Source organism: Drosophila subpulchrella, chromosome 2L (genome assembly GCF_014743375.2).
Source record: "Drosophila subpulchrella strain 33 F10 #4 breed RU33 chromosome 2L, RU_Dsub_v1.1 Primary Assembly, whole genome shotgun sequence".
NCBI lineage: Eukaryota > Metazoa > Arthropoda > Insecta > Diptera > Drosophilidae > Drosophila > Drosophila subpulchrella.
The window spans coordinates 12,392,352-13,436,160 of NC_050610.1; the positions used below are offsets into that span (position 1 = coordinate 12,392,352).

Consider the following 1,043,809-nt stretch of genomic DNA (forward strand, 5'->3'; position numbering starts at 1 on the left):
GTTAACTTTTCTCTTCTCACCACTTCGTTCTGGTATTGAGAACATTAACACCAAAATATACTTATACGGGTTTCAAGAACGAATGTTCTCAATTCAATAACAATTTACTTGAATATTTCTCTCAGAACGCACTACTTGAATAATATTTTTATATAAAAAAGTTTTAAATGGTTATCTTTTTGTCTTGTTGGCTGTGATATTGTTTATGTCTTGTCAAGGCAACGCAAATTGATTGATTTCCTCCTAAATGTCCTTAAATATATTTGCATTTCGGCAGGTCACGACTCAATGGGCCCTTTCTCTGTCAGCTTTGCCGAGTGTCGAATCCAAAGCAAACTTTGTGTTTCAAGTTCAACTTGATCATCAAAATCGGTCTGAATGAACTTTTTTGTCTGGGCTAGGTCGAAATAAATGCCAAGTCGTGACCGTAAAAATCAAAAGAAATTTACCATGTCTCAGGGGGGGTGGGCAAAAGTGTTTACGCTGAGTATATTGCATTGATACAAATCATTGCAGCGCGCTGCATTTGCAATTCCTGCTGCTGATGGCAGCCAAAAATTTATGTGATTTTTATTTGCTTGAACTTCTGCTTTATTCTTCTTTTTTCATTGGCCCTGAACTCGACAGGATGTGCGGCGTGGGCAGGAGTATTTGTGCAGCAAATGAGGCGTGCAGGCGAGGAGGCAGGAAGCAGGAAGCTGCTCGGTTAAACTCCGCCCGGATACTTGACTTTTATGGCACTCGGCTGCAATCACCTGCGCTCCTTGCGCTTCATTAGCCATTAATTTGGGCGGCTGCACACAAAAACGGCTGCTCAACGGGGGGGCGTGGTCCGGGTAACACTAAATCTTGGCCTTCTCGGTGCGCTTGGCTAAGCTTCGACGGAAAAATCGCTTCGCATAAGCAAAAATTCCGGGGCGACGTGGCCCAAATGTGCAGCAGGAAGTCTCCGCGAACCCAGCTTGCCACGCAAAAACTTCTCAGACATTCGTGTCGAAGACAGCTGAGAATTTGGCACTGTGGATTGTGGAAAAAATGGGAATATATCGAAGGAAAATGCAAGTGGTTCGAGGTATTCAACTTTTAATAAACTGCTTTTGTAGTTGATTGCACCAAGCTTTTTATTTACATTTTTAAAGAATAAATGTTAATTAAAAAAGATAAAAACCTTAAAATTAAAAAGTTTTGAAACTGATTGCTTTTTAAAGCAAATAAAAATTATAATAAAATATATTCAATTTGAAAACATTTATTGAAATTTTATTTTTTTTAATTTGATTTTAAAGTTATTAGCATTTTTAATCCAATATAAATTTAACAAAAATTTATTTCAAATCATTTTAAAACCGATTGCTATACAAATTAGATCAAAAAAGCACAGATATTTTCAACTAGAAGTTACTTAAGAATTTTAAAATGTTTTGTTATGTTTCATGGGACGTTGAAAATTGCTTAAGAAATACCACAAAACCCATAAAAAACCCTTGGCTTGAGCAAACTCTACCAGTGTACTCCACTCCTGACAGTCGGAACAACATAATTCAAGGACTGTTCGACAAAAAAGGAAACTTATTTCTCCAGCAAAGCGCCAAATAATCTATTAGGTTTGGAATAACACACATTCAGCGATGGGAAATGGACAAGGATACCGTAGCAAAAACGTCAAATTGCTGAGAAAAACAGGTCCAAGTGGAGGGGAGGTGAATGGAAACAAATAACGAGCGGGTGCAGGAGCAATTTGAGGATTTCAGGAGGTCGAGGGGAAGACTTCAGCAACGACGTGTCAGCATCGAAATGGAAAAGAGCTCGGTTGGAGAACAAGCAAAACACATCCCACTACAGGCAGTTGTGGCACTCCGACAAGAAATGTAAAAAAAAGACAAACCCAAGTAAAAACTGTTCGCTTCGCTCGAACAACACGTCGTATACGCTATGCTTCAGTTGGGCCTGAATCGAAAGTTCTAGAGAGATTTGCGCGACATGCCAGCAGCAAAATTAGTTTTGTCCTGCCAAAGTGCGGCACAAAGTTTGGTCACAACGAAATGGACAGTCGGACAGACTCTTGAGCTGACACAGATACGTTCACTGATCCAACTCGATTCCAATCCGAACTCAATATCCGTGCAAATGTACACAGAAATGTCCAAGAAGTGCAGGCCTTGAGGCTCTTTTGCCTCGTTTTTTCTTCATTTTTTGTGCTCTTTTCCCTGTTGACATTCTATTGAGGTACTCGGAATTTCAGCAATTTATTTAGCCAATAAAAACATTCTGACGAGGTAATTCACAGTCCAACTTGGGAAAAAAAATATATGCAAGTAGGAAAGGTTTTTGCTGAAATCATGAAGGAATTTTCTAAGTAAATTGGTGAAGACAAACGTTTTTATATCTGTTGGATATTCTAGTGGAGAAGAATATGGTTTGGTTATAAGGAGAAAAGCAAAAGTTTAAATATTAACATTAATGAAAATTACATTTTATTTTTCACAGGACTTTAATTTTCAATCAAATGAGCTAAAAATCTCGAATTTGTCTTGGCCAAATGCAACACAATACTTGCATGCAAATGGCTAATTAATATTAAAAACATCAGCGGCCTGTGGCACATGGAATGCGAGAACTTGGAATTATTATGCATACGCCCCGTTGAACGGGCGGTATTAGCTGCCTGACTCGTGCACGACAGCTTAGACGAATGGCTTGAGCTGCTGCCTTGAGTTGCTACTTAGTTTAGCATAAAATTTTAATTTTAATTGCTAGCATGTGCGTGGCAGTAGGGCCGATGGTTTGACGGGCCACACGCCACATCCCGGCGTCTGGAACCCCTCTCATTAATTAAGCTTTTAATTAAACTTTTCGTCGTATTATGCGAGTGCGTTAAGTTGATTAACCTGGAGCCATCTCGGAGGTGTCAATGTTTAATGCATCAGGAGGACGGAGGAGTATCCGTGTCCGTACACGCCTCTCCCATCCACGGGAAGTTTTTAATGAATTTTTTAACGCCAGCACACAGGACATCATTGGCAAGCCGAGCTGAAGCCAAGATTTCTGGGGGCGAAGTGAGGGGATTCTGTATAATTTCCATATGCATATCGATCGACCATCCAACGGATTTTATTGCAATCAACGGAGGTGTCAGCGACTATTTTTCTTCTCGAAAATGGATGAAGATGAAGCTCCTTTGTTGGAGATGTCAGGGACAGACCAGAGGATTAAAACAATGAAGGTGTCCGAGGAAATTAAATAAAGCCCTTGTGGGTCGATTGCAAAACATCAATCACTCAGTGAACTGTCATTGCAAGAGGAGAATAAAAATGTAGACCAAGTCTTAACTTATGCACAGAATTTTAATTATTAAAGAAACGATTTTACATGAAACCCCTGCGGCTTCTAATCGCTTTGACATCAAAGAATTTTAAGTTGACACATAAATTTTGTCCGACACTTTGCACTCACCTTTTTCACACACCCTTGGGTGATTTTCGAGTGGCCCTTACAAAGCGGCATAAAACCCTTTGCTAGTTTTAATGGCCGCCCTTTTGGTCTAATGGCCACTGACAGCTTATTAAAATGTCAAAGTTGTAAACTTTTGCTATGTTTTCCCCTCATTTCTGGACACTTTTCAGTCCGCAACTTAATTACCAATGCTGAAATGTTTGGGCTGCAGTTAATCAACATGCAACCATAATTTATTCAACTCAATCAACGGAGCGCACACTTTTATCTCGTTCGCTCAGAAAATATCACGCATACGCCATGGTCGCCGTGTTGAAAAGAAAACCTCGTTTCGGTTAATTTCTTTTGCACTTTTTGCGCTGCTGTGCGGGGATTACAAATTGCACAAATGAGTTTAAAAATACGTGTAGTTTGGAATTAAAAAAGAAGTTGTACAAAACTGACTTATGTATGCGCTTAAAAAGGGATAACAGAAATAGTTGGTTTAAGTCTACTGGCTTCAATGGAAACTAAATTAAATATTATGTTTTTTATGGGAGGAATTTCGTTAGTTTAGAGATTTTATTTCATACAAAAAGCTACCACGTTTAACAATTTTCCACCAATTGTTAAAGTGTTTTTGTTTCATTTGTTCGCTTTGGCAAAAAAATTAAAATGAAATCCCGGCAGACAGTGAGCAATATAAATTTTATATATTTATAAAGGAGGTCCTTTTTCCGTGTCCAAAACATGTAGCAAACTGTTAAAGCGTAATTGAAAATAATTTAATGATGAGACTGATATGTGGGTTTTTTTTGCAATTCCACGACAAGCTTCACTTGCATTTGCAATTACCCATTCCCAATAAATGTCGGTGGACGTGTAAGCGGCTTGTAAAGTGTTGCATTCGCAGTGCCCTTTTCATTTTCCAATTTGGCAGCCGGCTCCCTGCCTTAATTATGGGTTAAAACGATGACAGCTATAATATATCAATTAGTGGCGCCAGTTTAACTATGATTAATGTAAATAAATAAAAGTCAGAGGGGCATTGATTAAAATTAAATCCGTGCACAGGGTCGCATAATTCAATGGCAGTCGCAATTTATGCAATCCCGCTTAAACGCCACTTGATAACATTTGCATTGCAAAAAAAATCAGAATGATTCCGGAGGCGGGCAAGCTGGGGGCGTGGTCGAATCCGTAGAATGCAAAAATGCAGCGGAAACGGAAGCTTAGCCTGCAGTACTTTGCCAGCCCGTGGCGCGTTTATCTTTTGCTCAAACATTTGTTCGCTTTCCGTCCCTCGAAACTTTTCTGCGGTTCTCTTCAGGTTTTTTATTTTTAACCTTTTTGCCGCATTTCCCCATTTTTTCCCACATTTTGTAAATATTTGCAAAAGCCTGAAGTGTAGGTTTTTTAGGGGAGTTTAAAGTTGATGTCATCTTGGCTTAATTGGCACCCCCTTTTTGGACTGTTTGTGTATGCACTCGTTTTGCTTTTTTATGTGATGAGACACTGTTGGTGGAATTGAATCATAAAAGTGTTGCAAATGACACGGCAAATTAACGGCAGCTGTCGCATAAAAGACAGTCAGTTTATTATTTATGGAAAGGAATTGAAATGGGAGGACCCTTGCCTTCCAACTGGTTAGCATACTGCGTAGTTTACAACACTTTTTTTGTTTTATGAGCGACCCAGAGTTCGGAAAACCATCAACTGCAGGGTAATGTATATCCAGATATTCAGATACCCAGCCCTATTTGGCCCGCTGGTGCGTAAGTGCGTCTGGCCGTAAAAAATGAAATGTTATCCCTGCTCCGATATATACTCCTACAAGTGTTGGCGTTTCCATGTGGATGCCGGGTGTTGAACAAAGTAACACGCAGCTTGACATTCGCCTTGATATATCGAAGTCAACAGCCGGGGAAATGGGTGGGTCCTTAACGCAGCTGCGCCTGCACTAAAATAGTTGAAATTCGTTTCCTCTCTCACTGGTTTTGTGGCTTACTGCAGTAACGGGAGATGGAAGGATCCTTGGGTACCCAGATGATGGATGTGGCTGGGCTTCAATGTTGCAGGATAAAAGATGCACGGGATTTGGAGTGACAAAATGGATAATGCTGCTGGTTTTGTTAAGAATTTTTCATTTTGCCATATATTTATTGAAATAACATAATATCTCATTGTCTTAATATTTTCGAATATTTTTTACAATTATACTTCCTATATCTAAACCAAAATAACTATAGAAATTACTTTTTTTTTGTACTCCTCATTTGCCTTATTTTTTGCAATGCCTTCATTCTTTTCTGAAATAAAGTAATATCCGTTTTATTGCCTATTTATTGAATAAACAAAATATTGTCTGATAGAAGCCCATGTTTTGTACAATAAATTCTGCAATTTTTCTTTTTAAACAAGAGACTTTAAGAAAATTAGGATACATATATCTTAATGCAAAAAAAGTCTTAATCATTTGTAAAAATTTAGAACCTACCATTTGTATTCACGGAATGGTTTCTTTGCTTTACTGGTGTATGTATTCTTTTCTGAAATCAAGGACTTTCCCTTTATCTTTTTATTTGTTTAATAAATAAGTAAATAAGTGAAAACAATTTAGTCTAGTTTAAAAGGTAAATCTTTTTTTTTTACCTTTTCAATATCACACATTTTAATAGAATCATTCTTTCGAATAAGAAATATTGGTTATACCAACTAAACATCATAGAAAACTGCATCTTTTTTTTCATTCCTTCACCTTTTTTTTCAGTGCATGCATTCTTTTCTGGAATATTAATTAAGGGCCTGCCTGCTAAATGCCCCGACAACTGCCTCTGCTCAAAGTTATGCACTGGCGATAACGAGATATTTTGAGTGGGAAATGCTTCTGGCTGCCAACCTCAACTGTCACAGGAGTGACCCAACACCCACGCCGTCGGCAAAGAGCTTTGGCACGTTCTTGTGGTAGGTACAAATCCCAATCCCATTCCCTGGCATCCTGAAAAGGAAGTCGTCTGTAGGTGGACAAGTGGGTTGGTATTCTTGCCCAGCAAGAAGGAGCTCGCTCGTGTGGCTTGTATTTAAATGATTTCATTAGGGGCGCGCGTGCAGGGGTATCCTGGGAGCATCATCGCATGTAAGGCATTACCTTAACTCATTTATCACCACATTTAACAGCCCCAAACTCGAGACTCTGGACCGAGAAACCCCCGAACCCGAAAACCCCAATCTGGTGTGTAATCGAGCGCCCAGGCCGAAATCGCTTTGTGTGACTTCCATACGAAAATATGTAAGAAGGGCCCGGGCTCAAGTCTTTTGTGCATGCGCTAGCGAAATTTGTTAATTTCATTTGCCCAGTTTGCACAGGACTCGCTTTCTTTTAGTGTTTTTGTTTCTGGCCAGGGACCCCTTTCCTACATTTTTGGCCCGCTTTTTGGCCCGGTCTTTGGCCCTTTTGCTCTTTTGTTTGCTCTGTGTGGGCAGAGCTCACTTGTAATTATGTTTGTCCTTTAATTGTGCTCATTATGCGTGTGCTGATTAGGCCATGCCCCAAGTGGCTCAATTAATGTGCATGCCACGATGCAAAAAATTCCCACAAAACCAAAAGCACACGGTTGTACACTCAGCGAAATATGCTGTCCAATTAAATTATTTTAGTATAGGAAAGTAGCTGTCAGATATTGAAGTACTTTTTGTAACACCTAGAATGTTATACTAAAGGAAAATGTATAGTCAGACCTAACAGTATGAGAATGTTTTTAAGAACTAAAAATATTTTTAAAAAATAGTTGACAGATATTAAAGTTATTTTTGCAATCGTTAAAAGATTTTTTAATTTGTTTATAAATCACATTTCAAACACTAAATTCTTTGTCTTTTAATTTAATAATTTTTAATTAATTAATTAACCTTTTTTTACCTTCAAAATAAACTGCCTTTTTGAGTGCATTCTATGTGCTTACCAGATGGTATACTCTTTCCTTTTCTCAAATTCCTTTAAGTTTATTTGCCCAGAAAATGATATTTACTTGATCCCGAAACAAAACCTCCACTGCTGTCCACTTTGCCAGCGGGACAATACTTTGGGCAAACAGAATCAGACAGGAGCAAAACCCTTTTGGCACACAAAAGTGGCAAAATAATTGGAAATATGGTTGGCGGAAATGTTTGCCCGACATGAGCTGTCCAAAAAGTGAAAAGCAAATGGGCAAAATCAACTCAATTATTAACTGAGCAGGAGGAAAAGGTACGTTGGTAAATTCAGGTCAGGGGTCAAATTTGTTTGCTTCCCAAAGTGAACAATTGCTTCTATGAAAACGGTTGGCCAAGTCCACATCCTTTCACTGATAATTGTATTGTTCGAAATAATAGAAAGGGTTGTCTACGATATTTCTTGATGGCCATAAGAAATGTAATCAGTTTTTATTAAATCATTCCGAGACCTGTTCGTTGTATGGGAAAATATATTCAAAGTTTCCTAGCGAGTAAATTTAAATGCAACTTGTGTTTTTTCCTTCTTCAGGCCTGTTAAATTTTTATCTCTTAGTGTGTATCAAACAAAAACACATCTTAACGAGGTAAGACACTAGTGACGATCGCACCTTTAAGACACACAAGTTCATTGATGCATTGATTGTTACTTTGTTTCACTGATTGATTGACTCATTGATTCATTGATTCATTGATTCATTGATTCATTGATTCATTGATTCATTGATTCATTGATTCATTGATTCATTGATTCATTGATTCATTGATTCATTGATTCATTGATTCATTGATTTATTGATTCATTGATTCATTGATTCATTGGTTCATTGGTTCATTGGTTCATTGATTCATTGATTCATTGATTCATTGATTCATTGATTCATTGATTCATTGATTCATTGATTCATTGATTCATTGATTCATTGATTCATTGATTCATTGATTCATTGATTCATTGATTCATTGATTCATTGATTCATTGATTCATTGATTCATTGATTCATTAATTCATTGATTCATTGATTCATTGATTTATTGATTTATTGATTTATTGATTTATTGATTCATTGATTCATTGATTCATTGATTCATTGATTCATTGATTCATTGATTCATTGATTCATTGATTCATTGATTCATTGATTCATTGATTCATTGATTCATTGATTCATTGATTCATTGATTCATTGATTCATTGATTCATTGATTCATTGATTCATTGATTCATTGATTCATTGATTCATTGATTCATTGATTCATTGATTCATTGATTCATTGATTCATTGATTCATTGATTCATTGATTCATTGATTCATTGATTCATTGATTCATTGATTCATTGATTCATTGATTCATTTTTTTTTATTGATTCATTGATTCATTGGCTCATTGATTCATTGATTCATTGGCTCATTCATTCATTGATTCATTAATTTATTAATTCATTGAATCGAATCATCAAATCATTATTCATTGAAATTTTGCTATTTATAACTGTTTTCCCGCCAAAGTAGTAAGTTTTTCAAAAATTGAAAGAACTAACGTTTCTTACATTAAGCTGATTAACATCATATAAAATTTCCAGGACCCTTAAACAACGATTGACAAACAAAATAAAATTTTCATTTTGAAACCTCCCAAAATAATTTTGGGTATATCTTTTGAGCATCGTGTGTAATAGTAGTCGCCTTCGCACACTCTCTTGGTGCGCTTCGTCACTACGTGCACTGCCGACCACGGTGAGGCTCTACCATTTTCGGCCTTATCACGCTCAACTGAAGGCAAATAGGCGGGCAATAAAAAATCTGGCCTCTTAATCAAATATTCAAAGTACAACAATCAGCCAGAAGGAGTATGAATAACGAGGTTATCGGCCTTCCGCCATTCCGGCATTGAACATCGTTTTGCCAGACAAAGCCAGTCTGGCCGGCAGTTAACTTATACATATATAGAAGTCTAAGTATTTCGGCACAAATTGCTGCCAAATATGTGTATATTGTACAACATAAATAAGTTTCGCTCCGCCTTTTGGCCAGGCCCAAAGAACCAGCAGCTCAAGTGGTCCACTGAAATGTATGCAACAATAAAAATTTAGCGCGATTGTAATGAGCATTTTTATGCGAGTGGCCTGCCATTCTGGAGGTCGAAGTTGAGACCGGCCAACGGGGCGTATGAATAACGAAACAGGCATTTAGCATGCCAGTGACGTAGGAGGCGTTGGTCTTAATTTTTTGCTTGGAATTTTCCAAGTTTTCCTGGTAGCGGGATAAGTCGATAAGCTGGCCAGAAGATTTCCGTTTTTTACCTCAGCATTAAAAACTCATTTTGCGAAACTTTCTGATGGACGCCACAAAAAAAAGAGGATCAAAAGCCCCAGTCAATTGGCTTAATTTGTCACCACCACCAGAATCAGGAATATTTCACAAAAATTAAAAACAAAAGGCAGAGGAGAGTACAAAAAAAATGAAGAGATGGCTTGGCGTCTGCCAATAATGATTAAATATTTTTAATTGCAACGCCAACGCAGGCCCTAGGATTATGTCAGCTCATTAGCGTCACTTCTCATGGCAGATTCCCTGACATTTTAGTAGTACTGGCTCTGGCATGATTAGCTGTCCCGGCATATGGGTTTTTCGGGGGTGATGGCAATGGAGATGGGGATGGGTTGCCGATGGGTGGGGCTGCAAATTAGCATGCGACTGGCTGCCATTTACGCGTTTTTAAAAAAAAAGAGGGTCAGGGAGACGAGTCAGCTGTCATGTCGCATTTGGCTGATGCTCGTTCCCATTTGGCTGCTGACATCCCCAGCCATGAATGCGCTTTACCAGCAAACCCTTCATCCTTCAGACCGACAGCCGAAAAGGGCGACAGGTCACAACCCCTTTAAAACTCAGGGCCGATATTTGAATACCCTTTTAAGGGCAGAAAATATATTAACGGAATTTATGATAATGATAGGAGGTACCTAGATGGGAAATTTTTATGATGAGCTGCGTTGTTTAATCAAAAAATATTAAATAAAAGAGAATTAAATATTATCTTTATATTTATTGTTAGTTTTCAATAAATAAATCTATTAATAAATTTAATATTCTTGATTTTTGTTACTTTTAGTTATACATTTCTTGTTTTCCTTCGAAATATAAAAACATTTTTTAATATTTTTATTTTCTCCTAAATCAAACCTAAAAGGACATTTTGAACTGTACCACTTTCTGCACGAGTTTTTATTTACTTTGCATTTACATGAATGGCTTTCTCTTTTGGTTCGCCTCGTTTTTCTCCCTTTCAAGCGGTGTGCATTGCCTAATTTAATTTGCTTTCACCCGAAACAGGGACAGCAAACCGGCGACGCTGCCGCCTAATTTATTTCACCGCTAATTTGTATGAATTCCTCTTGCAGTCGCATTAGGGTGACTTGGTCTCATAAAAAAAAAGAAAATGGAAAAAAAACCCGGTGTTCACCTGTCCTCTCTAATAGCCGTTGTTTATGTAGTTCCAGCGGGGCTTCCTTCCTCCTGGGACTTTTATGCTTATAATTAAGTGTCTCGTCGGTGGCCTTATTAGACATACACGCGATTTAATGACTTAAAGCTGAAAGCTTCTTATAATAAAGTAATGAAAGTAACTACAAAAGTGGCTTCCAAATTAGCTGAAATTATTTTAATGAAAAAATCTGGATGTCTGTGTTGCAACTGATAAAGCTAAGAGCCGAGCTGATTTAATGGAAGCTCTGTTAGTACTACTCGGAGGCTAATAAAGCTGAATTTTGGATTACCCTTTAGATGGTTTTTCTCTGATACCAACTAATAATTGGATCTAATATGCAAGTGCTTTCGTCACCTCAGTGACCGGATTTCAATGTTCTGTTGGTGATGTCCTTGGTGTCAGCTAAATCGTAGCATTTGACGATTTATCTGTCTGCGTGGAGGTGGTTTTCAGATTTATGACCGCTTTGTTCTCACATATGTAAGTCCCATGTGAGCCCTAATTGGTGACTAATAAATCAAGATAATCCTTTACAATATTGGTATTAGCTTGGTGTTAACTAAGATGTGGTACTTATTATTTTTGATTTTTTTTTATAATTTGTATCAATAAAGTCATTTTAGTATGAAGTATTTAACGCAACAAGTTTTTTACGATTTGTACATTTTTTAAATTGGTTACTATATCATAAATACATTTTTAAAATATTTCTTTCTATCTTAAATTTACCATTTTTATTTTTACAGAGAAATTAATCCATGGTAAACTTACTTTACATTGTTATACATAAATAGTTATTTTCATTATCTACACATGTATTTACGAATTTGTGCATGCTTTTTACGCTTGATTTCTACACAGTACTGACTTTACTTTCAAGGCGCGTCTTAAAGCTGAAAAAAGCTTTAGAATAATTATAACATATAGATGGCGCCAAAAATATTCGGAGCGTTACGTTAGCCAACTTTAGGGATGTTAAGAAATTTAGCTTCAATAGAGATTTATAAAAAAGTATGACATTTTTCACAAGGGGTTTTATGAAGGTTTTTAGAAAATAAATCGTCAAAAAATTATGTTTTCAGTTTTGAATCTCAATCGATTGGAAGTTCATTTACGAACTCAACGCGACGTGACATTCCACTTTTGGTTAATTTGTTGCTTTGTTTCGGACAAAATACTTTTTTGTTTTGGGCCAAATTTTTGAAAGGGAGCCTATGTAATTTTTCATCACTACTTTTTGCCAAAAATAAATGTTTCTAAATTGGTTTTTCAATAATTTATTTATTAAAAAAAATCTAACATGTTAATAGCATAGGTGGTATTCTGTTTATAAACAGGTAAAGGTTACTGGCAATTTCGAAAAATTAGTTAAGTAATTCTTTTGTGTATTCGCCATGTCTTATTATTTCCAGCTAAGAGATAAGCAAATAGATTGCCAGCATCTCATTAAAAGGCTTTTCAGCTAACCACCATGCAGAAACTGGGGGATCTATTATACCACCGCAGTCTGTGGCTGCCCTGTTCGGTTACCCCTGCCCAATCGGCAGTTGAAGGCAAATGCAGCAGGGTGACACGTGTTAAGAAATTCCGCACATGGCAACTGGCCGGCAGTTGAAATGCCACACAGCAGCAGCCAAATGGACAGGGGACATCGCACTGGGGTCTCATGCATATGCACAACATGGGAGATCCACGGACTCGAACCAGAGACCCTTTTACTTGTTTCATAACAAATGACTAACAACATGGCCAAGTGACTGGGCAGCGACAATCGCAGCTAGATAAACAGCCCCAGCTGCAGATGTGGATGCATGAGATGCACTCGAACTCGTATTCGCATTCGTATTCGTACTTGTATCTGCATCGGGATCTGAATCTGTATCTGTATCTGGTGCTGGGCATCTGTGGATCTGCACAGCGGGCCGATTAGTCGAAATGATGATCAAAGTGCTGAAGCATGGGATTGGGTCCAAGGGGCAGCCCCATCCCCATCCCAATCCCAATCCCAATCCCCATCCACATCCATTGATTGCGTGTGGCAAACAAACGCCACAGCGGGCCACTTTGGATCGGCAGGAAGCGCCTTCTGGGGCGCTTATCGCGATCGTTCTTATCTTCTGCAGAATCGCCCAGTGGTCAGCAGTCCGAATCGCGATTCTCCAGCTTAATATTCAATTTGTGCCAGCGTTTGTTGAGCAGGCCCACGCCGGCCAGGATGCCATGTATTTGTATATTGAAAATTGCCTCCAATCCGCTGGCGGCCTAAACTATTTCCCCACCTTTCCTCGTCTGCTGATGCCAAAATCCTGGAACTTACATAGGTCTGCAGTTGTCAGCCGTTGCAGAGAGAGAAATTATATAAATTATGGGCTTAATTAGTGGGATTAAGAAGGGGATCGTTCAAAGGGGGAATCATCTTATCGCTAGATCAAGGAATCTTATAGATTATTCAATGGTTTGTTAAAGGTATGATTATGCTTGTAAGGATTTGGACTGTTTTTATATCATAAATCATACCATGAACAATTTTAGCTGTACAAGATTGAAGTAATCTGAAATATTGGAAACAATCGTTCATATGCTTTGTAATAATTTTTGAACATTTTTATAATTTTGTAAACTAAATAAATTTTAATTGATCAATTTCTGATCTGCTCTATTGCTAATACATCTTATTAGGTTCAGTCAGTAGTTATGATATGATAAAATGATTAATCTCCATTTTGTACCTCCTTTTTGGAACAGTGTGGCCAGGCAATCAGCGACCAAAGGCAGGCACGTAGCTCGGCTTCCGCGCCGCGCAACTTGTTGCTGTAACACTTCATTTATTTTGATAACCATAAGATTGCCAATAAAAATTGCATGCCCAGCCGATGCTCTACTCTAGTCCGCTATGGGATCCTCCTTCCTCCGGACAACCCTTAGTCTGTAGTTGCTTGATTGAAATTGCAACTGACTGGCGGGGGAAGGGAAATTCGGATGGGATCGAGGTTGGAGGATGCAGATGCCGCCTGTCTTGCGGCCAGATTTGTAACGCATTTCCATTTTGGCGGTCAGTGTCAGTGGAGGAGCGCTCCGAAGTTGACAACCGATACGATACGGTTCAGGGCCATTGCATCGAAACGAGGATTAGGTTGGCCAGTTCGCTGCCAGTGCTAGTCCACTTAAAAATTATCGCAGGTCTGGCTAAGTAATTTCAAGTTTTAAGATTTCACCACTATCGAAAGTGAGATAATATGGTAAAGGAATGGAACTATACAACTATGATAAAAGCTCTTTAAGTACTAAAGACTTTTCATAACCAATTGTGAGTTTAGATTGCATACAGAGAGAATAAAGAAATATATAAAATAAATTCTAAAGAATTATATTCCTAAATGGGTTATAAAGAAATCAAAACATGATCTATAAATAACACATTTCAAACCCTGTTTTAAGGGTTTGGGAACCTCTTATTTATTTTTAAACAGGAAAACCCTACTCCACTCCCTCTCGAAGGGGATTGAAAGTTAGGACTGCTGACAGATCCGCAAATCACTGGAGTGGCGAGTGTAACTGTTTTCGGGAACCAGTGACATGGTCGTAAGATAACGTTTATGTACGATACCTCGGCCTGTGCCCAGATACCTCGATACTGCTCCTTTTAAGGCCAAAGGCTTATCTGGGGGCCTGGCCAAGAGGCAGTCCATGGCCTGCAGCTGTGTCAATGCCTCGGCATTGTTTGCTTTCTGGCTTTTTGGTCTCTTCGGGGGGAAGAGATACCCCTTCACCCAGTGACTTTGGCTAAGATCATCGTCATGCCATCCGCCACATTTTGTTGGCAATTTTTCAGTCACTGATTCGTTGGTCGTTCACTTCGTGTGACTTAGTTTTCTGCACGAGGTCATCATTTTCCCCCGCCTTTTGGCCCATTGTGGAAATGGGCTGGGAAAGCGGGCAAGAGGCGAAGTCTCTGCGGTTTCTGCCCACCCGCAACTACAACTCTACGTATCTATCTATCTGACTATCCGACTGTCTCTGAAATGTTTGTCTTGCCTCGTTTTGTGCCTTTTTGTCTTGCTTTTATTTATTTTTTACTATTTTTTTGTTGGGCATTTTTATCTATTGCCGCGCACGTCGGGTCACATTAACGGGGCTTTCTCGACGCTCGAGTTCTGCGATTTGATTTCCCTAACTCAACTTACCTGCCTGCCGGCTGAGGTACTCCACTCTAAGATTCTCCGCCGCGATCTGATCTTCTGGCCCGGCTCTCCGTCATGCCAGGAAAACAAACAATTAAAGTCATAAAAATTGTGGCCAAAGATTTGCAATTGTTAATGCGGTAAGCGCTCGCCGCACTTGTTGTTGGGAACTCTACTCAGTTAAACTTGACTATCCGGGCCTTTGTAATTTCATTGTGCGGTTATACAATCGAGAATCGCGATGGATGGCTGTGACAGCATGCGAAAGAAGATTGGTTCGCCGATTCTATAAATAATGGATAACAATTGCCGACTGGCTGGGATACAAATTTGGCTGAGCTATGAGAAATGGTGTTCATTTATCATGTTAAACGGGGTACCAGGAAATGCGGCCTTCGTATTTCTTAAGGAGTTTTAAATACTACAAAAACCCTTTGAAATTTAATTTCGTGTCATTCACTTTAAACTAGACCTAATACATTTTTAGAAATTAATATCAGGCCCTTGTCAATTAATTTAACAATGTTTAATTGAGCAAAATATCGAAAGAAGCTTTATTTAAAAAAGGCAGTACAAATTAGTATTCAGTTCATCCCAATCTTATCTTTTCCATCATATTCCTATGTTATTAAGCACCCTTTACCTTCGTAACCCAGTTCTTAGAACTGATTTATACACCTCACCTTGTACCATATTCTGCACTATCCACATGAGCAACTGCTGAGCATAATAAACGAATTAAAATGTAAATCATTTTGTGCCGGCCACAAATTCTCGTTAATGCGCGTTGCGAATTATTGAAATTCCCCTTTGGATTTTCGCTTTCGAAACCAAAAACCAGCAGGTCTTAGGTCCGCAACTCTGAAGATGGCCAGAATCAGAGGCCGCCGAGTGTAACTTGTTATTTGCAGTAATTAATTTTGAGGCAAAAGTGCTAATTAATTCCGAGAGCAGAGCAAAAGCGGCGCAAATGCGCAGATGAAGGCGTTGGAAGCCTAGCGCAAATTGTAGACCAACATCCGTCCAGGGGCTTTCAAGTCGGCAATTAACTGCCAGTTGTGGCCGAAACTGAAAACTGAAGCTCGGGCAATTTCCTATGAATTTTTGCTGAAGATCGCTTCGGTCCACAGGAAGCTTACATAACTGTTTGAAGAGCTGCATAGCGGCGAATCTTTTGTAGATTTTCCCGCCGACTGATGCAATGTCCACCTAGACAAGAGACCATCTGCTGTCGTTCCAGTTTATAGGGATCTCTACCCCCCGTCCCTTATCGGAGGACTGAGCCAATAGTAACGCCTACCAATACCTTTAATTATAGTGCCCGACCCGCCGAGAATCGCGACCAGGGACGTCCAAACATGACGCACGTATAGAAAACATATTTCAAACTAAACAAACTCATCAGAATGGACACAAAAAAATAAAAATCGAAGGAAAAAAATGAAAAAGAACCGAACCGGCCAAAGAAAACCCGCTGGGACGCGTGCAAAATTAAAAGTAAAGCGAGAAAAATGTAGACAACGCGTCAGGCTTGGCCAGCCCAGAGAATTCTAGGGCTAAACTGGCAGATCCGAAAGTGTCTGGCCGCTCTGATTAGCTCCATTTGCACACACTCCGCTCCAAGGTCGCCGGGATGACGTCATTTTGGGATAAGGCCATAAATTAGAAGGGGAAAACATAGGGTTTCTTAGAATTTCTTCCAAAGAAATTACTCAAGCGTTGCGGGCCTAACGAACTATGGCTCTAAACATTTGTGTTTGCTACCAAAGAAAGAATCAAATTAATCTTGACTATACATACAAAAATATTAGTGTTTTATAATAACTTAAGGTTGTGGAACTCGTATTATATAAAAAAATTTATTAATAAACATTAAAAATTCTACAGTTTCCTCTCTTTCCAATATTATATTTTCTCTTTCAGTGTTTAATATAGAAACATATTTTATAAGATAGTTATTAATTTACTAAGACTTTAATTTATTATATATCTTGTACATTTTTTGTTTCCAGTGTACCGAAACTTCCAGCTAATTTGTCAAGCTTTTCTTATAAGGCTTGGCCCCAAAAGAAGTGACAAGAACATACTTCAGATACCCACGCTGGCCATTTGTTAATGTATATTCTATTCTGGTTTGGCGCCTCATCAAATTTCTAATTTATGAGCTGTATTTTCTCAGGCAGGGTATTCAGCTCTGTGAGCAATTGAATGGCCGCCGGCAATTTAGCAATTATAAAATGATTAATTTTTGTGCATTTTCTCAACACCTTCCACTTAGCGGCCGCTAACTAAACCTGAACCGAAAGCCCAAAATGAGTTGGGAACTTGGTAACTTAAGGCTTGAATCCGAGATCTGCGGGCCGGGCGTTAAAGCCCAACTACTGTCGATTAAAGTGCCGCTGCCCCGTTGCCGTGTAGGGTATCATTAGGCCAGACAAAACAATTTAAAATAACTACAGCAACTAGCATAATAATGTTAAGAAGAAGCAGCAGCCAGCTCGGCCCAGAAACGGGCGATGCCATAGACAATTTTCATAATGGACAGAAATAAATCTGCAAGGCAGAAGCTAAAGTTGAAGTGGAAGTGGAAGCAGAAGCATCTGCAGCCTGGGAAACTGATCGCACAGCACAACTTAATTAATAAACTAATGAGCAGTTTGCAAACCAAGTCGTCCTCGGACCCCAAGCCCCGAATCCCGATCATCGAGATCTGAGATTATCTACATAAAGTAGTCCCAGGCGCGGACGTGCATCGTGTTCGGATATGGCTAAAGCCCAGCCTATTTGCTAAGAGATCAGCCAGAAATTAAAATAAATGTGCAACGTGCAAAAATGCCAAAGACCCCAACCGAAAGTAAAACTGGAACGTGTTCAACGCCAAAATGCGGCGAAACGAAACAAAAAGTTAAGACCGCAAAAACTGATTTATGCATATGGGAACGGGACGGACTGTACATGGAAATCCCAGTGACGAAAGTCAGTTTTGGGGAAATATTTAAACTTAAAATGTGCTCAGGCAACAGAAATAGATTTTCTCCTTGCCCTGGGCTATTACATTTTCACATCTAATATTTTAGTTTGATATTTTTTGTAGAATTTTCTATTGCTTTTTAAAAGCTTGCATACGTCAACACCTTAAACTTTTCCATAAATATCAGTTATCTTAAAAACAAACTACCATACATTTTAATAAGAAAAGAAAATTGTTATTTAAAATATTAAATTACCCTAAGAATATTCAGTACCCAATAAAAGTTTCGTTTTCCATTTGAATATTCTTCCGCAAGCCTATGCACTTACGTTTTATTCACATTTACACTCACCACTTTATTGAGCTTAAAAATGATTTAAGGCTTTGCGTCCTCTTCCGACTTGCTATAAACTCTCTTTTTAAGAGGCTTTTCACACTTCTCCGGCCGGGTCGTAAAACGAACAGCCTCGAGATACCATTTATGAAAAGGGGGTTCTACAAAAGCGAGTGATCTTCTAATGGGTTTTAGCGAAAGCTCTTGAGATTGTCGCTTTGTTGGCAAAATGAATGTTGGCAACTAATAAACATCGGCTAATGAAGTGGAATGTTTCCGAGCTCAACTTGGCAACCGAAACGCCTAAACAGCCGTAATTACAGGGTCATTATTTAGGAGGCATCAACGGCCAAGTCCGCCGAGTCGGCGACTAAGACAAATGAGATTAAGCCCGGCAAAGGCCAAAAATAAAAGTGAGCTCTGACACGAAGTGGCAGTGGAAGTGCAAGTAAAGGCTGCAGGTTCTGCCAGTAAATCATTTTGTTTTCACTCTGGCTGCTGCCGCAGTTTAATTATCACGAGCCCAGATTTCGTTTGTCTGTCCAGCAGCTCGTAAATTGTGGCGAGAACAAGACGCGGCTGACGGCTGCTCCGGGAACATATTTCTACGGCACCGTGTAAATTGAAAAAGAGTTGGAAAACTATTCAAATCAATGAAAACTGATAGCCCCAGGGCCGTGGCGGCGAAGTCATGATTAACATGGGCTTAGTCCGATCCGTGCTGGCCCTATCCTAAGTACGAATAGGGTACTCGCCAGTGCACTTGAAGAAATCTTTGTTATACATTTTGTTACAACTAATAAACGAGTTTTGAAACATAAAAAATAGTTTAAAGTAGACGAGACATTGTGTCAAAGCTTTTTTGAAAAAACTGAGAAGCGATAAAGAATTTAAACTCAAGTTCTCTTATAGATAATACTTTTTGAAATCTATAATTTAAGATCAAAAATATTTTTTGGGCGCATTTTAAATTTTTTAATAAAATAAGTGTCTTTACAAATAGTTAAACCTATTAAAATATATTTTTGGTTACAACTTTTAGAGGTTTTCAACCAAATATTTTATTTACAACATCTTATTAATGTTCAAATTGTTTAATTTAATTTAAAAAAAGTATTTCATTTATTCTCTTGTACAAAATTTTAGTTGTTTAAAAATCTCTCAAAAATAGGTATTCAGTGCTATAAATATGTCGTCATTGCCAAGAAAAATAAATATGGCTTACAGAAAAAAATCTTGAAAGAGGAGAATAAAAGAAGAAAAATTGTATTTCAAAATTTTAAAATCATTGAACAAATATTTCTAAAAATCAATACTCATGAATTTAATGCTTATTTATTTTTCGAATTCTTTGACGATTTTTTCTGCCTGTGTGGTGCTCCGAAGATGGCACCATGTACCATTTAAGCGACATGCCAACACTTGACCAGGCCGAGAGCCAGTCAGGCTGGAACTTAGAACCTGGAGCCAGGAACCCGGCGAAATGTATCATTAACAAGTCACGACAAATTCGCAGGCCGGCCGAGTCGGACCGGACGTTTGAAAAGCTGCGAGTAGAGCCAAATTTGGTAAGACCTCGACATCGGTTGGGCATTAGATAAACTGCAATCCCGGGCTGCGACTCCAGTGAATCGCGGATCAAGTGCCAGGAACGCGGACAGGTTGGTACTCGCCATTCCCAATGTTTCCGCCGATCGCCGACGGCGGCTGCTTTGAACGAGGAAAGGAGGACCCAGACCTAAGACCCACCGCCACGTTCAGGTGTGAAGAAATCTAAAATGCAAACACCAAATGGCCAACAATGCGCAGTCCATTTGTAGTTGCTCCCTGGGCGCTGCCAAAAAGCCAACTGAAAGCCAGCCACAGATTGAAACGGAAAGCTATTCTCCGCGGGATGGGATGTGAAGGAGGTTGAGGATGAGGATGTGCGTCCATGTCCAGCTAACCCTATATGATCATATACCCATACCCACACCCATACCCACACCCATTGCGAATCGCAGTCGCATGAATTATTTATTTCGATTGTCTGCGAGCTGCATTATTTTTAGAGTGGCCATAAAGCCGCTCGATTTATGATCGGCGGTCAGGAGCCGTTCAAATTATCGCAGGGCATGCAAAATTTATTAACAAACATAAAAATTGCCCGAGAATTTATTTCATCTTAATTCAATTTAACAACTTAAACAGCCATAAAGTGTTCACATAGTAAATCAATGGCCACTCTATGCAGATGCTCTGCTGCCCAGTCCTGTCCACATGCATCATCATCATAATCATAATCAAGGTGCCTGGCTAGGGACTCCTCCATACTCTGGAACTCTGGTGATCTGGTGATCTGCTGCTCCTTCTCTATCCTTACCCGCACTGAATTTATGAGCTGCGCATGAAAATGAGTCAAAACAAATTATGCCGCTCGCAGGTTTTTAGCCAAGTTGTGTTCCTGATTGACAGCGACTGGACCTGCAGTTGGTTTTGGATCTTCGGCTGGCGATGGAGATGAAGATGGAGAAGGGGTCTTTGCGGAGCGATTATGATGTGAACGCTGCCAAAAAGATTTCCATCAGCGGCAACAATTTCGAGGCATTAATCATGGCCGTCAAGTACGAGGGTGGGTCCCATGCAGTTCTACCCGAAACTGCCACAAGGTGGAGCAGAGTTCTGACTCGAAGGAATGCTCGATTGCGATCTCCGCCGGATGCGACAGGCATTTAAATGGTACGCAGAAAGGATTATGAAGAGCTTATTATGGGCAGCCAAACATTTAGATGTTGCCATTCGAACATAAATCAAATGTTTTTGACTCGCAAAAAAATATATATATTTATAAAATCATTATTATGTAGTAGCTTTTAAGTCTTTTAAGCCGTTGAAATGTGCATGAAACTGTTTTTTCATGAAGGAAATATCGCCAATTATTAAAGTCTAAAGGCAATTAAATCTAAAATATTTTATATTAGTTTTTGATGACCTGTACTTATTTATTTGTACAACAAAATGTTCGTTTATTAATTTTTATAGAACTCTTAATTTATAGATCGATTAATAATCATCCCCATTTAAATTTGGTGGGTCCTGTGACCCTTCTTAGTTATAAATAACTAACAACAATTCAAAGCATATGATGGATTTATTTGATGCGAATTTCTTTTCAATAATTTAGAATAATTTAGGAATGAGGCAAGCAGGCAAATGATTGTTTTTTAGAGAAATGATCTAGCTCTGGCAGTAGCAACCATCAGCGGTGTTCTTCTGGATCCAGTCCAAGAACTTGCTGACCCTGGCGTAGACACCCGGGGCGTTCTTCTGGGCACATCCGTAGCCAAAGGACACCACGCCGGCGAGCTTGTAGCGACCCTCGTTGACGATCAGGGGGCCACCACTGTCGCCCTGGCAGGCGTCCTTGCCACCCTGCTGCACCAATCCTGCGCAGAGCATCACCTCGGCGATCTTGTCCTTGTAGCGCGTCTGGCGGCACTCGGCGTTGCTGATGACCGGGACATTCACCTCCTGCAGGTAGTTGGAGGTGACACCACCCTCCTTGATCAGACCCCAACCGGCGACCACAGCCTAGAAAAGATTTTTTAAGATCAAGAATTTAGTTTTAGAGTAACGAAATTAAAAAATAATAATAATAAATAGCTAAGTAGAAATTCTAAATAGTAAATGATTTAATAAGAGGTCTCCAAAACGATCTGATTTTTAAATAATGATATTAGGTTGTATCCTTTAATCTTTAAGAGTATTAAGTCTTCGAAACATAACATAATATTATATATATAAATGGGTTTTTTCCAAAAAAATAAGTTTAGTGGTATTTATAGCTCTCCATTATTTTTCCAAATAAAATTATTTTATAAATCCTCAAAACTGTTTGTCCTAAGATCTTAAAAAAACATTTGTATGTCTAGATAGACCCAGCTAACAACTCTCAAACATAAATAATCTTTATAGAGCCATAAATATTTCATTTAGAGCGCTGGAAACTTCTATCCAGGCGTATAATAGGGAACATATTATATATAAAATAAATCAAAACTTTTACTCACGGTCTTGCCATCAAAGTTGTGATTGGCCTCGGGCAGGCAGACAGGACGCATGTTTCCAGTCAGTGGGACGGGGGACTCCAGCTTCAGCAGGGCCACATCGTTGACAATGCGGTTGTTATCGTAGTTGGGATGGACGGTGGTCTGGACCACCTTGCGGACAATGCCAGGATCCCGGGAGGATCTGTCGATCTGGAGCAGGCGGATGGTGATCTGATCCTTGTTGCCGTGCACACAATGGGCGGCGGTCAGCACGTAGCGATCGTTGATCAGGGAGCCGCCGCAGAAGAGACGGGGGTAGTGGCGACCCTTGACCAGCTGGGCGGTCCAGGGATACTTGTTGGAGCGCACTTGCTGGCCGCCCACAATTCGATTGACATTCGGGGTTCCGCAGACTGAAAATATTATTTTTGGGATTTTTTCTTGGATTAATAACTTGATTTTAAATGTTGAACTTGGTTAATAAATATTTAGTTTATGTACTTATCATACTTTTTATAACTCAATGAGTACCAATAAAAATTGTCAGAATATTAAATGTTATAACAAATTTACATCGGATCAGTCAAAAATGCCAGAGATATTATGTTTTATATGTCCGTTTCAGTTCATGTAAATAATATTATAAAAGTTGAGACTTCAATTTCGAAAGGTATATTGAAATTTATGTTTATATGGTTTGATGAGAACAAATTAGTTCTGTTCTAGAGTAAATTGTGTTATAACACTGCTATTTTTAAAATAAAAGTCTCAAAAAGTAATATATATAACGTTTACCAAAAATGGTCCTATTTTTCTGTGTTCTGATTAGATTTACATTGATCTTAAACAGAGTTTTTGACTTTTTATAACTTTTAAATGATGTTAATGTTTACATTTCACTTGTGCTATCTACTACTATTTTTTGAAACCATATTTAAAGTGAAAAGTATCAAATTTTACTGCTAATACCCTATTATCTTTCTTTCAGTACTCACAGCAGTTCTGCTTGGTGGTGCACGTGTTGCGGTTCTTCACTGGCCTGGCTCGGAGCTCCTCTGCAGGATCGACCACATCCACCACATCGGCGAATTGCTGGGCGAGGGTTTGTTGATGGGGAGCCTGGTACTGGTACTGGGCCAAAGTGAGGCTAATGCCCAGCAGCAGGAGCGGCAGGGCCAGGTAACTGCGCATCTTGTCCGGAGTTTACTTCTGAGGAAAGTGACAGAGTGGTTTGCCCAACGCCGGCTACTTATAGTCGTGGATCGGAGCGCGATCAACTCGATCGCATCTTTTAATAAAACTAAAAATATGAATGTTTTATTGGTATCTTTCTTTAGCATTTCTTTCTTTCTCCGCTTTCTTTGTTTGGCAGCCAGCGCCTTATTTGCATAACACTTTATAGCGCCGCACACACGCTCACCTTGCGGTTCTCGAGTGTGGAGGGTTTTGTATTTTTGGCTCTGTACAAATCATCATTTTCATCCAGAACAATGTGCCAAAAGGGCAAATAAACTTTTTAATATCATTTAAATTACACACTTACGGGAGGTATTCAAACGAGTAATGCGAATAAAGTGGGTTATTGGGAATGGTCAATTGGAGAAGTTGAAATGTTTGTTGGAAGACAGGCCAAACACGAAACTAGCAAGATCATCCAATGACTTTTAATTTCTTTCATTAATAGAGCTTAGATAAAAAGTTAAACAGAATAAACATATCAATTGCAAATGAACTAAATATGAAGTACAAATATTTTAAATTTAAAAGTAAAAGTAAATTAAAAGTAAAACTTTGGTATACCTATTATATCAGGGTTTCTTTTAAAGTACCATAATATATACTTTGAAATTTAATATTTTAATTAAATATTTTTTTAAGGCAGGATGGCTTAAAAGGTTTATAATTAAAAAAAAAAACTTTTTAAGAGTCTTAACTATTTTATATTGGACATTTTTTTTCAAAAGAGTATTTGAAATTCTTCAAACTTCAGCCAGATTTATTATTACAGCTTTGCATATTCATGAAAGTGGAGCAAACTCATGCGAGTTTTTTTAATGGACTTTTAATGCGCATCTGGAGAGGCTTAGGCATCGTCATCATCGACAGCGCCTCTGACCCGACGGATCTGGGTTCTGACCAAAAAAAAAAACTAAAATAAACTCGGGCGCTGAGTTGGCGAATTCTGGCTTCCACTCGAGTGTCTCTTTCTCCGCGGCACTCGATCGAATCGAATTGCGATCTGACCGGCATTGCAGCATAAATATCCTTTAAGTGCCGGTTATCCGGTATCATCATTAACCGGAGGCAAACGCCCGCTTTCACGCTGCCTTGCAGTTGCGAATAATTTATAAGGCTTTGCGTTGGGGGTTTGCTTTTCGGCATAATTTACAAAACGCAACCAGAACCAGGGACAAGTTATTCCTCCAGCTCCTCGATCATATTTCTTTGTGTGGAATGTCGTCGTTGCCCTTTTCTTTATTCCCGGACTTGGATTGCTTTCGAAATTGATATGCCCGAGGGCCCAGTGTCGTCCATCCAAACGCCCAAAAAATATAAATTAATAAAAGCAGCGCGTTGAAAAATTGCGTGCAGTTTGAAATTATGCAACATGTGGCACTTACATGCATACTAAAAAAGGGGAGATAAATAAATTATGCGAGAACACAAATTGGTATGGAATAATTACGGTTGGGATTTAGGAACTGTCGCTGACCTACTATGACAGGCATAAATCTGCCAAAAACCCATTAAAAATGATAGATTTAGGAACTGTCCCAGACTTATTCAACATAAGTATACCTTGCTATACATGTTCAAGTCGCCAAAAAGCTAATAGCTTGTTTCATTTGGCTTGCCCACATAAATAACTTTTACTCTTATGCAAACCTTAAACACATGCAAATGTAGGCAGCTTTAGAAATTTGTTTCTTTTCGCAACATTAGCATAATTTATAAAAACCACAAACTTGGCCCAGACTCATTAGCTAACAGCACAACTTAATCATAGAAAGCATCGGCGAAATGCAAATGCAGCTCACGTCTAATTGTTGCAATTGTAACGGCCAGAAAAAGAACAATGAAAAGATGGAAGATTTCAACATGGTCATTATGCTTTCAGCAGGCGAAATTCCAGAATTTACCCATCTTTTACCCCCTTTAGTGGGCGTGGCTGAGTGACAAACACGCAGTATCTTTTATACATAGAGGCGATGCAGATCATTGAGCCAGACTGGCAAACAATTCAAAAGACCGAGGATGCCAAACTGTAACCCAAGTTAGAAAGGTTGAATGGCATGCCATTCACTTGCTTTTTCTGCTTTTCGCCCGGTGGCAGTTGCCCGTCAGAGTCACTCACTCAGTCACTCATAAATTTGCATAAGAACTGAATTGCATTGCATTATCTAAGCGGCAGTTGTTGCAGTTGCAGCATGCAGCATTCAGCATGCAGCATGCAGTTTTCCAGCTGCAGTTGTTGCCGCACTTATCTCGGCGGTAGAAACAATCACGGCAAAGGCAAAGATTTTAATTATTGTGTGTGACGGCGACGACGACTCCAGCTGGGAAGAAGTCGGAGAAAGATGTCGAGTGAGAATAAGAGAGAGAGCTTAGAATTGCCCATGCACTGGGAGAAAAAACCCACAGCAAAGAAAAAAAGATAGAAAAGAAAGTAATCCAAAATCCAAAACAAAAAAAAACAAAAAAAAAAATTTAATAAATTTTGTAATAATTAAAAATACTTTACAGTTTCTGGAAATATATTCCCACCATTTACTTTCGTTTGGCTAGACATTTGTTAGTCTCTTTAGTTTTGTAAAGTAATACCCAATTATGGAAACACATAGTACTGATAAGAAAATAACTTTCCCAATATGTTGGTATAGAGTGTCTCTTATAGTAATATATAGATATCACCTAACTAAGTAATATTCTTAAGAACTAACATTTGAAAAATGTAAAACTAAGGTTAAACTCTTTATAAACTTAAGATACTTAGAAAGCTTTTTTCAGTGCGGTCTGGCAGACATCTGTCTTCGAATTCTCAGACTGACTCGGAGTCTGCACTATGTCTTTGCCTGATGTGCTGCATTTGATAACTGCCAGCAATGAAGTCTTAGACCCTTAGATAATGAAAAGGAAGCCAGTCTTGAGTCTGGTGCACTGTAATTCAAATTAGTACCAGGCCGGCACGAAGAAAAAAAAAACCCCAGAAAAACAAAGAATAAGGAAGGAGAAGAACGGTCGGGAAGACTCGTCTTTGGCTACCGGAGAATCGGCCCCTGCAGTGCCAACTGGCAACATCTTCTTCCTCAATGACATTAATTCATTTCGTATGCAAAGCAATCAGTGAACTCTTCTCCTCCAGAACCCGCTCGTCGGCTTGGCAATTAGAAAAGAGTTGGAAAATTGTATGCGGCTCGGCTCCAGCTTGGACTTGGACTTGGATTTAGATTTCGACTTGGTCTCGAAGTCTGGCGGAGTCTGTTGGAGTCTGGCTGGGGTCTGACTTTTCCGGCTGGCACTGCGCACTGATTTGCATTGCACGATTCTCAACTTAATTTAACATAAAGTAAACAAGCGCAGTTAACAAGCCAAATACAAGCCATGAGCGTGCGGGTGCCGGCTATCCAGCTCTCCAGCCATCCAGCTCTGAGGTCCAGACTCAGACCCTCCATCTGCATCTCCCAGTCCCAGTCGCAATCCCTCAGCCTGCCAAGGGCCCAAGACCATCCATGTATGCCCTCCCATTCTCCTCTTCTGGGGCTGCTGTCGTGTGACGTGTTGTGAAAATTCTAAAATATTTCGCCCCTGCCGGCCCAGCTTTCTCACAAGTCAACGCCAAACGCGAGACACTTTAAAAGTGCACAGTGGTCTTGGGGTATACAAAAAAGAAATCATAATAAAATAATAAAAACCAAAAATAGTCTTTTCCTAAAAAGATTTATTTTATTTTAGATACAATTAACATAAATATTTATAATATTTATATCAATATTTAATGACGCATTGTGCTTGGTTAAGTAAGAATCCTTTTCTTTTTTAATATTTCTTTCTAGTTTTAAGAAAGTATTTCAAAGTGCTTGCATATTTTCGATTGAAGATGACTTTACGTTATTCCGTGATATAAGGAGATTTTAATGTACTGAAAAAATAAATATATATCTTAAATTAAAAAAAAATTAAAATAATTAATTACGTTATAACGGTTGAGCCATTTTATTAAAGGCAACAATTTCAAGTAAAGGTCTTGAAAATGAATTTAAGCTTTTATTTAATTGTAAATTCTATTTTAATGCTTTCCATGGGGACATAAAGAATGTACTTCAATTTCAACGAGTTCGTATCCTGGTGGCAATACGAACTCTGGAATTACTAGGTGATGTTCCTGTTGTCGCTCACAAGGATTCTTTGTGGTCCTAGCCGGTCTAGGACGTTCAGTTGAGGGAGGACGAGGTGGTGCAGGTGGAGGGGCTGGACGGGGACGATAAGGACGGGGACGGGGACGAGGACGGGAAGGACGACGTTCCGGCTCCGCAGGTCGTTCAGGTAAGTAGGCAAAATGAGCATGTGGGTTATACGAGCGGATCGTTTGGAAATGATGATAAATTTCATTTGGACAATCGTTTTTCAGCAGTTGCTCCAAAAGCTTGAACTGCTCTTTTGTGCTTAGTAGTATAGAAGACCCATAACCCTGATTGTTCAAGCTTTGACTTACAGTTTTGGCCGAGTCTGTAAAAAAAGCGTGTTACTTGTATATATAAAACAAAATATTTACCAAGGTCACCTTCTACTTGAATCGAACTTTAAAATTAAAATAGTTAAGCCATTACTAATATAGACGATCAAAGAAATTTAAAAAACAAACCCATTGGTACATGACTGCTGATGAATGAAGAGGGACTTATGCTTTGCTTCTAGTTTTAATAACAGATTGTCAATTTGATTAAAGAACTTCCTAAATAACTTATTATCCTTAAAAAGATAAAACAAGATTTAAGAAAAATATATATTTATTAAAAATAAATTACCTCGGACTCATTGTTATTAAGACAGCGCCCTCGTGGCACTAAATAAAATAATATTACAATGTGGTACCATTTGCACATTTCGTGCAGTTTCTGGAAATTCGGTTAGCTAACTGAGCCAAAAAATTCTGGCAAATATGTTTTTCTTGAAAACGTATTTTCTCTGGTTTAACAGTGAAACAAAATTGATTTTCCGTATCTAACAAATAATTAATTTGCCGACTGAAAGATAATTTTGGTTTGGATCCGGAAAGATTTTCCGATACATATCTTATCCTATTAGCTATTTATCTTTTTTTTCGAAATTCAGTACAGTAGTTTGCAGCCGTAAATAAATACACTATTTGATGTGAGAACAGCGTTGATATTTTGAAATACTTTTATAAAAATAATAAAAAACAAGTCGTTTTTTATTTATTTTATTTTATGATTATACAAATTTGCTCATATTGCTATCGCATACTTCCACTTTTTATTAAATCCGTTTTAACAGCCAGCTTCAAAAATTGACTTAAATAACTTAAAGAACTGTTGAGCAATAGTAAATAACCAGAATTCTGAAAATTAGAGCCTTGACTTCGAAGAGTCTGTATGAAACACCGACATTTACCTAAAATAAGGCTGTGTACTAATTAACTCCTTCACCTTGTAATTGAAGAAATCTTTTAAACAATACAGAGAAGTGAAAAAGATCAGCTTTTGCAGTATCTTTTCAACAACACTTTCGTTATAAATCGAAAAAAAATGTTGGTTACTTTCTAATCTGAAAAGTATTTCGTTGTGTTTTAAACACCGTAAATAAAAGTGTACGATGTAAAAATATAAAGTGGATAAAAAACGTAACGCTTAAATCTGTCTACCGCCGTTAGGTGGCGCATTTCAATCTCGCTTTGCTGCTTGCATATCTCCATTTCCCTTTGGTCCCTTTAGCTGAGTAACGGGTATCTGATAGTCGAGGTACTCGACTATAGCGTTCTTCCTTGCTTTTAATTAAAAATGGTGTTCTACGTTGTAATAGATTTTTTTAAATATACAAATTTTTTCGCATTGCTGGTATTGACGAAAACTTACAGACTCAACGTTGGTTTTTATTTATTATTTAAGAATTTCGAGGAAATACTTGAACTATGTTAAGATTCTTCAACCCAGAGAGATCTATACCTAATGGTATGGAATTTTTTGTGCTAGGTGGGCGCAGTCCAAATCCAGGAGGAATCTGGGGTTCTGGTGGTGCGGTTTTCTCTGGAGGTGGATTTGGGGGGATAATTGATCCACAGGTTGGTCGCCGATCTGGAGGTGCAGGTTGTCCTGGAGGTGGATTTGGGGGGAAAACTGATCCACAGGGTGCAGGTAGTCTTGGAGGTGGATTTGGGAGTATAATATATCCAGGGGGTGAGGGCCATACTGATTTTGAAGGTGGGGAAGGAAAAGTTCCAGGTGGATGCCAAACTGGAGGTTGTCCTGGAGGTGGATTTGAGGGGATAACTTGTCCCCAGGGTGGATTTAAGGGGATAACTGATCCAAAGGGTGGATGCCGAACTGGAGGTGCAGGTTGTCCTGGAGGTGGATTTGAGGGGATAACTGGTCCCCAGGGTGGGTGCCAACCTGGTGGCGCAGGTTTTCCTGGAGGTGCAGGTTGTCCTGGAGGTGGATTTGAGGGGATAACTGATCCAAAGGGTGGATGCCGAAGTGGAGGTGCAGGTTGTCCTGGAGGTGGATTTGAGGGGATAACTGGTCCCCAGGGTGGATGCCAACCTGGGGGCGCAGGTTTTCCTGGAGGTGCAGGTTGTCCTGGAGGTGGATTTGAGGGGATAACTGATCCAAAGGGTGGATGCCGAAGTGGAGGTGCAGGTTGTCCTGGAGGTGGATTTGAGGGGATAACTGGTCCCCAGGGTGGATGCCAACCTGGGGGCGCAGGTTTTCCTGGAGGTGCAGGAATTCCTGGAGGTGGATTTGAGGGGATAACTGATCCAAAGGGTGGATGCCAACCTGGAGGTGCAGGTTGTCCCGGAGGTGCAGGAATTCCTGGAGGTGGATTTGAGGGGATAACTGGTTCAAAGGGTGCAGGTAGTCTTGGAGGTGGATTTGGGAGTATAACATATCCGGGGGGTGAAGGCCATACTGGTTTTGAAGGTGGGGAAGGAAAAGTTCCAGGTGGATGCCAAACTAGAGGTGCAGGTGGTCCTGAAGGTGGATTTGAGGGGATAACTGATCCACAGATTGGACGCCGATCTGGAGGTGCAGGTTGTCCTGGAGGGGGGATAAGTGATCCACAGGGTGGACGCCAACTTGGGGGCGCAGGTTTTCCGTGGGTTGGATATGGGGGTATGGGTGAAGGCCATACTGGTTTTGAAGGTGGGGAAGGAAAAGTTCCAGGTGGATTTGAGGGGATATCTGATCCACAGGTTGGACGCCGATCTGGAGGTGCAGGTTGTCCTGGAGGGGGGATAACTGATCCACAGGGTGGACGCCAACTTGGGGGCGCAGGTTGTCCGTGGGTTGGATATGGGGGTATGGGTGAAGGCCATACTGGTTTTGAAGGTGGGGAAGGAAAAGTTCCAGGTGGATTTGAGGGGATATCTGATCCACAGGTTGGACGCCGATCTGGAGGTGCAGGTTGTCCTGGAGGGGGGATAACTGATCCACAGGGTGGACGCCAACTTGGGGGCGCAGGTTGTCCGTGGGATGGATATGGGGGTATGGGTGAAGGCCATACTGGTTTTGAAGGTGGGGAAGGAAAAGGTCCAGGTGGATTTGAGGGGATATCTGATCCACAGGTTGGACGCCGATCTGGAGGTGCAGGTTGTCCTGGAGGGGGGATAACTGATCCACAGGGTGGACGCCAACCTGGGGGCGCTGGTTGTCCGTGGGTTGGATATGGGGGTATGGGTGAAGGCCATACTGGTTTTGAAGGTGGGGAAGGAAAAGTTCCCGGTGGATGCCAAAGTAGAGGTGCAGGTGGTCCTGGAGGTGATCCTGGTGGTCCAGGCCATCCTTGAATTGGGAGTGAGGGAAACAGATTTCCAGGTGGCTTTAGAGGTTTCATTTCTTTGTCAGGCCATCCTAGACCCCAAACTAACGGTGCGAGATGGTCTGTAGTAGGAGTGAGGATTGGAAACTGAGGATTCCCAGCAATACTCTCTCGCATGGTTGGATATGTTCCATTGGTTGGTAAAGGAACTATGATGTTTGTTTGGTTACCAATAGTGCAATTCATCATCAAAGTAATTTTCCCATTTCTAGTCGTATAATATTGATTTAAGGGAATGCAAGCTGGAAAAAAAATTTTAGATTTGAAGTTTGGTTTTGGGATTTGGTATTAGATTTGGATTACGTTTAGGGTTTAGGCCACTGTTGGTAGTCTGTATCATCCGATAATAGTCTTCTAGGAGTTTTATATAATATCCCATTTTTATCTCCTCCTCTGCGAAGGTTGGATATATACTATTGGTTGGTAAACGATCTGTAACCCGTCTGGGACGTTTAGTTGAATGATGATGGGTTGGTGGAGGTGGAGGCGGTGGCGGTGGCGGAGGCGGTGGAGGTGGAGGCGGGGGAGGTGGAGGTGGAGGTGGAGGTGGAGGTGGAGGTGGAGGTGGAGGTGGAGGTGGTGGTGGTGGTGGACGAGGACGAGGACGAGGAGGAGGAGGAGGAGGAGGAGGAGGAGGATGGTAAGGTAAATAGGCAAAATGAGCATGTGGGCTATACGAGCGGATCATTTGGAAATGATGATACATTTCATTCGGACAGTCGGTTTCCAGCATTTGCTTCAAAAGCATGAACTGCTTTTTTGTGCTCTGCAGTAGGGAAGATCCATCACCCTGATTATTCAAGCCTTGACTCACAGTTTTGGCCGAGTCTGTAAAAAAAGCGAGTTACTTGTATATATAAAACAATATATTTACCAAGGTCACCTTCTACTTGAATCGAACTTTAAATTAAAAATAGCTAATCAATTAGTAAACGCAGCGATCAAAGAAATTAATAAAACAAACCCATTGGTACATAACTGCTGATGAATGATGAGGGATTTTTGGTGTGCTTCTAATTCCAGTACCAGAAAGTCGATTTGTTTGAAGAACTTCGTAAATAATTTCTTCTCCTTAGAAAGACATGTTTGAAAAACCTGGTTGTATAGATAAAAATTTTAATTTAAATTTACCAAGGAATCATTGTTTTTAAGACCGTGTCCACGTGGCACTAAATAAAATAATATTACGATGTAGTGCCATTTGCACATTTCGTGCAGTTTCTGTAAATTCGCTTAGCTAACTGAGCCAAAAAATACTAGCTTAATATGTTTTGCTTAAAAATTCACTTTCTCTGGTTTAATGCTGAAACAAAATTGATTTTCCATATATAACCTTTATATACGTTTTTTCTGAAATCTAAGTATATTATAATACCTAAATGGCAATAATGATGCAATTTCGAAATTGGTAAATAACTAGGCTTTTTACTACTGACAATGATTTTTAATGATATTTAAATTTGTAAGGCTTGACAAAAATTTTTTTCAAACATAAATAAGTAAATATCTTCTTGATGTAAGAATAGAATTTATATTTAGAAATACTTGTATGTAAATAATAAAAAGAAATATAAAATTTTGCCAAAATCTTTTCTTTTATTGTTACAAATGGTTTTTTCTTAGTATTATTGGATCTATGGGCTTTACTTAATTTTTCGATTTTTTACTTGGATCCCTTAGTTTGGTCCTTATTAATTTGAACAATATTTATATTAAGATTCTGCACGCCAGTGGGATTCCACCCTTTTTGTCCTTTTGGAGGACTCCCAACTGGTTGATGTGGTGGTACCTCTGGAGGGGGAATTGGCGGTCCTGGTGTATATACAACTGGTGCTGGTGGACCTTGTGTTGGTCCTTGAGGTGGATTCCAGTCTTTTGGTGGTGGTGGTGGTACCTCTGGAGGGGGAATTGGCGGTCCTGGTGGATATACAATTGGTGCTGGTGGACCTTGTGTTGGTCCTTGAGGTGGATTCCAGTCTTTTGGTGGTGGTGGTGGTACCTCTGGAGGGGGAATTGGCGGTCCTGGAGGATATACAATTGGTGCTGGTGGACCTTGTGTTGGTCCTTCAGGTGGATTCCAGCACGTTGGTGTTGGTGAAGGTAATTCTGGAGGGGGAACTGGCGGTACTGGTGGATATAAAATTGGTGCTGGTGGACCTTGTGTTGGTCCTTGAGGTGGATTCCAGCATGTTGGTGTTGGTGCAGGTAATTCTGGAGGGGGAACTGGCGGTACCGGTGGATATCCATCTGGTGCTGTTGGGCCATATGTTGGTCCTTGAGGTGGACTCCAGCATATGGGTGATGGTGGTGGTACTCCTGGAGGGGGAATTGGCGGTCCTGGTGGATATAAAATTGGTGCTGGTGGACCTTGTGTTGGTCCTTGAGGTGGATTCCAGCATGTTGGTGTTGGTGCAGGTAATTCTGGAGGGGGAACTGGCGGTACTGGTGGATATCCATCTGGTGCTGTTGGGCCATATGTTGGTCCTTGAGGTGGACTCCAGCATATGGGTGATGGTGGTGGTACTCCTGGAGGGGGAATTGGCGGTCCTGGTGGATTTCCATCTGGTGATGGTGGGCCATATGTTGGTCCTTGAGGTGGACTCCAGCATGTTGGTGATGGTGGTGGTACTCCTGGAGGGGGAATTGGCGGTCCTGGTGGATATAAAATTGGTGCTGGTGGACCTTGTGTTGGTCCTTGAGGTGGATTCCAGCATGTTGGTGTTGGTGCAGGTAATTCTGGAGGGGGAACTGGCGGTACTGGTGGATATCCATCTGGTGCTGTTGGGCCATATGTTGGTCCTTGAGGTGGACTCCAGCATATGGGTGATGGTGGTGGTACTCCTGGAGGGGGAATTGGCGGTCCTGGTGGATATCCATCTGGTGATGGTGGGCCATATGTTGGTCCTTGAGGTGGATTCCAGCATGTTGGTGTTGGTGGTGGTACTCCTGGAGGGGGAATTGGCGGTCCTGGTGGATATCCATCTGGTGCTGGTGGGCCATATGTTGGTCCTTGAGGTGGAATCCATTCTGTTTGTGCAGGTACTTCTGGAGGGGGAACATGCGGTCCTGGTGGATATCCATCTAATGGTTGTCCTTCGGGTGCACCCCAATACACCGGGTATGGATCAGGGTACCATATATATTGTACACAAGGTGGATAGGCAGGAGCAGGTGGGGTACATTCTACAGGTATATAAGCAAAATGTCCAGTTGGATAATATGGCGATCGCATACTTTTGACATTTATATTTATTCCGGCTTTACAGCTAGCTTCAAAAATTTGCTTTAATAACTTGAAGTACTTTTGTGCATTCTGTAGTAGTAAAGAGCCATTAGTCTGAAAATTAGAGCCTTGACTCCGAAGAGTCTGTATGAAATACCGACATTACCCAAAATTAAGGCTGTGTGCTTACCAACTCCCCCACCTTGTAATTGAAGAAAGCTACAAAATAATAAATAAATGAAAAAGATCAGCGATTGCAGGCACTTTTCAACAAACCTTTCGTTACATGACTGCTGATAAATCCGAAAGGATTTTTGGTTAGTTTCTAATCGCAAAAGTATGTCCTCCATTTCTTTAAGCACCTATAAAAGGCTATAATTAGCAAAATTTGTATAATTGATGTGAGCCGGACATACCGAGGAAACTTCATTTTTATTGCCGTGGTTACGTGGAACTAGAAGAAAAAAAACTATCATCAACCGATTCCATATGAACATTTCTCGTAATCTATGAAACGCCAAACGGTAAAATGATCCGAAAAATGTTATTATACTTGGCTTTTATTTAAACCAACATTTTCTTTAAAGGTTAATCCATTATTAACGTCTAACAATGGCGTTTAGACACAGTTCACATTTATAATCGCTGCAAGTGAGAATTAATTTCAAGTACTTAGAAAGCGTACGTAACGATAATAAACTATATGGATACGCAATTATTATTTCATTAAATATACAAAATGGTGGATATCATTACTCCATAAAATGTATTGTATGTACATTGTACAATATTCAAATGCTCCTAGCTTCCTCTATGATTTTCATGTGAATAAAATGGTCTTGAACCAATACTACTTATGTGGGGTAATACTATTATGGTTCTCTTGTATTAAAATGTGGTAAACAATTTAATTTTGACAAAGATTCTTACAGGTTTTTGTCCCAGCATTAACACAAAAATAGTTTTTGTTATTTAATGCGAGAAATTGTTACAATTTAAAATTTGGAACTCCATAAATAATCAATACAATTGTCAAACTAATACTATTGAAAATGTATTTTATTTAAAGACTCTACCTCGATTTTTTTTTACTATTTAAGATTACCGGGATATACTTGTACTTGATCGAAGTTAAGATTCTTTAACCTAGGGAGATCTATACCTGATGGTATGCAATTTGTAATTCCAAGTGGGCGCAATCCTGATCCAGATGGAGGCAATTGTGCACTGGGGGGTGGAGAAAGAGGAGTTCCAGGTGGATCAGAAACAGCTGGTGCGGATAGTCCTGGAAGTGGATTTGGGGGTATCACTGGTCCTGGTCGTACTGGCAATCCTGGAATTGAAGGTGGGGAAGGAAGAATTCCAGGTGGATGCCAAACTAGAGGTTGTGGTTGCCCTGGAAGTGGATTGGTAGGTATCACTGATCCTGGTGGTGCAGGCCATGCTGAAATTGGGGGTGAGAGAAGAAGAGTTCCAGGTGGAAGCCAAACTAGAGGTTCAGGTTGTCCTGGAAGTGGATTGGTAGGTATCACTGATCCTGGTGGTGCAGGCCATTCAGAAATTGGGGGTGAGGGTTGAAGAATTCCAGGTGGATGCCAAACTAGAGGTTCAGGTTGTCCTGGAAGTGGATTGGTAGGTATAACTGATCCTGGTGGTGCAGGCCATTCTGAAATTGGGGGTGAGGTAAGAAGAGTTCCAGGTGGTTGCCAAACTGGAGGTTCAGGTTGTCCTGGAAGTGGGTTTGGGGGTATCACTGATCCTGGTGGTGCAGGCAATCCAGAATTTGGGGGTGATGAAGGAAGAGTTCCAGGTGAATGCCAAACTGGAGGTTCAGGTTGTCCTGGAAGTGGTTTTGGGGGTATCACTGATCCTGGTGGTGCAGGCAATCCAGAATTTGGGGGTGATGAAGGAAGAGTTCCAGGTGAATGCCAAACTGGAGGTTCAGGTTGTTCTGGAACTGGGTTTGGGGGTATCACTGATCCTGGTGGTGCAGGCAATCCAGGTGGAAGCCAAACTAGAGGTTCACGTTGTCCTTGATGTGGATTTGGGGGTATCACTGATCCAGGGGGTGGAGGCCATCCTGAATTTGAAGATGGGGATGGAATAGTTCTAGGTGGATGCCAAACTGGAGGTGGAAGTGATCCTGGTGGTGCAGGCCATCCATGAATTGAGGGTAAGAGATAAAAACTTCCAGGTGAAATTTGATGTTTTTCTTCTGTGTCAGGCCATTGTGAATTTGGGGGAAACAGATTTCCAGGTGGACCCCAAACTGGCTGTGCGGGCTGTCCTGTAAGTTGATATGGGGGAAATAATGGCAATGTTGTGACTTGGTTTGGCGCAATCAAAAGTGGTCCACCAATGGGTTTCCATGGTGGATACCATGGATTTTGGGGATGACACGGATATCCTTTATTTGGAGATGGATAGACACACGGATTGAGGATTGGCATCTGCTCATGTCCAGCAGTGCTCACTGGGGTGGTTGGATATGTTCCATTGGTTGGTAAAGGAACTATGATGTTTGTTTGGTTACCAATTGTGCAATTCAGCATCAAAGTAATTTTCCCATTTCCAGTCGTATAATATTGATTTAAAGGAATGCAAGCTGTTAAGAAAATTTTAGATTTGTAGTTTGGTTTTGGGATTTGGTACTAGAGTTGGATTACGTGTGGGGTATGCGACACGGTTGGTAGTCTGTATCTTCCTATAATATTCTTCAAGTCGATTTTGATTATATTGTATTATTAGCTCCTCCTTGGTTGGTAAACCATCTGTAACCCGTCTGGGACGTTTACCTGAAGGAGGAGGAGGTGGTGGAGGTGGTGGCGGTGGTGGATTCAGAGGTGGTGGCGGTGGCGGAGGTGGAGGCGGCGGAGGTGGAGGCGGCGGAGGTGGAGGTGGTGGTGGTGGACGTGGACGGGGACGAGAAGGAGGAGGAGGTGGAGGAGGAGGAGGAGGTGGAGGAGGAGGAAAAGATGGATAGGGATAGGGAGGGTAATAAGGACAACATGGATATATATAAGGTATATAGGAAGGTCGAGAAGGTATATAGGATGTGTAACGTCTTCTTCTTCTTCCAAATCTTCCGGCGAAAACGCCAATACCGACAAAGCGGCCAGAACCGACATGGCGGCCAAGACCGACAAAGCGGCCATAAGAGCGGATCATTTGGAAATGATGATACATTTCATTCGGACAGTCGGTTTCCAGCATTTGCTTCAAAAGCATGAACTGCTTTTTTGTGCCCTGCAGTAGAGAAGATCCATCACCCTGATTATTTAAGCCTTGACTCACAGTTTTGGCCGAGTCTGTAAAAAAAGCGAGTTACTTGTATATATAAAACAATATATTTACCAACGTCACCTTCTACTTGAATCGAACTTTAAATTTAAAATAGTTAATCAATTAGTAATCGAAGCTATCAAAGAAATTAATAAAACAAACCCATTGGTACATGATTGCTGATGAATGAAGAGGGATTTTTGGTGTGCTTCTAATTCTAGTACCAGAGAGTCGATTTGTTTGAAGAACATCGTAAATAACTGCATCTCCTTAGAAAAATATGTATAAGAAACCTTGTTGTATAGATTGAAATCTAAATATAAATTTACCAAGGAATCATTGTTTTTGAGACCGTATCCACGGGGCACTAAATAAAATAATATTACGATATAGTTCCATTTGCACATTTCGTGCAGATTCTGTAAGTTCGCTTAGCTAACTGAGTCAAAAAACACTAGCTTAATATGTTTTGCTTAAAAATTCACTTTCTCTGGTTTAATGCTGAAACAAAATTGATTTTCCATATCCAACTTTTAAGTAATATTTTTTCTGAAAACTAAATACATTATAATATCTAATTGGCAATAATGAAGCCATTTCGAAATTGATAAATAACTAGGCTTTTTACTACTGACTATGTTTTTTATGATTTTTAAATTTGTAAAGCTTGACAAAATTATTTACCGTGCTTTATATATTTTTATTTTGAAATACTTGCATGTAAATATAAATAACAAATAAAAATATTCCTAAAATCTTTTATTTTTTATTTATTTTTTTTTTTTTAACGGGAACACTCAATGCCTAGACAAAGGGTCCCAATAAGACAAAATTTCAAGGAGAATAAAAATTTATTGTTACAAATAGGATACTTATTTCTATTGATCAGATTTTCAAAGCACAATGAAATTCGATTCAATAGATTCCACTTTTAAATTGTGGCCCACTTTCTCATTTTGTCATAAATCTGTAAATACTATTGTCAATGATCAAATGTCAAAAAATGAGTTCTACCAGCGCAAGACAAACAATAAAGTTTTCCGACTTGTTCCAATCGGATATCTTGCATTTTCTTGGGTCACGGGCTGCTGCACAACATAAATTTGGTGGTTTGATTTGTGTTAAATATAAACTGTTTTAATTAATTATGGGGAATCTCATGGAGGTCCCAAGATTAAATTGTTAGGTTTTAACAAGGATTATTTATAAAACATTATATTAATTATCAATAAAAATTACAAATGCCGATTTGCAGTAAACCGCGATTGCTTGGAAACTGTTATGGGAGTAATTTGTAGCTGAAAGGTTGGCAAAAATGATAATTACAATTGTTTTTTTTACACCATTTAATTTAAAGTTATACATAAACATTTATTTTTTTTTAAGTCCTAGGTATATAAATGGAACAATGTCATGATACAATTATGAAATCGTTTTGAGACCATAAGGAAAATCTCGATAGGTTTCACAAAGAATCACTCATATTTAACACCCCCTGCAATGTGACTTCTGGCGTTTGTTTTGGGATTTTCTTTTAGCGATGATGAACTGGGTTTGGTGGAGCATTGAGTGCTAAAAAGTTCTTTCATTGCCTTAATTTTTTCTTGTGCTTCCTTCAGTAATATATAGCCATTTTCCTGCAAGTTCGAGCCTTTACTTACATTATCGCCAGAGGCTGCAAACATTTATATAAAAAGGTTATTTTTAATAAGACGATATATATTTACCAACCAGACCTTTTGATTGAAGCAAGCTTTAAATATACTAATTAATTTGATAGTCGAATAAAAAATATTGTTATCAAACCTTTTGTTACAATTATTTTCATGATTGGGAATAAATCTTTGATTTTGTTCTAGGTCCAAGAAAACCTTATCGATTTCTTCAAAAACTTTCGATGCCAAAAACTTTAGGGAGATTTCCAATAATTTACGGTCTTTCAGTGAATTTAGTTTAAACTTACAATGGAAACTTTATTTCCTATAGCTTGCCCAGGTGGTACTAAAAAAAGGAATATAATAATATGGTTCCACTTCCCCATTCTGTGAGCCGTTTTCTACTGCAAGAACTGAAATGATTCGAGAAATACATTTTATTTGGATCTTGGTAAGCATTGGCATTTAACCGATCTGTTAGTAGAACGAATGGATTACAGGGTATAATCTCAAGTTCAGAAGATTGAGTTTAGACAGTGTTGATTATGAGGAGTGTACCTTAAAAGTAAACAGTAATGCACTCAAAAAAATATGATTATTTATTTGCTGTAATATAAATACTTTGATATTAAAACGATGATAATTTAAAATATTTTTCCGATTCATATTGGATTTAACTTTGTCTTTGTAATGCATTTCTAATTTTAACCATTTGTCTACCCGTTACTCGTAAAGTATGAATTTTGAGATCTTGGAAGCAATAAAAGCTAGAATGTTGGTATTAGGCATGCAGATTCTTGATATACGTTTTGTTTTAAATCGAATTTCTATTAACCTTTTATTTACCTAATTTATTTATTTGAACCTGAATGGTATAGTAATTTCTGAACCACTGTGCAACAATTTTGCAAAGCTGGAGCACCTTGAAGAGTTTATTAAAAGCCACGACAACAGCGACTATTCCCTGCACAAAATCCTTTGTAAGGTAATTGCTCATTTGAGTTATAAACACGCACACATGCGCTGTTGGGCCGCCAGAAGGCCAGAACACCAGAACCCCCTGGATTCCCCAGATCTCCCCCAGATCCGCAGATGGCAATCGAGGCTGCCCAGAAAGGGCTGGGCCGTGGATGGTGAATAGTGGATTGTGGCCAACGTCCCCGCTTTGCATGTCTAACAATTGTTCTTCTAATTGCGTTTATGGCCAGGCGAGAGAACTGGCCAAGGCCCCCGGTGCCTTGTAAACGCAATCGGACAAGATAATCTCGGCATCGCAGCGTGCGCAATGATTTGCCGGGGCCCCAAAAAGGGCTTACCCCCATGGTCATGGTCGCTCCCCATCCTCTCCAGCTTCCTCCAGTCTCCCCCAGCAAACTCCCACCACCTCCCGCCTATGTATGTATGCAACATGGCATGTGGCTCGCATTTGGTTGCAACAAATTGCCGCAACGCATCTGCCAGACACTGAATTGAGTTGAGTCCCTCAAATTGGCACTGGCATTGGGGGAGAAATGCGTTACATATCGCATTTATGGGCTGCTTATTAAGTGGTGCAACAAATTGACAGCTCCAAAGAGCCTCCAGAGCTCCAGAGTTTCAACATCAATTACCCTCGGCGATTCGCAGAAGAAACCGAATGGCGATAGCCGACCAACACTTCATTAAAAGTAAATAAGGTGTCCATGAGATTTTGTGATAAGTCGGCGATCGAGGGTGTTGTTTTGCCCATAGAATAGCTGTCAGAGTCGAGAGGTGATCAAAGTTCAGCGTATAGGGGCTAGGCCCTTTGGGTTCTGGTCTTTAGTCGGGAAACAATATAATTGTTAGTTAATGATTGGGAAAAGATAAAGCCTTTAAGAGCAAAAGCATTCTATTTTACAGTTTAAATCCAATAAAATAGAATTTTGAGAAATAAAAAAAACTGACGAATGAAATTGCAATATTACAAAAAAATAAATAAACTCGAAAAAGACTTAATATTTAATAAAATATTTTTTAAAAATATATAAAACTATCAAAAATCCTCTACTTATATTAATCGTTTTTTAAGCACAAAATAATTTACGATATAACTCGGCATCTGTAAGAATTACAGATGTTTTACTATAAAATATGTCCTACCATGACTTCAAGTACTTGATTTTCGGATTCATGTGCCCTGATATGTACACTGGTCGGCATATGTATTTTGACAAAATAAAAGTTAAGTATACTCATAACTTGAATTTACTTCTTGTAAACTATAGGCATCAATGGAAAGGTAATTTCAATGCCGTTTGAATGATACAATACATTTCTTTACCCATTCAGTACTTATTGAAAAGGACAAATTTGTGTAAATCAACTTTTAAATTTTTTTTTCAAACTTTTTTCCTCGACTTGAAAACTTAAACTTTTTGATGCAAAAAGTTTCTTCAAACAAAAATAATAGTAACTGCAAAAAGAATTTTTCAAAAATCATTTTCCTTATATTTTTTATGATTTTTTGAAGGTGACAATGTCGGAAAAAATTTGTATGAAAAAGAGAAAAATATGGCTCAAATGCCTGTTTTTAAGCATTTTCAAAAATTCATAAAAAATATAAGAAAAATGATTTTTGAAAAATTCTTTTTGCAGTTACTATTATTTTTGTTTGAAGAAACTTTTTGCATCAAAAAGTTTAAGTTTTCAAGTCGAAGAAAAAAGTTTTTAAAAAAAATTTAAAAGTTGATTTACACAAATTTGTCCTTTTCAATAAGTACTGAATGGGTAAAGAAATGTATTGTATCATTCAAACGGCATTGAAATTACCTTTCCATTGATGCCTATAGTTTACAAGAAGTAAATTCAAGTTATGAGTATACTTAACTTTTATTTTGTCAAAATACATATGCCGACCACTGTAGAAGTAGCGCAATATCATCTGATGCTCACCTATGAAAGCCCTCGACAGTTCCTAAGCCCGAGGTAAAGGCAGCAAATAGTTCGTGCAATTGCCAGTTATGGCCGAGAGTGCAGAAATACAAAAAAAGAAGGCTCGCGTCAAATGCTGCAGTGCAGAAAGACAAGGCGAATAGCCTCCAGATGTGGACCGCAGGTTACAATAACAATCTGAAAGGGATGGATGGGGATGGGGCTTGTGTTTGTGGAAAATTGAAGCCCAGCTCGTTCTCTAATGATAACTGCTGGAACTTTAAAGGCGCGAGATTGCGGAAATTTCGCGACTGCCTGCGGATGGCTCTGCGGCTCTGGAACTTCGCAACGACAACGACGACAAGTGTCAAGTGAAGCTTAGATAAATTTCAAAAAGGGCAACAACATGGGCCGGTCCGTGAGGAGGAAGCAGGCGACGATTGCTGGCCAGCTGGCAAGGAAAATTTACACGACACAAAATTTTAATAAGAACTTTTGAACTTTCAAATCTATTCACAACAAATGTTATTGCAATAGGTAAAACCATTAAAAACCCTATGTTTTTAAACTTAAAATTTTCTCAAATACTTGTGTTACCCTTACATATTTAAATATTTCATGTCAGTTATGGTCATATGTCACTTGCTTAAATTTCTACTGAGCGACTGAATTTATTATAAAAAGACATTTCATTAACTTATATATATATATAAATATATAAACAAACGTGTAAAATTTCTGCCTGAAGAAAAAATTTAAATATTTGTTAGACTATAATCTATATATACATATATGTTAATATTATAATTATATATTAATTAACCCCAATTATCCCAAATTATTAATGTTAAACATAAGCAAATATTATAGGTAGAAAGAGTCATTTAAGTTTAAAAATATTGTATTAGGTCTATGAGTACGAGAAGGGTTTCCTCTGAAAATTTTATAAGAGTAATAGTTCTTGATGATGCATTGATAAGTTTTTTATTTTTTTGGTAAATATTTTTCCGAGTGTTAGGTTGAAGTGTCTTGGAATGAAATGAAATGGCCGGAGACGGGGCCAGGCCTCACCTTGCCATGCCGCACAAGTAGCCAGCAGGCAGGCGGAGCTGCATCCTCTGGGCCTCATCTTCATCCCAGTCCCCAGTCCCCACTCCCCATCCCGATCCCCATCCGCATCCCCATCCCCATTCCCATTCCCATCCTCAAACCTCCTTCAAATCGACTGAGTGGCATGCCATGACTGCCTCCGCTTCCTGCTTGTTCTGCTCGTATTTGAACTTCCAGACACGCTTTTGGCCCTTAACATTTTTGACCGTCATTTTGCCGATATAAATTCTTCAGCATCTGCTGTTGTGGCTGTGGCTGTGGATGGGTATGGGGATGCTGATGTTCTTTTCTTTCTCTCCGGTGAAGAGGGAAACCGCTTCGGGTTGCACTTTCTTCGTCGTGCCAGCAAAAGTGTAGATCAGCGCGAAATCTAATTTATGCAATGTACAAGAACATACAACACGATGTTGCACGATGATGAAAATGCGGCAGCCAGCCAGCAATATTTTTTATTAAAAAAAAAAAAAACGATAAAAGAAAAAAAAAGGAGAACCAAGAGCAGCGGCAAGACAATCGAGCAACGACAACAACGACGCATGTTTTATGACTCTCATTGTCATTTATGCAAATTAGGAGTATCTTCTGCAGGAGCAACAAAGAGCCGAAGAGCCACAAAAGCCGATCCACGGCCACTTCTGCTTAGAAGCGGCGCAAATTTCCCACCAAACCCAGCCGGTTGCCTCGTGGCCTGAACTTTTTGTGTCATGGCCTAGGAGGCAGCAGGATCCCTAAAAGCCCCCCCCCCCCCCCACCATCCCATGAGCGCCCGATGATTATGAGCAACATGTTTTATGATATCTGGCGGTGATTTATTATCATTTGATTTAAAAAGCAGTGGACAGGACACACATCAATACATGTGGCTGGTCATAGTCTCGTGGAGACATGGCGTTATTTATAGTTTTGGCCGGGACCTTCGCCGGCCAATGGGCAATGGTTTGGGGTTGGGGTTCCAGGGGTCTAGGGGTTCCAGGCCCCAGATCCCAGATCCGAGGTTCCCGTTCCCAGTCCAACCTAGCCGCATTTCATGCTTATTACAGAAATGTGCACTTTTATGAGCGCGCCCAGCATGTTAAAGGTGGAGAGAGCCTTTTGGCGATTTTAATTAGCCAACCAAACCAGCCGGCTGATCTTATTCCGCCATGAGAACCGCTGGGCAGCTAATTAGTTTCATGCTGCGATCGCATTTGGAACAGTTACAGTTGGATAGTATGTGTGTACGTCTAATTAGCTCTAGGGGAGTTCGGCCATCCTATGGTTAAGTATTTTAAGTCTAGTCTAGACTTAAAGCCATTATGGCAGGCTTGTAGTTTGCTGTAAAAATCGGGATGATAATGGTTTAGAAAGTACACAGAATTCCAGTTAACAAGGATCGTAATATGAGAATATTGATTTTCTTAACCAACAAACTAACTAACAGGTCATTAGTTATTGTCGAATATCAATGAGACTTTCAGCTACCTACAAAATTCTCTGCATACTTTCAGGATTAAAGGGAATAAAATAATCAAACAGAGCGCTCATTATGTCGATATAATCAACACGTTTATAAATTCTATAGATAATGCCTTACGTACGTACGAAGTACATTTTAAGCTTGTTAATATAAACATATCTTCCATTAATAGACTTTAACGACGACTCCCTGGTCAGGTTTACGATGTCCATTAGACACCTGAAGAGACCTATGTTTAATGTTAGCTAAAAACTAGAAATCGTGTAGACGAAACTATTCAAATGAAGATTATCAAACGAATGAAACAACTAAATCAACTGCGATCTGCAAGCTATTCTACATTTTTATGCCCCTCGTGCTGGCGATTCTCCGGTTTTACGACTTGTTGGTCTTGTCGAACCTTTTTCTTTGAATTTTAATGGCTCCTAACATAAAAGCTAATACCAGGGAGACCAGCCCTCATTAGGCCGCTGATTAGTCAGGATTTTCAGATCTTGGCTGGTATTATGGCATTATGGGCGGTTTAGGAGCAGCAGGAAACTTGGCCCAGTCCCACTCGCAGGCCAATTAGTTTGGAAACCTTAGACGAGTTCTAGTTCTGATTCGAATTACTTTTCCACTGCAATTTCCCACTGTAAACCAAGCCGGATTACAGTTCCGTTTGCATAAATAACCGCTAGCCAATTGCACGTATTTCACAATCAACGACGTCATCGATGGAATCGCCTACGTGCCGTGATATCTATCATCATCCCTCTCCAAAGTTGATGTGCTCATCTTCGTGGCGTTGATACATGCTACTAAAAATAGATTCCCTTGATGCTGTGTTTGCTTAATTTGATTCAATAATTTATTACCTACCTGCACATACAATCTTTAACGATGCACTTGCACTTGGGTAGGGTGAAAAAAATCAATACTGTCTTAAAAAAATATATTTCGAAAATATTTGTAATCAACTTTAGATTTCATTTTGTGTATATCAATTTTAGATACTCAAATATCTGTTCAATTGAAATTTTAAAAATATTTATATTGTAAAGTATTGTATTGTAAGTATGCGTCGGTTACCATCAAAAATATATTTGAAGTACATCTTTAACCAAAAGATTTTCAGTGACAACTGATTGATTAAACTTTTTTCCGTTAAATCATAATTAATTGTAACCCTTAAATAATTACGGCTCTATACAACAAATTCGAGAGCCCGAAATTTAATTCGACAACTCATTCATTTTATACAGCTAAGAATAATTGCAAATGATTGTGAGATGAAAAGTTTATTTTAATAGTATTAAACATTAGTATTATTTAGGGAAAATTCACTTGTAAATTAAACAAGTGGAAAACTACTATTTAAACATTTTTCGCCGTGTGATTTTAGTAGCATAACATTGAACCGCAGGTAGTATGCCAACTTATTAAACTGATGTGTTTTCCATTCTTCCAATGATCCCAGCCATTTGCATTTACATGCAATTAAATGCCCATTCACGTGCCAGCCGGCAAACAAAAGCAACATCAATTGCTGGCTGGCTATGACATCACCAGTAAATCTTCCTCCCAGCGACATTTGCATCATCCAAGTCGATGCTATAAGCCCCGGTCTTCCGATATAGGGACTTATTGCCGTTGCCCGTTAGCCGCCAAATCGGCTTAACTGCCGCCTACTCCCAGGATAGCCAAGCTAGGCCAGAATTGGCCACGTTGCCCGTGGCGAGTCTCTTTTCAATTGCAAATTTAATTCAATCATTGACTATAATTTGGCACACTCAAGGCAACAGGAAGGTACTGCAGTCTGAAGTCTCAAGTCTCAAGACTGGAGTGCGCGTTTAACAGTTAAATGTTGCTGCGGCGTTTGCATTTAACACGCGCAAATTGCTGCTGCAACAACTGGAAAAGTAAGGATAAATGCAGACCCCGGCTCAAGACACGGCCACCATTAGAAATTCTAATTTTCGCAACAACAACTGCAACAATGGCATTGCCTCGGTAACTGCAATCATCCAAACTTGGGAGTCACCCACAATCGAAGCGGGGAAGGAAAAGCCGATTGCCGCAGAAGAAGATGCAGATGAAGGTGGCAAATATGTAAGTCACGTTGCCCATTCCGAGTTGTTTTGGGTCGGGCTTTGTTTGGTGTTGCCATTGACAACCAAGTAGCAGCGGCAACAGCAACAGCAACAGCACAGCAGCAACATCAACAGCAACAGCAACTGCTATGCTGTATGTTGCTGATGCCGCCGTAAACAATTGCGATAAAAAAGCGTGCGAATTTCTCACGAACATTTTGTGTATAGACCAGGCCGAATACCCAGGCTTCTCCTATGGCTCTAACCCAGCCACCTATATTGCCATGGCCAATGCCAAAGACAGAGACTCGTCTTCGATGCCAAATCCGAACCCGAAACCGATTCGCCTGGCGCATGTTCTGGCGACGGCGGTACTTGGGCTTTGATTGCCCAAATCCAAAACAGCCAAGGCAACAGCTCCTAAGAAAAACTACAGTCAAGAAAATAGAAAACAAAATAAGCATACTTTTTCTAGATCTTGGAAATAAGTATAAACTATTTTCAATTATTAAGAAAAGGGAATTAAGAATACTTGCCCATACAAATGAAATCGTTGGCCAAACATTTAATGTATATCAATATATAATTATTTTAAATTAGAAAGCTCACTTATGTCAGTAGAAAATTAAATAAATTATTATCATCAAGAATTGTTGTGTTATATATATGAGAAATTCATTTATAATCAAAGGACATACTGTTCAGGATTGTATGTTAAGGTAAACTGAAGAAGAAAGTATCTTCCTCGAATACATAGTTATTTAAAAGTTGAATGATTAATTTTTTCCAAGTGCAGATACATCCCAGCTTTTGGCCTCAACAAGTTTTGCCTTAAGTGGGCTGTGGGTCAAGCCATGGCCGGTATTTTTGTGTGGCACTAATGATTTTGGCATGGAACAATTGATTGATTGCTTGATTGAGTGCATTGAACCGCGTCGGCTGGGGCCAAAGGTCAATTGGTTTGTCAGCGTCTGCTTTCGGCCTCAGAGCGGTGACAACTTGGCCATGTTTTGCCTTCATAACAAACAGAGAACAGCAAAACAGCAAACAGCAGGGCTATTTGGCTGGCAGAGCCTCACGTCTAGGAAATTGTCCAACAGTTGGGTTTATTATTTCGATTGCAGAATCCACATACACATGCCCACACCCCTGGCCCCTGGATTCCTGGGCACGTAGCAGCACTTTGGTTTGGTTTCATCTGCGGCAGACTGCTGCAACTTGCAACTTGCAGCTTCTTCCCAAAGTTGTTGTGTCTGCGCCGCAGCACCACTTCTAATGATCCGATCCCAGCGAGGTCGTTCAGCCAGCCAACTAGCAACACCAACAGCAACAGCAACAACAGAGATCTTCAGCTTTTTGCAGACTCTCCTGACTGCCAGCAATTCTTCTCTGGTTTCTTTTCTTTTTCCCTGTGCTGAGCTGCGATGCTTTTTTTGCCCCCATGCCTTGTCCATGCTTATTTTCTATTACTGCTTTTTCCACTTAAGGCCATTGCACTTTTTACGTGCATGCCATGGAGGGCCATTGCCGTTGATGTTGCTGTTGTTGCTGCTGTTGCTGTTGCAGTTTCTTGGCTGTACGTGCAAAGGTTGTGAAAATGCTGAGACTCTGAGGCTGTGTGTGGAAAAGCTGGCAACAAATTTTGCGTCATGCTTGGAAAAAATGAAATGGAGCGAAAAAATGTTGAGCTGGACAAAGTCAAAGCCTCCAAGTTGGACTATGTTGCTGCTGCAAATGCTGCTTCTGTTGCTGCTGCTGCTTCTGCTGTGCCAGGGAAATATGGGACTTTTTAGGTTCGTTGACTTTGAACATTGTATTGGCATTGTTCTTCTCACTTTATTATTTGCTTTTGCCCAGTTCGCGTGCAGTAGCCACAAGAACAAAGCGCATATAATTCATAGCAGCCGGCAGCAGAGGCAGCAGAAGCTGACCCTTTCATTAGACGCAGACTGGCCAACTTTATGCATCCTGCGCGTTGATTTCCATTTAAACGACAGCGTTAGAGAAACAGAAGCTGCAAGAAGCAGCTGAAGCTGGAGCTGGAGAAAAGCCGAACCAAACTGGCTTCCTTGATGCTATCCACCGATGCTGGCGAGTCGAAACGAAAAGCGAAAGAACCCATTAAAATATCTGCAACTGTAGCAAATGCAGCTCCTCGACTCCTGGACTCCTCGCCAGCAGCAACGCGGTAGGTTGTTGTCACATGGTCTGGAGGCACTTTGATTTGCAGTGCCGACCCAGGCGGACACGACCGGTGACAACTTTGACCACCAGGCCAGGAACAGAGATACCAACAAGGCCAGATCGGGCCGTGGACTTTGCCTCCCAAAGTGCCCTCCAGCTGGGCTTGGGTTGAGAAACGAATCTTCAGGAAAAAGATACAAAGAGGTTTTAAGAAATAAGCAAGCTAAGTAAGAGAAATTATTAAAAATAATGCCTTTAAACCTAATATCAGCTTTTATAAGTATTGCTATGTAAGTATTTCCTAAACCAACGCCTTAGAAAAATAATATTTGAGGATTTAAGTTTGTATTGTGTGGATTATAGTATTATAGTGACTTATTTCAACTTCAGTCGGTACATATTCTATTGGATCAAAAATATTTGATATTCAAGAAAAAGGAATTAAATATAATAAATTAATTTTCTAATAAAATATTTTTTAAGGATTAAACAAAGTTTACATAATATTGTCTTTTATCATCTTACTGTAGAAAGGATTTTATTTGTCAAACTGTAACTTTTATGGACTCGAATTTTTTACTTTTCTCTTTAAATATTCGTTTAAATTGTTAAGTCATTTGAATAATAATTAATTGGATAGGTCACCTTTTGGTTACATAATTTAGAACAAAATCTACATTTTGTTACAAGTAATTTGTGAGTAAAAACTTCTTAAAAATATTTATAAAGCTTAAAAAGATTGAACAAAATATTAATGTTTTTTAACTTAGTTCACAAAGAATTTGCCTTCCCCCAAGAACAAATAACATTATGCAAAAGCCCAGAAGGCCTTCCCAAGCGATTCGATGCAGGCAAACGAACCAGAATTGGGACGTGGTAGAATTTTTGTTGGGCCGGGCACGTAATGTGGTCACTCGGTTCGTGCTGGGCGCAAGAAAGAAAGCAGATTCGGGGCTGAAAAGCTGCCACTTGCAGTACGGCGTCTGCGTGCAGCAATTAGTGGCAAATTGCATGGGAAAATTCTATCGGGAAATATGCAAAAGATGTGCGCGGGCGAGCCTCAAGGCCTCCGAAATCAAAAGACTTAAGACACGAACTTGCTCGCCGGCCAACGCATTTGGGCTGAATATTCTTAACAGTAAACTGAAGCTAAAACTGAAGCTGCCCCCACTTGCCGACTCAGCCAGTGGAAAATTTCAATAACGAATCACTATGATTACCATTTGGGAGGGCCAACTTTTTGGCTTCAAATTGGCAATTGGTGGATGCTAAGACGGGGCGTGATCAACTGAGCTGCACCTGTTTCTTTTTTATTCGACAACAATTTTCACTTTCAAAAATATTAATTTCTCTCTTATTTTGTATTATAATGTTAACTTATTTATTTCAAAATCTAAATTGATTTAAATCACTCCCAAACTGATATTCCCCATTATTCAATGGGTGTTTCGAACGGTGGGCGACTAGTTTACTTCCTTGTTTTCCGACTGCTTGGCCAAAACAAAAACAAAATCGAAACCTTAACCTTAAACTTGCAATCAGAGGCCGGGCAACCCGCTGATGCCCCCTCAGCCGGGCCATTGCATTTGTAAATTTGTTGAAAATCAGAAGAGCAGAGGACGGCGGGTTAGGGATGGTCAAAACAAGAGTTGCATGCATGCAGCGCATTTGACGTAATGGCCAGTAAAAAAAAAAACCATCGGCCCAGCCAAGAGTTCATTACTCCACTTAGGAGTTCCGCGGCCACAGCTGCACAAAGTTGAACCTTTCGCTGGTCCAAAAGTCCAACACGAATGCAGAGGTCGCTGAGCCATCATCATCATCTTGGTCTTTGTTGTGGTCCCTTCCCCATTTTTTTGCTCTTTTCCTAGGAAGCTGGAAAGCCAGATGAATGTGGCTAGCTGGCTGACTGAAGTGGGCGGTCAAGGAAGTTGTCGGTTTTCGTAAATACTAAACATTTGCCAATATGCTAAACGGGTTTTTTTTTTATTTTTTGCTTTAGCTCTTCTATTTCTATAGTTGGCCTAAAGGTTAGGGGGAATTCGTTTCGAAGGAAGATGTTCATCGGGTGGTGGCAATGGCGATGGCGATGGAGATGGAGATGGCAACCTGTGCTGCTTAAATTACAATGCCAGGGGCCACCGTAATTGGTCTCAGCTTTTTAGGCAATTGTTATGAACATGTCAAAGTTAACGACTTTGACTGTCAGCTGGTCAAAGTGTTAAGTGGCCGGGCCAAAAGGAGGTGTTGCTGCGATCAATGACTCTCTCTACCTCTGTGGAAAGTGGCTGCCATCTGGCTGGCATCTTTGTAAATAACAATTTATCCTCTTAATAGCATTAAATTGCAACATCAAAAGCATGTGGGCACGACGTAGCTGGCCTTTAGAATAATCCCAGACGTTGATATGCCCTACGGGCTGTTCCACTTAATCGCTAGATGGGCACAAAGTCCGGATAATTGAAAGGATTTGATGGGCTGAAATTTAGCTACATAGTTGATTGAATTGTTGTTGCTGGTTGGCTCCATTCCTCATATCTATAACTTAAGCTTTCTAATGGCAAACCATTTATTTTTGTTAATCTTGATCATTGGGTTTTCATGTAATGAACAGCTAATAATCGTTAATTATATAGGTTTCGAGAGCGGTAAAGCTGTTTGATTTATTCGACGAACAAAATGCCTATCTAATAAATCTCAAAATAAAGAACATTTTAATATGGTTTTACTTGGCTATATTTCCTTTTTCAGAACAAAGCCAAAATGAAACATAATTTACCTTTAAGAGAATATCCAATGCAATTGTTTTTTACTGATAGCATAGATACATCTTAATAAACGTGAGGCCATTTAATTAATGCAAATGCTTATCGAGCTTTGACCGATCGTTAAACTAACCTTAGACGTGTACTTTAGGAGTAAAACCAGTCAATGTTGATTTTTGGCGCCTGGGTATGAGGCATTTAAATGGCATTACAATACATAATTCAATGTTTGATTTGCGTTTATTGTTTTGATTTGCGATTAGAACCCCTAGATGATTATGACAATGGCGTCATCATGCACATCATACGTTGCTCAGCCGGCAAACGTGACATGCTCTTCGTTTTTGGTTTTCTTTTTTTTTTGTGTGGCTAGAGTACTCAATTAAATAAAATAGGTAAAGCCACTGAAAACTGAAAAAATCGTCAGTTTGGCTTGTGTCAAGTACTTTAGCCCGCCCCTCCATTTCCATGTGTGCGGAACGGAACGGGGCGTGGCAGGGGGCGGGACTGGGTCTGCTGCATCATGCTGCAATGGAATATACCCCTCGTACATACCCATAACCATACCCATACCCAATGCCCCATGCCGATTGTGAAGTGTGCAAAACTTTCAAACACCTCTTGCTATTAATAGCAGCAAATATTATTAATGACTGGCCAGCCAACTGCCGACAGTCTAACCCATCCACTGCACTGTGGATGTGGGACTTTAACCAATTAAAAGTATGGAAATATTGCAGAATATATGGAGTACTTATAAAAGAGCTTTTGATCTTTACAAATATTACAAAAATTACTTAAACTGCAGAATGGCCAACCAAAAATATAAGTCCATTATAATAAAGATACATAAAATTTTTAATAAGTATAATATAGTTACCCACCTAAAGTATATAAATGAATATAAATCCGAACTATGTGTATATATTTATCAATTTTATATACCCCTTTAAGTAAAAATTTAAATATTTATTTTATTATTTTACCAACGATTTCCCTTAAGAAAATTGAATTAAATTTAAATGAATATATAATCCGAAGTAGGTGTTCATTTGAATCAGTATCCCACTTGAGTAAAAATAGAAATAAAGTATTTGTTATTTTTTTAACGATTCCACAGTGCTCTTTGGACAATTGAAATGCAAACTAGCTGGCTTCCAACTGGTAGCTGATAGCTGGTAACTGGCCAACAGACGGCAGCAGGTGCATTCGGGACCAGGCCATGTGGGCACCATGAGCTCATCATCAGCGGCACGCACCCGGCGGACAAACGGCCTTGACGAGGGGGTGGTGGAGCCAGGGGGGAGGTGGTGGTGCATTGCAATAAATGACACGCGTCCCCAGCATCAGATCGGCATATTAAATTGCAATTAACAGGTGATTACGATTAAGTATCGTAATGGTTATGGCGATGGTAATGATGATGAAAGGCCATCTTTGTGCAATTTCAACGGATTTTCTATTTTCCCGATGCTCCTCTAAAAAAACCCAAATGCATTCGTTTCAGTGCTCAAGGTATCGAAAAGTAAGGCACATGTCAAATTGATTTGTTGCGGCTTTTTCCCAGCAGGCATTCAATGAGCTGTGACAGGGAAAACCTTTACAACTTTACCGATCTGTGCAACATTTGTTTTCAAATGTCGGATGCAAATCAGCGGAAATTCTCAATTCGCCAGATCTCAAAATTTATGTGCAATGCTCGAGTTAATGTCATAGGTGCATCTAATACGAAATTATATGTTTAACTTGGCTTACCAAGTTGGCGGGCTGAAATACTTAAAAAAACAAGGAATGTTTTAATGTACATACTAAAAAGAAAGTATTGTTAATTATCATTTTATATTTTACTTTGTTTTATCCGAATTAATTTCGCTACACATTTAAAATCCCATTGTCATTATAAACTTGGCAAAGCACATTTAATGGTCACAGTTTGCTAACTCAACTGCTCCAGTTACACTTGCACCTAAATGCCCTGAAAATGTTTTCGCTTTTTGAGCAATTCTGTTAAAAAATTTTCACCGCAACATGCAATGTTAATTTCTCAATTGTCGCGTGCAATGGCAAATACCCTGTGACTAAAGGTTAGAAAGGCAAAATGGGCTAGCTCTTGCTTAATATAATATTTAAAAAGTATTTAAAAGGTTTTAAGAAAATCTCTAAAGTAAGTAATTATAAAAATTATTGTCTATAATATGTTAAATATCCAACAACAGAACATAGAATAACTTTAATAAGATTAGTTTTAAATATAGAATCACTTTCTAATGTTTTGTATATTTACGTAATACTACTTAGGAAAAGGCCTCGTATATTTAATAAATAAATAAGTAAACAAACGTAATAATTTACCAATTTGAAGCATTAAAAGAAATCTTCAAGTGCCTCACCTAGCACTATAATTTTCCTTGCAGCTTTTAACTGCACTTGGCTGGGCAAAAAGGTAAGAATTATCTACGCTAAATTATCGCGGCTTTGGCCGCTTACTGTTGTTCTTGCTTTCATTTGTCGGGCTTTATTCCCCGAGATCTACAGTTCCCCATTGTTTCAGGCCCGACACTTTTCTCGTAACATCTCATCGCCTCTTGGTGAGACAACGGGGCTTTCTGATGCACCTGAGTGCGTTTAGAAAAATATTTTTGTTATGACAGGAAATATGCAGTGAGACAAGCCCCAAGAAATCTCTCGACAAAAAAAAAACCATGACATGTTCACCGGCGGAGATTTATTTCCAATAAAAGTATTTACAACATTTTTATGGCTGCAGGCAGCAGAAAACAACAGCGAAAAATCAGCGAGCATAATAAAAAGTGCAAATAATTATATAAATTGTACACAGACATGGTCAAGCTCAAATTTCATGCACTGTTGACCATATTTTTTGTTGCTGGCCCAGCGACCTTGAAAACATTTTGCAATCAAAATATTGTTTTTGGCAAATTAGCAAATGCAAATAATAGCTAACAACGAAAATATGTCATTGATATCCGTGTCATTTTAAATGTGGATGGGATAATAATAAGGGGAACCCATTTATGAATTGGCATTTTAAGAATCCCATTTTGTATTTATTTTTTTAAAGTAGCCATTTTACATAAATCAATACCTAGAATGTATGATATATTTATGTCCAGTCTAGGTTTTTTAATATTCTCCTTATTTGTCAGCTTTCAAGGTCTATTGATTCTATTTGTCAAACACATGTGAAAAAGGTATCTTCCATTATTGGGATTTATGCAAAGCAAATTGCATTTACTGAGCTTTAAAAAGGCATTTAATTTTCATTTAGCCATGTTAGCTTTGCTGATGGCATTTTTAATTAGACACTTATTAAACGTTTGCTATCTGTCGCCTTTCAATGCAAGTTTAGCATAAGCATATAGATACTAAATAGATGCTAGTGCTATATTAATCGGACTTAGCTGGATGCCCAAGACCCCCTCATTGGACAGAAGGCTAGCCAGTTGCCTGTGGATGGGCAGCTTCATTAGCATCGAGTTTTGCTTTATGAAATGGCGTTCACATAAAATTGATTGCCGCCAACAAAAGCCACACAACGCCGGGCAATTATTTCAATATATGATGCCGGAGTGGAGATATATATGGCCAGATATCTAATTATTGGCTACAATGTATATATGACCCCTCCACTAATCTTGCCGACAGCATCATAGGGGTATGGAATAATAATACTAGCTGATCTCATATCCTTAGTATTTATCCTTAAATGTCATTTGGCAGTAGTTAAAATATGCGTATTTTTTTTATAAGCTTAAAAAAGATGTCACTTGTGACTAGACAGGAATGACACAAACAAATACATAAATCACACTTATAAAATTGCTTACAAATTGGTGATTTGTACTAAACTAACAGACAGTTTAATGTGACAGACTAAGTGCACATATATCTCTAGTAAAAAACAACCTAAAAGTTTAATATCTTCCGGGTTATTTAAAGAAGTATAATCAATCAGAACTATATTTAAGGCGGTTACAATATCTTTATGCATTTTTTTTGTTAATAGGTAAACAAAATATATTTCCAAAGATTATGCAATTACACCGTACTTTTTCCACCTCCGGTTTAAAGTTCATTGTGCCCAATTCAAATACAATTTTTGGCTATCCGACGATCACGTGCTGAAAGTCGGCGTTATGCAATCAAAGAGCCTATATATATATGGAGCCGACTGGCTGATCCGTTGATTGACGGATCTGTGCTACACGATCTGATTGTTCAGTCAAGTCCAATCCACGCCCATGTCCAAGTCGAAGTGTCCATGTAAAGTAAGTCTGAGCTGAGATCACTGGAAAAAGCGAAACAAAAGCAAAAGCTCATGTCGAAACAGCCGCTGAGCAAACTCGCTAAACGGTCGTATGTGAGTGGAATATTGAGACCGCAAGTCGGTAGCGGACACTTTAACGATGATTTAATGAGCTGGGACCGGGATATGGGATTGGGGTCTGAGTCTGAGACTGAGACTACGGCGTCTGGCACTCCGACGCGTAACACGGGTTGGCGAGCGGACCAGAAGTGGCACAGTTTCTACTTAAATGTATTTTATTGGCGCTCGGGGCGCTGCCTAGAGCTCGAATCAAATCTAACTGGAGTGCTAAGAGTTTTAAGAGTGCCTTAGAAAAACAAACAACATTATTCGCCGCTTCGATTCGGCCAAACAAATCCCCCAATTCCAATCGATAATCAAGAGACCAATTCAAAGTGCCTCCATTGATGGCCTGTGGTTCTTAACGTATTTTGCTCTATGAGTCTACCCTTCCTTTGAAGTTTAAGAAAACATATCTGAAAGCTTCGACAAATCAGGGCTTCACAAATAAAGCAACTTAAACATATTTCAAGATTTTTTCATAAGGCCCATATATTTTCTAGCAGTTTGGTATTAACCTACCTTAATTTTTAGTGACGTTTTAAAAAAAATCGTTCTTAAAAAGATTCTTTAAAATATTCATTATACAGATATATCATTGTCGAAATATTTCTAAATATTTTCGGAAGGGTATTCCAAATTCGAATGCTCAATCTAGCCTTCATGGCTTTCTTACCATTTTTTCGATTTGTAACTTGGCTTATGAATAATGATTCATAACTGTGGCCTGTTCTCTGCACCGCTCCCTGTTGGCCTGTTGTTCGATTCTGATTCTTGAATTCAATGTACATGTCGTTGCTATCTTGTTCTTACAAATCGCGTGCTGATCGAGCACTTGCTACCCCGCACTCCTGGCATTTTGTTCCAGCTTCGCCCTGTGTTTGACAAGAGCGCTACACACGACTTTAATGATTCCCTGCGGTCTGTGGCTGTGGCTCCAATAAGAATTATGACTTTTTCAATGTGATTTCATTAATTTTGCGTGCCCATGCCCCCCGAAAGTCCCCTGTCTTCGGCTGACTCTGAATCTCCGCCGTTGGTGTTGATGGCGACTTTTACTTGAATGGAGCCCCTCTGGCCATCGCTTTTGGATTTCTAATTTTGGCTTAGCTCCGGTGGTAAGCGTGTGCCAGTTCCTTGAACTCACGCCAACAACAGGGCAACTTAATTAACTTTCAATCAGTTTTCAAGTTCTTAAGAAGGTATTTCACCGCTTTCAGTTGAATGGTCGTTGCATAATGGTAGCTAGAAAGAATATGCCCCTAGCAATCAGGTGTTGATAACTTGAATTCGATTATGTTAAAACACCTTAAAAAATTTCTTTTTGCTTTAAATTTTAATATAATGAATATTTGTTAACTTAAATATAATTAAAAATTACAAGATGTAACAATATAATATTTAATAGATTCAGTTCCTAGTTGTAATTGATATTTAAAAAAATTAAAACAATATTAAAACATTTAGTTTTGTATATCAATTGAGTGACAAAGCGCAACATCTAAAGAATACATTTAAAAAATCTATTCTGGTTTTCTTTTAAACTAATTGATCTAAGTCTTTTGAAGATGATTAGATCTAGATTGGGTCTAATCCAGATTTGGCATGATAAATGCTGCTTCTGTTCGAGCAAATTCCAGTTTAATCCGACAAAGATCTCTGAGTGGCATTTGAATGCCCGCTCAGTGACTGCCAAACTGTGCCGCCGATTAAGCCGGTGATCTCATTGTTGGCCAAAAGAAGCAGGCGTGCAGAATTCCGCTCAAGATCCGAGTTTTGCGACTTCCCCTTAAAGGAAACACGCAGATTTGACTGAGCAGTTGGCTTCTTTTGGCGCGTTGGCTTCGCTTTGTTCTAATTGCGCTTGACTGATTTTAATAGCCGCCATGGTATAGGTTATTAATCAAAGTGGTAACTCGCATCTTTCCCTTTATTGTATTTTAATTGCCTGGAATCACGGCCATGTTTGGGATGATGTCACCCCATCCAGCCGGGTAATTTGTCACTCGTCAAGCGGCCAAGCAAATCAATGCCAATGACCACAATCCGTCTAAACACCTACTCTTCTTCGGCGGCTGACTTGCGCCATCTCCATTTCCATTTCTATCTATCGCAGGCGAGGGGCTCAATCGATGGGACTCCAGCACTCCGGTTGATGTTGATGCCACGTCCATAAACTGGGCGCTTGTTTGTTGGTTTTTAATTGGCAGCACCATAATCTATCATTAATTTTGCCATAAATTGTTTCCATCAATGCGAGGGCTGCCGCTGCCGATCCGGTTGCCCTGCCCGAGATCGTATTATTTATTTTTATTTTTCTATAAAGCGTTCTTTTTATCTGCGTTTGCAAGATTTATGCGCGCGGCTATAAAATAATATGCTGCCATGGCAACGCCAGACGATTCGCAGACGGGGTGCGGATGTGGATAAGGCAAGGTGCTCCTCCAATCCTCCACTCCTCCGCTCAACGGATCCGCATCCTTTGGGCCAATGCCAATGGCAACTATTTAGCTGGCTAAAAATAGCGAACGCCGCACACACCACACACACATAGCGCAGCAATTGCAATCACTCAGTTTGTTGCTTAAGTCTTTTGTTTTATTTCTGTTTGCATTTTTCAGTGTCAGGCTGCGGCTGCTGGAAAGGAAGAGCCCAATCGGCTGGGGATCGCCTCCTTGCCGCCTCGCTGAAAGTGAGTTATGCAGTCAACAGTTCATAGAAAATACCAGCCCAGTCCGCTGCTCCCAAGGATCAGCCAGAAATACCCAATGCTCCCTCCAATATATATATTTCATCACAATGTAAAATATTCTCCCCAGAGTCGTGTGATTGGGGTTTGATTTATCTTATAAAAATATTACTTACGTTTAATGATCGGATTCTTAGAGACGGAAAACGAATTTTTAAAATATTTGTTTTTGTTTGTATATTGTTTTAGATTTTTCAAGGTGATATTTAGTATATTATTTAAATGGGTTTTTAATGTGTAAGACATTTTAATAATGTAATAACATGTGTAGAACGAATTTTAATTTGAAATGTGTATTGTATGAGCAGAGTCTTAAGTTGGTAAACATAAATTCTTTAATTATTACCAATTATTATTCGCAAATTCCTTTTTTTATACCTAAACGCGATCGTTATTTTTTAAGAGTGCACCTCATATGATTTTTCGTAAATGTGAGGACACTTTGATCGATTCTCCTGGCTTTCACTGGCACGCCTGGCCATCAAACGCGGAAGACCGGCAGTCTGGCGAAGATTTCAATAAAACATCGCCAATGGGCTAAATGGGGTATTGGGTATTCATGACGGACCTGAGCCGCCTGCACCACCAAAGAAACAACCAAAGCACCACCACCGGACCAACTGGCCGCCATACCATTCACATACACATTTTGTAATAAAATTAATGACACGTCATTACCTTAATATTGTTGTTACAATGTGAGCCGCAAGTACTCTCGCACTCACATCGTGTTTGGCCACGGACATGGACTTGGTATGGGATGGTATGGATATGGGATGGTATGGCATGGTATCGTGGACCTGGCGATGGGTGAACCTGAACCTGAACCGTTACCAGCCGGTCCAAAGCTGGAGGGTGAAAAAATTTCTTCATTCTTTCGGTGGCCCCAGTACCCGTCATTAGTTCTAAAGCATTTAGCGTTTAAATTGATAAACAACATTTACATGCAAATTGCGGTAATTTAACGATAACATCTTTCTGAGTGGCCATTGGGCAACAAAAAAAGGGGGGCTCAAAACGGTTCTCAGGCCTGCTAATGAGCCTGCACTTAATGCCTGCCTCCGGTAGGGTAAATCGTAAATGTTAAATTGAATATTAACTGAAAATCCGGGCGAAGATCTCTGGACAATATCTTGACAAATTTAGCGGGTCAATGGGCTGCCAGGGAATCGTAGGATTGTAGAATTGTGGGATTTATGTGAGATTGGCACGCCATGTTGTCGCTGTGATGTGGCGGTGTCTTAAATGCCAATAGTCGCTACTCATTGATGCCCTGGAATTCGTGTAATTGCCCTCGACTGAAAGGCGGGTCTGCTGGAATCCGCCTCTGTGACAAGGACTGTGACAGCCAGATAAACGTTAATTGATGGTGCGTGATCCCGATGGGCTAGTGTCTTTGGACCCGGTGAAGGTACAGCCACTGAAATCTTGGCTAAGACAGGCCAGAAAGCCCTTTAGCCACCACCACCCACTCACCCAGGAAAGAAAACGTAAGAGTCACTTCCTGGTTGAACTCAAAATTGCACAATTGCAATGCGCATTTACTTATGCAAATTGCACATATTTCCCCAGACGATGCGCAAAATATTAAAATATTTTTATGACTTAATAAAACATTTTTTATTAAATTCGAGCAGCCAGCGGACGAGGCATTTCGAATGCAAATCGCATGCAGCAACTGCAGAGCAATCGCCAGCGGGCCGAAGGCTTTGGCTTTAGAATTTGAAATATCTTTGAATTGCAACTGCCAATCGTGCATGAAGTCGGACTGGGAGCCCCGGCTATAGGAATGGGCTATAGCCACTGCCCCGCCCCCTTTCCAGCCCCCTTGGTCCGGCTGAGCCAGCAAAAGTAAATGTTTTAAACATAGCGCCGTGCACTTTTCTCTCAAGGCAAGCGTATAATTTAAATTTAAAATTAAAATAAATAATAAAAGTAAGATGATGCAACAGGAGGCGGCTGTTCAAGCACTGGAAATCTCCTACAGATGAAAAATAATATAGACTTAGTCTGACATTTGAGTTCTATAAGTTTGGTGGAATAGCAATTAGTGAATAGCAATTTAGCTAATATTAAAATATAAAATATGATTTAACCATTCTTATTAGGATGTTTCATATTCAAGCAAAGAAAAATTCACAAAAATCCTATTATATTGGGAACAGTTTAACTGTCATTATTGGTTTTTTGAATTTTCGAAAGATACCATAACTACTGGTTCAATTATTAAGCGAATTCAAATTTGGTGTGCTAAATCTACCGGCTGTTGGGGATCTCAGCTGGAGATCATATATCAAATCGAAAACGGATATAGCCTCAAGGGCAAGACTTCAATTTCCTCGATGCTCCCTTTTTTTTGGGCCAAACCAAACCCATATGCCCCGAATTCAAAAATTCGCAATGCTTTACAGGGCGCAGGCCACATAAATCCAGAACGATTGCTCGCCTGCTGCTGCTTTCATTTCGACAGGAAGAGCGATCCAGAATCGAATGCAATTCTGAGTCAATCCGCGATGATGATGATCCCGCTGAGCGATTCGGGTATCCGCTGGGTAGCCCATAAATCTCGGGGAACATGTGCGTGCGACGGTGCCACCAACAAGGCGATGGTCAGTTGGTTGCGTGTCCCCGTCTATAAGGCGTGGCATCCCGGCCGAGAATTTCATCGGGTCTGGAGGCATTTCTATCTAATTAGACGAAATGCCAAAGATGCTCAATTGGCGCCTAAGTGTTTGTGACCAAATCGAGCGGCTTGATCTGATTAGGCGATCGAATCGAAACGCTTCGAAACGAATCGATCGCCGTTCTAATGCGAAATCCAACCGACTTGGGCATGGTAAACAAGATCCAACAATTTGTAGCCAGCCGGCCATAAATGGGATCTGTTGTAACGGCAACAGTTCGCCGGCCTGGCCAACTGTGATTTTCATTTCAATTGAGTTATCTTCGCAACTGGTCCAGCCTGAGCGGCTAATTTGCGGTTAGTGTTAATGAAAACAGAATTGAGAAAAAAGCGGAGAACAGCTGGCCACCCACTCGCCCATAAACAACTTACCCTGACATTGGACAGGCGCACTTTTTGGCCATGTCGGCAACAGCTGGCTAATATATATGTAACGGCTAACTGTACCTGAAGCGACAATGTATCTATGGCATCATTGAGGTCGCGAAAATGGGGACTTTCGGTTGGGGACTCGAATATGTTGGTACCTCAATCAATTAATATTTCATTTCTTTTTCATATATCTTTGGTATGGTAACATTGTTATCAGTTTTCAGTCACAGCGAAAACAAACATTATTTACTAGTTATCTTAAAATATATCAATTATATATATCAATTAAAAGATCTTCTTATTAAAATACACCTAAGCAGTTCAAACATTTTTGAAATAAAATCCTATCTTCTAAAATGTTTGATCTTCAATTTCTGTAAATCACGCTAAAAGGTAGAATTTTGTATCTTTATCAATATATTTATCAGCTACACTTATCAATTTATCAAATGTGGAACACTGGAATAAGTATTATCCTAACAAAAAAAAAAAGCCATTAAAAGTTAAGCCTTCGGGAAAATCACCATTAGATTCTTTGCAGAATTATACACATCAGGGCAATTTTCGAATTCTTCACACTAGTGCTTGAAGCTTATCCAAAGTTCATTATACCCATCGGATCCTCAGGATATCGGGCACCAGAGAAGCCGCTGGCGGACTGTGATAGCAGCAGAAGTTGTTTATTCACTGGGATGCAGGGAGTTGAGATTCGGAGGAGGAGATGGAGAAGGAGGCACCGTGTGCAGCCAGATAAAATCATTGACGACTGGCAGCCGCCGCGTATCCGTATCACGATCGCCCAGAAATGCACTCGCAATGCGGACAATACACAGGGAAAACTAGAATTATTAAGATTAACGAAAAGGAAATATTATTCTTTTATATTATTCTCATTATAATGATAATTATTGGTTCTTTTATTAAATGGCTGTGTTACAAAAAAACAAATATCATAGAAAATTGTTTTAGATATCTAAAATTCATTAAAAATAAAATTAAAATAATATTACCATTCATTTATATCCCTATTAACTCTGCTTAACTTAAGCATTATTGTGTCTTGCATTAAAATAATTTATAAAATATACAAAAAATATCTTAGGAAATGTTCTCCTGTTTTATGTAAATGTTTGTTGTTCAAAAATATTCAGATATTGAGTAGTTTTTAAGTACTTTTTCTCCAAAATTTGTTCTTCAATTTCGCATAATAATTTTATTCCCTCTTTGGATTTCATGTTGCAATTTTTCCTAGTGCAGTGAAGTGCACTTGACTTTGACTCCAGTTTGTGAGGCGGGATGCGCTGGGAGCGGTGGCCTGTCCACACATTGCACTAATTATGTGGCTGCGGAGGAATCTAGCGGTTCTGGTGTAATTTTTTCGTAGTTGCCAGCCATTTCCGTGGGCGATGAGCTGATCTGGTGAATTTGTTGCTCGTTTTTTCGGGGGAGATTCGCAGCTGCGTGATCCAGGAGATGGAGATCAGCCGTGGCCATAAATTAGAAGTATGTCATTTGGCGGCTACCGCGACTGCGACTGCAGCTAAAAAGATCCAGAATCGGCATTCGGCTGTAATTTCATGCCCAACTCGGGGGAAGTCGACGACCCACTCTATGGATATCCAATTTCGTAATAAAGCATAACGAATTATATGCACTCGACTTGCTTTATTTTCCTTGCTCTTTTTCAGTTTTCAGTTAACGGTTTTGGCCGGTTGCCTGTTTGGGACTTTGAGCGCCAAGCCGGTAGAAATTGCATGCTGCAAACATTGCTTTTTTCTCCTTTTTGCATTTTATGCATTTTTGAAGCGGCCAGCAGCCAAGGAACTCTCATCGAATATGCGATTTATGCGGCAATTTGTAAACGAAAATGGCTCTTGCCAAGAATTATTATTGTCCATCATGAAAGGGGAGAGTTAAGGAGCTAAGCCGCAAAATGGCAATCGCAGATGGGGGGCGATGTGGGGGAAATGAGTTAAAGAGGCACTTTGCGGCATTTAGCAAATATTACGAATTTATACCCACTGCATACCATAAAAACAAAACAAGGAAGAACGCTATAGTCGAGTACCTCGACTATCAGATACCCGTTACTCAGCTAAAGGGACCAAAGGAAAATGGAGATATGCAAGCAGCAAATGCGCCACCTACCGGCGGTAGACAGATTTAAGCGCTGTGGGCATTAGAGTGGGCGTGGCAAAGTTTTTTTTAAATCAATCGATAGGTATTGACGAGACCAATACATTTAAGTTAAAATTTTTTATCTAGCACGAAAATTGTGGGCGCCACAGGCTTAGGCGGTTTGTGGGCGTTAGAGTGGGCGTGGCAAACTTTTTTTAAAATCAATCGCTAGGTATTGACGAGACCAATACATTTCAGTTTTAATTTTTTATCTACATTGAAAATTGTGGGCGCCACAGACTTGGGCGGTTTGTGGGCGTTGGAGTGGGCGTGGCATATTCGCGTAATAAACTTGCGCTGCGCTCAAGCCTACGGAATCTAAATCTGAAATCTCGTTTCTCTATCTTTGATATTTTCCGAGATATCCGCGTTCATATTTACGATTTTTTGAAGTTTGTGGGCGGTTTGTGGGCGTTAAAGTGGGCGTGGCAAACTTTTTTTTAGGTCAGTCGGTAGGTATTGATGAGAACAATACATTTCAGTTAAAATTTTTGTTCTAGCATCAAAACTGTAGGAGCCACAGTTTTGGGCGGTTTGTGGGCGTTAGAGTGGGCGTGGCACTCTTTTGAAACAAACTTGCGCTGCGCAGGAATCTCAGGAATCTGCATGCCTAATCCCAGTATTGTAGCTCTTATAGTTTCCAAGATCTCAGCGTTCATACGGACAGACGGACAGACGGACAGACGGACAGACGGACATGGCTAGATCGACTCGGCTAGTGATCCTGATCAAGAATATATATACTTTATGGGGTCGGAAACGCTTCCTTCTGCCTGTTACATACTTTCCGACGAATCTAGTATACCCTTTTACTCTACGAGTAACGGGTATAACTATTCTGTCGTTTCCCCGCGAAACGGAACCCATCCTTAACTTCTCTCTGAAGAATTTACCCATCGGTCGAAGACCGCCAAGAGATTTCTGGTTGATTTCTTGAATATACTAGCAAAGATGAATGCCTGGCTAACTTGTATCTAAGGAAGAAATTGGAAAAAGAGGTATGGAAAATAATAAAAAATGTTATAGAAAAGTCCTTTTAATATTAACTCAATATACAGAATTTACAAGTGCAGTTTTGGGTTTCCACTCTGAAAGCCATACGGAAAAAAGAACATGCAAATGTGTTAAAAATTTGACCATCCATTTAAAGTAAAATTTTTATATGGAACATAAGAAAATTCAAACACAAACTCATAGAGGTATCCCACGTCTTAATCAGAATTCAATTACTCAAGTTATGGAATTTAGAAGAGCAGTTTTGGGGTCCTATTCTGAGTGCCATTAACTATAAGAAAAAAATCGAACATGAAGATGGGTTAAAAATTTGACCCTCCATTTAAAGTTAAAGTTGTATGTTAAATATTAGAGAGTTCAATTACAAACTCATAAAGGTATCCCACGTCTAAATCGGAATCCAATTACTAAAGTTATGGAATTTAGAAGTGCAGTTTTGGGGTCCCATTCTGAGTGTCATTGGATTTACGAAAAAATCGAACATGAAAATGGGTTAAAAATTTGACTCTCCTTTTGAAGTTAAATTTTAAAGTAGAATACTAGAGAATTTAATCACAAACTCCTAGAGGTATCCCACGTCTAAATCGGGATCCAATAACTCAAGTTATGGAGTTTAGAAGTGCAATTTTGGGGTCCCATTCTAAAAGCCATGGGATTTACGGAAAAGTCGAACTTGAAAAAGGGTTAAAAATTTTACCCTCGTTTAAAATTAAAATTTAAAGGTTGAATATTAGAGAATTCGTCACCAAACTCATAGAGGTATCCCATTTCTTATTAAAATTAAGTTTTTGAACTAATGGTGAACCCTTACGTAATATAATTACTGACTTTACACTGTTTTTTCTCATATAGTCTAAGCTATTATAGTTTCCAAATCAATAGCTGGCATCCTGCACCGATTCCAGTCATAACTATTTAGCTGCCAAAGCAAACATAACTTAGATTTCACAACAAACCAGCGCCTCGAAGGCAAAGTCAGATCCTCGGGGCTGCCGGTGGATAGTCGTGTGCCGAGTTGTGGGCGCTTTTTATACCCGTTACTCGTAGAGTAAAAGGGTATACTAGATTCGTCGGAAAGTATGTAACAGGCAGAAGGAAGCGTTTCCGACCCCATAAAGTATATATATTCTTGATCAGGATCACTAGCCGAGTCGATCTAGCCATGTCCGTCTGTCCGTCTGTCCGTCTGTCCGTCTGTCCGTATGAACGCTGAGATCTTGGAAACTATAAGAGCTACAATACTGGGATTAGGCATGCAGATTCCTGAGATTCCTGCGCAGCGCAAGTTTGTTTCAAAAGAGTGCCACGCCCACTCTAACGCCCACAAACCGCCCAAAACTGTGGCTCCTACAGTTTTGATGCTAGAACAAAAATTTTAACTGAAATGTATTGTTCTCATCAATACCTACCGACTGACCTAAAAAAAAGTTTGCCACGCCCACTTTAACGCCCACAAACCGCCCACAAACTTCAAAAAATCGTAAATATGAACGCGGATATCTCGGAAAATATCAAAGATAGAGAAACGAGATTTCAGATTTAGATTCCGTAGGCTTGAGCGCAGCGCAAGTTTATTACGCGAATATGCCACGCCCACTCCAACGCCCACAAACCGCCCAAGTCTGTGGCGCCCTTAATTTTCAATGTAGATAAAAAATTAAAACTGAAATGTATTGGTCTCGTCAATACCTAGCGATTGATTTTAAAAAAAGTTTGCCACGCCCACTCTAACGCCCACAAACCGCCTAAGCCTGTGGCGCCCACAATTTTCGTGCTAGATAAAAAATTTTAACTTAAATGTATTGGTCTCGTCAATACCTATCGATTGATTTAAAAAAAACTTTGCCACGCCCACTCTAATGCCCACAGCGCTTAAATCTGTCTACCGCCGGTAGGTGGCGCATTTGCTGCTTGCATATCTCCATTTTCCTTTGGTCCCTTTAGCTGAGTAACGGGTATCTGATAGTCGAGGTACTCGACTATAGCGTTCTTCCTTGTTATACCCGTTACTCGTAGAGTAAAAGGGTATACTAGATTCGTCGGAAAGTATGTAACAGGCAGAAGGAAGCGTTTCCGACCCCATAAAGTATATATATTCTTGATCAGGATCACTAGCCGAGTCGATCTAGCCATGTCCGTCTGTCCGTCTGTCCGTCTGTCCGTCTGTCCGTCTGTCCGTCTGTCCGTCTGTCCGTATGAACGCTGAGATCTTGGAAACTATAAGAGCTACAATACTGGGATTAGGCATGCAGATTGCTGAGATTCCTGCGCAGCGCAAGTTTGTTTCAAAAGAGTGCCACGCCCACTCTAACGCCCACAAACCGCCCAAAACTGTGGCTCCTACAGTTTTGATCCTAGAACAAAAATTTTAACTGAAATGTATTGTTCTCATCAATACCTACCGACTGACCTAAAAAAAAGTTTGCCACGCCCACTTTAACGCCCACAAACCGCCCACAAACTTCAAAAAATCGTAAATATGAACGCGGATATCTCGGAAAATATCAAAGATAGAGAAACGAGTTTTAAGATTTAGATTCCGTAGGCTTGAGCGCAGCGCAAGTTTATTACGCGAATATGCCACGCCCACTCCAACGCCCACAAACCGCCCAAGTCTGTGGCGCCCACAATTTTCATGGTAGATACAAAATTTAAACTGAAATGTATTGGTCTCGTCAATACCTATCGATTGATTTAAAAAAAAACTTTGCCACGCCCACTCTAATGCCCACAACGCTTAAATCTGTCTACCGCCGGTAGGTGGCGCATTTGCTGCTTGCATATCTCCATTTTCCTTTGGTCCCTTTAGCTGAGTAACGGGTATCTGATAGTCGAGGTACTCGACTATAGCGTTCTTCCTTGTTTTTTATAAATATTTCCAAAGCGGCAAAAAACGCATAAAATTTCGCAAAATGGGAAGCCTTGAACTTGACCCGACCAAAAGGCAGAAGCGGCAATAACAATAACACGGCAAAAAGTGAGAGAGTTGGCAACGAAATCGAAGGGCTGACATTGACGCCCTGGCCTGTGGATCTGGGATCTCGAAAACTGGGCTGCTTCTTTTTTTTTCGTTTTGAGGGCAGTCAGCCGTGTAAGAGGTTCAAGTTGAAGACCAAAGAGCACAGCTTGAAATGTTATTACAAGCGGGCGGAGGGGGCAAATAAAAGTATAAAAAAGGGTAAAAAATTAAACCTTTTGACACAAGCGACGCTTGGATGGGCACAAAGCGAAGTTGGGCTGTGGTTGTTGTGGCCAACATGTGGATGCTGCCAATTACTTGTTGTAAGCCATCAACATCAAGCGATTTTGCCAGGGCAGACCAGCCAACCAACCAGCCGACCAAAGAACCACTCGTTGGCGGTGTTGGTGGTGTTGATAGCCATCTTCTTCAGCTTAATTTAGCATGTCTGCGCGGCTCAACACTTTTCGCAGGCAGTCGCCTTCGATCGACTGGCCCATACCCATACCCATACCCATAGTCCAAGTGCAAGTCCCATTCCCAGTCCCAATCCCTCGACGGACGTGCCCATTTGGCAACTTGATAATCTCTTTCTTAAGCGCTGCGGCCAGCGCCAATCACTCAGAACTCACAACTCACAGCTCAGAACTGGGAACTTGGAACTCGGAACCCTTGGCCAGGGAACACTCTATTCCAGCCCCATTCCTCATCATCAAACGTGAGCGCTGTGTTCCTCTTTTCTGTAATTGTCTTAAATCAATCACAGAAAAGTGTTATTATGACAGCGTTATTAATCGTGACAGCGCACTCTGCAAATTGCCCAGGACCATCGGATGGTCAGGATGGTCAGTCAGCCAGTCAGCCGGTCGAAAGACACACCATACCATGCCTAATGATTTGAACTTGGACCGACATTAGTGCCTTATTGCAGGGATTGGGAATCGAGGGAGCCCTCCTCTTCGGGACCTTCCCTTCCACACAATAGGCATATGCGGCCCACGCGGCGATTGCCATTAAATGCAAATTATTTCCATTTCTGTGCCAATTGCTGTGCTACTTTTCAGCTTTCATCGTCTCGGGTTCCCAGTTCTATTTTTTTGTTCATTTTTTTTTTTAGTCTTCTACAGACCGTTCCTGTTCGTGCGCATCATCAAAAGCAAATCATCAGCCAAAATAGAAATGCCATTCCACGTACACACCGCTACCTCCGGCCAAAAGAAATTTCTTCGTAGTTTTATTGATTTTTCATGTTTTACAATTGGCCCGAACGATGTTACAGTGGTTGGGGACTATTAAGGGAGGTATACAATTTTGTAAATTATTTTAATGTCTCTATACAAGCCTAACAAGGTGCTGCTGTTGGCTAAGCTTAAATATAGAAGCTTAGATGTATAAAAGGCTACTTTAATAGTAATAAACGAATAATCTAAAGCCATTAATCGTAAAAACAACTTTATGGGCAATTTGTTCTAAATAAGACTATAAAGATTATATATCCTTAGTTAGAGAATGCAATTAAAAATTCAATGTAAATAGTCATCTATATTATTTAAAATCCCTAACCAGCTGAACTAGACTTCGAGTGCATTGCATATTTATAAACATATTTAAAAATAGTTTTAATATATATACCTAAAATGGTTTGAACCTTAAACTATTATTTCTAATACTTGACCATTTTTTTATTTCCGCAGCAATTTTGTTATAAAATGCTTATATTAATTTAGGCAAAACTTGCATTATTTATTTTCTACAATCCATTGATCCCACTGTACCTTCGCATAGAACGTCCATCATAATTGCGGTGCTGCTCGTTCTGTGCATCTGATTAGAATTACAGAGCCAAGAGAACTGGCTAGGAAATGTGATTGCGGCTGGCAGGAAATTGAGGTCAGTGTTATGATTGTTTTGCGGATGAGTTTTCTGCCTTTGTTTCTCCGGCATATTTTTGCAATTTGCGCTAAATTGGAAGAGAGACCGACAAACCGAACTCAGGATGGGCATGCCTTTCAAGGGGGGTTATGGTATAATACCAAACAAAGAACACTCAACCCGCATCAATGTCCATTGACACTCGAGGTGGCCAGTTCAAACAAAACTGGGCTCATTAGAAGCGGCCTGGGCGAAAGAGTTTTTAACACCCAGTTGGCTACCAAGCGTGCGAGCCTAAAAAATGTGTGGGCGTGGCAGATGAGGTAAGACAGGCGCTTAAGCGATTCGCGCCTTTTAGCAGCAAAAAAAAAAAATGAAAAATAACAGGGAAAATATTTTCTAACCACCTCGAGATTCTGCTGCAAACCTGGCCAGAAGCCTCCGCTGATTTATTATTTGCGTGTGTTATTTGGCTCACACACACAGTCACGCCCCAGCCGTACATCAAGCTTGAGCTGCTCCACCGACTTGGCTTTCAGTCTTGGCCAACTTCAGCAGGGGCACACACATTCCAGTTGACAGTTCATTTGCCTATGTGATTTGCTGGCCGGAGTCTGTGCCTCCAAAAGGGGCAAATGGAATAAAAAAGAAAGGCTGGCATACGCAATTTATGACTGGCATTGGCACTGCTGGCTGCAATCCCCACTGCCACTGCAACTGCGACTCCAAGTTGCAGTGGCAACTTGCTTTTCTAATTAGCATTTACAAATGGCTGCCGTTTCGAGGGCCCTTCGGTGGCTTTGGTGGCTCATTAGGAATCCGAGTGCCGACAGTCGGCCAAGTGGAGTTGCTAATTTGTCACCGAATGGTATTTGCAGAGGCTCGGCCAAATGTTTGCATGTCCCAAGGGCCAGGCCTTTATGGTAATAGAAGTGCTGCCAACACAGTTTAATAAGCGCTGACTGTCAAACTGTGCGCTAAATGCGTTAAGTTATACGTATTATGTTACATTTTGGGTATTGTTTCTAAACAGTAAGGTTTTTATAAAGACTTACCGAATTCAAATCTTATTACCTGTAAATATTATTTTTAGTAAATATTATAATTATTATAGCTATTATTTTTTATATAATATATTACTAGTATAGCTAAAAGCTTATTTAGTTTTTACGAAGCCTAAGTTATCTATTATATGCTTATGTAGATTGATTTTATGAATAAACACCTCAAAAAATAAAAGTTCGTTTAACAAACACTTAAGTTAAATCATTCAAAATTCTTGGTAGAGTAGAGTAGCTTTACTGCTAAATATGTATCCATTAAAGCACGTATTATTGGGTAAGAACTATTTTTTTTTCTCATTTGTCGATTTTTTGAAGGCACCTTAATTAAGTGACCAAGTTTAAGCGCTCGATTTATCCCTTATCGAGTGGCATTCAAACCAAAGTACTTAAGGGCATTTCTTGGCCCTTTTTGTAGAACCATTTAATGGTTTAAGCCTTTCAAAGCTGAGCCATCAGCCGCAAATTAACCAATCACTTAACATTCAAATGCCAGACCAGAGCACACGTGTTGTGCCAAGGACTCTTTACGAGGGGGGAATGGGATGTGGATGATGATGAGGGGCTGAGATCCCAGCTCCGAGCTGTCATCTCTGGCGACTGGGAGTCGTCTGCCTAATCAGCATCTTGGGAACTGAGCCCCACTAGGATGGGTGCGGTTTCTAGCTGCTCCGCCACTCGAAGCGAGTGTGTGTGCATACAATTTTTAATGGCTTTCGGATCGTTGTGCTCCGTTCTGGCCGAGAATTCACTTGCCTCTTTGGCAATCGGCCAAAACTGAGACGACACTTAAGCAGTCAAATGACCGATGAGCAGCCAGCAGCAACTGGTTTCCATAAGCCTTCCCGCTGGAGCAGCAAATCTATGAGTTCTTCTATTTAATATTCGGTCATGAATTTGCAGTTATGTGTGAACGATCGTCCAGGCTGAGGCCTGGAGACGTCTCCAGCGATTGGTAATTGCTTGGCTGCACTCGGATTGATCTGGCAGCAGGAGATGAAAGTGTGTCAATGGCTTAATTGGCTGTCTCTGGTGGGTGTCCGATCAATCATTTCGCAGAGCTACCGTTAGACGAGCCGCAATTCACCTGACAGATGGACCGATAGAGCTCTATTGTACCGATAGTATGGTGAAGTGTTCTTAAAAAAAGTAACCCAAATAATACCCGAAATAAGCTCTGGGCGAGAATCTAGTTTTTTATTCGTTTTACCGTCTCTTTTGGATCCAGATTTTGTGTAAAAAGCTATTAGATATGCACTTAAATTTAATCTGGAACCAAAATTCCATTCATGTTTATCATTTTAAAAATGTTTTACCTAAAGAATAAAGAAAGGCAAGATCAAATAAATTATATATTTGTAAACGTTTTTATATGTATACAAGAAAACAAAGAGATTTCTGTAAGAGCCCAATTCTTAAAAATATTTTACAACACAGGGTATATATGTTCAAGTGTATCCAAGATCGAGGGCCATCATCAATTTGTCCGTTTCTTTGTTTAGGCCAGAGTGCAATCCTGGCCGAAGGCCTTGCGGCAGCTTAGCCAGTGCAGACCCTTCATTAAAGCTACTTAAACTGCGGCTACCTAGGAAGGGGGCTTTAGGAGACGACTCATCTTTAATTGGCAGTCGACATGCAACAGTTTCATCTTTCAATGTTAACTGTAAAAACGAACACGTTATCCACCGTCGTCCCTTGTAAACAAATCAATTTGGCATTGTGAAACCGAAAGGACCACACTGGACCTGAGGAATATGGAACCGGCATAGTCTGGTGAGTCAAGAAGACGGCAAGTTACCTAGAATTCAATTAAGCCGCCCCAAATGGATCCTGCGTGAATCGAACCAGCCCCCTAGGACTGCCATGAACCGAAGAGTGGATCCCAGTGTAACTGCGAACCCATAATTAAAAAATTTTAGCTCTGGATGAAATTAATTTTGAATATATGCTGGCACTTGACTTGGACATGGCCGCTTTTGAAGACGAGCCGCCGCGCAAATTGCCTAGCCGAGGCATCAACTCCCGGCCATGGGAACGGGGCTCCGAATCAGAAACAGAATCGGTATCCGAATCAGAACCAGTACCCCAGAGATGGCATGAGATGAGATGAGTTGGCCTGACGCGCGGATTAAGTTGAGCATTCAAATTGAAACTGACATCTCTGGCCGGGGCAAGAGACCACTGCACTCCTGACTGCCAAGGCACCACTTCCACATCCACTTGCACTTCACACCGCCAGTCGCTTGTCAACGCACCACCTCGCACCACCGCTCATCAGCAGCCAGATGATCCTTGGATGGTCATAAAGGAAAAAAAAAAGAATGCCTGAAAATTAGTTACATTGTCTGCGCTAATAAAACACAGTGCCAAAGTCATAAAAGAGGGTTCTTTAATTCCATTCCTGCCTGCCCAACTTCAATGCCAAATCCATAATTAAATGCACATAAAATAAGAGTGGGATGGCTGCCCCTCGGATGGTTGCAAAATATTTGCAAACGGTGCTAATTCAATTAGACAAAGGCATTCAACAGGCGCAAATGAGAGCCAAGTGTTACTCGTGGCTTAGTGGCTTCTGTTTGGCTTTGTGTGTGCCTGCATTTGACTAATGGCTACGTGGAGGTGTAGGAAGTGGTCCGGCGGTTATGCAACCAGGTCAACAGTGGCACGATTCGCCGAGCTCTGACTATGATGAACACCTTGTCCGAACGCCCAAACAATCCATCACCTGACTCCGCATAAGAGCTGCGAAAATAGTTACCTATGTGGCACTCAGCACTTAGTGGGTTGCGAAATAGGTTGCTCAAAGTTCCTAGAAAGATTTCAAAAGTGGTGCACCCAAATTAGTACACAATTATATTTAATATTTGGAATCGCTCTGTTCCGTCTTTAGTGCGATTATCTTCTTTTCAGTTTAACTGGTTTTGTTGGCAACTGATGTCTCACCATTCCGACTTTTTTTTAGAGATGATTGCTGACCTCATGGTATCTTCTAGACTCTCATTATAAAAATCCCTGACGGTGGTTTCCTATGAAATATGGGAAACTTAAGCTTAATAGCATTGATTTAAATGCATATAATTTTATTGATCAAGTAGACTATTATATTAAAATAGTTTTTCCAAGTTTAAACATCATCTGATTTTTTTATTAACCAACAAAGCTCCTATATTTAATATCTTTTTTGAAACTGGTGAGTCAATCGATAATAACGAAAAAACAAAATATTTAACTAGGTGCGTCAAGATCAAGTGAAGCAACCTTCAACACAAATACATTTTTTACTTACATACGATAGTTTCCCCACCTGGAATTAATCATGTAATGACAAATCAAATTTTCCAAATTATTTATATTTGGTGACCACCCGCTGATGGTTCTTGACAGTCATTAAAACTTCGCCATAAATAAAAACCATTTGCCTGAGTCATACTGTATAGCTTAAATAAAAGCAAAACCGCAGCAAGTTAAAGCGCTGCAGTTTCTTTCACTTGTGCATTTGCAACGTCTAATGCAATTTAATGATCTGCCAGTCAAGTGTGATGTCATGGCATCGATTGAAAATACCACGAATGAAATCGAATGCCGAATTTTGCCACAGACACGGTCCGCAAGCAGATGGTTATTAATGTTGTCGGCATCTCTGAGGCGGTGGATGGACACCCACGTAGGCGTTGATTTTAAGCTCATTTCAAAGCCAGACAAATGTGCGGCTTAGCGTAAGAATGGAGTTTTGCACGCCCAGGGACTAAAAGCGAAATTCAATATGGTATATTCGGCTTTAGACTTTTTTCTTACCATTTTTTGTCAATTTTTTTCGTTGCCTCAGCAAAGTCAAGTTCGTTGCCTCAGTCTTTTGTTTGGGTGGGGCAAATTGCACAACGGTTTTTTATAAAATCGTTTTTGAATCAGTTCTTCTTGACAGAAGATAATATAAACTTTTAATTTAAATCTAATTTGTTGATTAACTTGGCAGAGTTGCTTTAAAATACAGGACGTTTTGTGGCTGTAAGAAATAAAATGATTTCAAAAATAAAAAATTAAATTTTGTTGAATATTTGTACTAACAGAAAATAAATAATCCAGCAACTATCTTAGAGATACACAATTTTATAAAAATATATAACTATTTTTTTTAATACTTCATTAGTCTGTAATTTATTTTTTTTATTTAGTGCCAACGTTTTAAATTATTTTAATATTACTTTATGATTTTTCCATGTTTTACTTTGTTCAAACATTTATACGTTGATTTTTTCCGTTGCGTCAGCGCGCACAAGTCAAGTTCGTTGCCTAAGTCTTTCGTTTGGCCGGAGCAAACTCACCACAAAAGAGAGCGAGCAGAAAAACGCGAGAGCGTGTTGCCAATTGGAATTGTCAAAACAATGACGTCACGACTGTAAACAACACTCGAAAAACCAAAACAAACCGATGCCGGCCACGTGATGATGGCCAAGAAAAACCAGTTTTTGGGGGAGCGCAGCTTTCCAGCTGGAAATGTTTGTTTACCTGGGAGAGCGGATCGCACACCACTGGCTCTCCAGCGCTCGACTCACGTGCTGTGGAGGCCGCCTCTGCAATTTGTGCATTTGGTCAAGTTCAAGTGTGGTGGCTGTGTGGTGGGTTTGGGTTTCTTTCGCCGGTTTTAGTTTGGGCCAACTTATAATCTCGCTGCGAAGGCGCGCGCGTTTCAGTTAGGCTGCGAACTTCAACGTGCGAGGTGTGATCGTCGCCAGCGATCTGTGTTCTTTTGTGGATTTTGTGAGTGGACTGTTTTTCCCCCCTGAGACACCTGAAAGATCAGGCCTTCTCGCTCTAACCCGCTTACGTCGTCCCTCGTTCGTTGACCGCCGCTTACGTCATTTGGGCGCTTACGTTGCGGGCTCTTTGGGGGTTTTGTTGGGTTTGTTGGGGCAGTGCCTGGACAACTTGCCGCATTCCGAGTCGCGCTTAATAACCAGCCAAGTCGTCTGCGCGCATCGTCGCACGGAAAAAAAAATTAAAAGGAAAATCTCGTCTTGCGAAAAAAATTCATTTCTCGTGTGTGCGCTTTACTGAAAGTTTTTCAATTAAAATATTTTATAATCAATTACAATAATTAAAACTTCAAGTTTTTCATCGACTGAAAATAATTGTTTTGTGTTGAAGTGTTTGCGAAAAATATTTAACATTAATCATGGCAAACAATTAAGAATGATGTGATAATTATAATCGTACCTTACGCATCCGTGGCTTAAAGAATCTATTTTATACCAAGAATTTTTAAGCAACTCATCTACAGTTTTTAATTCAAAACAAATTGAAGAGCTAAGATTTCTAAAATTTTGTTTTTTCATTAATGTTCAACTTGTGAAAAAAAATTTAGGAAATTTAATAAGCTTTACTAAATAAATCTATACTTTTCAAAGCTTGAAAAAAATCATATGAAAACATATTGAAGAAATTTAATACTTTACTAAATTAATTTATATTTTTCAGAGCTTGAAAAAAATCTTTCTTTAAAATGATTTATTAAAATAATTAAGTAAACGCACTTACATAAGCTTAAGAAAGTTCTTTAACCATTTTCTATTTCCTATTTTGTTTCACAAGTTCTATTTACAAAAATTTAAATTTTTGGACAACTGTGTTTATATATTCGGTTTTCCAAGAAATAAGATAACTTATCAAGAAAATACACCAATTTTAAGTGAAAACATTTTTAAGATTTCTAAAGAAAAAACTGAAAACTGAAGTTTTTTCAATAAAAATTTTAAATTACCTAAACAAAAAACACAAATCTCAAAATAGTTGCAAATTACTTAGTGCATAATAAACTTCAGCGCAATCGTTTAAAGCAATATTTTGTCGCTACCTATATACAATTAGCCAAATTGCCAGTAATAAAACAAAAGTGCAACAGCAAGGGAACATGCAAAACCTGCGGTATCGAAAGACAACGCCAACGCAATCAAAAGCCAACAACTCTATAAAAGAAACGAAAACAGAATGAAAATAAAAAATCGCGAGACAAGGGAGCAGACGGAGCACGAGCCTTTTGGCATGAGCCTCCTCCAAGTCTGAATCTGAATCTCAGTCTGAGTTGGAGTCTGAAACGGAGTCTGAGTCAGGGGCTCGAGCTCTGACATGGGTTGTTCTTTGGGCTCCCTGCCACCTTGGAATAGGCAAAATTAACTAAATTACAACATCAACGGCAACGGCAGCAGCCGAAGCAAATTTGTTGAGCATGCAAATTTATGTGTAAGTGAACAGCAGCAAAAGGGGGCTCTTTGCTCTTGGCCTGGCCCAGCAAATAATTGTGTTTAAATAAAGTTGAGCTGCTGCCGCTGCTGCTGCTGATGGTGATGGTGCCTACGAAAAATCTCGCCTGGTGGACAGTGGCCAGATCTTGGATATCGGTGTTCCCTCGGCATTAAGCCATATCCGGTTCGAGGGCCTGTCTAAATTTAGCGCTTAATGAAGCCGCTGCTGCCGTTGCAGTTTGCCTTAGCCAAGCTAAACTGATTTAGCTTATGCCTTGCCTCGCTGAATTTGCCAATGCAAACAGATCAGCGCAATTCTGGCACTGGCAATAACTCATCACAATTGGCAAATTAAACGCCAACACAACAAATGATCGCGGCAACGGGCCAATGCAATTTGTAGAGGGCCCAGGGAACTCGCATGATAAATGTTCGCCCCTCTTTTATTTATGGCCACTCCAATTGAGTGCAATTGATTTTTGCCTGCGTTGGCGTTGCATAACCATGACCAACTACTCATCCTATTTGCAGATCTCTGAAAGACTAATATCAGTAATACCAGTACTTGGGTGTTAAGTGTGTGTGTGTGCAGTGCTTGTGCACCCTAAGTACAACAAATATATAAAGTTTATAGATCGTGCAGTGACAAATAATAAATCAAACAACTGTATAGCTACGAAAATCCCATCTCAACCAGGCCAACACCTTTTGTTTTGCGGAGAAATGAGTAACAACAAATTATTGGTAAGTAATTCTACTGATTATCGAAAGTTAACCACAAAATAAGTTTCAAATGCCTTGAAAAACGAGTAGGTACTTCTATTGCCAATTTTTTTATTGCTTTTAATTTTACCCAATTTGGATTTTATTGATTTTGTGGTATTTTTTCAGTTCTGTGGTTTCAGCCCATAAATTTGAATTAATAGAGCATAATTAACTGCTTATTTGGTGTTATGAAAATATAACGAAATATTGGTTTGAATAAGTTGCGTACTTAAGGGAATCAGAACCTAAAAACTATTTGAAAAACAAGTCCAAGCTGCAATCTAGTAAAGAACCTGATCTCATTGATTAGTAAACTCATTTATTTAATTGCTGAGGGATTTATTTTCAATCAAGATGTATTCAAGTTTGTTCATTAATTTTAGCCGCTCATCAGCTGGAGTCTAACAATTGTTAGTCAGTTTCACATGTTTCCTAAGTCCATATATTTTTATGTATATCTATATATTTGTTATAGCTTTTGCTGGGTTCATTGATGTGAGACGGTAATGTCTACCGCCCCTCGAAGGTCGAACAGTAATAGCAAAATACTTGAGGGCGGCAAATGAGATATGAATTTGTAGTTGCCTGTTTTGCTTTTTTCAGCACCATTATTAATTATCCATTTTCGTCAAAACAATTATTTTTGATGTTGAGTGGGGATTTAAACTGAATAGGAAGAGAAAAAACTCCTGGGTCAAGATTTTTATCTCATTCGATTGGTTTCCCAGTCAAAACAAACTTTAATTTATTTTGCTCATGACTGGCTTTTGTTTATTATTTAGTTTTATTTAACATAAAATATTCCAAGGCGTGTTAATATTTGCCAAACGCGCATTGACAGCATTCGAAATTATGCAATCGTTTTATGGTTTTGTCTAGACTTTTCTACTTATTTGTTTTTTAACTTTTTCACAAAGATTTATCTTGCCCCGCAGTCATGTCCGCATTCGTTTATTTTTTGGCAGATATTTTCGAAAAGATTAAGCTAAAAGCTGCGTCGCAGAGTATTGCAAACAAATGTTTGCCGTGATGCCTGAATGGCCACAGCCTTGAATATAAATCAGAAACTATATATATAGCTAATCGGGGCTCGGCACGATATAGACAAAGCAACAGCAGCCGCGGAGAAGGTTCGACCTAATATTAAGTAATTTTATTATGGGAGGCCTTTAAAGTAAGTGTATTAAAATAAATTACGGCGGCTGCCAACTAATTGAATTTAACTCAGCCTCCTGCTAGGTCACGAAGGAAGAGAGACATCACTTCCAACACCTCGGCTCAGAAGGGCCAGGACTGGGTCCTCATATATATATATGGACTCAACACACATATATATATATTGTAAAGTCCGCTGAACATAATCATTAAGCGCAATTTACCTACAAAGTCGCATGCCGCCAACATGGCCCGTGCAAAATGATTATTACCATACGCCCCGGCAGCAACGGCAGCCTGAACCTCGGCCACAGGCACAACAAAGGGGCATTGGTGTGGTGGTGCCAGGCCATAAGAAACGATTCCATTCCAAACCATATCGTATCGGTTTGGGTTCGGGATGGGGGCAACGGGCCACCAGGCAAGCGAAACGAAAGACTCGAGGCACGAACTTGACGTGCTCAAATCCAAAGTGTGGCAAATCAGCTGGCTTAAATCGACTTGCATGCCCCGACCCGCCAATATAACTAAACAAATAAATGCTTAACAACACAGGGAGAGAAATAATACACAGCATACGAAATATAAATCGTGTAGCTTACTTACATGGCGACAAGTCAAGTGAAAGCTGGTTGGGCTGGGCTCTTTACGAAACTTTGTTTTTTCTGTTCGCTTCTTCGCCACATTTCTGTTTTCTGGAGCACATAACAGGCAACTGTCAATAAATAATCAAAATAAACCCGAACAGCAACTCAAAATCATTTGCTAATTGACTATTTTTGGTAACTTGTCGCTTGTAAAAATATTTCAAAGGAAGTCCACGCGTATCCACACCAAACTCAGTGTGTATCTCAAGTATTTCATGAATTTGTGAAATGGTTTTGTGTTGGAAAAACGAAAAAAAAACAGGTGATGCAATCATTTGGCTAAGTGCCCAGCCCAAAATGCAATTGATATGAGCTAGCCCGTTTTGTAGTAGTAGTTCGGTCTCGAATAATGCAATATTTTATTGCCCCAACAAATGGATTAAAGAGATCAAATCTTAATGATATGCATCTGGTCTTATGGCTAGCGCGAAAACGAATTAAATGAATTCCCAAGCAGTAAAACTCCCACAAACTAACTTGTGGGTCTAATAAAAATTTAATGCCCTTAATTCTGGACTACCCTAACATAAAAACTTTGTCTCAGGCAGTAAATATTTTACAGCCCAACTCCCTTTTTTATAAGAAAAACAATACTTCGGCTCTTCATTTCACTTAGAGTTGGCTTTCTCACAGGAATTTTTATGTCACCTTAAGCAGTGGCGGATCCACGGGGGGGGAAATAGGGAAATTTCCCCCCCCTTGGAACCACAGAACCTGAAAATGCATGCACTCTGTAATGCATGCATATGGTTGACTTTTCAAATATAACCACTTTGTTTACCTAAAAATTGGGATGGATAATTTTTGTTTTATAATTTGTACTGTATTTCTCTCGCAATAATAAGTTTGAACCTCAAATCGAAGAATAAGTTCAATTTCCCCCCCCAAGAATCGTCTCTGGATCCGCCACTGCCTTAAGTGTTTCGCCTCGAGGCGACATGAGATCATCAAATTTATTCCGTACGCATCATGGCAATCGGATCTTAACTGCCCGAACTGAGCCCATTCACGATTTCGGGGAGATACGAAACATATGTAAAATACACAATCCTATTAAGAGCTTTCGATAACAATACGAAAAATAAATACCTATATATTTTGTTAATGGAAAATGAATGACAGAACCTCTAAGCATCATTCGTTGTGCGTGTCTTTGAACTTTCGCATTTGTCATTCTGCTCGTTTTTTGCCAAAAATCGTGCAATTCATTATGGCCAAAATCAGAAATACTATTGACAGTAATTGCGTTTAATAACACAAGCGATTTACAGTTATGTGTGAGAGAGAGATGGCCAAGAATGCCGAAAGGGCAATGGGCCATAAGCATTAATCATCGGCCAGCCAAAGCAAACTATTAAAGCAGCTTAAAGCAGGAACCCCGAACAACCTGAGTAGCCAGCAACCAGACCAACCCGATTCGATCTCATCGTTGCTAGGTAACTTATGCAACAATTAAGTTTTATGCTTTCCATAAATATCCCGACTGGCAGTCCACTGGCCACTGGCTTCCTCTCCCGCCATTTGTGTCTCATCGCATCGATTAAACTAATTAAATTGTCATAAAGTTTAATGCTGCCTTGCGTGCCCGTGGAAAGTAGTTGTTCTTTCAGCAAGTTTGTGTCTTAAGTCTTTTGTTTTGCCCAAAAATCTTAAACCTCGAACTTCGGGAAACCGGGGCATAATTAAGGTCACTGGAAATGTGATTAATGCAATTATGGCCAGCTTAACCTGTTCGCATTTATTTTATTGGCTTGGCAGATGCGTCAGTAACCTGGTCAGCTGTTTAAAAAGCTGGCTTCTAATGTCCGAGCGGATTTCTCGTATGGCTTGCTTTACACTCTCGATTTATTAAAACCACTCAAGGCAAACAACTTTGGGGGTCTGGCCCGCGTGTGTGTGCATTGATTTCATTCGTTTCTTATATGCAAATGTTTGTTTTTGGCCAAAACCAGTTTGGCATTTGGCCAGTTACTCTCGCTGGATCGTTCTGACATTTGCAAACGGTACAAAGCCTTCATTGGCACCGTTTTAATTGCGTTCATTTTTTATTTCCACAGTATATATGGATATATATATATCCACCCACTTCATAACTGATTCGTAACTGTAAACTTTTAAACTGGGAAAAATATACCTACAGTTGAATTTTTCGATTTTTCCATATATGACAATTACCAGATGACTTAATTTTTAAACACCTTTAAGGCTTTGAATTTCATAAGAATTTTGTTGTGAAAGTAAGAATTTTAAAATGTATTTTGCAAGTTAACTAGAAGTATTGTATCGAAGTTCTTAATTTAAAATCCAATTATTATTGTTTCTAGTAATAACAATTAGCTAGTTTTTATTTTACATCGAATCCTCTTTTTAAAACCATCTTTATCGATTAAAATCCAATATTAAAGTTTAATAACTCGTAAAAGTCTTTCATAAGAGTAACTTTGCAAGTTTATTATAAAAATTAGTATGTCTTCACATTTGACTCTGCAATATTAGCATTTTAGAATGGAATCCATAAAATCTGCGCATTAACTAACAACACGACGTCGCCTGCTCCACAGACATCAGCTTAATTCAGGGCGATTCGTGGAAGCAATCGATGTTACTGGAATTTTTATGGGATTTTCCTGTTTTTCAATATCAAGATTTTCAAAAGCCATAAAAATATGGCCAAGAGTTTATAGATTTTTCTAGCAGATGCCAATGCAGCCACACTCTCTCTTTCTCTGTTGGCCATGCAAACCAAATATGACGCCCACGTCAACAGATCGCTGAGTGTTTCGAGATGTTCGGCTTAAAAGCAAAAATGTATAAAAATCGTTGAACAGGGACAGGGATCATTTTATGGAGACATCAGCTGAGGATGCGGCGCAGAGGTCGTGGGAAGGGAACTTACCATAAGCACACCATTATCACGATGATTAAAACTTATTATTGGCCGTGTATTACTATTATTAGTAGACAGACAGTCAGGGCGGTTACACGCACGCCGAGCCTGTGGGATCTCGTCTCGAAATCCTTTCATAATTCCTTATAGACCCGAGGAACCAACCAACAGAACCCAGTACTGTATGCATATTTTTAAAACAGGCAGCGCGCGATTGCGGGGCCAACATGTTATTAATACGTAGAAACAAATAAGCAAAAACAATAAGAGTGGCGAGTGCCGGGTTCGGCAAATACTTGGCCAAAACGCGTTACAATTCTGCGGGCAGAATTGCGGCAACACCCCAAAAGAGGGTGGAGGTTGGGGAATGGGGATTGGATGGTGGATGGTGGACGGGGGATGGTGGATGGTGGATGGTGGATGGGGGATAGTGGATGGTGGATGGTGGATGGAGGTGGAGGGCAGGGTTCCGGCGCACATTCACCTGGAGCTGGGCACGACGTGCCGCTTTGGCCATTGTTTGCTGCAGTCTTACCTTGATGGTCGTTCACTCCACCGTTCAGTTCAGTTCGGCTCGGCTCGAAATCGACTCGGAATCGGCCTCAGCTGGATGTGCAACAACTTTTACTACTAACACACATGTAGGGGAGATATCGCCTCGACTTTCAGCGCGCCATCAAAAAAAATATGAGCAGAAAAAAACAGAGAGAGAGAGAAGCAGTAAAAATCGCTCAATAATATGTACACTGGCCATAGCAATTGAGCCAACTAGTTGGACCTGGGATACTGGGATACCGCCAGTACCAATATATCCAGGTACCCCCCGTCCCTGTATCTGATAAATAGAGTGGTTCACAAAATGCTGCTGCCGTCCTGGGCCATTTGATTGTTGTTGTTGTTGTTGCTGTTGCTGCTGCTCTTGGCCAGGCCAAGCCTGTTTTTGTTGCTGTCGGTTGTTGGCAATGTTTGCCAATAAGTTTTTGCCCCGGCATTGCTTATCACGATTTGTGGCCATATTATTTCAGTACTTTTTTTTTTCAGTTTTTCCTTTTTTTTTGCCTGCCTTTGCTATCCGTGGTCGTCGTGTTCGATTCGGGCGGCCCTGCATTTTTAACGCATATTTTGTAATTGTTGCCGCCGTTGTCTGTGAATGTCCATGTCCCAGGTTGACCTTTTTGGCGGATCCATTTGCATACGCACCATCACGGGGAGATATAATAGTGGTAACAACCGAAACCCGCAGACCAAATCAAGTTCGTTGGACACCGCAGTTCATTGGCCCAATGCAAAGGATTGCCGCTGGCTGGCTGTCTAATTACAAAATGAGCTTTTCTACGCCTTTTCTGGCTTTCAGCCTCTTCTGTTGCTCCGCTCAGTGCTCATAATTACCAGCAAATGAATGTTATAACCATAAAAATTAACTTTGCCCGCCGCTCGAGTTATGCTTCGGTTAAATTCCTTTTTGTTTCTAAGCGAAGGCCACGGAGAAGAGGTTAGAGCGATGATAGAAGGCGAGATACCCAAGGCATTAAGTGGGAAATAAATGTTTGTCTTTGATGGTGGGGTCGTTACTGAGGAAAAATGCTAGATTTCCACAATAAGGAAAATAGTGTGTCTTCTCTAGCCCTTGTGTTTCCTTTGAAAAAACTTTATTTTGAATGGATTAAATATCTATAAAATAAAATAAATATACCTATTAACGTTTAAATATTTTTATCGGTTTTTTTTATATTTCCATTTCTAATAATTTTAAAAAGTTCTCTCGATAAAATCCTTATAACATTAATTGTATTGCGTTTCTAATCTCGAGTTAAAAAGGTTGTTTTATTATGTTAATGAGTATTATTTTCAAGATTTATTTTTTAAAACGGAATATCTATTCTGTATTACAACGCATAATTTCTTTTGATGTTAATATTCAATCTTTTGTTAATATTTCAAGATTACAATATTATTCTTGGTTCCCATTCTCCATTACACCCTCATCTAAGCTTGGCCATTAAAAACGTCTTAATCATGCTTTGGCCTTTTGTCTCTTGGCCAGCTCTGCTTGGCTGGCATTTCTCAGTTCTCAGTTCTAATTATTTACACGCTTTGCGCATGAATATCAGTTACCAGTTTCTTGTTACCAGTTTTAGTTTTTCCCCAAAAAGAAAAACCAACTGGCGCGATGCCCTCGAGGCAAGTGTTTGAAATGTTGTACAGTTTAGTGGCGTCAAACGCTTCGCTGGAGATGCTCAAAGGCAGGAGGAGGATGAGGGGCCCCTGGGGCACAGGGGTGTTGAGGGGCCAGGGCGTAGTTGGTGCATTAGTTACATAATTCGTTTACCGTTTCTTTAGCCGTTTGATTAATTGGTAAGGAGCCAAGAATGCTGCGCGCTGTCGCTGTCTCTTTCTGATAATTGTGAAGTCGTCTGTAAATGCACTCGAGTTCGTTGCCTAAGTCTTTTGTTCTTTAACTGCTACAAGAGCGGTTTTGTACCGAGTCACTTAAGCAATTTGAATGAATAACATTGAAATTGGAGATTATTCTCTTATTATTGAAATTCTACATATGGATTTTGCTTTAAAGGAAATAAATTTCGATAGGGCAAAAATAAATCTTATAAGGATTTCTCCCATTGTTGTAGTTTTATCGATGTTGAAACTAATAATTTTACTATTACAACAAAAAACTCTCATTACATACTCTTTGTGCAATCATTAAAACTACTTTTATAGGTAGTTACTATTCAATCAACCCGCCATAAAATCTTTTACAGCCCTTACCAAACACTGCCCACATAAACCTCTCGTTTGGCCAGTCTTATGTATTGTTTTGGCCATAAGGAAATGCACTGGGCTTAGCCGGCAATTACATGATCCACATAATCACCGCCGTGCATTCCCGTAGATCCCACAACAAAGTGGGCATTTAAATTCTAATTATGCAGGCACTTCCATCGAAAGTCACGCTACTTTTTCTCACTCTCCGCTTGTTAGAGTCGCTCGTTTGCAGCAGCATAGCCATGCTATTCGAAACAATAAAATGCTGATTAGGCATTTTTCAACTGGGAAACCAAACAAATTCTAACCGAATTTCTATTGGCAGGCAGTAGAGAGCAGAGCTGCGGAAAAACCGGCAGTGTCATGCCTTAAGTTGCTACCAGACAAACACGATCCCGAATCTTGAATCCCGATCCCGATGCCTATGCCGATGATGAGGTTGATGATACCCCGAGGAGCAAGTGTTGTATCTATGCCAGCGAAACGGCCAATTTTCCATGGTCAAAGCCACCAAGTGCCAAAAGCAACAACACTTCGGGAGACCCTCATTGTTTTGGGCCCTCTTTTCCCTGCTTCCCCTGGCCACATCCTCACATCCTTTGTTGGCCACGTTTGAGTATGTGTGTGTATGCGTGCTTCAAAGGAATTTCCATAACCGCTAGCATTCCGTGTGTGCGTGTGTTTTCCCCCTCTAATGGCCAAAACACCACAACATATATATAGATACCTCTTCTGGGATCTTCTTGCCATGCCTTTTGCTTTCCGTACGTAACGAAAATGAGCGCAAACAACAAACGACGAAACGACAGGAAAATAGACAACACAGGAAACCAGTTTTTCCTGGGCTATCTGTTTTCTTAGCCACGCACCTTGTGCGCAGGGAAAATCTGTGGAAAATGCTAAGAGTTCTGGCACCGCTACTACTGCTACTGCTGCTGCTTGACCCTCTCAACCCCTTTCGTCCGGTTGACATCAGGGTTTAACTTACGCATTTTTCAATTATCTCATCGACGCAGCGTTGCAGTTGCAATTGCATTCCTCGTCTTTGGCTATGTAGGTTGGTGTGGCAAGCAACGGTACTCCGCCTGGCGGCGATCTTTTCGGCCCCATCCAAACCGTCCGAACCCAGCCAATTTGCAAAAGCTGGCTAGCTGACTAGCTGGCAATCTGGCAAGCAACGCGCTCAACAGGCTCATCACTTAGCCATCTAATGTCTAACTGCGCTGTCAGCCGCCAACTTGTTTACGCTCGTTGCTCTCGGCAGTTGGTCCACTCTAACTACAGGTGGTGCCATCAACTAGGGCATATATCTCAAAAATCCGTAGGACAAATTTAAAATGAGTTATGAAAGGCTGGGAAATATAGGTTAGGTGGTTTTCATCCTTGTTTTTTGGCCATCATTATTTATTACTGGCAGTTTTTGCTAGACCTTAAATATTTTCTTTAACGTTTTGCTTGGTTATTGACCAAAACAACGCTTTGAAAATTTGAATCAGTAACTCGTAAAAACAAAATGAGAAACAAATTAAGGAAATATATTTACAGGAAAAAAAACACATATTTGGTGACAAGCCAAACACAAATCATAGTTATTAGACAAATATTATTTTTTTTTTTTAACATTTTACTATTACTCGCAGTTATATCAATTGATTCAGTTGATAAAATTGTAAGCTGTTTAACTTTAATAAATTGTTAAAGTATATTTATTGTGCATTTTTAATTTTTTTAAAATATTAATTATATAAACTTTATTACCATTAATTTTTTTGTTTGCTTAAATAGTAAACTGTTTTGTTAAAAAAAAATGGCTCAGTATGTTTTTCCTTTTACTTATTGAGAAAAAGTATTTTAAATCCAGGTAGAGTATATAAAATCCTTCTTTCCATCAGTCTTAAGTTTTTATGTTGCAGTTGCAGCTCTTGCTGTATTTGTAGTTTGCATTCTATTTAAGCCAAATGTCGCCTCGCCGCGTTGGCGTCAAACTACCGTAGTAACTTTCTGCTTTTTGGGTCAGCCGCCTCAGCACGCGCTTTGCATAGCGTCATCGCTCTTAACTTATGCAACTTATGCAGGGGCAGCATAAATCATAATTCCAGCGAGAGGGGGGCAAATAGACGTCTGTGTATGGGCGCCTTGGCCTGGGCAATTATTCCCTGCCGCCCCCAAAATAATTTTTTTTTACGCTTCCACAAACGAGGTAAAGCCGCTTACAAGGCGGCCTGCAATAATAATTTTAAAACGGCGAAAACATAAATAAACAAGCCAGCAAAAACATAAACATTAAACTGTGACTGTGACTGACTCTGCGACTGTTACTGCGTACGTGGCGTCTATGGGCGCAACGTGACTTTGGGACTTGCCAAAACCGAACTCAAAAATAAGAGACTCTTATATCTTCAAAAAGATCTTGGCAAAAATATATAAAACGTGAGCAGTCACTTAAATTGAGCGGACCGAATTTGTTGCACATTTTGCATTTTAAAGTCAAATACCCTATAAACTTGTTAAATTATTGTTCGTAAAAGACTTGCGAAACGAGTTCAAATAAAAAAGTTCAACGAATAACTAATTCAAAAAGTTTTATAGGACACTTGAAACTCGTATTTGGACATAGTAAAAAAAATCATTAGTGACTTAAACTTTTTTATGAAAAATTAAATATTCATTAGACACTTAAAAAATGGCTATTTGAATCCTAGGAAATGAAAGGATGGAAATATGTGGTTAAACCTGTGTGATACCGTGCCATCATTAATAATCTCCCACCGAGAGATTACCACAAGTGGCCTACTTCTTTTACATCAGCCATGATAAGATCTTGACTCAATTAATTAGCCACTAGAGAATTGATGATCTTCTTTTGAACTCGGTCTAAATGGGGATAAAAACCATTAGAAACGCCTAACTGCATGTTGAGATACTGTTGAAATCAATTAGATAACTTGATTTCAATTTGCAACAATTTGTCTTGGGCTCGGAATTGATGTGTGTGAGTCATTGCGGCTAGAATATATAAAAAAAAAAACAAGTTTAATCTATAGAGGTGAAAAATATTTATATCTATATTTTGTTATGAAAAATCTCCCATGACGCAAGCTGTGACCTCATTTTTATTTTATTCAAATAATACAGTTTGTATATATTTTTTGTACAAGTACAGATCCGCTTGAATTTTCTGCCAGCTTCAATGCTTGCCTAATCCCACGAAAGCCAACTTCGAGTTGTTCCATTTTTCGAAGATATAATTAATTTATTTTCAATATCAAGTCAATTTATCAGTTGACTTGACAAATACAATAACAATAACAAATTAGATTCGGCCAGCCCCTTGTATTTCTCTCAATATCTCAGAGATTCTCTTAGTTTCTCTCAATTTCTCAGGGGATATCACAGTTTTAGCCAACTGTTATACGAACAAACTGATTTTCAAATGCCAGGCCACAATTAAACGAAACTAGTTTTGCTCGTTAGAGAGATAGAGAGAGAGAGCCAGTTCGTCAGCTGTTTGCTTAGCCAACTAACTTGGCCAGCAAATGCAGTCAAGAGAGGAGTAGTTTTCGGTTCTCATATTCAGTCTGCCGGCGCACCGCGTTGTGTGCACTTCGCTCAATAGTTTTATCCGCCGATCGGTTGCGATTCGTTAGTGACTAAGGTGTGCGATTTTCCCGTAATCCCCTCAAGATATAGATCCCCCTATCCAAATGCAATGATCCCGCATTTGAACAGCTGTGTGTGGGCGTTGTAGTGAAAACTGTGCCGGCAAAAAAAGTGTAGAAAAATAAATAAACTCGCATTGAATTTAACAGCAATACCTATTTGCTTAATTCGTTGACGCCATGCAACTTTTTCATCACGAAAACTGAAACAGAAATTAGATGTTTGAGCGATTGCGTAATGCTTGAACTATTTACAGCGTTTTGCGAATTTTTTTTCGCTTTTTCCGGTCAATTATATTTTTGCGAATTTTTTTTTCGCACAAATGAGCAAATAATCTAGTGTACTTAGTGCTTTGACACAGTTTTAGGTGGCTATCACGCGGCCAATCGGCCACGTCTCAGTTGTTTTGTGGCCCAGATCTTTGGTCAGGTGCAAAGTGCATCAAAACGAAAGACTTAGGCAACAAACTTTCGCCCACTGCTAACCGAAAAAATAAATAGCAGTTGGTAGAGCAATAAAAATGCTGCTGCTGCATATAGCCATAAAAACTTACATCACAGCAACCTGTTGCATGTCGCTTGCAGTGGCACACTTTTTCATAAAAGCAACCATAATAATAATCAAAACAACAACACACCAGCCAAGTTGCATTTAATTAATCACAAAATGAGCATGGCTTTTCGAGCTTTTTTCTTAAAGTTTATGAATGAATGAATGGATGGATGGCGAGTGAGTGAGCTAGTGAATGACTTATGAATAAGCCCACGTTATGAATGTGGGAGCCCCTGGGTCTGGTTGCCCTTGGTCCAACGGCTTCATCTGCAACTTTTGTCATCCCGCTCGCAGGTTCGGCAAACAACATAAATTATCAACTTGCTGCTGCTGCTGCTTCTGTTGCTCCTCTGCTGCTCTGAACCATATAAAAATATGACTTATTAATAAAAACAGACAACAACAGCAACTTAATAAAGCCACAAACCAGCCGGCGGACAGGTCCTCGTGGCGCCTCGAAAAGCGCTCCCTAGATCGCCTGCATCGCCTGGCTGCATCATAAATACTGATGTTTTGTTGGTTTTCCATTAAATGTGTTAAATATGCCAAGTGTAGACGACGCGTGTGGGTTTTTCGCTGCCCTGTTGCTTTTGCTGCATGAAATTAGCCGCACTTGTTGCAGCTGTTGCGGCATTGCTTGTTTTAGCAATTCAGGAATGCACATCGAGTGGTCGAATGAACGAATGAACGGGTAACCCAACTTCAGCGCCAAGTTTGTTTAGGCTGGTTATAGATAGGAAAAAAATATGTACCCATTTTAGAGTTGCACTCGGAATTTCCCTTCAGTCAAGTGCCTGTTTAGACAAGGCTCTTAACTCATCTTTAAATGGTTGTAATTAGCATACTAAGCATTCAAGGCAAGCCAAATAGTTTTCACATTGCATTTACATTTCTATTTACCAACGAAAAGTTATCTTTATTATGCAGTTTTTTAGACAAATGAATGATAATGGAAAACTGAAAAGTTCAATAGTTGTTTCCCAGGTCATAAACTATTTTTAGGAATCATAAACTACCCGTAATTTATTTTACAATTTCTAGAGTTCAAAGTTTTAAGTTTTAATTAATGAATACATCCCAATTTATGTAACAAATTTATGGTTTTCAACCTAGCCATGGCTCATACATCAATAATGATTTTCTGGGGCTATATTCACATGATATTTTAAAGTTTTTATGTTCAGACAGTTATTCGTTTTTGCCAAACATTGACTTTACCATAAAGTTTTTAGTGCACTTGGAGCTTCGACTCGAGTAATTTCCAAAATAAAAACTCCCGCAACTTGCAACCTGGCAAAAAAAAACTTCAGACTTGGCGGTCTAAAGATCTCATCCTTTTTTGTTGAGATTTTTTTTGCCGTTGCCATTCCCAACGTGTGCATTTTTAATTATGCTTGTTAATTTGTGCTGTTTTTTTTTAGTACCTCGTCTCTTTTTTGTGCTTTTAACCCATCTTAGTATGTGGCACACGTTTTGCGTTTATGTTTCTTCATACTCCATTTGCTGGATGAAATAATTGCGGGGCGTAGAAATTAATGTGCAAGCAGGGCGTTTCCAAAAGGTAATGTTGGTACAAAAAGTAAAAAAACAGGGTTACCGTAAGATGAGAGAACTCCTTTTTTCGTTCTTCCCATTACATGCGGAAATTACTTCATTGCAATGAAGATTCCTGGTCGATAAGGACTCCATTTCGGTGGTATATGGCAAGGTCAGCTGTGTGGCACCAAAAGTTTTTCAGCAGTTTGGGGCGAGTTCGTTGCCTAAGTCTTTTGTTTTGAGGGAAACTCTTAAATACCAAAGTTTAAGCTGCTTAATTAGCATAAGCAAGCCAAGCAGATCGAATGAGTCACTATATAGCCTATATAGGGTCGGTTCAGCACTCCCACATACTGGTATGCCATTCAGTTCCGTGGCCAGCGAAAGTTCACGAAACTCTTGATAATACAATGTATGAAATGAATTTAATATTTAAATGTTTTTTAAGAAAAGAAACGCCCCCATGGGAAGTGTGTGTGTGAGTATGTGGGGGTGTGGTGGGCGTGTAATGTGTGCCCGACACCAAAACAGTTAAATGTGGAAATACAAGAAATTCAAGTGAATATCAAGCGCAGAAATTACGTCAATCAAAAGTCAAAGCACAACTGGCAACTTGGAAGCCACAAATCGTATGGGTTATACCTATACATATTTTTTTTTGTTGTATCGGTTTTTTTTCTGCAAAGGCGTCTTGGTTATAATAAAAAAAAATATAGTAAGAAAGAGAGAAAAAAATTATTGCCGAGCGGTCCAAGCCAAAAATGGACCAGCAGAGCGGCGACTTTTGCCGAGCAAAGTGTGGGCAGCAGCAGCAGCAGCAGCAGCAAAGTTGCCTAACAGCCAGTCGCACTAGCACTAACACAAAAATCCGGGCTCACACACACACTCTCTTGGCTTTTTAGACCAGGTAACTCTTGGCAATACAGGTAACCACTGGGGCTCGCGATCGGCGGCTCAAGCTCCGCACATTCAGTTCGTTTTCAGCGCGCGTGCGGTGCGGTTCTCTGCCAAGTGGGCTTCTCTTCCCTGTGTGTTAAGTGTGAAGTTTGGATAATCTAACAGCGGAGATCATTGCCTTATTTGAATAGGCGGGCTCATCTTAACATCCATCGTCTAATTGTTGCAGTGAAAGTTGCCGGGCATTTTTCAGCAATTTTACCCCGTGAAAATTCCGAAAAACCAAACGCGCGCAAAGCAATCAAAAGTGTTCAAAAGAAAAGCGTTAAATATTGTTTAGTACAACAATACGTTTCAAAAATTTATAAAAAATCTACCAGTGTCTGTAAGACGTCTTTGCGCAAAGACCAAGTGTGTGTGTGTGTCTTTCTGCGCTTTTGACGGCAAATCGCTTTTGGCAGCTGCTTTGGCAGCAGCCAAGTAAGAAACAAGGCTTTTTTCGCTGGCGTCGCTCTTCGTTGGCAGCTGTTGGCAGTATGAACTGATTTTGGCCGAAAGTTGATGAATAAAATGGTGAGCACATTTTTTTCCACTTCTACAAAGTGCAAATTTTAAGTGGCATATAAAACATTTTAAGTATAATACAAATTTAATGAAGTTTCAGGGGGGAGAAGGCAAGTGCTAATGCACAAAAGGCAAAACCAAGTTTTGTAAAAAATAACTTATGAAATTAGAAAGAGCCAGAATAAATTGATATATATAAATCAAGTTAATTTTCTGGTTTTTACAAAGATCTTGCCATTACTTAAATGGCTTTCTGCTAAGAAATATTAAATCTTGTGAGGACCTGAAAACTTATGTCTTCAAAATATTTATTTATTCTGCTTTAATTCAAAATGTAAATTTATCGAAGCATACCCCATTTTTCTTCACAAAACAGAAATTAAAATCCCTTGAAATTTTTTTTTAATAGCCCTGAAATCAGTGAGCATAAAAACCGTTGGCATACAAAATTTACATGACAAATTTACGTTTTTTTCCACCCAAGTGCAGACATAAGCTCAAAAAAACAAACTGTAAATGTGGCAAAAAAAAAACTAAAATAATAATAACAAACAGCGCCGACACAAAGAAACGTTCACTTTCGTTAGTGTAAAAATCCCAGGCCAAAGTCATTGTGAGATTTGATGAGTTGGAAGACGAACATGATGAATACGCAGATGGAAACGGGTCCAAAGACGCCTTGTCACTGAATCTATGGTCAGGGCCTCTTCGCTAATGCTGTTTATTTTCTCTGCATCTCATTTCGGAAATAACGAAACCGAAACGCAAATAGAAAATATGACAAATAATTCCTTCAAATACTCGCTTGACACACTTTTAACTTAAAGCGCAAAGAAAGAGTTTTTCAAGCAATCACAAGGGTTTCAAAACAAAGCTGAGGTTGGAAAAAAAACACCTTGTTTAATTTTTTTGGATGCGATTTGGCAAGAGGATTTGGCGAAATTTGTGGGTTTATTGATGGAGAGATGGGAGATCTCTGACATTATCTTCTTTTTTTTTGGTCAAATGCAAAACACAAGTGAAGCTACCGGCGCCGTCTCATTTGTCAGCCAGTTTCGGTTTGAACTAGCTGGCAGTCATTTGTAAGCCATTGTCTTTCATCTCGACGTGGGTTGTGTGGTACTTTGGTTGGAGTTGGAGTTGGAGTTTTTCTCCCCAGTTCGTGGCTCATCTTATACCATCTCACCGACTGACTGACTGACTATTTTTGTTTTGTTCAGCTGTTTATGCTGATGCGTTTGCCGCTTGTTTGATTGTCTGCGCGGCAAAAGGTGCAAAACTTTCACTTTATGTATTATTGTTTTGCGTGCGAGCTGCTGCGTTTGTCTGCCGGGAGAAATTACAATAATAATGCCTATAAATTATGAGCCAAAGCGCTTGACTCAGTCTGCGTGGGCGAAAGAAATTGCCGCAATTAAATGAGTCAAGGGACCCAGCGATGAAAAAAATTAAGTGAATGCCTCACTTTGCGATTCTTCTGCAAAGATAAATGGTGTAAGATATAAAGCGACATATCTTTCCCTTTTTTTTGCACAAGAGAAATTTCAATTATTTTTATTGCAAAATCCATGAGCCAAATCATAAGACTTAAGACACAAGCTTGATATTTTTTCATTTCTCAAAATTCATGAGCCAAATCAAAAGACTTAAGTCACGAGCTAGATGCTACTTGCGATTTTTAAAAAATGCATTAATCAAGCTAACAGAACTCAGTGTTTCAGTAGTTCCAATTGAAGACTTAAATTAAAAATGCAAGTTTCAGCAACCGAATCAAAAGACTTAGGAACCGAACTTGTTTCCGTGGATAATGATATTGGCAAACTATTATTTCTAAAAGCTGTCACTGGTTTTGCACAGCGAAAACAAAAGACTGCAGACACAAACTTGACGTTAGCGAATGAAACCTTTATCGAATGCAAATAAAACCCAGGTTTTATTATTGCCTAATGGCCGGTGAAACTCGTGGGAAAGAGATTTAGCTACTTTCGTTGGCGAAATCTGTAGATTGATTCCATAGATTTTGCGGGTAATTCGTAAGTCATGTTGCTGTGCGTCTTTGGTGCCATCAGCCAGCAGACAGATTTATTATGGGCAAATTTCAAAGACTGGTCGCGACTTGGATGCTCTTTTGGAGCCCAATAAAAGACTGTGACTCAGTTGCCTCGTTGACTAGTTTGCAGCACCCCACACAGTCTGTTGAACCGCCGCTCAAGGTCTTTTCCCAGCCACCAGCGGCGACTGAAGCCGCGCTTCAAAGCCACAAAATTCTAATTAATTTGCTCGCTTGCTTGCGAATCTTTCTGCATTGATCTCTTCTGACTGCCGCAAATCTACAGAATCCAAAAAGAGCCATACTGTGTGGGCACAGCATACAAATGAAGACGAAACCGAGACCAAAGCGGAGCAACCTGTGCCAGTCTAACATCATTAGTTTCGGCCTTTGGAGGCTTTATATTTATTTGTTTTTTGTGGGCGATCGACCCACGCTGCCATGACACAATCGATCCGCCAAGGCCCGACCATGTGGTCCACGGATCTCGAAAGCCATGCACTTGCTATGCGTTTTCGATTTCCATTCCGTGATGGGCAACCCACTTTCACCAGAACACGGTTTCGTTTTCATTGCCTTTTACGAACGTACTTCTTTGGGATGACCCAAAAAAAAAACCAAATGGAAGCATCTCTGTCTGAAAAAAATGCTGAAAGGCCCAAAAGGAAATAAGAAATACTTTTGAGAAATAAAGCGAAAGTAAAACAGCGACCAGTTTTTGTGTTTTTTTGTGGCTGCAGGGCTGCTGCAACTGAAAAAGAGCGGTTCGAACTCCAATTCGCAGAAACTCAAAATGATGTCATGCTGCGAAGTGGAGTTGCCAAAAAAACCCAACCAGACTTTTGGTTTTTTTTTTGTTTTTCTTAGCCTTTGGTGGACCCAAATTTCGGCTGTATCTGTATCAATAAAATGGCTTCGTCTCGTGCAGCAAATGCAAAAGTAACCGGACGACTTGGGCCCAGCCCAGTTAAGTTCACATTCAGTTCAACTTTCAGCTTCCACGCCAACACCACTCTGTTGCACAGTTGTTTTTCATTTTTTTTTTTTGTATTTTGTCGTCGTGGTTTATGCCGCTCAAGACCCTGATCGCTGCATATAACTAGCTGTAATGCCGTTTATTTATTTCATTTTAAAAATCCCTGTCAACGGCACAGCTTCGGCTGCAGTTGTAGTTGCCTTATTGCCTTAGCCTCGAGTTAAGCCTTTAAATTTATGACTCATATTAGTTGCAGCCACCGACGACGACGACGAAATCGCGAAAAAAAAAACCAACACGGAAACTTTTTAAACTGCAATTTGCAACAATTTTTGCAGCAACTGTAAAGCGGACTTAGCCAAAAAAAAAATACAGGCATCAACAAGGCGAGGTTGCTGGGGCGCAGCGAAGTTTTGTTACACTCACCAAAAACAGAAGGAAAATGTTTGAACAGATACAAAATCTGGTTTAGTAAAATAAAATTACTAGGATTTAAATAAATTAGAAATAAACCCAAAAAGTCGATCTAAGGAGCTGATACTTCCTCATATCTCTCAACACTCAAGTACTTTATGAAGATAAATAAAATTAAGTAACTAAAATTCAAATAAATCATTATTAAGACATTATCTTTATGAAATACGATGCTCTAAGTAGCTGATACTTCCTTTCATTTGGTACCACTCAAATACTTTATGATACCACCCACCAGCATTTCTCTAGTTAAATGATGATACAATTTTATTGGGCCATTAAAAACGAGTGTTACCTCATCAGCCAGGCCAAAAATGGTAGGATATAATTGAAGAGACTTTAGAAAGTCTCAAATTTAAACCAACCCGCTGGACTTCTCAGATTTCCAACATATTCCTTTACTCATTAGCCAACTCCACAGACGCCAAATAGAGTATTCAGAACGCCTGGATGCAAATAACAAAGGCATCGGTTCGATCTCAAGTTGTGCGGCCAATTAACGGAATGTCTGCTCCGATATCGCTACCGTAATTTAACTTTCAAATGCAGCCCGCAAGAGCAGTTAAAACGGAAAACCCGTTGCAGGCCGGTAACTACTCCTATATAAACGTATATATAGCCATATCAGGGCACTTTAAGTCGCCAGGAGTGGGAGCTAGTCTGTAGTCACTAGTCTTTTGTTTTTTTTGCATGTCTTTTAAGTTTTCGCCCAGTGACAGCTGGGCTATCGGGCTGGCTAATAACTTCATTTAAATTAATCTGGTAACAGGAGGCAGCAGGAGCAAGGAGAGCAACAATTTAAAATTCAATTACCTCCGCATTTGAAGTTGCCACCGCAGGCGAGCACAAGGCCATAAACATTTCCCTGTCGCCCCCAGATGAAAAAAGTAAATGTGGTGGAAGCTATGGAGGTGACTCTGTGCCGCACATTGATGCATCCTGTCATTGTCATAGTGCCAGCTCATATCCTGTGGATCGCCACCGGCAGTAAATTGCACAAACCGCACATGCTAATCAACATGGGCAACCGCAATTATTAAATTACATTTGCGTGGCCTAATCGAATTGGCGAGGGTTCCCCCGAGTCGCTATATCTTGTGTATATATATACGGTGTTGCCTGGCAAATGATATGATATGGTCAACAGTAGTTGCCACTGCTAATTTGGCTTGACAGTCGGTTCTCGTCCGCTAAAAGGGGCGGATCTATCGGTATTTGATTCGTCTCCGGAACGAGGAGGCTGGATGATTGTCGGTGTGCAGAGGAAGCATTAACCAAGTGTGGACAATTTTATCGCGCCAAGGTGACGAACGAGAAGTTCAGGAAGAATCACCCATCTAACCCGATTTACTGGCCTATTGGGTATCCTAGAACATTCTACACTTTTAATAAAAAATACTGAATTATACACATTTTCATAAAATTCCCTATAAGATCCATTTTAATATGTATTTTTAAAGGAAGAAAAAATGAAATATGCAATATTCAATCTCTATGCTACATTTTGCAATATAAAGTTAGTCCTTAAACCTTTTTTCTGTGTATATCTATAGTTTATAATTTAAAAAAATATTATTAGTTCTTTTAAAAAATGTTTTTCTGTTAACTGATTTTGTTACATTTTTCAATATCTATTTAACATATTTATATGGTAAACATTATACGTGTAAATTTATTTGTGAATGTCCGATAATTCTGACATTTGTATTTTCTTGCGGGTTCTAAAATATTAAAAGTTCTTAAAAAACGTACCTTAAAAAATGTGGCACTTTTCTTCTTATTAATTACAATTTTTGTAGGGATTGCATCCAACATTTAGCTTTAAAGCTTATTGTTCAGGCCCAACCTTTATAAAGTTTTTCCACTAATTGCTCTTTGCATCCCGGATATCTCAGCACACCCAGCTTTTCTCCACAATTTCACCATCAATTTGCCATCCACAGAGCTGTCGGTTATGGCCAAAAGTATAAGCCAGAGTGTGACTCAACATGCCGCGAAGGTCGACAACTGGCGACACTTTGGATCTGGTGTGAGTCGAGTCTCGCACCGACAGGGAACATATTTGGCTTTGATGGTGCGTGGGCTTTACAACTCAGTTGGCTTGATTAAAATGTAGTGTGGCCTGGCCAACGCCAATTGGCTTATTACCCATGAGCCATGATCCGGGCCAAGACAGGCCCGGTTTGCATGCGGTTCTAACGAATGCGAGTTGGCAACAAACATCGCGCAGAGGCGTTATATTTTTTTTTTCTTCTCCAAAATGGCCGTGGGCGGGGACATGGGAGGCCTTCAACCGCCTTGACTTCTGAGTCCCACACACAAAGAGCTTTTGTAATTAAAAGCTGAGCTGTTTTCACACTCAAATGGTGCGTTGATTGATATTCCCGGCTAATTGCCACAGGCTTGGCTCCAAGTTGTTCTTCCCAAGGCACTTCCTTAATGGTCACTTACACCAAATGTCAAGTTCAAGTGGCGGCCCTTGGTAAAAACTTGGTAAAAAAAATAAAAGGAAGAAAATGACCGTGTACAATGAGGCATTTGATTGATGTGCGCCCCTCTTGCCGGTCATAATCGTCTTGAGGATGATGTTGATGGTGCGTCAGCAAGAAAAGCGAGGTAGTTCTTTGACTCTTTGACTTGGAGTACCAGGTTCCCAGTTCCAGGCAATAGATGGGGATTAGGACCGTGGAAAGTACGTGACAAAAGCCCAGGGCGGTGATCTTCCCCACTCTCTATCTTTCTCTCTGAAAAGAACATCTTACAGAACAGCAAGAGGAGTCAAGTTCGTGGCCGGAGTCTTTCGTTTGGCCGACTGCAGCTAATTGGTGAGCAAAACAGCGAACAAGAGCAATAATGTACCGCAGACAACAAATAACAACGTGTAATGAACGCAGCTTACAGTTTTTTCCACCGATCTTTTTCTCTTATTTTCCTCGCCGATTCCGACGTACATGAATGAAAACTAAAGTAAATTGGCCCCCAGTCGTTGGAGTCATCGTCGTTGTTGTCGGTTCGGGACATGAACATCAAGGTGGTCGTGGCCGCTGTCGACTTCAGATTCAGACAAAATGCAACTACAGAAAAAATACAAAAAAAAATAAGAAAAGGAAAAAAATATATATAGTATAAATGCGGTTATATGTATACAGACAATAAATTGTTAAATAGCCGCAGACCCCGAGATCCAGAGAGGCATGGCTTAAAAATTTATGCCATTTTAAAGCGAGAAATGAAACACGCCCCAAGTGCATTACAATAAATTATAGAAATATGAGTATGGCAATGTAAAAAAAGGTCTCAAAACACAACAACGGAAATACAGGTCTCTTTTTTTTTTTTGAGGCATGATCTCCGCCATCTCGCCATCTCTATTATAAAGCAATTAATGCCCGAGAAACCGAGAGACCGGCGTCATTTTGCCTATTTTAATAATTCATAAATGCGGAGAGAAATGAGCGCATAATTAGGACACCCGGGTGGCCCATTGGCGGATGCTTCCCCAGCAGCATTGGCACGACTTTGGACAGGGCTCATTAAAAACTGGCTGCTAAAAATAGCAAACATTTGCGGAGTTGTCCTGCGCCATCCTCACATATTTTCATATTAATTATCGTGGCCACTTGTACAGCTGTCCATGTGCAACCTGCATCCCCATACCCATCGTCCATCCCAATACCCATCCTAAGTATTCTCCAGGGGCAGATGCAGATACGATGCCCCTGTGCAGATTTCGCCGATTGTCCGCCATTGAGTTTTAGCGATAATTAACACCTAGGTACTAAACCAAATTGCAACCGCTGCTGCATCTGCTGAACAGATGCGACAAAAGACAAAAAAGCTGCTCCTTGTAGATGTTTTTTGTTTTTTTTTTTTTTTGGTTTTTATGGCTGCCTCCTTACATTTATTTTATTGCAGGCAAGCACAAACTGGACCTTTTGCTTATTGATTTGCATTTTTACAAGACTTCTTGTTCGCAGCGCTGTTGTCGCTTTTTATGTCTAGATTTAGTTAGTTATTTTCGTATATTTAAATCGCTCTGTATGCCTGGGATGCCTCAAGGTCCTCCATGTAACTAGCCACTGGATCAGAAGTACAAGCGGCGATAATTTAAACAGGAATGCTGCGACCAGGATTAGTTGCAAATATCGCTTTGAAGTGGAGTCATAAATTAGGGACAACTAAATAAATCAAGATGAGGTGGGGATAGGGCGTCAAGAAAGCTGCGATTGCCATACAAAGTTGCTTTTACCTGGGCGGGGATGGAATATATATCATGGGATAAGAAAACCGGAGTTGTGGTTTGATGAATATTTATATGGTTTTATAATATATATTTTATTAAAAAGGATTTTCTCATAGTAAAAATAAATTAAATTAAATATTTCTATCAGAATTTAAAAAATAAGAATGTCTTTTCACGTGTTTCTTCTCCAATCTGGAGCTCATGATTTGTAGATGACACGGTTGCCTAATTTTTTTTCCAACGAAACCATGCTTGTTCTCGTCCCACTTTGTTATAAGCATTTTCGACCATTTTCAGCGGAATAAAATCCATCCAAATAGCAGTTACGAAGCGCTCTTCAGAGAAAAAAAGCCTAGTCACATGCCAAATTTGGCTAAATTGGCAACACTGAATGGCAGCTACCGACCTGTCCGGCCATTTACAATTACCATCGACCATCCACCAGCATTTCTTGGCTCATCCGTCGCGGCATTCCGATTGCGATTCCAGTCACATAGTCGCCCATCTCCGCCTGACTCACGCTGGGCCATTGTGGCCCGTCTTTGGCCCTTCTGGTCAAGAGCAGCGTTGGCCCGGGGCCAAATTGTGCTGCGTTAAATTCAATCAATGCATCAAATCCACATGCACATGCACATATCCATCGCCCACGCGTTTCCCTGACAAAAAAAAAAAAAAAAGAAACGAAATAAGAAGAGCCATCCAGTGGAAATCGCCCATGGACATGGCTTTTCGAGTTGGCCCGCGTTGCAGGAACTGGCGGGCGAATCATAAAATTATGCAGAGCACATACCGCACACGCACACACATGGGGCTATTATACAATAGGCCAACGCACAACAACACACATCGGGCCAAAACCAAAGCGGCAATTGCATAAAACTCTTTTTACGATGCGTGGTTGTCGTCTTTGTCAGTGGTAAACCCAAAGAAACCATCCACATTCGATGGTGATGGCTGCACAGAGAGAAATTTGGAAGAGCTTTTGAGAAGGAAATCTCAAAGGAATTAAGATACAAAAGTTTCCCGGTCTGAAATAATATTTAGGTGGTTTTGAAACTATTTCCCGACATTACATTTTAAAAACCTCTGAAAATTGATAGGTACATTTAGAAGTATGATTTTTTGTAGTTTTAAAGATTTTTTACTTTTTTTACTTTTCTATATACATATGAATATGATTATGTTATATAGTATATCATATATGTATAGTATATCATTATAACACTGAAGGAAACAAACATTTCTTACGTTTATGCTTCAGGAAATCAAATAGTGTAGCAGGATTACTAAATTCTTAAGATCGAAATTAACTTTTTATAAAGTCTTAGAGATTTCTGTGACATTGAGATAACATTTGCGGCTTTAAAAAGACTTGTACTAGTCTTACTTATTAAGTTCTTGAAAGTACATCCGATTCGCTTCTCTATATAAAGTTCATTTGGGTTTTTCCCGTCAGCTATATATTTTTCCCAGTGCATAGAGATGGCGACGCCGGGTCCGGGCACGTACGCAATGCCAGCGGCAACTAATGCCCAAGTATATATAGTTGTTGTGGCTGTTGTGGTGTTTCTCCAGTTGTTTATTGAAGTGCGCGACTGCGCGTTATGTTTTCCCCCTTTTGTTGTTGCTTTGGGGCGCATTCGCAATTTACAACACAAATAAACATGGCCAAGAAGAAGTGGCAAGAAGGCAACACCACCGGCCAAGGTTTACTTCCGCCGGATAGCTACGTAAAACTCATATAAATTAGAATTGTAAGAAACCGAACTTGGAGTGGAGACGCCAAAAAATATATAATATAACATGGAAACCGGCTATACGATGGCTTTGTTTGGGTTCTTGAATAACCAAATATCTGGTTATTTCCGTTAGAAGCTGCCCTTTTGTGATTGATTGTTTTTGCAGCGGAACCCAGACACGGGTCTTAATCATCATTACGTAACCTCGCCCTCCACAAAATTAGAAGAAAAGGGTGTCCCAAGCAGTTAGTCAAATCATCGGAGCGTCCAAAAGGTCACCTCTACCACTTGTAATTAGAGTTAGAGACTTGGCCCAACTGCATTGAATTAAATCGACTGCAATTTACCTTTCTAATGGCCAGCTCCATTTATGGCCACATGGGGTTTGGACTGTAGACTGTAGACTGTAAACTGTAGACGACTGTACTCCCCAGTTCGTGTGTGTCCATTTATGGGTTGGCCAGCCCAACTCCTCCTCCTTCGCCATTTCAACCAGACTCTTTCACCCGGCGTAGGCGAAAATTGTGCAGTTTGGAAAGCCATCGAAGGCGCCACAGGCTCTGTCGATTGGAGGTCAGGTCTGCATGCCACAAGAACACACAAAAATCGAGAAAAAAAACCGAGAAAAACCCACAAAAACGGGCACATGTGGGCCGTGGTCTCTACACTCCAAGAAAGTGTGTCAGTTAGGAATCAGTGCAGGCATTGCATTGTTCACCCCTGCAAGAGTAATTGGAAATTGGAATAAATTACAGATTATCTCTATTTTTATGGCTGCCATTTATTCAATTTGTTTAATGGCATTGCAATATGTGCAGTACAAGTCTGATTATTTTGTGTAATTTACTATTATGAAAATACTTCTTGGTAACCCGTTGGGTTGGATAAGCTATATGATTCGCAAGGAGGATTAATTCAAATCCAAATTGATTATTTTTTAGGGTATACCTATTGGTATATCCGATTAAAAACAGTGATTAAAATAATATTTATTAGACCAGCATCTTTTAAAATATTAAAAATATATTTAAAATCCATAGCGAACCTAAAATACATAAACTCCTTGAAAGAGAAGTTTGAAATAAGTGGTATAAATTGGCCATAATTTCAGAAGCCAAAATATTGACTCTGTGTTGCGTTAATAGAAAAACCAGTTTGAAGACTTCTCCTTCGATACAAAGGAAGGCCATGTCCTTGGCATATTTTTAAACCAATAATCGCCTCAGTGTGGGCCACAATTTACGGCGGAGTTGGACATTAACGATTCTCAGCTTAGACACATTGTGCCGCAAATTGTGGCCGCAATCCAGAATCCCAGTCGGAGGCCAGCCTTTTCAATTAAAAACTGGAAATAAATTGCGACCGCAGCGGCGTAAATAAATATTGACATTTATGTTTAGCGGAGGCCCCTCCGAAGATTGCTTTGCCAATAATGTTGTGGCCCACAGAGAGAGAGACAGATATTCGTAGACTATAAAAAGCCTAATTAACACCTCTACCAACCCCTTCGATCGATCCTCTTCTTCGAGAGATCTTTAGTTAACCCATTGAAGGTGCATTAAAGAGGGTTTGCCACCAGATCGGTGGGTTAGCGGCTAATTTCTGGGTTAAATATGGGTGGGGAAAACGAAAAGAACAGCGTCATGGCCGGATGGTTGGCAATGAAAGCGAAATTTCAGAGACCGCCGAAAGAGGATTCCCAGACTGGGATGTACAAAATAAAAAAATGGGGAAAAAAAACATGCGTCGCCCGGAGTCGACATTCTTTTTAACAAGTTGCCCGCAGAGACCAGAAAAGGGCCTAGAAGCCAGTCAAAGTCAAGTTAAATACGCCCGCCGTGCGTCGTCGTCTTTGGGGGATGGGCATCGGGATGGGGATGGTATGGGGGACTGGTCTTTTTGGCATGTCCGCTGGGCTGTGGACTCTCTGGTTCCCTGGTTGCCTAGTTCTCTGGACTCCAAGAGACCAGACCCAGGGCCAAGAAATATCAGAAGATCAAAGTCATTTTAACAGCCAGCGTCCAACGCAAACAATCAACACGGCCCAAAGAGCCAGAAGACAACCAGAGGACTTGGGATGTGGATGTGGATGAGGATGAGGATGAGGTTGGGTATCCGGATGAGGAGGAGGGTCAACGGCAACGGCAACGGCAACGTGCCGGCTTAGGGCCCAAAACCTGTGCACTTAGTTGGAGGACACGTACAGGATAAATTAGCAAATATTTGTACTTTTCTTCGTTTTGTTCTGCCTTGCCTGGCGATTTTATTTCTTATTTAAGCAAAAATTGCATTTAAATTGTTTCGTGCCTGGCAAAAGGTCGGCAATGTAACCTTGACATTTCCAGCCGATCATCGATGGTCATTTCTTTGCCACGGCAGCAAATAGAGTCCGCCAATGAGGCCATCGATAATGTCTCAATTATGTCAATGCGACACCAGTGACCAGCGACTTGCCCTCCGTTTAGGTGCCATCTCTTAACAAATCGAAGCGTATCGACTTGATCTCATTGGTTGCATGTGCATAAACAAAACAGCCAGGCAGCACACCATAAACAAGGGGGCTGAACACAAAAAAAAATAAAATAAAAGGGAGAAAAATGTTAAAAAACAATACATCAGGCATAGTACGGTGCGTAGTGGCTGTAGCTACTACAAATAAGTCGGCGTCTCCAGTTCAGTTCCCCCATTGTGTTGGCACTGGGCAATAAAGAGATTTAGTAGCTCGTACCTCTGGCTATCCAACATCCATCCAGCCTCCTGCTGCTCCAGCTCCTCCTGAATTCCTTTTCCTTTCCTTTGGATTGCATGTCCTTCTGAGCGGTCAATGATTCGCATTCCCACTGGAAACTGCCACCGCCTGATTTGCATGCTTAACCTTTAAGCTCGTGCGGCATATTAATCTTATCAGAAACTTGTCAACAGTCAGCTAAAGTCAATCCGATCGAGCCGCTTCCCTGCTGACAAGATATATTCATTGTTCTCGTATATCTCTTGTAATGTCTCACTCGCCTGGTCGCATATATATCAATATAGAATTGTATTGAAAGGTTTAAGAACTGGGAAACAAGGGGATACCATGAGGCGGGTCTTTAAATAATATTTTCTTTTTTACATCTCACAACACCATGCGAAATCTTGTAAAAGTACATTTACCTTTTAACATAGTTCTAGGAAATCCCAAGCGACAAAGAGTTTTACACACTCTTTTTGTAGGTATTTAACTATAAAGAGCTATCTTGAGACCCAACCTTAAAATAATGCAAATATGTTTAATATGAAATAATATTATTATATTTGCAATAAATCAAAGGCACCAAAAAGAGCTCCAATACTTTGAAGGACATTTCATAAATGTGTGGAACTCAGTTTATAGTTTTTGTTGCCCTGTGATGCGATGATCTTCGGCTGAAATCTTAGAAGCCGACCTTCAGGCAAAGGCAAGCTCTACTAAAAAATTCCCAAGAAAGATATACCGAAACCCCTGCGGATTCCAGGGACCTCGCTCTAATGATTTCCTGCTTAGGATACCGGGGCTCACCTCACCCATAAACCCAAATATGCTGCCGCTTCCCAAGAGCTGTCCCCCTTGCCAATGATTAATGCGCCGATCCTTGTCCCGGGAATTATGTATTTGGGTTAATGTTACACCGCCGCGGCAGCGCTGGCATTGCTTTAATTTTGTTTTAACACAAAAATTGCCAAGTACCAGTATTTATTTGATGTGCGCAATGCAGCGATCGAAGTTGCAACTCGGACTGCAATTTCCTTCCGTCGTGGAGTTGCGCATCTTGATCGCCGGGTTCTCAGGCCGGGGCCAGAAAACTGGAATCCCAGAGAGCCAATGTGGCCGATACCGATGCCGAAGCCAGTGCTGTTGGCTATTTCAAAATCTAACTGTTAACTGCAAAAGTTGAACGTACTGGCAGCATGCAACATGCAACGGCTGCACCCACGGCAGCAGCAGCCTTAACGGCAGTACACCGAAAGAAAAAAGTGGGTTTTAAGGGAATAAAATATTACTTTAGCCCATCTGTTGTGTCTTTACTTATAAAATAAATGGATCAGCAAAGAAAAAAGAAAACCACTTGGAAATATAATAAAAGGCGATAGGACAGACCACATTGAGTTCCAATAGGTTTTTGAAAAAATATTATACTTCGAACTCTAAACAATATTTTTGTTTGCACAATATATTGTAAAATGTTTATTTCTTATTTTAAAAATTTTACAAAAATTGGTATTTCTTAAGTTTGGTTAGAAACGAAAAACGTTGTTTTTCATATATAAAAATAATAAATGTTTTCACTAAAAATGTTTTACATACTGTACTCTTATAAAATGGTTTTTAAGAAATAAATTTAAAAGAAATGTAAGAAACTTTTTTATTAATTCTTAAATTTTTGAATATTGAGACACTAAACGAAATTTAGAGAAAAAACAAATACATGAGATGTTTGGTTTTCATAATTTTTAGTATACTTTTTCTCGCCGTGTATGCAACTGCAACAGAGCGGCCAGCGAAACGAGTTGAAAGCCGTTTTCCCTGTTTGCCAGCCAGCTCTTGAAAGTGGTTTGTTGTCTAACTGCGTTAGTTTCTGCTTTAAATTGTGCGCCCAAGCAGCTCCAGCGGGGTTTAATGGCTTTAACTGGAGACCTCGGCGTTTGGCCACCGACTTTTGATTCTGTTTTCTGTAGTGTCTATTCTGTGGACTCTGTTCTGTAGCGGGTTCTCAGGCGGCGCTGGATAAATGTCATAGCGGCGGATGCACCGGGCATATTTATCATTAATCAAATACCAATCCGAGACTTTAAGACTTTCGATATGCGGAAACTACTAGCTGTATTTTCTGTATGCCCCACCATCACCTGGTGGCCGATCATTTCCGCCAGCGTGTTCGAGTTCCTTTGTTTTCCTTTATTTTGACACTGGGCCAGCAACGGCAATTACTTCTGCCACCGAAAACCCACCTCCCTGCCGCCCTGATTTATGAGTTTTTAATGAGCGGCAACCTTACACGAATTGTTAACAAGTGGAGTTGCGTCGCATGGAGTCGGTAGAGCTGGTAAAGTAGAGTCGGGGAAGTCAGGCCAATATCGCAAGTAATATCGCGAGCAATCGCACCTTGACATTCGAGTCGTGCGAAATGTCAGATGAAGATGCACCAATGATACGCTCAATGGGCGTTGGAATGCACAATACCCTATCTGTATGGTAGAAAATATGCCAAATTATGAACTGATAAGAAATTAAAAATGCAATTAAATTCAAAATGTCTCGTTTGATTTTATACTGTATAATTTCATTTTCAAATATATCGGACATGGTAAAAAATATTAGATACTATACTAAACATTTGTTTAATTGAATGAAATAGAATTTCATTTTATAATCATTTTAATTTTAATGTTATTTAAAAACAGCAATAGATGCTAGTTAAATCATAAATATTAAACTTGTCTATGACATTAATACATTTCTTATTATTTTATTATTACTAAGTTTATTATTATTTAATTTGTTGTTTTATTTATTATATTATTTTTTATAAATTGACGAAATTCAAAATTTAGCCGTCATTCGCCTTTTAAGCTTCAGCATTTTTACAACACTGCTATCGAAACTTTAGAAAGGTGTACACACTGAAGTCATGTCAAACACGTATTAAATAAAATTATTAAATTGCTAGCCAATTGTCCGAGAGTCAAGGGTTACAAGAAAAGGAAAATCATTTACAACTCGAATTCATTCATTCATTTAAAATGGGCCGTAAGAAAATAATGGAGAAGCCTTACATTAAACGTTCGATTTCAAAATCCGTTCGTGACCAGTACAAGTGCTACCTGGAGAAGAACCCGGAGAGCCCAAAAGGTTTCGAGCGTGGACTGGAGCCACTTAGAATAGTGGGGGCCACCGACTCGTCCGGGGAGCTGATGTATCTGATGTTATGGAAGGGCAGCGACTTTGTAGATGAGGTGCCGGCAAAGGTGGCCCACAATCGGTGTCCCCAGTTGGTCATCCGATTCTACGAAGAACGTCTCGTGTGGGCTTCAAACGGTGAAGGAAAGGGAGAAATCAAAGATAACTGAAGAATCTGGATGCAGATGGATATACGCTCATACTCGACGTAGCCAAGCTGGTTATATGGCTGATCCTGTTGCAAAATTTTGTAATTCTCCTCATACTAAATAAAGAAAAAAATCCATAATAATCAAAACATTAAAAGGAAGTCCTTAGGCTGTTTGCAAACGATGCAGCAGCTAATAAAAAAACATTTATCCTAACTTAAAAATTAATTTGTTTCTAAATATGTATCAATAAATACCTATCCCCCTGTAATCAAGAGCATTCAATCTTCTGCTTCGAATTCTCCACTTTTTCTGGTTTCTGTTGTCGCTGGTGATTGATTATGCATTTTCATGCGAACTGGTTGCTGATGCTGCAGTTTGGTTTGGTGGCATGCGGGCAGGTGAATAAGTGAGTTTGGCTCGGCCCAGCCCCAGCCCCGCCCCCCGCCTTCCGCCTCCTGCCCCACAGCTTGTTGTTGGAGACAGGCCGGCGGCATTGTCTGCCAGGCGCGAAATTATACATGTATGCTTACACTGAACGAAAAGCATGCCAAAACATTTTTTATAAAATTGAAAATATATTATCCCCAAAAAAATAGTTCATCATACACAGAGAAAATTCTGACGTTCTCATCTGAGTTGAAAATAGAACGACATTTATAAGTTCAAAAAGTTTTTATTTTGCTCGAATTAAGTTAAGTTGGCGGTATTTAAGTACTATTAGTTCAGTCCTTAGTGTACACTTATCAAAAAGTTGTTAAATAAACTCAATTTAACTTTTCTCTTCTCACCATTTCGTTCTTATATTGATACCAAAATGTACTTACACGGTTTTTAAGAACGAATGTTCTCAATTCAAGAACAATGTTCTCAATTCAAGAACAATGTTCTTGCATACTTCTCTCTGTGTACTAAAACTGATATACATTCTCATTATTTTTATAAAATTAAACTTTTAAACAATTTATCAGAATTCCCTAGGTTAGCTCAGTTTCTCCCAGTGCACTTAATGCTGTCAGTGACCTTCACATGCCGGCAAACCTGCAATTAGAAAAAACCCTAAGCCGCAGGATCAGAGACCCAACTCACAGGTCCCATTTTGCAGGCGCCCCAAGATTTATGCAGTCAGCTAAGTAAAAATAAAAAAGGGTTAAGCAGCCGACGCACCTTCTTTGCAGCGACATTTTGACATTGAAAAAGTATAATTAATTGATGGTGGCCCACCAGCAGGTGGGCGTGGCTGAAGGGGCAGATTAAATCGATTTATGCGAGATTTATGGCAAAAACACACAAGAAAAGTTAAATAAAATGGGGCGCCGCCTGTAATTTGGAAATCAATCAAAGCCCAATTGCCACTCACATGCAAAGTAAATCCTAAATAAGAAATTCAAAAGCAAACATGAAAAAACCCCAACTACTGTCGATTATTTTCGATTGCATCGATGACGCGTCAGCATCCGGTGGCAATCTTTTTGGGTGTGTTCACACTAACCCCCTCCACTTCTCCACTTTTCAGACGATGCGATATGCACAAAATGTTTGCTTTGTGAGACACCCATTTTTCAAGCTATCAGCATTTATTTTTAATAAAGATGCCATCATTAATTTTGAGTCTGTGTGTTTTCGTGTAGAATGTTTTTTTTTCCTCTCGGACGATCGGTCGAAAATGTGTCACTCGCTTCTTTGACTTTGATTTAGTGGCTAGACAGGTTAAAACCAGATGAGATCATCCCCAATGAGGAAAGAGACGGCAAGAGCGGCAGTGACGTTTAGAGCGTTGATAGCCGCCGGAGATCGGGGCAAGAGGAAGAGCCAGTTTCTCGTTTCGCAGATCAAGAGATTCAACGAATTTTTCGGTCTTTACCTACCGACATCTCAAGTGACCGGCAGTTGTTTGGCCTTCATTCAAAAATTATTTGACATTGTAAAAATATTGTGATAAAATTTACGGACATTCGTGCGTGAAACTCAATGGTGCCGTTAGTTTGAGTTAGGTAGAATGGTTTATGTTGGGAAAAAGTCGTAAGTAATGACAGTGAAAATTAAGAAATAATTTTTTTATAGTGTTTTCATTCAGGGCCTACATAAGGGTCTATAATGTCGATGCTATTCTAACACTCGGAAACCGCTTCTGTAGTGTAAGCGCGTACATACTTTTTCGAACATTCGATAATGATGTGAGTGGTCCAAAAAGCGTATTAAGCTTTTGTCGCCCGTTCACATTAGTTATCGCCCATCTTCCACCACTTGTAATTTTACAGTTATTGATCGCTTATGTAATCGATTTTTTTTTTGATAATTCATGGTAACACTTTTTTCGGCGAAACATTTGTATTGATAAGAAGTGGTTGAATTAGTCAATCCTTATTGATCCTGCCCTGATCCTGGAATCATGGCAAACTATATTTCGGATTCGGTCTCCTTCCACGATGTGCTTCCATGTCGCAAGCCGACCATTACAATTAAAAGCACAAAGAAAGCCATTAAGAGCATCGGAGATAAATCTGCTTCGATTTGCCGTAACTCCGGATAATTTGGAAATTTGAAATACGTGCTGCAGATGGAGCGCCGCGTTTCATTTGCTGCCGCATTGCGTTTCGTGATTTGCAATCGGTGGAAAAACAAGAAACCGCATTTGCCACATTTATCACGCACATATATCAGCTTGTCAGCCAAAGGGAGCCGGAGCTGCCCAGGAAAGCCCCATTCCCAGTCCCCGGGAAGTGAACCCAAACCCGAACCCGAACCCACCAAATTACGCTCATTTCGCGGCCACATAAATTTATCGGGCATCACAGAACACAGTATTTTCCTCGGCCCCACCACACAATAAACATAAGGCCCAGTTGGGCAACTGAAACTGGGGGCCCCAACTTTAATTAAGTGATCATGAACATGGGCAAACACAAATCGCCAAAGGCCGCGGAGTTGGATCTGAAAACGGCCAAAACAAGATTAGAAGACGCCCGGCTGCCGAGCTTCAAATGTCGTTAGAACAGAGCAAATCTTTGGACCCGGATCGGGATCCCTAACCACAATTCCCTTTATGGCCAGGTCGGCAAACAAGACGCGATTCCCCGGGAACAACCAGCCGACTTCAAGTCCAACCAACTTCCTCCTGCAAACTCTGGAAAACTGCAAAGCGCATGTAATTTGGCTCAGAGTGTGTATTTTATTTAAGCGTTTATTAGCTGATAAACCGAAATAGATAAATCGTGGTCCAAAAGGGAAACCCAATCCTTAGCCTTCCTTTTTACCTTTAGCCCGTTGAAGGTTTTATGGCCAACCTAGGGCGCTCTTTTCCAGTTTCCACTCGCAGATAGATGGCAAATATTTTAACACACGTTAAAACATTCACGCGGGGCTAAGAAAGTTGTTTGTTCACGCCCATCTGTAGGTGCAGTGGAACTTTGATATGTCGGCAAATAAGATATTTCTAGAGGTTTCCTCAGGCTAAATATAAAAATAAATATTAATACTTGAACTACACCTAAAACACTCTTGCAATATTTGATTTAGGAATAGATATTTCGATGTAAATTATGGATCTTTTAAAACATTGGTAAATTTGGAATCAAATATGTATCAGGACTTCAAATCCTATACGTTTATCCGACCTTCTGCATAATACATTTTCTACTTTATAATAAGTTATAGTAAGGTATTTCTAAGCTATGAAAACTCTATTGTATTTTTGTGATCTGGAACACACTGACACCTTCTTCCCAGAGACTTCCGTCTCCAGCCGTCTTATGTCATAATCATGAGAGCGCCCACCTACCATATAAAGATGCTATCGGACTTCACACAAAATTATTACGTTATCCCAAAAACCCCGTCGCCTGGGGAACACACAATTTTCTGTCATTCTACCCAATTAACACTGGGAGTCCATGCCCGTTTTCCGTTTTTCTCGTTACCAAGCCCAAAGTCTAATGGAAAATCAGACGCCGACTGAAAACTAAAAACTGAAAGTGGAAAATAAATGAACGTGAGAAAATCGCCAACAGGTAGCAAACAATGAATATTGCGGGCACTAAGCATTTTCTGTTTCGCCAAAGGTGTTCGGGCATTACTATATTTTTTATGCCGGTCCCGTTGTTGGATAAGTTTTCAGGGAAAGGCAAAGGAAGCGGCGATAAGCCTGGGACTCAGAGCCATGTTTGCGCATAAATTTCAAGTGTCATTTACCCGTCTTCACATTTGTCTTTTGTCCCTCTCCTTTATTGTTATTTTTTGGCACCTGTCCGAGATGACCAGGCCAATTGTGTTTTTTGTTTGTGCGTGCTCAACATTTATAAGTTAATTATTTTTATTTGTCTTTCGGCCTGAGCCGAAAAGCGGCTTTTGCCCGCAAGTGGCTATTCTCGGGTGGCCATAATTGTATTTATTTTTTCTGTTACTTAATATGCTTTTAATTGATTTTTTCACTGATTTTTAATGTGTGATTTTTCTCTCTTTATTCTCTTTGCAGCAAAAATGAAAATATTTTTGCCACTAGTCACGTGGATAGTGCTACTACTCTCGAGTGCAGTAAGTACCTCATAAACATTGTTCTTTATTAAGCTAATTAGTGTTAGGTTGAGGGGGGTTAAACCTGAATATCGATGGGATTAGATCAGAGGCTGCCAGCGGCAGTTAGCGTAGGGGTCATAATTAATTTATGGATTTCCCAAATGGCACAAACAAAAGGCCTTTCACGCACCGGCGCTGAAAAGAAGAGAAATATGATTAAATTTACGAGCTGCCACCTCATTATGAAACAAATTTCAGAACAAATAAACCAAAAGAGAGTCCAGAAGTGAAAGAATCACAATGATTAACAAATGGTAGTTTGAGAAGAAATAATACAGAATCCGAAAGCCAAGGAGAGGAAACAAATTATAACGATGGAACCTTTGATGACCTAACGGCATTCGGTCGGGTCTCATGCAAATGAGCCATAAAGGAAATTACTGCAAAATGACTTGGGCATAGGTAGAATACATTTATTAAAACTAACAGCTAGCTGTGAAATCTTCTGCAGAAGAGAGCTAGAGGAAACGATGATGCCGGGCAAATAATAATTTGGCAGCCCGAGCAGAATTCCAAGCAAAAATGAAAAGAAGAAAAAAACCAGGCTAGAAAGAGTGACTAGTAATGATAGGGCCGGCGGAAGAGCAGAATCACTATGGCTACGGTCAACGACTGGCCAAGGAACCCAGCCAAACCGAACCAAACCGAGCCAATCGATTGAAGAAGAAAGCCAAGAAAACGTAATGAATAAAAATAGCCGCATTAGCTGTAAAAACGCTTTGATAGTCATCGATTTGATCGAGGAAGGGTGGCGGGGAAAGGGTGTCCGGTGTGAATGAGGGAACTCCGAAGGGGCTTCGAGAAATTGGCCAAGACAATTCTCTTCTCTAAGCCGAAAGCCAAGTTCATTGACTCCTCTCGCCCGTTTGTGGTTTTCTCTGCGACACTCTGTCAATGGTATTGCTCCATGTCGAGATTCTTTTACGGATTTGCTTTCCCTTGTGCCTTGGAACTTGATTTATGCGAGGCAGTCATAATTCATTTGATTAGCTAGATGGGATCATAATTAATTGTGAATTTGGAGAGTATACTTTTTTTTCCCCCAAACAAAAGACTCAGGCAACGAACTTGCCGGTTGGCGGATGTCTTTTGTTGATTTAAAGACAATATTTGCAAATGGTTTGCGAGAAAATACAGGCAGATTTAATTAACTTAACTTTTATGGCCACTCCTTGTTTGCAAATAAAAAGGTTAAGCATCTTGGTAAACATACAGATTTTTTATTTTTTGTCCTGGTGAAATTTTTTAGATAAATATTAAGAAAACACAGCTCAAAAAATTTTTTATATATGGAAATGTAAGAAAGAAATAATTGTTGATAATGTTTGAAAATGTTAAATATTATTTATTATTGTTAAATGTTAAATTTCAAAAAGTTATTAGGCTTGAAATTTTAGAATTAAAACAAAAAATAAATTTTTTTATCTAATAATAATTTTTTTTTATTTAAAATAACTTTTTGTGGGCTTTATAATTTTTTCTTTTCTTTATAAAAGGAAAACCAAAATGTCTTGAACTTTTTGAGTGGGCTTAAACAAGATATCTACCTTAATAAAAGAAGTAAAATTTTTTTTTGTAATTTTCTTAAAACAGTTCTTGCAGGAGAAAAATCAGGAGTAATTTAGATCTTGCTAAATAAAGTCGAGTTAATGTCCATCGACAGTTATAACGGATGTGCACTTGAGCGTTGACGTGCAACGTCGTCATCTGTCTGCCGTTGTCATTGCGCCTGTTAACAAGCTTGGCAACGAAAAATTGCGCATTGTAGTCGCTGGCACGCCGCTCAATGTCATGGGAGCTTTCAGCTTTCAGCAGCCGCATCATCATCATCATCATCGTCGTCATTTTCAGTAGAGGCAGTAGGAGGCATCAGTGGCATCACTAGCATCGGTATCCACATCGGCTGCTCGCACATCGCACATCTTTGCTCGCACGCCTTTAATTGTTGCACCACAGTTCGAGTATCGCTGCCTCAGTTGAGTGCATGTGCTGCTCATTGTGCCGCCTGTCAATTGATAAAAGTCGCAGAGTCGGCGGAATCTATTGTTTAGCAAGGCCGTTAGCGTTGCATGGCGTAAAGTGAGGTGGGCACAAAGCAATTGAGAACCCAAAGCCAGCCCCATGGAGTTCTACAAGGGGAGCCCAGCTCAACTCGTCGTCTTCCTCTCGATAAGAATCTGCCTAAAACAATTCGCGGCTAAACTTGAACTTGACAGCCAGTGCCTCATGTTCACACCTTCCATGGCGGGGTCGCAGAGCAATTTAAGCAGCTTTTTTATGGCCTCCCCAGGCTCATTAGGCGCCCACAACAAAAGCAGGGAAAATTGGCCTTAAATGGGCAAACTGGGAAAATTTACTGGGATTCTTCTTGGCGCAGAGGCTTCTGCTTAATTGAGACACTGAACCCAGTAATGAGTAAATGGCATGAAAAGGAAAAGAATGCAGTATATTGTGTAGCAATAGGAAAATCTGTAAATAAATTCCCATAGGAATAAGAAAGAGATATAATAAATATGTAGTATAAATATTTATTGGTAGAAAGGCTTCCATATCCTGAAAATTGTGTTCTATAAATCAATACGAAGCTATAAAAACCAAATGAATAGCTCTTAAAAAGCACCCATTAAAAGAATCGTAATCAATGGCCTAAGCCTTAAAATACTCAACTCGAAAAGAAGTAAATCATAAAAGTTTGTTGCTTAAGAGTAATCATTAAAAGAAACGTTCACGTACGATTCTGTTATTTATTGAAGAAATCCAAAACCAATTCAACTTTATCTTGTTTTACAAATATTTAAGCGGCTTCCAAATCTGATCTAACCACTTAATAACTATATTTGAGCGTAGGAAGTCAAATTGAACGGGCTACAAAAATAGAAGTACAATCGCATATGTATAGCAACGGCAATGCGACAAAACAGACATGTATAGAAACTAGTTTTAATTCATTTTTGCTGGAGCACAAAAAGGTCTTAAGTGACAAACTTGTTTCTCAGCCAGCCATCTAATGCTGGCAAACAGAAACTGAAACACGAAAACCAACACTCGAACTGCCAGCCAGTCGCCAGAGTTTTGGCCAAGAAAATATGGCAGGCGGGAAACAACTTTTGTTTTGCTAAAAGTAAAATCAGCCAAGTGTAACAATTAAGTGGCGGCGAAACAACACAAATGGCCACAATGTAGTGGAGAACGGGCCGGTCTATCTACATATATGTATATATGTGCCTATATATACTCGTACCTGTACGATCGGGTCGTGCCCATATGGACCAGATCGGGTTGAGAAATCTGAAGAAGCGCTGCCGGTGCTACGCCTGCTAAGCTTGCTGTATCTAATTTGAATTTAAATTAGTTTAGCGAAACCAGCTGAGGAACCCTAAATACTATGATCTACGAAATGAGGTTGCAGCGAAGGTTGGCATTAGGAAAAGGTTTAAGCCTTTGTTAGGCGGAATGAAAGATCTTTAATAAGAATTATGATAAAGGATCTAATTTTTCCTAAAAAACAATTTTGAATTAATAACATGTTCTGTGTATAATAAACGTCGTTTCTTATTGTCTTACTTTAAATGTTACCTACTGTAAGCAACTTTTTAAGCTTCTTTGTTCTCGTTTAACCTTCATATATAAATATGGTCAAAGGATGATATCATAAAAATGGTAAAAGATCGTATCATTTCAGCATATGATGTTAGGTATTGCATTCTTTTAGACTTGCGCATAGTATTAAAACAGGTTTTAATAAGCCAGAGTTACACTTTTAATTTTACCAAATGGGTTTTGAGCTTGCTCACAAAGGGTTAACACATCTTCCTAGTTTTATTGCGTGCAATTAACCAATTCAATTGTATTGTGTGCTTGCAGGTACATTCACAATATTCACAACAACCGCAACCATTCAAGACGAACTTGAGGGCGAATAGTCGGTTTCGCGGCGAGGTCTTCTACCTGAACCTCGAGAATGGCTACTTTGGCTGCCAAGTCAACGAGTCCACCGAATATTTGCAGCTATTCAACCTATCGAAACTATGCGACGGTACCCAAGATTGTTTTCTGGGTGCCGATGAGTTGAGCAAAGAGCTCAAATGCACAAGTAAGTATCATCTTGGCGAGAATCGCTGGAAAGCTTAATGGGTTTGCCTAACCTCGGATCGTGTTTTTTTCCGCAGATGACTGTGATAAGGATGGCACCCAGTGCACACATGGCGCGTGTTTGAACGGCGTCTGCCATTGCAATGACGGCTACGGCGGTTGCAATTGCGTGGACAAAGGTGAGTCTGATTGTGTCTCGTCTGGTATGGTCCAGTCTGGCCTGGCCTGGCCTTACCTTACATAACCGTTAAAAACGCCTCCTAACTCTTCAATTACTTCCCCCCAGATGAGAACGAATGCAAACAGCGGCCGTGCGACGTGTTCGCCCATTGCACAAACACACTGGGCAGCTTCACGTGTACCTGCTTTCCGGGCTATCGCGGCAATGGCTTCCATTGTGAAGGTAAGTAGTACACTGAGATAAAAACTTTTAATTTGTATATTCCTTAAAATAACGAAACACTTAAAACTTAATTTAAAGTCCCTATACATCCACCTCTCATCTTATCTTATTATATAATCTTATTTATATAAACCCTTGTATCCTAAGTATCCACCAAAACTACAGCTTCCATATTTTTACCAAATATAGTTCTAGGAGGTTTAGTGTCCTTTTTATAATAATGATTAAAACTTCAGATAACCTTAGCTTTCCCAAGAAATTGTATAACTATGTTCCGTTCCAAAGCCTTCCTTACAAACTCTCTGGTTAAGATTGGTATCCAATATATTAAACATTTCCTTGCAATTTTAATTTTTTTTAGTGTAACTTTGGCACACAGCCTCCGTCTTAGTTTCATTGTATTAGTTAGCATAATGACTGACCAGCCAACGAAGCATCGTACAGATGATTGTTGTTTGCCGTTTTGTACTTCCGTCAACGTCTCTTTTTAGCCCAGACTAAAGTCTTTTTGTAGTTTGGCCTAACGGTTTGTGGCCATTCCCAGCAAAAAGACGTCTCGAGTGCCCAGCCTCCAAAGCGAAAATGTAACAAAAGACGCGCCAGACAATAATATGAAAGCTTTCTCAGCCAGAGAATAGAGTAATAGTAATACCTATCTGCGAGGTAATAATAATGACCGTGTAGCGATTACACTTGAGTGCTTTGTGGCAAGGCTGGGGCGGATTAGAGAGCCGCAGGCGGCAAATCTAATCCCAGGTTGCAGCTATCTGGATCTCTGGGATGACTTGGATGGCCAAACGAATTTCGAAATATCTCAATCAGTTTCCGGCGATCTGCTACAGTTTCGATCCCGGGGTCGGTTCCATTTGCTCGTTAGCCTAAGTGCCACACAGCAGGGGCCCAAAAAGCCAGGAGATAGAACTCTCTGTGTTCTGGCGCACCTGTTTACCCATATGTATGTGCAAGTACTACGACTATGAAAAACCGGCTGCCGTAATTGGACTTCGGCTAATGTTACATAATAAAAACACATTATGGCATCACAAAAACGAAAGAAGAACGAATCGAAAACAAGAACAACGGCGAGAGCAGTAATAATAACTAGAATACTATACGAAGGGGTTATATCTTTCTATGTACCCCACTATCCCAACTCTATTTGAACCCAACGCAAGTAGTTCAGTCTCAATAGAAGATGATGATGATGATGATGATGGCGGTGGTGGATGGATCGGGGGAAACCGAACAATAAAAAGCCACAGCATTTGTGGCAATGCTTTCGCGCCATGCAGCACACATCGTGGCTGTCTGTTAGACGGGGAATCAGTGTCATGTAATCTGACCCCGAACATGGACACGCCAGAAATTTCAACACTCCCAATGGAGAATGGGGCAGGAGCAGGGAGGAGCCCCTGCCACGCCCCACCTGCATTCGATGCAATGCGATAACGAGCGCAAATTTCACAGACACTCTGACATTACCCCGCTAAGTATGAAGACGTTGCCAAGATTCTAGATTACATGTGACGACTGATGTGGAGGAGCCGAGAGTCCCAGTCCCAGTCGCAGTCGCCATATACATAGCAAAATCCCATCCAGCTGCAGGCATGCATAAATTCTGGGCAACGACGTGTAACGCCGGCATCGCATTTCAGTCGCATTATCTAATTCTTTTCTATAGAACTTTTTCTCTCGCATATTATTCACGATGGCATGATTGCGCCCGCCATGTTGGGATCGCATTGGGGACAGGGCCCTGCTCGAGACCCAGAACTGAAACCCCGAACCAACTAGAACTGGAACCTCCAATTGTCTGTAATCATCTGAATTAGTTTTAAATGCGCTGAGAAAGTTCTTACTCGCCATCAGCACATGTGCGTGGAATAGTTGAATCTTCATCAGGGGCACACGCACTCCGTTTCCCAAGGCGAATGTTCTTAAACAGACAATTAAATGTAGGCAGTACCAGTAGCTGATTGCATAATTCCACACATAATATAGATAGATAGAGTATCAGATTGCATTAGCATGTGTTTTTGTGATAGCCTGGAATATTTTATTGTCATTTTAAATGAATTCGTGAACTCAATGTGGAAATATACCTAAAATTATAAGAAATTGGGGCTGTAGATCATTGTAGAATTAAAACATGATAAGGTTGTTATGTTATTTTATGATCGGTAGTATGTAAATGCGGTCTTAAATCTTGTTTTAAGTAAATTTCCGCCTTGAGCAGGGAATACTTGCGCCCATCCTGCAACGCCCAAGTTTTTCATGGGATGCAAGGTGTCCCCCAGCGTTATGTAAATCCAGTTTCACCATCAAGTTCACCCAATAAACTTAGCAACAAATCACACTGCTCTTGGCCTGACAAACCCACTCTTTGCCGGCTCAGAGACACATTTTGCGTGTTGTATTGGTGCAGGTAGATCTACCTGTTTTCCTGTTTCGCATTTGGCCATTTATTTTTCTTTCCTTTTTATGCATCTAACGGTGGTTTGTGGCAACACCTGTTTCAGACTCTGTGGCGCATTATTTCATGTTCATAACTCAAACGCGTTCGATGGCGATGGCGATGGCTTCGTTAACGCATCGCAAAAGTCCAGTTATGCAATGACTATTGAAAAATGAAATAAACACACGCAGAGTCATAGAGAGAGAGTGGGTCTATAGCCATCGATCCTTCTAATGCATTTGTCTTGCAATAAAAATGGAGTGAACCTCTCGAGCTCAGAGTGCTAAAATGTATATCCACTTGGCCGCCAGAGCCAAAAGACAACAAGAAGGCGATCCGCTCCGGCTCGACCAGGCACGTTCACCAACGGCGGCTGCTCCCTTTCGTTTCGCTAACTGGGGCAGATCATTAAAACGGATAAAATAGATTGTGCCCACGTAGCAACGCCGTCACAGTCTCAGCTCCCCAGTTCTTCTGGTTCGGGGATTGGGGTTCGAGTTTCGAGGCGGTAGCGTTGTCGGCGCTTAATGCCGCCTGTCCTCAAAAGCCCCAAACGGCACTGCCTCCATCTCCATCTGCAGCTCCAACTACAGCTCCATCTCCATCGCCATCTCCTTGTCCCGATGCAAAGCCGAAACCAAAACCAAAGCCAAAAACCGACACCAACTTCAATCCGCCGACTTGGGCCGGGCGACGCACCAGTTGGAGATCAACGTCAGTTGATAAGCGTTGCCGGTTTTTCGTTCCGTTTTTTTTAATACCCTTTAAGGCGGGTATTAGGATTTTACCAAGAATGGAATTAATACCTTCGACCATGAGAAATACTACCAAAGGCTTTTGAAACATTAATTTTGAGGTATTGAGTCAAACCAGCTATTCTAATTAATTTGTGTTCTTTTAGAGCTCATGTGATTATATCTCAAAGGTTTAGCTTAAGTCAGTATTAACCAGCTTTAAATGCTTAAGGATTTAAGTAATATTAGCTTACCAAAGCAAACATTTAATGGTTTCTTTGATATTTAATTATTACTATTAGAAATTTACTTAATATTAGTTTCTCGAAAGACTTTGAAGTAAAAATAATATAATACAAGTGTAGATCAAGCTCCGTCTTCCACTTTTTCTGACTCCCTGGTTGTTTTTATTTTCGGTCAGAACATATAAGCCCCGATCCATTGGTGTGGCTTCTTATTTCAGGTCTCTTTGTAGTGCAATTTTTTTCGCCAAGTTGCCGGGTTTGCCAGGTACTTTGCACTTTTTGCATATCAAAATGGCAGCAATTAATTCTCATGTCGAAGCCGGCGCTGATAAGGCATGAAAATGGCTTTAAGCGTCGGCATTGACACGCCTAATTATACACGCGTGTGTTGCCACATTTACGCACAAATGAGGGGCGGCTCCGTCGAAAAAAGCCACCCATGGCTTTTGGTCTTGGATTTGGAGTTACCACCAGTGGCCCGGATCCGGATTCGGCTGACATCACTTGCGGGTCGACCTTGATCTTAGAGAAACTTGCCGCATAATTGCGTAACAAATTGCTAACTAATTTGGGTTTTCTTTATTATACCTCTTATGTAGCTAAGTTTTTCAAGTTATGTTTTGTTTTCGCTCGAGTTCAAGTTCAACTGTTAGCCAAACTTAGTTGTAGACACTTTTGGCTCTGTAGGTTGTTAGTTTATTGTTATTTATTCGAGCTGCTAATCATCATTGCCTGGCAGTGGAGCATGAAAGTCATGTCCGCTCGTAAATTTTATCTCTTCCATATTGCACGAATGTCATAATTCAAATTTATTTTCTGCCTCGGAAAACAACAAATGCAACAAATGCAGCAAATGCTAATTAGTCCAACAATTACACAATTTATTAGATAGTCGCCAACCAGACCAGACGACTGCCCATGTATAGATTAGCATTAGCTTTAGTCTTTTGTTGATTTTTGCAATAGTCTGTGATTGAAAATTAGTTTTAATTGGAGCAGGCAGTATTACTTAAATACCCCTGAATTATAAATAATTTTCTTGCAGACAGGAAATATATGTTCCTTCAGGCGAAACAGAAATCAAGTTCAAAGTTTCTTTCGAACCCACATAATAGAAACAGAGAGAAACGATTTAATAGTGTTCTAAGCATTTCTCTTTTTCTGCATTCGTGCGAGTGTGTGGTTTTAATGACCAGATCACCGCCTTTTAAAACGCCACAAGTGGAACAAGTCTCGATCCGACTGTTCTGACGATTATGGTTAGCATTTCGAGACGAACAGGAAACCCAAGAAGACGACCCTGCCTAGGGTAGCCAACGAGAATTATGTCAGCATCATTTCAGGCAATCATTCGGCTTAATCACACCGAGTCACGCATATTTGATTGCTTTTAAAGCGGTCAAATCCGATGGCTAGAACGCCTACTGGAAAAAAAGAGCTTTGCCAAAATGTATTCCTATGCGACGGATAGCTGGGAAATCTTAATCTTAGTGAAGGCAAAAATTAGATTTACACTTTCGAGACCGAAGAGATGCAGTTTAACGGGCTGTGAGAATATCATTCCTGGCAGGAGATGCAACGGGCGTGCTAAGTTCATTAGACAGCCTTTGGTCAATGGCCCGTTCCGATCTTGGGATCCCGGGATCTCGGGATCCCTGGACCGCTGTCGTCTTGCAGTCGGATTGCATAAAGTAATTAAACTGACATTGAAACTTAGAGGAACACAGAATGCTTCCTGCTTCTGTTAGAGAACTCCTGGCCAGCCATTTGAAAGAGATGGAAGAGACCAAGACTGGCATGGGACTCAGTCGACGAGGATGATGACATTGAGTAATCAGAGTTTGCAATTGCCACAAACAACAAACAACGCGGCAAACATGGAATGCTGTCATATCAGTCGGTTGTTAAGAGCAAATACCAGTTTCGGTACCCCGCCGCAGTCGAGTGATGATCCTCTTAATTTATAAGCTAAAAACTAGTAATTATAACTGAACGGCCGACTCGTTCTGCTTGTAATTATAAGGCACTCACTCGCCCTTTTAGTTTTCTTCTTCCTTTTTTCCCACTCTAGGATCCTTGTCTTTGGCTTTTGCCAACTTTTGTACTTATGTCATATTAGCTATAAATGTACAACTTTTGCCTGGTCGCCGGCCCAATGATTAATGGGCCCAGATTGCGATGGAGCGACTGCCCATGCCCATGGTACCGCCTGCCCTCTGGTTCTGTTTTTGCCCCTATATCATTCCATTTCATCCCATCCCAGCCAGCCGAATTGCCGCTCCATTGGCTCCGACCGTCTGCGATATTGAATTCTCAATGCGCTGCGCGCTATTGGAGCAGAAAGCTCTGATCACCAGCTCATCCTAAGCCAGTCTTCCGCCTGATTTAAGCTTTGGATTCGGTTGGGATCCAGACCCAGACACAGGCACAGACCCAGAGAATGTGGCTGAGCTGGGCTTAGCTGAAAGGTTAGATGGGCTGCCGACTGCGGGCTTATGCAATTCGAGAATTCTTGTGAATGTATTAAAATTAATGCCGTATGGCTACTTATTCAAAAAGGTCTTACAGATAGATTATTATTTATTTCATATGAGGAAAAGGCTAGGAAGATATACTCTTCCTTCTAATATAGCTTCTTGTTGGAAATTCTATTATTTTAATATTTTTAATTAGTTTAATTAAAATAAACGATGCAAAGCCAATATGTTGAACATATCTCAAGCTACTTTCAATTGTGTTTGAGGGTATACAAAATATCTTCAAAGAGGAAGTTTATTTCCTTAAAAATCTCCAAACTAGATATGTTTTTCGCTTTTAAATTCCAAATGGGAATGGACTGGCCCATTAACATTGACCACACAGCCAATTGGTATGCAAAGCGTATGCAACTGGTGCATCCTGTGCTGTGACATTGCAACCAGTGGCAGCCACGCCGCTGAAATGACACTGAAATGTCATGCGTAACATGCAAATCTCGGATGCATCCACATCCACAGCCACTGGAGTTCCAACTCCAGCAGCGGTTCCAACTCCAAGTGCGGCTGCAAAGCGAGCAAAGCGCATTCAAGCGGAAAAATGCGTAGAGCTCGACTATAAGGCGGAGATTGGACTATGTTCGATGCACTTGAAGATGATGTAGAGATCAAAAGTAGTTCCAATTTTTAAAATATTACATTTTTATATAATCCAAGAATGATAAGTTGTTCTTTTAGAAGGTAGAAATATTTATATGTCTTCATGAAAATAGCATTAAAGAGATTCCAAAAGTTTATATAATCTTAACTACTAGATAAAAGAAGCACCTTTTACAAAAGGAAGATCAACAGGCAGTAAAAAAAACGGTTTTAATTAATAGTTAATATGTTAAACAACAATTTTGTTTTTACATGCTTTATACAGACCTTAGACATTTCAATTTTTTTTTTATACCTTATGAGAGATCCAAAATGAATTTTTTCAAAAATTAAAATCACACTTTTTGCTCAGTGTATACTCGGAGGTGGAGATAAATGCCCAGTGTTCGGATTTTAATTACTTGTCATTTGTTGCGTGGCACATTCGATTAATCAAAGCTCCGCTCCTCTTTCCCTCTTCTCCTCAGACATTGACGAATGCCAAGATCCCGCGATAGCAGCGCGCTGCGTGGAGAACGCCGAGTGCTGCAACCTGCCGGCGCACTTCCTCTGTAAGTGCAAGGACGGCTACGAGGGCGACGGCGAGGTCCTCTGCACGGATGTGGACGAGTGCCGCAATCCGGAGAACTGCGGCCCCAACGCCCTGTGCACCAACACGCCGGGCAACTACACATGCTCCTGCCCGGAGGGCTATGTGGGCAACAATCCGTATCGGGAGGGTTGCCAGGATGTGGACGAGTGCTCGTACCCGAATGTCTGCGGACCCGGTGCCATATGTACGAATCTCGAGGGCAGTTATCGCTGCGACTGCCCGCCGGGATACGACGGCGATGGACGCTCGGAGTCCGGCTGCGTGGATCAGGATGAGTGCGCCCGGACGCCCTGCGGCCGGAATGCGGACTGTGTGAACACGGACGGCAGCTTCCGCTGCCTGTGTCCGGATGGTTATAGCGGTGATCCCATGCACGGCTGCGAAGGTAAGTCAGATACTTAGATATATATATATAGTTTCGAAATTAGATTACCTCATTGTTACATTTTGGTTATTTTTTGCACTCTTGTTTTTTGAACTTGAATTGGCGGCACCTTCAACATACGAACAAACACCAAAACACACACATATTATTATTACTACCATCGTACATTAATGCACCGCAACATGCAACATTAATACAAAAATTAATGCCTAACGCCGGCAGATGTCGATGAATGCGCCACTAACAATCCATGCGGTTTGGGTGCTGAATGCGTGAACATGGGCGGTAGCTTCCAGTGCCGCTGTCCCGCCGGCTTTGTGCTGGAGCACGATCCGCACGCGGATCTGGTGCCCCAGTCGCCCCAGCAGAACACCCAACAATTGGGCTACGGGCCGGGGGCGACCGATGTGGTGCCCTATCAGAGGACCTCGGGCGCCGGTCTGGCCTGCCTGGACATTGACGAGTGCAATCAGCCGGATGGGGTGGCCAAGTGCGGCACCAATGCCAAGTGCATCAACTTCCCCGGCTCGTACCGCTGCCTGTGTCCCAGTGGATTCCAAGGACAGGGCTATTTGCACTGCGAGAGTTAGTATCCTGCCTGCTTTTTGCCTTTGCCTGGGCTCTAAATACAGTTTATCTAGTAGGGAAGTTACAAAATAATTTTAAATGTTAATATTTCGAAGATATAATTGATTGCCTTTTACTATAAAATCCAATAAAAACCAATCAACATGTTGTAGGAAATTTCTACGAATTGAAAATTATACCTTTTCATCTTTTTTTAATTTTAGAAAAAGTGTATCTTGTTAAATCTATAAATTGAATATGTGTAATCTTCTAGTATGAAAAATTACATTTGATCTGTAAAAATCGATGGCATATTTTTATAAAGTAATGTTAAACTTTATCCAATTGAATCACAATATTCTTTAAGTAATCTTCAATTATAATGAACTCCTTTTGATCTAGAAAAATCTTAAACGCTTTTGAGAAATTTTAAAGAGGTATAATTAGGTTTACATAATCCAACTGTATAGAGAGCCCAGGCATTTTAGTAGCCCACTTGGTTGGTAATATTCCCGAGTTCCTTTATGGAGTTTTACCAACCCTGTGTTTGCTTCCTCCCCTGCTTCCCAACACCTGCTATGTGCTCCTCAAGCTGTTTTGCAAGCTTCAAGCTTAGCTTATTTGCTTTACCGGCAGATGCATGCTTTTCAGACAGCTTCCTTGTGTACCCCGTAGTCCCACCTTCCCGAACTCTTCACTATATATCTTTACCTCCCACTTGATCCTGCTCCCCCACTTCACGCTATGCTCCCTCGCCTATGTATCATCCGATTCCGTATTGTTTTGCATACTAATTTAATTAATTATAATATATTTAACTCACCCCCCTCGAACAACCCGCCAATGAACACGCGTGCCCCCTCTCCAAACATCAACCATCACCCCTGTCCCTGCACCGACTGGAAATCGCGTAGACATCAACGAGTGTCAGGATAATCCGTGTGGGGAGAACGCGATCTGCACGGACACCGTTGGCAGCTTCGTGTGCACCTGCAAACCGGACTACACCGGTGATCCCTTCCGCGGATGTGTGGATATCGATGAGTGTACCGCCTTGGACAAGCCGTGTGGACAACATGCTGTGTGCGAGAATACCGTTCCCGGCTACAATTGCAAATGCCCGCAGGGATACGATGGGAAACCCGATCCCAAGGTGGCCTGCGAGCAGGTGGATGTGAATATCCTGTGCAGCAGCAACTTCGATTGCACCAACAATGCGGAGTGCATTGAGAATCAGTGCTTCTGCCTGGACGGCTTCGAACCCATTGGCTCCAGTTGTGTGGACATCGATGAGTGTCGCACCCACCTGGAGGTCTGTGGTCCCCATGCCCAGTGCCTGAATACCCCCGGATCCTATGGCTGCGAATGCGAGGCGGGTTACGTGGGCAGTCCGCCAAGAATGGCCTGCAAGCAGCCTTGCGAGGATGTGCGATGTGGAGCCCATGCCTACTGCAAACCGGATCAGAATGAAGCCTACTGTGTGTGCGAGGATGGATGGACCTACAACCCGAGCGATGTCTCGGCGGGATGTGTGGACATCGATGAGTGCGATGTGATGCATGGACCCTTCGGAAGTTGTGGTCAGAATGCCACGTGCTCGAACAACGCGGGAGGATTTACATGTGCCTGTCCACCGGGCTTCTCGGGAGATCCGCACTCCAAGTGCGTGGATGTGGACGAGTGCCGCACGGGAGCCAGCAAATGTGGAGCTGGAGCGGAGTGCGTAAATGTACCAGGTGGTGGATACACCTGTCGCTGCCCCGAGAACACCATTGCCGATCCCGATCCCAGTATTAGGTGTGTGCCCATCGTAAGCTGCTCCTCAAATGAGGATTGTCCTGGTAACTCCATCTGTGATGCGACCAAGCGTTGTCTGTGCCCCGAGCCGAATGTTGGAAATGACTGCCGTCATCCTTGTGAAGCCCTCAATTGTGGAGCACATGCCCAGTGCATGTTGGCCAATGGACAGGCTCAGTGCCTGTGTGCTCCGGGATACACAGGAAACGCTGCTCTCCCAGGAGGCTGCAATGACATCGATGAGTGTCGTGCTAATCCCTGTGCGGAGAAGGCCATCTGTTCGAATACAGCTGGTGGCTATCTGTGCCAGTGTGCCGGAGGATCCGGTGGAGATCCGTATCGCGAGGGATGCATTACCTCCAAGATGGAGGGTTGCTCCGACTCCAATCCCTGTGCGACAGGTGAGACCTGTGTCCAGGACTCGTACACCCGCAACGGTGTGTGCATCTGTCGACAGGGTTACGAGCGGAATCCGGAGAATGGCCAGTGCCAGGATGTGGACGAGTGCTCGTTGCAGAGAGGAAAGCCCATCTGTGGACTGAATGCTCTGTGTAAGAATCTGCCAGGAAGCTATGAGTGCCGCTGCCCACAGGGTCACAATGGAAACCCTTTCATCATGTGCGAGATCTGCAATACCCCGGAGTGCCAGTGTCAATCTCCGTACAAGCTTGTTGGCAACAGTTGCGTTTTGTCGGGATGCTCCACCAGTGGACAGGCCTGTCCCAGCGGAGCCGAGTGCATCTCCATAGCCGGAGGTGTTAGCTACTGTGCCTGTCCCAAGGGCTATCAAACCCAGCCGGATGGCAGCTGTGCCGATGTCAACGAGTGCGAGGAACGTGGCACCCAACTGTGCGCCTTTGGAGCTCAGTGTGTAAATACACCAGGTAGTTATAGTTGCCACTGCCCCGAAGGATACCAAGGAGATGCCTATAATGGATTGTGCGCTATGGCACAGAGGAAATGTGCTGCCGATAAGGAGTGTGCCAGTAATGAGAAGTGCATCCAGCCGGGAGAGTGTGTTTGCCCACCGCCCTACTTCCTGGATCCTGAGGACAACAACAAGTGCAAGAGCCCCTGTGAACGATTCCCGTGCGGCATCAATGCCAAGTGCACACCCTCGGATCCACCGCAATGTATGTGCGAGGCGGGATTCAAGGGAGATCCCCTGCTGGGCTGCACGGATGAGGACGAGTGCGCCCATCTGCCCTGCGCCTATGGAGCCTACTGTGTGAACAAGAAGGGTGGCTACCAGTGTGTCTGCCCCAAGGACTATACCGGAGATCCGTACAAGAGTGGCTGCATCTTTGAGAGCGGCACCGTAAAGACCGTTTGCCTGAGCAACGACGATTGCGCCAGTAATCTGGCCTGTCTGGAAGGAAGTTGCGTGAGTCCATGTAGCAGTCTTCTGTGTGGATCCAATGCCTATTGCGAGACGGAGCAGCATGCCGGCTGGTGTCGCTGCCGAGTGGGATTCGTGAAGAACGGAGACGGAGACTGTGTCTCCCAGTGCCAGGATGTGATCTGTGGTGAGGGAGCCCTTTGCATTCCCACCAGCGAGGGACCCACCTGCAAGTGTCCACAAGGACAACTGGGTAATCCCTTCCCCGGCGGCAGCTGCAGCACAGATCAATGCTCAGCCGCTAGACCTTGTGGCGAGCGACAGATCTGCATCAACGGAAGGTGCAAGGAGAGGTGCGAGGGTGTGGTCTGCGGTATTGGAGCCACCTGCGATAGAAACAACGGGAAGTGCGTCTGCGAACCGAACTTTGTGGGTAATCCCGATCTGATCTGTATGCCGCCCATCGAGCAGGCCAAGTGCTCGCCAGGATGCGGAGAGAACGCTCACTGCGAGTACGGTTTGGGTCAGAGCAGGTGCGCCTGCAATCCCGGAACCTTTGGCAATCCCTACGAGGGCTGTGGAGCGCAGAGCAAGAACGTCTGCCAGCCGAATAGTTGTGGACCCAATGCCGAGTGCCGTGCTGTGGGCAACCACATTACCTGTCTTTGCCCGCAGGGCTTCAGTGGTAATCCCTACATTGGCTGCCAGGATGTTGACGAGTGTGCCAACAAGCCGTGTGGTCTCAATGCAGCCTGCCTTAATAGACCTGGCGGATTCGAGTGCCTGTGTCTCTCTGGACATGCTGGTAATCCCTACAGTAGCTGCCAACCCATTGAGAGCAAGTTCTGCCAGGATGCCAACAAGTGCCAGTGCAATGAGCGAGTGGAGTGTCCCGATGGCTACAGTTGCCAGAAGGGCCAGTGCAAGAACCTCTGCTCACAGGCTTCGTGTGGCCCCAGGGCCATCTGCGATGCCGGAAAGTGTATCTGTCCCATGGGATACATTGGAGATCCCCATGACCAGGTCCAGGGATGCAGTGTGCGTGGTCAGTGTGGCAACGATGCTGACTGCCTTCACTCAGAGATCTGCTTCCAGTTGGGCAAGGGTCTGCGCAAGTGCGTGGATGCTTGCTCAAAGATTCAATGTGGACCCAATGCCCTCTGCGTTGCCGAGGATCATCGTTCCTCGTGCATCTGCTCCGATGGTTACTTTGGCAACCCAAGTAACCTGCAGGTGGGATGCCAGCCGGAGAGAACGCTGCCCAAGGAAGCGGATAAATGTAAATCGGATCGGGACTGTGAACGAGGATATGGCTGTCAGGCCAGCGTTCATGGCACCCGGGAGTGCGTTGACCTCTGCTCCAATGTCGTCTGCGGACCCAACGAGCTGTGCAAGATCAACCCAGCTGGACATGCGATTTGCAACTGTGCCGAAAGCTATGTCTGGAACCCGGTGGTCTCCTCCTGCGAGAAGCCCTCGCTGCCGGACTGCACCAGTGACGCCAACTGTCCGGATGCATCCGCCTGTCGCCCAGATGTCCTGGGTGTGCTCAAGTGCGTGGCCATCTGCGATGCCTTCACCTGTCCAGCCAACTCCGTTTGCGTGGCTCGTCAGCACCAGGGACGCTGTGATTGCCTCAATGGCTTTGTGGGTAACCCGAACGATCGGAATGGCTGCCAGCCAGCCCAGAAACACCACTGCAGAAACCATGCCGAGTGCCAGGAGTCGGAGGCCTGCATCAAGGATGAGGCCACCCAAACCCTTGGCTGTCGACCAGCCTGCGATACGGTTAAGTGTGGTCCCCGTGCCGTTTGTGTCACCAATAACCATCAGGCGCAGTGCCAATGTCCACCTGGTCCGTTTGCCGGCGATCCCTACGATCCCTTCAATGGCTGTCAGAGTGTTCCTTGTGTCTACAACCATGACTGTCCACCTAGCCAGATGTGCAACCGGATGACCCACACCTGTTTCGATGTATGCGACGAGGAGTCCTGCGGGGAGAATGCCATTTGCTTGGCGGAAGATCATCGTGCCGTCTGCCAGTGCCCACCTGGATTCAAGGGAGACCCACTCCCGGAAGTGGCCTGTACCAAGCAGGGCGGTTGTGCCGCTGGAACCTGCCATCCCTCGGCCATTTGTGAAGTGACCCCCGAGGGACCGGTCTGCAAGTGTCCGCCGCTCTTCGTTGGCGAGCCCAAGTCGGGTGGTTGCCGTCCAGATGGTCAGTGCCCGAATGGAGATGCCGACTGCCCGGCAAACACAATCTGCGCTGGAGGAAGATGCCAGAATCCCTGCGACAATGCCTGTGGATCGAATGCCGAGTGCAGGGTGGTCAATAGGAAGCCCGTCTGCAGTTGTCCCCTGCGGTTCCAGCCTGTTTCCGATACGGCCAAGGATGGATGTGCCCGAACCATATCCAATTGCCTCACGGACGTCGACTGTGGAGGAGCATTGTGCTACAATGGACAGTGCCGTATTGCCTGCAGGAATAGCCAGGATTGCTCAGATGGAGAAAGCTGCCTGAAGAACGTCTGCGTGGTGGCCTGTCTGGATCACAGTCAGTGCTCCACGGGATTGGCCTGCGTGGAGGGTCACTGCACCATCGGGTGTCGCAGCAACAAGGAGTGCAAGCAGGATCAGTCCTGCATTGAGAACAAGTGTCTGAATCCCTGCCAGTCGGCCAGTAGCTGTGGTCCCAATGCCCTGTGCAGCATTGCCCAGCACCGGAGCCAGTGCAGCTGCCCAGAGGGATTCGAAGGTAATCCCACTCCGGAACAGGGATGCGTGCGTGTGCCAGCTCCCTGCTTGGCCAGCAATCAGTGCCCCAGTGGACACATGTGCATTGGCAATCAGTGCAATCTGCCCTGCACCAAGACCTCCTCCTGTGCGGTTGGAGAACGTTGCTATCAACAGGTGTGCCGCAAGGTATGCTACACCAGCAACAACTGTTTGGCCGGAGAGATCTGTAACTCGGACAGGACGTGCCAACCGGGTTGTGACTCCGATGCCGATTGTCCACCCACCGAACTGTGCCTCACTGGAAAATGCAAGTGCGCCACCGGATTTATTGGAACTCCCTTCGGATGCTCGGATATTGATGAGTGCACGGAACAACCCTGCCATGCCAGCGCTCGATGCGAGAACCTTCCGGGATCCTATCGATGTGTATGTCCCGAGGGAACTGTCGGCGATGGATACTCTCAGCAGGGTTGCTCGCAGCCCAGACAATGCAATAAACCAGACGATTGTGCCAACAATCTGGCCTGTATTCATGGAAAGTGCACGGATCCTTGCTTGCACACCGTTTGCGGATTAAATGCCCACTGCCAATCGGAGGGACATGAAGCCTTATGCAGCTGTCCAGCTGGATTTTTGGGTGACCCCAACGACACCGGAGTGGGTTGCTTCAAGGTGGAGTGCATCGACAATGTGGATTGTGCCGGAGATCGTGCCTGCGATGCGGAAACCAATCGCTGTATTAAACCCTGCGACCTTACAAGTTGCGGAAAGGGCAATTGCCAGGTGGAGGACCACAAGGCTGTGTGTGCCTGCTACGAGGGCTATCAGTTGGTCAACGGAGTGTGTGAGGATGTCAACGAGTGCCTGTCGCAACCATGCCACAGCACCGCCTTCTGCAACAATCTGCCGGGAAGCTATAATTGCCAGTGTCCCGAGGGTTTGATCGGAGATCCCCTGCAGGCCGGTTGCCGGGATCCCAATGAGTGTCTGAGTGATGCGGACTGTCCCGCCTCAGCCAGTTGCCAGAACTCCCGATGCCGTAGTCCTTGCGAACGCCAGAATGCTTGCGGATTGAATGCCAATTGCCAGGCGCAGGCTCATCAGGCCATTTGCACTTGTCCCCAGAATTCTCGCGGAGATCCCACCGTCGAGTGCGTGCACATCGAGTGCTCGGACAATGACGACTGCTCAGGGGAGAAGGCCTGCCTGGACGCGAAGTGCATCGATCCCTGTTCCCTGCCCAATGCCTGTGGAGCTCAGGCTCGTTGCTCGGTGCAGAACCACATTGGAGTGTGTTCCTGTGAGGCCGGAAGTACCGGAGATGCCAAGTTGGGATGCGTGCAGCTGCAGTACTGCCAACAAGATGGACAGTGTGCCCAGGGAAGCATCTGCTCCCATGGTATTTGCAGTCCCCTGTGCAGCACCAACCGCGATTGCATCTCGGAACAGTTGTGTTTGCAGGGCGTCTGCCAAGGAACCTGCAAGTCGAACTCCACCTGCCCCCAGTTCCAGTTCTGTTCGAATAACATTTGCACCAAGGAGCTGGAGTGCCGATCAGATGACGAGTGTGGCGAGGATGAGACCTGTCTCAGTGATGCCTATGGACGGGCCAAGTGTGAGTCCGTGTGCCTGGGTCGCGCTGCCTGTGGCCGAAATGCCGAGTGTGTCGCCCGTTCCCATGCTCCCGACTGCCTCTGCAAGGAAGGATTCTTCGGGGACGCCAAGTCCGGATGCCGCAAGATCGAGTGCAGCAGCGATGATGACTGCTCGAATGACAAGAGCTGCGACAACCATATGTGCAAGATCGCCTGCCTCATCGGACAGCCGTGTGGAGAGAATGCACTCTGCACCACCGAGCACCACCAGCAGGTGTGCCACTGCCAACCAGGATTCTCGGGAGATCCGCGCGTGCGTTGCGATGTCATCGACTTTTGCCGCGATGCTCCGTGCGGACCCGGAGCCCGTTGCCGGAACGCGAGGGGGTCGTACAAGTGCACCTGTCCCCCGGGACTCGTTGGTGATCCGTACAACGAGGGCTGTCGCAGCTCCGTCGAGTGCGAGACCAACGAGGACTGTCCCCCGCACGCTGCATGCACCACAACCAATGGGGTGGCCAAGTGCCGCGATGTCTGTGCCCAGCTGCAGTGTGGCCCCAATGCGGAATGTGTTCCGAAGGGCCATGTCGCGCAGTGTGCATGCCGCAGCGGCTACGATGGCCAACCCGCCGACCGGGTGGCCGGCTGTAAGCCGCTGCCCGTTCCCTGTCAGGTCACCGGCGACTGTCCGACCAACACTTACTGCTCGGATAGCGTCTGCAAACGTAAGTACTAACACCACCCAGCACCGGGCCTAAACCGACTACCAGACAACGTAAATTGGCTAATCTACCTTGTAACCACCTTTCTAGTACTACCTACTTACTCAAAAACTAGCACTGATCTACTTACCGGAGATGTTGTGGCACTGAATGGATGTACCCATATTTTCTGGTTTGTGTTTTTAAAAAGGTCACACAGACAGAAAAAAAGTGCCAGGATCAACTTGATATTCTCGTGAAAATTTACTCGTATCATTTTTACCGTTGAATAATGTTAGTGATTTTGAAAATCGTAATTTTCGATTCTTCTCCCTTTAAATTTAAAAATTATACGGGCTTAAAAAAAATTGAGTATCATATCTTAAACATTATTTAATCATATACAACGCAAATTTCAATGCCATATATCTCAAAATTTAAGTTTATAAATTATGATCTACAAATTGTAAATGTTTTGAACATATTTAGAAATTTCTACTATTATTAATTGTTCAACCAAATCAATTCGAACGAAGTTTTCCCCTAGATAAGTATTATACCATTTTTAAAGATCCCAGGTGTCACATCATCTCAAAAGAACTACCAATAGAACTCAACCTTGGACTGGCTTAAGCCTACGAACTAAACCAAATGCTATCTTATAACTCAGACTAACTGCAAACTAAAAAGAAAATACAACAAGATACACATATGACCACACGCCACGAACAAATCGAGACCGTAACGCCAACCTGGATACATTATTCTCTTAGAGTTCCCCAATAACAACCGGATCTTTACCCAAACAGCTGCCTGTGTTCTGGACACCGAATGTGGAGCATCCGAGGTGTGTCAAGGTGGCCAATGTTTCAATCCCTGCCTACAGCCGCAGGCTTGTGGACAGAATGCCGAGTGCGTGATGCAGAATCACCTGAAACAGTGCCATTGCCCGGAGGGCTTCACCGGTGACTCAGCCAAGGAGTGCGTGCGTGTGCCGGTGGCCTGCGATGTGGACTGTGCACCAGGATACACCTGCCGTGACTCCATGTGCCTGCCTGTGTGCCACAACGATCTGGAGTGCGCATCCAACGAGAAGTGCCTGAAGGGCAATTGTATGCGTAAGTTATCTGCCCATATATCATCATTCATTAGCGAGAGAAAATTGAAAATGCGACACTTAATCCATGGGAAAATAAGAAAAATATTTATTTATATTATAATTATATATTTATATATATATTTAATTATATATTTATTTTCATTATAATTTTCCCAAGATTTTCTATCGCTAGTTTCATCATCTATCAATAACCCATCCTAATAACCACTTCTCTCCTTTAGTGACCTGCCGAGTGGACAACGATTGTTTCCTGGGTCACGTTTGCCTGCACAACAAGTGCGTGTATGGCTGCCATGTGGATGATGACTGCAGTGCCTCCGAGTCCTGCCGCAATGATAAGTGCGTAAACCCCTGTGTGGAGAATCCCTGTGGTCCCAATGCCGCCTGTTCGGTGTCCAACCACCGGGCTAGCTGCAGCTGCCTGGAGAGCATGGTGCCCAATCCCACGCCCCAGGTGGGCTGCGTCCGTTCTCCCCCCTTGGAATGCCGCGAGAATCGCGACTGTGGCAATGGATTGGCCTGCTTCGAGTCGGTTTGCCGACCTCTGTGCGCCGATGATGCCGGCTGTTTAACCAACGAACGCTGCCAGCAGGGAGTTTGCAAGCCCCTCTGCCGCCACGACAATGAGTGCGGTCATGGAGAACTCTGCCTGGGACTGAACTGTGTGCCTGGCTGCCGCTCCGACCAGGGCTGCCCCCAGGACTTGTCCTGCGTGGGCCAGCAGTGCGTGGATCCCTGTGCCGATCCCACTGCCTGCGGCACCAATGCCCAATGCCAGACGATCGATCACAGGAAGCAGTGCTCTTGCCCGGAGGGTCTGGATGGCAATGCCAATGTGGCCTGCAAGGTGCCTCGCATTGCTTGTGGAAGGAACGAGGATTGCCAGTCGAATCAGCTCTGCTACGCAGGCAGCTGCCAAGGAAAGTGCAGGAACGATCAGAACTGCCTGGCAGATGAGCGTTGCATGAGGGGCACCTGTAGGACCGTGTGCAACACGGACGAGGCCTGTGCCCAGGGACAGATTTGCGAGAATCGCATGTGCCAGACTGGTTGCCGTACGGATTTGAGTTGTGCCAGCGACGAGGCCTGCGTGAACAAGAAGTGCCAGAACCCATGTCGCACGCCAGGTCAATGTGGCCAGTGTGCCGACTGCCTGGTAGTCAACCACGGTGTCCAATGCCAGTGCCCCGCCTCCTTCATGGGCGACGGTCTGACTGGTTGTCAACTGCCGCCGGAACGTTGCCATCCCGGTTGCGAGTGCGATGAGAACGGAGCCTACTGTGCCACCAAGTGCTCCAGAAGCGAGGACTGCGCCTGCGGACAGCAGTGTGCCCGAGGAAAGTGCCGGAACAAGTGCGGACCCAAGCGTCAGTGTACGGTGGGTCAGCTGTGTGAGCGAGGAGCTTGCATTGCCGGATGCAAATCGAACGGAGACTGTGCCGCCGACCAGAGTTGTGTCAATGGAAAGTGCTCGGATCCTTGTGCCAACGACAAGGCCTGCGGAAGGAATGCCCTATGCACCGTGTCCGAACACCGGATGCTCTGCTACTGCCCCGATGGCTACGAGGGCGAGCCCAGCAAGGAGTGCGTGCAGTTCGAGTGCCGTGTGGACACCGATTGCGACACCAACAAGCGCTGCGACCAAGGCAAGTGCCGTAATCCCTGCCTGGAGTATGGAGCTTGCGGCACCAATGCCCAGTGTCGGGTGGTGGGTCGCAAGGCCCAGTGCTCCTGCCCACCGGACTTCTTTGGCAATCCTATCAGTGAGTGCCGACCCCTGGAAGGAGGCTGCTCAAGCAAACCCTGTGGTGAGAACTCCAAGTGCACTGAGGTGCCTGGCGGCTATGAGTGCGCCTGCATGGATGGCTGCATTGGAGATGCCCACCAGGGATGTCTCTGCGGTGGACCGCTAGTGAATGCCTGTCAGGATCAGCCTTGTGGCTTGAACGCCGCCTGCCATGTGCTGGACAATAATCAAGCCGAGTGCTACTGCCCGGAGGACTTCCCCAATGGAGATGCCTATGTGCAATGTAAGTTTACTGAGCCTCAGATGATATTTGATGGGATATTAATTTTTTTTGTATTTAAAAAAGGTTACTTGACCCCACCAAAGCAGGATTGTCGCACCCAAGGATGTGAAGTGGGTGACTGTGTGCGCCAGGGCTACGAATATGTCTGCCAGCAGGGTAAGTTCCCAGTTTATCTTCACATTCCCAGTGTTTTAGACCATACCGTACCGTTATTGCTAATCATGTTAACCAGCGTTCTTACAAGTTATCGTTATTGTAATCAGTAAGCGTTATATCGTTGAAGTTTTTTTTACCCTTACCAATATAACTAGAAGTTTGTTAGTAACTGAATGGAATTGATTTTATTGTTATAATTTTCTTGGTTTAACTACATAGTTTTGAGTTATTTAAACACAAAAGCTTAAACCAGCTAATTAGCTAATTCCACTAATTTAACAGCCCTCGTGGCTGATTAGAACATTTACCCAAAACAAATCTGATTTCAGTGTAGTGTGTGTGTGTTAAAAAAATACCAAAAGCTAATACATTTTTAATTTTTTGTTAACAACCTATACACATGTGCGAAGTTCAAGGTATTAGTCTAATATCGATATTCCCCGCACGTACAAGAAAACACGCTAAGAAACCAAAACGCCACCTACACAACCAATTCCTAACAGGCAACTGATTTGTTTTTAGACAACAGACATGCCGTTGAATATAATTCAGAGCACAGTTTTTATTATGCAATTTTGTTTTAGTTTTTATTTGAGTTTTTCTAGTTTTTAAGCACCTTATTTTACAATACACCATCAACGCATATGGAGATTCGTGGAATGTTGCTGTCGCTATCGCGGTTACCCAATCTGTGCCTACACTTCATTTTTGAAATACACACAATCCAAAAATCAAAAAAAAGAAATATGCAACGAAATTAAGTTTAGTCATAAGCAAATTTAAACTATCTTACTAAAAATTACATTTACAATCAGTGCATTCCTTACAAAAACAAAAAAAAATCTTAAGATTTGATTTTAGTTCCCATTAAGCTTGAAGCTTGCCTTCTCATTTCATTCGGCTCTCATGAAGCTCAGTTCTCATTGAATTCCTTCCTTAGTCACCATACAATTGGCTTTGAATAACCATCTGTATTGGCACTCAACTATGCGGCATCCATTACAACTTGGAAACAGTTAACGCATAGATCAGTAAACAAGTTGGTTCATCCCTATTTAACATTTAGTCTAACGACAAACGCCGCGATAGCGATATGTAGTCAGTAAAAATTGTAGCGAAAAGTAAAACTACTGGTTAATCACAGAAAGTGCGAAGAAGGCACACAAATTAGAACTAAACCGAACCTAAAAAAAAACAACACATTATGCCACGCTTATCATATAGACAACAATCCTCAACACATCCTTGATACTGAAAACAAAAAAATATCGAAATCCCAGCCCTGAAAATCCCATCCTTCCTTTGATTCCGCTCTGTCCTCCCCTTTGAACCCCAAGTGTTATTTCCCTATCGCTCTGTCGTTTCCTTTTGCTAATACCCTTTTGTTACATTTCTTGAATGAACAAAGTCTCAGATTGGGAACTGTGGACGGGACAATTCTCACACATAGTTCACATATGCTTGAAAAAATTCGAAACCAATTGAGGAACATAGTTATCAAAATAAGATCCATTACAAATGTGTACAGAACGATTACCAAAACAAAAGCAACATCAACAGCTACTACTACTTTTCAATGCATCCTAAAGCAAGTCTACTGTATAACCGCAATAAAACCAACAGTTTATTATGTACAAAGCTCCTTTTAAAATACGTATTAAGAAAGCTCCTCCCTATCTACCACTCTCTACATAGATCGTCTATTGGTTAAAATCTATTAAACAAAAACCCGAATTGATTTAAATTGTAACTAAATTTAACTAACATTTCAATTATTTTTTGGTACATTTGACTAGAAATTAAGTTGTATATACAGAAAATTGTACATACTGTGCATATATTTGGCCGCATCTAAGTGGCCGATCAAACTAACCACACCAAAAAACAATCTGTAAATATAAACCAAATTTGAAAACTGTGAATTATGAATAACCCGGATGAATCAAACTAGCAACGTATATTTTAATGAACTTTTCAAAATTGTATTTACCCATCGATTTTCAACTACTATTTCTTCTATACATTCCTACTAAAGCCTCCTTCTACAAAGCTAATCTTGCTATTGCCAGACTTGTACCTACACTTCCTGCTCTTCCAATAGATACTTCTAAATCTTTCCTCTGAATCAATCACTCACTCACAAAACCAATCGCCAATAACGTGTCTCTCGTGAGGGCAGAGCGCATGTGTTGGATGTCGTGTAATTTTTGCCATTACTCAAACTGAACAAACAATAAACCAAAATATATATTAGCTCGAATTCGCATTAATCCCGAGATAATTCATTGCTCAACTAAGCCTGCCTTTAGTACAGCATCAAATTAATTGGGCAAAATGGGAAAATGCTAGGCTCTCCGGCTCTATGCTCGCTCGTAAAATGGTAAATCATCAAGGATTGTAACTATACTCACTTGTTCTCACTGCTACCCCCACTCGCTCACTTGTACGCTGATCGATTACCTCGATTGAACTCATACCAACCAATGACAAAAAACCAAAAGCAGCCAATTTATTGATAAGCATTGTTTTGACCTGCCTTATAGAAAAACATAAAACCCTAGTTATTGTGAGATGTTCCCTTCACAGTTCTACAATTTGAATTAGACAAACCAATAAATAATATATTTTTGCCACAGTTTTCTGCCTAAACTAACTGCACCAATTGACTAAAGTTAGCCAATTAAGTGAAACTGCTAAAAAAAATTTCTTCAGTTTTATTTTTGTTTACGTTACCTTTTGATTTCTGAACGCACCTTTTCTAGTCTTAACTCGTTGAAAATCCCCGCTGAATTTTTCTTTACTTTAACACCCCCAATGCACAAAACCCCAAACCCCAAAATCGAGTCCACAAAAATCCCACTGACACTTAATTGAACACAGATACCGACCCTCCGCAACATACACAACCCTCAACCCAAACACCATAAAAAATACACAAAAACACTAAAGCAAAAAAGGCCCATATCGAACCAACCAACAAAAAACTGGAATAAAGTTTTTATATATTTTGTCGTTTAAGTTTTCTCCTTTTGTTTTTAGAAAAAAAACGTCTAGCTATAAGTTTTATCCGAGTCATCCACCCCTCTTGTTTCAAAAACTTTGTGTTTACACTGTCTAATGCATATACCCCAATTAGCCCTGAATCTTCCACCAGACTATCGTCTATCAAACTCAAGCCCCAACTTTGACTTGATGATTTCAATGTCGCACTTTCGTTTCCACGTGTTTTCATACCCCCTCAAAGAAAGATATATCTATTTAGTAGCGTACCGTACCGTTTATGCCACCGAATAGTTGAATGCACCCACCAACGATTAACATTTAAACAACCAAACAACTCCTGTCTATCTCTCTCTCGTTCTTCCCTGCCCTGGATGTAATTTTATAGACACCGAACAATGCTACTCAGATACGGATTGTCCCAGTGAAAAGTCATGCCTCCAAGGACACTGCAGCGATCCTTGTACAATGCGTGGCGTGTGTGGTTTGAATGCGCTCTGCAAAACCGTACTGCATCGTCCGCGCTGCTCCTGCCCCAGCTGCCACGTTGGTCGGCCGGAGGTCGAGTGCAAGCCCGATCCCAAGTGCCTGTTGGAGGACACGGATGCGAAGACCAAGGAGCAGATCCCATGCTCCAGGGACTCCGAGTGTCCGGAGACGTTGCAGTGCGGCCAGTACGGCCAATGCACAGATCCTTGCAACAATCCGCTCTTCATCTGCGAGAGCAACAAGAAGTGCGAGACGCGACGCCATCAGCCGGTTTGCATCTGCAAGTCTGGCTTCATAGTGAATGAGTACGGGGAACTGACGTGTGCCCCCGATAAGCGGGAGTGCTATCGCGATGATGACTGCGCCTCGAACATGGCCTGCACCGATGGCAAGTGCCGCAATCCGTGCATCGTACCCCTGGGCAGAGCCGCCATCTGTGCGGAGAACAAGTCCTGCGAGGTGCAGAACCACAAGCCCGTTTGCATTTGTATGCGCGACTGCCAGCCATCAATATCGATTTGCCTGCGCGACGCCGGGTGTCCGGCGAGCCAGGCCTGCCGGAAGCTCAAGTGCGTCGATCCGTGCGAGTTTGCCACGTGCGCACCCAACTCGCCATGCATTGTAGAGGATCACAAGCCGATATGTAAATTCTGCCCAGCTGGATTTATAGCCGATGCCAAGAATGGATGTCAAAAAGGTAAAGCACCAAAAGTACTCTCTATCACTCAGCTCTCTGTCGAGTGAAAGTGCCTTATGTTTCTGTCTCGATTATCTCTGTTTCCTGCTCTCTCTCACACACGCTCTCACCTTTTGCTAGCTCTGTCTTATTGTCTGTCCCCTCACGAAAAAAAGTAAAACAGCGATAAAGCACACATGCAAATATGCCCGACGAAATATATTGACCAAAGCCGTCCACACCTGTTTAATGTTTCGGGCCTTGTCAATCTGTTTCCGCGCAGTGCTTGTGCCAATGTACATAGGTCTGAGAAATTAACTGCCTGTAGCCGTATCAAGCTTTCGCCTATTGATATGGTCAACTCACTAGCCCAAAGCTTAGTTACAAGCCGAAAAGTTCAAGTCTTGCGACTTTATAACCCCACAGTCAGATGCTTTGCGCCACCAGCACAGGGACTAGGCTGAAGCACTTAAACGAAAAGAGTTGTCCAAGAATTGATCTAAAGATCGTTTAAAGCTACCAACCAAAAATACCAATAACATGAAGACACAATTACAAGAAAACTCTTCTGAACATTCACACACGCTCATGCTCACAGTGATAATAATCAATTTATTAATCAAAAGCCTCCTTATTACTTGTACTATGAAATCTTAACCTATGAATCTAAATAAATGGTAATAAGATGTAATACTAATGGTAAACCTAAACCAATCCAACACCAATATGTAGCTAACTAATAGTAAAGGCGTTCGTTTCTAATTTGATTAAATTGAATAACCGTAAAATAGTTTATAAAGCTTCCGATATTTGTTGACATTTGCAGTCGTATGCAAAAGAGTTAGATCAAAATCTCCAACAGTATTTCCTTAGGTACGCCCCTCTGTATATATAGTGCACCTTCCTTATTTTTGTAGCTTTACACTTTCTATTCTATATTTGGTATATATTTGTAAATATTTTAACGTATTTTTTTTATTTTTTAAAATCTTAACCTTTTATTTTGAAATATGTACAAAATACTCCACTCGAAAACCCCAAAAATCATGTAAAAAAATCCAAACCCTGATAATTTGAAGCAGCTAAGCCAGGTGGCAACTGTACCTTAAACGAAGATTGCAGTGAAGCACAACAATGTGGATCGTCGGGACATTGTATCGATTCCTGTCACACCTTCTGTTCGGGCGCCGTAAAGTGTGTTGCATCACGCCATAGGGTTACCATATGCATTTGCCCAAGCACCTTGACAAATACGACGGACTCGGACTGCATTCCGACAGAAAGAACAGTCGAAACTACAACCCAACAAATTGAAACGACGACGGACTCCGTCAGCGTAAAATACACTATTATGCAATTAGCAAATCAAACTGAAATGCGAACACGTTTTACAGATATAGAAGCCGAAAACGAAACAACTATTTCTTACACAAGTACAACCGAATCCTACAAAACTACAAAACAATTGTCGATTGACACAAGTTCCACTCATCCAGAAAATGACACTTTATATAAAACTACTCTTAGTACAGTATCACTAGCATCTACCGTCCCATCAATCATCCACGAAATCAACACAAATATTCCGATAGATACAACACGAGGGCAGGTGACAGAACAACCGACCCAATATCCTAGCGAACTGACTACAGCAAAGGTCATTGAAGGAACTACTCTTTCTGTAGGATTAACGGATAAGAGTATTCCTTTTCAATTTCCTGAAACACAAACGACTTTCCCTCCTGATACAACACCAGGAATAGTGACTGAACAAACGACGGAATCTACTAGGACGGTACCAACAAGTTTTTATGAGAACTCTACTCTTAGTCCAGCATCGTTAGAAACCACCATCCCATCAATCACCTCCCAAACCACCACAAACATTCTAATCGGTACAACACGCGGGCAAGTCACAGATCAGACGACTCAATATCCCAGCAAAGTGACGACCGCACAGGCCATTGAAGGTACTACTCTTCCTGTAGGGACAACGGATAGAAGTTTTCCTTCTGAAAGTCCCGAAACACCCACGACTTTCCCTCCAGGTACAACACCAGGACAACTGACTGAACAAACAACGGAATCTTCTAGGAAAGTACCAACGAGTTCTTACGATAGCTCTACTCTTAGTCCAGCATCATTAGAAACCACCGTCCCAGCAATCACCGCCCATTCCACCACAAACATTCCAATCGGTACAACACGCGGGAAAGTCACAGATCAGACGACTCAATATCCCAGCGAAGTGACAACCGCAAAGGCCATTGAAGGTACTACTCTTCCTTTAGGGACAACAGATAGAAGTTTTCCTTCTGAAAGTCCCGAAACACCCACGACTTTCCCTCTAGGTACAACACCAGGACAAATGACTGAACAAACAACGGAATCTTCTAGGAAAGTACCAACTAGTTCTACCGATAGCTCTACTCTTAGTCCAGCATCATTAGAAACCACCGTCCCATCAATCACCGCCCAAGCCACCACAAACATTCCAATCGGTACAACACGCGGGAAAGTCACAGATCAGACGACTCAATATCCCAGCGAAGTGACAACCGCAAAGGCCATTGAAGGTACTACTCTTCCTGTAGGGACAACGGATAGAAGTTTTCCTTCTGAAAGTCCCGAAACACCCACGACTTTCCCTCCAGGTACAACACCAGAACAAATGACTGAACAAACAACAGAATCTTCTAGGAAAGTACCAACGAGTTCTTACGATAGCTCTACTCCTAGTCCAGCATCATTAGAAACCACCGTCCCATTAATCACCGCCCATTCCACCACAAACGTTCCAATCGGTACAACACGCGGGAAAGTCACAGATCAGACGACTCAATATCCCAGCGAAGTGACAACCGCAAAGGCCATTGAAGGTACTACTCTTCCTGTAGGGACAACAGATAGAAGTTTTCCTTCCGAAAGTCCCGAAACACCCACGACTTTCCCTCCAGGTACAACACCAGGACAAATGACTGAACAAACAACGGAATCTTCTAGGAAAGTACCAACTAGTTCTTTCGATAGCTCTACTCTTAGTCCAGCATCATTAGAAACCACCGTCCCATCAATCACCGCCCAAGCCACCACAAATATTCCGATCGGTACAACACGAGGGCAAGTCACTGATCATACAACCCAATATACTAGCGAAGTGACTACCGCAAAGGTCATTGAAGGAACTACTCTTCCAGTAGGGTACACGGATAGAAGTATGCCTTCTGAAAGTCCCGAAATACCTACGACTTTCCGTCCTGGTACAACACCAGAACAAATGACTGAACAAACAACAGAATCTTCTAGGAAAGTACCAACGAGTTCTTACGATAGCCCTACTCCTAGTCCAGCACCATTAGAAACCACCATCCCAGCAATCACCGCCCATTCCACCACAAACGTTCCAATTGGTACAACACGCGGGAAAGTCACAGATCAGACGACTCAATATCCCAGCGAAGTGACAACCTCAAAGACCATTGAAGGTACTACTCTTCCTGTAGGGACAACAGATAGAAGTTTTCCTTCCGAAAGTCCCGAAACACCCACGACTTTCCCGCGAGGTACAACACCAGGACAAATGACTGAACAAACAACGGAATCTTCTAGGAAAGTACCAACTAGTTCTTTCGATAGCTCTACTCTTAGTCCAGCATCATTAGAAACCACCGTCCCATCAATCACCGCCCAAGCCACCACAAATATTCCGATCGGTACAACACGAGGGCAAGTCACTGATCATACAACCCAATATACTAGCGAAGTGACTACCGCAAAGGTCATTGAAGGAACTACTCTTCCAGTAGGGTACACGGATAGAAGTATGCCTTCTGAAAGTCCCGAAATACCTACGACTTTCCGTCCTGGTACAACACCAGAACAAATGACTGAACAAACAACAGAATCTTCTAGGAAAGTACCAACGAGTTCTTACGATAGCCCTACTCCTAGTTCAGCACCATTAGAAACCACCATCCCAGCAATCACCGCCCATTCCACCACAAACGTTCCAATCGGTACAACACGCGGGAAAGTCACAGATCAGACGACTGAATATCCCAGCGCAGTGACAACCGCAAAGACCATTGAAGGTACTACTCTTCCTGTAGGGACAACAGATAGAAGTTTTCCTTCCGAAAGTCCTGAAACACCCACGACATTCCCGCGAGGTACAACACCAGGTCATATGACTGAACAAACGACAGAATCAACTAGGGAAGTACCAACAAGTTCTTACGATAGCTCTACTCTTAGTCCAGCATCATTAGAAACCACCGTCCCAGCAATCACCGCCCATTCCACCACAAACATTCCAATCGGTACAACACGCGGGAAAGTCACAGATCAGACGACTCAATATCCCAGCGAAGTGACAACCGCAAAGGCCCTTGAAGGTACTACTCTTCCTTTAGGGACAACAGATAGAAGTTTTCCTTCTGAAAGTCCCGAAACACCCATGACTTTCCCTCCAGGTACAACACCAGGACAAATGACTGAACAAACAACGGAATCTTCTAGGAAAGTACCAACTAGTTCTATCGATAGCTCTACTCTTAGTCCAGAATCATTAGAAACCACCGTCCCATCAATCACCGCCCAAGCCACCACAAATATTCCGATCGGTACAACACGAGGGCAAGTCACTGATCATACAACCCAATATACTAGCGAAGTGACTACCGCAAAGGTCATTGAAGGAACTACTCTTCCAGTAGGGTACACGGATAGAAGTATGCCTTCTGAAAGTCCCGAAATACCTACGACTTTCCGTCCTGGTACAACACCAGAACAAATGACTGAACAAACAACAGAATCTTCTAGGAAAGTACCAACGAGTTCTTACGATAGCCCTACTCCTAGTCCAGCACCATTAGAAACCACCGTCCCAGCAATCACCGCCCATTCCACCACAAACATTCCAATCGGTACAACACACGGGAAAGTCACAGATCAGACGACCCAATATCCCAGCGAAGTGACAACCGCAAAGGCCATTGAAGGTACTACTCTTCCTGTAGGGACAACAGATAGAAGTTTTCCTTCCGAAAGTCCCGAAACACCCACGACTTTCCCTCCAGGTACAACACCAGGACAAATGACTGAACAAACAACGGAATCTTCTAGGAAAGTACCAACTAGTTCTTTCGATAGCTCTACTGTTAGTCCAGCATCATTAGAAACCACCGTCCCATCAATCACCGCCCAAGCCACCACAAATATTCCGATCGGTACAACACGAGGGCAAGTCACTGATCATACAACCCAATATACTAGCGAAGTGACTACCGCAAAGGTCATTGAAGGAACTACTCTTCCAGTAGGGTACACGGATAGAAGTATGCCTTCTGAAAGTCCCGAAATACCTACGACTTTCCGTCCTGGTACAACACCAGAACAAATGACTGAACAAACAACAGAATCTTCTAGGAAAGTACCAACGAGTTCTTACGATAGCCCTACTCCTAGTTCAGCACCATTAGAAACCACCATCCCAGCAATCACCGCCCATTCCACCACAAACGTTCCAATCGGTACAACACGCGGGAAAGTCACAGATCAGACGACTCAATATCCCAGCGAAGTGACAACCGCAAAGACCATTGAAGGTACTACTCTTCCTGTAGGGACAACAGATAGAAGTTTTCCTTCCGAAAGTCCTGAAACACCCACGACATTCCCGCGAGGTACAACACCAGGTCATATGACTGAACAAACGACAGAATCAACTAGGGAAGTACCAACAAGTTCTTACGATAGCTCTACTCTTAGTCCAGCATCATTAGAAACCACCGTCCCAGCAATCACCGCCCATTCCACCACAAACATTCCAATCGGTACAACACGCGGGAAAGTCACAGATCAGACGACTCAATATCCCAGCGAAGTGACAACCGCAAAGGCCCTTGAAGGTACTACTCTTCCTTTAGGGACAACAGATAGAAGTTTTCCTTCTGAAAGTCCCGAAAAACCCATGACTTTCCCTCCAGGTACAACACCAGGACAAATGACTGAACAAACAACGGAATCTTCTAGGAAAGTACCAACTAGTTCTATCGATAGCTCTACTCTTAGTCCAGAATCATTAGAAACCACCGTCCCATCAATCACCGCCCAAGCCACCACAAATATTCCGATCGGTACAACACGAGGGCAAGTCACTGATCATACAACCCAATATACTAGCGAAGTGACTACCGCAAAGGTCATTGAAGGAACTACTCTTCCAGTAGGGTACACGGATAGAAGTATGCCTTCTGAAAGTCCCGAAATACCTACGACTTTCCGTCCTGGTACAACACCAGAACAAATGACTGAACAAACAACAGAATCTTCTAGGAAAATACCAACGAGTTCTTACGATAGCCCTACTCCTAGTCCAGCACCATTAGAAACCACCGTCCCAGCAATCACCGCCCATTCCACCACAAACATTCCAATCGGTACAACACACGGGAAAGTCACAGATCAGACGACCCAATATCCCAGCGAAGTGACAACCGCAAAGGCCATTGAAGGTACTACTCTTCCTGTAGGGACAACAGATAGAAGTTTTCCTTCCGAAAGTCCTGAAACACCCACGACATTCCCGCGAGGTACAACACCAGGTCATATGACTGAACAAACGACAGATCCAACAAGTTCTTACGATAGCTCTACTCTTAGTCCAGCATCATTAGAAACCACCGTCCCAGCAATCGCCGCCCATTCCACCACAAACATTCCAATCGGTACAACACGCGGGAAAGTCACAGATCAGACGACTCAATATCCCAGCGAAGTGACAACCGCAAAGGCCATTGAAGGTACTACTCTTCCTGTAGGGACAACTGATAGAAGTTTTCCTTCCGAAAGTCCCGAAACACCCACGACATTCACGCGAGGTACAACACCAGGACAAATGACTGAACAAACAACGGAATCTTCTAGGAAAGTACCAACTAGTTCTTTCGATAGCTCTACTCTTAGTCCAGCATCATTAGAAACCACCGTCCCATCAATCACCGCCCAAGCCACCACAAACATTCCAATCGGTACAACACGCGGGAAAGTCACTGATCAGACGACCCAATATCCCAGCGAAGTGACAACCGCAAAGGCCATTGAAGGTACTACTCTTCCTGTACGGACAACAGATATAAGTTTTCCTTCTGAAAGTACCGAAACACCCACGACTTTCCCTCCAGGTACAACACCAGGACAACTGACTGAACAAACAACGGAATCTTCTAGGAAAGTTCCAACGAGTTCTTACGATAGCTCTACTCTTAGTCCAGCATCGTTAGAAACCACGGTCCCAGCAATCAGCGCCCATTTCACCACAAACATTCCAATCGGTACAACACGCGGGAAAGTCACAGATCAGACGACTCAATATCCCAGCGAAGTGACAACCGCAAAGGCCATTGAAGGTACTACTCTTCCTGTAGGGACAACGGATAGGAGTTTTCCTTCTGAAAGTCCCGAAACACCCACGACTTTCCCTCCAGGTACAACACCAGGACAACTGACTGAACAAACAACGGAATCTTCTAGGAAAGTTCCAACGAGTTCTTACGATAGTTCTACTCTTAGTCCAGCATCGTTAGAAACCACGGTCCCAGCAATCAGCGCCCATTTCACCACAAACATTCCAATCGGTACAACACGCGGGAAAGTCACAGATCAGACGACTCAATATCGCAGCGAAGTGACAACAGCAAAGGCCATTGAAGGTACTACTCTTCCAGTAGGCTCCACGGATAGAAGTATGTCTTCTGAAAGTCCCGAAATACCTACGACTTTCCGTCCTGGTACAACACCAGAACAAATGACTGAACAAACAACAGAATCTTCTAGGAAAGTACCAACGAGTTCTTACGATAGCCCTACTCCTAGTCCAGCATCATTAGAAACCACCGTCCCATCCATCACCGTCCATTCCACCACAAACATTCCAATCGGTACAACACTCGGGCAAGTCACAGATCAGACGATTCAATATCCCTTCGAAGTGACAACCGCACAGGCGATTGAGGGTACTACTCTTTCTATGGGGACAACGGATAGAAGTTTTCCTTCCGAAAGTCCTGAAACACCCACGACTTTTCGTCCAGGTACAACACCAGGTTATATGACTGAAAAAACGACCGAATCAACTAGGGAAGTACCAACAAGTTCTTACGATATCTCGACTCTTAGTCCAGCATCATTAGAAACCACCGTCCCAGCAATCACCGCCCATTCCACCACAAACATTCCAATCGGTACAACACGCGGGAAAGTCACAGATCAGACGACTCAATATCCCAGGGAAGTGACAACCGCAAAGGCCATTGAAGGTACTACTCTTCCTTTAGGGACAACAGATAGAAGTTTTCCTTCTGAAAGTCCCGAAACACCCACGACTTTCCCTCCAGCTACAACACCAGGACAAATGACTGAACAAACAACGGAATCTTCTAGGAAAGTACCAACTAGTTCTACCGATAGCTCTACTCTTAGTCCAGCATCATTAGAAACCACCGTCCCATCAATCACCGCCCAAGCCACCACAAACATTCCAATCGGTACAACACGCGGGAAAGTCACAGATCAGACGACTCAATATCCCAGCGAAGTGACAACCGCAAAGGCCATTGAAGGTACTACTCTTCCTGTAGGGACAACGGATAGAAGTTTTCCTTCTGAAAGTCCCGAAACACCCACGACTTTCCCTCCAGGTACAACACCAGAACAAATGACTGAACAAACAACAGAATCTTCTAGGAAAGTACCAACGAGTTCTTACGATAGCTCTACTCCTAGTCCAGCATCATTAGAAACCACCGTCCCATTAATCACCGCCCATTCCACCACAAACGTTCCAATCGGTACAACACGCGGGAAAGTCACAGATCAGACGACTCAATATCCCAGCGAAGTGACAACCGCAAAGGCCATTGAAGGTACTACTCTTCCTGTAGGGACAACAGATAGAAGTTTTCCTTCTGAAAGTCCCGAAACACCCACGACTTTCCCTCCAGGTACAACACCAGGACAAATGACTGAACAAACAACGAAATCTTCTAAGAAAGTACCAACTAGTTCTTTCGATAGCTCTACTCTTAGTCCAGCATCATTAGAAACCACCGTCCCATCAATCACCGCCCAAGCCACCACAAATATTCTGATCGGTACAACACGAGGGCAAGTCACTGATCAGACAACCCAATATACTAGCGAAGTGACTACCGCAAAGGCCATTGAAGGAACTACTCTTCCAGTAGGGTACACGGATGGAAGTATGCCTTCTGAAAGTCCCGAAATACCTACGACTTTCCGTCCTGGTACATCACCAGATCATATGACTGAACATACGACCGAATCAACTAGGGAAGTACCAACAAGTTCCTTCGACAGCTCCACTCTTAGTCCAGCAAAATTAGAAACCGCAGTTCCATCAACTTCGGCCCAAACCACCACAAATATTCCGATCGATACACCACGAGGGCAGGAGCCACAACAGACGACTCAATATCCCAGCGAAGTGACAACCGCAAAGGCCATTGAAAATACTACTCTTCCTGTAGGGACAACGGATAGAAGTTTTCCCTCCGAAAGTCCTGAAACACCCACGACATTCCCGCGAGGCACAACACCAGGTCATATGACTGAACAAACGTCAGAACCAACAAGTTCTTACGATAGCTCTACTTTTAGTCCAGCATCATTAGAAACCACCGTCCCAGCAATCGCCGCCCATTCCACCACAAACATTCCAATCGGTACAACACGCGGGAAAGTCACAGATCAGACGACTCAATATCCCAGCGAAGTGACAACCGCAAAGGCCATCGAAGGAACTAGTCTTCCTGTAGGGTCAACGGAAACAAGTATACCTTCCGAAAGTCCCGAAACGCTCTCGACTTTCCCTCCCAAAGTGCCTACCACAAAGGTGATTGAAGGAACTACTCTTCCTGTAGGGTTCACGGATAGAAGTATTCCTTCTGAAAGTCCCGAAATACCTGCAACTTTCCGTCCTGGTACATCACCAGGTCATATGACTGAACAAACGACCGAATCAACTAGAGCAGTACCAACAAGTTCTTACGACAGCTTCACTCCTAGTCCAGAAAGATTAGAAACCACTGTCCCATCAATCACAGCCCAAACCACCACAAATGTTCCGATCGGTACAACACGAGGGCCAGTCACTGATCAGACAACCCAATATACTAGCGAAGTGACTTCCGCAAAGGCCATTGAAGGAACTTCTTTTCCTGTAGGGTACACGGATAGAAGTATTCCATCAGAAAATCCCGAAATACTTGCGACTTTCCGCCCTGGTACAACACCAGGTCATGTGACTGAACAAACGACCGAATCAACTAGAGAAGTACCAACAAGTTCTGACGAGAGCTCCACTCTTAGTCCAGAAAAATTAGAAACCACTGTCCAATCAATCACAGGCCAAGCCACCACAAATATTCCGATTGGTACAACACGAGGGCGGGTGACGGAACAGACGACCCAATATCCTAGCGATGTGACTACCACAAAGATCATTGAAGGAACTACTCTTCCTGTAGTGTCAACGGATAGAAGTATACCTTCCGAAAGTCCCGATACACCCACGACTTTTCCTCCAGGTATAACACCAGGTCATATGACTGAACAAACGACCGAATCAGCTAGGGAAGTACCAACAAGTTCTTACGAGAGTTCCACTCTTAGTACAGAAAAACTAGAAACCACAGTGCTATCAACCACGGCCCAAACCACCACAAATATTCCGATCGGTACATCACGAGGGCACGAGCCAAGACAGACAACCCAATATTCCAGCGAAGTGACTACCGCAAAGGCCATTGAAGGTACTACTCTTCCTGTAGGGACAACGGATAGAAGTTTTAATTCCGAAAGTCCCGAAACACCCACGACTTTCTCTACAGGTACAACACCAGGTCATATGACTGAACAAACGACCGAATCAACTAAGGAAGTACCAACAAGTTTTTACGATAGCTCCACTCTTAGTCCAGCATCATTGGCAACCACCGTTCCATCAATCACCGCCCAAGCCACCACAAACATTCCGATCGGTACAACACGAGGGCAAGTCACTGATCAGACAACCCAATATACTAGCGAAGTGACTACCGCAAAGGTCATTGAAGGATCTAGTCTTCCTGTAGGGTCAACGGAAATAAGTATTCCTTCCGAAAGTCCCGAAACGGTCACGACTTTCCCTTCTGTCACAACGTCAGGACAAATGACGGAACAAACGACGGAATCTACTAGGAAGGAACCAACGACTTCTTATGACAGTTCTTCTCTTAGTCCAGCATCATTAGAAACCACCGTCCCATCAATCACCGCCCAATCCACCACAATCATTCCAATTGATACAACACGCGGGCAAGTCACAGATCAGACGACCCAATATCCCAGCGAAGTGACTACCACAAAGGAAATTGAAGGAACTACTCTTCCTGAAGGGTACACGGATAGAAGTATTCCTTCTGAAAGTCCCGAAATACCTACGACTTTCCGCCCTGGTACAACACCAGGTCATATGACTGAACAAACAACCGAATCAATTAGGGAAGTACCAACAACTTCTTACGACAGCTCCACTCTTAGTCCAGAAAAATTAGAAACCACTGTCCCATCAATCACAGGCCAAGCCACCACAAATATTCCGATTGGTACAACACGAGGGCGGGTGACGGAACAGACGACCCAATATCCTAGCGATGTGACTACCACAAAGATCATTGAAGGAACTACTCTTCCTGTAGTGTCAACGGATAGAAGTATACCTTCCGAAAGTCCCGAAACACCCACGACTTTTCCTCCAGGTACAACACCAGGTCATATGACTGAACAAACGACCGAATCAGCTAGGGAAGTACCAACAAGTTCTTACGAAAGTTCCACTCTTAGTACAGAAAAACTAGAAACCACAGTGGCATCAACCACGGCCCGAACCACCACAAATATTCCGATCGGTACATCACGAGGGCACGAGTCAAGACAGACAACCCAATATCCCAGCGAAGTGACTACCGCAAAGGCCATTGAAGGAACTAGTCTTCCTGTAGGGTCAACGGAAATAAGTATTCCTTCCGAAAGTCCCGAAACGGTCACGACTTTCCCTTCTGTCACAACGTCAGGACAAATGACGGAACAAACGACGGAATCTACTAGGAAGGAACCAACGACTTCTTATGACAGTTCTTCTCTTAGTCCAGCATCATTAGAAACCACCGTCCCATTAATCACCGCCCAATCCACCACAAACATTCCAATCGGTACAACACGTGGGAAAGTCACAGATCAGACGACTCAATATCCCAGCGAAGTGACAACCGCAAAGGCCATTGAAGGTACTACTCTTCCTGTAGGGTCAACGGAAATAAGTGTTCCTTCCGAAAGTCCCGAAACGGTCACGACTTTCCCTTCTGTCACAACGTCAGGACAAATGACGGAACAAACGACGGAATCTACTAGGAAGGAACCAACGACTTCTTATGACAGTTCTTCTCTTAGTCCAGTATTAGTAGAAACCACCGTCCCATTAATCACCGCCCAATCCACCACAAATATTCCGATCGGTACATCACGAGGGCACGAGCCAAGACAGACAACCCAATATCCCAGCGAAGTGACTACCGCAAAGGCCATTGAAGAAACTAGTCTTCCTGTAGGGTCAACGGAAATAAGTATTCCTTCCGAAAGTCCCGAAACGGTCACGACTTTCCCTTCTGTCACAACGTCAGGACAAATGACGGAACAAACGACGGAATCTACTAGGAAGGAACCAACGACTTCTTATGACAGTTCTTCTCTTAGTCCAGCATCATTAGAAACCACCGTCCCATTAATCACCGCCCAATCCACCACAAATATTCCGATCGGTACATCACGAGGGCACGAGCCAAGACAGACAACCCAATATCCCAGCGAAGTGACTACCGCAAAGGCCATTGAAGGAACTAGTCTTCCTGTAGGGTCAACGGAAATAAGTATTCCTTCCGAAAGTCCCGAAACGGTCACGACTTTCCCTTCTGTCACAACGTCAGGACAAATGACGGAACAAACGACGGAATCTACTAGGAAGGAACCAACGACTTCTTATGACAGTTCTTCTCTTAGTCCAGCATTAGTAGAAACCACCGTCCCATCAATCACCGCCCAATCCACCACAAACATTCCAATTGATACAACACGCGGGCAAGTCACAGATCAGACGACTCAATATCCCAGCGAAGTGACAACCGCTAAGGCCATTGAAGGAACTACTCTTCCTGTAGGGTACACAGATAGAAGTATTCCCTCTGAAAGACCCGAAATACCTATGACTCTTCTTCCTGGTACAACTCCAGGTCACATGACTGAACAAACGACAGAATCAACTAGTGAAGGACCAACAAGTTTTTACGACAGCTCCACTCCCATCAATCTCCCATCAATCACCGCCCAAGCCACCACAAACATTCCGATCAGTACAACACAAGGGCAAGTGCCAGAACAGACGACCCAATATCCTGGCGAAGTGACAACCGCAAAGCCCATTGAACGAACTACTCTTGAAGTAACGGATATATTTGCAAAAGACATAACCGTGACAGATAGCCCTACGACAGAATCAGTAAGAAACTGTAAAATAGAACATGATTGCTTGGACGAACAGATTTGCTTAGGAGGGCTGTGCATATCGCCCTGTGAATACTTTACCAACCTGTGCACGGTGCAGAATCTGACTATTTGTCGTACATTGAACCACACCACGATGTGCATCTGCGATACCGCCGATGATGTAAATAGACCCGATTGCTCTATGAAAGCAGGTAACTAAAGTTGTGTATATAGGTTGTAAGTCTTGTTATCAAATCATTATGAATGAATTGCAAGGAACCACAGGGTTGCGGTAAACTCTTGGCATCGTCGACTACTTTCAACGCCAATCACAAAACTGGCAAATTGTAGTAGCCTACTTCAGTTTGATGTCATGATTTCTTTCTCTTCTCTTGGAACGCCAGCCATTATCCTTCTTGTGGCCCATATATATGTATGACAAGCCATTCAAATCGTGCGGGAACCTTGCATGCAACCATATGGATTATTTTCTGCAATTCCCGTGTGTTCTTTGTTTTCAACTTTTCCAAATGCATTTGTCTCTGTTACCCCTCTTATTTTTACTGCTTCTCTGGCTGTATTCCGTCGAAAGCCTTGCACCTTCACCCACCGATCTCTTCACCACGAGCAGCACCCGAGATAGTTTGAACTCTGTGTGTCCACCAAAGAAGCTTTTGACCGAATGCCAATGGGAGTTCCCGGGGAATTCACTCTCTACAGCAGCCGTTTGCATGTCGATTTATGTTGCAATGTTGCTCGTTCATGTTAGTTGCCTGCTTGTTGTCTGCCTGAATGCCTGCTGCAAGAATCATCATCAAATCCTCAGCCATCGTCCACACCACTTTGAATGTTTCTCGTTATGTCTTCGAATGATCTCAACTCGCATGTCTTTTATCTCAGTGCGACACCTTTAAAATGTGTTCTAATCTGTGTTGATTTTGTTGTATTTAGTACATACTCGTTGTCGTTAATCATGTATCGTAAGTGTACTAGAAATAAGTATTGCATGTGGTATATGAATTACTAATAATAACAACCCCTAGCTAATATATGCACTAACTCACTTAATGCTTTTGCATGTGTATATGTTGTTCTAAGGAACAGCTTAAGACTAAACAATTTTTAACTAATGCTAAAGCCTGCTACATAGTATTTAGTTTGCTTGAATCTGGAGTTGAACAGTTAGAATAAGGATACCATATTAAAAGAAAAAGTTCTACTAACTGCATTGAAAAATTAATGAAAAAGAAAACTACCTACCGAACAGGATTCTTGACCTAAATAAAAGGAATGACTTAAATTTTTACGACTTAAATTAATAACGCACTTATGTGCTAAGATAAAATGTCTCTAAGTACCCCAACTAATTCGTTAATGTCCTTCGCGTACAGAAATCGGTTGCGCATCGAGTGATGAGTGCCCCTCCCAGCAGGCGTGCATTAATGCTCTTTGCGTGGATCCTTGCACCTACGACAATCCCTGCAGCCGTAATGAAGATTGCCGTGTGTTCAACCATCAGCCGCTGTGTTCAGCCGGTGGGTATCAATAAAATATTCGAAATTGGTTCAAATAAATAATATTTTAATTCTGCAGAACATGGTCGCACACCTGGCTGTGAGCATTGTCCACCAGGCGCGAACTGCGATCCCACAACAGGTGCTTGTATAAAGGGTAAGTTCAACTGACAGTTCTGTACCTTAATCAAGCTAAAACTCCTAGTGTTAAGTGTAAATACAATGTGTACATATTCTAATATTAAATTAACCTCCCGTTACCCGTGTAAATACATCTCTCTCCTTAGCTAACGTAACAATAACAACTATTACTACCAAGAACTCCACATCTACCAAGATACCAACGAAACCAAGAACAACAGCTAACCCAAACACAGGCGTCAAAACGACGCCGACAACCACAAGGGTCACCACAAGAACCACGACCACAACCACTACTACCACTTCCTCCACTAGCACTGAATCGAGCACAATCACAAGCGCTACTAACCAGACCAGTAAGAATCACAAACCAGACACAGAAAGCACCACCTCCCACACCGATGCCACGAGACGCTATCGCGATGGGGAAAACAATATAACCGATACGCCAACTCCGAGGCCCACGGTCCAGATGACCAAGTTGCGAGGCGAAGATATCATAGGTGACAGTCAAAGGCGGTCCACTACAACGCCCAAAATGAAGACCACCCGGCTGGATACTTCGAACGAAGTCCCAGATACCACTACACCTTGGCCGATCGAGCTGCCAACCACGGAGGGCACCACCACGGAGGTCTACAACACCATGATTGCTCCGCTGGGCAACACCACTGACACCTCATTAATTAACCCATGTACAGTAGATACTAACTGTGCTCCTAACGAGCACTGTAAGCTGGGCCATTGCCGTAAGAAAGGTATATTAACTTTATATGTGACATGCACGCCACTTTGGGATCTAACCCATTGAATCCCTTTAAACTGGCTGCATATGAAGTCAGATTTAAATGTGGCGATCTCTTTTCTTCCCAAAGTGGCACTAATACAGTTCAATTGTACATAAATTCCTATGTATAGGTCTTGTTTCCGGCACTACCAAATAATTTTGTTGTTAAAATTGTACATACCTAGCATAGGGACTTGTACATATTTATGGTTTTGTTAAAAAGAAATATCATCATCATTTAATTAACTATTTAACTCACTAAATCCTTTCTAACAAGTAGAACCGCCGGGTTCACCGAAAACACCCGAACCATGTCAATCTAACAACGACTGCATTGAGAGCGAGGCCTGTTACATGGGTCTGTGCCAGGATCCCTGCGAGTTTGCCAAGATTTGTGCCGCGACTGCCAAGTGTACGGCCAAAAGTCATCGACCAGTTTGCACTTGTCCGCAGGGCCATGAGGGCAATCCGATGGTCAAGTGTGTAACCACTCAAACCTCAAGTAAGACACTAATCAATTAATCAACCAACTTCATTTAATGCATGGGAATAACTATCAAGACTTTGACTATAAATGCTTCGCTTTTGCTTCCTTGATAACATGGTTTACCAACTTCCAGTTGAATGCACTGACGATTCGGACTGTGGTGTCACGGAAGCGTGCATAAACCAACTCTGCCAGCATCCTTGCGATGTTCATGATCCTTGCGCCACGAATGCCGTTTGCATTAACACCAACCATGCAGCCGATTGCAGCTGTGCAGATGGCTTCCAGGGCAATGGATTTGTTGGCTGTCAGCCAGGTTAGTATACCCCTGATCAACACGATGGCGCACCTATGTTGTCCTTCAAAAAATCCTCTGCTAATGTGTCACCATGTCTCGTTTTCAACAAATCTCTCTCTTTCATACACTGTACAAATCCCCGTACACCACGACACATGTATAAAACTGTACCGTCCCAAAACCACAATCAACTCTAAAAACCAACCAACAAACTATAAATACACCCACCGATCCAACCGAATCGCACCGTAACCCTAACCAAAACCACAGCACGTACCCATGTATGTCAATACAACGAGGATTGTCCGCCGACGAAGCTCTGTGATCGCCTGAACCGTCGCTGCATTAATCCCTGCCAAGAGGACTCGTGCGGCGAGAATGCCGAGTGTATACCCGTGAACCATGGAACTGACTGTCGCTGCCTGCCCGGATTCCTCGGAAACGCCTATGTGCAGTGTCTTCCCAGTCAGGGTTGCCGTTCCGATTCCGAGTGTGATTCCAGTCAGGCCTGCATCAACGGAAAGTGCTCATCGCCATGCCAGTGTGGAGCTTTTGCCCTCTGCGATGTGGTCAACCATCGCGGTGTATGCAAGTGCCCTCCTGGCTACAACGGCAATCCCCAGGTGGGCTGCAGTCCACCCCAGGACCCTTGCGACCCCAATCCATGTGGCTTAAATGCCCTGTGCGAACTGGACAATGGCAATCCCATCTGCTACTGCCCCAAGGGTCTTACAGGAAATCCCTTTAAGAATTGCAGTGAGTATTGTCTATAGGTATAAGTATTATAAGAGATCCTAAGCTAATCCTTATTTTGATTTTGTTATAGTTCCTGAGGGAGATGAGTGCACGCCGAATCCATGTGGACCCAACTCTGGATGCCGTCGCGTGGATGGCAACCCGATTTGCTTCTGCCTGCCGGAATACGAGGGTCAACCGCCTTCGATTCCCTGTGAACTGCCCTCAAACCCCTGTGATCCGTCGCCATGTGGACCGAATACCCAGTGCTCCGTTCTCAGCAACGGTTTCTCCAAGTGCACCTGTCTGCCGAACTATGTGGAGAGCCCGAACACCATCCGAGGCTGCGTTGAACCTATCAATCCATGCGACCCCAATCCCTGTGGAGTTGGAGCCATCTGCGATTCATCGCGTCAGCCCGTGTGCTACTGTCCGGACAACAAGATTGGAAATCCCTTCAGGTTGTGCGACAAGCCGGCCGTTACCATTGAGCTTTGTCAACCAGGACCTTGCGGCAAAAATGCCGACTGCTATGTGGCTGGAAATCGCGAGGAGTGCTACTGTCGCTCCGGATATGTGGGAGATGCTTATCAAGAATGCCGTGAACCCAGTCGCACCGTTTGCGATCCCAATCCTTGTGGACCCAATGCCAACTGCGTGGTGGCCGGCGACGGACAAACCGCTTGCGTTTGTCCCGACGGCTTGTCCGGTGATCCCACATCTCTGATTGGATGCCACGGCTACGAGTGCCAGGTAGATGCAGATTGTCCCAACAGTAAGGCCTGCATGGGCTACCGCTGCTACGATCCCTGCCCCGGAGCCTGTGGCCAAGGAGCCCACTGCCAAGTGGAGGAACATCACCCAGTGTGCTCCTGTAATGCCGGATTAACTGGCAACCCAGGAGTTCGCTGCTATGCACTGGATCATCCCAAGACAAATCCTTGCGTTCCAAGCCCGTGTGGCAGGAATAGTGAGTGCAAGTTGCTGAATAACCGAGCTGTCTGCTCCTGCATCCCAGGTTATCTGGGTGATCCTCAGTCGGGATGCCGGCCAGAATGCGACATCAACTCGGATTGCGGTGATACCTTGTCTTGCATCAACCACAAGTGCGTGGATCCCTGTGCCGGAGCGATCTGTGGCATCAATGCCATCTGCAATGTGCGCCAGCACACTCCAGTATGCCTTTGCTTGGACGGATTTGTGGGCGATGCCTTTTTGCAGTGCGTACCCATTGGAATACTGAAGAACGTTTCGCGGGACCCCTGTGCCCCGTCGCCCTGTGGACCCCATGATGTTTGCTCGGTGTTTGGCGATGGAGTGGCTCTTTGTGATCCCTGCTTTGGACCCAATGCCCAGCAGAATCCCCGCTGCCGACCGGAGTGTGTGGCCAATTCGGATTGTCCGTTTGATCGCGCCTGTCTGGGCCAGCGCTGTCAGGATCCCTGTCCCGGATCTTGTGGACGAAATGCCATCTGCAATGTGTACGAACACAATCCCGTCTGTGCTTGCCCCACGGGTCTTTTTGGAAATCCCTACGAACAGTGCACCACGCAGTCGGTGTTGGAGCCACCACAACCAAGCTGCGCCAAGCTCCGTTGTGGTGCCAATGCGGAGTGCAAGCGTCAGCACAGCGGTCTGGCCTGCGTCTGCCGCAAGGGTTACTTCGGAGACCCACACATCGGTTGCAGACCGGAGTGCGTGCTCAACAGTGACTGTCCTGCGGAGAAGGCCTGCCTAAATTCCAAGTGCGTGGAGGCTTGTGTCGGCGTTTGTGGCATCAATGCCATTTGCCGTGTGGTCAACCATGCACCGGTTTGCATCTGTGCCGAGGGTTACAGCGGAGACGCCTCCATTTCCTGCAATCCCTTCTACCTGCCGCCACCTCCAGTGCGACCAAATCCATGTGAGCCATCGCCCTGTGGACCGAACTCCCGCTGCAAGACCACTCCAGATGGCTATGCAGCCTGTTCCTGCCTGCCGAACTTCAAGGGAGCTCCGCCAGTCTGCCAGCCAGAGTGCGTGGTTAGCTCGGAGTGTGCCCCCAACCAGGCGTGTCTCAACCAGAGGTGTGCCGATCCCTGTCCGGGTATCTGCGGTGGAGGAGCTCGTTGCGAAGTGCTTAACCACAATCCCATTTGCTCTTGCGAGGCCAACTTCGAGGGCGATCCATTTGTGGCCTGCTCACCCGCTCAGGATCCAGGTCGCGAAATCGCTGTGACAAAGAACCCGTGCGTGCCATCCCCCTGCGGACCTAACTCCATATGCCAAATCAAACAGAACCGACCAGTCTGCTCCTGTGTGGCCAACTACATTGGCAGCCCGCCGTACTGCCGGCCGGAGTGCACGTTGAGCAGTGAGTGTCCTACGGACAAGGCCTGCATCCAGGAGAAGTGCCAGAATCCGTGTGCCAACATCTGCGGGCATAATGCCCGTTGTACGGTCATTGCGCACTCCGCCCACTGTAGCTGCGATGATGACTACGAGGGAGATGCCTTCATCGGTTGCTCCAAGAAGGTTACAGAAAGACCCAGTGACCCCATCAATCCATGCTATCCGAATCCTTGTGCCGAGAACGCTGTTTGCACACCTCACAATAATGCCGCTCGCTGTACCTGCATTGAGCCCTACAATGGCGATCCGTACAGCACCGGATGTCGTCCGGAGTGTATCTACAGCTCTGAGTGTCCTTCGTCGCTGGCCTGCATCAAGCAGCACTGTCGCGATCCCTGCACAGCTGCCTGTGGAGCTAATGCGGAGTGCGCAGTGGTAAATCACTTGGCCTCTTGCAGTTGCACTCGAGGATTCGAGGGTAATCCGTTCGAAGGATGCAAGCGAGTGCCAATTGTGCGACCCGAAAGCGTGTGTGAGCCGAATCCGTGTGGACCCAATAGCGTCTGTCGCACCGTCGAGGGACATCCCACGTGCAGCTGCCAGGTTGGTTATTTCGGAGCTCCGCCCCAGTGCAGACCCGAATGTGTGGTCAGCTCGGAGTGTGCCCAGCATCTGGCCTGCATCAACCAGAAGTGTACGGATCCCTGTGCTGAGAATTGCGGATTCAACGCCAAGTGTCGGGTGAACAACCACAATCCCATCTGCTCCTGCCCACCCAACTATGTTGGCAATCCATTCGAACAATGTGTGCCAAAACGTAAGTAGATTGTTTATAGTCAATCAAAGTGAATATATATTTATCATTCAATTAAAATCCCCAGCACCACCAGAAGCGGAACGCCATGCTGATCCTTGCCTACCCAGCCCATGTGGCTCCAATTCCGTTTGTCGCAATGTGAACAATCGAGCGGAGTGCTCTTGTGCCCCAGGAATGTTTGGAGCCCCACCAAATTGTCGACCCGAGTGTGTGATTAATCAGGATTGCCCATCGAATCGGGCTTGCATACGTCAAAGATGCGAAGATCCCTGTATCGGAATTTGCGGCTTCAATGCCGTGTGCTCCACCCAAAACCATCAGCCCAAGTGCAGTTGCATTGAAAGCTTCGAGGGTGATCCGTACACCGCCTGCAGAATGCGTGAGAGTGAGTACAGATCCTTGGACTATTTGCTATCCTTTCCAGGAGTACGGATGTGTGCTCGAGACGCGCCCTTAATGTTAAATGTTCCTTTCAGTGGTGCTCTAGAAGTATTGGTATTGTGGTGTACATCTCATGCATGTTCCTCGTATTGTGTATATATTATGTCTTTCATCTATGTACCATATATATATTATTATTATCTTTATTACTTTTATTTAGTCTTAAGTCTATTGTGTTTGTACATTCCTCTGTATGCATCCGCATTGCCTGCTTGCTATTTTCATGACCATGACAGTCGTGGTGCCAGATCTACCCTCTGATCCATGCTACCCATCGCCATGTGGTGCCAATGCCATTTGTCGTGTGCGCAATGGAGCCGGCTCCTGCACCTGCATCCAGAACTATTTCGGTGACCCGTACATCAATTGCCGCCCGGAATGCGTGCAGAATAGCGATTGTCCCGGCAGCCGGGCCTGTATCAATATGAAGTGCCGCGATCCCTGCGCCAATGCATGCGGATTCAATGCCATCTGTCGGGTGGCCCACCACCAGCCGGTGTGCAGTTGTGAACCGGGGTTCACCGGCAATCCACTGCGCGCATGCGTCGAAAGACCCACAAGTATGACTTTATCCTGGGGTGGGTCGATTTGTGAGAGATAGTTCAGCTCCTGTATTATATTAATCCTTATAAAAAAGATTTTTTAACTGTAACGAAAGACGTAAAATCGAATTTCAAATTATAGAAATATTAGTAGACTACAGTCCTCATCTCTGGTGTCAAATCGACCCACTCTTCCATAGACCCCTCGGTCCAGAATCCTTGATCTAACTGCTCTGTCCTTCCCCGCATACAGATATGTACCTGCCCCTGCCAAAAGACCCTTGTAGACCCTCACCTTGTGGCCTATTCAGCACTTGCCATGTGGTTGGGGATCGTCCCGTGTGTGCCTGCTTGCCAGACTACATGGGTGCTCCTCCCAACTGCAAGCCCGAGTGCATGACCAGTGCCGAGTGTCCCTCGGACAGGGCCTGTATTAACCAACGGTGCAAAGATCCGTGTCCCGGAACTTGCGGCTACAATGCTCGTTGTCGCTGCACCAATCACTCGCCCATCTGCAGTTGCTACGATGGCTACACTGGGGATCCGTTCCACCAGTGCGTGCCTGAAAGAAGTAGGTTTTCTATTAGGTCTTCCCCCCAATAAGATAGACTCCAACTAAGAGTGTCATTATGTTATAGAACCACCGCCAATAGCCGATCCCATTGTACCACCCAATCCTTGTGTGCCATCACCTTGTGGACCCAATTCTCAATGCCAGGTCTCGAGCAGCGGAGCAGTCTGCTCCTGCGTAACCAACTACATAGGACGTCCGCCTGGCTGTCGGCCAGAGTGCAGCATAAATTCCGAGTGCCCGGCCAGAATGGCATGCATCAATGCTCGATGTGCCGATCCCTGTATCGGATCTTGTGGAAACAACGCACTCTGTCATGTCAGCCTGCATGCCCCGGTTTGCATGTGCGAACCTGGTTTCTCCGGCGATCCGTTCTCTGGCTGCTACAAGATCATTGAGAGTAGGTTCTTGTGAGGGTTTCCCTTAATGGTTAGATACTTATTCCCTCTTGCTTGCCCCGCCCTTACAGCGCCCATTGAGGTGATCCAACCCTGTCGTCCCAGTCCGTGTGGCTTGAATGCTCTTTGCGAGGAGCGAAATCAAGCCGCCGCATGCAAGTGTCTACCGGAGTATTTTGGCGATCCGTACGTCGAGTGTCGCCCCGAGTGTGTCATCAACTCGGACTGTCCCAGGTCGCGTGCCTGCGTCAACCAGAAGTGCGTGGATCCGTGTCCGGGAATGTGTGGTCACAGCGCCCAGTGCGCCGTCTTCAACCACGCCCCCAACTGCGAGTGCCTACCTGGTTACACGGGTAACCCCATCGTTGGTTGCCACCAGGTCCCTGAGATTCGCTGTAAGATCTAGTCACGTTAGCAGTGATGGGGAGTACCTAGGTAGAAGAGATTTTATAAAGAAGGAAGCTAGGAGCTTAACTCGAAGTTATCGATTTGATATAAACCTTTTTAGATATAACGATTACCAATTCTTTATCTACCAAGATTACCTTGGTATATCTTCAGCTTTATACCTTCTTTTCTATCTTGGTAGTACCATTCCTTCACTGCAAGTTAGGCCCTTACTTAGGAACCCTATTAATAGCTGCCTTTACCACGTCTGTAGATCCCGACCCCATACTGCCCGAAAATCCTTGCCAACCCTCGCCCTGTGGCCTCTACAGCAACTGTCGTCCAGTCAATGGCCACGCAGTCTGCTCCTGTGTGCCCAACTACATCGGTTCCCCTCCCAACTGCCGGCCCGAGTGCATGAGCAGCTCGGAGTGTGCGCAGGACAAGTCGTGCCTCAACGAACGCTGCAAGGATCCCTGCCCGGGCACCTGTGGCAACAACGCCCTCTGCCGCGTGGTCAACCACAACCCCATTTGCTCCTGCAGTCCCGGCTTCAGCGGTGATCCCTTCGTGCGCTGCTTCCCGCAAGAGAGTAAGCATCCACAAGGAGTTTAAGGAAGCTTAGCTTCGGCCAGCCGGAGATTTAAATTCCCCTGCAGAGATAATGAAAATATGTTCCTTTTTATTCTGGGTCCTTAATTAATTTCAAACTTGTATCAAAAGCTTTTAAAAAAACACCCATGTTATATAGACCCCTTCAATAGCTTTCCTGCAGGGTTATTTAAACCAACCATTCACCGAATCATTTTATCATCAGAGATCTCTTTAAGAACTCTTTTCATTCCACATCCTGCTTGACAACATTGCTCGCATCCTCTATATAAATATCTTCCGTTATGTTTATTTCTTTTATATGTACTCTATGTATGGCTTATTATTGTGCATGATGATTATCTCGTACTTGGTGTAATGTGATGGTTATAAATGGTGAAAGTAGAGCGGCCGGAAATCACCCATGATCGCATCGATCCGTGCGTTCCCTCGCCATGTGGTCCCAACTCTGAGTGCCGGGTATCTCCTGCCAATGAGCAGGCTGTCTGCTCATGCTTGCAACATTATGTGGGTAGGGCTCCGAATTGCCGGCCGGAGTGCACCTCGGACTCCGAGTGCCCCGGCAATTTGGCCTGCATCAATCTGCGCTGCCGGGATCCGTGTGTCGGTACCTGCGGGATCCAGACCACTTGCCTTGTAAATAACCATAGACCCATTTGCCGCTGCATTGACGGCTATGCAGGGGACCCATTCTCAGAGTGTAGTCCGAAGAGTAAGGGACCCGAAAGCCCAGCTTTCCAACCACATACTAAACCGCTGACCTTTCCCCCACCCTTAGTTATTGTCCCGCCAGAGGTGGCACAACCCTGCAACCCGAGTCCCTGCGGCGCCAATGCCGTGTGCAAGGAGCGCAATGGAGTTGGCTCCTGCTCCTGCCTGCCGGAGTACAATGGAGACCCCTACACCGAGTGCCGACCGGAGTGTGTGCTCAATAGTGACTGCTCGAAGAACCGCGCCTGCCTCAACAACAAGTGCCGCGATCCCTGTCCCGGTGTCTGTGGCGTCTCCGCCGAGTGCCATGTGATCAATCACGCCCCCAGCTGCAGTTGTCCTTCCGGATTCACGGGCAATCCCTCGCAATATTGTCGGGAGATACCAAAATGTAGGAAGTAGTTTCGAATAGGGTGGGTCGATTTTTTGGGAACGATTATAGTTTAACAGAGCTATTTAATCCAAACTTTTTCAAGTTCTTTGGAAAAAATTTTGGTTTCTAATCGTGTCTATCTGATCCTAACTTATTGTACAATCTGGCCTCATCGAATCCCTAAAGACCGACCCACTCTATAGTTCTACCTATTCCCCTAGATGGTATAATAATGGTACCCCTGATTTTTAGTGGCCGCTCCCGTTGAACCATGCCGTCCATCGCCCTGCGGTCCTTATAGCCAGTGCCGTGAGGTGAACGGTCATGCGGTTTGCTCCTGCGTTACCAACTACATTGGCACTCCGCCCGCCTGTCGTCCGGAGTGCTCGGTTAGCTCCGAGTGTGCTCAGGACAGGGCGTGCGTGAACCAGCGCTGTGTGGACCCATGTACGGGCAATTGTGGCAACGAGGCCATCTGCAAGGTGACCAACCACAATCCGATCTGCTCCTGCCCAGCCGGCTACAGCGGCGATCCATTCGTACGCTGTGCGCCGTGGCAGGAGGAGCCGGAGCAGCCCAAGTCCAATGAGAATCCCTGTGTGCCCAGTCCCTGCGGACGCAATTCCCAGTGCCGTGTTGTGGGTGACACGGGTGTCTGCTCCTGCCTGCCCAATTTCGTGGGCAGGGCACCCAACTGTCGACCAGAGTGTACCATCAACACCGAGTGTCCCGCCACCCTGGCCTGCGTCAATGAGCGCTGCCAGGATCCCTGTCCGGGATCGTGTGGCTTCAATGCCTTCTGCAGTGTGGTGAATCACTCGCCCGTCTGCTCCTGCGACAATGGTTACACTGGTGATCCGTTCGCCGGATGCAATCCCCAACGTAAGCTTGAGCTCAGAGTCCTTTCGAAACGAGTCCTAATCCGTTGTCCCAATCCGCCTCCAGCTCCGACCGTGCCCGATGAGCGCCTGACTCCCTGCCAACCCTCGCCCTGTGGCCCTAATGCCGAGTGCCGTGAGCGCAACGGAGCCGGCTCCTGTACTTGTTTGCCGGAGTACTTCGGTGATCCGTACAGTGGCTGCCGTCCGGAGTGTGTGGTGAACAGTGATTGCTCGCGCGACAGGTCGTGTGTCAACCAGAAATGCGTGGACCCGTGTCCAGGTGTTTGTGGTTTAAATGCCCAGTGTCGCGTGTCCAATCATCTGCCCAGTTGCACTTGCCTGGCCGGATACACTGGAAACCCATCAAGCGCGTGCCGTGAAATTCCTCAGTTGCCCCCACCACGTAGGTTCACCACTAGCCCTCCGCATGGTAACACAAACCAACTTATCCCACCTCCCATTTTCCCAGCCGAACGGGATGAGAACCCCTGTAGACCCTCGCCCTGTGGTCCCTACAGCCAGTGCCGCGAGGTCAACGGCCATGCCGTGTGCTCCTGCCTTCAGGGTTACATCGGCTCAGCGCCCAGCTGTCGGCCCGAGTGCATCATTAGCTCGGATTGCGCCCAAGATCTCAACTGTCAGAATCAGAAGTGCGTGGACCCGTGTCCCGGCACTTGTGGCATCGAGGCGCGCTGCCAGGTCATTAACCACTATCCCGCATGCTCCTGTGCCCCAGGTTTTACCGGAGATCCCTTCAACCGGTGCACTAAGATATTGTGTAAGCATGATTAGCTCAAAAGGATGAGGAGTGCAAGCCAAAGGGGGGATAATTTTTGATTCTTTCATATAGCCTATTCTATCTTAAGAGTATGGTGTCTTTTAAATTCCCCTTAGAACTTATAAAATCCCAAAAGCACGGTATCAAATCCAATCCCCCACTTGGCTTGCCAACCCACCCAAGATTTCTACCTCCTGCATGTATATACACTATTTAATGTTTGATTTTCTGTTCTCTATCCTTGTTTATTTTGTTTTATGTACACTTTATAAACCACTATCCAACTCTACTATCCTATGAACCTATGTAAATGTTTGTCTAAATGTGCTATGAAACTACTTCAACTATCAACTATCTGGCATGGCTAAATGTGGCATGTAGTGGAGCCCCCACCCACCGAAAAGTCCGGTAATCCCTGCATCCCCTCACCGTGCGGACCCAACTCGAAATGCCTCGATGTCCGTGGTTCGCCTGCATGCTCCTGTCTGCCCGACTACCTAGGACGTCCGCCCAACTGCCGGCCCGAGTGCCTCAGTAGCGCCGACTGTCCGGCCAATCTGGCCTGTGTGAACCAGCGCTGCTCGAACCCATGCGTCGGCGCCTGCGGCCTGCACTCCGTGTGCACGGTCATCAAGCATCGGCCGGCATGCGAGTGTGTGCCTGGTTACACCGGAGATCCCTTCTCCGGCTGTGCGATCGTACAGCAAAGTAATATTCCTCTGGCTGCTGACGAATTGTTGGTTCATCACTAACTTGCATATCCCACTTTCCCTATCTCTCCTCTAGTTCCCCCGCCGGATGAGCCCAGGAATCCCTGCAATCCTAGTCCCTGTGGAGCTAATGCCATTTGCCGGGAGCGCAATGGAGCTGGCTCTTGCGCCTGCTTGCCGGAGTACTTTGGTGATCCGTACAGCGGCTGCCGCCCGGAATGTGTTCAGAACGACGACTGCGATCGCTCGCGTGCCTGCATCAACAACAAGTGCCAGGATCCATGTCCCGGAGCCTGTGGCATTAATGCCGAGTGCAGGGTCTTGAATCATGGACCAAACTGCAACTGTTTCGATGGCTACACCGGAGATCCGCATCGCTCATGCTCGCTGATCGAGATGGTCACCAGACGGCCGGAGAACCCATGCCAACCCTCACCCTGCGGACCATACAGCCAGTGTTTGGACACCAACAGTCATGCGGTGTGCAGCTGCCTTGAGGGCTACATTGGAGCTCCTCCTAGCTGCAAACCAGAGTGTGTGGTCAGTTCGGAGTGCCCTCAGAACAGGGCGTGCATAAACCAGAAGTGCGAGGATCCATGCCGCGGTTCGTGCGGTAACAATGCCAAGTGCCAAGTCGTGAACCACAATCCCATCTGTACGTGCCAGCCCGGCATGACGGGAGATCCGATCTCGGGCTGTGAGCCCACTCCTGAGGTCAAAAACGTGGAGAACCCGTGTGTGCCATCGCCATGTGGACCCAACTCCGTTTGCCGTGAGATTGGCAACCAGGCCGCTTGCTCCTGCAAGACCAACTACATTGGACGACCGCCGACTTGCCGGCCGGAATGTACCAACAACGACGAGTGCCAGAACCATCTGTCCTGCCAGCAGGAGCGCTGCGTGGATCCGTGTCCCGGTTCGTGTGGCAGCAACGCCATCTGCCAGGTGGTGCAGCACAATGCTGTGTGCTCCTGCGCCGATGGATACGAGGGAGAACCGCTCTTTGGCTGCCAGCTGATCCCAGCAGTGAGGCCAACTGAGTCACCGACCTCGCCCTGCGAACCCTCGCCCTGTGGCCCTCATGCCGAGTGTCGAGAAAGGAATGGTGCTGGAGCCTGCTACTGCCATGAAGGATTCGAGGGTAATCCCTATGATGCTCAGCGAGGATGCCGACGAGAGTGCGAGAATAACGATGAGTGCTCCGCTGTCCAAGCTTGCTCTCGATTCAAGTGCGTCGATCCGTGCAACAATATCTGCGGCGACTACGCCATTTGCACAGTTGACAAACATGTGCCCACTTGTGACTGTCCGCCGGGATACACTGGAGATCCGTTCTTCAGCTGCAAACCTGTGCCGGTCACGCCTCGTCCTCCGTTGAATCCATGCAATCCGTCTCCCTGTGGACCCAACAGCAACTGCCGTGCCATGAACAACCAGGCGGTGTGCTCCTGCCAGGCAGGATTCATCAACCAGCCGCCTAACTGCAAGCCCGAGTGCGTGGTCAGCGCCGAGTGCGCTCCGGAAAGGGCCTGTGTGAACAAGAAGTGCGTGGATCCCTGTCTGCACACCTGTGGCATCCGAGCCATCTGTACCACCAAGAACCACAGCCCCATCTGCACATGCCCACGTACCATGACCGGAGATCCGTTTGTCGAGTGCACTAGAGTTGGTAAGTTATTGAAGTGGTTTTATATTTCAATAGATTTTAAATATTGTATTATAAACGAAGTAACCATATTTTGATCTGACCATCTCTATAAGATCTGAAGACACCAATCGTTTTCATAAAAAAAGTTAATGGGACCCATAGTATGGATTCCATACTCCTAAACGAATATAGATTTTAGAAAAAAGTATTAAATGTTAAGCTAATTTAAAAATTTTATAAAAATTCCTACAGCCATTACGAATGACAATACGACACCGTCACCGGAACCCGCATCATGTGTACCTTCTCCTTGTGGACCCAACGCCAAGTGCCAAATCGTGGGCAACAGTCCGGCCTGCTCCTGCCTGCCAAACTTCATTGGAGCCCCGCCTCGCTGTCGTCCGGAGTGCGTATTGAACTCTGAGTGCGGACCCACGGAGGCGTGCATCAACCAGAAGTGTGCCGATCCCTGCTCCGGATCCTGCGGATTCGAGGCCAAGTGCCATGTGCTCAACCACCTGCCCATCTGCAACTGCATCGATGGCTACGAGGGAGATCCTTTCGTGCGTTGCACCAAGAAGGAAGAAGAAAGAACTCCACCACCGGTGAATGACCCATGCAACCCTAGTCCGTGTGGTCTAAATGCAGACTGCTTTGCCGGAGAGTGTCGCTGCCAGAATAACTACCAAGGAAACCCCTACGAAGGATGTCGCCCGGAGTGCACACTCTCGGCTGATTGTCCCAGGGACAAGGCCTGTATGCGCAATCGCTGTGTGGATCCCTGCCCAGGAATCTGCGGCAACAATGCTATGTGCGAGGTGATGAACCACATCCCAGTGTGCTCATGCGTGCAGGGCTACGAGGGTGATCCGTTCGTAAACTGTCGTGTGAAATCCGTCGTGGAGGACCCTATAATTGAGGCCTGTTCCCCATCGCCCTGCGGATCCAACAGCCAGTGCAGAGATGTCAACGGACATGCGGTGTGCTCCTGTCTGGAGGGCTACATCGGAGCACCGCCTCAGTGCCGTCCCGAGTGTGTGGTGTCCAGCGAGTGCTCCGCCCTGCAGGCTTGTGTCAACAAGAAGTGCGTGGATCCCTGCGCAGCTGCCTGCGGTCTGGAGGCCCGCTGTGAGGTAATCAATCACAGTCCGATCTGTGGCTGCCCACCTGGCCGAACTGGTGATCCGTTCAAACAGTGCGTGATTCTGCAACCTATTCCCGCACCGGATGTCAAGACACCTCCTCAAGATCCCTGCGTGCCCTCGCCCTGCGGACCCAACTCTATCTGCAAGCCAGATAGGAATGGACCCGTCTGCCAGTGCCAAGCCGAGTTCTTTGGCTCACCGCCCAACTGCCGACCCGAGTGCATCATCAATCCGGACTGTCAATCTACACAGGCGTGCATCAACAACAGATGCAGTAATCCCTGTCCAGAATCCTGCGGAACCAACGCCGAATGTCGTGTCATAGGACATGCTGTGTCCTGCTCTTGTCCACCTGGATATGCTGGCAACGCCTTTGTCCAGTGTGTGCCGCAGCAGGAGGAGCCGCCGAAACCATGCCAGCCATCGCCATGTGGAGCGAATGCCGAGTGCATTGAACGGAATGGAGCCGCTGCCTGCAAGTGTATTGATGAATACCAGGGCAATCCCTACGAGGGATGTCGCCCCGAGTGCGTACTAAGTTCCGATTGTTCCACGGACAAGACCTGCATCCGCAACAAGTGCCAGGATCCTTGTCCCGGAATCTGTGGATTGAACGCCCAGTGCTATGCTGTGAACCATGTGCCCAACTGTGTCTGCAATGATGGCTATACTGGAGATCCGTTCGCCAGTTGTCGCCGAGTGGAGGTCTCTACCCCACCACCAGTTGCAGATCCCTGCATTCCATCTCCTTGCGGAGCCAACAGCAAATGCAGGGTGGCCAATGGTTTGGCCGTATGCTCCTGCCTGGATACCTTTATTGGAGCTCCACCCAATTGCAAGCCAGAGTGCACGGTCAATGCCGAGTGTCCTTCGACCAAGGCGTGCCACAAATTCCGCTGCGCTAATCCTTGCGCCAAGACGTGCGGCCTGAATGCCAAGTGCGAGGTGATTAACCATAATCCGATCTGCAGTTGTCCACTGGACATGACGGGCGATCCATTCTCACGTTGCTATCCAGCTCCACCACCGCCGCCTCCGGGACGCGATGAGCCTGTAAGGAGACCATGCCAACCATCGCCATGTGGATTGAACTCCGAGTGTAGGGTGCGCGACGACCAGGCCTCCTGCTCCTGCCTGCCCAACTTCATTGGAGCTCCGCCCAACTGCCGTCCCGAGTGCGTTGTGAACACGGATTGCTCGCCAGACCGAGCTTGCATCGCCGAGAAGTGCCGCGATCCCTGCGATGGATCCTGCGGCGTGGACTCCGAGTGCCGTGTTCAGAACCACCTGGCCATCTGTACCTGTCGTGGCGGATTTACCGGCGATCCATTCGTCCGTTGCATCGAGTTCATCGAAGAGACCACAAAGTCACCGCCACTTTCCCAGGATCCTTGCGACCTGCAACCATGTGGATCGAATGCCGAGTGCAGGAATGGAATCTGTACCTGCCTGAAGGATTACCAAGGAGATCCGTACACCGGTTGTCGCCCAGAGTGTACTTTAAGTACCGATTGTCCACCCACCAAGGCTTGTCTGAACAAGAAGTGTGTTGATCCCTGCCCCGGAGTTTGTGGTCAGAACTCGCAGTGCGATGTCTCGAACCATATACCCATATGCAGTTGTTTGCAAGGCTACACGGGCGATCCGTTTGTCCACTGTCGCCACGAGACGCCAGTGGCCAAGGATCCATGTCAACCAAATCCCTGCGGACCCAACTCCCAGTGCCACATTTCCGGTCAAGGACCTGTGTGTGCCTGTCAACCGGGAATGCTGGGCTCACCGCCCGCTTGCAAACCGGAGTGCATCGTCAGCTCGGAATGCTCGCTGCACACAGCCTGTGTGAACAGGAAGTGCGTGGATCCCTGCCCCGGTGCCTGTGGACAATTTGCCCGCTGCCAGGTGATCAACCACAACCCGTCATGTTCCTGCAACACTGGATACACGGGCGATCCGTTCACTCGCTGCTACCAGGAGGAAAGAAAACCACCACCGACCCCAGAGAACCCATGTCAACCATCGCCTTGCGGACCCAATTCCGAATGCAAGGTGCTGAATGGCAACGCAGCCTGCTCATGTGCCGCTACCTTTATTGGAACGCCACCCAGCTGCCGACCAGAGTGCTCCATCAATCCGGAATGTCCACCGACCAAGGCCTGCATCCGCCAGAAGTGCTCGGATCCGTGTGCGAATGCCTGTGGATTCAATGCCCGCTGTAATGTGGCTAATCATCAACCCATCTGCACCTGCGATGTGGGCTATACTGGAGATCCGTTCACCGGCTGTCAAAAGGAACAAGGTAGGACCCCGTTTTCATTTACTTAGTTGTTAGGTCAGGGCGTAAACCAGCTTATAAACGATAATTTATGGTTTTGGTTGCTTACTGGGCGCCCAGTACAACACTTGCTATTATTAAAATCAAACAAAGATGCCGCACAGCCAAAACATTTGTTTACGCCTTGAAAGACTCAAAAGAATGTGAAACTATTAAAGAAATCCTCAGTATTGGCTAACCAAAGAAAATAATGGAAACTCAGTGAAATTCCCCTGTTGTCCAAGACCTAAAAACCCTTTAAAGCTATGTTTCACATTCGTTATAAGCGCATTAGAATAAATGAGAATCAAAAAGATGATAAACAATTACAATCGTTGTAATTAGGAATATATGTTTTGCACTATTTGTTGGCACTTGTGTTTCACTTTATCCGCGTTACTTATTCTAATGTGCTTCTAGGCAGCCTGTGTTTACCTCACAATATACATTCATTAAAATCTATGATTATCGCACGCACAGGCACAATGCATTGCAAATTAAGGAGTGTACCAGTTATGTTTTTGTTCACTATAAATCACAATGCACTCAAAAGGCAAAATGCAAATTTCAATTCAGCACACACTCTGTACGAATTGTCTGAGTGACTGTGCTGTTGAAAGTGTCTGTATGCTGGGATAGTCAAAGATCTTAATTAGTTTTAGTCAATTATTTATTTGCTTTTTACTGCCCCTAACGCCTCAATTACAATATGCAAACTTGCCACGCCTTATTGCTTCCTTATATACAACCTTTAATGCCTTTACACCAAATCACCCGCCTTGAATAATTTACCCTTGATCATATATCGTTGTTGCCCCCAAAAGTATTACCTTGCGCCGCCCCTAATGTTGTTGTTTTCGATTTGGGGGATAATCCTTGTCAAATGCTTTTACCTAATTCGTTATTTGGCCCAAAACACAAATGCCCCTGACTCCGCATTCGCTTACTACCCAACAAATTGATCCTAACCCAACTACCCGAAATTGAGTACTGCGTTGTTGTTTTGACCTCAATCCAAAATTTTGCCTACGGAACGCCAAAGAAAATAACCTAGTTCTAGTCGAAAACAAACCAAAAACCGCGTTAGCACTTAATTAGAAATTTACAATTGTATAACATTGTAGCGTATTGTTTAACAATGAGCAATAAACCATATGATATAACCCCGCAAAGAGACACTTGTTTTACTTACGACACATTAAACATAACTCAAGGCCAATTCAATTGGCACATCGCACTTACATAACACAGCCAAAGCACTTAGCACAAAGAGTTTAACCAGACTAAATAAAGCGGTTTTCGAACCGCTGCACCAGAACCGCAAAATCCTTCGATTGGAGCGATATATGCCAACACCTAACTTGTAGTTGTACTCTAATCCGCCACAATAATACCACAACTGCAATCGGATTAATCTGCTGAACAAAACCAACGCCAGGTGTGTTGTATTGTACTAAAATCGATTATCTCGAGAGCAATTAATGAAAATCTCTGTCCCCTCTCTCCCTCTTTGTTTGAATCCTTTTACCCCACATAGAACGCATTGTCAATGAGCAGGTGACCCCCTGCGAACCCAATCCCTGTGGCTCAAATGCTGTGTGCCGCGAAAGAAATGGCATTGGGTCCTGCCAGTGCCTGCCCGATCATTTTGGTGACCCGTATCAGTCGTGTCGTCCGGAGTGCGTCCGACACTCGGACTGCCCGTCCAACAGGGCGTGCCAGCAGCAGAAGTGTCGCGATCCCTGTCCAGGTACCTGTGGCACTAATGCGGACTGCAGTGTGACGAACCACCTGCCCACCTGTACCTGCCGCACCGGATACACGGGTGATCCGTACCGCTACTGCCATGTGGAACCACCCCAACGTAAGATAGAAACTCTTAATCCTATCTTTTTTTGCCCCTGACCTTCGACCCTTTCTAGTCCCTGCCCGCGTGACCGAACCCAGCCAACCCTGTCGCCCCTCACCATGTGGTCCCAACTCCCAGTGTCGCGAACTCAACGGTCAGGCCGTCTGTTCCTGCCTGGAACTCCACATCGGTCTGCCCCCCAACTGCCGGCCAGAGTGTGTATTGAGTACCGAATGCCCCACCGATAAGGCTTGCATCAGCCAACGTTGTCAGGATCCCTGTCCAGGCACTTGTGGCATCAACGCCGAGTGCCGAGTGCGTAGTCACAGTCCTCTGTGCCAGTGTCGTCAAGGTTTCACTGGTGATTCCTTTACCCGCTGCTATCCCCTGCCACGTAAGAGTTGTCCCTCAATCTCAGTAAACATCCAGTTAATGGTAATCCCCAACCTAGCCCCACCACCAGTAATCGAACGTGTTGAGCGTGATCCTTGCCTGCCATCACCCTGCGGTCTAAATAGTCAATGTCGCAATGTGCAAGGTGTGCCATCCTGTTCCTGTTTGCCGGATTTCTTGGGGGCTCCGCCCAACTGTCGACCTGAGTGCACCATCAGTGCAGAGTGTCCCTCCAATTTGGCTTGCATACGGGAGAAGTGTATAGATCCCTGTCCCGGTTCCTGCGGCTATGCCGCCGAGTGTAATGTAGTTAACCACACGCCCATTTGCGTGTGTCCAGTTGGCTTTACGGGAGATCCGTTCAGCAGCTGTCGTCAAGCGCCACCTCCTGAACCTACGCAGAGTAAGAAATGGAAAGAAATCCTTAACATGACCTCGCTTAACAAATCAACCCAATCAATAGACGAATACGTGGATCCCTGCAACCCATCTCCGTGTGGCCCGAATGCCCAGTGCAACGCTGGAGTCTGCACTTGCCTGGCCGAATTCCATGGCGATCCCTACTCCGGCTGCCGGCCCGAGTGCGTCCTGAATTCCGACTGTCCTCGGGATAAGGCTTGTCATCGCAGCAAGTGTGTTAACCCCTGTCCGGGAACTTGTGGCGAGAATGCCATATGCGATGTAATCAATCACATACCCATGTGCAGATGCCCGGAACGCACTGCTGGCAGCGCTTTTATCCGCTGTTCTCCTGTCCAGAGTACGTCGAAATGGTTAATTATCTTAACTTCTGCTCCTCTAACAAGCACACCACCCATAGTTTCAGTGACCAATCCATGCCGACCCTCACCGTGTGGTCCCAATTCTCAGTGTCGCGAAGTTAATCAGCAGGCAGTGTGTTCATGCCTGCCGAGCTTTATTGGAGCTCCACCTTCCTGCCGACCTGAGTGCACCTCGAACGCGGAGTGTGCACCCACCCAGGCTTGTCTCAACCAACGGTGCGGAGATCCCTGCCCGGGAACATGTGGAGTGGGAGCCAACTGTGCTGTTGTCAGCCACAGTCCCTTCTGCACTTGTCCTCCGAGGTTCACGGGTAATCCCTTCATTCGTTGTCAGCCACAGAGTAAGGACATTGTTTCGGCCCAAAAAGGGACACCTTTTCACGAGTTACCTTTCCCAGTTGAAGCTCCTGTTCGTGATGTTACTCCCGTTGATCCCTGTCGCCCATCTCCTTGTGGACCCTACTCCCAGTGTCGCCCAGTGGGCGAGGCTCCTGCCTGTTCCTGTCTGGAAACCTACATCGGACGACCTCCGAACTGCCGGCCAGAATGTGTTACTAGTTCGGACTGCTCAAGTCAACTGGCCTGTGTCAACCAGAAGTGCGTTGATCCCTGCCCGGGACGTTGTGGCATTAATGCCGAGTGTCATGTGGTTAGCCATGCAGTGCAATGCATCTGCCAGCAGGGCTTCAGTGGAGATCCGTTTGTCCAGTGCCGACCAGAGATCGCATATGAAAATGAAATTCGCACTCCGTGCAGCCCAAGTCCATGTGGACCGAATGCCGTGTGCCGCGATCGAAATGGAGTTGGATCCTGCCAGTGTCTGCCGGAGTACTTTGGAGATCCCTACGCCGGCTGTCGCCCGGAGTGCATGCTTGATTCGGATTGTCCCTCGAATAGGGCTTGTCAGCAACTCAGATGCCAGGATCCCTGCCCAGGAACTTGTGGTCAAAATGCCAACTGTCAAGTGGTTAATCATTTGCCGCAATGTACTTGCCTCACCGGATATGTGGGTGACCCATACCGCCTATGTAATCGACTGCCAGAACGTAAGCAGCAACCAGCTTCACCCTATTTCCCCTTACTAAAGTCCAACATTTTAGCACCACAAAACGAGTATGTTAATCCCTGTCAGCCCACTCCTTGTGGTCCCAACTCTCAGTGTCGCGTATCCAATGAGCAAGCGGTATGCTCCTGCCTGCCCTTGTTTGTGGGAACTCCACCTTCCTGCCGTCCAGAATGTACCATCTCCTCGGAGTGTCCTGTGGATAGGGCGTGTGTTAATCAGAAGTGCGTGGATCCTTGCGCAGCGGATACTTGCGGAAACAATGCCATTTGCAGGGTTCGCAACCACAGCCCCATTTGCAGTTGCATTAGCGGCTACACAGGCGACGCCTTCACTCGTTGCTTCCCCATTCCACGTAAGCCTGATTCTAGTCACCCTTGGGTTAAAGATAGTAAACCATACCGTACCACAGCGCCAATTGTTGAGACCAAGGACGAACCTCTTAGGGATCCATGTATACCAACACCCTGTGGTCCCAACTCCGAGTGCCGCAATATTAACGGAGTGCCTGCCTGTTCCTGCCTGGCTAACTTTGTTGGTCAGGCTCCCAATTGTCGCCCAGAGTGTACTATAAACTCGGAATGTCCTAGTCAACAAGCGTGTATTAACCAAAAGTGCCGCGACCCCTGCCCAGGAGCCTGCGGTCAAAATGCCGTTTGCAGTGTCATCAATCATACACCACTCTGCGCCTGCATCGATGGTTACATAGGAAATCCATTCACGAACTGCAATCCCAAACCTCCAGAACGTAGGTGTTTTAAGAGATTTCAAAGATCCTGTGATAGCTTACCCCCTCCGATATTTTTTCCTTTCATAGTTGTAGAACCACCTGTAGCCGACGATCCTTGCAACCCATCGCCCTGCGGAGCTAATGCTCTTTGTCGAAATGGCCAATGCTCGTGTATACCCGAGTACCAGGGAGATCCGTATGTCTCTTGTCGCCCAGAGTGCGTTCTAAACACAGATTGTCCCAGAGATCGGGCCTGTGTGCGCAACAAGTGCATCGATCCCTGCCCCGGAACTTGTGGGGTTAACGCCCTGTGCGAGGTTACCAACCACATTCCCATTTGCCGCTGTCCAGAACAAATGTCCGGTAATGCTTTCTTCGAGTGCCGACCCGTGCCGCCAGCAAAGATTCAAAATCCCTGCCAGCCATCGCCATGTGGTCCCAACAGTCAGTGCCGCGTGGTTCAACAGACTGCAGTCTGTTCCTGTCTAGCTGACTATGTGGGCAGTCCACCTCAGTGTCGACCGGAATGTGTGACCAACTCAGATTGTCCTGCCGATCAGGATTGTCAGAACATGAAATGTCGCGATCCCTGTCCTGGAACCTGTGGCTTCAACGCCCTCTGCAACGTGGTCAACCACCGTCCCTTCTGCAGCTGCCCCTCTGGCATGTCCGGAAATCCCTTCGTGAGCTGTCAACAGCTAAGTAAGCCACCTCGGTTCTTGGTTAAACCTTCTTCCATGCTCAAGTCTGGCGTTCTTTCAGTAATTCGCGATGAGAGACCACAGAATCCCTGCCAGCCCTCACCTTGTGGGCCCAACTCCGAATGTCGCGTATCAGGAGAGTCGCCATCCTGTTCTTGCCTACCCGAATTTGTGGGTGCGCCGCCCAACTGCCGACCCGAGTGCATTTCGAACTCTGAATGTCCCACAAACCAAGCCTGCATTAATCAGAAATGCGCCGATCCCTGTCCAGGATTGTGTGGTCAAAATGCCAATTGTCGGGTGTTCAGTCATAGTGCCACGTGCTTGTGTGACAGTGGCTTCACAGGAGATCCGTATAGTCAGTGCAGTCCATTTATGGATTCACCTCCTGAAGTTCTGCAGCCTTGCAATCCCAGTCCTTGCGGCGTGAACGCCAAGTGCGAGGAGCGTGGTGGTGCAGGATCCTGCCAGTGCCTGCCTGATTACTTCGGAAATCCCTATGATGGTTGCCGTCCTGAGTGCGTTCTGAACTCTGACTGCCCCTCGAATCGGGCATGTGTCAACCAGAAATGTCGCGATCCCTGTCCAGGTACCTGCGGCCAAAGTGCCCAGTGTCAGGTGGTCAATCATTTGGCCACTTGTAATTGTCTGTCTGGATACACTGGAGACCCGTACAGCTTGTGTCGCGTAATAGTAGACGAGCCACGTAAGGATGTTTGCAAGTTTGCTCTAGGATATCGTGACCAACGTTGGTTTCTTTTCTAGCTGAACGCGTTTATGTGAATCCTTGCCAGCCTTCTCCATGCGGTCCTAACTCGCAATGCCGTGAAGTCAACGAGCAAGGAGTTTGCTCCTGCTTGCCAGAGTTTATTGGTAGTCCACCCGCATGTCGTCCGGAGTGCACCAGTAGTTCAGAGTGCGCCGCCGACAAGGCTTGTGTGAACCGCAAGTGTGTGGACCCCTGTCCGAATGTTTGTGGCCAGCAAGCCGAGTGTCGTGTGCGTAACCACAATCCCATTTGCACGTGTCTCAGTGGATTCACGGGTGATCCATTTACCCGTTGTTATCGCCAGCCGCGTAAGAAAACAGAAACGATTCGAAATTCTCTTCGGGTTACGATTAAAAACAAATCAATTCCAGCTCCTCCTCCGGTGATCGAGCGTGAACCCCTTGACCCCTGTGTTCCTTCGCCTTGCGGAGCGAATTCTCAGTGTCGCGAGATTCACGGCACTCCATCCTGCTCCTGCCTGCCCCAATATCTGGGTACTCCACCCAATTGCCGTCCTGAGTGTTCCATCAATGCTGAGTGTCCCAGTCATCAGGCCTGCATTAATCAGAAGTGCCGCGATCCCTGTCCCGGCTCTTGTGGCCTCAACACCCAGTGCAATGTGATTAACCACACGCCCATCTGCAGTTGTGTGTCCGGTTACGTCGGTGATCCATTCAGCGTTTGTAATCCTCAACCAATACCAGAGAAAAGTAAGACATATCCCCAAGCAAGTCTGAAATTTGTAAGTCACATCCTACCTCTTAATAAATCAGTTCGAGACCCACTGCCTCCTGAGGATCCCTGCAACCCATCGCCCTGTGGCTCCAATGCCCAATGCAACAATGGAGTGTGCTCTTGTTTGGCGGAATACCATGGTGATCCTTATACCGGTTGTCGTCCTGAGTGCGTCCTGCACACAGATTGTGACCGTAGTAAAGCTTGTGTCCGTCACAAGTGCGTTGATCCCTGTCCAGGTGTCTGTGGCACTAACGCGATATGTGAGGTTCTGAACCACATACCAAACTGCCGCTGCTTAGAAAGAATGCAAGGCAATGCCTTCATTCAGTGCAGCCCAATTGCACGTAAGAATAGTTTACCTCAAGACCGTCTCCTTTCTAGTTACTATAAAAGTCACCAACCTTACAGAGCTCGACGTCGTGCAGAATCCTTGCCAGCCCTCACCCTGCGGACCCAATTCTCAGTGTCGCGTTGTCAACCAGCAGGCCATCTGCACCTGCATCACGCCCTTCATCGGAAGCCCGCCATTCTGTCGTCCGGAATGTACCACCAACTCGGAGTGTCCCTTGAACCTGGCCTGTCGCAACCAGAAATGCAGTGATCCCTGTCCCGGCGTTTGTGGTCGCGGTGCCCAGTGCCATGTTACCAATCACTCTCCATTCTGTCGCTGCTTGGAGCGTTACACGGGTAATCCGTTTGTGAGTTGCCAGCAGATCATCGAACCACCGGTTCCGCCACCAAGACAAACCTGCCTGCCATCACCCTGCGGACCATACTCCCAGTGCCGTGAAGTAAACGAATTGCCATCCTGCACTTGTCTGGCGGACTACATTGGAGTACCACCCAACTGTCGACCCGAGTGCGTGACCAGTTCAGAATGTCCAACGAATCAGGCCTGCATTCAGCAAAAGTGTCGCGATCCTTGTCCTGGACTGTGCGGACAATCTGCAGAATGCAGAGTCCTTTCGCACACGCCAAGTTGCGTTTGTCCGGAGGGAATGGAAGGTGATCCGTTTACTCTGTGTACAGTGAAGAGGATTCAGCAACTGGACCAGTTAGACCCTTGCAATCCTAGTCCTTGTGGAATCAATGCGCGCTGTACCTCTCGTCAAGATGCCGGTTCGTGTCAGTGCCTGCCAGAATACTTTGGAAATCCTTACGAGGGATGTCGCCCTGAGTGCGTCCTCAATTCGGACTGTCCATCGAACAAGGCTTGCCAGCAGCAGAAGTGCCAGGATCCCTGTCCTGGAACTTGCGGTCAGAATGCCATCTGTAATGTACTAAATCATGTACCCAGTTGTAGCTGCATAACAGGATTCTCCGGCGACCCGTATCGCTCGTGTGTCCCAGAACGTAAGACTAGCAGTCAGAGTTCATAGAATTTTGTAAACTTCCACGAGTTACCTACTTTTATAGCCGTCAAGGAGTACGTTAATCCCTGCCAGCCGTCGCCATGTGGTCCAAATTCCCAGTGTAGGGAAGTCAACGAACAAGCAATTTGCTCATGTCTGCCGGAATATGTGGGTGCGCCGCCTGTGTGTCGTCCAGAGTGTACGATATCTTCAGAGTGTCCGGCTGACAAGGCCTGTGTGAACCAAAAGTGTGTCGATCCCTGTCCCAACACTTGTGGGGAACAGGCCCTCTGCCGAGTGGTGAATCACAGTCCCATTTGCTCTTGTCGCGCCGGATACACGGGTGATGCCTTCTTCCGCTGTTTCCCTAAGCCTCGTAAGTGATGTTATGCTTAAAAGGAAGTCCCCAGTCGTAACTATCTTATTATTTCGAAAGCTGAACCACCAACTCCCATACAAAAGGCACCAGTTGATCCCTGTGTACCCTCTCCTTGTGGTCCCAACTCCCAGTGCCGTGCTCAGGGTGATGCTCCCGCCTGTTCCTGTTTGGTGGGCTACTTAGGAGCTCCCCCCAACTGCCGGCCCGAATGCCGCATCAACGCCGAGTGTCCCAGCAGTCAGGCATGCATCAATGAGAAGTGTAGAGATCCCTGTCCTGGTTCTTGTGGCTATGGGGCCACTTGTAATGTGATTAATCACACGCCTAGCTGCACTTGTCCAGCAGGATACTCGGGAGATCCGTTTAGTCAGTGCCAACCACTTCCACCACCGCCACCAACACGTAAGACTCAAAACTAAGCCTGTAAAGTGTTGGGAGGACTCAAATCATTTTCTTACCAGCCGTTAAACTCGACGATCCGTGCAACCCCTCGCCCTGCGGTCCAAATGCCCAGTGTAATAATGGAGTCTGTACCTGCATTCCCGAATACCATGGTGATCCCTACAGCGGTTGCCGACCCGAGTGCATCACCAGCGCGGATTGCTCACGTGAGCTCGCCTGTTCGCGTCACAAGTGCTTTGATCCTTGCCCCGGAACCTGTGCCCCCAATGCCATCTGTACTGTCCTGAATCACGTACCCATGTGCACTTGTCCAGAGGGTTATAATGGCAATGCGTTTGTTCAGTGCCAACCTGCACCACGTAAATATTTCTCCTCTAGGCCAAACCCACCGATTTCCAACGCCACTTTTCCCTTTCAGCCCCTGTTCTTGTCCAGCCTTGCCAACCCTCTCCATGTGGACCCAATTCCCAATGCCGCGAGGTCAACCAGCAGGCTGTATGCTCCTGTGTGTCAGGATACTTTGGAACCCCGCCACTCTGTCGTCCGGAGTGTACATCGAACTCTGAGTGTGTGTCCCACCTGGCGTGTGTGAACCAAAGGTGCAGTGATCCCTGTCCCGGTTCGTGTGGACGCAATGCCCAGTGCAGTGTGGTTAACCACAATCCGTTCTGTACCTGTCTGCCAAGGTTTAGTGGAAATCCCTTCGTGGGTTGTCAACAGATCATTGAGCCACCACGTCAAGATATTGTGCCTCAGGATCCTTGTCGTCCATCGCCTTGTGGTCCCAACTCTGAATGTCGCGCTGTTGGTGAGACACCAACTTGCACCTGTCTTGCGGAATTCGTTGGATCACCACCATATTGCAAACCAGAATGTGTGGCCAACTCTGAATGTCCTTCGAACCTGGCTTGTATCAATCAAAAGTGTCGCGATCCCTGTCCCGGATTGTGTGGTCTAAGTGCCACCTGCCGCGTCGTCTCCCACATAGCAATGTGTATTTGCGACGTAGGCCTGACCGGAGATCCCTTCACCCAATGCCAGCCCATTGTACAGGATGTGGAGATCATCAATCCCTGCCAGCCATCGCCTTGTGGCGCCAATGCCGAATGCATCCAACAAAATGGAGCTGGAGCCTGTCAGTGTCTCTCGGATTACTTTGGAAACCCCTACGAGGGATGTCGCCCGGAGTGTGTTCTGAACTCGGACTGTCCCTCGAACAGAGCATGTCAGCAGCAGAAGTGCCGTGATCCCTGCCCCGGAAGCTGCGGACAAAATGCCGAGTGCAATGTGGTAAACCACACGCCCATGTGCAACTGCTTCGCTGGATATATCGGCGATCCATACCGCTATTGTAGCCAACCGCCAGAACGTAAGCGAGTTCCAATTATTAATTTAGTTGTACTAAACTTGGTCGTAGTCTTGGATGTAGTTACTAATTCAAAACGTTGTTTTGTACTGTATTCCTAACCATAACTAGCTGTTGTCCATGAGTATGTGAACCCCTGTCAACCGTCCCCCTGCGGCCCGAATTCTAATTGTCGCGAGGTTAACGATCAGGCAGTATGCTCCTGCCGTTCCGAGTTCGAGGGAGCCCCGCCCAACTGCCGACCCCAGTGCACCTCGAGTTCAGAGTGCGCCCCCAACAGGGCGTGCATCAACCAAAAGTGCGTTGATCCCTGTCCCGGTGTTTGTGGCCAGCAGGCAATCTGCGATGTGCGCAACCATAGTCCCATTTGTAGGTGTCCCACCGGCATGACCGGTGATCCCTTCGTGCGCTGTCTGCCCCGACCAACAAGTAAGGAGAAGGAAAACTCTGATATGTATTTGACCAAACCTAACCCGTTTAACCCGATGCCAGTTCCACCACCGCCCTTAAGGGATGTAGCTCTGTACCGCGATCCCTGCTCGCCCTCACAGTGTGGCCTCTACTCGTCGTGCAGGAATCAACAGGATCAGGCCGTTTGCTCTTGCTTGCCCAACTACTTTGGTACTCCACCGCATTGTCGTCCTGAGTGTACCATCAATGCCGAGTGTCCAAGTCACTTGGCGTGCATCGGCGAGCGTTGCCGTGATCCTTGTCCCGGTGCCTGTGGTCAGCAGACCGAGTGCCGAGTCACCAGCCATGTTCCCAGTTGTGTTTGCCTGCGGGGCTATGTGGGCGATGCCTTCGTAGCCTGCCACCCGGCACCACGTAAGAGAGTTGTTCTGTGTGTTAAACCCCTTTATGGACTAAGACCAAACCCCTTTACAGCACCACCAACCCGTGAAGAGCCACGAGATCCATGCAACCCCAGTCCCTGCGGCAGTAATGCCATTTGCTCCAATCAGGGAGAGTGCACATGTGTGGCCGACTATCAGGGTGATCCCTACGTGGCCTGCCGACCCGAGTGTGTCCTCAGTTCGGAGTGTCCCCGAAATCTGGCCTGTATACAGCAGAAGTGCACTGATCCCTGTCCCGGAACTTGTGCCAGCAATGCCATCTGCGATGTGGTTAACCATATCGCTATGTGTCATTGTCCCGATCGGATGACGGGCAATGCTTTTGTGCAATGTACCCCAGTGCAATGTAGGTTAACCCCCTATCTTTTTAACGAAACCCAGTTAAACCCTTATCTATTCTTTAGTGGATGTGTATCGTAATCCTTGTAGTCCCTCGCCATGCGGCTCCTATGCCGAATGTAGGGAGCAAAACGGTCAGGCTGTGTGCAGCTGCCTTCCCAACTACTTTGGGGTTCCTCCCTCGTGTCGACCCGAGTGTAGCACCAACTATGATTGTCCCCCCAGTTTGGCGTGTCAGAATCAGCGGTGCATCGATCCTTGTCCAGGATCTTGTGGGGCCTATGCCGAGTGTCGAACTGTCAGCCACAGTCCTTTCTGTAGTTGCAGACCCGGATATACGGGAAATCCCATCGTTCAATGTCATTTGATTAGTAAGTTAAACAGAACACCCATAGAGAAGGTCATATATTTAACGCCCCACCTTTAGTTGAACCCCAGCGAGATATTGTGCCCCAAGATCCCTGCCAACCCTCACCATGTGGACCGAACAGCGAATGTCGCCGCGTGGGAGACACACCTTCCTGCTCCTGTCTGTCCAACTTCTTTGGAACCCCACCCAACTGTCGACCCGAATGTGTGTCCAACTCCGAGTGCAGTCAGTTGCATGTGTGCACAAATAACCGATGCACGGACCCGTGCCCAGGTCTTTGTGGCACTGATGCCGTGTGTCGCGTGATTAGTCACAGTGCCATGTGCTACTGCCAACCGGGATACAGCGGTGATCCATACGTTCGTTGTGTACCACATATCCAAAGGGAACCGGTTGAGATAGTGCAGCCGTGCAATCCAAATCCCTGCGGCACCTTTGCCGAGTGTCGTCAGCAAAATGGAGTCGGTTCCTGTCAGTGTCTGCCGGAGTATTTCGGAAATCCCTACGAGGGATGTCGTCCTGAGTGTGTGCTCGACTCCGATTGTCCATCTCAGCTGGCCTGTGTCAACCAAAAATGCCGCGATCCCTGCCCCGGAAGTTGTGGCCAAAATGCCGAATGCTTTGTGCGTAATCACCTTCCCTCTTGCAACTGCCTCAGTGGCTATGTGGGAGACCCATATCGTTATTGCAACATTGAACCGAAACGTAAGCAGATCTCTCCCATACGATCCCAAAACTTGCCTTTAGACATCTTAAACTTTTTTACAGCCATTCGGGAATATGTCAATCCCTGTCAACCATCCCCATGTGGTCCCAATTCTCAGTGCCGCGAGCAGAACGGTGTGGCCACCTGCTCCTGTCTGCCGGAGTATGTGGGCCTTCCTCCGGGCTGCCGGCCTGAGTGTACGATCTCCTCGGAGTGTAATCTTGACAAGGCCTGCGTTCGTCACAAGTGTGTTGATCCTTGCCCCGGTGCCTGCGGCAGTTCTGCCGATTGCCGGGTGGTTAACCACGCTCCACTCTGCTCTTGTCAATCGGGTTACACAGGTGATCCCTTTACCCGATGTTACCCCATTCCTCGTAAGTTATCAAAGCTGATAAAGTGGTTACGTGCCCTGTTCTTATCCTCACCCTTTCCCGTTTAGCTCCACCTACGCATATTCTCCAAGATGTAGAACGCGATCCTTGCCAACCATCCCCCTGTGGAGCCAATGCTCAGTGCAGGCAATCCCAGGGTCAGGCCATCTGCTCCTGCTTACCCAACTACTTTGGTGTCCCACCCAATTGTCGACCCGAGTGCACTCAGAGTTCAGAGTGTCTGTCAAGTCTGGCGTGCATCAATCAAAGATGCGCGGATCCATGTCCTGGTTCCTGTGCATATAACGCCATTTGTCATGTACGCAATCACGTGCCCAGTTGTCAATGTCCAGTGGGCTATGTGGGTGATCCGTTCACCAACTGTCAGCCTGAACCTCAGCCACCACGTAAGAATAACTAAGTGTGACCTGATTAGTCAGTGTATGATTTATTGCCCTCATCCTTAGCCAAACCTGTTGCCCTCGACGATCCCTGCAATCCTTCCCCCTGTGGAGCAAATGCCCTGTGCCAGAATGGTCAATGTTCGTGTATAGCCGAGTACCAGGGAGATCCTTATACTGGCTGTCGCCCGGAGTGTGTCTTAAATGCAGATTGTGCTCGAAATCGGGCTTGTGTAAGACATAAGTGTGTTGATCCTTGTCCAGGAACTTGTGCTCCCAATGCCATCTGCGATGTGATTAACCACATAGCCATGTGTCGTTGCCCAGAGCGCATGACAGGCAACGCCTTTATCCAGTGTGAGACTCCACCAGTGTCGCTGGCACCTCCTGATCCCTGCTACCCTTCGCCCTGCGGTCCAAATAGTCGCTGCCGTGTATTTAACAACAACGCTGTGTGTTCCTGCATAGAGGACTTCATTGGAACGCCACCAAACTGTCGACCGGAATGTTCACATAACTCGGATTGCCTGCCTAGATTGGCCTGCCAAAATCAGCATTGCATGGATCCATGTCCAGGAACTTGTGGCTTTAATGCACTTTGCCATGTGGTGAACCATGCACCGATTTGTAGTTGCCCGCCCAGGCACAATGGAAACCCCTTCCTGGGCTGCTTCCCAGAACCAGTGCGACGTGATGAGATTATTCCAAAGCATCCGTGCCAGCCCTCGCCATGTGGTCCATATGCCAAGTGTACGGCAGTGGGAGATCAGGCGCAGTGCAGTTGCCTTGCTGAATACATTGGAACACCGCCCAACTGTCGACCAGAGTGTGTGACCAATTCGGAGTGTTCCTTCGACAAGGCGTGCTTGAATCAAAGATGCCGTGATCCCTGCCCTGGAAATTGTGGCTCCAATGCTAATTGCCACGTGATAAGCCATGCTGCCATGTGCTACTGCCTACCAGGCTATACTGGTGACCCATTCACGTCCTGCCGCCAAGTACCATTGATTCAACATGAAGAGATCATTCAACCCTGCTCCCCCAGTCCTTGTGGAGCCAATGCTGTGTGTCGCCAGGAAGGCAATGTAGGCTCTTGCCAGTGTCTTCCGGAATACTACGGCAATCCCTACGAGATTTGCCGACCGGAGTGTGTAACAAATAATGATTGCCCGGCGCACAAGTCTTGTCAGCAGAATAAGTGTCGGGATCCTTGCCCAGGAGTCTGTGCCTTAAATGCATTGTGTCGCGTAATAAATCACTTGCCAACTTGTCATTGTCACAATGGCTTTGTTGGTGACCCCTACCGCTACTGTCAAATTCCAGAGAAACGTGAGTGCTCGACTGATTCTGTTCTGCTATCAAAAGCTAACCAATACCATCCCCTACCTTTAGCTATCCTCAAAGAATATGTCAATCCCTGCCAGCCCTCTCCGTGTGGCCCCAACTCGCAATGCCGTGAAAACAACGAGCAGGCCATCTGCTCATGTCTGCCCGAGTATGTGGGTGCTCCACCCAATTGCCGACCTGAGTGCGTGACCAGTGCAGAGTGTCCTCAGGACAAGGCCTGCATTAGGCAAAAGTGTAGCGATCCCTGTCAGGATGTGTGTGGCACCAATGCCGATTGTCGTGTTATCCAACATGCCCCCATTTGCAGTTGTCGTCCTGGTTTCACAGGCGACGCCTTTTCACGCTGCCTGCCCATGCCACGTAAGATATTCCCTTATAGGATGCACCATACCATTTGGTTGACCTTTCTTCATCCAACTTACAGCCCCAAGACCACCACAGTTAGACGTCTACCGAAATCCTTGTGTACCCTCACCTTGTGGCCAGTATGCCGAGTGCCGGGATAATCAGGGAACTGCCACCTGCAGTTGTCTGCCCGCCTACTTTGGCACTCCGCCCAACTGTCGCCCCGAGTGTACCATAAACCCCGACTGTCCGGCCCACCTTGCCTGCCAACAACAGCGCTGTCGCGATCCCTGTCCCGGAGCGTGTGGCTTTAATGCCCTGTGCACGGTTATAAATCACAACCCTACTTGTCAGTGTGCCCCTGGACTAATTGGCAACGCCTTCTCATCCTGCCAAGCTCCACCTCCAATCGCTCGGGATCCCCCACAAATCAGTGATCCCTGCTCCTTGATTACCTGTGGCCCCAATGCAATTTGCAATCAGGGACAATGTAGTTGTCTTCCTGAATTTGTGGGTAACCCGTTAGTGGGATGTCGCCCAGAATGCGTGCTTAGCACGGAATGCGACTGGAACAAGGCGTGCGTGAGGAACAAGTGCGTCGATCCCTGTCCTGGAAGATGCGGATCCAATGCCATATGTGAGGTGCACAGACACGTGGCCATGTGCCACTGTCCACCGGGAATGACTGGAAACGCCTTCAGCCAATGCCGACCCTTGCCACCAGCTCCAATCCGCGATGTCGTTGATCCTTGTCAGCCTTCGCCATGTGGCCCAAATGCCCAGTGTCGCAATATCAATGGACAAGCAGTGTGCTCGTGTCTGCGCGATTTCGTTGGAATCCCACCTTCATGTCGACCAGAGTGTGTTAGCAATGCGGAGTGTCCGCTGCACTTGGCCTGCCTCCAACAACATTGCAGAGATCCCTGTCCCGGAACTTGTGGCCTTAATGCCGAATGCCGTGTGATCAATCACAATCCGAACTGCCATTGCATTGGATCCTTCACGGGAAATGCATACGTGGCTTGTCACCGTCAACCACCGCCACCTGTTAGACAAGACCCAATTGATCCATGCCAACCATCGCCATGTGGAGCTAATGCGGAATGTCGTGCCCAGGGAAGCAATGCTCAATGCAGCTGTCTAACTGAATTCATTGGTACACCGCCCAACTGCAGACCAGAGTGTGTTTCCAACTCGGATTGTCCCACGAATCTGGCATGCCTCAATCAAAAGTGCCGCGATCCCTGTCCAGGTGTCTGTGGCTCCAACGCTGAATGTTATGTGATTAATCACACACCCACGTGCACATGCATTGCTGGACAAACCGGCAATCCCTACGTGGGCTGTCAAGTGGTTAGAGATGATCCAGCTCCGCTTACACCGTGTGTTCCAAGTCCTTGTGGAGCAAATGCTCTTTGTACGGAGAGGAATGGAGCCGGAGCTTGTCAGTGCCTACCGGAATTCTATGGAAATCCCTACGAGGGTTGCCGACCGGAATGCGTGCTCAACTCGGACTGTCCTAGCCACCTAGCTTGTCTCAATCAACACTGCGCCGATCCCTGTCCCGGAACCTGCGGTCCAAATGCCCAATGTCAAGTACGCGAACACCTGCCGCAATGTAATTGCCTTGTGGGCTACCAGGGAAATCCCTACGTGTACTGCAGTGTCCTGCGTGAACGTAAGCAGATCTTGGAAAGAAGAATTATTGGATTTGCCTCTTACCCCCCATTTTTCCCGACAGCCCTGCCTGAACCGATTCCGTCCCGCCCCTGTCAGCCCTCGCCTTGTGGTCCCAACTCTCAGTGTCGAGAGTCGAACAACCAGGCAATTTGCAAGTGTCTGCCCGACTTTATTGGATCCCCACCTGCCTGTAGACCCGAGTGTACCATCTCCAGCGAGTGTGATTTGACCCTGGCGTGTGTCCAACAACACTGTGTCGATCCCTGTCCAGGTGTCTGCGGCAGCAGTGCTCAGTGTCGGGTGATTAATCACAGTCCTCACTGTAGTTGTCTGTCTGGTTTCACGGGTGACGCTATTAGTGGTTGCCAGCGCATATGTAAGAATCTCATTTCTTTTAGTAACCCTGTGAACCTTTGTAATACCAAACCCTTTCTAGCACCCGCAATTAGTTACGATCCCCCCAAGGAAACCTACCGAGATCCATGTGTTCCTTCTCCCTGTGGAGCTTATGGCCAATGTCGTGCTCAAGGCAACCAGGCTGTGTGCTCATGCCTTCCTGGCTACTTTGGAGCACCGCCTAATTGCCAGCCCGAGTGTGTGATTAATCCGGATTGCGCCTCCCATTTGGCCTGTATCAGTGAAAAGTGTCGCGACCCGTGTCCCGGTTCTTGTGGCCTCCAGGCCCAGTGTAACGTCATCAACCACACACCCATCTGCAGTTGTCCAACAGGTTATCAGGGTAATCCTTTCGTCAGCTGCCAACGGATTCCACCACCACCAACTCCAGCCCTTCGCGATGCCTGTAATCCCTCGCCATGTGGCTCCAATGCAGTCTGCAGCTCTGGAGGACAGTGCTCTTGTCTGCCCGACTTCGATGGCAATCCCTACGTGGGCTGTCGCCCAGAGTGCGTCCTTAATACGGACTGTGCGCGAGACAAGGCCTGCCAACGCAGCAAGTGCACAGATCCATGTCCAGGAGCATGTGGAGTTGGAGCAACTTGCGAGGTTCGCAACCACATTCCAACATGTAGTTGTCCGCCCGGAACTTCGGGCAACGCCTTCGTTCAGTGTACCCTTGTGCAATGTAGGTTTCAATCTAGGAATCATTTAACTTTCGAGACCCCTTTTAACCACTCCTTATTCTGTTTAGCTTCACCTGTTGTTCCCTTGAACCCCTGTCAACCATCGCCGTGTGGAAACAATGCCCAATGCCGAGAGGCCAACGACCAGGCTGTTTGCTCGTGTCTACCTGGATACTTTGGTGTTCCACCAAAGTGTCGCCCTGAGTGCACCATCAACTCGGACTGTGCCCCACAACTTGCTTGCGTGAATCAACAGTGCCGTGATCCTTGTCCTGGAGCTTGCGGGCAGTTTGCTCAGTGCCAGGTCATTCGACATGTGCCGCACTGTAGTTGCCCTCAAGGTTATTCAGGAAATGCTTTCTTCCTGTGCCACCGTATACCGCCACCACCACCAGTCCAACTGGAGCCGGTCAATCCATGCTATCCATCACCATGTGGAGCCAATGCAGAATGCACTCAACAAAATGACCAGGCAGTTTGCAAGTGTCTAAAGGACTATATAGGAACACCACCCAACTGTCGACCGGAGTGCATAACATCATCCGAGTGTCCAAATCACCAAGCTTGCATTGCTCAAAAATGTAAGGATCCTTGTCCTGGTCTTTGTGGAAACGCAGCCAGCTGTCAAGTGGTCAGCCACGTGCCCTCGTGCATCTGTATTGGGGATTACATTGGTGATCCGTACTCTGGATGCTATGCCCGGCCTCAGCTTGAGCGGGACCAAATCAATCCCTGCTCCCAGAACCCGTGCGGAAGCAACGCCGTGTGCAGAGAACGCGGCGGAGCCGGTTCATGTCAATGTTTACCGGAATATTACGGCAATCCCTACGAAGGATGTCGACCCGAATGCGTGATCAACTCGGACTGTTCGAGCCATTTGGCTTGTTTGAATCAACACTGCCGCGATCCCTGTCCAGGAACCTGTGCCTCCAATGCCCAATGTCAAGTGGTTAATCACGTTCCCAGCTGTAGTTGCTATCCCGGATACAACGGTGATCCTTATCGCCATTGTCGTGTTGTCCAGGCGGAACGTAAGCAGTCTCCTTCCACTCAACCGTTTAATCATTGCACTAACACACCAATTTACTATTACCCCCAATCTGCACTCTTATGTCCCTCTCCAGCCGTCGAAGTTGTCCACTTTGATCCCTGCCAGCCCTCGCAGTGTGGTCCCAACTCTCAGTGTACCGAGTCCCAAGGTCAGGCAGTGTGTCGCTGCCTGCCCGATTACTTTGGTTCCCCACCTGCTTGTCGACCCGAGTGCACTACCAATCCCGAATGTCCCAATGATAGAGCTTGCGTGGCCAGAAGATGTACCGATCCTTGCGCGGGTGCTTGTGGTCAGAATGCGATTTGTCGAGCGCATCAGCATAGAGCACATTGCTCGTGTCATCCTGGTTACACAGGTGACGCGTATACGCGGTGCCTGCCCCTGCCTCCTCCACAACCTGTAAGGGACTCACCCATAACCCCCAAAGACCCCTGTGTGCCCTCGCGATGTGGGCAATTTGCCCAGTGTCGAGTGGAGTACGGGCAAGCCGTTTGCTCTTGCCTGGCCTCCTACTACGGTACTCCTCCTTTCTGCCGACCCGAGTGCACCCAGAACTCAGATTGTCCCAGCCATAGGGCTTGTGTCAATCAAAGGTGCGTTGATCCCTGCCCCGGAGCTTGTGGTCTGAACGCGCAGTGTGATGTGCTAAATCATGTGCCCAGCTGCTCGTGTCCCAGTGGTTTTGTGGGAGATCCCTACTACCGCTGTTATCCCGCGCCAGCGCCTCCTTCAACTCCTGTCGCCCCTGTCGTAGCGGATGATCCCTGTCAGCCCTCGCCCTGCGGTCCTAATGCCCAGTGTTCGAACGGTGTCTGTAGTTGTCTGCCCCTGTACCAGGGTGATCCTTACGTCGGGTGTCGTCCAGAGTGCGTGTTAAGTACTGAGTGTCCGTGGGACAAGGCCTGCATCCGTAATCGTTGCCTCGACCCGTGTCCAGGAACTTGCGGATCGGGAGCCACATGCCAGGTGCATAATCATGTGGCCATGTGCCAGTGTCCGGTTGCCTATCAGGGCAATCCGTATGTACTGTGCCAGCAGACACCGCTCCAGTCGCCAGTGGTGCTCCATCCCTGCCAGCCCTCGCCTTGTGGGCCCCACGGACAATGCAGGGAAGTAGGCTCGCAAGCAATTTGCACCTGTCTGCCTGGCTATTATGGAAACCCGCCAGCCTGCAGACCCGAATGTGTTAGCGATCCAGAGTGTCCACCAAGTTTGGCTTGTGTGAATCAGAAGTGCCGCGATCCCTGTCCTGGTGCATGTGGATACCTGGCCCAGTGTCACGTGATTAACCACAATCCACAATGTGTTTGCCCTGCTGGATACACTGGAAGTCCTTACTCCCAGTGCCAGTTGATTAGGGAAGATTTAACACCAGTTCAAAGAGAGCCGATTGATCCTTGCTCAGCATCTCCCTGTGGTCCTCATGCCCACTGTAGTAATGAGGGAGGCAATGCGGTTTGCCGCTGTCTGCCGGAGTATCTGGGAGTACCACCCTACTGTCGACCGGAGTGCATTGCCAACAGCGAGTGTCCCAGCGACAGGGCCTGCATCAATCGGAAGTGTCAGGATCCATGTCCCGGCCTATGTGGATACAATGCCATCTGTCGAACCTACAACCATCAGCCAAACTGTGTTTGTGCTCCTGGATTGGTGGGTAATCCGTTCAGCTCCTGTCTGCCGCCCACACGCCCTCAAGTTTCACCAGCACCTCCCACAACTGCAATAGAGGTACTTCAGTATGAGGAACCATTTATCAATGGCTGTGAACCCAGCCCCTGTGGAGCAAACGCTCAATGCAATCAGCGGAGGGGAGTTGTCTCCTGCGTATGTCTTCCCGACTATTTCGGAAATCCTTACGAGGCCTGCCGACCGGAGTGCATTTTGAACTCCGATTGTCCCTCGAGCAGAGCTTGTGTTCAGCAAAAATGCCGAGATCCGTGTCCTGGCACCTGTGGCCTGAATGCCGAGTGCTATGTCCTAGATCATCTGCCACAGTGCAGGTGTTTCAGTGGTTACACTGGAAATCCATTGGCGTACTGCGCACCTGTACCAATTGTCCAGCAATGTAAGCATCCAGTTATTCAAAAATCTTTCCCGAATTTAGATAATTTTATTAATCTGACAACCCCTATAGCTCCCTTGACTCCCTGTGATCCCTCACCCTGCGGACCCAATGCCCAGTGTCACCCCTCAAATAATGAAGCCGTGTGCTCCTGTTTACCCGAGTTCTACGGAACCCCTCCGAACTGTCGACCCGAGTGTACACTAAACTCAGAATGTGCCTATGATAAGGCGTGCGTGCATCACAAGTGCGTCGATCCGTGTCCTGGAATTTGCGGTATAAATGCCGAGTGTCGCGTACACTATCACAGCCCCATATGTTACTGCATCTCTTCGCACACGGGTGATCCTTTCACACGTTGCTTTGAGACCCCCAAACGTAAGAACACTTCATATGGCATTCACAGACCGGTTAACAAAAACTATTTCTTTGTTCCAACTAAAGCAGCCGTGCGACCTCAGATATACGATACACCTTCTCCTCCCTACCCGGTTGCTATACCCGATCTGGTTTACATACAACAACAACAACCTGGAATAGTAAATATTCCCTCTGTCCCTCAGCCTGGATACACCCAGTCCCAGCCCCCACAATACAATGTGAACTATCAAACACCACAACCGACGAGTCCCCAACAACCTGGAGTTGTGAATATACCATCACAGCCAGTCTACCCATCGCCTCAACCAACGGTTTATAATGTCAACTACCCAACAACGCCTTATCCAGTTCCTCAACAACCCGGTGTTGTGAACATTCCTTCTGTACCACAACCGGTGCCTCCGACATCTCAGAGACCTGTGTTTATACCATCGCCTGCGAGCCCATCACCTCCATCACAGCCTGGAGTTATTAACATTCCTTCAGTGCCACAACCTGGATATCCTATTCCTCAACATCCTGGTGTGGTTAACATACCATCTGCGCCACAACCAGCTTATCCTTCTCCGAATACACCGGTCTACGATGTGAACTATCCCACGCCACCACCTTCTCAGACACCAGTACAGCCTGGTGTAATCAATGTACCCTCTGTGCCGCAACCGACACCGCCATCGCAACTGCCTCCCGTTTTTATACCATCACCTGAGCATCCGACATCAGCTCCGAAACCAGGAGTAATTAATATTCCCTCCGTACCACAACCAGTACACCCAACACCACAGCCTCCTGTTTATGATGTCAACTATCCAACGTCACCGCCTTCCACTCCTCAGCAACCAGGAGTAATAAATATACCTTCAGCCCCTCAACCAGGGCACCCTTCACCCAATCCACCAGTTTACGATGTTAACTATCCAACGACGCCTTCAACTCCCCAACAACCAGGAGTTCTTAATATCCCATCGTACCCACAGCCAGTACCACCGTCACCTCAGCCTCCCATATTTATACCGTCCCAGGAGCCACCGAGACCTTCTCCAACGCCGGGAGTTATTAATATTCCTTCGGTACCGGAACCTGTTTACCCTACACCACAGGCTCCAGTTTACGACGTAAACTATCCAACACAACACCCTGTAATAACACCGCAACCGGGAGTAATAAACATTCCATCGGCGCCAAAGCCAGTGCCTCCGGTTTCTCAGCGTCCCGTCTATATACCATCACCTGTAAACACGACACCTGCTCCACAACCAGGAGTTATTAATATACCTTCAGTGGCACAGCCAGTGCATCCAACGTACCAACCTCCGGTTGTACAGCGACCTGCTATATACGATGTGTATTATCCACCACCTCCGTCAAGACCGGGTGTGATTAATATTCCTTCACCGCCACGGCCTGTATATCCCGTGCACCAGCAACCGATATACGTACCAGCTCCAGTTCTAAATATACCTGCACCAAGGCCAGTCATACATAACATTCCTTCAGTACCGCAACCAACGTATCCACATCAGAATCCACCAATTCAGGATGTTACTTATCCAGCTCCACAACCAACTCCTCCAGTACCAGGAGTAATAAATATTCCTTCAGTTCCACAACCTCTGCCATCACCCACTCCTGGTGTTATAAATATTCCCTCACAACCGTCTCCACCGATCTCGGTACCTACGCCAGGAATCGTTAACATTCCACAACCGACGTATCCACCTCCGAATCCACCTGTTTACGATGTTAACTATCCAACTCCACAACCCACTCCTCCAGCACCAGGAATTGTCAATATTCCATCGGTTCCTCAACCTGTGCCATCTCCCCCTCCTGGTGTGATAAATATACCTTCACAACCTTCACCACCGATCACAGTATCAACTCCAGGAATTGTCAACATTCCCTCGATTCCAAATCCGACGTATCCACCATCAAATCCACCTGTTTACGATGTCAGCTATCCAACGCCTCAGCCAACTCCTCCGACGCCTGGAATTATTAATATTCCTTCCGTTCTTCAACCTGTTCCATCACACACCCCTGGAGTGATAAATATACCATCACAACCTTCCCCTCCGATCTCGGTATCGACACCGGGAGTTGTGAATATTCCATCTGGTCCACAACCGACATACCCATCTTCAAATCCACCTGTTTACGATGTCAACTATCCAACGCCACAACCCACTCCTCCAGCACCAGGAATTGTTAATATTCCTTCCGTGCCTCAACCTACGCCATCACCCACTCCTGGCTTGATAAATATACCTTCGCAACCGTCACCACCAACTTCAGTTCAACAGCCTGGAATAATAAACATTCCATCGCTACCTCAACCAACAACTCCCACCACTCAACATCCGATACAGGATGTCCAATATGCGACCCAGAAACCACAACCTCTCCCTGGAGTACTCAATATACCCTCCGTTCCACAACCGACGTATCCAACTCAAAGACCATCCTACCAGGATGTTAGTTACCCAACGTCACAGCCCAATCCTCCGATACCTGGAATTATAAATATTCCTTCGGTGCCCCAGTCTGTGCCTTCAGCAACTCCTGGAGTAATCAATGTACCCTCACAACCATCCCAACCGGTACCAACACCAAAGCCTGGAATTATCAACATTTCCTCGGCACCACAACCTATACCGAATCCTGTGCAGGAGGTCCACTACGACACCCACAGACCACAACCTGTTCCTGGAGTGGTCAACGTTCCAGGTCGACCCTACTACGATGTGGCCAGACCTCATTTTGAATTCAACCCGTGCTATCCATCGCCCTGCGGACCTTACTCGCATTGCCACAATCGATTTGGTGTGGCTGCCTGCGTTTGCCTGCCAAACTACAGAGGAACTCCACCAAACTGTCGGCCGGAATGCGTCATTAACTCGGATTGTCCATACAACTTGGCTTGCATCAATGAAAAGTGTCGCGATCCTTGCCCAGGATCTTGTCCCTACAATGCCTTATGCCGAGTGCACGAACACGAGCCGAATTGCTTCTGTCAAAATGGTTACACCGGAAATCCCTATGTTTCCTGTCAACCGATTCCCATAGCCCCTGTGGTTCAACGTGAGCCCGCCGAGGCGAAGGATCCATGTTATCCATCGATTTGCGGACCGAACGCCGTGTGCAATAATGGAAAGTGCAGCTGTATACCGGAGTATCGAGGAGATCCCTATGTTGGTTGCCGACCGGAATGTGTTCTCAATACGGACTGTGTCAGGGATAGAGCTTGCATCCGCCAGAAATGCCAGGATCCTTGTCCAGGATCTTGTGGTCTCAATGCATTGTGTCATGTGTACAACCACGTGGCCAGCTGCACTTGTCCGGATCAAATGCAAGGAAATGCATTTGTGAGATGTGACCCGATACCCAAGCGTGATCCCCCTGTCCCAGCAGCAACACAAACGACTTTGCCGGCCCTTGTGCCCCAACGTGCTCCGATCAATCCCTGCCAGCCGTCAACTTGTGGACCCAATGCCCACTGCCGAGCCTACTATGAACAGGCGATTTGCTATTGCTTGCCTGATTTTATTGGCACTCCACCCAACTGTCGTCCAGAGTGTACCTCGAACTCGGACTGTCCCCTCGACAAATACTGCCTGAATCTCAGGTGTCGCGATCCGTGTCCGGGGGCTTGTGGCATTCGTGCCATTTGCCATGTTCAGAACCACGGCCCACGGTGCATCTGTCCGCCCCAGTTGACGGGCAATCCTTACCTATCTTGCCAACCCATAGGTATACCTAAAAACATGACCAAACCAATGGAACTCCAAGCTAATACCAATATTTTAGTTATACCCCCTGTAGAACGCGACGAAGTGAATCCCTGTCAGCCCTCGACCTGCGGCCCCAACTCCGAGTGCCAAGCCACGTCGGGTGGAGCTCGTTGCTCTTGCCTGCCCCAGTACCATGGCACCCCACCCTTCTGTCGGCCGGAGTGTGTGAATAGCGCCGATTGTCCGGCGGACAAAGCATGCTGGAATTACAAGTGCGTTGATCCTTGCCCCGGCAGCTGTGGTCTCTCGGCTCTCTGTCGTGTGGTGGCCCACAGTCCCGTGTGCTACTGTCCCGAAGGTTTTGTGGGCAATGCCTATAGCATTTGCACCCGACCAGAACCAAGTCCACCTGCCGTGGTGATCACTCCCTGTAATCCCAGTCCATGTGGAGTCAATGCTTTCTGTCAGCCCCACCACGACTTCAGCCTTTGCCAGTGTCTGCCGGGCTACTATGGCAATCCTTCAGAGATCTGCCGACCCGAATGCACTGTCAACTCGGATTGTCCAAGTCATAGGGCTTGCATGAGCGAAAAGTGTGGCGATCCCTGTCCCGGGGCCTGTGGCATCAATGCCCTCTGTCAGGTCATTAACCACAGCCCGGTTTGTGAATGCCACCCGGGTCATGTGGGCAATCCCTACCACAGCTGTCGTCTTCCTCAGCGTGAACGTAAGAAGATCTCCTTATTCGAGCTACCTAAAACAGACCCTAATGCGCATTCTCTAAACAACAACGATCTGCTGAAGGTTTTTGCTCCTCTGCTTTACATTGATTTTATAAACCCATCGATATTATTCTGTGATATTTTGCTAAAACTTTTTAAGGCCGTTCTTATATCGACTACTCATTAATCCCATAAACAACAACGCTGTACTCAATTTACCGCCTCAGTCTTTTCTCTTTAAGTGCCCTAACCTTATCTGCCAATATCATTGGGATGCAAATCTTATTCCGCTTTGACCAAAGATTCACTACTCTCTTAGGATATTTGATTCGCCGATAGTATTCTGTGATATTAAATATGAAAGATACTATATTGCTTCGCTTTTAAAACACTCAACGGTTACTTGTAATATTTTTATTCCGCCAATAATATTTGTTGAGTTATGATCTCAAAGTGCCCTCCCATTATCATCAAACCCCAAAGACCATAATATCTCTCCTCATCAAAGCTCTGTGATATTTTTTTGCATCGCTGAAACTTCTGGAAATAATTTATTTCAGGAACAACGCATAACTCATACCTATAACTTAAGCCGATTATCTTTCAGCTGCCTCATTTGTATAATCTCAAAGCCATCGAGTGTCTTATGGAATCTTCCAACGACTCTGCTCAGTGACAATATGCTAGCTCTAGAATAACTTAACCTTGCTTTTGGATTGCTTTTAATCAATGCTTCGCTTTTGGCCCGCTATAGTGCAAATGTTAAAAATCCCCCTTTTGATTATCCTTTAGCCCCCGCACCGGAATATGTGAACCCCTGTCAGCCATCTCCTTGTGGGGCCAATTCCCAGTGTCGCGAGTCCCAGGGACAGGCCATCTGCTCCTGCCTGCCGGAGTTTGTGGGTACCCCACCCTCCTGCCGACCGGAATGCGTGATCAGTGCTGAGTGTCCAGCAGACAAGGCGTGCATCAACCAGAAGTGCCAGGACCCTTGTCCCGGAGCTTGTGGCTTGAATGCCCAGTGCCATGTGCGTAACCACAGTCCGCTGTGCTCGTGTCAGCCCGGATTCACCGGAGATGCTCTGACCCGCTGTCTGCCAGTGCCACCACCACAACCACCAAAATCGAATGATATTCGCGATCCTTGCATACCATCTCCTTGTGGACCTTACTCCCAGTGTCGGGTGATCAATGGTGGAGCCAGTTGCAGTTGCCTAGCCAACTATGTGGGAGCGGCGCCCTACTGCCGTCCGGAATGTACCATAAATGCGGAATGTCCCAGCAATCTGGCCTGCATCAACGAAAAGTGCCGTGATCCATGTCCTGGAGCCTGTGGCTTTGACGCCCAGTGTAATGTCATCAATCATACCCCGAGTTGCTTCTGTTCCGCTGGTTATACGGGAGATCCGTTCACCAGCTGTCGACTGCTGCCCCCACCTCCACCACCGAAGAGTATGCCCCACTATATTTCTGAATCGCAAGAAGATTCCTCTAAGCTAGGCCCCATTTATTTTTCAGTTCCCTCCGATCCCTGCCAGCCCTCGCCCTGCGGAGCCAATGCTCTGTGCAACAATGGGCAGTGCTCTTGCCTGCCGGAGTACCAGGGTGATCCCTACACCGGATGCCGTCCGGAGTGCGTTCTGAACTCGGACTGCGCCAGGAATAGGGCGTGTGTGAACCAGAAGTGCGTGGATCCTTGTCCAGGACACTGTGGCATCAATGCCCTCTGCGATGCCGTCAACCACATCGCCATGTGTCACTGCCCTGAGCGGATGACGGGCAATGCGTTTGTGTCCTGCCAGCCGATTCGCGATGAACCACCACCACCCACTCTCAATCCCTGCCAGCCCTCGCCGTGCGGATCCAATGCCCAGTGCCTGGAGAGAAATGGCAACGCCATCTGCTCCTGTCTGGCCGGATACTTTGGACAGCCGCCCAACTGCCGACTGGAGTGCTACTCCAGTTCCGATTGCTCCCAGGTGCACAGTTGCATCAACAACAAGTGCGTGGACCCGTGTCCCGGAAAATGTGGCCTGAATGCAGTGTGCCAGGCAATCCAACATAGGGCCCATTGCGAGTGCATCCCGAGATACACTGGAAATGCCTATGTTCAGTGTAATCCCATTCCCGTGCCCAGGATACCGGAACCAGTTCGCGATCCTTGCCGACCCTCGCCTTGTGGTTCCAACTCCCAGTGCACCAATGTGAATGGCCAGGCGGAGTGCCGCTGTCTGCCGGAGTTCCAAGGAACCCCGCCAAACTGCCGGCCCGAGTGCGTCAGCCACGATGAGTGCGCCAATCACCTGGCCTGCATAAACCAAAAGTGTGGCGATCCCTGTCCTGGAAGCTGTGGCCAGAGTGCCCAGTGCACTGTCAGCCTTCACATACCCAACTGTCAGTGTCCCGTGGGAATGACTGGTGATCCATTCCGAATTTGCCTGCCCAAGCCACTTGGTAAGATCACCTGAATAAAAGAAATTAAGGCTAATTGAACTAATATTAACCGTGAAAAATCCTATTATATTTTGACTCTTAGGGTCCTTATTTCAAGAACGAGTCCCACAAAACCTATTTCTCCTTACCCTTTTAAAAGTAAAGACCTGTGTTGAACTAGGAATATTATCCATCGGGTTTTACCATCAAGTCCATATATTACGACCATATATAACCATATTATGCCCATATTTTAAAAACACCCAATGTTTAAAGAACCCCAAACAAGTTTGCATATTGTAATTAGGCAGGGCCCCTCTTTTTATACCATCTTTATATAGCATCCTAACATATAATTACCCATTTTTCAGACGAACCCAAGCCCCCGCCGACTCCCAAGAATCCCTGCTACCCCTCTCCATGTGGAACCAACGCCGTGTGCCGCGTCCAAGGAGAGAACTACGTTTGCGAGTGCAGCCAATTGGAGTACATTGGCAATCCCTATGAGGGATGTCGCCCCGAGTGTGTGGGCAACTCCGAGTGTCCAGCCAATCAGGCCTGTATCCGCAGCAAGTGCCAGGATCCTTGTCCGGGAGTGTGTGGCCTGGAGGCCATTTGCACCATGAATAACCACATTCCAGTGTGCTCCTGCCCACCGGGCTATACGGGCAATGCATTTGCCCAATGTACCCGTCAGTTGACACCACCTCCCCCATCAGATCCTTGCTATCCCTCGCCTTGTGGACCCAACTCCCTTTGCCGTGTGCAGAACGAAAAGGCCGTGTGCGAGTGCCTGCCCGGATTCTTTGGTAATCCGCAGGCTCAGGGCTGTCGCCCAGAGTGCACCCTCAGCTCGGACTGCGCCAAGGATCGGGCGTGCATTAACTCCAAGTGTGTGAATGCCTGCGTGGGAGAGTGTGGATTCGGAGCTATTTGCCAAACGATCAACCACAGCCCGGTGTGCAGTTGTCCCGCCAACATGGTGGGCAATCCCTTCGTCCAGTGCGAGGAACCACGCCAAGCGGAGCCCATCGATCCCTGCCAGCCTTCGCCGTGCCGTAGCAATGGAATCTGTCGCGTTTACAACGGAGCTGCTACCTGCAGTTATCCGGAGTGCGTGATCAACGAGGATTGCTCAAGGGATAGGGCTTGCGTGAGTCAAAAGTGCCGAGATCCATGTCTGAATGCCTGCGGCATCAATGCCATCTGTCGGGCCATCAACCACAAGGCTGTCTGTAGCTGTCCACCGGAGTTCTATGGTTCCCCGTATGCCCAATGTCTAAGACAGATTCCAGAGCCTTTGCCCAAGCCTGAGTGCGTGAGCGATGGAGATTGCACCAATGACAAGGCCTGCATCAACCAGGTTTGTCGCAATCCCTGCGAGCAATCGAACCTCTGCGCCCAACAGGCACGCTGCCATGTCCAGCTCCACCGACCACTGTGCGTCTGCAATGAGGGATATACCGGAAACGCCCAGCAGAATTGCTTCCTTCTGGGATGTCGATCGGATGGAGAGTGTGCCGCCAATGAGGCTTGTATTAATCAGCAGTGCGTGGATCCCTGCAGTTTCACACAGTGCGGAACAGGAGCCATCTGCCGAGCGGATTTCAACCACCGAGCTAGGTGCCATTGCCTGGACGGATACCGCGGCAATCCTCTGGTGCGCTGCGAACGTCCAGAGTGTCAGTCCGATGACGAGTGTGCCTTCCACCTGGCCTGCCGCAATGAACGCTGCGAAGATCCCTGCAACTGTGGCCTTGGAGCCCAGTGTCGCGTGGAGAACCATCGTGCCCAGTGCCGTTGCCCAGCTGGTTTCAGTGGAAACCCAGCCGTGAAATGCGACCTGGTGCCAACGCAACCGGAGGGCTGCACCATGGATGCCGAGTGTCCCAGCAAACTGGCCTGCTTCGGCGGCGAGTGCAAGAACCCATGCGATGTAACGCATCCATGTGGCGCCAATGCCATTTGCGAAGTGGTGGACACCCTACCCCTGCGCACCATGATGTGCAGCTGCTTACCTGGCTTTGTGGGTGAGGCCGACATTGGATGTCACAAAGGTAAGAATCTGCTGGAGTTACAAGGAAACTCAGGTGTTCCTTGGTCCAGCTTAATTAAATACGCTTTACTTTTGAGTTTGCTTCTCTCATTGCAGCAGCAGTTTTTATATAAAGTGCTTAAACAAATATATATTCTTGATTATAAGCCCATTTATAGTGATGCACCTCCTGAGCAGTTGCACCTATATATATTTTGACTGCACTCTATAACTCTTAACTGTTGCACTTAAACACATAGCAACCACATGCCCTGAAAAAACAAAATGCTAATCCTTATTTCCGTACATAGAACCCCCGCGTGATCAGGGCTGTACGTCGCATGATCAATGCCAGGATACGGAAGCCTGTCGTGGCGGAAACTGTGTCAATCCCTGTCTGGATAACTCGCCTTGTGCCCGCACTGCCCAGTGTTTGGCCCAACAGCACCGTGCCATTTGCAGCTGTCCTGAGCGAACCCAGGGAGATCCATTCACTAACTGCTATGAGCCACGTAAGTTAACAAATACATTTAGCACCAAGAAAATCGACGATAGTCTATTCTGAGTACAGTAGCTTTACTGGTTTTGGCGTTGATTCTTAATAAATAGAACAGTTGCATTATATACGAGTATATAGGAGATAGACCACTAACAATATATTCCAATTCCAGCTGAAATTAAGACAGGATGCACCCACGACTCGGAGTGCCCGCCTACTACGGCCTGCATCAACAAGCGTTGTGAGGATCCTTGTGCCGAGGCCAATCCTTGTGCCGGAAATGCCGAGTGTCGCGTCCAGAACTCCCGACCGATCTGCTTCTGTCCAGCTGGTTGGGGTGGTGACCCACAAGTCCAATGCTTCAAACGTAAGTTCTATAAGTAACCCCTAAGAACTACATATAATAATAAAATCTATGATCTTCCAGCTGAGTGCAAGATCAATGCCGACTGTCCTTATGACAAGACCTGCTTGAACGAGAACTGCGTGAATCCCTGCACTTACGGCCAGGTGCGCTGCGGCAGTGGAGCCCAGTGCTTGGCCCAGAACCACCAAGCTGTGTGCATCTGTCCAACCGGAACTCAGGGCAATCCCTTCATCTCCTGCATCACTGGACACTGTCAGTACAACGAGGATTGTGCGGACCACGAGGCCTGCGATCGATTGAATCGCGTGTGCCGTCCGGTTTGTGACCAAGAGACCTGTGCCCTGAACGCCATATGTGTGGGTCGTCGCCATCAGCCGCAGTGCGAGTGCCGACCCGGATACCAGGGCAACCCGCATGTTCAGTGCGATATACCAGTGAAGACGCCAAAGCCCCAGTGTACCCAGGATGCCGACTGTCCATCGAAATTGGCCTGCATCAATGAGCGTTGCGGAAATCCTTGTGCCACGCCTCATGTTTGCACTCCGCAACAGACTTGCACGGTTTTGGATACCCTTCCCAAGCGCGCCATGGCCTGCAAGTGTCCCGGTGACACGGTGACGGATATATCCCGCAACTGTGTGCCCATCACTGTACCCAAGGTCATCACCGGCTGTCAGCACAACTCCGAGTGTGCCAATCCTGAGATCTGCTCGAATGGAAATTGCCTGGATGCCTGCCGACTGGAGCGGTGTGGCGTTAATGCTCAGTGTACCGCAAGGGATCACTATGCCCAGTGCAGTTGCCCGAAGGGCTTCCAAGGCAATCCCCGCATCGAGTGCTACACCACGGAAGTGGATAGGCCAAGGATTCCCAGCCCTGGCTGCTCACGCAACGATGATTGCCCCAGTGATCAGATCTGTCGCAACGAAATCTGCGTGAGTCCATGTGACTCGGATGCCTGTGGAAGCGGCGCCTACTGCCATGTGCAGCAGCGCAAGGCCATCTGCCGCTGTCCACCTGGCTACGCCGGCAACCCACAGGAACGCTGCCTGCCACGTAAGTGTTTAAATAAGTTTCTTGTTCTAATAAGGGATTCTTAAAAACTTTAACTAAACTCGGTATAGATTTATACTATGTCATAATGTTTCGGTAAAATTTAATTTTCAATGTCAGTTAGGTTCACTTTTAACCAGAGATTAAGTTCAAGTTAAAATGGTCAATCCAAAAAACGGAAACGACAAAAATCAGTGCGACTTTTCTTATATTTGAGGTTTGATACCAGACTAAAGATTTGACGTTAGAGCATTAACTTAATGTTAACTCTCTCGGTCAGATACCAAACTAGAACCTTAACAGGACATTGAGAAATCTTCCCTCAGTATTGCAATACTAATTTTATTGTTTATCCCTTTCAGCATCCGATGTGATCTTGGTTGGCTGCAAGTCCAGCACCGAGTGCCCCTTGAACGAGGCCTGCATCAACACCCAGTGCGCAAGTCCTTGCAACTGCGGACCGAATGCAGAGTGCACGGTGAAGAACCACCATCCGATTTGCTACTGCAAGCCCGGATTCTCCGGAAACGCCCAGTTTGGATGCGCACCCATTGGCTGCCAGTCGGATGACGAGTGCAGCGGTGACAAGCAGTGCCTGAACCGCGAGTGCATCAATCCCTGCCTGGCCAGCGATCCGTGTGCCCTGAATGCCGAGTGCTTTGGACGCAACCATCGTGCCAATTGCCGCTGTCCCGTTGGATTGGAGGGTGATCCGTTCGTGCGCTGCCTGCGCCTGGAATGCCACTCTGACTATGACTGCGCTTCGAACCTGGCCTGCGTGTCCAACGAATGTGTGACCCCATGTGGCCAACGGAATCCATGTGCCCAGAATGCCATCTGCCAGGCCCTACAGCATCGCGCCGTCTGCCGTTGTCCGGATCAATTGCCCTTGGGCAATCCGTACGGCTATTGTGAGGCTAGGCGTGTGGAGCCAGTGTGTCGGGATGATGGAGATTGTCCCAGCAAGCTGGCCTGCATCGATGACAAGTGCCAGAATCCGTGCACAGAGCTCTCACCTTGCCACCAAACCGCCCAGTGCAGTGTGCTGGACAGTGTTCCGGTGAGAACCATGGTGTGTGAGTGCGCCGAGTACGAAGTGCCCGATGCCAGTGGAGCGTGCCGCAAGATGGTGCCGCCCAGACAGCCAGGATGCGACAGCGACCAGGACTGTCCCGACCAAGAGGCTTGCATCCATGCCCAGTGCCGCAACCCATGCAACTGTGGAACCAACGCCGTCTGCCAGGTGACCCAACATCGCGCCGTGTGCAGCTGCCAGGATGGATTCGAGGGTAATCCCTATGCCGCCTGTCGCTCCATTGGATGCCGCGTGGATGGCGAGTGCGATTCGGGCAAGGCCTGCATCAACGGTGACTGCATCAACCCGTGCCTGATCAACGATCCCTGTGGACCCAATGCCGAGTGCTATGTGCAATCGAACCGTGCCCAGTGCCGCTGCCTGAGCGGATACCGTGGTAATCCTTACGAGCGTTGCCGCGTCATCGGCTGCAGCAGCAACAACGACTGTCCCACAGACAAGACCTGCCAGAACGAGCAGTGCGTGAATCCCTGCGTCTACCACAACCCCTGTGCCCCGCGAGCGGAGTGCAGGGCCCAGAACCATCTGGCCGTTTGCCGTTGTCCCGCCGATTTCCTGGGCAATCCTTACGTGGACTGCCGACCGCCGCCTCAGCCCATCTGCCAGCTGGATACCGATTGTCCTGGCCGCCAGGCCTGCATAAACGAACAATGTGTGAATCCTTGTGTCGTTTTGGAACCCTGTCAGCGACCTGCTCTCTGCGAGGTGACTCCCACATCCCCGGTACGCACGATGCTCTGCATCTGTCCGGATGGTTATGTCAGCCAAGGAAAGGGAGGATGCAAGCCCACGCAGGGAGTTAGGGATGTTGGAGGTTGTATCTCGGACTCAGACTGTCCGGCGGACAAGTCCTGCTTGAATAGTGTCTGCCGAGACCCCTGCAACTGCGGCTTAAATGCCGAGTGCCGCATCAAGGATCACAAGCCCGTCTGCACGTGTCGTCAAGGATTCGAGGGTAACCCAGAGTTCGAATGCGCCAAGATCGAGTGCAGCATCAACTCAGACTGTCCGGGAACCCACAAGTGCCGCAATCAGCTCTGCATCCCTGCCTGCCAGGGTGAGCAGTGTGGCACCAATGCCCAGTGCTTGGCCATTGAACATCGTGCTGTATGCGAGTGCATCCCGGGACATGGAGGAAATGCAAGGATTTCATGTACCCCGTTGGGATGTCGAACCGATGACGAATGTCCTACGGACAGGGCGTGTGTGAATGGTAAATGCGATGATGTTTGTACAACAACTGCGATTTGTGCCCAGGACGAAGTATGCAAGGTATACCAGCACCGACCTCAGTGCGCTTGCCCACCAGGAACCGTGCCCGGAAGGAATGGCTGCGAATCGGAGCGCCATGTGCCCATCTGCATCAGCGATGCCGATTGTCCCAGCCAGAGGGCCTGCCTGCGCGGCGAGTGTGTGAATCCCTGCAATGCCACCCAGCCATGTGGCGTGAATGCCTTCTGCAGCGTGCGAGATACTTTGCCCGTGAGGACAATGATCTGCGAGTGCCTGGAGGGATACACCGGCAACCCAGCGGTGCAGTGCGACAAGCGCTCCCTGTGCGTCATCGAGAAGGGCTTCGTGCGGGATGTGGATGGACAGTGTGTCTGCCCACCGGGAACCGCTCTGGATATCTACGAATACTGCACTCCGTGCCGAGAGGAGCAGGGCTTCCGCATCGACGAGAGTGGTCACTGTGTGTGCGCCCTGGAGCGTGGCATGGTGATCGACGAACGTGGTCGCTGCACTTGCCCCATTGAGCTGGGCTACCGTCTGACTCCCCGTGGCGAATGCCAGCCGGAGGAGCCGCCAGAGTGCACGAGCAACGAACAGTGCGCCGATAACCGATTCTGCAACCTAGACACCAAGACCTGCGAGGATCCCTGCCTGACCAAGGTGTGCGGCGTGAATGCCTTCTGCAATGCGGTGAACCACCGGGCCCAGTGCCAGTGCATCACTGGCTACACTGGCAACCCGGAGCTGCACTGTAACCACACCAACTTCCGCACCGATTTCCCACGACCCGACATGGTGGTCAGTTGTCTGGCCGATGGCGTCCAAGTGGAAATTCACATCACTGAGCCCGGATTCAATGGAGTGTTGTACGTGAAGGGCCACAGCAAGGATGAGGAGTGCCGTCGGGTGGTCAACCTGGCCGGTGAGACCGTACCCCGTACCGAGATCTTCCGCGTCCACTTCGGTAGCTGCGGTATGCAAGCGGTGAAGGATGTGGCCAGCTTCGTACTGGTCATCCAGAAGCATCCCAAGCTCGTTACCTACAAGGCCCAGGCGTACAACATCAAGTGCGTCTACCAGACTGGCGAGAAGAACGTGACCCTAGGATTCAACGTATCCATGCTAACGACTGCCGGAACAATAGCCAACACAGGACCTCCGCCCATCTGCCAAATGCGCATCATCACCAACGAGGGCGAGGAGATCAATTCGGCCGAGATCGGCGATAATCTCAAACTGCAAGTGGATGTGGAGCCAGCCAGTAAGAATCTTATATTTTTTACATTTCTTAGAATCTATACTAATCCCCATCTTTCTCGAACAGCCATTTATGGAGGCTTCGCCCGCTCCTGTATTGCCAAGACCATGGAGGACAATATACAGAACGAATATCTGGTCACGGATGAGAACGGCTGTGCCACGGATACCAGTATTTTCGGAAACTGGGAGTACAATCCGGACACCAACAGCCTGCTGGCCAGCTTCAATGCCTTCAAGTTCCCATCGAGCGATAACATTCGATTCCAGTGCAACATACGCGTCTGCTTTGGACGCTGCCAACCGGTCAATTGTGGTGGCTACAACGCCTTCGGGCGACGACGTCGCTCCATTGAGGACAACTCCAACGATACGACCGCCATTGCCACGAATTCGGGTGTGGAGGGTCAACTGCGCGAGGAGATCACCATCTCATCGAATGCCATTCTGACCTTCGAGAAGCGCAGCGGTCAAGGCCTCAATGATGCCAACAGTAAGTAGTCCTGAGGGATAACTAAGACCAGAAACCAGAACTAACTTTGTTTTATTCTTAACCCTTAGTTAAACCGGCGGCCCAGAGAGTCGAGGATATTTGCGTGTCCATGGTGGGACTGATCATTGCTTTGGTCATCACGGCCCTGCTGGCCCTTGTGGCCGTTGCCGTGGCTGTTTCCTGCTGGCTGATGGCCTACAGGAGGAGGCCCAAGACCATTGCACCGCTGCCCCATCCGCCGGAGTTCCCCAACCCGCTGTTCGCCAATCCCGACGCTGTGCCCGAGCCAACGCCGGACTACATCTCCTAAACGTAACGTAACGATACACTGACATACAAACACCTAGCTATATCTTTAGTCTGTAAGAAAATCGAATGATAATGAAAACTATGTGAATATTTGAAAGGCAAGTGCAAAAGGTTTATGCAAAACAGATCGAATCGCGAAAGATTATCAATCAATATTAAGAAAAAGAAAAACAAAAGTACAGTTGTGAGCTAAAAGTACAGTCGGCTCTGTTGGCCGTAAAACGAAACTATGAAAAAGATTGAACTATTGTAAAAAGCAAAAATGACGAAGCGAGACACGCATGAACAATGCATGAAAGTAATTTAGTAGCTTAAGAAAATAATTTTATTAATTGTATTAACGTTTAGTATTCTCCTTCCTACTAACATGAGAATTCCGCGTAGTGTTTGTACGTTTAGCTGCCACATATATAGAGTCCACAAACTGCCAAACAGATGTGAGGGAATTCACCACATAGAGAGTGCAGCTACAAACGAATTCTCGTCCTCTAACGACAACTTCTTCATTAGTCGGTTATCAATATTAATACTGTTATATATATATATAACTAAAGACTTCCTATAAATATTTAGGGTGTGGGTAGTAGCAACGACACTTTGTATTATAGCACAGACACACGCACACAACTACTTCCTGTAATTTAGATATGAACTCAACTCGCCCGTTAAAATTGAAAACTGCCTTTAATTTCCAACAAGAACGAACAATGCACCCCAGAATACTCTCTAGCAGTATGTAAGAGATCGTTGGTCCTCGATCGATGGGATATTATACCGCGTTTATCGCCTATAACCACCGGACAATATGTCAACGATTGTCCCAGTTGGATTGTAAGCAAGCTCAAGAGTCAAAAACACACACACACACACACACCGAAGAAAAAAGACCACTCTAACCAGCTTATAAAACGTGGAAATAGATCCATTCAGATCCAGGTACCGACTCAATGAGGGAACATAACTATAACTGCCACTGAGGCGTCATCAGCGCACAAAAGATACTTATCTATTGCATAGGAAATACTAGGTTTGTTTTAATTTTAATCGCAACGACGACTAATGGAGGATTTGATTTTGCCCACTGTCCCTCGACCACTTACTTGTACTACACTCTACTATGATTAACCATTATTTTTGTAGTTTTATAGTCAATTAATATTAAATTGTTGTGATTGTTTTTAATGCAAAAGAGATACTTCCACTAACTTACTAATATGTAGAGACAAAAGTACAGAGAGTACTTAAAAAGGCAACGAACCAGTGCCCCTGCCCCGCCGCCCCTTTTCCTTCTCCATGGGGAACAGCACGCCACTGTCAACGCGCCGGAAACTATGCAGCGAATTTCCGTTTCCGGCGCCCGTTTTACAGAGCATGTCTTTTCCTGATGCGACGATAGCCTGCGGGATTGCGGGGTCTGGGGCCTGGATAATTAAATTATTAAAAATGAAGTTTTAAATTAATATTATTAAACGTAAACAAAATGTATAGTCACTACTTTAAGAAGAAAGATAATTTTCTTTATAGTAAAATACCATACAAAATAAACTCGCACTCAGACACGTACACAAAGAGACAGAATTTGTAAATAATACACAGGCAAACTCTATGGTATTTTTAGTAGCGCATTATTGTGTATAGGTTTCTACACGTTGACTCTCAAATCCGAACTAAAACACAGGCTAACCCCTAACCCATGCCAGGCATAAAATTATTTTCTTAATTCCATAACCAGAGTAGAATATTCAAAGAAGTGCACAAATTATGCAACCGCCTCGTTCACAATTACCAAACACTTTTATTTTTCTTTACAAGAACCGCTTACAAATCTGATCCTAACTAGAGTTACACATTGAACATAGACAAAACTTTTTGCACTGGCAGCAAATATAAAAGAGATAATAATGAATAATAAGAGTTGCTCTTATTGTAAAAAGAAAACAATAGTTAAATTGTACTTATAAAGAAATGTATTTAAAATGGAAAAAACGAGAAACGAAAATAATTGTAATCGCTTATTGTAAACTAATAAATAAATAAATAAATATAAATAAACAAATGCAGGTTGATTGCCTATGGAGAGGGGACTCACTTGATAATTAAATTAAATATTCCGCCAGCATTTCAATTGGGCTTGACTTGAATCTGGCCATTTAACTGATTAAGCAGGCATACTTGATATACTTGGCGAAAATTGTAGCTTCTTCTTGGCGGTCATATAATCTGAATTAATATTCCAGCATTTCGGGGGACCGAGAACAAGCCCGACCCGTAGGCCCCACTAATGATACTGGGTACCCGCTCTCCGGGGAGAGAGTGGTCGGGCCAGATATGGGGAGAGCGGAGAGATATAGCTGCCGACTATATATATATAGAGAGTGAGCGAGAGCGGATCGGGTTTGTGTGGTGTGCCACAGCAAGTGTAAACGATATTCGCAAACGTGGATGGGATCAGTTGACATTTGACAGCGCGCGTGTTGGCACGTTTTTCGGTTTCGGGGCCTCTTCCATGGATCAGCGACGGTTAATCCAAAATTCAGAGCCATTACGCCGGGGCCATTAAGTTGTCGAAAGTACGGTGTTTCTTGCCAGGGGAAAATACGAAAAGTCGAACACCCCGAGTATCAAGTATTCGCGACGTTATCTCAATCGTTGTCGGGTAATTTGATGTGCGTTGATTATGCTATTACGAGTATTATGATTGAAATTAGGCATTGTTCGGCGAATTGAATGAATAGCCCCACACACAAAACTAAATTAAACTGCAGGAAAAAGTGAATCAAACTGAATGAAATTACCATTAATAGCGTCAATCGCTGTCGCTCTGATTATCATTATAAAAGTGTGTGATTATCTTTCGGCTAAGGTGTTATTTTTTTGTTTTGGTTCTGATCTTTAAGTGCTGCAAAGAAAATCAATAAAAATAGCATTTAATGGCTGTTTGTTTGGGGCAGCAACTGGACAAACAAAAATGTTGTATAATGGAGAGTTTAGCACTAGATGGGCACAGCTTTCATTAACAAGTTGGAGTGCTAATTTCATATTTTATAGTCCAGGCCTCTACAAGGCGGGAACATCTGTTTAATGTGGCCTCAGCTTTATAGATATACACGGTTTACGACTTACAATAAAGTACAAGTATCTTATACGATGTCACTCTGTGTCTCCCATTGTTAGACCCCAAGTAAGCAATTACCGAAACATTTCTCAGGATCTTGCTTTCTCAGCAATATTTCCAACAGTAAAACCAATTAAGTTATAGCATCGCACCATAAATGATTTATTGGCCGGTGAAGGTAATCAATCAGGTTTTTTTTCTGTTTTTTTTTTTCGGAGGTATTGAATGAAAGCCCCAAAAAGCCAACAGATGATATTTTAAGAAGCTTACACAGTTATGTAAATAGTATACCCATTGCTGTTGGAATGTTTTCGAGCTTAGTTTAATCGGTTTTTATTCGTGCCTCGTGCTCTGGTAGAGAATTTACATATTTCCTACTTGAGTCTGGCTGATTTTCCTATTACAACGAAACCCCCTAGCGTGCATCGGCACTTGATATGTGATATATGATATATGGATGGCAAGATGCGTAATTATTAATTATTCTCTGCGAACTCGGTGACCCTTGAGCCCCGGTCGTGACCGAAAAGTCACTGGAGCAAATCGCGTGCCTATGACGTAGTGTTTTTCTTTTTTTCACAAACGGAAACTTTCAAATACCCACATTTTGTTGGAGAAGAGCCCGATATGGGTAAAACCGTCACTGGTAGACATTACCATCAAAACGAAAGCAGTCCAAGAAATGCTTTCCAAGAAGGCGGCGCAGAGAGGGGGCGGGGCCGGGGGCAACCTTTTAGGGCCGCAACGCCGATAAGATACAAATTTGTATCTTTCGAGTCAAGTGCCAGTTGCTATTTACCTGTGTGTGTCCAAAGAGCTCGTGCTGGTTTATCTGTGTCGGTGATAAAATAAAATAAAAATGGGACAAAACTTCAGCTTGTTTGTTTATATAAATAAATAAGAAAAGTAAATATAAAGTGAATATAAAAAACTCCGCACTTGAATAAAAAAAGTAAAATCAGTCAGTTTTATGGCAGCGCAATGAGTTTGGAAAGTGAATTCTTCTGAAGGTGATAAGCATTTAGCTGAGGAGGGTATTAAAACAACAAGATAATAAAATGTAAAAATAAAATATTACTAAATCGGTGAAAGAATAACATGTTATTTTGTTTAATTTTAAAAACGCCACTTTCAAGAAAGTAATCACCTCTATTAAGGCAAATATAGATAACTGGTGCTGGCTTTCACATGATTTAGTTTATTTTGATTTAAAAGCTCAAACTCACGGGGCAAACAATAACAACGTTGTGCAATTCAAGGTTTAAATGTGATTTAAAATTGTGTCAACCAGTGCTCGCAGTCGCAGATTGCGAACATTAAAAATGATAGATATAGATGTAGATATGAAAGCGGCCCCAGCATCAGCGAGCCAGTGCAAAAACCAACATCAGTCGACGTTAAAAATGATGTTATGATAAGGCGACAAGCAAATAGCAACCAGCAACTAGCAACACAGCAGCAGCAACCAGCAACACAGCAACATAGCAACACAGCGACAACAGCAACACGAATTTCCCGCAGAGATGGCGGACAACAAAGAAGCCAGCCAGGTGCTGACCACCACACCCGACCAGGTGGTGATCAGTCGAGCCCCGCCCACAGGCCTAACGCCCTTGAGGCACAGCCAGCTTTCGGATAGCGGAGCGGAGAGCTGCTACGATGGAGATGAGCAGGCGCGGCTCATCCGCTCGTCCTCGTCGCGGGCACACAAGTTCATCATCATACCGGCCACGCCGGGAACTCCACCGGGAACGGGAACCCGAGCAGCAACGGGACCAGGAGCACTGCCCTTTCGCCAGACCAGCTCCACCACCTCGCTGGTGGCCATGGCGAATGCTCTGCACAAACAGCCGCCTCTTCGCCAGACATCGGTGAAGTCCAGGCCCAGTTCGGAGGTACTGCAGCCTGGCCAGGTGCCGACTCACCCACCAACAGCTGCAGGATCCACCTCCACGGTGACCTTCACCATCGACGATTGCGATGGGCAGGCCACTTCTGCGCCCACTCCCGTTTCCATGCCCGCCATCTCACCCACTCCCGCCACCCTGACCTGCACCACCACCACCACCATGGCCGGGGATGCGGTGGCCATCTCGCCGCTCAGCATGGATCTGCGATCTCGGATAGGCAGCCACCACAGCAGCATGCGCTCCGTGGTCTCAGGTTGGTGACCCTCAGACCTCACAACCCACTCCCCACCCTCATATTGAGTTTCCAAGTACTTATATGTAATTGTTCGTACTCAATTGCTTTGCTTGGAAACCCCTCTAAATCTTTTAACTACATGCACTTCAAGAGGCATTTGAAAATGTTGTCCTACATATAATTAAATGCCTAGCTCTTAAGTACCTTCGTATTTTTCAGCGAAAGTTTAAAAAATAGATAGAAACTAAAACCTTTAATAGGAACTTTAATTTTAAAACTCTGTCAGCTTTTAAGACTCATAAAACAAAAACAGTAGTTGAACTAGCCACAAATTGCTTTGTTATGAAACCTACATTGTACCAATTTAAATGCCCATAAATAACTAATTTTAGAGTTAGCACTAAGACTGTAACGTTTTTACATGAATGGCTTCTATACTCTTTAAAAGAGTTTTGTAATATAAAAATTTATATCAAAAACATTTAAGCAATACACATTTTTAACATCGAAGGTATAATAAAAAGATTTTATCTAATTAGTGTCCCAGTAAACTTGGTTATTATAAAAAAAGCAATAAATTTAGATATGTATCATAACAGAAATGATATACTTACTGCAATTTGATTGTTTTAGGGATTATCTTTCACCTGTTATTCTATGGCATGTGTTTTCCTAAATCCCCTGTAGGTTACATTCCGGGCCTGAGCGACAGCAGCGGCAATCTCGTCGGAGGCATATCGATGGCCACTTCCGGATTACAGGCCCCCAATCCGCTCTACATGCAACCGCAGGCCTCGCTGAGCGGCAGTTCCTATCAGTTTCACGACCTGGCCGGCAACCAGATCTACTCCGATGTGACCTCCGTTCGCTCGCTGGCCTCCATTGGCATTGGGTCCACGGACGGACGCAAGCTGGTCATCCGGCGAGTGCCCACCACAGCCAACGAGCTGTTCGACATGGTCAACCCGCAGACGCCGCCGTAAGTGATTGCTGAGAAAATTGTTAAACTAATTCATCCAACATAAGAAATGAGACTATGAAGTCTAAAAGTATACCATCCATTCATGAAAAATACAAAATAAACTTATAGAACTTGTTTACAAATTTAGAACCACTTTAAATCTCCAGGAAATTAAAAAAAAAATTCCACGAATTCTTCAGGATAAGTTTGTGGAATGCAGATAGTCACCAAATTGGTTTAAAAATATTTTAAAAAAACTCCACAGAAATATTTATTTATTACAGTTAAAGTCACAAACTATAAATCGAAATGTATTCCTCCCTCAAGTATATGAATTTAGTAAATTAGCACACTATTTTCTCTGTGTATAGTTAGGCCCATTAGCTTGACAAAGGGGTGCCGATAAAACGATCTAACAGTTGTGGCAAATTTGGCCAGCATTTGGCACCTTAGCATAGAAAGGTAGTGTTGAACATTTGGCAAACAGGCGGTTTTAACACCCTTGTGGCATCTTTGGGCGCGGGGGCCACATGATTGCCAGCGGGCCCGAAACGTGCCGATCGCGCATCAGCTATTTTTAAGCAACGTTCCATAACGAGAGATCAATAGATATAGATCGGTACGAATTTCGAACAGCAGTGTTTGTGTTGACCAGAGCAATTACCACTCCCCATTGAGTGCTCCATAAACAGCGAGATTTCAAGTAGAAACCCGGGGTAAAAGTTCCCGATTCGTAGTCAGTAGCGCGCCGATCCACAGACCGTTCAGTTCCCACTCCCAATCTCCACCCAGTGTCCACTGCTCCTGACCCACGTATCCCTGATATCCAGTGATGGCCACATGGATACCGTGAAATTTCTAAGGAAGCTAAGCCCGTAACTCCTGCAAATCGAAGTGTACCTTAGATTATAGCTTAAACCAAAGGAATCTGCTAGTTTCAAGATGCCAAATCGACAGGACTACGATGTCCAGTCTTCGAAGCACTCGGAGCAGTCCTTCTACCGCTTTAACCGGGTGGCCAAAGTGTAAGAATCTGTCTGGGAGACTCAAGTTGCATAACATCAGGCCATTTAATGGCGATCAGTAGCTATCTGGGTACATAAGTGATCGTGGGATTTATGTACTTTAAACATTAGCGATAAGGCGCTTATTAAACATGAATGATTATTTAATGGTTGAGTGGTTTGCTTATACCAGACTTAGCACTACTCCACAAAGGAGAGTAAATATATGTTTTTTTAATACTGCATATATATTATAGTGCTTAGCTATTTGAAAAGTGTGGATATATCAGGAATTTGAAAAGGAATGAACTCAACTTGAGTTACAAAAATTAATTTTTGCTTTATTGTTTTTAGTAATGGTATATAATTTAAATAATTTAAAATAAACTGTTTTACAATAAGAATAGTTCCATTAAGCATTACTAGAAACCGTGTTCAAACGGATTTATTGGACATGCGTAATCACAGCTGAATATTTTCAATATTTCCCCGATTTAATCAAAACACTCAAATGGGGGACATTAGACACGAACGGCTATTTAATTCGTGACACCTCCACCCACACAACCAATTGCACCCCATTCAGCAGCCATCCATGACATGAGAGCCACGGCTCGGGTTTTCTGATTTTCCGGGCACAATGCACCGCCAGTTGGCACCTCCAATGGAATGGCCAGCCCCCACTTTGTGGGTTTGTGGGTTCGGGTCCATGTGATTACTGCAATTAAGCCATTTGACGCTACAACTAATTTAGCGTGTGTGTTTTGTATAGTACATATGATTATTTTTAGATCTGCCCCTTTCTTTCAGACCCCTGGGCATCGATGACGATGACAGCTACTTGGACATGTCCGACGAGACTGCCCACCTGAAGCCGCGCCAGCAGCACTGGGCCAACAAGATGCAGTTCGTCCTGGCGTGCATTGGATACTCGGTGGGTCTGGGAAATGTCTGGAGGTTTCCCTACATGTGCTACAAGAGTGGCGGTGGTAAGTAGGGATTTCATTAATCGAATAATATCTTAATATACTTACGATAAGATAGCTTAATGAGAATAGAATTCTTGAGAGTAGAATTTCAAGATTTTTAACCACTTCATATTTGGTTTTTATTAAATCCCAATATATTTTTTATGAGATATTTTGATCATTTCCTAAAAATTGATTTTCCAGATTCTTATAGAACCTGATTCCTAAGTCAGAACTAACTATTTCTTCAATTTTTGTATTTAATCAATGGATGGTTTTATATTTAGAGCCTAAATTAGTTTGATAACCCAACTTATTCCTCAAAGTAAACTATTTTTACTATTATCTGTGCCTCAAAAAAGATCTCGGATTCAATTGAGAATGAAACATAGGGGTCAGTCGTAGGCGATTCCGAGATTCCCACTGGAATATTCGACTTTTCCCCGGGGAAGGCTCAGCGGAAGTCCCTCGTGAGAGTCCAACAAGTGACTAAGAGTGCCGCCAAAAGCACATGCGATAAGGCAGATATAGAAAAAGTTACTTTGATTTCGTGCGACGTCAACGGGAAGATTTTTTTTGTTTTAGTTGTTTGTTTGTTTTAGTTGCTCTAAAAACATATGACAATTTTGCGCTTTAAGCGGCATTTCCGCTGAAGCGTTTAAAAGCCATAAATTAAAATTTGTTTAAGCTCGAGAGCAGCGAGAATGGAGAATAGAGCGGTCAGTGTCATCATTTCGACGGTGTTTCTCGATCACGCGAACTCGGGAGGCCCGCGTCCATCTTCATTTGCACTTGGAGACTCGGTTTGGCCTGGCCCCCATCATTTACATTCCTCATTTCTCGCGGGGATCGGCGAAGGGGTATGGAAATGGTTATGGTTATGGGAACCGTAATGAGCTAGTCCGGCTCAAAAAAACTGGCACACGACCTCCTGGTAATGACGCGTAGAGCGATAGTCAGAAGCCTTATGCAATTTGCATTTGTTTATGTCAAATATTTATAATTAATTTAAATTATTTGCCTAGCTGCTCTCTAACATGGCTACACGTACACTTATTTTTTTTGCTGTTCGTTGTTTACAGGTGTTTTTCTAGTACCTTATTGCATAATACTGTTCATATGCAGCATTCCGCTGCTCTTCATGGAGCTATCCGTGGGCCAATACACCGGAAGAGGACCCATCGGGGCGCTGGGTCAACTGTGTCCACTGTTCAAAGGTGAGTTTGGAATAATGATATATAAAAATAAATTTTAAAGGAAAATCTTCAAGGTGATAGGTGCTCTGTAAGATCGAGTCCTAAATCTTAAAGTTAAACTAAAAGATTGTTAATTTAGTTATATATGTATTTCGATTTTTTCTTTTATAAGAGTGTACAGGTCGTGTAATCAATAAGTATTGCAGCATATTACGCATACGACCAGTTAACAACGTTTTAAGTTAACTTACGGTTACGTATTCTCTTTATGGTGTAGTTCATAAAATTTTCCAAGTTTAAAACTCTTTTTTTTAAATCATAATATATTGCGTCATCTATTCAAATGCGTCACGCTTTTCAGAACTTCAGAGACACCAGAAACCGCCAGCAAAAACAATGGGAAACTGGGCTTGCCCAACTACCATGACAAACAGAATAGAAATAGAGGGCCCGCTGTTTTGGCCAAGTCCATGGCCAAGGTCGGGCAAATATTTAGATATTTTTGCCGTTCTGATTTACAACGCGTATGAGATGGGTATTCGTATTCGAAGTGGGCAACCTTCCCGAGCGATGCTCCATTTGCCTACGGGCGGAAGCTAATTAGCTGGGTCATTGTTGTGGGGGTGGCGTGAAAACCCGAAGGTAAACCGGGAAAAAACCCCCTACCCCACTGGATGGAAGGCTGTGTCTGTCATTATTGCCGTGAAACTAAAAAAAACTGTTAGGCCTTACAATGCATTTTGCAAACGCTTAATTACTGTCAATATTTTGCAAACAAACCACGCCCACGCGACCATTGAAAAGGCACAGCGAGCCAGCTAATAAATATTAATAACGTGTAAAACTATTTAACCAAGATTCGCGAGCGACTTCGAACGGTTCCAATTGTGGCCGACACATGGCCAATTATGCAGATGAGTACCAGTCTAGACATGTGATTCCAAACCGAAACCGGTCCGACTTTCATCTGGCCTAATTAAGGCTAATTTTTTGTATGCTCAACTCAATGCAACTAGCGCAACACGTATCGCCATAATTTTTAGTTGCAACTTTTTTGGATCTTGGGACTATGTGAGTCAGGTTTACTAATCAGTGGTTCTCTTTCGCCCCATCAGGAGCTGGACTCGCCAGCGTGGTCGTCTCGTTCCTCATGTCCACCTACTATAGTGTCATCATAGGCTACTCCATCTACTACTTCTTCACATCTTTCAAAACGGAGATGCCCTGGATTGACTGCAATAATAGGTGGGTTTTTGGAAATCCCGTTCTTTAGAGTCTCTCTAATATCAATTGGTCATTTCCAGATGGAACACTCCTGATTGCTGGGTGCCGCAGCGCAAGGAGATGAATGCCAGTGCACCGGACACGTCTCGCACTCCTTCCGAGGAATTCTTCGAGTAAGAACATCTAGATAACTATTTCCTATACAGATAACTATATTTAAATACTACTTAGAAAAATAATAGGAAGTCTCTTCATTTCTTAAATAATCCAAACCGTTCTCGGTTCCAAAAGGAAACAACGATTGATTCAATGTCTAATTTCCAAAATCAAGATGTAAATATCAAGACTACTTGTATCTCTATTTAATCGCACAATCTCGAAAACAAGCTCGAGAGCACATTCTTCTGAATTTCAAGAACATTTCTGCCCATATAAGTGAGAAGAAAAATTCACAGATTGGAACCATTTGCGTTATTTACTTTTCTGGTTGTCTAAATTCTGAATTTGTATACCACTTAATATTTAGCCCTAAGTATATAGTATTTATAAGCTTCTATAATTTTAAAAACTATTTTTTAATCAACATTTGAATATCTTATCTCGTTATCTCTTTCCCCAGAAACAAGGTCCTCCAGATTAGCGGGGGCCTGGAGTATCCGGGCATGATGCGCTGGGAGCTGTTCGCCTGCCTGATCTGCGCCTGGCTGATGGTCTACTTTGCCACATGGAAGTCGATCAAGTCGTCGGCGAAGGTGCGCTACTTCACGGCCACCTTTCCGTTCGTCCTGATCATCATCCTGATGGTGAGGGCGGTGACCCTAGACGGGGCGGCCGAGGGTCTGCGCTTCTTCTTCCGGCCCAAGTGGTCGGAGCTGAAGAACGCCAATGTGTGGATCAACGCTGCCTCGCAGAATTTCAACTCGCTGGGCATCACCTTCGGATCCATGATCTCCTTCGCCAGCTACAACAAGTATAATAATAATATCCTGCGAGACACGGTGGCGGTGAGTGCGGTGAACATGATCACCAGCCTGCTGGTGGGCATCTTTGCCTTCTCCACGCTGGGCAACCTGGCGCTGGAGCAGAACACGAATGTGAGGGACGTTATCGGCGATGGTCCGGGCATGATCTTCGTGGTGTATCCCCAGGCGATGGCCAAGATGCCGTATGCCCAGCTCTGGGCAGTCATGTTCTTCTTCATGCTTCTCTGCCTCGGCTTGAACTCCCAGTTCGCCATCGTGGAGGTGGTGGTCACGTCCATTCAGGACGGATTCCCGCGGTGGATCAAGCGGCATTTGGGCTATCATGAAATCGTAGTCCTGTTCGTCTGCGTCATCTCGTGCCTCTTTGGAATGCCAAACATCATCCAAGGGGGCATCTACTACTTCCAGCTGATGGATCACTATGCCGCTTCTGTGACGATCATGTTCCTGGCCTTCTGCCAAATGATCGCCATTGCCTGGTTCTACGGCACTGGGAGATTGTCGAAGAACGTCAAGCAGATGACCGGAAAGGCGCCTTCGCTCTATCTCAGGTCGTGCTGGCTCGTCCTGGGACCCTGTCTCCTTTTTGTAAGTTAAAAATCCCTTGAATTCGTTTGAGTTTTGTAAATTATCCCTCAGAAACTGTCATTTTGATGGTCTTTTATTGTCAAAAAGAATATAGCCGCGAATTCTTCAGGAACAGTTAAAAGATTGTGATCCTTGTGATATTTACGAAACCTCCTTTACTGTTTAAAATAAAACTTTAAATGGATTCCAATGACTTGCAGGCCATATGGGTGCTCAGTCTGATCAACTACCATGAGCCCACCTACCACAATGGACGCTACACCTATCCTGACTGGGCCTATGGAATAGGCTGGATGTTCGCCTCCTTCTCGCTGATCTGCATACCCGGATATGCGGTGATCAACTTCCTGCGTTCCAGTGGAGATACCGTCTGGGAGGTATGTGGTAGCCTAACATTTCCCTGAAGACATTTTGTCAAACGATTCTTCTCCAGCGCATTCGAAACACGCTGAGACCAAACATTTACGAGTGCAAGATCTGCGGCGAGCACCACTGCGAGCACGACTTTCCGGAGCAGGAGCAATTCATGCTGGCCCAGGAAATGGCCACCGTGTACAAGCCAACCAACCACCACCTGCTCCATCTCGGACAGAAGTCCGGCTACAACGCCATGCACGCTTCATCCTCTCATGCGGATGCAGGTGGGCCGAGTGGCCAATAACTGTTGGGAACTCCTTCCAACAATAGCCTTTTCAGAGTATTTTTAACGAATCATCCTTGTAAGTTACCAACAGAAATTAAAGTATTTAAATAAATTGTAGAACGAGACGATTGGATTAAAATGGCTTTCACTTAACTTACATAAAATAACATATTTAAAACATCATGAGAACAACAAAATGTGAGGACATTAAATATCCATACCATTAAGCTATAGCTTTTGCACATACTGATATAGTACATCGAACTCCTCCAACTTGGGCACGGCATTAAAGGTGCTCCGAGTGCGACAGTACTCGGCATAGATAAGCAGGCTTTGCCGCGGAACGACCGGCGTACGAACGCTGAGATAGGAATCAGTGCCGTAGTCACTGAGCGGACGCAGTGTTATCCCCCGCATGATCTTGGCCAGCTCTTGATCGCGCTGGGCAACGGCAGTCTGGGCGGGTCGCGCTCCTCCGCTGGACAGCTTGCCCATCTGTACGTACTTCTTATAGACAGCCATGCTTTGCTTGGAGGGCGGACTGATGGTGCACCCATATATTTCCTCCATCGAGGGCAGACCAGAGGCCAGCGTGGCGACCGGAAGCTCCGTCGATTCCGTCTGATTGGCTTCCTTTTCGGCAAAACTGGCACTCAACTCCTCATCGCTGGAGCTGTCATCGCCCTCGCTGGAGCTGGAGGAGTTGCTGTTCATCGAGCCCGTGGAACTTTGCCCCGTCATCGAGGGATTCTGACGGGCCTTTCGTGAGGTCTGGATCTGCCGCTGGAATGGACTGTAGTTTGTGCGGAATGTGGGCATATATCGCAGTGCCAGCTGGCTGATCTCAAAAGCGATGTGCTCACTGAGGTCCGTCCACTTGAAGGACTGATGGTAGTTGGAATAGGCATCGATCATTTCCAGGCCGCTGCTGTGCACGCGAAACAGCTCCTTGACCAGTTTATTGGAGTCTGCACACGAGTAGGGCAAGCACTCCCGCACCTTATGGCGCACCCAGTCGGTGAGGGGCTTGCTGTCCGCTCTTGGAACGAAGGCATTGTGCATGTCGTAGTCCGTCTGCAGCTCCCAGATGGGTTGACCCTCTGCGGGAAAGAGGAGCTTAAATAATTTCATTAATCACCAAGGGTTTTATGACTCACGCTTCGTCAGACTGGGTTTGTAAATGCCCAAGAACAAGTTGATGCTGTGCTGCTTTTCGGTGTCGCTAAACGTGTTGCTGTAGTAGCGACTAAGGGTTTGCATCACATCGCTTCCCTGGGATCCCCAAGGAGCCGTCTTTCGGTATGTCTTGATCCGGTGCACCAGCTGCGAGCCTCCGTACTGCAGGGCCAGTGTATCGCCATGCTCCTCATACAGGTTCTCCAGCATTGTCACGCAATCCGAGTCAAACTCCAGCTTGGCGGACTTAACGAAGCCCAGGCGCTCCAGTTGATGACCCAAGGCACATTTTCCAATAGCAAACTGAGCCGAGTTGGTGCGATCCAGACAGTCAACACAGTTGGTGCGTACGATCCCAGTCTGCAAGCCCGGTTCACTGCCCGCCGCCTTGAAAAACATGCCTGTCATCTGGACAATGCTCTCTGCATGAATGGCCAATTGTTCCATGACATTGCCGCCGCTTAGGCGACTCTGTCGAGCCATGTCGAAGTGGATGTGCTTCATGCGGTGCGGCGGCGGTAGGAATTGATTAAGATAGCGAATACTGTACTCCAGCTCCTTAGATATGATCGACTCGTGCTTACGTCGCTCGCGCTTCTTTACGAGGTTAAGCATTATAAGCGGGGCCCCGTAATGAAATAGCAGGCGTTCAAAATGCAGCGATGGGGTCTGCGCATAAGGATCGCAAATGTCCAGCTGAATCTGCGGCTTGGGCACCATCTTGCTGATATCCTGAGACCAGTGAGACGGTATGGATCCTCGCATTTGGGTGAAGGCGCACATTCTCTGACCATCGCTGACAATCTGCTCCGTCTCCACCTCGTTGGCCACATCGCCTTGAAAGTTGGCTCCTCGTTTGAGAAAACGTGTGCCGGCAAAGCGTGAACTCCTGCGGGCTACCAGACAAACGTTTACGTGCCGCCCGAAGATGCTGATACAGGATTGGCTGACGAAGCCATGTGTGACCTCCAGGAGCCAGTCCTTGAGCATGATGCCCTCCATGGGCTGCAGCAGGTAGGCGTTCCACACAAACCGCTTGCGCGAGTCGCTGCGAAATGCGTAGTCCACCCGCTCGTGGGCCTTGGCCACGTTGTTGGTCAGCGTGTTCCAGTCGGGAAGAGGTTCGTCCCGGTCCAGGTCCACCTTGGCGCCCACAAAGCGAGGAGGCGATTCGTTATACTGCAGCGTACGCGTCAAGTCGTAGGAGTACGAGAAGTAGAAGTTGCTGCGCAAATCGATGTTCTGAAACATACGCTTGTAGCGATCCTCGTGCGGATGCGGAGGACGCTGTGAGGTCACCTCGTTCACGCGCACCATCACCGTGTCCTTGATGGTGTAGACCAGGTGGCGGCCAATGTGGGCGCAGCACTTGCGCTTGGTCACCAGCAGCAGGTAGTAGCCCTCGAGGAAGCGAACGAATCCCAGGACTCCGTAGGCGGACGTTACCTTGGGCGAACCCGTGAGGGAGGCCACGAAGCGGCGTATCTCCAAGTTGTTAAACTCGTTGGCATTCTCCTCGATGCTCAGTCGATTGTGGGCCAGCCGATCTATGGTTAGGAGGCGGAAACGGGTCTCCCTATTGTTGCTGCCCACCAAATAGAGTCGCTGTGATGAAATGGGATAAGTTAGTCAGGGGAAAGCTTTTCTGGTGGGGATTCCTTACCGCCCGCGTCTCGTAGAGCACCACCTTCTGTATGCAGCTTATCAGGGGATTAAAGATTATATTCGGGGTGTCATTGCTCATTTTTCCTCACTTTTCCGTGGCTCTTGTTTGAATTCGGAATTCCTGAGGCCGCTCCCACATAAACATTCATCAGCTGATCAGCTGACTTTAAGAAAAATGGCCAGTGATGACAGCGTGATATCGATAAAATTGATCCGATTAATGGATACGTGTTTCAAGAATGTAAGTCAAGATTGATTCATTGCGTACTGCAATTCCAATTTCTGAAAAGTATTGCGTTCATGTGATTATTCAAAATTCCTAGACCATTTGATAACAATGAGTGAAGTTCGTTATCAGCGTCCCCTTAATTTTGAGAAATCTCCTGAAAGTGATGGTGAACTCAGAAAACGTCAGGAAATAGAAGGACTTATTGAACAAAGCATCGACCAACATCTGGCGTTGGATGTGCTTGTAAAGTTGTCCGTGACGCCTCACGGATTGGTCAACGACCATTTACGCAGAATTTTGTGGCCACAATTGGCAGGTGTCGACGTAAACAGCCTAGAACTAGCTCCAGCTCTCGACAAGTTGCAACTCCACCCTGAATATAATCAGGTTGTATTGGATGTAAATCGCTCTTTAAAGAGATTTCCACCTGGTATTCCGTATGAACAACGCATTGCACTGCAAGATCAACTTACTGTTATGATTTTACGAGTAATCCATAAGTACCCTAATTTGAGGTATTATCAAGGTTATCACGATGTCGCTGTCACATTTCTGTTGGTGGTTGGCGAAGAAATAGCTTATGCCATAATGGAGCACCTCTCCAAAACGCATTTTTCAGAATGTATGCAGGAGACGATGGAAGCCACTCAGAGACGGCTTATGTTTATTTGGCCTGTCATTAAGTTTGAAAATCCAGAACTTTTTAAGTTTTTGCAAAGATCAACGGTCGGAACTTTATTCGCGTTGCCATGGTATTTGACTTGGTTTGGACACAGTTTAAATTCCTATAAAACTGTAGTCCGTTTATATGACTATTTTTTAGCATCGCCTATTTATACACCAATATTTGTAACAGCTGCTATTCTACTGTATCGGTCAAATGAAATACTGAAAGAGGACTGTGATATGGCATCAGTGCATTGTCTTTTATCAACGCTACCCGAAGATTTGCCCTTTGAAGAGCTTTTAAAAACTTCTAATCAGCTTATGAATAAGTATAGCTTAACAGTAGTAGAGCAAGAAGTTGAAAAACTTATTAACCAAGAAAAAAAACAGCGGACAGCTGAGGAAAATATGGTCATAGAACGACGGCGGAAGATACCTGGCTGGAAGATACAACGGCTTACAAATATGTTTACTTCAAAGTCGGTGATATTTACAAGTGCGATTTCTATTGTTGTAGGTGTATGTGCATATTATTACAAGAATCAGTACTTGGCGACAGGTATAAGCTGAGTTTTAGCTGCTTATTCTTGTCTTCATTTAAATATGATCTATATTTTGCGGATAAACCAAATTCTCCCAAAATTTAGTTTAATGATAGGTGTTCGGTTTTTGTAAAATAAGATTAACAAAATAATGCTTAATATGTCAGTTTCTAATAATTATTAGTTTATAAGCTCCCGTAAGTATACTAACTTTATTTAGAGTAAAAACAATTACAAGAATAGAATTTGTTATCCCGAAATAAGTAATTCATACGAAGGCTCCTAGTTCAAATATAATAAATTGTATATTTTTCAAAAAATATTTCTCAAAACTTCATATTATAATACTTAAAAATACGCAAATGTGGTTCTTATCTTCCACACAAAGTAATTTGGTCCATTTTAAAGTCATGCTCGTTCGTGAATTTCGAGATGTCTTCCAAGTGTTTTCCTCTGCCTAAAGGAACTAGAACAGTGGGGACACTTTAAGGTTCTTTCCGCTTTGTGTGTGTGCTTGTGCTCCTTAAGGGTGCTGCTGAGACGGAACGACTTGGAGCACAGGGAGCACTGAAAAGGACGAACTCCAGAGTGGATGCGGAGGTGTTCGTTGAGATGCTGCTTTAAGGCAAAGGACTTTGTGCATTGCGAGCACTGGTGGGGTCGTTCACCCGTGTGACTAAGGAGATGGTTTGAGAGATGAAATTTCCTAGTGAAGGTTTTCGAGCAATTGGTACACTTGTAAGGCCTTTCCCCTCCGTGGGTGCGGATGTGCCGGCGAAGATCTGATGATTTAATAAAGTTCTTGGAGCACTGTGGACACTTGTATGGTCGTTCGCCAGTGTGAGTCCTTTCGTGCGACTGCAGTGTGGACAGCTGGGCAAAGGACTTTGAGCAGTGGGAACACTCATAGGGCTTAGCCAAGTTGTGGGTTCTAATGTGCGCATTGAGAGTGACCCGAAATCTAAAGTTCTGCGAGCAGTAGATACAAGGAAAGGATTGTCCATCCACGTGGGTTCTCATGTGCCTCAGCCAGGAACCCTTTCGTTTGAATATCTTTGGGCACTCTCGACATTCAAATGAGACCGCCTTCCTGTCGATTTCGTCATCATCATGGAGATCATCATCGGATGGAGAATGTTTCCACTTCTCTTCATATTCCGAAGAATCCCAGTCCTCTTCGTCGAGCAAGGTGCACAATGCCTCCTCAATTCCATCATCCCGAACTTGGCAGTAGAACTGGTGACTCCTCTCGCAGGTCTGCCTGATGGAAAATGCATTCTTGGCATCCTCCAAGCACGGTGGACATATCATTTCCGGAAACGAGTCGCCACGTTTGACTTCAAAACCAGTACACTGGGCGATCATCTCGGCAATGGAAACTCGGGTCTTTCGCATGGCATCGAAGATGTTCACCAAATTATCCGATCTTCCCAGGCAAACACGACAGATTTGCTCCATGGTCTCTATGAGAAGTAATAATAAACAACCAATACTTTCTCAAAAAATCTTATTGCGTACCTGCTTTTTTTTTGTTAAGGCGCTTGACTTTTCTGGTATTATATCGCTGTCACAGCGATCCTTAGAGGAACTTTGCCGTATTATATAATTTTTTTAACTGGTTTTTGGTTTGGTTTATTGTAAAAATATAAAAAACCTCTCTATAAACGTTTGTTTACAATGGGCAGAGTGCACACGCCACCCTGTGCTCAGCGCCACATGGTCTATCGATTTATGATCGAAACTCCAAATTTAAATTAATTTATCAATCAAGCAAAGTCCACAAAATAATTAAGATTAAGATATGAGTAAAAAAGCACAAATTTAGTTATATTTATTAACTAACTTCGGATTATGTCATTTTATTTTTAACACTGACACCGTGGGAGACGAGGTGAGATTCAAGATAGGTTTTCCCCGTATAAGACAGTGGGCAGAGGGGACACTGGTATGGATTTAAATGGTGTTGCTTGCGATTGTGACGCTTCAGATCGTTTTCAAAGGTGAAAGTCTCTGACTAAGGAGATGGTTTTTGAGATGAAATTTCCCAGTGAAGGTTTTCGAGGAATCGGTACACTTGTAAGGCCTTTCCCCTCCGTGGGTGCGGATGTGCCGTCGAAGATCTGATGATTTTATAAAGGTCTTGGAGCACTGTGGACACTTGTATGGTCGTTCGCCAGTGTGAGTCCTTTCATGTGACTGCAGTGTGGACAGCTTGGCAAAGGACTTTGGGCAGTGGGAACACTCATAAGGCTTAGCCAAGTTGTGGGTTCTAATGTGCGCATTGAGAGTGACCCGAAATCTAAAGTTCTGCGAGCAGTAGATACAAGGAAAGGATTGTCCATCCACGTGGGTTCTCATGTGCCTCAGCCAGAAACCCTTTCGTTTGAATATCTTTGGGCATTCCCGACATTCAAATGAGACCGCCTTCCTGTCGATTTCGTCATCGTCATGGAGATCATCATCGGATGGAGAATGTTTCCACTTCTCTTCATATTCCGAAGAGTCCCAGTCCACTTCGTCGAGCAAATTGCACAGTGCCTCCTCAATTCCATCATCCCGAACTTGGCAGTAGAACTGGTGACTCCTCTCGCATGTCTGCCTGATGGAAAATGCATTCTTGGCATCCTCCAAGCACGGTGGACATATCATTTCCGGAAACGAGTCGCCACGTTTGACTTCAAAACCAGTACACTGGGCAATCATCTCGGCAATGGAAACTCGGGTCTTTCGCCTGGCATCGAAGATGTTCACCAAATTATCTGATCTTCCCAGGCAAACACGACAGATTTGCTCCATGGCCTCTATGAGAAGAAATAATAAACAACCAATACTGTCTTAGAAATCGTATTGCGTATGTACCTGCTTTTGTTGTTTTGGCGCTTGAACTTTCCTCGGTATTATATTGCTGTCACAGCGATCTTACATACCTAGAGGAACTTTGCCGTTTTATACAATTATTTTAACTGATTATTGGATTGGTTTTTTGTAAAAATATAAAAACCTCTCTATTGACGTTTGTTTACAATGGGCAGAGTGCACACACCACCCTGTGCTCAGCGCCACATGGTCTATCGATTTATGATCGAAACTCCAAATTTAAATTAATTTACCAAAGTACACAAAATAATTAAGACTAAGATATGAGTAAAAAAGCACAAATTTAGTTATATTTATTAACTAACTTCGGATTATGTCATTTTATTTTTAACACTGACACCGTGGGAGACGAGGTGAGATTCAAGATAGGTTTTCCCAGTATAAGATAGTGGGCAGAGTGGACACTTGTATGGATTCAAATGGTGTTGCTTGCGATTGTGTCGCTTCAGATCGTTTTCAAAGGTAAAAGTCTCTGGGCAAACAGAGCACTGATACAGCTGTCCAGTGTGACCTTCCATGTGCAGGTCCATATCGGCCTTCTTCTTAAAGGTGTCCAGGCAGACGGAACATCTGAAGTAAACTGGTTGCAGGGGGTTATTGTGAACGGTCATGTGCCTCTTAAGATAGACCCATTTATAAAAGGACTTCGGGCATATGTTACACCGGAAAGGCTTATCGCTCTCTAACGACGTGGCGGGCAACTCCTTAGGAGTTTGGGAATGCTCATTTGGTACTGTGCCAACTTGATCCACGGTTAAGTCATCTTCAATTGGCTCATTGACATTTTGGCAGTTGAGTGAATCAACATTACTGGACGACACCTGAAGTACTTCTTTTGTACTTCTCCTGTGAATCTGAAAAGAGCCATTTTTCTTGTAGTTGGCTGGCAACTTCTTAGGAGTTTGTGATTGCTCATTTGGTTCTGTGCCGACTTGATCCACGGTTAAGTCATCTTCGATTGGCTCGTTGACAACTTGGCAGTTGGTTGAATCAATATTACTGGACGCCACCTGAAGTTCTTCCTGTGCCATGCCGTGAACTTTCCTGTGATTCTGAAAAGGGCCCCATCTCTTGTAGGACTTTGGGCAATCGGGACACTGGAAAGGCTCATCATTCTTTGCGTCCAAAAAGTGGTAAAGTTGCCTATGATGCTTAAAATCGTTCTCCAAGGTAAAAGATTTGGAGCAAAAAGTGCAATCAAACCTTCCTCCAGAGTGATCCATCATGTGTAGATCCAGTTCGGACTGCTGCGGAAAGAACTTCATGCAGAAGGAACACCTGAAGTACTCCGGTGGCGTGTAAGAGCGCGCGTGAATGGCGCTGTGTTTTAAAAAACATAATTGTGTTTTGAAGGTCTTCGGGCAATCAGGACAGTGGATGAGCCCATCCTCATCTTGGGTGCTTCCATTCGATAAGGGCTCCGGGCTATGATCAAAACTGAACTGTTGATCCTTAGGCAACTTAGTTTGTGAATGCTCATTTGGTTCTGTGCCGACTTCATCCTCAAGCAAGTTATCTTCGATTGGCTCGTTGATTACTTGGCAGTTTAACGAATCAATATTACTGGACGACTCCTGGAATGCTTCATTATCAATAGGTACATCTTTCCTTCTTCTCCTTTCCTCCTCTTCATTATTAGCAGTTGATTCTTCCACCAGGGAGTCCTGCATTGTGCATTCTTCATCCCCAATTTCTTCATTCTCGTCTGTGTATTCAAAAATTTCAAAATATTCTTCTGCTAATGAGTTCTGCTCAGGGACCCCGTCGTTGTCTGGGAACTCGGATATTTCGTAGACTTCCGCCTCCATGGGGGCATTTTCCTCGAGGAACTGCTGATTTGCTTGAAAGGCAATCGCATCCGCCAGGCAAAATCGGCATACGAATTCAGGTAATGAATCTCCTCTACTAACTTCTTGGCAAGAGTATCGTGAAACTACATCCAGAACATCTGGTCGCTTGTCGAATATGTTTATGGCACAATATGATTTCTTAAAGCAAACGCGACACGGCTCTTTCCTGAAATATAGTACATTTAAATTATCCTATATTAATTAAACAAAATTGCCTACCTTTTTTTGCTGGACATTTTTACTGATACAAAGGCACTAGCCACCCTGTGATGCCCATAGTGATGGTGAACGCATAACAGCTGAGAAGTATCGATATTTTAAATTGATCAAACTATCGCCAGGTTTTAATAGTTTTAAATAATTTAAAAAAGTATTGACTTAAAAATTTCTTATAGGATTTATTTGGTTGTCAAAATGTTGTACATTGAAGCTTAAAAACAAAAAAAAACCCAATGTAATGTTTTTAGAAAATGTTGGTTATTTAATAAAATTAGTCTTATAAATATTTACATTGTCCTAGTTAAAATCTATTACAACTATTCAATTGCACGATTCCTTTGCATGTATTCTTACTAGGTGTTTAGTAAGATTGGATTTGGTTGCAAATAATTTTGGGCACAAGGAGCACTGGATTTTGTCCTCAGAGTGGGTGCGAATGTGTCGTTTTAGATCGTTATTGTAGGCAAAGGACTTGGGACATATGGTGCAACTGAACCGCTCTCCGGAATGAGCTTGCATGTGCAGGCCCAGGTTGGAGTGTTGTGTGAAGGACTTCGGGCAGTAGATGCACTTGAAGGGCCTTTCTCCCGTGTGGCAGCGCTTGTGCCTCTGAAGATTGCACTGCTGCGTAAAGGACATCGGGCATTCGGAGCACTTGTAGGGCCGCTCCCCCTTGTGGGCCCTCAGGTGCGACGTCAAGGAAGTCCTATCCGAAAAGGTCTTCGGGCAGTGTTCACAAAAGTAGGGTCGTTCGCCCGTGTGAATCCGCATGTGTCTCTTAAGGTCGTGCGCCGAAAGAAAGGACTTTGGACAGTGACCACACTTGTGCGGTCGCAAGTGGGTCGAAATGTGCTCCTGAAGCGTGGAATCTTCCGTGAAATACTTTGGGCAAAAGGTACAGCCGAATGGTCTTTCCTCGTGAGTCATGACGTGCGAGTCCAGAGATGACTGTGATGTAAAAGTCTTATCGCAGGTAACACATCGATAAGACCCGTGGATCCGAATGTGTCTTTTGAGGTCGTGGGAGAAACGAAAGGACTTATGACAGCGAGAGCACTTGTGCTTATGAACCTTTTTTTGATCAACAGCAAAATCTGCAATTGTGGAGACTTCATCATCGAATTGATCATCTTCAATTGGCTCGTTCTTGACCAAACAATTCGATGGAGGAGTAATACTTTCGGATTCCTGACTGAAGTCTTCATCGGACAGATCTTTTTCAATTGGCTCGTTTTTTATCTGGACAGGGAGCGGTTGAAACTTGTTGATAGTTGATTCAGTTGCCTCGACCCTTTCTTTTTTTACTTGAAATTGCACATTATCATTTGAGTCCTCGCAGTCCGGTATTTTGAAAACCTCCTCCTCCAGCAAATCATCCACAAGTTCCTCATTCTTTACTTGACAGAATCCTTCTGCCAATGGGTCCTCCTCAAGAAGCCCTTCCTCATCCTGGAATTCCAATATTTCAAAGACCTCCTCCTGGGGCTGGTCACCGCTACCATATGAATTCCGTGCATCCTCCAGGCACATCGAACAAATGGTCTCCGGAAACGAGTCTCCTGGTCGAACTTCTAAGCCAGTGTAGTGGGAAACAATTAAGCTCAATTCCGCCGTCCCATCGAATATGTTTATCAGGGATCCAGGACTCTGATTGCAAACGCGACACAAGGCCACCATTGCCCCTGAAATTGAGTACTTAGACTTACTCCAATTGGGAAAATTAATCAAAAAACTACGCTCACCAAATTTTTTTGTTTACAATTCTTACAGCTGAGAAAAAAACACTAACCACCCTATGGTTCGCCCAACCAAGTGTTATTGTTATCGATATCTCAGATATATCGAATTATTGGTTACTTGAATTAAATTTGATTAAATTTTGTTTAAATTATATCAAATGGACTCAGATACGACTCCTGTGGAGAATATCCTCCTCCGGAGCAAGATCCGAGGATATGCCCGGGATCAACGCCTTGAGTGCCGCATAAAAGCGAAGGACGCGTTGCGTATTGGACTCGGGCAGGTGAAGGAGGAGGTGGCGGCGCTGGAGAGCCTGGGCACCAAGGACGTTACTGGAATGGCCGGCCGGATCAAGCGCCGCAAGCATGCCACCTCCGAGGATCTGTGCCGCCTGTCACTGGCCTTCCTTCAAGGCAATGACAATATCAACGCCTTTGCAATCATTCCGGGCGCCATTCAAGTTCTGGTAAAGGAGCTCACTGGTCAGTATATTATCCTTCAGGAATTGTATTCTTGTCTCATAAAGGAACTTCACTTTTAGGGCCTCACATTCAGCGGCACATAGATGCCGTCGAGTGCCTGTGTAATCTTTCCCTGGGCGAGGCTCATGTCTCTGAGAAGATTGCCAGTTTGGCGGGCAGCTACATGGTCACATACCTCGATGGCAAGGAGGAACGCCTGAAGCGCAGCTGCCTTTGGACCTTGGCCAACATCCTGGCCACCTGCGATAAGGCTGGCAGGATCTTACTGCAAATGCAACTGGTGCCCAAATTGTGGCGGCTGTACAGCGAGCTCAATGGCTGCCAAGCAGATGCAGGTATCTGCCTTTTCCTGGTGGCCACCCACTGCCGGCCGCATGTGAGCGCCGATGACCGGCGGTACATAGCCCAGAACCTGCACCAAAAGAAGCTGGAGGATCCTGCTAGCGAATACTTCATGTACATAGTGCACCAATTGGAAATTGTTGGACAGGATCTCAAACTAGGAACCAAACAAGCCGAATGCCTGGTGAATTTCTTTGAAGCCACCGTATCCTCATTGGTTGACAACCTTTCTCTTATCTATGGAGTGCGTGTGATGGCCAATCTGGTGGCAAAAGGTGAACCACAACTATTGGGTGGACTAGCAGAGCCACAGAATTTTGTAAAAACCCTAAATCACCTCTTCGCCAAGCGAGACTCTCAACTCAACCTGGACTTGGTACGTTTGCTCAGGAATTTTCTGCACTTAAACCTGTCAGACTCCAATATGATATTGGATAGTTTGCAAATATACGCATAGGCTTTGATAAAGTCTTGCGAATCTCTTTATTGGTCTGATTATACTTATAAAAGAAAGTACTTGAGTACATGAGAATGTAAAATGAACATGGATTATAGCTAAGCATGGGTAAACCCCTAATAGGAAACAAAATAAAATAAATAAATAATAAACAAATACAATTTGACAAAACACAGAGATGCAAAGTGGCTGGCGGGATTATTAATTTAAATATATTCAGCCACCCTGCATCGAAAAACAGTTCTTTGGAAAATTTAGATGTCATCTTCGAAGAGGGCGATTATTTCGCGCCTCTTGGCTTCGTCGTCGGCGACACTGCCCCTATGGGCATTGTGATTGTGGACCTCCAGTTCGGAGACCGAGTCGAATACTAAATTGCACTGTCCACATCGGGCTGAGAATATGGGGGCACTGCCCTGGGAAATCGTGCCAGGAGAGACTACAGCCCGTTGCAGTTTCTCCAGGAACGTGGCCCGCTCCTTGTGCTTGTCCAGGCCTAGTCCCAGACCCAGCGATGACCCCGCGGCCACTCCCCGAATGGGAATGGGTTTCTTTACCGTGGGCGTACTCTGCGAGTTGCGGCTTTCTGAACGCTCAATGGCGTACAGAACATTATTCTCCTCCGTGATCGGAGTCGTCGTGCCGCTTACAAAGTCAAACATGGCAAAAGGCTGTTCCTCTACCGAGCGAAGATCGGGAATATCTGCGGGAATTGTCACCTCAGTCGACTTCTCGCCGTTGGACACCTTCACTTGATTGAGCTTCTCGGCCAGAAGCGAATCTATGGAATGTTCCTGCAGCCAGGTGCAGGTCTTGTGCAGGGCGAATATCATGCGGCGGATGAACTCGTGCGGCGATACCATTTTTTGCCGCCTTATATCCATAAGTTTTGTCACCTCATTAACAAACGTGACGAACTGGTACTCCACGCAGTTGTCCAGATGCGACTGCTGCGACTCCTCGAACATAAAGCGCTTGGAGCAGGCAGGGCACTTGCGCTCCTTCCACATGGGCTCCGGAATATTGACCTTGATGTCGCGCAGTTGCAACTGGTCCTGCTCCATGGGATCGTCTTCCTCGAAGTTCGTCTCGCTGTAGTTGTAGCAGTTCTTGTGCTTTCGCAGCAGAGCCGCCTCCTCGTTGTCATCGCTGGAGCTGGCCACCGCATAGTAATCCTCCTCGTCCTCGTTTTGGCCGCTGCCTGTGGGCAGTTCTCCATCCCGGGAGTGTCTTGGCAAGGTATTGTGCTTGTTGAACAGTATGTTTAGGTATTGGATCCTCTGCTCCGAGCTGCCGCTCAGTTCGGGAGCCGCTTGGTTGAGCAGTCGCTTGTGCACCTTGTCCTTGGTGGACTCCAGTTTGGAGCTGCTGTTGTTCAGGAGAATATTGTGCACGGGTCTCTGCTCCACGAAGCGTAGATCCTCGGCAGTGAAAAGGGCGCTCTCCTTGTCTATTTTATTCGCATCCGAGATGTTGACCCTCTTTTGCTGGTAGAGCTCAGCCAGCTTCAGACTCAGGGCATTCTTGATGCACTGCTCCCGGAATGTTACGGCGTGCTTGAGATACGAGATGCATGGAGCACATATGTTCCGCGGCAGGCCGTCGTCAGTGGAGTTCTACGAAAATGTAATCTATAGATCTGGATGCCAGAGATGGGAGTCACCTACCTTCAGCCCCGTCGTCTCCTCGAGCAAAATGTTTATGGGCTTCTGCCAGTTGAGGAACTCGTTTGTGGAGCCGTGCAAGTATGTGGGAATCTTGGCGAAAATCTCATAGTCTGCGGGGCTGCTGCAGATGCGGCAGATATTGCCCCACGTCGTCATACTAAATTTAAACTTTAAACTTAATGCTAATGCCGGAAAAAACAAACAAATAATTTTCGACGCCGGCGAGTGTAACCCCACTGAAAAAGGTTCAAAATTCCACAATCCGCCCCCGCTTACAGCAGAGATGTGGGCTTAGCTATTTTATATCCAGATTATATTTCTCTAAGGCTTAGTAGTTTATAAAGAATCTTTTTTAAGAACGGTAACTTATCTTTCTAATTAAAAGTATAACAATAAACTAACAAGTAAAATATATGTTTATTTATTTATGTTGTTTAAATTCAGATTTAAAAAAGGTATGATTAACATTGTTAGCTGTCTTTTATCGACAGTTGGCAACAGTCGATAACATTCTGTTAAGTGGAGCCCCTTTCGGTATTTCTGCTCCACTTCCGCTGGCCACACTAGGTCTTAATAAAAAATTGCATAAACAAACCTCGTTACTGGAATATAAGCCCAAAAATGTCGTTTAATATAATGCAGAAACTTACAATGACATGCCTGAAGGCGGACCAGCCACTGATGAGTAAGTACTTGCCCTAAAAAGAGGATTGCAACTAATGATTTGCGATTTCAGCCACCGTGCGCAATGCCAGTAAGAAAACCGGTGGAAGTACGAGGAACAAGAAGGGCCATGCGAGACCCAAACATCGGGGATGGCGCGTCCAGGATGGACACCACGTCTCCGAGGGCACCATTCTGGCCACCCAGCTCACCACGCGCTTCCATCCGGGCTTAAATGTATGTAGCAGTTGAAGGAGTTGTCCTGGCTTTTATGTTCCTATTTTGAATCCCTTTGATAGGTGGGATTTGGACGCAATGGAACCCTGTTCGCCATGGAGCACGGCAAGGTATATGTGACCTGCGAGCCAATCGACCCCAACTGGGACCACAGCTGGATTCAGCGGAACTACGCCGGCCGTCAGGACCAGACCATCTATAAGAAGTTCTTTAATGTTATACCCGAAAATCAGCACCAGCGATTTAAGCTAGTGGAGGAAATCTAAGTTGTTAAATATAAAACACCAAACAAATTATAAACTAAATATTTGAATTATTGGCGACATAGGTGTGCTTAACAGCTACTGTTAAGTTAACAGTCTTGCTTAGGGGTGCTCTGAGCCATGTATCGAATACATATCGGCTCATAAATATGAGTTATTTGTATTATTATATTTTATTCATATTAAATCAAGTTTTTAAAAATGGAAAACTAATTTTCCTTATTACCTTGATTTCTTTAATATTTACTTTTATACCCTTGATCTTATTCAAATATAATTGAATATTCGATATTCCCTGGCAAGACATCGATATTCTACAACGATCGATAGTATCGAATAACTATCGCCTTCGGTCCCACCTCTACAACCGCAGCCAACTTCGCTTCTTTCTTTCCAAAAAATTTGAAGATGGTGAGTGGACGTCGGTAAATGTGGTGCACTTAAAATGTGGTTTGTGGGCAGGTAAACGCAGCGAGATGAACAGAAGAGTTGTCCAAATGTGAAGCAGCTTGCCTGCCCGCCGACCGCAAGGCCAAAGTGAGGATATAGAGCGCAGCGAACGCTGCATGTAAACATAACCTCCAGCACGTGGGTGAAAAATGTGAGGATTGGTGAATGAAAACACGTTTCTGTTCTGCTCTCCCTTACAGTCGAATATCAAGCGGAAGAAGACCAGGAAGCTGCGTGGTCATGTCAGCCACGGTCACGGCCGTATCGGCAAGCACCGCAAGCATCCCGGAGGTCGCGGTAACGCTGGTGGCATGCACCACCACCGCATCAACTTCGACAAATACCATCCCGGTTACTTCGGCAAGGTTGGTATGAGGAACTTCCATCTGCGCCGCCAGCACAAGTTCAGGCCCGAGATCAACCTGGACAAGCTCTGGTCCCTGGTCGGAGCCGACAAGTTCGCCGAGTTGGAGAAGGAGAAGAGCACCAAGGCTCCCGTCATCGACTTGGTTAAATTCGTAAGTTTCCCCAGCTGTCTGTTATTCCTGATTCTGCTGCTGCTGCTGCTTTGAATATGAAGAGACACCTAAGGCGATGGGCGGACAGAATGCGACCGTACAATTGCTCTCACCGTGTAGAGGACAGCCTTTCAGATCAAAGCCAGCAGCTTCTTCAGAGGATGTGCATTGTTTTCTTACCCCCTGTGAGCCAGCACTAACGAATGTTCTTATCTTCTCCCAATAGGGCTACTACAAGCTGCTGGGCCGTGGTCACCTGCCCGCCCGCCCCGTCATCGTGAAGGCCAAGTACTTCTCCAAGAAGGCTGAGGACAAGATCAAGAAGGCCGGCGGTGTGTGCTTGCTGAGCGCCTAAGTTAAGGTAAGCTATTGTCTTACATCAAATGGGTCTTAACTCCTCTCAAAATCAACGTTTTATTATTTCCATTGGCTAATTTCCTTTGTTTCCCTTGCAGATTCCCTTCAACAGAAAAAAAGCAAGTGGACTACATTCGACCATCTAAAATGTATTTGTTTTTTAATAAATTTAAAAGAAAAACAAGTATCTGCTATTCCTAAAAAGTGTGATGTTTACTGAAAGCTTTTGGGGACACATTTTGCTTGCTCTTTGATAAAAGTTGATGCCGATTTCTATGAATAGTTGTCCATAGGAAAATATTTTAGAAACTGCAATTGCAGGTAATTTTGCAAAATAGTTCTGGCGATGTTAGGATTTTTGATTTGTGGCTTGAGTCAAGATAACTTAGCATAAAAAAATGTTTTTAATGCTTGATCCATAATTACTAATACTTTTATTTCCTAATAAACTTCGTTATCTAATACTTTAGCCATGATAGAGGTTTCATCACCTCAAAATTTGAGGGGACGATTTTTGAAAATAAGTAAAGCTCGCATTAGAGGTGGAAAAACATCCATGTTCTTGCATGTTGGAATAAATAAATAATAAATAAAAAAATGTATTTTTAATCTATTTTTTAACGTGTTACATTCTGGATTGAAAAACAAGATTATCAACAACTGAAAAGGGTAATTATACAATTTAAAAAAACATCGATTACTCCTCCCCAAACATCTGTGTTACCGATGTTTTGAAAACCTCTCCACCTCTAAAAGCTCGCAATCGCGGAAAAATTCGGAAAGCAAGGCGGAAAAAAACATTCGATACGCGATTGCCAAAGGCGGAAGAGGATTACGTGTAGGTCAAGGCCGTACAGTTATGGGCAGTCCTTATCTTTGACCCCACTGCCAGGAAGGCGACGACATTCGGTCAAGGACACGACCGAACAAGAGGCAAAAAATCCAGGAAGTGTGGTCAAAGTGGGGGACATGAGAGAGTGGGCGGGGGATGCTCCAGTTCCAGCTGAAATGGTGACTCAATTATGACCTCTGTGTTGCAGCGGCGACCTTGTCTACCTGTTTGCCATTACATAACCGAGAAACAACCTCAAGATGGCCAGTAAAGTGCTGCGAAAGGTGACGCACTGCATCTTCGACATGGACGGATTGCTGCTGGGTGAGTGCCGCCGTGCTTGAGTCTGCTTTTTGTGTTAACTGTTTGCCGAACAGACACCGAACGCCTCTATACGGTGGCCACCGAAATGATCCTCGAGCCCTACGGCAAGGCGTATCCCTTCGAGGTGAAGGAACTGGTCATGGGCCTGCAGACGGAGCCGCTGTCCAGGTTCATGGTCGAGCACTATGAACTGCCCTTTTCGTGGGAGGAGTACGCTCGCCAGCAGCGCGCCAATGCCGAGATCCTGATGCGGAACGCCCAGTTGATGCCAGGTACTAATCCCCGTTCTCGCTTTGCTACGTCACGTTTCAGACACGGAGCGGATATACGAGGAGATCACCCGGCAAATAGCCGCCTCCTTTGGCCGTCCGTATCCGGCGGACGTGCGTTTCCGGGTCATGGGCACCACGGAGCAGCGCTCGGCGGAGATAGCCATAACCGAGTGCCAGCTGCCCATCACGACGACAGACTTCCTCAAGCAGTACTCGAAACTGTGCCACGAGCGGCTTCACAACGTTCCCCTGCTGGAAGGTTAGCACCACGTCCAGAACACACTAATCGGCTTTATCCCTTTATAAATACCACCTGCGCTCTATCTATTGCTTATCCAACTGTCCAAAACTTGTCATTAATCTTATATGCATTCCCTATTTTAGGTGCTGAGCGCCTGCTGCGTCATCTGCACGCCAACAAGGTGCCCTTTTGCCTGGCCACCAGTTCCGGCGCCGACATGGTCGAGCTGAAGAGCAACCAGCACCGGGAACTGTTCAGCCTGTTCAACCACAAGGTGTGCGGCTCCACGGACAAGGAGGTGGTCCAAGGCAAGCCGGCACCGGACATTTTCCTGGTGGCCGCCTCCAGATTCGCTGTGCCGCCCAAAGCCTCCGACTGCCTGGTCTTCGAGGATTCGCCGAATGGCGTTACGGCGGGCAATAGCGCTGGAATGCAGGTGGTCATGGTGCCGGATCCGCGGCTGTCGCCAGAGAAGACCTCCCACGCCACCCAGGTGCTGGGCTCCCTGGCGGATTTCAAACCGGAGCTGTTCGGTCTGCCCCCCTTCAAGGATTGAGCTTAAGGGCTGTTTTTATATGCTATTGCTATAGCTGGAAATTAATGTACCTACCAAGCGAAAGATTTTAAGTGTAATGTGTTACTTAATATACACGTAATTGTGAATATACGTATTTATTGCCGCCTAAAATAATAGTTTTCTAAGCGTAAGATCTACTTCCCAACTGCCTCCAGGTTTTTGTGTATGTCGGGAGCTTCCTGGTTGGCCAGCGATAGGGAGACCTCTTTGCCGTTGACTGGCGGAGATTAAGTGGAGGATTTTAAGCTTAAAAACATATGTATTTTCCATTTTTCAACTCACCATAGCGGGCGGTGAGTCGCGGCTGGACGCCGGAGCATTCGCGCACCAGGATCGGTAGATCGGGATTGTTTTTCTTTAGGTTGGGATAGAATCTTTCCACATATTCCCTGTAAAGTAACGTTGCTCGAGGGTAAATTATATAATTTAAAAGGGGGCGGTGTCGATTTTACCTTGCTCCCTTGGAGGCTGCCCCTTTTGGATCCAGTATGATCCGCAGCTCCTTCAGTTTTGGAGTAAAACTGGCCAACCGGGACAGAGTAATACGCATTTTCGCCAAAACTGATTTGAATTTGAAATGATTAGAAACTAAAGTCTATGGAAATGTCGTTACTGCACAGGGTTGTCAAATAACCTTGGATTTTATAGTGGTATTATTGTTTTTTATAAAATGGTTGAAAAGAGGGTTTTTTAAGATATGCAAAGCGCATGGTAAAACAGTGATTTCACAGGAAATTACATTTTAATGTATATACTTTTAAAGTTTTGATTAATTTTAGGTGTTAAAGAAACCGAATTTCAGTAGTAACTGGCTTTAAATTAACTGTTATTTCATTTTTAATTTAAAATAAATTACTTCTATTTAGTGAATACCCAAACCACCGAAGACACCAACCAAGGTGGAAAACATGGCTTAAACCAGGGCTCCAACTGTTTTATGGTACTATATCGATATATCGTTAAACATCGATGCCAAAGAAACAACAAGATTTTTCACATCACTAGCCTGGTCGTTAGAAAAAAAGAACATATTTTTTAGATTTGCGTTTGTTGTGTTGATTTAAACGACAGAAAACAGTTCATTTAAGCAGCCATGGCCTCTGTACATTGTCAACTGTGGATGGGAAGCGTGAGTAGCATTGTGTGTTGCCCCATAAACACCATCTTCAACTGCAGAATGGCCATTTCAGCTGGAATCCTACATGACCGAGAACTTCATAATCGCCGCTTTCCGGAAGATGGGCGAGGATCCCACCACCGTGCGACTGATGCGCAACAAGTACACCGGCGAACCGGCCGGCTACTGCTTCGTCAACTTCATATCGGATGACCATGCGCTGGACGCGATGCACAAGCTGAACGGAAAGCCCATTCCCGGCACCAATCCCATCGTGCGCTTCCGCCTGAACTCTGCCAGCAACTCGTACAAACTGCCCGGCAACGAGCGCGAATTTAGCGTCTGGGTGGGCGACCTCAGCTCGGATGTGGACGACTACCAGCTGTACAAGGTCTTCTCCAGCAAGTTCACCTCCATCAAGACCGCCAAGGTGATCCTGGACAGCCTGGGCTTCTCGAAGGGCTACGGCTTTGTGCGTTTCGGCATCGAGGATGAGCAAAAGTCGGCGCTGTACGACATGAACGGCTACATCGGACTGGGCAGCAAACCCATCAAGATCTGCAATGCTGTGCCCAAGCCAAAGTCCGAGTTGGGCTCTGGCCTGGGAGAAGGAAACACAAACTATGGCTATGGTGGCTCCGGAACAAGTGCTTCCACGGTCGGGGGAACAGACTACTCGCAGTACTACGACCCCACCAGCACCTATTGGCAGGGATATCAAGCCTGGCAGGGCTACTACGAGCAGGCTGGTCCTTCGATCACAGATGCAGCTGCTTACTACCAGCAGGCCATGTCCCAGTCGCATTCCAACCCACAGACCCTTGCCCAGCACGCCGAAGCCTGGAGCGCTCAACGCAGCGCTCAGTACGAACAGCAGCAGCAGACGGCGACGGCCGCCAACGGAGCTGATGATGAGTACGGATTGGTGGAGCACAAGTTCGTCCTGGACGTGGACAAGTTGAATCGCGAGGCCATCGACGCCGATCGCCGGCTGTACGACGCCCTGGAGAGCTCCAAGTGGCTGCCCATCGAACAGCTGGAGGTCTTTTAAGCCGCTGAATATAGTTATAGCTTAGTTATTATCGGAAAATACATGAGCCCGTCTCTTAGCGTTATCTTCATTCTTCGTTTACTTTGGGAAATTACCATCACCTCTCTGTTTTTACCTTTATCCGCACAGATATGGCAAATCAAATAAAATACATTTACATTTTTCTTTTACAGAATTTTACATTTTTGTTTATTTTGCGTTTTTTTTAATGTTTAACTAGGAAGTGTTTTATTATCATTTTGTTTATAAAATTGGCACAGTTTTCAATTAAAATTAGGAAAATTAATATAATTTAATTTCAAATTAGTTTTGGTCGATAACACCATACCTGGAATACAAGTCCATCTCTATGACATATCGGCAGTCGATAATTTTCCGGAAAAAAATTGTGATAAAATTGCGGATAAATCCGGGTTGTCTGCTTAATCATGAAGCGAGCGCGCCAGCCGAAAATTACCACGCAGGCTCTGCTGGATTTCGACCTGGGCGAGAGCTCCTCGGACAGCGAATTCCTGCCGGACATCGACAACTGCTCGGACGGATCGAAGGATGAGAGCGATGGCGACGAGAGCAGCGACGCCAGTAGTGAGTCCGATTCTGACTCGGATTCGGACGCGGAGAGCGAGGACTCGACGCTGATGCTCCGCCAATTGCTGGCCGAATCGGAACCTGCGCCCGTGGAGAACGGCATCAATGGCGGGGACCATGGAGCAGCTGCTCCTGCGGCCGGAGGAGTCCCTCGGCCCCCGTTGCAGCTGTCCAAAGCTCCGGCGAAGCGGATGTGCTGCGTCTGCCTCGGCGAACGCAGCGATGACGTCAACGAGATTGTGGAGTGCGACTCCTGCGGCGTTTCCGTCCACGAAGGATGCTACGGGGTCAGCGACAACGTGAGCATCTCCAGTACAAACTCCACCTGCTCCACGGAACCGTGGTTCTGCGAGGCCTGTCGCGCCGGAGTCTCGGAACCCGACTGCGAACTGTGCCCCAATAAGGGCGGCATCTACAAGGAGACGGACGTGGGCAAATGGGTGCACCTCATCTGTGCGCTGTATGTGCCCGGCGTGGCCTTTGGCGAGGTGGAGCAACTGTCCTCGGTGACGCTGTTCGAGATGCAGTACAGCAAGTGGGGCGCCAAGGTGTGCTCCCTCTGCGATAACGCCCTATTTGCCCGTTCGGGAGTTTGCATCGGTTGTGATGCAGGCATGTGCAAGACCTATTTCCACGTGACCTGCGCCCAGGTGGCCGGATTCCTGATTGAAGCACACCACGAGGACGATGCCGCCGATCCGTTCTACGCCCACTGCAAGGTGCACTCGGACAAGGAAATGATCAAGAAGCGGCGACGAAACTATCACACCCTGCGGCTCAACATGTTGCAGCGAGCCAGGGAAAAGGAGGCAACAGCTGGCGACCACGAGGCACCTGCTCCCCACCCGAATCCAGCGCAAGCGCGCATTCAGCGCAAGCTCCAAAAGATCCAGCACAAGTACGCGCGGCACAAGGAGCTCAAGCCCACGCCGTGGGTGCCAACGCAGAAAATGTCGCGCTTGCTCACCACTTCGGCCTCCGCCTGTCGTCGCCTGTTGGCCAAGGCGGAGATCATGTCGGTGGATGTGCAGCATCTGGAGCAGCGGGAGGCACACATCAACGCCCTTACCGACATTCGAAAGAAGTGGCACATTGCACCGGCCTTCAGTGTTGAGTTTACGGCCTACTACATGGACCGCATTGTCCGCATGGATGACTTCCGCCAACAACAACGGCAGCTTATCTCGCAAAACGCCATTTTGTCCAAGGATCAGGACGTGCTCAGGGCTCAGTATGACACGGCATTGGAGGAACGCAAGGCGGTGAAGGCCACCAAGGAATCTCTGCTAACGAGCATTAAGTCGCTGCACGCCTCTTTGGCCCAAATCGCACCAAACATGACGCTGCCTAGCGTGGATCTCATAGCACGTCCATTGCCAGAGGTGCCGCCCAAGACAAGTACGCCCACTCCACCCCAGCGACCCATTTCAGTGCCCACAGCTGCTGCCCTAAAAATGGGCGTGGGTTTTCCGTTGGGCCACCTAGGCCCACCGGGCAGTAAGCTGGACTCTTCACGAATGCTCAGTACTCAGGCCAAACAGGGCAAGCACGGCAGCTCGTCGGCTTCCGTCGATGCGGCTCCTTCGGTGGCCTGCGGTATCTGCAAACGGAGCAAGGATCAGCACTTGTTGGTCAAATGCGACACATGCAACCTGCACTACCATCTGGGCTGCCTAAATCCACCGCTCACACGTCCGCCAAAGAAATCCAAGCAGTACGGCTGGCAGTGCTCTGAGTGCTGCGATAAGTCGGATGGTTCAGATGCCGTCACGGAGATCTCCTCGGGGCCGAGAAAATCCCGCAATCGCTTCAACAAAGATGGCCATTGGATCTACGAGGATCGGTATTCGCTGGACGATGTTCCAGTGGCCATCGCTCCCAAAAGGGCGATCAACAAATCCTTGCCAGCTCCTGCTCCGGACTACATTGAGGATCTGACCAAATCGCCGAAACGTCCCAAGCTGCAATCGCCGCATAAAACACCAACTAATGGTGAGTTCGTTGCGAAGAATTCGACTTTGCACTAAGCTTGTCAAGAAAATGTTGCTTAATTTGGAGTTTTTGTTTTGTTGTTTAAAAATGTTAACATGTTTATTCTTTGTTTTGAAAGTACTCATTTTGGTTTAATGTATTTGCGAATGTCCATGATTATCCGCATGATCGTTTCAAAAATTATGTTTGATATGTTTGAAAAACATATATGCTTTTCCCGTAAAATGTTAATTTCCCTTCAATTGGATTGATTTTGGCACCTATGCTAGAAGGAAAATTCTTACTCAACGTTATATTCATTTTTGTGTGATAAGTACCACAGATAACTTAATGGAATTAAAAACCGCTTATTTATTGTTTGTTTCGAATAAAAGCTAATCTCACGGATCTTCTTCCGCCAGTTCCTGCCGCTAATGCCACACCCACACCCGCAGCTGCTCCTGCGTTGGCAACTCCCAATGCCAGCGCCTTGAATCTATCTGGCTGCGAGGATTCCATTGACGACTCTTGCGGAAAACTATCCCGCAAGGGCAAGCGCAAGGACAAGCACAAGAACAAACACAATCTGTCGTCGGACACGGAGAAATCCATCGGCAAGGAGCACAAACGGAAGCGAAAAAAGCGGGCTCACCTCGACGAATCGTCGTCTCACCTGGACACCGTGGCCAACTCCTCCGGCAGCACCATCAAGATCATTTTCAAGGCACTGCGCCTGCCCGGCGAGGATGCGCCCGAATCGCAGTACTTCTACGTGCCGGCCAACGCAGTGCGTTCCGTGGATGAAGCCTCGCGTCCCACCTCGGTTGAAACGGTCGAGGACAGTGTCCAGGGAGCGGAGCAGGCCTTGGCCCCCATTGTACTGCCGGCAGCGTCACCGCAAAAGATACGGGAGCCCAAGGAGGCTCCTGTTCCCGCTGCCGCTCCCGTCGCCGTCACCACTACGCCGTCGCCAAAGCGAAAGGTTAGTCCTCGGAAGGCAACTCCCCGGAAGACTCGGGTGGGTCGTCCCCGAGTGTCCAACACCAAGCCGAATGTGGAGATCAGCTGCTGTGTGTGCAGCCAGACGGGAAAGACCAACCAAGTGGTGACCTGCGACGAGTGCCACCGACACTATCACTTCGCCTGCCTCGAGCCGCCGCTCAAAAAGTCGCCCAAGATTCGCGGCTACTCCTGGCACTGCGCCGACTGCGATCCCACGGACGAGGATGCACTGCCCAAGAAATAGAAACTAAAACTATTTAGTATAGGTTTTTTACCATTTTGAAACGAATTATCTTAATAGGCATCGCGATATTTACAATAATAACAATTGAATATAACATACAATTATACTTAGATTTAATAATAAACTATTGAAGGTATTGTAATATAAAAAATGGCTAATTTCAATTGTCGGACGTGGGTTCTTATAAAATAAATCACTTGGCAACATAGTTTGTACATATATGCTGAATCTGTACTATTATTTTACTTTTAACGAGCATTTAAGTTGCTTAGAAGAAATATTAATAATAATTTTATTATTAACTCATCATTTTAATATTATTCTTTAAAAATTGTATATTTTTTAATTAAACAAATTAAGAAACTCGAAATCTAGTATTCCGATAACTTTTAAATTTTGTTATTGATTTCGGGTAACAGAGTCACAGGGTGATTAGCGTCACCAGTAATCGGAACTATCCTTCAAATTTTAGAACCTATCAAGAACGTCAGCTAATTTTTGTGATTTTTGTGTTATTTATTAATGTCTTGATTACTCAATTTCAGGACAATGGAGAAAATATGCCGAGTTTGTTTCAAGAAGTCGGACGTCATGGTAAACATTTTCCAGGAAACGCAAGAGCTGGACATTTCCATTGCGGATATGATTTCAGAATCTACCGGCTTTCCAGTTGAAAAGAGGGACTCTCTTCCGGAACTGATTTGCCTGCCTTGCCGTGAGGATGCTGAAAATGCCTTTGAGATCAAGCAAACCTACGAGAGGAGCCATTACTTCTTCAGCCTGATGGAGGAGGATCGTGAGGCAAAGGCCTTTTACAGAGCTAAGGATCAGGAGGGGGACAAAAAGACTGCATCCTCTACAGATGATAGCGATGATAGTGATATGTTCTTCGAGGACAAGGACTTCCATAAGGAAGAGGACAAGAAGACCAAATCATCTACGGATGATAGCGGTGATGGTGATATGTACTTAAAGGACAAGAACTTCCATAAGGAAGAGGACAACAAGACCAAATCATCTACGGATGATAGCGGTGATGGTGATATGTACTTAAAGGACAAGGACTTCCATAAGGAAGAGGACAACAAGACCAAATCATCTACGGATGATAGCGATGATGGTGATATGTACTTAAAGGACAAGGACTTCCATAAGGAAGAGGACAACAAGACCGAATCCTCTACAGATGATAGCGATGATGGTGATAAGTTCTTCAAAGATAAGGACTTCCATAAGGCTAAGGATCAGGAGGTGGTCAAGAAGGCTGAATCCTCTATAGATGACAGCGATGATGGTGCTAAGCAGCTTCCATTTAAGTGTCCACATTGCCCGAAGAGATGCAAATTGAATGGCAATCTAACGAAGCACATGAGACTCCACTCCGATGAAAGACCCTATAAATGTGAGCACTGCCCGAAGACCTTTAAAGATAGCTGTGCCCTGCAGAAGCACATACGCATCCATACGGGCGAGCGCCCCTTCAAGTGCACCGAGTGCCCGAAAGCCTTCTCTTACTGGGGCTCCCTGAGGGATCACAAGTTGGGTCACTCTGGCGAACGTCCGCACAAGTGTCCCCACTGCGCGACGTCCTTCAGATGGCGGAAGCTTCTTACCATCCACTTGCGCTGTCACTCCGGAGAACGTCCTTATAAGTGCTCCGAGTGCTCCAAGACCTTCGCTGCCCGCTCCACTCTGGGAACTCACATGCGAACCCACACTGGAGTGCAACCCTACGAGTGTCCCACGTGCCAAAAGTCCTTCAGCTACTCGCAGAGTCTGCGTGCGCACATGAAAACACACCAGAAATAACCCTGGATAAACCTGAAACCTTGAGAGTACCTTAAAAAAATGCATTCCGTTGTTAGGCATACATATGTTGTAATTATACTGGTTAAGAAATCTCAAGATTGATTTTAGTCAACTGAAATTGTTGTTAAATGATATGATATTAAACATTGCAGTAAATTATATATATATTTATATTCGGTTCCTTCTACACGAAGTCCTTTTTAGTTTTGTTCTATTTTAAAAATTGGTTTGTTTAGGGATAACAGTATATTAAATCTTTTAACAGATTTCGACTGCGCATAACAGCTGTTATAGTAATCATACGATATACATACATATATCATATTGCATTTCACCTTCGCACATGTTTTTCTCATGGATTTGGGTTCCTTGACTAAATTGACTGAGTAGTTCTATTGTACATACATATTCTTGGCCTACTAAAATATGGCTAATATTATATTTATTATATGCACAGGGCCGAGGTCATGGAGAAAATTTGCCGGGCTTGCCTGGGGACTCCTGGAGATGAGCACCTGGTCAACATATTCGATAGGATGCCGAAACTGGAAATCTCCATAGCAGAAATGATCACGGAATGCACTGGGTTCGAGGCCAAGCCAGGAGATTCGTTTCCCGCGACCATTTGCCGTGCTTGTCTGCAGGATGCGAAGAATGCCTACAAGATCGGGAAGACCTGCGAGAGGAGCCACCAGTTCTTCTGCCAGGTCCGTGATGAGGGCATAGAGGAAGCCATTTGCGCTTTACTCGAGGAAGAGGACTGGGAGTTTTCGGACAAGGAAAGCGAATGTGATACCTCCGCTAATACTTTGAAATCGGATGATGGCAAAACCAAAGAGACAACTGGCTTACAAAAGAGCTCAAGGCGGAAAAGACGTCGAAACAAAAGTCTTCAAGGGAACTGGGTCCAGGGCTACAAATGTCCTCACTGCTCCCGGTCATGTGTCAATGAACAAGTTCTGACTGTCCACCTTCGATGTCACACTGGTGAAAAGCCCTATAAGTGCCAACACTGCTCCAATTCCTTCGCACAAAAACCCACTCTTATTTCGCATATTCGCATCCACACGGGCGAGCGTCCATTCCAGTGCACGGAGTGCACCAAGTCCTTCGTAAAGGGTTCAGATCTCCTGCGGCACAAACGAGTCCACGATGGAGTTCGCCCGCACCAGTGCCCGCATTGCAAGAAGTTCTTTGCCAGAAAGTCGCATCTGCGGGATCACATACGCGTCCACACGGGCGAGCGTCCCTTCCAGTGCCCCCAGTGTCCCAAGACGTTTGCGTTAAAGCAACCACTTCGTCGTCATATCGCCTCCCACTCGGAGTCGGGAGCCTTCAAGTGTACCCAGTGCCCGAAGTCGTTTCCAAGGAAAAAGCATCTTCGCAGGCATGCCAAAGTTCACTTAAATGTTCCACTGCATCCATGTTCCCAGTGCCCGGAACAGTTCGAACATCATTATGCCCTCGAACACCATATGCTTACACACTCGACGGACAAGGTCCATAAGTGCTCCCAGTGCTCCCAGAAATTTACCTTAATGCGGTACCTAAAAAAGCACATGCGAATTCATGCCAAGGAAAAGAAACGATTTATTTGATATTGCTGGAAAAAGTCTAGGTAGCAACTTTTTAGATTGAAACCCTAGCTTTTAAGCATTGAATGTACTTAAACACTGAAGTAAATCATCTTTGTGAAATCAGTATGAAACTACCTATGAACATTATATATTTTATATATTTAAACTTTTCTTAATGAATGTTTGAAACAAATACAAAAAATGAAGAAAAATCCTTATATTTATTTATGTTAAAGTTTCCGGTTTTGTTCTAAACATTTTATATTTTATTGTCAAATTAAATCTTGATATATGTTAATTCTTATCGATAGGATTTTGATGGCAAATCATATGTTTACCTGAGTTACAGGTTCAAAGGGTGGCTGTGCACTTGAATCTGTAAACTATAAAAAATGTTTGGATGCTGTGTATTCTCGCTTTATTATAATTAATTTAAAAACATTGAGCTTTTTGACTACAATACGATCGTAATCCCTGCAAGCAAAAGGGCGATATTTCTATCGCCTGTCGTCCAGAAGTCACTTCTTAGTAACTTCTGCGCGATAGAACACATTTTACAAAAACAAAATATACATGTATCGCGAAGAAGTAACTTCCAAGTCACTTCTGGATGATAGAAAGACGATAGTACACATTTTATAAAAACAAAAAGGGTCGGGATCGCAAAGAAGTAACTTCTGAGACACTTCTGCGCGATAGAAAGACGATAGTAGTGAGTAAAACACGCGATAAAAAGAGGTCGCGGTAATTTTCCGTCACCCCTTTTTTTCTGAAAATTTTTTGGGTCTTTCTTTTGACCCACGCCGTTATTTTTCGCCCGAGCGTCATTTCGTTGCGTGATTTGTCTGTGGACAGTGCGGTTTTGTATCAAATTTGTGCGTTTTAAAAATATAGCTTTGTTTTTTCTAATTGTTTTTAATTGCTTAACATATTTAAATGTCCCCCCAACAAAGCGTGCGAAATTACGTGCTTATCGTGAGCTGTACGATTATTTAAACCTTTATACGGACAAGCTAGCTGTGGACATTACTTGGCGTGTAACTGCGGAGAAACCCAGCATCCAACGATTCTCAACATATTTAATTGTAAAAGGTAATGTATTCTACTTTATTTTTACTTTGACTGAACAAAAAACCATTTTTGTTTCTGTTTCTTTTAGAAATGGTTATTAATACATTTCTTATGTCGACGGAGCTGGACCTAAATAACATTGTTCAGCAAAATTTTCTACTTGCCATGGACCGTGTATACAAGCGGACAAAGCACGTATACAAAAAATAAATGCAAAATATTAAAAGTAAAAAAAAATATGTTTTTATTCAAGATTTTCCAATTGGGAAAGACTCTTCTAGGTATCTTCTACAAGCATATGTAAAGTTACTTTTGAGTGACTTCCATAAGTGACTACGGCAACACTTCCAGAAGTTACTTCGGCGATATCGCATTCGGATCGCGGGAGTGACTCCCTTCGGGAAGAAATGTGCCACTTCGGCGACACTTCTAGAAGTCACTTCGGCGACACTTCCAGAAGTAACGCAGAAGTGACTTCGAGAAGTGTCGCCGAAGTGGCACATTTCTTCCCGACGGGAGTCACTTCCGCGATCCGAATGCGATATCGCGGACGATCGTTTTCATCTTCTAGAAGTCACTTAATAGTGCCTTCCGCGATAGAAAATGCTTGCAGGGATGATCTTGAAAAGAAGGGAAACACCGAAGAAGACAACTGTTCTATGCAAACTGTTCTATGCGCATTCACAGCGAGGAACGAGGATTCGCTGTCAAGGCACCGAATACCAAAGTAGGAACGGGAATGCAGAAAGAAGTGGACAAGACTGTTCAAGATTACTTTAAAAAATCGCTGGAATTTTCAAATAAAAGTACAAAAGTATCTGTAAAATGTCCTCAATGCCCAAGGTTTTTTAGTCTAAGGCGACACATTCCCAAGCACAGAGGATAGTGAGCCTACTTAACTGATACTCAAGATTAGTACCAATTTCTGAGTCAAGAAAAGACAGAACCGAAGAAGAAGTATTCCCAAAGCGGATAAGAAAATATACGTACTATTATAGTGAAGGTGAAGAAAGAACCCACAACAATGACCTCATAAAGTATTTTAAAATTAATGAAATAAAGAGTTCAAATATTTTATAATTAAATGGAGAATTTGTTCGGTAAATACTCTTAATTTAATTTTGTCTTGAGCCATTTTTCAAATATCGATAACAATTCGATAGCAAAACATCTGTTGTTTCTGCTTAACAGCATAGGGTAGATCGTGCACTTCGAAATAATCCTAACAGATTGTAAACAAAAAAGTGGTAAGAAAGTAAAAATAATTTTGCTATTTGTTTTTAATTGGTTCTTCTTAGCAACAGGACGATGGATAACTTGTGTCGCATTTGCAAGTTAAGAAAAGGCTTGTTGGTCAAAAGTGGAGATTCCCTTCCAGAAACCATCTGCGTGCTATGCCTTAGCAAACAAAACCAAGAGGTCGTTGAGACGAATTCATTTCAGGAAGAAGTTTTCGAAATATCCGAATACCAAATGAAGGAAGAGGTCCTTGAAGAGGACACAACGGATGAAAACTATGAGAATGACAAGTTGAATTGTAGTGAAGTTAGCTTAGCTAAAAATGAAGAATTAATGATGGAAAAGAGTGAATTCGACATTCAGGTTAAAAACGAGCCAGTTGAAGAAGACCTACTTGAAGATGAGGATAGTATAGGCAATATTCAACCTCTTGAAGACTGGTTAAAAGTGGAAGATACCGATATCACTGAAGATTATAGTATTGATGATCCTGGTATCAACGACGTTGATAAAGAATGCAGTTTTAGTCCTAGAAATAGCGATATTGATAAAGACTGCATAATGACCGATCTTCTCTTCAAGTGTCCTCATTGTCCGAAAAGCTTCAAAAGGAATTCTATTCTTCAGTTACACAAGCGGATTCACGATAAAGGTCGGCAACAGTACAAGTGTTCCTACTGCCCGATGGTTTTTCAGCAACATTCCAGTCTAATATTTCATGTTCTAGTTCACACGGGTGAGAGGCCGTTTAAGTGCTCCCAATGTGAATGGGCATTTAAGTTAGAGGCGCATCTCCAATATCATATGAAAGTTCATACTAAAAATCAGAATTTAGGCATTGACAAGTACCAGAATCCATTCCAATGTTCGCAATGCTCAAAGACATTTCCACAAAAATCTAACCTTCAGAATCATTTAAGAAGGTGGCATGTCGAAGGAAAATCAACCCAGTGTCCTCACTGCCCCGATTCGTTTCCAGGTACTTACAGCCTTTTAAATCATATCCGCAAAGCCCATCCAAACGTAGAATACCTAAAATGTCCCATGTGCTGCAAGACTTTTATGCTTCGTAGCAGTTTGAAAGAGCACATGAACATCCACTCGAATAAAAAACAGTTCCAGTGCACTCAGTGCTCGGAGGCCTTTTCTGTGAAAAGGCAACTACTTAAACACATCCATTGCTCCCAATGCTCAGAAGTATTCAACGATCATGTAATACTCGCGAAGCACATGCTTATCCGACATCCAAAAGAATTGAGATAGGTTTGTGAATATTTATCTCTCATTAACACTAAGTTAAAGTATAATATTATTGTTCAAAATTAATAAAATGCCAACCTTTAAAACATAGTAACATATTTATTTACTTATATTAAGTAAATTACCCTTAAATGTAACACCAAACCCAGTGGATTTTTAAAGTTCTTCGAGCGCACTGAGATTCTCCTCCTCTATGGTAATCTCGCATATGGGTGGTTCTGGTTCCGAAGGTTTCTTCTCATGGCGTCTACTGATGTGCTTGACAAGGTAGTCGCTTCTTGAAAAGGTTCTTTTGCACTTGGTACAGCCATAGGGCTTTTCCCCCGTGTGAATGCGTATGTGCATTCTAAGAGTTTGTTTGTTCGCAAACGTTTCCGGACAATGTGAGCATGTAAGGCGCTTTTTCACACAGTGTGTGAGAGTATGGACTTTAAGATTTTCATCATTTGAAAACGTTTTTGGGCAGAGTAGGCAATTATGCGTGTGTTCCTGAGCCTTACTGACGAATTCTTTTTTGGTGTGTTCAATCAATACGTGATTTGTATAGGCTTCTTTTCCTATAAAGCACTCTGAGCAATCGGTGCAATTATATTCTTTTTTCCTGGTGTGAATCAACATGTGTCTCCTAAGCGATCTTGGGTTTTGATATGTCTTCAAGCAATCGCTACACTTGTACTGTGGGTCATCTTTTTTAGTGGAGATTTGTTCTGTGTGGTTCCTAAGCATGTGCTGCTTAAGATGATCCAATTGCACATACGATTTGTTGCATTCGTTACACCAGAACGGCCTTTCGCCAGTGTGAGTACGCATGTGTTTTTTCAGAACGGAATTATAGGCAAATGACTGCAGGCAATCCGGGCATTGATAAGGCCGTTCTCCGGTGTGAGTTCGAGTGTGCTCTTTAAGCTGCGCCGGATTTCTGAAGACCTTTGGACAATAGGCGCACGCAAACTTTTTTTCCTTCGTGTGAGTCCGCATATGTCTCTTAAAGGTCGATACGATACTGAAAGTTTTCGGGCAGTGGGGACACGCTTTTGGTTCCTCATAATGATTTCTTAAGTGGGCCTTAAGATCATGACTGCGCCAGCACACCTTTGGACAATGAATACATCTAAACACAGGAACTTGGTCATCATTGCTGTTGTCTGCTGCGTCCTCCGGATTTTCTAGCTTAACATCCTTATCATTGTCCTCGAATATATCCACTTCGATGTCTTGGAATGGATCGGTTTCGTTGTCGGACATCTGGCAAACTTCTTCCTCGAACAAGGCGTTGTGAGTGTGCATGTGATTAAGGAGAGCATCTTCGTTGGCAAAGGACTGAGGGCAATGGGAGCAATTGAAAATTGGTTCCTCTGTCAGAGTTTGGCTCCTGGCTCTTGTGCTTCTCCGAGGTCTGGATATTTGCTTGCAGTGAGTTTTGATGTGCGAATGAAGATTAGCAGGTTGTATAAAAGTCTTGTGGCATTCGGAACACTTGAAGGGTCGTTCTCCGGTGTGAGTGCGGTCGTGATTAACAAGATGGGTTCTTTGTATAAACGACTTAGGACATTTAGAGCACTTGAATGGTCGCTCCCCAGTATGAATACGAAGGTGTGATTGAAGATTGGAACTATTGAAAAAGGATTTGGGACACTGCGGACATTTATATGTCCTAACACCGGTGTGAGTCAGCATGTGCTTCCTCATTTGTGCTGAAGTAGGAAAGGATTTGGAGCAGTGGTCACAGTTCTGCGGTGCCTGTTTTTTCTTGTGATCGTTTCTGTGGAGATTAAGAAAATACTTGCTCCGAAACCTCTTGGGACAACGATCACATTTGAATGGAAGTTCTTCTTTGGTAGGGTCATAATCAATATCCTTTATATTATTACTAGCTTCCACTTCGGTGTTTTCATCATTACATTCTTCATTGTAATGGTCTATTGGGCTGTCTAAAGTATTGGCCATGTCTTCCTCTGCAAAGTCTTCTTCTAAGGGTTCGTTCTTCACGTGGCACGCAAAGTGATCGGTTTCCTCTTCATAATACGACTCGCAGTCCTGTCCATTGTAATCCTCATCCTCCACAAAATCCTCCTCTATGATTTCCTCCTTGATTTGGCAGACGAGCTGCTGGTTGGTCTCGCAGGTTTCCCTGGCCCTGAATGTGCTTGTCATATCCTGCAGGCAAAGCACACAAATGAATTCCGGAAGACGGTCCCCTTTGGCAACTGGAAAGCCGGTTGATTCCGAAATCATATCTGCTAAGGATATTTCGAGATCCTGTGTATTTTGACCCTTAAATATGTGCACCATGTTCTGGTGCTTCAGCAAGCAAACCCTGCATTTTTCCTTCATTTTCCTGAAATATTCAGTTTTAGAGGCAGTAGTTAAAATTGTGGTCTACTTACATGGGGTTGCAATGAAATGACGTTTGGAAATTATATTTCTCAGGTCATATAGTTTGTTTACTTCCTTGCACTGGTCCTCCATTAACATTGCGTGTAAAAGTGCTGTTAAGCGCAAAAACACATGTTGCGCTATCGATTTATTATCGATTCAAGGCATATCGACATAACATAAACACGGAATAGTTTATTTGGGCATACTATTTTGTGCACCCTACAACGGGGCCGATGGGGAATATCCTATTGATAATGCACTTAATTTAAAAATTAAATAAAAAAAATATGTATTTTCAGAGAATTTGATAAATTAAATTACGTAAACTAATGACATCATATATTATAAAATAAATAATTAATATTAAATATACATTCTATCCATATTAACATGCAATGTATTTGTTTTGTCTGCGTGCGGTACAACTGCAATCTTAAACTGAAAAAGTAGCGCATAGCCAAGTCTACTTGGCCGGACTATGCTCTAAGATCCAGCGGCTGCTGGAAAAACAGCCACGTAAAAAACATAATCGCTCAAATACATTGTGTTCTGGGTCAAACCAAACTGAATGAAAGTAAACAAAGGCCATTAGAATATGCCACAGCGGCAAGAGACGCAGCATTTGGAGTTGATATGTGACGTGAAGCAGCAGCAATAAAACCGGACCCCATTTTTTGACCATGGACGAAAAGCTAAAATACTCGCTGCTGCGCGGGGAACTGGTGGACACGCAGAGCATATGGACCAGGTGGGAATCCCTGAGTGCATCTCATCGATCATACCAATACTCTAGTTATCCGCCTCCCTCGATTCTTTTCAGGCACGAGAAACGCGTGTGGTTTATCACCCTGATAACGGGCACCTGCATGCTCTACTCCACCCGCACCACCATGCCACTTCTTGTGCCGGCCGTGGCATCCGCCCAGAAGTGGAGCAAAACCGACTCCGGCACCGTGCTCAGCTCCTTCTTCTGGGGCTACACGCTCACACAGGTTGTGGGCGGATATTTCAGCGATCGCTTTGGAGGTCAGCGGGTCATCCTGTTCGCCGCCATCGGCTGGTCGCTCATCACATTCCTGATGCCCACTATTATCTGGTCGGCGGGCTCTATTAAGAGCTATGCCATTCCCTTCATCGTGGCCATTCGCATTTTGAACGGAGCCCTTCAGGGCGTCCACTTTCCCAGCATGATCAGCTTGACGAGTCAGGTAAGTAGTTATCATACTGATACTCACATAAACTACAATCTTATCCCCTGCAGAACCTGTGCCCCAATGAGAGGAGCAGCTTCTTTGGCCTGCTCACAGCCGGCTCGGCCATGGGCACTCTCTTAACCGGAATCATGGGTTCGTTTCTGCTGGATTATTTTGGCTGGTCGTACGTCTTCCGGGTGATTGGTCTGATGGGCATTGCCTGGGCGCTGGTGCTGCGCTACTATGCAATGGCCGGGGAGCGCAATAGGATCATTAACATAGCCACGCCCTCGCGATTGTGCGCAAACAAGAGTCCGGCGGAGGCGACGGCCGTGCCCTGGCTGCGCTACTTCAGCCGGCTTTCATTCTGGGCGTGTGTTTTGACCCACGCCTGCGAGATGAACTGCTTCTTCGTGCTGCTCTCGTGGCTGCCGACCTACTTCCACGACGGCTTTCCACACGCCAAGGGCTGGGTGGTCAATATGATACCGTGGCTGGCCTTGCCGCCGTGCACTCTGTTCGCCAAGTACTTGACCACCAGGTTGCTTGCCCGCGAGTGGCACACGACGACGGTGCGCAAGTTTATCCAGAGCTGCTGCTTTGCCGCCCAAAATTTGGCCCTTTTTGTGATGAGCCGCACCACGGATTTCCACACGGCCCTCATCTGCATGACCATCATTATCGCCGGCACGGGCTTCCACAACAACGCGGTGACGGTGAATCCCCAGGATCTGGCTCCTTTGCACTCGGGCAGCGTCTTTGGCCTGATGAACACAGTGGGCGCAATCCCTGGCTTCCTAGGTGTCTATCTGGCCGGACACATTCTGGAACTCACGCAGAGTTGGCCGATGGTGTTCAGCGCGGCGGCTGGCATTAATCTTGTTGGATGGATCATATTCATGGTCTTCGGCTCGGCGGAGGCCATTGTCTAACATTCTCTTGCACACTTTCCTCAGCATAAACTAACTTATTTATTTATGTGTGGTGTATATTAGAGTGGGTCGATTTATGTTGATGCATCTGATTTAAAACTATTCTTTTTTATTTTCAAATATAATATGACGACCACGAACTTTTCTTGTGAGATGTTAAAGCCAAAAATATGTAGTATCATGGATACTTTAAGACTATGATCTTTAGCCAATAAATCAATCCACTCTATATATATTAATGTATATAATTAAGGCCGTAGTTTTAAGTAGCGAAATCTTACTGCTCCTAGCGTGATAAATACAAATGTTTAATCCATCAAGCTACACCAACATAGTCATTAAATTTTAAATTTATTTGAGGCCATCAGGAATCTGTATTATAATTCCCAATTAGGCTATGCTTTTGGACATGTACGGCCCGTCCAGTTCGTATCCCAGCTTGCGATAGTAGTTCCTGGTGCCTACTCCCGATATTACCGCCAATTTGGTGCTGCCGTGCTCCTCGCGAGAAATTCGCTCCGCCTCCTCCATGAGCAACATACCGAAGCCCTGGTGCTGGAACTTGGTGGGATCACGGGCATTAACAGGCACCACTGAGCCATACACGTGCAGTTCGCGCACAATGGAGCACGCGCCCTTCAACTCCGGACGGAAGGTGTCCGGCGAGCACTTACGCAGCCTAAGAAGACCCACGAGAATGTCCTGCTCGGGATCTTCGTAGGAGAGGAACGTTTCCCAGCCGCCGTTGGCCACATAGTCCCGGCGTATTAACTCGATTTCGTATGGGCGCACCTTGTTGTGGATCTCCTGAATGCCAACCTCGCGCGTCCTGACATCGCGGCAAGTGGTCCCAAGATCCTTCATGCGGGCCAGAGCCAACTCGCGGAGATTGCCGTGCTCCACGCCGGAACTGGAAAGGATAAATATGTAAGGCAAAATAAATTGATTTTATCAAGCTTAACTTACCTAACCAGAGGCATGGGAATGTCGCGCTGCACGCGGTATACTCGCGTCCATGGTGGTACAAGGGCCAAAATCTTGGCCACCAGGTCCACCAGCATCGATGGTGGATAGGACTTATACCGACCGGTCTTCCACAGCTCATAGAGTCCTGTGCCGCGAATGACAAGAGTCGGATAGATCTTCAGGCCGTCGGAGCGAAAGGCGGGGTTTTCAAAGTACTCGATAAACTGCTCTATGTCGCGCTCAAAGTCCACGTTCGGAAGATCGGGCATCATGTGCGTCACGATCTTATAGCCGGCATCCTTGCCCAACTGGAAGCTCTCGCACACCGCCCGCACGGTGTGTCCTCGATTCGTGTCCCTGGCAACGTCCTCGTAAACCGATTGCACGCCAATCTCCAAACGGGTGCAACCGTAGTTAAGCATGTCTGAAATATGCCGCTTGAGGCAGTAATCCGGACGCGTCTCTATGGTGATGCCAATGCACTTGGTGCGTGACTTCTCTGAGTAGCGAACGGCCTCCGCCACATTGGCGCTGCTGTGACCGGAGAGGGCATCGTGCAGGTTGCGAATGAAGTAGTCGCGGTACTCCTCCGGCAGGCACATGAACGTGCCGCCCATCACGATGAACTCCACCTTGTCCACGCTGTGGCCCAACTGCTTCAGCTGTTCGACGCGGTGGCGCGTCTGCAGGAAGGGATCGTACCGCGCCCGGACTGCAATGCAAATTGGTTGGATGAACATATTAAGTTTACATTTTGGAAAAACAGATCGACTTACTGGCTCGCATTGAGGTGGGCTCATAGCCCGTGTACGACTGCGTAGAGTACTCGAAGTCGCTGTCTGGTCCACCGGGACAATATACGCAAATGTTGCCTGTCATGTTGATGTGCGGACAGCGATGGGGCTTGCACATGACGGCCACAACGGCAATCTGAAGTAAAGGGAATGGATAAAGAAGGGCTGTCTTTCATTAACCAAAACGACTTACTCCACTTGCTGTGCGAATGGGCTTGGCCCTCAGCTTGGGGAGAAGGATCTTCTTGGCGTCCTGCGGCACGGCTGCAATGATGTCCACCAGGCGCGGCGAGCTGTCCAGTCCGTACTTGGAGGACACCAAGGACTTCATCCTGTTGAGGTTCACATCCTTCTTGGCCTCGTGCGCCCGCAGCAGCTCCTGGATGATCTCCCCAATAACAAGCACCTGTCGCTCCTCGCGGCTCAGCCCGACACCTGTAATGTAAGTACGGGTTAGCAGGTGTTTAGTATATCACTTTCCCGCATGGAACTTGCCCAGCTTCTTTTTTGGCTTCATTTTCAGGATGAATTTCACATAAATTGCACGTGTGACGTCGTCGCAGCTGTTTTGTTTTGGTTATCGACCGATAGTCCTAGGGATGGTCCTCAATAGATGACACAACATTGTGGACAGGTATGGTCTCACTAACACGCACAAAGTTTTTTTTAAGGGCTGGAGCATCAATAATTTAATATTAATAAAGAAAATTAAACAATTTTTAAAATGTAAGTTTGTTGTCGCCGTTGCTATGGGCTCCTATTTTTTGAAAGTCCACCTTCTAGTCTTTGCATAACAATGGCGGATAAATAAAATTTAAAAAAAAACATCGATTATTCCGAACACTAAGGCTACCGATGATTTGAACACATCGATGACTTCGATGAGGCCATCGATGTTTCTCCACCTCTATTTTGTTTTCGCACCAGTTTCTCCGGAGATTCAGGATAAAATGACTAGCTGCGTGCCAGCGCAGCAGCAAAAGGACCAGGAGCAGTTGCTCAAGGAGCTGGCCAACAGCGGCGACGAGATGGACGACCCGGACGATCCGGACCAGAACCCACATCAGCTGGTGGAGTCGACGTTCTCTTTTTCGGTGTGTATACAATATGGGAACAAGCCCCTTTCTTGCAGTCCGATGAATTGAGTGTCTGCTGCCTTTCCAATTCGCAGAATAGCAACACCTGCTGGGTGTGCAACGGCTACTATGGGCCCAACTTCGGGGAGCCGTTATGCGGCGCCTGCCACGCCTTCCTGTACAACACCCAGGGGGCGGAGGAGCTGCTGACGGAGCTGTCAGACGACGAGGACTCTGGAAACGACGAGCCGCCGTTCAAGGACAAACAGGAGGACGAGGAGACCGAGAACGATGTGGATATTATGGGCTTTGAGGATCTCGAGGATCCCGATCCGCCGGCCGTTCCACAGCAACCAAATCCACAGCCACCAGGGGAACCGCAGGATGAACAGCAGCCAGCCCAGCCAGTTGACGATCTGCCCCAGCAGGTGCCTGAGCCGGCGGCACCACGACGAGAGTCTCCGGAGCGCGACTTTGAGCACCAGAGGGCCGTCAATCCCTTCCTGCTGCCCATCAAGCGCCCACGGGCCATGGCTCCCTTGGCGCTGCCCCACTATATGCATGAATTGGCCGATGGAAGGGCGCGAGTCCATGAATACAACGGCGCCGGCGGAGCAAGTGGCAGTAGGAACATTGTGAACATAATACCCGTCGAGGTGATGCTGAAGATATTCGCCTATCTGGACGACATGTCGCTGTGGATGGCCAGTGAGGTGTGCAAGCAATGGCACGAGATCGTCGGCAAGAACACGGCCCCGAGCATGTGGAAGGCGTATATCAAGCAGCGCTGGCCGCTGTTCGACAGCTTGGCGGACAATCCCAACTGGTATCGGTTGTACGGGGCCCTGATGTCCTCCTGCTTCTGCCGCACTTGCCTGATCGAGATGGGCGGCCGGGGTGATGAGGAGGAGCAGGCGGTTCACCAGCCAGGCGAACGGGAGCCGGGCAATGTGATGCGAAACAACTTCCTGCGCGGCGAGGCGAATTTGCTGAACAGCTACGACTCTGAAGGCATATCGGCCATACCGCTGGATCGACAAAACAACTACTGGCAGGCCACGATCCTGGGGCCACCGGGCAGCCCCTACGAGGGTGGCAAATTCTTTCTGTTCATCTTCTTCCCGGAGCGCTATCCGATGACGCCGCCGACAGTTCGTTTCCTCACAAAGATCCTGCATCCGAACGTGTCACGACACGGCGACGTGGGCATCGACATCTTCCAGAAGCAAAACTGGTCGCTGGCGCTTAATGTGGCCAAGGTGCTGCTGTCGGTGCAGAGCTTGCTGACAGATCCGTACACCGATGTTTGCATGGAGCCGGAAGTGGGATATATCTATGAACACGAGCGCGAACGCTTCGAGCAATTGGTGCGCTCCTGGACCTGGAAGTACGCCATGTTTGAGCTGATTGCACCGCGCTAGGAGTTCGAAAGCCCTCCGAGGAGACTGGACTGAAAGTTGGAAACTACCCCTCTTTACGTTGTAACTACATATTTCTGTGTATTTAGCTTAGTTGTGCCATCCGGATTGTTTATTTTGGCCACCCTCTCACATTTCCTCTTCACGCCCCAGGTCACAACATAGTCGAAATTACTTAACCTAATAATAAATGTATGCTTTAAGTTACGACTGGTGTCGCCTCACTTCGTCCAGGACACTTTGGGTATGTCGAAGTGCTCGGTAAGTGTGTCCAAGTGCTCGTTAAACTTCTCCACTCGCTCCTTGTGGGTGGTTTGTGCCTTGTCCATGATCCGCTTATTGCGCATCTTCTCCTGCTGCTTCTTGCTGGCCAGCTCCGCCTTGGTGAGCTTCCGCTCGTAGCCACTGGCGCCGGAGGAGGAGGTGGCGCCCGCCTCGGCCACATGCTGCTCCACGTACGCCTTCTGCAGCTCCTTGTCCTTGCTCTTGTGCTTCTTCTTTTTCTTCTTCAGATCCGAGTCGTTCTTCAGCTTGAGCTTTCCCTTGGCCACGCATGCGTACTCGTCGGACATGGTTTTAATGATTCTTTTGGTCCTAAAAGTGCTTTTGATTGCAAGATTTCCCTTGTTTTTGTTTACGCCTTTCTGAGATAGAGGTGGCAATCGTGTTCTAAACATCGATTGAACTATCGATATTTCCGACATCTCATGGTAAACACACGGACAAAAATATTGAATATTAGGGTATTAATACTCTATATATAAATTTTTTTTTATTCTTTACTTTTTTATCAGTAATTATTATTTTTTATTATTATTATTTTTCTCTACAAAACTTACTTACCTAAAGATTATTTTTACCAACTTATTGTCTCTGTCCATTTGTATGTTGCTTTTGGAAGACATGCTCTTTTTTGTCTCAAGGTTTATTCCTGACTCTGAAATTTTACTATTTATGTCTACGAGTTAGGATATTTTATCAACTCGGCTAGTGATCCTGATCAAGGTCCTTTATGGGTTTGGAAATGCCCCCTCCTAACCTGTTACATACCTTTCCCCTAAACTCTAAAAAACTATTTCATTGTTCAGCTTTTTTTTAATTGAAATCTTTCCTAATCCAAATCCGGTCTAAGACTATCTATTTTACATATATTATCTGCCTTCGTTAGTCTAAGTGTTAGATTTCCTGATTAGTTATTATATACATACCATAACACGTTTGGGTTTAGCTCTAATAAAAAATTACTCGAATCCCTTCCTGTTAGTGTTCCTTTTCAATTGTTATACATCATACGCGTTTTGATTGAGCTATAATAAAAAATTACTGCGATCTTCTGCCCATTGTAGATGCTTTATAAATGTCGGAAGAGTCTAAGCTAAGATGCATCTAGCTACCGTGTTTTTTTTTGTGGTCGGCCGTTTCCCTAATTGCAGGCATTAAGGCGAGTTTACTGCAGAGAGGATAGAGTAGCGGAGATCTCATTGTAAGACTAAGCATAAAATCTTCTATTTAAAGAACTAAAATAAATTAGTTCCATTTAAATTATTTAGTTGTGTTGCTGAGGCTATTCACTACCCCGGGTACAAACTTGTGGAATACACTGCACCGAACGCAGAATATCCCGCCTGTTGTAATCGTGAAATTATAAAGGAGTAAAAATATTAAGCTTGTAAATAAAATTCAAAAAATATAAGTAGTCTTTTTCATATTTCACATATCTTCATATTATTGATAACACATTTTAAAGGTGGTGCTTCTATTAAAATACCGTGCAATGTTATATTTCTCTTAACTTGCGTGATTCTCTCTTCCGCCTCTCCTGCGGCTCTCTTTCGCCATATATTTCATATTTAAATGTAACACAAAAAATATTGTATTAAATACGAAACATATTAAATTGAAAAGTTTAATATTATATTATAATATTTCTTGATTTTAATGATAACACATTTTATAAATGGTGTTTCTATTAAAATTCCGTCAAATGTTATATTTCTCTTAAGTTGCGTGATGCTCTCTTCCGCCTCTCCTGCGGCTCTCTTTCGCCACCCACGCGGAGGTCCGTACGAAAAGCTTGGTGAAAACTGCGGTTGTGCTCGTGAACTTGCTAGCATTCCGCCAGCATTCCGCATTCGGTTCCAGTTCTAATGGGTATTTGGATATTCTACCTACCGTGGAACATAAAAACAATGTATTTTATAGGAAAACAAAGAAATTTTAAGAAAAGTACATAATTAAAGAATACATAAAAAAATGTGTTTGTATGTTATCTTTAAAAAACAAATAAACCTTAAATTACAATTTCTAAAAGATTTTTTTAAAATTCCATCGATAGGTGAACCCCAAGACAGAGTTCGTGCATCCTTCGTGTTCGTCCCCTCACGCGCTCAAATCTATTCGCCAGCATAGTATCTTACCATCTCTAGGCAGCTTTCGGTGTTCTCTTTCGTTCTCTTTCCCATCTCTTGCTGAGGCTTTCTCCCTTTTTTACTGACACTTACGTTTTACGTTAACTGACTTACGTTTTGCTGACACTTACGTTGCGTTTGTTGTTTTGCGGATGTCGCCGGAGGTTCGTGCGTTCGCTCCGTTGTCGGTTTTTGGAATTGAGTGTTTTTGAAACAGCGAATGTAAGAAATTATTTCAAAATATAATAACCTTTGCCAGTGGTTTTCAAGATAAGTGAGTTAGATCCTAGAGCTCTGTTGATCTCGTGTTCGGATTTCGGATTTCAGCCTCCCACAGAGGCGACGGAACAACATACCGCGTCTGTAAATATTTAAAAATTAAAAAACATATTCATAAATGGCCCAGGCCGAAACACTGCGAGAAAATCCAGCAGCGAAGTGTGATTTCGATTTCGAATGAGTGGTTTCAAAGTGACCAGTGCGGGCCGAAGTCGTGTTTCTGTGGCTATACACAGAAAAAAAATATAATAATAAATCATAACAAATGCATTTCAAATATAATAGTTAAAAAGTTTAAAAAAAAGGAGAAAAAGGTTGAAAGTGCGAAGGTGAAAAATCTGCCCACTCTCTTTTTCGGCTCTCTCTCACTCTCTTTGAAAAACGGAAACTAACGGTTTAGGCAAAAAGTACCGTAAAAAGCTCGCTCCTTTCGCACATGCGTGTGCGTGTGAGAGTGTGGGTGGCTGCTTGAGTCTGTGTGGGTGCCAGTGTGTTAGTGTGTTAGCATCCTGTAGCAAGTTCTTCACTCAAGGATAACAGTCGTAAAAGCACAACAATGTAATGAACAATATCAGAAAATATCATCATCATCATCATCATCATTATTATTCTCATGGCGAGGTAAAATATTATGAGTGTGTGTGTGTCTCGCAGGTTCTCTCGGCTCACAAACTTTAATGTCCTTCTTTGTCACTAAGTTTTATGCGACAGTCACCAATGCGAGGGCATTTGCATACGATTTACGTTTCCCGTAGCCTCCAAAACGGACAATCCTACGGGTTAAGTCGGCCAGGAAACTGCGGTTCCCCCTTTTTCAAGCCCCCTATCAAAAAAAACCCACTCACTCATAGCCAAGGGCATGTAACAGGTAACACAACACAATTGACACCTGTCTCGCTCGGCACTTCCGTGGCTCTCTCCCTCTCCGAGCCTCCTTTGTGTGAGGTCCTGTAAACTCGTCCCGTCAATAACAACAGTTGCCTCTAAGAGCCATTTCAATGTCATGATATGATGTTAGGTTCGAATTCAAACGAAATAAGTGCCAGGGAAATTTCCGATCGAGTGTCCTTGGGGAAAATAGATAAATAAATTACACTAAATGGTTTATGTAAAAATCAAAAATGGTTTAAACAGAAAGTATAAGATATTTAGATCCTTCAAAAATCGAAATAATATGTAATCTGAGTTTACGACTTCAAGAAATGTATTTTTATAATTTAAACAGCCCCTAAAAATAAATAATATAGATAATTTCATAAAGAATTATAGAATCCTTAAAATATATAACCCGAAAAATAAATAAATCCTATACAAAAACTGGTATTGGCCTAGAGTAAAGTTTTATAACTAATGGTAAAATTAAATTATTTTTCAAATAAATGAAATAAGTTGAAATATCCTTAAGCTTTACCACTTTTTTTAAAATAATAAACTCAGATCTGAACTGAAATTATATTATGTTCGAATTCAAACGAAACAAGTGCTAAGGATATTTCCGATCGAGTGTCTTTGGGGAAAATAGATAAATAAATTACACAAAATGGCTTAAGTAAAAATCATAAATGGTTTAAATAAGACATTTAGATCCTTCAGGAACCGAAATAATATGTAACCTGAGCTTTACGACTCAAAAAAATGTACTGTTATAATTATAAACTAATTTCATATAGAATTTCAGAACCCTTAAAATAAATAAGCCAAAAATAAAAATTTAAACAACCCTTTAAAAATAAGTAATATTGAAAATATCATAAAGAATTTCAGAATCCTTTAAATATATAAACCGAAAAAAAATATTATGGCTTTGAGAAAAGTTTTATAACTAATATAACTAAACAACTAAATTATTTTTGAAATAAATGAAATAAGTTAAAATTCCCTTAAGCATTACCACTTTTTATACCCGTTACTCGTAGAGTAAAAGGGTATACTAGATTCGTCGGAAAGTATGTAACAGGCAGAAGGAAGCGTTTCCGACCCCATAAAGTATATATATTCTTGATCAGGATCACTAGCCGAGTCGATCTAGCCATGTCCGTCTGTCCGTCTGTCCGTCTGTCCGTCTGTCCGTCTGTCCGTCTGTCCGTCTGTCCGTCTGTCCGTCTGTCTGTCCGGATGAACGCTGAGATCTTGGAAACTATGAGAGCTAGGCTATTGAGATTTGGCGTGCAGATTCCTGATCTTCTTACGCAGCGCAAGTTTGTTTCAGTAGAGTGCCACGCCCACTTTTACGCCCACAAACCGCCCAAAACTGTTGCTCCTACAGTTTTGATGCTAGAATAAAAATGTTAACTGAAATGTATTGTTCTCATCAATACCTATCGATTGACTTAAAAAAAAGTTTGCCACGCCCACTTTATCGCCCACAAACCGCCCCCAAACTTCAAAAAATCGTAAATATGAACGTGGATATCTCGGAAACTATCAAAGATATAGAATCAGGATTTCAGATTTAGATTCCGAACCTTTGTACGCAGCGCAATTTTGATACGCGAGTATGCCACGCCCACTCTAACGCCCACAAACCGCCCAAGCCTGTGGCGCCCACAATTTTCATGCTAGATACAAAATTTTAACTGAACTGTATCGGTCTCGTCAATACCTATCGATTGACCAAAAAAAAAATTTTCCACGCCCACCCTAACGCCCATAACGCTTAAATCTGTCTACCGCCGGTAGGTGGCGCATTTCAGTCTTGCTTTGCTGCTTGCTTATTTCCATTTCCCTTTGGTCGCTTTAGCTGAGTAACGGGTATCTGATAGTCGAGGCACTCGACTATAGCGTTCTTTCTTGTTTTATAATAATAAACTTAGATCTGAACTTAGTAAATTTGTATCGGTTGGCAAGGGATTCTTGGATTACAAAACTTCATCTTGTATCAATTACAAGTTGAAGTACAGCTTGCGAAATATTTGCTAGAATAGCAATTAAAAATTAATAAAACTTTTTGCATATCTTGGTCTCCAAGAACATTCGCAATTTGCAAACGGACAACTTTGGCCAGCAGCACATGTTCGTCCTGGCCAGATTTCGTCCTCTTTGTATAAATCCCTTTTTGAGTGTCCAAAGTTAAATGGAAAAGGAGAGGGTCACCAACTTTTTCATTACAGTTGCACATCAAGCTGAAGTTTGTCGTATGCTGGGATGACCTTTATGCAAAATAGGTCCTGTCACAGGACCAGCACCCCGCACTCCCCGCTCTCCCCGCACACCCCCAATGCATTCGTGCATTATTAAGCGCCAGCTTTTGTATTATTCACAGCACACACACACACACATGATGGCTGTGTAATAAAAATTGATTCATTATTCATGCCGAGGCTTCACTGTGGTCAGCCAGCAGTTTTTCCCGCTGTTCTTATTGAAATGCCATTAGCGAATTTCGTGCGATTGCCAATGCGCCGACGCGGCGTATACGCAATCTGGCATTGAGATAATATTTATTCGCATGGTGGGCATGGAAATGGGCATTTGGCCAGGTATTCAGAGATTTGCATTAATATTGGCGAAAACAATGCTGGCCATAATCGTTGCGAGTGCAGATAAGTGGAAGCCATAGGGCCAGTTGGTTTAGCCTAATTAAAAGAGAGAGAGAGAGTGAAAGGGGCAAGTGAAACAAAGGCCAAGAAGATTGCCCTGTGGTGATGCGTGAATTTTCCTAACAACAGCAAATATAAAAAATTACAGCTGAAAAATAAAAGAGAAGAATACACATTGGCAACATTTCGCGGTCGTTTTCAGCGAGTTGATTCCGTTTTTGTTTGTGTTTGTTTGCCTTGCCGGAGCACGCGTGTGTTTGGCGTTACCTTGGACAAGAATAAACCATCCAAACATCCTGCAGCATCCAAAGGATCCAAGCATCCAAGCATCCATCTACTTGCCCATTGTGGTTGTTCTTGGCTTTTCTCCTCGGCGCGGCCTCACGTTCATCCTCATCTTTTGTGAATCCTTGGCGCAGCAGATTCTAGTTGGTGGCCTACTCTGAAGGTGAGTGTGCAAACATTTGTGTTTCTTTCTTTTTGCTTTTTTCCCCTGCTCAATCGATTATTCCCTAACTGAGCTCCAACTTAAATGAGCCATAAAAATCGTATAAAAACTTAAATGAAAAATTCATACTCATTTGGGAGCCAAAATCAGACGCATAATTAAACTTTGAAATGGAAACGCCCACATCAGCAAATTATTCAAAATATGTACTCGTTATTCTCCAGAGATAAATAGTTTTATTCGCTTGTGGGGCATATAAAAGCAGCTAAATCAATTTGGCAGTCGGCACATCGATTTTTTATGATATTGTTTACAATGAGGCGAGAAACGATAATAATCAAAAGTATTTTATTTACAAAAATGGCAGACTCTATACGCTTTGGTTGATTTATTTTCAGTGATTTTTCTGGTCTAATTGATATTTGTTTCGTTTTTTTTTGTGGTAAATTGTTTTTTATTTTAGTATAATTGTATTAATAGTTAATGAGAGTTAGTTATAAAGGATAAGGTGCTTTTATGTTATAAGAAAAATATATAGATTAAAAGATTAGTCCCTATAGTCATCATTTTTCTAACTTTGCTGACTATTTCCATAGTAAATATAACCATTTGGCTGAAAGGGAATAACGCATAGAGCTATGAAGAAGGCAAGCCACGTACAAACAGTGGAAAATGTCAATAAACTTGTGTCACGTCGGGTTTTTCTACGATATACGTGGATAAACTACCTTCAAAAGCTGAGATTGACATAGCTAACACCCCTGACACGCCCCTAAATATAGGCACTCCCCAGACGTGGGCGTGGCATAATGGGCGTGCAGTGAACACAGTTTGTTATAATTAGACAAGAGTGACCGGCGATTAAGGTAAACTAGTTACTGGCTAATGGCCCCGATGTTGCCTACTTTCGAGCGCTCTGCGGAGGGGAAACATGGCGGATACGTGATTTATTTCCGAACAATGTTCTATAATAATTACCTATCGACTATTTATAAATCGAGTTTCTTCAATTTAATTATAACTTTGCTTGGACTTATAGAACAGGGAAAGTATTTACTGACATACATATTAACCTAACAATTTTAAGATATTTTCAAAATTTATATTATTTTATAAGAAATGGTATAAAAATGATAGTATTTCCTAGGTTTTTTAATAAAGAAAAGTTAAGTGAGTAATATATAAATGTAAACAAAAATGTAATATGATGTGTTAATATTATCGGAAAAAGATACTTGGCTTTTAGTGCTTACTTTAAGAACTTTTCATAACTTTTTTTATTTTAAACAAATAATATTAAATAATATATTATAGAGAGAAAAATATAAATTAAACATTTTTGAACATAAACATATTATGATGTATCAATATTTTCGCAAACAGGAACTTGGTGTTTAGTACACTTGCTGCGAGAAACGGGTTTCAGAGCTGAAAGAAAAATGTTTCAAATGTTTGATAGATACAAATCACGATCGATACTTACCAGATAAGCCTTTCGACTTCCGATAACAGTTGATTGCTTGCAAAACACACGGATGGCGAACGGTATAAAAGCAATTGCCATTCCTGCTGGCACATCCGGGGTTATCTTTGATGGGGCAGGGTCTATCGCAATGCTCCCCAGCAACACAAGCTTTTATTTGTGAAAATATAGTTCAGTGAAAAAATATTATAAGCCTTCTGTTAGTTTACCCAGCAAAAGCAGCCAGAGGAGCTTCATCTTCTGCACTGCATTAGGTACACAAGTTGACAGAGTTATGACTGTGAAATTGGCATAACTAATTCCTAAAAAAAAAATACTACTCAATATATAAGAAATTCAAGCATGAAATTTATTCAACTATTGCTTTTTATTACAATATACATTTTCCTATTGAGTGCTAGTCCATGGGTAACAAACAAGCAGATGGGTCAGCAGATGTCTTCTTCATAATTCATGGCAAACATTACATTGCGACTACTACAAATCATGGCGAATAAAATGCTCCCAATCCCCGAAAAATTTTTATGGCAACCATCTTTGCCAACAGCTCGTAAAACAAGAGCAACAGTCCGCAGTGCTTTACTCTCATAATTTATTTTGCATACACACTCAGACTCATTCGAGCAACAAAAAAAGAAACAAAAAAAAACAGAAAACAAGGATACAAGGATACACTCCTCGCAAACACACATAAACGAGCATTGAAGGGGAAAAATTCAATTTCAGAGGATATTTTTGGGGACCACAACTCCATTTTGTGCAAAAAAAAGCACAAAAGCAGTGAGAAAAATAGACGATAAATAGTGTTTGTCCTTGTAAAAACTAAAAATTAGACGGGATAGGGAAAAATAAATCAATTTGGGAAACGGATATTTTACTGTGGTAATTTGACAACTATTTTGATGCCATCAAAAGCTTAACGAAATATTTGATTTACGGCGTTTAAATATACACATTATTTATTGTCATTCATTTAGATGATGTATGAATTGTGGTCATAAAATGTCAAGCGCTATTTCTTATCAAATTAAAACTGTTTGCCATATATATATTTATCTATAAACATTGAATGATCTATTTCTGATGGGAAAATATTAATGGAATTTATAATAACCTTGATATATTTATATTGTTCTGAATGGATAAATATATATATTTAAATACCAGTTTGTTTTATGGCTTAAAAAATATTTGTTATTATAGTTCTTTAGTTATTTTATGGGAATAACATTGCTTAATATTTAATAAACAGATAAGGTCAAAAATATGTTTCTTGGCTGGGTTTTCTGTGAGTCGAGGCCCCATTTTTAGTTGGGGCACCCAAGACAGCGCGTGAAAAGTAATGAATAAGTAAAGTTTTTCTGTAGTTCGCCATTTGAGATGTTAAAGATTTTCCCTTCCAGCCAACTTGGATATGGATACTACGAAATATAAAGGTGCGAGGGCCTGTGCGTTTGCATATTTTAAGCTGCTCCTTTGCACCTTTTACATTTTATATGCCATGCGGCGGTTGAATTTGAGTTTTTGGCCCCTCAACTGGCCCTCCTCGACTTTTTTCGTTTTCTGCGCCGACTTTTATTTCAGTTTCCGTTTATGTACACATTTGTAGCCCGGCCAACATCCACATCCACATCACCTTCACCTTTTGCACACACCGAGAGGTCACCATTCCCTGCCAATTTATAAATGCTGTATGTACATGTGTTTTCACAAGGCTTTAAGTTTGGCCCCTGCCCACTTTCCCACAAAAAAAAAAGGAAGCAGAAAAAAAGAAGAATGTAAAAAAGTGTAATATTCACTTTTTTATGCTGAGGCTGGCACTTCTCGCATGCGACTAAAAACCAGCTGCGGTCCCCGTAAAACCTACATTTCTCCTACATTTCTCTTGCATTTCTCGAAACTTTTTCGGACCCATGGTCAAGTTTCGGTTGGGCAAACAAAGAAAAGCCCGATTTCTTTGCCGGTCCTTGGCGAATCGGAACTTTTGTGGCGTGTTTTCTTTTTTGGCGTTTTTGGATTTGGGTTAATGGCCACCATCATATACATTTTCCCATTTCCATAGCAAATTCCTAGGCATTTCTGACCCTTGATAAGCCAAAGCTAATTTTAATGGAAAACTTGCAAATGGTATGCGTGTAAGTTAAAATTAAATCCGCTGCCAATACACAAGCTACACATATCGTATTTTAATTAGTTTCAGTTGAATGCATTAAACACGACCACAAAATTAATTTCTGTTTTGCGGATTAGCTAAAGCACCTCTTATTAGGATGATACGCGAGTGAATAAGAGATGCCAAATTGTATTTATTATACTGAAATAATTAGGGAGTCAGTAAATTACATTAGCTTTGCTTTTATTTTTTCATAGTACCTATTAGAACAAAAATAATTCAACAGATATTGCTGCTTAGATGAAAATATTTATATTTATGATCTAAATTCATTGAGTTTTTGCCCATTTTTCACTGTCTTTAATAACTTGGGGTAATAGCTTTTGGTCTTAGCCCAGAAATTGTTAAAAAATATAGATTTTATACTAAATTGTTCTATTTTCTCTTCTTTTAATATAAGTTAATTATACAAAATAAACTAGTAGTCTGAATTAAAATATTTATATTTATGATCCAAATCCATTGAATTTCTAGCCTATTTTTCATTGCAATTAATAACTTGGGATAATAACTTTTGGTCTTAGCCCTAAAATTGTTAAAAAATATAGATTTTATACTAAATTGTTCTATTTTCTCTTCTTTTAATTTAAGTTAATTATACAAAATAAACTAGTAGTCTGAATTAAAATATTTATATTTATGATCCAAATCCATTGAATTTCTAGCCTATTTTTCATTGCAATTAATAACTTGGGATAATAACTTTTGGTCTTAGCCCTAAAATTGTTAAAAAATATAGATTTTATACTAAATTGTTCTATTTTCTCTTCTTTTAATTTAAGTTAATTATACAAAATAAACTAGTAGTCTGAATTAAAATATTTATATTTATGATCCAAATCCATTGAATTTCTAGCCTAATTATCACTGCCTTTAATAACTTGGGATAATAACTTTTGGCCCTAGCCCTGAAATTGTTAAAAAATATAGATTTTATAGTAAATTGTTCTATTTTCTCTTCTTTTAATTTAAGTTAATTATACAAAATAAACTAGTAGTCTGAATTAAAATATGTATATTTATAATCCAAATCTATTGAATTTCTAGCCTATTTTCCATTGCAATTAATAACTAGGGATAATAACTTTTGGTCTTAGCCCTAAAATTATTAATTAACACGATTTCATAAGAATAGTTCCATTTTCTCTTCTTTTAATTTAATTTAATTATGCAAAATAAACAATTATTGAAGTGTTCAGCTATGGTTACTAAATGAAATCCAAAATGCTAGTCCTAAGCTGCGCATCTCTGCCACTAAATGTTGATTTGATGGTTGTAAATCGAATTGAATAATTAAACAGTTGGCTGGGGACAACTGTTCATCGGCAATCGATCACATAATTGAGATGCGACTTTGATTGCATTTTGGGCTGTGGAAAATGACAGGGCCGGGGAAAAATGCTGGGTGGTTGGGTCATAAGGCAATTGGCCTTAAACCGAGATGGCTGTGAATTGGGAGCAACTGTCGAGGTCGTCACATTTGACCCGCACTGCAGCCGGGGCTTAATCTGCCCCACAGTCGCATTCAAATGTCAATTAGTGTTGTTGCTGTGGTTTCAATTTCTGCCCCATCCCCTCCGTCTTTTATCTTTCCGGTTCTTTCGGCCCTTTTTCCAACCCCAACCCCTTGCCCATTCCAATCCCAATCCCCCGGGAAGCCATCGAGAAAGTGAAGGCCATGGCAGAAGGGCCGCATCCGGATCCTTGGCCAGCGGTCAATAAATCTGGGCCACCACGAATCTCCCTGCCAAGAAGGAAAAAACTCCATAAACAGTTTAGCTAGCTGGGTTGAAAATTATGACCCCCAGTGCAGTAAATAATAAACATATTTATGCAGAACAGCAACCAAAAAGAGCTGCGGGTCTAATCGATTTATTTAACCCGTCTTTAACTGCATGGCTAATTTCGATAGAATTTCACTTCATGACATTGACCTAATTTGCAACTAAAAACATTTTCCAACTAGAAATTTTAATTGCACTCAACTTTACGCTCGCAGCAATTCGGATAGTCATCATCCCAGTTTAGATACTCCGTATAGCGACAATCATCCGGTGGTGCTTTCTTATCACACCTATAAATATTTAATGGAATTTATTATTTAAGAAGTTGATTTTAATAAAAATGTAAGAACATATGTGTCATAAATTTTAGAAAACTTTTTAGAGTTAAAAATCTTTCTAAATTGAGAACATTAATAATAATGATGGTATACTCCTCAATACAAATTTTTATTTTAAATAATTCAATGACGAACTTCTAGAATTTAAGGCGAATGGTATAAAAGAAACATTTGTTAATTTTTAAATTAACAGGGATTAGTTTTAATATATTTTTGGAATAATGATGATATGACATTTTTTTTTAGTGCCTTTTTTCCGCATTGTAATCGAGATCTAAAAAAATACTCACGTGAAGAGCATTCCATAGCCATCTCCAGTGCAGAAAATAGTGGTGCAGGGCAGGGAATTCAAACGAAATGCCTGACCCATTTTGAGCAGCACCACCGAAGAGCCAATATCGAGAACACAGCGATTGGGATAAGCTGGAAAAGATAAACCATACCTAACAGTTTAACACTTATCCATTATCAAACTCACCCGAATCACCGTAGTTGTTAAGGGAAATATCAGCAGAAGCTTGGAAAACAACCAAGCTACAGAGAAGACCAAAAAGTATTAAAGGTTCTGGGGCGAACGACATTGTGTACAGTCTTGGATATAATATTTTGTAATATCCAAATGAAAAAGATAGATCAGCCTGCCTAGTGGCAAATGAGGGCTCTTCGGCAGCATTCAGGATAGGGTTTCTCGGGATTGATGTACTCACCGTGGAGGCAAGAAGGCGCAAGGACGGTCACTCCGCAGCTGCCAAAGGACACAATTAGATTTGCATTTTTACCTGCAGAGGGTTTTTGGCCCAAAACACACCTGTGGAAAGCGACCCGTCCGTTGTGTCCGCACACAATTTGGCGGCACTCGTGCGTGGGATCCTTGATGCTGACACCTGGATTCAGGACGAGTCCCTGGTGAATGGTGCACTTACCAGGATGCTCTGCGGATGGGGGGCGAGCGTGAAAGTGGAGCTGTCAAATGGAATTGTCTGCACTCACTCGGATCGTAGCGGATGCCTTCCCATTCGGCAGACTGACAAGCCTGAAAAAGGATCCACAGTAGCGTGACCTTGAGGAGAAAAGATAGCGCAGCCATGAATAACCCTTATCCAAAGATACACTTCGATTCGCAGAATAGTTTTTCAAAGGGGAAGTATTAAATAGTCCTGCTATTTGACAATCGGTTCTAAAATGTCCAGCCCTTTTTAAAAGCTACTTAGATTAACATAATATAAATATAGTATAGATTAATATAACTTTTATACTTTAATGGTACTCTTAAATTTAATTCTTTAATTCTATACATTTACCAGATATACCATTTAAAAAAAGTAAAAGTTATTTTTATTTATCTCTTTAAATTCACATTTATATTTTATTTACTCTCACACTTTGTAAAACGTAAACCCAAAATTTTAAGCATCATTGCATTTGAAATTCATTTCGCAGCATTCGGGAAAGTCAGCCTCAATGTCCATATATCCATCAGATACACAGCCTTTTGGAGGATATTTCTCTTCGCAACTGGAAATAATATATTTAGTAATATTTGAAATTCAATGAAATAATGGGGATAAGCATACCTATAGACCAGGGCCCAACCATCCCTACCACACTCAATTTGTGCGCATTTTGTGGGATGGTGGATTGATTTGCCACTTTCGATAATAACCTCACCTTTGGGACCCTCCATTACACACTTGTTGGGATGATCTGCGGAAAGATATGATATAAGGATTTTGAATAAATAAATAACAAGTGGTTTTCAAAACCGTTATTGATAAATTTAGTGCGCTTAAATATAACAATAACTCTTTAAATGTTAAAGATTTTACTTAAAGCAGCTATTTTATTCACTAAAAGCCCTATTATATCATTAAATATATCAAAATTAAACCCCTTACCATCATCCGCAAGGATTTCATAATTGATGTTGGCTGCCAAAATGCCATGAATCATTATAATTAGTGCCAGGATGGTAAAAACTCTGGATTGCGGCATCCTGTCTGTGTTTTTCCGTCGCTGGCTGGTGTATTTTCAGGAAATTTGTCTAAAAGATTCGATTTTCCGAGCTGTCTGTCTGTGAAGTGCCAGGCCTGCCCCGATGCGGATTCCATATGCGCATTTTAATTAAAATCCAGTCAGAGGACGGCAGATGGGGATGGGGATGGGATGGCGATGGCGGTGGGGATATGCTGATGAAGTTATCGAATATGTTAATGTAGTTATTTGCAGCTGCATTCGGCTTGTGTCATCTGTTGATGTTGTTGCATAATTAGATTAAGTGACGCTGTCTCCGGAGCTCCGTGTCCTCTGTCCTCCGCCCTTTGCCCTCTGTGTGCCCCTCCATGGAGCCAATGTAAATGTTGGTTTATTTGCCTGTCTGTCCTCGGTATCTTCTGTAAATTGTGATTGTTGGTTTCCATTTGAATGCCATATCCACATCCACATCCACAGCCAAAAAGCAGACAAATTTGTGGCAGCCACCTAATTGATGCAGCTGTCTGTGTGCCCACATATCTTTCATTTTGGAAAGTGGCTCTATCTATCCACTATTGAGCCAAGTAAATGCGATTCTAGCTGGTGTGTTGTTTTGATTACCTTACCTCTGGACTGGCAGACCAATTAGCAAGCGACCTCCATTGTTCGCCAGTTGAAATTAATTGAATCGAGTGGCCTCAGCTGGGCCTGAAATATGCACTTCAATGAACCCATCTCGACCCCAGTGGTTGGCTAATTAACCGACCCACTCGAAGCTCAAATAAACAAAGGGGAATTTGCCCGAGAGAAGTGCTTGGTTTAAATCAGGGGAGAATAAAGTGTTCTTAGATATTGAAGGGTTTTAATTTGTTGTTTGACTTAGGGAGTGTTTAAAGCATAGTCATTTTCTTATTTAAACCAAGTACTGTTTAGTAATTTAAAGGGTAAACATTGCTGTTGGAAGTTATATTTTACATATCTACAATATAATTCTCTAGCGAAAAGTATGCAATATTAAGCATATAGATCTATGGTTTCAGTTGTCAACTGAAACGTTAATAGCCACTTGTTTTAATATGTTTCAATGAGTTCTCGATACCTACTGATAAAGATAATTTCATTTGATTGTGTAATAAACATACACATTTTTAAATTAAATATTCAATGGTATTCATTATCAATGGAACCTATTTAAGGAGTGCCAATTTTAAAGAAACTTAAGTTACAATTTGACCTTAAATACATATATTGATGGTTTGGCGTCTCCTTTACCGATGACCTCTTTTATTATCGGTTGCTTTAGTTGATAAGTAATTCAAATTTCCCCTGCCTTGCATCAGTCTTGATCCGTATATCTGTCAAAAACAGCTTCCTTTATTATCTGGTAGATAAATGACTCTTTCAAATACAATATTTCAATGAAAAATGGATTAAAAATATTTAAGTACATACATTGGATACCCAGTTTGTTGGGTATTTGTTCGGGATTGAGACCATTGGAGGTATCTTTGGAGCCTCAATTCCTGATAGGAGTAAGGGTTACGGAAAAAAATGGAAGGAAATGGAAAATTGGATTTTTTAGGAAGATACAAATGAATGCTTACCAAATTAAAAATTAATTTATAATGCTGAAAAACTTTTTTATAGCTTCGACATTACTTTCGCTTTATAATATTAAACATTTGTGCGTGATGTTCTCACAATATTTTGTTTAAAAGGGGTCAAAACAATTTAAGTTATTAAAAACAAAATACTTTTAAAAGAATATCATGGATGCTTTAAATAGCCCACGATAAAAAATAAAAAATGCTTGCAAACTAAAGTGTTAGCCATTTAAAACACTTCCGTTTTGGCTGTTCCCCACTTTACTGTTTCATTCCCCACTCCTGAGCCAACGAATTCCTGTTTCCGCTTATGGCATAAATAAAAGCCGAAAATGTTTCGATCGATAGAGCAATAGAGCCATCTACACACGCACAAGGCAAAGGTATTTGCATATATAAAGAATCAACACGTATGTTGTGGCATAAATAACAAATTGGCTAGGTGAACGCATTTTTCGGTGGATTTGGATTGGGTTCGATGGAGGTGTGTAAAAAAGGGTCAACTTATTTATCCATTTTTTTCTGGGGAATTTGAGGTGACCAACCGTTGAAGTTTTTCTCTTATTTTTTTGGGTGCCCTGAGGCCTGATCCCCGTCTGGATATTCGTTTCCTTTTTTATGGTCTCACATAAAAACACACATCATTATAATTTCAATGATATTAAAGTCCATATCAAAGTGAATGAGATACAAGCGAAATGCTTTATTTTTATTGCTCTACTTTTTCGGCGCTTTTAATTTTTGTGACGCCTGGCAGGTGACCCCAGGTGCCCAGCTGCCCACCTGCCCACCTTCTCACCTGTTCACCTGGGCACACACCCTCTCGCATACAAATTGCTTCCTGTCCCAGCCTCCCAGTGAAATGTCTGCGTTAAAAGGCCAACGGCCATGTGTTTTATTCGGCATTTATTTACGTTTGCAGGCAGCAAAAGTCGAAAAAAGGGCGAGAAATATATACCATACATATATATGCGATATACGGGGAATGCTTTTAACCAAAGTCATTCATCCAAACACGTATATTTTTACGGCTGCATACATATCTTTGGGTATTTGTAATTCTAGCTTTCCACGTATTTATAGTTGAGCAAACAGATATGACTGTGACCTGAAGGTCAGGCGCATGTTTTGTGAGTAAAAGTTTCCTTTCAGCCTTCACTTGCAAGTAAAGCATTTAGCTCAACACAAAATTTGATATTAATATTCCTTTATAAAATTTTATTTCGCTGAGAAATCATTCAAAAGGCCTATGCGTACTACATTTTAAAGCTTCTCTTAATATTTCACTCTATAATTTCCACTGCTTAATGTTTATCAATCAAATTAACATAACAGAAAATCTGATTTTTGTTTTATTTCTTATTTTGGATAATTTCATTCATATTAAGTATACGCACTGTTTTCCCAGTTCAATTTAAAGAAATACATTGTAGCAATAATTTGCTGCACTTACAGCCTGTTACCCGTATTTTATATATTATGGCATTGCAATCGTGAAATATTCAATAGCATTACGCTTCACTGAATAATTCGGGGCCCAAAAATAAACTAAGGGAAAACAACGAAAATTTCCAACACATCTCACGCACACTGAGTGAGTAAAGTGCAGTAAACAAAAATTTCGTATCGAGATATTTATGCTGGAGAACAACGAAATTCTACTGAGATGGTCAAGTTATATCTCTCTCAGTCTATAGATATTACCTGAGATTATTATAAAAATGATTTAACAACTATTTGAGGTAAAATAAAATGTATCTTTGAAAGCTCAAAGCATTTTTTGACCATTAAAAAATGTATAAGGCCTTTAAACATTTAGTTTTAATTATATTGAATAATTTTTAGAACATTTAAAATGATTTATGTATTTATTTATTAAAATTCTGGTTTTGAGACAATTGCAAATTGCCACCAACCATTTATTCTAGCTAAAGCTACTGGGCCTAAGCTAGGAGGATGTTATTAAATATTTTCAGTAAAAGTGTATTCATTTATGGTTATTACCATTATTCATAAATTATAATATAAGCGTATGGCCTTGGTAAAATCATTGGTATTGATGGATTCTGGGGATAGGGCATCAGGTAAATTTATGGATGGGATATATGCCTCTTGAAGTTTCATTAACTCTAGGAACATTTAAAAATGTTTTCTACGCTATTGTGTAAATACAAATAAATTTTAAAACGTTTTCTAACATAAAACAATTTAATGTTAATTTATACAAGTTAATAAAAGATCAAAAATGAATTGTAACATTAAGAAACGACATAAATTACATTATATTTAATACCAATTTATAGGGTTATTTGGTTTCTACCTTTTTTTTTCCAGTGTGCATTTTTTATAGCCTTACCACAGACAACAACAACAACTGCAGGCTCCACTGCAGGCGACCTTGAAAATGCTAAAATTGAGTCAATTGTTGTTGCCAGTGCCTTGTGGTTTTCCCCAGTTTGTTTGTTTGTTTGCTCGCCTCGTTGTAGTTGCTTCTATTGTTTTTGACAGCACCGCACTGAGTTATTAAAATTTGCTATTGCAATTTCAGTCCATAAACCGCTTAGCCAGTGCTTCACATCGAGCAACGAAATACTCTCGGAAATAGATCTCTGTTTTGTGTCCAAAAAATGCAATGGCAACAGCTGAGAGCAATCCAATTATAAACAATTTTAAGCGAAATGCACTTCTCTAGCTATAAATAATGATGTACTTTTGGAAGAGAGAACCACTTTGTGATGGGCTTGCAAAAGTGGGGAAATTATGGTGACAATCTTTATGAAAATACTTGTAATACTAATAAGTGTATTAAGAATAAAATATGTGTCTTTAAAATAATACAAATATTTTTCTTTACTTACAGGTGAGTTGAATTCGAGAAGTTGGATTTTTATAAAATATCCCTAAAAACTGGCAAGTTAATAAGTATTTAATAAATAAGGAGTTTCTAAGAGCATTTGGGAGGTTCATAATTTACGTTATTTAGTTATATTCCTCGAAGTTTTGAATATTTGTCAAATATTTATTGATTTGTTGTCTAAAAATTTCACTAAAAATTGTTCAGACTCTAAAATATAATAATAATATAATAATATAAATAAACTTTAGAACTACCCATTTTAAAAAAATATTTGAAAATATTTGTTCAGTAGACTTTTTATTACCGAAATTAACAATTCGTCGACCATTTTCATTATCATGGACTTATAAAGTAAAAAATATTCCTCTTATTACCTTTGATTGACTTTAAGTTTCCCATTTAATTAATGAATGCCAAATTGAAAATGTTTTCCTTCCTTTGAGGCCTATAATTTAATGTATTCCACAAAAGTTATGCCCTTTCTCTACCCTTAGTAATTGTTTTAGTGAGTTATTATCAGGGATCAAAGCGATACGAAAACGTTGTAAGTCGCAGGATAATGGACTTGTGGCTACGCGTCTGTGTGTGAGTGTGACCAAACAGCTCGGATTAACCCAGACCCGGGAATTTATCCTTGGCATTTAACAATGCTTGACTTGCCCTGCCACTCTCTGGTTTTAACTGCTGCTGTTGTTGTTGCTGGAGACCGCGAAACTGCGCTTGTTGAATTATTTAAGAGACACAAGTGCGCACCACCCAACCACCCAGAACCACCCAACCACCCAAAACCACCCATCCAAGTACAAGGATAATGCCAAGCAGATAAAAGTGGCCGCAATGTAGCATACATTAAGGCGTCGGCGGCGATGCCGCCACAAAAGTCCTCTTTGGCAGCGGCAGCTTGATTATGTCTCGGGACCCGAGACTCGGGACTCGAGACCCGCGACCCGAGTCACTCCGCACAAAAAAGAAATTAATTAATTTTTAAGCGTAATTAAATGCAAAGCAGCACTCGTTGGCTCAGGCTCCGCTCCCTTGTCCTTATACACTGAAAATAATTGGTGTTGAGGACATAAGTACCTCATTAAGTGGTTGTAATTGGCCTGAGAAGTAATTATACTTTGAAGTCTATGAATAACAGTCTATTCGTTAAGATGAAAGTGAGTTATGAATTCCCACCATTCACTTGATATTCAAAAGTATTTAAAATTTTGGTAAAATTTTATCAAATAGGTATTATTACTGATTTTCCGTTAAAATGAAGTGGATAAATATTTCCTTTTAAAAGTAGTTTTATAAAACCATCAAAAAATATATAAAATGGGTATAACATTATTTATATAGACAGATTCTATAAGAACAAAGTTGAATTTAATAAATATCATTTGAATTTCGACTTCTTTGGTCTATCAATAACTGTTGTAGTTTCCTTTGGAGTTGAAATATATCGCCGAATCCTTCAAAAATAAATGGTTTTAATATTATATTCAGGCTTTTAAGCAAATTTTAAATATTTTCAAACTTCATCAATAGAATCTGCTCCTAAAAGTAATTTTAAAAACCACCTAAAACTAAATCAAATGGATATAACATGATTTTAATTTTAATTTGATAAATAACATTTAAATTTAGTAGTTTCCCTTAGAGTTGATATATATCGTGGAATCCTTCAAGAATAAGTGTTTGTAATAATTTGTGCAGCTTTTTTTAAGCAAATGTTAAATATTTTAAAACTACATCAATCGAAAAATACAATATAAAAGCAATTTGAGAACCAATCTTAAAAACCATTTAGATATATTTTGAATAACTACTAATTGTCTGATTTCATTCTACTTTGAAATGTTAACTTGATTTTCTTTGCCATCGAATTTTCTTCGAGTGCAGGTCGACCTGGCTTTGTTTTGTTGGCCCTGAAGGCGCAAGGCTAACAAGTGGGTGGCCAAGGACGCCAAGTGGGCGCGTCTGTAATAATTTTCGGGCCCCGAACGGCATTTCTCGAAGGAAGTGATTTCTTTGAAATGAATTTCGGGCCTCCCTCGCCGAACATTTTTCCTTCACGCAATTAAAAATTCCACTCGAACACGGGGCTCCTCAAAAAAAAAGAAAAAGGTTATCCACTCGAGCGCAGTTAATGGGCTTCGAGTTCGGTTTCGGTGGGATTTCATTTTATTTTTTCCCTTTTTTTCTTGTTGTATTTTGTTTGTTCTGGCCCTGCGAATGATTGGCAAAGGGCAGAGCGCCCCAAGGTGGCTGGAACTTTGTCTGCCATTGACTTTTGCATGTGGGCTGGCCAATCAACGCCCAGGAGGAAAACCAGGAGACCAGGAGACTACGAGACCACTGAGACCCCTGAGAAACCCGAGGAGCAACAATGGAGCCCACCGTTTTCTGGGTTTCTGATTCACATTCACATTTTGATGGCTCGTTTCGCTCGGTTTTGCCGCCTTTGGTCAATTTCACTTTTATGTGTGTAGTCATCAGCTAAATGCCTTCCCGATATATACTATATACCATACCATACAAATCTGGCCCGTTTGCTTGGCATGTACATATGTATTTATATAGACAACGTGCTCGTGCCGATTTGTTGGTTATTTTTAGGCGCCTGCACAAAAAAAAAGGCAAAACCAAATTCAAACAAAGCAAAACGAAACAATTACGCGCCATAGGCTCTCAGGAACTGTCAGTAGTTTCCTAATGGACTCAAATCCCCATCGATCTGAAATGTTTTAGTTATGAATGTAAGTGTTTTCATAAAGATTGAACTAATATAACCGAAAACATGAATCGAAATAAATGAATGGAGATCAACAGCTTAAGGAAACTATTAGCTTGATGGATTATAAATGTTTTTATGATATAGCACTCTTCAACATTATCAAAAAAGTGTATTCTAGCTAAATTATTGTCGTTGTTTTAAAAATTCAAGAGACAACAGTCTTAAATGTATCGTCAAGAATATTTAGTTATATTCACGAGGGTATAAATATATTAATTATATTTAATTGTGTTCATAAGTTTTATAATTTTTTTGTAATGATTCAAGAGTTTTTAAAATTTTTCAAACATTTATTCATCTGTTATATAAAAATTCTACTCAAAATTCTTCAGGTTCTAGAATGTTCCTTGTAAATATTTTTTTTAAATAAATCCTTTTTAACTTTCGCTATCTCTTAATGAATTTTAAAGCTACCCATGAATAAAAACCATTTGAAAATATTTATTTAATGTACTTTTTATTGCCGACAGCGAGCATTCCTCGACCACATATTGATCGTATAAATACTTGCTGTTTTCATTAATTGTTTGCCATATAAGTTGAACAAATGAAAGGAAAAACGTTTTCGAAATGAATTAAGGCATGTCAATATAGTTGGGGTATCCGGAGAAGAGATATATCTCGATGGGAGCCCCATCGTTTTGTGTTCGTGGCCCAGTTCATTAATGGACGGGCTGCATCGACACCTCCCTTTCGACCGTTCCACACAATTCAATTCATTCCAATTCAATTTATGTATGCCAATGCCAATGTCCGTGTGCTGCTGGCCTTTCAATGTGTTTGCTTTTGGCCGAGTGATTGTGTATATGTGTGTGTTGGCTCACACGTATGTCAATAGCTGTTTTAAGTTAATTAATCAAAGCTGAGCCAATTTTTTGCCAAACGTTTTCCACATTTGCGGTCTGCGAAATGATGCGGTCGCTGTTTTAGTTTCCCTACCTCAAATTGATGGACTATTTCAGTGGAAAAAAAGGCTTTACTCGAAAAAGAATAAAGCTTTAATAATATTAAATATGAAATATTTATTTTATATTTAGCAAATATTTTTGCAAATGCAAAATTACCTATTATTAGCTTGTGTTTTTCCGATTAGCCCCCACAATTTCCCCATTTCAAATGATTTATTTATATATCTACCATTTGACATCTCCTTTCCGCTTTGTATTTGAAAATTTCCTTTGTATTTTGTTGGTATTTCCAGACTTCGAGCATAAATCGAACTTTTGTAATTTAAACGCCATTACTTCTGGCAATTCGTAAACAATTTGGCTTATTTTAACATGGTTCTCTGTTGTTTTAGCTGCTCGCCGTTGATGATGATGATGATATTTACATTGGTATTCGCTGAATGATTTTGTTTTGATTGGGTCTTTGGTTTGGTTGCGTTCAAGGTAAACGTTCTGTTTTTATACACTGTAAAAGAAAATTACATTTTCTAATGTGCAATCAAGGTTAAATGATTTTGATATTTTAAAAGTCCTTCTAAAGGATTTTATTATGGATAGGGCATATTATGCATATCTCTGCTTCTCGCATAGGAAACAATCCTATATCGAATTTATTTATTCAGACTTTATGGCAAATATTTATATTAAATAGTAAATAATTTACAACCAAGATTAATTGTTTTTGATGTTACTATAAATCCTTTTAAAGGTTTAAATTATGGATATGTAATATATGTATATGGATAATAAAAATAACTCTGCTCCCCGAGTAAGAAAAAAATAAGTTTCGAATTTCTTAGTTGAAATTTTTATTTGCAAATATTTGTATTAATTATTATTACATCAGCTTAATTTTCGCGAGTGTACTCATTGGTAGTTATACCCGTTACTCGTAGAGTAAAAGGGTATACTAGATTCGTCGGAAAGTATGTAACAGGCAGAAGGAAGCGTTTCCGACCCCATAAAGTATATATATTCTTGATCAGGATCACTAGCCGAGTCGATCTAGCCATGTCCGTCTGTCCGTCTGTCCGTCTGTCCGTCTGTCCGTCTGTCCGTCTGTCCGTCTGTCCGTCTGTCCGTCTGTCCGTCTGTCTGTCCGGATGAACGCTGAGATCTTGGAAACTATGAGAGCTAGGCTATTGAGATTTGGCGAGCAGATTCCTGAGCTTCTTACGCAGCGCAAGTTTGTTTCAGTAGAGTGCCACGCCCACTCTAACGCCCACAAACCGCCCAAAACTGTGGCTTCTACAGTTTTGATGCTAGAGTAAAAATTTAAACTGAAATGAATTGTTCTTAGCAATACCTATCGATTGATCCAAAAAAAGTTTGCCACGCCCACTTGGACGCCCACAAACCGCCCACAAACTTCAAAAAATCGTAAATATGAACGCGGATATCTCGGAAACTATCAAAGATAGAGTATTGGGATTTCAGATTTAGATTCCGTAGCTTTGTACGCAGCGCAGGTTTGTTATGCGAATATGCCACGCCCACTCTACCGCCCACAAACCGCCCAAGCCTGTGGCGCTCAAAATTTTTATGCTAGATAAAAAATTTTAACTGAAATGTATTGGTCTCGTCAATACCTATCGATTGATCCAAAAAAAAATTTGCCACGCCTACCCTAACGCCCACAATGCTTAAATCTGTCTTCCGCCGGTAGGTGGCGCATTTAAATCTCGCTTTGCTGCTTGCATATCTCCATTTCCCTTTGGTCCCTTTAGCTGAGTAACGGGTATCTGATAGTCGAGGTACTCGACTATAGCGTTCTTCCTTGTTTTCAGTTAATTTTTGCGGCACGTGGCATGGCCCACTAATTGCCACTTGAGTGTGGAATTTCCACCCTGATCTGGGACCGGGTCAAAGGCGAGTCCATTGTCGAGCCTTGGCACCCAAAAAAAAAAAGAGAAAGTAAGAAAAATCAAATTCACACACTCGCAGGGTGGAAATGTGGGACAAGGCGGCGTGGTGCGGCGACACAATTGTCCTTGCAAGGACACACAGCTGCCACGTCAACGTCTTAGCCAAGGGCTTTCTTTTTTTTCATTTTTCGTACTGCTACTGGGTAATATTGATCCATTTTTTAAGAAAACCTGGCCAACCAGGTGCGGCAGCGAGGCGTGGCATTTATGAATTGTGTGTGTTGTGTTTCTTCTTTGGGCCACGTTGCGTATACGCGATGTTTATTGATTGTGTCTGATGCGAGACGATAAGAATGTTTTTTTTTTTCTATAAGTTGCAGCTCACAAATCCTATTTTATTGGATATTTTTTCGGGGCCAGGCTGCTGCAACAGTTTCCTGTGCTCAATGTCATCGACATTCAATGCAATTATGGCAAATTTCCGACGAACACTGAACTCCACCCCCTTTTTCCAAATGCGAAAGTTCAATTTCGTATTCAATTTGCGATTTCCACAGAGCACTGTGATAGCAAATTGCCAATGCCAAAGCCCAAACAATTTCAAAGGGGGTTGGTTTGAGTGCTGTGTGCTGTGTATGTGTGTGCTTTTATCGCCATCGACTTTCCCGACTTTTCCGCCTGCAGGCTCTCCACCTGTATAGACAGGTAAACGATAACACTAACACAGGGAAAGCCCACGGCCAGGTGAAAAAGGTGAGCCGGCGAACAGGTGAAACAGGTGAGCTCTTCGATTGCAGCGACAAAAGCCCGTCGACGGCAGCGGCAACGTGTCGAGCATAAGTAATGTTTATTTTTTATGTATATTTTATACATATTTCCGCTCTTCTTTTTCGGGGGCCACATGCATGTAAAACACGGCCCAAAGGAAGCAGAGGAACCAGCAGTTTAGCAAACATGAAAATTGAATAAAGCCAACACAAAAATGGTGGCAAAGAGAAGAGCACCGAAATGTCGATTAAGAGTGCTGGAATTTTAGGAGGAATATTTGAACGATTACGAGCTTTGCAATAGAGCTCCCAAAAAATTCCTTCATTTGGCAAGACTCAAAGAAATGAAGTAAAGAGAATACTTGATTTTATTGCTCTATATTTAGCGATTAAAAAATGGGTATAAGTATTACAGTCTTTTTGAAAGCATTTATTGACATATAAAAACGAATTATAGAATAAATTAAAAGAAGAAAAACCAACTTAAGTCGTCAAAAATTTAAAGTCACTTAGAAATTAATTTTAAAATCTTGCAATATGTTATTAACTACTAATAATATTCTTCTTCAAATTAAAATAAATATATTTGAATGCCACATCATCTATCTTTAGATATATCTTTAAGATACAGTAAATATTTTTGTCTTGTGAAGTATATATACAAATAAAATATTTAAACCTGTAGGATTTAGGGATTATAAAAATGTATTTAAATTTAAAAACCCATTTACAAGCAACATCATGGCAACCTTGGGCTTCGATGAGTGTCAACTCCTATCCATAAACGAGGTTGCCTTCTTTTACAAGGTCTTTCTGGGAGATTTCGTGGATGTAATTAATCGGCCTCCTCTGGCTCTCCATTATCTTTTCCCGGCATTTCCCATTGTGGGTCAGCTGCCCAAGGCTGTGGACCCAAATTATCGCCGTGTAATGGACAATGGAACCGGGGTCGAGGACAAAGATGAGGATGAGGATGTGGATGTGGATGAGGATGGGATGAGGAGACCGTGAGCGGCACGTTCGTTGACCGGATGTGTGCCTGCATGGACGGACTTGTAAATGGGCTATGGACACGTGCCGCAGGACAGATACAGATACAGCTTGAACTCCAGATGGAAATGCCATTTCAATAATTTATGCCAAACAATAAGGGGAAATAAATTTAAATGGATCTTAAAAGGCATCTGCCATTTCTTATGCGTGGCCATTAATAGCCAAGGAGAATTTGCGAAGCGCCAGCAGCTCCAGCGAAACAAATGCTTCAGGAGATGGAAGCCCACATCCAAACTGGTACCCAAACTCACATCACTCATACGCCACGTGCAGCACTCTCCTGTCTGTCAGTCAGTCAGTCAGTCAGTCAGCCTCTTCTGCTCTGTTTTTTAATTAAAAAATGTTAATGTGAGAGCTGCGAACTTGACATGCTCAGGCGAGAAAAGAGCTTAAGTAGCCTGGCACGGAATAAATATATATTTATTTTACTTTATAATAAACTCTTTGCCAATTAAGACTTGTTTTTGGGTAATGTTGGGGAGTTCACTAGACTTGATATAAAAATATAAAGTTGTGTGTATCTATATAATATAGTTGCTTCTTTGGAATATTAAATGTAATTCTCCAAGAAATTTAAATGCATTATAGTTGGTTAAATTGTCTTTAAACTTTACTAAATTGAGTCAAAAATGCTAAAGGCTAAGAGCTTAATCCAAACAATCTAGAAGATAAATACATAAACTCTTTTTGGCTACCAGCTACATAAAGAGTGTTTGCAAATGCAATAATTTGCCAATGATTTGCCAGAATACAGGCCATTTATCAATTGTAAAGCACTTGCATGTCGAATGCTCGATACTCCCCAAGGTATACTATGAAAAATAGCACCGAAAATTGTTGCAAGGAGAAATGAAAATGAAAATCAAAGGCAGCGGCAATCGAGCGTGGAAACCACAGACAGGGAAAGAGATAGTAAAGAGAGAGACAGCGAGAGAGGATGCCATTGTTTGGGTGCAAGTGAAAGTGAAAGTCCTTTTGTGAGTGGGTGTCTGTGAGCAGCAAATCAAATTAAGCTATCAGATAACCGTGTAAACTCTGCCAAGCAATTGCAGTTTGCAGCCAGCAGAGGCTGGAATTTCACCTTGATATTCGGCACACAAACGCAGGACACACATAGCTCACATATATCAATGAATGGCAGCATGAAAAGAAATGGCTGGCGAAAAAAATAGAGAAAGCCTGAAAAAATAGAGCAAAATCGTCAAAGCAATCAGCAATGCTGTATGTGTGAGGCGGGCTCTATGTGTGGGTAACTGTTTCTGAGTGTGTGTGTGTGTGTATCTGTGTGGATGCAGCATAACTGACTAGGCGAATCGATAGAACTGCGTTAAACCAACGCCAAACAAATGCGGTCGGATAGTCGGTCTATTCTCACTTTCTCCCACACTCACTTCTGGTTAATTTCCCCTTCTTTTGTATTCGATTTTCCTCTGGCTTAACGTCAAATAAACCAAATGGAAAGGTCTGAAAATTAAATATTTACCAAGGTCTTTGATTAAAAATTAATTGTATAAGCTGTAACAATTAATAATAAATAGGTCATATAATTAAAAAAATTAAAAAGAATTTCTAATCATTTATTTAGCTATTTATAAAATAATATTATTGACATTTTCCCGTTGTATTTTTATAAACTGTCACAATTTGCCATGAAGAACTATACCAAACTTGAGTTTTCCCCAGCAAAATAATTTAATTATTTCAAACTAATATTATTTTATGCCCAGGAAAATAATGAAATTGTGTTTTATATATAGCATTTAATAATACCAAACGCCAGCTAAAATCAAATTCTCATTCATAACAAAATTTACCAGAGAGCATAGTACAATCTGCAAAGTCTAGAATTATGTTGACAACAAGCTGGCTGCAAAATGATTTCATAAACTTGTATAAAATATGTTTTCTTTTTGCCAAAAGAGCTTGGCCTGCAGAAGGCGGTGCTGCCATAGTGTGAGCTCAGCATAATGCATTTATGAAACCCCAAAGCTTCTCTGAGGGTCCTTTTACATCCTGCCACAATGACACCCACACAGGTGCATTTGCTGCCTTGATTGCGAAAGTGTCAAAGGTTGCGTATGGGATTTTTGCCATCTTTTTTATACCATTTTTTTTATTTGGTCGTCGAAGGCCGCGCTAAATGCGTTTATCCGAAACGGGAAATGTCACAAAATGGCTGGCTGGTAAGGGTGAAAATTGAGAAAATTGCGAAAAAAAAGCGCTCATCAAGGTTGGGAAATCGCCTTAAAGTGAACAACAAGCGGAGAGGACTTTAAGGACAATGGGGGCAGGCAACTTAATGTCAACAGCAGGCAGTTAATGATACTCATCATTATCGGGGACCCAGGGACCCACAACAACGACTTCTTATCGCACACACACACCAAGACATAGTACTACATTCATTAAAGCACGCGCACGCATACGCTTCCTTGAAGTTTTCAGCTTAAAACCAGAAGCGCAGCCGGCCATCCGGCGTGGAGCACTCGGGACACGCACCTGGACATCAGCTGGTGGACGGGAGGCCGTGGACGACATCCAGAAGCAGCTTGGGAATCTATCCCCAACAGGTTTGGCGGCCAGGCAGGGGCCGGTCGTAGATGAGGGAGGGGAGGCATCTCTGCCTCTTATTACTTTCCACTCGTTGTTTGTTTAGAAGTTGCCAAATTTTTTCACTCGCGCTTTCTATTTTTGCAAACACTGAATCAGTGGTGGGAAGCGCTTGCGCGACCAGCTGATCGTAGTGTGCGAAAGGGGCTGCGGGTGCTATAGCAGCAAGCTTCGGACAGGGTGCAGGCCAAGCACATAAATAAGTGCGTGCCGTAGCACGTAGGGAATTTTGGGTGGCTCTTTAAAAAAAAAAATTTAGAAAATAAAACCATAAGCCTTATTACTAAGACTTATCCCTTTTGATTAAATAATTCATAAAAATATTAAAGTCCGATCGGAAAACAGCAGATACTGCGGGTAAAGATCCAAGCTTACTGCAGTACCATCGAACTCCCCAGGCGGGGAAATGGCGGGCAGGGGATCGGGGGCACAACACCCTGGCGCTAGCCTAGGGGTTGGGCCAACCAATAGTGGAGGCACGCCGGCAAACAAAGGCCTGGCGGCGCCGGCTAATGCCGACGGCTTCCACACGCCTCTGTCCAGTCTACCTGACTGGGCCAACACGGGAGCTGACCCTTTTAAAAAAAGCAGTGTAATGGCGAGATCGCCAGAAAAAGGGGTGGAGTGCAGTGGCAGGCAGCCTGGCACCCCCCCAGCAGGAGATAAAAGCAGCCCAAAAGCTGCAGATGAGGAGCAGGGGGATATGCTGAAGCAGCTGACGGGCCTGGGATCAAAGGCCAGGGAGCTGAAGAAGCTAATGGAAGGAAAGCGTTCCATTACTAACCCCATGAGGGATATAGTAGACGAAATCGACTATCTCCAGAGGGAAGTCCTGTCGGCTGTGCAATGCATAGTCGAAGAACAGGAAAAAGCTAAGGAGATAGCAAAAAAAACCTGCGCAGAAGTGCTCGCGAGCGGCACCAGCAAGCGACCCAGGGGTCAAGAAACTGGGATGACGCTAGCGGTACCAGCGAAAAAGGCGATGCATAAGGCACCGGCAAGTGATGCCAGTCAAGGTGTAAAGAAAGGGAAACATGCTGGGACAGTTAGCACCAGCAAGCCCCAAAAACCTGGGAAGAAGCCAGAGGAGTGGACACAGGTGAAGCAGAAGGTCCGGAAGCCCAAGGTGCGACCGCCACGGAACGACGCGATAGTCATCGCAGCCTCTGCTGGAGGGTCCTATGCCGACATCCTTAAAAAGGTCAAGGCTGAACCGCAGCTTAAGGAGCTAGGACAAGCAGTACAGGCCGTTAGGCGAACAGCAAAGGGGGAACTCCTAGTGATTCTAAACAAGGTCTCTGACCCTAAGACCGTAGAGCTTCAGACCACAATGAAGGCTGTCCTGGGCAACAATGTCGACGTCAGAGCGCTGACTGAGACAATGCTGATCGAGGTAAAAGACATCGATGAGACCACCGACAAAGCAGACATCTTATGCGCGGTTCAATCACAATTTGATGTGGAACTGCCAGAGTCCGCGGTGGTAAACCTAAGGGTGGCATACGGAGGCACCCAAACCGCCACACTAAGAGTTATGCCCGACATAGGGAGGCGACTCTTGGAAAAGGGCAAAATAAGGCTGGGATGGACCTGGTGTAGAGTCCGCCCAAAGCTAACACCTAAAAGGTGTTTTAAATGTATGGAGTTTAACCATGTAGCAGGGAATTGCAGGGTCCAGGAGGACTGCTCAAAATGCTGCTACAACTGTGGCGCAAAGGAGCACCAAGCCAGAGGCTGCAAAGCAAAGGCCTGCTGCATGCTATGCAAACGCAAAAAGGAGAAAGATTGCGATCACCCAACAATGAGTGGGAAATGCCCGTACTTCAGGAGGGCTATGCAAGGGCTTAGGGGTAAATGAAGTTCCTTCAGATTAACCTAAACCATTGCGAGGTTGCCCAATCGTTGCTAGAGCAAAATGTCATCGAGGAAAACGTAGACATGGCACTCATAAGCGAGCAATACAGGAATAAAAATTCCGGAGAATGGGTAACAAATAATAGCAAGAAATCGGCAATATGGAGCTGCGGTAATCCAAGGCGACAAATTAGCAAGAAAAAATGCGGAAATTGCTTCGCTAGGGCCCAAGTGAATGGTATAGCTTTCTATAGCTGTTACCTGCCGCCAAGCCTTAGCCTCCCCCAGGCAACATCTGCGCTCGAAGAGATTGCAGAAGACGCCCGGGAAAATCGCCCCGCCGTAATTGCCGGGGACTTTAATGCCTGGGCTACGGAATGGGGCTCCCCCCGAACCAACGCGAGGGGAAAGGCGCTACTTGAGAGCTTCGCCGCACTTGACCTAGTGCTGCTGAACTCTGGAACAAAACCGACTTTTTCAAGAGCCGGCACCAGTTCTATCATTGACCTCACATTTGTGAACACTGGATTGGCCTCGGGCTCCAGCTGGGAGGTTAGTGACATCTACACGGGTAGTGACCATGCAGCAATAATCTGCACGATAAATTCTAGAAGTGGCCCACCACGAGTCCCTAAGACCGTGCCAGGGTACAAAATAGAAACGCTAGACGTGGAGATGGTACAGATGTTGTTCGAGGACCTCTCCACAAGCGGCTCAGCTGAAGAAAGGGCAAACCACATCGCAGAGTACACCAAGGTAGCCTGTGATGCATCTATGCAGAGGAGAGGGAAAAACCCATCAAGAAGAAGACCTGCATACTGGTGGAACCAATCCATTGCGGAAGCCAGGAAAGACTGCCACAGGGCAAGACGCGCATACCAACGCTCAAGAGGAAGGCCCGAATTTGAGGCACTCCAAATATACTTCAGGGAAAAGAGACGAGCCCTGGAAAAAACTATAAAAGAGAGCAAACGCAGGTGCTTTAACAATATCTGCGAGGAAATAGACTCCAACCCATGGGGTTTCGCATATAAACTCGTCACAAAACGGCTGCGGGTATTTAGTCGGCCATCACCGACATGCCCAGTCAGCCTAAAAAGGATCGTGGAAACACTATTCCCAGAGCAAGAAGGTATGGCGCGGACCTCACTGATCGTGAACAGGGCGAGCATAAAGCTCACAAGTGCCGAAGAAGTCCTCCAGGTATTGAAGACAATACTGGACGACAAGGCACCGGGACCAGATGGAGTCCCGAATAAAGTCCTCAAAATTGCCATAAAAGCAAACACTAAAGAGTACGTTGACATGTATAACGCATGCCTAACGGAAGGTGTGTTCCCTAGCCGCTGGAAAACACAGCGGCTGGTACTCATACCAAAGGGGGAAAAACCCGCGGAGGAGCCTTCTTCGTATAGGCCACTCTGCATGCTGGACACGGTGGGTAAAATTCTCGAAAGAATAATCCACTCCCGGCTAGAAGGTGCCCTTGCCGAAACCAACGGCCTCTCAGAGATGCAGTATGGTTTTCGGAAGGGGCTATCCACCATCGACGCCGTCGGTAAACTGTGTGAAATCGCAGATAAAGCCATTGAGGGAAAAAGGTGGTTGTACGGCACTAAGCAGTACTGCTTAGCGGCAACGTTGGATGTAAAAAACGCTTTCAACTCCGCCAGCTGGCACCACACACTAAATGCACTGAGCAACTTAAATGTACCAGTGTATATACAGAGAGTAATAGCGAGCTACTTTGAAGGCCGCCTGCTCCTGTACGATACTGATTCCGGGCAATCGACCCACAGGGTCACCGGGGGAGTTCCCCAAGGATCAGTCCTAGGCCCTTTGTTATGGAATATCATGTACGATGGGATACTTAGGATCACGATGCCCGAAGGGGCACGACTCATTGGTTTCGCGGATGACGTGGCCATAGTGGTTACGGCAAAGAAACTCCCAGATGCGGAAGGAATCTGCAATGAAGCGGGGAAACGAGCAAGCGCATGGCTCGACTCCAAGGGACTCGCCTTGGCAGCGCACAAGACTGAAGCAGTCCTGATAAGTAGCAGGCAGAAAGTGGAGGCAGCTACTATCAAAATTGGAGAAGCCACAATTACATCGCGTCCAAGCCTAAAATACTTGGGCGTCATGATCGACCACCGGCTTTCTTTCAAAGAACATCTAGCGTACGCTAGTGGCAAGGCAAGTAGGACCGCGGCCGCGATATCGCGAATTATGGCGAACACTCGGGGACCAAGGCAACCAGGACGTAGATTACTGGTTAGTGCTGTCACATCGACGCTGATGTACGCTGCTCCCATATGGGCTCGAGCCACAAAAAATGGAAGTTATATGCAAGACGGCGACTCCGTGCAGAGATTGTGTGCACTACGGGTATGCTGTGCGTTCCGCACGGTATCCCATGACGCGGCGCTGGTAATATCGGGAGGCATACCGATTGATCTGCTGGCAGTGGAATCAGCTAACATCCGCGCGGGCAGCACAGGGGTCGCAACTGCAGAATCCGTACGGAAAAGGTGCAGAGAACTCACCATTGCTAAGTGGCAAGAGAGGTGGGTAAATAGTAGCAAAGGACGATGGACGTATAAGCTTATCCCAGAACTGCAGAGATGGCTGGGACGGAAGCATGGACATGTGGACTACTACTTAACGCAACTGTTGACGGGACATGGATGCTTTAAATACTATCTGAATAGGTTTAAGCATGAACGTTATCCGCACTGCCCACTCTGCGAGTCGGATAATGAAGACGCAGAACACGTGTTTTTTGTCTGTCCGAGATTCGAAAATGAACGAAGAGATCTGAGCATAAGGGTTGGGAGGACGCCAGCCGCTTGTAACCTGGTGGACATTATGCTCGAATCAGAAGTAAATTGGTCTGCGGTATGCAACATGGCCACAATAGTACTCAAAAAACTGCGCATCGCAGAAAGACTGCGAAATTCCAATAGGATAGAATCCTAGAGAGCCCTAAGGGCATTCCCCCCCCGGCGAAGTAATACCTAACGGCAGTACCGCCGGGGAAGCGGGGAGGGGGTGGAGTTTTTACTGGGTTAGAGTCCCAGACTTCGGCAAGCTAGTTCAGCTCCGAGTTGGCTTTCGATGCTTTAAACCACCACTAACACAAAAAAAAAAAACAAAAAAAAAAAAAAAAAAAAAACGCATACGCCCCGTTGGCCCGCCCTCGCAGCCAGATTACGTATACGCCCGAGTGTTTGTCAGGCGGAGGAGGTCCCAATGCTTAGTGACAAAAATATCGGAGCAGCCTTGGTTGTATGTTCTTGCTGAGAAATGGGTGGGTTTTTGTGGGGTAGGGCGTGCACTTAAATCTGTTCTTGTTTCAAGTGCGCACGGAGCACGTTTTAGCAACGGCTTCGGTTCATTTTAAGTGACGCTTACACGGCACGACATCATGGCCCCCTTTTCCACTACCCATTTTCCACTTTCCACCTTCGCTTTTCCCCTGGCATTGCATAACTTGTTGCTTTAGCTGGCGCTTAACTTTGCTCTCAATGAATTTTATAGTTGCCACTGCCTGCCATCCAGCCATCCAGCCAACATCCTGGCCAACATCCTTGCTCGTCCTTGCTTATACGAAATCCTGTCTATATCCTGCCTGCCTGTTGCTGCTGCTGTCCGTTGTGTGCATTTGGCTTTTAAATATTTAACAAGCGCAATTATTGAGTTCACTATGCCGAAAGCTCGGTTTGAATGAATTCCAAATGTTATGCACAGAAATTCTCGCTTTTTTGGGTATATTTCGTTGCAAACTTTTGAGAGATAAATACCCGATTGAGTTGGGCCCCCAAAAACTTTGGCTTCCATTCTAGGGATAATAAAATGTAAGATAACTTTTTCGGGTTTCGGATTCGCTGAGGCAAATTTAATAATGGTTTCGCAAACTGTTTTTAATGAGTTTTTCGCAGAAAAGCGTCGTACGGATAAAGCTTTATATGTTCAGACACCTGGAAAATTGGAAAACAGCATTTATTTTTAAAATCATCTGCTGAATCAAAATAAACAAATCGGGCAGAAGGTGATTTTTAACGTATAAAACAAAGAATACAACGTGTTTTTTATTACTGAAAAATTATTTTAGCTTATATTTTATATCTCTAAATAATAAGCTTTAGTAACACACATGGGCCTTTAAATGTTTACTCAACTACCTACGGCAACATTAAACAAATAATTTAATTAGGTTATTATTATCATCAAATGTCACATTGTCTTTTTAAAAATTGAATTATTAATTGTTGAATTAAGTTTTTTATTTTATTTTCCATCATAAAATAATATGTTTATATTGACACAGATGTATATTTTACTGTTAAACAATTAGTATAATGGTTTTGTTTTTTTTTACATATTGAATTATGTACATAAGTATATTCACTCATTCAGTCAAGTGCTGTCGAGTGTTTTCGCACCTGGCAAAAGGTGTGCCGCTAAATATTTGCGATACTCGATATTTTTGTAGAGCCGCAGTTGTTGGTCAATTTAACACCCAGTTAAACTGCCAATGAAATCCCTTCTCTGCGCACACAGTTTTTATCAAATTGGCACGACCCCTGGCTGACCCCTGGCTGACCCCTGCCCCCTTGGCCCACCCACCTGACCTCCGACATCAATTTTTACACGTGCTGTCAATCAGTGGCCCCACCTCAGTCCAGTTTAGTGCTCGCCCGTAACCTCAATCGCCCCCCCTCCCCCCTTCTTTCGGCGCTCATGGTGCCCTTTGACCTCCACCTCCACTGCGAAACCCAGCTGTCAGCGAGCTTTTCACTCTGATTTTGTTTGCTGCGAGCGGTGGTTCTGAGGTCCGATCCCAGTACCAGGTTAACTCCCAATGCCACAATCTCATAGGGTAATGGATTTATTGAAGGGTATATTAGCTTCTTGTGGGGAAAAATAAATACAATTTTAATACTATTACTAGAAATTGCAATGGATATAGTAGACGTTTGTGCCTTAAAATGAATCTATACATAGAAATGATACTATACATTGCATTTTTATTGTTTTAGCCTTTGTTTAGCCTTTGTTTATTAACACTTTAATAAATTATAGACAGCAGAAATATCTTTAAAATTCGTATTAAATCTTAAAGATACAATAAAGTTAAAAATAAAGATATAATTAGACACAGGAATTTTCAGAATTATAAAGAGCAACTTAGTTTTATTATAAATTCTTATATATTATTTATTTATATTTATATTGTATACTTACATATTAATATTTTTAGTAACTTGGGTTTATTTTGCAGAGTATTTTGCCTTCGAGCGCTAGGTTTAATCCCTATTTTCCCCCTTTCGCTAGCTGCCACGCACCAGCAACGTGCCAATTAATCATATTAATTTGTTGCCGTTCGCTTGTAAATTCCTCATATCGATTTTCAGCAGCCGCTTTTCCGAATTAGGCCCGAAATTTATGCAAATTTATGCTGGCTAGGAGCCCACGAGTCCTTGGGCCTCAGTAATACCAAAAAAAACAAGGAAGAACGCTATAGTCGAGTACCTCGACTATCAGATACCCGTTACTCAGCTAAAATGACCAAAGGAAAATGGAGATATGCAGCAAAGCGAGGTTGAAATGCGCCACCTACCGGCGGTAGACAGATTTAAGCGTTGTGGGCGTTAGAGTGGGCGTGGCAAAGTTTTTTTTGGATCAATCGATAGGTATTGACAAGACCAATACATTTCAGTTAAAATTTTTTATCTAGCATGAATATTGTGGGCGCCACAGGCTTGGGCGGTTTGTGGGCGTTAGAGTGGGCGTGGCATATTCGCGTGACAAACTTGCGCTGCGCTCAAGCCTACGGAATCTAAATCTGAATTCCCATTTCTCTATCTTTGATATTTTCCGAGATATCTGCGTTCATATTTACGATTTTTTGAAGTTTGTGGGCGGTTTGTGGGCGTTCAAGTGGGCGTGGCAAACTTTTTTTTGGGTTAATCGATAGGTATTGATGAGAACAATACATTTCAATTAAAATTTTTATTCTAGCATGAAAACTGTAGGAGCCTCAGTTTTGGGCGGTTTGTGGGCGTTAGAGTGGGCGTGGCACTCTGCTGAAACAAACTTGCGCTGCGTAAGAAGCTCAGGAATCTGCACGCCTAATCTCAATAGCCTATCTCTTATAGTTTCCAAGATCTCAGCGTTCATCCGGACGGACAGACAGACGGACAGACGGACAGACGGACATGGCTAGATCGACTCGGCTAGTGATCCCGATCAAGAATATATATACTTTATGGGGTCGGAAACGCTTCCTTCTGCCTGTTACATACTTTCCGACGAATCTAGTATACCCTTTTACTCTACGAGTAACGGGTATAAAAAAGGAGGGAAACCCGAACAGCACATGGCCCGCAGCCGACTAAGCAAACATAATTGTAACTATTTTATGGCCAGCTCGCCAAAAATTATGTTAAGCATCGCAGGGCAGTAAAAACAGGCAACGACCAACAGAATAACAACATCATCATCATTAACATCAGAGAGCAGGAACAACAAACACAATGGTGGCGCTTTAAAAATCTAATTAGCTGCTTCAATGGCGAAATTTAATTAAATAAGTTTGTGCAACTGCCGTCGATGCTGTAAAGTTAATTAAAAAAGAGCTGTTGACACACATCCACACATGCAGGATGTTCGGTGTAAGCAAGTCGAAGAAGAAAAGGATGTAAAAGGATGAAAATGCCGAAGGCACCTTGGGAAATATTCCTGGCACTTAACCAAGTTAAGGCAAAGTTCTTAACTTTCCGATGGGCAAACTTGGGAGTGCTTCACTTGGCCTGTAAATTGATTTGGATGATCAAAGACAAATTGGCTAGAAAGCGATGATTTATTTATCCACGCGTGGGTTCACATTTTGCCATCAATAAACCACTAGCTCACGGCACACCTTCCCTTGTCAATATGCCATTTATTTCCATGTGGATATTTATAGATATCCATAACCATATCTTATCGGGGGCTTTGACAACGTTCTTCGCCCATAAATTGCTATCTGGGCTTTTAATCAGGGTTTATTGACACACTTAATCAAAGCTAATGCAAAAAGCGATCCTAACAGCCATTTGTGTTGGCCATTCTTAAGACTGAGTGCTTATAATTGCATTGGATTTTTAATATATTTGGTTATCTGTTCTGAGTAATTTGGATTTATAAATTGATCTTTAAAAAGGCATATACATAAAGATAGGAAAGATATAATTTGTTCACTATGTGGGTTCTATAATTTATGATAATAAATAATTTAATCACGTTACATTAATGCAAAATGCGATTGTAACAGACCGAAATTAAATATATTTTGAATACTGCTTTTTAAATCTATCTATATATATATTCTAAAATATTCTGAACAAATATATTTCAGTACTTTGTTACTAATCTATTATTTATAGCCTTTTTATACTTAATATTTATTACCTTGCTGTTATATTTCTATAATTTAAGGCCTTTTCATTTATTTTCACTACTTTCTTGCCAAGAAAATTGCAGGGCCATGAAATCCCACACTTGCATATGCGATGACTAACCGAAAGCTAACTAAATCGTAACTTCATTTAGGTCTGCTTGCTGAGAAGGACTTTGCACAAATGTTCCCTGGTTCGTTGCCCATCCACATTGCCCCATTTCTTTTTTTGTCACACTCTGGCAAACCGAGAAACTCTAGCCAGGATCCATGTGAGTGGGGTTTCAGGTTAAAGGTTTTTGGGTGCGGGGGCACAACTACTTGTGTCCTTCGTCCTTAAACGAATTAAGTAGAGCTTATGCTGGGAGTCCCAGCAGTAACTACTTAACTGAGCAAAAAACTCGGGAGGCCATTAACTCTCGGATTTGATGCGAGCTTTTTAGCTTGGGTTTTTGCCCGATTCTGATTCTGATTCCTGCTCCTGTTCGTCCTGTTTTGTGTCTCTCTTTGTGCTGCTGCTCACTTATTAATGAGTACTCTGGCTGCGAGAGACCCACTCCAACTCCCCATTTCACTCGTTGTACTTGCCACATTTGCACATTGCGACAGGATGGTGTTTTCCTGCTCCTGCTGCTGCTCCTTTTCCACGTGGAGCTGCCAGGATGCCTACGTAGTTATCTGAGCGCCTGGCTGGCAATTCCGTGCACTCCTCACATACAAACAATCAGGATGCGGAGAGGCACACAAATGGCATACACACGCACACACACTGCTGCAGACAATTTCAGACAGCACTGTGAAAGGACGAGCTGAAAAAGTTTGCGGCTGAAATAGGGAAAAATAACTGAAAAAACGGTTTTATATCTGGGAGTCGCAGTGAAGATGTCCTTTTAAAAATGCAAAACATATATTAAACTATAAAAATGTTTTTATATCCCCATTTTAACAGCTTAAAACAGAAAGAAAACACAAAAATATAATAAAATTTATTATAATCAGAAAACAATATTTTTCAAAAAGTATTATATTTATAAAAAATTATATATGTATTTAAATCTGAAAAAAAATTTATTTTGATTTTATTTATTTATTTTGATTTGAAAAAAATTTATTTTGCTGTAATATTCATTCAAATTTTAAGTCAAGATCGTTTTCCACACCATTTTTTTTTACATTTAAAAGTTAATATAAATAATAACAATATAATAAAAAAATTTATAAATTTTACAATCGGAAAAAAAATTAAATTTATTTTGCTGTAATGTTCATTAAAATTTTAAGTCAAGATCGTTTTCCACACCATTTTTTTTACAGTTAAAAGTTAATATAAATAAAAATAATATAATAAAAAAATGTATAAATACTACAATCGGAATAAAAATTATATTTATTTTGCTGTGATATTCAATCAAATTTTAAGTCAAGATCTTTTTCCACTTTTTTTTTACGTTTAAAAGTTAATATATTCAAGATGCACTTCTTTAGTTTGTAGGATTAAAATATTCTAATTTTCTTCCTAAAATTAGAAATATGTATGGCTTATGCTTGCTGAGAGAATACTCACATTACCTTCCTTTTTTAAATGAGTTCAAAATAAGACTACCTTTAGCAGGGTATTCACAAACTGACAAAACAAAAACTGGAAGGACGAAGGAATATCTCGTTTTTTATTTAGTTTCAGTTTCAGTTTTCGCCAGGCCCTTTTTGCCGCTCATTTTCCACAGAAATTTTCAAATGTGCAACTGTTGAGTATTTATTAGTGTGCCCCATAAGCATGAATGGTTCTCTGTGCGAAAGTGTGTGGGTATACCTAACTCTATAGGGGTCGAGGGTCAGGACGGGGTCCTGAGGTGTTTTTGGGGATCTGGAGGGGTCGGTGGTTACGGTTACGGTTGGCTCGTGTGGCTCCCTAGGGGATTTGCGCTTGAATACAATTATAGCGAATGTATTCAAGTGCGCAGTGGAAAGTTCGTGGCAAACTAATCAAGAACCTATAAATAGGCGTCCATATTCCCATGAATTCAGGTGTTCTCTGGTATTTCATGGATACAGATGGTATTTCATGAACCTGGTAGCCGGAGATCTCAATCAGCTTTCGTGTTTATGCTTTTTCGGCCAGTTGGCGAGTAAATAAAATATTCAAGAGCCCGCAATGTACGGCACGAAATTGTGGAATCTTTAAAGAGATGGCCTTAAATAATTTTGTGTTTTCTTAGTTTGCTTACTCATTTTGATTTGGCTAATACAACAGATTTTAATAAGCTCACCTATAGCCTGGGCAAACATAATAAGCAATTAAGCTATGGCCCAAACATAAATATAGTATAGTACATACATCTTTTGTTAATAAGGATATGAATATTTAAATTGCAATTTCACTCAATGGGTTTTTTGGTGAGTTTCTATTATAGTCAAAGTGTTCAATTAACAACTATTAATCATTTCTTAATTAAATACCATTATTTCTTAATATATATGTTAAATATAAATATGTTATTCTTTTAGGTGACCAATAGCAGAAAGAACTCAGAGCTTATAGCACACCTATATCGATATCCATTTTACTTCATCTGTTTTTCATTTTACTTTATTATCGTCACATTATTAATGAATTTATTAATTGAATTTTGTGCTTTTAAAATATAATTATTATTTATATCTAACAATTTGTGTCTTCACTGTACTTTGGCCAAACCAGAGAAATTCGCCTAATGGATTTTTGTTTGCCATTACTTTATTGGTGCTCCAAACAAGTTGCCAGTGATCTAACTGCAGTTATAGTTTCTGCCAAACCAGTTTTTTATTATTCCAAACTGAAGTGGGTTAAACTTAGTTAAGCTGATAATTCTGCTGCATCAATGATGGCTGCGCAGTCGACGTCGTGATTATCTAATCAAAGCTAATCGCAGTGGTACATATATATTTATGATCTTTTTACTAACAGTATATGGGGCAAATTAAAAATAGAACAATATATAAAAAGCATAATTGATTTTAAGTTAGATAAAGAAATAACAAGTATATTAGTAGATATTAAAAAAAGTAAGGAAATAACAAGTATATTAGTATAAATATAGATACATATGTTATGAGGTCTTCAAAGGTTTTATGATTGCTAGAAGCAAAAGCAAGACCCAAAGCCACTAATTTAACGAGATAAACCAATTTGCGGGAGGGGGTAAATTGAGGGGGCGGTAAAAGTGAACGTCAACGGCAACAACAACAACAACAACAGCAAGTCGGGCGCATTATTTAGAGGGGTATTATTTTTAGGCACGCTTTTATCAGCCATACAGCATTATATTCGTGTTTCGGGTGGCGTTTTCCTCGTAGACTCCGTGGCGCAACGGTAGCGCGTCCGACTCCAGATCGGAAGGTTGCGTGTTCAAATCACGTCGGGGTCAATTGGGAACTTTTTTTTAATACATTTTTTTATTTCAAATAAACTTTTAAAATAATTAATAAAGAAATAACAAAACCATAGAAAATAAAATTAATAAAAAAATATTTTTTTTAACTTCAGGACAAATGGAAATTGATCCCGACGTGATTTGTAAAACATGTTTAGGAACTTTTTGCGGAAATTGTTTCCGTACTAGAGCTATATATATATTTTTTTTAATCTTTAGAAATTAAATTTCATTATAAAAACATGTTCATTCATTATAATGACAAATTACGAGATTAACAAGAATCGCCCAGAATAAAACAAGTATTTTTTATAAGCAACTCAAGTACTTCTCTGATTTTCTAAGGGTTCAATTAATTTAAGTCACATTTATTTATCTCACTTACTTATTCATCTTATCCCTGGTAGCCAACAACTTAATAAATCAAATCAATGTCACCAATTACTCATCTATTTACAACTCATTGGGCCGTAATGATCCCCCTGGTCCTTTGAGACCCTGAATCTCTTAAAAGTCCTTTTCATTGAATATGCAAATAAATCTATTCAATTCGCTTAAGTGACGCTTTTCAAAGGCTAAATAAGTTGATGCGCCCTTGCTTAGACTCGTTTTGTTTTTCGTCAATTAAGCAGCGAAAAGTCAAAGCAGAAATCACTTAAAGTATTCAATTACAAAATGTAAAACAACACAGCACGAAATGAAAGAGATGAAACTGCTGGGAAAATCGGGTAAAACGCGGGGAAAATTCAGGGAAAATGGGAAAATCATGGGGGAAAAGCGTGGGTCGGTGGGAAAAGCAACAAAAGCGAGTGGAAAAGTGAAATGAAATAAAACTGCGGGACAAAATTGAAAGCCAGTGGCTGACAAGGACGGAAATAGTGTGGGCGGAGAGCAGCGATAGCAGCAATAACTACAACAACAGGTGGCTCCCGTATATGTTGCCGTTGCGCCGTCACTGTCCGCTAGGTGGCGTCTGCTGGCATTTACCTCCCTCAATTTATTTCGCCTGTCACTGTTTTTACCCCCCTTTTGCTCCGTGGCGCAACGTCCTTGTTGGTGGGCGTGGTGGGTGGTTGCCTGTGGCCTTAGAATAAATATACACTACCAACCCCCCATCCACCGTTTACACAAATAATTGTTTTTTCGGCCAGCCAGCCAGCTTGCTGCACTTTTTTGCAAATAAAGCCAAAGTTGTTGCCGCAGTTTAATCTTTTTTCGTCGTCGTGATTTCAACAGCTGCCGTTTGGCGGATGCAGCTGCTCCAGGAGAGCGGGGCTAATGCAAACAGGTCAGGTGAACGGCTTACAGTGGTGAAGAAGGGCTGAGCTGGCCTCATCCTTGAGAGCACTTCCACCCGGAGGCTGCTCCTTCGAGTTGGCCTTCGAAATACCAAAATGGATGCGAATATAATGTACAGATCTTCTAGAGTGTTTACGAAATTGTTAGCCTTTTTTATCTTATCTTAAGAAAAACTGATGGCTTTAACGGAAAGGGATTATTTGGCATGTTTCGAGGATTGGAAAAAACTTTGGCATTAGTGTATTTTATCGGAAGGGGATTTCTTTGAATGGGATGAAATTGATTTAGGGGAATAATCTTACTGTTTGTCCACAGTAGTATCTTCCAAGATCTTAAGTTAAAATAATCTTACTAATCTTTTTCTAAATGATAACTTGAGAGTACGTTTAAATCCAGTCAAAATTTATAAGTCCCAAGGAAATCTTAGAGAGTGTAAGTGTGAAGAAATGTTGAAATCGTTGTATTATATTAAAGTTTATAACCAAACATGATCTAAAGTTAAGCTAGCAAATTAATTTCGATTAAAAAATAACAGTATTAGTTTTTTCTAGTCGGAATGAACTTTATTATTATAAGTATAATTTCTAATAAACTTCTTCAATAACCTTTAAATTGCTTTAAAATTAACAAAAAATGGTTTTAATTAAATTAACTCATCAAAAAAAATGGGAAAAATCTTAAAGTTGAGGAATTAATATCAAGTACTGAATAAACAAAAAGTTAGTCTTAACATAAAAGCGATTATGTAGTTGTCATAAAGTATTTGCTGAAATAAAATCTATATTTTAGAGCATTTTATTATGCATAAGTATAAATCCATTGAAGGAGATGATAATAATATTAAAATGAAATTTTCACCATAAACACAAGAATTTATCTCCTTTTTATTTGACCCATTGTGCGCAGGGGAACAGGCAGTTGTTAACTCTGATTTAATGGCCACGTTGCAGTACATGCAACTACCTGCTTTGTGTGTGTGTGTGTCTGTGTGCGTGCTCGACCGTACTTGACTGCCCTGTAGCCCCTACCCCTGAAGCCCCTTTAACCCCCTTTAGCCCCCATAGCCCCCTCAACCCCTTCGTATCTGTCGGGTTGGCCGTGCTCAACAGAAGTGGCTACGTGCTGTGTTTGCGGCGCTCGAGATCCATCCGGATACCTGATGCAGTGTGCTACACTGCGAGAAAAATAATATAAAGTGGATGGGAATATTAAGAAAATATTTATAAATAATGTTTTTATTTTTAATGGTTAATATCCTATGTGAAATCATACCGGCTTTATTATTACAATGCGCATCTTAAATATTTTGGAAATGATATAATGTTTTATTATCTTTATTAGTTCATAGAGAAATTCTGACGTTCTCATCTGAGTTGAAAATGTTCTTAAAAATAGAACGACATTTTTAAGTTGAAAATGTTTTTATTTTTCTCTAATCAAGTTGTATTGGCGGTATTTAAGTACTTTGTGTGTACAAATAAACTATTAGTTCAGTCCTTAGTGTATACTTATCCAAAAGTTGTTAAATAAACTCAATTTATCTATTCTCTTCTCACCATTTCGTTCTTATATTGATTCCAAAATGTACTTACACGGTTCTTAAGAACGAATGTTCTCAATTCAAGAACAATGTTCTCAATTCAAGAACAATGTTCTCAATTCAAGAACAATGTTCTTAGATAGTTTTCTGTGTGTTCATTAAGAAAAGATAAAGGTTCTCACAAGTTTAATCTTACAGAAACATGTTTTGAACATGGAATATTTAAAATTAGTCAATGAATTTGATAACTTTTCTCTCTATGTAGGACTTTCAGGCTGCTACGTGATGTGGTCCTTGTTGTGGGCTTTTAATGGGTTAATGGCGCCATCTGCTGCCCCTCCTCCCCATCGTCCCCTGCTGCTGGCAAAATTGCAGTTTGGAGTGGCGAGAGCCATTGGCATTATGATAAATACACTTTTGGGTGGCCACTGCAACTTCGGGGGCGAATGGACTTCTAAATTACTTGGTGGACCAAAGTTTGGAACGCGTCCTGCGCCTGGTGGCGTGGTCGCCTGGCCCCAGGCTATTGAATCAAAGCACATTTCCGTACAGCAATTTGCTCAATTGTGGCAAAAGTTTGCCGTCGTTTGCATAAAATGCTCGTTGGAGAATGGAGAATGTCGGCTGGAGGACAAAAAAGTTGTTGCAGGACCACAGAAAATGTGAGATGCCTGCTGTAGACAATGTGCAATCTGTGCCAGGCACATGTCAGCAGCACACAAACACAGACACGTACGGTGTTCACTGTACAGTGACACCCCCGCAAACACACTGGAACACAGAGACAAAGACAAGGCGCAACAATGAGGCGAGCTAAGGATAATGGAGATGAAGCTGCAAGAAAACTGCACAGAGGGAAAATATAATATCTATAAAATAATAAATAGTTATAATACTTATAATAACTAATAATTTAATATGATTTTTTAAAAAGCCACAATAATAAAAAGAATTCGGAAATCTCTTTAAATTGTGCCTAAAAGTATGCAACGAAATAAATTCAATTTTAGAATGCACCCATGGCCTGCTGCATACTGCATTCTTTTAGACACCTTGATAAATAAATTTAAAATCCTAGTGAATTTTGTGGCAAATACCTGAACATGTAAATATTTTAGGGATGCCACAAAACTCAACAGGATTTAAAAATCATGTATAAAGGCATCTCAAAGTATGCAACGAAAAATGAAACTCAACTGCATACTTTTAAGCACCTTAAAAAATCTAGTGAATTTTTGTACTTTTAAGAAGCTTTACGTTTACTTGTTCTAATGAAAAGCATATTTGAAGCGAAAAAATTTTCAAAATTTAACATCCTACCTTTCATAAACAACTCTTTTTGCTTTGTTAAGACTTGAACTAAGAAATTCTTGAATTTTTCTCGGTGCATAAAGGCTGCTTTTCGCTAGACAGAAGGTTGAAGGTGGTGGGCGTTGGACTGTGGGCTGTGGGCGTGGCAGCCAACAACTTTAATGGTGTCAGTAATTGTTAACTCAAGCGACGTTTATTTCCTGTGCCTGTGTGCGTTTCAGCTGCATACTTTGTGGCGCTTTCATTATACTTCTTTGCTTGGCACTTTAACGCCGCTGTAAAAAGGATACAGATGGCACATATGTACATATGCGAACAAAGCAAACAGGAAGCACAAGTCAAGTGTCAGTCTGCAGGAAAGAAGGGTACCAAAAGTGGGTAGGTAGCGCATCCTTAATGGCATTTGTTGTGGCGAAGTAAATTACGTATACGCCATGTGTTGGCCATAGTGGTCGGAAAATTAAGTGCGTCCCACAGAGCATTTAATTGACCCTTGACTCCACTGACACAAATGCCACATCAAGCGATGTGATGGCAACCATGGCAGCTGACCCAAAATCCCGCCAGCATTTGTCAATCCTGGTGTCAAAATTAAATGTCCGCTGTGGAATGGAATTGCCGGAATGTTGCTGTTGCCTCGGCTGAATGCCGCCGACAGGATAACAACAGTCGTTATAAATTTGTCTAGACGTCATTGTCCACTCACATGACAGGACATCCCACCAACAAACCCACCCACCCACTGGTGGCCCCAATGTCCTTGGACAGCCGGAGTGACATGGCCCTTTGTCCTGTGGAAAAGCGAGGGGGGGCGAGCCATTTGTCCGGCTGCCACATAAAAATTGTTTTAAATTAGTTGTTAATTTAACTACTTTGCCAGCTTTCGGCCAAAGCCAGCTGCCAAAAGCGGTTAACCATAGAAGACGCTTAATGGCTTTTTTTATGGGGTCACCAGGGAGGTCGACTAGGAACTTGGATAAGCACCGGCTTGCCGGGCACTAAATGGAATTTTCACTAAATGGCCTTCATTTGTATTAAAAGCAGGGGTAGTTCGAATTTGTTTCAGTAAGGATCTAACATTTAAAGAGTTGAACACATAAATAATAAATAATTGTTATTTTAAGAATATATTTGTAATAACTTTTAAATATCATATTAGGTGTCTAAAAGTATGCAGTGGAAAAGTATACTTTTATTGTACTTATATTCATTAAATATATTGTTGCATACTTTTAGACACCTAAAATGACACTAAAAGTTATTTTAAACCTCTACTTGTTTAATTACCATTAAACAAAGTCCTTCAAAAATTAAAGACCGAGAATCACATAATCAAGCGAATTAAGCAACTGGTTCCCTTGAACTTAATTAACACATTTGTCTTAAATGGTATTCATTGACTGGGGATTATATTTTGAGATGAACACAAATGTACTTAAATATCCTTTGCCATTGATTCCTGTATAAGTTTCTTGAACTATAATTCTTCCTAATCTCCATTGATATCGACGAGCAACAGAGGTTTTATGAGTGCTTTAGAGATATTATATTCAGTGATGTCATAGAAAATTCAAAATGATATTATATGTTGTATTATATTATATATGTTATAAGATAGTTAAATACAAGAACTCATTAAAAATACTAATCATTTTATGAATAAAGGATTTTATTTGCAGAATTCTGATTTATTGTTTCATATATGTTTTAATTGATGAAAAGCGGATTTTTTTTATAGGCATTCTTCAGATATCAAATCATTAAGTTTCTATAATAAACTTAATGTACGTATCTGCTTATAAAGCTCTTAAAATAATAGAATGGGGATATTAAGCATATTTAGCAACAAAAGGCGTTCCTTATTCGTTCTCTAAAAGGACGAAATGGCAGCACTGATTCTATTACCATTGACTCTTGACTGCAAATTGACTTCATTTGCCGAAATGGATTTGATTTATGGACGGGCCACACGCAAACACACACATTTACCCGCATTATCTGTGGTCTTCCGAGTGATTAAGCAATAAATATACAAGTTGACAGTAAATTATTAACGTGGCAAATGGAAGAGTAGATGGGACTTGGGGAACCCATCTCGACCTGGAGTCATCTTGGGTCGCTTATCGCTGGCATCCTTGCTCCCAAAATCTTTTGCCAAGGCCAGGCACGTAATCCTGGTAAATATATGAGCAAATATTAAAAGTAGAACAAATTCAAAACGTGACACATTTACGGGGGGGAAAAGCAATCGAGTTTTCCCTGTTTCAAACCCAACCCAAAAGGCAATTCTCTCGTTTTGTGGGTGTCAAAAATGGACTTTAAGTGCATAATTTGTGCTCGAATGAGTGGCAATAACCGGAATGCAATTCAAAAGTCATTTGTAAGCGGCACATAAGCCCGTGGGCGGGGTCAGGAATTTTCAGGGTTCTGTCTTTGTGTCTGGGCCTGAGTTGGGATCATAAACGTAAAACGCTTAGCCCCAAAGACAAAGGCAACTCGCATATATATTTTGAAGGGCGGCGGGGAGGCGTGGCAGGAGCAACAATGCCGCCAAATGAAACAGCAAACAAAAAAAAAAGAGCAGGCGCGGGTGTGGGAAAAAAACATGGCCATAACAATAAAAGCACAACAATAAGCAGTAACAACGAGGACAACATCGCCGAGTTCTACGGCATGAGGTTACACACACAACACCAGTGCTGACGGCCAAAAAAAGCCACATCAAACATTTAAAACACCTCCAGGTATTTGGCATTGGGTATCAAAATGTTTGGAACAAATAAAATTTCAATGAGCAAGTTATAAAGGCTTTTGTTTTATTTTATTTGGTTTATTATTTTAGCTATGCAATACATTGTTTGATATTCAATGAATGGTATTCTATCAAAAGCCGTTCCTGAAATGCATCTAAAAAGTAGTTGAAATCTTTAAATTTTCTTTATAAAGAAAGTTCTCTTGGAATCTAATAGTCTTTTAAAATTTGTTTCAATGTTATTGAACCTGTTTTTATTTAAAACATTAAAAAAAGTTTCTTTGTTTAAATGTTTAAAATGCTGAAAACACTATCACATGAAGAGATTGTAATTTTAGGTGTCTAAAAGTATGCATTAAAGAAAGTATAATTGTATTTCTGAGATATAAATATAATGTTGCATAGTTTTAGACAGCTACAATGACAGTTAAAATTTATTTCAAGGCCCTATTGATTTTAGTGACACCTACGGACAAGAAATATTCCCTTTTTTTCTAAATTATTAGCCAGATTGGCAGAACTGATGGAGGATCAGGATAAAGCAGCGGATGTGGGAGGCAGGCTCGTGGCCATGGCGCTGCCAAGTGTAGCAGATTAACGGAATGTTTGTTAAATGGCGCACGGTTGCGTTTCAGGGGCAGGAATACAGGACTAAAGGACTACAGAACGGCAGTGGAAATAGCGGGAAAAAGAGGTGACAGGCAGGACTTTCTGCAGGCGCGGCTGTGGAAAGCCGTAATTCTCATAATTTGGGACGACTGAGCGCCATTGTGTGCTAACTTTGGAAAAGACAATGCAGACCCTAATAAGGCAGTCAGACTTGCAGAAAACCACTTTCTATTTCTGCCATTCTTTTACCTACTTTAAGCTCTTAAAATATTCAATTCCACAGCTTAGTCGGCATTTTAGCTAATTAAAAAAATATAAGAAATGGAGGCCAAGTTTAAGGACTGCAAATCGAATCGCAAAAAAGGACAAACACATTTTTGCCGTTGAGTATTTTCATTTGCCTAATGCTCCTTTAAGCCGCTTAGGTTGTTATATGTGGTCGGTCTCTTTTGTACATATAAATTTAAGCCTGGGTGTACACTCACGTTGCTCTGGCAAGCGTGTGTATGTGCGATGACAATGATGGACATTTAAGTAGGGATTTACTGGGTGTTGAAAAATCAATGGATTGAACGCAGTTTCGTCAACAAATCAACAGTCATTAGAGCTATAGGGCTAGTTTCCTAGCTATTTCCGAAATATATTTATTAATGCTTAGGTATAAATCTTCCCAAATACATAGTTCGATTTAAGATTGCTAGCCAAGCAAACCGTTTCTATTTAAATCATGACTTCTGTATTTATGGCATAACGCCTCAATTCACATGAATGATTTCATTGTTGGCTGGCTGGAGGCAAACTCAACTCGAGGTGGCCCAAAAATTCGACAAAGGCATTCTTGTATGAGCTTATATATTTATACACGATTTCAATTGATTTGCCGTCAATTTCATTTGCCAAAGTAAAAATACCAGAGTCCCAAAATGTGGCAGATATTTATATTTCTATATATAGCATGTTTGTATAAAGGGCAGACTTGCCCCGAGCATGATGAATTATTATTTTGCCCTCAGAAACCCACTCCTTTCGCGCATTACGCATACGCACCGTGTACTCACATTCAAGTCGAGGCCGCCTGTCAGCATGTTTGTCCGTTGTTCGCTGTCCGTTGTCCATTTGTCCGCTGGCCCAACCGCAATCATTCATCATGGTTCACCAACAACAAGGCGCAACAAGCAGCACATTGTTGTTGTTTGGTTTGGTTGAGCCCCCCCATTTTCAGCTCATTTTCCACCCTATCCCTTAAACGTATACTCCCATATCCCCAGCCCAAAAAAACCACCCACTTTGACATCGATATGGCGTTGATACACACGTTCTTCGAGCGGACATTGTTAATGTGTTCTACGTGTATTGTTTTCCCTTTTTTTTTTTGGTTTTTCCCAAACACATTCGAACTGAGCCAAAGGCAATTATACTTGCCTAGCAGCCAAACCAATCCCCAAATGTGCTAATCCATCAATAGGACTCAACGGGAGCTTTGGCACTTTGTCTTCTTTGGGTTCCCCAAAAAGAACCGGCAGCATTTGTACATGTTCCATTGTGTGCGAAACGGAAGCTGCAACTTATTACAAGTATTCAATAACTTTGTTTCCTTAAACATGGTAAAAATTATCCTTTTAAGGCTTATATACTTAAGATTGGTTTGAAAAGTAGTTATTTTAAGTATTTATATACACAGAAAAAGTTTTATAAAATAAAATTTTCGCGACTAGAAACTATCTTTGGAATAAACAATTGTTAATAAATATTTTTCTTTAATAATATAATCTAAAATATTATAATAGAAGCTGTTTTAGGCGTCGATGACTTATAGCAAATATAGCCCATTTTAGTGTAGCACAGCTTGTCATTAAGACCCGCTTTCCCATCCAATCTCAGCTCATCGCAGTGTTCCACCTTTTCTAGGTTATTTGGCTCTCCTGTAAGCCATAAGTTCGAAGTCACGGGTTGTCCAGTCGAAAACCAAACATGTTTGTGCTGTATGTCCAAATCGGTGCCAGAAGTCCAATAAGTACTGCCTTCATTCAATTTGTGTCTAATAATGTGTTGATAAACCAATTCCAACTCATCATAGTTATCGAACGCGACCAAGTCAGCCTTCATTCGTCGACAAGCTTCGAAGGCAGAAAACCAATTAAGCTGATTGCTTTCAAAATAGTAATAATTGGAGCCGATCGTTTGGAATGGATCTGTTATATTTGTTATATCCAGACCACTAGGAATACCTAATTGAAACGCACGATAAATTGTTAGCAGAAACACAGGTTAGCAGGTTACACAATCCTACCATCAATAATATTCGGTGTTATTATGTAGGCCCCAGACAGGGAAAATGTTGCCAAAAAGGCAAAAAGCCTAGTAAACTTCAACCACATTTTGTAAATACTAGAGAAACCTTTTGTTCAATGCATTCCTTTTATACCGATTTCGTGCCAGAAACATGATGAAAATTAATGATACACGAAAAAAAAGAAATGGTAACTTGAAATGACCTTGAAATTTAAAATACACTAAAACTTTAGTCTTAGTTAATGGCTTACCTAGCACTAAAAAATGTGGACTATAATTATACTTTTAAGATTATAGAAAACGAAAATACGTCCATATATCTTGAAAACCTAATCATTTTCCCTAAAAACTCAGTGATAAGATAATTTGAAAAATATAATTTGCCTTTGGTTTTGCCGTGGGTATTTAAAATGGATTTGTAGACCAGAGGCAATTAAAGTAAATAAATTATATAACTTACATGAGTTATCACTTAAAATTTGTTTGACAAAACAAAAAATTGTTGGTGATAGATGTTTATTTTTATTTAAATATAAGAGAATATAGTTTGTCTAGTTTTTTGGTCATGATTCCCAAAATTTTAGGTAATTCTGACACTTTTTTGAACATTTTTGTTTTCTGGGTGTACCATCACTTGATTAGTTATTCGATATTATAATATTTTGTTTGTTTCTGTTCATAATATTGGAAAGAGTTATTTCGTTTTTACACAGTGGCATGTTCGTTAGAAATGTTTGTTATTCGTGGTCATGTAGTGAAGAGCACAAGTGTTTCAAGTGCGGTAAATTTATCTTAGGTAAAATGTGAAGTAGTTTGGTGGCCTTTAAGTAGCCTTTTACAATAAAACCCGTGTGGCTTATCGTTTACTAACAAATGAAATATAATAAATAAAATAATTAAAGATTTTCATTTCCCTTGGTAAAAAGTTCATTTGAAACTTCTATCGTTTGAGTGCAAAAGTAGAAGAGACAAATTTCGCAGCCATTAGTGGAATTCAAATATAATTGCCTGGGAAAAGAATCCGCCAACTGTGGGGCCATTAAAAATCACTCCAAACTGCTTAGACTGCAAAATGTGTTTTACATTTTTTTCCCTCATTATTTGCACACGGAAGTTGGACACGAATTATGGCCAATGTATAATAGCCATTAAAACTTTCTTGTTTGCCCGACAAGTTGAAGGAGCGGCGAGGAAAAAGGCGGAAAAGCTAGCAGGAAAATGGGAAAATGGAAAACCGAAATAAGCCAAGGTAGCCAGAGCTTGAGGTGGAACACGAGTGTTAGACGAAAACTTTTGCAATAATCATTTCGCTCCCTGACTGACTGTCGTTGTCCTTGGCAGGACAAAGCGTTTGCCAGGACATACAAAAAGCTATGTAAAACAAAAATACAAAAAATCCTGGGGAAGGAAAGAACAACTCGGATAGAAAAATTCAGCAGAGCGGAGCTCCGCAATTGCGCGACTGTCAATACAAAACGAACAATTATATGGTGGCCCAAAAAGGGGGGAAAAGCTGGAGGAGCAGGGGAAGATTAACAGGATGTGGAGGAGCAGGAGCTGGCCAACTAGCTGCCAATGACAATGGACAATGGCCACACACAGACACAAACACAATGGCAACAGGCTACAGTGTCCTTCTGAATTATTGAGCGTGCAACTTGTTGAAAATCCAAGGATACCGCCGAAAGGAGATGCTGCGGGCGGGCTTTTACACACAAAAAAAATAAAATTAATTGGAGATAATAATGTAGTTTATAATTATAATTAAAAAAAAATGTGTTGATTTGAAAGTGCAAGTTTATACCCACAAAACAAAAATAACTTGAATTAAATAAATAATAATAATAAATAATATTTCAGATATTTCATTTTCGAATTGTTTTGGATTTCTTTTTTTCTTTGTATGTCAGAAAGATTTATTAATATAAACTTAATATTTTTTTAATAAACAAAGTTTTTGACATGAAAACTATAAAATTGTCTTGAGTAACATGCAGATTTTTCTGTGTGTACCCACTATGTTCTGTGTGCCTGTATGTGTGTTGCGTTAATTTACTCATTTCAACGAAATGTTAAAAATGTACCAAGTTATTTTCCCACGGGAATGTTGCCTAGAGAATGGGTAGCTACAACAAAGAGCTAAAGCGCTGAGAACAATTAAAAAGTTTGAGGCACTGACAAAGAATGCTCCAAGAAATGTGGATGGGTTTATGGCTATTTAATGGGTTAAGAGCGTGAAAGGGATTGAAGAATGGGATGACATTCCTAGAAGGAAAAAGGTGTTAAAGCGTGGTAGAGAAAATTCCAAGGGGATGTCCTTGGAAATGAATACAACTTTGAGCATGCTTTTTCAACTTTCAATTTCCCATCATCAATCAGTAACATTTTCTCAATCAATTTTTTGATATAACAAGGGAAATTGAAGTAACTGGAAATAAAGAGATGTCCTATCAGCTCATTTTTATCCCCTTTCAAGAGCTCAAAATTCCCAACATTTTATTTTTAAAGGTATACTATACATTTTATGCAGCTATTTAGATGCCACACCTCCGCCGCAAGTGGATATCCGTTAATTTCATTGGACCATTGGCAACAGCAGCGCGCAGCTGGCTGGAATGGCAGTCACGTCGATATTGTATGGCCAATTTGTTCGTGACTAACACTTTCATGGGCAGTTAGCCAGGTCCAGTGGAGGAGCATTAAACTGCCACAGTTTGCTCAGCAAATAAGCGGAGATGTGGTAAGAAGCCACAAAGAACAAAAGCCAGTGATGTATTCAGTGAGTTGAACGATTGAAACTTGATTTTATGTCACTTGAAAGGATAAAGAGGATTTAGGGAGCTTCCACGCGCATGTGTTCGTAGTTTTAGGAAAATATAAAATACAAGGAAAATATCTGCCTTTCATATTGGTATATAGTAAGTTCTTTTTTAAAAGAATATACATTTAAGAGCAATACTAGCTATTATTTTATTGAAAGGTGTTTGGCCTTACAAACAAAACTCTTCCCCTAATATTTAAGCTGTTTTTGGCTGGGGTGCCTTGCAAAAGAGGGCGTGGCAACATTTTTGTATGTTTATTGAAGTACTGATAAGAGCTATATATATCAGTTTAAATTATTATTCTAGCATTAAAACTGTAGGAGCGACAGTATTGAGCGGTTTGATGACAATAGAGTGAGCGCGGCACCTTGCAAAAATAAACTTGCGGTGCGCAAGAATCTCTAGATTCTGCATGCTTAATCCCAAAATTGTAGCTTTCATAGTTACAAAGATCACAGCATTAATGAATTGACCCAACTAGTGATCCTGATCAAGATTAAAATTGAATTGATTAAAAAAAAGACTCCGAGCAATGTTGGGTATTATTTTATTGACAGATGTTCGGACTTAAACAAAACTCTTCCTATAATTTTGTGGACAATCTACCACACGATAAAAGAAGCTGTTTTTGGCTGGGGTGCCTTGCAAATGTATCCATCAATATAAGAGCACCTCCTGTCATTCAGACCCACACCTACACCCGGTTCGATTTTCAGCTCATCGCAGTGTTCCTCATCATTTTCATTATTTGGCTCTCCCTTGCGCCATAAATCCGAAGCCACGGGTCGTCCATTCGAAAACCAAACGTGTTTATCCTGTTTGGCCAAATCAGTGCCCGAGGTCCAATAATATGCAGCCATATTGTTATTAATAAGGTATTGAGATATAAGCTGCAATTCCTCTAAGCTTTCAAACGCTATTAAATCAGCATCCTTTTGTTTGCATGACTCGAAGGCAGCATACCAATTAGCTCCATTACTTTCAATAAAGTAATAATTGGAGCCGATCTTTACAAATGGAGCTGTGGTAATATTCAGGAACCCAGGAACACCTAATAGTAATACACAAAAGTAGTTAACAGGAACACTTCTGGGGAAACAATCTTACCATCAATAACATTCGGTGTTATTTTGTAGGCCCCAGACAGGGAAAGTATTGCCAAAAAGGCAAACAAGCTAGTATACTTCAAATGCATTTTGTAAAAACTAGAAATACCCTTGTTCAATGCGTCCCCTTTTATACCGATTTCGAGCCAAAATGTTGATGAAATAATGTCAAGCGATAAGATAAATGATAAGAAGGCTCTATTCACTTAAGTAGCTTTTAAAACTAGAACCTTTATCGTTCATATAAGCTTACCGTTAACAGTCATGATATCATGATACGATCGATAGTAAATCAAATCAGATATGTTAAGAGACATCGCCACAGTCGAGTCCCTCAACTATCAGATACCCAAAACTCAGTTACTAAAAATTGAACATTTATATTCTCAATTAAAAGGAGAAGACATTTTAACTTAATGGACTTTTTTTAAATTATTTGTATTGCAGAAAATGTTTGAATAGAGATGGCCAAACTTTCACGACGTGCCTCGTCGTCTGCAGCAACGCCCGCCAGAGCAACAACAGCAACTACTGCAAGTACAGGTGCAACATCAGTGAATCCAAGTCATGCCACAGGGGTCACGCAGCAACAAGAGGAGCAGCATCAGCAGCAGGAGCAACATCAGCGACAGGAGCAACATCAGGCACAGGGAGAAAGTCAGCAACATACAAAGCAGCAGCAGGCACTTCAACAGTTGCAGCATCAGCAGCAGCAACGCATTGCCCGTCGTGCCACCAGCAACAGCAACATCAACAGCAGCAACAGCAGACCCCAAGCAGCGGCACTCATCGACACGAGTCCTGATGTCCTCCATGAGAATCCACCGCCATCACCGACACCGGCGGCGCTATCCAACCACAGCAGCAGCAACAACAGCTACCACAGCAACACTGCCACGCCCACAGCACCCGCCCACTCCCACGTCACGGCCACGCCCTACATGCCGCTGCTGCCTCCGGGCGAGCGGAATCTGACGGAGGCGGAAAATGCGGCGGAGCGGGCCAGGATTCGGGAGGAGTTCTTTGCCACCTATGACGTGATGACGGGCGTCAGGATCGCGGCCACTTTGGGCGGTTTCTTTGGCCTGATGGTCTTCCTGATCGTCTGGAAGAGTCGCAGCAGCAGCAACGAGACTCTGAAGGTCCTTAAGGATCCCAAAATGGCGGCAGTGGCAGCGGTTTGCATGCAGGAGGAGGAGGAGCGCGAGATCCACGACGCCATCGTGGCCACGGGGATGTCCATTTATCCGGATGAATACGATGCGATGGTCTACCGACGGCAGCGGATGCTCTCGCTGGGCAACGTGAGTGCTCCGCCATTGCTTAATCGGGGATATCGCTGCGGATCGATGGGTAAGTCTTTCAAAGTGCATCCAGACGTGCTAGCTAAGTAAAACCCTTTACATTCTTTTTCTAGGTGGCGTTGGCGTGGGTGTTCCCGTGGGCTATAGCTATTTGCTGGAGCCACCGCGTCGCTTCTCCTACTCCTCAATGTCCGGCGGAGGAGGACCCGGTTCCGGTCATGTGGGACGTCGCAAGAGTGGCTCGGAGTCGTCGCGCATCTTCAGCAACTATCCCATGGGCGGCAGCTTTGGCACCGACGACTATTTCGTGGAGACGGAGGACGAACTGGAGGCGGAGGAGTACATGCAGCCAGGTGCCACGGATGGGCGGGATGATCACCAGCACCAGAGGACGGACTCTACGCGCAGCAAGCCGGGATTTCTGTCCGTACCGATGGCGGTGAGTGGAAGTGGAGTGGCTTAGCCTCTCCGAAATCCAGGAACTATCCTTCAATGAATCCATCTTTTATTGCAACAGGGTCAGGACTCGCGTCGGAGCAGCGCCATGACCTGCTGCAGCACGGATAGCTCCTACCTGGAGCGGCGCACCTCCGCCTACATGGCCGGTTGCATGGGCAACCTGCCGACTACGCTGCAGAGGAAGCTATCGACTGCCTCGCGGACATCAAGCATCGAGAACTGGGACTACTACTACCCGGACATCCAGGTGATCCAGCCGACGCCCAAAGCCTCGCCCTGTCCCTCGGAGCGCAGTGTCCACGAGGGATCGGGATCGGGTTCCGCATCCGGTAACGGATCGAGGACCTCCAATCTAAGTGCTCCGAACATCAAGCGAAAGCACAGCATCGTGTCCTACGATCCGGATAGTGCGCAGGCTGGGCGGAAGCAGCAGATCCACTCGATCAGTGCGGACACCGTGGACGTTTATCCGTACAACCAGGAGAGCACCGTAGATCTGGCCTTGGCCCTGCCACTGCCCAAGCCAGTGCAGTCGGCCCCGCCCACCAGTGCCCACCAGGCGTTCCACTTCTGCGACTCCCCCTCCGAAGAGCTGCGGCTGGGTGTCCGGCGGAAGCTCACCCTGGTGGAGCTCCAGCGCAACGAGAGCAACAACAACAGCTTTCCGTACACGGCGAATGCAGCTGCTCCGGTTGGAGTGGCAGGCACAGCGGCCAGTTCCAGTAGCATCAGTGTGGACAGCACTCCGGTAAGTCTGGAGCGGTTAAATGGAGCCGGCAGCGCTGGAAGCGCCAGCTTGGCCACCATATCCGTGTCCAACAAAATACCGGCTGCGCTGATGGGCAATAGCAATCCAGAGAAGCGAGCGCCATTGGCTTCTTTAAGTTCCTTTAAGATCTCCTCGCTGGAGTGTCCCGATTCCGAGCTGCGCTCATTGGACGAGGACTCGGTTTTTGGGCTGGAGAGTCCGGCGGACACGGACGATGATATGCAGCAGCTGAGCAGCGACAGCGAGGAGCAGGAGGCGGCCGCCCAGGCTCAGGCTCAGGCCCAGGCCGCTTCGATGCGGGCTGGTGGGGAGACGAAGCCCAATCCTCTGCTGCTCGGCATGCCCGTGAAGCGAATGAGTCTGAGTGCGGTGCCCTCGGGGGGCTTGACAGGTGCAGCCTTGACTGGGGGCGGTGGCGGTGGTGGTGCTCGGCCACGAAGACCGCTGCTCCAAAGACATCGCACCATCAGCGTCACCTCCAGCGATCGGGTGGCCCTCATCAATCAGCCCCTGCAGCTGCAACAGTTCCACATGGGCTTGCCCATCCAATCAGAGGCGCCACCGCTGGAAACCCACTTTGGGGCAGTGGTGAGTCAGAGTCCTCCCAGGCGGGGACCTCTCCTGCAGCAGTACAGTGATCCGCAGACGACGACGACGACCACAACGACCACCACCACGGAGGAGGACACCTGTTCCACGCTAAACACGGAGCTGGGATTGGTGGAGGCCTCGGGAGCAGCACTTGGAGGTGGTGGTGGTGGTGGAGAGTCCGCCACGCATACGCAGTACAGCAGCCTCAACACGGTGATCAGCATGGGCCGGTCCACGCCCAGTCCCATTCCCATTTCCGTTCCCGTTCTGACCACCCGGATGGACAATAATGCCACCGCCTCACAAGCCACACAGCAGCCAGCTCAACTGCCAACGAATGCCATCCGGCTGGTACACGATCCCTGCCCCTTGTCTGTGTCCGACTCGATGATAGCCACCCGGCAGCAGAGCATCTGCATGCCCGCTTCCCTTAAGGATCTAATCCTGCGTAAGGGATCGGCTCCAGCCTCAGCTTCCACAAGCGGGATCAGCCGGAGTGCCGCCAACCTGAGCTGTGAGAGTGGAGCCACTGCAGCAACCACAACGACTGCGACGGCCGCCGTCATGCTTGAGCTTCCCCTAATCCGGCTGCCAAATGAGGAGGATGACGAGCATCAGTTGGAGCACCATGCCCACTTGGAGCGGGACAGCGGTGAGAAGCGCGATCCCAGCCTGCCCGGCACTTCCCGGAAATGGTCCAAGGAGACACTCTTCTAGCCCAGCTGGTTTCCACTGCTCCAACAAAGGCAGTTCCCTGGGCCGGGCCACTATTTAAGAGCTTAGCAACTGACTTTGAGCGCATGGTAATGGGATCTACAGTGAAAACTCCCCACAGAGGACAATGGCTTCCAAAATTCTATAGCCAAAAACATTGTTCACTATAAAAATGTAAAGCAGATTACACAACCAACTCATGAGAACATACACTACTTTTGGAAAAGAATACCAAGTACTATCTTCCGTTGATTCTCTCTTCCCGAAGATCAGTGTCATAAGTACTACAATCTACAGAGTTTAGAAAATGTACTTGAGAACATCAGAGTTTTAAAAATATTCTAACTCAGGGGAGTTTTCACTGTAATTCCGGTAGTCACATGGTCCGGCAACCAACTTCCTGGGTTGCTCGGGGCCCGGAACTATAAAACACGAGTATTGACGAGTATTTAGGTATAGATAAGGAGGATTAGATTAAGCGCATTTAGTCAAAACATAAGTTTGGCATAAGGAGTTACAGTAGTACATGCCTACTAATCATGAAGAGAGTAATGAACAGCAACATGAACAACAACGTATTCGTACTTAGAGACTGTTGTCTATTATTGTTAATAGAACTCTAAAAGTTAAGTAGTGATACTCGGATTTATTTTTCACACTTTATCTATAAAGCAAAAGTGCAGGCGTACAAATCTATATATTTGTATGCGGCCCTATACTGAGGAGAAGGTTTATATATTTCTATAGGTATATCGCCAGACGCCAGAATACATATATCGATCGGTCTTTCTATCTCTATCCCTCACTCTCTCCCTATTACGGAATGAAAACTCTTCTAGTGTCTTAAACAGCAGCCAAATACTTAAAGTATTGTAATTTAGAAATTTTATAGATTGCACAACAACTCCGAGTCAAGTCGAATCGATCGAGATCGAGTTATCCTTGCAACAGATGTACTCTGACAGAAGACCTTAGGACCTCGAGAGGTCCACCCGAAGATGCCTAAATGTCTTTTACGCGTAGCTAGACAAAAGTTGCAGACTTTCTAGGAACATTTTCGCATTTCCCGCTCCTGCCTGTTCGAACACGTATTGTTGGAAAATAAAATAGAGTTGTTGTCAGCATATAGAGTTACAAAGCGAATATAAAAATTGAAAAAAAAAAAAAAAACAGAACATATATGTAAACAATTTCCTAACTCATCCCACCTACGCATCTCTATTTTTCTATGAAAAGCTAAAGCCAAGGAAAGGAACACAGACGAAACGGGAAATAAATCAAATAACTTGTATTATTCAAATCAAAATACATAAATAGTGGTCGAAACGCAAGATAGTATGATAATAGAGCTGCATTTTGAGGTGCCCCAGCCCCCTAGAGATTTTCTCACATGCCTGAGCCACAGCCTGAGCCTGATTTGTACCTTTCCTATGCATAAGTATATATTTATATACACCACACATGTATAAATCGAGCCCTATTTGAATATTTTTTAATACTAGTAAGTATTTTGTACGACGAGATCAACTCGAAAGGCGCCTAAGAAATGCAAATGGTATATCAAAAGAAAACCCCCTCCCCAAAAAAAAAACAAAACATTTAATTGTTGGTTATATGCTGAAGAACGTAAGAGTAAATGAAAATTCGAAAATATTGTAATTGTAGCGTTGATTTGTTTCAAATGAGCAAAAATATACATATAACTAATTACGTAGATAAATATACATACCTATATTTAATGAAACCAATGAGCAAACCTAACTTGTGTAAGTCAAAGAGTAGCGGAACCAATTGTTAAACCTAAGCATAATAAATCTGTAATAAAACTGAGCTGTTGTATTAAATGAACAATAACAATGTTGAAGACAAAGTTTGGATATCAACGCCAATGCGTAGAGCATTCAGTTTGAGAACTTCTAATACGAGTACTTAGTGATTTTACCAGAAAAGTCTCCTTTCTCCCCCTATCCCCCCTTTCGTTGCGATGTTTTCTTTTATACTTTTGTACTAACACCCGTTCCTCTCTTAGTCCGACCTGATTTCCATAATGTTTATGAAGTCGATGTCTATATGTACCTCTAGCTAAACTCAAAGCATAATTGATCAAATTGGTAAACGAAAGCAATTCGAAATTAAAATAAATATGTGTACTCCTAACGCGCAAAAACAGAATTAAATATGCAAGGTTACTTTAAAGAATGGATTAAAATTTTTAAAAAGTATGAGCTATTAAAGAACAAACTTAGTTAAATGTTATATATATGAAAACCAAAGAAAATTGATGTACATGTTAGCGATATTAATGAGAAATGTGACAAGTGAAAAATAAACCAGACGAAAATACATATACACAAGTTGCCAAGAGACAGTCGCATCTATTTGGGATTATCAATTTGTTAGGTCTAAATGGGATACATTAATCTAAGGTGGCGGGGATGTACCCACTTTAGTATCTGTACTTGGTGGAGTAGTCCTTCGGCGAGACGACCAGACCCCGGCCCTTGCGGGCACCTCTGTACACCGTTTCCACGATGTCGATCATCTCCTGCTTATCCTCCAGGGGCCAGTTGATCTTGTTGTTGTTTCCCGTGCCCAGATCGATCATGATGTGTTTGTTGCGGAAGAAGAACATCACCGTGCAGGGATCGTACAACTCGTACATCTTGTTGAAGTCCGGCACCTCGGTGATGTCCACCAAATAGATGACCGCAAAGTTCTTCACTTTCTCGGCGATGCTGTACATCACCTCGTCCATTTTCATGCAGGCAGGGTCCCAATCGTGGCCGAAGCGTATAACCTGGAGGAGTATCCATGTGAGTTACTCATGTCGGATGAATGACCAAGTGGTGCTCCATTGGTGCTGAGGCTCCTTCAGCCGCCACCGATTACTCACAACCACGCGGTCCTCCTCGGAGAGAATGGCCTGGTCCACCTGCCAGCCATTGTGCAAATGCGGGAGCATGTACGACATTTTGGCGACTTATTTAACTTCAAGTTGGCGGAGAAAAATTAAAACATAAACAAACTCTTGAAACTTAGGGGTGAACAAACTTCGATATACTTTACTTTACTAGCTACTATCGATACATTATCGATGCTTGCTGCCAGTGTGAACGGGAGCAAGTTCCAAACGGATTTTTAAAAATATGTACATATGTGTAAGAATATTATACAATAAAAATATAGTTGCATCAATTTTTCTATATTTGTTAGCATTTAAAATGGAAGTGGGTTATTTTATAACTAATCTACCAAACAATAAAGGATGCTTTAATTGGCTGTGGTGCCTTGCAAATATAGCAACAAGGTTTCATGCAATTTGCATCATTCAGTCCAATCAAGTCATTTTTGGTATAAAAGTTATCGCAGTGCTCAATATTATTTAGATTGTTTGGCTCTCCCTTCCGCCACAGACCCGAAGAAACCGGTTGTCCATTCGAAAACCAAATATGGTCTCCTTGCTTTGCCAAGTCAGTTCCAGCTGTCCAAAAGTCCAAAAGACTCCCATTATTTTGAAAAAGGTATTGTTATATCTCATTCAACTCCTCTACGTTTTTAAAAGCGACCAAATCGGCTTCCATTTGTCGGCAAGATTCGAAAGCATCATACCAATTCTTTTTAATTTTACTTTCAATGAAGAAATAATTTGATCCGATTTTGACGAATGGATCAGTGGATATGTTCAGGAATCCGGGCATACCTAAAGTAGCACACAGAAACACACAATTAGCTCTCTGAACAAGTTTTTGGTAAACGTAATATAAATCCCACCTTCAATAACATTAGACGTTATTTTATAGGCCGCAGAGAGGAAAAATATTCCCAAAAAAGAAATGAGTCCAGAATATTTCAGAAACATATTGAAATGCTACGACTGCTTTTCAATACAAAGCTTTTATACCATTTTGACGGCAACAAAATCTGTGAAGTGATAAGTTAATTAATTTCAGGCGTTGTTTAAAAAATATTTCTTTGTGGCCATATCTGGAGATAGGGATTCTGTTTCCGACTAATTGTTTTGACATGTACATACATGGTTGTGTAATAAGATAGGTGTTTCTGGAAACAAAGTCATTTCTAAAAGAAAGTCTCAGAATCGATATCTTTTTTTCCTCTTTTTCAATGCACCTATCGATTTATGCTGCCAGTGTGAACGTATGCAAGCTTTTGACGGCTTTTCAAAACAGTTTCTTTAACAACTTTTAAGTCATTAAGCCAAGTAGTTTTCAATTTCGGTTAAAATGTATAAAGTAAATCTGATTAAAAATTAAAAGAAATACAACAAAACCATTAAAAAAATTTTTTTTTAATATTTTAAAAAATTTTTAAACTTAGAGCTTACATGATCTGGGGATTTCAAGAAAGAAATTAATTTGGGTATTTACAATATTTGTATTGCTACTTAATATTTTTACAAAGATATGTTTAAAGGCTGGGGTGACTTGCAAAATAATTAAGAGGAACACTTTTGGGAACACAATCTCACCATCAATAACGTTCGGCGTTATTTGGTATGCCGCAGGCACGGAAAGTATTGCCAATAAAGCACACCGTCCAGTGTAATTCACAATCATTGTAGAAAATCTAGAAGTGCACTTGTTTAATTTGTCTATTTTGTACTGAATTCTTTGCAATAATATCACGTTGTAATGTCAAGAGATAAGATCTGAAAGAATGAAGTAGGCTACAGACAAAAGACTTTTTATACTACACGCTTTAGCGTTGACAATAGCTCACTATAACAATCGTAACTTTATGATATCATTAATAGGCAATCAAATCAGATATAGTAAGCAAACTGATTAAATAAGCTTTTTATTTTCCTCGGTGTACAGATCTTTTCAATCTTACTCGGTTGTGTGAAAAGGTGGAATAGACACTTATTGGAGTTTAGTTATAAGCCCCCGAAAAAGTGTCCCTCAATTGTAGGTCCATTAAAAATGAATAGATACTTTTGTTTTATTCTTTTCCCCTCATTATTTTTAAATGGAAGTTAAACACGATTTATGGCCAATGTATACATATGTATAATTTATTTTATAATGATAAAAAAAGAGGAGGTTTCTAGAACTTATTTACCACACAATAAAGGATGCTGTCTTTGGCTGGGGTGCCTTGCAAACATAGTAAAACAATTTCGCGCATTCATCGTCATTCAGTCCAAAACCTTGTGTTACGTAAATATTATCGCAGTGTTCGTTATTTTCGAAGTTGTTGGGCTCTCCCTCACGCCATAAAATCGAAGGCACTGGCTGTCCGTTTGAAAACCAAACGTGTTTATCTTGCTCGGCGAAGTCAGTGCCGGCAGTCCAAAAAGGCCTCACCGGATTCATAGCTGAAAGGTGTTTCCATATCATCTCCATTTCCTCTAAGCTTTCAAACGCGATTAAAACAGCTTCCATTTGTCGACAAGATTCGAATGCCGCGTGCCAATTCTGTGGGAGTTTAGTTTGAATGAAGTAATAGCCAGTTCCGATCTTGATGAATGGCTCTGTAGTTATATTCAGGATACTAGGAACACCTATTTTGAGTATACACAAATTAACTAAAATACAAAATTAATATTTACGAAATCATTTACCATCAATAACATTTGGCGTTATTTTGTAGGCCGCACAAAGGGAAAGCACTCCCACGAAGGCACTGAGTCCAACCAACTTGAAAATCATTTTAGCCTTATAATAAATTTATTTGAAGGTAACAACCCTTTTATAGGGGTTTCTGGACAACAAAATAATAATTTTTAAGCGATAAGATAAGATAATTTTATCAAATATTATTTTTATTAATAATTATCAGTTCAAGACTTTCTGCTTTAAGCTATCTATGTGTTTTAACACCCTAACTTTTTCCTCATTATTTACACATGGACATTGACCAACGAATTGAAGGAGACAGAAAATAAGTGATATTTCACTTACAATTTAGAAAGGGAAAGAAACATAAGTTTTCTATAATTCATCAAGTTCGTAACGACTTTTATAAATATTAATTTATTTTATTATGATAAAAAAAGAGGGAGGTTTTCAGAACTCATTTACCATACAATAAAGGAGGCAGTCTTTGGCTGGGGTGCCTTGCAAATATAGTAAAACAATTTCGAGCATACTTCGTCATTCAGTCCAAAACCATCGGAAATGAAAATAGTATCGCAATGTTCATTATTTTTATAGTTGTTGGGCTCTCCTTTACGCCATAAATTCGAGGACAGGGGCTGTCCGTTTGAAATCCAAACGTGTTTACCTTGCTCGGCCAAGTCAGTGCCAGCAGTCCAAAAAGCCTTCACCGGTTTTAAAGCTGAAAGGTGTTTCCATACCAGATCCAATTCCTCTAAGCTTTCAAACGCGACTAAACCAGCTTCCATTTGTCGACAAGATTCTATTGCGCCATGCCAATTCTTTTCAAGATTAGTTTGAATAAAGTAATAGCCAGTTCCGATCTTGATGAATGGCGCTGTAGTTATATTTGAGAAACTTGGGATACCTAATTGAAATATTCACAAGGTTAAGTAAAAATATAAAAGCACTTCTTAAACAATATTAAAGACCTACCATCAATAACGTAAGGAGTTATTTTGTAGGCCGCTGAAAGGGAAACTACTCCAAAAAAGGCACCGAGACCAACCAACTTGAAAATCATTTTCTCCAGATTGTAAAGACTTCTGGCAAAACAGCTTTTTATATGATTTTCTCGAAAAAAGAAGAAGAAATACTTTAAAAAGATAAGATATGTGATTATCACACCTTGTTTTATGAACATTTTTTATCTATGTATTATCATCTTATCTCTTGAAGTAGAATTAGGTCAATCCTTATCGCACATGTCGTTACTATAGCCGTTATTCGAAAATTTGAGAGGATATTGTGATCTTTGAAAAGTGTGTAACAGGTAGGATCAGGATCAAATAGTCAATGTCCGCCTGACTGTTCGAACGCTGTGCCGTAACATGCAATTTTCACAGTAACTTCCATATCGCTAAAATATATGGCGCCCATACATGATTTTTAAATAAGAGTTGGTAGGTGTACAACAAATAAAATTTTATGAAAAATCGTTTTTTATATTGTGTTGAATTATATTTTTATTACCCATTCAGTACTAAGTAGCGTCCTTATCAGTTCAAGTATTTCTGCTTAAAGCTATCGATGTGTTCCAACACCCTAACCGTCATTTCATTGATGTATTCGTCGCGACCCTGGTCGGTGAACGGATCGGGAGCACTTCGTCGAGAGACATAATGATTGGGCAGATTGACCTTGTGGCGACCGATGGACTTGATGATCAGCCACAGAATGTAGAAGCTGAACCACACGGTGAAGTACAGTGGGATGTACCAGAGCTTGCGGCCAATGTAGAAGTAACTGTACTTCTTGACACGTGGTTCTGGTGGCGGAGGAGGAGGTGGCGGTGGTTCCGTGGGTGGTGGTGGAGGCGGCGGTGGTGGCGGTGGAGGAGGAGGTGGGGGTGGGTGGTGCACGTGATGGTGATGATGGGGATGGTCATCGTAAATCACATCTGGATAGGAGTCATCCGGATACGAGGGCTGGTAGTCAAAGTGACTCGGATAGTGTTCGTGGTGGTGATCATGATCGTGCACATGATCGTGGTCTGGCGCATGATCATGGTTGTGATCCTCTGGCTTGGGAGCCGCCGATTCTGGGTGAGATTCTAGCCAACCAGGTGGTGGTGTGGCATACTCCATATTGGGATCGTACTTGTGATCGTCATCGGGCTGCGAACCATCGTTGTGGAGTGCTGGTAGAACGCCAGCGGCATCATCTCCTCCTCCGCCTCCACCGCTGTCTCCCCCATCTCCACCACCTCCACCCATATCCATGCCATCTGCAGGAGCGGCACCGCCGGCATCCTTGCCCTCCTGATCCTTCGTAGGAATGTTATCCATGGCACTAGCCGGCAGGACTCCAATCGTATCATCATTGCCGGGGTCATCATCTGCCGGAGGAGATGCACTCGGCATACTGGCAGCCGTATCCTTGTCACCATTGCCATTGGCCAGTGGACCCGGGTACTTGTAGCCCGGAAATGAAGGTCCCGGATAGGAGTATCCCGCATTGCTCAGCCCTCCAGATGCGGGTGGCAAGTAACTCGTTACCGTATCTGATGGCAAGGCTGCTTTGGGATCCTGCGAGGGCGATGGGTACTTGGTGTTCAACGGCGGAAAGGAGTAGGCATCGCTCGGGGCCACATAGGAGTTCACCGAGTTCGAGCCGGCGGCCACCTTGCCATCCTGTCCATGGGAATGATCGTGACTATGGTCGTGGCCGTGATCGTGGTTGTGGTTGTGTCCCTTGAAGAGACCAGCGGCTGTTCCCTCGCCAGGAGCGAAGCGATCGCTGAATCCTAGGAATCAAAGTAAAATTGTATTATTATTTTAAGAACATGGATAAGACAATCGGATATGTGATGATGCTAAATGATGCTAAAACATCTATATTTACAGAGTTAGATCTAACCTTATCTTTGGAAATTTCTAGTTTGAATTACATTACACTACATTATTTTCGTGATAATGATACCTTTTATGTAGCTGGGCCTCGAAGCCTGATAGCGAGATGGATTTCGTGATGATGGGGAGTAGTAAGAAGGACTACCTTGAGGATAGATACGTGTCTTTGTGGGTCGGGAGTTGTACTGTGGCTTGCCGCCCCTCAGCAACGGAGTTAGCAGTTGACCAAAGGGATACCCCGTCCTATAATCCACGGCACGTCCTGTGGAGGCTCCTTCTAGAACAGGATCGGGCTGCTCCTCTGATACAGGGGCAGGTTCAGGATCTGGAGCAGGATCACTGGCTTTTGCCGCATCTGTTGCAACCAGAGGGGTGACAAACACCGGGGAGTTGGTTGTTCCCTCGGGTTGATGGTTGTACGGGATGGGTGGATGAGTTGTCGTGGATGTGGAAGTAATCGCTGGAGCTCCAGTGGTGGATACCACATTTTCACTGGAGTTGAAGCTGCGTAGGCAAGGATTGTCTAAAAACACGATCGAAAATCTCCAAGCACCAGTAACTTACATTTTCGGGAATATCAAATCCGTATTGAGGGCCTTAAATATGCGTGGTCCCTGATCATTTCCGGCTCCAGTTCCACTGACCAACACCTGAGAATAGGCTTCAATCCGGACACATCCAAAGAGAAAACTGAAATACACCAGCAGCGCCCGTCTGGCGCTTTCTAATCGCATTGTAGGATTTCCTTTTCTTTATCTAGTTTCACCTCAGGACACTTTGGTAGATATATTTTCTTATCAACACTATATCACTGAATATCCTTTGGGGGCTACACTTTCCTCATATCCGCCGGAGCTCGGAAATAATGCCACCGTACCGCGTCGCGCGAAATTGTCGAATACAAGGGAGCACTTGGATGACCATTGGTTTTATTAGTCTCCGCTCAGCCGAGTTCGTGATTTCGTTTTTTCATGACCCAGATTCCGGGCAAAAGGTGCTACTAGAAGTGATCTATATACCATCGATCTGAACGGGCAGAACAGCACTTTCATTTCGTCGACTTCGGAGGTGCTAATTATTTGTTACTCCACATTTCTGATGGCATCTTCCGTTATGTGCTCCCGGCTGCCTGGGATGTGTATATCTGGAGTATGGACTGTAACTACACTTCTAATCCATGGCCATACGATGGTCTTCTTATGTGGTTCGGAGCGTGTGGCTCCAATTTTGCAACCAATTAGGAACATTTTTGTATAGTCAAGACATGTGAGCTAAGTATGCTTATTGATGAGTCTATGATTCAAAAACGGGAACACGTTTACATATAAGAAAAATAAAAGTTTTTTGAAATACCACAGACCAGCCATTGTTATTATACCCATAAATACATATAAGATAATCATTTAATATAGTAACTTATTTTGAAAACCGCTTTTAAATAATTTATGAATACACTTTACACAATTTACTTTTAACACATGAATGAAAAATCCAAAGAATTTCGAACCGAGCACACATTACCGATTTTGGCGCCCTAAAGGTGTTAATTTCTAATACCTTTCCGATCTTCTTTAAACAAATTTCATGTGTAACCCAAATGAAACGATTTCTAGTACGAACTAAAGACAATAATATTTGTCAACTTCCTCGCCATGGATGTGGGTCAGTAACTGCGGCACTTGCTGCAACGTGCCTCTTCCGATTAGCACCTATTCAGGCGTGCTATATACTTATGTTTTCCCTCCTAGTTCACGGCTCAATTTTAAGGTATCCACAGATAACCAGTTCTGAGCATGCCACTTTCCCAACTGGACCATTCAAAATGATCGCAACTTTTACTTGTTTAAAAATGGATTTTCAGTTTTACCATACATACATATATTTCATACAATAATTGCAAGTCTTTTAAATGTTAGTACACAAAGTTATCTCTCATTGAAACAAGGAACTGGAAACAAACCGTTTTAGAAACAAGAATAACAAATGTGTTTCGTTACTCGATGGGGGTGTCACAAACTAAATAAAGCACGTGGAAGTACAAATGGGTAAAATAACGAGGCTGAACCTAAAGACAAGTCGAACAAATGCTGGCAGAAGCAGCCACGGTTATGAATACCCCAATGGTTAGTCTGAATCGTAAAAGTAATAAGAAGAAGCGTGTTGAGTGATGGTGTTATATACAGCCTTGGCACTAAGTAGATGTGTAACATTGGCGTCTTTTCGTTTGGTAAGTCTTAGCCGTGATTCTTAGAAGGGCGAGTTCATTCCCAATTTGGTGCCAAAGTCAAGACGCGCCCGACGTTGATAGCGCGCGTTGACCCTAAAAAAAGAGAAAAGTAAACAATTAATAGTTGTATGCCAAAGTAAGCAGTTACCACCCACTTGTTCTCCTGGAACTTGGCCAGCTCACTGACAATCATACTCAGCAAACTGCCGCCAAATAAGACCAACAAGGCCACCCACAGGATGGGTAGCTGTTCCCAGAAATCCTCCAGAATCAGTTGCACGGCGCAGATCACACCATGGAACAGGACCAACAACAAACAGGTAATAGCCCAGATACGATTGGTAAACGGATTGCGCTGCCAGAGCGCATGATCGCGATGTACAAATGTGAAAGAAATGAAAACTGAAAGGATTCAGATAAGGTTATAGGAAGATTGCCAAATGTACGCTAAGTTCCTTTACCAAAATGTAGTATTATGCCTAGTAAGGCAGAGCTTCGAGCAAAGTAAAGAAATTGATAAAAGTCCTGATCATCATCATCAATTTCTAACTCAGGTGCTTCTGTAGCTTCTGGAGCGGCGCTAAATTGAGGCTCAGATAAGAACATCCAGTGGGAAACGAGCTGTAACAAATATTGATTTGCACAATAATTCTGTTCTTCAAACTCTAAGATAACACATCTTACCATAGATACGACCAGAACGATAAACTTGCAGCCATAGCACCACATGACAAAGGCAAAAGCGCGCGTATCGTAGTCCGTCTGCTTCTTGCTGGTCGCCCGATTCATGATCTTGGGATCCACGTCAATGTGGGCAAGCGAGATGGCTATTAGCGGCACCGGCACGCACATTAGATAGATGCCGAGCAGCGGGGTGAGAAGTGGTGGCAGCGAGAGGCACGCGCACAGCACGTTCAGAATGGAGATGGAGCCAGCGCAGCAAGCCCAGTACTGGATGCAGTTCCACAGGCCCAGAGAGAAGCGACGTGACAGCTCAATTATGGCCACCAGCGAAAGCGGGTCGTCGCGGCAAACGGCAATGGAACAGGGCAGGGAGTTGAGCAGTCGGCTTAGATACAGCGGCGAAATGGTGTGAGCGGGCGACTGCATGGCGCATCCCTGAAGGCCGCCTTCCAGCAGCTCCTCATCATCATTGCCCTTGGATTTCCCAGACTGCCGCTGCCACATCAGTTTATTGTGCTGGATATTGGCTTCCGTGTAGGCGTCCACATCCTGGCACACCTGTGGATACAGTGGCTCTACGGCTATACTGCAATCGGCCTGCAGGAAAATGTCCGCATTGGCATTGCTGGCCGAGCTTCCCAAACAGACAACAATCTCGCCGTAGGACTGCATGATGTCCAGCATTTGGCGGGTGGCCTCCGCCGAGCAGTCGGTAAAAAGAGACACCTGCAAAGGCACGTTGTCAACCTGCTCCAAATGAGGTCTAATGTTTTCAATGCCTCTTGGCAGCTTCGCCCTGTTGGACATGTCAAAGTTGATAGGTGCACTCTGATCCGTGCTTTCGGTGAGCGTGCTTAACGAGCGGCAGTTTTCATCCATAGCGGAGTCCAGCGAATGGCGCTGCTTATGCTTGTTGGGATCGGGTTCCCCATCCAGTTCGGAATCTTCGGGTACATTTTTCTTTGGGGAACTATCTTGCGAGCTGTCCTTGCTGCTCTCGCCTTCCGGGGAATGGGGATCCTCACTGTTAAGCGCTGCATTCAATGGATTGCACTCATCCGGGTTGGAAATGGCACCGGGAGCTGAAGAACTAAGGGTTTTCGAGGACTCCAGATTGTTTGGCGGCCCCAAAAGGTAACTAATTTCTGGGCCGTCACCTACAATTTCAGTGGTTTTAGCTGCAGGTATGGATTCAGATTCGGATTCAGATGCAGTGGCAGGTGCGGGTGCGGGGGGCGATATGTACATGACTTTGGCACTGGGATGATGGTTGTTCTCATGGTCTGTTGTGGTGGTAGTGGCAGTGGTTGAGGTGGTAGCTTGGGGTTTACCAATATGTTCCGGCAACTCCTTGGCTTTGGCAGTGGCTCGATCCTTCTCGCTATCCGGCTCTGGTTCGCTTAGCAGCGAAATGTGGCAGTTCCAGCCGGACTCTAGACCCATTTTCTCAGAGAAGACACGCGAGCGCAGTTCGTTCTCTTTGCTAAAATGCACAAATCGGATGCAGGCCCGTTCCAGATGCTCGACCAACCGTACGATATCGTTTTGAGCCTGATACTGCATTGTCACCATGCCGATGAACACCTGGTGGCACTGCATCTCGAAGCAGCCCTCCACATCGTTGCACTCATCGTCCTTGCTCTCCGAGAATAACAATGAATCCGTGCTAATGCTGTGGCTCAACTTGACGTGGTGTCCGCCCTGAAAGTCGCAGTGGGTCTTATCCACGTGCTGCATGCGCAGCTTCGACTCCGGCGGTAGCTCCAGATACAGGCACTCACCGCCGCTCCGCTGGGGGCCACTCAGGGCTCCATGGATGCCATGCCTCAGTGGGCGATAGGCGAAGGCAGTACAGTAAGAGGTCAGAGCACTGCGCTGGTAAAAGTCCAAGGCCCGCTTGCGATCCTGAGGGGAAAGTGGACGCAGATCCATGCCATCCCAAAAGTCGTCGCAGCAGTCCAGGATGATATCGGCCGTTCCCTGTGTGAAGAGAGACAAATAGCCACCCGGGTTTTCGCGCATAACCACGGACAAGGAGTGCGGAAACGGAACCTTCACCTTGGTGGACAGCTGCAGCTGCCGGGCGAAACGAATGTCCCTTCGTACCACATCAGGTTGCTGTAAAGTAGAGCCAAATTTTAATAGTTATCATTAAATGCTGATCATTTGATGGTAGTGTTTATTATACCCGTTACTCGTAGAGTAAAAGGGTATACTAGATTCGTCGGAAAGTATGTAACAGGCAGAAGGAAGCGTTTCCGACCCCATAAAGTATATTTATTCTTGATCAGGATCACTAGCCGAGTCGATCTAGCCATGTCCGTCTGTCCGTCTGTCCGTCTGTCCGTCTGTCCGTCTGTCCGTATGAACGCTGAGATCTTGGAAACTATAAGAGCTACAATACTGGGATTAGGCATGCAGATTCCTGAGATTCCTGCGCAGCGCAAGTTTGTTTCAAAAGAGTGCCACGCCCACTCTAACGCCCACAAACCGCCCAAAACTGTGGCTCCTACAGTTTTGATGCTAGAACAAAAATTTTAACTGAAATGTATTGTTCTCATCAATACCTACCGACTGACCTAAAAAAAAGTTTGCCACGCCAACTTTAACGCCCACAAACCGCCCACAAACTTCAAAAAATCGTAAATATGAACGCGGATATCTCGGAAAATATCAAAGATAGAGAAACGAGATTTCAGATTTAGATTCCGTAGGCTTGAGCGCAGCGCAAGCTTATTACGCGAATATGCCACGCCCACTCCAACGCCCACAAACCGCCCAAGTCTGTGGCGCCCACAATTTTCATGGTAGATAAAAAATTTAAACTGAAATGTATTAATCTCGTCAATACCTATCGATTGATTTAAAAAAAAGTTTGCCACGCCCACTCTAACGCCCACAAACCGCCCAAGCCTGTGGCGCCCACAATTTTCGTGCTAGATAAAAAATTTTAACTTAAATGTATTGGTCTCGTCAATACCTATCGATTGATTTAAAAAAAACTTTGCCACGCCCACTTTAATGCCCACAACGCTTAAATCTGTCTACCGCCGGTAGGTGGCGCATTTGCTGCTTGCATATCTCCATATTCCTTTGGTCCCTTTAGCTGAGTAACGGGTATCTGATAGTCGAGGTACTCGACTATAGCGTTCTTCCTTGTTTTTATATTAGAATACAAAATTCCGGAATAAATAAAAAACTAAATTTTTGTAGTCTTCTATTTTTAATCCCCAGCTAATGGGAAATTCCGGAATTAAGTTTTGCATATAAAACCATAAAATAGGCACACTCCCCATAAATACCAAATTCCCGAGACTCACCAAATGGCGGTAGCTGGCCAGTTGACCCTCCAGCGCGAACCGATCCGTGGCATGGTCGGTGAATCCAATCTGCTTGGCCAGCTCGCAGAGGCAGCGTCTGTTAGTAGAGAACAACCGATTAGAACTGGTTCCCACTAACGCTGGATGCGACGGCGGTGCGTGAGCATGCAGGCAAGCGTGGCGGGCAGAGGTTGGCGGATGGGGCGGTGGCGGGAATGGGGCGACTATATTTAAGCGTTCTTGAATGTTTGTTACTTAAAATAGCAGGCCATTGGGGATGGGCGAGGAGGCGAAGGAGATCGATTTACGAGTACAAACAAATTAATAGAGGTAGAATAATAAGTACAAGGTTTATGTGTCGACATTGCAGTTAGTTCAAAGGCTCGAATGGAATATGGGAAATTATAGAGCAAAACGATTACGGAATAGCGAGTTACTGGAAATCAAAAATACTTTTTTCTTACGCTTTCAATTTTTTAAATCATTACCAATCGCTTGTGTTTGTTTTGTGGGGGGAATCGTCCAATTGGATTCAAAAATCAAAAATACCCAAAGCAAAGACTAATTTGATCGGGCTGGCTTTGGATGCAATGGTATACAATACCATTTTGGAGAAAATCATTAGACTATATAAGTAGTTGTTTTGTGGTCGAAGCAATCGACCCATATATATATATATATATGATTTGGTTAGACAGAAACTGACGATGAGTATGGCAATGAACTACGTACCCATGCAAAAAGCTTTTACTCGACTCAATGAGTGCATACGCATACCGATTAGTCACAGGCACCAGATCTTTGTCGAGCATGGCCACGGCGGTTACATGGCCGCAGAACTGTGCGTAGTGCTCGTGGGTGAGCGGTGAACAGGTGTTTAGCAGAATGGCGAGACCTAGATTAATTGGATTACGTTAAGAAGTTCATTAAACTTAATTTGATTCTCAGGTTTCACCCAGTGGCTTCAAGGACTTAATGTGCGCCTTCCATTCGTGGTCGTCAAATTCCAGTCGGAAGGGGCAGTGTTGGTCGTGCGTGAGGTCCAAGACTTCAGCCACTATCCCACGCTCCTTGTGATCCTCATCCACATCCGGCACGTCGTCACTCTCACTCGTTGACGACGACTGACTGCCTGCGCCATCCTCGCGTGATTCCTCGTCGGTGTTGTGCAGAAAAAATACCTTCTCGGCTGTGGGATTGGGCCACGATAGAATGCCCTTCTTGTCCACACAGCAGAGCGCCGAAATGGAGCCCAGCACCTGTACGAGATTCGCTGAGCGAGGCAGGAGTTCACTGTCTCCCCGCCAAAGCTGCATCCAGATGCGGAACACATTGGAACGAAGCATCGACACATTCTGATAGTCGTACGACGGCGTGTCCAGATCCTCCTCAAACGATTTGCTCGTACTCCTCTCCAGGGCGGCCTGTGGCGTTTTAAGGAAGCACTGCAATCGCGCAATGCCCCACAGATTCATGGATATCCACATAAGCGGAAAGATCAGCGGCAATAGCGGAATAATGGCCGCCGCTGGGGATTCGATGAGCACAAAGCGCCAGTTGTGCTTCTCGTCGGTGGGCAGGCCGTAACCGTTGAGGCGCAGTAGACCCGAGATGAGCGTGATAACCAGGGCACTAATGAAGCCCCACTGTTGTATGTATTTGGTGACCAGCTAACCGACGTAAACAGAGATAAGAACGGGTTCTAATTTCTTTCGAAGATCTTCTTACCAGATATCGCTGCTGATTGTAGATGGTGGGCGGTCGCTTCAGGGAGTTTTTGAGGCAAACGGTAAGATTGTCCAGGTAGGGTGTGCTCTCCAAACTGCAAACGAGATCGGGCAGTGGAGGACGAGCCACTGGCTTAACGGGAGGATCCCCATGGGGGGTTGCTCCATAGATTTCGTTGGCTGAAAATAATTTGTTCGTTTCCAGTTCGTGACAGGGACCGGGAGAAATGTGCCCCGGTCGCAGGACGATGTGATCTCCACGCACCAACAAGGCCCAGGGCAGGTTTACGATTTTCCCATCGCGATAGGTCCACTGTAGGGATACGCAGGGCGACATTGGATTGCTTAAGTGCGGATAGTTGGCCTGCTGCCAGTCGTCGCAGAAGTGCTGCTCCGCTAATTGTAGTTCCGCCAGCACATGTCGCGTCTTCCGGAAAATCTCTGTGCGACGCAGGTTGTTCTCCCGGACCACTACGAAGAGATCTAGCGATAAGATGGCCAGCAGGCACAGGGCGGGCCACAGCATTCCGGTGATGAGGAGTGCTCCACTGGCCAGCAGACTGGCACCAATGGAGAGCCAGCTCAGTGGGCTATCATAGCGCTTCACAAAAGCCGCCCGCAACTTTCGATAGGAGCTGTGGATATGGGGGATTGCCTATTATCAGTACATATCACCGGATATGCATTGACTCACCTCTCGGCGGCGTACAGCCGCTCGTGTTCCAGCAGCACCCGTTCAATCTCCTCATGCAGACGCCGCAGCGCCACCTTTGTGGTAAGACCGCGCTGCGAGTGCTCCGGACTCGTCCGCTTTTCCGGACTCTCCGCCCGCTTCGCTGCCATTTTCCTCGACGTGCTACTGCGGCTGCAGTTCAAGAATTCGCGTCCGCCTACAGCATAGTTTCCAAAATTTGCGTCTGTTTAGAATTGGGTTCGCCGATCAAGTGTTCGCGACAGTCGTCGGCGGAGAATACGGTCACTCCAGGATAGGGGTGGCTATTCTAGCGGGTTCCCAGTCACATCTGGCTTGTTTTTTTCTAGCTATTTTAAACTTAATTTAGCTGTGGGAAACTTTCAAAATCATTTAATATGACACAAAATTTCAATTATTGAAGAACTTGTTGATTGTTTTTGGAGTTTGTTTTTATTTCATTAGACGCACAGGTTGGTAACAAACGTTTTGAAACTGCATTTTAAACGCTCTGCAACAGATTTCAAAAAACAATTTGTAACATAAACAAACATTCTTAAAATATTTGTATGAAAACTACAGCTTAAATACAATGGAATTCAAAATAACACAAACTTAAAATCCAAATATTCTCGTTGTTCACGTTGTCCCAGCTTTGTATGTTCAATTAAAATTGTTCATATGTTTGTAAGAAAACAAAAATTATGCTTGCCTTGCATTTTTTAAGTAATAAAAGCTTCCGAAGAATACGAAATGTATACAAGGAAACAGTCATATATATTTCTTTCCTGAGTTTCATTTAGTGCGCTGATTGTTCGGTATTCTAAAAAAAAAATATACAAATTCTGGATAACCATTCTTAGATACACACCATTGTATATACATACATGCATATCCAAATTACTGGGTTTGGTTTGGTATAACGTGACGACCGAAGATAAAGCGAATATGTTGGACATTCGCTGCCTGTCGGCAAATCGGGCAGCTCTCACTTCGCATTAGATAATTTCGAATGCACGAGTTGCCGAATAGATGGCCACATGCCAGAGAGACGACCCGATGGTCTCCATCCGCGTCCCAGGTCACCCAGCATATGGAGCATGTGATGCTGTCCTCGTTGTTCTCCACCAGACTCTGCCTCTGTGCCTCCATTTGTTGAAGATGCACTTGCTCCTGCCCTTCGAGATCCACGAGCAATTGGCGGCGCAATGCCTCCTTTTGGCATATTTCATGCTGCGACTCCGATATGATGACCTGCATAGAACGGATCTGCTGATCCTGTTTAGCCACCATACCTTTGTAGTCGGACTCCTGCTCCTCCAATTTCAATATCATCCCATCACGTTCAATCGTGAGTTGATCCTTTTGCAATGTAACGAAATGAAGTTCATGAGTCAACTGTTCAACTTTCCTCCTTAGTTCCAGGTCCCGATCTATCAACAAGTGGATTTTATTCTCAGTTTCCTCCAGTTTGGCTTTCAGAGTTTGAAATTCGTCGTCTAACTTGTTAGTACTACGGTGCTCCAGGCTGGAACAAGCATCCCCTAGCATCTCACCTAGTTCATCCAACTTCAGTTTAAGTTTTTCCTTCAGGGAATTGACAGAAATCAGCTGCATTTGCAAAGCCGTAGCACCCACGTCGCTTTCCAGGCACAAATGATTGTTCCACTGCAGTAGCCATTCTACTTGTTCCGCAGCATAGGCGTCCTCAGAATCGAAAGAATTCTTGTGAATCAAATCAGTATCCATGGCCCTCAGGTAGTTTATCAGTAGTAATCTTTTTGAGGAATTTGATTTTCTGGGAATCCCTTGAATTGATTTCCAGTTAACGTCGACTAAGTATTTGGAAAATATGCACAGTAACCCTAAAAACCAAAAAGAATGTATTACTTATCATTGTTCTTGTCTATTTAATATTAGTTTGACTAATAATTTCTTATCTATTAAATACGAACTTTACAAGCTTTTTACAATCCCAGACCACCGTCAAAATGAAAGTGAACGTCAACTGCAGTTCTGGCGGCTTAGGTTGTTATCGATAACCGATATAATTGGCGGGGTAATAAGTGGGCCTCAACTTAAGGTCACACTATTAGCTGGCTTATTTTTTTTGTCGATGTAAACGTTTATAATATTAAGCAGATAACACATAAAGCAGCCAATGGATTCCAAACTAGATGTAAGTACTACTACTAAGTAATATATAAAAATACATTTTCTTGAATATATTTCACGTCTTCCTAGATGTTTGAGGACGTGAACACGTCGCCTTCCCTGGAGGGCGACATGTCGATTCCTGGCAAGAGAACCACAACTGCTACGTCTGCGAGTGGAGTGCCTGACTACAACACCCTGGACGAGCCCATCCGGGAGACAGTGCTGCGGGACATCCGGGCCGTTGGCGTCAAGTTCTACCATGTCCTGTATCCCAAGGAAAAGTCCAGTCTACTCCGTGATTGTGCGTCATCATCTGTGCTTATGCTTTCGTGGGCAGTTTACTAATGTGTTTACCTACTTTTTCAGGGGATCTGTGGGGTCCACTGGTGCTGTGCACCTTCATGGCCACAATTCTGCAGGGCTCCTCCTCCGCCGACAGCATGTCCGACAACGGACCCGAGTTCGCCCAGGTCTTCGTCATCGTCTGGATAGGAGCGGCCATAGTCACACTTAACTCCAAGCTGCTGGGCGGCAATATGTGAGAAAGTCCCTAAACTTGAACCATAGGTTGATTGTAATGTACCCAATCTCCTCCAGCTCATTCTTCCAATCCGTCTGCGTGCTGGGCTACTGTCTTACGCCGGTGGCCATCTCGCTGATTGTGTGCCGAGTAATCCTGCTGGCCGCCCAGACGCGCCTTCTCTTCTTTCTGCGCTTTGTGACCACCACCATGGGCTTTGCCTGGGCCACCTACGGTATGATTATACATAAATCCATTTCAAATGTTTGAAGAGTTTAGTAATGGTTATATTCCCTTTAGCTTCCTTTGTTTTCCTGGGTCAAAGCCAGCCGCCTCATCGCAAACCACTGGCTGTCTACCCCATCTTTCTGTTCTTCTTCATCATCTCGTGGCTCGTACTGTCCCACAATTAGTGCAATTCGTGACGCTTTGCTTAGTGATTAGTTTGTAAAGAAAACAGTGCACGTTCCATAGCGTAACCAAAAACAAAAATCCGAAATCAATTGTACATTTCTTTAAGCTACGATTCCGTTTTCTTTATTCTTAAAATCTTACAAGTTATCTGAGTTACGAGGTTGCCTATGCAAGCACGGAAATGGGGGCTCACACCTCCAGGTTGTTCGCCGAGGAGGCCACCTCCAGGGACATCTGCATCTGGACACCGTCACCCTTGGTGGGCCTGTAGGTCAGCGAGTTGGCGCGCGCCTTGCGTCCCATGAAATGCCGTTCCACCCATTTCAGCAGCGTGTACACAGAGTCAGTGGATGGCAGTCGGTGATCCGCAGCGGTCTTCACGATGTCCGACGATGTCACACGGAATGTTCGCGCCATTCCCTTGAGAGCCTGTTCAGGAAATTGAGTCAAAAATGAAATACCTGCCAGCTGAAAGGATTCCTTTTATAGATCACATACCACCATGGCATCTTCGTCTGTAAGATCGTCGCCCACATAGATAATCTTGATGCGCTCGTTCCAGTCCACGCCGAAGGATGTGCGCAGGATGTAGATCGAGGCACGACCCTTGTTCCACTGCACCGGCGGACGAGCCTCCAGAGCGCAATGCGCCTCCGTGGCCTTGAAGCCATACTTCTCAATCAAGGAGCGCGCCTTGTCCACCATCGCTCCCCTCAGGTGGTTGGGCGTCTCGCGGTAGTGGAACGTCAGGAGGGCCCCCTTGTTCTCCACCCAGGCGCCGTCGCGACAAACAGAATCCTGCAGAGCCTTCAGCAGATCACTGACCTTCTTTTCGTACTCCATGGGCATGGGGTGTACGAACTTGCTGCCATCCGGATGAAGGATTTCCAGACCGTGATTGCCCGCATAGGTGATGCCCTCGATGCCAACCATTTTCTTCACATTGTCCACGTTTCGACCCGAGATGACGGCCACATAGACGTCCGAGTGGTTGGACAGTTTGTACAGCACATTCTTGATCTCCGGCGAGAGCGTGGCCAAATCTGGATGGGGGGCAATGGGAGCCAGAGTACCGTCGTAGTCCAGCAGCAGAGCCAGCTTGTGGTTATAGCCGATGTATCTGTTGGATATAAGAACAGAATACTTACGGATTGCCCTTTGTTTTCAATCTATTTATCTACTCACTTCAGTAAGTAGTCATCGAAGTCGTCCACGGACACTGGCTGCATAATGGTGGTGCCCACATCGTCCATCTCCAGAGCGCCCACCGCCTTCAGGAAGCAACGCATCCAGTGGCTCACATCGCACTCGGCCTCCCGCCGGCGAAGACGAGCCATCCGGAGCACGCGCTCATCCTCGGGCATGGTCAGCGCCCGGTGGATTACCTCGGCGGCCTCGTTTACCTCGTACGGGTTGCAGAGCAGAGCCTCGTGCATCATCTCGCCGGCTCCTGCGAACGGTGAGATAACCAGCACGCCGGGCACCTCATTTATCTGGCAGGCCACGAACTCCTTGGCCACCAGATTCATGCCATCCCGAAGCGGAGTGACCAGGCAAACGGCCGCATCCCTGTACAAGGCTGCCAACTCGTCCTGGCTGACGTAGTCGTAGATGTAGCGGATCGGTGCCCAGTTGGCGGTGGTAAAACGACCGTTGATGCGGCCCACCAGCTGGTCCACCTCCTCCTTCAGCTCACGGTACTCCTTGACATCCGTTCGCGACGGCACCGAGATCTGCAGCAGGCTCACCTTCTCCTTGTGCTGCGGATACTTCAGCAGCAGTGCCTCGAAGGCCATCAGGCGATGGACGAGGCCCTTGGTGTAGTCGAGTCGATCTACTCCCAGGATGATCTGCATCTTGGATGTCTTCAGCACCTTGGGTGCGGTGGTGGCCAGGTTGACGAAACGCTCGTAGGGAATGCCAATTGGGAGTGGTCGAACACGCACAGTGCGACCGCCATGTTCCACGAGGAGATTGTTTCTGTCCACGCGGCAGCCGAGATTCCGTTGGCAGCAGTCTACGAAGTTCAGGCAGTAGTCCTGGATATGGAAGCCCACCAGGTCGCAGCCCAACATGCCCTTAGAACGAGAGGAAAAGGGAGTTATTGGAGGACCACGCAGTAGGAAACCATGCTCACCTGCAGGAGCTCATCGGACCAGGGCAGCAGGCGGAAGATGTCCCACGGCGGGAAGGGGATGTGCAGGAAGAAGGCCAGCCGACAGGGCAGGTTCTTCTCCTCGGCGTGCTCGCGCACCCAATTGGCGGCCAACATGAGATGGTAGTCGTGGATCCACACAATCGGAGGGCTCTTCTCGCTGCCCTGGTTCTTGGCCAGGCACTTCTCCAGCGCCTCGATGGTTCGCACGGCAAAGTGCTTGTTCACAGTCACATAGTCGTGCCAGTGCTCTCCTCCAAAGTTGGCTCGACCAGGCATCGAGTGGAACAGCGGCCAGAAGATCTTGTTGCAGCATCCATTGTAGTAGCTATCGAAGATCTTGGAGTCGATGTTGACGGACACCACCTGCTCGGACTTGAGGCCAGCAGTGGGCGTCTGATCATTGGGATTGGACTCGGGAATGGCCTCGTTGGGATCCTTCAGATGGATTCCCGACCAGCCCACCCAGAGGCCGCTGCCCTTGATCACCACCGGACACACTGCGGTCACCAGACCTCCAGCGCTGAAATATAGAAGAAAAAAAGGCTTTTAGCATAGGCCATACCTTTGGTATAACTATGGAGATCATTTAAAAATGTGGTTCCTTAAGATCTCTCATAACTTGATTTTAACTGAATATTTTCAAATTTTAAATATTACTAATTAGTTTTTAAAAGATTTTAGCAAAGGTTAGTAGTAGTAGTAGTAGTAGTAGCAAAGGTCTGTAGTTTTCTTTAGGCCTTTAATTCATTTAAAGATACAATTTTTGACCTAACTTCCCCTTTAACTTTACTTTTATCGTATATTTGGGAAATTTGTTTGAAATTTCTTAATTCTTAAAATTTCTAAATTATTATAAAACTGCTATAAATGTGGCCCTATAACTAGAACCTCAATCCCCACCATTTGATGGAAAAGAAAGACACTGTGATGTAAACGTGCTGTTCTCTTCCAACGATTGAAAGACGTAATCAGGTGTCCCGGACAGAATGGGCGAGTGTGTGTGTTGGTGAGGACCCAGCCCATTTTGTGCAGAGTGCATGACACCCGGGAACCTGATAAGCAGTCGCCCATTAAGCCAGCGATTGTAAACAAGCTCTGGACCCAGCTCAGCTCCGGTCCATCTCGTCCCGTCCGGAGACAATCTGGAGCAGCGGAATGGGAGGCCCAAAAGAAACTCGTTCCTGGCATAGGTCGGAAGCGCAGCTCCATCACCAAGCAATTTCATTCACGTGACTCCACATTTCAGTGTCAGGTTCAGGCTCTACTGGGCGACCACAGCCTCGTTATAACGCCTCCAGTATTGACCCTTTTGCCAGACACTCGAAAGGGTCAAAAACGCGTTACGAACCTCGCTGATAAGGCCCGCCATTATTATTGAATTTGTTTTCTAACTCAAAGCCCAGACTTCGGTTGGTCCAACACATCTCGACTCGATTCGATTCGATTCGCCTCCCTACCCACCTCCCCTTCCTGTATGTTTTGCACTGATAAGATTGAAAGCCTAGCGGAGATCAAGATGAACCGAAATGTAGGTATGTCACATAGTTGGATCGGTATTGGGATGGGGGACTGGGTGGCGGCTGTCGGGCGGCTTATCTTCAATGCAAATTGTGGGCCCGAGGATCGAACTGGGTTACTTGGGGATTTTCGGGAGTGCGAAGAACATGGAAATTGGCCCTGTTCGAGCTTTGGGTCCCCAAAACCAGAGAGAGTTGATAAGCGTGCTTACGAAACCATCGGAAATTTCGTATTATTTGATCTCATGACTGTTCAAAACTTTCCTTTGTTTAAATTTGACTTATTTTTCTATTAGCATAGCCCTATTTCCGGACTAAACTGTGCACTTAGGTTGATTAATGAAATGTGGCTCTGTGTTTGTATTAGATCATTATAAATAAAGGATCTTCACCTAATTAATGAAATGTGGCTCTGTGTTTGTATTAGATCATTATAAATAAAGGATCTTCACCTAATTTTTATACCCGTTACTCGTAGAGTAAAAGGGTATACTAGATTCGTCGGAAAGTATGTAACAGGCAGAAGGAAGCGTTTCCGACCCCATAAAGTATATATATTCTTGATCAGGATCACTAGCCGAGTCGATCTAGCCATGTCCGTCTGTCCGTCTGTCCGTCTGTCCGTCTGTCCGTCTGTCCGTCTGTCTGTCCGGATGAACGCTGAGATCTTGGAAACTATGAGAGCTAGGCTATTGAGATTTGGCGTGCAGATTCCTGAGCTTCTTACGCAGCGCAAGTTTGTTTCAGTAGAGTGCCACGCCCACTTTTACGCCCACAAACCGCCCAAAACTGTTGCTCCTACAGTTTTGATGCTAGAATAAAAATTTTAACTGAAATGTATTGTTCTCATCAATACCTATCGATTGACTTAAAAAAAAGTTTGCCACGCCCACTTTATCGCCCACAAACCGCCCCCAAACTTCAAAAAATCGTAAATATGAACGTGGATATCTCGGAAACTATCAAAGATATAGAATCAGGATTTCAGATTTAGATTCCGAACCTTTGTACGCAGCGCAATTTTGATACGCGAGTATGCCACGCCCACTCTAACGCCCACAAACCGCCCAAGCCTGTGGCGCCCACAATTTTCATGCTAGATATAAAATTTTAACTGAACTGTATCGGTCTCGTCAATACCTATCGATTGACCAAAAAAAAATTTTCCACGCCCACCCTAACGCCCATAACGCTTAAATATGTCTACCGCCGGTAGGTGGCGCATTTCAGTCTTGCTTTGCTGCTTGCTTATTTCCATTTCCCTTTGGTCCCTTTAGCTGAGTAACGGGTATCTGATAGTCGAGGCACTCGACTATAGCGTTCTTTCTTGTTTAAAAACGATTTTACATTTTCGATATACTTTCGAACCAGTTTGACTATATAATGGATCTGTTTAGTTCGTTCTAAAATACTGTTGGGTTTTTACTTTAAGCAATCGTTTTAATTTGTACTTTATAATTTTATTACATAAGCCACAAACACTCTTTAAAATTTTATAGCATACACTTTTTAAATCAGCACTTTATAATATTATTATTATCCAACTCACCTGGCCCTGCGTTCCAGCTCATCGGTTTTCGCATTCCGGATGAGCACAAATGGCAATCGATTGGATACCACGATGAGACTCGCCTTGGTGGAGGGCTCCCCGGCATTGGTAACGATGATCTCCGTGTCGGGCATTGTGATCTTTGGTAATTCGGCTATGGAGAACTTGTACGAATCTTCTCTTGCAATCAAATATTAGCACATAATTTTTGGCCAGAACCGATGCGAATAGTCGCGGATGTGGATTTTGGACAACCGTCTGCTTTGAAACCAGGCTTATCAATGGTTCTTTCGAGGAGAGAGCGACCGTTTGCTAAATCCAATTCTATGTGCGGTGATCGAAGATTGAAGATTGCAGAGCAACTGTCCCAACCCAAGCCTCTGACTGTCTTCTTATCGATGCTTCTCCCAAATGCAATTCTACGTGGAAATGGAAATCGGTTTTCCTGGCTGCGGTTTTGAGTTTTGCGGGTTTGTGGGTTTGTTGGTCTGTTGGTCGCGAGAGCCAGCAGCTCCGTACCCTGCCGAAAATAGACGAGCACTAAGCCAACTAGCCGCTCAAGTCGCACTTTTCTGCTAAAAATGAATGCCTCCCAGACAATCCCCTGCCCCTTCCCCATCTTGGGTTCCACAGTCCACTCTCCGGCTTATCAGAAAATCGTCCAGCTTTTGCTGCTTCTCCGGCTGATTACGTTTTTCCAACGACGGATGTGTGAGTAGCGAAACCTGACGGAGGAGAATTTCTGTCCGATTCTCCGTTGGTTGCTCCTGTCCTGGCTTGTCAACTGACCAACTGGACATTGTCATCCTTGGCAAGGGGTTGGGGTGGCCATGGTCATCTGATCTGATTTGATCTTTGGGAGCCACAGTTTACACATCGCAGCTAGTTTTCTAGAATTAACTGGCCGCGCCTGGTATATTATCAGCTCGGGAACATTTCACGGCAACGGCGGCCAGAGCCTCCTCCCCCCAAACATCACCCATACCCATTCTCATCCCCACCCCACCTCAACGATGTTGTCTCTCAAAGCGATAAGTCAACAAATGGATGCTGTTGTTTACGCTCCGGGTTCTGCCTTATAAAGAACATCCGAATGGTACACAGATGATTTCTATTTTCGTTTCTCTATCGAAGTTGTCTGCAAACTAGACTGCATTTGAAATCTCCTAAGATTTCTGCAAATCTAACCTTGTGGTGACCGTTGTATCCATATCTATATCCCAGAGGGGTTCATTACCGGGCGAATAGTTTTATTTAGTATTTACTTAGAGCCAGGAAAGATAAGTATAAGACTGATAGGAGAGTTGCAAACGCTATCTAGTGCATTTTAGTATCGGATTTACATCGGAGTGGTGCAAGGGATTACGCCTGGCCAGCTAATATATATATTATAAAATGGAAAACTTGGCTGAACTTGAACGCTTGATCATGTTTGGCATTCATGGGCTTATCACGATGCCCGGCTGGCGTTTTACGTGATTCTTGATAGTTGTCGCTGCTTTAGCCGGAATCTGCAATAACAGTTTCGCCTCGGGAGCACAAATTAGTCAGCTCCGCTGATCCATAAGTTGCACCGGTGCAGCAATGCGATGCGATCCGATCTGGTGATAGTGAGATAACCTGGCCGAAGGTCGCTGTATTACGGTTGGAATATTTATAGTTGCGGGATGTGGCTATTAAGCCGCAGACGTCTATAGTTTGACGTGATTAAACTGACGCAGGAGAAAATGTTTCGTGATGCAAGCAGATTGTTTGGAAAAATAAAACAGTTTTTAACGGTCGATAGGCCGGCAAGGCTAACTGGCGATAGCTAAAGATCGATATTAGGCCGGTGTCACCTCTATCCCTTAGTGTGACCGTATATTCCCGCAATTGTTTACTATTTGTTTATAGTCATTATGGATCCTTCAATTATTGAGTTTTTTGGTGAAAAGTGCATGATCAGCATTATACCGAACTTCTCCAACGAACCCCTGCATCTTATATACGGATCTGTGGGTCCCTTCCGGGCGGGTTTTCCCGTCTTTGTGCCCCTGTGGATGGCCACGCATCTGCGCAAGCAACAGAAGTGCCGGATTGTGCCGCCAGAATGGATGGATATGGATATATTGGAGGAAATCAAGGAGGAAGAGAACCGATCCAAGTATGTATGCTTAGGGATTGCCCTGCGTGAGCACATTTTAACTTCCTGTCCCCTGTAGATTCTTCACCAAGATGCCCTGCGAGCATTACATGGTCGTGGCCCAGTTGGTCATGAGCACGGCGCCGGATGATGTTCCGCGTTGCGAGGAGCTGCGCACTGTGATCAAGGACATCTTCGACATACGCGAGTCCAAGCTGCGCACCTCGATAGATGCCTTTATCAAGGGAGAGGGCACCTACGCAAAGCTGGACAACCTGACGCTGCTGGAGATCCACAGTGTGCGGCCCATCCTACCCTATTCCCTGGATCACATAGCTCGATACCAGCGCACGGCCACCGCCTCCCAGAGGGACACCTCCATGCTGAGTGCCTCGATGGCGGGATCCAGTTCGGGGCCCAATAGCAACTCTCTGTTTTCCCAGTGATTGTGTCATTGTAGAGCTAGTTCGAGTAAATAGAGATAGTGTTAAGCAAATTATTGGTGGCTTTTGTTTTCTCGTAGAAATAAAACCATTTCAACTTCTTAAATTATGTATCCAAACTTACGGAAATGTTCAAACTATTAAACTAAGATTAAAGAGAATTTGATAAGGCAATTTGAATTTCGATAACTTTCAATATCGATATGCAGTTATCTAACAGGACTGCGCTTAGCAGAACAATAACAGTTTCTGCTATCAGTTAATTGCACTCCATCCCTGGTTGTTCCACGAAAGAAAAATAACAACTTATTATATTAAAATAAATTAATAAAAATTATTAGCGATGAGCGAGGCTGCGGTTGGTGTAGAGGCGGAGGAGCGTATGGTGGCCAATAACAAGATTCACTTCACCAAGGAAGTGAAACAGGTCATCGACAAGGTGAGTCAGTGCAACATATGTAAAACAAACCCATTAAAAATTCCCCTAAAAGGTCCTCAAAACGGAGGATCCCATGGATGCGCCGGACTTCAACACCGTGGACTACATCAACCAGCTGTTCCCCAACGAGCAGTCGCTGGCGGGGATCGACGAGACCATCCAGAAGATGCAGTGCGAGGTGTCGCTGATTGACGACAACATCCGATCCGTGGTTCGTGGCCAGACGAACACTGGCCAAGATGGCCAGCTGGCACTGTGCGAGGCCCAGAAGGTTATCAGCTCCCTCTTTAGCCACATCATCGACGTGAAGACTCGGGCGGAACGCACCGAGGAGATGGTCAAGGAGATAACCCGGGATATCAAGCAGCTGGACTGCGCCAAGCGCAATCTCACCGCTGCAATCACCACCTTGAATCACCTGCACATGCTGGTGGGCGGAATCGAAAGCCTGAACAAGCTGATCGAGCGGCGATCCTATGGCGAAATCCTCAATCCCCTGCAGGCCATCACCGAGGTTAACCAGCACTTTCAGCAGTTCTCCGACATTGAGGAAATCAAGGTAGCTCCATGTTGTAAACCAAAATCTATTCCTAAAATAACTGCATTTAATTTCAGAATCTCTCGCAAAGTGTGGACAAAATCCAGGTAACACTGGCGCAGCAAATCACCGAGGATTTCAAGGAGGCGTTTGCCGCCAAGCCTTCGGCACAAAACCAACACCGTTTGGGACTCAATCAACTGGCCGATGCCTGCAAGGTGATGTCCGTGTTGGATCCCAAAGTGAAGAAGGAACTGCTCAAGTGGTTCATTGCCCAACAGCTGGAGGAGTACACGCACCTGTTCCACGAGAATCAGGATATTGCCTGGCTGGACAAGATCGACAAGCGTTATGCCTGGCTTAAGCGGCATCTGCTGGACTTTGAGGACAAGTATGGCCCGGTTTTTCCGCTAGACTGGGAAGTCTCCGAGCGCATTACAGTGGAGTTTTGCCGGCAGACACGTGAGCAGTTGGCACAGATTATGTCCAAGCGCACCAACGAGATCGATGTGAGACTACTGTTGTTCGCCATCAACAAGACGCAGGCATTCGAACAGCTCCTCTCGAAACGCTTCACGGGAGTCACGCTGGGAGCTAAGCCAACGGAGCAAGCAAGGGTGCTCACTGAGCCGTCGGCGACGGACGCTCTTGTGGGCGCGACCGTCTTCCACGATCAAATCGGGCAATGCTTCAAGCCGCACTTGGACATCTACATACGAAGCATCGACCGGAATCTCTCGGAGCTAATGGAGAAATTCGTAGAGATGTCTCGGGAACCGTACAAGTTTGCCGAGGCCAAGACCACCGTGTATCCCAGCTCCGGAGATCTTTTCGTCTTCTACAAGAAGTGCATGGTGCAGTGCAACCAACTGAGCAACGAGCAGCCCATGTATGACCTCGCCCTGGTGTTCAAGAAATATTTGCGGGAGTACGCCTCCAAAGTGCTCGAGGGCAGTACACCAAAGCTGGTACCAGCCACCACAGGGAGCTCCATCGGCAAGAGCGTCTCGTTGTTGACGCGAGACATGCAGAATTTGTCTACTGCCGCTGGTCAGGTGTTCCACAACTTTCTCAAGGAGGGAGACACGCAGCGATTTTCAAGGGATGACCTCGTGCGCATCTGCTGTGTTTTGACCACCGGTGAGTACTGTCTGGAGACTGTTCAACAACTGGAGGATAAACTGAAGGAAAAGGTGACATCTGCCTATGTAAGCAAGATTGATATGAGCGAGGAGAAGGACGTTTTTCATCGGTGAGTTAAGCACTGTTCATTATAATTGAGTCTATGCTTAATAACATTTCATTCTCCTACTCTGACAGCATTATATCCAACTGTATACAGCTTCTGGTCCAAGATCTGGAGGCTGGCTGCGAAGCTTCGCTTCAGGCGATGGCCAAGGTGCAGTGGCAGCACATCAACAATGTGGGCGACCAGAGTGCCTTCATCAGCAGTCTCTGCGGCAACTTCAAGCAGACAGTGCCCACCATTAGGGACACACTGGCCAGTTCGCGCAAGTACTTCACGCAGTTCTGTCACCGCTTCGTGGCCGCCTTTATACCGAAGTTCATCAACGTGCTGTACCGCTGCAAGCTAACCCTTTCGGATGGATCCAATAATGTGCTGGGCTGCGAGCAGCTCCTGCTGGACACCCATTCACTGAAGACGGCTCTTCTGGAACTGCCTTCGGTGGGATCCAGTGTAAATCGCAAGGCTCCCACCAGCTACACTAAAGTAGTGGTCAAGGACATGACACGGGCCGAGATGATCATCAAGGTGGTGATGACGCCAGTCCAACCGCCAGCGCACTTCACCCAGCAAGTACTTAAACTGCTGCCCGACATCACCATTGCGGAGTACCAAAAGATTCTGGACATGAAGGCCGTCAAGCGGGTAGATCAGCTGCAACTGATTGACCTTTTCAAGCACACGGCGTCGGCAGCGGCTGTTAGTGGCTTAATAGAGGCAACTGTTGGAGACGAAGACACCCAAGGTACAGAAACGGCAGCCACAACCGCCGGAACCACTGACGATGCCGAACCCTCGACAGGAGCAACTGATTCCAGTACGACCACGGCAACAACGGCGTCTTCTTCCACACCCAAGCGTGCCTTTATCTTTAGCGTGGGCAGCTTCACCGGAAGCGCGGACAAGAACGCCGATGGCAGCTCGCAGACGGGCATCCGCAAACTAGAGAGCCTATTGAAGAAGCGCTTCCCCTAGGCGATATATATCTATCTATGCTGAGAAATCATTCCATTGAACTTGCTTTAGTTTGACAATATTGTTTAATGCTTATTTGCTTAATTTATTGAGCCTATTCGGTTTAAATGGTGTAATTAGGTTTGTAGTGACAAATGACACATTAGTTCTGTAGTTTTGTATTATTTGCAATCCATCCACGTATTTAAAACATATTAATTAAATATTAGCCCCTGTGTTTAACAAACCCGAATAACTTTATTGACTTGCATTGTAAAAAAAATTTTTAAAATTCGCGGGAAAAAGTATCAAGACAAAAATCGATATTTAGATAGCAACAGGTCACAAGGTGGCTAGTGCACTTGCTTAATCAAGTGTCTTGGCAATTGTAAACAAACAAAACACAGGTGAGAACTTATTTATAGTTTGATTACTTTCTATAACTTCCATTTTAGCGGCATGGAACTCCACCAGTTATATGCCAAAACTGAGGATGAGGTCGTCGAGGAGGATATTTCAGAAAAAGAAGTATCAGACTGTGAAATAAAGCAAGAGATCACTGAGGAATATCGGTTACAAGAAACAGTCTACTAAATTACAAACTGTCGCTGTGGAAAATCAAATAGTGACGAGGAAACCGTGACCGAAGGAAGATATGAAGATTTTCAGATGACGAACGAACGAATTGAAGACGACTTACTCGATGTTAAAGACTCGTTAAGCGTTGTGGATACGAAGATTCAGAACCAAGACGATTACGTGGAAAAGGAGGTGGATATCTGTGAAGAAGAAAGTAATAAGCCGTTAAAGTGTCCCCACTGCCCGCAGAGATTCAGAATGGAATCTGCTCTTCATTTGCACATTCACTCTCAAACGGGGGGACTACCTTATAAGTGCCTATATTGTCCCAAGTCTTTCTTGCGGGGAACCCACTATCAAGCTCACAACCGAACTCACGCTAGGGAAAGAGCTAGCAAGTGCTCCCTCTGCAAAAAGTCCTTTCCCTATGCATCCGCTTTACGGCGGCACATCTTGATTCACAATCGAGAAGCACCGATGAAATGTGATCACTGCCCAAAGACTTTTCTGCGTAAGAACCTTCTTCGTTCACATATTCGAAAATACACGAAAAAGCTACCGCATCCGTGTTCCTAATGCTCGAAGTCCTTTCCTTGTGCATCAGTTCTTAGGCGGCATGTCCCATTCTGGTCAAGGATCATAAGAATGCATCAAGACGAAATCTTGATATCAATAATATAATATTAAAAACACATTTTTAATATTCATACACCTCTTATATAAAATAAAAAATCCTGTTTATATATTTTTAAGTTATTTCTATAGATCGATAACAGTTCGATAGCTCGAACTGCAGTGTTGGGCACAGGGTGGTACATGCAATTAAAAAACACTGTTGCTTAGCCCTGGAAATGGTAAACAAATTGGTGGTAAGAAATATTTTTCAATTCTACTATTATTTTGGTTTATTCTTGGTTATTGGTTTCCAGGGCGATGGATAATCTGTGTATATACTGCAAGCAAAGACGAGGGCTGTCGGTTAAACGTGGAGGATCACTTCCGAAAACCATTTGCCTGCTGTGCCTGCATTTGGACACATTTGGCACAGCCCACGAGTCCCATGCGCAAAATGAAGAAGATGTCACCATTAAAGTGGAGGAACCCATAGTTGAAGAAGATGTCCCCGGAGTTGAGAAAAAGATCGTTGAGGAGAACACCATAATAAAGGAAGAAGTTCTTGAGGAGGAACCCGCTATTGAGGAAAATATCCATGAGGAGCCAGTAGTTGAGGAAAAGATCATTGAAGGTGTTACCAAAATTAAGGAAGAGGTCCTCGACGAGGGACCCACACAGGGAGAGTACTTCATCATAACAGAATGCCTCGAAGAACCGGCGATGGAAACATGCCTGGTTTGCCAGGGGAAGTTCGAGCATATGATCAATATATTTGATGATACACAGGAATCTGGAATTTCAATTGCCACTATGGTTTCGAAGACCATCGAATTGCGGGTTGAGAAAGGGAACACATTTCCCGAAACTATTTGTCCAACTTGCTTGGAGTTTGTGAAAAATGCATACGAAACCATACAGACTAACGAGAGGGATCAACAGATATACGGCCAACTGAAAGAAGAGATCATCGAGGAAGACTTAATCCATGTAAAAAACGAGCCCGTTGAGGAAGACCCTTTCGAGGAAGTCCATGGAACTGATCCATCTATTCAAGCACAAATCCAAACACCCAGCGCAGGGGCATACAAATTTCATTGCTATCATTGTCCTATGGCTTTCACGGACTTCACTTCTCTGACATCTCACGTCGAGGATCATGAGGCCAATGGTGACAAAGATCAAACGAAGGAACCACCGCACAGATGCCCTCATTGCCCAAAGATATTCTTGCACGCAGCCAATTTTGAAGCTCACATTCGGTCGCATAATGAGCCAGTTGTCGCGGAAGCCCCAAGGCTCAGGTGCCCAAAATGTCCTAAGATATATTTTAAGCAAGGCAATCTTGACGCTCACATGTTAATACATAGGCCGGCTGATGGACAAGGACCACCTTTCAAGTGCCCATACTGTCCGAAAATATTTCTATACGACAGCTTTTTTCAAGTTCACATCCGGACACATAAGGATAGGGATAATGCAAAAAAACTTTCGGCGGAAACATTGTACACGTGCACTTACTGTCCAGAGAAGTCGCTAGACGACAGGGCTCTGCGAGATCACATCCGGACACATGACGATGAACCGAAAAAAGCTTTTGCGGAACCAACGTACAAATGCCCTGACTGCCCCGAGATATTCTCCAACTACTTGCTTTTCAAAGATCACATCGAGACCCACAAGGAACCGCCAAAGTTGAAATGCTCCCTCTGCCAAAAGTCATTCCCCCATGAAGGGAAACTTCAAAGCCACAATTGTGAGTTCAAACCTATTAGGTGCCCCAAGTGCCGCAAGTTTTTTCAAGGAAAGTTCTATCTGAATTATCACATCATGAGTAGTCACAGGTCGATGGGGCCGAACAAATGCATAAAGTGCCAGCGTGTCTTCGAAAACAGGACCACCCTTAAGGAACATATCTTCGCGCAAGAATGCGTAAGTTTATTCCGGAGCAAGGAGCCGGGCGAAGCATTCCAGTGCTCCCAATGCCCACAGTCATTTCGAAATAAAGACCATCTCAAAACGCATTGGGCGACTCATAAGGGAAAATATAGCTTTAAGTGTAAGCTTTGCACAAAGGCTTTCCACAGTGAACATGGTCTAAGAATGCACAATATATACCACAGGAAGAAATCTCCATACCGGTGTGACGACTGCCCGTTGTCCTTTATTACGAAAAAGCGTCTTGAGAAGCACACGCGGACTCACAAAATAAGAGCAGATGGCAAACGGAAATGTCGCATTCGTAATATAGACTACAAAGAGTGTGTGGAGCCCGTCGAAGGAGATGAGCAGCAGCTCAATATAGCTCAATTCGTTAAACAAAACAAAAGAGTCGTAACTGGCCCATTATGATTTTTATAAATATTGTTAGTCCCACAACCAAATAAACACTCAAAAGTACAATTTGCATATTAATTACTTCATTTTATTGTATGTTTGACTTTGTAGCTTTTAAGCATAAACTTATTTGACTATGTTGAAAGTTGGATTCTCATGTTTATGTTCGTGTTCATGGTACTAATGACTAATGCGTTGGCTTAGGTGACTAACTAGGTGCTACAACTAGAACTAGGTTTGCGGTTGCTGCGGCTGCTCCGAATTTAACGCTATGTACATGCAACTTATGGTCTAACTGATTTTGAGCGTACGGTCTAGTTTGAAGATCTTTTGAAAGTGATCGCATCGCGCGCAATAATACAAATCTCTAAACAAAAGACTTAAGACACGAACTTAGGCGTACATTTATGGATGAATTGAATGATATCGCTAAATGTATTTCTATGCGTAAGTATGCTTTGGTTTAATTCCAGCACTGCAAAAACCTAAACGAAACGAGTATGACTATGACGCAGTGGCCCAGCGGTCGGCATTCCAAGGCCAGTTAGCTCCTCCCGGCCAACATCGCCCGAAGCTGCCGCTGGGGCTGAAGAGGCTAGACTACGCTAGGCTAAGGGGATTTACTCATAAATTTAAATACACAGTATTTACACAAGTCGAGTAAATGTCTAATGATACTAATGATTGCTCCCTAGACGGCCACTATCTTGCTGGGATCCACCTTGACGCGCAGGAACACGGTATCGCTCTTGATGAAGGGTCGGCTGTGCAGCAGTTCGTGGGAGATGAAGCGCGGGAAGCCGAATCCAAGCTGATCGGGTTCGTTCGAGGGTCGCTGGAAGTTCTCCCAGGTGGGATCCGGCACAAAGGACTCCGCCACGCCTCCCTGGCCACTTTGGGCGCCCTGTTCGAACAGCGTGAAGGTGATGGAGTGCGAGAAGGGCCACTTCAGCAGGGCATCGTACTCTCCGGGCAGGACCTTTATGTAGACGGACACGTGGGTATTTTCGCCGGGACCATTGCCATTGAGGAACATCGAGGCCTGCAGCTTGTAGCCATACTGGGAGGTGTAGAAGGGCGGTGAGACCAGCTCCAGACCATCCTTGCCCCTCGCCTCCGTCATCTTGGCCGACCAGTCGGTGATCTTCCACAGCAAAGTGCCGGTGTAGTTGATCGACAACTTGGACACCGCCGACTTGAGCATCTGGATCTGCTGACCCTGGCGGGAGCTGAGCGCCACCATCAGCGAGAGATGGGCGGCGGCGTTGCTCTCCAAGTGCGCCTCCAGCATCTGGCGGGGACCCTTGAAGCGGCAGCCCGCCTCCTTGAAGCTGCAGGAGACGGCCAGCGACTGGCACTCATCCCGCAAATGGGCCTCCAGCTCGCCCCTGGCAATCGGACCCGCATCGCATCTCTGGGGGCAGGCCAACGGAGCCCTGGGGCACTGGGCCGCATGCAGCGGCAGTGTGTCCGCCGAGAACTCCCGCTGGCAGTGGGCACAGCGTCGGAGTCGCTTGGCGCAGTCCTTGGACTTGTGAAGGGTCATCCGGCCGCGCAGGATCCTCTGGCCGCACTTGGCCTCGCAGTAAACCGGCTCCTGGCCGCAGCTGCCGTTGTGCTCCTCCAGTCCGGCGCCGGAGAATTCGCTCTGGCAGAACTCACAACGGGTTCTCCGCATCGTGCAGGTGTACTGCAGGTGATCGGTCATCATGATCCGTGGGATCTGGGCTCCGCACTTGTTGGGACACTGGGTGGCATCGTGCTTGCAGGCGTTCAGATGACCCTTCAGCTTTCGCAGCTCATCGGACCACTTGCAGCCCTCTTTGCGGTGAATGCAGTACACCTGGGAGCCCATGATGTGTTTGGGATCGGGACCGGGATAGATCTGTAAGTAGTAGAAAAAGAAAATAGTTTGTTAGTTAAGATCGTTAAGGAGGAGTTTAAAGAACAATCTTAAAATTGTTTTATGTATATATATATTTATTTTCCTATTCCCTGTTTACCCTTTCAAAGTTGATAGAACTTCTTGGTTTGCCAAAACGTTTCCAGAAACCCATAGTGTGTGAGCTGACTTTTCAAGTGCGGAAGTTGCAGTGAAACTAATGAGTGCCCTGAGATCCCCGCTTCCTTATAAAGGTGTTTTTGAGATTTGCTTTCCCAGCCTGATAGGCAGGAGATGGCACTTCTTATCTCCCGATTCCCTCGACCCATTGTTTATCCAGTCCATCGCAGATATTGATTTTCCAGCTACCTGCCCGGCACCTTTTTGCTGCATTTCTCTGGAGGGTTCGGGTTCTACTTCACACATGACTGCTCATGTTCCTAGGCACACCCAGTGCCCAGACAAGCACTTCCTGTCCTACCTTCTAACGTTCTTTTTGGGCACTCTCCCAACTTCTCCAACCATCGCTTGACTGCCTTCTGCCCCATACTATCGTATAATCGTATACTAGTACTTCGGGTTTATAAGAACTGCACCCGCTTCTGGTTCTGTGCTCCCCAGTTTTTTTCCCTATGCACTTCTGCTTTATGCTTTTAATTGCTGGGGACTGCGAGAGGAGTGCGACTTCACATCCGGTAGATTAAAATAATAAATTGCGTTGTTGTGCGAAAATATTTATGTACGTACGACTCTTGGCGATCGTCTAATCTAATTAAGACGCCCCCATTTCGAATTCCCAGCCACCCCCACATTTGGATATGATAATTGTTCGATCTGATGATATTTGACAAACTATTAAAAATATAATAGAAGTCGAGTATGGGGGGAAAAGAGATATGTTGTACGGGATCTGTGGCTCCAAACCGAACGTCGCGACATTTCCGGTTGACTCTTTTAATTGACCTTATCTGCAGTTTGTCGTCGGGGGCTTTGGAAGAGCGTGGCTTGACTTTTGATAAATGAACATGTCGCTGCATCTGGTTCTGGTCCCCGAGACAGACTCGTAGAGGCGACATAAAAAAACGAAGATATAATAAGCAATTAACACATGGGATCCCATGTGCCCTCCGCCGAATGGGCGTAGTGGAAAAAAAATAAAAATATTATTTCTATGGAATCGCCTTTTGCTGGTAATTTCATTTAACGTGAAAACGAGTTTTGTGCTCATTTTCTTCGCTCTGCTCTGCTCGCTCTGCTATTTTTATGTCACTTAAAAAAAGAAGTGGTGAACTCCAGTTGAACTCTCGATGGGGCCGTGGACCAATTAGGCAATGGCAATTGGACTTGGATCGAAGATCCAAAGAGTCAAAGAGTCGAACCACCCGCACACGAGTTGGAGTTTGTTCAGGAAGTAACTGCCACTCAATCGGAGATGCCGTAAACAAATGGTAGATGTTTACACAAATTTCGTATCATGTAGTGGATTGGATGGTTTAATGAAGAACATGCAGCAGCATCCGAGAGGAGATCAGAGATCAAAAGCTGGCCCGGTCCAACTGTTTGTCAACCGGCTCCAAATGTTTACGGGGAAACCAAACAATTACGGTCCAAATGGAGGAGGGGCAAAAAAAGACCAAAGAGGTTGGGGAGCCCGGAGGAAGACTTTTTTTTTAGTGGCAATTACTTGCCGCTCTGCTAAGGTTAATTTACTTTGACTTCCACATCGTGGGGACCACACAAAGTTAGAGATATGGAGGTCGTTTTCTCGATTTCGTTGGATGATTATATAATTAAGCCATCTCTGGGCAACTTTTGCTTTTTTCCTAATGCGAAAAAAAATAAAGAATATTGTTGTGCCACTACCCAGAGAGTCATTCAGTTTGATTGGTTCTTATGTAAAGCCGCAGACAAAGCCAATTGAAATTCCAATTCAGACACGAAAGCGTGGCCAAATTTCAGGCTTCGGTAATTAAAAAATAACATAAAAATGAATCAAAAAACAGACGGACAGACAAAACAACTCCAAACAAAATCAATGTTCGGGCCAATGAAAGTGGAAACACCAAACGCATTATTTATGAGCAACAGCAGTTGGCGCATTTTGTTTTATTTTTACGGAACGCAACCTGGAGTCTCCTGGAGTGGCAACTTCTCCATCTCCATGCCAGATCATAAAAATGAAGTTAGGAATAGGCAGGAAAACAAATTTATAATTTTAGACATCGAATTCATTCGATTCCCCGTAAGACATGTGCCTCCTACTTGGAATTTCCCCCATCCCATACCATTGCCTTAAAGTTCAAGGCGCTCATAGACGAAGTAGTTTGTTTTTATTTTATGATATGGCCTGGCTTCAATCAGACAACAATCCATTGTTTATGCTTCTGTTGAAAGTTTGGGGCGGCCCAAACTTTGGGCTCGGGCATGTTTCTCGAAGATCTGTTACTCTTGGGGCTTTATTAATAGACAAATTGATTGGGAGGCACTTTAATTTAAGGGGTTGCAGTCCGTTGGGATTTCTTTGATTTGTTTGTGTGATTATCCAAATGAGTTTCGAAGTTATGCGGGATGGGATTTGGTCTATTTAAGAACTGCCCTTAAATAATAACATAGTAAAGGCTAGGAAAAATATTATTACATGTTCCCACATAAATACAATAGTCGCTTACAAGTTGATTAGCTGGATCTCTTGATTATTTCATATTTATGATAAGAAAATGACAAACAAAACATGAAGAAACCAATCTGAATACGGGTATTATCTTCTCAGAATGTTCTACTGTTCTGCCAGAGCACGATCTCTCTGCCTGCTAACCAAAAGATCATCAAATTCTGGGGCAAGGGGACTTAGCACCTTCCATTATTGGTAAACCCCCTACCCTATATCATATACCATTCCCGCTGGGAGAACTTCCGTTTGTTCAGTTAACACAAAATATTCCCAACCAAAATATGTTGACGTTCATTTGTGTAATGCACAAAGAATCGAATGGAGGGGGAACTTGGCATGGGTCTGCGGCATATATGTACATAAAACCCCCCCTACAAAAACGCCCCTGGCATGCTTTTTATTTGGTACGTGAGCATTGGCATTAGCTTTTTATATTTCGAGACCAGCCGGCCTGTGTTTGCCCAAGAAATTCTCAGCATTCATATGGATATTGTGGTATCAACATTATAAGCTCTATGAAAACTGTGCTAAATGCTTTTGATATTTACCCACAGCTGGAACACTAATTAGATCGGGTTTTTTCGGGGTGTTTGCATAAGGTTAAAACTTCCCACAGTTCCACACAGGTTGGCAAAGTTATGTGGTTATATGAGTTTGTTGCTTTGGTGACCTAATAAAGTGCATCGATGGTGCCGGATTTAAAAGTGCATCGATGGCGAATTTGTTGGCGAAACGGGCGAGCAATAAAGGAAACCGATAAAACAGCTGATGCGCAGTTTTGTCAATTTCACAAAATAACCAGCCAGTATGTAATTTCAGCAATAGCCACCAGCAGCAAACTCACAATGGCTGGATGCGATGGTTGAGCCCAGACAGCTGCAAAATACAAAATACAAAACACAGCGACGACAAAAAAAAAATGAAAACAAAACATGGCCAAAGCCAGAAACTGGTTTCACCTGAGAAAAAGAGGGGACAAAGCGGAGCAGAGCAGCTGATTTCTAAACAGGTAAAAACACCATGTTGCTCTGTCGCTCCCTCTGCACCTGCAATACCGCAATATACCCCAGAAAAACCCATGTTAAATGCTGCTTTTTGCCTTCGTTAATCACGGTGATGAATTTGCATGCGTTTGCCTTAAGAAATGTATAAATTATGACTTGTGATCCCCACTGATCAGATGTTCTAGTTTCTAGTTAAATATATATTAGAGGCCCCTACATTGTTGCCAAACTTCTGCAGTTGCAAGCAGGTGAACTTTGCTGCAGCTGCCACATTTTGTGGCTCTGGCCTGACCTTTATTCTGGTCTGGTTAGCAGCTGGCTGTCTGGAAATGCGACAGGAAATGCAGTTAACAATCGGGGTTTTTTCTTGGGTTCATCAGACTCTTTCCAAAATTCTTGCTGTCATTAGCATGAATATTTCGCATTGACAAGGTCTTTAAAAGTCAGAGAATGGGAGAAATCCGTTGAGTCAGCCAAGCCAAAAGCCAGAGCGAAATGTGTCATTACCAGTAATATGCTAATTGATTGCTAATCGAAAGCGAAATGTTTGTGAAAATAAAGGTTCAGCACGTTCTACAGGCTAGCATAAAAATAGGTATTCAATTTCCACCCGATGAGAACTTGTTAAGTGATATACTTTTTCAAGATCATTGTTGTTTATGTTATAAAATTGTTTGTGAAATATCAAATAATATATAATCAGCTCATATTATATTTGGTAATACATTTAAAGTATCCCCAGTTCTTAAGTGAAGATTAGATATAGTTAAACTAATCTGTTGACCATAAGATAATCCATTTCCCAGAGTGGGAAATGCAACGGGATTAGAGCGAATCAAATCCGGATTGGTGGGAAACATTCTCCCAGACGGAAGCTCCCATCCCATCCCGCCACTTAACGGGTCTGCCTGGTAATTGCGAAATTCCAGGAATGCCAGTCCCAGGGGAAAGGAATAGGAAACAGGGCAGACGCCCCCGTAGGCTCAGTTGGACCACAACTGGAACTGGTTAACTGGTTTACCTTTGGCCAAGGATGTTTGTACTTTGCACCACAGCAGCAGCAGCTGAAAAGCCGTTGGGCAACTTTTCCGAGCGATTCGCTGGTCTAAGACCAAAACCAAAACAAGAAACTTGTTTTTGTTTGTGCTGCTGATTTGTTTCTGTGTTTTTTTTTCGCAAAATGGCAAAAATGCGAAGCTGCCTTACATAAGTCTATAGTTTTCCATCGTCTAACGGTTGCATGGGACTCCCGTATCTTAAGTGCTCTTCAACTTTGGCATTTTCCGCGGATGCGTCGCCGGCGCCTCGTCGCCGCTGGTCACGATTTTCCATTTCCCTGCCGCCGATGAAAACTGTGGCATTCTCGTGCGGTAGTCTTGGTTTTTCTTTTCTTATTAATGGTTTTTATTTTATTTTTTTTTACATTTTTTTGTAAAACCTGGTCGTGCCGCGTGGGTGTGGCCCGCAGTGGGTCTGGGTCTGCAAATGAATGCAGCTCTCGTCTGCGGAATCCACTGACCAGAGAGAATGTCAATAGCGGATTGCGAAAAAATGCCAGCGAAATCGAACTACGGGAATTCTGATTGCAATGCCCACTCGAATCCGCATTGAAATGGTCTTAGTCGGTGGGAAAAACTAACTTCGGAGGGTAAACATTAATTGAATTTAAAATTCTAGTCGCCTATTATAAAAAAATACTACTTATGTATGGTTTCAGGTTCATAACTTTTGAATTGATTTGTTATATGAATCGATTGTACAATCCAAAAATTATTATCACGATGGTAGTTTTCCACATCTACGTAAATCCTTTTCCTCAAGAGCGCCGTTTGTTTATCCCTCTCAATAAACCTTTTTTCCCCATTCGATCCGGCTCTTCTTTCCATGTCTGGGAATCGGGCCACGTTGTGCCCATATGTTGTCGCCCAAGATCGGCCTGTCTACATGCATTAAAACATTCCCATCCTCAACAGTTCAAGCGCATCTACATCCTGTTTGCTTTTCGGATTTTTATTTCCATTTCTTTCGTTTTTTTTTTTTATATTCCTATTCCTGCCATGTGTTTGATCTGAGCCCCGGCAATCTGTCGCCCAGCTCTGGCAAATTGCTCTCAACTTGGCCATCAAAACGGCGGGGGCTTAATTGCACCCGATGCGGTGCGGAAAACTATAAAAGCATAAATATATTCGATAGTTGTTAGCTCGCTTATCGGGTGTGGAAATCCGCTATCAGTTGACGTCCCCACGCTCTACATACGGCTATTTGTTTTACGAAACTGATTGATTGATAATGATAAGAGCCGGCTAAGCCGTAGTATCTGGTCTCTGGTCTAGGGCCCCATTCAATTGGGTCAATGAGCTTTATCTGGCATGGAATGGAATGCACTCGTGTTGGCGACTTGGCAAGGCATTTATGGCTATGGAAATTATATGCGGGCTTTGGTTGTTAAATGTTTGCACAGCTGGCTCGCCAAAACAGGAAGTCCCATCACCAGGGGTACGGATACGGATACGATCCCCGCCGCTGCTTTCCTCTCACCTTTGTGATAACCTCATTCTACTTAATCATATTTTAATGTGGTAAAAAATTCATTGAAGGGCTTTTTTTTAACGAAGAAGATTCTTAGATGAGTGTAACTAATAATTGAAAAATATTTAGTATTATAAGAATCTAAAGATTAAGATCTAAGAAAAGATCTAAGGGATAGGAATTTAAAATGAAATTCTTCTTTTGAAACAATAATATCTGATAGTTTGCATTTTGAATACTAATATCTCATTTTAACTGTTTTTTTAGTAAACTTAAATAAGTTTTATTGAATTATTAGGAAATTCATCTACCAGAAATATGAAATTATTCTTTGGAAGATGATAAGATGCAATCCCTAGTGTTTTACCCTCTATAATTCTAGGGAACCCCAATATCTTTTTCGGTAAACTTACAATCTGTTCCAGTTCCGTGATGGGCATGTTGTTGTTGTTGTTCCCGGGAGTGGGTGAACTGTGGGAGGACGAGTGCGAAGAGGACACTGTCGAGGAGGAGGAGCGCGATGTGGCGCAGTTGCCACTGCCCGAGGTCGTCTTATTCCTGGGCGGAGTGGGTGGCGGTACTGGACCAGCTAAAGTGGAGCAATCTTTGGAGTTGCGATTTGGCGAAAGACGCGAGGGGAAACTCAGCGTCTTCGTCCACTGGGCCAAACTTCGAACCATATTGTTAGTGTTTGTTTTTTGTATGTTTTTCAATTTGCTTGTCGTGAAACTAATCCAAAAGTGTTTCAATGGGCAAGTTTTTATTAGAGAGTCTTGTCTTGATTTTCTATTTCGGTAATTGCACTGTTTATAGGCACATCACATAGATCTTGACTATTTCAAAACTTTGCGAAATTCACACGGCACACGCGCATCGTTTATCTTGTGTTTATTTCAGATACAGATGCGAACTTCACGAATACGAACCGTTTGCGTCGACTTCTCGAAAGCGATTGAAGTGACGCAGTGAAGGCAGATACGTCCAAGCCGCTCTGAAACTCAAAATGCCGCTCTCTCACGCACACAGACTCACTCTTGTGCTCACGGATGTGGCGTAGGGGTTGTGCAAGCGAGACAAAAGGCGACGATCTGCTCTGCAATGCACTTTAGAGCGAGAGGGAGATTGCTTTTTGGGGAGAGTGTTGTGACCAAACAGAAAGAGAGAGAGAGAGAGTTTGGTTGTTCAACGGGTTGCACAGTGGGCATTGGTAGCACTTTCTTGGCTTGAAGTCGGAAATATTCGACAATGCCTTAAACTATCTGAAGTAAATTACCTGGGCATTGCATTATTTACCTAATAATGATTACTACTACTAACAAAACTTACTTGGCGAATAAACAATATTCAAAAATGATTTCCCTAATAAAATTCTTTTTTAACTTTTTCAATTGTTGAGCATGATAATAATTATAATCAAAACTTATATTTTATAAATATATACTTTGGGCATTGGTAGCACTTTCCTGGTTTGAAAGCGAAAATATCTGATAATAATAATATACTAGCCGAGGTAATTTTTTACTTTTTGAAGCTAAATCTTTTTTATATTGCATTATTCTATGTAATGTTACTACTAAATCAGTCAAGGACCAAACTTACTAACTTACTTGGCGGTTACGTAACATTTGCAAATGATTACCATATTACAATTTATTAGCTTGTTCAATTCTAAGCAATCACCTATCGTTTTTTTCATAAAATTAAACAAAGTTTATTATATTTCTTAAACAGTAAAATAGGAAAGTATAGGTTTTTTTAAATTTGTATCGAAATATATTGATTTAAACTGTATATTACTAAGATTATTGTAACCAATAATAAATAAATATGTTGAATTTTCGTTGGCCACTGTGCGGTGGTTGAAAAGGGCCAAACAGTGGTCGATTGGGTATAGTGATGAAACTCTCTTTGGAACTGCCTGTGCAATATTTAAAAAGATCATTAAAGCCAAGTCGATGGGGTATCCAATTTTAGTTAATTTGAATGCTTAGGAATTTAAATATTTGTAATAATGTTTTTGAGCATTTCGCAACTTTAAAAAAAAAGTGAAAAAAGGTAATCACCAATTTATTCATTTTTAAAAAGTAAAGGTTTTCCAAGTTAATAGTTGCAGCATTTTCCAACCCATTTCCTTGGGCCAAGTCTAACCCTCAATATCCCAAACTGTTAATTTCTGCGCTCGATTTCCTTTGTCATTTTCCGTTTTCTATGGGCTTTCCGCTCAATTTGGCATCAGGACATGCTGCGGATACTGTAATTGCTATATTTACCCAAACGCGGCTCTAATGATGCCAACAAGCCATTGCCAAGTGCAATTATCCTAAGGGCCGCCACATCTGTTGGCCAGGAGTGAAAAAATTGAAGAGGGGATAGAGGAATCGAGGGGCCAGGGGAACAGGGATGTCGATTATGACCCATTCCCGACTTCCGTTGGCCACATACCAAAGAAAACCCACGCAAAAACACACAGCCACAGGGGCCCACTCACAGATACTCACTCACACGCACACAGGCAGCATAAAAACCGGCAACAACGGCCTTGCCAAGGTTGACTGAGCATGTTGCCGAAAAAAAGAGCCATAAAACCGAGAAAAGTTGCTGCTTCTTTTTGCTGGCCCAGAGGAGAGAGCCGAGCGGAGAAAGAGCGAAGACCTGGCTCTCTCTTCGCTCTGTTAATGGCCAGAAAGACAGAAAGCCGCTTAGAAGCTGAGCCATCATGAGCAATGGGAAATGAGTTCATTCAGCTTTGGCTTCGGTTCCAGCTGAAAGTTTCCCCAGGGTGACCAGATCTTCAGTAGACTGTGAGCCTTTCTTTATTTTACCAAAGATTTTAAAACAATTTTACCTAGAACATATATTTTTTATCCAAAATATGATTTATATCCATGGCGATCTATGATACGGATAGGAAAATATATTGTATCATAGAAATAATTATTGTTCATTGGTTATCAGAATGATTAGATCCTAAGTAAGATTGTAAACCTTATTAGTACTATGTATTTTTGATAATATTACCTAAACTATATTTTTTACAACCATACATATTCTATAATTTAAAATGGTGAAGATTAGTACGTATATAAAAACATATTTTATAATAGAAATAAATATTTTTCAATTAAAAATATTTTAGGTATTAGTTAAGAAAGTTCTTTAAAATCAGTTTTTTTGTGAGCTTCTGTCCTTTATATTTGCATCTTTCATTCATAGGAAAAGGATAAAAATTTTCAGAATAACGGTTTTTCAAATTAAGCGGATTTTGCGGTCCGCCAAATAACTGGGATCTGAAATAATTAGTATTGCCCTTCCCTTTTTCGGTCATTTAGGTACTGAAAATCCTGTGTTAATTCCATTTTACCGCCAAAAATCATTCGCATCTTGCCGGCACATGTCGGCCATGACAGATGCAGATGCTCTCGTTCGATTCCTGATTTCTCTGCCTGGCCAATAAGCTGTCCTCTGGCTGCCACATGTCCTTGCTGCCGGATCCTGTTGCCCGTCTTTGTTCTCGGGCCGAGGAAATGATTCGCAGTTCGATGGCGAAAGGCAGCTGCATTTGGCTGGGATCGAACAATGCCCTCGCTTATTGACAGTTTACCAAAAGGTGTCGCACAAAAGAGGATCAGGATCGTAGCAAAAGGATCCTCCATGGCCGATGTTTGACAATATGTCAGTTGCTGTGTGCAGATTTCCGGGCAAATGTGCCATGTAGCCAAAGGAATTTGTGTTCTATTGTATCCAGTTTTTTACATTTTGTATAGATATAACTTTCTTTATTTTCGCTTAGATAGATTTCGTTTTGTGTATATCTTTTAAGGTACATAATATCATTTTCAAGGAACGGATATTATAACCACATAAAAATGGAAGTGGCTTCATATAAAAAAGAAACAGTACGGTTTTCTGTTTATAAATATAAACAAACGAACAAACGAATCCTATCGTTTTAGGTTTCCTTCATGCGTTTTCGTAGAACTTATTATACTATTCACCCTATAGAAAACTACAAAATATGTTCAAAAACATGTATCCCTTATTTCATATTTTACAATTTATTGATTAGCTTTTTTAAAACTCGGTCTAATATATATTATTTATTTGCATTATCTGTATCCAGAAAACAAAGCTGTTCCCACTCCCAGATATTCCCAGCTTAAGATCTCAGTTTTGATCTCCACTTAGTTACATCCGCTGCCTAGCCAGCCCACAAATCAAAACGAAATTTGCCTAATTAATAGTTCAAGATCAGAAGGTGATGTAATTTGTATACGATCTTAACTTATGGCAGTGGATGAGGGGTTTTTTTAGGAGGAAGGAAGGCGTGCGCCTGACCATTAATCTTGCATAAACATTCAGGGTTTATACAAGAAATCATAACACGCAGCTCAAATATTTGAGGCCCCTCGCTGATAAGTCAGTTTGCCTTATCAAGAGAAAGATTGGTAGTAGGTAACTTACTGAAGACCCACAATCAGTCTGTCAGTCACCGGGCGATGTGGAGGCCCATATTTGAGGTTCAAAAGGGGCACTCTCAATTCTACACATTTCCCAAAGCTAATGGTTCATTGATTTGCATTTTGGGTGGGGGCCTTGGATCTCGGACCGCCAATGGGTGTGACCCATCTTTATCTGTTCCCAGTTTCGGATGAAAACATTTTCGCTTCTTATCTAAATTCCCGAAAATTCAGTTGTTTTTCCTACTGCCTCTGCCTCTGCTACTCGTGCACATAACAAGGCCTTTTGTTTATAAGCAAACAGTTTTTTGTTTTACAAATCAACACCTCGGGTATCAATTACCCACAGTGAGACGGCGATATTGGGCCAGAAAAGAGAGGGAACGAGATGGTTCAGCATGAATCACAGAGCCCGAATGGACCACACTCTGTGTGTACGTTTCCCAGACCAAGAGATCCGCTTAGACTCGCTTTATCTGCGGCAATTAAAGTGTGACCGACCCTCGACAGTCCCCGGCAAATGTAAATCTCCCGTGCTCAGCTATTTATTTATGATCTTTTATGATTTCCCAACAATAAACAGCCTGGCCAACCGCACACGCCGGGCCTTGCGTCTTGGAACGATCCTTCGGATCCAGGTCCCGTGTATCTTTCCTACTACCGCATTAGTTGCGGATGGTTAGCAGTGCAAAAAATAAAGAAAATCACGAGGTCTACTCTCTCTGATGTACTCGAAATGCATTTCTGGGAAAGATCTTGAGATATGGTAGCCAGATTTATGGGCCAAGCAATTGTGTTTCTATTAGTCAAGGGGTCTTTGAAGTGATACGTTTTGTTTTAGAAGAGTGCTGATAGGGTAATTTACATCAGTTCGTAAAATCCTAATGTATAATTTCAGGAATGTATGTAATATGTTTCAAAAGATCCTTAAACGTTTGAATTTTATGGGTATAACCAAATTTTGATCCCAATAATACTTTCCATTCCTATTCTTGACTCAACATAAATAAGTTTTAAATTTAAATTTATGTATCTTAGCCTATTCATATATTTTTTAGGTAGCCATAGCTACATTTTTAACCCAAATTAAAGTATTTATATGTATCTTAACAGGATAACCTATTCATATATTCTTAGGTAGCCTAGCTATATTTTAACCCAATTAAAGCATTTACTATGCACATTTTCCAGGTCATTTTCTACTTCTTTTACTCATTAGCAGCTAAGTTATTTGTTGTATCTACTGATCTCTCATTAGACTGTAAACTGGCTCTATCGGGTTACAAATGGTCCGTAAGATACCGCAGCAGACACCTGCCACACTCCCTCGCAACTTCATTAGAACTAGCGCCTGTGCCTCGTTTACTCCCAGAAATGTGTAAATATTTTGTTAGCCCAAGGAAGAAACTAATGTGGAAGGAACACTCGTGTGTGTTTCTGGTGTCTGGACAACGAAATTATGCAACGGAAACAGGTGCCACCGCCGCGATCGATAAAAGTGACACTCATTAAATGCGAACACGCTTAGTTTTTTCGTACCGAGCGTATTTTCCTTCCTTGTGGAGCGAGGAAAAACAATTTTCACCTCGAAGTAATTTCGCTAGTTCGTTTCGCTCATTTTGCAACACTTTCACCCGCTGATTTGGCACGTAAATGGGCTGATAAAAGCGGCAGAGAAAAAAATATACAAAGCTTAGTCTTTGTTTTCTTTGGATTGTTTTTTTGGGGAAACTATTCAAAGCCCAAAAGAAACATTAATGGGTTCTGCCTACAGTACCGGTTGACAACTTGGACCGTGTTCGTTGACCTCATTTATGGTTTTCGTATCTGTGTATCTTTTTTTGCCAGCCAAATTCACTTTCAGCTTGGCTCAGTTTTGATTAAGTTGTGTCATGCAACGTTGATTTAATTATCATCAGTGGAGGAGACAGTCGCAACTTGGGCCAACTACCATTGTGCCGCATAAAACAAACTAATGAGAAAATGCTGACAAATTTTGTTGTCTCTTTTGCCTGAAAACAGAGGAAAGCCATAATAGAAAGTTGTTTTATCTAGTGGGTAATCAGAATTTGGCTATCTGCTATATTAGTTGCGATAAATTTGATTGTAAGCAAGATAGTTAGTTCTGTTTATCAAGGATCGATAATACAATAATACAACTATTTTGTTGTATATATTTTTCCACATAGTCATTATTTTCGGTCTATGCTCTTTTTACATCTTTGTTAATTTAAAAGAAAATATTACAAATGTTAAAACCTTGACAACTTATTTTCAAATATAATCTCTCTTTTGTTGGTAAAATAATCCGTTCATAACTTATCTAGCTGATAAATCAATCAGTTCTAATAGTCTTAACTGTGGGTCATAACATTTTTTGAGCTGGGTTTGCCATTTTCCATGAGTTTCTGCACCCTGCACCCTTCATTTGAACGCCTTTAAGGACGACCACCTGCAGGCCACACAGGATTTGCCTGAAATGTGTGCAAAACATGTTCGGATCCCAGGACTTTCCATGCCCAAACATGCTGGGCGCAGATAAAGTCAAGTGCAGAGACAACATAATTCCGGCTAAAAAAGCTGCTAATGGCTTAGAGAAACCCCAGGTTAAACGAAGATAGGAAGATATTCCTCCAGTTCATTCACCAGTTCGCGGGCTAGGAATTCCAAGATTCAGGTAGATTTCGTGTATTTAGCAGTTTGTGTCTATTTTATTTCCGCTGTGTATACGATTATGATAAATAAGTTACTTAAAGATGCGCCAACATTTTGTGAATGAATCTCTGTTCGCCTATATGCATTTTTCGCATATAAATTTGAAACAATGAAATGTATACAAATAATCCGCTTGCGGTGACTGTGTGGGCTGGCATCGAAAAATTATTTAAATGCTGTACATTTCCCGTCCCTCAACAAGAAAAAAAAGCGTGGGATCTCAGCCGAGCGGCCTTTTTATTTCGTTAATTGTTTGGGGCTAAGATACGGATTTCTGAGCCGCCGTAAAATGTCTCAAAGTGCTGCGAGTGCGTGCTGTCAGGCGGCTCAGCAATTTTATTGACAATTGTGCCTTGTCCTAGCGGCTCCACTCCAAAAAAAGAAGAGTTCAAAATTATAAGCTTCTCGTGATCGGCATGCTAATGAGAAGGCCTATAAAACATAAAAACGCATAAAGCAGAGGCAAACAAAACGAATTCACAGACCCCCCCAAAATAAACCCGAAGAAACCCTAACCCATCTCGATCCCCATGTCACGTTGTTTGCGTTGTGAATTTGCGGCTCTCGAGAAATGGTATATGTAAGGTATATAGAAAAAAGAAACAAGAAGGCAGCGCACAAAGCTGCTTATTATTGTCAAAATATGTTCGGCTAGAGGAGCTCACGTTTTAATTTTTTTATAATGTCACTAATTTATTGTACGTGCTGCACTACAAAGCACACGGACACACGACCCATCCCCAGTTCGCAGTGCCCACTTCTTGGCGACCCATTTAGGTGTTTTTAATAATAACATGACCAGATCAGTGGAGGATCGGGGGATCGGTGGGGCATAGCCAGGGAAGTATCGTAACTGTTTGCATTTCAATGAGGTCGGGGGCGGATCTCCTAAAAACCCAATAGATACCCCTTCGAAGACAGTAATGAAAGGCACATGACCCAAGTCCATGCAGCCATCGCATGTTTGACTTGTGATATCTCCTCAATTGAAACAACTCTACAGTTATTGAAGGTGACACTTATTTGGTCTAGCCAAGTGGGGAAATCTGGCAGGGAAAAGGGTGGAAAATCCGTGGGATCATGTCGGAAAACTTTAAAGAACCTGAGGTATTTACATTTTATATCGAAGAATTGGTGGAAAATAATTACCGTGCTTGTAAAGGTTACGAAACTGATATATGTAATATCAGAATATAATAAACTGATATTTACATATTACATTTAACTTATATATTGGTAATGGCAAAAGTTTTATTTAACAATAAAATTTATGATACTTAAATTTATATTTTCAAATAAATCAGCTTTCAAATTTTCCATTTCTCAGCCATAAATCAAACAATTAACCATCGAAATTAAAACCATTTCAAGCAGGTTCGTCACCCCTTTTTAGAGCACTTGAAGAAGAATGCAAAGTAGTGTAATTTATGAGACCCATTCGACGACAAACAGAGCAACTGATTAGAGGCTATCAATCCGGCCAAAGTCAGCCGGATACTTTGAGTCCCACACAGAAGGCGAATGCACTGGGTCTTGTCAAATATTTGAGCTCACCCAATCAGTCCCATTCCGATCCAAATCCAAAGACGATGAACCGCAGCGCAGCAAAGGCCATAAAACCCTCGAGGCGTAGAAAAATATTTGATTTGTGATTAGGCACATAGAGAAATGTTTGACTAGAGTGCACTCACTTGCACTTTCCATAGATTAACGAGGGTTTTGGGGTGCAACTTGGCCTGGGTTGGGGTTCACTAACTTCCATCTATCAGTGGTCGCAGCTACATAAATGCAACATGAGACCGCCTGTCAATGATGATGATTATGATGCCATTGCCCATTAGAGATCGTCGTCTGCCTGCCACACGCTCAACTTGAGCTGCGATCGCCTCCATCTTCATCTGCATTTGTATCTGCATCTTAACTGCATCTCCGATTCCAAGCCCGCCTGCCATTGCGGTTTCCCAGTTTCAAACGAAATCAACTCAAAGCTGAAGCTGAAATGCATTGGAGCGCTGTAATTTGCAATTTTATGCGTTTTACACGCGTTGTCTGACTGACTGTATCCACGTATCCATGGCAGTCGTATCTGGCAGATACATTTTCATACTTGGGTATCCAAGAAGAGCCCAGAGTTTGCGGTCGTTTGGTTTCGAATAACGTGTGGACAATACCTTCTGGCCTGACACTTTTATTATGTAATGGGGAGTTTAAGAACACATGTCCAATAAAAAATGGGGTACTTATTTAAAAGGTCATTAAAAATAGTAGAAGATGTCCCCGGTAATTTCCGACATAAAGGAATTTCAAAGCAGGAGTTGATTTTGTTTTTAATATTTCAAGACTAACTACAATACATTTATAAAATGTTTAAAATAATATCTGATTCTTGGTTTTATCACATTTAACTACTACCATTAACCTTTTTTAATATCTCTGGTTATCGGGATTAGAAAAGACCGCGATAAGTCTAAAAACTCTTGATTTCAGATAAGATCTTTATCCTGCTGAACTAAGACTGCTATAAAGATTGCCCCTCAACCGGAAACTGTGAGCAATCCTTACAGGATGCCGGCGACTAAACTGGCTTATCACCTTGCCGCCATCATTGGAGTGCAGGGAAATTACTTTCAATTATTGGACGGGCTAACGAAAGGACCCGCTTATGGCCCAGGCAGATGTTTTCGATCCTCCGGGCAGAGGTACCCGATAAACCTGTATGGAATGCAGCTCCATCAAGCATCGACCTGATCTTCCTTGAGCGCGCCATATCGAGGACGACGCCTGTAACAACACGAAAAAGGACACCCGGGCGAGACTCATAAATATATACATATAGTATATTATCTGCCTCGAAGACGATCCCTTTTGAGGGCGACAGATGTTTTTGCTTCACATTCCGAAGCAGGTCAATGCCTGCCGTCTTTAAGGATTCGATGCGTTGGTCCTGGCAGTCCTCACAGCATCTTAGCAATAGGAAAGGTATGTTTTGTGTATCTCGAAGATATAACGAATCCGAGCGGCAGCTGACACACTTGAGCGCGTCGGCCTGTTTATAAATCGATCGACTGCTCCTGGGCGAAGATCCCCCTGCCCAAAAGTATCTCGGATTACACACCGCGCACTTATAGATACATAGCGATGCGTAAGCGTAAGATACAGATACACAGTAGGCAGTCGCCTTTGAGTTGCCCTAAAATGTTTATAAATTATTTTCCTTTGATGGGCTTGCTAAAAGATTTTTATTATGAAAGGCAAATCAACTCGGAACGCCTGGAAACTCGAGAGGTTTTCCTAGGGGTAACGGAAACTTCGCAGGAATTCTCTCCCCTTTCACGAAATTTTTTCGTCTTGGCATTTTGTTTGATTAATTAGTCGAATTGTGATGGGCATTCAACAAAAGAGCAGGTAAGAATGATCGGTTTTCCATTACTAGGGTGGATTTGAATTTTCCCCTCAAGTTCTCAAGACATTTCACGCGCAACACCTCATTAATAATTTTCCTGATCTACATTTACAATTATAATGGAAGTTTTGTAATGGCTTATCTAAGGATCATCTGAGGTATATTCATATGTATATTATCTTACCTCCTCGTAGGTATTTTCCCTGGAACTGGACTGGGTGCTGCTGGCAATCGAACGCCGAAACATTTCGCTGTGAATACAAGACAATTAAGGATTAAACCATTTTGTGCATTTTTAATTTGGTGTAACAAATGATATGTAAATTATGTGCCATCCTTTCCGTCACGAATTAATTTTAAGCACACTGTTTTTTTATATTGGTTCTCTAGTTTCAAAGTTTTGTTATAAGAATAATGATAAAGTATATATCATAAGAAGTCTAATAATAGTCCTCCCTCTTTATCCTATTTCTCAGTAATGACATAATATCTTGAGGTAAGCTCTTTAAAAAGCTATATAAATCCCCACTTTCAGTTATCACTTAAATACACAAATCAAGCAATCCGTTCTACCATAACTAAGATTGACAAATTTCATTTATTAGCAGACACACAATTAGCCAAACTCTATAGATGGTACCTAACACACAGTGGGGCCCGTGCACCTCAAAGACCCCCACGCCATAGTATAATTTATTAACACTACAATCAAAACAGAGGGCATTTTTTTGGGGTCTAGGCCCGATAAACTAGTTCCAATATCAGAAACGAAGAGCTGTAAAAGTGTCATACCTTAATCGCTGGCAAGTGGTGGGCGTGCTGACAGTCAGATTGGTCCTTGAGTCGCTCAGATGGGCGATGGAGTTGCACAAGGTGGTACTACTGTTGCTGGATTTGCCATGGGTGAGCTTGGTCGTGTGACCAGAGGCAGGCTTCACTGTGCTCGGAGGGGCGGGCATCTTGAGACGACTTCGATCCGGCCAAATATGGGTCCAGCTCATTAACCAACCAAAGCCTCAGCAAAGCCGATTGTTAGTGTTATTTAAACTCGTCATTTATTTTCTTTTTGTTTGTTAGACTGAGACTTCTGCCCACACGGATCTTGGGATCTTGAGATCTTTGAATTGGAATCTCGGGGCACACGAACGACTTGCCCAATTTGGAGTCTCGCAATATCGAATAGCTCGTCGTATCTTATTTATGTGCATTAACTAAATGTTGCTAATTTTTGGTTTATTTGTCTAGCGCTGCTGCTGCGCCTTTTTTGGCCAAGGAATGGCTGTCCAACATAAATCAGCAAAACAATTCGATTCCCCGAGCACACGACCCGAACTCTAATTAACTCGTTGGCAAAGTTGTCGCCGTCGAAATATCAAAACACAAAAAAAGCAGAGTGTCTGCCACTATTGGGAATCGCTCCTTTTAAGGTCTCACACCGCGATCATTTTCAATTATGACGCAACACACGCGAAAATCTCAAGATCACCATGATTTTTAGCTGCGGACAGGTGGCTTCCACTTCGACTTCCACTGACTTCTTGCTGCGCCGATTACTGAAACAAAACTGATTTATGCCTGTCACAAGGCGAACGGTGCAGCCAATTGCAGCCAGAGTTGCTGCCAAGTCGGTTCCAGTCTTGTTCCCCTCCTGGTCCTCGGGTCCTGCCCCCCAGTTCCTCCACCGCCTCCTCCACCTTCTCCTCCGGGGCGAGGTTACCTTGCCAGAGTGGACGACAATTAGTTCTACATGTCGTCACACGTCGTAAGCTGCAGGAAGCCACAACTACACTGGGAGAAAGGAAGGAAAATCCAATTTTAAAATGACATACTTGTGTTTCAATTATTAAAGTTAAACAAAGATTTCTTTGAATATCATAGTAGTACTCATAATAAAGCGTGATTTTTAAACATCCAGCGCCCCTCCTTTTACAAATATTATTATTAGTATTATATACAAGCTTTAATTTGTTAATAAATTAAAGTGTGATTTATTAGATTTTGGAATCCAACAAGAAGTTCGCCTTGAACGAAATTCATTAAGGAAATTTTGATCTAATATACTATAATTCAGATTATTAAAATAGTAAGATTAAGTTAAAATCACTTTGTGACTATACATTTCTAAGTATTTTAAGATTTTAATAGAGCTCCAAAAAAAAAAGGAAAATGGCTAAAAAATAATGATACTAGAGATACCTTAATAAATGTAATAAATGATCATTAGTTACTAACAATTTTTTCCAGTACAAAAGAAATAGTGGAAACAGCAACTTTCGGCTTGGGGACTCAGCCAGTGCTTTGTCTGCACTTTCATCTTTAGCTCTTCTTTACTTTTTAACTCCCTCCCCAAACTGCTCCTCATCTTCCTCAGGCACCTCCCCAAACTTCTCCCCCGGATACTTTGCGGTTGTGTAATGCCACGACAAAAAGCGATCAGATGTCCTTCTACGGATGTGCACTTTGCATCGGTCTCTTTCTCTCTCTGTTTGGCCATCTCATTCTGGCCTGGCGTCTTAATGATCTGCAGTGAACTACACTCCAGAAAAAAGAAGTAAATGGAAATCTTCGAGGAAGTGGCGGAACAAGAAGGGCTTCTGAACATATATCAGATATCTTTATAGTTGATTTTAGAAATGTACCTTTATCAAAACTACTATAAAAATTTAAAATCTTTTCTATTGATAATCTCCAAACCAGCAATAGATCTTCTGAGCATCACTGGATCCGAGTTGCCCTTGGAGGGGATGGATGGAAACGGAGGATTCCCAACCAGTTGGGCTGGAGTTTTGTCCACATCTCATCCTTGTCATAACATGCCCGTATCGAACTCAGTGGCTGCCCGATGATAAACCACATTAATGCCCCTTAAGTATGCCCATGTATGCTACCTCCCAATACGTGATGAGTCCAACTACCTTATACCTTATACCTTATAGCCCATACCCCTCACCATCTTTTGAGTGCAAAACAACTGGCAGCTGGCCATGTAATTGCAGAGTGGCCCGCACTGCCATTTACCATTCATAGCTGGCTTTTTGCAGCTAAATGATCACCATCCACAAGCTGCGACAAAAAGTGGCACTGCAACTGGTTGCAGACTCGATTTTAGTTTGTTGCAGTGGCATTACTTGGGTTTCTGTGCCAGACGACGGCTCCTAAAGGTCACAATTAATTGAGGGCATCTTCTACCTGTCCGCACGGCGACACTTCCGTTTCCACTTTGCGGTTGTCCAGCCTCAGAGGATCGAAACCCGAGATCGGAATCGGGAATCCCGATGCCAGACTCGAAAACAGACAGGATGAGTTGCCCAACGGAAGTCGAAAGCAGTTTGTGCATTTTTTCATACATTTTTTGCAGTCATTTTTTCGGGGTATCTTGGTTATGATTAACAGCTAGCCAGATTTCAAAAATCTTAAACTCTATACTCGTGTGCCATTCGGGTTTTCCAGATCCGAGATTAAAGCTGCTCACTGGCCCGGCAACAATCGCTGGAACTTTCGGCACTGGAAACCTGACCACTTGTCGGAGTCGAGGCATTCTCAACTGGGACGGGGTGCGGCCCATGTTGTCGATAGCGATGATTGCCAAATATAGTTGGGCTTAGATTTCAGGTTATTGGGGGACTGTAATTGCTTTGAGAGTTGATGTGCGGTTAGAACATTATTATTTATTAGATTTGGCATTACTTTTGAGCAGGGAAGATGATTGCCCAAATGTCATAAATATACGTAGGAAGATAAGCTATAGAAGTACCAATAGACCAAGAGAGTTATACTATATATGAAAGTAAAAGATGGTAAAAATAGTATTCTTTTTTATTATGCAAATAAGTAACAGTTTTCAATTATTTGTATAATCCAAGCATAACTTATTATGATTATAGTTGCAAAAACTTAAGATCTAATTGTTTCCTTTAAATATATAATGTATTCTCAACTTTTCTTTGGCTAGATCTGTTCTAGACACTAGTTCTTATCTCAAGAACAGTAGCGCTGACTTCGAACCTTTTTTCCAAACAAATCAAATTAGTGGCTCGTTTCGTTGGCCCCTTTGATCTTGTTCGGGCGAAACGCCTGGCTGCATTTAGAAGAGGAAGATTAGTTCTAAGTACTCGTATCTCCAATCCAAACTAGCCAAGTGCGTCCGCCAGATAGAGATATGGAAATCAGCTCCCGTCTAACCGCCGACTTGGACACGTGTTGTCCAAGCTGGGAGTTCAACCGAGTTCACTCCGAGTCCATCAATCGATGGGCACTTCTTGCATAGTTGGAGTAACTAGTGGCCGGACTAAGGCCTAGCCCTATTCCTCGACTAGTTAAATGCAACTTTAGTTTTTTGCGGGCAGCGGCACCGTCTGCGCACGAACGTCGACGCATTTTTGTGCTTGTCATGCCGGTAATGACTGCACCAACAGCAGCAACAACAACAAATAGTATACTATATAGTATAGTATAGTAGTATATGCCAGAACAAACAGCGATATATGCTACCGCTTTGGAGTTGTGGAGCTGCAAGCCCGCCCCAACTGATCCATGAAAGTCAACCGAGCGCGTCCGCATCCATCCAGTGCCATAGCCACCTCCCCAACTATTTGTGCACTGAGAGAAAAGAGTCATATAATATAATAAAATAAAATTACATTTTAAAAGACCACATATTTATGATGATTTTTGAATGACCCATTTCGTACACATTTCTTTAAAATAATCATCTTATATTAATTCAATTATATGAAGGGATTGTTTTTAATGATTTTATAACTATATACTGCATCTAAAATGGTCCATCGAGAGGATTTTGTTTGTAGGTTTTTTCTTATACCACCCATATATTTATAGATAAATATTACAATTTTGTTTAAGAATTTTAGGTGACAAGCTAAGTTTATAATTTATGTTTTATAAATAAGTACTTCTTAATAAATGTATTTTTTAATATAGCTAAGAGTAGATAAATATTGAAATTTTGTTTAAGAATTTTAGGTGACAAGCTAAGTTTATAATTTATGTTTTATAAATAAGTACTTCTTAATAAATGTATTTCTTAATATAGCTAAGAGTGATTAAGGTCATATTTATACTGATGTTCAAAGTAATGACTTTTAATTTTCAGGTAATACTATTACCATATCATACTACTTCTCCAACATTTTTCAAAATATAATTAAAAATAAATTTCTCTCAGTGCACATCCCATGAGTTCTACTTGGTCGACCAGTGCGACGTCAGCAGCGAAGTATTTCTTTGTTGTTGTTATGCTTTTCAAATTCCTTTGTGGCATTAAATGTAATGAAAAGAGCTCTGGAAAATGCCCAGGAGATGGAGAAAGAGCGAAAGAAACGGCAGACCCGTCGCCATAATTATAATGGCTGGTCGACATGAAAGCAAGAGTGTGGTGCGACTAAGTGCGGGCGACGGGTCTGGCGATCCATGGTATGGTATGGTATGGTATGGTGGTTGGATTACTCCCTGGCCAGTGGTTTCCAGTTCCTGCATCAGATTCGCCAAATGCCTGAGAGGGTTGAGCTTCCAGCAATCCGCTGGGGAGCTTATGGGCTCAACCCCACATTAATCTGTTGGCAAGCGATAAAGTGTGCCCTCATAATTGCTAATTAACAGGCAATTTCATTTTATTATGACTGTGAAACAACTTATAATTGCTACTATAATGGGTTTTCATTTATTAAGTGGTTTATGGATTTATGGAAATTTCTTTTAAATTTCTTTAAAACTTTTATGGCATGCGGGTGACAAGTTTTTGATATTCATTAGATATTATATATTTTATAGTTCACCAATATTTTATTTTCTCATACTGAAGATCCCACACTTTTAAACATATCAGTAAGTCATTTTCTTTTCCCTCTTAAATTTTCCATGCCAATGTTCCACCATTTGCATTTGTAATTGAGGTGTCAGGGGGATTTTCTGGGCCCTTGATTGATTTGCAAAGGGTCTCCCCCAAATCAGCTTAGAAATTACAACCAGCTCATGGTATTTAATATGCCTTTGAGAACACCTTAGACTCTGAGACTCTGGGGGACACCTTACAACCAGTTACATAAGTCATTTCCCACGCTGCTCCCAGAATATCACTCATTCTAGCCGCCCTTCTTTTGGATCCCTCGCGGATCTTTGTTTGATTGTATAAATCGGCTACTGGTATTTTCATGTGTAAACAAATGTTTTACCTAAGCCCCTGAAGTTTCGGACCAGAAAAGACAAATCATCTTGGCCAGCGGCCCTTGGGGGCCTAACCAAATGAGCTGTGGTTGCCATTGTATTCTCGAATCTCGGCTTCTGTTTCTGCCCCTGTTTCTGCTGTTTCATCGTAATTATCAACTTGAAAAAGCGCTCATTACTCCTCGGAGGAAGAAACTGAAAAGAGAAGGTTGCCAACCAATCATTGTTAGAAAGTGAAGCTACCTGTTGGAGTTGCACCTCTCTATAAACGAGTTACACGAGTACGCAACAGGCCAAAAAAGTAAACCTGATTAAAGACTTCTTGTCGTCTCATCAATGTATGGTTTCCATTTTCAACTGAAAACTTTGAATGTGGTCAGAGTGTGTGACAAAATTATGTATATCTCTTGAAACAATATTTAAACCAAACATAACGAACCCTTATAATCCCAGCCACCCTCAGTTCCCACAATTGCAACCCTTCTCAGGAACCCATAAATTTTAACAAGATCACTTAGGCACTTGTCTCGCATAAATCAGAACGAAATTAAATGGGCGAGTACACAGCCCTAAGCTGCAGTAAACATTTCAATTTGGCAAACCTCTAACCACCACCCTAACCACCAAAAAAATATAGATCACTGTTTGATAATCCTCCTTTCAACTTAAAAAAAAATCAATTGAAGCCCGCACAGCTATAAATCAATAGAATTTAAGGCCAGTGAAATTGATTTCAAAGTCAGAGTGGGTCCCACGATCCTTTTTGTGAGATATTTTAATTATCATATCTAGAGGAAGCACAAGGCCAGTCGGGAAATCCCCTGGGACAGGAAGTGCTTGGTCAACTAAAAAAACACCCAAGTGGAAGTGACAAGGATGCAGATGTGGGTAGTTAAATGTCACGTGCGCTTTTAATTGATTTTTGGCCAGGCGATTTGCATGGGAACTGAACGAATCCGTTTCCCAGAAAGGCCTCGCCCGCTAATTAACCAGGGAGCGACAACAAATATTGTGTTAATAACCATAAATTGAGGCCCAGCCGAACCTTAACCCCTCCTATGCCAGCAATACGATTTGCATACATACGTAGAGCTCTGTGAAAACCCCCCCATTGTCTCCCGATCTTTGCGACATACCTGATGGGCAACCGAGCGGAACCTCGGGACCCAGGGTATATACATATATACATACTTACCTCCAATGTAAATACGAAATTAATTTATTTTCATTTAGTTGCACGCGTTAATTTATGCCGGTCTTCGTTTTCATTCCATTCTTTAGCAACCACATCCGAAAATTATACAATAAAATGTAAAATAAACTCGCAGTTCTTATTGGCAATGGATATTTATACGAGCAGCTGGACAGCGAATGCCATCGAAACCACCAGAAAGTGCAGCACCCCCCGCTGACCCACTGGCCACGTGGAGTCCCCAACGAACCTTGTCAATCTGCCAGGGAGCACCAGACATCCACATCCAACCAAGACATTTGTCGGAGGAGTGACTGACTGACTGGCAGACATTCAGACACTCCAGTCCAAAACGGAAGCAGTTAGGCTTTGAATAATTTATGAAAAATCACCAGGGCCTGTGAGGTGCAAAAGTGGCATATCAATTTGGCAGAGACTCACGAATCGAAGAAAGGAAATAACTTAAATTTGACACTTTTTATTGTATTTTCATGAGGAAGTTTAAAGGGTAAAATGTGTTAAGGCATTATAATAAATTTAAATATTTTAAAGAAATTTATATTCAAGAGACTAATTTTATTAAACAAAAGTTTTAGAAAACATGTGGTTTTTGCCATTAAAAATAATTGCTTCTTTTTATTGGGAACATTAAATGGTATAATAAAGACAAAACTTGGTAGGTATGGGATTTTAAATTAATTGAAAGATTATTATTTTACAGAAATTCAAATTCCAAAACACATTTTATTAAACAACATATTGAGAAAAAACAATATTTTTATTGGGAGCATTAGATGGAAATTAAAGTAGGTAAATGGTAAAACTTGATAGGTAAGGCATTTTAAATTAATAGAGGGATTTTAGGCCATCTAAATATTTTAAAGAAATTAAAATTCAAGAGGCACAATTTATTATTTTAAAAATAGAAAAATGGTTGGATTTTGTATTTTAAGAAAATTATATAAATATAAATTATATCTATTAAAAAAGAATATAAATTTAAAGTCACACTCTCTAACTTAATAATTCAAGAAGCCACCTTATCAATCACTTCATAATTAATATGCCCATGGCAGTTGGTCAGGTACAGTGAGCCCCCGAATATGGACTTGGGGGACAGTGTGGTGTGGCCACTTCCTAATTTGGTTCCGCTATTTGTTGTCGCATACTCTTTTTTCTTATTCCCCTTGGTAAATTTATTATTTAATTTGCCACGGCTGTTTGGTGTGGAATGCCAAGTGCCAAATGCAGCAGCGGTCAACGCTTTGTATGCCAAATGCAAATCATTCCGGGGGTATTTCCACCGTCACAATAGATGGAGGAGTCCCAGGCCAAGTGGCAGTTAAGAATCAAAAACAGTAAAAGAAAATGAAATTGAGCCATAACGGATGTTGGATCTACGCTGTCCAATTTTGGGAGCCGTCGAAAGGTTTTTGGGGGCGGAGGTTTGGACTTCCTTTTGGGAGCAATGTGACCACGACTTGTGACCTTCAAGCCAAAATATTTTGATTGTCCCGCTCGCCTGGCTTTCTATTTCTTTTCCTATTCCGAAGCTCATCTGCATAAGTCTGCGCAATTAACAAGCCAAACAGGAACAGCACACAGTTTATGTCGAGCTAAGCACTAAATTAGCTCGCTTAGCCTGGGAATCTGGAGTCGCTGGAGGAAAGAATGCTCGCATACCAGAGCCTCGACTTCCGCCTGTCTTTGGGGAGATGGGAAAGAATGCGACCGGCATGGAATTCAGATTTAACCAGCCCGCTGAATGGTGAATAGGTGGGAATGGGATGCCAAAGCCCCCAGCGAAGTGGGTTACATGTTCTACTACTGTGGGTGATGTCGATCGTAGATCCCTGATGAATTCGGTCTCTCAGGGAATGTCGCGTGAAGAGAACAATCTCTGTAATTGTTCTGGCAAGATGTCACCAGCCCTATCGGGTAAAATTCCAATGACAATCCAAAGTAGGTGATGTCAACTCGTTTCTTATTGTTTAAAGAAAATGGTTGTAGAGGCATTTTAACATACGCTCTGAATTCGAAAAATTTTGAGTAAGCAATGATTTATCTGTAAATTAGAAATATTATCTTCTCTTGAAGAAAATTTTTTCAAGTAACATAAATTTACTAAAGGAAAGTAACTGTTTTGTAATTTTTTAATTCAGCAAACTAAGGGGTTTTTTTTATTTGGATGTAGACATTAAAATGATTTAAAATATGTATAATTTAAATATGTATAAATTGATTTAAATATGTATAAATTGGGCACTAAGGTGATGGATTTTGGTTAAAGTTGAAAAAAATTTAAAATATATTATTTGTTAATAACTTATATTTAAAAACTATTTGGATACTATGTTTTATAAATGTTTAAATGTTTTTTCCCGGAGGAATAGTTATGCAAATAAATTAAATAGTCTTCCATTACTTAGACTACCTAAAATTACGTAATCATCATCGCTTTTGGCAAGCTGTGCATTCCAGACTTATGCAAATTGCCCATTGCAGCTTCTCCCCCGTTAATTAGCAACCCGGTGCACACTCATGATGGGTTGGCCTATCACCCAGCAGAGTCCACAAATAACGCTTAATACACGAATGCATTTTGTTTACCTATACAGGCAATGAACTCTGTGGCGCTACGAACAAAAGACTTAGGCAACGAACTCGGTCGAGTTGGGGGGAGGAATGCCAAAACAGGTTTGGCCAAACGATAAACGCAATTCCATAGAGTCGGGCAGTGCAATGGATTTGAAGACCTCTACGCAGTGGTATCCCAACCCATCCCCTTTCCCCCGAACTCCACCACCATTCTACAAAGATCCCAGACCGCGGCAGGTTCCCAATGTTCGATTTAGCTCCTTTTTCCCAGGCCCTGACAGGCGCAAACGTGTTCACAGTCTCGGATGAGTCATCCAATCAGGGTGGCGGTACCAGGCACAGAGATTTCAGATTTTCAAGCCGAACAGGTAAGGGAATTTCACAAGATTCTGCATGTCTTGGCTCAGACGTTCTTAGGTATCAATTCGATTTGGCGGATTTAATTTGGGTCTGGTCTGTCTTTGGTCTCCGGTTGCGTTTCCTTGGCAGTTAAAAGGGTCCTAAGATTGTCTGGATGTTATTGGATTTAGATAAATATTGGCAATAATGTGGTGGTATTGTAAAGAAGGCATTAACAATGTCTGTACTTAGATATAATTTTTGGCAAAACAACAAAGACCATTTAATTTGTTAATGTCTATGACTTGCTTAGAGCCACTTCCTATTAGTCACTTGTTGTTTGCGACTCCCGGAGGTTAATTAGATTATTTTTTCTAAGATCTAGATAGAAACACATATATTGTCGACCTTCTGCTGCCAAACCCCTTGGCTTGTCAAAAATCCCACATACTCGGCGACTAAAATATTTCACAACATTGTTCAAGTGCCAGATTCTTAGCCTCTTTTGTCGCAATGTAAATTAAAAACACAGCTACATACCATTTATGGTCCGGCCTGGCCCCAGGCCCAGCCAGCACAAACAGGTTTGCAATTAAACAACTAAAAAATTATTAAGCAAAATGAGTCTGAAATTAATTATTTATGCGCTTAAGATAACACAACGCCGGGCAGTCAGCGAAGCCCCCAGTTCGGTGGAGATCCAAGTGAGGTGGGCGTCTTTCTCGGTTTCCTCGGCGCACTTCCAAGAACCAAGAATCAAGCACCATAACTTCTGCCCGCGAAAGGCTCGCTGAAAAACACCCAAAAGTTCACAGTTCAGTGAACACTCCCCCCCGAAAAGTAACGCGTGCCAACTGGGCAGCTGCAGGCTCTGTACCACTCAAAAAACAGAAAAATAGAAAACAGACACCCCGATCGTCATACACGAGTTCACAGCTCCACCGGCCCGCATAAATTAGAGCCGCGATCAGGAGCAATAAGGCAGGCGCATATTATATAGTCGGTATACATATAGGTAGATAGTGCGACCCTGAACAAGTCTGCTGCACTTTTCTGACTTATTACCACCCGCTGTCGACCATGACATTTGTTGAAATTTGCCTAAAATGCCTGTAAATGCCGAACAACCAACTCCAGTCTAGCTTGAAATGAGCTTTACTTGCAGCCAAACAGCACAACAAATTTCCAATACCAATTAATCATAAACGGAATAATCAAGCAATTGTTATGTCATCCGTGTAGTAGAGCCAAATGGAGGGCGGTGGCAGCTCCAAGGTGCTGTCCTCCTCATCCGTCAGCCCGTTCTCGTCCAGGGTGCCATTCAGGTCCAGGACACTGCAGCCTTTGCCCTGGTTAGGAATTTGTTAAAATACTTTTTATGGTCTAAGTATTAAAAAAACATTTTTTCAAGGTTCTTCTTAAATGACTTAAGCCTTTAAAATGACTTTTAAAAATTTCATTAGATTTTTTCTGGTTCTTATTAAATAAAGTATAAATAAATAAAATATCTTATAAACATTTTTGAAAATAATAATTTTTATAAAGAAATGTATTACTTTTCTTGCCTATCTTTTATTTTTAATGAACCGTTTGAAATATATATACAAAAAGTTCCGTGGTACTAAAATTATTTTATGAGTTACACTTAAAATTAACCATCTGGTTGTCTAAATAATCTATAAAAGTGAATCTACATCGAAATAATAAATAAACCATTTTAGAAGTACCGAGTCTAATATCTGTCAGATAAAATTAAGATTACAACTATACTGAACACAAATATATAAATCTTGCAATAGATCAAGCGGAAAAAATGCCCTATTACTTCAAATTGTTTGGTTATCTTAAAACCATATCATAAGAGTATAAGATGTACCCAAAGTGCTTACCCCCTTCGAGAACTTCCGCCACTCATAGCTGCCGGCATGGTGATTATACCTCTCTTTGTACTTTTGTTGAATGTCGTAGATGCTGTCCTCATCGCAAACGGTCATGAACTGCGTCTGGGCGGTCAGGGTGTTAATAATCCTAATGACCCGAGCCCTCTTTGTGACTCTTCCAATGTGGTAGAAGGGATCCTGACTCCACATGACACCCGGCGTTTTGGAGAACTCGGAGATGGCCACCTCCAGAATGGGTGGAAACAGGACACGGGGTCGCCCAGTGCTGGAAGAGATCTCCGTGCGGGGCTCTCCATTCTCATGGAAGAAATGGGTTAAGTCTTTGCCGGCATGGGCTATAAGATAGTCCAAGGTCTAAAGGAGTTATTGGATTAAAAATATACTTTGTGATTATATTAATGCCACCCAACACGATTCCAGTGGTCCAGGCGATCCTTCAACATGGGCGTCAGATCAAAGACATTCGTGTGTATGATCACCCAGCAGTCGTCCTTCTTGTTGTGAGAGACCACCTCATCCTTGAGATAGTATCGCATATTTTACAGATTTTCATATAAGCGAGACTGAACGAAATGTAATTTGATTTTCTCGACAAAACTGTCGCCTCCTGACTCGGCCCATTAATTTTGAGTTTTCCAGCGGTGCCGACTGCTCATCATCATCATTTCCAGAGATCTTAGGAACCAGCCTGGTCTTATCGCCAGACTTGCATCTCTGGGCCTCCGGTTGGCAGCCCAATTAATTCCAGCTGCCAGTTCCCATTCCTGGTTGGCTTTTCGGGATGCCATTGCATAATTAGCCGCCAATTGTCAAGTCGTCGTCGACGCTCTAAGCCCATCAATCGTTTGCCATAAATAGAAAAAATTAGATTAATGACTGATGGCATTTTTGGTCTAACCTCCGAGGTTACAGACACACTCGAATGGCATTCCAATTGATGGGAACCCTGTCAGCGGTTCTTGAGAGGGAGCACTGCACTTTGAAATATTTCGCCTCCAGTTATTCTGAGTTCATTCAGCTTTTTCAAGTGAATGGGGAGCATTCTTCATGTTGATTAATTTGGGAGGATTTTTTAGTACACTTAGAGAAGGCAATTGACAACTTGAGTTAATGAAAAACTACTTTCGATGGAGTTTTCTTGTCATTTAAAAATGTTGAAAAGTAAATGTACTAAAGCCAGTGGTTAATGTCTTCAAAAACTCCAAACTATATCAATAAATCGACTCCTTGCAGTTTTAAAACTTTCAAAAAGTTAGGCACTAAAACCAGCTGTTCAAAAAGGTTTTAGTTGTCTTTAATAAATTCAAAACTATACCAATAAAACCCTTTTCATTCCGCCGAGTGGTTTCGGTTTCAGTTTCCTTTTTGTTTGAGGCTGAACTTTGAACCCAGCAGCCGGACTCCAGGTTACCAAAAGGTAACTAATGGACACACGTGATAAAATCAACTTCCGCAGGATTACAAAGTCGCCGACCTGGGGGTCACTTAGTCCAAGGCGCACAGTTCACAGCTGCCACTTTCCGTCGCGCATGCGCAGACACAGAATTCGAGGGATTTACCATGGCAACTCCCAGTTGGGTCAAAAACGCACACTAAAAGTACAGGGGCAACGGAAAAGGGGTAGCTGTTTAGGAAAGGATATTATTGTGGCAGGATCCGGATGCATCGAGTGGCATCTCATATTGCAATTATGGGGCATAGTGCTAAAAGGATTTACCAATACTCGGTGTTTACTTTAATTGCTCGCCACGCGTCGCTCTAAGTGGTTTTTAATATTTGTTTCCATTCCGAGGGAAGTCGACAGACTGCGTGATTGCAGCAGCTGTTGGTGGATAGCCGCAGACACCATCGGTCGGCAATTATTATGGGATTGGCCTTGCCTCGTGAAAGTTGCATCCTTTTTGCCAATGCCGCACAGTCGAGAAACCAGAAAAATGCCAACAGCAGGACCCACAATAATAGCCACAAAAATTGCAATTAATCACGCAAGGCAGCCACTTTGTATGACATAAGGGAAGATAGACAAAGAACCGACTTTATTGGTGACCTGTAAAAAGTTATGGGGTTTTTGAGTAGGTACTTTTCTAGCTTTTGTGAGACTTCAAATATTTTGTGTTATATTTGCAGTTTACAAAGATGCTTTAAACTTTAGCTTAGGTTCAACCACCAAAACTAAAGTAGAACCTTACAGAAAAAGTATAAAACCGAAAACAAATTGTTGACAAATGTAAATGTCCACAAAAAAGGGGCAACATAAGTTTAAAATAACCAGGTCCTGAAAAAACAGCTGCCATTTCGGTGGTGACCCATAAGAAAATAGGGCTTGGTAGTGGGTTGAATTCCAATCAACATTCACTCAGCTCATTTGCATGGGTGAAAACAAGAAAACCAAGTGAGGGTGCGAGTCCTGCTAATTGCCTCCAAGTCAACTGTGAAGCTGCACATATGTCGATTCTACCGAAGGACAATAGATCTAGGATACATTTCCCATTTTCAATTGTTTGCCCACCGACTGGTTTTGATTTGGTGGGATGGCAACAGCTGGTTGGCCATTTGACACGCCACTGCTGGCAGCCTTGATCTTTGGTCTTTGGCCAAGGAGTTGCTGGTGCAGCTGCAGCTGGCTTTATTTCTGTCTTGGATTTTGGGTCAAGAATGCGTGTGGCAGGCACAAGCGACGGGGCACAATGCAGGCGAGGCAAATGAACCATCCGAACTGGAAATGCTGCGGGTTGAATACAACCCCAACAACCGGAGGTCCCAACCCCTACGCAACACCAAACCCCGATCCAATGAACCACGTGCGTCACGCGCAGACGCAACCGCTGACACGGCAAGAAATATATGAAACTTACTAATAATTTATAAAAAAATAAAATACAAATATATATAAGGTACATTGATACCAATTCCAAATATTTATTTAATATCCCGTAAATCTTAGGCCAATTTCTCAAAGTCATGATAGTTATCTATAGGTTAATTTGTTGGTAGATAAAACGAAACTTAATCGTATGACGACGATCGAATATATATGAAACGTACTTTATTAGTAATAAGTAATAAAATAGAAAATAATATTAGGTATGTTAATACCAATTCCAAATATTTTTTTAATTTTCCGTAGTTCCTCAGCCTATGTTCTCAAAGTCATGAAAGTTATCTAAAGGTTAATTTGTGGGTAGATAAAACGAAACTTAATCGTATGATGACAATCTCTTTAAAGTTTTGTTGTATGTAAAAGTAACATCACATTGTAAAAACTTATTTGTCTTTCTGAACAATTTAACTTGAAGAAACTTTCTCTAACAGATATCCAACTAGAACCCTAACTTGACACTAAGAAATTGGATCTTAGGTCGTTATCTTGCCTACATGTTGAACCATAAGTAGGTTTAAAATCTAGAAAATGTATCCTGTAATCATCTAATATTCTGTTATGTTCGTTAGCTAACACAATTTTATAAATCTTTATATAATCTATAGATCAATACAGTTAATATCTAACAATTACAATTTTATAAGCTACACAATTTCTTTGCGTGCACTTGCAGGAACCCCTAATGGGACTCAATCTCCGGATCCAGGGACTCCAACCCCGTTCCAATTCAGAGGCCCCGTTACGAATCGAACAATGGCGCATGCTTTTAAGAGTCCATTGAGTGCGTTGTGAAAATAAATAAAAACTAGCAGAAAAAATACTTTGTTAATGTAAATGACAGGAAGTGTGCACTTGAGTGCCAGCATCATTGCCGTCGTCCCCCAGAGGCTGCAATTAAATCTAAAAAAAAAAGCCAAACAACAATGACAAGTTTAGCGGAAAAAGTGCGACAAGAACTGTTGCAGCTGCAGAAATATATTTGTAATTCCAGCTTTTTGCCCCTCTGCTAATCATTCAAATTGCACTGGCAATTGTAATCTGGATCGAACACTGTGCGTAGGCAAACAAGTTGTCCAATTGTGGGTCCAGCTCTCAGATGTTATTCCGATTGCCTTGACACATAGACACCAAGTGCGGCGCCAATTTATTTGCATTCTATGATTAACCGAGAGTGTGCATGCTATTTTAAAACTCATTGAATATTCGACGAGGTGGGCACAAAGATTACCTAACATGGTAGGAATGGTTTATGTTATTTGTAAAAGATTTAGGGACTTTAAAGTATTCTAAAAGTAAATATCAAGATCTCAGTTCAGTACGACAGCCATAATAAAATGGTTTACCTTTCTTTCCCTCTTTTGAAAAAGAACACTGCTCAAACAATTAAACACCACCACAGGGTGGCCTCATTATAGTTAACACCCTGCGCAGACTCTTTCAAACACTCTTCAGAACTCAACAGCTGACGGCATTTAACTGCTGTGCTATCATGGGGTGTACATCTCCATGAGTTCTCGAGAATCATCAAAATTATTGTATAAACATGCAACTAATTGAAAAGTGTGCCGTAATTCATTAGAAGGCTAGATACAATCAGACAGATCCCCCGTTATAAGGCATGTATGCCCGACCAACTGTTATTATCTTTGAGCGGGAGGGTAAGGATCTCTACCAGTTGCTTAGGGGGCGTTATTTCTGTCAGGATCCGAGGGTTGCATCCTATATCGCATCCCACACAACTGTTCCCATTTTCTGTTTACTTACCCATCTGATCCGAGACGATGCGCCTGCGCAAATTGATTTATTCAAATACAAATAAATTGCCATTGCCAACATATGCGAAAAAATATATATTTCGTAACTGGAATCTTTTTGTTTAAGTTTCCTAGCATCTGGACCAACATCTGTTAATAGATTACACAGTTTTGGGTGGTAATGTTCCCACGATTTTACATTTTTAACTTTTAAAATGAGTACATAACTCAAAACTGGTATACATTTTTCATGACTATCTTGGTAATAGAACTCTAAAATGCGCATAGCTAATGTGCATAAGTAATGCTACAAAATATTCTCCTTATTTAGCCATTCCTGCCTCGTTTGCTAACATATTTCCCCCACACAGTTTCCAATTAATAAAAGCGCCATTGTTCTGCAGGTCATCTGAAATTGCCAGCTCCAAAGTACCGCAGTTCGACATTAGTCTTAAAGTGTGTCCCAAGCAATTAGTGCTCGACACATTACCTAAATCTAGGCAGCCCATGCTAATGCCAGTTAGCCCGACTAAAATTGCATTATGATTAGCCATTATTTTATGGATGGATATGGTGGTTTGTCTTGGAGTGGCATGCAACATGCAGTTAGATTTGACTTTCGCATGGCATGTTGGAATGCAGTTGGGGGCGGCCGAGCCCAGGTCTAGGCCCAGTTAACAGTTAGTTGTTGCCAGTTGGCGGTTACCAAGTTGCCAAGTTACCATGTTGCCAGTTGCCAAGATACCAACTGCAGACAAATGGCGGCAAAGTTAACAGACAACGAATGTCTTGGCTCGTCATCGTTGCGACATTGCAAGGTCGCTTCCCAAACTTCCTGCCATTCATGCCGGTTAATTGCCAGCATTGTTACTGCTGTTATGCACTGAGAAAAATAGGTACGTATTTATGAAGTGGATGAAAAACACTGCGGCATATTTCTAGTACTATTCCTAGTACTATTCATTAAACCTGATTGGTCCATCCCTTTTTCCACCTTTTTTCTAAATATAAACCCATTAAAATGGTATTTCAGCATAACATTTAACATGTCCATTTTTAAAAACTTTTAAACCTTTTTAAATTTCGTTTAATATTGTTTACAAAAAATACGGTGAGGTATAAGTGCTATGATGAGCTGGAATTTAAAATAATATTTCTGCCTCTAAAGTATTTCTTGTACAATTTTTCTCTGTGTGTATACATTGTTACTGGCTGATGTTCCTGTTGTACTTGCGGTTGTTGTTGCCATTAAGCAAAATTCCTTTTTGGCGTTTCACATTGTCGTCGAGCAGTTCGCATATTTTTTGAACCGTCTCCAGCGCATCCGCAACCAGTTTGCCCCCGATTTCCCCTTAGTTTTGGTCCACCCTTTTCCGCCTTTTTGGGCAATTCAATTAAACTTTTCGCTCGCTTAGTTAATATGATTACCGTTAATGCCCGACGGCAGTTCTCACTCCGCTGGAGATTGCATCTTCAAAACCAGAATTTTTTCTGGGGCGGCTCAACTGCTTTTGATGATCTCGCCCTGCTCTGTAAATATTTTTATTGATATTTATTGAATTTCGCTGCTGCTGGGGTGCTTAAAGCAAGTGCCAATTTGTGGGGAGTTTATTTTGAGACCCAGTTTAAGATGCTAACAGTTCTTAATGGACAAGAGTTCTGTGGGGAAAAGGGTAAGAAATATTCTGAAAATTATTCCACATTGTTAAAAAGTATTAGTTCTGGTTCTTCCTACTTAAATACTTTAAAATCGCCGCGCCTCGCAGTCTGTGAAGATCGAAAGAAAAACATTGAGAAATCCATCTCCCACCAGCTGATGTGGTAACCAAAAACAAACACCGTCTGCAACATTTGTTTAAAAATATCAAAATGAGAGGGGAAAAGAAAAAAAACTCGCACATCGCAGACTAAACAATGCGAAATTTAGCCAAATGTTTTTCTTTTTTCCAACTCGCAGTGTTTGAGCACGCGCCAAATGGTTCAGCGAGCTCAGTGATGATGATAGCCCATATGTATATCCCCTTTACACTTCAAATCCAGACGCGCGTGAGTGTGCCAAATATAGTCGGTCGGGGTTACGTTATGGACCAGCTGGTGATATTGGCATTAACTCATTTTAAAAGTCACAACAGAAATAAAAGAACTGGGAAAACGTGATTGTAGCGAAGTTTCATATACCCTGTAAAATAATTTGGGAAATAGGAAAACACCAAGAAGAAATAATGACAACTAGATATTATTATAAAGTCTTTAACACTTCTTCTAAATATCTTAGACAGTTCCCAATCTTAAATTTGTTAAATATTTAACAAAATGATAAAATATTTGTAAAAGCTTGTATCAGTTTATATTTGAAGTTTCGTGTACTCTGTATAATAACTTGGGAACCGAAAGACCCATCAAGAAGACATAATAAAAACTAGAAAATATTATAAAATCTTTCACACTTCTTCAGAAAAACTTAGATGTTTTGATACAATCCCCAAACTAACATTTTTAAAATTTTACCTAGTTAATTAAATATTTGTAAAAAATGTTCTACTATCTCAATTATAAGATATCGTATATATCCCATAAAGTAGTTTAATAATCGATAATTCTTCGCCATTTTAGTCGGGAATCCCTAGCCATTTGGCACGTGTAGCAACTCTATTAATTTTGCATACTCATCCGCCACTTCCTTCATCTCACCCCAGACAACTCTTTCAATTGAAATCCGAATCCACAGCCTGATAATCGATTTCATTGAATCGCTAAATTTATGCGAGGGCCCCGCTTCTTTTCATTCCGTTTCATAAAAGTTTATGTTTATGTCAGGCCTTTTTTGTTTGCCACATTAATGAGATTTTTAATGGTCGACCAAATTTGGTAGCGACTCAAAGGCGAAGGTTTTTTTTTGCCAGCTCGTAAAACGCCGCCTATTACTTTATGACCGGGCCAAAACCATTAGAAACCGCTCGGTGACACCGGGAAAAGCACTTGGGGCAAGGGAAATGGGGGGAAAAGCTCACATAAATCGCTCGCCAAATGGATCGACGTCAGCCGGCAGCTTCCCATCGATACATGTGTTTGTCTGCGTTTGGCAGCCGCCACATATGAAAAGCGAATTTTCTCTGGTCGAAGCGCAAAAAAAAAAGAAGGCAAACAGAAAAACGTAAACGAAAACGTCGGAAAATTCGATGTCGGGGGTTGAGTGTGTGTTTGGTTTTTCTTTGGTCAAGTTTTCCTGCTGCTGGCTGCTGGTTGCCTGCTACAAATATCGGAAAATTCCTTTGAGGATTTGCCACAAAGGCGGAAAAGCCGCTGCGGCAAACCTTTGATGATTCTCCACACATCTCTCTATCTCTCTTCCCCCCAGTGGCATTTTCCGATAGTGTGTGACATATTCGGTTGCAACCCCCTCAAGAAGCCACCCCTCGCCATTGGTGGCGGTGTGGAAAATGTGAAAATGTTTTATGGCCCGCTTCTTAGCTAGCTCTCTCCCTCTCTCTTCCGCTTTTCCGCTTTTCTCGAGTGTGCCGGCTGCTGCTGCTGCTGCTGCTTCTTCCACGTACTTAATACTTTTTGACTTTTTGGGGGAAAAGCATTTCCCGGGGCGAGTGTGTGTGTGTGTGCGGCAGAGTGAGAGTGGCAGAGAATGTGGATGTGAATGCTCCTAAGCGGTTTTCCCAGCTGCCTCCGTTTTTGCTCCTGCTTCTGCTGCTGCTCGCCAGCCATTTCTGGTCGCCTGTTACATAATTCGCGTAATTTATTCAATTTTGAGAATTAATTTAATTTTCCATTTCACACACGGCATTTTCCCCGATATCTGGTTATATTCTAAAGCATTTTTCGGCCTTCATTTTAAAGTCAATCGATTTAGATATCGAATAAAATAAAGCTCAATCAAACTGAACAAATTGATAAGCATAAGTGGATCAGGCCAGATCAATCTGTTGATTTTAAATTGATATCTATATCGTTCAATTAACCCCTTAAATACTAAAAACAAAGCTATTATCACGATGAAATATACAAGGGATGCTTATTTCTAGTTCTTAAAATAAAATTCCCACACAATATCCTTTTATTTGTTTTGTACAAATTATTTTAAAAAGTGGTTCTTTTGTCACTTTAAAAAAATTGTCTTCTAAAACAATAATTTAGAATTAAAATTAAAATACATTTTGCATGTTGTTGGTCCTCATTACGTGGGCGACATCTAGATTTGCTTCAAGAAACTGGGGTGCGCCACCTATATGTTAAAAATTCATCATCTTTCGTCGTATCTGTAAAAATATGTAGTACTAACGAAGAGTATCTGTAGATTACATGTAGAAAACCTGTAAGTAAGGAAGAGTATCTGTAACAATTTATTAAAATTCCATGTAGATATAGATACATTTGGTGTGTAGTTCCTAAAATTCACAAATGGCGCTTTTGTGTCTGCGTGATAATGGGCATCATTGGAAGGAAATAAATTATAAACTAATCGTAGAGGAAAAGGGTACATTTGATTCCTCGGGAAGTATGATTCTATAATGCAATTATAACGCCTACGAAACGCTCAAAACTGTGGAAAAAAAATTAAATATACATCTTATTGTTAAGAATCGGACCATTAGTTAATAAGTAATGAACAAGAACATCGTTCATAACGTCACAGCCAGTAGATAACGTGTAATATGTAAAAATGTTAAGTAGATAAAATGTAATCTTCGTTGTTTCACCGCCTTCACTCGAAGGAATATTTATTTTAAAGTCTGTTAGCTGAGTAGCGGGTATATAGTAGTCGAGCACCCGACTATAGCGTTCTCTCTTGTTTAAATTTTATTTAATATTTTATATAAAAATGTAAAAAAATAATCACATTTTGCAATTTAAATGAATTTGTCTGTACTTCCTTTGTATCAGGGTATCATCAATTCCTGCCTCTCTGAAAGCTGTATTGCAAAGCCTCTCGTGGCAATAAAAGTCTGTAAGTGATAAATGCTCAATGTGAAATGGCTTTAACCCATTGGCAGCCAACGGGCTTAAAATTCTTTTCTTATTTTTTTTTTAAATAAATATATAAATAAATATTTGAAAGGCAAAATATTGCTTATTTCCTTGCTATATGTTTTACAGATTTATATAGCCGAGTATAAAGTTCACTTACATGTATTACAAAGTACAAGTCTCTAGGACAAAAGACATTATTAGTGCTACTGCGAACAAAATAAAAAAACTGGAAATTCCCACACTGTCTGTTTGTAAGCGAAAATGGGTTAAAACTGGCGATTACCCCGGGGCCGCGACAGGGCGGTCCACGTAATGGTTCTTAGATTGTTGTTTTCATTAAATAACCAACGACTGCAAGCCGAACAGCCAGCGATTCCTGCTCTGCGGTTGGGGTTTTTGAGGCTGGTGAGGATGGTGGGGATAGTGAGGCCCGGTGGTGACCCCAACTCCTGCTCCTGCGCCGGCTTCTGCTCCTGTTACTGTTAGGGAACGCCCAATTGCACCGGGGAGCGACAACAAAGGAAGACGCCGCCTCTGACCACAGAACGATGTGGTTGGGGTATGGGTAGGGGATTGGGAACTCAGGATCGGAATCGGGTTCGGCCGGGGGAACGGGGATAGGAGTCTATAATCTCGTTCGCTTAAGCGTCACGCATGCCACTCCCCTAAATTGATATGCCCGCCATGGCCAAACACCGGCAAACATCATCATCAGAGCGGAGGAAGTGGAAGTGGCAATAGCCCAGTACCAAAAACCCAGTACCCAGTGGTAGTAGTGGTGGTGGCGGCACAAGCGGAAAATCATCAAAGCGCTGGCACGGCGGCTTTTTTTTCCATTTTTTCCCTTTCATTGCGGCATTTCAAAGAAATGTTCCGACATTTCTACCAGGCGAACAGAAACGTCGACAGCCGGCGTTGATGTGGTGTGCCAAAAAGTGAATGAAATCGAAAAACTCAGCACAAGAGCACACACCATATACCATACACCATATACACCATATACCAAACAACACACGCACCACCAAAGCGCCGAACCACCGAACCACCTTTTTTTGAGGCGTCGCGTCGCTGCTCTTGGTTGCCGGCGTATAAAATTGGCTGTGACCCGATTATTTTCGAGTACATATATATATGTTCTATTCGCTGGCCATTGTTCTGGGATCTCGGTTCTCGGCGGTCTGGGTCGTTACTGCAAAGGGAAAATCTCAAAAAAGGGGTGAAATTCAAGGCAGAAAACCGAAATAGAAAATAACGAAATCGTGCTTGCTAATGATTGTCTACTTTGGGGGCAGTGTTAGTCTAGGTCGGGGCTTTCGGTCTTTTGGGGTAGGTTCTGTTGCCTGGAATTTAAATTTTTTCTTTTTTTTTTTGTACCACACACAAATAAAACTATCATCGTTTGAGTTTGCCTCTTTCTAATTTTTTTTTGGATTTTTTAATGCTTGTTTTTTACACACATAGAATAAACATTTGGGTATGTATTGAGTATAATATTGCACATTTAGAGTGTGATTTAATTGGATATTCATATTTTATTGGATATTTTAGTCAGCTTAGGAGCCAAGTCTCTTTGCTGAGACGAAAAAGTGATTTTCCATTTATTATCCGAAAAACCCGCTTGTACTCTGTGATAATAGTTAAATACTTATGTCTCTGGTGAGATCGAAAAATTGTTGCTGCGACGATTTGTAATTGGTTTACAAGCCCAGTCTCAAGTGAGACGAAACAAATTTTTTTATCAGTGCAATTAATTGCCTTTGCACAAATCGTTTGCGAAAATCCGTTTACAATTTGGCATTAGTGTAATGTATTATTATCCGTTGTAGTGTTGAAGCTTTTAGTTATGTATTATAATCGATCCTTTTTTTGTGTTTCAATTGTGATTATTTCAATAGACACTGAAGTGTAATGTAAGCCAAGTCCTTTCGAAGGGACAACATTTTTTTTGAGTGCACATTGGTTGTATCGCGAATGAAAAAATTTCATGAAAAAACCGCTTGCACATTTTTATTTTTTATAATTTTTTTTTGTTTTGTCTTTGGGGTCGGTGAGGAAGCTGTTCTGTATTTAATATTTTTTTAAGTGTAACAATTATTGTGTTTTATGTGATTAAATTGTGGTTATGTTATTAAATATTTTACTTATCTTAGACCAACTTTTTTCTCCCAGCGCAAATATCTTAAAATACGAATAAAAGTATTTGGTTTGATTATATTTTACTTACTTCTTTGCTTTGCTAGTTTGAAAAATGCTTACCTAGTGCTTTTTCTAGAACGCCAATGAAAAATTCAATGGAAATACCGCTTGCACTTATAAATTTGTTCTGTATGCTAAAAGCGAAATGAGGCTTTTGGGTGCACTGGGCTTAAAACCTTTTCCCCGCTTGGAAGCTTTGGGTGATTTGCCTAATTTGCTGTGACTTGAATTATAATCTATAAACAACCATTTGCTGAAAGTAAATTTTACAAAGTACCTTAATTAATCAGTGTGTTTTGTTTTTTGTTGTATTCAGGCATACAAGTACCGCATTTGTGTTGTGTTTTAAAAGGGCAAAGTAATTTTTGAGGTCTCATAACTCTGTTCTTGGAGAGATAGGACCCATGCAGCTATTATAAAAGTACTTAACGAAATTGATAAGCAAAATAAATGTGGATTAAATCGAAATCATGCGTGTTAATAGGACTGAATGGGAAAGCGTGCTAGTGTGCCAAGTAATCTAGGTGTACTATGGTTAGATATATATCTATATAAGTATATTACTCTCGATAAGCAACTCTACAGATTATTGTATGTTACAGTACCTTTGAAGACTGTTAAGTTGTTGTGATTGGTGTTACGTTACAGTGATGTTTAGAGCCGACTTGCCGGGGCAAGAAGGATTCTATTGACAGATATGCTAAATTAGGTTTTTCAGTTAATTGTATCTTAGACACACACAGTGAACACTGGGTATAGGGATCGGGGCGAAAATCAAAATCTCTGTGTGCCTTCGATAGGCATTATGTACTACGCTCGGCATTGGCTTAGTTTCGCTAATGGTTTTCGGTTTATATTGTTGGTAGGCTCAGTTTGTTTAGGGTCTCTTTATTATTTTTTGATTTTGTATTATAATAGTAATCGTAATTATTACCGGTTCTACATCATCATCTCCTTATACTTTTCTGCTTGCTGTTTATCATCGAAAATTGTTCGCATTTATGTCGTTTTCATTTTCGGTATCGTTTAATTTACATTTATATAATTTACACATGCAGCAGAATATAATATGTTTTTGTGATCATTTTAAACGTTTATTTGTAGCGCATATTACACAATGGCGCGATACATTTAGATATAGGTATGCATATCCTTTCTTCGTTCTCCATAAATTCAAATTGATTAATAACATTTATATATATGTAGGTATACATGTTGCTATATAATTCTCATAAATAATTGTAGCATGTTTAATGTTATATGTATGTTTAAAACACTTAAATTGCATAGATTAATTAGTTTTGCACAAAAAACCTTTAATAGGTATGCTCCATGTTCTTTTCTTCGAGTGTATGTGTTCGGTGTATATTATTTGCTTGATTCATTCATCGAATTCATTTAACATTTTCGCTTTTTATTAGTTTTAGTACATTTAGATATTAGTGGCCTCAGCCAGCATAATTTTTTGCTGGTTTTTACCTTTTTTTTTGGTTTTCTCAATTTTTTTTTCGTCATCTTTTGCTTAGTAACACAAATCTTTGCCAAGTGGCTAAATAGATATATATTTTTGTTGTATGTAGCATATTGTATACACATCGATATTGTTAAATGTTTCGCTTATATTCTAAATGCCTCCTTAATCATATAATTTATTTTGGTTTTCCAAAAATGTATGAAAGCCGTCTCGTTTTATTTTTATTAATTTGCTTATTCGATAATTAATTGAAATAGACAGCAACAATTGCATTTTAATAGCATGCTGATCAATTCTTTTATATAGTTCCCACACTTTTGGTGCCTGTATTGTGTTTTTTGTATTTATTTGTATTTGTATATTATCATCCGCGGTTACCAAACTCAATCCTTCTGAAACAAAACCTTAAGAACATTGAGATTGTAAGTTTGGTTGCCTGTTTGATAAGTTTTGTAAGTGTTCACCTCCACTAAAATGTCGTAGAGACCGCCTTCTGGAAACCTGCTCCAATCACTTGACCTTTATCTTTGAGGGAACAGTTCCTGAAGTTGCCGACCCGCGATCATTCTATTTTATCCCGTTGTACGAGTTGAATCTCATTGTGTAGGCCTAAGACTAAGTTCCGTCCGATCGGTCAGTTAATCGGTATCTGTATGTCGGGTCGAAGGTCAGGATTAGCTGCTAGTCCGAAGTTAGATGTGCGTATATACAGCCTGTTCTCGGGTCTTGGGTCTGTTGAATCCGTCCTACTGTTGGTGGTCGGGTTATGTTTCTTTAGGAACTCAAACCATTTTGTATGTCTCATTCTGGGTTCGTGACGTCAGTCGGTCGGTCTATGGTTGGTCGTCTTCTCCATCCGCTTCTTATCATCTGATCGATCTGATCCGATATGATCCGATCTGATCTGATCCTCGGGTGCATGGGTAACAACCGGATCTGCCCCGTTGAAAGTTAAAAGTCAAGTGCCGGCCAGGAACCATATTTCTTCATCGTTCCACTTTTATTGTGGATTCTTTCAGATTATTTATGACCTCGTTTCGATTTATTCTTTTTCTGCTTCTCGTTTAACTTATAAATAATAATTCAGATTTCGCTTTAGTTGATTTTGGTTTTTGTATATCTATGTTACACCATCAATGAAAATAGATTTTGGGGGAAATGATGAAATGCTTGATTTGTGTGTGATAACCCTTTTTCATATTGGGTATTTTTACACGCAATAGGTACGATTTTATAATTTTATATATATGTATATTTTAATGTAAAAGTCCGTTAGACATTTATGCTTTAATTTTAAAATTAGTTTATATTATATGTAAGTTCCTTTCAATTATCTACGCATGGTTGTTGTTTCTTCATCGTTTATCATTAACACTTTTATGTTTATTTATGGTTATGTCGAAATATACATCAATAATTGCCTTTATATGCGATTGACTATAATAGTACACTTATTTAATTTGTTTTCGTCGAAGAACATTTGAATTGAAATTGTCGTAGTTGTATTTGTATGTATTTTAATTAACTTTGAAAAAACGTTGCTTCAAGTACTCGAAAATCAATCGAAAAACTCACTACTAAATATTTTGCTCTAAAACAATTATGTTTAACTATTCTCAATATTTTTTGTTTTTTCTACCACGTTAATAATTTTTCGCAAGCCCCTTGGATGTTGTTCGGACTTGCCACAGTTATTGTAATATTGTTTTCTCATTTGCTTTTATTTTGTAGTGTAGTGTCAGTTGTGTTTTTGTTATGTTCAAACGATAAAAAACAAAAGTTTGCGTCGAGATAATAATTTTTAGTTAGTTTTTTTTTTTGTTTTTGTTTTGTTCGCTTAAATTTAGCTGAAATGTATCTTATCTTTGTCGTCTTGGAATATTTCGAACTACGATAACTCATTTTCATTATGTTTAAGTTCCAACTGCTACGTAAACTGTTAAGTATGGTATTATTTATTTGATAATTTTTTTGGATATTTCTTTGCTAATTTGCAGCACTTGCACTTACGTCCTCCTCCATCTTATGTCATTTGTATTTTTTATGATTTTAATATATATTTTTTTCTCATCGTGTGCCTTAAATCGGTAGTAGTGTTTTCGGTTTATATTTAGTCACTGTATCTTTGTGGTCGATCCCTGGGGTGTTTTGTATAGTGTGTCATGCGGCCTCTCGACCGGCATAGTACCGTGTGATTCTCTAGATATTTTGCGTGGTTCGTTTCCTGTTTGTCCTGGTTCGTTCTGGGTCGTCTCTGGATGGTATATTTGTTGGTATCTGGAGATGTTCTTCCAATAATTTCCCTAACACTTAAACTATTTCTTTTTTTTTTGATTTTTTTCCATATTTTTTGTTTCACGTTATATTCCTCATTGAGTGTGGCACATACTTTTTACCGCACTCGAAGCTCCAACCTCTCCCAGTAACCCCTTCTGCTCCCCGGGCCCTAGCTGCCTCAGTTTGGTGAAGTAGATCATGATATCATGAAGTTGAGACCAGGGACACAGACTGGCCGACAGAAGCTGCAGCTTCGGTGCTGTTCCTCTGACATATATGGTCTTACTTATATAGTATATGTATAATAATATAATAATAGTATATGATATAATCAACTGCGAAGGATAAAAAGTGTTGATTAACGTTTAGGAGCGATTGATTGGTAACTGAACAATTTCTTGAATTCGCACACACACATATGGTCTGGTAAAATATTACTCGATTTGCTTCGAAGATCAAGTGTATGCTATGTGATTAAATAGATAATAATGACATTCACCATATTGTATATGAATAATATATATTGTATACAAATATATTTGTTAAATGTGATTATATCATTGTATAATTAATTGTCATACACATCAATAGGTTGCTCTCCACTAAACTTTTCCCTTTTTTTTCCTCCATGTTGTAAATAGAATTTTGTTAGGTACAAATTTTGCATTCTTCCATTTCTTGTATATGTCTGTCTCTTGTATATGTATGTTGTGTTTTGTAGTGGCTTCAGTGTATTGGGAAATGTCTAGATGTCTGTTTTTCTTTCAGTGTTTTGATAGTGTTTAGTGTGTTCTAGTGAATCTGTTTTTTGCTGTTCTGTTCTGTCTGGCTTGGCATATGTATACCGTTCAGCGATTGTTGTCGTTCGTTTGCTGGTTTTTCAAGCACATCGATTAGAGTTTAAGTTTAATGCCAACATCGATATCGATAAATGTACGAGTAAGTAAAATGCCTCATAATTGAATCCAATGCTTAACACCTAGACATGTATATAAGTATAAGGTATGTATGTAAATATTTCTTGTATATACTTTAACACTCAAATATGGTATATATATCGTGCGTTTCTATAGTTGCTTGCACCGCACAATTTCCGTAGGACTGGTATCCCTCCACAAGGACGCACCCCGGGTCTCACGGGCTGGTGCAGACCGGGGCAGCGTTACAAGACCAAAAGGGATCCCCAAACCCCACGATCCTTGTGCTTTTTTGTTGGCGCGGTGTAGTTAACCAAATATAGTAAATCCTTCTACTGACAATCTCGTGAAGCCTTTTTCGAACCTTCCAAGTGCTCACGCCAAATCAAAACCGAACTCAATTCAATTTCTAGCTATAACAAACAAAAAAGACCCCCGAAACGCTGCAACAATCATTAACCTGAGGCTTAACCTTCAACCCGATCCTGGATCGGATTGGCTTACTTCTTCGCCTGCTTCGCCGGTTTGGCCGGCGTCCTTGGCTCGGCGACCTTCGGCTGATCCTTGGACTTATCCTTCGACTGATCCTTCTCCTTCTTGGCCGCGACCACTGCGGCTGCCTTGGAACTGCTGGTGGGCACCTCCTCCTCGGCCGCCTCCTGCGCCTTGTCCTCCTTCAGTGGCTCCTTGGTGGTGGTGGTGGTGGTGGTGCTGCTGTTGGTGGTGCTGCTCCCACTGCCCACTGCCACGGGATCCTTGTCCAGTTCCCGCTTCTCGCCGGATGTGTTCGCCGGCAGAGCCTTCAGGATGGCGTGCACCTCCTCGGCCACCGCCATCAGGACGAACTCGAACTGCTGCCTGGTGGCCACCACACCTGCCCGCTGGTCACGCAGGTGCTCCAGAGTGGCCGCTATGTCGATCTCACGCGCACCCTTGTTCATCCGCTCGAGCACCAAGTCCAACAGGATGTAGGCACCCGTCCGTCCGGCTCCGGCACTTCCGTGCACCACAATGGGGCAGGAGCGACGTCCCCTATAGGATTTGTTCACCTTCCTGAGGGAGAAAGAAAATGGGATACTTTGTAGAAAAGTAATTGGGAACTGAAAGCAAAATAGTTTACTTAAAATATTTAAAAGTTGCAAAGATTTATTAAAAAGCTAAGATTATACAGGTAAAAAGAATGAGGATAAATAGGATAGTCACAGATTCATGTACTCCTATTATTTTAATCATTAAATAATGTAAATAGGTTATAAAAAATGCATTTTTATTTTTTTTAATTTGTTAAAATAATAATATAAAACTTAAAATGATACGGTTTTTTATCAAATCGAATATCATTTCTAAAGAATTTTTGCTTAAGTGTAAAAGTAATGAAAAAATAACTTAAAAATGTATTTTTTTTATCATGGCTGATACAACACGTTAAGATCAATGGGTACATTTTTTATTTACCTTCTAAAGTCCAGCAGAGCCTTTGCCTGAGCAGGCACACCCATATGCGGCCAGGAAAGGAAGTGGAACTGGGTGACCGTTCTGGTTTCGCTAGTGCGCAAATTCTTCAGGTAGAAAGAACGTACGAGGTAATCGTCACACCATATGTGTTCACTAACAAGGTGAACCTGAACAAGAGATGCATGGTATATATGTTATATAGGTTAAGTTCTTCTTATCCCATTTTTATCCCCACTTTACCTCATAGATGTGATAGACCTCGGCACCTTCTTCCGGCCAGTAGCGCGCACAGGCCACCTCCCCGTTCTCCTGCAGGCGGCAGAGGGCCACGATGACGACGGCTCCCTGCTCCCAGATCATCTGCCAAAAGTGAGCCAAAGTAGAGGGCAACGGACCCTGGGCGGCCACATAGGCGGGGGCACGGGGGTCGTGATCGGTCTATAATTTTAATTTTATTTTAAAAACAATGCAAGGTAGTAATATCATGAACTTAGGATAGCTAACTTACAATCGTTGATGCGTTCACATAGTCTAGTCCTTCGGCGTTGGCCAGGTGGTTCAGCACTACGCGCGAGTGGTCATATGGCAAGGGAGCCCCAGGTCTGTTGAGACCAGCACATTGGGGCTGGGAGGCAGCCTCTCGAGCACTGGGCTCCGCCTCATAGCGGCACAAGGCCTCCCATTCCCGCTGCAGTCGTCCCTTGTTGCGCAAGTGATCCTCCATGTAGGACTGCAAATAAAATTCCCCAATTAATTGGATATCGATGGGAGAGGATCCTTGATTGACTAACCAGCACCATGTGTCCCGTTGAGATGTCCATGTTCGTCAATGCTGGCTCCTCGCTCCAGGACGAGGTGCTCGATCGCGAAGATGGGGGGCGACCCTCGTTCTCCTTGGTCAGCGATGTAATCCGTCCGCTTGGCGCCGGTTCGTTTGACCCACCGCCGGTCGCTCCGCTGGTCGAATTGCCACCGTTGCCCGTCTTTCCAGCCATTCTGGCCCGACACAGCTCCTGGTAGTCCTTGCTGCATGTCTCCGCCCCCGCAATGCCCGACTGCAGGCCACCCAGCTTGTCCCTCTTGCGATCGTGCCGCTTGATCAGAATCAGGGTGACAAAGATCACGATCACGGCGGCCGCCCCGGCTCCGGCGAACATGTAGGCCATGATGTGTGTAACATCCGGCCCCTGCTCGGCCAGTTCCATGCGCGAGGAGGAGACACTGGGGTCCTGCAGGTCCTTGATCACATCGCCCACGCCGGCGTGCAGCACATAGAACCCGACGCGCCGCTGGATGTTGTTCTTCACGCCGCGGTTCTCGTTGATGGTCCTTGCCACATCGCCGGCCGTCTTGCGCTCGGGGTTGTTTGAGTTCACCCGGAAGCTAACTTCGTGTTGTTGAACGCTAAATAGGGTTTTTAGGGGTAAAGTTAGGGGGTATATTTTGGAGTTAGGTACTTGAAAAACCCACGTTAAATAAGAAAAGTATCCCTGCATGTGTAGTATTTGCTCCAGCTCCTTCATGATGCGCTGCCCATCGTTCCAACTGTCGATTCTGGGGAATAAAAATAAAGAGTATTATATGGGGGAAGAATACATAGACAAACTTTCTTAAAACTAATTTATTTTAATTCAAATAATTTTGCATAAAAAAAGGTAAAAATTAAGCATTACACTTGACTATAAATATCTTTTAAGTAAATTGGTGTAAAATTTTTTTTGATCTTTGGGATAATACCTTTAAAATTATATATCACACGGTTCCTAAATTAAAGAAGTAGTTGGTTCCAGTCCCTTGAAATCTTTCGAATTAAGGAACTTGAGCTGAAGACTAATAATGTTATATCTGAATGTGAATAATCTTTGTCTAAATTGAGCTAAAACACCGTTGTTTTAAGCAAAATTAATATTGATTATTGATACTCAAAGTCTTCAAACTGGAATTTGTAACTTGGCAGACAAGGATTTGAGTTTTAGAAGTTTGACTTTTAGAGAAAACTAGACCACCTTCAAGTATATTTCCCTGTGATAAATATGTTTATATATATAGATATAAGGACTCACGGGTTCTTGACGAACACATGCACATATTCAGTGTCAACGGTGTGCGGCGCATGATCCTCGGCCGAGTGCTGCTGGCTCATGACCTTCTTCTTCTTGTGCGCATCCTCGTCCTCGGGAGCACTGCCCTTGATGTGGGCGGGCAGAACCTCCTTGTTGCCACCATTATCCAGTTTGCGTGCCTTTTCCGTTTCCAGCTGATTGCTGAGCTCCGAGGAGCCCAAGGATGGTGGTCCTAGCAGCGGTCCCGGTTTCTTCACATCCAGACGTTCGTGTCGTGCAAATCCCAACATATTGGCCAATAGCGATTGCTTCACATTCACATCCGGCTCATCGGCCTGCATGTTATCCATGTCCTGGGCATCCTGGGGCATCAGGAGCAGGCCACCTTCGGTGTAGATGCGCTGGCTCTTCGACTGCCGGGGCAAACTGTTGGAGGCCAACATGGCCTCCTCCTCCAGAGGCGTCAGTGAGTTGCGCAACAAACCCGACTCGAAGGCCAGTTCCTGTTGCTGCAGGTTCACATCATAAGGATCCAGCTGCTTGAAGGATGCAGGACGTCGCTTGGCCAGCTCGGGAGTGGTTTCTAGTTCGGTTTCCGCATGTCTGAAGTTCAATGGCGGTTCCTGCACCAATCCCTGCTCGCTGGCCAACTCCCGGAAGAAGGAACGCTTGGGCTGCTCTTCCACTTCCTCGGCCAATCCCCCCCTGGAGCGACCCCTTGCTCTCTTAAAGGGGGCGAAGTTGTCCGGGAAGTAGAGCTCACTCGATTCGTTCACCTCCTCCGGCGGCACATAGACCGGCGACTTGGCCTGCTCCTGCTGCTCCTTTAGCTCCCGCTCCCGCTGCTGCTGTTGCTCCACAATCGCCTCCAGTTGATCCATGGCATTCGGCTGGGCCGCCGGCTTCCTTTGGTATGGCTGCGGATCGGGCTCCGAGGCGGCCAGAATCTGATAGAGTTCCAGGCGATTCTGCTCCGCCCTCTGATTGGCATCCTGCTCCGCCGCCGCCAACTGCTGTTCCCGTTCGATCCTTTGCCTTTCGGTGTCCAGGAAGGCGTCCATAATGCTCGGCTCATCCAGTTGAGTGTGTCCCTGCCCGTGACCATCCATCTTGCCAAAGTGCTCCAGTTCCGATGGATCATGCCTTAGCCTCCGGCGATCCTGCAGCATCCGGTTGAGGTACAAGTCATCATCTGAAATTTCTTGCACCTGTTTCTTTCTCAAGGCCGGATAGAATTGCGCTGGATTGCCTGGCTGCTCGTAGTATTCGATTTCCGTTTCCGGTTCTGGTGGCGTGAAGCGCACATAGGCCATCGCACTGGCCGGATCCCCGAATTCCGGAGGAACCGGCGCCAGATTCGCACAGAGATTGGGTGGAAGCTGCTGTTGCCGTTGGAGCGAGAAGAGCGATCCCTGGATGCGACACTGGACGTACGGATGGTCCCAACCTAACCCAGCGCCCTGGAGCTCCTCCAACATGGTGGCCAGCACACGGGACTGCTCCTCAGTGAGAGGTGTCCTTGGGGAAGGTGGAAATCTTTAGTTATAATTCTAGGAAATTTGGCTTAATTAAGGATATTTACTTCTCAATGTCCTCAACGTCGACACCGGTGGTTGGAATGCACTTGCCGAATATGTTGTCTGGAATATAAGCAGGAAATCAAAAGGGTTAGTTTGGTGATGAAATTAAACAAGAAGTTTCCCTTTCATGTGGTTTCTTAAGCAACCAAAAACTTATATTTCCTTATTTTATTATTTTCATGTAGTTGTAAAAACTTTTCCCCAAGAAGTTCTAGTTGAGAGTGCGAATATTTGATAGGCCTTCTCTCCCTTTTCTTTAATAAATAATGATACCCCTAACAAATTTTTTTTTAAATTAATCATGTGTCTAAGTATAGTGATGAAATTGGATCAATACTCTTAAAGTTTTCTCTTTCTTGTGCTTATCTTAAGTAACCGAAAACTTTTATTTCCCATTAAAAAGTTAAATATGTATATGTTGTTCTTAAGTTTTCATGTAGTTCTAAAAACTTTTTCCTCAGAACAAGTTCTTGTTCAGCGAACATCTTAAGGGAATATTTTATAGACCTCTTTCTCCCTTTAATTAAATAATTAAAGATATTATTAACTTTCATTTGCAACCAAACTTAAAGCAAGATTTTTTGTTAAAGTTCTTTAACATATCTCCAATTTTCTACCTTTAAAGCTCCCTTGCCCTGTTAAAACCAGGATTCCTTATATTCCACTCTATATTGCTTCACGTATCTGATGATCGTAAAGGCTTATTTATCTCATCTGCATATCCTGCACTCCTTTAATTGCACTCGCCCAAATTCAGGGGTATTTACCCGCTCTTTTGCATTCCGTAACGCCATTGTCGTCATCAGTCCCGATATTAATAGGGCATGTAACTGCATTAATATACCTCGTCTTACAATGGTTGGTACATCGTACCCCTTCCCCGGATTCCTGCCATCAGCACCTTTTGTTTTCATTGTGATTTACGACCATTTAAATGCATATCCTTGCGGCTTGTCTCGGGCGTAATTTGCATAATGTAAATGCTTCTCATGACTGCGGCGAGTGAAACTGAAAATGAAACGGCAACTGCAACTGCAAGCTGCAGATCGCATATGTGTGTGGGCCACGCCCCCTGCTCCCACGCCCCTCTTTTGAGGTCAACCATTTTCTCTGTGCAATTTTCGCCATTTTCCGCAGCGTTTTTCCTGCTGCAGCTGCTTTTCCAATTGTTCTCTAGCCCGCCTCCTTCTCATCGCAGTGCTTACATAAGTAATTGAGTGTGTTCTCGATAATGCACTGGCAGTCGGCACCCCTTCAGATCCTCCAGTTCCCCTCGTAGTTTGCACCATAGTTTTCTCACACTTTGTTTTGGTGTCGTTTTGTGTGAACTCTGACCCGGCATTCGAGAGCTCTGCAAATACGAATAATATGCCCGGGGCCAGAGTTCGGCCAAGGAGGTTTTTCTGACTTTCCTTGCAATGCCTTTCTGGGCCCCAACTCCCTGCCCTTTGACCCACAAAAAAAAGGGGTTTTCTACTCGAGTTGCATTTTGGCATCTCCACATTGTGGCTAATGGCAACGGAAATCGACAGTGAAAGCCCTTATTGTCTTTGCGACTAAAAGTGCTTAAGGCGATTAAAGTCACGGCTTTATTTGAGGTTTTATTTTAACCAAATAAAGGTATGTACTTAGTTTCAATGAAATTTCACGACATAAATTAAGCTTAACCTGAATTTCAATAAGAAGAGTAGTCCATAATTAGATTTGTAAATATCCAGGGAATGTAGAAGGTTTCAGGCTTATTAAATACCAAGCCAGAAGTAATTTTTTCCTTATTTAATTAGCTCAGAAAAGTTAGGGTTTCCATAGTAAGTTTTACCTACCCTTGATTAATTTTATATAATTTTAAAAGCTCAACAAACACTGATTGTTGTTTAACTTTCAAAGCGGAATATTTCACAACTAAAACTCCACTCAACTTTGCTAGAAAAATGAACTAATTATATTAAAAAGCTAAATTGCTTTCCATAATTAATTGCATGCACTTCGAGCACAAAACTAAGCAACTTGTTGAAGCTTAATGTTTAGACTAGTATGAAAAAAACAAAAAAGCTTTTTCTCCATTTTGAATACCTAAATAACAATTGTTTATTTTGCTAACACATTTGCATATTTAAAATCCCGAAAAAACTTCCTTGAATGGTCTATTAAAGTCTATTAAAGTTCCTCATTCGAATGAAAAATAAATGAACGACTGTCATTTAGCATACTTAATGCCACAATTTTAGTGGAAGTACTTAAGCCCCTCTTCCCGTGAAACTATGCTGCTAATCCCCTTTCGTTCTGGGTAAATTCAATTTCCACTAACTTGGCATCCCTTTGTTCGCCGGCTTACTGATAACCACAATCTGGGTCTTAAGACCATCTTAACTGGGTGTCGACCGCCTTATCGCTTACTCACCATCGTAGCAGACCTCGGAGTGCGGTATGCATAGCGTCCTAACAAACTGGCAGCCTGTAAGAAAAGCGAAAAATAGAAAAAAATAGAGTCTTTGGTTAGTATAGAATGGTATAGTATAGTATAGTACATGAAAGAGTTGTTTAACTGGGGCTATTATGAGCGGGCAAAGCAGAGCAGAGCAGTCTTTCAGTTGAGACATAATGATGTGGTAAGAGCCAAATCAGCATTACGTCGCTAAGCAGACTCTCGACACCCCCGAGATCCCCAAAGAGCCCCCATATCATCCATCCTCCTCTGATGTTTTCCCTGCTGCTGGTGTCATGTGTCGCTTGCCTGACTCTTGGCTAAATAAACGCTTTTTATGAGCATGTGCGACATCATGGCTAACACACACACAGGGAAAGACAACTACAAATTCCTGGCCCCGAATATATCCTCTTTTGGCCGTTAGTCAAATGTCTGTGACGTCAACAAGAACGCCCGCATCGCATCGGCAATTTGCCAGTGAAAAATTTGCCTCCTCCTTTTTCCTGGGGACTAGCTAGCATCATGTGAAACGCACGTCCTGTTCGTCCTGAGTGGAAAACCCCAGAAAACCCTAGGAAAACCCACGCCCAAGAATGGCGTCACTTTGGAACTTTGTTGTCAACAGTTTTCGTGGTCTTTGCCTGGCTTTAACTTTTGGGCTGTGACAGCCAAAAAAAGGCGACAACGCTTCGACATTCGTTGGCCATTAATTAAGCCAAAGTAATTTCATTTAGCTGCCACAACCTCCGCACAGCCAACATCCAACCAACTCCCCCCACAAATGCCGCATTTCTGGCTGTTTTGTTTTTAATTGTTGAATAATTGCAGGCGGGGGCTAAAAGGGCAGCGAATATTAATCTCGACGGTCGGAGGACCTGAGGGTCCCGGTCCCTTGGTGATAAGAGAGACCCATGAATGCCCAGAAATTAAGTAGCTCCGCACAAAAAGAGTTTGCCTGAGGAGGGGAAGAATCTCTGATGAATTCATCAGGCAGCTTGAAAAAATGGCAGAGCAAATTACTAATTGCTTGGACCATTCCAGTCAACAACAGTCAGAAAATAAATCAGGATATTTGTTAAGATTAACAGCAAATCAAATGATCTCTATATTTTTTTAAATTACTGAAAAAGTGTTTAAAAGTATGCAACAATATATTTTAAGCTCGGAAGGCCAAGGCTTCTTTTTCACTGCATACTTTTAGGTACCTTTAAAAGAGAGTTTACAACCTATTGGTTTACATAAATAGTAAGTTACCATCTTATCTCATCACTATGAATATAAAAAAGAAAAACTAATAAAAACTTAAGGGCTGTATGAAATCCTCTGTCATTTTTCACTTAAGTACCTGCCAGCCAAGTTGACTATAAAATTCTTAATGACTCTTTGCTTAAGTGCGATAAACTTGATTTTTATTCTCTGTGTATAGTTAGCCGAGTGGCCACATTGTTTGGCCATATGGAGAGGAGTCCCCGAACTATTCTTTCTGCCCTTTCAGCATTGTCGAGTCGACAGATTGAAGTGCACTCGTCACATCCAGAGGACCCAAGGATCCGAGGACTGTAAACGCACACTTTGTCTCCTTTTTGCTGGCTGAGTCCTGGGCCGTTGGGAAAACTAGTCAATAAATGTGGCGACACAGGCCGTCTGTCTATTTATCAATAGGCCAACAGAGACGTGACCTGAATGCCCAGACGGCAAAGCGATATTAAAAGCCTTGGTGCGAAAATAGAAACTAATTAAATGAGAAATGGTCAATGGCAATTTCGTGGCAAGTGAGCGGTCTAATTGCGATGGGGAATGCCCCACTTGAAGAGACCAATCAACCCAAGGGATCAGAGTTCCCCAGACTGGGCTCATAAAAATGCGAACTCATGGCCATGATGGTTGTTCAGGTAAGCTGGGCTGCATTGTTTTTTCCGATTTTACCTGCCCTTTTTCATTTTTTCCCACCTTTTTTTTTGTATCTTTTCCACCCACTGATAAGACCACGCGGCGTATGCGCAATGTGGCGTTACGTGCCGCATTCATAGGCCATTTTAACGCCATGCAAATGCTCACTGGCCATCGAGTGCGGCAATAAAAATCAGAGGCATCCTGCGCACCCAAAGGCTAAAAGCTTTTACGCCAACAAAATCCCCATCGGAGCGAAACTATCTGTGCGTCATGGTGATGCAACTATTATTTATGGCGGCTTCGATTTTCCTATGCAGGGGAATGAAAAGCGAAGACCTCGACCGCAAGAAGGAAATGGCAGGGCCTGGCCTGCATTCATCGTCAGGATTGCCAATCAACAAATCAAAATCTGTGTTGTCGAATGGCTGGGGAAATGGGAGTTGGGAGATCCATCATCCTTTTGTGCTCGTCCGGAATTGATTGATAAGTTGGCAACTTGATTGCTGACTCCCAGTAGGGAAATCTTGGCCAGCCCAAATTATGCCCGAGGCCAACACGGCAAACACTGAAGACGCAACAATTTAATAAATTTACCGCCCCAAGGCGAAATTGAAAATTCCATGAGCATTCCCATATTGTTGTGGTTGCGATGGCAGCCGTTGCCTCAACAGGAAGACCCACCGCCCACATTTTGATTGATGTCCACCGGCAAACCGCACATTGTTAAGAGGAAGCTCCTTCGGAATTTTCCGCCTGGCCAGGGCTGTTTACTTATGAGATTGCCCTCCGGTTTCCCTCAGGTTTTCCCAGGTTTCCTGTGCCGTTTGCTTTTGGGTCAAGGCATTTAAAAATATAAAAAAAAGAATGGAAAATAGAGAAAGAAAGATTTTCATTTCATAACGACATTTTTTCTCCTGTCATCTGGCCACAAGCACACGGCACGTGTGGCCCCCCGGACAACGTGTGGTACGTGTAATATGCGGCGCAGGGCGTTGAGAGCCCCGCCGACAGTCGACAGTCGACATCTTTAATGACAATAACGAATGTCCGCACTCTGATTACGTGCGACATTTACCCCAAAGCAGCCAAAGCAGCAACGCTTCCATAAAAGTGTGCTAACACACATTTCATGGGGCACTCAAAATTTGGACTAGTAGGATTTTGTGGTTCTTTGTATGGCACAAGTAGGGATGGGATTAAAATGTAAAATTAACTAGGTTTTGGGAAAGGATAAAGTTCAAACTGCTTTTGGCACACGGACATTTTTAAAAAAGAATTACATTGATGGATAGCTACAAGGTACATTTTTAGAGATTTCCTAGAAATTTATTTAATAAAAATAAATTCTCTAGGGCCGAAGGACCAGCGCCCCTTCCCCATCAAATATAAATGTTAGTATTATATACTAGCTTTATTTTGTTAAACAAATAAATAAGATAAATTCCTAAAGTTCAGAAAAAATAAAATCAATCTTTATGAACGGTGAAATTTATTGTTTTCCTCAGAGGCAAGCTTTCAAAGTACCAATTTTATCAGAGAAGGTTTAATTATAACAACGGAGTAAGCTGTTATTATGATAAAAAGGACATCATAAAAGGTATATAATTTAGTTAAAATAGAAGGCATAACATTTAAGCACAATTATATTATGTAACTAATTTACAAGACATACAATTTCTAAGCTTTGTGACTCAAATTTTATAAAAGTAATTCCCAGAAAGGATTAATTCCTTTGAAGAAAATGAAGTTTAATACATGAAAAATTAATCCAGAGCTTACTGGTGCTTAAAACACAATTACCAGACCCAGCAGGATGTTGTAAAACAAGAGACCACGAAAACAAGGCATCATATTTTTCTTTGACCGGATGAAAAGATGCGTTAAAGCCGCCCCGCGGGCCACAATACTTAATATTTTGCGTTGACAGTACGTGTCAATGGAGGGGCGACCAAGGCGACCAAGGCGAGTAGGGCGAACAACTGTCAGGGCGGCAAAGGAACAAAGAAAATAAATAATAACAAAGGACATTAATCATGACAACGACAAGGCAAAGGACTCTTTTTTGTTTTTTGTCGCACGAGACGAGGGACTTTCTGGCAGGGCCAATGGCAAAGCAAACATGATGCACAGCTCGTTAAAGGGCAGCATAACAAGTACACACGCATGCATACTATAAAACAGGACCTGTTTTCGCATTAAAGTCCTGCCTTTGCTCCTGCTCCTGCCTACTTGACTTGCTAAGCGTTTAATGCCATCGCACACACATGTGCCAAGCAAACAGAATAACAAACAAATGTAAAGCTCGGCGGATGAGGATGCATTGCCTCTTTTCCCGGCTTTTCTACCATTTTTTTTTTTGCCACGGCTTAGTTGCAGCTGCAAAAGTTGTCGCTGCTTTGGAGCTTTATTAAGTGTAAATAAGCGGCGGCATTTCACAGCAGCTCCGGGTCCTGCAGCCACATTCTTTTGAGTGGAACATTCCTTACGGCAGGACATCAAGCCACACAGTCGGAAAAATAGAGTGCTTTTTTTGTTTCTTGCCACAAAACTGGGAACTCAGATGCTCAAAAGGCCTTCCCACCGCAGCAAAAGAAAACAAACACAGTGTTTGTATCTCACAGGAACCTAATAAATGGAATTTTAAATGTTCTTAAGGGGTTTTGAGCGTGGAAAATTAAGATATTTATAATACTTCAAAAGCTTTTTGGTTACGACATTATAAATTAGACAAATTCGTTTAACATCTTTTTTTAAGTTTAGATCTTTTATTTTCTTATTGAAATTCAAGAACAAAGCATTTTCAAGAACAGTTTAATCTTAAAAAAGATTTAAGTTTCTTCCAAAATGCTTGCTAATTTTATAGCCAAGTTAATACTAAAATTTGTTTAAGTCCTATTTGATCCCTATTTGTTTTGAATGAATTTGCAGATTTTTAAAAGTTTTTAAGTGGAATATTTTTTTCTGTGGCAGCTCCTTTAACATGTTGCTGCCACTGAGCTGTTTTTCATTTTCTCCCCAACGCCGCCGGCTCCTTGATTTATGCGAACTCATTTTATTCATAAATTTTAAACACGTTTGACGTCCTTGGGTTGGGGGCTGTGGAAATCGGGCGGAGTGGTTTTTCCCTCTGGTATGCCAACTGTCTCTGGTGCGGGTGGTTCGTTGATTTATCTAGCCACATTTCTAAACAAATATTTTTGGCCCCTTTCCGGACAACCGACGCCAGTGACCCCAACAAATTTGGCACGCAATTAGGAGGCCCCCGGTTCTGTTCATCTTTTCATTTTTTTTTTGTTGGTCCACTCCGAGACGAACGTCCTGCATAAATATAAACTTTTTATGGCAGCCACTTTGACTTTGTCTAGGACTAATAAATTGAGTGCCACTTCTGACCGGACCAAAACCAGTTGACAGAAGGATGGTAGCTCAAGTTATACATTTTGTGAGGCACCGAAAATGTTTATTTGCTTACGGTTCATCCAGCAAGAGACTGCTGGATGTCAACACTGTTCAAATATGTGTCAAGTACCTGTCTAAAAGTTGTTTGTTTATTAGATAAGCAAGATCTGAAGGACTCTGAAAGGCATATGCAATTTAAACCAGGAAAACATTGACAGTACCAGAGAGCCATTATCAAAGATGCCAAAAAGTATGCAATGAAAATGGACTGCTCATGCATGAAGTTAAAGGTTAGTAAATACTGTCTGGTTTATTGAAATGTGCTTCTGAAATTGAAACCTTGTTAATTTAACTGTGTTTCAATTTATTTTTTTTGTAGACTGAAGTATTTCTTATTAAAAACGCCCAAAAGCATATAATCTTTAATTTGCACTTTTCATGACGCCTAAAGTTATGCAATATAAACTGAAAGGATAATAAAACTGAGCTAACGAAATGATTGCCTTTCCTTTATTCACCACTTTCAATCGCAATTTCCTTGAGACTTTGGTGAATCAGCAACTTATCCTTAATTCTCATCCACAAAAGACACAAGCACATCTGAATTTCTGCTCGTTCATTATCCTGCCTTCTGTGTGAATGACAAATTTCCAAAGAAAATCCTAACGAACTCGCTTGTGTCATTAGCATTGCAGTGCTCTGGTCATCTGCCAAGCTCAAATTGTCCTTAAAAACTGGTATGGTATGAACCGAAAAACCAGTTTCAAATTAAAATGAAAACCTAGAGTGAGTAGCATTATTTGTTTTCAATTTTAATATACACTGCCAACTCAATCTTTGCATGTTAAACATGCTTTTGTGCAGACTCTATTTATCTGCAAAAATAAAACTCATCAATTTTGAATTTCATTTACCTACCTTTTCCCTATCTACCTCGTTTTACCTGCACTTTGAGTGCGATTTATTAGAAATTCCGTTTCCAAAGTGACCCCAAATGGACCTGCCTGCCTGCATTCTTCCCTTGCCAAATTCAAAATGGAAAAGAGGGGGTCTGGGCCGACAATCGAATACGCATTTGCTGCTGAGTCGGAGGCAGAATTGAAATCGAAATCCAAATTTCAAATATGATGACTGATTGCTGGCCTGGGGCGTACAGGTAAAGGTTGCTAGGCATCCTGTGATTCTCATCCTGCGGCTCACTGCTCAGTTGCAAGTCAGCAGATGCATCCTGAGTGAAACCCATCCTCAAATAGAACCGCCCCCCCCCTCATTTTACATGGATTTATGCCAGCCCTGCTGGATGCCAACCAAAACCCAGATAAATCCCATGCAAATTCCCTGCAATTGGCTTTGAGAGGAGACTAAATAATATAAAGCAAATTGAACTGAACGCCCCTGGGCGTGGTCGATTTACGATGCGTTTAAATTGATTAAATTAAATGCAAATAAGTTTTAGCCATTGTCGCCACTTTGCGCTTCAATGAATTTAATGTGCAATTACTTTTCCAATTTGCCATAAAAGAATAAACACACACAAATCTTGATTGCTTATTCCCTGGGCCTGGGAAATTTGTTAGCTGATTTTTTACCATTTTCCGACGCCTCGACATCACGTTTCCTTCATTTTCCTCTTGTTTCATGTTACTTGTTCCTTCTCGGCTCTTTGGTTTTCATTAATGTTTAGGCAGCTTTTAATTTGCGCTCATTAATGGTGGCCAGAGGGGGAAAAATCGAAGGAGGAAGAGGATTCGCTCATGAATTTTCATTAATTTCCGCAAAATTGTTGTTGCTGCGGCCGTTTTTTTGGTTGTGTTGTGCATGAAAAATTCATTAGACTTTTTGCATAAATTATGGCCGGGTGAAAGTACCATGAAGATAGGAAAGGCCGTCCAAAAAACAACTGAAAATTATTCCGCAAACTTTTCCAAAAACATTTGGCTGACAAAATCGCCCAATTTTATCGTTGAAGCGACAGCAAACTTAGGTCAAATATTTGACGCCCCAAAAGTTTCCACCTGACAGACCCCAGAGACCAATTAAAGTTGTTCAACGCAGGACCCGAAAATGTCAAATTAAATATGACCTACTTTTACCGTAGTTTATTTAATTAAATTGGCGGATTTAGGTGTTGTATAAAATGCTATTTTGGTTGCCACTAAACGGTCAAAATAATTTTGAACGTGGTTTTTAGTAAACCAAAGATGAATTACAGATGATTTAGTTCGAGGTCCAAAAATTACAAAAAATGTATAAAAAGTTACAAAATTATTTTAATTAAAATTGGAAAAAATTAAATCCTTGGATCGGGAAGCTTTATAATGGGTTTGTTAATTCCTTTGAAGAAACTAAAAGCTTTTGGCTTAACCAAGAAATTGGTGCTGGCTTTCATTATGGGTTCTTCTTTCCGCAGACTCGGTAAGACTTTCACTTTGTTTAATGATATTGGAAGGGATTTGGTTTCTTCAGTTTTCAGAGTCTTCTGATTTTGACTGCCTTTGCGAATTGGGGAAGCCACCAAACCACCGGCCATTGTCATTCGTCGCTGAATACCAGATCCAGGTTGTGAAGGGGATTTCGGGGGACCATCAGAGGACTCAGGTTGATATGATTTCGGTTTGTCTTTGGAGACTTTTCCATCCAAATTTTTAGAACCCTCTTGCTCTTTTTTTCCATGTACTTCAGGGGATGCCTCCTCATCCTCACTAGATCCTGATTCTAACGCATCACTACTCTCCTCCGTTTCCTCATCCGAATCCGAATAGGTTTCTTCTTCGTAATCGGAAAAGTTATCGTCCCCGGAATCGGAATAGCTACCATAATCGGAATCATTGTCATGTTCTCCATCGCTTTCATCGCTATCCTCAATCTTAGCATTCAGATATTCCTGAACCAGTTTTCGCTGTTCCTTTACGGACATACTTAGCTGTTTCGACTTATCGAATACCTGATTGACCAAATCATCCATACACGCAGGGGTCAAATCTTTAGCCTTCCTGCCAGCTTTCCTCGAAACCCGAAGCTCCTCCTCGGACATTTTCAGAGTTTTGTTCACTACAAATTTTAAATATACACCGATAATTTTGGTTTATTATCAAAAAAGAAAAACCAGATTCGTATCAAACGAATGGCTGAGAAAGAATGAGGTTTTCCGTTTGAAAATCAACGATGTTCTAATATTGACTGCTTTGATTTGGTATTTAAGTGAGATGAATGACTGAGGTGTAGTCTATAATTTTGCGAAAAGCGTAGTTTTGGCAATTAGATTTGCAGCCAACACGTAATGAAGAAATATTTGATTTTTGACCCTAATTTGTTTGGCCCACCATCACCATCTAAATCAATTACTGTGGCGCCACAAAGTGTTGTATGCCACGCAGGTGGGGCAATTTATTGGTGCGGTCGCCTCTACGGCAGATAAATCAAATCATTAGTTCGGAGGTCACTCGAGTGGGTGATGGTTAAGAGGGGATGGGGTCAAAGGCCGCTTTATGTTGAAAGGCAGGGTGTATTAATGCCAAATTAGAGGCGCCCAATGGAGCGTGATTACAACAGGCCAAACATCGCAATAGGAACACATAAATACACATTTGCCTTTTGGGTTTGGGGTTTTGGGGTTTCTAGGGGGTCCAAACGCTTATTTGCGTATGCGTGGCACATAAAAATCCAGTTCTTATTAAATTTCCGCACGCCTACACATGTCCTATGCCTGGATTCTTGGGATACCATCCTAGGGAGCAGCTGTTGGGCCTGGCTCAATGAATTTTGCATGTTTTCTCCCGGCCCATATATGTTCTTTATTTTTACACTTTCCCTCAGGCTAAAAAGCACTTTCTTCCTTCACTTTGGTTTCTATTTGTTTGCCTTCGGGGACAGAGGTTGTCTTTGTTACACCTTCAAGAAGTGGGCCAAGTAAACAATATTAACATTAAATTAACATTTATTTGACTTTCCCAAAGGTTTCCCCACCCTACTTTGCCACAAATAAATACATTTACATACATTACGCAACATATGAGGGCTTTCTGTAGTTTTTTGCCGTGCTCTCTAGTTGCCATTAAAAGGTTCTAATAGTCCGCTGCCAGGGGCAAGCTTATAAAAATCCACAAAAAAAGGACAGAGAAACCATATTGGGACCCCCAAAAATAGGAACTTCAAAAGGCAAGCCAAAACAAAGTGCCAACAAAGTAATTGCAGGGATTTGCCTTGCGGCCAATGCGATGGGGAAATTTCTTTTTTTTTTTGGCTGCTTTATATGTGGGTAAATAATACTCAAAGAGGCGGTTTTCCGGGGAGCTGAAACGAAGGACTAGCAACCAGTTGCCGCGCCATTTTCTCGTTTTGTTTTTCCCTCACATTTCCCATTTCTTTTTTTTTTTAATGTGCCAAAATGTATGACTGTAACTGCTGTGCATGGGTTGTCGTTTGAGCAATTTTACGCATATTTGCACTTAAATATAACATCTCCACGGCATTACAAACATACATATATGCCTGGGTCCAGATATTTACGATGTCACGTTAATTTTTATGACATTTTCTCGCTGGCAATTCGGTTGCCCCTTAAAATGCCCGCCGCCAGACAGCGATTCTGATTCCCATTATGTCAGCTTTATGAACGGGATATGTATCTCAAAGGAGCACAGAAGCACAGGCTAATAAACCTATTAAATTTGGTGATAAATGTTCGAGAGGAGGCTTAAAAACCTGTACATATTTTCAGTCATATTTGGACATCAAATTGTGACTGGTTCTTATAAAGGAAACATAAGGATCAGAACTTTAAGAATTTTTTATGTAATATTTTTGTATCTTATTCTTAAAGAAATATAAAAGGTACGTGGGACATTAATAAAAAAATATTTTGTGACATCTTTTTGTAAGATTCGCATTATTCATATAATAATATATTAAATGTTTACTGGTAAATTTGAACTTTTCGTGTCTGAATCAAATTATCATTTCCTCTTTTCCAACCTGATTTTCAATATTTACAGAGCTCCTGACATTCGAGGCCATCGATAATGGCTCCTATTTTATTGTTATATATTTGTTCTCCCCCTATATATTTTTATATGCCTGCATCTTAACGATGATTACTGTTATTATTCATTAGGCCCGCTTTTGTCAGCCGTCCAGCTGGTCTTTTCCCTGGCCTCCCTTGATTATCTGCAATTTTTCCTGCTCTTTGGGGGTGGGGAAAATGTAGGAGTGTCTGGCCATGGTTCATTGGCAATTCAATATCTTTTCTTCCGCTCGATTGCTTATCTCTGGATGGAATACAGCGGGCAGGACCTGGCCTGAACTCCGACCTCTTTGTTTCCCCGGGACACCCCAGATTGGAGCCTTCCAGGTGGGCGGCGTCTTAAGAAGGGGGCGTAACCGTGCACAGACAGATGATGTGAGTGTGTGCCCATTGTTTCCATTTTATCTCTTAATTACATCTTCATCTGGCCATTGAGAGCCTTCGGCTCGGAAAGTTTAATTAACTCGCCAATAGTACCTCTCCTATGGGCCAGTCTGAAGTTCTGAAGTATCGACGAGCAGCAGATGCGAGTGCTCCAAAACGATACTCTGGCCATCCTGCGGACCAGTGCGCAATTTTATGTAACCACATAATTGAATTGCCACTAAAATCTACTAAATATGACAGAATCAGGCGTGTGCAGGCATTGGTTGGCCACAAATTCATTAATACCAGGAATGCTTGGGAAAGTGCCGATAAGGATGTCAAACAGCCCGCATTCAATATTACCCAGAATATTATTCCACAAATATTATTTCCTGTGGCTTGACATTTGCATGAGGTATCAAATGTTTTACCTACGCTTTTTTATAATTAGATTATATTTCTAGTATATTTTTTTGCGATATAAATTTCTACACTTCCTTTCAGCCTTTTTTATGCGAAATATCTGCATGCATTGAATTTCATTTGAGAGATTTTAAATTTAATAAAGACTGGTCAGAAAGGATTTTATTTCTTTGTAAATGAAACGAATTTTTGCGGAGTAAATATAGTTATGAGAATTTAATTTGAATATTCCGAATTAATGAAATACTGATGGTAGATTTAATTTAAATATTTAGAATTAGGATGTAAAATTTCTCTTTAAAACTTTTACTTGGCAAAGAATAAACCACCAGCAATTTTCAGCAACCAATTTCGGGGCAAGTCTCTAATCTCCGCCGGCCAATGCAACTAACTGTTTTCCACTTAGCACGACTTAATCCCCTAAACGGAAACTCAAACTGAAAACTGGGATAAATTTTCCTCTTCTCCGCTGAAAGGACAATGGGAAAACACACATATACTAGACATATATAGGGATGTACTTTACTATATGGTGCAAAGTGCGTTGTGAGCCTGTCGGCAGTAATTGCGGCGCTTAAAACGACAGAAGAGTTTAGGTTTCAGCTGCAGATGCAAGTGCATTTCCAGTGGCATTTTCCCAACGCTTTCTGTGCTTTCCTGGTGTTTTCCCACGCCATTTCCCTCTCAAATTGAGCATGCCGAAAAAAAAGGAGGGGGACGGGGAAAATAACTCGTAAAAAGTTTGCCATCCAGTGAAGCGCAAGGATATCTCCTTCATCGAGAGCCTTTCTTCGGCCCAAGGCATTCTTTTCGGTTCACTGTTCACTGATACTCGATTATGTCGGCAATATGTTTACGTTAACAAAGCTCCCTTTCTCCAGTGTATATAAGAACATCCTTGCCGGCGAGGCAGACAGCAATTTGTTCCAAATGACTTGAGCGTGGCGCAAATTAAGTGCATTTTCATTAGTTGCAAGTTGTTTGCCATTTGAGAAATTAAATTGCCGTGGCAGAGAGAGACAGAAAGTCAAGGAGTTGAAATCGGAGGGGCTTCCAGTTACCCCACAGCAATTATTTTTCCGGCTCACAATCACCCTATCCGAAAAAGGGAAAAGCATCCAACTATCCACCACTCGAAGCAGTCATCCAACCTTTATGAATTTCGACCATGTGCAAAGTTATTTGGCAGTGTAAAATATGAAAAAAAAAGAGCTGGGGAACCTTGCTCCATTTTGAACTGGCTGGGGGATCAACACAAATATTTTTTGGGTTGGAGTGGGGAAAAAATACCGTCAGCTGGAGATTTTTCGGTTTAAGCCGAGGGAAAGAAGAATGCATCAGAATTTCCACCTAAAAAAACACCTAGTCATGTTTTTGTTTCATAGACTTTGGCAGTACGTAACTTTGCTGCTAAAAAAGACGAACAAAACTAAAAGGTGACAAAGAGATAGCACCTTTAAAGTTCGGAATTTAAAACAGAAACTGGGGATTTTCAATAAATGCATGCAATTTGGCGGCTAATAAATCCTCTGGCATAGCATATAAAAAGCAATTTACACTGCTCTTTTCAAATTGCCCCACTAATTCAATAGCTCTCTCTCTCTATTTTAGATGGGAAAAATTCGAACCTTATAGCTGGGATTAAAACGAGCCATGTATATATATGTTGAACCTATATCGACATCTATATAACTCAGCACAATTGCGGTTTGTGTGCCAAATCAACCGCAGAACATGATGTAAAATGGCAGCCAGAGGTTCGCCGCATGCCATTTGGCCGAAAATGAATTGTATAAAAGGCGCGCACACCACGGCGTATACGTAACAAGTTTCTCTTATTTTTTTCAGGTTTCTACATGGAAATTGCATTAGCACTGCAGCCATTTCTAAAAAGTTTTCAATGCCCAGCCCAGGCCAACTAATTAATAATGCATTCGCATCTGATTTGAAAATGTGCGAATTGCGCGAAAACGAAAATGAAAATGTAAAATGCAATTTCGATCCAAGTTGGCTTTGCATTTGGCCTGGATTTCGCTTTGAGATTGAACTGAATTTCATTAAATGGCGAGAATGCGCAGGGCAAAATATGAAAAACTATCTGGCGCTTGGAGAAAGCTCTACGGAATGAGTGCAAATATTTGTTTTTCAAATGAAATGAATAAATGCAGTGCAGGCCATGGACAAAGTTAGCTGGTGGCTTATACTCCTCAGCTTTTATTTGTTGTCAGTTTAATGAAGTTGTTTTTGCCAGTTTGCCGTGCTGATCCGCTTGGTTGGCCGTGTCAAAGGTCAGTGTGTGTTAGAGAGACACATTGTTGCATGCAACATGGGGCTCTCGAGGGGCAAGTGGCATGTGTGGCGGCTGCTCCTCCTTTTGCACCAGCGGCAGCAGCTGCTGTTAATTAAATTTTATTGTGCAGCCATCAAAAGTTGCATGCCACAAAGGGTGGAAAAGGGGGTGGTGGTAGATGATATAGGTGCCACCATGAAATATGTGGCAACCAAGGAGCAGGAGCTGGAGCATCAGCTGCTGCTAATGATGATGTTGCTTGTTGCCACCAGCCTGGTTGCTAATTTACACAACAATGTCGAGGAGCAGTCGACTGCAAAGCCAGGACATTTATCTGTTCGTATGTATCTGTGTATCTTTGTATCTATGCATAACCGAACCGAGGGATGTGTATGTGCACCTGCAGCAGCAGCAGCAATCAATAAATCCCAGGACCCAGGCTCCTGTTGATTCTTGCGCAATTCTGTGCATAAATGCATGGGCGTAGCTGCTGCCTGGCCAACTTTGCATGTGGGCTGCACTTTGCATGGCCAACAAAAAGCAGCAACTAGTTGTTGTCATGGCAGCAGCAGCATCAGAATCAGCATGGATGCTCCGCAGGACATGAGCTGTGTGTCCTGCAACCAGACCCCATCTTCCCTTTATCACCATGGCATTTCCCATGAATAGGAAAGAAACTTACAGAGATGAACACGATAAGCTGGAAAATGGTTGGCTCGAGCACGAGTTGAGTTCGGGAAAACCAAACTGATAGCTTGCGGTGGATAATTTATGCTTGGCTGATGAAATTACCAGAATTAAATTCTCACAAATTGGCTAAATGAAAAGCATAACATCAGATTATGACAAGAAAATCCTCAAAGAAAAAAAAAACAGAGAAAGCAGATGCATTTCGTAGAAATAATTATCACTAAGCTGCACAAGCAGCTTTTCATTTAATCTCTTTTTAATAAGTCGTAGAGTATAAATTAGCAAACATAACACTGAAGAGTTTATCTAAATAATTACGCTTTGGAAATAAACAAAAGCCTGCTAATGTTCTGCATACAAATTTGCTGAAAAATAAAATTCGAAATGAAATATTCATTGGCAATAAATGATTTGTTGATCGAATGTGTGAGAATACATTTTGAATATTTTATCAGACAAAATAAAAGTTGGCACGTGGAGGAAAATACTAATCTAGAAATGCAAAAGCAGCGAGGTGTGAAATGTTTGCAAAATTTATTGCGGAATAGAAGTTATTGCAATAAATAAATTTTACTCAAAACCAGTTCTTAAATTCAACAAAAAAGCAACTTCATCGAATTTCTAACTGCCAAAAACCAGTTTAAAATTAAAAATGAAAGCTTAAATGCAGTATGTAATTTTATGGAAATATTTTGGGAAGGATCCTCAATCCAAAAAGCATTTACCTACACGACCTAATCGAATTTCTGACTCCAAAAAGTCAATTTAAAATCAAAACTTTCGTCTTTAGTCTTTAGTCTTGTATAAAAGCCTTTTCCCACGACCTAATTAAATTTCTTACATCCGAAAATCAATTTAAAATCAAAACTTTAGGTTTATATTTTTTGAAAGCCTTTTCTTGCATGGCCTAATCGAATTTCCTTCTGCCAAAAATCAATACCTGTGAATCTGACATCCCAAAGTCTGTTCATTCGCACACAACTGAAATCACCTCCATTCGAAGGCCTGTTGCACATGATAGTTTCGTCTGGCAACTGGTAACTCATTTAGCCAGCTTTTCGGCTCGGTTCCGGCCATGTGGGTCATTTCCTGGCCCAAACAGCAGTTTACTGTTGCCGTTGCAGTACGGTTTCCTCGCCCTGGCCAATTGGATTATGCAGGGTGTGGGCTAAACTAGTTAAAAACATATTTGCACAGCCCCCGACCTTTTGGACATGGACATGGGCCATCTTGTCGTCCGGGGAGAGGGGTTAAAAGCCATGTTTCTCCACTGCTACGTGTTTGGTTTTGTGCGTCAAAGTTTTAATTAAACGGGTTTATGTTTTAGCCGCAACACACAAAAAGTTAACACACCAGGCGTGCTTTGAGTAGCCAGGGAAATCGAAAGACTCTAGGGACTAAGATGTACGTATTTTATAGGCTTTCATATTGTTTTATACGTGTATATTATAGATCGTTATAATTGTATTAAAACATATGGACGTTAGGCTTTTGTTTGAGCAAGGTAAGACAAGGCTATATTAAGTTAGAGAACCTTTATAAAGTGACTTAGATTTGTAATTGAATTTCATTATTTCCATAAATTCACTTTCAATATTTCCATATAAATGTTAAAAAGCTTTTTTTCAAATGTTAAATAATATTAACTGCAGTTACTTAAGACATTTTTAAAGACATTTCATATTTTTTGTAACAATTTAAAGCTATAAAAATATTTTTAAGAATTTGTTGACTAGGTCTGAAAAATGAGTTAAATATTTAAAATGTAACATATCTTTAAAAATATACACTTCAATATCCTTAAAAATGCTGAAAAATCTATGTCTATAACTATACACAAAAATGTAATAAATTATAAGTAAGATAAATGATCCACAATACCTATAACTTGAAACGGAAATTGATTTTTCAGCATGTTTATAAAATTTAAAAATCAAAATCGAAACTTCAAACGTTCAAAAATATTCTGCGGAATAAACTATTAAAAGAGATAAATACACAACTATAATAGGAATGAGATATAGATTTTTTAGGATAAGGATAGATTTTTAAGGATATTAAAACCCGAAAACCGGACATAATTTAAAAAACGCTACTACCTCTCTGCTATAAATTTGGGTCTTGAGTTTAAAAGACGCCATTAGTTTTGAAGGACACTCACCAACATTGCCCTCCGCTTGAGCAAGATCTCCATGCGTGGCGAGCAGCAGGATCAGCAGGAGGACTCCGAATTGCACTAGTTTGGCCGGACGACTCAGGGCGTCCAGGCTGCAGCAGAGGAGCCCGCCGCCCCCCGTTCCGCAGCCCCTCACCTCCCGGCGACGGGCGCCCTCGCTGATCAACAGGCGACCGCGGGGGGGCAGCGCGGGCGGCAACTTCCGCTGGTGGTGGAGTAGCTCGTGCTGGCGAGGATTCCGGTGGTGCTGCACTTGCTCCTGCTGCGCTGCGGTATGCTGACGCCTTTCCTGCTCTGGATCCTTCTGCTCCTGATCCTGCTGCTGCTGCTCCTGCTGCTGATGGTGGAATGGAGGTCGCTGATTAGACCAGGACTGCTGGCATGCTCCCGCCGGCGACTCCTGGTCCTTGGCTGCTCCTCCGGCTGCTCGTCGTGTTCTCTGGTGCTTCGGTTCTTCAGTTGTGGTGCATGGATCTTGCTGCCGTTGTTGTACATTGCTTGCCATGATAATGGGCACACCTGGAAAAAAGGGGGAAAATTAATTAATTAACCTTTGGGGTGGGACAAAGTGGGTTAATCTATGTGTATCCCCGCTGGCAGGCAGAATTGAATTAAATTCTCAGTGAAGAAAACTACATCATATCAACGATAAGCGTAGGTAGAGAAAAAACAGTCATTTAATTAGAGCATCTGCCCGTGTAAATAATATAAGGGGTTTATAAGCCAATGCTGGCCAATGAATTTTTAACGTTATCCAGCTCATATCATATTGATACATTTTTTTACATTTTATTACAGTGGCTCCTTAATTGAAATTCATTACATTTCTTGTTTATCATGGAATTCGCTCTTTACATGGTAAAATGAAATACAGCATAGTGAATAATTGAATCTCTATTAATAAAATATACATGAAATAAAATATTTTTATAAATGGCTTTTTAAAAGGCCTTTAAATATTTTAATATTCAAGCATAAATTAATATGCTAGTTCTAAGAGCCCCTTTTAAACTATTTTTAAGCTCCAATGCCAACTCTGATTTGTATAAAAACTGATTTTAACAAGTTCCCACATTTTCCCTGCCCACACATCTCGTCGTAAATCTTTACACAAATTTATGCAGGAATTTGCACTAATAACCTGGTGCTCCTCCGCCAAGTGGGTGGTATGTATATTTTTAGAAACCCAAGTATTTCGGGTGCTCCTTATTGTTGTTACCGGAAATTAGCAATGTATATTCGGGGGCACTGTTGCCTCGGTTTCCCTCTCTTGAGGGAAATTGCATTTTATTGTGCCAGGGACAACTTTTCGCTTTTCCGGCATTTCCATATTTCATATTTTCACACAATGCGCACAAAAAGGGAGGTTTTGGAGGAAAGCGGGGCTTGGAAATGGGGAATCCGGTGGAATCTCTGCTCTTTGAGCACATTTGTCGCGCTGCAGTTTCCGGGTTTTTTTTTTAGTTGCTCCTCTTTTGTGCGGTTTTTGTTTAGCCTCCGGTGGAAGTGATGGCAAGGTGATGGTGACTCCTGTTACCAAAAGCTTAGCAAGTATTTCTTGCTCTTTATATGGTAATAAATGTCAGACTTCGGTTAGCCCATGGCAGTCAGCAGGGGAAATTGATTTTCTTTGCCGCTCCAATGGCTCCACATTGTCATGGGCAGGTGGTCGGGGTTCAGGATTCAGGGTTCTGGGTTCTGGTTTCTGGGCTACCGTCTGGGTCATTTGGCGATAAGCGCTTCAGCCTCGCTCAAGGCTGACATATTTCCAAAGAGGGTGAGTCCCACGAAATGGGATTCCGGCTCATCAGCAGCATCGCAAAGATGTGGCAGATTAAGTCCCCCAAAAAAAAAGAACCGTCAAATTGTCGAGCGAAACAAGATACCAAATAAAATAGCCTTGTCAATGGCAAACAAGTGTTCATTTCAGCAAAAACTTAATTTGAAAAATCAAAGTTTAAGATACATCAATCAATAAGCCCCTCAATCGTTTAGTAAAACTTGGGGCTGTATAAAAACTCACTTGCTGACTCACCAATAACAACAAGATGGAGTACAAGAAAGTTCCAATCAATAAAGTAAAGAGACCTTAAGATTCCATCTTGAACTAGTTTTCCTGAAAAAGTCTGCTGACTCACTTATAATAATAAAATTAAGCCAAACAAGCATCAATCAATAGAAAAATTCATTAGCAGGAATAGGGTATAAATTTATGCAGGCACAACAATATAAATGTCTTGGCTAACATCTCAATTACGGAAACATCTTTAGTGGTTACACATGTCTGCCAACATGGTAATATGATTTCAATCATTTCTCGAAACTGGCATGATTAATGTATTACAGATTTTTGCCCCCCCAAAAGGCAGCTTCTAATGGACTTTATGGCCTAGACGGCGAATGGAGACCTCATTCTTGGGGCTATGTCTCCTTGGGCCTCCAGATTGGGTTCATTTTTCATGCACAGGCCGTGTCGAAAACTAAACTACAAACCTAAGACTAAGCCCCAATAAGTTGGATGGGTTGGGATGGTATGGGCCCAGATGACACCGCAGCATATGGGACGGGATAATTAATCATGGAACGAACGTGCCAGGATAGCCAAAAACTTTTCACCCATTCTACCATGTCGCCTAGACAAAACTCTACTGAACCGTAACACATTGAATCGAATTGACCGAAAAGTTAAAAGCCCAGCTCTGTATGAACCTTATGCGAATATTCCGGGCTGGCAAAGGGAATATCTGATTAGTTGGCCTCTTGAATTTAATTAAGGCGACAGGCCAGACTTTGCGGTGGCAGCCGGATGCATCATCCTTGGGCCTCTTGGTCCTCCACCTGCCGCCTCATTTGCCTCCGCTGAATAATTTATGCAACTCAATTAGGCGTTGACCTGGCGATAAAGTTTAATAATTGCAGGTGGTTGTGGGGCCCTTCTTTTGCTCGCACTTTAATTAAAAGAACCGAGCAATTAAAAACGCATCATCGGACAGAGCACAACGAAGTGCAGAAAAAAGCTTGGGGTGTTTAAAGCCCAGTCCCCGACTATGAAATACCTGGTATTTAATTTAAATGCTTGCAGTATATGAATGTGGTTTGCCTGATAAAATATTCAAAAGTAGTGGAACAGATTAATAGAGGGTTACGTTATTAAAGGCTTAACATTTTACAACAATTTATTACAGACTTTTTTTTATAAGTATCCTGCAAAATTAATTTTGAAATATTAAAACTACATATATGCCCAGATATGTAGTAAAAAACTTTTAACATTTCGTATGAGAAAGCATCCATTATACCCTTGAACTCAGTGAGGCAAAAAAAAAAACGGAATCACAATGTAAATGTAATTTCCGATGTGTGGAGGGTGTGCTAATGGGGCGTGGCACTTTTTTAATATAGTTAACAGCAAAGCGTTTCTGCCTTACATGCAAACAGGGGCACACTGGCACGCCCTGAGCCCTGAACCCGCTTGTCCTGGTAAAATCCGCAGCCGAAAAACCGCAGTGGGAACCACTGTAACCGCGTTTGCTCCACGCGAACCGTGTTTGTCGGTCTGCTCGGTTTTAACCGCGACCACGACTGCAATTAAAATGGAGGAAAACAGCTCCAGATGAGCCTTTGTGCATTTCCCGGTCCTCCGGCATTTTCATCGCTTTTCCGCCTATCCCGCGGCGACACGCGACTTGTTTGCACATTCAAATATTCCCCCGCGAAAAGCCACTGCACTTTCCATTTCCTCGGCACTTTTCAATTGGCTTTGTCAGCCAAAATATTCCTGCGACTGGCACGTCTCTGCCATGTATTTCCAATCATCAATTTCAATTGAATTTGTTTGGCGCTGCCACAAAACTTTTATAACCTCCCCAGTAAAGTGCAAATTTCGAAGGCAGCTGGCACTCTCGTTTTGAAAAATAACACCTATTTTTCATCGCAGCGCTGCTAACTTTTTTTTTAATCAATTTACGCTTGCACAAAAAAAAATATCGATATCGATAGATTATACGACTTGTCAAAGGCCTGCTCTGCACGTTCGAATTTGTGTTCGTGTTATCCAACAGTTGTGTTTGACTGCCATAAAAGCAATTCATTTCAGCCTTTGACTTTGAGTAGCCACTCATTGCATTATGAACTTTTCGAAAGCAGCAATTTGTGTTGTTTATTACGCTTCGCAAGCAGCAGCCGCATGGAAAAAGTTAAATTGTTGGCCGAGAGCTGATGGGCGCGGACCAAACTACTTCTTGAGAGCTGGCAGACGAAAATAGTATATATTCCCAGAGTTTCTTAATAAAGAAAAAGCCTTTTTTTACCAAAAATAATTTTTGGAATAAGAGAAATATAATTAATATACAAAATAAACATATGGCACTTTTAAATACAATGGCCGTCCATTATCTATTATCAATTTGTAAGCCTAAAACTGTTACTCTGCTGAGTTACTGAATTTTGGGAAAAGTATTTTTAGTTTTTAGTCTGTAACTTAAAATTTTAAATATATTTAGCTTAAAGAAATTTGACAAGTAATCACAACTGTATAACACTTCAAAAAAAAGAAATTTTCTCTTAAATATTCATCGATTGGGCAATCTAACAATTTTTTTTATCAAAATCTTTTTTCCATTATCTCCTCAACCCTGAAACGAATATCGTTCGTTTGAAAAGGCCCATTTGAACTCCTAAGCGCCGTGTAGAGCGCCCCAATCTGTCAAACGAAATACGTGCACACTGGCAAGTTTGCCGTTTCCTGTCTTTCTTTCGTCCCGGCAAATCGCATCACGTGCGTCAGAGTTACTTGAAAATTATTCACCAAAACTTTTGCTCCACAAATCCCACTATTATATTTTAAACCTAGCGATGGGCAAGAAGCAAAAGTTGAGGAAGGCCGCCCAGATGGCTGCGAACGCAAGTGCCGCCGCCGCGAAACTGCAAAAAGAAATTGAGCTGATGGGCGATGTGGTGGCCGGCAAGGAGAAGACTCCACGAGGTGGCAAGGATGCCGCTCCATGCTGCAGTGGGCATAAGGAGAAGCCCGGCGGCAAGGACGAATTGGATCCTGGCTACCGCAACAAGCTCAAGAAGCTCATGGACCTGGCCCAACAGCTGCCGGGCAATGTGTTGACTCTTCAGAAATCGAAGGAAGAGCTACAGCAGGGTGTCACCGTCGAGGACTCCAGTGGAGAGGGTGACTCCACCGACACGGACGACGAGGTCCCCGAGCTAGTGGACACCGATCCGAAGACCCCCAAGTTGGGCGATCTGAGTTCTCTGGGCACTCTAACGCTGCGCTCCTCCGATGGGCCAAAGCATTCTCGGGGCGAAAAGAAGGCTCGTCGCATCCTCATGAAGCTGGACCTCAAGCCCGTCGAGGATGTGGCCCGTGTGACCATGAAGAAGAGCAAGAACATCCTGTTGTACATCGAAAAGCCCGATGTGTTCAAGGTCCCACACTCGGAGACGTTCATCTGCTTTGGGGAGGTCCGTGTGGAGGACATCAGCTCCTCGGCTGCCGCCTCCCAGGCAGCTGCCAAGGCCGCCGAGCGTTTCCGTGTGCCCTCTCCTGCCGGTGGCGAGGATGACAAAAAGGATGGGGAAGCTGCTGCCGGAAAATCTCTGGCCGATGACGATGATGATGGCGAGGAGGTGGACGTGGCGGGCGCAAACCTGGATGAGAAGGACATAGAACTCGTCCAGATGCAGGCCGTCTGCTCGCGCAAGAAGGCCATCAAGGCTCTGCTGATGAACGATAACGATGTGGTCAACGCCATCATGGCCCTAACTGTGGGTTAGCCCCTCCTCCATCAAGGTTAATCCGATACAAATTGCATTTCGTGACATGTTTAAATTCAATTCAACAAACACAAGCATTATACTTTTTCAAATCCAATCTTGATTGAAACTTGTAAACTAAATTTTGAATGCACAAAAGAACCATAATATCTTTTTCTTTTGTTAATAAAGTTTGAATAATTGTTTGTTCTAAAAGGTATCATTTTCCGAGAACCAATTTTAAGGCATGTTTTATGAAAGATAAAGAATATCACCCCTTGGAAAAAAAAGTTTTTCAACAGGAACTTTTCAATTCCAATGTTGATTGAAACTTGTAAACTAAATTTTGAATGCACAAAAGAACTATAATATCTTATTCTTTTGTTAATAAAGTTTGAATAATTGTTTGTTCTAAAAGGTATCATGTTTTATAAAAGTTACAAAATATCACCCCTTAGACAGGAACTTTCTTAAAATTAAAAAAACAAATCATTAAATGGAAATGGAAAGAAAGATCCCATTACAATGTAACATCCACTTCGCTGGCAAGTTAAAGCATCACATTTTCCATTCGATTTAATAGCTCTATTGAATGTGGAAATACACAAGCAACTTGTTGTAAAAGCACGACAACTTCCGGTGCTATTTTTATACACATTCAAGGAAATGAGACTTATTTGCTGCTAAACGCATTTCCTGTTTTTAAACATTTTAAGGAGTGGAGCAAAAGAATCCCTTTGAGCGTATACAACAAGCTTTACTTGCAAAGGCTCTTGGCCATTTATAAAGCAAATTGTTTCGTTTACTATAATTTTCTATTAAATACACATTTTCCCAATTTAGTTTTGACATAGTTTAAAAGGGAAAATGTTTCTTCTATAGTGAGAAGAATTTGTTTAAAATTCGTATATGCGAAACTGCTATTTTCCTTCATTATTTGGACTTCCATCAGCGCTAGACGTTGCCAATTTTCCTTTCAGGTGCTGTCATTCTTGGCCATTTTCTTTTGTGGCGGAAATTTAATCGCTTCTTTCTTTGTGCCGCTGACGCTGCACTTTTGTTTATTCTTCACTTAGTTTCAGCCCGTTTTGGCCAAGTCTACCAGGGCCACTCGACTTTTGGATTTTTTGTTAGGGAATTTTACTGACGACGCCCTGATTGCGTTTCTACTTTTTCGAGTTTGGTTTGGGGATTGGATCCCCAGGTGGGGCAGGTGATGTGGCTGGTGGTGACGTGGCTTCATAAGCTCTGCTCCGCGGGCATTCCACTCAATTAAAATGGCTTGACTTTCTTGTTACTTAATTTTTTTGTGGCCCAGGAGCGGCAGACAGTATGCACAAAGCCACTTAATAAATAGCTCTGGCTCTAGCTTAATTTTATTTAATTTGCAACTGTCGTCAGCAGCCGTAAAAAAGGCTTTAGTTTTGCATTGTGTGCGCTCAGCAGTCCGTGTGGCTGGGCACGTGCTCGCTTTTCCGCCGGAAAAGTGGAAATGGAAACTTTTGTAGGTGTATTCGCAGTTTGGCTTTTCGTAGTGCGAGTGGGGAAAATGCTCGCGCGTGTCGGCTTCGAGTGGAAAGTTTTTAGGGTTTCAATCCAACCATTCCCCTTGGAACTTTCTTCGCGCCGGAAATTGATTAAGTTGATTTGCCTTTAATCAGCGGAATTGAAGATGCTACCGAAATACAAATCACTTGACAGTCGGCTGCTGTGCTGCGCAATTTACTATCCCATTCAAATGGTACTTTGAAGTACTTTCCGCTTGGACTGGGCAGTAAGGTTGTTCCATCTCCTTGCTGACCAAATCCCGGAAAATGCGGCAACAAATTCGAAAGTTGTAAAATGCTTAATGGCATCATTTAAGTCTAGGATTCATCAAGTACGAGGGCAGACTTCCTTGAAATAAAATGCTTACTGCTACACATAAAAATGTTTTAAGCTGTTCCATGATTATTTTTAAGTAATGGTACAATTTACGTTTATTAATATTGATTTAAAAAATGTTAATATATTTTATTTTAAGGTTTTTTTATTAAGGTTTACTTTAGAAAATTTTAGTAAAGCTTTGATATTTTCTGTACTGCTTATAATGTTCGATTGTAAAAGAGCATTTTATTCTCATCACAGCTTTATAAGATTCCCATTGTATCAACTTGGTCTTAAGTATTTACCATATTTCTTTTTGTGTAGGCTTAAAGACTTTTTTCATCTGAGTGAGCCACCTTCTTTTCCTGTTTTACAAGAATTTCCTTGGGCTTAAAATGCTTTTCCTTGGCGCTTTACAAAGTTTTCCTTTTGGTTTTGCGGCCAACATTTGGCCTACTGGCCGGTTCGCTTGAGAAGTTTTCCTTTTCGTGGCTATTCATTCACTTTCAAGTTGATTTGGGTTTCGCATTTCGGTGCGCATTTCTTGACCAAAATCTGCAAGATTTGTACTGGGCATTGTCTGCTTTCTGCCTGTCCGCATCCGTCGTTTCATGTAGATCTGCTCCAGCTGGGGCTTAAGGACTTGGATTAGGGGATTCCCCTTGGCTGGGTTTTGCTCTTAGCCCCTCTGGCACAGTTCATCACTACCTCCATACCATATATATATGGTACTGCTGAGCTAATGATGACGCCCATGATGTGGCTCCCTCTTTGGGTTACTGACTTCACCATATCCATTTCCATCCGCTGGGTTAAATGTCGAATGCCATGTTGCCTTTGGACGTTGGCTTGAAGTGTTGGCAAGCTTTTTGCCATTTGATTTGACGCCAGTGTTTGCTTTGCCAGGGGGCAAAAGTGGGCTTGGGTTCTAGGGGCTGAGCATCGGAGTCGGCAGGTGTGTTTGCCTGCACTTTAGAGCTCTTGGGGGCTCCTTGGGGCTCTATTATTGTGAGTATCGAGAGCACCTGGGCCCCCAAAACGCGTAAGTCGAGGCGAAAAACGAGTGGGAGGTACTTCCTGCCAGTTGATTTAAGTCCTCGACAGGCTCACATTTCCCGGCCTTTGTGTAATTGATGCACGGCAGCAGGACTAAAGGATAACAAATCGCTTTCATCCTGACTTCGCTTCCGCCCGAGCACAATGTGTACAAAATTCGCCCATCCACAAGTACACAATTCAAAATTCCCTTTTTTGAGCCAGCCCAGCGTGAAAGGGATTTCCGCTGCTGCCTCTTCAGTAAAAAAAAAAAATAAAATAGGGTTCTTCCCACCCAAAAAGCAATTAGATAAACTTGCCAGCTGGATTCGCCAATTGAAAGTGGGTGAAAGTGGAAAATTGCGGGGTCCAGCTGAGAGTGGCAGAACAATTATGAGAGCGAAGGGATTGGATAATTCAACAATTTGGTCGGGTTAGCGGAATCATTTGGAATTATTCTCCTAAGTGCCATGAATTATGACTTAATGCTTAATGCTTGAGCGAATAAATTATTCGTACGGTTCTTGCAGGAATGTTTCCTTGGCTTTCTAAGCAAAGAATTTAGACTGTTTGAATAGCGTTACGGGATATACATGATTTATTTAATTGGATTATTTTACTACCACCGTATAATCTTTACTTAATCCCTTAAATCTTTGCCCAAAAAAGAAAATAACACCTAAATTGCTTTTCCAAACTGTGATTGTTTTCCCATATCTAACACTCATCTTTATTATTTTAAGCTCCCTTTGTTGGCTTTGTGTGGATTTAATTGTTGCAAACATCTAAACCATTGTTTTGTTATATGTCAGGTATACACAACAGCATCAGATATGTTTTTTTTAGGGGCTTTATCGTCATCTTTTCCATGTTAGCCAAATTGCTTTTCCTTTGCCAAATTGTTTTACAGTTCAACCCGAAAACTTTTGCCATTTTACAGTTTACCTCTTGGCCCTTTTGGCTGCCCCTTTTTTCCAGCAGCGCAGCAATTATAAGCTGCCTAGGGAATATTCAAGGAATTTGGTAACACAGAGAGGGTCTTTCACCAACATTCGAGTTCTTAGGGGTCCTCGTTATGGAAAGCTGCTTATGTGTTACCAGTGAAAACCCTCGGTTTTCCCCTGAATTTTCCTGCATGCAGAAAATGCTGGCAGTTAATAAGCATTTCCGTTTGCTGGAATTTATGTGCCATATTTTATTCAGATTGCGCTTCATAAATGCAGCTGGTGAAAGGAGAGCAAAGGCCATGGATAATGAACGTCAGTTCTGGGGTAGAGAATTTCCATTTCCAGCGAACTGATAATGTTGTTAAAGTGCATACATACATATATGGGGGGTGGAACTTTGATTGTGGGCGGGTGGAAAAGCGAAATCAATTTCGGGAAAAACAAATTGCGCAGCTTGTTACTGAAAGCTCTGTGAAAATAATACTGCTGCATTTTCTGCTTTTATGATGTATTCTTTTTCTGTACTTATCTACCCTTTTTTTTTAGCAGGAAACTACCATTATAATGGGAAACTGATAGCAGCCCACTTCCCCCATCATTCGATACATAATGTTTTCCTAATTAACTGACCTTTTATCACGCTGCCTGACACCTGATATGAATACAAACTTCCTTTTCGCTGAACAATTTCATAATAATTTGTGAAATTCCATTAATTTCACGGCAATTGTCATGAAAATAAGTGAACAACGCGCAACGAGATTCATTTGCATTTTATAATTGAATTTGTGTAACCAATATGCCTGTCTTCGCTGGAATTAAATCACACTGAATCTGAATTGAGTTCGATTCAAGTTTCTGCCCGAGTGGATTGCACTCACAATGTTGCCTACTTTTGCGGGCCCTTTTTTGCCCGCCGAAGAGCCTTATTTATTTTTCTTGTCCACTACCTGTCGGATTTACTTAAATGCATTTAATTGAAAACCCACGACCCGGGATATTTCAGCTGACGGTAATCGAAAGCAACGTTTACTCGGAAAAAAAACATCGCATATCAAATTAACTTCGGTTGGCTAATTTTGTATATTGTCTTGTGGTACTGGCCTTAAAAATGCAATGCCATTTCCCTAGGACTTTATTAAAAGTACATGAATTGTCCCTTTTATAAAATTGTATGTTTTAAAACAAAACTTAAATTCTAAAAATAAGAAAAACGTTAAAAAACTAAATTATAAATGAATATATATGTTTTAAAGTCATTTACTTATATTATTAAGGTATACACCCTCAGGTAAGAAAAGCACTTTTATAAAAGTAAGCCTTGTACACAAAACTATTTTATGTCTTATACGTTTTGAAATTACAATTAAATTGTAATATAAAATCTCAATTTTATAATGTGCTCAACTTATTTACGATTGAAAATAGCCCCTATTATTTACTAAGACTACTGTGCACCACTTCTTAAAAAACTAGGACCAAGCTTAAAACCAGAATTTAAATGTTATATATTTTAAAACATGTTTTAAATTCCTTATACCTCAGTTTGAAAAAGATTTTTGTATTTTTTTTTCTTTTTAACGCTATTAAGCTAGCTTTTCCTAATTGGAAACGAAAGTATCTCTTTTCTTAACTACTAAAATTACACAAAATCAGCTTTTAAAATATATGTTTTATCAGGAAATGTACTAATATTTCGATAAAGTTTTCCCTTACACCCCTTTTTTAAATATTAAATTACGTATTTGAAACCTATATTTCTTTTAAATCTTTCTGCCAGTATGATTTTCCCTTCATTTACTGTCAGACCTACATTTACTTAGCCTTGGAAGTAAAAGTTGTGCTTCTAAATTTGACATCTGTTCCCTTCCCACAGCAATGAAAAATGGTAATTATTTTCATTTACGTAAGTAAAATGTATATCTATTTTTATAAAGGATATACATCAGGTGTGCCAGTAAGAATTTCACTTAATTTACGGTAAGACCTGCATTTGCATAGCTTAGCAAGAAAAAATTGCGCTTCTAAATGGTGCTCCTGTTTTCTTCCCATAGATGTGAAGAACTTTTTATATTTTAATTTAAGTAAGTGAAATATATAATTATTTTATAAAAAGAATATACACCAAGTATACCAGTATAAATTTTGCGCACTTGCATTTAGTTAAGCACATAAAAATTGTGCTTCAAAAATGACAACCTTTTCCCTTCCAATAGATGTGGAGAAATCATATCTCTTATTGTTTTCAATTACGTAAGTAAAATTTATATATTTTTCTTAGGAATTTATATATGGTAATATATTTGTCTTAAGAATTTATTTGTGGTATATCAGAATAAATGTTGTGTAATTTACTTAGCACGTAATCGTTGTGCTTCTAAATTGAACACCTGGTCTCTTCCCATGGAGGTGATAAAATCTTATTTATTATTATTTTAATTTACGTTAGTGCAATGTATAAATATTTTTAAAAAGATTTTACATCAACTATACCAGTATGAATTTCGCGTAATTTGCAGACAGAGCTGCATTTAGCTTAGCACGTAAAAGTTGTGCTTCTAAAGTGGACCAAGTTCGTGGTCCCATTACCATCCCCATTCCCATCCAAATCCCCATCCCCAGACTCACCGCAAGAAGTGCCGACGGCTGGCATCGACGCTGGGTGCCATATGTTAGGCTTACACGCTTATCGCACCAGGAACAGAACGGAACAGAACCCCAGAGCAGCCGCAGGACTCTTCGTGGCACTTGGGGCAAGTGGGTACTGGGTACTGGGTACTGGGCACTCGGTCTTCGGATGTCGGATGAAGTAGCTGGCGCAGAACACTGGCTGGGAGTCCAACCGCCTACACACACAACTTGTTGTAGGCGGGCACTTTTCTTATTTAACCGCTCAACACTTGGCGCAGCGTTCGCTGCGCTCCGCTCCCCAGGTTGAACTGAACGGCATGGATGGATTCAGCTGCCCGCGGAGCGTTTTCGAGCATCAGGTAGCGCACGGCAACAGTGGCCGAGGACCGCCGAACCCATGTTCATCCGAAGTTGGGCTTTCCAGCTGCTTTTCCAGCTGCCTGGGGAAATGGTCGTTGGGGCGAGCTTTCGCAGCTTTTGCTGTTGCTTCGCCAGCTGGCTGCTTTTCCAAATTTCCGATTTTCCTGTTGCGCTGCCAGCGCGACGCCCACGCACGAAGCTTTTCCGCGCAACCCACGGGAAGCTTTCCCTGAAGGCGGCGCCTACGTTTCGTAGGTTTCGGGACCGAGTTCGAGTCGTGGCACTCGGCAATCTGGCTCTCTCGCTTCCTCATCCTGGTCACCTCTCCCTCTCTCACCCTAGGCGTTGCCAAAAATAGCAACAGCGCGAAAGTTCCAATTGCCTCTCCTACCCAAGCACTAAGTACAGTGAACCCTCTAAGTTTTTCCAGATTTTTCTAGAACTTAGTTTTGGAAAATTCCGAAACTTAGACTTTGGAATCACTACCCCAAAATTATAAATTATTCCCAGAGAGAATTATTCAAGTACATTGTTCTTAAATTGAGAAAATTCGTCCCTAAAAACCGTTTAAGTACATTTTGGTAACAATGTTCTCAATATTAGAACGAAATGGTGAGAAGAGAAAAGTTAAATTGAGTTTATTTAACAACTTTTTGACAAGTATATACTACTGACTGGACTAATAGTTAATTTGTTGAGATATACAATGTAAATACCGTCAAATCAACTTGATTCGAGCAAAATAAAAGTATTTTTAACTTAAAAAATGTTGTTCTATTTTTAAGAACATATTCAACTCAGATGAGAACGTCAGAATTTTCTCTGTGTGAGATTTTACCATCTAAAAATCATTATTAATTCTAGAAAAATCTAAAACTAAACCTAAATACGATCTTTCTTATGAGATTTTAACGAAAATGAAGTCAACTCTTAAACATTTAACAAATGTGGTGTAATTTTAAAGAATATTTATACCCGTTACTCGTAGAGTAAAAGGGTATACTAGATTCGTCGGAAAGTATGTAACAGGCAGAAGGAAGCGTTTCCGACCCCATAAAGTATATATATTCTTGATCAGGATCACTAGCCGAGTCGATCTAGCCATGTCCGTCTGTCCGTCTGTCCGTCTGTCCGTCTGTCCGTCTGTCCGTATGAACGCTGAGATCTCGAAAACTATAAGAGCTACAATACTGGAATTTGGTATGCAGATTCCTGAGATTCCTGCGCAGCGCAAGTTTATTTCAAAAGAGTGCCACGCCCACTCTAACGCCCACAAACCGCCCAAAACTGTGGATCCTACAGTTTTGATGCTAGAATAAAAATTTTAACTGAAATGTATTGTTCTCATCAATACCTACCGATTGACCCAAAAAAAAGTTTGCCACGCCTACTATAACGCCCACAAACCGCCCACAAACTTCAAAAAATCGTAAATATGAACGCGGATATCTCGGAAAATATCAAAGATAGAGAAACGGGATTTCAGACTTAGATTCCGTAGGCTTAAGCGCAGCGCAAGTTTGTTACGCGAATATGCCACGCCCACTCTAACGCCCACAAACCGCCCAAATCTGTGGCGCCCACAATTTTTATGCTAGATAAAAAATGTTAACTGAAATGTATTGGTCTCGTCAATACCTATCGATTGATCCAAAAAATACCTATCGATTGATCCACGCCCACTCTAACGCCCACAAACCGCCCAAGCCTGTGGCGCCCACAATTTTTGTGCTAGATAAAAAATTTAAACTGAAATGTATTGGTCTCGTCAATACCTATCGATTGATTTAAAAAAAACTTTGCCACGCCCACTCTAACGCCCACAACGCTTAAATCTGTCTACCGCCGGTAGGTGGCGCATTTGCTGCTTGCATATCTCCATTTTCCTTTGGTCCCTTTAGCTGAGTAACGGGTATCTGATAGTCGAGGTACTCGACTATAGCGTTCTTCCTTGTTTTGTATTCTTAACGTCATTTATAAAAATATTTTTATAAGATAGAGTTGTTAACTACTCAAGTATATAGAATTATTACTATTATCAATTAGTTTTATTTATCATGACTTTATGTACTTTCTAATAAGTAAAATTTTTAACAAATTTAAGCATGTACTTAAAGAAATTCTACTGTGCCTGCCAAAATGCCTTTCATTTTCGTTTGGCCCCGCTTTCCATTTGCAGTAATCGGGCTACTTTCTATCTGTTCAACAAAGTGCCAAGTCAGTTTTTGGAGCTCAGCTCACGACCAACCGCAACTGGCCCCCCACGAAATTGTGTCGAAAATTTTATAACTTGATATATCTGACCGGGCTATTTTTAGCAATGGGTGTAGGCGTAGCCAGGGTTGCCATTGCCACCATTGATTTTTCTCTGTTTGCGTTTTTTCTGCGCCTCCTTGCTTTCCCCACCCACTGCTTTTCCGGGGCTTTGCGGCTGTTGCCTGACGCAGCTCCTTTTATGAATGAACTTGGCTCACATAAGCATTTGATATAACTTCCACACAAAAAAAAATTGAAAGGGGGCGTTGCACCCTTCTGTGGAGATATGGGTTTTTTTTTGGGGATGGGTAAGACTAGGGCAACCCTAATAAACGCGTTTTCAATGTCACCAAAATGCTTGCAATCTCATTAAGTAAATGGATTGCCCTTGTCATAGACGACATAGTCGAGGTTTTGTAATACAGACATTTGTCCTTATGACGCCATTGTATCCTGTATTTTGTATCCTTAGCCTGATGTCATGGGTGAGTGTCTTCGTGTGTGTGTGTTTGTGCAAGGATATTGTTTAACTGGGGCGCTGGCCTCCGTTGGCGTATGGAATTATGATTAATATTTGTTCAGTTTAAAATTAATTGCGTTCAGCTATTGCCCCGACAGCCGTTACCATCGCACACCCACACTAATCCAGCCACGTTTTCAGCCATTTATAATCCCATAGACGAATGCCTGAGGTCAGGTTATCGGGGGAACTTTGTTGGGATTGCAGGGGGCTGCCCTGAATGATTACATGGCACAAGGTCGGACCAGCTAATTAAACGACGTTACGGTAATGTATTTATATGAAAAAGGTAGGGCTAATCTGCGTTTCCTTTGATGATACTCCACAGGCGCAGATGTTTCTCATTTGCAATTAAAAGGGATATAAATAGATGCCACACAGTTGATTTACTTTGTTCTGTAATATCTTGTTATAATACACATAAGGACAAAGTTGAAGATGTTACAACTCAAGGATTTATCCATCAATGGAGAGAATCTATTTAAACAACGAGTGGGTTGTGAAAAGGCTTTTGTTTTAATTGTAACATCAAATGAATGTCACAGAAATAAATTTTATTTTATAAGTTAGTTTAGAAGACAGGAAATATAAGAAAGTAAGCTATTTTAATTTTAAAATCATATGTTATTAAATTTTATTAAACTAAAGTTGTAATACATTTATAAAAAGAAAGTTTCTTTAAGAAACTTTTTTATTTATGTTCCGTACATTATATATTTTATAGTAGCACCCAATACTTTGTGCTAAATATTCAGCGTTTGATCCCTAAGAAAAGTTTGGAGTTCACAAAATTTAATGATTCTCAATCCTTGAAAGGTTCAGAGTCAGTTTTAATTTAAAATGCAACCCCCAAAAACGGTTTGAGACAAAATGAAAGGACCAATTTAATATTCTGGGCCAAGTTAAAGCCAATTTAATTCACTTTCGGCCTCCATCAATCTTTGTTATGCCCACAGAACGGAAACTTGTTTGCTTATTTGTTCGCTCAGGCCAATGCCAAAATATTTGTGCAATTGCTAGACTTTGTTTTTAGGGGCCATCAAAATATAATACTATATTCATGCATGTTTAAATGTTACGGCTTCTGGATGAATCGTATCTGTATCTGTGTTGGTTTAGTATTAAAAAAACTAAAGTGGCATCGTAAGTTGGGCTTTTTGGGTATGACAAACGTATTTATATCAGTGGCGGATGAGCCCGTTTTTATGTGAGCCGTATTATGAATGCCCAATTTATGTGCCGACTTGTATATGTTTACGCGAATATATTTTCGTTTCATTTTTAGTATTCCTCCATAAGCTGCCACGCCCCCTCGCTTCCGGTTGTTGACGCAACTCTTAATCAAACAGCGGGCTTTTGTGCGACATTTATAGCCAGCTCCCGATGTCGGATGTCCGATGTCCAGGTCTATATTTAACGCACTTGTGGCTGGGCTATGCCATGGACCACAACTACGACCGCGACATCATCTTTTTTTTCTTCTTATTTTATACATATGCCATCGGTCATGTCAACGGCATTCAATCAATCGCAATGAAGTCGACACAAAGCCCACGCCCAGCAGGTCCCCGATGTTGATGAATGAGTCAGTGGATCCTGCGAGTCCTATTCCCAGAATGATGGCTATGGCAACGGCAGCCCTCTCATCTGTCCGTGCTCAAAATACAATCGAGTCACATGTCCTGCCGCCTGAGGACGAGGACAACAACAAGTGGTGGTGGTGGGACCGCTCATGCATTCAATCCCCGAACAAACAAAGTCATAAAGGATTTCACGGTAATCATAAAGTTCGATAAAGCATCATCGTGGTATCTTGTTGCAGAAATTATTATAGAGTATTAAAGCTTTCATTTCATCATTTACGATTTAGTGTCATTTTTGACTCTCACAACTGTGTTCAAAAAATTAAAGCCATGCATGATCTATTTAAGAACATTTAACAGTATACATAAGTTACCTAATCCAAAGTCTTTTTATAATCCTAATTCATATATGTCATTCCTTAAATAATGCTCTATTTATATGCAAATAAATCCATTTATGTAAACAAATAATTTTTTCTTTTCCGTACAATTATTTTAGATCTGTTATGTTTCAATAAGTTACCAAAATACACATTAGTCTTTAAAACAAAACATTTTATTATTTTTGAGTAAAATGGGTAGAATTTCTTTAGTCAAATATTACTCATACGTATATAACGTATACGCTATAAACAAAGATTGCCCCTCCATATGTTAATAATCTATATATAATGTTTAATGCTGGTTATTTATCATAACTGAATGATAAGTGTATGCATTTCAAATGCGTCAATCACCTTTTGCCTCATTGTTTAATCGATTTAACTTATCATCAAATTGATATATTATAATATATTCGATTTGTATTGGTCTATTTATTTTTCATTTACAATAATACAACTTTCTAGCGAATAGATCTGATTATTGTATCACCTATACTAACCTAAAGCAATTAGGAATAGTGCGCTATTAATCAAGCAACCACTTAATATCGCATTTAGTAATCGATTGGGCACCTTGACGTCTCACCAGTACTCTAAACGATCCCTTTTAATTAAATATTTAGAATGACCCTCGTTGAGCATCTTTTGCAATCAAAAGGCAAGCGTCATTAATTGCATTCCCATAGCCTACATCCCATCGTAACCTGGGAGCACAGAATGAATGGGATTGGTTGAATGGGTGCACGCACCTGTTGCGAAAAGGTCAAATCACTTAGCCAACTACGGGCGGTTGGTAACCCTATACCACACACACACACACTATCCTTACTAAAGGCCAGAAAATAGCTTTGGACTTACCTCAGTTTGACATTTATGACGTGGCTCATGTATTTGTTTACTTCATATTCAGCGCAGACGAACGAAGACATGCAAATTGATGTGCGGTGATTATGGGTTTATAGATTAGTTAAGTATTTTTTTTTTTGTGTCCTGTCCCTCTCTCCAGTTGCCTTTGTTGCCTCCTTGCTCCTGTGTAGATCGTATAAATTTTGATTAATTCTCCTGGTTTATGTATGTTTTTTTTGTATATATATTATATATATAACGTTAGCAGCACTTCTTTGGGACGCAAACAACGTCAGCGACTGACGACAGCAGCCTGAAGCCGAAACAGAAAGCCAGCTTCGAAGACGTTAAAGAGAGTTTGCTTTTGGGCCAAAACCAAAAAGAGAGCGAGCTTCCAAGAGCACCGGCTATATGGTGATTGTGTGGGTGTTTGTATCTGTGTGTGTGCCCATTTGTGTGGGTGTGCTTGCAGGTGTTCGCAGGCGCACGGATGACGTGCGATTATTTGTGGGCACTGGCGTCTAATTGCCGCCTTGCTGTTGATATTGGCCCACATGTTTCAATTTCTTGGCCAAGCGAGCACAAAAAAAGAAGCCCATTATTTAGCCCACGCCCCAGAGGGGAGGGGGAATGTGTATGGTTGCCTAGTTCTTGGCCAGAAACTGGGCATTTAACTACGCAATAAGCTGGCACACACGCACTCTCACACAAATAGGCCTTGTTTTTTGCTGTTTGCTGTCCTGAAGTCCTCTTGTTTTTGCTCTTTGGTTAATGGTTAGAGCTTGTGAAAAACACGCTGAACAGAAATAGCCCAGAAAGGCCAAGGGAAATGGTGGAAAACCGAGGGAAAATGGCTGGGTTGCAAGAACATTAGCAGCATATGGCTGGCTGACATTTTGTGTAGCATACTTCTAGGCTGTCACTTAAAATGTTCTTTCACACACACACACACACTGCCGCACTTTCACAGGCCCACACACACACACATGCTCACTTAATGAAGTTCAGTGTCAAATTTTTCATTTCGCTTTCAGCCACAAAAATAAAACACACACACACAGACACGAGCTTTTCCGTCGCCATATTTTCTCTGGCTAACATAGTTTTATATTATTTTTTTTGAACGGATGGAAAAATGTTATTTAATAACAAAGACTAAACGCCTCCTTACTGTGTGGTTTTTCTTTATTTTTCTTTTGAATTTTCGTGCTGCCCAAGTCCTTGCTGCTGCTGCTCTTTTCTGGCCTTTCGCTCGCGTTGACCGTCAGCCGAAGGACTGCCTGTCCTACTGAAGCGCCATTCCTCGGCAGCCCTGCCTCGCAGTCGCTCGGAGTTTCGGCTGTTCGTTCGCTGGCGTCTATACTGTACAGTGTGCCCTCACCCACACAAACACACACGCACCCAGAAGCAGTCGAAAATTCCTACGCATTTCACTTACAGCGCATGAGTGTGTGGGTGTGTGTGCTGTAGGTTAGGCACACGCACTATAAGTATAAAGCTCGTTAAGCTTTCGAGCACGCTTTCACTGGCCCACAGATGGGGCCAAAATTAAAGCACTCAACTATCACATTTTTTGGGTATAAGCTGATAAAAAAAACTATACCTCTTTTTAAATGATCCTTAAATCATATTCTTTAAATCTTACCAAAAAAAATAGAAATGTCCTTTTAATTTTATTTGTTTAAAATTGGTAAAAAATTTGTGTTTAAAAAAAAGATTTGTTTTAAATAATTTCTTATCATTATTTATAGAAACTCATAACAGAATTTGTTTAATTTAAAATTAATTTTCTTGCTCTTAAGTACCGTACTAATTTTATTTGCTTGGAATTTATAATACCATCTTTTTATTTAAAAAAATATTTGTTTTTTTATTTCTTTATAACCCTTTGCGTGTGTGAATGGTTATAAAGTTAATTTATTGGAACTTTTAAAAGAATTAATTTTTTTATTTCTATATTATATATTATTATTTCTAAATTAATTATAGGTTTTTATATACATATATTTTTAATGCTAATTAGGTGACTGTTACTGTATTTTTACATATATTTTGAGACTGACGGTGCGAGGATTATGTGTCAAAAGTCAAAGATTGTGCCTAGAGGTTCTAAATAAAATTCTAAATATCTAGATATAAATAAAAAATATAAGAAAAGATTTGGATTTGTAATAAGATCTTTTTATTTAAAAAAATATTTTTAACATTTCTTTATAACATTTTTTGTGTTTGAATGGATATTACATTTATCTATTGAAACTTTTCAAAAGAATTTCTGAATTTATTATTAATTATTAGAGTATATAAATATGTTATTTTAATTCTAACCAGGTGTCTGTTACTGTATTTTGACACATATTTTGACACTGACAGTGCGATGATAAACTGTCAAAAGTCATAGATTGTAACCACTGATACATCAAGGTCTAAAATAAAAAATATCACGATTAAACTCAAAAACACTAGAAAAGAACACCATGTTCTTACCCCATAGTGAGCCCCCGGAATACAGGGTATTTTCGCAGCTTTTTGCAACAAATAAGCCCCTGGAATCGAAGGGTTATGTGCCGCAAAAGCTGTCCTAGAACAACAACATTGGCCGGGCTACACAAACATTGCCGCCCCATCACCCCTGCAAACCATTTGACGTAGGTTGACAGCTGTTTACCCAGGCCAAACTTTATGGCTATTGATTTTGCCCCGAATTCTGAGTGCCGAGCCAGGACGCAACAGTTTGAAAGTCGCAGCTTTCACTTTCGTGACAGCCGAGGAAATTGAGGAAATCCGAGCAGGTGACCACCCACTGCGCCTGTCCGTTGCCTCTGTGTTAGTGTGTCAGAGCGGCGCCTGCGCTGGTTTTCCTTGCGGAAAAGCTCCGCCACAACAGCCTGTTGCCGATGTAGGCGGCACCCGGAAGAGGCCCTCATATCCATTCACCCATACCCAAGGCATCCACTTCCAAGTGGCGCCGATGCACTGGAAGAGGTCCTCTTCAGTCACCACCCATCCCAGGACCCCAGCACACCAAGATACCCCCTCCCACAAGCCCAGACATGCCAAAGCATCGCAGTTGGCTCAGCAAATTAATTTGATCACTTGGCTAAAAAGCGAGCTGCATGCTAATGCCGCCTTAATGAGTTCTGTTTCCGGCTGAATGAAGGGATTATGACTGCTGCCGGCGAAAAGGGCTCACAACACACAATAGTTAAACGTTGAGCTTTGTGGCAAAGGGTTAGGGCTGTTTGGCAACAGGTTGCCAGTGGCATCCGGCGGCCATTATTGTTCAGGGAACGGGAAGCCATTTTGAGTGGCAAGCAGGAATGTAGGCGATGAAAAAGGGCTGCAATAAAGTGCTGCATACTTCTCGGCATTACCAGCTTAAGGAGGTAAACCAATTCCGAATACTTAAGATCCTTAAAATAAGTAATACCTTAAAATCGTTACAACTTCCCTTAACCCTAGAAAACAATTTAAAACAAATATATACCATTACATTTCATGTAAATCTTTATTTATTTCATTCATCGAATTCGTGTAAATTTTGTTGGTATTCATAGTTTATATTTTTTAATAGTTGCTGGCCTTTTCTTTTCAATTTGTTAGCAAGTATCTAACTATAATAAGTGGCGGCAAAGTTGCATTCAAAATTCTCATAAGTATTTCGGTTTTACTTTTCCATTTTCAGTTAGTTTTTGGGTATTTTAGAATATGTACTCGTATCACTGTGTATCTCAACAGTTTTCAAGTCAATTTCATAAGATAAACAATTTCGATTTATGCCGTAGATATAGTTCTTGGTATGATCTTCAAACGAGTGAACTAAAAGCGTTGGTTGGACAAACAAAAAGTCAATGAAATTTCATAAGTTTTTGATTCTTTATTTTTTATATTAACTATAAATTTTGTTTCCTTAGTTTTACGCTCGCTGTAAATACAATTTCTAGTTCGATGTCGAGCTTAGCATGAGTTAGCCTTTTGCTTGTGTGGTATATGGTATAAGTTCTTTCTTTTAGGGGACGTGATGCAATGCGGGATGTATGTGCTATGGACAAGGCCAAATCAAATGGTTATCATAATAGCCTACTTAAAATTTGGTTAAACGCTAATTTACACAAGATACAACTAAGTAATTAGAATTAGGCTTAAAAAAAACATACATTAGCACTGTACTTAGGACTAAGGTGATGTGTTTCTTGTGATTTAGTCAAGTTTCTGTAGTTAGTTTTCATAGTTGTGACGGATTTGAGTGTGTGGTAACTGAGTGAAGACTGAGTGGGCATCACCGTCGTCTCATCATATCGGTAAGGCAAGTTTAACAGACGGCAATTGGTAACAACAAATGTTCTGCTAGTGACGGTTGCTGCTCAATGCTCTCTCTCTCTCTATGTACAAAACGATTTCAATATGAGTTATGCTTAGATTTTGGTTATCGTTTCAAGTCTAAGTCGAAGGCACTGATTCTCTACTCGGCTCTCAATTTAATATCTGTGCTTCTGGCTATAGGTCTGTGTTCTAAGTGTTTTAGTTGGGTGGTGGCGAGGTGCAACGAGTTCGCGGCACTTGCAACAACTGTCACCGATCTTTAGCTGTGTCTAAGGTGTGTGCACATAAAAAATAATAATACATAATAATTACTAAAATGTAATTGAAATACGAGTGGTGTTACATTTAATTTCGTTGCGCTACATTTACATTTATTTACTTTGTTTATTCACTAGTACATGTAGTACATAAGATGTGCATGAGTGAAGTTGTGAGTGTTTTTGGGTGTTTCTTTTTAATGTTTGCTCTATTTCGTAATTGCTTGGTAATAACTTTTGAATGCTGCCTCGTTTTCTAGTTCGATTCCTTCGATCTCCGTTTCTGTTATTTAATTTAATGGTTCCCTTATTTTGTAACTATGAGTATGAGATGAGTTGAAAGCAGATTTTGCAAATGAGTTTTCTATATATTTATTCGCTTGCGCTAGTGTGTGTATGTGTGTACAATGGTGGTGTTTATGTGTATGTGTATGGATGTGCTTGGTTTGGTTCAATAATTTAATATAATTTAAATATTTCTGTATTTAGTTTTGCGCTGCTCTGTCGTCTTCGTCGTCCGGCGCCAGTTTAAACAATAGTTTACGTTAGGTTTTGTTTACTTATTGATTACTAGATAAAGCATTGGATATAACATAAACTCGCATAGATAGATAGTTGGATAGTTTGTAGGAGATAGCCGACCTAAGCCTAGTAGCAGAGCAGTTACAATAATTTCTCGTTCATAATCCGAACTCGCCGCGCCAGTTGCAATTTAATTTATACATCGAAAAGGGGCGGGCGTGCGTACTCTTAGATTAACATTCATTTAGCATAGCTTATAGCAAATCATAATACGTTATATGCATATATGTATATAGTAATGTGTTTGTATTCAACACAATTGTTCTGTGCACGCTCACAAAAAAACAATTTCGACAAAAAATAAATGGAAATAATAACATAAAGGTGATATAATAGGTTTTTGTTTTGGGAAGGGGAAAAGGAGATTTGAGTTTTACAAAAACTATGATTCTACTCGTACAATATATATCATAATCGGTATACAGTATATATAAACGATATCGTTAGTGTAGCGTATGTATAGTAATAATTATCATTATAACATAGAGTTCAGTTTGAGAGTTTCAATAATCTCTCGCTTCGCTGCCAAGTGTTTTCTTGATCTCTTTCAGTAACTACTTTCTTTTTTCTCGATTTCTAACGCTTGTCTTCACTTCGATGTCGTCCGGGCATCTGTTTCCCAGCCGGATCTCTAGATCCTTCGATCTTTCGTTGTGGTTGGCGAGCCTAGGGCGTCTTCAGCAGCAGGATGTCTTTCTTGCGCGTGCGACTGGCGCTGGCATTGAGCCGCTGGTAGAAGTAGTTTCGCCCGATCTTGCGCTGCAGCTTATAAGACTTGCCCGCCAGGAACCTGGTGATGTCCAGCACATAGTCGTGCACGTCCTCGTGGTCCTCGAGCAAATGTATCGATATCACATCGATTTTCACTTTGTCGAAGGGCAGCGTCTGCAAGATCTGTTGGGGGAAAAGTAAACCGTTTAGCGAAAGTGTTTACAGAGAGTTACGGCACTGGGTCACTCACCTCCAGCTCATGCCCCTGTACGCCCAGACTAAGCAGATCGTATTCGGTGCGCTCACATGCCAGCATGATTGTGTAGAGCGGAAAGCATTTGACACGCGAGTTGAACCACGAGGTCTCCTCGTCGTGCAGACTATTGATGCGCACATCCTCGTTGTGTATGGTAATCTGTAGGGAAAGCGGGGAGAATTAGATACTGAATCTATGAGATAAAAATATAGGGTGTGACAGTGATGGGAAGTTACTTTTCAACTGGATAAAGGCAACTTCAAGTGCATTTAGCTTTATCTGGGGTATTATTTTTTAGTGTTGTATGATTTTTATCAGTTGAAAAGGCCTTCTTTCATAGGGTACATATGATTCCCAACTAGTTATGGCTCCCATCACTAATCTCAGTCCACAACTCACCTCTTTGGGATAGGTATTGGGCGAGACACAGGCGTGCACCACCTGCATGCGCGCCCGCTGGGCATTCTGCTTGCGCAACGTGAAGTACCATCGCGGCTCCGGCTCCACCAGCACGCCCATCCAGTTGAGCTGCTCGCTCAGCCAGGGCGCCGTGATCAGATGGGCGAGCGGACCGCTCAGCGACTGGATCACCGCTCCATTCATCTTACCGCCCACCAGATCGGCCACATAGTGGGCCAGCTGATCGGCTCCGCTGCCGCTGCTGTTGCCGCTCGTCCCGAATGTCGAACCGGCGGTGGCCAGGCGGGGGGCATTGGGCGGCGCACCTCCGCCCACTGTGGACGCAGCCGCAGCAGCGACCTTGGGCGACGCCTTGCCCAGGTACTTGCCCATGTGGATCTGGCGCAGGAATGCAATGAGTGCGGGATCGTCTTGGGAAACCCCATTCAGCTCGTAGTCGCGCGACATGTTCAGCCGAAACTGTTGATGGCGAATCTCTGCAAAGATAGAAAATCAAATTGAAAGATCAGTTGCAAGTTAGTTGTAGTGCCGCTGGTGGCGGTAATTGGATTTAATTAAAACTTGTTGCACCACTGGACGCATGGCGTGTGTGTGGCTCAAGCTCGGCCACGCTTCGCTGCCAATTGGAGCGCATTGACCACATTTGCATTGGAAATTGCAAATTGAGAGCGCCTTTGAAGAGGAGAGCTCTACTGAGAAGTGGATCTAAGGTAATCTTGAATGTATATCTATCTGCTAGGGAACATAATCAAAAGGACCTCAAAATTAGGTCTATCTAGCAAGCTTTCCAGTAAATAACCAAAGCTCTTCGGTTTAAACGACTTTATAAAAAATAGTTTCAAATAAATAACTCTACCACTGAAGCCATAAAGTTGTTAGCCAAATTTTAGGAAAAATGCCATGTCAGTTTGGCATAAATTGTTTAGGTAAAAGTGAGAAATATAGGATGAGGAAACCCCATCCAAGGTCGGGAGAAGGAAACAGCAACAATGACCTCGCCTTGAAAAGCGGCTCGACTTTTTTGGCCGGCCCATAAAGTATAATGAGCGCACGGCCTTTGATATTTAGCACATGACCCCATCACCTCCCTCATCCAACCGATTTTCCCCCGGGCCACTTGACTCATGTCAGAGAGCCAAGCCGGCCCAACCTGTCCATAAAACCTAGCAGCAAAAAGCCAACGATTTGCCGTAGTTTGGTTTTAGTTGTTGCCACACTCCGCACAGTCATATTGTACACACATTCAGACACACTTGGGTTTTATTTGCTTTTCACACTTTCCTTGTGCCAATTTCCACTTTTTGTTTCGTTTTACCTGGCCTCCGGCTAAACAAATCGTAAAAGCTAAAGGAAATTAAAATATATCAAAAGTACTTGCAACAATTTGTGGCAGCTTAGGCGAGCTTTAAGCCGTTCCCAAAAGGCCAAGGTTTGATGAACAAATTAAAGGATTTTAAGGTGTGATATAAGAGTGACTAAGAAATGGAAAGGCTCTTTAGGTTCTTTATGCAAAAAGTTCAAAGTTTATAAACCGACTGTTTAGCTCAATGAAGAATATAAAAATAGTGTAAATATAGGTTTTATGAAGTAGAAAAAGACATCAATCAGAGTAAAATGGAACATATTTATCTTCTTCCCGACTCTAAGAATCAGGTCATTATTTTTCCGTACAAATTTCCCAGAACCTTCAAAAAATTAAATTATGATCCCAGATGATTTAAATAAATTTGGCAAAAAGAAATTTGACGTGGGTGGAAAGCGTGGCAAACATCTCGTCAAATCGATCTTCCATTTCGGCTACTAGCACGTCATTATTTCTCGCTCCGGTTCGTCAGACGGATTCACATCGTTATAGCCGCCTCACCCAAAAACCCAGTCGTTATACAAATATATATTTTTATATTAATTTTTTTTTTCCTTGCCCATTTAACGCAAATGTGCCATGCAAATTTTGAGACGAGCAAAAAAAAAAACCGAGCAAAATTTTTATGTTTCGGTCACAAAATGGTCATAAAGTTTATTATAATGCATATACGAGCAGATAGACAGGCAGAAAAAGTCAGGGCAAAAACAGTTGCCGGCCATTTAGACAAACCCACTATAATTTAGCTGAACGGAGAGAGGAGACATTTTTCTGTAATTTCCCAGCCGAGAGGCCCCCTGAAGACCTCAAGTGAAAACTTGCACTAATTAACACCAAAAGCCGATCTTGGTAGGGAAAGTGCCCACTGGACGAGTTGGGGGAAATTTATGCGGCCATTAGTTGTGGAAATCTGATAGCGGATTGATGTAGGGTCTCGCATTACACCAAACGATTAGAAGTTAAATGAATTATTTGATCATTTGTCTACCAGCATACCAAAAATATACCTCCAGCCATCCAATAATGTGATCCTATACCCCCGACAGATGTGCAATAAAGTCCGCCTTAAACCGTTAAATGCGAACACATGTAAATCCGATGTATAAAAACCGAAAAATGAAAATGAAAGAAAAGAATGGAATGGCATGGCATGGTATGGTGAAAAAAATCTGCCCTCGGGCGCAGCAATTTCGGTGTCAAAAGCTGACATTTCTAATTTGCACAAGGGGTCGTCGTCGTCGTCGTTCCCATCGTGGTTCAGGGTGGGCAAGACAAATGACAGGGCAGGACGGTCCCGAAAATTATATTCAATGGCGGCGGACAACATTACCCACAGAAGGAATCGACGGACTCGACCGAGGAGCAACGTTTAATTGCGGTTAAGCGGCGGCAAACTTTAAGTTGCCTGGTTGCCCGCTCTCGTCGTCCTCGGGCGGCGGTTTATTCAGATTATTCAGGGGATACTTCAGGGGTTTTCAGGGTACTTTCAGGGGTTTTCTGGGGTCTTGAGGGGTAGCACAAGACGGAGTTGCCCTGCCAGTGCACGCCCTATTCAATAATTCAACAAAGGCGGGCAGGCAAATAAAAAGCCAGAGAGAGGAAGAAAGGCACAAGTAAAACCCACGACTTTTATGCATTTTCAATTGCGGCTAAAAGTTTATTTAAAAAAAATAGTACACTCCTCGGAAAAATTAAATATTAATATCCAGAGACACAGAAGTAAACAGCTTGTTGATTTTCAAACAACAAAAGATCTTTATATATATAACTAATAAGTTTAATATGCTTATGAAATAATATAAATTATATGATATTCTTTTCTTTTATGCATATGGAAACTATTTTAAAATACTATTATAACAATTTTAATTACAGTAAAAATATTTTTTAAGCACTTTCTATTCGAAAACCCAACAAAATGCAAATGAAAAATCCAATAACTTCCATTTCCAACATTCTACCAAGTTTATTTGCAACTTTGTACTAAAAAACAAACTTTATTTAGAGTGCATGCCCATACAAGTACGCAAAACTTTATCGTCCAAGTTAGTTTGTCTTTGTTTTTTGTTTTTTTTTTTGAGGGCACTGCGACGTGGCTGTCGTCGGGCAATGTTACCCTTGTTGTGTAATATATATCCACGGCCTGACATCGGGATCTGGAATTGCGTGCCCGCCCTGGGCTCCGCATGTCCCATTTGCCATTGCCTAGTAGTTCAGATATTGATTTGTGCAAGGATTCATAGAGAATCGGTTTCTAGTCCTTGTCTGGCTTGTAATTGCTTGTTTGGCGCTATTCAAAATGGCCTGTTTCCATGTTGATAACGACGAATGGCTCTACATGTCTTGCATGTGGTTACAAAATAAGCAACGCAAGCGACTGATTTATTTAGCAAATGAGTCCAACAAGAGTGGGCCTAATCTATGTGGGTCGGATCTTAATCACCGCCTGCAAAAGCCCATTTAACGGTGCACATGGCGAAATGAAAAAGGCCAATGCAGGGCCAACTTTGTGCATCACGTGATCAGGTGTGAAATGCATTAAGTGGGAGGAGAAACAAGGGAAAAGTGCTATATAGAAGGTAGAACATGCAAATCTTTGGGAAAATAACACCAGAAATCCGTGGGGAATTAAAAACTAAAATTAAATATTCCTTTTTCCTTTAACAAAGGTGTAAACCATAAATTTATTTCTCAATCGGGAACTCATACATGGCAACGTGGCACTCAAAATGATATATGACCCCATTGAAACGTGCCAAGAAACCTTTAACATAATAAATGACCCCGTTTTAATGTGTTAAACGTTCCCTACTCAACCATTTATCAACCCTGATTGAAATATCTCTCAACAAAATCCCGATAAAGCAGGCACGAGGGCAGTTCTTCAGCTCCCGCTGTTGTTGTTTTTCTTATTATTAACCTTATCGCAGGGCAATTTCCCGAGTAGAACCCACACGACGCCAGAGAAATTGCGCAATTGCATTGGCAGAGAGGGTTGCAAAACCCAAAACCCACATGCGGGTGGTGGTATAACCACTAAGAAAAGAATGAGTAAGGAAGGGAACACTAAGTACAAGAAGTGGTTTCATATATATTATACATCGTGAGTCCGCTGTGGCGCATGCTGTGATAATGCCATTTGAGCTTTGCTTTTCAAATTGAGCACTCGCTGCGCTTTTGACGTAGCCGTCCACCGATGGCCGATGGCTGATCATCTCCGCCGGAGCCATGCGAACCCACCGAACGAACCACTGGCACCACAGCCACGAACCGCAGACCATGTCACGCAGTCCAGACGACGACGACGACGACGACCATGATTTCCAGCGCTGCGGGGGTGGATTTTCTCCACTGCCATTTCACCGGGCTGGGGGCCATGCAACAATGTTGGCAACTGCACACAAAAATTATGAATCACAAGGCAAACTAAGCCGGGAGTGGAGGAACAGAATGACATCCGGTGGCTAGCAGGGGCGGTTACTATATAGTACACACAGAAAAAAAATAGATGAAAAACTAGCATAATCAAAATGGGTTATGATATGATAAAGTAGTAAAGTATTCTTCGTGTTTGTGAAAAAAAAATATCATTTCACTTACAATTTTGGAAATATATGTTCATAAACATCTTAATTTAGAATGTTTTGCTAAATTCATGATAATTTTTCTAATTATATTTACGATTAAATAGTTAAAACTGTGAGTAACCTATCATTCAGTTTACAAATTTCGAAATATATGTTCATAAATATCACATTATATAACGTTATATTTAAAACGTTATATTTTCCTTTCCAAAATAACTTAATTTAAAAGCTACTAGTTCTTTTTCGAACCTATTATTATTTTTTTTAGATGTAGGATTAAAGTCCTAAAATAATCCAGAGTAGTTAAAACTGCTTAGGAGCACTCAGACCAAAGAGGTACTTGTCAAGGCCCCTCCACCATTTGGAAACCTCCCTATAAACCGACTGCGTGCCTAACGGGAATTAAGTCATTAGTGGTAGTGTGTACATATACATGTAATGGAGTTCAAGTTGTAAATTTCAATTAAAGTTGCAATTTGCAAATTGTCACCAATGAAGGCCAGACGACAGTGACGACGACGACATCGTGTAATCACCGCAAGTGTGAAGATAATGCCATCTTAACATGATTAATGCTATGACCTTTGGGGGCGTGTTCGATACGAAAGGCAAACGTGGTGGAAATGCACAGGGAAAAACTGGAACAGCAAATATAAAAATAGATACAAATAGATATTCTATTATAATAGAATATTTGTAACTTGATATTTTCCTACTTCCCTATTATTAAGACTAACAAAATAAAACTAGTGCGCTAATTTTACAAATGGGGTAATACGATTTGAGGTACGTGTAAGGGTCGTCTTTTTTTTTTTTGGTTACCGACTACTGTCAAAGGTGAGGCTAATGACACTGCACCTGGCCACCTGCACACTCCCCCTTTTAGAGAGTCACGAGCCATGTCAACAACAAGTGAAATGCGGCAACGTCGCCGGAAGGCGCGGCATGGCGTGTGAAGATGGCAACAGTAGTTACCAGTTACCAATCAGTTAAAAGTGAACGGTGAAACAGTGAAAGCCAGCTAATCGATGACTAAGTAATCACATGGCCCGACGTCAATAAGTAGGCTATGTTTGGATTATGGCACAAATCAATGCAATCCGAGGGTGGAATAAATCAAGTTGGGTGACGGATATTACGGGGAAATACATTTTGTCGATGTTAGACATGTGTTCGACAATCAATAGAAATGGAAACTAGTTTATGGAATATTTTTTATATCTCTAAATACCACTAACTTATTAGTAAAACCAGTTCATAAAACGAAATAACTTTGTTAACCGTTGTGACAAGTATCAAAATATCGTAAAACATTTTAATAGCAAATACCAGCAGTAAAATAAGAGTTCGTTAACCTCGCTTTAAAAATATGATCTATTAAAAATCTAAAAAGTATAACGTTTACAACCAATTATAATGTTGAAACCATTCGTTGGTAAGTTAATAAAACTATCAATTAATTAATTCGTTCTTCTTTTATAGCTGATGGTTTCTCTTTATGCAAAATCATTGACCGACTTGCCAGTTGGATAAACATTCTAATTTTGGTACCCACATAATTATAGTTATTTTAATGGTAGCTCTATAATTACCGCTAATTATTGTTTATATCTCATGATTTCTAGAATCTTTCTCTACCTTTCCAAATACATTTTCCCAGCCAAAAGGATCACTTTTGAGCCACTCACATACCCCGATTAAAAAATGCCGCCAAACATCAAATGCAATTTCCGATTCCGAATCTCTCCCCAGAGAAAAATTCAGAAGTGCCTCGGTCATTGCAACAATCAAAAGTCTGGAACGTGACTGTTACAACAAATCTAGGGATTGGATTGTGGGGGACCATCATCACCACTATCATATGGTCATGAGAAGTACCAAAGATATAAAGAAATGGAAACAAAATGCGGCCGAGGCTGAATTTGTAACAAGAAGAGCGTAGGCAAGCAGAAAAAATGAATGTGAGAGTTGGCATTTGGTATTTGGGTTCTGTAAAGTCATGGTCAGAGGTTTATCAGCTTGGGAAATTCGGAGGGGAAGGTGGGGTGGCACACATTCCAAAACCCAAAAAAATTTGTCACTTTAATAAGCGCATTTGGGGTTCGCTTTGGTTCTGTCAAGTGCATGATTTGAGGAAATTTCGACCCGACCAAAGCTTCAACTTTTCAACCTCAACCTTTGTTCCTCCGCACGGAACGTGTTAAATTTATATCCACTCTGCTTTCGTATCGGGGAATATGAATTATATACGAAGGAGAATGAGCAGAAGAAGGAATGCCTAATTTATGATTATTTTTGTTTATGAATCCGTTCGCTCGTATAAACCTAATAGAGCCATCAATGAGCCATAAAAATGGGACTGTCCAGCAGCAGCAGCAGCAGCAGCAGCAACGTCAGCCGACAAGTGACACGCCCAAGCTGAAAACTTGGAGATATCATATAAGACCTTCCTCCTCATCGAACCCATTCGAATCGAATCAAAAAGAGACCCAGCCCATTCAGTCTAGTCGACGTGGCGACGAACAAAAAAACAAAAGAGTCGGATATTACAGCCAATAAGATGTTGAATTATAACCCTTTCTGAGCACTTAACTGAGTGCATGAAATTACGAATTTATAGCAAGAAATCAGCTGCAATCAACATTTCGATTTTTTACAGTTTTTAATGACACAAGAGGAAAAAGGAAACAAAAAGTAAAGAAGCCATGAATTTAATAACAATTTTGACATTACATAAACAAATTTATAAACGAAGTCCCAAGTGCATTTATAAATTATTCCCTTCTGGAATCAATAAAAAAATGTCTTTACAATTTCATCAGAGATAAATATAAGAAACAATAATGACTAATACGAAGAACTTTTATTCTTCAAGACTCATTATAACACAAATGCAAATAAAATCATGCTCAATCAGCTGAAAAATAACGTGTTCAAATTCAATTCCGCAAATAAAATTTGCATAAGTTACTAAAGAAAGAAAAACAATATAGGAAGAAATTGGCGCTACGGAAGAAGAAGTCGATTTTAGCCCAAAGGAAGCAACTCGAGGAGGCGAACAAAATATCAACGTCAAAGCGAAAATTGCCAACACCCGAGTGGAATTTTAAAATGTTCCTCTGGAAGTGGATGTTGAGTTTCACAGCTGCAACAACAATGGACTGACATTGATTTTTTGGGGTCTGGTCTTGGGTGTTTACACTTAGTAGCCCTTAGTCACTCTGCAGCCCATATGAATCACTCAATAATACTTCGGCGCCAGCGTTGGCGATCCGTCGACAGCGAGCTCACATCATATGCAAAACAATTTCGCATGTAAAATACTTTCCGCTTTCATTGAGCGCCATCCAGTCACAGGCAATCCAAATTAAGCAAATTTATTTTGTACTTTCGTACTAGTCCACAGATCGCTACGAAAATTTACACTGGCATTCTGTCCACTCGACGGGGCTGTAATTTCGTCTCGGCGACAACAAAATATTTTAGCGAATTAAAAGAAATTGCTCCATCCGACAGCTGTCCGCGATCCGTATCTAATACGGATAGATGGCCAAGCTAACTAAGCTAGTTGTGGCACCAAGTCGAGGGAATGCGTCATCTCTCGGATCTAGATAAGTCACAAGGTTTACGATATGGATCATTCAAGGGAAGGCTTTGTGGGGAAAATTATACAGCTTATAACCCTGTGATTCTTGGAAATCAACTGCTGCCTTATCATAGATAAATATTTGCAAAATGATTTCCTTATCGAATAGATGGCAAGGTAAACAAGGTGTCTAAGTGTCAAGGTCTATGAGGTGTTTTAATTTGCAAAGAATGTCCATTTCCATATTTATCTACTTATGTTGTACTTTCTGGGAATGTGATGAGTATAAGACTTTTAGAATACCATTGATAAGAATACGACCTTTAGTATGCCTCATTGATTACTCCATTTTTAGTAGATATATGATTTAAAAGATTTACTAAGTTTTTATATAATTTCTTGGTAGAGCCCACAATAAATTTCCTCTTGTTGCAGAAACACCTATTTAAACTTCTCTAGTTAGACAACTAGCCATAATGGCTCCGCAAACGATGGTAAAGTTCTATTCCAACAAGGCAATTAGATATTCCTTTGACGTTGGGGCGGCTGTCTTTGAAACTCGTAGGCGTAACCGGGGGGCAAGCAGCACGTGTCTGGGCTGCCTCATCGATGGCAACGTTTTGGGGCAATGACAACAGCAACACAACACAACAGCAACACAAAACAGCAGCGACAGCTGCGATGTTGCCTGTTGCCAAGCGATTGCTGACAGGAAGCGCCACTGCGCCAGCCAACGCAGCAAACACGCCCACGCCAAAAAGATATTGGCAAAAAATAAAGAAAATATGCAGACCTTAAACAAACTCGAGGGGGAAAAGAAGCAGCGATCTATGACAAAAGATGGGCGCGGATGGCCAGTTTAGATGACGCGTAAACTAATCTTAAAAGTGTGCCCATTACGGGGAAAGGACAACCTTTTGAAAAACAAAACAGAAAAAAAGAGAGAGAGAAAACGGATCTTCAGCCAAGGCAAACACAGCCTACATCCGGTGGAAAAAATTGTATTAGGTCCCCAAAAGAACCGAAGAAAAAAAACCTAAAAACAGATGACATATGCCAAAGATATCAAATTTAAATAAGTAAACACACTGGACAGGATAGAGGATATTTAAGCATGTAGACAAGGACTCACCTGTCGTATCCATGTAAACTATTAATGTGGCAAAGACAGTCGCGAAGGACAGTAGGCACAATGCGATGGGCAATAGCTGGCGATAGGGCGAGGGATTCAGTCGTGGATCGAGCTTCTTGGCCTTGCAGGATCCCGATCCTCCAGAGCCGCCTCCTACACCACCACCACCTCCTCCTCCTCCCCCCGCACAACCCGCTGCCGTGAGATGATGATGATGGTGGTGATGATGGTGCTGCTTCTGCTGGTGGTGGTGCTGGTGTTGCCTGTGCGGATGCTGGATCTGTTGCGGCGACGTTCTCGCCCGGGATTCCATGCCATTGGATTTCTGGCAACAGTGCAGCTGCTGCTGCAGCGCCTGTGGCAGCCTGGTGGGAGTGGAAAGGGGCGAGGAGACTGTGCTAACCGATGGCGAGCTGATCACGCTGCTCAGATCACTCTGGTCACCGCCTCCTCCTCCGCCTCCGCCTCCATCCTGGTGGTGATGCCTGCTCGTCGTCGTCGTCGCTGCCGATGTCGTCGATGTGTTTTTGTGACGCTGCTGCACATGATCCGTCTCATCGGTGCCACAGTCTTTGGTTGGTTGCCGGCTACCGGTCTCCTTCTCCTGCTGGCCAAAGTTCACCTCATCGACATCCTCGCACTCGATGTCATCGTCATCATCCACCGCCGCGTAATTTGTTCGCACCGGCAGGGTTTTCCTCGACTCCGGACTGATGATGGCGGGATTTGATGAACTGGTTGTGACTTTCTGCTGGTGGACTCCGCTCAGGGTTCCCGCCGATCCTCCTCCGCCAGCACAGCTCCTGCTCAGGGTGAACTTCTTGGGCGTGGCCTTGGCATGCCGCCTGCTCTGTGCCGCCGATCGTTGCTGGTAATGATTACTACTACTTGGGTTGTTCTCCTCCTGTTCCGCCGCCTGCTGTAGCTGCTCCACCGCCAGCGCTGGATGCGCCGAGAACACTTGCTGCGACATGACCTCTATTTATATATATATATATATGGGATCCTTCGATCTCGAATGCCTCCTCCTGGTTGAGAGTCCTCTCCTACAGCCGCATCCTGAAAGAGAGAGAGAGAAGAATCCAATTAGTACCAAAACGAAAACTAATTTCATAAAGTGCATTGAACTGAAGCATCATCATGATCATCCTCCCAGCTTCCTTACAGCCAGCTCTCCATATGTCTGGCAATCTTTTGTCTGCTCCTTTGCTCCTGCTGCTGTCTGAACTTATTTTCATTTTTATGAATAGGCAAAAATACAGTCCGAAAAAAAAACCCACAAAACTAAAAACGAAATAAGCAGGGGAACCCAAACCCAGACCCAGACTCGAACTCAAATTCGAGCCCATACCCAAACCCAAAACCAAGAGCAAAAGTCGCTCCAAGACTTCGGAGGCCCGAAGAAATTGAATACAAAACTCCACCACCTGTCAAAAATCGAGCGACTGCCAGACAAAAGCCGGGTGCGAAAGAGATGGCTGCCCAGCCAGAAGAGTGCGGTCGATTGCCAAAGAATTTCAACAACAACGCGAGGTATTTTGTGAACCAAATTAAAAAAGACACAGAACGTGAGTAAGCGAGATGGCTTCTCCAGGGCACCAGAGGGGTGAAAATGCATTGCAGCGAGGCATGAGAATTATAAATGGAAAAGCATTGAAGACGACTGGCTACCAAGACCAAGTAGAACCAGAAGAAGAAGGCGATCGAGCGGAGCAGGAGGGCCTCCAAGGAGGCGGAGGGCCCACAGTGGAAGTGCCAGCCGTTTTGTGTACTAATGCGAGTACATTCTACAGCTTGGTGAAAATAATTATTTATATTATTTCTTCTTTTAGCATTTTAATATTACCAAATGAGTTTGAATAAGAAGTGTTTGTGTTTCCAAAATCTTAGGCAAGATAAATATACCCACTTTACAAGTGCCCTATTTAAATCCTAGGGTTTCCAACTTTTTTTCTTGAATTTGTTTTCTTACTTTGTAGGTCATTTATAATATTTAACTCACATTTTAAATTTACTTTTAAGTTTAATTTTTAAGGGTGAGGGTAAGGGTAATAAAATACTTTCAAAGAAAATAAAAAAAAATTTTGAACTTATTTATGATCCTATAAATCGTTGCTATTATGCTGACCACCACTGTATTGGCTGTAGTGCCGTGTACTTGTGCGCCTGCGCAACAGCCGCGCGAACGAGAGAAGCCATGCTCGGTTTAAACGGGAGCAAGTGAGACGGCCAACTGTGCGAGTGGAATCGAGTTCATCAACTGGCAGTGGAAACAGCAGATGTTTTTCCAATGTTTGGCGGCTGTTGCTGCTCTTGGCTCTTATTCATTCTTCCTCTTTTGCCCTGCCCCCTCCCCAAAAAAAAGGTATGCACATATTAACAAGAGATTTGTAATGGACCAGGCAACAGGCTGGAATTGCAATAGGATTTATTTTTGGAAGTTTGCTCGATGAATAACGAAGTCTTCAACCTCAATATCTAATAGCATCCTAAAGAACTAAACATTTTTTGTATAACTTATTTTTACTTTGATTATTTAACGACTTTTCGGTTTTGAAATATTGATAGTTTTAAATAAAATATAATTTAAACCATTATATCCTGATAAGATCTCAGAGTAATGTAAATCTTAAGTAATACTTCCGTATATTAAAGGGTAATTGAGTCTCTTTATCATTCATGTAATGCCTTCTCTTTTAGTTTTTTGCTTTATGAACCATACCCTCTACTGTTTTGGATATTGTTGTATTTTTTTGCCCTTCCTCGTAAAGCTCCTTTGTGCCAAGGGCAAGGCTTATTTGATTATTTTATGACTTTTCTGTTTTAAAATATTTATAGTTCTAAATTAAATATAATATAAACCATTATATCCTGATAAGATCTCTAAGTAATGTTAGTCTTAAGTATTACTTCCGTATATTTGAAAGGGTATTTGAGTCTCTGTTTAGGTTTAATAAACCTTCCATTCATGTAATGCCTTCTCTTTTTTAGTTTTTGCTTTAAGAACCATAACGTCTTCTGGTTTGGATCTTGTAGTATTTTTTGCCCTTTCTCGAAAAGCTCCCTTGTGCTAAGGGCAAGGCTGCCATCCATACCGCAGATTCGGAATAAGAATCAGAATCAGATCGCTGACCAACGGAGCAGCGGATTCGTGGTTGCATTGACTTATGTGGATGCCGCCGCGAGGCATTCGCGCATTCATTATCCATTACGCGTGCGCCCAGTTCTTGATTCTCGGTCGGGATCTTGGGATCCCCATTCTTAACTCGACGACCACCACCAACCCTCGTTTCCCCCTGGAGAGTGGAATATGTTTTGTATGTTTTGATTTGCTGGAATTTATTGAAACATATCCCAGCCAAGCCGGGTCTTCTCGAGGCCTGTGATTAAATGGCCTGCTGTTGGATGCTCGCATTTAATGATACTCTTCCCTGGCTGCGTTGCGTTCGTTAAACGTTATAGTTCCTGGAATGTGAACAGCTTAAATGGGTCCATCTGAAAGATAAGTCAAGCATCTGCAGGTTGCAATTGCAAGTGGGCAGTTTCAAAGCCATTAAATCTCTAAAGGAGCAGTCCATTTAATCGATACGGAGCGTGTTATTAACCACTTGATGTTGTTTAAAAAACAACTATCTAGTATAAACTCAATAAAAAAGAAAACCATTTATTCTTCTTTTCAGTGCTTGATTTACTTTATCTTTTCCCACAACTATCAACTATCTTAATCCCATTCTACACACTTTCTGCCAAATGATTTTCATGGTATCGAACAATTAAGATGCATTTTCACAGCTCTAAAAGAAACTTCAAGTTTACGGACGCGTTTAATGGGCTTTTAATTCAGTAATTAGTTGGCTTCGTCTTTGATTTGCAGTGCGTAAATAAATCGCCATGAAATCGAATTGAAACGGGGCGAAAAAAACTTTAAAGTCGAAAAGGAAAAGGGCCGCAGATACATGGTTATACATATATCGTGTGGATAGATAGATATATAGATACTGCAGGCGGTCGGTCTGGCGTGTGATTTACGGCTTGTCGCAGCGCATGAAATCGATCGATTTGAAAGAGCGACGAGGAGAAAAAAACAAAATAGAAAATCAGAGGGAGCCGACGCGTATCTATGCATCTCCACAGCTATATATCTATGGATGTATCCGTATCCGTATATCTATCAATAGCTGTGTGCGCGCTTTTGCCGGCATCGCTTTCATTGATGCTGCCCTTTTTTGTGTCTGCTGGCTGTCTGGGAAATCGTCGACTTGGCAACAGCGTCTATATAGCCGTCTATATATTGTGTGTGACATAGGCACCTCCCAGTTGGCGCCAGTGGAGAGGTCACCCCAAGACTCAAGTGGATGGGATGGTTGGGGGGTATAAAAGATTTAGGAGACGAAGGCGATTTAGGCCTTGCAATTTAAGCCATTTCGCGTTGTGCAACATATTTTGCGGCCCCAGTTCCGAGAATCGCCAAGCCAAGCTGAACAAACAACAAAATCAAGAGGGGCAAAAGGAAGGAAAAGGTGAGCCAAGGTGGGACAAGGTGGCACAATCACAGAGAAAAATCAGAACTAAGTACTTCTCTTAACTTGGTTTAGAAAACTTCTGTTTTTGACTAAAACTATCTTTCAAAAATTGATTTTTTAAGAGATACGCCACTTTAATCATCTAACTTGATCTTAAAATATCTTTATTTGTATTTTCTGAAGATAGACGACCTCTATCACTTTAAAAACTGAAGCAATCTATCACTTTTGGGTAAAAAGAAACGTGATAAGCCCCAGATTAATGATACGAAAATACATTATAGATAACCCTTTTAGGATATATATTTTTCTCTGTGTAGAAAGCAACAGCAGCAGAGGAAGAACCAGCGAGCGAACATGCCACAATAATGTTTTGCGGTTAATGATCGTGCGATGCGAGAGGTATACGTATAAATGTAACACAATGCCAGAGAGAGAGGGCGAACGGCACAAGACATTTTGATAAAACATTTACAAACGCACTCAAGCAGAACTCCATCATCCCAGCCACACAAAACAACACTGCCAACACAGTTAGAAGGAAGGTATAACCACCAAGCCAAGTTCTACAAAAAAAACGAAGAAAAGAGCCCAACCAAACAAAAAATAAACCCAAGAACAAGAAGCGTTGACGATGGGCAGCCAAGTAAGAAAAAGGCAGGCAGCTCGTAGAATTATTCTGCTACGCTTTTAACCATATGGTTTATTTATACAAAAACACCAACAACAACGGAGGAACAAGATCAAGAAGTGGAAGGCAGTCCGCCAGTCCAGTCCAGGCCACTCGCCAACATTGGTAACACAACACAACAAAGTGGCAGACAATAAAAATGCAATTCTAAAAAACCAGCAATAACAACAGCTCGGCGATCGTTGCACATAGGAATTCTTCGTTTTCTACACTTGGCACTGGGAAGAACGACCCAAAGAAACGAGCTGGCCAGGCGATCTTGGATATTACGAAAGTTTCGATCGGGATGATGATCGAGGTGGGACTCCTTTCGAAAATGTAAGAAGTGGTTTAGGAGAAAGCAGATAGAATGTGACATTTAATGTATTATATGATTAATGTTTTACTACAAAGATCTTGAAATTGTATTCTTCCATTTATAAAAATGAATATATTAAGGCTTTTCTAAATATATTGCTTTACAATTCTGTTTTTGAATCTTAAAATATATTTATACAAGAATCTCTCAACATTTTTTGCAGTGTTCTTTAACCTTTTCCCCTAATTTTCCTAAATAAACCCTAAAAATGTTCACTCCCACTTGTCTCCTTAAAGACCACCATAAATAACTGCCCCATTCCTGTCAGATAAACTCACAAAGGCCTTAAGTGACCGACCTGGCAGGGCGGGTTCTCTAAAAAGTTGTTGAAATTTTCCAATTGCTGCAATTGTTTCAAGTGCTGACTCGCCCTTACCAAGAGATCTTCCCTGTATTTTACTTCATTTCTTGTGATGGCGATGGCGATGGCTACTTAGAAATGAGCTACCCCGCCACGCTGAACGCGCTAATGAAAAAATTGCTCTTCGCCAGGTAAGGCAAGAAGGTATTTCGGAAATTTATTGGTAGCACACAGCACACACACACGCAGAGAGGTGAAAAAATACGAAACGCGACTGCTGGCCAAATGTGTAGCATATGCTGCAGACTTTGGTAGTTGGTAACTGAAAACAGGGACTTGGTAACTGGTAAGCCTGGTAAACCTGGGACCTGTGTGGTCGTCGGTCGAGGCGGCGTTGACTTATCTTGGCTTGTTTATCGGCCAGCGTCGTCGTTTTAATTGTTTGTGCCCAAGGCGTCGGTTTGTAGGAGTTGGCCAGCCCAAAAAGTTGGTCCGAAGCAGCAGCTACAACGGTTATTTCAGCAAGTCGTTCTAGTAAATTAGCACATAAAAATGCGGCTGGAAAGTTGCCAAATAAAAAAGAAACGAGCGTCAGTTGAGTGAGGAATCTAGGGTAAGTTGGGAATGGCAAATGGCAAATGGCAAATGGGTTCCAGTGCAGCCGCTGCTATTTTATTGCATTCCCCAGCCTTTGCATGTTTTGGAATTTATTACCAAAAAGTCAGCAGGGGGCCAGAACCAGGAAAAACCGGGCTCCTTGGCAGTTCGGCTTCGGTTCCCGGGACAGATGGCGTGTGCCATCAACCAGGACTACTAAAGAGGTGCCCTCCTGCAGGACTCCAGGCGAAATGCAATTCATCGCATTGCATGCGACAATTGGCGGGGCACTTTGATTTCGCCCCTTTTGAGGAGAGATCCATCAGGAGAAGGAACCCAAAACCCAGGAAGCCAGAAAGCCAAAAAGCGCTTATCTTAATGAGAAGTTGACGTGTCTGCATGCCACAATACCAACTCGGTTGGGGCATGAAAATTGCCTTAATGTGCCGGCAGATGAACAAAAACAAAAATATTATTTATGCGCCTCAATAAAATTGTGGGAGTTACTTGGCCAATTACACCATAAACTTGGGCCATTGATTGCTTACTTTAGTTGCTCTCCCTCCATTGAAAGCCATTAATTTCATCTATTGTTGATGAGAGTTTCATTTGTTGACTTGAACTATAATATTTTGCCTTGGCTATGGTTTGTTGATATCCCATGACATTTGTTTAGAGTGAAAAATTCGATAGAATATCTATTAAGTTTTTAATTTATGACCAACGGAAGTCTGCCGAGTGTCTTACATCCATTACATAACTATTTAAATCTCTGGTTTATTTTTAGTAAAGAACACACTTCCCATCATATATGTACATACATAAATGATGATTCAATTTCCTCAATTAACAAAGTTAACTGCAAATTACAATAGCCGCTGGCCAGCAGTTGGATAATTATGCAATGTTCATCTCGGCATAATTTCGCAATTAAATTGAAGTCCATAATCTATCCCACATCATCGCAGTCAATTGCCAGCGCGTACTCACATTTCCAGGGAATCAGAACGTTATATTAATTTGAACCCCGCTCGTCCACCGAGATGTTTAGATGTTGATGTTTATGCTGACGTGACTGCAGCCAACCAAAGCTCAATGAAGCAGCCAGAAAAAGTGAGAAGATAGAAGTGCAGTGAGTGCCGAAAGATACAGTGAGTCTCAAAAAATAAAAGCATTAAAAAAAATTAAAACAGAATCTTAGATATACGGGTTATCACTTATAAACAAAAGAACTACTTGGGAATAATTTAATAAAAATCATCAAAAATTAGAGGAAAGTATTTATTTTCTAACATTACATTTTTTTTTTTAAATATATAAATTATATAATCGCATTAAATACAATTCACTTTTATGTTTTATAGTAATTCAGATAACGAAATGTATTGGAAGTGGTCTTATTAAAAATTTTACTTAAAGATACATACATTTTTAGACGATCCCTGAATAAAAAAAGATTCAAAAATTAAAAAAAAAAAGTTTTAAATTAACTAAGCAAACTTAATATACTAAAAGTACTCCGATTACAATTAGTATTACCAAATATAAAGATCTAAAAATTGTTTACATTGAAGTGCATACATTAGCAAGTCTCACTGTACTCGAAAGGCAAAAGGGGCAACCATCGAGCAATGTAATGAGCAACACGCACAAAATCCATAGAAATGGAAATGGATCAAGAGCAGTAGATACACCAACTATACAGAGAGGGACGAGATGGATGTGCGGAGGGGCAGCAGATGCAGTTGCAGTTGCAGATGCAGATACACCATCACCATCGAGCAGGTCAAGCAGGTACAAATGCAACAAGCGTTCGCTCGGCTGATTAGAAAGAGCGGGCACTATTTGTTGGAAACATAAACAATATTTGATGGCTTTGGGCTATGGCTGTTGCTCTGCCTTTTCCTGACTGCAATAATGACTACAATGATGATGATGATGATGATGCGTCGACGGTGGCGGCTGCTTCTTGTGTGTCTACACATGCATGACGAATGCGAAGAAACCCAGAGAACCCAGTAGAAAACTGGACGTCTACGACTGGCATAATAATTCACTTAATCAGGCTTGAGCGGATTTACCAACTCGGCACATTTATCACGGCAAGAGACAGGGGAAAAATGCCGAAATTGGCCTACAAGTCCTAAACCCAAGCCAGCAGATAATAGACAAATTGCTACTGATAAGCAGGCAAAAGGAAAAATCAGAGGAAAATACGGCTAAGTGGATGCGGGCCCGTTTAGGCAGGTGAAAAATGGAAATTGAGATTATGTTTAAGAGAAATCCTCACCCTCTACGATGTTTCCAACCACCAGAAAAACTACACTTCATCTTAAACACATGTCGCTCTTATTTTCCTCCTTTTTTTTTGGGCAAAACGGAAGAAGTCTTTGGCATGCATGAATGGGCAGCAAAACAAAAAGAAAATAAAAATGAAAAACCAAGAAAACTCAAGTGGAAAATTTTCACTAGGATGCGTGGTTGAGAGATGAGAGAGATCCGAAAAGCAGTGTTTTCATGTGCATTTCGGTTTCTGTTTTTGTTTGCAACACGTTCAGTGCATGCCATGTTGCCTGACTTCACATTCAAATGGCATGACATTTCACATTTCTGGATGGATTCCGAATTTAAATGGAATTGCTCAAATTGCAGCCTGAGCTTGGCTCAAAACAACATATAATAGATAATGCAGGGATTTACCAGGAAGTAGTTCCCCCCCTAAGTAATGGGCATCTTTTTTAAACATCTGCTGGATTATAATATTGTCTTAAAAAATAATAGTTCCCGAAAGTCACATGGCTATATACACTGATTCAATCCTTTTCTTGTATAATCCTCCCTTAACTTTTCGTCCGCCATTTTCCTTTCGGAATAAAAGTTCCTGCCATCGATTGCATAAATCGCAAAAGCGCCAGGAAACCGAAGCCGGCACACAAATGGTAATAAATGTCAGTCAAAGTGCAGGGATCGGGTAAGAGGAGAGCCAAAAAGAGCAGGGAGCAGCATAAAGAAGTCGCAATCGAAGTCAGGTCGTGTCAATAAATCGAAATGTAAACTCAATTTACAAAATTGAAATTGAAGCGGGCCGCACGCAGAGGGTTAAACGCAATTCGATTCCAAAAGGGAGCGGCGCACCTGCGCATCATGTCCTGGTTCTTTGGACTTTGGACGCGTCCATCCTTCGCCGAAATCACAAGTACTCGTGGGGGAAACGATTTGAGAATCCGAAAAAGGGTGATTGGAACCGTATCCGATACATATATTTTGAAAATTTATGATTTTAATGGACTTAAAGATTTTGGTATTTAGATATTATTTACCTATATTCTTTAGTTGTGATAAAATCTCTTGTAAAAGTAGTAGTTCTTAAAGGGAATACATATTCAAATTCAGTATTTTTAATATTTTTCATAAGTGAATTATTTTTTTTTTTTGAATCTCCAAATATTAAAACATCCCAACGTTTTTTTATTAAAATCGACCACTGTACTGCCAAAATCGAGGTGTGTGACCTTTTTCCGCGCTTTTGGCGTAGCTGTAACTCTGTTTTTCTCCATCGTTTTCAGTTTTTTTTTTTTTGTAGGTTGACGTGTGCGAAGCATTAAGTAAAAGCAGCAACAACAAAGCGACTATGAAATTCGCATAAAAGTCTGGGAAAAGTAAAACGGTTTACGTGCGGATTACAAAAGAGCAGTGGATGGGCGGACGGAAAGCAAAACTAAATAAACCGGGGAAAAATCAAATAAAACAAAACTCCATTTTCGAAACATCATACATATATGTATATATAGCCACTATATAGATATTTATATAGTGGGAAATCTGCAGGGGCACGTGCGTGCATTTCTTTCTCAAGGCATTCAACTTTGGTCAAGCGATGGAGTAAGGTGGGTGTAATTAGTAAAGCTAATGACAGGTGCCTCGGGCGGTGTCTGCCACCGGGTTGCACCTTAATTTGCCAAAATAAAAAAGAAGTGATGGATTTGCTTTATCAATTTTTGGCTCGTGTGTGTCAGAAGGGGCAGGATAATGGGTTCTCCGGTGTGGCTGATGTGGGTCCGAACCTGTGGCGCATTGAACCCAAACGATGGGGCGTGAAAATTGAAGGAAAGGCAAGGGAGGAGGGAACGGAACGGAGTCCAGGGAAGGGGCAGTAGAGCGGAGTGTAGCCAAGCGGTGCATGTGCAGCGGCTTGTTGCAGGCGGCAGCAGGAAGCCAACAAATTACGGCCGAGCCACTCATCATCAGGTGGTGCGACACGTCGAGTGATTGAGTACACAAAAAGAAAAAATATTAAAAAAAAAAAAAATTACTAAATTGAAAAAACTTACATCTTAACTTGTAGAGAAAATACGTCAGTACCAAGAACAACAAATTCTTAGTATAAATTACATTTTTTTTTTTATTAAACAAGTAAGAAAAGTGATCAGTGTCCTCTGATCACCCTATACTTATATTACTCATATCTTGATTTCTCTTAGAACCTTCTTCAAAATATTCCCAGTGTATTAACGAGTAGAACAAAACTAAGAGACGAGTTAGCTTCGGTTGGCGGTAATTTAGTTCAACTGCCAGCCATGACACATTTTTACGGGCCTTTCTGGAGCGAAACGCTGAAGACCGACCGACTGCCTCATCTCTTTTTTTTTTTTGTATTTTGTTCTCCCCTCGCACATAATTGAAATTGAAGTTGAGGCAGCAAAATGGCGACGACGCTTTTAATTGAACTTAAACTGTACTAACGGCACATTTCTCAGCCTAAATCACTTTTCCAACTAACTTTGGGCACATTTAAATGTCGTTTGTGTCCCGTCATTGTCATATTTATATGATTGGAGGCGAGGTTTGTTTGGTTATCTTGGTTGGAACTTGATTTTCGGGGGCCCCTCCCGAACTCTTAAGAAGTTGTTAAAGTTTTACCACCGCAAACCGAGAAGAATGAGAAAAAGAAATGTATAATAACAACCATAACAAATCTGAGAAAACTTTGAAACTGTCTTTGCAAACAGTGGCCTAAGCAGAATTCTATCTAGAGGACATTTTATATCTCCAGGTGAAGTTTATTATAATATACGGTATACGTTTATTAGGTTTATTTTTATAAAACAGGGCTTTTGTATATTTTACCCCCACAATCAGTACTGCCTACGCCACTGTTTCCTGAAGACTTCTTCCGACTTTATTTCGTTTGGTATCCGTATCATTTCCTACACAACACACCTTTTTCTCCATCCATCCCATACATCCATCTCTCCAGTCTTTGGTTCTTCTTGGTTATTTTTCCGTTTTCTGTTTTTGTTTTGGCAGTCACAACTTCTTTGGCTTTGCCATTGAATGAAAGACCGAAGAAACAGACTTTTGCTGTGGTCTAGAAAAAAACTTGTAACCACAAAAGTTTGTATTTCAAAGCTAACCACACTGTGATTCTTCTTCTACATCTACCTCTTACTCTTCTTTTTGCCTCTTTTTCTGCTTCTTGGTCGCTTTATTTGTTGTAGTTGTTGTTTTGGGGACGGCGACACTTGGATATCTCTTTTTTTGGTCGGATTTCTGTATCTGTGCGGTTCATTGTTATAATTATGGGAATTATTATTGTGGTTTTCACTCGGCTTTACCTTTTTTTCGAAAAGGGAACTGAGAACTGGTTTTTTAAAAGCAACCAGAAGAAGAACCAACAATTTTGATGTAATCGATAAGAAAAATGTCTGGGAATCTTAAAGCTGTACTAATTTCGCCCTAAAAATGTTGAGACAATTCGAGAAGTCAGAAAGAGATGTTCATCAGTAAATTGCGAATTAATTTTTGGATAGTCCATTGAAATTAGTTGTTTATTTAAAACGGCAGCGGATCCCAGCCAGAAATTGTTTACACCATACGGTGGATGAAGAGCCAAAATAGATGGAAATGGTTTGTGTTATATGCCCCCACAACAGGTAACGCTGATTGATCGGGGGAATGCTAAACACAAATCAGAGCTAATATTCTTTATGGACTTCTTGGAAATAATCTTATCGCGACTAACGAGTTGGGTCAACAAAAGCCAAGTGCTGCAATGGATTGCAATGTCTATAGATAGGGCTTACGATATAGGCCTCACACAACTCCAGTTCCCACAGTTCATAAAGTTCGCTAAGTGAATCATTAAACAAATTACAAATTAGTATGCCAGTTATAAATAGCGGCAGAATAATACATAAATAAATAAGCCAGATCTATGGTATATAGAGAGGTATGTATGTTTGTACACATAACAAGGGGGCACCGAAACCGAAGCACCTACAAAGTAGGTAAACATACCGTACATGTCCATCAATGTTGTGTAAATATTGGCGCAGTGAGTTAGTGTAGGTGGCTATGAAAAGCTGCACCACCCACAGGCAGGCTGTCGGGAACTGCGTCTATATAGTTCGGGCCCCTCTGCGATCACCGGGTTAGTCAGCTGTTTGCACTGGATAACGATATGATGAGTAGGATTCATTCCGGTGAATGGATTTCTCAGCATTATGATGACTATTTAGAATTTCTTACAGGGGGGAATGTTTTTTTTTTGCCCAAAACAACTTAGTTCTAGGAAATCCCGGTTCTCAAAGGAAAAGAGTTTGGAAAACTAATGATACAAAGAAACATTAATCCATAAATCATAATTTAATTATTTTATTACTTTTTCTTCACCTGACGTCACAGACCACAAAACCGACCTCAAAAAAACGAACGGATTCCATCTTAAGTTCACAAGACCGTTCACAAGACCATTCCCATTCATTATTCCATTCATGAATACAGTTCTATTTATTCCAAATGCTGCATTAACGTAAGCAAATCAAAACATATGTCTGAATTCACCTATAAAGCAGATCAATGCGCGAGATGTTTTAATCTTCAATTAACGGGGTGATTTGTAAAAATTTATTGCATTATGAAAATTGTTTAGCGAAAAGTGAATTTCCAATGAAAATGGGGCCCAGACAGTCAAGAAAACAAATTTCGAGCGGATTTTGCTCAGACATAATGTGTCGCTAGAGAGAAACGTACAGAGAGAGGCCAATAGATGATCTTGGCAATGATATATGGGCTATATGTATCAGACATCTCTCCCTCCATCTGCTTGTTCAAGATTATTAATTGAGAAAATGTGTAGAGCAGCCAGAAGCAGCAGCAGCCGGCTGTATGTAAATATATTCATATGTACTTGCCCATCGGATGGATCCGAGCAAATTTCACAACTCAAGAAAAAGAAAATGACTCAACTCAATCCGAGCTGCTGCTGCGCTACATTACCTACTTTCAATATTTTGTGTTGACGCCAGCGAGAAATTTAGCCCACAAATAGCAGCCAATTGACAACAGTAAAACATGGCCAAATATGTACGAAGTTGGCCCATGACGTAAGCGCCCCCCGGTAGCTGCATAAATAGGCAAAAACTAGCGAACAAGAAGCGAAAATATTGCATCGAATCTGGAATTACCCTGGCCAATGGTGTTTTTCAATGACTGATAGTTCTTTTTATCGTCAAAGGGTTGATTGATTGTTATCGATATCAGGTTTTCTTAAAATTATCTTTTAATTAAGCATTTTCGATAAATGTATTATATGAAATTTGGAAAAAATAAATAAGCATTTATCGATAAATTTATTATATGTAATTTGGAAATTGTTCTACAAAAGGTAATCATTACACTTTTACTTTGATTAAGATCAATTGATTTGATTACTTTTTGGTACATTTTTAATAATAAATTAAAGACTTCCTAAGAGTTTTATACAGGTTGTCTGATACAATGCTTAAAGCATGCTGATCGATATACATTTTTTAAATATCATAAACAAATTAAGAAGCTATTGATAGTTTCGATAAGATAGATCAATTGGATGATATGATACCAAAAAATGTTAATTTCGGAAAATATTTACCTTACTTTACGGATCTTAAAGGCACTACATTTATACCCAAAATTAGGGTATCCAGAGGCTAAACACATGCAAAATTTACATCAGCGGGTCTTGATTTATTAGCAACAGACAAGGACGGACAGTGAGACGAGAAATTACAACGTAAGACGATGGCGTATTCGCACCCACATATGAATATGTACGCGATAAGGAGAGGGGAAACTAAGGAACTACGTAAGCGTTTCATTCACAAATCGAAAGCGAATGAAATTCGTTGACACTTGAGATCGGTTTAGATTTATATGTATTTCTCCTAATTAAATGGCAAAAGAACGGGCAGAAATCTGCTGCCCAAATTTGGACAAAAGGAGTGGCCACATAAAACGGATATGGGAATGGGCCAAAAGCGAATTTAGTCATCTATTTCTGCATGAATCAATCACAATAGATTCCACAGATGTGTGTTTCTATTCACAATGGGCTTTACTCACACATTTCATTCATTTCGAGTTCCGTTTTTGCCAATTGAGTGAGAGATCAATGCAAAAATACCACCGATCGCCTCACTCCCTAGTGATATGGTAGTACTGGTATTACTTTATTAATAGTTTGCTCTCGCTCCCACACTCCACCCCTCTCGCTCGCTCCCAATTGCACGTGTTGGGGCCGCTGCAGCAGAAGGAACAACAACAGTAACAACAAAGGCCTCCACGCCGACAGCGGATTTTGTTGGATTTTATTTTTGGGTCTTGAGGCTTCTTCGCTTTTTATATTCTTCTTTATGTCTTTCCGATTTTGGAGGTAGCTCGCCATGTGAAAGGAAATAATTACTTTATTTGTTGTTTCTGTGTGTATTGCGTACAGTCGGGGTCAAAATAATGGAGGAGGCCACTCCAATATATAGAAATTTTGGTAGTATTTGAAAAATAGTCAAAATATTAAAATTGGTTCTAAAATCGAACGATCCTATTTGATTTTTTTGTGATCTAGGAAAGCTGATCTAGTTCCTAAGTTCAAAATTGGTTAAAGCCACACTAAGAACTAATTTTTTTGGTTTTTACTTGGAGATTTTAAAATGTTCCAATTTCGAACCCAATAAATATGGGTATTTTTTATTATATGAAATTTCTTATTTGTTTTTTTTTGTGATCCAGTAAAGTAGAACTAGTTCCTAAGTTCAAAATAGTTTGAAGCTAAACTTAGAAGGATTTTTTTTTTGGTTTTTATTTTTCTTCGTACTTCGAACCCAATAAATATGGGTATTATTCTACTTTATGAAATTTTGTATTTGTTTTTTTTGTGATCCAGGAAAGTTAAACTAGTTCCTAAGCTCAAAATAGTTTGACGCTAAACCTAAAACGATTTTTTTTTGGATTTTACTTTTCTTCGTATTTTGAACCCAATAAATATGGATATTATTTATTTTATGAAATTTCTAGAAATTTCAATAAATCAAAGATCGAAATTCTCATCTCTTACTTAGAAAATCTTACTCAATAAATATGTATCCAAACTCACTATTATTTTAACCGCATTTGTTTTGCCTATTATGAATGTGTGAGCAATATTGTTGTTATGGCCGTGTTGCTTTTGGGTTGATTTGGTTGCCTCTTTTTCTCTGTTGCCAGCTGGGCTGCATTTCAAACAATTTGGAAATTTGAAATTGTTTGCAAGCTTTTATTAGCCAATGCTGCTTCTTCTTATAGGCCTCCTCCCCCCATTTTGTTCCCCAAATTGCCTGCGTCTAAACAATAATTAACAGTAAATGAAAATGGGCAGGAAATGCGAGAGGCCGCCCGCTTGTAGGTCAAGAAGCATTAGATGGGCAAAGGTATAGGCCATTATTTCCCCAGTCATTATTAGTATAGTATAGTATTCTGGCCACTGTTGCAATAGATGCCATTTACCTAACGGTTCGCTCCATGCAACTGCCATAATGACGCATAATTGCCCAGACAGAAAACATAAATCGCAGAGATCGCCAATTGAGAAAGTGAGATCAGTGACAAATCACGCGGGCAATTTGAGCGCAGCTTTAAGCGGTCACATCCGTTTTGCAGATACACTCAGTGCAGAACATTAGACAAATTTGCACATTTAATCAAAGACAATTGTTTAATTGCTCAATTACGGCAAGTAACTGGAGTACGAGCAAGGAAATGGGAACGGGACAAGTGCAAAAACAAATAAAATGGAGGATGAGACACCTACACGAACCATGTGTCATATAAAAAAAACGTTAGAAAATGAACTAAAAGTTGAAAATAAAACTGCAAATGAGGGTAAATTTGTTGTTGACATAGGAAATAAAATGTTCTTGCATTTTTAAAATGATATTGTATAGATATATATACTTCTATTTCATAGGGAAACTCAGTTTTATTCGAGTTACAGAAAAATCAACTGGGGGAAGTTCGGGATCGGTCTTTATCTGGGCTCTCTATTTACGTTTCCAGAGTGGGATGGCAATAGCCATGGAAAGACACTCGTCAAGTGCGACTATTGCTGGTGTTTTTGCTGTGGCCCCTGCACTTCCTACTAGGAAATTCTCCAGAACTCGGAATTATGTGCTGCAGCAGCGTTGGCAAGTGTCATTTGAGACCCAAACACAAAGAGACAAACAGCAGCTGCTCCCCAATGGACTTGTGTGTGTGTCACAGAGTGGATTTTATTTGAAATTCAAACTCTTTTTATGGTACCCAGTGATTATAGGGTAGCTGAGGGTATTATAATATGGAAACCCGGAAAGAAAAGTATAGAGAAAATAAGGAATATTCTTCAAGCGGTATATTACAGCGGTATTTTAATGATAGTTATAAAATTTTGAAGTTCTTCATTGATTTTTGAAGAGGAAACCCTCTTTATCCTAACCATTATAACATCCCAAAATCAGTTCTTGAAGAGGTATCAACTTGTCGAACCTGTCTTGGTCTTTCCGCCCCTGGTTACCAGTAAAAATCATAAAATCGCAGTCGCAACAGCTGTAGGAAAACTATAAACCACTTTGGGAAATGCGTTTTGGGAAGGGGTGACCGGAGGAATCTATTTTTTTTTTTTTGGCAGGGCTACGCCTCTGAACTCTGCGGCTCCCAAAACTCCGGGATGAACTTTTGTGCTCGATTTTCCAGTTGCCAAAAAGCGCCGGAAATTGCTGGCAACTGTCGGCGGTCGCCGGATCGTCGGCATATATGTAAAATATTACCCCCTTCTTTATGGAAAATCAACCTGATTTCACAGCACACAGCGTCGAAAATTACATAATCGGCTGGCAAATGGGAGCATAGTCATATAGAAATTGTGCCAAATTGCAACTACAGATGATAATAACGATGATTTATCTCTCCCCCAGTGAGATGTGTTCATATTTTTCCAACAATTTTCTGAAACCAGCGGGTGGCTAATTTCGCCCAATTTTCGCTGTTTCTTCAGCCATGAAAAACATTTCAATTCTTGTACTTTTCATTTTTTTTGGTTTTTCTTGGCCCACCAACAGAGGTATTCTCTGGTTGTTTCGGGTTTCCCGAGGGTTTTTCACCTGGGCTACCTGCAAATACCTGGCCCCGAAAAATAAAAGAGAGGCGTGGGAATCACCGAAAAATATGTGGAGTGGAGTGAAGAAATGGGAAAAACGAGAAAATTGCAATTGCAGGACGTGTGAAAATGTGCGGAAGACAGGAAACGTGGGCAGGACCGCTCGCAGATTTCCCGGAACGGCCTTGGCCAATGGGAAAGCGATTTCCCTTTGATTTCCACTCACCTTTTGTCGGCAATGCGGGAAGTATAGATGTTCCGTATCCAAAGAAGAAGACGCTCCAAATCTCCAGAAGAATTCTACACACAAACACTAGACTTTTCCGAAGACGAAGATGAATTTTCGCACTTTTGCTTTACGTTTTTTCCTCCTGCTGCTGTTGTTGTTTTTGTTTAACGATTTCTTTTTGGAACATTTATTTGCACACAATTATTTATTAAATGCCGCACACACACAGTTTGATCGAATGTGTGTGTGTGTGTGTGTGTTGTTTACGTACGGGTGTGTGTGCGTAGAGCACGCCTCGCACACACTGACAAATATTCATTCACGATACGGTGATCACGGTCTTCGCTCTCGCTCTCTCACTCATGTTGCCGTTGTTGTTGTTGTTGTTGAAAAGTCCAAGAGAAAAATAATACTTTGTGAAATGAATGCAAAAGACGCACAAAAGTTATTAACGTGTGTGTTTGTTGCTACTGGATGCTTTCTGCTGCTCTTGTTTCTTTATATTTTCTTAATTTCATATTCATATTTCGCTCATGGTTTTCGTTTTCTTCGCTTTTCTTTTCTACCTGTGTTTTAGTTAAACGAAGACACAAAAACAACACACACGAACGCACGCACACACACACACTCACGCAACGGAACGAGAGACGCAAAGGTAAAGTGGTAAAGTGTGTGCAAGAAAAGGCGACAAGAAACGGAACGGAACCAACGGAACCCGTATATATGCACGCGTTCGGCGATTTGAATGGCGATGATTTGATTTCCACTCTGTGTGTTTTTCGGGTATAGACTCCCAGTTTTCCTCCTTGTTGGGCGGATCGTAGTTAATGGCAGCCGAATTTTCTGCACTCGCGATGTTACGTTTTCTTAATGCGCGCACGAAGAGCGAGACAAACTCGGAATCGGTAAAGCGTTCGACCCGAGAAAAAAAATTCGACTGAACACTAGAGCTGGTATTCCATCGATAATATCGATGGTGAGGAGCCAGCCAGCCAGCGGTGGTTTGAAAACTATCGTTATAGTAACGATAGTATACCCACCACTAGTTGTCTAATGTTTTCTAGGGTTGTGAAAAATATCGTATCGATAATATATAATTTTTGAAAATAATGTCAAATTGACTAAATATTTATCCACTGAAAAAATGGATATAATATGTTATCAGAATTTTAAAGCACAATTAAGAACTATTCCGTAGATTTATGTTTTGAATTATAGCCCACTTTATCATTTTATCATAATTCCATATTTTGTAATTTTTTATAAAAATTTAAAATGCTGATTTGCAGAAAACCGTCATTAAAATGTCAAATGAATTTATTTTTATTTTGATTTTAAGCCCTTGGTATATAAATGGAATAATGTCGTGATAAAAATATGAAAAATCCTTTTGAAACCATAAAGAAAATCTCGATACGTTTCACAAAAAATCATTCTTATGTCGAATTAATATGAAATTTATTTGTTGAACTTCTTAGTTATTTAGGTGAATTTGTGTATTAATTTGGATTAATTCGATACTATCGATAACTTGCTAAAATCTCGATACTTTTACTGTGTGGCCGAGGAGTGATAGATCAATTATACCGTCCGGCAGCCAAATATACTAAATACTCTCGCAGCACATACGGTATTTTTCCGTGTTTTCCCACACTGTTCCTAGCACGCGTTCGCGGTTCTGATTGGAAAATAAACAAATAAAATAAACTGCGGATCAACAAGTGCCGGGAAAATGGGAGTTCGCGGCCTAACCAGTTACATAGCACAGCGTGCGGAGATCTACCTGAAGCCCTACGAACTGCACTCCACGGCTTTGGTCATCGACGGCGACAATCTGTCCTGCAATCTGTACAAGGATGTTGCCGGGAGTTACTCCGCTTTTGGCGGCGATTACGACGACTTTTACCGGGCTGTGGTGCAGTTCTTCCAGGTCCTGGCCGAGTGCAACATCCGGCCGTATGTCCTCATGGATGGTGGCTACGAGGAGCGCAAGTTGCGGACCGTAAGCACCCGCTTGAGGGGCAAGATATCCGTGATCAAGAAGATAAACCCGAATGCCTCCATCACATTGTTTCCCCTGCATCTAAAAGAGGTCTTTGTGGATGCAGTGCGGGATTGCGGAGTCCCAGTGATGCGGTGCGTCTTTGAGGCGGACGACGAGCTGGCCGCCCTGGCCAGGAAACTCAACTGCCCAGTGCTCTCGTACGACTCGGATTTCTACATTCACAATGTCAAGTACATACCCCTGATTACGCTCACTGTAAAGGTAGGTATTATATCATTAATAACCCAACATAAGTTCAACATTTTTATGCCCCCCAGGTGCTCACCAAACAGGTGAAGGACAAGAACAACGGCAAGCAGAAGGACTCACGGGATCTACGTCGCAACGAGGCCAAGAATGTGGAGAAGCGCACCAAGGCTAACAAGATTGTGGCTGGAATACAAACCTCCGAGCAGACAGCGATTCCAAAAGGGAATACCAAGACCTACAAGTACCTCGACTGCTGCATCTACCGAGTGTCTCATCTCTGCGGGCGCAGCACTTTGAGTCCCGAGAAACTGCCGCTTTTTGCTGCTCTTCTGGGCAACGATTACATTGCCCGCGGCGCCTTCAAGAACTTCTTTGCCGCCGGAATGGGCAAAGCAGGCCGAAGTCGCAAGCTGAAGATTCAGCAGAAACGCATAGCAGTCATCCTCACCTGGCTTAAAGAAGAAACAGCCGAGTCTGCGTTGGCCAAAGTGCTGTCGAGATTGAAAAAGGTTAGTCCTCTGAGACACCTATGCATTCTTTTCACTAATTAACAATATTCTTGCAGAACCAGCGAGAATCTCTAACGTCCCAGGTCAATGCAGCCATTTCTGGTTACTCCAATGAGTTGTGTCATGCCTATGACTTTTTCGAGGAGCACTACGATAATGCTTTTCCTTATATAGAACCAGCCAGTGAAGATGAACTAAGTGATGAAGAAGAGTTGGCCAGTGTGAATGAAAACATATCAGATGGTGAAGAAATCGAAGATCAGGAGGAGGCTGAAAACCAGGAGGAGGAGCAACAAGACGAGGAGCCAGCTGAAAACCAAGAAGCTGATTCAGGTGAAGATGAAGAGGAAGAGGAAACGGAAGAAGTGGAAGTGGAGGACAAAACCCTACTCTTTCCACAGTGGTTCCTGGACAAACTATACCCAGCTCACCTGTCCCGCTACTTTGTGGACCTTATGTACCTGCGCAAGTACATCAACAACCCACAGATCGAGCACTTTCCCTTCCACGACTCCAATGAACTGGCCCTGCCCATCCTGAACTACGTGTTTTCCCTACTCCATCATGTGGAGGGTGCGAAAACGGAGCCAGAAATTGATGTGGAGGGTTCACCACTCCCTATCGAGTTTAGTTACCTCACTAGAGCTCTTCGAGTGACGAATGTGAGGTATATTAAGATACCCATTGAGAAGGAGCCTGCTTATGCGTTTGAACCAGCTAACCCGGATCCAAGGCATCTGCGGGCTGTATTTGAAGCCAATATTCCGTATGTGGATACGGAAAAGTTGTTCAGCAAGCTGGATGAACTGCCCGAGGACTTGAGGCTGTACTTCCTGGCCATTATCTATTGGTTACATCGCTCGGAACACTGTGATCTAGTGCATCTCCACGCGCTGATCCTAAGTTTGCTTGTGCTGCGAACAATTGATGTTAAAATACCGGCTGAAAGGGAGGAGAAAGCGTTCCGCAAGAGATTTGGCAAGACATTAAAGGCAGAACGAGCAGTGAGGAACAAAGAAGCCGCCGAAGGAGTTAAGCGCGGAATTAAACCCGCTCTCCTAGAGCTCTCAATACCAGATCGAATGGAACATGTGCCGAAATCGGATTGCTATTTAACCCAAGAACGTCTGCTGCCTCATTTTCACATGCAGGAGATCTTCAAGAAGAAGTTTGATTTGTATTCGACGACGGTCATCCACGCCTTTGCAGAATTTCAGGCTGTGGTCTATCAACTCAATGGACTCAACTCACTTTTGGACTTTCCACTGCTAAGTCCTAGAATGAATCAACTTTATTGCGGTGCCTTTCTCTACAATATGTACGATCTCCTGAGAAATCGCGCAGATGTCCGCTACCATGTGGAGAACTTTCTGCTGCCCGACTCCAAGATGATGAATGATTTCTATTGCTATTTGTACGACTGGTGTGCGGAGTTTATTCCACATTGGAAGAGATTGGAGGTGGATCAGACGGCAGTGAAGGCACAGCAAAAGAAGCGACTAAAGAAGCAGCGTCAGGCAACCAGGAAAGCGGAGGCAAAGGAGTCTAATGCGGATCCCAATGCGGATATGGTCAAGGATGCTGATCCGGAAGAAGAGTTCTTTGATTTGAACAACAAATTCTGCGCGCTTAAAGTAGCGTAGATTACTGATAGTTAATTAGTGCAATTCTTAAGTTTATACTTTGTTTTTAATACAAATGAAATATACCTTGAATTAATTTAATTAATTATTTATGCCTCACTGGTATTATATGATGAAAACCTGAAAAACCAGGTTCTAAAAACTCGTTAACCTACATTTTCAAAAAATACTGTTATTTCCTATGTTATTCCCATGTTAAGTCTGCATTTAGGTGGTTTTATACAACAGCTGCGGTCACACTAACAGCTACGTCACTGCTGTTATCGTTGTAATCAACACACAAAAAAAACGAAGAAAAATAAACCAAACTAAACGCGCCGCAGACTGATCAAAAGTTGGTAATCGCTTAGTTTGTAATCAGCGCCCGTCACTGCCAACAACAAATGAGACCTCTGTGACCTCGGGCCAAAGGCAGGAGCATTGCTACCAGCGAAAACAAAGGCCAAAACAAAGGCCCCAGCCGAAAAGCGGAACGTCATTGGCAGGCAATTAAACCGCAGAACGGAAGCGTAGGAGGTAGGAGGTGCTCTGCTCCCCTGGTGTCCGCCCCATTCCCATCCCAGCGGGCAGTAGATGCTGGTTGGGCTCAGCGACCAGCTAGCGCGGATCATGGAGAGCGTCTTCGAGGCGTACCTGGGACCGGACAGCGTCCTGGCCAGCGCCGTTGGTCAGGCGGTGGGCAGCGGAGAGCCGGAGGACATCCCGCGCCGGAACACCGATGTGTGGGTCCTGGGGAGGAAGTACAACGCCATACAGGGTAAGATAAAGTCATCTGGGGGTGCTACATGGATACGGATGTAGCATATTGGGGACAGGATGAGTCATAAGGGGATTACCATGCAAGATATCTTGTATATACTGGGAACACATATATCAGCGTCGTGGGGTTATCTTAGATCACTTAGTAATGCTTGTTATAGATATAGATCGATCATATGCGAGTTTCCAAGAGTTATAAGGTTTTGCATTGGATCAAAATATGGTTATTACTAAAAAAAGTAGTTATTACCACTTGTTGTTCTGTTTTATTCCATATTATTCATTAAAAACTATTTATAATTGAAGTCTATAAAATTTCTACCCATTTTTTGACGTTTAAATATAAGTTTAGGGATCATTTTTAGCAAAACTCTTTTAATTAGCATTTGTTTTTATGTTTTATTCAATATTATACATTTAAAAATACATATAATTAAAACCAAAGAAATTTCTACACATCTGTCTATGTTTAAAAGTAGGTTTAAGGAACATGTTTTAGCAATACCTTTTATAAATATCCTTAAATGTTAAATACAATTTTCTTATTTTCCAGAACTCGAGCGCATCCGACAGGACATTCAATCCCGGCTGTGGTGCACCTACCGCCATGGTTTCTCGCCTTTGGGTGAAGTCCAGCTCACCTCGGACAAGGGCTGGGGTTGCATGCTCCGCTGCGGTCAGATGGTGCTCGCCCAGGCTCTGATCGACCTGCATTTGGGTCGCGACTGGTTCTGGACGCCGGACTGCCGTGATGCCACCTACCTCAAGATCGTAAACCGTTTCGAAGACGTTAGGAATAGCTATTACTCCATACACCAGATCGCCCTGATGGGAGAATCCCAAAACAAAGCAGTGGGCGAGTGGCTGGGACCGAATACAGTGGCCCAGATACTCAAGTAAGAGCAAATCTTTGTACTGTACGTGGAGGAAAGGTGTTATATCGTTTTGATAATTGCAGAAAACTAGTGCGCTTCGACGACTGGAGCTCACTGGCGGTACATGTGGCCATGGACAGCACAGTAGTTCTGGATGACGTATGTAAGTGTTACATATTTTACTCATTTCTAAGAAATGCCCTACTTATTATATTTCTTATCTCGTAGACTCCTCATGTCTTGAGGGAGGCGGCTCTTGGAAGCCCCTGCTGCTCGTCATCCCCCTGCGCCTTGGCATCACAGACATTAACCCGCTTTATGTGCCTGCTTTAAAGCGCTGCCTTGAACTCGATAGCAGTTGTGGCATGATCGGCGGTCGGCCCAATCAGGCTCTGTACTTCCTGGGTTATGTGGACGATGAGGTCCTCTACCTGGATCCGCACACCACGCAACGAACGGGTGTGGTGGGCCAGAAAACGGTGGCGGGAGAACAAGATTACGACGAAACCTACCATCAAAAGCATGCTGCTCGCCTGAGCTTCTCCGCCATGGATCCCTCGCTGGCGGTTTGTTTCCTTTGCAAAACCAGTGACAGCTTTGAATCCCTACTAACGAAGTTCAGGGAGGAAGTACTTAGCCTCTGTTCGCCGGCTCTCTTTGAGATTAGCCAAACGCGCGCCGTCGATTGGGATACAACGGAGGACATCGATTGGCCCACCATGCCGGATATTGATTGGCCCGCGGGCACCTCGGATTCGGACTCTTTTGCCATAGTTGGTAAGCGGGGGGATGGTATTTGAGATGGTAATATGATACTAGGGTAATTGTTTGTAGTAAAATAATTTCTTTTAGATAATCTAGACTTATTTACTGTGTAATTTAAATACGCAAGAAAATAATGGAATATGTTTAGGAGCCTCTTTATAAATATACTTACTTACTTACCGGGCTTAGGTCTTTTAAAGAATTAATATGATTTGCAGTAGTGTTTCTTTTCCTTTAAAAGAATTTATGTAGGACAACGCCTTTTTGAACTGTCTTAAACTATTTAATGCTTGGTATCCCCCAGTCGGATTCAGCAACCTCATAGATTCCACTCGCATTTCACTCAAACCGCCTTATCAATTCACTCCATTTTACAGAGGAGAGCGGCAAAGACAGCGACGCCGGCTGCAGCGGCGCCAGCGGCAGCGGCAAAAAACCCAGTGAGAGCGCCGTCATTTGAGAGGGGTCGCCGGTGGAGCGCCTGCGCCGCACCAGAACAGATGAAGCCCAGCCAGGCGAAAGTGGAGCAGCCGATGAGCAGGTGGATGTGGAGGTGGACGAGGACGAGGATGAGCCCCCCGTGCGGATGCTGCAAATGCAATAAACTAAGGCTAAAGTGCATAATTAGACGAGTGGTTGAGATTTAGATTTTAGTATGTTTACGATTTGTACGAATGCGATTCTTAGCGATTCATAATGCTGCTTTATTGTACGCGATTGACTCCACGGGAGACAATTTGGCAAAAAACACACACAGAGTGTCACTTACAGACGGACACACTCGCTTTTTTGATGATCAATTAAACATTTTTATGCAACGTTGTACATTGAAGACTCGATGAGATCGATCGCCTTAGCCAAGTGTGTAATTATATGTTTATATTCATAATATTCATATTCGTTTCGTATATTCGTCTGTATATGCTCAAAAATGGACCAACAACTAAATACATAATACTTGGACTATATGTATATATCTCTATATATATATATATGTATATATCAACTTTGCTATCCGCCTCTGGACTCAACGGTTGGACAAACTGAAGCTACACGAAATAAGGAACATTCTCGACTGAGTAACCAAGGAAAGAATGTAGGAGACTACATACGTTAACAACAAACTCGCGCCTATGCAGCTGGCAAATTGACACTAATTGGGCTTGTTCTGTGGTCTCCTGGCTTCATTCCCGCAGAAAGGCAAACACGGATTTTCCAAAATATCCATTTGGATTTCCATATTTCATTGTTTTGCGTGCTGCCGCAGCACAAATCATTAAAGTTTTCCTTCCTTCTATTCGTATTCAAGCGAAACATTTATATTTTATTTATCTAATTATGACCTTCTAAGCCTCTTCAATTTAATTATGGTTTTTCAGAAATAGAAACTAATCTTGTTTTAACTCCTCTACGTATCCAATTAAATACAGCAATTCTTCTCGACGATTTTAAGAATATTCACTCTAAAATTTGCTAATCTCAATATTCTGCTTCAAATTCGGTATGTTTTTAATAATAACAATTAGGATATTGAATCGTAATAAAAAGCTGATTGAAATAAACAAGCCTCTAGTATAAAAGATTTTCTTTTAAGCTACCTTTTTTAATACAGCTTGAAGTTCTTTGAACCTACGCTTTTCTTTTCCAAGGAAGGGTTAAGGAAGTAACTCCTTTCATGATAAAATGCCATAGAAAACCAAGTTTGCCTTTCCCTTCGGGGGAACTCCAGGACCAATAGAACCAGTAGAGTAAATTTAAACATTCAACAACTATTCGCGGATGTCTTAGAGTATGCAGCACGATCGCTCAATCCGCTTCTCCGCCTTGGGCTCAGTGTGGAGGGCCATTTCCACATGCTTCCTTGCCAGCCAGGATTGCTTTTGCAACCGATTGACCACGATCCTGTAGGCGCCAATGATGTCGGAACGGGGTCCACTCTGCCTGGCATTGATTAGCATCTCGGAGGACAATCCCAACTCGGCTAAGATTTGCCTAGCCTCGAACTCCAGTGCTCCCAGCTGGCTGAGATCCTCGGTGTTCGTGGGCAACATCACGCAGCTGCCCGTCTCCGCATCGTAGTTCTTGAACAGAGGACAATCCTCGGCCACCTCCACATTCCACGGATTGATCTTGGCCGACCCACATTGTCCACCGTTGGCCAACTGCTTTTCCGGCTCCGTTTCCATGGGCGTGACCTTCTTCTTGAGACTGCCACAGAACATGTATCTCCTGGTTGGGCGCTTGGCCTGTTCGGTGGATTGTGGTTCCTTCAGCTGACTAGATCCCTGGAGCATTAGCTCGTGCCCAATCTCGATCGGTTGCAGGAAATTCTGCACAAACATCTCGTCCTGCTGTCGGGTGTTCATACTTATGGCCGGCTTCTTGACCACCTCCACATATCGATCCCTTAGGGAGGCTGATTTCCTCAGCCGATGCGATTTGCTGCGCACCCAGAAGATCGATCGCTTGACCGGCTTGCTGTGCTGGTTGATTTCCCACTGCATCAGGTCCGCACTCAGTTTGGGACAGGTTATAAACTGGCTGTTCAGCATGTCGTCAATTGTGGGCCGATGGGCGGGTATGTGGATCAGGATGCGTTCTGGAAACAAATGAAAACATTCGATTTATTTATAAAGGAAAGAGTAATCAAAAATCGAATATTATGAAAAAAAGTCTCATAAATGATTTAATTTTTATTATAGATAAATCGATTTTATAAAGTAGATAGATACTTTGATATATTAATTACTACTACTTTTTATTTAATTCTAATTCTAGGTGCTTAATAGTATGCAGTGAAATAAGTATTGTCGTCTTTCTGAATAAATTCATTGTAGTTCTGAGTTGAAAATATTTCGAAGCATACTTTTAGACACCTAAAAAATTAATTTCAATTATTAGGAAAGGTTAGTTTTTTATCAACAAAAATTAAAACTTTTTAACGAATAATATTTTATATTATTATTTTATATTATTATCTTCTCTGTTTTGTTATAATAATTACAACTACTTTTTATTATTTAATTCTATATTTAGGTGCCTAAAAGTATGCAATGAAAAAGTATAGACGTCTTTTTGAATAAATTCATTGTAGTTTTGAGTTGAAAATATTTCGAAGCATACTTTTATGCACCTAAAAATATTAATTTCAATTGTTAGGAAAGGTTAGTTCTTTATCAACCAAAGTTATAACTTATTTAAAGAATAATATTTTTTATTATATTTTATATTTTTATCTTCTCTGTTTTGTTATAATAATTACAACTATATTTTATTATTTAATTCTAATTTTTAGGTGCCTAAAAGTATGCAGTGAAAAAAGTATAGCCGTCTTTTTGAATAAATTCATTGTAGTTCTGAGCTTAAAATATTTCGAAGCATACTTTTAGACATCTAAAAAAATAATTTCAATTATTAGGAAAGGTTAGTTCTTTATCAACCAAAATGAAAACTTAATTAAAGAATATTATTTTATATTATTACTTTATATTCTCTAATTTTAGGTGCCTAAAAGTATGCAGTGAAAAAAGTATAGTCGTATTTCTGAATTCATTCAGTTCTGAGTTTAAAATATTTCGAAGCATACTTTTAGACACCTCAAAAAAAAGAATTTCAATTTTTAGGAAAGCTTAGATCTTTATCAACCAAAATGAAAACTTATTTAAAGAATATTTCACAGACTAATATTTTCAATATATTTAGACATATTTGAGTTTATCAACCACTTACGTATTAGTCTTATGCAGGGCAAACTGAGCTGTCCGGGCAGCAGATAGTCGCCCTTGAGAATGGCCGACTTCAGGCCGGGAATGGTGGGTGCCCGGAAGGGCATGTTCCCAACCACCATGAAGTAGAGCAGGATGCCGAGGGCCCACACATCCACGGGGGCTCCGATATAATGGTCATCGGAAAAGAGCTCGGGCGCGGCATACGGAGGCGAGCCGCAGAACGTGTCGAGCTTTTGATTGGCACCTGTCAAAGAGCATGAAATTGATAAGCTTGCTGACGGCATCAACGGGTTGTTGACCCCCTACCATTGATAAGTTGGGTGCTGAAACCGAAATCGGCCAGCTTCAGGCGATCTTCCGAGAGGAGCAGGACATTTTCCGCTTTAATATCTCGATGCACGTAGCCCAAGCTGTGCTGTAAATTAAATAAAATTCAATTAATTTCACAGAATTTGCAAAGTCATAAATAAAATCCACGATAAATAATTGATAAATATTAATATAAAAAGCAGCCATAAATCTCTCTGTCAAATTAAGCTTTAAAACGAATTATTCCCAAATGAAAAATGTGGATTTACGTTTGAGATACAATTGAATTATATTTACCATAATTCATTTGTATGCAAGCTTACCATATGTTTGACAGCCAGCAAAAGCTGTTTCAATAAAGGAGCCGCATGAATCTCCCTCAGAGGACCGCCTTGGGTAATATGGTTGTAGAGCTCACCGCCACGAATCCATTCCGTGACCAGATAGACCCGCCCCAAAGTCTCCACCACCTCGAAAAGCCTACAAGAAATGTTTAAAATGTAGACCCAATATATAATAAGGATGGGTTTCGTTGCCACCTCAGTATATTTGGGTGATGAACACACTCGAGGGTGGCTATCTCGCTGGACAGCATTCGCAGCGCCTTGGCATCGAGTCCGGCCCGATCCAGGTCCACCACCTTAATGGCCACTTTGTCTGCAATTTGGCTGATTAATATCTGATCAGGATAATATCCCTAAGGTTTTTGGGGCTCACCACGCGTCAGTTGGTGGACAGCGAGCTTCACTTTGGAGAAGTTGCCGCGTCCGATGTCGCCACAAAATCTGTAGAGGCCAATGCGACGGCCGATGGTTACCTAAAAAAGGGAATAAAATAAATAAGAAAATATATAAGAGACATATTGTACAACTTTCAGAAATATTCGATTTGCATACAAATATTTTTCTTCAGCCTGTGTAACCTTTCCTCCAAATAAAATACACTCTTAAAATATAAATTTGTAACTATCAGACATATTTTATTTGCATAAATATTTTTTTACCAACCCTTGTAACCTTTAAGCAACCCTATAAACTTTTATTTCCTTCACATAAAGAATTCAGCCATCATAAAACTCAAATTTCTAGCTGTGCTTTCATCAAACTAATGTCAAAATATGCAGCATTTCCGGAACATTTCCCTCAGGGACAAGGCTTGTCTTAAGGTTAAGTAATCCGAGGCAGCGATTATTTGATACTCCTCGGTATACACATGTTCTAGCAATTAACATTGGCTGCTCCCATTCCGGCCAGAAGCTCGGTGCCCGTAATTTATGCACTGGCGCCCCCGAAAGCTTCCGTTCAGGCATTCTTGGTCTTGCAATTGGCCAAGGTCAAGTGCGGTACACTTGTTTTTTCGTTAATGTAATTTGAACTGTGCCCTGTGCACTTGACGTGGCCGCTTTTTGCTTGTTGCTTGCCGTTCCTTTCACCACTTGGCTTTCAGGGTGTTCTTGTTCTCTAATCCACCTTTTCGAGCCATCGAGAGGGAGGCGGGCGTTAATTAAGCAACGAGCGAGCGCAACGCGGCGTATACGTAATGCGGATAGCTGGCGGTCGGTCACACGCGCATTCTGCAACGCAAATCCCAAACAGGCGGTGAATGAGCTCACACAAAGACAACAAATCCCTTAATTGCACAGGGAAAAATCTATTGAATGCTATACATTTACAAATTTAATAGATACAACAAAATTTAGAATTGTGTACCACACTAATCACTAGACTTATGATATCACTTTTAAATAAATTTTTGGTGTCTTAAGGTCTGCAAAAATATTTTTGTTTTATAAGTATAATGCATTTATAAATAAAACAACTTTATAACCTGCTCAAGCTGCCACATAGGTAGCAGTATATCGTTAATAATGAATAAATATACACTTTTAAACAAAAAATAATAAAAAAATCAACCTTTCCGCATTCAATGCATATCATAAGTCTGTAAAACTATATATAAAAGTGATTTTAAAACCCTAGTGATTTGTGTAACACCCCCAATTTAATTTTTTATAATTCTACATGTTTTCCTTGTTAAAAAAGGTTTTATAATTTAAAAAATTTTAATTGATTTTCTTACATTTAAAAATAATTACCTTTCCAAGTCGTTTATTTATAATATTATAATGTTGTAATACAAATTATCCTTGTTATGGATTTAAATTCCTAAGAACTAATAGACATTCCATCATATATATTTCTACACATTTATATACATTTTTTTAATATAATATTTTACTCTTTATTTATAAAAATATTAATTTTTTCCAGTGTATAACCTGACAACGCCATTGCTGCACAAGCAAATTAGCCTTGAACCCATATATAATTGCACCGCTGCAGCAGAGGGTTTGTGTATTAGCTAACACACAGATACACAAACACACTCAAAGGGGGGGCACACCTACACGGAACATGGCCCAAAAACAACAAGCGACAATAACCTGGCTAACACTGTGACGTCAGAGCGCTGGAGGTAGGTTCCCTTCTGGTCGCATTCAAAACCTACTTGTATACGAGATACAATTCATCATGCACAAGGACACGCAAATCTGGCACAATAAGTTCATGACACAATGCGAAGATAAATTCCGCAATAACAATTTGCAGCCCTCACGGATGCGAAATCACAAAAGGATGCCGAAGGAAATTTGTTTTACGATACGGATGCTTGGGAAAGCAAAATTATCTAAGCGACGATTTTATGATGTTTGGATATGGAATATAACTAAGCACTTGTATCCCAGTTATTGGCACTTATTTATGGTGATAAAATATTTTGATGGGGTAATAAACTACAAGGGGTTTATAAGCTGATAATCTTAACAGACTAATCATTGGAATCTTTGGCGAATAATTAAAATGTAATCTTGAAAAATTTGAGGTAGTTATCTATTTTTTATCGAAGGCTTTTACATAAAACCACAGTGCTTATCATTATTTTCATCTATTTTAAAGATTCCAAGTTTTTCTAACACAAATAAACTGTCAAATAAGATTTTAAACATAACTTTATAAATATCAGTTAAGTCAAGACAGGTTTTTGGTATAAAAATAGGTCAAGTATTGTATTTTATTTAAATTAAAAACTATTTTCGCATCTATACACACACAAAAAAAACATATGAGTAAAATTTATATTAAAATATAGATATTTAATAGTTAAAATACCATAAAATGGTAAGCTGTGTGTATATGGTATTGGGAGAGTAACTATTTCCTAGGTCAAACTAACAATTCGATGGATTGGGACCATTTTACTATTATTATTATATTATTATTATCATTATTATATTATTATTATATTATATAAAACTTTTTTGTGTGTAGAAATCCCCCCTCACAGTGCACACCTCATTTATAAAATTACTTAAAATTTATTTAAAAAGTTGGTCTGCCATGGAGTGGTGCGTCTAATGGCGGGGGTAATTGACATTAACCGCGCCATGGCCGCAACTCGCAGAACAGGAACACCTGAATTTACAGGTGGGAGAAAGTTATAGGGGGGGTGGGGGGAGGGAGGAGATGTGGCAGGCAAACGACCCCCCTTGATTTCGCCGCCACAGGCATTTCAATTTGCACTCACCTCGTGGCCGCAGCGCGGATCGCATTGCAGCGCTTTGGTTAGCCGCTGGTAGGGCGGAGTGGGCGGGGGCGGCTGACAAATTGTCAGGGGCGTCGTCGTCGAGGGGGGCGGCGGCGGCGGCGGCGCCGACGTCACTTTCACAGTGGCTGAGCTGCGCAGCGCGTTGGTATCCACGGCTGCCGTTTTGCTGCTTTCACTTCCTGGGAATTGGGTTCCTGATTGGTTTGGGGTTGGCAACTTGTTGGTCCTCCCAGTCCTTTTGTTTTCTTTTCTTGGTCCTTTCTGGTGCAAGTCGACTATTCGACTCCTGCTCCTTTCTACTTTCTCCTTTCCCCCGACTCGTGTGTAATTACAGAACGGCAAGTCTTAGGGCAGTCTTACATTATTAAATGCTTTGTCTGCAAACAGTGTTCTGAAAGTTGGTAAGTGAAGGAGAAGAGTTAAGCCAAGTTGATTTCTGTTGTTCGGTAAGTGTCTTATTCTATTTGATTGCCAGGCAAGTCAATTGAAAATGTGTAAGCTGATTGTTTTTCGGTGTTAGTGCAAGACGTAAGCGAAAGTTACAGAATAGTTGTGGTTCTTTAGTCATAGTGAAATCGATCAAAATATTGAATTATTTATTTACTTCCTCAAGAACGTAGTACTTTTTTCTTAATGGAACCATATATTGTCGTTAAAAAAATGGTTCTTAGGATTTAAAGGATTTAGAATGTTATGAATCGGAGGATAACTGTTCTAAATTTACTTTTAAATATAATTTTAGGTGTCAAAAATTATGCAACAATATAGTTCAAACTCAAAAGTTCAATGAATTCATCCAGAAAGACGACTATCCTTTATTCACCGTACACTTTTAGACACCTTGAATTACTTTTAAAAGGTTTTTTTTTTAAACCTAGATTTTCCTTTATATAATAAGATTTTAAAATTGTTTTTTGGGTGCCTAAAAGAAGGCAACGTTTTCTTTTGAATAAAATATATACTCACATATCATTAGTAAACTAGAAACATTGGTATTTTAAAAAAGTAACTAACTCAGCCATGATTTAATGCTTTCGAAACAAATTATAATAATCCTATTTTGGTAATTACCAACGTTTGCATAAATATATTTGTCCTTAATGACTTTCGTTCAAAGGAAACGCCTGTAGGCCATTAATTTCCCATGCTTTACCCACCTCAGCCAAACGCCAGCTAACTACCGAAAGATTGTTTATGAACATAGATTTGTGGCCCTAAAAATAACCAACTTCAATGATGGATATCGCCGTGAACCATAAATTATATTAATTAAATGCAACTTGGCTTTAACGCGTTCAACTCGCTTTACTCTTGCGAAACCCTCGTAAAAAATGTTTCTGGTCAAATATAATTAACGGTTGTCGGAGGGCCATGAAAATGAGAAAACTTTTGGCGGTAATGTATTCGATATAGGTTGAGGGTCCGACCGCGTTTCATCCAATTATGGTGGCTATAACTCAACTAGTGGCGTTGCAGGGCAGGGAACAGATTTCCAATAAGCGAATAAGCAATTCTTCAATAATTCAATGGGGAAAAGAGCGCGCATCCTTTCACAGAAAACAGCTGTAGAATCGAGGGCAAAAGTTAACTCGAAGTAATTACGTAAATGGATTTTCTTTCCTCTTTTTATTTTTCCTTTTTTTTTGTTGCTCATCCCAGCGTTGCTCAAATTTCCTGCACGTCGTCTCAAAAAAAAAACACAGAAATGGCAAACACACGGTGAAGGAATCGCGGTATCGGGGTAATGTTTATATAGCAATCGGCAGGGCCAATCCCAATCCCAATCCCTGGCCCTTATAGCACCCCCTCAAGCGTGACAGGAAGTTGGCCAGGAAGGAAGCGAGCAAAGGCGCAGCTACTAAGCCCGAAAACGAAACTCGACCGGCAGGCGACAAGGCGTTACACAGATATGCCAGATATGCCAGATATGCATGCCAATGGGCCCGCATACCAGGCATAAACTATATGTAGCGCCATCCCATACATATATTTCAACTATAAACACTTGAAATTATTATAAAAGCCGCAGGGCTGGCCCAACTTTCTTGGCAAGTCGGCGACGGGCAACGCCATCTCGCTGATTGACTGACGGCCACCAGAAACCCGCCTCCGCCTCGAGTGGTTTTATCACGTTGCGGATGTGCGTGCCGGTACAGTGGAGGGTAAAAAAATATGTACTTAATTAGAAGAAACAATTTACACCCTCTTAAGTTTTTCTTGCAAACGAGAAAATGGCCCTTAACTGGTTAAAAATAATACAATAAAAATATGCGATCTATAGTATACTTTATATGTATGATATTTCTTTTTACTTTTAAAATATGATAACTAAATAAAAAAAAATACAAATGTAGTGAGAGCCTTTCTTAATTGCAGGTGGAATATAAAAAAAATACTTGCCTCACTTGTTTACCAATTATTTAGGAGTAAATTTAAGTTTAGTTGTTATTTAGTTGCCTTGTCTAACTAAAGCACGCGAAAATTGTTTTGTTTACCTACACTTAAAATGCTTGAATATTTTACTAATGCCTAGCAAATATATTATAATTTGGAATAGTTATTCATTTGGCAAAAGAACGGCTGAGTGATGTTCATGCAAACCTGCCAAAAAAATGATATAGTATGTTAAAGCTTAGTACACGCTGTGGAGTACCACTCTCTACACCTACTTGTAAAAACAATACTGCATAACATGGATATTTATAATGCCCACGAAATTATAATATATTCATAGATATAAATGATACATAGACTAAATTTACATAAAAAAGAATGATAGTGGTACTTAAATAGTTTTAAAAAACACTTTTCTTTATCAGTTTGAAGTTGAAAAAATCCTTATAAGCCTTGAGCTATTGTCATATCCATATTTATAGTGTCCTGGGTGCGTGCGTGTGTGTGGGTGGCACAATTAAATTCACATTTACATTCGCATGTACGAATACAGGAGCAGAGTTTTCCTTTTCGTTTTCATTTTCATTTTCGTGCCAGCTGTCACAGCCGCAATTTCATTTCGACGCTCACAAGTATGCAACGAAATTTTTACTTTTTCCCACTTATCAAACAGAAGCAGGCTCCGTTTTATATGGGTGTTGGAAAAGGGGGAGTTTGGGGTTACCTTGAATGGGTTTTCCACCCGTCACGCATACATTTGCATGCTAATGACATCCCTTCAGCCCCTCGAACGAGTATCTATGTGGAATTACACTTTTAATTACAGAACTAAACGTGAATGCATTTGATATCAAAGCAAAACAGAAGCGACTCGGAGCTCAAAAACTTTGAGTAGTTGCAATGCGAGTGATGGAAATGGGAAAATGAAGGGAAGAAAATGAAGATACTCTGGCGGCGTAAGTTTATCTTACCCAGATGGAATTTTCAGCTGGCAAAGAGTGAAAGGAGTCGCTTTAACTGGGTCAAAAGTGTTTGCATAAAAGAAAACAAGCTTCTGGCAAAAGCGAAACGGGTAATGTACAAAAAGCTGATATCATATAGGATATGGCAAGCACATAAGTAATACGTAGAGGATACGCCTTAAGGCATCCATTTTAGAACTCATATTAATGATGTTTACCGTCTGCGGAACACCTATTTCTGTACATTTTTTAAGAAAGCGTCTTGTTTTAACTGCTCACAATATCGTTTTTATTTTTAGAGATAGAACAACACAAAAATAAACATCGCCACTTTATAGATGCAATAATTCTGTATTAAAATTGCAACGCCAATCTCCAGGTAACCGGAAAAGATGAAATAAAAACTTTTAAGAATTTCTTAGAAATCCAATCGAAGATGTTTGTTTATGGGTACCATTAAAAAAGAATAAAAATAAGTATCTTGTGGCAATAGGAAACGTTTTATATAAGATAACAAGGTTGTCAAAAAGTTTTCTCCCCTACGACTTGAGTGTTAAATAAATTGTGTATTAAAATAATTTAGGTCAATAATAAACGCTCGCACAGTAAGCCTTTAATCCTCACACACATACCTCAACACATAGCAGGCATCCTTTTAATTCTTGAAGCTCATAAATTCTTGTAATATTCACAAGAGATTCCAATTGACCCATTTAGACCCCCACTGCCCATCCTATAAATCACACAGACAAACGGTTTAGAGTTTCGCAATTTAAGACATGGCTGCTCCAAGGAAATTTCCCATGAAGACCTCTTGGCAGCCTCCCCCATAGAATGTCTGCTTTAGCCCGAAGATTATTCACAAATTTTTTGGGTCAAGTTCAATTGCAGGCATTAATTATAAGGACTTGGCACTCTCTTGTTCGGCACTCAAGTTCAAATGAATTGAAATTGCAGTCCGTTGGGTGAGATCAAAGTGGGTGTGACGACTTGTTTTGGCAGATGCCTTTATTATCTGCTTGAGTTGGTGAAGTCATCTGTGTATTAGGTACTACCAACATTATGCTTTATTGGATTTGAAATCTTTATTAAAAGCGTCTTAAATTATATTATAATATATTTAAAGTACGGAAGTGCGATGAATTTACTTTTCACTGCATACTTTTAGACACCTTTTTAAAATTATTTCAAAACTCTAGTGACTACTTCATATATCATTTTTATAATGTATTTGATAATGTTTACTTTATTAACTTGTTATGAAAAAAGTTAGAAGTGTCCTATTTAAGTGTTAAATAAGTTTTTTAAAATATTTTGACAGCTCTATTTTCCTACATGAATAAACCCAATGCAATTCAGCATCATAAATCGCACAAGTGCGTGGTGGTCGTGTGATTAAAAATAACAAACAGCGCATAATGCTGTTTGTTTACAGAGTGCATGCTCAGAGGAGGGGACTCAAGTGGGTGGAAGACCGCTGGGGGCCAGTGAATATAAATAGAAAATGCTCCAAAATGCGATGTGCAGATGTGTAGTGCACTACTGCAGAGGCTGTTCGGTGGGCAAAAGTGGCGCAAGGACACTTGTTGTGGTCACCAGTGTACCATAAACACCCTCTAAAGAAATCGATGCAATCTGCCTGACGTTGCGAATATAAGGAATACTTCCCACACATTGTGGCATATGCAAATCATATCAGCAAATACATTAAAAATGAGTAATTAGAGCAACAAGGAGACCAGCAAATGGAATTTACCACCATTTGCACGTGTAATTAATTAGTTTTTACGCTCCGTAAAACAGAGCCAGAGAATTCATTACGGATTCTTCGCCATTCGCTTTTTGCTTCTCCCATTTGCAATTTGAATTTCATAAAGCAGAATGAAGCAAGAACTACAGCGACCGAAATTCAGTTATGTCCTTCAACTTGAACGATGTCGTTATACACCGCCCACTTTCGCCCACTTTCCCCATTTGAGCTACTTACAAGTCCAACAACAAATAACGACGACAATGAGAACAAGAGTCGAAAGCACTAAAGTGAATGAATGAGTCCACAGGGAGAAAAGTAGTATTATAAGCTTTTTTAAATTTAAAAGAAAATATATATAAAAATATGAACAACGAGAAAGATTTTAATAGGAAAATATTTTTTTACCTACACCTAACAACCATTATAAGTAGAAAGTCTTAAATTCTATAAATAGATACTTTTAGAATAAGAAATAAGTGTAATAAAAATATTTATTTTAATATTTATTCATATATATATCAAACAGATTTAAATATGACACTAACTAACTATACATAACAATCATTATAAATAGGACGTTTTAAAGCACTAAAGTGAATGAATGAGTCCACAGGGAAGAAATGGTATTAAAAGCGGTTTTAAATGTAAAAAAAATATATATAAAAATATGAATAACGAAAAAGATTTAAATATGAAAATATTTAATTACCTATACCTAACAACCATTATAAGTAGGACGTTTTAAATTCTATAAATATATACTTTTCAAAAAAGTAAAAAAAATATATCTATAAATATATGAATAACGAGAAAGATTTATATATGAAAATATTTTATTACATATACCTAACAACCATTATAAGTAGGAAGTTTATATTCTATAAATAGATACTTTTAGAAAAGTAATAAGTGTAATAAAAATATTTATTTTAATTTTTATTCATATATATATCAAAAAGACTTAAATATGCAACTAACTAACCATACCTAACAATCATTAGAAATAGGATGTTTTAAATTCTAGAATTCCATTTCTGGAATGTAATTTCTCTCCCTTTAGATCTGTACTTTCTAAGGGTGTAGTAAAAAAGTTGAATAAGCAAATAACAAGAATCAAAGAAGCCAAAAAGCGTACAAAGAGAATGCATATAACTGAAGTTAAATATAAAATTCCTACTTATTTCATATAATTTTGTTTCGATTTTCTTTGTGAACATTCAAAGACCCAAAGAAAAACAAGATAGGTAAATAAAAGAAACACACAAAAGTATTTGATGGGAGAACCTAAACTTTTGTAGCTTTTAAATAAAGCTGGACTCTTAACGATATTTTCCTTCCGCATTCCGCCTGTAATGTCAAATTTAATTTGCCCATTTAAGTAGAACTTCAGTGCTTAATGATCATGAAATTTCCACCGAGAGGAAACCATCCATCAGCGGGCGACCGCTACGGAGTGACCGACCGTCATTATAGGTAATTCCCCGATGCCAGAACAGAACAGAAAAGAGCTGGCAATAATGCAAATACTTGGACTCCAGTGGTGGTGGGGGTCTGAGAAAATACCCAGAGGGGGTGGTAAGTGTGTACGTACTTTATTTCGAACAGCAACAACCGATAAGGATGGAAAATTTCCTCGGTTTCTGTTTTTTATATGTTTTTTTTTTGCTTTTCGGACAGCTCTAAGCCAAGCCCAAGTCAACTCAAGTCAAGAATAAACGACGACGACAACAGCGAAAATTTTCCCAGCACAAAAACAAAACAAAACAGTTGGGGTGGGGGGGTCTAAGAAAAAGAGTCGGAATAAGAAATGAAAATTTGCATACAAAAACCCAAAAGTCGCGCGGAAGTTGTACGCGAAATTTCGCATGGGCGCACCTGGACGCAGGGGGCGTGGCGCCAGCCGACCGCCGTTTTGGCCAAAAACCAAAAAAAAAGACTGAAAAGAAAAGCAAACTGATATAGAAAAACGTGAAAACCCGTAAGGTGTAATGAGTGTGGAATGTCGTAAATTTTTAAATTGCTTTCCTTGGTTTTATTTTATATTTTTTTGGCTATCTGCTGCCGCTTGTATGTAATTTGGTGGGGAACTGGAAACACCTTGTGGGAATTTCCGCTGAAAAGTTAAATTATGAGCCACGCACCGCTAAGCGCCATCAAGTGCAGACCAACCCTAAACTAAGTTGAAATTCTCGATTCGACTCCCCAGACAGTGAGCGAAATAAAGTGTTCTGTTAACTGAATGTCAAATCTATTGAGGCGATTAAACAGGCGCACACCCACACACAAATTTCCAAATAAACATAAACACACATAGACGATGGGGAGCGCCAGCTTAAGCGCCATTGAGAGCAATCAAAAATTGTGCAAAGCCCCAGAGTGAAGAAGAAGATATACGGTTGGTCTATGAACTAACGTATACCCTGTAATATGAAATGAAAAGAATAAAATTATTTTAAAAACGTAGAGTCTAATATATAAAATAAATCTAAGCCAGTTATAGTATCCAATTCAATGATGCAAATATTTCTAGCAGTATTATCATATTAACATATACCTTATATATAGGGTTTAAAAAATAAATTCTTTTTTTCATGAATGCTTCATTCCAAAATAATCACCTAAACATATTTTAAGGATAGCCGAACATTTTATAATAATAATAATCCCTTATTTTAACAGCTCATTTTGTAGATCTTATCATAAGTTGGAAGTACAAAATAAAATGTATAGATACATATAATAACCCATTTAAAATTAGTGAGCTTAAGATATTAATTACAGCAAAACTAAATTGTTTCAATTGAAAATAAATACCTTAATATATTTTTAGTGAATCTGTTGATATACCTTCTGTCTGGCCAACCTTATCATAAATTAGGTATGAGTAAAAAAAACAACGGAAAACAAATTACAACCGGGATCACTCTCAAAGTCATTTAGTCACCGAGCTTAGTCCACGCTTTTCTGACGTGCCAGTGCTATTGATTGGGTCCATTGATCACTTTGTTGGCCCTCGAATAAATTCGGCATCCCGCCCTCCGCTTCATAAGCCCCCGGGAACCACATGTCGTCACAGTTTCAATTTCGATGCCATGGAAAGCAAATTAATATTAATTAAAAGCGTGCTCGCAACTCAGTCGATACGGTTTGAATTGAACGGGGTATCTGGGTATCTGTATAACTGGGATATTTGGTATTTGGATAACTGGCAAAAAGGCAGCGCCTGGATTATGTGTCTGATGTGGGTTCGTCTGGGTGCAAATGCGTGAAAATTCAGCTAAAATGTTGAAGATTAATGACTGGCCATGAGTAACCTTTTCTGCGCTTCTGGCAGCCATATCCCCATGTCAGGATTCATTGTAATCCTCATAAAACGAGATTTATGCTTTGCCGTTTAATCAAACATTTCCAACTGCCTGGCTGGTATACACAAAATTAATCATGTGGAAGCTTAAACAGGGTTGAAGATTCGGCGAAACATTATAGCATTATCTCTTTTATTTATACTTTGTTTTGCATACAACAGCTTAATTTCATTGAATTAAACACATTTTCCCGCTTTCACATAAATTATTCCGCAGTAGCTTTTGTAATAACGTAATAATGGGTCAATATTCTACAAATAAACTGAATAACCGATTGTTATTTTTATGGACAATTTCGAGAGCAATGAACGAACAATTTCCCCCTTTGGGACATAACTGGATTTCATTCATAAAACGCTGTTCTATATAATTTATTATTGTTAGATAAGCTCAAACGTAAACGTTACTTATCTGTGATATGCGTTGGCCAAAAATATGACAACAGAAATAAACAAATCACACTTCGGGGAATTAAGGGGCTTTCATAAGCGAGTGTCAATGCCAACAGATGAGCTAAATCTGCTGCGAATGATTAGCGTTCATGACTGATAAGTGAGGCAAATATTTTTAGAAATCTCTGGAGTAATATATTCCATACTTCATCATTTTTCTCAGCAAACTTTGGGGTTTTCTTACCTCATTTACTTAAGTAAATATTTACAGATTTATTCTTAAAGAAATATTAATATTTTCAAGAACTTCAATACTTGGAAAAATACATTTTAAATAAAATTGCATTTTAATTTTAAATAAAACACTACTCAAATAGTGCAATTTAAATTGTAAGTATAAGAAACACACATTTTCATATTTTATTTATTTTGCATGTCAGTTCATATATTTTCTGTCAATTTCTCTTCTTTGACAGAATAAATATTTATTTGGCTCCATGGATTACTTACTCACTTTTTCCCCATAGACAGGTATAAGTACATATGCAGACTTTTTGTATATCATATGTCATACCATGCATTATTTTTTGAACCGTAGGATTATGCTTCATTGATGTTTTTGCCATATAAACATACATAGTTTGTTTTATTTTACAGATAAGCAGATGTATGAAAATAATAATGCCTCCTCTTATTTGATGGCAGTGTTTTTGAACAAAATATTTACTTGTTAAAATGCGAGCGTAGGAAAAACAAACAATTGAAATATCATAAACCGCAGTGGATGAAATTTTAAGAATTTCTGCCAAACATGACACACGAATTTCCATAGAATTTACAAAAAAAATGAAAACATTGAAAGGCAAATATTTTAGGTTTTACGTGCATGTCGCGGTTTTTTTTTGCAGCTGCAACGACAGCGCGGCACTGCATGCAAGCATTTAATTCAATTTACACTTAATTTATTTAGACCTTATTGAAAATTATTTATTTAAATGACACAGCGCCTTGTGTGCGTTTATGGGCGGTCCCATGAAATATTTATAGCGCGGCTGGGGGTGTCGCCCAGCGTGGCCCATGTTTTATTTATTTATAACATTTAAGTACAATGAGCAGACGCACGCACTGGCAATGGGTGTTTGCATAGGCCTCTATAGGCCTTTATACCCGAACATACCCACTCCCCCGACAATGTAAATATATTATTATAATACGTACTTAACGAGAAGAGCAAAGGCACTAGAGAGTAGCGGAGAGCTCGCCTATTTGCACAACAATAAAGTCAATTTAGTCGACTTCATTAAGTGCAGTCAAACGCGCGACATCGGCGACTCTACCTCTATTTCTCAGATCCCCATTCCCTCTATAAGCCCCCTTCTCTATAAACATGTGTATGTGGGTATATAAATATTTGCCATTGCCGCTGTTTCGCACTCTTAGCGAAGGGGTCCTATACCATCCTGAATAAGATGGAACACCCAATGTCTTACAAGGTTTTCGTCTGCGCTCTCATGCGCATTCGACATTGTATCTATATCTATTGTACCAGAAATTCAATCAATCTCCCAAATCCTTGTTTTTTGTGTCCTTGTATTTGTCCTCCTATTTATAGATGCATGGTTCTGTCAATTTGTCTACGTGTCGTTTAAGTGTCTGGAATCAAGACAAGACCAACCTGAGACTGATTAAGTGTCAGGGCGTAAGTGGCAGCTCAAACAGACGTAATAAATGATTAAACAGGGATTTACCAATTAAATAGGTAATCTATTTGCCATACCCTGCTAAAAAAATTAGCCTAAAACCTAATTAAGAATATATAAAATAGATAATAGCAATTAAAATACCAAGTTCACTTAAAAAAAATTATGTTCCCCTCAGAATTTTGGAGGCAAGCAAATTAGAATATCTAAAGTAGATAATAGTAATTCAAAAATTGCAAGTTCATTTACGAAAAAAGTATATCCACTTAAAATTTTCCACCCAAAGGGCTAATGCAGAGTGGAAAATTGAAAATCAATAAAGATATTATAAATACAAGTACCTTAAAATAAGCAAATAATAAAAAACTAATTAAAAAAGCAATCACTAATACCGAAAAATATTTGTACTATCATTACCAATAACTTCATAACAATATCTAAAGTAAATACTAGAAATTGAAAAATATCCAGTTCACTTTCGAAAAACCCCAATCCACTCAGAATTTCCTAGAGTATTTTCCGCTTCGGTTGACTTTCCATAGTTTTCCATCCTTTGCCTCTCTCCCTCTATTTTCTTTTTTTTGCGAATTTATTTGTTGCGTGCGAATGAGAGCTCAATTCGCCTGATAAGACGATCCGAGCGACAGCGACAAGGGGTCTGACGTTATGTTAACGCTCCCCGAGGTCATCTTCATCTCCCTGGGGCTTAACGTCGAACTGTGGAACCCTTAACCCTTGTTGCCAGCGGGGAAAGTGCGAATACAGCGTAAAATTTATGTATAACGGGCGTTTAATGGCCCAACAGCCGATGGCTGTGGAAGCTGAAAGAATGTTACGCATACGCCACGTGGCACAACTTAAGCGAGTGTCAAAAAAAGAAAACAGTATACATAACAAGGAAGTATACGCTGCTGTCTCGGTAATTTTCCCCAGTTGTAATGGCTTTACTTTCCATGTTGGCGAGGATGTGCGAGCATTGTCAACTGGTCTCGCCTTGGGTCTGATTATTGCCATTTGACACATTCGACAATTCGCGTGGCACAGCGAAGAACATCCACATATCCACATATATTTCGAACTGGCACATCGAGCATACGCCCCCTTGGCCCGACCTATTGAGCAAACACACTGGTGGCAGCCATGTGTCTATGTCATAGGCAAACAAATGGCTATGGCTGAGGGGAAAACGTGAAAAGTGAAAATAAACAAACAAGTTGAAATACAAGTACATGGCATACGAGTACAAACAAGTCAAAGACATCTACTGTCTGTCATTGTCCAGCAGTCTGGTTTACTGAATTTGCAACGCAAGATTAAGATGTTCTTGCCCATGTCTGTTTGTTAACTCACATGTTCGATTGCTCTGGCAGTTGTAGCTTCCATTCTATTGATCTGTTTAATTCAATTAATGAGTCGCTTTTCCTCAAGGAAAAACCGAGAGACTTGGATTGGATAATTGTGTGGGGCGGCGACAATAAAACAAACATACGAAAGCAAACTTTCTTGGTTGGACAATTGATCCAATGATTAGCGCATTTTGCTAAGTGAGGGGCATAATGTTGGGTAAGTAATCATGTAATTAATTGGTAGTTACGCATATGGGAACTATGAATGGAATGTAGATTAATATATTACACACAAAAATGTATTGGGTTAAGTTGACCAATATAGTAGTTAAATGGTTACTTAAGCCCATCGAATATAAAAGTTCAATGGTTAACTAAACCCATCGAATTGTCAATTTGACCAATGAAATAGTAACTCACATAGCAACGAAATACTACGAAACATACTATTTTATTGTAGTTTTACCATTGCAGTACCATTTTAAATAGTTGTTACCCTTTTATAATGATTACCTTACTATCCGTATTGACCAATTTTACCCATTATTTTTTAAAAGTGTAGATAAACACACGTCATTTGAATGAAAAATCTACATACTACAATAAAACATTTTCAGATATAAAAAAAATATATTAATCGTAGTTCTACAGATAAATGTGTATTAAATAACCAAACTAAGTTTGGCAACCTTCTATTTAATCTCTCAATGTTCTAGCAACGACAAGTATGCGTAGACATTATTAGATTGCGTACTTCTGAGAATAAATCCCCTTTTCCCTTGAAGTATCTTCGAAATGCTACCTATTGAGCCGTCTCAATATCGAAATTGAATCGTAATTCCCCGAACTCCATGGCGATATCGTTGAATTTAATAACAAGCGTATAATGTTCTCAAAACTCTGATGTAGCGAAGACATCTTGAAGACTCGTTTGGCCACTTTTTCGCCACTTGAGTTTCGTAATAATTTTCTCATCTTTCGCCGTTTGCCTTTTTACCCCTGCCCAACCCCTTTTTGGGGTAATAAACCCCCCTTTTTCCACCGGGGCGACAAGCTGTTGCTTGGCCGGTGGTTATAGATTGCCTCACAGCACATTACATTTGATTATGAGTCTGTGTGCGCGTGTCGGCAACTACGCCTCACAAAATGCCACTGCCCTCTGCCTATAAAGGCCCCCCAATTTCCCTGCCATTTCCCAACAATTTTCTCACCCCCTCCCCCCTCCCCTTTCCCCTACCCCACAAGTACTCACAGGAAGGAAGCTTCAAGACGCGATTAAATCAGCAAATAAAATAGCAAAGGGACGGTCGTGTGTGGGAGTGAGATAGAGCCGGGGAGATAGAGTGATTGAGTGGAGAGCAACAAGAAAATGCCTGGAAAAGTGGGAAATGCAAAGAAGGAAAAAATAGCAGTGCAAACGGAAAAACTGCAATTGAGTAAACACACAGAAATGCTGAGAAAAATGAATTTTTGAAAAAGTTTTTCGGTCTGCAAAGTGGGTAAGTTCCTAGGTATACTATATGTATATACCTATGGGTAAAGGTTTCTCCTCGACCAGCTTAAAATGTTGGATTTTTTTGGCAAGTGGGTCGGTGATTGTCGCGGGGGGTTGACTTTCTGATTGAATAGATAAATGAAGGACGGAAAAGCACTGAAAATTGAAGGCTTCTCTATTGAATAGCACAATGCGAACTTGTATATATTTATGTAGCTCTGCCGAACAAATGAACAGACATGAATAGAATGAAATCGAATGAAAAATAAAAAAGAAAAGTCGTACAAAAATGCAAAGTAAACCGATAAGATATTTGTTTACCCATGGAGTTCAAGGCTGACAACAAGTCGGTGGGTGTGTAACAGGTAGAAGGATGGATTCGCGACCCTGAACGTGCATACATATGTAGGCTAGGGGATCATCCATATCAAATTTCTAATCAAACGACAGGAAATCTACTTTAAATTGCATAAGGTTTGTGAAAATATGTGGAAGAGGAAATTAAATTGGAAGCTTTTGTAAGCAGAAATATTGTATTGGGATTATAGATAAGAACCAAACTGGATGTACAATGTAAATATCTACATAAGAGGTTAGCCGGTCTTAAAGTTTTCTGATGATTCTTATATTAGGTTCACCTCAAAAATTTAAATTGAATTTTCTCTGGAAGAATAAATCAAAATCACTTTAAGAAACCATATCGTTTTGTAATGTTCTTGATTTTCTGATTACATTTAATTTCCAATTAATATTTCACTTCGAGTCAATAGAAATAACTGTCATGTTGACATTTATTTATTGGCTGTCAATTCAATTCATTGGCCCACAGCTTTTTCACTGATTAGGTTGACGTCTAGACGTGAAAAACATGTAATATAAAACCGTTGACAAACTGAAAATCGAGCGGATGGGCGACAAAAGAAAAGAGTTTAGCAAGTTTCACCTTTTTCGTAACTTCCCCGAAAAAATGTCTCCAATATTTTGTGTTGCTTGGCCAGAAAATGATGTGAACAAACCTAATTGCGTCAATTCTTTGGTGTTTTTTTTGAGGTAAGCGGAGTGGTAGATGTGGAATCCCATGATAATTATTAAGTGCCATGGCAACGTCCGCTGGGTGCAGGAGAATCGCATTAATTTCCCAACCCATAGCTGGCCAATTACCGGGCCAATGCTATTAGCCACAGACCCGCAACAGGCCAATTACAAGAGCAGCTCGAATGGCCAAACCTAATCAAGACCCCCCCCCCAAAAAAAAAGAAAGACTTGCCAAAAAATGTTTCAACTTGAACTCAATCGAGTTACGTGAATATGCTGCTCTGCTCTGCTCCCCATTTTGATTCGAATAAAATCATTTTTTTAAGGCCAACGAGCAATTTAAGCTTCGGTCGGCTCACTTGAGCTTAGGATGGGCTTTTCTTGGCCATCATATCATTCCACTGCTGACAGAGTGGACAACTCTCGTGTGTTGTGGCTTCTGTTTTAGTTTCTGTTTCATTTTCTGTTTTTCTGCCAGTTTTATAGCAAGTCAAAAACCTATTAATGCCCAGCTCAGCAGCACGTTCAACTTGTTACAATTTTTATTTGCCTCTTTCATCGTTTTTTCTTGATACACATATACACTAAAAAAGTTGCTTGACTCGGCGATTGAAGATTTAAGATACAGATTAATATCGAAAGGGTTATTTTTGTCGCATATGCATATTCATGTATTCTAACCTCTAGATGACCTTGGCTAAGCAAAGTGACCGACCATGTCAACTTGGCTGTAAACATGTGTAAATTCAACGCGTTTTCGCTTTTGGCCGTGGAAGAAAGTAGCAAAGTATCAGAATGTCATGTCACATCTTCTGCGAAGTTTAATGAAAAATTCGTGCTATTCAGGTAAACCATTTTAGGTGTCATGGCTATAAGAAGAAAACTCTGATAAATAGGTATTGAGTTTTAAAAACTCTTATAAAGGTGACTAAAAGTATTCAGCAAAAAATAAACCATCTTTAGGCAGAGAAAATCTAATGGAACTACGATTTTTAAATATATTGTTGCCTACTTTTAGACACATTTATAAGTAATTTTAAAATCTCATACTTTCAGTGACAATATCTCAAAAAGCATGTCACATTTTGTAACTTCTTAAAAAGTTTTTTATACTGTATTTGGCAGTGTCTTGGCTTTAAGACCAAATTATGATATGCCTATATAAATTACATAATAAACCAATTTAAAAGCCCTCATAACAAGTGTATAGGTCGTTCGCATTGCCCGAATTTAATTCGTCTTCTTTCCTGTTCTTCTTTTTTCTGCCTTTTTATTTGTTTTCTACTAGTATTTCCGCCAGTTGGCTTTTCTGTGGCTTTGCATTAGCTTCTGCCTTCGAGTATCTCATGCCGACTGCCGCTGTCATATGTTCGTGTGGGTCGTACCTCCCGATTTGCCCATATACCTCATAACGCCCCCATACCTACACCAGACAATCCTATATCAGTAGAACAAAACAGCAGCGTGTATTGAGCCGCCTTTGGCGCATTGTTTGACATGACTTTAATATTTCAGAAAACGATAAAAAAGAAATACATTTTGGCACTGTGTGTCGCGATTTTAATCGATACCAAATATCAGAGGCAATAACAACTGCATTCCGTCTACTGATTGTTTGGCAGTGGCTGTCAGGTGGAATTTTGATTCTCAAAAGGTTACTAATGGTTGTAGTTCTCTGGCAACTGGTAACTGGTAACTGGTATCTGGGTACCTCAGCCATCAATTTCAATTAGGGTAAGTGGGACAGGGCAGGTGTGTGTGCCGTGCTTTGTGGGCCATAATTAAGCTGCGTGTCATTATGCATTCGCTGGCCAGGATCGTTTGGGCTTAGTTCAATCAAGCCTCCGAATGCCTTCACATCCCCATCCTTTTTGACCAACCATTTTGGCCCCCACGAAGGGTTTTCCCTGGCAGCCGGCATGGAAATAATCACCGGAAATCTCCGAACGGAAACGCTCGTAATAATGGCACCCGAAATGGACGACAGCGCCGCATTTAGCCAAACAAAGTGAAGTGCTGCCGCTTTGGCATTGGTATTGGCCATGTCCCTTTCGCTTCTTTTTTTCGGCCCAAAGTGTTGTTGTGCATGCTAACGGTACATTAATTCGCATTCATAAATAACGCTAACGAAAACGAAAGTGAAACAAAGCCAGCCGCCCGGCAAAGTGGAAATCAATGCAGTCGCAAGGAAATATGGGGAAGCAAGTGGCGTTTTCTGGCCAGAATGTCTGATTTGTGGGTTTTTTTCGGGAGGGGGCCTAATTACGCCAGCTGGCCGACATGTTGACAAATGGGAGGATTATTAAGATCAGGACAGCAGAGTACAAAAAATATTCAGACCAAGAAAAGCACTGAGAAAACCCTATAATATTACTACTGCACTTAGAACTAGTTTCCAGGAAACTGGGTTAGATGTCAGATACAAAATACTAAGAACACAAATTAAAGATAAATAATCATTAAACGCAAATATTTAAATATTTTTTTCTTTTTTTTAAATTCAATATACAATTGCGAAATCAAAATCCGATTTTGTTAGATCTATAAAGTTTTATTATACATTTACCGATGGGACGGTGACCCTAATTTGTCTTTGTTTAATTAAAAATAAAAGTTATCCACGTCAGTTGCAAATATTTAATATTTTGTTATATTTTTATAAACAAATATATAAATTTATAAAAAGAAATATAAGATAGCATTTAAGTAATAGAATATTCAGAAAAAATAAAATTCGGTGAGAACACTTTTTTTAATAAACTCGTAGCATTACTTTTTCGGTGTATACTTAAGGTTTTATTTATATTATATGTACATGTATAACATATAATTACAAATTTAATTTTAATATTTATTTTAACCCACAAAATACTTCTGAACTTCTTCTTCTAAACTTATCTTTGTTTATGTTTCGACAACGAGGTTTGTTACCATTTAATCATGTTAATAATATTTTAAATTTTTTTAGTGTATACAATTTCTTATCTTCTTGTTCCCAAATATTTTTCCTACAATTATTTGTCATAAAGAATCGTAATCGTCGTCATATTTTTGTTAGTGCCCCCAGGGCGGCCGAAAAAGTGAGCTGCCAAAATAGCATAATCTCGGCCTGCACTCGCACTTGACTTGATTTGACTTCCCCTGCCCGATAATGGTCACAGCTCACGCGAGGGTGGAGTGGGTGGATGTGGGTGGAGTGGGATTACCAGGAGGATTGGGTGTGGGAACTGGGAGTGCGGCAGTGACAGACGATGAGCGGTAAGCGGTTGGGTTGACAGCTGGCGGGCTTGCAGTTGACTGACTTCTTATCTCCCGTCCCGCAACACTACTGAATGTGTCGCCTCTGGAAATCCGAAAATTCTTCCTTCAGCCCCGCTGACATTGAAATGGGAATTATGGGCACTACGCGTACCTATTAAATATGCAATAAATAATAATGTGCGCTGCGAGAAAAATACTGTGCTGAGTCACGGCATAAATTCAGTTGTCCGGTTGAACGCATTATAAATGACTCAACCTTATGTATTCTGATAAATGTTGGTCTGGGAAAAAGTGCAAGGAAAGTCATGATATTGACAGCGCAAAAATATTGCTCAATAACTTAAATTAGAGTGGGATTTTTGGTCCGAAATATTCCCCAAAACTATTCGTACTTATGGGTTTCTTGTATAAATATTTTGTAGGAATTTCAAGATGTTTATGTTTACGTCAGCAAATGAATTTATCTCACTTACTATCTGTTTTCACTACAACGGGTGCGGTAATTCTGTGGCCCACAAAGTCATAACTCTAGATAAATAAAATAAAACTATAGCTAAGCCCAACCAGTTAGCACTCAATAGCAGGGCCACATAACACTTAGGTACGTATGCATCACCATCACGATGATTTAGGCATTTCATCCTGCAACATCGTGCCGCACGCCACAAGGCAGGCAAAACGACTATAAATTTAAATGGCCATTTCCAGGGTGGCAAAAATGGATAATAACCCATTTGATGTACGGACACACTTTTTCCATTAAAACCCAAATACAATGCGATGCTCGCACACCGGAAAAATATGGCCTACAAGGCGTCGTGAGTGGTAGGCGGAAAAGGAATTATATGAGGCGGGACTTAAACACTTTTACGCCCGCAACTTATGGCACACACACATTACGCATACGCACGATTGGACCATAAAAAATCATTTCCCTATTCATGGCGATTGTTAACTGCTTTTAATTGAAATCGTGTCGAGTCTGTACTGAGCGGTATTAACTGGTAAAAGTTGTTCTTGTATTTCATTGCTAATGGATGTTCTCGTATATTACGTGTATGACCAAGCAAACGGTGCTTAAACTGAAAACTAATTGGGTTATTAAAAAAGGGGAAAACTAACTAATTTTTCTAAACCCCATTTAATTGCAATATAGTTTGCTTTTTCCCTATGCCCCCATAAAAGTTTAGCAAAGGTGAAATTGGATGGAAGTCCTTTTAATTCTATGGGAGATGTTTGCATATTACGTATACGCAATTCATATTAAAATAGAAAACACTGTTTTTTTATTATTACAAAAAGTGAAAAACAACTATTTTAAAACCCCTTTTAATTGGAATTTAGTTTGCATTTTTCCCCTTACCCCTTTAAAAGTTTACCAAAGGTGAAATGGGACGAAAGTCCTTTAAATTCTACGGGAGATGTTTGCATATTACGTATACGCAAGAGTGGTGTATTAAAATAGTTTCTAAAAATCATATTAAAATAGAAAACACTATTTTTTATTATTACAAAAAGTGAGAAACAACTATGTTGAAACCATTTTAAATTGGAATTTAGCTTGCTTTTCCCCTTTAAAAGTTTACCAACGGTGAAATGGGACGAAAGTCCTTTAAATTCTATGGGAGATGTTTGCATATTACGTATACGCAAAAGTGGTGTATTAAAAAAAATAATGTTCAAATAGAAAACACAATTTTTTTATTATTACAAAAAGTGAAAAACAACTATTTTTAGACCCGTTTAAATTGGAAATTATTTTTTCCCTTTAAAAGTTTAGCAAAGGTGAATTGGATAAAGGTCCTTAAAATTATGCTTGCCTAATACGTGCTAAAAATAGTTGGTGCTTAAAAATAGTTCCTTAAAAAATCATATTTAAAAGTAAAACCCTTTTTTTATTATTAAAAAATGGGAAAACAACTATTTTTAAAACCCTTTTAACAGAAATATAGTTTGGTTTTTCCCCTTTACCCCTCTAAAAGTTTAGCAAAGGTGAAATTGTTTGGAAGTGCTTTAAATTCTATGGGACATGCTAGCATATTACGTATACGAAAGACTGTTGTTCAGAAATAGTTTTATTAATAACTGCATTACAAACCAAATTACTATTTTTAGAGCATAACAATTACAATTTGTTTGTATAATACCTTTTTTAATCACATTTTCCGCATATAACGTATACGTACTGTGTGTATTTGAAAATGATAAATACATTTCTATCAAATTGCTGTTTGCTTTACAACTCATCAAACGGTTAATTTCCATTTCAAATGATTTAAATTGAAATCGTGTCGAGGCCTTATCAATTTTTTTTTATCAAATGCCGTGCGATAAATTCGTCACTTGCTGGCGAAACTCATTTGCAACTCAATTTCCCCTGGAAATTCAATCAAACCCGTCCACAGGCCGTCAATTATGACATTATCATGAACAGAAAACTAAGTTCCAACTTTTCACCACCATCGCCCCCCCCCCTTTTGCAATCCTCCCCCGAAACATTGCCCCCCTTACAAAGTGGGTCTCTATGTGCGTTTATCTATATAAGTACATATACGCTACCGATTCTGCTGCTGTTGTTGCCCTTTTGTTGTTATTGAAAGAGTTCCTTCTAATTTGCATGCCCCTGCTCACATTGCCCGTAATTGAATTAGTTTTAATGCGATATTCTGGCGCGATAAGGCCGACACCCAGATAGCGCTTTTATTCGTTTATGAACGGTCATTTATCACTTGCAACTCGCACAATTCACTTGCAATTACCCAAACAAAAGGCACAACAAAACCCACGAAAATCCGAAAGATATGGCGTAGGGAAAATAAGAAAATCAGAGAGATACAATTACCAATGCAGGGGAAAAAGAGCATATATTTGCGGAGAAAACCCCAAATACATTTTATATTTGGAAGATAATTTGAGAGATATGTTTATTTGTGTTTAATCTTTTTAAGTTTCCTTTACTTTATAAAATGTATATGCTTCCGGAAAGTTTTTATAATTTGCTTGAGCAGAGAGGAACAATAACACAAGCAAGGCAAAATGAGCATATATTTGCGGAGAAAAAACGAAATACGTTTTATGTTTAGAAGAAAATTTAAGAGATCTTTATTTGTGATTACTATTTTTAAGTTTTCTTTATTTAAAAAATATATATATGTTCAAGGAAATTTTTTTACGCTTTTTAAACATTATTTTGTGTGATATATTATTTACTGACTTTTGGTTTTTTACGCTTGCATTGTTATAATAATTTTTTATAGCGAAATTCTATAAATATTTAAATGACTCAATTTAGTGAAACCCTTTATCAAATTTGTTTTAAAAATATACACACGATGCGCAAGTATTTTTAAAAACGAATTTTGCACTTTGCTGAATTTATGCAGGGCACGTTTTTTGTTTAATCTATGCACTAAATATTTGCTAATTTGCACAAACTATTATAATATGTAAAAGATTTTTTTTTCTTTTTATAGAGTACTTGTAGGGTGCCTGCTTAGTTTTTTTTAGCATATGTATATTCATTTTGTTGAAATTAATTTGCACTGCACTTTGCGGTTACCCCTTTGCGCCCTCTCTGGGATCATCTCAATCTTATGGATACGTGTGATATGTGCTGATAAAAAGGCAATCAGGCCGCCGCTCTCGTTACCTGAGCGATCCACCTCCACCTGGGCGGCGTGGCAGGTGCAAGAGATGCGTTGCGATTGCAGATGCCGCAGGGATTCCCTTGGAGCGCGCTGTTTGCCTCGGCAATCAGAAATCGGGCAGCGGTAGCGGTGGCGGACTCGAAATCGCAGCGTTCTCGACGCGTCACATGAACTTTTCAGACTGAGCGGCAAGTCGGCAAGTCGGAAGCGAATGGCCAGCCGAGCCAAAAAAAAAAACGAGAGCGGTGCGGCCAAAGAAAGTCGACGCCGACGCCAACGCCGCCGGTCGCCGGTGGCAGCGGCATCGGCAGAGGCAGCAGATAGTACCAGTAGCTAAGGCTAAAGTGGGCGCATGTAAAAAGGGGGCGGCGAACCCGAGCGTGGGCGTGCTCCGATGAACATCCACTCAAAAGCCCAGAGAATGAGTGAAAACGAAAGCTGGGCAAATGCTTCAATATATTCAAAACAATTTAATAAAATTATTACTAAACAAATAAAATAATTAAAACATACCTTTTATAGACCAGAAAATCAAATATATGTATGTAGTGTTTGGTTTCGAATGGTTTGTGTTTTTAAGTCATAAGTACTTTAAACAGCTATCCAAACTTAAAAATCATATCATATAATCTTAAAAGAGCGAAGAAAATTATAAATCATAAGTAAAGATAAAATCAGAACTTTCATTTAGAGTAAGAAATTTGTATGATTACCATATAAGTTAAACAAAAAGATATATGATGCATCTCTAAAATTCTAAAATAATTTACCTTATTATTAAAAGCGGAAAGAAGATGGGATCAGAACTTCCTTTAAGAATAAAAAAAATCGTACCATATAAGTTAAGGAAAAACAAATATAATTAATTACCTGAAGTCCAGACTAATAAAAGGTATTACAAATTAAGAAAAAAAAACAAAACAAGGTCGTAAGTCATAAGAAAAGAGAGGTTCAGAACTACCGCTTTAAGTAATAAATCTCTTAGTTCGTACCATATACGTTAAAGTTAAACAATTATAAATTATTGATACATTACCTCAAGTCCAAACTAATGAAAGCTAATAATTATTAAAAAGAAATCTAATATAAATATGGTAAAGTTAATTGGTGTTTCTCTATAGATAAGTGTGGATTCTAATAAACAAATACAGCCCATTGCTAAAATGCCTAAACCAAGTATTTATTTAAACAAATAAAATGATGCGCTCTTTCGGACTATTGAGTGAAACCTCTTAAACTGAAAGCAGCACAAAGCGGTTCGGAACCGACCAAATCGGGAAGTGGCCATAAATCAATGGATTCTTTATGTTCTCCCGGCCAAATAGTATTAAAAACAATTAAATGTAATTGGCACAAATTAACTCTCCCAAAACAAACAACCATGAAATTCAAAGAAACACAAATATTTTAAGTAAAATATTTATAAACAAGATAAACCACAATGCGGTTGTTTCACTCAAAAATTATTTAAATTTAAACATAAATGAGCGCAAGAAAAATTCACATACTATTAACTTTTTGCACATGGATTAATACACATATACCTAGCATGTAGTATCTTCAATGTAGTAGCCAAATTTAATTAAACAATCGTTTTATGGCGCAGATACACAACCACATGTTCAAGTAGCTCTGGCACGAAACGCAATGAAAAACTTTGAGGTAGGAAAACACATAAAAACTAAATAGCATTGGAATGAAATGGAAAACAAGATCGATCAATGGATGAAATCAGACGTTTTCCGGTCTTCTGGGATGCTATAATTACCATAGGAAAAGTCTTCCATTATATAAATATTTTTCAATTTCTATATAATTAAGTTATACTCCCGCAAGGCAATAATTACAAAAAAGACTTTTTTAAAAGCATTTTTAATCAATTTTATGTAATTAAATGTTACAAAATCACATTTGGCGTCGATCCACCATCGCCCATAGTAGCTTCTGTTTTTTTTATAATTTCTTTTTTGGTATTGAAAGCCGAATTGTTGAACAAATTAAACTGGTATATTAAATAAACCTAATGACTACGATTACGATTAGGCACTGTAGCAGATGTCTTCTAGGTAGAAATGTTCCTAACTGAAGAAGTACACAGAGTCGAGTACGTTGCGCAGGTCAAAATCTCCCTTCTGCGGCAGTTGCTTTACAGTACGGTTCAGCTGACGCTTGGACAGATCCTCCACGGAACCATCGTTCGTAAAGTCGCTGGGGGAATAATATTTATTATAAACAAATTAACTTGAATATTATATTATAACTCACTTATCCTTAAAGCTGTAGGTCTTTCGCATAAACTCGGACAGCTGTTCCAGAATGGGCTGCGAGTGCAGGGCAACAAACTGCTCCCGACACATCCGATTCAGATCCGGCACGGTGTTGGCGTGGGTCCAGAAACAGTCGTGCACCGAAACGAATGTGATGCCCTGCCGTTCGCAGTGCAGCGAGGTGAGCATCATGTGCGAGGAATCCAGCGAATGGATAAAGTTCGGCGGGAAGGCGTTCTTCTGCTTGAGGATGTTTGGTCGCTCATACATGTCCATCGGCATGTTCGAAGACACCCTAAATCCGGTGCGAGGCGAGTGCTTCATCTCCTGACGATTGTAGGGCTGCACCACGGGCAGACCCAGTGGCGTCACCCACTCCACATTCTGGCTACAAACACCAGAAATAAGCCGGGCGCACTCCGTAAACCAATCCTGGATCTCCCTCGTCGATGTGAACATTTCTCGCAGGCTCTCAAACGTCTTGGTGGTCAAGTATGTGGACGCCGGCCACACCCAATCCTTGGGGAACTCATCGATGTCCTTCAGTTGGCGAGCAATCTGCAGTCTTGCTCCATAGCGGGTCACCCCGTAAACCGTAGTCATCACCGTTTGTTTAATCACCTTTCGTCGAACGAATCCAGCTAGTGCTTCTGCCACATGCAGTCCGTTCTGGGCATCGGTCTTCCTACTCCTCTCCACCAACGTGGCCACTGCACTGTAGACATCCTGCGGAATGGCCGACGGTGCTAGGTTAACACTACACGCTCCCGCTTCATCCCTTCCCAAAGCTGCATAATGCTGCAACCCATTGCAGGAACCATCCTGGTGAATGGGAAAGCGACTAAGATAGGCGGCGGGATCGGGACAGCGGTGCACATTGGCGATTTCCATGCAGCAGGCCAGCGTTTGCCAGGGCTCATCTGATTTGGACCACCACATACGTCCTGTGAGCGGATTGTCTGCGGAGTCCAGAATATCTGGCATGATCTCTTCCGCGTACAGGAGACGCTCCCTCACCGAGTCGCGTTTCTTAAGCCCAGTCAGATTGATGCAGTGCAGCTTGAGCCAACTAAAACCATCGACACCCAGGGGCTGCGCCTGATCGAAGATGAGCATTGAACGAGCCAAATCAGAGCCAAGGTGGTTTAGATGAGGGGGGACGGGATAGACGCGTCCACGGAAGTCCATGTTGTGCGGTAGCCAGAAGACTTTATCGCGGTACTAAAATATTAATAATAGTTATATATGATGATGATATATGATTAAAAGTTTCCCTAGAGAACACTTACGTGCTGTGCCAGCGACAACCTATATAGAGCATCGCACCACAAGCTGTACATCTCGGCCTGCTTCCTTCGATGACCTAGTTTGTCCCGGAATTGCTTAGCACGATCCGCCGAAGAGGCAGCGTTGCCCTCGGCATCTTTAGCCGGTAGCGTTGGAAGCGGAGGCAGGGAACTGGGTGGCTGAGGGACATCCAACTTTGCATCGCCACCATTCTGGAACACCTCAATAATCACATCCAACAACTGCGTGTTTACCCGCCAAGGCACACTGGCCAACTGATTCAGGGAATCTAGAGCAGGGTAAAGGTGCTGAGGGTTGGATGAGGTTATCCGGTCCCACTGCTGGATGGCTTGGTGAGGCAGGCGGATCAGTTCAGACTTGTTGAGCAGGTAGCCACCGTTGTGCGGAGTACTCCAAGGTTGCGGAGGACACAGCATGGGCACCAGATTTGAGTCGAAGGTTAGCGTCTGCTGGCGTGAAGCCCGAAATAATCTCGCGAGCACCGGATGTGGTTTGACTTCCTCTTTAACAAAACGTCCTTGATTGCGGAAGAGAGTGTAGAAGGCGGGCAACATGTTCTGTGGCTGAGAAACCGCTTTGGTTTTGCTCTTTTGCCTCATTATATGAGCGTCAATCTTGATGTCCCGCATCAGAATGTTGTACAGAAAGCGACCCACGCCAGTCAGAACATTGGAAGGCCACGGCACTTCCGGCAGATCCATGCTAGGTCCACTTTCTCGCTGTTCGTGCACAAGACGCTGCCAGGCCTGCCGCGTGTTATCCTGTGACTTCCCGCTGTCCCATAGTTCACAGTACGAGCTGTAAATCTCGCCAATCTTCTCCAGCGTACCGTTGTGTTTCTTCTGCTCAATTTGGTAACGCTGCTGCACCTTCTGCCCGAGTTGTTTGTACAGCTGGCCCACCGTGGGACTGAATGTTTCCGAGCCCTCGGCCAGTTTGTACAGTTCCTTGATCAGGATGTCTGCAAAGTGCGAGGTGTCCAGGGTTTTCAGATATGTGTAGTAGTTCATGAAGCCATGTGGTTTGAAGCGAACTTGAGCTCGCAGAGTGTTAAGATCCCGCACAATAGCCGACGAAATTTGTTTGCGCCAAGATTCCTCCAAATCCTTTAGGCGTTCGCGCTGGAAATTAATATAAATACTGAGAATAAAGAAACTTTTATTGTTTTTAATAATACTTACGCATTTTTCGGAATTGGCAAACTCCTTAGATTTCTCAATGGACTTGATGGTAATGCTTCCATCCAGCTCTATTTTGAGTTGCTCCCTAGCGAGCTGCTCCAATTGAGCTGTGGTGTAGCCTCGCTTGGAGTTCATTATGGCATAGTCCAAGTCATCTTTTCCGGGTTTGCCCTCTTCTCCAACAGGTAAAACGTGCTCGTTAAGATGATTCAACAGTTCATTGTCGTAACCCAGTTGCGGTGGCACATAGACAGGCTTAAAATCCGGACGAAGTCTTCGAATGGCATCCAGGGCAATGTCCCGCTGATCGGCCACAAACTTCGATATATCCATGATTTGATTCAAACTGAATCCATCCTTCTCAGCTTGTTCAATGTACTTGGCTATGAACTGCTGATTCTGTTCATCCGGTTCCAGGCGTCCCAAGCATTCAAAGATGGCGGCATAGCTTTGCTCATTGAACGCCAGACCATCCTCCTCGATGAGTTTAAAGAGCTCCTGCGAGCGATCAAAGGATCCCTTGGCCGCATAACCGTGTAGAAGTATGTTGTACAGGTCGATGGTGATGAGGCCTTCGGACATGTGAGGCAAAGTACTCTTTCTCACCCTCCCCCGATAAGCGATAATGGTGGACAGGGCGCGATTGAGCATGTTAGCGGAAACACAAACGTTTAGATAGGTATTTAGGTTCATGTGCAGTGCCCGCTGTTTGGCCAGACGCTCTTGCTCCTCGTTCACGTGAACCTTTGACTTGAATCTGCAAGGGAATATAACAAATGTAAGCAACTTGGTCATAAAATCTGGGCAACATCTGCTCACCGTTTCTTGGACTTGGTTGTGACTGCACTGCCGTTGGGCATGGCCATGGCTGTTACAGCAGGTTTGCTTTTGTCCAGGGGATTTATGTAAGGCTCAATGGCTTCGAAAGGATCCAAGACGTCGCTTTCTTCAGGAAGCACCTTGGCGGTATTCAGCCTATATGATTGAAAAATGAATATGAATGAATTCTGTAGGAAAAATTGTGTAAAAATTTGGAAATCCTAATATATAAGTTTGCGAATTGCATTCTAAAGGAGTTATATACAGTGAAATCTCTTCCGATCCTAGACCTACCCAAAATCCGCTTCGTGCTGATCATTCCCCATGCTCTCGATAATATCCCGAAAGTTGTGGAAGCTCTTGAGAATATTTTGCATTTCCTCGGGATTCGCAATCACCTGTTTGGTGTACTCATCCTTGCCAAAGAAGAGCATTGGCCGATCATCGTAGATGCCGGACTCTAGAATCGAACCATCCAATGCCTCCATATCGATCTTCTGATACTCCACAGGTTGCCGCTGCGCCAGATCCAACACCCCCTTGCTCTTCTTATCCTTGCGATCCTCCCGGGCACGTCGCTCCAGGATTTGCTGCTGGGCTTTCTGTATAAAGTCAGCCAGCTTTTTGGACTTGAGCCGCTTGACCCTTGATCTGCGCTCGCTGATGGCCTGTTCGGTGACTGGAAGGGAAGATAGTTGAGGTGTTTATATAGGGAACTAGTGGTTATCCCTGCTAGGACCTACCCTCCAGGAGTTCCACATATTTAGCGTAGCGTGGCTTGCGCAATCGCTTTTTTTTCGCCTGGGCCAAAGCATCTGCCTGTGTGGGTGTTGTTGTTTGTGTGCGCGTTGTAGCTGACCCTGTGGTTGCAGTTGTTGTTGTCACTGCAATTGGAAAGCACATGTTGCATTAGTTTAACCCTTTTTAAGAACTTTCCATTATCATTTACTCACCTGCCGGCATTTGGCGGTATAGCATTTGATAATACTGCTGATAATGGATGAAATTTGAAGGCGCAATTCCGCTGCCGCAGTCGCAGCACACTGTTGTTGTTGTTGTGTGGGCGGTGGGTGGCACTCGCAGTGCTTTTTGCACTGCTGCCGCTCGATTTGCACTCAACAAACGATACATTTCGATGAATTGCAACTAGGCGCACACGTTCCACACAAATGTCATCAAATTATCGCAGTTTTCGGCACTTTTCACACAGCTTTTGTTGCATAATTACACACCGAATCCGTCCAATTTGTTGTTTATTCCGCGCACTTCACGTGTGGCGGCCGCAAGCAGTTGGCAACACTGCTTGCCCGGCTGAACAGCTGTTGGCGCTGCCAGGGCTGGCGCGTAAGAAAATACTGCAAAATATACCGTTAAATACATTTTCGGTTATTTTATTTTTAAGCTCGTTCAAACATTATTTTATGTATTTAAGAATGTATAGATTTTATATTTGTAACATAATAGTTATTTTTATAAAGTGGCGGTTAACTTTATTTCCATATTTAAACTTGAAATTAAAACTTAACGAGGGTACTTTTGAAAAACGAATGAACAAGTTTGAATTCATTTTCGGTTATTTTATTTGTAGACTCGTTCAAATATTATAATATATATTTTTAAAAATGTATTGATTTTATATTTGTAACATTATTGTTATGTTTATAAAGTGGCGGTTAACTTTATTTCCATATTTAAATGGCCAAAAACTTGAAATTAAACATAACGAGGGTACTTTTTAAAAAACGAATGAACAAGTTTAAATTCATTTTCGGTTATTTTATTTTTAGACTCGTTCAAACATTATAATATATATTTTTAAAAATGTATTGATTTAATATTTGTAACATAATAGTGATGTTTATAAAGTGGCGGTATACTTTATTTCCATATTTAAATGGCCAAAAACTTAAAAAAAATCTCAAGCAAGGGTACTTTTTAAAATACGAATGATCAAGTTTTGTTAAATACCTATTTTATAACCATTTAAAATAAAATCGAAACGTAATTTTTAAAGACCGAACAAAAATAAAAAAAAAATTAAAAAATTAAAAAAAAAATGTCCTAAAGTTCAAAAGTCAGTATAGAAATCTGAACCCCGTGCACCGTTAACACATTGATGAAACGTTGGTGAAAATAAAACATGGACTGCTGCCAACGACCTGCCAACGATTTTTCCGTTACAGTTCAAAAATAAACACAATCCGAAAGTCTGAAAAATGTCGCCAAAGAAGGCAAAGAAGGGGGCGGCGGACAAGAAGGAGGAGGACCCTGGCATCCACCCACAGCCGCCGAATGTTTTCCTATACGTCCAGCTGACCAACATAGCCAACCTGCCCCAAACAGAGCATCAGCTGGAGATTCACATTAGCCAGGGTGGCAGTTTGATCGTCAAATGCGATGAGCACTACAACACGGATGGGATCATAGTGCAGAGGGAGTTCAACGAGAGGCCCACGTTCACGCTGATCTTCCAGCAGGACAACGTGGACAGGATCAATCATGCGGCCGATAATCCCCTACTGATTCAACTCTACATGCGTGTCTTTCCGCCGAAAAGAAAGTTTGAACCGGAGTACGAAATGTTTGAGGAGCAGGAGCAGGAGGTTGATGACTTGGAGGCGGATTCCGATTCCGATTTGGCCATATCCACGGGGAAGAACACAACAAACGATGACGACGAGTTCGAGGCCAGGGAGACGGAGAGACTGGAACTACTATGTGTGGGCTATCTGGATGTGATCAAGTTGTTTGGCCACCGACGCAGCATGATCAGTGAGCAATTGTACCTCTATCCCATGCCGGATGTTCCCAACGATCTGCGCACCACTGTCCACACGGAATGGGATCTCTACACCCTGTTGCCCATCGCCAAAAAGCTGACCTTCACCAACATGGCCTTCGTGACATTCGAGAGCATCTACAACCTGAAGGAGGAGTATGTCCTGGACCTGGAGACCCTTTGGGTGCGGGTGAGTTTCCGCTCCCGGCTGCCCAGTGATCGAAATGAGTACACGTTTGTACCGCTCTGTGAATTTGGGAACCTGGAGCGGAAGATCATCAGCACGCAGAACAATCATCATGTCTTCGAGTCCTTCCGCCGCATCGTGTATCCTTGGAATGTGACCGGATTGAAGTCCGCCATGGAGGTGGAAATGCATCGACTCTTCGCGGAACTCTTCTGCAGCGAGGGCATGACGGTGGACTTTGAGGAAATCGATCAGGTAGCAGATGAGGCTCTCGTCTGCAACTCCTTCCACCGCTATATCCTGACTCAAAAGATGGCAGATATCCTTTCGTTTGTAATCACCTGTCAGCAGTATGTTATAGCCATAGAGGCGTTTCAAAGTTCTGGCACCGCCAAGCCGCAGAAAATTTTCCAGGGTGTTTTGGATCCGTCTATAATGGCCTTTCCGGGGGGTAAGTTTGGGTCTTAAGGAACTCCAGATAAAAGTAAAAAATAATAATCTTAGTTTGTGGAGTAAACTTATTAGTATTAAAGGATACGTTTCCAATTTTTTAAGTAGTATACGAAATTGTGATGATATCGTGAAGATCTCGAGAAATTTAGTAGATATCAATATACATAATATTTTAAGTTTAAATTATTTATATATACTAAACCTTTATGAATCATGCATTTCAAATAATTATTATTTTTATCGGGAATCTCATTATTCATTATTATATCTTATTCTAAACCCATTTGAACAGTCCAAAACATGAGATTTGCAGTCCAGCTGGATTATACGGGAAAAATTAAGGCCAAGAAGCAGGTTAGCAGCAGCATAATCAGTGGAAAGGGTTTAGATCGGCAACGTCTTACGCCCACATTTGCCATTATAAAGTTGTGTCTTCTGGCGCCGATTGGTGAGATCTACAAGGAGCTGAAGGTGTTTCGCGATAGCTTTGTTCGCCAGAATCGACTGCTCTTCTGCGATCGTCCTTATAGTGCACATAAAGTGTTGACACTTGGCGAGATCCAAATGGAAGCCTATGCCCGATTCGACAAGTTCATCAGGGATTGCATAGCCTTTATTATCGACAAGAAGGTGATGAAGATCGAGGATAAGAAGCAGCACTTTTGCTGTGCCGTTCAAAACCTGACAAATATCCTGATGAAATTGGTGGGCAGTGTTTATAATACGAGGACTCCCACATCTTCAAGCGTGGAGTTTGCGGTTAGTTAAGAACTTATAATGTCAACTTAATTTTAACCTATTTTCCAATCCCCAGAATCTCTGCGCTTTTGCCTACAATGAGTTAGAGCCCCGCATTCATAATATGGTGGAGCAGATCGAGAACGAGGGCTTTGAGAACTACACGGTCCATAAGCAGATTCATATTGGGCGGCAAATAGACTACTTGAACACCATCAAACTGCTCCATTTAGTGAAAGATGATAGCCTTGCTAATCTTTTGCTTAAGAAGGTCAGTTCTTGATTCATGTCTCGCATTTGCGGGAAGTGTGATTCACTGGTTAGTTTTGGGTACATTAAGTGACCAGTGCTGCTATTAGTAACTTTCTTTATAAAAAAAACTAAGCGCAAAGCTTAGTAATTGAGTTTCAAGCACTTATCTTCTTTTTTTTATAAGATTTTACTATTGACCAGTAGCAACTACAATAGTCATTCAGCTAAAATTAAACACAATTACTCGAAACGAAGGTTTGTGAGCAAGTAAACTTTTAATTACTTTTAACAACCAACCAAATTGACAAAATAATGAAGTCTAATTAAAATGACACATTTTTTATAAAATAAAATAAACACTCGAATACATATTGATATTACATTTCCGTTAGAATATATTATCGTATGATATAAACGGAAATGATTAAGGTTTCATTTAAACCTGTAAGTGATTCACATAAATTGTACGCTAATTTGATTAGATTGTAAATAATGAATAACAGCCCGACTTTACTTATACCTTTCCGGTAGTATATCAGTTATGAATGAACGAAATTCGGAAGTAAACAATTAATCATTTTGGTTGTTAGGGTATGTTATCTAATTGATAAAATTGTCACTTAAGTATAAAAGGTTGAGATATGAACTGTTGTAAAAGTTTTTATGAAGTTTTCTTGACGTTTCCCATTTACAGGCCACCACCGAGTATCCCAGTGATGAACGCTTTTGGTTCTACATGCTTATCGCGTACATGGAACGTGGCGATCTTGAAAAGGCTAAATTGTACTTCAAAAAGAATCACCTGGCGGACACCCACGACTATTTTGCGTAAGCATGAAGCCATTGATATCCCAAATTAAAGTGACACTATCTCATTTGAACTGATATCATAGTGGCTGGATTAAATTGTACATCAACTACGTGGACACAAGAAACAATCCAGAAACCTCGGCCGACTGTACGGAGTGTCTTCTGAAGAGCATTACGAACTATGCCGAGCGGAATCCTCATCAACAGGATGGATGGATCCTTCTCTACTGCTACTACAAGAGATTCAAGTACGAACCAGGCTGTGCCTTTGCCCTCTGGCGATTTGCGGATCAGAATGGACACAATCGGGTCAACTCCTCCTCCCATGCTCCGCACAGCCTTTGGGGTCTTTTCCTAACCCTCACCACGACCTTACCCACGGTTCGTGGAACCCTGTTCTTCGAAGTTTTCAGGACCTTTGCGCGACTGGGCCTCTACGAGTTCGCCCAGGTTGTCTTTGCCGCTGTGGAGCATATGTTCAATGATGCGGATCGGTATATGATCAATACACAGCTGTCCCTTATGCTAAATCAACTGGATGAGGACTTTGAATTGCAGAGTTACGAGTTTGGAGAGGGCGAGGAGGCTGATCAAGCGGTGGGTTGGGAAACAAATGGGTAAATCTTTCAACGAACTATAGTTCTCTAGCAAAAATTCTATTACAGGCCGCCATGAATGCCCAGGTCAATGGTAATGTGGAGTTCCATCGAGGCAACCTGGAAGAGGCGGCACTATACTATGAATGCTGTCTGACCTTGCCGGTTACCGAGGAAACCGAACGCGATGCCTTCGAGGTCAGCAGACTGCGACTGGGTTATATATCATATGAGTTGGGGAACTATGAAAAGTGCATCGAAGCCCTATATCAACCATTCGCTGGCCAGCTTCTTGCTCTCATAGCCGGCTACTTGATAGGCAAATCCTACTATAAATTTAACGAATTGGAGATGGCTCTTCAACACTTTGCCAAATCCACCCATCTGGATACCCATGTGCCCAACGTATGGGGATTTCTGGCGCTAATCAATCTAAGACTGGGTGAGAACTACAAGGCTGTGGAGTGCTGGAAGTACGCTAAAATAGTAAGGGCAATCTATATTTAATGAAATTGAAACTTTATTGGGGAACTCCCCTTATATTCTACCCTATTTCATAAATATTTATCATACTTTCAGGAGCCCAACTTTGAAATTGATGACATGATGATCTACGAGGAATTGGATGCCATTGACTATGATTCCATTGACTTGTATATCGATTCTCCGAATCAATTAGTCGAGGACATCTTTGGGGAGTCCCAATCAAGCTTATAATTTGTATATTTTGTGTGTGTTTAGATCTGTGTATTCGAACCCATTAAATCCCACATTCTTACTGCTCTGCTCTATTCATAATGGCTTCATATGGGTGTGCAATCTGTTGAAAGTGGAACGGTGGGGGTATCTCATGGTTATTTTTTTCCCCAACCAGGCCCATTTTTTTGCTGTTTAGCTGGCGTGACTTGTTGACACAAGGTAATGAGACGGGGTAGCAGCAATTTGCTTACATAAGACGGTCCACCAGCAGCCTCACTCAATACACAAACATACAGCCGTGGTATGTCCTGGCTTTTTATAGAACCCATATTCGTGGTTTAAAAAACCGCTGCTGCTGCTGCTGCAGTCTGCATCCAAACATGGCCCATGGAGGAGGCATCGGCTCGTCGGCTGGGCTGGAGGAGAAGCCAGTGGCCTGTGTGGCCAGCAGCACGGCCTTGGCCATTAGGAACTCCACGATAATTGCCCATCGGCTGTCCATTTATTTGCCCCAATTGTTACTACCCTCGAGGGATCCCCAAAAGGTATGTTATGCCTTTCAGCTTGTTTAAATATATATATTTTTAATATTAGAAGCAAATCAGCCTAACTTTAATTGTATCTCTCCCAGCTCATTACAGAAATTAACTGCCATGTGGCCCAATTCCGGGAGATGCTCATCTTTATAGGACAGGCCCGAGATTCTCCCGAGTTGCGGGAGAAGATCAGGAAACTGAGGCGGAACTGTGTGGATGCCTGCAAGCACACCGCCCATTTAATCACTCCCCAGCCACGTCATTGCCTGGGCAGTCCCAGTGAAAGGATGCACTTGACCCTGCTTTATCACCTCACCCAACAATTTCAACATGAACTGATGAAGAGCCATCGCTTAATCCAACTGGTGCCTCTGGACATGACGGAATATTATGGTTGGGGGGCATATATATAAAGAAATAATTAAGGATTACAGGGTTTATATTTTTTTCAGCACCCTCCCGAACTGCCCCATCCAATTTGGGCAATGTTATAAGCCAATTCCTGTTGTGCAAGCAAATAAATCCTGATTTCCAGCAGGAGGAGCTGTGCAGCATTGTCAAGGACTCTCAAGAGCTGGCCGAACTTTTGGAGGAGCTACAGGCTCAAATGCCCTTGACGGAGGCATCCCCAGAATCCGAACTGGATCCAGCACAGAAATGTGAGTTTATTATATTATATTATATTATAATATGTTATATATTTCATTAAATGATCAATCTTTTTAGCTGAAAGTAGTCTCGTATCCCTCAACACTCCAGTTTGGTATGCCCGCCAGCGAAGAAGGAGTTGCAAAAGCCGAAGCCGTAGTCTATGTTGCTGTCTGGCCAAAAATCGAGGAAAAACTTTTTAATAGAGTTATCTTTAAACTTAAATTAACAAAATATATTGAGTTCCGTTAATAGACCAAGTTCCCTAACCAAAGGTTAAAAGGATCTTCAAGACATTTGCCCTCCCAATAGGTTTATTAGAAACTAAAGATATGTCATATCAGTTATGGAAAGGAAGTGAAGAACTGTCAGTTCTAGAAAAAAGTGACTTAACACCCATAAACAAGTCATGAAATCAGTACTGGCAGTGCTCGATGATAACGGAACAACTTCGGCACACGATGAAATGTATTCCCAGAAATGATAATACCGGCGTTGTGGAACACCAAAACAGACCCAAGGCAATAACCGTAATGAAAGCGATTTAAAGATACACAAACCAGAAATACAAATGAAGAGTTGGCGTTTTCTCGTTTCGAGGAATCCCAAAAAGAATGATGAAATCCGAAATCTGTGCCCCTTGCGTGGGACAAAGGGTGATAAATTCACAGAGAGCAGGTGAAATCCCGCTTTACGACGGCTAAACAAGATGTCATATGTTTATGGGCGAGAATCCCCAGAAGCTCCACAAGAGTGTTTGCCGACCACTTAGCAAAAGCAGGTGATGTCGGCTTAGGAGCGGCGTCGCCCAGACCACCTGGTAACCATAAATGCTGATTAGATTCCGGCTTACACCGCGTGCCTCCCATCGTTGGACAATGGCAGCCAGGTCGAGCGAAGCGCGATTCCGTGACTAGCTGATAACACGCCTTGACGACAAGACAACTCGAATTAATTAGAATACATTTGCTTTGATTTTTGCATAGTTTAAGTATTTAATTTTAAAAATATGCCTTTGTCTTTTACAAAACATATCTCTACATTAAAAATATATATATATATTTATTTATGTATATTGTATGCAGATTTATATGATATATAATATATATAGGTGTATATATTAGGTATAAACTTCTACATGTCATATGGATTTTCACAGAAAATCTTCAACTTTTTGAGTAATGCTTTTTAATTGTTTTTGCTTGTGCGTGTTTTTTTTTTATACGTCCTTAATTTCTCATTATTTTCTTTCGCGCTTTCGCTTTCCCCTTTGGAGAGACTGTTCAATCCTGTAGTTACTTTGTTGAGCATTATGCAATTTGGAAGATTCTTTCTTACGCTCACTGAGCCCTCCGCTAGCACCATCGAAGTTAACTTTGATCTGTACTCTCGGATCTCCTCGCTTCGAACAAGCTTTGACACAAGGCAAAAAGCAACAACAACTAACTAATTGTTAACAACAATCTCTACACGATTACACGGGTTGTTTAGTGTGTGTGTGTGTGTGTGGGTTATACAAAAATGATCATCATCATATCGCTATAGCTATCGTTAGACATTTGCTACATCATTATAAATTCACTATTTGTTCACGATTCTTTCTGGCTAATATCACCGTTATCACTGCAATGCCTAAACTCGGCTTAAGTCTAAGCAGAAAGAAGTCTTTTCCTGGATAGAACAGGTCATGTGTGCAAACAAAATGGTGCCATTAATAGGTAAACAAAGGAACTAACTTAGCTGCTTAACATTTGCATAGTCACACAACTCAACGAAACGAAAACGAAACCAGTGAAATCATAAAACAAAAGAAAATGTGTGCAAAAATAAACAGAAAAAAATATAAAGACTGAACGCTGCACAACAATAAAAACTAACAACTAAAAAGCTTAGTAATTAGGCCCTAAATTACGGGTGAGAGACTGTGTGTTTTTTGTGTGGGGTAGTGGAGTTGGAGGTGGAGCTGTATCTGCTACAGCTTTCAGCTATCTGCTATCCGGTTGATTGGCTGTGTGTGCGGGGAGGTGTGGCTGATGTGGAGGCTTGTTTGCAGTCTGGCTGTCGAAGGAACTGTTTTGGCGGTCCTCGCTCTAGATGCGTCCGCTTTTGCTCGCCGTCGATGTGGACAGCTGTTCCAGGCGGGAGCACAGCTCCTGGGCCAAACGCAGTTGATTCGCAGCGGCAGCGGCACACGAGGTGGCTCCAGCTCCAGCGGCTCCGCCAACGGGCATCTGGACTCCGGCCACCACTTCCGGATAACTAATGCACACGCCCACCCAGCGAGCTTGACTGCAGGCATGGGACTGTAAGGAAAACAAAAAAGGAAATGTTTAGTTTGGTAAACGAACAAAAATTCTGCTGAATTTGTATAGCTCGAAAACGTGCCTATATATTTCATTTAATAGAGCAACTTAAGGCGTAATATCTTATGGATTGTTTAAAAATCTTGAATCTAGAACATTTGTTTAAATAATCTACCAAATGTGTGTGTATTTTATAGAAAACCTCAATGTTAATTTCCTGCTTTCAATGCTTATTTGCATTAACTTATCGACACAAATTTTTGAGGTGTCAACCAAAGCTGTTATGTACATTAGCTTTTCTTCCTCATCTTGTACTTTCATAAAATTAGTATCTATCAAAATGGGATTAATAGAAAGACTTGGCAAAGCAAACAATTGATCCGAGATAAAGAAATTTGAGTTATGACGTTCAATAAATCCAGGAAATGTTGGCTTAACGTTCGAGCTATGGAAAATTCGACAAGGGGAGGAGTAGGAGTTTTTAACTCACCATGGCGAAATCACGTTTCCATTGGACACCGCACTGGCCGTCGCAAAGGGGACAGGGACGCTCCAGGCTGTAGCCACCGCATTCGCTGCAGTCGAGGGACACATGGTCATCCGTCCAGGAGACGCCGCAGGTGAAACAGGAGCCCATGTGCTGGCGCAGCTCCTCGATGGTCAGCACGTTGTCCATGCTGATCTCCAGGGGGCTACCAACCAGATCTGGCACCGAAGCAGACAGACGGAGATTGTGATGCCTGGAAGAGATTAGAGCCGAAGCGGGGAATTCTTGATTAGTAATCATGACCAAAAAACCGTGACCTTGCCAAGTGGGTGGCAGGCAGCATGAGCTGGCGTGATTATGATAATAAGCAGCGTGCCGGTACGCAGAGCGGAATGGGTTTTCGGGATGGATGGGTGAGTGAGGTGGGTCTGGGGGATGGGGACGAGGGCAATGATTGGCGACTGTACCCGACGACGACTCGACTCTGCGGCGCGACTTTCGCCCGATCATGTGAGCGATGGCGACGGGGCTTTTGTTGCTTTTGTGCGGCCCCAAAATGCCAAATGATAATGATACGAATGCGAATAGGTGTATGTATATACAAGCACAGACGGACGCCGAACTGTTGAGCTCTGAAGGTGCTGGCCCCCTTCATTAATGGGCCAAAGTCGTGGCCAAATTGCAGGTGTGGTTTGTATTATTGTATATATTTTATGGTATTGATAGGTATTGCGGCTGTGTACTCTGCACCCTGGCCCAGTCGCCATTCTCCGCTTGATAAGATTGTTAAACTTATGAATGAGACACCGACTCACGCCCCTTTCGTATCCCCCCTAAAATCCAGCCCTGACATTGTTTACAGCGCGATATTTAGCAAATGTGAGAAACGGAAATGGAAATGAATCGGTTGAATCGCTTGAATTGCTGCTTCCAGCTAATACAATGAATCATGTGTGCGATCTATAGATGGGTATCTAAATTTAAATACTTACGACAAGGGACTGCAGATGTCGGCGATTTGGGGACCGTGAACACTGGCGATCGACATATTGGCTGTTGATGGCACTGCAAAGAGAGGAATACAGAAAAAAGTCAATTGAAGTTCATCAAATGTAACAAGGTAATGGTGCTGGAGTTCAATGCTGGCCAGGTAAACGATCGCCGGCGAAGGTAAACGAGCTTGTTGTACAGGTGCGTGACTCAAGTGTCAGAGCTCGACTGTACCCAAGTTGAGCTTCTGCGACTGGAGATTCAAATGGATTCAGATCTATATATATAACATTTTCCCCTGCAACTCGGACAACATTCTTGGTTAAAATTAACAACTATTTCGTGTGGGGGAAACTGAAGGTGGAGTGCGGACCAAGTCCACAAACCGCTGAAATCCGGTTGAAAGCACCATAAACACACCCGAGGCCGCCGTTCGGAGAGTGATCAGTGCGTCATCTCTATAGTGTAGTTTCAATTGTTTTGGGCTTGGACAATTAAAAAACTTTAATGCGCGAATTATTCGGAATTGGAAGCGGAACGTTAATTGCCTGCGCTTGTGTCGCCGCCAATGCGGGGAATACTATCTATAGGGTATATACTATACGATCCGTGTCTACATTGTCTACACGATTTTGGCAGAGATGCAAAAAAGAAAAATCTTTTTGGCGAGCCACATGACTGCCGCAGCGTCTGCTGGCCTGGCATCATAATAAATAAATAAATACATTTTCAGCGTTGTTATGCGGCCAGCCGTTGGACGGTTCTATATTTAGCTGGATCGCATCGAGAAAGTATAATCATGAGACGTGCCCGAAATAAATCGAACGAAAACAACATGGGATAGTCTAGGGGATGGTTTGTGCCTCTGCTTGACTGGCTGCAATTTGGTTTGCGTCCCCACTGATTGGGGGGGCAATTTTCAGTAAAGGCAACGGCGCAAATACGAAATTGCTGTAATTTATCCGAGCATATTGTGCCGCACACACAACTAGTTGCATTTAATTTGATTTTATTTATTTATAGAAGGGCACACAGACAGTGGCACAAAATGTGGAGGAACACGGACGGGGCGTTTAATTTTTTCATTTTTTTTTTATTATTTCAGGCACGGAAATACTTACATTTGTTGTGTTATTTACGGCAACGGTTGTTGGTGTTTTTACTTTTTTTTCAGCGCTATTAATAAATCCAAATTGGGATTTCTGTGCTGCTTTTTTTTATATGCGATTTGTTTTGCTTGTTGTTGGTAATTGTAGTTGGCCTTGCGTAAGCCAGACAATCCAATTACTTTTTTTTATAATTGCCTCGATATTAACATTAACCGTTGGCAATTGTTTTATTGTTTGTAACTTTTCACACGCGATGCGAAAGACAGTTAGCTCATGAAAATGCAATTGGCAATTGTAATAACAGTATGCAGTTGTTTTGACAGAGACTGCAGCGCACTTTTATAGTTGGACTGGGAAGCGAAACTGAACTGAGTAGCTGGTAATGGGAATGCTTTTCACCAGATTCGAATAGTTTTCTCCAGAGCGAGCTAAAGACCAAGTCGAACCGCGAAACTCAAAACTCAAAATGAACGGTGCTCGCTGAAACCGCTCCGCTTTTATAGGCTGGTCAACTGGCGAGAGAGCTACCAGCTAGACGAGAGAGCGAGAGAGATGGAGAGAGAGCGATACCAACGAGTGATATTCCTCGAATCGGATGACAAAGCAAAGCTAACGAACTGAACTTGCCAACCATACAAGCTCACAAACGAATAAAGTAAAAAAAAACATAAACACTCGCAATAAACATTAAGCAGGGGTAAATCACAAGCGAATTACCAAAACAAAGTCAGATGCTGGCCAAATTTGCGGTAGTTGGCAACAGGAGCGGCTCTCGCGGAGAGCGAGAGATAAGAAACCAAAACAAAGCGAATTGTAACGAGTGTACCGACTTGGCGATACCCGTTACTCGCTAGTACAAAATATGTAGCCCAAAATATGTTCCAAAATTTGGTTAGATATAAAGACTTAAAACGTTTTATAGAACACCCAATAAATGTATCAATAAAGAAATATGACAAAATATAAGTTGTAAGGGGCTTTCCATAAATTAAGTAATCATATTGGGGTGGGGGTGTCATATAAATGATTACTCCTATGAAAAGATTAATTCATTTGTTTGAAAAGTGGATTTCATAAGTGGGATACCCGTTACTCGCTAAAACAAAATATGTAGCCCATCTTCAAGTGAAACCATATATTACGAGTCCAAAAAATGTTCCAAAATTTGAGTAGACACAAAGACAAAAAACGTTCTACCCAAATTAAATTTACAATAAAGAAATATGACAAAATATAAGTTCTAAGGGGCTGTCCATAAAAGATCCTGTTAAGAGATTAACTCTTTTGTTTGAAAAGTTGATTTCACGGGAGGGATCATAGCTCAGCAAAAGCTATTATTACTTTCATATGTAATATATGAACAGCTCCTAAGATAAATGTGTATTATCTTTTATAGTGTCTAAGTAGGTAATTCGCTTAGTCGCTTTGCAATTGCTGGGGACCGAAGCTCTTGTCAAAAACTTTATAATAATCTTGCATTTCTGGGTAATCTACAAAATAACGGACATACACAAACGCTATAAAATGTTACATCACTTTGTACAAATGATATATACCCTCTCGAGTAACGGGTATCAATACAGATAGCGAGTGAGTGAGAGATCGAGCACTTTTAACGGTCAAGCGCTGCGGGCGGGCACCCCTATACCATACCCATACCCACACAAAAACCCTTACCGATATCTCCTCCATACGCCCCATCTGCCGCGCAGTACGTATACGACACATTGACCGAACGGACACTAGTACATCGACTAGGTGTAATCGCCCGCCGGTTATTGACGCATGTCCAAGAAGACGGCAAAACATGATGCCCCCTGGCAACCGTCAGAAGAATCGACGGACGCGCTGTTTCATTTGAATAACAAATCATTTTGCGCTGTGACAGGTAGAGCGCCGGGCAAGGACAGGGACGGTTACGGGTTCGGATTCGGGTTCGGGTCCGTGAAAACTACGGCAGGTGAAAAAACCAGACTGAATGGCTGAGGGCAAAGGATCGGGGATAGAGGGAGGTAGCCGGAAGATCCTCATAAAAGACCAGGTAGAACGCATTCCTAATCACTAGATCCGCAAAGGTATCAGCGGAAAATTCCATCAGGGGGTATTTTTCCCATAAATACAATGGTCCTATCTTTCCAATAATATGTTATTTCAAAATATTCAAAAGATATTTCAAAAATATTTATAACTTAAGTAGAATGAATATTAGAATATTTTCAGCGATCTTAAAAATGATATATAATTATCTCAAAGTGACAATATCATGCTGGGAATATTATTTCTGCTCTTTGGTTATTTCCCCATCATAAATATACATAAACGTTAGCACATATACCATCATTTTTCGCTTATCAATCTACTGGTAATCTTATCAGCAAAATTCCCTCCGCACCTCTACTTTTTTTTTGCAATGCGCGTGTCTCTGCAGCCAATTGTAAAAAAAGTGTAATGGTGAAACCCATTTGGTATGTATAATATGACGACGAGGTGACTCCCGGGGCTGTCATCCCGCCGGAATGGAAATTTTCGCTAGCGTAGGCATGTTAATAGGAAAAAAGTTGCCAAAGTGCAGCTAGACCGAGCTTAACTTATGCATATGAACCGAGATCCAAGGCGCGCGCGTCGCTTGAAAGGCGTTTCGAATTACGCCAGCCCAACGAAAAGGGAGCACCCCGACCAAAGCCAAGTATCCAAAAAAAAAAACCAGAGACGAACCAAAGCCAAATCCAATCGACCCTCGCCAAATTAATGCAATTCAGCAACGGAGACGACGGTCAACTATACACAGAACCACATACGTACATATAATACTTGGGAAGAACATATAGTATAAACAATTAATGTTTATTTAGAAAGCAAGAACGAAACCCTCGCGATCCGGGCACGCTTTTCACTGGCATTCAACTTTTGTCGAGGCGCAGTTTCGTACTTTTGTGCACGGAGAGAAATGGAATCGGATATATGCTGGATAAATAAATATATCCACATATAAGTATATACCATGAAAAACCACAAAGCGTATTATGTTCTTTTCTTATTATATTAAAGTCCCCCCCACGGCAAAACATTTTAACGAGCAGACCAACTCTCGAATTACGTGCATTCAATTTGTGATGCGTAAAAAGTACTTATACCAAATTGATGACATTTGTAAATTTTTGTATATTAACTTGTATAATATTGGATAATTGCATAATGACCCCGATCATTTTGCGGCACTTTGGTTTTCAGTGTGAAGATGGAATCGGGGGACCATTGTCATCGGAGAAGGTCACACGGCAATTGCCTGAGAAGCTCACACAAAAGAGACAGTCTCACCTCAACGGAAATTGCGTCAGACAACGTGAGGATATTAGTCCGAAAATAACAATATTTAAACAATATTTTGCAAACCTTTTAAAAACTTATTAAGTGCCCCCGCACTCGTGCGTGTGTATTTTTATACTCTTTCCCGAGTGTCAATCCAAGTCCAAATGGGTTTATATCGTTTCTGTTCTAAATATATCCAGCCCTTTAGTCCAGAATTAAATTTTTCAGGAAACTCTCTCGAAAATAGAAACATATGTATTTCGCAACCGAATGTTTTGGGGAAACAAGAAAAAACCAGAAAACCAGAAATTTGTATTTTTATCTTATCGCTTGATTTATACGCCGGCAAAAGTACTATCAATAGCATGAATATCGTAAATATAGGTTTATAGGGAGTATTATAAAAATTTTTATTATTCAATATTTTCTAACAGATTATAATCTGTAACGATTATTTGACGCACGCCGTTTGATTTTATATTTCGTTGATGAAAACGAAAACCCATTTAAATATAATATATTTATTTATATAGAAATCTGTTTATTATTATCGATATTATAGAGCTATATGGAAATTCCTTTGGAAAAACCACATCTAACTTTTAAACTAGCTACCTATTTGTTTTCAATATTGCACTAAATTAAATATGTAAATTATTACAATTTTCAAGTGCTGCTTGCGATTTTTTTCTGTATAGCTAAACTGATTTATTAGGCATAAATCTATAGTTCGACTTCACTGCAGACTTTACAATCGTTCAGCTACCTTAAGGAAATAAATAATGTAAACGGTTTAGGTATTTTTAGACCATTATCTATTGTACTTTGCCATTCATTTTCTAATAAAATAAAAAAAATACTCGATCTGTACGATTTATAGTTGATCTAAAAATGTTACTTGGTCAATAATAATTTATTGTTTTTTCCTGCTGTATTCAAAACACACTATTTACCCAGCTTGAACAGGGTATTGCAATTTCACTTATGCCACTATAGCTATAGTTTGTATTTGCCAAGATAGACCCCCCTTGGAATTATGCATAACCACAGTGCTCAAGTGCTGCTTGAAGACATGCGCTTCCTCTTTTGGATTTGGCCTGGCCGCCAGTCTTTATCTTCGGTTTTAAGCTCTGTTTTGAGCAAGTTGCTTCGCAGCTAAGCAAACAAAGCTGCTCCTGAAAGTAGCTGTTAATTATTGTTATGGGGGGATAGGGGGTATGTTGTGACTGGTGTGTAAATATACAGCACACATGCGGATGGATGGATCCGCCACAACCAAATGCTAAAACAAAGGCGGCTTGACGTCAATTGTGGGGGAAATCAGGAACCCAACCCCGAAAGATAACAGCACAAAACCATCCAACCAGGCAGAAGAGCGGCTTTGTTTTGTTTTTGATTTTTATTATCGAACATTAATGATGATCTGGAGTTTGTAGGCGTTTGCGGCTGAATCATTAGACTTGTGGGGAATCTGCGTCTCCGGTTTTTTGGCCAGTCAGCGCCACACGTTGATCGTTAAATTCATCTTTGGACAGAGCGTTGCTTCCATCATCACAAGCTGATGCTAATGAGTTCGTTTGAATGCGGCAAACCCGTTCCACGGGATTCCCTCGCCCCAAGATTCGAGTGTAAACAAACCGAAATCGGAATTCCAACCTGCGGTCGGTACTATGAAAACCGTTTACTTAATTAATGGGGGAAAAGTACCCACACGAAATATCGACGTAAACTGCCAAAATGGGGCGTAACCCTGTCTGGGCATAATCCAACGAAAGTGGCTTTTGGTTCTATAATCACAGGCCATATAAGTGCACTTAGTATTCGCGACTCTATCCCCTACCTACTACCCCCTACAACCCCATTCGATCGGAAAGATTTACGAGCCCATCTCACCCAGCGGCCAGACGAAACTGTTGACACGGGCAATTAGAATGCCAACGGACGACCCTGACCTTTGGCCCCCTTTGGATATAATAATTTGCACGGGTTTTGTAAGACTTCCACGTAATTAATTTGCATACCGTGACTGATAAAGTGATCTCGTCAATGAGAAAGCGGAATATCACCTATAAATAGGTCTATGACATGTTATCTCACGGCAGCGTTACATGTTTACGAATATATATGTATACAGATCTCGTAACTCTAGATCGGCGAACTGACTGATGACTGATACGAAGTCAATGCGACCCTGTCCATGACTGAAAGACCCAAGAAGGTGGGTCTCATTGAGCTCTGGTTTACGTGACCCTGGCCCTGGAATGCACACGAAGAACTGGAGCTGCATTCTTCAATGAGTCCGACGATGATGACTACATCTATTATCAGAATTTCACAAACGAGTATGTGCAGTCATTGCACCACAAAGTTATTTGAAAACTATTACTATCATTAAAAGGTTGGTTTCAGACTAATGTATACAATTATCCCGGCTGTGAGTAATCTCTTTGTTTTAACATAAACAAATAATTACTAATATTTGAAGGGGGCCTCTGCTTGTTCTATAATATTATCTATATTGGGAAAATCTATTTCCTATACACATTTTTATAAATAGAACTTGTTCTATTCAGGTTTAATGACGCCTTCTTTAATATGTACAGATCTCGTTTTTTTGTCTGATCATCTTCACTATTATATACTCCATTCGAGCGTAACCTTCAGTAAACATGAGTGAAATGATGGGTGATAAAATCCCTAGGCTGATTAGATCAAAAGGAAAATACGTAACAACAATAAGGTAGGTTCTAAGAACAAAGTCTACCTAAGATAAAGTTTCCCTTGAACTACTTAAATCGTAATCAAAGCTTTTATCTTTTATTTCTGTTATAATATTCCAGCTCCAATTAAGATAAATTTAAATAGCCAGGGCATTATATGAAATGATTCATTAAACGCTTTATTGATCGAATAATCAAAAAATAAAACAATATCAATATCACAAAGGTTTATTGGCTTTATTGTGAAGAAATTAAAACCCGGAAACCCCAGAAATTTGGACAATTGGCTTCGAAGTGAGTACTTATGATTATATTATCAAAACGATTCCATTTAAAACATTTGCAACAATGCACTCATCATTAGTTTGCAAAAACAGTACAGTAAATATTCCTCTTAAAATGTGTTTAATATGGAAACCCAAGTCAATCATCATCCCACTGAGTACACAAACCACAAACCACAGATCACATATGTTTATGTCAGGCATAATTACTTGGAAGCGATATGAAACTTTTTCAGAACAGTTTGTTTATATTCCATTATCCGGCTTTTATATCTATCACTACAAAGGCCATAAATTAGGCTGATAATTAGTGGGAAACAAAATGGAAAGACCTAGAAAAACATTGTTGTATTTCTATTTTGTTTTCTGGAATATTTAGCTGAACTCATTAAAAAAACAATGCCCGGAACATTACGCGACTCGATTAAAATGCATAAACAAACCGCTGCACATTGAACACTAGTACAAGGTACTATTTGCAACGCAAAATCGGCATTTGCAAACATTCCCGACCGCATAGGCAAAGTGCGCAATCCCCAATCAAAAAAAAAAAACTAGAACATACCGGAGCGGGAGAGTCCGAGAAATGTAATGCCCCCAAAATGATGGAAAGGGAGGGGACTTTGCGGTTTCGTTTGGCGCGCGACAATTAACACTTGTGGAAGTCTGGAGAACACTTAATTAGCAATTTGCATAATGCAACAGTTTGTTAATTACACGTGACACGGGAGATTTCCACCGGGGAATGCGGTTGGTAGGTGTTTTAGCTCTCGGTTCCGCAGATGTTGCGGCCTACACTTCCAAAAGATCCCTCACAGATTGGGTTCAGTTCAATCTGGTTTCGCTTTTAATTTGTTCAATTAATTTATATATTTCGAATTTTAGACTTTCGCCATGGACAATATTTAATAAATTTTTAGCACGGGCTAACAAACAAACTGGTTCCGTAAATTGACAAAGGTCCTACATTTGTTCTTATAATAATGAACTTGGAATTCAACCATAGAACAATTCGGTTTGATCTGGTTTGATTATTTAATTTTCTCAGGCAAGTCATTTCGAAACGCGAGCTTGGGAATAGCCCCTAATTAACAAAGTGTCAATAAAGAAACTAGTTTGATAATTTCATATAATAGCTACATTATATCGCTAGACAAAGAAATGTTTATAGTTCAGCGTTTCTAAGTTTTTCTTTGTTAATTCGGTTTGTTTTTTAATAAACTTATCGGCTTACTGGGTTCCTCGAAGTTGCGGTTTTGATTAATTATATATGTTTGGAGCCTAGTCTAGCCATTCTAGAGAAAATTAGATTAGTGTTTTTCCAAAGAAGAAAGATTGTAGCTTTAGACTCTTATCTTTGGGAATTAAATGTTCTGTTCTGGGGAAAACTTAAATTATTTGGGTTTTTTATTTAACATATGATTTAGGCGCATGTTGAAAATAGGCAATAAAAAGATCAAGCACTAATAAACTGAAATTATTCATTTCCGCAGTTAGTTTCCCAAGTGTGGACTCTTAAACCTTTAGGTTCCTATCTTTATGGCGACTACCGTGTGTATGATGCAGATGGTGGGAATTTACAACAAGTTCTAGGGGGTATATTTAGTCAATAAAGTGGCGCGAGCGACTAACTGACGTCGTCAGATCTGACAACGTCGTCATCAGCATCTCGTTGAGGGGAATACTATATGGTACTACGGCAGCCGCATCCACATCATGGTTGGCGGTTGGCTTCTCTGTTAGATTTGCGTCGCACGGCACATTTGCCCAGTGTAAACATACACACAACCGGTACTGGTTTAAACCGATTTCGACTGCCGTAGTGCCCGGCAAGGGTTCTATCTACTAAATATATATGCTCGTTTGTGTGTGGTAAAATTGTAAATTAATAAAAATAATAAAAAAAACGAAAGAAAGAACGAAGCCAGTACAATAAATGAATGAACGGGCGGAATTCGAATTGAAATCAATCCTCGACACACGGACACACCCAGCAATCGGATCGGTCGGGCCTCTCCAAGTCGAGTGGTGCTGCATTTGAGGGGGCTTAAGCTTTACAGACTTACAGAAAATACATGTAACTATAGATTAGATCCCTGTTGCCACCGGGGATTCTATTATACTATTTTTAAATATAGAAATTCTTTTCACCTTATCACTCTCTTCCAAATTCTATAAGCTATTTAAGTGGTCTAGAAGTTCTCGAAGAATTAACTGAATGGTTTTGTTTTTAAGCAATGCCTCAATATAAGATAATAATAGATGTAATTATAATTTAATCGTTTTGGCATACACTATAGTCATTTATGGTTCCCGGAATGAGTACTCAATGGCTGACACACTCTGGTGATATTTTCTCTCTGTATTTGGATTATACTCGGCCAATGGGAGGCACATTCAGCCTCGAACCGGTTGAGACCCAAGCAAATCGGTTGGGGGCCATCTGGAGCCGCCTCTAACTGGTGGCCAGACCACAAGGCCCGGCGCCAGATCCCGATCAGAAGTCAAAGCTCGCAGATCGTATTGCATTTGGGCATTTTCCATCACGCCATCGCCGGATCATCCAGACATATGTCCGTACCTGTGCCGGACAGCACGCCTCCACTTCCACTCCATTGCGGAGGGGCTATCGGTTTTCGACAGAGTCTAAAGAGAACCCGAGACGACGGGGCTGCTGCGCAATTCCAGGCGGTAGTAGCAGTAGTAGTAGTACAGCGGCCGAGACTTATCAGCCAGAGACGCTCGAGTCGACAAATTGAACAAAATCGTGAACGAACTGCGCGTGGCGTTTTCGTTCTATAATGAGCATGGGAACATAAAACATACAGACTGTGGGCCAAAGTGCTCAGGGGGGTATTGCGAAATCGAAAACGGTTTTATTTTTAAAAATTGTCATTACGTTTGTCGTTTTAATAAGCATTTTATGCAAGCAAAATGCTTATGCAAGCTCCCATGTCCGCGCATGAGACTCGCCAACAATGTGTCTTTAGCAAGCGCTTCCCACCGCCTAAACAAAAATATAATTAATGTTGTATAAGGAATAGCCGGGGTCTAGACTGTGGATGACTCAAGCCCCACACGAGATAAGCACAAGACTGATCAGTTCAGATAATAATATTCCACGACATCCATCATGATAAGTGGTTAGGTACTGCATGTGTATTCAGGAGAAAGATCAGATCTAATATGTCTGAATCACGAAGATAAGGCTAACTTATGGTCCTATAAATAGCTTTGATAAATCGTTTTTAACTAGCTTGATTGACTGCGAATTCTCTGATTCATTGAAAATCTTACAACATCAACGTGAACTGAAAACTGTGTAACTTTGGCAGACGAAGCTGATTGCAAATAGTCTGATGCAATATGCTAATCATTCGCAAATATGCGAGCTAAGCTAAATAGTTCGTAAGGGGAAAAATGGCACAAGCCAAAGGTGGCAAATGCTGCTGTAACTTTCTCTTCCTTTTTGGGTAATTAACATGATGTAAGGTCTGTCAAATATGTAATAGATAATTACATATTGATTGGGAAAGTCTCTAAGGAAACTAGCTCTCTTCCTGGTAAAATTTATTGATGATGAAGGAAATTTAATGTGAAGTCATTAAAACGAAACAAACTAGCTCCACCAGTTGCTAGAAGTTTTCCTTTCGATTACCGCCCCACTTAAGACCGAAAAAAGGACATAAGATCCAACACTCATGGTTGGTTCACACGCAATGCTGATGGGTGGCTAATAACCCCGACTTTATAAGCCCTACTCCATAGAAGCCTTAAACGAGCAACACGTGCCGAGACGGTTAAACAATATGCATGCAAAAAACAGCTCACGCTAGCACGCATAAGCTGCCACTGTTATTGTTGACCAAAAATTGGGGAAAAATTCCACTGACATTGTTGCGCCATCGGACATATTTGCACACTCTTTTGGCACCCATTTTTCAGCCGGTGAGCCGAAGGAGAAGCATGATCAAGCGGAGAGGCCGGTCCGTATCGATTCGAGCCGGAGTCACATGACAAACGCGTGAATTTGCCGACTGAATTCTGGGTGACAAGCCAAACGTGTGAATAGACGAGTCGCACGACTCGATTGTACGTTTGTACGGCTAATCAGATGGCAGATAAACGGACGGGCAAAACAATTAGCCAAAATCGAGTCCACACCCTCATCCATTGGTGGCTGTTTCGAATGGTTATTGATGGGTTGCCCAATTTTCCGTGGGATGTACATGCGTTCTAAAAACAGCACAGAATGCGTCTAAATTTAAATGGAACACTTTGTGAGAAGACAGAGTGTTGGCCATTGCGGTATTGTATAATTGATAGCCCTTGTTTTATATGCGACCCATTATAAACGGCACTCGAAGATAAAGTCGGGGAGTGTTTGGGCATTAATAAAAGTGTACGGCAGTTTCCGCCCGATCAGACAAAAGCCGGGGGACTTAAGAAATCGGGAAAACCACTGGCCGATAAGCCATTGCAGCTGATGGTACAAAGGTGCCAAAATGGTTTTCCGCCGCTCAATTAGTGGGCTTCGCTATAGCTAATCGTAAATAACATAGATTACTGCGATGTCTAGACTATAAATATAATCGGTGGGTTAATTATACACCTCCGCTATATGGTATACATATATATTCACCTATAAAGTTCAGCTTGTCGGTGGCGAGATTACAAAAGTCGGGATCATCCACATCAAAGATGATGCCATCCTCCCACTCGGTGACAATGTGCGATGAGGAAACGGAAACGGAAGTGGAGGAGCCTGGCACCAAGGAGTGGTTATTGCTGCCGGCACCGGAAATGCAGTTGTTGTTGTTGCTGCTGCTGCTGGCCGAGATGTGGTTGTTGTTGCCGCCCGTTTTCATCTGTTTTAAGGTAAAACGAGACGCAATTAAAAAGGGTTTGCAAACTATGTACGTGCTGCTATGCAAATAGCAAACTACACACGTGGCTCAAAGTGCAACTTATGTAGATTGGCCAGCTAAATGGTTAAAAAATTGGTGATAAATCGGGTAAATAGGGAATTTTCAAAGGGATGGGGAGGGGGTTCTGTAACACAGCTGTTGCACTCACACACATACACACACCTCTATCTCTTACAATTGCAACTTGCAAAATCAATAGATGCAAAATGCATTTTATTTGGGTGAAGGCTGTATGTGCATTTGTATATAAGTATGTATATACGCGTGTGTGCAATTGCATTCGCCTTATGTTGTTGTTTTTGTTATTGCCTTTGCCTTTGCAAATTTTGTTTGGCCCCCAATGCATGTGTGTTTGTTTGAAAAGACCTCAAATCTGATTTACCTGTACTACCCATTAATGTTCACTCACCTTTGTTAATAACAGCACCTTTAGTTAGCCAGCAAAAAGTTTATTCTCCAAATTTAAGCCCCCACAGCTGGATTTTAAGATAAATTTGGATAAAATTTCTGCAAAACAAAACTTTGCTCGCAAAATAGCTGGCAACTAGAGGTGGTAGACTATCGATTTTTGTGGTTGGCAACATTAATCGATTGGCTTTAATACGTTAGACATTTGAAATTTTGAGACAAAATAATTTGAAGCAATAATTATATGCAGAAAGGTGTTAAAGAAATAAAATTTAAGTAAGTAGTTTAATTTGCCTACTTGTGAATATATTTTTTAGTTCGCTCTGATTGTATCAAATTTGATTTTATATTAATTTAACTATTTTAATATGTATTAAAGTCTTTTTTTCAACTTACGAAATTTTAAATATTGGTATTTGGTTAGTTTAAAAGTCATCATTTTGTTTTCGTTATTAAAACCCCGATATTTTTGCAAACCTAAATAGGAATAACAACCGTTATGTGGTCACGTAAGCACTGCCATCTCTAACGTGCCCCGTGCTAAACGTAAGCACCTCCCATCCTTACAAACGTAACCACCTCCCGTCTCTTAAAACGTAACCAAAATTCGATCAAAATAAATTTGGAATATCACAAAAATCATAATTCGCACCTGAAATAGTAAGAAAATGCACCTACCTGGCCGTCTCCAGCTGAAGAGAGTGCACTAAGCCAGCATTTGTAAACGGAAACGAAGTATTTGGCCAAAAGCGGAGTCATGGAGGAGAATATGTGGTAAATAATAAACATTGGGTTGGGGCTACGTCAACAATTAAGGTTAGTCAGGGAGTCTTTCCTTGGAGATACAGCTTCCAAGTTAGTATATGTATCAGTTACAGGGTCAGTTTTTCATTGGCCACCAAGCCTATGGTTTTCTCGAACAGACGACCATTTGTTTCGGTGATTGAGTCAGCAGCTTGGAGCAGGGTCAGCGGGGTGGAGCACCTGGGGAGGTTTTCAGTGTGGGGGGCTGCGTCTTATCAGCAGCTGGTTATTTAGACACGTTGACGTCGCCTTCACCCCGCTATTTTCATGTGTACATGACTAAAACAAGCAACTGATTGTGATGGATACCATTCCATTCTCTTCTCCGTAGGATCATCGAGCTGGAGTCGGCGCTACTGGACGACTGCAATGTCAACGACATCTACGGCATTTGTCAGGGAAAAGCCCTGCCGGAGGCCCTGCGCCCGGATGTGTGGCAAGTGTGCCTGGATGTGCGCCACAAATCCGATCAGATGTCGCTCTTCAACGAGATCTACGACCTGCCCTTCCAGAGTCAATTGCGCGAGGATTGCCAGCGGCATGTCGATCGCATGGGCAACGATGAGGAGGACAAGGTCTCGGTGGTCTCCGACCTGGAGTCCATCATCACGTTCTACTGCAAGAACAGGAACCTACAGTATGAACCCGATAATGGTTGGATAGAGCTGCTGCTCCCGCTGTTCGCCTTGAAGCTGAATCGCTCGGATACCTTCAACCTTTTCGAGTCCATACGGGACACCTATATACCCAAGGGCTGTCGACCCAAAGGCAACGTCTTCCATGTTTTCCGGCTGCTCTTGCTCTACCACGATCCGGAGCTGTGCACCCTGTTGGACACCAAGAAGATCACGCCCGACCTGTACTCGCTGACCTGGTTCCAGTCGCTTTTCGCATCCTGCAGCAGCCTGTCGGTGATCATCGCCATGTGGGACCTGTACTTCCAGAACGCCGACCCCTTCATGGTCTTTTTCCTCGCGCTGATTATCCTGATCAACGGAAGGGAGCAGATCCTACAGATGAGGAGCTCGTCCAAGGAGGAGATCATCAAGTTCCTGGGCCTCATGCCGTGTGCCCTGGAATTTGATGATGTCCCCGACTTTTGCTCCCTGGCTCAGTACTATGCCCTCAAGACACCGACTTCTTTTAAGACAGACTATCTAAAAGCACTGTATGGAAAGCAAAACGATACGCCGCGCAGCCAGGAGGAGGCCAACAAGGTGTCACAGGCACTGTGCTTGCCCGTCTCCGTTTACGAGTTGGTTGAGAACTCGGCCACAGAATTCCCCGTGCCGGATGCAGTGCGCTTCTTTCTCGTGGACTGCCGACCGGCTGAGCAGTACAACGCCGGTCATCTGTCCACGGCATTCCATTTGGACTGCAACCTGATGCTCCAGGAACCGGTCGCCTTCGCCACCGCCGTCCAGGGCCTCCTGACCGCTCAGCGGCAGGCCATCGAGGCCAATTCGAATGCCGGGGGCGAGCATTTGTGCTTCATGGGTAGCGGTCGCGTCGAAGAGGACCAGTACACACACATGGTGGTGGCCTCATTCCTGCAGAAGAACACCCACTACGTGTCGCTGCTGACCGGCGGCTACGCCTCCATTCACGACTACTTTGGCGACCACATGGCCGACTGCCTGGAGGATCACAATGTGCGCAAGTGCCTTGTCTGCCAGCAGCACAACGTCCAGCAGGTGAGATAAGAAAATGAAAATTTACTTTGATTTAAACCAATTATGTATAACCTGTTACTTCTCCGCCTGCAGACAAAATCAGCGCCGCTCAAGACGTCGACGCCCTCCTCTACCGACCTGTTCAGCAAGTTCTCCGCCGCCATGAAGTCAAAGTCTGCGGAGGTCAAGGGAAAACTGCTGGACATCATAGTGAATCCCAGTGCTAATGGCGGAGCCTCGGCCAGCGGTTCCAATGGCGTACCAGCGGCGCCGGCCCAGGAACGCCATGTCAGTGCCAAGGAGAGGAATGGAAAGCGGTACCGCAATGTAGCGCCTGTTTTCAGCATTGATGATGAGAACGAAGACGCCTTGGACGGGACGGGTGAGCGGGATGATCAACCGCTGGCTGGGGATGGCAAGGAAATCGTTAATCTGAACCAGTACTTTAAAACCGCGGACATCATCAATGCCTTCAAGTGCCAGGAGGTGCACATGAGCGGCTACATGTACGACAGTCACTTGATCATCACGCCCGGCCAACTAGTTGTGCTCCGGGAACTGGGTCGCGGTCAGGCGCAGATAATGGTGCGACGACCGCTGGCCAGCATCGTAAAGATCACGGCCAAGAAACGACACCGCGACCTGATTACCTTCAAGTACGGGTTCCCCGATGGCGACGGCCTGCTCATCACGGACATGGATCGCTTCCTCATCCCAAATGCCGCCGAGGCAACGGCCCTTGTCTCAAAGCACATAATGAAGGTGCTGGACAACGCCAAGTAGGAAAAAGTGATCGTCCTCAACATGCTTTTCTTGTTTCCCCCCCTTCCCGCATAAAGCTTTATTTCATACACAACCACACACGGACAGAAACTGATACAAATTCAGAGACACAAAGTGCAATGCGCTGGTGAGAGCGCTGTAACTAGTTTGTAATTGGCAATGTTTTCCTTGTAGTAGCTGACAAATTGTAGTTTTTATTGTAAACGAAGGCGCCTTGCTGCAATTGTAAAATAGAGCACTCGTTGCAGAGTCCGGAAATGGAGAAAATAGAGGAACGTAGTCCCAGATCACATCGCCAGCATGCCCTGCCCTTGGCCCAGATTTTCTAAATTTCTAAGTGCAATGAAAGGAAACCTTAACTGAAGCCTTGAGACTTACAACGTGTAAATGAAGAGAGTAACTAATATTTATTGCAATTAAACCAAACAAATAAAACTGTATTATAATCGACACAATTAGTAGGTCTATAAACCTTGCTCCATTATTCGATTGGTAAAGGAAAACCGAGAGCCTTGGTGCAAATGGTAATACCAATAGGTGGCACACAGGAAAATCAAAATAATTACGACAGCTCCAGTGATATATGGAAACAAAGTGTTTTCCGGTTTCTCTTCTATTGTGGGTTGCAGGTAGGCATAAGACCGGTTGGAAAGCGTCCATTTACGCTGACTTCCTTGGATATTTAGAGGTGTGCCAAAGACTCTGCAGCCGCTGCGAATCGTTAAAACGACGGTACCGTGTATTTTCAGTTCTGGTTCATCTCGGAAGCAGGCAACATTTATTGTGAGCTTCTTGACAGTCGCCATCCAAGAATTTGGTGCTAGAAGTGGTGTCCATATGGCGTTTCGCATGACAAGATGAGAAGTGCAGGCTGTGGAGGTTTGATTTCGGATCGCAGCTAAAGCACAAGGCACTTCCGCATTACTGATTGTGAGGATACCATTCAATTCGCAAACTAATGTATTACTATTCATTTTCAAGCAGTCATCCAAATTTTGTAGGTTGAAATAGATATTTTGCTCATCATTAATACCTACGTATGGGCTCTCAATGTCCAAAATCTCGATAGTGCCGTTTAGATGCAATTTGGGAATAGGTGTCAATTGGTAAAGGTTAAATTTTTGATCCCAGGTGCTTGGCACAGTGTATTGATAAACAGTACGAACGAAATCCGAAATTGTGTTTCTGAAGAAACGGGGTATAAGAAAGTTCTTCATTATTTTAATGGTTTGAAATGATGGATAATTGTACTATTACGGGCGCAATCCACTTCGCGGATAAGTGTTCTCTGTCGCCAGTCTAAATCAGAGGCAAAAAAAAAGATTCCAGGTAAATAATACATTTTTGGGTATCTCTATTCTCTGACTGCTTAATACATTACATAAAAAGGTTGAAGTAACCAACGGTACCAACTCGCTCCCAATAAAACACATATTAAGTTAGTACAGAACTATATACCCCAAAATGCTGAGATTAACTTACTCAAGATCAACAGTATCCAAGTTTTGTATGGTGTTGCGGTACTCTGCGAGGTCGGGTCCATGGCAAAGTTCTTGCAGAGATTTGATGTTTTTTTCAAGTGCTTGATAAGCATAGAAATTATGAAACTTTAGCACGCCATTTTTGGTTATAACTTGCGCTTTATACTCAATAAATGTTCCGAGATTATTATTGAACTGTGTTACAGACACGGGAGCTACACTTTCGTCGATTTGGGGGTCTGTAGCAAGCTGAGAGCTGGGATTGCATAATATGAGGAATATGAAGAAGCACTTCATTCTGGATGTCATAGTTTTGAACCGATCCCATTATAAGTTCATTGCTTACTGAAAGGAATCGGCAGTGGGCTGCTCACTGAAGTCAAGATTTGAGCTGATTTTGCAACCTCTAAGATATTCTTATGAATACATACACCCAGTGTATGTCTAAAAAGTGCAGATTCCAGCAAATTTTATAAACATCCCTCTACTTGGATTTCTAAGTTTTTTATTTATTTTCTTTATAGTCTTCAAGTTCTCTTTTTAAAAATGTGTAGCCATTGTTTTTATAAAGTGTTTTTCGAAAATATTTTGATAAAAAAAGAAAGCTAACCCGCTTAACAAGTTTTATTAAGAAAATCAAATACAAAATGATTTTTAAATGAATCAAGATCGGTTTGCAGTCCTGAAATCTTCTAAATGTCTTGTTTTTCCAGCAGTGGAAGATTACTGGTTGTGGTTTCATTTTTGGTGTCTTGGAGACCTTCGATATCGCTGACTGGATTTTGTGCCCCTGGGAGTTGTCTTCTACGATGGTTGAGATATAACCAGCTAAGCGAAATTAATAGGGTGAGCAGCACAATTACGGGGCAAACAACGACGACGGTCATTGGATAATCCCCGACTGCTTCGAGTTTTTCCTGATACACCTTCAGTTGGGTAGCGATCTCAAGAAGGTGATTAAACGATTCCATGATTCCTATTTCCTGGGAGGTCTTGTTGGTCAACTGCAACGTTGCATATCCTTTTTTCAGGTTAAATCTCTTTTGGGGTTCCCCTTGCAGAGTAACAGCTGCACTCCGGACGATGCAGTCACTTCTAATGCTCAGGACTCCACTGCCGTTTATCCTGATTTCCTGGCTTTCCCCAGAGCACACACCCATCAAACTCAGCTCTTTGGTCAGGGCTACCATCCACGAATTCGGTTCCACCAACTGGGTCCACATGCTACTCCTATCCACCTGGCGGAAAGTGCAGTCCTTGGAGGACTGATTCCGTATGGCAGCCAGGGAACATGCAAGGCTGTTATCTCCATTTCCATAAGTTATTTGATTGTGCTTACAGACGAACCTTTCTCCGGCCAATTCAGTGCAGTCATCCAGGTTTTGGAGTGGAAAATACCTGTCCAGATGATCGTTGATGCCCAGATAAGGGGTTTCTGTGTCCACCAGTTGGATTTTGCCATTGTCCAGCCGCGGAATGGGTGTAAGTCGATAGATATTAAACTGTTCCACATCGATCAGGGGCATTGAGATTTGGAAGACCAAATGGTTTTCCAACTGCTGAGGTATTACGGAAGCAACGCGGTAAATATCAGAGATTGTGGATTTATCGAAGGGCAGTCGACGTCCTTGTGGAAGATGGGCCTGAATTTTAAGCATCTCCGCATCCAACTGCTTGATGGAAAGGATAAGTGGATTGAGTTGCCCCTGAAGGGAGGAAATCACTGCATCAAGTATGGCATCCTGGGACCTTTTTAATTGGGCACCCAAATGATTAAAATGGTTTTTCATTTTTTCAATAAACCAGTCTGGGCTATCTGTGGCTTCAAAGTCTAGAGAATCAATATCGGGTTCCACTAGACCTACGTGAACGTTTATTGTGCTGTCTATGAAAAAGGCTTTATTCGTCATCTCGTTGGCCATGTCGTCTCTACCGATAGGGAAAGGTTTGGCCTTAAAAACCAGAGGGTCCTCTGTATCAACCAGGCCATCTTGAAGAATAGAGTTCGAAAGCTTTATCAACTCAATAATATCTGGGCACAGTCTGGGATTTATGCAATTATCTCGAAGAGCTTTGTAGACTTTTTTGAAGACATTCAAGGCCGGAAAAAGAGACTCCAAATTAAAGCTGGCATATATGGTCCAATCCTCAAAGGCTATCGATGCCCGACCGCTGTACTCCACAAAGGTGCCAAGGCTGTTGTTGAAACCCTTCATCGTCATGGGACTTTCATTCCCGTCCCGATCAACTGGAGTCCCGAGGGAAAACCCTATCAACAAGGTGATTGGGATGAACAGAACACTTTTCGTTATCATTTTCCGCACTTGTGGCCTTACAGTCCAAAGACCCTTGTTAAACTGAAAGCAAGCTACTGGGAAGCGAGTTTGATAGGTATGGAATATAGCTGAAATTTGCTGATTTAGCATTTCGATTACTGATATACATTTGCATGTATGTAATTCCTTAAATTTTTCGCAAGTCCAGCGTTAAATAAGACTTACCAGCCAGGTTTTCTCAATAATGTATTTTATAAATGAAGGCAGTTCATACAATAGAAATAAAATAAAGTTTTTGTTAAATAGTGTCGTTGCCTTTATATTATAAGTTAAACAGAATTTTGTAGCTTTGATCGAATTATTGTTTGTATATAATCAAATTACACAGGCACTCAGTTTTCTTACAAATATATTATATATGTATATGTAAAATAAAGGGCCTGAGTCACAACTATTAAATGTGAATTCATGATCTCTACAAGTATAACTATTTTTTGCTTATCATAATAACAAACCTTGATTACAAATGTTTAAGTATAGCAGCACAGCTGAAAAACTAAGTGTATACATTTTAATGATCTTTAAAGTTGCTTATCTTCTACATAAAAATTACACATTCGAAATATTTTAGTAAATATTTAAACTGTATCAAGAGGTTGTTCATATTGCCAGTTCTTGTTACCAGAGGAACACCAAGTGGGGTTTGACTGGTTTCGATGAGTACTTTCAGATTTGGAATACATTTTATCATTCATTTACCTTTTCCAAGCTGCACTGTATTATAAAACGTAACTCCGAATTCATGTTTTCTCTCAAAGGAAATTATTTCATAATGTAAGCCTTTAATTGGCCAATAAAGTATTAACTTGGCATATTTAACACCATAGAAGCATACAGCAAATCAAATGATTTATTAATTATAACTTTATAATTATATTTATAAACAATTATTTAATAAATGAAAGTTATAATACAAATCATATAATATGTATACAAATCATATAATCATAATATATGTATGTACTTTATAATTATATTTATAAAGAATTATTTAATAAATGAAAGTTATAATATGTATACAAATCATATAATCATAATATATGTATGTACTTTATAATTATATTTAATAACAATTATTTAATAAATGAAAGTTCTAATACAAATCATATAATATGTATAACATATCAATTACTTACTTTACATAACGACCAGTGTCATAGAGGCATATCTAACACCATAGCAGCACACAGATACGACCAGGTAGTAACACAGCTCTTTGCAGATTCCGCGCAGGCGCAGTGGAGGATTACCGAGCTGCCTGGCCAGGGAAGTACGTAAGCAGGCTCCTCTGAGGTCTGCGATTCTTTATCAATGAGAGTGACGTAGGTTGTGTGCAGACTGGGCGGTAAGTTGTGGGTGGGATGGTGGTGGTCATGGGTGGAACTGGGTCTGCAAACCAACGGCCAACGCCACGGAATCGGGGCCAGTAAGTTAAAAACTGTTGCACTGCGTCGCTGGGACGTCAGTTCATTCAGAACAGTCAAAGTGCGCAGACCACTGGAAGAGCAGAAAGGACATTCCGACCAGGAGTCGAAGTCGACCTCCCACCTACGGCCAGATCCGCATCCATATCCTATTTGAATCCCAGTTTTAGTAGTGAAAAGACCCCTTAAAGTAAAAAGATCCGTAAATATGAAAAACAATTCGATGCCCAGGAGCAGTTTGCTGGTAATCCCGGCACTGATCCTGTGCCTCAGCCCGCTGATCTGGGCGGTGCCCGCCTCCGTTCTGGCCCAGGACACGGAGCTCTCCACCAGCGCCAGTCAAAAGTTCCATCAGCAGCAGCAACAGCAGCAGCTGGAACAGCAGCAACAGCCGGCAGCAGGTGAGTGTTAAAGTTCAGATCAGGTAATTCAGCAGATACGCCCCATGGCCGCCCACTCGCGCCTCTGTTTAATGCTAAAGGTCATTGGGAAATTTCGAGTTTTCTCTTTTTTTTGAGAAACTCTCGCCCCCAGGCGAAATTAGCGTGGGTGGCCTGCTGATTTTTCGGTGGGCCTGGGTCTGGGTACTACCCGAATATCCGCTCGAGTGGCTCCATCTCGGTGCTCATCTCATTTAGCATTTTCCATTTTCCATTTCCCATTTACCGTTTGCCGTTTTCGCCAGGAAATTGCGTAGGTGTTTTGCGCCAGGATGACAGCTGTCGCCTTCTTAAGCGACGTTGCTGTCTTGTCCTGCTCCCTCCCCAAAAATCCCCCGTCCTTCCGGTTTGCACGATTTCACAAATTTCCATCCTGCGGTTGTTGTTCTTACACTGGCTTAGTGAATCATTACTTTCCCTACACGGCAAAAAAATGGCTGGCAAACTAGAGCAAAACAACCTTAACATACCTTAACATTAAGAAAAAAGGGAAGGTGACCATATTTAAATATTTTAAAAAACCTTAACATAGTAAGTAAAAGGGAAGGTGACACAAATTTAAAACCTTAACATAGTAAGTAAAAAGGGAAGGTGACACAAATTTAAAACCTTAACATAGTAAGTAAAAAGGGAAGGTGACACAAATTTAAATATTTCAACCCCGATATAATCCTTTTATATAATGTTTGTACATACTGTCCCTTTACTTAATTTATTAAAATAATTTTTTTTAATATAACTCGTACTTAACAGCTAAAACCCCAAAAAGTATGCTATATAATTATACTAATAATTTAGTTCCTAAGACTTTCAGTAAATTTGAATTTTGATATAATACTCGTATATATTTTAATTAATATATATTTTGATACAATATCAATACATTTTTACTCACTAAAAAACTGACTAATGCAATATATTGCAAATAAAATCAGTCGATATAATTATTAGTGCAAAATAACCGAATTATTTTAAAACCTTTTTTTAATTTAGCTTTAACTCAACCCAAAAGAAGTTTAATTATTATATCTTAAACTGAATAAAACTTAATTTAGATAAAACACATACATATTTAAAAATGTTAAAAATCAAGGTTTTCACCATACCGAAACCTTTTTTCATATGGAACAAAACTAATTGGTTTTTTCCAGTGTTTTTAAACAGAAACCGCCCATTTCTCGCAGTGCACTTACACTGTACATACATGTATGTGGCTAAGAGCTCACCAACACAAGCACGTAGCAACCTACAGCGCAGTTAAACATCGCGTAGGCGTTTGCCACACAAAATGGCGGCCAGCCTCCACACATACGTGTGCAGCAAATACATGTAACCAGTGGGTGTGTGTGTGTGTGTGTGTGTTTGCCCCTGTAAAAGTGTGCGTACGTGCGCGCGATTTCATTTCTATTTTTAGAAAGCAAGTTAGGCGAAAGTTTTCAGCCCCTTCTGCGCTTTTAGCATTTTCTGCTTGCCTGGCGCCTTTCGCCTAGCATCGCCATTCAACTTTCACCACATCTTGGGAGAAAGTTCCGACCACCCAACGCCCACCACCCACTTTCACCGCAGCATTGAGCCTTTAAGTAGGCAGCCAGCTCAAGCTGTTAAGCCCTTTCGATCCCAACTCCCTCCATGCATACACACACTCGAATGCAACACGTTCGTTAGCGGCCCAAACCGCAGAAAGTAAGGCTAAAATATCAGCGGGGCTTTGGTCAAATGTCAATCGCCTAAAGCCATCGGCAGCCGCATCAAAATGTCAAAAGCAGGACGCCCACAAAAAAAATGGAGAAATTTAATTGGGGTGGACATTCTGTTGCGAAAGCTAAAAACGTAAGCCAATTAAAATGTATGGAAAATGTATGGCTATAGAAAGCAATGAAATGGATCAGTTGACAAACCATGATCTAAAAAAAAATCTCTTCGGGCGAAATTCAAAGGAAATGTACGTAAGCATCAATACCAGTTTCCGCTGAATTTCGACCGAAGGAATTTCTGTGACACCCCCATAAGTGACCTCAATCCTTTTAAAGGTTATCGCTGAAATTGCTTGATGTTTGAAATCATTTTAAAAAGACGCCTACATGTATGCCTCGAAATGATTTATAATGGTAGTTTGACGATTTATCCATCTTTTTAAGATGCTAATAATACCTGTTGAGTTTTTAATGGTAAAACATGTTATTCATGCTTGTTATATATTTTTAAAATATCTAATATAGTATATTGAACAACAGAAAAATACTTTCTTTGAAGAAAAAAATTCTGTGTACTACAATATCCATTAGTTTGCATTGCCTGCAACGGAAAACTATGATAGAGATCCAAAAACAAAGTCCAACATCACACTAAAGACTTGATCAGCTTTCCGAAGTTTAACGGTCTGGCGACACTATAATTCCCAACCAGTTATAGCGCAGCTTGCATGGAATACTTTGATAGGTGGCTAAGAAAATGATTTCACTGATGATGATTGAATTTGAGTGATACATGAAACATGCTAGTACAGTGAAGCCTTTTCGCTTCGTATTGTATGTTGCCATAAAGTTGAGACCTAGACCTCTTTAGTTTGGCAAAAACTTTTCTCTAATTAAAAAGGGTCATATAAAAAGACAATCTTTTTAATTATTTTAGATCCTTAAAAAATCTCCAGGGAACTAAATGACTTCTCGAAGGTCCTCAGCTGTTCTTACTTTATAAGAACACTTTTAGCCGACATTTAAATCGGCCCCCGTCACACTTTTCTAAGTATACTTCGAAGTAATTGTCCCTGGAGAAAGCACTAATAGAATTCGCCCCCACAACACTTTGCCCTAAATAGATTTATTAAGTCCCCCGCCTGATTGGTGGTCGTAGGACCCCCCCCCCCCCATCTGGTTTATTAAATTACATATGACAGCTTAATGACAAAGGCAAACAGACACAGCCTTCAAGTGTCCAGCTGTTGGGACTCTTGACACTCTTTAAAAATGCAAAGTGAAAACAGGGTCCACCCTAGCGATGAAAATTACGCACCAGCCGGGTTGGCAGTCAAGTGTGCACATTAAATATTTATAAAAGCGATGGCTATTGGCCGTTGCTGTCGCCCGTCGACATCATCGACTTGATTATGAAATATTCAGGGAAAGGATCTCGGAGCTTAATTCCGTTCCAATCCCAAGAAACCACAGGCTCCCAATGCTTTTCAGAAAATTTTTCCATATGCTGTGGTTATTAAGTTATTTCTGTTTGCTGAGGGGTAGAGAAATAAAAAGAAAAACGCCCAAGGACTTAGCCATGGCGTTAATTGTGTTCATGTACATGTCGTGTTGTCTGTGGTGGCCCGACTTTTAGAACAGCTGCTAGCTAAGGAACCACCCTAATGGGTAGGGGGGGAATGCCACCCACACCACCCACGCCCACCACCCACCAACACCCCCTAATCTCTGCGCATGTATGGCTGTGTGCGGGTAGCAAACAACTTGTTGATACTTTTACAGTTCAGTGAACACTCTCTTGCGGGGAAAAATAAAAAAAAAACAATGTCGAGGACGACGTCAGCAGACGTCAGAGCCTGGCTGCTTTTTTTATTATTATTTATTTATTTATACAAGTACCAAAGTGCCACCCCATTCCCATTCCACCCAAAAAATGGATGGACATACGAGAGCAGGACATTTGCCGCACATATAAACATATTTAACGGCAATGGCGTGGGTGGAATAAAGGCGAAACACGAGCATTGTTGGCACTAAATGACTTGAATTCTTGGAATCATTTAGCCCGAAGGTTTCTGGAATTCTCAGCTGACCCAAGGACCCAGGGGCATTGCGAACTGGGTTACATGTAATCCATAAATTGTGTTGTCGCCTTAAAGTATGTACATTTTCACAACTCAGCTAGAATTTCAGAGAAAGGTGCGTTTTGCTTCTTGGAAGGTACTCATATTTCAAGGCAACATTTTAGTCATCGCTTTGAAACTAAAGATATGACTAAGAGCTTGAAAAAGGTACCTAAAAGTATAACTTTCATCCTTTCATTATTTTGGTCATCACTTTGAAATTAAAGATATGACTCAATCCCTTACCCCTTCACACCTTATGTAGACATTTTAAAAGTTGACTTCTTGTGTGAGGTACAACTTACTAAAACCTGTGAAAAGTGTTTCACTTTGATGTATTTAACAAGCGTATTATCAATGACACATGAATATATCTAAAAAGGAAATATAATAAATATTTCGAAATGTTCTTTCACCACAATTTTATGGAATACCATTTCCTGATAACCTGCTATTTAACACACCGGCCCCTTCCAATTGCCACAAGCTAATCACACATTAATGATTGGGGTCGTATAAATCATAGCTATTTAGCTATCATTCCCACTCCACACTATAAATGATATCTGTGTTCTCAATAATCGAGTATCAAAGCTCCATCGCTGTGGACGGCAGTCCGCGTAGTGACGAAGCGCGCAGGTATACTGCGATGGTTCGAAACAACGCTTAATACACCAATCGAAATGTAATGCAAAAACTAAATGGATTTCATTCCAAGTTTTTAAAAATTTCAATTGCTTTGGAAAAAGAGCGGTAAAAGTGTTTATTGTAAAAATTACATTAAAATAATTTTAACTAATTTGAGTTTATAAGAATAACTATGTTCCTGCACCCAAAAAACAAATGTCCTTAACTTTGGTCCATCGACTTTTATTTTACCTTGAAGAAAAATTGACCTAAATTTGCTAGTCATGGCTATGCATGGCCTTTAAAAGTGTGCCCCCATATATATTTAAGAACTAAATGGACTTAAAATGAATTTAAGTCCATATAGGGACTGCTTTATGGCCCTTAACTGTTTTTAAGTCTATTTAGTTCTTAAATATACATGGAAGGCACATTTTTAAGTCCATTTATAGGATCTTATTTTCTGAGTGTGATAAAACCACGTGATCAATGGCAATTTGTTAAAATCCGATGCACCTTTCTAAAGCTATTCCAAAACAAGATTATCGAACTTCTCAAAATGAAATCCAGCTCATTTGGAAGAAAATCAAAATCAAAAACAATTTTGGAAGGCTTTAAAAATTATAGCTAAAAGTTTTTTCACACTCTTTTGCTATTTTCCCCAAGTCGCTTCAAACGATTTATTTTGGAATTTCAAACTATATAGCTCTTGTGATTCCTTAACTTTCGATCTTTAACACATTTTTTTGGAATTTGAAACTATATAGCCCTTGAGATTCCTTTAATTTGTACATATAAATATACCCTACTGGTTATAACACTAAGTACATAGGACCTATGTCACAGGTATTATGCTCATTTGCTAACACACAGCTCGATATTTACTTAGGGCACGTTTTCTAATTTTTATTCTTTGTTTTTAAAGTTTATTGAGCTTTGAAATATTTAAATAAACAACGAAATATTTCAGAGCTCAACAAGCTTAAAAAATTTGAAACTATGTTAAGACCTGCCCTCAGCAATTATTAAGTTGCCTTAGGAATCGAACACGAAACCCACATATGTATGTACTTACAATTTTGAGCAGTAGTGGATCCTAAAAATATGAAATATGATACAAATTTCCAAGCCAGTAGCTTTAAGCTACAAGCACATGCTGTGTTTACTATATGAAATATTTCATTCTCATTTGAATATGAAGGTAAACGGAACATTTATTATTCTTAATAAAATGCAAGTTTGTCATCGTCTTTATCGGGGGTGTCACAAATCTTCGAGTGAATTTCGGGGGAAATTTGTATCGATGCAAATGTGAATTTCCCCCGAATTACGTACAGTTTGTACACAATTTTTTTGGTCGGCAAAAATCCCCATACTGAACCCTCCTCGAGGGTGCCGACTGGTAATGACGCTACAGTACCTAATTTTAGGTGGCGATCAGCTGAGACTAGGGGTCAGAACCGTGTGCTCTGGTTTTTTCAATAGCCAAGCCACATGGCGACGACTCCTAGTCATGGTATTGGGGTACTTTTTACATTCGAAAAAATATATTCACTATCTAAATTGTATTCATTCGGCAAGTTACAGCAGAAAATGCCCATGTCTGTACAAGCTGAAATATTTTAAACTTAGATTTTAGATAGTATAGTTATTTTGTCGAATTTAAAATTTTTCGTCACAAAAGTTGATAACAGAATTTTTGTGCGTTGAAAGTGCGATCGTCACTATTTTTTTTACCTCGTTAAGAGTTTTTTTTGCTTGACACAGATAAGCCATAGGAAAAAACCCCCTAGTAATTATGGGTGTTGCTATATATATTTTCGCGGAACTTTGCCAAATGCTGAAACAAAATCCGCTGGTGGGGAGTTTAACGAGTTTTTGCTGTCACGTACCACCTGAACTCGGGATTGGATTAGGAGTTGGAAAACCCGCTCATGTGGAGGGCTCATGTCAAGTGTTAACTATAACTTAATTGGCGTCAGCCAGTGCTTGATTATTACTATCAACCGATGCGAGATATTAAAAACCAGGCCAATTAGCGGAACCCCTATTCAATTCGATGTCATCCGAGCAAAATGATTTGGATTAGTTTAGGACCCGGACCAAAGTGCACGGGGTGTCCTTGGGGATTACATTGGCTGTATACATATGTATATATAAACATAAATATAAGCCCGGCTGTCAGGGCGCTAAAAGCAATTACCTCAGACCGAGAAATATGCTCGAGTGTATAAAACAATTATGGTGCTCGTTTGGTGGACGACGGCTAATTGGTTTTGCGGTCACTTGGCCGCGGGGGTTGCGAATTTATTGAATCAGCCCGGGGAAATGGGAAATGGAATATTGTAGTGCCCCAGAGTGCGGGCAATGGAAAATTTCAATTCCAATTTGTGTTACCCTGCCGCTCTTTGCTTCGATTCTCCATTAGCGAAACGCTCCGAGGAGGCGACCGCAAATGCCGTGCCCTCGGCGGACAAGAAGTCGAGTCCGGAAATTGTGCCCGCTTCCTTTAGCAATGCTCCCTCGGCCCGGAACAATCCCATTCCGATCTCCTCCAGCCAGGCGCAACAGGTGCCATCCGGCATCTATGCCCTGCCCTCCAACGATGAGATCCTGGCCGCCGTGGCCGCTGCCGCCCAGAATAGCCAACAGCAGCTGCAGGAGGAGCCAACTGCCTTGGAGGAGGCGGTGGCCAGCTCCACGATGCGCAAGCGGGGCATCAACTACGAGTACAACCCGTACTCGCCGCTGGCCTCCAGCGACTACAACAGCGATGTTCCCAGTGGCGTCTGGTCGGATGACTACGAGGCCGCCGTTCCGGTCAGCTATGGCGAACGGGACCTCCAGGAAATCGATGACTACGTGCCGGAGCGAAGAGGTGGGTTAAACTTAATTATAGGTACTTTAAACACACAGAGAATATTCAGACGTTCTTATCTGAGATGAAAATGTTCTTAAAACTAGAAAGACGTTTTTGAAGCTAAAAATGTTTATATTTACCTGAATCAAGTTGTATTGGCGGTACTTACAATGTATTTCTCAACAAATAAACCATTAGTTCTGTATACTTATCAAAAAGTGATTAAATAAACTCAATTTGACTTTTCTCTTCTCAATATTTCGTTTAAATATTGAGAACATTGATACCGAGATGTACTTACGCGGTTTTTAAGAACGAATGTTCTCAATTCAAAAACAATGTTCTTGAATATTTATATCTGTGCATAAAGGTTAAATAGCATTTAAATAGCATTTTTATTTAGTATTCAAACTCTTTAGTTTACAAATAAATGCATATTTATTTAAGAAAAGTAAAATTTAACAACAAAATAACTTTTACACAAATCTGACAAGAACCACTGAGTTTGTAAAGTATTAGTTTTTAATTCTTATATAACATGTTCTAGCCATATCGTTTTAATAGTTGTTTTCTTTTTAAAGAAATATTCTTTTCAAATGTAGTACATTGCTAAACTCCGAAACCATATTTAAATATTTTCATTTAATATCAAATGTTTAGTGAGTGGATCGAGTGCCCGAAACAAGGCCTACGATAATCTGCAGAATCTCCTCAATGCCGAGGCCTATCTGGAGAGCATTCCCCTCTCGGTTCCGCTGACCTATGCCAACCGGAACTACAACTTGGATGACCGGAACAAGCGCGGCATCTACTACAACTTGGGCAGCACTGGTGGAAATGGTGCGAGTGGCCTTTCAAGTGGAAGTGGCTATAATAGCGAAAATATCAACCTCAACAAATACCGACGCTTCAATGATATGCGGTAGGTAAAATATTATAAGAAAAATAAAAAAAACACCACACTAAAAATATATTTTAATATATATTATATTCAAAATATGGTAAAAGCATGGTCAACACTACGTATGAGTAATATTTTTTAGAAACTAAGGTGCTGGCAGAAAAAGATAATTCATTCCCCAGTCTCTTATGTTTATAATTGGGGTATTCGGCTTTACACTCTGTTTAGTGAAAAAATAAAAGACCAATTTTCGAATATTTATTAAAGAGAAAATCAGTTGAAAAATTTTCAAAACTCGAACAACTTTATAAAATGTATTTGCGTCCATTTGAAAACTATTGTTGAATAGGTAACATACTTTTGGTAAGTGCGGGGCCTTCGACTATGCATTTTTAGTAACTTAACTTAATTTAACAATATACTTATATTCTTTATTTTGTATTTTCTCTATTGTTTTCAATATTTTTATATAATATATTCAAAATATGGTAAAAGCATGGTCAACACTATGTATGAGTAATATTTTTTAGAAACTACGGTGCTGACAGAAAAAGATAATATATTCCCCAGTATCTTAACTTAATATTACAATATACTTATTTTCTTTATTTGGTTTTTTTCTTTTGTTTTCTTTATTTTTAGACTGAAGCGCGACACCCAGTTGAATCCCGCTGATATGTTGGCTCTTGTCGCTCTGGTGGAGGCCGGAGAACGGGCGCGCAAGGAGACCGATGTGGAGAACTCCCAAGCGGTGCCCATGATCGCCTCCGATGCCGATCTGGACTATGTGCCGGCGGGCAGTTGGATGGATGTGCCCGTACAGGCGCAACCCCCTCTGGTGGACTACTACGGATTGGACAACCAAAATCAGAACCAGGTGATGCCCAAGTACGAGTACCTGCCGCGCCAGCACAAGTACAGTGGAGTCAATAGCCGTAAGTTTGAATCTATATCATAACTTATAACATACCAGAATATATATTTAAAATTGTATAATACATCCCTAGGTTTTGGTTCCTCAAAACAGCGTTACATGGTGGCCAAGAAGAAGCGTTCGGTTAGCCAAAGTCAGTTCATGAACGAACCCGTGGCCGAACGTGGATCCAGCTATAATGGCGAGAAGTACTTCTAAAGATCCCAAACGCATCGATAGTCTACATATATAGTATTTAATGATAGCCACAGGCCCCACGAAGAGTATTTCTCGTTTTTTTGAACATTGAACATGACATAATCCAAAAAAAAACACAATGAAACCCAAAAAAAATACCAACTTTCCAATTCAATTATCGTAATGAGATAGTGTCAAGGTCAACTCGTGTGCAATTTTTGTGTAGAATTTCAATTTTAAACCAACTAACAAGAATTAAATTATTGTTATATGCATATGAACATTAATATATATTGTATGTCAAGAACATAATCAAATCAATGTTTTTAGGAGGCCGAAAAGGGTTCGGCGATTTTGCCCACGAAATCTAACTTTAGCCTAACCGAAATGGAACTAAACCGAATCTATGCCACTTAATCCCTGTAAGAAATCGATGTCTATGGCAACTAAATGTACAATTACTGAAATTCAGAGAAACCGCAACTATCTGTATCTACTTGTGTAATACTTATCGAACTAGAGGCTTCCCGACTAGTACAAAAAAATGAGTGGAAAACGTTCAAATATATAAACATATACAAATATATCGATGGCAACAATCGCCAAAATCGGCTAGTTTTCAACCTTAATCGAGCTCAGAAGCGACAATGGTCCTCTTAACCGCTTTAATTTAAAACTGAAAAATTTATAAAGCCACCTCATTGGGAACTACACTTTTATATAGACACGCGCCGACTTGGGGACAAAACGATCTGACAACGGATGAGAATTTTAATCGTATATACCTAATGAATATCCGCAGCTAAATATATGGTAAAATATATATAACTATATGTATACAATATGCAAACTATTTGTCGAAATTAAGAAGTGGCTCAGGAGCATAAATATTTTAAATATTCTATGCCGTCGACGGAGAGGCGTATCTTTAATTTGAATGAAATTGTCTGACTGTTTTTGGTAATAATCAAATATACATACATATTGTACTATGGAATATGATACAAAAATAAATTATATTACTTATACAAAGATACACATGATTGAGGAGTATTTAAAATGCATTAATAGCGTATATGTGTGTGTGTATACAATACAATACATAAAAATATATATACATAAATGAACACTCAATTAACTATAATATTATATACTTTCCCTTACACTTTTTGGGTCCCTGAATATTTGGCCTTTAATTTACGCCTTAAGTTCTTAGCGCGAGCTTAATTTAAAAATATATTTATTTACAAGCAACTGATTTACGATTAAATAAAATACGTCTTTGGTTTGAAAACCAATGAAAAATTTGATAAATGGGGGTTTTACAAAGGAAGGGGTTCAGTTCATTGACCTGGAAACTGAATTGCTGTTGCAAATGGCAGATATTTGAATAAAAATGGTAAATTAAAAGCATTTCTTCTAACCATTTCAAAGGGGAATCAAATCATCTAAATGTGTCAATTTGGCGCTTACAAGAATCATCATCAGTTACAATTAGACGAATTGAAATTCGTTTTTTCAGCTGCGCAGTAACAGTTTCTCAATGAAAAAATCATAAAAATCGTTTTCTTTTTTCCACGTTTTGTGTTCAACCGAATCCAAGACAAAAAAATTTGGAGGGAAAAGTTAAATAATTGAAAATTGGGAGACAATTCAATGAAAGCCAATTAACCACTAGACACATCGAGTGGAAAAAGGGGGTCGCTTTTGGTCTTTCAAACGAAGTGTGTGCCAAAAATTAAATAAAAACCAATTGGCCTCCGCACACGCGTTGACATCAATCGGAATTCAGATGGGTTTCATCATCGGTACGCCCCGTACTTTGTACTTCTTTAATGTTCCATGCAAATCCCAATGACACAAATGCATATTCACCGGAGAAACCAGGGAACCAAGCAGCCATGAAGTCTCTATTGTGACCATTGGAAATGGACAACAAAGTTCTGGCCCGGACGCTTGATGAGATCCAACTTTATGCCAACAGACCCCAGCAGGCCCTTGTCAGCCATAAACAATACCATATATACCATAAACAGTAAGGCAAATAAACAAAACACTGTGAATAACGTAGATGAGGTCCAGATACTTAAATGCATTTGAGCTAGTATTCTGCTTTTTGTTTAATTGGAAGGGGATCGATGGGAAGTCATTGTTGTTATAATGACTTCGAGTTACCCTTTCGTTACTCTATTTATCTTTAAACTTACTTTTAGGTTAATAATTCATTGAATTATCGATTATTTTATATTCTATTTTCATTTAATAAACTAATCAAAATGCACAAAATTCTATTTTAATAACAACGTATGCCTGGGAACACAGATTTAATTGGATTGCTAGTTCATATCTTATCAAAAAGCATCGGTTACTCGTCCGTTGCAGACTGTATCATACATTAAACCACCCCGACTGAAACCCAAATTGTTACCATATGGCAAAGGAAAACTAAGTAAATACAAACAACAGGGAAAATGGCAAAAAAGCGGGCATTAATATGTATGGAGTGTAATACACATAACGAGTCCAAAAGCATTGGAGCCTGAAGCTGGAGGAATGGTGGGGTAGCCACTGGATGCGGGTTTGAATGGGAACTGGAGGGACATTTGCATATCTCATCAGCAAATGAGCAATGACCAGAAAGAAAAACCTGGTAGAGGCAAGAAAAGTCTTTAAGGGCTCTTAAATCGAACATATAATGATAAACCCAATAAACTAAATGTATTTCCTGAGCCATAAAGACAACTAATAGATCTCAATCTATGAAGTATATTAAATATCATTTGTTTTAGCTATTCCCCCCACGGGCATCACGATTTCGCACCTTTTATCATGAAATCAAACCGCTGGAAAACTTGGATCGTAAGATTGGTGTTAATTAACTGCTCAAATAAGAGATTCAATTAAATTATTTAACTCTGCGCATCAATGTATAAAAATCTAAAAGTTAACGCAACAATAAAAAATGTTTGATACATTTAATTGGACTTCCATGATAGCCTATTAGGTCTAGATGGGCTAACAAATTTATACTAATTTTATGCACGCGTTTTGCATGTTTAACAACCGCCTTATATGCTGACTGCTTCGATTTATCCACCTGTAGACAAAATTATATTTTTGTGGTTTTGTATATGAGTTGAGGAAGGCGACTTTATTGACAAGGCTTATATAATTATAATAGATTTAATTAATGACCAAAGTTTTTTTAATTTTTTAATGCGAATTTGTATTAACCTCATTTGCTTGCATAATAATTTGGTACTTAACTTTTTAAATTGGTAATTAAAAAATAATAAACAAATATTTATTTATTTTTATTTAATTATATATTTAATTGTGTTTTTGGCGTGTTATATAGTAAACTTAAAAGATCGTCACATTTCTGAATAAATATTAGATAATTTAAAACCTCTCTTTTTCGTAGCCCCACAAAATTGATCAAAATTAAATTGAAATTCAGCAGAGATGGCTCATAAATTAAGAGCTTAAATTGTTATTTCCCTTTCATTCATGAAGTGTTTCGAAATTGGCCTAAACACGGGGATAGACCATTGGTATGCTGGCCAAGTCAAATGCGTGGGCGCATTTGTAAAAGCCAACTTAGCAGTGACAGCAACCCAGCGGGGGCACGAGCCAAAAGTATCTAAAAGTAACGATGCAATCGAATGAAAAGCAAATGAAATTTACCAAGGGGAGTGGCGTTTGTTATATGAGGCATACGACTTTGAGGCCTATGGAGGGGGCATATCGTTCACATGTCGGGCAGTATGACAAACCATTTCCGAACCCAAACTAAGCACGAAGCCAAAGATACGCGCCAAACGACAGGCAAATCACTTGGGACCAGAGAACAAGATCCCAAAACTCGAGACCCACCACCACTATATGGTCCCAAAAACCAAAAAACACAGATACACACGTACACCAAGGCGAAACGAGAATTTTTTTTTGGGGACGACGCACAAAATCAAAGAGTATTCCAGCTAGCCGCTTCAGTTGATGAGCAACTTTCGAGGGCATCGCACGTGAATTTCGCAACGGATTCGGTTTCGATTGCGTTATTTCGGTTCGGAGGCGCGAGAATATATCTCAATTTGTTTAAATAAAATATTAACATTCCCGGGTCGCCGGCTGCAGTAAGGAATACATATATTAGGGATCTCCAAGATGCCGGACGAAGTGCCCGCCAAAGGCAGCATATTGGGCAGTAAGTTATGGATTGCATGTAAATCGGAACCATCTGTTTCGAGATTGCATTCGTGGACTGCATCAGCCGGTGATGATGCACAAGTGCAACAAGTGGGTGGGAAAAAGACTTTTTGGCAAGGCCAAGAACAATGTTCAAGATACAACTTTGACCTCCAAAAACCGGCAGGAAGGTCGTTCGTGTGCGTGAGTTCCAGAAATCTTCCTTATTGCGTGTGTATTTGTGTGTGGGGCATATCCTTTATGTTTTTAGGTTGCTGTGGCTTTTTTTAGATTCCTGCCCACGCCACGAGGCATATTTGATTTGTTCTTGGCGATTTTATGCCCAGGGTATGATGTCCGGACAAGGTCAAATGGAAGTCATAGATATAAACAATATTGACATACAAATATATAGCCAATTTGTATGCGTACCAAAAACAACCGCGACATTCTCGAAATTCGTCTACCTATCCCAACAAAACTGCGAAAGTTTGCCAAGCTTTTGAGTGTGGTAAATAATAGTGTTTACTTTAATCAAACGATGCGAAAAATTTTATGTGACATTTGTTTGAGTTTTGTGATAAAAGCAAAAAGAACCCAAAGGGGTTACTTATAGAGCTTTTTTATGATATCGACTGAAATATTTTGATTCAGTGTCTTATCAAATGTTCACTGCTCACATTTTATATATTTCAATAGGATATTTGATATTTCGTCAAGTGCTTATGAAATGTTGAATCACTTATTTATTTGAATGGTGTGTCACAACGACGAGATGGAACCCAATTTTTTCATAAGCACTAATCAAATATTATTATAATAAAATATTAAAAAAATAATAAATAATAAATAATAATAATAAACTATTTTAAAATATTTCAAACTATTACGTAGATGCCATTCGATTTTGCTAAATGGAGAAATTATCCAGGATCAGTCGTTCTTATTTTAGCACTTTATAGATTACCCTAAGCACTTGAGCTTTACCTCAACGCCCACCCTAATCAAACAAGCAAATGAGTCTTGGTAAATTTATAAATACTTACCAACTGAAAGGTATTGGTGCTTTCCAACAGTTAACCCAATGCAAATAAAGATTAAGTAATAAAGTATAAAGAAGAAAACGACCAACGAAGGAAGGTTACTCTTCGGAGAAATGTTAAAGGGGATAAACTAATAATTTCCTATAATATTAAAATCAATAAGAAATTAGTATTACTAATATTTAAATCAAACAAACTTTTTGTATGGCACCAAGAAATAACAAAGTAATGATAATTTTATTCAAATTTGCCTGGTCTAAAATGATTTCGTAGAATAGGGTATATCTGAAGACATTGAGAATATAATAATCCCGGCCATTAACAAATATAAATAATCGTGTTGCCAGCTCGGAATGCCCACTTCTGACAGCCATGAAAGTGAAATTGAAAACAAAGACCACAAATTTATACCCCTCGTTATCGCAACGTGCGCTAATAATTGCCAGACATGATTGCCCCCTTACCGATTTGAAAAGGGTGTGGATTATAATCGGTCAGCTATCGATGCGCGTGCAATACTGACCCTACCCAACTGCCAGTAATCAGTGGCCGGTTCTATGCAGAACTCGTGGGTCTCTAGGTGATTGGGTTCGAAACACCCAAGTGGTGTCATGGCATGTCCCTAAAAATACTTTAATGGTAATGTCCCTTCGGATAGCCTTGACTGTCTTCAGTTGTTTGTCTTTACTCCTCGGGGTTCGGGAAGAAGTAGCGAAAGAAACCTAGAACTAATTCCTTAATTTGCTTAAATGGTATTGTTTAGCTTACCATATCAATGCTAATTGAAACTCGTCGAGAAGCAATTGAATTGGCCAATACGAATATCGCTGGCATTAATCAAATTGACTTGCCCCACACTACAGAGTGAAATATCTTTTAATTTCTTAAGATATACTGCTTTTTCAGGATATTGAAATAGATGGTTAAAATCTATTTGTTTCTGTTAAAAAAATACCTGTATATGTCAATTATATTTTTAAATATTTTAAAAGTACCTAAGTACCTCAAAATTGAGGATTTCTTAACTCTTTATACCTTTAAAATTGAAGAACATTTTTCAGATCAAAACTTTGATATAGAGCTTGATCTATTGGATTGAAATAACTTGTTTTTCTTATATAATAAAACAAAGATATTAAAATATTCAATAATTCATCAAAAACTCATCTTGAACTATAACAAAAACTTGTTGGGGAGCAGTTTCAGTTTATGCAATCTTCATTTGCTATACTTAAGATCCTTTTTTCCGTTTTTAGAACTTGTGCCCGCCCGCTATGTGTTGGCTATCCTGGGATCCATCGGCATGGCCATTGTCTACGGACTCAAGGTTAATCTTAGCGTAGCGATGGTGGCTATGCTAAATCACACGGCCATCCAGGCAAACGGTCTTACTGATGGACATGGAGGTGACAGCAGCTCGAATGTTTCCCTGGTGGAGGAATGCCACCCGCCAGGAAATGACGAGGCTGTCAATAAGACAGTTGAGCAAGGACCATTTGTGTGGAGCGAACCCCTGCAGGGAACCCTGTTGAGTTGCTATTTCTGGGGCTACTTCGTTTCACAGATTCCCCTTGCCCACGTGGCCGAGAACTTCTCCGCCAAATGGGTGATGCTCTTCTCGGTGGCCATCAATGTGGTGTGCACTATCTTGACCCCTGCGTTTACCAAATTGCATTGGGGCGGCTTGATCCTGATGCGAGTCCTCGAAGGCGTCGGTGGAGGAGCCTCTTTTCCGGCCATGCACGTGATGATCGCCGCCTGGGCTCCGCCCACCGAGCGCATGGTCATGTCCACCATCATCTATGTGGGCACATCGGCGGGAACTGCGCTCTCCATCCTTATGGCCGGAATTATATCCTCCAAATTGGACTGGGAATCGGTGTTCTATGTGATGGGTGGTCTCAGCTGCATCTGGATGATACTGTGGATCATCTTGGTCCAGGACAATGCCAACAAGCAGCGCTTCATCAGCCCCGAGGAGCGGCAAATGATCAACAGTTCGCTGGGCACTGAGACGAAGTCGGAGCATCATCCTGCAGTTCCATGGGTCAAGGTCTTCAAGTCCGTTCCCTTCTGGGCCATTCTGATAGCCCACACGTGCAGCAACTTCGGCTGGTACATGTTCCTCATCGAAATTCCCTTCTACATGAAGCAGGTGCTCAAGTTCAACGTGGCCAGCAATGCGGCTCTCAGTGCATTGCCCTACTTCCCCATGATCATCTTCAGTATCTGCCTCGGAAAGCTTTTGGACAGTCTGCAGGCTAAGGGTGAGTAAATATAATAAGTACATGGGTATCATAACAATAGTACTTACAATTATACCACTAATAGAATCTTATTTCTAGTTCTTCGAAATTTTGTTTTTTGAGTTCAAACAACTATATTTATTATAATCTTATCTTTTTTCATTATTTTACTGATTTACCCTTTTGGAATTATCAAGATCTAGATCAAGAACTTGAATAATTTATGAATACTTTGGATTTGCTTTCTCTTAATATAAATAATTATAAAAGGTATAAATATTTCCAAGAATTTTTAAGGTTACAAAAATATTAATAACCTATAGATTTCTTAGAAACATATACTCTATACATATAGAGTGTTCCTAAAAAACATTTTCCGATTATTAATTACACATCCTCATATCATATCATATTATATCATAAAAAGACAATTATTTATATTTATATTTACTTTCTTACGAATTCCAGGTAAAATCAGCACCACCGTTGCCCGCAAGACGGCCACCTCCATTTGCACCCTGATCCCTGGAGTTTGCCTGCTGGTTCTCTGCTACATTGGATGCCGTCACTATGAGGCGGTTACCGTCATGTCCATCGGCATTGTGGCCATGGGTTCCATGTTCTCCGGCTTCCTGTCCAATCACATCGATATTGCCCCGAACTTCGCCGGTACTCTGGTGGCTCTGACCAACACGGCGGCTACTTTACCTGGTATCATAGTGCCCCTTTTCGTAGGATTCGTCACAAAGGGAAATGTAAGTAAAAGTTTGCAATCTTAGTTCTTCCCTAATCAATTGGTTTCTTGAACTTTCCAGCAAAACATTGGAGCCTGGCGCATCATCTTCGGAGTGACCATTGTCCTATTCGCCATCGAGTTCCTCGTATTTGTGTTTTTGGGTTCTGGTAGCGAGCAATCGTGGAACAAGTCTGGATCCCCCAAGGATGTCGAGGCCAAGGATGAAAAGACTCCGTTGAAAGAGATGCCCCAAAAGTCCTAAATCCCCAATCTCGCTTTGATTACTCTGCCCAAATTACTCGATGAACTTCTGCTAATTCAGATATCATTTGGACGAAGCAAAAATGGAATGGTCATCTCTGGACTGTAAATACCAATAACAAACTATGCATTGTACGCGCGAAATAGGAAGCTCTTAAAAAATCGAATTTAAAAATGATCTACGGTTTTTCGTTATATTAAATACTATAAGAACACAGAAAACACGGAATATGTTAAGATCATTTTGGAACCCGATTTGTATGCGCTCCCTCTTTAGAGTGTGCACTGTAATCTTTAGATCGCTGTAACCCTATAGCTAGTAGCCGTACACTATTACGGATAAACACTTCAGCCCGCCTAATGTACTTAACACTCTTGATTTCAAAAGTTGTCTACAAATAAAGCGACGCCTTAGTGAATGCAATGAGTTTTTCTAAAGTTTAGAAGGGGCAATGGGGTTTCACCTTCAGTTTTGATGGAAATGTCGGGTCAATAACCGCACTTTTGTTTTTATTTTCAGAACGAACAATATGAGCATTTGAGCATTATGAAAACTTACAATTCCATAAAATTCTAGGAATTTGTTTACGGTTTTGTAATAAGCTAACATATGAACAGAGGTTTATTCCATACTGAATTTTGAAATTGAAAGCTCAATACCTCAAAAGCGCGAAAGAGAAGGGGAATTTTAGCCATGAGAATCAAGTTAAAATTAAGTAATAAATAGGTTAATAAAACATTTTTGGGTTGGTTAAGTAAACATTTTAATTGAAATAGAACTCATCCATTAAATTAAAAAAGTGCATGTATAATAAGACATTCTGTAGTTTAATAAAATAACTTTATGTTGGAAAAAGCAAAGAATTATATAATATAATAATTATATTATAAGATAGTTTTCTTTTAATAAATAAAACCTCCCTTATCACTTTTCAAATTCCGATTATTGTAACCGCCAAAAGGCCAGCCGTACATCTATCGATATGCCTGAAGAAACATATGATTTCATGTAATCAGTTTGCCGGCTTCAAAGGAGATTCTATAAAATGTTGAAGGTACGCAGCATATTTCTGCTGCCGAGAAGGTGGAAAAGCGGGGCCAAGAAGCGATGGAATGTCCTGCAGAACAAGAAGAACAACTGCGACCGTGCGTTGGATAACTTTGATGATTTCTACGGAAGTGTTTACGGCAGCCGGTGGAAGAACATGCGGGCGGCGCTCCTCACGAGGCACAAGTACATTGCCATGGTCAACAACTTCGGGGACACGGAGCAGACATGCAGCATGCTGGAGACAGATGGAGCCATCAACATGAAGTCCTTGATTAACCTGGCACAGGATCGCCTAAAGGACAGCGAGGAAACGATGCCGGAGCAGGGCAAATCCCGCCATGAAATAGAAGGAAAGTTGGATGCACTGCTGCGAAAACAACAAGAACGCGAAGTGGCCTCCATTTACCCGAGTACAGGAGAAGATGGTTCATCCAATCCACTGCCACTAGAGCTGAAGTTTGACAACATACAGGAAAAGCAGCCGGAGGAAGTCCATAATCCCTTCAAGCAGAGCTTGACCAAGGCGTTGGAGGAGGATGTTAAGCTGGACGAGCATCGCCTGGTGGATCCACAATTCGGCACTGGCGGACTCTATGAATACATGCCCGCCCACAGCATCAAGGGCATGGAGGATTGGGTGGCCGAGTCGGAGCACTACAAGTACTACCAAACGAGCGCCGATTTTCCACTCACCATTGAACCGGAGGCTTCGTTTCACTATCCCGAGCACCTTTCACTGTACACCTACGAAATGGGTAACTGCTCCGACTTCAAGGGACCCAAAAAGTGCCTGACCGGCGTCCTTTCTCACTTTATGATGGATGGTGCCTCAACTTTGCCACCTCTTTTCCTGCAGGTAAAGCCCGGGGAGCGGGTGCTCGATGCCTGTGCCTCTCCTGGCGGCAAGTCCCTGCTCCTGCTGCAGACCCTCCACCTGGATCAGCTCGTCTGCAACGACATCCAAGAGTCCCGCCTGAATAAGCTGCGCAAAGTGATGCAGGAGTACCTGTTCGACTACAAGGAACGCTGGGCGGGCAAGCGGCTCATCTTTAGCCAAAGTGATGCCCGCTATATAGATCAGTATGAGCAGTTCGATAAGATACTGGTAGATGTGCCATGCACCACGGATCGCCACGTGCTCAACGAACAGGACAACAATATCTTCAAGCCAACGCGCATCAAGGAGCGACTACGGATTCCAGAGCTCCAGGCAGGCATCCTGGTCAACTGTCTACGTTTGTTGCGACCAGGCGGAAGCTTGGTTTACTCCACCTGCTCGCTGTCGCCCATTCAGAACGATGGTGTAGTCCACATGGCATTGCAAAAGGTGTTCACCGAGTTCGGCATCACAGCAACCATCAAGGATCTGAGTCAGCACACGACCCTCTTCAGCGATATTTTTAAGTTTGAGCACCCAAAGGGACTTAAGTATGGACAAATGGTGGTGCCCTACCTGCCGGCCAACTTTGGACCCATGTATTTCAGCAAAATAACCAGAAATATGTGAATGATTGATTGAAGGGAATCAATAAGGGTGAAGCTTTACAAAGATGGTAACATTGTAGTGAAGGTTGTTTCGAAATGGTAATGTAGAGTATATCCTAGGATAAGCTACATATTCTTCCTAAATAAATAAACCCGTTTAAAAATTAAAAAGTACCTTTATATTTAACATACTGTTCCCTTTGGCCAACAGCATTTTCTACTGCTGAAATTACATTTGTTTGTCGGTTTTCTTTTTCTTTTTAGCTTTAATTGGCAAAGGTCCTGGATTCTTGAAAATTGTGCTGCAAAGGAAATATAGCAATTATAAGTACGATTCCTGTCAATTAAATTACCCCCATACTCACTGGCAAGTGGTGCAAATTGGACTGTATTTGCAGAACACCGACAGGCAGACCGAGCAGACATAGCCAATGTCGATGAGCTCACGATGGCAGAAACAGGAGGCACGATAGTCAACCTTGGGCGGTGGTGGCAAGACCAACTTGTGGCGGATCTGCGGGGCTGGCAGGAAGACCCACAAGAGGTACTGCAGCAGGCCATCCAATTGGGTGACCTTCAGGAACTGGCCGGAGGTAATATCACAGCCCTGCTGGAGCAAACTCAGTGTCTTGTCCAGGGCGCAGGTATCGATCACAATGCCCAGTTTCTGGGCGGTAAAGAAGACATTCATGAAGGTCATGTACTGGGAGGCGCACTCATTGCTGCCGGTCAAGACCAGGATGCGGGAGTGCATCTTGACGCCAGGTGCAACATTCCGCTGGAGCTGTAGAGGGGAATTTCAGAGTAAGTATGGTATTTAAAAGGTGATCCTCGGGGGTTTCCTTACCCTGGATATGTAGCACAGTGCCATGGACATACTGCCAGCCAGGAGACTCTCGCAAGGAGCACTGAGACGTGGAGCATTCATCAGGATGCTTCCTAGCTGCTGTTTTACCGTCTTCTCCACCAAACTAAAGGCTTCATATTGCCCATCCACTTGGCGCAATTCCACTTGTCGCCTGGGCAGAGGATACAGGAAATTTCTGGAAAGGATTGAAGCTTAGACAATGCTCATATCTTATGGAGTCCCCACTTACGTGGCATGATGGGAGCAGGATAGCACAGCCAGTTTGTTCTGGGCCTTTTGCATGAGGTGCGCATTTCCGAAGGCAATCACCGCCTCCAGGATTTGGGTGAGGTTCTGCGGGTTCTGGCGAACGATGTGCTGCGATGGGTTCGTGTCCAGCACGATCACCAAGAGGTCGATGCATGACTCGGCTGTAATTTGGACCCATAAACAATTGTTTTCTCGCTTTTATTTGGCTTAAAGACGCACCTTCCTTGCTAGCTGCTGCTTGATCCACTTCCATTTTCGCCGGCAATGTTATCGATAGAGATGCGCAACAGTCGATGCTTACAGTAGGGTATCTCGACCTATTTGTTGTTTAAAATATTTAAAATTTCTATGGGGTCACCGAAAAGAACCAATTTCGTGAAAACTTATTGTGATTATGGTATCATCATAATACTAAATATACAGTAATATTTTTTTCTAAAGGAGTTTAACTCTTACATTTAAAACCACCAGCCAAAGAACTTATAAGTGTTATAAAGTTAATCTATAATTTCCCAATATTTAAAAGAATTATATGTCTTGAATACTTAATAAGCTCAAATTATTTCAAGTTGAAGTCCCCGCCATGTATATCTTCCTACCGATCCAAACAAGAAGTGTCACCACCATCGATACACTGGTTATCGTTATCGCTGCTACCTATCGTCATATTTGCTGGGCGTTTTACATATTTTTTTTATTGGGAAATACAACAAAGCTCCACAAAGGACACGATGCTCGTTCTGGTACTCGGCGACCTGCACATTCCCCATCGGTGTAGCAGCCTGCCGGCCAAGTTCAAGAAGCTGCTGGTGCCGGGCCGCATCCACCACATCCTGGCCACCGGAAACATCTGCACCAAAGAGTCGTACGACTATCTTAAATCCCTGGCCAATGATGTGCACATAGTACGCGGCGACTTCGACGAAAACCTCACGTATCCGGAGCAGAAGGTGGTCACGGTGGGCCAATTCCGGATCGGCCTGTGCCACGGCCACCAGGTGGTTCCCCGGGGAGATCCCGAGGCGCTGGCCCTCATCCAGCGGCAACTGGACGTGGACATCCTGATCACGGGGCACACGTACAAGTTCGAGGCCTACGAGCACGGGAACAAGTTCTACATCAACCCGGGCTCGGCGACGGGTGCCTTTAATCCTCTGGACACCAATGTGGTGCCCTCGTTTGTGCTGATGGACATTCAGAGCACCTCGGTGGTCACCTATGTTTACCAACTGATTGGCGACGAGGTCAAGGTGGAGCGCATCGAGTACAAGAAGATCTAGGGCCTTAGTATTAGCCACCAGCCATTCCCAACCAATCCTTGACTCCTGAGCTTGGCTTCATTAAAGAAATTGTAAATGTACGTAGCAATAAATCAAGTTCTCATTTTTTTATCTAATAAAAAATGCTGACATTTTATTTAAATAGAAAATAAAATTATGATCAGATGAATATGAAGTTTTAGAATTTATACAAATGGTTTTCTTTAAGAGCAATATTTTTCAGTACTACCCAACATCCCATTAAAACCAGCATCTTTTGGAATAACTCCCACATTTATCTGATAAAAAATGTTTAAATTTTATTTAAATAGAATATAAAAAAGAGTTACTTCTGATGATCGAGTAAAGAGTCTGCTTAAAAAGTTCGAATTTCGTGCTCAGTTGCATTACACACTCTCGATATAAATACATTGGGTTCGTTTTTTGTGGCCATCGCTTTTCCATCGAAATAAATTATATAAATACTTTCTCCACTAGCCAGGATAGCAAAGTTTGGCAACATCATCATTACGAAAAGTTTGATCTAAAAATCTCTGAATTACGAAAACTTTGCGCTTAATATTAAATACAATTATGATTGCTGACTGGCTAATGCTTGCTGCTGATGATAGTTGGAAAAGCAACGGATTGGATCCCTTGGTGGAGATACGCATTAGCCGAGGCTGTCCACGCAAACAGTCTTGAGGGTCTTGCCGGCAATCGTGGTCTTATACTGCTCCGGCAATGCCAACTCGGTCTGAAAGGATCATTGAAAAAAATTACTAATGGAAAACCAGAAGGAAGATGTAAGCACTCACATAATCGCCACTGGCGTCGGGCAAAAGGATGTTCATCTCTGAGGACTTGGAGTTAACAATCTCCACGCCCAGCGAGTCCTTGGACAGATACATCTGGCAACCGTCGGTCTTGTCGATCGAAACCGTCGGCACCGAGCCGAGCACCTGCATCTGGACGCTCTGGCAGTTGACAAACTCCACGGAGGCCACCACGGAGTCGAACAGCAGGGAGCACTTCTTGCACGAATCGAACACGATGTTGTTCACCTTGCCCTTGACGGTCAGCGTGGAGCCCTCGCAGCGGAACACATACACCACGTTGTTCATCTCGGCATTCTCCACCAGCAGTCCAGTGTTGTTCTTCTGGTACTCGATGATCCACTTCTTGCCATCGCGCTCGAATACGGGCGCCTTGGCAGCCGCAGTCGCTGGAGCAGCAGCGGCATTGCTGCCGCCAGACTGGGCGGGCGACTTAAACGGAGCAGGTCCGGTACGCAGAGAGGGATTCTTGTGGGTCTGCATGTCCCCGGTGACCTTCTTCAAGCCTATTGGATTTACAAATTAACAAATATTAGAGGAGCTCTAAACAATCATCTCGGTTACTGCTTACCCTTGGTGATGTCGGCACCCTGGTTGATCTGGGCGAACAAGGCGCTGCGATCATCTCCAGCGCTGTCCAGCTTGAGGGCACTGAGATCTAGCATCGGTGGTGGTGGGGGCAGGCCACCAGGTGGCGGCGGTGGTGGGGCACCACCGGCAGGGGCAGCTCCCTTTCCCGACCAAACCAGTCCCGTGGTGTGGTACTGGCGGATGTAGGCCTGCAGTTCGGTCAAGGTCTGCACCCAGGCGCGGGCCCACTCCACATGCTTGACATCCTTCTCCTTCCACTCCTTGAGCACTCGGTTCGTGTAGAACTGGCCGGCGTCATTCATCTCCTTGACATAGGGTCCCGGAGTCTTCTCCACGCACACCCATCCCAAAGCGGGAATGCTCTCGCTAATGGCCGACAGGTGATTGAACAGGGCCGAAGAGCGGTGCTTCTCGCGGAAGTCCTGAATGGCGCTGATCTGCGTCGAGGTCGGTTTCAGGAGCTCCGCCTGCTTGGGCTGCGCCGGCTGGGCAATCTGAGTGGCCAGCGTGACGTACTGCAGTTGGAAGCTGTTGAGGGAATTTAACGATACGATTATTTCACTTTCTTCATAGATGACTCATGTACAGGCTGACTCACCCAAAGGCGCTCTTTACGAGCTCCGCATGCTGGGCAACATCACCGCCAATTTTGGCGGAGAGCGCTAGGTATTGGCTCAGCGGACCCGCCACAATGTCCTCGAATCCGGCGACACTCATGTTGCTGCTGGGCGGCGAAGGAGGTGGTGGTGGTGTCTCTACTTTTTCGGCAACTGGAAGAGCTTCTTCAACTTCTTCTTCTTCGGCTGGTGGGGGCGGAAGAGTAGGCGTGGGCAGTTCAATGGGCTGAGGAGCTGTTAGAGTCCGTTCCAATCGGTCGACAAGGGTCTCCAGTCGCTCGCAAATGCTCTCCAAGTGCTCAACAGCGGCCGTGGGCTTGGCTTCCGGCTCGTTATCTGAACCAGAATAACGCGTAGAGAGAATGGAAAATTATTAGTGCTTGTTTGGCAATTATTTCTTATTCTTAAAATAATATTGAGTTGACAAAAGAAAGTTAAATATTCGAGTGAGGTGATGTTTCAGCGTGATCGACCCCCATAAATCGTGCACTCACAATATCTGATAAAAGGCGATATAAACTAAAACTTCTTGAGAAGTGAATGATGATGTACTGGTGCACTTAACACTTATTGATGCAAAAAAGAGCTAATCCCAACGAGTGAAAGTGATAAAACCACATGCAAAAACGACACAAGATTCAAAGAAAAACACAAGAGAGAAGGACTAAGTTGAACCCTTGAACAAAGTAACTTGACTTGGTTGATTCTATGGCTATAAAGAAGATATTCAAATCCCTAGACTCTCACATCTTCATTATAGCAAACATACAATGCAAGTCAAGTATCCTTATGATCTGAGATACAAATGAACAAAAGAATCGGACTCTAACGAAGCTGGCATACCCCGCACGGCCACGCTGTGCTCCACAGCCGCGTGAGCAGCCCGCAGGAGCTCCGTGTAGAGGCGCTGGCGCTTCAGCTCCAGCTCGTCGCGTCCCACCGGCGTGACCGGTGGCTCGATGCAGCCGCTGGACATGGAACGAGGTCAGAGGAGGCGATATTCAAACAATACTATTGGTGGCAGGGTGCGAAATGGGTCAACCTGTTCTGGTTTCAACAAAACTAGCTTATTAATAAGTTATTATTCAAGTATTGTGAAACCAGAACAGGCGCTCGGGTAGGGCTGGCTTCATACATCTCATTGAGTCGCTCGTCCTCGAACCAGGAGGGCAATCCGTGGGCAAAGAACAGGGTCTCCGAGACGACATCCCCCTCGAGGTATGGCGCACACATGCTCTCCCTTTTCGGCGGAGGCAGTGAGTCGGAGAACACCTCGTCGTCGTCCAGTAGGGAACTCTGATTCTGGCTGGCCAGCAGGAGCAGGGGCAGTGGATCCGGTTCAATGATCTCCGCTCGGTTGCTGATGTTCACCTTCTTTTTGATTGACTGATGTGTGGAATTGTGTCTGGACAGGCAGCTCTTGGTGGGCGGTGGCTGGGGAGGTGGTGTGGTCGGAGTAACTGCAGCCGCCGCCACCACCACTTCATCCGCCTCCTCCGCATCGCCGCTGGTCATCGAAGCTGGTGGTGCCGTGGATGTGGAAGAGTGCGTGGAGCGGGCCAATGCCTCCGTTTCTTTGGGAGCTGCGACTGGTACTGGTGCTGGTGCCGGTGGAGTTGCAGTTGGAGTTGTAGTTGCAGTTGGTGGTGATTTATTATTAGCTGCTTCAGCCTGAGTTGGTTGGGCTGTGGAAGTGTGGCTTAAGATTACTCTACGTGAAGCTTAAATTACACAGACGACCATCAAGGAAAGCGCCGATACTTAAGTTGATTATTTCACTTTAGTCTTTGCCTACTTCGCTTCCTGGTTTCATTATATATTCACTTATCGCATTTAAAAAGCCACATTTACTACAACCATGATGTCATGGTCAGTGATTGATTAAGTAGTTAGTTTTATAATGGTAATCTTGAAATTATTTTCTAGTAGTTATTAAATAAAAATATTTTATAGAATGGTTTAAATCAACAAAATAATATTTTAAGACTGAAATATTTGTATTATTATGCTTTTAATTATTTTTCTTGGCTAAAATATATAATTTTTCTGAAATATATAGAAGGTAATCGTTTGAAGAACACATCAACCTTCATTTATGTATTTATGTATAATTTTTCTAAAATATATAGAAGGTAATCGCTTGGAGAACACCTCAACCTTCATTTAAGTTTCTATATTTGTCACCTAAAATATACTATACTGTATACACTATGATCGATGTTCACGATTCTAATATCTATAGTAGGCAATGTCATTAGTTATTCCTCATTAATCAACTGCGAATCGTCGCTGTTCCTTGATATTCCTCAAGTATAAAATTCACAGAAATAAACCCAAGAGAAAGCACAGTGGAGACAAATCAAAAGTGAACTGAAAAGGGCTCTCAAAACCGCTTAAAGTACATGGTTTGAAATAAAAAGAGTTAGAAGTAGTGGTCAGCTGCAGTTGTAATGCAGTGGATGTACAAAACCGGACGGATACGGGTCTTCGTTCCGGAGAGCAAACAAAAGCCGACACAGCTGTTGAGCTTGAAAGCCGGAGAGTTCATGGGGTGGTGTACATAATACTTAGGGTTGCGTCAGTACCAGTGTTTGCCCGGGTGCCTTCATCTGCTGCTGGATTATGCGCTTCGATGGTCTGCTTCTCTGCATTTTGGGGCTCCTCCTCGTTGGGCGACTCCTTCTGAATCTCCGCCAGCTTTCCATTCAGTTGGGATTCCCCCTTTTCGGTGGCCTGTACCTCATCCTCCTGCTCCTCGTTCTTTTTCTCCTTTTCCCTCTTGCCCGCCTTGGGATTCGATCGACAGCAGGAGAACATTTTGCAGGCGGTATTGCTAGGGCTTTTCCGGTATTCAACACTTTAAATACGAATCAAGTACATTATGTAATTTCCGTTTCTGGTTTTTGGATTCCCAGTTTTGCTCAAGCGGCGGTCACAACACTGGCATCGGCATCACATCGAATCAGTAGCAACAGCAGCCATACAAATAAAGTTCGGGCCTTCAAAAGGATGTGGCCACTCCTTGCTCATTTAGGTATATGTATAACGTAGCACATCCTTCGCCCCAAATATATTGGCACATTAAAATTAAGGCTCTACGAAATGCCTCGGAGTCCGGACCTCCAACTGGGTCAAGCGACTTCCAACCAAACACAGGACTGAATGACACACAAATGCGTTTACACACGGAGAACAGAGAACACACCCTAAAAACGAGGCGCACGCCCACGCACTCGGATTTCGATTGGGATTCGGTTTTTCGATTTCGAACGGTGGGTTTTCAACAGGACTCTGTTAACTACTCGAGTTATAACGATATAACCCCTCTGTTAACCGCCTTTTTTGGCTAATATCGCGCTGCTTTTGACCATTTCAGGCTAGCGAACCGACTGGCAATGAAAATGTGTTTCATTAATAACCGCTTTTGGCCTGGCATTCAGGATTTTATGCAAGCTTCGATGATATCTTGCACATTTTGCAGCAGAGAAAGCTTCAAATCGAGCTGGAAAATGGAAAAACTCTCTGAGAGAGTTGCGCAGACAGGGCATTGATTTCTGCTTTACCCTCGCAGCGGGTTATTCGTTTGATAAAGAAGGAAAACTTAGCCGATCCCATAGTTTTATTGACTGTATAAAGTAGGAGAGGATATAACTAAAACTTATCTATAGAACTACCTTTTTTTGGGAGGAGAGTTTAAAAGTAAAAGCTTTTTATATAGAACATTTCCATGGAATCTAGATGATTTTAAAGGATAGTTCTTATAAAAGGTTTTATGTAAATATTTAAAGTCCCCTGATTTTTAAATTGCAGTAATTTGATAACGTTTGTTGATTCCTAGATATTTCATACAACTTTTAAAGAATATTTAAAGTTTTATTCAAAAGGAACCACCATATTATGATGTATTTGGGCATGGATATCATAAGAGAACCTTCTGAGTTTTAACAAATTGTGTTTTCTGATAACGATACCTATAAATAAAGTTTTTAGTACTGTTAAGTGACTCATATTACAAAAAGAATTTCATAATGATGTATTTGGGCATGGATATCATAAGAGAACCTTCTGAGTTTTAAGAAATTGTGTTTTCTGATGATACCTATAAATTAACTTTTTAGTACTGTTAAGGGATTCGTATTAGAAAAAGAAACTCATAATGATCCATAAAATTTTTCTAAAATCGAGTGATTGAAGTAAACTTTCGTGATGAGTGTATAAAAACTTCGTATTTTCTCCCATATCTATACTTTTATTGCATGTTTTTGTTTTAGCCTCAATGCAATGAGTTTGTTGAACCGGCAGTGTTGTTTTTTTATTTGTTTGTTTTAATCTTTAAGCAGCTTAAAACAAATGGTTGGCCATTAGAGTGGGAAATGCATCAGTATCTTAAAGAGGAAGAGGGGCTTTACATAGTAAGCCGAGATTCAACTTTCGCCTGGCGATACTAGTTCTCCTTGTAGTTTTTGTTGTTTTTGCGGCAGATGCGTTTGTTGCGTGCAAAAAACGGAAAAAAGAGGAAAAAGCCTAAGAAAAAACTAGAAATCAAGAAGATTAAATGTCTGCAGCTGAGTTACCGTTACTCAAACCGCCTGTGTGTGTGTGTTTGTGTGTGGGTAAAAGAGCTCGAATTACAAGTAATGGCGATTGCAAGAAAAAGGAAAAACTACTCGCCTTATAAGGCTAGGTGTTACTTTTTCCACCTTAATCGAATATAACTTTTAGTAATCTCCCTCTCTATTTGCAATCGCAATTCGCTGATAAAGCATTTTGGCCATCTTTTTGAGTCATCCCCGCATACAAACACAAACAAATGGGTTCGGTCTTGCGTAAACTATTGTTTTTAGAACATATGTAGTTTATGTATTTGTGTGTGAGTCAGCAAAAACAAAAACAAAAAATGGCCACAACAGCTGAGTAGTTAAATTTCTCCTCTCTTATCGGGGGTTAACAATCGCAACGGCACCTGCTAAGGGTTAATTTGCATACACTTGCTGGCAATTTATTTTTTTTTAGTTTATAAGCATGGAATCGGATGTGAAATCATCGTTATAAATACACCATGTAGATTTAATTTTACAAAACAAAATGAATAACACAAAAATAGCCATCACACAGCTGTCTCTTGTCTTTTTGGCTCTCATTTGATTTGTGGTTGCTGTTGTTGTATATGTACAAACACCCACGGCCTGCAAGCACACACACACACACACGCAAGCAAACACCACCCACCCACCCCCGCCCCTTAACCCTTATCCTAGCAATTTAGCAGACAGCTTCAGCCGGCGAATTGGAGAAAGGATGGCGGAGAAAACAAAGCCCCGCTTAGAGAAACGCAGTGCGACAGAGAAAGCGAATAGCTGGTGGCACTCACCTTTGTTTTTGCTAATTAATTGGCAGGGACTCGCAGTTGTTACTTCGATAGAACCGACGAGAAGACGAGTCACAGAACCGGCAAAGGCGAAAATAATAGCGAAACAAACTTGGCGTGGCTTTCGGTGTGACCAGATGCGTGGGGGTGGGAGACGGCACACCATTTAACCCTTGAGTGGGCTACTTTTAGTATTTTTTAGTATTGTAATTTAAAAAATTTCATATAATTCATAAATATAAAATATATATTTATTTATTTCCAAGTTAAGTTTAAAATTTAAATGTATATAAAAATGTTGTTAATACCACATCTCAGATGAGCTGAAGGTCTTAGCTGCTAGAGCTCTTTATTTAGTTAGCCTAAAGTTTTAACTTTAAGCTAGCTTTATATAAATAAATAAATAAAATATTTATTTATTTATTTATGTAAAGCTAATTTAAAGTGTAAGACTATGAGCTAACTTTTGATTGGAATGCTATTAACTAAGGCTGTCGGCTTGTCTGTGTCTTGTTAAATCATAATAGATATACAAATAATAATAAGTAACAGAGTACAGATATGTGAAAGGTATTATTTTTATTTAAATTTTGTAATGGTTTGATTTAAAATTTATGGTTATTTCACTTGAAATAAAACAACAACCTATACATAAGTGATAAAGAATAATATTTAAAATATTTAACCATTTTTAATAAATTTAAAAGTATTTAAAAATCCAAACATAGCATTCATTATCCATAGGTATTAAAAAATTGTTAATAAACAAAAATTGTTCTATTTAATTTATAAATATTTCAAAAATATTCAACAAAATCACCGTCAAGTAACAGATTCAGAATTTTGGTATTTTTAGCCCCCTTCGAATGGTCACACTCAAGAACACGTATTTCAATTATTCTGAGAGAGCGCATCGGTTAAAACTTGGAATCGCTTGGATAACACAATGAACCCGCGCCCCAAGTGACTGTGCAGGTAGCCAAGTGACCCTGGATAACCGTGGGTAGGCCGCCGGCTCCCCAGGAAACGCCTAATCCCAGTTTCCGAACCCACTTTTGCAGGTTATGTTCGCTTGTGTACACTGCGAAGGGGAATCGAAGAAGCAACAGGAGCGGATTCCTAGCCGAAGAGACTTAACGCTGGCCCACAAACCGCCTCCGGACTCTCCAACATGATCGAGGTGCTGTGCCTGCTGCTGGGCAGGATCCTGCTGCTCCTGGTCGGCGGCTATGAGCTGATTTGGCGGCTGCGAGAGCGCCTAAATGCACTGGTGGTCAGGTGGTCATATGACCTTTGGCGCAGCGGAACGGCACGTGAGCTGCACGAGCGGCGCGTGCTCGCCGACTGCCGCTCCCAGTTGACCAAGACGCCGCATCATCTGGTCCTGGTCATCTCGCCCATGGACGCCGGCGTGGATGCGGTGCTCGTGAGGAAGATCTTTGACTTTGCCCTGGACGTGGGCATCAAACATGTTAGCTTGTATGATAGGCGTTCGAAAGGCCAGGGCTATGTGGAGCTGGCCGAGATCTGTAGGTCAACCAGCGAGGAACAGGGCAGCTGCTTTAAGTGGCCACCTATTCCGAGTGCCAGCAAATCGGACAGTCAGCCCAAGAACGGACAAAAAACAAATGGTTATGTGAACGGGGCCAACGGCTCACATTCCCCTCAATTGCAGGTGAGTGGCTGGATTTGATAAGCGGGATTAGAGTAATGAACTCAGTGAACATAGGTTGATATACCCGTACATACTAATAACCTACTTGAAAGTCAACATGTACCATATTTCAGTCAACGTGTACCATACCATTTTAGTCAACATTTCATCACTCTTGTTTACTTTTCAAAGAAATGGTATAAACACATTTTTTAAAAAATTCATTTGTTTACTGAACTATATTTAGAAAGTGTAGATTCCATTTAAACTTTTAAAAATACCAACATTTAAGAAATTAAAAACAGTTTCCCTCCTTGAAAAACACATAAGCTCTTTGTCAGGGTATACAAACTCAACCGATTCCCGGAACAAATGGTTCTCTTATCAATTTCTAATTGAGTTTTTGGTTTACCCCGTCTTGCAGCTCTATCAAATCAGCGCCTCCGATGGCCATGCCCTAATCGCCGACGTCTGCCGGGAGTTGTACGAAGGCAGGGAGACGCCAGAGGTGCAAAATCTACTCAAGCAAAAGCGCGAAGCGCTCACCGAGCAGATTACCGGCATGCTGAACAAGCGACTCGGATTCGAGGCCCCGGAACCCGACTTGGGCATCGTCTTTGCCCGGCAGACGTGCACATACGGCCTGCTGCCGTGGCATGTGCGCTTCACCGAGTTCCACACGCATCCCAGCGGACGCCACTTCGACGTGGAGACGTTCGCCAACATCCTGTCCAAGTACTCGCGATGCGAACAACGATGGGGCACGTAAAAAACCAGAAACGAACGCCCTATATTAACTAGTTACCTTAATTTTATGTAAATTATCGCCAGGAATTCCTTTTAGTTCGTAAGAATAAACCACAAAAGTGTATTGTTCATAATGAATTGTATTTTCGGGGCAGGGTTTTGCGTTTTAAGATCGAGTTGCATTAATACGTGCAGCTGCGCTTAAGTTGATAGTACTGCAATACAACTAAGTTAATATTATCTCTTAATATATGGATACCTTGGTACTGTTTAGGAAAATTTGATATCGATGTTTTGCAATCCTTTAACTTTAAGCGCAACTAGATGATTATATGTAAGTGGGCAGACTTAGACGCTATGGTTAGGAGTATTGTATTTTGTTAATTCCTGGGCAATTCCCTTGTCTCCTTCTACTCCCTTTCAGGTTCAGCATGGCGCTTGGACAGGAGATTGACATCGGTCAGATACTTGTTCTTGTCGATGTTATGGGGACCGGGACCCGTGGGCATCCGCTCATGCAGCACATGGAAGGAGTTGCGCAGATCCTCGAGCGATTCGGCCAGGCCCTTCTTTATGTTGGCGAACTCGCTGGACATCAGTGCCAGTTTGCCCAGCAGGAAGTTAAGGTTCTCGTCCATGTCGATCATGTGCTTCTTGGTCTCCTGCACCTTGCTGCCCAGTCCCATCATCGTGGCCAGGGTGCTGTTGATGTAGCCATCGGATGCGGACTGGATCACTCCGAGCATTTCCCTGCTCTGGCTGATCTCGCCGGCCATGATCTCGATGCGGTGCCACACCTGGTTCAGCTCGGTCTCCAGCAGTGCGCTGATGTTCTTGTTCGCCTCCTGCTGGGTATTCACCACCGTTCCATCGAGCGATGCGAAGCGCTCCTTTAGCAGCTCGCTCAGCTTGGCCATCTCCTCCTCCAACAGTTTTCCCACCCGCTGCACCACATTCAGAGTGCCAAAGTCCACCTTGCGCTGTGTGTCCAGTACCACCTGCGAGTTGGTCATCATGATGTTGTTGAACTTGCTCAGTGCCTCCAGTCCCTCGTTCAGCTTGGCATTGCTCTCGTTGGTCGAGGCGAAGTATTTGTTGAGGATGCCCACGTCCGTGGAGAGCTGGCGAACGTCCGCCTGGATATTGGCCTCCGTCTGCTGCAGTCGCTCCGTGGTCTCCGTTGCGGCTAAGTGAGGATAGAGGGTAAGTATAAATATTATTAAAGGAAATATGAAGAAATCATAAGAATGAATTTAATTCAATTAAATGTATTATATATTTAATACTTGTTCAATATAAAATCAATCCTAGATATTAATCATAAAAAAATGTAGCTATTCTTAAAAAATTGATATATTTTAAAATAGTAAAATCATTTTTTCCCTGGAAGTAGTAATAAATCAAAAGATAATTTAAAGTCGGTTGGTAGTTGAAGATTTTAGAAGACGATCCCAATCAATAAAAATGTTAATCATTTTGGGAACAAAATCCAATACAAAATCAAATATAAAATCAATCTTAGATACTCATAATTAAAAATTAAGATACATTTAGAAAAAAGACACGAGTTTTTAAAATTATAATATAAATCTCAACTTGGGAATATGAACAGATCTATAAATCTTAAATTGGGAATATGAACAGATCTATAAATCTTAACTTGGGAATATGAACAGATCTATAGTTTTATTAAAGTCGGTTGGATTTAAAACCTCTTCGAGTTATAGATTAATTGTTAGATAGTGTTTTAGCGTAAGTTAACATAATATTTAAGCCCACCTGATTTCTGAACTGCCGACGATTCGCTCTTAAGTTGAGCCAAGGCATTCAGGGTATCGTTATTCAGTTCCTGGATGTAGGCCCGATCATTCTCGTTCAGACCAACTGGAGCAGCCGGCCGCTGAACAGTCTCACTCAACTCGGTAACCTTTCCACCCAGCGAATTCAGACGCTCCAGGAGTTGTGCCTCGAACTCATTGTTCTTCGGCGGAGCAGCGGTGGTGACACTGGCGGAGTGCTCCTGCAACTTGGCCTCAATCTGGGACAGCAACTCCGGTCCCTTGGGCAGATTTTCGAAATTCTTCTGCGTTTGGTCGGCTGCCTTCTGGTTGCTTGCCTTCAGATTTTGGATCTCCTCCAGCAACTTTGCGTTGAAGCGCCTTTGCTCCTCCAGGAACTCCTTGGGAATGGCAGGGGCGGCGGGAGCAGCTGGTGGTGCAATCAGGTTCGCACTAACTGGTGGTCTCTTGAAGCACTCGTCGTTCTCCCTCATCCACTTGAACATGTGATCCGTGGCCTGGTTAAAACGATCCGACTGCGCGTTGTACTTTTCCTCTTGCTAAGGATAAGATAGTCAAAAATATAATATTTATTTATTATTATTAAAATTTTATTCCTGTAGAAAAACCAACTTGAGAACACTTTCGTCTTAATTTCAAGAACATTTCTTTTTGAAAAAGAGAGAAGATGTGTTCTCAAATTGGTCTTGTGTGTTTTCTGAAGAAAAACAATCTCGAGAACACTTTCGTCTTGATTTCAAGAACATTTGTTTTTAAAGAAGTGAGAAGATGTGTTCTCAAATTGGTCTTGTTTGTTTTCTGAGGAAAAACAAACTCGAGAACACTTTCGTCTTGATTTCAAGAACTTTCTTCTTGAGACATCTTTTCAAATTGATCTTCTTTTTCCGATTTATTGATTATTATAAAAGTAACCTAATATCATTGCCCCTGACTTACCGTAATCAGCATGGTCTCTATTTGGCTGACCCTCTCATCCAGACGACCGAATATCCCATTAATGGGCTCCAGGCTCTTCTGTCCCTTCTGCAGGGATTGCAGGGCCTTCTTCAGCAGTTCACCCAAGGCGCGTTCCCTATGCTCGTGACGCTCCAACTTATTGTCCAGCTGGTTGTAGGAGTAGATCAGTGACTGGATGGTTCCACGTAGCTCCTCGTTGCTGCAAAGAGGCGGGGGATAGGGAGATTGCTTAAAATTAGCCTCGCTCTGGGCCATTAATCATCTGAGTGGGGGTGGAGATGCAGTATAGATGGGAATGGGAATGGGACCACCACCATCATGGGCGTCTATAAATATTGAGGGGCGCAATAGCGATCGAGGATGGGATAAGTGGTGAATGCCTGATGGCCGGGATCTCAGGGTCAGGAACCCTATTTCCTCTATTCCGAAAGCTGTTTGTGTGAAATGCATTGATGTTGATGGATAGAGCATAGATTTATAAGGGGGGAACACATAAAACATATGCTACTATCCCCAGTCACCCTCCGAATAACCAGCCCATTTGCATGAAGTGTGCAGTAAAAACATTCCCCATGTCCCATCCAGAGTACGAAAATAAACAAACAAATAGGCGGAACAGCCAACATCTTGGCTTCCCTTTGAAGGCATTAGTCATTAGTGGAGTGGAGTGGCCGTGCATGGGATGCATCCATATCCATGCGATGGCCCCAGGCGCCGACAACTTCTTTTAGCTTGAAGTCTTGCACATTTCGCTAAAAACTCCTCACAGTGGAGGGTATTATAAGTCATGGGATGGCATACGGAACCAGAACCACTCCGAAACCAAGTGCGAACGAATGTATGACATGTGTCAAAACCATAAAAAGAAATTCTAGTTTCAATGAATCCATTTTGGGGATGGGGATTCCGAAAGTTTGAGCATCCAATTACCGCCCCTTGCGTGAGATATAATCGCGGAGTTATTGTTTTTGAGAGCATCTCATTCAAAGTGCAGTAATTGGAGCTCTTAAAACTGGAAAACCTTAATGGTTTAAGAGTCCCCACGAAATTGGGAAATTAAATAGGGGAAGAAGTAATTAAAAGATTAGTGGTATAGGGAAAATGTTCTAGAGAAAACTACAGTAGAACAGTGATGAGTTTTAGAATGTTAAGAACTATTACATCGGATAACTGGTGTTATTATTATAATAAGGTTGTCTATTATGTTTGAGCTCAAATAGTCAATGTTTATTACTCCCAAACTCCCAAACCTACATATTAAACCTGATCCCAGACACGAAACATTTTTATGGGGGGAGTTATCTTTCCTACTTTCAAACTTAAGTAGATCGATAAAATTTACTTACGTGACTGGCCCCGCTGCAATCGTGTGCCATTGCCCGATCGCAATTAGAGCTAGGAATACTAATTGCAGTGTCCGACTTCCTCCACCCATGGTTCGTATAAAGTGCGTTTTGATCCGATCCAATCTTTAATTGGGCTGCTGATATGCAAATCCACTGCGTGACCTGAGGGGAAAATCGAATGGATATTGAAAACAATTGCAATGGCGTCGTTTCCTTTCGCTTCACATCGGAAAATGTTTATCGCAAATAACTATGGTATAAACAAATATGGGCAAGTTTATGTGCAATATTTATGGGGGTGCAAAAAAATAATAAAGAAATGCCACTGATTTGCAGCTGAAACAACTGCAAACAAAGCGAATTGGTTCCTTGTCCGTTTCGTGCGGATAGACCTCGCTAAATATATATGCATTATATAGAGCGATATTGTTCTTGCCGCGAAAAACAAATGACGCAAAAATATCCACTGGACAACTGCATGTGCCAGTTTTTTCCTTCAAAAGGGAGAGGAAGTGATGCATTGAGGAAATTGGGTCAGAAATAAGCGAGTGAAATTTACGAGTGCAAAAATAAAACAGCCACCGTTAATGAGTAAAAAATTGAAAATGCCCCAAGATAGGGGGAATGTATTCGCGTTGATAAGGATTGGGTTAAAGGTTGGCTAATAATGATATATCCCTCAATGTAAGCACGTGTTTTATTTGCTAATTAAATCATATTTGTGTAGTTAGATGAGGTAATAAAATTTAAAGTACTCACTCAACTGCGAATTTGAAGAACTTAAGGTCACAAAAATACTTTCAAGTCTTGCACTTGGATCACTTTGATCTAAAATCGGAGCACTTCAACTGGACGTCCTCACAGCTCGAGTTGAGAACGAGGAATGATGCTGGTTGTGCCGACAATTCCGGAATAGATGTGGATCCGTATTCCTCCCCGATAGCAGAGAGAGCTGCTCTCCGCCTTTCTCAGGCTGCTGCATATGTTTTTAATTATTAAAATCAAAAGATGATGAGTTCCCGCATAGAGCAGAGTCGGGGTGCCAACGAATCAAAATTCAATCTATTCTAATACAAAACCATTTAGCACAATGCAGACAAATGATATGGGTGACGAACTCTTAATGGTTTTGCGGCAAAATCTAAGACAATTGATTTGTCGAATTTATTGATTGAGATGCTTTAAAGTTCCTATATAATTTAATTCTGCTGGCGCCAGTTCCAAGAATTTGGAGTACAAATTAATAAAATAAAACTGTTAATATTTTTGTTTACTTGTTTAATTTAAAAAAGAACGAATATTAAAATAACGAAAATTAATATTAGTCACATTTTATACTTTAAATATTTAACCTAACTTAACTATCATAACGTGTTAAATAACCAATATTTACATAAGAAATAAATTAAATTATTTATCAAAACATATCAATTACTCAAAATAAAATATTTCAAATATTTGAATATCTTTTTTGGCGCCAATTTATGGAGAACCACCATTCACTTGGAACAACAACAGACAGTCCGTTGTGAATAGCCTTTCAGCTGGAGAGAAAGAAGAAGATGCATAAATAACAAATATTGCCGCACATATAAATAAACAATTTATTAAATATAAACTGATATATAAAGCAGCGATATGCCCACCCTAATTGCACTGGATGCATCGCTATCGATGCTGCGTCCTGTCCCAGGACGGAATGAGCACACCTACCAATCGCTGGCCATCAAGGGGATTCAGCATTTGCTGGACAACCTGACGGCGGCCGGAAAACTGGAGCATCTTGGTCTGCTCTCCTACTCCACGACGGCGGAACTGAAGGTGGACTTCACCCGGGACTATGACCAGATCCGGCAGGCAGTCAAAAAAGTGGAGCCGGTGGACAAGGCCTGTCTGATGAGCATGCTCAAGGCGGTGGTGTCCATAATGTCGCCGTGGGGCAACCAGAACATCCTGCAGGTGGTCGTCTTCACGGATTGTGGACTCGGCTTTGGCAACACTTCGATCATTAGCTTCCTGGAAGCCTACGCCGACAAGGAGACGGAGCCGGAGTTCAACTTTCTGAAAACCCTGGCCAACTACAACCTGAACTTTATCTGTTTGGGTCTGCATGGTGATCATTATTTCACTAGGGGATTGGCCGTGTACCAACAGCTACTGGACAAAGTCTCCCTCAAGGGTGAGATAAAGAAATTATACAATATAAAAGTCTCTAATGATCTGGTTTCTCTTGCAGGCCAGCTGTTCATGACCAAACCAGCTAAGAACACTGATGCTGTCGAGGGAAATTCCAATCCCAACCCCAATCCTAGCCATAAAAGCGAACTGGGACGCACTACGGTCTTCGAACTAATAGAACGGCTGTGTGAGTCCAGCTACAAGTCCTCGGAGGTGACCCTTAAGTGCGGCAGCTACTTCCGCATGGAGGCGCCTGTTTTGCTCTGGCCACCCACAGCACCTTATGAGCAAAAATCATCAGTCTTCGGCCGAGAACCCACCACTCGTCACATAGATCAAAGGATTGAGGTGTGTGGTTTCCTGGCCCTTTCGGACATTGGTTCGCCGGCTACTCTAAGTCGTCATTGGGTGCTGCCGAAAGTGGAACGGGAAAAGACTGGTGGGAGCCGAAGATCTGGAAGCTTGCCGGCACCAGCCAAGCCACCAAAACTTAACCTAGATGTCAGTAATCCAAATTATGAGCTGGAGAAGCTGGAAACCGATATACGTGACTTCTACGCCAAGGATCCCAAGGACACCGAGGAGAGTGGCGATGATGATGTGACTATTGTACTCAAACCTGGTCCTCAGACGGAGCAGCAAAAGGAAAACCTTTGCGTCCTTCTTCACGGAGCTCTCAAAATGGAGAACATGGCCGCTTTGGTTAAAGTGGGCGATAAGTGGTATGGATTCATATATGCATTCACCGATGGCAAGAAGAAATCCAATCTGATGTTAAACATTCTTCCACCCGGCACAAATGTTATACCCTGGGTGGGAGATCTGGAACTGCTGGGATTCCCCGAGGATTTGGCCCCTGGAGAAACAGCAAGCTTTCCAGTGCGCGCCGATCGGAGATCCTATTCCCAGAGCAGTGTGGTGTGGATACGACAGGCCAGCCTGCAGTCCGATGTCCAGAAGGTATTGCGACATGCCAAGAAGATGCCCGATAAGACGCAGCATTTCTACAAGGAGCTCAATCGGATTCGACGAGCTGCTTTGGCCCTGGGATTCGTGGAGCTGCTGGAGGCCTTGGCCATGCTGCTGGAGAAGGAGTGCGCCCATCTCAGCCTGAATGGAGCCAGTAACGAGTGCACCCTGCAGCTGCAACACGCGGCCACCGAATTGAGAAAGACTTCGAATAGAGATATTAAGTCCACGATTATACCGCTCCAGAAAGTGGGGGCTTCCGAAGCGGGCAGCACAGCTGCCACCGCTCCTGCCCCTGCGTACATGTATTAAAAAATATATTATGACTTTTATGTAATGGTTTGTATTTTAATTTTATAATTATCAATTCAAGGGTATAAATATAAGATTTTAACATATTACCTAAAATTTCCTGGGAAAAGTATTTTCTTTTCTTTACTTTCAGTACCCATGGGTTTTGAATAGTATCAAAAAATCGAATTTTCAAATTAAGCGGTATCTTTATATATATTTGCATTTTACAGCACTGGATTTTTTGCCTATCGTTATCGATGTCAGAACTTTACAGGGCGAAAAAACAATAACAATGGGAAGTCCGGAATTACCCACAGATCCTGGTCAGGACCTATTTCCAACTCCAACGGTGGAGCATCCGCGAGGAGGAGTGGAGAGCGAGGACGATGATGATTTGGAAGTGTACGATGGCTATCAGCCACTCGCCCTAGATGAGGATATCGATGGTGCGGATCCCGAGGAGGTGCCCAGGGAACCAGTGGCTCCCTCTGAGGACAACGATGGAGACATTGACTTAATGACCGCGGAGGTCACTCATGGCGACCCCAACATGCCGCCAATTGAGCCGGCTGATGTGGAAATCGAGAGGCAGGTTTGGAGTGAGCCCAGACCAAGGGAACTCCAAATGGATCTGGATAAAACGCGAACAGAACAGGTAAATAGGAAGATCAGTTCAATCAAATGTACTCCAAACAATCCTACAATTATTAATACAGTAATGACTATCCTTCTGTTGCAGATCCTCAAAGCCATGTCCACAATAACGTTGCCCAACATCACCGTGCCAGATTGGGCCAAAGGAGTGCCCGAAGAGCGCTGGAAGCATGAACTCCTGGACCGGATCAACAACCGACACCAGCCCCCAGAACCTTCATCGTCGTCGGCGGCGGATCCCCAGCATTCCAAGTCTAAGAAAGATTAGCGTTGTATATGGTGTATTTAGAAAAAAACGTTCTCCAATATATATGTATAATTTAGAATGATTCGGACAGAGATCCTAGAACGCAGCCAACAGGGCCTGGCCCGCCGAGTTCACCTTGCTGAAGTTCTCGCCCTGCGGGGTGTTGGTCAGCTCCCTCAGCTTGTCCATCACGTAGTCCACGGACACCACCTGGGCGATGGTCTCCTGCCCGCAGGAAGTGGTGGTCAGGTTGCCGATGGCCTGCATGGAACGGTAGCATGCCTCCAGATCCTTGGCCCACTTGAGCAGCTCCACCACACCGGAGGTAACCATATGACATACCTCCGACTTGGTCACGTTCACAGTCTGGGCGATTGTAATGTTTAAATAGAAGGTGGCCACTGCAATCTGCAGGTTGGCACTGCCCGACTTGATGGCTCCCACAAGTTCGATGATCTCCGGCAAATGGGACTCCACCTGCTGCCGACCGGTAGCGTGACTCAAGCTATTGGCCAGGCAACGGACTACCATTAGCTGATTGGCCGCTGAACCAGTCAATTGGGGGATCACGATCCCCAGGAAATTGTGGCTATTATTAAGGACAGTAAATATAGGCTCATTCCGCACGGCCAGGCGGAGAATGTCCAGCACGGGAAAGAGCATGGCCGCTGGCCACTTCAGCAGGATAATCAGAGCTTCCAGAGAGGTCAGATCAAGTTCCGGTGTTTGCTCGGTTAGTTTGATTACAGCCAGCAAGACTTCGTCTCCAACTCGACCATCGGCAGGCGTTAGCTTGTTATTGAACTCCCTGAAATTAGGAAGGGATTATATAAATTGTACCCCAGAAAACATTTCTTTACCCACTTCATCTTCTCCAGAACCTTCTTCGCATCACAAGTGTCGAATGTGCGGTAGCTGCTCACGGGAAAGTGCTTGTCACCGGGTCGCACAAAGTTCACATCCACCTGCGATTGGGTGTTGCTACTTGCTGTTGAGTAACTTGATGCGCCTGTAAAGGGGTCCACATTGCCGCCACTCCTCACATTGGTGTTGCTCGACCCAGGAACATAGCGAGAGCCGCCAGTGAAGGGATCCTGATAGCCAGTTGGCGCTTGCTCCATCGCCACGGGCGCACTTTGCGAGTTCTTCACTATAAAGTTGGCCACCTGATCGAGGTAGGCCTGCGGCAGGTTGTTGCGATGGATAAAAGTCTGGGCTGCCTGCCAGGGATCCTCGCCTCGATTGTAGGGCAACTTGATTGGTGGCTCCGTGTCGGAGATGTCCACGTTGAACACATAGTCGTACTCCTTGCCCTCATGCAGTTTCTTGCCGGAGCTCGCCTGCGTCCCTCCGGAGGCACCAGTTACATCACCAACCAGATTCCAATTGCCCAGCTCCCAGCTGTAGCACTTTACGGAACCATCAGGATGACGCACCATCTTCGTTTGCCCCTCCCGGGTTCCATTGGCCAACAGGGCCTCGGGACCTGGAAGGCTAAAAAAGAATTTTGGGATTACAAGGATTAAAGAGGAGAACCTCTTTAAAGCTTACTCTGTTTTCTTGACACCTCCAATCTCTTCGTTCATCTGCGACTTCCTGGTGGCCACAGCTAAATCAAAGGCTTTCAGGATTCCTTCGCTGGCTTGCCGGGCCGGATCCTGGCTGAATACCCTCACCACGCCATCGCTGCAACCGGTGACTATGTCGCCGTTGTTCAGACAGGCTACAGACCACACCGAAATGGCGGGATGAATGATGGGATCACCCAGTTCATCGCCGGTGATCACATTCCACATGCGTAACGTGCTGTCCTCACCGCAGGAGACCACCACTTGATCGCCCAGAGCTTGATTCCTGTCCATCGAATAGATGTAGTTGGTGTGTCCGCTCAACTGGCGAACGCATTCGCCATCCTCGTTCCAAAACCGTAGGACACCATCGTTGCCGCAGGATAGCAGAGTGTTGGCCTCCAGGCCGATAAGGCCCCGCACGCAATCCGTGTGTCCCTTGAGCAGGCGCAACTTCTCGCCCTTCGCGTTCCAAAAGTAGATGTTCTTGTCGGCTCCACCGGTCACATACTTTCCCTGCTCCTTCAAGGTGGCCACTGCCCAAACGGCCGCCTCGTGACCCTCTAAGGCAATGAATGTCACATCACCCGCCTCGCTGATGCTCCACACCCGAGCCGTTTTGTCCCAACTGCCGCTGATGAGGCTGCGAGGCGTCAATCCTTCCGCAAGGGTACACACCGTGGACCCGTGACCCTTGAGGGTGAGCAAAGGCACAAAGCCATCCTGCTTGTAAATGCAGATGGTGGCATCGTTGCTGGCCGTGCAGATCCACTGCTCCGACTCCAGGTAGTAGATGTACGAGATGAAGTTCTTGTGATCCTGCAGGGTCAGGCTCTCCAAGTACTCATTTCTGGAGGAAAGAAAGGGGGGCTCAGGATGGGTTTTTTTTGCAGGTACTAGGCCTAGCAGCCGACTCACCCAGTGGGCTTCCAGAGCTTGGTGCTCTTGTCCCTTGAACCGGACAGAATAACCTGGCCGCCTTCCGGAGTGGCACCGCCCACCGCCACTGCCCGCACATCCAGGCTGTGACCCAGGAGCTCGCAGCTCAGCTTATAGTTGTTCAACGATGGCTCCATGTCTGTTGTCTGTATGTGCAATGCTTTTCTGATTATCCTGAATCCCGAATCTCCGTGTTACTTTGTTTCGCCGGCTGTCGAGCGAATTTGCCATTCGCTGCGAAAAAATCTGCACACTCAGATAGTGGTGGGCCAATCCATCGGCTCAAGGTCAATAAACCTCAAACGATAGGTCCTAAATATTAAATATTATATTTCAAGGAATGGAAAATAAACTAAAAGGTCCTATAGATAAATTTAAATATCACAAGCAAACTAAATATAAAACTACTGATTTTCTTGAGTTTAAATTATATTATCTTATATAAGTAAAATATATATATTTCCTTAAATATTCTGTTGAAAGTACTATTACTTAATATTTCCTTAAAGGTAATAATGAAATTACTCTAAATTATACAACTTATCTTCATTAAAAAATTAAGAAGAGAAATTAATTATATCATAAAATTTCAATATACATATTTACAGAAATATCGATATTTAAACATTATCGAAAGCAGTACTACTATTCGATTTGCCACCTCTATGCTAAAAAGTATTGTAAATTGTAAACATATGTTTTGTTTACATTTTTAAGAAATGGGTGGAAAAAGTTATTATTGCGACTACTGCTGTTGTTTTATGAAAAACGATTTGAATGTGCGCAAACTGCACAATGGTGGTATTTTCCACACAATTGCCAAGACCAATTACATGAGGCGTTATGAGGGTAAAAACTTTTGCCAACTATCAAAAAATATATTTATAATTAACAAATTATAGATCCCAAAAAGATATTAGACGAGGAACGTAGGAAAACTCCTTGCAAGCGATTTTTTGGTGGCTACTGCAAATTTGAAACGTATTGCAAATATTGTCACTATAGTGAGAAGGAATTACAGGAGCTGGAAAGACTAGGTTTGAAAACATGTTTGTCTTATGTAGAAGAAATGAGATTTTAAGTTTACAAATTATATAACTATCTTTTCAGTTCTTGCCAAGAAGAAGGCCAACTCCAAAAAGAGAAAGAAATCCACAAAATGGCCCTGGAAAACTCATACGCAAACGGGATTGCCTATCTCATTACAACCCATTCAGTTAGCCAGGCTCGAACGAACCAATTTTGAACTTAGCTGGGGCTAATGAACAGATATATGTATATTTACATCAACACATTTAAGTCAATTATTCAAAATGCCAACTACTTTCTCCATGATGCGGGCCACCTTCAGGTTAATCCGCAACGTGCGAGCATATTCGTAGTGAAACGATTTCGGAGAATGCCGGCTTAAGTTCTCCTCATCCGGATCGGCCAGGTGTGCCAGCAGGAAATAGCAAAGGTGTTCTGTAAGATTAGAATTTCATTAAATAAATACACAATCTAAACAGTAAATTATTGAAAACCTACCCTGCTCCCCTTCAACGGCGTAGAAAAGGGGTGGATTGCCACCCCTTACCTCGGAGGCATTTATCACTTCCATTTTATGTCGACGGTTCTTCAACTTGGATTTACTCAACTCCAGTCTTTCGCAGGCACGATCGTAATACCTGGCGAAAGCCTTCTCATCGCTTTCATTCGCATTCGGAACCTCCTGCGTTCTCCTGTACACTGTTTCCCCCAATTCCCGCTCATCTATTATATCCAGTATTGCTTCCGCAACCAAGAACTGATTGTTACGCACTGCCAGGTGCAAAACTGTATAACCATCATCGTTGGTTAGCAGTAGACTATTCAGATCGATGCGGCGCATCAGTAACCTAATCGACTCGATATTTATATTGTTTATCACCGCCAGGTGGAGAGCTGTATTTGAGTTCTCATAGAGGTGATCGGTCTGGCAGCCAGCCCGCAAAATAAGCGATATAATCTCCGAATCCGAGTCGTGCGTTAGGGCGAGTTCCAGGCAATCTTCGCCATCGGAGCTGACCAGCTCATTGATATCCACGTTGGCGTGATGGCAGACGAACATCTGACGCTTTACCCCGTAAACATCTCCGTTTAGTATTTCGTCGTGGATGGGTCTAAAAGGGCATAAGATGTATTTATAGAGAAGATGATATCATAATGATCTCATTCATACGTACAACAATCCTTCTTCGGACACTATACGAGCCTTCTTGAATTCATTGGCCATTATTCTTATAATCCGGTCTTTACTGCTGCCATTTATATAGTCTTCCACCCGGGTGAGCTCATCCAAATCTAGGGATATATCGGACAATACGGACTGACGACGCTGAGGGGTTGCTTTCGAAAATCGGTTTTCCCCCGAGTTAGAGGAATTCTGTGAAAAATATTTTTAAAGTTAATATCAGTAAAGTCAAATATGTATTTCTTGTTATGAAGATAAGGGGCTGGACTTAAAAGTTTCACAATTCTGATTAATTTTGCCATAGAAACACGTAATTTTGTTTACGAGTCATGCACTAGTAATCAAGATTTCTGTGAAAATATTTAGAGCCCAGAATATTTTACCATAAAGTACATTATTTTACTCACAGAAACATCTTGTTTTTTCTTCTTGGTGACCACGGGTGTCAGCTGCTTTTCCTCTCGCTCCTGGAGAGCCATTTCAGCCGCTGATCTCTTGACCACCTGTGGCACGCAGGTATTTCGCTTTCTTCCGCGCTTTTTAGGAACTTTTATGGGCTCTATAAGCGATTCTGCAGGGTTGGAACTTGAACTCTCCTGAGTGGTAGTGGTATTCCCCGTAGATTCTGATGATTCATTCTTAATGGCAGGCTTTTCTATTGATTTTATAGGTTTTTCTTCGGGTTCCGTTTCAGTTTGCGTCGAGGCATCCACTTTTTGGGCCCCACAAGAACATTGTTTACCCTGATACGAGATAGCGATCTTATCGCTATTGTTATGCCCGTTCATCGCGTCGATCACCCGTTGGACGAGGGCTTTATCGGGAATTCGCATGAGTAATTTGAAAATATCCTCGTAGACGGGCTGGAAGGACTTGCGCTGGATGTAGGTGGTGGTGCCCAGTGGAGCGGGAATGGAGACCCGAACTAGAGCTGCTTGTCTGCTCAGTAGAAGATCCGATCCGCCAGCAACGACTGGTTGTATGTGCTGCGATTTCGTCAATAGCACTTTCTTCATCGTGACCGAGTTTCAGTATACTACTCGAATTTACAATATCAGCAAGCGATAAGATGCCTCTGTTTGCGTTCGATTTTGGGGGGAGATCCCACTTTAGTTGTATCCAAAATATAATAAGTTGGTTTTTCCCCAAGACACGCTGCACGGAATGGCAAGGTATGGCACTCGCGCGCTTTTCAACACTTTTTCTGGAGGTGGCCGATAGTTGCGATGACCAATCGAACTGTAACACGGGGCTTATTATAATTTAATAAGAGTAATTGTATACTAATTGTATTGTAAATCATTTTATTCATAGAAAAATCACCAGAATTTGGAAAAATAAAAGGTAGGTGGCATTATTGCTCAGTTATTTAAAAAAATATAATAAATATTTAATATTTATTTAAAGGTTTGATTCTGCTTTTATTTATTCTGACTTCTAGCTCATCTTACTAATTTTATTCCTATTAATAGCATATTAGTTATTACATTCAAATACACTTATAATTAACATGGTTCCATCTCTAGATTCGCGAATCTTATCGATATTTCGCTCGCGGTGAATGGCAAAAGGGTGTAAAGTATTCCTAAGAAAAAAAAATACGGTCCGTCATACAGGCACCGGGGATAAGTTTACCCAAAATTAGGTAAATTTAAGGATACTAGGGGGCTCTTAATTAGGAGCTCTCTGATACATATTGCCCGGCGTTCGGATAGACCACCCCAACTCGGCAATGGACTCGCGAAACGGCCGGGGCTTTTCTAGGGGCAGTGGAAATGAGAGGGATGGGGGCAGTAATTACTACAGATCCAGGTCCAGATATAGCCGATCCCGGTCGCGTTCACGGTAAGAATAACTCCCTAACCCATAAGACAATACTTATTAATAAACACAAACATTTTCTAGTGAAAGGAGCCGGGGTTTTGGTGGCTTCCGGCACAGGAACTCTCGATCCCGTAGTCGGGATCGCTCACCCGTGTTCAGACACGAGCATCGTGGTGGCCGTGGTGGCAATGGTGACCCCGATTTGTACCACAACCTGATCAACGATGACCACAGGGAGGATCAGCGCAATTACAACTCTCGGAATAACTTTGATAATCGTCAGTTTCGGAGGGATGATAACTTTGATCGAAGGAACCGGGATAGAGATTGTGATAGTGAACGGGTGCTGAATGACTATGAGTACGAACAGCGCTGTCGGGATCTTGATTCGCGGGACCGGAACTCCATGGACAGGGAGCGGTTTCATGAGAGGGATCATAGCAGGGAGCATAACAGACCCTGGAACAGGAACTTTAATCATGACGATCGAAGCAGAAGCAATGAGCGGAACACGTGAGTGGATCATATTTCAAAAATATGATATTACTATCATTCAAACTGATTATTACCTTACCTCTACATCTCCAGACGACCCCGAGATCATCGTGTGTACAACGGCGCTGGAAACAATAATGTGCCCAACCACAGTCGAGAACGAGAAAGGGATTGGGAACAAGAGCGGGAGCGGGAGCGTGTTCGGGAAAGGAGAGTCTCATCAGATTATGACAGTGATGAGGGTCACATGCGCAGGAATAAATATCGAGGAGCCGCCGAAGCCCTCAATATAATCATTATCTTCGGTCTCACCAAGGATATGACTAGAGCAGATGTAAGCTATAAAGAAATAATGCAAGTAATAACCTCTTAACTATACCATATCTTCTCCAGATAATGAGCGAGCTGATAAAGGTCAACATGGAGCCTGCCTGCATTCGTATTATCCGGAAACATGGAGCAGGTGGGTTACGAAATTACTGACTTTATATTTTCAGCATAGACGTGAGTAGGTCCAAAAAGTATTTGCGGCTGTAAGCCAAGTGGAGACGAACCATGTACCAATCGAATTTAAGCGGCCACATAAAAAACGAACAAGAAAAGAATACAATTTACCACAAAATTGTTACAAACCTATCGAAACATTCAACAATTTTTGACGAAAACATTTTGTATCTGCTTCTATCCGAAAATTTAGATTCATCACGCGGTATAGCGTTTGTCGAGTTTAACACCGTTGAGGAGGCGAAACAATGGATGGATATTACACAGGTATCAGCGCAATCAACTAGAAACCCTTTGCACCTTTGATCATCAACAGCCAAGGTTCTGCCATTGGCAATGATAGTGAAAAGTGTTTCTCCGTTTGGCTTTCTTATCCCATCCAAAAAATGGCTTATTATTTGTTAACCTAAGATTACCAGAATCCTAGAAAAATAGAAGCTGAACACAAAGCTATTGTTTCACTGTTATTGCCCGAGGAAGAGCTACGAGGAGATCGTCAGCAGCTAAAACTTCGCGTTACGAAACACAGAAGCAATCCGGTGACTGTGTAGAGTGTGAACGATGGAATCCCTTCGATAAGTTACTAATCCTCAACCTTTCTCTTTCCTATTTCCATGTCTGGCGCTACAGGGCGTTCTGAAGTTGAACGAACAACGGGTGACCATGCAGTATAGTCACAAGCGCATTCAGGATTGGAATTGCAACAAGGTAGGTGCATTAAGCTAACCATTTCCACTGTATTTATTACAATATATCGACACTTTCAGTGCGGCGTCTGCAACTTCAAGTTTAGATTCTATTGCTTCGTGTGCAAAACATCTCGGGAGGACAGCGAAACTACCTTCTCATCCGGCAGTGAAGGCGTTGATGAAGTCAGCAGCATTCTCACTAAAAGTATGCAAACTAAATATGCTCTCTTGCCATTCCAATTTCATTTAAACTTTTCCAATCCATGCAGAGATCATGCTGAGGAACCTAGATGCCTTGACCAACGAAGAGGGTGTGCTCACTGCCCTCCAGGAGCATCTGAAGGATCTGAGCAAGACGATAAGCAAGGTGATTATCAGTCGGGATACCTTGACTCAGGCATCGCGTGGAATCTGCTACCTTCACTTCGACACTCTCGTGGACTCCATGAATGTGCACAATGCCTTGACATCGCTGGATCCTCCCCTGACTCTCGACGACAGAGCTGGTAAAATGTTCTGGTAATATTTCTATAACCCACAAGTAACTGATATCTTCTATCCAGTGGCCGTTACCTATTGCAATGACCTGGAAGAACGCCAAGCATTGCCCAAGGATCCGAAAGCCAAAGCAGATAAAACCAGTCATGAAATCGTTAAGGGTGGCGACATTTCTGCAGTTCCACCCACAGGATTGGGTGGGAACTACACCCTGGCCGATGTCCCACGTCTCGCAGAGTACAGTGCCTCCTTGTACGCCTCGACTCCCGTGGAACATGCTCATTACGTCCAGTACTACACGGATTATTACACGGCGGAAATAAGCAAGAAGAACAGTGATCCTCACCTAACAGAAGCCAACTCCGGAGCGGCGGTGGCCCTTTCGGCCATTCAGCGCAAGCAGAAGAAGATGAGTAGTATAGAGACAACGATCACGGCGGCGGCCACAGCTGCGGCACAGGCAGCAGCGGAGGTGAAGGCCTCATTCGCCGCTGCTCAGGCCGTTAGTGCGCCCAGGGGTAACGATGGAAAGACCTACCGTAAGTGGCCATATCCAAACGCTTCTAAGATTTTCATTACACTTAATTATTTCTCTTCATCTTGCAGCCACTCCCGATGTGACGCAGTACCAGTATGATGAGACCTCCGGCTACTATTACGATCGCTCAACGGGTCTCTACTACGATGCCCACTCGCAGTACTACTACAACAACGAGACGGGCGCGTACCTCTATTGGGATCAGCGGAGGAGCACCTACGTGCTGGCCACGCCAGCTTCCACTCAGGCAGCCCTCCAGGAAACGCTAGCCGAAGCAGAGCAGAAGGAGGAGGAGGCCAAGAAGGCAAAAGAGAAGGAAAAAGACAAGGAGGGAGGAAACAAGCACGACAAAGTCAAGGTGGCCAAGAAGATTGTCAAAGACATGGAGAAATGGGCCAAGCAGCTGAATCAGAAAAAGGATTACACAGAGGTGGCCACTCCGCAACCAATATTGGGCAATGAAATTACCGCCACGTCAAGGGCCAATCAAGGAGGATATGCTGATCTGGGCTTCTCGATTCTGGAGAAAAAGGATCGCGGCAAGCTGAATGACTATGTGCCTCAACCGGCTCCGGCTCCGATGAACAAGCTTGTAAATGCCTATGGCGGAACATCAGACTCTGAGGAGGACAGTGCTCCGAACTTGCCAAAAACACAAAGTTCAGCGGGATCAGAGGGTGTATCTGGAGGCGCAGGCTCTAATGAGTCGGATTACGTGGATATTCAAAAGCTAACCTGTCTGCTCTGCAAGCGTGCCTTCCAGTCACTGGATATATTGCAGAAGCACTTGAAGATGTCCACGCTGCACAAGGAGAACCTAGCCAAGCTCAATCCAAATTCTGGAGGGGATGCTAGCATTGATGAGGCACTATCGTACCGCGACCGTGCCAAGGAGCGCCGGTTGAAGTACGGCGAGAGCGATCCTCCTCCGCCAAATCGCAGCAGGGAGCGATTTGAGCAGGAAATAAAGACTTTGCAGACGCGGCCCAAAGACCCCACTGGGGCAGCTCCAGCCATGCCCATCAGTTCGAGCAACGTAGGCAGTCGTCTGCTGCAGAAAATGGGTTGGTCGGAGGGCCAGGGATTGGGCAGGAAGAACCAGGGACGCACCCAGATCATAGAGGTAAGGAACGGGAGACTTCTCTTAAAACCGGACTAAATTATATGGTATTTTTCTTCCTTCAGGCTGAGGGACACTCCAACAATGTGGGTCTGGGTAACAAGTCGGGAAGCATGTTACCACGCTACGACTACAAATCGTACATCAAGATGAAGATGAAACAGCGTTATGAGAATGTCTGAGAGTAGATTTCAAATTTTAAGCCGCTTTCACATGTTCATTTTAAAGTATAATTGAAATACTTTAGTTAAAATATTACGAAAAATTAGACCCACTTACCATATTATATATGAATCTTTATGAGCATTTTCGGTTGCGAGTCAGAACTGAGGAAAATACTTTTCCTCTTTTTGAACTGGAACATGTGAAATCGACTCTGGCTAAGCATTTTATAGTTTGAGTTATGATTAAGCGACTTCATATCCTCATTAAATTGTACAAAAATAAATCTAACGTTGAAAATTTTGAATATTGGGGTGTGTTGTAAAGCAGATGTTTCCGGGCGCCTTACAGCACTGGCAAACAAATAGTTATCGATAACTGTCAGTCGGTATTTTCGGGTGAACGGCAAAAGGAGGCCGAGATTTTTTCTATCCGATTCGTGTTTTTTTTTCTGCCCGTATAGATCTAATTGTTTCTGTCCGAATGAACAGAGACTACCAGACCTCGGAACAAGTTTAACCGGAAATCGCATCCTGTTAGAAACGTGGTGAACAAGTAAGATGTGCACTTTGACGCGGTTCAGCTAAATGGCAAATAGCCAAAAACGCATACAGCCTGAATATAATTACCATCGATTCGCATTAGATACGCTACAGAATGGATTCCCGATATGGTCGCATCTTCTCGGGAGGCAATGGAAACAATGGCAACGAATCGGGCTATAGGCGCTATACGCGTTCCCGTTCCAGATCCAGGTGGGAAATCGTCCTTGCTGACCACCGCACATACGTATGTTACCTGAAATAATTGATTATTTGTATCTTTCAGGGAGCGGAGTAGGGATCGCAATGAGTATAGACGTCGTAATTCGCGTTCTCGCAGTAGGGAGAGATCCTCGCATTATAGACACGATCGCAGTCCTGACCGCGATCTCTACCGTGATCTTATCAATGAGGATTACGAGGATAAGGGCAGCTATAGCTCAAGGAATAACTATGATCATCGTCAGCATCGCAACGAGGACAACTATGATCGCCGGGATCTGGATAGCCACGGTCGCCGGGATCATGATAGCTATAACAATCATAATCGTCATGACCAGAACAACTATGATCAACGTAGTCAGGACAAATATGACAATGAACGCGATCACCGCTGGAAGAACTACGATAGGGAGTCCAAGGAGCGCAACTATGACGACTTTGACAGGGGATCTGAACGCAGCAGGTGAGAAAGTAGTATTTTGGATGGTATATCGAAAGGGTTTTGGTTGGTAATATGAAGTTCATCTTCTAGAAAGACTACTTTCTAGAAAATTAACTTTTTTTGCAAGAAAGAAAGCAGGGTTTCCTTTTGTGTTTGGATTAACACTCCATTTTCTGTTTACCATCTATTTCTACCTGAAAACTAAATTAAGGAAAGGGACCCGTTGTTCAGGTTTCTTAACATGAGATTTAATGTTTCAAATGTCTCAGCATTTATACACATTCAGTGGAAAATTTCTAGTTGTAAATAAAATCAACCAATTAAAAGTATAAAACTTGAACCGTATAAGGAAATTAGCGTATTTCTACATTGTATTGTAAATAAAAGCCCGCATGAACGCATACAAATTGACCAATTAATTATTTATGCTCGGTCTACTGAATTTACGGGAATGTGTTTGAGTAAAGAAATAAATTATTTTCAATTGAGTTAATGGAAAGTATATTCTGGAATGAAAGAATTTCAACGAATAAGGTCAACCTACTAATCCCTTTATTTTCAGCCGCAGTGGTGAGCACCGGCAGTACAATAATAATGGCAATGGGAACTCTAGCAGCAACAATAGAGATCGGGAGAGGGAACGCGAAAGACAGTACTCCTCGGATGAGGACAGCGACATGGCCAATGAATTTAAACAGAGAAGTCACCATGGTGGCAGCAACGTGGAGCCGCTAAACAACATTATTCTCTTTGGTCTCAAGAAGCACGTGACGGAGGCAGACGTAATATTTGTTTTACAAACACTCTGAATAAGCAAATAACTCTGTTATCCCACACAGATCATGGGCGAGCTGATCAAAGCCGATATGGAACCCAGTTCCATTCGCGTGATGAGGAAACAGCCAACAGGTGGGTTACATTTCCGCGTTTTATGTTCGATTTAAAGTGAAAAAAATGAAAAAACATAGCGTGAGTATTGCGTGCCCAGCAAAATGTTCGGAAAAGGATTTATACAAAATTCAATTATACTTGGCTTACGACATCAGCAACAAAATTCCACAATAAATAGAAATATAGATAAATACAAACTGAAACCAAAATACAATCCCCAAAAATGTTACAATGCTATTAAAACAACCAACAACATTTTTTGACAAAAACATTTTCGTATCTGCTTCTATCTAAAATTTAGGTGCCTCACGCTGTTTTGCATTTGTCGAGTTTAAAACCGTTGAGGAGGCGAGACAATGGATGGATTTAACCCAGGTATCACAACAAACCACAAGAAACTTGAATCTTCTTGAATCAGCCAATAGAGAAATGACGGCTAAACCCGAAAACGTGGCATCGACTGTACAGAAATGGAAGCCTTGAGTTCAGTCCTCTGGTGGGCATTCCTCCATATCCTTTTTCGCCATTGTAAATAAGGTTGTCCTGCTTGTATAATCTAAATTCCGCTGGGTCGCCAAGAAGGGAACTGAACTCAAAGCCGGCATTTCACACAAAGGAGGCAACCTGCATCTGCGACTTCAGCGCGTTGCCCAAAAACACAGAAGCATCCTGGTGACTGTGTAGTCTGTGAAAGCTATGATTAGTTTTTTGACCAAGAGTAGTTACTGACGCTATTTTTTTCTCTTCTCTTCCCTCTTTCCATACAGGGAGTGCTCCAGCTGGGAGATCATCGTGTATCCATGCAGTATAGCCACACCCGCATCTCGGATTGGACTTGTGTTAAGGTGAGTTTACACAATCTATAAGTCAGAGAAGATAACTTAATTGATGTTTTATCCTACAGTGTGGTGCCAGCAACTTTAAGCGCCGCTTTCAATGCTTCATGTGCAGCTCCTCGCGGGCGGAGAGCGAGAATGCTCTTTCCGGAGCCGGCGAGGGCGTCGACGAGATCAGCCGCATCCTCACAAAAAGTATATCCACCATCAGCAATCTATTTCAATGCCGTTTTCCCTAGCTAATCAGCTAAATACCTCACTAACCTGCCACACGCTTTCCCAATGCAGAGATCATGCTTCGCGGCTTGGACGCGCTGACAAACGAAGAGGGCGTGCTCACTGCCCTCCAGCAGCACCTGCCCGACCTGGCCAAAACAGTCAGCAAGGTGCTGGTCAGTCGCGACACCCTAACCCAGGCATCTCGGGGCATTTGTTATCTTAACTTTGACACACTCGTCGATTCCATGAATGTGTTTAACGGGTTGACGGCTTTGGATCCGCCACTCACACTGGATGACAAAACTGGTGGGTGGCCACTTTCTAAGCATCATGTTTGACACTATAACAACCATATTCCTCCATTTCAGTTATCATAAACTACTGCATGGATCCCGAGAATCGTCAGGTGCCGCCAACCGACTCAAGTGCATCTAGAACCAGCGGAGCTGCAATGCCACCGTCTGGAGTGATATCAGGATACACCCTCGCTGATGTACCACGTCTCGCCGAGTACAGTGCATCTGTGTATGCTTCCAACCCAGTGGAGCATGCCCATTACGTCCAGTACTATACGGATTATTACACGACTGAAATCAGCAAGAACAGCGGCGACCCGCAGTTGACGGAGGCCAACTCAGGGGCAGCGGTGGCCCTCTCGGCCATTCAGCGCAAGCAAAGGAAGGTTGGCCATGTGGAGACCACTACTTCTGTGCCCGAGGCGAAGGCCGCCTTCCTTGCCAGGGGAGCAAGTGCTCCCAGGGGTAATGATGGAAAGAAATACCGTAAGTCGTTAACTAACTAATCATTGACAACTTTGATGCTGATCCTTGTATTTTATATGTTCAGCCACTCCCGATGTGTCCAAGTACCAGTACGACGAGACCTCCGGCTATTACTACGACCACATCACGGGTCTCTACTACGATGCTCATTCGCAGTACTACTACAACAACGAGACGGGTGCGTACCTCTATTGGGATCAGAAAAGGAGCACCTATGTGCTGGCCACACCTGCTTCTACTCAGGCCGCCCTCCAAGAAGTAATAGCTGATGCCGAGAAGAAAGAGGAGGAGGCCAAAAAGGCAAAGGAAAAGGAGAAAGACAAAGATGAAGGGGGCAAACACGACAAGGTCAAGGTGGCCAAGAAGATTGTCAAGGACATGGAGAAATGGGCAAAACACTTAAACCAGAGGAAGGACTATACAACAGTGGCAACACCGCAGCCTATGCTTTTGGAAAATGAAGCTCCCAGCACATCGCGTGGTACTCAAGGAGCTTATGCTGATGTGGGTTTCTCGATTCTGGAGAAGAAGGAGCGTGGTAAGCTCAATGATTATATACCACAGGCAGCACCACCGGCGATAAACAAACTGGTCAACGCCTACGGGGGGCCCTCAGACTCGGAAGACGACAATGCTGGGGCCTCGCAGAAAGCAGTGGAGCCATCCGGTGGGTCTGGACGAGGAGTTGCCGATGAATCGGACTACGTGGATTTCCAAAAGCTAACTTGCCTGCTCTGCAAGCGTGCCTTTCAATCGCTAGACATCCTGCAGAAGCACCTTAAGATGTCCAATCTACATAAGGAGAATATGGCTAAGCTCAAGCTAACTTCTGGTGGAGGAGCTGGCACTGATGAGGGTCTATCGTAAGTGGAACTATGCTGTAAGAATGATAAATACCCAATTGATTGACATTTCTTTACTCAGTTATCGTGACCGTGCCAAGGAACGCCGGCTGAAGTACGGCGAGAGCGATCCTCCTCCGCCTAATCGTAGCAGAGAGCGCTTCGAGCAGGAAATAAAGACGTTGCAGACGCGGCAGAAAGATTCGACTGCAGCTAATCCGGCCATGCCCATCAGTTCGAGCAACGTTGGCAGTCGTCTGATGCAGAAGATGGGCTGGTCGGAAGGCCAGGGACTGGGCAGAAAGAACCAAGGACGCACACAGATCATAGAGGTAAGCATCGAAGTTCAATACTGATTAGGGATAATTTAAAAGTATCAATGTGCATCCTCAGGCTGACGGTCGTACCAACAACGTGGGCCTGGGCAACAAGGTTGGAAATATTACTCCTGGAAACGACTACAAATCCTACATCAAAAAGATGATGAAGCAGCGTTACGAGAACGCTTGAGATTCTTCAAGACATGTATTATTTAATTCCGCTTAGATATAGGAGCATTTAGGCGTTGTTTACCTCAATTACACGTCGACCACCTTATTGCGCTCATTTAGCAGTACTTGCGAAGTTAACATGTAAATAGATCATGAATAAAGTTTCAAATTAGATTTGATTTATATTAATATATATATATTGATAAATGCCATGTAAAAGATTTTAAATCTCGTCCATGTAGCCATGCTCGTAGGCATGTCGCACCGTCTTAAAGATCTCCACGTTCGCCTCGTCTCCTCCAATGTCCAGGGACAACTGGTGGAAGGCAGGACCGTGCATATCCGTATCGAAGAGGCGGGACAACTCGGCGCAATCCTTTTCGTTGCCGAGCAGCCAGGGCAGGAAGTGCATGCACACCAGTACCCCATAGAAGGCATAACGCTTAAAGTGGGCAATAAAGTGCTCGTAGCTATACTCCTTCAGCAGCTGATCCACCCGATCCTCGGTCAACTCATCCTGGTTGCGTCGCAGCACCAGTTCCAGCATCCCGATCATATGAGAGTGGTACTTGCGCAGCAAGTCTGCGTAGATCTCGTCCCTTCCCTCGGAAGGCGTGTTCATGTACATGAAGAAACTGAGATCAATGGCCGTGGTGCTGAAACGCAGCTCCTGGAAATCGATGGCTCTGATGCCATCCACCTTGTCATCGGCTCCGTAGTGGAAGAGCACATTGTTCCTATTGTAATCGCCGTGCAGGAAGGTAGCAAAATGGCTACCCGGTTGATCTTCGGCATAGGAATTGGTGCGAATCATCTCCAGCAAAAGAGTGGGCTGCTTGAAGTACTTCTCCCGCAGATGCTCTATGGCGGCACCAAATCCAGCATCTGTGTCCTTAAGAAGCTGCTCCTTCTGCCTGTCGTAGAACTCGTAGAATCGATCGAAGGCAACGCGATAGAGGACATCAAAGATGGCCTTTCCCGAGTTGGAAACAAAGGGCATGTCCACCACGCCGGCGCGCAAACGAGCATGAACCCGCGGCTGGAGGATTCTAGTGGCGTAGCCCAAGGCATGGAACGGACCCACTAGACCCACCATGGCCTCCAGCTGATCCCGGCGAAGGGTGAGCCTTGGACCCAACTGGTAGCCGTCGCCCTTTAGATGCTTCAGAGCCAACACGGATTCCCTTCCATTGCCGAGACCTGTAATATACATAAGAGAGAAATAGTTATCAAGGCACGATAATCTTCTGGTGACCCACCTTCAACCTGACCAAACCTTGCGAGGTAGCAGCGAGGAACCCAGTTGGTCACCACATCGCTTTCCAGGTGACTCGTCCTCAGAACATTCTCATAGGCGGGCAGGATCTCGGCATAGGCGAAGATCTCGTTGGCGAACTGGATGTATGAATTGCTGCTCTCCCTGAAATCCTCCGTTCCCTTCATGAACTTGACCAGGACGACCTCTGTCCGCTTTCGCTCGGCGATAACCAGTTCCAAGGTAACTGTGTACAAGGCGGACATGAATCCATCCAGCCCGTTGGAGCACTCCACACTGTGGGACTCTAGCGAAGCACCCGGACCAAAGTCCTTGAAGATATCGTACACCAGGTGGCGCTCGATAAAGTCCAGTTGCTGCTGTTGCGTTGACATCTCGACCTCGTTTGGGGGGTATCAATGATGATCCGGGTAATATACATATATACCTTTAATCAAAATACACGTAAGCCCGCCCCCTATTACAACTGACAAGTAATCAATGTAGTATCGATAAGAAAGACCTCTCAAATTTGGTATATTCTCCTTTATAGCGAAGTGGTCACACAGAATTCCGATTAAAAACGTGCAGCCGGCTTTTTCCGCGTAAACATTAGTTATATCCAGGGATAAATCTTGGATATTCCTAGCAGAATGAGTCCCAGCAAGATTCCCCCACTGACCTACAAGGTCGTGGCGGAGTGCTCCGTCTCCAAGGCCAGGGCGGGATTGATGACCCTCAGGTGAGTGATTCCATGGGGTAAACCCCTTGAAAACTCTGACTAATCAATGTTACAATCTGTATTATACAGGCACAGTGAGGTGAATACTCCTGTCTTCATGCCCGTGGGCACTCAGGGAACCCTGAAGGGCATCCTGCCGGACCAACTCATCGAGCTGAACTGCCAAATCCTGCTGGGAAACACTTACCACCTGGGACTGCGACCGGGCATTGAGACCCTCAAGAAAGCCGGAGGTCTCCACCAGTTCATGGGTTGGCCCAGGGCTATCCTGACCGATTCTGGTGGCTTTCAGATGGTTTCCCTGCTGCAGCTGGCCGAGATCGATGAGCATGGCGTGAATTTCCGTTCGCCCTTCGACAACAGCCAATGCATGTTGACGCCGGAGCACTCGATTCAAATCCAGAATGCCATCGGTGCGGATATTATGATGCAGTTGGATGACGTGGTGAAGACAACCACAGTTGGTCCTCGCGTGGAGGAGGCCATGGAGAGGACTATCCGCTGGGTGGATCGCTGTATAGAGGCACATGCCCGGGATGATGATCAGTCGCTGTTTCCCATTGTCCAGGGAGGATTGGATGTGCCGCTGCGACAACGTTGTGTCTCCGCCCTGATGGAGCGCCAAGTGCGAGGCTTTGCCGTGGGCGGATTGAGTGGTGGCGAGAGTAAACACGACTTCTGGAGGATGGTGGATGTGTGTACTGGCTACCTGCCCAAGGATAAACCACGTTATCTAATGGGCGTTGGTTTTGCAGCGGATCTGGTGGTCTGTGTGGCCCTGGGCATCGATATGTTCGACTGTGTCTTCCCCACCCGGACAGCCAGATTTGGCTGTGCCTTGGTGGATAGTGGACAACTCAACCTGAAGCAACCAAAGTACAAACTGGACATGGAACCCATCGACAAGAATTGTGAGTGCAGCACCTGTAAGCGCTATACACGCTCGTATCTGCATCACATTGCCACCAATGAGAGTGTCTCCTGCTCTCTGCTGAGCATCCACAATGTTGCGTATCAGCTGAGATTGATGAGGAGCATGCGGGAGGCCATCCAGCGGGATGAGTTCCCACAATTCGTCCAGGATTTCATGAGAAAGCACTTTAAAGACGATCCCATTCCGGCTTGGATTCGTGAGGCTCTGGCAGCTGTGAATATTCAATTGCCGTCGGATCCGGAGAGGGAAAGTAAGCAGGAGCAGAAGCCAAAGACAGACAAGAGGCAGGAGACGGATGAAGTGGCAGAGGAGCAGGTGGCCACCAGCTAACAATACAACAAATTGTAATTCTGATACCATTAATGAGGCATAATTAGGAAACCTTAAAATACCTTGAAGACATTTTACTTACATGACAAAGTTCATGTACTTAGTATAGAAAATACACTTAATAGAAATATAAGAAAAAAGTAAAATTAAATGGAATTCGATTTCTGTGACCTTTAAAGTAATTTTCAAGTTACAGGAATTCGACTAAATTAACAGCCCTCAAAAAAGTATTTTCTTTTAGCAAATATTGTATTATAATTTAAGTTTGGAAATCATAACAGAAAAAATTTGAACATGCCGAAACAATTTTCAGACTAGAATTCCCTACATCATACACTGTTAATATGGATTGAAATCTTTAAATACTGCTCAAAACAGTTCAAAAGATACTCCTAAATAGTATAAAGTTTATAAAATTATAATTCCCTATATCATAAACTGTTATTTTATAAATCTTATACTATTTAGGAGTATCTTTTGAACTGTAAATTAACAATGTATGATATAGGGAAATCTATTCCTAACATATTTTCGGTTTGTTCAAATTCTTGTTTGAATAATTGATTGTTTAAACAATATATCCCCTTGATTCCCTAGTTATATATCATTTTATCTTTTCTTCATTTCAATTCTACAATCCATAATTTAAGCTACATGGCTTAAAAATCCACTTTACCCCTATGAAGGGCATAAGAATACTCGTTTTCCGTTCTGCTTTGCCTACGTTTTTTCCGCTCTTGCCGTAAAGCTTTCGTTTTTACCTATGGGAAAAAGCTACTTGTAGCTATAGTATGACGCATAGCGCAAATCGGTGGCGATCGTGGATCTCGCGTGGAACGGCCGTTTGATATTGTGCTTGATTTTCGACTTTTCCACGTCTTCTATCTCGATCGTACTTAGGGTACATGTGTGGTAAATAAAAAAAAACACAAAAATCGGATCGTAAAGAAACCTCTCACTTTTAATTCGGGTCTCTTGGCTGATCATACGCTCTGACGTTTGGGGGACTTCATGCTGGGAAGCTCTCTGGGGATCGAGACTCGAGATTCCGAGATCCAAAAGAGAGCGGGAGCGCGAGATTGCGGCAAGTGGAGCGGTGGTGCTGGTGGCGGCAGTCGGTGGTGGATCGTTCAGTGAGTCCCCAAGCGTTGTCGCATCCACTTTATCGCGGGTTCTTTTCGCGGATTCGTACTGCTAACTAACGGTATTGCTGCACGCATCTGGCGGCAAATTGGCAGCGAGAAGCCCGCGCTAATAATAAATTTCGAAATTGCCAAATCGGAGGATCTTAAATCCATATCAAGCATACGCCCAATCATCCAATCAATTGTAAGGAGTCCCCCAAATTTATTTATTGGCTTTACAATGACAATTAATCACGGACTTGCAGTGCGTGTGTGTTTGTGTGTGAGTGCTGGAGTGACTATAATACATATGTGTCTGGGTTTTTGCCTCGTATCGTTAGCCAAATGTGGTAAAAGCAAAAAAAATCGAAAAAATATACATACATATATTCGAATTCGTACACCCAGACATACATACAAACCATAAACAATCGTGCCTTGTAATCCGTGCTCTTTATGGCTCTGTCGCCTTTGTTTATCCGCAGGATTTCGTTTTGGAGTATCCGATAAGTCGCAAAACCAAAGAACCCTTATATAAAGTATACGCCAAGTATATCTGCAAAGTCCAAAAGTGATTTTTCCGCTCGTTTTATTATTTATATTTTTGTATTTGCCATCGTTTTTCGCTTTTGCCTGTGTGTTTTTGAATTTTCATGGTTTCATTTCTTTAAATAAGTTTTATTTTTAGCACTTTTAGTTATTTTTGTGTATATGTTTTTTTTTTCTGTTCTCACCAATTTCGCTGCTGCCCAGTTCGCCTGATTATTTTTCGAAATGTTCATGCCGATTCTTTGGAATATTCAGGGGCTTTCTACTCTATGTACACACGATGTGTGAAAAGATTTGTGTTTGAAATTCGGTTAAGTTAAAGGTGCAAAGTAGGGAAGGTCTATGGAAAACTTGGGAATCAAAAGATCTGAATACATTTTCAAATTCAACTCAAGACATAATGTAATAACCAAGCAGAACTTAATTTAAGACCCATAAATAAACTCTAATAATAATCTCATAATTTTCTTGGTCATGTCTGCTTTTTATGGTCATTTTTTTGGGTCTCAACCATTGCCTCATTTTTCAAACACTCAAACTTTGCTGGCCACAATTCATAAATAAAAAGTAAACACACAAGGCAGCCAAATATGATTGAAGGCACATAGACAACAAGATTTGGCCTCCAACTGCAAAGTCTCAGACAAATGGTCAATAGCACACAATAAAGACGAAAAACCAAATGGCAACAAATTACCACCAAAGTGAGGAAGAATTAAAAGAAAACTTTAATGATTGCTGCTAATCGTAATCACACCAGAATTTGTCAGTTCGTACCGTTAGTAGACTGTGGGCTCTTCGGTTTTTGCCTAGTATTTATAAATTATGACACATTCGAGAGTCGAAAAGCGATCGAGAGAGCGGCGGGGTCTTCAGGTTTTATTTGAGGAGTGGAACCATGGGTAGTACTCTTTGAACAGCTGCTGGGTGGGCGGCAGGCGAAAGGGGGCATGGTCCCCAGTATTGTTTTGATGGTCGTTGAGCCGCAAAACACATGCAAAATTCGTCATATTTTTGAGAAACATTTAAGTGAGAGAGTAAAATGTGAAGACGAGCTGGTGGGGCAATTAAGCAAAGTAATTATGGGGAGAAGAAAACACAAGGAAATACACTTTCGCGCTTTTGTTTTTGCAATTGATTAATTTCATTTCTCTCAGTCGGGGCGGCTAAAAAAAGCCTGCCTTAATTATATAAATTAATGAACACTTTTTATATGAGCGGAAATTAAAATACAGCTTATCAGTCAATTAAGAGCGTTCAAAAGAGTCGACCACTTGATGAAAAATTAATTGTAAAATATGCAAAGGCACTAAAAATTTAATAGTTAGCGCTAAAAGAATTTTAATTCATATTAAAATTATTTCATTTTAACTTTTTCACTTCCTTATGATTTTATATATTAAATTTATTGCTGGAATTTAATGTACCTTTACTTAAAATATGTTATTCTTTTTATTTAAATGCTGATCAAAACTTTATTAAGCTCACTGAATGGGTTTCTTCCTTATTTTAAATTTTCTTCTTTTCTATAATCCCTGTATTGTCCAAACAATTCAATTAAAAGCTTTCCATTTATCCATTTTATTTAACATCATTTGCAGCAACATTTTAATCAATATACCAAACAAAATCAACAACAATTTCCGCACAAACAACATTTATTCTAACCAGCTGAAACAAGTTTTTCATTTTCAACGTCGCATGCAAATTTTTCGGTGAGACAAAAATTCAAATTCAAAAATCTTCGTATACAATATGTTCGCTCTAATAGTTATTCTATGCAAATCGGTTGTTTGCCTTTTGCATTTGTTTTTATTACGCTGAAACCAAAATAAACGGAAATGAAATATTTGCCTGCATATTTTGTTGCTTAGAAATCAATGCTCTTAGCAAATTAGTATGAATTTCCTGTGTAAACAGAGGTTCATCTGCAAAAGATAAACCACGCCGGAAAAAAGTAGAATTACCCAACAACCTCACGCAAAATCACTGTCCAAATTGCTAAAAGCTGATTCATTTGTCCAAGACGCACAAAAAAAAATTTCTCCAAAATCGAAAATGTTTGGCTGATGATTGTGTGGGAGATTTTACTGTACGGTAAAGACGCTTAGTCATTGGACCTATTTTTGCAGCAGATTTGCGGCTTAGAAACACCCACCCCAAATATTGATAATTTGCCGGAATCTTTGGTTGGTTTTCAGTTTTTGGTCATCTAATGTTGCTTTGCCTAAACGATTTGCCTTCGGTCATGGCTAAGTTTTCGATTCTTGTCGTACTCGTTTTTCTCCATTTTTATTTTGCGATTTTCGGCCAGATTTCGTCGAGTGTGGGTGAATAAACTTCATGGTGTTTGATCAGTTTTTGACTGGTTTCGATTGGCAAAAAATACCATTGCGTTTGACAATGAATGGGCTTTGTTGTTGACTTTGAAAAAGAGAAATAGTAAGAAAAAACATTTATTTATGTTCCTTTTTAATAGCGAGAGTGAATGGCTGAAGTTGAATGAGAGTCAGCGGCTCATAAGTTTGACAACCTTGAAACACTAAAAATATTGTGGTGTAATCAAAAACAAATCAGCTGGACATGGAAAAATACAGACTATTTATATCTCTAAACATATGGTAAAGATTGTGACAATTTTTAGAGGTAAAAATATCTAAGTATCTGTAAAATATCAATTTTAGATAATATTAAAGACAAAAAAATATAAGAATATACTTTATAAATTAGGCCTCGCAATTTCTAAAATTATTTATCAATAGCAGCTAAGCAGAATATATATTTCTATTTATTTTATCAATCAACGTGCATCAATTAGCTCTGGTTTAAATATTTGATCTAGGTATCGATACAAGGCAACAAATGTTGACTCTCGCATTAGTGACCGATTTTATCAGCCATATCTATCTGGCCCCAAGGCATTTGACTTTGATCTGCTAGGCAATAAATAACAAATTTGAATAGCCCCACATAAATCACTCTTTCAATTTGATATTCGTTTATTATTAAATTTCGTATCTTTTAATTTTATTTCTCCACCTCACTCTTTTTTTGGACATGTGAGAGCATTAGTTGCAAAAACGAGACACAAAATGGGAATTAAAGTTGCCGAGTCGAGGCATTAATAAATCAAGTTCAATTCAATTAGTGCAATCCGGGGACGACACAAACAATTTTCATTTCCCCCATCGCCTGGCCTCTCATAACCTACGACAATTTATAATGTTGCGCAGACATGGAAAGAAATTCAAATGCAAATTTTGCAAAACATGACAAACAAAATGACAATGAAAAACGTTGAAAAAGCAATTCGCTAATAATGCAGCATGCGAGTATCCAATAAATTGTTAAACAAATGTTATTCTGTAATCAATAAATGAGCTGCCGCCAGTGTCTGGTGAATAATATATGCGGAAGTGGTACCCGAACCACCCACTCGAAACATGTTGTAACTGTCAATTGGGCGGGGCCATAAAAAAGCCCTCTTTATATGGCCGGCAATAATTTCGATTTCAGCATGAATTTATTTTCCACCTTAAGCCCGTAATTTTACACGAAACAATGCATATATACGCCCAATAATTCAATAAAGTACCATAAAAAGAATTATTAAAATGCGTGCGAAAATCTCTGTCGATAAAAAATATTCAATTCAATTGGTAGAATGTGCAAAACATATAAAACACATAGCATAATCGCCTTGCGTAACATATTTCATTTTATTTCATTTATCTTTATTTACTGTCAGAGAGAAAGAAAAACTTTCTTTGAATGAAAGAACATTTTGCCAATGTGTTGAAACGAAATTCGGAAAAAATAGCATATCTATATTCGTTTGAAATCTTTTTTTTTCTTGTGACCTTGTCCCCTGTTCGCTCAATCTGGCACACATTTGGCACGAATCGATGAACCTATCCGATCCGGAATAGATTTCACGATCCGCTGGCAAATTATATGCAAACTGCAGCTGACTAATTTCTGGAATGGAATGGCGCTGATCGCATCAATCGTCTGCTGTCAATAGTCTACAAATCTTCTGCCCCAAAGTGTCTCTCTCTCCGAGAATCGCAATTCAAGGCAGACATTTCGCAGCAATATTGTGTTTTTTTTGCCATTCAAAATTGTCAACGCAACACGCTTTATATATTCCCCATCTATATATATACAAAATGATATTCCAAGATGAAATCAGTTAAGCCCAAGGCTGAAAACGGTTTTGAGTATGGATTGCGGCCAGAGTGTTGACATCTTGAATTTTAATGAATTTTCGGGATGCGATCTTGAACTTGAGCAATGACAGACCTTCACTGCAATTAAAAATCATGTTTACTATGGATTATAGAATGCTAAGATGTTATGATAACGAAGTGTGAATGAAGTTAGGAGATGGACAAATAATAAAGTATAATTGATTATTATTGTGGAATCCTAATCATAAAAAAAGAGTTTAATTAAAGTAGGAATTAATTTAACTTTGTTATAGTTTACCAACCAAATTTTATATTTAATCTTATTAAAACTGTGATTTATAAGTAAACCAAAATCTGATTGCAGTAATTTATTTCCTTTCCGCTTAAAATATCATTATAAAGTTATCATCTCAAATTTCTATAGTTTCCTCAGTTCTATAAGATAATGCGGCATGATTGTTGTGGTTAAGATCACACAATATTCTCAAGCCCCTAACTTGATTAACTTTTCACGATGAAAGGTCTGGTGATCTTCTGTGCATTGATTGTATGGGGAAGCCACAAGCAGGAACAGTTTTAAGTTACAGATGTCTCAACGCCCCTTGATAGACTTGTCAACTAATCAAGTTCTAATGTTATACTAACCCCCAGTGATCCCGGGCTGTCGCAGAAATATTCATAAATGTCATCGTCAATTCTAATTCAAACAGCTCTTGTTCAACTCAATTGGACACCCAGATCTTCAGATCTTTCAGAAAAGTTAAGGTCAATGCAAATTGGCTCGGGAACAATTTTCATTTATGAATTCCTCACAAAAAAAATGTTAGCAATGTATTTGTGAACAAATATAAGTATTTTAAACACTTTCCTTGTTTATCCATGTCTGTTTGTCGAGTGCTTTAGAATATCAAATAAATGGATAAATACATAGAGCGTTAATTGAACTTGCATTTGGCGAATACTTAATTTTAGTGTCCATCACTGGATGGACAGACATTGAAAATATGGAAAGGGTGAGGAGTGGGCATAGAAAAAGTTCCAATGTTCCGGAAAGAAGAAAAACAATTTCTTGCTAGCCTGTCTAAAATTAGTAAAAAGGCGTGGGCCGTTCAGCATTGAACATGGCCAGGTTCTGTGACGCGTCTTATGATCCCAACCCGAACAGTCGAATGGAACTACCTATACACAGCTAAATATGTACGACTTCTCTGATTTTTTGCAGATCTTGGCTGATAATAGAGCAAGCGAACCCCAAGAGAGAACTACAAGATGCATGTGCCATTATAAAGATAAAAGGAAGGAAATTATTAGGAGCAGTATCATAGCAACTAAGGAGGTCCTTGTTATATATGGAATACCGATAACTGATATTATATTGTAGGTAGCTATATATAAAACCTCTATACCTCTTGTAACCTTTTCATTTGTAATTGCAGATATTAGAGTACAGTGAACTTGAGTGTTAACTTTTTACCTACATATATAGAACCCGCTCACATACACAGATATAACCTAGAATGGGAAAAGATTACTACAAAACCTTAGGGCTGCCAAAAACTGCCACCGACGATGAGATCAAAAAGGCCTACAGGAAACTGGCCCTGCGCTATCATCCGGATAAAAACAAAGCAGCCAACGCTGAGGAAAAATTCAAAGAGGTTGCCGAGGCCTACGAGGTCCTTTCAGACAAGAGCAAACGGGAGGTGTACGACAAATACGGCGAGGATGGTCTAAAGAGTGGCGGTATGTTTACAGAGCTTTTCAGCCAATTATTGTATTTTTGTAAATGTTGGAAGAGGAATTTTTCCGTATTAAGGGTCTACAAGTGATGTTAATTGAAATAATCGAGACCTTATATTTTTAAATTTAAATATTATTTGATTATAGGATTTTTTATCCTAAAAATACATTTTTGTTTGGAGATATTTAAAATGTTATTCCATAGAAATCAAAAAAATATTTTCTTGAAGTAATTAAGTTCTAATTTTGTACATTAATATATTTCGATTTTCCAAATCTGAATGTGATGTAAATGAAATTTTATCTAACTTCTAGGCACACGAAATGGCGGTCCCTCGAGCAACTCGTTTACATATCAGTTCCATGGAGATCCGCGTGCCACCTTCGCCCAGTTCTTTGGCAACAGCAATCCGTTCGCCTCGTTCTTCGACATGGGCGACAATCTGTTCGATAAGAACGTCTTCGATCTGGACACGGAACACGACTTCTTCTCCTCGCCCTTCGGTGGGATTGGTTCGCGGCATGGTCTGGGCAGTGCCTTCAGGTTGGTTTATCGCCTTAGGTGGCTTCTGCGGAATACCTTGCTAATCTTTCGTAGGCCCTCTTTCAGATCACACTCCTTCAACGTGCACACGCCGTTCAAGAAGGAGCAGAAGCAGGATCCGCCCGTCGAACACGATCTCTATGTGACGCTGGAGGAGATCTACCACGGCTGTGTTAAGAAAATGAAAATCTCCCGACGCGTCGTCCAGGCGGATGGCAGTTCCCGCAAGGAGGACAAGGTCCTGCAGATATCCATCAAGCCGGGCTGGAAGTCCGGCACGAAGGTCACCTTCCAGAAGGAGGGCGACCAGGCGCCCGGCAAAATCCCCGCCGACATTGTGTTCATCATCCGGGACAAACCGCATGCCATGTTCAAGCGCGAGGGCAGCGATCTTCGCTACACGGCGAGACTGACGCTCAAGCAGGTGAGTCCTTCAGCTGGGAAACAGATATTATAAGAAGAATATTATATAGAAGAAGCTGGAAAAAAGGTAGGGTTCAATGGAACATGGTATAGGCAAAACAACCAAAACGTAGAAAAAAGGAAAATATTGTTTTTAATAGAAATATTCTACAGCTGCATTATTCCAACGTAAAGGTTTTTTTTTTAATATTTATAAATATTATAGTAATTTAAAAAAAATATATAATTTAGGCATGCAAAAAAACCAAAAGGTACTGGAAGGGAAAGTATTGTTTTCAATAGAAATATTTCAAAGCTGCATTTTCCCAATTAAAGGTTATTTTAAATATTTATAAATATTTTTGTAATTTAAAAAATATTGAAAGTCTATTGAAAGGGAAAATATTGTTTTCAATAGAAATATTTCATAGCAGCATTTTTCCAGTTAAAGGATACTTTAAATATTTGTGTAATTTAAAAAAAACTAGCCAAGTGTTCAAAGAGGAAAAAGGTGGGAATGACTTTGAAAGTTAGTGAAAAACTAGTATCTTATGTAGATCTCGGACTTCTTTTATAATCGTATTTAATATATAAGTTTTTATGCAATCTTCGATTGAACAAAATTTGTCGTGTAAATTCATAATTACATTTAAGCTTAAACCAAACTCGATTTTTTAAAAAATATCTTTCTTCTACTATACATAGTTTGAATCAAATGCGATTATGTTTAAAGCCCGAGGACTAAAATAAAAAGCATTATGACTGTTAGAATTTTTGAAAAGAATAATTATACACATTGGATTATAATTGAGACAAATTGTTTTGTAAGAAAAACAAGTACCATACGTTATTGATTAATAAGTAGCCCAGTGTTTTGAAATATTTTAAAGATTCGCTTAGTTTTTATAACTAGGTAAATGATTTATCGTATATCCAAGCCGAAAGCAGCTCTTAATCAACAGATGTAGGTCTCTATTTTCCAAGATGGGTTCTATGATACTTGACCCTCTGCTGTCCACACAAGAACTCGCCTCAGAATCATATCCATCAGATATCACATGAGGGACCTGCGGTTGGGTTCTCACAGTATGGCGCCCAATTAGAGGCGCAGCCAGTGCCTAAATCAAATTGTAATGGAATCAGGCAGGCATAATGGTTATGGCAAATTTACCATATACGCGGTGAGCAGCCGAGCAGCAAAGCACCCCGCCAAATTGGTAAACATGGTCAAGTTTCAATTAACGGAGACAGAGAATGGGATTTTGGCCAGCAATCTGCTCTATAGCGGCTCCCACTGAGGTGTTAGATTTTTACACAGTCGCACAAAGCGCAAAACTTCGCACAACATTTTTTGTTATTTTTGTTAGTTCACTTAATTCCTATATGGTCAAGTCCAAAACAAAAAAAAAAGAGAAATAGAAAAAATATCAAAAATTTTGGAATTCTCAAAAGTAACAGACGAACAAACTGAAATGACACGCCACTGAGTTTGCAGTCATGTTAAAATTGTTAATTGCATTAAGTAGATTAAATAGTTGACTTGGCTCCGTTGGAGATTTTTAACATTTTATTGCTTGTTAGTGCGACAAATTTAGTAAATATTTTTGGGCTTCTCTCTCGGTCCCCAGCCACTTATGGCATAGTTGGCCAAATATTTTTGTTGCCTCTATTTTGAATTTATGAATTCCATATTGGTTTTGGTTTTGAGCTAAAAGTGTCATGTTGTTCTTTCTATATAGAAATATTTGACACGGTTATTTGGCTCTGAGTGGATAATGTGAATGCATTTAATTGAAATATTTTTCAGCTTGAATTGGGGATAAAATGTATTTGGATGGTCGGATTTGTAGCTACATGAAATATGCTTTTAAACTTAATTAAAAACATTTAATGTGTAAAATATAACATACAATTTTCGGTATTTAATTTTAAATGCATATTCTATTAGCTTATACGAAGCTTTATAAATCTGGTTGATAGAAACCAATAAATCTTGGCTTTTATAATCACATGCCCAACTCAACGCTCGTAAGATTCTGTTCGCCTCAATAAAGCAGCCATAAGGCAATTGGAGCTCCATATATGACCATCCACATAATTGCCAACAACGTTTTCAATTTTTACTGTCATATTTTGCTTTTGTTGTCGCTGCAGCAGTAAATTTAATGCGACTCGTAAATTACATCATCGTTTACGATAAAATTGAAGTCAATGAGTTTCGAATTAATTTTTTGCTATACGTTTTTGGATATTATATTTTTTATTTTTTATGCATATTTCGGATGATATATAGACTTGGCACGTTTCAGTTTGAATTTTAAATTCACCTTACTTGATTTTCGTGGCACTTTTTTCCCTCCTGTCTGGTTGTACATACACATTTTCGAAATGGAAATCAAATTTAACAATGGTTTTGTTTTCAAGTGCCTGCGTCAGAATTCCCGCATATGCAGCAAACTAAAATTGATGAAGAATTCAAGGATGTACGAGTGTAACCAGGACTCCCCGGTTGTAACTGATGGCCAGACGTTGTTGTTTTCGATGTCTGCCCAATGGCATTGTCATTCGATTGGTGGCCCAAATGATTTCGCCTTCTTTTTTTTTCATTTTTGTTAGAAAAAAATTGGAAGTTCTATACAAAACCATTTGGTAGTCGAAAACTTCGTTTGCATTTTGATGACAGTTGTCAACTGGTGGTGAGGGAAAAGAGTTTGGGGGTGGCGCACAAAAAAGAGGCAGAAGAATAATGCTTTATGACATGCGATTGAATGCTGTTGATTTGTTTTTCACAGCAAACCCACCTAAACCTTCACTTCTTTTGAGCGAGAGTAATTGTCTAGAGCAGTTTGGAAAAATGGGAAAAAAGCCAGCATAAAGCGGTAAAATATATAGGGGAATTCATGTTTACTGCCTGGAACCTTCCGTTAAGCTGAGCCTGACATTCAGATTTATCATCTAGCCGATGATAGCTGCTATGAGGATTTTTCTACACAGGAAAAAATAAAGACGAACTCAATTTAATTTAGGAAATATAACACGTTTTTTATTTAGTACTTGTAACTCAGAAAGTTATGATTCAAATGATAGTATAAAGTTTTTACAAGTAAAATAATAAACACCAATATTAAATATCATGTTTTAGAATCTCCATTCATCGGAATAATTTTTACTTGAAGATAGTACAGGTGATCTAAAAGTATAATTATAAAAATTAAAATTAAATATTTTATTATTATTAGTATTTGTAACTCAGTAGGTATGATAGTACAGGGTTCTTACAAGTAAAATAATAAACAATTGTTTTAAATATTATGTTTTTAGAATCTTCTTACATTAGAAATATGTTTACTAGATGATAGTATACGTTATTTAAAGATATTATTATAAAAAGTAAAATAAAATATCATATTTTTAAGATCCCTTTGCTTTATAACTATTTTTTCCTAATTCGTTCATAGTTATAGCTTTGAAAACGGGTTCTCATATTTTTTCTAAATTCCCGCTCCAGATACGGAGTGCTCGCAAATTTTTATCGATGCCCCATTCACATTTGTATTCCCTTTATTTTCGGTTTCCTCTGTTTTTGCTTTTTAATGCTTCAGATTCCGTAAATGGTAGCAAAGTATTTAAGCGTTACAGATTTATATATATGTATTTCGCTGTTTTTTTTTTGGCTGCGACAACATTTTCAACATTTCCATTAAAAAAAATATTGATGCTGGTCGTCGTCATCGTGGGGACAGGTTGTAATCGTTGTTGTTGTTGCTGTTTTCTGGCTCTGTCGTCATCAGTTTATGTTGTCATCGCTTTAAATTCGCCACTCGGCAAATAATACCCAATACCCGATCCGCGATATAAAGATACGCACATCTATACATACATATATTTAAATATTCATAAGGTGTGCACTTTGGTTTTGTCGCAATTTATTTTATTTATGTTTGAAGTGATTTCTTGTTGTGCTTATAACTTATTTGTATTTTATTGGGTGAGGCTCGGGTCACATTGACAACTATTTAACACGTGTCCGGCAAGTTCTTTGGTTACAAATCACTTGTGACAAGTTATGGAACGGCATAAAATATTATATCATCCGTTGATGGGCATCGAAGGGATTGTTTCGCGTGGCGGGCTTAGATCAAAACCCTTTTTTATAGCATTCCATAAATCACTGTTGAGGAAGGGATTGACATTCCAGTTATTGGTTGTATATGGCGGGTGTCGCAAAAGTTCTAAAAATAAAGGCTTTACCAGTTGAAAATGCTGGAACTCGCCCCAAAAAGGATTACCAAAGATAATCTGTCATTTCTTGGGTTTCTTTGGAAAAGATTTTACGAATGGATATGCTAACAAGACATGTCGAAATGGTAATGTCCAAGTGAGAAGTTATGGTCATAAGTCATATAAAATGTATTTGTATTAAAAGTTAGGTGTGCTCATATAGATTAATCTAAAAAACAAACATTTTTCAACTTAATACACCAAAATTATTGAATGATACTTCTATCTTAAAGTTTTGGTTAAAGAAACTCAGAAGAATAGTTGAAAATGTACATACATCCAATAACTTAATTATATTATCTTTATCAAAGCATTTACTCTGGGGAAAAGAAGCAATCAATAAGATTTTCATCCCAGTTCAGACGCGAATTAATTGAGTAAGCCACATCAATGTCTGGGCCCAAAACAAAACCTGATTGATGCCCTTCTCTTAGTGGGCCAATTAAACAAGTCGTATGTCAAACCGACGAGCCGAAAGAAAGTATCAATGAAAATGTCTGGGCCAAGAAAGGGAAAGTAAACAGAAAAGGACATGGAAGCGTGTCAACAAGATGTTTAAACACGAATTAGGCAACATAAAAAAGGATTTACAAATGTTATGTTCGATGGGAAAGCAAACATGCAACTCGGGGGGATAAAAGCTCGAAGGAGCTGGAAAAAATCCAGGATTGGTTGGGGCACCTAAACAGGATTACCCAAAAAAGATTGATAGATCCCACTCGACAGTGGAACTCATGTGTTGTGTTTGCTCATTTCGGTTTGGTTTGGGTGAAGAAGAAAACGAAATTGAGTTATTGGCCGGGGTATTTGCTGACCATATTGATTGATAAGGCAAGAACCAAAATAAATAAAATAAAAAGGAAATAAATATATCGTAAGCTTGGCGTTAAGAAGCTTGATAAATTGAGATATTTAAGTATTATTTGAAATAAAATAAAAAAACGAAAATTTTAAAATGTAAATTTTTTGGGAGATGTATTAGAGTCCTTTGTTAACAATAGTTTTTATTTTTATTGTAAAAGCTATACGCTAAATGTTTATTGTATCTATAAATCGATAGAAAGTATCATAATAAATATTTGTGTTATAAAAATCTGTTTGATCTCTTAATATAAAATATTAAAGGACCAAAAAAAATATTTTCAATCCCTAACTATTTCTAAAAATGTCTAAAATTTTAAAATAGTATATATTTATATTTTCTTTTAATTTCCAGGCTCTGTGCGGCGTTGTCTTCCAAGTTCCTACCATGTCCGGCGATAAGTTGCGCATCAGTACCATGCAGGAGATTATAAAACCGAACACGGTGAAGCGGATCCAGGGATACGGGCTGCCCTTTCCCAAGGACACGACACGCAAGGGGGATCTCCTGGTGGCCTTCGACATCCAGTTCCCGGAGAAACTGACTGCTCCCCAGAAGGAGGTGCTCAGGGATATGTTATGAGGGACTCAATCCACCCACCCAGTGACGACTCAGACTCACACATAGTCCGCCCTGAAAATCGGACTTAGTCATCCATACAAACAACTCACTAAAACCAAACCGAATTCATCTTTCAAATCAATATCCTATTCATTTCTTTTAACACCCACCCATTGAGATCTTCCTACCATTTTGCTTGTTTTTGTGTTCAGTAAACCATTTGCACATTTTTTACAGGAACTCTTTCTTAACAATCGGTTTTGCTCATCGACGCCACGAACATGTTTGCATAATATATATGTTGACCATAGTTATTATATCATTAATTCTTAATTTATTTGTCTAAATTAAAGCTACATTTAATAAAATTACACACACACATACGGAAAACATGTGGAAGAAAAAACAAGCGAATGGTAAAAGTGTTTTTAAATTGACATGGGTGTTTATAAATTTTGAAGTAACTCTATATATATGAAAAAGACTGCACATTATCTGTGGAGTCATGTTTCTGCAATTGTAAAGTTTTCCTCATGCCCCCAAAAAAATTGGGGAAATTGTGAAAGGGAAAGTGAAATTTTCGTTGGTAATCGCAAAGCGTTTGTCTAATTAGCTGCCGTTTCCAGTCGGTCGCCATTCCAAAAAAAAGGAAAAACACTCCCATGTCAAACGGAATGCTGCTCGTTAAGTCATTAAAATTGCATGAAGTCAAAACTTTATGGTCTGCAAAGTTTGCGTCAAAGGCGAACTAGCCCAAAAAAGGAGGAAAATTCCAGAAAGCCGAGAAAAAATTAAAATAGGATAAAAGAATGGTAGGAAAGTTGGCAGAAGAACGAGACCAACATCAAAGCTGGCAAATGGTAATTCGTTTAAAAAGAAAGCCAGCGACAGACGGGACTTAGACATCGACATAGACGCATTTCATTTGCAGACAATAAACAGGCAGCAACAACAACTCGAGGGCAGAGTAAATAAATTAAATTTTGAGCAACTCTTTGCATACAAAATAGCAAAGGAGCAGGAATGCCTTCCATGGCCGAAAAAAGATTCGGAAGCTTGCTCAGATTTCAAACACATGCCACCGACGAGGAGGAGCTCAGGATGGGAAAAGGAGGAGCAGGATGAGCCAGGATGATGTGCAACGGATACGGTACCGAGTGGAGGGTTCGATCTGCACGTTCCAGGAACACGAACCCTCCACGGACCTCTGCCGCTGACTCTGTAACAATTCGTTGCGATTTTCCACTTATTTGCTGGAAAACCAAAAAAAGATTGAGCCCAACACTTTGCAAAAAGTGATAAAATATGTAAAAAATTCTTTTACAATTTTTAAGAATTTTTAGCCATCTGTGTTACACCAACTTTATGAGAACCAATTTATAACAGACTATATTCTTTAGGTTCTATAAAGAATGCATGTACATTGTACATATTATAAATTTAGCATTATGTATTGGTCTTACTTGAACTTTTAACTTGGAAATCGTTTAGAAGGTTTTATTTTTTTTAATCTTTTTAAATTTGACCAATACTTATTATTTAATCAAAAATATAAATGTTGAGCCATAAAACGTTTTAACCAAGTTCCTGTTCCTAATAAAGCAAATACCAGGTTTAACATATTATAAACTAGACCATGATTTGAAACTTAAACAGATGGACTTATTGAGTTTTTAAAAACATAAATTTTTTATATTAAATATTTATTTTATTATATGCATATGTAACTAATGTCTTACGAGTAATCTTTGAAAACTTATTTCCTTACTGCAGTACGTTTTAAAGAATTTATAAAATATTTTGGTGACTTTGTAAATATTTTTGCTGTTTAAAATATCTTTAAAAACAAATTATAATGCCACATTTTTCCCTGTGTTGGTTTCCCCAGCAGAATTCTGAGGAAAACCTCAAAGTTGTAGGCCGAAGTTGAGGCTGCGGATGAGCCAGCAAGAAGTTGGTTGTGCCATTAGCATTGGAGGGCAGGAGGACGACGACGTGGAGGCCCAGTCAAAATCACAGAAAATCATCGACAACTGGCAAATGTGTGAATTGAATTTTCAAACAATTTTCCCCCGTGCAGGGAGTGCAATCCTAGTCCTCGTCATCCTGGTCCTCGTTGTGTATCCTGGTTTCAGTTTCTGTTCCTGGCGCTTTTCAATTCCGCCGCCCGCCCTTCATTTTCCCCCCCGTTTTTTCCCCGATTTCCCGCTGGCCAAAAGGGAACGTGCATGATTTGAGATTTGATTTGGACGGCGGCCACATTACAGTCGCTAAGCCTCGACTTCCGTCCTCGTTGTCCTGGGTTCGAAACCTCGAAAGCGAATTTTAAACATTTCGCTCACGTCTCGGATGTTTATGCCATTAGCGTTTAAGTTGCCCATACAAAATGCGATTCGTAAATAAGCAAACGCTTCTTTGTTTTGGCTTCCTTTCCTGTTTTTCTTTGTTAAGGCAGATGTAATCGATGCTCAGGCTAGTTATTGAAAATGATCCGATTAAATTAAGCGAGAATTTGCTCTAAAGTGAACAATAAAATGTGTTTATTCTGAGAAGCAGATTTAAGCTGTTTTTTCTTCTAAACTATCTTTGCCAATTAAAATAGTAGTCTCAGTGGTGCTATTTTAAGATGGCTGATTTATTATAATCAATTTAAATGCTAGTTACTAAAAAACCGATTAAATATTAAATGATAATAAGAAAGAATTCTATTTAATCTACATTTTAAACATAAATATTTTAGTGTATAAATAAGAGGCTTAGTAATTTTCCCTTGCCATTTGAACATCTTCAATTTATTATCATCCATCAGCAATTTAAATGCTCGTACAAAATTTGGCTACAAGCTTGAAAGCTTTGTGAAGGCCTAAAAATATGCAAGACAATAGCTGATACAAATAATTTATCTGCATTCCACACAGCAAGAGGAACAGGAACAGTAGTAGTTTTCGAACTCTGGACACACCTCCGGATTGTACTCCAGATCGTGATCCAAAACTCCCTCCTTCCGAACCTTTCGATTTGCTGATCGATAGAGTCTCTGGATGAGAGCCCCGTATGGTTTTCGAGTCACCAGATGAGTAGTTGTTTTATGCACTTCGTAGACACAATTTGTTTGAAGGCACACAAAAGGTGGTTCGATTTCAAGGACATTTTCCGAAAACCTAATGGTTGGTGGTATGGCCAAGGGATTCGCCTTGATCTTCTTGACCCGCTTTTTGGTCACCAATCTGATCTTATTCTTCTTGACTATACTTTTCTTGGGTAGATTGGGGACCTTGGATTCGGTAATAGCAGCTTGAATCTCCTCTTCGAAAGATTCCTGACGCTTGGCCGCCTTCCTCTTCAAAGCCGAGACCATTTTGTATCGATTTTGGATATTATTGATGTTTCGTAAGGTTTGCTTGAAGGAAACCTTAACTTCTTCGACCTCCTGCAGCGTATCCCAAATATTGTTTTTCATAACTTTTTCACGAGAAAATTTTACACAAAATATTAAGAAAACACACACTAACTGGCACAAATGACGCGTTTTAATGAATCCTGTTTGAATACAAAATCCGGGGGTGCTAGATTTTTATTTTTACCGTTGTTTTGTCATTGGGTAATTCCGATATGAAACAACAAGTACTATACTGACCTTATCGCAACACGGGTTGATAAAACGTTTTGCTGGGAAAACCGACAACTCAACCCTATTTTTGCCACTATATATAGGGTGGAAATCAAAGTAAAACTTCAGTTCAGAATTGTACTTGCAATTGGAAAAATGCCGCCACCACCTCACCAGCCACACCAGCCTCACCAGCCTCACAGCCCACCAAAGGGTCCTGGCCATCCTGGGGATCACCATCCAGAACCACATCCACCCCACCATGGAGATCCGAAGCACCACCATGGACACCATTAAGCATTTCTAATATAAAGTTTAAACTAAATGGAATATAGAAATATTGGATATATTTTTACGGAGCTAAAGCTTTTTTTAAAACCAATGTGTTGTCTTTAAGCAAACCTAAGCCAAAGAAAATAAAAAAATTTTAAAAAACTTAATTTTGAGTTTGTATCTTATTATATTTATTCAAAGTTTGAATTGTGTTTGTAGTTTGGGTCTTCTTCATACATAAATAATATGAATACCTTTTCTAAAAATATAAAAATAGCGTTAATACCTTTTTACTTATTAACTTATCTTTATGGCTTTCCAGCGTTTACTCATTAAGTCAATAGCTGCAATAGAATCAACAAATTAACACGTTCAAATAATCAACCAACCAAACCATGTTCTGAGTAATTTTATGTGAATTCTAAGAATAAATTCGTATATGAAGATTTCGATATGGTAATCCTATTAGATTGCTAGTCATTATCATGCACGTTTCGTCAAAAATCGGTGGATAAGGATCTAAAGAAATGTTTTTAAAATAAGCTTATGCATTCAATGGTTTGTAAAAACCTAAATTCTAAATTACAGGAAATATTCCCCTACGTAATAGTGATGTTGGAAATCAGTTAAGATATGTATTGTGTTTAGGGCACCACTTCCTGTTGACTTACTCATAAAGTAAGTCCTTAATACATATATTTCTATGACGGAGTAAACAACTTATTTATTTACCATTACTAATTTTTCAATAACAAACATTTGTTATTGTCTGCAAAAAGCCGCTCTATCTTCATAGAGGTTTTATTGGAAGGTCAAACATACTTATGGGCTTAAAAGGTCCCACCTTATCTGAAACCCTGATAAGATTTCAGTGGACGCGAAATAATTTATTTTTATATAAATGGTGTGACATTAGTGAGTAAGTTTAGTACACAAAGGTTGTTTACCAAGTAAAGATGCCGCCGCCACCACCGCACCACCATCACAACCCACCGCCCCATGGGCCCCACCCACCTTTCCAGACGCCGGTGCATCCGATTTACTACGAACCAACTCCCGGGCACCCCGGAAATGGTTCCGGCTACAACCCACCGCCACCACATGGTCCTTATCCATACCCGCCTGATCAGGGATACGTGGCGCCGGGACCTCCAATGCACCCTCGATAAGGACTGAACTATTAACTGGACTTCAAAAATATAATGTGATAACAATAAATTAACAACTTGATGTGATAAAACCATAATCTACCGTAAAAAATCGACACAAAGATTTTGGTTTATTTTCATATATTTTACTTATATTCAAGGACATTTCTGCCAAATCGGTTGATAACTTTTGTCACACTTTAGTGGAAAGTTTTTAGAACTGTCTTAGGGATATCTTCTCTCAAAAACCCATTTCGGCACAGGAGATATTATAGCATTAGTCCAAGGATTGAAATTATAAGGAGATCCCATGTAAGAAGATCCAAAGTTGATCGGTTTTTGAATTGGCATTTTTGGATTAAATTTGGCTGGAGGCGGCATCTTTACTTGACAAACTGCAACTGAGTACTGAAGGCGTTTCTTCGGGATTTTACATTTATATAGGAAAATATAATATCATGAGCATTTCCTGTCTTTGTTGGCACGCCCTGAATTCTCGAGCTAGAGGGGAAGAACTCTTTTATACAACTCTTTCTTCAAAAAAATCCCCTTTTCATACATTTTTTGTTGTCTTTCACAACGAGAGTAAATATTATACATTTTGCTGATAAAAGGCTAAGCGTATCATACACTTTAAATTCGAATAGAATATGCAGTACAAAAAAATGTTATCTGCGGGCGAATTAACATTAATTTTCCTGTTAAACTTAATTGCCTGCTTAAAATGATTTGAGTACATTTTTCAATCAGCTCTATTTGATTACCCATTAAAGACTATTTGTAATCAAAATCAATTTAAAGTACACCCAGTCTAAGTTGACACCAGTACTATGGTTTTCTTTCTCCCTATACAAAACAAGAAAAGTTGAGGGATAACACAAATGTATTTATATTTTTGTATTTGATTTTATTTTTGTTTGAATTATGTTTTTACTATGTTACACAAATATTTTTGACCACGTCATTATAGATCGACCATTTTTGTTATACATTTAAATGATTTAGTTAGATAAATAGCTATCGAATTCTAATCGATTCAGTTCTTAGCGAGGGTGCATTGGAGGTCCGGGAGGGTGGTGATGGTGGTCATGATGAGGAGGACCATGGTGCGGAGGTCCGTGGTGGGGAGGTCCATGATGCGGAGGTCCATGGTGCGGAGGTCCATGGTGCGGAGGTCCATGGTGCGGGGGTCCATGGTGAGGAGGTCCATGGTGGTGGTCGTGGTGCGGTGGTGGTGGTGGCATCTTTGCTTGACGAACTACAGTTGAGTACTGAACTTACCTGCTTAAAGCTTACCATTTATATGAAAAAAAGTATTGGTATTACTCCAAGTATACCCGTCATGATAAGGTTTGGGACCTATGAGCATTTCGGAATTCCCAATATACCGCTATAAAGATAACCGACCTTCCCTCTCACAAAAGAATCGTCATCCTATTGGGGAATAACTCTCCCTATAAGTTATAGAAACTATTTTTGGGTTATAATAAATCCATAGTCTCATAAGAAGACTCCAATCACAATAAACATTACACTGGCCACTTTTCACGAAAAGAACAATCAATCAATCATTTGCTGTTGATAAATAGCTTATCACATTAGTCGATTGTCATGTATTCTGAACTAAACATATCTGTGATTTTTTTGCCCTTGCTGACATTACCCAAAATTTCATTTATTTTGTATAAATGTTTTTGTTATTATTTTGAAATTGTGAAGTATTTGTAATCATACGTAAATACCTGTTGTAAACCGTATCAATGGGTTGCTTCTACCCGAGGCGCGATAATATTACAATCTGAAAGGCTTATCTTATCGATAGGAATTACGCATTTGGTCATAGAAGTTTTGCTTATATTAGTCAGACTTTAACTATGATTGGGATGGTGATTTTAGGTGGGGTATACCACTATTGATTTTCAGGGGAAGTACCAAAAGTTTCATATAAAACGGAAATGGATAGTATGAGAATAAAATGCAAAGGTTTAATATTTTACTGTTAAATGTTTAATTTATCAAATTTATATTTAGATAAAATGTTTTCAAAACATTTAGTGGCTTTTTTGAACCATATAAATATTAGTTATCATGTTGGCTTATATGTCTATGACCTTTTGGTTGGAAAATGACTATAATATATGATTTTCTTGTGATGGTCCCACCCCTTTTGTGTCCGCAATCACTCAGGCGTTCAATAATTGACTGCATCTGCGGTTGAATACAGATCAAACCGAGGGTGGGTTATAAAATAGACTTGGGGAAAAAATCAAGCAAACAGCAAATAAAATTTATAACAAATCTAACACACATACATCATTTTGATATGGCCATGGACACGTTCCGTCCGTCTATTTGCTTAAGGATGGATGCCTCATCGGGTGGCAGCACATGGATGTGGAGAACATGGACCAGACTCTGGACCTCGGAGGATCTGAAGTTGGAGCTGAAGCTGGAGTTGGAGCTGGAGGCAACTTTAGCCGGGACAGACACATTAATTTTACTGCTCGCTTCTCTAACCGCATGCAATTTTTCTTGGCTGACTCTCCCTCGGCTATCGCCTTTCAATGGCAGGAAGCGAACCCTGGGGGAAAGTGGAGAAAAGGGTATCGAATGGGATGGAGGATCCGGGATGGGGATGGCCATAGCCCACATCCTTCAGCCAGTCAGTTAGTCAGTCAGCCAGATAAGTGCGGTTTATGTGCAGCACGTAGACCAACTCAATACACTCGATAAATTGCGGCGGCGTTTGGCTGCTTAGAAACGGGGAACTTGACCGCATCCAAAAAGGGGAAAAGGAGGCTTACAGATGCAGTGGGTTTAGTAGCTCCCTTTTTTTAAGATCTCAACTAATTAAAGAATTTCAAAGAAAACGTGAAAAAATGATATTATAAGCTAAACTTTTATATTCATTGCTTGCCAATAGCGATTACAATAATTTTTCATGAACAAAAATTATGAAAGATAAAGTATTATAAAAAGATAATAGATAAATAAATACACAAGTTAAACAGATTCTTCAAAAAAATTAAATATAATTTTATAAATACCATATTTATTTAAAATGAGGGAAAGGGATTTTATTTGACTAGATTAGCATTATTAGCTTCAAATATTTTAAGCTTAACTTTTATTCATATTTATTCAAAATCATAAAAAAATTATTTTTTTAAAGTTAATTATTCTTAAATAGTTTTCCTCAACTGTTTGTAAAAGAAAACCGGGAGATATGGTGGTTGCCTCCGAGTGCCGAATTGATGTTGTGCAGTTTTTCTTTTAACGCAAACTGCAAGTGCACTTTAACCCTCAATGCGCCAACCTGACTTTGACCCCCTGCCACCCCCAATGTTAACTCAATTTCCGTTCGATGGGCAGCACTTGATTAAATAATGTCCAAAGGCATTTGAAACCAAAATTCCGATTGGAAATGCCAGCGAGCCCCTTCACAAGCAAACAAAATTCCATTGCAAATTTACTCATATTAAAAGCTCATTAAAGATCAAATGCCCAAAGCCAAAAACCCTCGGCTTGCTTTTCCATTACCAGGGAAAAACTCATCATGGCAACAACATTCCACGGCAGCGGGAAAAAAAGGAAAGCCCGTAACGGAAAATATGTTATTAATTCAAATTAATATAATCCAATTTTTTTTGCCTTTCCCCCCCATTGCCCTGGAGTTTTCGCCGGGAAGTGGAAACTACTTTCTTCGCCTTACGCATAACGGAAATATGTTTTCCCTTTCCGCTTTCAAAAGGAGGTCTACGGATTTTTACAAGAGTGGGGTTGTTCTATGATGTATAGACATTGTCGTATCTGGGTTGGCATGAGAAATGGCCTGGTTCGGGGATTTACGGGTGTGGTTTTTGCATTTGCTTCCGGTGCTTGTGTATGCAGGAATGTGGGTTAATAATGAGGTCATAGACAGCAGCAGACGGGTTTAAATTCGAAAGACATTTGTCTTGGCTATGCCATTAGGTCTTTGCATATGATAATGTACAGGTTTCCATATTTCAGGGTAATGGGTTCTTTTGTTAAAGGTTAATGCGAAAATTAGCCAAAAACAGAAAGGTTTAGACTTGTATTATTTGAAAAATAGCAACATTTCATTGGTATACCCTTCTTTTTTTAAACTACGATCTATCTTGTTTTCCATTTAATCAACTTAATGCACAGTTTCCACTTTCTATGTCTATCTATAGAAAGTGGAAACAAACTCATCGAATGCAATTGCCTTGCAATCTATTCTCTTATTTAACCCACATTCAAAGCTCACTCGATGGCAAATCAAAGCCAGACAACTTCATTTCAAATGTTCCATTAGGGAGTCGGGGGTATCCAATATACACTGGATAAGATTTTGGGAAATTGAACATATTATATTACGTCTTATAACCTGGAATCAATGCTGATATTATGATGTTATGTTTCTTTAAGTTATGTAAAAACACATTTTTACTGCGGGCTCTAAAATATCTCTTGTCACTTTTTAGTGCTAAAGCACCTATATCGATTTTTTCTGTGCAGTGAAGACTTTTCCCATATGCAACAGTTGCTGTGATGTCTGTGCCACCCAGTTGTGCCTTCCCTCAACCCATCCCCTAAGCCATTGTTGGCTTGTTGGTTCGATAAACTCCCTGCCAACAGCCAAACAAATCCCAATCCCAATCCCAGCTGCACCTAGTCCCCGGTTTTTCCCCACCAAACGGATTTTAGTTCCATGGCAAATGCCCGGCGGTGAGCAAGTAGGGAAATCTGGTATCTGGCTGAGTGCTCGGCATAAAACGGAAAACTTGTTAGGATGGATAAACTGAGGGGCAACAATGCGGCCGGCGAGAATCCCTTCAAGCGGCCAATGAATGCCCTGCAGAAGCAGTGGTATCGCGTTTTACTGGCCCGCAGAGTGGGATTCGGGCAGCGTCCTCCGCCCGATGAAAAGGAGCTAACGTAGTAAGTCAGACGCATCCGCAGCCCTCTGTTCAAATCAAATTGTGTGAAAATTGCAATTTCCTGTTGATTTAATACATTTCACAATTTCCTCACGCCTCGGGAAAAAGCGCCGACATTTGTCGTAAGCGTTATACAGCCGCGTTCCGGCGATACAACGAACGTTTCCGCCGGGAAATGGCCAAGCATGAGGAGATGCAGCGATGCGCCATCGATGCCATGAGGGTCCACAGGTGAGAGGATGGAAAAACCAAATATTAATTCTAGAAATAGTTGAAAAACCATTTGCTTAAGATTTTATGAGCCCTTTTTTATTTATATCTAAACAAATTAGTTTTATAATTTTTCTGGCTCAAAGGAACTTAAAAGTAAGCCTTAAATGGTTCATGGCTTTGTATAAATTAAGTTACTAATATGCTAGCATTGCAAATTATTCCAATGAAGCATTACTCACTTACTAAAAAAAATGTTCGATTTATTATAATACAATATTATATTTTTCTTTTAGTATGTTTATTTTTTAAAACCTTATAGGTTTTATTTGCAGTTATTAATGTGCTTGCATTGGAAATTTGAAAAGAAGCATTACTAATGAAAATACTACAATATGTTTAGATTTATAGTGATATAATATTATATTTTTCTTGCAGAATGTCTTTTCTTTTTAAGCCTTTTAGACTTTAAATTTACTTCTGATTGTTTTAAAAATTGTTTATAAAATGGTTCTTATTTTTAAAAGCAGTAATGTATAAATTTCTTATGCTATAGTTATGTGTTTTTAAATATAATTATCATTTATGTCTCTAGAACCTTTGCCATAACCACACTTTGGCTACCATTGCACTCGAAACGGGAGATAAACTCAACACTGGAGACCCTCGAACAGGTGGGAAACATTTTTGGTTAAATCTCAGATTTAACATAACTTATATGTGTTTTTACTCAGGTTCTCACCGCCAAGGAAAGACGACGCCTGCAGGAGATACTCAAAAAAGGAGAGTCCTGGCACTCGCATCGCTGAAGCAACATCCACAGCTCTCAAGGCCACTACTCAGATTCAGATTCAGATTCAGATCTCCGTGCAGATTCCGAACCTGACTCATCCCCATACCCATCATCATCATCAACATCATCTGCCACGGCTAAGTGAATTCCATTTAGCTTGGATTTCACTCTTCCTGGGAGCCTGATTTTTCTTCGTTCACTTCATTTTTTACTTTTCCTTCGTTTTGTTCTTGAAATTTCGCTGTCAGTGGCCAAAGCAATGTCGTAAATATTTAATACCAGTAAAAGTGCAAAGTTCACTTTGGCTAAAACCAAAACTGTGTTGGGATGAGATCAATTTTCTGGCATGGGGATACAAGAGGATTATCAAAAGGTTATAGAAATGACTGGCTCACAGGGATTGCTGCACTTTAGTTTTAGTAATTTTCTTAGAGCAGCTTGACTTTATGGCAGCTCAAGGGAAAAATTATTAACTGATTCTATTTTAAAATACTTTGAAAGTCTGCTTTTTATTTTATTTTTTTAAAGACGTAAGATCTTTTCAAATGATTACATTTAAATATATCTCTGACGAATTTTTAAAAAATGTAAGCCCAGTTTGACCTTATTTTTCTTGCCCCCAAAGTGTTCCATATATCAAAGATATACTATTCAGATTTAATATGTTTTCTTTGGCAATCGATTTAGCCTATTAAAAACTGCTGCCTAGGGCAAAGTTTTTCAATGTAAATATGTCACATGCCAAAAGAGGATGGCCCCCCATAAAACACACTTGTTGGGGGAGGAAAATGGACACAATGGAATAAAATGGGCAGAAAGGGGTGACATTTTCGTAAATCCCTGAAAAACTGAAGAGACAAAAGCCTAAGTCAGCTTCAAGCCTAACCCACTCACATATATCCCAGTGACATTTGCTGCCAGGACTGAGGCTCGATAGTAGGCCAAACAGCAAAAAGGGCTCAACCCAATATCCTTGCCAACAGCAAACAACAAACAACGGAAACAGAAGCTTGGCCAGCACAAAAACCCAAAGAAAACTCAACTCGTAGGCTCGAAATGCCGCAGCTGTTTCAGTTTGGCATATTGCCGACTTGACAGCAAAAAAAATACGAGAAGAAAACTATTGAACAAAGTGGCGCCTGTCGCACTTTATGACGAGCCTGCAGTGCCCTTTTTCTTCTATTCCTGGAAAACCCCGCCACCATAATACCAATCACAGAAATGTGTTCTAATTTAAAGCCATATATAGGAAGGCAAACATGGGAGGGAAAACAACAGACAGAGGAGACAAAAGGAACAGCTGCCAAGAAAAAGAAGAAAATCAATGTGGAAAAATAAGGAATTTGGAGGCAATTTATACTGTAAAAAATATAGGAGTTCTTAAACAATTTTAAAACCTTAACTTAATGGTTTAATGACACGAGCCAAAAAAAAATATTACAAAAATTTACGTTTTAGTGATTTAAAAAATAAAGAATTTTTTGAAGGATTAGAAATAGTTAAGAATTGTTCATTTTGTTTAAAGGTTTTTGCTATTACAACATAAGATAGAAATTGATAAAGGTCATATGACACTTGCATGATTTTTGAAAACCTAGAGGAAAAGTGTTTCAAGAGTAACAGCATTTTATGAATTTAATAAAATGAAATTAAAATTTTTAATATATCTTAAATATCTTAATAACATTTACAGACATATAAAAAATAAAATCCTGAAATTTTCTGTAAATTAAATAAACAATTACAACTTGTTTTATACCCCAGTGTAGCTACGATTTTGAAACTGCAGTTGGCCAAAATGATTTTTATATTCTATGTCTGTTTGAGTTGTTGTGTCGTCGATGTCGTGGAACTCACTGGAGAGGTCGTGCCCAGTATCAACATTAGTTCACGTTGATGTCGTGAACTTTTCCTGGCCTCAGCTGCTCGGCTGGCATTGGCTTTGTCAGCGTTTATTGATGGCATCAAAGTGTTTTTCAATTTATTTTATTTTCCCTCCGCAATTTATTGGCACGCTCTATGCGGGGGTCGGTTTGCTTTTGGCCTTTTCCCCTGGCTGTTTGTCTTGGCCATGGCCAGATGCGAACCGAGCGATATGATTGATGTTGCAACAATTTTGCAGCATAATTTTAGGCTAGCCAATACATAATGCAGGGAGCGATAGCGAAAATGGTTGCTACAGAACAGACACGTAGGAGCCGTTAAGTTTAAATGGCCAAGGCGGTTCAATTGATACAAGGTAGGGGAGATTTCTTATAAAAGGGATTTAGGATTGTAAGGGTGGAAAATGTTGCCATTTTGATAAATCACTTTTCAACGATATTTAAATAAAAATGGTTAGTCATTTAAAGTTTAACAGGCTGATATTAAATTAAATTTAAATATATCTAAAAATTTAAATAAAATCATCGAGCAACAAAGTCTTAAACTTAATATAATCTTTTTAAATAATCTTCAATTAAATAGGAATATTTGCTTAATGTTTTTTTATTTTTAGTATGAATATTTGCAGCTCGTGTTTATATCTCAGTTGTCCACTTATCCAAAATCCAATCACAAAAACAATTTCAGCCATTAATATAGTTCCAACTATTAACCCAATTGCAAAACAATTATGCCATCAGCATATCATTCGGCCCTCTGTTTGGTCCCCGAAAAACTACCAAATTGGCAAATGTCAGAAGCCAAGCTGGACAACAGAATCGAATTGGCGGAGTCAAAAGGGGAGGGCTCCATAAGTACATGAATGAATGCAAGCCCTGATACAATGAGTTGATAATCCCAAAGGCAAATACTCAAATGGGGGCGGAATATGGGGGCGGGGCAGTGATATGTCAGTGGCACACACATGCAAACACACGGACATCTATCTATGCAAAGCCATAAAGCAACAATAATAAACGCACATCATCATCATCAACGGCGGCAGAGGTTTTCCCCGCATTTCCCTCAGCTTTCCCGCTATCCCTCAAGCGCTGCTGCTGCTGTCAGCAAAAAAGTATGAAATATCATCTAAAATAGGAAATGCGTAAATGCGAAATCCTACAGAACGGAAACTCAACTGAAAGCGATGCGCCAACGAACGTTGATGATTTCCCCCCACCCGCTTTTCCCACTCCCATTCGCCAAGCTCTGTATGAAAGTCAATTTTTCATTTAGATAACTTTGACATACGCAAACGTCATGGAAAGGAAGGAGCTCTGCACACTGGTTCTGGTGTGTGAAAACAATGGTGACTGGGACTTTTTGGTATTTTCAAAAATATACTTATAAGAAGTAAATATTTATCGAGATCGTCAAAAACTAAGGAAATACAATGTACTTTTATATTTTTGAACATATTTAACATAAATTAGGTGTTGTTATTACGAAACTGAACCTAAATGGAGAAAAAGTTAGATTTTTGTATTTTAAAATAAATCCAACGGTTATAGTATATCCAGTAAATGCAATAATATGTACATAATTTTGATTTTACTAATTAAATCTTATTAAGTATGTGATCCAATTGAATTTTCAATGTCACTTAAATTTTCTTTGAAAAAAAGGTATACTCAATCAATGTGAACCCTATATCATATAATTTTATTCTTAGACAATAGGTATTTTTTTGATACTTAGGTTGGTAAATTCAATACTTCTATTCAGTATATGATACCTAATATTTATAAACAAACTAAGTTTAAGTGTAAATTATTTAGTAATTAGGCTGAAATTTTTTTTATATTTTTTTTTTAGTTTTACTTAACTATGGCACCACTGTGCCTTTGGGCCCACCGCCCACTGCCCCCCGCTTTGCATGTGTGCGTCTGCATACAACGATTTAGATTTTGGGTTCAACCTCGGCTGCCATTCCTGCTGGCGCCAGTCAGTTTATCCTGAGGGGCTTCATCGCGGAAATGCGGGCAGCGTTTTGATAAATGAATTTTCCCCAACTCAAACATTTTCCATCCCCCCCTCCCCCTTGGGCTTTATGTATGTGTGTGTGCATGGCTTAAATGAAATGTTAACAATTAAACGGAGCCGGCGAAACGACAAACGAAGTAACACGAAAAGACTATCAGAAAAGAGCAAGTTGCTGGCTTTGTCGGGTTAATACGCTGCGTATACTTAATAAAATAAATAATTCTTCTTTCAAGGGAATGTTATGATATTTGTTTCTTGTTGATTTTTGCCGCTTTGTGTCCTTTTTCCCCATCGTTGTTTTGGTTGGGTGGTTGTTTAGTGTAAACTTAAGAAAACAGCAAAACATAAGTGGCAAAAGGGATAAAGATTTTGGTAGTGTGGGTTCTTGTCGGTTGTTTCATTAAGGAGGGTTGTTCCCCTGGCAGAACAGAAGTTATTTTGCATTTACAGAGTCTCTTTGCTCACCTGCCCCCACTAAGCAGACACTTACACATTGTTGTAATCATAAAAAGTATTAAAAAGTAACGAGAAGATGCTACTGAGTTCTTTTTTTGCGGGGTAGGGGTGGTTAAGGACAGGTGGGGCCATTTTGAAGTTGATTGCCCATTTTTTGGATGCTACACTTGTTTACCTACTTGAGTCCTTTCCTCCAAGGGCTTTGGAATATTGTCTGTTGTGTAAAAGAGAATCTGGCCGCGGCTTAGGTTCAAAATTTGCGCTTACGTTAGCGTGAAATGATGTTCGGGTAATAAAGCGAGAATATTAAGTGGGTCGTAGCAGGCAGTCAGGTGCGCTACAATATTTTTTGGAAAAATGATTTAACAATTTTAAGAACTATACACTTTTGAAGAGAGGTATACTTTCATTAGAAGATGAAAATTCAGTCACTAATATTTAAAATTTATATATGTTAATTTGAAATTATTTTACAATTTATATCTAAAATGTGTTTTCTAATAACTTTAATGATAAAAAGTTTTAACTTACCTTTTAAGCACCTTATATTTAAATGACTCACTAAATTAAAAGTCCCCAAATCAGCATTTGTAGCGCAGCACAATCATATTTCACGCTTTGCTTCATCCGAACAGACAACGCAAAAAGCGGGCATATAAAATTTTATATCTCCACCATAACGCGAATCCCAGGGAATTACCTGGCACACAGCCCCCGCTCCCAACCTCACCCAAAAAACAACGAAAATAACCGGAATCGAGCCTATATTTTAATGAAATATGTTTAAAGTGCAGCGCCAACTCGTAAATACAACTTTATAGTGATATATGCGCACGTATGTATGCTTATGTGCAATATGATTTGGCCAATCCCCTGGTAACAGCTGTGAAAGTTCGCATGATATTTTATTAAAGCTTCAAGTTAACCTTCAATACGGTGGCACCACATAAAGTTTGTGGGGAGCTGCACCCATCCACCTGGATTTTTGTTGAGGTCCATGGAGGATGGTGTTGGTTCTGTTGGCTTGGACGCAGGTGTTGGCTACGTGGTCGAGGTATGGCAACAAAGACGCCAGCCGACTTGGAAGCCACAGAAGCAAAAGCAAAAGCAAACTCCGACCCAGACCCAGAACCGAAAAACCAGACCCGAACCAGACGGAAAGGATCCCAAACCATATAACTGAATTCGATGGGGTGGCTGTGGTGTTGGGCATTTTTTGGTTTTACCTTCGTCTGGAAATACTCTCGGTTTATTTTCCTTTCGCCGTGCAGTCTCTCCACGATGCATACCTTTCTGGCACTTTTGCCGAATTTATCGCATAAGCTTTTCGCATACTTCCGGGTAATTGGCAACACCATGTTCGCAGGAACAGTGGGTGTTTCCTATAGTGTTGTGTTGTGTATGTGTTGCGCATTTAAAGGCGTTAAGGTGCAAATTTATTTCTACGAAACCTTTTCCGCACCCAGAGTATCCCGGAGTACCCCAGCATCCTGGGATCCGTCCTTCCCCTCTTAATGAGCTCTTCGGCTGCGTAATATTTCTCTACCCTCGACACATGTATGGGATAGATGAATGGTATGGTATGGTATGGGATGGGTGAGGGTCGGCATTATGGGTTCCAGGACTCTTTGAGGTCCTCGTTAGGGGCAGGTTTCGCACTTGTGGTCTGGACATTATTGTTCAAAATTGTTAAGCACATTTAAGCTTGATTTAGTTACATATTTATTGTGGCCATTTCAGCCAGCCATTTTAATGCGTTATGTAAACTGTACTTAATTTATGTTTTTTCCCTTTTTTATCGTTGAGCGGAGGGTTAAAATGTTAAGGACTTGGCGCCTAGGGGCTTAGCACTCTTGAGGCTTGTAAAGAAAATCGTGGTTTCAAGAAGTTTTAGTAGTAAGTGGAATATATTTGACTTTTTAATGATTATATATTTATCACTTTTGATATTAAAAATGTGAATAAATATAGCATTGGTTCATTGTAAGATACTGAAATATAACCTTTCTATTTTCTAGTATTATACAAAACCTATTTAAACCCTTTTAAAAAGTCATTAAATGGCACAATAAAACGTTTTTTCCGAGATTTCAGACTTTCCAATTCAATTTTGTTGATACTCAGCTGCGATATTTCCAGGCATAAGTATTTATGAGCTTCCTGGTTGTCCAACCCGCGATACCTAAGCAATTTATTTGCCATAAAAACGTCCGCAGAACTACCTCCATAAAGCGCTGTATAAACTACGGCAACAAAGGACATGGGATGAAGGACGACGGGGTTCTTATCATAATCATTTCCAGGCAGCTGCGTTGACTTCCGCTTGCCGCACAGATCGCCCATCAACGAATTTCCCAGTCAGTCCCGCCCCACTCCAAAAACAATCCAATCCCAGCGACCCTTTCTGTCGATGATGATGATGGAGTTGGGAGCCGGAGTTGGAGCAGTCTGTTCCATTTGCCTTCCGCATTGCTTTATGACCATAAATATTTCATTATGAATTTTTTTTTGGGAATACGGACAACGCATTTCGACATGCTATCTATAAGTCATTTGGCCTAGGCTTCCAGCGAAACTTTGGCCGAAATAAATAATAAAAAATGCAATCCGTTGCCGCTTCAATAAACCTTTTTCCAAAGGAATATAGCTCAATTTTTGTTTTATTTCTACGCATCAAAATGCGTCGAGACACGAAAGGGTTAAGCATGAGGTGGAATAGATGGGGATACCGAAGGACCTGTGGAATGGGATGGGATCCTTTTGTAGGGGCTGGGGACTTGCGTTCGTGACATCTGCAAGTCGCATTAATAATTAAATCAAGCAATAAAAATTCAGCACGAGTGGCGGCCATGGACAGACCCATACCTAAAATCAGTCCATGACTGATGGCTCTCCTACTCCCTGGAAAAACATAAAGTTTTGGAACCCGGGGAATGGATGCTCAACAAATAAATTATGGAATTGGCCAATGCCCTAAGAATAAAGTTGGGAAATTTACTTGGATTTATTCAAGGAAGTATATATGTTCTTAATATTTATATACAGACACTTATATTTAGTTTTAAAACATATTTAAATATTAATTTTTATTCAAGTAAGCTAGTAAACGATCAATAATGGCTATATACTCCTAAGTACCCTACAAATATTGGTTAACGATATTTGCATAATGTACATAAATCATTAATTTTCATTCAACCCCAGACGGGTAAAACAAAAGTTCAATTGACATTTTCTTTGTGTCCGTTTTTTTGTTTGTTGTTCTTTTGTTTTTATTGTGCATGAAGTGAATTTTTGCACACGAATTGCTAAATTCATAATAAATGAACACCGAGAGGGGGAAAATTGAAAATGCCGCCTGCAACATTCTTACGCACGAACAATTTCGTAATGAAAAGCTTCCTTTTTTGCTCCTCTCCGACGTTGTTGTTAATATTTTCCCTTCTCGACTCGGCCAAATGCGATTAAAATTGTTAGAGCAAATTATGGCGGAAGGAAAAGCAGAGCTCTCTTCAGCGCATTTTTCTGCGCTTTCCCTTTGGTTTGTGTGCTTTTAATCTAATAAAAATAGTTTACGCTGTTGCTCATAAATTCGCAGATAGAAATTCCAGCAGCGTCGGGGAAATTACAACAAAATTAAGAAAGTTCCCAAGGAGTTGGCGAGCAAAAGCGGCGGGCGGCCCAAACTTCAAGTTTAATCAATAAAAGCCGCAGGGTATCTTTTTCTGTTCAAGATGCCAGCGGGCAAGGAATACCCCTCATGCACCCTATATGCTTCAGTTTTCCCTTATCTATTCGACGCCCATATACTATGTCTGGTCTATTGTTGTATATTTTTCGGCTGCCACCCGTGGAGCTTTAGTACACCAGCTTTATCTGTTCTTATTCACTTCGAGTCGAATCACAAAAAATGTTGAAATAATCAAGCTATCCGAAGAAAGGAGTTACTTAAAAATTATAATTATACATTTAAGTAGGTGAAATTTAATAGAGTTCTTTATTTGTTTATAAGTATAACAGATTCATTAAAAACATATTTTAATAAATTATATAATATTTGTTAATCAACAGGCTGTTTTAATTTTTAAGAACATTTTTAATCATATTTTCTATCTACATGACTTACTTCTTTAAAAGTTTTGTAAAATACACGAAAAGAAAAATGGATCATATAATTTATAATGTTAATTTAAGATGTAATTTAAATATAGTTTAAAATATATTTAGTAAATATTGAAGAAGTTCCAACCCCCATTTTATATAAATAAATGTTTACAAAAAATTCATAAACTAAATTGTTAAGTAAAATTGCGGTACACAACATTTAATTGGAACATTTGAGAAAATCATATTAAGAATAGCTGAATTTTTTCCAGTGCTCTTCCTGCCCTTCGACACTTTTCCTTGCTCTTGTTCCCATGGCGAGCATTTTAATTGAAATTATATTTTGTCTGTCATGCCAGAGGTCGGGTTAAGCCCTAACCTTTCCTTTTCTTTTGTGTTCTTTTCAGGTGGATGATGACATGCAAGGATCATTTCATGCATTCCGTCACACAATTTCACTAACATACTTATGCGGATTATCTTACCTTGAGAAGATGGCCTTAACTTAGGGCCAGCATCTTGACTTGGTACCCCGAAAAGTTGGGGCCACAAGCCAAAAGTGACTTTTGCATTGCAAACTTTTTCAAAGCAATTAGATAAGGGCTTTGGATGAGTTTAAAGTTTCAGCCTGAAAATCTGTCCATCCCACTTTTCCGATTGTGTGCGTGTGTTATCGTCCCGAAGTGGACTTTGGCCAACATTTAATCAGCAGAAAGTTTGTTAAGTTGACCAGAACTTCACTCTGGCTACCTGGACTTCACCGAAATGTGATTAGAGGGCACAAACACGCACCCACTTACAATTTATATTTGGCTTAAATAATATTTAGGCAAGCGTAAAGCGGAGATGGCCACTAACTGGAGTGTTTTCCTGGCCAAAGAACAAAGAAAAATATTTAAGCACTTAAGTGCCAAAAGGAAAACGGCTTCCCAATGTCCAGTGAGTCCAGTCAGAAATTAGTTGTAAGATGAATGGCCAAAGTCGCAAAGTTTCTGCAGCTTTTCTCGGGATTTACTGCAGTAACGGCTGTGGGCGCCACGCCCATTCCTCCGCCCCCTTCGTTTTTCCTAGTTTGGCTTAAGTTTTTCGTTTTTTTTATTTAAAGCAAAAACTTTTTTAATGAATGCTCTTAGTTGTGCACATATTTTTAATGCACCGAGTTCATTAAAAGGCAGCTTCCGTTTGCTTCGGCCAGAATCTTAAAACATTTATCGCTTTTAACTAGGGATTTATGGAGAAGGCCAGATGCAAAGTGGCTTAAGTGTTGGGCTTATGTTATTAGCTAAAAAGCCGGCCCATAATGGACTCGAAAATTGGTTTTTCCTCAAAGTTGTCATTTCGCTTTTTGCCTAGAAAAAGTAAAAGATTTGAAATGTAGGCTAAGATAAGAGAAACGATTTTCTTAATTATGAAAAGAATTTTTTATTGGAGAAAGGAAAGGAAAAGAAAGGCAAAGAAAATAAATTTTTGTACAAACTATTAATATTAATGTTTGGAGTGGGAACATGAAAATACCAAGAATAAATTAAATTAATAATACTACATTTTTCGGGTTCACGTAATTTTTATCTTACCAGCTAAATTCGTATTTAAGCCAAATTCCATTTTTCTGGCATCTCGGTTGAACCTATTCGTTGCGATTGTTGAAACTTAAAATGTTCACGCCTTCTGGCAGCCAAACCAAAAAACCCAAAAATGAAACAAAAGCTTTCGAAAAATTTTGGGGTTGGCATCTTTTGTATTACATTTTTGTTGAAAGTCATCTCACGTAGCGGACGAGCAGCCAACGTAAAGCTGATACACCGTGTATAATGGGATTTGTTTATTGGTATCATTTGTGCCAAACTTTTTTGGGGAGCAGGGAGCGGTGTTTTTGGGCCATCCCCCGAGTGCAGTGCGAGTGAAAAAGTTTCGAGTTGCGATTTTCGAGAGTGCACAAGGCGGGAATAAGTAGCTAAAGTGGTTGGCCCTTTCCATCAAGAAGTGGGGCCATACGCATAGCTAATCCTAGACAGGGAACAGCCATCATCACCAACAGCACCCAGCTGGGATTGGCAGCCATGGTAGCCAATGGTACAGGTGGAAGGTGCACTGAAAAATATTCTGCAATTTTATTAAATGTTAGACGGCAATCGCTAACGGTTAATATATGAATTTTATCGAATTTTAAGATGCTACCAAAATTCTTTCTATAATTTTAAGAATCAAAGGAAAGCCGAAATTTTTAAATGGGCAATTTTCAACATTTTGTATAATGTTCAAGCTATAGTGAGGGTTTTTGTCTAGAACTGTTTTCACCACTAGTTAAGAAATGTACAAGATATAATAAACATTTAAATCTTAAAATAATTTTTAAGCTTTTTTAGAATTTTCATTTATGTTACTAGTATTTGAATATATTTAAATCTATATGTCAAGATATAAGTAAAAGCAACATAAAGTTACAAAGTTATAATATTTATAATAATAAATAGAAAATAAAATAAAAAGCATAACAAAGTCTGCATTTTTTTGAACTTACGACCATTCTCTTACATTGTTTTGGTTGAGGATTATGAAGTAAGTATATTATTATTTTAGAGGTAACCTTTTTTTAGTGTAAGAGTTTGCCACGTGATGCTATAACGCAATATTGACACTTTCAACGACTTTCAGCGCCGCCAAAAAGTCATAAAGGGAGTGGTGTTGGAGTCAAAGTTTCCACTTTTCCCGTATTCCCTTCTTTTTTTGGCCAGCTTACACCGTTCGGCATTCACCTCTCAGATTGCACTCATGCCAAAATGTGAGTGGGTGGGTAGTGCATAAAAGTAAATCCAGGGATTTCCTCGTTGTTGCCACTTAAACTTTTTCACACCCAGACACCAAAAATGGCATCGACCCGCCGAGTCTTTAAGTGCCTCAAATGGCTTCTATGGCTCCGCAGCTCCGCTGGACGCCCTCATTTGGGATCCGGATTCAGGACTCGGGATTCCGGATTGCATGTGGACGTAGACGGAGTTGGAGGTTGAGAGGTGGAGATGCGTGTGCCGGGCATTATTTTCATTGTCGCATTTTTCATCATCACCTCCAGCCACCCCAGCCGAACTCCCGCCAAAGTTTTTATGGCTCGCCGTGCTTGGCTGGCTTCACTTGGACTCCCCGGCTCTTGACTCGGCTTTTCGCTATTCCTAGTCCTCCGCCTTTGGCTTTGGCTATAACTATAGCTTCTATAGCTCTTGCCGTTGGCCTGCACCTGTGCGTCGCTTAGGACCGGAAGCTGCACATCAGCGCTCCGTGTGCGTGGGCGTTCGCCAGAATGAGCCTTCCTAGTCCCATCCTCCCGGCACAGTTGGATTGGTTGCATTATTTTGGTTATTTAAATATGCCCACATCACGCTTATATACCTGCTTTGATATTGACCATACAAAGAAGCCCTCTTTTGGAAAACATAACCAGTGAAATTAATAAATAAATTGTTAAATACATTAATAATTCCAAAAGAACATGATGGTTTTATATGTAAATAATAAAGTGAACAAGTTTAAAGAACTGTAACTTAAGGGTATGTTCCTGTAATTTTCTGTAATTAAATATTTTTGGAATTTTTTATTTTTGAAAACCTAAAATCATAAAGCTGGAAGAGAATTGCTTAAAAATATTTTTTTAAAGAACCTAAATAAAATTTTTTTTGTCTGAATACTGTTAAAGAAGACAATTGTATCGAACTTAAATTTGATTAATAAAATACCTAATAAAAAAGAAAAGTTAGGCTGAAATAAAATACAAATATAATGGCTACAAAATAACACGTATTATTCCACAAAAAAAGGTGAACCTTAATTAATAAAACTAATGCAAAAAACAAGAAATTGCTCATTTAAAAACTATATGCACTACAATCTTGATGTTTATAATAGGAAACATTTTAAAAATACAAATTTTTGTTGGACTTTGCTTATTTGAAATCTAAATTCTCAATCAAAGCCCACTGTGCAGTTTGGTCTCTGGTCGTGGCAATTGCCACTTTTGGCCCTCTGGATTGCATCGTCGCCTTCATTGTCTCTTAGTTTTCCGTGCCTCTGCTTTTCTCCTTGGCTGGAGTCTTGTTTTTTTACTCCATTTTATTTCTTTTTTTGGATGAGGTGGGGGCAAATCTCTTTTGAATTATTACTGTAATTACCGTTGAGTTTCGCCCGGCAATTGCTTGTGCAATTTCGCTGCTCCTTGTTCCTCCTTGGCTCCTTCAGTGGCATCCTCCGATGTCTGCGTCCTTGCCTTTTGTCGTCATCATCTCTCGGTAGCCTGTTGTGACACCGCTGATGACTGTGTTGATCCGACGATTATGATTTTATCACGTTTTCGTGTAGTTGTGCCCTGTGTGCTTAATTTTGGTCACAGCTCCCAGTCCTTATATCTGCACTCTGCCTCCTGTTGGGTGAAATATGGCCCTTTTTCTCTGGGCTATCCCCACCAAACGAAACAGAAAACAACAGAAGGAAGATTCTCGGGATGAAATTTTGCAGTGCTTCATTGGGCACTTTTTCTTGCTCTTCTTCTGGTCGAAACAATCAAAATTAATCGCCTGTAATGAAGCAACCATAATGGTGGACAGAGCCTAGAGAATCGGGAAATCCGAGACTCCCGGAGAAGTGATAAACGATGTCGCAATGAGCGGAGCATTTAATTGTGGATTGCCCTTCGGGGGCCGCCTTGCAAATTGGGTCTACCAGAGATTTCTCGCCCGGACTTGGGATTAATCAGAATTGATGAAGGCAAATTTATTCAAGGTGGGATTCGAAATGCTAAGAACAGGTTTAAAACATCCAGCCATTCAAAGCTGTAACGGATATTGTAATATACTGTCAGCGCTTTAAGAAACTTTTACGAATTTAGTTTTTCAAGGAGTATGCTTTAAAGAAATGTGCAAAGGAAAATGACTAAAACAATGTATATTTTATATATTGATTTATATAATTTTTCAAATTATGTTTTATTTTTCAAAGATAAATAATAATTTGTATATTTCTGCCACCTTTCTCACTCTTAAATTTAATGATTCATTTTCTTACTTCACAATGGCACACATGCCATAACTTATTGTCTATAGAATTTTCATATCCCAATCATATATCATTTCCCGTCAACACACACTCGAAATGCTTTTCACCTTTGCTCAGCTTACCGTTGCCATTCCTGCCTCCAGATGCGTATATTGTTCATTATATCCGTCATAATTCACAGTCAGCCACTTAACGGCAGCTCTAAAGTCACACCGCCTCCAAAAGTAAGGCCCCCCCTAAATTTCCTCACCATCCCGCTGAGAGGGTAGCGGAACATCTGCCTTTTCTAAAATATTAAATAAAGCAATCAAATAAATCTTCCAACATGCCTCATTTATTGCAGATTACCATCCCAGGAAGCTCCACCGAAAAATGCAGACAAGATGGAAGACGGTGGCTGGAACAGAGGAACATTTAACATCACCCCCCCAGAAAGTTACACGCACGTACAGGCTGCAGGCCCACCACTATCATTACGGCCAGTTGCCAACATCCCCAGCCTCAGACCCCAAAACTCCGTACTCCCCCCACTTTCGGTAATCAAGAGGGGGCTTGTCTGCAAGTGAACCTTCAATTACGTAAAATAACGACGAGTAGCGCAGATTATCTCATTAAAGTCGAAACGCCCCCGCAGACTAGCTTTTTTTGGGCTTCTCCTTTAAATTCAGTTCAGGATTTTATTGAAGGGGAGTGGGGTCTCCAGATCTGTTCAGCTGACAAACTAAAAATATGTTGGCTGCCCAAAAAAAAAGAATTGGTTACGAAAGAATGGAAAATCCTGTTTTTGGGAATACCCTATAAAATAATAACACACTCGTAAGGTTCGAATCGGTTTAAATCCTTACATTTTAATTTTTAATCACTTAAACTTTATTTATTAGATCAAAGATTAAAGCTATTTGGAATTTAAAGACCAATAGGATACACAATATTTTGTTGATGAAATTTTTAAAGGAATAGTTTCGGGGATGCTTAAAAAAAGTTTAGATATAGAAAGTTACTAAAAAATATGCCTAAAAGTAGGCTGCAAAAAATATGTCGTTCGGAATTCAGACAATTTTTGGATTCTATTCATATTAGTATTATTTTATTTTCTAATCTATTTACATTTTTTAAGTCAAGAACTGAAAATTCCCTCAGTAAGGGCATAGAAAGATTTTTCCTTATTCGATTTCGGTTTCGGGGCTTGCCATTAGTGTCTGGCGCGGTCCTGTCTGCTCCATGTCCTTGAATGAAAGTTCCGGCGAAAGTGAAAGTAGAACTCGCGACTCGATGCGCGACACATTTCGCACTACCCCTTCCCATCCCATTCCTATCCCATTGCCATACCCATTCCAATCTCCCTGCTTTCCCTTCTTTTCACTCGCTCTCACACTTTCACTGTCGTCTTTCCTTTCTGGTCTATAAATTTCTATGGCCAAAGAATGCGTGTTTAATGGCCGGCATTGTGCGAGTGTGTGTGAGTCTGAGCTTTAAGCACGTGTGGATGGGGATTTCCCGAGCTCAGTTTTTCCCCCCTCATACGACGCTTTCCCACGCTGAGCTCCATTTATTATGCTTCAAAAATATTCGCATTTTTTGCCGGTTGGTCCTTTGGAATTCGCTGCCTGCTGCAAATGCCATTTTAGAAGATGTTTTATGTGTGTGTTGACATTTTTATTGCGGCAACATGTGTCGAAATTCGGCTAGCTTGCCACCCCCTCTAACTACTTTCCACACCCCCCAAATTTTACCCCTAGTTCTTGTTTTGTCTCTGGGTTTTCCTGGATTGTGTGTGTGTTTTTGTGGAATGTGGCAAACGGTTTACATTGTACTTAGCGCAAGGCAAGAGTTAAATGTATTTCCAGGGATTTTCAGTGTCAGTATTTTCAGCTGTCGGATCAACGTAGTTACTATTACGTTTATGTCTTTTTGGAAAACTGTTTTGCGGTTTAGCTGCGCAACTTTCCCAGCTAAAGTTGTTTTAATTACATGCGCTGATAGGGAAATTTAATTACATTTTTAATGTTCTGATAATCCAGTTAAAATGATTGAGGAAAGTGATTTGAAAGTTTACGGGAGTAAGAGCTTTGAAGTGGAACTAAAACTGTATTTATAGACTTCGTCTTAGAGTAGATAGATCATTTTAATGGGTATGACTTGATTACTGGATATAATAATGTTTAAATTGGTTCTTATAACCATGGCACCATATTACATGGTAAGAACATGACCCAAATATTTTAATACAACTAAGGTCCACCCTAATGTCCAAATACACACACATAAAATGCAAGTTTTTGGCTGAGTAAAACTCTTTTCAGTAAACTTTTTAAATAATTAAACACATTTCTGTATGGGTTTACACGGCACACATTGAGTAAACGGGAATATTGTGGTTTTAGTCATGTTCATACGTAGTTTATACATAGGTAAATAATTGCCAACAGCCACTTGTTATTATCTCCGAACACTACAAAAATTGATAATTTGTCATTGTTTGACTTTGATAAGATGTAAAAACAATGTAATAGTTATGAAGTCACACAGTAATTTTATCAACTAACTGGTTCGTTAACTCAAATAATAAATGTAAACAAAAGTGCTTGCTTTAAACGTATGAAACGTTCCTGCACATCATCATTTGTCAAATTTATTTATCAATGGCTATTTTGATTTAGTGAAATAACCAAATAAATGAAAAGATTTAATTCTGTAGTTTTATATTTGAAATAAAATTGTACGCATAAAGTATATAAATGTAATTTTGCGTTTCTTTATTATAATAAAAATACGAGGTATCATTCAGTCGTGACCGTATATAAACATTTTTTTTTGGCAAATTGCGTGACAAGAGCATTCAGAGATCCAGCAGTGAAAGTGTGCCGCCCTATACTCGTTGTTTTTTTTTTGTTTTATTTTACCACAATTCGAGTCGCTTGGAAATACCCACACTGTTTGACTGACTTAAATATACTTAACATTTTGAATGGCATATTGATTAATTCGGCTAATATTGCGCAATAATACCTACAGTCAAATAAAACCAGATGCGTTAGTTTTGCCGTATCGCCCTTTCCAAGGGCAGTGGGTTCAATAACCCTGCCATGACCGCCGAACTAATGCAAACAGCAAGTAGATTGCCAAGGTGAGCAGCCCCTTCAACTCGACCGATTGAGCTAGTGACGAATTTATTCGGATTATTTGTAGTGCCTCTGTATCGCCAACTGATCTGTTCACCTGAAGTCGCTATCGGCTGTTGACCCATTTGTGAAATATAAAACAATCTGACGTAATTGGCCCAATCGTTAAGTGTTAACCCATCAATGGGCTGAGGGAGTTCCCAAGCCATACTTTTAAAAGATACACTCCACTGCTTTCGTGATGCTGCATTTAAACCCGAGGGAATTGATAAAAAGTAAATAGGTTATACGTAATAGCTAAAAGTCATCGTCATCTCAACGGACATCCCCCATCATATGTGGCATTGAATCTAATTTGGCTGCTCTATCGGTCATTGAACCGATTTGTATGCGATCGTCGCAATGATCGTTGCTCGCTCGCTACTGAGATATCAACAAACAGGTAGTAACAGCATGCAAATGGGTAAGACCAGCCGGATACCCTTTGAAGTAGGGCCACGTTTAGAGGGGTGACAGATAGAGAGTGACTGCTGCAGTTAAGAGAGCTCCCCCGATGTGATTAGAAATAGCCATATCAGCCAGCGTATGGGCCAGAGTAAGAGTCTTACTAGCCCGGTATAAATATCACTCGCATCGTCACGGCCGTCGCACACAGAAAAATGGTATTCAAGCAACCAAGCCGCTCGGGCTCATCGCTCTTTATTCGGGTGATCCATATACCTATCCTGATCCTGGGGTTAGGATTACCTGCTGCCAATGGTTACAGCTCAAAGGATCTGCTGACTTGGTTGCAGGCTAGTAACATTGGCTATCAGGTTCTCCAGCAGGCCCTAAGTGACAATCAATCTTCGAGTGTCTCTGAGGCATCCTGTTTGGCAGAGGTTCGTCTGCTTCTCAAAGAAGCGGAGGCCAAATCCCTGCCAGCACTTCGAGGTGAGATTACATTGTTTAGATCAACAGGTGTAAATTTACTTACTTTCCCTACTATACATTGCAGTTCTCGATGCCTGGGGAAAGTTCCCACAAGGCCTGCTCTACGGACACTTTATGGACATGGGCAACTATGAATCCTGTCTCAGTTTGGACCTCAGTAAAAGTCTAGGAAGTAGTATTACCATTACCAACACTGGAGCCAAATATTGCTTGAGCCATCTACAGTTTGAGAGTCTTCTATTGGAATCAGTGGGTGCAGATGCCCTTACTTTGAGCATTGGCACCTGTATTCCCTCATCCTGCAGTGCCGCCCAACTCAGTCGATGGCTTCATGGACATCTTGAGGATATGTTTGGCCAAAACTCAACGGGAGCTACTTTGGTGCAGGAAAAGGACTGCTCCTTAGCCCATGAAAACCCCATGGGTGGTCTAGACTGGTTTGCTGTGTAAGTAAAAAAAAAAGCATGGTAGATCATTAAGAAAATAATAGTATGGTGAACAGAAGGGGTATAGATCATATCTTCCAGCCTTTGTTTGCTCAAAACTTACGCAATATGCACTGAAATGACTGGTTGTGTGTGCTTAGACTTGTTTTGAATGCTAATGGCATTAGTTAGGAGAATGCATGTATGAACTAAAGCTAAAGTCGAACCTACTGATACAAAACTTATTATTTATAGTAATTATTTATATAAAATTAATATTATTTCATAATTATTTGAGTTAGTACTAAAACATCCATTGAAAACGGTCACATTTCGTTTTACCCAGGTGTATTTTGCACATTACGTTTCTCTCGCTTTTGCTGGCTTTATCTGTCTTTCTGTGTTTGGCAAAGAAAAGAAGACGCTAGCCAAATAAGGGCTAAAATGGTATTTTTTTGTGAAAAATGTAAAATATTATATAACAATCTCAATTTTATATTAATCTTTGATTAGTCTGATTACAAGAGATCATTATTTAGGTTTAAAAGGTTTCAAAATATTCATGATTTATTTTATTTTTGCAATTATTTAGAGCTATTCTCATCTTGTTGTGCACTTTGGTTCTCTTGGCCACCATATTGGACTATGCCGAAGGTATAATAAACCGAAATTTTTTTAAGAGGTCATATTATAAATCCCATTTATTTATTTCGACAGTTCCAGGCAATCCACTGGGCTCCTTCTCTCTACGCAAAAATGTACCCCAATTATTGAAAACCTCAAGCACACTTTCGCCCCGTGTGATTCCGTGTCTAAATGGTATTCGTTGTTTGACCATCATCTGGATCATCCTTGGCCATGGCTATATGTACTTGCTATTGGCGCCCAACATCAATGCCTATGAGATCGTGGCCTGGGCTCAAACTCCGTTCTCAATGGTAATTCAGAGCGGTTCTACTTCGGTGGACACATTCTTCCTACTTAGTGGACTGCTCTTGGTTTTGACCACTTTGCGTGAAATGGATCGGTGAGTTGAAAGTATTCCCGTTTAAGGTTTAATAGTAATTTAATGTAATCCTTAGTACCAAAGGTCGTCTAAATGTGCCACTGATGTATCTGCATCGCTTTGTGCGTCTTACACCCGTCTTGGCTCTTGCGGTCCTCATCTTTATGACGCTATTTTCCCGATTGGACAGCGGTCCCTTGTGGAAGCAGTTCACCAGCTCCTCGGAACTCTGCAGCGAAACCTGGTGGGCCACTCTGCTCTATGTGCAAAACTATGCGGCTCCTGGTAAAATGGTAAGTCTTTCTAATAGCCCTTATTTTTAGCCCACACTAACATATCTATTATTTATCTGAATCTTAAAGTGCTTGGGTCATTCCTGGTATCTGGCTGTCGATATGCAACTATATATTATCTCGCCCCTCCTTCTAATTGCCCTATACAAATGGGGCAAAAAGGCTGTTGGAGGAATTGTCCTTCTGATCCTGCTACTCTTCGGCTGCGTCTTCAGTATAGTCATGCTCCGTGATCTTCAAGTGTTTGACCGCCATGGGTAAGCATTAATTAAATCAAGTTAAAGTCCTTAAACCAGTATAATTTTTTAACAGGAACCTGGGTGAGGATAGTTCCGAAATGCGGCTGATCTACTATACCACTCATGCCAGAGCCACTCCTTGGTTGATTGGGCTACTCTTTGGGTACTTTCTGCACCACCAAAGTGGACAGAAGAGCCGCCTGCCGAAGTGGTTGGCATTGGTATTGTGGATCCTGTCACTATTCCTTTTGGCGACCGTGATATTTGCCGTATATCCCTATACCCAGGATGGGGTGGGCAATATTTCCCCACTGGCTGGAGCTTTCTATCTGTGTTGCAGTCGTATTGCCTGGCCCTTGGCTTTATGTTGGATCATCTGGGCTTGCCAAAATGGACTGGCGCCCATTATCAATGACCTGCTAGGCTGGTCCTTCTGGCAACCCCTTTCCAAGTTGTCCTACTGTCTTTTTATATGGCATCTCCTTGTGGAGACGGTCCACATAGCGCGCATCAAGACGAGTCTTCATTTCTCAGACTATGATGCTGTAAGTATTATAGATCGACAGTATTGCCTGTTTAATTATAATAATTATATATCGCTTATTATTTTAGATCCTTCGCTTTTGGTCAGATTTTGGCATCACAATGTTTGTGTCCTTGTTCATGCATCTATTTGTTGAGGTTCCTCTGGGTCGTCTTGAGATGGAGTTGCTTCGAAAGCGCCAAAAGATCGAGGCCAATCCCAAAACTCCTCCTGTCGAAGAGATACCAGCAACAAGCATTTCCCGCCAGAATTTAGTCAACCCATAAGAAATAAATTTAATCATTGTTAAGTTTTAAATGTTATATAAAAGTTGTAATTAAGTTGAACTACCAGCTAAAGATGTAAATGCTATTGTGATTATAGACTGTGAATTGTGATCTTAAGCAGCTTAATTTTTTTTATTTATTTATAAACATTTTATGATTTATTTGAAATACATATGCACTCAGATTTATTTATTTGTAGATAAGAATGTATTTGCAAAAATTGAAGTTGATGGCAGCAAAGGAAATCCCCAAAAGTATGCAAAACAATGTAGAACAAAACATAAAATATCTTTAAAGATGACCGTTTTGCTAAAACATATCCGGCACTTCATTTACAACTTCCTCATTAATTATTTAGTTGCGTATTGAATTTATTTATTCATGAAAATGTTCAAGCATGGATTATTATACATATTTTATGAAGTGGAAATTATCATAAATATTCAAGTAAATACAAACATACGTAACTTACATGTGAGCATGAAATATTTATAAGTCTATATTTTGAAATCGTTTAAGATTCTAAGAATCTTGTTATTTTAGCTAATTAACTAAAATAAATATTTGTATTTACGTGCACTTTATCTTAATGTTCAAAAATATTCTCCCATTAATTTTAAGCCCACATCACGTATGCACAATGTGCCTCACTCATATATCACAATCCTTTCAATCAGCTCGAAATGAGCAAACTCTGACCAATTTTTCCCCAACTCCACAAGGCTAAATCTTCACAGTAGACCCATTTCCCACAACAATTACCCTTTAACATACACAAATTCCACATCACGTATACGCCTCCATGGACCGCCCATCCGTTTGAAAATTGGTCGTTGGGTTTTTCGGGTGCTCGCCATGCCATCATCCATCCAAAAAGTGTTTCCTGGGGGGCGGACATCTATGCAAAGCTAAACGTGCAGCAACTAACAACTAAATTTCATTAAACCGCAGCGCACAAATTGAACTACAACAAACCCACCGCCAAAACACCATCCTCATCAACATCAACGGGCCAAAAACAGGAGGAGTTGGAAAAACAAATGCCGCTGGAGGGAAATTTAAGTGCCTTTGGCGACCAAACGAACCAATTTTGTAGCGGCCATTTCGGGGAGCTAAAGCTTCAAAAAAAAAAAGTGGAGAAAAAAAGATGGCCAACAAAATGAAGCGGCATGAAGTTAATGCCGCAGACCAGAGCCATGTGCTCTATGAGGCAGCGGATGCCAAAAAGCAGCAGCCAGGACAACAACTCGTGCATGAAGCATCCCAGTGGGTGGGGGCCATAAGGGAGTGGGTGGTGGGAGGTGGTTGGGTGGCACAAGGACAGGGGGTGGACAAAAATCACGCAACGGAGCATGACAAGCAAACGCAACGTAGCGCATCCTGGCTGCCTTTTTGCCACGTTCCCAGGCCCGGGAACCCAGCATCCCGGACTCCTGGACAACTTCAAAAATGCTGCAGCTGTTCGATGGGCCAGTATCCCTGCTTACCCCTGGAAATACTCCCCCCTTGAAATAGCCCCCCCTTTTGGGGCACCCATTTCGCCACCCGCTCTCTAGTTCTGCGTGATAATAAAATGAAAACTTTGAACGCCCAAGTGAAGGAATGAAGCAAGATCAGAGACACTGGAAAAAATTAGGGGGACAAGGAAAAATAAAATATTTTACTTTGCCGGAAAGTGATAAATATTTAATCTCAAAAGTTAGTTTTAATTTAACTGTTAAGGAAAAACCTTCATTTGAGCTTTACATAGGAGTTTATGATTAAGAACTTAATAAGGAAATGTATTTCAATGAAGAATAGTTAAGATTACTAAAACATTTAAATCATTTTAAAATGATTATTAGATATTATTTTTTTCTTTAAAGAATATTTGAATTGTATCTAAATTATTTAAATAACATTAAAGGTTAAAATAAATTGAAACATAAAATGTATTTTATTGATAATGTTGTCTTTGTAAACGATCTATATATAGATTTAAAATATTTAAATACTTTTTACATGTTTTTTAAGTCTTTTTTAAGATATTTAAATACTTTTAAAACGTTTATTAAATCTTTGTTTTCCTTGAAAATATATATAAATTCTATCTCAATTTATTTAAATAAGATAAAAGGTTAAAATAAATTGGAACATAAAAATTTATAATCTTGATAATTTTGTCTTTCTAAACGTTCTATATAACTTAGCTTTAAAAATATTTTTAATTACCAGATCTGGACTAGTTTTAGCGTAAAATAGTACTCATTTTGAACTCAGTAAATCAGCTAAATATTATACAAATCAAATCGAATTTCCTCTCAGTGTGCTTGGCCAGGCCAACAACTCTGGCTGTTCATAGCGACCAACGGCGCACCGCATGTCTGGCATATTTAATTTATTTATTTTATGCAAATTTCGGATAATGTATCTGCGGCCGCAGGATACAAAATACAAAATACACAAGCACAAACAACGGGCGAGCGGAAACCGCAGCAGCAGGAGTAAATGTAACAACATCAAGGGGTTTTCCAAGGTGGAGCCAACCACTTTCCAGCCCAGCCCCAAGTCACCAACCCCATTACCCATCCCCATCCCCATCCCCAGCCCCATTACCCATCTCCAGTCGAACAAAAAATGTTCCATAATGAAAGCAATTGTTGCCAAACCGCGCAGCGCACAAAATTATTCAGGATAGTTGGTGGTAGAGACACCATAACACCATAAACGGGGCGCAGGACGGAGGACGACAGCTGGATGCGGTTGCCACAGCGATATTTAGCATTATACGCTTCATTGTCTAAAGTGGCGCCCAGGGAGAACCTCCACCTCTTATTGTATTTATTCAAAAGTTAGAACACCGCCTGCTTGCACTAACTACTAATGTGCGGTTCCCTCCATACACAAAATGGTGGGCGTGTGGAGCAAGGGGCGTGGCAGACCTGCGGCAAGTTCTATCCAGCGCCATTTGCTTTTTATTGTTCAAAAACTGTTGAAAAGTTTTGCCATAATTTTGCCAAATTTTTTACCATCTTACTCTTTTTTATCTATCGAAATTCGCTGGGGCTCCGTAATAATGAAAATTTGATGAAAATTATTTGCTTTTACAGATGGGAAAGGAAATTTCGATTTCTTTAATTGTAATGATAGTAAGTATGAACATATTTAAAATAGTATTGTATAGAAAAATATAGAATATAATATATATATTGAAAAAAAAAAATATTTAAAAGTTATTTAATGATTGTAAAATATTAAGTGATATTATATATTTTTATCCTACAGTGGTTTATCGATGTTTAGAAAGGAGTTAGGAAATTTTATATATATTTGTTTTGGCGATAAATTAATTTTCCTGTTTTGGTAAAATTTAAATTTTTTCATTTACCTTCTCATCCCAGTTCGCATAAAATGTTCGACCATGCCAGAATAAATATTACGTATACGAAACGTTGGCGGGTGAGGATTTTTACTAATTAAAATGGTTTTTCCGCTGACGCTGCCGCTCGCCCCAGCCAAAGTTTATAATTCCCCCAACGATTTGCAAATGCACCAAAAGGAAATATACATTTATATACACACATTTAAATGGAACCATATTTCAGGCAGCTCATGAATAAGTTGGGCTCCTCATGCGAACTCAGCTCGTCCATAAATTAGCATTAAGAGAGCTCGGGGCGTGGATTTTGATGATTTTCGTGGCCATTTTTCCCCTGTCGAAGGAGACCACTATCACGTGCAGCTAATAAATCTGCCCGAGAGGGGCATTTAAAAGGATTACGAATCATCGAAGGCCTGTCCGGATAAAAGTGATTAAGTCTGACCACGACGTAGCAACCTTTTTGGCGTTCTTTCGTTTTTTTCGGCTATTTTCTTTATTGTTTTTTGCTTTCTTTTCATTGAAGGGGTTTTGTTTTTCTGGCTGCGATGTTTGTGCAATTGTATGTGAAACATTTCTGGACTTTTAACCCTTTTTTATGGGTCTGACTGGGGTCGGAGGTCTTGGACTGTCGCTTGCAGTCCATTTACCTGCACAATTGAATGATTTCCTAAGCCCCGGACTGGGGTGAAGATATAGCCTAGATGGTTTTGGGGTTGGTGGCGAAAAGAGTGCGCAGTTTATTTATTCTTCGAGTGGTAAAAGCATTTTAAGTAATGTAATCCGCATTTCATTGGGGGAATTTATGAGAAAATCTTAAAATTGTATTCTTAACTTTAAAGTGCTTATTTAAAGTCTAACAACTAAGAACTTGCAGTTAAAGAATCGTTTTAAACTGTTTTAAACTGAAATACTCAAGTTATAATTTGAATATTTTCAAATAATTATTTGAATTAAATAGCCGTATCCATAAACTTAAATAAGATTCTTATAAACAAAAACATTATAGGTGTTTTATTTGCACAGCATCTCTGTGTATTATTAAGGCGAAATTAGTTTTTTCATCGCCATTCTAGCGAAAATAAAGGCTCCCAGCATAGTTGCCTCATTCATATCTTTTATAATTTACTTCTGCCATAAACCTCTCCGGAGAACTAAGAACTGCCCGAAAATAAAGCCTGAGGAATATGAAACAAAGAAAAGGAAAGAGTTCTGGAGGATGCTCTCGTGTTCTTCCGCTTCCTCTTCGGCTGGCAATCATAAATATTCACTAACTGAGAGCAGGAAGCGTCGGGCGAGGACATTAGTTAGCCAGCGAGGACAGGACCAAAATTACAATTTTGCCCAGCCAACTTGCCACTCCCCAACCGTATAACTATGTACCACCCACTCTATCTCTCTGTTTTTCCGGCAAAGGTCTGGCCCATCATAAGGGTCGACTCCCACGTAGGATCCTGCCAGAGTACAATTTTATGTGTGGTCAGGCAATTTGCTGCTTTACAATAAGTGGCAGAGACATAAAAATAATAATTATGCTTGTACCTTTTATGATTATGGTGTGAAAACAACAATTGTTCCCCCTAACCAAAACAAAAAAAATAAGGAACAAGGACAACGCACTGGGGATATTTACGAGCCATGTGTAGGTGGAGCTTTAAGGAACAAATTATTAAAACAACAAGGGCAAGAGCGACGATATAAAAGGAAAACCACAACGAGAACAACTCAATGTTAATGGCCAGGATTAAGGGGCCGGGGCAGGTCCTTCTGCAGGACTTACCAATTCCTTGGCCTTACCTCCGAGCTTAGCGCCTTCCCGTCTGCTTTCAGCACAATAAACAAAAAGTAATTTTCACAAATTTGCCAAACTTGTAAGCCCGAAAGCAAGCGAACCATTGGAATTTATGTGGCGTGCCCGCTTTGAGAGTGGACCCAGGTGCTATTTCCGCCACTCCCCCGAGAACTAGACACGAACCTTTCTTAGCTCTTGGATACCGCAAGTCCTTCTTCTATTTCTATATATAAGTGTACTTTTTTTTTTGGTGTGCTTTACGGGAAGGAAACTGTCGCGACGCCATTTATTATCCGCTGTCTGAAGGGTCGCCCATTGTCGCCTGTCGACTCACTCCCACTTTAATAGATATGGTTAATGTATGTGGAGCTGAGCTATCTATGTATGTGCATCCGTAGCCCCCAAATCCATCCCGCACTCCAATTTGGGGAGTTCCCTTCGAGTTCCGCTTGATTGTCCTGCTCTGGGGAGTGTTTGAAAAAACTCGAAATTTCATGGGATTTTTTTTGTGGTCTAGAACAAACGTCCTAATCCATAGACGTAAAATATAGAAAACAATAAAAAAGCTTTGTGAAAGTTCAATTAAATTTATGACCATTTTATTTGTATTTCACTCTATATTTATGTTTTGTCAAGGATTTTAGGAACAGAAAATATATTTATATACTTATGTTTCTACCAAAGAGGACAAAAGTATAAAAATCGTCACGTTTAAATTTGTATTATTATTAAATTAAAAATGGTTGAGGAATAATCGTCCTAATCCGTATACGTAAGACGACGTAACAATAAAAAAAGCGTGCGAAAGTTAAATTAAATTTATGACCTTCTCAATTTTATTTCACTCTATCTTTTATGTTTTTTCAAGGACTTCGGAACAGAAAATATATTTATATGTATATGTTTCTACCAAAGAGAAAAAAAGTACAAAGTCGTCACTTTTGAAGGTGTATTATAATGAAATTAACAAAACACAACTTAATATTAATGACTCAATGAAAACAAAGTTCACTAAAATACCTATATGTCAAGGATTTGCTATTTATTCAATACCTCTGAAATAACTTTAAGTTATATGATCAGTATTCCCAGCTTTTCCATTTAAACAGAACCCATCTGCAATTTCTTCCCCTAAGATATCTGCCATCTCCCATTGCCATCCTGGCCTAATTCAATCGGCTGTGGCAAATTAAAGTTCCATTTCTCTTTGGCAAAGGCGTCAAACCCTTGCCAAATCAAAAGAAAAAAAATCCTTTTTATCTGGGCAACCCTTGGCCCAGGGTCAAAGTTCGCCAGCAGTTGGAAGGGGGTTCGAAATCCCCGACCATGCTTAGCATATGCGCATAAATCACAGGGCGAAAAAGGGGGGAACAGGCCAAAGGAAGACCAGACAGAAAGCCACCCACTACAGGACAATAAAATTGCTAAACGCTACAATGACAATTCAAGCATGTAAATGAAAGGCGAACTAGAAATGGTACAGAAAAGGGGAGGTCCTGGCACAGGACAAAGGGGCACGATGCCCGAGAATCGAAGACGGCGAAGGACTTTGGGAAAACGCTGCGCGCAAATGAAATTAAAAACGAGCAAACAAGTTACGGTCAGACAATCAGGAACGTAAAAAAGGACGCAGGACGACGGGACACTGGCCTGCATTGTGCCAAACGCACATCAGCCCCCTTTTCCGCTTTAATCAATTCCTGTTGGGGCACGCCCTCAGTCCTTTTTTTCTTCGTCCTTTAACTGAAGGAGAATCTGCCTTTTGGGGATTTTCATGCCTGCAACGCTGAGATTGATTTGTGCTGGTTGAACCCACTTTTTTGATGGCCGCCCTGGTTTGGCCTTTGATTAAATTAAATTTCACAGTACATATGTACACATCCTGAAAGATTCTCAACTCGGAGGGATCCTTTGTTTGTCCAGATGCGGATTTGAAAGAAAAGTGTAGAAAAATTGCGCGTAATTTGCAGTAAATCCTTCGTGTAATTTGTTTGTCAACAAATTGGGTTCGGACCTGGGTAACGAATGTGTAAATGTTGCCCATTTAACATTTAACCCAAGTCCCGTTTTTTTTTTGTCCTTCAGGATCAGAGGTTTTTTTTCTTTTCTTTGACATTGTCTAATGAGTTAATTAGGCTGGTGATGCGGGTAGGTAAGTCCGTTCAGATTCCATCATCGGAATCATTTATCTCGAGTGGGTCAGTGTCCTTAACGATAATGTCATGCGGAGATGGATAAGGGACAGATTGTGATGAGAGCCTTATGGTAAATGGTGTGGCTAAAAACTGATTTGGAATTAGATGGGTAAGGAAATAATGGGTAATACAAAGAGCTCAGTATTGATTTCTTTTGATTAAGTAGAAACGTATATGTTAAGGGATCAGTATATTAATACCAACTAATAAGTAATTCACCTTTCCAAGGAAATATATTAAAACAATCTTTCACCTTCCCGACTTTTTCCGCGCTTAAGAAACGGTCCGTGAGATTTAAGCACCATTTGGCCTCCATAAAATTATCTAAAGAGCTAATTCCGTTGATCGAATAGGTATCCAACTTCTAAATCAATATCTAATAATTCTAGTTATGGATACTTAAAGTTAAGCTTTGTGTTCCGATTCTGTAAGCCTTTGGATTTATGAAAAACTGAACCTAAGAATGGGAATATTGAAAAAAAGTATCATGAAAATTGACTCAAATTTGGACCCTCTTTAAAATGAATAATTGTAATGTAGAATGTTAGAGAATTAAACCACAAATTCATAGAGGTATACCACGTAAAAATCGGCAATCAATTACGCAAGGTATCAAACCTAGGAGTGCAGTTTTCAGTTCCCATTCTGAATGCCATTGAAAATATAAAAAAAGTAATATGAAACTAGTCTAGAATTTTGACCTTTTTTAATAGGAACAACTATAATGTATAGCGTTAAAGAATTCAACTACAAACTCATCAAGTAATATGAAACTAGTCTAGAATTTTGACCCTCTTTAATAGGAACAACTATAATGTATAGCGTTAAAGAATTCAACTACAAACTCATCAAGATATCCCCCGACTAAGCCGGTTACTAATAACAAAAGTTAAGGAACCTAGAAATTCAGTTTTGGGATCCCAATATAAAAGCCACTGGAAATACGGAAAAATCGATCATGAAAATGGGTTAAAATTGTGACTCATTTCAAAAAGAATATTTGTAATTTAGAATGTTAGAGAATTGAACCACAAATTCATAGAGGTATCCCACATCTAAATCGGCATCCAATTACTCAAGTTATGGAATCTAGAGGTGCCATTTTGGGTTCCAATTCTGAAAGTCATTGAAAATATGAAAAAATTTAACATGAAAATGTTCTAAAATTTTGACCCTCTTTAAAGTGAATAACTTTAGTGCATAACACTAGAGAATTTAACCACAAACTCATAGAGGTAGCCCACGCTTTAATGGAAGTTCAATAACTCAAGTTATGGAATCTAGAAGTGCAATTTTGGGTCCCCATTTTTAAAGCTTTAAAAAAATACAAAAAAATCGAACATGAAAATTTGTTAAAGTTTTGTTTTAAAGAAAAATACTAATTTAGAATATTAGAGAATTCAAACCCAAGTTGATAGACGTACTCCAAGTTATGGAACCTATATACCTAAGAACTTAAAATAGCCCTTTGTTTAGTAGTTTCCCTAATTGAAATTTGTATTATATCATGAATACCCAAACTCCGTGGACCAGAAACCCTCTTTGATTTATAAAAGTTTTAAGCGGCTTAATGGCGACGACCACAAGTTCTAATGCGATAATTCCTCCCATCCAATATTTTCCTTTCCCTTTTCCACTGCCATATTTCGCCAAGGCTAACATCAATGTTTAATGTCCTTTGGCAAGGACTTTGCCCAAACTCTCCTTCGCTGTTCGATGGAAACCGCAATAATTTCTGTGGCCATGCGTTCGAGTAACATTTATTTTTAGTTTCGCTCCTGCCCTGGTCCTTATAAAACTAGCCACAAAAGGATATGTAAGGGGGGTTAGGGCAAATGTGTGGCTTGAAGCCTGTCAATGGCCGGCAGGACATGCTGCCAAGGAGCAGCCGGAAGCTGGCCAAAGATGGAGGAGGATGAATAAAATTTTAATTAAACTAATGAAAATGTACATGGCCCAAGGACATTACAGGAAATATATCCTGCTGTTCTGGCAGGCCAAGTTTTTTTTTTGGTTACGGGCGGGAAACATTAAAAATTAACTGGCGGAATAATCGAAACTGTTAAAACGTTAATTTAACACTTAAACAAGCCAAACCGCAGGACAACTCGTAACAGTTAACTGTGACTGCTAACGGCAACTGTCACTGTCTATTGGATGGAATTGTGGGTGGAAGGGTAAAAGGGTCGGCTGGTTAGGGTGGCATTCCGATTGGCAGCTTCTCTGTGTGTCACATTTAATGCAAGAACGGAATTCCATTAAGCGACAACCGCAGCGCTGCTGACGTTGCTGCCGCAGACCAAACCCAACCAAACCCAACCAAACCAAACCAAACCGAGCCAAACCAACCCAAAAACCCAACCGAACCAAACTGAACCACCCAACCCTCCAAACCACCCTTAACCCACTCCCATTCGCCGAGGAGGAAACGCATTTGTGGTGCCAAATAAACACGCGTTTCGCATGGAACAGGGACCCTTGGAGATGACAGCGTGAGAGAATTGCAATAAAGTTCGATTTTAAACTTTAAGATCTATTATAACAAAGATATAACTTAAAATATTTAGGTTTTTTTTTACAGGAAACGAAATTTATTAACGTTGCAGTATAGTTTAATGAACAGAATAATGGCTTACAAAGAAAGTGGTTGCAGAAAAAAATTCAAATCTCACCAATGTATATTTTTCTATATATTATAAAAAAATAAAAAAATTCTTAAATATTTATTTGGTTTAAACATAAATGTCTTAAATTAAATAAATATTAAAAATATTTCCTTACTTTAATTTAAATAAAGACTATAAAATAGATTATAAGCCCAATGTATCCATATAGACCTATAAAGCCAGCCCTTCGAAACTATAAATATTAAAATGTCTTATGTACCTATACATTTTTATAATATTAAATTGGTTTTTGAAGGTAAATGAGGGCTCTCCAATCATATACCATATATCAAAATAATCATAAACCGGGTTATATAATCTTTTTTAAACAGAGTCACGAACTCATCTCAAATAGAGGTACTATTGTAATGCAGAAGCATCACACACACGAACGCCCCAGCAATCGTGAGGAATCCCCCCAAAAATACCCCTCAACCATTCAAGGACCGACTGCAGTCTGATCCCAAAACATTTTCGACCCATTCCGGGGTTTTCAGCTACCCGGAACACGCAGCATATTGCAGATGTTTAAACACAAAGCTTCAATTGTTCGTTGGGGGGAGGGGGGAAAAGAATCACAGTGAAGCTTCCCCACAGAAACACACACACACACATATGCATGTAAGCCGATTGTGTGTGTGTGTGTGTAATCATACAAAAGTGTGTGTGTGTTGGGGGCGAACATAAATTGCAATCGGAATATCAAATTGGCAATTGGAGGGGGAAAGCAGGAGGAAAATCAGGAGGAAAAGCAAGGACCAGTACTCAAACTCCAACTCGAACTCTAGCCCTCGACTCTCGTTTGTTTCTCCTGTTCGTTGTGATTTTATCAATTCAATAAAAACCAAATAAAATCAGTACAAATGCAAATACCATTAATGTATTGGGTTTAACTTTGTTTTGTTTTCGATTCATCTCCTTTTTTTCCCCGTGGCCTTCCATTTCGTATATTGTTTTCTTTTTCAAGCGGAATGGGTCGCCCATTTGCTGCAATATTTTCATATTTATTTATTATTATGTGCATATATTCTTGTTGTATTATTTACGCTCTTGTGCCTTTTTATAGTTGACTGGGGACAAAAACATGCGAGTTGCAGGCTCGGGAAATAATTTAAGGATTTTAAGCAGTTATAAAAAAATATAATTTAAAAGGGAAAGTAGCTGGGGCGATTAAAATAAATCATACATACCTTCTTCTTTTTGTTTAATATGTCATCTTTTAAGAGTATTAGCCCTCTCTTTTGTTTCTTCAACTTTCTGTGCGAAATCTTTAATGGTTATAAAAGCAATTAATTTATTTTTTTCCTCGAACAATATCCCGCTTAGCCACCTGATAAATTCCACTTATGAAACTCTGTGGTATCCTATTAAACTGCAATCATGGCAAACTAATTTGTTTTCCTCCAACAAATACCAACAGATGCCAAAGAAAAATTGGTCTACCATAATGAACTTTTGGCGTGTGTGTTGGGGATTTTCTGGGGGCGGAGAAAATCGCTCACCTTTCGACGCTCACTCAACTGCCAAGAACAAGAGCACAATTCAATTATTGTTTTATAATTAATATTTTGCACATCAAAATCGCATCAGCAGCAGCTGGGAAGCTGCCGCTAATTTCCACTAGCGCCTCCCACGCACTTATGGGCGTGGCACACGCAACCTAATGGAAAAACCGGGGGCAGCTGGGAAAATCCTAGTGCGTTGCGTGTGGCACACAATATCAAGAAAGGAAAAAATAAAGATAAATTAGGCTGGAAAAATTCGTTGGGTTGGATAAATGATAAGCAAGATAATTAATACAAGCTTCGAGGGCGAAGAAAAATTACCAAATGAAATGTTTGATATTAATAAATATGAAATACGAGAACGTTGAATTTCAGAATTTTGCAACTTGACTAATTGTTATATCTAGACAAACAATTAAAATAGGATACAAAGTAACTGTTAAGTGTTCAGACAAACAACTACTCTATTAAAAAATGTATTTTTAATTTAATTTAAATTTATAGACAACTGGCAAAAATAAATTTTCTTATTTAACGATCTGAAAATATTTATTTTCACAAAGCAATTATTTTATTGTCTGATGACCAAGAAAAAGGGTTATTGTTTTAAATGTTCCTATGAAAATGTTTGCTCCACCGAAGTCTGAGACTATGTCTATTCTAAAATCAAATTAAAATTCAATCTGGCGTGTAATAATTGCCTTTTATATTTCTCGGCTTTGTCTTACATGCAATGTAAGCAGTAAATCAAAGTTACTCCTTCGAACAATGTCATCTTTTATGCAAATCACTTTGATGATGCATTTAAACTCAATTAAAAGCAAAATATTTACTCGATAGCCCGAAGATTAATAACTTTTTAAGAACTTCTCTCTGGCAGGGACAGTTGGGATTGCGATAGCTGCAGATAGTCAGGCAAAAAAGATTAATCTCGTTAAACGCCGAGGCGTGCCGGGCAAGTTGGGCAGTAGAAAAGTGGGTTCTGGTATCCACTCTTTGCATCTGGGCAAACTTTGCGTGCTGCAAGAGTGTTGCACGCCTCTCGAGAAAATCGGGGAAGAGTGAGGAGGTCCTCATACATATATAATTATTCCTTGGCCTGGCCAAAAGGCTCTGGCTCCTCCTCCGACTTCAGATGGCGTCAACTCCCAGTAGTATACTTAATTATATTGTCGTAACTTTAAATGTCATTTGGCCATTGTCTGCGACACATGAAAGAGCCAAGAGCGCTTGAAATTACACCAGAAAGAATTTTAGTTCGGGCTTATATCTATCAATTCAAACTAAAATATCTAGGATTTATTTTATCAAATATGAAATTAAAAAAAAAATTTTACCTATTAAATTCGTAGGTTTTTAAAGTTAAATCAAAAGTATTATATTTCGTAATTTACAAAATTTTTTAAACTTTAAACTTAATGTCGAGAGATCATAGATAATTTTTACGATTTAATAAAACCAATTTGTATTACCAAAACCGTATCTTAAATTTAAAATTAAAGACAGTTTATCCTTTAAATATTATTATTTTAAACAGTTCATGTTTTTGCAATACCTTTTTTTAAAATTTAATTTAAATTAATTTGTTTTGTATGAAAAAAATTATATTATAAACTAAAAAAATATACTAAAGTGCCTTATAATGTTCATTATAAAAATGATACATTTATATTGTTTTTAAATAATTGTAATATTAGTTATATTCGTTAAATAAATTTTGAATTATCTTCTGGAACCCCTTTTTTCAGTGCTAGGATGAGTGGAATAGATAGGAAGTTGGGGTGATGGAAGTGGAGGGCAGTTGCCGAGACTGGGACAAATCAGCTGCCGTACGTGGTCGACTGGCTGGACAACAACATTGAGATTCATGTGGCAGAGTGCCTTCAGTTCGGGCAGCGCGTGCCGCTGCGTCGGTCCCCGGCCTAATCCCCGGATGGATCCGGGTCCTGGCTCGACTTTTGAACAAGGGGATGGGCCAAGAAACCAGAAGCTTGAAATCTCAACATGCGTTTGCCTCATGATATTTGCCAGCATCCGGCCTCCGCTCCACGTTTCCTCTGTTAGCTGTAAATATGCTGAAGAATATAATTCATCTGGGCAAAAGATAATGCCAAACAGCTGTAAAATATGGCACTATGGGTTCATATGGCCAACTAGCTGGCCTTCCCCTCTTCACCCAACCCACTAAAGTCTCATCTACAGACAATGACCGCTGTCGGCTTTAAACTCTCATTATTATTTTGCTCATGCAATTGAATTTCAGCGAAAAGCATGAAAGCATCTACAGTGTGATGGGAAAAACCAAACTGACCAGTTTGTTATAGAGAAATTTTATTGAGCAAGATGAGGCGGTGATTCTAGGCAAGAAGTCTCACGCTGCTAATAAAATAATACAGCAAATTGTCTCTGATTTAATTGCCTGTCTTTAAATCAAGAGATGAGCAGAGACATCAATCTCAGAAATGTTCACATGTGATGCAAGTAATGTTGAATTGCTTAAAGGGGAATTTAAATTTCAGTTGCAAACAGGTTATTGGGTTGATGTGCAGATAAGATTGTTTTATAAAGTGGTTTTAAGGAGATAATATAAATATATATTATAATAATATAAAATAAATTTCGTTTTTTATATAGCTTTAATAAGGCGATTCTATTTTCCAACAGGTAAGGTATATTTTGGGCTTTTTAATTATGAACAGGGCTTAAACCTAAAAATAAATGTCTTGACGTTAAGTTTAGACTGCAAACATCGTCCTTGAACTCTGGTTTTATTAGGCTTACTGCCCGGAGTCTTGTTCGCCGAAAAGTTATCCGAAAATCCCCCAGCTAATTCCAGATTCTCAGTGACTCAGTGAACTATAACTGGCGTGGAGAACGTGATTAGAATGCCGGAGAAGCTCTGTGCCAAACATGGTCTTATCCAACTGGAGGCAAGCAAACAAGGCGGCCGCAAAATTTTAAGTTTTTTATCATTTTGTGATGCTTTTTTTCTAGACTTATTTTTATTCCAGTAGCCGCTGTTGTTTATCGCCAAGCTGAGCAAGTGGCCGGCCTCGCTTTTGAGTAGGGGTTTCGATTATAATGCCAGTTGGTGCTCAGTTCCCAGTTGACAATCGAGCGAAGCGAAATGCAAAATCAGCTGAAGCGGAACATTTTGTTTCTAGTACTATGGATGATAGTGACCTTGACGAGGTGCGAATCGCGTGAAGATCCGCATATTCGAGTGAAACGCATTGTGGGTGGCAAGCAATCGAAGGCGCCTCCGGTCGATGATCCTGTGATTTTCGCAAGACTCTTTAATCGCGATGCTCGTGTCGAGGGCTTTCGTAATCCCAATACGGGTATATACAGTTTCCTCGGAATGCACTATGCGGAACCTCCGCTGGGCCCTTTGAGATACTCTCGACCGGTGTACAAAAGACTGGCTGGTGATTTCAATGCCACCAAACATGGTCCACCTTGTATTCAACCGCATCCGCAGTTTCCTCAGCGAGTTATTGGAGATGAAAATTGTTTGCTGTTGAATATCTACACTCCCCAAATGCCGGATGAAAGTACGGGTCTGCCGGTCTTCGTGTGGATCCATCCGGGTGGCTATCGATATGGTTCGGCCGCCCAGTACGATGCCACGCCCATGGCCCAAAGGGGCGCCATTGTGGTGGCCCCTCAATATCGTCTGGGATCCCTGGGAATCATGGGCGATGGCACCAAGCAGTTTGATGGCAATCTAGCCATGTTCGATTTGGCTGCCGCTCTCCGTTGGGTCACCGATTATATCTCCTATTTCGGAGGTAATCCCAAACAGGTTCAGGCTATAGGACATGGATCCGGAGCGGCCAGTGCCATGTATCTTTCCATGTCCCAGACGGCCAAGAGTGCTGGGGATGTTCATGGAGTAGTGGCCATGTCGGGCACAGCCCTATCTCAATATGCGATGGATAAGGAACCCGTGCAGAGTGTCCAGGAGGTGGCCAAAATCAATGGCTGTCCCACTGGAAACGAACTGGAGATCGTCAGCTGCATGAGGGCGGTGAGTATAGGTGGGGTTTCTAAAGATTAAGCTTAAAATCACTTTACTATTAAATTTTTTGAATATAAACAGCAGGGGAGCAAGATTTATTAATTATATTAAATAACATTTTTTTTTAATTTGAATCTCTTATATAATTAAAAAGCTATGTTCATACACTTAAAAAAAAATTAAAGTCAGCTTAAATACAAAATTTACCTAAACAAAATGAATTTTAATGAGTAAACTTACTTTATTTAAAAAACTAATTTTCTTAAAGAGTACATTTTTTAAAGATTTGTAAAATCTTTTTTGACTCCAAATTTCTAAATATCTTAAATTTGACTTACAATTAAATTGATAATTATTTATCATTAGCGGAATAGCCTTAAACTAACATAGTTACATATTTTTTCCAAGTTTATAAGTCCGATCCCGAATTTTATTCAAGATACAGTTTCAAGCTATATGGTTATATTATTTTGAATATAATAATTTTACTAATTACATTTTTATTACAAATTTTTATATCTCTTCCATATTTTACAGAAAAGTGCCGAAGAGATCATTAAAAACGATGACAAAGTGCAAACAGAGCGTTTGGCTGGACGTGCTCTGGTCAAAGGACTGACTGGAAATGTTGGTTTCCAACCTCACATCGAAAGCGAGGACGATGGCAGGGCATTACCAAGCCTGATAGTTGGAGAACCGGAACAACAGCTCAAGAGCAATAACTTTTCGGGGATTCCCCTGCTAACCGGAGTTACCAAACACGAGACAGCCAATTCTGTAACGGTGGAAAACATAGAGAAGGTCTTTGGATCGGCGGAACAGTTCTTGGGATCTCTAAGTGATTCTCTGAACAAGCTAACAGGCTTCCTTAAAATCGACAAGATCACTGGTCAGATAGCCAAACCGGAACTTCCAGGTCTAACGGGTCTTCTTACGCCCACTCTTCAGGATGTTTGGAAGGTGCCTCAAGCCCTGAATGTGGATCAAGTACTCTCCAAAGTGGTGGAGTCCACAACGGATGTTCTTTTCAATCTGCCAGCGGTTCTAACCACCCAAGTTTGGTCTAAGCTGGCTCCAGCTTTTATGTACAGCTTCGAGTATAATGGCACCAAGTCAAAGGGTATCAACTTCCTAAAAGGACTACCTATTGTCTCAGAAACGGCTCATGATAAACCCGAGACAGTGGGTCATGGCGATGAGATCGGCTATATGTTCGATGCAAATGATATTTTTGGCAATCCCTTGGAGGAAACACGTTTGACAAGTGCTGAGGACCTGAAAGTTCGTAATAACCTTATTGATCTATTGGTTAAGTTTGCCAATAGAGACAAAGAGGACACCAAGAGTTCATCACTTTTCCAGAGCGTTACGGGAAAAGCTACACCCTTTATCAAGATCGATACAAATCTGGAGACCTCTAATGATTTCCGCTTCTGTGAATTGTCCGTTTTGGGAGCCTCACTATCTCCTCTGACTTCCACCACCTGTGCGGGATTGGGAAATGTGCTGGGACAACTTGGAAGTGGATTGGGCGATACTCTGGGAGGCGTGGGCAACACCTTGGGGTTGGGAGGCCTTGGAGGAGGTGGAGGTAGAGGTGGTGGTGGTGGTAATCGGGGCAGAAAGCCAGGAGGCGGTGGTCTTGGTTTAGGGATTTTGTAGTAATTGTTTTCGGAAAGCAAAGCTTGTCAATATTACTTTTTTATTATGAGAAAAAATAAATAAATAAGAAATTTAATTTTTTATTTAAAATTTTGTTGCCTTTATTTATAGACGGTCCATCAGAGTAACTCATATCACGCCAAATCTCCAGCGCATGCGTTCAAGGTGTCTTGCTAATCATGAAACGCTTCCAGGACTACAAGTTTTTCATGATGAAAAGCTTCCAGGCCTACAAGTTTTTCAAGATCAGCAAGCCAACGTGGACGCCTGTTCTGGGCATTATTCTTTAACGTTGGATACGATCTTGCTCAGGTCCCACAATGATGAACTACAATGGATGAAGGTCCGCAAGATCCAGTTACTGGGATTACTGGTCCTCTTCTTTAATATGCCGCTTCTGGAACCATCGTATTTCTTAAGATTTTTCGTACTTTTCAGTCCTGAAAACATGAATAGACTCTTTAGAACATGGTGTATATCGCATAATAACAGATAAAGTACTCACTTATTTTTTTTACTATTTAAAACAAAAAAAATTTTTACAAAAATTAAAAAGCCGGACAGCTCAGTCTGTTTATTATCTGGAATATTTTAACAGACTATTGAGATCAAGTATTTTATATAACAACATTAGAAACACATACTTTTTGTAATATTTTAATTTTTTTAGGAACACACAATTAGAAAATAAAATTGATCAAAAAAGAAGTATAAAAAGATGTGGACGGCTCAAAGGCTGGCAATAGAATAAATGTCGAGGCTTATGATTAGACATATAACAGTTTGACGTTTCATAACAGCCTACTGCATTACAACATTTTTGGATATGGAAAAGAAACTTGAAGTCCTAGGAAACGTTGACTACTTAGTTTTAAGGCCGTAATTTGTTAACTCCCTTTTTGTAGACCCTTGATGGATATAAAACTATATTATATATTCTTGATCAGCAGCTGGGAAGATGGAACTATATCTATCTGTTGTTAGGTATAGTGTGTCCCATGGAGACCCACTACTTAACAAAGTGCACTGCTAATCATTAATTTATCTGCCGCATAAACCCCCGGAAAGTTTCTCTTTCGTTTCGGGTGCATATTGAATAAATCCGGGCTGGTTCTATTGATTTAAGCTGTTGCCATGACCGGTCGCTCAATTAGCAAAGCTCTGTGCCGGCTCAATGCCTGCCGCACTAATCTCCCTATTGACTTTGGACCCCCTCGAAAAGCATGGTTTCCCCTGACCCTGGGCCCCCCTTCAATATGCCTCCACTGGCATCAACTGAAAAGCGGCGATAAGCAAATTTCCGGCGCGCAAAATTTAAACAAAGAGAGAAATTTGTTAGATGAATGGATGGTAGGTGGGGGTGTGATGGTGGGGAATCCGGGTTGGGATGTTGGCAAGTTGGGGCTACCAGGCAGTTTTATAACTTGTGGCCAGATCTTAGCCCGGGAGCCTTCTGCATAATGTTGATGATGGTTGGCACTGGCAACGGCAACAGTGCCAACAATGGGCATAAGCCCCAGATGGCGATGATGAGGAATGGGTCTGGGAATGGGAATGGAAGGTACTGGGACTGGGGCTCCGAGTTGCCTTGACGCCTTTGTGCAAATTCCCAGCAAGCGTTGAACTATGACCAAAAATGCTAAAGCCAAGCCAGATCCAAAGTCGAAAGCCGAAACCAAAGCCGGCTTATGGCGTTCCAGCCTTATTCCTGGCCACCTTCCCATTCCCAAATCGGTTTGTGCTGCCAAGTGATGATATTATTAATATTATTAAAACTAATTTCATGAATTTAAATCATTATCCACTTCAGACGAAGAAGGAGATTCACTTGGCTGCCTTTTGAGGGCTCTTGAGGAAACAAAATTACTAAAGAATTTGGCAAAATAGCTAGAAGCATTTATACAGTACCTTGAAACTCCATAAAATGTAGCTAATTAATTTTAAATTAACAACTAATTTCATGAATTTAAATCACTATTTACTTCAATTTTTTAGAGCTCTTGAAATAAACAAATTGACACAAATGTTTGCCATTTAAAAGATTGGTATAATTACAAGAAGCATTTATACGAGTTTGTCCGGAAAATTTTGTAACTTTTAAAGTGAAAGCTAGTTAACTTTAAATATTTTTAAAGATTTTACTTTTCTAAAAACATTTTAAAGAAGATATAAAAATGTTATTATTAGGACTTCTTAAAGACATCAAATTCTAAGTTAAGAATTTTTGAATAGCACATCTAGAAGAGCAATTATTTCATTGTCATTTCAGAAAAAGTTTAAATTCATTGCGAAAGTAGGAAAATTCTAGGCGATTTTCTTGGGCGGTTGCGAGTGCAAAACTTTGATATATTAATCATTCGCCCCGATGTCCCGGCAATTACGACATCTGTGGCAAAATTAATGGGCGCAAAAGATTTCAAACAAAGAAGCGAAAAACTTTACAATTAATTAGGCAACAGATGATGGACGATGATTATAGTTGGCGAAGCAGTCGTAAATGGAAGATGTCCCCATCTATCTGGTCAGGGACTTAATGACGGCCATAAAAGCATTACGAAAGCCGGAGAACACAGGCCTGCGAATAACAAATGATTAGATGACGATGATGATCAAAGCCTGGCTGTTCTAATCTTGTGAATATGTGGCCTCCCAACCATTTAACTACTATAATCACCCACTGGCCATGGATTCATTTCAGGACTTCACTTCATTACAAGGCAGTTTACCTGGATGAGCTTCAATTGGCATAAATCAGAGGCCTTTTATGGCCTAAAGTGTCGTCCAATTTCGGAAAGTTTTCCTCGTTACCTGCAGCCTGTTTTCAATGGGGGCGTTAGTTTTCCCAGCCACCACCACCACGTAGTGTAATTTTTCTTCATTAATGCGTAGTTACGCAATTTCCGTACACAAAAACTTTTCTACTCGTTGCGTTAATTTTGGCCAATTCAGACGTAGGACCAGCTGAAATTGCACACCCCCAATATCTCACTCTTTGGATATTCCGTATTTCGTATGCCACCCCTTCAAGTATCATCATTCCGGTTTTTGTGGTCGTGCCCGGCCTATTTCGAGTCTTTTGCCAAAATTAGTTCCGCCCCTCGATTTATATTGTCATTTCGTGCGTTTCGATTGTGTAAAGCAATTTCCCCCCCGAAAAAGTCGCAGAGATGGATGTTAGAAAGGGGATTCCCGGGGAGTCCGGCGGTACATAGTTTCGGTTGAGTTCTAGCCCCTGTCTATGCGGCTGGTTTTCGGCTTAGCTATTCCATCAAGTTACGGCATTGCGGTGGGGCGTGTCCCTTCCCCAGCTCATCCTTCTCCTCCCCGGAAAATGGAAATGGCAATGGAAATGTTGACTGCAATACAATTGTAATTCCCCTCACCATGTGTGGGTATGGATTTTAAGACCAAGGTGCATAAATTAGGCCAGTCATTTACTGTTAATAGCAGTTGGCAGCAGTAGCAGCAGCTGCTCCAGTTGCCCAATGTTGTGTACTTTCCAAATTACTTTGCGTTTGCCAACTTTGACCTCAGTAGATTGGCAACTTTGGCAGCTTTCAGCCTGGTGCAATATGCTGGATGAGAATTTGATGTTCAGCCAGGGGAAATACATTTTAGAAAATTATTTCCGGAAAGTTTAAAGCACCTTTATGATTATGCTTATCATTGCTTAAAAATAATCAATAGGCTGTATATCATACAAATATTTATGATATATATAATATATAATATTTATTGTATTTACTGATCAACCTAATGAAAATTTACTTGTTTTTTTATATCCGTTAAAAAATATTCTGTAGAAATTACTGACAGATATGATCTAGTCAGATCGTTATTAATATGAAAATCTATCTATTCAATTCAGCTAATCTTAATTGAGTAGACTGTTCAGGCTATGAACTATAATTTCGGCTGTTCAATGAGCGTTATGAGCTCGAAGCGGCCGAATACAAAGCAACAATTGGTCTAATCCAAATAATGGAATTTTGAAGCCGATGCCTCTGGCAGACCCAGCTTCAATTTCCGAGTGCCATCCTGCATGCCCCTCTCATTTTGCACCACCCACTCGATGCGGCTGACTGTCCATCAGTTTCGATTTGAATGAGGACCAGGATGTGGATGGGGATGAGGGTGTGGCGACCATGAGGGCTGTCAGCCTCAATTTTGGGCCAGCCACTTGGCCATTGTTCGAGTTTTGACATAAGCAAAAATCCCAGCTCAATCCCCCCCACTAGCTTTTCTGCCAATTGGTTGGGTGCACTGGGATTTTTTTGATCAATAATATAATACATTATCAAACTAAATATACCACATACCGCTATGCAACAGTATGCCGCAAGGTCGATCATTAGCTGCATACTTTTGGGCATTATTTTAAACGATTCCAAGATCTCAGTATTTATCCCTATCACATATTATTGTACCAATATCATTAAATTTAAGATTTTCACAAAGTAATGTCACTGTTTCTTTTATATTGAGGGTGCCACAGAAACCACTTGAAGCCTAAAATTACTTTTAAAGGTGCCTAAAAGTATGCAACAATATCTTAAGTATTAAGCATATTTTTGAGCCCCATTTTAAGTTACTTTAACATCCCAGTATTTCTTCCTGTCACATATTATTGTACCAATATAAGCAAATTAAGTAACAGATTTTTGCAAAGTAAGGTGGCAGTTTTATTTATACTTTTTAGTTAGTTTTAAAGATGGCTCAAAATATGCAACAATATCTTATGACATTGTGTTTTTACTGCATACTTTTGGGCATCATCCCAATTGATTTCAAATTTATACATACAATTCTTAACATCTTTAGACTTGACTTTTCTCCAAGTGTATCCCTAAACACGGTGCTCGGATTATGAGCTGCGCTTTGACTACGTCAATTGCAGTCCAGTCATATTCAGAAGCGTCCTATTCACTCCACTCGCATTCAGTTGCGTTTTGGACAGAATTGAGTGAGTTGCTCGAAGGGTTGTGGGCCCTTCGTTCTTACCGTCTCTCTAATTAAAATTGATTACCATAATTTGGGGTATTGATTGGCCCCGAACACGCACAATGACCATGCCGAGTCCCTTACAATTCTCACCCATTCAACTGTTAACAGTTTTGACCCGCGATGTCTTTGTTTTGTATCCGACACCTTTTCCTGGTGCGCCCATCCAACTATTAATTAGCCGCACGCAATTGGACGAGTCAGGCTTATTGATTACCTTACCATAAGTTTTCTGGCCAGGAGTGGGTTGCTGACCACGTTTATCGGGTGGATTCGATGTCACTTGCGCATGTGGGGGCCTTATGACTTATTTACGCCGCTGATTGTTTCTGACATCTGTTGTAATTGACACTTTTCGCAAGGTTCTCTAATGGACGAAGACGCGCAACAAGACCGCAAAAGCCACTGTCAGACCGCAATCTCTTCGAAACCCCCCGTTCCATATAGCCATCCATCAAAATAGTCTACCCTATCGACGAAGACATCCCTAATGGCTGCGTAGTAAATGGCAGCAATTTCTAGACATACGAGCAAACATTGTTTGCAAAATATCCAATTACATTTGCATTTGATTATGGTTTAAAGGGAGGGAAAAGCAACCCAATGGAAATAGATAGAATATTTATAAACTTGATATATTCAATAAGTAAAGTATAATATCACCTATTTTTGCATATCAAGCATAATCCTAAAAGCTTCTTAGGTATTTAATAGTGATAAGTGTTTCTCCATAAGAAAAGCATTTTTAAGAGTTTTAAGAATGTGGTAGGTATTATTTTATATTACTGTGAATGCAGGGGTTTTAATGCCCACATTTTTCAGAGACATTTATCAATAGGTATATATTTAAAATCTGTATGTCTTAAAACTGTTAAAATTGAATGTTTTGCGAAAAATATAGCCTGCTTATCCCCTGACTTTCCCCGAATTTCCTCAGTAATTTTCACACTCTCTGGCAATGTTTATCTTTGCGAATCTCCCCAAAAGAGTTCATTAGAAATACGTATTCCATGCATCCCTGCACGTTGGCAGCAGTGCCTTAATCTAGTCGGGGATATAAATTTAAAATTACATTACGTCTATGTAGTGGCAGAATGGGTATTTGCTGGGCGGTTTGGGTGGATTCTGGTGCCATGACAGCACGACAAGCCGGCATCCTCCGCTGGAAATCAACGCCAAATGTGAGTTGCTTTTACAAGCGCCGCGGGTGCCGGTGCCTGCTGACAAGGAGTGGGGAGTCCTTTCATCCCATCCTCATTCCCAACCTCCCCAGATGGGAATCCGAACCGAACTGAACCCATACTCGATGTGGCTGCTCGGGCGCCAAGTGCATTGGAATGTGTGGCAGCTGCAATTGTGCGGCAATAAATTATTGTGCAACACGCAGACATCACAAGAGGGGGGCTCAACTCCCTCCGAACTCGAACCCGACCCCCGACCCTCGAACACAAGCCCAAACTGAATGAGTGGCAGGCGGCGGCGGCATGGTAATGAATGCTACGAAAATTTTTTAACAATTTTTTAACTTAAAAATTACGACAGCGCTGACAATTTGCCATAAAAAGCGACGGCAAGTGAGGACTGCAGAATGGCGGAGGCTGTCTGAATTTTGTGCTGACTCGACTATGACTCTTATTTGTGAAAGTGCGGAGGGAAAATGTCTTCCCATCGCCAAATAAATGTAACTCTGGAAATGGAAATTGCGGGTCGAGATGGAAGCGTGAGAAGGAAGGATAAAAATTATAATTATAATTACTTTTTATAGACATACAATTTTTAAAAAACTAATTTATTCAAATTTGAAAAACAAAAAAAATTAAAAGCTCAAAAATATTTTCTTTAATTTTTGAATCAAAGTTAAATTTTTGTGTTTATTAAAACAATGAAAGTATAATAAAAAGTGGGTTTTATGAAAAAGAAAGCTCTTTGGTTAAAAAAGGACCAACAAAAATATTAGTTTGTGGAGTGTGGGATTGAACTCGGTTCTTTGCACAAAAGTTCAGTATCTGAATATTACAACCCTTAAGGCTACGTAAAAATGTACTATCAAATCTATTAAAAATATATTAAATAGTTTTTCATTTTTAAATTATAAATTTAAACGTCTGTTTTTAAATAAAATTCAAAGTATTTAAAAAAAAAAATATTTTTTTTAAAGATAACTATCATAGAATTATGCCATCTCCAACTTTTGCACTCCTGATGTCTCTCAACTGCTTTTTTGCCTTTGTTACACCCATTTGATGTACCTTGAATTCCCTGAGAGAGTGTGTGTGTCTGCCTGCCTGTGTGTGGGTGCTGCATGTGGGTGAGCCTGCAATATTTTACTTTGCCAAATGGGGGAGGTTAAGGCTCATTTGTCAAACGTCACGACTTGATGATGCAATTGTTGTTGGTGCCACGCATGTTGTCATTTAGTTTGCATGCAGATTTATGCCCCCGCCAAGTTTATTTAAATATTCCTTTATTTTATGCCCAACATTCTTGTTGCTGCTGTTAATGTCGTTGATCAGTCCATTTAGGGCTTATTTATGTAGGCCTTAAAAACAAAAACTCTGTCAACTGTCAGTTGGCATTTTGATTGACAAAAGCTTTTTACCTGCTTTTGCGGGGCCATCGTATCTTCTCCTTAAGTAAACATATCGTATTACGACCCCGGCCCCAATTGCTTTCATAGGGGTTAGTTACCAAAGAATAACACTTAAAGATGTGGGTGGTAGGTCTGCAATTCCACCCCTCGTCAACCAATGACAATTTATGCGTTTTTAAAGAGTCTGGCTTCTATTTTTCTCCCCCTTCGAAATTCTTGTTTATCTTTTCGCTTTTTTTCGGTTAACGCTCGCCTGCATTTCGTGGGTGGACCTAAGAAAATATTATTCTTTAATTTCTGCGCTATTGCATTTTTCCTACCTTTGCTATTTTTCGGTTTCCATTTTTTTTTTGATGCAGCCGACTCGCTGGCAGCCAAAAGGCATAATTTCACAATGGTAAAAGAGCGGTTGAGGCATCCAGATGGAGACAGATTTACCTTCTGAAAGTTCTCCCTCATCTTTATACCCAAAAACTTTGCAATTGGTTTCTACTCCTTTGCATCTCGTTTCTTTTTCGCCCTCTCAATTTTTGTGGATCGCATCGCTTACAGAAATCGTTGCACAAAGTTTGGGGCGCCACACAACTAACTTTGATGCATAAACTTCTGCTTTGCCAGCCGTGGAATGAATGGAATATTTTCCTCTTTTGCTTCCTTGGCTTTTTTCTGGCATCTCAAGCTGTTTAATTGTCAGGCAAATTCCGCTTGGTTCATTGAATTCAAAGTAAACTTTGTATTCGGCTGTGGTGGCTTACACAAAACGGAAGAAAAAGTATATCCGCTTGTAAAGGATGTTGAAGAAAATTCTCAAAGAATTTTCCTGCCAGTGATACATAAATTAAAATATTTCTTAAGGGCATAGTTGTATCTCTACCGCAACTAATTATACCAAAACTCACAGAAAAGTATGTTACAATTTTTTCTGAAATAAGTTTACTTTGTAACCTGCTGTGGTGGCTCATAAAAAGTGAATGAAAATATACATGTGCTGGTTGAGTATAATAATAAAAAAAATTCTCAAAGAATTTACCTGGCAGCTTTATAAAATAAAATCTATTATTCAGGCATAGATCAACCTAAACTTATAAAAAGGGAAGGCTACCAGTTCTCTAAAATAAATATTACCTTCGTGGTCATAGAGCTTTTCCAAATTACTTAATGAACCCCCTTGAACACCACTTTTTCAACAATCTTTCCCTAAAATCCTGTTGAAATTGCATTTCAGAACTACTTTGAAGACTGTCAGGAGGCTAAGACCCGCTAAGCTCAATGCTGAAAAGGGGTCCAACTTTGCCCTCACTTCGGAAGCCCCGTAGCTGCGCGAATACGTGTAAATATTTTGCCAAGTCTGTTCGGATGGGGCATTAATCATATTAAACAGGAGCTGGCGTCAGAGGACGGCGGGATTTTCTTTTGTTCCGCCTTATATGTGCGGATGTGTACTCGTCATACAGTGCGTATGATTATTACCACTATTATTAATATTATCATGTGCTCGGTCGTGGGCTTGTCTTGGCGCCTCGAGGTTGTTTTTGCGGAATACGAACGAAATCCCTGGGAAGGGGGCATCGTCATTGCAATTATTTACAAAATCAGAGCACGTCCTGGCTCTGCTTTTATGCGATTACGTGTATGTATATATGAACGTTGTGTGTGCACTAAAATGCCTTGAGCCGAATCGCTTATTACGCCACCGAAAGAGATAGCAACAAGGAGGGAAAGAGACAGGGAGAGACACAGTTGTTGACAGCCTCTTTTCCGTATAAATAAGGTAGGTTGAGCTCTTTGAGATCAGCCTGGTTTTTGCCATAAATATATAATTTTATATAGGTATATCCTACGATTTTTATCGGTTAAAATAAGCTATCCATTTATTGGGTTAGTTAATTAGAATGGTACATGTTTCTATTAAGGGAATGGAGAACCAAGGTAAAAGTATCTATATGTATTGATTTTGAAAGGTAATCAATATTTATGTTCCTGAGACAATTTTTATTCCCAAGTATATGGGTTAATATTTACAGATGAACAATAAAGGCCACTTGATAAACAGAGTCATAAATTATGAACAATAAAAAGTATCTACTTTATTACTGGCAATTTCCTTAAAATGTATTGTCACCCACAGGAAAACCTTTCAATTACACAATGTAGGAGTCTTGAAACATTTTGGAAACAATTACGTCAAGTGTTGGAAATTCTCGCCGCCCAACTCCATTTTTCGTCGGAATGTATGCAATAAGCCACTTTCCTTAATGACAAGACATTTTCAGATCCTTAGCCGGCAACTTTTTAATTTCCCAGTTTGCCCATCCGGCCACCATTAGCATATAGACAGTGGATTCGAGGATTCGAGGCCCGGAGAGAGTGCAGTCATAAAGAAAAGTTTTGATGCCCCTTCCAGCGGCCTTTATTGTTAAGCCACGCATGCTCTTCTTGTGCAATATCCATTTGTGCCCCAAACTCTTTATGCCATGGGTTTCGGTATGGGGGCACTGTCTATAGGTCTGGCCTCCATCTGGTTCCGTAACTTTTGCGGCAGTGGTTTTAATTTAAATTGACAACATCAAGCAGTTAAGTACTTGCAGCGACATTTTAATAGCTTGTAAGCCCCACGAGTACCAAAAACTTCCCCCTTAACCGAACGAAAGCTGAGCAAACCAAACCAAACCGAACACCTTCCCCACCGAACACCCTCTCTTGTCCGGATGCCACGTCAAGCTAAAGAAAATAAATACAACGGACGCTTATTTACATATTCCCAAACGTAAATACGCGCCATTTTTATTTGCTCCACGTTTTTTTATTTTTGCTCTCCTCTTTTTTTAATACATATTCGGGCACTCAGCAAGTCTTTGCTGGGTTTTTTACCATACCCTGTAAATGCTTTACGCTAATGGGTAAAATCAAACACAAAAAAAAATAGTACATCCCTTTGAAGAGAAGTATACTTTGTTGATGTAGATTTAAGTCTTCAGATCAGTTTGATAAAAAGTTTAAAATCCATAGTTTAGTTCTAGAAACTTCTTTATCAACAAAGAACCTCTGATATACATATCTATAATTTAAAAAAAATATTGTTATCCTTTTTTAAAAATTCTTAAAAAATAGTTATGATAAATAAACCTAGCTTAACCAATTCAGAAAAAGTATATTTAATTACCATAGCAAAAATTACTAACTCAACAGGTAATTTTAAAACCATATGTTTTACAGAATTCCTAAATTGGTTTGCTCTTTTAAATGCTGTTCCATTTTAAAGGATATCCCCTGGTCGATTGACCTTGACGTTGTCCTTGCCTTTCATTTGATTTCATTCTTTTTTCTGGTCGTTTTTAAGAAAGAATTTGCATAAAGTGAAAACAAGCATTTTAATTTCACTCGACGTAGCAAAAATGAAATGTGCGACGGCATATACGGAGCGGTAGTAAACGCTGCCATTTACCGCTGGCAAACGCCACTCCTGCTCCCGTTTTGGTTCCCCAAAAATCCCCAGAGCGTTAAAAAGTTTCGCAAGTGAGGCGGCGGACCCAAACCCAATGAAAAAACGCAATGGAAGGTAAGTAAAGGGGCGACAGTCGTAATTGTCGAGGACCAGCCAGGACCAGGAGTTATCCTTTATATAGGGGGGAGTGGGAAAAAAGCGCAATGCCAGCAGACAAAAACAAACCAATTTAAATTAGACGACCCCCGCCGGGTAGATCTTTCACGATTTCTTTTGGCTAGGGGGATAAAGTGTTGAAAACTTTTGGTATCAACTTTTGACATTTGCAGTGCACTAAATGGAAATTCTGGTCAGGATTAGGCAAAGTGTCCAAAAGCGAGTGGAAGCAATGATAAATGTCTGTTCTGGTCTGTCCTTTTTATAGAAATTTATACACTTTAAAATAAGTAAGAAAACATGTGATACATTTAATTAAATATACACATAGCCCTTTGGAGTTAAACGATAGTAAAATGTATTTAAACAAATTAATAAAATAGAATTTCTGCTTATTATGGAATGAATTAAATAAGAAAATGGATAAAGATAGAGATATTTATAAAATAAGAAAATGGATAAAGATAGAGATATTTTTTTTAAAAATGTTAAGGCATTTCAGTTGGAAGATTTTTAATATTCTTTGTGTATCATAAGACTAATACTTTTAAATACACTTTTTAAAAACATTTAAGAACTGATTAAGAACAAATAAAAAATGGGAATGGATATTGCAATTTTCTTCAAAAAGGCGATTTAGTTTTAGGTATTTTAAAATTTGTTGTGCTCTCTAGGATTAATACTCTTTAATACAAGTATTTCAAATAGGTAAAATGTCGCTTAAGATTTAATTTCCATCGGAAATTGTTCTCAGTGCCCGAGGTAACATTATGAAAACAATTTCTGGACTGTCCCGCCATTCTCACTCTCGATTCTGGGCCCGTCCCCATTTGAAATGGGACACATGCCACGCTGGCAGTTTAATATAATTTAAACCTAAACACATACCGTCGCAGAAACACATTTATAGTATATCAAGAGGTATTTGTCTCGCTTCCACTCGGCCAGTGAGTTGGGGTTTGTCAAGTAGCCGCCGCGTCTGCCATTTGACGCTCGGTCCCATAAATTACCAGACACTTGGCAGGGAACGTATACGTAACGTATACCCTCAACCGAAGGCATCTTCACATTTCTGGTTAGTCATTTGCCTGCCCCCCGCCCCCATACTTCTAGACACAAAAACAAAACTATTAAGTGGGCATAAAACTGGCTACGGTCCATGTCTATGGGTATTTCCCCCAGAAGGCTCAAGGACCTCTTATGGTCTCGCCAAGGGGCGGGGCCAGTTGATGTTTGTTGCTACTGTCGGGCAACCCTCGGACTAATGGAATATGCAAAAACATTCCTGCAGATATAAAACAGGCAAAGAGGCTTAATAAATCCCATAGATCCTACATTTAGGCGAATGTCTGTGCTCATGCCCATGGGCGGATCATAAAAACTAAACATTCCAGAGCTTAACCTTAAGATATTGAGTGTGGGCTGCAGTTTACCGGAAGATTTAAGTGATTTAAGAGAGGAACTATTTTATTATTATTTTTAGAAAATTTATATTTGTATACTTTAATGTTTAAATATAGTTTCTTAATCCTTTGTAAAACGGGTACTAATTATTATGACCATGATCTTAAAAACAAAACACTCGAAAGCTTAACCTTAAGATATTGAGTGTGAGCAGTTTACTGGAAGATTTAAGTGATTTAAGAGAGGAACTATTTTATTATTATTTTTAGAAAATTTACAGTGGTCGGCATAAGTATTTTGACAAAATAAAAGTTAAGTATACTCATAACTTGAATTTACTTCTTGTAAACTATAGGCATCAATGGAAAGGTAATTTCAATGCCGTTTGAATGATACAATACATTTCTTTACCCATTCAGTACTTATTGAAAAGGACGAATTTGTGTAAATCAACTTTGAAATTTTAAAAAAAAACTTTTTTCCTCGTCTTGAAAACTTAAATTTTTTGATGCAAAAAGTTTCTTCAAACAAAAACAATAGTAACTGCAAAAAGAATTTTTCAAAAATCATTTTTCTTATATTTTTTATGAATTTTTGAAAATGCTTAAAAACAGGCATTTGAGCCATATTTTTGTCTTTTTCATACAAATTTTTTCCGACATTGTCACTTTCAAAAAATCATAAAAAATATAAGCAAAATGATATTTGAAAAATTCTTTTTGCAGTTACTATTATTTTTGTTTGAAGAAACTTTTTGCATCAAAAAATTTAAGTTTTCAAGACGAGGAAAAAAGTTTTTTTTTTAAATTTCAAAGTTGATTTACACAAATTCGTCCTTTTCAATAAGTACTGAATGGGTAAAGAAATGTATTGTATCATTCAAACGGCATTGAAATTACCTTTCCATTGATGCCTATAGTTTACAAGAAGTAAATTCAAGTTATGAGTATACTTAACTTTTATTTTGTCAAAATACTTATGCCGACCACTGTATGTTTGTATACTTTAATGTTTAAATATAGTTTCTTAATCCATTTTAAAACGTGTACTAATTATTATGACCATGATCATAAAAACTAAACATTCCAAAGCTTAACCTTAAGATATTGAGTGTGGGCTGCAGTTTACTGGAAGATTTAAGTGATTTAAGAGAGGAACTATTTTATTATTTTTCGAAAATGTACATATCTTAAATTTAATGTTTAAATATAGTTTGTTAATCCATTGTAAAACGTGTACTAATTATCTGCACATTTAACTAAATTACCTACTATTTTCGTACCTTTTTTTATTGCGCCAATTTAAATTCAGCCCGAACTGCAATTGCAAACGTAAATGACTATTTATAGAGCATTTATTGGAAACTAATTTGGCATTGATTTCAATAAATTTGCATTTAATTGATCGAACTCGTGTTTTTTTCGTGGCACAATTCATTGCGCTAATTGACAAAACCGAGCGAAAACAAATGGGAAATGGTGGTGCGGATGGATAATGCATGTGCAATGAGCCAAGTTCTTAATTGGATGAACTGGGGAAACCCCTGCTTTTAAAATCCCCTCAATTGGAATACAAGAAAAAAACTTTGCCACCTTTTTGGCGAACTGTGTTTGCCCTCCGTTCTCCAGACATTGTCAAGTGCAAAGTTTATTTCTTAGGCTGGGTCTCCGGGGACCTTTGGTATCACTCGAGTGGAGTTTTTCCTTCTGTTTTCCGGGGAACTCCTTGGATTCGGGGGTTGTGCATTTAGTTGCTCAAGTACCGAAGGGGGGTGGCTCAAATGTCAAGGATGCGCCATGCACGGGGGTTGGCCGGGTCTAAAAAGTCAATCGCAATTCCCAGTGCAATCACGGCACGCGTATTAATATTTAAAGAGGTCATCGGAATTGGTTTCTCTGTCTTTGAGCCACTTATTGCCCGGTAAAGTGTGCGGAGTTTGAGATAAGACGTAGCAATTTTGTGGCCTGCAATATTTTCCACTTATTTGACGATTTGTTGCAGCTAAGTGGCAGCAGCATCATCAACCCCCAGATGTTCCCATCTTGATATATTTTATGTCTGGCAATTTTTCTATCTTCCTTTTCTTTCCTATTTTTTTATGATTTGTCTCAGTGTGGATTTCGCTTTCATTGTTGCATTTTTAATGCCATGTCTAGGATTGATTTCGCATTTGCATTCGCTCGGATTCTCCACCTTTTATTTATGATTTTACACCAAAGATATGCATCTTGTGGATCCAGAATGACAGGCACTGTCTGCTAGCCGTCTAGTCGAAGGGCAGAACTTGCGTTTTGGCTCTGGGGAAAAGTAAAGTGAAAACTTTCTCTTTTTGTCACTGTCTATTCAGTTTCCCCCGTCGACTTCCGTTGAACTCGGCGGCATTTCAATTACGTTTCCCTCGCAATCAATCACACTCAAAGTTGGAAAAGCTCCGCTTCCACATCCTGGCAGCCAGAGAGTGGAAAAACATTTTGCATTTCCCTCTCTGAGTTATGCTAAGTGATTTGCCCATTGATCATTTGTCTGAGGTATTGGACATTCGGATTTACTTTTGATTTGATTGCGGCATTACTAAATGGTGTCAGGGAAATCAAAACGGTATTTTTATATTTAAAAGAAATGTAACTTAATTTGTTTTTCAAATAACGAAATGCTGTTATACTTTCTGATAACTTTTTTGAATTTTCAAGTAATACCTAATATTGTTTTTTAAAGATACGAAGTACAATATCAGAGTACAAATTGTCTTGAACTTTTTTCAGGGTACTTTTAAGTAATGGTAATTTTGGGTTTATATACTGTACAGTGTACACAGAGAAAATTCTAACGTTCTCATATGAGTTAAAAATGTTCTTAAGAATAGAACGACATTTTTAAATTGAAAATGTTTTATCTTGCTCGAATCAAGTCGAATAAACTATTAGTTCAGTCAGTAGTGTATACTTATCAAAAAGTTGTTAAATAAACTTAATTTAACTTTTCTTTTCTCACCATTTCTTTCTTATATTGAGAACATTAATACCAAAATGTACTTACACGGTTTTTAAGATCGAATGTTTTCATTTCAAGAACAATGTTCTTGGATATTTCTTTCTTTATACAGATAAGTAGACTGATACATATATTTGTACAATAATTTTTTTCCACGATATAATAATTGTTCATATATGTAAATTCATCGTTCTATGGTGCTGTTAATATATTTGTAATTTATTATCGCAATATGGTTAAAGATTTGAAATCTAAACCTTATGAATTAATTTTGTAACTAATAATAAACTATACATAGTTTCATAATTTATTCACCCATCTGTTTTCTGGGCTAACATAAATAATTCCCCATGGAATCCAGCACTTACCTCATACAATTTTCTTATAATTTGTTATGCCAGTTGCTGGCCAAACTTTTAATTCAACAACAAAACCCGAATGAATAAAATTATGCCAAGGCAAATGAATTAACACTTTTGGGTGTACTATACATTCTTTGGGCATTGCCACGCCCCCAACTCCCGAACCCCCCCTTTGCAGCATCCGTTTGCCTACGTCGCCCCTGTCAACGGGCTCAACTTTCTGATATAATTCCTGGCTGAAAAGTTTTCTGAGAGAGAGAGTAAAAAAGGGGAAGTACCCCGGCTCAACCGGAACTTCCGTGCAGTGCTCAAGTTCTGGGCCGTCGCTTTGCCTTGGTTGAAAAGAATCTCTTCCGCTTCCCCCCTTTCTCCCGCCCCTTTTTCTCGGTGTTGTGGGCGTGGCGGCAAAATAAATTTGTATTGTTTTGTCTGGGGGCGAGAGGCGAGGCCAAAGAGCAAACAATGCGAGCTGTGAGAGCTCAAAAACCGCAGCCACTAAATGCATTACGTGAAGTGGGCGGTCGGGGGGAAAAGCGAGGAAAATCGGGGGGAAAACGCGGGGAAATGCTGGGAAAACGCTGGGTGAATTCTCCCCTTTGTGGCTACACTGTAACGGCTTTTGTGTGCGGGTGGTGGAGGTCTGCTGGCTTTGGCATTGTTTTCCTGCACGGATATCCTTAATGAGTGAAACTGGGCTACCGCTGCTGCTGCTTCTTCTTCTGCTGTCGAGCAACAGCAGCTGCCACCCACAACCATCATAATTACCCCGCCCACTTGACACCACCACCCACCCACTGGACCAATACCCCACCCACCCGGCTGACAAACACACTCGAGGTCCTTGGCACTCAAGAAACAGAAAACGGGGAGCTGGCTGAAATCCTGGCGGGGGTTTCTTCGTATCTCTGACCACATGAGCACATAAATCTTCGGGGACGGCGGCGGTGGCGCCCCCTGACGGACGGACCCAGCTTGACGCCGAAAACCACAGTGGCTAGGGAACTAATCTTTTTTTAAAATATGGGTTGACAACCTGTATACCTATTTATAAATGCATTTTAAAGTCATGAAATGCGAGCTTAAGTGCTGTAATAAATCACATATAATGAAAGTTTTCCTAATGAATATTTAATGATTGTTTAACAATGATGATTGTCTTTATACTTTTAATAACAGCTGAATTTTTATGTTTTCTTAATAAAATATTTAATTATTTATTATTATTATACTACTAAATTTAGATAATCAACAAAGACATGAAAGTGAATTTTTTTTTTAGATTTCAAGGATAATTGTATATATTTATTTATATTTTAAATACTAATAAAAAATACTAACATAAATTAAACATAACTATTTTAATGAAAATAAATTATCTAATCTATATCATCTTAATTGAGTTATAATTTTGGTTTTATCCACTTGTTTTTGCCCCACTGTGCATCAGCCCCATCGTTATGGTCGTGTAATTATCATGATGATCACTTTTCAACATTACCAAAGCGAGGAAACTTTTATATTAAAAGTAAACTTATGACAAACGAGCAAAAGAAGGGCAGCTGTGGAAAAGGAAAAAAAAAAATGGAATCCTGGACAGGACTTGGACAAACACTCGCACACACACACGTCACTTCAGTGGGGGTGCCCATTGTCAAGTGTAATTTATCATTCAGTCAACGTCCTTCGATTGCAGTTTATCTTCGGAACTTACTTTACTGGGTCGTCACTGTAATTTCTCTTTCCACCCATATCTTTGCCCCCCAATCTCTCTTTCAGTTTTCCTTTCGCCTCCCGGTTTCCCTTTTCCCACGAGTAAAAGCAAAAGGAAAGTATATTAGGGGAACAACAGGGATATTCCCTCAGAGTTGTTATTGTCCTGGCTGTAGAATGAATGGCAAATCAGGACAATCTGAGCCCCAGGTTGTTAGTTTTCTTGCAAGGATTTTTAAAGCCAATGGGAGCAAAATAGCAATTAACATGGATTTTGAAGCATCCACCTCAACCACAAACACCCATCCTACTGCGTCTCTCCTGGTAATAATCGGAAATAATTGAAGAAGGGAAGAAAACAGCAGGGAACGGCAAAAAGAGGATACTTATCGGGTCTGAAAAGATAGATAGAAACCGGAATAAGGGTCACATCCCTTTGAAGGATGTTTGTATGTGCAATTTGTAGTGTTTTAATTGTTGTTTATGTGATCTAGAATGGAGGCGGAGATGGGGGCTTTCCCGGGAACCAAAGTGCACCACCGCAAGCCACTGAGCTAATTTTGATTGCGGTGCATGCGAACGGCAGGAATCAGCAGGTGAACGACTATGTGAGGTCGGCTCCTAAGTTCCTAATTAAGTATGCCACTGATGTTTGGTTCGATTCAGCAGATTGGCCCCAAATGCGGGTTAGCAGGAAGTTTAAATGCCTAATGCCTTCGGGGAATACAAAGCCCGGGGCACAAGTCATGCAAATGAAGTCATGGGGGTAATAAATACGTAAAGAGCTCCTGAGGTTTCTTTAAAAGCTTACAAATTAAGAGGTACTATAATATATTAATTAATTTAATTTATTGAACTGTTCGCATTTCGGAATATGCGTTAAGATCTTAACCAAAATGTATTTAAATCCAATATAATTTTTCCTACTTTACAAAAGTGGATCGCCATTTGATGTTTAAAAATACATGGAACACGAAACCAATAAAAAATATGTTTTAATACTAAAAAAGACGTTAAATTTATGGAACTTATAAATAAATTATTTTACACGATTATATTTTATTTTACCAAAGAGAACGAAATACAATTTTTGATATTTCAATCTTTACAAAAATTGGTTTAAAACCAATATCAGATCGTAAATCTTAAAAATGTGCATTGGCATTTAACGGTCATTTTTAAAATTACCATTTTACTCGTTACTTTTCCGGCTTCTCAATTTCTCCCTGTAAATATATCTCAGATTCTCTCAGCATTTTTGTAAGCAGCCAGAGAGCAAAGGAATTCCGGTGGTAACTCCGAAAAAGTTGTTTATTTGGCTAATGCGCAGACTCAACACTTTTGCCGGCAGGATTTAGCAACAAATGTTTATGCTCGGTACTGCGATAATAAACAAACTTGGCTGGGAGCGGAAAAAAATAGGTTTACAATTTTAAAAAATATTTACAAATAAATGGGATTAAAAAAATAATAATTATACAATTTTTAATGGATCTTGAATTAAACAGGATATATCCTTTGTATATGTACAAAATGTTAATAATAAAATAAATATTTAACTAACAAGCTTATAATTTTATAGTGATTGCCAGAATTTTTAATTTTAAATACTTATTTTACAAGAACCGTACGATAGCTGTAGCACAATACCGTTTTAAAGACTAGTATTATAACAATTTCTTATCAGTAGACCCGGCCAAGTTCCCTTGCATTATTCAAATGCCTCTCTTTTCCTCGACTTTTCCCCCGCTGAAACAGCTGATTTTCCTGCAGGAATTTACTCCGAAAATCTGCCTTTGATTTCCCCAGGCGAACTACGAAAGGCCCGAACCGCACCGAAGTGCGGAATTCACCACCCCAGCGAACATTGCTGTGGACTGTTCTCGGTGGCTGGTTTTAAGGACCCCCATATCACGCTTAACACTGAACGCCGTTCAGTTGAGTTTTGGTTACTGCCGCCAACGGTTATCGAACTGAAAGTGAGCGCGTGTCGAGCTTTTTGTGGCGTTGTTGGTTGGGCCAACTTCGTGGGCAACTGGCGATTGGCAGCAAACATAAACAAACGAAGTGCGATATTCCTCGGAAATCAGCTAATTGATATCAGGAACGATATGCGACGGCCAGACTTTGGCCAAATTTGGCCTGGCCAAAAGGAAGCGGAAGCATTCAGGCCGCAAAATACATTGTAAACTCCAAGGGGAAAAATGTAACGAATTGTGTGCGAATAGAAGTCGAGTTAAAAATCAAGCAACACAAATATATATATATATATATATATATATATATCTATATATCCCTGTGGGAGTCGGCTCCCCCGTGTGTGTGCCGGTGTTTTTGTGTGTGTGTCTGGGGCTGGGCAAATAAATGCTCTTGCTACGCTTTTTTAGCCAGTTTATCTTAAGGCGAAATACTGTAAAAAATTGTAAAATGGATTTACGTTTCGTATTCATCGTTTTCCTGCTCAAGTGGACCCATGCACAAGGTAAGCTCGACAAAAAGAAATGCAAAACTAAAAAATACAACTCAAACTGGGTAAAAAAAAACACATCCTGGTCATGGATTTCCTGCTTTTCTGGGTGTTTGCCTGGCATTCTCTGTTTGTGCAGCTGCCACAACCTCTGATTCTGAGTGGGTGAGCAAAAAGGGCTGGAGACGGGGTGCAATTCAAGTGCAATTCAGACGGCCTGCAATTGCAAATATTCCATAGAAAATTGCTCAACAGAGAGCAAGTGCAAGCTCGTGAATGTATGACATTTGTATGGCTGTGCGATCCCGTAATGAGTTGCATTTAACTCATCCAACTCACTTGGCCGAGATGTTTTGGAAGCCCGGCATATTTATGATGATTGCCGACAGGTGTTGAATGGGTATAAGGCTCAATGCGAAGGCATCCCTGGGATGTCAGGCCTGAATGCATATGAATGCCGGTTTATTGATACGAACGGCTGTCTGAGAATCTGCATTCTAGAGCCGGTCCTGTCCTAGATAGATAAATACTTGGGATTTGTAGATTTATGTCTGTGCCTTGAATCTTACGAGTGAAGATATACGTGTTGAGAATCATTCCCCATTAAATACAAATATTTACGGGTGCTTTATGGTTGAGCCAAGACAATAAATGGCCAAGAATTTAACTAATTTAACTCAGATATTTTTATATTTAAACATAATGTTATGAGTACTTCCTTATTACGTAAGTGATTTACTATTAATATTAATTTAACAAAACTATGGTTTAAGGAAGTGAATACTAATATCTGAGTTACTAACAGTAAGACAAAGTTAAACTGTGTACAGCTTAACTTTATTGAATATTCTGAATACTTGTTCTGGGCTTAAGAAAAAATAGTCCATAAGATTGATAGAAATATATTTTAAAGTAGATAATATTTATAGTAGAAGTACAGTGTAAAATAATTAAGATATACCACAATACGTACAGATTATCTTCATTAAATATTCCGAATTAATTTCCCTGCTCATCCCACCTAGTCGTAACTAAACTTTACTTGCCAGATTAGCATATTTCCTGATTTGCATTTATTGGCCCAAACTCCTAGATAACTTTGAGGCATTTCCCGAATCATTTCATCCGCCCGAAACATACTTATGCCTTAATGCATTGATTACTTCCTCCCCGAAAACTTTTGCCAACTATAATTCATAACTCTTGCTTATCTCACCATTAAGTTGTAGCCATCAAATGGGGATTCGTATGTGGAAAACTTTTATGCCAGACGCAAAACAATTTCCGCTGCTTTCAGCCAAACAAATTAGTGGAAAATGTTTTGGCAAGAAACGAGAAACAAGCCGGGGAATCGGGGAATCCCCTCAGGCTGGCTAACTAAGCGAAATGAGTATGAATTCGAGTCGTGGGTCTGAATACAAGTGAGTACTCAGTGCCCATCACTCAAGCGGCCTGCTTTTGTTGCATAAAATATGCGCATTTAATAAGGGGGCTTGCCACACTGGCCCGCCCCCGAAAAAGTACCGAATGAATATGTAAATGTTGGCCCACAAAAAAAAAAAAATTTTCGACCCTGGCCACAAATGATACAAAAGATATTTCATATTTTCCGTAGGTGGGTTGGCATACACGAATGTGTGCGAATACATTTCCATTTTGCTGCTGTTCAATTTGCGTTCTTTACGCTCGGCTCTCCTTTTTTGGTTAAGGGCATTTTTATTATGTAGTTCATGCATGTAAACGAATTCAATTGAATAATATCCTGTCATTTTGTTGTTACATCCTCTCCGGGCTACCCATTATCCCCCCCCCCCACTCACCACCGCGAAATTCCTTTCCCGGGAACTCGTAACCCCCTCGTTTGGCATGTCAAAATTTTTATCAGCGCACAAAATCCGCCAATGCAGGATGAAGGATATGGAGAAGTGAATAAATAAATCCCGGCAACACGCGCGTATCTCCATCCTGCTCCTGCGGATCCTCTTTCCCGCTCTCTCTCCTCTTCCACCGAAAAGTATGCAATAAATTTGAAGCAAAAAATATATTGGCATTTTAGTGGGTTGGCTGCCTTTCGACGTGTGTGCGCGGTGTATCCAATAAAAGAAAATTAAATACTTTTGGCAAAAGATTTTTCTTTGGGTAAATTATATCGTACCTCTGTTATCCTCACGCTTTCCAGATTATAAAGAATAAAATAATGGTTTTCGATTTGTTTACAAGCCTTTTTTAATACAAAAACGTAAAACATATTATTTGCAATGCTTTCAAAGGAATTATAATGATGCTGATACCTTAAATATATACATATATACATATATACATATATAAATATATATAAAATACATATGATCAACATTTAATGATTTTTTTGTGATTTGTTATTTCTTCAACAATTTTTATTATACCTATGGTCTCAAGTTTTAATCAGTAAATTGCATTTAATATTCTTTTCACGCCTATTTTGCCATATCTGTAACCTCCTTTAGCCCAATTTGTTAGCCATTTTCGCATAACGGCACCCAGTTATTTGCCATACTTTTCGTTTCCCAACTTTTATGCAACTTTGCTTAATTTATAAATTATTCATTTTGTGGACTACGTTACCAGGCAATTATCATTTTCCTGGGAAAATTGTTTGGGCGCTTGTTTTGGTCTTTCGCTCATTTCTGGACGGCCCCCAAAGAAAGTAGGCTACGCAAAATTAATTTCTTCTGTATGTTTTTTTTTGCCTCTGTGCTGCTCGGCATGTGCGTGTGCTTATTTATTTGGCTGGGATTCAAGAAAGGACTCAGGACTTTCGGTTGTCTTATATTTTTGGCCCTCCTGCCTGGCGGCCACCAAAAGCAAAGGGCATAAATTTATTTGGCAAAAACACAGCAGCAGCCAAACGGGAAAGAAGTAGGAAAAAAGTTTTGCAGACCGGAATATTAATGAGTATTTAACCTAAATTGTTGCTGCCTTTGATAAGTGCCATGGAATATTCCCCCAGCTCCATGGCAGCCGAATCTATTTTTGCCCTTTGCCCTGCGGCATCAATGGCAGACAGGAAAACTTGCCATATCTCTACGGAATGTGTGGTGGGCCTTCTGCCCTCGTTGCTCAGGCATTAAATTACTTTAAAAGAAAGGGGGAGAAAAAGGGTTAAATTATTTTAGATGCCAGAGCGAACCCAAACGTTTGCCTTTAAGACTTTCTCCAAAAGGACCTGCCCGAATTTTGCTCTTTTCCCACTTCGTTGTCGGTGCCCTGAGAATAGGTATTATTTGACCAGACTCGAGTTAATTGAAAGGGCGAAGGTATTTATTCCTAAAGGGAAAAGGACCCGGCCGGCAAGTAATAAAGTAATATGGAATTAATTTGGAGTCTATTAAATATAGAAATATTTTAGAAATTGACAGCCAGCTGGAAGAGAGGAAATATTTACTTGGGAGTTTATCACAAACACAGTGGTAATTGACTAGGGAAAATTAAGAAAATATTTTATATATATATATAAAAGATAGCAGGATGTAATATAGGGTTATTAGAAAATAGTTTCATAAATTAAAGCGCAAAACCTTGGCTTAGTTTTAAGCCCATTAACAAGTCGTATATTTATTTTAGTCAATTCCTACTGATGTTGCACACACAATTTCCATGCAAAGCAATTACCAGTTTCCAGTTGTATTCACAACGTTGACCCTGGCATATTGTAATTTATCTTAGCCTTAGGCCAAAGGACAATTCAGGCAGATAGTCCTATTGCAAACACACAAACATGTACACACGAGGGAAAATTTTAATTAATTTCTGCATCAATTGAACGGCTGTCATAATACAAATAAAAGAGATGCGCACAAAAGCACACAGAGATACTTGTTTGTTTGTTTGTTGGGCCAAACGCACTAAGCAAACAATGGCCACAAAAGGACATGCAGGACATGCCATTCAAAGCGAGCCCCAATCATAATCGCCCCATATTTTGATTAAGTTAATTAAGCGATTTCTCGATGTCGATGTTTTTGTGACGCAGCCATGCTAATCCTGTTCCCCGCTGAGCTGCCAAGTGTTTGCCCTGCGAAAACATAATTCATTTCATTATTATCCAAAGTGGGCCAACAACAATGGAACAGCGGGTAGCAAGAAGTGCAACAACACAGCAAGGCCAATAAAAATAACAACACCACGGAGCGGGGCAATTGAGCCTAATGAATTGCCATAGTAAACGTGGCTTGAAGCAGCTGCCAAGGCGCTCGGAGGCCATCAAAACTTTAAAGTGCAGCAGTTCGCCATTAAAAATGGAGGATGCGAAAAAATTAACACTGGCAAAAATACGGAAACAAAAACATCAACAAAAGGCAGGAGGATTTCCAAAATGAGGCGAAACTTTTATGCTCTCGATGGGAATGAGAAAGTTTGGAAAAGCAGGTTGGGAAAATGGTTATTATGCGAAAGCCACGAAAAGAATACTATCACTTGTATAGTTTATAAAGCTGTAGCGCAAATATAAAGTTTAATGTTGTGGAGTACAAGAAATTAAAATTATTAAAGAACTTAGAAAGAACAGATGAGCTAACTATACTATTAGCATTATACAAATTTGCTTGGATAGATTTTTGTTTGAAAACTTATGACACTTGCATTTTAAAATTTCTGCTTAGAATGTCTTTGTTTATGTTGAGCATTTAGATCATAAAAATAATTGGGGTTTCAAAAGAAGTTCCTAACCTTCTAAAATCACTTTTAAGGGTGTCTAAAAGTATGCAATAAAAATAATTGATATTATATAATTGCATACTTTTAGACATATTTATAAAAGATTTCAAAGATTTAAAAAAATAAGTTAGAATTGCGTTATATTTTTATTATAAGTTGTAATATAAATAGTTTTATTTAAAACAAATATACAATAACTATATTTAGTAAATCGCCCTTCTTTCCTTCGGAAGCCATGACATCCCCACTGTACCCTTTTAAAAGCAGAGTGCCCGAATATGATGACATAAACAAGTGTTGAGCATATTTTTTACGACAACTTTGATATTCTCCAGCCCCTTTTCCAACCAATCTGCCAGTTTGCGGCGCCGTCAAGTAATCATAAAGCACTGCGAAGGCGGCGGAAAAAATGGGACTGAAAAAAATAAGAATGCCATGCGGTCAGTGATGATGTCTGGGCTCCAGTACCACCATCCACCTCCTTGTTCGCATTTCTCGCGCATTTTTCAAATACTTACCCTTTAACCCGGGAAAGCGGGAATAAAAAAGGGTCTCTGGACCCGCGGACCAAGTGTCATTGACATTTTAATGTGCTAATGAAGATGACGACCCCAAAAAGCGGAGGAAAAAGCTTAAGTTCATAATATAATCAAATTGTTATAAAAATAGTCGGCGGTGGCCAGCATGACAGGCTCCGTCGCCTTACTGTCCCAGCTTTATATATTGTAATTTACCCCACTGCTTCATTATCGTCATTGCACTGCTGGTTGCTTTTTAGTTGATTTTTATTTTTTGTTTATACTTTTATACAGCTGCTCAAGGACCGGCGGTGTTTATGGGTTGTTGCAATTTTATTTATTTATTTTCTGGCTTTTTTTCTTGGTCGCATTGTAGGTCCTTCGGTGCGCTGGCAGTCAATTATGTCAAAGTTGTCAATTCATGAACGAAAATTGCAGGGCGTTAGTGTAAGCTGCTTTTGTGAAAGGTTGTCTTTTTACTTTTTCCTCTTTTTTTTACCAGAGTGCAGAAAATGTTAAATGTAGGTTATAATTTTAAGTGCAGCAAATGGAAGGGCAGAAAGGAAAAAAGATTGAGTGGCTCGAACGGAGAGTGCAGCTGACAAACTCAAATTGAAGGGGGCGTAAAAAGTTTTTCCTTTAGTACATTTGGATTGGCTAAATAAACGGAGTGGTAGTAATCAAGACTGAAGTTTTTAATTGAAGAACTCCATTTCCGCAAAAGTTGATGACTAATTAAATGCTTAAAGAAGTTTAAATATGAAGTGAACATAAAATTTTAGAAAAATAACTTTGGTGGTGGTCTTAAATTCATATATTTTCTGGAGAAAAATATTGTCACCTACATTTTCACAGCTTATTCAGTCCCAGCTGGCACTTTCATCTTTTTAAATATTCTCCTCGTTTTTATACCCCAAAGGCAATTCGGAGCTCCATTAAACTTTAAGTTAAAAACTCTTATCAACCATAATCCTTAAGCGGCTTCATCTCTGGGGCACTTAAATTTTAAATGCCATTTGTTAACCCTTTTTGCCGCCTTTTTATGACTTATAATTTTTGCCAACTCATTGCCTTCGACTTGCCCCAAGGAAAATCGCAGCCACACTTTTCGACTTCACCATTTGTTGCGCCAGAAATATCCAAGAAGTCTGCATAATTTATCACTGTCAAAGCTGGGCCGATGATGAACGCTCGAAAATTGCCAGGACAGCAGATTGTTGCCAGGCCCATTTCATTGTCCTTTCTCGGCGAATCGATAAACTGACTTGTTGCCCAACACACAAGAAAATGTGCGGGGGAGGCCATAAAATTTGAGCTTTTTAACAAGCAAATCGAATGAAAGGCCGACGACAGGGATATTGTTGATATGAGCCCACAGAAAAAATAAGCAAAGAAATGAAAAGAAATGGAATGAAAAGAAAAGGACATGCCCGCTGACCCGAGTCCAAGCTGCTTATCAATGGCCCAAGCTAAGCATTCCATTCCATTCCCCTCTTTTGTTGACTTACCTTTTGTATGGCCGGTCAGGACATTTTATATTTATTAAAAAAGATGGCAGAACTTTCGCCTCGTTTCTGGGTTTTTTTTCGGTTAATAGGCATCCGGTCATAAAAACATGAATTGTGGCTCTTAGCAGCAAATCCAATTGGGCATAAATCGGCTTTGTCGCCGGCACATGAGATGGATCCTTCTTCGCAGATAGGTCTTGGTCCTTACCTCACCAGTGTCCTTTTAGGTTCTCAGGTCCTGCCTCGTTTTATGGCTTTGCTCGGCTCTCCATTGTAGGCTTTATTTTATGTGCATTTAAGCACAATGCGCTTATTGACTTAATGACAAATGTAGTTAGGCAACACAATGACTGACAATGCACTGCGAGAAGTTTGACTGTTATACATTTTGATAAATTACATTTTCATTTCGATCACAGTTGATAAAGGACTAATCACTCTTTACACATTTACAATAAGACGAAGAAGTGCCCATTACATCACAGAAATAACTTGCGTTTTCAAAACAATTGAAAAGGGTGTCTAAAAGTATGCCTTAAAAATAGTAAGTAGACTTTCGGAATGAATCAAAATATTTGTTGCATACTTTTAGACAGTTTTTAAGAGATTTATTTAAAATATATTATATGAATGATAATTTATAATTATTTAAAGGTCTTTTGTTATCTTATGAGATACAATATAAGATATTAATGTTTGTATTACAAATTCGGACAGTGTTATAGAACATTCCCAGTTCCTTTCCCCGATTCCCCTCGTCCGTTTCCCGCTGCCGTTAACGCTTCTCCTGCTGTTTGTGAGCTTGAAAGTGCTTGAGTTTCCTATTATAAGAGACTTAACTGAAATTGCATTGTGGCCTGCATCCTGCACTTGTCACCGCCAGTACCCCGAGCTATTTTCTTCTTCATTCCCTGCTGCTTTTCTCAAGGATGTTGACAAATTTACAAACGCGAAAGTGAATTTTCTTTCAATTTTGTTGCAACGACAGGAGCCAGGAGCTGCTTATTCCGATCGCCCTTCTCTTTCTCACTGCCTGGTGGCATCTCTTTCACTCGAAGCCCCCGAACCCTGAAACCCCCCGATTTTCCCCTTATCTGCTGCTTTTCCTGGCAGGCAGGATGCGCGCCTAAGTAGTTTTTGTATAATTGCACTCGTCATTGTCGCCGTCGACATCCTTGTTGGGTATCCTTTTGGCCCTGTCTCTTTCGCACCCATCTCAATCCCTCTCTTTCACTCCGTCGTAAAAGGTTACCCCTCGGCAGTGACAACAACAGCAATTAAGGAATGTTAACAAGCGCACTTTTCAACTTTGGCTCGCGGCTCTCTGTTGCACTTCAAAGGTGTGCCGCTGTCTGTCTGTGTGTATTTTTCCGTCGGCTTGTATATGTATGTGTATGCCACGCCCATCCGCCCCCTTTTTGCGGCTTTGTCTGAAGAAAATCTTATATGCTCTTCCTATTTTCACCGCTGATTGGTTGGAAATCCATGTAAATTTGATGCCCTATACTAAATTTCAGCTTGCAGTATTTAGTTTTTAGATAAAATAAAAAATGTGGTTATTTAGGGGTGCCACACAAATCACTAGAGTTTGGAAATCACTTTAAAAAGAAATTTTAATTGTCTAGAAACTATACTTTTGCCCAGAAGTACAATTAAATCACATTTTTTCACATTTTTTTTTTAGACACCCACAAATATTTCTGAGTTTAAGTGATTTTAAATTATTTTAAAATTACAGTACATAATGTTTTAATACAAAAATTGCTACCCCAGCCCGAGATTCAATTTACTAAAGAAGCAAATGACATATGCTGATCCACAAACGTATCAAATATGGACAGAAAAGTTCAAGAACCCCCATAAAACCGAATAGATAACCCACTTCAAGGCACTCAACCTTATCTCCTGAATTATTTATAAGGACATACACCGTAACCCAGTTGCATTCTCAATCAGACAATGATTGACACATCGCCCACGAGCACTTAGGCAAGCCTGCCAATTAAAAATCAATTTCAACAGGTCATCCACTGCCATCAGCCGTATGCCTTAATTTAACAAATCTGAAAATAATTGAAAGTTTGCAGCATAAATCCCAAAAAACAATCAGTCTTCTAAAGCAAAACTAAAGCATAGTTTTAAAAATTCCCTTGTTGACAATTAAGTTAAGCAGAAAACACAACAAGGACCCCGAGAAAGCCGAAAAACACAAAACCAGTCGCAGACATAACAGAGGCAAAACAAAAGCTAACTGAAATGCGTCAAAGGCACGCAACCCTGAAAACCGAAAAAGGATAAGGGGGTGGGCAAAAGGAGCATGGGTGGGTGACAGATATATCCACCCACCCATGAGAAAGGAGGAAAACTGGTTTCGGTTTCGGTTTCTGCTGGTTAGCAACCCTAATTTACTTTTAATAACTTCATAGGCAGAGCTCAAAAAAGGGGAAAAGGGGTTTTGGGGGGAGCATTAAAAGTGTCCTTTTTCACATGGCCGGCGACGAGGACGAATGTGGCGGCGTTAATTTCGATTTTGCTTAACGAGGGTTAAATGCCTGCCCCACGCCAATGCCGACAGTTTAACGCAACTTGTCAGAGCTTGTCAGCAGCAACGAGACAGCCAACTGGGCGTATGAGCGATATCGATAACGATAATTACACATGCAGACATGCTCCTCCACCTATTTTTTTCATTTCTCCCACCTCTGCAAACGCATTCAGGTGAAAAATTCAATTTGCAACGTGCAGATAGGCCCTCCAGGCCGAACATGTCTAAGTGTGCGATTGGGTTTCGCTTGGGCTGGTATTTTCTCTGTATTTTTTTCTTTTTTTTGGTGGGTAGGAAACTTTATGGGAAAGCCATTCGGCATTTGGATGGTTCGTGGCTTGGGGCGCATCAAGTGTGGGGCTGCATGACTGAGTGACTTTGCTGTCAGAACATAGATTTGTGATGCAAGAAATGCCGAAAAAAAGGAGTCACGGAAAACACAACCAAGAAGTAGACAGATGACAAGCTCAAGTGTGTCGCAAACAAGTACGACATCGTGTCACGTTCAGGGGACAGCTGAAGGCTATTTGTGGAAAATATAAATATATATTTTTAGAACTGCCAAAAGGGAGACTTATATTTCGGCATTTATGTTAATTTCTTATCTAATTTTCACTGAAACTATAATTTTAACGTTTGGTCCATCGAACCGGATATCGCACATTAATAATTGTAAATTTATCGGCCTTGCGGTTAATCGATTTATGAGCTTTCAACTGCCATCTCTAATTGTTTTAACAGCTGCAGACAGGCAAAGCGAAGACGAGCGAGAAATCGAAAAGACACAGCCGAGAATCGAATGGGGAACCCGACTTTGAGTGACTGAAGCGGAACTGTGAACGCCAGATTCTGTGATTTGATGCCATGTTCTGGCGTGGTGGTGGCTGCGATGACGCCTTTGCCGGTCTCAGATTCAGATTCGGTTTCAGCTCCATCTGCAGCTACCAGCTCCTTTCCATTTCCATTCCCATCTTCGTCGACCAGCCCAATGCCATTGCCATTTCCACATTGCCTGCTTTTGACAGTCGTTTTGCAAACATGTCGAAGCCATTAAGACAATCATGCGTTCTCTCGTCTCATGGTCCCCAAATCCCCATTCTACCCCATCGAGGGTTTTTTTGCGGAATGCTCCTTCTGCTCACACTTCCCATTCCGATTTCTGTAGATTTTACCCTCCTCTACTATATTCCTCGTTTTTTTATGTGCCGGATTGTTTTGTGATGCATGTTTTGTTTTTGAAAAATGGCTGTCGCGTCACTTCTATTGTGTTTTTGAGTGTTTGTCCTTCATTCTCCTCATCTGCCTCTCGCTTTTCGTCTGTTTGTCACAAAGATTTATGCGTTGCAATTTACACAGGAACAAAAAAACGTAGAAAAAATATAGGAGTGCGGCAAAAATGTTTGCCCAACGCTTAGATTGAGTGGAAGTCCTTTTTGTGGGCACTGTGTAGGTGTCGAAATGGATTCCAGTACTAAAGAAGGACTCCTCCCTCCCACTTTTTTTTAGCTGTCTCTGTCAAGGGCCTTTCAAGTCTAGTGGGAGTGTTTTTACGGAATCATTATTTACTGGCTAGTATATATTCATCGGGGTGTTAAATTACGAGAGTGGTTAGGAAATTCATTCAGTTGTTTTTATCCTGATAAATTGATTTCTTAAAAAAGGGGAAAAAGCAAGAGCGACTTAACCACTTTTACAGAGTAACCATAAAAACGTAATACCATTTCCTATATTTTTTAATTTACTTTAATAACGCTTTTAAGCTCGAAAGTTATGTTGTCATGAATTTTAATCAACAATTTTGCAGCCCACCGAAACCAATTCAAAATAATATGCCGTCGGGTAGAGGAACTTAATGACTTATGAGTGGCATAAAACGGTCCCGAAACTAAATTACCCCATACTGCTAAGGGGCCCATGGAAACACCCCGAAACAGACACCTCCCAAAATGTGAAAAACCTCTCTGAAAAACCGAACCGAAAAATAAAACGCATTGCAGCATAAAAAGTTTCAGAGACCATAAAAAGCCGGGGACAAACTAATGAAAGGAGCACAATATGACGGGAATGGGGATGGAACTTTCCCCAATCGTTATCACAAGGAAAAACATGGATAACGGGGGACAGGACTATAACGACAGATTGAACCCTTCGCTTTTAATGCAATTAAGTTTAATTGAAAATTTTCACTCCGAAATTATGAGGCGAACGTGTTTGGAGGATGCCAAAAGGGAGCAAAGGGGGCTTCGGCAATCAGGCAGATAGAAATTAACATGAACACACTGTTATGGTGGAGAGCCATATCCTGGGTGCTTGGCACGTAGTCGTCCTTTCGTTTTCGTCCTGACTGAAAGCAATCAAGCGTTCAAATCACTAGCCCCAAAAAGCCCAAGTTTTCTTTGATGCTGAGTGATGGAAAAGGGGGCGTGGTTGCCGGGCAGGACTTTATTACAAAACAAACAACGAAGCAGCAAAGTGAGAGACAGGAATACCCCAAACCGAAACCCCCCTTCCCCCCCTCGGCATTTAACTTATCTTTTATCCTGATTGCTGTTGACGATGACAGGGATAATGATGATGATGGCGCCTGCTCCTGGTGTCCTGTCCGTCCACCGATTCCAGTTTCACCTGTTCCCCCGGATGGGATTTGTGTTTGAACAAGCGAATGGCGCTTGATTTTAATTAGCATTTGACACAGCAGCTTGACAGCTGGCAGATCCTTGACTCCTGGCTTCTTTTTCCAGCTCCTGCTTAATGAGCCATCACCCGACTGGAATTGCAAATGTCCCCGTGTGCAAATAAAAATATCCTTGTGGCTCCTTTGGAGCAAACAAGAATGTAGCAAACTCCCCTCGTTACATTTTACGCTCGACAAAGTTTCCGAACACGAAAAAAGTAGTTACTGTCAGTACAAATTAAACTTAAGCTTGGGTAAAGTTGGCTGAATTCACTTTAGGTAGCTGGGAATAATTGAAGATTTTTGGGACTATCTTTAATACGAGGCTTGAGGTTTAAAGATATTTTCTATCCTTCCAGAAAATAATCATTAAATATTTTAAATCGTATAAAATAAAACCTTGAGTTTTTCCATTTCACAAATCTCCCAACTGCATTTCCAGCTTCAACTGAAGCTCGACAGTAAAGCCTGCACACTTTTACCAGGCAGATGGATCTAACTGGGAATTGTAACTGGGATAACTGACACTTTCATCCATCCACCCACAAACACACATGGACAGAGAAATGGAAGCCCTTCCAAGGATTTGTCACCGGATGTGCTGCGCCGGAAAATTCAATGTGAAAACTTTGCATTTGCCGTGTGCGATGTACGAAAGTGTTTTCTGTGGGCGGATTGGGATGAGGATGAGGATGAGTGTGTTTTTGCAGGTGGCATAGTGTCAGGTATGGCTGGCTGGAGACTAAGCTGCCGTTAAGGCTCCAACTGGAGCCAAAACCCGAGCCAAGTGCAGTTGCATCAACCCGAATTCATACATATGTATGCCAGAGATATTGGACACATGCTTTTTCCAACAGGGGAAAACGGGGAAAGAGGGCCTACCAAAAAATGTGGAGCAATAGTTGGCAATGATTCTCTGTAGACAAACTAACCCACATGTGGGAGCAGCAATAGATATGCACATGGCTATAAAGGAGGGACACAGAGAAAAAAGAAGAGATCTTAGATGGGAATTCTTAAGTGGCATTTTAGTTTTGCATGCCACATTTTTGGGAAACTGGGCAGTCAATGTATTGTAATAGCTTAAGGAATAGGAAGCTTGTCTCCTTTACATATTTTAATTAAATTAAAGAATTTAATATTTAACAATATACATACCGGCAAGATACAGAGAAAAATAAGATATGTTATATATACATTTTAAAACAACATCGTTTATATGCAACAATAGTGCACTAGCTTAGGGAGTAGAGTTTTCGACTCTATCAAATATTCTATCTTAGTTTAAAAATTCAATTAAGATTTTCTCCCAGTGCACTTGTATATGCCAAAAGTATTTGCACAATTTTTGAGAGTCCCCTAGCTCTTCCCCCCTTTTTGGCATTGTAATGCATTTACCAAGGGGGCACCAAACTTTCTGCTCAGCTCTCAATGCAAATGTGTGAGCTCTCCCGTGCGCCCTGAATTATTTATACTCCCTATGCACTCTACATATATGCACAAGTCGAAGTTGTCTAAGCATAAATAAAGTTGAATACAACAAAAAAAAATGTAGAAAAAATTCAAGTTTTCCTGGGCTGTCGAATGCATCATGACTCTTGAACAATTCACTGGCCAAATTCAGTTCGAGGGGGTGTTACGAACAATTAGAAGAAGTGTCACTTCACCACACCCCCACGAAATGGGGGAAAAAATACTAAAAAAACAATAGAAAACAAAGTTAAAAGAAGTGAGTCATGGCCAAACATCCAAACACCCCTGTCTGGATGAGTAAAATGGTACAATTTATGGTTTGTTTCGGGTTGTTTCTGCCGTTGTTATAGCACTGGGTGTGCGTCGTTATGAATCATAACTAAACAAGAACAACCAAAGAACTTCTCGACAACATCCCCGGAAACAATTTGCGGCACACGAACACGAGGCGTTTACAAAAGTTTAATTTTACTCACTTTTTGTGGACGGTGGTTTTTTTTTGGTTGCTGGCAAAGGGAAATGTTCAGAAAAACTTGGACACTTTTTTTGGGGTTTTTCATTGGAAATTTACATGTGAAATTTATGGTGGATTGATGTATATTCAGAGTTAAAATGGAGTCCGTATTTTGGGGGTATTTACTTGCTTTAATTGAGTTCAATTTAAATTAATTAAATTTAATTAGTATTTTATTTAATTTTTCAAATCTGTATAGAGATAAAATATATAATAATGTAACTTCTAAAGTCTTTTAAAATCATTTTTTATACTTGAATTTTTATTATTCGATACGTTTTAAAGCATATAACTATACATAACTATATTGCTCTTCTGATAAAAGTATTCTCTTTCTTCGTTGGCGTGATACACGAAACTAAGGATGATCGATATTAATTAAACAAAATAAAATAAACATATTAAATACATAAATATACTTATTAAAAATACATATTAAATATATAAAAATATAAATTAATTTTTAAAACATTTTTTGTACTTGAAATTGTTATTCTTCGAGAAGTTTTCAAGCTTGCGACCAAATCTTCGACTTAATTATAATGCTCTTTTGATAAAAATCTTCTTTCGTTGGCGTGACACACGAAATTAAGGATGAACATTAAATATACATATTAAATATACACATTCTCCGTCCAATTTGGAGAGCTCCTCCATCACTAAATGCCCCACTGACACCCATCCATTATTTTTGCCTTAGCTCCCTAGAAGACACATTTTCCGTAGCAGCTGTTGCTGCGTCTGCTGCTTTTCACGTAAATTATAGCAAAAATTTAATTATTGCATTGGCCGTCCTACTTTGCTTGGCCTGCAAGGACGAAGGACGAAGGACGAGGGCTGTGGAAAGCCCAAGTCCAACTAACATAGTTCCTTAGCCGGAGGCGGCAACAAAAGCGATTACAACAAAAGTTGTATGTCGAAAAGTACGCTACTAAAACAATTAGCAAGTCTCAGAGAGGGGCTATAATTAAAACAACAATGGGGATAAAGGAGTCGGGGGACGGGGAACCTTATATGGGGCTGCCTTTGATTGATGATGCAAAAGCAGCTAAAGCTAGGGCTGGCCCCTTGAAGTATGCAACACATAAGCAACTTGCAAAGGCGTTGAAGGGACCCGCACTTTTTGGGGTAGAAAAGGGGGTGGGAAAAAGGGTGGGTGGTGCAGGTCCTGAGAGCCTTTCTTTTGTTTTTGACCCGCCAGCGACGGCAACCAACTATGCAGTGCCACAAACAACAAGCAAGGGGAAAAGTTCAGGGGGCAAATAGAAGTTGCAATACTCTAGGTTTTTCGTACAACTAGTAAGGAACTAGAACTTTAAAAAAGAAATCATTATTATATTAAATCTTTTAATAACAGAAACCCAAATGAAATCATTAGAATTCATTTAAAAAATTTCTTGTGTATCATAATATTACTGTGATAATTTCAAGATTACCTTTAAAATTACACATTAAAGTTATCTTTTTCAGGGCTGTAACATACAATCCAGGTACACAACTTGGGGATAACAATATATATCCCATTACAAGCCATACCTATTAATAATATTTTTTGCAAATATTATATTGATATTTTTTTCCCATAATTTGGCCTTACTTAAATCTGTCAATATATGGCTTTTAACTCGTCTATACCCACTTTAGTTAGAGATGCCCAAGAGGTAGCCAAGCAAATGTGTGTTATTATATACCCGAGAAGCCCCCCTTTTCTACAATATTCCTCTGTCTGCCAAAAGGAAAAGAAAATGTTTAAGGAAATTGCAGCAAATATTTTGCTTGTTAAGTGAAACCCAGTTTGGCGAAACGTTTTCCCCAGCAATTTCTTCAGGCATTTCGACAACGTCTTCGTCTTGGTCTTGGAGTCGAAGTCCTTGGTCCTTGGAGGAGCCACCGAACTGGATTTTAGTTGCTTACGCCAGAGAACCATCGCCCTTTCCACACAGGCAGCACTATTTGATGCATTTTGCATAAGCGCTGGGCAAATGCCTTTGCTGCTTTTATGCAAATTTCTTGCATTTTCCATGTCGTTACATTCTTCGTCGTGTTTTAGTTTTAGTTCCGCCCGTAAATGCATATATGCATATATGGTACACGAATGTTTGTATATACGTGTGAGCAACTTTCCTTTCCTTGGCATGCAATTAAAACTAAATTAGTAGGCCTCTGGGCCACATCTGGTCGGTTGCAATCGCTGCTGTTGGCAAATTTACCCTGTTTACTAATTGAATTATTTAGCTGCAAGTCGCCAGAAATGGCCTGTGCATTTTTTGGGTGGGCGAGTGGAAGGAGCATGTTCTCAAACAAACTGGAAAATGAAGCGTAATCAAAACAAAGGCCCTCCACCCACCATCCTACGGTTCGAACCCTTTTTTTTTAGGTGTTGAACATCGCCGCAGGGCACAAACCGCACAAGCCAACTTTCGTCCTGCTGCGGTCCTTGTGCCTGGTCAGCAAAGATATGCACAAACAGGAGTAGCAGCCAAAAAAAATTATGTCCATGGTTGAGCAACTTTCCGTTGTGAACACGCCCCAAACACCTCCCTTCCTTCCTTTTTTTTTTTATTTTGACAACCCCACATGCGACATTTAACCCTCGAATTGTGCTCAGCGGACACATTGAATGCTTACACTTGGTCACGAGTTGTGTTGCCTTTGCTTTGGGATTTGTTGTAGGAAAAACTTGGGTTCTGCGTGTTTCAGTACCATAAACAAATTTAAAGGATCAAAAAAAGACAGTGCTACTTTAACTATTTAAAAAAAAATCAATAAAAAGTTACTGTCTTGAAATTGAATTCCTTATGGTATCTTAGTTTCAACAAATGAGACGAGATATGTATCTATCCCTTGGATTCTTTTTAATTTAATCCTTGTCTTTAAATATATAGTTAATCGTTTTAGTAATATAAATAAATTTAAACACACACGAAAGGTTTTAGCGAAAGGTTTATAACATAATTATAAATAGTAACGATCTTGGAATTAAATTTCTTATGGTATCTTAATTTAAACTAATTACTTCCGATGTGTATGATCAGAACTATATTTTTTAAAAACGTATTTAACTTAACGTTTAGTAACAATCTTTCTAATACATATAAATCTTTAACAGTTAAATACATTTTCTGTTCAAAATATAATATTTAATAAAGTGTATTAACCCTTTTATTACGATATCCTGTTATTCAAAGGGTATGAAAGCTACGTTTCTTTGAGCAAACTTTCTTTCAAAAATGTCTTTTCCCCGTTCATTTAGATTCTCATATTTTCTCCTGTTTTGTACCCCCCACTATTTGCATTTTTTCCATGTCCGTTGCATGTTGATTTTTCGACTGCCATAACCCCCATTTCCATTTCCATTCCATTCCCAGTCCACTTCAGTGTTTTATTTTCATTTTCGTTGTTGAAATAACATTGACATGCCGTCTTGCTGGTTGACCCCTGCTAGTGTCCCCCAACCCCTCCCACTTTTCACCACCCATGTGGGGGTGGAAAATTTGCTCCTGGCGGCAGGACATGCAACACGTCTATGCTATCCCCCTCGAATATTTCTGTGAACTCCGATCCGAAATTCGATTTCCAGCTTGCGACTTGCTTGGTGCAACGTCTGTCGCTTTGTTGTTTTTCGCTTTGGATGACATGCAACTTTTGCCCCCAGCTGTTTGTTGCTGTCGTTGTCGTGTTGCAATCGACAAAAAAAAAACGTGGAAGAGCAACAAATGTTGCCTCGACTGCCTTTTATTAAATAACGTTTCAATATTCCAACATTTTCTGACATATCAATTTTCACGCGGCGTGGTCTGCATAGATATAAAGTCGTGCACTGAGGGGAAAATTTAAGGAGATTTAAAACTATGCAGGATTGTAGATTTTTTTGTTAAAATATTCAAGTGATGTGGACCGTGCTGTATATTTTTAAAGGAATACTTAGTCTTCTCACTTTTTTGACCCCAATCTAGATGGTGAAAACATAGTTCCTCAAATTCTCAGTGCAGGGCAAATATATTTATAGATTTCAGCTGCGATATGAATAAAGTTTTGCATCTTGTTCCGTTTGCCTTTGCCCCTTATATTTTCTTGCTTGGCGTGTGTTTGTGGGTGACAGCAAATTGTTTAGATATGGCATGAAAATTGAAATTTATGTCTTTGCCATTGACAGATTGCTCGCAGCAAATACTCGAGAGTTGGTCTGCGGTTAGCAAATAAAGATTGTGCGATAGCGCAAGTGTTCCTGAATGTTTCGATGGGGTGTTAGGCATTGAAAGCAAGTGGAAAATGGATTTTTGAGAGATTGTGGGAGGGTGGAAACTATTGGGGAAAGCTTCGATCAATTTGGACAATTGAGATTGCGGAATGGCGTGGCAATGGCTTTCCATTTGTAGATTAACAGAGATTTCAAATTCGGAAAATATAGTAACACAGTTTTTCCTGGCCAAAGTCAATGCTCTTTTAGCTTTTTATTTCTTCATTAAAATGTTCAAATAAAGTTATTCGTAGGAAGGCAAGGGAATAACAAAAGACTATGCTAATCCCTGGCTTATCTAACCTATGAACCTAACCCTTTTTTTCCTACCTTTTCCACCCAGTTAATTTCCCAACGTTTGCATTATGCAAAACAAAACAAATAGGGTTAAAATATACAGAGAAAAAAACTACTTAGCTGGTAAGCTGCCGGGGTCCTTTGCCGCATATGCAAATCTAAACAAATTAATTCCAAACTGAATCCTTTGAGCGGGCAGTCCTCCTCCTCAACCAATTTTAGCCCCCATTTGCTGCAGTTTCAGCTGCAACTTCATTTGCAACGTCAACGGCAATGCGCATTAACATTGTTTTCATTTGCCAACGAGCGCTTTTCTTCTTTTTTTTTATAATTTTTTTCGTTTTTCCTTCGCATTTGAACAAACCGCTGACGATGATGACGCAGCGGAAAACGGAAGGCCCGTAACCCCAGCACCCAGCACCCATTTTTATATTCCACATTTCTTTCATATCAACCTAACTTTTTTTCCTTTGCAGGATCCCATCCCCCGCGAATAGTGGAGCATCCCATAGATACGACAGTTCCGCGACACGAGCCAGCCACGCTTAATTGCAAAGCCGAGGGCAGCCCCACGCCCACCATCCAGTGGTATAAGGACGGGGTCCCCCTGAAGATCCTGCCGGGCTCCCATCGCATCACCCTGCCAGCCGGCGGATTGTTCTTCCTCAAGGTAAGCGGGCGAAGATTGCGCGGCAGTGGAAAATTGAAAAGGTTAAGTGGAGTCATGGGGTTAATGGAAATTGGGATACCCTGGATATACAAAAAACAAAGTGTTGATAGAAAATTATGTTAAAATAATGCAAAATAGCAAAATGAAAATATTTCTAAAGAAAATACTGATAGTCCTTAAAAAGAGCTAATAAATGACCCACAAAAATCGTTTTGTATAGTGCTTAAATTATGATAATAAGTATGGTATAACAAAATTTTTATTTAACTAATCTAAACCAATAAAATGTAAACTAGATAAGTATATATGATTATTCTAGGTTGCTAACTTATATTTAAGTCAGGGGTTGACCAAGCGACATATTATGTTTATATTTCCCTAATTTAAATGAGTTTTTGTTTCAATAGGCAACTTCCCTTTAAAGCAATATATCCCTTTTCCTAGCCAAATGGCCTGCGGTGTATTTACATTATTTTCCCCAACTTGCATTTTCTTCAACAGTTCGTCCTGTTGTTTTATTTGCATGCATAATTATTATTTCAGCTCCATGCCTTCATTCATAATGAAACAGACAATGGAGCCGAGTAAAAGGAGATTCTGGGAGTTGCTTAAAAAATATTCATTTTGCCAGGCCATCTGTTGAGTGATGAACAAACTAATTGCTTTTATTTTTAACTCTCCTTCTTCGCCCCGGTCAGCTTTTTTCCCTTTTCTGTTCGTATCATTTGGCGGCGAGCTGCAAAAATATTTTTGCAGAAAAATTGTTCGGTCTTCGTTGGCGGTGGGCAACAACTTCATTAACGCAAGGTAAACAAACATTAAGCTGGGGGGAAATGCGGAAAATGTGGGAAAAACGCTGGAGAAAGGCAGCGGCGTAAAGAGAAAGCGGCAGGCAGACAAATAAAGACGTAACGGAAGCCGGCAAAAGTCAGCTGCAGCCTGATGAGCTCTGATTGGGAGAAACAGAGATAGCTGGGTACTGGGAAAAATTCCTAGGTATTACACATATCTTTCTTATTTTTATAATGATTATTATCTATAAGATTTAATACTTTTAAAATTATTCCTAGAATTTTAATTGATTGTATGATCTTTATTATGACAATTTCCTTTGCGAAAACAATTATTACTTTTTAAGGATCAAAAGAGGATCCATAATACTGTATATCATAGGTACGAGTACTAGGTTTATCCATAAAAAAATTCGTTTACGAGGTAAACATTCGGATAACTTTGAAACGTAAATAAATAAAAAATTGTAATATTAAAAATTCAATAAAAAAAGTATTGCATTTGGCTTGAGAATTATAAGAAAAGTTTACAAAGTGATAATCTTATGGAAAGTCTTTAGAATGTTATGTTTTCCAAATAAAAAGTCGGATCATTTTGTTGTCTTCCTCTAAATGTTTTGTTTAAAAGGAAGTAATATTTTTCCCTCAGTGCAGCAAGTATGAGTGACTACTACGAGTGACTCCCATGGACTCTGCGCTGAGCTGAGCAGAGCACTCAGCAAATTTACGACGCAAAAAGCCAACGGGAGCCGCGTTGATTATGCTGATGATGCAGTTGGAATCGCAGTCTCAATTGCGTGGGATGGGGACTTGGATTCAGAACTCAGAACTCAGAATTCAGGATCCAGGATCCGAGGGACTGGTTATACAGGGGGGCACTCTGAGCTTGCCACTTTTCACACTCGATCTGCCTGGGTGTCTGGGCGCTTATGGCACTGTATTTGTACTTGCCGCATGCCGCATGCCACTGTATTTGTTTATCACTTAAGTGCAAAAAGGGATTTGAGCATTTTCCTTCTGCCATTGCCACTGGCATTTCCAGACTCCAGCTTCCGCTGATGCCTGCGAAATGTCTCTATGCCATCTTTTTTGCGACGCTCTCCTAACGACTTTTAAATGAATTAATTCCACGGGTGTCCTGGCACCACATCCTGCCGTCTAATGTGTCCTTTGCCTTTATAGCGTTAGTGGTGGCGGAAAAACTGTCTGTCATTTCTTTGGATACTATTTAATGCAATTCGAATTAAAGTACAAAATGCTTGGAAAAAAATTACAAAGTGAATACTTTTCTTATTTAATTGAGTATCTTTAAAGTAAATATAAGAAAAATATAAGTAATAGATACGTTTTCATTCGCAAAAATTTCGCCTACTTCTTCGTAGAATTTAATAACTTTATGTCAGGTCCCTGACCTATCTTTTTTTGTTTTATTTACAACTGTTCCCGCATGTAAAACTCTCCGAAAATGTTCCGCAGACCCAACGCACAAATATACTTCACATCATTTCATTGCTCCCCAGAGGCATAATTTAAATTCTAATTCCGGCAGCTTTTCCCACTCCTCCAAAGAGGACAATTCATCTTACTTATAAGTGCCAGACCACTTCGAGGGCAACTTCAACCAGACATTATTGCTATAACGACGAGAGCCCAGCCGAAAACTAGATGGCCAGAAAGTATGCAACACTATCAAATGTGGCGCCCAAACACAGAGATAGATGAAAACACAATCCCTCTTTAATTTAGGGGGCGCAAAGAAAGTTTTCCAGTTCTTTCTTTTCGGGGGGTCTTTAAGTGCTGAAGGAAAGCGAAGCGGAGTAGAGAAAAATGTACAAGCGAATAGGGAATATGCAATAAAATACAAAAGCATGTACAATGTGTACATTTTTGTGGGAGTAGGAGTTTTGGGCCAAAAAAAAGGAGCGTAGTGAGAAGTGACATGGAGGAGCGAGCGATGGAAAGACAGACAATAATTTACGTAACTGCACGACAGGAAAATGGGGGAAAAACTGGATCGAAGGAAAGACGTAGTCGAAACAAATGTCTGCGTGTGTGCCCAAGTGTTTATGTAGTTGTGAGCAGCACCTTCCGCACATCAGCTGGTGGGAAAGTCCTTAAAGCTGACATTGGTGTCGAGTTCTTCGAGAACAGCGACTGTTCTGATCACGAAAATAGCCATAGATGGATCTAAAATAGGAAAAATTTAAAAGTTTTTTATATAGAAATACTATAAAACCATTTAAAAATTATATATTTCCGTTAGAAGTCTTTAAAAATCTTTATTTGGTAAGATGCATTTTACTTTTACGAGCTTAAGTACTTTATTACTCGTCCTGTTACTGATATGGTCCATAAAGACTTCCAGCTCTTTTAGGGTTATTCATCTCCAGTGTCGTTATATGCAGAGACATCCTTCTTTTCCACGTCCTTGACTAAAGTTACCCAAGCTCTATATTTGCTCTGTCTGACTCTCAAGTGTCTGCTTGCGTATATATGTGCATCTATCTCCTTACGGGCCACCCCATTTCCCACACCTTTGGTCCACCCCTAACGTTTATTTAAATGTCTGCCACATTTGGCCATAGTTTCGACCCCCCAAGAAATGCTTATCCTCCGGCAGAAGGAACTTTAAAAAGGCAATCAACTGACGAAGGGCGGAAAAATAAATCAAAGCGTGACTTTGGATCCTGGTTGATTGCATTTTCGAGGTGCGCAGACCGAGAACATCTTAATTAAAAAGCAGTCGAGGCTCAGAAGTTAATGCCCATTTTCCCCTTCGCGCTTTTCGGCGAAAATAACTTTATGCACTTCACTGTACAGTGAGCACATTTTAATGAGTTTACAAACGCTCGACACATTCGCGGCCCCATAAAAAATCCTTCTCTCTCTATATATGCACATAAATAAATAAATACAGGGCTTAAGCCGAGTTGAGTGGAGACTTGGGAGTGAGTGGTGTTGGGGCCAACACTGCGTATGAGTTATGTTTTTATGAACGAGGCGACGATTTTCCCATCATGTTCTTTTTTTTTTGCAGTTGCCTCAGGGCTGTTTATTAACCGGAGGTGTGAGTGAAAAATGCTTTTGAGCCGCGTTTAATGAATGAGCGGAAGGAAAATGAGGTGCGGGGGAAAACAGGGCTTAAGAAAGCCCCCTGGATGATTGAATTAGTAAAGGGAGGAAAGCAGAGGTTAAAACGAGAGGAAGGAAGGCGAATTTTTAATGAGGAGATTACCAGGGAAGTGGGGTTAAGGCCTGAATGATGCTAGACTTGTTAAAAGAATTAAGCAAGAAGTATACTTTCTTTGATTAATATTTTTTAATGGAGTTTTGGTTCTTTGTGAAAGCTCAAAATACGATAAACTTTTTTAAGAACAACTCGTTTTGTTTTTTTTTTTCAGTTAAATTTTACGATAAATTGAAATGTGTAATTAATTAAAATTTAAAATTTAAAATTTATCACACTTTATTCCAACTTAAAGACTGAAATTATTTAATATCTTAATACCTTAGTTTTGATTTATGTCAATAAAAGCAAACATACATTTTATTTCCTTTTTATAAAATAAATTTTTTTAGAAATTAAATTCTGCCTAAGTCCTGTTGCTTTTCCACTTGTTTCACTTTCTAAAATGAAAGTGATAGCACTTTAACCGAATCTCTACCCATTCAACCATCAAGCAGATTTGCCTAATTCCATTTCGTTTCAGACTCGTTTTCAGGCTCAATTAAAACCATTTACACGTCGCATTTTACACGACCTTTAAAATTTAAACCAAATTATAAAACACTCAAGAGTTAGAGGGGTTTTTCCCCTTCATAAAAAAACGAGTATCAGAGCGTGCGAGGGAGGCAGCGACAGATAGGGCATCTCCCTCTGGCAAACGCAGCAGACAATTACGAAATGTTACAACATGAAAACGGGAATGGCTCCCAAATGAAATGTTTGAAAATTTATGGGTATTTTAAATTAAAACGGAAGCGTGTTTTCAACGCGCTCCACTCGCAGACTCCCTCACAAACACAGAGACACTGCGGCAGTCACACAGATACAGCCAATATATTTTATAGCTTCCCCCTTGTCACCCACACCCCTCTGAAACCCCCTCGAAAAAGATTCCCCACCATAAAAGTTGCACGTAGCACACGGCAAATATTTCTCCCCAGCTGCTTTTCCCGCTACTGTTTTTATTTTTTTGCTATTTGGTGTCAAATCAGTTTCAATGTTTGCACGCACAACAACAATGGCAAAAACAACAGGAGAAGAAATAATAACAACAATAAATATAAGCAATTCGCTGCGAATCGCCTGGCTCAAGTCATTAAAGATATAAATAAATTTATGTGACTTTTGGCAATGTTTTCTTCGTTTTCCTGTTGTATTTTCATTTTTGGCTTACAAAGGCATTTACCCGCCAAATCCAAATTAAATTTCCAGCAGGAATAGCAGGGATTTGAAAAAAGTAAGGCAGGGCAGTGCGTTTCAAAAGCGTAAGGAAATAAAATAAATTTAAGCAAAATAAAAAAAATAAAAATATTAAAATAAATTTAAAGGTGTTTTAAATAACTGTTGCATACTTTTAGACACCTTTATAAACTTTATTATTTATTAAATTTTAAATCGATTGAATGATGTTCTTAATAAATATCATAATGTATTATTCTGTCACAAAAATTGACAAGGGCTTTAAAATAAATTTAAAGGTGTTAAAAAAGTTGTTGTATACTTTAAGATCGATACAAATCGATTAAGTGTTGATATTTAAAAAATATCATAATGTATTTCATATCCAAGTTCTCGTAAAAATATAAATTTTTGTACAACCTTAACTTTCTGAAACCCACCTTAAATATTTCTTATTCGGATTCATTGTCTTCTCAACGGTTGCCATTGCAACGAATTTTGTTTTAATTTTATTCGAGATTTCTGCCCCCCCCAACTTTCTCGAAAGGATAGTGAACCCTGCTCCTGGGATAAAGCCTTAGTTGCTTTGCTCGCCCCCTTGTAATTCATTTCAATTTTTAATAGGAATCCGCCCTGTGCCTAGCTAATGAGCTTAGCTCCGGCTTACCTTTGCCAGGGACCACGTTGCGTATGCGGAATATTCAGCTCGCCAGTTGATGATAGAGCAAAACGGATGGAAATGGGTCAGTGGTAATGGCTAGATTGAGTTGGTTAAGTTTCTCTCGTTGGTTTATCAAAGTTGACAAAGCTGAGTAAAAGTAAAAGTTCAGGCGGAAAGTAAGGTTTAACTTTAATCTGACCTGATTTCAAAGCCAAAAGATAAGAAAAAAATGGTTGCCTAGTTTGCAAATGAGAGCTGGTTTCTGTGGTTGAGCTTTTTGAAGAGGAGGGGAGAAATGCCTTGAAGGAGTTTTATATTTTAATTTAAAAATTCTGCTAACAAGCTTACTAGCTTTAAAATTGCCTTTTTTATTAATCTTTCCCTTAGCAAGACTTTCTAGAATTTAATATAACTTTTTGCTGATTAATAGGAGACACAAAGGATATCATCTTAAATGTATCTATTCGTGTATCGTTACAATACATGTTACTATTACTTTGTGCCACATAATCTCGAAGCCTTTGAGCTGTTCCATGTGGTGTTTTTGTTTTTTCCTCTCAGTCGTGGGTTTTCTGCTCGCTTTTCCCCAGTAACCCGCACATATATGAAGTACGACAATCGAGGAGCCCGAGGCGCTTCAACTTATTTGTTTTATAAAGCGCACCCGCGGCTGAGAATCCAGGACGAAGGACTAGGGACATGACATGTGTGTATACAGCTGGCGAAGGAAGATTAAATGAAAGAATAATACAGCTGAAGAACCCTTTTGTCATCTTCACTTAGCGCAACACTTAATTTCACTTGGATGAGGCACAAGTTGTGTAAATTGTGCGAACTTTGTTGCCGCTGCTGCTTCTTTCTCATTTTCTCCTGCTGCAAGGAGCAGATAAATATGGCACACACACAGAGGATACAGGATACAAACACACTTAGTTTGACATTTAATTTTAAGCGCATGTTGGGGAATTCTTTTGTGCTCCGAAAAACAAATAAACAAACAGCGTAGACAACAAACACAAAAGGGGAAGGGCTCCAAAAGAAGGGATGTAGTAACTATAAAGTTGCTCGAGAGACATTTTATGATTTGAGCACTTGAAGGCAGCAGACGCGCAACAGACAACAGATTGCCGTCTGTTTTATGGCCTCCAAGAGCCAAAAGGGGTTCAAGGATTCAAGGATAAGGGGATGAGAAGCTGCTTCTTTATGGAAGCGAAAAAGTGGGTCCTGCAGAGCCAGCAAATCAACGTCTTAGGAAGATCTGTCTTCTGTGTTTTCGAGCTCTTTCCCAGTTGCCATTTGAGAAATTACAAATAGGGATGAAGTCACCAAGAAAGGCGAATTAAAAATACTCTTTAAAGTTATAGGAAAAATGGTTGATTAAAAATAAACAATATAGGAATAAATCTCACATAATAAAACTTTAGTTCTTAAGTATGAATAAGTCTTGTTTAAGAATACTTTTTTCCATAATGATCATATATTTAGCTTATTCCTTGAAACACAGCTGAAGAAATATTCAATTATTAATAATAAATAAAAGAAGATACAAATATTTAAATACTCCAGCTTGAACGACTTAATCAGGCAAAGCGATTCACATTACAAAATCAATGTATCCTACCCCCGTTTAAATCATTTCCATTTACTAATAAAACTTGCTCATTTCAATTAAAATTACTTACAGTTTGCCTCTGCCCCTCGTTCATTTCTCAAGGCCCCCACCGAACAATTTTCCCCATCTTGTCTTCGGTACTTAACTCATTCTCATGCCAACGTCTTTTTTTCCTTCCACATCTTTTTGCAGGTTGTCAATTCACGTCGCGAAACAGATGCCGGCATCTATTGGTGTGAGGCGAAGAACGAACTGGGCGTGGCAAGGAGCCGAAATGCCACGTTGCAAGTGGCGGGTAAGTCAACTCAAATCCGCAGTCCGCCAATGTGCTTACACTGATCAAAAACAGACTCTACTTGACTGATAAAATATAATATATTTAAAAAAAATAATAATGTGGGATACAACGAAATCACTTCCAAAATTGAGGATTAGAAGAACTGTGTAGCAAAGGATATATATTTTACCCTCTCCAGAATTATAATTTTAAGAAAATTAGTGTTTTCAAAATCATTATTATAATATGTTTGATTAAAATATATTGTTAAACCTTTTTTTAAAATTTTGTTTAACAACTAAATTTGTTGTATAATATAACGATGATTTTTTTCAGTGTCCCTCAGCTCCCCCCTTTGAATCGTGTGGTGTGCGTTTTTAATATTCTAAATTGATGTTGATTTTTGCTGCTGCTGCTGATGTTCTTGATGTTGTTGTTGGCTTTGCCTGAGGGGGTGGGAAAAATAGGGGGCGTACTAGCTTTGCCCTTTTTCCAGCCAGCCGCCCACTTAACTAACTAGCTGTGGAGCTGCTGCGTTTACAAGTTTTCCGCTCGAACGCACCCACTTGTCTTGCCAGAGGTCTCTTGCCATCTCTCTCCCTCCCCATATTGCCGTCTCTTTCTCCGGGCACGCTCTATTGCCGCCTCCATTAACCCGTTTTCATTTCAGCTTTCCCTTTTTTTTCCTTCTATTTTGGTTATTTTTTGCTAGCTATTTTTTGGTTTTTGAAGCCCTTTTAGCCCTGTCTGATGGCCTAAATGGGTGTTAAGGGGAGGCAAGATTTTTGTGTGTGCTGGATTTATTAGACCATATGGCCAGAAAAAAACAGTGGTTAGCAATTTCCGAGTTGGGACAGGTCTCAAATGAATTTTGAAGGCCTATGTTATGGATAAATGGCTGGCCAAACAAAGGCTAGATTTAATAAAAAAGGGGATTTAGTTTGTTAGCTCTAAAAAAAGTGGTGTAAAATTATTAGAAATATATTACTCGAAACCTTAATAATAAAGACGTATATGAAAGCAATGAGAAATAAATTAAGTATACGTCATGTTGTGTGATTAACATTCTGTGACCCTAATGTTATTAAATATTTTTAGCAAGGAATCAAAGTGCTTCGATCTTTTAAAGACCTTTAAGAAAGTAATATTATTTGTTTTTCTTTCTTAAAATTTCTAAAAAGCATCCTAGCCCCGAATATTTACCAGATACGCCTCCTCAACAGTTGGTATTAAACGTGTACCACAAGAAGATGGAGGGAAAGTGGGTCCTATATCCCGATGCCTCCCACTTTGGGCCCAAACCATTGCGGCAGAGACCGCCACTTTGTCTTTTGTTGGCTAATATTTCTTTTATTTGCCTCTGCCTTTTCATTCCTGTGTGTCTGTCTGTTTGTCCGCCCGCCTGTCATGTCCTGGATCTCCTCCCACATGAAAATCGATATTGCTCGGTGTGGAGTTTATTTTGCCTTCATGTTGGATTTCTGGTTTCTTTTTTTTCCCTTCCCCTAGTATATTTCCTCCATTTCGAGTCTTGTTTAGCCTCGGCCCGAGTTCGGTTTGCTTTTTGCGGTATATCCTTGGGGAATATTTTTCAATATTTGCATGTAAATCACGAAAAGCACGTCAAATTTGTTTGCTTGGTTAAAACGTCGTTATTGCGGCTTGCGGTGTGTGGGTAAAAACGGGGGGGAAACTTGGCAAAAGGCGTTCACATTGATTGGGTTAGGCAATAAAGGAGGAAAAAGCCAAAGGAGCTGGAAAAGTATAAGGAACAGGACCTCCATTCGTAGGCGGGCTCACGTGCTTTTCCCCGCAATTTTTTTTTTCTGTGGACGGGAGTTTGTCAATAGTAAACATAAGTTGCACATTGTGGGCATATAAGTGTATACATTTGATGTTGTCAGCGCAATTTCGCTTTGAGCGCTGTCAACACACACATGAAGTGAAGCCTTTGACCTGATATTAAAAGCAAGTCCTTGGGAGGATGAGGTGGGTGGGGTTAGGAGCCACACATGCTAAACACCAGGAATTAGAAAATTGTAGGGATATTATTTCCGCCATTTTCGCAGTCATATCTATAATTTGGTAAAGACTTTACTTAGTCGGCTTATGGCTATTAAAGGCTGACAAAGCGAGAAATGATTGAAGGCCTTCGACATTTTCGTAGGGCATGTTATTAAAGCGGCATTGAACTTTGGTAAAGGCCATTGAAGCAGAAATTCAAGTGGGTATTAAAACATTTTTAAATGTTCTCGATAAATGTTCTCGAACATTTTTTAAATTTATGTAATGGGAAAAATAAGTAAAGTAGAAGTTATAGAAAAATGGGTCGCGACGTTAGGGTTAAGTATGTTATTATTACGTTGATATTAAAATTTGTTTTATTTATTTATCTCAGGTTAAAAGCTGATAATAGAAATTAAATTATTAACAAGTAATTTTAAAATATTTTCTGATTTCAATAACATTTTTTCAATGTTTTTTACATGGACTTTCTTTGAAATTGTTCAATCAAATTAAAGTCCCACGAGTACCTTAAGTCCCACAATTAAATTTAGGGACTGCGAATTATGCAATAAATAGAAGTCGCAGCATAACTTCTTCTTAGTGTTCCTCAATTAGGCCCGAACAGTCTGTTCATTAGCTTAAATTGATCACGTCGCTGAGTTGAAGTAGTTGCTATTTCTGGCATCCTATCATAAATCTGCCCCCAAACACAAACACACATAATTCACGGGGCATGATAAATATAGATAAACGGTCATTTATTAACTCATTATCAGCAGCTGTCCGAGTTTGGCCGCTGGAAGCGATTTGCACCTTTGGAGCGGAGACTTTTCCGCTTTGGTGAGCCCGTAACCCGTGACTTGTGACCTGTGAACCGTGACCCGTGACCCTCAGGAGAAAAAGGGAATACACCGCAGAAGCGACAAGAACGAGGCCTACACAACTTTTGCCCAATGGCACTGAACCTGACACTGATTATGACTTTGATTAATTTATTGATGGTTGGCGTGTTTCCCGCTGTGTGGGCTTTTTCCTTTTTCTTTCCTTTTTTTTTTTGCTGTATTGAGGTTCCGAGTTCGGCACAGGGTTCTATTAAAAGTTTGCCGCGACCTTAACGGGGCCTTCGTGGGTGGCTTGATGCTAGCTTTCCCTCTTTGATTCGCCCTGATTTATTACGCTTCAACTTTAAATTTAATAAAAGTCATGGTTTTAGCACATTTTTGCATAACCAAGACAGCAAAACTAAACCAAAGCAAAAACGAAATCTCAACCAAAAAAAAAAATAAAACGGGCAGCCCCAAAAAAATGTATAAAAGAATTCGCTTATTCACTTTGCAGATTAAAAAAAAATATAAAGGAAAAGCGAAATTTAATTTACGTAAAAGCTGCCTTCGCTATGGATTTATTCGTTGAATATCCAGGCTCACATATATATATATAGTAGACTATATTTTTTCACTGCACAAAAGGTTTGCTTTTGAGGGCAAACGAGAAAAGCCGAAAAAAGTGGAGAAATTTACTTCGCTACGCTTTTCAAGTGCTTGAAAGTTGCTTGATTTATTACTCCAGAAGCAGAGTTGAGCTGCCTTTCCCCGAAGCTTCCCAACTTCCTTCTGTGTGATATGCACACAGGACAAATAGAGCTCTGAGGTGTGTGCAAATTACAGCATTCCCATTCCCATTCCCATTCCCCTCTGACCAAGCTCACAAAGGACGAAGGACGATAAGGGGCACAACCAGCTGAATTATCCTGCTGCTCTACGCTTTTGTCGCTCCAAATCTGCGACTGCTAAAGCAAAATGTTGATAATACTCTGATTTACTATGCAAAGGATGGACGAAAAAATAGAGAGCTTGGGAAATGCGTTCCGGGAAAAAATGCAGTCGCTATGATTATGACAGAAAAATGGTCCAAAGTAATGGCTTACAAAATCTAAAAGAGATTTGGTAGAGAGAGAATAAAATTATTATAAAAGTACAGTGTTTAAGAACTTATTACTTTGGAGAGTCTTTGATAATCCTTAATGCAAAAATAGTTTAAGATACAGTTTTTGATTCGTTTTCTATTTTTTTATGAAATGTATAACAAGTCTTAAATAAGTAAAACTGTAGTAGACAGCTAGGGTTTTCAGGCCTGCGTTCACTAGACTATGGATAACCTAGTGTATAGGAAGATTCGGGTTCGTGCACTTCTAGCATTGCTCGGTGCTAAGCTCGTCGGATTGTCGTGGGATCTTCCTAGTCTTCTCTATAACACGCTCCGTACTACGCGAAAAAAGTTTTAAGTGCACTAAGCGGTAATCTAAAAGGATCGAACAACAAAATAATGGGTGTAAACGGACTCAAGGCACGCGGACGGACGTTGAAGGCACAAGCGAAACAGGAAACATTAAGAGTTAGGGTGGCTCGATGATATTGCCGCCCCTTTCTGTACCCTCCCTACCATGATAACTCGTGTGAAATTGTTTGCGGTTATCCCTTATTCAATGTTTATTCATTATTCACATTTTTACTTTATATAGCGGCGGCATAGCAAGATCAATCACGATTCCGCGTTACAAATTTATTCAACCATTGTTGAACTATCAACTTCAATTAACAAAAGAAAATCAGAAATTACAATCATGATTTCAACACAACTTAAATTCTTTCATATTCAAAAATCAAATTTAACTCAAAATATAACAAAACTCAATCTGACCGAATAACCTTCCGTTCGACTTGGCACGCATAATCATAATATCATTTATATATGGGTCAAATGTCAGAAAATCAATATGGAGGTAACAATATTCACTTACGCAAAACTCCGGCGATGCAGGTTCGGTGGGCCCATCGAAGACGCTGTGCAAGGATGCTTTTAAGACAAGTTATCATATTAATTTCTGACAAGATCTGTTATGTGGAATGTACGGATGGTCATTGTCAGAACTTAAAGAAAATGACTACTAAATCAAAACCAAGGTACGCTACATAAGCTAGTACCGAAAAATTACTCTACATAGATCGAAAGTTAAACTACACAAAAGTTAGCGCCTCCGACAGCTCACGACATACGAAGGGATCTGCGTCTTCGCATGCCACACAGTAGGTCTGATCAATCAATACTCTCCTCCAGATACATTTGCCTATGGTAAGGCTTCTCCCATCGGCAAGCCGCACGTGACGAATACGGGCGAAGTGCCGGGTCTGTAGCTTTCCTTCAAGCGCGATCACCTATGGTGAGGCTTTTCCCATCGGCAAGCCGCACGTGGCGAATACGGGCGAAGTGCCGGGTCTGTTGCTCTCCTTCAAATGCAATCACCTATGGTAAGGCTGTTCCCAACGGCAAGCCGCACGTGGCGAATACGGGCGAAGTGCCGGGTCTGCTGCGCTACAAATCGCCTTCCGAGATACTGCTCACTGGACTAGCCAAAGCTGAGATTCCTGATGCCGCGCGTGGCGCGTGTTGGTGGGGCGATGTGGGTGTAGCAGCAAAAGTCACATCCGGTATCCGTTCACTTCCTTATCCAAGTATGACCACGGCTGCGATCAGTGGTCCAAAAATGGCTGCTGTACTAGCACCATAACCCTACAAAATGTCGCTCTATGGCTTAGCCAGAGCTGGGGCGGTGGATGCCGCGCGTGGCGGGTTGGCTTGAACTGACACCCAGAAAAAGTCTCGTCTTGGCCGACCGGTTGCGGAGTTAAAGACGGCGCGATCACGCCACGCTGGCGCTGATGTTGCCGGCCGGCTTCGACAGAACCTCCTTTCTTTTCCTATTACAAAAAAAATACATAGAAATACACGCCACTTAATAGCCTGCCTATGCGGTTAAATTCGATTGTTCTTATTTACCAGTAGTTGGGTGTAAAAATATATATAATCCTCCTGTTAGCATAGACTTGGCCGGTGCACACACACTTAACGGAAACCGAACCGCGTGGGTTGTAATTTTCCGTTTGTATTCTAACTACGGCAGCAGCCTTGCGTCCGTTCTCAATCAAAGTTTTAAACGAAGTGAACGAGAACTCTTGACGCGAGAAGTTGGCTGTACGCTGCAGCGTTGCCAAGCACACCTAACGGGATCTTTCCAGATTCTGTTCTCCTTTCTGCCTTCACACGTTTTCGGTGCGCGCGAGAAAGAGAGGCTGTTATGCTGACAGACTATACGTGTAAGCGGGTCAGCTGGACGATATTCGCTGCTCTCTGCTATACTCTGCGTTTAGCTGTTAGACATATGCGAATTTACATGCAAAATGACTTTACTTAGATTTTTCTCAAAAGTTTATACTTCCATTTACGACTGGCCCCCACAAAACCTACAAAAAATATACAATATGGTACTTTTTTGCTTTTACTATGGCATTTAACTAATTAATGTTTCAACAAATTGTTTAAAAAAATTGTGTTTTTATCTAATTATAGTGATTTATTTAACACCATACATCAACACATTTTTAAACAATTTTTGTTCGACTCCAATCTCGAACATAATTAAATTATCCTAAAAGCTGCGTAGAAATCGATGGGCGTGATGAAATTTTTACAAATTAGTTGCCCATCTTTCTCCACTTTCTCTCACCCTCCTTTCTGTGGCGTATAAAAATCACATTTATGCCATTTACCAACAATTTATCTCTGCTGTCAGGCCGCAAACACGGGCTCACACGTTGAGGAATAGGGTCGGCCAGGGTTCACGGGGCAGGAGGGACAAAAGACACCGACGTGGGGCATTTATCATGCAAAAACCCCCAGATAATTTATAACCACCGGCAAATGGACAGGGGCCAAGCCACACCGCACACACACACTCGCCGTAATAATCATTTGCTCATCTTTCAACCGACTTTCCCCACTTTCTCCCATCCAGTTCTCCGCGACGAGTTCCGCCTGGAGCCGCAGAACACACGGATCGCCCAGGGCGATACCGCCCTCCTCGAGTGCGCCGCCCCTCGGGGAATCCCCGAGCCATCGGTCACCTGGAAGAAGGGCGGCCAGAAATTGGATTTGGAGGGCTCGAAGCGAGTACGCATCGTTGACGGCGGCAATTTGGCCATCCAGGATGCCCGGCAGACTGACGAGGGTCAATACCAGTGCATAGCCAAGAATCCAGTCGGGGTGCGCGAGTCCTCGCTGGCCACGCTCAAAGTGCACGGTGAGAGCTTAACCCACTCAAGCAGAAAATAGAAAACATACAACACTATATTTCATATTAAATGGAATTATTTTTATTTTTTTAAGGAAATATTATAGAAAATATTTAATGACGATTTGGTTTTAAATAATGTCTTATAATATTTTTAGCTAAGTATTTTCATATCTCTCTTTAATAATTTTTATAGGTTTTTTTGAAAATGAAAATGAGTTAGGTTAGGTTTTAATTTATATTTATACCCGTTACTCGTAGAGTAAAAGGGTATACTAGATTCGTCGGAAAGTATGTAACAGGCAGAAGGAAGCGTTTCCGACCCCATAAAGTATATATATTCTTGGTCAGGATCACTAGCCGAGTCGATCTAGCCATGTCCGTCTGTCCGTCTGTCCGTCTGTCCGTCTGTCCGTCTGTCCGTCTGTCCGTCTGTCTGTCCGGATGAACGCTGAGATCTTGGAAACTATGAGAGCTAGGCTATTGAGATTTGGCGAGCAGATTCCTGAGCTTCTTACGCAGCGCAAGTTTGTTTCAGTAGAGTGCCACGCCCACTCTAACGCCCACAAACCGCCCAAAACTGTGGCTTCTACAGTTTTGATGCTAGAGTAAAAATTTAAACTGAAATGAATTGTTCTCATCAATACCTATCGATTGACCCAAAAAAAAGTTTGCCACGCCCACTCTAACGCCCACAAACCGCCCACAAACTTCAAAAAATCGTAAATATGAACGCGGATATCTCGGAAAATATCAAAGATAGAGTATTGGGATTTCAGATTTAGATTCCGTAGCCTTGTACGCAGCGCAAGTTTGTTACGCAAATATGCCACGCCCACTCTAACGCCCACAAACCGCCCAAGCCTGTGGCGCTCACAATTTGTATGCTAGATTAAAAATTTTAACTGAAATGTATTGGTCTCGTCAATGCCTATCGATTGATCCAAAAAAAATTTGCCACGCCTACCCTAACGCCCACAATGCTTAAATCTGTCTTCCGCCGGTAGGTGGCGCATTTAAATCTCGCTTTGCTGCTTGCATATCTCCATTTCCCTTTGGTCCCTTTAGCTGAGTAACGGGTATCTGATAGTCGAGGTACTCGACTATAGCGTTCTTCCTTGTTTTATTTATATTTCTTGCAAAGCTTATAAAAGCTTATAAGACCCTTTTGCCTTCATGGGTTAGTGGTTAGAAAAAGGCCCTTGGCCACCAACCACTCCAAGCACCTCCAATCAATGTGTCATGTCCAATTTGCTAGAATGTGACTAGGGTTGGGTCGCTGGGCTAAGAGGTCTTATTGGTTTGAGGTTTTTTGATTAAATTGCCGCTTATCATTTTCCCTGCTGGCTATTTCCATTGCAGTCAAGCCGTACATCATCCGGGGGCCCCACGATCAAACGGTTTTGGAGGGAGCCTCGGTGACCTTTCCCTGTCGAGTGGGTGGTGACCCCATGCCGGATGTTCTGTGGCTAAGGACTGCCTCGGGCGGTAATATGCCATTGGGTAAGTTAATCTATTCCATTATCATTTAAAATAATATTAATATTTTGCTGCTAAAATATATTTCTTAAAGATCGCGTGAGTGTGCTGGAGGATCGAAGTCTAAGACTAGAGAGGGTCACCATTGCCGATGAGGGTGAATACAGCTGTGAGGCGGACAATGTTGTGGGAGCCATTACTGCAATGGGTACTCTCACTGTTTACGGTAAGTTTCTTTTGGGGAAATCCGAAAAATACATTATAGACAACCGCTAGTTGGGCACTTTTAGCTAATTAGTCTACCCATGCTCCTCCACCCCGCACACTCACACTGTAGCCCCCCCGAAATTCATCCAACGTCCTGCGAGCAAATCCGTGGAACTGGGCGCCGATACATCCTTCGAATGCCGAGCCACTGGCAATCCAAAGCCAACCATCTTTTGGACCATCAAGAATAACAGTACACTGATATTTCCCGGAGCCCCGCCCTTGGATCGATTTCACAGTCTGAACACCGAAGAAGGTCACTCTATTCTCACTCTGACCAGATTTCAAAGAACAGACAAGGATCTGGTCATACTGTGTAATGCCATGAATGAAGTGGCCAGCATTACTTCAAGGGTTCAACTCAGCTTGGACTCGCAAGAAGATCGTCCACCACCGATTATAATATCGGGTCCGGTAAATCAAACGCTGCCCATTAAATCGCTGGCCACACTTCAGTGCAAGGCTATAGGTCTGCCGAGTCCTACGATATCATGGTATCGTGATGGAATACCTGTGCAGCCCAGTTCCAAGTTGAATATCACAACATCTGGGGATTTGATCATATCAGACCTCGATCGTCAGCAGGATCAGGGATTGTACACATGTGTGGCCAGCTCAAGGGCTGGTAAATCCACTTGGAGTGGTTTCCTAAGGATAGAGTTGCCCACCAATCCGAATATAAAGTTTTACAGAGCCCCCGAGCAGAATAAATGTCCCACTGCCCCGGGACAACCGAAAATTCTGAATGCCACCGCCTCGGCCTTGACAATTGTTTGGCCCACCAGTGATAAGGCGGGAGCTTCTTCATTTTTGGGATATAGTGTGGAAATGTATTGCACAAATCAGAGCAAAACCTGGATACCCATAGCATCGCGATTAAGTGAACCGATTTTCACGGTGGAAAGTTTAACCCATGGAGCAGCTTACATGTTCATAGTTCGGGCGGAAAACTCTCTGGGCTTCTCACCACCCTCACCCATTTCGGAACCCATAACAGCGGGAAAACTCGTGGGTGTTAGGGATGGTAGTGAAAACTCTGGAACCTCACAACTACTTCTCAGCGATGTGGAAACCCTGCTGCAAGCAAACGATGTGGTGGAGTTACTGGAGGCAAATGCTAGTGACTCGACGACCGCTCGACTTTCTTGGGACATAGACAGTGGGCAGTACATCGAGGGTTTCTATCTTTATGCCCGAGAACTCCACTCCACCGAATACAAAATGGTTACACTGCTCAACAAGGGTCAGGGACTCAGTTCCTGTACGGTGCCTGGATTGGCAAAAGCGTCTACATACGAGTTTTTTCTTGTGCCATTTTACAAGAGCATCGTAGGAAAGCCCTCGAATTCGCGACGCATGAGAACCCTGGAAGATGGTAAGGCTCTAGATATACCATCCGCTGTTCGTTATTAATTGTAATTGTTTAATAAAATATATTGTTAGGATTTTTTTTAAATTTAACTTGCTAACTTTTATTAATTTGACTTTAATTTCGTTCATAGTACCGGAGGCCCCACCTTATGGCATGGAAGCCATCCAATTTAATCGCACCTCGGTCTTTTTGAAATGGTTACCACCGCAACCAAATCGGACTCGCAATGGTTAGTATTAAGTAATCTACTTATATGATCAAAAATGTCTTGACTATAAGCCCTTTAAACGTAAAGTTCAAAAATAAGTTGTTAAAGTATGAAAAGGGATTATAGATGTTCGTCCTGATAGACAGACCCTTTCCGTATAAAATCCCTAGAGCTTTCCGATTCCCTCATAAGTTGACCGCCAGTCAGGTCCTTTGTGCAAATACCTCTGCTAGGACGACTCGTTTCGGATGAATTCTCAGCTCTTTTGTTTACATTTAATTTCATTTTCTCTCTGTCCAACCGCCCCAAAATTCTCCAATGAACAGGCATCCTCACCAGCTACAATGTGGTCGTCAAAGGCCTGGACGTGCACAATACGACGCGGATATTCAAAAATATGACCATAGATGCGGCCACGCCCACCCTCCTCTTGGCCAACCTCACCACGGGAGTCACCTACTACATCGCAGTGGCGGCTGCCACAAGGGTGGGAGTCGGACCCTTCAGCAAGCCGGCCGTCCTCCGCATCGATGCACGCACCCAATCCCTGGACACCGGCTACACGAGGTGAGTGGTGTGCACTGGGAGAAAAAAGCACTACCTTAACATAAATAAGTTCATTTTTAGTTTAAAACAATTTTATTGTTTAAATTTTTTAAGGTAATTAGGTAGTGTTATGTTTGAAAACTACTTTACATCTTCTTAGAATTTGTAAACATATGTTTTCTTTGTTATATTTACAAATCAGAAATAACGCTTTACGTTATTATTTTATTCTTGTTATTTAGGTGTTTTTATTTTAATTTAAAGAAGCCAAAATCTTGCATTCAAAACATTTGTCTTTAATTTTTTTTTTAAAGATTTTGAACTATTTTTAATATATACATTGATTGGACCAGTGTTAAAGTTCTATATAATATTTATCTACTTTTTCATTTAAAAATATATTTTGCATAACTTTTTCGAAAAGTTTTAAAGAAAAAGTCATCTTTTATAAAACTTATTGTATGCTTTAATAATATTTTAGTTTTATTCTTACGGCTTAAGGTACAAATTTATTTTATAACACAATTTTCGTTGAGTGTAACTCCCTTTTGTGTGAGCGTTGTGGGTGTCGGGCATTGTGGAGCTGCTCATTTGACTGCCAAGTGTCGCATCGAGGTCCCCATCAATCCATTAACGGCCAACGACAATGGCCAACGACTTTTGCGACCATTAAACTAAGCCTCCGCCCGGGCACGTACAAATACAAATACAAATAGAAGGCTCCATCCTCCGATAGCCGTTCTCATTCCGGGTTCTTTATTGTGTTGTCTATTGCAGATATCCCATCAGTCGTGATATTGCCGATGACTTTTTAACACAGACCTGGTTTATCGTCCTGCTGGGCTCCATCATTGCCATAATTGTGTTTCTATTGGGCGCATTGGTTCTATTCAAGCGCTATCAATTTATCAAGCAGACCTCGCTGGGCAGTTTACATGGTGAGTGAACTTTAATTTAAATTTATACTTATTTTCCCTTTTGTGCAGTTCCTTTTTTTTCGGGGAGGGAGCTTGGTAATTGCCTGTTCTTTTTTGTGTAAGGATTTATGGGTGAATTGAAGTTTAATTTAGTCAAGCAATTGGGGATGTTTGGGATAATGTTTATAGTATTTAAGGTTTTTGAAGCTTAAAAACTGTGTACATTCCACAATGGAAAGGCTGTTATTTCAGTAATTGGAGGAAGTCGTTTTTGAAAAGTATAAACTAATGTCTTAAAACAAAAAATCTATATATAAAGTGCATCCTTAAGAAATAAAACCATCTTCATTCCGAATTTATTTCCCTGCATTTTACCCTAGTGCCACTTCATCTGGAAGTACCCCCCATTTTTATAGGACAATCTCCTTTCCACTCTTGGACATGCGAACATTTTGCTCAAGCTCCTCCTCTGCGTAATCTTTGATTTATGACTTGAGCATTTATGGCCGGTCTCAATTAGGTTGCCATTTTGTAAGCCACAATAACTGCAGACATCGAGACACGCACTCATAACATTGTAAAGACCGGAGGAACCAAAAAAACCGAGGGTAATAATCTTTGGCAGTAAGCCACAGCGCCAAGGTTAAACCGACTATAAAAAGATAAACATGCCACGATAACTAGAGCAAAAGTGGGGGAGTCTTTAGGGTAGAAAAAGAACCCTAAAGAAAATGCTGTGGTGTATTGTATAAGAACGACAAAACCTCACGTGAAAATCACATCAATTGTCTGACTGAAGAACTCTAAATATAGTTAGAAAACATAACATTTCAGCAGGATGTCGTGAGCTATAAATACCCTATAAAGTTTGGTAGGTGGACTTATAAAATATATAGCTATAACATCCTAAGTTGTTTGGGGTAGAGAGTAATTTAATACCAACAAAAAATATTTATAATATAAGAACTACTATAAGTCAATACAGGTTTACTTATATTCTTGGAAAAATTTTATGTATAAATTCACGGACAGAGTTCCGGACAGATTACGGAGATTCCAACGAAATAATACAATAAAAGAAGTACATATATAGTGAAGGTAATCAGGGTATAGATCTTTTCTGAAACCAAATGTTTACTTACTCGTCCAACCCATCTACTTTAACAACTGCAGGGCATTCACAAACCCGTTGGAAAGGGGCGTGCAAAAGCTTTTGCCAATTGAATATAAAAAGTAATTTCCGTCTTTTATTATTTGCACGTTACTGCGAAAGCAAACTGAGCGCAAAACCCCGGGCGGCGAGTTCTCCGTTTTAGTTTTAACGAGCCGTAATCATTGCCAGCCCACACATAGAAGCCATTTCGATATATTCAGTCTCCTGTAAACCCATATATATTTTGCTTTTTATTTCAGGCAATCACGCAATCGGAACCGTGCGAAAGTTTCCGACATTGCCGCTAAATGGAGGCGGAGCCGTCGGTGCCGTTGGCTCAAATTCGACAGCCGCAACTGGGCAAAATGGCCTGTGGATCGATCCCACCGGCGGCGTTTGGCGACAGGGTGCGGGAAATGGCAATGGGAACCCGGGTGGAGCGGGGGCAAACGGCTCATGTACGACAAAGGAGCAACTTCCGGGATACGCACAGGCCACCGCCCAGCAGGGACAACAGCCGACGCTGCTGCCCGATTACGAGAGGTGAGTTCTAGGGCTGTTTATCTGCTCAGGAAGTTGCCTTAATATCCTGTCCACGCCTCGCTGACTGTTTAATTACAATAAAAAATTGGCGAGCAGAAGGCTTCAATTGGTAAAGGTTTAAAGTGAGGAACTTACACTCGGAAAACAGGAACTGAAAATGGATACAAATGTAAATGGGTTTGAAATCTCTAAAGATATGCCTAAAAGTATGCAATGGATAAATGCCAAATAACGAAATTACATTTTTCATAGCATACTTTTAGGTATGTTATAAGGATTTTTAAAACCAAAGCATAAAAATCTATTATTTTTCTAGAGCGACAATTTTTAATAATTTATCTTCTATTATGTTTAATGTAAATGAATTTATTTTGTTTTTATAACCAATTGATACGTGGCAAATAATGAAATTACATTTTTCATAGGATACTTGTAGGTATTTATTAAGGTTTTTCGAACCTAAGCATTAAAATCAATTTTTTTCTTGAATGATAATTTTTAATAATTTATCTCTTATTATTTAAAGCAAATGTTAATTTATTTTGTTTTTACTTCCTAAACGTTTATTTTTTATATAAATGGATATTTTTTGATTTCTGCATTGCTAAAATTTGTCTTCGTGTAATAACGAAAGCACTACTCTTGGTGCAAGTAAAAGATCCATGGCACTATTTACGAGCCGAGTCGTAAAAAATATTTTGTGGAGCTGCAACCGCTGCCTCCATAAAGATTCCCCAACCAAAACCGAGCCACCCTCAAAGTGGAAAGCCCGAACCCTCTTCTCCAGCCAAAAACCACCGCAACAACAACAAACGCCATTAAATTGTTACACTTGAACGGGTTTTACTTTGGGCCATGGTAACTTGCCCCAACCACGAAATAAATGTTTACGTTGGCAGGAAGGAGCACTGCAGCCGTTATTTAATTTCCATATACGCAATTCATTCATATTTCCTCGGGTTGTTTTATCTCCCTGTTTTCTTTGGGAGCTCCTGTATTTTTTTATGGCGTTTCCTTTAAAGGCTAATGAATTTTCCTTCGAGGGAAATGCATTACAGATGGACGGGTTTTTAATCTTCTTTAATTTGGGTTAAAAGTAAAGATGGATTTTAGCCAAAGGAAAAATACCTTCCTGAACACATTTTTAAATTAAATTCTTAATGTCTTAATCTGGCTACTTGTCAGCTCTAATCAATAACTAACACCCAAGCTTGTTTCTTTCAAAACTTAGCCCTCAAATTTGTCAATTCTTAACAACATCGAAGTGGATTAAACTGTCAGTAAATTCTGAGAAACTCTTAAACTTTTCAATTACTATATAAAATTGTGACTTTCAACTAAATAAATCTTTCTCAGTTAGTCAAATGGTTCTTGAAAATTCGGAGGAAAGTTTTGATGAAAATTCTCGCTTAATCGCTTTAATTCCATTGAGCCTAATCCCAGGGCCAAGCTGCCCGTTTTTACTTGCCCATCTCAAGGACTTTCTTTTTACTTCTTACTTAGGAATTTATATAGAAAAACAAATTTTTCTTTGTGTTTTCCTTGCTTTTCCTTAAAGCTTAATGTATTGTTGCGGCAACAATAATAAAACAAAAGCAGTAATGCAAAAAAAAGAAAAATAAAACAAAAATCCAAACAAGAGGCAATAAAAAAGTGGCAACTGCTGGCGACATATTTCTGTTGCGTTCTTTTTGCACCTGTCTCACTCTTTCAAGGCGGAAAACTTTCGCGTATTTATTTGCGGCATTTTACGCATTTATTTGTTTAGACTTCCTTTCTGCGTTCTCTGAATGAAATAACCGCCCACCTTTAACCCTCACCCCTCGCTTTCCACTTCACTTGCAATTTGGAACATTTCCCCCGGAAAAACCCCCTCCCCCGGGAAAATTCTCCACCCCTCTAATACCGTTGCCACTTCCGTTACGCGATTTTCATTATTTCCGTTTCAATTTTTCCGTTGTATTCCTTCGAACCGAACTTTTCCTTCTGCTGCTCACTTTTAACAACATTGTAAAGTCGTAAAAAGTATAACATAAGCACTGGCATACCCAAACAGGATCTTCTTTTATTCTCCTTGTTTACATAAACACTCCCACCCCAAAAAGTCCCTGTTGAAACACGTGCGTCATTACCTAAAATTTCCAATTAAAATATTTAATTTCTTTCGCGGGTTGTTGTCTGATTCGAGGAGTTTTTAACAACCACCCCCACGGAAAAAACGCAATTTTCGCCACTAAATTTACAATTAAAAATTGATAGTCCTCGGGGAAGAAACGCAAACTCTTCAGATCTGCATATTTCCATATTCCCCCAGTGTCCTTAAGGCCGCAGCTTAATAGCTGGACAAAATTCAGATTACTTGGCATATTCTCTAACGGAATGTGCTTTTTAATTGGGTCAGCGGAATTGGTTTAAGTGATATGGGACTTGGACTTAATAGGGAAATTATAACTTTTAAAAAAAATAACGTTATGTTTTTCCATCTCTGATAAAAACTGATCAAAAGACCTTCTTGAATTTTGGTAAAAATAAAGTACAAGAAAACGAAATACCTATTCTATTTTTAGTAAACACATGTCCAATTAAAAACCAACACCAATTCTAGACACGATGTTTTAATTTTTGCTTTTGCAATTTTATTCCTCCTCTCTGGTTAGTTTTTAAACTATTCAAACCACCATGAAATGGCCGAAACTATTCGCATTTTCCAGCGCCCACACTCCACGCCCCACTAGCATTTCAGTAAATTTTTACGAGAACTCATTGGGAAAAAGCAAAGCGATAGATAAGCATTATCTCATTAGCTAATTAGTGCGCAAAAATTTGTGCAATAAAAAAGTTTTTCTCGCTGCTTTTTCCACTGTCTCGGGGAACGTTAATTTTTTGTGTTCCTGCCAACACATGGATAAAAGTTTGATTTGAATGGGAGTCCAGCTTTTTTCCCATTTCCCTTGGTTTTGATTCCTTCTCGACATTTTCCTACTTTTGCTCCATTTTATTTCCAATCCTCCGCAGGAATTCTACTCACTCTAATTACAAAGTTGAAATGCTAATGGGGAGAAATTTCGTATTGTATTTGCTATATTTAAGCAAATTGCAATTGCTACGGTTGAGGAAGTTATGGGGGCATACAAAGGGAAATTGCAACAAAATTTTTAATGAGTAGGTGTGAGATGGGAACAATTTCCGGAGTTGCATTCACTGCCTAACAAAAGCAATTTCCTCCCATCAACAACATCGAATGATTTATGGAATCGCTGATGTGAGTCCCAGACAAGCATAAATACACAGAAAATTATTCACACTGCTCAAAATAAGTGGTCTTCTATGAAGAAAAAATTATTATATATATATTTTGGCAAAATTCATTGATAAAAACATAATGCATAGCATTATTTATAATCACCTTTTGCTGTTCAAATATCAAAATGAATATGGGAATATGGCTAAAAAAAATATTCGACTTGTATATCAAGGCCAAAGATTTTTTTTCTATAAACTAAAATATTTTTTTAAGCCAAAGAAAATATTTTTTAAGTAAAGTAAGTTTACTTAATCAAAGATACATGTTTCTAAAAATGGAAACAACATGAATATTTTTTGGGTGCACTAATGAATACTCTTTTATCAACTCATATTTCTGTACAGAATCAATTTTCAACTGGAAAATATTCCCCTTCTCCTCTAATTTCAGACTGTCGCCGCTGAATATGCCCGATTATGCGGAAGTCGCCTGCTCCACATTCAAGAGTCCCACCCGCGGAGCACCACCTGGCATGGGTGGCCAGTCGGCCTCCCTGTACGACAGCTGCGGGGCCTATGCCACCACCAATGTGGTGGCCAATGTGAAGCTCTACCAGAAGCGCTATGCGTCAAAACCGAACCAGAACAGCGCCAGCAACAACAACAATCTGCAGGGCGGTGATTACCAATCGACTGGGATGTATTCCGCACCACCGAGTGCCCACTATGGATGCCTGGAGCCCAAGCAACAACAGCAGCCAAATCTGATGACAACCTCGACGGCAAGTACGGCCATTTTGACAGCCTCGCCGGCCAAGGTGAAAAAGATCAATATAACCGAGAATCAAATGGATCAATTGGAGGGCAAATCGGAGCGTACGAATCCGTTTAATCAACAGCAGCAGTTACTCTTGGCCAGCAATGCCTTGAAACAGGGTCTGGGCGCCTATGCGAATACCACTTTGGCTGCCCAAATGGCCAGTGGTGGTGGGGCAGGAACCCTGAGGCGCCAGCGACAGCCCAAAACGCTTTACAAAAGCGAGAATAATATATTGGGAAAATCGAATTTGAGGCAGAGTAATATGAATACGAATGCAAATACAAATGGTTCTAGCAATGGACCCATGGACTTTCTAACCGGAGGTCCACCATCGGAGGGTGGAGATTTCTCTGGTTTGGGTCTCTGCAATTCCACCAATCAACTGCTCAACGATTGGGCCTCCAGTGCCTCGATCGCAGCTCCCGGGGACTATCATTTTGGCAGCAAGCAACCTAGCAAACAGCATCTCTATGTGAAGGCCAAGGATGGCACTTGGTCAGCGGTCAGTTCGGATGCCTATCAATCCTTCAAGCACCAGCAGCAACATCATCCCTTCCTGGCCGGAGGATCAGGTGACAACAACAAGTCCTTAGCTAGTGTAAACAGCTTAGCTGGCGATAGCAAATTCCTCAGTAGTTTTGGCTCTAGTGCCAATGTCTAAGCCCTAGCTTAGAAATCAACTTAAAAGCTTGGGTCAATCGAAAAGTGCTCAATAAGTTAGAGGATTCCCGAATGGATTGTATTATGGTAATAAGTGGTAGGCATATATCAGTTGGCAGGTGGAAGTTGGGTTGTGGAACGTTGTGAGGGTTGGTGGGGTATGAAAGTCTTTCAAACTTTTCTATTTTACTCAGTATTTTATGACTCACTTTTGTTTATAACAATCCACGATCTATATATCCCATAGATCGGTATACATAAAAGCTAGACCCTTTCTCCCCTATCTCCTTAAAAACCAACCTATAGCTCTATTAGACTTCCACCTACCAAAAGAAAATCCCCAAACCGAAAAACAACAACGAAATGTGTGTAAAGAAATACAGAAAAACCCCGGAAAGATTGGCTTGTAAATAAATTTGCCCTAACTATATCCTATATATAAAACCGTAACCCCTAAAGCATTTAGATTATTGCATTTGGAGCAAGCAAAAAATATTATTAATTTTCTCAAGAAACCAGAAACCATCTCAAAATAGCACAGACGTAGTTCAAGTAAGTACAGCAAGAGAAATCTTTAAAAGTTAGTAGCAAAACCCTATGAAGTTTTGCCGAAAGTGTTCCCACAGATAAGAAAACCAATGTTAAAGCCAAAACGAGAATACCCAACCCTAACGAGAAAAAATTACTTAGAGTTATATAAACATAGCACGATGCAATTAGTTGTGTGTTGGTAAAATTATAAAAAACTCACCTCCCGCAAGAAAAGCTAAGTAAATGCTAATAATAAGGCTGTTAAATGTAAAATATCATAAACGATTGAGGAATGAATGACTAAATCTACATTTAAACCATGTAATTAAAGCATTAAAATGTAATTAACTGACACTAGATTTAGTTTGAATAGCTAAAAACGGGAAACCGCAAAGAGAGAAAAGCGAAAGTGGAAGGATTACAGCAAATATGGGGATTTAGCTGGAAAAAATGAGGAAATAAAATAAACTAATCAATTAATTGATAAATTATGCAATGAGAAAACCTAAAAATAAAGATTAAAATTATGAAAAGCAACCAATTTCTGGCTATATATAGTGCGTTTCGTAATGGTAAGCCACGATTTCTTATAATTACGAAACGCCCTAGCTGGCATTTATTCATTTTTTACTATTCGAGGGGGATAAATACATATATATTTAAAATCTTAATTTTCTTATGCATTTTGTTTAGTTTTTTACCCATTTTAGATGGTAAGCAATACATATTTTTGTGCTGTCTATAAATATAGGCTTATAGTTCTAGTAAAGCAAGTAAAGCTCCTGCTAAATGTTTTACCCATTCCCAAATTATAGTTATGAATCGTACTCTACTTAGCCGCACAGCGAAATTTTTGTGGGCAAATCCGCTCTAATGTGTGCGAAAATTTTCCATTTTCAGCGAGGACTATTTGGCGTCGACACAGTTGTGCCTACATGGTTCTGGACAATTCGATGGATTTTGTGATTTGAATTCATTTGCTGGTCGTGGGTGGAAATTTCAGGTAAACCCAACTATGCTGCGGCCTGCCCACAAAACTTCCGACTGATTCCCGGGCAGAGGGCGAGTTTCCATCGCTGACTAGCTAATTAATTATGCACTTTGTTCGCCCGCCCCAAATCCCAATTTGTCCTACAAAATCATTAATGTAGGGATCCCTAATGAGACATTGTCCATTTTTCCCCCGGAACCTCGGCATTTACCATCCGTTAACTATAAAACATTTGCAATTGCAAATTCATGATAAACAAAATTATTTCAGTTTCCTGGCTCGTTTTGTTTATTATTGATTTTTTGTTGTTCGTTTTTGGATTGCTGGCATTGTTTCAAATTGTTATTGACAGTTTATGTATGTCTGGTTTGGTTGTCCAAACTCAGGCTCTTTGAAATTGCAACAAAACTATGCATTGAAAAAATAATATAAAAATGTTTGCATGGAGAGAAGTCAAATGAAATGAAAATCAATTCGATTAAATGAAGCGTAATAACACTGAACTTTTTATTTTAATATTTAGTTCCATAAGATAGCTGGAATTATTATTAAATACATGAATTTTAAGCAGTAATAAGATGCATGCTATTAAATAAAGCTGTCAGTAAGCATTAAAACTAACTATGATTTCAAATACGGTGGTGAGCAGTGTGTTTTTAATTTAAATTGAATTAAATTTATTTATTTATTATGAGAGGTGTTGTGATTTAAGGAAGTATTCAAATGGAAAGTTTATTTTGTTTTATATTATTAAAGGTTATTTCTTTTTCCTTATGAACTTTAAATTTTTAGTTGGTGGAAAACTATAGGCTATTCCCCAAATAAGCCCATTTAAAATCCCTCACTTTGTTTCCTATTTTCCTGGCAAATTGGGATCTTTAACTGCACTACCAGCTTATTACCCTTGGCTGAACTTTAAGCTTTTGCCGCTCGAGCAACACCAGCTGCAGTCAATGCCCAGGCTAATGTATCAGTGACCAGGCCCACACCATTAGCTTCGACACCCCCAAATGAATGCCCACTGATATACCCACCCGACTTCCCCATTGTATCCCCAAACTGAAACTACAAATAGCCTTAGTGTCCGAAACACTCGCTACCGATAGCCACTGGCCAGGCCGATAAATAAGCCCAAATTTATCATGAACATGGAGCACACACAGGGATAGAAGGTCTCGGGACTGTCCCATATATCGTGGGACTATAATAGCAATGGCAGCCTCATAATTTTTGGCACCAAATTGCCCGATAGGCGTTGAAGCGTTCAATTGAATGCCGTCTAGCCGAAGACCTTTTTCTAGTCCATGGCCATGTCCATCCACGCCCACTGCCACCCAACAACTATTGTATAATCAAAACTAATGGTCTATAAAGAATCAATTCGCAATTTGTTTAGCCAGCTGCTGCCCGATTCGAGCCGAGGACACGAGCAAACAGGACAATGAAACAGGATAATGCTGCAAAACGCTCTCTTCCATTTCGCCAACTGAAAAGTTTCCATTTCCCTTCGATTTCCCCCGATTTTCCCCCGCTTTTCCAGCCCTTTGTGCGTGTAACACATGTGACAAATAAAATTTAAATGCATTTTGTAAATAATTTTATATTGAAACTTGTTATTGTTGCGGGGTATCAATATGTGTGGGCTTACAGTAAGTATCATAACTTTAGGTAGGGTGTGCTGTTCATGTGATTACGGAATTTAAATGGTTGGAGATGTTGAACTATATTTTAAAGCTGTTGGTCTGTAAATACACTCTGCAAATAGATAGTGACATATTGAATTATTTATTAAATTTCATTTCACATTTCCCACCATTTGCCATGTTTTTAGATTGAATTTCCGCAAGACCCCACTGTGAGTGAGTATAAATAGCTGCCTTATTAGGGATATTTGCACAAAATTAGTTTCCCCAAAATTGATGCATCGTAAAAACATTGCAGCTGCGATGTGGGGACTGGAATTTTTGATTTGACTGTATTTAGGCAGTCGAGTGTGTGGAAAGTTGAGTTGGGGGCTTAAGTGGGTGTGGCAGGAAGGAGCACTGATTCAGCAAATTTGCCATAAAGTTTAATCAGCAGCTTTTGGCAGCATCGCAAAAAAAGCTCGTAAAAGACCAGAGACACACTCACAGGCGGGGACAAAGTTTTATGCGCATTTGAGTGACCATAAAAATGCTCCATGGTCTCCACTGAAGTGTCATGCTAGTCCTGCGAAGAACAAGGATAACGCACAACAAAGATGGGGAAAAATCCTACGGAAGCCTTGTAGAAGGAGACCATTCTTTTTCCAATGCTTTTCGATAAGGAAATTATGCCCAGGCAATTTGATGAGATTAGCCAAGAACATTTTGTGGTCACAGATACGAAAATGTAGGAAGAAGATTATTTAATCCAAGAATAGAGGAATTTTTATTCACTATTTTGTAGTACCTACAATCTATATGTAAAATAAATAAAATCCTTTTGTCTTTAAATATTTTCATTTACATTCCTGGCTGAAAATCAAAGCTCCCCAATGAACGCCCGACAAGTCACGTTCAAATGGTTAGCATGGTTTTTTTCTCTATAAAATAAGTGACCTTTGCTATTGTTTCCACCCAAAACACCTCCTAACTTTTTAGCACACAGCATGCAAAGCAAAGAAATTTGGGAAATTGCCTTTCGTTGCCTGTGCAAAACCAATTTCATTTAGACTCCCCAACGGAAGAAAACAAGAGCAAAAATTTAAGTGCTGCAGACAGAGAATCGAAATAGGGAAAATTTCCAGGAATTTTGGGGAAGGGGGAAAAAAATGCTGCCAAATCTAGTGGGGAATTTTCGTATATTTGTAAGGCCAGAACAAACATTTTAATTTGTCCATTATGTTATTTTTGATTTTTCGGCTTTTTCTTTGGCATTTCTCCCCGTACAGCTTAATTGAAAATGGTCTGTTCGGCTGGCTTGGGGAAATGGTAAGGGAAGAGGGGCACCCTCAAGGGTTGATTACACATTTCTCGTCCACTTTCTCCCCAGAAGTTGAGTCCTCCGAAACATACACACACACTAATTAAATGCCCCCAACAGAAAGTTTTTGGCTACTAAATGAAATGCTGGCCGTGGTTTCGGCTTTAAATGGCTAAACTTACATGTCGAGTTAGTCAAAAAGTTTAATTTGCCCTTCCCCGTTGACCGTTACAACTTGTACGTCTTGTTCTTCAGCACTTTTGCCCTTGGTGAGTAATTAGTAAAATGCATTAAAATAAATTAGCTTGAGGAGCCGAAGGACCGGACAAACGGAAGCCATCCGGAGTAAAGTTACCTGTTTTGAGTGGCAGCTCTGGGACTTTAGTTTGGCTGCAAATATTACATTTAATTATGATGTATTTTGTTGAAGAGTCTTAGTAGAGCATTTAATAATTCAAGAAGTTATATGCTGGGGCTGGTAAATTTTGGAGTTTTACCGGGGTAATTAAATCCCAAATATAGTAGTGTGACTACAAATTCAGAAAACATTTTTAACCATTTGCTGCATGTAGTTTAGTTGCAAGTATTGAATAAAATGGAATAAAATGTGTGTTAAGGTTGAAAAATAATTGATTATATTAAATTCTAAAATGTTTAGCAACAATCTTAGAAAAATAAATACTTTAAATATTCTACTAACAACCTACATATTAAATTAAATATTAATTTATCGAAGACTCCTGCTAGAATATTTTATTATATAAGAAGAGATGTGTTAAGGCTGTTAACTCTTGAATCTCTTTGGCTTAATTGAATTCTAAAATGTGTGACAAAAAAGCCATTTACAAATTAGGCGAATAGCCTACATTTCTCTTCAGGTACACATTTTATGACACTTCCTTGTGCAACTCGTTTATTCAATCAACACATTACGTTCTTTTATGAGTAAAGGATGTAAAATATATCCTCCTCGTAGACCCAGAAGACATGACAACCTGGACATTTTGGAAGAAGAGCGAAGAAAGCACAAAGTACAGACAAAGCGCGAGACATTTCAACAGGCCATAAAATACATTTTGGACGCCTTTTGTGAGTCCTTTGCCGCGGGCCTTTGGCGCTGTAATTTCTTGAATGTGTCAGACGTCGTCGTCCTCCAACGCTGTCATCCTCTTCAGCTCCTGTCTTCCCATTCCACGTCTATTCTAATTGCAAAATATGGCGACAATTTCAAAGAAGTTAAGGACATTGACGCCCCTTAGACGCGCTGCCAGAGGATAATACAATTTCGAATGACATTTTCGGAGCAGAGCTGTAATAAATATCCAGGGGATCCGGGGGAAAGCAGGGGTCACCACCCCACTTGAACTGAACAGAACTCGCCTCGTTATGTAATGGATACTTAGTGGCCGTAAAGAAGGAGAGCTCCCAGCACAAAAATGCAAACAAAACTATTAAACGAGGTTAAAAGAAAGGAAGAAGGATATACAAAACTGTTCGACTTAAATATACCCATTAGTAACTGGACATTTACTATAATAGCTTTAATAAACACATTTTCCTTAAGAAATGAATTAAAGAAATTAGGATATAAGGATAGAAATATTATTTTGTAATACATTTTTCTGATCTACTGAGTACTATGGATATATTATATGTATCTATCAATATCTATATACCCATTTTTTTCTGGAATTGTTAAGTATTAAAAAGTGAGAGAAAAGAAAAGAGCACCGAACCGAACCTAAGCCCGTAACCCAAGCCAAGTGAAACCCTCTTCGGCTAACCCCTCTTTACATTGTTTTCCCCCAGTGTATGGCCCCACTTTATGAAACGTTTTATTATACTAATTTGTAGGATGGCAATGGTCGAAATGGTAGCCAGTTTCGGTTACATCGGATGGCCAACTAAAAATGGCAATTTGCCATTGCTTCAAATGAGCGTGGCCCTCACAGACTTGGACTGCACTGCCAACTACCAAACTAACCCACTGGGGTGGATGTGGATCCTTCACACACACAGGGACACCGAGGAGCACCAGGACACTTCAGTCAAGTCTCTATTAGCAGACAATGCTCTTGAGGGTCGCACAAAGTGGAAGGGGCAGCTGGAACCAAACTGGTTTCGGTTTGATTCTCAAACGTGGCCAACAAAACTGGCTCCTAATACATATGGAAAAGGTAGTTATGTGCATTAGATACAGGGTAGCTGTGGGATAGTAAAGACCCAGTTTAGCACTATATAGTGAATAATAATTATAATTATACATACCTATTAAGCCATAAGAATCTTTTAGAATTATATCATATTATTGTAAGTCAATATAAAAAACGAATACTTGATAAATATTATTTATAAGGGTTGCTTTAATGGTTATTATAGGTCCTTTAAGATCTTACAGCCTATATAAGTTCTTCAGAAATTGCATTTAATATATTTTACCTTTAGTATATTATCCTGAATAGTTTTCACCAAAACTAAGAGATATCAGAGGTCCCTTAAATGCAACCACCATTTCGTTTTCCCAGCTCAATCGTTTTAAATGCGCTCACGAAAATTGTTTAAGTGCGGGTGAGAGTGCCTCAGTTAAGGGATTTTCGCCTGAGTTTTATTAAAATGCCATTGTATGGGTTGGCTGGTTGGTTATAGTCCAAGGCCCAAAGAGCGCCAAGTGGACAATGCTCTACGCATTGGGACCCCACTTCAGGACCCCAAATCCCACCCCCCCCCCCATACACACACATACACACCAAGAGAAATCCTCGTTTGGTGGATCGTTAGCATTGCATTTCAGAAACAGAAAAGGTAGTTGGGTAGCTGGGGATTGCCAAGTTTTAACGACTTTGTTTCCGTTACGTCTAATTTAATGAAATTCGTTTTGCTTTTTGGTCGCACTCCTTTGCCGCTGCTCCTTTTTGCCAAGTTTTGTGCATAAAATTTTCAAAAAAGGAATTCTAATGACTTGGGCGTTGTTGCAAAAATCTTCCTCTTCTCTGTCGCACAGACACTGGATAGTTAGTTTTGTTGTTTTTGGGTCTGGGTCCAGTCTGGTTTTTGGTTTTCTATATATACGAACGTTTTTCACTTTGGTCTATAATATTTTGTTTGGTTTCTGATTTAATGATGGTGGTAGGTATGCCCCACTTGTTGGTTTTTCTATTGGTGTCCTCGGTGTTTTTCAGCTCTACGGGGAAATGAAGACATTGCCGGGAATTATATGGTATGATGGAATGGGATGTTTACTCAAGGGGTACTGGATGAAATGTTTATGTATGGGGCGTAACCTCGATTACTTTCACCGATAAGCAAACGATTATGGCGCACTTAGCAATTAGCTTACTTTCCCTTTATGGGCTGAGGATAATGGACAGTAGTATCCCTTTTTTATCCATGATTTTCTATTTTTTAAAGATATGATATAAGAATTAATAGTATTTCATCTATAAGATATCTTTGGGTAAAAATGAGCTCTGAATTTTTAGATAGCTTATCGGAAAATACCCTGCATAAAAATTCAATTCCATTCAAATCGTTTTCCTGGCCCCGCCATAAAGCGAAACCAATCCGATGCATCTGCAATTACGTGCAACCCATAACTAACCAGCGAATTTCAATTTAGTTGCATGTTGCACTTCTGCCACGCCCACTTGGCCAACAAAAAAAAAGAAATCAACAACATAAAAAGTGAATAAGAAGTGGAATAAATTTATTCGCTGGGTTGCAAGTTGCACTGCCTCAAAAGTTATAACTATTTGCAGGGTGAAGTAAACAAACTGATTTGCATTTATGGAAATGGCATTTTAGCACACATTTCGCCCCTTGCAACCCGTAGAACTCACATAATGGCGTAAAAATGCAAAAGGCAAAAGGGAAATGTCTGCAGGAAAGCGGGAAATCCCTTTCGACCAACTCAAATAGAAATGTCCAGAGTGTGTGTGTGTGTGTGGCATAAGTAAATATTTATGTTTTATGTTAATGAGAATATGTCTGACTTTTTGCTATTTGAATATTGGCAAACGGTCGGTCGTCCTGGCCCAGGACTTTCTCTGCCGCACATTTGTTTGCATTTGCACTCGGTTTGGTTGGGTACGTTTGGTGTCCTGGCCCCCAAGAATGACAAATGCGTCGGGCTCTGGTTAAAGCTGCGGTTGCAGCTTGCATATTTTTCATTTAACCAACAAGCAAACAAATGCCAGCTCCTGTGGTTTTATGTGGGCGTTGCCTGGCCCAAAGGGGCGTGGCACATCGGAGGTCGCCTTCATTACTTTACGGACATGGGCATGGGCATGACTTTCGCTGGTAGCCGCTGCCTAGTGGCTTGTTTGCCAATAATTGACAATTTAATTTGGCCAAAGTGTTTGGGTGGTGGCGATAAATAAAGGGGGGGAATGCTTGGGGGAAATGGGGAAAATAATATGCTAATTAGGTGGCGGAATTTCGAATACGCTCACTGGCAAAATATTTGCTTTGCATTCCGAAAGGGGGCGGTTGCAGGAATTTAAGGAGCACCACATGAATTGCTTTAAGTTTAAAACTAAGATATCCCAGAAATGCCTTTAAAGAAAATGTAGTTAATTGCTAAGATGAAAATAAAATATTTTAATTAGTCTTAAATAAAATATAGGCCCAATTGATTTTATATCAACATTGGTTCTTCCATTAATCAATATTTAAACCCAGCAAAACAAGTGGCAATATCACAAAATAAACTCAAAATACTTTGAAATGCACACAAAAACAAACAATCCGTCCAATGATGATAGTTTACTTTAGTTTAAATTAAAACCTTTCATTAACCTTGTTTACTGCGAAAAGTCAACAGACCAAACAAATATTTGTCTGGTTAAAATTCAGGCTTTAATATGGTTTATATAACGATTACTTTTTATGTTTAAAAAATGTTGCCTATCTTTTTGGGCTATTTAATCAATCAAGGATTTTTGTTTTGATTTTTTTGCAACGACCACATAAAGAATGTCAACTATTTTTTGCAGGGCATTTATTGTTCGACATTTTTATGCCCATATTAATATATGCATTTTTTCATCGCATATTTAATTAGTTTGTTGTTTATGGCCTCCATGAAAGTTGTTTGTTTTGTCTTTTTGTTCGCTGGTCTGATTTTTTTGTGTTTCATACTCATGCTCATATTGTTGTTTGTGGTCATTTGTTGTTGTTTATTTATTTAACCCTTTTCTCGCCGGTAATTTATTAATGCTGCACTGATATGCCGCTTAAGCTGACGTTTAATTAATTTTATTAATTTTTTCATCAGCCTAGAGTATCAAAATAAAAACTGCATTATTTTTGCGGCTTTTCGTGTTAATGAAAATTGTATTTGGAGTAAAAGAAAAATTGCGATTAAGTAGACTAATTCAATCAGAGCGAATAAATATTTTAAATACTAATAAATTGATGGAAATGAGGGTGGACTTTTAAAGGGGTCATGAGTAAAATAATGTGTTTAAAGGGACAGTATCAAAAGAATTTAAGGCTTAAAGTATTTTAAGTTTAATTAATTTAAATATATATATTAATAAATATTTAAAAAGACATGCTCAAAACTTCTAAAGCATTTATGCATTTTAAGAAACATTTGGAAGTACCATAACCTATAAATTTCCAAAACGGACCATTATATCGCTAAGAGTGGTTTCCCAATGCAATGTCATTTAAGGGAACCTGGTTCAATAAACTTTTATGCTAAAACCTTGCCATTCATGACAACAAGGAAAAGCGGGCATAAATATGCTCGGGCATGTTTCCAGACTCTAAATGTGGAGGTGGACTCTTCGGGGTGGCTCTTTTAAAGGACGGGTGTGTGGACACACATTGAAACCGAGATTGTCAACAGGGGCCCAAGCGAAAGTGATACTGGGATTTTCCACTGCGAAGGCGACACGATGTGGCAGAAGGCCCAAAGTAGACAGCGGGAATCGCTCCCGTCACTCCATCCTGATGATGATGATGACACGATCCGGCGGCTGAGGCGCTGAGGAGCTGAGGAGCGGGTCTTATGTTTGACTTCGATGCTGAAATATGCATTATAGTTATGGTAATGGCCTGGCTGGAACTGGAAACTACCCATACTCCCCGCCGCCACCGGGAAGCTGATGTCAAAATGATGACAGGCATATTTACGCTCGTTTCGGGCTCGCCTCGAATACCCTCGCTAAAGGGCGGAATTCCCGGGATTTACTTTGGGATTTGCAGATATCATAAGAGATATTTTCCCCATGGACTTTGGACTTACACTATATGTTGTAATAATACATATTTATAAAATGAACTAAAAGTTCTGGCCTTAAAAGAGAACACTATATGGTAGTTTCTAAGAATTACAGACTTAATTTTTAAAAAATTTATAAATATAATACGGTCTGAAACTAAGATTTCGAGCATAGATTTTATACAAGCATTTCCCACAATAATATTCTGTTTTAGATTTTAGTAACGTTAATCGAAATTATTAAAAAGAGCTTAAATTATTTTTAATTTAATTTTTGTTTAGGGTAATAAAAATTCGTTGATTAACATTCTTTTTACAGTTTTGTCTTTTCAAGCTCACCGTCATTGTTTTTTCTTTCGGCGCTGTTTGCTTGCTTGCCGCGTCGTCTTTGGTTTTATGGCTTTTCTTTTCATTTTCCACGCCGCTTTGCGCAAATTTACAGAGCCCGTGCGAGATAGAGAGGGAAGATGGCGAAGAGAGAGCGAGACAGGACGAGGGTGCAGATGACAGGCCGTGCAAGGTTAAAGTGACAAGTGCGATGATGTGGCGCCCTGCATAATGCCAAGGTAAGGCAGAGGGGGTGGAAAACCAAGGGGTTTTTCCCGGGGGGTGGTGGTGGTGCCACCTTGTTATGGGCAACATATTTGCGTCGCGACAAAAACAAAATTACGTGCAGCCATCAGCCAGGAAAAAATATGAAGGAGCGGAAAAGCGAGTGGTAGACGTATAAAAAAGTTTTGCAGACTGCGAAACGAGAATGGTTCTAGTTATACCTGGTACTCAATAGTGTCTAGGGATATGCTGTATATGATTAGGTGGGAGTTTACAAATTTTAAAAATTGTAAGAAGAAAATCCTGTCGTATTCAAAATAACTAAATTTGTATATATATATTTTTTTATTTTATAGATAAATAGCCGAAGGCCCTGTTGCCAGTGCTGTATCATATAAGTTCATTTAGTTCTGTAAACTATTCTATCTATAATAATAACAATAATAATTTTATAGATATATGCCAAAAAAATGTTTACCTTTGAAAATGTTTACAAACTATATAATAATATTTATTATAAGAATACAGTTGTTCAGAACAAGATTTCTGTGGAATTTACCATATGAGCTATACAAAAATACATATTTTTAAATTTTCGAATGATAAAATACATTAATGTCATGCATCATGATATTATCTCTTTTTTCCATATCTTACAAAATATCAATAGTTAGATAATATAGGTCTTTGATTAACTATACATTTTTCTTTGAAAGTAGATAAACATATATTTTCGACCCTTCAAAAGAAACTCTTAAATCCCATTTTAGAGGTCCAACAATCGAACTAAAAGGTGTTCTACAGTCGTAACTCGATTACACTCCCTGTTCCATCTGATGTTGTTCGTGTTCTTCGTGTTGCTACTGTTGTAGTTGCACTTATATACCATCCTGTTGTTCTTGTTGCTCGGTGTTAGTTCGCTGTTTGACTGCGGCTTTTGCCTTTTGTTTTTATGCCACAGTAAAAACACTGAAATGCGATACTATTGTTGCAACAATTGTTGCTGCCTCTTGCTGTTATTATTGTTGGTTTTGTTGTAGTTACAGGCACATTATCCAACACCTCGTTGTTTTGTTGGTTGTCTCGCACAATGTGTGGCCATGTTTGCCACGGCTGCCAGCATGAAATCTATGGATTTAGCAAGCACTTAAACTTTGTCATATGCCATACATACGAGGGCTTCCAGCCTGATGTCGTTGATGAGGATGATGATGTTGTTGTCGCCGGCTTTGGCACTGCTTTACACCTTCTCCAAACCATTGTACTTATATAGGTATAGGAATATGTACAGTGTACACTGTGCATTCCCCCCCGGCCATTTGCACTTGAAACATTCATTGGAAACGGCCACCGAGGAGACAGTCAAATGGTGCATTAACCTTTGTCATTGCAGTTGCCAGTGCCAAGGGCTGGAATGAAATTATGATGCTAAATGAAATTACAAACGGTTAGCTCGATGGAGTTAAATGGTCGAAAAGGAAAATGGAAAAAGGGTGTCCATTGAAACAGTTAAGGTTAAGGCTGCTAAATCGATTAATAGACCAGGCTACTAGACTTTTAAGGGTTTATTTAAAAAATGCACCTTAGTGCAGCCACCAAAAAATCTTTAGGAATTTCCAATCACTTAAAATATTTTTAGAAAGACATCTTAGACACATAAAATGTGTTAAAAGATGCTTCATTGGGGTCCAACATTTTCTACAGGCTTCGATTTTAAAATAAGATATTTGAAAGATTTTTTTTGTTTCCTAATTAAAGGATCTATAATATTTTGGAAAAAGAAATTATAAACATTTAAACTAATCTACCAAGAAAAGCAAAAATTCTAGAGATGTACAAGGAATTTTTCCATATAAGCTTAAAAATACTTCGTTTGTTGCAATAAAAAATTCCTCTTGGGACGTGGATCAAAGTGCTAAGCGGAAATAGTTCAATCAACTTAGAACGACACCCGGGCTGAATAGAGTGCCAAAAACAAATCGAGTATCGAAATTCAACTCCTCATCTTTCAGGCCAATATATCTAGGAATATATGTATGCACGAGTATTGGCTCGTAATCCACGTGGATTATGTCAAAATTGGTATATCATAAAAACGTAGCGTACGTGATGCGAATCTAAAGGCCCGTTGAGATCCAAAAACTGGCGAAAATATTGCCGAGCAGACCGAAACGTACTCCTGCCACTTTTCATGTTCGCGAAATCGTTCGCACTCAGACTGGAACTGGAACCAAAACCGAAACTCGAACCCAAACCTTTTTGACCGAATGATTAATTTGTATGCGCCAGGCGGTGACTTCTGCGGTATCGGGACAAAGGCCAAAAGTGTTTGGCATGTAACGGAAATGCTCGGCCAGAGACCACGAAAATGGAATGGAAAGCGGGAAAACAGACAGACTTTGAATATGCAACCGGAATGGGCAAATAAAGTTTTCCCCGACTATTTTTTCCATTCGCCAAACGGATTTTCCTCAAGGGGAACTTTTCCCTTTATGGCCATGCCATATAAACTTCTTGGCTTTTTGCCAACAACTTGTTAAAAAATAGAAGAAAAAAAAAAAAGAAAACAAGGAAAGGCCAAGTTTTGCCTCCTTTCTTTGCTTAATTTTTTACAACTTGTAAAGAGCAAAATAAAATTCATTGCGCGACAATTGGGGGGATTGTAAGTGGGTTCTACCTACAGTCCGTGTCAAGATTTCATTAAGGTTCTCGGGTCCCAACAGCAAAGCTCGGCCAATGCATGTTGGAATGGTAAACCCGGCAAAAACGGAGACCGGAAAAACTTTGGCTCATTAATTGAGTCGCTCTATTAGGCAGGCGACCAGCGGAGAAGCAAACAAAATTAAACAAAAATTCAGGCAAACAAAAAGTATTCCCATAAATATAAACGATGCTTGGTTCTGTTGGATTTGGGGATTTTACTCAAGGATCAAGAAAAAAGGGGTCGAATAAAGGCTTAACTCTGGATACCCTTTCAAGACTTAGATATATTTTTAAATTTTTATATAATTTAAAATATTAACTAAGTGAAATATATAATATTAAATTATATTATATATATAACACTTCATTCCAAAAACAAATATCCTTAAAATATCCTTCTATTCCCAATATACCCTTCCTCTTTGCCATTTTAGCAGTCGCCCTGCGGAATGAGTTTCCTTTGGGTGGAAAAACCGTGCTTCCTATTTCAATTTCGTATATCAGCAATTTGAAAATGAACTTTACACTTGGCCTGGCGCCGTGTTCGTTTCGCTGGATGGCAGGATATCTCAGGCATCTGTATCCTTTTCTTTTTATTGTATTACCGCGAGTGTTATGCTAATTTCCGGAACCGGAATGCCAGCTTCCTCGACCTCCCCCGCCCTTTGGCGTTGGCTCCTTCATTCTGTCTCGCCGTACGGGAAATGAAATTTAACTGAATTTGCATTGGAATTCGATTAAATCGTTTATGCAAACATTTCGTTTCATTTCATTTGCGGGTTTTTCGCTTTCCCGCCTGAAAGACTTTTGGGCCGTCTTTGCTCCCTCCTTACCAAAATGAAAACTCCATGTTCATGTGGGAATCCTTTTTGCCGCGTGGAAATTTCATTGAAAAGCCTCGAGTTGATTTTAGCGTTTATATCATTTGCATAATACTCATACATTTGTTTGTTTGTATCTCCCTCAGTTTGTTGCTCGGCTAAATTCGTGTTAGGCCTTGTTATTTATGAATTAATTTCATTCGGCATGTAAATGTGCATCAAGGTAATCGAGTATGCCGCCTTTGGAATGGTTAAACAATTTGCATAAAAAATATGAACACATTTTCAAAGGAGTCTTGGCAGAGAAAGCGGCGAGATTGATGCCAGATGACAGGTGGTGGGAGTTATTGTGGTTGGTGTGAAGGAAAATAGTATAGAAAGGACCTCTGAAAGTGTCACGTTTAAATTGGATGGGATCAGATTGAATTGGATCAGACAAAAACAAATATTTTCGAGATTTGATTGGTTTAGTAATGAAAATAATTAACAAATCTGGAAAGATATTTATTTAACTATCTTTAGTAACAATGTTATTTGATGGGATATTGGTCTCCGTTTAGTTATTTATTTGTTTAACCTTAAGTTCATTTTTCAAAGATCCTTTTGTCATACAAATCTTAAAGCTGACCATAAATATAATATATTTCACAGAAAACCCCATAAATATGGTCTTAAATCTGGGTGACTCCACCTCTTAACAATAGACCCACCACCTATCACAACTGACCCAAGCACTAGCATTAAGTTAAATCCTTTTCAAGCACTTCAAGTGTTTGTCGGTGGCGTTGAAGGTGGGCGTGTTTGACAAACACCCCATAGACGCATTTGTAGCCGCGTCGAAAATTATAAATAGCGGTTATTATGAAGCCATAATTTATGCAAATGAAAGGGTGGGATCCCTGTTCCCAAAACGTGGAAAGGGCTCGAGTTTACTTCGAACTCCACGCAGCTCTAATTGTTTGATTAATGGTTTTGGTTTGGTTTAGCGAAACTGCGAAAGCCGCGGCACGTGCTGGCCAATATGAATGTCTAGCAACCAGCCATTTTGCACCACCTCCCACTTTTGTAAACCGAAACCCATCTCAACCACAGCCCAGTCCCCAGAAGTACAGACTCCCCCGAGCAGAATGTTAAGGGCAAATATTGTTTCAATGCGGAAACTTACCTTTTAAGACGGCAGAACTTACCCCACGGCCACAGACAAACTTCAGGTTCCATCCGAGAAGGAGTATCTGTTAGATCCGCGCACGTATAGTATCTCGACTGCTGCGGAACCCGGACAAATGCAAATATTTCACACACATTCGTGGAAGTACACTGAAATTTGAAAGCATGTTTGTTACTTTAATAAAGGTATTAAATGAAATAAACTGATAACACGAAATCTAAATGGTTTAAACCGACTTATCACTAATCAATTAAATATTTTATTTTGAAATACCAAGAGATACTACTTATAAACTTATGTATTACATCAAATCACACCTGCTTAAGTCGTCATGCATTTTTTGAAAATAATTCCAGTAAGAAAAATGAAGCAAAAATGATGTTTATATCTTTATTTATAAAATATTTCGTTTCCTTTTGTTTTATTAAATATTCATAATCATAATAGATATTTTTGCAGTGTGTAATATATAAACAACTATGGGATATATCATGTCTTTCGTTTTCATGCCTTTCCCGGCCAAGGTTTCTTGCTGTTTTTTGCCGTACTTTTTCAACAAGTTTGCTCGCTGTTTTTCATGTTTATAATGGGGAAAAAAGTTTTCCCATGCCGCATATTTTGGACAGAAAAGCAGGTGGGAGATAGTGGGATTTGGACAGAATACTGAAATTGCATTGTTTGCCTTTTGGCCCGGCCCAGTACTTGGCTGTTTGCATTCGGGCTTATGGCTGAGCCAGATATTTTATGCAATTTTTATGCATCGCCATATTAAAAGTATTGTTTGCCTAGTTAAGCTCTTCCGAGTGGCAGTCTAACGGCGCCATATTTTGTGATTATTATTCAGGAATGCAGGTACCGAAGGACCCAAAGTCCAGACACGGTCATAATTTGGCCGACCTGACCATCTCAACCGGCTCTCGAATAACTCTCCATAAAGCGGAAATAGTCGATTCCTTCATGGACACAAGCGCACAATGAAAGAGATGACGACGAAGCCGAAGAAGTTGTTAAAGTTCTTTGGAGGAGGGCCACAGAAAGAGATAAAATAAAGTTTTCAATATGCAAAAATAAAAAAAATACAGATAGCATAAGATAAGTAAGAGGGGAACAAAGTGTGCAGCAAATTGAAAACCCAATTGAAAAGTTATTGAAATTGCATAATAATTTCTTGAATTGCATGCCCTATTGAATTTCTGTTATAACTTTTTGTGAACCCCCATCTCTATTTTCCCCCATTTTCCTAACTATCTCTCCTTCTGCATTTTCTTCTTAGCCGTTTTCAAGCATCATTTGAATGGGCCAAGGAAAACTTGATGGCCCTGGGTTATCCATTGTATTATTGAATTGTTTAATTATGGCGAGGAAACTTTTTTGGGTTTCTTTTCATTTTGTTCAGCTGACAATGAATGGGGAATGAATAAATCATGGGACAATTATGGGAATTTAGTTCTTGAATTCGGCTTTTTCCAAAAGAAAATTTAAGATTCTTTGCCATTCTTAAAATTGAAGAATTTTATACATTTTATATATATATAAGGAGGTTAACTTTATTTAAAAATTGGAAGTTAGGTACTCCAGTATATAAACATTTCTAAAGATTTTAATTTAAGCTGAGTTCAAAATGCATACTATCTAATGTGTGATTTTTCAATCTCATGAAACGAATGAAATGTGATTGCCTAAGGCTCTTGGCTTATTGAATCCTGCTGCAGCTGGTTATGGACCCGAACCCGATCCTGATGCTAAGTAATTGCCGGACAAAGGGACCCTTAACTGCTACCCATCCAAATTAAAAGGCAACTGAAGGACAATTATCCTACGGATCCGACTGAGGGAACCCAGGGATGCATAACAATAACAATTAAAATGTACGACAACTGCAAATTGAAGATGTTTGCAGGCATAATCGAAGCGGAGTAGGGGGTGGCTCACCTGCTAGGCAGATAACGAAGGTTCCTTTCCCATCCTGCTCATGGCACGTACCTAAAAAGCATAAATAATGGGCTGCATTTGAACAGGATCCTGATTCCCAGTTCCTGTGCCCCCCCCTGCCATGGAAGTCTGGTCCTCGAGTTGAATGCCAAACGCCTGCGTCCAAACAACGCCAATGCCAATGACGTCAATGCCAACGCCATCATTGTCACACACACCACCCCTAGAACACACACACACAACATCCTGGCCGCCAGGAGCAACAGCATCCAGACTAGGAACAATGTCGAGTCCCAGCCAGGACATCTACCTGCTGACAACGTCAGCGGAGCCCCAGGATGGGTTTGAAGGTAGGCAGAAGAGTTCCGAAACACTGATAAAAAAATATGATTGCTTTTAGATTTTAATAAATTTATGAAAATATATACTGTTGCTTTATCAACATAAATATTGATGGATGGTATATCTTAAAATCTATTGCTAGACTAGGTATCTTCATGCTCTAAAATGTATATCAAACCATTAATAACAATTATGATAACAATTTAATCTTTCCAATCTTTGTATTGTTAGAAAAACAATATATATATTTTATGACAAGCATGGTAGTTTATACGTCAGCAAGAATTTAATTAAGTAAATATATCAGGGACTGAAAATAATATTTATTTTATTATTTTTGATCGAAAAACTCATACACTTCGGATAACACTGAAAATCTGAGAAACAATTCACAAAACCAATTTAATGTGGCCTCTTCGATCCCGCAATGACCTAAAATCTTTTAACTTTTATGGAAATAGTCATAAAGTGACTGTTATTTTCAGACTTTTATATAAAAGTCAGGATTTTTAAAGTAAAGTTCTAACCGTTACGGTCCCTGAAATATATATTTTTAAAAATATCTTTTAGGGTGGGTGTTACATTTTGTAAGGTGCTAGCAAAATCAAGTTAACAATTATTTTTAGAAATCAAAAAGGAAATCAAATTTAAAAATTAGCTCCCTTCCATTTTTTCACAGTGCATTATCAGAATTATTGGTAGCTGTCCACATGACCAAGAACCAAACACAAAGGGAATAAGTGACTGCAAGTGGGGGGTTGGTGAGTGGGGAGCGCGACAGCTAGACGGGTGGAAGTATGGATCGTCGAAGGGCGGGAAGTTTTAGAAGACAGGCAAATGGGTTTCGCCCCCTGACACGCTGAACTCTCAAAAGCGAAATGAGAAAAATCCCCACACACACACGGAGGACACCGGAAACTGGGACAATCACAGTCCCCGCCCCTGGTATTCTACCCCTCTTAAATCAGACTCCCATGAATCCCACACCCACGAGGCAAACGAAGCAGGGCTGGAAGCATCAAAAAGCAATGGCTTAAGTGCCCTGGCATTGTGAGGCTGACAGGAGCAGAATGCGTCCGAAACCGGGGGCTGCACAGGGGGCTACGAAGGGTTCCAGGGGCGTTGTGAGGGGGGAGCTGCACTGCCACTGCCGCAGGAGTGTCGTGTCACCCATTGTTCTTTTCACAACTTTTTTCTTATGTACTGCGACCAAGAGTTGTGCAAATGAAAAAGGTGCCTCCGGTGGAGCTCCTGTGCACCGAAAAAAATGTATTGAATTTATGGATTATAAAAAATTAATTTTTAAATATAATATAATATAATTGAACAAAAAAACTTTGATTGTTAAATAAAATTTGGTTTCTAACTAATTATGTATTTTGTTTACTAGTTACTTTGAATTAAAAATACGTAATATTATATATATAAAAAAATAATAAATTAAACTTGTGAAATATAAATTTTAAAAACATAATTTTTGAGGGTTACGTGAAATTAGATAATAATAATATTAATATTTATTTTCAGAGTGAAGTTTTCATGCTTGCTTTTATAAATATATTAATTAATAACATGACATGTATGATAAAATAAATAATATATGAATTTTTGTCAATCCGTTCTTAGTTTTTTCCCAGTGCAGCTGAAGGTGCTCGACAAACCGCTGCAGTGGGCTGTGGGTGGATGGGTGGCAAAAAAGGTGGCTGCAGCGGCGAGTTGATTACGGGCAGTGCCCCTCGGGTGGACTTAAGTGGGCTGACTGCCTCTCCAGAACCGGCAGTGTTACCGGTCCCCAATGAAGCACCTTTTGTTGTAATGAGTTTCGAGTGCGATTTTTGAATGCCCCGCTCTGCCCGGCAAAGAAAAATCCAACCAGCCCACGTCCCCGCCCACCAAAGGATTTTTCTCTTTTCAGATTTTTAAGCGGCTTATGGCGGATCGGGTGTGGAAAATGGGGGCCTGCGTCTGGCCAAGCAATTCCGTCATTTTTGGTTGCCATGGTCACCGGCGGGAATTTCGGTGAAATTATTTTCGTTTTCATTGCGGACATCCAAATCCCTTAACCACCCGATGCCAAACTGCAGCGGAGAGAGCTTTTCAAGTGGCAGGTGTCTCATTTTGGGGCCAAACTCTTTAAAATGAAACACAACTTAGCAAAGGAAAATTAAAAGTACATTTTGAAATATATTATATATATGTATAATCTATAAAACTAATATCTTTCTCAAGGAAACAACCATTTCTGTATAACATATGATTTAAATTTGAATTTTACCGACAGCTTAAATGGTGATGTATTTATTTAATTTAGCTGGATTACATTCAAATCAATTGCATGCCAATTCCGAAACACTAAAAGCATGTTGGATTTTTGTTTTAATTATCGCACTTCCACAGCGAAAACGCAATGCAATTAGCATTAAATGGAAAATAAAACCGAATAGACAAATACAGACAATTAAAACGAAATTCGGCTTTAAAATGGCCCATGAGTTTCCGAATCAGAAATTAAATGAACTGATCAACGAATTGAACTCCATGCGAAATGGGCCGTAAAGGGGGAGTTGTTAAAAAGGGGCGTGGTTCAAGGCCTTTGTAAAATTTCCAATTGCAGTTGCCAATTACAGAGGAAAGTGCACGGAAAATGCTGTACGCCTGCAGGTCTTTTTTGTGATGTCCCAGCAAATTGAATATGAAATGAAGAGAGAATTTTCGGGGAAATTGTAAAATTTTATAGTGATGAAATTAAATGCCCTGCAGCTCAATATACCGAAGAAATGTTGGCTCCAAAACGCACTAACAATAAGCAAACATTTTTGCAATGACAACTAAATAAACTTGGCAAAAACTGAGAGAGATGCAGTTAGTGTGCAAGCCAATACAAATATACTCAGTGGTGCACTGAAAAAATAGGGTTACATATTATATACAAATTAAAATGTATTCACTTACAATTCATATCTAATATATTTATTCAAAACTTTTTTAGTAAATTAGACATAGAAAACTCGCATACCCATGAATAGATGAGGAAAAAAGATCCCTTTAACTTTAGGAACAGTTTAAAATCCACCTAAACTTTTTCCCCAGTGCACCTCCCGACTGTTCACTCGAAATGGACCCCACAAAAATCAAACTGACAACAAATCCCAATGACAAAATCAAGCAATGGCAATCGATAGCTTCCACAGTAAATGGTCATGTTTCGGTCTGGCAGCCAGGACGAATCCTGAAGGGGGTTACAGAGCTCCGTGGGGGCTCGAGGACGAGTAGTTCCCTCTGTCGAAATGTCAATGCAATTGTCATTGTCTTTCCCCCCGAACATCGAACATCTCCCTGTTTGTAGTTGCTTCTCGTGTTTGCCGTATGCATCATCAATTCGGTCTGTCCAGTGGCAAGGTTTATTTTTCGGTAGGATCGGGTATTGGGAATTGGGCATTGGGGATTGGGTGTTGGGGATTGGGTATTGGGGAGCCAGGCAGCTGCTGTGGCCTTTCTTATTGATGGGTTAGACAACTGAAATGCAATAACCGATTCGAACTACTTATCGGATGAGTCTGAGAGCCGAGCAAATGCTGCAGTTAGTCGAAAATGGAATATGTTTGGGTTCAGCTCTAGAGATGAGGAATTACCTTAAAGTAGGCTGCCAAAGAATAATATTTCACAATTGCAATGCATATATTAGGGTACCTTTTTTGTTCTTTATCCCTGCTCTCATTACTTTTTCACCTTTGCCCCCTTATTTTACAATCCCATTCCCATTATGCCTTCGACCTCTGGGTTTCCCTCTCATCTGGCGAAATTCCAAATCGACTTGAGCACGTTTTTCCTGTCTGAACTTCTTTGGGCCTCGAAATCGTGAGGCAAACAAGTGAAAGGCTCCTCATTCGAGGACTTCTTTTGGCCTTTGGCTTATTTTATCCATTTAACCCAGGAGCCCAAATGGTTTTGCATCTTTAATTGGAATCAAATTGGACTCTTTCGCTTTTATGAATAATTGAAGTGGGCCAAGAAACTTAACCGATAAGCTCCCCCCTCTATCAATTTCAATTATATAATAATCATTTCCGTCTGGCGCTTCAGGTTTGAATGCTTTCCCGTCGAATTTCCCGGGGTGCGCGTGTCTGTCAATCATAAATGCCAAGCTCTGAATTGATGTAAGGAGTAGAGATGGTCACGTGATTGGTCCTTCGATGAGGCAATTACAATGAGATGAACGAAAATCTTACTTCATTTTTATTATTAATAATATTAACCAATAATCTCATATCATAAACTAAACTATTCAATGTCATTTCATAAACTTTAAATAAGAATAAGCCAACTAAATCAAAAACATTATCGATTTATATATCTATGGTTAATAAAATGTATTTATTTATTTGAGTATTATTTATAAAAAATATTTAACTTGTATTATTTTATCTATCTTTTAAATTTAAAATTTTTATTGAAACCATTATCACGCTGGCATCTCTGTTGATATCAAGCTATGCCAATCTTATCGAAGGAAGCTGCGTTGGCATTTGCTGCAAGTTCATGCCAATTAAGGCTAATCAAATTATTTATAATGCCTAACCTAATTTCTCCTAGACGAACGTCAGTCCTTGCAGTAACCCCACCGACTCCTTCCAATAACTCAATAAAAAGTGCGCCCTATGTGTAAAGGGAAGTGAAAGTGGGTGGGCATAACACTTTCGCTACTTGATGCCGCCTTTTTGCCAACTTTTGCAATAACCACTTAAAATTCACTCAGCTGTGAATTATGCTCACGACGCGGAGTGTTGTTCTTGTTCGAAGGCGAGTCGGTAGGGAGGTGAATCAAATGCAGGGGCGTCCACTAAAAGGGGTCATTGAAAATGCTTAAGTGTTTAAACTGTTTCTTAGTTTAATCAAATTATTGTTGCGATGAATTAGCTATGAAAGAGAATCCCAGTGTGGCATTATATTTTGTAAATTATGTTTGTTTGGTACTGATTAAAAATAATGAAGAGTTTTAGCCAGTAAATTTTTTGTACCCAGATTAAAATGAATATATTTTTAAGGGACATTTCTTTCCAAAGTACATTTACAAGTTGTTAGTAGCAACTTTTAAAAATCAGAATAAATTCTGGAAATGTTTAAAAAATGTTTCAGAACTGTTTACATCTTTTAAAAATCAGAATAAATTCTGGAAATGTTTTTAAAATGTTTAGGAAATTAAAATTAAGTGAAATCCCTCTCGTAGCCGATCTACGCCCCTGGTTTGGAGGGTCCTTGTGATACCATCCAGTGGCAGCGGCAGCCACGAATGGACGCATGTGACGCTGATGGTGGGCGTGGCATGGCCTCGTTATTGGGCGTCGATTTTAATTTGCCCCCGTTGAGGATCCAGTCGAGTGTGTGACTTTTGGCCACCCAACGGATGTCGGGGAATGGAAAGGATTGAGTCTTTAAAAGAAGAGAACTCTTTATTCAGAAAGTGGTGATATCTTTGAAGGGCGAATACTGTTAATATTAAATATATTATGATAGTTTTTATACCCGTTACTCGTAGAGTAAAAGGGTATACTAGATTCGTCGGAAAGTATGTAACAGGCAGAAGGAAGCGTTTCCGACCCCATAAAGTATATATATTCTTGATCAGGATCACTAGCCGAGTCGATCTAGCCATGTCCGTCTGTCCGTCTGTCCGTCTGTCCGTCTGTCCGGATGAACGCTGAGATCTTGGAAACTATGAGAGCTAGGCTATTGAGATTTGGCGAGCAGATTTCTGAGCTTCTTACGCAGCGCAAGTTTGTTTCAGTAGAGTGCCACGCCCACTCTAACGCCCACAAACCGCCCAAAACTGTGGCTTCTACAGTTTTGATGCTAGAGTAAAAATTTAAACTGAAATGTATTGTTCTCATCAATACCTATCGATTGACCCAAAAAAAAGTTTGCCACGCCCACTTTAACGCCCACAAACCGCCCACAAACTTCAAAAAATCGTAAATATGAACGCGGATATCTCGGAAACTATCAAAGATAGAGTATTGGGATTTCAGATTTAGATTCCGTAGCCTTGTACGCAGCGCAAGTTTGTTATGCGAATATGCCACGCCCACTCTAACGCCCACAAACCGCCCAAGCCTGTGGCGCCCACAATTTTTATGCTAGATTAAAAATTTAAACTGAAATGTATTGGTCTCGTCAATGCCTATCGATTGATCCAAAAAAAAAATTGCCACGCCTACCCTAACGCCCACAATGCTTAAATCTGTCTTCCGCCGGTAGGTGGCGCATTTAAATCTCGCTTTGCTGCTTGCATATCTCCATTTCCCTTTGGTCCCTTTAGCTGAGTAACGGGTATCTAATAGTCGAGGTACTCGACTATAGCGTTCTTCCTTGTTTTATTTATACAATTAACGTTTATATTCATTCTGATAGCTACTAAAACTTATGGAAAGTGGGTTTTCGTCATGGTACTTATGTTTTAATAATCTTTATATTTTGGAAAACCAACTGCCTTTACCACCTACCGCTTCTATAATTAATTATATACATATATATTATATTAATGAATACATTTTTCAATTAATTTAATGCTCACTGCAAAAGACATCTTAATCAACTGCAAACTAAAAACTTGCCAAAATGAGAAATCTTATTAGCTACCCATTTATAAGTGCCCCAGCTGGTGGCAACTTAATTTGTCAACTCTACTGTAATTTATCTGACTCACTCCTAGAAACTCGAAAATGCCTCATTCTGCCGTTTGCGACTCATTCATTATTGTAATTTATTTGCAGTTGAAAAATGCCAAATATTTATTTAATTTTCGAGTATTCTTCAATTTATTTGTTTGCACAAAACCGAATCGCAGACAGATCCAGTCGAGTGAAACTCACTCCAGAGTGCCACCCCATTTCCCATTTTCCCTGGCTGAGTGACATTTGGCAAGGCATATCGATTGCGATTAGTAGAAAATTTTCAATTTTCCTTGGCAGAAATGTCAGTCTGGCGAAAAGCAGCCTCAGGCGCTGTGTACAAAAATACGGAAAAGAACAAAGAAATGGAGCAACAGCAGAAAAAATGTACAAAAAATCGCTGAAAAACAAACTTTTGGTTTTGCGCTTCTGGCGATGTTGACACCCGATGGCGGCTTTTCCTTCTAAACCCCCACCTATTTTTTAGACTCCCCCGCACTTCGCGGCAATTTGCCTTCTTGGTGTAACCACTGTGAAAATATTGTGTGGCATTATCGACACTGCACAGTGGGGTGAACCTAAAAAATATAAACGAAATAAAAGGGCAACTGAAAATTATATATATGTTTTTAGGAATTACTAAAAAGAATACAAATAAATAATATATAATTAATATTAATAATACTTGACAAAAAAGGCCCCAAATAATTCTTCTAAAATATACCAAATGTTTTGCACCAAATTCTATATAAGTCTGGATTAAATTTGTTCTCAATTCGATTATATATTTGAATGCACACTAGAATTTTACCAAGACTTGCATGTAAATTAAAAAACTCAAGTGAAATGAAGTAAGTATTTTTATTTTAAGAGAACATAATATTATTTTTAGTCTTTCATTGCTTCCTTGAGTGGAACCACTGTGACTGGGTAACAATGGCAACGGCGAAGGGATGGATGCCATGGCTTGGTTCCCGCTCCGTCTCAGCCGATTTGGCCTGTACTACAGTGAAGCACATGGGCGGGGGACTCTGACGGGCATCTTCTCCCAATCCTGGTCGCGCTTCTCTATTTGAAATCCATTTTGTTTGCCTTATGGATTTGCGGGGCTTAAAGTGGCTTCCTGCTTCGTTTGCTTCATTTTGCTATTGTTGAAAATTTCAAGTTGCCCCCCCCCAGCAATCTCGAAACGAAAGCCCAGAAAACCCCGGAACACAGGCCCCAACGTCAAGTGTGTCGTCTAGTCGCTGTTTTGTTTTATTTTCCCATGTTGACTATTGGCTTAGAGTTATGGGCCAGCGGCAAAACTGTTTACAATCGCGGAAAGGCGAAGGCGTTGGATTTTTGTTGGCGCCCTAAGACTTTAATTGGGGGCGCCCCGAAATAAAAGGCGCTAATTGAGAGTGGGCAAAGTTTGTACGGGGATTAGCCAAGGGCTAACCGAAACACAGAAGGGATTTGATCCCAAAGTCTAAGCTGGGCCAACAGGTTGGATTTATTTTAGAAAGGAAAGGTGTATTCTTAAGTGTTATTTTAGAAAGGTATATTATGTATAATAGATTTATTTAATTAGGCCGAATAAATTGCATTGATATTTAAGTCATATTTTTTATGTTCCCCAATTTTACTACTTCATTTAAACATATTAAATATTCTTCTCTAAACCGCAGTTATTTTAGAATTTCCAAGTTTGTGCAGTTGCTACCATTTCCCCAAATTCTTTGCAATCTTTGTAGCTCAATGTTTTATTTTCTTTTTGCAATTAAACTTTTCTGGCATTTCATTTATTCCGCTTGGTTTTATTTGCTGAATTCTCGTTTTCGCATTTGATTTATCAGCGCTTCTCATTTCCTTTCTGGCCATTGATTATCTCTGAAAAAGGCAGCTTCTTTTGGTCCTTTCTGGCGTGCGTGTGTGTCCATGGATCCGTGTATCTCCGTATCTTTGTATCTCACAGCTCGTTGTAAATTCGTTCTGGCAGCTTTAATGTTTGCCAAAGCGGAAATGGAAAACTTTTGCACGTATTGCTTCGTTTTCTAAGTGGCCAAGTAGAAGAATGCACGTTTTCTGCTGCTTATTTTGTTGGCCCAGCGATCGAGCATGAAAAGTTTTGGTTTCATTTTGGCCATTCACGTATTTGCACCCGCACACACACCATTCGCATGTGCATGTAACACTTGCCGGGCAGGATTTCTTTAAGGACATAAGCGGGACTCCAGATGGTCTGAGCTCGAATTTGCACGCACGTCTGCTCATTAAATACGCATAGAAACAAAACTAAAATGAATAGATGTTGGGCTGCCAGGGGCGCAGGTGAAACTTTAAAGGGGGTTTTAAAAACAAGAACACAGCTAAAAGGTATTTTAAAGGAATTACTGAATAAGGCAGGTATTGCTATATTATAATAAATTGTAAATAGAAAGTTAAACAGACTATTTTCTATTATAACTCAGTATTATTAATGGCCTACAAAGAATCACTGTGAACGGCAGTACACGTAGTAGCGAAGCGCGCAAGAGAGCGTGCATATACTGTGTTTATGCGATGCCGAATTCACGCTTTCATTTCGCGATTTCAGCCGATTCGTGTGTGCATAAACGCCATTTCGTGAATTCGGCAACACACGAAAGTTGACTATGAATTCAACCTCAAAGCGTGAATTGGTGACAATTAAACTCCGGTAACTCTATATAATTATCGGAGTTGCCACATCGATATAAATACATAAATACACCTTACATTTAACAAATTATTTGTTCATTTAGTGCCAATGGAAAATAGTTTTCATCTTTTATTTTGACAGTAAAAAGATGTTATACAGGCTTGGGCATACTTTATCTTTAATACTAGCAAGATTATTTCATGCGAATCGAGAAAAAATAATCGGTTTAATAATCGCTAACACCATTTTCCACCGGTCCGGCACCTCTGTCAGCTGAGATTGATAGAATGCATGAATTCGGCGGTGTCGCATAAACAGGAGCAAATTTTATTTCACGCTTTTAAGAAATCATGAAACCCTTAGCATAAACATAGTAATAGACAACTACTATATATAGTAGTAGAAAAGTAGAAAACGTTTGTTCTACGACTTTTGGAAAAACCCACTAGTTTAGCGGAAAATCAAAAAAAAAAGCAGATTTAAAATACTTATAGTATCTAAACCACTAATGCTACAGAAACATGCTATATATTTCTGAAAAGATAATTTAATTTGCTAAATACTCTTTATATAGTAAAAATGTCTGAATATAAAAGATTTAGAATTAAGACAAAAAGTTTTTTTTTAAACCACTTTTTGACTATTTTCTCAAAATTGAGTCGAACGATTTCTTTTTAAATTTCAAATCATATAGCCCTTGAGATTCCTCAACTTTTAATATATAACACTTTTTGCCCTAAAAATTACCGTTTGGAAGATATTAAGCTATAAAAAGTGCAACTCGTTTCAGCTACGTATACGGAATATTTCATACTTATTGGATTAAACAAGAAAAAACCAATTTGATGAAAAATATTCTTATTAGATTTTTTCAAACGGAAAATCTGTTACGGTTTTAGGGTCCTTTACTTGCATGAAGCTAATCGAAATGGGAAACTTGATCTATTTGTTCTACCACTTTGGAAAAACCCGTTAGTTCGGCGGGAAATGTAAGAAACGACAGGTTTCTCTTGGAATCTGAAACTATACAGCCCTTGAGATTCCAAACTTGTGCTATTAAAATAGGTAATTGAAGCGATAAAACTTGTTATTAAAAAGATTAATATTCATGGGGACGACTCCTAGTCATGGTATTGGGGCACAAAGTCTTGTGCAAAAAAAACTTCTGATATCAAACAAAAACACCTCTGAACGAGGTAAAAAGTAGTGGCGAACGCGCCTTTAACAAAAATGTCTGATATCAACAATTGTGACGAAAAATGGTATTACATTCGATAAACTACAAACTATAAACTATATTAAATTGATGTATTCGGCACGCTACAACAGAAAATTTACGTGTAGGTAAATAAATATTTACTGTTGCAGGCCGAAATCATCAAGATAGAGACAAACCATGCCGTAAAGGAGACCCCAATTAAAATTCCACATTGTATCACTATTATAAATAGTATACTTGTTTACACTTATTTACACTAAATTCATTTAAATCAAAGAAAGACAAAGTGCATATTAGGCCAATCGAATTCCCCTCTTCAGCAATTCGTGGGCCATTTTAGTGCCCAGGAACATGTAGACTAGCAGGATGATCACGGACTCAAAGTTGGAGCGATCTTCTGGCTTGAGAAATATGTTCACCCCACCGGTTAATACATTGGCCACCAGAAAGAAAGTCAATCCGTTTTGGTTGAGGGCCTGATTGATGGTAAATGGAACGATGGACCTATCCCTTCCCTTGGCCGGAGAATCTCCTGTCAGCATACCCTTCTCCTGATCCTCTGAGGGACTCGCTTCCCAAGGCATCACACTGTTGATCACAAAGTCTATGGCTCCAAAGCTGGACCACAAAGTGGTGCACCCGATGGCCAGCATCCATATGACATAGCCAAGATTGCAGATCACTCGGGAGATTCCTATTGCGTAGGCACAGATGACGAACAAGCTCCAGAGGATCAGCACCAGATAGAAGAGACGCCGCAGCTTCCTGACCAACTCGCAGTAGCTGAGCAGACTGGAGGCCACCATCCAGCGATTCACATACATGGACAGCAAGTACAAAGCCACAAATCCTGGCAAGGAGACTAGACCCTCGCGATTCGCATTGAATAGATTTAAGCGCTCCACATCCTCATTCATCACATAGTCGGAGATGCCCAGGAAACTCAGACCAAACTGGTGGATCAGCAAGAGACCTGGAAGATTAGTTACTAAGTTACCAAGTTCAAAAAAACATGGGTTTATCCACTACCTAATCCCAGAGGCAGCAAATGCAGGTCCTTGCGAGCCAGAAGACTGACCAGAGCTCCCAGGAACTTGGTAAATCCCAGGGTAAAGAAGGCATTCAGATGCTGCCCGTACTCGTGAGCATCCTGCCCATAGCCCAGTGTCAAAATGGCCACAGTGCGAGCCAATCCCAAGAGGATCAGAGGCATGGCTGAGTATGTCACACTCCTCCGGAGATCCGACAAGTGCCTGGACCTCCGGGACACCATGGCCATGGTGAATACGAACAGACCAATGCCAGTATCCATTAGCTTGGCTCCATACTGCCTGCTCTTACGATAGGGTCTATAGAAGCTGCCAAAGTCAATGGCCAGAATGCAGATGGCGGTGATCAGGTGGGTGAGGGCACGCAGAACGGACAGGGCCATGGGTCGATTGCCACCCAAATCGAACTGGCTGCGAGTTCGAGCCAGTTCCAAGGCCCTACTCCTCCGTAGCAACCACAAGGTCACCACGAAGATCACCAGTCCAATGTAGCAGCTATAGTCCACGGCTACTGTAACGAGCAGAATGCAGGGCAGGATGACCAGGGCGAACTCCACCGCATAGCAGAGATTGGGGGAGCCATGGAGACGCAGCCTTTGTGTCACCACTCTGGCCAGGAGGATGCACCAGAAGGTGGTCAGGATCAGCAGCAGGGACTCCCAGCTCTGGACCAGAGTGCCACTCCAGTCCCATTCGTATTCCTGGCCCAATCCCAGGCTCTCCTCTAGGGTAAGGTTGGCCGGATTAAGATCGGGAATGGGTTCCTCTGCCGCTCGACTGCCCATGGCGACTGGCTAGGCCCTATGGGATACCCCTTGGACTGCCTTACTCGCCAGCGGGCTGATAAAACTGGCACTTAATCTGCCTGCTGATAGTCGCCACTTATCGGTAACCGATTGATACACAGAGAAAACTATCTAAGAACATTGTTCTTGAATTAAGAACATTGTTCTTGAATTAAGAACATTCGTTCTTAAAAACCGTGTAAGTACATTTTGGTATCAATATAAGAACGAAATGGTGAGAAGAGAAAAGTTAAATTGAGTTTATTTAACAACTTTTTGATAAGTATACACTAAAGACTGAACTAATACTTTATTTGTACATACAATGTACTTAAATACCGCCAATTCAACTTGATTCGAGCAAACTAAAAACATTTTCTGCTTAAAAATGTCGTTCTATTTTTGAGAACATTTTCAACTCAGATGAGAACGTCAGAATTTTCTCTGTGTAGGCATAATCATAGCCATTCGATTCGGGTCTCAATAAAAAACTCAAAACTCGAAATACGAATTACGAAATTCGTTAAACTTCAAACATTTGAATGTCGCACTGATAGCAACTGAACCGCGGCATTCCTTTTGAGTAGGATGAATATGTATGTTCTGGACCAATTTTTCATTGTATGTTCTGGACCAGAATTGTTATCGCTGGTGCGGGCGCTTATGGCGAGCGGAAGTTTTTGTTGTTGCTGCTGGGCGGGGGTGTTCTGGAGTTTTCTGGAATGTTGTGAAACACTCTGGGGGCTGCGCTCAATATACTCTTTATCTCACTTCACTTTCTCCGCATTTTTGAAGGCTTTAAAAAACAATTTATTGTTGTAATCATGGGTAAAACATCTATTATATATACCAGATATTTCTACCCCCACGCTCAATTTTTTTATTTGAGTAAATGGCTTGCTGAATTTTTTTTTAAAGTTGTGTGTGATAACGAAGAAAAAAAATGTGTTTTAAATTTATACCAGCTGTGTGTGATAACAGTACACAGAGAGAATAATTCAAGTAATTTGCACTCAAATTGAGTATTTTTGTACTCAAAAATTCAGCACGAACAAAAATTCTCACATTGAGTGCAAAATACACACTTTCAGTACAAATTTTTCAACAAATTTGTACTTAAATTGAGAATACAAATACTCAATTTGAGAACGTCATAATTTTCTCTCTGTACTAATTTCTGGATTATTTTCTTCAAATATTTTTATGCTGTCGACCGGTGTGGGAAATTTTAACCCACTAAAACTTAACGATTTATTATTTATATTTATTATATCCGACCTAATGTTGTAAATGCCTTTACGTTTGTATTGATTGGGTCGATTCTTATGATAAGGACATTTCACAAAAGCCGATATTAATGCCCATTCGTCTCTATTTTGCACGTTGATGCAGGCTTTTCTGTTTACTATTTCTCTCGGCAAATCAATGAAATTCGAGCCCTTTATGAGCTGATATTTATTTATATCACTGTGGACGGCAGTACACGTAGTGGCGAAGCGCGCAAGAGAGCGTGCTAAGACAACTACTATATATAGCCGCAGAATTGGAAATCTGCTATTATGGTCCGATCGTAACGAGTGATACACCAAACGAAAGGTATCGTAAAAACTAAGAAGATTGCATACCAAGACTTTCGACACGCTACAACAGAAAATGTACGTGTAGGTAAATAAATATTTACTGTTGCGGCCCGAAATCATAAATTTAATATAGTTTATTTATTTTATCGAATGTAATATCATTTTACGTCACAATTGTTGATATCAGACATTTTTGTTAAAGGTGCGTTCGCCACTATTTTTTACCTCGTTAAGAGGTGTTTTTGTTTGATTTAATATTCCAGAACAAGTGAAAGCGTTTTTAAACCAAAAGCCTTTATAAGTAAGTCAGACAGACCATTTTTTAGTATTATTCAGTATTTTTTTATTTTTCTATAAAGAATTTAAAATTGCAGAACAGTTAAATATGTTTTTCAGGACATAAACTTTTTTCTTATTCCTTGAATAAAATTATAATGTACTTCGTGTCTATAAAACAAATACAGGTTTTCTTTTAATTATGTTAGATCATAAATCCTTTCATAATTATTACTACTAATTTCTCTTTCTCTTTGAAAAATTACCATTTAATTTCTCAATTTGGAACCCCCTCCCATAACTTTCTATGCCTATGATACCTTAAGGACACGCACTCACTTGGATATATGTTGTGCTAGATAATGAATCTTCCGATCCCCCGGATCCCCCAACTTTACAGGCCCCCTCTGCATCCATCAGATTGTCTATCTCTGTGAGGCTGTTTCTGTTGAGATGTCTGTCTGCTTTATTTGCTTTTATTGTCTTCAACTTTATTCATATCCTGTTAAAATGTATAACTTTGGGTTTTCGGGTTATAAATTAAATACGAGACTATGCCAAGAGGGATAAGTTGGGGTGGTGGGATGTGGTTGGGCGGGAACGGTTAGGCTCCTCAAAGTAGACGATTGTGTTGATAAACTGCGATATGCAGCATAATTAATGAGCTTGTCATACAATGCCAATATTTTACATTAAACACACAGCCACACTCACACCGAGGGAGACATGTTTGACATGTGCATTGTGTACTTGAGGCAAATGTGTAATGGTTTTAATGAGTAAATTACATAATGCACTCGAAATCCTGCTCCAAGCCATGCAATTAAATTGAGATAATTGCTTTCAATTCCCAAGCAACATCCACCAAATCTTCTGGTTAAGTTTCCACTTCTTATAGAGTTATTCGGTAGCGACATTTCAGTGTTAATTAACTCTTACCTGTGTTATTTGCGGTCCTTAACTTGGCGAAACTTGACAAGTCATCAATAATTGAGCTGACAGCCAACCTCTGAAATTCATTGAAAATTGTCCAAAAGAGAGGAAAAACCAAAAAAACAAAAAACTGTTGAGGCAGCAAAGAAAGCTTTGACTTTTGGTTACTTTTCATTAGCTATCGGTTTCAAATTGTGGCATAAGAACAATTGAAATGGTTGTTTCAGGTGTTTTATATACACTAACTAGGAAAATTAATAAAATGGATAGTTGACAATTTTATTATTAACTTAGAAAATGTTAAATATTAATTGTTTTGCTTAAATCTTAGTTATATTTAAATGTGTTTACTTAATGTAGAAAATGAACTAAGAATTGAAAATAAAGTAATTTTAAAATTTTAAACTTTTTTAAAATCCTTTTTCATGTATGCAAGATTTTAAAAACCAGCCCAGTTAATTCTTGTTTTTTAAACCTTACCCTAAAGTAATTTAGAGTAATTACCCCTAGTTAAGGGTATAAATAATGGAAACCACTTGAACAAGTCAAGTCAAGCCAAGTGGAAGACGTTGGAAATCAATATACACAAGCAGACACACAAAATCAGAAAGAAAGAAAATGGAAAAGTGGAAATGCAAGACGAAAGCGATAAAAATCAAGTTCATTTAGCAAACCGAATGAGAGTAGGGGACCACAAACAGGTGGAGACACAGACAGATACCCTACACACACACTCACCTGGTTAGTTTTGCCTTTTTTAAGACCTGCTGGTTGCCTGGCATTAAAGTTAATAGAAAAAGTTGCTGTTGGCCAAGATTCAATCATGCGATATAAATAAGCAAACACACACACTGAGACAGAAAAGTTGTCGGCCGGGTAAATAAAACAATGGTCAAAGTCAGCACCCCTTCACCTGAGTATCTCCTTCTTCCCCCCCAAAAAAAAAAAGAAAAGCCCTTACCACAGTAGGAAAAACGATAAGAAGTCACAAAAACTTTTCTTCTGCTCCTCCAGCTTTTCTTCTTCATTTCCTTGGGCTTCCTATTTTTTTGTCAGTCTCAAGTTGAAAAATTACACAATGCGGGACAGTTTGGAGTCTTGAGTTTTTTGGCCATTCTCTATTTGGCCGGTTGATATTTGCTGGTGTTGATTGAAGTTTGCATGTTGACTATCAGCCAGGAAGAGCAAGACAAAGTAGCACAAATAGAAACTTTTTAAATTCACCCTTAAAGTTGGCGGTTGAGTTTGCAAATTGAAATGTCCAGACCTGGTGATCTTGAAAAAGTAATACAGGGAATATAAAAAAAATTGATTTGCAAAATGAAACCTCAAGTATGATTTAAAACGTAATGAAAACATTTTTCTGATGTTATCTATAGTTAAATGTTTTTAGGTACCTAAAATCTTAGAGGGAAAATCCACAGCTTTTAATATATTAAAGTAATTTTAGACTAGTTCTTTAGACTAGTCCTTCAAACACTTGAAGGATTTAATTCAATAACATTTAAGGGAAATGTTTTGCCTTTAAACACCCCAAGCTACAGATCGAAGACCTCTTTAAGACGAAATCAAGCTCCTGCCATCGATATTATTTTCCCCTGCCGTTTCAGATTAAATCCATTGAAGCATGTGCCCGCATATTGAAATCTCATTTAATTCAATTACAAAGCGCCACAACTTAAAGCAGACAAAGGTCTTGAGGGTTCCACAGCCGAGGGGTCAGCCAGTGAACTCCACCCAGCTTTTCTGTCCCCCCAGCCGGAGTTTCACTTACGATTATTGCCTACTTTTCAGGGTGGCGGAACGGGAAATAAAGGCGGTCCAAGCTGATTGCGAGTGTACAACAAGGCTTATGCGCCACATACAACATGTATGGCCCCCTTTTCTTATATGTGGAGTGCACACTGTACAGGGTACACCACCCCCCACGTATTTACTTTACATGCTCGAATTGTCATTGAAGCGTTTAGACATTTTATTAGATTGTTCTAAAGACCAACGCCAGGATATCGCCCCTTGGCTCGACTGTCCTGAGATTTATGCACATATGCTAAGCACAGGCAATCGAGGGGTTGTCCTGAGGACAAGGGGTTGTCTGCTGACTCCTGGCCGTCTGAGTTTTCCGACTTCTGTTTAGTTTGGCTTCCTTTACTTTGCTTTTCCTCGCTTTTCGCCTGCCTTGGCATTTTCCCCGCTTTTCTGGCCACTTGTTTTCCCCCCAAATTAAAATTGATTTAATTTTTGTGTGCGTCCTCCTTGGTCTTTGGGCTTTTACTAATACGCTTGGGCTGCACATGTGCTGGCCGGATTGTCCTTTTCGGGCATCCTTGGAATTTTTGTTAATAAGGGGAGCAAGGAATTTTAATTTGGGAGGAAGGAAAAGTATGAGGTTTGATTGGATTTCGTTATTAAAAAATATTAAAGCTCTCTTTGATTTGACTTAAAGAAATTTTAAAAAGATCCCAGATATAATTATTTTCATTAAAATATATTTTATATATCATGTATAAAATGGAAAATAATGTGTACAGCTTTCTCCACAATATGCTTCATATTTTAATGGCTGAGTTTCCCCCATTTACCCATAGCCACGCACCTATGATCCCCCAAAAGCAATCAATTAAATGTAACCCTCTCTAAGCTCTATTAAAAATCCAAGCACATCCCTTGTTCTAACCAAATATCCAAGGAATTTGTGTAAATTCCCCCATAGTATGTTTTTCCCCATAGCAAAAAAAAAAGGTAAAACATGCAAAAATGCTAAAGATTTTTTTAATGAAGCCTGGCACACGCCTGGCACACAAATCTCTCTGGGATTTGACGAGTGAAAATTAATATGGAATCGAAAAATCATTTACCGTCGCTTATCGCCACAACGACAGGCAGTCTGGCAGGCCAACGCTGCGTATGCGCAATGCTGAGAGGAGATTGGAGCTGGAAAGTAGCTTATTTAAATTATCAACACGTTCGACACCCAGCTCCACGGGGTCGCCATTGCCATATGTTTGGTCCATTAAGATAAGCGTCAATCGAAACGAAAAAAAAAGGGAGAGGTGTACTAAGTATACTGTATCCATGGGGTGGCTCGGCATTTTTTAGATGGAGCGAAAACTGTAAATCCGGCAAATGTGTAAAATATTGTAGGGCACGTTTTAAAATTACCATCAATAATGCAGGCTAAAATCGGGCTGAACAAGGAAAAGCCTTGGCAGGGTGGTTCCACCTTGCTTTTCCATGCCCCCACCGCTTTTCCCCAGTCGATGTCAGTGACACTTGGCCCGGTCCTTTGACTTTTGTTTAAGTCCCAGCGACAGGGACTCGTTTGCCAGTTTGCCAGTTTGATGGCTTGATAGGCATCAGACCTCGAACCCCTCTTTCCCCTTCTGACATTTTCCGGGGGCCGTAGGACTGGAATCTTTGATTCCTGATTTGGTTGACATTTTATTGTCTCCAGCTCGTTTCGTATTTATTGAAAATGTGTTTGATTTGGACTTAAAACGCTGGCATTTCAGCTATTCAAGGAAACTTGTTACTGGTAAAGCTGGGAAATTGATTTAAAGCGGAATATATTTAAGGTTTGATTTGAGACCAGAAAGATCAAGCTTCTTTAATGTTGTTTATCATAATAAACTGTATTCAAATGAATATATTAAAGCACTACCTTACTTACTATTCAACTAAGAAGACCCACACACAAAATGTATTTTTTCACCTTATCGATTTCCTATATTATAATTGTACTATATATTATTATACAGTTTTTAATATTTACTTCAGTATCTTCTAAGAAAGGGTATTCAATTCTCGTTTTCTGTTTTATGTATTCCACTTGTTCTATTTTCGCTTTGTGTGTCTCAGCTTTAACATTCAGTTGTGGAAGCTGCCACCTGTCCCGAGTACTCTTTGCTGCCAAAAGCCGATTTCCCGAGTATTTCATGCTTTAATCCGCAGAGTTGTAGTCAAAACTCCGCCATTCTGCCCCTGTCAACCCTTCGTCCTTCGTCCTTTCAGGTAAATGGACTGGCCATAGAGGCAGACGCATTCCAGGGCTCGCAATTCAATAAAAATGCCAGAGCTGTGCGGCGTTTTCTATTCGCGCTGGCAAATTTGTTTGGTCCTTTGGACTGGGAACTGGGATTCGGACTCGGATTCTCGGATTCGACAGGCATGGAGGTCCAGTGCCCAGTCCGGTGTGCCAACTTTTGCATTAATCACTTTTGCAAGCTTTCCGCTGCGAGGGCCATGAACAAAAAAATAAAGAAATAGCGCAACGAAAACCAAGAAAATCCCTACGCAAAGGCATAATAAATGGTGGGCCAGAGACAAAGTGAGTTGGGGAGTGCAAAACCCCGACGAGACCCTTTAATCCGCTGTGCAAATGAGCGTAGGCAGAGTGGAAAATTTATGGTCTCTCTATGGTCTGCGTTGTTACCTATTTTTTTTTGGGTTTGTTCCAATTTCCCTTTTTTTTCGAGGGGATTTTTCACTTTGGGAATCGTGCATGCGAGCGTGGGGTAAAATATAGATGTGAAATTTGATATAGAACTCTGTGAATGGAACCCTAATAGAGGTCCTTTCGGGTCCGCCAGCGTTCAATCAATGAAAGTGCACACATATCTCCCTATTTTTTGCTTGCTTTCGCAGTGCAGTGATAAATATTTCGAGTGCTTCAAATGAAGGGCTATTGATGAATAGTGGATGAATAGTGTGATATGCAGGAGTTTTAAGAGCCATTGTGGGATATTTTTATTTCATTGCTCCCTGATAAACATATATTTTTGGGTCAAAAGCAGTAGCCCTATCATATTTACTTACTGCAACTCCGTTCAAATTACAATTTTCCAATCAAAAACCGCCCCTGGAAAGCTCCAAATAAAAAACTAATATTTACTTTGGATAATTTGGCAACTCTTAAACTGCGAAGGAATCAACTTGAAATTGAATATTCATTTGGTCTCACACTTTCCCGTCCACTCACTTAGCCATTCATTTGTGTCTCGGTCCTCGGGCCATTTGGCTGCTGCGTTGTAAATTGTCAAATTAATGTTAAATTTGTTGTAAAATTTGAGCAGCAAACTTTCGGTAATGTTTGATAATGGCCAAGTTTTGTCTCGGCAAAAGTATTATTACATTTTTCTTCATTATTTATTGGCGTAAACTTTTGCATCGCTTGAAGGCAGCAAAAAGGAGTGTACTTCGATAACAAAGTATTTCAAATTGGTGGTTAATTTTTAAAGCGAGGTCTTAAAATAAGTACCATCTGAGGTTTTTGGCTGCAGGAAATGTGCCAAACCAAAAACTCAGTCAGTAGTAAAATTGTACTTGTCCTCCAGCTGAAACTCCGACTCCTCGGTTTGCTTCATCCGCAGAAATTCAGTTATTCTGACGTAAATTGGGTTTACATACCTAACCATGTAAGCTGCGTTTCGCTGCTGTAAGGTCAGCAAAGGAAATAAAAATCATAATAAATTTGAAAAGTTGTATGTATTATAGGTACCCCATATTATTTAAATATATATATTTATATATATCTATATGGTCATGAGACGCACTGTCCACGTACACAAGCTTATGGTAAATGCATGTGCACACACACATATGCTTATTTATGAACCATTTTATAAACCGCAATAAAATAGAAATTGTGCTCTATGCTATCTTGCCTCTCTCTCCAGCCCACTAGTGCCGTCTCTTTTCTCCAATGATGCTGCTCCAATTTTTGGCCAAGATTTTGGGGGTGAAGTTGGGTGGAAAGCGATTTTGCCGGGAGGTTTTGGAAGACAAAGTATGGCCGCATAGGGTTACGACTCCTTGCATCCTAATGTGACTCCTGCGGTTTGCATTTGAATGCAATTTGTGGCAAAAGCCGAGATAAAAACTAAGGCAATAGGCAAGGCTTATGGGCCAAATGAAATGTCTGCCTAAATCTATGACAATGGAACCGAATAAGCCTTAAACTTTTAGAGTGGTTTCGGGAAATTGTTCTCAGGCCATTTGAAATTGCCTTTACAAGTTTGTTGTACGAACTCTCGAAAATCTCAGAGTAATATAGTTATAGGGGTGCCACAGAAATCACTATGGATTTGATATCACTTAGAAGGTGAGTAAAAGTTTGCAGTATAAAACTCGAGGTATTTGGGAATGAATCCATTGGACTGTATTATTAAAAATATATTGTTGCCTACTTTTGGGTGCCAGTATAGGTGTTTTGAAGTCTATTGTCGTATATGTTTAACAAATGGTTTTGATACAATATTAAGTCTATAACCTTTAAGACCTGGCTAACAAAAGTTCTTCAGCTCCTTAAATTTAAATTTCAAAGCCTGCGCAGCCATATTTTCGTTCATAAATTTAAATATATGTCTTTCCCCTTTCCAGTGAACCGCATAACTCGCGTTTATGTCTTTATTAACGAACCGCAACCGAAAGTTGCCAAGCAGATCCAATAAAAATATTAATGACGACTAATAAAAAGAGTGAGTATAATATTCGCCAGCCAGCAGGCAACAAAGCGATTAACCCAAAAGGTTCTTAACAACTGCTCCCGAAAACAGGCTAAAAGCAAAAAATATGCAATGAAAATAACAAGAAAATACTTGCTGTTAACGATAACGAATCGCCAACGGTTAACAAGCGGCATTAATTCCCATTCGTCGAGGCATTTATTGGCTAATTAAAGTGGGTGGATGGAAAATAGTCAGCCAGTCCCAAAAACCAGCCCTCGGCTATCAAGTCAAGGAATAACGATGGCAATTAATAATTTTTGACAATTTACACAACATTGGGCATCGTCAAAGATAAGGACTGAGGATCCCCTGGGGGACCAAACCCTTTGGTAATTTGTCCATTTCGCTAATAATTTCATCAACAGAACGTCCTCTTTGTCTTTAAATATATATTTGTTTTCAACTGCGCAAAAAGAGAAAAGCGTTTTCCTCCTTTTTTATATTTTCCTCTGCGGCTGACAACTTCAAGTGCGGTTGCCCTTTTCATGATTTTCCCTTTTTTTCAAAAACAAACCAGCTGCTCCCACCACTTGCCATTCCATCAGTTTGTTTATTCGCTTAACTTGCGTTAAAATAAATCAATTATTTTAATTCACGATGACAACTCGCGTCATTTTCAGGCCAACTTTTTTGCCCGCTGCTCTCTTGACATGGGATAAGGATGCTGAAAGGATGGCACAAAAACGGGGAATGAGTGGGGAATGTCATGCATAAAATGTCAATAACAGATATGAATACGAATGATTGAAAGCGAAGCGAGGCATTAAGGATATAGATTTTTCAGGGCGTTCTAGTTGTTTTGGCTTGTCTTTAAGTTGGTGCTTTTGAATTAATACATTCTTTTACAAATTATTCTGATTTTAGCTGAACCTTAACTAACTTTTAAAAATTAAAATGCACTTATACAAGAATGCCACCGAAGTTATTAAAGTGCCCAAAAGTATGCAGTGGAAAACGAACGTTGTACAATTCAATGAACAATATATTTTTGCCTACTTTTCGGCACCCTAAAAATGTTTTTAAAACGCTAATTATTTAAGTGACACCCTTGATTGCTTATCAATATTTTTATAAGCTCCTTAATAAATTAAATGATAAATATATATAGAGCAAAAATTATTCTGATTCTTGCTGAACTTAAACTAATTTTTAATTATTATATATATAATAAACTATAAGGTTTTCAAATCATTTATTAAAGTGCCCAAAAGTATGCAGTGGAAAACGAGGGTTGTACAATTCAATCATAAATATATTGTTGCCTACTTTTCGACACCCTAGAAAATGTTTTTAAGTCGCTAGTGATTTAAGTGACACCCTCGATTGCTTTCCAATATTTTTATAAGCCCTTTAATAAATTAAATAAAAAATGTATAGTGCCTGAAACAAGTGCTCAAAAAGTTTGGCCAGCACTCAAAAATGCGGCTGCCACGCCCCCTTGGCCATCAGCCCCCCAAAGAGCCCGCACCCATAGATACATGAAATGCCATTTGGCAATTTCAATGTTGTATCCTTTGGCAAACACACCGAGTTCGAGGGAGATGGAGCACTAAAAGCGCCTGGATATGCATATATCCATTTCGCTTTTTGGAGGATTCTTCGCGTGCCATGTTAAGAGCTGCAACAACAAGAACAACCATTGTGTATTACATGCGTGTGAACCAAAACTCAGACAAGAGGATTTCCCATTTTCCCCCCGGCCCACCAAAAACATTCCCATTCACAATCAAACACATTCACAATCGCAAAATGGAATTGTTCATTTCCCAACTTTGGCATTGGGTAAGCACTTTTTGTGTTTATTTATTTAAGTTTTATTTCGTTTTACTTTCTGGGCATGCATGTGCATATGTGTCTGTGCCTGCGTAAATTGAGTTATAAACAAGTTTTTTGAAAATTGTTTAAATGGAAAAAACAGATTGAATTTCCTCCTGTCGAGGGGCGTGGGCCACTTGAGTTCATGTCAAGTGGAAAATCGTTTTGTTGTTGTGCGTGCACTATGAATATATTTTTGAACATCTTGATTTATTTATGTATGCAAATCGCCTAATGTCCTCCAAAGGGTTTTCCCGCCAGGATATCTCGCCACTTTAAGGTCCCCTAATTCGGTTACGAAAGTGTGGGCGCCCTTCGATTGGCTGTTTTCTTGGCTTTACTTATCCATGTTTCCAGTTGAATTGAGTCGCGTTGGGTTTTCTTTTATTGGCCTCATCATTTTGATGCTGGAAGTGGAGTTACATTGCTTAAGATGAAGTAAAAAAAAAAAAGTCTGAAAAACTATGAAGAACTCCTATTGTATTTTCTTAAATATTTTGGAATATTTATGTACATATTTTCATAAAAATGCAGCTCTGAGGTGAGAAGTGGAAAATATATGTATAGGATTTCGCTTGAAAAACATTTTCCACTATTCAAGTAATAAATAATACAAATTGTAATCCATAATCCCTTTGAACTTTTGAAAGTAAAGCTATGAAATTTTGTAGGTTTCTAGAATGCCACCCTCTGCATATTTTCCCTCCTGTTATTTTCAACTCTTTGAAAGCATTTTCCAGACTGCATTCAAGAGAAGCCCTTGCACTGATAAGCTGAAAAATTAAACGAGCTGATATCTTGGCACTACCCCTTCAACAAACCCGTTCTCCCTCAAATTGGCATTGTTCTGGCTGCAAGTTCGGCACTTGGTTGCCACAATTTATGCATTTTCCATGGCATTAACGCTGAAAAGCGTCGCAAATGAAATGCCATTCAAAAGGCTTTTGCTTTTGCTTTTCCCTTTGCCTTCTCAGTTTGGTTCGGCTGCTGTTGTCTGGTTAGTTGGGTTACCTGGTTAGCAATCCAGATCCGCCCGCCATCCACAAAATCCAGCACCCAACCACCCACAAAAGGTCACGCAAATTAGTGCAAAAACAAAAACTTAGAGCAACGGAAAAGTTTCCCGAACAGGATAACTGCCAACTCTGGACGCAGCAGACTCCATCTCGATGCTGGTTGTAATCCTGGCATGCGAAAACTTGTAAAAGTAACTAGATAACGCAGCGACCAACAAACTAAGTAGTTCTCAAGGGGGAAAATGCGGGGGAATCCCAATAGAACCTGAAAGGATATTCCTGAAAATTAAGCGGCACCAGCTGAACAAGCGGTCTGTTGACCTCACTTGAGGTTCGATTCGGATACCTGGTTAACTCATTGAACTCGTGTGATTGGCTGATTGGTGAAACCATAACAAATGTTGTTAACCAAAAAGAATTTGGAGTTCTAGACAATCAAACTTTATGAATACCCGAAAATCAATTAACAAAGAGTTAAACGAAGGTAAAATATTAAAAGTAAATTTATAAGAAACTCAAAAAAATAATATTATGTACAACTCAACATCATTGTTAGCTCAAAATTTTAATTATTTGTTAGCTCTTTATAAATAAATAAAAGCAAATTAAAGGATTTATCAACAGGTACGTATATTTAGAACTAAACAATTATTTCTTATATTTTTTACAAATTATAAGATTAATGAATAAGTAACTTTTGAGTTAGGCCATTATTTGTTATATTTTGCAAACTATATGTATGATAACAATAAATTATTAAATACCTCTGGAATCTTAAAACATTTAAACAATTCTGTATGCAAGTTGATTTATAGTTGGATAAAACAACTTGGATTCAACTTTATTATATTGAATCTCACTTAAATTTCCTTATTATAAGCGAAAAAAGAAAACCCACAAAAAAAACTGAACTACTTTTTTCGCAGCTAATTGCTTGAATATTAATAACTTCTCCGAAACCTCGGGCACATGTCGCAAACATCAGTGGAGTGCCTCATGCCTTTTGCTATAATAATTAATAAGCTAATTAATCTATAATAATGTCAAATAATGAGCCAATATTTGAGCAAATATTGGATGAGGAAAAGCGGCGGCGTCGATGGAAATTGCGATGATGACGGCGGCAGGAAAGCGGAAAAGCGGGAAATTTGTGTGCGCCGAACTCGGTGCGACTGTGTGTGTGTGAGCTCATTGAAATGCCATCATTATCGTGCTCATCATCGTTTACATGGCAAGTGCCTCATGGTTGCATGCCGCAAACGCTGCCGCTTCATTATCCTTATTACTCCTTTCGCAACAGTTCCCCAATCTGCCCATCTCTACCAGCACATGTGTGTGTGCACTGCGAAAAAACATGACAGCATCCGGTTCAGAATGACACATTTATTTTTTACACATAGGGCTATCAAATTAATTTATTAAAATGGGTAATCAATGTAAATTTGATACTTTTATTAAAAAAATATATATAAATAAATAACAGTTCGTGGAAAAAATTCTTAATGATTTGAGCAATTTGAAATGTCCTGTTGAAAGGCCACTGACACGTGTCATTTTCATCATAATTTAATTAGGTTTTTATAAATATATTATAGTATTTTACGAATATTTTTTCTGTGCAGCTATCTCGCTCGGCGCTGGCGGGTTATTGTTTCCATTTTGATTTATGTCTGGCATCCTTGGGCTCCTCTTGGCCTCGTCTACTATTTTAACGTTGTTAACCAAATTGCATAAATTAAGTGCGTTCGTCTGCTTGAGTGGCTCTGGTTCTGGCTCGAGTCCTCTGCTCCTGTTGCTCCTCCACCTTCGGATCCAGCAACTACTATTTCTGGGCCCTGGCTTCGTCCTTCGTCCTTTATCCCTCGTCCTGGGCTGCATTTGTGTTGCTAATGTGCGCACATTAGACGCACATGCTGCCAACTCCTGAATTGTGTTTGCTTTTTTTGCCCTCCTCGCATTTTTCCTCCTCGACCAGGGGAAAATCATGTAAAGCAGCTGGAATATTTTATAATTGGCATGTAAATGCATCAGCTTATGTAATCCTTGCCCGGTCATAATGAAATATTATTATATATTTTTTCCGCTTTGCCTTGGTTGCTTGCTGAATGAAGTCATGTGTGCAAGGCTAAAAGTCATTAAGATTAAGTTTCAACTAATTGTTTTAACATGAATGAACTCATTAAATTCTGGTTTTTAATTGTGGAGAATAACCTTTTTTTATACGCCAAATATAAAAAAATTTATTAAATTCTCAAAGATTGACAGCCAACTAAAATATCACCAATATGCAGTCAGCAAATATTATGCACTGCGTGACTATAATTTCTGCTAGTTATCGGTCTGAATGAATATCAATTGCTCTGCAACAATTTCAGTTCCCCCATCAACAAAAATATATGGTAAATATTGGCTTAGCTTTTGTTCAAACGTTTTAGAGCTCTATAGAAAATTGCCATAATTCCCGCTCAATTATTTTAATAATATTTGCTATGGACATATCGACTATAAAAGTAAGTTGCGGACTAGAGTTTTCTGTTTAAAAGTATTACAATGAAATTGATAGTATGTCATTGGGTATTCCTGGGCTTTATTTGCCTAAGTCGATGTCAGGACGACAATGATAATGTTAGAAGGATAATGAAGGAAATGGAGGTAACCCCAGATATCTTAGATGAGCCTCCCAGGGAGTTACTTAGGGTAAGTAATATATCTATCTAATTTTAACCAAATTTCCTAATGTTTTTGAAATATTAGATAAAGTACGAGAACACCTTTGACATTGAGGAGGGCAAGACCTATACTCCTACAGAGCTTAAATTCCAACCCAGACTGGATTGGAATGCGGATCCTGAGTCCTTTTACACGGTGGTTATGATCTGTCCCGATGCTCCGAATCGTGAAAATCCAATGTATCGTTCTTGGCTTCATTGGTTGATTGTCAATATTCCTGGCTTGGATATAATTAAGGGTCAACCGATATCGGATTACTTTGGTCCTTTACCACCAAAAGATAGTGGAAATCAGCGTTATCTTATTCTGGTGTATCAGCAATCGGATAAACTGGATTTCGATGAGAAGAAAATTGAGCTAAGCAATGCCGATGGTCATAGCAATTTCGATATTAAAAAATTTGCGCAGAAATATGAAATGGGAACTCCGGTGGCAGGAAATATATTCCAATCCAGATGGGATGAATATGTGCCGGAACTGATGAAGACACTCTATGGAGTCAATGAGTAAAGATATGAGAGTTTTGTGCGGTTGATATGTTCCTTGGTTGAGTTTTTAAGTTTTATGTTCCTTATTTGTGTTTAATAAAGTGATTTAGTTAGTCATGAGCATTCCAAAAGTGGGTGGTATACGTCTTTTCTTATTCTAAAAATGTTTAGCACTTAAGCTTATCTCTAAGTCACTTCTTTAAAGAATTCCCCCAATTAAGAGCCAATAGCTCGACTGACTTCAAAACTGGTCCACTTGAGGGATCAGCCAACTGCAATAATATTCTCCACCTTATTTTCCTCCAATGCTTTGATTGACTGGCTACATTTTCCAAATCCCCAAAGTACAAAAAACAAAAAGGAGCTTTGCACTTGGCACAAAACTCACTTAAACTTTGCAATCATGATAGGACGTAATGTTAGATTTCCATTTATATAAACTCGAGCAAGTGTGAAAGGTGCAACTTTCACGGGGGCCTGGAGAAAAGGAAAACGGCCTGGGGTGAAGAGATTTCCCCGCACTTTCCACTTCCTTCTCCAGTTTCCACTCAAATAGTAACTAAACGCAGTCGAGCACAAAGCGCTTTTTGTGGGCAATGGCAAATAACCTTAAGGTTAAGATTACAAGGTAATTTGATTCAATTCGAGTGATAGGCGTGCCAAGGCAACAACAAACGGCCCAAGATGGAAACGGAGATGAAGACGGTTTTCCACGCAGAGTGTGGGGAAAAGCGGGGGCAAATACCCAGTGTCGGGCCAATTTCCCCAGTTTCAGTCGGATAGATGACAGTGTCAAGATAGGAATTGTTGCAGCTTTGCCTTTGCACCCCTCCAGCCAAAAAGTCGTACCCTCCTCTACTTTTTCCCTTCTTTCAATGAATTTCTTTTTTTTTGCTTTTCCGGCTTTCTTTTTGTTGGTATTCCTGTTTATCAGTTGGTGTATAAATTTGCCTTTATTTTGACATATTTAGTGGCGGTTCCAAGACAATTGTCTCGGCGATAAAAAGCTCAAAGATCTAGCTGCGATTTGCTTGTTACTCCATTAAAACGGCATACAAACAGGCAACAGTGGCCACAATATCATACTCGAATAATTGGATTTAGATGGAAATGGAAGTATATTATTGTCATATAAATAAATTACTTGGGACTCTCACAAATGAAAGATATACTTATTAGTAAAGTAGAGTCTACAGAGTTATTATATTTCCAAAAAGAGAAAACAAAAGTATTCATTGATTAAGGTGTTAGGTATCGTATCTTTTTTATGGCCACCTGAAAAAAGGTCAACATATTTTGGAGCTCGGCAAACATGTTTAATTTATAGTATACCTTACGACTAAATAAGCATATAACAAATCTGTAATGTAATTAGACAAACTGTTTCCTGATTTCAATAGTATAATTTTGAGCAAGACAGAATTAAAAAATAATAATAAATATGTGCTTTTACAAAATTCATATAATATTAAGATCTTGATGACACAATTATCTTTGAAAATCCAACATCATTGCTGCTTATAAACCTATGATAAATTCTCCCATCGCCACGCCACATCATATCGGCATGAAGCCCGTACTAAGCTCTAATTTCACGCTCGCCTGATCCCACTATTATATAAGAACGGTTTTTTCCACCAAGTCACCAACGGGCGCAGGAGTTATCTGGTCCCAACTCCCAAAGCCTCTTCATTCCCCGGCTCCTCGGTGTCCTCAATTTTTTTGCGGAAAAACTTTTCTTCTTATTATTTATCCCATGTGACAAATTTGGTGCACAAGATTTTTGCCTCGAATAATAAATTATGCGTTGCAGTTGGGAGGCCACAGATAAAAAAAACACTAAAATTAAATTATAGCTAAAAGAAAATGAGAGAAAATGAAGGAGTTGAAAGTTTTCCATCGTTCGGTGGGACATGAAAGTTTTCCGTGCACGTTTTAATTTAATAATCGCCGTCTGGAGTCGTTAAGTTGGGGGCAAAGTTTTTCCGGCTAGTTTACCGGATTTGACATTACACTTAATCGCTCAAAAATGCTTTTAATTGGAGCGTTGTTTGCGTGAATAAATCATGTAATAAATAAACAAGCCGGCACACTTGTTGGCCATGCATTATTTATGCCCCGAATCAATAACTGTGACACTTTGGCTAGCATTTCGCATGCATGGCAATGACTGATTCAGATGAGCAGGATGAGCCAGGACCTGGACGCACAGGATGAGCCAGGACGAGGGAAGTCGGGGGACCAAGTGTCCAAGTGTCCAAATGTCCAAATTTCCGAACCTGCAACCGGCAGCCTGGCTCCTGTCACACAGTTAAAATGTGATAAATTCCATTAAGTGACAGAGAAACGCACATGAAATGCAAACGTAAACTGTATTTGGGCTTAGAGATGGTCGAATCGGTGGGCATTAGGACATAAATTATGGTGGTTTGAACGGAGGCTTTAATAACGAGCAACTCAAAGTTGATTAATTGTTTATCATTTGCGGTTTTAATTAAAGTTTTCAAGCTAATAAATCAAAAATACGTGATTTTCATTAAAACTATACCAACTTAACAAGGTCGGAATTTAAAGTAAAAGGCCTAAACTTTTTATATTATTATATTTTAAGGGAAACGTTTAATATAAATTATGCAAAAGTACAAGTTGCATCTCTAGATTGCAGTGCGTTTGCATAGAAATATTTTGAATGGACAGGCAAGAAATCCATTTGTGTATGGCGCCAAATCAAAATGTACCAGCCAAGAGCAGAAACACACACTCTGACATTCTAACCCATACAGGCCCATCCATGGACTGTAAACATCATGTTGAATGTTGCATGTTGCACATTGAAAGCCAAAACTGACACCAGGAGACATTTAGTACGCATCGCATATTGAAATTGTAATTTGATTTCTGCCTTTTGCCACCAACTGTCCAACTTTCCATCTGGCTATCTCCCTCTGTTGTGTCTCCCTCTCTTTCCTTTTCTCTTTCTAAATTTATATTCCCCGGATTGAGTGGTATTTCTATACCAGTTTGCATGCCCAAGAGGTCCTTGCCCTGAGTCCTGACAGTTGCGTATTTTGCAACTGAATAAACCCCATTGGAGCTTAAGAACTGAAACTGGGTCAAGCCAAAAAAAAAGGGGGGTGAGCAATTAAAAAGGACTGAAATGTGAGGATGTTTAGAAGGAGAGAGATTTACGTTGGGTATATAATTTAATTTCCTAAACTGTTATTTGGAAAATTAAAAAAAAATGCATACAAAACAAAATATTTTAAATTTTATTTTTGATTTTAAAGAATTTCGATAAGAAGCTTTTTAAATAGACTTATATCAAAGGTAGTTGTAGGTTCCTTAAAAAATATTTATCTTACCTATCCTCCTCAATATTATTTGAAATAATATAAAATTAATTTTGTTCTTATTATTTTTAAAATATTTAAAATTTGTTTTTAATTTATCATGGTATATTAAACAATATTACTTAAAAGCTCTTTAACGCAATTTGTACTGAAACAATACCTGGGGAAACGGGCTTATCTGACTGTAGCACACCTGAGGAAGTTCCTGCACCTGACTTCTTCCACCAGGGGATCAGGAAAACCCCAAGCCCCCCTCCCTCAATGTGCCAGTCTGGCTGCACTTGTGTGCTGACAAAGCCTCTTGGGGCACTTAAATCATTATTTAATTTGAATTTAAAATGCAGCAAGGAATTTTCCACGGCTGTCGCTGTTTGTCGTCTGAAACAAAGCGCGGACAAATAAATAAAATAAAATGGCAAACTCATTACAAGCCGACTGCTTGCTGGACTGCGACGACGACGATGATGTTAATGATGATGATGATGATGATGTGGCAACAAGTCGGAGTCGGGCATCACTTTCAACAATGCCCCATGCACACGCACTCACACACAGTGGGGGCGAAAAAAAAGTGGCCAACAAAGGCACAATGGGACTCGGGCGGCACCCACCATCGCCCACTGATGAGCTCTCCCACTTGGCTGCCTGCATTGTTGGTTTTCAGTTTAAGGAGGGGGGGCAGAGGAAAAGCGGAAAAGTGGGGTACCGGAAAAGCGGGGAAAGGAAACAACGCCCGCGGCATCTGGGGCATTGATGCCAGGTGACAGACGGCAAAATGCAGGCGCGTCCTTCTGTGAGCCACTGTGTGTACAATTTTCAGCCTGCATATGCCACCGTTTTCCAGCTAATTGCCGGCTATTTACATTTTAAATCGCAAGAAACTTTAAAACCAACTAGCCCGCAAATGCCACTAAGTTTCGCTAACTGAAAAAAGTTTTAATTTCAGTTAGTTCGAGTAAATAGTTAATATAGTTAAGGACTTTATAAGAATTATTTTATATATATTGCAAAACTAGGTATGTTACAATCTGTGGTATAAAATTCATCAATATTTATTGGGCTGATATAAAATATTATTGATTTCGTGATTGAAATAAATAAAAGTAGAACAACTTAAAAAAATCCTCCCCACAAATTGAGTTTTGAGCCGGCGAAGTCATGAATATGAAATGAGGTTTCGTCATATTCGATTTTATGGCACCTGAAATATGTCAATCCTTTGTCGTTTCTGTGGCTCACCTCACTGCAAGTGAGAAGTCGAGAAGGGGAATAGCAAATATTTTGCCGGCAATCTCGACGAGGGTTACGCCCCTAGTCAACCTGCTGGGATATTCAAGAAGTATGAAATCGCTTCTTATACTTTACACAGTATTATTTAGGGTAAGGGGTATAATGTTTTTGTGCAAATTTATGAAACATATATATTTTTAATATTATCATTGAATTGATTTTTTCACTTCAAGGACCGATTATTATCGTTATTGGGATATTTTTTAAACCTATTGTGAACAAGCAACATAGATTTGTCAAAATCACAGTAGTCTTTTAAAAATAAAAATCCCTAACATCGATAACTTTCGGACCCTGGACTAAACACATATTCAGTGCGATAAACTTCATCCCACAGCAGCTGTCAGAAACGAACAAACAAATATCCTAATATTATCAGAAATTTCAAAAGGATAAGGACTAACTTTTTTTTTATAAAAAACGGAAGATAACTAAAGATCTGGAAATGTTATCACCTTCAGCGGAAAACATCGGAAAAGATGGAGCTCCCGTGAACCGGAAAGTAAACGTGATGTCAGCGAGGCGCATTCAGAGGGAGCTGGACGAGATATGTAGGGATCCACCACCAAACTGCAGTGCTGGTCCGAAGGCAGACAACCTGTACGAGTGGACCTCCACGATAATCGGACCCACAGACTCGGTTTACGAGGGCGGCATGTTCAAGCTCGACATACACTTCCCCATGGAGTATCCTTTTGCACCACCGAAAATCGTGTTTCGCACGCCCATCTATCACTGCAATATCCACCGACTGGGCATCATTTGTCTGGACATTCTGAAGGAGAACTGGTCACCGGCACTGACCATCTCGAAGATCTTGCTGTCTATTTGTTCTCTGCTCACCGATTGTAACCCCACCGATCCGCTGGTGGTTAGTATTGCCAAGGAATATGTGAGGAACCGAGAGGAACATGATAAAAAGGCTCGTGCTTGGACCAAACAGTGGGTTTTTTTCATAGATGACTTTTATAAATAAATATTAATCCTTATTCCCATTTTCAGGTACGCAAAAAATGAGTAGACTAGACAATCTCAAATGTCTCGCAAAGGATTCTCCGAAAACATACACCTATATGTTCAAGAACGCTAAATTAAGAGTAGGCTGGTCTTTTAAATAATCTGATTTACCCAAGAGTTTTAAAGTTTACTAAACGTTTTTAATTTGTCTTTTCTTTTTATTGCGTTAAATTCCAAAAATAAACATGCCACATAAAATATGTAAGTTTTTATTTGAAATTCTATACAAATGGTATTTTTTAGTCGAGACTCTAACACCTTTTCTTTTTCTTATTGACAACTTTCGAAATTGTTCATGCCGCAATTGGGTGGCCACGCCCATACACCTACGCCCATTGTGGTAATACTTTTGAGTGGCCGACCGATGGCGTTGCCAACGAATTTCCGCCAGGGCCAAAACAAAAATTCGATAGAGAATGAAAATGTTTTTTTGACATCAACTTCGTGATTTCCATGCGAAAATATATATTTTGTAGAGGCAAAGAAAAAGGGAGGACAAGGTAGGGAGGTACCTAGGTGCTCTACTGTGTTGCTTATCGATTTGAATATTACAAGGAGAAAAGTTCAGGCAAAGGAAACAAGAAATTAGCACAGGCCACGTCGCTGCCAGAAACTGTCAAGTGTTGCATACTTTTTCGGGCCATTTGAGAGGGCCCAAACGGAGATTCCCCGGAAAAACAACAGCCGAAGTGGAGCACATTTGCATGAAACTGAAGTTGGAGAAGGACAAACATTAGCCCAAGTCAGATAGGAAACGCTTTTCGAGGGTGGGAACGTGGAATACGAACCGAAATTCTTTTACCGCTCGCTTATTTTTCCGATGGGTAACCCTTTTTGGCAAACAACCCTCCTGGCGAACTGAAAAACCGGGGCTAACAAGTCAAATATGCTGGGAAAGTTATTGATGGCACACGCACCAAAACAAATTTGCTTAAATCTGTTTAATGTTTTCCCATTTTTTGTGCCCCCCTTAACTGGTTTTCCACCGTTTCCGCTTTTGATTTTCTCTTATTTTTTTAATATTTATAAATATGCTTTTTCTGCAAACAATTTGTTAAAATTGTTTTATTTTTTTTTAAGCTACTCTTATGATTGGCCGCATAGATCATTTTGATGAGGGTGCTTGCCACTGGTTTGGATGTGATAAGTTGAACGATTCTTTAAAATTTTCTAGAACATATTTGGGTATTTGTTAAAGAAAGAAATACGATTTTACCACAGTTCCTTCTTTGTATGTTCAGTCAGAATCAGTGGCGGATCCAGAATTTAAAATAATATATGTACGTATTACATATACTTTTTAGCTTGAGTGGGGGGACTTTTAAACCCCCTGTGGATCCGCGCATGGTCGCAACCCTTGTTAATTCTCATAAATATATCTTCGATTTAAAATTCTCTTTAATTACGCATACTCAAAAACCAAATGGTAAAGTTTTCGTCTTAAAAAGGAGTAAGCTAAGTCAAGTTACATTCAAAGAATTAATGTTGGGAACTTTGACTACCCTTTAGGAAATCAAGAAAATTACCTAAATGGTTTAACGATATTTCAGAAATAAAATAAAAATTTTAACATAAGTAAGTGTAAGAAATATGAAAATGGCATTTATGTTTTTTTATATAATTTTTTAATTTGAGCTCCTACGTAATCGTGTTGAAAGATATCTTATTATTTAAACTTAAAGTATTCTCGGGAATATCTTTTATCGAATGAACTCTTTGTTGGTTTTAAATATTTTCCCATCTGTAAGTTCCATATTTTAATGTAATAATGGTACCCCTGCTACCCTTTAAGCGGCGGCTGCGAAAATCCCCAGCACACGTTTGCAGCGTAATCAACAAAAGCACTAATTGCATAGAAGACACGCTCTGACATTGATGTCTGATGTGCCCAAGTGGGAGGGAGGCATACGTATATGGGGATATCTCTGTCTGGCTGCCTGCAATTTCATTTCATTTGCGCTTCATGTGCAGCGGTATTAACGTTACAGTTGCCATTTACCTTTGCCAACGAGGGCGCTGATGACGCTAAGCTGTCTGCATGCGTGGAGACAGCCACCCCCTCATTTTCCCCCTCATTTTCCCCCCATTTTCCAGCCCCAATTCTCCCACCATCTCCCCTTTTGGCCGTCACACAACTTCATTAACGCAGAGTAAACACACGCATGCAGTTTTCGAGCTGAAGCCGAAGCCGGGAGCAAAGTGTTTGATGTTGTTGCCTCTCCTCGGGCAGTTTAAAGTTACATTTTAGGATCTACCATCTGGAAATGGAAAAGGGGGCAGCTGGTCTGGTGGTTGTGGCACCCAGACATTCCCAAATGTTCGGCGTATTTGCTTAGGTGAGTATGTTTGGTCTTGAAGAGATGGTAAGGAGGAAAGCTTTAAGCTATTTAGTATATCTGTCATTTATTTATCAATTTAATTGTTACGAATTCTTTTTTCAGTTAAGTGTAATTGGCTTTAATTTTGTGAAGCATCCTTTTAAATGCTTGCAAATTAACATGATCTAAATAATTAAGCATAATTTGATGTGCTTTTCCGGTCGAGACAGACTTTCCACGCATTTTCCCCACCCTTCGTGTTATTTAGACTGGTTCCAAAGTCCATTAACAAAGCATAACGATGTGTCATGTGGCAAACACACACAAGCGAAAAACCGCAAATATCGCACTTGGTTTTGCCGCTTTCTCCGTCTGCTTTCTCTCTGTGGGTCTTTGTTGTTATTCATATTTATGGGGCTACGTGTGTGAGGGCCTCCTTAACAAGCCTAACGAACTGCCAAATTACGCTGAAATAGCATTAAAAATTTAAATTTTTTCCCAGCCTGCTCTTTTACTTCGTTTTGTGGACCGTCAAAAGCGAAAACGCCAACAAGTCCTTAATGACATTAAAAAGAAAGCGATTTTCTCCGGGTGTCTGTGGGTGCGTGTAAGAGAATTATATTTGCTGGCTTGGAAAAATTTGTGTCTATCTCGAAATCTATTCAAAAGGAATTAAAAATATAATAAAATACCTTATGGCAGATTTTACAAATCGCTTACGAAAAGGAAACATAACAGATCTTTAAAACCAATAGGTCCTTTTTACAATATTTTGTTTTGACAGTGGGCTTATATATATTCTAGTGTTGAAAAACAACAAAATTACATTAAATGCCTTTAAATTTTATTTAAATTTCATACAGTTTTCCTGTGTACAGAATATCAGTCATTCCCAAATTCCAGTAAACTCCTCTAGTAACCTATTAAAGGCGCTTACACATATAGGGGGGATTTCGCTTTAGTTTGTTGCTATCCCAGTTGGCCATCGAACGTGAACTTCAACAAAGACCTGCAGATGTAGTCAAGAAATGTTAAAAATGCCACAAAAAACTTACAAAAAAAAAGAAGCGACGGAGGAACAAAACTTGCAGCAACTTGGGATAGGAAAGTTTTTAATCTGCCGCATGCAAAACTTTAATCGAAAAGCTGCCAACACTGAGGAAACTAAGTCAAACTTTTCAAATTGAAATATCAACATAGGAAAAGCCAGCGGAGAGCCAAGGAGGCAGATAAGAAAAATTCGATTCGTATGTTTTGTCGTCACATGCCAATTGCGTGTTTGAAGTGCATGCAGAAATTTAAGCCGAAAACTTTGATCGCCTGCCTCTGTGACAGAGACAAATGTGAAAGTTTTTCCAATGCACTCGAAAGTAGGAGGAAAAGCTGTTTGCAAAGTATGCAAAGGGCATGCAAACAATGGCTTGTGATGGCATTTCCCATCTATTTGGAGGGCGGTGCATTTTCGCCACTTGAACTTGTTAACTTTGTTCAGTCAAAGTAATGAAAACAATAAATACTTCTAATGGAAGGCAAATATATTTTTTTGGGTTATTGAAATGGAGGTTTCATTTTTTATTTGCGATTGAAGCCATGATGCATACATGGACACGCTTGTTTATATTTACATTGGGTATATAAAGTGACGTGTTCAGATATTCTGTTCAGGCTTAGAATGGCAAAGTAAATATAGGAAACAATTTTCAGCTCAATAAATACATTTTTATCGACAGTGACCTAATTTACGCTAATAAATTAGTTTGAAAAGCCGAAAGACCCACTTAAAACATGACTAATCTGCAGCAATTTAGCTATTGCATTTATATGGGTCCATGAATTCTAGTTTCTAGACCTGCAACAGGCACTTTACGATAAAAGTCATATAATTTAACAGCCATTTTTAATTAACCAAATATGTTTGTACGGAAGCAGGCACACAATTACACTTGTGCTCAAATACGAGTACAAAAATAAAGGGGGAAATGTGTAAATATGGCAGGCAAAATTAATTTGCCCAATGCAAATATGCAGAATGTGAAAATGTTTTTCTCCTCGGCCCCTTTTCCCTTACTTTCTGCTTGTGCGGTGTCATAAATTTTTGGGAACCAAGAGGAAAACGCCGAAAACCATGACGGCAAATAACCTAAAAATTTTTCGCTGACGTTCTGGAGAGGAGAATGTAAACCCTGTGCAAACGCACCCACAATTGAAATGCAAGTCATGGGTTAACCAAAGCCAGTCAAAGCCCCACCAAAACTCCGCTTTCTGTTAGCCGTTTCCGAGAAATTTCACCTGCCTTCGGATACTTCCCCACACAACTGCTACAGCTTTCATATGCCCTGCTAATATGGCTGGGTTTTGGTCCATGTCGGGTTGTTCCCAGCTATACGACCCTGCCAACTACTGCTGACTGCAGTTAGTTACCCAGCGGGCGACATTGCAAACAAGAAGCTCATTTTCGAGGACTCACGGGCAACCCAGCAAGCATTTTCAATCGAGTGGGCTTCAACAGCTAAAAAAATGTTCAGACAACTGGTATTTATAACGTAGTATATTGGAGAATTAAACCACAAACTCAAGGAGTTATTCCATGTCTAAGTCAAAATCCAATTACTCTAGCTATGGAATTTTGAAGTGCAGTTTTGGGCACCGATTCTGAAAACCATTGGAAATTCGGAAAAACGGAACATGAAAATGGGTTAAAAATATGACCATCGTTTCTAAGAAAAATTTTAATGGAGAATATAAGAGAATTAAAGTACAAATTTCAAAAGGTATCCCACGTCTAAATCGGAATCCAATAACTGAAGCTATGGAATTTTGAAGTGTAGTTTTGGGCACCCATTCTGAAAACCATTGGTAACTCGGTAAAACGGAACATAAAAATGGGTTAAAAATTTGAACATCGTTTCTAAGAAAAATTTTAATGTACAATATTAGAAAATTCAGGCACAAATTCAAAGAGGTATCCCACGTCTAAATCGAAACCTAATAACTCAAGTTATGGAATTTTGAAGTGCAGTTTTGGGCACCGATTCTGAAATCCATTGGAAATTCGGAAAAACGGAACATGAAAATGGTTAAAAAATTTGACCATCGTTTCAAAGAAAATTTTTAATGTAGAATATTAGAGAACTCGAGTACAAAATCAAAGAGGTATCCCACGTCTAAATCGGAATCCAATAACTCAAGTTATGGAATTTTGAAATGCAATTTTGGGCACCGATTCTGAAAACGATTAGAAAATTCGGGAAAACGGAACATGAAAATGGGTTAAACTTTGAACCTCGCTGAAAATAAAGATTTCACATTAGATTACTAGAGAACTTAAGAAAAAACTGAAATAATAACTTTTCCCTCGGAAACTTTGCTCTCTGGGTTGCCAGTTGCATGTGCAGGGAGTATGAAGCAGGACAAGACTGTGCTCATTATGCATAAATTTTCGCTGCGAAACTGCGCTGGTGCACTGAATTATGGCAAAGTTAATGGTATTATAATGCCAAAACGCTGACATCTGCCCGAGCCAAGTGGATAGTGCTATCCCAAGAAATTTCAAGTTGGCCAAGGGCAAGAGTGCCTTTATTCCGTTGCCATTTCGAACGTTTTTAAAGCTCAAAGATGGCAGACGATGTTGCTGTTTGCGATGACTTGTTGCCCCGAAGGCGGAAGCACAGGGAGTGGGCAAATGACCCTCGTTTGTTGTCCTCTGTCGCTTACATGGGGTCACCCATGTCGGCATCGGTCACACAAGCTCACACATGGACTCGCAGACTCAGACAAACACCTTTTAGTACCACCCTCCTTAGCTTTCTACCCATAATCTTTCTTTTTTATCGCGAGTCTGGAGTCACAGGACATGGATTTAAGGCTACACTATGAAAACAAGAGCGTACTTAACAGTTTCTTCGGAATACTGACCTTTAAAATATGTAATATACCTTAGTTAAATTGAAAATATTTTTAAAATTTCTTTAAAAATTGTAGAACATATTTATCCAGCTTTATGTGCTCTAATTTTTTTGCGTGTATAACCACAACAACAATGGTTGCTGTCCTCCTTCAGCGCCAACGACTTGGTACCGCGCTGTGTTTTTCCTATATGTACTATATATATGGGGTATACTTCCTGCACACGCCGCATGCCGCCACCGCAAACTTGCGGCACTGAGCCCTGTTCTCACTTCCGGTTTCCGGTTCGCCTTTCGCCGTCGCCATCGCCTCGGCTAGTTCGGTTACCGTTGCCGCTAACTTGTTTTGATTTTTTAATGGCTCGCCTGACAACAGCAAGCAGAGCATTTAAGCTTTCATAACTCTTTTTTTTAAAGCCAGAAACTTATACAGGTCGATTGAGTGATGAAAATTTCACATAAAACTCTCGAATAGCCCCCCTAGTTGTGCAAAATGGTAAATTTATTTTTAAGAAATCCCTGGATGGCTTTTGTCCAATAAAAGGAACAACAGAATCGTGAAAGATACTCGGCATTTGACATGGTGTAGGTCTGAGTCTGGGCTTTTGTCATGCAAATTGTTCAACAAGCAAGGCGGGATGTCGACGGTGACGTTGATTGCTCATGAAGTAAAATTAAAAGCAAACAACACAAGGGTCTGTGAACGGAGTCCTCGAATACTCTATAAATGGCTTAGGGATAAAAAGGATTTCATTAAAAATATATATGATAGTGTTTGAATATGATATTCGTTTGTGTATCTCTTAAGTCGAGGTTTTAGTTTTAAAAATATTAAAAATATATCTAAAACATTTTATTGTATGACATCTATATGGAGAGGCTAACATATCGAATTATAAAACTCTATATATAAATGGATCTGTCATTTTAAAAAATCTCCTACTTATACCCCATAGTTAAGCCCTACGAACAATGTAATTCTTATGATGCGGATCATAAATGGCTCCCTAATCCGCCGTTATTACACCTTTTTAGCCAAGTAGGGGATATTCCCCGATTTAAGGAACAACTTAACGCGACATGGCTTACCTTCCAGCCCATTTCCCCATTACCTCCATTAACCATTTTCGTGTTGTTCGCATGCAAGTTGAGGAAAAAACAAAAGAGCTGCCAACAGGCAACAAAAGCCACCGAGGAGCGGGAAAATGGTAAAAAGAAATACAGTTGACGTTAAAGGGGAGGCACACACAAGTCAAGTCGGAAAACTTTTGTTCTTACTGCTGCTTTTGTTGTTATTATTGTTGCTGCTGTAATTGCTGCCGAGGAGGAGGTGCCCAAGTTCAGAGTCCTGTGCAGAGTCGTCGATTTTAATTACGTATGCAATTTATTTATTACCTCTGCCCGGAAATATTGTGCAATTGTGTTGCTCTTGCTCGGCACAGGATGTGGCACAAAAAGCCCGAGCAGGAAAAAGGGGGCGTGGCAGGGCAGCAAGGATTTAACATGCGGTTATGAAGTTACTTTTCATTTTCTCAATTGAGTCCTGTCAGAAAATCCCACGCAGGCACAAAGTGCTTCAAGTCAGAGGAACAACTTATTGGGTACTTAATGCGTAGGGACTTAAACTTGAGATTTCCAGGTATCTTTGGGAGCTATAAAATCATGACTGAATGCCAATATTCTCAGGAAAACTTTGTTATTAATATGTATTTTTAACATAACATTAAGTATTTAAAAGCATTTAAAAATCCACGAATCTATTTGGCAATTCTTCTTAAAAATCTGTTCTTATATCTGAACTCCACCTGTAATAACCCAAATTATGTATGATAAATGGTTTGGCTAAATGTGAATTATGGGAGCCCAGCGGAAGAAGCAAGACTCCTGGTTTCAAGCCCAAGCAAACCTGACATAAATTAGATTAGAAAAAATCCTGGGCGGAAGAACCGTGACCATAAGCTTGGCGTGTGTCCAATAAATTAGCGTTTTCATTAGGAAAAACAAGCGAAATTTGTTCACAATGTTGTCGTTCCTTGGTCACAAGGACAAACACACTTGTATGGCTCGAGCCAGTTCCAAATTGGTTGCATTACTTGATTAGTGTCCGCGCAATGCTGTTATTAAAATTCAATCTAAAATTTTACTCCCAGCAGTTGAGTTCTCGTGCACTGATTGCATGTCCAATCGAATTTAACAACCTTTTTGCAGCGGGGAAATGGGAAAAGAGCAACGAGGAAATTAACGAATTTCATATTAAGTGCAAATTCCGGCCTGCGACTCGTGTCATGCGATTGTGAATTGAAGTTGCTCGAGGCCCAGAGTCGTTAGGCTTTTCCCTCCGCACTAATGCCATTTGCATGTTGATCACGTGACCATAGGCGGGATACCATAAAAATCCCTACAATAGAGCGTTACTGTAAAATAAAATCACTCTACGTCTTTTCGGGATTTTATTCATAATTTAGGTAGTCATAATATAGATGGAACTTTATTTTACACACAGATATTTTTAGCTAGCTGTCATCTTCGAACTCTTTCTCCACGTATCTGTTCATCATAATTATGCACAAGAAATGTACAGCTAATAACGAAAAAGGACACAATTAAAATCATAATAATTAGGGTCAACACACTTACCTATGGGATAGACAAGAATCCAATACCCAATTGGATATACATAACTGAGTACTTTTCCCGCAAAAAGCATTTTCCTGTTTTCCTATTCAAATTAAATATTAGTAGACAATATTTTAGGTTTTGATCAAAATTGTACCTTTTTAACGCCAAAAATCATTACGACCCCTGAGATAACCATTAATACTGCACAGAGTCCCATAAGTATTATCCATATAAGCATGGACAGAAAAAAGAAAGAACGATATTTCCTGTGGTCAATTTCTGAGTTGTTAATAGGATATTTTAACAACACCGTGGCTTGACTCTTTTATATTTTTTAAACGACTTACCAAATTCATACTGCTGATAAACCGAGAAAACCATAAAAATGACTAAAAGAAAGCCCCATACTATGAGCCACCAAGCATAAAAACAAATCACCTTCCTATCGGTACTGGCTTCGGTTTCAGGTATACAATCACAAGTACATAGTTCTCCGATTTCCATTATAATCGATAATTTAGATAAATTTGAGCCGGGTGGAAAATTTAGCAAAACGTTCATAGTGAACTGGATCAAAAAAAAATATTTCGTCTGGAAAAACCATACAATTTATCTAAATAGGTACATCAAAGAACATTTTTTAAATGATTCTCTGCACTCTTTCATAAATTGAACAGACCAAATTTTAGGATCCCCAAAAATATGACCATTCCTTTATAAAAATTTGAATGGGTAACCCTATCTTGTTTTTCTGCAAATGAATCAAGTAGGCACAGGTTTTCTTATCCTTCAAAAAGTGACAGCACCTCACTGCAAAATAAAATTGAACAGAGCAAGAGCCGGATAGAGAGAGCCCCAAGGTGCGTCGATTATTATTAAGTAAACCCAGTTCTGTAGGAAAACCAATAATAATCCCCAGATAGCCAGCTAGAGGGAAAAAGCAATAAAACGATTCAAGATGTCAGATCGCAAGGCGGTAATCAAGAATGCGGACATGAGCGAGGAGATGCAGCAGGATGCTGTCGACTGTGCCACCCAGGCGCTGGAGAAGTACAACATCGAGAAGGACATCGCCGCCTACATCAAGAAGGAGTTCGACAAGAAGTACAATCCCACCTGGCACTGCATCGTCGGTCGCAATTTCGGATCGTATGTGACCCACGAGACGCGCCACTTCATATACTTCTACCTGGGCCAAGTGGCCATTCTGCTCTTCAAGAGCGGCTGAGTGCCCCGGAACCACTATATCAAATGGCGCCCATCGTTGTTCACAGGAGGAGCATGCCGAATAAAACCCTTTCATTGAATTGTAATCTTATCCGACGGTTACAGAACTTGTCGTTAATATTTTTTGCCCAAATTCGAAATGCCTTGCCAGTGCTGACTTATTTAGATATTAAATAAATTTAATGCTTGCTTATTATCAGCAATATTTATAAAAGGTATACGTTTTATAGCTTTAAAGTGTGCTATATCCCCAAACTTTCAACCCACATTTCACCTTGCATTTTCTTTGCTGATTCAGCCGGACCTGGACACATCAGATAATGCTTTTTGGGTTAATTCCTGCATTCATAATGTCCTTCGAGTTCATCAGCAGGCAAACAATGGGAGCACGATTTTCCCAGGGAAATGGGAAATTCGGGCTGCTGATGCTGCTGCACCTGCCTCACCTGGCTGTGGGCAAATAAAAATTGCTTAATTAAGTTAATTAAAATATTGTCGCTGTCCGTTGTGCTTCCATGTGCTGGCGGCGGTGGCATTTATGCGTTTTTATTATCACAGCGATTGGCCAATTTCGAACAGGACATCGCCGGGGTAATTATGCCAGCTCACGTCCAGGGCCGCAATAATAATCATAAAAATAATATTAATAAAGTTCGCAACGGGTGCGAATATATATTTTGCGAAATACTTTTCCACTTGGCCGGCAGGCGCAACATATGAAAATGTTTTTTTTTTTATTATTGCCGAGTGGGTGTTTATAGTTGGTTTGAGCCGCTTTCACAGTTCGACGACTTTTGGCCTTGTCCCCCCGATTTTCCGCCAGCTGGCGGCCGATTTTCTGTTTTCCGAACTTCTGCATCCGCATTTCGATGGGGATCGGTCAGTCAGACAGACTCTCATGCATATTTCATGGCTGGGTTAAATACGACAACGGGATACAAAAACACCGGGCCGAAATGTAATGGCACACTTGGAGGCCAAGGCAGTTCGTAAAAACGTAAGTGCCACGCAATCAGTTTTACGCTCTCGCAGACAAAGCCCTTATTAATATTTTTACCTTTTTGTAATGCAAGCATATATTTTTTATGCATTTCGGTATTAAAAAATATGCTCCAACCAATTTCTGGGCTTCCCTTAAATGTTTTTGCCCATCTTGCGACTTCCTGCACATCCTTTTCCCTCTTATTTTATTTTTGAAGTGAGGCTTAGACTCTGTCCAGCTGCTTCTCTGTTTTCCTGCTGGCCCTCTGCTATTACTGGGCTGAATGAGTGATGGTATCTTACTCCAAGATGAGTTGAGTCTGCGCACTGGAAAAAAGAGAAACCGTGGGATTTTTGAACTAACGAGAAGATAGATGGCGCTGGTAAAAACCAGGAGTTCTCGCCGATTTTGTGGATGCTTTATCAAACATTTTTGAAAATATATTGAACACTATATACACTAAATTCTAAAGAAATGTTATGTGGTTGAGACTTGTGCTTCTTAGTATTAAAAAAAAGATTGATAAACTGTAAAATCTTATACATTTTGTTTCCTTGATTTTATATTTAGTTATTAGGAACGTTACTAAGAAAAAAGAAATGCACAACATTTTATAAAATTTTATATTCTTAAGTATAGAATTTCATAAAAAAGTAATGTTGCTAATTGTTTATAGAAAAAGATTACCTAGAATCATAGATTTAGGCTAAAAACGAAATGTTATTTCAATTAATATTTAAAATAGGGGTTAATTGATAAACTACACTATGAAGGTGCCCTTTTTATTTATTTTAATTATTTGCGAATAATGATGATACAGTAAATCTGCTGGTACATTTATTTTTGCCAACTCACCGCTTTGTTTTGATCCCACATAATTCCAATTTAATATCCCAGAGTCCCATTCGCCCTCCATGGCCAACATCAAGTGACTACAAATGAGCAAATCTCTTGACCTTTTTTGCGCCCGTAGCCGGGTGGAAAAAATGAACAAAACTTTTATAAATTACTGTCAGTAGCAGTGACCTCAATATAAAATTGCACAACATAACTTGAACACACAGCGATGCACACAGACAGTGGAACAATTGCGAGTGCAATAGATACGAGTGTAATTGCATTTTACTTGGACGCCGAGCTAGAAAAACCATACGAAAACCAAACGAAATGAAACCAAACCAGAACGACCACAGAAACATACGCACATGGATATGTAAACTTTTTTGTGACCTCAGCAGCTATAATTATTTCCGTTTTTTGCCGGGCAGCGGCACACGAATGTATATTCATATATGAGCCGGCAAAAGGGGTCAGTCCAAAGTCAACATTAGTTTTATCACAGCTCGGGAGTCGAGAGGAGCGAACATTCTCGACAATGACAAAAAATCCTAATGAAACACAAACAAGACATGAGGAGGAGGGCCAGAACCCCACTCACAGCAAACAGGCAGTAAAAACCGCACTGTATAAAAAGTCACAGCAAATTTTCATTAAACAAAAATAAATGTTCCAAATTTGTACCGAAAACTAAAATGGCAAAATTACTTTCCCGCTCGACAGCGAACTGGTTATACTCTGTAAAATAAGTCACAAAAAACATATTTTATATATATAAATTTCATTAATTAAATTGTTTATTAATAACATTCCAATATTTAAATAACCTCCGACATATGAAAATTTCTTAGGCGTGGTCAGTGAATTTCCATAAGCCCATTTCGCTGGATAATAGCCCACATGAAGCCAAATAATCTCAGGCTAAAGAAAAACAGAAACAAAAGACGAAGAGCTGGGATTGCTGCTGCGAAATGGCGGAAGTTGCATACTCCTTTGCAGTTTTTACTCCTTTTTTCGGGGTAGTGTGATGAATGAGGCTGCAAGGACTCACAAGGACACATGGAGAAGTCACCCACTTGGGGAGTCGATTTTTCATTTGGCTTACGTATCATCAACCCGAGCTTGTCTCGTGTTTCCCCTCTTTTCTTTTTGGCCACTATCTCTGCCTGACCAATTCCATTGTCGTCAACGAGACTGCTTCCTATATCCTGCCACTTTTCCCTCCCCTTACCACTTCAAAGCTCGTTTCTGGGCTTGAACCCGGATTTTGGTGTCCATCTGAAACTTCTTTGTTACCATTTGTCGCTTAAAGGCTTTGAGCTATACTTGGTTTTTTTTAGTACTGTAGTAATTGTCGAAATAAGTTCCTATAGATAAAGATATAAATATATGACCGCTTATACAGCCCTCTTGAAAAAAAATTAAACATTATTTATAAGTTTTCCCTTAAAAAAACCTTATTTAAAAGCTTAAAATTTATAAAATATATATGTTTAAGTACCGGGTATCCTATAGTCCATGAGCTCTATGGCTTCCGTATTTATCGAGCTCCCATTGTCTCCTCTTTAGATCTCCCAGTGCTTTTGTGGGTTTTATTTTCGTTATTGTTGCCTGTGATAAATTGTGCGCTTTTCGTTTTGACAGATGTCAGCGTTTGTCAGCCCAATGCGAGGCAGAAAATCTTTTGCGTTTGTCTAGGCTGGTCTGAAAATCCTCAGAGGTTATCGTCCCTTTTTTCAGTTTAATTTTCGAATGTTTTTTTCACATAAAATTTATTTGGAACCTTTAACCTCAGCCTGATCTTTGACTTGCGTATAGTTTTTGTAACATTTCAGTCATGTGTGTTTTTGCCGTTTGCAGCCGACTTGTTGACATTTTCAGGCCTGTCACAGGACTCTGAAGTCCTGCGTCTGAGATCCCGAACCTGTGTCCTGTCAGTCTGCAGGTTCTGAGTACTGGCGTCCTGAAGTCCTGGACTACTGTATCCTGCATAACGTGTCCCATGTCCTGGCTCCGTGTTCTCGTGTCCGTGTCAGGCGTCACTTTATGCCCCTGACAGCGGCAACAATTTTATTTACTTAATTTGGCTTTAGTTTGTCATTTATTTACTTGTTTGCCGCAACAGCACAACAGTTGGTCAAAGTGTCCGCCTCACGGGTCCCACCTCTCGGACCCACCTCCTCCGATTCCGGGGCCATATCTCTAGTCCTCGGAACGATCTGGCCGGAGTTCTGTTGTTGTCACTTTGACGCTGACGTTGATGTTGTTGCTAAGGTCTCTGATGTAGCTGTTTTGGTTTTATTTCACTTCGGTGGGGTATGGTGGCATAGGTATCAACCTGGCTTGACTACGAAATTAAAACAGAAATTTATTTATTTATTTCTGAAAATATAAATTATCTAAACGGAGTGCAGGCTAGCAACTTTGTTGGTATAAACACATTTGTATAGCTTAAGGGGATAAATATAGCCGACATGGATATTTATTCAAAGCCTTCTATTTATATGCCATTAGTGAAGCGATTCTCGAAATGTATCTGTTATCTTTGATAATTATTTATTAGATGTTTTTATGCCCTCACAAACAGACACTATTTCTCTGAGCTATACCCTTTTTTCAATATTTCGTTGGTTGATATATTGGTTATATCCTATAAATAATGTTATAATAATTTAAAAAATACTTAAAAATTCTAGTAACATTTATATATTTTTTTGTAATACACCCCTTTAATTATCCTTATCAAGAGTATCCTCCATTCGCCTTGGGCTTCCTTCAGAGACCCCCATTTGGTTTTATTTGTAACACGGTGACACATTTTGCTGCCCGCACTTTATTGCATATCGTTGTCGGCTGTTGTCGGAACGTGGCATTGAATTTTTTATGAAAATTTAGAGCAAAGTTGCTTTTTTCTTTGTTTGCCTGCCGTTGAAGCTTTTGCTGCTGTTGCACTTTGCTACCTTAATTAAATATTTATTTCAATCATTTTCGGCAAATGGATGGACACCATGGGCAGAGGTACGAAAATCCATTCATTGCCGAAGTGAGACCTCCAGATAAAGGGGGCGGGGTAGTTGAAGGCCGAGGGGCGTGGCATTGGGGGGCACTAACATTTGTCATTACACATTAATAGCGCACCATTAATCTTTTTCGTGAGCCGAGAGCGTGGGGCTCTGAATGAATGCCATTCCGGGGTCTGGACCTGAATCTGAACCTGGATCTGGACCCGAGTCGTCTGTCGCACAAAACCGTTAATTAATGTATGCCATTTAGCTGGAAAATTGCAAAAGGGACACACACTCACGTACACAAATTGGTTTAAGTCTCAGAGATGGGAGCGTGTAATCGGAATTTCGGTTTATATATGAAACCAATAAATTTAAAAATGTTAAAAAAATTATATATAATATAAATTCTAACAATATTTTTAAGTGTAGGTTATTATTATATATTTATCAAGACTAAAGCCAAAAATATTGCAGTAAGGAAATATTGTATCGTGTCTAATTTTTCCTCTTAATGTTCAATTTTTTCATCACTAGAACAGAAATAATTTCCTAGTCCATACAAATGCAATTAAAATCATTGCTTTATATATTTTATTTTAAACAGATTTTTAAAAACACTGACATACTTGAAAAATATACTCTTTTATCTTGTGTCACCACTAGCGCATACGTGTTTTGTCAGCCCATCATAATGAGCGGCAATTTAGTGCCCTTTTGAATGGAGGAGCATGTGGGGTTGAGCCACTGGACGAGTGGGCGGGTGGGTGAGTGTGGGTGGCTGGGTGGTTGCGTCGTTGTCGCCACCACAAACAAGCAAAGGCAAAAGCCGCAGTGGCGGGGAAAAGGGGGCTGGGGCAGGGGATTGCCCAGCAGGTATGCTTGATTAATGCTTTATAACAAGGCTCGCACAAAGCACGCTTCGAAAGCACACCCATCACGCCCACACAAACCACTGGATGGCGGTCCACCGCCCCCAAACGCCCAACCACCCACCTCCTGCGTCCTTGCATTTTAACATTAATTTAGCGGAATGCTGCAGAAGACTATGAAAAGCTTTTCAGCATTCGTCGACACATGTTAATCCCTGTTGTAATTGCCAACGTTGGTCTACCCAAAATCCCAAAAACACTTGAAGCTCTGCTACAATGGGGATTTTATAAGGTTTCGATACTTAAAAATCAATGCGATTGGAAAGTAATTACCCATTAAATTTACAATTTAAATTTAGGGGATCAATAAAGAGCCATTTTTTAAAAGGAAAGTTTTTTAAGATAGAATAAAAAATGCAACACATACTAACTAATATGAATTATCAAATTCAAGCACAATTCACATGACTGAGATTTAATTTTATTTTTCGTGCTTCCTTTTTATTCTTTTCTTTTTTGATTTAAAAAGTTTCTCTTCTTTTTTGGTTTCCAAAGTCCACATTTCTTAGCATCTGAGATCCCCTGCGGCCTTTTGTTGGCTTAATTAAATTAAGACATTAAAAACTCGCAGATCTTGTTTGAGCATCACACTTTTGACGCTTGCGATTATTAGTATTTTTTCTAGACCTCGTGGCACTTTCCTTTTTATATGATTTTCTTTTCACTATTTTTTGCTTTTCCAGTTCTGCTGAGCTTTTCGCCCTTGAGTGCTTCCTGTGGCGTTCGTTCATTAGGCAAAAGCGGAAGAAAAGCCAGGGGAAAAGTTACAAAAAAATAAGGCTAAAAAATGTGTCTAAAGAGTTAAAAGGTTTATTCACTTTGCGCCGTCTGTGGGGCTAAAACCGACTTGCTGGGGCTGGAGACACATTTTCCGAGTTGAGCATTAAGTAATTATAAGTTGCCCAGGAGTTGGCTGAAAGTTGCAAGTTGGCATCTGCAACTAGGCAAACATATTGCCTGTCTACACCCTTGTAGACAGGCTGACTCCGGCGCACACTGCGTATGCGTAATGTGTTGAATAATTAAATTGTCAAACAATTGGCTTTTGGCAGAGAGACAAAACCGAGCAAAGATGACGACAAGAAAATGCTGAACGCAACCGGGATTTAATGTCTTGCAGTGCGAAGAATCCAGAGAATGGAAAACGCTTAATCATCTTTAATTGAAAGCACTTGATGAGCTAGTCAAATGCCAATGAACAACGAACAATGAACAATGGTTGGACTCAGACAATCGGCATTATTTATAATGCTTTTTAATCTCCAACTGAATTTGCATTTTGCCTTTTTTCTATGAGTGTGTGCTGGCAAAATCATTGGCTCGCTGATAGGATTCAATTTCCTTGTCATCATGAAAACGTTTTCAATTAAACTGTATTTATTATTCAGCAGATAAAGCAAACAATTCCCTTTTCAATTGTTAATGTTAATATTGCTAAGTCGGCTTATCGCTGTTCAAAGTTTTAGGGATCAATTTCGGTTCAAGCGAATGTGTCAAGAAATAGGCTTCAATTAAATGAGATTTTGTTTGATTGAAATAAATATCATTTAATAAATAAAATCTTGGTTTTCCTACCCTTTCTATCGAATTCTACTCAAGTGCGAAGTGCAAAAGCTTTTAGGCAGATTGCCTGGATTTGCAGTCGGTTAGTGGGGATGTTAAACCGCAAATCTGTTGAGTTGTTAACTACGTTTGAATGGGAATGCAGAGAAATAATATAGATGGATGGAAAAATATTAACATTTAAGTGATTTGATTTCTTTGAGTATTTGTGAAAGTGAATATTTCAAGGTCCGACAGCATATTTATATTTAAATAAAATACCTTTTTAAATTTCATATTTAATCATACAGAATAAAATTTACTGACTTGTAATAACTACAATAATTTTGTATACTTTCCATTATGCGGCTTCCTCGCCTTCGTCTTCCTCCTCTTCTCCCTCATCGGCTTCCGCATCCTCAGCAGCTTTTCTTCTGGCTGCGGAACTACGGCGACTTTCCCCAGATTTTTGGGAGCTACGACGACTTGCCTTGGATTTCCGAGGAGGTGGTTCCGTGCAACTGTACGGTGGCATATTAAATAGCTCCGGGTCGAATTCCTCCAGGGTTTCCAGGCGCAAAGAGGCCAGCTCTGACCAGCAGCAGGGAAGATCCTTTTCGGCCAACATCACCACTGGTAGTCGAGCATCCGTGGCAGCCTGGACTCCCTTGGGCGTTCCATCGAAAACCAGGGTGCAATCGGGTCCAGCATCCCCCAGCCGAGACATGGCAATCAGATAGATATCCGGTTCCGGTTTTGGGGCCCTTAAATCTGCATCATCTGCACATATCACCGATGAAAAGTTGTCAAAGAAATCCTCTCGATCACGAATCTTGGTGCAATACATCGATTCCGGGCACGAGGTGACCAATCCCAGTCCCATACAACATTTGCGCAAATGGGTGACCAATCGCTGAACTCCCGGCATTAGGGTGGGATTGGCGATCAGATCGGAAGTGCGTTCATTCAGCTGAAAGCGAAAAGACTCCCAGCTTACGGGAAGATCGCACTTACGGCAAACCAACTCCGCCATTTCAGCCGTTTCCATGGGTCCACATTGGATCAGAACCAGTTCGGGTATCGTCCTATTATAACTTGAAACCATCTCAACCAGAGCCCTCTGATAGACGTGACGGGTGTCTGGATGAGAAGACTGGGCTTACATACATATATAAAATAAGGTTCTAGAAAATCTTACCAAAAACGGCACTTTCCAGATCGAAGATGCAATAGCTAATCCCCGGACTGCAGCACATAGGTGGACAACTTGAACATACTGGTGGAGCTTTGCAAGCCTTACAGCAAGGACTGCACATTTTGGGGCTGGACCTCAAGGTTTATCAAAAAATTTTTAAATTTTAACGTTGTATACTACTAATTTTGGCCTAACACTGACGTTTGTCACATTGAAAAAACATATTGGTAGGGAAATCTAAATATAAGGAACCCCATTATAAGGAGTATAATAATAAATGTTAAGAAACTAATTTTAAATAATACATTTTAATAAAAACAATTTTTTTTAGTTTTTCGTCTTATTTTAATACATGAGAATTTAAATGTTTTCAGTGATATCTGAAAAAATGAGGCGCTTATTCTCTTAAATTTAAAACCGACGGTTCTGCCAGTACTATTGGTTCCTCCGGCGGTTCCGGTTCTTCCTCCTCCGCCTCCTCTTCCTCGGCAGCGGCTTCGGCGGCTCTTCTGCGGATTACGGTCAACCTCTGACTGTATCTTGTGCGACGGCGACTCGATCGCCTTTTGGGTTCGGGATCCGTAAAGGGTGGCAAATTGAACATCTCTGGTTCGAAATCGTCCAGGTATTCAAACCGCAGGGCGGCCAATTCAGACCAACAGCAGGGCAGATCCTTTTCAGCCAACATAATGACTGGAAGTCGAGCATCACTTGCGGCCTGAACTCCCTGGGTGGTTCCATCGAAAACTAGGGTACAATCGGGTCCAGCATCGCCCAACCTTGACATGGCAATAAGGTAGACATCCGGTTCCGGCTTGAAAGCCCTTAACTCCGGATCATCGGCACAGACCACGGTCGAGAAGTTCTCGAAGAACTCCTCCCGACCACGGATCTTGGAGCAATAGTTGGCCTCGGAACATGAGGTGACCAGGCCCAGTTCCATGCAACAGCCACGCAAATGCCTCACCAATCGTTCCACACCATCCATAAAGGGGGGATTCGCGATCAACTGGGCGGTCCTCTCGTTAAGATCATACCGAAACGATTCCCAACTTATGGGAATGTCGAGCTTCCGGCAGAACAGTTCTGACATCTCGGATGTGGTCATCGGTCCACTTTGGACGTGTAAAATGTCTGGTATCCTCTTGTCGTAACTACGAACCAGATCCTTCAGAGCCTTCCGGTAGATGTGGCGGGTATCTGTAGGGAATAAAGAAGATTAAAAAAAACTATATATTATTTTAAAGGTAACCCCACCAAAGACTGCACTCTCCAAGTCAAATATGCAGTAGCTAATACCCGGACTGCAGCACATTGGCGAACAACCAGCACATTCTGCTGGAGTTTTACAGCAACGACTGCACATCTTACTTCTGGACCAGAAGGACTCTGAGGCTGGAGGATAAGACTGAACTTCCTATAAATTTATGTATACATTCTTCGAATCCAGGTCTAACAATGAGAATTTGACATTAAAAGCATTCTATGCGGCACAATTTTGTTCCATTCTAGGAATTAAGAAATCTTTATAATCATCTCAATATCACTTCAGTTCTCCAAACTTTTCAAGGTGTTTTTATTATACCCGTTACTCGTAGAGTAAAAGGGTATACTAGATTCGTCGGAAAGTATGTAACAGGCAGAAGGAAGCGTTTCCGACCCCATAAAGTATATATATTCTTGATCAGGATCACTAGCCGAGTCGATCTAGCCATGTCCGTCTGTCCGTCTGTCCGTCTGTCCGTCTGTCCGTCTGTCCGGATGAACGCTGAGATCTTGGAAACTATGAGAGCTAGGCTATTGAGATTTGGCGAGCAGATCCCTGAGCTTCTTACGCAGCGCAAGTTTGTTTCAGTAGAGTGCCACGCCCACTCTACCGCCCACAAACCGCCCAAAACTGTGGCTTCTACAGTTTTAATGCTAGAGTAAAAATTTAAACTGAAATGAATTGTTCTTATCAATACCTATCGATTGACCCAAAAAAAAGTTTGCCACGCCCACTTTAACGCCCACAAACCGCCTACAAACTTCAAAAAATCGTAAATATGAACGCGGATATCTCGGAAACTATCAAAGATAGAGTATTGGGATTTCAGATTTAGATTCCGTAGCCTTGTACGCAGCGCAAGTTTGTTATGCGAATATGCCACGCCCACTCTAACGCCCACAAACCGCCCAAGCCTGTGGCGCCCACAATTTTTATGCTAGATTAAAAATTTTAACTGAAATGTATTGGTCTCGTCAATGCCTATCGATTGATCCAAAAAAAAATTTGCCACGCCTACCCTAACGCCCACAATGCTTAAATCTGTCTTCCGCCGGTAGGTGGCGCATTTAAATCTCGCTTTGCTGCTTGCATATCTCCATTTCCCTTTGGTCCCTTTAGCTGAGTAACGGGTATCTGATAGTCGAGGTACTCGACTATAGCGTTCTTCCTTGTTTTATTTATAGTAATCATATTTTTCCGAAAAATTACGAAAATATTGTTTAAGAATGTAAGATGTAATATATAGTATTAAGTTTAATTGGTTTCAATGCTCTTAGCACATGAGGAAATATTTATAAATATTATTAAAATTGTACAGTTTATTGATTGTTTTTAAATATCCTAACAAAACACGTTTATATCAACTTTCTACAAAGGTGGTAGTCCAAAGTATTGTGGCTTAAAGCCCTCCAAAGTTCGCAGTCTTAAGGTCGCCGGTGCACTTGCTCGAATGGAGACCAGAGGATCGGGAACGAGAACCACTTGCATTCCAGCGGCCAGAGCAGCCTCCATTCCCACAAGTGAAGACTCGAAAACCAGACATTTGCTGGGGTCTGGAGAATCCTTAAATCTTGAGGCGGTGGTGAGGAAAATGTCTGGAGCAGGTTTTCCCGCCTTGACCTCGTCGTCCGAACCACTCAAGACCACATGATGGAAGACATCGAAGAGCCTGGAATGGCGACGTGTCTTTATCCTATACGAATCCCGACAGCTGCCACTTCCGATTGCCATCGGGACATTAAACTCATTCAGATGATTGAGAAGACGCTCCACTCCAGGCATCAGGCGAATAAAACCCAATTTACTGCGACATTGTTGTTCTTGCTGATTCTCAAACTCAGTAAGACTAAAGGGCAGATTGAAGGTGTTTAAGATAAGGGAGGCCTGTTCGGAGTCCGGCTTTCCCATGCACCTCATCTTGAGATCGAAGCTATACGTGTGACCATAGGGATCCAGAATCTTCTGAACCGATTCGGCTCTCAGTCGTTCGCTATCTATCAGCAGGCCATCCAATTCGAAAATGCAATGGGTAATTGGCTGAAAGGAACAACGTCTCAAACCCATTTTGGCGCCCACACCTTCTTCTGACATTATGATACTCTATAATTTTGATTTATTTTGTATTTTATAGATATATATATGTATAACAATTTTGAAAGATAAATTTAGAGTGCTTAGGAGTTAGCCAAATTCAAATTTTGAGCAGTTTCCAAAGGCTGGTAGGCCAAATAGCTCGGGCTTAAAGTCTGCCATGGACTTGAGTACCATAGTGGCTCCCGTTTTCTGCTGCTTAGTAACATGTTCAGGTGGTATAAAGACCACTTGGCTGCCAGCTGCTATTCCACCTCTCATGCCAGCCGGTGCATCTTCGAATATTAGGCATTTTTTGGGATCCGCAGGTGGATTGAACCTCGAGGCGGCTAGAAGAAAGATATCCGGATTGGGTTTCCCTCTGCCCGGTCCGATTTCCGGGTCATCCCCACAGACAACGTGATGAAAGGCCAGAAATATATCGCTGAATGACCTCACCTTTACCTGGAATATTTTCTTAAACGAACTCGTTGCTATGCAGAAGGGTATGCGGTATTCGTGCAAGTGGAGAATTAGATCCCGTACCCCTGGCATCAGGGAAATACTTCCCATATACTTCTCAGAGACTGATTCGAATTGCTCTTGGAACTTCTCAGGTGTAACTGGCAGATTTAACTCCTTCACGACGTGTTGAGAAAAGGCATTTGCCGGCATTCCCATATGACGTGCCTGATCCTCTTTGGTGTAAGATTTGCCATATGGAGCTAGTAGTTCTTGAACAGCTCTCAGGTATATGACTTCACTATCTAAAAAGGGGAATAAGATACAAAGAATAAGAATGGCTTGAATGAAGTTTCCGAAATGGTAGGAAATAATGAATAAGTAAAAATTATATACCTATCAAGGTTCCATCGCAATCAAAGATGACGTGAGTGACTGGACAGTAGCATTTCTTCGGAGTCATTTTTAAGGTGGTCTATTTAGTAGTTTTTTGTTCAGCTCATTCTTCTGGAAACATGCTCTTTAATTTAGATGATTAATTTTGCCGAAAATTAAAATTTATGAGTTAGAAAAAATAAAAACATATAATGGTTTTTTTATTAAAAAGGTTTTTAAGAAGTTTTGACAGAAATGCAAAAGGGTGTCATGATAGAAATAATATTTAGAAAAAAAAATCATAAAATAACTTCTTAAAACTCTCATTATATTTAATTAGACAATTTCAACTTGTATTTTTGTATAAATTAAGTATATTTGTATAAATTAAGAAATCTTCAAAGTTGCATCTACGTATTGCTGGTATCTCAGATTTCTTTGAGTTCGACGTTTCGTGCCAAACTGTCATTTTCCTGGCGCCTTTTGGGGAAAGTTGCACTTTCATATATTTAACCTAGTCTAATGCATGCGGTGCACGCTTTTTGGCCAAGATCCCACTGCCGTTCGCATGTTGTTACAAAGTTGCGTAATTGATTAAGCAGTTGGCAGCCAAACCTCAAGAGACGTTTTCAGCAACGCGTCGCCGAAACTTTGGCTTTGGCCAATACGTGCCACAAAATTGGGGGAGTACGGTGGGCGTGGGCGTGGCTGATTGTGGGTGGTGCCTGCAGCATGTGGCAGGAAACTTTCTGCGGTGGGCTGAGTGGGCGGTGGGTCAAAGGTGAATGCGTCGCGATGCTTGATTTGGGTGCGCGTTTAATAGCCAAGCGCACCTGGGCTGTATAAAACGAGTTAACGAAAATGTTTGCGCTTTCTGATGACTTTGGGGGAGAGTTGACAATTGTATGTTTTGAAATATGGTTAGATCTCGCAAGGATACTTTTGGTAAAAACACAAAAATATATATATAAAATGATGTTCATAAGCAAAAGAAAATGACTACGAGATCAAAAAAAAATATTATTTTGTGTAGGGTAATAGTCAAATAATCTTGAATTCATTAATTTTGAATTTAAATGTTATCTTTTCTTATAAGAATTTAGTACACTTTTTTATTTCTACTTAATTTTTTGTAAGCATTTTAGTCTTAAGACCATTTAATTTGCCCCTCAATAATAAAAAGCACAGAATTTCTTTGATAACCACACCATTCCGGAACCCCATCCACCTAGCTCGATTGTCCAACCAACGAAGTGGGCAATTTTATTACCTTTTATTGGCAACGTTGCCTCAGTTGCAGTCAAAACCATTGACCGTAACGCATTAATGTCCTGTGGCCGCCAAAATCGAACCAGAAGTTGGTTCGATGGCTGAATGGCTAACTGGTTCGCTGAGCTTGCATATTTTATGACCAAGTCCAACTTTAATTGGAACAATACCAATAAATGCCAAATGCAGATGGCCCGCAGGGAGAGAGCCAAAAAGTTTGATGTGCATTGACCGGGATATCGAAGGACCCGGACTCAGAGCCACCGACCAAAACCAAATGGCAGTCCGCAACGGTGGAAATCAGCTCAAGGGGACAAATTCACACAAAGCCACAAGGACCACAAGGATAACAACGGCTTTTGGCCGACGTCGCTGCAAGTTTGCGGTTTTTGGGGACTGAAATGCAGGCAGGCAGGCAGGACAGACAACCAGACCGGTTAACAATTCAATGAACGCAATTACAGCACCCAGATTTCAGCTGAAGTACACCGTTGCCACGACAGCGATTAGAGACGCGTTCAAATTAAACGTTTACAACATATTGTTGCTGGTCAGCGAAGTGGGAATTCCCCTTGCCAAGCGCGAAAAAAGAACAAATAAATTCGTTAATCTGAAGGGTAGAGACCAGAAGCTACTCCGTGCAGTATAATACCATTCAAAACGAGATTATTGGCTAAAATTAAACAATAAAACCCATTTTGAAATTTTAAAAAATTACTCAATTTGAAGTCAAAAATCAAAGGACCTTTAAACACTTTCTAAAGGCACTAGTACCTTTTATACTCTCCCTCATACCGTGTAAAAAGGATAAAACACCATAAATGGGCTCCCAAAATGGCTGGCTGCATAATTTATGCACACAATTCGTCGCTGCATTCGAATGTCCTGTCCTGAAGTCCTGTTCTCATTTGGTTGCCACAACAGCTGACGCACAGCGTCCGGAAAATTGTCCGTCCCTCGGGCTAACCGTCGATTAATTAAAAGGCATTTTATTGACTGGGAGGAGGGAGGATGCTTAAATGGGCGATGTGTGTGGAATGGGCCACTTTTATCGCCAGTACCTTGCTGACAGCAAATTGCTTTAGCTGATTTGGCATTTTCCATTGAGTCGATGAGAAATGAATTGCGATTGAGTCAGCTTGGATGCTGGGAAAGGTGTTAAGAGGAGTAAGAACAAAGTAAAGTGAATTTCAGGAAATTTTTAATGGACAAAATACAGTGTCAGTAGTGAATGTCGTAAAACGTAGAACCATAAAATTTCTTAAAGTACGATGTAGGGATAACGTAACTATGGTTTTCCCCATAAAAAAACTATTTCTCTAACTTCCTCAAAGAAAATCTTTCAAATTCTAGGATCTCTAAAAAACCCTCCCATCAGAAACCCAAAACACGGACTGTCCCAGTTCAAACCCTTGGGCCACCGCAAAGGAATACCAAATTGAATAAATAGTACACGATATAATCTCTAAAGAGTAACCCAATAGCCGGCGGGCAAGCCACAAAAACTGCAAGCCTTTGGCACTCAATAAATGTTATCCATCTATGTGCAGGGCGGCTCAAATGTCAGTCACATATTCCTTCAATCATCACGACGCCCTCCAGAGCGATTTCCCCAAGGGTCTCCAGTGCAACAATGTCGGCAAGGGGCCAATGGTATGGGTATAAAACATGGGCACAAAGTCCAATTTGTTTGTAATGGCATTACTTTGTTTACAAAACAAATTTTGTATGCATAGCGAGTAGTCCTCGTTGGGGGGGAAAAAAGAGGTGAGATGGCTGGAAACTCCTATCCCGATTCCTATTCCTATTCCAATCCCTGGACCCTTGCAACAAACGCTGCAAAACCCAACTGGAAGTGCCGCGGGTGCTGTCGCAGTCTAGGAAAGCTCGAAAACAAAAATACAGAGGCGGGCAAATAAAATATAGACATAGATATATATACATTGTATATATTTGTACAGCTTCTAAAAATCGTTGTACCATAAAATTTCCCCAATGGACGCTCAGAGTTTTCGGTTTTGCCAGGACTCTCCGTGCTGCCTTTTCGCTGTTTAATTTTACAATTGTCCTTTTTCTTTATTCCTGCCCAGGGAACGAGATGAGTGGGTGGCTGGGGTCAGGTTTATCTATGCGCATCCGTTCCAAGTGCGGTTTTGTGATTTATGCCCGTTTCTGTGGGCCAACATTTGTTTTGCTCACCAAGGACGAGCAAATAAAGGGGAGGAACTAGCCCAATCTGGTGTTCATATATTCATTGTAATAGATTTCTTTTGTAAGCAAATAAGTCAGCTTCTCATATTGTTTAACAAATAATAAAACGAAAAACTATAATCCACTTATAAACGGTAATCAAGGCATTACTGTGAAACTTTTATATTCTTGGATCAATTAGTTCTGCTGCCATAATTTAGTAAATAATATTTTACTTGTTTACTTTTGAACACAAATCGAAGAATATTCAAGTGTCTGGAGGACACGACTCCTGGTGAACTTTACTCATATCGCTTATCAGAAGACCAGCCTTATTTGCATAGTACTGAGCCATATAGATAACTTCCGCACTGGGTAAACGTTTTCGTGTCTGGATGACGGCCCAATCTAAAGGATATATTAAATCCTTTTAATATAATATTAATTGAAATGGATATTATGTTACTCACGAAAGCTGAAAATGTGACTGGAATCAAAGCACATATAGCGTATGGCGAAGTTGGTATAGTCGGTATCCAGTACATACAGCAGAACTCCTTCAGGAAATGCTGTAGAAAATATTTGTTTTACATAATACTTAGTTGCTGTTGCCAATTTAGTTACCTGGATTTTTGGTGCCCAAAACATACCTTCCGAATTTTGGCTCTACTTTTAAAATGGGTGCTTTTCTGAACCTCACTGTGCCGGTTCTATGGAAAGATATTTTATTAATATGGTTAAGAAATAAATGCAATCCACTTACTGGCCGCTCAGTTCACGAGCCTTAACTACAAAATGATGTCCGCCCTTTTCTACGAATTCCGTCGACTGACACTTTGCCACTTTCAACGAGAGAGGAGGATATAATGAGTGGGTGTACCACTTTCCTTTAAAGCGTTCCATATCCAAATCAGCAACCGCCGTCATATTGTCAGGACAGTGTCCATGAAATGCTCGAATGGCCCATGATAATTGAAAATCAAGGAAACCAAGGATTCTAAAGAATTAAAGAACTTACTAGAGATTTTTTCAGCTTCAGAATAGGTACTCACACGAACAATTTCCACTTGATCATGCTAAAAAGGTTTTGGTACAAATGAGAACAATATCATTTTTTCCGGCTTATTTAAATCTAATGGAAATGGAAAAACTAATCAAGATTTTACGGTTCAATTCGATGAGTAGAAAAGAAAGTGGAACCGAAAGGAAGAATACATTTATTACATCATTACACCTAAAAAATAATATTGGAAAAAATATATAAAACTAAACACGTTATAGCTCGATAGATTTTTGGTTTTATTCTTTGCAACAACAACTATTTACATTAAAGAACAATTAACTATCGATAAATGTACAATTGAATAACAAAACATTAAGTAACTTAAAAAGTTCATTTATAAGCGTTAAAACAATTTTCATGTTTGGTTCGTTACCAAGTCAGCCCCATTAAGGCATCGCTTGCGAATAATCCAGAGCGATTTCCCTACAATTGGGGACAGTTCTTTTGCACCGTAGTGCTGAGGAATTCCTGGGACACCTTATTATCCTCCAAGATCTTCTTGGCCACGGCAATTGTCTCCGAAGAAGGTTCACGCTCACGAGTTAGGATCCAAACGAATTCTGGAAATAAAATTAAATAATCAATATCAATTGTGTTACCAAGCTTAGAGATTTCCTCATTAACTTACTGATGTTTGCCAAGGGTGTAACACTGGTGCAGCTATAGACAACGGCATATGATTTATAATCGGTGCCCAAAACCAAGTAGTTGGCCTTCGTTAGGGACTCTACGATTTATTAAGTAAATAAAAAAACATGATTACCAATGATCACTTAAAGATTGGAATTACTTACGGCCTTCGTAAAATGCCACAGCCAACTGACCAGGTCCAAGAACCTTAGCAATTGCAGATGCGTTCGTGGCTTGACCACTCCTATTGTGGGATGTACTTATAGGTCATTGTTTAAATTTATTTTGTTTCGTACTCACAATCCACTGATACCGCCATTCACCACGGAAACAGTGCTGCTGTCAACGATACTGTAGTTCGCATAGACGCATTCCTGGCCGATTTCAAAAGTATTTGGATAAGCGGAGTACTCGTACCAGATGCCCATGTACTGAAAACAAATTTAGTATTTGATCCAAAATAAATATATGTTTATAAAAAAAAAATAATTGCTAATTTATTTATTAAAATCTATAAGACAAAAATATTTACTTGCACTCTTTTAATAATTTTTTTTTTATGAAAATAAATATGTATGCCTATCTTATCAACATTTTTAAATGTATATTATCATCGTTACTGAGCAACTGGAAAATTTGGATACTTTAGAGCCTATAATGGAATTTTTAGGATAAGATTAGAAAGCATTTTCGAACTAAAAAAAAAAACTTAATTTATTAGATACGAATATGTACTTACTCACATGTAACATAACAAAGATAATAAATTGTGTATGCCAATCTTATCAACATTTTTTATTTTCTACTATGATAACCCCAAAATCTAAATTAATTTCATATTCCAAGAACTATGATTTTTCAAATTGTTATGACCCTTGAAAATTATTTTCCAGAAAATGCTCTTAGTTTAACTTATATAAAATATTATCTTATTGCTAAACGATACATTTTGTAATTTATGAACAAGTTACTTTTTAACAGTTAACAGGCTTTACTGATTTTTAGTTGGATAAGATCATAAAAATATGATAATTATAAAATAGTTGGATATATTAGATACAAATATTTACTTACTGTAACAAAAATAGTATTTATTGCAAATAAATTGAATATGCATATATTAACATCATTATTTATACTCTGTTTTATTGTTACTGCTCAACTATAAAACGTATTTAATTTTTATTTAAGGTTTCGGATTTTTCACAAAAGTAATTTTTTAGTTTTACAAATTTGTTTACAAAAAAGTTGAAAAAAGGCTCACACTTTTAATTAAAACTTTTCTTGTACTAAAGAAATATTAAAATGTGTTTTTTCGCGGTTGAAAATGTATTTAACATCTAAACATGTATAATTTATGTATATTCAAACTAAATTTTCTAATAATTGCCGGGATCAATTAAAATGAACTACTAAGCATATTTTAAACGGGTAGATCGTTTAAGGTAAACACTCACCGCTTCCGCATCAAAGGTCTCCAGTAGTTCGACTTCAGGGCACTTGCCGGGGAATGGAACTTGAGCATTTCCCAGACAAACTCCACTAACGACCATCAAGGCAAGCAGCCACAAGTTCGAACTATAACGAGAATTAAGTTAAATGTAAATAGCCATATATTATAATTTTGAGGGTATGTACTTCGACCGGTGATTCATTGTAGAATACAAAGTTTATAATTGCTCTTCACTGAACTTAGTTAATGTTTAACTTCTGGCTTAGAACTGAGGTTCGAGAGCAACATTGTCACTTTTATATGCGAGTTGAGAGAGCTTTGTTTTGATGACCGAGCTTTTTTTCGAGTGCGCCGACGCAAAGTAGTGTAAATCAATGGAAAAACGCAGACGATCTAGATTAAAGTTCGGTATGTGCTTCGATTAATCATGTGAGACCCCTTCAAATATCCGTCTGCCAGTGTTTCCACATTATTAATTGCTGGCAAATATTGTTATTATCATTTTTAAACAAATTTAAACTGACAATAAAATTATGGAAACTAAATAATCTTATAGCTCGATCGATTTGCTTCGTTTTTATTCCTCGAAATAACAACAATTTATAATTGATACATTAAAGAACATTTAGCTGTCGATATTTGTACACTTGAATAACAGAACATTTAGTAACTTAAGAAGTTCACGAAAATGTCGTAGAGACGCTCGTAGAAGCGTCGAAGCCATTCTCATGCCTTCTGGATGGCTTCTGGCACCACAGTGGTCACAAAATCATCCACATCAAGTTCATCGTCTACGGACAACCCAGTGTTATTTCCATCCAATTGGGGACACTTCTTTTGAATCGTATTGCTGAGGAACGCCTGAGATATGTCATTATCAGTCAAGATCTTCTTGGCCGCATCAATTGTCTCCGCTGAAGGTTCACGCTGGCGAGTTAGGATCCAAACGATTTCTGAAGTTGAGAAATAAATTATAATTCTGTCACAAATGATGGACATGCCAAGTTGGTTAAGACGCAGTTTGCATATTAACATTTTCAGTAGACATTTCCTCATTAACTTACTGAAATTCGCCAATGGTGTTACAGCGGTGCAGCTATAGACAACGGCATACGACTCATAATCGGTGCCCAATACTATGTAGTTGGCCTTCGTGAGTGGCTCTGAAATTAATTACGCAAATAAACAAAAGTCAGTGCCAAAGAACACTTAAAGTTTGGAATTACTCACGGCCTGGGAAAAAAGCCACTGCCAATTGACCAGGCCCGAGGACCTTGGCCTTTCCAGTTACATTCGAGGCTTGACCAGTGCTGTTTTGATTGGCTTTGATAAAGTTCATTGATTAAAATTTAATTTCTTTCGTACTCACAATCGATTGATAGCTGCATTCACCACAGAAACAGTGCTATTGTCAATGAGACTATAGTTTGCGTATATGCATTTCTTTCCGATCTCAAAGGCAAATGGATAAGCGGAGTACTCGTACCAGATACCCATGTACTGAATATAAGAAAAAGCTAATTATTTACTTTCGGCTTAAAAATGTTTAACTATATTTTGTTTGTTTAAGCAGATGTTAATACAGCAATTAATAAAACATGATATGTTGAAGTGCCCACTTCAATAAGAATCTTTCCTAATAAATCACGCGGCCAAACCTTCTAGAAATTTTGATAAGATAAACAAAATTCGATAATTGAAAAATTAATTAGATTTATCAGATAAGACTATTTACTTGTGTACCGAAAAAAATAGTTTTTAATGGAAAAAAATGGAATTCCATATCTTATCGTAGTTTTGATTTTCCTGTTGTGGTCGATTCTGATTAAATGATACAATGTTCAAGTGGATGAATTTTTAATGTGAAGACTCATGATTATTCATCATTATATTATTTGTAATAATATTACTTTGGACTTTTGATTTTGATGATTAAAAGACATTGAGAAGTGGTAGCACCCTCAAGTACACACGTGATATATATTTATGAGACTGTCATGATCATATAAATGAAATATCAAAACTAAAACAATGTTATGATTCTCTAATTATTGGCGGAATCAATTGATCTTTTACACCTACTAGCTAAAATCTTAACCAGACATTTGAAAAAACAAAGTGTTTGATATGCTATGGGACTTAAGGTAAACACTTACAGCTTCCGCATCGAAGGAATCCAATAGTTTGACATCTGGGCACTTTCCGGGAAATGGAACTTGAGCCTTTCCCTGATAAACTCCACTAACGACTGTCAAGATAAGCAGCCACAGGTGTGAACTGTAGCGATAATAAAGTGAAGTGTAAATAGCTGAATGGTTCTATTTAATGAGTGGCGCGTACCTCGACCGGTGGTGATTCATTCTGGAATATAGTTTTCTGATATTATCGCTATGCACTGAACTTAATATCTGGTCTACTTCTGGCTTAGAACTGAGGCTCGACTGCAGCTGCATTGTAGCTTATATATGCGGGTTGAGAGAGCTTTGTTTTGGCGACCGAGCTTTTTTTCAGTGCGCCGACGCAAAGTAATGCAAACAATAGTGAAATGCAGACGATCTGGATGAAAGTTCCTAATGAGGTGGGGTTGAATATGGAAAGGGGCATGGGGGCGTTCAAATATCCGTCTGCCAGTGCTCTCGTTACACCCACTAAACAAATATAAAAAACAAACTTGATATTATATGATACTCACATAACTTTTGTATGCACATCGCGATAATTCTCTATCTATAAGGGCTTCCGCGTGCTAAGCGGAATGATTTTAATTGCAATTAAGAGATCATTGTGTTAATTAGTTCAATGTCCTGAAAATGGTAAAGTGAAAAGCAGCGGACAGTGAGTACAGAGTATGGGGTGTGAATATTAAATGAACTACACATATCTTATTAATGCACTATATTAATGATTCATAAAAATTCCCCCAAACAACATATTTGATTTACAAAATATTCATTTATCATTTTATAAGATTTAACAATATGTGAAAAAATAATTTAAAAAGATATGCAATAATAATTATTTTTAAAGTGTTGTATTATTCCTGAGATTAAAAGTAGAGTGCCTTAAGAATTTCTTATATTACGTAATTAATATTATTTAATATTTATTTTAGTGTCATTTCGCTAAATATTTATTAATGGTGACTATTTTTATTAAAGTTATTTCTGCATTCAAAATGAAATAAAATAGCGTCCACCCACAGAAAAGCTTTTACCATCATGTGGATTGCATTTGTGGCGCCATCTTTTCAGACTGTTACCAGCGCCATCTGTTGAGCGCTTTGCCTTCGCTGGTTAAAATCAAATAAGATAAAATGCTCGTATATTTGAGGTTCCTTTATCTCTTTCTCAACCTGGTCAGGAAAATTGTTGACAGTGGCGAGATTCTGCGGTATTTTCTGCAGCTGGAAAGGAGAGAAATGGAATTTCCCCACATATATTATTAAATTAATTAAATTTAAACCACAAATTGAGTTAAATATGCAAAAATGCCCGCAGGACGAACGCTGAAGCATCTGTGTGGATGGAAAGGGTTTTTGGGAAAAGAAGAGGTGTACCAGGTGATATATGTTTCGGCGAGGGTGAACTGATAAGTTGGAAACATTTTGCTTAACATTTTAATAAAACTATCAAACATTTTAGGTATGTTTTTTCAAGTTATATCTTGTTCCTTGTTGTTAGTGTATGTTTACTATTATAAATGTATTATAGTAAATGATAATTAATTGCCATTTTTTATGGAAACTCGTATGGTTTCGATCCGCCCTCGTTGAAAGACTCATATTTTTATACATATGCGGCGCTAGCGCAGATTTTGAATGGCCAGCCAACTATTCTGGTACGGGAATTTATAGCGCCCTTTCTCATGAAAGGATTGTGCTTGGCCCTTTTGGATGGATGGCCTCTGCTCGGATTTGCTGTGGCTGCCACTGTTTGTTGCATGCAGCGTGTAGTAATTAAATTTAAAATATGTACACATTTGCCGGACATCTGAGCTTAAAAACAGGTGCAATCCTTGAGGGCTGACTTGTGGAGTGGGGTTTCAGGGATAATTTGATCAAAGGCAACCGTAAGCCTGCAGCTGGAAGCGGACAGATGAGAGCCGGTTATTACAGGCCATAAGTGCAGTTTTCTGGGTATAACCAAAGCCGAGCCAGCGGCGTATCTGGAAAATAGTCTTAAAGGGGTGCACCTCGTCGGACAATTGTTTTAATGGTAATTTTAACAAAACTTGTGTTCCATTAAATTATACAATTTATTTTCTTTTGGGTTCAGTTATTATTATTTACTGCGGTTGACCCCCATTGGGACCTATCTCTGTGGTGCATATGTGCGGTTCAAAGTGCATTGACAATTGGAGATGAGCGCGTGATAACCAAACGAAAAAAAGCAAGTGATTTATAAATACCAAAGGTTCTGTTTCCAGGATATTATGAAGATGCTCTTCAAAAATAACAATTTTAAGAACGTTATTGTCAATTAAAATAATCTTTTTTTAAAACATATATATTACATGATGGTTACACCAGCACATTTTTAAAAACATTTACATTTAAAAAGATTGAAATGGATCGTGTCACGTTTGCATCCCCAAAAGCCCTGCCCACAATTCAATCACTTTGCCATTTTAAGTGCTCGAATATTTTGTGGTTATTCATTCGCTTTATGGGCATTTTGCTGAATGTAATTTGATTTAAACAGAATTTTGCCGGGATATATAAAAATCAGTTCTGTGCCACAGGATATGCGGATATAGCTATATATATATATAGAGCACGCGTGTGGCCATTTAATTAAGTGGCTACCTTTAAAGCCAGCCGCCAAAATTGAATTAATTTTGATTATTGTTTCAGTTCAGCTGGTCTGGGGCTTTGATTCGGGTTCTGCGACTGCTGCAATCAACAGTTGACATAAAAAAGGAGTCCCAGTTCCATTCCCCCCAAAGGGCGATCACACTAAACTGTCGGCTAAATAACATCCAGGCGAGGACAGCTGGAGCAGCAACATCAAGTGGGTGGAGACACACTCCGACGACCTTTAACCCGAGCGTGGGAGATGCGAAAAGTGGGTGGTGGGGCGGTGAAAGCTGGCCAGAATGCGTGGGAATTGCAAAACATGACGCAATTTGTGCTCGCTTTTGTAGCTTGTCCCTTTTGCATGCCATTCTCGCAGGATATTACCAACTGCTCGTGTTCTCCCACACACGCAATGGGCCATAGATTAGGTTGCTTCCAGGGGGCTGAGAGGTACTTGGAAGTACTGCCATTAAAAGGAGATATGGCCAAGGAGTCTGGAAAAAAAGCACTGCACACAGAAACAAGAGGCGACTGAAAGGGAATAATTGATTCGGAATTAGAAACTTAATCTACAAGGATTCTGAGCAACACTCATAGCTTTTGTTGCTTCTCAATTAGTGGTTATTATTCCCTATAATAAATATATATATATATTAATATTTGGCAGAGCCCCATAATCTTGTAATTTTTTTTTTTAATAATCCATCTTAATATGTTCAATAAATGTTCAGTTTATTATAACTCTTCCTATTTGATCACCCATATTTTTTATTTGTATACAATCCTCGGCAAAGTTCTTATATCCAACATAGCACCCACCTGATCACCTGCCACACCATAAAAACCAACCATTCACACAGCCATATCCCAAGTTTTGCCACCTTATTTTGATGTTGCAATCTTGGACAAATTTATTTATTTAGCACATTGTTTTTCGCATCGCTCCTTTGGGCATCAGTTGCTCCCCCAGACTCAGGGAACACAAAAAAAACAAGGAAGAACGCTATAGTCGAGTACCTCGACTATCAGATACCCGTTACTCAGCTAAAGGGACCAAAGGAAAATGGAGATATGCAAGCAGCAAAGCGAGATTGAAATGCGCCACCTACCGGCGGTAGACAGATTTAAGCGTTGTGGGCGTTAGAGTGGGCGTGGCAAAGTTTTTTTTGGATTAATCGATAGGTATTGACAAGACCAATACATTTCAGTTAAAATTTTTGATCTAGCGTGAAAATTGTGGGCGCCACAGGTTTGGGCGGTTTGTAGGCGTTCTAGTGGGCGCGGCATATTCGCGTGACAAAATTGCGCTGCGCTTAAGCCTAAGGAATCTAAATCTGAAATCCCATTTCTCAATCTTTGATATTTTCCAAGATATCCGCGTTCATATTTACGATTTTTTGAAGTTTGTGGGCGGTTTGTGGGCGTTCAAGTGGGCGTGGCAAACTTTTTTTTGAGTCAATCGATAGGTATTGATGAGAACAAGACATTTCAGTTAAAATTTTTATTCTAGCATGAAAACTGTAGGAGCCACAGTTTTGGGCGGTTTGTGGGCGTTAGAGTGGGCGTGGCACTCTGCTGAAACAAACTTGCGCTGCGTAAGAAGCTCAGGAATCTGCACGCCTAATCTCAATAGCCTAGCTCTTATAGTTTCCGAGATCTCAGCGTTCATCCGGACGGACAGACAGACGGACAGACGGACAGACGGACAGACGGACAGACGGACAGACGGACAGACGGACAGACGGACATGGCTAGATCGACTCGGCTAGTGATCCTGATCAAGAATATATATACTTTATGGGGTCGGAAACGCTTCCTTCTGCCTGTTACATACTTTCCGACGAATCTAGTATACCCTTTTACTCTACGAGTAACGGGTATAAAAATGGGAAAACGCGGAAAAGTCTGGCACACAAGAAAGCTAACATTAAGGACAATAACAATAACCACTGGTGGCAGACAACAAAGAAAGGGGCAGGGGTTCCGAAAAAGGACCAACTCTCGAAAGTATTTTGATTTGTGAAATGCTCGTAAGTATTGTCGTTTTTGGCGCTGGCGCTGGTAGCAATTCCTTAAATTTTTTATAGCGCATAACCTGTCTGGCACACATGTGCAGCCACCCCCTGGAAAATCCCTTCGTTGAGAACCCAAACCACCCACAAGCAAACGCAGTTCGCTGGAAGGCTCAAAGTCGCAGGACGAAGACGTTGGGCGCTTGTTGGCAACGCTTATTGCATTATCCTCGGCTAGAGTCAGTCAGCCCGGGATAGAATGGATGTCCTCCGATCCGTCGGCCAGGGGCTGGGGGTCTGAGGGTCTGGTTCCCCGAGTGTTCAGGAAGATATATCCGCGCCAACTGCCGCAGCTGATGCCACTTTTGGCTCGTGGCAGCCGCGAGCTGTTTGCCCGTTTGTTGTTATCCTGGTTATGGCTGGAGCCAAGGAGCCAACCGACGAACAAAATCATATTCCTGCGGGTATACAACGAATACTTCCTACACTCCACTGGGAGATCGCCCAGACTAAAGACCACTGGGATATAATACATTACTCTTTAAAGAAAACAAGCAAATAAAGCGATGGCTGGGAACCTCAGTTATTAAGCAACAGGTTTATAAAAATATTTAAGATATAAGTTTATTTTATATTAAATATTTTCATATAATTACTTTTTTGTTTTTTAATTTTTGATTACTTACTTAACTTATTCTTGCTGTCCTAAGAATAAGCATCTAATCCATATGCCAAACCAAAAATGAAAAGAACTATGCGAATTGGCACGACTTCAGCTGGGCTCCGGAGTCCTCTCCGCCCACTTTCCCTGAAAGCTACACCTTACTTTCTTTATTCTCCCCCAAATGCCTGGCGAGAAATGTTAATACCGAAAAAAGCGAACCATTTGCCGCAATGAAAATCGCGTAAATTTCATACTGATTGTAAGTGTCGCCGTTTTCTTGACGTTGCCATGAAGGCAAAAGCTAGATGGACAATACACGGCAAACAAATTTTAAGGTTCCTTAAAAGCTCTAGTATGATATAAACGTAAAGGGAACAAATATATTTAAGTAATTAATATATGTTGAATATTTTTTAATTCAAAAAATTCTATAAGAATACATATTTTCAAATAAATAGAAAGGCATAACAAGCAATATGCAATATAAAAGTTATTGTATCTGCATAGTTTTTTAAAAACTACGGAATAAACATGAATGGACTTTAAGATTATAATCCTGAATAGCACAAAAACTTGTTAGTTAATATTTTATCATATCAAAATCGTAACAAAACTTACATTTTTCCCAAGTGCAGAGATGTAGAAGCTGCTAGAGATGTAGACGGAACTGCCATTGCCGTCTGTTTTCCTCACCCTTGGACTTCCGTTTGGGACTCTGGTGTTGGCTGTCGCCTGCAGATTGTCAGCATTGTCACAATTGCAATTTTTAGGATGGCATGGGATCCGCTGATTTGGTTGCCATTTCGCCATTTCACTATTTGAGCGTTTCAAACATTTTGCGGGCATTTACCATAAAGAGCAAAGCGAATCCAAATCCGAATCCGAGCCAAGAACGCCATTCGATTGCGTTAATAGTCGAGAGTGGCGACCGATGCCAGCTGCAAGTCTTGCAAATTGCTAAAGTTTTCTTTGCAATTTTTCTGGTTTTTTCCTAGTTGTTTTTATGGTTTATTTGTGTGCTGATGTGGTTCATACATATGTAGTTGTCATCTTTTGTTTGAGGGTTCGAACTTGTAAGGTGGTTATTTTGGACATTTTATAAAAATCATTTATTTTTAAAAAATATGTTATTTTTAATATAGAATTTAATGATATTATTGGTTATACCTAAGAATAGTTATTAAGTTTTATTAAATATCTTAAAATATTTCTTATTTCCCAAATTTAATTAAATATTTTGAAACATTTCTTGTTTCACGAATAAAATAAAATTAAACATGGATAACCATATATCAACTATACCTCTAAACCATCCTAAAAATTTACAACCATACATTCTATGCTCTACACTTTAACGACTTTTCCAACTGCACACTTTGTATTCGATCATGTCGCTTCCTTACATTCCATATTTGCTTGACTTCTGTCCAACTATGATTAAAAAATAATTTCGCAAAAATATTGAATCACGTCGCGTACTTGGCAGCCTGGCAGTCAAAGCGAACGTTTGGCTAGAAGACGGATGGCGCTTTTTGATGGCCGAGAATCAAGTTTGTTTTTACGTGCCCTGTAGTACGGGCCCGGAGAACGTGGAGAACTTGGGCCTGGGGGATGTCAAAGGTCGGTCGCAGCTGCTGCAAATGGCTGGTGCTTTGCCGAAATGAGAGCTCCTCTATTTACCCCCATACCCATCCCCATCCCCATTCCCATCCCCACCAAAACTCACTTTTGGCTATGAGAAATCGCTCGTCATTATCGACGCCTGCGAAAATCCGCCAGCTCAGACACACACCCACATGCGAAGGCGCCATAAATTATGTTACTTCTCTCTATATATATATATATCCATATGTATATATAGACATCTGGAGCCGTGAAAAATCGTGCCCCAAAAACTTTGACCCAACCCCAGGAAGTCGCAACTTATTGAAAATCACTTAGACACACATGTGACGCTCGCCTAGTTCGTGAGCATGAAAATGAAGCAGAAACCGTAGGAATTTCAGGGCTATAATTTATGTCTTGGGGATTTGAATTTGCGGATGGGTTAAACCAGCGAAAGCACCTAGGAAAAGTTTACAAAACGGTCAGCAAGGAGGGCCCCGGAAAATGCAAAGCCAAAGGATTGGCAAAATATAAACCCCAAGCAGTGTCAGAAATCGGACAGATGAACAGTTGGAGGCTCCAAGGGCTACTTAATAGACATGACCACCGGCTAAGACCGCCAGCATGTGACGACAAACTCATAATTTATGGCCACATCCCGGCCAGACGCCGAATGCTATCTCTTCCTGCTCCGGGCTGCTCCTCCCCTTCTCCAGGCAGTAGAATGTGTCCAGGATCTCAGTTTCAGTTTCGGCCGGCATTTTGGCATTTCGGGCCTGTCAGTGTCGTCTGTAATTGTTTTCCTAATGGAGGGGAGAGCCGGACCCCAAAAACATGACCGCACTTAAGTTGTCAGCCCAGTTATGGGCGTGGACAAATTTATGGGGCCAAGCAAACCCAGATAATCGCCTTGGAAATGGGTGGTGACACCTCCCTGGCCCTGGCATCGCTTTGTGGCTTAAAATGCAGCTCTGGGCACAGGAAATCACTTGTGAAATGCAACCTTGAATTTGCGAGTTCAAATTGTAAGGGGAGGACAATTTATAGACAAACGCCTAGTACTCAGATCGAAAAAAAAGGTTTGCCAAGTAAAAAAAAATATTTTTGAATGGATAAGAAATTGAGTTTGGGATATTTTATTTTGGGGTATTTATTTTTAATATAATATCATCAATTTTGAATTTTTTCGTTAAATAAATGTATGTATTTAATGAAGACCAATAGTACTGTTGCGACTGTTATTCTACGGTCATACAGATACCATTTTTTTCGCTGGATGCCAAGAGAAAAAGCAGATGTATAAATATTATAATTTTCTAATAAATAAATTAAGCAAATATTTATTCTGTTATTGTTTTATAAAACATTGTAATTAAAAATTTCCAAAGAAATGCCAACAAACGCCAACTACAAATCCACCTAGACGTAAAAAATACTGAATAAAAATACTGCGCTTTATTTGTTACACTATTTTTACTGTTTTACAACACTTATGAGTGAGCAACGTGAGCTTAATTTAGGGATTTTGGATGAGAAAGACTCTGTTCACACTAGATCGCTGTCAAAAGGTGAATTTTTTGCCGAATAAACTTGTTAAAACAGCCTTTGGTTAAGCCCCAGAACAAGTAGCCTTTAAATCGAAATCAAAACGCTTAGTCAATATTTCGTAGTGAAAATTATCATTAAATTTGAAGGCTGAGCAATAATATCATGTTCTTGGACGATTTGGGATTCCCCAAGGAGGTGACTCCGGAAAACCTGAACACCTATACTTACGATCTGGTAAGCATGAGGGTATTATGATTGTGACACGTGGTAATAGCCATATTTGATTCTAGCATGGCACCAAGCTGCTGACATCGGCGGACACGGAGTTTTATCTACCGCCGAAATGGCATGGCACTATTTACAGTACTGAGGAGTTGCTGCATACCTACCGAAAACGTTTTAATGTGAGTTGAATTTGAAGATGGTAAAATAATTACTATAATGATATTACCAGCCGGATCCCACTCTGCTGACCTTCCATGCCATGCAACCCTATGAGCCCGAGTTCATTTGCTGCCAGAGGGCTGTGGTGGAGCTGACGGTCATGCCGGCTGGTCAGAGCCTCTACAGCGATAAGTCCATCGTGGTGTTTCTGGTCAAGCAGCCAGCCGAAGAGAGAAACACTCTAATCACAAAGGAACTGGGCACCCTGCTGGACTTCTTTCCGCACAACCATCACTATCACTCCCGGATCATGGACGAGGGCATCGATGTGGTCTATGTGGATGACAAGATCTACAAAACAGGACCGCACAATAGTTATCAGCACCAGCGTCTGTTCAGTTTGATCAGGAACATCCAGCCGGGTGCCGTGCTGGGTCTTTCGGGGGGTCCCTTGCCCGACATCCTGGGCAGTGTCTGCAGGAAACCAGCCCAGAAGCCCAAGGAGCACAACTGAGGAGATGCACCTCCCCAACAAATAATGTCCCCCTTTCCAGCATCATAGTCCGGTTTAATAAACTTTGTGACTCCAGAAGATTCGTCTAGCTCGCCAATTGTTTGCATATCTGATGGCGACGCATTAGTCGCAGTTGGTTGGGCCAACTGTCTGCTCTTTTCCTGTCTGCCAATTGATTTGATTATGTTCTAGCTGAAGAGGAGGCGGAAATCCAGAGGAGATTATGAGGTGCTGCAGAGTCAGTTGGATTATTTTGAAGGTTTTAAAATGGGTATGCCTATATCTCCTTGTTTTGAAAAATCTTTAGTTAACTTTTTATAAACTATTAATTTTTTCGAGCACCTATTGGTTTTTAAATTTAAACCTTATTGCATCCCTTTAATATTTGATTATGAATTTTCTGTGGAACTGAAATATCTTAGCTCAAGTTACCTAAGAATGGTTTGCAAAAACTGTAGTTTTTATAATTAAGGAATATTTATTTAAAGGTTGCATAGCTATATTGTTATTTTTTGTCGCATACGTATACCATCACCCCATAAAGATTAGCCAACAACAGTTTTCTTATACCCCATTTAATCATCTCCAGTGGGTGTAGTCCATATCCCTAACCAGTTGTCAATAAATATATTTTTGGACTATGCAAAGCAGTCTTTGGCATAAACTTTTAAGTCTTCCCCCACTTAAACCCTCCAGCTCGCATTAGTATTCATAACAAAATGTCATATATTATATTTTTGGGCGTACCAATGGCCAAATCCCTTTGGGCAACGCACTGCGTGACATCTTTGTTTGTGGTCTGACCTCCTGCACGGCCAAAAAATAATCTCCCTCCTCTCTAGGTCCTTGGTCACCCAGTTCCACTCTTTTTGGGACCCTTCGGCCTTTGGCTATTCGATGGCTTTGCAATCGCTTTACTCTTTTGTTTTGTGCCTGGAATATCTAATGGATGCGTGCAACTAATTGAGTTGCCTGCAAAAGGACTTCGCTTTCCTTCTTGAATTTGCAAATCCTTTTTTCAGAGTTAAGTCGTTTTGCCTTTGGTCGAGCATTTCGGAAGGACTCAGTACTTAATGAAGCGGATGTGAGGATTTTGTAGAAGGCACAAACAAATTGTACGCAAATCAAAAAGTTAAACATTCTGGGGAAAAGTTTTCAGCGAGAGTTGGTTGAGAAATGATGCGGTATCTTGAATGGAAATCAAGGAAGAAAGAGGGTAGTTTTTTTTTTAAATAAAGAATATATAATGATAAATAAATTTTATAATATATTTAATTTTATTTTTGAATAAGTCCCATTTATGTGTTAATGTAATTATTAAAGGAAAAAGATTCATTTGAAAGTATAAGGTTATCTTATAAAAATATTTTTAAGGTTCTATTATAATTCTAAATATTTTTTTCACAAACTTATCAATCTTACCTGTTTACAAAACAAATCTGGTACAAATACTTCATTTTTTCTGGGGAAATAGTTGTCAAAACTCTTGAAGATTTACCCATTTCATTCCCAATTTCCTTTTCCTATCAGAAAGCAACCTGTTACCCCGCACCTGTTCAATAATTGATGTAAATCTGTCACCATTGTGAAGTGCCACACTCGTTGCCATTCCAATTTTATCCGGCTGGTGTTGAGCACCTTGTTGATCCTTTTTATTCCTGTTCCGTTGTTGTTTCAAACCTGCAACTTGTTCACAACTTTTGATGGCACTTGCAGGAAACAACAGGAAAAAAGACAACACCATGGAAACTTCACAGCTGTTGGACGAAGGAGGGGGCTTATGCCCTGGTAACCGAGGGCTTCGGGATGCAGAAGCCTATGGACAGGCTGGAACTTATGTATAAGCTCTGGGGAATGATAAATAGCCGGGCTCAAGTGGCCACCCCGGCATAGAGCGACCTGCAGGCCAAACGAGCTTCTCACCTTTTGGCCTTATGCAAAAAGCAAAAGACGGGGAAATCCTGGAGAAAAAGTAGCAGGAAAGGCTGCCAGGATAAGCTCGAAAACGTAATGAAAATGAGATGAAAATTATTGCAACGTAAATCAGGCGCTCCTGGGGCGCCCAGCTGGGAATATCCTTGGAGAGCCTGGCTCCTGGCTATCCAGCTATCCAACTCCCCCAGCCTCCACCGATTTTCCCCCATCTGGCTAAACGTTTTCCACTGCTTAATTTGGCTTTCATTGCTTCGGATTCGGTTCGTTTCTTGCCGTTTTTTCCTCCATTTTTCGATTTCGGTGCGGCCTGACATGAATTATTTAACGATCTCCAGCTGCGTTGATGCGATTTTCGCCAAGGATGCCTCTAAATTAAAGCCATAACAAGCTTAATGCAAAGACAACCGCAAAAGAGAGTATCAGGGCCAAAAAAAAACCTTCATTTAAGGCAACAATGTTTGGGTCAGAACAATAAGCGATTCCATTCCCCTCGGGATTCCTTTTCTGCACATGCAAGGTCTTAACTCTTTGTGCCGACGTCGACTTTCCAATTTCAAGTGAAAAATCCCGCGAATGAACATGTAAACAACACACTAGGTGGACCAATGAAAGCCGGAGAGGGGGGAAAATGGCAGCCAAGGGAAACAGGCAGGAAAAACAAAAGAAAAACCACGAAACGCAAAGAAAAATCAACTCAGAATGTTTGCTCGAATAGAGAAACAGCCTATCTTGATTTTGAGAATTAATTTAGATCAGCAATATAATTTTTTAGGCAGCCTTAAAAACAAATAAATTAAAATAAATTAAATAAATGCTTTGATAATGATTTGAAATCTACATCGAGGATGAACATTAAAAAAATTTGAAAAAATATATTGTATTGTACCTATTATTTTGTTTTCAAAACTGAAACTGATCTTAAAAATGTTTGAAGATATTTTATTTATTTTGTAAACCCAATATCCCCTTCGGAACCAAAAACTTTCGCTGACGTGATACGAGGCTAAAAACCAAATGAAAACTGCTTCGCGGGGGGTCAAGTGGAGTATCTATATCTGCAACTGCAATGGCTAAAATGTATCTGTATCTGCGCAGCGTCAATGTGTCTGGGTATAAAACTGTTTGCAACAAACTCGTGGATTTTCGGAACGAAAAATCCTAAAACCAAATAAAATGTGCTGTGCAGTTGAACCCACTTGAAATATATATATATTTTTGGCAATGAAAATAACCCCCACAACGGCGGAAAAAGAGTCTAAAAAACTTGTTATAATAAATGGAATGAAGCGCCAACGCGTTGAGCTGCACGAGAATGTTGCAACAGCGGCGTGGCACCAACAAAATGCAGCCAGCGCATCCTTCCCAGATAATCCCTGGGAAATTTGTCTGACTTCCGCACCCACACCCCCCTTTAAGGCTGATGAATGACGCCGCTGCTGTGCAAATTATAATAGCAATTTGCATTATGTGGGTGGTCGGTATAGTTCGCCCTTGGCCCCCCCTAAAAACCACCCAGAACTCCCCCCTCCTTTTATGAGTCGGATTAAGCGAGGCACATTGTTGCCAGCTGCGTGGCGAATGAAATTTTAGATTGCCGAGTTAGTTATGGCGGTTAAGTGGGCGAATGTATTCGGCTGCCGGTGGGTTAATCACTGGAAGTTGTTGTCAAGGACTCAATGCGGAAATGTTAAGGGTTTCCGAAGAATTTTTATTTTCCACGGAAAATAATAATACAAACAAGGAAGAACGCTATAGTCGAGTACCTCGACTATCAGATACCCGTTACTCAGCTAAAGGGACCAAAGGAAAATGGAGATATGCAAGCAGCAAAGCGAGATTGAAATGCGCCACCTACCGGCGGTAGACAGATTTAAGCGTTGTGGGCGTTAGAGTGGGCGTGGCAAAGTTTTTTTTGGATTAATCGATAGGTATTGACAAGACCAATACATTTCAGTTAAAATTTTTGATCTAGCGTGAAAATTGTGGGCGCCACAGGTTTGGGCGGTTTGTAGGCGTTCTAGTGGGCGCGGCATATTCGCGTGACAAAATTGCGCTGCGCTTAAGCCTAAGGAATCTAAATCTGAAATCCCATTTCTCAATCTTTGATATTTTCCAAGATATCCGCGTTCATATTTACGATTTTTTGAAGTTTGTGGGCGGTTTGTGGGCGTTCAAGTGGGCGTGGCAAACTTTTTTTTGAGTCAATCGATAGGTATTGATGAGAACAAGACATTTCAGTTAAAATTTTTATTCTAGCATGAAAACTGTAGGAGCCACAGTTTTGGGCGGTTTGTGGGCGTTAGAGTGGGCGTGGCACTCTGCTGAAACAAACTTGCGCTGCGTAAGAAGCTCAGGAATCTGCACGCCTAATCTCAATAGCCTAGCTCTTATAGTTTCCGAGATCTCAGCGTTCATCCGGACGGACAGACAGACGGACAGACGGACAGACGGACAGACGGACAGACGGACAGACGGACAGACGGACAGACGGACATGGCTAGATCGACTCGGCTAGTGATCCTGATCAAGAATATATATACTTTATGGGGTCGGAAACGCTTCCTTCTGCCTGTTACATACTTTCCGACGAATCTAGTATACCCTTTTACTCTACGAGTAACGGGTATAAATATGTATGTTCTAAGGAATTTCTATTCTGAATTAAATACTTAAATATATATCCCTGGTTTGGTTTAAACCTCACACAGAAATATTTTTTGTTTCATCAATTCGAAGAGTGAGTGTAAAATTGCACTTAAGACAATTCATCACCCCATTTGCAGCCCTGCTGACATCATCAGCTTTCCTAATGTTTTACCCCATAAAAATATCCTCACATTCTAACAATCATCTAATTGAAATCGAGATGAGATCAACCGTACTAGCCCACACCGAGCTCAAGCCAAAAAAAAAAGCCATTCAATACTTGGAACCAATTCCACCCCATGCAGAAATAATTGCAAATACATAAATAAATTGATGGTGGACTGTGTGTTTGGCGGGGCTTTAAAGCATAATAAATTTTGAATGCGCCATTAGCATGATTTATGCCCATTTAATTTTTCATAACAATGAAAAGAGCACAACAAGGACGCAGGACACGCGGGATGACAAACAGGACAGGCCGGCATTAGCAGGACAATGGGGCAGGAAGTTTCCCGAAGCGAAGGGAACTGCTCTCATCACAAACAAGAGTGCATAAAAAATGCCGCGAATGAGGCGACAAGCGGCAACATAATTGAATAGTAAAAGCGTTGCACTGAAATTAACCACCACAAAATGACGCAAATAATGTTAAAAGGCTGGGTGGATTGTGGAGGCTGGTATGGTCACTGCCATGTACGGACGATTAAATTTCATTGAAATTGAATTACATTAAAAAAGGAGGAAAAAGAATAATATAAAGGAAGCCAAAGGAGCAAAGTGCAAAAGGCAAACGTTTCAGTCGGCGGGTCCTGCAGGACAATAGTGCACAAATTAACTTACAAAAGCTAAATAAAAATTGCCAACGCGGCAGTCAACGTGTTGTGTGAATGGGTGGGTTTATGCTATATAGTATATCCTGACTGGACGCATTTTCCTTTCATCCTTCGGCCATCTGCCTTAATTTCAGCCCCATCCTCGGCAGTTTACACTGCCCTGGGCTCTGGGCTTTGGACTTGTTTATGCCAAGTTCTTATCGCGCTCATTGTCATCCCACCGAGCAAACAAAATAAGCAGCCCGAAAACGAGTTGCTTATAAAGTAATTTGCGGATTTATTAAAAGTTTTCAGCGCCTTCAGACGCACTCTTTGTCGGCAAAAGAGTGGAAAAGGCTGCTTTTCTTTCGCTCCCAGAGACTGCGGCCAATTAGTTTGCCTAATTCCTGAGGTGAAACGCAAAACGCTTTAATTGAATTCTGCGGTCTTGGTGGTGGGCACAAACAGTTGGGAGATATTTAATCAGTTAAGGAAGTTAGGAGGTTTGGGTTTTCAAGTGAGCTAGCTTGTAGATCACTTTATGGGGTATAGCTAATATTACTATGAATTATTATAAACTTTAAGTACAGTGGTCGGCATAAGTATTTTGACAAAATAAAAGTTAAGTATACTCATAACTTGAATATACTTCTTGTAAACTATAGGCATCAATGGAAAGGTAATTTCAATGCCGTTTGAATGATACAATACATTTCTTTACCCATTCAGTACTTATTGAAAAGGACGAATTTGTGTAAATCAACTTTGAAATTTTTAAAAAAAACTTTTTTCCTCGTCTTGAAAACTTAAATTTTTTGATGCAAAAAGTTTCTTCAAACAAAAATAATAGTAACTGCAAAAAGAATTTTTCAAAAATCATTTTCCTTATATTTTTTATGATTTTTTGAAGGTGACAATGTCGGAAAAAATTTGTATGAAAAAGAGAAAAATATGGCTCAAATGCCTGTTTTTAAGCATTTTCAAAAATTCATAAAAAATATAAGAAAAATGATTTTTGAAAAATTCTTTTTGCAGTTACTATTGTTTTTGTTTGAAGAAACTTTTTGCATCAAAAAATTTAAGTTTTCAAGACGAGGAAAAAAGTTTTTTTTAAAAATTTCAAAGTTGATTTACACAAATTCGTCCTTTTCAATAAGTACTGAATGGGTAAAGAAATGTATTGTATCATTCAAACGGCATTGAAATTACCTTTCCATTGATGCCTATAGTTTACAAGAAGTATATTCAAGTTATGAGTATACTTAACTTTTATTTTGTCAAAATACATATGCCGACCAGTGTAAAAGCAGGAAACTAAAAAATGCTTACCCCTAATTTAAATTATATTTTTAATGTTATTGTTATTATATAAATCACTTGTGAAGATGACAAAAGGAATGCGTTGAAAAAAATGTACATTTTCCTTAAGGCTTAGAAATATATTATATTATATAATATATTATTATATTGAAAATATATTTATATATACATCCTTATAAAGATATATTTAGATAATTAAAAAAAGAAGTGGCAACTGTGGTACATTAAAATCTTCCTATCAGGAATACCGCTATGTCAAAAAGTTTGCAGTTAAAACTTTTAAATATATTATATTAAAAGAAATGATTTAAGACATATTTATAAGGATGTATATTGATATTTTAAAAATCCAAGAAGTGCTATCAGGAATCCCTTAGCTTAAAATCTGTCTCAAAATATAAGTGTTTTTAAAAAAACTAAATGTAGCACTACAACCTTAAAGATCCCCTAACTTCATTCTTTACTCTCCTCAATAGATGATTTAAATATTATCCCACCAGATGTTCTATTCTTTCGTGGGTGGGTTAACTTAACTTCCTGTGTACCAGTTTTCCTCGCCATATAAATCAAAAGGGAACTCATCACCACACGACAAAACAGCAGCAGCAACATAAATCTACTTGACGCAGCGAGACCCCAACTTCAGAATCCTCTTCCTTCGCCTCTCAGCGGGCCAACCGAGTGGGTGAGATTTATGAAACAGTCAAGTATTTTCTATTTAAGTTAATAACAATCATAATAATGGCAACGGGAAAATTGATGCAGCTTTGGAAAGTGGGGGAAAGGAAGGAAATGGGCTAAGGAAAAGGAAAAGTGGAGCCATTTCGCCCACACACCACCTGATGATAGATGATAGATGATGTGCATATAAGCGCAAATAAACACAAGATTCGCTCTTGTCTACGAAAATAAGTTCCATTTTTTTCCAGCTCCCCATGTTGCAAGTTCAGCGGGGAGTCCTCGAAGAGAAGGGGCGGGTTGGGGAAAGGGATTTCCTTGGCTGCGTGAACGTAATAAGCTGTAAGGTGTCCTGTAAGTCTGCATGTGCTCAGGGTAAAAGTCTTTGCATATTTGAGCAGCTTGTTGTCTCATTGTACTTTGTGCATTTCTGTGACATTCGCTTAAAAATTCCATTACACTAAGCTCGAATTACAAACATCAGCAATGGATACAACAAAACGACGGGTGTTTTGGGAAAAAGTCCTAATAGGAAAATCGCAGACTGGGGTACTCTTTATTTCATATTTTCTTTTCTTTGTTTCTATGAAAACCTATAAAAATCTTATGCACATGAATATAATATTTTTGTTTGTTCTATCTAATATTTTAAAATAAAAAAATACTTAAGACTTTTTTGTTGGAACATAATTTATTTCCCAATTTGGTTTACCCTCTTTCAGGGTATTTACCATCTTATTTCAGGCTGCGTTAAGCACACAAAATATGAAATATATCAGACTGGAAAAATATTTTGGCTTTTCTTAAATGTCCAGCCCATTTCTAGACTTCTCCTTAAACATTAAGCCCTCCAAATATCATTTCACTTTTCACTAAGCAGCGAAGAGCACTCGAGCAGCTGTCAGCTTTTGATTTTGGATAGCCTGCGGCTGCACTTACCCAACACCTTGAGATATTTTCAGTTTCTGCAAATTTTCCACACAAAATACGTTTAAATTCCGTTCGTAGAACTTTGTAATTAAATTATATCTGTGTATTTAGCAACAAGTTGAACAACAAATTTCCATACTTGCCCAAAGGTTGGGTAAATCAAACAAATCTACTACAAGGGTCGACTGAAAATGCCTGCTGGCAGTTTTTTTATACATTTTGGTCAGACCAAAATCTTTGATTTTTCCTAGAAAGTGAGTCGAGTGAGTACAAACTGATGGATTGTGGTTAGCCCGGGGAAATTTCCTATCCCTTTCCGAACATTCCGCCACTCAGACTCATTAAATATTTAATCATCCTGTTGTTTGTAGCCTAACCATAACTGTCAATAGCAATTAGTGGAGGGGGCCAAAATGAATTTGTGTCCCCCCGAGTTGGGCAAAGTGTTTGGGCCCGGTTCTGTGGATGCTTGGTCAGGACTTTGAGGTCAAGACAAGTCAATTATGCCGCAGGCGTGACCGTGCGTACATCAATTTAATTATAGCTCCTCAGCTGGCTTTTCACGAAGTATCTATACCACTGAGCTTTTCGAGCTAACTTAAGCGGTTAAAGATTGGTTATCGAGCTGGGTACACGGAAAATATAATATTTCGAGGCCATCTTAAAGTATTCGAAAACATTTTTATCATATAAAAGCTTAGAGTACTACCTTTAACAATAATTTATTGTGTTTTTAATTTATCTCTAGAAACCGATTTATAAAATATATCCGATATGGGGTTTAAACAGCTGTATATATTTTCTTAAGTGTATTAACTAGCTTTGTCTATTTATTTAACCATAACTAACTAGGAGAGAAGATTCCATTGATTCCTTTAACAAGAGCATGCCAATTTCAACGCCTAATTAGGCAAAAACTAGAGATTGTTCCATGCGTTGTGGAAATAAGCTGGAAAGCCTTTAAGCAGCTCCCAGACAGACAATGGCCAAAACAACAGAACTATTTATGTCTGCCCAGGTATTCGCCATTCAGGGTAATTTCCCTAATGCGATTTGGGCCCAGGACCAGAACGAACCGAAACGAAACTCAAACTCAACTCAAACTCGAGGCTCCTCGCACAGATGGCCATAATTAACACACGTTGTCAGTCAGTCGGGCGAGGGAAAAACAGAGGGATCTGGAGATCTGGAAAGATGAGTGCCAGACAGACGGCAAACCAAAGTTTCGGGGAGAAGTTCCCTCGTCCTGGGTCGTCTGTGCTGGGCACCAAAAATACACACATGACAATAATAATTATTGTCTTGATTATGCTCCCGTGCATGTTTTACTTGGCCAAGTTTGCCATTTAGCCAAATTGCCAGACATTTGTCTTCCTCTTGGTCCCTCGTCTGGGTATACTGCTTATATCAAATTTATCTCCCGGCACTTTTATGCTCCGTCTTCACCTTGAGCGGCGACGTCTAGAGCTCGATGCTTAAGAGCTTTTCATTTAGCTTAATTAACTTATAACAATTTTTATGCCGGCTTATTGTCTTAATTAATAACCTCCAGGCATAAATCTTGAGCGGGATTAAAGTTAAGTGTATTTTAGTGGCATTCATGTGGTTGATTTTGAATCCTGATATAGCCTTAAAATTTAGTTTCTTTAAAAAACCTTATGGAAAGTTCTAAACTATACATCTTAATCTTGTAGGGCATCTTAAAAGACCTCTTTATTTTCCACAATGGCATATTTGTTAAATTAATGTGCCACATTTCTCGAGATCTTCCTTTGATTTATAGCCAGCTAATCAAAGGACTCAATCAGGCCAAAAGAAATGCGTCTCGAATACAACTAATTTATTTAAAATGCTCATTCATGTCATGCCGAATTCTTGGCCATTCATCAAAAGTCAAGCTCAGGGGAAAGGACAGGGGTCAGTCGGCGTGTCCTTTGTGCTGGTTTCGACCTGACCTGACCCCCAGTCGACCCCAACCCATACCCATCTTATCCGTCTTCGTCGGACCTCCGAAGCTGCGCAATTAATATTGAAAATCTCAGCTCAGGGCACCAGCATCAACATAAGGATCGGGATAAGGGTAGCGAATGGATGGATGAATGGCCACCCAAATCAAGATGATGATGGAGCTGGTGAAAGCGAGCGTGTGACAAATGTCCTGCTGCCTGTCCGAAAAAGATTTTCCAAAATTCTAACAAAACATTTTGGTTTGGGTCTGCTTATTAGAGTGGGGGTAATTAATTGAACTCCTCGAAAATAGTGTCTTTGAACTTAAATGGAGTTATTGGATTAAGTTGGGAGGACATCATTTAGATATATTTTGTAAAGAAAGTAGCCTCCTCATTGTTTATTATTATATATTTTTTTGAAAATAATGAAGATTGTTACTTAAGTAATTGGTAATGGTTCTTTTTAAAATCTTGCTCTTGTATTTTAAAAATAATTTTAGCACAGCGACTTTCAATCTCTGTCACTTTCCTCCCTCTAAGCCATAATATCCCCCAAGCTAATTGAACTTTTCAGGCGAGTTTAATAAGCGTTGAGCTGTGAAAATTTGTCAGTCAGTCGGTCGGTCTATGGGGGCTTAGTCATTATGTGGGCGTGGCATGACTGGGCAAATTCCGTGGGCCCGATGCCAGAGCTCTATGCTTAATGAGCTATAAGTATCTGAAAACTGGCGAGGCATTTGCATGATGATGTGGCAATCTCTGGCCCCTTGTATATACTATATACAATATCTGGCTGCCACTAAGTATGCAACAAAGTTTTTGACAAACGACGACGATTGTCGACGAGGGCGTCTCTGGCAATTAATTGTCCAACTTGATGAGACAGCATAGAATAGAGAACTCGATCCATGAGTGGCCCACTGAGAAATGGGATTCATCCGCGTCACGGCCATCACATTACGTCTCATTAACGTTTTGAATGCATCGCGGAAATCATTCATTTCCACCCGAAAACGAAATTGTACACAATTTTGGTTGAACTTTGTAAGCTCTCAAAGTGATTTTTCAGCTAACAAAAAAGCGGCGATGACATCGCAGACTATCCAAAAAAAAAAACTACAAAAATAGGAAAACACAGAGTGAAAAGTCAACCCTTCAAAAAAGGAAGAGAAAGGAAACAAAAAAAGAAAACAGGAGGAGAAAATGTTTTTCAATTGAATTGATTTTGAATGCGCTCTGTCTGACTTGTGTCTGTGTTTGGTCCATTGAAAAGTGCGTACTTTAGAACAAGCAAACATGCTCATTGCACTGAAATAAAATATTTAATATAGCATAGGTCGAGTTTTGATTAGATTTTTTTTTTACATTTATTGAAATAGAACTTTGTAAGGCTTTTTAAAATAACACTTTCAAAAATGTTGTTTTTAAAATGTTATTCGTTTTCTACAGTTTCCTTATCGCAAGAAACTTGTCATTAAAAAATAATCCAAATTAATTGTTTTAAAAATTAAGCCCTGTTTTTAATATTTCCTTTTTAACAAATTTTGAATAAGGACTGCCATTTTTTTCACTGTAAAGTCCCCTGTTTGTGTCTGCCACGCCCACCACCCCCTGGGGATGGAGTCCGGCCCACTTCGCCCCTGCCACGCCCCCAGCCTCCACTCATCTGCTCAGCATCAATGCATTGATTGACTTTTGCGTTGACATTTGCGCTGGGTTATCACTTCTTTGGGGGATTCCCCAGCTGGTTCCCATTCCAGCTCCCATCCCCCGTCGGCCGTTGTGTCCCCCACAATAAACGCATTATGCTGCCATTAGTTGAGTGCCAGAAGAGCCTTCCGCTTGTTTGCCAGCTTCCGTTGTTGTCCTTCGTCCTTCGTCCTGTGACTGTCGTGCGTTTTGTTCGCCCGTTTATTTGTTTGTTTGTTTGCCATTCACCTAACAATAAAAAATTTCAACTCAATGGGGGATTACGAGGGGGCGGACTTGAAAAGTCTCCATGCCTGGAATTGTTAATTTAGTTAAACAGTTCTCAAGTTGCTCATCGAGTTTAAGGTAATGCACTTTCAAGTTGATTGAACGGAGTATTTGCTGAATCTATCAATTAATTAAATCTGCAAGATTCCATACAAAATTAAAGGGCTTGGTTGGGCATTAAAATTGCTTTGGAAACTACAAAAAAAATATAAAACCCTATCAACTTTGTTTTTAAATGCAATCTAAGTTCCAAATATATTTATATATTTTAATAACCCATTTTTAACCAGCCTCAATTACATTTCCAGTTAACTCCTAAAACCAAACTTTCCATCATCGCATATTACATTGCCGCTTAAATATTCCCCAGAGCTTAATATAAGCCAGTTCAATTATGTAAACGCTCGAACAAAAATGGTTTTACTGCCCATTAAAAGTTGCGATTAATATGTAAACAATCATGGGCAATTGCCGACAGGAGTCTGTCCCGGAAAGTCCTCTTCTCGTCCTCATCCGCATCCCCACACTTCTCGAATCCATTCCCCTGTGCTGTCAGCATAAAAATAACACATAATCATTTTATTAGCTCAAGGAGAACGATGCACTGAAGCATGGGAATGGACCATCCTGTTGCTATATCGTCGATTCGGTGGAATCAACTCAGCTCAGCGGAGCGAGTCCCTTGTTGTCCTCTGCGATCCTGCTCCCTGGGTTAACATGTTGCATTAGGACAGGGTCTCCAATTGTGTGCCATGTGTGTGGTGGTTCGAGCCAGTGGAAGTTTTCTCGTTAGTGAAACTAATTATCCGTTGTCGCTGTCAGCAAATTTATCGTTAAACGTTAGGTGACAAGTTGAAGCCGAACGCATCTGTTGCCCCACCAAAGTCCCATCCGTCTATTGGGATCTTTTAAGAGGATGTTTGATGTTCGAGGCTGGCTGACTGGCTGATTTGCTTTGCCCCGAGCACAAGATAAACAATGACTTTTTGTATTGCCACATAAGCCATTAAATGATTATACATTTATTAGACCAGCTTTAGATTGCCAAACTGAGATAATCTTTTACCAAGCAGATGATAAGGTAGTATGTATGTAGGATATATTTTAAATAATGCTGAAGCAAAGGCTGTTATTTTAAGAACATTTATAAAAAAAAAACGTTTTTTAAATAATTACCATTTAAATGCCTTCTTTTCATCTTCCACGTATTTTTGCCCTTCTGCTTTAGCTGATTAAATTACAATATGATGGCTTCTTTTTCCCATTAAAAAACCGCAACTCACAAATGTTGTTCCGCTTGCCGCACTCACTCTCCGGCCGGAATTTCATGCACCGGAAATGGTTGTCGATTTGCAACAAATGGCCGCCGGATGTTGCCACATGGCGCACGTGGAAGCTTCGAGGGGTAAAAAATTACCGAATTTTTGTAACTCTAACCCCTTTGGGCCATTAATTGCCTAGCACGTAATTATTTTGTAGTTAAAATGGGCGCGGTCGCCCCACACACCAAAACACCAACCCATGCAATCCATTGAGAGTCATGCATAATTTGGGTCCTGGAGTTTGCAGCTAATTAAAAGCGCGTTGGTTGCTGAAATTAGTCGCGCCATAAAAGGGGTGAGCAAATTGGTGGAATTTTTTGGAAAGGGAAATCGTTGAAGGGGATATAGTCACAGGTGGCAAGTTGTGACTTTTCAATTAGCAAACCTAGAGAAACGGATTTTGTGGTTTTATTAAAGGTCATTGTGTTGCCTACCTTACAAAGCCTTCAAATAAAATGAAATGAAAAGTTGCATATCCATGAGACAAACTCGATGCCTTTAAAAATTAAACATCATCTACCTTAATAACAAACAAATACTCACCGCAACAAATTCCATAATTTCAGCTGTTCACTATTTACCCAAAGCAAAGTCAACATAATCCAAAAAGTAAACACACTATCGTTTTTGTTGGTTTTAATTTCATAATTATGGCATTTTTTTATTTTGCTTTTGTAATTGCTACATTGTAAATACGTATTCAATATCAATAATTACAATTACGCATAGACACACATACAAAATGCACTTAATTTCCATCATTTTCGGGGTGCGATAAACAACATGCTAAATGAACTTGTGTTCGCTGAAAGTCCTCAACGCAGACTTCGGCTTAAATCGATGGATATACCTATATATATTTAATTGGCTGCCTTTTCATACAGTTCATTAGTGCGAACCAAAGAAGGGAACAAAAAGGATTTTCTTGCTTTTCTTGGCTCAAAATTGAAGGATTGTTTTTCATATATGCCTTGGTGGTATTTTTTAATGCAGTTTCTATTACTAAATGGGTTATATAAGTGTGTATGCATGTATATGGGTATTTAAACAACAACTAATTAATGGGGCGTGTGGGCTGCTATAATTATTACAGTTTAAATTACTATATGCACAATTTATTCACTTGTCCGTTACTCTTTATGTTTAAGTATTATTTGTTATGTCTACTCATTTGTGTTCACATTTGCATAATTAGGTTGAATAATTCATTTGATATTTATAGAGATACATACACGTACATACGATTAACTACAGCTAGTGCTAGTACAATATGTACACTTAGTGGATAAACATTCATGGGTATTGAATCGGTATCTGTCTGAACTCTAAGCCTAATTACGAACCCTTAAGTAACAAACAAAATGCTGCCCATCGTTCTATCTAAATTGGGTTTCCATATAATCTAAAGCTAACGCAGCGTTTTGGCTATCATCGTCTGCATACTTGGAGGAACTTATCATACTTTTTTCTTTAATTTACAATGATCTTGCTATATCTAATCTTAGCCTAGAGTGTGATAACGAAAGCAGTTTCTTAGTCAGAGATTTAGCGCGAGTTAGAGATAGATAGAGTAGGAGAGATGGAGAAATAGGGTAATATGTCTATCACTAGCATAGGGCCGATGGCTCAAAAGTTCAGAGAGCTCGGCTTTTCTTCATATAGAAACGAAACCTTGTAATACTAATCAAATTAAAAGTAATTCTCACACGATTCTCGCACTCTGTCAGTCTCAGTCTTGGTCACATTTTCGTTTGTGACAAATGCAGCCAGGGGAACAAGATTAAATTTGATTTTCTGTAAATTAAAGTGATTCCTTTTGCTGTATGATCATAAAAACAATTATTTTGTTCCATTTAAAATTATTAATTTAAAGGAAATCGAACACGAAACGAATGTTCAAGAAAATTAAATAAAAACAAAAACTGCAAGAAAACGAAACCACTTTACTACATCAAGTCGATTTCATTCGATCCCCTGGCGCTCCTTCCTAGCTTTTAAATCAGTACTCCTTTCCCATCGCATACCCTTTCCCTTGGCACCTCCCCTTTCCAAATACCCTTTCCCAACCTACTCAAAGTTCTCCACTCCTCCGTTGTTGAAGCGTTCGCACCAGGCGAGTAGTTCCCTTACTTCCCGGGCATAAAGTTGCTCCTGGGACTGCAGATCGCTCTGGGACTGCGTTTGGGACTTGGATTTGGATTGCGACTGGCCCAGGGCTGAACCAGAGGGCAAAGGTCAGACATTGTGGCCAGCCGGCTGGCTGCTGGTGCCACTGCCCGAGTTGCTCAGCAGACTCCTTTCGCTGGCCACACTTCCGGGGGCGTAGATCAACTCATTCGGCTCCTTGCTGACCTCCTGGGCATTCTTCCGACTGCCCCGTGTGCTCTGGTTTCGCCAGGACTGCAGATGTCCATCCGCTGGATGTTGGGGAACCAGTGGCATCAGCTGCTGCTGCTGCTGCGGAGGCTGTTGCTCGTCCACCTTGACATACAGTCGCTCCATGTCGTCCAGTTCCCCATCCGCCGTGTGGTACAGAGCGTGCTCATCCTCGTGTGACATCAGCATGGCCATCGGTGAGGGGGAACCACCGCAACCAGAGTCCGCCAGTCCATTGTAGCACAACGAGGAACCATCGAGATCCAGGAGATTCTGCTGGTTCTTGCCCTGATCCGTGTTCAGCACCTTGAAGCGGGCACTATCCCTACCAATACTGCAGTTCGGCGGCAATTGCTGACGCCTCACACTCGCAAATTGCGAGGTGATGGGCGAGGACTGCTTGGCCCCCGGAGCCGCCTCATAAGTATGACAGTTGCTCAACTTATTCTCGGTGATATGGATGTGCCTTTGCTTGTCCTTGGGATAGTAATACTGCTCGGAGTAGACGGAGCGCGGTGGCCCGGTATTCGTGGGATATATCTCGCTGGTGGTGGACATTTGCTGATAGATGTTGCTGGGGGGCAGTTGCTGGTGCGCCTGATGTTGCTGGTGTGCCTGTTGCTGCTGTTGCTGCTGCTGCTGCTGTTGGTAGTGCGGATGCATGGGACGCTGGAGGTTATAGCCGGGAACTGGTCGCTGTTGATAACGAGGTTGCTGCTGCTGCTGGTGGGGACTCAAAATCGAAGAGGTGGCATAGGGGGCCGGGGAGGCATTACCATGCCGCCCATATTCACTGGGTGCCTTGCCAAAACTGGACACTTCGGCATAGTCGGTCGGTATGTTGGAGTACTCGCCCACGTACCTGCAAATGAACAGATAAAAACAAACAGAGTTGAAACACCAAAAAATACTCGGTTATTACTTGGCTTGTTTATTACAATATTCCTCTGACCCAGTGGCTCTACTATGCTCGCCCACTTTGGTTATAAATTTCTGCAATTTATGGCTCGGCGGAAATTTGCATTTTCGGTCGGGGAACGACTGCTGCTGCGTGCTTTTCCAAGCGGAAAATATGTGAATTTAGTTGGGATTTCCCATACATATATTTGGGAAAATCCACATACACAAGATCAGGTGGCAAAATAGTGCTAGAGACGGTTATCCTTACATCCATTAAATAAATTACCAGCTTAAAACAAAGGTGAAAATTCTGGGTTTTCCGAAAAGCAGCCCCAATTTCCAGACCACCGAGCGACCCCCTTTCATTCTCACATTTTTAGCATTATTTTCGTATTTAAATACTGAAAGCGGATTAACCTGGCGGGGGCCATCGCGGAACACCACCCCCCACTCAAAAGGGAAAAAGCGATTTTAAAACTCTGAAAAGCTTGTAAAAATATATGGCGCATTGATGGAGTTGCCATGGCGAAGGGGATAAAGCCCAAACCACTCCACATAGAAGGCTTTTAATGCCCTTAATGAGTGGCGCCGTGGAATGAAAGTTGGTCCTGTACATGGAATAGTAATGAGCTTGTCAAATGTCTGGCTCAACGGGGCAAAAAGCATTTAAAAATTTTAAACGAATTAATTATCATAAGGCCATTTTGTGAAGAGAACTTAAGCTGAATAGTCTCTTTTAAATATAGTTTTCACTTCTTTTTTCGAGGGGTATTTTCCCCTCTGGTCAGCACACAAATGAATTTCCCCGACGCATATGACTCTCATTATTGTGTGATTACTTTTATTGTTATGGTTATTATTTTGTTGCAATCATTATTAATATTTCTGTTAAATTGGACACTCCGCCCCGGAAGGTGAGAGTCATTTTCAATTTGCGTTTTAATGGCTAATTAAGTGTGCAAAAATAATTATAATTATCTGGGCTGCGTATTTATTTACAGTAGTCGCTTGGAAAAATGGCAGACAGCGCATTTTTAAATTAAACATTTCTGCTTTGGCGTTCTCGGTATTTAATTTCTTTATTTTTAGTTTGACTCTTTGGCTTTTGATAGCTGATTGGCGTTTAATTGCCATTTGTTGGACGGCAGCTGGGCTGGCACAAAATAAATATAGGTAGTTTTTCATTAAGTAGACTTTATCATATTTTTTCTTGGTTTACTGGCAGTGATAAAGCGATTATGTTTTAAAAGCTATGGTAAACGTAATGGTATTTTAATAATTCAGTATGCTTGAACTAATATTTGTTCTTCCTGATTATTAAAGTTCCTCAAACCTCTAGACTTTAATTCATATGCTCACCACTCGAAATAATTTTTGTTTAATTTGCGGCCAGTATAAAATCAGCCGCAAATAAATAACAATTACAATTCGATGCCAGAAACATTGCGCCAAAACACTTTCGAGTCGAAACAATATTTTCACTGCCCCATTTGATTATTTTCCTGCATTTGCCAGGGGCCAGACAAATAAATTAGATTGCCCTCGGCCGAAAAGACCGCTACATGGATTCAACTTTGATTTGCCATCTACCACAAAACTAATTGAAAATTCGCGGCCAAATTATGCATAGCATATTTTATTCCAAACCCCCAAAACCTTATGCCAATTTTTAGCCAATTACTTTAAAGTCGTTTTAAAGTCGACCCTCAGAGGCCTCTAATAATTACATTGCTCTCTTTTTTCGGTGCGAACTCAACTGGGCTTTGGCGGAAAAATCAACATAAATAGCGTGGCCAACATTTCTATTCCTAACTAGATTTTCCCTATGGCCCATGGGACAATGAAAGAAAAACTCTACCGAAAAGTGAGCTTTTTCGGTATGTTTTCCCTTTTTTTTGTGGATGCTCCTTTTTTTCTGGTAGTCGCCGCGGCAGAAAAATGCAATTTCACAGTTTGGTGAATTTTTATTGTCGTCGCTTTGAGCTGCCAGGTAGTCGGAACACTCTATCCTTGTAGGAGGTGTTTTGGATTGGATTTAGGGTTAGACAAAACCTTCTGATTAACTAAGAAAATTCCTAGATTTGGATAATATTTTAATAACTTTAACTAATGACTTCCCTAAATAAAAACTGTATTACAAAGGGGCTTTAAATATTTGTGACAAGCCGTAAAATAATTTCATATTTGCATTATAACTTGATCCATTTAAGATAAGGATTTTTAAACCATTTGTACCTTATTTATATTAATTTTTTATAGAAAGGGCATCCCCAACTCGCTGTTGTTTTTATCGAACCCCCTCTTTATCTGCCCTTTTTATTGTTGTATTGGTTTTTTTCGGGGTTAAACTTACCGCTGCTGATTGCGTTCGGTGCCGTGTCCTCCATGAATGTCATCGCCGCCGCTGGCACCGCTGCCCGCACCACCGGATCCACCGGAACCGGCACCACCGCCGGCCGGGGAGCCTGGGGCACCACAGACCGGCGCATAGTCGGCTATGTGATCCTTTTGCATCTCCAGCGAATCGCTGCCGGGCGAGGGGCGCCACACCATTCCGCCGGTGGAGGAGTCCAGCCAGTAGCCGTTTCCATTGCGAGCCGATAGACTCGGCATTTTCAGCACGTCGCTCGTGTGATTGCCTGCAGGTGAGAGGAAAATGGGGGGAAAACGGGGACAGTCAGTCAGAGCAATTTAATGTGGTGCAACAAATTGTGAGCCGAATAAATTGCTTTCCGGAAATTAAACAAAAACATATAAAAGAGCTGCCTAGACAATTGTGTGTTCCCGCAAAGGATTTCGATGGGATTAAGCCCAGGAGATTCTGGTAAATATTTGAAACGGAAACCTTATGGAAAACACTATTTAACATTATATTGAATATGCCCAAAAAAATGAATTTTAGAAGCCTCTTTAAAGTAAATAAATATTTCCCATTTAAAACAAATAAAAACCTCCGAAAGTGTATTTTTCAGCCCTATTATTTTCCTGGAACGTTTAAAGCCACTGCAATAAATTGAACGCATTAAAATAATATTTAACCTTTCCAGTGGCGTGGCGGCTGAAAATTTCCCTCTGACTGCCAGCTACAAAATCAAATAAATTATTGTCAATTTTCCACTTGCATTGCCTGCTCACAAAGCACAACAACTGCAACAACGGGTGCGGCATAAAAAATGCAACCAATTAAACTGTCCCCGGGTTATAACTGAGCATCAAGCGAGTGTTTTATAGCCCGCCACCTCCCGTCTAGTGTTCCCTCATATTTTTGAGCTTTTTTTTCAGTTGGCTGCAGGTGAATATTCTGATCTCCTCCTCTGCAGCTTAGTTTATGGTAAATGGCGCCCATGAATATGCAACATTTTTTTTGTTCCGTCGTTCTGCTTCAGACCATTTGGATTTTTTGGCTTTGTCTGCGCTATTGTTGAGTGCTGAGTTTTGACAGCGAAATGCGCAGCTTCATTGCCAGTTTTAAAGATTAAAGTACACATTTGGTTTTTTATCAAATTGCTATTGAACATAGTCAATCCTAATTAAACGTATTTTCCCTTTAAAAGCTGGCAAAAATCAGTACCGTTTGCCGGGTCCTCTTGACAACCATTTAGTATAACCCTGTGAGCCAAAATGCCTAATTCCCTAGTCAACAGGCCACTACCATGCCTTTCTCCTCCTCCGCTCACCTCGTAATGCTGCTAATTTCAATTAGACCACAAGAGGGTCCTCCTACCCTTACTTTCCTATATCCATAGTATATATATATATATCGCCTCATCCTGTTGCCCTGCTGACCGGCACACACACAACTTGTTGGTTAATAATGCACACAAAACTAAATGCATAATTGCAATGGCAGCCATTAGGGGTTTGAGTCCAGGAATTCCTAGCGAACTAGGGGAAGTTGGCGTCACGTGCAAAATGTTAATTTCTATTATGTGTGGCATGTGAGTGTGTCGATGTGCCTGGTGCTCGGGGCCTCTACGCTCGGCCTGCTAAAATATTTATTCGCACCTATTTGAGTTTTTTTTTATTTCAGCTCCCTGCTCCAGTTGTTGTCCAACAATGGAGAATTAGCGTTATTTATATATGCAAATGTTTGTGTGGCGTGTCTGGCGAGGAAGGAAACGAAAACTAGCAGCTCGCAGCGGATGCAGAGCTTGAGGGACAGAGTCGGATATTCACTGGCGCCCTATATGTATATTGAAATACCGGAGGGTTTACACCAAAACAAAAATTATTTTGTTTCAAATTATTTCACGCTAAAATACTCTACAAAAATAAAGCGACCAAAAAGATAACCTTATGTTCTTGTTGAAAAGCAATTATTTGCGACAAGTATTTGGCGCCCAGCGTGGTAATTCCGTGAAATGCCCCACGTTGGGCGCCAGTTAGGAAATATTTTCAATGTACTTACCACGCATGGTGTTTAGGGCCGACTGCTTCATCATCATGTGCTTGCGCTTCACAAAGACCATTGCGCCAAAGGACAGCATAAGAATGGCCAGGATGGCGCCCAGGAGTATTATGAACCAGGGCTGTGTCAGCACATCGTTAACATGGTCCTGATTGATGGGATAGCTGGAAGCACAAAGCCAAAATTATAAATAGAAATTATCCACTCACAGTTGAAATCGAAAAATAATAAAGACAAGTCTTAAAGGACTCCAACTTACCGCTGATTGATGAACGGATCGAGCCGCTTGGTGATGGGATCCAAACGCAAAGTGGCTGGGACGCAATATGGACCAACTCCGGCATTATTTCCGGCTGCCACGCCCACCGTGTACATCACGCCTTCGGTGAGATTGGCCAAAACCAAAGTAGGCGAGGCGGCATCGATGGTGACATTTGTCAGAATTCGTGAGAAATTGTGAGCAGTGTCAATGCCTCGGACTATGACGTGATAGTTCAAGAGAACTCCTGAAAATATTACAAAATACGTTAATGATAAAAAGAAACAAGACATTTTGTGTAATAAAACATGGCTAAGCTCGTTTACTCACCATGACGATCCTTGAGTTCCGGAGCCTTCCATTTCAGGAACACCGCTGAGGAATTAAGCAGCAGAGCCTCCATTCCATATGGTGCCTCAGTGGGAACTGGAAAGGAAAACGAATTTCGGTCGGGTTAGATTTGAATTTGAGCTTGGCTGTAGATTGAGGAGCAAAGTTAAATGGCTTTTTGATTGTGGTGCGTGATGTCACCCAGCTGACGTCCGCTCTAATGAGATTTGGTGGCCGTAATTAATTAGCATTTAGTGTGTGTGGGCTCAAAGGGGAAGTTGCTTTTGCAACTAGTTCCGGGTGTTGGCTTGAAGGGTTTCCCGACCATTGTACTTCTCAGACACATCCTGCCTGCACATCGAGTGCGTACAGAAGAGGAAACAGTTGGAAAGCAGCAAAAGAATCCTTTCCTTTCTCCCAGATGCAGCTCACTTCACAACACACACATACAGCTCATCTTCATTTGTTTATTTATTTCCTGCTGTCGCTTTTTACAAGTTGGTACACTGGACAAAATGTAATCAACTAACGACGCGTAATGTTGTTAGAGATTGTGGCGCCCAACGTGGGATTTTATTATATGTTTCCTGTATTATTTGTGTTTATTAGGAAAATAATTATTTTAGTTAACCATGAACTTGTAATATATCTCCAGTCAGGTAGTTACTTTTGAAGAGTTTCGGAGCTGTTTATTTCCCCGAGTGCAACCCTCATCCCCTACAGTCTTTCTCCAACCCCATTCTCATATGTTTTGTATCTTTTTGTGTGTGCGGCTGAGTGAAGCAATTTCTTTAAATAAACACACACGTGCAAAATTCTCAACGAGACAAAAGTGGGAGACCGGGAAAACAATGGGGAGAAAGAGTGAAATCTCTAAATAGGCAACGTCTAGCGGAGTGTGAAGTGGAGTGCAGTTGTTCTTCTGTATTTTTTTGGCTTTGTTGTTACCCAGCTCGCTGAATTTTCCCCCTTTCCTCGGGGACATTGCGACATGCTAAAGTGCTTGTCGTGCTTTTGTCTATGCGGGCGTTTTTTGTACCCTACCCCCTTGGCTTTCTTCCTGGTGCTTTCTGCTTTTTTGCCTTTTCTTCCGCTGATGAGGCACCGCGATGCTTAACACGTATCTGCCATTGTGTGGCATAAATGACCCCCGGGTACATGAGATTCGACAATTGTCTCAGACACTGGCAAGCAATTGAAAAACTCCAAATTGGCAATATGATCACTGCGAAATGCAGCTGCAGTCGAAGACAGCTTATCTAAATATTGCAGTATAGAGTCTTTATTTGGTAGTCTGTGCGAAAATATGACTCATGTGGTCTTGGGGGTTAATTTGATAGTGCAAATGTGACTCAGATTGGGTTGCATGTGACTGATGGATAAAGTGACCACTCCCTGTTTCACATATTCGGTGTCTAACAAAACGAGGAGTAACTTCTTGAGGGGACGTACAAGAGAAATGGCCAATAAAAGTGAATTTATTATAAAAGCATGCTTAAAGCATGCTAGCAGAGGCATTGGAGGGTGTATTTCCTTAAGAAATGGTACATTTCTGAATTTTTGTATTTATTCAGTTCGTTTTCCTTCTGTAGAGCATTCCCTAGTCTTCGAATCGCATTCTAAACTTACATTTTAACCTCCTTTCCGGCTACCCTCTAACGTTTACCCAGTGGAGCACACCTTTATTTGCCAACTTCCGACGCGGGTAAAAATGTTTCCTGTTGCGGAGGAGTAAGGAGTCCCAGCCTTTTCACCTCGCTTAGGCAAACGCGCATCAAATTTGCATTGCCAGCACTGCACATTTTTGTGGCCCACTGTGAAAGGCTGTGGATTCTACGTAGGTAGTACGTACTGAGTGCCTCATATACCATATAGCAATAATTGTTGTTTATCTTTACACAATTGCGTTGGCAATTTCTTTGAGTCGAGTTTTTGCTGCTGATTGATTTGATGACAGCAGGGTGCAGAAGGGGTTAAGCAGGTGGATCCCAGGACTTGCAGAAAGAGATTCGCGACGTTTGTGCATTTTAAACTGCTGCGGTTGCTGCATTTCGGTCCTTGCCGTTTGTTGACTTATCTGCGGCACTGTGAGAGGTCTTCCCACTTTGTTTGCCTGGCTTTTGTTTTTTAATTATTTTCTTTTTAATTTTTCCCCTCTTTGAGAGAGATCCTTTGCGCATTGGAAATTGTTCACTTTTCTCTGCACTTTCGGTGCTGCCAGAAGTTTTTATATCTGAACAGCTTTACGGGTGATGGAATGAAGTGATAAACCTGTCTGGAAAGTTTCCTATTTTCCTGTTGAGTTTGCATTTTTCTTGGCCAGCCAAGTTTGAAACAGTCTTATCTGACTTATTCCCCAAATGTCAATGATATTTTTGGATAGCCTAATCCACGGGATCAACTGCAGACAATCCTTTGGGCCCCTCAAAGTGAACTCCCCTGAATATAACACATGTAAATCGCCAGCATCAAGTATTCTGCACACAAACCGCATTTGATTTGAGACTCTTCTTGGTCCCCCAACTAGAAATGATATGATTCTCCCCCTTGAGCAATTGTTTTCCACGTGGATTTGACATCCCTACCTTTTAACATTGTTTGGCGTTTACGTACGCATGATTTGCGTTTTGTCGGTGCTCAGTGATTGACATACTTTCCATTATTCGCCCTACAACATGGCCCCCGATAAAAAAGTAACCAATAAACCTACCGAACTGTCTACGCCCTTTTTTTTGGGTTGAGCGACCCTGGTAAAAATAATTTGCGATTATGCGACCCGCATTGAGCCCAGCTGATGTCCGTCAAGGATAAAGGATGCCTCCCTCTTTATACGCTCAACCGTTTTCCTTTTACCGCTCATATCCTTCTATTGAATTTGGGTTATTGTTGCAATGCAAAAAGTGCCCTGTAACCCGCCTTCTGCATTTGTCACATGAGGCTCGGGGTTTTGGGGTTGGGGGTTGCTTTGGCTTGCAGCTACGGGGGTTGTTTCTTGTAAAGGTATTTATACGGTTTGTTGGATTGCGCTGGATTTAATGCACATGCTTCATTAGATCGGGCGGGAGAAAGTACCGAGAACACAGTGCAGACAATCGATGCTAAATCCTGACTGACAGTATGAAAAAACAATCCGAAATGACGGAAATGAAGTTTGCTAAACCCGACTGCAAAGATAGCAATCAATAGGTTATGAATTTTTTTTCATCCGCCCAAATTTGTTTATATCGATTTAATCGATAACCCTAAAAAGGCGAACAAACCTAGAAAATAAATCAGCTTAGGTATGAAATTTTTTAAGCGATATTGGAATACATATAATAAGCAATGGTTGTAAAAAAAAAATCGGTATTTCTCAATCGATATTTTCGATAAATTGATTTCATATTAGAAATCTGAGTTTCTTCCCGTTTCTAACCACCCAAACACACTGTACACGCTTACGCATTCAAAATATCCCATATCAAAGGAGCTAATAGTATTTCAAAGAACCCTTATAGTAACCCTCAAAAGTTGTTCAACTCACCATCTTCAAGGGTGCGGGCGATGCGCGAATTCGACGGCTTGCCCTCGACGGATTTGTAAAATGGCACGATGAAAAATTCATACAGCGTGTACTGGACGAGACCGGTGATGGTGCAGGATGAGGCGCCACCTCCGTTCAGAATCGTCAGCATGCGATACTTGGTGCTCTGTGGGGCTGGAGTTCCTCCTCCACCTCCGACTCCTCCATTCTGGTTGGTCTCCCCATCACGTTTGCCGGCAGCGGCAATATTTGGCTTTGTCGAAATCAATGCGGATGCCGAGGCGGATGCGGAGCCCAGCAGCGGATTGGTATTGGTCGTAACGGGCGCCGGATTGTTGACTATTGGATTTGGCAACTGTCTCGCATAGACATAGAAACCCTCGACGTATTTGCCATTGATGATCTGCATGGGTAAGGAAGGCGACGATGAGTAATGGGATGGGATGTGTATAGAGAGTCGTCTGTGATGTCGATTACATACCTGCCAGGTGAGCTTCATGCTGGTGGAGTCCACCACACTAGCGTTGCTCAGCTCCACAACATCTCCGGACAGTAGACTGGCACGAGCCTCGCTCAGATCCAGGCCACTATTGAAGTACCGCTGGGGAGGGAAAAGAAAGGGAAGCCATATTAAGTATTAATGATGGAAATATAAGGGTAAACGTATTATTTTCAGAACTCACCGTTCCCACCGTAATAGGTTCCGACATCGGACTAGGCAGTGATAAGCCATGGGAGTTCTCGGCCCGAATTAGGAAGAAGTAATTCACACCCGGCAGCAAACCCGTTTGGGTGAACGTCGTGTTTTGCAGCCTGGTGCCCACAGCCACCCAGCCATCCGTTTCGTTTTTGCCAAACATCTCGATTACATAGCCCACCAGACTGGAGCCGCCCACTTTGTTGCTCCTCGTCCAGCTGAGAGTCACCGAATTTTCGCCCTTCTCCACCATTTGCGGTTTTCCCGGTGGTCCTGGATAGGTGGAAAGTTCTGCCGCCCGGAAGAACTTGATATTCGGATTAGTTGGGGTGTCCAAACGTAGGTAGCCACTCCAAGAGGATTTGCCATTGCGATTGCTAGCCACGCAGGTGTATAAGCCCTCATCTTCGTGTCGCTGAAGATCCGAAATGGTTAGGGCTCCTGACTCCGAGAGATTCCTACGTTCGTGCTCCTGCACATCGATGGGTATGCCATCCAGATACCACGAGACCTGTGGCACCGGAGTACCCAGAGTTCGACAGGGCAGAACCACAATGGATTTCACGGGCAGCGTTTGATTCACCGGACCCTGTTCAATAATCGGCGGTGGCAACTCGAATTGCGTATCCACACTGACCACCGTTCGACTGCTCACACTGCCCACGGCATTCAGGGCATTGCAAGTGACCACCTTTCCGGAATCCTCGCGGGCAAATCGAGCTATTGAAAGTACAGAGCGACCCTCGGGCGTCAGCGTTACTTCCATACGGCCATCCCGATAGCCGGGCAGCAGAAGTGAGCTGTTGCCCTCCACCGACCAATAGAGGGTTGGCCGGGGATGTCCATTCGCCTGGCACTCGAACAGCACTTCATCACCGATCTCCACCAGCTGATTCTTGGGGCGTATCACGAATTTGGGGGGTGCTAAAATGGACAAGAAGTGAAGAGGTTAGAGCACTGAGAAAAATATAAAAGAAAAGGGAAGTCTAGAAAAATCTTTGAGTTTTGAAAACAAGTTATTTGAAGGGCATGAAGGAAATTACTTGAGAAAGTGTATAAAAGTAGGCAGTAACAAAATTATGTCTTGTTTCGGAGCTAATCCTTTGAATTTTTGAATTGAAAATATATTGTAGCATACTTTTGGACATCTTTATAAAGAACATAGAATCCCTAGATAAGATTAATAATTATTCTTGGTCTTTTTATAAAAACTGGCGCCCAACGTGTTTCTATGAAAAAGTGGCGCCCAACGCTTTTTTATGAAAAAGTGGCGCCCAACGCTTTTTCCCAAGTGCACTCCTTGAGCATTTGCCGCTGCTTTCAGGCAATTAACTTACCGTGAACGGTGAGGATGCCCGTGGCCGTGATGCCGCCCACCGCATTGTCCGCCTCGCAACTGTACTCGCCCATGTCCTCCAGCGTGACGTCGTCCAGCTTCAGACTGCGGTCCTCAAGTACGTGCACACGACCTGTCGAAAGAATGGAGAAAATCGGGGAAATGAATCTCATGTGTGCGGATGTGGGCTGGGATATGAGGATGTGGGTTGGGTCCAGCCCAGAACCGAAACCATTCGAAAGAAAAACAAACTTTCTGGCTGTCTGTCTCCGCTTCTGCTTCTACTTCGTTAGTAGTTCAAGTGGCGGAAAAATGGCCAAGCCGTATTCTCCGCAGCCGGAGAGCCAAATAACCGCAGCAAAGTAAGCCAAGACAAGATACGACATAGACGACTACCGACCTCTTTCTCCCAGGAGGAGCACCTTTTGTGGTTTTTTCCCCCCGTACAATAAACAGAAAGAAAAGACAAAGGTTCTTTTTTGGGGGGGAAGCTGACTCTGCTTTCTTTTTGGTTGGTTGACTGCGAAATAGGTTTTAAATGTGGGTGCTGCCGGCTCACCTTCCTGGCCACTGTGCCAATTGTTTGCTTAACAAAAGTTTAGGACAACAACCGAGGCAGCCAGCAGAGCTCCCTCATCGCCCGCCTCCCTCTATGTGGAATCTTTTCTGCTACTATTTTCTTTGAGGTCTTTAAAGAAGCGTAAACTAGCTGGAGAAAATTGCCGGGCAGATGGGTGGGGTGTCTGCCCTCAATGAGGGGTTAGTTGCACTGCCCTTCGGGTTGGCAACTGACTCCGTCTGAAGGACAACATTGCAACAGTCGAGTGTTGTGCAAGCAAAATTGTTGATTGCTGCCAACAGAGATTGGCAATTAACGGAATTAAAAGTTACAGTTGTGTTTGCCCAGTTAGGGCGAAAAAGGGGGCGTGGCCGAGTGGCAGAGGGTTCAAGGGGGTGGCTACCCTGGGCCAAAACCGCACCACCACCCAAACCGTGACCCCAAACTAACAACAGCGAACGGAATTGAAGGGGGAGTAGTGTTGTTATAGAGGTGTTTTCTACACTGTGAAAATTACAAAAAAATATTTTAGATCAAGAAAAAATACACCCGCAATCCGTTATTAAAATGAATTTGAATTTCCTTTTGGTTTGTGTTTTAAAAAAGGTAAAACTAATTTTTTAACTTAATGATTCTTAGGTCAGTAAAATTATATATTTTAATTTATGTTTAAGCAGCACCACTGTTCGAAGTTAGTTAGTTCTAAAATATAAAAAATATTTCCCAGTGCATTCCGTAAACACAGCCAATTGGCAACACGAAAAGCCACAGGCCAAAGCAACCGCATAAACTAACTTTTTGTTTTGTTTTCTATTTTTTTTGTTGTCCACAGTGCTCTGTGTGTGTAACGAACCCTCGACTCTACTTGAGCCATGGGTAAACAAAAATGCTTTAATTTCATTTGAAATTGCGGCCTGTGCATGTGTGAATAACTGGCCCAGTAAGAGAGCCACTAACATCGGCAACATGGCTGCCCAGGTATTTCCGGTTAATTGAAGCTGAATGAAGCCAAGGAAACTTACGCAGTGGCATATTGCCGCCGGAGGCAGTGCGTCGCCACAGGACATCGGGCAGGGGATCGCCTCCAATGCGGCACTGGAAGACCACCGAGCTGCCCACCACAGCCGTCTGATTCTGGGGTCCACGGATGAGGAAGGGGCGAACTGCAAAGTAAAGAAAATATATAGTTTAAGCTGGGAAAATATTGAAAGAGGAAATTACACAAACTGAGAAAAATGAAAAGGTTTTTTAATTACATATCCTTGACAGATTAGAAATTCTTTGTGAAGGTTTTAATGCGAAAAGCAGATGGCTCTTAAGAAAAAAATGCTATTACTTAGATGTGAAACAAAATGTAATGATAAGAGGTCGGGTTATAAAAACAATTATTTCCTAAGTGTCCGATTTTCCGTGATCCTTTAAAGGCTACAACAATTTTGTATAAAACTATGATTTTGGATTAGGTGAATTGTGATTTTATAAAAATGTCTTGTAACCAATAAAGTATTATTAAAAATCGCAAGATGACAACATGATATCACAAATAATGCCTTTTCTAGATATGGTGTTCTATTTTTACCTATTTTGGTAAAGATATATGGCATGGAAATATATTTTTTTAAATAATTACACTTATTTTTACTCACCGTGAACTTTCAGGAAGACGGTGGCCGATTCCCGGGTGCCAGCCACATTCTTGACCACACACTGATACCGTCCGTCGTCTGATTGCCTGGCTTCCTGTATGGCCAGGTTACCACCATCGACAATGCGAATCCGCTTGTTCCCGCCAAGATTCAGGGTCTGGCCATTCTTGCGCCACGAGATTTGCGGCTCCGGAGATCCTCGGGGGGCACCGCATTCCATCAGGGCCACTTCGCCTTGGGCCACGCGGGTATTTGCCGGCTCCAAACGGAATTCGTCCCGGAGAACTGAGGAGGGCGATAGAGATGGGAGTAAATCCAAGTGAGAATGGGAGGTGGTGCGGTAAAATTGCCCCGAGTAAGAGCTTTGATTGATTCAATATTAATAACTGTCAGGTGTACAGGCAACGTCCACTTTGCCCGGCTACAGCTATACTCCTCCATATTTTATAAGCCAGACCCAGACCCCTCTGGCTACCGTCCACCGCCTCAATATGCCAATAAAAGCTTGGTAATGATGCCCGGACTTCAGGTTTACGGCTTTGAACGGACACAACTCTCTCTCTCGCAGAAACAGCCAACGGAAATATTAATAAGCTTTGGCATTTGCAATGCTTATTTTTATTTATTCGCTACCCGCCACTCGCATCTTCTTGGCTCGCATTTTTATTGAGCGAAAATGCAAAATGGTTGGAGCTGAAGTGTACAAAATGTAAAATGCGAAATGCAAAATGCAAAATGCACTTCAATAAACGCATAATGCGCTCCACTGAACGCCAAAGGCACTGGAATAAAAACACACCGCTGATGGCTTCTCTTTGGCAACTCGGTTATCGGACAACATAAGTAGGATAGCGATAGCATGCCGGTGAATGGTCCGGTTTTTATGGCTTTAAGCCCAGCTGAAATCGGAATCCTTTATGGTTTACCGGATTAATTAATCTTAACTTCCTCATCCACCTGAAATCTCTACAGCTCGCATGAGCTGGCTATCGATTACGGGGCCAAAAGATGTTGGCCATTTCTCCTCACTGTGTTTTACTTTATTTTATTTTATTAATTAGAAAGCAGAGTCGGGAAATCAAGAACCGTGCAAGAGGGGAGTTGAAATGCAGCTGCCCGTTTTGGGGTACATTTCATGAAATGCAACCCTCCAATTAGCTGGAAATGTTGGTCCTAAAGCGCAATCAATCAGTGTCGTTTTTGGATGCGTTGTTTTACTGGCATTCATATTGTATAACTGAATCAATTGTTTCTGCTAAGCGCTGAAGAAGTTGTCAAAAAATTGTTAAAAATTAAAAAAACAGTTTTTGTTATACCCACAAGTTTGGAATTATAACCATAAAGCAACTGTAAATTTACATGAAAACCGGGTAACTGCTGTATTATTATGTACAGGTAATTGCTGTTTAAATACACAGCCAATTAGTGTTGCCAAAAATGCAACATATTTACTTACATGCCACTTGCAACGTTGCATTCCTGGAACGGGCCACGCCAAACTCGTTTTTGGCTTCGCACCAATATGTGCCCGCATCGCTCTCTCGACGTGAGTGGATAACCTGCGGGGAGTCGAGGGGAAAAAAGAGATTATTAGATACACGAGTTAAGAGATTTAAGTAGTTTTTGGGGGGCAGCTTAGGCCGGGTCACGTGTCAGATCAAAAAGTCTCAAAATCGCTCATCCGAAATCAAATAAAAGTGAAACGTGCCATGGCCCATTGTCCCTCGCTCTCTCTGGTTTTTGTTGTCCAGTCTGCGTATACGCAATTTAATTTAATTAAAAAATACATTCAAGCCCAAGGGGTAGCATCCTCCCCATGAGCTGAGTCCGATGGGCCTTAATCACTTGGCCACTTCAATTTTAATTGGCAACAAGCCGAATCTCGCTCTTGGATGGGGTTGACTTACCCCCAAAACGAAAAAAATTACAAATTGTTATGGACAATAATAAAAGTAAATTGCTAAACTTGAGCTTTGCCCCGAGGTTCAACTTGAAAATTTGTGCGGAATTATTTGAGAGCATCTAGTCTCCCTTTTTAATTCGGACTCACTTGTTTTTTTAATATTTAAATTTAAAATTTAACACAAATTCAAGACTCACTGAGCCATTAATGATTTGCGGAAAAACAATAACAAAGACAGTGAATTTTGTTGCATTTAATGAAAATAACAGGGAGCAAGAAGGAAAAAACGAGTAGGAATTTAATATAAACAGAGTCCGAGGAAATTGCAATGTCTGATGGGAGAGACAGACAGACGACACCCTTTCGTTGTTTAGAGTTTGGGGATTTCGAGGAGTCTCGTTAGCTGAAATTGCGCAATGTGCACGCACGAAATGATATGGGGGTTGCTTGGGGTTCGAAACCCCAACAACATCTTTTGTTTGTTCATCAGGTTGTTTTCCCTATCAACTAAAATGCAACCAGACGGAAGCCCATAAAATAATATGGGCAGGCCGAAAAAAAAGGCAGAAAACAGAAGAATTGCTTATGCACAAATGTTGCGTTTCACATGAGATTGAAGGAGTAGAACTCATCGGCCTGGGAACCCAAATAAAGGAATGCCACGCCCCCTTCGACAGCTGTAAAACCCATAATGATAGAGCCGATTCGGAATGAGTTGATTGGTTATGATGTGTACCTTGAGAAAGAATAATCCCCCGGCGGGCAGAATCATGCGATGCGAACCCGTATCCGACTTCAGTTCGCGACCGTCCTTAAACCATTGAATGGTTGGTGTTGGATTGCCCTCGGCCTGGCAATTAAACGTAAATGGATCATTTTTTGGCACCGTCTCGTCCATGGGATGCTCGGTGATGCGTGGATTTTCACCTGGAACGGAAAGAGGGCGAAATGGTTTTTTAATATTATTTCTTTTATTCCTTTCGTGTGTGTGTAAGATGTAAAGTAACCCTACACCGAGAAGGCCACTCAAGTGGCGTGTTGTTTTCCACTTCGAGAGGAGCGGAAAAGGATCACATGTGGGAGATCATCCTCGGGGGACTTCCCCTGTCCTCAAAAACGAAATTCATCTTTGACGGCTAAACAAGTTTTGTCACTTAATGCAGCGGCAATTAAGAGGCCATTAAGTAGAATGCAGACTGAGACCTCCTTGGTAGGGAAATCCCAGCTGAAATTATGTTAAGCAGCAACGAAATTTCACTTGAGGCGGCTGCTCCTCTCAAATTCAATTAACTTCATGAAAATATTTGCCCGCCCACGGCTTCGCGCACAAAGGACTCGGGGACCCCAGCGACTAAACATAAATTTGTGCATGTCGATAAGGATGAAACAAAGGACAACGCTAGATAAACTTTATTAAAAGCAGCAGAAAGTAACGATAGACAGCGAAAGCAGTTGGAACCAACAACGAACGAGCCAACGAACAGTTGGGAAACAGCTGAAATGTAATTACAAAAAGCGCTTAAAGGTGAAAAATGTGTGTGTTTGCCAAACGGAGGGAGGTACTGAGGAGAGCGATGAAAATCTCTGGACTGAGGTGGAATGCCTTTGGTTAGTAACATCATTCAGCCGGAAATTAAGTTTTCCAGATTTATTGAAAGCGGATAGTAATGAGAGCTAGCAGCGCTGCAGAGGTACGGAAAAACCAGAGCAAACAGAAATAGAGATGGGCGAGTATCACTGTTTGAAAATAGGGAATAAGTCACGGAAGGAGGGATTTCAAGGGTAATGATTGGGTATATTAGTACCTCCATTTTAATATTACTTGTAGAATATTCTATCATACAATAGATCAATTATCATGGTACATAGATCAAATTTGTTAAATACTTTCTAATCACATTTTCTATATCGATAAAGTTTTAACCAACCCTATTTCATTCATCCCTCTAAGACGTAACCAGATCTGCTCGCAATTCGACACCCAAGGCGTGACCTTTGAACCCCTGGCAATGCCAATATGCAAATCGGATCGCATCGTGACACTGTTATCACTATGAGAAATCACTGAATCAGCATCCAGTGACTTCCATTTCAGCCCAGCAGCAGATGAACGATGACATTTGTCAAATGTGTTTCACCCAAAAAAAGGGGAAAGAGGCTTCTGGGGGAAATAGAAGGACTGCACCTTGGACATTTGTCAATTGCTGTTGTACTTGGCTTTTGATGTTGCTTTTGCTGCTGTTATTGTGATTGCCACCCGAACAGCAGCCTTTTGTTGTATTCGCCAAGGGCGGGGGGTATGGCCAGAATAAAGGGGGTGGTGAGCTTTGAGCCGTTGTCTGATTTTGGCCATATCCAAAGGCATTGTGCTTGGCCCTTTTGTTTGCTTGAACCCGTTGTCATGGCTACACTCTTGTGTGCTAATTTAAATGATGAAATATACTCGAATAGTTCTGTCATGCCAACAGCAGCGCACCAGCTTATTAAAACCAGAAGCACCAGCAAGTCTGTATATTTTCCAGTTTTTACAACCAACACCTGCCACAAGTTTCTTTGCCGACAAACAAAATATTTAATTAAGCAAAAATCTGCTGCTGGTGAATAAATATTTCAGCATTTTTTTGTTATCCCAGCGAAAGCAAACGAAACCACACAGAAAAGCAGAACTAAAGGGAGACAGGACTTCGATAAGCTAGCCAGAGGAAAAGGAAAAAAAATCAGGTGAAATGTGTAAACTTCCCAACAAGAATTTTGCACACGCACCAACTCTGCGGCAGTTGTTAAATAAAGAGTTGAAGTTTTTCATAATAATATGTAAAAATGCACAAACTGAGAGAAAACGGCAGCAGAAAAACTCAGACAGCACTGGAGAACAATAAAAGCAAAATGGAGTGTTACTATATGACACTAGTTGGGCTTGAAGGTAAAATAAAGTGATAAATATTTTTCTCAGAAATATAAGCTTTTAAGAAACACAAAAATATAAATATATAAATTCCTATTTTAAAATTTTCGTAAAAACCTTTTAGGTGCCTGCATTGGTAATTCTATCCTAAAAGCATGCTTTAAGCATGCTTTTACTTTTCTTTAGTGCTTTAAAATGCTTTTTTGTATGTTTTCCACAAAATAAAATCTTGTAAATCCATATTTCCTGCAACTTCTCAGCTTGCACCACACAATTACCCATTTCTCCTCAGCACTTAATTACGCTCATTTGGCAAATATGCTCTTCATTTGTTGTGCATGTGGGTGAAAGTACATGTAAACGTGTGTGTGTGGGTGGTATGGAAATTTATGCTGCATACACCGTAAGCAAAGAACTCCGCAGAGAAATGTAAAAGAAGTTTTGAGTAAATAAACAGCAACAGGAACGGAGGCAAAAAGTGCTGCCGGCGATGAAATCATGCAAGCATGCACCTAAGCAAACAATCGCGTTCACATTGGGGCTCTAGAAAGAGACAGTCGCTGTGGCGGTGAAAGAGACGGAGAGAAGAAGCTCAGAAAGAGACAGCGATAGGGGGTCTGCAGAACTCATAATGCGCCACTAACGTGTTGGGTTGAGTTTTGCGGGCTGCAGCAGCAAACACCAAGAATAATAACAGGAAATGCATTTCGTATAGTCGCTGTTAAGAAATCGCCGGGCTGCTGTCTGTTATCTTAGCTTATGTTGTTGTTCTCCCCGTTGTTGTTTTTGTTTGCTGCCGTTTTTGTCTGTTTGCCCAATATAAGCATAAAAGAAATTGTGTAGCCCGGGAGAAACATGAGACCATTAAGTGGGTGTCATTCGACTGAGATTTACCTAGTGCGTGGCTGGTGATTTCTCAAGACCCCTTTAATTAATCGTTGGGAAATTAGGTATACTAAATGATTACGTTCTTAGGAGACTACATCCCAAAAATCCTGATTCTATCTTTTAAAAATTTCGGAATTTATCAAATTTCTTGTAACTCTAACCCATAAAAACAACATGCCCCAAGGTAGGGTACCAAAGACAAGAAGCATTCACAACTGCAACTACAACTTGATGCTGTTGCATTTCTGCTAATTTGCTGTTTCCCCGTTGTTTGACTTTGGGCCAGTAGGTGCTAAAAGAGACTCCAGACTCCGGGGGTTCTCAAGCATCTTATGCCAATATGCATCATTATTAGCATGTCAACAACATGCACGCCAGCACATACACACGGTGACAACAAAAATCACAACTTTCCCAACTGACGGCAACATTAAACGTGTATACAAGCAGCTGCTCAAAATGCATATGCAAATAAGTTGGCCAGCTCCTCACCCACAAGACAGACTTGTAATCAAACAACGAATGGCCGCAATTTAAGGGAGCCGAGGTGGCCGGCAAACAGGTGAGGTTGTTGGGAGCAACCTGCCGGAAAACCATCATCAAGGCTACATATGTTCAGGTAATTGAAGATGCACATATTCGTACTCATATTATTGTAAATACCTGCATTTAATGGGCTTTAAGTTAAAGAGCTTTGTAGCCAAATCTGCTTTTGACAAGGCTACAATATCAGAAAATGTGATCACGCATGTGATTAATGCGTTAATAACTAACAATGGATTTTGGAGTATCTATTTACGTCCTAAGTATTATCACTATCTATTTGTTTAATTAAATAAATACAATAGAGCTGTCAGCTGCCACTTAATGTATTGTATAAGCTTCCACAAAGTTTCCAGACTTTTATAAAAATATCCACTCAAAGTAATTTGTTTAATGCTTAAAAATCCATTATTGAAATTATTTAATTTTCCCTTCAGTACAACTAAACTTTATTTATCCCTCATCAGAAAGTAAAAGTTTTTTTCGCCGCTGCCCTCACAAATCACAGAATGTCAAACTGTGGCAGCTTGAGTACTGCTGCAACCATTTTCCTTTTTTGCGTTCGCCTTTTCTATTTTTCCCCGGTTTAAAAAATGGGGGAAAGCGACAGGTTGGAAAGTCCTTGATGTGAACTGTGACGTCAGGCGAGGAGGGTCTGTTAAAAAATTAACTGAGCTCCAGCAAGTCCTGTTCCTGTTTTAGTGCCATTTTGATTTTCGTTGGCTCCTTTTATTTTTACACCGAAAATATTAAGGCAACTATTAAATATAGTATTTTAAAATATTTAAAAAAGTTTAAGTGATAATAATTAAACCGAAAATGCCTCGTTTTAACGTTGTTTTATATTTTTGCAAGCAGTTTATTTATGGGAATATTAAATCTGCCAGTCAAATCAAATTTTTTCTCTGTTGTTTCTTGCCCCAATAATGTTGTCGTTGTTCTTACTATTTTTGCAGTGGCTCAACAACAAACTGAACAATAATTTATAAGCTTTTAGTGCAACGCGACTTCTCGGGCAACAACAGCAAAGTTTTTGATTTGCCGCCAGCTGATGGAGATTGCTGTGTTGTTGCTATTTCAACTTTCTGCTACCATTTATTTATTTATGCTGAAATGTTTAATTTTTAATGGGCATGCAACTCGCCCAGGCAGCCAACTCGAAATGGGGTATCCTTTGCGTTGGGGGTTTCCTGAGAGCTTGAGGAGTTCGTAAGCCTTTTGCACAACTTTTGCCACTTAAGCTTTTGTACAAGTAAATGGGGAATTGGAGTGGGTGTTTGTGTATTTCCGTATATGGGTATTCCAGATTTGTGTTTACAGACTGGTTTCCTGTGAAGATGAAATACGCTTATAAATGTTCACTCACTTTTTATAACAAGTATTAGACTTTAAGTCTACAGAATACGGATTAGGCCTAAAGAATATTTTAAAATATTTTACAAAATTCGATAAATTTTTTTTTAAATAAGAGAATTTCCTCTTCGTTGCATTATTTTTTTCAAAAGTCAATGTGTTTCAGGAAAATTTTTCACTCATTGTTTTTTGTTTTCATTTGTTTGCTTTTGTATTTGCGCGCCTTGCGTTTGCTTTTCTGCGTCTTCGCCTCCTGGTTATTGTTGTTTTTTGTTTGCTTAGACGGTCGGGAGGGAAAACAGGAGGGGAAAACTAAGACGAGGGGGTTTCTGGAGAACAACAACATCCTCGAGCGGAAGCTGCCCGGTTGCCAATTATTTAAATGCTGGTATTTACCTACCAACACGGCGGATGTGGGCCAACTCAGAGGGAAATAAAAGGAGGGTTTGAGTTGGGGTAGCAAAGGCGGACTTCTGGCAGCATAAATCATTATCACATTTATGTAATATGCACAACGGGCCAAGATTTTCGGCTGTTTTCCCGTGTGGAGTGGGTATGCGAGGAAATCCAGCTCCGACAGGCAGAAGAGCAGCCAAATATTTGCCCGAAATGGAACCCGAGGGCAGCAATAAAAACCGCAATAAACCAACAGGGATTATGGTCCATAATGTGAGGATTTTCAACAAGCTTTGGAAAACTCATACGATACCATATCCTTTTCCCCTTCTCTCCCTATCCCTTCGATGACTTTGGCTTTTATTGTTTTCGTTATTACGGCGATAGCAAAAAAAAAGAAGAAAATGCACAAGAAATCAAAAAATCAAATAAATTATTCAAAATGTTGTTTGGGCCAAACACGCATATTAATAGAAGAGTAACATATTGCTTTATCCTGAGACCCAGATGAACCCTCAAGAACCTTTGAGTCCCTTCCCATCTGGAGTCAATCCCGTTGGGCGGGGCATTTGATTAGGCAAAACAAGAAACGAGAAACCGCAGGCGCCTCCCCTGCTGAGAGCTATAGAAATAAGATGGCCACAGTGGGTTAAAGATGATAAAAATATTTTGGAAATCTCACAAAACATATTAGAAGAATATATTGTTATATAAGTTTATAAAAATAACTTTAAAAAATGTTGTTTACAAAAAAACGTGTTAAAAGTTCGTAAAGATAGTATTATAAGAATAATATTTTTAAGGAAACTTTCAATTTTATTCCAAAATAATAATGATTTTTTATTTCTAATCATATTAACATAAAATTTATTGCCTATTTTATATTCTTAACTTTTTTTTTATTAAAAGAATGAGATATTCAGTTCGTTGATAAGTTTTTCAAAACTATTTTTGAAAGTAACCAATGTAAACCACTGTTTCTGAAGCCATTTGTCTAGTCTGGAGCATTTTCATCGCACATTTTCAATGTCAAATTTATGCCAGGGCACGCCAACTCGAGTCTGGCGGAGTCGCTAATGAGCCAAATCGCCCGAAGGTGCCAGGGAAAATGCTCCAGACTCAGACAGTCGGTCTTTCTGTCTGTCCCATCTTGGTTTTGGTCTTGGCTCTGGAGATTTTTTTCGCACATTGTACGCATATTGTTAATTTGGCGCCACAGGGTACGAAATTCCCAGACCACCGACCCCCTTTTCCGCTTTTTCCCTAGAACAACTTTTCCATTGTCTAAAGGGGTTTTCGGGAGGGGTTTCTCTGCTCTGCTCCATTTTTGTGCGACTTTTGCGCTGTTAATTAAATTCGACATTCAAGTCCCATGTGAGTGTGTGTGGGGTTTTTTTTGAGGGGCTGAGGAGGGTGAGGAAAACCACTTTCCGCCAAAGGGAATTTGGGATCCAAGTTTCCTCTCACTCACTTCGCTTATCAGCAAAATATGCATTTCTGCTGAAAAGAAGAAACCGCCACAAAAACGTCGCCAGTTCGCCTCGGCTCTTATCAATAATTTCATAAATGAAAAACACTGAAATCCTTTTAAAGGTTCCATCCAGCATATTTACAATCCCAGTCCCCAGTCATAAATATATATGAGAGGTGCACGCAAAAAAAAAGGGACTCATATGGCTGGGAAAAAAGAGGGGACTATCAATGTCATATTTTTTGCACAGCTTTTTTATCAACTCTTTTATAGTTTATATCTTTGTTTTCTATCTCGCCTTCCTTTTTGGCTCCATTTACTCGAATGGAAAAGGGTTTCTGAGTGGGCAACCGTTGGCTTTATTGAGAAATTGCATTGGCCAAGAGAACGTTTACCCAATTTCTGATGTAACCAAAACAGTATCTCGAGGTTATCCTACACATAATATCTTTTATGAAGTCAGCTAAGAGCTATGCTAATCCAAAATCTGCATTATAATGTGAGATCATTTGTCAAAAGATGAAGTGATAAAGATGATGTATGGTGCATGCTTTGCATAATGAAGGTGAGAATGGTAGGAGATGGAGTTTAAGTTACTCTATAGATGGTTAAGACATTATGATTTTATAAGGAAGACTAATAGGTATACAAATAATGGAGAAATCAATTATTAATCTTTTTGTTAATTTTTTTTGCACTTCAAAGAACTTATTATCTTAAATATACATCAAATATTTGTCATGTTTTAATTATTTTCCACATCTGTTTCTGAACAAACTTTGGAGTTCACTTTAATAAGACACATCTATAAGCGGATAAATTGCCACTCCCTTCATGTTTGTAACCCTCAAAAATTTATATTACAACCCCAGAAAACTGCCAGTCATCACACCCCCGAAAAATTAAAAAAATAATCCCATCAAGTCTGTCATTATCACCTGCCAAAAGTTCATTTCATATCGAAACCAATATGCCCAACGTTCAACTTAAATAGAGTATGTATTGTGACAACTACATAATAAATGGAAAAATGGCTGCGTGAAAAAAAAGAAGTTTGAACCAAAATCCAATTAATCATTCAGCCTAATCTCTTAATTGTATTTTATTTAGATTTTAATTTGCTTATTTCATAAGCCGATTTGGACAATTTCACAGTTTGCATTGTGCGGTAAGCGAAACCCGAAACCGAGTTTAAAAACCAGAATAAAATTCATTTGGAGGATGTAAAAGCACCGAAGTTCATAATTTGTCAATTTTTCTTGTGGCTCCAAATTAATTACATTTGTCATGCCCATTGACATTTCGACAAGTTTTCTATTAATTATTTTTGATAGATGTTGGAACTGTTAAAAATACAACCCGAAAGCTCTAGGAAATGTGTCAATGGCTTGTCTGATTTATGACTGCGACACAGTTTCCAGAAACCGAAATGCTCCACATTTAATATTGGAATTCCGTTTGGCCAGCCAGATCTCTCCAACAGATCGTTATGAATTTTTTTCGGTTTTTTGCTTACCTAGAAAGAGAAGAAAGAAAGAAAATTTATTAGTGAATCGTGTGGTGCATGAAGAATGCGGTAGCCCTACTGATTTCGGGGAAATCTCGAGAGTAAGAGAGAAAATCCAGTAGCCCCCGAAACTGAAAACCAGACTCAAACCAGTGCCATAAAACAATTGCACATAAACCTCGTTTATGGGACGGACTGTCGCATGTGCAGCATAAATTATGTTTTGTCGTTTTGACATCCCTGACAGATATGCATCTATGCTATAACCCCCGGATCCGTACGGCCAGCTGCCTGCCTTCCAATCCAATCCAACAAAGAGATCATTATCGAGTCGGGTAAGGGTAAGGGTCGACTTGGGGCAGCACAAAAACACACAGCAAGCCAAGGCACAAAAAAAAAATGCTCACAGATGTCGTTTATTGAATATCGATTTACGCCGACTTCGTTAGAGAAAAACGCATGTTAAATGTAAATATGAATAAATGAGCTGAAAAACGGCAGCAGAAATAGCCGTCCGACTATGATCATAAATAAGGCCTGCGATCTGAGGCGAGGGTTCCGACCTTCCGACTTTGGGACTCGAGTGCCCACTAATAAAAGCGGACTGGAGCTCTCAATGTCACATGTTGCATGTCCTGCGGCCAGACGAAGGAATCCATCGTCCAACATCCAGGGCCACTCGAAGCGCGAAACTCAACACTGGCCAAGGGGATGGGGAAAAGATGGAGGGATGACAGTCTATATAAGGTCGAAGTGGAAATGCCCTTGGAACTGGATAGGGCAGTGAAATTCTTAATGGACTGTGTATTGTGATTTCCAGCTCAACGGTTTTGGTAATACTTTCTGAACAGTAGGAGTTGATTTCAAGTATTTGCAGAATCAATAAGCTAATGTTTTGTTCTATAAATTATACGAACATACTTTCTATTATTGACTTTAAATAGCTTGGGATCAAAGCAACACAAATTAGAAAGATTTTAATTAAATTTATTTTGGGTTTTGATTTTCTGTTCTCAATATTTCTTATGGGATCAAGATCATATAATATGAGAAATACATTCTATAAAAAGATATGATGACTCTAGGATAAGATCTTTATTTGTAACCTCTTTTAATAGGTGTAGTTGTTTTTTTTTCGATGGCAATCTTGTTGATAAAACCATACTTTAAATATTCTTAATTTTTTCAGCTCATAAGAAATATATGTATGTGTAGTAATACCCTTTATTAAGGGTATCCATTTAGCGATGATATGAAAAGCGAAAAAATAAACAGCCTCATCGGCCCTGGGCAAAGATTTCCAACTCGGATAAGCAGAAGGCAGGACAACGGCGAGACTTGAACCACAAAAATGAAAAAATATATATAGCAGGAGAAGAAAGAAGGGTTGCCGTCTCCTGCAATGATTGATTTCATGCCAAAGTTGATTTCAATCAGCAATGTTTATGCAGTTTTTTGCCCCTCGACGCTTTTTTCTGTCGTCGTCTGCGGACTTTAGTCGCTTGGGGGTTGGCTTTTGACAAGAATTATGACACTAGCCATATTTGGAGGCCAGTCATTCTGCAGAGTGGGGGGGAAAAAGGGCAGGGGGCGGGGCAACTGTCGTTTAATTGCCAAAAGCGCATAATTATAAGGCGTACCGAGCGGAGCGACAAGAAGCGTTCACTGAACCTCCTTTTCAATCGGTGCCCCGGGCCGTAAAAAAAAGGAAATCAAAAAGCTAATAGGCTTTTTGGCACTGGTCCATTGTCCGAAAACTCGAGTACCAGCAGCTTAAGCGACACAAAACGAAAAGAAACAACGTTAATCAAGAGCCATGAAATCGCATCGAAAGAGAAAACAACCAGGGAACCCACAAAATGCGAAGAAAATACCATCGAAATAAGCAGAAGCAAATCAACAGATTCTAAGAGTTATTATGGAAGTCAAGAAAACAGACTTGATGATGATACAAATTGCTGTTATTAAAGCGCGAGCGGAAGACGAAACAAAGTGGTTGGGCAGATACGGAGATGCTTTTTAAATGAAATGAGATACTTTGAGGGGGGATTTAATATACTGTACGCTATACACTTTTAAAGAGATTAAATACTCATCTGGTTATCTTAAAAATGTTTAAAAAATTATAGAAAATATAAAACCCAAAAATAAAACTTGAAAAATTTTCAACCAGTTGGCCAACCGAAAACTCTTCTACCCTTGAGCTGCTTTTGGGGCGCTAAAAGCCATTAAAACGAACCCTTATTATCCTCAACTAATGTCCAGCCCCAGAGCCTTTGCCTTTGCCTTTGGCCCTCGGGCAAACTGATTTAAGCTTCTTTGGCACACACAACATTTAATAAGCGTTAAAAGTAAATGTCATTAGAGAAGGCATCTTCTCCTTTTCCTTCTCCGTTGGCAGCATTCTGCGCTGACACTTGATGAGCTGTCATAACATTAGATCATGAAGGTCTACCACCGCCCACAACTGCCCATTTTTCCCACTCTAGTCCCTCATTAGTCTTGGGAGCAACTGTTTACTCAGCTTATTATGATAAACATTAAGAGTCCATCGCTGGACGGCCAAGACTTTAACGCACTTTAACTTGATTCTCCCCCGAATAAGAAAACTGCTCTAATTGATTGATTGATGGGCCGCATTGGGTGATTGACTGGCCATATGCCCGAATCAAAGGTGTCAGAGAAAGTTTTTCTTTTTTAAATAAACAGATGAAATATTTATTTGACTTGCTGAAACGTTTTCAGCATTTTCGTTATACTTATTTTTGTTTAATATTTTTAGAGCAGCTGTCATCGCGCGGGGAAATTCGATGCGCTTAATGAAAAGCGACACTTGAAGACTGGCTGGGAAATGCGCATGAGGGGAAAATTCTCTATGGTCTGACTAATCAAGAAATTATGAGACGATTTGTTACAGAAAACTATATCGAGATTGTGGTGGGCTAGAAAAATCTTCCAAGAATGAGAACTTGATTAAGATGTGGGCTCTCATAGAGCCTAAAGAGCGTGAATGATTTGGGTATATATCCCCGATATATCCCCCATATCTAAACGGCTTTGCCACTGCATCTTAAGCCCTGGTCTTTGATTGCCTGTTTGTGTTGCAATTTTTTTCTACTCACAAATGACTTCCGCCACAGACACAAATTATAATGTAAATCGATGCAACATGAACATGAAATATAATTGAATTGAAAATGTTGCCACACACAGGAGCAACAGGAACCACTGACAGGCGACAGCAGCAGCAAAGGGCAAAATGCTAATAAATGCAAACCAAAAAAAAACTCAGCGACTTGCAGCAGGAGCAGCAGCAACTCTAAGCACAAATCAGCAACATCAGCAAAGACAACAGCAACATGAGGCACTGAGACAACGACAACGTCATGTAACTTGTAACTTGTAACTGGGCATCAAATATGGCCAGTCGAAGGGGGAAAAGAATGTTACTTGGGCGGCAATATATCATCAAAATGGATATATCCAGTCAACGGACGGATCATCAGCGGTGGAAGGCAGTATAGAAAAAGATACAACCCCGCAGCAGCAGCATCAAATCAATGCAATTTCCATTTGTAAATGACCAAAATGAGCAACAACAAACGAATGTCAGGTTTTCTTGGCTCGTTTTTTTCGGTTTCAGAATGTTTGGACCACCTGGAGGAGCCACTGATAGAGTTCTTAGAGCCTGCTCCCCGCCTTTCCCCCTCCAATTTCTGACATTCCATTTTCGCTATAATTAATAAACACATGGCAAAACAATTTATCAGTGGCTGCTGGCGCCCGAGTCATGGCAAATCGATTAAGCAATCTCCGGCTGAACAACACAAAAAAAAAAAGGAAAATGAATTAAAAATTACACAAAAAAGCAGTAAAACTGCGACTCATGTGAGTGCAGAAATATGAAAAACGACGCCGACTTTGGTGATGCATGTTGCCAAAGGGCAGCAGCAACTTCAAGACTTGCCCCCCGGCAACTAGAAGGCAGGATGGAAAAAAAGGCACCAAGAAACCAAGAAAACTTGTCTGCTCTTTCGGGCAGATTTGTTTGCTTTTGCTTTACTTTGGCGGCAGTGGCAGTAGGAAGAAAAAAATTCAATTTAAAAATTATTGCTGCACTTTGCTTGTTGCTCGTTGGTTGTTGGTTGTTTGTTGTTGCTGGTTGCTGGTTGCTCGCTGCACGGCAGCAACATGTGACTCCTCCGGCCCCCAAAAACATGTAGATTATTTTAAAAGACTGAAAGAAAAATGGCTTTGCGAGGAGCAACATAATTTGTTGCCAGCAACATGTCCAAAGTTCTTCGCGAATGGCAGCCTAAAAGTTTAATTTCGCATTTGGCATTTGGCTCATTTGCATTTTACTGTCAAATTAATCCAATTTAACACAAGAACCGCGACTCCAATGGGGGGAATTTCAATCCATTTCAGAGGGCCACGCAAAATGCGGCCTGCCAAAACGAACAACATAATTACCGTTAAGAATTGCGAGGAGCAACATCAGCAACAGCAACAGCAAATGCAACAGCAACATCAACAGCAGCAACAATAAGAGACATGCCCCGGACAGGCAGCAGAACACAGAACGTTTTGGGCTCCTTAATTGCCATTGGGAGACTCCATTTGGCATGGCCAAGAAGTCCAAGGAGTCGAAGAGTCCCAGAGTCCGGGTTCCAGGTTCCAAGGCAGCTGCCCAAGTGGCCAAGAGCACGATTCTGCAGGCCGAACTCCACTCCGCGCATTAGCAATATGGGAAACGAATCGGGGCTGCTCTTGACCACAGGTAAAACGCAGCAGCAGCAGCGGCAGCAGCAACAGCGGCAACATTGCGGCATGTGCAACATGTTGCTGCCTGCTCCCTGTTGCACGTATCGATCGCATTCCGCGTTCCTAATTCGCTAGCATTTTACCAAAGCTTCTTTACCATATTCAGTTGAAGTCGGTTAGGAAGGGGGGAAATGGGGAAGAAAGGCAGCAGATAGCGCGACTTGACTTGACTTGACTGTCGCAAATCAGATACAAGAAAAGTGCTCGCCAAGGGGTGAAGAGTCGAGTCGGGGATCCAGGAGAGACAATGCTGGACCCTGTGTTTAGCATATGCAGATGGGTCTGGGGCTGGCTCTGAACCTCCATCTAAACACTGCGAAAAATAGATGCTTTTCTTGGATGTATTAGAACCAGAAAGGTAGTATCACTATTAAAACATATATGTTCTATTATAAAGATTTACTTTTAAAAATAATAACATATAACAATACTGGATTAGAACGACCAATGATAAAAATGTTAACCTTACCTAAAGGAATATCAAATCAAAAGATAAAAATAATGGTTCAACGATTAGCATTGACCATCAAAAATAGAAAAAATATATGTCGAAAAAACCGTCACTAACCAAATTGTCAAAATATATCTATACAATTATATCATATTTAGAGTATGATGAAGCATAATATCAAAATTAAATAAATGATCTAGTAAATTCAAATATCAGTGGGCTATACAATATTACATATAATAATAATAACAGATTTTACTTTTAAGATATATTATTCTATGAAGCATAATTCTAGCTACAATTTCCTTGCAGTGCATAATTTCGTTGTCTCTCCGCGGTTACGCACGCTGGATTTGCAGCTTAAAATATTTGCATACATTGACTCTCCAGCCAGCACTCGTCGCTCTTTCTTTCCGCAGGTACGAAATATATTAAATTTAAAACGGACCTCGAAACGAAACGAAAATATGTTAAACGCGTGACTAATGTGAGAACGTTCCATGAGATACATTTGGTTCGTTAGCCTTGGCTCCCAGTGCTGATCAATGATCAAAGACCGACAACGGGAACTGTGGAGCCAAAGTTGGCTAATTAGCTATGCAAACTATGAGATACACAACACGAGATACCATGTATCTCAGAATGCCTCGGGCCTCATGCGTGCAATTCGCGGCGTTTTTCGGCTTGGCTTAGCTAAGCTTGGCGAAAGAAAGAAAGTTTAACTCGATTTACTTCCAATTAGCTGCCATTTTCGGCTATTTATGTGTGTATCTGTGTGGGCGCCAAATTTGTAGCTCAAAATTGCACAGATACGGATACGAGCTAAGGAACGAACCAAACCGAACCGAACCCAAAGAGTCTGTAATTTGACTAAAGACTGAAATTTGAATGATCGCTTTGGCTAAGTGGAGTCTGCAGTCTGAAGTTTAGTGTTTCGACTTTGGGGTCTCGCAGAGGAAGTATCTTTTTAAGAGCAGGCGAATTAATGCGATTCGGGGCTGGTCGAATGCGTTCGTTTAGCGATCGCTTAAGTGCCTGGATACAAGGTTTCTACACATCAGCGGTCCCGTCTGAACTGAAAACTTGTAGAGAGGAAGTATGTGTTGATCACTCAGGTGGGTTTATAATGATAGGGGGTTCTGTTGAGGAAGCAATGCACACTCTAGTGAAATGGATTAAAATGAATTTCTTAGTTTTTCCGAAGACAGGTTTTAAGAGAAAATACCTTTCCATTATTGCATCTATACAAAAGATCGTAAGACCCTGTCAGCATGAGTTCCTCAAATATCTTATCCTAATACATTTTTCCTTTCCAATTTCCTTCGGCATATGGTTTTCCCCCCAGAGCCAATCTTCGAATGAACACTGTGTATGCACTGTATCCCTGCGGCCAAATGACACCTGCATCCATAGATCTACCTAAGCCGAAACCTACTTAAGATACTTTAGATACTTGGCCAGCCCACGAGTGCAGTTATCTATCCATCGAATGGATGGGTCGCCTACCTACTCTTCGGATCTGTCGCCGTGGAGAACCTTTTCAGCCTCTTTTCCTGGACTATTTGCTTTTCAATGCTGCTTCGATTCGTGTTCTCCTTTTGTTGGGTTCGTTTTTATTGTTTTTCCTAGTTTTTTTTTCGGGGAAAATTTATGACTTGCTCATGCGGGGAATGCGTTTCTTGTTTTTCCACCATTGTTTGACTTGGCTCGACTCGGTTTTCTTTTCTTCGAGCTGTGAGATGCCGCTGCTGCTGCTGCACCATTGGAATTCTCTACCTACGCAGTTGAGTCCACAGAGAAAACAGATTTTCCACTCCTTTTGAGCGGCTCGAATTGCCTTTGACCTTGCTTTTGCGTCCATTTTCCAGGCGGGCAACCATTGAAATAGATTTTCCCGCCACAATTAGGCAACTTCTTGGTCTCGCATTAAACGAAATTGTAAATGGAAATTGTTGCTGCAGTCCTCCAAAGAGGAGAGATAATCATAAAAATTGTAGACGGGGAATTGTTAAATTTTATTGCCAAAACTTTTGCCCAGCCAAAATTTAATTTGTTGAAAAAGAAAAAAACATTAAAAGCAGCTGGTTTTGGCCAAGACGAAGGAACAACAGAAAAATATATATATATAAACTTATAATCATAAATACTTTTCGGGGGGATTTAGGTGTGCGTTTTGTGTGTGGGTTTTCCTACCTGGTGGGATTAGACCTGCCAATGCGAAATTATACAACTTTTATGTCTGGTCTTTGTTTTTTCTTCCCTTACTTATTGCTTTTCCAAGACTTTCGTGTGTGTGTGGGAGAGCGTGAAAATTCGCTAAGCCAAGTTAAGGCAACTTCTTTATTGGCAATTCTTGTTATTGTTTCCCCTACGCATTTCGGGTCTTGACCTGTCTTGTAGCTGGAATAGTATCTGTATCTGTATCTGTATCTCCAGAGCTAATAGAGATACGTATGTAAGTGCGGCCTTGTGAGTGCAAAAATTTAATTTATACATTAACCCTTTGGGGCATCGTGTCACACGATTTGCATTGCATGTTGTCACGTCATGCTGTCAACAGTCAGCCAACAGCAACAGCAACATCGACAGCAGCAACAGAAAATGTCGCGCGCAAGTTTGCACCTTGAATGAGATACTCCCCGTCTGCAATTCCTTTGCAAAAGGGAGAAAAAAATAAGAGGAAAAAAGAAAAGATATTTTCCTGCCTTCTGGCTACTGTGAGTAATTAAGCCGCATGCCTTTTTCCAGTCTTTGTCCCTTCGGGCCAGCTTCAAAAAAGGCAAGCCGACGTGGTCCTCGCCCAATTAAAGCCCTATAAAAATCACTTAAGGGCCGCATTTGACAATCAACTTTAATAATAACACAAAATGCGGTGCCCCCCTTTCACTCACTCAACCTTGACCCCCCGACCGGCAGATATTTTCACAAAACATGGCCAAAGTCAGTGGCGGAGTGTCCAGAGGGGTCGCAGGGGTCGGTTGGCGAACAAGTTGCGATAACAACAACAGCAGAAAAGGGCGCAAAAAAATTATGAAAAATTAATTTCTGCCCGACGGCAGATTTTCGCTTTTTTTTCGTGTATTTTTTTGCGATTTTTTTCCTGTGTGTGTGGGGCAGACAGACAGAAAATTGATGCCGGTTCGAGGGGATCGGGAAGATATGGCAATGGGGTTTATGCGTTATGCGTTGGCTGATAAAGGATTTGCTAATAAAAACGAATGGCATGGAGATAAAGTAGGAGATGAGTAGGATTTGTTGGTGATATGGGAAAAGATTGGATTGCCTATTTTATGACAAGAGGCCCTCTTGATTTTACTTGAAATTAATTTGGGAAAAAAAATATGTATAAAGAATATTCGGGTTTAAAAAATTGAAAATTTATAATAATATATAAGAGATGGCCAAAATATAAATAAATTATCAAAACTATCTCGAAATTTAGGGAGTATTTGATGCGTCGATAAGCTTATCGAACTTTATCTATCGATATATACTTCTCTCGATTTTCCTGACACGCATAAACATGACTATTACACATTCGACAAACACAAATTCCCCCATCATTGCAATGGGCATCGTTTTTTACCCTCACTTAGTTGCAATTGCTGCTGTTTCATGTGCCCTTGCTCTTTTGTGCGGATGTTTTACAATGTGCTCCACTGTGTTGTGGTAACGATGACGATTGCTGTCGATTGTGAAACCGACAAGGAGCAACAACCAACAACCAACAACCGACAGCAACAACAACCAACAACGGTGGCAACTTTGGCCTGCAGCCTGCAAAACCTTCGATTTGTTGGTCTGTCATCATGCCTCATCATTGTCAGCCGACTCATCCTGGCAACCCGGCATGTGCAACATTTTCATCATCATTATTTTATGTGCAGAATCGAGAGCCCCAAAGGCTCCTGCGTTCCCATGTTCCCTTCAAATCTTTCCTTTTTTTTTAATGCATTATTGAATTTTTGTTTATAAGAAAACGACATGTTTGGGTGTCTGCACAGTCAGGCAATTATTATGACTTTGCCTCAGCCTGAGAATGTTTACAAAACGCGATGCAATAATGTTTATAAACGGCGAAGAGACGGGGAAGAGAGGCTCCCGCAACGATTTCCGTGGAGATCGATCAAATAAAGTTATCACCCGGCCAGGCAATTGGCAATTGTCACAGGAACCGAATCACAGCCAATCCGAGTGCCAAACACTGTCAGTCAATCCTCGTGAAGTTGATCCTCGTGTTGATTTCAGCCAGTTTCGAGAGACTCCTGCTTTTTCTCCCGCGTATCCCCGGGATCCCCCAGAACTTGCAGATCTTGCAGATCGCGGATCGCTGGACGTTGATGCCCATTGACAGCTCACAGCGGTTTATTAATGATCATGCTGCGGCTGCCCAGAGATCGAGATATAGTCTCTGTGGATCTGCGGCTGAATGTTTCTGCCCTGCACGCGATGTGCATCAATCTCAGATAAAGAAAGATCACTCAGCTGTCGGACGATCACTTTAAGATCGCCGATCGACGAACGTTCTATGCAAATTCCATTATCTTTCAGTTGCCCTTCCTTTGCTTGATTAATTGCCGCGGCAATTTTAATTAATTTTTTTATAGCCAGATTCCTGTGATTCCCTCAGGGGTTAATAATTAAGGGAAAAATTCACCATGCCCGTTCCTAGCACTTCCCAGAAATTCAAAACCAAATATCCAATATAACACAAGGTGCGTCAGCTAATTAAATATTTACTCCCCCGGATAGACACACCCGTCTAACCCAGTTCTAAATTCTGATTGCAATGTTTACCGAGTTCTCTTTGGTATTTACCAAACCGTAAACAATTCCACACACAAATGTCGGAAGAGTTCTGTAATTCGAAACGATCCCAGAGGCCAGATCCCAAGAGACAGAATGCAGGTCGCCGCTTGATGTCTTTCGAGAGTCTTCAAAATGTAAATAATGCTAAAATAAAAAAACAAAGAAGAATCGGACCGAGTTGGAATACCGAAAGGCGACAAGTGAGGCCTTATCTTAAATGCATGCCCCTCAGAAAATCGGAGAAATGGTGGGGAGATGGTAGGGAAATGGTCGGGAAAAGTGTCGCCGCACTCTCGAGTGATTGGCATATCGCATTTCCCCATTTGCCGTCGACGCAAAAGTGCAATAAATTAACTCAGGAAAAAACGAAAAGAAGACAAAACCGAAGGCGAATAAAGAAGGAAAAACCAGTAAAAATCTTAAGCCACAGAGCAGGTTGACTGCCTGACTGCCCGGTGGACCATCCTCATCATCAACTAACCAACTAAAAACCAAATTAATTTTATGACAAACTCGTTGAATGGCAAAAGCTACCAAATCTTCAGACGGACGTGGGCAGGTTGCAGCCCACTTGGTGGACTTTTTCTGTGGAGAACAAAAAAAAAGGAATTATAAAATACAATCCGAGTCGGCGATACCTGAATTAAAAGTGTTTAAGTTTAGTGACCAGGCTTTGGTTACCCAAGAAAATTCATGGGAAATTTATGCGTAATTTATTTGAGAGGTTTACGAGTGGCGGAGTGAAATGAAGTTGTTGAATATTTTATATAGTTTAATCTAATTTAGGTGATAGTTTAAGTGGAATAATTTGTATTGAAATGTAAAATAGTAGACATTAGTAGGCTAATTATCTTACTTTGCCTGAAAGGAAGTAATAATAATAAACTAAATGAAAAATGCAAAACTTAACTATCTTAATTTTCACATTATTTTCAATAAGTGCTAAAACATTTTAAAGTCTCTCGCATTAGTTTGTAAGATATGGTGTCTCTGTCTATTGGCGTACTATAACATTAAAGACATGCTTACATATTTTTCCATTTTTTATTGTACCGACATTTTTAATCGTTAAGAGGCCCTCCATACCACTTTATAAGCCCCCCTCGTCCGAATTCCTTGTGGTAGTATGATCCCTAACTAAATGCTTTTTGCTTTATGGCACTGGCAATGCCACCGCAATATCAATATCAAGTTTATTTTAGCTTTTTAGCATATTTTAGTGTCTTATCAGCGGCAAATGAGTGTGAGTAAGGGGTGAGGTATGGGGTGAAGTAAGCGGGGATCGGCAACATGTTGCTGCCGCAAGAACAAGGCTCCATTGTAGGTTTCGCCTGGGTTGACAGTCATTTAGATTTATGGCTGATTGTCTGCAACGGCAGCGCCTTTTTATAGCCAACTTGCTTTAAGTTGTTGTTGCCTTATTTGCACGCAGAGTCACCAATCCAATTTTTGCATGTTTGTTGTCGTTGTTGGTGTTGTTTGTGTCGTGGTTGTTGCTGTTGTCGTCGTACGCAGGTGAGTACAAGCCACAAATGCAACAGCCGCGAAACTTGTTTAGCAACATTGGCCAATTTGCATGTGTCGCACTCGCTGGCAAGACTTTAAACACGGGCCTCTTTGCCTTGCAGTTCCCACTGCAAGTCTTCGTAGTCCCCTTTTCAGATATTAGATATCCCCAATGCGATAAACGTCCAGCGATCGACGGCGATGGACAATCGAGTCGAGAGTCTAGAGTCGAGAGACTCGGCTTTATTGATTTAAATGCCGCGCATCTTCTGTGATTCGAGGATCGCACAGCAAGTCGCCGATTGAGATTAAGCCGTTTGTCAACTTGTCATAATTGCCGGGAGACTCCGTACTCCGGTCTCTGCGGCGCCGATCTCTTTGGGCTTGTTAACAAATTATAAAAACTTTTTAGCCCCACTCAAAACAAAAAATAAAGAGAGAAATATCCAAAACGCCAACGTCGTTGGCAACTGACTGCAAACGATGACTCAAGGCGATTCTTTGAAAATTTTTCATAATTTCCTCGCCGCGCGTAGGCAGCTGAAACTTAAACCCAAACCCAAATGGCTATTGCTGGCGGCCATGTCTGCCACAGCACCAACTTGCAACTTGCAACTTGCAGCAGCAGCATCATCAAGTGCAAATATGCAAATCTCTGCCGACTTGCTTAAGGATAAATGACACAGACAAAGACAAACCTCTTTTCGGTGCCAGCCGGAAATTTCGGATTTGTGTAATTAAATACGTATTAACCGAGCGAAACTTGTTGATCTGCCCAGTTAACTCACTTTGACTAACTGTAAACTGTTTTTACTGCACATTAAAAATGGTAATGGTAAGGGGAAATAGTTAAACTACTTAGGCATTTGAAGAAAAAACTAGACCGTGAAAAAGTTCACCATATTTTGATATTTAAATGCTTTTTAAAAATTGTGAGCATTATAATAGTCCTAAATCGTTCTCCTTTTTTTTTAAATTTGATTTCTAGATTAAGATATCCAATTGCTTTCCCTCGCTCACTGCTTTTCCCATAACTTGTGAATCAAATTTCCATGTTGATTGACCTCACCAGAATTGCATATCCTCCCCCGGTTACGCCCCTCCTTTGACTCCTTTCTCGCCTTTCTCTGCGCGATTCTCCGTTTCTCCAACTCCTTCACACATAGCATTTCCAATGCAATTTGCAAACCTTTTTCTCACCAAGCTCAGCTCGGCTCAGATTTGCTCCAAGCTAACCACCACGAACGAATATAAACGGGCTGAAAAAACTTTTCGGAAAATCCAGCAGTAACGCCTTCTCAAAAAACGAAATAACCATTTTCCAGGCGCTGCCTTGCATTGCATTGCATGCAAAAATGTGGCCAACAGCAACGGCTTTAAACGCCAACTGGCATAACTGCAACATTTCGGATGCAAGTTTGCATTTTACGCGGCTGCCAGGCTTAATTTTCCTTTATTTTTAATATCACAGCCAAAGCAACGGCCACAAAATGTGCATAAAACCCACGGCTATATCAAGTACGGCCAGCACACCGATATATATATATAGTATATCCATACATATATACGTTCATACACCGAGGCGATTTGGACTGGCTGTCAAGCTGGGTCCCCCAGATCTCCAGGAAGCAAGAAATAACAAAAATCTTTGCGTAGGCAAAACTTGGCTCAGACTACCCAGCTGACCATGTCCAAGTCGCCTTTCAGACCGATGTTTACTGGGTTCTGGCTCCAGTCTGTAAGACTGTTGTTTTAAATAATTAATTATTGTTTGGTTGGCAAATAGCCGACTCAAGATCGAACGGCCTCAGAGAGCAAAACTACAGCCATGGGTAGTTGCAATTAGTAGTTAAATGCTTTTCCCCAAGGAGTGGCCATATATTTTCTGGAGAATGCTAGGCAAATAAGGTCTATTCCCAGAAATTTCTATACTTTGTGAAAAAGTACTCAAGGAAAATGATTACTTTAAAAATAGATCAAGCTTTTTAATGTTCTAACTATTTATAGTATTTTATATTTCTAAGAAATGGACTTATTATGGTGTTTATCGAATGAAGTGTTCTTGTGATGCGCTTATATTGAATAAAGGTATCTTTTGCTATATTTCCAATTCGAAGAAATTATTTTTTATATTTGTCGGCCATTTTGTAGTACTTTCAAGAAATTTCTATATTACTTAAAAATATTTAAAAATAGTGAACTAATGTACGAGGGTATTAAAATATAATTATATAGACTACTTTTTAGTGGGGTTAAAAAACATGTCTGCTAAAAAGATTGAATAATCTAAATCAAATTTGGAAAACCAATCTTTATTATAAGTAACTAGATTTTAATATCACTAGAAATACATATATATACTCGAAGACCGAGGGTATTAAAATATTTGTGGAGAGTTTTTAGAAAGGTGAAGGCTGTCTGCTAATAAAAATCAAGAATCAAAAACAATTTTGGGAAACCAATCTTTATTATACTGCAAGTAGCTAGATTTAAATATCGCTAGAAATACATCTATATACTTGAAGACCTTTCGCCAGCCCACTAGCAACACCTCCACCCACATCGGCCCGACTTTCAATCACATTCCTGCCCCAAACTCTGTGCCGACATATTGGTGCAGGCCATGGATACCTATTCTATAAGAGACCCCCCTATTATCTAGCCTGCAGCTGGGAGCAAATGGGAGATCTCGTTGAGTGCCGGGCGATTGGTAGGGCAATCATGTGATTGAACAAATAACATGCTACGGAGCTGCCACAGCACTTGACTCCATTTCTTTCGCCCGGGAAAGTAAGAAAGTAAGCCAGAGACCGCTACTTAGCCCAATTTTCGCATAATGCACATGAGAAAATTGCACAAGAGCCGAAAGGCTTTGGCCAGGCACACAAAAAAATGCCAAGACAAAGGATAGGACAGCCGTCTACCACCCCCGGAGTCAGAAAAACAAAATCAAAAAAAAGTGCATCGAGTCCAGTTAGCTGGAAAAACGCTCCCCAGAGTGGCATTAGAAGGCTAGCAAGTCTGTCAACCCTGCAACTTTGTGTCGAGGGCGATAATTTTTATGACCCCGACAGAATCTCAAGCCGACTGCGATTGACCCACCACCCAAAAGCTGCTGGCAGGCTGAATCCGACTGGTCACACACCACCAGTTTAGTATAAAGTGAGTATGGCACAAAAATCCTGTCGTGTGCCGGTGCAGATAATTTTATACAATTTATTATATCAAACGAGCGACGTCGCGTGCAACACTTGCCACGTCACATTGGGATTTTTGGGATGGGAAGAGCTGAGATACAGATACTATACTATATAGTACTGTCTGCAGCCTCAGGTTGCGTGTTCAAGTGTTTGCCGAGATCCGAATTCAAAAATCCCAATCCGCGTTGCGTGTGTCCATGGACGATATCAGTGGACTGGGCGTCGTTGGTTTGGCATTAAAAAGCGTTTAATAAGCATTAGATTACAACATTCTCAGCCTTTGCAAAAGGGGTGTGACGCGTCGTAAGCTCATTTAGATATATGTTTTATCGGCGGATTTGTTGAGCCATGAAATCGCCAAAGGGCTTAATTCAAAAGCATTGCTTAACCCTCAACCCGTTAACCTCAAAAGCATTTTGCTTTAGTTTTCTTTCTAAACTTGCCATGCCAACCGCAAAAGCCACAGACTCCATTCTTTGTTTGATTTTCTTGTAATCATTGGAAAGATTGGTGCGGGAAAAACTACAATCGGTTGATTAGTCTTTCGAACTCATTACACATTTATCTAAAGTTCGGTCTCTGATGAGTGATCTTTCCCGTGATCCTCCCTTAGGGGTTTACCATTTTTGTTATGTTGTACCCTCATCTATTCAATTTTTTCCTATATATGCATTTTGTTCACTTTGGTTTTTGGGTTTGATGTGTAATACGATCTGTGTTTAGTCTTTCTAAATTTGATCCCTAAGTGGGATCAGTGGGTTAGCATTAGTTTTAGGTTTTTCCTTAGTGCCAGTGAGATTAGGGGTATGGCTAGCTACAAGAACTCCTTATCATCACATTTCTTACTATGGCTTAGTTCCTTAAAACAAAACTAATCCAAAGCAATCCTCAACCTGATAGATCTTCTTAACCTTCCCTAACCTGCAGAGAACTTCTGAGAGTCTTTGGTATTAAGATAACGATTTCGATTCCCTGCCGAAAGACCAAACATTCAGCTATATCTACCCGAAAAGACTACCCATTATGTGCATCTCTAATGAGGAGGAGAGAGAGAGGCATGAATAATGGGTCTATGAGCAGAGTCGATGTCGCGTTGTCTATAAAGCGGCCTTAAAATCCATTAGCGAACGTTGCAGGCATAAATAAACCGCAGTGCCTTAATTTCACTTTGTTGTTGTGTTGCAACCAAAAATAGCCAAAAAGATGGAGTCGATGAAAAAAACGTAAATGGAAACAAATGACGCTAATAAATAAATGGGGAGTGCAGCAGAGTAGGCAGGGAGAAACTCATATGAGGCCACAAAGGATTTCGCTTTTGGAGAGGAAACAGTTTGTCATATTGCCCTTCAAATGGTGTTTCCAGATCGCAAATGCAACTGCAACTGTGGATGCATCTGTTGACACTTACCCTTGAGCGCTCCAACTTGAGTTAATCCATTTAATCCCGTGAGGAGCAGCAGCAGTGGGAATATCACCCGTCGACTACGATCGACTTGGATTATTTTTAGCCCCTCCTCGGGAGCATTTCGATTGTTTCTGTGTCGGCGTTTGATCTCCCTGCTCTTTCCATTCGTATTTTTAATTTTATTCTCAATTTTAATTTGAATTTCGCTTTCGTTGGCTAAGCACTGAGGTTGCAACCGACGCGGCATGCCACGCATCTCGCACAAATGCATTTTGTCAAGTATTCTCGCTGTGGCTCCTTTAATTGCACACCATTTAAAATAGATTTGCACTCATTTCTCGATATATTCTTTTGTTTTCTTCTCTTTTTCTGTTGGCACACACAATATTTGAATTTCGTGCTTATTCACTAGAATCTGAGTCCATGGCGGCGCCACTAAGTCCGTTTCCCGGAACTACGCGCGAACCCGACGGATGCGAGTGGAAATCCATACACATGCGAACCGGCCGACAATCGAAATTCGAATGAATAAACGAATAGTGAGTAGCGATTTCTCGTTTCGTTTCCCGTTCGATTGTACTCGGCTACACTCGATTGCCACGAAGCGTACTTCGGCTATCTTCGTGCGGCGTTCCAGTTGCCACTTCGTGCCGCTTGTTGCATGCTGTGGAACCCATTGGACCTTTGTTTACTGGTTTACTGGCTGGACTGCAGAGTGGGTTTGTTTTGTTCCGCTTCCGCACGTTCCATATTGGAATGGAACGGTCTGAATGCAGATGATTCATAAACATCAGTGATTTTTTTTGTATCTCAAGCCTATAGTTTGTATTTTTAGGGAACACTTTGCGATTCGGAAAGTATTGTGCCAAAAACTGGTAGTTCTAATAATTCACATCAATTGCAACTTTTGATTTTGTAACTTATCTTCTTTAAGTTCCCTATAGCATCTAATAATACATATATACAATTATAGCCAGTACTTTGACTTTTTTAAAGTAATTTTGGGTAAAAAACGATTTCAATAGGCATTCGAGATATATTTTAATTCTATCAAAAATGATTTAAAGCCATACCCATTGTGCATATATTGACAATGTCCCCTAACTTAAATGCATTAGTAAAATAGCCATAAACCGTTCGCTTTATTTTAAAGCGTAGCTTATCTCTTTGGAAGTGGACTTTAACACGACGCCACATCCATTTCTCAGCTCGAAATGTTTATCCAGAAACTCTTTTTCATCTCTTTCGATCATTTAAAGTCTTTTTCACGTTGTCAAGCCAACAAATTGCCAACCTTTGTGCTACTCAGCTTCGATAGTTTCCAGCCAAATCCGAAAACATTTCGAGCTTGGATAATCCCTACTTGTTGCATTTGATGGCCCCCTTGGCTCCATTGTTCCGCCCCCCTCCCCCCGGTTAACCCATTGCGTCCCAGTCCCCTTAACCCTCCGCTGGCTGCGACAGTCGAAAAACGCCTTCAAAGGGGCGACCATTTGCTATCTAATCTGCTCGAGTGGCGCACTCACTCTCCAGCTGTTAGCTCATCTATTTCCAAACTGCAATAAAGCCAGACCCCAGACCAGACGATCCGTTTCACAATCCGATGAATAGAAATCGAAGTGGAGTCCCCGCTCTGGTTCTTGTTCTTGGACACTGTCCCTATATCATAGACGCCTTTGCTCCGTTACCGGCGTGCTAATGAATTTCGAAATCAATTGAATGGCCAGCCTAGACGATATTGTATTAATTTATCAAGGTGCATATCCGAAAGGGCTTTCCTCTATAAATCGCTGCCTAATTTCCCAACTTTTGTTAAATAATCAATATCTTTTCCACCCAGGTATAGAGTTTTCCCCGTTTTTGGTTGAGTGTGAAGTCGGTTCATTAATGGTGCCCAGAAAAAAAGATACAGATACATTGGTTGAGGAGGGAAGTGTAAAATAAAGGTGTGTATCTTTTCCATAAAGGAATTGTGCGTTCATTTAGGAGCGGGCAGGTGTGGATTCCCATTCCCCATCTCAAAATGCATCACAATGTGCATTGTCTTTGCCAGAAAGAAAGGTCAAAGTGCGTATGTCTGTTGGTTGCCTTCTCAAGTCCCCCGATTCTCGATCCCCGATCTCCGATTCCCATTGCCTTTTTCCTTTTATAGAGGCAAAGAATTCAGGTAGAGGAGAGAGAAGAGAGAAAAGAGAATTTGTGGCAGGTAAACCATGTTTCAAATGCTGATAATTGGCCAATTTACAGCCAGGGCGAGTTGCTCTGCTTGAAAGGCGAGATATCCGTGCCCGGTTGCCACGCTTCATTAGCACTCCAGTGAAGTTGGGCAACAGTGCAGGATCATATGTCCCATATATAGAATTACAAAATAAATACCTAGGAAATAATGTAGAGCGGGCGAGCTGAGAAAATAGTCCACCACTGCATTTGATTATAATAAGTAACCATTTATGCTAAGTATATTAATTAATGTTAGGTTGATTTTTAAGAAAGTTCTCAACTGATCTTTAAGTCACTTAAAATGTTATTATCTATTTTTTCATGTCTATGGAGTTTCATAAATTAATCTCAATGATTGGCTTTATAATATTCTATATTTCTATGATTTATATTAATTATAGCATTGTCGGGACCCTCAATTATTTATAGAAGATTCTATGTTGATACGATCCCCAATTTACTTAATATAATTTAAATACTGAATAATAGGAGATAAGTCCGTTGTTAGGCGGTGAAATTCAAATGGTACTTTCTGAGCTATGATGTCCACCCATATCACCCAAAATATTTACATCTTAACCTGACCGGAATAAGCCCGATGAACCCACGACTTAACCAAAACAGCCTACCTCAGAAATTTGGCAACATGGCAGTGCATTCTGAATTATCTAGGCTGAAATGTTGACATTGTCTTTGTCATGTTTGGCCCTCTCTTTCCCACCACCTCTACCCCTCTCTTTCACTCCATATACTGACTGACTGACTGTTTGTCTGTCATGTCGACTGCTTTAAGCCTTGTTAATGACATGTAAGTTGCGTCTCAATTGCGGATTTGCAAGCTTCCCAAACGAAATGAAATGACATTTTGATTGTCAAGCCAAAGCCGAAAAAGATGAGAGGAAAAAGGGAATCACGAAACTTATAAATGCACTTTAATGTACGTGTTTAAGTTTATTGGAAGGATGCGCCGCCTTCCTTTTTCTGCTTTTTCTCGGGACATTTGTGCGCTCAAAAGTCAACAAATTACGTATACGTGCACACTCAAGATAATTGAAATTAGCGACTGTGACAGCATGATTACCTTCCCCAACATCTCCAGGGAACCGCCCAGGCCACAAATCCCATGGACAAACACATGAGGTGAGGAAGCGAGATACAGATACGGAATACGGCCGAAAGATACAGATACACACGCACCACGTATCCGAAGACTCCAAACGCCCACTCAAAGAGCCAAACCCCTATTGAGTGGGTTTTTTGGACAGGCCACGAGTGTGGATGCTTCTGCCTTCTTATTTCCCATCCTCTACACTGGAAAAAATTTGTTACAAAATTTCATTAATTAAATATATAATGTCTTTATACGCAGCTGTATTCTATAAAAATTATTAAAAAAATCTAGCACAACATTTAAAAAAACCGATACAATATGTTTCTCGTCGAAGACTTAAAGATATATCTACGGTTGTTGAAATTTTAAAAATATATATTTTTAGAAATAGCTGTTATTTATTTTGAGAAAACTTCTAAAAATTGTATTGTCCCTTTCTTTGTCAAAGTGTATCGATAGGATTGAGTCTCCCCAAAAACTGAAGACCCAACCCAAAACGCATTGAGATTGTGTCTGAGGTTTTGTACAATTGCTGGATATATGATAATGAGCAGGAAATGAGTTGAGTGTGAAATTTATGGGCAGGAGTGCTGTTCTATGATTTCCACAATGACTTATGATTGTAATTAAAAAATTTTCCCAGTTTGTGCATAAAATATTATGCCTTTTAAAGGTGTCGGACTGAAAGTGTAAATGTAAATCCATCCCTTTCACACATCATCTATCACAAACACACTCTAATCCCGATGGTCCTAAAAATATGCACAGATGGCACTCAAAATGAAAAAGCCGCAGCTTTCCCATAAAATGGTAATCCCATTAGCATAAACTAAATACAACAAATGAAATTAAAAGTCAATAAAAGTTTAACTAACTCGAACAATGAAAATCAATGACTACTTTCCGATGGTCATAAAATAAATAAAATGACAAAAAACAAAAATACCAGTGAAATGGCAACCATTGAATGAGTTATTAGGATATGGCCAGCATAATTGCACACAAATAATGATTGTTTTGGTGTTTAATTAAAAAATTAAACAAGCTAAATTCGGTAGAGCGAAACGAGGATTAATCGCGACTATGGAATACGTTGCTTTATTAGTAATCAAACTAATCAATAAATACGGAATTCGGCTATTTTATAAGCTGAAAGACTTATCAATGGAAAAAAAATGTATTTATTGTGCAATAAGTAATGTTGGAAAGGTAAAACTCATACAAAATTTTAATTAGCTTAACGAAAAAAGTATTTTCTGAATAATTTCAATACAGATATGATACATTTCCCCTCCTAACTGCCATCCCAACGACCCCAATTACCCTGTGCTTGGTGAAATTAGAGCACATTTATTTGCAAATGCTTTGTAAAATTTGCATTTGTTTTAATTTTCATTTGAATTTGGAATTGGATGTGTTTGGTATGATAACTGCTTATTAACATTTTGTTGCTTTTATGGCTTTTAATTAATATTTTCAGTAGTTCGCCGCCGAAAAAGACCACCAAGCGAGACGGCAGTACAAGTGACAGAGATAGCGATAGCGATAACTCTTCATGCATTCAGTCGTGCATTCAAGCTTTTTGTTTGAGTGGGCGGGAGTATTCCATTTGAATGGTTTATTTGTGTGGCGCTTTTTTCTATTTTGTTTGGGGAACTGTTTCGTAATCAAGATAATCATAGAGTGGATTCATTAAAATCGAAATATGAGCAGCAACAAAAACAAAAAGCCATCGAAGCTGCTGGCGGTCCCTCCAAAAAAAACCCAACAACAATCCCATACCCCCGAATTTTCAGTGTGTGGCAAATAGTTTTGTAGATTTCTATCGAAAAAAATATTTGTTGTTTTCTGGTAGCAGAAAATAAACAGCAGGCGACCACCGCCTATGGGCATAATTAATTACATATTTCAATTGTGCGACACTGGGGATTACGAAATTGTTCGAATTGTCATTTGTTTGTTTTTTTCGCTTGCTCTTTTCATTTGAGGATTTCTTTCGATTTTTTCGAGTACCATTGAATTACGATTGAAAAGTTCAACGGGCTTTAGCCGTAGCTAATCCCATAACAAGCCTCTTTGATCCCCCTCTTTCTATCTAATCACTTAATACCGCCCAATAACCCATAGTTAAAGATCCAGACGGGCCAGTCAATTTAACAACCATCTATCATTAAATAATTTGTTAAATTTCTGCCAAACTAACAGCGCCACGAAGACCCTCGGGAACCGCAGTTTAGTCTTTCTCGGCGTTCTTTTTCACTTTTAATTAGCTGTGCAGTCGATAAAAATGCGCTGAAAATGAAGCGAATCGGCTCCGCTAACAACAATAACAAAGGCATTCGTTCAGGGGCGCCGAAAGGGGGTACAAGATATAGATATAGAGAGGGGGATCACATCACTAAGCCGGCAAAAGATTCGCACGCAGACTTGTTGGAGAAAGAGAAGGGAGCAGGGGGTTAGAAAGAAGCTGAGATAGAATTACAGTGATCACCCGAAAACAAAATATAAGTTATAAAAAAAATGGTTTTATTTATTTGTAATTTAAGTTATAATTTGAATATACTCATTTTTAAAGAACATTTAGTTTTGAAGGATTTTATTAATTCCTTAAAGATATTTCTTATAATAGACAATATTTATCTTTAAGATCTATCTTATATGTTGTATTTTGAAGTGGGATTAGTGACCATAAAATATTACTTTAATACTTCAATAAAAAAGTTTTGTTTTAGATATTAAATAATGAACTTGTAATATTTTCTTTTCAAAAATAACATGGTTTCTTATAGAGATTGAACACTGTAATCATCGGAGAAAGAGGGACAGATTTTAGCAGTGCCGTTGGCAATGGCAAAAGGCGCTGGCCAAATGATCGCGTCTGAATGGTTAGTACGTGATCGGTTCATAAAACTAAAAGCAGCCATAAACTGATAATTTGAGAATTTATAAAAAGAGGAGATGCAGACATCGGGGTCTTATGGGTTTCGGGCGATTGATCGACTTGAGTAGCCCAAACACAGACAGGAAGCAACAACCATCATTGATTTTGATGATAATGATGATGGCGATGATAATAATGATGGCGATCTCTATGTTTTCTTGGAAGCCCGATCAAGGGGGCTGGCCTCTGGAAAGGGTTGCTTGATATAGAGCTTATAATCTATCATTTAAGACACCCACGATCCGCCAAAGTCAGATAGTAAAAAAATGGGAGATACAGATCGCTAAGTCTAATTAATTTAACGTTTTTATTTTATTTTATTATTTTTACAGTTATGATGGGCAACACATTTATTGACTAGTCTTAAGGACACATATGCCATTAAGATCCGCTAAAAAATGTTATGGCTTTTTCTTTATATTCCATTCCGCTTACTTTTATGTACCTCCATGGATAATTATCCTCTTGAGGCGAAAATACCTTACAAAAAGCTGTAAGCCGTCAAAGTTTGTTGACTAATCTCTTTGTAGCCCGAAAGAATGTGTTTCGAATTTCATTACCAAACTTGATCCGTGATCCCTGTTTATGTTCCAGTTAGACGAGCGAGTTTCATGATTAAACTTTAATGCGTTTTCGTTTTAAGGCGTTCCATTGTGCAAACTCTTTCGACACAAGAATACAGCTTACTGAGTCGAGCTGTTGCTTCTGGCAGATCGTAAAACGTTCACATTTTTTTCCCCGCCCGAGTTTAATGATCGTCGAAGCTAATTAAAATATTTAGCCGGGGACGTTGCAGCGGAACTGGGCGTAGAATGCACACACCAATGAAATTCGTGTTAATTTTTTTACGGCCTGGATTTGCAATTTGCCATAATTAAGCATTAGCCTTTGTGGTGTGTCATAAATCCGAGAAGAATACGTAAGGTGGGGCGTGGAAGAGAAGAGTTGAGAAGGAATCGTTATCTGACTGGAGGTCAAGAGAGTTGGCGACCCAAGACGCCTATAAAAATTGAAAATTACCAACGCAACGAGATAGAGATACAGATGCACCGATACAGATACAGATTCTTCCACAGGGTTGAGGGCATCTCAAATCGCAGCCATGAATGAAATGCGCACTGAATGAAATGGGTCTGGCCTGGGAAAGAGAATCCCCCGAGATCTCGAACTCGACTCATCGCCATGGCAAATTCGAGCTAAAAGACACAAAAAACAATGTTCTTCTTCCTCCCCATTATGATTATTATAGTTTTTGTTTAGCTGTGACATCGTCGGATTCGATTCGATTCCCGTGTCTTTCGTTCGCATTTCAATCGTCGGTGGAGGAGCGGAGAACCGAGTCAGGAGGGTTCTGTCGCAGAGGCGTCGATAAAACCGCAGGGGGTCATAAATTTTTCGAGCTTCTTGCGTTTTGTTTGCCTCAAATATCAATTGAAGTAGCCGCCGGCAGTCCGGCTAAAGTTATCGCCAAAAAATAAAGAATGTTCCACCGGGAGATACAAGTTCTGTTCTTTCTTTCAATATAACTTTAATTTTTTTATTTTGGTAACTGCAACCTTTTTTCTGATCTCTCCGTGTTCTTTATATATTGGTATGTGTCATGTAAGAGAGGAATTATCGGTGAGGGGTATTTCCGGAGGGGGTAATGACATGACAACTTGAGCTGAAGAGTGACTTTAAATAAGATATAAAAGCTTTGAGGGTATTTTGGAAAAAACTATGTTAGAAAATTTGGATTATATTCGAATGTTATTTAAAAAACATTTCTAGTACTTACTAATAATATAGTGCATTGTTATGAACCCTTCATAAATTGTACAAACCTAAACTCACTTAAAATTAGGTTTATAAAAAAGGTTTTTGATAGATGAGAGAGATATACAATGTAAAAAGTAAAGTGTTTAATATACTTATATAAATATATAGTATACACTTTTATTTACTCATCTTATGTGTAAAATCGTAACACATTTTTTACAATAGGATTATTTTAATAAAATTTTAGGTAATTCTCTGGTCGACTCCATTTGTTTTCCCCATCTTTCGTGCTCCTATCACATACGATTTAGTGTCGTCTTTGTTGCTTATCTGCGGTGGCTTTCTTCCAGCAGAAGACGAGTCTTCCGTCTGATCCACCTCTCTCCCCGTCCCTTTCTTCCCGTAGCCCCCTCTCTGTCGCTCTTTCGAGACGTCTGGGGAGCGTGTGTCATCGCAGTTAAGTGGCGCGGCAAAGAGTTAATCTCGTCGATAATTATAATTTATGGCTCGCTGTGGGTTCACCTTCTTCAAAAATACTCGAACTAAGTCTGGATGCAGTTCACTTTTTTCTTCATTTATTTCTCCTTATTTATTTGGTTTGGTTTTGTTGCTTCTCTTTCGGCTCTACAGTGCTTCATCATAATCACAATTTTAATTGGAGTTTCGGCATAAAGGAAAATCAACGCATTGAGTTGTTTTTTTCGTATTTCGATTTTGTTTCTTTTTTTTTTGCTGCCGTCAAACTGACAATATTTATGATTCAGATTGCTCATTGTAATTGATCATTGTCTGTGGCGATCATAAACTATGTGTTCCACTGTACTGGTGCGTTTATGGTGCGCCCAATTATGTCAATCACAGCTATGGGCTACTACACTTTTTTCGTTGACCACATTTCACTCCAGCCCAATCCTAGCCCCCACCCCGCAAACTCACCTACTTAGATACCGGAGCTTCCATTATATCTATATCGTAATTTATCAAATTGATAAGGCCCGTGAGACGCGATGTCTGGAGGTGGAATGATCAATGGCTGCCCTATGATCGCTGCTAGTCCTTAATCTCAGCCACATTAACTCAATTTGCGTGATAAATAATAAGCGCAGCTCACAAAATGTGCACCAAGGCATTCGAGCAAATCGTCTGCTCAGCCACAATCATAATTTATCAGTTTTACCCATCGCACAGTGGGCAGAAAATGTTATAGAAGAGTTAATAAATAGGTTGATAATAATAAAAAAACCCATATTTAGTTAAAGGGTATTTAAGGTTCTTGTGTTATATTCATTTGATAAGATCCAAAAGATTATGACCACCTTATATTTCCTATTATTTAAAGCTAATTTCATTATTAGGTCATCTTTACATTATATATATATATATATTTAAAATTAATTAATAAACATATACCATTTAGTTTAGTTCAGACTTTGTTGGTAAGAGCATTTAAACTGCCATTTCAAATGGGATTTGGACGGACTAAATGAGCATACCACAGTGAATTCAAAGCCTGGACAGAACAAATCTATTTAAAGACCCACTCGCGACGGCAACCACCTCCCATTTGACTCGCCCACCACCGTTCCGATTCGGAATTCACATCCACTTCCACCTCGACCCCAACCCAAGCCCCCAACCCCAGTCCCCACCTCCTCCCGAGTGCGAACAGGCCCAGAGCACTTAATCATGCGAGTCTTGTTGCAGATTAACTCATTACTTAACACTTTTCCACCGACGAAGAAGTCGACGACTTCGACTGACGGATGTTGATGAGCATAATTGTGTGGCCACAGCGTAAATCGGAATGGTCGGCTAAACGGGCGAGATGAAGACGACAACACCTACAAATCAGCAAAGGCCTCAGATTTGGATTGCTACACTTTAAAAAATTATTATCACATTTTTAAAGACGTCTCTTTAACCCATTATAGGAAAACATCAGCAGTTTTCCAATAATTATCACCTTTTTCTCGAGACTATGATTTTCAATAACATTTTTGATCAGTGTATATCCCCATGTGGGGGCGTGCCCATCGACATCGATTTGGACTGTTGCGTGTGCTGGGGAAAATGTTTCAAAATTGATGTTCACCTTCTGCCATGTTTGCCAACCCTCCTTAAAAGTCGGGGGACTCCTGCTAATGACTCGGAATATGTTTGGTTGTAGCTGTAGCATTAACATTCCTTTGCAGCCAAAAATGTCTTACAGAGAATAAATATATTTCGTAAACCGGCTTAAGTAGAACTGATCCGAGTAAGTAGCTCGTCGATGTCACTGGAAATTGTTTGTGCTGATGGTTTTTTGGGATTGGCTGGCTTTGAGTGCATCGGCGGTTAATTATACTTACAAAGATTTTGTGTGGCACATCCAGAATTAATATTAATGATCCGCCATGGAAATCAACCCAAAGATGAGGTTCATTTGCATAAGGAAGTGCATAACCGTCAATTGAGACGAATTGAAAAGAAGGAAGTGTCGTGATAATGATGTTATAAGGGAAAGGAACAAAGTTCTACGGATGATGGATTGTAAGTAAGAAATAAATTAAACAGAAAAATAGGAATTCGAAACAATATATATCTTTAAACGCTGTATTATGCCGTTAAATACTATGCCCATTTTCAAGTAGTTAAATGAAGGCAAAGTGCAATGAAAGTGCATAGTTCCTCAATAAATCAAATATATATTTGCGGACAAGGTGCCTCAAAAAATTAATATTCTCGTTTCATATTTTTCCTACATTTCCTAGCAATTAAATTATTCAAAATTCCAAAAATTTGTTATAATTATTTATTGCCCCTTAATTTTCAACAAATTTATTCTGAAAAGTACTATTCGTTTAATATTTATTGAATTCATAACTCAGCCGAGTTTCTATTTCAACGACAGGATTTATGTGAATTCTAGGCAAAATTTACTAGCATTAATTGAACAAAACTCTCACGCACGCACATCGGGCCATATAAAATGCGGCTGACAGACGTCAGAATGGAGAAATGCGTAGATAACTACTGAGAAATCAAAGCGAACCACTCCCGAAAACCCCCTTCCATATAAATGGTATACCATTTCATTTGTATTTGGATTTTTCCGGGTGCATCGCCTGCATATTCAGAGAGCCATAACCAATTATTTACCAACACTCTCATGTCCTCGAACATCCTGAACAATCGGAAATGCAGCCAAGAATGCGAACGCAACCCTCTTTGTCACAGTTTCCATGGCCATTGCCGTAATTACAGACATTTTTGCCAACGATTGTGCTACAAATTTAATGGTTTCTCTACCTGAATTGCGTATGCAAAAAGTGAAATTTATGGTTGTGAAATCTTTTTCCGATTTTTGTGGTTTTGTCCGACTTGGTGATCATTCAAGCAAATGATTCCGATCTTTCCCACCCTCCATTTCCCGACCAGCAACAATAATCCCCCCTGATCAACTTGGGCTATATGGTAAACGAGGAGATTGAAGAACTTTGGCCAGAAAAACGCTCTTCGTTTGTAATCCTTTAATAGCCAACTATAAATGCATAAAGCTTAGAGGCCAACTGATAAATTCCCGCTCATTATTTCCTCTCTATGCATAATCCATTGTGTTTACGGATGACTAAGAGCTCGCATTTGTTGTGGCAGCCAAATAAGGAACGAAAATAAGACGATGCTTTATTGAAAGATTCACTGGGATATCTCTATCTTTAATTAACTTTAAGAGCAAAGATTAAGTGTTGCATGGAAATATCACAACAACTATTATTATCAAGCCAAGTTGATTGTTACAGATACTATATTATTCAACAATCTATAAAGTCTGTAGATTAGGTAAAAAATAGTAGTGTTTATAGATCTGAAGAAAATAACAAATACCATTCTTGCAATTTTAAAAAGATATTCTTTTATATGACCTCAATTTGTATACTTCAGCACTTGAGTTTCGAGCATACTTAACATTTAAGTCCCTTTGTCATTATCAAAATTATTAAGATGACATTGTCTGCGTTTTTCCTCAGGCAACTGCATTCGTTAGTAATCTTGTCTTCCCACTCATATAAGTACTAAGTATTGTTTAACCCATTTCCCATATCCGAAGTGGGTTTTTTCTTCGATAAGCCATCAACGCATCTGTAAGATGCGCCGAAGAGTATCTTTTCTTGTTGACTTGCTAATGAAAGCAAATGCATATGATTAATTACTAGGGAGTCTCTGCCTGTGACAGCAACAACAAATGAGCATTTTTATGTTGTCCCAACCCCTCGACTTCCCTCATTTCCCCGACATCCCCGACCATTTAAAAATAACATCAAAGCAAACAAAGGCCAGTGAAAATATGAACTGCAAACTGCAAGCGATTTGGGGATGCACAAGTCACAAGAGGAACAAAAATATTGGGAAGTGGCGAGTGGAAAACCCAAAGACGCTGATGAAAATCTTGGCGACAGTTGAAAAGTTGAACAGTTGTTGTTGTTGTTGTTGTTTCTGTAGTTGTCGTTGTCGTTGTCCTGGTTGTTGTTTCTGTTATTATTGCCTTTGGGGAGATCGTCTCATTGGCATGGGCCAACTTGCTTCAGCCCCATCTTGGTCCCCGTCCTCATCTTCATTTTCATCTGACGACTGTCTGGCTGACAGGCGACTCCACGTTTGACGTTTGACAGTCGACACTGTCCAGGAAATCTCAGGGGGAAGAGCCAAGGTGCAGAGATTTGCTGGAGGTGGAAACGTGAGACCGAAAACGATTTTTAAATTATGGAAAATATCTCAAAAAACACCAGCTAATTGGTTTGAAATTCGAGATGTATTAAGGAAATCACTCAAAAGTAAAGGAATAAAGTAAGTATTTAAAATATTTTCGATCATTGCTTAAGACTTCAGAAATCTTAATAATGCAAGACTTTATAGAAACACCAATAATATTGGAAATGGTAATTTAAATAAGTATATATATATTGGGATTTAAAAATTGAATTCGAAAAATTCTTAAAATAAATTTAATTGATAAAAAATACATTTCAAGTACAAACAGCTGAAGATCATGAACCACAATTACAAAATTTAATAAATATCTAATTTTACCCCTTATAAGAACCAGTGTTTAGTTTTAATGGTTAATAATATTTGGTATATATAAAACTGAAATGTTTTTTTTTGTAGCCCATTAATCACCTTTCTTTCCTATCCTTCCGATATGTCAATCAATTTCGGGCGTGACTCACGCTCCCATTCCCATATTCAAACAGACGACACTTTTGCTTCCTTTTCAAATTTTCCTCTTTTTTTAGCGGCTGCCAAATTCCGATGGCGAGATGTCGAGAGATGGCGATGGTGAGATGGCAGCATGCAAATTGCGAATTGCAAGGGGGCCAACGCACAAATCGAGTTGTCGTAAAATTAGCACTTAATGCTTTAATTAATTACTGAGACGTGCGATGCGGGAATCGAGCTGAAGTTGTTGTTCCCAATGTCCCGATGATTGTTGTTGCCGGTTGTTTGGTTGTTGGTCGTTTGGTTGTTGTTCGCTGGCTGTTGTGTGCGGGGCATTTAATGCATTTCGCATTTATTTATGGCCATTGGATGCGCGTAACTCAACGATTCCCTGCCCGATGTCTCATGTTCTGGCCACGTCAAGTGTCAGGCCTTTTCACCAGAATGCCCGAAAGCCAGGGAATCCGAAAATACAAAAGACAAAAATATACCCGCAATGCGAAAAGATATTCATTGGGCATCGCACGCAAATATTTCACACTTTCACAAAAGGGCAAATCTTTCTGGCACCTCACTTCCCTTTTTCCCTGCTCTTTTGTGATTTTCGGCTTTATGAATGGATTGTGTTTTCTGGGGATCACAGGGTACACAAAAGATACGACGGTTGCAGTTTTATATTTTCTTATCTGCTGACTCGAACAAGCTGCAATTTGGCTAACTGAAAGGCATGGAATGACCTAAATTCATGGTATGTATACAGTTTTGTAAGGTCGAGAAATTCTTAACAACAAGATATTGTATAATATTATTATTATTTATAGATTTTTATCAATGAATGCATTTTTATCTCCGAAAGAAAAGAGTTTGAAGGCACACATGTTTTGGTTTTTTTTTAAATTTAATAAAAATACGATCAAGTTCTCGTTGGTCCCCATGAATCGACCAATTTCAGAACGATTCAGACTGCCCATCCTTTGATGGAAAACGCATATCACTTCGTCTATCAGCTCAATTGTCACATGATTAATGCCAACGAGGGATATCTACCTTTGTGACCGGGGGCCACGCCCCTTTTGGCCGTGACTTAATGAATGACCGCATGAATGAAATGAATGATGGATAAATTGATAAAGGCAAATGGCGAAATTGTGTATTTGTTGGTGGCTATTGTGCGGTCCACTCATCTGCGATATGGTAAGCAGGTTCGGTCTTATCTTAGCCCCGTCTTGACCCCAAACTTATTGTCAACATATTGTTATTGTGGCAGTGCGGATGCCGATGCCTTGGCATGTGATTCATTCATTTGCCACAGTAATGCCCTCGAAAATACAATTTATCTGGCTTGGGGGATTTTGACATTGGCATGGGTTCTCCGGCCAGACAGAGAGATACGGAGATACAGAGATACAAAACCGCATTCGCATACTGGCATCCGCACCCACCGAAAATCCTTTTCGGCCACTTGACTCATTAGGCGTGTATTGATACCAGACCCACTGCATCATCATCATCATCATCGGCATCATCCTCGGTTGGATCTTCTGGTGTTTGCATGATTTGCATTAATTTGGCAAATGTTGTCGATACCGGACGCCGACGATAAGCGCTGACATGACCAGATCCATTTGGTCATTAATTAGCCCACCAGCTTTCCATTCCTTTCCTCCTCCGTGTTTCCTGGCCCACATGAAAGCCATGACATTGCATAATAAATTACCAATTCATTTCAGATTTTGCACGTTCTTCGACTGCGGCTGCCGTTTCTCGTGTTTTCGGTTACACATTTGATTTGCTTTCACAAAATCGGTTAAAAAAAAAGAAGGAACAGAGAAATCCGTTAAAGGTTGTCCGTTCAACAAGTAAAAGGCATTTCCAACGATGTTCTATTAAAAATTCATTAATCGATGGCTATTTAGGATGGTGAACATGTGTGGGATGTGTTCAGGTTTCATTGCATTTAAAAATCCTTTCAATGTAGCAAAATTAGCACTTAATCACTAAAACGAATCGAAAAAATAAAACTCTGATGACAGATTTGTCATTAGAACTGCATTCAAATTATAAAACTAATTAGTTAATGGACAATATATACGAACAAGTTGTATAAAAAGGTTTGGATAATACAAAATCACCATCATATTTTATCACATATGCTACTAGCTAAACAATCTAACTAAAACCACTTACAATCAATTGTTCATTACATTCTGACAACTTAAGCTACCATAATGTTAATTCATTGATGTAATTTAAATACAAGTTAGCCAATTAGCAACGGTGAGGGTGTCTCCATAAAAAACGCGCTTTCCCACCCACAAAAAACCAACTTTCCCAGCTGCAATGAATATAAACGATCTTTAACAGCAATGAAATAAATGCTGCCCAATCGAATAAAACAAATTGTGATTCATTAGAATATGAAGGAGAAGCGGTCGGCGACTATGTCAAGTTAATCGGGGCACAGAATATAAAACGAAGCCACAAGAATGAAAATTTTGCTAATTAAAGTTAATATTGACAAATGATGGGGCGTTGGCGAATGGACAATGCCAAGATGTCATGTGGAGCCCACTATTTCGCCCTCTTTCCCTGTTTCAGTGCCATTTCCACTTTTCGATGCGCCAAGTGTTGACAGATCTATGGGCTGGGATGGAGGGGAGTGTTGGGGATTATGCACAGGGAAATAAAATATATCTAAATGCAAAGATATTTAAATTAAAAAGACAAAATTACTGGCAAATTTACTTACGATTCTGTGGGTCATAGATGGTGTTATACGATCTTATTAAGTATTACTTAAAATGGTATTACAAAATTATCAAAAGACCATGCTATTACCTAGCAATGATAATACCTAAGCTTAAGTACCCATGTAGTTTGATTCTATATGATCTTAAGTTTAAGGATTACTTTTAAATTTATATTGAAAATGCTGTAGGTTCTCGGAAAACTTAAGAAAATCATATTTCTTGTATACTAATCTGAATCTATTCTTATAATCTATACTCCGTCGAGTTAGACCATAGAAACTTACATTTTTTTGTGTTCTATAATTATAGAATATTTTCTCTGAGTGTACGCGATGGAGAGGAGAGCTCGTGTCGTTGTTGCCGCCTCCGCTGTCGCCGGCGAATGTTGAACGTCGAATCATGTCGATGTCGCTCGCGTTCAGATGCGAACGTAAATGATGCATGTTTAATTGCCGGCGCATAAATTAAATTTTTGGACACTGTGTGCGAGTGGGTGAGACCAGTTTCCCAGTTCCCCAGTCCCACATTTGAATTGTTTATGGTGCATTTTCGGGGGGGTCCCTACAGCCAGTTTGAGGCCTTCTGAAGCCGATATGCCTCGGGCATATCTCGCGGGCTTTATAATCTGACAGATCAAGGCTTTGGCGGCAACATCACTATATTCGAAATTTCGTACTTTAAGTTGTGATTGCGGGTTCTTAAAGTCATGGAACTAAATTGAGATAGATTAAAAAATCAAATGTTTTAAAACTTACAATAAAGTAGTCGAACTTCATCAATTAAAAACAATAACCCTTGCAATATATACCAATTTTAGTATTACTTTATTTGTTAGTTTATAAATCCAATATGAACCACAATCGCTAAAGTTGAAACTGCTGACAGTCAGTTTTTTACAAAACCAGCTAGGGCATCATATAAAAAATGCATACCGCCTTTAAATAGCTTTTATCTGCACCATAATGATCGATTATGCAATCCAAAAGGTGCCATTAAACCTTTCAGCATTCAACCATAAACTTCACATACACATGCTGAAGTTTTTGCCTCCCCCAAAAAAACCAACAGATGCAGTGCTGAAAAAACATTGCAATTGACACTCGAATGTATTTTTAATTGTTTGTTTTATTATTTTGCCAAATTAGCACGTCGTTGAGTGGTGGAAAAAAGGGAGGAAAATGCCCAAGATAAAGCGAGAGGAGCACTTCAAAGGCCCTTTCTTTGGGGCTGAACCATGCTAATGTGCCGCTAAGGGGCGATCGGTCTGGCTAGATATCTTGGCATAAATCATAAAATAGAAATTCCTGAAAAAGTAAAATCCATTTTCACTCTCAGGCGAATGCAAATAGAAACGAGACGGAGCGAATGAAGTTTTTCCGAATCCGAACATGTAAAAGAAAACATTTTTGGGAAGCTCGCCAAGCGGCCAAGTGGGTGGCAACTGAATTAATTTCTGTTTTTCTCTGGGCGCTGCTTTCATCAATTTTATTATTTTTCTTCTCCCGTTTTGGGTTTTATGTTTGCGTGTCGAGCAGAGCGACGCAAAATAAATAAAAACTTTAAGTACTTTTCGAAATTTGTTGTTGTGTAATCTTAAGTAGTGCGGCGTGCACACTCATAAACACTCACACTGATTCACGAAAAACACTCGCACGAACACTCACTCTGGATTCAACCAATAAACAGTCAGTCGCGTTTGTATATTGACATATTAATGCAATTAGTTTTTGGGGTCGGTGTGGGTAGTGGGTGCTAATTTTATATTATTCCAAGTATTGTTAAAAGAATTCATATGGAATTTAAAAGATAGTGGGACCAGCCAGGAGCAGCTTGAAAAATATTAAACATTAAACATTTCTGATTATATATAGGTAGTTTTCGGATATTTATTCGTTTCTTTAACTTTTGTTAAAAGCAAAGCAACAGAATGTCCAAATCTCTAACGATCAATATCTTACCATTATAATTTTAATGGATTTTTAAAGGCCTAGCTGATCCATTAGCAATACAAAAAGATATCTAATTTTACCCTCCCCGTTGAGAGATAACATTTTTAAAGAATTTATGAACACTAAAGTTCCAATATTTCCCGTATTCGTACTCAACTCAATCAACCTTTGCCCATTGTTTCCAAGCAAACACAATTTACACAACTCCTCGAATGCAATTATCCTGCGCAGTTTGTTATTCCCTGATTATGAACCCCCGACAGCGGCCGTGCCAAAACCAAATTACATGGATCGCAACAAAGGAACGGACCCAATTCGGAGCCATAATTTATGGACTATATGTGTGCTCTATAAAAAATGGTGTACATAGAAATGGGACACTGTGCCAACCCATTTCCGCTGTGCGCAGAAGGCTAATCAACGTGGAACAACCCCCGAAAAAATGCTAAAAAATAAAAAATGAACCACCCGTGGCAATTTCGGAACCCAGCATCCCGAGTTGTAATCCCAGCTGTAATTTTGACGCTGATCCCGCAACTCTTAAATCATGTTTCTATTTATGTTGTCGCAGGAGATTTGCGTGTTCCTCAGCCTCCGGTCATATATCTCTAATGAATTTCGCTATAAGAAATGCGGATAGTTTTGATCTGGGCCTGGAGAGGTGTTGGTAAGCCGGCTTAAGGATAATACCGGGCGTTACTTTCGTCACCCTCTGTCCGGAACTGGTTCTCAAGGGCTGTTTTTTTTAATGGAACCCTCCCCATTTCTTTCCCGATCGATCATCCATTTTAATTAGCAACAGCGTGTCGATAGCATTCACAAACTATCAATTTCACTCACCCTTCATCTTCTTGGTCTATTTACATAAGTTCGAATCACACGTGACGAATCCTGAAGTACCGTCTGCAGTCTTATGGGCGTGTCCTCTTCGATATGGTTTCAACATACTCTGCCGCTGATGGACAATATTTTCGCTTTCCAATCACTCGAGATCCTGCGACAGCTGCTCGAGTAGGTGGTCTGCAGTTGATAAATGTGAAAAGTGGTACATATGGTTTACCCCGAACAGCCTAGTTCCACTGGGAGTTTATATCCACTCGATGATGGTTCCTGGTGATTAAGTAACTGTGGGAAATTGTAGTAATCTGAAGTACTTATGGCAGTAGAGGCGGGAAAGGCCTTACCATAACTTAGATAATAATATATTTTTAATGCCTTTAATGCTCAGAATAGGTAGCTAGTTCTTTCCAACTAGTTGAGCTAGAATTTAGTTTATTAATTTACAAAATGCACCATCCTATTATCCGAAATGCGCCCACTTTAAAAGCATTTTGTAGTCTTTTGCCGAACACGTCTCCCGGAGATCATGTTCGTTAAGAGTGTTCCCAGTAATGTTTCTCATTTTGGACAATAAGCCGAATGGTAACAAATATCCCCCCCAACCCATTGAGAACCCATCTTTCAATCATCGGCTCCATTGATGATGATTCATCGCCCGCCGCTGGATGCACTTGAAAAAGGCAGAAAGGCACTCTACAGGATTAACCTCTTCCATGACATCACGTCGCCTTGTTCCCCATGATGAGTTTCAATTTTGAGCCGGGTTTAAAAGATCATTTCTGAATAATTATTGATCATATTGTTATCCACTCAAATGAGCCCGCAAAGACCTTTCAATTAATGGGCTGGGTGAGGTTCTGGTTTTATTTTTCGGCTGACCAAATGCTGTTTTGTTTATCATGGTCTTGGCCTCCTTCCCCCGCAGTTTGCGTTTGCATTTGCGTTTGCCGGCTCTGTTATTGCATTTTGTAAAGTAAACATTAAACATGCCAAGTGCTGCTGTCGCCCGATTGCCACCCACAAATTACACACGCAGATAGATACAGTTTAAAAGGGGGCGGTGGGCGGTTGGGAGTTGGGTGGCTGTGGCACACACAGCTGCACATTATGCAAATATTTACTTTGCGTTGATGAGGCTGATGAACAGGACACCGATGACGACGGTCCATTGATGAAGCCACTCGTGGCCCCTTGGCAAGAGTAAAAAAAAAATAAATGGCAGAAAACGAAAGGAAATATATCGAGGGTACAGAGTACAGAGCCGGTGGTGAATGGCAAAAAGTGCTGCACAAATAATGTCATACGGCTGCCTCATTTGCTTTAACCCACCCACTCCTCGGCCTTATGGCCACCACCCAATAAGGACAACCCCTTGGCAACCTGCTGCTTCAACTGCGATGCTGCCACTGCATGCGATTTATCCAGCGTGGAGTACCCTTTACTGCGATGGGGATATCAGTTTGATCGGTATTTAAATTAAAGAGAAAATTTAATTCAGACTTTTATTTTTTAAAACATTTTATTGAGAATCAAAAGACATTAAAATGCATTTCAATATTATTTTTATAAGGAATGAAAATTAAATATTCCATTATTATTATAAAAAATTAAAGATTCCACATGAATATCATAACTTTGTAAAAAGAGAATATGTATGTCTTCCAAATAAGTGGAGTGAATAATAATCAATACTTGGATTTATAATGTTATCCTAAAAATACTTTACATCAATTTGTATTTCTTTAGTATTTAAATTATTTGTTGACTGTTATTTAATATGTATTATTCGGATTTCTTTAGAGAATTTCAGTAAATTTTGGAAGTTTTAATATTTCTTTAGAGGGCATTTTCAAAGTCCAATAAATGTTCTTTAATTTCCACTTGTTTTTCTTGCTGGCTGAGGCAGTTTCTCAAACTGCTGTTAGCATAAATTTCAAAATTAAAATCGCAACGAGGCGACATATGTATGCAGGCGGAAAAGGGGTGGTCCTGCTATCCCAAGAGGGGGTGGCTCAAAAAAGTGGTTCGGGGTATGCTGGGTTCACTTTCGAAAAGTAATTATTTCAAGCAAAGGCAAGGCGCCAGGGGTTTTGTTAGCCCTTCCATACTTTTTGTCTCCATTTTTTTTAGCAGCTGTCACTTTGGCCCGACATTTCGCTGGCTCTCTTTCTATCTTTCCACATTTCTCACCTTTTTCAGTTTGCTTGTTTACATGGACAATAATTATAAAATTTACGTTGCATTGTAATTGTTAGAATAAATCAATGTCAAATGGAATTCATCTCGCTCCAACCCCCTTTTGGTGACTTTTCCCCCTGGAAAGCCCTTGCAACCCCTTGAAAAACGCCCCTGCCTGCGTTTTTGTTTCGATTTAATTGCTTGTTAAAGTTGAATTGTGCTGCGATTGCACGTTGCACTTTCCAGGGGACACTTAATGATGCAGGAATTTGCTGACTTTGCCCGAGTAAAAGAGTAATTCAGTGGAGTGAAAGGACGGGGACAGCTTCCTTCGACAAAATCAACTTTGACTTCGGCTGGCAGACAATTTGCTGGCGGCATATGAGTGCAACAAATTACGGAAATCATTCGAGGAAATATCCTCCATTTTGGGGAAAACATTTTTGCATTCCACTCGGACAAAAGCAGCCCAAATGGGGCTTCATTAAATGTTGGACTCGAGCTGAGAGCAAAACCAAATTGCACTCCGAAAAATGATGGTGCCTCCTTGTACCAACTCAACCCAATTGCGAAATGTTTGCCATCGTTTGGCCAGGCCAAAAAAAAGGAAAATAAATATAGAGTGGAATGCGGGGACAGACATTTGAAGTATTAAATAATTTGGCGCCATTGTGTTCACACCACACGACCAGCCCGGGAAATCCTGCCATGTTTATATGTGCATTCATGTGGCTCTGGATTTTCAAATTATTTCTTCATTTTCTGCACAAATATGCACAAATAAAAAACAAGCAGCTGACGGAGGAGAAGAAAAAGGCGGAGTTGAAAGTGGAAAATGGCACAAGGCATTGTCGTTTTGACTTCCGTGGGATCCTTAGATAAGGATTTACTAAAATATTGAGAGGGTATTTCGATTTTGAAAAGGGGCTAAAACGGTTTCTTAAGGCGTTTTGTAAAATTATTATTGTATAATATTATTTGTCATAAATTTCCCTGGTTCAAATTGTTCTTTAGTACGGAAAATAATTTTTTATTTCTATATAATATACATCAATTGATTTTTACAGAGATTATATGGTATTACATGGAATTAGTTTCTTATCCCAACCATGCCGACCTACCATATAAAATACAACCAATTTCTAATATCCCTTAAAAACCAACAAGATCAATAATGTTGAAAACATTCTAATGAGATCCTGTGTTATGTTTATAATACAGATCATTTTAGTGTTTCCACTTGAAAGACCATCTTAACTTCGCCTATGTCAACTGACTTCTGGTTAGTTTTCTCAGCTCTGTGTTTTCCGTTGTCATTACGTAGTTGTCTGCATTATTTGCCGTTTGATTCTTACAATTTGTAAACCATGTCTGGATGTTTGCATGCGATGACAAAAGGATGATGATAATAATGATGCTGCTGCTGCCAACCTCCTTTGGCATGTTTTTATTTCTAGCATGCATTCAGCCCTTGTCGTCGAGAATAAACAACGTAATTGCGAGTTTGTGTGGGCGTCCCAACATCAACATCAACTGGAACACCAGAAATACTAGAAACTGCTGCCACCGCAGGAAGATGAAAAATGCCTCTAAGCTGGCGACAAATAATCCCAAATGGCATGGAATTCTTGGCCATCGATGCTGGAGACACCGACAGGAAAATAAATGGAGCCCATTTAACCAGGCGGTCTATCCCATCCGCTGCATCCATATCTGTATATCCATCATAAATGTCAGCTGCTTTACGATCGGTTGCCCTTTGACTGTTTCGCTGTTTTCTGTTCCCTGGATGTGGTGAGGCGCTTCAAAAGAAGGCCGGAAAGGCCTGATGCATGCAACTTATACAAACACCGGGAAATGGGTACTGGGGATCTGAAAACTGGGATCTGGGAACCGGGAACTACGGCAGAACACGCATACAACAATAAAATTTATAGCGCACCGTGTATAAAACGGCACGCGGCTCATTCCCGGAACACATGTTGCATCTCCTCCACTCGGCCATCCAATGTTTGCAGGGGGGACCAAAAGGAGGGCATATCATTGCACAGTGGGTCAACTTTCTAGCTAAAATCTAAAAAAAATGGTAATGATTTTCAAATAATTTTCCATTTTTGAGATGTCCTGGATAACCCTAAATTATTTTAGAATTTCTTAGTTTTAACAAACCTTTTATTTTAATAAAATTTCCAAAAAAAATCCCAATTAAAAAAAATTGAAATTAAAAAAAAAAAGTGTATCATTTGTATTTAAAGATCTATAAGGGTTACGTTAATTATGTAAAATATATGAAAACAAAATTTAGATATTAATATTACGTTGTGAATATAGGTTTTTAATTACAATGAGAAAAAAAAAAAATGATATTGAAATTTTTACTTAATGAAAAAGCTGTTTCAAGTGGAACCACCACCATGTCATCAGTAATCATAGGTTAACGTCGCCGTTAAGGCTTATGATTATTATCCCTACAATGTGTGTATTGCCAATTTACATTTACCATAGACCATCATATACCTAAATAGCTGCAATCTGAACTCTTTTTCAGCCTGTAAACGAATTAATTGCCTGTTAATCTGAGGACACTGTAACGAGGCCTTGTATGGATGACATGTAACCCGGCTTTGTTTACTTCATAATTTGTTTTTGCGTTGTTGTTTTCATCTTTTCTGTTTTCGACCACAGAAAAACCTTTCATTTTTTGTTCTCCAGCTTATTTTTTTGTCTTTTAGTTGGCACCGCTCGTTTTACGAGCCTATCTGCCAGATTGTTTGGGTCACATTTTATTTTTGCTATTCTTCTTCCGCCGGCATTGCCTGTCATTTCCACCAGCCAACTCAGCTCCACCAAAGAAAAAATAAACATTGTTTTTTCTCCGCTGGTTGGTTGGGCAATTAAACTGCAGTTTGGTTGTTAAACATTTATGCCATGCTCTCGACTCTTTGACTTGACTTGACTTTCGGGCTGAGTGATTTGTTGTATGTAGATGGATGTGGGGCTGTGTGTAAAGGGGGCGGACTGCGGTGCGGGGGCGTGGCCGGGAGAAAAATGCAACAACTTTGTTGTTCGGATAGCCAGTGATCAAGTTGTCAAACATTTTTACACCCCCCTCTAGAATACACAGGCACTCTAAAGGTTGCAAAATTGCGTGTACAAATTCCATTTAAATTGTTTGCAAATTTCATTTGGCTTCTGAGGGGGTGGAAACTCAGATACATGGCTATAGACAGCTGGCCACCATAACGGACATCCGGCTAATGCGATCCTATTCCATTTCTGGTTCCGGTTTTTACGCTTGCGCACCATTTTCGCAACCTTTTCGCTCGAGTGCTTCGATGTGCTCAAAAATGTTCCCAAAAAGGAACTGCAGTCGCATGTCCAGTGCCCCTATTTCACATGGATTACACGAAATAATGGCGCATAAATCCGGCAACGGGAATGCCAGTGGCAAATGCAATTCAATGGCCACTGATTGCCGGCTTTCCACATTTTTGGTGGCCAAGAGTCGTCCGAGAGTCGAGAGTCCTTGTGGAAAGTGGGAAAAGTGGCCAGTGGTGTGGGGCAAAGGGGGTGGAAATCGAGTGGTCAGGGGATGACAATGACAATGCTGCCGAAGAGGTGATCATGGATGCGTAATTGTTTATTGGTTTTGCGTTAAGAATTTGTTGTGAAGAACGCCGTGATTGTTTTTCACAATATGGGTAGGTAGATATACTCTTTTCCAGCGAGGGGAATCGAAAGTGAGGGGTGTGAAAAATGTTACACAATATGTGTACGAATTCAGGTAAATGTATTTAATGTAGTGATTCCCATAATACTAAATTTCAAGTAATAAACTAGTTAAGATAAATTATTTTAGCTGTGATTTTTATTTATTACAATTTTTATTGCAATTGCTTTCAAAGAAAGTAAAGAAAAATTTGAGGATAATTTTTGGGGTATATTGATTTCAGTCAGAAGTTTGCAACGCAGTGAAGGAGACGTTTCCGACCCCATAAGGTATATATATTCTTGATCAGCATGACTAGACGAGTCGATCTAGCCATGTCCGTCTGTCCGTCTGTCCGTCCGTTTCTACGCAAACTAGTCTCTCAGTCTTAAAGCTATCGGGCTGAAACTTTCCCAAAAGTCTTATATCTTTTGCAGGTAGTATATAAGTCGGAACCAGCTGGATCGGACAACTATATCTTATAGCTCCCATAGGAATAATCGGACAAATAAATGAAAAAAAATTATATCTTTGGTGTTTTTTAGCATATAACCTCCTAAGCTTGGAAATAACAATTTTGAAATAATTTTGAATTAAATTTTATCGAAATCGGACGACTATATCATATAGCTGCCATAGGAACGATCGGAAAATTTGTGGAAAAATAATATGAAAAAAATTATAGCTTCGGTGTTTTTCAACATAAAACCTCCAACGCTTGGAAATAACATTTTTTAATTAGTTCTGAATTTCGAATTAAATTTTATCAAAATCGGACGACTATGTCATATAGCTGCCATAGGAACGATCGGAAAATTTGTGGAAAAATAATATGAAAAAAATTATAGCTTCGGTGTTTTTTAACATAAAACCTCCAACGCTTGGAAATAACATTTTTTATTTAGTTCTGAATTTCGAATTAAATTTTATCAAAATCGGACGACTATGTCATATAGCTGCCATAGAAACGATCGGAAAATTGGTAGGAAAATAATATGAAACAAATTATAGCTTCGGTGTTTTTTGACATATTATCTTATACTATTGGGAATATCATTTTTTGTGTTTTTAAATTTAATAATTATAGCTGCAAGGGTATATAAGCTTCGGCTTGCCGAAGCTAACTTCCTTTCTTGTTAATCTTTATTCTTAAACATTTCCAATTAAATCCATTTACGTTTCTTACAAATATTTTTAGTGGCTAAACCGTGTATTTATTTATTTTATTTTTAAGAAATTATAAATTAAAGGGCTCTCTTAACATGCATGTTAAAACCAAACTCAAATTTGTCTAAGCCTTAACCATAAATCAGAGCAAAGCATAAGTTTGCCGACTGAGTGCCACTGCAGCAGGCTAATTTGTGATTTTAATTTAGTTTATTGCCGCATAGACAGTGCAGAGATGCCAAAAAAAAAAAGAAAATGGAGTAGGAGAAAGCGAAAAGCCGGGAAAATATAAAGAAGAGTAGCCGCAGACAGGGGGATTCTGTCGTATTATTCGGTTGCCAGGAAAATGCTGCAGCTGCTTTGAAGAGCCGCCAAATCCAGACTTTAACCCTCCGTTCCCCGGATTTCCCCCCTCCGAATAAGCGAGATTTTGCAGTGAAATTCAAGAGGTTGCCGCATGTTGCAGAAAATGTCGCAGAAAATAAAACCAAGGTCGCGTGTGGCACGTGATGGGAAAACTGAGCGCACACGTCGATCGGATCACAACATAATCCTGCCCCGAACTAAGGTTATCACTTTGGTAAATATCTACGCCATCCGCGCTGGATCGAATATCAATCAATTGGCTGGCAGTGACATTCGAGTTCGAGTCCCAGTGTCGGACTCTAATCACCCAAAAGATTCTCAACACATTTTGCAAATTGCTTTCAGTTCTCAAATTGTGGGAATCGAACAAGGGAACGGTATTCATCCAGAGGGTTACTTGAAGTGCGGGCCTCGAAATCGAGTGGGGAAAATATTACAATTTCACTCTCTATTATTCTTTGTTCTACGCCCGGACTTGTGAAGGTTATCAGCCAGCGAGATAAGCAACTGCATTTCGAAAATAATAAAAAATCGAAAATTAAACCTCATATTCTTTCGAAATGTTTAGCGGCTCATGTTTCAAGTTTTAAGAGCCCAGACAGCGAGACATCTAGCATCAAATTCCAATTGAAATGAACCATTAAGAACCCGAAACAAAATTGAAGTATAAACAAAGAGTGATTAATGCTGATAGCGACTGTATGCCTAAAGTCTTCCATAAAATTAAAACCAATTTTCTAAAAGATAAGGAAAAGCTAAAGATGTTTACAATTCCTTCACAACTGAACCTGCATTGACTTTACTGAAATTAAATCACAACTTTATATTTAGATTTGATTAATCATCCGGCATATATATTAGCAATTCACATAGATTGTAGAGAACATTCTATGGTGAGATGAAATAAGATTACTTCCATTTAAGTTCAGTACGCTGAAACGTCAACAACATATGAAGTCTGATCTGAGCGAGAAATAAAAAAAATGAAGAACTATATAGTATTTTTTGGACTCTTGTTGATTTTACACCGAAGTTTGTGCTCAAATGACAGACTAGAAGGTATATTAACTGGATATGGTCAACAGATTGCAGCTAAGGAACAGGAACTACAAATACTGGAATCACAGATTTCCGACACTTTAAAGAAATTGAATGACATTAAGTTGAATAATGTCGATATCTTGGAAATGGATCGGCTAAGAAACGAACTAATACAAAAAGAGGAACTTCTTCGGGTCTGTGAAAGCAGCGTTAAGAATGAGGAAAGCAGTTCTGCATTCTGGAACACAATGAAAGAAATAGTGAAGCCCAAGCTGGAGGAAAAATTAAAGGATTTTAATACGGAAAATCTTGTTACCAACGTAACCACCACATGGGATACAATAAAGAATAATTGGAAGGATATACCGCGTCAGATTGTCATATATTTCACAGAGAATTAAAAAACCATTTAAATAAAAGTTTTACTTTCCTTTTAAAAAATATTTGCATTTAATTAATGGATTGAATTTAAGTATACCTACCTATACAATATTAAAATGAGTCTTATATTCAAATTTATTTGATGAATTGACCGATTTCTCTGCTGAAGAACAAGACAAACCGTTTCTTATCTGAGGTCCGGCATGTTTATGGACCGAATCGCATCATCATAAACGTTGTTTCCAGATCTCGACCAGCAGCAATCAAAACAAAGCCATCCCGAAAACGAGAAGATGCCCATATATTGTCTATGGGACTGGGCGGTCGCAGTTCTATGCAATTAGAGACAGCGCCCTGATAGATAAAAAAAGCCGAAGGAAAATTCCAAAAGATGCGCTCAAACTGTAACAAATATAAATAACAAAGAAAAAACGTATTTTGTTAAGTTTTTTTCAGTTTTCTTTTATGGCCAGCCCATAAAAGCCACACACACAACGCGGCAACCAGCGCCCCTGGATTGAATCGAGATGATACCATCATATCCAGGGAAAGAAACACTTGGCGACACTGACGACGTGTGGTCCAAGTGAGGAATTGGAACTGGAGTCGGGCAGGGAAATGGGAATCTGAATCTGAATCCGCATCGAAATTGGAGTCAGACCCCCACTCTGAATTATGAAACACTTTCCGCATTTAAGAAGAGGAGAAAACTCCGGAGAGAGGAAAAAGTCGTGCAATAAATAAAACACTTCAAAAGTGCACTTAAGATAACAACACAAAAAAGCCAAGAGGCTGGGGAAAATGCGACCGAAGACAAAAGAAGAGCCCCAAGAAGTGTGAGATGAGATGAGGTTCGTCTCAAAGTCTGGGTAATATGTGGGTCATCTCAGACTCGACAGTTTTGGCTGCGGCTCACATTTGAAGCTGAGAAGTGGGAAAAGACTGTTCTATAAATTACAAAACTTCAAGTTCCTATATGGGTTATTAAAAATGTAGGCACAGTTCTATTGAAAATAACTAGTTGAGAAAGGCGAAAGAGTTATTAAAATATTTTAGTTTAATTATGGATAGGCCCACCTAAATAGGTTTATTTAATCACCATTAATTACAATGTATTATGCACATAAAAGGTTTCCACTTGCTTGGCCTTAATTATGCAAATTTCTCTTCTTGTTTACTTGTATTCACTTTAACATTACAGTTACCTATGACTTGACCAGTCCAAAATCGTTATTAAACATTAATCAAGCTGCCGTTTAGGATTTTCCATGACGACCCCGAACAAATGCAGACATCAGCAGCTCCAGTTTCAATGTCAGACAGAATCAATAAATTGCAGAAAAGGCTGTCATTGTTTTCGGGAGATACAACCGATGGATGTTACTTCCAGGTGATTTGCCCTGTGTGTCCATGCCTTACACTTCAGTGAACTCCATTCGATCCTTTTGCATGCCGAGTCGAGCCCGAAAAACAGGAGCATATTTTCCACGTGCACTGAACCCAGTCCCATTCCGAATCGAACCTGAAAGTCCCTATCCCAAAAATTATGCCGGGCGCACTTACGCCTGACTGAATTTTTCACACGTTTTCGGACATCCTGGGCCCTGGATTTTGGCAATCGGCCCAGAGAGCATGGCAGGCCCCAGGCCAAAGTCGAGGCTGGGATCATAAAGCAAATTACCCAGGTCGTGGCTTCGGATACATATGGTTTGCTCTTGGGTGCTTTTGAGCTTGGGAAGGAGAAGGGGAACTCCAAAAATAGCTGTCAATTGGGCAATGCCAAAAGTTCTCCCCGGCACGTTTCCCACTCCTCAGCCACTTTCCACCGTACACACAAATCGAGGCAGGCATAATTTATAATTCAATGAGTTAAAGTTGAATGCAGCACGGCATTTAACCCACAGTCATTAGCAGGGAACGGGGGCCAGGGCCTCGTGGGTTAAGGAACAGGCCCAAACACATCGGGCTTTTGGCCCTCGGGCGCATGCCACACAATTCACCTTGAAGCCAAACTCAGAAGCGAAGATTAATTGCCACTGCCTTTTGTTCGGCGACTACGTATCTTGGGCCTCCGAGTACTTCGCTCTCTGCTGTTCATATATCTGTCCTATGAATCTTTAAGTTAGAGGTGGCATTGAGTCACGAGGGAAATAACAATAAGTGCCTCTTAAAATAAAAAATAAAAAAAGATTCGCCTTCGTTTTCAAAATTAAATTAAAAATAACCAAATAAAAATAATAAACCATTTTTTTTTTGGACTAAATAAAATAAAACTTAAAAAGCGACTATACTAAAACGATTAGCTTTGAGACTCAATAGAGCAACAAGTTTAAAAAAAATTTTATTGAGCCTAAACAAATTTTTTTATAAATTAAAAATATATTATATCTTAGGAAAAAATCTACTAAATCTACTAAAAATCTACTAATCTACTAAATGATGATAAATATATAAAAAGATCTTGTCATTGAAACTTTGCTAAAATGTGTAAAAAATCCCGCTCTCGTGCGTTCTGCTCTAATTTCATTTGTTTTGGCACTTAATACTTATTAACCAAAATAGTTTTTGATTAAAGATAATTACCTACCTTTTAATTAGGAATTTGACATTACCGATCGCTTTTCACGATCCCATCCCAAAAATATCCCTCTCTTCATGTGCGACTCTCATGGCGATAAGGAATTTTATTCAGTGCTGGTAACCCCAAACGAATCACCCTACTCCCCCATTCCTACTACTTTATAACTCAAAAGGGCAGGCAACACACGTAATTGCTTTTTGTTTGGCGTCTCATTTTAGTTACGGTCTGGCAACTGATGATGCTCATACGCACGGATGTGAATGTGACTTAGGGTCCCAAATGGAGTGGATATGGATGTGGATGTGGTAAGGACTGGGCAGGGGATGTCGCGCCTACGAAAATAGGTGTCGCCAAGGCGATTAGACCTGGCCAAGAGATGATCAAGAAGAAGAGCGGGCCACTGGCCAACGACCATGAATCAAAACCAAGGGGAAATGGCCAGGGTCTCATTCGTTAACTCCGCCGACTGTCAACCGCACACACAATTCTCTTTGAGTAATGCTGCTCTCATTTGAATTATTGCTGTCGCCATGACCCTCACATTCCCCATCCTCACTCTTCGTTTTTAAGGCCAGTTAGCTAAAAAAAAGGGTTCTTATTTACCAAGAATTCATGTGTCCTAACATTCGTCCCCAAAAAGTGATGATGATGATGGTGGTGCTGATAGTCGGAATGGTGGTTAAAGTGATCTATTTATCTGCCCATATGTTTGATAAGAAACTGGATTTACATTCAGTTAAGTTGATAGTTGATTAAATAATGGAAAATTGATTATAGTAAGGATGTATCTTTGAATCTTTAAGAGATTGGCTTAGAAAGTATTTTCTTATCAATGAAATTTTGGTATTGGAAACTCCCACTTACAAAAATATACATTTTCTTTTACCTTAGGATTCTTAAATATTCCAAAACTAATTAAATTCAAGCAACCATAAACAAAGCGTCAAAAATTTATATTGAAGCAATAAGATCGTTCACTTCATTAACGACCAAATTCCAATTGAATCAGCCGCTCGTAAAACTATAGAATTCATGTAATTCTGTGTGTGCCGGGGATTATGAAATCCACTTTGGGCATACATCATTGTGACATGTTTTATGGTCACACTTTAATTGACAAACAAGATCCATTTGTTTCAACATTTTGCATTACATTTCCGCCTCATTGCGCATTCCAATCCAATTACAATTTCACACCATTTTCCCCCGCACTTAAAGTACTCAAGATACACATATATATATTCCAAGGGCCCAACCCAGAGAACTCAGTCTTTTGTTGTCTTCGACGTCTAGCCGGCTCATTAAGCATAATTTATAGCTGCGTAGTAGCTAATAAAATATCCGAGTGCGTAGAATTCGGAAGAAGGTAGGGCTCTCCTCGGGGGCGAGGGGCTGACCAACTTTCTAAAATTTCAAAATCTTAGCTTCTTAGGCATGCGCACAAATTTATAATGCAATAAATCAGCTCGGAATGGCTTTTACCACGAACAAGAATCGACGAATCGTCGCTGGCCAATTATTTTAATCGCCTTTGTCAAGCCACTGGGCCTCGGCCACACTTAAAGAATGCGCTTATGGATGCGATATATGTATACCCGATCTATATGCGATATAAGAAAGAACCACTCTGATTAAGCAATTCGGTGTGAAGTGCCCAGGGCGACAGACAAAAGAGCTTTCAACACTCCAGCGCCGAAGTAGAAATGGAATGCAACATTAATGGCATCTGTCTCCAGCCCAATGGATGTCCATAAAAATACCAAAAATTTACTTTCACTTAGCCCCAATAACCTGATGGCTCTCCGATTTGAGTGGCGCTTTTCGATGCATTCGTCAAGAGGTCGTAACGATCAACTGGCGATACAACAAATTATAAAACGTATCTGTTTTATGGATCGTATTCGAAACAGCTGAGTTTAACATAAACAGAGGCGCCATTGGAAAAGTTTAATGTAAAACAAGGTTCCATGTTTAGCTTGAAAGAATGAGATTGAATTGTTGAAATAAATTATTTTACAGATAGTGATCTATAACAAATTGTGACTGGTTGTCTCACTTTATAAAAGCAAGAACTTGAAAACTAAATATATTAAAATATAAAGATCTTAAAAATTTGAATTAATATACAGCTAGATCTTATAAAATATTATCTTAAAATTCCCAATAAAATTGTTATTCGATCTTTATTTCATCATACACCCAAATTCTAATGGGTTTATTCCGCTCTTTGTTGATCGTTAAACTTCTCCAGATAACCCCGATATCTGTCAAATTTTCCATCTGTTCCGGGAATTATTTCTTCCGACTCGTACCGTTTGCTTAGCATATCGTACCCCTATAAAGGTACAAAGCTGATATCATCAGCTGCTCATTGTACAATTTGCAGGCAAACACGAACAATTCTTTATACGAGCAAACAGATTTCTCCGGTTTCTCTTGCTTATTTTTCGTTGATAACTCTCGGGCAATTACAAAATCCTAAGATATTTCACCTCCCTTGGGGAGTTTTAAGATTTTTGTGTACCGCATTTTGCAAATATTGACGGAAAATAAAGTGAAGGAGAAGCAAAATAAAAATGCTGATCAAAAGACAAGGACCGACGCGTGCTTCTGCGTTCTGGTTATTAATCAAAACAATTTTTAATGATGTTGGCATGCGACAATCGCAATTGTTGGCCACATCCACCCATTTTCCCCCTTTTGTTGGCGATAATATTTGGATTAGTTCAAGTCAATTGCATCGGAGCGATGGAAAAGTTGCCTTAAAAGTACAACAAATGCGGCGCGTGTTTGGCGACGAATCTAATGTGCCACGCGTGGCCCTGTGAATGTTGCACTCCCGGTGGGTGGTTAAAAGTGGGTGGTTGCCAGTGGGTGGGTGGGTGTTTCTCCTGGTTTTCCCCTGGACGCCCAAAGATAGCCACAAGGCTGAGTTAAATGTTGTGTTAAGATTAACAACAGCCGGCCGCAGAAAGCAGCTTATCGAGTTTGGCCAAGGTGAGGGGAAAAATAACTTAACCTGGACTTTCGGGGTAAGGGTTTTCCACACCATCGACGTGCCAGGCATAAATAATAAAGGGGATACTCATATATATATCCCCCATATATCCCTAATGCGGGCGACAAAATATGTAGAATTTTTTCTGGGTTTTTGGTTGGTTTTTCTGTTTTTTCCTATGCCTGTGGACTGCTAATGATGCCTCAGGAAGTTGGAGAGCAGGTGCTACTGGCATCGAATCGCCGGGCGGAGGACATCAAATATGCTCACACTCTGCATAATTTATGGCACATAAGGCCAAACAGAAAAAATGAGTGAAGAGAGTGTTAAATGCTATGTAAACTTGGCTGGAAAAACACCCAGTCAACTTATCAGTGTTTTTTTTTTTACTCTCCGCTGGGCAAACGAAGTCGAAGGAAATGGCCGGGAAATGGAGGGGCTTGTTTAACACCTTGATGACTGCGTGGGTGGTCGACTCGGATCACAGATAACGAGCAAGGTAAAGAGGTCACTGGCAGAGGAGGATGGAATGCGATTTAATTACACTTTGATTAAATCAACAGATTGCTTACAAGGTACTACAACTTTAAGAATAATTTAAACATTAACATCTAAACAAATCCATTAAGGCCTTTTATTATTATGAAATATTTAATATATAGTTTTTTAATTATAAGAATTACATTTCACAGTAAAATTCAAATGAAAGCATAACTCATTCTCTATCGAATTGTTTCCCATTTAACTCCACCTCTTCTTTAAGCTATAACAAAAACAATTAACTTGAAAATCGGACGCATTTCTCCACAATTTATGGCAGCCAGCATGCATCATACTCGTAACCAAGTTGTACACCTGAGCACGTTCAAGTGAGACCACACAGACACCTGGCCCCACCTTAACCCCTCCTGGCCCCCCTTAACCTCCGCCGATCAGCCCATATCCTGACTGACCCCCTTCGTGTCCAGCGGGCAAATTGAATGGCAAATTTGTCTGCACGCAGCAGCAGAAGCAGCAGTAACATAAACTTTTTAATTGAAAAACAATTTTTTCCCTGGCATTTTTCCCCCTGATTTTCTTTTTGGGAATTTCTCTTTTTCGGAACACATGGACGGGGGCAAAGGGGGATTGAACGTAGAAGTTCGCTACGTTCAAGTTTCATAAATGTTATTGAGTTTTTCGAGCAATTTGTGTAACTAGTTTTGAGCTGCTAAAGGGGGATGGTGAAATAAAAGGGGGGGTTGGGTGGGTGGTTGGAAAGCTTCGCCATTTATTGACTTGACTTCCGTGCGTATGTCGCAATTTCCGGTTTACGGCAAACGAAATAAAAACGTAATTTAATGTCACATGGACCAACGGCTGGAATTGTGATGGGCTGTGACCTCTCCACGTCCACACCTCCCACAAATCGAATCGAAACGTTAATTGAAATCGTAAGATTTCCACTTTATGCAGGAAGGGAAAAAAACGAGAGAGAGAGATGGCAGCCAGGCAATTAGGAAAAATCAAATGCCATCACACGACAACTTTATTGAATTCAATTATAATTTTCACACCCAAGTGTGAGATGTGCGAATGCTGGAGTTGAGCAACCTGGCTTTTGGACGGGAGATATGTATGTGCCATGCAAATGCATTTGGTCATATTAGCTGATTTTATGGCCATGTTTGATAAACCAGAACCAGCGAAAGATGAGTGGTCTGAAGTGCAGTCAAATGACGAGTGGACAGGCAGCGAGGGTTGTCTAAAGAGTTAGTTAAGGGGGGAAAATGGTTAGTGCTAAACCTTAGAATTATTTATATTAGGTCAGATTTTTCAATGTTATGTTAAACTAGACCCTAACCCTAGTTATCTGTCAAAAAAATTAACCTGAAGTTAATATGTTTGGAAAGACCAATTCGGTTTCTCAATGTGATGTTAAACGAACAAAGATTCCTTACAGAGTCAAAACAAAACTCAATTAACATCTTGTTAAAAGATATCATGACATTGAGAAATCGGTCCTAAATTAAATTAACTGTAACTAAATATATCATGCACTGACATAATATCCAATAAAACCCATTTTTAATAAGGATAAATCCTAAAACAAACAATGAAAATGGGACAGCAAAATAGTATACTAATTTTAAAAATATTACGAAGGCATGCTGCGTTAACCAATAAAATAATTTCTTATTACTAGCTAAAAATAATTGAAAAGGGTCGCGCAGCTTTACAATAACTATTGAATCTCCCCCCACAGCAACCATAACACTTTAGATATGCCTTTTTAGCTAGTCAAATCACGAAATATCCACTCACGAGATGCGACTTTAATAGTTGCCATAACCATAACTCATCGATCGCACCGCGCTGAACTTATCGCATTTGTGGGCCAACTCACCTGAGCCATTTCCTTTCCCGCTGCGAGGACGACTACCAACTACCCATCGAAATATCCAGTGAATACTGCCGAGTGCCAACTGTTTCGAGCCAGTAAAGTCACCTTGTTTATGGCGCCCTCGAACTGCGGGTGCTCTTTATACCCGTTACTCGTAGAGTAAAAGGGTATACTAGATTCGTCGGAAAGTATGTAACAGGCAGAAGGAAGCGTTTCCGACCCCATAAAGTATATATATTCTTGATCAGGATCACTAGCCGAGTCGATCTAGCCATGTCCGTCTGTCCGTCTGTCCGTCTGTCCGTCTGTCTGTCCGGATGAACGCTGAGATCTTGGAAACTATGAGAGCTAGGCTATTGAGATTTGGCGTGCAGATTCCTGAGCTTCTTACGCAGCGCAAGTTTGTTTCAGTAGAGTGCCACGCCCACTTTTACGCCCACAAACCGCCCAAAACTGTGGCTCCTACAGTTTTGATGCTAGAATAAAAATTTTAACTGAAATGTATTGCTCTCATCAATACCTATCGATTGACTTAAAAAAAAGTTTGCCACGCCCACTTTATCGCCCACAAACCGCCCCCAAACTTCAAAAAATCGTAAATATGAACGTGGATATCTCGGAAACTATCAAAGATATAGAATCAGGATTTCAGATTTAGATTCCGTAGCTTTGTACGCAGCGCAATTTTGATACGCGAATATGCCACGCCCACTCTAACGCCCACAAACCGCCCAAGCCTGTGGCGCCCACAATTTTCATGCTAGATACAAAATTTTAACTGAACTGTATCGGTCTCGTCAATACCTATCGATTGACCAAAAAAAAAATTTGCCACGCCCACCCTAACGTCCATAACGCTTAAATCTGTCTACCGCCGGTAGGTGGCGCATTTCAGTCTTGCTTTGCTGCTTGCTTATTTCCATTTCCCTTTGGTCCCTTTAGCTGAGTAACGGGTATCTGATAGTCGAGGCACTCGACTATAGCGTTCTTTCTTGTTTTATTTTTAATCGAGTGTCTGGAGTTCAGATGCGGGCTGGATTAACATTAGCGTTAAGGCGGATCAATCGAAGCAGATTCCTCCGCAGAGTTCAACAAACCAAACACAATGCAAGCGGCCTTAATTGAATCACCATTGACCGGCAGTCGCAGAATCGAATCGAATCGAATGCCAATCGGCGGGAAAATGCTCCAAGGGGAAAAGTGTGCGTATGCCGACACATTAGTGCATAATTTTGGTACGCCCCCGATTACCAACTCTCATGTCTGCCTACTTAATTAACCGCCTCGCTTAGAACAGAAATTAACTCGATTGCGCCTTAATTAGCCGCTCGGCGTTTAATGAACTCGAATGCATCGCCAGGCAGCCACGGAAAATTGTGTGGGAGTTGTAAAAGATTCTTCTTCAATGGTCAGTTGAGGGCCGAGGAGAGGTTACAAGGTCAATGTGGTCCATTACATGGGTCAGTATATGCTTAAACACCAAGTCATGTTGGGATTTCAACACAGAACATTTTAATTAGAAGATAACTGAGTATTTATATTAGACTAACATATCACATATTATAACAAAAAAATTTTAACAAAATTAGTTTACTAAGGACATAATCATCGCAAGCCTTCTTATAAAAATCTCAATAAATGTTCCAAAACTCTTTTGGAATTTTGAAAAGATTTGAATCAGTTCATTTATCAGTTCATAAAATCCAACGTATTGAAAATATATCTGTTGAATAGATTACAAATCTATTTAGACTTAGATTTTGTAATATCTTATTATAATAAATATTGTAATTATATTTATACCCGTTACTCGTAGAGTAAAAGGGTATACTAGATTCTTCGGAAAGTATGTAACAGGCAGAAGGAAGCGTTTCCGACCCCATAAAGTATATATATTCTTGATCGGGATCACTAGCCGAGTCGATCTAGCCATGTCCGTCTGTCCGTCTGTCCGTCTGTCCGTCTGTCCGTCTGTCTGTCCGTCCGGATGAACGCTGAGATCTTGGAAACTATAAGAACTAGGCTATTGAGATTAGGCGTGCAGATTCCTGAGCTTCTTACGCAGCGCAAGTTTGTTTCAGCAGAGTGCCACGCCCACTCTAACGCCCACAAACCGCCCAAAACTGAGGCTCCTACAGTTTTCATGCTAGAATAAAAATTTTCATTGAAATGTATTGTTCTCATCAATACCTATCGATTGACCCAAAAAACAGTTTGCCACGCCCACTTGAACGCCCACAAACCGCCCACAAACTTCAAAAAATCGTAAATATGAACGCAGATATCTCGGAAAATATCAAAGATAGAGAAATGGGAATTCAGATTTAGATTCCGTAGGCTTGAGCGCAGCGCAAGTTTGTCACGCGAATATGCCACGCCCACTCTAACGCCCACAAACCGCCCAAGCCTGTGGTGCCCACAATATTCATGCTAGATAAAAAATTTTAACTGAAATGTATTGGTCTTGTCAATACCTATCGGTTGATCCAAAAAAAACTTTGCCACGCCCACTCTAACGCCCACAACGCTTAAATCTGTCTACCGCCGGTAGGTGGCGCATTTCAACCTCGCTTTGCTGCATATCTCCATTTTCCTTTGGTCATTTTAGCTGAGTAATGGGTATCTGATAGTCGAGGTACTCGACTATAGCGTTCTTCCTTGTTTTATTCTGTTATTAAGGTTCAGCGAACATAAAATCAATTCCACTGATTAAGAACCTCTCCAGTTCACTGAAGTTTCCTTTACTTTTCGACTTTCAACCAGTGCTTAACCAGCATCTCCTAGCCACAAATTCGATGCAACGATAGATGGCCAAATCGGCACGCGTTCTGCGAGCCGCCAAACCCACTTTTACCTCACAATCCACACACTCATCGAACGGCCCATTGAGTGTGCAAATAAATGCGCTTAATTAATTGCATTTTTGCACTTTCAAGTGGCGGATCGACCCTTCGAGTTTCCGCCCACAATCGAAAGCGAAATCGAAATCGCATGGGGGAGGAGGCCAACTTCAAATATGCATCAATAAACTCAATTAAACGTAAACGAGAGTGCGATTCAAGCGAAATGCACAACCTGGCGAGTTGGAAAAGGGAAATGCATTGTTGTTCCAAGTGGGAGTTTTGATCATTATGAGGATGATGAGCATGCTATTTTGCTACATCTCCTATATGGTTTATCTTCACATCTGCAGCTTGTCGGGGGCATTAGTTTCATGTAGGAAGCTGGGGATTTGCCAAGTGTGAACCGGCTTAAGTTCCTACACTTTTTATTATTTCTTTTTTTATTTTGCCACTGAAGAAGGCGTCTTGTTTGCTCTGAGCTGGCACTTCCTGTCAAAGGGAATTCTCAGTTTATGCCGACATCTTTCGGCGGCCAAGCAACTTCATTTGTTATGGAGTAAAACAACATTTGGACACTGAATCAATCTCAATCATTGAGGGCGATGATTGAAGGGTGGACTGGGCACCCGAAAAGTGGGAGAACTAGGGCTTTCCCTAAATTAGCCAAAAACAAACAAATAAAAGACTCACACAAATAAATCAATTTGGGGCACGGTAAATTAAGTTGGAGCTGGGAGAGAGAGTCAAGATCATAATTTAAAATTTTAAATTCATTTAAAAAGTATGTATTTTTAAAAAAAAAAAAGTTCCAATAAAAATGTGGAAAAGTGAGTCACGATCATAATAAAAATTTTTTTAAAAATTTTAAAATCATTATAAAAGTGCTTCTTAGTTCCTTTCTAACGAAAATTAATCAAAAAGTAAGTCAATGTTTCCTAAAATAGTTATAACTTTTCAAACACTACAAACCAAAAAAATAAAAATGTTCATAATTTCAATTTTTTCATTCTATCATTAAATATTTACTATTTATTCATTCACGATCACCCTTTCTATTCTCACGCTGCCATCCCGAACCCAAACTACTTCTCATTTTTCTAAGTATTTCATTTACTTGAATTTCACTTTGAAATGCAAACCAGACAAAAGCGTGGCGCACAACGCATCCGCTAATTATCCACCACCAAGGGTGGTGGTCCGTTTCTCGACTCCCATACCCCCTAAAAAAAAATCAGACACCCGTGGAAAGTGTAAACAAATTTTGGAAACGTTTTCTCAAACACAAACTTAAGTTGGCAACCCTTTTTTACACCGAAAGTTTTCACTTGCTGACTGATGCGCTGGGCAGCTGGGAAACTGTGGAAATGGGTGGAAAATGGGTGGTGATGGAGTTGGGGGTTGGGCGATGGGGTTGGGGAGAGCTTTACAGATCAAAGTGATATTTTTTTGTGGCTGCAGCTCCGTGCTTCTTGCTGCTTTGACGGAACCAACAAACATGTTCGCCACTTTATTTACATTGGCTTCCGGTTGAATTCGGTTTTCCTCTGGCTCTTCGCTTTTATTTTGGTTTTCCACATTCAATCGGTATTTTCAGCATTTATTTGTTGTTCTATCGAAATAAAAAGTACAAAATATGCTTTAGCTTTCGTTTGTAAACAAACGTTGGGAAAATTTAACTAAAAACGTGAATGAAAGAAAAAACATCAAAGGGTTTTAAGATAAATGTAAATAATAGTTGACCCATGGCATTACGATAGATAATCGCGCCTAAAAGCTTTTGGCCTTAAAGATTATTATCTAAAGTTTTCAGTGGGTCAGTTGGAAAAAAACAAAACTCATTCGATTTTCGGAGCACGTTTTCAGCAGCTTATTAGAGGGCCAAAGAGACAAAAATATTATCTGAACCGTTTATCGGAAAGCCATAAAGTTTTCATTATTACACGGGAATCCCCTCTGCCCCTTGCTTTCTTTACCGTTGTCTCTTGTTTTAATTACGTTTTATATTAAGCCCGAAAAAGGCCAAGAGCCCCAAAGAAAACAAAGACAATCACGTGCCATGCGCAACGTTCTAAATTTCAATTGAATTCAATTTAATTAGCCGAAAGCGTTAGAAAAAGAACCATTCAGAGTTGTCGTGTCGCCCGATAATGGTTAATTTGTATGCCATGAAAGTAGAGTTGTCGAGGGTGGGGCTTTTTTACCAGATGAAACTGACATAATTTGCATTTAATAGTTCTTTTTAAATGCTCCTTTTTTTCTGTCTTGTTTTCGGTTTGTTTGCGTCGTGATTCAGTGGTGGCATTTCAAAGGAAATGACACGAATAAAATTCTCGGGGCAGCTGAGTTTGTTTTGATCAGCCACTGTAAATGTAATAACAAACACATTGCCCAGATATGTGTACTTATTTTCATACTCCTACGAGTCGACGGCCGGCATATGTGCAATAAGCCCATTCCTTTCATTCGGTCCCCTTTGTTTACTTAAGCTGAGCTTTTCAAGGCGCTAAAAATACCCCAAAGTGTCAGTCAAAAAACTGACTCACTCTTGGAACTCCTAGATAACTAGCTATATAAAAATGAACGGCCCACGCAAATATTAATAAAACAAGGAAGAACGCTATAGTCGAGTACCTCGACTATCAGATACCCGTTACTCAGGTAAAGGGACCAAAGGAAAATGGAGATATGCAAGCAGCAAATGCGCCACCTACCGGCGGTAGACAGATTTAAGCGTTGTGGGCGTTAGAGTGGGCGTGGCAAAGTTTTTTTTTTAAATCAATAGATAGGTATTGACGAGACCAATACATTTCAGTTACAATTTTTTATCTAGCATGAAAATTGTGGGCGCCACAGATTTGGGCGGTTTGTGGGCGTTAGAGTGGGCGTGGCATATTCGCTTAACAAACTTGCGCTGCGCTCAAGCCTACGGAATCTAAATCTAAAATCCCGTTTCTCTATCTTTGATATTTTCCGAGATATCCGCGTTCATATTTACGATTTTTTGAAGTTTGTGGGCGGTTTGTGGGTGTTAAAGTGGGCGTGGCAACCTTTTTTTCGGTCAATCGGTAGGTATTGATGGGAACAACACATTTCAGTTAAAATTTTTGTTCTAGCATCAAAACTGCAGGAGCCACAGATTTGGGCGGTTTGTGGGCGTTAGAGTGGGCGTGGCATATTCGCATAACAAACCTGCGCTGCGTACAAGGCTACGAAATCTAAATCTGAAATCCCAATACTCTATCTTTGATAGTTTCCGAGATATCCGCGTTCATATTTACGGTTTTTTGAAGTTTGTGGGCGGTTTGTGGGCGTTAAAGTGGGCGTGGCAAACTTTTTTTTGGGTCAATCGATAGGTATTGATGAGAACAATTTATTTCAGTTTAAATTTTTACTCTAGCATCAAAACTGTAGAAGCCACAGTTTTGGGCGGTTTGTGGGCGTTAGAGTGGGCGTGGCACTCTACTGAAACAAACTTGCGCTGCGTAAGAAGCTCAGGAATCTGCTCGCCAAATCTCAATAGCCTAGCTCTCATAGTTTCCAAGATCTCAGCGTTCATCCGGACAGACAGACGGACAGACGGACAGACGGACAGACGGACAGACGGACAGACGGACAGACGGACAGACGGACAGACGGACATGGCTAGATCGACTCGGCTAGTGATCCTGATCAAGAATATATATACTTTATGGGGTCGGAAACGCTTCCTTCTGCCTGTTACATACTTTCCGACGAATCTAGTATACCCTTTTACTCTACGAGTAACGGGTATAATAAACAGCAATGGGTTTTCAATAAATTCAATGAATGTATGCCAGATAATTATTTTATTAAACAAACAAAACTCTTTGGCTCTTGTCTATAATTAAATAAAATATTTGAATATCAAGGGTCGAGTCCCTTAATTAAATAACAAATTGTATAATTCTTAAAATAAACAAAAGAGACTTTGAAATTACTACATAGAAAGGCCTAGATTTCCCCCTCATCATGGAATTCCAATTAGCTGAGAAATTCCAGACCCTAGGCTAAAACAAGATGACAAACTTGAATAAATTGCCAAAGTTTTAATTAAATTATGACAGGGTTTAAAGTAATTCAAATGAAAACCGAATGGGGAGCCTATCGGTTACCTCATTACCATTCAAACTAAATGGAGAGATGTGTATTTAATTTGCAACCATAATTTGCTATACAGCACACCCATGTAAAGCAGATTTTGGTTCGGTCTTTTGCGGTCTGCTCTGGAAATTCAATCAGTGACCAGGAACCATCGAGGGGGTCTGGGAAAGCTGTGGAGCAGGGAAACTGGGAAAACTGGGTGCTTATCAATGGTATACGCATTTCAAAGCAAACATTTTAGGCAGATTTGTGCACACAGCGCAAACCGAAGGGGCGAATTCGGATATTCGGGGGAGTGGGACCATCAACCGAGTAAGTTTATCTTTTGGCATGTTCAAGGACAATGGCATCCTGCTGGATGACTGCATTCCATTCGGACCCGCTCGTCTGCCCTGCGCATACATATTTATTAATTTGTTTATTTGTATTTACACGCTGCTAACATATTCATAGACAATTGGCAAATGTAATTAAATACGTTTGCAAAAGCTCTGCCAACTTGGACTGGTTGGTTCCCTCCCCGCATTTTGGTTTTCGGCTCTCGGTTTTCTCGGTTTTGTTTCGGGCTGGTCGTGTTTTCATATTTGGAACTCAACTCGCTGTGCGGAATTTTCGCCCCACTTCAATTCGGTTTGGCTTTGTGTGACAACATGACAATCCATGCTAAATGCGAGACACATTTTCCTCTGCGGCATAAATAATAGCTAACAAGTCGGAAATCTGAAATCTGAGCAGCAAGCAGGATTTTCCCCTTTGAAATTTAAGTTGTACATTTGTTAATCAGCTAATTAGGATTGAACGATAACTAAAAGTGATTTCATTTAGTGATTACTTTGTAAGTTTTGCACTACAGTGGCTGTAAGTACTTATATAATTACAATGTGAAATTAACTAATGACTTTCGAGTTTTATTAAAATTACCACAAAAATACTAATGCAGCTCTATTATTATTTTCCCCACTTCAAGTCTCCATGGCAATTTCTTGGTAGTGACAATGCAAATTTCAATGCAATTACAAGCGATGGTTTAAGATAATAACTTAGGTCAAAAGCAGTAGTTTCCGCGAACTACTGGACCTCTTTGGTGGATGAGCGTCAAGGATTGCAGCGAAGTGGTGATCCTGGATTACTGTTTAAAAATTGAAGATTTTATTACATACGCAAAATATAAAAATATAAAAAATGGTATTATTAATTAAAATAAAACTGTAACATTGTAATACTGAATTCTGCAAAATCATTATACATTTTATATGAATTTTTATTCCTTTGACTCTCTGGCACCTTGACAGTTTCCTATATATTTCACCCAGTTTTCACCACCCACCAACCAGCGATTCCCATCTGTTCCATCCTTCCTTCAACCCATCAACTGTCGACTTTATGCTAACGTTCAGATATATCTATTCCAGTCAGTCTAAACAATTGGCGGGGAAAAGTTTGCTCTCGATTCGAAAGTAAAACTTTCCTCTTGTTGACAATTCTTTGTTGGCGCAGCTGAGCCTCCTTTTGCACCCTTGGCCCATCCAAAACTAAATCCAGATCAAATGGCGCAAAACTTTTCCGCTCCAATGGGGTTGACACAATCGAAATCGGACTTTCCCAAGGATTTATGCGAGATTAGCGAGGGCAAAAGTGGAAAAAAGCTGCTCGCAGGATTCTAAATTTATAAATGGGCATCAAGTGTTTGTGAGTTCTCTACTCCAAATCCTGACTTACATTTGTCACGATGTCGTTGCTTTTTGTTCTCACACACGACAGAAGACAACAATTCACTCTTTGCAATTAGTTAATGTCATTTGATAAGCAACAACTTAATCAGAAGACCCAAGCCAAGGAAAAGGTCAAGTATTTGTAGCTCCTGCTAATTTGTTGTGTTCGCTGGGAACGTGTGTGTCAAGTGTTGTGACTTTGTCACGTAGCAAAAACTTGTCTGTGCCGTAACCCCGATCCCCGAACCCCGTGCTTTAGACCCCTCCAAAGTTGGCTAATGAGACCAACAGCCTCGGGCCGAGTTTCTGAGTCTGGGTTCCCGAGTTTCGAGGCTCCCCCAGCCAGAAAATTGACGGCAGCTGCAAAGACACAGATAGACCAACGGCTGTGGAGATATCCTCAGATAAAAGGGGGACGGAATGCAGGGGAGACGGGAAAGACAGGGGGCGGATATGGCAATTTTTGTGCCTTGAAATCGATATGGCATCAAAGGCACAGGCACATTATGCCATTATCCAGGGACGCGGACCGAGGAAAGGCCGCCAGCCACAGAAAACAAAAACATTTTGCAGATATATTTTTATTATGCTAAAATAATCGCACATAGGTTAAGGGCAGTGGAATGAAGGTATGGAAATGGGAAATACCAAAGTTAATCGAAATATTTCAAGGTTTTTGGAAATGAATAAGAAGTATAAGTAAAAGCAAATTGGTAATATATTTATTTGGATTCTTTTATTTGCTTGAAATCTAACAAAACGAAAATCAAGTACTGCTTTAAGAATAATCAACAAACATGAGTTAATATACAACTTTATTAATAACAATAAATGTTTAAAAATATTTCAATAGAAGCCTTTTAATAAAAATAAAATTAATTAAGTACCATAAAACATAACTACTGATTATGTTGTGAGCAAAATAAGAGCAATTTGAAAATAGTGAAATATTAAATAATGACTAAGGTTTATACAGATTGACTGTATATTAATAAGGTGAAGGAAGTCAAATAAAAAGTCAAATTAGGGAAATATGTATTGAAAAGTTTAAAGTTTTAGATTTCCCACTTTAGGAACCCCTGAACCACTGTTCGATCTGGGTGGGTGGTGCTCGGTGGTGCCTCGGATGTGGTTGTAGGGGACCGTTTCCGAACGCGAAACCGAGGCTAAGTTACCTTTTCGGTTAGCAAAGCAACAAATTATCTGCGAGATGCATCTGAATATTGCAAACAAAAGATAAAAGCCGAAATGCAACGACAACCGACTCATAGTTGGCTGCCACAGCCGCAACATGCCACGGATGCTGTCCGCCCCTGCCCCCCCGGAACCCCCCTCGCTACACTCCTGCCCCCTTTATGGACCCCCTTAGCCGCCAAATCACCATCTCCATCTCCATGTCCATGTCCGTAGCGGTTCGCCTTTCGCTTGCAGCCACGCAAAAGGTGATTTATTTGAACATGGTTATCAACTTAGTAGAATAACAGGAGCAGCCAAAGCGCCGCACCGCCAACAACAACAGGAACTACAACAATAAGCAGGGCAGCGGATCCCCCGAAAAAATGAAACGATTGGAAATCTTTTTCTAAGGGTTTCCTGACTTTGGGATACCAGGTTCTTAAATTTATCTGGTATACTTATATTTTTTTCCTTAAAACAAATTAAAAATTTTTTTTGTCTTTCTGCTTATATATAAATTAAGATCAACAAATTTTTGGAAGCAGACATATAATTTTATTTTTTGAGAAAAACACTTACAATTTGTTGATTGATCAACCCTAAAATCTAAAACTCAGTTCAAACATTTTATAATATTATTTTTAAATACCCATTTAGGCCGATATACCCTCGTTAACCTTCTTATCCACCGGGTATCAAAACAACAATGAAGAGCAAACAATGCCAGATGGAGAGCAGCAACGTGCAACGTGCAACTTGAACTTGTGCTCTGACTTTGGATCTGGCTTTGGGTTTTGGCTAGAAAGTGCACAGCCGTAAGATACGATTGCATTTACATGCATCCCATATCAGCGCCTGCATCGGGGCGTGTGTATGTGTCCGTCCCCCAAGAATCCCCCTTCGCCACGTCCCTGCCTTTGGCTCTATCTCTATCTGTCCGTCTCTATCTCTCCGTCTGTCTCTGTGCGCACCCAAAACACACACCCACTAAAGAAGGCAGAAGGCACGAAGCCATGGTCCCAAAACAAAGACCTCATGCACTCCGAAAAACTTAATATCATATTTGGTCCCTTATAAAAAAAATCTGATGTGAAAATTTTTTTAAAATTTGGTAGGGTACTTTACATTTATTTTTCTTATGCCCAAGATGTTGATATAATACTTATCTTATAGTCTTTTGTATCTATGCAGTACATACCTATAACTAGAATAAAAATGTTTATCATATTTACAATCAAATTTAAACTTTTAAAAGTTATTTTTCAAAGCTTGAAAAATATTTTTAACATTCTTTTTCCACAAATAAATATGAAATTAAAATACAAATTAATTGCAGATTATGAATTGAAATTTTAGTATAATGGGAACTTCGAAAAACTACGTCGTATTTTAAGGATTGTATCTGATTATTTTTCCAGTGCATCGATACCCATCCCAATGCCCCACACCACACCCATGGACCGACAACTATCCCGAAAAGAGCAACCGGCATACAATTTGGCCGGCAGCGAAATTTATTTGAAATCAATGCTTCTTGTTGCATTCTTCAGTTGCAGCGGCATCGACGGCAGCAGCCACAACTTTTTGACTCTGGTTGCAGCCGCTGCCGTTGCCGCCGGTAGTAGAAAAGGGTTCTACATTTCGACCGACAGAGCATATGGGTTCACAATGGACCTGGATGGATATGGATAGACCTCAATGTGGGTAGGTGAATAGTTTGGGGGAATTTGACCAGAAAATGTACTTTTACAAGTATATTTAAAAACACTTTAAATTTGTATAAATGCCTTTTTAATTATGTGATTACATTACATTAATGAGAGATTGACAGTATTTTAACCATTAATTTTAAACAATTAATCAATTGGAGGGGTGTAATATTTATGAATTTTAATGATTACTGGCTTAAAGGTTTATTATGAAATTTACCCATTTGAAAATTACCCCGCTTAAAAATGGCGCTTTTTAGCGGTAGAAGCTTTACACACAGAATTTAATATCTGTATCATTATTTTTGTATAGCGGTATATATATACCTTCCGTATAAATAAAGGATGTATTTTTACAGCTCATTGTCTTGTTGGCCCGGCCGAAAAAGCCAGAGAGCCGAAAAACTTTCCTTGCACTTGCCATTAGTCCCCCGACACTCCTTTGCCCCACCAGAAAGACAATAATTGAATATATATGGGACTTGGAATTGTAAGAACCGATATGCAGCCGTTCAAATATATGTATATCGTATGATGATTTCAGGCACTCTGAGCAGCTGGCAGTGAATTTCGTCCGCCTTTTTCCACCGGTTCGATGGTCACGAGTTTGGGGCGATGTTAACACCGACTTGACTAAAGATTTCCGATTCGAATTCGAGAATGCCAACTGCAACTGCAATATTATTCGGCCATTAAAAGGCCGTTCTCTACCGGCAGCATAGAGCTGGCTAGCTGGGATTTGAGAATGATAATGAAGTCCAGAACGGTAAACGTTGCCATGGGCGAGAATAATCCAACAGCAGGTTTAACGGAATGGTGGACTGCATAATTCCGTGAACTATTTTCATATTTAAACGGAATAACAAAAATATGAATAGTAAATGAGGTTTTTGGACTACCTAACAGAGAGTACTCACATTATTTCCTACAAAATATAAGACTACCGATAAGTATTTTCTCATTCAGTGCACTCAACATTTTGCTTAACATTTAATTTACTAAGCAAAGTTTACGCTTTCCCAAAATCCAACCGAGATAGACAAAAAGGGAACCCTCCTGGCCGAAAATCAGGAAAAAATACATGGAAGAAAGATTGTTTAAATCAATAGGCGCTGACTGGGCGGTCGACTGGCTGCCTTTCGGCTGTAAAAGTGTGAAATGCCAAATGCCTTTGCCTTTCTGTTTGCCAATGCATTTAGATGGTCTGTCCGCTGGTCAGCCGGGGGCTTATTTCATTTTCTTATATTTGGTCATTACGAGATGGCGACTCTGTCTGTCGGCGAGTGCGCTTTGATTAATGCCACAAACTGCACACACACAATATTCAATGGACTTGAATTGGGGGCAGGGGCTGGGGGCATTGGGTATGAGTATGAGATCTCTGGTAGATCTGCACAGGTTTTCGGGCCGCGATTCACACACATTATTCATGTGCATTGTTCGGGCAAAATAAACACAAAATCTAGACGCAAGAATCTGCAACCATTCTTTAGTCTCGGTACCATGGCCCCCTTTTGGCCCAATCCCCCCCTATCGACAGTGCAAATTCAATGGCTCTTTGCATACATTTGCGTTTAGGCAGCCATGCGTAGCCCGCTCATTCTCCGCCAACCGAATCACAATCAAAACAAGAAAACGGTGGACAGATTTCTTATGAGAACTAAAGAACTTGCAATGCCCTTTAAGTGGTTTAAATTAAAAAATTTAACCAAATGTTTTAAAGGGAAAATGCTAGTTCAATTAGGCCTTTTTCCTACCATTATAAAATTGGAACCCATAACAGTTAGAACCACTATTTTAGCAGGTGATCCCCTAAGCCAAAGAAACCCATTATTTTTATGATTATTAATACTCATAGATAATAATTTCTTAGTTTTAAGTGGGAGGATAGCCTATATTCATATATTTATTATTATAAAAAATGTAATATCAGATTTAAATAGAATAATTACAACAATAATTTATTATAATTTCATATAATATTTCTATTAATTTGTTATCTGAAATTTAAAAACTCAATTAATATTAAAAAAAAATATTTACCTAATCATAGATTTCTCTAAGAAAATGCTAGATTGGAATTTAGGAATCAAATTCAACGGATCTTTTTTGATAAAAAGTTGAAGTAATGGGACTTTCGTCAAAACTTTTAATTAAAATTGGAAGAAAAACAAGCTAATTAATTTTTTTAAGCTCTTTTTTGATGTATGATATTTTTTTGCAGGACCTTCCACCAAATTCTTGGACCTTTCGAATACCCTGAAATCTATCAGAAGCCAGGCTAGTCTCCGGTAAAGTCTTTGTAAGAGTCGCCAGCGGCGTCGGCGCACCACCGCCAACAACAACAACCAGCCACAACCATCGGAATCGAGGACGGTGAGCTGCAACAATGGCCATTCAGTTGCTGCCGCTGCTGCAGTCTGGCCAAAAAACAAAAAAACAAAGGCCAAAATACGAGTAACAACAATGCAAAAAAAGAGAAGGAAAAAAGCGGGGAGAAATATGTATATCAGATTTAAAATAAATGTAACTGCGCGGCTCATTATGCCGCGCTTACACAGAGGCTGCCGGCCAGGGGGGTTCAAGGGAGGGGGGCAGGGCGACCCCAACCCCCCCAGCAAATGGAGCGAAGGCTGCGCATGCTCAGCAGCCTGGCTGCACTTAATGGCCTGGGCAATCAACTTGGATGTGGATGTGGATGAGGAGGTCTTTTTGGCTGGATGGCTGCCTTCGCCGCGACTTTTGGAGGCTCGGTGGGTCCAACATGCTGGCTAGTTAGGCGGCAGGTAAGCACACAGTGAGCCCTCGAAATGGGGTATTTATTGTAAGTACCGGTAATGACTTTCATATTAATTAGGTTAATAATAAATGGAAACCTCTTAATACCAGAGAATACTATTGCATTTACACTCTGCAGCAATATTTATTAAGGTCCTTAATTTCTATTCAATATTATAAGTATGATTTGAGTTTATATATATGCCACTTTATAACAAACATTTAAAATAAGCCTTGTTTGATGATCTTTTTATATTATAATTAATTTTATTATGGGTAAACAATAATTTTTATTTTCTTCAAAATAACATATCACTTTTCCATAGGTTAGAAAATAATTTTTATTGAAATAAACTAACTTAATTCAATGTTTATCCATTATAAACTCATGGTAAGCTTTAGAAAATAGATCTTTTACAAACTTCCTACAAAGATTTTAATGTTCTTTGCACATATTTTAATTTATTTTCTAAGAATTCCAAGATTTTGAGCAAGTTTCAATGAGTGCATAATTAGTTACAGAGTTCAATGCATTGAGACCCCACCGTACATCTAGTTGGGGATCCACAACGCATTTTGCGCATTTAAATAAACATTTCTCAGTCGAATGGAGGCAGCGGAGTTGGGGTATTGGATGGGGAATGGGGCATTGTTTGCTGGAAAAGTTGCAAATAGAAGGAAGATCCACGGTCACAGACAGCCAACTTGGAATTGGCTAAAAGCAAAGGGGGGGCTAAGGGGGCACAAGAGTGGCAAGAGACAGCGAAGAGCTGGAGATACTTTCACTCCATAGAACAAAGCTAATGTGTTGTCTTTTCAGCACGTGCATGCCAACCTGCCCTTGCCTCCTCTTCATATTTGCATGATCATTTCATATTTCCCCCCTCCGGAGAGCAAACAACTTAATCGATTTGCGTTCATTTGCAATTTGTAATCGAAATGCACTGCCCCTCCGTTCGTGCAACGTGTGCTGCACACATGCCGCAATTTGTTGCAACGATTAGTGGAAAAAATTGCATTGCCATGGCTTATTAATTACCCACGATAGCAGCCACAAGTGCAGCATATTTGCAACGAATTATTCTTTATTTTTTTTGCGGTTTCTTGTACAGCGTTCTTTGCATTCAGTGCCGCTGGAGGAACGGTTTTTGAGACATTTGTTGGTTAATTATCATGGGAACTTTATTTATGGAAATCGACTTTTTCGTTGTCACCCCAGGGGAGTTGAAATTAGTTATAGTAATGTGCCTATATTCTGCTTAATGGTACGGCTTTTGGGGATTCCATTAAAATACTAGAATATCAAATACAATGTACTATACTATCAAGCAATAATCTTATGCAAGCGATATCTTATGGAAATCTATCAAATTTGGTATGATAATAAATCATCATTATCAAATCATAAATCATTTTAGTCAGCAGTGGTAAAGGAAAAAATAATTTACCTTTTATTAATATGAAACGAACCGTTTCTTAAATATTTTAGTGACTTCAAATATATATGGGACTTTTTTAGATCTATTGTATCTTAAGTTTCCTCAAAAATAGTTATCAAATATTATTTCTTTTAAGGGACATTGTCCCCTGGGCAATAATCAAGCATTTAGCCGCTTTAACGCCTTTTAAGCCCAGTGCTGCGATAAGCGACACCAGACACGCAATGGCAATGACCAAATCCCAGACCCTAAAGTGTTGCATGTGGGGAATCCCCATCCCCATCCCTATCCCTATCCCTGTTCACCTGTCACGCCACTGGACTTAAAGGGGGGCTTAAAGGATGCTCTGGGTGTCAACAGTGCCTGGTCGTATCATTATCACGCAGTCCCAGGCAAAAGGCAAAAGCAAGGGGTATGGCAGGGGGATATACACACGTAGTACAGATCGTGTGGGGACCCCGGCTGAAGTATCTGTGTGTCATTAGGCGCGCCGCACTGTCCCGCTGTTTGTCACCTCGTTTCAAGTGTCCGGTAATGAAGTCAACTGAGCCGCCCGCACCTGGAATTCGTATCTCTCTTTTTCCACCTGGCCACCCCTCACCCACTGAATCTCGAGTTGTCCGAATCGTTTTGCCAGTGAACTCAGCCTCAGATACAAGGCGGCTCGAGTGTGGATCTCGTTTCACTTCCAATCTGTTCCCACGTGTTGCTGGCTGCAACATGTTGCCGGCGGCAGTAGCAACATGCAACACGAGGGCAACAGGTTTTCGTGCAACATGAGCAGCTGACTAGGATTTTATATTACTCCGGACATGTGAATACAAATTCAAGCTAGTTGGCCCTTGTGTAAAATATTTTATTTTATAATAAGCGATTTGAAATTTTGGAAAACAAAACAGAAAAAGTTAACTACCAATAACAACATCGTAACAGACTTAGCGGTGTTAAATCATATCATACCTGCAACAAATGTTTTAATATCTATTAGCATCCCATTTGTAATTTCCAATCTATATAAACACCCTGTTATTAATAGCAATATTTCCATAATTACAATGTTTAATACGATACCATTCAGTTTCAGTACATCTAATTCGCACGAAAGCCTACCGTCATTGTATTCAAATTTCAGCGAAACCAATTTCAAGATGATAGTTATACATACATATCAAGCAATCTCACTCCCCAGCCATACAATCTCATTACGTTCAACCCAATTCCGTTCTTGAGAAGGCTTTGATTACTTTATTAAATGCGGACAAGACCTGATCCGAAAAGAATAATAATTATTATGGAAATTCTTTGGCAGAGTCTGTTGTTTTCAGTTTACACTGACTTAGTGTCGAGTCATTGGGAATGCCACCCACGGCTTAAATACACACTATGAACTCGCATGTATGGATAGTGTTTGCTATATGATCGAAAGCCAAACAACTCACGATATTCTAATTAAAACACATGCGGACTTGGCTGTGGATCATGATAATGATCCTGCGATGACGATCATCGTCTTCATATTTGTATGCTGCCCTTTCCCTGGGTCGATGAAATTACATGGAAGTATGATTCAGCACATTCTCGAGTATCGTTCAAAGCTAATGTTGGATTGTTGATTTCCATGCCCCAAAGTTCGATTCAGTCAATTGGGGCTCGAACTTTATTTGAGGTCGTGTTCAATGCCTGGCTGTGTCTTTTATGTCGCGATGACAATTTCCATTAGGAAGACAGACAGGCAGATGGATTCCAGGGGTACGGTACCTGATGTGACAGCAAATGTGGGTTCGGCACATCACATTCGATTCGAAACGAGAGCAGCTCCGATCGAGAACCAGAACGGGAATACGACACCCCAGACATGCCCCTCACATGTGGCTCTAAGCCAGCCAAAATGGAAAACCTAAACTCGGGCGTTATAAATGAACAGTGCTATAAATAGGTGAAGTTAGAGATGGTTACGTGATGAGGCGAGAAAATTATCCTTTCGTTTACAAAAAAAAAAGTAAAAAGGAACATTTTTTTATTTAGTTATCTATATTTTTTTAAATTAAAGATGGGATTGATCTATATATTTTAGACATTATGATTAGCTTAAAATATAATACATTTCTTTGATTACTTAAAAATCCTTAGTTTTTAAATAATATTTACCTTTTTAGGTAAAAGTTAATCATATCCTTAAATTAGAAAGGTCTTACAGATGAATAACAATCAGATTTATATACCTATTCCATAGCATCATTAAGAACCCTCTCACGGAACCATCTCTATTTAGCTATGAAACCCTTGTGCGTGCCCCGCTGAACATGTGTGGTTGCATATTGAGCACACACTCCAAATGAAAAGTGTGGTGTGGCTATATTGAATCTACCTCTATAGCGAAGGTTGCATATGACGCGGGAGAAAGATCGGAGAAATTAACAGAACGCAAGCCATAACTCAAGGGCAATGAGCTGCATAATTGCGCTGAGTAATTCTCACTTTATTTCGAGGGCAATTTCAAATGGGAAACCCCAGTCCAGACGATCGGCATCCGTTTTAGATTAAATAATACGTGTGTACATTTTCAAGTTCGCTGTGGATAAGACCCTTCCGCTGAGGTCATTTACTCAGCTGTCTTGTGTGAAAAGCGATTGTGCAGGGAACAATCGAATTCTTCTAGATAAACAAGACAATTTGCATGCCAAAATTGATCAAACAACCCAGGGAGCTTTAGATATTTGTAACCAACCCATTTTATTGAGCTTACTATGCTTTGATTGGATGGAAACAAATAAGAGTGAGAGCATGGTATAATGCAAGCATATTTAATTCGTTTAATTTGATTTTAAAGCAATAGTTTTATTTTTCACATTTTATTTAAACGCTCTTATTGCCCAACTTCATGAACTCTAACATTTAATTAAGGTAATTTGGAATACAACAGGTTCCATTTTTAAATTTCACTACCGTCTTCAATTTAATCAAATTAATTCCACACATATCCCTATCTAACATTTTAATCATATCTCGCTGCCATTCAACTTCAATTTGCTTTGACCATTGGCAAAAAAAAGGGTATGAGATCTGTCCAAACTATTATACCTGTACGGAGCAGATGAAAAAAAGTGGACAGGAAATTTTTGTACTCATTTCGGTATTATATATTTTTATATTTTTTCCTTTGGTCCCTTTTCCGTTCCCTTACGTTTATTATCGCATATCAAATAAATGCGGGATTATGTGAATATTTCGCTTAATGAGAATTTCTCGGACCACACGGCAGCCACACACAAAAAGATATAAACCAACCTATAGGTATACGAGTATATATATAGGATCTGACATTGACCGGAGACAGAGTTGGGGCAACAAAATGAAGAGAAGCGAACCTGTAAAGTTGTGGCTTTGTCTTCGCCGGCGCTCTCCGAGGGCATTAAGAGATGCCTATCGATGACACCTGAAAGAGAAGAAGGTGAAATGCGATCCGATACGATCCATGGCAAAATAAAAAATACAAAAAAAGTAAAGTAAACCAAATAAAACAACAGAAATTATTACTCTCGAAGGCAGTAGCCAGGGCACAATTTCTTCATCTCGGTCTTCGGATGGTATTGAGTTTCGGCTGCTGCCTGATATTTACCTGTGTTTTTTCCCCATCCTCCTTATTTTATTTGCTGTCGCTTCGACATTTATCTTTTCTTTTATTGGGCTTAGGGTTTTGTGTGTCGGCATATCTCTATCTCTCTATCTGGCTTATTTTGTTAACTTCCTTTTTCCGTTGCTGCCTTAGCCTTAGCTATACGCTCTATATAGATGGCATTGGGCCGATATGCCAGTGTAATTTATGCTCACTTCCATTCAAAATAAGTTGAAATAAAATATTCCCAAGCGAGTGGTTTTTGTTGTGAAAGTTTTCCGACATTGAGACGATGGCTCACTAATTGCTCGGCTCCGTTTCCCACTTCCCATATACTATATTCTATATCCTATAGTCCCGCATCCCATGTATCCAGTGCTATTTCTTCATCTTCGACACGTTGCAGCCAGACAAAAGTTGCCAAATTAGCGCAATCATATGGAGGGTGCATGCAACAAAGTATGCAACATCTCAACCACAGCCGAACGTGATGCGGTTTCTGTTTTCCACCTACACTTATTTTTCCGAACTTTCTATGAAATGCCGCTAAATGTTTTTCAAGGGGTTTGCAAGTTTGGCAGCTTAAAGGTGGAGGGGAAAAACTTTGAGCTGAAGAAGGGTCCTAAAATACGAGTAGTATCAAAAACTCGAAATATAATAAAATATTGATAATAGTTTGTGTTTTCAAACAATTCTTCAAAGATTTCTTATTGCTTGTATTTTAATACCCAATGCATTTAGTTTTTCTAAAAGGCTTGCAATCATTTTCCTGGTTAAGTATAGCTCCACAAATCCCAAGCTTTAATAACCGTGGGAGACTGAATTAGCGCTATAATCAATCTATATTACAAATATCCGAAAAACACAAATGAAATTTCATAAACCTCAAATGCTAAATACTTCCGCCTTCGGTTTACACAGCTTTCAGACGATGATTGATGGCAAATGGTCGAGGGGCAAGAGTTTGCACAGATTCTACTCGAGATCTCCCCGCAGTGTTAAATGTGCTCATATGATATTGTACATATACGCGGCTAAGCATGTAATCCGCTGAGCCGGGCACTAAGTCCCTAACTGTCAACCAGTCGCCGCAACCTACGTACAGTGCGTTTCATAACCGGAAGTCTGAGAGTATTGCAAGAAACGAAAGATCCTGGATAAATAATATATCTAATATCATTAAAAAATATGAAATTAAAATACAAATAACTTAGGTATCCACCATAATGTGTAATATATATTAAATTGATAATTAATCAATATTAGTATTTCAAAGATATATCAAACGCATTTTATATACATAAATGCAATTCAAATATTTTAAAATTGATATTTATTCAATATTGTTTAAAAATAATATTAAATTAATTATGACTTATGATGAAATGATATATGAAATATAATATGTTTTCAATTAATAACAGTATTAAAATATGTATTTCAAATTAAATTAAAGGTATTTTATGTTTATGCGGTTCAAATATGATGAAATGATAATATTATCGCTTTATAATTTTTTATATTTATTTTTTAAATATAAAATTTAAATATATGTATTGATACGGACTGTCTCTTCTTGAGGTTGTGGCTCTCGGCCTGAGAATAAGTTCCTTGAGTAAGCGTAGTAGGAATCGAATTGCGTCTGCGAAAATTAATTAAAATTTCCTGCGCCTCAGCGAAAATGGCCAGCGAGTAGAAATGCATATTAATTTTTTTATGGCTTGCATTTAACAACAATTCCAGAAAACAATTTAGAGAGCAACATGAACAGGCACAAGTACAAGCAATGAAAACTCGTTGTTTAATGTTGCCGGTTGCCAAGGCTGTTATAGATGCCCGGATTTTCCGATATTGACTTAACTTACCTCCAAGGGCTTCATTCGCGACGTTGGCTTCGGAGATTTATTTTTGTTTCGGAGAATAAGCCGCTTACACGGAAAATCTTTGCGTGTTTCATTTTTGGTTTGTTTAACGTTGAGATTAACATGGCCTCTGATTTGTCATAGGGGTTGGCACTGGCATTGGTTCAACATTTAATTACAATCGCGGGGTGAGTGGGTGGGTTGTGGACCGTGGGACGATGGTCCACGGCTCGGGGATGTGTCCTTCAACTTTGATGTCTTCGGTTATTTGATGCCAATTAACTGATGAAAGCTTAGCCCGGTCAGAAAAGTAAGATTGCATCGGCAACTGTCTCCCTTCTGGGTAAAAATTCCCTTGATTAAAAGTTTGACTCGGGCCGAAATAATCTATTTTGGGAATTGATTTGCCAAATGCATTTGACTTGCGTAGATTGTTTGCTCATTCAAGGATGCCTAATATTTTTAATTGGGAAGAGTCTGCCATTTAATATTGATTTTTGACATATTTTTTATGGAAACGATTTAAAAATCGCTATATTTTCCTCTATTCCTAAAATTTTAAACAATTTTCCCAACGCTTACATGAGCTTAATGTGAATAGGCGCCTCTGGCTTTTTCCGAAATCTGTCTGTTATTCGATGCCAATTAACTAATGAAAACCGAACTATTCTGGCGTTCCTGGATGGGCTTTGTTTATCATTTTCCCCAGCGACAGTTGGTATTGTTCGGATATCGGGGGATAGGTTCGGGATAGGATATATGTGTGTTTTGTGAGCGGGGGGAATCGCACAAAAGGCGAGCTGAAACAGACGGCCATCAATCAGATGGAGAGGAGGGGTTTCTATTGAAGGTAGGGTATGAAAACCTTTGCCAGACCGAAAATGATTTACATGTGAGAGCGCGTGTCTTTTGTTTAATTGTTGCCTGCCCACACATCATTACAACACCACTTCCCTGGATCGGTTTACCTTTCGAAGATAATTGATTAATGTCCATGCCACATTGGTTCGCTGGGGTAAACGGTTTTCGGTTTTAATTATACGTTAGCAGCCCATAAATCATAATCCATCAAAGATTTTGCAGCTCAAGCTCAGAAAATTCAAATCGCGATTGAAACTAAGCCCCTTATACCCCATTCCCTCGACAAGAAAAGGAAGTAAATACTTGATGGAAAACAATACAAAATTTTTGCTGATGCCGAAAAGGTTTCCTCATAAGTTGCCAAGTGGTAGGCCAAAAAGATCTACCCCACTGACATACAGAAAAATCAGAGAAAAGGGGCTGAAAAGGGGGCTGGTGGTGGGCGTGGCCGGTGGACCGCCCGCTGTTCCGTTGACTCAAAATTCCTGGCCCTCGGTTGTTGCTCACCGTTGATTACAATCACTTCAGAACCATAGAGCGTTGGGGGTGTGCAATTGCAGTGCTTAACCCATAGGCTGGAAAAAATACTCAGCAGGATTAAAATATACAAAAAAAGTAAAATTACAAATGTTTGTTAAATTAAAAATTATAAATGTTTTTTAAATACTAACATGTTATAATAAAAAATTGTGAATAAAATAAAAAAAATTATTTTAAAAAAATTTAACGGAGGAGCTGAAACTTTAAAATATATATATATATATAAATATAATACTCAAGAATTCATAAACAAGAAGGATCTCCAAATAAAAGAGGCTTTATAAAGGTTTTTCCATTTAAAAAAAATGGTTTTCCTAATTTTGTAATTGATCAAAATGGAAAGGTAAGAAATTCCTAAGATATTTTTGAAAATACAAGTATATCTAATTTAAATTCAATATGTATTAGGTACTGCTAAATTGAAAGTACTCCAACCAAAGTAATCGTTTTAACCCAAAAACTCACCTAAGGGTTAAGGCTCGTAAAATCATGCAATTGTGTAAATGTATTTGTGCAAATCAGTCGATGTGTGTGTGCGGCTTAACATTTACGCACGCAGCGAATTGAACTGTGTTTACAATTTTTCTATTGACGTTGCTGCTTTTATGTGGATGTTGCCTAGCTTTACGACTACAGCGAAAAGGCCGGACCGTTAATTCGATTCAATTTTGAAAATGTTTGGCTAAACAAGGAGAATGGGAGTAACGAACATGCAGCCTGGGGAATGCAAAATGATTTCAAAACCGGGGAGCAGCTCATTTGTCAGACTCTTCGGAGGCATTTGTCTTACTTGCCGAGTGATCCGCGCAGCAGCAACATCTAAAGCACAGCAGCGACATGTACAGCAGCAACATGTACAGCAGCAACATTTGCAGCAGCAGCAGCAGCAGCAACAACGTCGCCAAATCGCATTAAGGACTCTTAATGAAAGTTGCCGCATCCTTGCGATGGCAGACACATCGTTTGTACGATGATTGATTTCACGCCAAAACGATTTCAATCAGCATTTCCGTTCCACCATTTCTCTTTTTTTTTTGCGCTTTCTTCCCACCCTGAACAACTTATTGCATTATGTGTATAGGGGTTACATATATCGAAGCTAAATGGGATTAGATTGGATTCGATTTTGGACAGCCTTCGATGAGTGCTTCTTGAACAAGTTCAGGCAATCGGTTCCGATTCCATTAATTTTCAAACTGGGTCAGGATTACAGTTGACTTATAGGGGTTACTCGAAAGGGTAATTCGCAATGCATTTCTAGTCCTAATTAATTTATGGAAAATATTATTTTATATTTCACTTTAAAATGTTTGGGGATAAAAGAGAACAAATATGGTACCATAATATAATATTTAATTCATAAACATTTGGCTAGTCCTTATTGCTTTTTCATTTGTCATTAAATTAACAGATAATAAATATAAATGGAAAGATGATTCCAAAAACAGGATTACTATATAATTTTAATGATCGGTGGAATGAATTGCAGTTTAATTGTAGAGATCGGTTGGTTGAAGAACCCAGCACACTTATCCCGAATTTCCTCAATTTCTCTTTTCCCACTTGATGTAAGTTCGATGCGGGTCAGCATTTTCCTCTTACTGTCACTGCCCACTCTATATTAAGCCCACATATTAACCCTCAATCTCGCTCATGTGTCTAGACGGCAGACTGAAGCCCCAAACTCTTTCCCTCGCAAAAAAAAGCGAAATCTGTCCTTAGCCGCCAGTCAACAACAAATTTATTACCTATTTAGCCTTTAATGGTCCTGGAAATATTTTCATCCTGGATAAATGTTGATGTAAGCCCACTCTATCCGTATATACACATTTCTGTGTGTGTGTAAGGGCGACAGTTTAATTTGTGATTAATTGACGTTAAAAGGGTTCAACAATCAGGCAGCCACTCCAACCCACTTCACTTTCACTCTCTGCCAGTCAGCTCCTTAACTCAATTTTATGGAACGGAAATGATTTCATAACTTGGCGGATGTTTTATATAGAATTCAATTCATTCAAATTTAAGCATTCCCAAGGAAATTTAAATTGAGTTGGTAACGAAAATGTTTTTTGCCGGGGATTAACATTTGGCGTTTAACACTTTGGGGGCATTTATATCCGTCGGCGGCAGAAGACGTGACACCACAACTGCCAAAGCTTCCGTTTCATGTCTGCTGTTGTCTTTATACTCCTTGTTTTTTACTTCATTTTTCTGTTTTTTGGTAGGACAACAAAGGTTATTAACAGTCTAAAGACGTGCCACTTCCCGCAAACAAAACAAATGGAGAAATAAAAGTGAAGAGGGACAGAAATCTCCCACGCCGCAGGCAACTAAAAGTCGAGTGTTCTCTATTCCGCACTGACCGCTTGATTAACATTTTCTTAACATGTTCCGCTGAGAAAAGGCCAGAAAAATACAAGGAGGAATACGAATAAAATGAAAGTCCCACCTTGTTGTATTAATATGCCCGCCGTGGCCATGGGCAATATGTCAAACATGAATTCCTAAGCGGAACACGTACGCGTCCAACACTCGAAATTCGTGGAATGCCTTCCTTTTTTTTCGTGGATCCATTTACACCCAAAGGACACAAGTTTTGTGCCAGAGGAAGTAAAGTTTTAATGCCTTCGTTGTGTATGTATGCTTAAAAAAGGTGAAGAGTTAATGCTATAGACCGCTGTATTCCCCAAGTCCCCCAAGTTGCCCACCCACCCAACAAATCACTCTTCCAAAGTGCACAGATCTGTTTGCATGCAATATATATCCCTTGGGTCCAGAGAAAGGTGAAGGCTTTATAAGTTTATCTAGCCAGGGACAAGACTAACAAATTTTCAGCAAATTCCATGCACAAAGAACATGGCCCTAACCCCCATTTTGGCCCATTCTAATTGAATTGAATGCAAAAATATCAAACGACACAAGAAAGTGTTTCAATCTGGTTTTTGTGAACTAAGAAAAATCTGTGATTATAACAGAATTTCCTTTCTTTAAAAATATATTTACATATTGTATATAATTTTTACTCAAACTAAAGGTTAATAGATATTTTTGGGCATTTCAATTTTAAGGCTGGTTTGGGAATCACTTTTCGAAACACATAATGGTACTACAATTTAATAGTATTTTTCTCAGTGTACTCCAGTGTAAGCTCAGTACATAAACGATTCATAAGCGAGTACATTTCATCAGTTTGCTCATCTACTCTCTGCTCCTTTGGACTGCATCCTTTGTGGACGCAAATCTGATTCGTCCTGGGCCTGTGGCCTCCTCCTCCGCCTTTGCCTCCTCGTCTGGCTCTGGGTCTCCACCCGACTCCATTCGGCTGTAGTCATGTGCACATATCAGTTGTCTGGCAGCTGTCTGCGGCCTTGAGTCTACCACCCACCATACAAAAGCCCAAAACTCAAAGCCGCAACTTAATCGCTCCTCCCGGAGGACCGAAATCGGGGGAACGAATATTAACAACTCCGGAGAGAAACAAAAACATTTCATTTTATCATTTAATTTGCCATGTCCTAAAGGTAAAACGTAATGGAAACAAACAGACGCTTGAAAGTTTACATGTCAGTAGATTTAATAAAGTCATAAAGTGAAAGAAATAATTGCCTCACCTAATTACCTTTCAGACATGGAATTTCATTTAAACTTTGTCAAAATGAAAATGGGAGCAATGTATTATTTAAAGGTAAAACTAATTTTATGAAGTTAATGAAGAACACCGAGTCTTTGCAAATTAATATTTCCTAATATTTTAGGATTTAAGATCTGTAAATTGGCAATTCTAGAAATAAACTGAATATATTACAAAAAATATCTGTATAATATTAGGACTATCATTTTATCAGCCCACGAAGTAACTTATTAACTTATTTTAAATACATAAAAACCATTCATGAACTGCTCCCTGAGAAGTATAAATGCTAATCTCGAAATGTCCAATTAGAAACGTTTTACGAGGCAAATAAAGGCAACCCCGAAGAGAATATATGGATTTGTGGTCACCACTTGGTGTAAAAAGAGCCGACAACTGGCATGGCTAATGCTCTCCATGGGTTTCGCTTATTTATTTATAGCATTTTTTGATCGGGTGCAAGAGCGTAACGTTTGAACTTACCCTCGAAAGGACCGCCACATAATAGAGCGATTTTTTGGGACTGCTTAAGTTTAAGAGCTGCCTAATTTACGGAATAAAAAGTAGCTAAAATATTATTTTAGTAGTTAAAAATTAAAAAAATTAATGGAATCCAAATTAGATACTGCTACGAACCTAAAAATATATTTTTTACTTTGTATGGATATTATTTTTTACACATTTTCATTTTAAAAGTATTATTATTTTAACTAGAAAACATCCCGATTTGGCTATAAAAGAGCTGTGACATCACTGGCTAAGCTAGGTATGATTGGTTTGGGTTCCGTTTTCCGAGGAACCGCCATCGAGTCGAGTCACTTGGCTGCCTTCCCGCTTTGTTCCTTCTCCCCTCGGGTTCTCGAGTTTTTCCTGTGGGGCACGCGCACGCTCTGGCACTTCCTTGCGCCTTTTTGGCCACAGAAGTGGAACAAATGGTCGCAGGACGAGAAAATGCCCCGCACAGCTGCCTGCTTTGCATAACTTTGCCACTTTAAATCGCCCTGGTCCCCGGGTTCCCTGTACTCCCTGTATTCCCTGTTCCCACCATACAAATCGCCATCCTCGGCGGCATTTTCAATTTCATGGTTAATTGTTTTGCACGCGGCATTTGGTCCGAGTTCAACATCTCGGCATTCAACATCGTCTGCTCTGCCTCGATGGCACATTAAGTTTCATAATTAGCACACCGAAATGATTGGAAACTTTTTGCGTGGCGAAAATAAAAAAGATTCGTATGGCAAAAAACTGTCTCAGCAAGCAAATAAGCAACATATGGATGAGATCGTATTGGAGATGCATTGCTGGTACACAGCGAAAATATCTAATTATAATATGTGTTAAAGTTTTCTATATACTTTTTTATCAAAAAAATAATTATTTAAAAAATGGTAATATTATTTCTTATAAAATACATATATTCTTATTACTTAATCCAAAAAGCAAAAACACTTTTTAAGATCGTCACAAGAAAACCCTTTAAGCTCTACCTTAACTTTAAAAATGTAATCAAAAGAAACATTTTTTGAAATGGTATTTGATCTCTTTATGTTTGCTTTCTTCATTTTTATTTAGTGATCACTTAACCTATTAAGATTGCCTAGGTGTCCGAAATGCTCCAGTAATTCTTTTCGGGGTCCATAAATTTGGCAGCAGTGTAGGCGAGTGGCAAGTGCATTCCACACCATACGATTCCATTCCATTCCGCAGACAACAGCCGCCAGTTGTTTCACTTACTCAACAATTTTACATTGCCCCGGCAGCTGCAGATCGAGGAGCACTTTTATCTTTGACATTTACTAATGACAAATTTATTCACGCTGTCAATTGGTCGCCTGTTCCTCCGGCTCACTGTCACATAGGAGTACTCCGGTCCTCCTTTTCGAGGTTGCTCAATTTTGGCCCTTGTCTCGAAGTCCATCCTTTGTGCTCCGCTCCTTTGTGCGGGGAAACTAGAACAGGACTTGTCACAAAAGCCGCGACTCGAGATTTGTTTGCACTACCTTAATTAGAAGACGTTCCACTTTTCCTCATTTAACATTTGCCATTGAAGTGGCGCTCTTTGATCTCTTCGGGCCACGTATTGATTGATTGATTGACTGATGGCTGGCTGCGACTGGTTGGAACAGTAGCCGAGTCTCCAAGTAATTAATCAAGTTCATGAACGTACAGATAAATGACATTAACGACTGCAGAAGATGAGAAAAAACATTATGAAAATGCGGACTATTTTTGGTAGTTGAATGCTCCACATATGTGGAATAAACAAATAAGGAAATAAAATAAATGAATTAGTTAAATGAAAGATGATTTATTGCTTATCAGTCTAGTTCCGGTTGTTAAAACCATTTCATACAGTAAAGAAAATTTTAAAACATCATTGTAAGCCTACAAATATATAATTCTAAATTAAATAAAGCAAGCCACTTGTGTTTTTTATTAAGATCATAACTTAGTTATATCTAACATTACTTCCACTTCCAATCCAGTAATACAACGAACAATAGAAAAATTCAACGTACGCCTGGTTGAACAATTAAAATCTCAGCGATTTCAATTTTCTTGCCCACAATTATTTTAAGCATGAATTTTACAAAGGCAAACTTCCGGATATACGCCCTTCAGCCAACTCTTTAATAGATCAACTCCCTGGAGGCCCTCGAAAAAACGACGTTGATTGGTTTGGAACCCATAGAGCGGGCCAATTATTTGCGTAGGCCTCTCGGTAGACATCAGGCTCAGAAATCTCTCTCTATAAGAAGACAATGCCAAAATCGGGGGGCCAGGGAAGAAATGAAGGCGCCTTCTGATGTGGCATTGTTATTGGAATAGCGACGTTCCCCCAACTCTCCTCCTGCGATAACAAACCATCCTTCAAAATGAAATTGCGCGGAAGCATTTGCAGGCAGTTTATTGGCTTCATTGTGAACCCTTTCATCCAGGCACACATATATATTTATATATCATTTTTTCCCTGATTAGCATGGGGCGTGTTCGGAGAGCAGCCATTGAAGCGGCAATAATTTGCTTCGCTTTGCATTGTTTAAATTTTACAAAATTTATTGCACACACCGAATTATATACATGTTTATTCGCAATCCAAAATCGTTGCCATTTCATGTTTCGTGTCTGGCGAACATTAATGCGAAAAACGAAATGAATTGCAAATTGGTCGAGTTCCAGCGACTTTGGCAGCCAGATCCGCAGAACAGACCATCCAGAGAGCCATCAAGATCGTTTCGGTTTCGTTGAGTGCGAGAAGTTTAATGATCGCCCAGCGCTGATGATTTTCCAGAAAAGATAAATGACAACGACCACCGAAATCGCCCGGAGGTTTATGCATATATATGCATAATGAAAACAAACAATCATTTGCACAACGTGTTGAGAGCTGCGGAAACAGAAAGTAAGTTCAAGTATTAAAAAGATGAGTGGGAATAAATAATTTCAAAATCGTGGGAACAAAATATAGATATTAATATTGAAATATAAGTTGTGATACTTATTACCCAAAGTACCCAAAAAACGTAGTAAAAGGATTATCATAAAAGCTAAGATATAAGGATATTTAATATTTAATATTTAATTAGTTTCAAGGAGGAAGCTAATTTTCAAACAACAAATAGATGTTTTATTCCATCATTATGAAAAACCTTTAACTCTTCCCTTAAATATTCCTACACCATCTTATAATTTTTGAATCCATACGCAGGAGTACTCACCCTCAAGTAAGGACCTGAAAGAATTCCTTTCATATGGGAATTTCAATAGCAAGTCTCCTATCCTTATCTCCCCCTCGTTCAAAACCAATTAAATATGTATGAACCCAATTTGCAAAGTCCCCGAAGATGCTTGCCTTCTGTTCCTGGTGCTTTTCTTCTTGTCCTTGGCCTAGGCCTAAGAATCTTGTGAGATATTTTTTAATCAAGCCCAAGACATAACACCTTTCGCTTTCATTGCGCTTTTATATCGCCAACATAACGAGCAGATTGTGCCCGGCACGTTTCATCATTAGTCGGTGCAAATATTTGCATAATGTCCAGGCAATATTTGCCATTAGGACCAGCCGCCTGAGAATCGGGCTGAAGAAAAGAAATATCTTTCGTGGGCTTACGGACCAGAAGCCTGACAAACTGCCGTCCATTGAGGGAGATAATCGCAGCTGCTGGGCTGACCATAAACAGCATTAGAACCGCACTCTGTTCGCGACTTCAAGAGGGGGTGGGAGTGTAAAGCCCCACCCCGCGGAACACTGAGCGCTATGCTAATCATAGTAATTCGAGTCGGGAAATGTGTGACAGTTGTTGGTCTAATCCCCGCACAAATGTCACGAATCGGGCCCTCGGAACGCGATCTCGTTTGTCTTTCTGCCCGGAACGCGAGGCAAAAAGGTGTCGGCAAGCCAAATGTAATAATTTTAATGATTTTTCATAAGTTCAAAACCCGTGGAGCGGGGCACACACGCCACAACAACAGAACAGCGGGCCCAGCAGGAGAGAAGTGGTGTCAAAGGGTGGATATTCGAATAGAGAACACCCTAGGATTTTATTTAAAGTTGAAATTCTAGAAGGAATGACCATAGAATTTATATATTTAAATCAAAAAATATAACTAGTGTCAAACTATAAATTAAAGATATTACTTATGATCACTATATCTATAATATTTTGTATCATAATAATGTATTTTAAATGATCATTGATTTAGGTTAGGATTGTTGTCAAATATAAATATTAATTATACAACTACAAATTTTATACTCTTATTAAATTATAAAACTTAAAGCATGAAGTAACTCTAAAGCCTGTCTATACTTACTTTTTCAATCAATCATTTTTTGTAACTTTCTTGGTGAATGAACCTCTATATTCCTGACATATTTTTCCACAAAACTGCAGTATACCCTTGATCAATAGACCATAGGTATTGGAAAAACACTTAAGGGTAGCGCTACCCCAACCCCTTAGCCCCTCCGCTCTCTACGCCACTGCCACTGCTCCTTCGCCTGCTGTTGTGACATCGCTTTTTATGCTGCACCCCTTTTCGGCTTATTTAACATGAAGACTTACACACCACTGAATGCATTGTTGGGATGTTATAATTGCGCATATTTTAAAATACAAATTAGCAACGCTGTAGCTGAATTTCAATAGCATCTCTTGAATCTCGAAAAATGCCCGACGGCAGTACGGTGCGCACATTTTTTGGGAGTGTGCCTGACTTTAGGGTTCAGTCTGAGTCGCATTCTCGGTCTCAATTCCCCAACTCCGTTCCTGTCGCTGACATTGCCTTGAACCATGCATCAAGGCGTCAACAGTCAGCCTGTCCCTCAGTCTGCTGGTGTGGCATTCGTTTTGGCATTTCATGCATAAAACACCGAAGCCCAACCGAACCAGACCAGAATCCACATCTCAGACGAGTAGTTTGTCAAGCCATGCAGAGAAAAAAAACGATTTTCTATCAGGGTTGGCTATTAAATTTCAATAAAGATAGATATCTATAAGCTTATCCTCTTTAAATTGCATCCCTAAGAACATTATATCTTAAATTTCTTTATTTCGATCCTCTTCCTGTTCCTTCTTCCTTCCTATTACATATAGAATCTGAAGAATTCGCGTTCTCAATTTCGTATTTCGTTTAATCTGGGTGGTCTCTAGTTTGTCTCAGTGTCTAGCTCTGAGTTTTTCTTTATTGTTTTCCTGTTTTCGGCTACCTGCGCATAAATAGCCCAAACACTTTTTGGGATTTTCCACATGGCACCAGGTTTACGGAAGGGGTTCTACATTTATCACTGCCAAATTCGTCATGACATTGCCATTGCCATTCGCATTCGCATTTCCCCCCGAAACCAGAACAAAGCTCTCGAGTGTAAATGGAATTTCTTGGGAAATGAAATTGCCAAGCAAAAGAAAAGCGAAAACTCTGAAAGTGCAGTCCATATGATTGCTGGATTTTTGTTTTTGAGTTATTGGTTTTGAATTGATGATGTGTACGGGTATGAGATGAAAAGGGTTTGATTGGAATGGTGTTTGTGGCTTACCAAAGGGCAGGTGCACTCTCCAACGAATAGCAAAATACAATACATTCAATCAGGTTTAGAATGTCAATCGAAACTCTTCGATTTTAAATGACTTTTTATTCATAGGGTCTATATTTAAAATGCGATAGTACCCAAAGAAGCTTCGTCCTTGGAAGTGGAACTCCAGTATTGGGTCTACTCCAAACCCTTTCCTTATCTATATTATAACTAACCATACCGTATTAATACTGATAACATAATCTCTCCACCACACAAATCTTTGCAAAATTATTTTTACTATTATAACATTTTTTTGCCAAATTTGTCGGGGCTCTACATAAGTACCGAATACAGACCCAGACACCCACAGATAGTCGGGCCGACATATGTAAAGGGACTTTTAACAATGCAACAACTTGCCGCAGTTGTTACATGGTCAGAAAGTTGTGAATTGAAATTGAACAATCGCTGTGGCAACGTTTTTCCGAGCAAAAATGGAAGAAGTTAAAATTGTTAGAAGGGATATGGGTGAAAAGTACATACAGGGAAGAGATAGGGGGTTACAACTACTTAAATCTGTGGTGCCATTTGTCGCCTGATTCACAAAAGGCAGTGCACTACGAAGAATAATTGTAAAAAGATAAGATCTGAATTTCGTTAGCTTTAAAATAAATTTTAAATATTTAAAAAGTAGGTGAAACCCATGTTTCGATCATATCTGAAATTTCGACCTTAATATTACACCCTTAAAAGTTTCAGTGAATTATATGGAAGGTTTATAAATGTTTTATATGGTAAACATCAGATTTAACCTTGTTTTGTCTGATATATTTATTGACTTTTATCTTATTTATTTTTCTCTACGTGAACAGACCCAGTGTTGAGCTTTTCCTGCAAACTTTTTCACTTCTGGATGAAAAGTGAGGCGGGGGAAAAGTGGATTGCCCCGTGTGTGCATTTTAGCATTGAGTTTCCAACTCCCTTCCGATTCCCTGATAACTTATCTGGAGGCAGCCGCGATGTCTGTTACAAATGTTGCAATATTTATGCCCACACACATGAGGTGGGGAAAACCGGATGGAGAGGAAATTCGTATTATGATTTGCACATTATGCAAATTGGCGTTATCGTAAGTATTTCGTTTCATTTTTCTTTGCCGTGAAGAAAAGAGGCCGCCGCCGTGTGCTTATGATAAATGTGATAAGCGATATTAGTTCGAAGGAAAAACAATGGTCGGAAAACACATAAATAAAGGCATTCCGTTGGGGAATTTATGTGTTTAATAACGTAACAATATATTACACACAAATATGTGCTTTTTATATAAAGACAACTTTATTGGGACTCTCAAAAGGAAATATGAGGAATTGAGACATGAAGTAAATACCAATTTAACAAACATACGCCTTAAATAAATCTGGGTTAAATTTTATTCACATGACTAGCAACTTTAACAGCATTAATGCTTTATATTTTTTCAGTATTTCAAAGTACTTAAAAGATATTAATAGATCGATATCTTACTCCCAAACTAAAAAGAGCTAAACATATATATAGAATGATTTCCTGACATTAATTGAAAGCCATTCAAATTCAAGTACAACCGTAGCTAATCGAACCCACATCGCTGATAATGATGATGACTTCATTTCGTTTTAACCACCAAACCAATCGAGGCTGTCAAAGTTGGGACTGCGAAGGGAATTGATTTATCTTCGAAATGTACACCCGGCTCAAAATCGCTGTTAACATATGATGTATGCAAATTGCCAACAATTTGATTTGCCATTCCTTGGCAAGATAAGTATTTCGTCAAGTGCCAATATGCAAATGTCGGTGGAATATGGAATCTGCGAGTGTGCTCCAAACTGACAATGACACTCACAATGGAACCGGGCTCATCTTCTGGCCATTCATTGAATGCAAATGAGTAAATCGGTAAACAGCCAGATATGCATACATTGTTCATACGAAAGAGCTCTTTATACAGCTCCGAAAAATATGACTCACAAGGAGGTGAAGGAGAGAATTTCCACAGTTCAAGTATGAAATATTTATAAACGCATAAATGCATGACTTGTGAAGTGAAGGTGAGGCAAAGTGAGGTGACATTTGAAGGATGCACTGGGAACGCAGCCAGCTGCAAGATCATCATCCCCTCATCATCGACGACATCAAACGAAAACGAAACGTGTTGCCACTTTAACTGCCATTTAAATATATACAAAACGCAGTGAAACACATGAAAGGCAACTGCCCTCCCATTACCTGGCCCTCAGCTCATTGCATTGACATTTATTGGCCGCATTATTTCAACGCCGTCAGTCAACACTCAAGGGATCTCAATCGAAACGAGGAGCTCCTGCCACTTCTACTCCATCTCCTTACTTTTTTCTTTAAGAGTGTCTTTCCCGAATGGGCAAACTTTTCATATCCAGCTTGGTTTGTGTGTGCCTTGGAGGGTCCATTGGGTTCTGGCCTTGGAATGTCACACTATTGAGCTCTAAGTACCCTGCATTTTTGGAACCCCATATCATTCAGTCAAATAAATTTTATTTGTTTATTACAGGTATTAATGGTCAATTTATTATGAGTTTTATATCCTATCATGTTTAGGTTCATTGTATGTATTCTTCTTAAAACCTATCGTATCTTTACATATAGGATTGCATTATTATTGGAAGAATTTCTAGAATGTTTTTACGAAGTGAAAATGACCAAAGTTCATGAAGTTTATTTTTATAAAACAACATTTTAGTTCACTGCCTCTTATTGATAATAAATATTAAACTATAGATAATAACTTAGTACTCCATAAGTAAAAATATTTATTATCGTGCCCTTGTATTATAAGTTTTATAAACATTTCAATTGGTTTCACAACCCATAGTACCTCCAAAAGCAGGCCTGCAATTTTCCTAGAATTAATTCGAATCTTTCTTTTCCAGTACAAGGTATCTTACAAGTCGGATACCCAGGCTCCCGGCTTAACTTCAACTTTTTAAAATGATTTTTGCATAAAATCCGACAGTGTGAGGGCGCGGGTTAAAGCCCAGGCAATTTATCAACATGCTGCCTACTACTTGTCTGAAACTTTTTGGTACCTCAGTTTGCACCTTTGTTCCCGCGCAGTTGTAAAACTTTTGCCCTGGCACCACAGGCGTTTCGAGGATCCCAGTGGGTGGATATCGAGAATGAGTGGGGGTTACGGGGTCCCAGGGTTACGGGAAGGGCGGAACACGATGCGGCGCTAACGAGGACAAGCGTTTATGTCAAAATCCAATACGTGATGCATTTAGCGTAGTCGACGCCACTCGCTGTGCGGATTTTACTGCACCGACAAGAGAGACTTGGTGGAAAATGCAATCCATTGGGCAGAAGGGAAGGACAGGACAGGATTTGGGCCCGATACGCCATTCTTGGCCTAATTGGATGGGCAAATGCTAAGCATTCCGTTTGAATAGCAATCTTTAGGGCTTAAAGATTGCAGGACAACCTCGAGTAGGGAGATTGATGAGGGATAAATTGCAATATAAATTGGGTAGCAATGAGAAAAAATTGGACTGCTGCGAGGGGCATTTAAGTTAATATACTTTAAGCCCTTGTATTTATTACTATTATTATATTATATATATGCACACCAAAAAATAATCGCCCTTAATTCAAGAAATTCGCCGTTGATTCAAGAAAATCGCCTATGGTTTTCATCCAACGGCGACTCGCCTTTATTTTAAGTAAATAATTTTCTTGTATTCATGTAAGCACTTTCTGGAAATTACAAATTAAAGTATTATAATACTTTATTTAGTGTTAAAGTGCTTTAAATTACTTTAGATCATTTTATTGTAGTTAAAACTTTGATAAAAACAGGTTTGGTTTCAATATTAAACAAAAATGTTGTTTAAATTCTATAGGGCTTAGACGTATGTATCAAAAGGTTACCATTTAATATATAACGCTCTTCTTATTGTATTTCGAATTTTACTTTCAACAAGGATTGGCCTAATCCTCTATAAATTCTTCTCCCAGTTAGAGGAACATTCTCCATAACCGAAATTATAATTGGGACGCTGATTGTCCGTTGCGAAACGAGCAAACAAATGAGGAAGGACACCGGTTCTCACCTGAGCCCCGCCCAATTTGGGTCCTTTTGGTCCAACCCCCCTTAAAAGGCGGCCTGTGGATCCTGGTCCTTCGTTTGGTCACATGTCCTATCGCCATTTATCTTGATTTGTACAAACCTAACGACGTTTAAATGCTTGTTTCAAGCATTTTCCACCATTTGCAGCATTTTGGCTGGCATCACGTTTCCACTTGCTGCCCCCTTTTCTTTATTTTCCAACCCCACCTTGCAACCGTTTTACCCCCATTTTGGGTTCGTCATCGCTTTGGTTTGGGCCATGTTTATGCTTGAATAATGTTGACAAAATCGGACAGCGGAAGAGAAGGGAGCTTTTTGGAGGGGGAAAAGTGGTAGAAAGGAAGTAAGAAGCGAAGAGAAATAGCTGCAAAAAGATACAAACCAGTTACACGCCATCGTGGACATGCAACCGAAAGTCCCGACCCCCTTTTGTGACCCCCCCTCCGCCTCTGGGAAATCCACTCCTCACCCTTTTCTGTGGCACCTCGCGAATTCGCAGACAAATTGTCCAGCTGAGCTGCCTTTCGGCCTGGTCCACCGTTTTCCTCTGTCTTGGGTGTGAAAATGTTAGCAAAGTGCCAACAACAATGCCCAGCCTCTGTGTGCCTTTCTTTCTGGCAGAGAAACAGGGGCGATAGATCTAGAGATGGCAGCAGATGAGATATAGATGGATATAGGTATAGATATAGTGGCTTTCATTTTAGATTCCTTTGATGGGTGGTCAAAAATAAAAGTATTTTTATATTAGGTCTTAATTTTTATTAAAATTGTATTGTTGATTTGGAATTTTTTATATTTGGGATAGAAATAATATTTAATAGGATGTATTTTTAAGAAACCATATACGTTCTTTAAGTCTTATAATACAGAATAATGTTTAGACTATTCAGAAAACTTGCATGATAGTTGTCTAATTCAGTTGTCTGAGTTCGGGTTATGTCTGAAGTAGACCAAATCTCCTACTTTATTATGAATAATATCTGGTATAACGTTATTAAAAAAAAAGTATAATGCTTTGTTGGAAATAACTTTGCCTTCAAGAGTGTAAATCTCAAATGATTTTTGTATCTTTGTGTTTATTACATTATACGAGCATTCTTTATAATAACTTCATTTCCCACGACAAAAATAAGGTTCTAGTGATTTTCGCATCGTGCTATTTTCCGCTTTCCCACCTCTATAAAGCCTGCTGCATTTAGTTTTCTCTTTTGCCGTTGTCTCCGCTTTCCGGCTGATGGCATGGGTAAATGTTTTAGCAAAACGGCAACGGTAACTCACCGCCGTGTTATGACAAGTGGCTGCGTTCCATGTGGCAGCCATTCCGGGCCATAAACCAAATTGATGATGAAAAACTTGCCGCCTTGTCATGGCCTGTTAAATGCTGGCAATAAAAGTGAAAATTCTTGTCAGCTTGCGGTCACCGTTTGTTGGCCAAAATCAGCGCAATATTTAAGCGTCCTCGGCCAGTATTTGTGTTTACTTATGCTTATTTATGTTTATTCATTTTGTTATTATTGCCGGGATATTGGTTTGCGTTAGCCACACCTGCGACGAAATCATAACCATAAAAGGAAGCCCCGGTTTATGGAGCCAAAACGTGTGCTTTTTAGGGACATAAAATTACCATAAACGAAAACATAAAACAATACCGGTTTATAAAATCGGGGCATTTCCCTCTTAGATTTACAAGATCGTAATAGATTTCCATATATATAAATCATTAAAGTTTTTATATACCTTGATTAACTTGACTTGACTGGCTTAAATATGTTGAATACTCCAATTAAGAGTTTTATTTCAGATATATACTAAAAAACAGTAAGCAGTCAAGACAATTTGCCTTCCCGGCTTCCTTTGCATTTTTCCTTGGAAACCCAACGATTTTTCCAACCACCAACATTTATTTTTCCAGTTTCAGTCGAACCATCTAATGAATGATAAATTGCCACTATGTCGGCAACAAGAAAATAAAATCCAAAGTTGCTGTTGCCACCGCAAATAATCAAAATCAAGTGCTCCCAGGCCACGCGTCGCTTTCGCGAATTGCTCTGCTGATTGAAAAAAGTTGTAAATTCTGTAATGGCAAATAAAAAAAAATAATAAGAGCAGCAGCCACAAAAGGTGACAGAGACGGCAGGAGCGATGGAGAAAGAGAAGGAGCGAGTTGGGCAATTGATAAATTTAATGGCGTTACGCATGTCAAACTCGGCAAATCCTTAAAAGTGTCAAATTGCCTGGCCCAAATAAACATCAAAACAACAAGAAAAATGGCAAAAACCCGACTGGCTAATGAACACAACAAAATCTTGGGGGAACTAATGGATATACAAACATATATATATTTAAGTATGCAAAGTGCCAGGTGACGTTAATAAATTGCTACAAAAAGTTAAGAGAAAAAAGCACTTTGATAGATGTGAAAATGTAAACCGGAATTGCATGGAAATCTACCCAAAGTTGATCCCAACTTTCTGCTATAATCCTCGAGAACAACTTTTTCTTGCAGATATCATTAATTTGTTTTGTTGTTGACATAAAAAATTAAATTAATTGATTTTGTTTTTGAGCTGGCCAAGGAATTCGCTGAGATGGCAGGTGAAAATACAGGGATTTGTCAAGGGTCTTAGGGATCATAAATTATTTCGAAAAAAATATTCAAAAGAAATAAGAAGTTAAGTAAAAAGGACCTAAAAGCACATAACTATGTACATTATAGTGCTAAGAATACAATTTTCTTGGTGAGTGTAAATTATAAAGTTTTAAACATTAAAATTTAAAGTGACAAAAATAATAAGAAATTTCTGCCATGTTGAACCAAAACCCTTTTGCATTTCAAGCATAAAGTTAATGCGGCTATTTACATGCAGCAAACAGCAAATACAACACCATTACTTTGCTCCAATCGACTTTCCCCCAAAAACTTTGTCCCAAAGTCGATAAGATACTTTGGCAAACACTCTCTTAAGTGATAAGCCCGCTTGACATTCACTTCTCTCCCCGACATATGCCTAGTAAAATATTTAGCATTTAAGAGCCGATCTGCCAGCCGTCTGTCAGCCCAATTTAAAGTTGGCAGGCCATAAACAAAGTTTATAGCTAAACAATTTCCGGCCACATGAGTTTACATTATTAGCATATTGACGGGTCCAAAAGGAGAGTAAATCACTGAGAAGGAGCCCGAAGTGGGGGGAACTCCCCGAAAAACTGTCTAGTCATAAAACTTTGGGGAAAAAGCTTATGCTGGTGGCTGTGGGGGAGTTTTGAAAGTTTGTGCCAGAGCACATTATCATCGCCCGAGAGTCCTTGACAGACATCATTTCAGATTTCAGACGTCAGCGGCATTAATCCTTCGGGGAGCAGTATGGACTGGAAAGGAAGCATATTTTGGGGTCGAGGAAATGCAAAATTAAATTACGTCACAGCTGAGTAAACACACGACTTTAAAATGGGTATATCTAATGCAACCATTACAGATTGATAAGCCCAATGGCAGGCGAAGATTCATTAAAATTTGCCCAGGGCAAACATCAAACGATGGTCTAGTCCAGGCCTCATTTGCAGCATAAAATGCACAATTTACTCCGCATTTATTAAAGCAAACATTTCAAGAAGTCATCAACATGGTCGTCGGTCCACTTGACGCAGTGCATCAATCCCGAGCGGATGAACTGCAACAGCGAATGCGATGCAAATGCAAATGCAAACATAATCAGATTCGGATTTGGATTCAGATTCAGACTCTGAAGACAGGCACTCGAAAGTTCAAATGCGATTTTCTGCTCGCCGCAAATGCAAATATTTGGATATCAACGCAATTAAGGCAATTATTAGCATTTTACAAAACATCTGCCGCAGTCAACTTCAAAACGCTGGGATTATAGTCCCACACAGAACTCTAACGAACTCAGAACTCAGAGGAATATATATATTTATAACTCGGGGCAATTGAAAGATTATGCAGATATTGGCGGGTGAATTTGAAATCTTTTAACGCACCCAAAGTGCGGGTTAATGCAAAATTTATTGCCATTCCGGCTATTCTGCGGAGGTAAAAATGTTTTCACTTGAAAAAGTGATTTTAGAGGTGTGTTTGAATGGATAAAAATGGGATGAATAAACTTATAGCTCAGTGGAAAATACTTAAGGGTAATTTTTCAGAATAGAGTGTCTTGAAAAGCTATAAATTCTACTTATTATTTGTTCCAGTTGCTTTGCGATAAAGGCAATACCCCTTAAAAGAGGTCATTACTTCTTGATGAACTTGAACTGTTTTAATATTTTCCAGTTCCATTCATACCTCCTGCCCGAAACACCGACTACATTGGGCCAATTGTTCCATCCTCTTAGCCACGCTCAAGTGAAGTTCAAGACAATGAAACGCTAATACGGCAATCGATGGCAAATTAATTAATATAATCGCATTGGTCGAGGGGCCATTCTAATTCCCTGCCAGAGGATTGGGATTGGCACTCGGATCGCATACAATTTCATGCTCGCCGGACCATAATGGCAACCGCTAATATTTTGCTTCAAATCCTTTAGCAATTAAATTCCAATAAATTAGAATAGCTTCGACTGGGCGAGCTTGGGGGGATTATTGAGCTTAATTTGCATTTCGAATTGTATTTGTTTATGCGACTCGCGAAAAGGAAATGTGAATGGGTTTAGCAATGGGTGAGACTTAAATGGCAATTAAGCGGAGCCATTAAAATTCGACAATGTCCTTTGGCACAGGTATAAGTCAAAGTTTAAATGGAACGAATAAGAAACAAAATATTTATGGTTTATTAAACAAACCTTTCAATCAAATAATTTCAAACTCATTTCCTGCCAATCCAGTTTGCGCAAATATTTATTTAATATTTTAATTCCTAAAAAATTGTTAGTAAAATCAACTGACAACCAAATAAAATCCGTTTTTGCACAAGCGAAATGCATTTGATGGAAAATACCGCATAAAGCATTTTCGGCCAAATCAAAAGCCAATGGTTCCGTGTGTATTAATTGGGAAAAACTCTTTGCCAATCATGATTTACCGTGATTTACCGGACAGAGACACACATGTCCATGCAAATATTTTTCAATGGGGTTTAGTGAGTTGTGTGTCAAAAACACAATTCCACCCACTCTAAATCACATACTGGGATTCGGATTTGGATTCAGATTCCTATTCCTATTTCAACTCGGACTTTGGACGAGCTCTCAATGACGGTTAGGTAAATGGCTCAAATTGATTGAATTTTGCACTTTGGCATTCATGATGGCCAAAATGAAATTTGCATTTCTGGCCAAACCGAACGGAGCTGTGCGATTGTGTAAATGTCAAAATGGGAAATTAATGGGCCAAGGAAATGGTCGGAATCAAACGAAATGGGAATAACTTGGCCCTCAAAACTTTTTTCATTTTGATTCATTAATGAAAAGTTCGCAACAAAAACAGCAACAGAAACGGCTACCGAACAAGAGAGAGTAAGAAATTCATTTAATGGATTTTAATTATGCATCAAGGCGTGGCAAGTCGGAAAGTTGGCCACCACCGCCTTGAATATTTGATTGCACTCATTGAGTGCCACTTGCCGGCGAAAGTTGTTGCATACTTGGGGGCAAGTTAAACGAAGCAGAAGACACCAGAACAGACCCAGAAATAGAGCTGCAAGATTTCCTTTTTTTTCATCCTCGGGCAGTCCTCAATTCAATTTGTCCGCATTTCAATTTCCTTTCATTTTACGCTTGAATCTGTCGCATCCAGGAAAATTGGTCCATCAAAGCTCAACCGCAAACAGCCTCACATATGCTGGAACCACCACTTCCCCTTCCGTATTTGCCTAAGAACATTTTTGCAAACTGAACTACACATATTTTTTGGTGATTTTATTCGCAATTCGGAGTTCATTGTACTTGGCTGGACTTGACAAATGAGCATCGCCTCCGGAGTTAGTTATGATAAATTATTGCCGGCCATTTGAGAGTGAGCCAAGTCCTTCGCCAAGACAAATATTTTTGGCTTCTCGCTATTTATTTTTGTAGATTTATGCAAGACAAACAATCAGAAATCTCCAAGATTGCTTCATCTTCATATAGTTGGGGGGAGTTCTGGGGGTTTATTGATTAGAAATTTATTTTTAGTTGGCTGAGACAATAAGAAATATTATATTAGGGCTCGTTTCAAAAATTTGTGGTACTATTAACAATTTTTTTTTAGTAAGTACTCTGATTTTAACATTAATGTTACTAGCAAAATTAATTTAAATGATTTTATTTATCTTTGAGTTACGGTAGACCATTAAAAAATATTTTAAAAATTGCCATGAAAGAATTTACCCGTTCACAAGAATTTAACTAACAAATCTTCTGCATTTCATTCCCATTTCATTAATCTAGTTCAACTTTTTTCTCTTGCGGGTTTTCGCATGTATTCATCTACATTAACATTTTAGCTTGGCATTTTAGCATTTCGTTTTTTTAGCCCTTCCTACTCTGACTTGGCTATTTTTAAAATGAGATTTTGGCGAAACAAATTGCAGCTATTTGGCCTGGCGAGAAAAAATCCCAGTAATTAGACAAGTAATTAGTGAGGATTTTTCAAACGAGCTGCAAAGAACAGGAGCGAGAAAATGAAGCGGCAGAATGGCCAAGATAAATTCGCTTAGTGCAGTTACTTAACCAAAAGTGTCTGCAAAAAATGTTGGTAACATGTGCTACCCCCGCACAAAATTTTCACACAAAAAAAATGGGAAAAAGGAAATTCTTGCCATAATACTCGACACTTCTGCACCTTTCGTGGGGCACATATAATGCTAAAATATTATACCGATATTATGCAAATTTTTATTGTTTTCCAGACGAACCAGACGCTATGAAAAAGGCAAAGGACTAAGGCTCATGGCTAAAGGGATTTGGTGCGTGATGAAATTAGGATAATTTAATAGATTACGCCCGGCGTTGATTTTTCATGGCACTCACTCGGATTTTTGGGGGGCGGGATGGAGCATCATGCATTATACATAATACATAATACCTGCTATGTGCCGTCTGCGCGTATTGATTGCATTTACCTTGTGCCTGGGCATTGTTGTCTGGCTTTCGGGCCCAAAATCCCCCCTTCGGGGATTTAGCCTTAATGTGCCACCCCAATACCCCCGTGGGGTAACTTTGGATTTTCGGGTATTCGTTTTCGGTTTTTCCTCATTCTTTTCGAACTCACAGTTTTCGCCTTCATTTTTGTGGCTTTTGGCAGGCAACTCACGTAGTTTTCAGTCGCATTTCGTCACCTGAACAAAAGCCTCAATGACTGCAGCTCAGATTTCCACGCCAAAAAGGTCTCGGGCGAAGGGAAAGTCCTTCAAGTAGCCATTTACGTGCTGGTCCAGTAATGCTCCTTAAATTGTTATTCTATGCTAAGTACATCCAATTGTTCATACTTCGACATTGGAGATTTTTTGGGGTTACCTTTTTTATTGGCTTTGAGATGGGAGATGGATGTAGGGATTTTCTTATAAAACACAATTTTTGGGATTTTATTTTCATGGCAGCTTATATTTAAACAAGGTTTAAGGAAGAGTTTTTTTGCTTTATTCGGTTTTTTAACTCTTAGTGACTTTACATATTACAAAATATTTTTCTTTTATGTAAAGAAAATCAATTTTTAATAATAAATTTTCAAGTGCAATTTGCTCATTCATTGCCCATAATATATCTCAATATTTACATATTGAGACCAGTTAAATGAAGAGGAAAAAGTCAGAAAGCCCAATTCAATCAGTTCCATAAGTAAACATTTATTGGCATACCGTTTTTTTTTTTACTTTTTATCGGCTTCTCCAGCAACTAGTCCTCTCTTTTCCCAATAGTTATTTTTTAATCTGCCTTACCTGTTGACTTTTTGTTCATTTCGAGCTTTTGGCTTTATGTTTGCCTTTTTTGCACATTTCATTTTCAGTTGGCAGCAAATTGCTGGCATTTCATTTTCGTTCTCGTTGGCTGTTGCTGCCGCTGTTGTTTGTTAATATTGTGCCTAGTGCGGCCCGATATAAAGTCAATTTATGCAATATAATGAACTGTAAACCGGTAAACTGTCATCACTGTCCCTGCCGTCCTTATATATGGCCATTTAAAAGGCTGAGGACTGGGGACGGCAGAGGGGATTCCCACATGCAGGCATTTTTGTATTTATTGATTTAATATCTTGCTGCTGGTTGCCTGCGGCCAATTTAATCATCATTTGTAGGAAATAATTAAAATTTACAATGCAGACAGAGGCGGATTCGAAGTCCTGGACCCGGACTGGATCTCTTGTTTGCTATGTTTTAATAACCAGCAATAACAGAGGAGCTGGAATGCAGAGAACGAGACGCGCAGCAGACAACTCAATGATATTGGGAAAATTTGAGATATCTTGAGTACAGTGATCGTTCTTTAAAAAGTATTCAATTTTAAAAAACCTTCTGTATTAATAAGTAGTTAATAAAAGGTGATGTTTTTAGCCAGCATTTTAATAAGACATTTTTCGAAAGTTTAAAAAGATTTTGGAAAACCGATTTTAAAAAATATACTTTTAGTTATTTATTAATATTTAATACTTATTTGTAAGTTAAATAAAATAATAAATGTATATTTTGAACGTTACTATTAACAATCATTTAATTAATACTAATTTATTTAACACATCTTTTTATAATTCGAGTATGTACTGTACTCAGCTTTCCCCATGTTCCTTACATTTCTCCCAGCTTTCCAAAACTTCTCGCTAATTTTTCTGATTTGGCTACTTTAATTTGAATTAGTGTTTTACATTTTCGCACTTGCTGGTGCCCATAAATAATGCAAGTTGGCCATGGTTGGAGAGAAAATTTATTCGACGATTGTCTCCCCTTTGTTTATTTTTGCCTTTATGGTGCATTCAAATATCTAAATACACACTGTGCTGTTGCTGTTTCTGGTAAGTGCCATTTCAAGCTCATTAGTGGCCATAATTAGCCAGCGGAGTTTATGGCCCACAGACACTGGGCGAAATGCAGACACATTCGAGGCACAGACAACACTACTTACAGTGCGCACTAAAAATACTCGGCATGTGTGGATCTCCTCGGAGTCGGCCTGGTCGATCTCTTTATGCTCTCCTCCATAATCCGAGCCTTAGCACCTAAATCCAAAAACATATTGCACAAAGCACCATTGAGAAATCGATTTTCGTTGTGACACTGACACAGTTCAATTTCGCACGGCTTACCTAGCCATTATCCCCGATGTCGGAGGATGGAGGCCCGCAAATGCCCTATGAGTACCACATGTTCCCCATTGTCAAATGTAATCTCTTCTGCAAAAAAGAAGTAGAGGCATCTGGAGGGGGAATGCGTGCAAAACTTCGCACACACACTCGAATCATAAAATAAAAAGGGCATGTGTTCGCACCCAAACAGAAGAAAAAAACACAATAATAACAGAAAGCAAACAAACTGAACTGTGAAGATACTTTTCGGCTACCCGCGCATTATATTTTGCTTCTCTGTTTTCTGTACTCTATAAAGGGGGTATTTTGAATTTTCATCAAACAAACATAATGATCTTTAAAATAATCGAAGTATGGCTTTAAAAATCATTAAAAATATTTGACACTTTTAGATAATCTGTATTCAATATCTAAAACTTCAATTCAATAAAACTTCAATTTAGAAAAAAATAGTCATAAGTCAAGTGTTTTTACAATATTGTACAGAACATACAATCATTGCTAAATTAGTAGTATGTATAGGTATATTAAAAACTGTGTTCCAATAGAACAAGTATGCCTCAGTCATCCAATGCAACATAAATATAAAATGTTTTAAAAACTTATATTTTAAGGGTATCTGAAGATTTGTTTTCCGAATTTGGTCACCTTTGGCTGAAGGTAAATCGGAGGGGAGTGTGAGGATACTGTGAGGGACTCGCCAACTTTACGGCCCCGCGTATTACAAACTGAAACATGTGTTTATTGTCCGCCGGTCTTTGCGGGCTCCCTGAGTCTCCTCTTTTCGCCTCCTGCTAAAAAAAATGGGAAATTTTTATTTTCGTTGTCAGCGCGGCGACTGCAACACTTCAAGTGACACTGCAGACACTCTGCCTTCGACTTTCCCCTCCTGCAAATCGCCCCTTTTCATTTAGCAAGTGTGCGAAATGCTTTTAGTTCGCTATTTTCTTTTTACCCCTGCCCTGGCTGCTGTTTTTGTTAGTTTTGGCCAGCTTTGTCATTAACAAATGGCAAACTAAATTGCGCTTAAATTTGCTTGTCAAAATGGCAGGGCGAGTAAAAGGTAAGGATGTTTGGCCTTAAATAGAAATGGTGCAGTCATAAATTTAGACTATTTTTTGGGTTACAATCAGAAGACTAAGGGAAAATGCAGACCTGCCTATATTTCACAAACAAAAATGTTGAAAAATTGTATTTTTAAAACACCATAAATGCATTAAAATATTTTTACAATTGGACAAATTGTCTAATAGCTTAAAGTAAATTAGAAAAATAAACTAGACTTCAGTTCTTTTCTTGGTTTAACCATATTAAAGTTGTTTGATAATTCCAAGATAATTAAGAATATCTTACAAAATTCCTTTAAATTTATTTTTGAACTTTTAAGTTGTTGACTTGCGTGGGACTTAAGGTCTCAAAGCCCCTGGAATATCCCTGCTCATTTTCAGCTTGATTGCACTTAACACTGCAGCTGTCCGCAATTAAAAACGGAAGCCAACTTTGTCACTTGAGGTCGTTAATAGGCCCTAATCTGATTTAATCCAGGCAAAAGGAAACGGAAAAGTAAAAGTTAAACGGGAAAGTCGCTCTGTCACTCCTTCCTCAATTGGCTTTGTTTGGATCATTGTTTCTCCTGGGGGAGGTGAAAGTCTCATCCGTTTGTGCGATTTGATTTAGCATTTTCTGCTTCGATTTCAGTCTGCTTTCTGTTGGGTGTCTCCCTGGTACACACCCTTGTCAAAAATCTTTGTGACAGGCCAAAAACTTTGCGCTTAAAAATAAATCAAAACTTTTCATTCCAACATTATTTTCCTACTTCTCAGCCTTATTTTCTTCCCCAGATAAATGTGCTGATAATTTGTATATATGTATATATTTTTTTGGCTCTCATTTTCTTTATTTTTGCATATGTCAACTTTTGTCAATGGGCCAAAGCGAGTTGCTGGCTAAAAGTTTCTATCAGGCTGAGACATGCCAAAGTTTTTGTATCACCCTGGCCTTTGTTCTTGGCTGGGATTTGATAAGGATTTCATGTGTGTTTGGCCAAGTCTGTGGGTTAAGCTTTGATTGTCGCTTATCAGAAGTTAGCAGACGGTTCTCTCTTAATCTGACAAAAAAAGTTGGGATTACCATTAAAAAATGGTGATGGTGTTATGACTGAATTTAATTCACTTCATTTGGCTACAATTACCATTTTATTTATTTATTTTTGATGACATTTAAATGGACCTTTTACTTTCATATATGTTTTTGATTTTCTCAAACCTCTCCATTTCATGTTTTATTTTATTTTTACTGCAGGTAAATCTAATGGAAGCTTATCCATTTACCTGTTAGTCTAAGATACATCGTTAAAGTATTTTCGCTCTTATATGTCACAATTTGCCAAGCAAAATTCGCTTACATCGAACTCAAATTCATCAATGTCGTTTGACTTTCGGATGTCAACAAACTCTGCAAAATTGATGGTCTGAAAAAGCTTTTAAGCTGCCAATGGCACTTGCAGAAACTCCCAAAACTTTTGAACCCTTCGAAATCGTTATTTCAATGTAAACAATTCAATTGCATAAATATGCCAAAAGAGAAATACAATAACCTTTTTTTTTTGTGTTGGGTTTGAGAAGGCGAGAAATAAATTTCTAACAATTTGATTCAATCAGAATCGTAACGATATCCAATACTGGGAAACGGAATGCCTTTGTCACCTTTATAAGAATGGAAACTTTGCCGAAAAGTTATTTAAAACATTTTCCCTTTTCCCTGTTCTTTCTACCATTTTCCATCCCAGACTTTTCTTCATTGTTTGCGCTTGAAGAAAAATGCGTTTTTCATGCTAATGTCAAGCCTTAATAGACGGGCCCCTCCCACTTTGGGCCTCGGAAAATCCTTGTAGAGAGGCGTGGCACTCCCACCTTTGCCAAACATGTGTTCAGAGATTTTCCGGTGGCATTTCCATTTTGGGGATAACCGAGGAGTTGGGGGTCATCGCTGCCTGAGTTATTTCACTCTGGAGAGTTTCCGATTGGACTGGTTTCATTTTATTGGGAGGGCGTGATTTGCGGAATAGCCTAGGAAAATGTAGCCAATTTTCAAAGTTTTCTCATGAAGCATTAAATTGACCTAAATAGTCTTGAGCGACAGTTCAAGTTCTTACATAAATTTCTATTTAATAGTTCACTCTGATTAACTGTGGAGATGTGCTATTTTAAAGAGAGAAATCACTTTAGATTTCCTACAAAAGCTAACAGCATTTAATTCAAGCTATGATGTAAAAATCATGCAAAATAAGGATTTTTTTATTTTAATTTTTTTTACATAATATGATTACAAAAAATGTGTAAATATTTATTTTGAATTTTAGTTTAAGCTTTTCTTTGTTTGCAAAATAATCCTCTTCGTTCGGAACTTAAGTTCTTCCCTCGTAAACTAGCCTTTGCATTCACGGTGTTTACCAATTAATTGGAATTTCCATTCAATGCTCGCCTTGTTTATCCACAATATTGGCCACTGCTGAGTCCTCCAATAACGAAAACAATAAACATAACTTGGCTCTAAAGATGTGGCCTTTGCCTGGGCCACAAATAAGCAAATAAACACAGGGAAAATAGCTCAAGCAACTTTGGAGAAATGCAACAGCTGGAAAGCCCATAACCAACTGCCAAACAAAGATCATTTTGAAATATTGGTATTTAACATACATTGTGATGACGTCTTTTTTACGGTATATTTACTTTGCTCGTTGATGTGGGCATAAAAAATATTTATTAACTGACTCGGAACAGAAATGTTGACTTGACCCCTGACCGCAGAGGAGGCAAGGATTTGGATTTCAGCATGTTTGCACTGGCTTCGAGTTCAGTTTGGGAGCAGTTCGGACAGGACAATTGATGGACAAACATATTAGATATGTATATATATATCTGTATATGTCCATATACGGGGTGTGTATTTGCGTGTGTCCAAACGCAGACACTACAACTATAGTTCAGTTAACTAAAACATACACCCAAGTGCACACACACGACAGTTATTTGCTTTTATGGCAGACTGTGCCTTCGTCCCCCTTTCCTGTCTGCCCAAATCTGGACATGTTGTGTACGTCAGTTGGTTGAACAGTTTATCCTGCATATAAACTTCAACAACATACACAACATGCTCCCGGTTGAGGCCCCCTATATCCCCTATATACCCATCCATCCCCCTATCGCATTGGCCTACAACTATTTCCGCTTACTGCTAAACAAATCCCAGCTAGCAAAACATTTCGGCTCAGGAACAATGGACGCACAACGCTACGTATACGCAATATTGGCAGTTGGCATATTATTGGAGTTTCGTCATTCAATTGACGGATTGAAGGGGATGGATTGGATGGATTGAGTGGGTTGGGATGGCTAAAGTTAGCTGGAGAGCAAAGCACAAGTTAAGTCTTTAACCCAGGCTCATTTAATATGTTGACAAGTTGATAAATTGTTTTGCATGAACATATTTTGCCTTCGGGTGAATCGTTTAATTGGACTGAGAATTGAATGGGTTGACACGGAATCGAAGCTGACAATTGACTTTTTGATAGATTTTGTTAGGGATTGGGGATGGAGTATTTGGGTATGATAGTATAGAAACAAAAGTATATTACTCTTAGTTTTTCTATCGATTCGTGAGCAAAAACAACATTTACTCAATTGTAATGGTGCAACACTTCTATCCTGGAATATAACAAAACTTTTAACCACATTTGGTCTTTGTAAGTAAGAACTTGCATGTCTTGGATATTATCCCAAGCACATGAGGTACATTTTATTTGATTTTCAACCCGCAAAACCTAACTAAAATTGATGTAACTTCGAGAATTGTTGCTCCACATATCCACAGATTTAAAAAAGAGGGTGATAAGTGATAAAAGAGATAAAGCAAAAATGGCAAGTGTGGCATAAAAAAGTGTGCGTAAAAAAGATGTCACCAGCTGTCGCAGGCAATCTTAATATTTGATGTCGAAACACGCAGCGAGGAAGCAGCTGTGACCCCAATACAATGTTGGGGATAGGAAAAACCCGCCCATTCCCAAGGTTCCACTCAAAACGCCAAACATTAACAATTTAATGCATTTGCCAAAATAAAATGCATAAATTTGATATGCTAAATTAAACCTGCAGAAAGGATCCCACTTAGAGTGTACTATGTGGTCCTGCATACGAAATCAGTTGGATATAGTTGATTATAATGATTATGGCGATGGACTGGGCCTGATTTTCATGTGATGTACAAGGGCCCTAAATGAAAAGTAGGGGTTTCTCTTTTCGGGCAAATGAGATGCCATTGTAAAATGCCAGAAACAATTTAATGCTTCATTGATAACCGCACATATGCGACCCCTGTGACTGACAGCCCAGACTTATCTTGGTTTTCCTTTCTTTTCTTTTCACTTTTTGTGCCTTCCCCACCCAAAACTTGTCGTCAAACGAAATCGAACCGAAGAAAAGAAGGGAAAATACATCGCAACTGTGCGATAAACATATGAAAAATGCACATGCGGTGGGCCAAGTTCAATTCCAGAGGCCAAAAGTTTACGCCACTTAATAGAACTTGACGCAAATTCAATTACAACATGGCTCCTCACACCCGGATACTCACGGCCCCGGTTGCCGGAAAAACTTGCAAAGAAATTTGCGGAAAAACGTTGGCAGTCAACTTTTAGCCCCCAAGCCGAAAAAAGGAGGCAATTTTTGCCACACCCCAGATTTTGGGTATTTCATTTACTTCAATAGTTTAAAATCGGGGTCGTTAACTAATGAGTTTTACCCAAAATATTGACTTTAAAATAAACATGTTTGCTACATTTTTATTCAATTTGTTGCCATGAATCATAAATTTTATTAAAGAAATTGAATTTATTAAATGAGAAAATATTTAAGCATGCAGTAAACTCTATTTCTTTGTTTTCTACAGATTTTCGTAAACGTTGCCAACGCCAAAGGCTGTTTTTAGATAAAATAGTGGGGGATATTGAAAGGAATGCCAAATGGAATCGAAGTTTTTCCCGAGTTGCGGACTTGCGGGCTGGCCCCCTTACTTTGGCTACACTTTTACTGCAATTAGCAAATAAAACTTGGCTTATTTTCGTTGGGTAAATGAGGCGTGGTTCGGTCGGTTGGGCGCCTTGAGAAACTTTTGCAATCACTTTCGTTTGCATTCATTATTGGCGAAGGGAAAAAGGATTTGACTGCCAGCTTTTTTTGGGCTTGGGTCAACTGAGAAGTCAACGAAGGGATATACACTTATTTAGTTGGAAAAGTTTTTTTTTTAGCCATTGATTTCACTGATGAAATTTTAGAGTGGGATTTGTATAATGAATGTGCATCTATTATTTAGTTTGTTGCTAAACAAAACTGTCTTTGAAAGGCTTTTATTTTTTTACCACGATTTCAGAATTTATTTCAGTAGTTACTATTACTAAAAATTAGTTGCAACGCAAAACAAAAAAATCATTATAAAATATTTGTCATATAAAATAAATCATTATTTGTCTGCGGATTCATCTCTAAAAATAATTACTTTTAAGTGACATGAAACATTTTGGAAAAACCCTATTTGTACATTCACATAAAATTTTTAAAATGTTATGACGTAATTACATTTTTTAAGTAACTGGAGATGACGCAGAAATCTCTCTGTCGAAATTTAGAAGAAATTTTTATTGATGTTATATACATCTAACCAACTTTAGTCCGGATTAATTTCTGTGTGTGTCACCCCGATTTGTGGTATTGTTTACGTTCATTTCTCCACGTATTCATCTCGCCTCGTGGAATCGTTGTTTTTATCAGTGTCGCAGGGCTATTTAAGAGACAGAATTTTTCTAATTTTATATTCAGTTTATTTTTAACTTTCGCCAATAGAGGTTGTCTCGTTTAGAATGCTCAAAATCAAGACTTGCATTTTGATGGCATTTATTGCCTGGAATCTCAATGTATCCCAGGCAAAATCATTAAATTCTGAACAGAAGCGCAAGCACACAAGGTTGGCTGATATATCACCATCGGAAGATCATGTCGGTAATCAGCTTGGACCTGATGTCCTGAGGACAGTCCTGTCGAAATTGGACTTGATGGAAGGCAAGTTGACGGGTTTGAAGGACTTCGTAGAGGGACTCAGTAGGATTGAGGATCAACATAGAGATATCCGGCAGTCAATTCTAGATCAATCAGCAGCACAATTCAATGATAGAAAAAGGCAGTTATCTCTGATTGAAGGGAAAATGGGAAACCCCCAGGAAGCCCTGCTGGAAATAGGAAACAAAATTTCACAGGAACTCGTAAAGCCACTGAGAAGGCTGGGTAGACAACAAACAGATATGGAAACGAAGTTAGAAAACCTACAACGAGTTATAGTAAATAAAATTACTGACCAACATACGTCTTCACCACAAATAAAAAGGGACATTCCTCAGCATCTTAAAGGGGATCTGGAAAAGATGGAAAATAGTGTGGAAATTATGCAAATGGCTCTCACCAGCATGGCGCACTTTGTAAGGATTGGAACCCGGTACTTCTATATCGAGACAAAAGTTAAGCAAAATTGGTTGAAGGCTAGGAACTCCTGTCGTGATTTGGGCGGCTATTTAGCCTCCATTAAAAGCAAAGAGGAACTCGATGAACTCGATACAAAACTAATCAAACCAGAACATTACTGGCTGGGCATTAACGATAGGGATAATGAGGGCGTATACGTATCAGATGCCTCCCGTAAAAAAGCCACATTTTTGCCTTGGCAACAGAAACAGCCTGACAACTTCAGAAATAACGAGGATTGCATTAATATTTCGTCCATCGCATATCTAAGGAGATCAATGAACGACCTCCCCTGCGAGGAGGAACATTATTTCATTTGCCAATTCGACAATGAAATTTAGAAAACAAAAAATAGATAATCTTAATCAATGTTATTTTTGACCTTTTAAGAGTTTTCTAATTGTAGACTTTAAAAGTATTAACATTTATTTGCTTATTTAAAAACAGTTACACATAAAATAAATAGCATAACATCCATTTCATTTTTTAAAATTTATGAGTCATAAATTATGACAAAAATGTGCAACAAACAAGTATTAAAAACATTTTTTTAAGTATTTATCTTATTTAATAAAAACCGCTGTGAAGCGCCTTGCCTTTGGTAGATCTTGGAACTAATATTCTACATCTACATGCACATGTATGTATAAAACAATTGCTTCGTTTGTCGCCTGCTCAGGGGGCGCCACTCTCCGTTTTCAAGCGACGGAAATATATTTTAAACGAAAACGGAGGCAATCTTTGCCAATCCGATTTTTAAATACCCTATCAAATTTAATAAAATATCTTAAAAACAGACTATACTGTTTTTAATTTTATTTAAATCGTTCCGGGGCGGTTTTTAAATTTGTATACCTACACTTATTTTTTGACGATCGGAAACGTTTCCTTAACTACGTTACAAACTTATGACAAAATTAAATTATGTGCAAGGGTGTAAAAAATTGTGCAAATTGGAAAAATGGTTGGAACTCGAAATGACTTACATTCCTTAAAAGATATAGAACTTGTTTAAAAACAAATAAAAAATATATATAATAAATTTTCAATATAAAACATTAGTTTTATTGACTAAAACCACGTAATAAAAATTACCAACTTTCAGCCACGTGGCAAACTTATCCTATTTAGTCAGTTCAAAACGAAAGCAATAAGCCAAAAATACCTCAATTTTCACTGATTATAATGGAATTTTCTCCCAGGTCTACTATAAATACGTGACCTGTTCTCGATTTTGGGTCAAAGTGACGGCAACGAACGATGCAGTCGTTACAAAAACTCGGACTGGCACTGACTTTAGTGCTAATTTTGTGCCTCACCAAGAGTATTGCGGAATCAAATAGATGGAGAAAGTCGGTGCAGTTAAACCTGCACAGGGAAAAGAATCACACCAAAATTCTGAGGAGTTTCGAAAACCAAAAGTTGAGACTTAAGGAAAAACTAGACCCAACAACAGATACAGCTTTAACCTCGCTGTCTGTATCCGAAACATCCGGGACAAAAGACAACTTGATTAATTCTCATAATACAGAGTATTATGTAACAGCTGATTTAGGCACCCCCAAAACTCAGAAGGTTACCCTTCTTGTAGACACGGCCTCTGCAAACCTATTGGTGTATTCCTCCAAATTCGTAAAAGCATCCTGTTCGCAACACAATGGTTACAATTCTAGTAAATCGGTTACATATCAACCAAATGGTACAGCCTTTGAGATACAGTTCGCATCGCAGGACGTTCTGACGGGAATCCTCTCCACGGATACCTTTACATTAGGCGACTTGTCTGTTAAGAATCAGACCTTCGCTGAAATCAATTCGGCGCCTCAAAACTTGTGTAAACGCTCGAATTTCGATGGTATCCTTGGACTAGGACTTCCGGAGATAGCGCTTGATGGGGTGCCGACTCCTCTGGATAATATTGTGGATCAAGGACTCATCGATGAACCCATTTTTTCCTTCTTCGTCAACCGAAATGCTTCGGATGCGAGTAATGGTGGTGTGTTGCTGCTTGGAGGAGCGGATCCCACACTTTATAGAGGATGTCTGACGTATGTACCACTTTCCAAAGTGGCCTTTTGGCAGATCACCGTGGGCCAAGTTAAGATAGGAGGTAAAAAACTCTGTACCAACTGCCAGGCCATCTTTGATGTTGGAACCTCTTTGATAATCGTTCCGTGCAAGGCTCTTAAAATCATAAACCAAAAATTGGGCCTTAAAAAAACTGATTTAAAAAATGGTGCCCATATAATTGACTGCAGTAAGGTCTCAAGTCTGCCGAATATCGTCCTGAATATTGGATGGAAAGACTTTACTTTGACCCCGTCCGACTATATTCTGAACTACACTGGAACCTGCGTATCTGGTTTTTCGAGTCTCTCTGACTGCAGTGCCGATCAAACCGAAGTCAATGATGATGGCGAGGATTTGAATGAGATATGGGTGTTTGGCGATGTGTTCTTTGGGGCCTTCTTTATACTATTCGATTTTGGCCTCAAACTCATTGGCATAGCTCCCAAGGTGTAAACAATTATCTCTGATAGACCTTCAGCTTCTAGTTCATAAGAATACTTTTTAAGATATTTCTTTTCGTGTTAAAAATATTATTCTTGGGTGGTGGGCAGGCATTCCTCGGCAATGTACAAGATATAATCGATATATTTATATGAGATATTTAAAATAGTTTTAAGGTGATTTGATATGTCAAAAATAAAGTGGTTGTGGAAAAGGCAAAAACAGTGTTATTATTATGGTACCTACATAGAAAGAAAGAATAATTGCTTAATGGTAATTTTGCTTATCATTTAACCGAACCCCCAAAAAAATAAATATAATTATCAAAACAAAATTTGTATACAACAAACATAAGTTTCTTATCTCTGGCGTCCAAAATGTGCAATTACTTTCGAGACTTTTTCAACGAAGGCTCGCTGATTTACTGGGAAGTTTATCTAAAATCCCAACGGCTGAATTTGATTGCTTCGTGCTTCTCATTTTAAACACGGCACCAACCCGTGTAAACAAAGACCAAGATCGATAAGGACTATCGATCAAATTTGATATCTTCGTCCAGTGCGCTTTATCGATTGGTGATCAATTTTGGACTTATCACCGACCATATAAAAGCAGTAGCCGATCGATTTGTTCTTCAGTCTAGCCCCAGACAATAAAAAGGGCAGCAGCAGTATATCTTGGGAAAGCTTACAAAATAAAATAATAAAATCAAAATGTTTAAGTGGTTGGTTCTGTTGACCATCCTGGCCTTGGTCAGTGCTGAAATCCAGCGGATCAAGATCCACAAGAATCAGGATCACAAGAACACCCGTCAGAGTCGCAAGCAGGCCATTCGGGCCCTGAAGCACAAGTACCATCAGACGGACGATATCATCATCTACGAGGATGGAGTTCCGGTTTATGTGCAGCCCGACTACGGATATGACTATCCCAGTGAGAACACCGATGACTATACAAACGAGGAGCTCGGAAACTCGATGAACATGTATTACTATGGTGAAATCAGCATTGGTACTCCACCGCAGTACTTCAATGTGGTCTTCGATACGGGTTCCGCCAATCTGTGGATCCCATCGGCCCAATGCCTGGCCACCGATGTCGCCTGCCAGCAGCACAATCAGTACAATGCCAGTTCCTCCTCCACTTTTGTGTCCAGTGGCCAGAACTTCTCGATCCAATATGGAACTGGTAGTGTTACGGGCTATCTGGCCATAGATACGGTGACCATCAATGGTCTGGCCATAGCGAATCAGACCTTTGGAGAGGCAGTCTCACAGCCGGGAGACAGCTTCACCGATGTGGTCTTCGATGGCATTCTGGGCATGGGTTATCAGCAAATCGCCGAGGACAATGTGGTTCCCCCATTCTACAGTCTCTACGAACAGGGTCTCATTGATGAGCCAGTCTTTGGTTTCTATCTGGCCAGAAATGGTACCGCCGAGGAGGGTGGCCAGCTGGCCCTGGGTGGAACCGACCAGAGTCTCATCGACGGAGAGATGACCTACACACCTGTTACCCAGGAGGGCTACTGGCAATTCAGCGTGAACAACATCACTTGGAACGGAACCGTGGTTTCCGATGGCTGCCAGGCAATTGCCGATACTGGTACCTCACTGATTGCCAGTCCCCCGGCTGCCTATACTCAGATGAACACCCTGATCGGCGCCGTTCTCATCCAGGGAGACTACTATGTGCCCTGCTCCACTGTGGACTCCTTGCCTGTGCTGACCTTTAATATTGGAGGCACCAACTTCGATCTGCCCCCCTCGGTTTATATCCAAACCTACACGGAGGGCAACTACACCACCTGCATGTCCACATTCACCTATATCGGAACTGATTTCTGGATCCTGGGCGACGTATTCCTGGGTCAGTACTACTCCGAGTTCGATTTCGGACAGAACCGCGTGGGTTTCGCCAACCTGGCTTAAATATGGGACAAACGAACGAACGAAATGATTATTATCTAGTTATAAAAACACAAAAAAATATAAATAAATGCTTAATAACATGCAATTAATTTGCTTTTTGATTTTAGTATAAATAATTTATCATATGATCAGATTTTTAATGATTTCTATGATTTCCTTAAACCAGCTTTATACATTTTATGAGTTAGGGAACCTTTCGCACCACTGTAAATATATTTTCTTTACGCATAATTCGCGATTGGCCACATTCCCCAAAAATTTTGGACTTGAAGCATGCTCTGTATTATCGCGTGTGAAATTCTTGGCTATATTGTGTGAAACGGCTGCCGAACTCAAGCTATCTCAGAGAACCAAGCCAAGTCAAGCTGCCGACCTATAAATACGTGACCAAATAGGCCTCAATTGGCAATCGAAATCGAAGACCATGAAGGTCAAGTGGAACAATTTAAAGTTACTACTGTTTTGGCTAGCAGTCTTAACGCTCTTCGCCTTCAAAGTGGATGCCCGCAAACGTCTTAAAATTGGATTGCACAAGAATCCTGAACCAATCGAAGAAAACGTCAGGAACGAACTTAAGACCCTATCCATTAAGCACAAGCTGAAAGTTGACAATGCGACTTCTTCAAAATCGCATACAAAGGACTCCGGATCAAAGCTCGTGAAACTTGAAAACCTCTATAACACGGAGTATTATACCACTATAAAAATTGGAAATCCTCCACAGGCTTTTAAAGTTCTAATCGATACGGGTTCGGCGAATCTCTGGGTGCTTTCAAGTAAGTGCCCAGAAACGGTAAAGCCCTGTGCGAATCAAGTTAAGTACAATTCAAGTGCTTCCACAACTTATAAGGCTATTAATAAAGCATTCACTATTGAATATGGAGCCGATTCCAATGATGGAATTATTGCACTCTCTGGTTTTGAGTCCCAGGACACGGTAAACATAGCTGGATATACCATACAAAATCAAGTTTTTTCCGAGATCACCGATGCCCCCGATACCGCGTTTCTGAAGTCAAAGTTCGTTGGAATATTCGGCTTGGGTTTTTCCGGCATATCCATCAATGGTATTACACCGCCTTTCTACAATTTATGGACTCAAGGTCTGATAAAGAAGCCTGTGTTTTCCATGTACCTGAATAGAAATGGCACAAGTGCCGTAAGTGGTGGGGAGCTGATTTTGGGAGGCATTGACTCGGGTCTGTACAGTGGATGTTTGACCTATGTGCCTGTTTCAACTGCAGGCTACTGGCAATTCACCATGCCCAGTGCCACAGTGAACGACTTTAATTTCTGTGAGAATTGCGAGGCCATACTTGATGTGGGCACTTCCCTAATTGTTGTGCCCGAGAATGTCCTGAGTACTATCAATCAAATATTGGGTGTTCTTAACCCAAAGGATAAAAAAAGTGTCTTTCTAGTAAATTGCTCAAGGATCAGCGAACTTCCGGATATTATCTTCACCATTGCCCGCCGTGAATTCCGCTTGAAGTCCTTCGATTATGTGCTCCGATATGGAGACACTTGTGTTTCAGGTTTCAGCAGCATGAAAGGCAACACTTTGTTGATTCTGGGCGAAATCTTCTTGGGAGTTTACTATACGGTTTATGATATTTTCTACAAGCTTATTGGACTCGCACCAGCAGTACACTAAATTAAATTTCTTGAAAATGTATTTAGTCTGTTTATAATTTATACATTTATCTACTCAAGCATGTATTAACAAAAATATTTTTATAAAAACATTTTTTATTCCATTAATAAATATCCCCCTTTTTAAAAGCTAAAGCTACACCCACTTTAATTTAATTTGCGTATCAATCGGTTTTCTCTATAAATCACATATCCCAGTTCAAGTGCCATGCTTTAACCCACTTTACGTGTGAATTTAAATAAATACGAAACAGATAAATTCCACATGCTGAAACTATAAAAACCCGTGGACTGACTAGGAAACAAACCAGTGAGCCAATATGAACTTACGTGTGATCATCCTATTTTTCTGCCTCATCGTGTTTGTGGATGGTAGGAAAGTACACAGATTTCGACTGCAGAGGCGCTCCCATCGACACCACAAAGCTCCCCATTCTCATTTTCACCTGCAATTCCGTAATGCCCTGAGAAGAAAGTACGGATACACACCACTTCGAACGGTGAATGCTGTGAATATAACAAATGATTCGAGCAAAGGAGTAGCGCTAACAGAACCCTTGATCAACTCCTATGATACCAACTTTTTCGGTGTTATATCGGCTGGAGGACAACCCTTTACCATGCAATTCGACACTGGATCTTCGGACCTCTGGGTGCCCAGTTCTCATTGCAAATTTTGCATTAAAAAGTGCGGCAACAAGTTCTTCAAGGAATCCAAGTCGAAAACCTTTCGAACAAATAATATCCCATTCAGCATCACCTACGGATCGGGATCCGTGAAGGGCATTGTGGCTTCGGACGAGGTTGGCTTCGGGGACTTGAAAATCCAGAATCAAGGCATTGGTTTGGTCAACATTTCCGACTCCTGCTCCGTTTTCGATGGGATCGCAGGGTTTGCTTTTCAAGAACTTTCCCTGACCAATTCCGTACCAGCATTCCAGCAAATGATTGACCAACAACTGGTTGAACAGCCCATATTTTCGTTCCACATGAAGAGTGGTTCTAGCGACGGTGGTTCTATGATTCTCGGTGGATCGAACTCGAGTTTGTACTACGGTCCTTTGACCTACACAAATGTAACGGAGGCCAAGTACTGGACCTTTAAAATGGATTTCATTGAGGTCCATGGCAAAAACTCGAGACGCTGTGAATCGGGATGCAAGGCCATTATGGATACGGGTACCTCACTGATCGTTGGTCCCGTAATGGATGTCCTCTATCTGAACAAGGCTATTGGAGCCGAACATAATGACACATATGATCTATATATTGTGGACTGTGCCACAATTCCCCAACTACCGATAATTGTGTTTAGCATCGCTGATAAGGAATTCTACGTAAAGCCACAGACGTATGTAATTGTGTACCAGGACTTTTGCTTCTCCGGCTTTATGGACATGCGAGGTCTGGACCACTGGATTATAGGCGATGTCTTCCTGAGGGAGAACTATGTGGAGTTCGATTGGGCTAGGAAAAGATTGGGTATAGCACCAGCTGTTTAATTGAAATTGTTAAAAAGTTAAGATTTTATTATATTATTAAAACCAACACCTTTTGTGTAAATGAATTTAATTTGAAAAATATATAAATGGAGCAGATGTATTATTATATCTACATTTTTAAGTGATCAAAGGTTGGACTTTAATTTTGTTATCAAATCTGTTATTGATTGTATAAGTAGAGTGAGATGTACAGATAAAACAAGTTAAAAGTTTATTAAAAAAAGATGATTTTAAAATGTTAACTGGGTTTGAAGACCAAGTAATTGGGAATGTTAAAGTCTGACCTTTGATTTGATGAACATATTAATGGATCTTATTTGTGACCTCCTGCTGAGGGTTCCTTTCCGGTGGGTGGAGTTGCTCTTCCTCCGCCCGACTGACCACCGTTGCCCCCGAAAATGCCGCGTGGCAAACGAGGCTGTTGCAATTGCTGTTGCTGCTGCAACTGTTGCTGCAACTGCCGCAGTTGAACCTGCTGCTGAAGCTCCAGATTTTTGTAGAGCATGGCTGCAGCGGCTGCAGCATTGTTTGCATTCTGTTGCGAAGATTGTTGTGGATGTTGCTGATGGTGCTGCTGATTTGAGCGCAGATTGCGGGCCATCAGTTGCTGGTAGAGCAAGGCAATGTCATTGGGATTGGAATGGGCCAATCCTGCCAGATCGCCAACACTTGGTGTTGATCCAGGACGATGTTGATGTTGATGTTGCTGCTGCTGCTGTTGCTGCTGCTGCTGATGATGATATTGCTGTTGCTGCTGTGGCAGTCCACCCTGCTGCTGCATCGTTTTTTGCGGCAAGTGCGGATTGTGATGGTGATTGTGCGATGGATTTAGCTGCGGTTGTGGAGGTTGTTGATGGCGCATCTGTTGGTAAAACTGCGGAAATGGTATCTCGTTGAAATTGTTCACCGAGTTGCGATTATTGTTGTTATTGTCGACGCCAAATGAGCGATGTTGTTGTTGCTGCTGCTGCTGAGGTGGCTGCCTTTGTTGTTGCTGATAGCCGCCACCCTAAAATACAAAATATGTCAGCTCGTTAAAAAGTTGTAAATACATAAGCCAAAAGTTAAAATCAAAATAAAATGGTGTAACTAAAAAGAAGGAAACGAACGTAACCCCTTCAAACACAGCTTATAATCGCGCCTGTTTGAACATATCTTACCCCCGAAAAGATGGTCCCCGAGTTCGAGGTGGCACGTTCTTGTTCCGGAGCTTGTCGTCTCTCATATAGGGGCACCGACCTGTTGGATCGTTCATATCCCGGTGGTGGAATCCAATCTTGACTCACCATCGATCCCAGGCCCGCCAAACAGTCCGCGTCCTTGGGAAAGTCGAGGAAGTCCTCCCCGAAGAGCGAATAGTTCTCGGCGGCCCTGAAGAAATTATGAGTGCCATATTGCGGATAACCGGTGGTATCTCCATACAGAGCCCGCTCCACCTCGGTTATGTAGATGCTGGCAATATCGTTAGCCGGTGGCTTTCTTACAGATCCCATTCCTGATCCCGAAACGGAGCCCGATCCTGATCCGGAAACTGATCCCGTGCCAGATGAAGTATCAAAGTTGGGCACAGGTTGCTCAACGGGTTCCACGACCCCCAAGCTAACATCATTGGGCGTTACGGCCCAGATTTTCTTGGCCAGTTGACTAGATATATTGGCTAAGGAGTACACACATACTGGTCAAAAAAAAATGCAAGTGACCTTGAAATGTTCGAGAACCTTACCTTGAGCAGCAGCCTCAGCTTCCCTGTCTTCCAGATCATCAAATACAAATTGGCCCTTGTTAGTGGTATTCTCGGACATCGTGAGACTTTCAATGGAAACACTATAAATTTTTATCTGTTAATAAAATACCTAAACTGAAAATTTTCTACCTTTGCCTGCTGTATCTCGCAGCTCACTGAATGAAAATCGAATAAAAACCTCAAGCCGGTAGGGCGGTTACCGAATACAAACCCAAACAATTCGCACTTCAATAGGCGTTTGTTTATAAACAGAATTAATTCGAGCTTGGATTACCGCGTAAACAATTAATTTATTTGGAGTAGTGTGCAGCTAAACACATGTCAGATTCCAGGAAATCGCGAGAGAAAAAAAAAAGCATGGTCGGCGAAAAAGTTTCTGACATAAGGTTGATGGGCAGCATTGGATGTCGTCTTGGAAATGTTTAGATAACTACACTTTGGTTACACTTTTTTTTATAAATTCATATGTATGTGCGTATGTTTTGTAGTGGCAATTTTTTTTTTAATAAGAAATTATTTAACTCTAAAGTTCACCAACCTTTGGCGATATTTGGGGTACACAAATAAATCCTTTTTAAAAACTTTAAATCTTAAAAAATGCGTTTGAACTCTTCACCTTTCACAACTCGTTGACGATGTTTGGTATATACAAATAAATACTTTTGAAAATCCTTAAATCTTTTAACAGGAATTAAAATAAGTAATTCGCACGGACTAAACTTCCGGAAACAGCGCAGGCGCAACTGTCAAAAAGTTGAGCAGTGTGACCGTTTTTCCGCATACGCTCTTTTCATTTACCCGCCGAACAATGCACCCATATATAAATTTAAAAAAGTTATTTGACGTATCGTATTGTTGGGAATAAAAATCCGTATTGTCACTGAAAAAACAAACATGAAATTTGCGCAATAAATATTATATTCTGACGTATTTGTCAAGAATTATTAAGTGAAACTTGAACTATTGTCACTCACCCACGAAAATTGGCAAATAGTTTTTATCATCAACAGTAAATTCTTTATTTTAAAAGGATTAACAAAGCTGTACACAAATAGTACATAATGGCCCCTAAGCTTAAGTTTTAAAAATGCGACAGCGCAAAGGTTTAGCATATAAAAGTCAGTTTACAGGTTCTGTAATCGCATAACAAAATCCAGCTCCTGCGCCGCACAGTTTAACTGGTGGCAGTTCTAAAAGAGTCGGGGTGCATCTGCAAAAACAATACAAAAATTACATACATTACGTACTTTGAATTATAAATTTTAAAAATTGTTAACACAAGGAATTTCAACTTCTTTCGATATTAGAACTGAATTCTTACAAATTTTCGGTGCTGTTGTTGCCGCAATTTCCGTGCTCGTTCCATCCCCATGTGTAAACCTGTCCGCCCGTACTCCTCAACAGTCCGTGCTCTGCCCCCATATGAATTCTAGCCGTGCTCTGATCCTCTGGAAGCTTCAGGCGAAGTGGTGTTGGTATAGCCTGCTGCTCGCTGAACAAACCGATTCCCAGTTGACCATAGCAATTGCGACCCCAAACGAGGATCTCGTCGTTCTTTAGGACCGCTGCATTGTGGGTCCAACCCACGGCCAATTGTCGTACATTCTCTTCGAATTGAAAGGCATTGGACTGCCCAAACTTATTGTCTCCCAATGTCAGGATTCTCTTGGTGCTGCCACCGCCCGATTCGCTTAGATCCACGCACTTCAGCAGCATATGATTCTGACCACTCGAAATGGAAACTATTCGCAGTTCGTTAGGATTGTGAGCCTGTATTTTCACCGTATTACAGCGGTGCAGGCAGGTGGCCGTGATGTCCAGTTCGATGGGCGGTGGATCCATGATCCTTAGTCTTCCAAAGACATAGATCTTGTTGTCCTGCGTGAGGACGGCACAGTGTCGCAGGCCAAAGCTGATCCTCTGGGCGGGTTCTTCCCGTGGAAGCTTCACTGGCATGGGTCTTCTTACGGCTATAAAACCACGCTGGCAAATACCCAGCTGCTGAAAGGCATTCGAGCCCCAGACATAGAGCCTTTTGGTTAGCGTGATGGCACCCGAAATGTCCCAGCCACAACTGATGGTTTCCACAGGTACTTCCTGGAAGAGAGATTATGTTTGATATGCAGAATTCTTAGGAAGATTGATAACTTTTTTTTGCTTACCCCGAAGAACTCGGTGGGAATCAACTTGAACTCGTTGTGGCACTCCTCCGTGGAGTCCAGTCCCAGTTGACCGCGATTGTTCCATCCGCAGGCATGAACCCTTCCATTGGTGTCGAGGATGAGGACGTGGCCACCACCGCCGCGAATGAATCGAACCTGGGGGGCGGCGAAGGAGCACCTGGTCACCCGTTGCGGTGTCATGCACAATTCGGACTCAAAGCCAAGGCCGAGCTGGCCGTGAGAATTGGCACCCTAAGACATGGCGGAAAAAAAGGGCGCAAACCCAAGCGAAGGAAATCACTCATTAATTTGCAATGCAAATGCCCTGTGGCGATGTCTCTATTTTTTTTGGCTTACCCTTGCAGAGGGTAATATAATTTTAGGCCAAAGTTTACGATGCATGGTGGGGAGATCTATAAAATGCAATGTATATGCTCTACCCTGGAGTTTCTCTAATTGAAAGCAGACTTTTTGCAATACAGAAACTACTTTCTTTCCTATATCTTGAAGAAAATTATGCCAGTTTTAAGTACTTTGGATATTTTTAAAACAAGTTTACTGTCTGCAAAACTTTTTTAAATGAAAACATCCCTATCTGAAGGATAGTTAATGAATACATTATATTTAAATGATTGTTATAAAGGATTATATTATAATATTTAACATTTACTACTAATTTCTAAGCGAATTTGATTGAAAGAGACACCACCGATAGAGTTCTTAAAATTCGAACCACTTTATAGTTCAAAGTGGAATAAACTTGGCCTATAAGGGTACTCCTGTCTTCGGTTCCCGAAGTTCCTATTCGCTTCTTTTAAAAGCATGTAGTGGTTCCTACCCAGGCGTACACCTCCATTTCGATGACCACCAGTTGCTCCTTTCGCGCTGAACTTCCGGTTGTGGTTCGTCGCCGCGTTTTTCCCGGTGATTTAATGCGCCGCAGTCACGCCAAGAATGCGCCTGGAAGTCCGTGATTCCGACTCCTCGATGGCCTCCAGTGGCGCTCCTTGGGCCTCCAGAAACGTACTTCTGCCGTTGGCAGCTCATGAAAAACTGAGGCTTGGCTCTGCAGCTGGAATTACTTTTATATTCGCGTTTCAATTAGTTTTTAGCGTCGCATGCACAAAATGTAAACAATGCAAATGAGGAGTGTTGCCAGACCTTTGCGAACAGCTGATTGGCTAACATGGCTCTGCTGGGTAACAGAGAAATGTTAATTTACCGCCATCAGTAAATTTAAACAAGAGATGATAAAATAATTTAACTTTTAAGTAATAATTTAATGGAAATGAAAATCAAAGCGACCTCTAAGAACCAAACTAATAACACTTTGCTGCCATTTAATGTCTCATTTGGTTATGGGCATAACGATTATATAATCCCGCTGGGTGGGCGTGGAAATCGTGTCAAGCGCATATAAATATATTCTAATTAAAAGCAATAAAAGTTCAGGGCGAAGGTTAAAGTGCATGCAATTTTAATTAAGTTTTAATTGTCGGGCTGGGCCCAAGAAAACCACCCTAGTTAGCCACAATGTGAGTTTGGTCAAGAGAAAAACGGGAATTAGCTTAAAAAAATTTAAGAAACGAAGTGGGGATCTCCTAAGTATATATATAAAAAATATACTAATTTAAAATAATAAAATAAATTTTATTTACTTAACAGTAACAAGTATTTAGACGATAAATTTTCCAATATTTGATAAAAACAACCAACGGAAAAGTATGCAAATACGAGCTTTTTTAAATAATTTAAAATAAGAAATATATATATTGATTTAAGCTTACCAATTCCAGGGTGAAATTGTTCATAAAAGGTGGTAAGAACTACCAAAAAAGCACATGCAAAGTCATAAGCTTACAGGTGAACTGGTTTTTAATTGCACCAAAATCATAGCGCTGGAAAGCCGAGCTACACAAATGGGCAACTGGCGCTAACAGCAGGACATTACAAAGCTGCAATGTTCGACTGGCATGCAATGTGGCCAGGACCTCCTCCTCCTTCAGCCCCCTTCTCATGTGAAGAATGCACTGTGGGTCCGCATTTGCAATTCAAAAATGAGCCATACATTCAAACGGCAAAGGGTGCTGGTCGCCCCTAAACGCTAGAAATGAATACTGATGATTTTCACCTGATACCCGCAAACGAAGAAAGTCCATGCAAGAAAAGACGGCAGCTCCACATGCAATCGAAGGTGCCCAGGGCAATGGAAATCTCTTTTGAATTGCAATGGCTGTCAATTAAAACCACGGCGTGAATTAACCTGTCCACAATTGAATTTGAATAGAGAAATTCAAGGGAAGGCTGAACTGTAATTGCCCAAGCCGAAAGGGGAAATATAGGTAAAATATGAAATTGAAATTCCAGGGCATTCATAAGTCGTTAAGCTGGTTTAACTTTGTACCTGTTTTTTTGTGAGTCCAGTATGAATCGTTATGCCCATTTCGTGGCGCGAATATGACGGCTTTATATGAGTGCTTTCCGTTTCGCTGTGGTCAGCTTGGAAATATATGACAGGAAATCCCCATAAAGCTATTAAAATTCAAACAAAATGAAAAATGAACTCTTATTAATTTAAAGCAATACAAAGTAGCCTTTTTTAAATTGATAGTTCCTAAAATGCTAAAAAACTTGCCATAAACTTAAGTGAATACTACAAGACATTAATTTCATTAAATTCAAGATTACATTTATAGGAAAAATTTGTTTCATCATAATTAAAATCGTTAGTTTTTAAAATAATAAATATAATATTTTTAGAACAACAAAAAGTGACAAAAGTACCAACATTTTCAAATAGTTAATATTTGGCGGTAATTTAGTAACAGATAATAGTTATCGCTGTAATGTTAAACAACAGTGCCAGTGTTGCTAAGAATAAACAGCTCAAAGTTATGCAGCACTGTAAAATAAAAGCCCGCCAAAAATTCGAATTCAAATATCTTGCTGTCATTAATATTATCTTTTTGTCATTCAAGAACCACGTGCAGGATCTTTGTACGGATAAGTGTATTCCGAAACACTTTTTATAAGGCTTCACTTGCATTCGCTCGTGCATGTGTGTGCATATGTGAGTGTGTTGGCTCCCAGCGGAGTAATTTAAACGTAAAGGACACGTGACTCCATTTCCTGTATGTTTTTGGCATCTTTACGACTTTTTGTCTGTTGGTTTTCACATTTTTCTCGGTTTTTGTTGCTCCTGCGTGTTGACTTGGCTTCGTGTGTGTTGAGTTCTCCTTTTTTCCAAAAAACAAATTTTGTTGCTCCTTTTGTTTGTCGTGCTAAAAAGAGACACTTTTTTTGCTGTTTTCGAAATTAAATCTAATTTGATGCGCAAATGTGTTGTGTCGGCACTGGCGCTTTGTTATTAGCCGCACTCCGGCACGTTTTGCAGCCCCTCTTCTATTATTCCAACTTGGAATTACCAACTTTGCTGGTACAGTGAGCGTTTAAAGTTTTTGTTTTGGTCAGACTTGTTCTAAGAATTGTATATGTCGGAATTTTAAATATTATTTATATTTTCTTAACACGCCGATTATTATATTTTATTATTTTGTACAGTGCATTTGCTTTGCATTTTTATACTGTTCTTTTAACTAGAAATTAAAGACTAATGTTTTGTACATATTTAATTTTTTTTATTTTAAAAAATCAGTGTTTAATATTTAAAATAAAATTTAAGGATACATTTTTTAAGCTATCACTGTATCTTTTTTTACTTTCCTCTGAATTAACAGTTAACGAGTAAATGGCTTACGTTTTTTTCTTGCACGCCCTTCAGTCCCACGCCCCTTTTGTGGTTTCATTTTCAGTGCAAGTTGCATTTTGTTTGTTTTTCGCTTACGCTTTATTTTCTCCTTTCACCCCTGTGGCTAGGACATTGGCAGGAGGACAAGGACAACGCCAACGTGTGATAAGCCAAAGTGGCAAAATTGTTGTGGCCGGGGGAGGGTTGGGGGAATCGGAGGAACAAGTCCTGCTGATCGGGGAAACTGCCGATTGGCACTTGCAATTAAGCGTTTGGCTTTAAATGTCATCGGTTGGCCATGGTTTTTTAAATTAACTTATCTGGTTTGCTTATCTTATTTGTATATTTGTAATGCATCTTAAACGAAAGAGGTTGTTAAATATTGTACGTTTATTTCTTTAATATAAAAGGACCTTGGTTAAATCCAATAAAAATATTTTTCCAAATTTTGTTAACAAAGATACAAAATATCATTTAGAAAGTGGAGTTAAAAATGAATTCAATTATATGATTATTAAAAATCCTTGTACCAAATTTTCAACAGCATTCTTTTCTGCTTTTGAGGAATTTCTAGAGATATATGTCGATTCAAATGGTATTATTAAAGAGCCCACAGGTGGCAGAAACGCTTAAAATAAATGTTGGCACTGGCACACAAAATCGGTGTCCCAACAGAACATTCCAATCTATGCCACCCCCCCAATGTCCAAAAATGTTTCGCAATTCTATATTTTCTGACCGAAACGGATTTCGAATATACCAGCAGGACAGGAGTCATGACGACCACTAATCATGGCTGTGGTCCGTGTGCTGTTTTTCCATTGAGCAGGACATTTGGACAGATTTGGGACCCCCTCCTTTGGCGTCAAAACCCCACCGGCAACTTCTCAACTGACATAATCGAAATACAAAGCCAAAACTGTCCCGCAATGGCTGTCAAATTATGAAAATGGAATAGTTTCTGGTGTGGCTGACACTTTAAATGAAATTTGAAAAGCAATCAGAACCGCAGAGAGAAGCCGAACACCCCCAAACCAACCGAGCACCTCGGTGTTGCCCTAATTGCTCAATCAAAAAACGTATGCAATTCCATGGGGTAAATCAAGCTGACGCTGGAAAATGCATTTTCCAAGCCAAAAGAAACTAAATTTTATACTTAAACTTTGCCACAAAGACATGGCCAAAGGAAAGGGGATGGGGATGATGGCGGGGGGATGAGCGGAAGTGTTTGGCGGTTTTTCTGGGGGAAAACGAATGAAAGTGATTGCCACAAGCAACAGCCAAAGACAACAATGCCAAACTTTGGCTGTGCCAAGGAGTTTTCCCGACGAGTGGAAAAATGGGGGAAAAACAGAGGCGGCGGTACAGAGGGGGTTCGAAGGATTCTGGGTAGCGGAAACGGAAGCGCATTGAGCAAAGTTGCAGTTGTTGGCTTTTGTTTCGCCATCTCTCCAACGCCAGAGCAAAGCAATTTAAGTTAAACAAGCGCTCAACGTCCTCCCGCTTTTCCCTTACCGAGTTTTCCCCGCTTTTCCCCCACAATCAGTGTCTTTTTCCCGCGCTGCTCACAATGTAAATGTCAAATATTTTTCAAAATCCTTCGCTGCGCTCGGATTTGTTGCGAGCACTTTTCAAAAATTGTTTTCCCTGATTGACTTAAAGTTTTACTGCTTTACGCTTCTGTCGAATTTCAAGCACTAAGTTGGCACTTCTTAGCCATATATCAAATGGGTGAAATTTTCTAATGAAATTTATTTCGGGGTGAAAACTTTTGGAAAAGGAAATAAATTAGAAACACTTGTGCTATAAATATTTGAAGAGAAGTTATCATGAATATGCTATTTACGAGATATTTATTAGATATTAGATATTATTATATTTAGATTGAAATAAAAATTTTTTTGACTTATTCTATAAACATTCTAATCATGTTGGAAGTGTTTGAGCATGGTCCCTTAGTTATTGAATATTTAATTTCAATTTATGGCTAGGCCAAAGCCACAGACAAAGCTCAGTTTCCAGTTGGGCCCAAAGTTTTGTTCGATAATTGCAGGCGGAAGCCCTATTTGGTTTGGTTTTCCCCCGATTTCCCTCAGTTTTCGCCCAGTTTTCCTTAGCCCTGGCAACGCTGGCTCGATAATTATTATGTAAATTGCTTAAAAATTCACCGCAGGTATACCCAAGGGATTCACTTTGCCTCAGTTTTCCCGACTTGCCCCGCACTTTCCCCTCTGAGACGTCGTCTGGCAGCCGTTGCGCTGCATTAAGCTTGATTGCATTAAGTTTGCTTTCCTCTTTCCAAAAGGTGAAAGATGGGGTTTTCCGGGCGAAAGGGGGGCTCTGAATTGGGGGTGGAGTGGGTGGCATCCCTTTAGTTTTCGCCGAGGCGCTTTTCCATTGCCCTTGCCCGATTTCATTGCGCTTTAATCTATGCACTTTGAATTTCTTAGCCTGCATTCCGTATTAGCCAAATTTTCGCATGCTCCGGTGCATGCCTCTTGGTTTTTCACGGGGCTCGGGATCGGGGATATTCTTCATTGAACTATCGCCGCACAGTGGAAATTTATTAGATAATTTTAAAATATATTAAAATCAGAAAAATGTATTTACTGTTGAATCTTATTATCTAGCCCATAATTTGGTATGTGAAACTGGATGTTTTTCAACAATTTGTAAAGTTTATATGACAAAGCCAATTTTATTTGTAGATCTCCAATTATTTAATAGTTTAGTAGATTTATTAATAAAAAAAATTTATAATCCCTATAAAGGTCTTTAACTAATATTTTCCTATATTACCCCCACTGTAAACTGCTAAGAGCCTGTGAAAATTTGCCTTGTTGCGCTTGACAGGATATTGATGACCTGCACCTTCGGGGAATTCCCCTTCTCCACAACCTCCCCCGTCATCATCGTGATCATCATCATCATGAAACTAGTCTGTCGCTGCCAAACCAATTTAATCTTTAGAGATTTTAACACATTCTACTATACATACATGAGTGACTTCCGCTTCCTATTCCAACTTCTTCCTGTTGAGTATGATGTGATTACTATGGCTTCCATTGTTTTTGTTTGTTGCTAATAATTAATTTGTGTGCATTACAGCAACTTTGACTCGAATGGCAAATTGCCACATTTCATTGAATTTGAATGCATTTTTTATGGGTGACTGTGCATCAACGCTTGGCATTGAGATATTGTTGACTTTGGAGAAAGTCAAGTTTGGTATTCTTAAGGGTAACTTGTTACATAATGTGCCTAAAATATTTATATAAATTGAAAGCTAAGATAATATATTTTTTTGGAAAGGTATAATTAAATAATAGTTTTATGAATCATTGGAATTTTTATTTAATTTACCTGCAAACACTGCAAAGTAAGTCCAAAAATTAAGATGGCTTTACAATTTAATACTACAAAAATAAATAAATATTTACAAGTCTAATAGTCTAAGACAATTATTCATCATTCAACAAATAATCCTTTTGAATCCGGAGTAATTCACATGCAAATTCTATTGAGTAGTAAAATAAGTTTATCCTCTTACTTTAATTATTTCAATCACTTTAATGGATTTTGGCATTCCGTGCCTAGAATCCTTGTAAGCTGTGGATCCTGCACATACTCGTACACCGCCGAATATATAGTATATCTTAATCCTAACCATTGCTATTCCTCAATCCGCAGTTGGCCTCAAGTGCCGCATCGCAGTTTATGCAAATGAGGCGGTGCCGTCGCTCCTGCGGTTCGCCGTCTGTCTAACTGACAGGACCTCTATCTCTAGGATGTGGATGTGGATGTGTGCATTGTGTCCTTGTCTTGGGCTAAATTACCGCCGGCCTCTCTGCCACGCCCCCTTTGGGCCAGCTCAGTCCGCTTTCGTGTGCCCAGTGGGCAACTAATTATTTGTTAACATAACACGAGTGGCAATTTAAATGCAATTAGGTTCGGCTTGGGTTTCCCTTCCAGGACCTCGGACTACGCTCATTAGGAGAACTTGGGTCCTTCGATTGAGTGCGGATTTCAATTGGCAATTTAAATCGTTTCAATTGCCAACTTGGCAAGAAACTTAATGAGCATTTCGGATTTATGAGGGCGGGTTCAATCGATATGGGAGCTCTTTATTGGAAATGTCTTTCGCTTGAACTTAACCTCGATTATACAGAAATTAAAATTCAGTTACCTTTTTAGCTCTTCATTTTCTTATAGAAAAATAAACGAAATTAAATGAATTTTAAAAGTCAAATGCTATGTCGTTTATTTCGTCATACAGAAAATTTAGCTGAATACATTTCAATAAATACATTAAATATCTGTTTATATTTATAGATTTATTTTCCTTGATAGCAAAATAAACAAAAATAAAATCGTTGTTAAACTCGAATATCTGTCTCATCAATTTTGCCAACATTGTCAAAATAAAATTCAACTGGCATTGCAAAGGATTCACTCTTTTATAAATTAATTCAATTTGTGATCAACAATGCGTGACTTCCAATTGACAATTTAATTACAAAGCCAGTGGGTGACAGGAGAGCTAAAAATTATGTCCGCACACCGAAAAATGCTGAACCTGAAGACAGACAGAACCCCAAGTACATCCTCTGAGCTCATCTCCATTTGAATCTGCATTGTTTTTTGTCCGGGCCAAATCTATTTAAACAAGTTCCAGCTAGCAAATTGCATTCGTCTCCGACTTTTGGGTCCGAAGCCGACCAAATGCGATTACATGGGCCACAACACAAAAGGCGGAGGAGCAGGACGTGCCAGAAGGACCAGGACCAGAACTTGCCAGATGTCCTTGTGTTTTCGGCATTGTCCTGCAGTAACCAGAGATCAAGCTGCTAAGTCTCTGCTTGTTTGCTGCATGTGTTTTACTCTGTATCACTCGGGTATCAGGTATTTGTTAAGGGGATTACGAAACACTGGGACAGACGGGTACTGCAAGGCGTGGAACGAATGCTTACAGAAGGATAATGCTGGAATTAATTGAAATTAACACTTGGCCAGCACTTCCTTTGGTTTGGAATAGTTAAGTGAAAGATATAAATTACGGGCCATTGCCAAATGATTTTTAAGGACTGAGTTCTATAGTAAGAGAATTAAAATATTTTGAAAATTAACTTAGTTTTAAATATCGAATGAGGGGTATCCCTTAGCTGCAACGACTAACTTTGATCAACTCGATGCAGATGGACAAATCCTAATGCATCTTAGCCACAAGAATTTTCCTGCAACAATGAGAAATAAAAGAATGACGAAGGGAAATGGGAAAAACACAAGTAAAGTGCACCAAAAGTGGACAAATGTGTGTCCTACAATGAAATGCATGCAAATGAGCTGAATAATGAGCACTCCCTGCCTTTCCGACCTCTGACCTCTGGACAACCCTTTTGTGGCACTAATTTCCCGAGCAGCCAGTCGCTTGTCCCATCTTCTCTCAGGGTCCAAAGTGTCAGTAAGTCAACAAGAATGCACTCTGACACCGCCTGAAGGAGTACAATGGGGCAGGTTGGGAGGCTGTGGGCGATACTTTGAGCACACTGAAAACATATTTTTGGATTGCACTTTTCCATTATCAAAAAAAAACTCTTATTGCAGGGTTTTATTTTTTATAATAGTTTTTTAATTATACCACAAAGTGGAAGTTGTTTAGTTTCAATAAGTTTTACTTCTTTTATATTTAATTTAATTAAGTATTATAACAAATTAAAATTATTTGGAATTTCTGGGGAAACATATTTATTTTCTTTTAATCTTAAAGTTAAGTAATACTTACCAAGTATACTACTTTAACATATAATAATTCTCTCATACCAAGCATACCAACATACAGAAAATACCTAATGTTCTTGGTTAGGATTTATGAAAGAGCACTTGGGAATTTTTAGAATAGTTGTTCATTGAGACAATTATTTTTGTAGGATAGAATTTTTTTTTCTGTTTGATGTGTAATTTAAATTTATTTATTTTAGATATTTCATAAAGAACTTGGTTGCTTTAAGGAAGAAAGTTTTCATTGTGAGATTATATTTTCCAAGTAAAAAATGTTTCCTTTTCTCTCAGTGAAGCAATCTGTGCGATTCCTGCCTCTGTTGGCCAGTCGTAGTCCACTCGACACTTTGAATGTCATTAAGCTGTCCGTCCAATCTGGATGCCAGGGCCCCTGCTCCTCCTCCATGATCCTTCAGCTCCTCCCTGCTCCCCAATCACCTTGTCCTCCGTCCGGACACTTAGTCAATGTCTCACTAACAATCGTCAACAGGCTCAAGCAGCGTAGGGCAACAATCATGGCTGCTGTCCCTGTTCCTTGCTCTCGTTGTCACCCTTCCATTGTGACGTCCAGAATCCGGATTCCTCCCAAAAGGACCTGGCTTTGTTTGCCAGCTCTGCTGGCATGTTTAGGTATATGTTGAATGCATTTTGTCCCAAGAACGTTTGTCAATTTTACGCCTGTCGACTTTGTGAATTGCCCTTTTTTGTCCGGGGCGGAGACTCCTGTATTATTGCTGCATGCAAAACGCGTCCTGCGTGTTGTAATTGTCCCAAGTCCGACACTGCCGGTCAAGTTTTCGGGTCTGCAGATGCTCCAGGTGAAATATGCTCGCAAAAATACCTGTGAAACAGGTGAGACCGATGACAAAGCGGGTCTGCCAAAAAAATGTTGGTGGCAAAAAGTTAACTGCCAGATGGACAGGACAAGTGACTGATATATAGTGGGGTTGCCAAGGGTTTTTCTTCACCTACAAGGCAAATTACAATCAAATAAACATTGCCTATGAAAAAGTGATTTGGATGTCTTTGTTTATCTAGTGCCTAAAATTCTCCTTTACTGGATTTTAATTTTAGTTTTAATTTATTTATATTAAGCTGTTATAATTACATTAAAAAATGTTGCTTACAGTATTATTCGGAATACAATCATTTTCATAGTTCTGCCAAAAAAATTTTTACCTGATTTTTAAATTTAGCTTGAAGTATTTTTAAGGCCATTTAATAATTAGAAAATCTTCTTTGCTTACTATACTTTAAGAAGATTATAATAATTTGCTTGATATGGGCTTATAAATAAGTAATGGCATTATAACCAGCAAACAGGTGCTCATCTAATAGCTTCGATAAGTCAGATCAGCTGGTGACCGCGCGGCAAAATGACCTCCAAGCAGTAAACCCAGTCCCTCGGCTCAGCGAAAAACTTCGTCCTCGCCTGGTGACCCCGATGCGATGCCTTTGGTGACCCCGTCGCCGCTGACACGGAATATCCCTAATCGCCGATGGCTGAGTGCAAAACGCAGCGCCCGAGGCGACAGTAGCATTTAGGGGCTTATTAAATTGCCATTACCTAAGCCGGACATCATCATCGTTTTCGCCCAGGGCCGCTGTGCATACGAAGGCTCGGCATTTGCCACTCAAGTGCGGGATTAGCGGCGATGATGACAACAGCCTGACAGCCAGCAGGTCCATTAGGGAGGCGGAGGCGGGGGCGGCTTTGGGGGCGTGGTCGAGGGGGAGGTTCTAGCGGTGAAGCTAAAGGTAAAGGTGAAGGGGATCCAGGTGAGTCGAGGATGCCTGACGAGCTTAGGTGGCCAGAGAGCAGTATACCCACTCGTTCAGAGGACCAAAATATAGCTGGCTTCAGTGCACTAAGAAAAATTCCAGTGGCTTAGAAATATATATAATATATAATATATAAAATATATTACTACGCCTCTGACACATCAGCATAAAAAGGATTTAAGTATGGGTATATAAATAAATATAAAAATGGAATTTAATTGTTGGGATGGGATTGACTCCAAAAAAAGAAACAGGTGGGTATACATATTCATATTTCATTGAAGTTAATTTTATATTTTTGGACGAGAAAATAATGTTCCTCATAATGATTGTTTGCCTCTCTTTCCTTAAATAAAAGATAGGTATACAATTAAATATATAATTTTAGAGAGTTTTATATTTCTTATCGTGAAACTATACTCTGTCTTTCAAATTAATTTATTTTCAGCAGTGATCCAAATAAATCCTCACAAAATATTTAACATTTAAATGGGTAGAAATTAACTGAAGCTGTCAGGCCAGCCGGAAAGTGGGTGACAAAGTGGGTGGGTGAGGTGAGTGAAGGAACTTGCCACACAGTAAATGCGAAATAATCCACAAAAGCCGAAACGACAGCCCCGAAACACACAATGTGCAGTAAATGTCGGGGAGCTAGCGACAACAAAAGCCAGGACTCTTGAATGGCCAGCACAGCCAGGACCCAGCTGCTCCAAATCCCGCAAAGAGTCCGAAATATATATGGACCAAAGGGCCAAAGCCTTAATCTGCTTTAAATGGCAAAGAGATTTCTGCGTTTCCCAACCCACCCGTTCCACCAAGCCGCATTCATACGGCAAATATCAAGTGCATCATCATCGTCGTCATCAAGGAGCAAAAGGACAGGATAGTTTTGAAGAGAACGGGACAAGGACGAGGCCAAAACTGCATTAACTTGCCCCTGCTTCGAAATCGAGCAGCCTTAGTATCCTCAGAACTTGACAAATACACTGCTCGGGATCAAAATTACAAAAAAGTTAATTAATATATTCCTCACTTAAGATATCTATAGTACGAAATCCAAGTCTATGATCTCAATAAAAAATTCCTAAATAAATTGTTTCTTAATATCAACTGTATAAATCCTAAAAATCTTTTTGATGTACAAAATTAATATATAATTATAACTATTATCTTAAGTTTAGCAATCATAAAATAATAAAATAAACACTATTAACAAATATACATTTGAAAATAGTTTCAAAACTAATGAACTATAACTTATTTCAGTGCATCGGAGATGTCCTTGGCTCACAACATCGTTATTATCGCACTGAGCGCTGTAAAGTACCGAATAATCTACAGGATAATGAGCATGAATGGACGAGAATGTTTTCTTTTTTTTTATTTATTTTTGTTTTTTATTTTTTTTGTTTTGAATGGGATGTACCGAGCACTTTATGAAGTTAATGGTGAATAGAAGTGAAGGGAAGGCAAGAGGAGGACCACAGACTCTGCCCTCAAGTGCACTCAACTAAAGCAAGCCAAATCTGTCGAGAGCTCACTGAATGCTTGTTTGAAACAAATCCAAATAATATAACATCTAATAATCAAGTAGTGAAATCCTGTAAACGACGCACATAAAGGACATAGAAATGTGAAACAAAAAGATATAATTTTATAAACTTTCCTGTGATTAATAGAATAGTTTAGTAATCAAGAAGTACCACTGTCGACAAAGTAGCAAAAATATAACAACAGAAGACTATAAAGACTTTGCAATGGCACAGTTGGAAAATCATTTTTAAGATTTTTAAAAAATATACCGAAGCGTTCATGATTTTACTAATATTTTCTGTCTTATCTAACCCAACATTTTATTTGGGGACTTGTTTCCATGCAAACATCATACCAATTTTCATTAATTAAGGACACATTTTCAATGGTATAGCTTGAATAAGATTTTAAAGAATAGATATTAAATTATATGAACGTGTTCATGATTTTACTAATATTTTTTGCCTTACTTAACCCATTAAAAGCTTATTTGAGGACTTGTTTCCTTGCAAACATCATTAAATGTATCTTTAATTAGAGAATCATTTTCAATGGTATAGCCTAAATCAGATTTTAAAAAATAGGTATTTACTTATATAAATGGGTATATGATTTTACTAATATTTTTTGCCTTACGTAAGCCATAAAAAGCTTATTTGAGGACTTGTTTCCATGCAAACATCATTCATATTTTCTTTAATTAAAGTCGACACTTAAGGCTGCAAACAACATGATTTCACATGACTTACCTTCACTTCTGGCACTTAATGCCGAATGTTTTATGCCATTGAAAAGGGCCCAGGCAAGTTGGGGAGCCCATTTTGCCACATCTTTACCCCCTTTGCTCATGCATTTAATTTTATATTTCGCATATTTACATGGAAAATTTATGGCGCTGAACGCAGAGACACTGGCAATGAGAAGGAGTGCCAACTTTTTGCCATTTTGTCAACGTTTTTCATGATTTTTCCATATTTATTTTAGTGTTAGTTTTTGGTTTTGTTTATTTTTTGTGTGAGCAGCAAACCAGAACGAGTAGTTCATTAGTTTTCAACTGAGTTCGGTTGCAGCTATTCCTGTTTTGCAGCCGCATGTGGCCAGAAGCATCAAAGCCTCGTTCCGGGCCATCAGCTAGGAGTCCTATTCCTTTCAGGACCTGCTCCTGCTTCGCTTTTCCATTTCCCATTTCCCAGGCGCCTTCTGCTTTTCTCATGGCACAGTAATGTGAACAGACTGCGGCTGCTGCTTCTGGCTTTTGTAATGAAAAGTTGTGGCAACTTGTTGTACGTCATGATTTGAACCCATTTCCCATGCCCCATGCCCTATGCCCTCTGCACTTTTTTAGTTTCGCCCTGAAAGTTACACATGCTGATACCGATATGGGATGCAAGTATTCCAAAGTTGAAACATTTCGAAAGCGTAACATTTCTCATTAATTAACGGAGTTGTAGTTATCACATTTCATTGAAATTGCTTTTTGTGGAAATATTTTTGGTAAATAAATTGAGTTATATGTAAGTATTCTAATGCACACTAAAAAAATGGGGCGGCACCTTGAATGTTGAATTTATAAATAAATAAAATGTGATATTCTTATCATCATGAAAGCACCACTTCCTGTACAATATGATATGTGAAATGGGGGAAGAGATACTATATGTCTGACTTCCTAAGTGATTTTTCATGTTTGTTAATCATATTCGTGAATTTCTTTGCCCCACAAAAGGAAGGAACTTTGATGGTGTCATAGATATGTTAAGTACTCCGCATCCGGGGAAAAATCTGACTGGCATACGCATTAAGTGTACAATACCAACAAATCAATAAGTTATGTGAACTTGGCAACCTTTTCGCGGATATTGGGAGAGCATTTGTTGGGTTTACAAGTATTTAGATACCGATAACAAAACACATCTTTGACTGTTTTCTGCTCGATGCTCAGGAGTTTCTTTTCACTTCACTTATATTGCAAAAGTTTGGCTAATTCTCAGTTCGTTTATCAACTTCTTGTTGTCTGTATGGTAAAATACCAGTAAAAGTTAAGATGTGATTCAAACAGTTCGCAAAACTATATCGATTGGTTTACAGGAAGTGGGTTCAATTGGTAGTGCCCCAAAATTGTTGCAGACATTCAGTATTGAATCATAAATTTCTAGCTACCGCATTGCATCATTGGGCAAATTGCTGAAGCAACAGCGGCCACTAAAATTGGGAAAACTACTCCATGTGACACACGTACCCGCTTTCCTCTTCAACAGTTGAGAACATCAATATTCTTTTTATTTTCCTCCATGTCCGTGGCTACGTTTTGGGGTTTAACAAAAAAGGGTTGCTCCTGAAAAAAGAAACACAAAAGTATCAGCCAAATTAAGTGTCACGGTAGGTGGAATATCCTATATTTTAGAGGAGAGAATTTAATCGAGGGCTTTACTAAAGTAATATTTTAATCGAAACATTAAATTGATAAAAAAACATAAAATATAAAAGATAAAAAAGAAGAAAGGCAAGAAATCCATTTGGAAGTAATAGTATTTTCCACTTATAATATAGCTTTAAACTAAATTACATTTATATTTATTTTAGAAGTGTTAGAAATTATAAATCTAATACCAACCGCGAGGAGCGTCAACATTTTCAATGGCTAGGTACTACAAAAAGAAAAACCTTTCCCCTTTTTTTTCGTTTCCCGCAAATCGATAAACTCAAACCTTTGGTTGGCGATTCAATTCAATTGATTCAATTGGGATTGTATCGGGCTTCGTTTTATGCTCGTTTTGGCCAACACATATTACGAGTTGAGTTTGAACCACATCCTCATCCCGAGTGCCTCATTTATCTGTTGCCAAAATGGTCCATGTCTCTTTTTACGTGTGTGTGGGACATTTTCCCGAAATGTAATGCTAGAAGGGTGTAACTTTTTATATTTTCAAGTATTTTTGGGTGCCCTCTTTTACGAGCTGATAATGTTATTGGCGTAGGAATTTTATGAATTGACCATTTTCATTTGGCCGGGATATTTGATATTTTCCCGATGACTTGTGTAATTTGCATAGGAAATTGTGTCACGACTAGTTTCGTTACACTTCACTCCATTTCTTTTGTGCATATTTCAACTGGGTTTTTGTGGGCCAAGTTGGAAGAGGAGTACGCTATGGATTGACTGGAATTTTTGCTCTTTTTGAGCTTGGGCTTGGTCCTATCTTGCCGGTTCATCGTCTCCTTTCCTCGGGATTCCTTTGTCTGTAGGACAAAATATTTTGCGATTTTGTGGATGGTTCCCCACAGTGGTTTGGGATTAGATGGCCACGGTAGCAGGGATGGTATGTGGCCGGAATTTTATGTGTTTGATGAAGACCGGATGAAAAGCTCTCGGTCAGATCAGGTGGGTTCGAAATTTGTTTAAAACTTTTTAAATACTTATAGATTGAGATGAAGCGAGATTTGAAATCATGATTATATTTATTTATCTGACTTTTTAATCATTAAAAATATTTTAAATAATATGTTAAATGATCTTTAGAATATTATTTATTTAATCTATTTACTCATCATAAAAGCATTGTCTATTAGGCATTGCATAAAAAAGGTTACTTAACATTCCATAAGGTTATACAACTTTTTATATCAATAAAAACAATTTTACATACATACATATCCTCTCGTCTGTTATTCGTAAGTAAATAACAACCCAAGTCGGATGCAAAACTTTGCTCGGTACTTAACTGCTAAAAACCACAGTGCCTCAAGCCAGGCCTCATGTGTGGGTGTACTTCTGTGAGTGACTGTCAGCAGCGTCTGCACTTTGACACTCGCACAGAGTTGCATTCCTGCCATCGAGCTATTTTGCTCGAGTGGCAACCGAAACTTTCGAGCCAGAAAATAAAAACTTTCCCTCGGGAGAGGAAAACTTCTGGCGGACGGGGAAAACTTTTTGGTTCTGTTCGGCGCTGCTTCGGATTAATATTTTCTTTGCCTGTCTTCCGTTTCCATTTTTTTAGTGCAATCCTTGGCGTTTGCCTTCTATTTTCTTGTTACTTATTTGTTGTTTCGTCACTGGTACTTGAATTGCAATTTCTAAGAAAAATTCCTCTCAAGAGTATCAAAATACACAACGGCGCGCTTCTGCTCGGTTCGGATTTTTCTTTTATATGTCTGCGAAGTCTATTGAATGTCAGCTTAGATTTCTTTTACACTTCAATTTAGTCAGAAGTCTACAAGTCGAAGCTTTCTTACAATTTATTTTAAAAATCATTAGTTGATAAAATGGTTTCTAAGAAACACATATTTTACACAAGAACTGCGCGTTTAATTAAAAATTGCCTATTCCCAGAAAAGGCAGGAAAATTCCTTGCAAGCACCAAATGCACCCACATATCATTGTTTTCCAAGTTAACACACTTTGCCTTCGGATCCTCTCTCTCCGTTAAAGACACTAAACCACACCCGAAGGACCGACATTTTAAATGGCGCACTAAATTACTGAGACACACCCACATAACATACACCCATTAGCATGCTTACAACTTCTCTTTCGGTTAAAAAATGGTAGTACGACTTCTAGCCAATTGTTTCGACATGATGTTTCCCGGTATTATGGGCTTTAAATTATGTGATGTATAAAATATATTTGAATATATTTGCAACAAATATAGTCTTCAAATTAAAGAGGTTAACAACACACTATTTGGCTTGGGGCTAAAATCTACCAAAGGGTAAATACAAAATTTGAAGAATTAGTTATTTAAACGTAGAAAATTAAAGCCTAAAATTTTTAAGACATTTAAATAGGTCTTAGGACTTGACACAAAAAGTCAACCAGTTTTGGCTTTCGATGGTGATCCCCTGAACTAAACGACCAAAGGGTATAAGTGCAACTTACTGCTGAGAATACAATCTACGCTTTTGCAGGCATTTTTCATGTGGTTCGTTGCTGCCGTTGCAGAAACTTTTTATGGCCGCCACAGAACCCAACAGATGCGCTCTTGTTTTTGGTTTTTCGGTTTTAACCACCCTCATGTGTGTTCTGCCTGCATAAATTCTGCATTTGGTTGACAAAAGTTCTTCCAAATAATTAGATAGCGAGCACTAAAATAATAAAATTGAAGGCAACAGGGGAACCGGAAATAAAAACGGTTTTTTAATTTTAAAGTTTTTTTTTATTTTACAGATATTCAGTGAAAATTTATAGGCACACTTCTAACAAAAACTAACCATCCAACAAGTTTTAAGTAGTTAGAAACTGCTATTGGATGAGTACTTTCCGGCGAAGAGTTTTTAGAAGAATTTAACTCGTTCATTTCTTTAACAAAGTTGCTCACTCGCTCGAAAGTTAAGTCACCATTATATTGGCGTACTTCGTCACCGTTTTCAATCCATATTAAATTTGGTTCATACCGTAACTCATATTCGTTGCATATTACTTTGGCATTTTCACAGTCTAATTCAGCAAAACAAACGCTTCGTTTAGATTTGAATGATTTGGCCAAGTCTTTCCAGGTACTCTCAAAATCTTCACAGCCCATGCAGTCCGGTTCATAAAACTTTACGAAGAATGTCCCCTTTGCGGTGATATCATAGAAATTTTCTGGTGTGAGCAGAAAGACTTTGCCTGGTGTACAATCATCAATGGACCTATGTTTTATACTCCAATATGTAGCTGCAGTTAAGTTTACTGACTGTTCCGATGAAAATACTTTCGAACGAGCATTGCAAACCAATATTGCTATTGGAAAAAATAGAAAATACAAAAATTTAGACATTGTTTCCTTTTTTTGGAATTTTTCTCAACGGTAACTTTGACTTAATAAAAATATTCTGATATCTATAACTCAAATTTAAGTGGTGGATTTTTGGTCCCCGCAGTTATAATATTCTTTTAAAGAAGATTTTTGATAAAAATATTTGCAATAAAATTTGTGCAATAAAATAACACAATTATTTTTGATTTTTTTTATTTCTTCAAAAAATTGACAGACTTAGTAGTTCGGCTTGTGGAGTTTTAGAAACTTGAAGAGACTTTGCTTATAATCTAATTTCACATGCTCAGAGTATGTAAGGATAGTTAAGGATTTGTATGATATACGTTAGAATTTGCATAGAGTGTTTGGAGTTAGAAGTTCCATGAAAACAGTCTTTAGTGCCATTGACCACCTTCATTGAGTTTCCGGGGATCGATGTTGAGGCCGAGTTTCTCCAGTTTGCGCACCTTCCTCATTTGCTTGGTCAACCGCCGCTTGAAGTTGATCTCCTCGTTTAGATTCATGATCTCCATGGTATCGTACTGCCGGATATTTTTGATCGTCTGCAGGATCAGATTATCCGTAAGATGCAGTTTGATGGTGGACATCTTCATAAATGGAGCATCGCGACGTCGCAATTCCTCCCTGTAGGCAAATAGAGTATAATGCAGTGATGGCAACGTCGGCAAGGGACGCTCTAGTTGTGGAAAAAGTAACTCGGCCATTATGTAGATTTTAACAGAGGTTTAAAGATATGAGTGCTGCGGAAAGATCTGTTCGCTTTGAGTGTCCAGAGTGCAGTGCTGTTTGAGGTCAGGGGTTCCAGATTTTTATACCATGACGTCCTGCTACCTGCTCCTGTTTATAATAGAATTTCAGAAATTCTGCCACTGGCATATTTTCTGGGGAAATCCCCGGAGAAAAAGGCAGCTGGCGCTAGAAAATTTAGCTACCTGCTGGGACAGCTGCAAGTGACATTTCCTTTTGAGCACGCGATTAGGATTTTCCTCATCTTGCAAAAAATATTTCATTTAGCTAACGTACAGTCTAACTTCGCTAAAGGTGTCACAAGAAATCGAGAGTGTTCCGTTGATGTATTTCTAAAGATGATAAATGTACCTTTAAATTTGTTTTTTATTTAACTAAAAGGATTAAGATTTAGATTATAATATTTAAAAATGTATATTTATGAGTAGTACAAAATATATATATACCGCAAATTTGTTTAATACAGAAAAAAAATATAAAAATGCTTAAATTTAATTTTGTTTATTTTAAAATAAGACCTACTTAAGAAGAAGTAATAGTTCAATTGAATTTCGGTTGAAAATTTAAAGAGCGCTTGACCTAGAAATCGAGAGCGGGACATGCAGTAAAATAAATAGAAGGAAATATTTTATTTTTTCGCCATTCATTCCACTCGGTTTTGGCGTAATTTTACGGTCATTTAAAATTGTTTTCCTTTACGTTCTTTTGAGCTGTGTCCTGCCGCCTGCCATCGCAATTAAAATAAATTGCATTCACTCAAAGGATTGACGACAGCTGAAATCTGCGTTGCCATGTGAGGACCGGTCAAAGGTTTGACTCAAAAAATATTGTATAGAATTCCACTTTCATTCATTTAATTAGTTCAACTTACGCGAAATTAAAAGCAATGCAAATAATTGAATGAAAGATATCTCTCTGGTTGCAAGATAATCAAATAAAATGTTATACTTGGTTAAGGTAAAGCGTTAATGGTAAATTTTAACGATTTAAGTATGGCCATGCAATTCGTTATAATTATGTGGCATTAAATTTTATATTCTTAATAAATCGCTTTGCTTTACTTTTTTATACCAGCCAAATTAAAAGCTCTATTTATGAGTATCATTCCATTTGTCATCAGAGTACTCTTATCAAATTTATTTTATTTTATACGCCTCGTTTTACGCTCGAATATGTTGTAAATTAGTCGAACATATAACAACAAATGTTGCCTTTTAATTAGTCAGAAAATTTCAATTACGCAAATGCCGATGCCGCATTCTGAATTGAAAATGATGTTACCGAGTAGCCAGCTAATTAAAATGGAGAATATTATTTATAATTTATATATTTCGGGGTTTTCGTACCATATTCTGTGGTTTGGTTTGCTGATGTCATAATTTAGACGGTTTCAAAATGACCAAAAACTAATGAGACTTTATCCGTGTACGCTGAATATAATTATAATAAACCAATGTTGTGTGTATGGTTAGTCTTTCAGCAGTTATGGATATTTGATTTCAACAAAACTTTTGAGGTCAGCCCATTTTTCCCCAGGTTAATAATTTAAAAATTGAGAAGCAAGTTTGTTAGTTAAAAAAAAGCTTTAACATTATAAGAGTTTAAGGATGTGACAAAAATATACCCTCTAGATGAGAAAAATATAAACGAATACCCTATAGATGATACAAATATAAACAAATATAAAAACTCTTTGCACCTTTTTATTTTTAAGGTACACATACAAAATTTCGGTTAGCGATAAATTGATAAACTTAAGCGATGCTAGGCCAAGCTTTCAAAAATTTCTATATAATCCTTATATGATCAGCATACAAATCTGCGTATATGCCCAACTTTTTGTCAATATATATCAAGAGTTTGGGGGGAAATTTCGCCAAGTCATGTGAGAAATCCACAACACATTTGTGCCCTATAAAAGACCTTTTTACCGGAATAACTTAATACTCCAGAAGTAACCTCGGAAAAATGCTAGGCAAATTTTTTCCGCTCATCAAGGAAAAGCCGTTGAACGAACGTGTTCAATCGCGCGATGCTTTTATTTACTTGGAGAGGGTCATGTGGACCTTGGGCTGGACAGAACCCTATGAAAAAAGGTAAGCAACATCAAAAAAGAATTGAGTAAACTTTGTTAATCTTCACATTAAGTTAATATAATTAAACTTTACATTTAAAGATGGGCAGAGGTTTACAAGGTATTTTGCTTTCTCACAACCCTTGGATGCTTTATCTTGGTGCCGATATCGATTGTCGTGGAATACGTCCGTCGTTTCAAGAGTTTCTCGGCTGGCGAGTTTCTCAGTTCTCTTGAGATCGGGGTCAATATGTATGGATGCTCCTTTAAAAACACCTATACCTTGCTTGGTCAGAGAAAAGTGCGAAAAGCAAAACTGATACTGGATCGCCTGGACGAAAGATGCATTCGGGATGAGGAGAAGTTCCTGGTGCATCGCTATGTGGCCCTAGGAAACTGTAGCTACGTCGTGTACCACACGTGTTACTGGGTCTTTGTGATCACAAACTTCATAGGTTTTCTGCTGATAGGTCATCATGCCTGGCGCATGTATATTCCGCTGCTAAAGTCGGATGAGCATTTCCTGATATCCAGTGTCGCGGAATTTTTGCTAATGCTCTACGTGGTGACCATGGCTCAGTGCTCGGATGTGTGTCCCACGGTTAGCATGATGATGGCTCGATGTCACATCCTCCTGCTTAAGAATCGGGTGTTGCGTCTTCGATCGGATCCGGGGAAAGGAGACGATGAGGACTTGGAGGAACTGGCCAAGTGCATTCAGGATCATCATTTGATATTGGAGTAAGCTGGCGGCATTTTAGGGCTATTAAAATGTTTTTATTTGACTTATTATTGTTTGATTTGACTTATTATTAATGGACCTCCACTTTTAGCTATGTCAACACTCTGCGACCTGTCTTTTCGGGTGTTATTTTCGTGCAGTTCCTGCTGATTGGCGTGGTCTTGGGCCTCTCGATGATAAACGTAATGTTTTTCTTATCATTTTGGACCGGGCTCGGAACTTGCCTCTTTATGTTCGACGTTTGCATGGAGACATTTCCCTTCTGCTATCTCTGCAATATGATTATCGATGATTGCCAGGACCTCTCTGACAGTCTATTTCAATCAAATTGGTCGACTGCCAGCAGTCGCTACAAATCCACTTTGGTTTATTTCCTTCACAATCTGCAGCAACCTATTATCCTCACGGCAGGTGGAGTTTTCCCGATTTGCATGCAGACAAACTTATCTGTAAGTTGAATCTGAATTTTCTTAGGAATTTATTTTAATTCTTTGGCTTCTTTCAGATGGTTAAACTGGCGTTTTCTGTGGTTACTATTATAAAGCAATTTAACTTAGCCGAAAAGTTTAAATAGGTAAACATCTAATAAAATACAATCTTTTAACGAAACGAATTATGCATTACAATGGTACTGATAAAAATGTGTACGTACCAAGGACCATAGAATAGTTTATATTATCTTTGTACGTACTTTGTAGAACTCGCAAAATTAATAAATATCAATATCATTTACTTCAAGGGTAAAAGCCTGCCGTTCTTTTTAAGTTTTATTATGCAATTCAGACTGTGATTAAAGTTTAAACTCAGTCGCTTCATCAGCATCCGGAAAAAAATTTAAAATATTCCGATTAATTAACAGAACTGACAAAAGATTCTAGGGCACACCGACGGTTTGTCTCCTGCGAATGCATTTAATTCGCCTGTGTGCGGAGGTCCTTTTGTGTGCATGTGTGTCTGGATGTCTGTCCTCAACGTCAATGAGTCAATATTATTACGGTCGACGCTTCACGCTCGCCGTCAAATTGGAAAAAGGGGAAATGGCCGCAAAGCGCTGGCAAAAATGCTTTCAATTAATTAAACACCCGAAAAGCAAGGCTATAATGAGAATGCAATGTGCTGTGCAGGGAGCTAAAGAGATACGTTTGGATGAGGGGAAGCCCCAGCGGTTCTATCGACCAACTCAATCAACAATGATGCCAATGCACAGGACACTCAGCACACGAAGAAAAAAATTGTTAAAATGAGTAGCCATTTTAATTTATTATTTTAATTCTTTTTTATTTTTACATGTAAATGTATTTGCAAATAGGATATAAAACTGAGAAATTGTATAAAGGATCTACAAAATTATACGGATTATTACATTTCTTGTAAAGGTGTCTGAAAGTATGCTGTGAAAAATGCGATGCGGATTCAAAATATATTGTGGCTTACTTCTAGACACCTTTGAAAGTGATCTTAAAAGCCTGTATGGATTAACATATAATATAATATATATATATATAACAATAATATATATTTCGAAAGAAATTTACTTTTGAAAATAAAGGCAATTTATTAAAGATCGGTTCATTAAATCCCAATTTTTGGCATGGTTATTAAAAATAAGTTCGTTTCGTGTTTCATATGATTTATTTTACAATTAATAAAAACAATTCCTAGAAATAATATTTAAAAATTTTAACACAATCTTTTTGAAGAGTGCAAAATGTGGCGAGCAGGTCATTAATAATACAGATAATGTGTTTGGCGGCAATCATTTTTCGGCTGCATTCCATAGCGGTGGCGTTGATTAACACCGCCAATGGTCAACGCAATGACAGACGAAAAGGCAATGATAGTGGTCGGTAAAAGAGGGGCTTTCGGTTCGACATGGGACAATAAAGCGATACAAGCGAATTATTGTCGACTTTGGTAATGTTTTACTTGGTTAATGGCATGTTAATGTCCTGCTCGTTGAACGATGGAAGAAATGTTTACGGTTTCTCAGGAACACTGCATATCATAATTGCATTCTGATAAAAAGTAAATTGCGTAGTATTAAATTGACTTCTGTATGGTGGGAAAATGGCATACTGTATTCAAGGTTGAAGAAACTTGTGAATTATTAAATGCTCTATGGTTTTTGCAGGACAACACAAAATTTACACCGATAGTTATTTTAAAAGTTTTATAAACCGTCAAGTCATCTGAGACAGCCACAACAGACTGGTTCCCTATAAAAGCCGTTTTTTCCAGACTAGCCAGATACTCCAGAAAATACTCCACGAACAAGATGTTAAGCAAAGTGTTTCCTCACATCAAGGAAAAATCATTGGACGAGCGGGTTCAATCGCGGGACGCTTTTATTTACTTGGATCGGGTCATGTGGTCGATGGGCTGGACAGAGCCAGAAAACAAAAAGTAAATTAAATCTTAAACGTTTTTTGTAATGTTTTTAGTTCCTTAAATTCAGTATTATTATCTGTTTCAATAATAATGTTGTATTACAAAAATCACAAGTGTTTTGTAAATATTTAAAAAGGTGTTTAAAAGTAGGCAACAAATTTATGCTAGGCCCGGAAGCCCGTTAAATCAACTTTGCGAGATTTCGCTTTTTTTCGTTGCATACTTTGAGGCACCTTTATAGCTTATATATTATAATACTTGTTCCCTCAAGATGGATACTGCTATACAATATGTGGGCAACTTTTATGGTTGTTTTGATGTTCATCCTTCTGCCAATCTCAATGACCATCGAGTACATTCATCGGTTCAAGAGCTTCTCGGCTGGCGAGTTCCTCAGCTCCCTGGAAATCGGGGTTAACATGTATGGAAGTTCCTTTAAGTGCGCTTTCACCATGATTGGCTACAAGAAAAGGCAGGAGGCCAAGAGAATATTGGATTTACTGGACCAGAGATGCATTTGGGATGAGGAGAGGTCCACAGTTCATCGCTATGTGGCCTTGGGAAACTTACTTGATATCATGTATCACATATTTTACTCCAGCTTTGTAGTCATGAACTTTCCGTATTTTCTGCTGAAGGGACGTCACGCCTGGCGAATGTATTTTCCCCTGATCGACTCCGATGAGCAATTCCTTATCTCCAGCATCGCGGAATGTCTTCTGATGACATGGTGCATCTACATGGATCTGTGCACGGATGTTTGTCCTTTGGTCTCCATGCTGATGGCTCGATGTCACATAAACCTTCTGAAGGATCGACTGAGAAATCTTAGATCGGAGCCGGGAAAAGATGAAGATGAGTACTTGGAGGACCTAACTAAGTGCATCCGGGATCATCGCTTGATATTGGAGTACGATACAACTAATTTATTTCGATTTTATTTGGTTTTTACTTTTGCAGTTTGTGCTTTGAAATGAATCTAATTATTATAAGATTATCCCTTTCTTTAGCTATGTGAACGCTTTGAGACCCGTCTTTTCAGGCACCATTTTTGTGCAGTTCGTTTTGATCGGTACAGTGCTGGGTCTTTCGATGATCAACTTGATGTTCTTCTCAACATTTTGGACCGGCGTCGCCACTTGTCTCTTCATGTTCGACGTCTCTATGGAGACATTTCCGTTTTGCTATCTGTGCAACATGATTATCGATGATTGCCAGGACCTCGCTGACTGTCTATTTCAATCAAATTGGACGGCTGCCGACCGTCGCTACAAGTCCACTTTGGTGTACTTTCTTCACAATCTGCAGCAACCCATTACTCTCACAGCAGGTGGAGTTTTCCCGATTTGCATGCAAACCAATCTGGCTGTGGGTTTCAACGATCTTAAATTATATGTATTCTTTAATTAATTGCTTTGTTTTAGATGGTGAAATTGGCCTTTTCAGTGGTCACGATTATTAAGCAATTTAATTTGGCCGAGCAGTTTCAATGAAACGAGAGAAACTGAATGTAATTTTAAAGACGTTCATTAGGAAATGCAATTGTGTTTGAAGTGTGACTCTTATGCTGCGTTCTTAAACGCTCACATAAAATGTTAGAAAATATATTATTTAATCCTAATTTTTGGTTATTTGCATAAATAAATAAAAATCTGAATTTAGCATAAATAAAACAAACATTCGATTAATCGACTGCGGATCGATAAGTTCATTTTCTGGGCCCACAGGTGGATTTGGTGTGAAATTGATGGGTCGATTACGAGTAAAAAGGCAATTCTACACAGAGCAAATTCTGACGTTCTCATCTGAGTTGAAAATGTTCCTAAAAATAGAACGACATTTTTAAGTTGAAAATGTTTTTATTTTGCTAGAATTTAAATTGGCGTACAAATAAACTATTAGTTCAGTCCTTAGTGTATACTTATCAAAAAGTTGTTAAGTAAACTCAATTTAACTTTTCTCTTCTCGCCATTTCGTTCTTGTATTGATACCAAAATGTACTTACTCGGTTTTAAGAACGAATGTTCTCAATTCAAGAACAATGTTCTCAATTCAAGAACAATGTTCTCAATTCAAGAACAATGTTCTCAATTCAAGAACAATGTTCTCAATTCAAGAACAATGTTCTCAATTCAAGAACAATGTTTTCAATTCAAGAACAATGTTCTCAATTCAAGAAGAATGTTCTTAGATAGTTTGCTCTGTGTAGCGAGATGGATAATCGTTTAAAATGATATAACCTTGCATTTAAAATATTAAGTCTTAAGAGCGCTAAAAATAAAACTCTATCGCATCCCGCATTAATTTACTCCGTTCCAAAAGCTCGACAATAAAGCGCGACTTAAAGTTGGGTCAGTAAATCTACTGCAACTATCTCCCTTGCACAGGATGGCGCCTGGGGCGTGCTGTCTCTTTCCCGCCGCTGTCCACTTAATAAAGTGCAAACAGGCAAGTGATTATTTCACAGCTATTGTTCGAAAAAAAAGGATGCGGATGCGGATGCGGGCTGGCCCGAAAAGGGGCGTGGTCTGGGGGCGGGGGCAACAAAGGGATTTGCGTTATAGCCAAAGAAACGAAGCAGAACACCCGAAACATATAAAAGCAGCAAAAAACACAATAACAAGGACGAGGAGCGCGAAAAAATTGTGCAGCGCGAATAAAAAATGTAACTAAGAAAATGTATACAATGGTGTGAAAGAGGGAGATGGGTAGATGGCAGTAGAGTGAGACAGTGAGATGGGTCAACTGCAGGAGAAATTTACGAGCTGCTTTATTGCACTCACACAAACACACGGAAGAGGTTACGCACACACTCACCCAGGACATTCATGTCCTTTTCCACACACACATTTGCAGATTTTACTTTCACTTTCCTTTTAAAATTCCCTTTGAGCCTTGTTCAATTTATTCAGTTTACGAGTATAATCTTTAACATACATTTAATGGAATTTTAACCTGTTATTGATGTATTCTTTTATTAATTAACAAGATATTATTTAAAATTACTTTATTTTAAAATCTCAACCAGTCAAGGAACTACAAATTCCATAGTAATATCTAGTGCTTTCAAATCACTTTAAAATGTGCTCTAAAGTATGCAATAATATTTTTTTAATTCTAATGCCAGATGTATTGCATACTTTTATACACCATTTTTAGGAGTTTAGAAAATGTTAACTTATTTGAGATGTAGTTTAAAAACTGCAAGCTGCTGAAATCCATCATTAGTCTAATCTTACTGGGCATTAGACATTCTGCGTTATGCAAATTTGGATGCCATATTTCGACGAAACCTTCCAAGGTCGGAGCCACAAAAAATGCTTATAAATTAGCGTTCATCATCAATCAAAAGCCGGGTTAGCAGCTCCAGTCGAGGTCAATGGGGTGTACTGCTGACGCTAATTGCAATTTGTGGTTTTAGCCAACTGCAGGAGGAGCATCAGCAACAAGCCCGATATGTGTGCACAACATCGAACATCGTTTGCATTCGAAGAGCCCGATGATGGATTTTGGCCTGTAGTGCCGCGAAGCCAAAAAACCGCATCGACATCATCGCCATCTTCTCCCTATTCCAGGCAGTTCGATTGAAGCCAGTTCGAGACTGTGTATGCAGCTTCCAACCCCTCAGAAACCAGGTAAACTCAATCAACAGTGGCAGAGGTAGCCAGGTAGCCGACATCAGGTGCGCATATTCAAATCAAGTGTTTAGTGTGGCCTCAGGGTCGCATTGCGACCTCCTGCTTAAGGATTCTGCCTACCTCGTGTGTTTGCTTTGATCTACATCCTTTAAATGTATTTCGAGGAACTCGTATAAAATATTCAATAATTTCTTTCATAGGAATATCATTACAAGTCGGGCAGGTAATAGGAAGGATGTGTTCTAATATGCAAGGTTGAGGAATTGAAAAATTAATACAAAATCCATTAAATACATATTATTTTATGTTTCCATAGAATATTTATTAACTACATTTTATTCAATAAAAATTCATCAGTTTCCCTTCTCAAGTGACTTGCATTTTGGCTAAACTAACTTTAGCCTATGCTTTTAATTATTAAGTGGTTAATGCTTCATATGTCTCGCGGATTTCTTTTCCCATAAAAATTAGCACACCTTGATTTGTTTTTATTTGCCCTCTAACCCGATAAATATCGTTTAACTTATAAATATATAAATAAGCGAGTGGATAGTCAGAAAGTGGCCAAGTCATGGCAGCTGGCTGCCAAAGGAAGTCATGACTGTGGGATCCTCGTTCTCTGACTTTGCACCTCCTTGCCGAGTCCAAGTCAAGACAAGTCCTGCTCCTTTATTCAAACAGTATTTGTGGCATTTGAGGCATGCGGCACACGCTGCGTATGAGCTATTTTCTTAACCCAGCTCCAGTCGCTTCCTTTAACCTTTTGGCTTTTCTTTTGTTCGTTATGTCTGAGTGAATGTGTGCCATGTGAGGCATGCGGGGCATGCAATGTCTCCCTCTTGGCCCCTTCCCATCTTATTGAAAGCATCTGTGAGTTATTTTTATAGAGCTACTTTATGCCCCTTCATCTGTGGGTGAAAACTCGAGCCACAAGTATGTGGCACAAAAATGTGCCATCAACCTGGCTGGCTACTTTTATTTATAAGTAAGAAAAGCCTATTTAAAGAAAAATATTATGGGTGCTTCCGCCTTATCGGTTATTGGGGAGAGAGCATTAAATAAGCTTATTAATAAATAGCTAATTTTATGGGATATCCATATTAGGAATGGGCTAATTATTTATTTCATTTAACTGGGAAGTTTACTTGAGGCAATATTGAATTTACTTAGGGGTTATATATTCATAAGTGTACCTTTAAAATCTTTCCAAAATAAAAAAGGCAAAATGGATTTTTAAAACCTATTCCACTCTATTTAGATTTACCAAATGCAATTCATTTTTAAAAACAAAAGCGCTAACCACTTTATATCATTACTCAAGGACCTCTAATTTATTTCTATGCCATAATTTATAGCTTGTTACGAGTAGTAATCAAATTGCTTTTGAGCGCCTCAATCTAGACAAATTACCCGGCCACTCATCTATTTTAGTTTTTTAATTAAAGCCAAGAACGAAGGCTGCAGCCCCGGGAATTGTGGGTGTGGATCGGGAATGGGTATGGGTATATAGGAACGGGATCGGGGATGTCCCAAAACATTTGCCAGACGCATCGGACATAAATCAAGTGAACGAGAACGGGTCCGACATGGACATGGCAGGACAACAAATCCAACAAAGCTGCTGGCCCGGCTTCGATAGTACTTTTCCCTGTTCCCCTGGCCATACAGAAATTTGTGAATTGCAGTTGGCCAGGACCGAGAAGGCGGATTCAGCCCTGGGTAAAGGCAAAGTTTTTGGCGTAGAACTAACGAGCATCAGTGTAAACTGTCGTCGCTGCTATCGTCGTCGATGGTTGTTGTTGCCCTGTCGCCGTTGCAGTTGCAGTTGCCTTTCTTGCTATTTTACCAAATTCTCATTAAACTTCAAAAATTGTATACAAAGTTTGTAGAAAGCTGGCATTAGTCGGTGGGATCAAAGCCATGTCAAAATTGTGCATAGCTAATACGTTCTGGATTTTGTTACAATTATAAATATTAATTGCTTTTATGGAGTTTGATGATCTGAGTAAATTAATTAAAAAGCACGCAAAAAGCATCAGAATCGTTATTGTTTTGCAAAATATCCCTAATATCTTTATTTAAAAACAGTTCTCTAAACAATATGAGACCATTGAAAAGATGTCTAAAAGTATGTTGAATTAAATATTTTCGCTCTTTATTCTCTTCATTTTTGGACTGAAAATATCATATCATACTTTTAGGCGTCAACTCTGTATATTTTAATAAAACCAATTTAATTTTCTTATGAATATATTTTTTTTATTAATACAACCTACAATTTCTCTCAGTGCCTATCCCATTTATTTTCATGTTTAAATGTTTGTGATATTTTCGGTTCATTTAGAAGACAACGATATCCCTTTGTAATGGCCTCCCGAGTCCTAAGCATTCAACTGACGTCAACTTGTTCCTTTTAGCCAAAGCATTCCCACTGGTCCAATGCCCTACAATACACCACATCCGTAAAGTTCTAGCTGGAAAAATCGCTCCAACTTTTGTTTTACGCACAGTGCCTTTGTCTTTGGCAAAATATTCACGAGAGACGGCAGCCGAAAAGTATGCAACTACACACAATGCAACGAGAAATCGCAGCTGCAGGCGAAATGGGAGATGGGTCCTTCTTTTCGTCCTGGGGCGTGTTGTAAGCAAACTTTTGCAACATTTATCTTCGTTATTATGACGCTCGAATGGGCTATCAGCGGGAAAGTGGAGCGGCTGCTTAATATTTGGCCAGGCAACGGAAATGCATAAAGGCTAAAGCAAAGGACGATGGAGAAAAGAATAGGAAGAATGTCCTTAATGCCGCGAGTCCACTACTTTATTTCTTCTTCTTTCCTTCGCCCGACGCTCAGTGTCCAAAAATGTTACAAGTTGTCAAACGCGCTGCGCTGGTGGGCTGCGAATTTCCGGTGGCGCATTCGGCATTTATTTTCGGTAAGAATGGAGAGATTTTAAAAGAAAATAATACAATAAATTATATATTAGATAAAAAATTGTATTATTATTATATTATTATTATTATTACATTATTATATTTATTATTTTAGCAAGCAAAAACAAAACAAAATATTTTAAAGATAAGTTTTAGACTTAGATTTTCTTATTTTTTAAAAATAAAGTTAGAATTACAGATTTAAAATTAATTCAAAATATTTTAGCTGTATATGTATAAACAAAATAAATATAAATATAAATATAAAAATGAATTAAAAATATATTATCGCTGTATATGTATAAAAAGCTTTAGCTTCTTTTGCGTTAAAAATATTTTAAATATTATTGTTCATATTCCAGGAAAAAATGTTACAAATTAAATGATTTATTCATTAAGTCATAACTATAAATATATATGATGGATTTCTAATCAATCCATTAACCTATTTTAAATTAATGAAAATTAAAAAATGAGTTTATGGATTAAATGGACTTTTTTTTATCGCATCTCTGGGGGGACGAATATCCTTTGCCATCGCTGCATTTGGCAATATCGTAGCACACAACATCCCAGCTGCGAAGGAGACAGTGCAACTCGGCAGTTGCAAACGGGAAGGCAGTGGCAACTTTTTCCTGCACTTAATTAGTTTGGGCATAAGTGGAGCAGAAAAAGTTGGTGGCCAAGACGGCGGCAGTGGGAGGAGAGGAGGCCTTGTCCTCCAGTGGGTTTGTCAACTGTCCTCGAGTCCTTCCTATTTTGTCCTCCCCTTGTCTGTTTTGTGTGCGTTCGCAGCTAAGGAAATTGCCCCATAAATGTTCATTACCCAAGCTGGGTTTGTGTGTGTTTTTCGGGTTCCGAATTTGGATGGATTTTGTATGGCGACATGTGCGCAATTTCCCCCATTTCCCAAGCCGAAAATTACGCTGCATTCGTACAGGAAATGTTGTGCAATAAATTTCTGTTTAATTTTTGGGGGAAGGCAAAAAAAGGATTTTTCAACTCTTTTGTATGGTCCAACATTCCACGGTTCCTTTCCCAAATCACCTAAGACCTAATCAGTGCCCATTAATCATACGCACAGTTGGTCACATTTTGTCCAACAAATTTTCTTTCAGTATCAGCTAATGGTGGCATTTCCCGGATCCCGACCCCACGACCTCATTCTCATTCTCCGCCACAGAGAGAAACACACAAACATCTCGCATACGCGCAGCAATTCAAAAATATTAAGTGCCGCAGTTAGGCAAGTACTTAGTGGCAACAACAGAGGAGGAGAAGGCGTCTAAATGCCAGTCAAACAATGTGCAAACAATGGAAACCGAGCCGAAAGAAAAGCTGAAGGCACGCCTGAAAATGAACCCGCAAAATATGGCTCACAAATAGGGGAATCGACTGGGAGAGGGGGAGAATAGACTGGGGGATAGAGGGTAGTGGGTCTAAAGATAACCCAATGGAGATGAACGCGTGAGGAAAAGTTTTGAACGGGAAAATAGTCCCCTATACACTACCTTGTACGTTTTCCAATCCGATTCTTAGAAGTCCGTTTGATCTAACTACTATTGCCAAATTTTTTTGTGGGGTGCTTGTTTATATATGCACAAAATCAAAGCTAACCAAAGAGTATTATATTTTGAAATTTTCCATTAAAAATATGTTTAGAACGTTACTGTGACCGCTGTTTTCCCAACTAAAGTCTAACATACTAGGGGTCGATTTCTCAATGTCCTGTCAAGGAATGTCGGAGCTATGTTACCTCCAGTTCCAGAGTTTTCAATTAGATTAAACATAATATGTTCTTCAGAAGCTAAACTTTTCCTTTAAAGCAATTTTACACCGTGATAAACCATAACATGATATTGAGAAATAAGTCCCTTAACTGCTGGTTTATTTGGAGGCTATGAACACATACCCGATAGCTGGCTTTTACAAATATCTTAATGAGTTCTAGAGTGACCATATATAGAAATAGAATGTGTACTAATTTACGATTTTGGTCAAATTTTATTGGGACTATGAACCGACTCACGAGGCCATCCCGAACTGACAGCTCTAGAAGCGGAGGACCAGCAGACCAAACCAATTGAGACGGCAGCTTGGGAAGCAGCATCCAGGGCTGTTTTGGGGGCAACGTTTGTCGGAACTGTCACATTAAAATGGATGATTTATTTGCGCCCCTAATTTATTGCGCCACAGTCACCGGCCGCATTTCGTTTCAGAGCAGGCAGGATATTGAGTACGCGTAATGCATGAGCGAGTGAACGAGGGAACGTGGAAATGGGCAGTGGCGGGAAAACGGGGAATTGTGGAATGGGAACAGGACCAACGAACTGTCAGCCGGGGGGTTAACCGGAAGTGGAGGGTGTGGCAAGTGGCAGTGGGGCTAATATAATGAATTTTACACGACACCAGCGCACTTGGCACTTAATAATCGCATTAGGGTGCTAAGCAGCTCGATGACAGGGCGGAACGGAAAGGAAACCGCAAACCGGGGCAATCCCCGAACCCCTAACTTCCGTTCCGTTCCGCTTTGTTCCGATCCCCAGCTTCTTATCGGCTTCATAATGTTTTATTGTCTTGCTTATTGCCGCAAATGAGCGGATACCTTTGTGTCCTTTGTTGTGGGGCTCTTTATTCGGCCGTTCAAATGCCGAATGCCTAATGCTGATTATAAAAATAAGGATTCACGAGTAAGCGAATGGGCATGTGATAAGACAGGTGTCTGCAATTTACCCCAAGGGTCAGTTCGTTAAAATGGGAAAATAATGTAAGCAATTGAGTAGAAATTACCTTCGCAAGACATTTAAGTTACTGAGATATAGAAATCTTTCTTTTATATAATATTTATAAAACTGTTTTACTTGTTTGATATAAAATTAACAAATCAATTTATCCATTTATTAAGTACTCTGTTTAAAAATGAAAAATAAAACATCTTAAGCCAAAGCAAAAATGGCAGATGAACTGCAGCAAATAAGATTGCCCTTTGAAGATATCTCCTGTGTATACATTTCCCTCAAGAATCTTTGTCGGCTTCTTCTAATTTTCACCTGGCAACATTGACAGCAAACAGCAAATAGGGAAAAGTGAAAGAGACAACTGTCCAAGCGAAGAAAGAGAGGGCAGCCAAGGGAAAGCTCATCAGTTGACACCTCATATCCTTTGAACATTTTCCAATCGAAGGACTCAGCTTGCCTTGGTCCATTAGAAATATTGCGCGCCCTTCGTTCAATTTCTTTATTACAAAAATCCCTCGATTCTTTTTTATTTGTTTTGCTATTTCGTATTTCTTTCTCTGTTGCATTTTGTGAGTAAAATGGAGAAGAGCCAGAGGACCTGTCCCAAGACCAGGTGAAGTCGTGATTGAAAAACACTGATAGACTCTGTAAATAGATGAAATGCTGCCCCAGATGTACACCAATATGTGGGGAAAAGTGGGAAGTGGCTGCCACATCGCCTATTCAATTGGCCCTCCGCATTGCACTTTTCGAATTTAATCGAGTGAATGGCGTCACAAAGCAGCAAATCGAAATTGAAGTTTTCTAGATTCTTTTTAGCCATTTTGTGCTCTTCTACTTGACTTTCTTTAAAGGGTATGATTGAAAAATTTTTGCGATTACATTTATTTATTGTTTTTATATACTTACATTAAGGAAGTACGGAGAATATCGATTTAATAAATTATGTTTAGGTAAAAAATTCTACTATTTAGTTCAAACTAAATATTTAAGAAGTTCAGAATTCCAAAATCTGAAGGGACAATGCTAAGATATATATGTGAGCTTAAGTTTTAATTGCTTAAAATATCAAATACTTGTTTAGTACTTGCATTTAAGGACTCAGAATAGGTTTTACAATCTAACTACAAACTATTGAATTTGTTCAATAAAGGTAGTGTATTTATTCATCCCCTTGGAAAAACTTCAAAGCTTTTGCCCTGCAATACAAAACATTTTCATTTTGTAGCCAAAGCGAATAAATCAAATCAATCACATAATAGGGAAAAAATGTTGGGTAAAAAAGATAGAAATTAGAGAAATAAGAGTTTCCAACCAGGCGTTGGCAAACAATTGAATATGTAGCCATTTTGGTGGTTCAAAAGGATGCGGAGAAAACCAGGATCTGAACACGTGTGAAAGCAGCGAGAAAACCAACGACCGCAGCCCAGTTTTCAGGCCCTAATCAACACCACTAGCCGTTTTGGCCTCGTCTGCGGCTGCTCCATGATATTTTGCAATTAGAGAAAAAACATTTTTCGAATTTACAGCGCTCAAATTTGCAATGCAATGAGGTAGTTGGCCCGGCTCAAAGGCAAACAATTCGCGAATATGGTAAAACTCATTAGTGCCAGTGGCAGCTGCAGTTCGAAAAGACTTGCATTGTGCGGGTGTTCGATTAAAATTCACAAATTTCAGGATGTTTTCATGTTACCAACCAGCCAGCCACTGCGCCTAAAAACAAACATATTATTGTCAATTAGTCCCAGGGGATTAAAGTTTTGTGTCGATTGTTTTAGGCCAGTGAATAAAATTTGACCCGTAAAGCCTGAAATGTGTTTGGGTATTGCGAATTTATTCGTAATTTACATTCAACATTGGGTTGAATGGAGAATGTGCAAATATATCGATGGCATAAGTCATCATGGAGCTGAAATCCTGGTAACAAGGAAAATCAGACAAAGAATTCAATTGGAAATGTGTCACATGGATTTAGTGCGATAGAATGCACTAACTTATTGGGGATTTGGAGAAATGGTGGATGGAAATATATGGTTAGCACCTTGAACACTTTAAAAGTGAAAAAAGAATATAAAAGATTTAGAAATGTATTTCATTGGGTAAAATTAATTTGACTTGCGTAGTTATCTCTTCAACCAATTTCATTTAACATTTTTATATTTATTATACCGTATCCTTATAAAGACAGTGCTAATTTGGGGTTCCATTTAAAGTTTTCTGCTTAAGTTTAACTTTCTGCACCGCCTTCTTCAGTTTGAAGACGATCCGTGACGAAACAAAAACAAAAGCGGTGAAAAGGAGACCAAATCTCATTTTGCCCGCATCTGGTGAGCATTTGGCAAATAATGCCGTGAGTTTCACACATTTAATTAGTTTAATTAGTCGCCGGCACACACACACACACACCCTTGCCACGCCCATCGTGCCGCCCCTAGGTCGCTTAATCATTAATCAGCTTTCATTTTCTTTGGCTGCTGCAAACATTCTTTTCGCCAGCCCGGAAAACGCCCCCCAAACGTCTGCGTTGCTCGCTTAATTTTTAACTTTTAACACAGATGCCAGCTTGAATGGCACTTTGCCACGCCCCCGCCCTTTGGGAGCACCACCCACATCCCACCCCGCCCCCTTTTGGCTAATTTGCTTTGAGAGCAAAGTTGGAGGAAAACAGGCCACTGACGTCATTACCATCACGAGAGAGGCTAAATATAGAAGATGAAAATTAAAGGTGGGGTTTGGGGGGTGGTGGAAAACTTTTGCAAACTGTGTTGTGTGGCATTTTGTCACATCCAGACATAGAAAATTCGGATAATTGAATATTTTTCAGGGCGTCGGCAACAAAAACGATCTCGAAATTGGGTTAATTCCAAAATTTACCAAGGAGGCCAAATCCAAATCCAATCCAATCCCGGCCACTTGGCCTCGCGGAAAAGCGAATGGAAAGCGAAATCATTAAAATTAGATTACAGAATGCTTCTCACATTTCCGCCGGAAATTGCACTTTGCGTGCGGCAAAGAGCAAGGAGAAAATAAGAAAAAAAACAGGATCCAAAGCCAAAGGAGTGCAGACCTGGTGACGTCAATCGCCATGGAAATGGCAATGCGAATCGTCCTTAGCAAATGACAGATTAGTTAATAAAATCTTTTTCCGCCCGCAAATGACTTAGACAGGAAGTGGAGAAGAAGAAGAAGAAGCTGGCAAATGCAAATGCAAGCCAAAGCCCGTCTAAATTTGTCATCCGTCATGCTAATAAAATATGCAAATTTCTTCTGACACTCCGCAAGTGTTAAAGCAACCTTTTTCGCTCCTTCGCCGGCTGCTTTGTTATTATTTTTGTTTTTATGTTGCATTTTTTATTTCAGCTCAGTGACTTTTCAACCTTTTCATGACTTTTTTTAGCTTCCTATTCTGTTCTTTATTAATGTTTTGCGGTAAGAGATGGGAAATACATTATAAAGATGGGAAAAGAATTTAGAAATTTAGAAGCAAATCGAAAAACATGTTTTTTAAGAAATGTGTTAAAATTTTTCAATTATACATAAGTGTAAAAAAATTTTTATAAAAATGCATTTCAACTAAAATTTTTTTATATATTAAATAATTTTGTTCCGTAATATATTTTAATAAGAGCGATAAAAACGGTGAATAATATGTGTACAAAGTACATATAATCAATACCTGATCAACAGTTTTCCAATAATAAATTCGAATTTTATAAACGTAGGTCTTTTAAACATTTCTTCCAAGAAAAAGCTAAAAAAATATCCTATAGACACAAAAAATTAATTCAAACATAATATATAAATATTCAATTTTGTAGTTTTAGTTCGTTGTATTTATCTGTGGCATCAAATTAACTTACTTCCCTTTTCTCATTACAATACCGAGTCCAAACCGAAATAACATTCACGACCTGACTTGTTGCACGTTTTTTGTGCAGTTGCCACACACATTTTTTCATGTCTGTTGTTCTTGTTTTTGGGGTTTAGGGAAATACATAAACATGTTATAAAATATGCACATTATAAAATGCGAGTTGAGCTAGACAAAAGCCAAAAGGAATTTGCACACTCATGGCCACCGAAAAAACTAAAAACTAGGGGAAAAACGGGGACGATGAAAGGAAGGCAGTGGAGCTCACATTTTATAAAAGTTTTTGCTGCTGTCTCCGGGCTTTCTGTTTTTGTTGGTGTTTCGACTGGGTTTCATAATTTCCTTCCTGCTTAGGTTTTCTGCTGACAACTTGCTGCAAAATATATTTTGGCATTTATTTATTTGTGTCTTGCATTTTGACAGTTTTCTTTCTGGTACTCGCACTACACTTCTCTTCTTTTCCTGTGCACTGGAATCGCATAAATATTCCCCAGCACGAAAAGCTGAAGAAGTTTTCAAGTGCAGTCAACGCTGTGTATGCGTAATAAAAGCCAATTTCGTGGCACAAGAGAATAAGTTTCAAATGTGCGGCAAATGGAAGGAAACTACAAAAACGTGTTGACTTCCATAGCGTATTTATTATATTGTACATTTTATTGTATTGCTGAAATGCAATTTCAATGAGATCAAATATGATGTGATGCTACTTAGAAATGTTATTGATATTACTGTTCACAATCTGTAAGAGTTGTTCAATAAATTTGGGCCAATTACAAAATTATTGATTCTATCTTAGAAAAGAACAAAGGATGTCGGCAGAAAATGTGAACTTAAATGAAATTTAAGTGAAACTCTTTAAGCATTGTGTATCGTTTTTTTTGTCTTGAATAAATGAAAGGGGAAATCATTGACATCGTTAGATTATTGAAACAGTTGTGATTGCAAAAAACTTATAAGCGGGGAAAACGACTTTAGACGAAGGATTACCCTCTAACAAAAAAAACTTTTCCAACTCTGGAAAAGAAGGTAAATTTTAAAATGTTATGAGAAGGGGTATTTTTTCTATTAAAAATATATTTAAGTTATATTATAAGTATAAGTAATATACTAGTTAGATTTCCTTTATAGGGTTTCTTATATTATTTGTGTGTTTTTTTTAAAGAGAAGGTTACTGATTGGGAACCAGGAGATATGAACTGAAACCGAAAATCTCTTCTCGAGTGGGTTTTTTTTAAAAGAAGTGCAAACATGCTTTCTTTACTTGCAATATGGTCCCCGAAGACCCCTTCTACAGGGTATTAATACAGCAGAACACAGCAGAAACACGAAGCCCGGGGCAATATGAAGTGCAGTGAACTGTGCACTCTACTTCCCATAGCCTCTTTCCATCTCCCTCTATCTATATACCCCTCTCGCTTCCTCATTCCCTGTCTCACCCATAGAGCCAAATTGCAGTTGAAGGCATTGGCTGCTGATGAGATGAGCGCGAACTGCCAGCGAAGCCAGCTGCGTACCACACGGCGTATGTGTAATGCTTCCTTCTCGATGCCCGCGTTTCGGTATGTGTTGCACACAAAATGCATCCGGGTATCCGGAACTTGCATTGCTGCTTCCGAAACATTTAGCTCGGTCTAGAGTCACAGCTGAAAATCACTGGAACTCACAACATTCGAGCACTGAATTCTACGACACTTTCATTACCCAAGGGGATTTGCTTTTCTTTTTATATTTTGTGTACTGTGCCATTTTTATTGTTATTGGTTAAAGAGTCTGAAATTTGTCAGTTGCTTATATTTGCTGAGAAAATGTTGTGGCACAGGACGTGCAGGAAATCGAATATACTTTAATTTTGATTGGCTATCTTCTGACTTCCTTTATTTAGCAATACTTTTCATTATTTATGGGAGGTTTTGTTTTGTTTCCTACGCTTTTATTCTAACTTTATCTATTAAGCTTTATCTATTAAACATTGTATAGATTAGAGTTCCCTATAATTTAATTATCTATGTAAACTATTGATTTAAAGGTTTTTCATATATTTTCATATATATTTTTATTACCGTATTTGTGTTTTGTCGTTGCAAATTTAAGCAAAAACTTGTTTGACCATCACATAACCACAGGCGTATGCAAATAACAAGTTTAGCATCTGCTGCCAGTTTACGACTGGGTCAGCAATTTGACACATTGACTTTTAGCATATTTTTCACTTACACAGTGTCATGCATTTAGAAAAAATTGGAATCATTGGTGTTCCAGTAAGGAAAAGGAACTGCTATTTTTATCTTTTAAAAAATGTAATTTGTTAAAAATAATAAATATAATTATATAATTTAAATATTATAAGTATAATAACTATAGTTTTTGCTGCTTTTAGAGTATTAAATTCACTGTGCCAGCTTGATGTTGCCTAAGAAGTGGGTAAACGAAAAAAGACTTTTGCAGATGCTGCCAAATTCCGCTAATCTACCTCAGCTGAAAAACAACTCCCAAACATTACCATCATCATTATCATCGTGCTTCGGAAATGTGAATATTTTGGTTGACTCTTCGACTGATTGATTATTTATGGGCACTTTGTTTTCCGTATGTGGAAGAGCGAAATCGGAATGCCTTAACCCATGTTCGCAGCGGGCTTACAGAAACGAACCTGGTTTTTTGTCTGCCGCCATTCACGTAGCCACATAAAAAGGCAATTTCGTTGTGTTTTCTGACTGGGATCTCTGACAAATCGTGCCCCAATGCCCAGTGTCGTGATAAACGTCAGTCACTGTCTCAGGCTGGTTTTTGCCCCTGATTTTTTCGGGGCAACATTTATTTCAAATCAAAGCAATGACAGTGAAAAAATTTAATGGCTAACCAATCTGGTTACGGAATCTTTTTGTTTCTGCTGATAGTTCTGTGGTCCAAATGGGATTTTTTTTTTCTGTCTTACTACGGTAGGCTTTTCCCATGACCTTCCATTAACTCACTTGCAATTAACCTGGCTCCAGTTGGCTAATGACATTTTAAGCATTATAAATAAAATTTAATAAAAGTCAACTTTTGACTCGCCGTAATTATAATTTACTGCAATGGCACGCGCTGAGTCCAGGCCCTTATTTGCACCAGAAAGACTCCACTCCAGCCTCATCTTTTACGCCCTCTGTGGTGCAGGTGTAATTGTAATTACTCCACGCACCAACCGTCCAACCATCCAACCATCCAGCCATCCGACCAACAAGCAACAACCAACAGGCAGCGGCAAAGTGACTCGGACCCCGCTTTTCATTGCGAGAAATGTCCATTTAAATAGCTTGATTTATGCCAGCGACGAGCTGCAAAACGGTAAAGCAACCACAGTACAGTGGATGATATCGCAAATGTACTACTCAAAAGCTCAGGTGTCCTGGGATTAAAATTGTACAACATGGACCTTAAATATGTATACAATTTTAAAAAAAGAACTCTTAATTTTCTAAGAAAATGTAAAGATCCCAAATGTTATTTTACTAGAACTTATATAATTTATAAATATATTATTTATCTTTTTAGTTAGTGTATTTTTATATAATATTTTTTATAAGTAAATTATCCTTATCCTTTTAGTACAAATAAAATATAATTGTGTTTTAAGATCTTACAAGGTACAGCTTTGTTTTATTGAATGAAAAGGTTATAGGTTCAATACCATTTATAGGCAATGTTTCGTATTAAATATTCTTAAAGTATACTACAATTTAATTACTTATTTATAAATAACATTTTAAAAAAGGTAATTTTTTGTTTAAGTAAAAATATTATCAATTGAACAAAACTTGGTATACATATTTTATAAATTTAAGATCAAATTTTTTTTAAATTTACATAACTGCTTTTTTTCTTTCCGATCTTCAACTAGGCCCCCTATTATATCCCGATTTCGACCACTGTTTCCTTTTGCGTCCTGACCTAGTAGCAGTCCCTCATTTTCGGCTTTTGCCACCGAACTTTTTCCATTCCGTGGGCAAAAAAGAGGGCGTGGCGGATCGGTTGGGGTCGGCGCTTTCCTCTCGCTTTAAGTGTATTTATTTGCGCTTTATTTTTATGACTGGGCCCCGTGTAATTGGCGCTGTGAGCTCTCGCTCGCTCCGTAGCGCATTTTGATGGCCGTATACCCGTATACAAGTTGGGAGAACTCAGGACGCAGGATTCAGCAGGACGAGGTCCTGGGGGGAGTCATAAAGTGCACGCTTCTTGTGTTTTATACGCTTTATTTAAATTTTCCCGTCGCTTTCGCCCACATCCACTACTTCGTTTTTGCCAGTTTGTTTGTCCCACCCCCTTTAACAATTATGCCAATGTTTGCTGGTCCATGTGTATGTTGTTTGGAGTCAGTGGAGAGTTTACTCAATTTTGCGCATTTAAATTTTTAATTAAATTTAAAAAGTCCAACGTGTGCGGAGTAATTTGTTAAATATTTATGATTATTTGTCTAGCACTCCGAATGGCCACCGATGGCATAACTCAAAGTGGTCGGCAACTAAATGCCATTCTTAATAACAAACCATTTAAATTGCATTTGCAAAAAGCCAAACTGTATGCCACATAAAAGGTATTCGATTATGGCTGAAATAGAGAAGGGGTAAAGACTTGGAAATTAACCACAGATTTCTGTCTGATAAGCTCTTAACGATCCAATTGTCTGAATTGGTTTGTGGACTAAGATTTTCGGTTTCTGGCTAAAGAAATTAATACCAGTATTTTCAATTAGTAATAACAACATGGAAAAAAATTTGTAAATTTGTGCATTCTATCTCTCGATTTTGAAAGATAAACAAGCTGTCTAGGTCTAACAAAAATTAAATAGTATGTTATTGGCGACTAATGGTGGTTATTCCAATTTTATGACTCCAATTTATCTAATGTTGATATATTATAGCTATTATGAAAACCCATTAATTTTACATTTTCTCATTAGATTATTAGACTAATGTTATTGACCATGAGGCTTAGAGGATACTCATATATACCCAAATGTGTAATTTATTGATTTAACTTAAATATATTTTGAGTGTGTATGTTTGTAAAGGAAAATCTTTTGTTTAATATAAATGAAATACACAAATGTAGACACAAAATCATTATATTTATTAGGGTTTAAAGAGGAGGAAATAAACTAATTAAATTGAATAAACATGACTGACTTCCGCTCGGGTTCGCTTATATGTATTTGTTTATTTTACGAATATTATTTCATTTATTTAAAGCCTCTTAATGGAATTATGTTTTTTACCCTGGCCGAAGCTTAATTGGTACGTTGTTTACAAACATATTGCGGGTAAACAACATTTCAATCTCTGTCCGGAACCGGGTTCGACGCATAAAATTCGCTGAAATCATGCGTAACCAGAAGGCGGCGACAATCGCAACCGTCTGGCCACATAAATCACGGCCAAAAGCACCGAAAGAGATGGCTGCAGACAACAATGACAGCCGCTGCCGAAGAAATTCATTTGCATTCAACACGTTGCCGTGTGCGCAAACAAGAGTGGATTGTGGGCGGTGCATGTTTGCCATTTGGTCATGGGGGCGTATGAGCGACGTGTGTGCAACGCGGCGTATGTGTAACGGTGGCACATGCGACAGATGCCCGGCAGACGCAGCTCTACAAATGCTACATTTGCCACTCGGACTGGTCCAAAGCAGAGGCAGAAACAAAATCAAAAACAAATACAAAAGCAACAGCAAAATACGGCACCGTTGCAGTTAACTAAACAAGACCCGGTCAGCGGGCAAATGGTATTTGTGTGTTGACCAAATTGGACAGGGCTGCACAAGAGGATTCTCAAATGTGGAAACAACAATTAACAAAATTTTAAGAAGCAGCAAAAATTGGATAACAAGTAGTTTTATTTGGTCGGAAATAACATATATTTATGCTTGTTTATTAAAACTTTAAAAATATAAGGATTAATTGTCAGGAAATAAAGCATACATTATTTATTATTTAAAGAAAAAACCAAACCCATACTTACATATATATACTTTTTAATTTAAAATAAAGTATAAGAAATAAAAAAGTGTATAATACTTATGTCTTTTCATAAAAATTGTAATAATAATAATTTGTTGTATTTATGATAAAAAGGTAATTGGCAAAAACATCTACAATTTCTTCCCACTGTTTATCAGCTTAAAAATATTATTTCCTGTACAAATTCCTAGAGATTTTACAAGAATTTATAAGGGATTTCAACTAATGAAGTCAAAGTACATTTTGGTCCCAATTTGTAAACTTTCTTAGTTAAAATAATGTAATTGCTCTAGATTAAAATACTAAAATTTCTGCAACTCTGTGCACTCCTAGCCCACATTTCCCTTGACCATCCCTGGTCGTCACAAATCACGCACAATCGCACACCAGCACGCCCAGACAGTCGCAAACACACACGGTGTAATCTAATTGCTGACATGGCCAGACGACGACAGTGAATGGGCCAGACCAGAACGTCAGAACATCGGATGACCAGAAACCAGACCAGAATCGAGATGCCAGAGCCAGGTCCAAAGCCGAACCGAACCATCATCATTGCATTAAGAGTCGAGAATCGAGGAACGAGTAGCGAACGGGACCCAAACCGATCAGAACCGGATGCCATGGCTGGAATTATTGTCACCCAACCACATTGCAATATATGCGGAACGTGTTTCGAGCTAAAAAGAGTTTGCTTTCGGTTAGAAAATCTGCCCGCCTGAAAATGGGAACAACTTAATCCAAACAAGAACTGTGTCAATTCTCATTGAAAAATAATTAAGTTGATTTTGATTTTAGCTGCAGTTTTAATTTTAATGCGTTCAGAGGAAAAAGAGAATGCAGGGCAAAGTTGCCGAGTGGTTGGAGGAGTACTTACCACTTGGCATTTACCACTTGGTAATTGCAAGTGGGTTGCGCTTTTACTGTGTGCGGGCTGCAATTCATGAGCTGAATTTATTAGAACCTCTCGTTCTATTTGTGTAAGGCCCCCACTTTTAGTTAGTTAGTTAGCTACCGCAAATACACACGCACTCAGAACGCTTAAATGCACTGCGACCTTGTTGACCTTGCCTCGTATGAGCTTCAATATATACGTACATATATATAGTAGCTGGCTTAGCATCATCCAACCAACTCGATTCCATTTGCCATCGCCATCATCATCATCTCTTGGTTGAGAGGAGGGCAAAGTTAGTTACACTAACTGGTAATCATGTCACCACCCGAGGTGAGGTGCAAATGCCAAAAGGGAATCCAATAACAATTCTATCTCAGATCGCGTTATAATATGATAACTGAAAAGCAATTTTAGCTAAACATTCGCCAAATTTATTTACAAACTAATCAACCCTAACGCTGGCAAAATAAAAGAGATACTTTGTATCGTTTAAACTAGATTTTATTACATGCTCCGGGGGTTAACAGTATCAAATTGATTGCGTTTTCAATTCAATTATTTAATAACGTTATAGGATGGCAAAATGTATTTATTAACGGATTTAGCGAGACAAATAAAGGTTTATTGTGGGGATATTGAATAGTGGTCAACTATAGGCTATCAAATAAGTGAATAAGTGCGGAGGACTAAAAAACATATTCTATCTTTTTGCTTTATTCCTATTTTATTTTAAATTTTTTGAATAGAGACTGAAAGTTTAACAAATAAAAATTAATTTATATTTGTTAGTCAGTCATAAGTAAGAAAAATATTTCAATGATATATTCACCCTTTATAGCTAAATTTTTTTTTAAGTTTTATGTAACAGATCCACAAGTGCGTTACAATTCTAAAAGTAATATAAATATTTCGGATAAGATTTTGGCAGCTAATAAGAAAATTGCAAAAGACTTAAGAATCAACCAGATAATCTCACAGTCTTAAAGACAAGAGGAATCTACAAACATTATTTTAATTATGAATGGTTAACTAATACATTAAGGGCTTATTTTACAGATATATATTTATTTTTTAATATATTTCATTATAATATCATCGCTCATAATATTTTTCAATAGCTCTTAGGTATTGCTTCACTGTTCTGACAATCCCCACACTTTTATCTCCAGTTCTGCGGAATGTTTCTCCCACACTTGTTTTAATGGCAAATGGTTATTGCATTTATGCTTTACTTTTGCTTTCTCACTGAGGTAAGAGCAGGAGATACAGATACTTTATATATAAATCCGTGGAGCGAAAGAGCCAAGGCCCCGAGCTCATTACGGCAATGACAAATCAGTTTTCTTGTCAAACGCAACTATGATGTCAAGAGTGTCTGTGGGTTTTTCACTTGGTTTCTGTTTGTTTGTTTGTTTGTGTGTGCGTCTGGCGTTTTCCAATTTTCCGGGCAAAGTCGCTGCCCAGGAACTGAGGGCGGATTAGGATCGAGTTTAAGCCAGGGATGAGGCTGAGGATTCCAGGAATGAGGACGTGCCCGTGCCCCAGTTCATTTCGTTTGTCTGCCGACATTTATGACACGCTGCCGGCTGCAACTGAAGTTGCCAGCAAATGCAATTTAAATTGAGGCATTACTCTGGTCAACACAATCATCTCCACGGCATTCTGTGTGGGTTGCAAGGGCTTTCCGGATCAAGTAGAAAAAATTGCCAAGACAAAGATAGTTTTAAATTAATATTTAGCTTTCGGTTTCACCTCAATTATGAGATTGACATTTTAGAACTTATAATAAGTTAAATTATTTTTTAAATCGTCAAATATTAAAAGTACTTATGTTCAAGCAACAAAATTATCTAACCATAAATATAATTAAGAACATAGGAAACATAACAGGAAATAAATCATGAAAAAAAATATGTTCTTCAAGTGCCTAATGTAAATTTCACTTTCATGAAATATTTATGAAGTCACCATTATAATTATTAAAATTCACTTGGCTCTGAAGCACAAGTCTAATTGCATGGCCCAGCTTTTCTCTGCTTTCCATTTCATTACAATTTCCATTTACTGGACAAAAGTCTCTTTGCCCAACTCCCTTTAAATTTTATTTTTCTGTGGTCGGGCCCAGAAATTTCCATTTGATTTTCCTTCTAATTTAGTTGGCTGCTTCTCTTCTTTTTTTGCACAACTTTTATTCGCATTGAAATGATTTTAATGACAGCAATTTGTGTTTCGAAATCGCGCAACATTAGCTTTGGAACCCAGATAGAAATATATATGTATAGCCGCCGGAGGGATGAACTGGGAAACTGGCGTTAAATGAACGTGTTTATAACGCTTAACTTTCAAATTAAGGCCAGGCCGACATGAGGCGGAAGTTTCGATTTGTTGTCTGCGGCTAGCCGGAGGCCTCGGGAAATTGCGCGACGTCTTCGACTGACAGAAGGATAAAGACTTAGACCCGAAAAAGCCCCGCAACCGGGTCATTACGTCAGCAAAGTCTTCCCCACATCATCATTATTATCAAGCATCCAACGGAGTCCCCGTCGTCTTCGTCATTATCCTCAACTGAATTGTGGGTTAGTGGAGCTGAGCTCTCTAGTTGAAAGAAATGCTTTGTGATTTCTCCCGCTCGTTATTATCACACTAAGATTTTGATTGATGAGATTTCGCAAAACGCCTGTCAGCCGAAGCACGTGACCTGCCCCCAAAAAAAGATTTTTATGTGGGCCCTGATTTTGGCCAACTTAATGGGGGAGTTGTGGCCAAAAGCCGCGGGGCTTGATTAGTTTTTTTCCTCGCTGCGGCAAGTGGCAGCGTTTAAAGGCTGAAAATGACGCAAACTTTTGGGCAGGCCTTGTATATTCCCCACTTAGTCTTTTAAATTGCTCGGTAAGTGAAGAGAAATTTGGGATTCTGCTGATTTGGAAGGGATAAAACTAAAGGGTAGAAATTCAATTTCTTCATTGAATAGGAGATGGGTTGCAAGACAATACTACTAATCTACCATAATATTAAACATTTTATTAAACTTGTTTCAAAAAAGTATACATTTTATTTCCCATAAATATCGTTGGTAATTGACTAACAAATTGTAAAATATTTTCATGATTAAATTAAGCCCAGTTATAAGTGACTAATTTTATTTTGCGGCACCCAAAAATAGTTTCCATATAGCCACTTCAAAAGTTTCCTGTTTTTGCTGGCCATCAGTAATGCTGTCTATTATGTCTGTGGGCTAACAAAAATAAAAACAATAAACAAGTTGCTACAAAAGCAACACTTGTTGCCCCATCAACGATGCCACACACAGACCAAAAAAACAACAAAAAATACGAGGCTCGGGACACAGGTAAGTGGCAAAGTCAACACCGAAAAAAGAGAGGTGAAAAAAAAAACAATTTGCGATTATATTGTTCACGTGTTGCCAAATTCTCCCCCCTGCCACCACAGAAATTTGCTACCCAGTTGTGTGTCTCTGCATCTGTTTTCATTTTGCCCACCTGCTTCTTTTTTGGTCATTTTACAAGCATTTTCCCATATTAAATCATAAAAGTATAAAGGTGAGATGTACAAGCGGCGCGCGAGTGCTTGATATTTATTTGTACGGCCTTTTTATTTACTTTTTGCCTCTATTATTATTATTATTTGTGTGACTCGTGTCTGCGGAGTGGTGAAAATTTAAACGAATGTCTTGGTACCCTGTATAACATTTTTGTAATTAATTCATTAATTATTATAAATAGTTGGAGATTTTTACAAAATTAGTCATAAAGTAAATGTAATTTACACATTCCTTTTTATGTCATAATTCTTTGGTTAAAATCCCAAATCACAAGGTATGTCGGCTTTAATTTTAAAGCCTTATGCGGAGTACAATCTTCAGTTTATATAGACAAGTGAGTCTGGTGTTGCAAATTGCGCCTGATGTTGCAAGAAGCAGCGGCAAGCTGTGTGACAAGTTGCCATACCACCGGCAATAACAATCATACTAACATCTCTTTTACCCAGATTTTACTTTTTGAGGGTGGTGTCTGCCAAAAGAAAAAGACAAACGAAAATATTACCATTTTTCATCCGTTTATGTTGCAATTTTCTGATGAATGTCTGATTTTGCAATCAAGATGCGTGTGAGCTAAATTATGCAGATGGCAGCGGGAGAAGCACCAGTGTGATTAGATATAATTGTTGTATGCATATATGATTTGGCTTACCTTCAAAAATAATCATAATAAAATTTAAAAAAAAATTGTTAATTTAAAAAATGCTGAAAATAAATATTAACTGGTTAACTTTAAAATAACATCGAAGAGCTAGCTGAAACAATAAAGGCAGAATCTCTATTTTATGAAAATGTGAGTTCTTTGTGCTAATCTTTCTATTTAGCTTATATGTATTTAACCAATTTTATTGAAATATAATGAAATTTAAATTGTGAAATTCCAGCCAGTACGAGCTTTGCATTTCAAATAGATTTCACTGAAGAAATATTTACTTATTTATTTATGTACCATCTTCTTAAAGTAGATGACGACTTGAGGCAGCTGCCCAACCCATCGAAAGATTTATTCCGAGGAAAACAAAGAGCTCCGAAGAAGGGAATTCAAGTGCCCACCCAAAGCAAACTCATCAATGAAATAATTCAGTGGGTTCTTCGTGGGAGGGGGGGTTTGGTCAGCCACGCCCCTTTTGCCATGGCATACTTGACTTTATTGAGGCTGTGCGTGGAAAATATATATAGTATTGTGCTTTTGACGGTCTCTTGGCATTCATTTGTGTAATTGAACACCTTCGCGAACGGAGGAGTGTCCAAGAAAGTGTGGGTTCCCGAGTGAACAAACAGATATAGACGGAGATGGCCAAAGACTAATTATACAATTGCCACGCAGAAAAGACGACTGCTCCTCTTTTGGCGTGCGAATTAATTAAAGCTCCAACCTTGGAGAATTTTGCATACTAAAGAGCCTCGGCTCTCTGGTTCAAGGTGTGTTCATTTTGATTGCCTTTGATACGGCGGTCTTGACTAAGAAATTCATCCCAGGTTCTTTGCAAGGCCTGCTCTGCGATTTGTCACAATTTAAGGCGCCCCAGAGACCATTTCGAGTTTAATGACTTTGACAGCTAATAGCTTGCACTAATTGCTCTGATCTCTGACACGAAATAAACTTTCGGCCGGGCTTTAGCTTTAGGCAATCGAGCCAAAAATTAAATTATACACATTTAAACGCCTTTTTCTTGGGTAAACAAGCAAAAAAGTGAAAACATAAATGCTATTACAAATTGTGTGTAATATTTAGTTAACTGCTAGTGCTGTATACTGTTTAATATTGCTTAATGCTTTATGAACAAGATTAATAATGATATAATAATGATGATATAATAGTATAATAATAATAATGATAATAATAATAATAATAATAATAATAATAATAAAAAAATTATATATTTTCATTACCTTTAATAAAGACTACTTGAAACTGAGAATAATTCCTTGAAATACTTAAGTCAGCCAGATTTCCTTGACATACCATGTGACCTTTATCTAGAAATCACCCGCCCACTGTGCTGCAAAAAGAAAACCATTCCTCTTTTATTTTCGGTACGTTTTTCCTCTTGTGGGCGACATTCCGTCTGTGGCTTAAACTGCCAGTTGTCAGTTGGCAGTTAGCAGGCAAATTGCGGTCTGGGCCAAGACGTTTGCTGGCTGACTCTTGACGGTAATGATGACGCCCGGCTAAGAAAACAAAGAGCCAGACAAAGTAGTCGATGCTGATGTAGTTTGACACAGAAAAAAATGGGTAAGTTGATTTAAGGGTTAATTAAAATAAATTGTAAAATACCAACTTCACAAAA

General features: G+C 40.9%; 114 protein-coding genes, 1 long non-coding RNA gene and 1 other non-coding gene across 173 annotated transcripts; 57 read left to right on the forward strand and 59 right to left on the reverse strand.

Moving 5' to 3' along the window:
* Positions 1-21,613: 21,613 nt before the first annotated feature.
* LOC119546904 (trypsin-1) lies at positions 21,614-23,637 on the reverse strand. Its single transcript, XM_037853530.1, has 3 exons — positions 23,421-23,637; positions 22,447-22,838; positions 21,614-21,967 (listed from the first exon to the last, which is right to left on the reverse strand). Exons 1-3 carry the CDS (start codon positions 23,614-23,616, stop codon positions 21,614-21,616), a joined length of 942 nt encoding a protein of 313 aa, XP_037709458.1. The 5' UTR covers positions 23,617-23,637.
* A 4,000-nt stretch (positions 23,638-27,637) lies between these two features.
* On the reverse strand, positions 27,638-28,576 carry LOC119547762. The gene is made up of 4 exons (XM_037854771.1): positions 28,452-28,576; positions 28,289-28,395; positions 28,208-28,224; positions 27,638-28,152 (listed from the first exon to the last, which is right to left on the reverse strand). Exons 1-4 carry the CDS (start codon positions 28,527-28,529, stop codon positions 27,713-27,715), a joined length of 642 nt encoding a protein of 213 aa, XP_037710699.1. The 5' UTR covers positions 28,530-28,576; the 3' UTR covers positions 27,638-27,712.
* A 3,224-nt stretch (positions 28,577-31,800) lies between these two features.
* LOC119546274 (proline-rich protein 36-like) lies at positions 31,801-38,411 on the reverse strand. Its single transcript, XM_037852446.1, is given in 14 exon segments — positions 31,801-32,122; positions 32,125-32,307; positions 32,363-32,379; positions 32,444-32,547; positions 32,611-32,704; positions 33,147-34,830; positions 34,893-34,921; positions 34,979-35,064; positions 35,119-35,156; positions 35,865-37,307; positions 37,369-38,010; positions 38,066-38,082; positions 38,147-38,253; positions 38,314-38,411. Coding segments are annotated over 14 exon segments (4,713 nt in total). The 5' UTR covers positions 38,392-38,411; the 3' UTR covers positions 31,801-31,931.
* Positions 38,412-39,315: 904 nt separating this feature from the next.
* LOC119547937 lies at positions 39,316-40,067 on the reverse strand. 2 transcript variants are annotated; one of them, XM_037854985.1, is made up of 4 exons: positions 39,948-40,067; positions 39,791-39,891; positions 39,721-39,737; positions 39,316-39,659 (listed from the first exon to the last, which is right to left on the reverse strand). In XM_037854985.1, the coding sequence occupies exons 1-4, from the start codon at positions 40,023-40,025 to the stop codon at positions 39,460-39,462; spliced, it is 396 nt and encodes a 131-aa protein (XP_037710913.1). In that variant the 5' UTR covers positions 40,026-40,067; the 3' UTR covers positions 39,316-39,459. The 2 variants fall into 2 exon arrangements, with proteins under 2 accessions (XP_037710913.1, XP_037710912.1); XM_037854984.1 differs by having other exon boundaries at positions 39,712-39,737.
* A 52,523-nt stretch (positions 40,068-92,590) lies between these two features.
* LOC119546348 lies at positions 92,591-212,377 on the forward strand. 16 transcript variants are annotated; one of them, XM_037852575.1, is made up of 77 exons: positions 92,591-93,070; positions 113,084-113,142; positions 117,049-117,277; positions 117,354-117,455; positions 117,563-117,679; positions 124,715-125,224; positions 125,447-125,809; positions 126,706-133,986; positions 134,772-135,080; positions 135,304-137,112; positions 137,176-137,268; positions 140,657-141,454; positions 156,424-156,567; positions 156,626-156,703; positions 156,834-157,445; positions 157,755-157,976; positions 158,095-158,277; positions 158,530-159,015; positions 159,086-162,142; positions 162,207-162,527; positions 162,820-163,143; positions 163,379-163,696; positions 163,764-164,096; positions 164,166-164,489; positions 164,756-165,073; positions 165,479-165,805; positions 165,872-166,195; positions 166,430-167,059; positions 167,123-167,461; positions 167,528-167,836; positions 168,218-168,544; positions 168,623-170,215; positions 170,447-173,635; positions 175,188-175,514; positions 175,573-175,893; positions 175,951-176,295; positions 176,356-176,652; positions 176,713-177,015; positions 177,073-177,720; positions 177,775-178,092; positions 178,150-178,485; positions 178,555-179,169; positions 179,230-179,874; positions 179,934-180,245; positions 180,309-180,647; positions 180,711-181,019; positions 181,084-182,028; positions 182,092-182,403; positions 182,464-182,808; positions 182,868-183,167; positions 183,227-184,177; positions 184,286-184,603; positions 184,667-184,999; positions 185,060-185,374; positions 185,433-185,738; positions 185,795-186,442; positions 186,506-186,817; positions 186,883-187,221; positions 187,282-188,544; positions 188,608-188,922; positions 188,987-190,585; positions 190,649-190,963; positions 191,024-191,671; positions 191,738-192,700; positions 192,794-194,785; positions 194,855-195,160; positions 195,230-198,913; positions 198,971-199,621; positions 200,409-201,068; positions 201,135-202,070; positions 202,421-204,106; positions 204,396-204,596; positions 204,756-204,950; positions 205,011-206,006; positions 206,366-209,593; positions 209,657-210,082; positions 210,151-212,377. In XM_037852575.1, exons 2-77 carry the CDS (start codon positions 113,089-113,091, stop codon positions 210,390-210,392), a joined length of 56,268 nt encoding a protein of 18,755 aa, XP_037708503.1. In that variant the 5' UTR covers positions 92,591-93,070; positions 113,084-113,088; the 3' UTR covers positions 210,393-212,377. The 16 variants fall into 16 exon arrangements, with proteins under 16 accessions (XP_037708503.1, XP_037708489.1, XP_037708494.1 ...); XM_037852561.1 differs by lacking the exons at positions 125,447-125,809; positions 156,834-157,445 and having other exon boundaries at positions 195,230-199,621; XM_037852566.1 differs by lacking the exons at positions 125,447-125,809; positions 126,706-133,986; positions 156,834-157,445 and having other exon boundaries at positions 195,230-199,621.
* LOC119546349 (chromobox protein homolog 1) lies at positions 108,229-108,714 on the forward strand. Its single transcript, XM_037852576.1, has one exon. The coding sequence runs from the start codon at positions 108,304-108,306 to the stop codon at positions 108,628-108,630; it is 327 nt and encodes a 108-aa protein (XP_037708504.1). The 5' UTR covers positions 108,229-108,303; the 3' UTR covers positions 108,631-108,714.
* Positions 212,378-212,849: 472 nt separating the features above from the next.
* LOC119548870 (sodium- and chloride-dependent GABA transporter ine) lies at positions 212,850-223,357 on the forward strand. 5 transcript variants are annotated; one of them, XM_037856496.1, is made up of 10 exons: positions 212,850-213,057; positions 214,722-215,669; positions 216,339-216,630; positions 218,427-218,605; positions 219,667-219,801; positions 220,896-221,025; positions 221,085-221,177; positions 221,624-222,575; positions 222,776-222,952; positions 223,009-223,357. In XM_037856496.1, the coding sequence occupies exons 2-10, from the start codon at positions 215,030-215,032 to the stop codon at positions 223,234-223,236; spliced, it is 2,826 nt and encodes a 941-aa protein (XP_037712424.1). In that variant the 5' UTR covers positions 212,850-213,057; positions 214,722-215,029; the 3' UTR covers positions 223,237-223,357. The 5 variants fall into 5 exon arrangements, with proteins under 5 accessions (XP_037712424.1, XP_037712423.1, XP_037712427.1 ...); XM_037856495.1 differs by having other exon boundaries at positions 214,766-215,669; XM_037856499.1 differs by having other exon boundaries at positions 214,798-215,669.
* On the reverse strand, positions 222,776-226,229 carry LOC119548871 (polyphosphoinositide phosphatase). Its single transcript, XM_037856501.1, has 3 exons — positions 226,058-226,229; positions 224,376-225,999; positions 222,776-224,318 (listed from the first exon to the last, which is right to left on the reverse strand). The coding sequence occupies exons 1-3, from the start codon at positions 226,136-226,138 to the stop codon at positions 223,447-223,449; spliced, it is 2,577 nt and encodes an 858-aa protein (XP_037712429.1). The 5' UTR covers positions 226,139-226,229; the 3' UTR covers positions 222,776-223,446.
* A 68-nt stretch (positions 226,230-226,297) lies between these two features.
* On the forward strand, positions 226,298-227,818 carry LOC119548872 (TBC1 domain family member 20-like). The gene has a single exon (XM_037856502.1). It carries the CDS (start codon positions 226,397-226,399, stop codon positions 227,522-227,524), a length of 1,128 nt encoding a protein of 375 aa, XP_037712430.1. The 5' UTR covers positions 226,298-226,396; the 3' UTR covers positions 227,525-227,818.
* Positions 227,819-227,842: 24 nt separating this feature from the next.
* Positions 227,843-229,213, reverse strand: LOC119548873 (oocyte zinc finger protein XlCOF6.1-like). Its single transcript, XM_037856503.1, has 2 exons — positions 229,015-229,213; positions 227,843-228,959 (listed from the first exon to the last, which is right to left on the reverse strand). Exon 2 carries the CDS (start codon positions 228,952-228,954, stop codon positions 227,905-227,907), a length of 1,050 nt encoding a protein of 349 aa, XP_037712431.1. The 5' UTR covers positions 228,955-228,959; positions 229,015-229,213; the 3' UTR covers positions 227,843-227,904.
* A 103-nt stretch (positions 229,214-229,316) lies between these two features.
* On the reverse strand, positions 229,317-230,531 carry LOC119546938 (zinc finger protein 551-like). The gene is made up of 2 exons (XM_037853575.1): positions 230,356-230,531; positions 229,317-230,297 (listed from the first exon to the last, which is right to left on the reverse strand). Exon 2 carries the CDS (start codon positions 230,290-230,292, stop codon positions 229,480-229,482), a length of 813 nt encoding a protein of 270 aa, XP_037709503.1. The 5' UTR covers positions 230,293-230,297; positions 230,356-230,531; the 3' UTR covers positions 229,317-229,479.
* Positions 230,532-230,637: 106 nt separating this feature from the next.
* On the reverse strand, positions 230,638-232,508 carry LOC119548519 (zinc finger protein 236-like). Its single transcript, XM_037855810.1, has 2 exons — positions 232,443-232,508; positions 230,638-232,389 (listed from the first exon to the last, which is right to left on the reverse strand). Exons 1-2 carry the CDS (start codon positions 232,457-232,459, stop codon positions 230,685-230,687), a joined length of 1,722 nt encoding a protein of 573 aa, XP_037711738.1. The 5' UTR covers positions 232,460-232,508; the 3' UTR covers positions 230,638-230,684.
* A 173-nt stretch (positions 232,509-232,681) lies between these two features.
* On the reverse strand, positions 232,682-234,245 carry LOC119547435 (zinc finger protein 501-like). Its single transcript, XM_037854295.1, has 2 exons — positions 234,185-234,245; positions 232,682-234,124 (listed from the first exon to the last, which is right to left on the reverse strand). The coding sequence occupies exon 2, from the start codon at positions 234,117-234,119 to the stop codon at positions 232,764-232,766; it is 1,356 nt and encodes a 451-aa protein (XP_037710223.1). The 5' UTR covers positions 234,120-234,124; positions 234,185-234,245; the 3' UTR covers positions 232,682-232,763.
* An 18-nt stretch (positions 234,246-234,263) lies between these two features.
* On the forward strand, positions 234,264-235,501 carry LOC119547436 (transmembrane and coiled-coil domain-containing protein 6). Its single transcript, XM_037854296.1, has 2 exons — positions 234,264-234,664; positions 234,724-235,501. Exons 1-2 carry the CDS (start codon positions 234,340-234,342, stop codon positions 235,461-235,463), a joined length of 1,065 nt encoding a protein of 354 aa, XP_037710224.1. The 5' UTR covers positions 234,264-234,339; the 3' UTR covers positions 235,464-235,501.
* Positions 235,478-237,358, reverse strand: LOC119547434. Its single transcript, XM_037854294.1, has 2 exons — positions 237,131-237,358; positions 235,478-237,079 (listed from the first exon to the last, which is right to left on the reverse strand). Exons 1-2 carry the CDS (start codon positions 237,284-237,286, stop codon positions 235,718-235,720), a joined length of 1,518 nt encoding a protein of 505 aa, XP_037710222.1. The 5' UTR covers positions 237,287-237,358; the 3' UTR covers positions 235,478-235,717.
* A 320-nt stretch (positions 237,359-237,678) lies between these two features.
* On the forward strand, positions 237,679-238,330 carry LOC119547428 (39S ribosomal protein L27, mitochondrial). Its single transcript, XM_037854287.1, has 3 exons — positions 237,679-237,815; positions 237,867-238,030; positions 238,093-238,330. The coding sequence occupies exons 1-3, from the start codon at positions 237,752-237,754 to the stop codon at positions 238,294-238,296; spliced, it is 432 nt and encodes a 143-aa protein (XP_037710215.1). The 5' UTR covers positions 237,679-237,751; the 3' UTR covers positions 238,297-238,330.
* Positions 238,331-238,608: 278 nt separating this feature from the next.
* Positions 238,609-239,822, forward strand: LOC119548460 (60S ribosomal protein L27a). Its single transcript, XM_037855728.1, has 4 exons — positions 238,609-238,704; positions 238,944-239,261; positions 239,488-239,622; positions 239,717-239,822. The coding sequence occupies exons 1-3, from the start codon at positions 238,702-238,704 to the stop codon at positions 239,614-239,616; spliced, it is 450 nt and encodes a 149-aa protein (XP_037711656.1). The 5' UTR covers positions 238,609-238,701; the 3' UTR covers positions 239,617-239,622; positions 239,717-239,822.
* Positions 239,823-240,331: 509 nt separating this feature from the next.
* On the forward strand, positions 240,332-241,975 carry LOC119548425 (probable pseudouridine-5'-phosphatase). Of its 2 annotated transcripts, none has more exons than XM_037855665.1 (4): positions 240,332-240,456; positions 240,659-240,774; positions 240,828-241,046; positions 241,431-241,975. In XM_037855665.1, the coding sequence occupies exons 2-4, from the start codon at positions 240,711-240,713 to the stop codon at positions 241,841-241,843; spliced, it is 696 nt and encodes a 231-aa protein (XP_037711593.1). In that variant the 5' UTR covers positions 240,332-240,456; positions 240,659-240,710; the 3' UTR covers positions 241,844-241,975. The 2 variants fall into 2 exon arrangements, with proteins under 2 accessions (XP_037711593.1, XP_037711594.1); XM_037855666.1 differs by lacking the exon at positions 240,828-241,046 and adding an exon at positions 241,087-241,305.
* On the reverse strand, positions 241,944-242,490 carry LOC119548426 (NADH dehydrogenase [ubiquinone] 1 alpha subcomplex subunit 2). The gene is made up of 3 exons (XM_037855667.1): positions 242,317-242,490; positions 242,147-242,253; positions 241,944-242,081 (listed from the first exon to the last, which is right to left on the reverse strand). The coding sequence occupies exons 1-3, from the start codon at positions 242,412-242,414 to the stop codon at positions 241,999-242,001; spliced, it is 288 nt and encodes a 95-aa protein (XP_037711595.1). The 5' UTR covers positions 242,415-242,490; the 3' UTR covers positions 241,944-241,998.
* A 362-nt stretch (positions 242,491-242,852) lies between these two features.
* Positions 242,853-244,096, forward strand: LOC119546730 (tRNA selenocysteine 1-associated protein 1). Its single transcript, XM_037853220.1, has 2 exons — positions 242,853-242,993; positions 243,055-244,096. Exons 1-2 carry the CDS (start codon positions 242,958-242,960, stop codon positions 244,030-244,032), a joined length of 1,014 nt encoding a protein of 337 aa, XP_037709148.1. The 5' UTR covers positions 242,853-242,957; the 3' UTR covers positions 244,033-244,096.
* A 298-nt stretch (positions 244,097-244,394) lies between these two features.
* On the forward strand, positions 244,395-248,036 carry LOC119546641 (PHD finger protein 14). 2 transcript variants are annotated; one of them, XM_037853086.1, is made up of 2 exons: positions 244,395-246,612; positions 246,987-248,036. In XM_037853086.1, exons 1-2 carry the CDS (start codon positions 244,461-244,463, stop codon positions 247,835-247,837), a joined length of 3,003 nt encoding a protein of 1,000 aa, XP_037709014.1. In that variant the 5' UTR covers positions 244,395-244,460; the 3' UTR covers positions 247,838-248,036. The 2 variants fall into 2 exon arrangements, with proteins under 2 accessions (XP_037709014.1, XP_037709015.1); XM_037853087.1 differs by having other exon boundaries at positions 247,014-248,029.
* A 236-nt stretch (positions 248,037-248,272) lies between these two features.
* LOC119546642 (zinc finger protein 32-like) lies at positions 248,273-249,806 on the forward strand. Its single transcript, XM_037853088.1, has 2 exons — positions 248,273-248,431; positions 248,490-249,806. The coding sequence occupies exons 1-2, from the start codon at positions 248,398-248,400 to the stop codon at positions 249,644-249,646; spliced, it is 1,191 nt and encodes a 396-aa protein (XP_037709016.1). The 5' UTR covers positions 248,273-248,397; the 3' UTR covers positions 249,647-249,806.
* LOC119546643 (gastrula zinc finger protein XlCGF8.2DB-like) lies at positions 249,696-251,432 on the forward strand. 3 transcript variants are annotated; one of them, XM_037853090.1, is made up of 2 exons: positions 249,696-249,715; positions 250,104-251,432. In XM_037853090.1, the coding sequence occupies exons 1-2, from the start codon at positions 249,711-249,713 to the stop codon at positions 251,242-251,244; spliced, it is 1,146 nt and encodes a 381-aa protein (XP_037709018.1). In that variant the 5' UTR covers positions 249,696-249,710; the 3' UTR covers positions 251,245-251,432. The 3 variants fall into 3 exon arrangements, with proteins under 3 accessions (XP_037709018.1, XP_037709017.1, XP_037709019.1); XM_037853089.1 differs by lacking the exon at positions 249,696-249,715 and adding an exon at positions 249,861-250,032; XM_037853091.1 differs by lacking the exon at positions 249,696-249,715 and adding an exon at positions 249,963-250,043 and having other exon boundaries at positions 250,104-251,431.
* Positions 251,433-253,488: 2,056 nt separating this feature from the next.
* Positions 253,489-254,879, forward strand: LOC119548027 (zinc finger protein 501-like). Of its 2 annotated transcripts, none has more exons than XM_037855102.1 (2): positions 253,489-253,541; positions 253,599-254,879. In XM_037855102.1, the coding sequence occupies exon 2, from the start codon at positions 253,603-253,605 to the stop codon at positions 254,794-254,796; it is 1,194 nt and encodes a 397-aa protein (XP_037711030.1). In that variant the 5' UTR covers positions 253,489-253,541; positions 253,599-253,602; the 3' UTR covers positions 254,797-254,879. The 2 variants fall into 2 exon arrangements, with proteins under 2 accessions (XP_037711030.1, XP_037711029.1); XM_037855101.1 differs by having other exon boundaries at positions 253,515-253,541; positions 253,593-254,879.
* Positions 254,873-257,279, reverse strand: LOC119548026 (oocyte zinc finger protein XlCOF6-like). Its single transcript, XM_037855100.1, has 2 exons — positions 257,181-257,279; positions 254,873-257,131 (listed from the first exon to the last, which is right to left on the reverse strand). Coding segments are annotated over exons 1-2 (2,184 nt in total). The 5' UTR covers positions 257,183-257,279; the 3' UTR covers positions 254,873-254,949.
* A 375-nt stretch (positions 257,280-257,654) lies between these two features.
* Positions 257,655-259,631, forward strand: LOC119547626 (solute carrier family 17 member 9). Its single transcript, XM_037854553.1, has 3 exons — positions 257,655-257,920; positions 257,993-258,380; positions 258,434-259,631. The coding sequence occupies exons 1-3, from the start codon at positions 257,853-257,855 to the stop codon at positions 259,295-259,297; spliced, it is 1,320 nt and encodes a 439-aa protein (XP_037710481.1). The 5' UTR covers positions 257,655-257,852; the 3' UTR covers positions 259,298-259,631.
* LOC119547625 (elongator complex protein 3) lies at positions 259,630-261,696 on the reverse strand. The gene is made up of 5 exons (XM_037854551.1): positions 261,553-261,696; positions 261,251-261,492; positions 261,040-261,193; positions 260,264-260,975; positions 259,630-260,207 (listed from the first exon to the last, which is right to left on the reverse strand). The coding sequence occupies exons 1-5, from the start codon at positions 261,572-261,574 to the stop codon at positions 259,688-259,690; spliced, it is 1,650 nt and encodes a 549-aa protein (XP_037710479.1). The 5' UTR covers positions 261,575-261,696; the 3' UTR covers positions 259,630-259,687.
* A 265-nt stretch (positions 261,697-261,961) lies between these two features.
* On the forward strand, positions 261,962-263,758 carry LOC119548058. The gene is made up of 2 exons (XM_037855142.1): positions 261,962-262,151; positions 262,229-263,758. The coding sequence occupies exons 1-2, from the start codon at positions 262,008-262,010 to the stop codon at positions 263,552-263,554; spliced, it is 1,470 nt and encodes a 489-aa protein (XP_037711070.1). The 5' UTR covers positions 261,962-262,007; the 3' UTR covers positions 263,555-263,758.
* Positions 263,626-264,232, reverse strand: LOC119548059 (protein FAM32A). The gene has a single exon (XM_037855143.1). The coding sequence runs from the start codon at positions 264,226-264,228 to the stop codon at positions 263,773-263,775; it is 456 nt and encodes a 151-aa protein (XP_037711071.1). The 5' UTR covers positions 264,229-264,232; the 3' UTR covers positions 263,626-263,772.
* A 1,884-nt stretch (positions 264,233-266,116) lies between these two features.
* Positions 266,117-323,902, forward strand: LOC119545958 (pneumococcal serine-rich repeat protein). 4 transcript variants are annotated; one of them, XM_037851921.1, is made up of 5 exons: positions 266,117-266,567; positions 269,907-270,225; positions 319,343-320,248; positions 320,313-320,638; positions 320,717-323,902. In XM_037851921.1, exons 3-5 carry the CDS (start codon positions 319,360-319,362, stop codon positions 322,733-322,735), a joined length of 3,234 nt encoding a protein of 1,077 aa, XP_037707849.1. In that variant the 5' UTR covers positions 266,117-266,567; positions 269,907-270,225; positions 319,343-319,359; the 3' UTR covers positions 322,736-323,902. The 4 variants fall into 4 exon arrangements, with proteins under 4 accessions (XP_037707849.1, XP_037707850.1, XP_037707851.1 ...); XM_037851922.1 differs by having other exon boundaries at positions 269,926-270,225; XM_037851923.1 differs by having other exon boundaries at positions 266,117-266,552.
* LOC119545965 lies at positions 271,475-271,987 on the reverse strand. Its single transcript, XM_037851931.1, has 3 exons — positions 271,918-271,987; positions 271,709-271,858; positions 271,475-271,653 (listed from the first exon to the last, which is right to left on the reverse strand). Exons 1-3 carry the CDS (start codon positions 271,943-271,945, stop codon positions 271,580-271,582), a joined length of 252 nt encoding a protein of 83 aa, XP_037707859.1. The 5' UTR covers positions 271,946-271,987; the 3' UTR covers positions 271,475-271,579.
* Positions 275,710-276,617, reverse strand: LOC119545962. The gene is made up of 3 exons (XM_037851927.1): positions 276,482-276,617; positions 276,294-276,426; positions 275,710-275,955 (listed from the first exon to the last, which is right to left on the reverse strand). The coding sequence occupies exons 1-3, from the start codon at positions 276,582-276,584 to the stop codon at positions 275,853-275,855; spliced, it is 339 nt and encodes a 112-aa protein (XP_037707855.1). The 5' UTR covers positions 276,585-276,617; the 3' UTR covers positions 275,710-275,852.
* On the reverse strand, positions 276,608-277,159 carry LOC119545964. The gene is made up of 3 exons (XM_037851929.1): positions 276,994-277,159; positions 276,812-276,935; positions 276,608-276,748 (listed from the first exon to the last, which is right to left on the reverse strand). Exons 1-3 carry the CDS (start codon positions 277,088-277,090, stop codon positions 276,646-276,648), a joined length of 324 nt encoding a protein of 107 aa, XP_037707857.1. The 5' UTR covers positions 277,091-277,159; the 3' UTR covers positions 276,608-276,645.
* LOC119545963 lies at positions 277,342-278,110 on the reverse strand. Its single transcript, XM_037851928.1, has 3 exons — positions 277,899-278,110; positions 277,578-277,707; positions 277,342-277,518 (listed from the first exon to the last, which is right to left on the reverse strand). The coding sequence occupies exons 1-3, from the start codon at positions 277,993-277,995 to the stop codon at positions 277,410-277,412; spliced, it is 336 nt and encodes a 111-aa protein (XP_037707856.1). The 5' UTR covers positions 277,996-278,110; the 3' UTR covers positions 277,342-277,409.
* Trnaw-cca lies at positions 305,087-305,158 on the forward strand. Its single transcript has one exon. It is a non-coding gene; the product is annotated as a tRNA-Trp (tRNA).
* On the reverse strand, positions 318,320-319,007 carry LOC119545959 (C-type lectin 37Da-like). Its single transcript, XM_037851925.1, has 2 exons — positions 318,897-319,007; positions 318,320-318,840 (listed from the first exon to the last, which is right to left on the reverse strand). Exons 1-2 carry the CDS (start codon positions 318,982-318,984, stop codon positions 318,392-318,394), a joined length of 537 nt encoding a protein of 178 aa, XP_037707853.1. The 5' UTR covers positions 318,985-319,007; the 3' UTR covers positions 318,320-318,391.
* Positions 323,903-325,073: 1,171 nt separating the features above from the next.
* Positions 325,074-325,785, reverse strand: LOC119545960 (thioredoxin-like protein 4A). Its single transcript, XM_037851926.1, has 2 exons — positions 325,626-325,785; positions 325,074-325,529 (listed from the first exon to the last, which is right to left on the reverse strand). The coding sequence occupies exons 1-2, from the start codon at positions 325,701-325,703 to the stop codon at positions 325,179-325,181; spliced, it is 429 nt and encodes a 142-aa protein (XP_037707854.1). The 5' UTR covers positions 325,704-325,785; the 3' UTR covers positions 325,074-325,178.
* Positions 325,786-327,735: 1,950 nt separating this feature from the next.
* On the reverse strand, positions 327,736-328,401 carry LOC119547494 (C-type lectin 37Da-like). Its single transcript, XM_037854384.1, has 2 exons — positions 328,314-328,401; positions 327,736-328,253 (listed from the first exon to the last, which is right to left on the reverse strand). Exons 1-2 carry the CDS (start codon positions 328,399-328,401, stop codon positions 327,808-327,810), a joined length of 534 nt encoding a protein of 177 aa, XP_037710312.1. The 3' UTR covers positions 327,736-327,807.
* Positions 328,402-328,756: 355 nt separating this feature from the next.
* Positions 328,757-329,371, reverse strand: LOC119546282 (C-type lectin 37Da-like). The gene is made up of 2 exons (XM_037852462.1): positions 329,284-329,371; positions 328,757-329,215 (listed from the first exon to the last, which is right to left on the reverse strand). Exons 1-2 carry the CDS (start codon positions 329,369-329,371, stop codon positions 328,770-328,772), a joined length of 534 nt encoding a protein of 177 aa, XP_037708390.1. The 3' UTR covers positions 328,757-328,769.
* A 475-nt stretch (positions 329,372-329,846) lies between these two features.
* Positions 329,847-331,933, reverse strand: LOC119547649 (extensin). 2 transcript variants are annotated; one of them, XM_037854591.1, is made up of 3 exons: positions 331,764-331,933; positions 331,345-331,703; positions 329,847-331,093 (listed from the first exon to the last, which is right to left on the reverse strand). In XM_037854591.1, exons 1-3 carry the CDS (start codon positions 331,931-331,933, stop codon positions 329,847-329,849), a joined length of 1,776 nt encoding a protein of 591 aa, XP_037710519.1. The 2 variants fall into 2 exon arrangements, with proteins under 2 accessions (XP_037710519.1, XP_037710518.1); XM_037854590.1 differs by having other exon boundaries at positions 331,270-331,703.
* A 1,120-nt stretch (positions 331,934-333,053) lies between these two features.
* On the reverse strand, positions 333,054-340,126 carry LOC119546572 (transmembrane protein 94). Of its 3 annotated transcripts, XM_037852968.1 has the most exons (10): positions 339,852-340,126; positions 339,159-339,792; positions 338,386-339,100; positions 338,163-338,325; positions 337,431-337,527; positions 335,442-336,228; positions 334,111-335,267; positions 333,888-334,047; positions 333,582-333,828; positions 333,054-333,519 (listed from the first exon to the last, which is right to left on the reverse strand). In XM_037852968.1, the coding sequence occupies exons 1-10, from the start codon at positions 339,998-340,000 to the stop codon at positions 333,447-333,449; spliced, it is 4,182 nt and encodes a 1,393-aa protein (XP_037708896.1). In that variant the 5' UTR covers positions 340,001-340,126; the 3' UTR covers positions 333,054-333,446. The 3 variants fall into 3 exon arrangements, with proteins under 3 accessions (XP_037708896.1, XP_037708894.1, XP_037708893.1); XM_037852966.1 differs by having other exon boundaries at positions 334,111-336,228; positions 338,208-338,325; XM_037852965.1 differs by having other exon boundaries at positions 334,111-336,228.
* Positions 340,127-340,285: 159 nt separating this feature from the next.
* On the reverse strand, positions 340,286-341,912 carry LOC119547277 (E3 ubiquitin-protein ligase RNF8-like). Of its 2 annotated transcripts, XM_037854059.1 has the most exons (4): positions 341,804-341,912; positions 341,405-341,713; positions 340,736-341,281; positions 340,286-340,671 (listed from the first exon to the last, which is right to left on the reverse strand). In XM_037854059.1, the coding sequence occupies exons 2-3, from the start codon at positions 341,595-341,597 to the stop codon at positions 340,749-340,751; spliced, it is 726 nt and encodes a 241-aa protein (XP_037709987.1). In that variant the 5' UTR covers positions 341,598-341,713; positions 341,804-341,912; the 3' UTR covers positions 340,286-340,671; positions 340,736-340,748. The 2 variants fall into 2 exon arrangements, with proteins under 2 accessions (XP_037709987.1, XP_037709986.1); XM_037854058.1 differs by having other exon boundaries at positions 340,736-341,713.
* LOC119547278 (protein YIPF6) lies at positions 341,885-343,048 on the forward strand. The gene is made up of 5 exons (XM_037854061.1): positions 341,885-342,027; positions 342,093-342,306; positions 342,372-342,543; positions 342,603-342,760; positions 342,826-343,048. Exons 1-5 carry the CDS (start codon positions 342,010-342,012, stop codon positions 342,936-342,938), a joined length of 675 nt encoding a protein of 224 aa, XP_037709989.1. The 5' UTR covers positions 341,885-342,009; the 3' UTR covers positions 342,939-343,048.
* Positions 343,036-348,708, reverse strand: LOC119547276 (alpha,alpha-trehalose-phosphate synthase [UDP-forming]). Its single transcript, XM_037854057.1, has 5 exons — positions 348,164-348,708; positions 345,077-345,617; positions 344,125-345,017; positions 343,438-344,059; positions 343,036-343,368 (listed from the first exon to the last, which is right to left on the reverse strand). Exons 1-5 carry the CDS (start codon positions 348,295-348,297, stop codon positions 343,129-343,131), a joined length of 2,430 nt encoding a protein of 809 aa, XP_037709985.1. The 5' UTR covers positions 348,298-348,708; the 3' UTR covers positions 343,036-343,128.
* Positions 348,709-349,302: 594 nt separating this feature from the next.
* LOC119547282 (probable DNA replication complex GINS protein PSF2) lies at positions 349,303-350,834 on the forward strand. Its single transcript, XM_037854065.1, has 2 exons — positions 349,303-350,306; positions 350,365-350,834. Exons 1-2 carry the CDS (start codon positions 350,062-350,064, stop codon positions 350,729-350,731), a joined length of 612 nt encoding a protein of 203 aa, XP_037709993.1. The 5' UTR covers positions 349,303-350,061; the 3' UTR covers positions 350,732-350,834.
* Positions 350,835-350,992: 158 nt separating this feature from the next.
* On the forward strand, positions 350,993-354,152 carry LOC119547279 (vacuolar protein sorting-associated protein 53 homolog). The gene is made up of 4 exons (XM_037854062.1): positions 350,993-351,167; positions 351,220-351,726; positions 351,783-352,957; positions 353,026-354,152. The coding sequence occupies exons 1-4, from the start codon at positions 351,072-351,074 to the stop codon at positions 353,924-353,926; spliced, it is 2,679 nt and encodes an 892-aa protein (XP_037709990.1). The 5' UTR covers positions 350,993-351,071; the 3' UTR covers positions 353,927-354,152.
* A 212-nt stretch (positions 354,153-354,364) lies between these two features.
* On the forward strand, positions 354,365-355,060 carry LOC119546286 (zinc finger protein 14-like). The gene is made up of 2 exons (XM_037852466.1): positions 354,365-354,477; positions 354,532-355,060. The coding sequence occupies exons 1-2, from the start codon at positions 354,365-354,367 to the stop codon at positions 355,058-355,060; spliced, it is 642 nt and encodes a 213-aa protein (XP_037708394.1).
* Positions 355,061-355,226: 166 nt separating this feature from the next.
* LOC119547280 (zinc finger protein 624) lies at positions 355,227-357,496 on the forward strand. The gene is made up of 2 exons (XM_037854063.1): positions 355,227-355,353; positions 355,414-357,496. Exon 2 carries the CDS (start codon positions 355,418-355,420, stop codon positions 357,446-357,448), a length of 2,031 nt encoding a protein of 676 aa, XP_037709991.1. The 5' UTR covers positions 355,227-355,353; positions 355,414-355,417; the 3' UTR covers positions 357,449-357,496.
* Positions 357,495-366,457, reverse strand: LOC119547281 (TNF receptor-associated factor 4). Its single transcript, XM_037854064.1, has 2 exons — positions 365,933-366,457; positions 357,495-359,318 (listed from the first exon to the last, which is right to left on the reverse strand). Exons 1-2 carry the CDS (start codon positions 366,197-366,199, stop codon positions 358,125-358,127), a joined length of 1,461 nt encoding a protein of 486 aa, XP_037709992.1. The 5' UTR covers positions 366,200-366,457; the 3' UTR covers positions 357,495-358,124.
* Positions 366,458-387,577: 21,120 nt separating this feature from the next.
* LOC119547863 (cytochrome b5 domain-containing protein 1) lies at positions 387,578-388,930 on the reverse strand. Its single transcript, XM_037854895.1, has 3 exons — positions 388,718-388,930; positions 388,296-388,661; positions 387,578-387,755 (listed from the first exon to the last, which is right to left on the reverse strand). Exons 1-3 carry the CDS (start codon positions 388,841-388,843, stop codon positions 387,621-387,623), a joined length of 627 nt encoding a protein of 208 aa, XP_037710823.1. The 5' UTR covers positions 388,844-388,930; the 3' UTR covers positions 387,578-387,620.
* A 10,390-nt stretch (positions 388,931-399,320) lies between these two features.
* On the reverse strand, positions 399,321-448,069 carry LOC119548307. Of its 2 annotated transcripts, XM_037855481.1 has the most exons (12): positions 447,937-448,069; positions 446,778-446,948; positions 428,558-429,091; positions 412,286-412,339; positions 409,887-409,944; positions 408,305-409,822; positions 407,712-407,795; positions 407,033-407,645; positions 406,750-406,971; positions 406,482-406,679; positions 406,242-406,408; positions 399,321-405,839 (listed from the first exon to the last, which is right to left on the reverse strand). In XM_037855481.1, exons 3-12 carry the CDS (start codon positions 429,075-429,077, stop codon positions 405,287-405,289), a joined length of 3,987 nt encoding a protein of 1,328 aa, XP_037711409.1. In that variant the 5' UTR covers positions 429,078-429,091; positions 446,778-446,948; positions 447,937-448,069; the 3' UTR covers positions 399,321-405,286. The 2 variants fall into 2 exon arrangements, with proteins under 2 accessions (XP_037711409.1, XP_037711408.1); XM_037855480.1 differs by lacking the exons at positions 446,778-446,948; positions 447,937-448,069 and adding an exon at positions 440,815-441,128.
* Positions 419,855-420,746, reverse strand: LOC119548309 (clumping factor B). Its single transcript, XM_037855483.1, has one exon. It carries the CDS (start codon positions 420,636-420,638, stop codon positions 419,895-419,897), a length of 744 nt encoding a protein of 247 aa, XP_037711411.1. The 5' UTR covers positions 420,639-420,746; the 3' UTR covers positions 419,855-419,894.
* On the forward strand, positions 433,210-434,554 carry LOC119548308 (nascent polypeptide-associated complex subunit alpha). The gene is made up of 2 exons (XM_037855482.1): positions 433,210-433,349; positions 433,425-434,554. Exon 2 carries the CDS (start codon positions 433,427-433,429, stop codon positions 434,357-434,359), a length of 933 nt encoding a protein of 310 aa, XP_037711410.1. The 5' UTR covers positions 433,210-433,349; positions 433,425-433,426; the 3' UTR covers positions 434,360-434,554.
* A 3,341-nt stretch (positions 448,070-451,410) lies between the features above and the next one.
* LOC119546508 (protein Star) lies at positions 451,411-482,046 on the reverse strand. Its single transcript, XM_037852830.1, has 5 exons — positions 481,101-482,046; positions 462,983-464,041; positions 453,294-453,790; positions 452,889-453,053; positions 451,411-452,821 (listed from the first exon to the last, which is right to left on the reverse strand). Exons 2-5 carry the CDS (start codon positions 463,953-463,955, stop codon positions 452,594-452,596), a joined length of 1,863 nt encoding a protein of 620 aa, XP_037708758.1. The 5' UTR covers positions 463,956-464,041; positions 481,101-482,046; the 3' UTR covers positions 451,411-452,593.
* Positions 482,047-482,760: 714 nt separating this feature from the next.
* LOC119548339 (protein asteroid) lies at positions 482,761-485,581 on the forward strand. The gene is made up of 3 exons (XM_037855545.1): positions 482,761-483,369; positions 483,426-483,866; positions 483,923-485,581. The coding sequence occupies exons 1-3, from the start codon at positions 482,836-482,838 to the stop codon at positions 485,507-485,509; spliced, it is 2,562 nt and encodes an 853-aa protein (XP_037711473.1). The 5' UTR covers positions 482,761-482,835; the 3' UTR covers positions 485,510-485,581.
* Positions 485,582-485,755: 174 nt separating this feature from the next.
* LOC119546449 (cysteine protease ATG4B) lies at positions 485,756-488,876 on the forward strand. The gene is made up of 5 exons (XM_037852723.1): positions 485,756-486,266; positions 486,822-487,164; positions 487,227-487,306; positions 487,372-487,920; positions 488,286-488,876. The coding sequence occupies exons 1-5, from the start codon at positions 486,083-486,085 to the stop codon at positions 488,366-488,368; spliced, it is 1,239 nt and encodes a 412-aa protein (XP_037708651.1). The 5' UTR covers positions 485,756-486,082; the 3' UTR covers positions 488,369-488,876.
* An 816-nt stretch (positions 488,877-489,692) lies between these two features.
* On the reverse strand, positions 489,693-495,755 carry LOC119546448 (serine/threonine-protein kinase SIK3). Its single transcript, XM_037852722.1, has 7 exons — positions 495,531-495,755; positions 492,663-492,762; positions 492,485-492,602; positions 492,269-492,425; positions 491,943-492,051; positions 491,638-491,880; positions 489,693-490,507 (listed from the first exon to the last, which is right to left on the reverse strand). The coding sequence occupies exons 3-7, from the start codon at positions 492,538-492,540 to the stop codon at positions 489,693-489,695; spliced, it is 1,380 nt and encodes a 459-aa protein (XP_037708650.1). The 5' UTR covers positions 492,541-492,602; positions 492,663-492,762; positions 495,531-495,755.
* Positions 495,756-495,809: 54 nt separating this feature from the next.
* Positions 495,810-518,837, reverse strand: LOC119546287. The gene is made up of 3 exons (XM_037852467.1): positions 518,811-518,837; positions 516,904-517,234; positions 495,810-495,942 (listed from the first exon to the last, which is right to left on the reverse strand). Exons 1-3 carry the CDS (start codon positions 518,835-518,837, stop codon positions 495,908-495,910), a joined length of 393 nt encoding a protein of 130 aa, XP_037708395.1. The 3' UTR covers positions 495,810-495,907.
* On the reverse strand, positions 518,789-523,766 carry LOC119547201 (DNA-directed RNA polymerase, mitochondrial). Its single transcript, XM_037853945.1, has 8 exons — positions 523,430-523,766; positions 523,220-523,360; positions 522,771-523,155; positions 522,477-522,632; positions 521,658-522,414; positions 520,458-521,597; positions 519,167-520,389; positions 518,789-519,109 (listed from the first exon to the last, which is right to left on the reverse strand). The coding sequence occupies exons 1-8, from the start codon at positions 523,605-523,607 to the stop codon at positions 518,980-518,982; spliced, it is 4,110 nt and encodes a 1,369-aa protein (XP_037709873.1). The 5' UTR covers positions 523,608-523,766; the 3' UTR covers positions 518,789-518,979.
* An 850-nt stretch (positions 523,767-524,616) lies between these two features.
* On the forward strand, positions 524,617-529,082 carry LOC119546972. Its single transcript, XM_037853620.1, has 7 exons — positions 524,617-525,893; positions 526,188-526,654; positions 526,710-526,904; positions 527,580-527,713; positions 527,779-528,292; positions 528,361-528,777; positions 528,871-529,082. Exons 1-7 carry the CDS (start codon positions 524,693-524,695, stop codon positions 529,006-529,008), a joined length of 3,066 nt encoding a protein of 1,021 aa, XP_037709548.1. The 5' UTR covers positions 524,617-524,692; the 3' UTR covers positions 529,009-529,082.
* A 270-nt stretch (positions 529,083-529,352) lies between these two features.
* LOC119546376 lies at positions 529,353-531,249 on the forward strand. Its single transcript, XM_037852608.1, has 4 exons — positions 529,353-529,535; positions 529,622-529,919; positions 529,979-530,185; positions 530,253-531,249. Exons 1-4 carry the CDS (start codon positions 529,371-529,373, stop codon positions 530,375-530,377), a joined length of 795 nt encoding a protein of 264 aa, XP_037708536.1. The 5' UTR covers positions 529,353-529,370; the 3' UTR covers positions 530,378-531,249.
* A 665-nt stretch (positions 531,250-531,914) lies between these two features.
* Positions 531,915-546,855, reverse strand: LOC119546377 (protein pinocchio). Of its 2 annotated transcripts, XM_037852610.1 has the most exons (5): positions 546,714-546,855; positions 546,019-546,244; positions 533,957-534,029; positions 532,968-533,217; positions 531,915-532,477 (listed from the first exon to the last, which is right to left on the reverse strand). In XM_037852610.1, exons 2-5 carry the CDS (start codon positions 546,242-546,244, stop codon positions 532,265-532,267), a joined length of 762 nt encoding a protein of 253 aa, XP_037708538.1. In that variant the 5' UTR covers positions 546,714-546,855; the 3' UTR covers positions 531,915-532,264. The 2 variants fall into 2 exon arrangements, with proteins under 2 accessions (XP_037708538.1, XP_037708539.1); XM_037852611.1 differs by lacking the exons at positions 546,019-546,244; positions 546,714-546,855 and adding an exon at positions 535,076-535,529.
* Positions 546,856-547,276: 421 nt separating this feature from the next.
* On the forward strand, positions 547,277-550,443 carry LOC119546884 (TBC1 domain family member 23). 2 transcript variants are annotated; one of them, XM_037853498.1, is made up of 4 exons: positions 547,277-547,486; positions 547,848-549,210; positions 549,283-549,968; positions 550,221-550,443. In XM_037853498.1, the coding sequence occupies exons 1-4, from the start codon at positions 547,470-547,472 to the stop codon at positions 550,240-550,242; spliced, it is 2,088 nt and encodes a 695-aa protein (XP_037709426.1). In that variant the 5' UTR covers positions 547,277-547,469; the 3' UTR covers positions 550,243-550,443. The 2 variants fall into 2 exon arrangements, with proteins under 2 accessions (XP_037709426.1, XP_037709428.1); XM_037853500.1 differs by having other exon boundaries at positions 547,278-547,486; positions 549,283-550,443.
* On the reverse strand, positions 550,370-551,847 carry LOC119546886. The gene is made up of 2 exons (XM_037853502.1): positions 551,455-551,847; positions 550,370-551,157 (listed from the first exon to the last, which is right to left on the reverse strand). Exons 1-2 carry the CDS (start codon positions 551,760-551,762, stop codon positions 550,437-550,439), a joined length of 1,029 nt encoding a protein of 342 aa, XP_037709430.1. The 5' UTR covers positions 551,763-551,847; the 3' UTR covers positions 550,370-550,436.
* A 144-nt stretch (positions 551,848-551,991) lies between these two features.
* Positions 551,992-553,796, reverse strand: LOC119546885. The gene has a single exon (XM_037853501.1). It carries the CDS (start codon positions 553,766-553,768, stop codon positions 552,146-552,148), a length of 1,623 nt encoding a protein of 540 aa, XP_037709429.1. The 5' UTR covers positions 553,769-553,796; the 3' UTR covers positions 551,992-552,145.
* A 1,453-nt stretch (positions 553,797-555,249) lies between these two features.
* On the forward strand, positions 555,250-566,005 carry LOC119547489 (1-phosphatidylinositol 3-phosphate 5-kinase). The gene is made up of 5 exons (XM_037854378.1): positions 555,250-555,614; positions 562,526-562,975; positions 563,618-563,879; positions 564,501-564,793; positions 564,866-566,005. Exons 1-5 carry the CDS (start codon positions 555,422-555,424, stop codon positions 564,988-564,990), a joined length of 1,323 nt encoding a protein of 440 aa, XP_037710306.1. The 5' UTR covers positions 555,250-555,421; the 3' UTR covers positions 564,991-566,005.
* A 2,949-nt stretch (positions 566,006-568,954) lies between these two features.
* LOC119548488 (sialin) lies at positions 568,955-573,866 on the forward strand. Its single transcript, XM_037855762.1, has 4 exons — positions 568,955-569,176; positions 571,457-572,467; positions 572,915-573,201; positions 573,262-573,866. Exons 1-4 carry the CDS (start codon positions 569,137-569,139, stop codon positions 573,442-573,444), a joined length of 1,521 nt encoding a protein of 506 aa, XP_037711690.1. The 5' UTR covers positions 568,955-569,136; the 3' UTR covers positions 573,445-573,866.
* A 603-nt stretch (positions 573,867-574,469) lies between these two features.
* On the forward strand, positions 574,470-576,150 carry LOC119548207 (5-methylcytosine rRNA methyltransferase NSUN4). The gene has a single exon (XM_037855341.1). The coding sequence runs from the start codon at positions 574,490-574,492 to the stop codon at positions 575,999-576,001; it is 1,512 nt and encodes a 503-aa protein (XP_037711269.1). The 5' UTR covers positions 574,470-574,489; the 3' UTR covers positions 576,002-576,150.
* On the reverse strand, positions 576,143-577,412 carry LOC119548208 (general transcription factor IIH subunit 3). Its single transcript, XM_037855342.1, has 5 exons — positions 577,316-577,412; positions 577,077-577,257; positions 576,827-577,022; positions 576,345-576,763; positions 576,143-576,281 (listed from the first exon to the last, which is right to left on the reverse strand). The coding sequence occupies exons 1-5, from the start codon at positions 577,347-577,349 to the stop codon at positions 576,209-576,211; spliced, it is 903 nt and encodes a 300-aa protein (XP_037711270.1). The 5' UTR covers positions 577,350-577,412; the 3' UTR covers positions 576,143-576,208.
* Positions 577,413-577,727: 315 nt separating this feature from the next.
* LOC119546847 (vacuolar protein sorting-associated protein 29) lies at positions 577,728-578,512 on the forward strand. The gene has a single exon (XM_037853444.1). The coding sequence runs from the start codon at positions 577,828-577,830 to the stop codon at positions 578,374-578,376; it is 549 nt and encodes a 182-aa protein (XP_037709372.1). The 5' UTR covers positions 577,728-577,827; the 3' UTR covers positions 578,377-578,512.
* Positions 578,513-578,630: 118 nt separating this feature from the next.
* Positions 578,631-585,911, reverse strand: LOC119546846 (adenylyl cyclase-associated protein 1). 3 transcript variants are annotated; one of them, XM_037853441.1, is made up of 7 exons: positions 582,985-583,538; positions 581,535-582,084; positions 581,243-581,367; positions 580,381-580,735; positions 579,763-580,310; positions 579,174-579,697; positions 578,631-579,112 (listed from the first exon to the last, which is right to left on the reverse strand). In XM_037853441.1, the coding sequence occupies exons 1-7, from the start codon at positions 583,214-583,216 to the stop codon at positions 579,029-579,031; spliced, it is 2,418 nt and encodes an 805-aa protein (XP_037709369.1). In that variant the 5' UTR covers positions 583,217-583,538; the 3' UTR covers positions 578,631-579,028. The 3 variants fall into 3 exon arrangements, with proteins under 3 accessions (XP_037709369.1, XP_037709371.1, XP_037709370.1); XM_037853443.1 differs by lacking the exons at positions 581,243-581,367; positions 581,535-582,084; positions 582,985-583,538 and adding an exon at positions 585,771-585,911 and having other exon boundaries at positions 578,650-579,112; XM_037853442.1 differs by lacking the exons at positions 581,243-581,367; positions 581,535-582,084 and having other exon boundaries at positions 578,650-579,112; positions 582,985-583,517.
* Positions 585,912-586,631: 720 nt separating this feature from the next.
* LOC119547356 (dehydrodolichyl diphosphate synthase complex subunit NUS1) lies at positions 586,632-588,302 on the forward strand. Of its 3 annotated transcripts, none has more exons than XM_037854172.1 (3): positions 586,632-586,770; positions 586,829-587,442; positions 587,846-588,302. In XM_037854172.1, the coding sequence occupies exons 2-3, from the start codon at positions 586,939-586,941 to the stop codon at positions 588,188-588,190; spliced, it is 849 nt and encodes a 282-aa protein (XP_037710100.1). In that variant the 5' UTR covers positions 586,632-586,770; positions 586,829-586,938; the 3' UTR covers positions 588,191-588,302. The 3 variants fall into 3 exon arrangements, with proteins under 3 accessions (XP_037710100.1, XP_037710099.1, XP_037710101.1); XM_037854171.1 differs by having other exon boundaries at positions 586,635-586,766; XM_037854173.1 differs by having other exon boundaries at positions 586,644-586,742.
* LOC119547355 lies at positions 588,289-593,165 on the reverse strand. The gene is made up of 5 exons (XM_037854169.1): positions 593,030-593,165; positions 592,271-592,432; positions 590,904-591,123; positions 589,948-590,506; positions 588,289-589,354 (listed from the first exon to the last, which is right to left on the reverse strand). The coding sequence occupies exons 2-5, from the start codon at positions 592,357-592,359 to the stop codon at positions 588,579-588,581; spliced, it is 1,644 nt and encodes a 547-aa protein (XP_037710097.1). The 5' UTR covers positions 592,360-592,432; positions 593,030-593,165; the 3' UTR covers positions 588,289-588,578.
* A 656-nt stretch (positions 593,166-593,821) lies between these two features.
* Positions 593,822-595,754, forward strand: LOC119548531 (integrator complex subunit 14). Its single transcript, XM_037855826.1, has 2 exons — positions 593,822-594,449; positions 594,507-595,754. Exons 1-2 carry the CDS (start codon positions 593,909-593,911, stop codon positions 595,727-595,729), a joined length of 1,764 nt encoding a protein of 587 aa, XP_037711754.1. The 5' UTR covers positions 593,822-593,908; the 3' UTR covers positions 595,730-595,754.
* Positions 595,755-595,969: 215 nt separating this feature from the next.
* On the forward strand, positions 595,970-596,694 carry LOC119547689. 2 transcript variants are annotated; one of them, XM_037854656.1, is made up of 2 exons: positions 595,970-596,366; positions 596,451-596,694. In XM_037854656.1, exons 1-2 carry the CDS (start codon positions 596,004-596,006, stop codon positions 596,631-596,633), a joined length of 546 nt encoding a protein of 181 aa, XP_037710584.1. In that variant the 5' UTR covers positions 595,970-596,003; the 3' UTR covers positions 596,634-596,694. The 2 variants fall into 2 exon arrangements, with proteins under 2 accessions (XP_037710584.1, XP_037710585.1); XM_037854657.1 differs by having other exon boundaries at positions 596,428-596,550.
* On the reverse strand, positions 596,630-599,356 carry LOC119547688 (phospholipase A-2-activating protein). The gene is made up of 4 exons (XM_037854655.1): positions 599,099-599,356; positions 598,164-599,030; positions 597,477-598,106; positions 596,630-597,420 (listed from the first exon to the last, which is right to left on the reverse strand). Exons 1-4 carry the CDS (start codon positions 599,254-599,256, stop codon positions 596,709-596,711), a joined length of 2,367 nt encoding a protein of 788 aa, XP_037710583.1. The 5' UTR covers positions 599,257-599,356; the 3' UTR covers positions 596,630-596,708.
* Positions 599,357-599,797: 441 nt separating this feature from the next.
* LOC119548413 (zinc finger matrin-type protein 5) lies at positions 599,798-600,631 on the forward strand. Of its 2 annotated transcripts, none has more exons than XM_037855651.1 (3): positions 599,798-599,968; positions 600,022-600,156; positions 600,230-600,631. In XM_037855651.1, exons 1-3 carry the CDS (start codon positions 599,839-599,841, stop codon positions 600,379-600,381), a joined length of 417 nt encoding a protein of 138 aa, XP_037711579.1. In that variant the 5' UTR covers positions 599,798-599,838; the 3' UTR covers positions 600,382-600,631. The 2 variants fall into 2 exon arrangements, with proteins under 2 accessions (XP_037711579.1, XP_037711580.1); XM_037855652.1 differs by having other exon boundaries at positions 599,845-599,968; positions 600,033-600,156.
* On the reverse strand, positions 600,377-602,513 carry LOC119548412. Its single transcript, XM_037855650.1, has 4 exons — positions 601,739-602,513; positions 601,324-601,523; positions 600,647-601,260; positions 600,377-600,583 (listed from the first exon to the last, which is right to left on the reverse strand). The coding sequence occupies exons 1-4, from the start codon at positions 602,345-602,347 to the stop codon at positions 600,420-600,422; spliced, it is 1,587 nt and encodes a 528-aa protein (XP_037711578.1). The 5' UTR covers positions 602,348-602,513; the 3' UTR covers positions 600,377-600,419.
* A 390-nt stretch (positions 602,514-602,903) lies between these two features.
* On the forward strand, positions 602,904-607,447 carry LOC119548658 (RNA-binding protein 5-B-like). 2 transcript variants are annotated; one of them, XM_037856072.1, is made up of 11 exons: positions 602,904-603,176; positions 603,237-603,668; positions 603,744-603,984; positions 604,044-604,113; positions 604,348-604,421; positions 604,785-604,862; positions 604,922-605,048; positions 605,113-605,349; positions 605,407-605,880; positions 605,948-607,002; positions 607,065-607,447. In XM_037856072.1, exons 1-11 carry the CDS (start codon positions 603,064-603,066, stop codon positions 607,179-607,181), a joined length of 3,018 nt encoding a protein of 1,005 aa, XP_037712000.1. In that variant the 5' UTR covers positions 602,904-603,063; the 3' UTR covers positions 607,182-607,447. The 2 variants fall into 2 exon arrangements, with proteins under 2 accessions (XP_037712000.1, XP_037712001.1); XM_037856073.1 differs by lacking the exons at positions 602,904-603,176; positions 603,237-603,668; positions 603,744-603,984; positions 604,348-604,421 and having other exon boundaries at positions 604,055-604,113.
* Positions 607,448-607,552: 105 nt separating this feature from the next.
* On the forward strand, positions 607,553-612,623 carry LOC119548659 (RNA-binding protein 5-A-like). Of its 5 annotated transcripts, none has more exons than XM_037856074.1 (13): positions 607,553-607,716; positions 607,807-607,916; positions 607,990-608,388; positions 608,930-609,149; positions 609,207-609,276; positions 609,560-609,633; positions 610,026-610,103; positions 610,163-610,289; positions 610,383-610,619; positions 610,682-611,095; positions 611,160-611,958; positions 612,020-612,269; positions 612,331-612,623. In XM_037856074.1, the coding sequence occupies exons 2-13, from the start codon at positions 607,819-607,821 to the stop codon at positions 612,445-612,447; spliced, it is 2,883 nt and encodes a 960-aa protein (XP_037712002.1). In that variant the 5' UTR covers positions 607,553-607,716; positions 607,807-607,818; the 3' UTR covers positions 612,448-612,623. The 5 variants fall into 5 exon arrangements, with proteins under 5 accessions (XP_037712002.1, XP_037712004.1, XP_037712003.1 ...); XM_037856076.1 differs by having other exon boundaries at positions 608,936-609,149; XM_037856075.1 differs by having other exon boundaries at positions 607,553-607,916.
* LOC119548660 lies at positions 612,586-614,175 on the reverse strand. Its single transcript, XM_037856079.1, has 2 exons — positions 613,688-614,175; positions 612,586-613,628 (listed from the first exon to the last, which is right to left on the reverse strand). The coding sequence occupies exons 1-2, from the start codon at positions 614,076-614,078 to the stop codon at positions 612,652-612,654; spliced, it is 1,368 nt and encodes a 455-aa protein (XP_037712007.1). The 5' UTR covers positions 614,079-614,175; the 3' UTR covers positions 612,586-612,651.
* Positions 614,176-614,242: 67 nt separating this feature from the next.
* On the forward strand, positions 614,243-615,994 carry LOC119548661 (queuine tRNA-ribosyltransferase catalytic subunit). Its single transcript, XM_037856080.1, has 2 exons — positions 614,243-614,425; positions 614,495-615,994. Exons 1-2 carry the CDS (start codon positions 614,337-614,339, stop codon positions 615,687-615,689), a joined length of 1,284 nt encoding a protein of 427 aa, XP_037712008.1. The 5' UTR covers positions 614,243-614,336; the 3' UTR covers positions 615,690-615,994.
* A 490-nt stretch (positions 615,995-616,484) lies between these two features.
* LOC119547755 (dnaJ protein homolog 1) lies at positions 616,485-630,364 on the forward strand. Of its 5 annotated transcripts, none has more exons than XM_037854758.1 (6): positions 616,485-616,601; positions 622,775-622,929; positions 622,989-623,295; positions 623,608-623,836; positions 623,891-624,260; positions 629,736-630,364. In XM_037854758.1, the coding sequence occupies exons 3-6, from the start codon at positions 623,070-623,072 to the stop codon at positions 629,961-629,963; spliced, it is 1,053 nt and encodes a 350-aa protein (XP_037710686.1). In that variant the 5' UTR covers positions 616,485-616,601; positions 622,775-622,929; positions 622,989-623,069; the 3' UTR covers positions 629,964-630,364. The 5 variants fall into 5 exon arrangements, with proteins under 5 accessions (XP_037710686.1, XP_037710687.1, XP_037710688.1 ...); XM_037854759.1 differs by lacking the exon at positions 616,485-616,601 and adding an exon at positions 616,677-616,822; XM_037854760.1 differs by lacking the exon at positions 616,485-616,601 and adding an exon at positions 616,829-617,018 and having other exon boundaries at positions 622,775-622,933.
* Positions 630,365-632,705: 2,341 nt separating this feature from the next.
* On the reverse strand, positions 632,706-633,492 carry LOC119547730. Its single transcript, XM_037854716.1, has one exon. The coding sequence runs from the start codon at positions 633,400-633,402 to the stop codon at positions 632,842-632,844; it is 561 nt and encodes a 186-aa protein (XP_037710644.1). The 5' UTR covers positions 633,403-633,492; the 3' UTR covers positions 632,706-632,841.
* Positions 633,493-634,764: 1,272 nt separating this feature from the next.
* LOC119547582 (histidine-rich glycoprotein-like) lies at positions 634,765-635,075 on the forward strand. The gene has a single exon (XM_037854487.1). It carries the CDS (start codon positions 634,782-634,784, stop codon positions 634,992-634,994), a length of 213 nt encoding a protein of 70 aa, XP_037710415.1. The 5' UTR covers positions 634,765-634,781; the 3' UTR covers positions 634,995-635,075.
* A 4,632-nt stretch (positions 635,076-639,707) lies between these two features.
* LOC119548033 lies at positions 639,708-641,167 on the forward strand. Its single transcript, XM_037855109.1, has 4 exons — positions 639,708-639,917; positions 640,025-640,147; positions 640,722-640,800; positions 640,861-641,167. The coding sequence occupies exons 1-4, from the start codon at positions 639,769-639,771 to the stop codon at positions 640,933-640,935; spliced, it is 426 nt and encodes a 141-aa protein (XP_037711037.1). The 5' UTR covers positions 639,708-639,768; the 3' UTR covers positions 640,936-641,167.
* Positions 641,168-658,206: 17,039 nt separating this feature from the next.
* On the forward strand, positions 658,207-661,435 carry LOC119546288 (nose resistant to fluoxetine protein 6). The gene is made up of 8 exons (XM_037852469.1): positions 658,207-658,480; positions 658,545-658,926; positions 659,498-659,559; positions 659,623-659,932; positions 659,988-660,204; positions 660,274-660,461; positions 660,517-660,988; positions 661,056-661,435. The coding sequence occupies exons 1-8, from the start codon at positions 658,207-658,209 to the stop codon at positions 661,251-661,253; spliced, it is 2,103 nt and encodes a 700-aa protein (XP_037708397.1). The 3' UTR covers positions 661,254-661,435.
* A 14,419-nt stretch (positions 661,436-675,854) lies between these two features.
* LOC119547474 (carboxylesterase 1E) lies at positions 675,855-678,542 on the forward strand. Its single transcript, XM_037854360.1, has 2 exons — positions 675,855-676,799; positions 677,328-678,542. The coding sequence occupies exons 1-2, from the start codon at positions 675,897-675,899 to the stop codon at positions 678,450-678,452; spliced, it is 2,028 nt and encodes a 675-aa protein (XP_037710288.1). The 5' UTR covers positions 675,855-675,896; the 3' UTR covers positions 678,453-678,542.
* Positions 678,536-679,239, reverse strand: LOC119547476. The gene is made up of 3 exons (XR_005219230.1): positions 679,097-679,239; positions 678,958-679,033; positions 678,536-678,892 (listed from the first exon to the last, which is right to left on the reverse strand). It is a non-coding gene; the product is annotated as an uncharacterized LOC119547476 (long non-coding RNA).
* An 18,821-nt stretch (positions 679,240-698,060) lies between these two features.
* On the forward strand, positions 698,061-746,851 carry LOC119547725 (roundabout homolog 2). Of its 4 annotated transcripts, XM_037854706.1 has the most exons (14): positions 698,061-698,593; positions 717,519-717,712; positions 725,374-725,476; positions 732,318-732,602; positions 733,956-734,096; positions 734,167-734,298; positions 734,410-735,714; positions 735,842-735,940; positions 736,246-736,486; positions 737,243-737,403; positions 738,796-739,078; positions 742,773-743,713; positions 745,233-745,335; positions 746,720-746,851. In XM_037854706.1, exons 1-13 carry the CDS (start codon positions 698,476-698,478, stop codon positions 745,301-745,303), a joined length of 4,074 nt encoding a protein of 1,357 aa, XP_037710634.1. In that variant the 5' UTR covers positions 698,061-698,475; the 3' UTR covers positions 745,304-745,335; positions 746,720-746,851. The 4 variants fall into 4 exon arrangements, with proteins under 4 accessions (XP_037710634.1, XP_037710633.1, XP_037710632.1 ...); XM_037854705.1 differs by having other exon boundaries at positions 745,233-746,757; XM_037854704.1 differs by lacking the exons at positions 745,233-745,335; positions 746,720-746,851 and having other exon boundaries at positions 742,773-744,869.
* Positions 746,852-772,840: 25,989 nt separating this feature from the next.
* On the reverse strand, positions 772,841-774,423 carry LOC119547807 (uncharacterized protein At4g17910-like). Its single transcript, XM_037854824.1, has 2 exons — positions 773,589-774,423; positions 772,841-773,532 (listed from the first exon to the last, which is right to left on the reverse strand). The coding sequence occupies exons 1-2, from the start codon at positions 774,391-774,393 to the stop codon at positions 772,853-772,855; spliced, it is 1,485 nt and encodes a 494-aa protein (XP_037710752.1). The 5' UTR covers positions 774,394-774,423; the 3' UTR covers positions 772,841-772,852.
* Positions 774,424-789,069: 14,646 nt separating this feature from the next.
* LOC119547336 (putative odorant-binding protein A5) lies at positions 789,070-789,868 on the forward strand. Its single transcript, XM_037854146.1, has 2 exons — positions 789,070-789,216; positions 789,274-789,868. Exons 1-2 carry the CDS (start codon positions 789,070-789,072, stop codon positions 789,757-789,759), a joined length of 633 nt encoding a protein of 210 aa, XP_037710074.1. The 3' UTR covers positions 789,760-789,868.
* A 4,839-nt stretch (positions 789,869-794,707) lies between these two features.
* LOC119547116 (ubiquitin-conjugating enzyme E2-24 kDa) lies at positions 794,708-795,562 on the forward strand. Its single transcript, XM_037853825.1, has 2 exons — positions 794,708-795,319; positions 795,380-795,562. Exons 1-2 carry the CDS (start codon positions 794,823-794,825, stop codon positions 795,396-795,398), a joined length of 516 nt encoding a protein of 171 aa, XP_037709753.1. The 5' UTR covers positions 794,708-794,822; the 3' UTR covers positions 795,399-795,562.
* An 8,495-nt stretch (positions 795,563-804,057) lies between these two features.
* Positions 804,058-806,633, reverse strand: LOC119546809. Of its 3 annotated transcripts, none has more exons than XR_005219194.1 (4): positions 804,584-805,019; positions 804,391-804,502; positions 804,255-804,336; positions 804,058-804,198 (listed from the first exon to the last, which is right to left on the reverse strand). XR_005219194.1 is itself a non-coding variant. In XM_037853391.1 (4 exons), exons 1-4 carry the CDS (start codon positions 806,552-806,554, stop codon positions 804,131-804,133), a joined length of 231 nt encoding a protein of 76 aa, XP_037709319.1. In that variant the 5' UTR covers positions 806,555-806,633; the 3' UTR covers positions 804,058-804,130. The 3 variants fall into 3 exon arrangements, 2 of the variants coding, with proteins under 2 accessions (XP_037709319.1, XP_037709318.1); XM_037853391.1 differs by lacking the exon at positions 804,584-805,019 and adding an exon at positions 806,521-806,633 and having other exon boundaries at positions 804,391-804,437; XM_037853390.1 differs by having other exon boundaries at positions 804,391-804,515; positions 804,584-804,996.
* LOC119546810 (dynein light chain 1, cytoplasmic) lies at positions 804,981-805,677 on the forward strand. Of its 2 annotated transcripts, none has more exons than XM_037853393.1 (2): positions 804,981-805,096; positions 805,156-805,677. In XM_037853393.1, exon 2 carries the CDS (start codon positions 805,195-805,197, stop codon positions 805,462-805,464), a length of 270 nt encoding a protein of 89 aa, XP_037709321.1. In that variant the 5' UTR covers positions 804,981-805,096; positions 805,156-805,194; the 3' UTR covers positions 805,465-805,677. The 2 variants fall into 2 exon arrangements, with proteins under 2 accessions (XP_037709321.1, XP_037709322.1); XM_037853394.1 differs by having other exon boundaries at positions 805,000-805,096; positions 805,160-805,677.
* A 6,411-nt stretch (positions 806,634-813,044) lies between the features above and the next one.
* On the reverse strand, positions 813,045-814,169 carry LOC119547510 (probable pseudouridine-5'-phosphatase). The gene is made up of 2 exons (XM_037854403.1): positions 813,960-814,169; positions 813,045-813,901 (listed from the first exon to the last, which is right to left on the reverse strand). The coding sequence occupies exons 1-2, from the start codon at positions 814,075-814,077 to the stop codon at positions 813,123-813,125; spliced, it is 897 nt and encodes a 298-aa protein (XP_037710331.1). The 5' UTR covers positions 814,078-814,169; the 3' UTR covers positions 813,045-813,122.
* Positions 814,170-814,277: 108 nt separating this feature from the next.
* Positions 814,278-815,420, reverse strand: LOC119547452 (probable pseudouridine-5'-phosphatase). Its single transcript, XM_037854314.1, has 2 exons — positions 815,214-815,420; positions 814,278-815,156 (listed from the first exon to the last, which is right to left on the reverse strand). The coding sequence occupies exons 1-2, from the start codon at positions 815,320-815,322 to the stop codon at positions 814,354-814,356; spliced, it is 912 nt and encodes a 303-aa protein (XP_037710242.1). The 5' UTR covers positions 815,323-815,420; the 3' UTR covers positions 814,278-814,353.
* Positions 815,421-816,522: 1,102 nt separating this feature from the next.
* Positions 816,523-817,398, reverse strand: LOC119547309 (probable pseudouridine-5'-phosphatase). The gene has a single exon (XM_037854107.1). It carries the CDS (start codon positions 817,312-817,314, stop codon positions 816,592-816,594), a length of 723 nt encoding a protein of 240 aa, XP_037710035.1. The 5' UTR covers positions 817,315-817,398; the 3' UTR covers positions 816,523-816,591.
* On the reverse strand, positions 817,320-818,380 carry LOC119547308 (pseudouridine-5'-phosphatase). Its single transcript, XM_037854106.1, has 2 exons — positions 818,152-818,380; positions 817,320-818,060 (listed from the first exon to the last, which is right to left on the reverse strand). Exons 1-2 carry the CDS (start codon positions 818,216-818,218, stop codon positions 817,405-817,407), a joined length of 723 nt encoding a protein of 240 aa, XP_037710034.1. The 5' UTR covers positions 818,219-818,380; the 3' UTR covers positions 817,320-817,404.
* Positions 818,381-821,805: 3,425 nt separating this feature from the next.
* LOC119547760 (insecticyanin-B) lies at positions 821,806-822,675 on the reverse strand. Its single transcript, XM_037854766.1, has 5 exons — positions 822,642-822,675; positions 822,353-822,586; positions 822,214-822,299; positions 822,060-822,158; positions 821,806-821,997 (listed from the first exon to the last, which is right to left on the reverse strand). Exons 1-5 carry the CDS (start codon positions 822,662-822,664, stop codon positions 821,858-821,860), a joined length of 582 nt encoding a protein of 193 aa, XP_037710694.1. The 5' UTR covers positions 822,665-822,675; the 3' UTR covers positions 821,806-821,857.
* Positions 822,676-822,864: 189 nt separating this feature from the next.
* Positions 822,865-825,013, reverse strand: LOC119546677 (apolipoprotein D-like). Its single transcript, XM_037853139.1, has 6 exons — positions 824,921-825,013; positions 824,740-824,860; positions 823,583-823,713; positions 823,447-823,526; positions 823,281-823,379; positions 822,865-823,212 (listed from the first exon to the last, which is right to left on the reverse strand). Exons 1-6 carry the CDS (start codon positions 824,935-824,937, stop codon positions 823,076-823,078), a joined length of 585 nt encoding a protein of 194 aa, XP_037709067.1. The 5' UTR covers positions 824,938-825,013; the 3' UTR covers positions 822,865-823,075.
* Positions 825,014-825,285: 272 nt separating this feature from the next.
* Positions 825,286-827,163, reverse strand: LOC119546676 (apolipoprotein D-like). The gene is made up of 6 exons (XM_037853138.1): positions 827,076-827,163; positions 826,892-827,012; positions 826,105-826,235; positions 825,966-826,045; positions 825,800-825,898; positions 825,286-825,688 (listed from the first exon to the last, which is right to left on the reverse strand). Exons 1-6 carry the CDS (start codon positions 827,093-827,095, stop codon positions 825,462-825,464), a joined length of 678 nt encoding a protein of 225 aa, XP_037709066.1. The 5' UTR covers positions 827,096-827,163; the 3' UTR covers positions 825,286-825,461.
* An 8,224-nt stretch (positions 827,164-835,387) lies between these two features.
* Positions 835,388-836,317, forward strand: LOC119547819. The gene is made up of 3 exons (XM_037854843.1): positions 835,388-835,593; positions 835,650-835,763; positions 835,814-836,317. Exons 1-3 carry the CDS (start codon positions 835,522-835,524, stop codon positions 836,255-836,257), a joined length of 630 nt encoding a protein of 209 aa, XP_037710771.1. The 5' UTR covers positions 835,388-835,521; the 3' UTR covers positions 836,258-836,317.
* Positions 836,318-850,461: 14,144 nt separating this feature from the next.
* On the reverse strand, positions 850,462-893,529 carry LOC119547520 (protein sax-3). The gene is made up of 14 exons (XM_037854414.1): positions 893,025-893,529; positions 868,500-868,690; positions 867,317-867,419; positions 865,861-866,145; positions 865,237-865,377; positions 863,657-863,788; positions 862,306-863,243; positions 862,104-862,223; positions 861,623-862,025; positions 858,100-858,195; positions 857,770-858,016; positions 857,511-857,674; positions 855,456-855,741; positions 850,462-853,064 (listed from the first exon to the last, which is right to left on the reverse strand). The coding sequence occupies exons 1-14, from the start codon at positions 893,290-893,292 to the stop codon at positions 852,062-852,064; spliced, it is 4,377 nt and encodes a 1,458-aa protein (XP_037710342.1). The 5' UTR covers positions 893,293-893,529; the 3' UTR covers positions 850,462-852,061.
* A 9,606-nt stretch (positions 893,530-903,135) lies between these two features.
* On the forward strand, positions 903,136-903,313 carry LOC119548728. Its single transcript, XM_037856232.1, is given in 2 exon segments — positions 903,136-903,269; positions 903,271-903,313. Coding segments are annotated over 2 exon segments (177 nt in total).
* A 16,798-nt stretch (positions 903,314-920,111) lies between these two features.
* LOC119547102 lies at positions 920,112-920,688 on the forward strand. The gene has a single exon (XM_037853804.1). It carries the CDS (start codon positions 920,190-920,192, stop codon positions 920,646-920,648), a length of 459 nt encoding a protein of 152 aa, XP_037709732.1. The 5' UTR covers positions 920,112-920,189; the 3' UTR covers positions 920,649-920,688.
* A 60,490-nt stretch (positions 920,689-981,178) lies between these two features.
* On the forward strand, positions 981,179-982,174 carry LOC119546289 (low affinity immunoglobulin epsilon Fc receptor-like). Its single transcript, XM_037852470.1, has one exon. It carries the CDS (start codon positions 981,179-981,181, stop codon positions 982,172-982,174), a length of 996 nt encoding a protein of 331 aa, XP_037708398.1.
* Positions 982,175-983,044: 870 nt separating this feature from the next.
* Positions 983,045-984,566, forward strand: LOC119546908 (aspartic proteinase A1). The gene has a single exon (XM_037853533.1). The coding sequence runs from the start codon at positions 983,094-983,096 to the stop codon at positions 984,354-984,356; it is 1,263 nt and encodes a 420-aa protein (XP_037709461.1). The 5' UTR covers positions 983,045-983,093; the 3' UTR covers positions 984,357-984,566.
* Positions 984,567-985,057: 491 nt separating this feature from the next.
* On the forward strand, positions 985,058-986,275 carry LOC119548106 (lysosomal aspartic protease). Its single transcript, XM_037855197.1, has one exon. It carries the CDS (start codon positions 985,058-985,060, stop codon positions 986,273-986,275), a length of 1,218 nt encoding a protein of 405 aa, XP_037711125.1.
* A 412-nt stretch (positions 986,276-986,687) lies between these two features.
* LOC119546961 (lysosomal aspartic protease) lies at positions 986,688-988,042 on the forward strand. Its single transcript, XM_037853604.1, has one exon. It carries the CDS (start codon positions 986,700-986,702, stop codon positions 987,927-987,929), a length of 1,230 nt encoding a protein of 409 aa, XP_037709532.1. The 5' UTR covers positions 986,688-986,699; the 3' UTR covers positions 987,930-988,042.
* Positions 988,043-988,244: 202 nt separating this feature from the next.
* LOC119548552 (phytepsin) lies at positions 988,245-989,578 on the forward strand. Its single transcript, XM_037855849.1, has one exon. The coding sequence runs from the start codon at positions 988,249-988,251 to the stop codon at positions 989,428-989,430; it is 1,182 nt and encodes a 393-aa protein (XP_037711777.1). The 5' UTR covers positions 988,245-988,248; the 3' UTR covers positions 989,431-989,578.
* On the reverse strand, positions 989,510-991,475 carry LOC119548551 (G-box-binding factor). Of its 2 annotated transcripts, XM_037855848.1 has the most exons (4): positions 991,304-991,475; positions 991,154-991,254; positions 990,591-991,087; positions 989,510-990,439 (listed from the first exon to the last, which is right to left on the reverse strand). In XM_037855848.1, exons 2-4 carry the CDS (start codon positions 991,230-991,232, stop codon positions 989,744-989,746), a joined length of 1,272 nt encoding a protein of 423 aa, XP_037711776.1. In that variant the 5' UTR covers positions 991,233-991,254; positions 991,304-991,475; the 3' UTR covers positions 989,510-989,743. The 2 variants fall into 2 exon arrangements, with proteins under 2 accessions (XP_037711776.1, XP_037711775.1); XM_037855847.1 differs by having other exon boundaries at positions 991,154-991,323.
* Positions 991,476-992,197: 722 nt separating this feature from the next.
* LOC119546740 (secretion-regulating guanine nucleotide exchange factor) lies at positions 992,198-994,470 on the reverse strand. Its single transcript, XM_037853239.1, has 4 exons — positions 994,175-994,470; positions 993,337-993,588; positions 992,496-993,271; positions 992,198-992,384 (listed from the first exon to the last, which is right to left on the reverse strand). The coding sequence occupies exons 1-4, from the start codon at positions 994,190-994,192 to the stop codon at positions 992,294-992,296; spliced, it is 1,137 nt and encodes a 378-aa protein (XP_037709167.1). The 5' UTR covers positions 994,193-994,470; the 3' UTR covers positions 992,198-992,293.
* A 16,840-nt stretch (positions 994,471-1,011,310) lies between these two features.
* LOC119547962 (thioredoxin domain-containing protein 5 homolog) lies at positions 1,011,311-1,011,954 on the reverse strand. The gene has a single exon (XM_037855011.1). The coding sequence runs from the start codon at positions 1,011,934-1,011,936 to the stop codon at positions 1,011,349-1,011,351; it is 588 nt and encodes a 195-aa protein (XP_037710939.1). The 5' UTR covers positions 1,011,937-1,011,954; the 3' UTR covers positions 1,011,311-1,011,348.
* A 237-nt stretch (positions 1,011,955-1,012,191) lies between these two features.
* On the reverse strand, positions 1,012,192-1,012,677 carry LOC119548243. The gene has a single exon (XM_037855383.1). The coding sequence runs from the start codon at positions 1,012,638-1,012,640 to the stop codon at positions 1,012,311-1,012,313; it is 330 nt and encodes a 109-aa protein (XP_037711311.1). The 5' UTR covers positions 1,012,641-1,012,677; the 3' UTR covers positions 1,012,192-1,012,310.
* A 1,971-nt stretch (positions 1,012,678-1,014,648) lies between these two features.
* LOC119546290 lies at positions 1,014,649-1,019,463 on the forward strand. Its single transcript, XM_037852471.1, has 8 exons — positions 1,014,649-1,014,779; positions 1,014,860-1,015,498; positions 1,015,591-1,015,948; positions 1,016,005-1,016,063; positions 1,017,738-1,017,902; positions 1,018,159-1,018,797; positions 1,018,898-1,019,255; positions 1,019,312-1,019,463. Exons 1-8 carry the CDS (start codon positions 1,014,652-1,014,654, stop codon positions 1,019,378-1,019,380), a joined length of 2,415 nt encoding a protein of 804 aa, XP_037708399.1. The 5' UTR covers positions 1,014,649-1,014,651; the 3' UTR covers positions 1,019,381-1,019,463.
* The last annotated feature ends 24,346 nt before the right edge of the window (positions 1,019,464-1,043,809 follow it).

Coding starts and splice junctions, on each gene's coding strand:
- LOC119547474 (XM_037854360.1), top strand. CDS start 675,897: ATGCAAAATCAGCTGAAGCGGAACATTTTGTTTCTAGTACTATGGATG. Junction 676,800..677,327: donor TCGTCAGCTGCATGAGGGCG/GTGAGTATAGGT, acceptor CATATTTTACAG/AAAAGTGCCGAAGAGATCAT.
- LOC119547276 (XM_037854057.1), bottom strand. CDS start 348,297: ATGCCCGACACGGAGATCATCGTTACCAATGCCGGGGAGCCCTCCACC. Junction 345,618..348,163: donor GAGCTGGAACGCAGGGCCAG/GTGAGTTGGATA, acceptor TCTATATTTCAG/CGCTGGAGGTCTGGTGACCG. Junction 345,018..345,076: donor GGTCCGATGAGCTCCTGCAG/GTGAGCATGGTT, acceptor TCTCGTTCTAAG/GGCATGTTGGGCTGCGACCT.
- LOC119546508 (XM_037852830.1), bottom strand. CDS start 463,955: ATGTCGCAGCAAGTGTTCTCGGCGCATCCAGCGCTGGCGGTGGAGCAG. Junction 453,791..462,982: donor AGTTTACATGGATACGACAG/GTGAGTCCTTGT, acceptor CTATCTTTGCAG/AGATTCGCCATCAACAGTTT. Junction 453,054..453,293: donor CCAATACCTATCCCAAAGAG/GTGAGTTGTGGA, acceptor CTTTCCCTACAG/ATTACCATACACAACGAGGA.
- LOC119548872 (XM_037856502.1), top strand. CDS start 226,397: ATGAGTGAAGTTCGTTATCAGCGTCCCCTTAATTTTGAGAAATCTCCT.
- LOC119546884 (XM_037853498.1), top strand. Junction 549,211..549,282: donor AGCAGCACAACGTCCAGCAG/GTGAGATAAGAA, acceptor CTCCGCCTGCAG/ACAAAATCAGCGCCGCTCAA. Junction 549,969..550,220: donor AAGGTGCTGGACAACGCCAA/GTAGGAAAAAGT, acceptor CACTCGTTGCAG/AGTCCGGAAATGGAGAAAAT.
- LOC119548552 (XM_037855849.1), top strand. CDS start 988,249: ATGAACTTACGTGTGATCATCCTATTTTTCTGCCTCATCGTGTTTGTG.
- LOC119546348 (XM_037852559.1), top strand. CDS start 142,809: ATGCGAACACGTTTTACAGATATAGAAGCCGAAAACGAAACAACTATT. Junction 179,170..179,229: donor CGTGAGCTGTCAACAGCTAA/GTAAGCCACCTC, acceptor GCGTTCTTTCAG/TAATTCGCGATGAGAGACCA. Junction 210,083..210,150: donor AGGCCTCAATGATGCCAACA/GTAAGTAGTCCT, acceptor CTTAACCCTTAG/TTAAACCGGCGGCCCAGAGA.
- LOC119545960 (XM_037851926.1), bottom strand. CDS start 325,703: ATGTCGTACATGCTCCCGCATTTGCACAATGGCTGGCAGGTGGACCAG. Junction 325,530..325,625: donor CCGAGGAGGACCGCGTGGTT/GTGAGTAATCGG, acceptor ATACTCCTCCAG/GTTATACGCTTCGGCCACGA.
- LOC119546572 (XM_037852965.1), bottom strand. CDS start 340,000: ATGGCAGCGAAGCGGGCGGAGAGTCCGGAAAAGCGGACGAGTCCGGAG. Junction 337,528..338,162: donor AGTAAAAGCTTTTTGCATGG/GTACGTAGTTCA, acceptor CTCTACTAACAG/ACGCTGCCTCTGCGAGCTGG. Junction 333,829..333,887: donor AGGCATAATACTACATTTTG/GTAAAGGAACTT, acceptor GAATCCTTTCAG/TTTTCATTTCTTTCACATTT.
- LOC119547863 (XM_037854895.1), bottom strand. CDS start 388,843: ATGCGATACTATCTCAAGGATGAGGTGGTCTCTCACAACAAGAAGGAC. Junction 388,662..388,717: donor GCCTGGACCACTGGAATCGT/GTTGGGTGGCAT, acceptor TAACTCCTTTAG/ACCTTGGACTATCTTATAGC. Junction 387,756..388,295: donor GGCGGAAGTTCTCGAAGGGG/GTAAGCACTTTG, acceptor ATTCCTAACCAG/GGCAAAGGCTGCAGTGTCCT.
- LOC119547725 (XM_037854704.1), top strand. CDS start 698,476: ATGCTCTTGCTACGCTTTTTTAGCCAGTTTATCTTAAGGCGAAATACT. Junction 735,715..735,841: donor CATGAGAACCCTGGAAGATG/GTAAGGCTCTAG, acceptor TTTCGTTCATAG/TACCGGAGGCCCCACCTTAT. Junction 737,404..738,795: donor CTCGCTGGGCAGTTTACATG/GTGAGTGAACTT, acceptor TTTTTATTTCAG/GCAATCACGCAATCGGAACC.
- LOC119546740 (XM_037853239.1), bottom strand. Junction 993,272..993,336: donor TTCCCACCGAGTTCTTCGGG/GTAAGCAAAAAA, acceptor TCTCTCTTCCAG/GAAGTACCTGTGGAAACCAT. Junction 992,385..992,495: donor AACAACAGCACCGAAAATTT/GTAAGAATTCAG, acceptor TTGTTTTTGCAG/ATGCACCCCGACTCTTTTAG.
- LOC119546376 (XM_037852608.1), top strand. CDS start 529,371: ATGGCCCATGGAGGAGGCATCGGCTCGTCGGCTGGGCTGGAGGAGAAG. Junction 529,920..529,978: donor GGACATGACGGAATATTATG/GTTGGGGGGCAT, acceptor TATTTTTTTCAG/CACCCTCCCGAACTGCCCCA. Junction 530,186..530,252: donor ACTGGATCCAGCACAGAAAT/GTGAGTTTATTA, acceptor CAATCTTTTTAG/CTGAAAGTAGTCTCGTATCC.
- LOC119546885 (XM_037853501.1), bottom strand. CDS start 553,768: ATGATAACGAAAAGTGTTCTGTTCATCCCAATCACCTTGTTGATAGGG.
- LOC119545958 (XM_037851921.1), top strand. CDS start 319,360: ATGGCCAAACTTTCACGACGTGCCTCGTCGTCTGCAGCAACGCCCGCC. Junction 320,249..320,312: donor ATATCGCTGCGGATCGATGG/GTAAGTCTTTCA, acceptor TTCTTTTTCTAG/GTGGCGTTGGCGTGGGTGTT. Junction 320,639..320,716: donor TTCTGTCCGTACCGATGGCG/GTGAGTGGAAGT, acceptor TTATTGCAACAG/GGTCAGGACTCGCGTCGGAG.
- LOC119545965 (XM_037851931.1), bottom strand. CDS start 271,945: ATGAAGCTCCTCTGGCTGCTTTTGCTGG. Junction 271,859..271,917: donor CCTCTGGCTGCTTTTGCTGG/GTAAACTAACAG, acceptor CACAAATAAAAG/CTTGTGTTGCTGGGGAGCAT. Junction 271,654..271,708: donor GAAGTCGAAAGGCTTATCTG/GTAAGTATCGAT, acceptor TTTTTCTTTCAG/CTCTGAAACCCGTTTCTCGC.
- LOC119548339 (XM_037855545.1), top strand. CDS start 482,836: ATGGGAGTTCGCGGCCTAACCAGTTACATAGCACAGCGTGCGGAGATC. Junction 483,370..483,425: donor TGATTACGCTCACTGTAAAG/GTAGGTATTATA, acceptor TATGCCCCCCAG/GTGCTCACCAAACAGGTGAA. Junction 483,867..483,922: donor TGCTGTCGAGATTGAAAAAG/GTTAGTCCTCTG, acceptor ATATTCTTGCAG/AACCAGCGAGAATCTCTAAC.
- LOC119547760 (XM_037854766.1), bottom strand. CDS start 822,664: ATGATCAAGTGGAAATTGTTCGT. Junction 822,300..822,352: donor GCTCGTGAACTGAGCGGCCA/GTAAGTGGATTG, acceptor ATCTTTCCATAG/AACCGGCACAGTGAGGTTCA. Junction 822,159..822,213: donor TTTGGGCACCAAAAATCCAG/GTAACTAAATTG, acceptor TATTTTCTACAG/CATTTCCTGAAGGAGTTCTG.
- LOC119546642 (XM_037853088.1), top strand. CDS start 248,398: ATGCCGAGTTTGTTTCAAGAAGTCGGACGTCATG. Junction 248,432..248,489: donor TCAAGAAGTCGGACGTCATG/GTAAACATTTTC, acceptor ATATGATTTCAG/AATCTACCGGCTTTCCAGTT.
- LOC119546449 (XM_037852723.1), top strand. CDS start 486,083: ATGCTGGTTGGGCTCAGCGACCAGCTAGCGCGGATCATGGAGAGCGTC. Junction 486,267..486,821: donor GAAGTACAACGCCATACAGG/GTAAGATAAAGT, acceptor CTTATTTTCCAG/AACTCGAGCGCATCCGACAG. Junction 487,921..488,285: donor GGACTCTTTTGCCATAGTTG/GTAAGCGGGGGG, acceptor TCCATTTTACAG/AGGAGAGCGGCAAAGACAGC.
- LOC119548413 (XM_037855651.1), top strand. CDS start 599,839: ATGGGTGGAAAAAGTTATTATTGCGACTACTGCTGTTGTTTTATGAAA. Junction 599,969..600,021: donor TTACATGAGGCGTTATGAGG/GTAAAAACTTTT, acceptor AACAAATTATAG/ATCCCAAAAAGATATTAGAC. Junction 600,157..600,229: donor ACAGGAGCTGGAAAGACTAG/GTTTGAAAACAT, acceptor CTATCTTTTCAG/TTCTTGCCAAGAAGAAGGCC.
- LOC119546810 (XM_037853393.1), top strand. CDS start 805,195: ATGTCAGATCGCAAGGCGGTAATCAAGAATGCGGACATGAGCGAGGAG.
- LOC119546289 (XM_037852470.1), top strand. CDS start 981,179: ATGCTCAAAATCAAGACTTGCATTTTGATGGCATTTATTGCCTGGAAT.
- LOC119548243 (XM_037855383.1), bottom strand. CDS start 1,012,640: ATGGCCGAGTTACTTTTTCCACAACTAGAGCGTCCCTTGCCGACGTTG.
- LOC119547689 (XM_037854656.1), top strand. CDS start 596,004: ATGGGAAGTCCGGAATTACCCACAGATCCTGGTCAGGACCTATTTCCA. Junction 596,367..596,450: donor ATAAAACGCGAACAGAACAG/GTAAATAGGAAG, acceptor CTTCTGTTGCAG/ATCCTCAAAGCCATGTCCAC.
- LOC119548309 (XM_037855483.1), bottom strand. CDS start 420,638: ATGTCCGAGGAGGAGCTTCGGGTTTCGAGGAAAGCTGGCAGGAAGGCT.
- LOC119547962 (XM_037855011.1), bottom strand. CDS start 1,011,936: ATGTCTAAATTTTTGTATTTTCTATTTTTTCCAATAGCAATATTGGTT.
- LOC119547510 (XM_037854403.1), bottom strand. CDS start 814,077: ATGTGCAGTCCTTGCTGTAAGGCTTGCAAAGCTCCACCAGTATGTTCA. Junction 813,902..813,959: donor TCTGGAAAGTGCCGTTTTTG/GTAAGATTTTCT, acceptor CTTCTCATCCAG/ACACCCGTCACGTCTATCAG.
- LOC119546290 (XM_037852471.1), top strand. CDS start 1,014,652: ATGCTAGGCAAATTTTTTCCGCTCATCAAGGAAAAGCCGTTGAACGAA. Junction 1,014,780..1,014,859: donor ACAGAACCCTATGAAAAAAG/GTAAGCAACATC, acceptor TTACATTTAAAG/ATGGGCAGAGGTTTACAAGG. Junction 1,017,903..1,018,158: donor ACAGAGCCAGAAAACAAAAA/GTAAATTAAATC, acceptor TGTTCCCTCAAG/ATGGATACTGCTATACAATA.
- LOC119546677 (XM_037853139.1), bottom strand. Junction 823,380..823,446: donor TGTGGCATTTTACGAAGGCC/GTAAGTAATTCC, acceptor AATAAATCGTAG/AGTCCCTAACGAAGGCCAAC. Junction 823,213..823,280: donor TACACCCTTGGCAAACATCA/GTAAGTTAATGA, acceptor TTTTATTTCCAG/AATTCGTTTGGATCCTAACT.
- LOC119546886 (XM_037853502.1), bottom strand. CDS start 551,762: ATGACATCCAGAATGAAGTGCTTCTTCATATTCCTCATATTATGCAAT. Junction 551,158..551,454: donor TTGGATACTGTTGATCTTGA/GTAAGTTAATCT, acceptor CCGTTTCTTCAG/AAACACAATTTCGGATTTCG.
- LOC119547582 (XM_037854487.1), top strand. CDS start 634,782: ATGCCGCCGCCACCACCGCACCACCATCACAACCCACCGCCCCATGGG.
- LOC119547452 (XM_037854314.1), bottom strand. CDS start 815,322: ATGTGCAGTCGTTGCTGTAAAACTCCAGCAGAATGTGCTGGTTGTTCG. Junction 815,157..815,213: donor CTTGGAGAGTGCAGTCTTTG/GTGGGGTTACCT, acceptor TATTCCCTACAG/ATACCCGCCACATCTACCGG.
- LOC119547494 (XM_037854384.1), bottom strand. CDS start 328,401: ATGATTTTCAAGTTGGTTGGACTCAGTGCCTTCGTGGGAGTGCTTTCC. Junction 328,254..328,313: donor AACGCCAAATGTTATTGATG/GTAAATGATTTC, acceptor TACTCAAAATAG/GTGTTCCTAGTATCCTGAAT.
- LOC119546641 (XM_037853086.1), top strand. CDS start 244,461: ATGAAGCGAGCGCGCCAGCCGAAAATTACCACGCAGGCTCTGCTGGAT. Junction 246,613..246,986: donor GCATAAAACACCAACTAATG/GTGAGTTCGTTG, acceptor TTCGAATAAAAG/CTAATCTCACGGATCTTCTT.
- LOC119547489 (XM_037854378.1), top strand. CDS start 555,422: ATGAAAAACAATTCGATGCCCAGGAGCAGTTTGCTGGTAATCCCGGCA. Junction 562,976..563,617: donor CTACGTGCCGGAGCGAAGAG/GTGGGTTAAACT, acceptor TCAAATGTTTAG/TGAGTGGATCGAGTGCCCGA. Junction 563,880..564,500: donor CGACGCTTCAATGATATGCG/GTAGGTAAAATA, acceptor CTTTATTTTTAG/ACTGAAGCGCGACACCCAGT.
- LOC119548551 (XM_037855848.1), bottom strand. CDS start 991,232: ATGTCCGAGAATACCACTAACAAGGGCCAATTTGTATTTGATGATCTG. Junction 991,088..991,153: donor AGCTGAGGCTGCTGCTCAAG/GTAAGGTTCTCG, acceptor TGTACTCCTTAG/CCAATATATCTAGTCAACTG. Junction 990,440..990,590: donor CGGGGACCATCTTTTCGGGG/GTAAGATATGTT, acceptor TTTGTATTTTAG/GGTGGCGGCTATCAGCAACA.
- LOC119546448 (XM_037852722.1), bottom strand. CDS start 492,540: ATGCTGTCCAGCGAGATAGCCACCCTCGAGTGTGTTCATCACCCAAAT. Junction 491,881..491,942: donor CAGCACCCAACTTATCAATG/GTAGGGGGTCAA, acceptor GCTCTTTGACAG/GTGCCAATCAAAAGCTCGAC. Junction 490,508..491,637: donor GCCCTGCATAAGACTAATAC/GTAAGTGGTTGA, acceptor ATTTGTTTCCAG/AACGCATCCTGATCCACATA.
- LOC119546938 (XM_037853575.1), bottom strand. CDS start 230,292: ATGGAGCAAATCTGTCGTGTTTGCCTGGGAAGATCAGATAATTTGGTG.
- LOC119547428 (XM_037854287.1), top strand. CDS start 237,752: ATGTCGTTTAATATAATGCAGAAACTTACAATGACATGCCTGAAGGCG. Junction 237,816..237,866: donor GGCGGACCAGCCACTGATGA/GTAAGTACTTGC, acceptor TTGCGATTTCAG/CCACCGTGCGCAATGCCAGT. Junction 238,031..238,092: donor GCTTCCATCCGGGCTTAAAT/GTATGTAGCAGT, acceptor TCCCTTTGATAG/GTGGGATTTGGACGCAATGG.
- LOC119547625 (XM_037854551.1), bottom strand. CDS start 261,574: ATGAAGCCAAAAAAGAAGCTGG. Junction 261,493..261,552: donor GAAGCCAAAAAAGAAGCTGG/GCAAGTTCCATG, acceptor CTTACATTACAG/GTGTCGGGCTGAGCCGCGAG. Junction 260,976..261,039: donor GCCCACCTCAATGCGAGCCA/GTAAGTCGATCT, acceptor TTTGCATTGCAG/TCCGGGCGCGGTACGATCCC.
- LOC119546676 (XM_037853138.1), bottom strand. CDS start 827,095: ATGAATCACCACCGGTCGAG. Junction 826,236..826,891: donor ATTCCTTCGATGCGGAAGCT/GTAAGTGTTTAC, acceptor TCTTATATTCAG/TACATGGGTATCTGGTACGA. Junction 825,899..825,965: donor AGTGGCTTTTTTCCCAGGCC/GTGAGTAATTCC, acceptor AATTAATTTCAG/AGCCACTCACGAAGGCCAAC.
- LOC119546847 (XM_037853444.1), top strand. CDS start 577,828: ATGCTCGTTCTGGTACTCGGCGACCTGCACATTCCCCATCGGTGTAGC.
- LOC119547688 (XM_037854655.1), bottom strand. CDS start 599,256: ATGGAGCCATCGTTGAACAACTATAAGCTGAGCTGCGAGCTCCTGGGT. Junction 599,031..599,098: donor AAGCTCTGGAAGCCCACTGG/GTGAGTCGGCTG, acceptor TCTTTCCTCCAG/AAATGAGTACTTGGAGAGCC. Junction 598,107..598,163: donor GGAGGTGTCAAGAAAACAGA/GTAAGCTTTAAA, acceptor ATTCTTTTTTAG/CCTTCCAGGTCCCGAGGCCC.
- LOC119548660 (XM_037856079.1), bottom strand. CDS start 614,078: ATGTCAACGCAACAGCAGCAACTGGACTTTATCGAGCGCCACCTGGTG. Junction 613,629..613,687: donor AAGGTTTGGTCAGGTTGAAG/GTGGGTCACCAG, acceptor TGTATATTACAG/GTCTCGGCAATGGAAGGGAA.
- LOC119548307 (XM_037855480.1), bottom strand. CDS start 440,839: ATGCCAGCCGTCGGCACTTCTTGCG. Junction 406,680..406,749: donor ATGTGAACGCATCAACGATT/GTAAGTTAGCTA, acceptor TTAAAATTATAG/ACCGATCACGACCCCCGTGC. Junction 406,409..406,481: donor AGGTCTATCACATCTATGAG/GTAAAGTGGGGA, acceptor TCTCTTGTTCAG/GTTCACCTTGTTAGTGAACA.
- LOC119546809 (XM_037853390.1), bottom strand. CDS start 804,797: ATGAACGTTTTGCTAAATTTTCCACCCGGCTCAAATTTATCTAAATTA. Junction 804,516..804,583: donor TTATCAGCAGTATGAATTTG/GTAAGTCGTTTA, acceptor TTAACAACTCAG/AAATTGACCACAGGAAATAT. Junction 804,199..804,254: donor GATTCTTGTCTATCCCATAG/GTAAGTGTGTTG, acceptor TTTCGTTATTAG/CTGTACATTTCTTGTGCATA.
- LOC119546908 (XM_037853533.1), top strand. CDS start 983,094: ATGCAGTCGTTACAAAAACTCGGACTGGCACTGACTTTAGTGCTAATT.
- LOC119547937 (XM_037854984.1), bottom strand. CDS start 40,025: ATGGGGAAGTGGAACCATATTATTATATTCCTTTTTTTAGTACCACCT. Junction 39,892..39,947: donor TAGGAAATAAAGTTTCCATT/GTAAGTTTAAAC, acceptor ATCTCCCTAAAG/TTTTTGGCATCGAAAGTTTT. Junction 39,660..39,711: donor TCAATCAAAAGGTCTGGTTG/GTAAATATATAT, acceptor AAATGTTTGCAG/CCTCTGGCGATAATGTAAGT.
- LOC119545962 (XM_037851927.1), bottom strand. CDS start 276,584: ATGTCGTTCGCCCCAGAACCTTTAATACTTTTTGGTCTTCTCTGTAGC. Junction 276,427..276,481: donor TAACAACTACGGTGATTCGG/GTGAGTTTGATA, acceptor TATCTTTTCCAG/CTTATCCCAATCGCTGTGTT. Junction 275,956..276,293: donor GGCTATGGAATGCTCTTCAC/GTGAGTATTTTT, acceptor AAATATTTATAG/GTGTGATAAGAAAGCACCAC.
- LOC119548871 (XM_037856501.1), bottom strand. CDS start 226,138: ATGAGCAATGACACCCCGAATATAATCTTTAATCCCCTGATAAGCTGC. Junction 226,000..226,057: donor TGCTCTACGAGACGCGGGCG/GTAAGGAATCCC, acceptor ATTTCATCACAG/CGACTCTATTTGGTGGGCAG. Junction 224,319..224,375: donor CAAACCCAGTCTGACGAAGC/GTGAGTCATAAA, acceptor TCTTTCCCGCAG/AGGGTCAACCCATCTGGGAG.
- LOC119548661 (XM_037856080.1), top strand. CDS start 614,337: ATGAGTCCCAGCAAGATTCCCCCACTGACCTACAAGGTCGTGGCGGAG. Junction 614,426..614,494: donor GCGGGATTGATGACCCTCAG/GTGAGTGATTCC, acceptor TGTATTATACAG/GCACAGTGAGGTGAATACTC.
- LOC119548412 (XM_037855650.1), bottom strand. CDS start 602,347: ATGAAGAAAGTGCTATTGACGAAATCGCAGCACATACAACCAGTCGTT. Junction 601,524..601,738: donor AGAAAAAACAAGATGTTTCT/GTGAGTAAAATA, acceptor TATTTTTCACAG/AATTCCTCTAACTCGGGGGA. Junction 600,584..600,646: donor CGCCGTTGAAGGGGAGCAGG/GTAGGTTTTCAA, acceptor CTAATCTTACAG/AACACCTTTGCTATTTCCTG.
- LOC119546377 (XM_037852610.1), bottom strand. CDS start 546,244: ATGAAAACGGGCGGCAACAACAACCACATCTCGGCCAGCAGCAGCAGC. Junction 534,030..546,018: donor CGACAAGCTGAACTTTATAG/GTGAATATATAT, acceptor CTCTCTTTGCAG/TGCCATCAACAGCCAATATG. Junction 532,478..532,967: donor GGAAACGTGATTTCGCCATG/GTGAGTTAAAAA, acceptor TTTTCCTTACAG/TCCCATGCCTGCAGTCAAGC.
- LOC119547436 (XM_037854296.1), top strand. CDS start 234,340: ATGGACTCAGATACGACTCCTGTGGAGAATATCCTCCTCCGGAGCAAG. Junction 234,665..234,723: donor TCTGGTAAAGGAGCTCACTG/GTCAGTATATTA, acceptor CTTCACTTTTAG/GGCCTCACATTCAGCGGCAC.
- LOC119547730 (XM_037854716.1), bottom strand. CDS start 633,402: ATGAAAAACAATATTTGGGATACGCTGCAGGAGGTCGAAGAAGTTAAG.
- LOC119547762 (XM_037854771.1), bottom strand. CDS start 28,529: ATGTGCAAATGGTACCACATTGTAATATTATTTTATTTAGTGCCACGA. Junction 28,396..28,451: donor TTAATAACAATGAGTCCGAG/GTAATTTATTTT, acceptor TATCTTTTTAAG/GATAATAAGTTATTTAGGAA.
- LOC119546349 (XM_037852576.1), top strand. CDS start 108,304: ATGGGCCGTAAGAAAATAATGGAGAAGCCTTACATTAAACGTTCGATT.
- LOC119545963 (XM_037851928.1), bottom strand. CDS start 277,995: ATGCCGCAATCCAGAGTTTTTACCATCCTGGCACTAATTATAATGATT. Junction 277,708..277,898: donor TGAAATCCTTGCGGATGATG/GTAAGGGGTTTA, acceptor ATCTTTCCGCAG/ATCATCCCAACAAGTGTGTA. Junction 277,519..277,577: donor GGTTGGGCCCTGGTCTATAG/GTATGCTTATCC, acceptor TATTATTTCCAG/TTGCGAAGAGAAATATCCTC.
- LOC119548873 (XM_037856503.1), bottom strand. CDS start 228,954: ATGGAGCAAATCTGTCGTGTTTGCCTGGGAAGATCGGATAATTTGGTG.
- LOC119548460 (XM_037855728.1), top strand. Junction 239,262..239,487: donor TCATCGACTTGGTTAAATTC/GTAAGTTTCCCC, acceptor TTCTCCCAATAG/GGCTACTACAAGCTGCTGGG.
- LOC119547102 (XM_037853804.1), top strand. CDS start 920,190: ATGAAGAACTATATAGTATTTTTTGGACTCTTGTTGATTTTACACCGA.
- LOC119547819 (XM_037854843.1), top strand. CDS start 835,522: ATGTTCTTGGACGATTTGGGATTCCCCAAGGAGGTGACTCCGGAAAAC. Junction 835,594..835,649: donor ACACCTATACTTACGATCTG/GTAAGCATGAGG, acceptor ATTTGATTCTAG/CATGGCACCAAGCTGCTGAC. Junction 835,764..835,813: donor CCTACCGAAAACGTTTTAAT/GTGAGTTGAATT, acceptor TGATATTACCAG/CCGGATCCCACTCTGCTGAC.
- LOC119548033 (XM_037855109.1), top strand. CDS start 639,769: ATGGATAAACTGAGGGGCAACAATGCGGCCGGCGAGAATCCCTTCAAG. Junction 639,918..640,024: donor GATGAAAAGGAGCTAACGTA/GTAAGTCAGACG, acceptor CTCGGGAAAAAG/CGCCGACATTTGTCGTAAGC. Junction 640,801..640,860: donor CACTGGAGACCCTCGAACAG/GTGGGAAACATT, acceptor GTTTTTACTCAG/GTTCTCACCGCCAAGGAAAG.
- LOC119546730 (XM_037853220.1), top strand. CDS start 242,958: ATGGCCTCTGTACATTGTCAACTGTGGATGGGAAGC. Junction 242,994..243,054: donor GTCAACTGTGGATGGGAAGC/GTGAGTAGCATT, acceptor TGGCCATTTCAG/CTGGAATCCTACATGACCGA.
- LOC119545959 (XM_037851925.1), bottom strand. CDS start 318,984: ATGCATTTGAAGTATACTAGCTTGTTTGCCTTTTTGGCAATACTTTCC. Junction 318,841..318,896: donor AACACCGAATGTTATTGATG/GTAAGATTGTTT, acceptor TATTACTATTAG/GTGTTCCTGGGTTCCTGAAT.
- LOC119548059 (XM_037855143.1), bottom strand. CDS start 264,228: ATGTTTAGAACACGATTGCCACCTCTATCTCAGAAAGGCGTAAACAAA.
- LOC119548208 (XM_037855342.1), bottom strand. CDS start 577,349: ATGGAAGTGGATCAAGCAGCAGCTAGCAAGGAAG. Junction 577,023..577,076: donor TCCTGCTCCCATCATGCCAC/GTAAGTGGGGAC, acceptor AATCCTTTCCAG/AAATTTCCTGTATCCTCTGC. Junction 576,764..576,826: donor CACTGTGCTACATATCCAGG/GTAAGGAAACCC, acceptor TCCCCTCTACAG/CTCCAGCGGAATGTTGCACC.
- LOC119546961 (XM_037853604.1), top strand. CDS start 986,700: ATGAAGGTCAAGTGGAACAATTTAAAGTTACTACTGTTTTGGCTAGCA.
- LOC119546282 (XM_037852462.1), bottom strand. CDS start 329,371: ATGATTTTCAAGTTGGTTGGTCTCGGTGCCTTTTTTGGAGTAGTTTCC. Junction 329,216..329,283: donor AACTCCTTACGTTATTGATG/GTAGGTCTTTAA, acceptor TATTTCAATTAG/GTATCCCAAGTTTCTCAAAT.
- LOC119546972 (XM_037853620.1), top strand. CDS start 524,693: ATGTCGCCAAAGAAGGCAAAGAAGGGGGCGGCGGACAAGAAGGAGGAG. Junction 526,905..527,579: donor CTAATCTTTTGCTTAAGAAG/GTCAGTTCTTGA, acceptor TCCCATTTACAG/GCCACCACCGAGTATCCCAG. Junction 528,778..528,870: donor GCTGGAAGTACGCTAAAATA/GTAAGGGCAATC, acceptor TCATACTTTCAG/GAGCCCAACTTTGAAATTGA.
- LOC119548308 (XM_037855482.1), top strand. CDS start 433,427: ATGGGCAAGAAGCAAAAGTTGAGGAAGGCCGCCCAGATGGCTGCGAAC.
- LOC119546904 (XM_037853530.1), bottom strand. CDS start 23,616: ATGCGCAGTTACCTGGCCCTGCCGCTCCTGCTGCTGGGCATTAGCCTC. Junction 22,839..23,420: donor CACCACCAAGCAGAACTGCT/GTGAGTACTGAA, acceptor TAATATTTTCAG/TCTGCGGAACCCCGAATGTC. Junction 21,968..22,446: donor ACAACTTTGATGGCAAGACC/GTGAGTAAAAGT, acceptor AATCTTTTCTAG/GCTGTGGTCGCCGGTTGGGG.
- LOC119547434 (XM_037854294.1), bottom strand. CDS start 237,286: ATGACGACGTGGGGCAATATCTGCCGCATCTGCAGCAGCCCCGCAGAC. Junction 237,080..237,130: donor AGGAGACGACGGGGCTGAAG/GTAGGTGACTCC, acceptor ACATTTTCGTAG/AACTCCACTGACGACGGCCT.
- LOC119546287 (XM_037852467.1), bottom strand. CDS start 518,837: ATGGGCGATGGTGGATCGACGCCAAAT. Junction 517,235..518,810: donor ATGGTGGATCGACGCCAAAT/GTGATTTTGTAA, acceptor CTTTAGCCTTAG/CTACTGGTACTATCTGCTGC. Junction 495,943..516,903: donor GGTGGAGGTGGATCGCTCAG/GTAACGAGAGCG, acceptor ACCAACTTTCAG/AACACTGTTTGCAGACAAAG.
- LOC119548659 (XM_037856075.1), top strand. CDS start 607,819: ATGGATTCCCGATATGGTCGCATCTTCTCGGGAGGCAATGGAAACAAT. Junction 609,150..609,206: donor AGCACGTGACGGAGGCAGAC/GTAATATTTGTT, acceptor TATCCCACACAG/ATCATGGGCGAGCTGATCAA. Junction 611,959..612,019: donor GGCACTGATGAGGGTCTATC/GTAAGTGGAACT, acceptor TTCTTTACTCAG/TTATCGTGACCGTGCCAAGG.
- LOC119547308 (XM_037854106.1), bottom strand. CDS start 818,218: ATGACTCCGAAGAAATGCTACTGTCCAGTCACTCACGTCATCTTTGAT. Junction 818,061..818,151: donor TTGCGATGGAACCTTGATAG/GTATATAATTTT, acceptor TCCCCTTTTTAG/ATAGTGAAGTCATATACCTG.
- LOC119547281 (XM_037854064.1), bottom strand. CDS start 366,199: ATGGTTCGAAGTTTGGCCCAGTGGACGAAGACGCTGAGTTTCCCCTCG. Junction 359,319..365,932: donor TCACGGAACTGGAACAGATT/GTAAGTTTACCG, acceptor TACTACTTACAG/ATCTATCCCGGTCCCGATCC.
- LOC119548426 (XM_037855667.1), bottom strand. CDS start 242,414: ATGCGTATTACTCTGTCCCGGTTGGCCAGTTTTACTCCAAAACTGAAG. Junction 242,254..242,316: donor GCAGCCTCCAAGGGAGCAAG/GTAAAATCGACA, acceptor GTTACTTTACAG/GGAATATGTGGAAAGATTCT. Junction 242,082..242,146: donor GCGACTCACCGCCCGCTATG/GTGAGTTGAAAA, acceptor AATCTCCGCCAG/TCAACGGCAAAGAGGTCTCC.
- LOC119547520 (XM_037854414.1), bottom strand. CDS start 893,292: ATGCATTTGTGCGAGATGCGTGGCATGCCGCGTCGGTTGCAACCTCAG. Junction 863,789..865,236: donor CGGCGGCAATATGCCACTGC/GTAAGTTTCCTT, acceptor TTCTTTCGACAG/GTCGTGTGCACGTACTTGAG. Junction 855,742..857,510: donor GGCCCTAAACACCATGCGTG/GTAAGTACATTG, acceptor TCTCACCTGCAG/GCAATCACACGAGCGACGTG.
- LOC119547626 (XM_037854553.1), top strand. CDS start 257,853: ATGGACGAAAAGCTAAAATACTCGCTGCTGCGCGGGGAACTGGTGGAC. Junction 257,921..257,992: donor ACGCAGAGCATATGGACCAG/GTGGGAATCCCT, acceptor GATTCTTTTCAG/GCACGAGAAACGCGTGTGGT. Junction 258,381..258,433: donor TGATCAGCTTGACGAGTCAG/GTAAGTAGTTAT, acceptor TATCCCCTGCAG/AACCTGTGCCCCAATGAGAG.
- LOC119547355 (XM_037854169.1), bottom strand. CDS start 592,359: ATGGGTGGAGGAAGTCGGACACTGCAATTAGTATTCCTAGCTCTAATT. Junction 591,124..592,270: donor ATTGCAGCGGGGCCAGTCAC/GTAAGTAAATTT, acceptor GCCTCTTTGCAG/CAACGAGGAGCTACGTGGAA. Junction 590,507..590,903: donor TAGAGACCATGCTGATTACG/GTAAGTCAGGGG, acceptor TCTTATCCTTAG/CAAGAGGAAAAGTACAACGC.
- LOC119548425 (XM_037855665.1), top strand. CDS start 240,711: ATGGCCAGTAAAGTGCTGCGAAAGGTGACGCACTGCATCTTCGACATG. Junction 240,775..240,827: donor CATGGACGGATTGCTGCTGG/GTGAGTGCCGCC, acceptor TTTGCCGAACAG/ACACCGAACGCCTCTATACG. Junction 241,047..241,430: donor GAACGCCCAGTTGATGCCAG/GTACTAATCCCC, acceptor TCCCTATTTTAG/GTGCTGAGCGCCTGCTGCGT.
- LOC119547280 (XM_037854063.1), top strand. CDS start 355,418: ATGGATAATCTGTGTATATACTGCAAGCAAAGACGAGGGCTGTCGGTT.
- LOC119547201 (XM_037853945.1), bottom strand. CDS start 523,607: ATGTATCGTTTGTTGAGTGCAAATCGAGCGGCAGCAGTGCAAAAAGCA. Junction 523,361..523,429: donor ATACCGCCAAATGCCGGCAG/GTGAGTAAATGA, acceptor TTCCAATTGCAG/TGACAACAACAACTGCAACC. Junction 522,633..522,770: donor CAGCACGAAGCGGATTTTGG/GTAGGTCTAGGA, acceptor TCAATCATATAG/GCTGAATACCGCCAAGGTGC.
- LOC119547282 (XM_037854065.1), top strand. CDS start 350,062: ATGGATCCTTCAATTATTGAGTTTTTTGGTGAAAAGTGCATGATCAGC. Junction 350,307..350,364: donor GAGGAAGAGAACCGATCCAA/GTATGTATGCTT, acceptor TGTCCCCTGTAG/ATTCTTCACCAAGATGCCCT.
- LOC119547278 (XM_037854061.1), top strand. Junction 342,307..342,371: donor GTCCAGTCTACTCCGTGATT/GTGCGTCATCAT, acceptor CTACTTTTTCAG/GGGATCTGTGGGGTCCACTG. Junction 342,761..342,825: donor CTTTGCCTGGGCCACCTACG/GTATGATTATAC, acceptor TATTCCCTTTAG/CTTCCTTTGTTTTCCTGGGT.
- LOC119547277 (XM_037854058.1), bottom strand. CDS start 341,597: ATGGATACTGATTTGATTCACAAGAATTCTTTCGATTCTGAGGACGCC.
- LOC119546288 (XM_037852469.1), top strand. CDS start 658,207: ATGGTATTCAAGCAACCAAGCCGCTCGGGCTCATCGCTCTTTATTCGG. Junction 658,927..659,497: donor GGTCTAGACTGGTTTGCTGT/GTAAGTAAAAAA, acceptor GCAATTATTTAG/AGCTATTCTCATCTTGTTGT. Junction 659,933..659,987: donor ACTTTGCGTGAAATGGATCG/GTGAGTTGAAAG, acceptor TGTAATCCTTAG/TACCAAAGGTCGTCTAAATG.
- LOC119547755 (XM_037854758.1), top strand. CDS start 623,070: ATGGGAAAAGATTACTACAAAACCTTAGGGCTGCCAAAAACTGCCACC. Junction 623,296..623,607: donor GGATGGTCTAAAGAGTGGCG/GTATGTTTACAG, acceptor TCTAACTTCTAG/GCACACGAAATGGCGGTCCC. Junction 624,261..629,735: donor CGAGACTGACGCTCAAGCAG/GTGAGTCCTTCA, acceptor TTTAATTTCCAG/GCTCTGTGCGGCGTTGTCTT.
- LOC119547116 (XM_037853825.1), top strand. CDS start 794,823: ATGTTATCACCTTCAGCGGAAAACATCGGAAAAGATGGAGCTCCCGTG.
- LOC119548106 (XM_037855197.1), top strand. CDS start 985,058: ATGTTTAAGTGGTTGGTTCTGTTGACCATCCTGGCCTTGGTCAGTGCT.
- LOC119547649 (XM_037854590.1), bottom strand. CDS start 331,933: ATGCGATTAGAAAGCGCCAGACGGGCGCTGCTGGTGTATTTCAGTTTT. Junction 331,704..331,763: donor GATTTGATATTCCCGAAAAT/GTAAGTTACTGG, acceptor TTGCCTACGCAG/CTTCAACTCCAGTGAAAATG. Junction 331,094..331,269: donor GAGGCCCAGCTACATAAAAG/GTATCATTATCA, acceptor TTTGATTCCTAG/GATTCAGCGATCGCTTCGCT.
- LOC119548870 (XM_037856496.1), top strand. CDS start 215,030: ATGGCGGACAACAAAGAAGCCAGCCAGGTGCTGACCACCACACCCGAC. Junction 215,670..216,338: donor CATGCGCTCCGTGGTCTCAG/GTTGGTGACCCT, acceptor AATCCCCTGTAG/GTTACATTCCGGGCCTGAGC. Junction 218,606..219,666: donor GTGCTACAAGAGTGGCGGTG/GTAAGTAGGGAT, acceptor CGTTGTTTACAG/GTGTTTTTCTAGTACCTTAT.
- LOC119546286 (XM_037852466.1), top strand. CDS start 354,365: ATGGAACTCCACCAGTTATATGCCAAAACTGAGGATGAGGTCGTCGAG. Junction 354,478..354,531: donor GAGATCACTGAGGAATATCG/GTTACAAGAAAC, acceptor AAAATCAAATAG/TGACGAGGAAACCGTGACCG.
- LOC119547279 (XM_037854062.1), top strand. CDS start 351,072: ATGAGCGAGGCTGCGGTTGGTGTAGAGGCGGAGGAGCGTATGGTGGCC. Junction 351,168..351,219: donor TGAAACAGGTCATCGACAAG/GTGAGTCAGTGC, acceptor TTCCCCTAAAAG/GTCCTCAAAACGGAGGATCC. Junction 351,727..351,782: donor CCGACATTGAGGAAATCAAG/GTAGCTCCATGT, acceptor ATTTAATTTCAG/AATCTCTCGCAAAGTGTGGA.
- LOC119547309 (XM_037854107.1), bottom strand. CDS start 817,314: ATGTCAGAAGAAGGTGTGGGCGCCAAAATGGGTTTGAGACGTTGTTCC.
- LOC119546846 (XM_037853441.1), bottom strand. CDS start 583,216: ATGTTCTCCTGCTGTCGATCGAATCCCAAGGCGGGCAAGAGGGAAAAG. Junction 581,368..581,534: donor GACGAGCGACTCAATGAGAT/GTATGAAGCCAG, acceptor TTCCATGTCCAG/CGGCTGCATCGAGCCACCGG. Junction 579,698..579,762: donor GGGTGCCGACATCACCAAGG/GTAAGCAGTAAC, acceptor TAAATCCAATAG/GCTTGAAGAAGGTCACCGGG.
- LOC119547336 (XM_037854146.1), top strand. CDS start 789,070: ATGAAATTGATAGTATGTCATTGGGTATTCCTGGGCTTTATTTGCCTA. Junction 789,217..789,273: donor CTCCCAGGGAGTTACTTAGG/GTAAGTAATATA, acceptor TTGAAATATTAG/ATAAAGTACGAGAACACCTT.
- LOC119546643 (XM_037853089.1), top strand. CDS start 250,001: ATGGATTTGGGTTCCTTGACTAAATTGACTGA. Junction 250,033..250,103: donor TCCTTGACTAAATTGACTGA/GTAGTTCTATTG, acceptor TTATATGCACAG/GGCCGAGGTCATGGAGAAAA.
- LOC119548658 (XM_037856072.1), top strand. CDS start 603,064: ATGGACTCGCGAAACGGCCGGGGCTTTTCTAGGGGCAGTGGAAATGAG. Junction 603,985..604,043: donor AGGATATGACTAGAGCAGAT/GTAAGCTATAAA, acceptor TATCTTCTCCAG/ATAATGAGCGAGCTGATAAA. Junction 605,049..605,112: donor CAGCAGCATTCTCACTAAAA/GTATGCAAACTA, acceptor CAATCCATGCAG/AGATCATGCTGAGGAACCTA.
- LOC119547356 (XM_037854172.1), top strand. CDS start 586,939: ATGATCGAGGTGCTGTGCCTGCTGCTGGGCAGGATCCTGCTGCTCCTG. Junction 587,443..587,845: donor CACATTCCCCTCAATTGCAG/GTGAGTGGCTGG, acceptor CCCGTCTTGCAG/CTCTATCAAATCAGCGCCTC.
- LOC119548058 (XM_037855142.1), top strand. CDS start 262,008: ATGACTAGCTGCGTGCCAGCGCAGCAGCAAAAGGACCAGGAGCAGTTG. Junction 262,152..262,228: donor AGTCGACGTTCTCTTTTTCG/GTGTGTATACAA, acceptor TCCAATTCGCAG/AATAGCAACACCTGCTGGGT.
- LOC119548207 (XM_037855341.1), top strand. CDS start 574,490: ATGTTGAAGGTACGCAGCATATTTCTGCTGCCGAGAAGGTGGAAAAGC.
- LOC119548488 (XM_037855762.1), top strand. CDS start 569,137: ATGCCGGACGAAGTGCCCGCCAAAGGCAGCATATTGGGCA. Junction 569,177..571,456: donor CAAAGGCAGCATATTGGGCA/GTAAGTTATGGA, acceptor TTCCGTTTTTAG/AACTTGTGCCCGCCCGCTAT. Junction 572,468..572,914: donor GGACAGTCTGCAGGCTAAGG/GTGAGTAAATAT, acceptor TACGAATTCCAG/GTAAAATCAGCACCACCGTT.
- LOC119548027 (XM_037855102.1), top strand. CDS start 253,603: ATGGATAACTTGTGTCGCATTTGCAAGTTAAGAAAAGGCTTGTTGGTC.
- LOC119548531 (XM_037855826.1), top strand. CDS start 593,909: ATGCCCACCCTAATTGCACTGGATGCATCGCTATCGATGCTGCGTCCT. Junction 594,450..594,506: donor GGACAAAGTCTCCCTCAAGG/GTGAGATAAAGA, acceptor TTTCTCTTGCAG/GCCAGCTGTTCATGACCAAA.
- LOC119547435 (XM_037854295.1), bottom strand. CDS start 234,119: ATGGTGGCCTTGTGTCGCGTTTGCAATCAGAGTCCTGGATCCCTGATA.
- LOC119545964 (XM_037851929.1), bottom strand. CDS start 277,090: ATGGCTGCGCTATCTTTTCTCCTCAAGGTCACGCTACTGTGGATCCTT. Junction 276,936..276,993: donor AGGCATCCGCTACGATCCGA/GTGAGTGCAGAC, acceptor CCCCATCCGCAG/AGCATCCTGGTAAGTGCACC. Junction 276,749..276,811: donor GGACGGGTCGCTTTCCACAG/GTGTGTTTTGGG, acceptor GTCCTTTGGCAG/CTGCGGAGTGACCGTCCTTG.
- LOC119547807 (XM_037854824.1), bottom strand. CDS start 774,393: ATGGGCAGTCGAGCGGCAGAGGAACCCATTCCCGATCTTAATCCGGCC. Junction 773,533..773,588: donor TTTGCTGCCTCTGGGATTAG/GTAGTGGATAAA, acceptor CTAATCTTCCAG/GTCTCTTGCTGATCCACCAG.